This window comes from Aquarana catesbeiana, linkage group LG05 (assembly GCF_042186555.1).
Source record: "Aquarana catesbeiana isolate 2022-GZ linkage group LG05, ASM4218655v1, whole genome shotgun sequence".
In the NCBI taxonomy this organism is placed as follows: domain Eukaryota; kingdom Metazoa; phylum Chordata; class Amphibia; order Anura; family Ranidae; genus Aquarana; species Aquarana catesbeiana.
The window spans coordinates 170028821-171182253 of NC_133328.1; the positions used below are offsets into that span (position 1 = coordinate 170028821).

Sequence of the window (1153433 nt, forward strand, 5' to 3'; positions counted from 1 at the left end):
ACATGTGGGGGTATACACAGTGGTAAAAGACAGCCCACACCCTCCCCTCCTCCTCCATACCCACTAACTAGCTAGCTAAAAAAAATGGGGGTGGGATATTACATGTAAACTGATAGAGGGTTTGCCTCCCTCTTATTCTAAGACACAGGCTGGAGGACCACTATATTATTGCTGGAGGATACACTATATTATTGAAAAAAAAATAATAAAGGTTTAATTTCAAATATATATTTGTATGACAATTTAACACAGTTTGTTGATATTAATTCTTTATTTTACTCTGTATTCCAAAGGCTGTTTTTGTTTTTTTGAACACAGAGGACTCCTGCTTGTGTTTCCCTGCAGTCAGGCTGGGAAAGATCTGGGTCATGTGACAGCTGTATATGGATTAGGAAATAGATGTTTTTTTTCCATTAAAAAAATTACAGTGCCATCATCCACATACAGAAATAGAAGGGACAATGTAATTGAAACAGTGTGTGTTTAGTATCACTTTAAACTCCTGGACATTAGGGCTCTGTGTGCTTTATATTTTGTAGTTGCCCAAAAAGACACATATTGCTCAAATTTGCTGAAAGTAATGTCAGCAAAACAGCCTCCAGTAGCATAATAAGCAATTCCTAAAGTACTGACCTGCCAAAGAACATCTCTCTGCATTCTGACAGTACTTCAGTCCAGAGTATATGATCCTTAATCAGATATAAAAAATACAAGTTTTTACCCTCCAGCTACTTTGACAAAGTTGTTTACAAGATTCATGCAAGTAAACAACTCCAGCAGTGGCACGCAGGGACAGTGATCTTCTGTGCTGCTGTACATCAAAGATGTTACCTGCTAAATGTCACTTCAGTGCTATCACAATGTTTCCAAGCACGGCATGAAGCTGGCACAATCACACTCGCCCAGAAAGAAAGAACCACCACGGGGATATGACCTTTCTGTTTTATGCCTTCGCAGTAAATAAACATCTGCTACATAGAAAGGAAACGAGCAAGAGAAGTATGCACATTTATAAATGTAAAAAAATATATATAATATATATTCATCAATAACACATTTTTTACTTTATAGATTTTAAAACTCATGCTTTGTTTATTTGTATTTTTACTATTTATATAAAATTCTTCTTTTAAGAAATAAACAGTCATGGTGTACGACAGGATACACATGGCATTATGTTGTTTGTTTGTTTTTTTATGAGAGATTGGCACAGAAGTAGTTCACTTTCAGGCACCCTGTCACCTATTCATACTTGATACTGGACTGGTCTGAAGAGTGTGGGGTTAACTACTCTGCCTGAATTTTGCATGTACAACTCAGCTAGAGGTACACAGGTTTTTTTTCTGTACCTTTCCTTCCCAGCAGAGATTGAAATCAATGCCCACTGGACTGGACAAGAGACTAAGACTTCAAACAATGGATTTGGGCATTCCAGGGCTCTTTGAAATGTATCAGAATGGATTTTAAAAGTGATTGTAAATCCTCAGATTTGTTATTTTTTTAAAACAACATACAGGTTATATTTACCTGCTCTGTGCAATGGTATTGCAAAGAGCAGCACCCCCCCCTTCTGGGGTCCTCCACCAGTGCTCTAGAATCCTCCTCTTCTCATTGTTACCCCATAGGAAGTCTCTTCCATTGACACCACAGTGCAGCTTGTCCCCATTCCCCTCCCTCCTTACTGGATTTAACTGGCAGCAGCATGAGCCAATGGTCCCTGTGTGAAGGGGGAGGGAGGAGAGAAGACTGACCCTTTAATTCTTTTTTTTTTTTATATATCACTTATATTTCTATTATAAGGAATGTAAACAACTCTTGTAATAGAAATAAGGACAGGCCTTCGTTATGGCAAGATCTGGGATAAAAGAAAAACCCAAATCTCTTCTTTAATCTTTAAAAAGCAAAAGATGAAAAACATTTTTTTGATATTTTGCTTTAAAAAAATAAATAAGAAAAAATAGTTTACTTCCGCCCTAGACCAGAATGACAATGCTCAGGTCCTCCAAGGCCACAGAGGCGATCAGAGATTATCTGGTCTCTGGTAGCCACTGTGACTAGCTGGTCACACTGTTGGATGGTTTCTCAGGCACGCCAGTGGAAACGCTAAGCCCGAGAAACACCGTCGAGCAGCAGGAGGGGGGTATTGTGGGGTCGAACTTCTGTAATTCTTGCCTAGCTAAGAAATGCAGAAATGGGAGCTGGTACCTTCTCTCAGAAAAAGAAAAAAAATCTGCCAATAATGGTAGAGAAGGGGAAAGGAGGATAAGCGGAAGTTTCACATTTCTAGTACCATCGATTGCTAGTAAGGATTGGATCCACGCAGGGAAAAATACAAGAATAAACATTGTGAAGATGTAGAATCAAATAGTAACCACAACACGGTGGGCCAGTTGATAGATGGGTAGTAAAAATCTGACAGATGATGGCACACAGCAACATATTGTACAATTTAACCACTTGCCGACCAGCGCACGCCGCTATACGTCCTAACTTTGAGGACGTTGCTAGCTGTCATAACCCCGGTATCCTCGTATTCGGCGGGCGGACGACTACAAGATAAAAGTGGTCTCTGGTGCGGATTCGCCGCAAGATCACTTTTATCTGCGGCGGTAGAGGGCCCCCCACCCTCCCTCCACCACTTACTGTAGCCGTCGGCAGCAGCAGAGGCAATCCGTTCCTTCTCCTGGCTGGGCATGGAGACGAGTGAGGGGAAGATGGCCCCCACCCGTCTCCATGACATTGCAGGGTGGAAGCGACGTCAAAACATCACTTCCGCCCATAGCTCTCTCTTTTTTTTTTTTTTTATTGCATTTTAGTATAAATATGAGATCTGAGGTCTTTTTGACCCCAGATCTCATATTTAAGAGGTCCTGTCATGCTTTCTTTCTATTACAAGGTTTGTTTACATTCCTTGTAATAGGAATAAAAGTGAAATTTTTTTTTTTTAAAACTGTAAAAATAAAAGGTAAAATAAATATGTTTTTTAAACGTATTTTTTTAAATGCGCCCCGTCCCGACGGGCTTGTGTGCAGAAGCGAATGCATATGTGAATAGCGCCCACATATGAAAACGGTGTCAAACCACACATGTGAGGTATTCGCTGCAATCGGTAGAGAGAGAGCAATAATTCTAGCCCTAGACCTCCTGCAACCTGCAACATGCAACCTGTAGAATTTTTTAAACGTCGCCTATGGAGATTTTTAAGGGTAAAAGTTTGTCGCCATTCCACGAGCGGGCGCAATTTTGAAGCATGACATGTTGGGTATCAGTTTACTCAGCGTAACATTATCTTTCACAGTATAAAAAAAAGCTGGGCTAACTTTACTGCTGTCTTATTTTTTAATTAAAAAAAAAGTGTATTTTTTCCAAAAAAAAAGTGCACTTGTAAGACCGTTGCGCAAATACGGTGTGACAGAAAGTATTGCAACGACCGCCATTTTATTCTCTAGGGTGTTAAAAAAAATGTATAATGTTTGGGGGTTCTAAGTAATTTTCTAGCAAAAAAAAAAAAAAAGTTTTTAACTTGTAAACAACAAATCTCAGAAAGAGGCTCAGTCCTTAATTGGTTAAAGATAAACGAAGCTAGAAAGCCGACAATGGAATGGTCCACCCCAGCCATGACCCTCGGAATAGTGGGGACCAGGCAATGTCAACAATATATGTAGCAAAGCTCAAGTCAATAAAAGAGGGGGGGGGGGGGGGGTTAGAAAGATCAGAAGAAGAAAAAAGAGGGGGGTTAAGGGAAGGAAATTACTCCAGAGGCTGAACCAGCAACGGTCCAAAGAACGCAATCAAAGGGCAAAAATGCTGAGTCAATTAAGGCTACATAACAGAGGTGTCAATATAGGAGATAAATAGTTGTCAACCCAAGGTTGCCAAATTTAGTGTACCGTTTCAACCAGTCCTGAAGCGTTGCCTCAATCTTGGCATCACCTGAGTGACACGATTCTTTGCAGCTACTATGCTAAGTACCGGCATTTTGGAGCTTTCAATTTTAACTGAAGTTCCGCTTTAATATGTTAAAACTTCTATGAGATTGTAGTAATTTTGTTTGATGCTTTAAGTGGGATAAGAGTATCAAACTGCAAATGTTTAGTAGAACGGGTTTTAGAAACAGTTAGGGCACTTTCACACTGGGGTTAAGCGCCGCTGGTTTTAGTGGCGCTTTTTGGCCGCTAGCGGGGTGCTTTTAACCCCTGCTAGCAGCCGAAAAAGGGTTAAAAGCGCCTGCAAAGTGCCACTGCCAAAGTGCTTTGCAGGCGCTTCGGCAGCGCTGGCCACTGATTTCAATGGCAGGAGTGTTGCTCCTGCAACGCCCCAAAGATGCTGCTTGCAGGACTTTTTTTTCCCATCCTGCAAGCGCACCGCTCCAGTGAGAAAGCACTCAGGCTTTCACACTGGGGTGGCAGGGGAGGCGTTTTTCAGGCGCTTTACGATCGCTATTTTTAGCCCTTTAGCGCCTGAAAAATGCCTCAGTGTGAAAGTAGCCTTATGCACATTTCCAATAGCTGGGAAACAGGAAGTCTCATGAATACTTGATGCCTACCAAATAAATGGTTCTTTCCACTGCAGTCCTGTAGTGTGACAGATACGAAAGAAGCCACAATATTTTCTTCTCACTGGTTTATACCGCGCATTTAATCCAACAATAAGGAATATCACATGAATTACTACATTTACACATAGTTAGAAAAACATATCTGCAAAGATTTTTGAATGAAAATCTAATTCCTTTGGGCTCAGATCTTCCTGAACCATCTTTACTGTGTGATTTGTCTGGTTCGCTTAAGAAAAAAAAAAAAAAAAAAAAATCAGTGTTCACTCTGTCAGACTGAAAACCTTCATAAAATAGAAATGATCTGCCAGACTCAATCAATCACCAGACCCTGCTTACTGCTGCTCTCGTCCTGTGTGATTCAGGGATAATAATCAAGGAAACAGCACGGAGCCAAGAATATTCCAAGAACCGGTGATAAAATGTTCACATCAGAAATTAAGACGGATTTTGGATAAAAACTTTTTTTTTCCTTTTGAATTATAGCAGACGTATCTGCAATTGTAACTGCATTAAAGCAGAACTTAAAGTGGACCCTTCAGTCATTTTTTCATCTTTACATCTATTAAATGTTTTGCCCTTGTTGCTTTAACTTTGGATAGTAAAACATTTTTTTTCGCCAGTAAATACCTTATACAGCCCACTTCCTGTTTCTTGTCTGGTCAGTAGCCTAGGCTTATGACATCATGCACAGCTCTCTCTCTCTCACTCTCGTGAGAGTTTGCCGGGAAGGGAGAGGGGATGAGCCATAAGAAGGCCAATGGGAGCTGCATAGCTGGAAGTAGAGCTGCACGATTCTGGCCAAAATGAGAATAGCGTCTTTTTGCTTAGAATACAAAAATCACGATTCTCGCAACGTAAAATATTTCACATAATACACAAAAAAATGGCCTAACTTTACTGGTTAGTGTTTTTTTTTTTATATTCATTTTTTCCAAAAAAATTGCAAATACAGCATGACATAAAATGTTGCAACAAAAAAAATGATTTTAATTTGAAACCAACAAATATCAGAAAAAGGTTTAGTGTTTAAGTGGTTAAACTTTTTTCACTTACACACGAAGTCTATTCCATTAACAAATTGTTAAAATGATTATACTTAAGTTCAACTGATAAAATAGGATTTTTATAACAGCTTACCTGTAAAATCCTTTTCTTTTGAAGTACATCACGGAGCCATAGTAATTACTATGTGGGTTATAGTCCACCTTCGGGTGCTGGACACTGGCGCACCCTAAACAGGAAGTTGCCTCCCTATATAACCCCTCCCATACCGGGAGTATCTCAGTTTTGTAGCAAAGCAATACATGTGTATACTAGAAAGAGGGGCGGGACCTCTGTGTCCCGTGATGTACTTCAAAAGAAAAGGATTTTACAGGTGCTGTTATTTGACGCCAGAAGTTCTCCTCCTTGAATGATGGAGATAACTGATTGGACTGACTCCATGTGAAAAAAGAGTGATTATATTCAGGAATTCAATATAGATTATTGAGATCCAGAATGTCCATTTGGATTCAACCAAACCCCAACCTCTGCTCTTACATGGGGGCCACCATGATCACTTTTTGCCAAAAGATGGTCCAATGCTTGAGAGAAAGACATCTTTTTCTCTGGATCCTTAGGAACACTTGATCTGAGAAAACGAGGAGATGGGAACTCTTGGAACTCCAGTTTGTACCTTGGAACTATTGAGGAAGTCCCCCACTCGTCTTGACACTCTTCCTGCCAGATCCCTGAGAACTGCAGAAGAATTCCCCCTATTGAGCGAGCGGGGGCGCCTCCTCATAAGGGGGCTTCAGTATCTTGTAGGTTTCTTCCCCCAAGACCTCTTTTGAACCTGACGGTGGAAGCCGTCGTGACTGCCTGGAGGCTGATGCCCCTAGCACAGAAGAAGGAGCTTTTAAAAGAAAATACATTTACTCCTTTTCTTAAATGGCAAAAGGGGTACTTTTTCCACTAGAATTTATTTGGATGTATTATCCAAAACATCCCCAAATAGTTGTTTCACCGCAAAAAGGAAGACTAGCCAGGAGCTTCTGCGTGGTGCTTAGTGAAGGGCGCAAGGCCTGAAGGATAGAATCTCTCAACTATTGCAAATATAAAGCTCCTAGTAGCTTGCCAGATCCTAGGCCTGAGCAGGATAACCTTAAACATCTGTTTAAAATGGTCTCTCAACGATTAAGCAATTACTGTCAGCGCAGGCTGAGACACTCAATCTGCCAGAGAAAAAAGTGTTTTTTTTTTTTTAATAGGAATTCCAACTTTTTTTCCGTTGGATCCCTAAGCATTTGAGCATTGTCTGTTGGACAAGTCAAACCCTTACTCACAGAGGATATAGCAACGTTAATTGCTGGTAAACCCTACTTAGTGAATTTCCTCCACCATAGGATAAAGTGTGAAAACTTTTTAGGAGGGAATATAATGCTTATCTGGGTATTGCTCTCAGATACAAAAAAGCTTTTCCAACAATGAATGGACAGGAAAGGCATGCACAGCTTGAGGAGGCTTTAGCAAACCCAAACACTTAGTTAAGGATACATAAATGTGGAGCGGACCATTCAGCAAGAAATTGCAGCATCAATCTTAAGATTGAAACAGCTGATTCTCCCGCATTTGACACCTCAGAAGAGGCCTCATCAGCCTCACCACGGTCCCCTGAAGAATTCGTCTTCTCCCGCCCCTAGTTCTTCAGTTTGAGGGTCCTTGGTAATGGAAGAGAACCTGTCGCATTTTGACCCACACTGGGATGCGATTAAAGTCGCTAATTTTTTATTTTTTTTTAAAAACCTATCATGGCTGAGGAAAAAAAGATCTTTTTAGCAAAATAAACAGGGGCTGCAGTATTCGAAACAGTTGCAACATTTCATGGCCCCGATGCTCACTCTGACCAGCCACCCCCTCTCAGGGGAGGATTCTATTTGTAGAGATGAATAGGCTTTCCAAAGCTTGAGGGGGACCCTTTTAGCTCTTTTTTGGGGGTATTTCAACCCCCCCCTTCTGACCTTAGCCCGATGCACAAAGCAGAGGTACTACCATAAGAAATCGCATCCACTGCTTGAGCAATAGTCCAGCCACTGCCGCTGCTATTAATGCTCAGCCTGATGCAAATAGTAAATGTGTCAAATAGGAAATGCCTGTGTCACCAAAACCTCTTTCATGCTACTCTTAGCTCTTATGTCCCTCCGACAATTTTTCAGCCAGCACAAATGGAGTTTTTTTTTTTTAAAACACACTCCCGCGTTGGAGGACACCAACACCGCGCTAAGCCCCGCCCCAGCTCACATCGCACTCCGCCTCCTTTCTTTTTCAAAAAAAGAGTGTTCCAGCGCAAGCACGTGCCTCCGATCTGCTGGGATCGGCTTGTGAGTGAGGGAGGGATGGCATGGAGGAGACCTGAAAACCGCTGCCGAGCAGGGGCAGTGAAAGAAAAATGGCATTGCCGATCGTTTTTAGTTCTCCCTTATACTCAGCCTCATGAAGAGGGGAAGAGTTCAGCCCAGGTGGGGGTGTCTGGAGGAAGCAAAACCCCCCAAACTTACCGGAGGTCTGCCTGCTAGCCGAAGGAAAAAAGTCTGCTGCTTCTGTGACACAGCGTGATCTCTAAACAAAGCATGAGAAGGTATTTGCTTCATACAGCCCCCAGTGGTGACACTTAGGCATGACAACATTTACTTTAAAGGAGACATTTCATAAGAAAATTTTAGAAAATTCCTTAGAAAACTCCACTTACCTTTCCCGCCGCAGGGTTTTCTGTGGTAAAACCAACAGACCCAATCTTCATCCTTCACGGTGGGTTCCGTTAACAAACCTTCAGGAACCGGGGACCCTTGGGGAACTCACAATCCTGGACCTGTAATAGCACCCCGCCAGTAAAACTTTATGGCCTTAACACCAAAAGTACTGGATCCTGGGGTCCAGCTCTCTAAAAAGAGAAGCATTCAGATATGAGGCCCGGGCACCATTCAATTTGGCCTAAAAGACACTTTGAATGGATCCAGCTGCATAGCTAGCCCCAGCAAGGATTGCTCCAGTGGAGCTCAGCACAGCGCATCTTTACTCGTGACCAACACCTTAGACACTGGCGAAAAAAACTGAGATACTCCAGGTATGGGAGGGGTTATATAGGGAGGCAACTTCCTGTTTAGGGTGTGCCAGTGTCCAGCACCTGAAGATGGACTATAACCCACATAGTAACTATTATGGCTCTGTGTCCTGTGATGTACGATTAAAGAGAGTATGTTTTGATTCTTGGCAGACTGCCCGGTTTTTTCCTTCCTTTTGATGGCTGTGGCTTCAGAAGAACAGAGAGATTTCTTTGCATAGAAAGAATCGGGAAACACTTTAGTCAAGATCACGATAACGATAACGATTCTTGACGATTAATCGTGCAGTTCTAGGTCCTAAATCCAGGACCTGAACAGGCAGCAGCTTCAGCTGCCCACAGTTAAAATGGTTGCAGCCAGACTCAGTGGAGGGAGATTTCTGCAGCATATATGGCAAGTACAGAATCACAGTATATATAAAATAATATGCAAAGTGGTTGGAGGGAAGCTTCAGAACGGCAAAGATGTTTTTATTACAAATGATGTGAGCAGACTGCAGTTCCTCTTTAAGTCTGCAAATATCTCTGCTGGAACAATGCAACGTCAGCAAGCTACCTTGCCAACGCCAACATCCACCCCCTGTGTCCTTCCAGGTGTGGGGTCTTCGGCTGTCTTGACTGGCATGCACACAGGGTTAATTAATCTATGCACCCAGCAGATGCCAGAATGGTATACTGTGTAAAGAGGATTGCAAAGAGGTAGGTATGAAGTCTTTATTGCAGAAGAGACCCGATATGTCTCTTCTGTAATAAATTTCCTTCCTGCTAGCCATATTTGTTTTAAGGCCACAGTTGTGCTTTAACAAACAGACTCAAAGGGCTTAGTCCTGTGCATTGCCTTTTCAGAAAAAATGAAGGCACTGCGATTTCAATTCCCCAGTCCGCTGGATTTGCTGCGTGGGCACCGATAGCTCAGCATCCCTGGAGGTAAGTATAGCAGGGATGGGGGGGGGGGGGGTTAAAGGGGGTTGGAATTAAGGTGGATGATCTTAATTCACCTTTTAAGAAAAAATGAAAGGAAGAACACTTTAAAACATGCATAGGAATTTCATAGGTGATTCAAATAACTGCCACCCACCAAGCGGAATAATCTCACATTTCCATCACTCCCCATTGCTCTGTTAGCACTGAAAGTAAAGCAAAATACCTGATACGTCCAGGAATGGAGAAGGCATGATGGGAGCTAGCGGTGTTCTTCATTCATATCCCTGTAACATGCGGTCAGGCCACTGACATCACCCAAGGGGAGGGGCTGGTGTGTATCCTAGCTGTTCTTTGCTGCGGGCATTTGAACAGCACTTGAAGCAGTGATGCTAAGAGCCAGCCTCTAACTGCTGCAGCATACCTGACTTTGGGCAGGACATGTCAACACTAACTGGGAGTCAATTAATGAGTGAAAAAAACAGGTTTATTCTTCAATCACTTGACCTTTGGAAGATTTACCTTCAAGACCATGCCATTTTTTGCCATGTGGCACTGCGTTACTTTAACCACTTGCCGACCGCTGCACGCCGATATACGTCGGCACAATGGCAGTGGTGGGCAAATGAGCGTACCTGTACGTCCCCTTTAAGAGGCGGGGCTACAGCATGACCATGCCCGCGGGACCAGCGGACATCTCCCGGCGATCGTGTCGCGGAGCCGCAGAACGGGGAAGTGCCTATGTAAACAAGGCATTCCCCCCGTTCTGCCTTGTGACACGACAGATCACTGCTCCCTGTCATCAGGAGCAGTGATCGCTGTCATGTGAGCTGAAGCCTATTCCCCCCACAGTTAGAATCACTCCCTAGGACACACTTAATCCCTTCATCGCCCCCTAGTGGTTAACCTCTTCCCTGCCAGTGTCATTTACACAGTAATCAGAGCATTTTTATAGCACTGATCGCTGTATAAATGACAATGGTCCCAAAATAGTTTCCACCATAATGTCGCAGTTCTGATTAAAAAAAAAAAAAAAAAATTGCAGATCGCTGCCATTACTATTAAAAAAAAAAAAAAAAATAATAAAAATGCCATAAAACTACCCCCTATTTTGTAGACGCTATAACTTTTGCGCAATCCAATCGATATACGCTTATTGCGATATTTTTTTTTTACCAAAAATATGTAGAATACATACAATTTTTTTTTTTTAATATATATTTTTAGGGGATATTTATTATAGCAAAAAGTAAAAAATATTGCGTTTTTTTCAAAATTGTCGTTCTGTTTGTTTATAGTGCAAAAAATAAAAACCGTAGGGGTGACCAAATACCACCAAAAGAAAGCTCTATTTATGGGGAAAAAAAGGACGTCAATTTTGTTTGGGTGCAATGTCGCACGACCGCGCAATTGTCAGTTAAAGCGACGCAGTGCCGAATCGCAAAAAGTGCTCTGGTCAAGAAGGGGGTAAAATCTTCCGGGGCTGAAGCGGTTAACAATTGCATACTGTACAAATAAAATTTATGGCCCTTTTTTCCCCACAAATAGAGCTTTCTTTTGGTGGTATTTGACCAATTAAAAAAAATATATAATAATAATATTTTTTACTTTCTGCTATAAAATATATTAATAAAAAAGTTGAAGAAAAAAAAAAAAAATCTAATTCCTTCATAAATGTAGGCCAATATGTATTCTGCTACATATTTTTTGCTAAAAAAAAAAAATCCCAATAAGCGTATATTGATTGGTCTGTGCAAAAGTTATCGTGTCTACAAACTATGGGATACTTTTTTTTTTTTTTTTACTAGTAATGGCAGCAATCAGCGACTTATAGTGGGACTGCGATATTGCAGCAGACATTCTGACACTTTTTGGGAACCACTGACACTAATACAGTGATCAGTGCTAAAAATATACACTGCCACTGTACTAATGACACTGGCTGGGAAGGGGTTAACATCAGGGGCGATCAAAGGGTTAACTGTGTGCCTAGCCAGTGCTTATGTGCACTGTGTGAGGCGCTATCCCCTGTGTGAGGGGATAAGATGGAATTTATTCCCTGTTTTGCAGAGACACAAACTCTATCCCTTCCCCCTGTCAAAACGACGATCTCCCTGGCTTACATAGGCAGATTGCAGTTCTGTGACTCTAGTGCCTTATGACTAGTGGGTGCCGGCGGACGAGTACTGGGCACCTGTCAATCGGCTTCCGCTGGGTGTAATCACAGCGGAGGCGCACATTTGCGCCCCCGACCCAGAAGTGCAGGATCACACACACACATATATATATATACACACACACATACTGTATATGTATGTATATGATCTGTTGCACAGCTGCAGCCCTGTAGTAGTAAAACTGCTAAAGGGCAGAAGGCAAGCGGTTAATTAAACAAAAAATCAATTCTAATCTTAGTATATGGTGCATTTAAGACTATTGGTACAGATGTGGCCAGCAAAGAACAGATTTTCATGTCAGTCCCGACTTCGGGGGCGATTTCAGAAACATCTGTGTGGGTTGCTGCACAGATGTCTATGCAAATTGCACCCAAAGTCACCAAAAGTAGTACAGAAACTACTTTTGGGAATCGGTGCAGCACCGCACCGATTTGGATGGTGCCATTGCTGAAAATAGCTGCGGGCATGCGATTTGACATTTAAAATCGCATTCCAAATCGCTGCAATGTGAATCTAGGCTAAAACTAAAAGTTATGATATGAAAGCCTTTACTGATTCTGAGCTACAATTAACCAGTTGCCGACCGCCTCACGACGATATACGTCAGCAGAATGGCACGGGCAGGCAGAATCACGTAGCTGTACGTGATCTGCCTCCCACGGGCGGGGGGTCCGATCGGACCCCCCTGCTGCCCGAGGCGGTCGGCATTTGTCCCCCGGCGATCGGAGGTGAGGGGGAGGCCATCCATTCGTGGCCCCCCCTCCCGATCGCTCCCAGCCAATAGAATCATTCCTCTGCTGCTGTATAGTAAACAGCAGCAGAGGAAGTGATGTCATCTCTCCTCGGCTCGGTATTTTCCGCTCCGGCGCCGAGGAAAGAAGACATCCGAGTGAGTGTAAAACACACACACACAGTAGAACAAGCCAGGCACACATTACACCACCCGATCACCCCCCCCCCCCCCGGTCACACTGACACCAAGCAGTTTTTTTTTTCTGATTACTGCATTGGCGTGAGTTTGTGACAGTTAGTGTGGTAGGGCAGTTAGTGTTAGCCCCCTTTAGGTCTAGGATACCCCCCTAACCCCCCCTAATAAAGTTTTAACCCCTTCGCCAGTGTCACTAAGCGATCATTTTTCTGATCGCTGTATTAGTGTCACTGGTGACGCTAGTTAGGGAGGTAAATATTTAGGTTCGCCGTCAGTGTTTTATAGCGTCAGGGACCCCCATATACTACCTACTAAATGTTTTAACCCCTTGATTGCCCCCTAGTTAACCCTTTCACCAGTGATCACCGTATTACTGTTACGGGTGACGCTGGTTAGTTTGTTTATTTTTTATAGTGTCAGGGCACCCGCCGTTTATTACCGAATAAAGGTTTAGCCCCCTGATCGCCCGGCGGTGATATGCGTCGCCCCAGGCAGCATCAGGTTAGCGCCAGTACCGCTAACACCCATGCACGCACCGTACACCTCCCTTAGCGATATAGTATTTGCACGGATCAATATCTGATCCGATCAGATCTAGTGTCTCCAGCAATTTAAGGTTCCCAAAAACACAGTGTTAGGGGGATCAGCCCAGATACCTGGTAGCACCTGCGTTTTGCCCCTCCGCCCGGCCCATCCCACCCAAGTGCAGTATCGATCGATCACTGTCACTTACAAAACACTAAACGCATAACTGCAGTGTTCGCAGAGACAGGCCTGATCCCTGCGATCACTAACAGTTTTTTTTTGTAGCGTTTTGGTGAACTGGCAAGCACCAGCCCCAGGCAGCATCAGGTTAGCGCCAGTACCGCTAACACCCACACACGCACGCACCGTACACCTCCCTTAGTGGTATAGTATCTGAACAGATAAATATCTAACAGTTCACCAAACAGTTAACAGTTTTTTTGGTAGCGTTTTGGTGAACTGGCAAGCACCAGCGGCCTAGTACACCCCGGTCGTAGTCAAACCAGCACTGCAGTAACACTTGGTGACGTGGCGAGTCCCATAAGTGCAGTTCAAGCTGGTGAGGTGGCAAGCACAAGTAGTGTCCCGCTGCCACCAAGAAGAAGACAAACAAAGGCCCGTCGTGCCCATAATGCCCTTCCTGCTGCATTCGCCAATCCTAATAATTGGGAACCCACCACTTCTGCAGCGCCCGTACTTCCCCCATTCACATCCCCAACCAAATGCAGTCGGCTGCATGAGAGGTATTTTCTTTATGTCCTCCCGAGTACCCCTACCCAACTAACTCCCCCAAAAAAGATGTCGTGTCTGCAGCAAGCGCGGATATAGGCGTGACACCAGCTATTATTGTCCCTCCTGTCCTGACAATCCTGGTCTTTGCATTGGTGAATGTTTTGAACGCTACCATACACTAGTTGAGTATTAGCGTACAGCATTGCACAGACTAGGCACACTAACACAGAGTCTCCCAAGATGCCATAGCATTTTGAGAGACCCGAACCTGGAACCGGTTACAGTTATAAAAGTTACAGTTACAAAAAAAAGTTTTTTGTCTTCAGGTACGCCATTCATGATTTTGAGTGGTTATACCAGAATGATGCCTGCAGATTTAGGTATCATCTTGGTATCATTCTTTTCAGCCAGCAGTCGGCTTTCGTGTAAAAGCAATCCCAGTGGTTAATTAGCCTCTAGACTGCTTTTACAAGCAGTGGGAGGGAATGACCCCCCTGAGAATGCAGCCAGTGATTCAGCCAGCTGACCATAGAGCTGATCAGAGACCAGAATGGCTCCAATCATCTCTATGGCCTAAGAAACCGGAAGCTACGAGCATTTCATGACTTAGATTTCGCCGGATGTAAACAGCGCCACTGGGAAATTGGGAAAGCATTTTATCACACCGATCTTGGTGTGGTCAGATGCTTTGAGGGCAGAGGAGAGATCTAGAGTCTAATAGACCCCAATTTTTTCAAAAAAAGAGTACCTGTCACTACCTATTGCTATCATAGGGGATATTTACATTCCCTGAGATAACAATAAAAATAAAAGGAACAGTTTAAAAATAAGATAAAAAAGCAAAAAAATAATAAAGAAAAAAAAAAAAAAAGCACCCCTGTCCCCCCCTGCTCTCGCGCTAAGGCGAACGCAAGCGTCGGTCTGGTGTCAAATGTAAACAGCAATTGCACCATGCATGTGAGGTATCACCGCGAAGGTCAGATGGAGGGCAGTAATTTTAGCAGTAGACCTCCTCTGTAAATCTAAAGTGGTAACCTGTAAAGGCTTTTAAAAATGTATTCAGTTTGTGCGCAATTTTAAAGCATGTCATGTTTGGTATCCATGTACTCGGCCTAAGATCATCTTTTTTATTTCATCAAACATTTGGGCAATATAGTGTTTTTTAGTGCATTAAAATGTAAAAAAGTGTGTTTTTTCCCAAAAAAATGCGGTTGAAAAATCGCTGCGCAAATACTGTGTAAAAAGAAAAAATTAAACACCCACCATTTTAATCTGTAGGGCATTTGCTTTAAAAAAATATATAATGTTTGGGGGTTCAAAGTAATTTTCTTACAAAAAAAAATAATTTTTTCATGTAAACAAAAAGTGTCAGAAAGGGCTTTGTCTTCAAGTGGTTAGAAGAGTGGGTGATGTGTGACATAAGCTTCTAAATGTTGTGCATAAAATGCCAGGACAGTTCAACCCCCCCCCCCCCCCCATGACCCCATTTTGGAAAGTAGACACCCCAATCTATTTGCTGAGAAGCATGTCGAGTCCATGGAATATTTTATATTGTGACACAAATTGCGGGAAAAAGACAATTTTTTTTTTTTTTTGCACAAAGTTGTCACTAAATGATATATTGCTCAAACATGCAATGGGAATATGTGAAATTACACCCCAAAATACATTCTGTTGCTTCTCCTGAGTATGGGGATACCACATGTGTGAGACTTTTTGGGAGCCTAGCCTCGTACAGGACTCCGAAAACCAAGCATCGCCTTCAGGATTTCTAAGGGCGTAAATTTTTGATTTCACTATTCACTGCCTATCACAGTTTCGGAGGCCATGGAATGCCCAGGTGGCATAAACCCCCCCAAATGACCCTATTTTGGAAAGTAGACACCCCAAGCTATTTGCTGAGAGGTATAGTGAGTATTTTGCAGACCTCACTTTTTGTCACAAAGTTTTGAAAATTGAAAAAAGAAAAAAAAAAATTTTTTTTCTTGTCTTTCTTCATTTTCAAAAACAAATGAGAGCTGCAAAATACTCACCATGCCTCTCAGCAAATAGCTTGGGGTGTCTACTTTCCAAAATGGGGTCATTTGGGGGGTTTTGTGCCACCTGGGCATTCCATGGCCTCCGAAACTGTGATAGGCAGTGAAGAGTGAAATAAAAAATTTACGCCCTTAGAAATCCTGAAGGCGGTGATTGGTTTTCGGGGCCCCGTACGCGGCTAGGCTCCCAAGAAGTCCCACACATGTGGTATCCCTGTACTTAGGAGAAGCAGCTAAATGTATTTTGGGGTGCAATTCCACATATGCCCATGGCCTGTGTGAGCAATATATCATTTAGTGACAACTTTGTGCAAAAAAAAAAAATTTGTCACTTTCCCGCAACTTGTGTCAAAATATAAAATAATCCATGGACTCAACATGCCTCTCAGCAAATAGTTTGGGGTGTCTACTTTCCAAAATTGGGTCATTTGGGGGGGTTTTGTGCCATCTGGGCATTTTATGGCTTTCAAAACTGTGATAGGTAGTGAGGAGTGAAATCAAAAATGTACGCCCTTAGAAATCCTGAAGGCGGTGATTGGTTTTCGGGGCCCCGTACGCGGCTAGGCTCCCAAAAAGCCCCACACATGTGGTATCCCCGTACTCAGGAGATGAAGCTGAATGTATTTTGGGGTGCAATTCCACATATGCCCATGGCCTGTGTGAGCAATATATCATTTAGTGACAACTTTTTGTAAAAATTTTTTTTGTCATTATTCAATCACTTGGGACAAAAAAATTAATATTCAATGGGCTCAACATGCCTCTCAGCAATTTCCTTGGGATGTCTACTTTCCAAAATGGGGTCATTTGGGGGGGGTTTGTACTGCCCTGTCATTTTAGCACCTCAAGAAATGACATAGGCAGTCATAAACTAAAAGCTGTGTAAATTCCAGAAAATGTACCCTAGTTTGTAGACGCTATAACTTTTGCGCAAACCAATAAATATACGCTTATTGACATTTTTTTTTACCAAAGACATGTGGCCGAATACATTTTGGCCTAAATGTATGACTAAAATTGAGTTTATTGGATTTTTTTAATAACAAAAAGTAGAAAATATCATTTTTTTCAAAATTTTCAGCCTTTTTCCGTTTATAGCGCAAAAAACAAAACAAAACGCAGAGGTGATCAAATACCATCAAAAGAAAGCTCTATTTGTGGGAAGAAAAGGACGCAAATTTTGTTTGGGTACAGCATTGCATGACTGCGCAATTAGCAGTTAAAGCGATACAGTGCGAAATTGTAAAAAGTGCTCTGGTCAGGAAGGGGGTAAATCCTTCCGGGGCTGAAGTGGTTAAAGGATAAGTTCACCTTTGGGAGCATGTTACATGTTTTTCCTGTTTTTAGAGTGGACCATGTAACATGTTCCTACTCCTGCAGCCATTCAGGGATCTGCTGCCTCTGTGTGACAGCAGTACAGGAAGAAGATCCCTGTACCAGCTGTCACTTTTTAAAAGAGCGCAGCTGTGTGGGCAGAGTTCCGAGAATGAATGAACTACAAGTACGGACACCTTTGCGGCTGTCGGCTTGTAGTTCTCAATTTTACTGTTGACTGCACTAGGTAGTTCATTGATTCTTCTTGTAAGTGTGAAACCGCCTGCTCAAACAATGTACCGGCAGACTGCTTACATGGACATTCTGCAGGAGACTGCCGATTACTGGTGCAATGCTTTCCAGGCTTCTAAAAAGAATAAAAAAATAAAATATATTTATATATCTGCAAAAAAAAGTGCATTTATTTCTTTACTTATTTTTTAAGGTGAACTTATCCTTTAACCCACTGTAGTATTCTGGGAATGTCAGAGGCTTTCTGTACAAGACAACCTGTCCCTCTGCCCCTCCCAGGGTCTTGACATCTACAGGGTGGCTTTCGACTACCTGCAAAGCTGTGAGCACTCTGCAGCGACAGTGTTGTACCTCAGAGCGGTGCACATGCAGTGTTTTCTCTTCCCATGTGGAGTATCAGGATCTTTTTATTTACTGCCATCACAATGTGCCCTCTGCAATAGGCTTTAAAAAAAGAACAATTACATCATACAAACTACTATATGAATTTCGACAACGAGCAACAAACATGATCTCCTAGAGTGAATTCACGATTAGGGTCTCCTGTTACCAATACTATTCATGACCAACAACAGAGGTATTAGAGATTGCGAGCAGCCAACAGGAATTTCAAACTTTGCAGCAGCAGCAGCAGCACATATCTCTTCATATTCATTATTAATGGTTGTGGCCCTATGATCGAGAGAGATGTGGATCACATAAACACGTGACAAGACTTACAACATAAATAGAAGTGTGCATTGGTGGTCTGGTCGGTATGCCAAGAAAAGGGGGCAAAAGACTAAAAGACTCATAACTCTAACTGAGATAGATTGCGGATCTATATGCGCACTACCCCTGTAGGGGTTATAGGAGCTGGTGAGTGGGGACCCATGAGGGGGAGCACGCAAGTCACCTGGCAAGAGTCATGAACACTAAAGTCACCTGCAATTATTTGTTTTAAGCACAAACTATTATTTGTTTTAAAGCATGAACATTGATTCACATTTGGAACGGGTGCATTTATGTGTTTTTTTGCAATTGATGCTATTTTTATCTTTGATGCAACTGGTTTGATTTTTGCTTTTGATGCATATTTTTTTTTAATTTTTTTTTGGAATATATACATTTTTATATTTATATTTTTTATATATTTTTTGGTAATAATAATAATAATAACCTCTTTTTTCTCATCACACCCAATATAGCAGTCTTGGAGCACTGTTTGTTTTTTACTAGCTAGTGGTGTCTGGACAATATACAATATTATCGTCACTGGATATATACAGACTTTGGACTTTTTTTTATAATATCGTATTCTTTTTTTAATACGAGGGTGTATTCACTAATATCACTGGTTAATTTAATTTTACTTATGTCAGTTTTTTTTTGTATGTTTTTAGTGGTGTCATAGGAGTATCATTGCACACTTATCCTCAATAGGTGGACCCTTACATCTTTTCACCCCCACATCTAGGGCGCAGTTTTATTACTATACTATTGTGACCTTATTTTTCATGCCATATAAGGAGTAACCTGTAAGATCACTTTTCAGGGCATTGATGTACTTTAAGTTTATCTCTGTGAATTCACCCTTTAGTGGTTTTTAGGCAGAGGTTTGCCCTTATCTAGGTGTATCCATGTACCCCTCATATAGGGTGGTAGACCTATTCATACCACACTGACCTAATTAGTTATAGAGTTCTTTTGGGTTATATAAAGGGTGACCTGACAGATTGCTTTTCTGCACATAGGTAGCGCCAACCACCCCACCTCTGCTATACTTTTATAAAGTCCAACGTGGTGCCAGATGGAAACCTGAACTAATCTCAGGGAGAAAGACAGAGAAAAGATGAGTGGCCCACGTGTAACCAGAGATGAATTGCCAACTGGGTGCCGCTGCGTGTTTGTGTGGCTGATTGTTTGCCACTGTGGTGTATTTGCTAGTTTGTATGCGGGTTTGCACATAGATGCATGCCACGAAGTATTTTATACTACTGGAGATGAAATTGCATGGTTGCAAGGGTGTCAGTGAGTCTCAGGTTGCTGGGACGATATTGCGTGGTTGCAGGGGTCTCGACGAGTATGAAGGTTTGTTTTTGAGACGACATTGCGTGGTTGCAAGGGTCTCAGTCTGGTTTGCTAAAACGATGTTGTGTGGTCGCAAGGGTCTCAGGTTGCTGAGACGATATTGCGCGGTTGCAAGGGTCTCACAGTCAGGTTTGCTGAGACGGTATCACATAGTTGCAAGGGTCTCAGTGAGTGTCAGGTTGCTGAGACAATATTGCGTGATTGCAAGGATCTCGATGACAAAATAGGGGATAGTTTTATGGCATTTTTATTAATAATCTTTTTTTTTTACTAGTAATGGCGGCGATCAGTGATTTTTATTGTGACTGCGACATTATGGCGGACATATCAGACATTTTTGACACATTTTTGGGACCATTGTCATTTATACAGCAATCAGTGCTATAAAAATGCACTGATTCCTGTTTAAATGACACTGGCAGTGAAGGGGTTAACCACTAGGGGGTGGGGAGGGGTTAAGTCAGTACTAGGGAGTGTTTTCTAACTGTAGGGGGGATGGGCTAGCTGTGACACGTCACTGATCTCTGCTCCCGATGACAGGGAGCAGAGATCAGTGACACTGTCACTAGGCAGAACGGGGAGATGCTGTTTACATCAGCATCTCCCCGTTCGTCCTCTCCGTGAGGCGATCGCAGGTAGCCCCGCGGCGATCGAATCCGCGTGACCTGCAACCCGACACACAGAGCACCCAGCCGGCGTGCACACAATGGCACAGTGGGAAATTCAAGGGGACTTACCTGTACGCCCAATTGCCCAGCCGTGCCATTCTGCCAACCTACATCGGCGTGCGCCGGTCGGGAAGTGGTTAAGCGAGCAGGCATAAGGGATAAGGACAACGGCCGTTTCATTCCTAGGTTCCATAGGGGGAACTAACGAACGATATGGGAGACAACGAATGGTAACAAATTGATAGGACATAAAGAATGTGGTAACAAATCTTATTTGCGACAGTGAGCCAAGCCAGTGAGTTCGCGGCGGACTGTGGCTGGAGTGCAACATATTAGGAAGGTGTGGCGTGATGCCGTGGCCCGTGCATAAGGCAAAACAACAAGGTTTGGTGTAGAAAATAGAACGTGAGAAGTACCAAGAATGATTTGTGAGTTCCACTGCGGGAACTGAACACACGGTACGGGCGACACTGCGAGTGGCCACGAATTATGACATGACTAACACGGTAACGAATCCTACCTGCGACAGTGACCACGGCTGGGTTCGCATTGGACTGGAGCGGGTGTGAAACACATCCAAAGAGTGTTGTGTTGCGCCATGCATGACGCACAGAAAATAACTTTGGTTTGGCAAATAAATGAGAGAAGAACCTTGTACAAACGATTCGTAAATACCGCTGCGGGAATTAAAACACAAGGTCATGGGGGAAACAACGAACGGCAACAGTAGAAATTATGCAATGCATCTGATACGAATCGGTTGTAGAAAATATGAAATGAATCCGATACGGATAGGTAGTAAGGAGTATTAAATTAATCTGATACGATAGGTAGTAAGGAGTATTAAATTAATCTGATACGAATTGGTTGTATTGGTTGTATTGTAGAATGTATGCCACCCCTTGCTCTGAAACCGAACACCAACCAACCACCCATCCCCCCAGGCTAATCAAGTGCAGACAAGACACCAGGTGGGTCTAATTACCACTTCAGTCAGCCCCGTACAAATAATACATGCTCATCTCCAAATGGATGAGACGGCAACCCCATGGACAATGAATCTTATAACCAGTGAAGCCTATGGTGAGTGATATCAGACAACGCCCAACAGCGGCTCGGAGGCTTGGATTTACAAATGAATCGTATGTTTGGCAGAAGGAACTTACGAATGTACTAAGCCTGTGCCGAATGATGTCGGGACATGAGCTACAACAACTCGGAGGCAGGTTTTTTACAAACGGGATGCACATGATTCGAAAAGGTTCGAATACTACCTGCGACAGTGAGTGGGAACAGTCGACGAAGACCACGAACGGAGAAGCTGCAATGCACTTGCGATTGAATGCACAGACTCACAAATAAGGATGAGCTCTGGCGTGTTCGCACACTCCACGTGCAGAGCCCGCCAGGAAGTCGGCACGGCGCTGCGCTAATCACAGGCAATGAGACATTTACCCGATGTGCGGCTGCAGAGATTGGGAAATGTCTCACTGCCTGTGATTAGCGCAGAGCCGTGCCGACTTCCTGCCAGGCTCTGCACATGGAGTGCGCGAACACGCCAGAGCTCATCCTTACGAACATGAGGTGAGCTGGGAAGAGTCAGCCCAGTGACGTGTATTGTGCACTGAACCGACAAAGAGCATGGGCGAGTGGACTGCTTAACCACTTGCCGCCCACCATATAGCAATATGACGTCGGCAAAAAGGTTGCGATACCCTGATCGGACGCCATATGGGGGTGCGCATCGCGGCGATCGTTGTTGCGGCATGTCAGTCTGACACACCACAACTCCGATCTAGGTAAAGAGAGTCTTGATAGAGACTCTTTACCACGTGATCAACCGTGTCCAATCACGGCTGATCACGATGTAAATAGGAAGAGCCGTTGATTGGCTTTTCCTCAGTAGAGGAGAGCCGATCGGCTGCTCTCCTGACAGGGGGGTGGACTGTGCTAATTGTTTATCAGCGCAGCCCTACCTCGGATGCCTGCCCAGGACCACCAGGGATGGCCACCACACTGGACCACCAGGTATGCCACCCTAACCACCAGGGAAATGCCAATCAGTGCCCAGGCAGCTGCCAATCAGTGCCAATTAAAAATGCCTGCCAGTGCCACCAGTGATGCCTATCAGTGAAATCTATCAGTGCCAGCCATCAGTGCCGCCTATCAGTGCCCAGCAGTGCCACCCATAAGTACTTATCAGTGCAGCCTTTCAGTGCCCAGTTTCGCCCATCAGTGCCACCCATCAGTGCCACCTATCAGTGCTGCCTATAAGTGCCCATCAGTGCCCATCATCATCGGTGCCGCCTTATCAGTGAAGGAGAAAACTTACTTTTTTACAAAATTTTATAACAGAAACAAAGAAAAACTTTTTTTTTCAAAATTTTCGGACTTTTTTTATTCGTTTAGCAAAAAATAAAAACCGCAGGAGGTGATCAAATGCCACCAAAAGAAAGCTCTATTTGTGGGAAAAAAATGATAAAAATTTAGTTTGGGTACAGTGTAGCATGACCGCGCAATTGTCATTTAAAAAGTGACAGCACTAAAAGCTGAAAATTGGCCTGGGCAGGAAGGTGCGAAAGTGCAATGTATTGAGGTGGTTAAATACCCTCTGCGCTCCTCCCATAAATTCAGGCCACCATACTGGCCTTCCTATATATACCGACAGCTGTCATTACAGTCACATAGAAAGACACATATGATGTTTTTATAGCACAGGAAATGAAGATACATGGGTGAAAAAAATAATCTGCAGTATGCAGCTAACAGCCCTCATTTATCTAATTAGAATGGACACGTCATAATCAGCAGAATATACTGTAATAAATGGCTCTACTTTTCAATGTTAAAGAAATGTTAAGCTGGTTAATTATCAACATTGTGGACCTGGCAGGAACATTTATATTGAGATCACTAATAGACAGAGACATTTAAACAACAAAGGAAAGGTGGAAACCTTTGGATGCTGGAAACAAGGTGGTATATTTTTGTCTTGTATTTCTCAAAACATCTTTCAACACTATTGATTTTAGAATATCAGCAACCTTCAAACTGTTGGAATTTCATCAGTTTAAGGGCAAAGAGACATGAAAATCTATATTGCAGCTGCAGAAAGAATAAGACTCCAATAAACTATAGTAATCACTGAGCAACTTAACCAGAAAGCACCAAGATAAATGTGAAGTTCAGACCTACCTTAGTATAATACACAGAAATAAGGGCATAGGGGTTGATTTACTAAAGACAAATAGACCGTACCCTTTGCAAGTGCAGTTGCACTTATTTTCCCCAAAGCTTAGTTAATGTAGTGAAGCTCCACTTTGAAAAAATACCCAATCAGGTGCCAGGAAGAACAACAAAACAGCACGATTGAAGGATGGAAATTACCACATTCACTAAGCTCTGGGGGAAATTAGTACAACTGCACTTGCAAAGTGCACAGTCTAATTGCAGCTACAAAGCACTGTGGCCACGGCATGCGGACACTCCCAGCTGCTGCCTCTGCAGCTAAAGGGGGTAGCACTTTGTTGGCAGTAAAAGTATGGATTAACCACGTGGTTTAAGAGCAACCCAAATGCTAGTGTGACTGACCACTTACAGGTATTTATACAGAGCCAACCATTGCGCTTTACATATATTATACAGTGGGTAAAATAAGTATTGAGCACGCCACCATTTTTCTAGGTAAATATATTTCTAAAGGTGCTATTGACAAGAAATTTTCACCATGTCAGTAACAACTCATGCAATCCATATATACAAAGAAACTAAAACAAATATGTTCAGAAATTAAGTTATGTGTAATAAAAATGGAATAACACAGGGAAAAAAGAATCTATCAGTAATTAGAAAGAAATCCTGTCTCTTGTCCGTGCAAATAATATCAGCTGGTTCAGTCTCAACTGATGGCCTAAAAAAGGTGTCTCTTTACCATTTATTGACAGAAACATCTCATGATGAGTAAAAGAAAGAGCTCTCTCTAAACCCTTACAACCTTATTGTTGCAAAACATTGGTTATGGAAGGATTTTTAAAGTTTTGAATGCTCCAGTGAGCACTGTTGGGGCGATAATCCAGAAGTGGAAAACATAATTTCACCATAAACTGGCCACAACCAGGTGCTCCTCGCAAGATTTCTGACAGGAGTGAGGAGTGAAAAGAATCAGAAGAGTTGTCCAAAAGCTAAGGACCACTTGTGGAGAGCTTCAGAAAAACCTGAAATTAGCAGGTACAATTGTTTAATACTGAAAATTAAAAATGTATATTGTTGGGGGATTTTTTTTAAATTTCAGATATGATGCAGACACATATATTGCTTTATAGATGATATGGTTTATTTGTGATATGATTTGCTAAGGATATTGTGGCGCCGGAAGGGTTTTATGTTTTAGATAATATTTTTCTACTTATTAGAAGATAGAGAAGGAAAAGGGGGAAAAAAATGCTATTGTGATCCAATGAGGATCCCAATGAGGAATGTATACTTTGACTAATGTGTATTGTGGTTTTTTTTTTTTGTATATTGTGTTTTTGAAGTGTGTACTGTATTTGTGCTAGTGTTGTTAATTTGAAGAAAAGGAAAACAATAAAGAGATTTATAAAAAATAAATAAATAAATAATTAAGCAAGGAAGGTAGAGGAAGACTTACGTTTTCGCAGTGACATCCACATACTGACCAGGACGGAAATGTGCCGCATAAAGGGGAGTACCTGAAAGTAAGAGAGACAGAGAAAGAATTTGGTCACTAAATCCTTTGAAAAACCCTGTCACTGTAATTTTAGCATGGATGAAGACTTGATAAAGTGTATGGAACTCCGATCACTAAAATTCCATATACAGTAAGCTTAAAGGTGAAGTCCAACCTGAGATCGTTTGGCTGGGCTTCTCCTTTGGGTCACAGGAATGCAATTCATTTTGCACTCCTGTGATCCATTTTGCAGCAGATAGCAGTCTGAAGTCCGCTCTCTGCTGATGTCACACAGATCAGTCCAGGAACGGCGTGATCCCGACTCTGGGAGTCTGGATCCGCCAGGTGCCAGAATTAATAGCCCTCTTAGCGAGACGCTGAGACAACCGCTCCCCGCCCCTCCACAGCTCAGCGCTCCAATGAGCATGGAGGAGCAGAGAGGACCGAGCCATCATGTTTTAGCTTTTTGCATAGTTTAAGCACTATATTCAATTCATATATGTATTATAATTCATGAGCACTGCACTATTGGGTATTCATATAATACCCAATAAAGTAATTTTCAAACTTTTTAAATTGGCATCCTACAAATTGAAATACCTGGTAACCCTACCATGAAGGTCCTTAGTTTAGGCACTTTCTGTTACAGGTTGAAAACGCTCTGTACCCCTTTTCCAACTGTGCTCCTGCATGGTCATCCAAGCTACTTTTAGGGCTACACAAGTGGCCAATGTAACACACATTATGCAGGCATGGTAAACTGCTGTTCCCATCACAAAACTCAACCCAATGAAATGCCCTGCAGCCATTGCTGGAGCGCATACATGTGGACACTAAAGTACAGTAGTTGCAAAAATGGACGTAGCAGATCAGCAGTGTTGAGATGCAACAAAAAATCAAAAAGGTGAAAACAATTATTGTATTAAGCAAAAGCAATTGTTTATAATACACAGTGCGCTTTAACAACCCAATTCTTATTTAGTTACGGTTACATCTACTTTAAAGTATAACTAAAAGCAAAACTTTTTTCTGTTCTGGATACAGTTCAGATGAATTAGAATAATTTGTGTTCCTATTAGAAAAAAAAATCATCCTCTTTTTCTGTTTATTGTTATCACTGAAGAGAGAAAAAATCCAAAATTTTGGATTGTCACCTGAACAGAAACATAGGTGTGATCTTCCAATGGGAGGCACTAGTTCTGGTGACAACCAGGAATTCCCTCACTTTGGCAGGATATCCTGTCACTTCCTGCTTTGTGGGACAAGAATAGAAGGAAAATCTCCCCCATGGGACACAGATGGCAAAACAACTGACTGGGGTTATAACCTTCCCTTAATGCCTTACCTTTTACTGTAAAAGATAAATATTAAAGTGTCATTAAATCCAAATCATTCTAAACTGTAAACTTAGACACTAGAGCATTTGTTTTCAATAGATTGCAAAAAACCTGGTTTATCCGCCCTCTTGTCTGTGTCCCTGCTGTAGTTTGACATTGTGTAGTTTGGCCGTTGCCACACCTAGTACATATGCTAAATTTTCAGTGCTTTTAACCCCAAAGAAGGTGTTAACAAGGGGTTAAAAGCACCCGATTTCAATGGGCAGGGCGGTGCAGGAGCAGTGTTTAGACAGCTCCCATACTGCCACAAAGATGCTGCTTGCAGGACTTTACAGACCGTCCCGCAAGCACACCGCCCCAGTGTGAAAGCATTCAGGCTTTCACACTGGGGTGGCATGAGAGGCGCTTTACAGGCGCTATTTATAGCGCTAAAACGCCTGTAAAGCACCTTAGTGTGAAAAGGGTGTAAGTCATTCACTTCCTCCTCCTCCTTCCAATCTAAGCAGCCCACATGACTATAGTTTCACATATGTGGGTGGGCGTATACAGAGTTGTAAATTACAGTTCCCTCCCTTTCTCCTCCTCTATGCCCACGTATTGCTAAACACTATGGGAGCAATGGGAGCAGCATATAAGATGGTCATTGATAAAGGAATCACCTCCAAGTTAGTCCTGTTAAACCAAATGTCTTCTGCTGACGTATAGAGCATACGTCAGCAGAGTACTAGAAACTCCACCGTTAGATCTTACCCTGTGGTCGGGAAAAACCTGGAAAATCTCAAGTCACCGCCGAACATCGATGATTGAGGCTGGGTTCACACTGGTACGACAAGCGCTCCGACTTTGGGAGCTCATGTCGCAAGACATGAGCAAATCAATTTTTCCCTATGAGAGCCGTCTTACCTGGCCCGACACAAGTCAGTCCAACTTTGAAAATGCTCCATGCACTACTTTGGACCGACTTTGATCCTACTTCAGCCCATTAAATATAATGGAAGTTGGATCAAAGTCAGATCGCCGTCTTAACCACTTAAGACCAGCCTCGTTTTGGAATTTAGGTGTTTACATGTTTAAGGCTGGGTTCACACTGGTGCGACACGACAGCCATCCTACTTTGGATCCGACTTTGCCCTGCGACTAGAAGCCGTCATGCGTCCGAGTTTCAATTAACAGGGATCCGACTTGGATCCCCGCCAACACCAGGCACTGTGTTTGGTATGAATCTTGAGGGGGAACTCCGCGCAAAATTTTAAATAAAAAAACGGCATGGGTGCCCCCTCCAAGAGCATACCAGCCCCTCGGGTCTGATATGGATTTTAAGGGGAGCCCCCTACGCTGAAACGGCGTGGCGGTCCCCCCAAAATCCATACCAGACCCTTATCCGAGCACGCAACCCGGCCGGTCAGAAAAGGGGGTGGGGACGAGTGAGCGCTGAACCGTACCAGGCCGCATGCCCTCAACATGGGGGGTGGGTGCTTTGGAGCAGGGGGGTGCCCTGCGGCCCCCCCACCCCAAAGCACCTTGTCCCCATGTTGATGAGGACAAGGGCCTCTTCCCGACAACCCTGGCTGTTGGTTGTCAGGGTCAGCAGGCGGGGGGCTTATCGGAACCCGGGAGCCCCCTTTAATAAGGGGGTCACCAGATCCCGGCCCCCCACCCTATGTGAGTGAGTATGGGGTACATCGTACCCCTACCCATTCACCTAGGAAAAAAAGTGTCAATAAAAAAAAAAAAAACACGACAGGTTTTTAAAATAATTTATTAGGCAGCTCCGTTGGTCTTCTTCCGACTTCAGGGGTCTCTTTCTTCTTCTCTCGGGCTCTTCCGCTATCTTCTGCTCTTTTTCTGGCTCTTTTGCTAGCGGTGGCCCTCTTCTCTTCTTCCGATGTTGACACGACGCTCTCTCCCACTGTAATGCCATATGCATGATACGTAATGACTTATATAGGGATGGGGCGTGGTCACTGGGTGATTGATGTTACCCGGTGACCCCGCCCCTTATTACGCCACAGTCCCATCATGCCCCGGGACTGTGACGTAGTAAGGGGCGGGGCCACCGAGTGACATCACCCAGTGACCACGCCCCATCCCTATATAAGTCACTGCGGACTGCGCATACGGCATTACAGTGGGAGAGAGCGTCGTGTCAACATCGGAAGAAGATAGGGAAGATCGGGCCACCGCTAGCAAAAGAGCCGGCAGAAGATAGCGGAGGAGCCCGGCAGAAGATACTGGAGAGCGGGAGAAGAACCAGAGAGTGCGGAGAAGAGGCTGGAGAGCACAGAGAAGAAGGAAGAGCCCCCCGAAGTCGGAAGAAGATCCCCGGAGTCGGAAGAAGACCCCCAGAGCTGCCTAATAAATTACTTTAAAAACCTGTCAAAATGTGTTTTTTTTATTGACACTTTTTTTCCTAGGTGAATGGGTAGGGGTACGACGTACCCCATACTCATTCACATAGGGTGGGGGACCTGGATCTGGGGGCCCCCTTATTAAAGGGGGCTCCCGGATTTCGATAAGCCCCTCACCTGCAGACCCCGACAACCAACGGCCAGGGTTGTCGGGAAGAGGCCCTTGTCCTCATCATGGGGACAAGGTGCTTTGGGGTGGGGGGGAGCAGGGAGTGCTCCGACTTTGGCATGCGACTTGTGCTCTGACGATCTTGAAGGGGAACCCCACGCCAAAAAAAAAAAAAACGGCATGGGGTTCCCTCTCCAAGAGCATAACAGGCCCTTCAGTCTGTCAATATATCATTTCAGTGACAACTTATTTTTTGCCAATTTTCACCGGTCATCATCAATCGTCATGGGCACAATTTCCTTGGGGTGTCTACTTTCCAAAATGGGGTCATTTGGGGGGTTTTGTACTGCCCTGCCATTTTAGCACCTCAAGAAATGAGATAGGCAGTCATAAACTAAAAGCTGCGTACATTCCAGAAAATGTACCCTAGTTTGTAGACGCTATAACTTTTGTGCAAACCAATAAATATACGCTTATTGAGGGTTTTTTTCCCATGTGGCTTAATACATTTTGGCCTAAATGTATGAGTAAATTGAGTTTATTGGATTTTTTAAAATAAAAAAGTAGAAAATATAATTTTGTTTCAAAACTTTTTTCGCTTATATCACAAAAAAATAAAAATCCCAGAGGTGATCAAATATCACCAAAATAAAGCTCTATTTGTGGGAAAAAAAGGATGCAAATTTTGTTTGTTTGTGTACAGCATTGCATGACCGTGCAATTACCGATAAAGCAGCGCAGTACCAAATTATAAAAAGTGCTCTAGTCACGAAGGGGTAAAACCTTCCGGGATTGAAGTGCTTAATACATGAATCCGAAAAGTGTCAACAAAATCGATTATATAAGACTGTATTTAGGTTATCTTTATGTATCTGAAATCACAAAAGCATTCCTAGTTTAGAGTAAAAAGTAATTTTCAAGATGAAAACAGCAGAAAGTTGGATAATACCTGGCTTTAGTATGGCATTGTCCGAAACCTTGAATTCACTGATTTTCTGCTTTGGTGGTACCGCAGCTTCGCTATAGAACTCCAAAAAACTTTCTGATCTCTGCAAGATAAAAAAAAAACAACTGTGTGGGAAGTTCAACAAAGTGAAGCACTGAGTGTGCATATGGCAACCCAATATACAGTAGGTACTGACACTTACAGTATCTCACAAAAGTGAGTGCACCCCTCACTTTTTTTTTTTTTTTTTTATATCTTTTCATGTGACAACACTGAAGAAATGACACTTTGCTACAATGTAAAGTAGTGAGTGTACAGCTTGTATAACAGTGTAAATTTGCTGTTCCCTCAAAATAACTCAACAGACAGTCATTAATGTCTAAACTGCTGGCAACAAAAGTGAGTACACCCCTAAGTGAAAATGTTTAAATTATGAACACAGCCAATTACCTTACATGCAAAATATATATTTTTATATTGAGGGTTTACTACTATGTTAAACTTATACAGCGAGTTATTGAGCCCATGCATCCGGAATTGGAAGCAAAGCAATCCTAATCTTACAGAAAGCAATTTAGTGGGCAGTCTGTAAAGTCACACTTGGATAATCCCATTTATTAGGCAAGGTCACAAAAAAGAAAATCCCATTTTATTTCTGCAAGACCATTTTAAGACATAATGGGACTTGTTTATAAAACTGAGCCAAGAAAACATAAGCCATTTCCCATAGCAACAAATTAGATTCTAGCTATACCTAGCTGTATATTTTCACAGTGCAGGTTAGAAAATGAATTTGAACACCTGGCTGCTGTGAACAGCCTCATTATTTTTTCTTTGTAAAATATCTAATAAATGACGTCAAAAAACATTGATGCCGCAATTACGCTGCAGAAGCAAACATGTCGACAAAATAGTAAAACAATACTATTATAAAAACAGTAAAAGTGCCGTGCTATTTTACAAAGAACTTTAACAGTGTGAATTAACCACTACAAAAAGGTGGGTTAAAAGTGCAGACACCAAGAAAAAGCTTGAAAGTTCATTTATTATCCTCATAAGGACTCAAGTGATGAGTGATGTCAAACAAACCAGAAGAATCCTCATTAACCACACATAGCCGCTTACCAGATATCCATGATCACTACAAAGAAAGCAGTCAACAAGCGCAGTAAATGTCAATGATTGGGGTTGGCGTTTTGTCTTATGACGCCATCTTATGACGGTGAAACAGTTGGGTGGAGCCACAATGTAGGACATCATCACGTACCGAAATAGACCACGGCCATCTTGTTGGCCATCTTTCTTGGTTGGAAACAAAACTATCAATATGTTGGGCTTCTTTTATCCTATGTTATGTGCAATACAAATACTGTTTTATTTACACTATGAGATGGTTCTGCTTCCTTTATGATCTGTATGTTTTTGAGAGATTTACTACTTTTTGGTGGTGATTTGATCCTGATACTAGAGGAATTGGAGCAAGTGAGTTGAACCAAAAGACTGATTCTACCTGGAATTTCACCCCAATCATTGTGCATGTTGAGAGCTCTTTCTTTGTAGTTGTCATGGATATCTGGTAAGCAACTATATGTGGTCACTGTTGGTGGAGGATGCTTCTGGTTTGTTTGACATTACACACCACTTGAGTCCTTATGAGGATAATGAATGAACTCTCAAGTTTATTCTTGGTGTTTGCACATTTTTATTTATGTAAAGTAAGTAATAATACAAATAAAGTTGCCATATACAATATTCAACAATAGTAGTGATAATGATAATGTAAAGGAAATTGGTATAGGATTATTCAGTTCTTGTATTTGCACACTTTTAACTATGTTAATTCACACTGTTTAAGTTCTTTGTAAAATACTGCTGCACTCTTACGATTTTATACTAGTTTTAATTTGTTACCTGCAAATTGTGCTTAGCTGCTTATATCCACTTGTTTAAAGATTGTGTCCCAGCACGGGTAGTTAATATTTATTGCTTTTGAAACAATACCATTACTATATTTAAAATCCTAAATAAAAACATGACAAACCCCAATAAAAGACATAATACCATAGACCTGAAAAGGGAACATCTAGAAATGTTAATTATACCTGAGGGGCCCCCTGAAAATGTACATTTTTTCTGGATTTCTTTCTAAAATATAGCAATGCACCTAGTATGTGAAAGTGCCAAGGCACTCCTCTGTCTACAGACATGTAGCTGTATATCTGCAGTGTGAGATCTATAGCACTGCTGCCTCTGACTGCTAGTTTCAGGAGATCTGAAGTGAGATTTGGTGATGTTGTTACTGTGCTGCTTATTGTTCTCTTTGCTAGACAAAATGGATATCCCTAAACAGAGACACGGTACAGAACAAGGCATGACAATTCAGTATGAGGGAAAGACCATTTGTAGGGAAACCACAAGCAAGACCCGGAACTAAAAATGTGTGTGTACAATAGTGCAAATGTAATGTGCATAGCTTCAGTTTAAAATAAGTGCAAATGTAGATCATGTGCAAGTCCAATCCTTATATAATCCTTTCACAGTGCAGATTGATCTCCAAATTATTTACTCCCAGGAGTATAACAATAAAAATACAGCAAGTGCCCAAACACTGATCCTCGGTATTGTGAATTAATGTGCAGCATATGAAAGGTTTCTCTTCTTATAAATCTTTTCCACCACAAATATACAGTGGATATAAAAAATGTCTACACACCCCTGTTAAAACGTCAGGTTTCTGCGATGTAAAATAAATGAGACAAAGATAAATCATTTCAGAGCTTTTTCCACCTTTAATGTGACCTATAAACTGTACAACTCAATTGAAAAACAAACTGAAATCTTTTAGGTGGAGGGAAGTAAAAATAAAAAAATTAAAAATAATATGGTTGCATAAGTGTGCACACCCTTAACCACTTCAGCCCCGGAAGATTTTACCCCCTTCCTGACCAGAGCACTTTTTGCGATTCGGCACTGCGTCGCTTTAACTGACAATTGCGCGGTCATGCGACGTGGCTCCCAAACAAAATTTACGTCCTTTTTTTCCCACAAATAGAGCTTTCTTTTGGTGGTATTTGATCGCCTCTGCGATTTTTATTTTTTGCGCTATAAACAAAATAAGAGCGACAATTTAGAAAAACCGCATTATTTTTTACATTTTGCTATAATAAATATCCCCCAAAAATATATAAAAAAAATGTATTTCCTCAGTTTAGGCAGATCATATTCTTCTACATATTTTTGGTTAAAAAAAAAAAATCGCAATAAGCGTTTATTGATTGGTTTGCGCAAAAGTTATAGCGTTTACTAAATAGGGGATAGTTTTATGGCATTTTTATTTATTTATTTATTTTTTTACTAGTAATGGCGGCGATCAGCGATTTTTATTGTGACTGCGACGTTATGGCGGACATTTTTGGGACCATTGTCATTTATACAGCGATCAGTGCGATTAAAAATGCACTGATTACTGTGTAAATTACACTAGCAGTGAAGGGTTTAACCAGTAGGGGGCGGGGAGGGGTTAAGTGTGTCCTAGGGGAGTGATTACTAACTGTAGGGGGATGGGCTAGCAGTGTCATTACTCTGATCACAGCTCCCGATGACAGGGAGCAGTGATCAGTAACACTTGTCACTAGGCAGAACGGGGAGATGCTGTTTACATCAGCATCTACCCGTTCGTCCTCTCCATGAGGCGATCGCGGGTATCCCCGCGGCGATCGAGTCCGCGGTACCCGCGACCCGACTCACGGAGCTCCCGGCCGGTGGTACGCACGCAATGGCATGGCGGGGAATTCAAATGGACGTACCTGTAAGTCCATTTGCCCAGCCGTGCCATTCTGCCGACGTACATCGGCGTGCACCGGTCGGGAACCAGTTAAACAAATACTTTGTCTAAGCACTTTTTTGATTTTATTCCAGCACTGTCTTTTTGGGTATGAGTCTATCACCATGGCACATCTTGACTTGGCCATATTTGCCCACTCTTTGCCCACTCCTGTGCACAGCCCTCTTCAGATCACCCCACAGATTTTCAATCAGATTCAGGTCTGGGTTCTGACTGGGCCATTACAAAGCTTTAATCTTCTTCTGGTGAAGCTATTCCTTTGTTGGTTTGCATGTATGCTTTGGATAGTTGTCATGCTGAAAGATGAAGTTCCTCTTTATGTTCAGCTTTCTAGTAGAAGCCTGAAGGGTTTGTGCCAACATTGACTGGTATCTGGTACTGATCATAATTCCCTCTACCTTGACTAAGGCCCCTGTTCCAGCTAAAGAAAAAAACAGCCCCAAAGCATGATGCTGCCACCACCATGCTTCACGGTGGGTATGCTGTTCTTTTGGTGATGTGTAGTGTTGCTTTTGCTCAAAACATAGCTTTTGGAATTATGGCCAAAAAGTTCAACCTTGGTTTCATCAGACCAGAACACATTTTCCCACATGCTTTTGGGAGACTTCAGATATGTTTTTGCAAAATTTAGTCAGGCTTGGATGTTTTCCTTCGTAATAAAAGGCTTCAGTCTTGCCACTCTATCCCATAGCCCAGACATATGAACAATACTAGAGATTGTTGTGACATGTACCACATAGCCAGTACTCCAGATATTCCTGCAGCGCCTTTAATTTTGTTGTAGGCTTCTTGGCATCCTCCCTGACTAGTTTTCTTCGTCTTTTCATCAATTTTGGAGGGACGTTCAGTTCTTGGTAATGTCACTCTTGTGCCATATTTTCTCCATTTGATGACGACTGTCTTCATTGTGTTCCATGATATATCTAATGTCTTGGAAATTCTTTCGTACCCTTCGCCTGACTGATACCTTTTAACAATGAGATCCCTCTGATGCTTGGGAAGCTCACCTCAGACCATGGCATTGCTGTAGGATGCTACTAAGAAAAATGTCAGGAAAGACCTACTAGAACAGCTGAACTTTATTTGGGGTGAATCAGAGGAACGTTAAATGATGGCAGGTGTGTACGGACTCCTATTTAACACGAGTTTGAATGTGATTGCCTAATTCTGAACACAGCTACATCCCCAGTTATAAGAGGGTGTGCACACTTATGCAACCACATTGTTTTTTATTTTTACTCCCCCCTCCTAAAAGATTTCAGTTTGTTTTTCAATTGAGTTGTACAGTTTATAGGTCACATTAAAAGGTGGAAAAAGTTCTGAGATTATTTATCTTTGTCTCATTGTTTTACATCACAGAAATCTGACATTTTAACAGGGGTGTGTAGACTTTTTATATCCACTTTACAGTGCATCCAGAAAGTATTCACATCACTTCACTTTTTCCACATTTTGTTATGTTACAGCCAGTGTTAATTTTGGCAGCAAATTTCGATTTAGTTTTAGTCTTAGTACTAAAATGGCATTTTAGTTTTAGTCCCATTTTAGTCCTCTGCAATTGGTTTTAGTCGTATTTAGTCGACTAAATCTTCAGTACATTTTAGTCGACTAAAATGTCCTACGTTTTAGTCGACTAAAACTCATTTTAGTCATCTAAAATCTAATGGATGTAATTAAATTGTAATGCATTAGTTAACATTTCTCTACAATTTCCAAACTCATTATATACTGCTGGAGTGGAAGTTGTACCAAGTAGTTCTGCGCTGCCCAAAAAACAAATAACCAATAAGCAGCTAACACGGCCAATAGGATGTTGGCATACAACAATAAGACCAAAATATATGTGTAGCGCTAAAAAAAGTGTAACAAAAGGGCAATGTAGTCCAATTGGTGGTGAGAAACATCTAAGTGAAACTTAGAAGACAGTCCTCCATGTTTACAGGACTCATGAAAGCTAATAGTCAATATAAATGCAGTGACTTCATGTGAAGAACAAATCAAATGAGTGACATCTGAAGTGAAGACAGAAGAAGTACACCACCACCGACAATGAGAAGGTTACCGGATCTCGTGGACCCAAGAGGACATACGCCCAATTGGGTCAAATCAGGCTTGGGTGGTGGGTGATGGTAGATGTTCCGGAAGAATAGTGGAGATGGACATTCAAGAATAATATGTCCCTCAAGATGATGTTGAGAAGTAGGTGGCAATGATGTAAAGCAAAAAGGAAAAAGGCCACATAGCGTAATTCCATAAAAGAAGTATCAAATTTATTTAAAATAAGAGATACACTCACATGTAGGTCTTTAAAATCAGCGCTGTAAAAATATGGCGGCAGTGGGGTCCTACCCGACGCGTTTGTCCTCGTAGACATCCCTCTTAGACATCCCCATGGACAATGCCCATCAATGCAGCCTTATCAGTGTCCATCTGCAGCCTTGTCAGTGTCATTGAAGCCTTCTCAGTGCAGCCTTGCCCCAGTGCAGCCTTGCAGCCATGTCAGTGCAGCATTCCCCATTGTCCATTGCAGCCTTGCACCGGTGCAGCCTTGCACAGATTTAAATATGGCGCCACGGAGGGACTCGGCGGAGCAGAGCGAGTGTCGATGAGATCGCAGGGACTGGGCGGAGCCGAGATGCATATAGCCGAGTGTACTCGGCTCTGCTCACAGTCACGCCCAGTCCCGCCCTATGATGGACATAACACAGGTCCAATGGTGGGACTGGGCAGGACTGTGAGCAGAGCCGAGAAGAGCCGAGTACACTCGGCTATGTGTATCTCGGCGCGATCGCTCCGCTCACAATCAGCGGAGATCAGCGGGGGATCGGCGTATAACACGCACCCACGATTTTCCCCTGATTTTAAGGGGAAAAAAGTGCGTGTTATATGCCGATAAATACGGTATTTAAGATATTGAGGTATGAACATGCACTACAGACCAGTGTTAATTTTGAAGTCGAATTTCGATTTTGTTTTAGTCTTAGTCTTTTGACTAAAATGCCATTTAGTCCTATCCTATTTTAGTCTTTTGACCAAAATGCCACTTTAGTATTTTAGTCATCTCAATTGCTTTAGTTTTAGTCGTATTTTAGTCGACTAAAATAGTATTCATTTAGTCGACAAAATTAACACTGGTTACAGCGTTATAACGCAATGGATTCAATGACAGCATTAAAGAAGAAGTTTGTTTGAAATCTTTTCAAATTTATTAAAAAAGATTGAGCTCAGGTGCATCTTGTTTCCACGGATCATCCTTGAGATGATTCTACAACTTGATTGGAGTCCACCTGTGGTAAATTCAGTGTATTGGAAAGGCACACACCTGTCTATTTAAAGTGGTTTGTAAACCCTTAGGCCGTGTTCACACTAGTGCGACAAACGCTCCAACATTGGGAGCTCATGTCGCATGACGTGTGAAAATCAATGTTTCCCTATGGGAGCCATCCTAACTGTCCGACACAAGTCGGTCCGACTTTGAAAATGCTCCCTGTACTACTTTGGTCCGACTTTGATCCGACTTCAGCCCATTGACTATCACTGAAGTCGGCTCAAAGTCGGATGGCCATCTTGCATAATCGGAATTTGGCATGCGACTTGTCCTCAGACGATCTTGAGCGGGAACTCCGCAACAAATTTTAAATAAAAAACCGGCATGGGTACCCCCTCCAAGAGCATACCAGGCCCTTGGGTCTGGTATGGATTTTAAGGGGAACCCCCTAAGCCCAAAAAATGGGCATGGGGGTCCCCCCCAAAATCCATACCAGACCCTTATCCGAGCATGCAGCCCGGCCGGTCAGGAAAGGGGGTGGGGACGAGCGAGCGCCCCCTCCTCATGAACCGTACCAGGCCGCATGCCCTGCGGCCCCCCCACCCCAAAGCACCTTGTCCCCATGTTGATGAGGACAAGGCCCTCTTCCCGACAACCCTGGCCATTGGTTGTCGGGGTCTGCGGGCGGGGGGCTTATCGGAATCCAGGAGTCCCCTTTAATAAGGGGGCCCCCAGATCCCGGCCCCCCACCCTATGTGAATGAGTATGGGGTACATCGTACCCCTACCCATTCACCTAGGAAAAAAGTGTCAATAAGAAAAAAACACACTAGACAGGTTTTTATTTATTAGTAATTTATTAGGCAGCTCCAGGTGTCTTCTTCCGACTTCAGGGGTCTCTTCCTTCTTCTCCTTGCTCTCCAGGCCTCTTCTCCGTGCTCTCCGGTTCTTCTTCCGGGCTCCTCCGCTATCTTCTGCTCTTTTGCCCACTCTTTTGCTAGCGGTGGCCCGGTCTGCTCCGCCGTCTTCTTCCCTCTTCTCTTCTTCCGATGTTGACACAACGCTCTCTCCCGCTGTAATGCCGCATGCACATTGCGCAATGACTTATATAGGGATGGGGCGTGGTCACCGGGTGATGTCACCCGTGACCCTGCCCCTTGAGACGTCAGTCCGGGGGCATGATGGGACTGTGACGTCATAAGGGGTGACCACGCCCCATCCCTATATAAGTCGTTGCGCAAAGCGCACACGGCATTACAGCGGGAGAGAGCATCGTGTCAACATCGGAAGAAGAAAAAAGAGGGAAGAAGACGGTGGAGAAGACCGGGCCAACGCTAGCAAAAGAGCAGAAGATAGCGGAGGAGCCCGGCAGAAGATACCAGAGAGCGGGAAAAGAACCGGAGAGCGCGGAGAAGAGGCCGGAGAGCGTGGAGAAGGAAGAGACCGCGGGAGGAGAAGGAAGAGACCGTGGAGAAGAAGGAAGAGACCCCCGAAGTCGGAAGAAGACCCCCGGAGCTGTCTAATAAATTACTTTAAAAACCTGTCTAGTGTGTTTTTTTTATTGACACTTTTTTTCCTAGGTGAATGGGTAGGGGTACTATGTACCCCATACTCATTCACATAGGGTGGGGGGCCAGGATCTGGGGGCCCCTTATTAAAGGGGGCTCCTGGATTCCCATAGGCCCCCCGCCCGCAGACCCCGACAACCAACGGCCAGGGTTGTTGGGAAGAGGCCCTTGTCCTCATCAACATGGGGACAAGGTGCTTTGGGGTGGGGGAGGCCGCAGGGCACCCCCCTGCCCCAAAGCACCCACACCCCCATGTTGAGGGCATGCAGACTAGTATGGTTCAGGAGGGGGGGTGCTTGCTCGTCCCCACCCTCTTTTCCTGACCAGCCGGGCTGTGTGCTCGGATAAGGGTCTGGTATGGATTTTGGGGGGACCCCCACGCCGTTTTTTTTCGGCATAGGTGATGCCCCTTAAAATCCATACCAGACCGAAGGGCCTGGTATGCTCTTGGAGGGGGAACTTATGCTGTTTTTTTATTTATAATTTGAGTAGAGTAATGAACCGAGGAGAAAAAATTAAATTCTCCAAATTGTTGCCAACATCCCGAATTGTATTTATGGAAGGAACCCTAAAAGAAAGAGGGAACACTTGTACCCCTGGTACAGCCACAATATTATTATAAAACCATATTTATTTAGAAAAATTGCTTAAAAAAATGTGATACTAAAAACATGACGATCTGTACATAACATTGGTATACATCATAATTTGCATATATTTTGTTTTCTAACATTTCAAACTGAATCCTATTTTCTCCTCAAACCGAACATGTTTCAGGATGATGTCCCTTCTTCAGAGGCGTTTTATAGGAGAAAGAGATGGTTGTATTCAGTATTAATGTTTAAATATGTATGTAATATAGCAGTATGTATACAAAGAATATATATATATTTTTTCTTAAGAGTTTGGAGTAGACCTCTGCCGCCAAATGTCCATCAAGAAGATGATGGGCCCCGTCTGTGCCCAGAGAAGCCCTCTGCAGACTGACGCCTGATTAAAGGAACACCCCCCTCGCCACTCTAAAAGGTCCCTTTCGGTGTCGCTGTGGTGGTCATCCTTTTGTGGGACCTTTGTGAGGGCTTCTCTGGGCACGAGCGGGGCCCATCATCTTCTTGATGGACATTTGGCGGCAGAGGTCTACTCCAAACTCTTAAGAAAAAAAAAAATATATATATTCTTTGTATACATACTGCTATATTACATACATCTTTAAACATTAATACTGTATACATCCATCTCTTTCTCCTATAAAACGCCTCTGAAGAAGGGACATCGTCCTGAAACATGTTAGGTTTAGAAAACAAAATATATGCAAATTGTGATGTATACCAATGTTATATATAGATCATTATCATGTTTTTAGTATCATGTTTTTTTAAGCAATTTTTCTAAATAAATATGGTTTTATAATAATATTGTGACTGTTCGCCTTCAAAGTCCCTCTGTACCGGTGGGTACAAGTGTTCCTTCTTTCTCTTTCTGTGAGGGTTCCTTCCATAAATTTATTTCAAATTTGGTGTGGAGTTCCCCCTCAAGATTCATACCAAACAGTGCCTGGTATTGAAGGGGATCCAAGTCGGATCCCCGTTCATTGAAAGTCGAACGCATGTCCGCTTCAAGACGCAGGGCAAAGTCGGATCCAAAGTAGGACGGCTGTCGTGTTGCACCAGTGTGAACCCGGCCTTACAGATCACTTTTACTTACAGGTGAGCCTAGATTAAGGCTTACCTGTAGGTGCAAGAAATATCTCCTAAACCTACACGGTTTAGGAGATATTTACAAAAGACAGGCACCGATGTCTACGGCGCAACGGCGCGCAGGCGCACTGAACATGCCATTTCTAACTGCAATCATGTCGTTAGTGGTGGCACCTGCGCGCATGAGCTGGAGTGACGTCATCGCGGCTCCGGCCAATCACAGCGCCAGAGCCGCGATACCCGGAAGGAAGATGGACACTTCATGGAAGAGGGCACAGCGATGCATAGTAGCTCATTATGTGTCAGGTAAGTGACACATAATGGGCTACTATGCGATGCATAGTAGCCCATTATGCTTTACCTTTGCAGGGAAACAAAGAGGAAGTAAAACCCATCAGGGTTTACTTCCTCTGTAAGGGCCCACAGTTAACAGTGCATGTCATAGCACAAACCAAGCCATGAAGCCCAAGGAATTGTCTTTTTACCTCCAAGACAGGATTTTATCGAGGCACGGATCTGGGGAAGGGTACAAAAAAAATGTCTGCAGCATTAAAGGTCCCAATGAGCACAGTAGCAGCTACCATGCGTAAATGGAAGTTTGGAACCACCATAACTCTTCCTAGAACGGGCCACCTGGCCAAACTGAGTGATCGGGAAAAAGGGCCTTAGTCAGGGAGGTGAACAAGACCCTGATGGTCACTCTGACAGAGCTCCAGCATTTCTCAGTGGAGAGAGGAGAACCTTTCAGAAGAACAACCATTTCTGCAGCACTCCACCAATCTGGCCTGTATGGTAGAGTGGCCAAACGGAAGACACTTCTAAGTAAAAGGCACACGATAGCCTGCCTGGAGTTTGCCAAAAAGGAATCTGGAGGAAACCAGGCACCGCTCATTATTTGGCAAATACCATCCCTACAGTGAAGCATGGTGGTGACAGGATCATGCTGTGGGGATGTTGTTCAGCAGCAGGAACTAGGAGACTAGTTAGGATTGAGGGAAAGATGAATGTAGCAATGTACAGACACATCCTTGATGAAAACCTGCTCCACAGCGCTCTGGGGTGAAAGTTCATCTTCCAACAGGCCAACGACCCTAAACACACAACCAAGATAACAAAATGAGTAGCTAAGGGACAACTCTGTGAATGTCCTTGAGTGGCCCAGCCAGAGCCCAAACTTGAACCCAATTGAACATCTCTGGAGAGATCTGAAAACTGCTGTACATCGATGCTCCCCATCCAACCTGATGGAGAATGAAAGGTCCTACACAGAAAAATGAGAGAAACTGCCCAAAAAATAGGATTTTTATAACAACTTACCTGTAAAATCCTTTTCTTGGCGTGCATCACGGGACACAGAGCAGCATAGTTATAGGCCATCTTCAGGTGATGGACACTGGCACACCCAAGACGGGAAGTTCACTCCCTATATAACCCCTCCCATACTGGGAGCACCTCAGTTTTTGTAGCAAAGCAATATACATATATCCCAAAAGAGGGGAGGGACCTCTGTCTCCCGTGATGTACTCCAAGAAAAGGATTTTACAGGCAAGCTGTTATAAAAATCCTATTTTCTTTATTGTACATCATGGGACACAGAGCAGCATAGTAATTACTATGTGGGACATCCCAGAGCAATGCTATCTGAGGGGGAAGAAGACACAAAAAAATCAGGGCGTCAGACTTGAGGACCTATACAGTCATATGCAAAAGTTTAGGAACCCCTGACAATTTCCATGATTGTCATTTATTAATATTTGGGTGTTTGGATCAGCAATTTCATTTTGATCTATCAAATAACTGAAGGACACAGTAATATTTCAGTAGTGAAATGAGTTTTTTTTGGATTAATAGAAAATGCGCAATATGCATCAAAACGAAATTAGACAGGTGCATAAATTTGGGCACCCTTGTCATTTTGTTGATTTGAATACCTGTAACGACTTAGCACTGATTAATTGGAACACAAAATTGGTTTGGTGAGCTCATTAAGCCTTGAACTTCATAGACAGGTGCATCCAATCATGAGAAAAGGTATTTAAGGTGGCCACTTGCAAGAAGTTGTTCTCTTTGACTCTCCTCTGAAGAGTGGCAACATGGGGGCCTCAAAACAACTCTCAAATGACCTGAAAACAAAGATAGTTCTACATTATGGTTTAAGGGAAGGCTTCAAAAAGTTATCGCAGAGAAATAAGCTGTCAGTGTCCACTGTGAGGAAATGGAAGACCACAGGCACAGTTCTTGTTAAGGTCAGAAGTGGCAGGCCACATAAAATATTGGAAAGGTGAAGGATGGTGAGAACGGTCAAAAACAGCCCACGGACCACTTCCAAAGACCTACAACATCAACTTGCTGCAGATGGTGTCACTGTGCATCCTTCAACAATTCAGCACACTTTGCACAGGGAGAAGCTGTATGGGAGAGTGATGCGAAAGAAGCCTTTTCTGCACACACGCCACAAACGGAGTCGCTTGAGGTATGCAAACGCACATTTGGACAAGCCAGCTTCATTTTGGAATAAGGTGCTGTGGACTGATGAAACAAAGATTGAGTTATTTGGTCATAACAAGAGGCGTTATGCATGGTGGCAAAAGAACACAGCATTCCAAGAAAGACACTTGCTACCCACAGTAAAATTTGGTGGAGGTTTCATCATGCTGTGGGGCTGTGTGGCCAGTGCCGGTACTGGGAATCTTGTTAAAGTTGAGGGCCGCATGGATTCCACTCAATATCAGCAGATTCTTGAGAATAATGTTGAGGAATCAGTCACAAAGTTGAAGTTACGCCGGGGCTGGATATTTCAACAAGACAACGACCCAAAACACTGCTCAAAATCTACTTGGGCAATTATGCAGAGGAACAAGTACAATGTTCTGGAATGGCCATCCCAGTCCCCAGACCTGAATATCATTGAACATCTGTGGGGTGATTTGAAGCGGGCTGTCCATGCTCAGCAACCATGAAACCTAACTGAACTGGAGATGTTTTGTAAGGAGGAATGGTCCAAAATACATTCATCCAGAATCCAGACACTCATTACAGGCTATAGGAAGCGTCTAGAGGCTGTTATTTCTGCTGAAGGAGGCTCTACTAAATATTGATGTGATTTTTCTGTTGGAGTGCCCAAATTTATGCACCTGTCTAATTTCGTTTTGATGCATATTGCACATTTTTTGTTAATCCAATAAACCTCATTTCACTACTGAAATATTACTGGAGTCCTTCAGTTATTTGATAGATCAAAATGAAATTGCTGATCCAAACACCCAAATATTTATAAATGACAATCATGGAAATTGTCAGGGGTTCCTAAACTTTTGCATATGACTACTGCTGCCTGCAGCACACTGAGCCCAAAGGCGGCATGCTCATGCTTTTTCACATCCACCTGATAGAATCTAGTGAAAGTATGGACCGAAGATCGAGTTGCGACCTTGCAAGTCTGAGTCATACAGGCTTTGGTGATGCACTGCCCATGAAGCACTTACTGCTCTGGTAGAGCGTGCTCTAACTCGAAAAGGCGGAATCCTCCTTTTCAAACAATAAGCCTGGATAATAACCTGCCGAATCTACTCAAAAATATAGTAGATTTCAACGCTGCCTGCCCCTTCCTGGGCCCTTCTGGCAGCACAAAGCATCAGTCTTCCGTATTTGAGCAGTTGTTTTCAGATAGACTTTAACCGCTCTCACTACATGGAGAGAGAGTGCATTAATCTTTCTTCAGCAGAACGGAGTTCTGGAAAAAAAATGAAGTTTAGGGGAAACAACTTTGGTTCATATGAAAAACTAGATATTACTTTTACGTAAAAAAAAAAAATGGGTGAGGATGCAGCACCACCTTATCCTTAAGAATGATTAAAGTGGTGTTCCGGCCAATATTATATTTTTTAAATAAAAATACCCTATAATACACAAGCTTAATGTATTCTAGTAAAGTTAGTCTGTAAACTAAGGTCTGTTTTGTTAGTTTATAGCAGTAGTTTTTTTTTTTTTTTTTTTTTTTTATAAACTTGCAGCAGGCCGTGGCCATCTTAAGTGTGGGCATCTGAAGCCAGACTTTATTTCTTCCTGGATCTTATCCTTGAAGATCTCGCACATGCTCAGTGCAGCACAAGCAGTGTAATAGGCTTCAGGTCAGGTTTCCATAGCAACGGCAGTGTCAGAGGAAGTTGCCGCCCCTTCCCAGAAGGCATTGCAAACAGGAAATGATGCGATGGGCCACGGCCAGGGAGGAGGAAGTGAAAAATTAATACAGCAGATATACAGTAGGTGCTGAGTTAAAAATAAAAAACTATCCAATTCGTTTACAGTGCACAGTTTAGTGAGGGATGCTGAAGAGTTGTAAAAGTGGGTGGAACTCCACTTTAAGTAAGGCTTTTTACAAGAAAAAGCTGCCAACTCTGGAACTCTTTTTGCAGAAGTTACCGGAACCAAGAATTTCCCTGTCACATGGATCAAGGGGACATGGCGCAAGGGCTCAAAAAAAAGGCTAAAAAAAAAAAGCTGACTTTGTAAAGCCGACAAACCCACACTCAAATCCTATGGGCACAAGGGTGACCTAACTGGTGGAATTAAACATATTACCCCTTTTATAAAGGCCCGGACCAAAAATGCGAAGCAAGGGGCCGAGATTTGACCCTTGATAGTACTCACGGCTAACTTAATTCATACTCCTAACTGAAGGAAGGCAAGAACGCTACTTATGACATACTTCTGAGGATGCCATCTTTTGGTTTCACACCAAGAAACGTAGGCCTTCCAGACCCTAAATGGTCCTAGAGGCCAGCTACCTTGCATTAATTAGGGCAGTTACTACTGAACCTGCGAACCCCCTACTCCTTAGAAAGTGGGTTTCAATAGCCAAATCATCACATTTAGTGCTTGTAAGGCAGGATAGAACACCACCCCCTGCGAAAGCAGGTCTGGCCGAAATGGAAGAGACCAAGGGTCCCCTTACTGCCATCTTTAAGATTCCTGCATACCAAGATCTACTAGGCCGCTAGAATTACCGGCTTCCATTTCTCCCTTAGCCTGTGTAACAGTCGTGGTAGCAGCTGAACTGGCGGGAACGCATAGATCAGTGAGAACTGATCGCAAGGAGTGATTAAAGCATCCTGCCCATAGTCCAGCAGATCCCTTGTCCTTGAAACAAAGTTGTCCAACCTCTTGTTGAACTTAGATGTTAATAGATGTATGTCCGGGGGTACCCCCTTTCTGGCTTATGGCTAGAAAGACATCAGGATGTACACACCATTCTCCCGGGCACAACTGTTGGTGGCTCAGAAAAATTTGCCTGCCAATTCTCCACCCCTAGTATAAAGATTGCAGATAGGCAAGGAACATGTTCTTCTGCCCAAGAGAACATGGTTCACCTCCCTCTAGGCTGTGTGAGTTTTTGGTGCCCCCTTTTTGGTGATTGAAATAGGCCACTGCTGTGGCATAGTCAGACTGTATCCTGACGGGACCATTCCGCAACCTGATCGTCCAGGCTATTAGAGCCAGACGTACTGCCCGAATCTTCAGGATGTTGATGGGCAAGGACTTTGCAGACTCTGACCATTTCCTTTGAACAATGGTCTCTTCTAGGACTGCTTCCAAGCCCCATAGGCTGGCATCCGATGTTACTATTTTCCTAGTAACCGGAATGAAGGATTTCCCTTCCTGAAAATCCCTGGTTATCAACCACCAACTGAGACTCTGGCGTACCATTGAGGCCAGATTCATTGGATAATCCAAGGCTTAGGCCTTCCAGTTCCGAGCAGACAGAACACTGTATTGCACCAATCTTGAAACTGGACATAGGGACCTGCTTCGAAGGAAGCCAGCATCTTCCCTAGAAACCTCATGCCAAAGCGAATGGAAGAACCCTTCCCTGCCTTGACCACCTGGACCAGCTTCCTTATAGCCTTGATTTTGCCAGGGGCAAAAATAATTCTAACTGATCGCAAGGATGATTTCTCTAGGTTGAGAATCCAGCCCAGGTGTTCCAAATTACTGACTGTACCGGACACCCTTGGTTTAATCATGCCAACGACAGACGACCTGCTGCTGTAGATCAAGGTATGCCATTCCCGCTATACTCTGGCCTCTTAGTCTTGCTAGTACTGGGGCCAGAACTTTTGTAAATACCCAGGGAGCGGTGGCTAACCCGAAGGGCAAGGCCGCAAACTGAAAGTGGCGTGTTCCACTGCAAAAAGCAGAAATTTCTGATGAGCCGGGAAAATTGGCACATATAGATATGCATCTTTGCTGTCTACTGATGCTAAAACTTCTCCTACCAGTAGGGTGGATACGACTGACCGGACTGACTCCATGCGACGGGGGGATGTTTAGGAAGCAATTCAGATCTTTAAGATCTAAAAATAGGTCTGACAGGGGCGTGGCTTGGCGCATGGAATGAGTGGACGTATCTCCCTGGAACTCCCGCACACGTCGGACATTCCGCGGCTCGCATCGCTTCACAAAGCCGGATCAGAGGTCTGTAATGGGGAGGAGGGGTGGCGGAGACTCCCAGCACATCCCAGATTCACAAAAAGAGGAGGAAATCGATAGATTCTTCACCCGTTTAGGGCCGAATCACCGGGGCCCCCCCTCGTCCAAGATGGCGCTGACCCGCTCTTCAGGATCACATCCAGCCTCACAGGGGGCCGCCTCACAGCGCTCCACACCGAGTGTGAGAACCAGGCAACGCACCAGATCCCCAGCAGACTCTGAAAAAGAGTCAATCCGATCAGCTTGCCATTCCCAAGAATCACACAGGTCATTCACTAGCTGGGATATGGAGGCTTACATCAAAGCCCTCCCAAACAAGCATGACTTTGAGGCCTGTGTGCAGAGGTTGGAGCGTTCATATAAACAGGAGATGGCAGAGCTGCGCAGAGATGTTACTAACAGATTGGAGGAAGTAGAGCATAATTTAGAAGAGACTGTCACTGCCTTGCAAACTCATGAAGCCATCCTACATGAGCATACTCTGCAGAAACAGCAATTAATATACCACCGAGATGACCAAGAAAACAGGGCCAGACGTAATAACATACGCATCCGCGGCCTCCCAGAGTCAGTTGAGACCAAGGATCTGGCTCCCGCAGTCATCGCCATTTTCAATGGCCTGATACAGAAAGACAAAGATGCCCCTCTGGAGTTGGATCGGGTGCACAGAGTCCTCACTCTCCCCAGCCTCTCTGACCAAAATGCGAACACTCCTCTCTGAACTTTCCTTGGTGGACGTATGGAGAGTCCTACACCCCACTACTAAGGACTACACATACTACTCCCCCGCACACTCGTCTTATAGCAGACTGGATTACATTTTCATCTCCCAATCATTGCTAGACTACAAACCAGACACCTCCATAGGCCTCACTCTTTGGTCAGATCACGCTCCTATTCACTTGAGCTTAGGGAGGAACCCGACGTGCAAAACTAGAACCTCATGGAGACTGAACGACAATTTGTTATTTGACTCAGTTTGTAACCAGGACATCATACAGACCATCAAACATTTTGTCACCGACCATGCACGTGACGACACAAACCCACTCACGAAATGGGAAGCGCTTAAATGCGCTCTTAGAGGTAAATTCATCCAACATGGCTCTAGACTAGAACGGGAACGCACAGCGGATATTACACGCCTCCTCGCCACCATAGCTGCTCTGGAAGATTCACACAAACAAAATCCTGACACATCCATACAGCTAGAACTGATTAATGCCAGGAAAGATCTCTTGCAAATTTTTGCGGAGCAATCTTTAGTGGCTAGAAGCAAAGAGAGATTCGTCCACTACTCCCAAGCCAATAAATGTGGCAGACACTTAGCAAATTCATTACACCCATGTCAACTAAGGAGCCCTATCCCCTTTATTAACTCCTTTACTAAAGGGAAAATATTGAACAATTCGGCCCTATACAACTTATCTCCACAGACATCACCACCCAAACCCCACTCAGGTACCTCCCCGCAAGACCTTTCTTCATACATTGAAGAAACTGCTCTCCCCACCATCCCATCTTCCAATTTGGAGGATATGGAGTCCACCCTGTCTGATACTGACTTTATACAGGCCATAAAGCACCTTAAAAATGGCAAAAGCCCAGGCCCAGATGGGTTTTCCCCGCGCTTTTATAAAACATTTCCATTACTATTGTCACCCCTTTTAGCAAAAGCTTTTTCTGCTTTAGATGAGAAGATATCCCCTTCTTCAACCCTACTCCAAGCCCAAATTGTAGTTATTCTAAAACCAGGTAAGGACCCTTCATTATGCCCCAACTATAGACCGATATCCCTATTAAATATAGATCTCAAACTGTTCGCCAAGATTCTCGCAAATCACCTCTCACCCTTCCTACCCAAGATCATACATAGAGATCAGGTGGGGTTTGTCCCACGGTGCGATTTTGGAAAGGGTTTCTGTACTACCTTGGTGAAATTCCAGCGTGATTTTGACCCTGTAGAATATGCAAACTACATCCAAGTTGCACTATATAATCATACTGAAAATCAGATAAAAATAATCTAATCGCAGCAGTGTGAACTAGGGGTGCTCATCTATACTGGCCTCACGATTCGATTTGATTAGGATTATCAGGTCCACGATTCACGATGCATCACGATTACTGCGCGCGGTTTTCATCCAAAAAATTTAAGTAGTCAGAAGAACTCCATTTTTTAAATTTTATCTGTTCTTAACACTCCTTGCATGTAGCAAAGTGTAAACAGTGCAGACAACTTAAAGAGGAGCTCCAGACTGTCCCCAAATGACTACAGAAGATGGTCAGAGACTGCAGACATGATACAGGAGATGGTCAGAGACTGCAGACATGATACAGGAGATGGTCAGAGACTGCAGACATGATACAGGAGATGGTCAGAGACTGCAGACATGATACAGGAGATGGTCAGAGACTGCAGACATGGTACAGGAGATGGTCAGAGACTGCAGACATGGTACAGGAGATGGTCAGAGACTGCAGACATGGTACAGGAGATGGTCAGAGACTGCAGACATGGTACAGGAGATGGTCAGAGACTGCAGACATGGTCAGAGACTGCAGACATGGTACAGGAGATGGTCAGAGACTGCAGACATGGTACAGGAGATGATCAGAGACTGCAGACATGGTACAGGAGATGATCACAGAGTGCAGACATGGTACAGGAGATGATCAGAGAGTGCAGACATGGTACAGGAGATGATCAGAGAGTGCAGACATGGTACAGGAGATGATCAGAGACTGCAGATATACTACAGGAGATGGTTAGAGACTGCAGATATACTACAGGAGATGGTCAGAGACTGCAGACATAGTACAGGAGATGGTCAGAGACTGCAGACATACTACAGGAGATTGTCAGAGACTGCAGACATACTACAGGAGATGGTCAGAGACTGCAGACCTGCTGGACATGGTAAGGGAGGTGCCAGACTGTCCTATCCAAGATGAATAATACCCCGCCCCCCTCACCACTAACCTGTCCCCATATAATACTATTACCATAGCGCTCCCCTGCCCAGTGTCACCACAGACCAATTCCCATCCTTCTTCCCCCAACTCTACACAGTGAACATGCAAATAGGGCAATAAATCAAAAAATTGTGTGCAGAGCTTTGTGGTGATAATAAATGCACAAAAAAGTCTTACTTATTCAAAGTAATTCCAGTGCTGAGTGTTCTCTGCTGTGTTCAAATCATTCACCAGAAATCAGGAATAGCACAGCAGAGAACACTCAGCACTGGAATTACTTTGAATAAGTAAGACTTTTTTGTGCATTTATTATCACCACAAAGCTCTGCACACAATTTTTTGATTTATTGCCCTATTTGCATGTTCACTGTGTAGAGGTGGGGGAAGAGCAGAGGTGTCCTCCATGCGGCCCCCTTACCTGGCTTGACATGCCGCGGCTCCACTCTCCTCCTTGGAGCTCCGTGCTCTACAAGCCGGCCGCCGCCACTCTTAGCAGCAGCAGCTCCAGCCACCGGCGCTCCATGTCCCCGCGAACATGAATACAGCGTCGCTCCTCGCAGGGCAGCAGGGGGATGACGTAAGTCAGAGGCAGCATGAAGGAAAAGCCGGCGCGGCTTACTTCCGCGGCTCTCGGCTCCCTTCGGTCGCGGAGGCGGGGCATAACGCGGCGCGAGGATGACGTCATCCTCAATCGATGCCTTAAAGCTATAGCATCGAGCAGCATCGTGGACGGACGGATGCTGAAGCATCGATTCGGCGATTAATTTCAACAGCCCTAGTGTGAACCTAGCCCCAAAGTCTGTCTAACCACTCTACCACCGGAAGGTTTTACCTCCTTCATTACCAGGGCATTTTTTGCTATCCAGCACTGTGCTACTTTAACTGGCAACTGCATGGTCATGCAACACTGTACACAAATGACATTTATAGCATTTTTTTTTTCCCCTCACACAAATAGAGCTTTTTTTGGGTGGTATTTGATCACCACTGAGTTTATATTAACCGATTTAGCCCCGGAAGATTTTACCCCCTTCCTGACCAGAGCACTTTTTTTGCAATTCGGCACTGCATAGTTTAAACTGACAATTGCGCGGCTGTGCGACGTTACACCAAAACAAAATTTACGTCCTTTTTTCCCCACAAATAGAGCTTTCTTTTGGCGGTATTTGATCAGCTCTGTGGTTTGTATTTTTTTGACAAAAAAGAGCAACAATTTTGAAAAAAAAAAAAAAAACAATATTTTTTACTTTTTGCTATAATAAATATCCCCAATTAATATATAAAAAAATGTTTTTTCCTCAGTTTAGGACGATATGTATTCTTCTACATATTTTTGGTAAAAAAAAAAAAACAACAAAAAATCGCAATAAGCATATATTGATTGGTTTGCACAAAGTTATAGCATCTACAAAATAGGGGATAGATTTACGGCATTTTTATTATTATTTTTCTTTATATTAGTAATGGTGGCGATCTGCGATTTTTATTGTGACTGCGACATTATGGCGGATACATTGGACACTTTTGACACTATTTTGGTACCATTGTCATTTATACAGCGATCAGTGCTATAAAAATGCACTGATTACTGTGTAAATGACACTGGCAGGGAAGGGTGTAAACACTAGGGGTTAAACACTAGGGGGGGGGATCAAGGGGATAAGTGTGTCCTAGGGAGTGATTCTAACTATGGAGGGGATGGGCTACCACTGACATGACAGCGATCACTGCTCCAGATGACAGGGAGAAGTAGATTCCTGTCATGTCACCAGGCAGAACAGGGAAATGCCTTGCTTACATAGGCATCTCCCTGTTCTGCCGCTCTGGAACACGATTGCGGGACACCTGCAAACATAGAGTCTGTGGGCCATGCGGGCACGGTCACGCTGTATGCGGCGGCGCGCGTGCCCACTGGCCCCGAAAATTTAAAGGGAACGTACCGGTATGCCCATCGCTGCCATTGTGCCGACATATATCAGCATGCGGCGGTCGGCAAATTGTTAAATAAATGAAAAAAAAAAAACAATATTTAGGTGGGGGATGGACGGACTACTTTCTGTTATAAAAAATGTAACCAATAAAATCAGATTTATTAATAAATTTAGGCCATAATGTATTCTGATACAAACCTTGGTAAAAAAAAAAATCTCAATAAGTATATATTAATTGGTTTGTGTGAAAGTTTCAGCGTCTACAAACTACGGTATATATTTGAAAGCTGATCAATCCTGATGTACTGATGGCCCATCTCATTTCTCCAGGCCCCAAAATGCAAGGACAGCACAAATACCCCCCAAATGACTCCTCTTTTTTACATACTATTCCTAGTTTCAGTACAGCAACATCATATGACTGGTGTGGCGCTGATAAGGTACAGATGACAGTATTAAAACCCCTTCCTGCCGAGTGTACGCAGATGTGCGTACTCGGCTTTCCCGGGTTATACTGGGATAATGCCTGCAGCTGCAGGCATTATCCCGGTACTGTTTTTTAGACCTGGCGATCGGCTATCCAGTTATAGCAACTGATGCGGCTGAAAGACCTCCGATCCCTCCATAAAGAGTACCTGTCACCACCTATTACTGTCACAGGGGATGTTTACATTCCTTGTCACAGGAATAAAAATCATCAAAAAAAAATTTTTTCAAAAAATAAATAAAATAAATAAGAAAAAAAATGTTTAAAGCGCCCCCGTCCCCACGAGCTCGCGCAGCAAATAAAACGCATACAGAAGTCGCACCCGCATATGTAAACGGTGTTCAAATTACACATGCGAGGTATCGCCGCAATCGTCAGAGCGAGAGCAATAATTTTAGCACTTTCTCTGTAACTCTAACCTGGTAACCGTAAAAAAAAAAAAATTTAAAGCATCGCCTATGGAGATTTTTAGGTAGCGTAGTTTGTCGCCCATCCACGAGTGCATGCAATTATAAAGCGTGACATGTTTGGTATCTATTTACTCTGCGTAACATCATCTTTCACATTATACAAAAAAATTGGGGTAACTTTACTGTTTGCTTTCTTTAAAATTCATGAAAGTGTCCCTTTTCCCAAAAAGTTGCGTTTAAAATACCACTGCACAAATACCGTGTGACATAAAATATTGCAGCAATCGCCATTTTATTTTCTAGGTTCTCTGCTAAAAAAAAATATTTAATGTTTGGGGATTTACGGATTTTAACTTGCAAACACCAAATTTCAAAAATAGGCTTAGTCATGAAAGGGTTAAAAAATAAAAAATACATACACATAGCCAGGTACCAGGTAATTGCTTTCGGCCAATCACAGGTCGCAACAGTAAGCAAACTTTTCATGAATGGAAAGCCATTCATGACTTGTTGTTTACCTTGTTATCATATGATCGCTATGACCAATCACAGCGATCGCATGATACCTGGTTATCGGATACTGGTAACAGTGATCACACAGCAGTCCTCGGAGGAGCGTGCTGTGCGCCCTTAACCTGAAAGAGGCTCAGTCACGTGTGTGTGTATATATCTATCACACACATACATACATACATACACACACGACTGAGCCTGCCCGTGTCGCCCGACTGCAATATCTGCATCCAAGTGGTTAAACACAGACGTGTACATCTAATGAGTGGCGACGGATTCCTTATTTGAGGGCTCAGTCCAAAGTTTAAAGCCCAACTCCATCTTTTAGTGAACTTTAAATTGTTTATTTGGACCAAGCTGGTACAAGCAAAACTATGTACTTCACTAACACATTAGGATATTTTATGGGTTTTTTTTGTGCTTTTTGTAGTGTGTACAAAATATTTCATACAAGGTTCACTGATGGCACTGGGCTCACAGAGAATGATGGCTTTATTTTTTTTTTTTTTTTAATGCGCAAAACAGAAATTGTATCCTCTTAGACTCTCTTTTAATGAAATTGAATGGCCCCATTTTGAACGCAGGGAGTAGAAGAAAGAGGGGATTAATAATCCTCTGACCCGTTCTGCTGTGTTTAATTAAGACTTAAGTAATGTTCTGTAAAAATTTAATTTCTGTAAACACTTCATTTCAACACAGCAGCCAACAAAAATGTGAAAAGAAAGTCGCAGCTTCACATTTGGCTGTAAATATAAGCAATAAAGACTGATGTGAAGTGTTTCAGAATAATGTACTTACTGTATAAAAATAAAAAAAATAAACTGCTTACGCAATGGTAAGCCACTCCTACTCAGCTACGTAAATGGTACCCTCAATCTTCTGATCTTTGCTGGCGCTGCCAGAATGACAAAGGCACTCTCTTACATATCTGGTGGCAATGCCCCATGATATCTCAATACTGGACAAAAGTGAAAGAAACCATATGCCACATAACAGAAACCTCACTGAGACTTGATGCGGCCTGTTGCCTACTCCATGTAACCTCTTTTCCACTGCAGCGGTACAGGAACTCACCTACTAAATGCTGCCAAATCTCTTGTGCCGCTGTTTTGGAAATCTACAAGCACACCGTCAATCAGAGACTGGTTATTCAGAATCAAAGATATCTGTGACATGGAGGAGACAATATCACAATCCAACGATTCAATTGAAAGCTACCATAAAACATGGTCGCCATGGTTTGTCTTCAGGTATTCACAACACTATGAGGACTTGAGGGAGGCCACGTATACTTGAACCTCACTTAAATCTTCACTAGTAAATATTCCACCTTAACATATTCTTTTTGAAGTAATTGCCACTACACCGAGAGCTAAGAACCGACCAACGACTGTTTTAACCTTTTTGTAAGTAGATATAGCATATTTTTTCTCGTACCTCTTAAAAACCCAATGCGAATATTGGATGCACAACACTTCTTAAAAACAAGAAATATATTACGTTATCCGAGACATAGAATAAATTGCAGTACTAGAATACAACTACTTTCTTCCTACCTTCTTTATCCCTTCCCCATTTCACCCTCTTCCATCTTTACCTGCTCCTTCCCAACATACCTAAATGTCTTTTTCACTTTCCATTACTACTCTAAAATCTTCTCTATTACCCGAATTTACTTCTATATATAATAAAATGTTCAATTGTTTTTCATTCTAAGTATACATGATCTACTAACTAACGCTAAGATACCACAAACAACATCTCCTGCATGTATACTTATTTGTTTGTTTATTATTTAACATCAATAAACTTGAAATGAAAAAAATAAATAAATAAAAAAAAATAGGCCCTGGTTCAAATGAATGCGATTTCAGATGCGACACGGATTGCACTGAATCACATAACACTGGAAATAAATAACATTGCTTCCTATGGGTCTATGCAAACTGATGTAGTGCAGTTGTGATGAAACTTTGGCAAAAGGGTCATGTACTATTTTGGTGCAATTTGCAGTGCAATTAGGCCCCACAGAATATGCAAACCTCATCAAATATGCAACTAAAGTTACATCAAAGTCTCACTACATATTAGCACTAAAATCAAGTCAAAATCGCATCACAGTAGTGTGAGCCAAGCCTAAGAGTCCTGAACATAAGGATATATATACAGCTATATACGTGTATATTGTGATAATGGGGTTGTGTAGTAAGTTCATGCCAGACCAAGCTGTGTTTGAAGGGTCCGGTAGTCCAATTTTATTAGAACAGGTTACAGTAACAGTAAGGGTCGGTTCACACTGAGGCAGCACGACTTACAGCGCGATTGCCTCAGGCGACCCAGGACACGACTCAGAGGCGACTTGCAAAACGACTTCTGTATAGAAGTCAATGCAAGTCACCCCCAAAGTCGTACAGGAACCTTTTTCTAAGTCGGAGCGACTTGCGTCGCTCAGATTAGAACGGTTCCATTGCAGAGAACGGGAAGCTACTTCTGAGGCGACTAGGTCGCCTGACAAGTCGTCCCAGTGTGAACCGAGGCTAACAGTTCACACAGCAAAAACAGGCAACAAAAAACATCAAGCCACCTGGCTTTCTCGGCTTACTCAGCCTTGGCAACAGCACACTGCTGCATGAGCCCACTCCTGGCCTGTAGACAGGGGTTCTCCTGATCTCTCACTCCTCTGAGACTGACCTCTTTCACACTGGGCCAGTTTTCAGGCACTTTAGAGCTAGAAACAGCCTCTGCAAAGTGCCTGAAAACTGCCTCCAATTCATTCCAGTGTGTCTTTTGACACTGCAGCGAAAAGTCTTGCAAGCAGCATCTTTGGCGCAGGTTGGGAGCGCTGTACTTAGCGCTCCCAAAACGCCATGCTCAGTGGAATAAATGGGCAGGGCCTTAAAAGCGCTTTGCAAGCGATGCAAAACTGGACTTTTTACCCATTTTTGGGGGTAAAAAGCACCCCGCTATCTATCATTGGATGATATCTACCTCCTCCCAGTTTTTAGTTAAAAAACTAAAACGCACTTGTTTAGACTTACATGGAATGGGGATACATTTTTTCCTCCAACTGTAAGTTTGGCACTTCTACCACCAGCCTCTTCTTTTGGCGTATACCTTATCACATGGCAGTCTCGAACCTGAAAAAAAAAAAACACACAAAGATGAGATGTACTTCACTGTTATCAGTAAGTATTGTAGACAAGACACAAAGAAATGTTATTTCACTATAATTACAGCAGTGGCCAAAAGTTTTGAGAATGACACAAACATTAATTTTCACAGTCTGCTGCTTCCGTGTTTTTAGATCTTTTTGTTAGATGTTACTATGGTATACTGAAGTATAATTACAAGCATTTCATAAGAATCAAAAGGCTTTTATTGACAATTACATTAAGTTTACGCAAAGAGTCAATATTTTCAGTGTTGACCCTTCTTTTTCAAGACCTCGGCAATATGTCCTGACATGCTGTCAATCAACTTCTGGGCCACATCCTGACTGGTAGCAGCCTTATGGCAAGGTGCTCCATCATGCTGGAAAAGGCATTGTTCATCACCGAACTGTTCTTGGATGGTTGGGAGAAGTTGCTCTCGGATGAGGTTTTTGTACCATTCTTTATTCATGACTGTGTTTTTAGTTAAAATCGTGAGTGAGTCCACTCCCTTTGCTGAGAAGCAACCCCACACATGAATGGTCTCAGGATGCTTTACTGTTGGCATGACACAGGACTGATGGTAGCGCTCACCTTTTCTTCTCTGGACAAGGTTATTTCTGGATGCCCCAAACAATTGCAAAGGGTATTCATCAGAGAAAATGACATTAACCCAGTCCTCAGCAGTCCAATCCCTGTACCTTTTGCAGAATATCAGTCTGTCCCTGATGTTTTTCCTGGAGAGAAGTGGCATCTTTGCTGCCCTTCTTGACATCAGGCCATCCTCCAAAAGTCTTTGCCTCACTGTGCGTTCAGATGCACTCACACCTGCCTGCTGTCATTCCTGAGCAAGCTCTGCCCTGGTGGTGACCTGATCCTGCAGCTGAATCAACTGTAGGAGACGGTCCTGGCACTTGCTGGACTTTCTTGGGCACCCTGAAGCCTTCTTCACAACAACTAAATCTCTCTCCTTGAAGTTCTTGATAATCCGATAAATGGTTGATTTGGGTGTAATCTTAGTAGCCGCAATATCCTTGCCTGTGAATCCATTTTTGTGCAAAGCAATGATGACTGCATGTGTTTCCTTGCAGGTAACCATGGTTAACAGAGGAAGAACAATGATTTTAAGCTCCACCCTCCATTTAAAGCTTCCAGTCTGTTATTCTAACTTAATCAGCATTACAGAGTTATTTCCAACCTTGTCCTTGTCAACACTGACACCTGTATTAACGAGAGCATCACTGACACAATGTCAGCTGGTCCTTTTGTGGCAGGGCTAAAATGCAGTGGAAATGTTTTTTTCTTGGGATTGGGTTAATTTTCATGGCAAAGAGGGGCTTTGCAATTACCGTATTTATCGGCGTATAACACGCACTTTTTCCCCCTTAAAATCAGGGGAAAATCGTGGGTGCGTGTTATACGCCGTACCCGCTAATTGTGATCTATCGGCGGCGATCGCCGCCGACATTCACATAGCGTGTAGTTTTAAATATGGCGCCGCGGAGTTCAGAGGGACTCGGCGGAGCTGAACGAGCGCCGCCGAAATCACAGTGACTGGGCGGAGCCGAGATACACAGTTGAGTGTTCTCGGCTCTTTCCGGAGCCGCTCACAGTCACGCCCAGTCCCGCCATTGGACCTGTGTTATGTCTATCATAGGGCAGGACTGGGCGGGACTGTGAGCGGCGCCGGAAAGAGCTGAGTACACTCGACTATGTGTATCTCGGCGGCGTTCGTTCAGCTCCACCGAGTCCCTCCGAACTCCGCGGCGCCATATTTAAAACTACATGCTATGTGTATGTCGGCGGCAATCTGTCCAAGCATGGACACTGGGGGCAAGGCTGCACTGACCACTGGGGCAAGGCTGCACTGACAAGGCTGCACTGGGGCAAAGCTGCACTGACAAGACTGCACTGGGGCAAGGCTGCACTGACACTGAAAAGGCTGCAATGACACTAACAAGGCTGCAGATGGGCATTTTAATGTAAGTTTTTTTTTCCTTAAACTTCCCTCCTAAAAGTTTTTTTCCTTAAAATTCTCTCCTAAACTTGGGGTGCGTGTTATACGCCGGCGCGTGTTATACACCGATAAATACGGTAATTGCAATTCATTTGACCATTCTTCATAACATTCTGGAGTATATGCATATTGACATCATAAAAACTGAGGCAGCAAACTTTGCAAAAATGTATATTTGTATAATTTTCAAAACTTTTGGCCACGGCTGTAAATATTGTCTCTAGATCTAGGTAAACCTTTCTGGTCTGGTTAAAACCTTTTCATTTGCACAATCCACCAGTCCTCCCTTACCCAAGAGCATTTCTACCCATTACTCAAATCCTTTTTTTATCGCCCCCCCCCATCTCTTTTTCATCCCCTATCTCACACATTATTTGCCCAATACCTAAGATCCCCAACATTGTACTTGGAAAATACATCTCAGAGTTACTGTATCCCCCCCAACTCTACAGTTATGCAGATGCTACTCCTTGGTACACATTTTATCTCCCTCACATCTATAATCCAAACATTCCAGAGTTTTACCTAAGGCACAACAATATGGACAAATGGATTTTGAAAGTACTAGCGTATCTGTATTATCCTTTAAAAAAAAGATTCTTAACTCTTTGTATGACTGATATGCATACAATGTCCATGAGTACTGTGCTTGCACTGTACAATGCTCTGAGGCGTCATTAAAAAAAGAGCTTACAAAAAAAAAAAAAAAAAAAAAAAAAAAAACAATAATAATGTTGGCACTTCTCCTTGCCAGAAAAGAAAAAAATGGCACATTACTTTTTTTATTTAAAGGTTATATAGTCATACAAGGGCCAAGACATACATGCAGTTTTAAATCTCAGGTACCGATGTCAAACATATGCTAGTATAGGCAATATACAGCTCATTATTTGTAAGAAGTCCAAACAATTACTTTTTACTTAATTACTTGCAAACAATCCAATTATTACTTGCAACAATATGCAAAAGCAGAACTATGCTTCAAAATGATAAAAAAAATGCACTGTATTAATGTACTATGCATCTTCTGCAATAAAACCTTCTTACCTGCCTGTACACAATCTTCTTTAGACTGTACATTGAGCTGCACAAGTTCAAGATGACCCATGGGAGCGGGGGATGTGTATTGTTCTATTTTTAAAGGACTATCATCCAAGTTAAAATGAGCACTTGTAAAGTTCTTGGAAAATCTTAGTAATTGCACTAATTTTTTTAAAAAATGAATCGTACCTGCACATCACACTGGTAATATCTGAATGCTGAGGTTATGGTAGTACCACAGTCTGAGTGAGGATTGCTAGTTATCTCACTTTCTATAATCTTCAGTAATTGGTCTGCCTTGTTTGACCTTGCCTGCAGTAGTCCAACTGTGCCAGCAGAAAAGCAATCGCGAGGAAAGAAATGATCCTTTAACCACTTCCGGACCGCCCATTGTCGTTTTACGTGATGACTTTGAAGGAGGATATCGTTGTTATGGCAGCAGCTAGCTGCCATAACCCCAGTATCCTCCTTTTCAGCGAGAAGTCCGCTACAAGATAAAAGTGGTCCCTGCGGCGGATTCGCCGCGAGATCACTTTTATCGGCGGCGGGAGAGGGCTCCGCCCCACTTACCAGAGCCGTCGGCAGCGGCGGAGGCGATCGCGTCTGTCCCCTTACTGGGTATGGAGACGAGTGAGGGGAAGATGGCCCCCACCCTTCTCCGTATCACTGCAGGGCGGAAGCGACGTCAAAACGTCCCTTCCACCCATAGCTCTTAAAGGGACATTTTTTTTTTTAAATGACAAATTTTTTTTTTTTTTACATTTTAATGTATATATAAGATTGGAGGTCTTTTTGACCCCAGATATCATATTTAAGAGGTCCTGTCATGCTTTTTTCTATTACAAGGGATGTTTACATTCCTTGTAATAGGAATAAAAGTGACACAATTTTTTTTTTAAAAAAACAGTGAAAAAAATGTAAAAAAAAAAGGTAAAATAAGAAAAAAAAAAGTTTTAAATGCACCCAGTCCAGACGAGCTCGCATGCAGAAGCGAACGCATATGTAACTAGTGCCCGCATATGAAAACGGTGTTCAAACCACACATGTGAGGTATCACCGCGATCGGTAGAGCGAAAGCAATAATTCTAGCCCTAGACCTCCTCTGTAACTTAAAACATGCAACCTGTAGAATTTTTTTAAACGTCACCTATGGAGATTTTTAAGGGTAAAAGTTTGTTGCCATTTCACGAGCGGGCGCAATTTTGAAGCGTGACATGTTGGGTATCAATTTACTCAGCGTAACATTATCTTTTACAGTATAAAAAAAAATTGGGCTAACTTTACTGTTGTCTTTTTTTTTAATTCAAAAAAGTGTATTTTTTCCAAAAAAAAAAGTGCGCTTGTAAGACCGCTGCGCAAATACGGTGTGATAGAAAGTATTGTAACGACCGCCATTTTATTCTCTAGGGTTTTAGAGAAAAAAAATGTATAATGTTTGTGGTTCTAAGTAATTTTCTACCAAAAAAAAAAAAAAAAACAGTTTTTAAACAAAAAATCTCAGAAAGAGGCTCGGTCTTTTAAGTGGTTAAAAGAGGTTTTACTGTAATATTCCACGATAAAGTGTATGTATAGCCCAAAATGTTTTATTCAGTTTTGGATAAAGTAGGGAAGAGTTAAACGTTTATTTTTTGCCTTCTGTGTCCTACTACGGAGATCTCCCTTAATTTCCTTTCCTGAAGGTGCACAGAAAATGAAGGGGATCTCTCCAATGGGAACACAATTCTTATCTTAAGAAGTTGTCACAGGAACACCCACCCCCCCCTCCCACCCATTTGAAGATTTTCCTTAACCACTTCCATACTGCCGAACATCATATGACGTCCTCGGCTTTCAGTGGAGATATCTGAATGATGCCTGCAGCTACAGGCATCATCCAGATATCGTTTTTTTACAGCTGGCGATTCTGAGAGCAATAAGAACAATCATAGCGGCTGTTCAGCCGCTTGATCGTTCCAAGCAGCGATGGGAGGGGACGTCCACCCCCCCTCATGCTTCTCCGGGCTCTCCTGTGCGATCGGGGACTCGGAGAATGAATCGGCCACCGGAAGAGAGGCATAGAGATTTCCAAGGGATAGGCTGCACAAGTAAGCAGAGCAGAGATCGACTAGAAAAGCATCAGATTGTCAGTTTTTTGATCTGATGCTTTCCAGCCTGGAGGAGAGATGTGGAGTCTTATAGACCCTACATCTCTCCATAAAGAGGACCTGTCACGCACCATTCCTATTACAAGGGATGTTTACATTCCTTGTAATAGGAATAAAAGTGATCCAAAAAAATTGTTACAGAGAAATTGTAAAAAAAAAAAATAAAAATAAAACAATAAAAATAAAACAAACAAAAAAATAAATAAATAAAAGTGCCCCCCATCCCTGCGAGCGCGCATGCATAAGCGAATGCATACGTAAGTCACGCCCGCATATGTAAACGACGTCTTAACCACACAAGTGATGTATCACCGTGAAGGTTAGAGCGAGAGCAATAATTCTAGCACTAGACCTCCTCTGTAACTCTAAATAGGAAACCTGTAAAAATTGTTAAACCGTCGCCTATGGAGATTTTTAAGCACCGAAGTTTGGCGCCATACCACGAATGTGCACAATTTTAAAGCGTGACATGTGAGGTATCTATTTACTTGACATAACATCATCTGTTACATTATTAAAAAAAAAAAAAAAAAAAAAAACGGGCTAACATTACTTTTTTTTTTTTATTCATGAAAATGTTTTTTTCCAAAAAAATTGCGTAAAAAATTACCGCGCAAATACCGTGTGACATAAAAAGTTGCAATGAACGCCATTTTATTCCCTAGGGTGTCCGCTAAAAAAATATATATAATGTTTGGGGTTTCTGCGGAATTTTTTGTAGCAAAAAAAAAGTATGAATTTTACATGTAGGAGAGAAGTGTCACAATTTGCACGGTATGGAAGTGGTTAAAGCAATTATAAAAGGTTGTGCGTTTAATAAACAGGTTATACTTACTTGCTCTGTGCAATGTTTTTGCACAAAGCAGCCCCGTTCCTCTTCTTTTTGGGTCCCCTGCTGTCAGTCATGGCTCCCCCCCCCCCTTCGAGTGCCCTAGTAGCAAGCCTTTTGCTATGGGGGCAGTAGAGCAGGCTCGCTTCTGAGCTGTGCTTCTGTGAATAGGCATTGTCAATACACACACACACCTAAGCCCTGCCCCCACTCTCTCCTCGTTGGCTCACACTGGCTGAGATTGACAGCAGCGAGAGACAATAGTGCCTGCTGCTGTGTGTGCCAATGAGGAGAGAGAAACCCGGGAGAGCCACTGTTCTCATACACAACTCTGGATCGAGAGTATTGAGGGGGGGGGGGGGGGGGTCTGTACCCAGAAGGTTTGTTTACCATAAAGCATAGAATGCATTAAAGGTAAAAAACCTTGTGCCTATAGAACCACTTTACCCTCTGGTGACAATTCAAAGCTTTTGTATTATCGAGGGTCCGACCCTTCTCCACTCTATATGAAAAAAAATTGCCCTTACATACAGAGAATTCTTTTCACAACAGAAATATGAGGGGCTGCTAACTTGTTTTTGGATGTGCATAATCCAGAGATGTGATCCCAACCTTTGCGAGTCACTGACCCAGGAAAAATATATATAATAGGTGCACCAGATGCCTGGTTCGGTCCCCTGACTCACTTTAACAAAGCCAGGAGAAAGGATAAAAGCTCTGGAGCATATACCATAAAAAGAAGTCAGCAATAGCAGCCCCAAAATTCTATCCTGAGATGTTCTTTCTACCAAGAATGTCTGTTCTGTTCTGCAATTTAACTCTTGATGATTTTTCTGGCCACCATCTATGCCCACTGAGGATCCATACACACAATAAGCTAAAAAATGATGGAAAAAAAAATGCTCATAATAGCATTTTTGTGCCAGCTATTAGCAGCAGTTAGAAGCATTTTTATCTGCTGGCAAATCACTCCCAAAAACACAAAAACAGTCATTTTTCTGCTCCTAGAAGCTGAAGCTTCAAAAACACTTCTAGACTAAAATAATACGCATGGACACATATGATAACAGTATTTGCTTCTAGCAGAAAAAACAAATGCTCAAAAGCTGCTGCTAGGAGTGTTTTCTTTTAAAAGGTAAAGGGGAAAAAAGCATTCATGCTGTGTCTTCAAAAACAAAAGTAAGACTTTCCACTAAAAAACCAACCCGGGTAACAATGCAAAGTCACTCGTGTAACAGTGCAGGAACAAAATAGCATGTCATAGTAAAGCTCACATTCAGGCCTTTTACTAACAATAAAGCAGCATTCAAATTATTTTTTCACATAAACCATCTATTTTAGAACCACTTCTGAACACAGATCATACAGGTAGGGGGCGCTGTTGCTATATATATTGTTAGATGGCTCTGTTTCAAACAAAATGTGACAAAGCCAGATTACCATTAAAGTAACTTTGAATTAAATTTTGAATAAAATAATAAAAAAAAAAATTATATTTTAAACAGCGTGTACTGTGAACACACCTAATAAAAACAGACTGCCAATCATATTCAGTAAGTGACATGCATTGAAACAGTTATTTAGTCTTGCAGTAAACAAACTTGTCATCTTTAATTATTGTTTATCATGGTCAGGCCTTCAAAAATGTATTTTACTGGTTTTTAAGGCATACCTTATCAAATAACCAGGATAATCAATGAATAAATAAATGATTCTCCAATTCAACATCTGTTTCCATGGTGAAATTACAGACCTACTCCTCTGCTTATTAGAAATGGCAGCAAAAACAACCAATAAAAAAATAGCATGGAATACACAAATCATGGAAAACGTACTATGGCGAGAATAACAAGAAACAACTCAACCTGGCCATACTGTACATGGATTCAACGTCTGCTGGTTCAGCTGGGAATGGCCAATTTTTGATCCATGTATGGGGCACCCTTGGTTGTACAGAAGTTGATCTACTGATCGACTTCTGTACAACACACCTGTCAGGTTTTTCCCGATTGATCAATGCCGCTGGCTATAGGTGGCAGCACTGATCATTGTATTCTGATGGCGGGGAAGGCTCCAACAAAAGCACATGAGAGGGAACACATTTGAGGTGGAGGGGGAAAATCTGAATTTTTTTTTTCATTCAAGCCACTGGTTGAACGAAAAAGAAAAAAAAATGTTGACTGTATGGGCTGCCTCAGTTTGGTGAATGGTGTGCATGGATTCAAGTATTGTCCTTATCGTTTGAGCAATCTTATTCAACCAACACCACACCATTTCAATTTAATAGGAATATAACACTTCCAGGAGTTCCAAATTCCTGTCTGTGCAAGCCCCAGCAAATGCTCCCACAAAGTCAGAGTCGCATCGATTTGAACAGTTCCACTGCCTACAATAGGGTGCTACTTGTCATGCGATTTGACCTGCAAAACTATATGACTAGTCGCATCGGTGTGAACGGCGCTTAATGGCTTAAAACAAACCATTTAACACTGACAGGGATGTTTACAATAGTCGGTTGTTATTCATTTGGATAAAACCTTTATCCAAAAAAGTAAAAAAAAAAAAACACACATTACTGTAATGCTTAACCACTTCAGCCCCGGAAGGATTTACCCCCTTCCTGACCAGAGCACTTTTTACAATTCGGCACTGCGTCGCTTTAACTGCTAATTGCGCGGTCATGCAATGCTGTACCCAAACGAAATTTGCGTCCTTTTCTTCCCACAAATAGAGCTTTCTTTTGATAGTATTTGATCACCTCTGCCGTTTTTATTTTTTGCGCTATACACGGAAAAAGACCGAAAATTTTGAAAAAAAATGATATTTTCTACTTTTTGTTCTAAAAAAAATCCAATAAACTCAATTTTAGTCATACATTTAGGCCAAAATGTATTCGGCCACATGTCTTTGGTAAAAAAAATGTCAATAAGTGTATATTTATTGGTTTGCGCAAAAGTTATAGCGTCTACAAACTAGGGTACATTTTCTGGAATTTACACAGCCTTTAATTTATGACTGCCTATGTCGTTTCTTGAGGTGCTAAAATGGCAGGGCAGTACAAAACCCCCACAAATGACCCCATTTTGGAAAGTAGACACCCCAAGGAATTTGCTGAGAGGCATGTTGAGCCCATTGAATATTCATTTTTTTTGTCCCAAGTGATTGAACAATGACAAAAAAAAAAAAAAAAAAAAAAAATTACAAAAAGTTGTCACTAAATGATATATTGCTCACACAGGCCATGGGCATATGTGGAATTGCACCCCAAAATACATTTAGCTGCTTCTCCTGAGTATGGGGATACCACATGTGTGGGACTTTTTGGGAGCCTAGCCGCGTACGGGGCCCCGAAAACCAATCACTGCCTTCAGGATTTCTAAGGGCGTACATTTTTGATTTTACTCCTCACTACCTATCACAGTTTTGAAGGCCATAAAATGCCCAGATGACATAAAACCCCCCCAAATGACCCCATTTTGGAAAGTAGACACCCCAAGCTATTTGCTTTGAGGCATGTTGAGTCCATGGAATATTTTATATTTTGACACAAGTTGCGGGAAAGTGACAAATTTTTTTTTTTTTTTTTTTTTTTTGCACAAAGTTGTCACTAAATGATATATTGCTCACACAGGCCATGGGCATATGTGGAATTGCACCCCAAAATACATTTAGCTGCTTCTCCTGAGTACGGGGATACCACATGTGTGGGACTTTTTGGGAGCCTAGCCGCGTACGGGGCCCCGAAAACCAATCACTGCCTTCAGGATTTCTAAGGGCGTACATTTTTAATTTTACTCCTCACTGCCTATCACAGTTTCGGAGGCCATGGAATGCCCAGGTGGCACAAACCCCCCCCAAATGACCCCATTTTGGAAAGTAGACACCCCAAGCTATTTGCTGAGAGGCATGGTGAGTATTTTGCAGCTCTCATTTGTTTTTGAAAATAAAGAAAGACGAGAAAAAACATTTTTTTTTTTTCTTTTTTCAATTTTCAAAACTTTGTGACAAAAAGTGAGGTCTGCAAAATACTCACTATACCTCTCATCAAATAGCTTGGGGTGTCTACTTTCCAAAATGGGGTCATTTGGGGTTTTTTTTTGCCACCTGGGCATTCCATGGCCTCCGAAACTGTGATAGGCAGTGAAGAGTGAAATCAAAAATTTACGGCCTTAGAAAGCCTGAAGGCAGTGATTGGTTTTCGGGGTCCCGTACGCGGCTAGGCTCCCAAAAAGTCTCACACATGTGGTATCCCCGTACTCAGGAGAAGCAGCAGAATGTATTTTGGGGTGTAATTTCACATATTCCCATGGCATGTTTGAGCAATATATCATTTAGTGACAACTTTGCGCAAAAAAAAATTAAAAAAATAAAAAATTGTCTCTTTCCCGCAACTTGTGTCACAATATAAATTATTCCATGGACTCAACATGACTCTCAGCAAATAGCTTGGGGTGTCTACTTTCCAAAATGGGGTCATTTGGGGGGGTTTTGAACTGTCCTGGCATTTTATGCACAACATCTAGAAGCTTATGTCACACATCACCCACACTTCTAACCACTTGAAGACAAAGCCCTTTCTGACACTTATTGTTTACATAAAAAAATAATTTTTTTTTGCAAGAAAATTACTTTGAACCCCCAAACATTATATATTTTTTTTAAAGCAAATGCCCTACAGATTAAAATGGTGGGTGTTTCATTTTTTTTTTTCACACAGTATTTGCGCAGCGATTTTTCAAACGCATTTTTTGGGGAAAAAACACACTTTTTTACATTTTAATGCACTAAAACACACTATATTGCCCAAATGTTTGATGGAATAAAAAAGATGATCTTAGGCCGAGTACATGGATACCAAACATGACATGCTTTAAAATTGCGCACAAACGTGCAGTGGCGACAAACTAAATACATTTTTAAAAGCCTTTAAAAGCCTTTACAGGTTACCACTTTAGATTTACAGAGGAGGTCTACTGCTAAAAATACTGCCCTCGATCTGACCTTCGCGGCGATACCTCACATGCATGGTGCAATTGCTGTTTACATTTGACGCCAGACCGACGCTTGCGTTCGCCTTAGCGCGAGAGCAGGGGGGACAGGGGTGCTTTTTTTTTTTTTTTTTTTTTTTCCTTTATTATTATTATTTTTTTATCTTATTTTTAAACTGTTCCTTTCATTTTTTTTTTTTTAATCATTTTTATTGTTATCTCAGGGAATGTAAATATCCCCTATCATAGCAATAGGTAGTGACAGGTACTCTTTTTTGCAAAAATTGGGGTCTATTAGACCCTAGATTTCTCCTCTGCCCTCAAAGCATCTGACCACACCAAGATCGGTGTGATAAAATGCTTTCCCAATTTCCCAATGGCGCTGTTTACATCCGGCGAAATCTAAGTCATAAAATGCTCGTAGCTTCCGGTTTCTTAGGCCATAGAGATGTTTGGAGCCACTCTGGTCTCTGATCAGCTCTATGGTCAGCTGGCTGAATCACCGGCTGCATTTTCAGGTTCCCTGTTGAGACAGGAGAGCCAGAGAAAAACACGGAAGACGTTGGGGGGGGAGGGGCATTCCCTCCCACTGCTTGTAAAAGCAGTCTAGAGGCTAATTAGCCGCTAGGATTGCTTTTACATGAAAGCCGACCGCTGGCTGAAAAGAATGATACCAAGATGATACCTAAACCTGCAGGCATCATTCTGGTATAACCACTCAAAGTCGTGAATGGCGTACCTGAAGACAAAAAAATGGTTAACAATAAAGCACAGTAAACGGTAAGGTATAAAAAATTGCATACCTGAAAAGCAAACATGATAAAACATAACAACAATAAAACATTGCAGAATAGAATACAGTAAAAAAGAACAGAACAATAGAGAGAGAGAAAGAACAATAAAACGACAACTATTTTTTTTTTTATTTTATATTTTTGTATGTGTTTTTTTTTTTTTTTTTTTTTACACTTTTTTTTGTAACTAACTTTTATAACTGTAACCGGTTCCAGGTTCGGGTCTCTCAAAATGCGATGGCATCTTGGGAGACCCTGTGAAAGTGTGCCTAGTCTGTGCAATGCTGTACCCTACGCTAATACTCAACTAGTGAATGGTAGTGTTCAAAACATTCACCAATGCAAAGACCAGGATTGTCAGGACAGGAGGGACAATAATAGCGGGTGTCACGCCTATATCTGCGCTTGCTGCAGACACGACATCTTTTTTGGGGGGTTCGTTGGGTAGGGGTACTCGGGAGGACATAAAGAAAATGCCTCTCATGCAGCCGACTGCATTTGGTTGGGGATGTGAATGGGGGAAGTACGGGCGCTGCAGAAGTGGTGGGTTCCCAATTAGGATTGGCGAATGCAGCAGGAAGGGCACTATGGACACGACGGGCCTGTGTTTGTCTTCTTGGTGGCAGCGGGACACTACTTGTGCTTGTCACCTCACCAGCTTGAACTGCACTTATGGGACTCGCCACGTCACCAAGTGTTACTGCAGTGCTGGTTTGACTACAACCGGGGTGTACTAGGCCGCTGGGGCTTGCCAGTTCACCAAAACGCTACCAAAAAAACTGTTAGCGATCGCAAGGATCAGGCCTGACTCTGCGAACGCTGCAGTTATGCGTTTAGTGTTTTGTAAGTGTCAGTGATCGATCGATACTGCACTTGGGTGGGCTGGGCTGGGCCGGGTGGAGGGGCAAAACGCAGGTGCTAGCAGGTATCTGGGCTGATCCCGCTAACACTGCGTTTGTGGGAACCCTAAACTGCTGGGGACGCTAGTATAGATCTGATCAGATCAGATATTGATCCGATCAGATACTATACCACTAAGGGAGGCGTATGCTGCGTGCGTGGGTGTTAGCGGTACTGGCGCTAATCTGACGCTGCCTGGGGCTGGTGCTTGCCAGTTCACCAAAACGCTACCAAAAAAACTGTTAGCGATCGCAGGGATCAGGCCTGACTATGCGAACGCTGCAGTTATGCGTTTAGTGTTTTGTAAGTGACAGTGATCGATCGATACTGCACTTGGGTGGGCCGGGCAGAGGGGCAAAACGCAGGTGCTAGCGGGTATCTGGGCTGATCCCGCTAACACTGCGTTTTCGGGAACCCTAAACTGCTGGGGACGCTAGTATAGATCTGATTGGATCAGATATTGATCCGTACAGATACTATACCACTAAGGGAGGCGTATGCTGCGTGCGTGGGTGTTAGCGGTACTGGCGCTAATCTGACGCTGCCTGGGGCGACGCATATCACCGCCGGGCGACCGGGGGGCTAAACCTTTATTCGGTAATAAACGGCGGGTGCCCTGACACTATAAAAAATAAACAAACTAACCAGCGTCACCGTAACAGTTATACGGTGATCAGTGGTGAAAGGGTTAACTAGGGGGCAATCAAGGGGTTAAAACATTTATTAGGTAGTATATGGGGGTCCCTGTCGCTATAAAACGCTGACGGCGAACCTAAATATTTACGTTCCTAACTAGCGTCACCAGCGACACTAATACAGCGATCAGAAAAATGATCGCTTAGTGACACTGGTGACAGGGGGTGATCAAGGGGTTAAAACTTTATTAGGGGGGGTTAGGGGGGTATCCTAGACCTAAAGGGGGGTAATACTACCTGCCCTAACACTGTAACTGTCACAAACTGACACTATGCAGTAATCAGAAAAAAAAAAAAAAAAAAAAAAAAAAATACTGCTAATGTCAGTTTGTGACAGGGGGGGGGGGGTGATTGGGGGGGGATCGGGGGGCGATCGGGGGGGGATCGGGGGTGTAAGGTATGCCTGGCATGTTCTACTGTGTGTGTGTGTGTGTTGTGTGCACTTACATGTCTTCTCTCCTCGGCGCTGGACGGAAACTGCCGAGCCGAGGAGAGATGACATCACATCCTCTGCCTGTGTGAAACTACACACAGGCAGGGGAGGATTCCTATTGGCTGGGAGCGATCGCGAGGGGGGGGCCACGATCGGATGGTCTCCCCCTCGCCTCCCGACGCTCCCAGTCAGATGCCGACCGCCGATGGCACCGGGGGGGGGTCCGATCGGACCCCCCGCCCGCGGGAGGCAGATCACGTATATATACGTGATTCTGCCTGCCCGTGCCACTCTGCCGACGTATATCTACGTTAGGCGGTCGGCAAGTGGTTAAAAGTGTTAGCTTTAATTTGTTAGTCCTTTACGTTATGTCCATCTAAATCTACTAATCCATCTAACCCTACCCTCTTGAGACAATGCTGTGCCAGGGTATCTCCATTGCTCCTCCACAGATACAGACACCCTAAAGGCCCCCTTCACACTTGTACGACTTGTCCCACGATTTTGTACTGCAAAATCGTATGACAAGTCATTCTCCATGATTTTCAATGACTACCATTCATATTGGCACGACTTTAAGCGTGCCGACTTCAAAGTAGTCCCTGCACTACTTTGGTCCAACTTCCATGCGAGTTGATGTCCATACACCTCAATGTTAAACCCTCAAGTAGCATGCAAATCGTACCTGAATAATATATATAGACGCAATTTCAGTACGACTTTGTAAGCACAAGCTGAGAATGATTAATGCCAAAGTTGTGGCAAAGTCGTACAAAGTAGTACAAAGTAGTACTGCTCCCAAATCGCGGTAAAATCACGGTTGCGAATTTGCAGTAAAATCGCGCGACTTTGAAGTCGCACAAGTGTGAAAGGGGCCTAAGACTGGAAATGTGTTACTGGCCAGATGAAAATTTAAAAAAATAAAAGCCAAAAATTTGTGAGTGTGTGTGGGGCATGTGACAGTGGGTCAAGCAAGCACAGTGATATGACACAGAGGGTGACATCACTTCCTCTAGGTTCTGACACCAGACGACACTGGTTATTTTGGTGCCTAACTGTGACAGATAAAAATGGAACCCAAATGGGTTTTGCATTTACATAAACAGCCTTGAATTAAATCACTGCTGTTTCTCAGATCGAGCCATTTTAAAGTTTGACAATCAGACTCAGAGCTGCAATACTCATGCACTGCTAGTGTATGAAATAGGATCACGATTAGTAACAATTTCCTGCTTCTCAATTCTAAACTGTCAAGGGATAAGCAATGTGGACCTTCTTGAGCGGATCCACTAACATATGTGGTGAAAAAGTAATCACTGGAGTGTCCATCAGAAGAAACAAACATCTTTCAGCATGTGAAATACTTCTTTTTTTATTAAAAGGTTCAAGGCTGGATAATTCCACTGTTAAAACAGAAAATCCCTATTAAGAAAAAAAAAAAAAAAAAAACACTTTGACAAAACTTTACCTGCAACATGGTAACGGCACGTTTTTGACCCGATTTGGTCCACAGAGGTACCATTCCAATCTTAATTGCTATTACACCAACCCGGTTTGAGCCTAGAAGAAAAGACACCGAAGACGTGTGTTATAAATTGTCAGTATATATATATATATATATATATATATATATATATATATATATATATATATATATATGTACAACACAGTAGTAAAATGCTACATACACACCATCACAAAAAAAAAAAAAAAAAACCCTGCACAAAAATGGTGCAAGAATTGTTCCAATCATACCGCTTAAGATGATGCCATAATACATGTGAATGAGGATTTTATTTTTTCAGTTAGCCATATAGAAAAACAGAAAAATGTATGGAAATCTTTAAAAAAAGAGAACAAAATTAAGTGTTTTTTTGCATTCCATGGAAGAAACATTATTTTATTCAGAAACAGTTGTACACAGTCACTGTCCATACATGACAAAATGAAAGGTCAGGTTTTGGTAAAGGGTGCAAAGGAAACCATGAAAGCAGTTTTGTATTTACAGTTGGCTTTGGGGATTGTTGTTATTTTTTTCCCCACTTTCAACATTTTTTTATTGAAAGATTTTGAAGAGCATTAACATAGTCAGAGGAGTTAAACAGTCTTTGATAATACCGTAATAGGTTTTGTGACCCCAAGTACAGGCTCTCCTCACTTAACGACTAGGTTCGGTTCCAATGACCAGGTCATTAAATGAGGAGCCACAAGTAATCAATATTTTAAGCATTCCTAACTACTGTACTGCATTGCGGAAAAAAGGTCTAAAAAAAACCCCAGCTCAATAATGTTGTTTTAATTTGCATAGGTACGGAACAAACGAAAATTCTGTACTGTACAATGACGTACAGCGCGTCGTTCTGGTGGGGAGAATTGGTCGTAATTCCAAGCGGTCGTTAAACAGGTAAGTCGTTAAAATAGGAGTATCTGTATGATTAATATAGGGACCTACTTATAGTTGTAGTAACATGGGACCTTAAGCTTGTAAACACAGCAGGCAAAGAGCAAGTATAAAAAAAAAAAAATGAAAAAAATAAAATAAATAAATAAATAATATAGGAAAGAATAGGGTTGCGGGTTGGTGTGATGGAGAGTTTTATTTCTTCAGAAACAAATAAAGAAGGTAAATCTCTTGAGCAGCAAATTCATCTCACTACATATTATTCATAAATTCTACTATTTTAAGGCATACTTTACTAGTTATTTGATAATATGATTTTTGTACGCAATGTTAAATCTTTTTTGTGGACTGCACATAAGGACAAAGAAACTCTTAAACCTTTGGGTCATACTGCCGCATACAGGAGACGGACACTATCAAACAAAAGACTGTAGGCCAGCCCAAGAAAACAGCTACTACTACCAGCATGCTACCAGTTTTGTAGCAAAGCAGTACCCACATCACGATTACAAACACAGAGGGGTGTATCCCTCAATGGACTCCAAGAGAAGGATTTTACAGCGAGTACAAAAATCCTATTTTTTTTTTCCCTATTCTGTCAATTTAGGGGCATAGGAAAACAAAGCCCTAAAACCACCTTCACATGGGCTATTAGGATTACACCGGATGCCAGAGGCAAGAATCAGCAGAATCTTGTGGCTGGGATCATAGGTATATGTGAACAGAGGCGGTCGCTCAGCCTGTACGTGATGACAGGCTGAAAGGAGCCATAGCCATTTGCATGTACACATGCAGTAGTTGTCTGCGGTTAGGGATGGATATCTGAACCTGGACGCATCTATCCATTCTTCGGTACAGAATAGCCCAAGAGGCACTCACTTATATAGTAGAGTGAGCTTTAACAGGGCAGGGGGGAAAACCCGATCCTTGAGACCATGGGATTTAATGATCATCTGCCTAAGCCACCTAAAAACGGTAGAACAAGAAGCTAGCCTGCCCTATCATGACCCATTCAGAATGAGAAAGAGGGAATAAGTTATGTCTTTCAGCATAGTAGATAAGAGATGGCCACTGCCCAAACCACATCCAGACAGACAATGGAGAGAAATTTATTTTTGATGAACCAGAGACAGGCAGAGGGATGGAAGAACATTGCCTTGATTGGAGTGAAAGGCAGAAACCACCTTAGGCAGAAAAGAAATCCTGTTCCTCAATACTAACTTGTCCCTATGCAAGACAAAAAAATGGTTCTTTGCAGGGTAAGAGCGCCAGAGAGATGATAGTTATAATGAAACCACCTTATGGGTGTTAAAGTTTGAGAGAGGATTGTCTTTAATGGGTTCAAATGGTGGCTTTTGAAATGCATAGAGACCTAGATTCAGATCCCACAGAGTCACTTAGGAATGAATGGGGGATGGGCACATTGGGTATCACCTGTACAAAGGCATAATACAAAAAGAGTGAGGAGCCAACGGTCCCTGAAATAGAATGCAAAGGGCAGAAACCTGACCCTTGATAGTGCCAGACGCTGATCCAGGCCCAGCTGCAGGAAGGGTAGGGATTCAAGAGGAGTAATCCCACAGAGAAGCTCCTGGAGTGAATGTACTTAAAGTTACACCAAGTGAAGCAAGCCTTCCACATCGGATGACAGATCTTGTGCAAATCTAGAATTCCTAGCCTTAAGCATCGTAGGATTTACAAACTCTGAGATACTACCGTCCCCTAGAGCAGCCTTCAAAAATTCCACTCACCTGCTGGCATTTTGTGAGTGGATTTTGAGGGCTGGCGAGTGTAGGCTGCCTGGGAGCGGGGGGGGTTTGAGGCGAGCACCGCCGGCAACCTGGGTTGTATGGGAGCGATCGAAGAGAGAGGAGAGGCGAGGAGAGCCGCCAACACAACATAACAGCTTTCATTTCAATAGCTGTGTGTTCCCCTCAGCGCGCCGTCATATACAGCCCCTCCCCCCTTGCCCTGGGGAACTTTGATAGACAGATCACCCGTCCCAGGATTGGACGGGTGATCTGTCTATCAAGGTGCCCGGAAAAGGGGGAGGGGCTGTATATGATGGCGCACGGCGGGGAACACACAGCTATTGAAATGAAAGCTGTTATGTTCCCCAAGCTCTGATCAACCAGGCGGCGGCTCTCCTCTCTTCCCTTACACAGATAGGCTGCATTGGGGACACATGGCTGTAATGGGGACACATGGCTGCATTGGTGGACACGGGCAGGCTGCATTTTTGGGCATGGATAAAGAAGTTTTTAATATTTCTTTTTATAACTTAATTCTACATAAAACATTTAAGTGTCATTTCATGAGATAATTTATGAGGGCGTGTTTAGGAGCGGGATTAGGGGTGGGGCATGGTAGGGGTCGGGCGGGGCAACTGGTGGCGAGTAACACTTGACGTCTGGCTAGTAGCTCAGGACTTGAAATTTTGAGCCCTGCCCTAGAGCCTGGGCTTCAGCAGCCATGCCATTAAAGCCAGCAACCTTGAAACAGGTAGGCATATCAGCACTAAGGACCACTCTAAGGACCACTCTCCTGGGTCCAGGCACTGACAGCTGAGATAATCAGCCTGCCATTTGTCTGCACCTGGAATATGCAAGGTTGGAATGTTCAGTTTTGCCCTGGACATTGATTCTACCTCTACCTCATTTATTCTGCCACAGCAAGACTTCTGGTTCCTTCCGGATGCTGTAGTCCGCCAAAGTGGCATTGTTTAATTGAACCTGGATTGGATAACCCTCCAACAGAGTGTCCAGCTCTGAAAAGACAGCCAAATTGCCTGAAGATTCAGCATGTTTAATGGGAGATGAGAGTCCTCCAAAGACGATCACCAGCGGGGGTTCACCAAACCAAGGACAGCAACCAACCAGCGTGTCCAGATACAGTACTGATTCGTCTCATGATAACAGAGTGCTGTGTTTCAGATGTCTGGATTGAAGCTGGTCAAAGGGAACTGCCTCAAAGGGAGGCCAACATCTGCCCCAAGACTATCATGAAATGTGGAGGATTGGACAGCTTCTGAACTGAAGAGTTCAAACCTGAAACTGAAGGAGTATGAAGCCTCTCCTGGGGAAAGAACACTCTGGCCAGGGATGCCAGATGCTGACCCAGATGCCCAGATGCTCTGACAGATGATTTGGTTTAAGAGATGAATTCTAAGAATTCAGGATCCACACAAACCTGTGTTTCATCTGACATATTTTTCAATGAAGCCCTCGAGGACCACTCCCTCAGCAGGAGGTCGTCTTAGAATCCTACAATGGGGGCCTTGTGAACACAACAGGACTAACTCTAGGGTCAGCACCTTGGTGAATACCCGAGGTGCAGAAGAAGGGTAGGGCTACAAACAATGTAGAAGACCCATGGTAAAGCAAGGAAAACACTGATGGGCTGAAAAGATGGACATATGTAGGTGAGCATCTCTGACAACTACAGAAGTCAGAAAGTCTCCCTGTTAGAATATACCGGATTCATCATCGCCTCCCTCCACCATGGAATATTGGTCCCAAATGAAAACATTTGTGCCTCCACATCCAGGATGGGGTAATACCCCTCTGGGTTGGAAACAGTGAACAGGATTGGATAAAACCCTGGAACAGTTCTGCCCCAGGATGAGGGTCAATGACAACTTTATTCAGAAGACCTGAGGGTTTGATGGAGATCTGCTAATCCGCAAGGAGATAACCCTGGACATCACCCGCACCCAAGTATCTGGAATACAAGCTGTCATTACACATTTCTAACATGCTGCAAGAGACAGTTAAAGAAGTCCTAAAATACACGCTACAAGGCCATTACGCCATACCTGCTAGCAGTGACAAATCAAAAAACTAAACTATTAGAGCCATGCTCCCTGACAGCAATCTCCCTTATGATGAAGTTTCCTGGACTATGCCCAAGCAGTCAGCGAATGTCAGGACCCAGTGATATAGTGAAACTAATTAGAGGGGCACAAAAAGACTTTTTAGATAATAGCAAGCAGTATCTGGAGTTTAATCACTTAAGGACCAAGCCTGTTTTTTACACTTGGTGTTTAGTGTTCAGGTTAAAATCTTTTTGTTTTGCTAAAAAAATGACTTAGAACCCCAAACATTATATACATATTTTTTCAGAAACCCTAGAGAATAAAATGGCAGTCGTTGCAATACTTTGTCACATCGTATTTGCGCAGAAGTCTTACAGACACAATTTTTCGGGAAAAAATACACTTTTTTTTAATTAAAAAATAAGAAGTCATTAAAGTTAGCCCAAAGTTTTCTATATTGTGAAAGATAATGTTACGCAGAGTAAATTGATACCAAACGTCATGCTTCAAAATTGTGCCAGCTCATGGAATGGCGACAAACTTTGACCCTTAATCTCCATAGGCAACATTTAAATATTTCTACAGATTACCAGTTTTGAGTTACAGAGAAGGTCTTTTGCTAGACTTATTGCTCCCACTCTAACGATCATGGCAATACCTCACGTGTGGTTTGAACACAGTTTACATACGCGGGCGCGACTAACGTATGCATTCGCTTCTGCGTTGAGCGCGGAGGGATGGGGCGCTTTAAAAATAAAAAGCAAAAAAAAAAAAACACAATAATAATTCTTATTTATTTTATTTTTTATTTTTACACTGTCCCTTTAAAAAACAAAAAAATTGGATCACTTTTATCCTATTACAAGGAATGTAAACATCCCTTGTAATAGAAAACGAATCATGGCAGGACCTCTTGAAAATTTGAGATCTGGGGTCATACAGACCTCAGATCTTACATTACAATAAAAAATAAAGTTTTTTTTTTTTTTTTAATTAAAAAAAAAAAATTGTCCCTTTAAGGTCGTTGGGCGGAAGTGACGCTTGATGTCGCTCTCGTCATCCAATGGTGCAGATTTGAGTGGGGGCCATTATTCCATCACTCAAATTCCTGTCCATCAGGGGAAAAGTATCGAATCATCTCCACCGCTACCGAAGGGTCCCGTAAGCGGCGTAGATGACTGAGACATGTCAGGGGGGGGGGGGGCAACCCCTTCCGCTGCCGATAAAAGTGATCTCACGATGAATTTGCCACGGATGACCACTTTTATCTTAAAGCGTACCGCCGTGAATAAAAATACTGGGGTTATGGCAGTTATCTGCTGCCATAACAACGGTATTTAACGTCAAAGTACCGACGTATATCTTTTAAATAGCTTTTAGTTTTAGTCGTATTTTAGTTGTCTCAATTGTTTTAGTTTTAGTCGTATTTTAGTCAACTAAAATAGTATTCATTTAGTCGACTAAAATGTTTTAGTCGACTAAATTAACACTGGTGATTGGATGGGCCATTCTAGAAGCTTTAATTTTCTTTGAAACCAATTGAGAGTTTCTTTGGGTTTGTGTTTCAGACCATTGTCTTGCTGAAATGTCCACCCTCGTTTCATCTTCATCATCCTGGCAGATTTTTATCAAGAATGTCTTGGTATATTTTTCCATTCACCCTTCCATCAAAGACATGAAGATTGCCAGTACTGTATGCTGAAAAACATCCCCACACCATGATGTTTCCACATCCAAACTTCACTGATGGGATGGTGTTATTGGGGTGATGTGCAGTGCCATTTGACCTCAAAACATAGTGTGTATTATGGCATCCAAAGAGTTCAACTTTGGTCTCATCTGACCAGACTATATACTCCCAGTATGTCACAGGCTTGTCTAAATGTTGTGCAGCAAACTTTAAACAAGCTTCAACATGCTTTTTCTTCAGCAATGGAGTCCTGCGTGGGGAGAGTGCATACAGGCCATGGTGGTTGAGTGCATTACTTGTTTTCTTTGAAACAATTGTACCTGCTAATTCCAGGTTTTTCTGAAGCTCTCCACAGGTGGTCCTTGGCTCTCGGACAACTCTTCTGAGAATTCTTTTCACTCCTCTTTTAGAAATCTTGCGAGGAGCACCTGGTCATGGCCGGTATATGGTGAAACTATGTCTTTCCACTTTCGGATTATGGTCCCTAACAGTGCTCACTGGAACATCCAGAACTTTAGAAATCCTTCTATAACAAATGCCATCAGTATGTTTTGCAACAATAAGGTTGTGAAGGTCTTGACAGAGCTCTTTGCTTTTATCCATCATGAGATGTTTCTTGTGCAACACCTTGGTAGTGAGACACCTTTTTATTGGTCATCATTTGAGACTGAACCAGCTGATAATACTTTGCACTGACAAGGAGCAGGATTGCTTTCCAATTACTGATAGATTTCAGCTGGTGCCTTGGCTTTCCATACCTCCCTTTTTTCATGTGTTCAATGCTTTTTCCCCAAGTCATTCCATTTTATTACACATAACTTAATTTCTGAACGTATTTGTTTTGGTTTCTTTGTATGTATGGATTGTTACCAACATGTGGTGAAAAGTTCATGTCAATAGCACCTTTAGTAAATTATTTACCTAGAAAAATGGTGACGTGTAGATAGATTAGATAGATAGATAGATAGATAGATAGATAGATAGATAGATAGATAGATAGATAGATAGATAGATAGATAGATAGATAGATACAGTGGGGCAAAAAAGTATTTAGTTAGCCACCAATTGTGCAAGTTCTCCCACTTAAAAAGATGAGAGAGGCCTGTAATTGTCATCATAGGTATACCTTAACTATAAGAGACAAAATGTGGAAACAAATCCAGACAATCACATTGTCTGATTTTTGAAAGAATTTATTTGCAAATTATGGTGGAAAATAAGTATTTGGTCACCTACAAACAAGCAAGATTTCTGGCTCTCACAGACCCGTATCTTCTTCTTTAAAAGGCTCCTCTGTCCTCCACTTATTACCTGTATTATTGGCACCTGTTTGAACTTGTTATCAGTATAAAAGACACCTGTCCACAACCTCAAATGGTCATACTCCAAACTCCACTATGGTGAAGACCAAAGAGCTGTCGAAGGACACCAGAAACAAAATTGTAGACCTGCACCAGGCTGGGAAGACTCAATCAGCAATAGGCAAGTAGCTTGGTGTGAAGAAATCAAGTGTGGGAGCAAAAATTTGAAAATGGAAGGCATACAAGACCACTGATAAGCTCCCTTGATCTGGGGCTCCATGCAAGATCTCACCCTGTGGGGTCAAAAGGATCATAAGAATGGTGAGCAAAAATCCCAGAACCACACGGGGGGACCTAGTGAATGACCTGCAGAGAGCTGGGACCAAAGTAACAAAGGCTACCATCAGTAACACACTACGCCGCCAGGGACTCAGATCCTGCAGTGCCAGACGTGTCCCCCTGCTTAAGCCAGTACATGTCCAGGCCAGTCTGAGGTTTGCTAGAGAGCATTTGGATGATCCAGAAGAGGATTGGGAGAATGTCATATGATCAGATGAAACAAAAGTAGAACTGTTTGGTAGGAACCCAACTCGTCGTGTTTGGAGGAGAGAGAATGCTGAGTTGCAACCAAAGAACACCATACCTACTGTGAAGCATGGGGGTGGCAACATCATGCTTTGGGGCTGCTTCTCTGCAAATGGAACAGAACGACTGATCCGTGTACATGAAAGAATGAATGGGGCCATGTATTGTGAGATTTTGAGTGCAAACCTCCTCCCATCAGCAAGGGCATTGAGGATGAAACGTGGCTGGGTCTTTCAGCATGACAATGATCCCAAGCAGACCGTCCGGGCAATGAAGGAGTGGCTTCATAAGAAACATTTCAAGGTCCTGGAGTGGGCCAGTCTCCAGATCTCAATCCCATAGAAAACCTTTGGAGGGAGTTGAAAGTCCGTGTTGCCCAGCAACAGCCCCAAAACATCACTGCTCTAGAGGAGATCTGCATGGAGGAATGGGCCAACATACCAGAAACAGTGTGCGACAACCTTGTGAAGACTTACAGAAAACGTTTGACCTCTGTCATTGTCAACAAAGGATATATAACAAAGTATTGAGATGAACTTTTGATATTGACCAAATACTTATTTTCCACCATAATTTGCAAATAAATTCTTTCAAAAATAAGACAATGTGATTGTCTGGATTTGTTTCGACATTTTGACTCTCATAGTTGAAGTATACCTATGATGACAATTACAGGCCTCTCTCATCTTTTTAAGTGGGAGAACTTGCATAATTGGTGGCTGACTAAATACTTTTTTACCCCACTGTAGATAGATAGATATTCTAGGGGGTTTAAATAATTATCTAGTCAAAAATGAAGATTTTAATGTGTGTGAAAAAGGAAATCATTGCTTCAGAGGGGAAGTGGTTAAAGGATATGCATTTTTATGGTACAAATCAAAATCACGTTATGTTACTGCACAGTCTTTTAATATCAGTGCCTAGAGCTAAGTATGACGAGTTCTATACTGCTTCAGGAAGAAGCTAGTCTTAACCACCTGTGGACAGGCAGCCTACACAGACAAAGACGTACCCGTACATCGCTGCCTGCTTCTGGGTTTAGGCCGCGGGCACGTGCGCCCCCTGGTCGGCACCCGCTGTGATTGTACACAGCGGGAGTCTGTCAGCAAGTTCTAGCAAATGATTCATGGGACACCAGCCAGGACCTGCTGATCGCTGTGTATAACCACAGCCCAGAGCAGAGTTAACAAGCAACACAGTGCTCTGTATAGAGAGAATGATCCCTCTGTTTCTCATCCCTGCAAAGCAGGCATGACAAACTAAGGGATCCATTAGTAAAAGCAGCACACAGTACACATATTACGAATAGTTAGGCACACATTTAACCCTATGATCACCCTATGATTAACCCCTTCCCTGCCAGTGTCATTAGCACAGTGACAGTGTATTGTATTACTGATCACTGTATTAATGTCACTGGTGTAGTCAGTGGCAGTCAGTTACCCCCAGCGTCAATGTCAGATTGCCCGCCGCACTATCGCAGTCCCATTATAAGTTGCAGATCACTGACAATTAGTAGTATATAATGAAAAAAAAAAATTATATCAGTTTGTAGGCAATATAACTTTTCAATACACACTTATGCCCCGTACACACGGTCGGATTTTCCGATGGAAAATGTGTGATAGGACCTCGTTGTCAGAAATTCCGACCGTGTGTAGGCTCCATCACACATTTTCCATCGGATTTTCCGACACACAAAGTTTGAGAGCAGGATATAAAATTTTCCGACAACAAAATCGGTTCTCGGAAATTACGATCATGTGTACACAAATCCGACGTACAAAGTGCCACGCATGCTCAGAATAAACAAAGAGATGAAAGCTATTGGCACTGCCCCATTTATAGTCCCGACATACGTGTTTTACGTCACCGTGTTCAGAACGATCGGATTTTCTGACAACTTTGTGTGACCGTGTGTATGCAAGACAAGTTTGAGCCAACATCCGTCTGAAAAAATCCTAGGATTTTGTTGTCGGAATGTCCGAACAAAGTCCGACCGTGTGTACGGGGCATTATTGATATATATATTTTTTTTAATCAAAAGGTATGTAGCAGAACACATTTTGCTCAAAATTTATGAAGAAATTAGATTTTTTTTTTAATATGTTTTATTGTAGAAAGTAAAAAATATTGTTTTTTTTTTCAAAATTTTTGTTAACATCGCAAAAAATAAAAAAAACCCAGTGGTGATCAAATACCACCAAAAGAAAGCTGTATTTGCGTGAAAAAATTATACAAATTTTGTTTGGGTACAGCACTGCATGACCGTGCAATTACCAGTTAAAGTAGCACAGTGCAAAATCTGGTGGTTAAATGAGTTTAGCTAGACTTTGTTCATCCCACACAATCCCAGACAGAAAGCAGAATACACATCCTAAAATCTATTCAAGAACAAAAATATAATATATTGAGGTTTATCAGTCCTTATTGTAGTTGCTGAATTCATTTCATTTTGGCTTTATTTTTCTTCATTTCTGGCGATTCTGCCAGTAACACACCTCTCCAAGGGTAAACTCTTGCTCAGTGTAATTTTCTAAAGGCAAAGCAGCATCGTCACCCTAGGAAAGGAAGTATGTTGGGGCTAAAGAACACCACCTCCTCTCCTCGTATCAATAACATAAGGGGAGGTGTTCTGTAGTTTCCAGAAGATAGCTTGATGAAAACAAAGAAAAAAAAAGCCAAAAAAAAGACATTTAATGCAGCCACCACATCTAATGATTTGTAAGCTGCAACATTATTGGTTTTGAGGTTTAATACCACTTTAAAGCAATTGTCTTGTGTATACCTTCATGCCTTTGGAATGTCAAAGAGTAAAGTGCAAAGAGATAGATTACTGCTTTTAAAAATCAAATATTCCGCGCTTAGGAGGAGAAAAAAAATGCAGCCCCCCCCCCCGACACAGAATATCACCTAGGTGAGATTCAAAACTGACAAGATTCTATAATAGGGGAATTGGCGCTGTTCAACCGCGTATGCAATGGATATTAATCATAAATATAAAGATAGATAAAAAGAAATGAATGAATATAATAGATCATATATAATCATATATAAGTGAGAATACCCCAAAACAATACACTATACTATAAAGTGCAAAACACATATATGTGACCTGACATATATCAAATAAATGGTAATCCACAAAAAGTCTTTAGCAGTGATATAAAATACCAAGCAACATGTAACAAAAAATCATCTAAAACCACTCTAAATCATTTTGATAAAGTGTCCAACAGGTGGTATTGGTGTGCAAAGTGATGATAAAAAATCCAGTGTCCTAAAAGACTCAATATAGTCTGAAAAAACTGACGTATCAATCCAATAAATTAAAGAAATTCTTAATGTGGTAAGTGCTCCCGGTCTTCCGCTGCACCCCCAATCGTGCCCTCACTCACCAGAGTGCCCAACCCCTGCAGGGGTAACAGGCATGTAGGTTAGGATCCAGCAATGATGTTCCTCAGCCCGGTTGCCGTCCTTCCCTTCTCCAATGCAGCGATGTCCTCACCTTCACGTGTTCACCTGGAAATCTCTGTTGAGAGAGACGTCACTTGCCACGGAAGCGGAAGCATAGGAAGCCGGAAGCGTAGTGTGTTGAATTGGCGGCACGTTGTAGCGCTCATTTTTATTCTGTGCTACGGGGTTTATCTGGAGTTGAGCGAGCCGAGTGGAGGAAGAAACTCAAGAGAGACTTTATTGCTACGGATTTACTGAAGAAAGCTGTGTTACCTTGTCTTTGACTTGCTTTAATGCTTAACGCTGGGGATTAAAAAGAGGACATCGCTGCATTGGAGAAGGGAAGGACGGCAACCGGGCTGAGGACTATCACCAAGGAACATCATTGCTGGATCCTAACCTACATGCCTGTTACCCCTGCAGGGGTTGGGCACTCTGGTGAGTGAGGGCACGATTGGGGGTGCAGTGGAAGACCGGGAGCACTTACCACATTAAGAATTTCTTTAATTTATTGGATTGATACGTCAGTTTTTTCAGACTATATTGAGTCTTTTAGGACACTGGATTTTTTATCATCACTTTGCACACCAATACCACCTGTTGGACACTTTATCAAAATGATTTAGAGTGGTTTTAGATGATTTTTTGTTACATGTTGATTGGTATTTTATATCACTGCTAAAGACTTTTTGTGGATTACCATTTACTTGATATATGTCAGGTCACATATATGTTTTTTGCACTTAGCACTTTATAGTATAGTGTATTGTTTTGGGGTATTCTCACTTATATATGATTTTTATTATATTCAATCAATTCTTTTGATCTATCTTTATATTTATGATTAATATCCATTGCATACGCAGTTGAACAGCGCCAATTCCCCTATTATAGATTACTGCTTTTGCTACATATAATCTAAAATGGCCTGGACACGTGTTGATACCCCTATTAAAAAAAAATTGAATCACAGTAATATATCAAACTGCTTTCTGTAACTAGATTCTTCAATCTTGTAATCAGCCAGTCTAGTCTAGTCAAGATTTTTTGGCTGTACTTCACCTATGGATTACAGGAGTGCAGTTCGTTCTTCACTCAAATTATCCGACTTCCGCAGACTATGGGTTAAAGCGGATGTCACAGAGCTGGTCCAGGCTCTGAAAAAATCCTGACTATATGGTTGAGAACCACCCAGATTCTTGGACCGGCAGCTGGCTCAGCTTCAGCCGCTCACGCCACTTTCACAGCCCAGCGCTCTAGTGAGTGCTGGAGGAGAAGAGCAGAGAGCCAGGGACTGACCGCTCAGTTCTTGGTCTTTGAGCCGGCAGGGGACAGATGCAGCATCGGACCGAGGCTGCATTCACCTAGGCGAGTAAAGGTTTTGTTTTTGTTATTTTTATGAATCCCATATTTCTTTTAAGCTACTTTCACATAGAGATGTAAATTTTCCGGAAATTTCCGTTTTCTTGGGGAAAAAACTGAAATTTTCGGAAAAATTTAAAAAAAATGCTACATTAGCACTTTTTTGCCTTTTTAAGATTGAAAGTCATTCTGCTACTTTAGGAACATAAAATATGAGTATGGACAATTTGACTTGGCATAAAATTATCACAACTAGTATATTAAAAATATAGTGTAGCCAAACAATTATCACAAACAGAATTTACCTTTTTATAATATTTATTTGTAACAAAGGGGGCAACAATCTCCTGAACTGCTTACTAGTTTATGTGGAACAGCGAAAAAGACTCCACAAAACAAATTTCAAAACCAAAAGTAACAATTTTTCATATTTCCTCTCCACAGTATTAAATAAAAATAAAAACCCCATTCTCATAAAAAGAATTGAAGATGGGGGAAGTGTTAAGAGAGTGGGACTAAGTTTCAATGGACATTTAATCAGAATCATTTTCTGAGCTGAAATTGTCAGTATCCGTCTCTGCTTCTGCAGCTACTCTTTTTTGTCCGTCATCACAATTAGGAACTTCTAAAAACTTAAGGTTTGACCGGACCGGTTCTTATTACAATAGCAGCACAGCACCTCCTAAAGGAAGAAATGCATACTGTTCTTGCATTGGAGGGTTCAGTTTGTTACCTAGGACTTGCTTGTCCTTACTCATGGCACAGAAATTAGAATAATCTGATATCATACATTTTTTTTAGAAATGATTTGGAAAATATTTGAACACCCTATCTTAAAATATTTTATTCATCATTAAAATAATATTCCACAATTTTTTTTTTCTTTTTTCAATTTTTTGGAAAAAAAACGGGCCTTCACATCTCTCCTTTCACACTGGGGTGGGGGGGGGGGGCGTTAGCGGTAAAGTGCCGCTTATTTTAGCGGCACTTTACCGCTGTAATAGCGGCACTTTTTGGGCCGCTAGAGGAGGTGCTTTTAACCCTCGCTAGAGGCCGAATAAAGGGTTAATAGGGCCCACAAAGCGCCGCAGCAGTGGCCACTGATTTCATTGGCAGGGGCGGTGGAGGAGCAGTGTATACACCGTTCCTCCACCGCCCAGAAGATGCTGCTTGCAAGACTTTTTCTAAAGTCCTGCAAGCGCACCGCTCCAGTGTGAAAGCACTCAGGCTTTCACACTGGGGCTGCAGGGAAAGCGTTTTTCAGGCGCTATTTTGAGCCCTTTAGCACCTGAAAAACACCTCAGTGTGAAAGTAGTCTTAAATGGAGAAAAGCAGTCACTCTGCTGTTTAGTATCAGTGTGTGCACCACTCTGAACATGCACCAGAGAAAGTAATGGACAGAGTTGCCCGAGGAGATCAGAAAGAAAATTACAGACCAGCATGTCAGAAGTAAAGGCTAGAATTGCAAATAATAAGAATAATCTTAAGGTCCATAAAGTGTAGCCAACCACCCTGGACTTATGCACAAGAGGAAAAACAACCCCAGGTTGGACAGGATAGTGTGAATGGTAGACAAGTAGCCAAGGAAAGCTTTCAAAGAAATACCAGCTGAAATGCAAGGTCAAGGTACATCAGTACGATTTCACCATCTGTTGCATTTTGAGCGACAGTGTGCTTAAAGAAAGAGGACCCAGGAGGTCTTTACTGTTGAAGGAAAAACATAAAAGCCAGGGCGTAATTTGCATACTGACAAGCTACGATGCTTCTGGGAAATGTCCTTTGGACAGATCAGACAAACTGGAGCTTTTTTGGCAAGACACATCAGCTCTATGTTTACAGATGAAAAAATGAAGCTTTCAAAGAAAAGAACATTGTACCCACTTGGTCAAGTTTTGGGGCAGCATTGCTGCATTTGACACCCTTGCATCTGTGCAGGCACAATAAAATCTCAAGACTAGCAAGAATTTCAGGAGTGAAACATACTGCCTAGTGTCAGGATGCTGTGTTTCAGTCCCAGGTCAGGGGTTTTCCCATAGGATAAAGGGGTTGATTTACTAAAACTGGAGAGTGCTAAATATAGTGCAGCTCTGAGCAGAAACCAGTCAGCTTCCAATTTTTTTTTTTTGTCAAAGCTTAATTGAATAAGCTGCTGCTAGAAGCCGATTGGCTACCATGCATAGGTTCATCAGATTTTGCACTCTCCAGTTTTAGCAAATCAACCCAAAAAGTCAAAAACACACAGCCAAGCATGGCTAATGCCGTGTACACAAGATCGGACTTTTCAGCAACAAAAGTCCGACAGACTTTCAACAGACTTTTGGCGGACTTCCGACTGACTTTCTAACGAACGGTCTCGCTTACACACGATCACACCAAAGTCCAACGGATTCATACGGGATGACATACACCGGACTAAAATAAGGAAGTTAATAGCCAGTAGCCAATAGCTGCCCTAGCGTGGGTTTTTGTCCGTCGGACTAGCATACAGACGAGTGGATTTCTGGGTCCGGCGCAGTTACTACGTAAAGATTTGAAGCATGTTCCAAATTTAAAGTCCTTCAGATTTTCAAATGGAAAAGTCAGCTGAAGGTCCAATGAAGCCCACACACGATCGGATTGTCCGTCGGACCAGGCCAGTTGAAAAGTCCGACCGTGTGTACGCTGCATAAGAAGCAAACACTGGACTATTCTGAAGCAGTCTTCTATGAGCCTTAATCTGAATCACCCATGGAAAGAGCTGAATCATTCAGTCTGGAGAAGGCACCCTATAAACCTGAGAAAACTGGACAGTTTGTTCAGGAGTGGGACAAATTATCTTTTGGCAGAAATACAGAATTCATTATAGTAATTGCCTCTAAATGGTTGAGCAACAAAATATTAGGTAAAGGTTCTCATAATTTCGTTTTGAGATTTGGTGTTTACTGGTTTAAAACAGGATTTTTTGATAGAAAACATAATATATATTTACTTTTTTCTAACACCCTAGAGAATAAAATGGCGGTCATTGCAATACTTTATGTCACAACGTATTTTGGGAAAAAATACACTTTTTTGAATAAAAAAATAAAACAACAGTAAAGTTTGCCCAATATTGTGAAAGATCAATTTACACCGAGTAAATTGATACCCAACATGTCACGCTTCAAAAATTTGCGCCTGCTCGTGTAATGGCGACAAACTTTTACCCTTAAAAGTCTCCATAGGTAATGTTTAAAAAATTCTGCAGGTTGCATATTTTGAGTTACAGAGGAGAGCCAAGGCTAGAATTATTGCTCTCGCTCTAACGATCGTTACGATACCTCACATGTGTGGTTTGAACGCTGTTTACATATGCGGGCGCTACTCATGTATGTGTTTGCTTCTGTGCGCAAGCTCGGCGGAACGGGGCGCGTTAACATTTTTTTTTTTTTTTTTTTAAAGAACAGTGTAAAAAAATATGTGTCACTTATTCCTATCACAAGGAATGTAAACATCCATTGTAATAGAAAAAAGCATGGCAGGACCTCTTAAATATGAGATCTGGGGTCAAAAAGCCCTCGGATATCATATTTACACTAAAATGCAATAATTAAAAAAAAAAAAAAAAAAAAAGTAAAAGTAATTTCATTTTTTTTTTTTTTTTTAAATGTCCCTTTAAGACCCCTTTCACACCGAGCCGCCCATAGCGTCGGCGGTAAAATGCCGCTATTTTTAGCGGCATTTTACCGTCGGATTTGCGGCGCATTTCGGCCGCTATCGGGGCGCTTTTACCCCCCGCTAGCAGCCGAGAAAGGGTTAAAACCGCCCGCAACGCGCTGCAATAGCGGAGTGTTGCTGGCGGTATCACAGCGCTGCCCCATTGATTTCAATGGGGAGCAGCGGTGGAGGAGCGGTAAACACACCGCTCCTTCACCGCTCCAAAGAAGCTGCTGGCAGGACTTTTCCTGACGTCCTGCCAGCGCACCGCTCCAGTGTGAAAGCCCTCGGGCTTTCACACTGGAAACAATGGAGCAGCTGTTTGAGGGCGGATTGCAGGCGCTATTTTTAACGCTATAGCACCTGTAAAACGCCCCGGTGTGAAAGGGGTCTAAGAGCTATGGGCAGAAGTGACGTTTTGACGTCGCTTCCGCCCTGCAATGGTATGGAGCTAGGTGGGGGCCATCTTCCCCTCACTCAGCTCCATACCACACACGGAGAAGGATCCGATTGCCTCCGCCGGTGCCGGCAGCTCCGGTAAATGGCGGAGGCCACCGGAGCGCAGCGGGAGGGAGTCCTCTCCCCTCACCGATAAAAGTGATCCTGCACCAAATCTGCCATAGAGACCACTTTTATCAGAAAGCCGACCCTCCACTCTTGAAGAAGATACCGGGGTTATGGTACCTAGCTGCTGCCATAACAATATTGCTCTTCAAACAGCCGGTGTATAACGATGGCGGGCAGCCGGTAAGTGGTTAAAATATTCTACTGAATCAAAACTAACATCAGTTTTTTTTTTAATTGAATATGGAAAACGATGGATGCCAATTACTTGTCAGTTTCAAGTTAATTCAGAGAAAATTGTGGGTTCTTTTTTAATGGAGGTGTACCAAAAAAAAAAAAAAAGGATCCCTTGATGTTTTAACAGAAATCTATTTCCTTTAACCTAAAAAGTGTTTCAAAGAAGAGCACTCAATCTTACAACACACCCTGTAGGCATGCAGATAAACATGTAGATGCCTACATACAGTATTTACAGGCGCAACCTACAGTACATTTATCAGTCTTGTGAGTAATTGAAAGGTGAGAAGTGATGTTGCTGGAGAAGGCAGATTTAAGAGATTTAACTAGCAATGAAAATTCAGCAAATCAGTCGAGATACTCATTACTTGTTCTCAAAGCAATAGCAATCTGAAACAACACCAATTGTAGAAGAGCCTATTCAAACCATTGCTAAAGATATTTACAAACTGCAGTTCATAAGGGGACTGGGCAAAGTGTTGAAACGGAGAAAGAAAAACAGAGCATGGGTTTGGATAAAAAGAGAGAGGGGATCAAAAACGAATGAAGGGGATGAGTATAATTTTTTGTCCAGTATAATAAAGGGCAATTGATAACATCATCTCAGCCTAGGCAAAGCCACTTGCCTGAAGCTTAAAGTGGAGTTCCACCTAAATCTGAACTTTTGCTTTTTGGATTCCTCCCCCCCCTCCGGTGTCACATTTGGCACCTTTCAGGGGGGAGGGGGGAGCAGATACCTGTAATACAGGTATTTGCTCCCACTTCCGGGCATAGATCACCGCAGGCTCCGCGGCAATCTAAGCCATGTCCGGCCCCTCCCCGCTGTCTTCTGGGAGACACACAGGTCCCAGAAGACAGCAGGGACCAGTGAGGACGCGCAGCGTGACTCGTGTATGCGCAGTAGGGAACCAGACTGTGAAGCTGCAAGGCTTCACTTCCTTATTCCCTTACTGAAGATGGTGGCGCCTCCACCCAAGAGCCGAGGGACTGATCGGCTTCAGGTGAGGACATCGCGGGCGCCCTGGACAGGTATGTTCCAAATTTTAAAAGTCAGCAGCTGCAGCAAAAAAAAAAAAAAAACATTTGGCAGGACTCCGCTTTAAGGGTTTTTAATGACAAAAATACAGGTTTATAAATTGCAACGTCAGGAATTTATTAATGCAGACATGTAAAGTTACTGAAAGGTCCACTTACAGAGGGGATGGATTCAGACCCCCTTAAATTTTTCACTCTTTGTTATATTGCAGCCATTTGCTAAAATCATTTAAGTTCATTTTTTCCTCATTAATGTACACACAGCACCCCATATTGACAGAAAAACACAGAATTGTTGACATTTTTGCAGATTTATTAAAAAAAGAAAAACTGAAATATCACATAGTCCTAAGTATTTACACCCTTTGCTCAGTATTTAGTAGAAGCACCCTTTCGATCTAATACAGTCATGAGTCTTTTAGGGAAAGATGCAACAAGTTTTTCACACCTGGATTTGGGGATCCTCTGCTATTCCTCCTAGCAGATCCTCTCCAGTTCTGTCAGGTTGGATGGTAAACGTTGGTGGACAGTCATTTTTAGGTCTCTCCAGAGATGCTCAATTGGGTTTAAGTCAGGGCTCTGGCTGGGCCATTCAAGAACAGTCACAGAGTTGTTGTGAAGCCACTCCTTCCTTATTTTAGCTGTGTGCTTAGGGTCATTGTCTTGTTGGAAGGTAAACCTTCGGCCCAGTCTGAGGTCCTGAGAACTCTGGAGAAGGTTTTCTTCCAAGATATATCTGTACTTGGCCGCATTCATCTTTTCTTCGAATGCAACCAGTCGTCCTGTCCCTGCAGCTGAGAAACACCCCCACAGCATGATGCTGCCACCACCATGCTTCACTGTTGGGACAGTATTGGACAGGTGATGAGCAGTGCCTGGTTTTCTCCACACATACTGCTTAGAATTAAGGCCAAAAAGTTCTATCTTGGTCTCATCAGACCAGGGAATCTTATTTCTCACCATCTTTGAGTCCTTCAGGTGTTTTTTAAGCAAACTCCATGTGGGCTTTCATGTGTGCACGGAGGAGAGGTTTTCGTCGGGCTACTCTGCCATAAAGCCCCAACTGGTGGAGGGCTGCATTGATGGTTGACTTTCTACAACTTTCTCCCATCTCCCGACTGCATCTCTGGAGCTCAGCCACAGTGAATTTTGGGTTTTTCTTTACCTCTAACACCAAGGCTCTTCACCCCCGATAGCTCAGTTTGGCCGGACGGCTAGCTCTAGGAAGGGTTCTGATCGTCCCAAACGTCTTCCATTTAAGGATTATGAAGGCCATTGTGCTCCTAGGAACCTTAAGTGCAGCAGAATTTTTTTTTTAGCCTTGGCCAGATCTGTGCCTTGCCACAATTCTGTCTCTGAGCTCTTCAGGCAGTTCCTTTGAACTCATGATTCTCATTTGCTCTGACATGCACTGTGAGCTGTAAGGTCTTATATAGACAGGTGTGTGGCTTTCCTAATCAAGTCCAATCAGTATAATCAAACACAACTGGACTCAAATGAAGGTGTAGAACCATCTCAAGGATGATCAGAAGAAATGGACAGCACCGAGTTAAATATATGAGTGTCACAGCAAAGGGTCTGAATACTTAGGACCATGTGATATTTCAGTTTTTCTTTTTTAATAAATCTGCAAAAATGTCAACAATTCTGTGTTTTTCTGTCAATATGGGGTACTGTGTGTACATTAATGAGGAAAAAAATGAACTTAAATGATTTTAGCAAATGGCTGCAATATAACAAAGAGTGAAAAATTTAAGGGGGTCTGAATACTTTTCGTCCCCACTGTATAACCACTTGTCTACCAGCACCATTTTATAAATGAAGACTGCTAGACTGGAATTTTAAATACACACAGTTTAAATTTGTTCAGCAGGTCAGGTGGAAGTGTTGCAAAGAACTATTCTTATACAGTATGTGAACAGTTCTGTTGGGATAGATAAATAGTAAAAGAAAGAACCTGGATTAGCTTTTTTTGTCTATCTCATCCTGGTCTTAGGACCAAAAATATAGGTATTTGGTCACACCAGCAAATCAGATGAGTTATTTCTCCCCCAAAAGAGATTCTGTGACCAAATATTAGGTTGGATTAACATTGTTCTGCAAGCGTTGCAGCATAGTGGTACCACACATACAGAGGTATAAATGGGCCCATGTAGTTTCCCTTGCATAGATGTAAACCAGAGATGTTTCTACTTGAAATGCATTTTCATATGGTAAAATGCATGAGTTTTGCGGCATGAAAATTAAGAAATGTAAAAAAAAGGTCCTTAAATTTCTGGTCACATGACCAAAACTAGAGGAATTCTTGGACAGTATAATACCCATGAAGTATTTGAGCTTCTATTCATCTCCTAGCAAGACTGTTAAAAGTTTTAAAATAAGAACAGAGTATACATCTGCCTCAAGCTAAACATTTATTTCATTCATCGGTATATACAACTAACGGTAACATGTCTGCGGGCCTTCAGTAAAGTTGCGAGGAAAAGCGCACACATCTTCTGCACCTCCTATGGTGAAATATTTGTCAATTCCCCTTTACCCTTTTTTGCTGTTAAATTCTCAATAAGCATCTAATCTGTCCCTCTGCTGCTGCACGCCTGGCCCTGGGCTTCCATCTTTCTTATGCCATTGAGAGATAATTTTTTCAGATTCGTGCAGCTGGCCAACTGATGATGTTGGGATGCAGGATGTGAAGTTTACACAATGAAATGGTGTTGGCAAAGTCAGTGTGATCCCATGTAATGACACCTTTGCTGTAACTATGAAATTTAATTTTCATAAAAAATGATGTAATAGTACACCAAACAAGCCGCTAAGAATGAAATTTATTACATTTATTAAAATATCCATTTCATTAACATAGTTATCACTTCTCCAAACTTACCAGGCTCCCATGGTTTAATAGGCCAAGGCTCATCTTTGAGGGGGTTCAATTTGCTAGCAGTCATGGCCTTATATTCCTGTCCTGCTACACGTTTTAAATAGTCTTTGTTTTCCTCAGTAAGGTGTTCATCCCACCAAGTGGCAGTCTGTTTGCATCGTACAAACACAACAGCGGACATATGGCTGTTGGCAAACAAGAAAGATCAATATTACATGAAGGCTTATTTAATGAAGTAGCATGAAGAGGTACATTAATACACACGTTACAGTGACCTAAAACATGCAGTATGAATTAGAATTAAATTAAAATAGATGTAACGCAATACATATCTAGAAAAATCCTAAAGTCATAAGCATGTAGCATAGGTAAGAAATAAATACTATGACCAGAATTATTTAGCAGGCACTAGATGAAGCCACTTTTTGCCTAAGGCGTAAGAGCCCAGCTACCAGCATTCCTAAGCACATTTTTATTTAATTTTTTTCAATATTTACAAAATTTGTGCAGCACATTCCAAACCAAACTGAGAATATACAACATCAAATAAGATGCTATAAAGCTGCCTGTATTGAGCTAGCACTTATAGGGGAAACAAAACATAAAAATATAATAAAAAGAGCCCGGAAAAGAAAATTGAAAGAGGAAGCACATTCTTAGGGCTCCTTCACACAGACGTGTCCGTGTACGGAGCCCACTCTGCTCAGCGGGGCCCGCTGAACAGGCAGATGACAGGGCCGTTGCTGCACATTGTGCAGCGACGGACCTGTCAGAGCGCCGCTCTCCCCTATGGGGGAATCGGATGACGACGGACCGTAGAGTCCGTCGTCACCCGATCCGATAACGGATGGAAAAGTAGGTTTTTCCTCCGTCACACTTTTTCGGATCAGAGCGGGTCGGATGTCAGCGGACATGTCACTGCTGACATCCGACTCTCCATAGACCTCCATGGAGTGTCCGTTCAGGTCCGCCTAAAAAACTGACAGGCGGACCTGAACGGATCGGCCGTGTGAAAGAGGCCTTACTCAAAGAGCATCCTCACATATAACATGTAAAACTGATGTAAAGTAATAGAAGTGTGGATGAATGTATTTTAATATAAAAAAAAAAAAAAGAAGGGGGAGAGAAGTTGTATATAAACAACCACTATCAAGTCGACTGACTCCTAGGGTAATTCTGAATATCTAGATAGATGCTAATTAGGCCCCATGTAGACTGCTGCTGCTAAACGGATGTTCAGAGGCAGTTGGACACTTTTTTCAGCTGCCCCTGAACTCAATGTTATCTTATGTGTACATGTACACAGGTTTGTTTATTGTCGTTTTTAGGCAGTTGCGTTTAGAGGCCTTTTTTTGAAGGCAAAAAAATGAGTTCAGATGCCGAAGTTTCCGACGTTTCAGACGCCAAACATTTCTAAACGTGGCAACCTACGTTTAGCAGCGTTTTATCTATAGGCGTTTTTTTGTTTTTGGTCATTAAAAAAAAAAGACAGTTTTTTTGAAACGCTTCTAAACACAAACGTGGCAAAACGCAGCTAAACAAGGCACGTAAACGCGGCAAAACTGATGTTTTAAATGTGGGTTACTATCTGTCAAGTTAAATCATTCAGGAGAGGTTGTAAAAACGTCCCATGTACATGAAGAATGGGTTGATTTACTAAAACTGGGAAGTGCAAAAGTGGAGCAGCTGTGCATAGTAGCCAATCAGCTATGAACTTCAGCTTGCTCAATTAAGCTTTTGACAAAAAAAACCTGGAAGCAGATTGGTTTCTGTGCAGAGCTGCACCAGATTTTGCACTCTCCAGGTTTTAGTAAATCAACTCCCAAGTGTCTTTCTTGAAATCTAGGATAAAATGTCACTTTTCTGGCTGGAGAGGATGACGGGGAAGAGGGTCATTCTTCGTGGCTAAATAGGCATATCCAGGGAACTTTAGGAAGTCGTATGGAGGGAACCCCATACAATGTAATTGAGAACCAGGTCAAAGAACACAGAAATTTTACTGCACGTCCAAAAATGATGATACAGCGAGGGACAAAGAAAGTCACACCAAGAGCACTCGGATGTAGCAGGATTCACTTCATCATTTAGAAATGGGAGATAGGTTCTATGTATCAGTTTAAACCAGTGATGGCGAACCTTGGTACCCCAGATGTTTTGGAACTACATTTCCCATGATGCTCATGCACTCTGCAGTGTAGTTGAGCATCATGGGAAATGTAGTTTCAAAACATCTGGTTCACCATCACTGGTTTAAACTCATTTTCTCATTTACAATGAGTTTGCGAGTCCTGAGATAGCCCTCAAGAAACTTCTCTGCAACCAGTGCAACTGGAAGGTCCTTCAACAAAGCTTTCATTAAAGTCAGTGGATGAGCCTATGTCAGTTGAAGAACCAGTTGTGAGTAAAGATCCGAGATAGAGTATAAACCCCCATGGCGTATTGTCGAATAAAGAAACAATCTTTGAAGAGAATCCTTCTGGCGGTGATAACATGACTTGGCATAACCTTCCAGCTGATAATGAAAAATATGGTGGAGAAGTAGGTGCTACTCCTTTGATTTATTTATAGAAGGAATAATTCATTCTGAGTCAAGAAGTAAACAGAGAGGACACCATTGTCAATCTAGAAACTTTTTTTTTTTTTTTTTTTTTATAAATGCTGGTATTTTTCAAAGCTTGTGCTTAGCAATAACTGTATAATGTAATAAGCATTGAATTGTAGGACTGGATGTGCATTTTGTATCTATATCCAAACGTCCAGTGGTCCACAGCTTGTCACTATTTAAATAATGTTACACCAACATTTCATATTCCTGATACATGCCTGCTGTACCATGTACTTGTATGAAAAAGTTCTCTTTATATATCTTTTTTGTGTGAAATCCCTGGCATTCCTGCCAGTCCCTCTGCTTTGCAATTAAAAACTGACCACATAATCCATGAGAAAAGTGTAGTCAGTTTTCCGGCTGGGAACTCAGCCCGTTCTGCTCCAATGATCAGACTTCTGCTTACACACCCAACACACAGTTGTTCGCAGTAAAGACCTGTTCACTGCCGTTTCTCCACCCTCTAAGGCTGGATTCACACCTATGCATTTTTAGTGCTTTTTGCATATTTGCACTACAATCCATTTAGCATGGTTTCCTATGGAACATGTTCTGTAGTGCAAATCTGCAAAATGCAAAAAGCATTAAAAATGCATAGGTGTGAATCCAGCCTGACTCTCCGAGCTCCCTTTTCAGCTGAGAACAGAAGGAATGTGATCCCCTTTAAAAAAAAGGGGGAAAAAATATTTTGCCTTTCAGCTCTATTTTAACCACTTCAATACCGCGCCATAGCCGAAAGATGGGTAGAGTGCGGCTCTCTAGTTCTGGAAGAGTGTCTATGGACGTCATCCCAGAACTAGGGGTGCGCATCTTCACTGGTCTCATGATTCAATAACGATTATCTGGTCAACGATTCTGCGATGCATCAAGATTACTGACGTGCTCCCACTTCCGCTTGAACCGCCTAGGCGGCCCTTCCTTCCTGCAATCTTCTGGGACACATCACAGGTCCCAGAAGATTGCCCGGCTATGCAGGACAGCGCAGTGAGACATGTGCACCCGGCTGTGAAGCTGTAAGCTGTCACAGCCGGATGCCCACAGTAGTATTACCAGCGTGGTGGACAGGCAGGGGAGGGAATGGAGGGTTTGGGTGGCCACGTCACTGGATTGTGGGACAGGTGAGCACACTAGGAGTTAACACAGTGGAATGTGCAAACGGGGGGAAGCCGGGGAAATGTCAGCACAGAGCACGTGTAGGAGCCAGTGTAAGTAGAGTACAAACACATTCGTACTCTACATACTGCTGTTAAAATACTGTGTGGTCATAAATGCAGAGTTATAATCCATTAAGTGCCCACCGCTGTATGTGCATTTTATAATGCATTTTAAAATATATGCAGCTTCATAACTCATTTCTTGGTGTGTGTATAACTGTATAGGCTGCTCATGTGACTGCCCGGTCCGGCCCACCTCTCTCCTCTCACGTCTCTCTTCTCTCCTGACGTCAGTGGGAGTTCTCAGCCCCGCCCACTGACTGTAGCTATCAGATCAGAAGAGAGGCGGGCTGGGCTGATGTCAGGAAAGATGTGAGAGGAGAGAGGAGGGCCAGACCTGGCAGTCACATGAGCGGCATATACAGTTATTCACACACTAAGAAATGAGGTATGAAGCTGCATATATTTTAAAAAACACATACAGCGGAGGCCACTTAATGGATTATAACTCTACATTTATTACAAAAGTTATTTTGACAGATACGCTCAGAGCGCTCTTCCGGGAGGGGCGGGTCAAGTCGGGATGACGTCACCCGACATCGATTTTACAGGTCGCATGCATCGATGACACCCAAATCGATGCAGCGATTAAATAACATAGCCCTACACAGAACACGCCTCCCGCGCACCCCCTGGGGCACGCATCAGCATGCTCTGTGACCGATGTATCCTTTAGACACAGCTGATCACAGATCGAGGTAAAGGACCAATCACAGCGGCCCTTTACCATGTGATCAGCTGTGTCCAATCAAAGCTGATCACATGTAAACAAACTTGTCGGTTATCAGCATTCCTTTCCTCACGCACTGTCACTGTGTGAGGAAAGGAGAGCTGATAACTGGCAAGGCACATTTACACTGATTGGAAGTTCAGCCACATAAGTGCTGCCTATCAGTGCAGCATCATCAGTGCCTCCTTGTCAGTGCCCATCAGTGCATCCCCATCAGCACTCCTTAAATGCATCCCCATCAGTGCATCCCCATCAGCGCCCATCATCAGCACCCATAAATCTTATAACAAACAAAGAGAAACATTTTTATTTCAAAATTTTCTGTCTTTTTTTGTTTGTTTAGCAAAAAAAAATAAAAAACCCAGCGGTGAATAAATACCACCAAAAGAAAGCTTGGCTTCCCAAAAAAAAAAAAAAAAAAAAAAAAAAAAGCTGAGTTAGACTTACCGGTAACTCCTTTTCTGAGAGTCTTCCAGGACAGCCTATAAGACCTTGGGCTCCTCCTACCAGGACAGGAAACACGTTACCGCCACCAGATAAAAGGGCGGTCCTCCAGGCCCCGTGTCAGTCTTCTTAAGAACCGTAGGATGTCCCTGCAAAACATGCATAATACACATAACTTCAGACGAAACCGGGTGGGAATCCGGCTGTCCTGGAAGACTCTCAGAAAAGGAGTTACCGGTAAGTCTAACTCAGCTTTTCTCCAAGTGTCTTCCAGGACAGCCCATGAGATGATGAGCCAAAATGTACCAGTTTAGGGAGGAACAACTGCCTGAAGGACCTTACGACCAAACGCCTGCTCCTGAGCTGATAGGAGATCCAGGCGATAATGTTTAATGAAGGTCGAGTAACTGGACCATGTGGCAGCCCTGCAAATTTGTTCCAGTGAGCCCTCTCAGCCCAAGATGTAGACAAGGCTCTAGTTGAGTGCGCAGTAACAAAAGGTGGAGGAACTTCCCTAATTTTGTAAGTTTCAGAGATAGCTTGCTTTATTCATCTAGCCAGAGTGACTTTAGATGCACTATTTCCCTTGTGAACTCCAGAAAAAGAGGACAAACAAGGCATCAGTTTTTCTAAAGGTCTTGGTGACCTCAAGATAGACTAGGAGAATCCTTCTCATGTTTAAAAAACAAAACTTTCTTTCTAGGTCTCCTTGTGGTGAACTACAAAAGGTTTGCAGTACAATGTCCTGAGATTGGTGGAATGTACTAGCCAAATTGGGATCGGGGCCACCTTGGGATCGGGGCCACCTTGGGAACCTGGATCGGTTCTTAAATCAACTCGATCCTCAAAAATCGTGAGGAAAGGCTCCCTTGCTGATAGGGTAAGTAAGTTGAAGGCCCTACGAGCTGAGGTAACAGCTACAAGAAAAACAGGTCTTTAATGTGAGTAACTTAACTGAGATATCTTCAAGAGGCTCAAAAGGAAATTCAACCAGAGTTTGAAGTACTAGGGACAGGTCCCAAGTTGGACAACTTCTCACCACTACTGGTCTGGCCCTAGAGCTATAGTGCGATTTTCCAGGAGAGAAAACTGGAGGAACACACTGATAGCTGCCGCCTGTACCTTTAAGGTACTAACTGAAAGACCCTTGTCGACATCCTCTTGAAAAAATTCCAAGATTGAAGGAATATCATGAGTTAATCTTTGATTTTCAGATAACCATGAGTTAAATCTTTTCCAAACCTTGGAATATATGGCTCTAGTGACTGTTTTTTCTGCAATTTACTAGAGTCTTGACTACCTTGTCAGAGAACCCCTGGGCGTTCAGTATCTTTTCTTCAGATACCAAGCCGTCAAGTTTAAGGAAACCACCTGTGAGTGTGACACTGGACCCTGCGATAGTAAGTCTTCTCTCTTTGGAAGACTCAGTGGAGGCTCCAAGACCAGAGTCTGAAGCAGGGAAAACCATGGCCTCTTGGGCCAGAAAGGGGCGATTAGGATGAGATCCGTTTTTTCTAGAAGAAACTTCCGGTGGACTTCCGGAATAAGTCTGACCACGGATTCGCCAGAGCATCGATCCCCAATGATTGATCCGCTGGGTTCAAGGAAAAGAACCCCTCTGTCTTGTGGTTTTTCTGATTTGCGAACAGGTCCACTTCGGGACATCCCATTCTGTTGGTGAGAGCCGCAAAAACTTCGGGATGAAGGGACCAGTTGTCCCGATCTACCCGGAAGTGGCTGAGGTAATCTGCCATACAATTTTGTGTCCTCTTCAGGTGCACGGCTGAAACTGAAGCCAGGTTCCCTTCTGCCCAAGATAAAATCTCCTGGGCAATAGATTGAAGTATCCGGCTTCTCGTGCCTCCCTGTTTGTTGAGGTACAGGACTGTCGCGATATTGTTGGAAAGAATTTGGAGATTGTGACCCTTGATTTCCGTGTGAAATGCCTGCAGGGCTCTCAGAACTGCAAGCAGCTTTCTCCGATTGGATGAAGCACTTGCTTCCCTTGAGGTCCACTCTCCTTGTGCCACTGTATTGCTGAGGTGAGCTCCCCATCCCCAGGAACTCGCATCCATAGTGATTCTCTGGGATATGGGAATGGACCATGGGAGACCTCTTGTTAGGTGCAAGATTGTCCTCCACCACCACAAGCTTCTCTTTACCCTGGCAAGTAACCAGACCCTTGACTCCAGGGACCCTGCTTCTCCGTCCCAGTTCCTTAATAGAAACAGTTGCAATGGACGTTGGTGAAATCTTGCCCATGGTACTGCAGGAAAGCATGAGGTCATCAGACCCACTGCTCTCAAAACCTGTCTCAGTGAGACCGACTGGTTGGTCTGTAATGCTGACATAGTTTGGATTATTTTTGTAATTTTCTCCTGCGGAAGATAAACTTTTTGGTCTACCGAGCAAAAATCGTATCCCAGATAAGTCACTTTCTGGGCCGGAACTAAGGATGACTTCTCTACGTTTATCAACCAGCCTAGGGACTGTAGGAAGTCTTGCACCGTCTGGAGATCCACTAACAACCTCTGGTATGATTCTGCCACTACAAGGAGGTCGTCCAGGTAAGGGATAATAGTTATCGCTTTTAACTTAGCTGAGCCAGCACCTCCCCCAACACCTTTGTAAAAATGCGTGGGGCTGAGGACAGATCGAAGGGGAGGGCTTGAAACTGAAAGTACAGAGTCTCTGTTCCCATCTTGACTGCTAATCTCAAGAATCTCTGGCAGGATGGATAGGGATGTGAAGGTAAGCATCTCTCAAATCCAAAGTGGCCATGAAGCTGTTTGGGTAAAGCAGATTTTTGATCGTGAATACCGTCTCCATACGGAAATGCTTGTACCTGACTGAACGGTTTAAAGACCGGAGGTTCAGGATAAGCCGAGGCTTCCCTGATGGTTTTTTGATGACAAATATATGGGAGTAAAACTCCTTGCCCTGGTCTGGCCGGGGAACAGGGATCAGGACTTTTTGAACTAGTAAGTCTCCAATTTGGAGACCTAGAGCCTTTGCTTTCTCTCGATCTCGGGGAGGAAAGGTGACCAAAAACCGCTACGGTGGTTGGCAAGAAAACTCCAGCCTGTACCCATTGGTCACTAGGTCCAGGATGAAGGGACTTGAGGTGACTGCCGCCCATTGTGGTAGAAAGTACCTCAATCTTCCTCCCACTGGGGGACCCGAGTCACTGTGGCTTGGCGGGTTGTTGAGGAGGATTAAACAAGACTCCCCCTTTACCCCTGCCTTTGTGCCCCATCCAATGCTTTTTGGGCCTGTTGTCCTTTTCTTTAGGACCTTGCTGCCTACCTTGGCCACGAAAAAACTTTCTGGCTGCTGGGTTTTTTCTTTTTCTCTGGAAAAGCCTTTTTCCTATCACCTGTGCATTCCAGTGCCTCCTGCAGTCCTGGGCCAAAAAGATGATCACCCGTAAGGGGAAGACCAAAAAGGTGCAAATTGGAGGCTAAATCACCTGACCAGGTTTTAAGCCATAGGCTTCTTCTGGCCAAATTTACTAAGGCCGAAGTCCTGGCTGTCATTCTTACCGACTCAACGGAAGAATCAGCCAAAAATCCTACTGCCCTAAAAAGGAGGGGGAAGGACTTCAAAATCTGCTCTCTAGAAGTAACAGTCCGACAAATGTGTTTGAATCTGAGTCAACCATACCTCCAGATTCCTGGCTACTCATGTGGAGGCCAGAGCGGGTTTGAGATTCCCAATAGCAGAATCCCAGGCTCTGTGGAGAAGGATATCTTCTCTTTTGTCCATCGGATCCCTAAGCGTGCCCATATCATCAAACGCTAGGTCCGAGTTTTTTGAAACCTTTGAAAGAGGTACGTCCAACTTAGGATTCTTGTTCCACGGCTGCGCTGAGACCTCCTCAAAAGAAACCTCCTTTTTAGGTTACCAGAAAAGAAAGGTTTTCTCTCTGGATTCCCCCACTCAGTTTGATAGTATCAATCAGGGAACTATGTACTGGAAAAACTCTAGACTTCTTCTTATGCAAACCCTTATACATAAGATCACGTTTAGATAATTGAACCTCCTCCTCTTTAAATTCAAGAGTAGTATAGATAGCCTTTAATAAGTCATCCACATCCTCTAAAGATAACTTAAACCTTTAGCCCCTTGTGGATTCTCTATCCCTGGGCTCCCTATCTGACCCTGATTCTTCCGGAGAAGAACGGGTAGATCTGACTTCAGCTTCAGAGTCTTCACTCTCCGCCTGCTGTGGAGTGCAACTGACTGAAGCTCTAATTGAAGACGGACCCTCAGCTGGCGTCTGAAGCTTGTCAATTAGTGTTTTAAATGAGCTGAAGGTAGACGTAAGCTCATCTCTGACAGCAGACAACATTTTCTGACAGGAGGTTACTGGGTCATCTTTTACTAGGCCTTATATACAGGTGCGACAAACTGCTTTGCTCCATGAGGAGCTCAATTTGTTTGCGCAAACCGCACATTTCCTTTTTTGTGGCTGCGCTTGGGCCTTGTCCTGAGTCTTGGTCTGCAAGACAAATAAATGACCCACAATGTAATTAAAAGCCACCCAATCACGCCGTAACACCACGGCAGGGAGGAAGGAAAAGTGTCCCCTTACACCCACTACTACAGAGGGGGGAGGGGGAGGGAACACTCACAGGGATAGCAATCTGGTGACAAAACACCCCAGGCTTACTTGTGAGGTGCTGGTGTTGGGAACCGCATCTACTGCCTGTGCAGGTACTGGTGAAGGATCCATCCTGCCCCTCTTGATCGTCCACAGCCTGGTTGCATTACACCAAGAGAACACCAGCAGCCAGCGTTCCCTGTTCGTGCCGTTTATGAACACTGGAACCGTGTCTCTGGCGCCCGATGATGACGTCATATGCCCCCGAAGCAACCCTCTCCTGGCACTTCCTGTGGGTCAGCTTGGAGTGCAGTAGCTCCGCCCTCTCGAGCTCCACGGCTTCCTCTATTCCCTGCACAGATCAGCCACGCTGTCGGCAAAGGACACCGCCGCTCAGCTGAGCTTTTAGTGCAATGCACCGCGCTTGGGTCCCGACATCACACCGGTCCTGGCCCTCTCCAGGCACTGAGGACAGGGAACAGCAGCACAGCCAACTTCCCCAACGGTGATGCTGCTTCTGGCAGAGGAAAAGGTTAGTAATATGCCCCCAAAATAGCCATACAGAGCCCCTGCTCATGAGACCTATGGGAGCAGGTTCCAGGAACATATTACCCCCCGTCCGGAGGAAACACAAATAACTGACATGGGGCCTGGAGGACCGTCCTTTTATCTGGTGGGGGGTAACGTGTTTCCTGTCCTGGTAGGAGGAGCCCAAGGTCTCATGGGCTGTCCTGGAAGACGCTTGGAGAAAAAAAGATGAATTAAATTTGGGTACCATTTTGCGTGACCGCGCAATCGTCAAAGTTCGAAAGCTCTGAAACCTGAGCAGGAAGGGGGAGAAAGTGCCCAGTATTGAAGTGGTAAACTGAGTTGTTTTACAAGGTGAGGGTTCACATATACCGTATTTGCCGGAGTATAAGACGACCCCCTAATCTTCCATTTAAAACACTGGTTTTTGTGTTATACTTGCCGTATAAGACGACCCCCTTCCGACCAGTCTGTCAGCCTGCTGGATGTGCGGTAATACCGTATGTTCAGTAGCTTCGGTAACAGGTAACATTCTGTCTCACAGTATACATACAGTATACTGCGGTGAGCCAATCACGACGAGCGATGTATTCTATTAATGAACACAAAGGAATGGCAGAGGCTGTAACATCATCAGCCCGCGCCTCTGATTCTCAAAGCCAATCCGAGCAGGCTACTGTATGTAGCCTGCTCAGATTGGCAGAGGTTGTTACTCCAATTAGAGCAGGCTTTGTATTCATTAATAGAATACATCGCTTGGCGGGATTGACTCAGCGGTGTATACTGTATGTATACAGTATTACCGCACATTCAGCAAGCATCCGGAGGGCTGTCATCCAGCGGGCGGCTCGCGTATAAGATGACCCCCGCTTTATACCCGGCGTATAAGACGACCCCCGCTTTTTGGCCGTTTTTTTTTTTGGTGTAAAAGGTTGTCTTATATGCCGGAAAATAAGGTACTTTAAGCCCGCTATCTATCTTCAACCTCAGTGCATGCCCACACAATCCTGTAGTGAGAGTTGACTGGTTGAAGTAAATAATATTGCTGCAAAATTTTTATATACCAAGTTGCTCAAATGCATCTATAAGCATTAATGTAAAAGTGCTACTTTAGACCCAGAATACATCTGGGCTTCATAAGTATAGGAGGGAGAGAGCACGCCCCTTCCCCCCAACCAGTGTTACTTTTGTCCACTAAAATATTTTCGTAGACTAAATTAATATTTTAGTCGACTAAAACAATTGAAATGACTAAAATAAAACTAAAATGGCATTTTAGTCAAAAGACTAAAACTAAAAGTAGATTGAAATTTGACATCAAAATTAATACTGCACTACCACATAAGAATATGTAGGGGGCATCTACTAAGCTGCTAAAAGAGAAAAAAAAATAAAGAAAAAGGCTTTTTTTATTTTTTAATTGATATTTAATGTTGGTAATATATGAGGTAATATGTGCAATGGCATTACAGTCAGAGTTTACAATTTTAGTTTTTTTTTTTATATTTTCAAGTTGTACTTCTGCTTGTCAAAAAGCAATATTTGTGTTTATGAAACTTGCTTTAATTTATAAAGAAGTTATATATTTCAACAGCTAAATCTGTGTCTGTAGCGCATGTTCAAGCCCAATACCATAAATAATAAACATGTTATTCAATTTTTACTCCAGGAGTATAGAATGAGTTTGGCAATTCCAAAGTAATGCTTAAATAATGCATCAAAATGTACCTAAACCCGTTAGATTTTAGTCGACTAAAACATACTGGAGATTTTAGTCGACTAAAATACGAAAAAACTAAAATGGCATTTTAGTTAAAAGACTAGAACTAAAAGTAATCGAAATTTGACATCAAAATTAACACTGCCCCAACCCACAAATGCAGCGCTTGGTAGCTGATCAGCACAGCCACATAAGGCTGGGGGACCTATAGTGTATCTAAGTCAAAACTTTTTAGAGTAGGGCAGGGGAACTCAGAAGCTCATCTGTCCAATTCAGGAGCCAGTAGGATTTTTTTAAGGAACCAGCTCCATTTACAACTAAAAGAAACCTAATATTAAAATATTCAGTGCCAGCTGTAATTTTCAAAAAGCTGACTTCTTGGCTCCTGGGATTTGTCCAGCTCTGCAGTAGGGAATAGAATGAATGCATCATCTTTTTTGTCTGTGTGTTACTGGTGACATTTGTCTAAATTAACTGTCCTAGACATACAATAGAAAGTGAAAGAAATATCTCCAAATTGAAGGGAAAATCTCAGAGACAATTGTCCCCAAAACATTTTTCCCATTGAAAGATGTCCCTTTAACCTCTGCACTGGTGGCAACCAAAAACATTTTGATTTCCCATTACTTTCTTTTACAGCAACAATGGTCACCAGAATAAAGCTGGTCAATCTTCCCAAATGGGATCACAGACATGAATAAAAACCTAACTTGTGGTTCTAAACCTTACCTACCTTATCCAAAACAAACAAGAAGAAAAGCAGGGTTCAAGGTTTTTAGGATACCAACAGTAAAAATTCAAAATTTTTTATTCATATCTGCATTCAAATTGTAATCAACATATTAAATAGCAATGAAAGCATTATTGGACCATGTTGTAAGACAGAATCTCAGTCATAGCAAATCCCCTATAACATTGGCATCAACGTTACATATTAATGTAGATCCCCACTCATTACACTGCCTTTGGTACAGCGTTATAATCTTTGTACATGAAGAATAACCATAAATGAATATAGAGATCAGGAGAAAAATCAATGAATTTTAATGGATCGGCACTCAGGACTATGCTTAATGTAAAGAAATACATCTGAATAAGATCAATCCAAAAGTCTCCAACAAACTCCAAGCAGCCTGATTCCAGCCTTCATCCTGGCTAGGCTAGTGTCCAGGTGTTGAAAAGGGGAAAAGAAAAAAGGAGCACACCGGGGTTGATTTACCAAAACTGAAGAGTGCAAATTCTGGTGCAGCTGTTCATGATAGCCAATCAGCTTCTAACTTCAGCTTGTTCAATGAAGCTTTCACAATAAAACCTGGAGGCCGATTGGTTTCTACACAGAAAAGCACCAGATTTTGCACTCTCCATTCTTAGTAAATTAACCCCACAGTTTCTCTCCATGTGGAGCACAAAGGGAGACAAGCTGTGCTCCTTTTTTTCCGGTATTTCTGAAGATTCCGACGGACGAACAGAGCAGCAGGTGAGTATGGCTAAAGCAAGTATCAATGGGGAGGGTCCTTCACAAGAGAACGTGTCCTTCATCCTAAATGGTAAAGTGAAAGATTTTGCAGCAGTTAAAAAAAAAAAAAGCACAAAATTAGCATAAGGGATATGATTGATACCATGTGTCCCTTGTGCGTCCGTCTACTCTTTTAATAGATATCCTCCTACTTCGATTCCCATCCCTACCACCATAATCTTCTGGTGCAGTGTCAATGGAGCCGATGGAGCTGTGACAGGCACTATAGCTTCAATGAATGAAACACAATCTATAAAAAAGGATGAGTGGATGATTGAAAGGTCTATTTCCTCCATTCTTAGATCATGTAATACAATACTTAATGTAATACAGCTTCTATGACTGTAGGAGGGGGTCGGAAAGGGCAGGCACACTTGGCTACTTTTATTGAGTGCCTGTCACAGCTTCATGGACTCCAATAATCCCACAACCCCAAAAATCACAGACGCGGTGGTGGGAAGAAATCAGGAGGTAGGATTTCTTTTAAAGGGGTTGTAAAGGCAGAAGGTTTTTTATCTTAATGCCTTCTATGCATTATGATAAAAAACCTTTTTTGTGTAGCAGGAACCCCTTAATTACTTACCTGAGCCCCATCTCTCTCCAGCGATGTCCACAAATGACTAAGCCATCCAGGACTCTGCTCCTGATTGGCTGAGACACAGCAGCAGCGGCGCCATTGGCTCCCGCAGCTGTCAAGGTCAATCAGCCCATCAGGGGAAAATGGGGGCAGGGCCAGGTCAGGGGGCTCCATGTCTGAATGGAAACATGGAGCTGTGACTGGGCTCCAGTGCCCCCATAACAAGCTGCTTGCTGTGGGGGCACTCGACAGAAGGGAGGGGGCCAGGAGCAGCAAAGAGGGACCAGAGAAGAGGAGGACCCGGGCTGCTCTGTGCAAAACCAACTGCAAGAGGAGGCAAGTATAACATGTTTGTTTTTTGTTTTTTAAACCGAGACTTTACAATCACTTTAACCACTTGCTGACAAAGCGGTCATTTGACAGCAGCAGTATGGCACTCCTGCGTAAATCGCCATAGCTGTACAGCAGGTGCTTTAAGGAGTATAGGGGGGGCGCGCGCACGCCTCGTGACATAGCAGCCAATGCGCGTGGCCACCGGTTGCCTGCGATTGCTCCTGAGAAGGACAGAACAGAGATCTGTCAATGTAAACAGACAGATCTCCGTTCTGTCAGGGGAGTAGAGACAGTCTGCTCCTAATACTTAGGAGCAGTGATCGGTCTCCTTCCCCAGTCAGTCCCATCCCACCACAGTTAAACACACTGAGGGAACACACATTTAACCCCTTGATCGCCCACTAGTGTTAACCCCATCCCTGCCAGTGACATTTACACAGTAATCGGTGGTTATTTTTAGCTCTGATTGCTGTATAAATGTCAATGGTCCCAAAATAGTGTCAAAAGTGTCTGATCTGTCCACCGAAATGTCGCAGTCTCGATAAAAATCGCAGATCGACGCCATTACTAGTAAAAAAAAAAATTAGTAATAAAAATGCCATGAATCTATCCCCTATTTTGTAGATGCTATAACTGTTGCGCAAACCAATCAATATACGCTTATTGCAATTTTTTTTTACCAAATATATATAGAAGAATACATATCGGTCTAAACTGAGGAAGAAATTTTTTATATATATATATATATATATATATATATATATAATTTTTATTTATTTTTTTTGGGGGGGGGGGATATTTATTATAGCAAAAGTAAAAAATATTGCTTTTTTTTTTTTCCCAAAATTGACTTTTTTTTTTTTTTTTGTTTATAGCGCAAAAAATAAAAACTGCAGAGGTGATCAAATACCACCAAAAGAAAGCTCTATTTGTGGGAAAAAAAGGACCTCAACTTTGTTTGGGTACAGCATCGCATGACCGCACAATTGTCAGTTAAAGCGACACAGTGACGTATCGCAAAAAATGGCCTGGTCAGGAAGGGGGTGAATCCTTCTGGGGCTGAAGTGGTTAAAGGAGGATGCAGCAGGACAAGGGACAAATGGCATTGGTTATAAATAATATCCCTTGTGCTGATCTTGTGTTTTCCTTTTGTTTTTTTTATTAGTAAACTTAGGCTTTAAACAGCACCTGGACGTACTAAATCCAATAAAACATATTTTGGACATTTTGTTTTGCACAGAGCAGTACCGATCATATTCATCATTGGTCCATCGTTGGTGCCCCTGGATCCTCCTCCTCGGTCAGTGGCCCCATAGAAAGCTGCTTTCTATAGGGGCACTTGTGCAGGCTAGCTCCCAAGCTGCCCTCTCTGCATCTATTGGCACAGACAGGGCGGCTCAGCCCCGCTCCCTGCGTCAGAGTTTAACTGACAGCAGTGGGAGCCAATTGCTCCCGCTGTTATCAATCTGCCCAGTGAGAAGGGGGACAGCCAAGTGAGCTGCTGGATCGAGATGGGGCTCTCAGGTAAGTATGGGGGGGGGTCTTGCAGCACAGAAGGTTTTTTAACTTAATGCATAAAATACATTAAGGTGGTAGTAAACTCTGTTATACCACTTATACCTACAGGTAAAACTATAACAAGACTTACCCATAGGTACTGTGAATATCTCCTAAACTTGCACTGTTTAGGAGATATTGAGTGCATTCAGCCGATGATGTCACAGGTGCCACCAGCCACTCATATAGCCGGAGGCCACAAACCCAGAAGGAAGACCAGGGGAAGATGGAAGCCCTCTCAGCGGTGACAGAGTGGCGCTGGAGGGCTTCGTTTTAAGGCAAGTCTCACATAATGTGCTAGAATGTGATAAATACTAGCACATTATTACAGTGCCTTGCAGGAGAAATGTTCTTTCTTCAACTGTGGTTTACTACCGCTTTAAAGTAGAACTACAGGCAAAACTTTTTCATTTTGGACAGTGCAAGGGAGGGGTTATAACCCCAGTCAGATTTTTTTTTTTCCGCCATCTGTGTCCCATTGTGCAGATTTCCATTCACTTCGTGTCCCATAGCCAAACAGGAAGTGAGAGTAAATTCCTGCAAATTAAGGGAATTCCTTTGGGACCCCCATGTCACCAGAACTAGTGTCCCCATTGGAAAATGTCCCCTCTATTACCGTATATACTCGAGTATAAGACGATCCGAGTATAAGTCGAGGCCCTAATTGACCACAAAAAAAAATGGGAAATGCAGCAGCACCCTGATGGGCACATTTTATATTAGGGGCACTCTGATGGGCACAACAAAAGGAGCCCCTAATGTAAAAACTGCCCATCAAAGTGCCCCTTAATACAAAATGTGCCCATCAGTGTTGCTCTTGAAATAAAATATGCCCATCAGAGTGCCCCTTAACATAAAATAAGGGTCACACTGATGGGCACCTTTTATGTTAAGGGGCACTCTGATGGGCACATTTTATTTTAAGGGGCACGATGATGGGCACATTTTATTTTAAGGGGCACGCTGATGGGTATATTTTTAATGAGCATGCTGATGGGCACATTTTATGTTAAAGGGCACTCTGATGGGCACAACAAAATGTGAAAATCAGTGTGCCCCTTAAGAAAATATGCCCATCAGTGTGCACATTAAAAATATACCCATCAGCGTGCCCCTTAAAATAAATTTTGTCCATCAGAGTGCCCCTTAACATAAAAAAGGTGCCCATCAGCGTGATCTTTAACAAAATATGCCCAGCAGTGTGCACAAAAAAAATATGCCCAGCCATTAGTGATCACTAGTTGGCCCACATACCTTAAATGCAGGAGGGCACGCCGCACAACTGAAATACCGAAGCTGCGAGATATGGAGCCTAAGCCAGGACCCGGGAACCGCGAGCAGCAGGGGGGCGGGGCGCGCACGTGACGTCACGCCCCTACTCGCGGCCCGTGAGTGCGAGCTTGTCTTTGTCTCCGAGACCTGTGGTGAGGAGCAGGGGGCGGGCGCACGCACACAGCGTCACTGGTTGCTGGGGAAACCCACGGTCCCAGCAAACTAGTGACGGCATCGGCGAAGGGCAGGACACTTCACTGCGGCCCCCCCTACCCCAATAAATTGTACCGCCCAGGGACACAGCGGCGGTGATTAAACATAATGATCTGATAGCATTAGGGGAGCATTAGGGGAGGAGAAACACATGAGCGTCACCCAGCGGCACGACCCCGCCCCCTTTTCTTGCATTTTTAGCTCAATGACTCGAGTATAAGTTGAGGTGGCTTTTTTCAGCCCAAAAAATGGACTGAAAAATTAGACATACTCAAGTATATACGGTATATTTCTGGGGACAACCAATTTGGGATTTTCTTTTACTTTCACTTTCAATGATAATGGTAAACAGAAAAAATAGAGAGGGGGAATTTCCTTAATGGAGGTGATCTAATCCATCTCCACTCTATCCAAAACAAAAAGGTTTTGCCTTTAGTTATACTTTAAGTTAAAAAAAAAAAAAAAATTCAGCCTTTTACAAGCACTTTAATGCAAGTTAACACGTGACATAAAGTGCATCAATGTACCTCACAAATGTAAATGGGCCGGCATATCCGCCACTTGACACAGGAAAGAACAGCAATGGCAGTTTACTTTAAAGTGACCCCGTCATTGAACACAGAAACAATCATGCTGCCTGGAAAAGAAGCTGTATAATACTAAAAGCGGAGCTCCACCCAAAAGGGGAAATTCCGCTTTAAGGACTCGCCCCCTGCCGATTTTGACAGGTACCTGCTTCCCACTTCTGTTCCGAGCGCTGCTTCCTCCATCCTGCAGTCTTCTGGGACACTGACGCGTCCCAGAAGACTGCATCCACCAATCACAAGGCTGTAAAGCCGCAAGCTGTCAGTGAGTACACCGCTGGATCGTGGGACAGGTGAGTGGTTGTTTTTTTAAAAAAGTCAGCAGTAAGGATGAGCTCCGGCGTGTTCACACGCTGCACATGCAGAGCCTGCCTGGAAGTCGGCAATGCGCTGCGCTAATCACAGGCAGTGAGACATTTCCCGATCTCTGCAGCCGCGCATCGGGAAATGTCTCACTGCCTGTGATTAGCGCTGGGCAGTGCCGAGTTCCTGGCGGGGCATGCAGCACGCGAACACGCCGGAGCTCATCCTTAGTCCGCAGCTACAGTTTTTGTAGCTGCTGACTTTTTTTTCTACAGATGGCTGAAACTCCTCTTTAAGCCCCCGTTCAGTTTGGAGTGACTTGTCATGCGATTTGACAGGTCAAGTCGCATGACAGGTCACAGCCTATTTCCGGCAATCGCACTGTTCAAATTGGTGCGACTCCGGACTTTGCGGTGCCACACTGATTTGAGAAAGTAGTTCCTGCACTACTTTTGGGCGCCACTTGCATAAACATCTGTGCATGAAGCCACACAGATGTCTTCCAAGTGGCACCTGAAGTCGCACTGACATGCAGTTTGGAAATCGTGCGATTTCAGATGAAGTCGCACGATTTCAAAGCCACAGTCAATTTGAACGGGGGCTAACTGTTCTGTCACAAGTGCGCATAGTGAGTGTGTGTGTGTGGGGGGGTGTGTGTGGGAGGGGTGTATGTGTGGGGGGGTGTGGGTATGTGGACTTATGTGGGGGTGTAAGTGTGGGGTGTGTATGTGTGGGGTGTGTGGTGGGTGTATTTGGGCTGGGGGGTGTTTGTGTGGGGTGTGTGTATGTGGGGGGGGGGGGGGGGTGTATGTGTGAGAGGTGTGTATATGGGGGGGGGTGTATGTGGGGGTGTGTGTATGTGTGGGGGGTGTATGTGTGTGGGGGGCACACACTGTCACAGGAGGGAGCAGTTTGGGGTGGGGGTCTGCTGATCTGCACCATGCTACATCCTAAATATGGGTGTAACCTGGTCTAAAAGGTGGAGCTAGCCTTTAAGACACCTCTAGCATTCTCTGTAAAATGCAAAGATCACAGTGGATGTGACAGCAAAGCATGTATCTATAATACACAGGAGAGCCCATCACCTCTCAGTAGGACACACACATACACTATCCCTCCATACCCGGCCAGAGCCGAGCATTCACCCACCTGTCAGTCACAGGGGAGCCCCGGGCCACACACACCAACCTCCGACCCAGCACTGCCGCCATGATCACCCGATATACAGGTACAGCGCAGCCCTCCAGTGACAGCACTCAGAATTGTCCTCTGCACAAGCATGAGAATGTCACTAGCCGCTTCCTGTACGCCAGCTTAAGCTTCCCTCCGGAAACATTCCGTGTAACAAGAGTTCCGAGTTCAGGGGGAGCTCAGCGTACTAAGAACGCTCTTGCTGTGTAACTATAGAAGCCGTCCTAAAGTCAGCTCTAGTCATCATATGTTTCATGTTTTCATAATTTTTTTATAGATAAAACGTGGTTAGTTGCTACTGGCAACAACTTCAGCTTTGAGATCTTTTCACTAGGTTTTTTTTAACCACTTCAGCTCCGGAAGGTTTACCCCCCCCCCTTCCTGACCAGGCCATTTATTGCAATACGGCACTACGTTACTATAACTGACAATGGCGCAGTCGCGGTGTACCCAAATTAAATGTATTTCCCTTTTTTTCCCACAATAAGAGCTTTCTTTTGGTGGTATTTAATCACATCTGCGCTTTTTTTTTTTTTGCGCTATAAACAAAAAAAGAGCAACAATTTTGAAAAAAAAATTATTTTGTAAAATATTTTTTACTTTCTTTTACATTCCTAATAAAAAAATCGAATTTCTTCATCGATTTAGGCTATTATGTATTCTGTTACAGGTTTTTGGTGAAAAAAAAAATCCCAATAAGCGTATATTGATTGGTTTGCACAAAAGTTATAGTGTCTACAAACTATGGGATAGTTTAGGTTTTTTTTTTTACTAGCCACTTCAGCCCCAGAAGGATTTACCCCCTTCCTGACCAGGCCTTTTTTTGCCATACGGCACTGCGTCGCACAAACAAAATTGACATCCTTCTTTTCCCACAAATAGAGCTTTCTTTTGGTGATATTTGATCACCTCTGCGGTTTTTACTTTTTGCGCTATAAACAAAAGAGCGACAATTTTGAAAAAACAATATTTTTTACTTTTTGCTATAATAAATATCCCAGATTTAAAAAAAAAATAATTTCTTCATCAGTTTAGGCTGATATGTATTCTTCTACATATTTTTGGTAAAAAAATCGCAATAAACATATACTGATTGGTTTGCACAAAAGTTATAGCGTCGACAAAATAGAGGATAGATTTATGGCATTTTTATTTTATTTTATTTTTTAATAGTAATGGCGGCGATCTGGGATTTTTATCGGCACTGCGACATTGCGGCGGACAGATCGGACACTTTTGACACATTTTTGGGACCATTGACATTTATACAGCGATCAGTGCTATAAAAATGCATTGATTATTGTGTAAATGTCACTGGCAGTGAAGGGGTTAACACTATGGGGCGATCAAGGGGTTAACTGTGTTCCCTCAGTGTGTGTTCTAACTGTGGGGGGATGGGACTGACTTGGGGAGGCGACCGATCGGTGTTCCTATATACTAGGAACACACGATCGGTCTCCTCACTCCTGACAAAACGTGGATTTGTATGTTTACACACACATACCCCCGTTCTCGCTCTGTCATCGGGCATGTGCATTGGCTCCTTAGGGACGAGGCGGCCGCGCGCGCGCCCCTTATACTCCTTAAAGCACCTGCTGTACAGCTACGGCGATTCACGCAGGAGTGACATTCTGCCGCCGTCAATCAAAGCGGCTAGTAATGGCCGCGATCAGCTTATAGCGGGACTGCGATATTGCAGAGGAGATATCGGACACCCAACTGACACTTTTGACACTTTTTGGGGGCCAGGGACACTAATACAGTGATCACTGCTAAAAAAAAAGGCACTGTCCTAATGACACTGGCAGGGAAAGGGTTAACATCAGGGCGATCAAAGGGTTAAATGTGTTCCCTAGGAGTGATTACTAACTGTGTAGGGGGTGCTTTGACTGGGGGAATGTAAAGATCAGTGTTTCTGCTTACACAGGCAGACTGTCGTTCTGCATTTCTCCTAAACGACCTGCGTGTCCCGGCGGACATCACATCCGCTGGAAGCCCTGATTGGCTCCCGCTGTGTCCAATCACAGCGGGTCGCCAGCAGCGCATGCCCCAGACTCGAAAGTGCTAGATCACGTACTAGGTACGTGATCTGGCGTAGAGCGTCCGCCCTGACGCATTAAATCTATGGTGGGTGATCCGCAAAAAAATGCAATATATTGCAGCTTACCAGTCCTAAGATGTGGTGGCTGAATTAGTTTTCTTTTTACAGGCCTTTTCCCTTTGATTCCATCTGGTGATTTTGTAAATAATACCGCACCTCCCAACTTTAAAACTTGAGGTTGTTGCTTGGTTTGTACAGAAAACTGAGGCACCTTTGGGCATCCCAAAGAGAGTGGCAATGTGGCGGACGCACTGCTAGGTAGCGGGCATTGGGTGTGGCCAAGCTGTTAACAGTTGAAGGGGATTTAAGGGCATGTATAAACAAAACCTGGGCTGCCTTATGCCTAAAAAATATGCTTTGATTGCTGTGCATAGCTTCCAACTGTCCCCGATTTCGATTTAAAGTGGTTGTAAACATTTGTTTTTTGTTTTGTTTTTTGTTGTTTTTTTTTAAATAACAAACATGCCTATTTTTTACCTGCTCTGTGCAATGGTTTTGCACAGAGCAGCCCCAATCCTTTTCTTCTGGGGTGCCCTGCCGGCACTCCAGGCCCCTCCTCTTTATCGGGTGCCCTCACGGAAAGCCACTTTCCGTTGGGGCACCTATGCAGGCTCACTCCCGAGTCCCACTGCTGCACTCATTGGCCCCGCCCCTCCTCCCGTGTCACAGCTTTTGATTGACAGCAGAGGAAGCCAATGGTTCCTGCTGCTATCAATCTGTTCAATGAGGAGAGTGACAGCAGCTGGAGCCACTGCCCTAGCACACATCACTGGATTGAATCGGGCTCAGGTAATAAAAAAGGGGGGGGTCTGGGGGGGAACTGCAGCACAGAAGGTTTTTTCACCTTAATGCATACAATGCATTAAAGCGGAGTTCCACCCACTTTTACAAGGTGCTCTTAAACTAAAGACCAACCCTCCACCCCTCGTTTTTGGATATCTATTTTTTTTTTCTTACCTACCTTTTCTAGAATAAATTTACTTCCATCCTAGCCTGGCCACGGCGCAGTACGTTGCGTCCTCTTCTGCCGCGAGCCCTCCTCCTTCTTCCCCGCTGCCTTCTGGGACCTGTGTGTGTCTCAGAAGATGAGCGCCGTGTGACTTGCGCATGCGCAGTAGGAAACCGGCTGTGAAGCCTCCACTGCTGGTTTCCCTCAGTTGGAATGGTGACGCCTGCATCCGAGCCGGTGGATGAATCGGCCTCGGTGGGGCCAACATGGTGGGCTTCCTGGACATTTTTTGTGGCTGGAACTCCGCTTTAAGGTGAAAAACCTTAAGGCTTTACAACCCCTTTAAAACAAAGTCCCTCTGCCCCTCTTTGCTCCTCATTTGTCCCTAATTTTAGTCTGATCTATATACCGGTAGTTGTATATAAAATGCACTTTTTATATTTTAAAAAGTGTTTCCCAGTGCTAAACCTTTCATCCAATTTCTAAATTGCTGCATTTGTAAATTTAAAAGCCAGTATAAAGGAACAGTAGTGGTTAAAAAAAAAAAAGAACTTGTGGGTCTAACTAATCATTTTTTTTATATATATACTTCTCCTTTAATGGGGCATGGCAGGAGGTGTGTCCCATGCCTACACACTTTTGCTAGTAGGTGTCCCTCGTTCCCATTTCAAAAAGTTGGAAGGTATGGCTGTCACAAGCAAGGGTCTCACAGACACACATAAACCTCAGCACAGTCAGTTTAAAAAGAGGCTTCCATTACACATGATTTCATGTACACTGAAAACAGAGAGCTAACACTTTGTCTGAGCCTACCTTAAAAAAGAACTTCATTAAAATAGTCAGTGACTACATAGTAGTCGTATGAAATATACACTATGGTGCAGGAGTCTGTAAGGCAGAGTGCAGGGGTCAGGGATGTGCTATGCACAGAGCATAATGGTCAGGAGTACATAACACACAGAGTGCCGCAGTCAGTTTCAAATTTTGGAATACATAACACAAAATGCAGGGGTAAGAGATGTGTAATACACGGAGTGCAGCAGTCAGGGGTGTGTAATGCAAAGTATTCAAGGGTCAGGATTATGTAACACAGAATGCAGCAGTTATTGCCGAGTTGTGCAGTGCATAATACACACAGAGCATGCATAATGCTCAGAAGGCCAGGAGCGTGTAATTCGTAGTAGGGGGTCAGGATTTCCCTTCCTTCTCTGAGCTGGCCACTCAGCTGTCGGCTAATTGCCAGCTCCTATCTCTCCACAGTGGGTCACCTGTTGATAATATCCTGCTCGTCCGTCCTGCCTACCTAAGTCATCCAGTCCAGATGATCTCTGCCTTCGCCTTTGTCACATCTCTAGAGACGCTCTCCTGTGTTTCTGTTAAAGATTTGCTTGGCTGACATTCCTTCTGGCTCCATATCCTGCTTGCTGTTCTACTACGCTGTTCTCTGACTCCCTGACATTTTGGCTTGTCTGACTATCTGTTTTCCGGTTCCTGAACTCTGACTATGTTTTGACTATGTTTACTCTATTAACCTTTTTTTATTATTATTAAACAAGTGTGATTTAACTGTACTTCTGTTTCAGTCTGATTCATGGTTTCTGACATAATCTTATACAAGATGCAATGCTCTCGTAGTGTAGTATATTATAAAATATGCATTGTTTATTTAAAATTATTGCACTTACATGGTAGAAAACATAACTCGCTTGTGATACAATACAGCAGGGTCGCGGCTCCCACAGAGCATGGTTGTGTCCCCCAATAGGGAAAAGAGTAGTTGGACCTGGTTTCATAGGTTGCAGCTGGTGGTCCCCACGTAATATGATCACAGTCGGAGTGGAGCCAGCAGTCAGAGGGCTGTTCCATCATCCATTGCAGACTCATTTGGGGTTTATCCCCTAAAGAGCTCCTGGCTTTTCATTAGTTTGAAAGCCAATAATCTCTTGTAAGCAGCCATCTTTATATTCATCCGCACTGGATTTCTGGGCTGACTTCCTGTTTCTCCCTTTCTAGAGCCTGTTCTAGCAGCTGTCTTTTTCTTTTCTTTCACTTTTTGTTTCAGTTTATTTTTAAATCTAGTGAAAAATTTCACGTCTTTATAGTATAATGTTGAATTTCTATACACATGCTTATAGATCATGGATATTTCCCAATGTTTTTTGCAACCTTTTTAGCATTTATGAGTACTTCCAATGTGCCAGCTGCTTATTACTGCTTAGGTGTTAACCCTTGTAACATCGGGGGTTGGTTTAGCTTAAAGGTAGAGCTTACCAGTGAGCTGAGTCCACGCCAGATATGCAGTTTTAAGGGCTTGTAGGCCCACTTTTATTAAAGAAAGAAAATGTCCGATAACAGAAGAGTTGCCCACACAGGGGTTTCAGCTTTCCACAGCAACAATGTAAGTTCAATCAAAAATACCAAGCCACCTGGCTCTCTTTAGCAGCACTGCTGCTCAGACTTATGCTTCAGCCCTCTCGGCTCTATAACAGAGTTCCTGTACACCCAGTACCTCAGCACTCTTTTTCAGCTTCCTTTTCCAGCCCACAGGCTTGGACCCTCTGTCTACTCTGACAGACCTGTGCAGACATGCACACTTCTCCCTTGCTTGCCTGGACTCCTCGGGAGGGTGGAGCCCAGAACTATGGTCAGGTGTCTAAAATAGCTCAACACACACCTGACCAGTCAATATGCTGGTGGATCTCAAAATCTGGAGAAAGCTGCGAAAGCAGTTTTCTCCAGTCCACATTTATGCTCTGTAGCCTTGCACCAAGCAAATGTGCATACCCTGTGTCCCCCAAACTATCAATTTTACCTTGACAGCATCTCCTACTGTCACACCCTACAACCTGATTGTTTGCGATCAATGCCAGATGTTTGTTTCACTGCCTCTGAGTAGTGATTTGCAAATGGCAGGACCTGCTGAATAAGTACAATAGTCTCCTTATGGCCAATTGTACATTGTCTGATTAATAAATGCTTGAGCAAAGTATAATATCTCCAATGCAAACAGCTTTAACCTGCATTCCAACTGTCATTTTTCTAGTGCAAGGCAAAGAATTTAAAAAAAATGTCTGATTGGCGGGTAATACACTTTTGGCATTTCAGTTGTTATAAATAAGGCCCTCTGAGTTAAGCATAACTGAATTAAGCATAACTTAATTGTAAGGGGTCTGTAAGAGATTTGACCCTGTTTCCCTTACCATAGTATAGCAACAGAGGTTGTGTTCTCCGACTGGAGGAAGCTGTTCCCAAATCAGAGAAAAAATGTGCCTGTTCTCGGTGAGTAGATGTGAGATGTGGAAACATTCAGAGAAACAACATCTTCTACTGGGTGAAAGAGCAAGCCATGCGTAGTATATGAGCATGCAATTGCGTTGCCTGTCCTGGATTAACATGGAGTCACAGAGTCTGTGTTTCTCCAATACATTCAAGAGATTTCTATCTAAGAAAAGTTGGAGGAGAATATGTAACTCCCTAGCAAGGATCACTGGACAAAAGTATGCACTTGATATAAAGAGACGTGATCCCAGTTTGCTGTCTCTATGTTGGTTGTCAGTGGCCTATGCCCTTTGTGTTTGTGGACAGTGGGAGCTTTATTGAGTACTTACTAGAGAAAGCTGCATAGGTCCCATGTTGCAGTTTTCCTCTTCTACATTAGATTTGGTCTGGAAGTACGTGGGAAGCGTCAGGCTGGATATTACTCTGCCGGGTGCTGCCAGCAAAATGCAGAGCATGTTAGGCCTCATACACACGATACGAAAATCAGAAGGGAAAATTTGTAAGACGAGCTGTCTGTGGATTTTTGGATTGATGGTACGGTGCTTTCGACAGCCGATTTGACTTTTTCGTCAGACAAAAGCTGGTTGTGCAGGCTATAAAATGTTTGTCGGATGTGAACTCAACGTCTGATTTTTGGATGGTCAGTACAGAAATCGTCACACAAAAGTCGCAAGTACAAACATGCATGCTCGGATTTAAGGAACGACCGGGAAGAGTTCGGAATTGTAAACTACTGTTCGTAATCTAGAATTTACATTCGTGACGCGGCAATTGATGCGCACATTCCCATCTTCTTTAATGGGTTAAAAATGAAGCTGCTTTGCTGGTGATACTGATGCAGTTATGCCAAACGTATTTTAAAGGCATTTGTTTTGTACGCTCTGAAAATCGCGAATCAACACTTACCAACCTTCTACTAACACGAAATTAGCAGAAGGGGCCCAAAGGGTGGCGCTTCAGAAATGAACTTCCTCTTTATACTCTCATAGTACGTCACTACTTTCGTGTTTGTCAAACGACAATTTGCAGATAGTTAGTATGCTAGACATAATCCTGCACATGCGCTTTTGACAGAAATCAGATGCTTGGTTGTACAACAATCAAACCGTGTGTACGAGGCCATACAGAGACATGTACTGCTGGATGTCTCATGTGCCCCAGATGCTCTGATCTAGAAATGCCTATGGCTTTAACGCTACACAATAGAAGTGCCTAGGAACAGTTATATCAGGACTGCTATATTGCTATACTTTAAGGAGGGACATAAGGGGGGAAGGTGCATTTTTCAAGGTACTGCTTAGCTACAAGAAACAATTCCCTTTAAAGTGGTTGCAAACCAGTGAAAAAAGTAAAAAAACCCTACAAGACAATAACATTATGTGCTAGTATGTATCGCATACTAGCACTGTATGAAATACTCACCTTAGAACAAAGCCCTCTCAGCGGCGCCTGGTCACAGCTGAGAGAGCCGACATGTTCTCCCGTCCTTTCTTCCAGGATCGCGGGCTGGAGCCGCAATGACTTCACTCCCGCACGCGCGCATGGGAGACCTCAACTCTGGCACGAAGTTCTGAAGGTCCGACATAGACCTTCAGAGCGCATGTCAGCGGCTGCATGCAGGGTGAATATTTCCTAAACACAGTGCACTTTTAGGAGATATTCATTTTACCTACAGGTGAGCTTTATCATAGGCTTACCTGTAGGTAAAAATAACAAAGCAGGGTTTACAACCGCTTTAAGATACTGTAGAATGGGGACGTGGCCTGAAGCTGCATGACGTAGGGTGTGCAGAGTGAGAGGTCTGGCTGACAATATCGCCTTCATACCGATCCTGGGGGGGTAATCCTGCCTCTTCTACACAGACAGGCTGCCCATAACACCCTACACTACTCTTGCAAATATGTCGCCTCTGAAACAGGCTTCTGAGGCTCTAGCAAAGCTGGACAGATTCCGTCATGAGGAGCATGACATGGCGTCGCTCCCACTCCGGTGGTGGAGGAACCATCTATGGGGGACACCGCCAGAATCCTAAAAGCAGTCTCACTATGCCAGACAACCCTCACCTCTAAAATAGAGGAGGTAAAGATCGACATATTCCTCATTCGTCAGGATATCCACAAGCTGTGAGAGAGGGTGACTGAGAAGGAGCGCAGGATCGGGCACGTGGAAGATGAAATCCCGCCGCTGCAGGTACCCACCGAGCGGCTACAATATAAACTCAATGCTGTCCTAAGTAAGCAGGGTGACATGGAGAACAGGCTCTGTAGATGCAACCTCCGGTTTGTGGGTCTGCCTGAGAGGGCCAAAGGCTCAGACCGCCCTACATTTCTTGAGAACCTGCTCATCAAAACCTTCAATAGAGAGGCCTTCTCGTCCACATTTGTGGTGGAGTGCGCTCATCGACTGGCCGCTCGTCCCCCGCCAATTGGAGCCCCCCCCGCGTAACTTCATAGCCAAGCTCCTGAATTATCGTGACCGGGACACCATCTAACGCCTCACCCGCGAGAAAGGCAATATCCCTTTTGGCAACATACATGTCACACTATTTCCAGACTTCTCCGCCAAAGTACAAAAAAAAAGGGCACAGTTCACCGAGGCAAAACGTCAATTGCGCACCCACCACCTGGCATATGCTATGTGGTTCCCAGCGCGACTCCACGTAATTCGGGATGGTAAGGCCCACTTCTTCGAAGATCCCTTTACAGTCCTGTCCTGGCTGGAGCACCATGACGCGGCTGGCCCTGCGCCCACCTAACCCTTCTGTGGATGTCAATCTTCCCATATGAATGGATCCCCCTGGTCTAGGCCCTACAGATTGTGGAGCGGTCACTCTCTCTTGAAATGTGAGTCAGATTTTTTTTTTCTTTCCCTCCTGTGCTTACTTTGATATACCCAGATCAGCTCTGGAGTTGCCTACACCCCTTGCCCCTGCTCCCCCCAACCGGATCAACCTCCCGATGTCCTATTTTTATTTTCATTTCTATTTTTTACTTTCATCCTTTACTGCCCCTCACACAAATGACCCCAGCCACTCTTGGACTAATGTCTGCACCTTGAACTGCTGGCCGTTTTTCTACTTTGCATCGTTGTGCACTTTTCAGTTACTGATCGCCCCCCCGAGACCAGTGAGGGTACACCTGAAATATGGTACTTTTTGACCTTTTTTTTTCCTTTTTTGTTCTGGCGTACATTGCTGATTTTTCAAGATATGTTTCCCTGGCCAGCTGCTGCCCCCACGGCTGTGGCAGGCTGCTATTTGTTCACTCTGCCAAGCTGGTGCAGTGTAGGCAAAGTTTATGTGTTACGTGTATTGGTATACCTATGCTTGACCTACCTCATACTTCAACTTGTTCACTTCCATTGGATGATATATATTCATGGTCATTTGTCTTTCTCTCCAGCTCCCTGGGTGACCAGTGCTTACACGCTGCTGAGCCTGGCAGCCTGCTCACACAGACCTGCCATATATGTCTACATTATGTTTTCATTGAAATGCATACTGTTCCCTGCTGGTCCAACTGCGAACTTCTATAACCCCAACAATGTCATGGCCTCTCTCAAATTAGTCACATGGAATGTGCGCGGGCTACGAGCCAAACCTAAATGTATGGCAGTCCTTTTCCAACTCAAATCTCTGCGCGTGGACGTCTTTGTCCTCGTGGAAACTCATATCACAAGGCAGATGCAAATGGCGCTAAAAAAACCTTGGGTCGGTTGGTTATAGCCCCCTATACTTCTAGCTCCCATGGTGTTGCTATCCCAATTGCTAAATCAGTACAATTTACACTCCACCATGTGCCGGACCCGCAGGGTCGGTACCTGTTCCTCCACGCCACCATCGGTGGCCTGGAGGTTCTCCTTATGGCATTCTATATTCCCCCACCGTTTCAATTTGTTGTCCTACTGAAAGGTGTGGCCTTTATGACCCAGCACCCTGCGGTGCCTGCTGTCTGGATGGGGACTTGAACGTGACGGTTGAACCCAACCTCGATGGACTCCACTCCTCTGCCCTAATGCCGCCCCAGCCCTCGCTTTGGGAGGTTCCTTTCAGAGTTTGCCATGATAGATACTTGGAGACACAAGTACCCGACCACAGTTGCTTACTCATGCTTTACCCCCTCACAGTCTGCTATATCCCGTATTGACATGATTATGATCTCCCCTACCCTGGTGCATGACCTCCTTGATGTGGGGTTCGGCGTCAGGGTCCTCTCTGATCATTCACCCTACTGGATGACTCTGCGATTGCCCTCAGTCCCTCCGACCCGCATATGGCAGCTGAACCCGTTTTTGTTCACCATCATGTCGGACATGGAGACTATCCAGCGACAATGGGCCAATTTCTTCTACTCCAATTTAGGGTCGACCTCGGTGGGGGCGGTATGGGAGGCTTTCAAGCTGCATGCCCGCATAATTCTCTCTGCATTAACAGACACAAGGCCTCCTCTAAACTTGTCCCACAACAAGCTGAGGAGCGACTGAGTTCTCTTGAACAAATGTTCCTCACTGACCCATCGGCGACTAACTCTGCCCAGCTGTGCTTACAATCTAGACTCATTGACCAGCTACACTTTGAGAAAGCCAAACTGGGGAATTTTTTTTTTAGTAAACAATGAATCTTTGAACACGGTGAAGGCGCGGGCAAACTATTAGCATATATGGCTCACTTGGATCATAGGCCCCCAGTGGTGGTCCAGCTACAATCGGCATCTGGAGACATGCTCACAGACCCGGTCAAGGTAGCGGACGAGTTTAAGCGGTTTTACTCTGACCTTTACACCTCTACTGCTAGTCGCTCCCAGGACAAACTGACTTTATTCCTTCAAGTTGTTACCTTCCCCACCCTTACTCATCCCGAGTTGATCAACTGGAAGCGTCCGTTACCATAGAATGCATAGCATAGACAATGGCAAGTCTTCCGCCCTCAAAGGCCCCTGGCTCCAACGGCCTCCCCCTAGAATTCTATATTCAATTCCAAGAGGTCCTCATTTCTAAGCTGCAGGCATTATACTCACACATCTTTGACTCTGCCACACTCCCGGGTTCCATGGGTGAAGCCCTTATGGTCCTAATTCCGAAACCTGGGAAAGACCCGCTCTTCCCAGAATCGTACCGTCCGATATCCCTCCTATAATTAGATGTTAAGATCCTTGCTAAAATTCTTACCCTGCGGCTTAATAAGGTGATACTCAGTCTTATACATGAGTCTTATAATGCTGATGATACTAATATAATATTGACGTTCAAGTCAAACTGGACTTTTAAATTTACAGGTAAAAAAGGGATGCTAGTGTGGCGGTAATACACGCAGTAGTAAGTAGCAAGTGTGTCCTATTACAGATAGATAACACGCATGTCACGTGCCAGACCAAAGATCGTTAATCAAGATGGCAGACAACAGTGTTAGTGCGTGTGGTGATGAAGTTTCTTGTGAACAAAGGCGTAAAACCCGTGGATATCTACAGAAGACTTCAAGCACAGTATGGAGATGAGACGCTCAGCCTCAGTAAGACATTTGAATGGTGTAAACTTTTCAAAGATTGGAAAGGCCAGGATTTTCTGGATTGCATCAATACATGTGACAAAACCTGGACACATCATTTCACTCCAGCATCAAAACGAACATCAAAGTAGTGGAACGATGCGGGCTCACCACCACCAAAAAAAATTCAAGAAATTGTGTCTGCAGGTAAAGTGATGGCAAGTGTTTTCTGGGACTAACGTGGCGTTATTCATGTGAATTTTCTACCCTGTGGTGCCACTATCATCAGTGACTATTGCTATTGTGTCCTGAGTGATGTGCATACGCGTCTGTGTAAAAAACTGCCTGTTTGATCACTAAAGGCATCATGTTCCTCCAGGACAACGTAAAAGGAGAAAAGGTACGCCAATCTAAGTGCAGTATCAAATGCAACTTTAATAGGTAAATGTAAAAAAAGGTGGCCAAATGGCTACTTACAATTACTCAATAAGAGTTTAGGCAGCGTACAGCTTTTGCTGACATCTGGGCTTTCCTGTACCCCCCATGGCAGCATCCCCACCGGCTGAGGATTACAGACCATGGACTGCCTATGAACACCTTCTAGACAGTGTCCTTCACATCTCTGGGACCCCCCACTATGAACAGCTGCAGTTTTGTCCATGGACAACCTACATGTGTATAAATGCCTAACTCTTATTGAGTATTTGTGAGTAGCCGTTTGACCACCTTTTTTTATATTTACCTATTAACGTTGCATTTGATACTGCACTTAGATTGGCGCACCTTGTCTCCTTTTACATTGTCTTTCAGAGTTATTGCTTCTACCAAAAAGGGAGCTGCCGCTGGTGCATATCGTCACTTTCGTCACTTTCATTGAACTTTTAATCATCATTTGGGACTCTCCTCTTTTTACATGTGTATGTGTTTGTATATACACACCATCTTTCCAAAAACTTTATATATATATATATATATATATATATATATATATATATATTACGGTTTTACACCGCAAGTTTTTTAATAATACTATTGAAAGTCTTGGACATTATCATGTATACATCATTTTTTATTGCTCTCCATGTTTGGCTGGTATTTGCGCCATTTCTCCCCTTTGTTCTAGTTCCTCCAGGACAACGTACAAGCTCATACTGCTACATGCACATTACAGCAACTTGGCTGGGAGATATTGTCACATTCTCCTTACAGCTTGGACCTCGCTCTGAGTGATTTCCACCTGTTTGGACCAATAAAAGAGTTCCTCTGCGGTCAGAATTTCAGAACTGATGAGGAAGTGAAGCAGGTTGTCCTAGGATGGTTCAGGCATACTAACAAATCTTTCTATGCCTAAGCTTTCCAGGCATTAGTTAAACACTGGCAGAGGCGGCTCTAGACTTTGTGAGGCCTTAGGCAAAACGTAGACATGAGGCCTCACTAACTCCCATAATGGGAAAAATAATATAGGTGATAAAAATTAACTGTATAAATGCATATATTAACAGCCTTAAATCCTACGAACTCACAGTTTCTATAATTTTCTCTGACCAATCATTCTTTATTCAAATATCATTAAACATAGGATATCTCTCATATATACACATACACACACACACACACTTACTCATTATCCTCGGTGCTGTCTCTTAAATGTGAAATAAATTTGTCAACAAGGCCAACAGGGCCTAGGCCAACAGGGCCTGGGTCCTGTTGGCCTAGGCCAAGACACAGCACTGAGACAGGGTACAGACCATAAGACAGACAGGGCACTGGGGGCAGACCGTGAGACAGACAGGGTACTGGGGACAGACCGTGAGACAGAGAGGGTACTGGGGACAGACCGTGAGACAGACAGGGTACTGGGGACAGACCGTGAGACAGAGAGGGTACTGGGGACAGACCGTGAGACAGACAGGGTACTGGGGACAGACCGTGAGACAGAGAGGGTACTGGGGACAGACCGTGAGACAGACAGGGTACTGGGTACAGACCATAAGACAGACAGGGCACTGGGGACAGATTGTGAGACAGACAGGGTACTGGGGACAGACCGTGAGACAGAGAGGGTACTGGGGACAGACCGTGAGACAGGCAGGGTACTGGGGACAGACCGTGAGACAGACAGGGTACTGGAGACAGACCGTGAGACAGAGAGGGTACTGGGGACAGACCGTGAGACAGAGAGGGTACTGGGGACAGACCGTGAGACAGAAAGGGTGCTGGGGACAGACCGTGAGACAGAGAGGGTGCTGGGGACAGACCGTGAGACAGAGAGGGTGCTGGGGACAGACCGTGAGACAGACGGGGTGCTGGGGACAGACCGTGAGACAGACGGGGTGCTGGGGACAGACCCTGAGACAGACGGGGTGCTGGGGACAGACCCTGAGACAGACGGGGTGCTGGGGACAGACCGTGAGACAGACAGGGTGCTGGGGACAGACCGTGAGACAGAGAGGGTACTGGGGACAGACCGTGAGACAGAGAGGGTACTGGGGACAGACCGTGAGACAGAGAGGGTACTGGGGACAGACCATGAGACAGAGAGGGTACTGGGGACAGACCGTGAGACAGACCGGGTGCTGGGGACAGACCGTGAGACAGAGAGGGTACTGGTGACAGACCGTGAGATAGAGAGGGTACTGGGGACAGACCGTGAGACAGACAGGGTACTGGGGACAGACCGTAAGCCAGACAGGGTACTGGGGACAGACCGTAAGACAGACCGGGTGCTGGGGACAGACCGTGAGACAGACAGGAACTGGGGACAGACCGTGAGACAGACAGGGTACTGGAGACAGACCGTGAGACAGACAGGGTGCTGGGGACAGACCGTGAGACAGACAGGGTGCTGGGGACAGGCCGTAAGACAGACAGGGTGCTGGGGACAGACCGTGAGACAGACAGGGTGCTGGGGACAGACCGTGAGACAGACAGGGTGCTGGGGACAGACCGTGAGACAGAGAGGGTGCTGGGGACAGACCGTGAGACAGACAGGGTGCTGGGGACAGACCGTGAGACAGACAGTGTGCTGAGGACAGACCGTGAGACAGACAGGGTGCTGGGGATAGACCGTGAGACAGACAGGGTGCTGGGGACAGACCGTAAGACAGACAGGGTGCTGGGGACAGACAGTGAGACAGACAGGGTGCTGGGGACAGACCGTGAGACAGACAGGGTGCTGGGGACAGACTGTGAGACAGAGAGGGTACTGGGGACAAACCGTAAGACAGAGAGGGTACTGGGGACAGACCCTAAGACAGACAGGGTGCTGGGGACAGACCGTGAGACAGACAGGGTACTGGGGACAGACCGTAAGACAGACAGGGTACTGGGGACAGACCGTAAGACAGAGAGGGTACTGGGGACAGACCGTGAAACAGACAGGGTACTGGGGACAGACCGTGAGACAGACAGGGTACTGGGGACAGACCGTAAGACAGAGAGGGTACTGGGGACAGACCGTGAGACAGACAGGGTGCTGAGGACAGACTGTAAGACAGACAGGGTGCTGGGGACAGACCGTGAGACAGACAGGGTACTGGGGACAGACCGTAAGACAGACAGGGTACTGGGGACAGACCGTGAGACAGACAGGGTGCTGGGGATAGACCGTGAGACAGACAGGGTGCTGGGGACAGACCGTAAGACAGACAGGGTGCTGGGGACAGACAGTGAGACAGACAGGGTGCTGGGGACAGACCGTGAGACAGACAGGGTGCTGGGGACAGACCGTGAGACAGACAGGGTACTGGGGACAGACCGTAAGACAGAGAGGGTACTGGGGACAGACCGTGAGACAGACAGGGTGCTGAGGACAGACTGTAAGACAGACAGGGTGCTGGGGACAGACCGTGAGACAGACAGGGTGCTGGGGACAGACCGTGAGACAGACAGTGTGCTGAGGACAGACCGTGAGACAGACAGGGTGCTGGGGATAGACCGTGAGACAGACAGGGTGCTGGGGACAGACCGTAAGACAGACAGGGTGCTGGGGACAGACAGTGAGACAGACAGGGTGCTGGGGACAGACCGTGAGACAGACAGGGTGCTGGGGACAGACCGTGAGACAGAGAGGGTACTGGAGACAGACCGTAAGACAGACAGGGTGCTGGGGACAGACCGTGAGACAGAGAGGGTACTGGGGACAAACCGTAAGACAGAGAGGGTACTGGGGACAGACCCTAAGACAGACAGGGTGCTGGGGACAGACCGTGAGACAGACAGGGTACTGGGGACAGACCGTAAGACAGACAGGGTACTGGGGACAGACCGTAAGACAGAGAGGGTACTGGGGACAGACCGTGAAACAGACAGGGTACTGGGGACAGACCGTGAGACAGACAGGGTACTGGGGACAGACCGTAAGACAGAGAGGGTACTGGGGACAGACCGTGAGACAGACAGGGTGCTGAGGACAGACTGTAAGACAGACAGGGTGCTGGGGACAGACCGTGAGACAGACAGGGTACTGGGGACAGACCGTAAGACAGACAGGGTACTGGGGACAGACCGTGAGACAGACAGGGTGCTGGGGACAGACCATAAGACAGACAGGGTACTGGGGACAGACCGTAAGACAGACAGGGTGCTGGGGACAGACCGTGAGACAGACAGGGTACTGGGGACAGACAGGGTACTGGGGACAGACAGGGTGGTGGGGACAGACAGGGTACTGGGGACAGACAGGGTTCTTTGGACAGACAGGGTGCTGGGGACAGACAGGGTACTGGGGACAGACAGGGTACTGGGGAGTGGGGATAGACAGGGTAAAGACCATGACCATGAGACCATAGAAGACAGGGTAACGTACAGACAGCATTTAGTAGAGATGTGAGTGTATAGTACACTATACCTGCTCCTCGGTCCCCTATCCTTCTAAAGGCAGCATGAGAAGCTGGACAGGTGATCGTTCTTTAAGCTCCCTGCAGGCTGCAGTGCAATCTGGCAGTTGTAGTCTCTGCACAGCACAGGCACCAGAGGGATAAGTCTGTTGTCTGTGCTGTAAAAAACTACAACTCCCGCCGCCATGCACTAGGGGGGACAGGCTAAGAGGACGGCGCTGCAGCGGTGGAGCATGCTATTGGAGGATGCAGCCTGAGCCGAGAGCCGTCCACGGAGGCTCAGAGTCATCAACTCACACAGGCGGCGCCGGCGTCAGTCGTGCAGCGCTCAGCTCGCTCACCCCACTGGCTTGCATGTTCACAACACGGTCACGTCATGGGGGTTATTTCCCTGCACTCCCGAGTCGCATCTTGTCAGGCAAATTAGGCAGCCACAGCCCGCGAGGCCCTTGTGGGGGCGAGGCCTAAGGCAATCGCCTAATTTGCCTAATTAAAGAGCCGCCTCTGAACACTGGGATAAGTGTATAAATGTAGCAGGGGAGTATGTCAAAAAATAAATGCAGTTTCCAATCCTTGAAATGCGTTCTTTGATTATAAAAACTCAAAAGTCCTGGTTTGACTCAAACGTCCCTTGAAAAATAACACACACACAGGAAGGATTAAAAACTGACTTTAGAGAGGACAAAGCAACCATGTGCTTTTCTTCTTCTTTTCAGGGTGTTATATGCATATAATGTAACTTCCATATGTTAGAGACACACACCAACACACACACATATAAACACACATATATATATAATACATAATGTATTCTAAGCCCATCAGTGCATCTCTTCTTTGCAAGGTAATAATCTTTTCACAAAGTAGGTCAGTGAGGCATATGTGTTGGGTTCCAGGCAAGCTGCAGGCAGCGTACGTAAATTTACGGGTACAGATAAAAATATATTTTCTCTGTCTTTTCACCTCCTGTTACAAGTCAGTTCATCTGGTGTGGAATTAATTGTAATATGCTCTTATTTCAGAAATTATTTTTATAAAACTAACACCTCCTGCATAATTTTTGTTTCCCCGCCAAATGTTCCCATTGCATAAAATATGTACATTTTAAACTCATGTCTGACTTTGTCTTAACCAACTTAATCTTCATAAGTAATAATTTGAATAACCCAAATGACAGAAAAATAAAGTTATAAATTATAAATTATAAATTATATAGTAATTTTCTTTGCTTTTTTATGTTAGATGAAAATCAACTACACAAGAGTTCTTACACTTGGTCCAAGACCTCTTGTCTAATGAAATGCTATATGGCCTATACCTTGTGAATATTGTTGTCAGCTGTCAAATGAAATCTTGTGATGTCTGTAACATCTCATCTATTATTCTATTAATCATGCCAACTTTACTTGTTCCAGGTTAGTGCCTCAGAAAGTACTGAAGGCTTTAGACCAGCATTGGCCGACCTCCTACTTTCTCAGAACAGGTTTTCTTTTTATAATATATAACACATTAATAATCATAATAGGTTGAACTGATTCATGGGTCCTAGAATCACATGCCAATAACATGAGTATCAACAAGGACATTTTGAGCGGACTTTACCGATACCAGAAAAGGACCACTACATAATTTTTTTACGAATACATTACAAAAATACAGTATCTCACAAAAGTGAGTACACCCCTCACAGTTTTGTAAATATTTTATCATATCTTTTCATGTGACAACACTGAAGAAATGACACTTTGCTACAATGTAAAGTAGTGAGTGCACAGCTTGTATAACCGTGTAAGTTTGCTGTCCCCTCACAATAACCCAACACACAGCCATTAAGCCCTAAACCGCTGGTAACAAAAGTGAGTACACCCCCTAAGTAAAAATGTCATAATTGGGCCCAAATTGTTAATATTTTGTGTGGCCACAATTATTTTCCAGTGCTGCCTTAACCCTCTTGGGCATGGAGTTCACCAGAGCTTCACAGGTTGCCACTGGAGTCCTCTTCCACTCCTCCATGACAACATCATGGAGCTGGTGGATGTTAAAGACCTTGCGCTCCTCCACCTTCCATTTGAGGATGCCCCACAGATGCTCAATAGGGTTTAGGTCTGGAGATATGCTTGGCCAGTCCATCACCTTTACCCTCAATGTCTTTAGCAAGGCAGTGGTTGTCTTGGAGGTGTGTTTGGGGTCATTATCATGTTGGAACACTGCCCTGCGGCTCAGTCTCTCGAAGGGAGGGGATCGTGCTTTGCTTCAGTATGTCACAGTACATGCTGGCATTCATGGTTCCCTCAATGAACTGTAGCTCCCTAGTTCCGGCAGCACTCATGCAGCCCCAGACCCTGACACTCCCATCACCATGCTTGACTGTAGGCAAGACACTCTTGTCTTTGTACTCCTCACCTGGTTGCTGCCACACACGCTTGACACCATCTGAACCAAATATGTTTATCTTGGTCTCATCAGACCATAGGACATGGTTCCAGTAATCACTTAGTCTGCTTATCTTCAGCAAACTGTTTGCTGGCTTTCTTGTGCATCATCTTTAGGTCTTGGACGACTTAAAGACAGCCTTTAAACGAGAGCCATGCAGACCAAGTTTAGTGTGCAGCGTATGATCTGAGCACTGACAGGCTGACCCACCACCCCTTCAACCTCTGCAGCAATGCTGGCAGCACTCATACGTCTATTTCCCAAAGACAACCTCTGGATATGACGCTGAGCACGTGCATTCAACTTCTTTGGTCGACCATGGAGAGGCCTGTTCTGAGTGGAACCTGTCCTGTTAAACTGCTGTATCGTCTTGGCCACCATGCTGCAGCTCAGTTTCAGAGTCTTGGCAATCTTCTTATAGCCTATGCCATCTTTATGCAGAGCAACAATTCTTTTTTCTCAGAGAGTTCTTTGCCATGAGGTGCCATGTTGAACTTCCAGTGACCAGTATGAGAGAGTGAGAGTAATAATACCCAAATTTAACACACCTGCTCTCCATTCACACCTGAGACCTTGTAACAATAACGAGTCATATGATACCGGGGATGGAAAATGGCTAATTGGGCCCAATTTGGACATTTTCACTTAGGGGTGTACTCACTTTTCTTGCCAGCTGTTTAGACATTAATGGCTGTGTGTTGAGTGATTTTGAGGGGACAGTAAATTTACACTGTTGCACAAGCTGTACAATCACTACTTTACATTGTAGCAAAGTGTCATATCTTCAGTGTTGTCACATGAAAAGATATAATAAAATATTTACAAAAATCTTAGGGGTGTACTCACTTTTGTGAGATACTGTAATACAGTTCATGTAATACTACTCACAACAAACTCTTTACAATCTCTGCAAGCCATTCAGCAATAAAATGTTGCCTTCAGTGCAGTCTACTACTATGAAATAAACATGACCAAACTTATAGGCATCCATATGCCCCGGTGACCTAAACAACTCCTCTAACTATGCTTTCCATACAAATGACCCTCTAAAGCTATTTCGTATCTAGACATCAATATGTGTTCCAGCATATCCCAACTATATAAACTGAACTACAAAATGTTCCTTTTGAGTATTCCCTCAGGAAATGAAAAGCCTCTTTCTCAATAGGAAGAAAAACGTATTTTTGAAGATAGTTACACTTCCTAAGCTACTATATTTATTCCCAGCTCTCGCTATCCCCTGCAACATACCTTTCTTCAATCAAATACATTTGGTGAAATAAAAATTCAGATATAGACTTAAAGAAAAGGAACACCTTTTCGGGCAGATTTTTGCTTTTTTTAATAAATAAAGGTGTTTTCCAATTCCATTTCTGGCCCAGCCATCCCAATGTGCTTTTCTCTCACTTACCTTATCCACACGAGGTTTAAAATCTTGTCAGTTTATTTGTTTTTTTAAAATGATTTTCAGATTACATCACTTCCTGTAGATCGTCACTCAGCATTCATTTCCTGTAGGTCATCTCCCAGAAACCTTCTGCATCACAGAAGAGGGTGTGATAGGGTGTGTTCACCACTCTGGACCACATCTCCCTCATTACAATATAATCTTCTACAAACTTTCTATACAATCTGATTGTACTATTTCTTTTAGATCTCCCATCAGCTATGTAGTACAAGGGCTTGTCTGATTTAATACAAATTGAATGGATTGGTCAGGTGGGTCCTCCGATTCAATAGCTCTGGTAAATCTAAAGAAAATTGTACAGAGATTGTACAATCAGATTGCATAGTGCATGGCCATCTTACATAGTTTATAGGAGGCGGTGGACGGAGACACTCAGTTGTCAGGCCCCATTCACATCTCACGTAGTGAAAACTCAAATTCCCGCAAGTGTTTTTTTGGGTGTTTTGGAGTATTTTCACTCATCATGCATAGGGCAGTCCATTCACTTGAAGCATGAGAATTGCCTCAGAGAAGCTTTAGAACTTTTTTTGGAGCAGAGCATGGTGTGTTACCGCAGATTTTGGTGTGTTTGCTCCACTTAGCAAGCCTTTAACATGTAATGACAACACAAACATGACGTACATTTTCAGCGTTTTGAAAACACATTGCAAAGCGTGCATTTTTTTTGTGGTTTGCCATGCATTTGGAAATACACAGGTGTAGATGGAGCCTCATTGTTCTTGTGTAAATGCACCAATTGCACTTTCAGGCTCCAGTCACACCTAGAGAAGTGGGAAGGCACATTTTTTGGCTCATTTTTTTCAGGGCCACACATAGGGTAGCCCATTGATTTTACTGGGCTGTGCTGCACATGGCAAAGTAGCTCATGGGACATTTTGGCTTGGTCCGAGTTCACTGCATTTGTCACCTGTTTTTTCATGTGGCATAATGTATGTCTGCCTCTGTGTTTGATGTGCTATTAACAAATGACACTGAAAGCGCAATTAGTTTTTTTTTTCAGGTGTATAAATGTGGCCATACACTATACAATCTGATTGTACAATTGCCATACAATCTCCTTTAGATTTACCATTGCCATATAATAGGAGGAATCACCATCTTTCCAATCATTCTGTATCCAATCAGGCAAGCCCTTGCACTACATCTTGGGTGTCCCGTGGGCTGCCTGTGGCCCAAGAAGTTTTGCATGTGGACTGAGCTGGAGGGAAGATGGGGAAGCCCGGCAAATGCGTACATGGAGAGATGATGGGGATTCTGTGCAAACATAGTTGATGAGAGAAGGGTGTGTGTGCTAATAAGGTCAGCTGGTAAACTTCTTCCTGTGTCTTACTGGTTTCTCTGTCACAAATTGACTTAACAGCAAGTGATGAAGCTTTCTAAGAAATACAGCAAGGGCTAAGGTAAGGCCTTGTTCTCAAATCAAAGAAAGCTTTTATTTTTCTGCAACCAAGGTAAATGAATGGTATATTGGTACAAAGGGGAGCTGGATTTTAGAAAAAAAAAAGGTGAACTTTTTTTTATTTACTGTACTAAACCAACTATAATATTGGAAGAGACCAGCCCCTGACAAACTATAGGCTTCAATCCTTTGAGAGAATCATCCCCAAGCAATATTAATAAGCACTTAAACTGGATGCACCTCCTTCATCAATGTGTTATGAAACTATCTGAGCCATGCTGAACATGTGGAATAAATTTGACTGTACATCCACACATATGTTTGCCTAAAAAAATACACCTACAAACATTGGACAACTTCTAGAATATTTCTAATTTCAACATTACTTCAACAGTGTATTTCTAATTTCAACATTAAAACATGGGAAAGGTTTGGGATTACTAAGCTTCACAGTTTACAGACTGAACAAAGCATTACAGTTGACTTCTCTCTCACAAAAACATGTCCAATAAAACCCACAACAAGAATACCCACATTTGCCACTACGGTGAAAATACCTTGTCAACACTTTCTTTTCCATAGACTCAACTATCTTTCAATTTCTAATCAAATTTGTCCACCCACTAATTCTACCAAAGTGTAGGCAACAAAATACAGTGGGAAACTGAAAATCCTTTAGACCCCTTTCACACTGAGGCAGTTTTCAGGCATTTTAGCGCTAAAAATAGCTCCTGTAAAGCGTCTGAAAACTGCCTCTCAAGCCACCCCAGTGTGAAAGCCTGAGTGCTTTAACATAGGGTGGTGCACTTGCAGGACGGGAAAAAAAGTCCTGCAAGCAGCATCTTTGGGGTGGTATGGGAGCGGTGTATACACCGCTCCCACACCACCGCTGCCCATTGGAATGAATTGGCACCGCTTCTGAATCGCCTGAAAATTGTTTCGGAAGCGCCGCATCACTGGCGCTTTTAACCCCTTTTTAACCCCTTCTTGAGGGGGTTAAAAGTGCCCCGCTACCTCCCTAAAAGCGGCGGTCAAGACGTCGCTATAACAGCAGTAAGACGCCGCTAAAATGATGGCGCTTTACCGCTAACGCCAGCACCGTCCCAGTGTGAAAGAAGCCTTAGTGAAGTCCAATGGAGGAGGGCTATTCAAATATCCTGAAAAGCTTCCCAATGCTCTAACCATTGGGATTTACTCCAAGTGAGTCATAGTTGGCACATGGGGGTTATTTACTAAAGGCAAATCCAATGTGCACTTCCAAGTGCACTGCAAGTGCACTCGGAAGTGCAGTCGCTGCAGATCAGGAGTCTCAAACAAGCCTCTGCTTGTTGGAGTCATGCTTGTAACTGTTAGCCTTGCAATGCCTCATGGGATTTGTAGTTTCGCAACAGCTGGAGGGCCGCCAGTTTGAGACCCCTACTTTAGATAAATAACCACTTGTGTCCCGGAGCCATTTTTTCATGCAAAAACTGACTGTTTGTTTACATGCGTTTTTTTGTCCGTTTTTTGGGACTAAAGGTAAATAAAAAATAGCATTTTTGCTTGCACATGATTGGATGATCAAATCAGAGCTCCCCCTCATTTTGGATCTTCTCCTCAGATCTACAGCGACTGCACTTCCAAGTGCACTTGTAGTGCAGAGTGGATTTGTCTTTAGTAAATCAACCCTATAACACCATACAAACTATCAAAGTTTTCCTCTGCAAGCTCCCCTTGTTGTTGCATTGCAAATCCATAACTTCTTAATGAAATCAAGTATTTAAACTCCTATCTGAGATCTCTGGCACTTGTATAACCCCTTCTTTGGAATTAGACAGCTTTCTTACAAAGGAAGAACTATCCTTATACATTTTATTTCAGTAGCTAAGCTCAACATCATGAATAACTAGTATAATATCTCTCCACCAAGTCACATGGAGGTAATAAAAAATAAATCCTTCAACAAAAAATGCCAATTGGAAAGGATGATGGCACTTTAAAATGATAAGGCTAAATTGTATCATGATTGGACAAGATGGATTGAAAACCCTTGATGTTATATCTAAAAGGCAATCATATTCCTTTACACACCAGTATAGAATGATACTTTTCTCTTGTGTGCCTATAACAATGTTTCTAGTATGATCTTTTTTCTCAAACCTGTATTACTGTACTTATGACAATCATAATTTGACTATTGTCAAATGCAATGTTAACTTGATAGAATTTACTGTTTTTAAAATATCATCAACCATTTTGAATAATAATAAGGAAAACTAAATTTAAGAAGAATCATACTTATGTGATATCCTTTTAATCAGAATAATTGTTGGTTATATGTTCGGGTAAATATTTGGGGCTGTAAATATAATGTAAATTGCGCGTTAGAAAAATTTATAGCAAGATTTTTGACTAGATTTCTCTGAATCCTAGGAAATTTAAATGTATGTATAAACCTCTTTTTTATCAAAATAATGCCATATTTATTCAGAGAACATGATGTATAATATTAGGGTAGACTACAAAGATAAAAGATATAAAGTGTGGAACATCTCCGAGACTAAAAGAATGCTCTGGGACTCAAGGGAAGTATAGTGAAAAAGGCTCAGTGGGCTCAAGTGGTTGCAAAGTGCTAAATATGGCTTAAAGCAGCATTAAACCCCAAACTAAAAATGGTTTCTATGCAGAAGTGAGCCTGATTTTGCATGTTTCAGCTTTAGTAAATAAACCCCACTGTGTACTTAAAAGTGGGGTATGCCTGTACTGTATATTGCAGCTAACCAATCATTAGATGTGGTGGCTGCATTGGTTTCCTTTTTTTAGGATTTTTTTCCTTTATTTTACCTGGTGATCCTGCCAGTAACACTTCCTGTCTTCGGGTGTCTGCATTCTGGATAAGTAGTAAGTTAGACACCTTTGGACAGCAGCATTGTCAGTCTGGGGACCTTGCGCTCCTCCACCTTACATTTGAGGATGCCCCACAGATGCTCAATAGGGTTTAGGTCTGGAGACACGCTTGGCCAGTCCATCACCTTTACCCTCAGCTTCTTTAGCAAGGCAGTGTTAGAATAGCAGATATAGATGGACTTTACTAACAAAGTGACACTGATCTCCAGATATAGCTTTATAAGCAGTTAACAGTGTTTTTGTTTTGGGATCAAAGGTGTTACATAAATTAATAAAAGCTGACCATTGTAAGCACCCCTGTCAGTATTAAATAGTTTGTCTCAAACCTCAAACTGCTACTGTCAGGGAAATCATATGCATATTCGTGGACAAAGACGTGCTCAAAGATGTGCACTTGCTAATAAGAATTCTCAAGTGACAACTAGAGGTTCCGTAACTTGCACTCATTTGCAAAAGTATTCTCAAGTGATGACTAGGGATTCCCGCCTCGCTAACGCATCTGCACAAGTTCGCATGTGCATTAGCTTGAGCGTGCGTGGGTACTTGGCGCCCTCTTGCCTATTTAAACTGTCTCCATAGACCAGAAGATTGCTGAGTGGTCGTCAGCTTCTACCATCTGTGACCTGATCCTGTGCTTGTTCCTGTGTTTACCCGGCCTGTTTGACTCTGCTCGTTCCTGATACCTGATTGCTGACCTGGCTTGTGACCCGACTCTGCCTTTTGCCTTCTTTTCTGGTGCCTTTTTTGCTCTCTTGATAGCGACCCTGGCTTATCCCTGATTCTTCTCTGGATCCGATTCGGTACCTCTGCTGCTTTGTCGTTACTGACTTCTGCCTGCCTGACCACCCGAGACCCTGCATCTGCCTGCTCTCCAGCTTGGTTGCTGTCTGCTGTCCTAAACCTGCTGCTGTGTACCTACCAGTCCACCAGTCTGCCTGCTGTCCTACACCTGTTGGCGTGTATCTGCATTGACCAGTCCACAAACCTGCCCGCTGCTTGGCACTTGCTGCAAGTACCTTCTGTCCAGGGTCTCCAACCAGACACCCGTGCCATTCCGTGTCTTGTTATTTCCTGTCACCACATTTAGGAGAAACGGGACAGGAGATGTAAGGGAAAGCCCTCCCGTCAGCTTGGCCTCCACCAGGTACGTGACAGCTACTTTATCTGGACAGCTTGGTCTGTTAAAGTAAGTTAAAAAATAACAGACTTACTGGCTGGATCACCAGGTGAAAATAAAGGAGCAAGGCCCAAAAACAGAAAAATAGTTCAACCACCACATCTATGAATAGGGAGCTATTCAATACAGTTTTGTTTTTGAGTTTTATGCCGCTTTGAGATATCTTAAGATATCCTCTCGACTATTTTTATATAATTTTGGTATGTCTTAAACACTGTTTATCACTTCTCAAATGATATTTCTGTTTGAAGAATCAGAGACATTTTTTAAATATCCCCTTACGAAAGTGTTTTTTAACTTAAAGATGTGAATTAAACAATGCTGGACGCTACTTTTGTAGAAACACAAGCAGAACCTACATCAACCACACAGCCTAAGTTTCTCCCAGACTGAAAGCTACTATCTGAGATTTTACCTTCAGCAGAATAAAGCAAGATTTTCAGATTATCTCTTTGTATAGAATGGTACTCTGCTCTATTATATCAGAACAAACATACATGCGGATTGTTTGTCGGACAAAAACGGACATCAATGCATCTCAATGGAAAAAAGGATGTAAGCGGATGATCAGCCATTTACATCCTTTTACATCCGCTTCCATCAACATCTGTTTTTTGGAACAGATCAAAGCCTTATTTTTCTTCCATTAAAGAAATGGATCAGACAAAAAAACAAATGTAAACAAATAAACAGTCAGTTTTTGCATGAACAAGTGGCTAACTAGAGGATGTAAAAAAACTGATTGAAAAATGGTTGAAAAACTGATGTAAACTTCATCCGTTTTTCTCGTTAAAAAAAAACTTGACTGAACTGATGAAAAAAAAAAATGGCCGCATGTGTGAAAGGGGCCTTAGGGTCTGTATTGACAGGCTTTGGATTTGTAATATGGTATCAGTTTCACATCAGTTTAAAATGCTTTTGAGATCATTCAGAATTTATTGACCTACAGTTGACTTACCTCTGAACTGTGATTGACTTGCTTCAAGCAGGCGTTGCATTCTCATAGGCTTGTATGAAAATGCAAACCCGCTTAAAGTGAACAAAAGCCAGTTGGCACAATTCCTAAGTTTGCAAAAAATTTGAAGCATTCTTAGATAAAGTTTGTTTTTTTCCCAAAAGAATTTGATGCTGGAAGACTTTCCATTGCTGGGTGTTGTATTCATAGGTCTATATAGGAAGCAGATAGCTATAAAACTCAGCATGTGTCACTGACTGTTGGTCCAACTCTAATCAATGTCTGAATCATGAAATATCCCCACTTAAAGCGTTTGTTACCCTAACAATTCATATTCCTGATATGTGCCTGCCGTACCATGTACTTGCATTAGAAAGTATCTTGTTCTCTTTTTATTGCTTCCTTTAGGTGCTAGTCCCCTTGCTTTCCTATTAAAAATGACCATACTAAGCAGGAGAGCACACCATGGTCAGTTCTCAGACAGTTGTGCTGGGAATTCAGCCTGCACTCCTCCAATGACCAGACTTGTCCTGAGACCCCCCTGCACAGCCTTTCATTGGCAAGCTCAGTGTGCTATTGCTTCTCCTCTCCCAGCTTTAATGCAGCTGAGAACAGAGGGAATGTGATCACTTATGAAAAAAGGAAAAAACATATTTATAATGTTTTTGTTTTTTATATCTATACAAACATGTTTTGCCTTTCATTTATATTTCAAACTGAATGGGTTGTTTTACAAGGTGATCGTTTACAATCACTTTAAGTCCATCAACCCAACATATGTTAGTCATACTGGCCCAGGTGGCAAACGCCCATCTGCCCTCTACCCCAGTGGTCATCAACCCTGTCCTCAGGGCCCACTAACAGGCCAGGTTTTATGTATTACCTTGGGGAGATGCAGACTAGAATACTGCAATCACTGAGCAGCAAATTATATCACCTGTGATTTATTTCAGTTATCTTGCAAACCTGGCCTTTTAGTGGGCCCTGAGGACAGGGATGATGACCACTGCTCTACCCTGTCCCCCCTGTAGAGGTGATCCAATTAATGCATGTTTTCAGATTAATTAATGACAGATCAGACCACAATCTAATGAAAGACACAACACCAACAGAATAACAGGCGTTTCATTTATTCATAAAATCCAACAATGGAAAATTATTGTAAATCTTTTTTTGTCACAGTATTATATCACCCCTAAATTTTACAGTAACCTCAAATGTGCTTTAACAGCCACCCCACTGATATGAAGATCCCATACATAGTTATTCAGAAAATAAATATAGAAAAGAAAAAATAAATAAAACAGTCAACATCTGCTTGAGACAAATACTCAAGCCAAAAATCACATTGTATTATAGAATTTTTAAATATATTCATACAACTCTTTTCTTTCATTATATAAGTTTTATTTACATGAAAAAGCATAGGCAGTTTAATAACCTCACAAAAATATTCCATGCCAAAATTCATCAAGGTATTGTTTCATGCAAAACTGTAATTGGATCAAAGCCACGAAAAAAGGATACAAATTTGTTGTTCACAGAACTTGACAACAGACTGCGATACATTCAAAGTAACCTACGTATTAATTAGGGACCCATAAACCTATCAGGACCAACTTAAATCCAGGAGAAATTGTAAACTTGCCGGTCCTGTTTCTGGTCCAAACTAGTATCAAGGTGCAATTTAAGAGTCACTTTATACAGAAGTACCTTTATCTTATACCTCTCTTCTGTTTGGCAAACCAATGTGTTTGGCTAAAGGACTCATTTATTCAATAGACACCATACTAAACCATTGAAACATTTTTATTTTTTGCATGCAGGGCTTTTGTTAAAATCGATTTTTGCTGGTTTTCTAATTGGCTTACAGCTGCATGAGAATAGATAAGGAACTGGTGGACCAAGCTGCTGTATGTATAAAAATTATTATGGAAACTCTTCCCATTATCTAATCATTCAGTGTACAGTACATTACTAACTGCTTGCGCCAGCTATTGAAGGCAGGCTTTACTCAATAAATGTGAGCAAGATCAGTGCAAGTACAACATAACATAATGGATATGGGTTATATATACTATATGTAGTATTGTTCACTATTTGGAGGTAATATTTAAATAATTTCATCCAGTATATTTAATGTTGCATTGGGTTAAGGGCTATTAGAGCAACTGTTGCGTGAAATTGCACTTGTACAGTGGTGAAGACTTGTCAACAGGAAGCCTTTTGTTGAATCTCTCCCTTGGTGCTCACCCTTCCCATGCTTGTCAAATTAGTGTATCAATTCCACTGACATTAAAGGGACATTTTTATGTGCACAGATAAACTCAGCAAAGAGAGCAACAGAGAGAGGAAACTGACAGAAGAACTTTGATGAAGCTAATATACAATGACAATTTTAAACACCAGTTTCAAATACCTGTGTGGCCAAAGCCAAATTAATTTTTTTTATAGTGTTCTCATTTAAGGCAGAAAGAGGTAAACCTCTGGTTTCCTAGCCTAAATTAAAGATTAAATTAAATTAAAGATTGCCTGTTGTTGGGGTGTAGAGCAAGCCTGAACTTCCACTTAACTCTTTTGAACTGAGCATCTTCATGTATACTAGGCAACATGAGCTACCAAATGGGACCACTTAATGACTGCCCCATAGCAGATTTACTGCTACAGGGAGGCCGTTCTGTGCAGATTCACGTGTGTGTGTGTGTGTATATATATATATATATATATATATATATATATATATATATATATATGATTCTGCACTTCCTCATAGGGGGGGGCGTGTGCTGCTTTTGCTGTGGTTGGTCACAGCAGATGCCGATCAATGGGTGCCGGCCAATGGATGTCTGCTGGTACCCACTGATCGACGAGGAGAGACACAGGACGGAGTTCTGCCTATATAAACAAGGCAGAGCTCTGTCCTGTCAGCGGGGATGTGGTGGATTTTGTTTCCCTGCGAAGCAGGGATTAAAATCCACCACATCCCTTAGTAAAAGCACCTCACAGTACACACAAAAACACTGGTTAGGCACACATTTAACCCTTTGATCATCCTAGATGTTTAACCTCTTCCCAGCCAGTGTCATTAGTACAGGGACAGTGCATGTATTTAGCACTATAACTGTATTAGTGTCACTGGTTCCCACAAAGTGTCAGTTAGTGTCACACTGTCCGCCATACTATCACAGTCCTGCTATAAGTCGCTGATCGCTGCCATTACTAGTATTAAAAAATGCTATAACCTTCGCACAAACCAATCAATATACACTTATTGACTTATTTTTTACCAAAACTATTTAGCAGAATACATATCAGCCTACATTTTTGAAGAAATTTGCTTTCTTACTTTTCTTTATTGGATGTTTTGAAGCAGATATAAAAAAATATCGTTTTTTTTTTTTTTTTTTGCTAAATTTTCGGTCTTTTTTTGTTTATTGCATAAAAAATAAAAAAAAACCCAGTGGTGATCAAATACCACCAAACAAAAGCTCTATATGTGGGAAAAAAATTGATATACATTTTATTTATGGACAGTGTTGCATGACTGCACAATTGTCAGTGAAAGTAACGCAGTGCCGTATAGCAATAAATGGCCTGCTCATGAAGGGGGGTAAGTCTTCCGGAGGTCAAGTGGTCAAACTGTCTATCTGCAAAGCTTGGGTGGACCTTGTGAAGGTTACTATGCAAATACCAACTTTTTTAACTTTGTTAAGGGGAAATACCCTTGCATATGACCTCCTGCCCCCCATGTGACAGTGCTTAAGACTTGTGGTAGGACACTAAGGCACCAGGCAGGTTCATGTGGGAGACAAACCTTACACCCTGGATGTTAAGGTATTTCAGAGTTAGCATTGGGCCAATATACTCTCTATAATCCGGGGGGGGGGGGGGGTACATTATTGTATTTGCATCTATCTACCCTCTTACTATGCATTTATTATGATCTTGTGTGTAGGGTTTTACTTGCTTTTTTCCCACAATTTCCTTATTTTATGTAAAAATAGATCTGTCTGGTTCTTTAAAATGTTGGCCCTACAGTTTTGAATGCAGGATAATGCTAACAAAAAGGAACACACTATGGATCAGAATTGCCTGACCAATTTTTTTGTGGTTGGGTGTGCACATTTAGAAACATAACATATAAAGCCTTCTTGTAGGATTTTGGACATGGACATTGAATATGTTGGCTTAGATAAGTCAAAGAGGTTGTAGGAAAAATATATAAAAAAAAATACATCTCAGAACACTCCTAGGGTTTAACATTGTGGCAAGTGATTAGAGCACATAGTTCATGTCATTTGATAATTAACATAGCCCTTTACATCTGGCTATCATATTCTAATAAGCTTTCTTCCAGCAATGACACCATGTAACACAGCCACAAGTGAGACAAGCTACAATGACTTTGCAAAACATAGTGCAAAGAGTCACACAACTAGCAGCAGTGGGCTCTAGGATTAGATGACATGTAGCCTGAAACAAAAATAAATCCCCAAAAAATAGAAGATTCTGTCGGGACTAATCTACTATTTTAACTGTATACAGGCACTCACTATCAGGTGACGTAACATTTTGCATTTAGTGTCTCATTATAAAATTCTGACAAAACATATGTATTTGTTTGTTGGATCTACACTTTTCATCCATACTTTAAGCCTAAATGACCATTGCTATTATAATTTTTGTTCACTGCTTTTTGTTTTTATTTATCAGAGCTTTTAGAAGTCACTTATGTTATAATGACTTTAAATGTTATTTATTACACACGCTAACCCTTGGCAGTATCACTATTGTAATAATTTTATTTTTTATTTTTTTCATCAAAAAAAAAAAAGACTAAGCCTATACTGAAATGGAAAAAAAAATGTGCCACTAACAAAAAAATAAGAGAATTTAAAGTGAAGCCTCACTTTTATTGAGTGAAAAAATATATTCCTTTACGTGTCAATTATGCACTATTTAAGGATTTAAGAAAATGTCATCAATGATTCCTCCCTGCTTCTGTTCTGTGGACACTGAAACACAGGTTATGACACTTCAAAAACTAAAGAAACTGTAATTGCAAAGTGGAAAGGCTTGCCTGCTTTAATCAAATGATCAATCCCAGTGTTGTAATACAAGAAAAACTGCTGGGAAATTAAACAAGCCAATCAAATAAGCAGAAAATTAGATTTCTGATAGTGTTCTGTACACAAATAGTGCATGGAACATCCCCATGTTGTCATGGTAGCCATGGCTCCAAGGAGACAACAGTTGATATTTTTTGGCAGTTATAGAACATAGTAGCTGGCTGCAGATTGAAACAGAAAAAGGTCATTTTTAATAACATTAAATTTTACAAAGTTAAATTATATATGTTCATATAAATCCATATTTAACGGTGTAGTGTTTCTTTTCAAAAGATTGTACTGCTTCAGGTGTCTACCTGTTTAGTTTTGAAGGGATCAGCCTGTAGATAAAGTTATATTTTTTCTATTTCAGCCCTAATGTCAAAAATGTTGCACTACAAATTTTCTTTATTGATCTTTTAACCTTTTGTACACTACCTATTGGCAGAATTTGGTGTCATCTCCATCATCTTCAATGAAGAATCACCAGTCAGCAGCAGCAATGTACAGCAATAGAGGGACTTGATAGATTAAATTCAACAGTGCTATGTTCGGGGCTTCTGATATGAATTTACACAAAGATTGGCTCCATCAAATTCCATTCAAAGCAAAGTTCGTTTCTGATAGAAGTTTTTTTTAACCATTCTTGCTTTGTAAGCCTATAAACACTGACTAATGCCCCATACACACGGTCGGACTTTGTTCGGACATTCCGACAACAAAATCCTAGGATTTTTTCCGACGGATGTTGGCTCAAACTTGTCTTGCATACACACGGTCACACAAAGTTGTCGGAAAATCCGATCGTTCTAAACGCGGTGACGTAAAACACGTAAGTCGGGACTATAAACGGGGCAGTAGCCAATAGCTTTCATCTCTTTATTTATTCTAAGCATGCATGGCACTTTGTCCGTCGGATTTTTGTACACACGATCGGAATTTGCGACAACGGATTTTGTTGTCGGAAAATTTTATATCCTGCTCTCAAACTTTGTGTGTCGGAAAATCCGATGGAAAACGTATGATGGAGCCTACACACGGTCGGAATTTCCGAAAACAAGGTCTTATCACACATTTTCTGTCTGAAAATCCGACCGTGTGTACGGGGCAATACAGATAAACAACTTTTTACATTTCCATCAGAATTTGGACCAATTGGAATATGGTCAAGTTATATTGGATAATAGATCTACCTCTATATAACAAAAAGTCCTTCTAGACTTCTTTCCATTCTTGTTTTTCACCAGCTGGTCCTCTGCATAGTTCACCACATAAAATAATACTATGGTAAGCTTACTTAAAAATCTGGAGCAGTAGAGTAGAAAAGCCTAAAATAGTGCAATATTAATATAAAACATATAAATCCAGCATGCTAAAATAAATAAAGGAACTACAAACACACATAGCTGCATACAGATTTACATTACATATAATCATAATCCTATTGTTAGGAAGGGAAACACCTTGTACCTTGTACATTTCTGATATATGGGGAGGCAGTAGGGTACTAATTACAAAATAATAAAAAGTGATGTCAATGATAATGTTTACCTCCATCTAGTGAACAGGGATCTAGCAGAAGTAACTTGCTTACCTATTTACAGTCTCTAGTAAATAAGTATCGGATCTATTATTGCAGTGCAGATTTCACAAACCCAAAAAGAAAATAACAAAAGGCAGCCTTGATGTTGTAGGCTCCTGTAGTGCATGTTTATGTAATCAGGATAAAAATGCTTTGAAGGATTAAAGTCTATGCACAGTCAAATTGTGTTTTGTTTTGGATAGAGTGAGGAAGAGTTCATCCCCCTGGCCAGGCGTTTTTTTGTCAGTGTATAACTGAGGAAGTTTTCCTTTACCTTCTGTCTCAGATATGCAACAGGAATTTAGAGCAAATTTACCAAAGTGAGGGGCTATCCAAAACGGTCACTAGTACATACAGAGGTGTGAACCTCTCAATGCAGACACATACAGCAATTAAAACAAGAGAGAGGTTCTTACCCTTCCCCACTCTAACCGGAACTTAAGTTTTGTCTAGAGATGGACTTTAATGTGCATTTATGATCTCAATCAACAAAACCACCAAGGTCGTTAAGGTTTATGATCTTTACCATTTTATCTGTTGCCTTTAGCACTATTCCTTAAACATAAATGAGCTACGCTTATAAGTGAGGTTGGTCTCTGGCCATACTTAGGGAGGAACAAAGTGAAGTAAAATGATCTGTTTACTTAATCATTCTGTCATGTAGAAGGAAAATTCCTGTTTTTATTTTTTTATTTCTCTGCACATTGGATACTATTGGAAATAAATAGAACATTTTCCACCTTTGGAAAATCAACCCCAATGCCTTAAAGGTTACCATTCCTTAACTCCCCCAAGGCTAATTATTGAAAACTAGACCAAGGAACATTGAAAAAAAAAATTAGGCAGAGGTACACAATCACAGAGTGAATCATTTTCATTTTCCTGGTGCAGGTTTTTCCAGTTTTCAGACATCAGCTCTGTATATGTGTGCCTGCCTGTTTGTATATTCAGTCTGTTATCAAATCAAGGTCTTTGTTTATACACATATTCTTTAGCATAATGCAACTATGAGTTTATGATGTAATAGCCCATAGAAACCAGATTGCTTTATTATTTTATTCATTACTTGGAACATTGTGAGATCAATTCTGATTGGTCGTTATAGATGATTGCACTTTGTATATGGTTCATCATGGTACTGAATACTGAATATTTCAGTATTTAAATTTCTAACACAATTGTTATTTGTACACTTAACCATTCAACATTCTTTTAAGAACTCCACATCTAAACTTATTATATAAAATTTACTGATTATCCTCTTTGGGCCCCTTCACCGTGTGGCAGCACTAAAGCTTAGCCTTGGGGTAGGAAGTCATATGGCTGCTGTGAGCCTTTTGTAAATGGGAAATGACAGCCAATCAGAAGCTCAATGCTTTGTGCAGGTCTATCCCTTTCACCGTAGCCAAGTGACTGCCTGCTGCAGGTGTGCTCTGCTTCTAGCCACTGAACAAAAGCCCAAAGCTACTAACAGGTAAGTATGATATAACTTTTAGCTTAGTTTATTTTTTTGTTTATTTCACCCTAATGTTAGGACATGGCAACAAGCTGTTAATAGGTTATATTTAGCTTATCTAAACCACAAACCAAAAATGTAATATATTGCAGCTTACCAGTCCTCAGATATGGTGGCTGCATTAGTTCTTTTTCAGGCTAAAAACATTTTTTGCAAGTACAGAAAATATCTGATCTTGCCAGAAAAAGTGTCCATGTCACTTCCTGGGAACTTAAAAGTTTCCCAAAGAACCATATCTGTAAACTACAAGTCTCATCAATCCCCCATGTAATGAAGATACACAAAGGCAGACATATTTGAAGTCCAGTTTGTGTGACAACCATGACTGCCACCAAAAGTACAGTTGAGAAGTGAGTGTAGTCATGAAGGTTCAGAAAGTGTATGACTACCAAGTGAAAATAAAAGCCACAACATCTTATGTGTTGGGGTTTAGATAAGATTTAAAGCGGGGGTCCACCTATCTATTTTTTTTTTTTTGGAGTTCATTCACAAACTTTTCTTCTCATGATTATCTACTCACATGTTCTGTGTAATAAGTCCGCCTGTGTCCAATTTCGTTGTAAAGAATAACTTATAAAATTCACTGAAGGCGGTTTCCATCTTCATTGTGGGCATTTGAAGCCCACAAGCATGTATTTCCTGGATGCGGTGAATGCTGTGAGCAGAGATGTTGTGATGATGCTGTTGCACAATGCATGCTGGGAAGCCTGAGACTAGCTCCCAGGGGACTGTGGGAGGTCTGGGAGAGGCTAGAAACACGCCTACTCCCATGGGAGGAAAACCAAGAAGTGCTAAGAAGATTAGAAAAAAAAAGGTAATTACGGCGATTTAAATTTTTTTACACAGCATGTCAGCATCTAGGCAAGGAAGAGAATGCATAGAGATAATGTTCAAAATTTGGGTGGAACCCCGCTTTAAGAATCACTAGGAAGTATAGATGTCCTTTAAAATGTGCATTGTCTCTTGATGTTGAATGAAAAATGTACATATGATACAAAGAGATAAAACAGAATGTTAAAATTGAGGAGAAAGATAACAAATGCCTTTTTTATTTTGAGGCCATGATTGATTGCCATGGCTTCACTTTTATCTGGAAGGTAAATAAAAGGAGCTATACTGAAAGCCAATCTGGCTGACCAACAATTTAATTTAATAAATAACTATATTTTACAACCTGTGATTTGCTTTCCTAGAATTTTTCACTTTAGAATGCTGAAATAAAAAAAGACCTAAAATTGTACAACTAATTTACCTTTCCATCATTTTATATGGAATTACCTATTAAACTGATGGAAAAAGTCAGAGGGCCAAAAGTCCATGACTTTGATTATAAATGTCAACAGATTGCAGCTGTGTACATTGCAAGTAATGGTGACAGGAGAAATTACTCATAATTTAAAGGTAATGAAAGGTAACTGGATTTACTGATGCATTTCCATTTTCAATATTCTATTGAGCATGGCAGGAAAAATGAATTTGCAATATAAACGTGTCTTTTGATGTTCACTATAAAACAGCAGTAAACTTCAACTGACCTCTTCTGTGCTTTTTACTTTTTTTTTTTTGTCTTGTGCTAAAATTACATTTCAAATACATACAGTATAATACAGATTGAATGTGCTACAGTGTGCTTGGGTATCAGGAAAACTATATTTCATACAATCAGTAAAGGTTCTGCCAAAGAAAGAACTGTGACAGATCATTTATAAGTATTGGCCTGGGGGCAGGACAGAGAGCTGCTAATCAGATCATGGTTTTAATTTTCTGGTGCAGATTAGGAAACCTGATTGGTTGCAATTAACAACACCTCCAGTTTTCTCCGGTGTTTATGGCTTTGTATCTATAGGTTTCCTTGTCGTTTCAGTTTCACTGAAATAACTCACTCAAAGTCCTGGCGTTATTATGAAAATTGATAGCTAACACTTGTATTTCTTTTTGCCTGGTCTGGTTAGTTACAGTTCACTCTTTAATATGGTTTGTACAAATACCCTCATAGGTAGTATTGACAGCAGTATACCTGCTAGGAAGTGCTATAACTTTACAGTCATTCAGGTGCCACTGGATTGTGCATTTGCAGAAATATATTTGGAATCTGTAGTAAACTTTAGAGATGGAAAAAAAAAGCAAGTCCAGAAACATTGACCTAGCATAACGTACAATAAATATGAAATTGATCACAACAATTATAGAAATATCACTTTAAACACTACCCAACAATTACCTAATGTCGAGACCAAATTTAGTAGTGTAAAAACGTTAAAACCAATTTGCCAATTTGTGTACATTGCAAGTAATGGTGACAGGAGAAATTACTCATAATTTAAAGGTAATGAAAGGTAACTGGATTTAAATTTTTACATTATTTTAGGAGCATATATGGATTTTATGGATTTTAATCAACTCCTTGCATATATTTTACTATAAGCTGTCAAATTGATAAAAATCTTTAAAAAAGTCTTTTGCACTGAATAACTTATTGTAATAATTCAAACATATTTAATAAATTAATTTGTTTTTTGCTGTTCGTATTTCACTTTTACAGCTGAAGGCTGTGAAGTACAATTGCAGTTGAGACACAGTGACAGTGATAGTTGAAACAAACCAATATGATCACAATGATTAGCTGTCAGTGGGAACAATATCTTAAAGCAATCAGAAAGATAACCAATCATTAGTGTGAGACCAATGCTGTTAGTGCATTTCCAAACTACTGCAGGCTCTTTAATCTAAGGCGCTTTAATCTATGAAATGCTAGCGTAAATAGTTAAAGATTGGTGTCTCAAAATGTATTTTATTTTGACAACTGTATAGAGTTAGCACAAGTAAAGAGAGTATTTAGTATGTAGATTCTTTACATATTATAGTGTGTGGTGACCCAGGAAACAGATACATGTGAATCAGTCACTAAACAGTAATAATTACTGATTATTATTGAGTACTTGTAAGTAAAAACAGTAATATAATTTTTTTTTCACTTTAATTGTATTACTATGACCATTAAAGACATTAATAAGTTAAGAAGTATGCTTTCCACATAAAAGCAATGTTGGGCATCTTGACCGCTCTCATCCTGTTGGTTGAAACATGTGTGGTCTCAATTGTACCTGTTCAAAGTGGAATAGCAGTTGGCCTGAAATTCCCTGATCCTAACATGCAGCCTCAAGAAATTCTCCCCTTTTCTCTAATATGACTAATTATATTGACAATTTGATTTCTAACAAATGCTAATTATAAATTAGGGATTAATACCTCTAAAAAGTAAGAGGGTATTTAACTGGGCATTTATATTAACACAGTGCAACATGTCTATTGGAATATGAGGTAATACATTTTTTTGTGGAATACATATATACAAAATGTTAACTTAGTAAATTGAGTTAATTTTTAATATACAAAGCACTCCCAGGTTCTGTGTTTTTCTCTAACATATCAACGTAGATAAAAAATACCTAGTGTACTAATACAAATATTCACTGCCATTAATGTAGAATTCTGGACTTGCTGTTAGAAAGCTTAATTGAAAAACCATCTTTTTCTTTCATTTTAAGTTGGATACAAAATTTAAAGTAGGTCACTAGCAGAGGTAATTTACTACGTATTACAAAGAAAAAAAAAAAAATCAATATAATTTCTGACATGCCACATACCAAGTGCATGCACCTGCCATCGAAACAGAAAATAGAAACATTTTTCTATTTTGTTTCCCAGCAGATAAAACTACATTTACCATTACCTCTCATAACATATTTTAAAATATTTTAAAGTGTAAATGTGATTAGAAATTTAGCAAAATTTGAACAAATATGTATAAAAAAAACATTAACAGATAACCCTTTTCTCCAAGATGACATGCTGTAATTTTTTGTTCCCATAAAAAGTCTTTAACAATACAACTGATATGCTGATTCAAGCTTTCAGCTATACATGCAAGAAGAAAATATAATGTTAGGTTAAAAATCACTAAAACGTGCTATATAGAATTATTATAATTATTATTGTTTTGAGACTTTTTTTTTTAAAGTGTGTGAAGAAGTTCAAGGTCCTACTGTCCTGGAAGACTCATAGTCTGACACACATTTTGGTTTGATCCCTTTGCCATTGTAATAGTCCACAACCTGGTTTGGAACTTCAGCCAGAACACTTTTTGCAAGGGCAGCTGGTGAGGCCTATGGAAGAAAAATATATGAATAGATACATACATACACAAATGTTTTTTTGCATTATTTGATCAGAATCCACTTGTTCAAGGATTTTTAGTCGGTTTGTACATACTGTATTTAATTTTATATTTGTTAAAATCAGAGCTAAAAGAAATACTGTATTTAATTTTTTAGTCGGTCAAATATGAAGTTACTTATAGATATCATGTTGTATTATAACCATCCAGCAGGTGGAGCTTTAGGCTCATTTTTACACGATTTTCTGTATCTCTGACTCCTTTGGTGTAAAAAAAAAAAACCTGTATTTTACACAGCTCAATAGTTCAAGCTGAAATTTGATAACACAAATAACGTAAGTCAAAAGGGTAGCTCATTCATTATTGGATAGCTCTGTCCAGAGTTTCAATTAGACAGGGCAAGCCTGAAGGCAGTGAGCATCTGTTGTACTCTCTCTTATAATAATCCTTTGTCATGTATTAAATGTTTGTTGTGTCTATTTAGTAAAACAAATTGTATAAAATAAAAATTTATAAATAAATTAATTTAAAAAATAAAAAAAGAGATAGATAAGTAAATAATTAAAATTAACCCCTAAATAAATAAAGGTTTCTTGGCTGTATATGTTTTATGGGTTTATTGTCAGACTAATTAAATTGCCTTCGGGATTGTTTTACACAGTTCTGTGAACCAGAGCAAAGACTTAAAGTGATTGTAAAGTCTTGTTTTTTTTTTCTGTAAAAATAACAAACATGTTATACAGTACTTACCTGCTCTGTGTAATGGTTTTGCACAGGGCAGCCCAGATCCTCCTCTTCTTGGGTCCCTCTTTGGCTCTCCTGGCTCCTCCCTCCTGTCAAGTGCCCCCACAGCAAGCAGCTTGCTATGGGGGCATCCGAGCCGAGTCACAGCTCACTGTGTCCATTTAGACATGGATCCCCCTCATTTGGCCCCCGCCCCCTCTCTCTCCTGATTTGCTAACTGACTTTGATTGACAGCAGCAGGAGTCAATGGCGCCGCTGCTTCATCTCAGCCAATCAGGAGGAGAGTCACGGACGACTGAGGCATTCGTTGACATCGCTGGAGAGAGATGGGGCTCAGGTAAGTATGTAGGGGGTGCTGGCACTGGCTGCTGCACACAGAAGGTTTTTATCTTAACCTCCCTGGTGGTATTCCCGAGTGTGGCTCGGGGTGAATTTTCATTACCAAAAGCGGTAATCCCGAGCCACACTCAGGATTGCATCGCAGTCCCCAGGATCCTGCGATGTCCCCCCGCTGTGTCCGCGGGCTGTGTACTCCGCTCCATTCATCACTGTGCCGGGCTCCGTTCCCTGCGAGCCTTGCGGGGCAAATTCAAAATAGTGAAAAATACAGAACATATACGTACATAACTGTTTCAAATAATTTCACCTCCCTTTTGTCCCTAGTGCTTTGTCCAGTGCCCTGCATGCACTTTTATATTATATATTCTGTTATTTCTGCCTGGAAACCTGAGATTGTCCATGGCAACCAAAAAGCGTCCCTTTACGTCAAAAGTAGTTTTAGACCAGCTAGAAAACAGCGATAATAAATTAGAACACTTGCAGAATTGAGCGATAGTGATTTGTGGGGAAATTCGTCATCAGACACTGAAAGTAATGACAGCACCAATTCTGCAACTGAGCAAATTTCAGTGTTTTTAATTTGATTACATTATTAAACACATTTTATTACTATTATATTATTATTTTTGATAACCATTTATAGTTATTTATGATATTATAATTTATGATATCGTGTTTCAAACTTTATCATACCCGGGATGTCAATAGACTTGTTTGGACAGATTTAACTGAGTTATTCCTAAGAATTACAGGCCTACAATATAAAATGCCAAATTTCTATGCAAAACAATGTACCGCTTTGAGACGCAAAAAATCTGACATAATCATACCGCCAGGGAGGTTAATGCATAGAATGTATTAAGATAAAAAACCTTCTGACCTTACAACCCCTTTAATTAGTGGTATGTGTTGATGTTATTCATGCTTTATTTTGGGGCAGGACCCAAAGGGAATGTTACATTGTATTTATATTGCTTTATGCATGTATATTATACAAGTAAAGGTGCAAATATCTGGAAAAAATAAAAAAAACCCGTAGCATACAAACAATATATATATATATATATATATATATATATATATATATATATATATATATATATATATATTTATATATATAAGTATTATATATATGTATTCAACATTTTAAAAAACAGGGGGAAGTCCATAATGATAAAATTATAATAAAAGTCCAAAAATCCAAGTAGGGAAGGAGGAATGAAGATAAAAAATCCACATACAGGGCTGCCTTCAGGAGGGAACTGAAACCAGATTCCAAGATTCTGAGAAAAACACAAAGAGAGAGGCGCCTCTGGGTGTAGACGTAAAAGCAATTTATTCAGAAATCACATGTATAGGTAACTCACATTTCGGAAGTCATCAATAGGCATGTGTATTAAAATACATCCATCAAGGGGATAACCATCAGATCTGACAGGGGCTCTTCCTGCTTGCTGAGCGCTTAGCCATATGTTGTGGACACCGCAAGATGGTAAAGCCAGCCGCGGTGGAGACAAAACTCAAAATGAGGCTTGGAGGGTGAATGGAAAGCAGGCAAGGAGAGATGACATCACTGGTATGTGACGCGTTTCACAAGCGTACGGGCGGCAATGACGTGACAGCCGCGCTCCTTCATCAAGCTACAGATGGATGATAATCCTAGCAATAAAAGTCTAACGGAGGAGGAGTGGCCAAGGAAAAAAAACACTGTGATCATATTCTTATAATGTGAGTTGCCTATACATGTGATTTGTGAATAAATTGCTTTTACGTCTACACCCAGAGGCGCCTCTCTCTTTGTGTTTTTATGCATGTATATTACCTGATTTTGTAATAATCAAACCTAAAAGTGAAAGGGCTTCTTTTATAATTACAGCTTCATTTGGCTACTTGGAAACCTGTAAAAATTGTGAGGCCACCACACTTTGTTTTTTGATGCTCTACTATTGTTGTCTGGTGATGAGTTTCTGTTTTCATGGACAAGGACCTTGGACCTTTTTAGCTAGTTTAGATTTACTGTTTTGTTAAAGCAAAGAGCTGGCTGAACTCTTTAGCAATCCCCCAATAAAAGCAGTACTATCAAAACTATGAGAAATCAATGCTGTCAGTTGCTGAAATTTTAAATTGCTCATTGCCTCATTAAATACAGGCCAAAGCGAGACAGGGTGTTACATAAAAACCTTTTAAAATAAAAAAATGTTTTCAGGGTATGAAATGCAGTTATCCATAACGAATTATGAAATCTTCATGGATGTGTCAAGATAAACAGAAAATTAATTGGAAGGTTATGAGACCATTTTAATTAAGGCTCTTTAGTGACTGTTTAATTACATATATTCAATGAACAGATCTGAAAGTAAAGTGTACATTATGTGCTATTAAACAAGGAAATATCAAATTAGACATGTTTTTTTTTTCATTTTCAAAAGAAGAATGTCTAATTGAATTACCCTGGTAATAATTAATTAAGCATGATAATTTGGCCTTAAAAATGCAAGTTTATACAATATGAATATACATGGGAGTACATATACTGTCAAAGAGGCAATATAATATTCTGAGCCATTGCTCCAGTACCTGTCAATTTTCCATATGGAAACAACCAAATTCTAATACAGGTACAGCACTGTCTTATCTAACATAAGGCAGTCATGGGCTAATGCCAATAATAAAATATATTACATGTTTTCATTATTTTCTCACATCTAGCCAGTTCTGAATTCTTTGAATAAATCCAACAACAGATCTGTTAAGATGGTCTGCTGAAAGGAGATACAAGATTCTCTAAAGTTCTAGTAAGAAATGGCCATGTCTTTATTTCTGCTGGTTCCTGAATGCTGCACAATACACTAGCTTTGCACTTAAAAACATGGCATTTTTAATTATCTTTGCAGATAAACACGTAAATGTTTAATGTAAATGATCTTTTATTAAAAATGAATGCTTTAGAACTCCTGTTCCTATGCATAATTTGTAATATTATATTTACAAGGGGTAGCCATACTTGCTCATTCTAAATTGAGGCTCCGCTTTCTGCCTTGCAGTGATACATATTGGTTTATTTCTCCTTTTTACAATGCAAGTCTATGAGTCAGCTGACACTTCAAAATAATGCACTGCCTGCTTAGGTGATATTTTGGAGTTGATTCACTGAAAACAAGTATGTTTTTCACTTTTTCCCTCAGCTTAGTAAATGTGGTGAAAATTCACTTTGCAAAGAACACCCAATCATGTGCAGGGAATTTTTTTTTTTTTAAAAAAGGTAATTTTGCTTGCACATGATTGGATGATGGAAGCCAGCAAATCTTTTATCTCATTCACTAAGCCAAGGGTAACTTCCTTTGCAAAATAAACATTCCATTTACCTTTAGTTAATGAACCCCTTTATCTCAACAGTAGATGAGAGAAAAAGAGTAACTACACTAAGACACCCTTTTTGTTTTTAAATGTCCTACTTCTGACTATATTAAAGTGACTGTAAGGGTTCGTTGTTTTTTTTTTTTCCTTTTAAATAACAAACATATCATACTTACTTCCACTGTGCAGCTCGTTTTGCATAGAGTGGTCCTGAACCTCATCTTCTGGGGTCCCCCGGCGGCTCTCACGGCTCCTCCCCACATCAGATAGCCCCCTAGGGGAAGCGCTCTCCCAAGGGGTTACCTTGCAAGTGCGCTCCCGAGTCCAGCATTCGGCGTCCATACCCGCCGAATGTATGACTCGGCCCCGTCCCCCGCGTCATTGGATTTGATTGACAGCAGCAGGAGCCAATGGCTGTGCTGTTATTAATCTATCCAATCAAGAGCCGAGAACCCCGGGCAGAGAGACATCATGTCCCCGCCGGGTCAAGTTCCAGGGCTCAGGTAAGTAAAACGGGGGGGCTGGGGGGGCCGGTCACTGCCAGGTGTTTTTTCACCTTAATGCATAGGATGCATTAAGGTGAAAAAACACAAAAGTTTAAAACCCATATTTTTGGTCACGGAGGGATTTGCCTTTGATACTGTTGTAAAAATATCAACTTTAACTTTAATCCTTTTGCTGCCACAGACATAAAGTATGTACTATATGCATGGCAGTATAGCCCTATAAAATGTGTTTTTTTTGGATAGAGGGGAGGTGGATTAGAACACCTGTCGATTTTTATCACTGTCTGTGCCCCCGTTAGGGAGTTTCATCCTCTCTATTTGTCCTGTTTACTTTATTTGGTACACCTTGCAAGTACCGGTTTGGACCCCCTTATGCCCTCAGAACTGCTTAATTCTTTGTGTCATAGATTCAACAAGGTGTTGGAAACATTCCTCAGAGATTTTGGTCCATATTGACATGATACGGTGACTGTGGAGGCCATTGGAGTACAGTGAACTCATTGTCATGTTCAACAAACCAGTTTAAGATGATTTGAGCTTTGTGACATGGTGCATTATCCTGCTGGAAGTAGCCATCAAAAGATGGGTACACTGTAGTCATAAAAGGATGGACATGGTCATCAAACACCAAATACACCAAATTCTGACCCTACCATCTGAATGTCACAGCTGAACTCGAGACTCACCAGACCAGGCAACATTTTTTGATTCTTCTATTGTCCAATTGTGGTAAGCCTGTGCGAATTGTAACCTCAGTTTCCTGTTCTTAGCTGACAGGAGTGGCACCCAGTGTGGTCTTCTGCTGCTGTAGCCCATTTGCTTTAAGGTTGGATGGGTTGTGCGTTCAGAGATGGTATTCTGTATACACTGGTTGTAATAAGTGGTTATTTGAGTTACTGTTGTCTTTCTGTCATCTCAAACCAGTCTGCCCATTCTCCTCTGACATCTGACATCAACAAGGCATTTTTGTCCACACAACTGCCACTCTTTTTCAGACCATTCTCTGTAAACCCTAGAGATGGTTGTGCATAAAAATCCCAGTAGATCAGCAGTTTTTGAAATACTCAGACCAGCCCATCTGGTACCAACAACAATGCCATATTCAAAGTCACTTAACCTCCCTGGCGGTATGATTATGTCAGATTTTTGCATCTCAAAGCGGTACAATGTTTTGCATAGAAATTTGGCGTTTAATATATTTTAGGCCTGTAATTCTTATAACTCACTTAAATCTGTCCAAACAAGAGTCAAGTAGACATCCCGGGTATGATAAAGTTTGAAACACGAAATCATAAATTGTACTATAATAAATAACTATAAATAATTATCAAAAATAATAATATAATAATAATAAAATGTATTCAATAATGTAATCAAATCAAAAACACTGAAATTTGCTCAGTTGCAGAATTGTCACTGTCATCATGTTCAGTGTCTGATGACAAATTTCCCCACGATTCACTATCGCTCAATTCTGCAAGTGATTCTTATTTACTATCACTGTTTTCTAGCTGGTCAAAAACCACTTTTGATGTAAAGGGATGCTTTTTGGATGCCATGGACAATCTCAAGTTTCCAGGCTGAAAGAACAGTTTTTATAATATAAAACTGCAGACAGGGCACTGGACAAAGCACTAGGGACAAAAGGGAGGTGAAGTAATTTGATACAGTAATGTAATCTGTAAGATTACAGTGTACTGTATGCGTTATGTTTTTTGCACTTTTTGAATTTGCCGTTGGGCTCCGCCCCCATGCTTCGCAACGCTTGCAGGGAAGGGAGCCCGGAACACAGCACATTGGGTGGAGGACACAGCCCGCGGACACAGCGGAAGGACATCGCAGGATCCTGGGGACAAGGTAAGTAACTTTGTCTGGATCCTGAGATGCAGTTCTGAGTGTGGCTCGGGGTTCCCGCTTTTGGTAGTTGAAATTCACCCTGAGCCACACTCGGGAATACTGCTAGGAATGTTAAATCCCCTTTCTTCCCTATTTTGATGCTCAATTTGAATTTCAGCAAGTCATCTTCACCATGTCTAGATGCCTAAATGCATTGAGTTGCTGCGATGTGGTTGGATGATTAGCAATTAGTGTTACCAAGCATTTGAACAGGAGTACCTAATAAAGTGGCCGGTGAGTTATTTAGCCAAGCTAAAGTTAGAAGCTGATTGGCTACCAAGCACAACTGCACTAGATTTAGCATTCTCCAGTTATAATAAATCAACCCCATTATGTTTATGTGCAATAAAATGAACACATTAATATTTTATTAAAATATGTGTTTCATAAATAATTTGTTTTGACATTGCATGACATAAATTGTGACTAGCACAATTTTATTCTCCAGGGTCTCTGCTTTCAGAAAAACGATAATAGGGGTTTTAACTAAACTTCAGGCCTTAAAGATGCATTTTTACTATGTGTGCAAAAAATATATAATTAATCCCACTATAATTTAGTATGGGAACATACTGCATATACCTCCTGGAACCTTGGAGGCCACACACAAATGTGCTAAAAATGACCACATAAATATTCTTTCTTTCTGTAAGCTGCAGTGAAAAAAAGACAGCTGTTTACGTTTTCTCTTTTTAATTGTGTTTCACAGAATAAAAAGGGCACACAATATTATCATTGATACAAAACTTCTGCTGTATTCAAAAAAAAAAAAATGAAAACCATTAGTAGAAAATGTATATGAAAAAATAACCTTTTACTAACTGAACATTTGCAACTTTTTAGCATAACAACCCCACAGAGTTGATGAATGGTAAAGTTTGTGCTCATTCAGTAGTATATGATGGCTATTTTCCCTGCTAGCAATCCCTTCATCATGCAGCCTGTAAATACCTCAGGGAGATATTATCTGCACATAAAGAGGCAGACATTGGATTATGGATAACAGAGAACATCGATTTTCCACTGTTTGTCTCTGAAACACAAGAGACTTAAAGAGGGCTTCACATCGATGTTTAGGATAACGGATTATGAAGGCAAATGTTGCAGTTCTCATTACATAGGCATAAAATTGATGTCATTTATGAAAAGCTTCTGGTGCATTTACAATACAGTTAGAGTCAATCAATGGGAATTTACTTGATGGCATGAACTCTGTCCATGGTGCTGATTATAAAATACTGTTTACTTGTGCAAATAAATATAATCAAGTACACACAGCTGTGAGTGTATGTAAATGTAAATAGGCATATGAAATACAATCAGAGGAGGCAAAATAACTGTTTATCTAAAATGGATTTTTATTGCTGGTCCCACTAAATGGAAACCTACATTTTACTTTCTTATTTTAAGGCTAGGATGCATTTAAATATATATATATATATATATATATATATATATATATATATATATATATATATATATATATATATATATATATATATATATATATATATATATATATATATTATTACATTTAAGCTAATGGTTTTACATCTTTAATAAATATGTGCACTTTCAGACAAAGTGCACTTATTCACTTATCCTTTTTGCCCCTATGCCCTGACCTAAACCATCTCACCCTCCACAAATCTGTATTTTTTTAAATCTGTTGTCCATGACCTACGAGGATAGTTTACATAGGGCTATCATCCTGGCTTGAAGATGGCCTTGAATGAGCCAGCCAGGAGATGGAGTCCTGTGGCACAGGATGTAAACAATCCCCAAAGACCATAGCCAATGGATCTTGGAAAGTGGAAGGTCGAGGCACATGGGCAAAAAGAGTAAGTGCAATTTGTCTTAAAGTGAATTTATTCTTAGAAAGATTATATTGTCCACACTACACCCAGAGCAGAATAATACCCCACCCTAATTAATGTCACTCCATCTGGTAGTGCACACTTTGAAATCTACTCACTAAGGGCCTGTGTCAATGGGCTTTTATTTGTTTCAAGTAGTATATGGGAAAGTAAAACCCCATTAAAGCAGGTCAAAGCAAGTCAAAAAGAGGACAACTGAAGGTTAAGTGCACCTGTCAATGAGTTCTGAATGATCTCAGAAGCATCTCAAACTGATGTCAAACTAATGCCATCAACAAAAGCCCAAAGCCCGTCAACAAAGGCCCTAGTATTGGTAAATTCAAACACAAATTATACATCGGCAAAGCTAGTGCTATCAATGTCCTCTTGCCGACCAGCGTCGCACCTATACTTCACTGGACTTCAAACAGTTATACCAGGATCATGCCCACAGCTGCAGGTATCACCCAGGTGCCGTTTTTTAGGTGGTCAGCTCTCAAGCAGGGATCACCCCACACATGTGAAGTATCACCATAAATGTTAGAGCATGGGCAGTAATCCTAGCACTAGACCTCCTCTGTAAATTTAAAGTTGTAACCTGTAAAGGCTTTTAAAGCGTTGCCTATGTATAGTAAAACCATGTTATTTGTCACTGTTGAAGGGGCGTGCACAATTTTAAAGCATGGCATGTTTGTTTTCTATTCTTCTTGTATATTTTACAAAAAAATTGGGTTATGTATTGTGTTTTTTTGCATTAAAAATAACTGTATTTTTTTCCAAAAATTAGCATTTAAAAAACTGCTGTGCAAATACAGTGTGACATAAAAAATTGCAACCCCCCCCCCCCCATTTTATTCTCTAGAGCCTCTGCTTTAAAAAAAATATATAATTTTTTTTTTTTTTGGAGGGGGGGGTGTTTCTAAATATACTTCTAGCATAAAATACTGATTCTTACATGTAAACAAAAAGTGTCAGAAAAGGTCTGGTCTGGAAGTGGATATGCAAGATAGAAAAAAATCAGGAGAAAGCTAGATGTTGATAGAGCACATCTACCATTAATATAGTTACATAGTCAGGTTGAAAAAAGTCCATCTAGTTCAAACAGAGAATAAAATAAAAAATCTTCATATATACTATCCTATACCCACAGTTGTCTGTTGGTCAAAAGTGTTCTATTCCACATTTTCAGCTGTTACTGCGAAGAAACTTTTCTGTATGTGGAGGTTGGATCTCTTTTCGTCCAGAAATAAAGAATGCCCCCCTGTCCTCTGTAATGACCTGAAAGTGAATACCTCTACAACAAGTTCACTATATGGACCACTTATGTATTTATACATGTTGATCATATCCCCCCTTAATCACCCCTTCTCAGAAGAAAATAAATTCAGTTCAGCTAATCTTTTCTCACAGCCAAGCTCCTCCATACCTCTTATCAGTTTGGTTGCCCTTCTCTGCACTTTCTCCAGTTCCCCGAAATCCTTTTTGTGAATTGGTGCCCAACCCTGAACTGAATATTCCAGATGAAGTTTTACTGATGATTTGTACGGGGCAAAATACAAGAAAGTATTTTGCTAACTTTAGAAACTGCAGATTAGCATTACATGCTATTATTAATTTTTTTGGTCTACTAGAACACCTAGCTACTTCGTGATCATTAACTCCCCCTAGAATGAAGGATGCATGCGTGTTTTTACCCCCCAAGTGCATAACTTTACATTTACCAACATTAACATCTTCAACTCCGGTAGGTTTACCTCCCTTCATGACCAGGCCATTTTTTGTGATACGGCACTGCGTTACTCTAACTGAAAATTGCAGGGACGTGCGACGCTGTACCCAAATAAAATTGATGTCCTTTTTTCCCATAAACAGAACTTTCTTTTGGTGGTATTTGATCACCGCGTTTTTAATTTTTTGCGCTATAAACAAAAAAAAAACTGTCAATTTTGAAAAAAAAACAATATTTTTCACTTTCTGCTATAAAACATATAAAATATGCCAATAAAAAAGTAAAAGAAAATCTAATTTCTTCATCAACTAGGTCCAATATGTATTCTGCTACATGTTTTTGGTAAAACAAATCTCAATAAGCGTATATTGATTGGTTTGCACAAAAGTTAGAGCGTCTACAAACTATGGGATATATTTATGGATTTTTTTTTTTTTTACTAGTAATGGCGGCGATCAGCGATTTTTAGTGGGACTGCGACATTGCGGCAGACATATCTGACATTAAGTAACACTTTTTGGGGACCAGCGACACCGATACAGTGATCAGTGCAAAAAAAAAAAAAAAGTTAGTCATTAGTCACTGTACTAATGATACTGACAGGGTTAACATCAGGGGCGATCAAAGGGTTAAATGTGTTCCCTGGGGGGTGCTTGATAACTGTGGGGAAGGGGGGGGGGTGCTTTGACTGGAGGAAGACAGAGATCTGTGTTCCTGCTTAGCAGAAACAAAAGATCTCCATCTTCCCCTCTGACAGAACGCTGACCTGCCTTGTTTGCTTCGGGGACAATCGTCAGGTCCCTGCAGACCTGCTGATTGGCTCCAGCTGTGATTGGACATGCAAGCGCCCCAGAACCGGCAAACAAAATCACGTACAGGTCCGCGATTTATGCTGAAGGGCCGCCCTGCTGCAGTAAATGTACATGGGGCAGTCGGGAAATGGTTAAACCTTATTTGCCACAAAATCGCCCAATTAAACAGTGCATTGAGGTCGGCTTGTAAGTTGGAGACATCTTGAAAGGACGTTATTCCACTGCATAGCTTAGTGTCATCTGCAAACACTGAAATGGTACTTTTAATCTCAAACTCTGTATCTATATCATTTATAAATAGGGTCCCAACACTGAACCTTGGGGTGCACCGATAATAACCTTAGACTTTTTAGATTATGATTAATCACGTCATTAACCACTACTCTTTGAATATGGTCTTTTCTAACCTTTAGCACACTGAATTTTCTATGGCTGTAGGCGTTAGCTTACTTGTCAGCTATGTGTGGGGAACTGTGTCAAACGCTTTGCAAAATCCATTATATTCCTCAAAATATTTACTTTCCAATAGATAAAACAAATAAAATGACTAATTATATTGAAACAGGAATGCATCAGATACTGTATGTATACCAAGGGGTCAGTTTTTAAAGTGACAATCAGATTGCTGATCGTCACCTCTTATTTGCTGCCAAATGCCCTTAGGATTTTGTAAAGAAGTTATAAAGCACATTCATCCCCTGCATTTATTAGATTGGCCTGCATTCTTCGCACATATAGATTTCCAATACTTCAATAGGAATTTAGCTCTCATTGTTATTTGATGTATTTATAAGACTGGGATAACAGCAGTCAAATTAATTACACTACCACTTCCTAGTGTGCCAATACCTACAGTATCAGTCCACTAAGAGGCCTATTTATAAAGCTGGTTAATCCAAGCACATTAACCATTGTAGATTCACTTGTGTTTACTGCACATTCACTGAAAAAAACATCCATTTTATCACGCAGAAATGGTTCCTTTTTATTTTGAACTTAATATGATAAATCACTGCATACCTCTCTTTAAAAATATCTAACAATCTTTAGCTTACAATGCTATATTGTAAAACCATGAATTCAGTTATATCAAGTTCAGTTTAATAATGGTCAAACTGTTTAGTACATTTTCAGTATTCTTACTACTTTATTTCACCTATTTTCTAATATTAATTACATAGGAAATGTAATTAATTAAAATTCAGTTTCTCAACAGCTGCAATATTACAGTGAATACCAGGGTGACATCAGCATGTTTTGACAAATGGCAGCGGGCTACTGAGGGCATGAGCCAGCATCTCCTGCCCCCCCACAGCCCAGCGCTCCAATGAGCTCTGGAGGGGCAGAGCAAAGAACTGGTGGTGGTGACTGACAGTCACCAGCTCTCTGCTCAGGAAGCTCTGGGAACTGAGCGATCAATGATGTTTGATTGCTCAGTTCACAGTCTTAGAGCCGGCGGGTAACAGATGCAGCATCCGACTGATGCTGCATCCACCTAGGTATGTATAATTCTAGAATGTTAAAAAATACCATACTTCTCTTTTAAGGTAATTTGTAATGCTCTTAAATATATTTTATTTAATTATCATGGTCTAGACTAAAAAATAAAAATAAAAAGTAGCATAATCAATGCAAAAATTGTTCATGTGAATATTTTGTATCTTTATTTCAAGCCAGCAGGTGGATCTCTGCACTACTTTTCTCATGCTTATCTATGTATTCATAGCTGCTTTATTGGAAAAAACATGCTGCTTACAAAGCTCAAGTAACCTGAATTTACATACAGAGCTAAATAAGTAAAAGGCATACCTTATCCATCTTTCATCCCTCCCTTTCTACTCTGTCCTGAAAAAGCCATAGGGAATTTCAATGAGAGAGAGAGAGAGAGAGAGAGAGAGAGAGAGAGAGAGAGACTGAAGGCAAACAGATTCTATTGCACTCTCTTTAGAAGTCCCACAAAACTCTGTGAAATTATTCTCATAGGTGCTCACATGCAATGCAATGTTTAGTTGTAAATCAAATATTTTCTCTCTCTCTCTGTATATGTATATATATATATATATATATATATATATATATATATATATATATATATATATATATTTTTATATATATATATATATATATATATATATATATATATATATATATATAATCTCACAAAAGTGAGTACACCCCTCACATTTTTGTAAATATTTTATTATAACCTTTCATGTGACAACATCAAAAAAAATGACACTTTGCTACAATGTAAAGTAGTGAGTGTACAGCTTGTATAACAGTATAAATTTGCTGTCCCCTCAAAATAACTCAACACACAGCCATTAATGTCTAAACTGCTGGCAACAAAAGTGAGTACACCCCTAAGTGAAAATGTCCAAATTGCACCGAATTTGTCAATATTTTGTGTGGCCACCATTATTTTCCAGCACTGCTTTAACCCTCTTGGGAATGGAGTTCACCAGAGCTTCACAGGTATCCACTTCCACTTCCACTCCTCCATGACGACATCAAAGAGCTGGTGGATGTTAGAGACCTTGCGCTCCTCCACCTTCCGTTTGAAGATGCCCCACAGATGCTCAATAGGGTTTAGGTCTGGAGACATGCTTGACCAGTCCATCACCTTTACCCTCAGCTTCTTTAGCAAGGCAGTCGTCATCTTGGAGGTGTGTTTGGGGACCAGGTGAGGAGGAGTACAAAGACAAGTGTGTCTTGCCTACAGTCAAGCATGGTGGTGGGAATGTCATGGTCTGGGGCTGCATGAGTGCTGCCGGCACTGGGGAGCTACAGTTCATTGAGGGAACCATGAATTCCAACATGTACTGTAACATACTGAAGCAGAGCATGATCCCCTACCTTTGGAGACTGGGCCGATGGGCAGGATTCCAACATGATAACAACCCCAAACACACCTCCAAGAGGACCACTGCCTTGCTAAAGAAGCTGAGGGTAAAGGTGATGGACTGGCCAAGCATATCTCCAGATCTAAACCCTATTGAGCATCTGTGGGGCATCCTCAAACGGAAGGTGGAGGAGCGCAAGGTCTCTAACATCCACCAGCTCCGTGATGTTGTCATGGAGGAGTGGAAGAGGACTCCAGTAGAAACCTGTGAAGCTCTGGTGAACTCCATGCCTAAGAGGATTAAAGCAGTGCTGGAAAATAATGGTGGCCACACAAAATATTGACACTTTTGGCACAATTTGGACATTTTCACTTAGGGGTGTACTCATGTGACAACACTGAAAAGATTACACTTTGCTACAATGTAAAGTAGTGAGTGTACAGCTTGTATAACAGTGTAAATTTGCTGTCCCCTCAAAATAACTCAACACACAGCCATTAATGTCTAAACCGCTGACAACAAAAGTGAGTACACCCCTAAGTGAATATGTCCAAACTGTGCCGAAAGTGTCAATATTTTGTGTGGCCACCATTATTTTCCAGCACTGCTTTAACCCTCTTGTTGCTAGCGGTTTAGACATTAATGGTTGTGTGTTGAGTTATTTTGAGGGGACGGCAAATTTACACTGTTATACAAGCTGTACACTCACTACTTTATATTGTGGCAAAGTGTAATTTCTTCAGTTTTGTCACATGAAAAGATATAATAAAATCTTTACAAAAATTGTGAGGGGTGTACTCAATTTTGTGAGATAATGTATATAAATATATAGAAAACACATCTTTAAAATATCATATATTAAAACCTTGGTTTGAGAGTAATTGGTTTGAGAGCATTTTGCAAGACAAGCAAATTTTTTTAATACATTTTTACTTGATATACAAGTAACGTCACATCACAACTGAGTATAAAAGAGAAGAGAGGCACCTCTAAGTGTAGCAATATGGTTACATTTAATGAAGGTACAACATTTAGCAAATCATATGGTTGATGATTAAGTATGCAGGCATCCAGGGTAAAGCTGTCCATATAGACCAGGGGTCCTCAAACTTTTTAAACAGGGGGCCAGTTCATGGTCCCTCAGATTGTTGGGGGGCCACACTATAGTTTAAAAAAATATGAACTAATTCCTATGCACACATCTTATTTGTAGTGCAAAAAAAACAGGAAAAAACAATACAATATTTAAAATAAAGAACAATTTTAATCAATATAAACTTATCAGTATTTCACAGACTCCCCTCATTACAGAACCCCTCCCAATCACAGACCCCCCCTCCCCATCACAGACTCACCCCATAATACAGCCCCCCCATGACAGATCCCCCTCACAAAGCCCCCCAACACAAACTCCTCTCCATCACAAAGCTCCACATAACGTACTCCCCCATAACAGACTCCCCACATAACAGACCCCCCCTAACAGACTCCCCCATATCACATACTTCCCCCATCACAGATACCCCCATAACAGATGCCCCCATAACAGACTCCGCCATCACAGAGCCCCCTATCACAGATCCCCCCATATCACAGTCCCCCCCATATCACAGATCCCCCCCATAACAGACTCCCCCATAACAGACTCCCCCATCACAGATCTCCCCATATCAGTCCCCCCATAACAGACTCCCCCATCACAGATCTCCCCATATCAGTCCCCCCCATAACAGACTCCACCATCACAGATCCCCCCCATAACAGACTCCGCCATCACAGATCCCCCCATAACAGACTCCCCCATCACAGATCCCCCCATAACAGACTCCCCCATCACAGATCCCCCCATATCACAGTCCACCCCCATATCACAGATCCCCCTCCTTAACAGACTCTCCCATCACAGATCCCCCCATAACAGACTCCCCCATCACAGATCCCCCCATAACAGACTCCCCCATCACAGATCCCCCATATCAGACTCCCCCATCACAGATCCCCCCATATCAGTCCCCCCATATCACAGCCCCCCCATATCACAGATCCCCCCATAACAGACTCCGCCATCACAGATCCCCCCATAACAGACTCCGCCATCACAGATCCCACCATAACAGACTCCCCCATCACAGATCCCCCCATAACAGACTCCCCCATCACAGATCCCCCATATCACAGTCCACCCCCATATCAGACTCCCCCATCACAGATCCCCCCATATCAGTCCCCCCCATATCACAGATCCCCCCATAACAGACTCCGCCATCACAGATCCCCCATAACAGACTCCGCCATCACAGATCCCCCCATAACAGACTCCCCCATCACAGATCCCCCCCATAACAGACTCCCCCATCACAGATCCCCCCCATATCACAGATCCCCCCATAACAGACTCCCCATCACAGAGCCCCCCATATCACAGTCCCCCACCATATCAGACTGCCTCATATCACAAATGCCCCCCCATAACAGACTCCTCATCAATATTACACTGCCGCCCCTTCTATAATATCACAGCACTCCCCCTCCCCTCTGTTACCTGTATCACACAAGACACGAAGCATGGTAGATCCGGCCAAAGGGCGGGACTTTGCAAGTGAAAGGCAGGTGATGGATTCCTGGGACTGCCCCGATGCCTAGTAACCAATCACCCGCTTCTTAACACAAAAGGTCCTTTGTCCAGACCTATCATGTTTCCCGTCCTGTGTGATAAAAGTAGCAGAGGGCAGGGGGAGTGCTGCGATGTTAAAGGGGCAGTCCGCGGGCCGGATAAAAAACGCTGGTGGGCCGAATTCGGCCCGCGGGCCGTAATTTAAGGACCCCTGATATAGACCATCTTCCTCACCACCATTGTTGTCATCCCTTCTACGCTGCGTTCCAGGAGCGGTTCAATCGCTCTACTGCAGAGTAGTCTTCCCGGTCACGATTGCAGACTGATAGCGGTGAGAGCCGGCGGTGTGGAGGATATTCTATGTGGACAGCTTTACTTAGATGTGCCTCTTTTAATCATCAACCATGTGAGTTGCTAAATGTTGTACCTTCATTAAATGTAACCATATTGTCACACTTAGAGGCGCTTTTCTTCGCTTTTATACTCTGTAGCTCCTGCTGGATTTTGCTTCTAATCATGCTTCTTGTGGAGTCTGCCATTTCTGGATGGACATTTTATGGTTACTTAACCTAATACATTGCTATGATCTTTTTATATGGACTTTGAACTGAAGGACCTGTGAATAAATGGGTGTGGAACAAATCTTTTGAGTTTCCATTATTTCTTATGGGGAAATTCGCTTTGCTATACAAGTGCTTTGGATTACAAGCATGTTTCTGGAACAAATTATGCTCGCAATCCAAGGTTTTACTGTATACTTCAAAATTAAAATTGACCCAAAGCTATTGACCCAAATATAGTATTCCCACATTTACTACTTTAGTTTGGTGAATGTTTATTTAGTTTGGTAAATAAGGTGAATGTGTTCATTTGATCCAATCTTATGCAAGCAAAAATCCTGATTTTTTTTTTCTCTTGCACATGATTTGGTATCCAAAGTGGGCACAACTTCACTTTATTTACTAACCTCAGTGAGCAGACAAATTGATGAGTCAACAACCTTTCAGCATCATCAATCATTCCCCTTATCTCAGCCTATTGTCTGACAGCTACAATTTCACACTGGCCTACACTTATACCAATAAATAATCTACAGTTTCAAACTATACAAATATTATTTCAGCATCTACTACATGTCACCAGACATATTAGTCTCTCTCTAAAAGCAAGATCATTTTATTAGAGGAAGGTTTTGTATCTCTTGCAATCAATGCAGGATGACATTTCTGTACAGAATTGAGAATTATAGTGGAGTAATATTAAAAATGCCAGTGTTAACATTTAGCATGTTACTGAATGTAGCATACAGTTTAAATATACATCATATATCTCATATATACATAACATCCATTACTATTTCTGGAAATGTCACTGGATGACAAATAACTTCCTATATCTGTCAAGTCTTGGAAGCTGCATATTTGAAAGATACGTACGTGTTTGAAATTCCTGAATGGCACAAACTGAACGATGTCCCGAAGCACCGGCTCTCCCTTAGGTGACCTCAGTATTCCATCATCTCCATCCAGCATCTGCATGTCACTGAAATCTGCATTGCCAACTCCGACAATAATGACTGACATGGGAAGATGTGAGGCATGAACTATAGCTTCTCTGGTGTCAGCCATGTCTGTGATTACACCATCCGTTAAGATGAGAAGAATAAAGTATTGCTACAAACAAACAAAAAAAACAATGCTTTCATATATATCAGTATGGCATACCATATTCAACATGCATATGCTTCTCTCACAACATATTATTCCAACTGTCTAACTTAAAGTGATTTTTTAAAAAAAAAACAACAAACACGTTATACATACCTACTCTGTGCAGTTGGTTTTGCACAGAGCAGCCCAGATCCTCCTCTTCTCGGGTCCTTCATCGCTGCTTCTGGCCCCTCCCTCCTATCAAATCCCCCACAGGCAACAGCTTCCTATGGGGGCACTGGAGCCGAGTCACAGATTTGTGTGTCCATTCAGGCACAGAGCCCCGACCCGGACCTGCCCCCTATCTCCCCTGATTGGCTGACTGACTTTGATTGATAGCCGCGGGAGCCAATGGCGCCACTGCTGTGTCTCAGCCAATCAGAGGAAGGTTCCGGATGGCTTAGAAACTCGTGGGTATTGCTGGAGAGAGATGAGGCTCAGGTAAGTAATTAGGAGCTGGGGAGGCTGCTACACACAGAAGATTCTTTATCTTAATGCATAGAATGCATTAAGATAAAAAAAACTTCTGCCTTTACAACACCTTTAACCACTTCAATACCGGCGTATGGGCGGCACAGTGGTGTAGTGGTAGCACTCTCGCCTAGCAGTAAGAAGGGTCGCTGGTTCAAATCCCAACCACGACACTACCTGCCTGGAGTTTGCATGTTCTCCCTGTGCCTGCGTGGGTTTCCTCCGGGTACTCCGGTTTCCTCCCACACTCCAAAGACATGCTGGTAGGTTAATTGGATCCTGTCTAAATTGTCCCTAGTATGTATGAATGTGAGTTAGGGACCTTAGATTGTAAGCTCCTTGAGGGTAGGGACTGATGTGAATGTACAATGTATATGTAAAGCGCTGCGTAAATTGACGGCGCTATATAAGTACCTGAAATAAATAAAAATGACAGCCACAGATGGGATCTCCCATCCTGGGTGGCCGTCATATGATGTCCTGGGCTTCCCAGCCATCTAGGGGGCGCGCATGCGCACCTGCCACATTGTTCAGGACCTGGTGTGTGTGCCCGGCGGCTGCAATGTCCACCAGGCACCCGAGATTGCCCGTTAACCGAGCAGGACCATGGATCTGTTGAGAGGAAACCGATCTGTGTTTCCAGTACAGAGGAACACCGATCGGTCTCCTCCCCTTGTGAGTCCCCACCCCCTACAGTTAGAATCATTCCCTAGGAAACACATTTAACCCCTTGTGTCCTCCTAGTGGTTAACCCCTTCCCTGCCTGTCACATTTATACAGTAATCAATGCAATTTTATAGCATTGATCGCTGTATAAATGTGAATGGTCCCAAAAATGTGTCAAAAGTGTCCGATGTGTCCGCCATAATGTCGCAGTCACGAAAAAAATCGCAGATCGCCACCAATACTAAATAAAACTTTTTAAAAAAATGCCATAAATCTATCCCGTATTTTGTAGACGCTATAACTTTTACGCAAACCAATCAATATACGCTTATTGCGATTTTTTTTACCAAACATATTTAGAAGAATACATATCGACCTAAACTGAGGAAAAAATTTGTTTTTTTTTTTTTTTTAAATGGGGATATTTATTATAGCAAAAAGTATAAAATATTGTGTCGCTCTTCTTTTGTTTATAGCAAAAAATAAAAACCACAGAGGTGATCAAATACCACCAAAAGAAAGCTCTATTTGTGGGGAAAAAAGGATGTCAATTTTGTTTGGGTACAGCGTCGCATGACTGCGGAATTGTCGTTTAAAGTGCTACAGCGCTGAAAACTAAAAATTGGTCTGGGAAGGAAGAGGGGTGAAAATGCCCGGTATTGAACCTGTTAAAGTGACATTAAAGCTTAGTTTTTTGTTTTTTTTAAAGTAAAAAAGATGTAAAAGGTATGCAAGGATATGGCACAGAGAGGTGTCTTACTCCCTGTTGTTTTTGGTCTCCCCACAACTGCTCTCTGCTCCTCCTTTTCTCTGAATGCCCCCTAAGCAAGCTGTGTGCTGAGGGGGCACTCATGCAGGTACACTTCTGAGCCGGGCTGTGTGCGTCCATAGACACACACAGTGCGGTTCGATCACGCCCCTGCTCTCTCCTCATAGGATATGTGTTTTGCTCCTGCTGCTCTTTGAAGCCTGTAAATCCATGCAGAGAGTGCTTCAGACAGGCACAGAACTGGATTGAGAAAGGCAAGTTTTAGGGGGGGGGGGGGACAGTTAGTGTGGTCCTTTTAACCTTAATGCAGGGAATGCCATACCTGCCTAGTCCCTGTGTAAGTGGAGAATCACTGTAGTAACTACTGTTACTACAGTGATTTCCACAGTCTTCAGAGACCCATAGGCAAATGCTCGGCACGAGTCCTGGAAAACAGTGGAAGGAAGTGTCATTGTTTGTCCTAACTCCTGTAACTTCCACTTTTGCTGGACAGCTGGGAATGTGAATTTAGCGATAAATATATACAGCAAAGGAAATTAAAAAGCAAATCATGTGGTGCATACTATCATTTCAAACGGTATGCTAACTGGATAGTTATAGGAGATCATTATTTTTTATGATGATGGTCGGTTTAAAATAACCTGTTAAAGAGCAACCCCTAGCAATAACAAAACAATTATCTTTCACTGTTTTAAAACTTTTGACTGGTAAAATCCAATCAATTTTTACCAGTTACAGAAAACTGTTGGTCTTGCAATGCTTTTTTAAAGTAGTTGTAGCAATATAAGATTTGTTACCTTAATGTATGCTCTGCATTAAGGTGCAAAAACCTTCCGCAAGTAGCTCCCCCTGATACTTACTTAAGCCTGATCTTAATCCAGCAATGTGCACGAGAGCAGCAGCTCTCTCAGCTCTCTGCCTCCTCATTGGCTCATGGACAGCGGCAGAGCCATTGGCTCCTGCTGCTGTCAATCACAGCCAGTGAGGAGGGAGGGGTGTCAATGGACACATAGCACGGGACTCAGGAGCAAGCACACACGAATGCCTCCATAGTAAACAGCTTGCTATGAAGGCACTCAGCGGGAGGGAGGAACACAAGAAGAGGCCTATCGGGGCTCCTCTGTGAAATAGTTTGAAAATGTCTGCCCTATGCGAGGCAGAGTTTGGTTAATTTTCTGTGATTGCTCATTCCCCATGCATCATCAATTTAGTTACTGAAAAAAGGCAAAGTAACTGTATTATATAAAAATATCTTACATTTGTCTCTATTTTAAATCAATTATTCAGGACAAAAAATGCCAGTCATTTAATGCTTTATATTTTATTCTTTATATTTTTATTTTATATATTTTTTTATGATATGTCCTTTTATGAGCATTTATATCATTTTAATTAAATAAAAATTTGTTTCCAGCATCTACATTGCTTTGCAATTATCTGTACAGGAGTGTGTACATTTCTGGGTCACATAACACATTTAGCAGGACAATTGGTTTTCACAATTTCCATAGATAAACTTTAAATTCCAAGGTTTGTCAAGAGTACCTTCTTAGGCCATATACACACTGTTATGGCAGCCAAACAACAATGAACTATAACATTGAGATCCTTCTGAATTTGTTACATCTACTGTAATCATTTCCCTGTCAAGATCTACTCCGTGCAATATATGAATAATTTAGGATAGATTATGAATATTCGTAATGGGAATTAGCCTCCAGAATGATTGATAATAGCACCAAAACGAGCACAGAGACAATGAAACACAAGAAATGACAAACTCAGCTGGCAGCTCCGTGTGCAGTTGATGAATACATGGCACAATACAGGTACATTTCCCTTGTGACAATTTCCTAAAGCCCAATTAAACAATCTGTTTAAGTTAGCTAAATGTATTCCATATATTAACTGTTAGGCTTTGAAAACAAAAGGTGCTTAAAGTCTAATAGTCGACTTTCTTAGAAATCAGCCACAGCCAGAGTAGAAAAGCCTGTCACCTGCCAAGCATGCTGTAGAGTAGGGGTCTCAAGCTGGCGGCCCTCCAGTTGTTGCGAAACTACAAGTCCCATGAGGCCTTGCAAAGCTGACAGTTACAAGCATGACTCCCACAGGTAGAGGCATGATGGGACTTGTAGTTTCGCAACAGCTGGAGGGCCGCAAGTTTGAGACCCCTGCTGTAGAGAGAACATAGTTACATAATTAGTAAGGTTGAATAAAGACACCAGTCCATCCTGAGTGAGTGTCTACAATTGTCCCTATCCCTGTACACTGTGTCTCATTAAGATACTCATCTATTATATCATTATTTATTTAGGGTACCCATATAGAGCCATCAATTTATGCAGCACTCCACACTCATCATGCCCTCTATAAAGCTCCTACCCTCAAGGAGCCCACAATCCAAGGTCCCCAAACTCACATTCATATACTCGGGCCAATTTACAACAGAAGCAAATTAACCAGCATGTCTTTGGAGTGTGGGAGGAAACCGGAGTACCCGGAGGAAACCCACGCAGGTACAGGGAGAACATGCAAACTCCAGGCAGGTAGAGTCGTGGTTGGAATTTGAACCAGCGAGGTGAGAGTGCTACCCACTACACCACTGTGCTGCCCAGGTAACGATCCTTGCTTTCTGTGTGTAAAAAGTGGAATCTCTATAAAGCTCCAACATGCCCTCTGCTGAGTCAGACCTATAGCTCTGCAACAATTAACGCTTAAGCTTTCTGCAGATTAGAGACTTCTAGCTCTGAATCAGCAGGGGGCATGTTGGATCTCTGCAGAGAGCCAACTGCTTCCACGATGGCAGGGGACAAGCTTTTCTTCTCAGGCTTCTTTCCAAAGAAAAGAAAATGCAAACCCTTAGTTTGAATGAACCTGGAACGTATTTAGCTGATTTAAACTGAAAGTTCAGTTGGGCTTTGAGCTGGCCACAGATGTTACAATCTGATTGTATAAGATTTTTAAGAATTACCAGCAACTGTGTAGTATGAAGGCCTACCAGAATGGTTATAAACTGAATGAACTGTTTATTTAGAATTTGGCACTACATCACTGTCGGTACAGTAAATTTAAAGCTGTCAATATGTGGTTCCATCTAATTGTAGTTACCATAGGCCAGTGATGGGGAACCTTGGCACCCCAGATGTTTGGGAACTACATTTCCCATGATTCTCATGCACTCTGTAGTGTAGTTGAGCATCATGGGAAACGTAGTTCCAAAACATCTGGAGTGCCACGGTTCGCCATCACTGCCATAGGCCATATACTTTAATAAAGCACGGCAAAGAGCTGTGTTGATGTGTCAAGTGCAGTAAACCTTAAAGTATAACTAAAGGCAAAACTTTTTTTTTTAAAGTTTTGGATAGATTGGAGAGGAATTAGAAAACTTGTCAGTTTTTATTGCTGTCTTTGTCCCCTTTAAGCTGATTCATCCTCTCTATTTGTCCTGTTTATCATTATCATTGAAAGTAAAAGAAAATCCCAAATTTCGCGTTGTCCCCAGAAAAGTAATAGAGGGGAAATCTTCAAATGGGGACAACTAGTTCTAGTGACCTGGGGGTCCCCAAGGAATTCACTTAATTTGCAGGGATTTCCTTTCACTTCTTGTTTGGCTATGGGGCAGGAAGTGAAGGGAAATCTCCGTAATGAGCCACAGATGGCAAAAAAAAAAAAAAATCTGACAGGGGTTATAACCCTCCCTTGCTCTATCCAAAATGAATAGCCTATAGTTCTACTTTAAATGTGCCAATAAGAATATCACTTACTGATGCCAAATCACTGAATGAGGATTTGAGGTTGCTGTACATATTTCCTTACTAGCAATGTTAAGTTGTCATTTTCAGCACATTATTGGGCTGCCAAATATTAGAATAAAAGGTTTTGTCATATTTTACAGGAGCATAGTTGTAAACTTTATTTTGGAAATATTCTTTTAAGCGAAGACACTCACTTGACAGCTTCAAATAAGAGGTCAAATGAGCTGGAGGGGAAGCAAATATTTACTAAGCAGGCATTCATTTTTGGAATGTACTTTGACAATCTAGTTAAGCTACTGTATTATAGCGTGCACACATCTTAAATTCTGATACCAGCCTAATCTCCTAAACTACCAAGTCCTTATCCTAGCAAAAATAAGCTATTTGCCTTACCGTGGACTCCATAGTGTGGGTCTCCTCTGAAGCAGACTTGGCCACTTTCTGGATAATGGGAGCAATGTTGGTTGGTCCATAGAGCTGTAACTTAGGAAGGCAATTCTGATAGGCTTCCACTACACCTTGTATACCTAAAATAAACAAGATGTAATAGCAAGGACATGTTATCTACTAGCAATGCATTATTTTTTATTTTTATTTTTTCATATGTTGAAACTTGGTAAAATCCTGTATTTATTGTCTTCTTACAGATTTTATATCTAATAATCACCATTTTGAATCCAACAATTTATTGGGTTATGTACACTCAAACAAGCCAGTATAAGCCACCATAAGCCCTTCATTTTAAAGAATTGTGCATGTGCAAAGAACGTTGGGTCCCGGTACACAAACAGGTTTAGCTTTGTTCAGACTTTGGCCTCTTGAGACCATTTAGGTACCCACATACTTCATCTACTCACTTTATAATTCTGGTAATATTGTTAATAAGTATGACAAGTGTCGGCAGTTCCCAACAGGAGGGAAATCAATATGAAGGGTGCCTTATGTGTTACTGCATGGAGGAATTGTACATTATATGCAACTATTAAAAATAGTCGGCTTATTTTGGAGGTACCTCATCTATCTTTTATATGCAGAATTTTATATTATACTGGGGACTCAACTTTTCTTAAAGAGGTATTAAACCTAAAAGCAAACATTTATCGTATTGGAGCGTACCAATTCTTACATGTGATTGCTGCATTTGTTTTCTTTTTTAGCTTTTCTTTCCCTTATTTTCATATGATGATCTGGCCAGTGAGTCTGTTGTTTTTCAAAAGAACAAGCTCTCTTGCAGATGCATCAGTTATGGGGATAAGACAAACCATTCAACACTGACAGGGGTGCTTATAATGATCAGTTTTATTTATTTATGTAAAACCCTTTTCTCAAAAGAATGGGAAAAAAAGCCTAAAAAAAAAAAAAAAGAAAATGAATGCAGCCACCGCATGTAATTATTGGTAAGCTGCAATATATTACATTTTTGCTTTTGGGTTTAATCCAACCTTTTAGGGAAAGCTATTTTTAGCTTTCAGCGTTTGACCTTCCCACTCCTTGGGATGAGCAGTGTGACCTATTAAATAAAGTTACATATAATTATAGTGTATCTATGTAATTCAGAAGGCATTTATCCACTTTCCTTTGTTACGAGTATCGATTTTAAGACTCGTGATTAACTTTGTTACTTGCTGTTCCATGTAGCAGATGGGGCCTGATTATGTTTCATCAGCTACAGGAAAGGACAGATATTATGCAATGAGCATAAATATGCCTATATTAAAGTGGTTGTTACCCTTAATAAAACCCCCTTTGTGTGCCCACTGCTTACATGAAGGTCAACTGCACTGTGAGTATATTTTGTTAAAAAAACACTTGCCTCTGCTGTGTTGTCCAACTTGGAACTGCAGGTCACGTGATCGCTGTCAGCTCCACAGCAATCGTGGACCTGCTGGTGGGCATTACATCAGAACTGGAAGTGGTGTTGCTGTCAAGTTTCTGTGTAATGAACACAATCAGACTCTGCAGTAAATGTCCCTCCCTCCACCTTTTCCTCATCCGAGAGCAGGGATTGGAGGAGCTGCACTCTGACCATGGGAGATACAGAAGCAAGCGCAAGGGCACTTTGGTGTGGTGATGACACAAGATGTAAACTCACTACGATAGCTTAGATCGGCTGCCATGCTACCGTAATCAGTTTACTTGTGGGTGAAGCAGCACAGGCAGGATCAACCAGGTATATCTTATGTTTGCATAGCATGAAATGCAGTGCAAGCATGATGACATTTATTTAATTAATTAATAATGAATAATTTAATTTGAAGAGACAGTGCTTTTTTTTTTTTGACATTACAAACACTTTAACCTCCTTAGTGGTATTCCCGAGTGTGGCTTGGGGTGAATTTTCAGTACCAAAAGCGGTAACCCCGAGCCACACTTGGAATCGCAACGCAGGATCCAGGCAAAGTTACTTACCTTGTCCCCAGGATCCTGCGATGTCCTCCCGCTGTGTGTGCAATCCACGTACTCCGCTCGATCTATCACGGAGCCGAGCTCCGTTTCCTGTGAGCGTCACAACGCACGGGGACAGAGAACGGCGCCAAATTCAAAAAGCTAAAAACACATAACACATACAGTACACTGTAATCTTACAGATTACATTATTGTATCAAATTATTTCACCTCCCTTTTGTCGCTAGTGCTTTGCCCAGTGCCCTGCATGCAGTTTTATATTATAAATACTGTTCATTCTGCCTGGAAACTGGAGATTGTCCATAGCAACCAAAAAGTGTCCCTTTACGTCAAAAGTGGTTTTAGACCAGCTAGAAAACAGCGATAGTAAATTAGAACACTTGCAGAATTGAGCGATAGTGATTTGTGGGGAAATTCGGCATCAAACACTGAAAGTAATGACAGTGACAATTCTGCAACTGAGCAATTTCAGTGTTTTTGATTTGATTACATTATTGAATGTTATGAATACATTTTATTATTATTATTATATTAATATTTGTTATAATTATTTATAGTTATTCATTATATTATAATTTATGATTTTGTGTTTTTATCATACCCGGGATGTCTACTAGAATCTTGTTTGGACAGATTTAAGTGTGTCATTCCTAAGAATTCCAGGCCTACAATACAAAATGCCAAATTTCCATGTAAAACAATGTACCACTTTCAACATCAAAAATCTGATATAATCATACCACCAGGGAGGTTAAAGAAATACATGTTTTTTGTTTTTCTTTTCAAATTCATACCACCTAGGTGGATGCAGCATCGTTCAGATGTTGCATCTGTCCCCCGATGCCTCTAACACTGACAACCGAGCGTTCGAACATCGCCGATCTCTAGGTTCTCACAGCTCTGTGAGCAGAGAGCTGCTGACTATCAGTCAGCAGCTCTCTGCTCTACCCCCCCCCCCCCCACACACACACACACACACTCTCACCAGAGCACTGGACTGTGGAGGGAGTGGGAGCGGTCCGCTCAGGCTCTTAGCGATTTGCTGAGCCGAGTGCCAGTCTAGGCATGTGGGTGGATCCTGACTCCACTGTCACGATCTTGCCCAAGCTCTGTGACGTCAGCCACTGTCTGCTAAAAATTAGTCACAGGAGTGCAGAACAAACTGCACTCCTGTGATCCACGGGAGAAGTATAGCCAAACAAGTTTTGGCTGTACTTCTCCTTTAAGTATTCATACAAGGCGGTTAAGCATCTCACTCTAAATGAATGGACTGTCAAATCACCTCACCACACAAACACAGATCTTGTGCATTTTTTTTTTGGTACAGTGCAATGCCATGCAGAGTGCATATGCATCTGTGTGTTCTGATGCATTATAATGCTGGCACATTGCAGCGTACTGTAGACGACGTGTGCTGAGGTGCAATTAACTTTGCATTGCAAAGCACATTATACTGAATCAACGGGTCATAACAGGTGCTGGGTTGTGAAAGAGCCCTTAGGCCAGGTTCACATATGTGCAGCTGCGGTTCACAGCCTGGGGTATTGTGCATCCCTGTTCACCAGTTCAGGTCCAAATTTTTGCTTGAATTCATACCTGAACCAGACCCAAACATGCACAGGACCCTTCTGCAACCTGGACTGTGGCCGCCCCGGACCTGTGTGAACCGGCTCCATTAAGAGCCGGTCATACTCGCCTGTCATGTGAATTGGATGTGGAGAAACCTGCATCCAGCTCACATATATTTGAACCCAGACTTAATCTGAAAAAAAATTGGAAGCACTTAGAAGGTATGCTGTGCTCCCTGTATGCATCTTAAGGATTAATTTTCAATTGTTTAGTGGAGAATATCTTTAATAAACAGAGATAATGCTTGTTTTTCAGCTTGTTTTTAACCCTTTCACTGTCAATGATGTGTCATGGCTTTGAAAAGGTTAAAACAAGCTCAAGATGCAACAGCAGCCATGAGAACGTTTCTATTTTGTTCAACAGGCTCCCAGCTATTTAGAAAACCACCACCTTCCTCTACCAGACCCCTCCATGAATCCCAGGCTCCTCCTCTCCACCTGGGAGCTTGGTAACACAAAAAATGTCAGGATGGTGACAGGGGTGGATCCGGGGGGGGGGGGGCAACAGGGCAATTGCCCCCCCCCCGAAATAATCGCACTGACAATCTCACATGTCATTGTCACACTCGCTGCCTCTGCCCGAGTCTCTCTCTCACATCAGCTGATCAGCGGCGCCAAGAGAGAGACTCGTCTAATGTAGTTACGGCCGCACTGACTGACCGGGATACTAGGAGGAGGGGTGGGTGGTGCCTCTTCCCTGCACTCGTTGCTAATGCTGGGGCCGTCCGGCGTCTAGCAACGAGTGACGTCAGTGAGTCACGTCGGACTCGAGTCTTAGAGCCGACGTGACGGTGTGGTGACAGAAGCTGCAGCTGATGGGCAGCACAGTGGAGGAACCCTGTAAATGTTTCATAGTGGAGAAGGAGTACGATTGATCGCTGTTCATGTCTGATCACTGCTGTGTGAACCTCAGTCTCAGCGTTGACACCCTGGAATGGAATATATTCACCTCACTGCCCGGTCTTCGGGTCCTGGACCTCTCCAGCTCTGGAATTTTGGAAATTACAGACGCCATCCAGGGGAGGAACCGCACAAACATTGAGTTTCTGTATTTAAATAACAATCACTTGAGGGATCTCCCTACTACAGGCCTCTGCCACCCCTGAGTTAGTGTTGGCTCCAGTGACTGGGCAGGCAGCAGGGAGATTACATTATCTCTCTGCTGCCTGACTCTGGGAGTCTGGGACACAGCAAGAGACAACCAATACACCACCTTAGCAGGCAAGTGGCAATCCGCAAGGTGTGGCAGGTGACGTGGCAAGTGGCAATCCGCAAGGTGTGGCAGGTGACGTGGCAAGTGACAATCTGCATCTGGTGGCAGGCAAGTGACAATCCACAAGGTGTGGCAGGTGACGTGGCAAGTGACAATCCGCAATGTGTGGCAGGTAATGTGGCAAGTGACACACTCAGGGCTCCCACTGATTCTGCATTATGGTGAGTTGAACTAGTTCATTTTATATTACAATGTAATTATAGAAATAATGCGCTTCAATCATCCTGACACTGTAACAACCATGGTGCCAGGATGATTGAAGCGCCAACACCAGCCGTTTCCCTGATAAACTGCCCACAAAGAAAACTGATTTTCTGGCAGTGCCCCTCCCGAGACTAGACTCTGGATCCGCTCCTGGATGGTGAGCAGGAGGACATTGGGAAACATCCATTTCCCAAAGTCTTCTGAAGAGTGAGAACTCAGGAAGCACTTCTAGGTTCAGAGCTGTCAAAATTCTGGTTGAAAAGATAGGTAAACTACAGATTGGGCACCATCTGTGTTCAGTCAGCTGGAGCAGAGGGCACCTAATGTCTCTATAAAGAGCGTCTGTCATTTGTCCATTGCTATCACATAGGGAGTGTGTGAGCCCCCTTGTGATAGCAATAAAGTTAATATAAAAAAAGAAAGAAAAGAAAATGAAAAAACAGTAAAACAAATAGAAACAAAAATTAAAATCCCCTCCACCCCAGGCACACATACAAGCACAAATAAGCATGTAGTGTGCACACACGTTTGTCAATGATGACTGCGCAACACTTATTGGGCATCAATACAGAGAGTCAGAGAAAAACATCTAGGTCCCTCATTTATGGTTAACTCCAAACTAATGAACTGTACTGGCATTTAAATAAAGTGTTGCCTATTGATTATTTTGGGTATGGTTGATTTTAATTGTTCTTTGGGGCATACACATTTTTGATGTCTGGCATTCTTGGTATTTATTTATTCGACAGACTCTCATCTTTTATTTTGTACCGAAAAAATGAGATTATATTTTGTTTGTGTGCACTAAAATGACTTTTAGCTTATTTTTTTTACTGAAAATATAGAATTTATAAACATATTGTGCAGCATAAAATATTGCAACTACCATCTTTTTGTTCTGTAAGAAATATACAGCATTTATAATGTTTTGGAGGTTTTAATTTAGTCTTTGCTTTAGTGAAAGGGTAAATGCTAACTGCTAAATTCGTTGATTAACACTTCATTATTGAAAAGATTTGAATGCCAGGAGAAGTGTGAAAAAGACAGTCTCTTAGTTTTCTGTTATTTTATCAGAATATTGTAAAAACTATTTTAGACACAGTGGGGTTTATTTACTAAAACTGGAGAGTGCAAAATCTGGTGCAGCTGTGCGTGGCAGCCAATCAGCTTCTAACTTCAGCTTGTTCAGTTAAGGTTTGACAAAAAGCCTGGAAGCTAATTGGTTTCTATGCAGAGCTGCACCAGATTTTGCACTCTCCCATTTTAGTAAATTAACCTCACAGCTTCAGAATCAGATTTTGGAACAATTCCAAACAACCTACACACAACCAAAAAAGGACTATTGTCCTTCCATCTGAACTATGCAGCATTTATTTACGTCTACTAAATAGTGTTAACCACTTCAGACCCGGAAGATTTTACCCCCTTCCTGACCAGAGCATTTTTTACAATTTGGCACTGCATCACTTTAACTGACAATTGCGCAGTCGTGCGACTGTGTACCCAAACAAAATTGATGTCCTTTTTTTCCCACAAATAGAACTTTCTTTTGGTGGTATTTGATCACCTCTGCTGTTTTTATGTTTTGCGCTATAAACAAAAGAGCGAAAATTAAAAAAAAAAAACACAATGGGGTTTATTTACTAAAGGCAAATCCACTTTGTACTGCAAGTGCACTTGGAAGTAAAGTTGCTGTAGATCCGAGGGGGACTTGCAAGGAAAATAAAAAAGCAGCATTTTAGCTTGTACATGATTGGATCATAAAATCAGCAGAGCTTCCATTCGATTCAAATCTACCCCTTAGATTTAGAGTGACTTCCAACTGCACTTTCAGGTGCACTTGCAGTGCAAAGTTGATTTACCTTTCGTAAATAACGCCCAATATCTTTTACTTTTTGCTATAATAAATAACCCACATTATTTATTTATTTATTTCAGTTACTTATATAGCGTCGTCAATTTACGCAGCGCTTTACATATACATTGTACATTCACATCAGACCCTACCCTCAAGGAGCTTACAATCTAAGGTCCCTAACTCACATTCATATACTAGGGACAATTTAGACAGGATCCAATTAACCTACCAGCATGTCTTTGGAGTGTGGGAGGAAAACGGAGTACCCGGAGGAAACCCACGCAGGCACAGGGAGAACATGCAAACTCCAGGCAGGTAGTGTCGTGGTTGGGATTACGAACCAGCGACCCTTCTTACTGCTAGGCGAAAGTGCTATCCACTACACCACTGTGCCGCCCATTATCAAAAAAAAACAATTTTTTTCCTCAGTTTAGGCCGATATCTTCTACATATTTTTGGTAAGAAAAATCTTAATAAGCGTATATTGATTGGTTTGCGCAAAAGTTATAGCGTCTACAAATAGGGGATAGATTTATGACATTTTTATTATTTTTTTTTTTCTAGTACTGGCAGCTATCTGCGATTTTTATCGGGACTGATATTGTGGCGGACATATCGGACACTTTTGACATATTTTTGACACCATTGACAATTATACAGCAATAAGTGCTATAAAAATGCACTGATTACTGTATAAATGTCACTGGCAGATAGGGGTTAATGACTAGGGGGCGATCAAGGGTTTAAGTGTGGACTGACTTACTACTTTCTGCTATAATAAATATCCCCAAAAAATATATATATAAAAAAATGTCTTCCTTAGTTTAGGCCGATATGTATTCTTCTACATATTTTTGGTAAAAAAAAAATCGCAATAAGTGTATATTGATTGGTTTGCGCAAAAGTTATAGCATCTACAAAATAGGGGATAGATTTATGGCATTTTTATTATTATATTTTTTTATTAGTAATGGTGGTGATCTGCAATTTTTATCGGGACTGTGACTTTGCGGTGGACAGATCGGACACTTTTTACACTATTTTGGGACCATTGACATTTATACAGTGATCAGAACTAAAAATAGCCACTGATTATTGTATAAATGTCACTGGCAGATAGGGGGCGATCAAGGGGTTAAGTGTGTTTCCTCAGCGTGTTCTAACTGTAGGGGGGATGGGCTACCACTGACATGACAGAGATCGATGTTCCTGATGACAGGAAACAGTAGATCTCTCATGTTGCTAGGCAGAACAGGGAAATGCCTTACTTACAAAGGCATTTCCTCGTTCTGCCTCTCCTCGCCGTGATCGCAGGCCGCCAGTGGACATTGAGTCCGCGGGACCTGCAGGCACACTCCCGCGGCCAGCGGCGCCCGCATGCCCGCTATCTTGCTTTTGCGGACTGACGTACAGGTACGTCAGTTTGCGCAGGCGTGCCATTCTGCCGATGCATATCGGCGTGAGCGGGTCGGCAAGCGGTTAAGATTGCATTCACATCTGTAAAATTCCAAGATTGATTCTACAATATTTTATTTTATCCTGTATTCCTAAGAGACTGATTGTATTCACTGGAGCTGTATTCAGCTCAGTGGAATTATTCTTACAGTTGGCAGGTGGCATTAGAGGAAGCATAAACTAATCAATATCTAATTAAAATTGAGAGGGCAATAAACTTTGTAATTTAGTACCTGTGACAAAAATGCAATAATTATTTCTTTTTGTAACTACTTAACAGACCAAGGTGGTACAAAAGTTTTTTTGAAAAAGCTTGAGAGCAAATAAGCCATATAAGTTTACAAGATGTTTGGGGTATTAAAGCTGAATTCCAGGAACAAACAAATTCAATTCAATTTATCCATAAAAAGTAACACAGGATGTAATTCCATGTTGTGTGCACGGAATGTCTTTGCTAACACAGATATTACCTGGTACATGTAGCGGTGACATCACCGCTGTAAAGCACATAGACTGTGTAGAGAAAAGAACTATTATTGGGGTAAGTCCTCCCCCTATAGGCTGCCTGCAGAAAACCACAGGGGGTGGATACAAGACCAGTAACTCTGCACAAGGAGAGAGAGCATAAGTGACTAGTCTTTATTACAGGGAACCCCTGCAGAGAAGCAAAGTGCAGGATGAGTTTCATGCTGGATTACTGCACAGATCTGGAAGAAATACATAAAGCACAACAAGATTCAAAGAAGAATAAACATGCCTCTGTATTTAGAGATAATTGTTTAGCGTGGATTTTGGCTTTAAATGTTTCAGTTGTGGATGAGACTTAACACCCCCAAGTAGGGACTCCCTCATAGTGCTTGCTAATGCCTACATTTACAGGCTGAGGCTGCTGTCACACGAAATTATCGTCAGGGCAGCACTCTGTCTTAGAAAATAGCATATTCCACTTGCATAATTAAACCTTTGTGTATGTTTCACTTCTCAACTCTCCTTTAGCTTCTTCTAATAGGTGCAGCAAGTGGGTACCGCGGAGCCTGTACCCAGGACTGTAGATAATTCATAAAGAAAAGGAAAAACTATACATTGCTCATAGTAAGCAATCGCATACTTAATTCTATTTTCTCAGATCCTCTTGAAAATTGAACCCGATTTCAGTTTTGCCTTCTTCCAGTTTTTACAAATGTTGCCCAGTGAGGTTGGCTATTTCCAGTCTAAAGCCCAGTACACACTGTATGTATGACAGATCACTGTACTAATGCATGCAGTGTTAGTACAGCGATCTCCCCTAATGTGATTATGTGTTCTGACAGGGGGACTGCCCCCCCACCAGAACACACTGGTCAGTGCTCTCAGCCATGGTGGTGTACTGTAATAGCCAATCTTACTGGGCAGGTGCAGAGGGCACCATCTTGTGGACCACATCACACTCAGAGTCCATACATACAGAACATACCTCCCAACTTTTGAGCTTGAGAATGAGGGACATGTCAGGGAGATAGTGACCTATACAAGTATAAACCTCAAAAGGATCACTAAGGCACATGGAAGGCAAGGAGGAAGGATCACTATGGCACATGGAAGGCAGGAAGGATCCCTATGGCACATGGAAGGCAGGAAAGATCACTATGGCCCATGTAAGGCAGGAAGAATCACTATGGCACATGGTAGGCAGGAAGGAAGGATCACTATGGCACATGGAAGGCAAAAAGGAAGGATTATTATGGCACATGGAAGGCAGGAAAGAGGGTTCACTATGGTACTTGGAAGGCAGGAAGGAAGGATCACTATGGTACTTGGAAGGCAGGAAGGAAGGATCACTATGGCACATGAAAGGCAGGATTAGATGTAAGGAAGAGAGAGAGAGGGGAGAGTTCACTCACCCAAGGCTGGTTGCTCTCCAGAATCTCAGGCAGTGACATCATGTGCACTGCTTTAAAATTCCCGCCCACACAACCACAAGCACAGGATTGGCTGTACGCCGGTAGATGTTGGCAAGCACAGGGGGACATGGGGAGGAGGTGGAGCTGACCTAGCCTCCCTTCTCTCCCATTCGTACAGGTTGTAAAGTGGGCTGGCGAGCTGGCAGGTGGATGAGTGGGAGGTGGGGGAGCTGTGCTGGCAGAACACTGAGCGAATCTCAGCATTGACAGCTGAAGCACAGTGTGGACTACTGAAGTCAAGTGCCGTAACTTGTTCCGGCACTGGGCTCCACTGCAGGATTAAGCCCAGATTTGCAAAAAAAATAGGGTTTACTTAAAAACCCGGGATTGTCCCGGCGAATATGAGATGGTTAGGAGGTATGGTACTGAATAAAAACCAGTGATGGCTGGTGCTCAAAATTTTGGGGGCGCACACAAACTGTAAAATTCTGAAAAAAAACATCAATTGCAGCCTCACTGTGCCCATCAAATCCAGCCACTGTGCCCATCAAACGCAGTCACTGTACCTATCAAACGCAGCCACTGTGCCATCAGATGCCACCACTGTTCCATCAAATGCCGCCACTGTGCCATCACATGTCACCACTGTGCCCATCAAATGCAGCCACTGTGCCCTATCAAATGCTACCACTGTACCCATCAAATGCTGCCACTGTGCCCCATCAAATGCAGCCACTGTGCCCATCAAATGCAGCCACTGTGCCCATCAAATACTGCCACTGTGCCCCATCAAATGCCACCACTGTGCCCATCAAATGCCGCCAGAGTGCCCATCAAATACCGCCACTGTGCCCATCAAAAGTTGCCACTGTGACCCCCTGGTTGCTTTGTCATGCAGTAGATTTTTGACAGGATGCTCTGGAGGGAAGGGTTAAACCCCCCTGCACCCCCTCATCTATGTCCCTGCCTGTATCACACTCCACCAGCACAGTCCGACATGTCACCTCAGTTCCAGTGACATTATGCAACTTCTCTCTGACACTAAGAAGTCATGACTTCACATGTTCCCAAGCTTCTTCACCCCGAGGTGTCACACTCTCTCTACTCTTCTTCCATGACACCTCAGGCTAGAAACATGGGACACCCTGTGCCGCAATGCGGTCCCTGTAACTTCTCCTTCCACTGTACATTAGACCTTTATAATATATCTTCACTAATCTCTCTATGCGTGCAACCCTTTTAAGTAACAGACCTGGTACCTTGTTGAAACTTCAGAACATTTACTTGAAAACTTGTGCAGTTACAAGTCAGTATAAAACAGTATCTCACAGATTTCCTCCATACATGACTCTAGTTCATCCTAACTTCAGGCTGCCCCAGGCCATACATTATAAATAGTGCAAAGTCCATAGAATAAAGTCCACAAATCCGCCTTTGGTACCCTGTCTGGGTACCAACCAAAGGGGAATCCAAAAAGTGAGAACAGAGTTGTGGCAGCAGTCCTCCAAACAATTTCCCATCCAAGGAACCAGCAAGGTTGCATCTCCTTGTATTCATAGCCGCCACAAGAGGGCAGAGCCATGAGCATGCGGGAGTCAACAGTATTAACCCCTTTCTAACCTCTGAACCGCCTGATAGCAACTTACAGGATAGGCATTTAACCAGTAAAAAGGCAGTACAAAATTAACAAGATGATGTAGAGAATAGCCAGTATTCTCCCCAAGTAGGCACCTGCCTACACACTGACATGTAGTCCTTGTACTGGGGAAAAAAATGTCTTCATTTCTATTTAAATTTTTTTCTTGACAAGAATTATAATTTTCTTTATTGCCAAAACTTTCTCTAGGTATCACATATTTAAAGCAGGAGTCTAGTTAATCCATCAAATGTAGTGTTTTTCCTAATAAACATCACTGTCAAGTCCCTATTGGGCACTGCACTGAATCTGCCCAGAACAAAGAGGATTTATGAAGATAAAGAAGGGACAGGGAGATGAGAAGAGGTCTGTTTTTTGTAATGTATCAGAAATTGGTGCAGGGCTGACAATATGTGTTTAGATATTCAAAACCAAAAATACACTGGGGGTTATTTACTAAAGGCAAATCCACTTTGCACTACAAGTGCAAACTACAAGTGCAAAGTGCACTTGAAATTGCACTGAAACTGCAATCGGAAGTGCAGTCGCTGTAGATCTGAAGGGGGACATGCAAGGAAAATAAAAAACAGCATTTTAGCTTGCACATGATTGGATAATAAAATCAGCAGAGGTACCCCTCATTTCAGATCTACCCCTCAGATTTACAGCAACTGCACTTCCAAGTGCACTTTCAGTGCAATTTCAAGTGCACTTTGCACTTGTAGTTTGCCTTCGTAAATAACCCCCACTGTGTTGTTATGTTAAAGAAAAAGATAGAATACTATATTTCTGGCATGTCAACAGTTATTTTTCTACACTTTCAACACGTTTAAAGCAAAAATAATTAGAAAAATGTGCGTATATTGCAGAGATGTATTAAATGTATAGTAGATATACTATATTTTGCCTTGATATACGCTTTAATATTACCTGCACATTCTGGGTTGTCTTCATTAAAATTTATTGCAAAGTCATGTGAAACCTTAATGAAAAAAGAGGAACAAAGCAGATATACAATAGTCATTACATTGTAAAAAAATGACTTTGTAAAAAATATTAATCCTATATTAAATTAAATACATTCAGTTGTTGCATAGAAAACTCAATAAACAGTAAAACCAACATGCTAATCAAATTACAGAATACATTATAATCAACAATTTAGAGTTTATTACCAGTTAGTCTCTCCTAAGTTCTAACCATTGCTCATTATATTATACTGTATATATATATATATATATATATATATATATATATATATATATATATATATATATATCAGTGTTTGCCATAAACAATAGGCAGGGTGGCATTACCAGAAAAACTAAAAGTTGCTGCGCTGAACATTCAAAATGAAATACAATGAGAAAAAGTTCATATAGTGAAACAATTCATGCTGTTCTCCATAGTGACAAAATGATAAAACAAAATCTGAAACTCTCGTGATATGTATCCAATGTGAATGAATAAGGTAAATGGATATACTGATCACACAGGTGCACCTTTACCATTTATTATATAAATTGCCTTCTTGCCGGAAACCTTCAACTCAAAATTATTAGAGTAAAAAAGCCACTGCTGGGGGGCGTGGCAAACCTCCGAGCATGATGGACGTCTGAACCCTCAACTCCTGCACCGACCGGACCATTTAACAGAAACATCGCCGCTCAGATAGGTCCTATCAACTTATAAACCTACAGGGGCACTGCCTCAGGACCCAGCCATGTCACACCTAAACTGCAAAAGAAAATAATACAGGCCGCCATAGAAACTGACAGATTTCTTCACACAGCCGCCGGGCACAGAAATCCAAGATGGCGCCCGCGGCCCTGCACAAGAAACATCTGCTTACACAGACCTCCCTGATGCAGATGAAAATGAAATTGTATGTATTGGACACTACCATGAAGGAGATGCTCATCTCCTTACAAAACTCCCTCCATAATGAGATAGCAACCATGTTTAATAAATTCTCATCTCATGTACATCTTATGGGAAACAAAATTCACCATATTGAAAACCGCATAGGTGATATGGCTGAAACTGTGAATGATCTTGTGGAAGCGCAAGACCATACCCATGATGAACAACAATGGATTAAAGCCAAAATGGTGCACCTCAAGGACAGATCCTGTCGTAATAACATTAAAATCAGAGCCATACCCAAAACCATTTTACCACATGACCTTAACGCATATGCCAGAAAGCTGATCTCCACTGTTGACCTGTCACCAATAGAGACCATAATAGACCACATCCACCGCATACCCAGACAGCCACGGCTCGCGGCGGATATACCCAGGGATGTATTAATGAGGGTCCATTTCTTCCACTCAAAGGATCAACTCCTGTTCAAAACTAGACACCTGGGTAAACTCCCAGCTCCATTCAACACTCTGCAGCTCTTTGCAGATCTGTCACAATACACCCGCCAGCTACAAAGACAACTGAACACCATAACCAAGCCGCTAAACAATCACAAAACCCCATACCAATGGGGATTCCCTACCAAAATCATTGTCACCAAAAATGAAGTTAAACATATCATCACCACGGTCCAAGAAGGTATCAAACTTCTCAAACTATGGGACATTATCCCAGAAACATCTGAAGCAACAATCACTACTCACAAAGGGTCCGCCCAAACCTCCTATGATAAACAACCATTTACTGCACACTAAATCAGCTCTGATTGGCGATACCAATTCAAATCTAAATACCATGTCATCCGGTCGGATGCCTTGCGCTTTACAGCCTAAACCACAAACTTTCACCCCACTCAGTTAACACAGCCTGGTGTAAATAGGCTGTTTGAAGCAGTAATTACGATAAGTTTTTCGTACTGTTCTGTTAGATTTATTACGCATTATATTGATTTTTCTTCTTCCTCTCACCCTTACCTCATTGCAGTGGCGTAGCGTGGGGGGGGGCGGGGGGTGCCGTGGCCCCGGGCGCGACATTTAGGGGGGCGCAATTTCGTGCCAGTAGTGTCACCTCCTAATTTTAATCTCCTGTGTCCCCCGCTCTCCGGCCACCATGTTAATTGTTTGGCACCCTGTAATTGGGCGTATGGGGGTCATGTGCGGCGTGGGGCTGGCCTATCCGCAATCACAGTTACTCCTGGAGTCCCGCCTCCACACATGACCCCCATACGCCCAATCACAGTGCGCTGGGAAACAATGAACACGGCGGGCGGGGCGCGGGGGAGACAAGCACTGGAAAGTGTGAGCCGCCGGGGCCGCTGTCTTCGCCTCCTCCTCCTCCTGTCCTCCTGACCGATGCAGGACAAGAAGGTGAGGAATGGATAAACGGGGGGGGGGGGGGGGGGAGAGGCGCTGTATATGTAGTGTCAGTGTAGGAAGACTGTAGGCGGGACAGTATAGTGTACAGTGTAGTATAGTGGTCAGTATAGTGTAGTGGACAGTATATTGGTCAGTGTAGTATAGTGGTCAGTGTACAGTAGTGGACAGTATAGTGGTCAGTATAGTGTAGTGGACAGTATAGTGGTCAGTGTAGTGGACAGTATAGTGGTCAGTATAATGGTCAGTGTAGTATAGTGGTCAGTGTAGTATAGTGGTCAGTGTAGTGTAGTGGACAGTGTAGTGTAGTGGACAGTGTAGTGGACAGTGTAGTATAGTGGACAGTGTAGTGGACAGTGTAGTATAGTGGTCAGTGTAGTATAGTGGTCAGTGTAGTGGACAGTGTAGTGTAGTGGACAGTGTAGTGGACAGTGTAGTATAGTGGTCAGTGTAGTATAGTGGTCAGTGTAGTGGACAGTGTAGTGTAGTGGACAGTGTAGTGGTCAGTGTAGTATAGTGGACAGTATAGTATAGTAGTCAGTGTAGTGGACAGTGTAGTATAGTGGTCAGTGTAGTGGACAGTGTAGTATAGTGGTCAATGTAGTGGACAGTGTAGTATAGTGTAGTGGACAGTATAGTGGTCAGTATAGTGTAGTGGACAGTATAGTGGTCAGTGTAGTGTAGTGGACATTATAGTGGTCAGTATAGTGTAGTGGACAGTATAGTGGTCAGTGTAGTGTAGTGGACAGTATAGTGGTCAGTGTAGTGGACAGTATATTGGTCAGTGTAGTATAGTGGTCAGTGTAGTATAGTGGACAGTGTAGTATAGTGGACAGTGTAGTATAGTGGTCAGTGTAGTGGTCAGTGTAGTATAGTGGTCAGTGTAGTGGACAGTATAGTATAGTGGTCAGTGTAGTGGTCAGTGTAGTATAGTGGTCAGTGTAGTGGACAGTATAGTATAGTGGTCAGTGTAGTGGACAGTATAGTATAGTGGTCAGTGTAGTGGTCAGTGTAGTATAGTGGTCAGTGTAATGGACAGTGTAGTATAGTGGTCAGTGTAGTAGACAGTGTAGTAAAGTGGTCAGTGTAGTGGACAGTGTAGTATAGTGGTCAGTGTAGTGGACAGTGTAGTATAGTATAGTAGTCAGTGTAGTGGACAGTATAGTATAGTAGTCCGTGTAGTGTAGTGGACAGTGTAGTATAGTAGTCAGTGTAGTGGACAGTATAGTGTAGTGGACAGTATAGTGGTCAGTGTAGTTCTCAGTGTAGTTTAGTGGTCAGTGTAGTGGACAGTATAGTGTAGTGGACAGTATAGTAGTCAGTGTAGTGGACAGTATAGTGTAGTGGACAGTATAGTGGTCAGTGTAGTTCTCAGTGTAGTATAGTGGTCAGTGTAGTGGACAGTATATTGGTCAGTGTAGTGTAGTGGACAGTATAGTATAGTGGTCAGTGTAGTATAGTGGACAATATAGTAGTCAGTGTAGTGGACAGTGTAGTATAGTGGTCAGTATAGTGTAGTGGACAGTATAGTGGTCAGTGCAGTGTAGTTCTCAGTGTAGTATAGTGGTCAGTGTAGTATGGTGGACAGTATAGTATAGTAGTCACTGTAGTGGACAGTGTGGTATAGTGGACAGTATAGTGATCAGTGTAGTGTAGTGGACAGTGTAGTGGTCAGTATAGTGGACAGTATGGTGTAGTAGTCAGTGTAGTGTAGTGGACAGTATAGTGGACAGTATAGTGTAGTGGACAGTAAAGTGGTCAATATAGTGGAGAGTATAGTGTAGTGGTCAGTGTAGTATAGTGGTCAGTGTAGTGTAGTGGACAGTGTAATGGTCACTGTAGTGTAGTTCTCAGTGTAGTATAGTCGTCAGTATAGTGTAGTGTAGGGGACAGTGTAGTTCTCAATGTAGTGGTCAGTATAGTGGACAGTGTAGTGTAGTGGTCAGTAAAGTGGACAGTATAGCATAGTGGACAGTATAGTGGTCACTTTAGTGGACAATATAGTGGTCAGTGTAGTTCTTAGTGTAGTGGACAGTATAGTATAGTGGTCAGTGTAGTGTGTAATGGTCAGTATAGGAATCAGGTAGGTCAGTACTATTGTATTTGAAGGGACTCGGGGATAGCTAAAAGTCCGCAGGTTAGGGGGGCGCAAATTACTTGCCTTACCCCGGGTGCTGACAACCCACGCTACGCCACTGCCTCATTGTGATCACCCCCACCCTCGAGAGCTCCTGATGGCAGCAATTCCAGAATCTCACTCCACTGAACCTTACGGGACCGCACAACAATCTCTTCCAGTTGTGAGTACTACCTAATTTGTCTAACACTATCACACAACACGCAAGATGCCTAAATTTATTTCGCTTAACCACACAGCCAAAAGATCTTCCATGTGGAGAACAGCCAAAGAATCTAAATGTGACGTCCTATGTCTCCAAGAGACGCACTTTAAAAAATCAGCTGAACCTCACTGTGTCAACAGTTTACCCACATTTTTAAAGCTTCATGCCCGAATAAGAAAAATGGGGTCATGATAGCAATCAAAAATTCCCTCACCTTCACGCTACATAATAGCATGATAGATGAAGATGGGCGTTATCTGGTATTGGACTGTACCCTGGACAAAACCAGATATACCATTGTCGATGTCAATATCCTCTGAAATGCCCATTAAGCGTTTGTTAGAGGAATTATTATACAGCTCAGTGCTAGGGAGAAGAGGAGGAGATCACAGCGTCTAAATACCATAATATCCACTATTAGAACATTAGACGAACAAAACCAATCCAATCCTGACTCCACACTAAAAGAAAAATTAGTCCTTCTCAGCCAAGAACTAAGGAAAATACTTTTAGAATCACATACTAGAACTCAAACAAAATTTAAAGCAAATCACTATACTACAGGAAACAAAGCGGGGAAAGCATTAGCAACAAAGGCCCTCATATTAAATCCAAGATTCTGTACCTCTTCCACCCAGCCACAAAGCAGAAACTTCATAGATCCTCAAGCTATTGCAGATGCATTCAGCCATTACTACCAAACACTATACAATTTTTAAAGATGACACTAATACCAACCAACCAGCCATATAAGATATTAATTCATTTTTGCAAGAAATTAAGCTACCAAAACTCTCACAACAACACCTCACTGAACTGAACGCACCATTTACCCCTCTAGAGATTCTAAATATCATCTCTACCTTGCCATTCAATAAATCCCCAGGCCCTGACGGCCTAACAGGTGAATATTACAAACAATTTCATACCGCATTAGCACCTTACCTTTCACAAATGTGCAATGACGCTGCCTCATCCTCTTCTCTCCCAAATGAAATGCTTACTGCTCTGATAATCACTCTACCAAAGCCAGGGAAAGAACCTACAGCGCCTCAAAACTTCAGACCAATCTCACTTCTTAACATAGATGCAAAGATATATGCCAAACTCATAGCAACTAAACTAGTACAAATTATGCCCACATTAATACACCCAGACCGATCTGGCTTCACAAAAGGAAGACGAATTCATGACGCAACCCGGAGACTCATAAACATAATTCATTATGCTGAGACCAACAGAACGCCTTCTCTGCTCCTTTCTATGGATGCAGAGAAGGCGTTCGATAGAGTCCACTGGTCATATCTGGAAGCAACACTCCATAAATTTGGCTTCTAGGGCCACATACTGTCAGCAATAATGGCCTTGTACTCACCCCCCCAGCCCAAGTATACATGGAAGGGATGATTTCACAACCATTTCCAATCACAAATGGAACCCGCCAGGGATGTCCCCTATCGCCACTTATCTTCAACCTACTAATGGAGCCCCTGGCGGAACACATCAGAATGAATAGAAATATCACTGGATTCAAAATCGGTCACACTGAACACAAAATTAATTTATTTGCTGATGATGTAATAATGATACTCAGTAAACCAGTCTCTACTCTGGCTTCGTTTCAAAATGTTCTAATGAGATTCAGTTCTATTTCGTATTATAAAGTCAAAGAAAACAAGTCATACATCTTAGACCTAGGGCTTGATGCTATAATCAGTAATATTCTACGCAACCTTTATATATATTCATGGGCAGAAACAGGTATATCTTACTTGGGCATCACACTCACCAACTCAGTAAAAGGTTTGTTCAGCAATAATTACTTCGAAACCAAACAAATGTTAATCAAAGAAACAACCAAATTAGCTAAATTCAAGCTCTCTTGGTCAGGTATATTAGCAGCTTTTAAAATGCTCATCCTACCTAGAATACTCTACACATTTTGCACATTACCCATTCCATTATCTAACTCATATCTCAAATCTCTACAAACTATTATTAGTCACTATATATGGCAGGGCAAAAAAACAAGAACCAACCACTCTAAACTCATTAAACATAGAATGGCGGGAGGAATGGGATACACAGATATCAAAGATTACTATCTAGCCACCATTCTCTCCCAATTGAAAGAATGGACTAAAACTCATCAAACCACACTGTGGGGAGACATCGAGAACAATGCCACACCAGGACCAAATCTTAAATAATGGCTACTTAGCACCTTTGCTTCGGTTTCCAACATACACCTCTGCTCACCAAACATACAAGCGACATTGCTATGGAACTTCTATTTCTCACACGAGTCAGAATCAAAAGGCATCTCTCTTATCTATGACAAGAAAAAACTTTATTCTATAAATCCAAACCATTTAAAGACTGGGAAACAGACACTCAGATGCAATTCTTAGACCAACAATGGCAACAGGCACTAAGATCACTTCCTTATGGGAACTAACAAACAAAATCACACTTAGATGGTACTTGATGCCACTCAGACTGACTAAGTTCCAAACCAATACCACATCTCTCTGCTTGATAAATTGCAACCACACAGGAACTCTAATGCATGTTCTATGGAATTGCCCAGAGGTAGCAAATCTATGGAAAGAAGTAGCACATCTGATACAAGAAATAGGCCGCTTCAACATAACTCTTACACCACAACTGGCTATTCTTAATAGGATTCCAGAAACAACTCCACACACATTCAAAACAATCCTCACTCACATCCTCCTTGCAACCAGACTACTTATAACAAGAAATTGGAAAACACCAAATATCCCAACTTTACTAGACGTGATCACCCTAGTATACTCGCACTGCACCTTCGAACTCATAGGTTCAAGGGGTCTCGCCTCACACTCCAACATTCAAATAAGTTGCCTTCAATGGCAAAACTGGTACAAACATAGAATTAAATTATTTTCCTTCTGATTTTATATACATCTGTCTTGACGCTTTAATGCAATTACATTCAGCATAATACTCTCGACCCCCCCCTCCACACTTCCCCCCCTTATACCCCTATCTTCCATACTCACCTCTCTTCTTCCAATGGTTCATAGATTACACTATTGTTTTACTAATACAGTACCTGTTTTCTATAAAGAATATGCGTATTACTGATGTCAGTTGACTAAGTTATGCTATAATATATTCAGATTTACTGAAACTGCAATTTACATTATTGTTAAAATGTAAAATTTAATAAAAATCTATTTTGAAAAAAAAGGCACTGCTCACAAGCCCACAAGGTCCAATCCTCCTCCTCTGTTATGATAGTGAGGGTAAAGTCATGGCCGATGATGAGGATCACTCTGTCACAATGACCATGGGGAACAGGCAGAGAATGCCCACAAAGTGTAAAATTCTAAATCTGCTTATTTAAATGTAATAATACTAATAACTCATAGTGTTCCAGATATGATCCAGCATGTGAACATTAAAACATTCCCAGGAACCGATCCACATGTATTGTAACCTTGGCGTGCGTGGTGGCGTCATAGACATGGACTCCACCCTATGCATTTTGTCAGAGTTGACGTCATCAGGGGCATCAGCTTCATCATCAGCCATGACATTACCCTCACTATCATAACAGAGGTGAAGGTTTGCACCTTGTGGGCTTATGAACAGCGCCTTTTTGACTATATTATAATTTGGAGTCTAAGGTTTCTGGTAAGGAGGCAATTTACACAAGTTATAGTGGAGGTACACCTGGATGATCGGTATATCCCCTTACCTTATTCATTCACATTAGACACATTTTCTCATTATATTTAATTTTGAATGTTCAGCGGTGCAACTTGCAAATGTATCCCCCTTCATAAAGTAAAAGGGTATTTATCTTAAATATGCTGGAACTGTAGTGTGTATTTTTTTGCTTCTACAGTGTTTGCCAAACCAAAATTTGACAGGGGTTCTAGCCCTCCATTACCCTTTTAAAGAAAGGCATTTTTATTTCTGTGTTTCTGTTTCCCTCTCTTCCTGTTTGGTTAAATATTGTAAAAGGACAGGATGTGGGGGGAAATCTCTCTAACAGAGTGCCACACTAAAAGCTAAGAAGTGCAGGAAGTGCTATGATGGCCATTTTAGAAGTGGTTACAAGACTGAATGTTTGTAAGTGCATAGATTTGAACAAATATATGATTTTATAGGGATTTACTGCACTATGGTCTTTGCATGATATTTTTGAATGGGAACCCTGGAGAGATGCTGGGGACTATTGGAAGTGAATGATTTTTGTGGAAAGGGATTTAAGGAGCACCGATCTAGTGAGGTGCATGGAGTGATACTATTACACATTTGCATGCGGTGGATTTGGAACACTTAAAGGGATATGGGATATGGATTATGCACTTTTTTTGGTGATAATGAAATGTGAGTGTTTTGAAATTTATTCTAGGTGTTGTGTATAAGCGATATTACACTATATTAGTATTTTTACTTCTGGGGATTACTTGCACAAGTTATGCTGAGGAGCAGCAAAAAGAAGGAGCAGCGGTTTATTATTCACTCTTCAACCGACCTATAGCAGTTTTAGTGCTACAGGGCAGCCTCGCTGCGCAGGATCATGTATATATACGTGATTCTACATTTCCCGGTATGGGGACTGAGTGCGCATTGCTGCCGGCTTGCTCCCACTGTGATTCTACACATCGGGAGCTGACCAGTGGGTCCCTCAAATCCAATCTCTGCTGCCACTCGCTGATCACTCGGTACACAGGCAGAACAGTGATCTGCCTATGTAAACAAGGCAGATCGCCATTCTGTCAGTAACTGCCGGTTCACACAGGGGCAACACGACTTGCAGGTCGACTCACCGAGGTGACCTGCACACGACTTCAGCGGCGACTTGCAAAACGACTTCTGTATAGAAGTCAATGCAAGTCACCTGAAGTCACCCCAAAAATAGTACAGGAACCTTTTTCTAAGTCGGAGCGACTTGCGCCGCTCCTATTAGAATGGTTCCATAGTACAAAACAGGTTGCGACTTGTCAGGCGGCTTCGCAGAAACACAGGATCCGCCTTGCCCTAGTAAAAGCACCTCTTTCTCACACTACAGTAACATAACAGCTAGTCACACAGTTAACCCTTTGATCGCCCCTGATGTTAACCCCTTCCCAGCCAGTGTCATTAGTACAGTGACAGTGCATATTTTTAGCACTGATCACTGTATTAGTGTCCCTGGTACCCAAAATAATGTCAAAAGTGTCAGTTAGTGTCCAATTTGTCCACTGCAATATCACAGTCTTGCTAAGTCGCCATAACTTGTAAAAAATAAATATATAAATAAATAAATAAATAAATAAATAAATAAACAAATAATAAATTCCATAAAAATATCCCACATATATCCTGCAGACGCTATAACTTTTGCGAATACCAATCAATATACGCTCATTTATATTTTTTGTTTTTACCAAAAATATGTAGCAGAATACATATTGGCCTAAATTGATAAAGAAATTCAATGTTTTTACATTTTTTATTGGATATGTTTTATAGTAGAAAGTAAAAAAAAATATATATATATTTTAAATTGTCGTCATTTTTTGTTTATAGTGCAACAAAAAAACGCAGAGGTGATCAAATACCACCAAAAGAAGGCTCTATTTGTGGGGAAAAAAAATATTTGGGTACAGCTTTGTATGGCCGCACAATTGTCAGTGCCGTATAGCAAAAAAATGGCATGTTAAGGAAGGGGAGGGGGTAAATCTTCTGGAGCTGAAGTTGTTATAGCACAGATTTTTGGAAGTCTAGAGTGTCTATGCTGAGGTGATTTACTTGGTGGAATTTTTCTATGGGTGTTAATAGGAAATGCACAGCTAATATATTATAAAGGTGAGAGGCATCTGTCTGAATATCATTTTTGGAAAACAATATTGCACTATATTGGTATTTTTATTTTTGGGGAAACCGGTTGAATCGCTGCAAGATGGCTGTTGAAGCACAGACAGAAGGAGACACAGAGTTGAGGAGAATCTGATAGCTATTGATTGAACATACACTAAGTATATGAAGGGTAAGGGCATATAAAGAAAAACAACTACACATATGGTTATTTACTGACACATAATTTTATTGATAAGATTTGAGGCATGGTAGGTTGAGTATACTACACTATATTATATTACTTTTTTTGAGATCACTGTAAAGGAAGATTGGATTCAGAGGAAGGATGAGGAGAACAATAACAGGAAGAATTTGACGGACATATGACAACTGATCTTTGGCTATACAGAGACATTATTGAACTAGTTATATTGGAGTTTGAGAATGCTGGTTTTTATTAAAGAAAACATTTTGGCTTGACATAAACTTTACATTTAGGAAGTGAAGCCCGCAGAGATGTGAATGGGGCTTAACAGCTGAGTGTTTCCATCCACTCCCTCCTATCTACTTGTATAAAACTGGCCATACACTATACAATCTGATTGTACAATTTCCTTTAGATCTACCATCAGCTATGTAGTGCAAGGGTAGAGAGTGATAGGTGTCCCAGGAGCCCCACATCAAGTCAAAGCCTGCTGTGTAATAGTGAATGGCAGCCTCAGCCTGGACCCCCGCCAGGCAACACCCACAACGTGTTTCACTCCGCCCACCGGAGCTTACTCCTGGGGATCACTCTCTACCATTACTTGGAAGATAGACAAGCTCCCTTCCTGCCTTCCTGGCCAGCACTCACAGTGGTGGGCACAGGACTTCATTCCCATATAGCCTGAGTGGCTCACACACATATCTTGGTTAGCTATGTAGTGCAAGGGCCTGCCAGGTTGGATACAGAGTGAATCGATATATAAGTGGGTCCTCCTGATCCATAGTTCGGGTAAATCTAAAGGAAATTATACAGATATTGTACAATCAGATTGCATAGTGTATGCCCAGTTTTATACAAGTACATGTGAGGGAGTGGATGGAGACACTCAGTTCTTAACCCCCGGTCACATGACTGCGTACCTGGAACTCACATTCCTGCATGCGTATTTTCATACGCACGATCCATAGTTCCGGTAAATCTAAAGGAAATTATACAGATATTGTACAATCAGATTGCCTAGTGTATGCCCAGTTTTATGCAAGTAGATATGAGGGAGTGGATAGAGGCACTCAGTTGTTAAGCCCCAGTCACATGACTGCGTACCTGAAACTCACATTCTTGCATGCATATTTTTTTGAGGGGGGGGGGCATTTTTGAGTGCTTTCACTCATTACACTTGAATAGGCTGCCCTGTGCACAACAATCACCCCAAAGAAGCTCTAAAAAATTTTTTTATAGTGGAGTGTGGTGCGTTATTTACCGTACTTTTTGTTTCTGAAACGCAAGGCAAAGCACGCATTTTCTGTGCTGTTTGCCATGCATTCGGAAATGGACAGATGTGAATGGAGTGTCACTGTGCATGTGTAAACAAACCAATTTCACTTTCAGGCCCCAATCATACTTAGGGCTCATTTACATTTGTTTCGGCTTCAACACACATTAATGGCTAGTTTACACTTGCTTCAAAACAAGGCTTCGGACAGGCTTTGTTAAAGCTCTCTCAATGCTAGTCAAAGCCCCTGTCACTAAATAAAATGGTTAGCTTTAAGTCCTGTTTACACCTTGCTTTTACTTTACATCGGCTTTGCTTCAAAAATGATACCCCATGTCCCTTCAGTGGTGCTTCAAAGAGTCTTCAAAGCCTCTATGGCAAAGCTTGCTTGAAGCCCCACCGAAGCCTCATTGAAGCCCCACAAAGCCTCACCGAAGCCTCGCCGAAGCCCCACTGAAGCCTCATCGAAGCATCACTGAAGCGTCATCGAAGCCTCATCGAAGCACCAAGCAAAAGCAAGGTTTAAACAGGACTGTAAGCTAACCATTTTATTTAATGACAGGGGCTTTCACTGGCGTTCAGAGAGCTTTAAAAAAGCGTGTCCAAAGCCATGCTTTGAATCAAGTGTAAACTAGCCCTTAGCATAATGGGAGTGCACTTTTTTGGTGCAGTTTTCTCATGACATGCTTGAGGCAGCCCATTGAAATCAATGGGCTGCGCTACAGGTGGCAAAGTACCTCATGGGACATTTTGGTGTGTTGTGGGTTGCACGTTTTTCACTGTGCATTTTGCTGTGTTTTTCTCTAGTTTTTCTCACGTGGCAAAACGTGTGTTTGATTCTGTGTTTGGTGTGCCATTAACATTTAATGGCACCAAAAGCGCAACAAGCTAATTTTAGGTATATAAAGGTGGCCATCCACTATACAATCTGATTGTACAATCTCTGTATGAACTCCTTTAGATTTACCAAAACTATATAATAGGTAGCCACACTATCTGTCCAATCACTCTGTATCCAAATCAGGCAGGCCCTTGCACTACATAGTTGACGGTAGATATAAAGGAGCTTGTACAGTGCATGGTGAGCTTTCCAGAACCCAGGACATACGTCTCCCGTTTTTAATATTACAGCTCTATCCACATAGGCTATTATCTGATCGCTCAGCTCCAGCACACTCTGCCAAATGAATGATCTAAGGCTTTGTATTTAGTGAGAACAGTATTCATTGATAGAGATGGGCTGAACGACCCCCTGTTCGGTTCGCAGAACTCCTGAACAGGGGAAAAGTTCTAACCCAAATGGCAAACTTCATTGAAGTCTATGGGAGCCAAACAGGAACCTTTTTTTTCAGGAGCAGTGATTTTAATGATGCTTAAAGTGTAACAATAAAAATGAAAAATTGCTTTAAATATAGTGCCTGGGGGGGTCTCCTTAATCCGTCTGTGAAGTGGCGCATGTGTAGCATATATATAACATGCTGCTGCAAAAATTTAATTTTCAACCACTTGCCGACTGGGCCATAGCCGAATGATGGCAACAGCTTGGTCTGCTAGTTCTGGGAGGGCGCGCACCCAAAAGGTCCATGATCAGGGTAAAGATCCATTGACAGCGGCTCTTTACTACGTGATCACTCCGTCCAATGACGGAGCGACCACTTGTCAACAAACCATCGCATGTCCAGTTCAGTCCTCTCCTCACACCAATCAGTACAGTGTGTGAGGAGAGAACGGAGCCAGTGCAGCAGCGTGATTGGACTAGATCTTAAGTGACCACACTGCTGATCTGTGCCCATTCATGGCTCATCTGTGCCCATCCATGTCTCATCCATGCCTCATCCATGCCCATCTATGCCCATCCATGCCTCATCCATGCCTCATCCGTGCCCATCCATGCCTCATCCATGCTCATCCATACTTCATCTGTGCCTCATCCATGCCATATCAGTGCTCATCCGTGCCCATCCATGCCTCATCCATGCCATATCAGTACTCATCAGTGCCTCATGAGTGCTCATCCATGCCACATAAATGCTCCTCCATGCCACATCCATGTCACATCAGTTCTCATCCATGCCTCATCCCTGCCACATCTGAGCTTATCTGTGCCTCATCCATGCCACATGAGTGCTCATCCCTGCCACATCCATGGCACATCAGTACTCATCTGTGCCACATCCATGCCGCACCAGTGCTCATCTGTGCCTCGTCCATGCCACATTGGGGCTAATCTGTGCCACATTAATGCCACATTAGTGCTCATCCATGCCTCATCCATGCCCCACCAGTGCTCATCTGTGCCACATCAGTGCTCATCCATGCCACATCAGTGCTCATCCGTGCCACATCCATGCCACATCAGTGCTTATCCGTGCCTCATCAATACCACATCAGTTTTCATCTGTGCCTCATCCATGCCACATCAGTGCTCATGCGTGCCTCATCCATGCCACATCAGTGCTCATCCATGCCACATTCATGCGACATCAGTGCTCATTCGTGCCACATCAATGCTCATTCGTGCCACATTCATGTCACATCAGTGCTCATCCATGCCACACCAGTGCTCATCTGTGTCACATCCATGCCACATCAGTGCTCATCCGTGCCTCATGCATGCCACATCAGTGCTCATCCGTGCCTCATCCATGCCACACCAGTGCTTATCTGTGCCACATCAATGCTACATCAGTGCTCATCCATGCCACATCAGTTCTCATCCGTGCCACATCCATGCCACATCAGTGCTTATCCGTGCTTCATCCATGCCACATCAGTACTCATCCATGCCACATCAATGCTCATCCGTGCCTCATCCATGCCACATCAGGGCTCATCTGCGCCACATTAATGCCACATCAGTGCTCATCCATGCCACATCAATGCCACATCATTGCTCATCCATGCTATATCAGTGCTCATCTGTGCCACATCCATGCCACATCAGTGCTTATCCGTGCCTCACCCATGCCACATCAGTTTTCATCTGTGCCCCATCTATGCCACATCAGTGCTCATCCGTGCCTCATCAATGCCACATCAGTGCTCAGCCATGCCTCGTTCATGCCACATCAGTGCTCATCCATGCTACGTCAATGATTATCCATGCCTCATCCGTGCCACATCAGTACTCATTTATGCGACATCCATGCCACATCAGTGCTCACCCATGCCTCATCCATGCCACATCAGTGCTCATCAATGCCTCATCCGTGCTACATCAGTGCTCATCTGTGCCACATCAGTTCTTATCTGTGCCTCATCCATGCCACATCAGTGCTCATCCATGCCTCATCCATGCTTCATCCATGCCACATCAGTGCCACACCAGTGCTCATCTGTGCCACTACAGTGCCCATCAGTGCCACATCAGTGCCTCATCCATGCCACATCAGTGCTCATCCATGTCTCATTCGTGCCACATCAGTGCTCATCTGTGCCACAAAAGTGCTCACCAGTGCCTCACAAAAGTGTAATAGGTAGGTAGAGAATTAGATGTGTGATTTATGTCCTTCGCACCCCTGACGGTGCTCCCTGCATGTTAGGCCTCTGTATGTGGACAGGCTGTGTAAAAGTCCCACACATGTGGTAGAAATATCTTATAAATTGACAACTTTGTGTAAAAAAAATGCGTTTTTATTTTCTTTCCACATTTTTTCCAAAAACTTGTGGAAAAAATGATGAGTTCAAAAGACTCATTATGCCTCCTAGATTATGTGTTGGGGTGTTTACTTTCCAAAATGGGGTATTTGTACTGTCCTGGCTTGTTAGTGTCTGAAGAAATGAGATGAGGCCATCAGTACATCAGATATGAACAATTTTCTGGGATTGGCACCATAGATTGTAGACTCTATAACTTTCACAAAGACCAAATATTATACACTGATTTTTGTTATTTTTACCAAAGATATGTAGCAATGTCAATTTTGGCCATGAAGAAAAATTATTAATTTTCATTTTTTACCAAATTTTTGTTCTTTTTTCATTTATAGCGTAAAAAATAAAAAAACCTGTGGTGATTAAATACCACCAAAAGAAAGCTCTATTTCTGTGAAAAAAAGGACAAAAATTTCATATGGGGCTCCCCCCAAAATCCATACCAGACCCTTATTCAGGTATGCAACCTGGCAGGTCAAGTCATACCCATTCACATGGGGAGGGGGGCAGGATATGGAGGCCCCCTTGTTAAAGAGGACTCCCAGATTCTGATAAGCCCCCTGCTCGCAGACCCCGATGACCACAGCCCAGGGTTGTCGGGAACCCCGCCCCTAAGCACTCTCACCCATGTTGAGGGCATGTGGCCTGGTATGGTTCAGGGAGGGTGGGGCACTCGCTCACCCCCCTTTATGACCTCTGCCAGGCTGCATGCCCGGATAAGGGTCTGGTATGCATTTTGGGGGGACCCCTTAAAACCCATACTAGACCCAATGGGTCTGGTATGGACTGGGGGGACCCCACAATGTTTTTTTCTTTAATTTTTTTAATAACCGGGTTCCGGAAATTGCAACCACTAATCATTTTAATTGTGATTTGACCTGTTTTTTTTCTCTTTAGAAATGTCATTTTTGCTGCAGTATGGTATATATATGCTACAGATGCACCACTTTACAGACAGACTAAAGGGACCCCCCCCCCAGGCACTATATTTATCTATTTATTTTAAACGGCACCTTTTTTTTTTTTTATTTAGCTGTCAATGGGGAAACCCATTGACAGCTAATAACTCATCAGTTATTAAGGACACCGCGGCTGGCTTACCGGCCCTGCTTCTTAACAACCAGCTTACATTGCACCCTGATTGGGCAAAGTTTTGCCCAATCAGGGTGCAGAATGCACTGTGCAGCGTGCATTGCAGGGTGTTTGGCAGGGTGAACACCCTGCAAATTCAGGTGTTCGGTGAATGGTCAACCAAGCAAATGTTCAGCCTAAACTCATGCCCTGACCAAACCGTTTGCCTAACACTATTCACTGATTGCATTGGGAAAATGCGCACCTGATGAAGTGTGTGCTAGTAATCAGAAAGAGTAATAATCAGAAAGGCAAATGCAGGATGTGTGCTAATTAGGTCAGCTGGTAAACTCCTTTCTGTGTCACATCCCAAGGTCTGTCCAGGAAGTAATGGAGAAGTTTTTTTATACAGCCAGTTGGACACTGAGGTAAGGGGTGTGTAAGATAAATAGAAAGCTTTTTTATTTTTTTATGAAAGTACATTATAGTATATTGTTACATAGGGAAGCTAGAATTTAGAAAAAAAGTGCACTTATCCTTCAAAAGTGTAAGTCAAATCAATCTGCTTGATATCCTGATTCGTCTGATCCTCTCTGCTCATTTATACCAACAAGCCTAACAAAATTTGTTTGTATGTTTCATTATGAATTACAGGTTAAAACCAAGACACACAAAACATTAATTTATAATGAATTATAATAATATATCTATATATATAATTATAATAAATTGTATCGTTTAAACATACAATATTTCGTTTAGAAGTTTAGATCGGTTTTCAAAATTATTATTTTAAATCCAGCATACAGTAAATACAGTTCAACTATGAAAATATTAATGTTTTACCTTGTAATCTGGAGGTATTCTGGCACCAAAACCAAAAGCAGGGAACATTTTGTCACTAGGAAACAGGGAAAATATCAAAATAAATTATTAGGTTAAAATGTTAAAGGTTAAAATTTAGATGAGCTTGAACAAAAAAAAGTAACAAAAAAAGCTGGCAGTCATTGTACATTTATTTGTATGTGTTATGGTTCAAGCTATAACTGCCACCAGGGGCATAACTACATGGGTCACAGTAGTGACCTGGTACCATGCTCTAGGGGGCCAATGCTCCAATGTACACTTGGATAGGAGGAGCAGCATATAGAGGAACCGATCCCCTCCATTTTCCTCATGTAGAAAAATGGAGAGATTGATTCCTCTATACGCCCCCCCCTCTGTTTCTCCTTTCCAGTTTCTTTCTGCTGCCCCTATCCTCTCTCCTGGCCCCCATCCTCCCCTGCAGCATTATCGGGGGATTTGTCAGGATGGAGAGCAGGGAAAGGGCTGGTAAATATGTCACTGACATATTGTCTGAATGGACAGAGTCAGTGATCTGTACCGAGGTAAAAAAAAAAAAGTAAAAATAATAAAAAATGACTGACACAAGTGGTGGAACTTCCAGGGTTGCAAAGGTCACACTTGTGACCGAGCCCTGGCATTCCGCCACTGGGCTTCGGTGAAGAGAAGGGTCCCAGGCCCATGAGAAAGGGTCCTGTCTGGGGGTCAGGAGGGCCCTTCATGGTTTCTTGCACCAGGGCCCTTAAGGTTCTAGTTACGCCTCTGGATCACAGCATATCCATGTGTCAAAGACCAGACCAAAATCCAATTGAGAATCTGTGTCAAGACTTGAAAATTGCTGTTCACAGACTTTCTCCATCCAATCTGACAGTGCTTGAGCTATTTTGCAAAGAAGAATGGGCAAAAATGTAACTTTCTAGATGGTAGACACATACCCAAAAAGGCTTGCAGCTGTAATTGCAGCAAAAGATGGTTCTACAAAGTATTGACCCAGGGGGGGCTGAATACAAATGCACGCCACACTTTTCTCAGATTTATTTGTAAAAAATTTTGAAAACCATTTATCATTTTTCTTCCATTTTTTGTTTTGGTCTATCACAAAAAATCCCAATAAAATACATTTACGTTTTGGTTGTAACATGACAAAATGTAGAAAATTTCAAGGGGTATGAATGCTTTTTCAAGGCACTGTAGTAATTAAAGTAATACAATAAAACTGCCTTCATGAGTTTTATGGTCATCCTGCCAAAGTTTTTAGTTTTTTTTTTAAGTTATTTTCTAATATAGGCAGCATTTCTCAGCTAGGATTACATGAAACCCTATCTTTTTATTTATAGGTTTATAGGGGTTTTAATGAGCCACTTTTATCTATTTAGCTATCTTTACGGGGGATTCTTCCCAGTGACCAAAAATGTAAAGAGCATTCTTCCCAGTAACTATCACACTAAAGTACCCTGAGCTGTAGAAATGTTAATTATTAACAGGGGTTCCCAGAGATCGAAAAGTTATTTAAAGTGTTCCTCCATGTTTAAAGGGTTGAGAAAGGATGGTTTTAACAGGCAGTTTTAATTAATATTCTGCACACAAAGGTACCTAATAAAATCAAGGTCTTTCATATGATGTCAAATCTGATATTCAGTCTTGAGTAGCTAAACAGGTGTGATGTCTTTTGGTGTTTTGTACCTGAACAGCACAGAATGATTTTCCCTATGGTCAAAATGCTGTCAGTCAGCTTTGTTATGTGCTCTTGTGAAGCCATTATAATATCTATTATTGCTACTTCAGCTAATTTAATGTATGCTTCTCACAGCTTTTGCTCTGCGTATGGATGTCCTGTGGGGATCCAGTTCCTTTTATTTTGGTCACTGACAGATGCTTGGAACTCAGGATGAAGGATTTTTATTTGTGACGGTGTTTGAACAAAATATGACTGAAACTGAGAATTTCTAGGATGACCTTGCTGCTCCTGGAAGCCAAAGGAAGCGTTTCTGCTTAATCAATACATGTCCTTGCTGTTTAATATGATCCTCTGGCAGATGGCCAAGGTTTATAGGAGAGAGTTGTGATTTGTGAAATTAAATGAAAGATGTTCTCTGTTTGAAATTATGGTTTATGGCCTGTAACACAGCTGGACATTTTTCTTCCTTACTAGAAAAAAAGTTACAAACAGAAAGCATAACAATAGCACATACAGTATATATGCAATTACAGAAGTAGAGACAGTGAAGCAAACATTCATGTATTTTCACCATCTTTTTGTCTCGTCCACTCATTGAACAAACAGTAGGACATTTAAAGCTGAACTCCAGGCAAAAAGCTAAGTATACAGATTAAATAGATTAATAAAAGCTATTTTCCCTGCCAAAGGATTTATATTTCTGTCTATTTAGTCCTGGGATTACATCTGCCAGAAACCACATCCAGCCCAGAGACCTAACTTTTCTTTGCTGCAGTTTAGCAATAAATCTAGGTTTTGTCCCTGCCCTCAGCTATGAACAATGATGGAGAAGCAGCACACTGATGAGCTCATCTCTTGATCACTCTGCTTCATACCCCTGTCATCATGTTCCTTGTCTACACATGATTTTAGAAAGAAGAGACATACATGTGACTCTCATCTAATTACCGGTATCTGTAAAATTCTGGGAATGGGCCAGGTTCTGGAGATGATATAACTCCTGTGCACATACAATAGCCAAGGAGGATGCCTGAGAATCTGGAACTAGCAGCAGTGGCGATGGCAGCAGCAGGGAACATTGAAGGGTTGAGGGTGTCTGCTGTTAGTATACCTTTACATTTTTTATGTAAAGCTGAAATAGCCATTTAAGGACAGTAGCGATGGCAAGTACAACTGGCAATTTGGGAATTCTCTGACATTTATGGACCTGTGTAATCTTCTGTCTAAGTACTAATGATATAGCAAAACTCACTACCATTTCCCCGAAAATAAAACCTAGCGTGATTGTCAGTAATGGCTGCAATATAAGCCCTACCCCCCAAATAAGCCCTACCCTATTTCCCCGAAAATAAGCCCTACCCTGAAAATAAGACCTACAAGGATTTTAACTAGGGCTTATTTGGGGGTAGGGCTTATATTGCAGCCATCACCGACAATCACGCTAGGTCTTATTTTCGGGGAAACAGGGTAGCCTTCTAGACTTCTAGCTGCAATGAAAATAAAAAAAAAAAAATGCTTGCAGTTACCTCAGCAGTGACTAAAGAGTAGGGATGAGCAGTTCAGTTCGCAGCAGAACATGCGAACAGGCAAAAAATGAGTTTGAACACGAGAACACTTTTAAAGGGACACAAACGTGAAACATCAAAAGTGCTAATTTTAAAGGCTTATATGCAAGTTATTGCCATAAAAAGTGTTTGGGGACCCGGGTCCTGCCCCAATGCAAAAATTATTTTTTAAAAATGCTGTTTTTTCGGGAGCAGTGATTTTAATAATAAAGTAAAACAATAAAAATGAAATATTCCTTTACATATTGTGCCTGGGGGTATCCTTATTAGCGCATCTTTCCCATGTTTATAACAGTGCCACAGCAAAATGACATTTCTAAAGGAAAAAATGTGATTTAAAACTGCTAGCGGCTGTAATGTATTGTCGGAATATGGATAAAAATACCAAAAATACCAAAAAAAAAATGGTGTGCATATCATCCCCAAAATCCATACCAGGCCCTTATGGATATTAACCCTTTCATGACTAAGCCTATTTTTGAAATTTGGTGTTTACAAGTTAAAATCCGTATTTTTTGCTAGAAAATTACCCAAACATTATATATATATTTTTTTAGCAGAGAATCTAGAGAATAAAATGGCGATTGTTGCAATATTTTTTATCATACAGTATTTGTGCAGCGGTGTTTTAAACGCAAATTTTTGGAAAAGGGACACTTTCATGAATTTTAAAAAATCCAAACAGTAAAGTTACCCCAATTTTTTTGTATAATGTGAAAGATGATGTTATGCCGAGTAAATAGATACCAAACATGTCACCCTTTATAATTGCACGCACTCGTGGAATGGCGACAAACTACGGTACCTATGAATTTCCATAGGCGACGCTTTAAAAATTTTTTTACGGTTACCAGGTTTGAGCTACAGAGGAGGTCTAGATCTAGAATTATTGCTCTTGCTATGACGATCGTGGCAATACCTCACATGTGTGGTTTGAACACCGTTTACATATGCGGGCGCGACTTCCGTATGCGTTTTCTTCGCTGCGCGAGCTCGCGGGGACAGGGGCACTTTAAAAATTTTTTTTTTTATTTATTTTATTTATTTGTTTACTTTATAAATTGTGTTTAAAAAAATTATTTTTTTTTTACTTTTATTGCTGTCACAAGGAATGTAAACATCCCTTGTGACAGTAATAGGTGGTGACAGGTATTCTTTATGGAGGGATGGGGGGTCTAAAAGACCCCCCATCCCTCCTTTACACTTCAAAGTATTCAGATCGCCGAAAACGGCGATTCTGAACACTGTGTACTTTTTTAAATTCGGCGCCATTGGCAGCCGAGTAAACGGGAAGTGACATCATGACGTCGCTTCCGCGTTTACAACGAGAAGGCTGGAACGAAGCCGCTCACAGCTTCGTTCCAGCCCACCCCCAGCCGCCAAAGGTACCCGATTGGACACCGGGCCTCCCGATCGCACGGGAGGCCCGGTAACAGCGGCGGGAGGCGGCGGGAGGGGGGGGATGTCCCCTCCCGCTCCTCCGGTATAACAACCGAGCGGCTTTTAGCTGCATCGGTTGTTATACACGGGTAGCCGATCGCCCGCTGTAAACAACGGTACCGGGATGATGCCTGCAGCTGCGGGCATCATCCCGGTATAACCCCGGAAAGCCGAGTACGCATATCTGCGTACGGTCGGCGGGAAGGGGTTAAGGGGAATCCCGCACCCATATCTTTTAAAAATATTTTAAAAAATAGCGCAGGGTCCCCCAGGCCCCCAGGCCCCCAGGCACTATATACTCTGAACAGCAGTATATATATACTATATGGCCTTCCCTATATACTCTTCAGAAAATTGGGCCTTAGGTGTTGGTGCTACCAGAACACTGTAAGCACTCACAGTTACTCTTGTTGGGCGCAGGAACGGGCCCTGCATTGAATTATTATATCAAAAATTGTAATTACATGCCCCTGTTAAACAGGGGCAGAAAAATTGGGCCTTGGGTGGTGGTGCCCTAAACCAAAAATATTGTTGGACGCTAGCTTCATCAAGATTGAGGAGGAATAGGATAGTCAGCATAGGCAGTCTTCAAGGGATCTCACATCCATAGCAAATTCAATCAGTTACATCAGCATCAGGTGCTTGACAGCTGCTGATCCAAGACTGATTCATTTTTATGAATGTGAGCCTATCAATGGAGTCTGTGGATGGGCACACTCTTTGATCTGTTACAAACCCTCCAGCAGCACTGAATGTGCATTCAGAAAGCACGCTGGATGCAGGACAGGCCAGTAGCTAAATTGCATATTGAGCAAGTTCTGGCCAGTGGTCCATCCTCAATACCCAGTAACCCAGTGGATGCTCTGTTGGAAAGTTTCCCAAGTCTGCTCTTGCCCCTAGATATTCCTGCACCATGTAATGCAGACGCTGGCGATGGTTGCTTGAACAGATCAGACCTTGGTGCTGAGGGCTGAAAAATTGTTTAAAGGCATCTGTCAGCCAGCCACCTTCTCCACCGCTCCTCCTCTGACTGAACAGTAATGACATCACTTCTGGTGCGACCTCGGTTGCGCCATTTGGCAGTCACTGAGCGTCCTCACCCTCGGATTTTGGCACCAAAGCAGCCATTAATTTGAGGGTGGAGGGGGTTATATAAACAGCCGTTTTTTTGGTCATTATTTGTGGTTCAGCATGGGAAGGGGAGAGATGTGTCGGTGAATGTTTGACTAAAGGTGACTTTACTATTGTTGATTAGCACTTTTGCTGTTTTTTTGACTATTGAAATTTAATATTGATTCGGTTTATTATCTTTTTGATTCAGGGGTCGTTTTATATGACTTTCTGATAATTCAGAAATTAGTTCATCTTATCTCTCTCATCATCCTTATCTATTCCTTTGTGGAGTTGGAGGTGAATAATCAACTTTCTAGCCTGTGAAACATAGCGCAGTATCGCAGGTATAGGGTAAAAGCTAAATTACATTTAACCCTCTGGTTTAAATTTGATTGGGGATTGTTTGTTGCCCCAGTTTCTAATTTTTTTCATCACTTCACCCTTTAGTTTCTGGACCATTACCAGTGGCTGTACTCTAGATACACCCCCCTCAATGGCTTTACTGGATGATCCGATTGTTCATATCCCCATGACTTTGGAGCCCCAATTCATATGCAAATAGTTTTTGAATACACAGGTAAATATTGTGGCCAATTATGGCTTTGGTGCTATGCATTTTCCCAGTCGATGAATATTCTTTGAATTTGTCAAATTTGCATATATGCATATATTCATATATTTTGATATTGTTGTAATTGTTGATTGTTATGTTTCTCAAAAAATTCTGTTTACTTCTGGTGCTCATGGTGCCTGATATCAATTATATCTCCTGAAGAAGCCAATTATCAAGGTGAAACATGTAGAGATGAAATCAGTCAGAACATGTATCAGTACTGTAATGTCAATATCTACTCTTTGTATGTTTGTTTTTACTGTTTGAATACATTTCTACTGTTATAAAATTATTTTGTTCTAATTTGGCACCTCAAAAATCCCATATACTTTTTCAAATTTCTAAAATATTTTCTAAGGGATGTGGTGCTTTATCTTCTAGATGATAGGCAAAATACCCTTTCTCCTACTTCTTGAGGGAGTCTATTCCATATTTTCACAGCTCTTATGCCCTGTACACACGGTCGGACATTGATCGGACATTCCGACAGCAAAATCCATGGATTTTTTCAGACGGATGTTGGCTCAAACTTGTCTTGCATACACACGGTCGCACAAAGTTGTCAGAAAATCCAATCGTTCTGAACGTGGTGACGTAACACACGTACATCGGGACTATAAACGGGGCAGTAGCCAATAGCTTTCGTCTCTTAATTTATTCTGAGCAAGCGTGGCACTTTGTGCGTCGGATTTGTGTGCACACGATCGGAATTTCCGACAACTGATTTTGTTGTCAGAAAATTTTATAGCAAGCTCTCAAACTTTGTGTGCTGGAAACTCCTATGGAAAATGTGTGATGGAGCCTACACACGGTCGGAATTTTTTGACAACAAGGTCCTGTCACACATTTTCATCGGAAAATCCTATCGTGTGTACAGGGCATAACTGTTGCAAAGCCTTACCAAATGTGGATATTAAATCTCTTTTCTTCCTGATGTAAAGAGTGCCCCCTCGTCCTCTGTAATTACTTGAAAGTGAATAACGCAACACCAAGTTCACTATATGCGCCACTTTATACCAGGTAATCATGCCCCCTCCCCCTTTTAATTGACTCTTCTCAGGAGAGAAAACATTCAGTTCAGGTAATCTTTATTTACAGCTGAGCCACTCTATGCTAATTTGGTTGCCCTTCTCTGCATTTTCTCCAGTTCTCCAATATCCTTTTTGTGAACTTGTGCCCAAAACTGAACTGGATATTCTAGATGAGGTTCTAGTAATGTTTGTACAGGGGCAAAAGTAAGTCTTTCTCTCTGGAGTCTATACCTCTACCTCTATACCTTTAATACTCATTTTTTTGCTAGCTAAATGCAGCTTGGCATTGCATGGTATTATTAGGTCTATAATCTATCAGAACACCCATATCCTTCTCAGCTATTGACACCCCTGGCTATTCTCCTCCTAGAATGTATGATGCATGCATGTGTTTACCCCCAGGTGCATAATTGTACATTTATCATCATTAACTACTTGCCGACCAGCCGCCGCAGTTTTACTGTGGCAGAATGGCACAGCTGGGCGAAACAACCTTATGTTACGTCAATTCGCCACTAGGAGCCAATGCGAGTGCCCGACGGTCATGATCACCGCCGGGCTCCCGCGATCGCTACTGACACACCGAGAACTGGGATCTGTGTGTGTAAACACACAGTTTCCGGTTCTCTGAGGGGAGAGGAGACCGATCGTCTGTTCATACAGAGTATGAGCAGCGATCTGTCATCTCCCCTACACAGTTCCCTCCCCCCTTCAGTTAGAACACACACTAGGGAACACAATTAACCCCTTGATCGCCCCCTAGTGTTAACCCCTTCCCTGCCAGTGACATTTCTACAGTAATTAGTGCATTTTTATAGCACCGATTGCTGTATAAATGCCAATTGTCCCAAAAATGTGTCAAAAGTGTCCGATGTGTGTGCCATAATGTCGCAGTCCTGATAAAAATCGCAGATCGCCGCCATTACTAGTAAAAAAAAAAAAATAATAATAATAATGCCATAAAACTATCCTCTATTTTGTAGACGCTATAACTTTTGCGCAAACCAATCAATATACGCTTATTGCAATTTTTTTTAGCAAAAATATGTAGAAGAATACATATCGTCCTCAACTGAGGAAAAAAATTTTTTTAATATATTTTTGGGGGATATTTATTATAGCAAAAAGTAAAAAATATTACTTTTTTTTTAAATTGTCGCTCTGTTTATAGCGCAAGAAAGTAAAAACTGCATAGGTGATCAAATACCACCAAAAGAAAGCTCTATTTATGGGAAAAAAGGATGTCAATTTTGTTTGGGGGCAATGTCCCACAACCGCGCAATTGTCAGTTAAAAGGACGCAGTGCTGAATCGCAAAAAGTGCTTTGGTCAGGAACGGGGTAAAACCTTCCGGGGTTGAAGTGGTTAAACCTCATTTGCCACATAGTTGCCCAATTAAATAGTGCATTGAGGTTGGCTTGTAAGTTTGAGACATACTGTAAGGATATCATTTTCCTGCATAGCTTGGTGTCATTTGCAAACGCTGAAATTGTACTTTTAATCTGTAGCTCTGTATCATTTTTAAATATGTTGAAAAGTAAGGATCCCAACACTGAAACTCCGGGTGCAACACTAATAATCTTAGACCATTCAGAGTATGAATTATTAATCGCAGCTCCCTGTTTTTGCTTGCTTTATCATAAAAAGAAATTAGATTTTGTTTGGCAAATTCAGTCTTTGACGATTCCATGCTGACTATTGACTATTTGGTGGTCTTTTATTAAACTCTCCGGTATCTTCCTAACTATAGAAGTTAAACTAACTGGTCTGTAGTTACTTGTTAAATATTGCGATCCCTTTTAAAATACCAGCAGTATATATAGCTTTCTCAACTTTGGACAAGAGCCACATAAGGTTTATTTTTAGCCTTTAACTTATTACGCATATATTTTGTTGTTTTGAAGCATTCCCATTTCTATTCTATGTTCCTCAATGACAACATTCTCTTCATGTCTAAATCTTGGAGAGCAGCCCCCTACCTTGGAAACCTTGAGTGTTTTTATCTTTCCAGTATGTGCTTGTTGTTTTCAGCTAACATTAAATAAAATAATGTTCCCGTATATGGACCTTAGTAAGGTAATCTTTACAATGATTGAGATTAACAGGTCCAGCAGAGCGTATTTTCTGGTTGGGGCTTCTATAAACTGTACCATAAAATTATTTTGTAAAAGATTTTTAAATTTCCACCCTGTTAATGTTCCAGCAGTGCCATTACTCTATTCAATTCAGGATAGTTAAAATCAAAGTCTGAGCCCTCACAGCCCTTTCTATATATGCAAGAAGCTGAGTCTCCACCTCCTCATTAGCACTGGATTGCATGTAACAAACTCCAATAATTAACGTTGAAGCACACACACCCATATGCAACGCAACCCATAATGCTTCAGTACTATAACACTCACCATCAACAAAGCCCTCTTTCACACTCGCATTGAGATCACTTCTCACATTAGAGACAGACACTGACAACATTTTATTTCACCCTGTCTCTCCAAAAGAAAGCATAGCCAGGAATTGTAAGAGTCTATTTGTGTGAAGAATGAAGCCAGGATTTAGCATTACCAATGAATTAATATTTCTCTTCATGCGCCAAAGCTTCCAACTCTCCCATTTTGCTCAGCAGACTTCTACCATTGAACAAACACTTTAATTCATTACCACATTTTGCACTTCTGTTTTGCATATCTTTTTTTAGTAGCACACACAGTACTATAATTGCTAATGGTTGTTTGTAACATCAGAAACTTCTTACCACATGCCAAATCCCTCCCCCAATCTTCCTCTATTCCACCCTCCTTTAGCGTCTGACCCCTGTCTGACATGTCTCCTCCCTTATATTCCAATTCTCCCTCCACCCTCGAAACTAGTTTAAATACCCATCTTTCCTATAAACCTCTCACCAAGCTCAGCAGACCCCCTTCCTAATTAGGTGCAAACCATCTTTAGAATATGGGTTGTACCCCAATGAAAAGTCAGCCCATTGCTCTAGAAGACCAAATCCTTCCCTTTTACACCAGGCTTTTAGCCATGCATTCAGTTCTCTTTCCTTCAACCAAAACAGTGAGCCCATAGATCTTTGGTGCTGTTTGAAGGAAGCTATTTGTTGGTTAAAAAAGTAATAGATACTTAAAAATTGTATCTCAAAATGATCACTAGATACTGATATATACAGGTATGCAGCTAAGGTTACATGCAAATCCAGAGTTTTCCTTTAAAAGTCATATGATATGTGGTTTTACCCTCCTATGCCCTATGCCCTCCTATACCCTCTCTATTCCTATGCCTCTTAGCCTTTCATATGAAAGTCGGGATTATTCTTGCTCATTATGACTTCTATATCACTTTGTTGATCATTAAGACTATCACATTAGCAGAAGACATGAAAAAAGTAAGAGAGAGAAGTGAAATTCTCAAAACAAGAAAAAGGTATCTGTGAATAATGTCTGTCCCATATAGCAATAACTGGATCCTATATTAGACAGACTTGAGTTGCAGATACCATTTACTTGTTTTATAAACCAATCATTTGTTACTGAAGGTACTGAAAGTACTGAAGGTTTTTGCTATGTATTTACTTTCTGTATGATGATATTTGGAGATAATACGTCTCACTGCATGTACATATTACAGATAAACCAACAGATTTTGCACACACACATTATCAATGACCCCGTCCTGGGGAAGCAGCAATAGACTGCAAAATGCATTGAATAAAGGGTTTTCATACACATATCACTTTTGAATCTGTATTGGTATAAGTATGATGTAACTGACTATTGAGTTGTGAATGTTTATACATGTATTTACTGTATATTTTATGAATGGAATAATTAAAAGAAAAGATTGGTCACATTGTAATTTTGAGTTATAGTCTTCTTCTTGAGCAAATCTAAAGTCCTCCATTCCTCTACCTCAAAAATAGTCCTTTGGTTCTACATCATATTAACAACCTGAGTTTACAGGAAAAAATTTGCACGCATATGTTAGAATATAACTTTAGCTTCCTAGAACACTAGCCTTACTGACCATTTTGGCATACAGTTTTCACTGAAGGTTGATTTCAGTAGATAGCAACTGCAACTAACCACAAGTATAATAAGTACATTTAATTATCAGAAGCACCAATAGTTATTTAAAGTAATCATGGGAAGAATTCAGAAATAAACTCCATGTTTTTACTGAATCCTGTAAATGTTTTGACCATATGTTATATTTTAATAGTCCTCTTAAAAATAGTGAATAGTAGTTAATATTATGCAAAAACAGTAAAACTGCTACTCTCAGGAGAGATCTTCACCCCCTGCATGCCAAGACTGTTATCAACTATAAGTTACGCAACATCAATGGATAGTAATTGTACTGGAGTTAGAGGATTAAGTATGCAGGCTGTTTTACGTTTTATGTAAACAGCTCAGTTAAATCTAGGGGGACTAACTGTACAAGTACCAGTGTGGATAAACATCTTGTTGCCTCAAGACTCTTGAAAATAATTACAAGGTAATCGACAAGCCAGTCATCAGAACCTGGTAAACAATTACAGAAAGACATATAATAGCATCTCCTGAGAAATGAGATGCCATAAACAGTATGTTACCTGTCATAATCTTGGCAAATTTCCCCAACAGCCACAAGTGCTTTTAGATACTCATTGGGCTGGTAAGGATGGATGTAGTGCAGAGAGCAGCTGTTCCGTGGGTCTCCATTAGATGCTGTGAAGTCGATTGCTACCTAGAATTAAGCGGAAAGGTATTATTATCCTTTAATTATATGGCATGCACATGCTCTGCAGTTCTAAACCATATCAGTACCTGTCACATTATATTTTTTGTTATTGTAAACATACGCACGTATTCTGGGACCAGTTTATTTGAAAAGAAGTTAACCACTTGAGGACTTAAGATATATGGTGTATGCCCTAAAACACTTTAATCAAATACCATGGCTGTATGCTTTATGCCCTGTTCCTCTTCCCACTGCTGCCACTCCTGCTGGCAAATGCCGGCTGTCAAAACAATTGGGACTTACTTTGTAGCACAGAAGTGGCGGCAGCTGCTGCTATGTAAAATTAAACTTTGAAGCAGTGTTTGAAATTGCACCTCTGTTAACTTATTGCTGTCTGGGTACCTGTTGCAGTGATTTGGACCTAACAAAAACAAAGCGATAAAGCTTTTTTTTTTTTTTTTTTAATATAGAGAGTAAGGGTTACCCTTATCTGAATGCTGTATTGAACCAAGCTGGAGCTTTCTACAGGAAGATCGGAGAGAGAATATAGAGGTACAGACAGTAATAGACTATTGAATGCTTCCAACTCTATTTGAATCTGATCAAGAAAATGTTTTGCCTGGAATTACACTAGTATTTTGGCTAATATAGGTGACTACTAGGATAGTAAAAACCAGACTCAAGCTCAACTTCAGTATATTAAAATTCATAATATATCCATATATAAGTGAGAGACCCAGAAAATCGCTTGGCATATGTAAAGATTAGTATAAAAGTAATGCTTTATTGAAAAACTTAGAACATACAAAAACCTACTGTCTAATTGGTAAAACCATAATTGGCCAATTATTACAAAAACCCAACCATAACAGTTGCAGGAAAAAATGCTTATATATTAACCACTTGAAGACAAAGCCTTTTCTGGCACTTACAGTTTTTACAAGTTTAAATCAGTATTTTTTGCTAGAAAACTACTTATAATCCCCAAACATTATATATTTTTTTTAGCAGACACCCTAGGGAATAAAATGGTGATTTTTGCAATATTTATGGTAAAAATGGTAGTGTGGGCTAGTGACATACTAAATAGAGGCACCAACATCCCTGGATAAAGCATATACATATTGCAATTTTTTATTTTACACAATATTTGTGCAGAGGTTTTTCAAACACAATTTTTTTGGAAAAAAGTACACTTTGATGAAGTAAAAAAAAAAAATATATGTAAATTGTGCATGCTAGTGGAATGGCAACAAACCATGGTTCTTAAAAATCTCCATAGGCAACGCTTTAACATTTTTTACAGGTTACCTGTTTAGTGTTACAGAGGATGTCTAGTGCTAGAATTATTGCTTGTATCATTTACATATGCGTGAATGACCTACGTATACGTTCGCTTTTGCGTGCGAGCATGGAGGGAAGGGGAGCTTTTTTGTTTTTTTTTAACTGTCCCTTTAATTTTTTTTATCACTTTTTTTCCTATTACAAGGAATGTAAACAAACATCCCTTGTGATAGAAATAAGGATGACAGATCCTCTTTATGGAGAGATCTGGAGTCAAAAAGACCCCAAAACCCCAAAAGCAAAAGATCAAAAAAAAAAATGTTTGATCTTTTTTCTTAAAAAAAAAAAAAAGTTTGATCTTTTTTCTTAAAAAAAAAAGTTTGATCTTTTTTCTTAAAAAAAAAAAAAAGTTGGATCTTTTTCCTTAAAAAAAAAAGATGTACTTCGACCCTGGACCGGAAGTGATGTCATGACATCGCTCTGGTTCTCCAAGGCCATAGATGCAATCAAAGACGATCTGTGACCACCCGGCTGCACCAGTCCCTGCTGATAGCTTCAGCCATAAACCCAGCAAACAACCTTCAAACCGCAACATATATATAAGTGATAAGGCATCACCCCCCAAAAAGAGACAAAAAAAAATTTACATGGATGAAATCCTAACAGGTATGTATACCCCAGTAGCGGGCAAAGTCCATGTGAATTATATGACTATATCACAAGAAAAAGACCTCTCCTCCATATTAGCATCCACATATAGACCACTTCATATGGCTAGATGGCATGGTGAATTCTTATAATTTAATGTATTGTAGAAGCAACCCCCATATGGACAGTGTAGAACCAGCATAAATTATGGCACATATATTAGAAATCGCTGGAAAACTCCCAGGGGGAGGTGCCCATGTCATCATCACATGTATCTTTGTGTGTAGCATGCTACCTTAAGTCATCCCCTGTTGGCAATTTATAGGAAAGTTCTTCAAGCTGTAAAAAGCATAACCTGTAGTTGCCTCATGGGGGAGCCACCAGCCGGATGAAACACTGGAAGGGAGAGGTGTCCATGTTATCACATGTATCCTTATATATTGCTTGTAGCCTAGCACTTTGAATCATCCCCTGTTGGCAATTAAATCCTTATAGGAAAGTTATTTAAACTGTGTGAAGCATAGCTTGAAATTGCCTAAAAAGGGAGCCACCAAATGAATAAGTAAAAGTTCCAAGCCATAAATTGCTCAAATAAAGTGATTCTTAGCCATCCATGTAGGTCTTGGGACATCCAGATTGTTCTCATAGATATTGGTGGTATTATAGGTTTGTGCCCAGAGGCACCACGATCTCTTCTATGGATGGAGGAGGTGGGAGGGAGAGGCATCCCAAGAGCTAACATTATGGAAGAAAAGCTGGAAACCTGACCAGTTTTGCTGGTCCTGCTGGCTGCTTCAGAGGAAAATATCAACCAATGCACATGGAAATGTGCTGAAAATGGCTGCCATTGGGGCTAAAATGGCATAATGTCATAAACGCTGCGACGTCCTCACGCATGAAGCAAATAAACGTCACAATGTAAATGAGTTTCATGACATCACCACGCATGCCGTGACGTCACAACGTGGCGCATAATGTTGTCACATGTGCAGTGAAGACAGTGGCAATTATGACCACAAATGACCATATAGAGCAAAATAGCAATAGGTGTCCCCAAATTCCAGCACAAAACACCAAATAAGAAACAAAACAAGGAAAGTATCATTATAAGACAGAAGGTTACTATATATAGATGCAAGCTATTACATAATTATAATCAGTGTCATACAATGTCTCCAGCCATTCCCCGGGTACTCAAACAATACAGAATGAACAATCCATCTAAGCACGCAGGAAAGAGAAACCCCAGAGGTCAGACAACCCCACACAATTCAAACAAAATTTAACCCAAAAAACGTCTGTAGAATAATTTGATCAAAATTACCTCCTTTGGGGTTGGGTTTTACAACCTCCAACATCCAGCATTTCATTGGTGCACTATCCCTCTCATGATTTAGATACATGTGTCTTGCCACGGGTGCCTTTATGATAAGTAAAAATCTCATATATACTGCATGAACCTGACCAATTATGGTTTTACCAATTGGACAGTAGGTTTTTGTATGGTCTAAGTTTTTTAATACACCATTACTTTTATTCAAATACTTTTTACATGTGTCAAGCAATTTGATGGGTCTCTCACGTATCTAGTTATACATTATGGATTTTGATATATTGAGATTGCGCTTGAGTCTGGTTTTTCTATCCTTTTTTTCCATGTATACTGACAGTTCCCTTGTGACATACAACAGTTGTGTTTTTTTTTTCTCTTCTTTTTTAAGGTATTGGGGACACATTTTATCTTAGTTTTCTGATTTATAGGTGACTACTACTGTGCCACCATTCCAACTAAGCTACCATGCTCTCAGAGGTTTTCCACTTGTTCTCTTGCAGAGGAAAATCTCTATAGAATTCTGACACATAATGAAAATGTCAAATCCTAATGATATTTTTTTCTAAACACGCCAATTTGTACTGGATAACTAGTTTTTAATGTTGATACTAGTAACTAATTAGATATGAAAATCTTTTTGCATTGTACATAAATTACAATACAAATGTCACAAAATCACAAAAATAATTAACAATTTAGTCATACTGAGCAACGGAAAAATTGGCATATGAAAGTAGTTGAAAGTATAACAGGCAAAAACACAACTATATCTTATGATTAGTGAGCCAACATTCCAAATCTACTTATAAATATGGTTGTATAAGCGGTCTTTCGCTATGATCACTATGGTATGTAAAAGTATCAAAATTACCAAATTATGAATTAGGGAATAAGCATGGTAGACCCTTCGGACGGTTAATAAATCCGAGAACAAATCCGACATATGTCTCTCAAATACGGACATCCGAGGGTACCCTGGTTCATGACCTCTCTTCTTAACTATGAAGTTCTTTTATGTAAAACCATTTATGATCTTCAAAATTATGATAGGAAAGCTCTTTCGTGGTTCAGGAGAATCAATACACTGAAAATGGATGTTATCCTGAGATCTTTTATATGTTTTCCAAACGGTTCCAGTATACATCCCAGCCTCCTTTTTCTGTAAATTGCAGAGGGCCTTTACAGTTTTCATATGGGGATCGAAATGTCCCCGATTGAATCATAAGGTGCTTTGTTTGCCCAAGAATAGAGGAAGCATGAATACCCCAGATGCAGCTTTGCATTATCAAGCATTCATTCTATAAAGGATTTCACCATCGCAAAGGGAAACTATGGGTTTGGCTCAAACAATTCTTATCGTTGTTGGATCTACAATCTCTCCCCTGGATTCCATCCCCTAAGAGGAAGGATATTTGTACCCTCCCAGTGCTCACTAAACAGACACTGGGCTTATAGGACACCCTGATAGAGCGTCTTCATATTTCTGCTTATATTGGCCCTATGACACCTCTATTTGATAATCCATCTTTTGCCATAGGAGTACATGGTCACACCCTAGACCTGTGGATTAAATTGATACATTGTCGTTTGGCCTTAATTCTATCAGTCGACAGCTCTTTTCCCAATCCTATGGTTTCATATGGAACGGAAACATGGTTTCTGCAACAACAGGCAAATTAATTTCTTGCCTCAATTGCTGACAAACAGAAACTTATTTCCCATCCTACTTCATTTGAAGATTTACTACTCAGTGATTCACCCCCAAGGCAAGTAATTTCCTGAGTATATTCTATCCTGTTTATTCTTTCTCATCCAAATCTTCCAGCTCATACTCTCAAGTGGGAGAAGGAACTAAAAACTCAAATTAGAGAAATATTGGGAGAAGGCATTTGTACTGTCTCACAAGCTCTCTTTATTCAGCGCAGCACAGGAGAAAAACTTTAAAATGTTGACATGATGGCGTAGGTGTCCAGATACTTTAGATTGTCAATACCCCTCCTCATCTAATTTGTGTTGGCGGTGTGGGAGCCAAGAGGGTAATATGCTTCATATATGGGCCGAGTGTCCCCCGATTAAGAGGTTTTGAGCCTCTGTTCTACAACTGTATTGTAAAGGGACAGGGACCTTCATCCTCAATATGCTTCAGATTATCATATTGCCAAGTTCAATTAGAAAAGCAAAATGTGACATACTTTGCCATTTTTTGATAGCGGCTAGAGTAATAATCCCTAGACATTGGAAATTTTCAGTGATGCCTACTTTGGGTGAATGGTTACTGGAAATGGATTTGCTTGTGGATCTGGAATATTTACTAGCGGTGGAACATGACAGTCTGGATAAACATGTTGCGACCTGGGCTACTTGGATTACATTTCGCAACACGCAATGGTTTAGATCCATCTATTTCTCCTAAGGTGGCCTTTCGGGGGTGGGAGGAGCATTTGCTGGGAAAAATGTTTTCCCTTTTTTTTCCATTTTTTTTTCTTTCTTCTTATGTTTTTGGTTAGGTTTTAACTTGAAACTTAGTTAAGTTAATTAGTTGTTTATTTAATTTTTATGATATTTTGGGATCTGTATGGATATCATGGGGTGCCTGGGTACCCTACTATCTATAAGTACAAATTCAGAGATTAGGTGACCATTTTGTATATGTTAGGTTATGGGAGCTCCCCCAAATCTCTATACCTTAATATGAAATTTATTTTCTTGTACTTGTTTGTCTTAATAAATAAGATTAAACACAAAAAAAGATTATCAATGTACATAAACAAGAGAAGAAAAAGTAAAAACATGAAAATAAGTAGTAAGAGAATGCAGCTTGGATAGAGTGTAATTCAGAATAGCTGTTAATTTTCTGTAATTATGGTATCATTAATTCTTATTGTCACTATGCAAAGACTAGGGTAGGTGGGGCCTACGTGGCTTAATCAGCCTTTTTATGTTAATGCTTTAATCTGGTGCTCAGTTACTAGATTCTTGCACTACAAACACAAAGTTCCTTACTAAATAGTGCTGAAGGATAAAAGTTTGTATAGCCACAAATTGGTAATCATTAGGCTAATGGCTGGTATATGTAGTCCCACAAGGATGGATGACCAAAAAGAAAATAATGTAATCAGAAAAAAAAATGTATTAGTCAAGCCAAAAAACATAATACAGAGAGAAATCTTGTTTAAAAATCTTGTTTAAAACAGACTGGTTCACAATATTGTCAGTAACAGAATTCTTATTGTCCCAAATGGTATATAAAGAAAGGCTGGGTCCACATACCATAAGGTAATCTTGTGGAGCGCCTGATGATAAAACGATCCCAGAGACCAAGGATACAGTGGCCGGTAACCAAATGTCCTGTCAGCGCAGCTGGAGTGACGTCAGCTGTACAGTGGTGCTGCAAGACCACTTATCAGCCTGGGACTGGAGGCAGGAGACACAAGCAGAATATAAATGTGTATAGCCTGGGCTTCCGGGCAGCGTGCTGGATATGACGTCAGGGGCTGCGATAGTCACTGGATCCACTGTGTGGTGTGTAACTAGGGGATGGCAGCTGTTACCTGAAGCAGTCTAATACAGGGCTGTCATCATGATAATGCATTTCGGGCATGGCCCATCCTCAGGTCATGACATGACCTGAGGATTGGCCACACTTGAAACGCATCATCATGACGGTATCCTTGGTCTCAGGGATCGTTTTATCATCAGGCGCTCCACAGGATTTTCTTATTTGGCTACTTCACCATCCAGGGGACTGAGTGACTCTGCCTGGGAGGATTATCTCCTTTCTCCCCTCCAGCACCTGCTTGGTATATGGTACGTGGACCCAGCCTTTCTTTATATACCATTTGGGACAATGGCAATTCTGTTACTGACAATATCATACACCAGTCTGTTTTAAACAAGATTTCTCTCTGTTTTATGGGGTTTTTTTCTTGACCATTAAATTTTATATGATTACATAATTTTCTTTTTGGTCATCCATCTTTGCGGGACTACATATACCAGCCATCAGCCTAATGATTACCAATTTGTGGCTGTACAAATTTTTATCCTTCAGCGCTATTTAGTAAGGAACTTTGTGTTTGTATTTCATGTTTGGGCACCTTCGTAATGCTCCAGTTTTTTCCTTCCCAGCTGCTAAGGATTGTGTTCCACCTATATATCTGTGTATCATTTGTATAGCTCCTGAATATTTTGTTCCTTGTGTAATTTCTTGCACTGTATATATATATGGTAATATATTTACCTTTGTATTGAAATCTGTGTTTTAAAGAGCCTATATCAGCAATCATCAAATCATGTTTCTTCTATATCAAGCGTATTGCAAACATCAAACACTTGAGTCTGGGTGAGAATATCACAGAATTAATTTGCGAATTTATATCCACATGTCTAGACTTTTTTCGAGCTCTGTGCCAAAGCTTTTCCTAGAAAGAGTTTATATTGATTGCAGGTGGCAGAGGATGCAGCTGCCAGGCTGCTATGCAATCCATCACACCATTACCATTACAAGGATTCTTCTCAGGGTACATTGTTTGCCTGTAAAATGGGAAGGAGGATCATTTCAATTCAACCTTCTCACCTTTAGAAAGCTACACAATCTGACCCAAGTTATTTAAGAGATCTCATGGGACCTTATAGCCCTTAGATACTAAACTGAATGCAAGGAGAGAAAGAAGTTTAAATGCAGAATTTATCTGAATATTACAAGAAAGTTATATGGACTGCCACTAATTGGAAAATAAATCTGAGAAGAGACTGCTGAATGTAGCAGAATCCCCCTGGCCAATTTTGAGTTTTTAGATAGGGAATAAACGGTTAAGGGGACTGTTCACAAGTGTAGTTTACAGTGTTGGGGAGTACTCTTAGCTAAAGAGTTTTGAGTTGAGTTGAGAGTTTTTGAGGTTGAAAGTAGCTTAGGAGCAACCTATGGGAGCCAGGTTGCCCCCCAAATGCCCTATGCATTTTTTATATCCAGCTTTGCCTGCAAGGTAAAGAATGAATGAATGCTAATAAGATGATGCAACAGTTTCACTCTGTTCTGCTCTCCCACTGAGAGAGATTGAAGGATATAACCTGTGAGAAATGTCAGCTTATTACCACGTGCAGGAGATGAAAGTCAGCTAATGGTACATGTTAAAGTGGATCCCCAGTCAAGACTTAAAATGTTTTTTTGTTAGAATTTTATGTGTTAGACCAACACAAAGTGGCACATAATTGTGAGGTGGAATGAAAATCATAAATGGTTTTCAATTTTTTTTACAAATAAATATCTGAAAATGGTGGCGTGCATTTGTATTCAGCCCCCTTTATTCTAATACCCCTAACTAAAATCTAGTGGAACCAATTGCCTTCAGAAATCACCTAATTAGTAAATAGAGTCCACCTGTGTGTAATTTAATCTCAATATAAATACAGCTGTTCTGTGAAGCCCTCATAGGTTTGTTAGAGAATCTTAGTGAACAAACAGCATCATGAAAGCCAAAGAACACATCAGACAGGTCAGGGTATAAAGTTGTGGAGAAGTTTAAAGCAGGGTTAGGTTATAAACAGATATCCTAAGCTTTGAACATCTCTCGGAGCACTGTTCAATCCATCATGAGAAAATGGAAAGAGTATAACACAACTACAAACCTATGTATATAATAAATTCATGTGCGCTACTAGTGTCACAATGGTTAAAGTTTTACCTTCAACCCAAACTTCATAGTATTTATGTGTAGATGTATTGCTAAATTATATACACATTGTGCAATCATAATGAGTGAACATATGTAAAGTCCCCAAAAAAATAATCAAGAAATGTGTGTTTTTATAAAGATAGTCCTTCCTCCAGCTAGTGGGATTGCTTATTCTTTGATGTCTGAACAAGCCGACAAAGCGATAAAAGAAGGGGGGGCCCTTACCAGATATGATGGACCCCTATTACGGGGGTCTTCAGAGCTTCATAAGTGCAAGATCTTATAGGCAGGAACAGCTGCTTTCACTTGCGGCTTCGGATCCACCTTGGCTTCTTACCGGGCACTGGGATGATCTTATCCTGAGCAATACCTCTGTGTAATCTCAGATGTGATGGACCCCTATTACGGAGGTCTTCAGAGCTTCACAGGTGCCAGGGTTAGCAAACAGGAACAGCTGATTTTACCTACAATTTGAAATCTGCCTTAGGTTCTTCCTGAGCACTGGGATGCCGTATCCTGAACTGTGCCACTGTATAATCGCTCGTGAGCATGTTAGAAGTAAAACAGAAAGTCCTCCATGGTGAAGTAAGTAAAAACTCTTTATTAAAACTGATGAATGACTGACATCAAGGGCATAGCAGAAATATAAAAAAAGGACAGCTCGGCTGTGATGAGGCTTGCCTAGCTGGTGTGTAGTGACGTCAGATCCCGTGGCTCCGTCCAACGCGGCGTTTCTCCATAAGAGGCTTCGAGGGGGAAAGGAGACTAGCCGAGGCTGTCCATTTTTGATATTCCTGCTTTGCACTTGATGTCAGTCATTCATCAGTTTTGATAAAGAGTTTTTACTCACTTCACCATGGAGGACTTTCTGTTTTACTTCTAACATGCTCACGAGCGATTATACAGAGGCACAGTTCAGGATACGGCATCCCAGTGCTCGGGAAGAACCTAAGGCAGATTTCAAATTGTAGGTAAAATCAGCTGTTCCTGTTTGCTAACCCTGGCACCTGTGAAGCTCTGAAGACCTCCGTAATAGGGGTCTATCACATCTGAGATTACACAGCAGTATCGCTCAGGATAAGATCATCACAGTGCCCGGTAAGAAGCCAAGGTGGATCCGAAGCTGCAAGTGAAAGCAGCTGTTCCTGCCTATAAGATCTGGCACTTATGAAGCTCTGAAGACCCCCGTAATAGGGGTCCATCATATCTGGTAAGCGCCCCCCCCCCTTCTTTTACCGCTTTGTCGGCTTGTTCAGACATCAAAGAATAAGCAATCCCACTAGCTGGAGGAAGGACTATCTTTATAAAAACACACATTTCTTGATTTTTTTTTTTTGGGACTTTACATATGTTCACTAATTATGATTGCACAATGTGTATATAATATAGCAATACATCTACACATAAATATTATGAAGTTTGGGTTGAAGGTAAAACTTTAACCATTGTGACACTAGTAGCGCACCTGAATTTATTATATACATTTAATGTAACTTGATATTCGAGTTTATTTTGGTTGCAGCACTTTTTGTCTATAGTTGCCTATTCACAATTTTAGATATTTGTTTATAGTTGAGTTCTTACAACAGCGTAGGAGAGTGGGGATAGCGCAGATTGTGTCGGTTTTACAACTACAAACCTACCAAGACATGGCCGTCCACCTAAACTGACAGGCCGGGCAAGGAGAGTATTCATCAGAGAAGCAGCCAAGAGGCCCATGGTAACGCTATAGGAGCCGCAGAGATCCACAGCTCAGGTGGGAGAATCTGTCCACAGGACAACTATTATTCATGCACTCCACAAATCTGGCCTTTATGCAAGAGTGGCAAGAAGAAAGCCATTGTTGAAAGAAAGCCATAAGAAGTCCAGTTTGCAGTTTGCGAGAAGCCATGTGGGGGACACAGCAAACGTGGAAGAAAGGGCTCTGGTCAGATGAAACCAAAATTGAACTTTTTGGCCTAAAAGCAAAATGCTATGTGTGGTCGAAAACTAACGCTGCACATCACCCTGGACACACCATCCCCACCGTGAAACATTGTGGTGGCAGCATCATTTTTTGGGGATGTTTTTCTTCAGCAGGGACAGGGAAGCTGGTCAGAGTTGATGGAAAAATGTATGGAGCCAAATACAGGGCAATCATAGAAGAAAACCTGTTAGAGTCTGAAAAAGACTTGAGACTGGGTCGGAGGTTCACCTTCCAGCAGGACAATGACTCTAAACATACAGCCAGAGCTACAATGGAATGGTTTAGATCGAAGCGTACTCATGTGTTAAAATGGCCCAGTCAAAGTCCAGACCTAAATCCAATTGAAAATCTGTGGCAAGACTTGAAAATTGCTGTTCACAGACGCTCTCCATCATGTGTTAGAATGGCCCAGTTAAAGTCCAGACCTAAATCCAATTGAGAATCTGTGGCAAGATTTGAAAATTGCTGTTCACAGACGCTCTCCATCCAATCTGAATGGGCAAAAATTTCACTCTCTAGATGTGCAAAGCTGGTAGAGACATACCTAAAAAGACTTGCAGCTGTAACTGCAGCAAAAGGTGGTTCTACAAAGTGTTGACTCAGGGGGGCTGAATACAAATGCAATTCACACTTTTCAGATATTTATTTGGAAAACATTTTGAAAAACCATTAATCATTTTCCTTCTACTTCTCAAATATGTGCCACTTTGTGTTGGTCTATCACATAAAATCACAATAAAGCACATTTACGTTTTTAATTGTAACATGACAAAATGTGGAAAATTTCAAGCCACTCCGTCTTCACAGAAGTTTGACTGACAGCAGCAGGAACCTATGGCTCCTGTTGCTCTCAGTGTCTCCTGTGAGACCAGGAAAAGAGAAGAGTGCTGCAGCTGGGACGGTGCTGGAATGGTGACAACAGTCAGGTAAGTGTTTAGGAATGGGCTGGGGGTTGCAGGAAAAGGTTGTGTATTTTTTTACCTTAATGCACAGAATGACCACTTGAACTGAAAGTGTACAATGTCTCTCTGTTGATAAATAGCTCAGTTGGGGAAGAGAAAACTCAGTTTCTGAGGGAAATTTAAGGAAGGTGCTCTTTAGAGGAAGTGTGTAAGAGGCTTCAAAGTTCATGGCAAGTACAGAAAATAAAGAGAACTATTACATTATTAGAAGCCAGAATACATAAAGCCCTTGAACTCTGTGCCTTGCAAAAGATTGAGCTAAAAGCACATAGCTTCCTGAAAACATCACAGCACCCTACCTTAGAATTCCTTCCAAAAGCTCTTAGCCCTAATGCAAGGAGTTGGCTGGCTCTTGGGAAGAGTTATTAAAGAGTTATTAATTATCAAAGAAGAGGCTGAACATCCTCCAGCCAAGAAATGAGGCGGGTTCTAGTCATAAAGAAACACCGCCCAATGCAGGTATGATTAAGCCCCACATGGATAAAATGCATTTGGGGGTTCCTCCAACTGAAGCCAGTTCTCATGTTTTAACTTTATAGTTTGCTGATCCTGTGTGTGGCCAGGTGCCATTTTCCTGTATTCTCAGGACCTGATGAGCTTCACAAGAAATGTGTTAAAGGATAACTCCACCTTTAAGACCATGTTACATGTTACTTACATATTTAGGGTAGAAAAGTACATGTAGGGTGCTCTGGGAAAACTGGACTAACCAGAATCACTAATCCACAACACGTGGAGAGCAGACAAGCAGATTCCTGAAAAACACACTTCAGCAGCACTTCAAAAGAGGGAAGAAAATCTCTGGTAAGGAATAAACACAAACAGTATTATCAAGATATTTTGTTGCCTAAAAGGTTAAAAACTCTTACTAGAAGTGAAATATAAATAAGCTTATCAAACATCAAGTCCTGCGGTCTCAGTCCCAGACAGCATGGATGGCAGTGCTGAATAAGGGACCCCAGCCAGCCAGCTGTGGAAAGCTGTATGCATAGTGTTTTGGAGCTTGAGTGAGTGCCCCTTCTTCATGCCGATGGCATGAAGAAGGAGCGCTCACGCATGCTCCAAAATGTGTCCCCCCCACTCTGACATCATTACCGAGTCCTTGCGTTCAACGCTAGTCCTGACAGTACCACTGCTCTTCCTGGAACAATACCACATGGCTTTCCACTGCTGGCTGGCTGGGACCCCTTATTCAGCACTGCCGTCCTAGCCGAGACACCTGTCTGGGACTGAGACTGCAGGACCTGATGTTTGATGAGTTTATCTTTCACTTCTAGTAAGTGTTTTTAACCTTTTGGCAATAAAATATCCTGATAATAATACACTTAGAGATGCCTTCTGTTTGTGTTTTTTACATATTTAGGGTGTAGCATGGTGCCAAGCAGATCTCCACCACCCCCAAATGACCCACTCCCTGACAGCCTGCAGGGGTTGTTTTCCCCCCCGCAGAAGTTGTCAGATTTGAATTTGGCACAGCTATATGGGACTCCAACTGCACAGCCACATCATTCCTTCATAGAGATCTGTGAATGAATAAACTACAAGTCTCATCTGTTATCGCAGCAAACAGATTTATAGTTCTCAATGGAACACAAGTGCTTTGATCATCACACTCAGAGTCCATTGACACTTCCTTCAGCTTTCCAGCTAAAAGCCTGTACATTGGTATAGTAAGGGAGCTGCAGGAATAGTCTAGAGGAACTTGAAATTGCACCTGCAATCCTCTGATTACAGTTGCATTGCTTTGCAGCCTTATTTGCAAAATAAATATACTTTTTTGGTAAATATACTGTTTGTGAATGTATTTGTTTGCAAAATGTACGCCAAGCCTTTAATGAACTGATCAGCAGCACTGATCAGCAGATCACTCAGCAAGAGATTTTGCAAGAGTGTATGGTTCACAATATTGACATTCTTGGATTGTGAAAGGTTTGTGTGCGATACATTCTATAGAGAGGTAGAATCTCACCAGCCTACTACCTTCATCATACAGCCCAGACTTAGCACCCTAAAACTTTTGACAAAACTGAAAGAAAACCTTTGTGGACATCACTATGCACCCAACAAAGAATTTAGGAATGCTGAGGAATAGTTCAGAAGTAGAGTGTAGATGTTTACCATGATGGCTTTCCAAAAAATGTTCGTTGTTGGCAAAAATGTATAGTTATCAGGTGACCATTTAGATTTAGATACAGTTTGTGGTAATAATACCTAACTATTAACCACTTCCTGACAGCCTACTGCAGATGTACTGCGGCAGGTCAGCTCTACTGCGTGAAACAATGTACCTGTCCGTCATTTTGTGCAATATACACTAGGGGCGCGCATGCTGATTGTACAGAGGGGGAGCCTATTAGCGGGTCTGGTGGACCCGATGTCTGCCGGCCATCCGCGATCGTTCTCCAGAGAGGCAGAACGACGATCGTCGTAAACAAGGCAGATCGTCGTTCTGTCAGAGAGAAAGATGGAGAACTTGTGTTTCTGCTAAGCACTTCCTCCAGTTAAGCCACCCCCACACAGTTAGTAATCACTCCCTAGGTACGCATTCAACCCTTTGATCGACCCTGATGTTAACCCCTTCCCTGCCAGTGTCATTAGTACAGTGAGAGTTCATATTTTAGCACTGATCACTGTATTAGTGTCACTGGTCCCCAAAAAGTGTCACTTAGACCTCTTTCACACTGGGGCTCTTTACAGGCATTATAGTGCTAAAAAAGAGCGCCTGTAAAGCACCTGAAAACCACCTCTCAAGCCACCCCTGAAGCCACCCCAGTGTGAAAGCCTGAGTGCTTTCACACTGGGGCGGTGTGCTTGCAGGATGGGAAAAAAAAGTCCTGCAAGCAGCATCTTTGGGGCGGTGCGGGAGCGGTGTATACACAGCTGGCTTGGTCATTAAGTGGGTAAAATCTTCCAGGGCTAAAGTGGTTTGTAATATTGTAAGAATTACTAGTCGGCATGGAGGTATTACTTTTCATTCAACCCTTGAAATGTACAATGTTGCGTGCATCATCTCACAAAAGCTGTAAGCTGGCCATACACTAGTAGATTTTTGAGTGAACTATTGTACGAACATTAGTATGCAAATTCTCAGTACATCTAATGACTTGACAGATGTCGTTCAAAAGTACTGTACTTAAACATTTAGTTTGCTTTTAACATTAAATTTAGGAACAAGTGGACACTGTTAGAAATTTGTTTGAGAAAAAACTGATTTGACCCCACTAATGATTAGAAAATCAAACCAACCTTCATAAAATTAAAACTTTCAAACAAAATTCTACTAGTGTCTGGCCAGCTTTACACTTTTTCCTATCAACAAAAACAGAATCCACACTTCCGATTCCCCTTATAGTTCTTATCTCAATACGCATATTAGACAAATGTGCTTTCTTTGTTTGTATACAATTTATAATCTATTTTTCAGGTTTTCTGTTCACCAAAAATATTCCTTTTAATCAAGGCATCTCATGTTTTGCAAGCAACAAGAAGAAAAAAGTAGCCGGTTTCTGTGTTGTTATATAGCACATTGCACACAGCTGGAGACCCTTCACTAGGATGAAAACATCCATTAATGGCTAGGATCTGGAATGTCTCTGGAATCACTAAAATTGATCAAATTCTTTTTGACTTAAAAGCTTTAGGAAGACTCCTGAAACAAAATGGGCACATTAGTGGTGTGTTTAATAGTTAGTTATTATTACCACAAACTGTACGCGTACAATAGAGCAACTGGAGAGCACAGCATGACAGTGAAGAAGTTCTCATTAATGCTTTAAATTAGCGGGAATGTCTTCACAGGCTCTTCAGAAACCTTTGCTTATCACCCTAGTTATTTTTCTCATCAAACGCCCTGTTCTGCGCAGCTGCTGCTTCTTCTATTACCATACAACTGTGCTGTTCCTTAACAGAAAAATATAAAATAAATTGTCTATGCAAGCAATGTGCTATAAAGAAGCATTCAATGCTCTCACAGTGCAATTTTGTCTGCAAAAATAGCTACTTTTCAGATATCTCCATTCATTAGGGTAACTTGCTGCACAGTCATTTATAGTAATATCTGAACAGCTATTTGAATTACAGTGATTTAGTCTAAAACACAGCAGACCGTTTTGCAAAGACTCTTTGAAGCAGACCTAGCCTTAGACATACCTCCCAACATTTTGAGATGGGAATGAGGGACATCTACTAACAAATGTATGTAGGCATAGGACACGCCCCCTGCCACACCCCATTACAGGAGAATTAACCAAAAAAAAGGTTAATTAAATCCACAAGGACTTTTTTTTTTACCACTACTATTCTTTTATATTGGCTTTTAAAATGTACAAATGCAGCAATTTAGAAATATGATGAAAGGTATAACACTGAGAAACACTTTTTGAAAGACAAAAAGTGCATTTTTTATAAAACTATATAGATCAGACCAACATGAGGGACAAATGAGGAGGAAAGAGGGACATTGCTCCAAATCAAGGACAGTCCCTCCAAATCAGGGACAGCTGGTAGCTATGCCTTAGATGTAATTTGATGTTAAGGCATGCATGCAAAGTATACATTGATTACCTCTTAAAGTGATCATAAAGCCGCCTTCGCCTCCCTTTTTTATCCCAAAAAGGTAGCGCCATCTTTCTTCAGACATCATCCAGGAACAGCATCGACTCCTGGGATGATGGCCCACACATGAGGTTATCATGTAAATACTGTTATCTGCACAGGAACCTTTATGTTTAAGGGCTTGTTCACACCAGAAAACGGTGCAGGGAACTTGCGTTCCATGCACGTTTCCCACACCATGCTAAAAAACGTACTAGGTGTGCAATCTGCTGCAGGTGTCAATGTATTCCTAATGACACCCCAAATTCTGTTCGCAAATGGTTGCTGTTAAAAATAGTATGCCCACGGGACCAGTGGACTCGATGTCCGCCGGTCTCCTGATGATCGTTTCACGGAGCCGCAGAACGGGTAAGTGCCTATGTAAACAAGGCATTTCCCCGTTCTGCCTTGTGTCATGACAGAGATCACTGCTCCCTGTCATCGGGAGCAGTGATCGCTGTCATGTGAGTTGAAGCCCATCCCCCCACAGTTAGAATCACTCCCTAAGACACCCTTAACCCCTTCATCGCCCCCTAGTGGTTAAACCCTTCCCTGCCAGTGTCATTTACACAGTAATCAGTGCATTTTTATAGCACTGATCGCTGTATAAATGACAATGGTCCCAAAATAGTGTCAAAAGTGTTCGATGTGTCCGCCATAATGTCGCAGTCCCGATAAAAATCTCAGATCGCTGCCATTACTAATTAAAAAAAAAAATAATAAAAATGCCATAAAACTATCCCCTATTTTGTAGACGCTATAACTTTTGTGCAAACCAATCAATATACGCTTATTGCAATTTTTTTACCAAAAATATGTAGAAGAATACATATTGGTCTAAACTGAGGAAAAAAATAGGGTTTTTTTATATATTTTTGGGGGATATTTATTATAGCAAAAAGTAAAAAATATTGTGTTTTTTTCAAAATTGTGGCTCTTTTTTTGTTTATAGCGCAAAAAATTAAAAATGCAGAGGTGCTCAAATATCACCAAAAGAAAGCTCTATTTGTGGGGAAAAAAAGGATGTCAATTTCATTTGGGTATAACGTTGCATGTCCGCGCAATTGTCATTTAAAGCGACGCAGTGCCGAATTGCAAAAAGTGCTCTGGTCAGAAAGGGGGTAAAATCTTCTGGGGCTGAAGCGGTTAAGCATTAATTTGACTACCTAAATAGTTTTTTTTGTGCACCCAGAGAGAGGCACAGTCACAGCTACAGCTGGCAGGTGCATTTGTGAACAAATATCATGCCATCCCCATGTCTGGCTGTCATGGTTACCATATAAGAGGAGACCACGCTGACAGACCACGCTGAGGCCACCAGCTATCAGTGACCACTCTCAGAACTTGGAGTGAGCGCAATAGAATGAAGATGGCAGTTTTCTCAGCTCAAGGCACCTTGCAGATTGGAGTCATGAAGATATTAAATTACTTTAGAGGGCAGTATTATGTATTTAAGTGCTCTGGGGGTGAGGTGAGTTTAAAAGAAATCCTGTTTTATTACATTGTTATGCAGCACAATGCACGTTCCATCTGTATGAACGGTAGTACATGTATGACACAGCTAAAGCACACCGCACCTAAAATACACAGACATAAATGTAACCTTATAGATGTTGCAGTCAAAAATCCATGTGGCCAATAATTAAAGCTCAAACTGGGCAACTAAAAAATGTTTCATTGCAGTGGGGCTGTGCCTGTACTGCAAATAGTTAATTGCTTATTTTGGTTTAGGGGAACAAAAAAAACGATTTACTTACCTGAACCTCCACTCCTCTCTGCGGCTAGACCGTTCCTTGCAGCTTCTTCTCCTCCACGCTCCAGTGGCCTAGGGTCCTGACATCATTAAGACCAAAGCAGGGTCCATAGCCTAGCTTTAGATGTTATTACGCCGAGGGGCAGTCCACCACCGGAGCATGGGAGAGCACCATCTGCAGGGGGTTGTGGAGGATCAGGTATATAAAACTCTTCTCCTCTCCCCTAGACAAAAACAAGCAGCTCTACTGCAAGGGGATCATTTTCCCAGAGTTGGGCTTTAATGCACTGCAATACTGCATATGACTTAAAAGGGTTCTAAAAGCTAAAGGTTTTTTACCCTAATGTATTCATTCTGAGTGCAGCTCCCCTGCTCAGCCCCCCCCAGTTATACTTACCTGAACCTAAACATGGGTTTAAAGTGATTCACAGCCGTGAGGAGGGAGTGGAGGGTGGGGCCAAGATGCGATTTGTATATATATGAACACACAGAGTTGGCTTAGGAGTGAGCCCGCACGAGTGACCCCATAGCACTTAGTTTGCTAAAGTGGGCATTTTGCTGGTGGGGGAGGAGCCAGGAGCGGCAGAGGGGGACCCAAGAAGAGGAGGATTGGGGCTGCTCTGTGCAAAACCATTACTCAACAGGTAAGTATAACATGTATAGTGGAACGGATTGCCACTACTCCCAACCAGCCCAGGTGAATAAATGCTAAGGAGCAGCCTCAGCCTACATGTCTCCACCAAACCACACACCCTGATGCATTTTGCCCCACCCACCGGTGCTTAGTCATGGGGTCATGGTCGGGAGTAGCAGTGATCCTTTCCTCTTTACATTTACTATCTCTCTGAATTAGTAACAGGACAAGCCTGCACCTTATGCTCTGGGTCACAGGAATATGCGTTCACCTCTACTTTGAGCGGAGCCAAAATATAACAGGTCGCGGGTAAATATAACATGTTTATTATTTAAAAAAAAAATATGGGTTTAAAATCACTTTAATTTATATTTGATTTATTTATAGATATAATTAATAATATAAACTCCACAATTCAATCAGGGAAACCTGATAGCTACTTAACAAATATTCCAGCATGTACTTTGCAAAAAGCAAAAATAACTTCTTCCTATTCTAGGGAATATGTTTAAAATTTAGCAAACAGAATTCCACATTCATATCCCCACTTCTGACTAAACCATACTTATGTCAAAACCGCTTCATAATATTTTTACTAACACAGTTTTTACTCCCTGGTTTGTCATTTATGCAAAACATTAAAAAAGAAAAACACAACTTACTGTAAACTGGATTTGACATCCACCCATAATATAGTCTAAAAATGAATGCATTTTGTGAATCTGGAAGAAAATGAAATAAATGCTAATCAAATGAGAATAACTAATTTTCATTTACATAATTAATTATGTAAAAACAGAAGCTAAATAGAGAAGAAAGTGACAGAGGAACATAAAAATAACATAAAAAACAGGCAACAATAGTGATATTATCAGTTCTTATCTATGGATTCTTTTTACTAGATAAATTATAATTTGAAAAGACAGTAAATTCTACAACAAAAAGATAACTAATTTCTATCAGAAATGCTGCACGTAAAATGTGTTTTAAAAGTTTCCTGTTTTTAAAGAAATCATTCTTATTATTGTAAATTAACCAACAAGGGGTATCCCTTCAAGTGGACATTTCTCCCTTTTCACTAAAACCACAGCAGCATATAACTTTGAATGCTAATATGAAATCATCTTGCGGTACATTTATTAGTTGCTTTTACTTACAATTACTGGTTTTCCACATCCTGTTTTCTTTAAGGCACTGGTGATGTTACCCTGGCCTTACAGCTGCATCCTGGAAACTTCCTCTCACATATTCCTGGATGCAGAACCAGGGTTCAAGGAAGACTTTAAGGAAGTAATGGGAGATGTAGTCATCTGCCCTTAGTAAAAATGGCCACAATGAGAATAATGGGAAGGAAAAGATAACGCAGTTATGCAAAGAATAAAAAGCCTGCAATTATTTATATGAATCTGTTTGTTGATTTGTATATAGAATACTTGTGCGCTGCTATGTATGTATTGAGTGATACGATTGCTCCTAAATTAAGTTTATATTGAAACAGCTGCAACCATTGAGTAGTGATCTCACACCAAAAAATTTAATAAATAGTCAGATAATGGTGCACTAATTCAACCTGTGAGTAAATACTATAAACAAAAAAAAACACATCTAGGTGAATTGCCTGCTCACCTCAGGAAAAGACCCAACGGGTCAAATCACGTCTTTGGTACATAGATCTTCAATACTCGTGAGAAGAGACAACCGCTGTATCCTGGGTCCTCTGCAGTCCTCCTTGCATACAATGGACCTGCCCCTTTAGAAGTTGCTCAGAGCATAAGAGAGGAATTCATAGCGCAATATTACTTAAATGTATGCATTTTTATTTAACATATGTGAAAATGCCCACTCACATTACCAACATCTTGTAACATCGCTTAAAATAAATTGTGCACCAAGAGCTTGCCTCCTCACTGCTTCTTCCAGGTATAAGAGACACCGGAAGTGACGTTATCATTTCCGTTCGATGCGTTGCGTCACTGGTCAAGTGACTTCTTCAAGGAAATGTAATCCCATGAAGAAGTCACGTGACCAGTGATGCAACGCATCGGGTGAAGCCGGTGATGTCACTTCCGGTGTCTCGAATACCTGGATGAAGTGGTGAGGAGGCAAGCTCTTGGTGTACAATTTTTTTTAAGCGATGTTACAAGATGTTGGTAATGTGAGTGAGCATTTTTACATATGTTAAATAAAAAACGTATTATATTTATGCAATATTACGCTATGAATTCCTCTCTTATGCTCTGAGCAACTTCTAAGGAGCAGTTTCCATTGTATACAAGAAGGACTGCAGAGGACCCAGGGATACAGTGGTTGTATCTTCTCACAAGTATTAAAGATCTATGTACCAAAGATGTGATTTGACCCGTTGGGTCTTTTCCTGAGGTGAGCAGGCAATTCACCTAGACGTGGTGGTGGTGGTTTTAAATCACTGTTTATTAATTGCTGTGTGGCACACATTGGAGCAAGTTATTTCCACAGAAGAGTTTTTCAGCTTTATTATATATTTTTGGGACTCTATCACCTGGACTGTTTTATCACAGTTTTGTTTTCATATAAGGGTGTGATTTACACTATATTATATGTTTTCCATACCTTCATAATATTATGCTGAGGTACCAGCAGAGGCAGGTCTGCATATGAGTGCGATTTAGTTGGTCTGTTTGTGGATTGCCATTACTAAACATTTTTAAAGGTGCCTTGTCATGTTTATGAAAAGGGGAAGTTCCTCTTTAAACTTTTGAAAGCTGGAAGCTGCTGTAAACACAATGCAGTAAGGCATTGGTGAGAAACATTGTTTTATCACATTATTTCATGGTCTACATAGTTTTACTTTATATAAAGTAACAGAGGATGACAAGAAAGAAATATAGATGTATTGTCCTCCACAGCAAAGAAAAAAATCACATTGAAATAAAGGGAATGGAACAGATGATAACCTAAATATGGTTCTTCTACTTCATAAACAACCTAATCTGATTTTGCTTTGTGATACAGTTGACTATGGTCAGATGATCTTGTTTTAAGCAACATGAAATCTCTATATATTATAGCAGTATATGCTGTATTATAGCAGCAGCTTATCCCAAAATACTAGAAAACCCAAGTGGTTCCTACCTCAGTGTTTTGGGTTGAAACCCTTAATGACATCATGAGAATGGAACAAGTCAGGCAACAAGTCAAGACAGATAATAAATAAATAAATAAAGAGAAAACCCTGCGAGCCACAAGGATATATTGCCTCAATAATAGAAAAAAACACACCTAGCCGCCTGCGTAGCACATGTCTCATACACCGCGCATCATAATGAAGAAATATAAATACGCTGCGCTAAAAGTGTAAGAAATGTGACACCAATAGTGTGCGAAGATTATATATCCCAAACAAAATATACTATAATCTATAGTATAGTATACTATAGTATATAGTAATACTATATAATACTGGATGGTGTTATACCGTTTTAAAAGGTTTATTGAAATAAAAGCATTCCCCACAATGGGGTACTCACAGATTCAGGGTGCGTCAGTGCACCAGCCTCACAACAGCCTCCTATATGCGAGTGTCAAGCGCGGTGAAGTGTGCGTCACATCACTCTAAGATAGAAACCTCTGTGCTCCGTCCTGGTATTACACCATCCAGTATTTTCTTCTCATTTTCTTTATTGTGGAACTACTACCTGAGCTGTACACCTGGATATCCATACAGAGCCGTGGATGGGCTCTAAAAGCGTCTTTTGACTTGGCGTCACAGCCGAGTCACACGCTCTAAGGTGAGCGGCTCTCCCTGGGGGGGGGGTCACTGGAAGCACACTGGAGCGTGGTTTTGAAGTACACATTTCTTGGAGCATGTCGGATTTGATGGACAATTTTAATACCTACATTACACGAACACGAATCACTGGTTATATAATTTTTGGAAATTGTTATATTTCACCTAAGTGTGGCACTTGGCACTTTTTGATTGAATATTGCACTTATTATAGCTACTGTTGTATTTTCACTGCACATGGCACTTTATGTTTATAATCATACATTCAATGATTCATATATTTTTCACTGATGTTTAGTGGTATTTGTTTGCATATCTATATTGATTTAACAGTTCCACTTCTTTATGTTTACTAATGAGCAGCGAGAATACTACACGATAATACATTTTTTGTTTATTTTCTTTTAGATTATAGTATATTTTGTTTGGGATATATAATCTTCGCACACTATTGGTGTCACATTTCTTACACTTTTAGCGCAGCGTATTTATATTTCTTCATTATGATGCGCGGTGTATGAGACATGTGCTACGCAGGCGGCTAGGTGTGTTTTTTCTATTATTGAGGCAATATATCCTTGTGGCTCGCAGGGTTTTCTCTTTATTTATTCCATTTTATATATAAGAACCCTTCCAAATTTACAGCCTACTTCCCAACTTGGCCTTCCACCTTTGTGGAAGGAGGAAAAAACAGAACACATTTTAGTCAAATAGCTATGTTTATTTTCCTTCTTGAATGAAGCTGTAACATTGTATCACTTGATAGTCATATATAGAACTACCCGTGTTTAATATTAGATAGCTTTGTCCTTCTGCCTAGCAGCCTTAACCACTTGCCGACTGCCTCACACCGATATACATTGGCAAAGTGGCACAGGTGCGCAAAACTTTATACCCGTACGTCACCCTGTCATCAGCGGCGCGACTCAATATCCACTGGTGGCCCGCGATTGTGGCACGGATAGGCAGAATGGGGAGATGCCTATATATTTAAGGCTTTTCCTTGTTCTACCTAGCAACATGACAGGAAACTACTGCTCCCAGTGATCGAGAGAAGTGGTCTCTCTCATGTGCTAGTGAGCCCACCCCCCCTACAGTAAGAACAAGCTGAGGGAACACAGTTAACCCCTTGATCGCCCCCTAGTGTTTAACCCCTTCCCTGCCAGTGACATTTACGCAGTAATCAGTGGCTATTTTTAGCACTGATCGCTGTATAAATGTCAATGGTCCCAAAATAGTGTCAAAAGTGTCCGATCTGACCGTCGCAATGGTGCAATCACGATAAAAAAAACGCAGATCGCTGCCATTACTAATTAAAAAAAAAATTATAAAAAAAATGCCATAAATCTATCTCCTATTTTGTAGATGTGATAACTTTTGTGCAAACCAATCAATATAGGCTTATTGCAATTTTTTTTACCAAAAATATGTAGAGGAATACATATTGGCCTAAACTGAGGAAGAAATATGTGCTTTTATATATTTTTTGGGGATATTTATTATAGCAAAAGTAAAAAATATTGCTTTTTTTTTCAAAAATCGTTGCTCTTTTTTTGTTTATAGCGCAAAAAATAAAAACTGCAGAGGTGATCAAATACCACCAAAAGAAAGCTCTATTTGTGGGGAAAAAAAAGCTTCGATTTTTTTTGGGTACAACATCGCATAACCGCGCAATTGTCAGTTAGAGCGACACAGTGCCTTATCGCAAAAAAGGGCTTGGTCAGGAAGGGGGTAAATGCTTCAGGGGCTGAAGTGGTTAAAATGTATAAAGCTGCACACTCTTTTAGCACCGCCTGTTTTTTTTTTTCAGTTTTTGTGTACTGTAGGTCAGATATCAAACTTTGCTCTGTAGTTCAACTCTAAATATTTCAGTTTAGCCTGGAATTGTTGGCATTATATTTTCACTTTTCACCTTTTATTTAAAAACTTACAACAAATGCACCTTCAGAAATGATTGGAAACGGCAATTTACAATCAGATAAATGCAGGCTTTTTATTCCTTGCATACCTTATTTTTCTTTTCTTCACTGTTCTTCTCATGGGGCTGTTTTCACGAAGGGCAGATAACCTCTTAATCCTTGGAACTTTGGGTCTGCCCCATGGAATAAGTGACAGTGCACAGATTTTGAAGTTAACAGACAAGATTTCGCAGGAAGTCTCTGGTGATGTAGTCTTTCCAGGATGTAAGATTATTTCATATCAGCATCCTGATTTTTTTAGTGAAAGGGGGAAAGGTCTACTTTGGTTACGCCGTGTACAGAGAGGGGTCAGATTAATAAACCTGGTCATCTTAAACATGTATTGTAATGTATATAAACCAAAAAATCCTGTTTTAAAGTAAAACTATAGGCAAAACTTTTTAAAAAATTTTTTTTGGATAGAGTAACGGAGGGTTATAACCTCCCTTTTTTTGCCATCTGTGTCCCATCTGGGGGATTTACCTTCACTTCCTGCCTCATAACCAAAACAGGAAGTGACAGGAAATCCTTGCAAATGAAGGGAATGTACTAATGAACGGTTCTCCTAAGTATAATCCCCACCCAATACTTAGTTCCCCACCACTGCGCCTCGGAGAGTAAACCTCGATAATGACTATCACCGGTTGGTATAGCCTAACTCTAGCTGCCACTTAGTGTGTATTATATAAACATAAATATTTAAATCTGTGACGTGTCACTGGTGCAATACACCCCACGTGCAGAAATAAATCGTGGCGGTCCCTACAAAAATATTCCCACCTCTTACAGTGAATTACCTAATTTAGTGAACACCTCTATTACAAGTGTATCCTAAAAAAAGTCATATCAATATAAATATAAATATAAATGAAAATAAAAACACACAAAACAAAGTACATAGAGTGACTAAGTGCCAATACTGCTCTTATAATTTGTATCAATCCCTGTGTAGTGACAACACAAAAAATGAAAATTGCAAACCTTTTTTTAGGATACACTTGGGGTGTATTGCACCAGTGACACGTCACAGATTTAAATGAAGGGAATGCCTTGGGGCCCCCCAGGTCACCAGAACTAATGTCCCCATTGGAAGATTTCCCATCTATTACTTTTCTGGGGACAACCCAAAATTTGGCATTTTCTTTTACTTTCACTTTCAATGATAATGGTAAAGAGGACAATAGAGAGGGTGAATCTTCCTAACTGGGGCAAAGACTGTAATGTAAAGTACAACTCTCCTAGAAAGTGAACAATCTATTTCCTTTTAGTAAATCAATCCCTATGTGCCTCTGTCTAGCAGAGCTATTTGTGTATATTAGGTCAGGTCAAAACGACTATAATCCATGAGAAGCCAGATTCAAGAATCTGCTCACTACTATACAAGAGAAGCAAAATCAAAAGAAGAGGTATGTACATAGGGGATGATTTACTGAAGGCAAATAGGCTGTACACTTTGCAATGGAAGTTGCTCTTTGCCAGGAAATTTCCCCCAGATCCCAATCAACTTGGTGAAGCTCTGCTGACTTCCATCATCAAATCATTTGTGAGCAAAAATGCATTGTTTTAATTTTTCTTGTATGTGATTGGGTATGCTTTGCAAAGTGAAACTTTATCACTTATACCAAGCTCTGGGGCAAAGCACGACTTCACTTCCGAAATGAACAGCCAATTTACCTTTCGTAAATCAACCCCCGTGAGCTGCATAAAAATATAAATTCTCCAATAACTTTTAATTCTATCTTTATCTCTCGAGAAGGCAATGGGTAAAGCTGCAAGTACAGTAAAAAAAAATCCCCAAATGCATTGATTTTGGAGCAGATCCATGCCAGCTGGTATCTTGGCTGGCTTCTATAAGTATATAACATATAGTTATATATAATAGTTGGAGTCTGATTGGTTGCTACAGACAGCACATCTGCTTTTCACTTCTTTCAATTCATACAAATCCCTATTACTGTCAGTCTTTAGTTAACAAAGATTTACTTATGCTTCAAATAGTAAGGAACAGTTCAATGAGTCTACATCCATACTTTGTACAGCATAGTCTACAGCAATATGAAATCCAATGTACAGTCATGAAGTTAGTGAACTGTTTTATTATATTTAACCCTAAGAGACTACCATATTAAATCCTACCACATCACTGGGAATTGAAGAATATTTTTTCTAGGTCAGGCCAAAGAAGGGTTACATATATATTTATAGACTGTCTGAAAGATTAATGAGAACATTAATTGTGGCCTATAAATCCATAACTGTCATATCGCTTGGTATAAAAAAATGGCTTTGAAATAAAAATGGTAAATATGATTTCAAAACGATCGGAGGCAATTTAAAAGTGTTTCTTTAAGACATAATTGCCCATAGAGCAAATAATACAATAGAAAGCCCCAGTCTTTATATGGGAGGAACAGCTGTATTGAAGAAAAAGGGTATTAAGATTTTGTCAAGACAGTAACATGAGTCTAACAAATGACTCTGCTCTACATTACTATTAGTGAAAATGACTTTGCTCTATAAAAGAGTGCTTGCTAGAGCATATTTGTTATCTTTGGGCATGTTTTCTAGAATTTCACAAGCATACTGTACTGCACTTAGATAACCAAGCCCCGAGTGTATACCATCTGTAAGCTGCCAATCTATTTGATTCTACGTTTACAGGTAGTGCAGATGTAAGGAATAAAACTAGTCATATTATCTCTCATAACTTTAATGATGAACTCTTGCAGTTAGTTTAGTATTAAATGCAGGGGCGGCCCGTCCATTAGGGGAGCAGGGGTGGCGCTCCCCCTGTCCTTGCCGCCCCCTATATGCATAATGGATAGATTCATGCATAGCATAAATCTATCCACTGCTGCCACAGCCGCCCCCTATTCATATGTTTGCCCCCTTTCGGGACGCCGGGCATATGAATTACAGCAGCCAGGTTTTTTGGTTTAAGCAATGATTAGAGCCATAGGCTCTAATAGGCTTCAAAATAGGGTGGGCTCGGGACACTGAGCATTGTGTCTGAAGCCCACCCAGGTGTGTTGAATAAAATTCCCTGTTGCAACACTGATCCTCCTCCTGGCCAATTGGGAAACAGGTATGAAACCTGTTTGCCGATTGGCCAAAACGAATGCCTAGTGCCAAGAGAAGGAGAGAGGAAACACTGCGGAAGCTTCTCCAGGAGAGGATAGCTTTCCCTGAGCCTGCTACGCTCTCACTGCTCGCATCCAAGGTAAGGACAGCGGGTGGTGGTGGGGGAGTGTGTTAGTGCTGCGGAGGGGGGAGTAGTGCCACTCCACCAGTGGACCAGGGGGGCTGTTTGCCACCCCCCAAAAAAACCCTACCAGCCGCCACTGATTAAATTACATCACATCATGCAAACACTAATGAATAGGAAAATAGCTGGAAAAGACATGCAATAGGCTTGATGCACAAAGGTGGCACAGATGTAATCCCAAAGTTAGCATTTCACCAGTCCACATCAAAAGATACCTTCATAGGTACCAGAACTAAAGATTGCCTTTACATCTGATATGCTTTCTTAAACACATTACAACAATAAAAAAAAACAGCATATGTGTTCTACAGAACTTTTTGTATTCAGAATTTTAGAATGCCACCAAAACAGAAGCAGAATGAAAGCTAAAAACCTAAAAATGCGAAACAAGCTTCCTATTTTTAAAAGACACATGGGGTTGATTTACTAAACCCAAATACAATGTTAATTTTGCAAGGGTATTTTCCTAGAGCTTAGTGAATGAGATGAAGCTCTGCTGACTTCCATTAACCAATCTTGTGCAAAAATGCATTTATTTTCCTTGCATGTGATTTGGTATTCTTTGCAAAGTGAAACTGCACCACATTCACTAAGCTCTGCAGCCAATTCTCTTGCAAAGTGCAGCTTCCCTTGCAAAGTGAACATCCTATTTCCCTTTAGAAAATCAATCTCATGGGAACAGATGTAAACACCTTTCTTGTGAATTCCACAAAGGCATGCAGCGAAGATGTAAACCTTACAGTTTGCTGACACTTTCTAGGATTCCTAATATCCATAGTTTTCCCATCATTTGTATCTGTTTCTGCATATGTGCTGAACATAACCGCCTTCTTACAACAAATTGCTTTGTTGTTCAGGATATAGAGTAGCTGCAAGTTCATACTTGTTATAAGTTGTTTTAGAATTGTTGAATGCTGGTGTTCACACCTGAGAATTCAAGTCTCATACCTTTAAACTCCTTATGGACCAGAGCAATTTTTACATTTCCACTAGGGGCCTGTCTGTTTGGCAATAACTTTCGCATTACTTAAGATAACGAAGTAATATACCGTATATACTCGAGTATAAGTCGAGATTTTCAGCCCTTTTTTTTGGGTTGAAAGTGCCCCCCTCGACTTATACTCGAGTCAGCATGTGATATTACCATTCGGCGGCCATTCACTGTTCAAAAGCTGCATCTCCTCCTCGTCTGTGATAGGCAGAAAACTCAATTTCCCAGCAGTCAGTGTACAGCCTATCACGGACATTCTCTCATCCTCGTCCGTGGTATGAGGATGAGAGAATGTCCGTGATAGGCTGACCGCTGACTGCTGGGAAATGGAGTGTTCTGCCTATCACGGACGAGGAGAAGGTGCGGCTTTTAAACAGTAGAATGGCCGCCGAATAGTAATATCACAGGCTGATCGGTGCAGAGCGGCACACAGAGGATACAGATCGCCACAGGGACACATGCACAGGACACAGGTAGGTGACACATGCACACATACACAGGGACACATGCACAGGGACACATGCACAGGACACAGGTAGGTGACACATAGATAGGGACACATGCACACATACATAGGGACACATGCACACATACATAGTGACACATGCACAGGGACACATGCACAGGACACAGGTAGGTGACACATACACAGGGACACATGCACAGGGACACATGCACAGGACACAGGTAGGTGACACATACACAGGGACACATCCACAGGACACAGGGACACATGCACAGGGACACATGCACAGGACACAGGTAGGTGACACATACACAGGGACACATGCACAGGGACACATGCACAGGACACAGGTAGGTGACACATACACAGGGACACATGCACAGGACACAGGGACACATGCACAGGACAGAGGGAGGTATACATCTGCAGATGGGCATTGTTGACCCTCTTTTTCCACTTACAGTACTGTAGCTGCTGCATTTCTCAGCCTAGTCTTATACTCGGGTCAATACGTTTTTCCCAGTTTTTTGTGGTAAATTAGGGCCTCGACTTATACTCGGATCGACCTATACTCGAGTATATACGGTATGCATTTGGGTAAGTTTTGTAAACCTGGAGCTGAGATTAACCAGAGCAGCTGTGTTTAGTAACCAATCAGCTTCTAGCCTCAGCTTGTTCAGTTAATTTTTAGGGGAAAACTAGGCATTCTTTGGCAATACTCTTTTGAAATATAATTTCATGTCCTATGGAATCTATAGACAAAAAGAAATAAACAAATACAAATTTGGACCAATGTTAGTTTTTTTTTTTAATAAAGTAGTTTTATTGTAAATAGAAACAATGCATTTTATTCTATAACGTGCCTCTTTTAAAATGGCACTAAAATAATGTTCTTGTAAAAAGCATGGCAAAGTTATTTGCAAACAAAATAATTTTTTTTTTTTCAATTTTGCATATTTTTTTATAACAAGCAAAACTAATGAAAAAAACATTGGTACAAATTAAAAAAAAATAGAAAATCAGCCAAACAAAAATTACTAGCTAGGGGGAGAAAGGAAGGATGTATTAAATTAGAACTAACTCTGGGTCAATAATGAGAATAAGAAAAAAAAAAATATTCACTGCTTGGATCTACATATGACTGAAAGAGTAAATACAAACAGTAACTTAAATAGTAAATACAAATAAACAATATATAGATTCATTGTATTTACTCAACGACACCTGCAGACTATCTGCAAGTGTCATGTTACAAAAGAGTGGCTTTAGTTTGACAGCTGCTCCTGCTGTGTAACACAAAGCAGTTACCGGCTGTCTTTATTGACTGAATGAGGGTAGGGGGAGCAGTTGCCTGTAAGAGATAAACCCTAAAAAATATGTTGACATTTTTTAGAATGGATTTATGTTCAGAATCCTTTTCCACAAAAATGGAACTTATGCTTTTCGGAACCCTCCCCCCCCCCTCCGGTGTCACATTTGGTACCTTTCAGGGGGGAGGGGGGTGCAGATACCTGTCTAAGACAGGTATTTGCACCCACTTCCTGGCTTAGACTCCTACAGGAGTCTATGCCTCTTCCAGTCCCTCCGCGCTGTCTCCTGGGAAACACACAGGTCCCAGGAGATACCAGGGACCAGTTACGACACACAGCGCGACTCGCGCATGCGCAGTAGGGAACCGGGAAGTGAAGCCGCAACGCTTCACTTCCTGATTCCCTCACCTAGGATGGCGGCGGCAGTTGCCGAGAGTCGAGCGAGTGATTGGTGTCGGCTGCCGATATCGCTGGACCCTGAGACAGGTAAGTGTCCATTTATTAAAAGTCAGCAGCTGCAGTATTTGTAGCTGATGGCTTTTAATATTTTTTTTTTAGGTGGACTCCCACTTTAAGAGTATCTAGTTCACTTCTTAAGTAGGGGTATGGGAGAGTGGAAACAAGAGTATTATTGGTTGCTACAAGCAATAAAAATAGCAATTCATACTAATTAAGTCTTGAGACCCAATGTGCTCATAATACTTTTGCAGCTACAACCTTACCTTACACTGATTAAGGATTACAATGCCAGAATTTTTGTAGTTTTTCTTTTTCATTCTGTACTTTGGATTTATGCATTCCCATTGCACCTATAATGAAAGCAGACAATTATAAGATAATTACTAAATCAAAAAGCTTTTTGTATGTTTTTATCAGTATCAAAACATTGCAAAAAAAAACCCCAAAAATATTTTATTAACCTTGATGTGCTTTTTACTTAATTATGAACGGCACATGGGCTGCTTCAAGTTAGGTTTGCCTTTTAGATGCAAAAAAATGGTACACAATCTTTAACAATATTATAAGCTAAATAAATACGATCAAACCTATACAAATCTAGTTAAAGTGGATGTAAACCCTTGCATACTGTGTACCCAATGAAGTGAACAGCCTCGGATGATACACAGGGACGAAACAAATCCTCCTACATATGTTTTACATGTAAATCTGCTGTCTTCAGCTTGCTATATTCTTAGAAAGTGAACATTGTGTTAGAATTTTTTCTTCCTGTTCCAGCAGTGGCATACACTGTGTGACAGCTGATTGAAGGAAAGGCACACACCCCTCCTCCACATAAGCAGAGGAAGATACTTGCAGAGCTGTGATGTGAATAGACCAGCCCTTTGCTAATCTATCTCTATGCCTCACCCGACACAAATTTCCAGCTTCTTTTATCTCCTGTGTCGGAGAACTTGTCAGAAGTTACCATGCTGATAACAGAAGAATGGAGCAGCAGAAAGACACAGGACTTAGGGCTTTGGAGAGAGAGAAGTAAACACTACAGATATATGTGTCCAGGTCAAATTTCATGAATCAGGTTTACATCCACTAGGAAATAGGCAGATCATGGTCAAAATAGGGTGTTGTTTTATTTTTTATTTTTTAAGACTGCTCTTAGTACCTATGGAACTTTATATATGCATAAAGAATGCATTCCGAAGCAAAACAGGCTGTTTATTACTAGGGATGAGCCGAACACCCCCGGTTTGGTTCACAGCAGAACATGCGAACAGGCAGAAAATTTGTTCGAACACCGTTAAAGTCTATGGGACACAAACATGAAAAATCAAAAGTGCTCATTTTAAAGGCTTATATGCAAGTTATTGTCATAAAAAGTGTTTGGGGACCTGGGTCCTGCCCCAGGGGACATGTATCAATGCAAAAAAAAGTTTTGAAAACAATCGTTTTTTCGGGAGCAGTGATTTTAATAATGCTTAAAGTGAAACAATAAAAGTGTAATATTCCTTTAAATTTCGTACCTGGGGGGTGTCTATAGTATGCCTGTAAAGTGGCGCTTGTTTCCTGTGTTTAGAACAGTCCGAGAGCAAAATGACATTTCTAAAGGAAAAAAAGTAATTTAAAAGTACTCGTGGCTATAATGAATTGTTGGTCCTGGCAATACACATAAAAGTTAATTGATAAAAATGGCATGGGATTCCCCCACAGTCGGAAGGGTCTGGTATGAATCTTAAGGGGAACCCCGAACCAAAATTTTTTTAAAAAATGCGTGGGGGTCCGCCCAAATTCCATACCAGGCCCTTCAGGTCTGGTATGGATTTTAAGGGGAACCCTCCGCCAAGATTACAAAAAATGGCATGGGGTCCCCCCAAAAATCCATACCAGACCCTTATCCGAGCACGCAACCTGGCAGGCCACAGGAAAAGAGGGGGGATGAGAGAGGGCCTCCCCCTCCTGAACCATACCAGGCCACATGCCCTCAACAAGGGGAGGGTGCTTTGGGGTAGCCACTCAAAATCACCTTGTCCCCATGTTGATGGGGAGAAGGGCCTCATCCCCATAACCCTTGCCCAGTGATTGTGGGGGTCTGTGGGCGGGGGCCTATCAGAATCTGGAAGCCCCCTTTAACAAGGAGACCCCCAGATCCTGGCCCCCCGTGTGAAATGGCAACGGATTTGTACCCCTACCATTTCACAAAAAATCTGTGAAAATGGTAAAAAAAGACAATACATGCCTTGGGACAAGTCCTTTATTAAAAAATAAAAGAATAAAACTGTGGGGGGTGGGGTCACCCGGAAACGTCATTGTGTGGCCCTGCCCTCAGTTATAAAAGAGCTGTCACCTGAGAGGCCGGTCATTACGGCGGGTGCCTCCCATGGAGGCAGATCGTAGGCGGCGTGCAGCTTTTTTTTTTTTTTCAGTCCGTCTGAGAGAGCGAAGAAGAAAAAGAAGACTTCATGGGACAGTTTTATTATTTTATTTTTTAATAAAGGACTTTTCCTAAGGCCTGTATTGTCTTTTTTTTTTACAATTTTCACATATTTTTTCTGAAATGGTAGGGGTACATTTGTACCCCATTACCATTTCACACGGGGGGGATCTGGGGGTCCCCTTGTTAAAGTGGGGGTTCCAGATTCCGATAAGCCCTCCGCCCGCAGACCCCCACAACCACCGGGCAAGGGTTGTGGGGATGAGGCCCTTCTCCCCATCAACATGGGGACAAGGTTCTTTGGGGGGCTACCCCAAAGCACCCTCCCCATGTTGAGGGCATGTGGCCTGGTACGGTTCAGGAGGGGGGCCTCTCTCTCGTCCTCACCTCTTTTCCTGTGGCCTGCCAGGTTGCGTGCTCAGATAAGGGTCTGGTGTGGATTTTTGGGGGGACCGCACACCATTTTTTTAATTTTGGTGCGGGGTTCCCCTTAAAATCTGGATTTTGAAGGGGACCCCCATGCCAGTTTTGTTTAAAATTTTTATGACAATACCATGCATATAAGCCTTTAGAATTAGCACTTTTGATTTCTCCCATAGACTTTTAAAGGGTGTTCCGTGGCTTTCGAATTTGACGCGAACACCCCAAATTGTTCGCTGTTTGGCGAACGGGCGAACACCCAATGTTTGAGTCGAACATCGAGCTCATCCCTATTTATTACATCTGGATCAAAAAAATGACTGTTATGAAACTGTCAAATAAAACCGGAATGCAGCGGTGGTTTAGGATGCAGGTGCAGCAGTAGCTGGGCTGCAGATAGAGCTCAGACTAAGCTGGGGTGCAGTAGAGGCTTAAGTTGTGAGTACAGTGATTGGAGACCAGACTGGGGTGCAGCAAAAGCTTGGCTGTGGGTGCAGCAGAGGTTTTGGTTATGGTAGCAGCAGTCACTAGACTGCAGATGCTGCATTAATCAGGCTGGGCTGCAGATGCAGAGAAGATCAGTTGGGGTGCAGCAGAGGCTTGGCTGTGGATGCAGCAAAGGTTTGGTTATGAGTGCAGGAGGGACTGGGCTGCAGATGCAGCATAGACCAGGCTGGAGTGCAAGGGTTGTGGGGATGAGGATGCAGAATTCAAAAAAACATATGTATATGTATAAACCACTCAGGGAGTGTTTATACACTATATTCGGGTGATGACAGTGTGATGATAGTGTGTCTTTTTTTAGTTTAAATAATGACACATTGGGGTTGATTTACTAAAACTGGAGCCTGCACAATCTGGTGCAGCTCTGCATATAAACCAGTTTTTTTGTCAAAGCTTAATTGAACAAGCCAAACTGATTGGCTACCATGCACAGCTGCACCAGATTTTGCACTCTCCAGTTTTAGTAAATAAACTTCATTGTATGTCACAGCTACGGCACTCCAAACCTGGAAGTGCCCATGGCCCCTGAGGGGGAACAAGGAGATGCTTTATCTGAAGTGTGGAAGGTTAATGACGCTACCCCATTCCCCCCTCTTCAGCTCCGAGCAGACTGGGGTGCAGAAATGGTTTAGGCCGAGGGTCCAGTGGTGACTGGGCTGTGGATGGAGTGGTGATCAGACATGAAAGCAGAAGAGGCTCAGGCTGTGAGTGCAGCAGTGGTTGAGCTGCAGATACAGCGGAGGCTTGGCATGGGATGCAGCAGTGGCTGGGCTGCAATTATATAGTGGAGGCTGGGGGGGGGGGTGCAGCAGAGGTTATGCCGCAGGAGCTCCAGTAACTGGGCTACAAATGCAGTGGAGACTAGGCTTGGGTGCAGAAAATTATTCTCTTGGGTAGTGACAACATGTTCAGCTCGAATTTAAATGGAGACTATTGTCATGTGACACATGGTGTAATGTGTGACTTGACTCGGCTGCAACACTTTGAAGCATGATAGGTGGGTAACTGTGACCCACAGTGTCCACTGTATTGCTTGTCACATATAGCATGGCCAGCATCATATAAAATTCTAATAGTGATATTTATGGTGCTAATTAATGACTCAAGTGAGTATATAAGAAATAACATTCCTCACGCCCTTACTCCAAATTGTTAAAAACGTTTTGAATGATTTCATAGATTCATATTAGTGATTTGATATGTACTGTATGGTCTGGGATTCCCTTGCTACACCTGGCATGCTGAAAGTCAATTAGTTTTGAAAAAGGACATTTTGTCCTACATTACTTCTTCACAAACCACAGCTGCCAATTTCCCCTTTTGCCCCAAAGCTCAATTATCGGTCTTGTGTAATGGATTTTCTGACTGAGGTAGCAGACAGACATGACAAACACGTATCAGGGAAATTCTCAGCCAGCTGTTCCTTTACCTCTAGAGAGGATCCCTCTACCTTCAGAATACCATGTACTTATTGAGTGTGATAAACCACATTGCCACATTGTCAATGTTATCTGTAACTTAACAGATTGAAACTCATTTAATTTACTGAATAAAGTGAGGTTGTGCCCATTTCTTTTATCTAATAAAGTGCAAGACAAATCCTTTTTTTTTTTTAATCCCCTGAAAATGTTTGTATAGTCAAAGTGAACACAGCTTCTCTTTATCAAAAGAGCTAAGTGAATAGAATTACTAGACCTTAATGCTGCTTAAAGAGTTTTTTTTTACCCTAACATTTCATATTCCTGATAGGCACTGCTTTTTTTTATTATCACAGAATAACAGTGGGAGGATTCTAAAGGGCATTAAACACCAGAAGTGAGTGCAGAGTTTCGGGGTGCCATGAACAGAGCGTAGAGTTCAGAAGTGCGCTACATGCAGAGTGCAGGTTTCAGGATTGCGCTATGTACAGAGTGCAGAGTTCAGGAGTGTGCTATGTACAAAGTGCAGGTTTTAGGGGTGCGCTACATACAGAGTGCAGGGTTCAGGAGTGTGATGCATGCAGAGTGCAGAGTTCAGGAGTCTGCTATGTACAGAGTGCAGGGTTCTGGATTGCGCTACGTACAGAGTGCAGGTTTCAGGGGTGTGTGACATACAGAGTGCAGGGTTTAGGGGTGTACTACATACTGAGTGCAGGGTATAGGGTGTGCTATGTGAAGAGTGCAGGGTTCAGGGGTGCACTACATACAGAGTACAGGGTTCAGGAGTGCACTATGTAAGAGTGCAGATTTCAGGGGTTCACTACATACAGTGTGCAGGTTTCAGGGCTGCACTATGTTTAGAGTGCAGGGTTCAGGGGTGCACTAAATACAGAGTGCAGGATTTAAGGGTGTGCTATATACAGAGTGCAGGGTTCAGGGGTGCTCTATGTACAGATTGAAAGGTTCAGGGGTGCACTATGTATAGAGTGCAGAGTGTAGGGGTGCCATGAACAGAGTGCAGAGCTCAGAAGTGCACTACATGCAGAGTGCAGGTTTCAGGATTGCGCTACGTACAGAGTGCAGAGTTCAGGGGTGTACTATGTACAGAGTGCAGGTTTTAGGGGCATGCTACATACAGAGTGCAAGGTTCAGGAGTATGCTACATGCAGAGTGCAGAGTTCAGGGGTCTGCTATGTACAGAGTACAGGTTTCAGGGATGTGCGACATACAGAGTGCAGGGTTTAGGAGTGCACTACATACCAAGTGCAGGGTATGGGGTGTGCTACATACAGAGTGCAGAGTTCAAGGGTGCACTACATTCAGTGTGCAGGTTTCAGGGCTGCGCTATGTTTAGAGTGCAGGGTTCAGGGGTGCTCTATGTACAGAGTGCAGGTTCAGAGGTGCATTAAATACAGAGTGCAGGATTCAAGGGTATGCTACATATAGAGTGCAGGGTTCAGTGGTGCTCTATGTACAGACTGCAGGGTTCAAGGGTGCACTATGTACAAAGTTCAGAATGCAGAGTTCCACCTCTCCTTAGCTCTTACCTCTGTACCACTCTCCCCCCATGCCACACTTCTGCACACTCATCCCTCCACTGCTCCCATCTCCCCCTTTCCCAAAACTTCCACGTATCCAACTTTTCAAAAACCACTTGGCCTGGCTCTACTTTTACCTCCCCGCTCTGTAGATGGCTCTGCCACTGAGTAAACAGGAGCCAGCAGCATTGAAGTTATAAACTGCAAGAGGTGGGGTAAGAAATGTAACAAATAGTTTACAGGGGAATTTTATTGTGCTCAATGCATTAAGCTAAAGAATGCTAAGGGTTTAATACTACTTTACATTAAAGTGAAAATAGCTTTTTTTATACTGTATTTGAACATTCTCTCCTCCTTTAGAAAATCAACCCCACAGACCCTTGTAAAATATTTAAGGAAAGTTTATACAGTAAGACTATTCACATGCAGCTGGGGGCAGTAAAGGCAAGCAGTTGGCTGGGTTTTACCTCTCCCTGATTGCCGACCTGAACGCTGACATTCAGCTGCTCATGGCTGGACAAATGGCAAATACTAAACAGCATGTAATTTTTGGTGAACACGACAAATGATCTATGGGGCTGCACCATATATTGCCCCATCACCACTGTCACATCCACCATGGATCACTCTTAAAAGGGCACTGCTCATGTGAATGAGCCCCAAGAGTATTTTTTCTAGCAAATAAATGGAATAAAATACATTTTAAGTGACAAATGTTTACTGAAAAAAGTAAACGAAAAAGTGATCATTTTGATCAATAAAAATATGATCAACAAAAAAAGTGGTAATTTCTACATCATTGAATTGATCCATACACCACATGATGTGCTTGCAAATGCAGTTTTATGATCCATCTATTTGATTTCAAATCAATCCTACAAAACTGATCATTCCATCAAATGATTGAATCATATATCGTCAGTATAAAATTTGCCAAGTGTGCTTGGTCAGTTGCGCTAACCGTTAAAAGATACATTTGTTAGCATCCCAGGTGATGTTAAAATTTGGCCCAACCTTTGAAAAATAGATCCTGGGAATTTAGGAAAGTGTTTACAATACACTAACAGGCTTCTATAGGTTTAATCCAGAGAATATGCAGTACATGCTTGCAAGATTATAGTGACATATGGTTATCCTACCTGCCTTCCTTCCATGGCTCCTCTCATTTCTTTAAACGTTGAAGTGAACTCTCCAATGAAGTCATGTTTTCCATTAGAATCCCAGTCCCAGACTATACACTAAAGAGAACAAATATTAACATTAGTACTCATGACATAGTAGTATACATACATAAACTAACTACTCATGTAACTTAATAAGTTCAAGTAGCAAACTACAGTCCAAACTGGGTTCTACCTCTAGGAGAACTACAGTGAGGTTAATGTAGGATATATTGATTCATGTACTGTGAGTATATTGAGTGTTACTTAGCAAACACACCCACTTTCATTAAAACTAGCTTTCTATGGACAGGAAAGGAAGGGTTAGACACAGAAAAGCACATAATATAAAGTTATGTTACAATGTACATATAATATGGTGTTAAAAACTCTACTAGGTTATTTTTTTTTGTCATCTGTGTACCATTGGGGGAATTTCAATTCACTTCCTGTGTCAGAGAAGCAACAGAAAGCTACAGGAAATCTCCCAGTACAGGGACTCCCATTTTAGACAGTTATCCCTGGAACAAATGTCCCAGTTGGAAGATTTGTTCCACCTCTTGTTCTGGGGAAAAATCTATAATTTTCTCGGTGATAATAGTCACCAGTACAAATTGAGATGTGCATCTCCCCAATAAGTGCATTGACAGCAATAAAAGACAAACTGACATAGGGTACAACCCAGGGACTTTACAGGACACCATAGCAGAAATGTAAATGGGCTGCAGACAGAGAAAATACAGCTTTGTATAACACCCTGATTACCATGGCAGGTGACAAAGGACTAAAGAGGACATGGTGGTGGTATTGAGGTAAGTACAGATCTATGGAGGGAAGAGGGAGGGGGCTTTTTTAGTCAGGGGGCTAAAGAAAAAAGATAAGTGTACAGTGTTTAAAAGTAAACTTATTCTTTAAATGGACCATGGATCAGAATGGGACCAAATGCTATATGGATATGTTCTTTGCAGGATTTAACTATGATTTTTCGTATGTGATGATACATCTTCTTTAAGGGTCATTTTATACCAATGGACTGCAGTAATCCACACTGGAAGCCAAGACATCTTGTACACAGGTGTGAATTGCAGCACCCCACAATGCGTGGTAATGCAGTATCGTGCATTAAATTGTAGTGCATTGAGAAAATAATACATACACCTTTTTGGTGTGTTAGGCAGCCCAAAACAACCCAACAAGACCTGTGTCTGTAACTGAAAGACAGTTAATTTCTAGTCCATTTACATGACTGCTGAGAAGCATAGGCTAATTTTTAACCAACTAATACACCAATACCTTGCCCTCCCCCAAAAAATACACGGAAGCCCATTAAGTTGGAAAAGGGGCAAAACCACAGCTTTATTGAACTTTGCAAAAGTACCAACTTTCCAAATGTACCAAACAACAATGTCGGTCACCAGGGCTATCTTTAACGCAGGGCAAAGGGGCATCTGCCCTGGGCCCAATCTTTTTTGGGGGGCCCAAAGCATTGAGCCCGCGCTACCCGCGAATTGGGGTCCCGATGACGGCTTTGCAGGGTGCACAGAGGACACGGGAGCTGTGTTCCCGAGCTAGCCCAGCAGAGAAGGGGCGGGCTGGGAGCTCCACTGACGGTCTGACCCCGCCCCATGCAGCCTGTATGCTCGGAACAGAGCGGCTGCAGTGAGAGCAGTGATTGGAGTGGGAACGTCCGTGGATGCTCTAACCCCGCCCCATGCCTGTATGCTCAGAGGGAGCAGTTGTAGTGAGACAGAGAGTGGAAACCCCGCCCCTGGACCTCTGGCTGTATGCAGTTAGCTCGGATGGCCAGGTATGTCCTTACACCCATAAAATGCCTGACTGCTGAAACCCTGTGCTGTGTTATTCAACTGAAAAACTATTTCCTTCCTCTGCTGGGCTTTGACAGATGACACCATCTAATGCAGAGTCAGGCAGAGGAAGCTTTCATCTGTCACCTCTTTGTTTGCAAATGACAGCAGCAATCGGCTGAATTTAACCTGAAGTCTTGAGATCTGATATGACTGAGTAGATTGATTCCCTGCAATACTGCACCCCCCAACCATTTCCTGACACCTTCTATCCACAGCACTGGTCCCATAGTAGTACCAATTTAATGGGAATACTACATTTACTGTAATACTAATATATATATATATATATATATATATATATATATATATATATATATATATATTACTGTAGGTGCAAACCTAATATTCATTCTGCATTTTTGACCTGTTTATAAGGGCACTAAAAAACAATAGTGTGTTTTACTGCTCTTTTTCACAATGCAAGTCAAGTCTAGGTGCCCAAATTTATAAGCGCAAATTAGTAAAAGTACAGCAACAATTGCAATGAAATTCATAGCCGTGCTTGTATTGCAGGCTCACATGAGTGTGCTGATGTTCATACACTGTGTAAGCTTGATCCCTTGAGCTGATCTGTTAAAGCTTACAATGCATACAGTACAACCCTTGTTTACACTGTGCAATGAATATGGGGATAATGTTTGGTACTTTATATGCAGATAAGGTGAACTAAGTAACGTGCATACTAAGATTTTGCTGTAAATAAACAAACTTATATGACATGTGCTAAAATTATCAATAAGGTATGCATAATGCAAAAGGGGTAGCTCCAAATAACTTTATGCTGTGCTCTTATAGAAAATAAGGTATATAAATTTGGGTATTCATCATTACCTTTTGCATTATTAAACCACAGTGATTAAATTTTACACCTGTTTGCCAAAGCATGCACGTATGCATATGCACTAGCATCCGAGAAGCACGGAGTATGACCTAACCTAACCAGAAGTCCCCAAAGATTTTTTAAATGTGTACAGTATACAGTGTATATATATATATATTTATGGTTGGAGCCCTATGTCCGGTATGTACATGGATACCACTTATAGTAAAGATAGGACTTAGCATCGGAAATGGACCTGAGAGTGTGGACTTAGCTTATGAAATGGACCTGAAAGTGTGCCTTGGTCTAATGGCCGGTATGCCAAAATAAGGGGGCATACCCTGGTTTAAGAAATGATTATTCTGTAAGAGAAATGAATGAAATGAATAGTTTGAGAAATGCTGTGAAATGGGGATGGGAGGGTGGGTATCGCGCACAGGAAACCGACAAGCACCACAGGTGAGCGGGCTGCTTAAGTACCCCCCGGGCTCCTCCCATAAATTCAGGCCACCATACTGGCCTTCCTACTTATGGTTGGAGCCCTATGTCCGGTATGTACATGGATACCACTTATAGTAAAGATAGGACTTAGCATCGGAAATGGACCTGAGAGTGTGGACTTAGCTTATGAAATGGACCTGAAAGTGTGCCTTGGTCTAATGGCCGGTATGCCAAAATAAGGGGGCAAAAACATTCAGGTAGGGTTATGATTTTATTGATTTTCAATTATTTATTGAGCCAATTTGGAGAATGCCTGTGCCATCTCTGTTTGTGGGTTGGGGATATACCGGGCGAAGCAGGCTGACTTCCACCTGCCCAGTCTTTTGATGATGTGGTCCGGAACCCCGTGGCGGGATGCCGCGGAGGCTGCTCCGATGCGAAACGAGTGTCCGGAATACTGACTAGGGTTAAGATGAAGATTGCGGAGAAGTATTCTTATGTGTTCCACAAACTGAGAGGCGTTTAAGGGTTTAACTGGGAACGGTAGAAGGGGACTGCTGTCTGGTTGTTCAGGCAGGAGTGACAGGAGCCGGTTGAGTACGGCGACTGGACACCAGCTGTTGTTGGTTTTGAAGAGGTGAATGTTCGCTCCTGAGCCCGTTTGCTGGGTTTTAGAGACCTCGAGGTGCAGGATGAAGTGGTCTTGGTATCTAAGTAAGTGTCGTCTGCATAGTACTCGGTCTGTGGGTTTGTTAGAGGTGAATTCGCCAGGGCGCATGAACCCATAGTACGCTAGATATATCGCTGCTTGTAAGACCGTGCTGCGGAGCAGACCGAATGGCGAGGTAGCCAGAATAGTTGACATGTCCCTAAAGATGGGTCCCGTAATGGGCAAGCGCTTAGTGCTGATGACTGGTTGTTGTTTCTGGATTCCCCTTAAAACGGCTCGTATAGCGTGAGATGAGAATAGTGAAGATTTCGTGGGGTCTTCAAGCGCCATAAAATGTTGAATGCCGGCTAGGTATAGCCGGATGGTATTGTAGGATAAGGCCAACTGCGTGTGGCAGTGTGCAGTGAAGGCCAGTACCTGCTTGATATCTGTTGGTCCTTTACGGCAGGACGTGAGGAATTTGTTAAAGGCCTTCCAAGCTGTCTGGTAGGCTTTAAGTGTGTTGTAGGAGAGGGAATGATTTATGAGTTGTGTAGCTCCGTGTAAATGTTGATCTAGTCCAGGGTCAGTTGTGACCAGACAGGGATAGGGGCCGACATTGGATCGGCATCGGGAACCTGTTTGAAAAAGGAGGAATAATTGAAACGTGACAATGCGTCAGCTGCTGAGTTGTATCTGCCGGGAATAAATGCACAGTGTATATTGAACTGATGTTGTAAAGACAGTTGTACCAACCTGCGCAGGAAGGACATGACTGCTAGGGACTTGGACCTGCCTTTGTTGATGATGTCTGCCGTGGCCTGGTTGTCGGTGCTAAAGACTACAGTTTGTCCTGTCCAGTGGTGGCCCCAGAGTTGTGCGGCTGCCACTATGGGGTAAAGCTCAAAGAGGGCAGATGTTTGGGAAAAGCCGGGTATCAATAGTATCTGTTGAGGCCAGGGTCCTGAAAACCAATGATGGCCAAAAATTGCCGCGAAACCTGTGGAGGCTGCGGCGTCCGTTACCACCTGGGGTGAATGGACCGAAACTATAGGTATGAATAGAGATATGCCATTCCAGGCGGACAAGAATTCCTCCCACATGGATAGGTCCGCTATGGCTGCGGAGTCTAAATTCAGAATCTGATCAGGGTCTTGAGTTTCCGACAGAAATCTGAGTAGGCGTGATACAAATGTGCGGCCTTGTGGAATAATTCGCATAGCGAAGTTGAGCATACCCAGGAGGGACTGCAACTGTTTTTTGGTACAGTCCTTGGTGTGTGTAAACTCGTGAAGGACTGCCCTAATGCGTGTTAGTTTGTCGAGGGGGAGACTGGCTTGCATTGCGCAGGTATCCAAGCTGACCCCGAGAAAAGTGATGCTATTTGCTGGGCCATCGACTTTGTGCTCGGCAATAGGAACATTGAGGTTTCCAAAAATTACCCTAAGTTTGTCGAGATCTCCTGGGGGCTTGCTGGGTGGTTCTATCAGTAGGAAGTCATCTAGATAATGGATGACTTCATGGCATTGACCCTTGTGTAATAGTATCCAACCGAGGGACTGGGCGAACGTGTCGAAGAGCCACGGGCTACTCTTCGAACCGAAGGTGAGCTTTGTAGCAAAATAATATGCTTCCTTCCACTTGATGCCATGCCAGCACCAAAGGGATGGGTGGATGGGCAGGAGCTTGAAGGCATCCGAGATGTCGGCTTTGGAGAGCCAGGCGCCTGTGCCTGCTTTGATGATCGCTTGTATTGCCATGTCCACGGAAGAATATTTTAGGGAAAACTCCTCGGAGGGGATCAGGGAATTGAGGCTGGGTATGTGGGAAGAATGAGGCGCAGACAAGTCGTACACCAAACGCAATTTATTTGAAAACTTGCCCTTGACAAGCCCAATAGGGCTGACTCTCCATGTGTTGAAAGGGGGGCAACTGAAAGGGCCTATCACGTAACCTCGATCCACCTCTGCCTGTAAGAGCTGATCTATGGCTTGTTCGTCAATGGCTGCCGAACGAAGATTGGCACATTCGTGGGTAGTGTGGGGTAGTGAAATGAGGCCGGTGTGAAAGCCTGCTGTGAAGCCTTGGATAAGGAAGGTGGCCAGGGAAGGGGTGGGATGTGAAGTGAGATACCATCCTAACCATAAGAGGTTGATCCGGCTTAGTCACGCCTTCTTGTGTTGCTTGACTTCGCACAAAATCCTAGGGTGTGCTCTATGACATAAGGTGCAGAGGTGAAGTAGACGGCACTGACTGAAGTTGCAGGACCCCTGATTAAAGTTATTACAGATGGCTGCCCCTCCCACGGTTCGGACTGGGCGTCCGAGTTTGTCCACCTGAGGCGTTGGTTCAGGGATCGGCTGACCCTGTACTGAACCTGAGGTAGAGGGAAACTCGAAAGGCCGTCTGGTTGCCGTATTGGCGCACCAGGTGGCAGTGTGGGTGGAAGACTGGCAAATCGCACACAGAGGTGAGCGTAAGCCGGCAAAGTGGCGGCAGAAGAGCTCTGTATCCATGAGACTCCAATCTGTCGTGATCTGGAACTGTATGAGTCTGGCCGCGGCCTTGGCTGAAAAGGAACGATGGTAGTCGTAAAAGGCAAAACCTCCGTACTTGTGGCCCAAGTCTACCACAGTATGGAGATACAAGTCCAGCTCTTCCCGCCTGCTAGGGGTGGCTGAGCACAGGACATCTCTGAACATGCCAAAGGCCAGGGTAAACTCTGAGACTGTTAGCTTGCGGTTCAATCTGGGGTCTTTGGCTTTAAGGACCACTGATATGTCACCCCAGGAGTAGGCTTTATTTTCTGCCAAATCATGCACGGAAATGAGGAGAGAGGCCAGGTTGACGTCCTTGCCGTCCAAGATGTCCTTCCTGATACTGGTTGGGACCAGGTGGGAGGGGTAGACAATATGGCTCGAGCCTGAGGTACCTGCAGGAAGAGGTGTCAAGCTTTGAGTTGCCGTTGGGTCGGGGACAGCCGTGGCCGGTCGGGCCTCCAGAAGTGCAACCCTGGTTTGGACGTTTGCCACTGAGGTGGATAGAGATGACACCATCATGTGTAACTGTGAAATGGCCGATGATATCGACTGAAGGGATGCCTGTTGGGTACTGGGTCCTGCTGCTGGTGGGGGAAAGAGGAGTTTGAAAAGCTCGCCTTTCCTCGCTGTGGCGGGGAAGGGGACACCTCTGCGTCTGAGCTCTGCCGTCAGTTTGGGGATAGTCCATCCCCTAAGGGATTGCACGCTGCCGCTTTCTGAGACTGGAGAAGGTGACAGAGGGGCCGTGAGGTCTTCGCTGCCGGTCTGAGACATAGTTGCTCTGGTGAGGATTCTCTTGAGCTTTTATTTCCTGGTTGACTGTAACCTATTAGGGGTGAGATAAATTTCAAGTTTTTTTTCTTTGATCCGCTGAGTCATACTTACCCGACTTATTCTCCCATTCCCCCTTTTTTTTTTTTTTTTTTTTTACCTGGGGGGATATCGTCCAACCTGGTGCAGGGTGGACCTACTGAACTTTGACTGACCTGAGAAAAACGAAAAGGTGACAATTCGTGAAGGGATTGCTAACTGATTTTTTGAAGCAACGATTTGTATGACAATGAAATGATTCGAAATGTTTGCGTTGATTATGAATGGACTCCATGACAGAGGTCCGGCCTGGTCGTCGTCATTGATTCGACCGAGAACCGGGCTCTGGAGCATGTATTGAAATGAGGCAAGTGAAAACATTGGTGCACGCGGGACGATCTGGTGCCTGTTTGATGCATCTGGATTCGAATCGGAGCACCGTATGAAATGAAATGAGAGAAATGATTATTAGACCGAGGCTTGAATTGGTTGTGCCGTGTTTGCGACTGGCAACCAAGCGAGCTCTGGTATAGGTATGAAATGCTGTTTGGAACCAGCGAGGCATTCCGTAAAGAATCGGTGCATGTCAGATGCGACTGGTTCCGAAACGGTGATGCGTTGTGGGAGTGAAATGGTAGTAAGCTGCATGGCAGAGACATGGATCCATCCCCCGATGTCTGCGATTAGCTATGATCCGGACTTTGAAGCATGTATCAGAAATGAGGCCGAGCCCTGGGGTACGCCATAATGAATCGGTGCATTTCCATGCGACTGGATTCATGTGTGAACGTGATACGTGGAAATGAAATGATAACCATGACAGAAGGTACGAATTACTGATAAACGTAGCCCTGGAGCATGTATAGAAATGAGGCCAGTCCTGGGGCACGCCGAGACGAATCGGTGCATTGCCATGCGACTGGATTCATGTCGGAACGTGATAGGTGGAAATGAAATGATAACCATGACAGAAGGTACGAATTACTGATAAACGTAACTCTGGAGCATGTATAGAAATGAGGCCAGTCCTGGGGCACGCCGAGACGAATCGGTGCATTGCCATGCGACTGGATTCATGTCGGAACGTGATAGGTGGAAATGAAATGATAACCATGACAGAAGGTACGAATTACTGATAAACGTAACTCTGGAGCATGTATAGAAATGAGGCCAGTCCTGGGGCACGCCGAGACGAATCGGTGCATTGCCATGCGACTGGATTCATGTCGGAACGTGATAGGTGGAAATGAAATGATAACCATGACAGAGGTATGAATGACTGAAAACGTAACTCTGGAGCATGTATAGAAATGAGGCCAATCCTGGGGCACGCCGAGACGAATCGGTGCATTGCCATGCGACTGGATTCATGTCGGAACGTGATAGGTGGAAATGAAATGATAACCATGACAGAGGTACTAATGTCAGACAATAACGTAACTCTGGAGCATGTATAGAAATGAGGCCGTAATAACTGGGGCACACCGGAACGAATCGGTGCATCTTTTGGTGCGACTGGATTCGAATCGGAGCGCGGTAGGTGACCGAAATGAGAAATGTTTGAAATGATTTGAAATGTCAGAAATGAGTTTAGAAATGTTTCAGAAATGAGAAATGATTGGTATTGAACTGACTTGATCCGATTAAATTTGAAATGTCAGAAATGAGTTTAGAAATGTTTCAGAAATGAGAAATGGTTGGTATCGAACTGACTTGATAAATTGCAAATTGCGACCCGCTATGGCTGTCTACCGACGCATATATATATTTTTTTTTTTTTTTTTTTTGTTTTGAATACCGACATGCTAGAAATTAAGCGACGTCTGTGTCGCGGTGCTGTCGAAATGGTAACATATCGAACGTACAAGCGATATACATTGCAGTTTGTGAAATGCGAGTGAAACGAAAATTTGAAATCACGGTTTAGTGACATGATATGAAAAACGAAAAGTCCGACGGGACCTTACCTGCGACAGCCAAGCCAGACGCGTGGTACAAAATACGAACGAAAAACGCGGACTTCGAAGGTTTTGAGTACGGAATATCGAAATACGGGAATTTGCGAGGCAAGAACTTGCGGACGCTGGTATATCGAATAGTCGGCCTAGTGACGTATATCGCGCACAGGAAACCGACAAGCACCACAGGTGAGCGGGCTGCTTAAGTACCCCCCGGGCTCCTCCCATAAATTCAGGCCACCATACTGGCCTTCCTACATATATATATATATATATATATATATATACAGCCATCAAATTTTCCAGTCGCCTACAGTGGAAAATGAGGGCTGGAGAGGAGCTAGGCTGCCTGGGAGTGGGGGTGCGAGCACCGCTCATACTGTAACAGCTTACTTTACAATTGCCTCCGCTCTACTCACCGTCACACATAGCCCCGCCTTCTCCTGACCCCATGCCTGTGTACGCATCCCAATGCTGAGATGTGTTCTGTCTATCACAGGCACGGGGTCAGGAGGAGGCGGGGCTGTGTGTGACGGCGAGCAGAGCGGAAGCAATTGTAATGCAAACTGTTCCAGCGTGCTATCCTGCTCTGTGATCCTGTGGTTTTCCTCTTCCTCCAGTTATGATCCGGCCGCCCTCTTTCTTCCTCTGCCCAGGCGAGGTTGCAATGCTGGGCACAGTGAGGCTGCAATGGTGGGCACAGTGAGGCTGCAATAGTGGGCACAGTGAGGCTCCAATGATGGGCACAGTGAGGCTGCAATTATGGGCACAGTGAGGCTGCAATGGTGGGCACAGTGAGGCTACAATGGTGGGCACAGTGAGGCTGCAATGGTGAGCACAGTGAGGATGCAATGGTGGGCACAGTGAGGCTGCAATGATTCGCACAGGTGAGGCTGCATTGGTGGGCACAGGTAATGCTTCAATGATGGGCACAGGTCACGCTGCAATGATGGACACAGGTCACGCTGCATTGATGGGCACTGATGGGGCTGCATTGATAGGCACAGGTGAGCCTGCATTGATGGGCACTGATGAGGCTGTGCTGAGGGGCACTGATAAAGTTGCTGTTAATATTTATTTTTGTAACTTAATTCTGCATAAGACATTTAATTGCCATTTCATGAGATAATTTATGAGGGCGTGTTTAGGGGTGGAATTAGGGGCCGGGCAGGGTAGGGGTTGGGAGGGGCAACTGGTGGCGAGTAACCCTTGAGGCCTGGCTAGTAGCTCAAGACTTGAAATTTTGAGCCAATATATATAGTTGTGGCCCTATGACTGGGAGAGATGTGAATCACATAAACACACGACAAGACTTATAACATAAATAGACCTGAAGTGTGCCTTGATGGTCTGGTCGGTATGCCAAGAAAAGGGGGCATACAGGAGATAGGTAATGGGTAGTTTGTGAAGAAGGATGTGTTGAGAATTGCCCTGAAAAAGTGAAGGGCGGGAGGGTATCGTGCACTGGAACCGACAATGAGTATGGGCGAGTGGGCTGCTTAAATACTCTCCGGGCTCCTCCTATAAATTCTGGCCAGCATACTGGCCTTCTTATTTATGGTCATAGCCCTATGACCGAGAGAGATGTGAATCACATAAACACGCGACAAGACTTACAACATAAATAGACCTGAAGTGTGCCTTGATGGTCTGGTCGGTATGCCAAGAAAAGGGGGCAAAAGACTCAGATAGGGAAATAGCTCTTTATTGGTTTCTTGTGGTTATTGAGCCAGTTTGGTGAAGGCTTGTGCCATTTCTTGCTGAATATTTGGGATGTAAGTGGCAAAGCAAGTGGATTTCCATCGGCCTAGTTTTTTTGATTACGTGGTCTGGTACTCCATGTTGCAAGGCAGCTGAGGCTGCTCCAATCCGGAAGGAATGTCCAGAGAACTGACTGGGGTTGAAGCCCAAGCTGCTTAGGAGGATCCTGACAGGCTAGAAAAACTGGCTGCCAATGAGGGGGCTGGTTAGAAAGGGTAGCAATGGGCTATCTTCAGACTGGCTGGGTAGACAGGACAGTAGTCAGTCGAGGACTGTCACTGGGCACCAGGCATTGTTAGTCTGAAATAGGTTGATGTCAACCCCTGGGCCGGTTTGTTGCATTTTGCTGACTGTGAGATAGAAAATGCTGGACGCCGGCTAGGTATCGCCTGATGGTGTTGTGAGCAAGGGCTAGCTGGGTATGGCAATATGATATGAAGGCTCTGACGTTTCTAACATCACCTATTGCTGCTCCAGGGGAAGAGGCCAAAAACTTGCGGTAAGTGTTGCAAGCAGTGCGATAGGCCTTCAGTGTGTTGCGTGCCAAGGATGGGGTGATGAGCTGGGTTGCGTTGGCGAGGTACGATTTTAATTCATCGACAGCAGCGACCCGGGTGGGACAGAAGTAGTCGTTGGGTCGAGTCTGGGCTCCTGCTGGAAAAACAAGGTAAGGTTGAAACGGGACAGTGGCACGAGCCTGCGCAGATAGGACATGATAGGGAGTGACTTGGATCTACCTTTGTTAATGATGTCGGCCGTGGCCTGATTGTCTATGGTGAAAAGCACCGTCAGTTTTGTCCAAGTGTGGCCTCAGACCTGGGCATCTGCGACAATGGGATATAGCTTGAAGAAAGATGAGGACTGGGTAAAACCAGCGATTAAGAGAATTTCTGGGAGTCAAGATTCGGTGAACCAGTGGCGGCCAAATATGGCTGCAAAGCCGGTGGAGGCTGAGGCATTGGTGACCACCTGTAGTGACTCATTTAACACTGTCGGAATGAACACTGAAATGCCGTTTCAGCTGGTGAGGAACTCGTCTCACATAGCCAAGTCTGCTACTGCTGCTTGATCTAGTTTGAGAATTCGGTCTGGGTCTTAGGTACTGGTGTGAGAAAGACTAAAAGCCATGATATGAAGGACCGTCCTTGAGGAATAATCCTCATCGCAAAGTTTATCATCCCTAGTAAGGACTGCAACTGCCTCCTGGTGCACCCTTGCGACTGGGTGAAGTCGTAGATAGTTGCCCTGATACAAGCTAGTTTGTCAAGAAGCAGGCTGGCTTGCATAGCTTGAGTGTCGAGAGTGACACCTAAAAGGGTAATGGTTGTTGAAAACTATTCTAAACATGTCTGGATCTGGCGGGGGTGTGCCTGGTTGCTCGATAAGCAGGAAGTCGTCAAGGTAGTGGATGACCGAGTGACAGCGGGCCTGGTGAGACAGAATCCATGTGAGGGCCTGAGCAAAAATTTTGAACAGCCACAGGCTGCGCTTGGACTCCAAAGGTCAACTTGGTGGCAAATTAGTAGGACTCCCTCCACTTAATACCGTGCCACCACCAGGGGGAAGGTTCGATAGGGAGGAATTTGAACGCATCAGATATATCTGCTTTGTATAGTCAGGCGCCGGTACCTATTCCAATGATGGTTTGGATGGCCAAGTCAACTGAGGCATACTTGAGGGAAAACTCCTTGGAGAGTATCAGGAAGTTCAGGCTGGGGATGTAAGAAGAATGAGGCACAGACAGTAAAACAATACTTGCTTCTATATTCTCTAAAAGGGGCCATACTGCAGGTGGGTAGGGGCGGAGTGACTCAGAAGGGAGGAGTACCTGCACCTATTTTCTAAGAAAAAAAGCCCTGTATATATATATATATATATATATATATATATATATATATATATATATATATATATATATATATATATATGGTATATGTATAATATATACACTCACACTCTGAAACAAGAAAGAATAATAGAATAATATCACTCCACAAGATCGCAATATTCTTGTTTTTTGATTTTATTGCAAACATATTCAAGCTAAGTCCCATGGCTTTTGACAGCACTAATCACATGTTATATATCAAGCTTAATAACATAGCTAAACATTCCACTTGATCACTCGAACCAATCAAAAAACCCAGAACTACTCTTACATACATTAAAAAAAATGATATTTCATTAAATTGTATCAAACAATCCCTAAGATTTGTATCATATTTCTTCCAAATCAGACCTTTGTTAAATTATTTATTATACCTCTCATCACATCACATGAAATTCTTTTCAGCCTAGAAAATTGTAATAGCACGAGACAGAATGCTTTTTTATTATGTTAAATATAAAAAATGATTATTTTACAATCAAATTACACAATAGAAATAAAAGTGCACCATAGGTAAAGTTAACTCCTTGGGGTGTAGGCATTGGACACGATTAATCTAATATACCTCCAACAGCTTAATTTTGAGTATTCTGTACCCTCACTTCTAAGGACTATAATATGTTCCAATACATAAAACAAACTTGACTAAGGGAACATTCTTTTTCTGGAAAATATCTAGGTACATCCAATTCTTTTCATTTTCTTGATAACAAGGTGTAGGATATTATATGACCTCCATGACCCCTAAAAAAATGATTTTTAATATGTGCCAGGGTTTTAGAATATTTATCATTGTTTATGCTGAGTTCTATGTAATCTATAACTTTTTAAATTTAAAGTAGTTTAGAGTATTTTTATTCTAAACTATGCATTTTTGTAGAATACGTTTATCAGCCACTTTCTATGTCATCTATCAATCTAAATTCTTAATGGATTGCCTACTATCCTACTGCTGGTGGATGACTACTTGAAATATAATATATTAAAGTGCAACTAAACTCTTCAATCAACATTAACTGTTTGTAATCCTTATGCTGCAAGCATTAGTAAATAGATAAGAAAGTATATTATATTTATTGTTTGAATTTTTTTTATATATCTCTAGTTGCTTCTTGGTTCAAAATGATGTCATACATCCCATGGGAAGGGAAGGGAACGAGAGGCTTTCTCAGCTAAGCACACTCTCCTGCTGCATGCATGAGCTAAGGGCAGATGGATTCCAATAAGTAAATGCTACATTAATCATCTGCTCTTCCTCAAGATGGCCATGGCTAGAAATACTAGGAAGCAATTTTTCAAAGTAATTTCTCAACAAAATAAAGCATGGAGACATGAATGGATGGGTGAGTTTGCTTTAAATATTAAAAATGAATAAAAATAGCATTTTCCGTTTGTGGGGCTCAGACACAATTAAGTTTCATTTTAATAACAATTTATTATCATTTACTTTTACAAGTGCATTACTGTCCGTGATACTTTTTTTATTTGCACTAACATACAATTTTTCAGGACAAGCTTTCGGAGTATGTCCCCTTCTTCAAGGTCCAAGCAGTACTGTCACAATTGCACTAATACGGCTACAATCAAATCAAGTACAAGTGCATTACAAAAGAGCACCAGTACTGTTCTACACTGATTGTAATGCCCTGTACACACGATCGGAATTTCCATCAGAAAAACCTTGGTTGGCTTTTCCGATGGAATTCCGCTCAAGCTTGCCTTGCATACACACGGTCACACAAAAGTTCTCTGAATTTTCGACTGTCAAGAACGCGGTGATGTACAACACTACGATGAGCCGAGAAAATGAAGTTCAATGCTTCCGAGCATGCGTCGAATTGCTTCCGAGCATGCGTAGGAATTTTGCGCGTCGGAATTGCTACAGATGATCGGAATTTCCGATAGGAACTTTTTCCATCGGAAAAATAGAGAACCTGCTCTCAATCTTTTGCGCCAGCAAAAGTCCGATGGAGCATACACACAGTTGGAATTTCCGACCAAAAGCTCACATTGGACTTTTGCTGGCAGAATTTCCGATGTGTACGGGGCATTAGTCTAACCTTAATAGGTAATCTGTCCTAGTATAAGGTAAAGAATTAAATGTCGTCCATTGATTTGGCAAATATTTAATCTATAAACTGTCACCATGCAATCCTGGACTCAATGGGAGACCCATTCAGTCCAGGAGGTGGTAAAGGTGTGCACCCAAGAATAGCAGGTCTGACCTGAAAGAAAAGCACTTCAAGGCCTAGCTGAATGAACCCAAAGTCCAGCAACTGCTCATTTTTTGTATCAGAGGTTAAATGTCAAATTGAATGAGACACAAAATCCAGCTGCAAAAGTGCCATAGCCCGGATACCTGAAACACAAAAGATATGTGAAAGGAACTCTAACACCAGTTAAACATATCAAGAGCCATTATCTTGATAAAATATTTGGGTGATGGATTCCATACACAGGGTTGTGTACTGCACAGAAGAAAATTCAGGAAACAAACTCTGAATTTCCTTCCTTTACCGATGACCCTCAGCCACCAACAGACCCCAAATCTTGCCCTGCTTAATACCTGTTAGCCTGTGTGTGTGTGTGTGACAATAGAAACAATTCCATGATGGTCGGATGAGCTGACTTAAGTCAAATGTCCAGGTTTAGTGATGACACAATTCCTCCCAATAAGACACATAGAGAAGAGGATGGAAAGCCATGCCAGACATGACTACAGGTCAGCAGAAGTGCCGCCATGCCAGACACCACTAAAGATCAACAGAAGTGCCGCCATGCCAGACACCACTAAAGATCAGCAGAAGTGCCTCCATGCCAGACACCACTAAAGGTCAGCAGAAGTGCCGCCATGCCAGACACCACTAAAGGTCAGCAGAAGTGCCGCCATGCCAGACACCACTAAAGGTCAGCAGAAGTGCCGCCATGCCAGACACCACTAAAGATCAGCAGAAGTGCCTCCATGCCAGACACCACTAAAGGTCAGCAGAAGTGCCGCCATGCCAGACACCACTAAAGGTCAGCAGAAGTGCCGCCATGCCAGACACCACTAAAGGTCAGTTGAAGCTATAAATTAACACTATTTTTGAAGATTTCCAAACTGTGGCAAACAGCATAAGCTGGTTGGAATCCAATCCAGTTGATTAATTATCTTTCTTTATATTTTTGTTTGAGACAACAATAACCACCTACGTAATTTATCATAAACATTCAAGTGTTAAGGCAGTACAAAGACATATCATTAATATGCAGTCACAGTGCATGAGGAAAAGCAGCTATCACCCCCGTGTTGTAGCAGAATCTATCAACTTCAGCTAGACAGCTCTAGAGTTAGACAGGATAAAAAATACTGTTACGAGTACAACAGGGACGCATTTTGGTTTACTCCAGAAAGCTGAACGGATTTGATCTATTATGTGCTGTTAACAAATTATGAAGGGCATAATTCTTACCTGCACATTATTTCCTGTGTTTTAAACACAGATCTTAAAAAGGTTAAGTCAGAATTATATGCTCATCCTCATTTATTAAGTACAAATCATTCCCTCTTGCATGAATAATTTTTTATATGCACATGAAAAGGGTCTATTTTTAATCAGAACCATCTGGACAGCCTCACACACCTGTACACATAAAATCACAAATTCCCCAGAGATAATTTTTCTTTTTCTCATTAGTAAAAACAGAGAACAGCTGTACAGAGACAGCTCACAGTTGGTACAATGACTGCAAGCTAACATAATGTCATAGGCAATGAATTATAGGTAGACCATCAGTCAGAGCTACTAAGCATCACTGGTCATCTTAAATAGAGGGTCTGTACGTAGGAAAATGCTTATCTGTTTTGATCCATAGTTTGTTAATTAGTATAAGATAATTATGTACCATACTGTTTTAGGATTACAAACTTTTTTAAGGGTTAGGTTGGTACTTTACTTTTGCTCCAAGTTCCATTTGCTTAGATTGAATGGATCTCGAACTGGGCAGCTTGTAGGCTTCTTGGACCTCAAAAGGGACACACCACTGGGCACAGAAACTCCAGTATGATCCACTTAGGACCAGAATGCCTGACTTCTAAACGATTGTCTGCCTACTGATTCAAGTCAGCTGGGCTTAGTCAGTTAATTTTTGTGATAGGTTTTGCTGTGTTTCACTGGGGAGGTTTCTCTTCACTTCCTGTCCTGAGTTGCAGTTGGAAGAGCAAATTTCTGCAAAGTAAGGAAATTCCCCTCTTAGATGGCTGTCACCAGAGCAGGTGTTCACATTGAAATATATTTACTCTCAGCTAATGTCCTGGTGACAACTTTAAAATGTGGGATTTCCTATCACTTTCTGTTTTGGAGAAATTGATCGGCAGGGCAATTCGAAAAAGTGAATCTATCTAGCAGACATATAGAGATCAATAAATTACCGAGTTTTTCCTTCCCTACCCTATCCAAATAAAAAAAAAAAAGGTTTTGCCTGTACATATTTTTTAATGTTGAAATCCAGACTAAACAAATATTGTCCAAATTCTAAAGCCACGTGTTTATTTAAATCTGAGTATGCTTTCTGTATTTCTTATGCCCTATACACACGATAGGATTTTCCGATGGAAAATGTGTGATAGGACCTTGTCGTCAGAAATTCCGACCGTGTGTAGGCTCCATCACACATTTTCCATCGGAATTTCCGACACACAAAGTTTGAGAGCAGGCTATAAAATTTTCCGACAACAAAATCCGTTGTTGGAAATTCTGATCGTGTGTACACAAAACCGACGCACAAAGTGCCACGCATGCTCAGAATAAATGAAGAGAGAAAAGCTATTGGCTCCTGCCCCATTTATAGTCCCGATGTACGTGTTTTACGTCACCGCGTTCAGAACGATCAGATTTTCCGACAACTTTGTGTGACCGTGTGTATGCAAGACACGTTTGAGCCAACATCCGTTGGAAAAAATCCATGGATTTTGTTGTTGGAATGTCTGATCAATGTCCGACCGTGTGTACAGGGCATTACAGATCTGACCTCTTACAGATAATACAGGCCAGTCAGTGCTACTCTCTCTTTTTGTGCAGAGTGACTTGTGTTGCCCCCCCCACACACACACACACCAATAGCTTTCTGCAGGCCTGTTTATCTGAAGTCTTCTCTTCTCTACATCCCTTGGGAGAGGGAATGGACACCCCCCCTCTACACAGCACACAGGAACAGAGCTGTGGCTGTCAATTGGGTGGAGCTCCCTCCCCTGTCACCTTTTTTCTTTTGGTGTCAGGAAAACTTTTCAGAAGTGCTGATAGCAGAGGAATGAAGCAGCAGACCAATATGACACTTTTCTCCCAATTGAGACAAGTACACACTATAGAGGGATATGCTTTGTTCATATTTCATGTCTGAGGTTTACAACCACTTTAAATTAAACCTTTTGTGCCTGGAGCTCAGATTTAATTTGACTACCTAAATAGTTTTTTGTGCACCCACAGAGAGGCACAGTGACAGCTACTTTAACAGTATCCGGGTTATCAAACTGGTGCATACAAATTTGATGTATATCCATTGGTTTTGGATTAAAGAGAGGCAGTTTTAGTTCAAAGTAAACCTCATACAATACTGACATTTCAGTTTAGAGTGCTTGCCATTTTGAATTACCGTACCCATTTTCTATCATGGGGATTCAAGTAGTAAACTATCTTCACCAGACTTCTTGGATCTGACTTACAATTCCGATTTATGTTTTAGATATTTATTAAGGAACAAAAAAAGCATAATAATTGTCTCATGATGGTGTGCAGATACAACTATCCACTACTATGGAGAACTTTCACTATGAAAGCTATATCATTTAGCCAGCTTTAATCCATCTAAAATGGAAATAATCATTTTTGTATTAAATCAGCTTGTAATTTAACTGGAACATGCACAATGTTATAGCTACCTGGAAATTAATGTGTTATACTAAATAAAAAGGAAATGGTTACTATAATAGTGTTTGTTTTCAGTGGTTACACAAGGCAATCAGATGACAAATGGCTAATCATCAGTATTGCTTGTAAACTCCCTGCAGCTTTTTCCCTATTCGCACTGTGTTTGTGTGGAAGTGGCCATCTTGGTAGATGAGCAGTGTTTTGCTGCCTCACATCAAAGCTGCTCCCTGATAATTGGTGATCTGATGACTGGTGGGGGAATATTCAAGGAGCAGTGGGAGAGGTGCAGAAAGCATAGATCCACAAAATAAATGCAACAGAAACAGAGAGATCCCTGTACTGCAGGTCTTTAGCTTTCCATTCATCATGAACATGTCAGAATTCATCATGAACATGTCAGAACTGTGAGCAGCACATAATAATGACATCACCAAATCTTGCTCCAAATCTGGTGAGACTACCAGCCACAGGCAGCAGAGCCTGTCACATAGTGGATATACAGCTATGCCTACAGCCCGTAGGCACAGGAGAGCCTAGGTTAACCTTCCATTCCAAGAAATCCCAAACAATATGGTGTAGCACTTATCAATACTCTTATTCATTTTCCATATAAATACAAAACCATGCAAAGAGTCCCATGTGCCAAAAGGTCTTTATGCTTCTTCCCTTTAACACTGGTGTGGACAAATTATACTTTTATAAAATGTATATATATTTCTGCCTTCCTTTCTTTCACCTTGCTGTATCACCACCACCAGTTGTGCTCTCACCTTCAGGATATGACCCACATATACACTATATTATCAAAAGTATTGGGACGCCTGCCTTTACACGCACATGAACTTTAATGGCATCCCAGTCTTAGTCCATAGGGTTCAATATTGAGTTGGCCACTGATGTTGGAAAAGAAGGCTTGGCTTGCAGTCTTTGCTCCAATTCATCCCAAAGGAGTTCTATCGGGCTGAGGTCAGGACTCTGTGCGGCCCGGCAAGTTCCTCCACCCCAAACTCACTCATCCACTTCTTTATGGACCTTGCTTTGTGCATTGGTGCGCAGTCATGTTGGAACAGGAAGGGGCCCTCCCCCAAACTTTCTATCAAAGTTGGGAGTATGAAATGTCCGAAATCTCTTGGTATGCTATAGTGGGAACTTGACTGTCCTGCACAGAGTCCTGACCTCAACCCGATAGAACACCTTTGAGATGAATTAGAGCGGAGTCAAGCCTTCTAGTCCAACATCAGTGCCTGACCTCACAAATGCGCTTCTGGAAGAATGGTCAAACATTCCCATAGACACACTTATAAACCTTGTCAATAGACTTACCAGAAGAGTTAAAGCTGTTAAAGCTGCAGAGGGTGAGCCAACTCAATATTGAACCCTATGGACCAAGACTGGGATGCCATTAAAGTTCATGTGCGTGTAAAGGCAGGCATCCCATTACTTTTGACAATATAGTATATATGTAAGGTCAAAAAGGCTTGTGCCTCCTTTAAAGCAAGTCCCTCTTCCTCCAGTGAGATATGGACCTTTACACTCAACTCCTGCACAACTGGTGGTGGTGATACATGGAGCTGAAAGGAAAGAAGGAAGAAATGTATTCATTTTATGAAAAGTAAAATTTGTCCACAACAGTGTTAACGGGAAGAAGCATAGAGACTTTTGGCACATGAGACTTTTGACTTGAATGTCATTACTGTGTTTTAAATTAGGTTCTATGCTACAATTCCACTTCCATACAGCTGCCAAAAGCAGTCAAATTACTAAGCAAGCTGGTTACTGGAACATTTACATGATGGGTTTTACGTCCTCTTTTGCTCCCTGCAAACCCTGCAAATTAAAAGCATAATGGGCTAGTATGCAATGCATACTAGCCCATTATGTGACACTTACCTGCAAACTAAGCCCGCGCTGTCCCCTGTGCAAGACGCGTCCATCATCACCTCTCTTCCTTCCAGGGCCACAGACTCCGGCTCTGTGACTGGCTGGAGCCGCGTGACGTCACTCCTGCGCATGGTCCGTTTCTTCATAGCGCATGCGCATATGACGACATCAGCGCACTACAAGTGAAATATCTCCTAAAAGGCACACGTTTATGAGATATTTCCACTACCTATAGGTAAGCCTTATTCTAGGCTTAACTATAGGTAAAAGTCAAACAAAACAGTTCACAACCACTTTAAGTCCCCCTGACACTTATCTGTAGTAAAACAAATGCTTTGTCTGACTTGTGTACAAAATATCTGATATACTACTACTGTACACTCTAGATAAGGGGCTGATATAGAACAGAGGTATATAACAGGAATTTTCTAAATTACAAATGAGACTCAATTCTTAAAGCCTTACACAAGGATAAGAATGTTTACTTCAGTCACTGAAATTTTCAAATCTCATTGGTAGTTTAATTGGCTATTGTCTAAATTGACTCTGGTATGTGTGCGGGGGTCTAAAAATCTCAACTGCAGTCTTTTATGGCAGACCCTGGTAATACTTTGTTGAATGGCTAATACTGATCTGATACCCATTACAGGCATAGAACCTCAGAAAACTGAAGGTTCCAAGGTTAGAAGTGCACCAAAGCTCAGTCATGATAGTAAAGGAAGGGATGAAATGGGATGAGATAAGATAGAATGGGATGGCAAGAAAAACAGAAATGGAAGGTGCGCACACCTAGTGCATTACCAAGGATAATTCAATAATAAGACATTTTTGTATAAAAGTGAGTTCTTACAAAATGCAACTGACAAAAGGCCATAAACACATGGACATGCACAGAACATAATGCACTAGTTGTGCGCACCTTCCATTTCTGTTTTTCTTGTAGTTCCTTTCGGATTACCCCATCTGAAGAAGGCAGCATCCACCTAGTTCTGGAATACCATATATACCTTTCACATCATCATTTTATCTGACATCTGTTACTCTACAACTTGGAAGACCTATTAGCGCTGGAAGTGACTGTGTTTTTTGTAGGATGGGATGGGATGAGACTCAGCTGAAAATTAGTCCATTTTTTAAAAATAAGGATAACTATCCGAGTTTTTTCGCATTGTGAATTGAGCCAAGTTCTCAGTTCAAAGTGAAACCAAATGTGTCCATAGAAAGCTATAGTTCTAAAAAAAGCTATTACTGACTTAGAAATTAAAGAAGACATAATAACTTTATTCAAGCATTTCAACTTAAAAACAAACTGCTAGAAAAGTTAGATATGCAACTCTTTGACCAGAGTTCAAAAAATTTGACAACCACATAAGAGAACCACATGAGAGTTTCCTACAGGACACACAAAGCTGAGATTAACAGTTTCTCTCGCTAATTGCTTTGAATTAGAATATTAAACAGAGCTGAGATGACTGAACACAGGGCAGAATTTTAATTGCTATTGATCAAAGTCGTAGTAATTCTAATGAGTTGAACAAAAGAGGGGTCATTCAGTGCTTGTATTTCATTTAAAAGGTCTACTAACTGTATCTTGTAAAAATACATGTTTCCAGACCTCATTATCGCCAGATTAAAATACTCTTCTAAAGCATGCATGTCTGTAGTGGTATGTGTTTAAAGCTGAACTCTGGGCACAAAAGCTTTCATTTAAATATATTCCCCAAGGAAGTAAAACCCCAGATTTTAACATTTAAAAGTAGCACTGTCTGACACTGTCACTGTGCTGTATATTGCTTGTGCAAAGACAGGAGCTGTGGGAGGGACCAAGTAGAACTATTACACTACAGGCTGTCTTCAGGAAGAACAGTAGGGAGACGAAGACAAGACCTGACACCCCGTACAAAGAGAAAGAGCAGCAGTGACTGGTCTCCATTACAGGAAGCTCCTGTACAGAGGCAAAGTTTCACACTAGATTACTGCCCAGGCCTAAAACAAATACACAAAGCACACCAAGATTTAAGTAAGAATGGCTCTGGTATTTAGGCAATATTTTCTTATCCTGGATGTTCAGCTTTAAAGCTGAACTCTACAAACTGAGCACCACAAACTGAAATTGATAGTTAATTCATTTTTAATATGCAAAGCAAATTCCCCCACCCATCTATGGCTCCAAGCTTTATTTTGTTGAGAAATTACTTGGAAAAACATCCCCTAGCATTTCTAGCTGCAGCCATCTTGAGTAAGGGCAGATGATTCATGTAGCATTTACTTCCTGGAATCCATCTGCCCTTGACTCATGTATGCAGGTAGGAGGGTGTGCTTAGCTGAGAAAGTCCCTTCCTCTCCTCCTCCAGATTAAATTAAAAAATACCCATAAAGACTCCTAGGATGCATGATGTAATTTTGGCCTAGAACAGTAACCAGGAAGCAAGTGAAGGAATGTAAAACAAAAGTTTAAAACATGTAAATATATTATACTTCCCTATCTATTTGTTAAGGCTAGCAGCATAAGTATTTAAAACAGGTAAAAGTATGAGTGTAGCGCTAGTTAAGTACCACAAATAATAAAATTGTGTGTAATAACAATAAGTGCAATTGTGCTAATCAATTAGAAATGATAACAATAAGTGCAATTGTGCTAATCAAATACAAACGATAATTTAAAAGTCCATTGAAACAAATAAACAGTGCATAGCTAAAACACAAAACCATAAAAAATTATGAAAAATCGTGGAAAAAATAGTTTGTGAATAAAGATATCCAGATGGGAAATATCCGATAGGAGACCCTGGGTTTGAACTTTTTTCCACCAGTACTGCCCATCACCTGAGAGTAAAACAGTGGAGGCTTACCAGAAAGCCTGCGACCGCCCTTATTTAGGGGACCAAAACAGGCGATCAATCAGGAAACACAGGAACACTGTTAGGATCTCTTTAACTTCCCTCCAGGATAGCCGATCAGTATTAGTGAAGAGCACCTAAACGGCGCATTCCCGGGAGATCATCCATCAAATGATGGTCTTGTGTGCTTCACAGACAAGGGCTATAAAATGCTAATCTTTGGAAAAATATTCAGAACTGGATTGGGACAAGTTGGATACAGCAGTCTCGCCAGTCCTCAAGCTTGCTGCAGGTTCAGCTTCCTGAATAAACCTTCGTGGCCTTCATGTTTATTCATCTGGTTCTATGTAGTAGCGGTATTTTGTATACTTTGTACGGTATTGTCATGTGGATTTTTTAGAATATGTAGTGAGACTTTTTTTTAATGTGATTTATTGTAATGAAAAAAAAGTCCAAGCCCCATCTCCCTTTTGTTATTTAGTTGTTTAAGGCCTCTTTCACATGAACGATCCGTTCAGGTCCTCCTGTCAGTTTTTTAGGCGGACCTGAACGGACCCTCCATAGACCTCTATGGAGCGTCGGATGTCAGCGGTGACAGGTCCGCTGACATCTGACCCACTCCGATCTGAAAAAGTGTAACGGAGAAAAACCTACTTTTCCATCCGTTTTCGGATCGGATCGGGTGACGACGGACTCTACGGTCCGTCATCATCCGATCCCCCATAGGGGAGAGCGGCACTCTTACAGGTCCATCGCTGCACAGTGTGCAGCGATGGACCTGTCATCTGCCTGCTCAGCGGGGATCCATGGAGCGATCCCCGCTGAGCAAGCGGATGTTCACGGGACAGATCATCACGGATCCGTCCCCTGTGAAAGGACCTTAATCCTATGTAACCCAATTCCAAAGTAAAAAAAAAAAACTTTACTGGAAGTTAGATATTAAAGTCACATTTTCTTTACCAAAAACTGGTACGCCAACTACCGGTAAAAATTTGTAGCATATTGGACAATCAATGAAGGTAGTAAAGGAAGTAGTGAAATCCCTTCTTTGAGATTGGGAGTGGCAACCAAGCGAGTCATCTTCCTCCGGTAGGTGGGCGGGGCTAGCAGGACTGTGATTGGCAGTGGCCAATCACAGTCCTCCTCCTGGAAACAGTGTTCGCCTCCTAGCAGAACTGCATCCAATCTCTTCCCAATCACAAAAGCTGACGATCGCAGCTACAACAAGTTAGATAACCAATCAATGTTTCCCATCGTTTACATGTGTGGGGGCACAGTGCCTTCCCCCAGTGCAGGTGTGGCATGGGGAATTGTGAGATTGGAATGCATTAGTGTCTCACTGACACTTCCCTGCTATTGGGGAGGGAGTCAAGAGCCGGCAAAAGAGGCTTCACGTGCCTCTTGCGGCACCTGTGTGGGGGGTTGCCTACCCCTGGCTTAAGATATTGTTATAGAAGTAAACAGAAAAGTTTTCCTAGCCACTGAAAAAAAAAACATAGTTTCCATATTTTTTTAAATTTAGATTAAATATCTGCACTCTTCCTTCATCTCTGAAAAGCGCAAAATGAAAAGCGGGAATCAACACTCACCAAACGTCTACTAACACGAAATTAGCAGAAGGAGCCCAAAGGGCAATTGAACTTCCTCTTTATCGGCTCGTAGTACGTCTAGTACGTCACTACGTTCATGTTTGTTGGCCGACAAATTGTGTACTGTTTGTATGCAAGACAAGTTGCCGGCACACGCCCTTCGGACAAAAGTCTGGCGCTTTGTCTGTGGAAAATCCGATCATGTGTACGAGGCTCTAAGACATTAGCATACCAAGACATTTTGGACAATTTCATGCTCCCAACTTGTGGACAGCTTTCCCAGAAGAGTTGAAGCCTTTATAGCTGCAAAGGGTGGGCCAACTCAATATTGAACCCTACGGACTAAGACTGGGATGCCATTAAAGTTCATGTGCGTATAAAGGCAGGCGTCCCAATACTTTGGTAAAATAGTGTATTTTTACATACAGTATGTGCAGCCAGTGGCGGCCCGTCCATAGGGGGCGCACGGGCGCCGCCCTCCCACACAGGCTGGCTGCATTTGGTGGGACACAGGCTGGCTGCATTTGGTGGGACACAGGCTGGCTGCATTTGATGTGAGACGGGCTGGCTGCATTTGGTGGGACATGGGCTGGTTGCATTTGATGTGACACAGGCTGGCTGCCTTTGGTGGAACACAGGCTGCATTTTTTGGGACACAGGCTGCATTTGGTGGGACACAGGCTGCATTTTATGTGACACAGGCTGCATTTGATGTGACACAGGCTGCATTTGATGGGACACAGGCTGCATTTGGAGGGACACAGGCTGCATTTGATGTGACACAGGCTGCATTTGATGGGACACGGGCTGCATTTGATGGGGCACGGGCTGCATGTAAGGAGGGACTCTGCTGGGGTCACCTGATGTAAGGACGGACTCCTCTGGGGACACCTGATGGCATCTGGTGGCAGGCGACGTGGCTAGTGATACCCTCAGGGCTCCAACTGATTCTGCATTATGGTGAGTTGAATAATTTCATTCTATATTACAATGTCATAATAGAAATAATGCGCTTCAATCATCCTGACACCATAACAACCATGGTGCCGGGATGATTGAAGTGCTAGCACCACGTGTTTGGAGTATCTTTATCTGCTGATTGTTAAACTTTCTAGAATACACATATTTCTATTGTTGAGTAGGATCTGGGCCTGCTGTCCCTCCCTCTCTCCCTCCCTCCATCCCTCGTTCATCTCAGATGGTAACCACACCACCTTAGAGCCACGCCCACTATTTTGCTGAAACCATGGCCATTTCACCAAGTGGGAGGGGTCAAAAAGTAAGGACGGGGTCTGGCGTCCCCCCATCTTAAAACTTCCCCAGCTGCCACTGTGTGCAGCTGATTCTTTCTGGGAAAAGTGGGGAAAAACAGTGCCTCTGAATATGTACAACTGCTTTTTATAAGAAGATCAGTGCCTCTGAATAGGAGCAGCAGCTTTTTGTGAGAAGATTAGTGCCTGTGAAAATATCCTCAGCTGTTTTAAGTAAGAAGAACAGATATGCTGATGCAAAAAACAGAGGCAGAGCTGAACATAGGAATTTTCAGCGGCTGTTTCCCACAGGAAAAATAAGCTTATTCAGTTATGGAAATTACCTCAGCATCTAAGGTGTTACCATAAACTTTTAGGCAGATCATGTTTATTATACTCTCAAACAGGCTATTAAACAATGCCTGATGTATCATGTACTTATGTTAAAAATGATCCTGTTATGTTCATATTTCTTCCTTTGTGTGAAATACCTGGTGTTCCTGTCAGTCCCCCTGGAATCACATCCATCTCAGTGTGGTCACTTTTCTGACTGCGCTGGGAGAACAGCCTGTCTACCCTCCAATGGCCAAGACTTGTGCTGACACCCCCCACCCCCCACTGCATAGCCATTCCCTGGGACAGCCATCAGAGTGCTACTGCCACTCCAACCTCTCTAAGACTCTTATGCAGCTGAGTGTGATCACTTATAATAAAAAAGAGAAAAAAGTGTATATACAGTATCTTACAAAAGTGAGTACACCCCTCAAATTTTTGTAAATATTTTATTATATCTTTTCATGTGACAACACTGAAGAAATTACACTTTGCTACAATGTAAAGTAGTGAGTGTACAGCTTGTATAACAGTGTACATTTGCTGTCCCCTCAAAATAACTCAACACACAGCCATTAATGTCGAAACCGCTGCCAACAAAAGTGAGTACACCCCTAAGTGAAAATTTCCAAATTGTGCCCAAAGTGTCAATATTTTGTGTGGCCACCATTATTTTCCAGCACTGCCTTAACCCTCTTGGGCATGGAGTTCACCAGAGCTTCATGGGTTGCCACTGGAGTCCTCTTCCACTCCTCCATGACGACATCACGGAGCTGGTGGATGTTAGAGACCTTGCACTCCTCCACCTTCCATTTGAGGATGCCCACACATATGCTCAATAGGGTTTAGGTCTGGAGATATGCTTGACCAGTCCATCACCTTTACCCTCAGCTTCTTTAGCAAGGCAGTGGTCGTTTTGGAGGTGTGTTTGAGGTCGTCATCATGTTGGAATACTGCCCTGTGGCCCAGTCTCTGAAGGGAGGGGATCATGCTCTGCTTCAGTATGTCACAGTACATGTTGACATTCATGGTTCCCTCAATGAACTGTAGCTCCCCAGTGCTAGCAGCACTCATGCAGCCCCAGACCATGACACTCCCACCACCATGCTTGACTGTAGGCAAGACACACTTGTCTTTGTACTCCTCACCTGGTTGCCGCCACGCACATTTGACACCATCTGAACCAAATAAGTTAATCTTGGTCTCCCCAGACCACAGGACATGGTTCCAGTAATCCATGTCCTTAGTTTGCTTGTCTTCAGCAAACTGTATGCAGGCTTTCTTGTGCAGCATGCTTAGAAGAGGCTTCCTTCTGGGACGACAGCCATACAGACCTATTTGATGCAGTGTGCGGAGTATGGTCTGAGCACTGACAGGCTGACCCCCCACCCCTTCAACCTCTGCAGCAATGCTGGCAGCACCCATACGTCTATTTCCCAAGACAACCTCTGGATATGACGCAGAGCACGTGCACTGAACTTCTTTGGTCAACCATGGCGAGGCCTGTTCTGAGTGGAGCCTGTCCTGTTAAACCGCTGTATGGTCTTGGTCACCGTGCTGCAGCTTAGTTTCAGTGTCTCGGCAATCTTCTTATAGCCTAGGCCATCTCTATGTAGAGCAACAATTCTTTTTTTCAGATCCTCAGAGAGTTCTTTGCCATGAGGTGCCATGTTGAACTTCCAGTGACTAGTATGAGAGCGTGAGAGCGATAATACTAAATTTAACACGCCTGTTCCTCATTCACACCTGAGACACAACAGCAGACCATAGCTACTAATGAAGTGTGAGTTTTTACTATAGGAGAAATGTGTAGCCAGACAAGTCATGATTATATACTGCATACTTACTGCTTAATCCACGGGGCCTGCACAACTGTAATTTGATACAACAGGTTCAGTGCACTGTAAGGTGTTGTGTCTCCAGAATAATGTGCATTTGGTCTGCAGGAGCTTCATTTTAGGCTGCTCTGAAGCAGAAAAAAGGCTGCATGAGATGCATATGTGCTTGGCTAATCCTGCAAAACTAGTATGGGGCCAAGTGCAGTTGGGCAGGTGCAGCATAGTATACAGGCTTGCAAACTTGTTGCTTAAACGCATGTTGGAATAAAACACATTTGAAAAAACATGGGCATCGGTGCACTTTAACCGCTTGCCGACCGCCTCACAACAATATACGTTGGCAGAAGGGCTCGTACAGGCAGAATCATGTACCTGTACGTTGCCCTTTAAGAGGTGGCCATGGCAAGCTCCGTGAGTCGGGTTGCGGTTCCCGCGGACTCGATCGCCGCAGGGATACCTGCGATCGCCTCACGGGGAGGAAGAACGGGGAGATGCTGATGTAAACAGCATCTCCCCGTTCTGCCTAGTGACAGTGTCACTCGATCTCTGCTCCCTGTCATCGGAGCAGAGATCAGTGACGTCACACACACAGCCTAACCCCCCACAGTTAGTAACACGCCCCTAGGACACACTTAACCCCTACACTGCCAGCTAGTGGTTAACCCCTTCACTGCCAGTGTCATTTACACAGGAATCAGTGCATTTATATAGCACTGATTGCTGTATAAATGACAATGGTCTCAAAAATGTCTGATGTGTCCGCCATAATGTCGCAGTCACGATAAAAATCGCTGATCACCGCCATTTAAAAAAAAAAAAAAATTAATAAAAATGCCATAAAACTATCCCCTATTTTGTAAACGCTATAACTTTTGCGCAAACCGATCAATAATCGCTTATTGCGATTTTTTTTACCAAAAAATATGTAGAAGAATGCGTATCGGCCTAAACTGAGTAAAAAAATTTTTTTTTTATATATTTTTGGGGGATATTTATTATATGAAAAAATAAGGGAATCGCGCTAATTAAATGTGCAATAATATATACATAACATAAGTGAAAGAATATACAATATGTGTAAAAGGAGGATAAATGCATGTAACACTGCATATAATCCACAATAGTGTCCCATCAAATGAAAAAGGAAAAATAAATAAAATGAGGAAGTGACTCCAAATCACCCATAAATAATCAAAAAAAAAAAGTCCAAGTGATAAACAATGTTTGATCCGTGAAAACCAGAGAAGAGCCACGAGCTCTGCTGTTGTTGTTGACGGTGTGATGACCCCTAGTGGATGCTGACAGAAGTTCCTACAGCTTTTTTTAGTTTACCTGCTAGCTGTGATCCTCTGTAGTGGGGGATCATGGCCATTCAGTAAGAAGTAACCCCTTCTATTCCCGGTGGTGGATCTTCTCTGGTTTTCACGGATCAAACATTGTTTATCACTTGGACTTTTTTTTTTTTTTTTTTTTTTTTTTTATTATTTATGGGTGATTTGGAGTCACTTCCTCATTTTATTTATTTTTCCTTTTTCATTTGATGGGACACTATTGTGGATTATATGCAGTGTTACATGCATTTATCCTCCTTTTACACATATTGTATATTCTTTCACTTATGTTATGTATATATTATTGCACATTTAATTAGCGCGATTCCCTTATTTTTTCATGTTTTATTTTCACAATTGACGTTTATTGTTGGAATTGCTGCTTTCTTTCACCATTAATTGTTCACATATTCTATAGCGCAGTTTTTCCCCTATTTTTTCGATATTTATTATAGCAAAAAGTAAAAAATAGTATAGTGTGTGTTTGGTCTGCAGGAGCTTTTGAAGCAGCATAGAGGCTGTATTGGATGCATATGCGCTTGGTTAAATCCTGCAAAACTAGTTTGAGACCTAGTGCAGTTGAGCAGTTTTGTAAACCGGCTTAAATGCACGTTTGCTAAAATGCATGTTTACTAAAAACGTATTTGTTTGCTTAAACGCATGAATGGAAAAACACTTGTAGCAGGGTTTGCATAGACACGTGTCGCGTCATGTAGACACATGTCGCATCGCATAGACACGTGTTGCGTAGCTTAGACATGTGTCGCGTCGCATAGATACACGTCGTGTCAAATAGACACATGTCGTGTTGCATAGACATCTGTGGTGTCGCATAGGCACATGACACATGTCGCATGCTTGCATAGATACATGTTGTATGCTTGCATATACACATGATGCATAAGACTCATCTTTGAACATATATACGCATGTTTTGCATAAATACGTGCCTGCTTACTTGCATAAACACGTTTGCATAAACACAGGTTGAATAAATGCATGCTTGCTTCTAGCACGTTTACATAAATGCATATTCTATAAACACATGTTTACATAACTTGAACTGCGTACATATGTGTTTTTTTTGTATTGAACTGCATACGTATGTGCTCGTTTACATTAAACTGTATAAATATGTGCTTATTTGCATTAGACTACATACACAAATGCATGAACAGCAAGAATACTTATTTACCTGCATGTTGCATACCTAGGTACCTAAATAACGGAATACCTGGGTACCTTCATACTTACATACCTAAAGGGGTTCCATGTGTTTTGAGAGTATCTCAGAACAGAAGATTTTAGGGCAGTCTCTGAGGTGGTTTGCTCCATCTTTAGCCGGCAGAAACCTGGTAGGTTAAGTACTCCGCTTGGGGATGTCTGGGTCTGCCACAGAGTTGTCAAGCTTTTGTCTTGTATTGGCTCTTGGAACATGAATTATGGGCTCATTATTGTAAAACAAGTAAATAACAGTGGTTCCAAAACCAAATAGGGCCACTGGGCATCCTTCTGTTTCAGATAGGTTCGGTCTGTTCAGTGATGACCTCTCATCAAGAGGTAGATTTCGGGGTCCATAATCATCAGTAAACACATATATTCATGTGAAGGTTTGTTTCCAGGCTCATCAAAGATTTCTGTATTTGCAGTGGAAAGTCATGCTTTTTCTTTTGTTTGTGAATCTGCCTTTTGGGCTGGCCACAGCTCCTGAGGGTTCACAAAGCTCCTAGCCCTTGTGCTGGACTTGCTGAAGATACAGGGGGTGTCAATCTTCGTATACCTCAATAATCTTTGCTCAGGAAGCAGTCGATTGCAGTGTTTCATTTGATACATTTCTGCAGGAGGAAGTTGTATCTAGGCCAAAACATTCCCTACGTACAGTCCTACTCCAGGTTTTTTTTAGAGGATCATTCTCTCTGTCTAGAACTTGAAGATTCAGGCATTGGATTTCCAGAGGGCTCTGTTCCCGGGGTATCGCAGAGATAAAATTGGTGATTGATGGCTAGGAATCTCAGAAAGGTGAAATTCTTCCTTTCAGGGGTTTGGAAGATAACCACTGATGCCAGTCTCTCCATTTTGTTTGAAGGTGGCAATTGTTCAGAAGACATGGTCTCCACAGGAGAGAAAACTGCCCATCAACATCTTGGAACTTTTGGCCAGTACGCCTTGCTCTGGATTAGGGGATAAACCAGTTGTAGGTTCAATCCGGAAAGACCGGCACCAGGAGTCATGCGGCTCAGGAAGGTAAACCGCATTCTGTCTGGGACAGTACAAGTGCTGTCTCTAGCGCCAGTACATATTCCAGGTATAGATAGTGGCAGGGGAAACTCTGCAGGTGGATCTACTGGATTCCAAGTTCTACAACAAGTTGGGACAGGTTGTGTCTGGGATGAGAGTCCCACTGGCAATAGGGGTGGATGCACTGGTAACACCTTAGGGACCAGTTTATCCTCCTTTGATGCTTTCCCTCTCTTTGGACTTCTGCCACATGTTTTGTGAAGAATCCGGGAGGTGGTAACACGGATAATAGCGTTAGTCAAATTAGCGCAGAAGGGGTTGGTACAATGACATAGCGAATCTTGCGGTGGTCGCTCTTTGGACACTTCCAGTCCAGCGGGACCTAATGGTCTTGAGTCCTATATCTCAGCACTGTTGAACCCCTGGAAGCCAGCTTCGGGGAACTTCAATTACAGGGCTTGGAAATATTTTATGCCTGGGGTGAAGCCAGGAATTGGCACCCCCAGAAATATGTGAGTGGGAGATTTTTTTCTTTCTCCAATCAGTAGAGGAAAGGAGATTGGCCTTAAATACTGTTAGTCCCTATCCATTTTTCTCCAGAGGCCGTTGTTTCTCACTCCTTGATTCAGACTTCTTACAGCATGTAACGTAGACAGTCCCGCCTGTCAGGGACTTGAATTTGCTCTTGACTGTCCTTGCAGAGGCCACTTTTGAACCAAATGGGAGACTCTTGTCCTTTATCTCGGAAGGTGGCTTCTTTGGTTGCTATCACTTCACTTCAAGTGGTGTGTGAGAGCTGACAGCTCTTTCATGCAAGGGGCTGTTCTTGGTCTCGCACCATAATAAGGTGATGTTGCATCCTCATCCATCTTTATTGCCTAGAGTGGTTTCTAGTTTTCACTGGAAACAGGACAGTATCTTGCCCTTTATTTTTCTCCTAATCCACAGTCAGCAGTAGAAAGATGGCTTCATACTCTAGAGGTAGTTCAGGTGCTCAGGATCTACTTAAGTTGTCAGCACAGGTCAGGAATCCTGATTTGTGCTATCAGAAGAGCCCAGGAAGGGCAGGCGGCATTCAGGTGGAATATTTAGCAGTGGATCTGTCAGTTTATCATTGTAGCCTATGGTTTAAAGGGCAAAATCCCATTTTTTTTTCTGGGGAGAGATTCTGTACCAGGTGTGTGGGAGTATCTTGGGCCACCCGCCTTCTGCCATCAGGTGTCAGTGGCCCAGGTGTGCAAGACCACTATTTGGTCTTTGGTTTACACATCTACAGGGTTTTTACCAGGTGAATGTCAAAAACATGGAGGATACTGCCTTTGGTCTCAGCGTATTACAAAGAGAAGAGTAGGTGCTTCTTTGGTGGCGGTTTCTGTGATGGTGTCTTCCTCTCCTCAAGGGCATTGCTTTGGGACATCCCATATAGTAATGGCTGCTCTGTGTCCTGTGATGTACGATGAGGAAAATTGGATTTTTCCTACAGCTTACCAGTAAAATCCTTTTCTTGGAGTACATCACGTGACAAAGAGGTCCCTCCCCTCTTTTTTGGGATATTTATTGCTTTGCTACAAAACTTCCTGTGTAGGAGGGGTTATATAGGGGAGGGGTTATATAGGGACCTCCTGTTTGATTGATCTGCTTGATCTGCCAGTTTCCATTCACCTATAGGTGGCGTATAACCCACATAGTAATGGCTGCTCTTTGTCCCGTGAAGTACTCCAAGAAAAGGATTTTACAGGTAAGCTGTAGGAAAAATCCAATTTTTTCTACCACTTTTCTTTTCATTTTTGTAAGGGTGTTTCAAATTCAACATATTCACATTGCCTGTATTTAGCCATCCAAAAAATGTTAACATGATGTACTGTATATAGCAAATATTACATAAATTCTTTACATTTCTGCAAATCTACAAATCCAAATTGACAATGATAACTAGGCCTGGTATCATTATTCATTTTCTAAACAACTATTTATACTGCATGCCAATCCGCATAGCATTACCAAGCCCTTGCCACACCACCAGCTTACAGATTTACATTCTGCTGGCTAAAATCAGTGGCAATCATCTTTTACTAAAGGCTGTACCTATACCTCCTCTAAATGAGTACTAAATACACTTACTTAACATAAAAATCTATTAGCAAACAACTTGAGGTTGGTGATCTTTCTGCAGTCATAGTATAGAGAGGTTCCACTTCATTTTTGTGGCAGAAGTGCATTTTAAACGTTTGCTATGCAGAAGAGGTATTTCATCTGCAAATATGCTGTTAACAGAATATACTTAATATGTGCCCATCTTGAGCCAAGCAATTAAAAGGTCATTAATGTGTAATGATATGCTCCAGCAAGCAAGCTATTTTTTCTAATTAATATCTGTTGTTTGCTGGCTGTGAAATGACACATACTTTATAATGCCTTATGGTTTATGTGGTTTATGAAGTACAGGATCAATAACATTTTTAGGCAGGGAGGTAATTACCTAGCAATGCGGCACTTATCAATTACACACAAAACAGCAGAGACTGCCAAATAAAGTCAGCTTAGAACTTGTTTGTAAATGTACCAAATGCAGGTAAATCCCAAAGTCAATAACTAAAGCGTAACTAAAGTGTAACTAAATCCAAAAACAAATGTAATCTATAGCAGTTTACTAATTTATAGGTGTGGTGGCTGAATTTGTTTTCTGTTTTTAGGCTAAGAACATATTCAGCAAGTACAGAAAATACCTCTTATCTTACCAGAAATACAGTGCCCTTCCTGTGAGTCACTTCCTGTGAGCTGAACAGAAAGCACAAATAAGCTTATCTTTGTTGTGTGAACTACTAGTCCCATCGACCATTATGTAATGATGAAGAACAAAGGCAGACATGGATGTCCATCCTGGGTGACTAAAATGGCTCCTTCAATAGATACACTGGAGGAGTAAATTTAACCACCCAGGGACAGGAAGTGTGTTATTTACAGGATTATAAATTGAAGCTTTGCCCCCTGCTCACTGCTCTATGCCAGCCTTGTTCATGGTGAAGTCCTCATAGGCACTTCTTAAGCCAATAACTAGTTCTATTTCTATGCACAGCAACAGGCAGGGGACCACACTTGCCAGGAGTTGTAAATTTAAAGTTTAATTGAAGTGGTTACACCATAGACCTACTGATACAGAGGTTTTTTTTCTCCAGACTTATTATTTAATTGTGGAAACTTCACCTGTGGTTTACTTACTGATTCTGCTTATGCACATGTTGACTGAACAACCTTTTCTATCATCTCCAGTATGAACCTATATTGGACATAGACATACCTGCTAGTACTTCCCAGCTCACTTATATATCTCAGAAGACACAGCAAGAAATTCACAAGCGCTTTTCATCAGATGTACCTGCATCTGGCACTTGTGAGGGGTTGCTACTAGAGATGGGCCCGATGTGAACATCGGGTGTTCATACGTTTGCCCGCTGCGATCTCGTAGTGCATTGAAGGCTGCTGATTGCCCAAAGCATGAACCTGATCTGTTGGCTTTGGCCAATCACAGCGCGATGTGCTGTGAGAGCCATGATTGGCCAAAGACAGGGTGCCTTTGGCCAATTATGGCTCAGGAGCTAAGTCCACGCCCCATACTATATAAGGCTGCTTACACGGCAGCTGTGTATAGTTTTTATGAATGGAGAGAGATTAGGCAGGTTAGTTAGTGGATTGAGCTGACAGTCAGTGTAGTGTATATAATCATACAGTGTAGAGTATATAGTGCAGTCAGTGTAGAATATATAATACAGTGCAGTTAGTGTAGTGTATATAATACAGTGCAGAGTATATAGTACAGTCAGAGTAGTGTATATAACGCAGTTAAGAGAATAAAAGTGCAGTCAGTGTAGTGTATATAATGCAGTGCAGAGTATATAGTGGTCAGTGTAGTGTATATAGTGCAGTCAGTGTAGTGTATATAACGCAGTGCAGAGTGTATAGTGGTCAGTGTAGTGTATATAACGAGTGCAGAGTATATAGTGCAGTCAGTGTAGTGTATATAACGCAGTGCAGAGTATATAGTGCAGCGCAGAGTATATAATACAGTGTATTGAAGTGGTTAAGTGGAACCCTATGACAGAATTAAGAAAAAACAGCATTGGGGCCCCCCCCCAAAATCCATACCAGGCTCTTTGGGTCTGGAATAGATTTTAAGGGGAACTCCACGCCAAAATTAAAAAAAAAAATTGGCGTGGGGTCCCCCCTAAAATCCATACCAGACCCTTATCTGAGCAAGCAGCCTGGCAGGACAGGAAAGGGGGGCATGAGCGAGCGCCCCCACCCCTGAACCATACTAGGCCGCTTGCCCTCAACATGGGGAGGGTGCCCCTTAAAGCACCTTGTCCCCACATTGATGGGGACAAGAGCCTCTTCCCGACAACCCTGGCCGATGATGTAACCAGGGTGACCCCACCCCCTTCTGACGTCATGTGATGGCACATGACGTCAGAAGGGGGCGGGGTCACCTGGTTACATCATTGGGTGGCCCCGCACTTAACTGTTTAAGAGCTGTCTAAACGCCCATCGTATTGTGGTGGGCAATCCTTGAATGTTTTATTGTACACTATATGTGTTTTTGAAAACAAATAAAAGAGCTGTCAAAGTGAAGAGAGAGCAGTTGGCGGGAAGCCTCCCATGGAGGTGGAGCGTTTTCATTTTTGCTATTTTTGGTGATTGATGGTGGATTTACATCGCTGGACACTTTTTTTTTCTTTTTTGATAAAGGATTTGTCAAAAACTGTCTCTTGTGGTTTTTACTTTTTTGACACTTTTTTGGTGAATGGGTAGGGGTATGATGTACCCCTACCCATTCACATGGGGGGAGGCAGGATCTTGGGGCCCCCTTGTTAAAGGGGACTTCCAGATTCCGATAAGCCCCCCGCTCACAGACCCTGACAACCATTTACTATCAGGGTTGTCGGGAAGAGGCCCTTGTCCCCAAAGCACCCTCAGGCAAGCGGCCTGGTATGGTTCAGGAGGGGGGCACTCATTTTTCCTTCCCCTTTCCTTCCCCAGGCTGTTTGCTCGGATAAGGGTCTGGTATGGATTTTAGGGAGGACCCCATGCCAATTTTTTCATTTTTTTCATCTATATTGTCGAGAGTCAGCAATACATTACAGGCCATACATTACAAGTTTAAATGACATTTTTTCCTTTAGAAATGTCATTATTGCTGTGGCATGTTTTATACATTGTACAGATGCGCCACTTTACAGGCAGACTAAGGGGACCTCCCAGGCATGATATTTAAATGAATATTTCATTTTTATTGTTTCTCTTGAAGCATCTTTAAAATCCTCCTTTAAATGCTCCTTTAAAAACAATTGTTTTAAAAACTTTTTTTTGCATTGATACATGTCCCCTAGGGCAGTACCTGGGTCCCCATACACTTTGTATGGCAATAACTTGCATATAAGCCTTTAAAATGAGGACTTTTGATTTTTCATGTTCGTATCCCATAGACTTTGATAGGGTTCGCATGTTCGCTAGAACTTTTTGCCTGTTTGAGGTGTTCCGGTGCGAATCGAACCAGGGGGGGTGTTCGGCCCATCCCTAGTTGCTACCACAAAACGTCATAACCTTGCACATCTGCCTAATGAATATATCCTAAGTTTTATATTTTTAAATTTTTTTATTTTTTTTTTAGCTTTGGATACTGGGGTAGAGTTGGGTCATTTTTACGGGTACAATGTACGTGTGAAACGTCACCCCTTGGTCTGTTGTTTTAGTTGTGGTGGCAGTCTTTCAATAAACCTGTTGGACGAATGTTGGTGTGCAGGTAATTTTTTTCACTTGGTCTACATTTTTACTGCTATCTGGGGCTTCATTAGAGAGATTTCTACTCATTTACTATCACGGTAACACCAGATTAACCAACAGATTTTTTTGTTTAGTAGGCTGGAACCTCGGTCTACTTTTATATGTATCGCTGTTGCAGATTTCCCTTCACTTCCTGTCTGGAGAAACCATTGTACTATTACAGTAGGTAAGAGGACATCTTTTTAATGGAGTCCTGGATAGCAGAAAACCCAACAGGGTTCCCAATCCCTCTCTACTATAACCAAAATTGGCTGAAACTACGCATTAAGTGAATCCTTCTTTTGAAGATGTAGATGTAAAAAACTAATGCCCAACTCTGGGCAATTAAAAAAGGTCCCCTAACAGGGGTTTAAACAATAAAGCAACTTTTACTGAAATAATCACCTTCTCTGTGATACTAGGTGTTCTTCCAAGATTATTAATGCCCAGCATTGTTAAACCCAAAAAACTAAGGACGTTCTGTGAGTGCATAGTGCCATTAGGGGGACTTCACCATAGTGACCTGCATTCACGTGCAATGATTCAGAAAGCAGCATTGAGAGGATCAAATAAGCACCACTCTCTGCCTTGTTGAGAAGATCTGAAGAGGACCCTACAACTCACCTAACCAGCCTAAGGTGGGAGGTGTAAACTAGATTTGGCCTTAAAGGATCCAATTTTTTAAAATTAATTTTACTGATGACACCAACATGCTATACCTTTTTGTTTACACATAATAACCAACTTAATATGGCAGTACCTCTGCAGATTTTATTTTAATAAAATGCATCGAATGCCTTTATCCAAGCTTGGCAGAGGTGCAGTATTAATAAACATTTGAAGAACTATATATTTTTTTATTACAGGTTTTACATTTACTACAAAAATCTTGGGCTTTCTAGTCAACATTACCATACTGGGTCAAAAACTGTAGTATATGAATGATCCAGCACTTAAAAAATTGGGTAACATAATTTGAATGAATTATTCAAAACATTAACAAAACATTCTGGTCTGATAAGGCATTAAGTGTATTTTAAGCCTATTTAATAAAAATACTGAAATGAAATTGCATAGTTTTCTGGATTTCATTGGGATGATTTACAATTTTTTGAAAACCCCCCATTTATGGCACAGATTTTACCATCTTCCAAATACATAATGGAACAAGAATGCCCACTATTTCCCTTGTTGTTTCCCTCATTGTTTGAAGGACTTCTTGTAGGGTTTTACTATGGGTTCTTGTGAAACAAAGTTTTGGGAATTTGATGTATTGCTTCCTATTTGCAGCTCCAAAATAGCACATCCCAATTATAATAAAGGTTACAGATATTTTCTAAAAAGATCATTGGTGGCACTATAATTTTGATAAACTGTAATATTCTGCTAGGCTTGTAATATTTGGGGGATACATTTCCTTTCAATTGGAAAGAGGATTTATTACATAGCTTGGCACAGCCCTCAAAAATTCCACTCGCACGCTTGCATTTTGCGATTGGATTTTGAGGGCTGGCGAGAAGGGCTGCCTGGGAGCCGGGGGGGGGGGGAGCACCGCCGATCACAGAGGGGAAGAGAAGAGAGCCGCCACTGGATGATCAAAGCAGGGAACATCACAGCTTTCGTTTCAACAGCTAGGTGTTCCCACGCTGTGCACCGTCACATAAGCCCCTCCTCTTTTTCCGAGACTTTGATAGACAGATCATCCAATCCTAGGACAGGTGACATGTATCAAAGTTCCCCAGACAAGGGGAGGGGCTTATATGACAGCGCGCGGCGAGGGAACACACAGCTATTGAAACAAAAGCTGTGATGTTCCCTGCTCTGATCATCCAGTGGCGGCTCTCTTCTCCTCCCCTGCACAGGTAGGCTGCATATGGCACACAGGCTGCATATGGCACACAGGCTGCACATGGCACACAGGCAGAGGCTGCATGGGACACAGGCTGAATGGTGGGCACAGGCTGCATGGTGGACACAGGCTGCATGGTGGACACAGGCTGCACATGGGACACAGGCTGCACATGGGACACAGGCTGCACATAGGACACAGGCTGCACATGGGACACAGGCTGCACATGGGACACAGGCTGCACATGGGACACAGGCTGCACATGGGACACAGGCTGCATGGTGGGCACAGGCTGCATGGGACAGAGGCTGCATGGTGGGCACAGGCTGCATTGGCGGGCACAGGCAAGCTGCATTGATGGGCATGGATAAAGTTGTTAATATTTTTATAACTTAATTGCATAAAACATTAAAGTGTCATTTCAAGAGATAATCTATGAGGGCGGGTTTAGGGGCGGGGCAACTGGTGGTGAGTAACCCTTGAGGCCTGGCTAGTAGCTCAGAACTTGAAATTTTGAGCCCTAGCTTGGAATATCCTTTTCAGACAGAGCAAGCAAGATTTATACACTTATCATGCCCCCATGATCCAGACAATTATGCAAGATGTTTCTGGATGATATTAACTAATAAAAATTACAACCTTTTCTTAACTTTGATATTCTTTCATAAACTACTCATTCTTTAAAAAAAAAAACACAAAAAAAAACAAATCCTCAACCAATAGAATCTTTGGGATGTCCTAATTGATTAAACCGCATAGAACCTATGAACTGCACTGTCCCCTGTTACACTGATTAATGTGTAAAGTTTTACAGTTGTGAATATTGAAACTAAAGCAATGTTTTTACACTCTGTGATATACATACACTATATTGTCAAAAGTATTGTGATGCCTGCCTTTACACTACCATGAACTTTAATGGCATCGCAGTCTAATGCCCCATACACACGGTCGGACATTGATCGGACATTCCGACAACAAAATCCATAGATTTTTTCCGACGGATGTTGGCTCCAACTTGTCTTGCATACACACGGTCATACAAAGTTGTCGGAACATCCGATCGTAAAACACGTACGTCGGGACTATAAACAGGGCAATAGCCAACTGCTTTCATCTCTTAATTTATTCTGAGCATGCATGGCACTTTGTCCGTCAGATTTGCCTACACACGATCGGAATTTAAAGGATCGGATTTTGTTGTCGGAAAATTTTATAGCATGCTCTCAAACTTTGTGTGTCGGAAAATCCAATGGAAAAAGTCCGATGGAGCCCACACACGGTCGGATTTTCCGATAACACGATCCGATCGAAAATCCGACCGTGTGTACAGGGCATTAGTCCATAGGGTTCAATATTGAGTTGGCCCACCCTTTGCAGCTATAACAGCTTCAACACTTCTGGGAAGGCTGTCGACAAGGTTTAGGAGTGTGTCTATGGGAGTGTTTGACCATTCTTCCAGAAACGCATTTGTGAGGCCAGGTACTGATGTTGGACAAGAAGGCCTGGCTCGCAGTCTCCTCTCTAATTCATCCCAAAGGTGTTCTATCGGGTTGAGGTCAGGATTTTGTGCAGGCCAGTCAAGTTCCTCCACCCCAAACTCGCTCATCATGTCTTTATAGAGCTTGCTTTGTGCACTGATTCAAATCATTTGGTGGCGGGGGGATTATAGTGTGGGGTTATTTTTCAGGGGTTGGGCTTGGCTCCTTAGTTCCAGTGAAGGGAACTCTTAAGGCGTCAGCATACCAAGACATTTTGGACAATTTCATGCTTACAACTTTGTGGTAACAGTTTGGGGACGGCCTCTTCCTGTTCCAACATGACTGCGCACCAGTGCACAAAGCAAGGTCCATACAGACATGGATGAGCGAGTTTGGGGTGGAGGAACTTGACTGGCCTACACAGAGTAATGACCTTAGCTTGATAGAACACCTTTGGGATGAATTAGAGCGGAGACCACGAGCCAGGCCTTCTCGTCCAACATCAGTGCCTGACCTCACTTATAGGCTTCTGGAAGAATGGTCAAACATTCCCATAGACACACTCTGACATTCCCATAGACAGCCTTCACAGAAGATTTGAAGCTGTTGTAGCTGCAAAGGGTGGGCCAACTCAATATTGAACCATACAGACTAAGATTGGGATGCCATTAGAATTCATGTGCGTGTAAAGGTTAGTGTCACAATACTTTTAGCAATATAGTATATATGCTACTACTCCAGAGTTATCAAAAGGTGACAATTGCATTTTATTAATTCAATTACTCAATTAAAGTGACTTTCATATTAGAAAATAGGACCTTCATTCTTCTCTTTCTTAAAGAGCTAGTCACACAAGTAATATTTTACATGTAGATGGAGCTTCGTAGTTAGAGTCAGCCCTTGTCTTGCTATATGTTTCGGATAATTCTATCCACCTGGGAGGTTCGGGTGTCCCCACCGCCTCTGCAAGTTTTTGCAAATTCTGTTGCATTTATCATATTGTTAAATACATAAAACATTCAATTGAGAAGGTGGGAACTTTTTCCACTGGCCACAGCTGGTGTGCAGACTCCAGAACCAATATATTCCCGACACACCAATACAATCCCCCAGGTGGCTCAGCTCACCAGCCTGTGCTCAAACCTAAAATATTAGTTTAAGGATGAATAACCATCTAAGACTCCCTGCTTCCAGAACACAGAAGCAACACATTTATCGATTAGTTTAGCTCCAGTTGGTTGCTCTTATGCAACGGATTTAAAAAAAGAACATGGTAGTATAATAAACTCTGTTCTTATTTTAAGTTATGCTATAAAAGTCAAGTTGAGAGTTACCTTGAAAGATGTATACTTGGCCCTCAAGCATAAATTATTCTAAAAGTATAGCTAGTCAAACCTTAATTTCAATGGAGTAGAATCTATTGGCCCTGCAAACTGATTAAATAACTCTGCCCTAACTATGATTTAAAATAACTTTTTCTAACAAATGTAAAATTGACAAATGCTACCATATATTAGTAACCAGAATATGTTAATCAAAAAGCATACATTATCGCACAGATACAATGTAAAATGTCATCCTACTTATCTTTTCTATGTGCAAAATGTCAACTGAAAGAAGAATATGTTTTTCACTGTCAGTAAGCATGATCTAGAATTAACTTATTAGGGGGAAAAGTTCATAAACATCTAGAAGATGAATTTCATTTTTTTTCAGAGAAAGTGTCACATTTTCATATATCTGAATGTTTTTTTACATTGAGGCAACAACTTGAAAGAATTTCTTATGCCCTGTACACTCGGTCGGATTTTCCGACGGAAAATGTGCGATCTGAGCTTGTTGTCGGAAATTCCGACCGTGTGTGGGCTCCATCAGACTTGCATCCATATCAAAAGTCAAACAATCCATACATTCGGTGCCACTGCCGACCTGGAATTGGACAGCGGTGGGACGTCAGCACTAGAATCTCTTCCTTGAAGTGTTTTGTCCAATAGGACATTATCAAGGGGTCCTCTAGTGTCAGACGTCGGATATGTTTATGAAGCTGTGAAGCTACATACACGAAACGTGCCAGGAAGGAGATTCTAGTGCTGACGTCACTCAGCTGTCCGATTCCAGGTCGGCAGAGGCACAGAATGTAAGGATTGTTTGTTACATTCTGGCTTTTAATGTGGATGCCACTGGAATAAAGCTACTACACTATGAGGATTTTATCTGGCTCCTGGCAAGCTTTATTTATCTTAGCCTTATCCTGTTGACGAATGTCGCTGGACAGCCCATTTTACTGGATCACCGATACTTACACCTCAAGATACTTCACCTCAAGATAAATTGATGTTATTGTACACCATTACACTGGATTTGCTTTCACATCTTTTATCCTTTCATGAGGATTTCTATGCATGAGCTTTTATGGTTCTGCTAAAAGGACTTTATATAATATTTTTTGGACTTTATTTTTTTGATAGTTTGTCAAATATGTAATTGGCGCTACACATTTTTTAAAATCTGTACTAGAGTTCTCACATTTGATGTTTATATGTCTGCAAAGGGAAATGGGTATTGGGAGTAAGGGTTAATGATCTTATCTTATATACCAATTTTGTAAATTTCTAGTAAATAGATCATATGGACATTTTTCTCAGATACATGCCTTATTCAGACTAATAACATGAGAAATCATTTAAAAAAATGATTATATTTAGCTGACATGCCAAACACATTTTTTTAATTAAAAAAAGGGTTAGGGCAATGTTATGGCTAGGATTAGGGTAAGCCTTTGGGTTGGCTTTATCAGCATTGTAACGGTGATCACATGGATTTTTTAGAAAGCAGTCCATTTAAGCAGCCTACGTGGTAAAATCTGAAGCTAGTTTTGATAAAAGTTTGAAGAATTAAAATTTTGCTGCAAAATCACTTCACTGTCTACCTACAGTACACCATAGAATACATGCACCTTGTCAATGTAACTTCCCTTTATAAACAGATTTGGTTTATTATTTACCCAATGTGCGGAAACCTGTCCTAAAAAAATATAAAGGCTGCCATTGCTGACTTTTTATTCCGAAAGTGCTAGATGCATAGCCTTCATGTTGAACCAATGGCTTCAAGGTTCTTCTGGTCACTGATGCAGAAAAAGCATGCAAATCAAGAGATCCAGCTTCATTTTAATTTTCTAAATTGCTTGCCTCTGTCAGGTCAGTGAAATTAATAAAGACAGAGATGGCCAGACAGCAAAGACAGAGACAGCCAGGCATTTATAAAACAATGTCAGGAATAGCAGCCTCTACATTTCTCTAAGAGCCCTTTCACACTGAGGCGGTTTTCAGGCATTTTAGCACTAGAAATAGCCTCTAACTAACGCCTGAAAGCCGCCTTCCATTCATTTCAGTGTGACTTTTCACACTGGGGCTGTGTTTTACGGAACGTTAGGAAAAGTCCTGCAAGCGGCATCCTTGGGGCGGTTTGAGAGCGATGCATACATCGCTTCCAAAAGCCCTGCCCATTGAAATGAATGGGCAGCACTTCCAAAGCGCCTAAAAAGCAATGGGCTCTTTTAACTCCTTCTTTGGGGTTAAAAGCACCCCGCTAGCGGCCAGAAAAGTGTCGCTTAAACAGCGCTAATGTGACTCTAAAGCGAGCAGCACTTTAGCACTAACACGGCTGCGGCTCAGTGTGAAAGGGGTCTTAGTGAAGATTTTCTTCAAATTTCCACTCTTCATAGTATAACAGCTGTGTGAATTAACCCACGTTAAATGGCACACTAGTACCCTCTTATATCTCAGGCTTGTAAGTTTCAGGGAGACATAATAATTAGGTTTTTAAACACTAACTCAATCTACACTACACTGCATTTTTTTCTGAATTAGATTAATTAGTTTGACCTTAGATGGCACGCCATATTTCATCTGATTAAAAAGTGGTAGCCTGACTACATTATGCAATTTGGAAAATTGCTTGGTATGCTACACTGTGCAGAGCAAAAGTAAAGTCTGCATTATGGAATATTTATCATTACTTACAGAACTGGAGAAAAATGTTGTGCTATGTGATTGACAAAATAGTTAAGAAGTTTTTGAAAAGACAATTGAGTTCTATTAAATGATGCTAAAGACAATATATTTTTTGGACAACATCATGCTTATAGAGATCAGTTATACAGTATTGGTTTTTATGACAACTCTATTTAGCATGTATCCTAGTTTGTTGCGGTATAGTACATACAAGAAAATTATTACAAAAAACTTAAAGGATCTGGGCCAATGGGCCTAGGTTTAGTAAATGTATTCATTTATTATTTATTAAGTACTTATATAGCGTAGTCAATTTAGGCAGCACTTTACATATATAGTCTACATTCACATCAGTCCCTGCCCTCAAGGAGCTTACAATCTAAGGTTCCTAACTTACATTCATACATACACATACTAGGGCCAATTTAAACAGGAGCCAATTAACCTACCAGCGTGTCTTTGGAGTGTGAAAGTAAACCGGAGTACTCGGAGGAAACCCACGCAGTCACAGGGAGATACAATATGTCAATATGATAACTTCAGTATTACATTCAATATATTTACATTAGTGCTGACAAAAAAATGTATATAGTCATTATTCTATATCTATATCAATACCAGAGCTAGAGTCCTATAGCTTAAATTAGCACCAGAGAAAATATAACTGTACCCAACATTGTGACACCAGTAAAGTTGCATACATGTCACTGTAGGCAATACCATTTTATATCAGAGTGAAACATCACCAATGTTCAACTTAATTGAAGCTGGAAGTACACACTGCAGTGATCTGTAGTGTTGGGTATGCTGGGTCTGTTAGGAATAGGAGTTAGTACCTGCTAGTTAACAGTCCAGGTGTGGGGTGTGGGTACCCTAGACAACATGCTATAGAATCTGTTATTAAACAAGAAACTGACCATCCTAAATTATGGGGTTCTCGTAAGTATATTAGTGTTCTGGTACTCCCTTTTATTGTTTTATTCTGTTCAGTATAGGTGGGGTTCTAATCAGTCTACTGCCACGTACACACGGCCGGTCTAAACTCAGTCGGCATTTCCGACGGAGAGATTTAGAACATGTACTATATCTGAGTCCATCGGAAATGCCGACAGAAAAAGTTCTATGGGGCATACACACGGTCAGAATGCCCGACCGAAAGCTCCCATCTGACTTTTTCTGTCGGGAAGTCCGGCCGTGTGTACGCAGCATAAGAGATCTTCATAATGATGTAAAATCATATAAACAAATTTTCAGTGAGTATAGCGGGACCCAGCAGCTTCTCAGTTAGGAGGCACATTTATACCTCCTAGAAATTACCAATGCTTTTCATCCCACTTTAAGGACACACTTTGCTACTTATGTGCTCACTGCTGCATGCAGGGACTGTAGAAGCCTTTACCTGTCATTTTTTTTCCCTTACATTAAGGGCGTACGGGCGCTGCCCCCCTGTTCCATTGCCCTCTCCCCTATCCAATGCGCCTGACCCCTTTCAGGACATCAGATGGATTCCAATGTGGAGGGGCTGTTTTTTTGAAGCACCAATTAGAGTCAGAGACTCTAATAGGCTTCAATTTAGGGTGGGCTCGGGTCACAGAGAGTGCGCTCCGAGCCCACCCAGGTGTGTTACAACAGTGAATCAATATTCACTGTTGTAACACTGATCCTCCTCCCTGCCATTTAGGAAGTGGGGCTTGAAACCAGTCACCCGATTGGTTGAAAGGACAGACGATCCTACTGGATGCCTAGGAGGAGAGGGGGAGGAGCTGGAAGCTGCCATGAAGGAGAGGACGCTCGGAGCCGAGCCGCTGCATCATGCTGCCTGCCACTTGCCACTATGGGATAAGTGCCGGACCGACTGGCAAACAGCGGGGGGGGGGGGTGCCGCTGAGGGGGGGTGGCAAGTATAACAGCAACATACACATAAAACCCAAGAGGACAATAGAGAAAGGTGAAGAAAAATTATAGAACATTTGGAGAGTATCAGGATGTCAGGTATAATGAACAGTTTATTTATGCTACAAGCAATGCATAATATTTGATTTAGGCCTTGAAAATGTATGTAAATTAAACATGCCCCAAAACGTTCCAACCTGCAACCTGTCGATAACCCTTAACCTAACTCTAACGAACCTGAAACTTGACACTCATGTCTAAATTCTAATACTTCTAATGGCTTATTAGCTCTTAACCTAGCTCCTCAAACTAAATTTCAGCCATTAATGTAACCATTAAAATTACCTATAAAACATACCTAACCCTAAATCACTTTAACTTTGGTTAAAATAGGAAATGTATAATCTCTTTATGGTTGTTTTTTTCTGTCTATGTCCTTAACATTTTGCTCTCATGTGTTATCCTGTCTCAGTGACCACAGAGAAAGAGCGATAAAGATATTACAGAGGTTTTGATCCTTCACCACTCTGTGTGAAATTGGACCTTAGCCTAAATCCAAAGTATCCAGTATTTATTTTTTAAAACTGTTGTGTTCTCCCTCCTATTTGAGGAAAAAAGTTCTGAATGCACTTCTTTCTTCATGCTCCATGCTTCAGCACTGCCCTTCACACCACTGATTGCCATTTTACTTTTGGGCTGAAAGACATCTAGTGTCATTCAACTACTTCCTTCTAGCCCAGGCTGTGGACTCACAATACAAAAGAATTGACTTGAAAACAGTATTCGCCCCATGGCACCACAGATTTCCTCCTCTGGTAGATGAGATTTTATTGATGCAAGTTTGTGCTGATCTGGCATCTATATTTAATGTTTGTAAAATGTTTACTATTAAATTAGCTTGTCTTGACTTACTCATTTAACCTTGCCTGGCAATCCCAAGATAAGAATATATCAAGACATGCACTGCATTTGATCATTTCACTTACAACCATAAAATAGAAGGGGTAAAGATGGATATATGGGAGTGGATTTGTATGCAGATCAGTATTACTGAGTGATTTGGCAAAACCAAAGAGCATAAAAGAAAATTCATTTTTTGCATATTTAGAGAAGAAATCATTGGACGAGGACTTCAACAAACACAGATGTGTGAATGCGCAAAAAAACACAGTTCAGCATACAACAAATGATTTCTTTCTCTGGAATTTGGCTGGATTGCTGGATTTAGAAAAGAGATATTAGGGTGGATTTACTAAAGGCAAATAGGCTGTTCATTATGCAAGGGAAGTTGCAATATGTTATATCTGATTAATAAGTGAAAAAAAAATGCAAATCTCATCAGAAATTCAGAGCTCCTCTGTGTTTTCTGCATCAGGCACATGCATATTAACTAGTTCGACACCTGATAAGCACATACTTGGTTCAGGTCAGTGATTTACTAAATCATGAAAGAAGGATAAGGGTCGTAGCCCAGGAACTAGCCACTTTGTAAACAAGTGAGCAATTGTAGCTCCAATATTATCCTGACAGGTTACTTTTAAAGCTAGCCATACATGGTTCAGTTTTTTTTGCTCAGCCAACAAGCTGAATAAAAAAAAAAATTAAACATTCCCCCATCCACACATTTAAGGTGGATGGGGAATTCCTCCCAGTTGTGCTATTGTATTCTGACAGCGGGGATACTCCTCTGCTGTCAGAATTCACAGATCAGCGCTGCAGCCATTATCTTAAGCTACTGATCGAGCGGCTTTTATCCGACATGGCAGTTAAACAAATGTTAATCAGTAGAATGCAGTGGGCACACATGGATCAATTTTTTTTCAGCCCCTGCTGAAAAAGCCAAATTTTGATCCATCTATGTCCATTTTAAGCATAATTTTGTCTAAGGTGAACATTTTCTTACACATATGTCTCTGTATAGTCTCATGTAATTCATCTTCTATGTCAAATTCAAAATTATTTGAGTCATTATTACTATTAAGAATTTACATAATATATTTAAAGTGTATATAAACCCTAACGATGAAATTGTATTTGCTCACTTTTGGTCTATTAAATATACCATTGAACGTGTTTTGTGATGAGGTGGCAAGATGGCTACTTAGAACAAAATGGCTTCATTATAGAAATATTAATTTGAGCTTGTTTCTTTATCTTACATGTATACTTGCATATTTGGCATATGGCATAAATAATTCTGATAACTACTGAAACATATGATTTATATTTGGAGAGCCTGTGGCAAGGCAAGTTCTTGAAAATTCAACCAGATGGCCGCCTGGTGAATGATATCCAAAAAACTACAAGCGATAAACATCCTTCGATGGTGACTTCTCGATGAACCATGATCACAAGACGATTAACTTTATGCTTGCAGTAGATCTTACTAATCTTTAATTGGTTAAACTATATCTTGACACAACCTACCTTTACATACGTCATTTACTGTATTTAGTTTGAAGCACCAAAAATTAAAGCAGACCAACTGACTCAAATGTTTTGATTCTGTCTGTTCTCTATTTAGCTACATATTACCCTTGAATTTGGTATCAATGACTAACAGGTTGTCAGATACCTGAACTGCAAGATTCCACCACAGTTAGATTTGTTTTAAAAGTGCGGAAAAATTGTTGATTTCTTTCAGAAATTCAGAGCTCTTCTCTATCCTCTGTACATTTTCTGTGTTGTCTCAAAAGATCTCCTAGTTAATATCTTGGACTACAGAATGATTGTTTTTTATGTTATAGAGATCTAAGAGTGGGAGCGGTTAAGTAGCTTAGCAAAAGACACTGGGAGAACCGACCATTCAATCAGCGGTGGCCGGTCTGTAAGTGACGCAGAACACAGATTTCTACAAGGTTTTTTTTTTTTTTTAAAGCGCATGATTAGAGCCCGAGGCTCTAATTGGCTTCAAAAAGGTTGTGCTCGGGGTGAAGAGCACTGCGCCCTGAGCCCAATCACTTGTGACATTTGCAAATCAACAATCGCTATTGTCTTCCTGCTTCTCCTCCCGGCCAATCAGGACAGGAAGCAGGCCAGGAGGAGAAGCCAGGGAAGCCACCTGTGACCTGAATGGGGTAAGTGCAGACCTGGCGGGGGGGGTTGTTTGCTGCCCCCCCCAAAAAAAATAAAGCCACTGCATTCAATACACAAAATGCTGTGTGTTGCCAACCCACAATAGAGCTTAGGATCTGAGTGCATTTCTGATAGATCTGGTAGATCAACAGTTATTTTTATCAACATGGTCTTTTAAGGCATAAAACATGGGTAAATGTGCATGTATTACAGAGATATACTGCATGATTTTTTGCCTTGACATATTATTTAACAGCTATTAAATATTTTAGATTATATTATGCTGCATAACTATTATTTAGGAATACATTTCTGAATATCAATCATTATTTTCTATAAACCAACGTATAATTTAGGTTGATAAGTCCTTTTATTCTCAATATAGCAAAAGTGTCAGTTTAGTAGACTTCCATACAAATGGATAATACTATCAAAATGACTTCTTGTAAGGGATAAGTGTTTTAATGATATTATAATTAAAGCACAAGGCTCCAACCAGCTTTATCTGCTTTTCTGAAAAGTTATGGAAGTAGAAACCTTTCCAGATGTTGTTTAGAACCTTCATTCAGTTAATTAAAAAGGCATCATTCCAGCAGCACTGGAATATGAAATGATGAATTGTCAAACAGTGAAAGGTAAATGTCGAGAATGGATAATTATGGACCTGCTACAAAATTATCTACAGAACACAGGCATTTCACAGCATTCATCTAGGAAAAGCATTTCAGAAATTCCAGCCTTATTTCAAATCAGCTAATGTGTTCATATTAAGAGTTATTATTGCTATTTACTCTTTTGAGTGGGAATAATTAATCAGTACTTTCTGATTTTTCTCTTTAGATAAATGAAAGCTCCATTTCTGAGAAATATTTTTGTTGATTTTAGATTTAGAGTGGGTAATGGTTAGAGCCTCTATCGGGGTTCTATTGCATTTGAGAAGTATGGAACTGTAAAGCACTGGATCAATTGGTTTAGGTGAAAATCTCAATGGGGTGTTGTGTATGAAGTGACATTCTTACATAGGTGGCTGTGAGTTAGACTATTGCCTCAAAGAGGCTGAAGATAAGAGAAAGAAAGTGCAAGAAATGTTGTTTTTGTCCAGTGGTGGTTCATTTTAAATTTTGCATTCTCCAAGGAGACAACATTTTTTAGGGGTTCAAAAGATCCCCTTCATCAGGGCTTCTAAAATGTTAGTTTTCTGGGCAATGTATTTTGTTTATCTTGAAATGTATAATTAGTGTTTTTAAAGTTAAGCCTTATATAGATTTTTATGGTAACTGTCTTACCAAACCGTGTCTAAGGATTCAGAGGAGATTTACTGTTCACATATCTATACCTCTCCATAAAGAATCATACCATTCAAACCATAAAGAAAGTTGAGAATATTTGTGATAAACACAACCTAATCAGTGGCGCATAAATAAATAAATTGTTTATTTTTACACATAAAAAAAGAGAACTGTTATATATTACCTATTGTTGAAAACGATGTGAGTAAAGATAGATAAATACATTTGACCAATACCACATGTATACGACTTACTACTATAATACTGATAACTTATTTGCAAGTTATCTGTGCCAGATCTTTAAATACAGATCTTATGCAATGGCTCATAAACAATATAATTAATAGCACACCTCTGTACAGTGGAAACATGTCTTCCAGTATACCTAAAGTCCCCCCCCCCCCCCCAAGAGAGGGCATATCTGGATAAAGGACCTTGATAAAGGGGATAAAACAAGATTATACATTTTCCAACAAAAGACAGAAAAATGGCTGGTAAAGATTCCCAAATTTGGTAAAAGCCTTAAATATATGCCCCACAATGATACTAAGTCACTAGCATGCCCCACATTAGGAAGGAGAAACACAAGGTAGTATCGGGGACCATCACAGAGGACCAACCCAACCCTTTACTTCCACCTGCCAAGGTAGAGGGACAGTGCAGCCATACACCTTTCTCTTTTTATCTTCAACCAGAAACCTTGGTCAGCCATTTTTCTTTTTTTTTTTTCAGTTACCCTCTTTTTAAAATTGGCCTCCATTCTGACATGTCCTCTCTGGAGGTTGATCCTCATATATTTGGCCAATGACCTTTGGACATTTTTTCAATGTATAGGCATGTCCTACATTGTGTGTCACTAATCTGTGCATATCATAACTACTCTAAATTTTCTTTATGGTTTCAATGACTTTATAACAAAGTCAGATTAAAGAACATCCCAATTGATATTTTTGCTTTCACCTACTATGCTGCTATAAACAGTCAGAAAAAGAGAAAAACTGTCCTGTTTGTATATTGTATAAAATAGAAAACATTTTGGCGCTGGGCACAGGGTTGTAGATGATATATTAGCAACACTGGAGTAGCATCACTTTAAGAGAAGGGTGCTAAAGTTGTCTCCTGAAGAGGTCATTTAAGGCAAACGCAGTGAGTGAATCTGCTGTGGCTGAGCAGCTCAAAACCTATGCCACAATTACTGAGAACTACTCTTATTTTCAATGTGTTTTGCTAGAAATCTAGTTTTGTCAATAATTCTATTAGTAAAAATGGAAGACTTTACAGTCAAACAGACAGTTTTAAAATTTTTGTCAAGACATCCTTAGACATGTTCCCGCCCTAGGCAATGATCAGACTGTATGTAGAAAATGTATTTTTTTATAATGCATGCATCTAGTGGCTTCTGAGTATTACCTTGCTCCTCTGGATAATGTCTTCCAGGGAACAGAGAGTACTTGAGTTAATTATTGTTTCCAGGTGACATGGTTAATTGCACAGAGAGAATGTAATGCATGGCCAACACTGATCAATGAATTCAATATTTGCAGAAAATTACAAAGCTGTTTGAACTGTAGGAGAAAGATATTTACATATGGCAATGGTAACTCATAAAAATGCAATTTGCTTTTATAAACGGTAATAATGATTTCATAGTTTCTGAAAACGACTGAGGATAGGAAACCTGTCAGAATATAACAGATATGGTAGATGCAACTTTCAACTTGCTTTTGAAGATATAAACTTCAGTTTTGTTTTGAACCGTACTTACAGTACCTATATCATACGTTATTGACCAAGTAACTAGCCAGTGAACTGTGGACTTGTACAATGGATCAAAGTCAATGGCTCACTAACTACTGAAATAAGGATGACAAACCAGGAATTGCCAAATTAAAAACAGACTAGTTATGACAAATATCAAATCTGTACTTTAATAAATGTGACTTTTAGTCCAAATGGAACCCCCACAAATATAACCTGTTTTTCATGCTTATCATGTTTTTAAAGTCAGAATAAGTTGATAATTCTACATAAGATATATCATATATGTACCCGCCATATATTGTAGTATGTCTACCTAGAGGTAATGCAAGGGATGGATTTCAAAATAATCAACACATGTCATAGTTTAGGAAGGCTGTGTAGTGGCGTACAGCTATTCCGAAATCATTTTACTGACAGGAACGTATTCTTCTGTATAATAGATCCTAGGCAGAAGCCTTGCCTGCCAGTGGAATCGCCTGGGTCCTTATGGTTGCTGTCACTGTAAAGTGGAATAGTGTATTGTGTGCTTATAGTCTGTTCACTTTAGGAATGTACACCTCAGATTGACTTGTTAGCAGAGTGGCAGTCCCCCAATCTTCTAATGGTGTGATACTTATTAGTGTGATACTAGTGAGATAGATGGGTAGCTATGCTTATGGTAAATGTCTGTTGCCATATCCTTTTAAACTTGTCTATATAATTGGTGATTAATTTTTACCTCCTTTTGCCTTTAGTGATCAAAAGAATCAATTACCTTGCATGCCTTTGGCCTGTGTCTGTGGCTGGTCTGTTCTTTTTTGACAATCTCCTCTTCCATTCAAGTGTCTCAAATCAGATCCTAATTTTGATCAATTGACAAATGCTTGCCTGCTCCATCTCCCTATAAATTTAGAGCAGCTTATGGGGAAGTCACAGACAGGGGTCAGTCGCAGACACTATGTTTCTCTTCTGCGGGTTTCTTTAATGAGCGCTGTAGCAGTTTCAAAACAGCAGTTTAATTACTACAACAAGAACTCTGCTCCACTCAGGAAAGACAGCAGGCAAACCAACATTTGATATTTAATTTATTTTGAAGTCTGATTTTCACTCTCTTCCCACTAATATGGGAAAAGATTAAAGTAAAGATTCCCAAATTTGGTAAAAGCCTTAAATATATGCCCCACAATGATACTAAGTCACTAGCATACCCCACATTAGGAAGGAGAAACACAAGGTAGGATTGGGGACCATCACAGAGGACCAACCCAACCCTTTACTTCCACCTGCCAAGGTAGAGGGACAGTGCAGCCATACACCTTTCTCTTTTTATCTTCAACCAGAAACCTTGGTCAGCCATTTTTCTTTTTTTTTTTTCAGTTACCCTCTTTTTAAAATTGGCCTCCATTCTGACATGTCCTCTCTAGAGGTTGATTTTCATATATTTGGCCAATGACCATTGGACATTTTTTCAATGTATAGGCATGTCCTACATTGTGTGTCACTAATCTGTGCATATCATAACTACTCTAAATTTTCTTTATGGTTTCAATGACTTTATAACAAAGTCAGATTAAAGAGCATCCCAATTGATATTTTTGCTTTCACCTACTATGCTGCTATAAACAGTCAGAAAAAGAGAAAAACTGTCCTGTTTGTATATTGTATAAAATAGAAAACATTTTGGCACTGGGCACAGGGTTGTAGATGATATATTAGCAACACTTAAGAGAAGGGTGCTAAAGTTGTCTCCTGAAGAGATAATTTAAGGCAAATGCAGTGGGTGAATCTGCTATGGCTGAGCAGCTCAAAACCTATGCCAAAATTACTGAGAACTACTCTTATTTTCAACGTGCTCTGCTAGAAATCTAGTTTTGTCAATAATTCTATTAGTAAAAAATGGAAGTCGAACTTCAGACAGTTTTACAAAATTTTTGTCAAGACATCCTTAGACATGTTCCCGCCCTAGGCAATGATCAGACTGTATGTAGAAAATGTATTATTTTATAATGCATGCATCTAGTGGCTTCTGAATATTACCTTTGAGCTCCCTCTACTCTTCCTTCTCACATTAGTGTTTTCTGTCCTCAAACTGTCCTTACTTTACCCCTCCTCTCTACCCCACAGCTTACACATATCACCCTCACTCCTACCCTCTTCTTATTACTACACCCATCACCTCCTTCAAATACTAAACCCACGTGCTGACCTAAACTCCAGGGATATGAGATATGTGCGCTCATATATATACGGCTCCCATATTATTTTCCTCACCTTCTTTCTTTTCCTAATCTCTGGGGATGGTTCCCCCAATCCTGCCCTCCATTTTGTAACTGCAACCCCCATATCTGGCACCTTTCCTCCTCTGGCAACAGCCTCAATCTGCTTAGTTTAATTTTTATCCCCCTGCTTCCAAAAAGCAGCCCCCCAATCTCATGTGTCCTCTGAAATGCCCACTCAGTCTGTAACAAACTATCATCTGTGCATGACCTTTTTATCTCCTATTGCTTTAACTTACTTGCCATTACTGAAGCCTGGCTTCAATATTCTGACTCTGTTTCTCCTGCTGCCCTCTCCCATGGTGGCCTCCATTGGACCCACTCACCCAGACCCAGTGGATGGATTTCCCTCTCTTCTTTTGAGACGCTCTGTATTTGTCTGTTTTCTCCGATTTCTCTGAGGATTGCAGTGATTTATCGTCCTCCTGGACCAGTATTGCACTTTTTTGATGACTTCTTTGCCTGGCTACCCTACTTTCTCTCCTCTGAAATACTCTCTGTTATTCTCGGTGACTTTAATATCCCCATGATTGTTAACAGCCGGGTACAGTTCAACTTCTCAACTTAACCTCATCTTTTGATCACTTCACACAATGGACACGCACTTCAACTCACTCTGATGGTAATACCCTTGACCTTGTTTTCTCCCATCTCTGCACTCCTGGCAACTTTGCCAACACATCATTTCCTCTCTCTAATCACAACCTCATCCTTGTTTTCAATCACCACTCCTTCCAAGCAGCAAATGATTACTTGTAGAAAACTTTGCCACTTTAACCCTTCTCTTCTCTATTCTGCTACTGACCACCTCTATGACAAAATCTCTCCCCTTTCCTATATTAACCTGGGTACTAGGTATAATCCTAGACTCTGACCTGTCCCTTCAGCCCCAAATTCAATTGCTTTCAAAAGCTTGTAGACTTCACCTTCGTAACATCTTTAAAATTCACCCCTTTTTACTTAACTAAACCACCAAGCTACTCCATTGTTATCTCTCGCCTTGACTACTGCAGCTTCCTTCTCATAGGCCTATCTCTATCCTTCAGTCTATCATGAATGCTGCTGTGAGACTTATGTACCTTACCAACCACTCAATGTCCACCACCCCTCTGTACCAATCCCTCCACTGGCTTCCAATTGCCCAGCAAATTAAATTAAAAATACTAACAACAACACACAAAGCCATTCACTCCCCAAGCTACATGACCCATTTTGTCTCCAAATTTCACCCAAATCGTCCTGCCCGCTCCTCTGAAGACCTTCTGCTCTCAAGCTCTCTTGTCTCCTCCTCCCATGTTCGCCTCCAGGACTTCTCCAGAGCCTCTCCTATTGTTTGGAACTCTCTGCCTCAATCTGTCTGGGTATCTCCTACTCTGGCTGCCTTTAGGCAATCCCTGAAAAGTCATCTCTTCAGGGAAGCCTATCATGCCTCCAACTAACTGAACTTTTATCACCATTAGCTCATCCCCCTTAGTTATAACCTTTTGCCCCATCCTATTAGATTGTTAGCTCTTATGAGCAGGGCCCTCTTAACCTTCTTGTATGTTATTGTATTGTAACTGTACTGTCTCCCTTAACCCTTTCACTTCCAGGTCTGTACTTCATACTTCGTGGACCTAAAAAGTGCCCGCAGGTGGCCAAGTCCGTACACCGTACGGAACTCCTTTCGCCCTCTCCTATAAGCTTATGGTCACTTTAATGATCATAAGATTATATCAGAATTGTTCAGCAGACTCTGCTGAACAATTCTATAACTCTGATCAGTGGATTATAACCCGCTGATCAGAGTTATTAACCCCTAATATGACCCCCACGCCGCCGCCTCCCTGTCCCCTGCCTCTCCTCCTCCCGCCGCTAACTTCCACTTATAACTACTCCCCCTATTCTCCTCTCTCATCCCCTTCACCCCCTTCTTCTACCCCAACACTAGTTACCCCCCCCACCTGATCTGACACCCCAACAAACCTGCTCCCCACAGCCACCATCATTAGCCGGCATCACTCCTCTGCCGCTCCCGCCGACTTCAGGTGCTGCATGGGGCCTGGGGGGTCCAGATGTGTCCCCTCAATACCTCTGATAACCCTCCAAAATGCCCCCGCACCCCCGATCCATGGCCACTCCGAGCGGCACCCCTCATTCCCTCCCTCTACCTGCAGCTTCTCACTGCACAGATCTCCTATGATCTGTCAGGCTGGAGATCGCGGTGGGGGGGAGGGGGAAGCGGTGTGGGTGAGAGTGAAGTTGCGGCTTGCACATGTGTATACCAAACCACCCTCCCTGTACAATGGATATAGGCAGCGATTGCTTCTATATCCACTGACAGCTGATCATTGTAACCGCGAGTGTTGCAATGTATCAGACTGTCATTTTATGAATGAATGGAATCTATTCCATTCATTCATGTAAAGTGCTACAGAGAAAGGGACTATCTTCAGTCCCTTTCTCTGTCTCAAAAAAAGAGATATGGGGGTCTTTTTAGACCTCTGATATCTCACCAAAGTACCCCCCCAAAAAAACTGTAAAAAGTAAAATAAAAAAAAAACAAAACACAAAAATAGTAAGACCCCCCGCACTCATCCCTCCATGGTGACGGTCTCCCCACCACACTCACCCCACCACGGTGGTGGTCCCCCCCCGCACTCACTCCTCCACTGTGACAGTTCCCCCCCGCACTCACCCCTCCACGGTGACGGTGCCCCCCCCACACTTACCCCTCCACGGTGATGGTCCCCCTCACCCCACACCCCTCCATGGCTTCCTCAGCTTCTCCTCCCGGCCAATCCGATCTGTCCTGATTGGCCAGAAGGAGAAGCCGGAAGACAATAGCTAATATTACTTCGCTATTGTCACAAGTGAGTGGGTTCAGGGTGCAATGCTCTGTGCCCTGAGCCCAATCTTTTTCAAGCCAATTAGAGCCTCAGGCTCTAATAATGTGGCCTGAACAAAAAAAATCATACAAACGCCCCTGCGCCCCTAATGCACCAAGCAGATCCGCCTGCTCAGCGAGGAATCTATCTGCTGATCCCCAATGAGCAGGTGGATGACAGGTCCGTGTCCGCTCCACTGATGCAGAGCGATCATGAACACGGACACAGAACGCTGTTCTCTATGGTGCGGTCGGATGGAAATGGAACACCTGTACATTTCCATCCAATAACATCCGATCTCATCTGCTAGATGGATGGGGCATAGAATCCCCATGCATCTGTTTTTAGCAGACTGGACTGATGTCCATTTACATCAGCCTCTCCATAGAGAACAATGGGTGGTCCAAATGGGCCCGCCTGAAAAATGGACAGGCAGACCCAATCTGTCTGCTTGTGTGAAAGGGGCCTAAGGCCTTGTTAACACAGGGCATACACAGCGTACCTTTACAGGGAAGCACAGGTGTTCCGTGCATCTCTGTGCAGTCAGTCCCATTAATAATTTGGAAAATTGGGATGTAGCACCTGCATGAACAAAGCCGTTGCTCCCAAATTTACATTCATGTAGGTCCACATACATGTCCCTGAGCTCACACTGTCACTGTCATTCGAGGTCATGTACACACACCTACACCAATATCAGATTGGGAACAGCAGCTATGCCTGAGCAGCCGTTGCATCCCAATTGACATAAATGGGTGTCAGGGAATCAACATCAGGAGAAGGACTCTAGGACCCAGCATCTCTACCAGCACTTATGGCAGGAGAAGGACTTTAGGACCCAACATCTCTGGCAGGAGAAGGACTTTAGGACCCAGTATCTCTACCAGCAGGTCACATGGGCCTATATAAGGAAGTCTGCTGGTGTCTGCAATTGCTGGTTTGTCTTCAGCTCCCCCTGTGTTCCTGTGCCCTGTATTATCTGCTGATCTGATCTCCTGTGTACCAACCCGGCTTGTTTTGACCTGCTCTTCCTGATCCTCTGGCTTGACCCTTTGGCTTGCACCTGACTTCCTCCTGCCTGCTCCCAGCATCTGACCCCGGTCTGGCTTTTGGACTCTGCTTATCTTGCTCCCTGTACTAAGACGCAGCTGATATTAGGTCATTCTGATCCTGGACTGTCTCTCTGTGAATGACCCCTGGCCTGGCTCCGCTATTCAGTTATTCCACTGGACTCTGTCTCTGGACCTTTCAAGCACGCCTGTCCCCAGCAACCTGGCACCCGTGCTTCTGTGGGCACCACACCTGCTGTTCCACCTTCAGTGGTGTGCTATGCTCGGCCGCAAGGGGAGCCCTCCCAGCATCTCTGCCTCCTACCAAGTTACTGACAATGGGACTGCCTGTATGGGGATGCAGGGAACACCTGTGCATCCCTACGCGGGTAAACATGGCCCCCATGGCCCTCCATGGGCATACACTTTAGTATGCCATATGTGAACGATGCTTTAGTAGCAATTTAGCAGGAATTTTGTTATGAGTGTTTATGTACACTGATTTTAGTGTATTTTTTGCAAAAATATTGATTTGATAAACATTTGCGCAAATATCGCGCTACCTTAAAAATCAGAAGCCCTTCTTTTTATTCTACTGGCCATGTGCTTTCAGAAAATGTATGGTGTGGGGGGGGGTCTTTTACAACTCTGAAAGCTGTAAGTGAAAAATGAAAACCTCCAGATTGTTAGAGAAATTTTTGGGTACGTTCGATTTTCACCATTTTGCAAAAAGGCACAACTTAAAATTTACCATTATTTTTTATTTATTAACTCCATACAGGTTAAGCTTTTACATTTAGTAGGGATTTAGCAGTAATTTCGTAAAATTAGCTGTGTTTTTATCTGCTAATAACGGTTGTAGTGTATTTCTTGCGAATATATTGGTTTGATAAACATTTGCGCAAATACCGCGTGTTCTAAAAAATCAGTAGTACCTTCTTTTTATTCTAGAGATCATATGCTTTATGAAAATATATGGTTTTGGGGTTCTTTCACATATTTTGAAAGCTGTAAGGAAAAAATGAAAACCTTCGGATTGTTAGAGAAATATGGATATTTACATTTTTGCATAAGTTCGATTTTCACCATTTCGCAAAAAGGCGCAATGTAAAAATTACAAATATTTGTTTATTTATTAACTCAATACAGGTTAAGCTTTTATATTTAGTAGGGATTTTGTAAAATTTGCTGTGTATTTATCTGCTAATCATGATTTTAGTGGATTTTTAGTAAAAATATTGTTTTGATAAACATTTGCGCAAATATTGTGGGACCTTAGAAATCAGTAGCACCTTCTTTTTATTCTACTGGTCATGTGCTTTCAGAAAATATATGGTTTGGGGGGGTCTTTTACAAACTTTGAAAGTTATAAGTGAAAAATAAAAAAGCAAAGGAAAAGTAGCAACATGGTCTGGCTACCTGAGGGTAAAAATGGAGCACAGGGCCTGGCAGCGAAAGGGTTAATATTATAAAGTGCTGTTGGCGCTATATAAATCCTGTATTATAATAATAAAATACAAGACAATTGTCATGGGGGAGGGTATAAATCCAGAACTGGATATATCACCTGCTTTGATCATTCTTGATCATCCTAATTTTTTAAGTGTACAGGATGACAGAACATGCGTATTCTCCCCTAAACCCTACATTTAAAACAGTGTATCTTGCAGTGGTACTATTTAAGGAGACAGTCAAATGAAAAACTAAGGAAGGACTAAATTGCCACATTGAAAGTGCTAGCTTGAATGAGTACTTAGTCCATTAGATAATCAGCAGTAGAGGCCAATTCTGAAATCTCTTTAAATAGCCACTAGTATAAGGTGTACTGTTGCAAGCATGATAGCAGAACAACAGCAAATGGAAATCTAGCAGTTCAAAAACCTTCCTGGAATGCTTTAATGGCTTTAAAAGATTACATTAAGAACATATATGTCAACGCACTCTAATCAACACAGCTGTACTTCCTTCTTATAATTTATTTTCTTCACATTCCACAACGCCACACCAAACTCTGAAGTACTGTTCAACATTACAAATATCACATCTCTATATTTGGATTTTTGACATTTTGAAAGTACACTCATACTGTAATAAGTATGAATACAAAGTAGGCTTATGGATTTTTTTCTTTTTAAAGTAAGTTATACTTAAATAAATGCAAAAAATATAAAAAAACAGTCAGATATTCTGTATTAAGCTATCTACACAGTACTGGAATAAAGGATGGGTGCTAATGGAGCTATTGCCCTAGGCCTCCACCAGCAGCAGACTGGACCGATGAGGCATCTGCCCTCCAGGCCATGTTTGATTTCTATGATGATTTAGTAGCTCCCTCCATTTACTAATCACTAGACCTTGGATACTCTGGTGATCAACAGCAAAATTAAATGATCATCCTTCAATTCAGGCAAAGCAACAGCCTCACCCCCCACTTTTTCCCAGCAAACAGTTACTTTTCCTTTGCTATCCCACTTATCCAATCAGCGTTCACAGTTAAAGGAAATACTTGATATTTCTGGTATGAAGAACATATGATTCCTAAAAATATGGACCAATGAGTTGGCCGAGTCATGACTTACACAGGGCCATAGCCTACTTATGTAACACCACTAACACCAACTCATTGCTTATAGGATTCTTTCTCCTCACTCCTAGAGGCTGAACAGAGCGGGGGGAGAGAAAAGAAGGTGGGAAGGGGTTATTAAAGTGCCTCGCATGGATAAAGCACAGGTTCACATTAAAAGTAAAATAAATTCAGACTAAAATATGTATAGTCCTACCTTTAGCTTTCGGTCATGATCACCACTGCACAGGGAGTTTACTGAGACTTTAAACGTTTTCCAGGCTGGGTTTAAATTATTCATGACAACCTACAATGAATTAATGAGAAAGATGGAACAGTTTGTTTTATGCAACACTTTTACAATATAAGATCAATACAAGAAGTGTAGTGTTTGTACTGACTGCTGATAAACCAAACACATGTTCAATGTAGCATTCAAGAAAACACAACAAGTTTAAGTTTTTTTCCTTTTACTCATCAAAACCATAATGGTGTGGATATATATATTCCTAAAAGTAGTAGTATTTTCTTTTGTATCGGTCACATATTGTCTTCTTGTTTTTAAAAAGAGCAGTCGTCTTAAAAGATAAGTATGGCCTTTTATAAAAAATAATCATACTCACCTAGATGGCTGCAGCACGAATCCCAGCTGCAGCTGTTCAACACTGCCTCTAAGACTGAGAACGGAGCAAATAAATACCACTGATCGCTCGGTTCTCGGCATTCAGCCTGCAGAGAGCTGGTGACTCTCATTCACCAGCTCTCTGCCCTGCCCCTCCAGTGCTCACTGGAGCACTGGGCTGCGAAGGGGGCAGGAACAGCTGGTTTAGGCTATCAGTGGCTTGCTGACAGGCTGAGCTAGCTGCAGGTCCTGGCACCTGTTGGATCCTGGCTTTGAGTCAGGATCTTTCCTGAGCCTGGACCAGTTGAGCGACGTCAGCCAACAGCAGGCTTTAGCCCACTGTTGGCTAAAAATGGGTCACAGGAGTGCAGAATGAACTGCACTCCTGTGATCTATAGGAGAAGCATAGCCGAAATAGCTTTACCTATACTTCTCCTTTAACCACTTCAGCTCCGGCAGGTTTACCTCCCTTCATGACCAGGCCATTTTTTGTGATATGGCACTGCATTACTTTAACTGACAATTTAGGCCAATACAGTATGTATTCTGCTACATGTTTTTGGTAAAAAAATCCCAATACACGTATATTGATTGGTTTGCGCAAAAGTTATAGCATCTACAAACTATCGGATATTTTTATGGAATATTTATTTATTTATTTATTTAATTTTTACTAGTAATGGCGGCGCTCAGTGACATATAGCGTGACTGCGAGATTGCGACATATCGGACACTAAATGACACTTTTTTGGGGACCAGTGACACCAATAGAGTAATCAGTGCTGAAAAATATGCACTGTCACTGTACTAATGACACTGGCACAGGGGTTAACATCAGGGGCTATCAAAGGGTTAAATATGTCCCTAGGGGATGCTTGCTAACTGTGTGTGGGGGGGTGCTTTAACTGTGGAAAGACAAAGATCTGTGTTTCTGCTTAGCAGAAACACAGGATCTCTGTCTTCCCTTTTAACAGAATGGTGATCTGCCTTGTGTACATAGGCAGACCACCGGTCTGCCTCTGTCGGGAATGATTGGTGGGTCCTGGCAGACATCGGGTCCGCCAGACCCACTGACTGGCTCCCGCTGTGCCCAATCACAGCAGGAGCGGGTTGCCGGTGGCGCATGTGCGCGCCGCAGATCCAGAAGTGCACAATCACATAACTGTACATAATTCTGTGCACAGGAGCCACCACCCCGCAGTATATGTACCTGGTACGGTCGGCAAGGGGTTCAAGGGGTTTAATACGATTTTCATAGTATTCTAACCCTGGTTAAGACCAAAAAAAGTAAATGTTTTGGCAACAAAGGTAATCATAAAGGGTTGTTACTTAGAGTGCCAAAAGTTGTGTGCCTGCAGAGTCCATTGATGGAAATCCAGTCCTGTTACTGTATATCAGGTAAAAATATCTTTGATGCAGCTGTATAGCTTTTAGCTAAAATATAGAGAACAGAGATTAAGTACAGTGGGGAAAGATTTGAACCTAATTCCAGTTTTTACTGTTTATGTTCCTATTGGGGAAATGCCTTCCTTTCTTCCCCTCTGTTTATCCAAGAGAACAGGAAGTGAGGAAATATCACTCCAAGGGAGACACATCACCATCTAACCACCAACAAAGTCTTGACAGAGTTTTTAGGCCTTTCAAGCGCCATTTACATACCTTGGCTGGAGCTGAGCTACAAAGCATTATTTAAAGAGGTATTAAACCCAAAAGCAAACATTTATTGTATTACAGCTTACCACTTCTTAGATGTGGTGGTTGTATTCGTTTTCTTTTTTTAGGCTTTCTTTCCTTAATTTTGATCTAGTGATACAGCTTGTAAGTCTGTTGTTTTTCAACTGAACAAGCTGTCCTGCAAATGTAGCAGCTAGAGTGTTGAGACAAACCATTTACCACTAACAGGGGTGCTTACAATGATCAGCTTTTATTTATTCATGTAAAACCTTTATCCCTAAAGGAAAAAAATAATGTGTAAAGGCAGTGTGAGCTGAAGTTTGGCATCAATTTGATAGTGTATCTTAATCCGCTAGTACATCTGATACTCCTCTCCCCCTAGATTAACATAGCTGCTTCCCAAAGGTGCCCCCTGTGCTCCTTCATCCAGAGTGGGGGCACTCTAATACAGGAGGCGTGTTACTGGCCAGATCACCAGCTTTGGTAAGCAGCAATATAGTAGATTTGTGGTTTGGGGTTTAATATCGCTTTACCATATTTGATAGATGCATAAAATATCAATTAGCGCTGAAAAAATAATTTGCAGGTTCTCACAGCAACAAATCTTCCAAGTAGACAATAAACTGTAATAGAACTATGAGCTGCACCATCACAAGCACAACATTTACATACTGATGAGAATTCTGAGAACTCAGTGGAAACAATCTGCCTATCAGTATGCCTGAGAAGGAAGTTGCTTTCTAATTTTATTTATTTCATAGTGTGAAGCCTAGTGTGTATAATTGATGTATAAACTATTTGCTTTGATGTGAGTAATGAAAAGTGTAGAAAAAGAAGAGTGGGTGAGACGTTTCAGGAGGTGTCACTGAAAGATGTTTTGACAGTGAATCATTTCATCAGTACAATAACCATTAGAGATGTTCTAAAAATATTGTTGGGTCTTTCACACAAGAAATGCACACATTCTAAATGATATTAAATATGTGCTACTTTACAGTATATGTACAATAACAGCTATAATCATGTAAGAATATTTAAAGTGAACCTGTGGTCAGACTATGAACATTCAAGTATTTACACACACTTAACACACAGTAAAAGAATCTTTAAAAATAGGTTCCCACTGACTGCCATACCTCTGGGCACTGTGGAGCAATTGATCCTCGAAAATCACAAGAGATGCAGGTAAAGTATAAGGTAAAGCTCTTTTCTTAGTTTTGGGTAAAGTGAAAAGGGATTAGATCAACTGTCAAGTTTTAATTGGTGTCTTGGTCTCTGTTAGGAAGATGCACCCTCTATTTGTTCTGTTGATCATTATCATTGCGAGTGAAACTGAAAGTACATCCCAAATGTTGAGTTGTTGATTTGTCAACAGAACTGAAATAAAGGGGGCATTTTGCAGTAGGTGGACCAGTTCTGGTGACAGAGATTTCCCTCACTTTGGACAATTTTATTTCACCTTCCTGTTGCGGCTATAGGACTGGAGGTGAAGGAAAATCGAAAGCCTCGTACACAAGATCGGAATTTCCGACAACAAAACCGTGGAATTTTTTCCGAAGAATGTTGGCTCAAACTTGTCTTGCATACACACGGTCACACAAATGTTGTCGGAAATTCCGAATGTAAGAACGCGGTGACGTACAAGACGTACGATGAGCCAAGAAAAAGGAAGTTCAATAGCCAGTGCGCCTCCGTCTGCTTGATTCCGAGCATGTGTGAGCTTTTGTGCGACGGACTTGTATACACACGATCAGAATTTCCGACAACAAGTGAAGTTGTCGGAAAATTTGAGACCTGCTCTCAAACATTTGTGGCCGGAAATTCCGACAGCAAATGTTCGATGGAGAATACACACAGTCGGACTTTCCGACAACAAGCTCACATCCAACATTTCCCGTCGGAAAGCCCGACTGTGTGTACGCTGCATAAAACACAAAAGCAAGAAGGCTAATAAGGAACAGATACAAAAATACAAGTGTTTATTGAAATGCATGATACACAGTTAATGCATTTACTTGAATAAAATCTCCAGCCAACCTCAGTAAAGGGAAATCTTCCCAATGGGACACAGATGGCAAAAAAACTGACAGGGTATAAATCCGCCCCTTATATATGTAAATATCCATAGGCTGATCACATTTTCAAACGTATGAACCCAAGAAAGTGTTAGAGTGTTTGTTCACCAATGCCAGAAGTATGCCAAGCAAAATAGGTAAGTTGGAGACTTTGGTGCATGGAGAGAAATATGATTTAATTGGTATTGCAGAATCTTGGCTTCATTCTTCACATGATTGGGCTAATAATATTCCTGGCTATGCTGTCTTTTGGAAAGACAGGGTAAAACGGAAAGTTTGTGGTGTCTATCTCTATGTGAGAAATGATCTCAAAGATAGTGTGAGAGAGGACCTAGTTGATGGAGAGTGTGATGAGGCTGAAGCATTATGGGTGGAACTGCATATGGGTGTGCGTACTACAAAGTTATTAAGTGTTCTTGCATAGCAAGACCACTTACTGTTATCTCACATATATATTATTAAGTGTTCTTGCATAGTAAGACCACTTACTGTTATCTCACATATATATTATTAAGTGTTCTTGCATAGTAAGACCACTTACTGTTATCTCACATATATATTATTAAGTGTTCTTGCATAGTAAGACCACTTACTGTTATCTCACATATATATTATTATTCTTATTATAGTCAAATTTACCACCCTAACTCCTCCCACAGCTTTTACACTACATAGACAGTAATATACCGAAACGTGTGGATTGTTCCTGATTGGTGTGCTATTACTTTGTGGAAAGTTTCGCTGAATGGTTCACGAAATATCTTTTGTGGCGAAATTGGTCCCATAGGAATGAATGGCGAAATGTTCAAAACTAGACTGGGAGGTGACAAAAGCTGAAAAATCAAGACATGATTTCTAAACTGCCGCCACTCCCTCATTTTCAAGCCCACCTACACAAATCTTATATCAAAACGTTCAGCTATCCCTGCTGCCACTAAACATGTACACAGCTAAGCCATAGTCCTGATAGTTTTCACAATATGACCATTTGTTTGTAACTCACGCTGTCCATTGACATTCATTGAAACTCCACTCTAGCCACTTCAAATTTGAAGGGCAATATCTAAACTGCGACTGTGCCTTCATTTTTTATATTTCAGAGACATACTATGCATCAAAATCTAGGTCTGGGTCTTGTGATTCTCACAATATAAAGCTCTTCACTGTAGGATTTATAGTTTTTAAGTACTGCACAGTTATTACAGCTATCATGTATTGTGTTTTGAGCAGTGGTTGGGAAGCATAAACAGGGCATGAGCGTTGCCAGGAAACAGTGGTTGTAAACACTGATTATCATCAAACAGATAGCACACCTTCACCTCCATTCTACGTCAAGATGCTGAGACCCCCCAAATGCATGTGGTCATACCTTCATCTGCTAGGCTTGATAATGCTGCTAATGTTTTTATAAATGTATGTTTTAATGTAACTGTGAAGCACTTTGGGCAACAACGTTGCAATTGAATGTGCTATATAAATAAATATAAATAAATAAATAAAAAGTTGAAATGCATTTCTTACTCTATCAAGCTTGTCATGTGTACTTTTTAAACTTGATCAATCAATTAGTTAGTGTAATGTTTACTATCTTTACTCACTCCAAACACTCCACACAGTTACTCTGCCCACTCTATAAAGTTACTCTGCCCAGTCCAACCTTTCCACAGTTACTCCAGCCACTCCAACGACGCAACAGTTACTCAAGCCACTCCTCCCAGTTACTCCGCCCACTCCAGTTGTAGGCTACAGGTGGGGGCAAGAACACTTCACACAATTTCCCCAGAAATTGTAGCTTTTCTAGTTGGAGTTTGTTATAGGCCAATGAGAAGTGTTAATGAGAAGGTGGAGACTCAGCTCCTTGCACAGTGGAAAGGGCTGAAAGGGCTAGCACAGTGATAAAAATTGGAGATTTTAGCTACCTAGAGAAATGGCACTGCTTTAACAGTTTAAGGGCAAAATTGTATAAACCTATTACAAGACAATTCTATGGTACAGTTCACTAGGAATGATGCTCTGCTGGACCTGGTAATCTCTAAGTATGCAGAGAATATTACTAATGTTCATATAAAAGAACATCTGGGTAGAAGTGACCATAACATGATTTAATTTAATGTTAGCTGTAAGCAACAAACACATACAGGAAATATAAAAACACTTAACTTTAGGAGAGCAAATTTTCCAAGGAAGAGGGCTGCTCTCCAAGACTTAGACTGGGAAGGAATATTGGCATCGATGCAGTAGTGTATTTAGGTTTTGTGCTGCCCTAGGCCTGACTCGTGCACCCCCTATTTTAAATATGACCCACCCCTTCTTGTCAAGGCCACACCCCTTGCTGTTTAAGACCCGCCCTGAAATTTTCAAGTGGGGACACTAGGCCTGGGGGGGGGTGCAATGGATTCCCTTAATTTACATAGATTTCCTCTTACTTCCTGTGAAGGGAAATCTCTGCAATGGGATAGGGATGGTAAAAAATAAACTGACAGGGGTTATAACCCTCCCTTATTCTATCCAAAATAAAAAAAAAGTTTTGCCTATAGTTCCACTTTAAGCACAAATTTCTTATAATTTTATGGAGAGGACTAAGAAGATATAACCATGCCAATGGTGCAGCAGAAAACATATAGCACAGTGAGGCAGGTTTGTGGTCCAGGATGAGAGGACAGTCAAAATTAGAAGTGCCCCCCCCCCCCACACACACACACACACAGTTGCGGAATGCCGGTCACCCATATACCAGAAGCAGTGCAGCCGCTTTTTGGGGGCGCTAGACTTATTTGCCTCTCAGCCCAGTCCGCTCCATAATACTGGCGCTACACAGACAGCGCAAGCCGGCGAGGACTCTTTCTGTGCTGCCCCCCTACAAAGTGCTGCCCTAGACCTGGGCCTTGTCGGCCTAGGTCAGGATACAGTGTTGCATCGATGAACACAGAACAGAGATGGGAACTCTTCAAAACAGCAGTATGTGAACATACTGCAAAGTATATCCCTAGGGGCAATACGATCAAAAGGCTAAAAATGAAATGCAGTTCATGGCCAAAGTTAAAAAAAAGCTATAAATAGGTAAAAAGCTTTTTAAAAATGATAAAAATTAAAGAATACTATCATTCTTTAAATGTTACAAAGAATATAACATAATATGTAAAAAGGATATCAAGGCCGCAAAAATTCAAAATGAACAACAGATTGCAAAACAAAGCAGGACAAACCCAAAACTCTTCAAGTACAGTATATTGATAGGAAAAAGGTCAGGTCTGAGCATGTAGGTCCTTTACAAAATAATCTGGAGTGGGTGACTGGAGACAAAGAGAAGGCAAATTTAATAAATAATTTCTTCAGCTCTATGTACACAAAAGAGCATGGGGGAGCTCATGCCCATAATGGGGATTATATTGAAACAGCCCTAAATGAACCACTATGGCTCAAAATTGATATGGTCCAAAAATATTTAGACAGAATAAAGGCGAATAAGGCTTCTATAGCTGTGAAGATACTGGAGAGTTTAACCGCTTGCCGACCAGCTCGCGCCGATATACATCGGCAGAATGGCACTCCTGCGCAAACTGACGTACCCATACGTCAGTCCACCAAAGCAGGATAGCAGGAGTGTGCCCGTGGGTCCCACAGACTCAATGTCCGCCGGCGCCCCGGGATTGCGACGAGGAGAGGCAGAACGGGAACGTGCCTATGTAAACAAGGCATTTCCCTCTTCTGCCTGGTGACATGATAGGGATCTACTGTTCTCTGTAATTGAGAGAAGTGATCTCTGTCATTTCAGTGATAGCCCATCCCCCTACAGTTAGAACACGCTGAGGGAACACACTTAACCCCTTGATCGCCCCCTAGTGTTTAACCCCTTCCCGGCCAGTGACATTTATACACTAATCAGTGGCTATTTTTAGCTTTGATCACTGTATAAATTTCAATCGTCCCAAAATAGTGTCAAAAGTGTTCAATCTGTCCTCGGCAATGTCGCAGTCCCGATAAAAATCGCAGATCACTACCGTTACTTATAAAAAAAATTAATAATAAAAAATGCCATAAATCAATCCCCTATTTTGTAGACGCTATAACTTTTGTGCAAACCAATCAATATATGCTTATTGTGATTTTTTTTTTTTTTTTACCAAAAACATGTAGAAGAATACATATTAGGAAGAAATTAGTTTTTTTATATATTTTTGGGGGATATTTATTATAGCAAAAATAAAAAATATTGCTTTTTTTTTTTCAAAATTGTTGTTTTTTTTGTTTATAGCGCAAAAAATAAAAACTGTAGAGGTGATCAAATACCACCAAAAGAAAGCTCTATTTGTGGGGAAAAAAATTACGTCAATTTTGTTTGGGTACAGCGCCGCACAACCGCGCAATTGTCAGTTAAAGCGACGCAGTACCGTATCGCAAAAAATAGCCTGGTCATTGAGCAGCCAAATCTTGAAGTGGTTAAAAGAGGTATGGACTACAGAGAGAGAGAAATAATTTTGCCCCTGTACAAATCATTAGTAAGACCTCATCTGGAATATGTAGTCCAGTTTTGGGCACCAGTTCTCAAAAAGCATATCGGAGAACTGGAGAAAGTGCAGAGAAGGGCAACCAAACTGATAATAGGCATGGAGGAGCTCAGCTATGAGGAAAGATTAGAGGAACTGAATTTATTCTCTCTTGAGAAGAGGAGATTAAGGGGGGATATAATCACAAAACAAAAAGTAATGTTGTGGGACTTATGCGCTCATTCCCCTGTGTGGGGTGATCCTATGACTGAATCACAATGCAAAAAATACAGTCACTTATAAGGACCACAGAGCTTCATATATAGTGTATATATATATATATATATATATATATATATATATATATATATATATATATATATTATAACAATGTAAACTGTATTCAAATATATTAATAACCAATTTAAAAAACATCAATGAATTTTACAATGAACAAAAATAGACATTTCCTTTTAATTAAAAACAGATGACAACGTTGTCATGTAGCTGACGTCCCCATCCACACCACTGTCATGCATATATTCAAATAAACAAACCGATCCAACCTTGGCCCATAAAGTGTGCTCAATTGCTCAATTGTCGCACACCACTTGCATACAACTTAAAAGAAAATGAGCACCCCTACAAACCGCAATCAGATCTGTGAATATAAGATGTAATAAATGGCAATGCTGTCCTATAGTAGGAATCTGAAGCATAAAAAGCAAGCAAGCAGGTAGAATGTATGGACTGGAATTCAGAAGTTGCAATCAACAGAAGCTGTATCATGAAATGCAGGCACTGTTAGTGACATCTGCATAAGTTGTTACTGCAGATATGACATAGGTCAGCGCTGTATCTTGGCCTAGGCCAACAAGGCCCAGGCCTAGGGCAGCACTTTACAGGGGCGGCAGCAAAAAAGCTGCTCACTCCCCCCAACCCTCACAAAAAAAGCCCCTTCTCCCACCTCCCGCACAAAAAACATACAGCTCAGAACATCCAAACCAGTGACAGGCTGGCAGCAGTTGTCCACTGGTATTCCATTGTAATCTCACATGGAGCAATTACCTGGGGTGTGGGACGGATGATCACTCCAGGACACAAACTGCTTGTGTCCAAGGACAGTGATCTGTCCCTCACCATAGATAATCATTCCATAAAGTGATTACATGTAAACATCGAGGATGGCTGTGCCTGCTGTCAGCCTTTTATCGCGTTGAACAGCCTGAGCAGCTTCAACTGTCTTCAAGCACCTGAAAATCCAACTGCAGGACTCCACTTCAGTTGGAGTGGAGCTCTAAGAGCAAAAGGTGGAGCATCAAGTGGAAGGGGTGTGGTTTACAGATGACAGGGTAGGCATTAAACAGGAAGGGGTGTGGCCTTGACAGGAATGGGTGGGTCACATTTAAAATAGGGGGTGCACGAGTTTAGTCAGGCTTAGGGCAGCACAAAACCTAAATACACCACTGAGTACACTGAGCTTGTGAATGAGCAACGGTAAAGGTGTTGGAGCTATAAAACATCATGAATGAATACATAAGAATTGGTATGAATATACCATGTGCAAAAAAACAAACAAATAAAGTCCAAAATGGGACGGTTCCCCCAAGGTTTTTCTTTTAGCAGCAAGGTATTCCAATCAAAAAAGGTATTTGATTAATTAAAATCTTTTATTATACAAAGTGAGATTCAAATATACAGTCCCTGACAAAAGTCTTGTCGCTTCTCTATTTTGTAGAAACTCCTGCTATTAACCTGACTTTTAATTAATCAATTGGTGTTAGATAGCTCATATGAAAAGCTAAAGCCCTCCCAAATGATGTTTAATGCACTGATTTAATCAAGACAGACAGGTCAAATTTTGGCAAGACAAAAGTTTTGTCGCCTATACAGAAATTGAACAACTTTACTGAAAATCCAAAAATATGTCAGCAAATTAAGTAGTGGTGCTGTGAGATCCAAATTTAATATCTTGTATGACTTCCATGAGCTTGAAGGACAGCATCCATGCGGTTTGGCAAGGATTCATACAATTTATTGATTAAGTCATCAGGAATAGCAAAGAAAACAGTCAATATTCTTTGGTTTCATCTTCCATGCTTCATCTTTCATCCTACACCACATATGCTCAATGATGTTCATATCTGGTGACTGGGATGGCCAATCCTGGAGCATCTTGATCTTCTTTGCCTTAAGGAACTTTGATGTGGAGATGGAAGTATGTGATGGAGCACCATCCTGCTGCAAAATTTGGCCTTTTTTATGGTTGGGAATATAAAGGTAGCTAAGATTTCTTGGTATTTTAGACAATTGATGTTGCCTTCCACCCTGCAGATCCCTCGCACACCCCCATACTGGATGTAACCCCAGACCATGATTTTGCCTCCACCAAACTTCACTGTTTTCTGGGTAAATCTCGGCTCCATGCGGGTTCCAGTAGGTCTCCTGCAATATTTGTGGTGACTGTGGTGTAATTCAACAGAAGATTCATCTGAAAAATCCACCTTCTGCCACTTTTCCAGAGTCCATCCTTTTAGCAGGCTGTGGCCCTTGGCAAATGCCACACGGTTTTTCAATTGTCTTTTGTTTAGTGCTGGCTTATGGGCACTGATTCGACCATGGAGGCCATTTCGAGAAAGAATCCAACAAACTGTTCTGGTTGACACAGGGACTTCAGGTGACCAGGTCTCGTGGAGCTCTGCTGCAGTGGAAAATGGGCTGGCCTTGGATTTTCGAGCCAACAAACGGTCCTCTCGAGCAGTTGTCTTGCGGGGTCGGCCTGACCTGGCCTTGTCCAAAACGTCTCCAGTCTCTTCAAATCTTTTTTTTTATCCTCTGAACTTGACGCTGAGACACATTGAAGGTGTCTGCCACATCAGCAGTGGATCTGGTCTTCAGCCTCTTGATAATCAACACTTTAGTCTGCGGGTGAATTTTAGGCATGTTTGCAGAGGTCTAGTTGCAGTTGAGAAGGTCTAGTGTACTGGTGTTCTTTTTATACACACCTGAGACCTAATTGATCCATTATTAGTCACAGGTGAAGCTCATATAACAAGGCGACAACACTTATGTCTTGGAAAAAATTTACTCAATGGGCTTTACCAAGCTGTGAATATTAGAATACTTTTTGTCAGTTTCGTTTTGCACTGAAACATTATTACAAAAGTTGTTGGGATTAAAATGACCCATTTCTTGTAACAAAATCTTGATTAGAAATATATTTTAGCGGCACTTCAGGTCAAATTGTACACAAGCGACAAGACTTTTGTCAGGGACTGTAGTGATAGAGTTTAAAATATGCGCTCTGGTTATAGACATACATGAACATGTTTCATTATGGCTAGCGAATATCACCCAGTGGAACTATCAGTTGACAATATGTTACAAAATTGCTATCCACATGAACACCCGTCTGCGCTTCACTCGTCACTTCTGGGTCTTCTATGTGACATCCATCTTTCCAGTATATCTAGAACGAGGCGTGGCTCGCACGCCGCCGCGATTTCGATACACCAACCCGCACATGCTGTAGACACTTTAGTGCTGGGCATAGCACAGGCACATGCGAGTGCAATCTTTGTCAATTTTTATTATAAGTTATTAAAGATGCAAGCTTTTGGGATAACTTAGATCCCTTTGGCAGGCCTTATACATTTGAGAAAAACACAGTAATGCCCTGTACACACAATAGTATTTTCCGACAACAAATGTTCGATGGGAGCTCGTTGTCGGAAATTCCGACCGTGTGTAGGCTCCATCAGACATTTTCCGTAATGCCGCGCACACACGAGTGGACTTTACTGCAGACTTTGCCCGGCGGACTTTTCGACGGACTTTATGACGGACTTTCCGAATGAACGGACTTGCCTACACACAATCCACCAAAGTCCGTTGAATTCGTACATGATGACGTACGACCGGACTAAAACAAGAAAGTTCATAGCCAGTAGCCAATAGCTGCCCTAGTGTGGACTTTTGTTCGTCGAACTAGCATACAGACGAGCGGACTTTTCGACCGGTTAAAATTTAATCCGTCCAACTTTTGATAAAACAAAGTCCGCTGGAGCCCACACACGATCGAATTGTCCAACGAAATCCCGTCCGCCGGGCAAAGTCTGCCGTAAAGTCCGACCATGTGTACGCGGCATCTGAATTTCCGACAAACAAAATTTGAGATCTGGATCTCAAATTTTCCAATTCCGATCATGAGTACACAATTCCGACGCACAAAATTCCACGCATGGTCGGAATCAAGCAGAAGAGCCGCACTGGCTACTGAACTTCATTTTTCTCGGCTCGTCGTACGTGTTGTATGTCACCGCGTTCTTGGCGTTCGGAATTTCCGACAACATTTGTGTGACCGTGTGTATGCAAGACAAGTTTGAGACAATAACCGTCAGGAAAAAATCCACGCTTTTGTTGTCGGAAAATTCTATCATGTGTACAGGGCATAAGAATCAATTTTGTAAAAATAGATTACAGGGACATTAAAGCAGTAATAAACCCCAAAGCAACCATTTATTATATTGCAGCCTACCAATTCTTAGTTGTGATGGTTGCATTAGTTTCTTTTTTTAGTCTCTTTCTTCTATTCTCGTCTATTTTCATCTGGTGATCCAACCAGCAGATCTGTTATGTTTCAGAGCTTCAAGCTCTCCAGCAGAATGTAATAAAATTCCTGCGAGCCTCAATCAACCCAAAGCCTAATAGATATCACTAACCAGCTGCAAGCGTTACACACGTCTCATAAGCTCATGCACATAGACAAAAATGATAAATAATATGCTGTGCTTTAAAATATTACACAATAAATATTTTTCTCCAGCAGAATGTATCAGTTTACATTAATGAGATAAACCACTGGTAGGGGTGATTAAAAAAATGGCTTTTAATTACTAATGCAAAACCTTTATACCAGTTTGTCAATCTATCCAAATCTGCTAATACATTTAAAGCGGTAGTAAACCTTCATTCATACGTTTTCCCCATGTTAAGTAGCGTTCTCTTAGTTTCACATCACTGTCTTTCATCTTGTCCAGATATGCACCCTTTAAGAGTTAAACCCCGATCTTTAGTGTAGTGACGTCACCAGTGCATGTGCTTTTTGTCCCCCAGACATGGCAACTCTCAGTATGCCGTAAATCAGCACTTCCTACTGCCGTGTCTCCATCATCAGCGCTTGTGACAATGCTTAGCATTATCACAAGATTGTTACTATGGGACCTGCTCACTGTGTTGCTGACAGGAGCCAATGTTGACACCCCCTGTGACATGGGGGTGTCAACAGGGGTCAGCAATCACCCCCACGTCACAGGGGGTGTCAACATCGGCCCCTGTCAGCAACACAGTGAGCAGGTCCCATAGTAACAATGAATGAACCCGAGGCTTGGATAATTTGTATTGAGTTTACCGGCAAGGATACAGGAGAAAGGGCAGAAGTGTACTACAGGATGGAAGCGGAAGAGAATAGCTAAGATGGCGCAGGCTTCGGTAAGGAAACCTAAAAATGAAAGTAAGCCAAAAAATATACATAGAAGGGAAATTTTATAATGCAGTGTGTTTACATAACAATGGTATAGTGGACTTATCTGTTTTTTTGATTGTGGTGGCTGAGTTTACTACCGCTTTAACACTACCCTCCCTCCCAGACTGACAATAATGCTGTCTGCTGTACCTCCATTTCACATTCCTCCAGAGTTGTGCCTCACTAACACAGGCGGTATGTTACTGGTCAGATCACCAGGTGAAAACAGAAGAGAAAAGCCAAGGGAAAGAATACTGATGCAGCCACCACATGCAATGATTGGTAAGCTGCAATATAATACATTTTTGGTTTTGGGTTTATTACTGCTAACCCCTTCATGCCTAAGCATTTTTCGGGCACTTGTTGCTTACAAGTAAAAATCAGTATTTTTTGCTGGAAAATTACTTAGAACCTCCAAACATTATATATATTTTTTTAGCCCCTAGAGAATAAAATAGTGATTGTTGCAATATTTTATGTCACATTGTATTGCGCAGCAGCCTTTCAAATGCTATTTTTTTTGAAGAAATAAACTTTTATGAAAAGAAAAAAAACAGTAAAGTTAGCCCAATATTTAGGTATAATGTGAAAGATGATGTTATACTGAGTAAATAGATATCTAATATGCCACGCTTTAAAATTGTGCACACTCGTAGAATGGTAAAAAACTACGGTACCTAAAAATCTCCATAGGAGAAGGTTTACTTTTTACTTATTTCTACAGGTTACCTGTTTAGAGCTACACAGAAAGTCTTGCACTAGAATTATTGCTCCCGCTCTAATGATTGTGGCGATACCTCACATGTGTGGTTTGAACGCTGTTTACATTTGTGGGTGCGACTTATGCATGCGTTTGCTTCTGCGTGCAAGCACGGAGGGATGGGGCACTTTAAATTTTTTATTTATTTATTTATTTATTTATTTATTTTAACACTGTCCCTTTAGATTTTTTATTTTTGATCACTTTTATTGCTGTAACAAGGAATGTAAACATCCTTTGTGACAGTAATAAGTAGTGACAGGTACTCTTAATGGAGGGATCGGGGGTCTATAAGACCCCAAATCCCTCCTTTGCACTTAAAAGCATTCAAAACGCCACGTTTGGCTGTTTTGAATGCTTTCATTTTTTAAAATCTGGCATCTTTAAGTCTTCAAGTCTTAAGTCATGACATCGCTTCCGGGTTACTAGATGCGAGACTTGATCTAAGCCGATTCCGGTTCGGGTCTCTGGCCAGCTGGTGGACATGCGGCCCGGTGGGAGCCTCGGAAGGTGGCGGCAGGGGGGATGTCCCCTCCCGCTGCTTGTAATAACAGCCGAGTGGCTGTTTAGCCACATCCGTTGTTATTACACGAAAGCCGACCGTCCGTTCTAAAAAACAGTACCGGAATGATGCCTGCAGCTGCAGGCATCACCCCGGTACAACCCCTTCAAGGCCGCATAATTGCATTAATTGCGTTACGTCGGCGTGAAGGGGTTAAGTAGTGGATGTGTATGGATTACTTTTGGAGAACAAGGATAATGTTTAGTGTCCCTTTGAGAAGCAATAACCTATTAGATAATCTTTGTGAACTGACTTTTACAGTCAAAATATCTTAAACAATTGATGTAATCGTGTGTTTGGGAAATTCAGCTTATTACTGTATTTCAAAAAATCTATTTATGGTTGAAAAATAAAAGCAATAAGGCAAGGTAATAACAGCGCTGCATGTGTAATGCTTTTATGAAGTGAGCCTCTGATGTGGGGGTGTCAGGAATACAGCACACACTGAGTTTTAGCTTTGTTTCGGGACTAAAAGTGATCGTAAATCTTTGCACATTTGACAAGTTACAAACAGATGCTAAGTTATGTAAATGAGAGAACAAAGGAGTTCATTCATTATACCTTATGTTTCTGACAATGCAAATAATTAAACATAACCGACATCAAACATTTGTTTCAAAACCGTCATAAAACATTGACAAAAACTCATGGAGCCATACTACGTATCCTTCTCTGATGTACAATGACTGTAGGCACCTACCTCGGTCCTGTGAACCAGCTGTTGTGTACCATCATCGTTCATTCTGAAAGCTTCCAAGAACGGGTCAGATTTGCTGAAAAAGTCCTGAAATATAATGTTATTCAATTTAGAATCCTGGCAGATTCCATTTGGTCCCTTTGCTTCTATTGTGTCAGCATTGATAAAAGCGGTAGATTCAATCTTTGTTAGGTTTATTATACTGCCATCCTTCTTATAATATACGGTTTTATTCAATTTCACTTTGCTCTGTGGGTATGGTTTCCAGATCTGAAAATGTGATAGCCTAATAATGTCTGGTTTATCATGCACATTCATTTTAGGTACTCACACAAAGATACATCTTTCTCTTTATCATTTTTAATCATGTAATGATCTGCTATTGTTGCTGCATAAAAAGAAAAGCAGAGTAATAAAATCTCTTGATTTGACGGATAATCCTTCCATGCACTTGGCATGCCATAGGCAATAATTGTTTTGACACATTCAGACAATAACTAGGCAATGCATAGTGGGTATAAATGACGGCGAGGGAAAATTTTGAGATACTATCATTGCTTTGTATCAGTTAAGACCTAAGCAATACTTTGTAGTTCAGAGTCTATACTACTGACATATATGTGTGCCAGGTTCTTTTCTTCTCTAGTGATGATAGCTAGCTATCATCTATGGGTATTTGTACCGTGGTGAGATTCTGTCAGTCGTTTGTACAGAATAATGATCCCACTACGGTTTCTCTGCCTCTGTGGTTCCAGATTTGGTCTGATTCAAGCGGAGTACTATAATCAGAATCCAATTATAATAGGAGATTTACACAACCCTGTTGGCTTGGCATCAAGCCACAACTACATTAGTACAGACAGAGGATCAAGTATAGACTTGCAATGTCCCTTAGTGATGCCAGAGGGTTGTAGTGCTTCTTTTTCTACATATGTAAAACACAATTACCTGCATGAAATAAACTAAATCCCAGCACAGACTTTTCATTGCAGGGTGAAAATATTCTTTAAATACATTTGCAGTTTCCTTCCTAAAGTCTAACAATAAATTTAGATCATATAGCTTGTGACAGTGGGAGGCTCTGCCACTATGGAAATGGATACAGGAATGACACAGGGTTTGCAGAGTGGAGCGGAGAAAACTATCTATCTAGAGGCCCGAATGTGCTGTAACTAAGGCTGAATGGGCTTGAGACCCCATGGTCTGAGAGACCAGAGATGATAGCAGCACTGCTGCTGACAGGAGAGCCAGGTGGATTAGTATTTTTTGGTTGATTGTTTTGCTGGAGAAAATCTCCTGCGTGGGCAACTTTGTTTGGGCTTTCCTCTTTCTTTTCCAATAAAAGTGGGCCAGAAAACCCTTAAACTACAGTTCGGACTGACACGACTCAATAAAAACGCTCACCATCACTGAGCTTACTTACCCCATATCAAAAGTGCTGTTGAGATGCGGAAAGCAAACAATAGAATCCAGGTCTTCGCTCTCACTGTGAGTTTTGTGCCAGGAACCGTTGGCACTTTGTGTGTTGAAGAACCGCCAGGCAAAAAACTTTGCATGTTGCAGACAGAGTACTTGTGGGAAAAGAGAGTCAAGCTCAATTTTGAAAACAGTTTTGAAAGAGATTGGTTTTGGGACTGATCCCAGCGAAGTGGAAAGGGGTCAGACGAGGAGATTCGCTATGTTGGTAACAAAAGCCTTGCTGCTGTGTAGTACACTGGGTAGTTGGGGGGTACAGGTTAAAGCCCAGCCTGCAGCAAAGTTGAGGACTGAAAAAGACATGGGTACTCTTTGTGTGCCTGAGATAATCCAGAAGTGCTGGGAAAGTTGTACTAGGGGTGACCAAAAAAGTACAGATGTCATTTTCCCTAGTGACAGAAACAGGTGCTACAGATATGTCCAGGGAAACCTCTCAGGAGCCTGCAGCGATGGTGCGCAAGGTTTCCCAGAACAACTGAGGAGCTGCCCTAGTGGTCAAGAGTGCCCCTTTAAAGAGGAAGGGTGGTGTAGTGAGCACATGCTCAGGTGGGTAAGAGGCTAAGACAGCCTATAAAAGCAAGAATATGGATGTTAATGTTGATACTGTTGATGTATTTATTAATAATGATGATGAAGGTGGGATGTCTTACATGGAAACAAGAGACAGAGCCACACAGTTGTCCCTGTAAATCATACAAGGACTGTGTGTGTTGGAGTCAGAGGTTGCCCAAGACAGCTCTGATACTGCTTTGGTGGAACAAAGTGGGCTTGCACCACACAGTGAGAGTGTGTGGGTGCAGTCCAACCACCCTATGTGTAAGCCTATGAATAAAGGGTTGATTTAACCTGTCGTGATTAAAACTCTGTTATCACAGCTTGATGTGAACAAAAATTACAGAGGTCCTGTACCTGCTGTTGAGTCCCAGGTCCTGGTAGTGTCTCCTTGAGCAAAGGATGTGGTGCTGTGACGCATCTGAAATCTGAATATTGTGGACTGGGTTGGTTGCTGTAAAGAAGTAATTGCAATACTGGAGAAGGCTTTTGTGTGTAATGATGGGGTGGACATGAGAGCTGGTATGCCAAATTACAGTGCAACCGGTAATTGAGGGCCCTTTTGGCTCATGTGGAGAGTGATTCCTTTCAGTTAGAAGGGCAGCATAAGGGCATATGCATGGCAGATGTGTTGTCCACATCCCAGCAGACAAATAATGTATGAACGTGCCAGTATAACTGGTCAAGACTTGCAGTGGTTCACTAATGTTGAAGCAGAGGAGATAAGTGTGAGACAACATTAAGATGAGTAATATATTATTAAAGAAACTTGAAGTTGTAAAAACACATTTGCTATAACTATAGGGGTCTCCACCACAGTCAGACAGGCTGGTACTGTAAAATACCAGTCAGTGGAGTTAGATAGTACAGGCAGTGCTAAGCAGTGCTGGTCAAAAATAAAACTGGTTGGTACTGGGATATACTCAGGATTTCCATGAGAAGAGAGAGAAAGCTTAGTATGAAGATCAAAAAGAGGGGGGGGGGGGGGATCGAGACAACAAATAGTGTAGCATGTAAAGTGTAATTTTAATAGAACATGGAAAAAAGCACTTACAAAGTTAAAAAGGGGCTCAGCATGACAGTCAGGTAGCCTCTGGGACAGAGAATGGACAGGCAAACAAAATGTCTTGCCTTGGCTGCTGGCAAGGGAGCAGACATGGAATGGAAGCATGGAACTGCTGTCACTGGAGAGCCAAAGCCGTGGTTGGAACACAGGGCCCAGAATTTGATGCCACCTTCTGTTATTGGAGAATGCAGGAGCTGGAACAGGAGTGCGTTTCAAAGCAACCTTGCATCTTCTTCAGCCTCTGGCCCTCCAGAAAGCCCTTAAACCGCAGTTTGGACTGGTACAAAAAATGCTCACCACTACTAAGTGTTATCACCCAATATCACAAGCTTTACTCTTTTTTTTTAAACTCACCTACCCTGTATATCAAAACTGAAAAAGCGAACAATAGTTGCAGTCAAACTACATATGCTATGCAATGCCTATCTATTTTGTAAACTGGTCAATTAAACTAATAAATTATAGAAAAGGAACACTGAAATATTTACTTTTATTGCCAAACCATTGTTTTAGGCTGCTTCTAGAACAGGTCATAAGGCCATATATCTGAGTAGTAGTCACATAATTGCTGCTGAACCATCAGATCAGAGTACCAGCAGAGCTGTTTATTGGCAGCCTATGCCTGAACTTTGGTCTCTTAAGGCACAGTGGCAATTTCTGGCAGAAAGGCAAATATTTAAAAAGGTTCTGTTATTATTTATTAGTTTAATAGACACTCTACACAGGGCTGCATACAATGGGTTTTATTTTACAAAAAGTGAAAATGTGAATTGAGGTTAAAAAAATGTCCCTCTGAAACAAATTATTTTCTAGTATGTAATCGAAAAAGGCAGATGGAATTATATTGGTTGCTAGAGAAAGCATAGACAGTTTTAGGAGGTATGTGTTGCACTTTGCTCTGCTGCTAGCTCTCAAACCTAAATCAGGTTCCCACTGACAATCGTGAACCAATTAGAGTGGTTCCCGATTATGTGATCACAATGTAAGCTTTGATGTACTGATCACATGCAGGCTGGAGGGTTTAGCCTTTACCTTGCAGATGCCACTCCATCAAAAAGGTGGCAGTGTACATGACAGTGTACAATTAATACTGTAATTCTTAATTGCAATTACTATAAAAAAAAAATTAAAAAATTAATTTTTGTGCATTTTTTTGGTGTGGGTTTGTTTGGTATGTAATAGTCTTGTTGTAAATTGTTAAAAAAAACTTCTTAATAAAAAATTATTTGATTAAAAAAAATGAAAATAAAAACCCTAGCATGTCCATGTTAAATTTATTTAGGTTTGCTAATTAGTTATAGCATTTTTGTCAAGTTAACTGAGCATTAGGTCTTCAATTACCTTCAGTTATGATAGAATAAAGGCATTTATTGCCTTTCCCCACATGGAAAAAGCACAGGTTTGCTATCTGTGTTCTCCACAATAATGCTGTTATTCAAATTTAATGGAAGAAAAAAACAACATCTTGCAATGTCAACTTTTTTTTTTTTAATTCTCCTACAACATAAAACTGAGCACCTTTAAAAAGAGATCTTACTGTTACTTATTACCATATTTTATTGCATATTTCATTAAAAAAATGTACCTTGTCATCTAATTTTCGGGCACTGAAGGACAGTTCAACATAGTCATCATTTCCAGATAACTCTTCAGCAATCACCTGTAATGGAAAAGAACATGTTTAATTTGTTATCTTAATGTAAGCTTGATAGCTGAAAAGTGAGTAACTTTAATGGCTATTTCGAACGATCCCTTCGTACATCCCCTCAAATTTACATAGAACACATGGTTACGGCTTCCTGCTCCTGCTGTATAATTTTAGAGCAAGATTAGATGTGAGTTCACATAAGACAAGACATAACAATTTATTGTTTTGGATAAGTGATAAAGCCCCCTTCAAAATGTTTAAAGTTTTGAATGGAGTCTTACTTTTATTAAGCCCTTCATTACCCGGGTAAATTGTGTTTTTTTCAAAATTGTTGCTCTTCTTTTGTTTATAGCGCAAAAAATAAAAACTGCAGAGGTGATCAAATACCACCAAAAGAAAGCTCTATTTGTGGGGAAAAAAACCCATAGAAATTCATTTGGGTACAGTGTTGCATGACCGCGCAATTGTCATTCAAAGTGCGACAGCTCTGAAAACTAAAAATTGGCCTGGGCAGGAAGGGGGTGAAAATGCCCTGTGTTGAAGGCGGTTAAACATGCACACGGAAGACCATGTAAAAATTAAAGTCATACAGACGGAACCCACAAAGTCTTGGGGCCATTGGATGCTATAAAAAAGCAGGCTAAGAGGGCATATTAGTAAAATCAAACACTTCATTTCTATTGGCCACGGAGATATTGAATATAAATAAAGCTTTCCCTGCAAGTGTCTATAACTATTTAAGTTGGTGTATAACAGTGGTACACTCCTGTAAACATTCAACATTTGTATGTATGGAAAATGCTAACCTGCTGATTGTTTCAATGTTGTATTGGAGTTATATTCTTGTAATATTGATTTTGACAACGTTTTTGTTCTTTTGTTTTTCATGAATTGTATCAATGATCAATAATAAATTATAAGTGCATCTCTTAGTCCCTCTGCAAAGTGCCAAAGATACCTGTTGAGCCTGCTACTGATGTCCACCTAATAGAACTTTCTGTGATGGTGTGGCAACGATGCTGCATTGCTCCTGGGTTTACAGCAGAGTTGCCACTCTCATGTAGGCTGTGCTTGCTTGCACTACAGTGGGTGAAAAAATGTTGCAGGGGATGCAGCTATCAACATTGTTTCTGCTGATTCACAAGTATGTACAGTAGCTTGTCAATCAGCACTTGGCAAAACCTACTGCTTTCTGGATTGACATCACTGTCTCTGTTGCGGTTAGGGAAGGTAAAGAAAGTATTCTGTTTACCTTAAAAGAGAAGTATGGGAATTAATTTTATTTTAGAATCATACTTATCTAGGTGGATGCAGCATTGGTCCGATGCTGCGTCTTTAGTTGTACTTTATGTCAAAAAGTTAATTACTAGAATAGTCTGAATAGACAAACTTTTCAGACCTTAATGAAAGTTGGCTGACTATACTCGTTCAACGACCAGCATATCTGTTTTTTCGCTTTAACTTGTGATATATCAATATCGAGTGATTCAGGAATGTAGAGGAAGCTGGCATGTGCTGGAAGCTAAATGAACAGATTGCTCTTGTGCTGTCAGGGTCAAGTGCTATGCTTCAGTCCATCTCCTCTTCATGTTGTCTGGAATAAACCCAACTGACATAAAGCAGAACTAATAAAGAAATGGACAATAAAGCCTATACTCCTTTTTGTAAATGCTTTATTTGCTGGCTGTTAGAAAGGACTAATGCCGCGTACACACGAGTGGAAGACAAAGTCAGATGGGAGCTTTTCATCGTATATTTCGACCCTGAGTGTGCCCCAACAGACTTTTTTCCGTCAAAAATTCTGACGGACTTAGATAGAGAATATGTTCTAAATTTTTCCAACGGAACTAATTACTATCGAGAAACCCGCTCGTCTGTATGCTGTTCCGATGTACCAAAAATGACGCATGCTCTGAAGCAAGTACGAGACGGAAGCTATTGGCTACTGGCTATTGAACTTCCTTTTTGTACATCACCTTGTTCTGGACGGTCGGACTTTGGTGTGAACGTATGTATGCAAGACAGCTTGAGCGGAACTCCGTAGGAAAAACCTTCAGAGTTTATCCCGACGGCAAAACCGGTCATGTGTACAGGGCATTAACATTTTCAGTGTTATTACCAAATGAGATGTCCCTTACACCACAAAGCAAAACAAAGTACACCTAAGGACATGGCAGTAACAAAATAGGAACATTCTCATTCTTCTACACTTTAATCTATTTTTCCTCCTCTCTAGTATAAATTGTAACTCCAGGCTAACAGCTAAATATACAGTTCAAATATATATATGTGTCTACTATTATACTTGCCAAAGCACTTCTAATTTTGGCCAGCCAGGATGATCAATTTTCTATTTTCTAATAATAGAAAGGTGCATCGCTGAATCATGAAATAAGTGCATTGCCCACCTGCCTGCGCAGTTTGACAGAGGTTTGTGAATTGTAAGATTGGCTAAATGGAATTACAAATGATATAACAGGTAAAATAGAGAGCAAATACAGAATGTATTTCAACTGCATACTAAACTATTTACTTGGGCCACTGCTTTAAAGCTGAACTTCACACACATATTAAAGACACAAACTGGAACAGCTCTGTATTTCTTATTAATTTGTTAAATGTTTAATTGCAGCTGCAGTAAGTAGCTGTATTTGACTTTGTACCAGGCTCATGCAATTTCTTGTACAGCAGTACTGAGGGAGGGGCAAGCCAATATTCCAATAAGGTGCGCTGCATGCAAATATGTTGACAAGTAACATGCTGATAGAGGGAGAGTGCAGGTTAAGCAATGGGGTGATCTTATCACTGTCTAGTCATAACTTTGGGGGTGCAGAGAGGACATCCATCTACTGTAGCTGTTCTATGTGTTACTGGCAGTAATGCTTCCAGCATATTATAGGTTAAAATTACATTTCACTGGGCTTTAAAGTGGTTCTTAAGGCTGAAGTTTTTTTTTTTTTACCTTCATGCATTCTATGCCTCCAGCGATCCAGCAAAGTGCATGAAAGCAGAAGCTCTCCCAGTTCTCAGCCTCCTCATTGGCTGAGACACAGCAGCAGGAGCCATTGGCCAAGGGGGGCGGGGCCAAGTCGTGCTCTGTGTGTCTCATAGCAGCTTGCCATGGGGGCGCTCAACGAGGGGGGCCAGGATCACCAGCAGGACCCAGGAAGAGGAGGATCGGGGTTGCTGTGTGCAAAACCAGCAAGTATTACATGTATGTTATTAAAAAAAAAATTAACCTTTACAAATACTTTAGTTATAGAATGCAGATTAACTTTTAGAAACTATATTCTAAATAAAGGAAATGTGAAATATTGAGGTTGCATTGCATGAATCTATCCATGGCCGCTGCTGCCACCCCCTATACAGGCGCCCGGACCCTTTTTGGGCGCCTGAATTACAGCGGCGAGGGGTGTTTTTGAAGCATCTAATTAGAGCCAAAGGCTCTAATAGGCGTCAAAAAAGGTAAACAGCGAGTGCCATGCTTGGCGCTCACAGTTCACCCAGCTGTGTTAGAAAAATGAATGAATATTCGCTTTCCTAACACTGATCCACCTCTCCGCCAATCAGGTGCTTGGGTCTGTTACCCATCACCTGATTGGCTGAAACGACAGGCGCTGTAATTGGACGCCTATCAAGCATCCAATCATAGGAGAGGACGGGATAAGACATCGAGGACATGGAGGAGGGAGCATGGAGGACACCGCCCACCGCCGTCACCCACTGCCCCACCGCTGCAGGATAAGTGCCGGGCAGACAGCGGGCGGGGGGCCCAGTGACAGCATGCGATGGGCACAGTGGGAGCATTCAATGGTACAGTGGGAGCATTTGATGGGCACAGTGGCAGCATTTGATGGCACAGTGGCAGCATTTGATGGGCACATTGGGAGCATTTGATGGGAACAGTGGCAGCATTTGACGAGGCACAGTGGCAGCATTTGATGGGCACAGTGGCAACGTTTGATGGGCACAGTGGCAGCGTTTGATGGGCACAGTTTCAGCCTTTGATGGGCACAGTGGCTGTGTTTGATGGGCACAGTGGCAGCGTTTGATGACACAGTGGCTGCGTTTGATGGGCACAGTGAGGCTGCAATTGATGATTTTTTTTTTCAGAATTTTTCGGTTTGTTTGCGCTCCCCCAAAAATTTTGAGCACCAGCTGCCACTGTGTAAGACGATGGGGTTGATTTACTCAAGGTAGACTGTGCACTTTGCAAGTGCAGTTGCACTCATTCTCATTAGTAAATGTAATGTGGTAACACTTCACTTTGTAAAGAATATCCAATCAGGTTCAAGAAAATTTTAAAAAAGCATTTGTGCCTGCACATGATTGGATGATGTAGATCAGCAGAGCTTTACCACATTTACTAAGCTCTGGGGAAAATGAGTGCAACTGCCACATGCAGAGTGCACAGTCTACCTGCCTTTAGTAAACTCACCCCAAAGTGTAGCCTTTTATCAAGCTGGGAGTAAACTGCACACCTTAAAAATCAAATTAATAAGCTGTTATTGTGCTAAAATATACACAAAAATTCAAAGAGAGAGAGTGTGCATTCTATCATATGTGTCTGCATTAACCATATATGTGAAGTGATTGATTTTGCTAGCTTTTTAACTGCTAGATAGCAGTGTGTGATTACAAAACCCTGTACCTTAATGTTTATCTGCTGGAAAGCAGGACTTTTTTTTACTATAAAAGCTGGTATAAGACCGGTTTGGGTTGAAATGCATTGCTGCTACTTCCTATCCAGCACTTGCTTTCAGCAGGAGCCAGAGTATTGTATATACAGCCGGAGGAGGATAAATGTCACCATGGATTTCCAGGAAGGGCTGATATTTAGATAAGACTAATCACTTTTGTATGTATTTTGCGGCTGGGTTTTGCATATAAAAGATCCAAGTTATAAGCTGCTGGAGTAGTGAAGTACTGGCTGGATTGTATAATCACTGGCTCATATATGAGGAATTAATTATGTGTATAACTGGGATCCATATTCTGCTGAGTATATCAGAGCACATGGTGAGCATTGAGTAGTTTAGGTGTAAGTAAAAGACTAATTAATATATGTGGCGTGAACTACTTGAGTCTTAGTTATAGACAAACTATGAACACCACAGTTTAAATGTTTTAATTTATATATCAATAAAGTAAGAAGAAATGTTTGATATAAAATTATGCTAATTTTTAAAACATTGTTAGGAGACATTTGAATCGTGCATTCATGAATGAATTATAAGCTTTTGCCATAATGGTGCTGGACTTTTTGACTAGAATAGTCATGATTGTGAGCCTCCTGCAAGCCTATAATTTGGGAGTGGTTACAGCTTATGTGTGTTCTCCTGTTTCCAGGGGTACCTATGTTCTTAAGCCCCATACACACGATAGGACTTTGTACAAACTTTCCCTTGGATTTTTGTACAAAGGGCGTTGGCCAGAAGTTTGTCTTGCATACAGACGGCAGGACTTTTAAAGCCAACTTTCACCAAATCACGTGGTTTTTCAGCTCTTTACCACCACCCTTTGGTCAACTTCTGTATTGTTGTCTGATATTGTATCAATCTCGCCACTTTTATTGGCGAGATTGAAACCTTGTGAGCCGGGTTCACACTGGTGCCCGCCAATGCCGGGCACTGTGTTTGGTATGAATCTTGAGCGTGAACTCCACGCCAAATTTTAAATAAAAAAATGGCATGGGTTCCCCTCTAGGGGCATACCAGACCCTTAGATCTGGTCTGGATTTTAAGGGGAACCCCCTACGCCAAAAGAACAGCATAGGGGTCCCCCAAAATCCATACCAGACCCTTATTCGAGCATGCAGCCCGGCCGGTCAAGAAAGGCGGTGGGGACGAGCGAGCGCCCCCCCCTCCTGAGCTGTACCAGGCCGCATGCCCTCAACATGGGGGGTGAGTACTTTGTTGGAGGGGGTGCCCTGCGGCCCCCCCACCCCAAGGCACCTTGTCCCCGTGTTGAGGGCATGCGGCCTGGTACGGCTCAGGAGGGGAGGCCGCTCACTCGTCCCCACCCCCTTTACTGACGGGCCGGGTTGCATGCTCGGATAAGGGTCTGGTATGGATTATGGGGGGGACCCCCACACCGTTTTTTCGGCGTAGGGGGTTCCCCTTAAAATCCATACCAGACCTAAGGGCCTGGTATGCCTCCAGAGGGGAATTCCCTCTCGCGCTCGCCGCAATAGGAAAATGTGTTTTTCCTATTGCAGCCAGCGTGAGATGTACAGTACCCTGACGCCAAGAACCAGCGCAATGGGTTCGCGCTGGAAACATTCTCGTGGCCGTGTACTGTAGTTTGTACAAAAGTCTGATGGTTTTGTGTACACACGATCAGACTTTGCTCCATCGGTCTTTTGTTGCTGGAAAGTTTGTCCGTTCACACAGCCAACAAAAGTCCAATGGAAACAGAAAAAGTTTGTCTGATGGAGCGTACACACAGTCGGATGTTGCTCCAAAACAGCTAATTTGCATGTTTGTTGTCAAAAAGTCCGATCGTGTGTACAGGCCTTAAGAATACCAAACCTGGTATACATTTTGTTTTTGTTGTGATCTGAATCTGATAGCCTGGTCATCATTTCCTACTGATTAAAACTTAAAATGTGACAACGTATTTTTTTTGTTTCATGTTGATCTTCAATAAAACTTTATTGCAAATAAACCCCAACAACTTAATCTGGCACTATATTCTAGTTAAAAAAACTAATTTCAAGTATGTATTCTTAATTTAAAAAGTACTTTCTATTGCTTTCGGCCTCCAAATCAGCAAATTCCCTTTTCTTGCTGCTATGATCTGACTTAGTGCTCTTTCAGACAGGCGGCTGGAGGGAGGTAAAAACAGGCTGCAGAACCGTCGTCCCCTGGTTGCTCATCTGAGCTGTCCCAATACCGCCAGATGGGGCAGTACAGATGCCGCAGCCATGAAGCAAAGACATTTTCAACTCAGGGTGGTACCACATGTCAAACTCCCCCATTAAGTTTAAATAGGGCTAAGCTGCAACTGTGTTCAATGCACACAATTGGTAGTGTGGCATTATAGGCATAAATCAGGCCGTGAGGAGGCATTATAGGGCCTGCTCAACTTCTGTCAAAAGAGATCTGAATTTGGATCGTTCTTCAGAGAGCATCACAGGGCACATCCCTTACTAACAGAGGGTGGTTACATTCATTCTTCATGGTTCCACTGTATGTAGGAGCTTAGCTACCCTCTCTTACTTTCTCCTGTAATTGATTATGGACCATGGGATTTGTAGTGTGCAAACAGCAGTGCACATGACTGAACTAAGGCACAGAAATGTAACTGAGGGAGAAAAGGAGAGGTCTGGGAATTTACTGAGGATGTCATACAGAGGCAAAAAAAACACAGTAAGAAATTATTTAATGAAAAATAGATTACAGGATCAAAAAAAGGCTTTCTTTCCAGGGATCTGCAAATACTAATTTGTCCTTATCTCCTTGAAGAAGAGATACTTTTTCATAGAGAAATGTGTCCATGCATATATGCATCGGTACACACAGGAGGAGCCAAACATGTTGATGCACCCTGTACAAGACTGCCATTGTCCATCCATCCTTGCTTACATACTGTATCTACTTCTACTTATGTTCTTCTGCTTCAGTGTACTCTTGTGATCCAGCTTGTTACTGGCTTAATGCCCTGTACACACGGTCGGATTTTCCGATGGAAAATGTGTGATAGGACCTTGTTGTCGGAAATTCTGACCGGGTGTAGGCTCCATCACACATTTTCCATTGGATTTTCTGACACACAAAGTTTGAGAGCAGGATATAAAATTTTCCGACAATAAAATCAGTTGTCGGAAATTCCGATCGTGTGTACACAAATCCGACGCACAAAGTGCCACACATGCTCAGAATAAATAAAGAGATGAAAGCTATTGGCCACTGCCCCGTTTATAGTCCCGACGTACGTGTTTTACGTCACCGCGTTTAGAACGATCTGATTTTCCAACAACTTTGTGGGACCGTTTGTATGCAAGACGAGTTTGAGCCAACATCCGTCGGAAAAAATCCCAGGATTTCGTTGTCGGAATGTCTGAACAAAGTCCGACCGTGTGTACGGGGCATAACACTGAAGAAATGGCCACACTCCAAGATCCATCAAAATTCTTGCTTAATAAACGAGCATTCCAAGTGTTACAAACAGCTCAAATTGTAGACGCGGTTCACACACTAAGGTTAGTGTGTGAAACGCGTCTACCATTTGAACTGTTTGTAACACTTGGGATGTTCACTTATTAAACAAGAATTTTGATGGATCTTGGAGTGCAGTCATTTCTTCAGTGTTGATTGTATGCGGAGGCGAGCCGAGTCAGGCACCCATGATATCATTAGGCTTCCTGTCTCACCTGGAGCAGGGAGTTCTTTTGTTTGGATAGTGTTACTGGCTTATCTGCTCTCTGTTGCTTTTGGCTTAACTGCTGATTCCATCATTCCTGGACAGCATTGGTGGCCCTGGTTGTGGGCAGGGGTACCTTTGGCACAGAGTGCGCTCATCAATGCCCGGGATCATGTGGAGACTGCGATCATGTGAAGAATCTAGCATTAAGGCAGTTCCCAGACTTAGAGATGAGCCTTCACTGTGTGCAGTAATTAAAGTACACAGTTCCTCTGAAAAGTGCTGTCCCATGTCACTACACACGGTAACTGATTAATGTTGTATTAGGGGGGACGTGCTGAGCTTGCACCCACTCCACCAGTCCAGTGTGCCTCTGTTACCTCACTCCCAGTAACAGAATGGGGTCCTGCCGAGCAGACCTCATGGAGGCTTATATTAACTCCTTAACTTCCGTAGCCATGTGATCAGGTCATGGATCTCCGTAATGCATGTTCAGTTCCAGTTGCTACTGAAAACTGACCGCTAGGGAGGGAGCCAGAGCATCGATATCCTCGCTACCGGAGAACTTGTCCTCTTTACCAGGTACTACACCTAATGACTGGTTGTTTGGTGTCTTGGACTTGTGCTTAGTTACTTTTAGCAACTTCACTCCTTCTCCTTGACTTGCAGAGCTAACCCATTTGTAGTAGCTGAGCTTCATACCCCTCTATGCATTACAGACCCTGATCCTTTATATACGCCAGAACCCACATGCACCCCTTTAAATAACTTTAGACCAGGCTTGGAACAGTTAATGTAACTTTACAGGAGAAATTTCAGCCTTATAGTCCAATGTGAACAAGTCCAATTCCTATCCTAGCTATAGTTGTGTGGCTGCCAAGGCATATCTCCATGAGGTGGTAGTCCATACTGGTGTTCTCCATTGCTTGGATGTCCTCCAAAAACCCCCATGCCTTCAGCGTACTGCAAGGTGCAGCATTTCCAGTACCACGAGCCAAGAGCAGGAACAGTAACCAGGAAGAAGCCCCTGGACCTCAGCCTTCCCGCTTTTTAAAGCACTGGTGGACTGGACTGGCAAGGAACAAAAAGACTAGAAACTGACCAAACTGACCAGCCTGAGCCAGCTGCTAAATCACTAAATTAGCATTAACTCAACCTGCTTGCACGGTGAAGACTGATTGTGCCTTGGATGCTACACATCAACCATTAGTTATACCTTCTAAAAGGGGATAAGGGAAGTTTCTAACTTCAGCATAGTGGCAAGGAAAGCAATAGCAACTCACTTACTTCTAGAGTTTTTTTTATTTGGTGGATCTTTCACAAGTATTTATGTTAAGAACTTAGCAACTCTGTTGTAGATAAAAAAATGTAATAAAAGTGTAACCCAGAACATTATTTGTAGGCACCTGCCCACGGCTCATGAAAGCAGAAGCATCAGACATACTATAGAATAGAAGATATAAATAGGATCAGTCATTGAGAAGGTGTGAAATTCTCCAGAAGTTATACCGTTATAGATGATTTCCCTGCTGTGTTTCCATGCTTCAGCAACGATTTTGACAGCTTCCTTTGTGATACAATCTGCACAGACACCGAGCAAAATAAGAACAGATTACTCATGTAAAAGAAGCATGTATTCATCATTTCAAAATAAATCATTTTGTCTTCATAAGATTTGTCATAACAGAATAAAAAATACTTTTTTGTCAATGCTTAGTAATCCAACATGAAAATGTCTGTAATGTTATAGATTTGAGGATTGGGGTGGTACATAATATACAATATTAAAAAATGGAATATGTATCCTAATGTATTCATCTATGTAGTCTCAACAAATTCTTTACCTCCTTACAAAATATATAGTGCATTAATATTACTGTCTTTAGAGAAAGGAACTTGATATTCCTAGCCTAACCACAAAAAAACATAATATACTCACAAGACACAATTTAAGTGAAAGGCAACTAACCAAAAGCAGTTAAGAAAACAATTGATCTCAGAAACAAGTTAAACATGGGTAAAATCAAAATCCTCCAACCTCCTCTTTCCCAAAGTAACAAATATGGTTAAGTTGTGAAGTATTTTTTTACGCTTACATAGAAATTCAAAAATGTTTGTTTCTTACTTGCCCCAAAGTGCACTCCATACCACCCAGGAAGTCAGCATCTTTCAGGCCATTGTGATTACTGCTTATGTCATGCACCTCAAAACGTAGGCGCTGAACTTCCTCAAAATAAAAGTCAACTGTGAAAATCTTTGAGAAAATAGGGTTGATGCATGTTCTGATGATTTCTGTTCGGTCTACCTGTGAGGGGAAAAAAAAACAGGAAAATTCAGAATGTTGACTAACCATTTCAAAACCACTTTTTAAGATTTTCGAAAGAAAACTTTTCAAAAAAGAAATATTGTGGCTACCATTGCTAACCGCTCCTTTTAAAAATTCTGGTTACTGAAGTGTATGCGTGCATTGTGACTGAACTGAGGTCTGATGTCCATGCGTACATTGGGGCTGATCTGAGGTCTGAAGGTACAGAAATTAGGTCTGATCTGAGATCTTTATGTGATGCTGTAGGGTTGTTTACAATAAATAATAAGTTTAACTTTTCATTAGCAGTAAAACTTGAACACGGCAGTACATTAAAAAATGTTAACCTAATGAAGACTACAGAGGATTATTGATCATTGGCACACTGGCTGTCAGTGTCATTGGGGGTAGCCTGTCAGTGCTCAGACCATACGCCACACACTGCATTAAATTGGTCTGCATGGCTGTTGTCCCAGAAGGAAGACACTTCTAAAGATGATGCACAAGAAAGCCCGCAAACAGTTTGCTGAATACAAGCAGACTAAGGACATGGATTACTGGAACCATGCCCTGTGGTCTAATGAGACCAAGATAAACTTATTTGGTTTAGATGGTGTCAAGTGTGTGTGGCGGAAACCAGGAGAGGAGTACAAAGACAAGTGTGTCTTGCCTACAGTCAAGCATGGTGGCGGGAGTGTCATGGTCTGGGGCAGCATGAGTGCTGCCAACACTGGGGAGCTACAATTTATTGAGGGAACCATGAATGCCAACATGTACTGTGACATACTGAAGCAGAGCATGATCCCCTCCCTTCAGATACAGGGCCACAGGGCAGTATTCCATTATGATAACGACCCCAAACACACCTCCAAAATGACCACTTCCTTGCTAAAGAAGCTGAAGGTAAAGGTGATGGACTGGCCAAGCATGTCCCCAGACCTAAACACTATTGCACATCTGTGAGGCATCCTTAAATGGAAGGTGGAGGAGCGCAAGGTCTCTAACATCCACCAGCTCTGTGATGTCGTCATGGAGGAATGGAAGAGGACTCCAGTGGCAACCTGTAAAGCTCTGGTGAAGAGGGTTAAGGAAGTGCTGGAAAATAATGGTGGCCACACAAAATATTGACATTTTCACTTAGGGGTGTACTCACTTTTGTTGCCAGCGGTTAAGACATTAATTGCTGTGTGTTGAGCTATTTTGAGGGGGCAGCAAATTCACACTGTTATACAAGCTGTACACTCACTACTTTACATTGTAGCAAAGTGTAATTTCTTCAGTGTTGTCACATAAAAAGATATAATAAAATATTTACAAAAATGTGAGGGGTGTACTCACTTTTTGGGATACTGTATATTGTTTTGAGCACATTGTATAACTTTGACTGCACTATAATAGCTGCATACCATTTGATTTTACTATTATACTATTACTAATATACTATTATAATACTAATGGCTACACTATTTTACGCATTATTATTATGTTAAGGTGGTGTGGAATCACTTTTTTTGTGTACGCTTGCAAACCACATTTGAGTGGTTAGTGCCTGCGTGGATTGTTTTTTAGTTAATAGTGTCAGAATACAGTAGCTCAGCTGGGAGATTTGTCCATCTGTGTTGTATAGTGTGGATGGAGGAATCTACTGACTGAACAAAATAAATCTATCCGTGTATGACTAGCCTTAGTGGTAATTTTTGTATATGTTGCCAAAGAACAGGGTTGCTTGAAGTTCACACAGCCTGATATTTTATACAGTTAAAACTCATTGTTATGCTCATAGAGTTTTACTTTCATTTATATTCATGGAAAAAGTCTTCCTTGAAAAAATGTTTTTTTACGGTCAATGCAAAATAGAGTGTACGATAAGTACAGCAGCATTGCTAAAGCACTAATCTTATCTTAGTTCTGCATAAAGAATATAAAAAGTATCCTGTACAGCAGAACTACATTTCAACATACACATCTGAACCTTGCAATTATCCTGCTTTCTAGTTTGAAGTGGACACTATATCATATCAAGAGTGCTTGAGGTATGATGTGCTACATGTAAAATATTGATATTTTCATATTGACAGCAAAGGCAAGTTGTTATACCGCGTACACACGGTAGGACTTTTCGACCGGACTTGTCCGACGGACGCCGACGGACCAAATCCGGTGGACAATCCGATCGTGTGTGGGCTTCACCGGACCTTCAGTGGACTTTTCCAGTCGCAAATCTGACGGACTTTAGATTTGGAACATGCATCAAATCTTTACGTCGTAACTCCGCTGGACCCAGAAATCCGCTCGTCTGTATGCTAGTCCGACGGACAAAAAACGACGCTAGGGCAGCTATTGGCTACTGGCTATCAACTTCCTTATTTTTGTGTGATTGTGTGTAGGCAAGTCCGGTCGTTAGAAAGTCTGTTGAAAGTCCGCCAAAAGTCTGTCGAAAGTATGTCGGACGGGCTGTCGGACTTTTGTAGCTGAAAAGTCCCACCGTGTGTACGCGGCATTATGTTCACTTAGGACATACATGTGAAATTTTATAACTATAATTCATTGTTTCATCCACATCTTAAGTGTTCAGTGTGAAAAGAAATCTCTTCAAGAAAAGTTTTAATAAATTGCAATATGTTTCAGTGATTTTATTCAGGAAGAACATAAAGGACAGCTGGCCCTTTGTTTTAAAAATCTATATCATAATGAGCCCAGCACACTAAATAAACTAGCAATATAAATGTTATTTATACATGTTTCCATATAAACTAAGATTTTGTCATGCTCAGCCTAAAGACTTTATGGTGGCTGCTTCCATCATTACTAAGTGGTGGCTCCTTCCATCATTACCAAGTGGTGGCTCCTTCCATCATTACTAAATGGTGGCTGCTTTCATCATTACTAAGTGGTGGCTGCTTCCATCATTACCAAGTGGTGGCTCCTTCCATCATTACCAAGTGGTGTCTCCTTCCATCATTACTAAATGGTGGCTGCTTCCATCATTACTAAGTGGTGGCTGCTTCCAACATTACCAAGTGGTGGCTCCTTCCATCATTACCAAGTGGTGGCTCCTTCCATCATTACTAAATGGTGGCTGCTTCCATCATTACTAAATGGTGGCTGCTTCCATCATTACTAAGTGGTGGCTGCTTCCAGCATTACTAAGTGGTGGCTCCTTCCATTATTACCAAGTGGTGGCTCATTCCATCATTACTAAATGGTGGCTGCTTCCATCATTACTAAGTGACTATTCCATTTCTTGTGGAAGAATGAGTAACTAGGAAGTACTATACAAGTCCCAGCATTCAATATACCCGAGGGTTGCTGTTAGAAATTACAAGGTCCCATACAGCCTACCTGACAGGCCCCCCCCACCCAACGTATAACAATATTTTCACTAAAAAATACACCAAAATCATTATTAGCAGACACAAACACAACATAACTTAAACAATTCCTGCTAAATCTAAAAGATAAAACTGTATTCAGTTATTAAACAAAGCTCTGTCTCTGAATGAGGTATTGGGGCTCAATTATGTGAGCACTGAGGTGTGTACAGTGTGAATCATTGTTTTTTTTTTTTTAATGTGGTTTGAGCTGTGTGTAGGCAGGCTATGTTACCCTATGAGGATGCAGCAGTTGCACAAACACAACCCCAGGTCCTAATCTGACAGGCACGTGGATACAGGTGTAGGGCCCCAAACACAGACAGTGAGTGTGCACTTGGGCCAGTCACCCACACCTGCACACCTGTCAAATTAGAACCTGTGGCTGTGTTCATACAGCCGCTGCAACCTCATAGAGTAACAGGAGGCTCCAGCCACACAAACCGTTCCTTCACACTGTATGGGCCAGAGAACCCATGTACATGAGCTCTTAATTTTGTTATTTTATATATTTTTTTTTTTACAATTTTTATTATTTTTTACATTCTGTTTACTATATTTGATTTATTTTTGTTGGGGTGAATCCTCAGAGATCTAAACAAACCCCTAATATCTAATTTTTGAGACACAGAAAGGGACTGGCGACATAAATTATTCAGTCTCTTTCTCTACAGCCTCACCTGCACAGTGAATAAAGAGAAAGCACTATACAGATGCTCCTGTTCAATCACAAACTGAAGCATAGTAAACACAACTTTCTACGTTTCAGTTATGAATGAACGCAGTGAGTGATTGGTACAGATTGCTCACTGTGTTCCTTCAGGTAAGGAAGGGGCTTGTAAATATGACATATTTATCAGCTTCCCAATCCCGAAACATCCCCCTGTGTGCCTGTAGCAGCTGGTAGGAGACAAGACGAGAGGAGGGAAGCTGTGGGGGAAGGGGAGAGTGTTATACGGGGGCCTAGGCAGCAGAGGGAAGAGGGAATCTACAGGTAGGGTAATTGTCATGGCGGGGGGGCAATTACTGGAACCCATTCCCTGTTTGGCTCTCCCTGCAGCACCTGAAAGGGAGGGAGAAGCTGACTTTCAGCTGCTGCAAAGAGCCATACAGGGGATGGGTTCCAGTAATTGCCCCCACACCGATCACCCTCCCCTGTGCACTATCCTTTTTCCCCTGCTGGCCCAGGCCCTGTACAGGAGGACCAGTGGTACCCCTTTATCAGCAGCTCTACCTTCTAGCTGATTGGTGGACATGTACTGAACAGAATAGTGATGCACGAATCTCTCACATTACACACTGAAGTGAAGCTGACAACACCCAGTAAGTAAGCATGATTTTGTTAATGTTCGGCTAACAGGTGGATGGAGTGAGCAATGGGGAAGTCGACTGGTTGAAGCAGTTCTGACCCTTTTGGGTTACAGGTATGTTTCTGGTCTAATTGGGCTTTTGTGACCCAACTCACAGCAGAGGCTATGATTAATCTCTGGAATCAAAGGACTTTGTGAAGTCCCTGGTATTTGCAGATATTACACAAAGGGTAGCAGTTCCTGCCTAACCAAACATTATTCACCTAGGAACAGCTGGGACTCCTTGTAACAGAAGTAGTTCAACTACTGCAGGAAAGCATAAAAAATGTGCCACAGTCACTAAAATTGGACTACTTTAATCTGATACTTACAAACGAAATATAGTGTAGCGCATCCAAAAAGCAATAAATCAAGTCCACATATTATAAAAATTCCACTGTTGTGCAACTGTCAGTGACAGTTCTTCATATCCAGTGACTCCAGTGACCACCGGCCCTAGCTGGAATGCCTGCTCACCTCCAACAGTTGACGACCCCACTACAGAGTCACACAAGCCTGGTATTATATCTCTCAGGATACCTCAGGAAAACAAATCTTCCTCCTGGTGTTCCTGGACAGCACAGACCTCCTCGCGGGTTCTCCCAATGTAGACCCCGCTACAGAGTCACACATGCCTGGTATTAGATCTCTCAGGATACCTCCAGAATGCAAATCCTCCTCCTAGTGCCCCTGGGCAGCTCACATTACATTTACATCAATGTTGATGATATGCATGTTTTACACATTTTTATGTGAGTATTTTAACCCCTTAGTTTTAAATAAATGTTATTAGCAGAGAGCACTATGGTTTGCCTTTGTCATTATATGGCCACACATGACTGAGTGAGATCCTGGGAGGAGGTCTGAGCTGCCCAGGGGCACTAGGAGGAGGATTCGTGTTTCCGAGGTATCCTGAGAGATATAACACCAGGCGTTTGTGACTCTGTAGTGGGGTCTGCATTGGGAGAACCCGCGAGGAGCCTGGTCTGTGCTGTCCAGGAACATCAGGAGGAGGATTAGTTTTCCCGAGGTATCCTGAGAGATATAATACCAGGCGTGTGTGACTATGTAGTGGGGTCAACTGTTGGAGGTGAACAGGCATTCCAGCTAGAGGTGGTGGACACTGAAGTCACTGGATTTTAAGAACTGTCACTGAAAGCTGCACAACGATGGAATTCTTTGAATATGTGGACTTGATTTATTGCTTTTTGGTTGTGCTACACTATATTTTGTTTGAAAGTATTTTATTGAGAGTCATATGTGGGTACACTCTGAGAGGTGTTGGCAGCAATCACCTTAGGCCTATTAGTAGGCTAATACACTGTATATTAAATTTATTTGATTGATTCACATTATTTTTGTATTGCGCTGATTATAACTTCTTCATACTTTAATCTGATGTCCATGGCGACCGTTATTTAACACACATTGATTGAGGTTTGTTCAGTGAAAATTGCATGGCATGACCAACACAGATTACCAGACTCAATATGTCATAGTATTTTATCAGCAAGATGATCAACAAGATCTTAAATTAAAGTACATATGTGAACTTTGAGATAATCCCTTTTCACTTACACTTTTGGAGATTATAAGATATAGGGTCCATGATGTACAGTTTCTTTAATAAGAAATATGTTATGATAGGGCGCCTCTTCTTCTACCTTCTGCAGAATAGCTACTGACCTCAATCAATAACAGAGCATCCCGTCTAACTGGCACAGCAAAAGAATGTAATGACTGATATAAGAGATAGAAGACACAGACTCAAAATGAATTACCCTGCCAGGCCTTTTCTCAGTGACAAAACTTTATTGGCTGATGATGCAAACCAAGGAAAATAAAAGGGCAGAATGAATTCTGAGGACCTTGTTGACATTCAAATAACTTGTTTAAAGGAAACCTGTCAAGAGAGAACAAAGGAACTTGCCAATTCTGACCAACTGCATCTGAAAATGCTAGTTTCCAGACCTTTTCTGAACATCTATCTTCAGTTGGATGCAGGGTCAGGAGTGTTGCTAAATGTATGAAACTAGGGATGAGCCGAACGCCCTCCTGTTCGGTTCGCAGCAGAACATGCGAACAGGCAAAAAATTCACCAGAACACATAAACACAGTTAAAGTCTATAGGAGACACAAACATGAATAATCAAAAGTGCTCATTTTAAAGGCTTATATGCAAGTTATTGTCATAAAAAATGTTTGGGGGCCTGGGTCCTGCCCCAGGGGATATGTATCAATGCAAAAAAATGTTTTAATAACAGCCGTTTTTCGGGAGCAGTGATTTTTTTTAATGCTTAAAGTGAAACAATAAAAATGAAATATTCCTTTAAATATCGTACCTGGGGGGTGTCTATAGTATGCCTGTAAAGTGGCACATTTTTCCTGTGTTTAGAACAGTACCACAGCAAAATGACATTTCTATAGGAAAAATTGTCATTTAAAACTGATCGCAGCTGTAATGAATTGTCGGGTCTCGGCAATATAGATACAGATAATTTAAAAAAAGAGCATGGGATCCCCCCGTCCATTACCAGGCCCTTTGGGTCTGGTATGAATATTAAGGGGAACCCCGAATCAAAATTAGAAAAAAAAATGCGTAGGGGTCCCCCTAAAATCCGTACAATACCAGGCCTTTAGGGTCTGATATGGAAATTAAGGGGAACCCTGCGCCAAATGTAAAAAAAAATGGCGTAGGGGTCCCCCCCCCCAAAATCCATACCAGACTCTTCAGGTCTGGTATGGATTTTAAGGGGAACCCTGCGCCAAATTTTTAAAAAATGGCGTAGGGGTCCCCCCAAAATCCATACCAGACCCTTATCCGAGCACGCAACCTGGCAGGGAGCTTTTGAATTTACCACGAACACCGCATATTGTTCGCTGCTCATCCCTATATGAAACACCCAAGGCATATGTGGACACCCAGAGAAGAATGGTGTGTGTGGCCAAATTTGAGTAACAGTGGGGGGAACATCAGGGTGCATGGTTAAATAAAACGTGAGTCTACTCACTGTATACTTGGCACACACACTGTACGTCACATTCCTTTTGGAATGGTGACTTAAATATGTGGTATATTCTTTAAGATAATCTGCTTTTAAACTGCTTTAAAAAGTGATATATACACTGAAATATCTTTAAAAGTCTGAGAAGAGATAAATTCCCCCTCTCTTTATTTTATTTATTTATTTCAGGTACTTATATAGCGCCATCAATTTACGCAGTGCTTTACATATACATTATACATTCACATCAGTCCCTACCCTCAAGGAGCTTACAATCTAAGGTCCCTAACTCACATTCATACATACTAGGGCCAACTTAGACAGGATCCAATTAACCTACCAGCATGTCTTTAGAGTGTGGGAGGAAACTGGAGTACCCGGAGGAAACCCACGCAGACACAGGGAGAACATGCAAACTCCAGGCAGGTAGTGTCGTGGTTGGGATTCGAACCAGTGACCCTTCTTACTTCTAGGTGAGAGTGCAACCCACTACACCACTGTGCCGCCCCAACGGCCAGCACAACTGAACATGCTCAGACATGCAAACCACTCTCATTTTAACTCCCATGCCTTTTTTGCCAAGAGTTATAGTAAGGCTTCATGTACACTACTGCTGGTAAATGGACGTTTAGGAGCAGTTGGGCATATTTTTCAGCTGCTCCTGAACTCTCCTCCATGTTATCTTATCAATACATGTTCACAGGGTCCTATATAGTAATTTCTAGGCAGTGAGTTCAGAAGCATTTTTTGGAAAGCAAAAAATGCGTTTTAGGACAGATGTTCAGAGGCATTTGAAACAGCTTGTAAATGCGTGTAAATGTGGTAACTCGCGTTTAGCCGTGTTTCGTTTACAGGCATTTTTACTTTTCGACTATTTGGAAAAAAAATGCTTCTAAACACAAATGTGGGTAAACGCAGCTAAAAGCAGCATGTAAATGCAGCAAAACTGGCATTTTTAAATGTCGGTTACTATCTGTCAAGTTAAATCGTTCAGGAGAGGTTGTAAAACATCCCATATACATTAAGCCTAAGGCCCCTTTCACACTGGGGCGGTTTGCAGGCGTTATTGCGCTAAAAATATCGCCTGCAAACCGCCCCTAAATAGCCTCCGCTGTTTGTTCAGTGTGAAAGCCCAAGGGCTTTCACACTGAAGCGGTGCGCTGGCAGGAGAAGAAAAAATCTCCTGCGAGCCGCATCTTTGGAGCGGTGAAGGAGCGGTGTATTCACCGCTCCTAAACCGCTCCTGCCCATTGAAATCAATGGGACAGCGCGGCTATACAGCGGCAATACCGCAGCTATAGCCGTGCTGTATGAGTGGTTTTAACCCTTTTTCGGCCGCCAGCGGGGGGTTAAAACCGCACCACTAGCGGACGAATACCGCGGTAAAACAGCGCTGTTTTACCGCTGACGCCCCCTACCGCCCCAGTGTGAAAGGGGCCTAAATACCAAAATGAGCACTGGGCTAAAAAGCATTTTTGAGAGTGAAAATGAGAGTTATGTAGCCCAATGCAGGTTTCAGCCATTGATTTAATGGTACAATTGTAACTTCCCTAAATAAATACTTTTAATGTTGAGATGAACTGTATCTTTCTCTCAAAAAAATTGTCCTTGCAACAATGTTGCTTCTTCTTCATCTTTTTTGTTTTTAAGAATGCTAGAATGTAGAATGTTTTCATTATTTGGTAAAATATATTTTTCTCTGTCTGTCTCACTTGTTGCTGTCCATCTCACAAAAATCTTTACCCAAACTCACACAGGTATCTTTTCAAACCACAAAAAATACCATTACTGATGCAAATTTAAAATGAGTCACAATTGTGTGTGTTGTTTAGTATTTCTAAATTATCATAAAGCATAAAAAAATGTGATATCTGTACCAACATCATAAATAAAAATGTCCTTCCCAAAATTCAGAGGGTATCATCACTATTCTACACTCACACACCAAGAGCCACCAAATATCACAGAATAAATCAAGAAGAATAACTCCTGACTAATGTAATTCTACCACCTATATGTCCAAAGAAATGCAGTATATATGTGTATTTCTGTATAGGCAGGATCCTCAAGTGGCAACACAGTGGCTAACAGGTTAGCACTTCTGCCTAGCAACACAGAGGTTCTTGGTTTGTATCCCAAATATGCCAGCTCATGTAGAGAAGTTGTCTGTGTTCCCTATGTTGTTAAACGTAGGTCCTTACATAAATTATGTCTAAATGTAGTATTTATGTTTAGGAGGGTTCCACCACCATTGCAGATCGAATCGCTTCATATGTTTTCCATGGGCAAGGACTATAATCAGCTTTAACATTTCCCCACCAGCACCAATTGCAGCCTCTTACCAAGCCTAAATCCACAAAATGACAGCTGTTTATCTCTCAGCATCCTGACAGTAATCAGCCATAACCAGCCTTCAAAACAGATGGCATATGCCAGAAACAGGTTGTTCAATGGCTTTCCACAGTACATCTGCATTGATTAACTTATTGCACTTCTGGGACTTAGGACTGTGACACCACAGAGATGCAGCCTACATGCATGTGGAAGCGCAGTGGCTAACTGGTTAGCACTTCTGCCTAGCAGCACTGAGGTTCTTGGTTTGAATCCTGCTACCTGGCTAGATGTTTGTATCTTCTTCCTCTGTCATGGTGTTAAAGTTTCTTTTTCACCAGTGATTACAGTTTTGATGGGTTTCACATAATGGAACCCCAAAAAATAAACTTATAAATCAAGCAAGCGTGGGTTTGCACCAAATCTAGTACTGTGGTGTTTTGGACCACACATGGATGTATAAGTCTAGTGTGATTCTGCACACATATTTTAATGTTGATGAACGACGAATGCTCTTTGTCATCAATTTGTGTGAAGCAGCCCACATAAAGTTGTAATTTCCTGTTTTGTACCCTCCAGATGCCCAACAACGTACATGTTTAATTTGGAGATTTTTGGGATCACTGGTCATGGCCAGAGCCTTGGACATTTGTTATTTTGAGGTTTACCCTGCACAGATATCTATGCTGATGCATTCTTTCAATTGTAAAGAGTGTGCATTTCTGATTAACAGGTTTGAGCACTTAAGGCATACATGAAGAGACAGAAATAATTATACTGGTGGGTGTGTCCTTTGCTGGGTGGGTCTAGGAGGGTGTGCTAGCAAACATAGCTAGGTTGTTTAAAGGCCTGCATTTGTGGCAGGTGTTTGGCCTAAAAACAGACCTGAATCTTTCTTTGCAGTGTGTATATTGAGTTACAAATAAATATGTTTTTAGTGTTTTTTTTGGGGGGTGTGCATAATTTCCGACCCACACCCTATTAAGGCTGTGGTTTAATGATTACTTCTAAATCTCACATGTTAGATTTACAACTGCTAAGTAATGGTTCCTGCTAATTCATTCCTGCTGTGTGTGTCAATGTAGTTTGTGCGCTGCCTTTTTGTCTGGTTTTGCTTATGATAATCCTGCCATGTAACGTTTTTGGGTTTGGGGCGAGGACTTTTCATCACCAAAAATGTTATTCATGCTTGTTATTAGCTTGATTTGTATCACTGCTTTTCTAATGTGATTTTTTATTGTGTCTAATTTTTAGTGTCCTACCCTTGTAGATTGTAAGCTATTTTGAGCAGGACCCTTCTAACTATATTGTCAAATGCTGCAGCATCATTTCCATGCCCTTTTTGTTTTTTGCCCAAGTTCATTCATGTACCAAATGTTTATACTAATGGTGAAATAAAAAGTAGATTTTTTTTGCTTTGTTTGACTTTTGCAGACTATAAATACATCTTTTCTAAGTGCAAACTATTTATACCCTTTCAAATCTGTATTAAATCTAGTTGCAAAAGTATTTGGTTGTAGAGTTTAAAGTGTAATGGGGGGAGGAGGAAGAAACCCCCCCAAAAAACCTAAAAAAAAACAACAACAAAAAATCCCTGCTCCAACGCTGAATTTCTTTTGTGGACTAATTCTTTTGTGAACTAGGTAAACCATGAAATACATCAACTAAATTTGAATTCTCTCTAAGAACCAAATTAAGAAACAAATACCCCAAAACATTTTTTTAAACAAAATTTGGCATGGGGTCGCCGCCAAAATCAATACCAGGCTCTTAGGGATTGGTATAGACTTTAAGGGGAACTCAATGCCAAAATGTAAAAAAAAAATTGGCTTAGGGTCCCCCCCAAAATCCATACCAGGCCCTTTGGGTCTGGCATAGGTTTTAAGGGGAGCTCCACCCCAAAATGTAAAAAAAAATTGGCGAGGGGTCCCCCCCAAAATCCATACCCTTATCAGAGCATGCAGCCTGGAGGTCAGGATAGGGGGGACTAGCGAGCGCCCCCCCCCTCCTGAACCATTGCAGGCCACATGCCCTCAACATGGGGAGGGTGCTTTGGGTTGTCCCCCAAAGCACCTTGTACCCATGTTAAAGTGGACAAGGGCCTCTTCCTGACAACCCTGGCCAGTGGCTGTCAGGGTCTGCGGGCAGGGGGCTTATCAGAATCTGGAAGCCTTAAGTTTCCAGATTCCGATAAGCTTTAACAAGGGGGCCCCCAGATCGCCCCAGATCATTATCCTGGCCCCCAGATCCCACCCCCCTAATGTGAATGGGTATCGGGTACATAGTACCACTATCCATTTACCAAAAAAGTGTCAGAAAATACAAACCACAAGAGACAGTTTTTGACAAATCCTTTATTTCAAAAATAAAAAGAAATAAGTGCCCCGCGATGTACATCCATCGTCAATCACGGCTCCCGAAAAATAGAAAAAAGCAAAACGCTCTGCCTCGATGGGAGGGCTCCCGCCGACTGCTGTCTCTTCGCTTTGACAGGTGTTATATTCGCAAGGGCAGGGCCACCCAGTGATGTAACCGGGTGACCCCCCGCTTCTGACATCACGTGATGTCACATGATGTCAGAGGGGCGGAGCCCCTTGGTGACATACCCGGGTGGCCCTGTCCTTGCCTATAAAAGAACTGTCACTGTCAAAGAGCACAGAGCACATACAGCAGGAGCCCTCCCATTGAGGTGAAGCGTTTTGATTTTTTTCTTTTTTTCGGGTCCATCGGGAGCCGTGATTGACGATGGATGTACATTGTGGGACACTTTTTTTCTTTTTCTGCTATGCTTTAAGAAAAATTGGCATGGCGTGCCCGCAAAATCCATACCAGACCCTTATCTGAGCATGCAGCCTGGCAGGTCAGGAAAAGGGGAGGGAAGAGCGAGTGCCCCCCCCTCCTGAACCGTACCAGGCCACATGCTCTCAACATGGGGGAGTGGGTGCTTTGGAGCTGGGGGACTCTGCACCCCCCACCCCAAAGCACCTTGTCCCCATGTTGATGGGGACAAGGGCCTCTTTCAGGCAACCCTGGCCAGTGGTTGTTGGGGTCTGCGGGCGGGGGGCTTATCGGAATCTGGAAGAACCTTTTACAAGGGTGCCCCCAGATCCTGCCCCCCATGTAAATGTGTATCAGGTACATTTTACCCCTACCCATTCGCCAAAAAAGTGTCAAAAAGTAAAAACCACAAGATAGTTTTTCACATACCCGCCATTAAAAAAAAGAAAGTCCAGCGATGTAAATCCATTGTCAATCATGCCGCCTGATGGACCAGAGAATAAGTAAAAATGTGAAACACACCGCCTCCATGGGAGGCCTCTCGCCGAATGCTGTCTCTGCGCTTTGACAGCTCTTATATAGGCAAGGGCAGGGCCACCCGGTGATGTAACTAGGTGACTTCACCCCGTCTGACATCATATGACATCACATGATGTCATAAGGGGGCGGGGTCACCTATATTTTAGCCTGTTTTTTGAGCCAAAGGAGTGAATGTTGCTGTTTGCCTGGCCACTGCTACATAGAAGGAAACAAACCTAGGACACAGATCACCCTATGGGGGTAGTGCTACACTTGTCAGAACATTTACCTGTTCTAAAAAGATTTGATAACCACTGGAATTCATTTTCCTAGTAAATACTGTTTTAATGAAATATGCCATATTTCTAAGGCATCAGCTATTACAGAATACACTGGTAACATTCACCACTAAGTTGACTTAACCTTTTTTGATTATATTTTATGGTGACCTGTAGTGCTTTTTTTGCCTGACCACATTCAATGAAAATGTAACACATATTCACCAAGGGTTTACTGAAGATGTTTCCTGGAACCTTAAAATAGATCTAAAGCCAAAACTTTTTTTTTTCAGTTTGTGTAGAATTTATTTGTGAGAATTCCATTCACCTTCTGTCCTTTGTGCCCAAAAGGAAGTGAGAGGAAATCAAAGTGAGACCAATCCCCCAAAACTAGAATCCCTGCTGAAAGATTTCCTGTTTTTGTTTTGGGTGACAACTGAAAAGTTTGGATTTTCTCCAACTTTCTGTCCACATGGCAAAGTCTCCAGGACTAGTGAGTATCTCTAGTGTGGACACAGAGAGCAGTAAAAACCTGACAGAGGTTCTAAAACTAAAACAAAAAAGTACAATCACACAACAGACGCACATTGCAGTCTGCTTTACAGGTTTGTAGTAGACACATGTAAGCAAACATGGTCAAATCTTGGTAGGCAGATGTGCCTAGATCCACCCATCTCCAAAAAATTGATCCCAGTGTGTTCTATGCTTTTGACAGCTGCAGGATATGCACAACACAGGTGAGTGATGTGAAATGTACCTGACATCTGATGTTTGTTTTTATCTCCTATTAAATTTGTCACTTGAAAATATTCATGACCTAAATAAGGCAGCTGCTGCTCATTAAATAGCATTTAGTACTACTCAGAATGACATCAGTGTCATATTATAGAAATATTGCTATAATTTGATTATACACTAAATATACAAATCACTGGGGTAAAATAATAATTATTTTCCATAATAAACATGCATTTCATGACATACCATTTATGGCATGCATTAGCAAAATGATCTAACTTATGCAACCTGTGCTACTATCGGTACTACAAGAACTACAATCCTAGCAGCCTGTTGAGCTGGTGGACACAGTGAGGTGGGGGAAGGTTATGAGATACAGAGTGATACATGACGTTTTTTTGTGAGTGTAAGGTCTCAGAATGTCTACGTATCAATTTATATTTTAGTCCCTGAGAGCTGAAATTCAAGTAAAAAAGGCCATTCTCCTATATATTGTATATTCTCAGATTACTGTTAACTGCAAATTGAAATCTGTTTCCTATGTGAGTAGGAAAGAGAGTCTTTCACAGGGATGAAACAAATCCTCCTACATAGGTTTTACTTGTTTATCTGTGGTCTTCTTCTCTCTACACCCTTTCAAAAGCGCAGATCATTATAAACATTTTTTTGCATCTGTCAGCAGCACAGAGGAGGGGGCAGGGAGACTGCAGTTACAGTGTGTGAGAGCTGATTGGAGGAAAGGAACACACCCCCTCCACATAGCAAAAGAACTGTGTTGTGAATAGAAAAACTCTGTTCTAAGCCCCCCCCCCAGATACAAATTTATCTCATGTGTCGAGAAAACTTCTCAGAAGTGACTCATGCTGATAACAGAGGAAGGAAGCACCAGAGAGAAACTACACTTACAGCTTTGGCGAGAGATAAGTAACACTGCAGATATATGTGCTTTGCTCAAATTCCATGACTGAGGTTTACAACCACTTTAAATGGGGAGTGGGGGGTTCAAGTGCAGCCCTCAACATCACCAAGGGGCCGCAAATAAAATTCAGTGAATCTTCATTATCACACAACACAATATAATCAAAGACTATGGGCATGATACAAGAGAAGGTATGAGACTGTGGACATGTGTAGACATGGTACAGGAGATGGTCAGAGCTTGCAGACATAATGAAGAATATAATCTGAGACTGCAAGCATAATACAAGAGACGGTCAGAGACTGTGGGCATGCTTCAGGAGACTGTCAGAGACTGTAAACATGCAATCTGAGTTGTTGCAGACTAGGGACATGTTTGAGGAAACAGTCATAGACTGGAGACATGTTACATAAGCCTTCTAGAAATCACTGCTATAACAGGGCGATAGGGAAACACAGATTAGTGTCTACAAGGGGCCTGAGCCACATAAAATGTAAGGGCTGCAGATTGAGCATCAGTTGTCTAAAACGTATCATGTGAAAAGAGAGAGAGAAAAAAATAAAAATAATTTTTAAAGGAGAGACCCCAATTTTTAAGCACAAATAGTGGAAATCACCTAAATTTTAAAATTCGCTGTGTCAAGTAAACATAATCAATATACAATGTTTATAAAATGAATTAAATACACTCCCACCATTCAACATATAAGAATAACTGACTCAGTATACAGTATATGCAATGGGTTTGAATTACTAAAGGCAAACAGACTGTTCATTTTGCTTGGGAAGTTGCACTTTGCAAGGTGATTTGCCCCAGAGCTTAGTGTATGAGATGAAGCTCTGCTGACTTCCATCATCTGATTGTGTACTAGCAAAAATGCTGTTTTTTCATTTTCCTTGCACGTGATTGGGTACTGTTTACAAATTTCACCTGTTTCACAAAGCTCTGTGGCAAATTCTTCTGCAAAGTGCAACTTTCTTTGCAAGGTGAAAAGTTTATTTGCCTTTAGTAAATCAACCCGGATTTGTCTACAAACATCATCAATGTTAACGACTTTAAAAAAAGTCTCTGAAAAAAGCAATGTTGTCTCCAGGTTTCCTTGATCTTCCAAATATTATCACGACCACTGTGAATCAACTCCAAACCAAACGTGTTTCCCACATTAATGTGTTATCCTAGATCACTCACCAGAGTTATTGACCTTTAACTTCATAAAGTCTGGACACGCTTGTTATTATGTACAGGGAGGGAAAAAAATATTTGATCCCCTGCTGATTTTGTACGTTTGCCCTCTGACAAAGAAATGATTAGTCTATAATTTTAATGGTAGCTTTATTTTAACAGCGAGAGACAGAATAACAACAAAAATATCCAGAAAAATGCATTTAAAAAAAGTTATAAATTGATTTGCATTTTAACCCCCCTGGCGGTATTCCCGAGTCTGGCTCGGGGTGAGATTTTAGTACCAAAAGCGGTAACCCCGAGCCAGACTCGGGATCGCATCGCTGGATCCTGGAAGACGCGACTCACCTTGTCTCCGGGATCCCGCGATGTTCTCCCGCTGTGTTCGGCGGCCGGATCTTCCGCCCGATCCACTGTGTGCCCTGGCTTCCGTTCCCTGCGAGCGTAGCGACGCAGGGGGTGGAACCGGCGGCAAATTCAAAATGTATAAAGCACAAACACACTGACACATTGTAATCCTATTGGATTACATTACAAAATATAATAAATATTAAAAAATTGACCTCAGATTGCCCCCCAGTGCTTTGTCCAGTGCCCCTGCCTGCAGTTTTACTGTACTTTGTGTCTGGAAACTGCAAAGCGACCATGGCATCCAAAAAGCGCGCTTCAACATCAAAAGCGACATATGACCTGCTGGAAAACAGCGACAGCGAGACAGAATCGCTTGCAGATGTGAGTGATAGCGAATCATGGGGAAGTTTGTCATCAGGCACGGAAAGCGATTTCAGCGATGATCCTGCGACTTTGCCCAGCGATGTGCGGACTTGGTGCTCGATTGATTGCGGTACAGAGCACGCAGCGCCCCCAAGATTCCCGTTTACCGGAGCGCCTGGTATAAAAGTGGAGGTTGAAGATGACAGCCCCTTGGGATACCTCCAACTCTTTTTGACTGATGAGGTCATAGAAATAATTGTTACAGAGACCAATCGGTACCAGGAACAACAAGCTGCTATACCGCAGAGGTTTTCAAGGAGCAGAAAATGGGAACCAGTGACCAAGGAGGACATCTGGAAGTTTCTGGGCCTAATTATTCTCCAGGGAGTGGTGGGCAAACCCCTGCAAAAGTGGTACTGGACAACCAACAAAATATTAGCCACTCCTTTTTTTGGCACCATAATGTCGGAATACAAATTTTCACTCATAATGAAATATCTGCATTTTCAAAACAATGACGAATTTGATGAGACTTCTCATCCAGCTCCAAAACTGAAAAAAATTTGGGACTTATATCAAATTATTCAGAAAAATTTCCAGCAGACCTATATACCAGACAGAGACGTCAGTATCGACGAAAGTCTTATGGTCTACAAAGGAAGACTTAGCTGGATACAGTACATCGCGTCTAAGAGAGCGCGATTCGGCATAAAATCATTCATGCTCTGTGAAGCCAGCACTGGTTATATATGGAATTCGGTCCTTTACACCGGGAAAGGGACGAAATTCAACGACAGATTCAGTCAATATGGAATGGCAACCGCTTCTGTTCTCACTTTGATTGAGCCATTGTTGAATCAGGGGTACTGTGTAACCACAGATAATTTTTATACTTCTCCAGAACTCTATGAGTTCCTTATACAACACAAGACAGATGCTTACGGGACTGTTAGAGCTAACCGGCGTGACATGCCGCCAACCTTTGCCAAAAAAAAGCTCACTGCAGGAGAAATAGTTGCCTGGCAAAAAGGCAAAATGATGGCACTAAGATGGCGAGATAAAAAAGATGTGTGCCTAATGAGTACCATTCACAACACCTCTACTGTCATGGTACGTACAAAAGTTGGAAAAGATGTTATGAAACCTCAAGTCGTAATGGACTACAACAACACAATGGGAGGTGTTGACAGAGCTGACCAGGCCATGACTTTTTACCCTGCTATGAGAAAGCAACAAAAAAAATATTATAAAAAAATCTTCAGGCATCTTCTTGAACAGTGCCTGTGGAACGCTTTCATTCTTCTAAAAAAAAAGAGTGACAGGCCTGTGATTCATGCAGACTTCGTTTGGAAAGTTGCAGAACTCATATTTCTGAAGCACCAAACACCGACCACTGTAAATCGATCTGGACGTCGTGCTGCTGGCGTTGTGAACCCGGAACGTCTGACAGGTCGACACTTTGTGGACCACATTCCACCAACAGAAAAGAAGGCAGCACCCACAAGGATGTGTGTGGTTTGCTGCTCTAAACGTGACGACACAGGAAGGAAAGCCAGAAAAGAAACCCGGTTCTACTGTCCTGACTGTGACGTCGGACTTTGCGCTGTACCCTGTTTTAAAATTTACCATACCCGAGACGTTTACTAAAAGCAATATGACTACTAATATTGCACTCTTGTTTGGACAAAAAAAATGTCAGTGTTTTTGATTTATATTATTTACTAAAATTTATTGAATAAAAAGTATTATTACTATTATATTATTATTTGTTATTATTTATAGTTATTTATTATATTATAATTTATGATTTTGTGTTTCAAACTTTATCATACCCAGGATGTCTACTAGACTCTTGTTTGGACAGATTTCAGTGAGTTATTCCTAAGAATTACAGGCCTACAATATAAAACGCCACATTTCCATGCAAAAATAATGGTACCGCTTTCAGCACCTAAAATCTGAAATAATCATACCGCCAGGGAGGTTAATGAGTGAAATTAATATTTTATCCCCAATCGATCAGCCAGATTTTTGGCTCACAGGTGTCTTCTATACAGGTAACAAGCTGAGATTAGGAGCACTCTCTTAAAGGGAGTGCTCCTAATCTCAGCTTGTTACCTGTATAAAAGACACCTGTCCACAGAAGCAATCAATCAGATTCCAATCTCTCCACCATGGCAAAGAACAAAGAGCTGTCCAAGGATGTCAGGAAAAAGATTGTAGACCTACACAAGGTTGGAATCAGCTACAAGACCATCCCCAAGCAGCTTGGTGAGAGGGTGTCAACAGTTGGTGCGATTAATTGCAAATGGAAGAAACACAAAATAACTGTCAATCTCCCTCGGCCTGGGGCTCCATGCAAGATCTCACATAGTGGGAGTTTCAAGGATCATGAGAATGGTGAGGAATCAGAACTACACGGGAGAATCTTGTCAATGATCTCAAGGCAGCTGGGACCATAGTCACCAAGAAAACAATTGGTAACACACTACACCGTTAAGTACTAAAATCCTGCAGCGCCCGCAAGGTCCTCCTGCTCAAGGAAGCACATGCACAGGCCCATCTGAAGTTTGCTAATGAACATCTGAATGAATCAAAGGAGAACTGGGTGAAAGTGTAGTCAGATGAGACCAAAATCAAGCTTTTTGGCATCAACTCAACTCGCTGTGTTTGGAGGAGGAAGAATGCTGCCTATGACTCCAAGAACACCATCCCCTACTGTCAAACATGGAGGTGGAAACATTATGCTTTGGGGGTGACAGGACAACTTCACAACATTACAGGGACGATGGACGAGGCCATGTACCATCAAATCTTGGGTGAGAACCTCCTTCCCTCAGCCAGGGCATTGAAAATAAGTCGTGGATAGGTATTTCAGCATGACAATGACCCAAAACACAGGGCCAAGGCGACAAAGGAGTGGCTCAAGAAGAAGCACATTAAGGTCCTGGAGTGGCCTAGCCAGTCTCCAGACCTTAATCCCATAGAAAATATGTGGAGGGAGCTGAATGTTTGAGTTACCAAACGTCAGCCTCGAAACCTTAATGACTTGGAGAGGATCTGCAAAGAGGAGTGGGACAAAATCCCTCATGAAAGGTGTGCAAACATACAAGAAATGTCTGACCTCTGTGACTGCCAACAAGAGTTTTGAAACCAAGTACTAAGTCATATTTTGCAAAGGGGTTAAATACTTATTTCACTCATTAAAATGCAAATCAACTTATAACTTTTTTGAAATTAGTTTTTCAGATTTTTTTTGTCGCTATTCTGTCTCTCACTGTTAAAATAAACCTACCATTAAAATTATAGACTGATCATTTCTTTGTCAGTGGGCAAACATACAAAATCAGCAGGGGATCTAATACTTTTTTCCCCTCACTGTATCAGACCTTTCCCTTGGAGCCATCTTCACAGATACATCAACATCTTCCATAAACGCCAAAAGACCTAAATAATTCCAAATAGTGTTTTACTGTTTTTTAAACTTTTATTAAAATTCAAAGTTAGAACATTTCACTCACATTTTATAGTGCTGTATTAGTACACCACTTATAGTATTTCCACCTCTCATACACACTGCTCGGTCTGGGAATTACTGCTCCACCTCTGTCACATATCTGTGCTTCACCAGTTAAATTCCTACTCGATCAGCTTGGTATGCAAGCCATGCATAAATCAATACCCCCCACTACCAGATAACACAGCCGTTACTTCATGTTTTTCCCCTGCTCATAGCCCATGACTCTGTGCACCAGTAAGTAATGCACAAAGTGCAAGGGTCAGGACAAGGAAGCTGCGGGGACCCAAGGACCTGGACGAGGAAGCTGTGGGGGACCCAAGAGACACACACCCTCCAAAAGAGAGCCATTATACAACATTTCCCATCTTGTTCAAAGTATATTTATAAAATGTTGGAGGCAATTGGACCATTGTGCCTCAATCAAGTATTTTCTTGGTGCATATCTCTGTAAAAAGAACTGTAAAAAGAGACTAAAAAGCACTGTAAAATGATGCTACACAACATCCAACCAAACCAATTGAGAACAGCCAACGATAAATGAGAATACTCCAAACACCAAGATAGGCTGAGAGAGACCTGGGAACTATTTCAATTATTACAGTTGAGGACAGGGATATTGAGTTATCACCCTATAACAGATAGAGCCTATACAAAGACCTTAATGGCAAAATCAGATATAAGTTTAATACACTGCACATTTAAATTTAAAACTATCTGTAGCACTTACCCTCAAAGGAGCCACTGGTGATTGGGTTTCCACTTCTGCACAGCCAGGCAACAAGTATACTTCACACTTTCTCCAGACTCAAGGAACAATCTTTGAGCTTGTTTTTTATGTTTTATTAGGGGTAATAACTTGGATGGGGAATAGGAACTATGGGATGCCCAACTTTATAGAAACAAACTCCCTATGTACACATTCAAGAACTGTCTTTCTTCCTGAACACTGACAGTCTCTGATATAAAAGCAAAAACCCCTTTAGGACTAGGTACTCTCGGTGCCTTTTGAAAGTAGCACAAAAAGTTGTAGGTTGCATACAGAAGTGGCTCCAACTCCACTGTAGACACTGATCCCAGTTCTACTGACTGCATGAACTACTAGCCCACCTGGCTGCTTCTTCACTAGCCCACCTTGCTGCTACTGAAGATCTCCAAGGGCAAGGTAAAGGAAAGATTTAAGCACAATGCAGTCTTAAGAAAGGCTTGCTGTGACACTCATTCCCCTTGTGAGTTTCTGACCATATTGATGTACTCCCACTGTCCTCCTTGCTCTTGCTGAATTTTAGATAAGATTCCTTTCAAACCGTGATGCTGCCAGAATCCTCCCAGGCCAGTTGAAGCCCCAGCCGTAAAAATAGAGCCCCCCCCCCAGCAGGGGTTCTCCTCAAGGTCTACCTACAGTCTTCTCAGCACTCCATCTTCCATTCGACTCCCTGCCATCATGACTCATCTATGTTTAAGAGCTGGCTCAGACACCATACCAGGCCCACGGCCTGGGGATTGGCTGAGCTCCCCTAAGTATGCAGATCAACCCTCCTAGCCTCTGCCCTCCAGTTTCCAGAAAGTTCTCCAACCTTCCAGAACCAGGGGGAGGCACCAGAAACCTGCCTGTATGAGTCATCTAGCTCTGAACTGGAGTAAACTTTTGACCCAGATTCAAAGACTCATATTACCATGAGCCAAAATATAAATGTGCCTGCACTTACACGAGTACCACACTAGAGGGTGCTACATATCGAAAATTACTTTTTGAAACTACTGTAGCCTCCCTGACGGTAATCCTGAGTGTGGCTCGGGGTTAAATTTCAGTCCCATTAGCGGTAACCCCGAGCCACATTCGGGATTACATTGCAGGATCCTGGTGCGGTGTTACTTACCTTGTCCCCAGGATCCTGCGATGTCCCCCGCAGTGTCATTGGGCTCTGTCTCCTCCGAAGCCTCTACGTGCCAGGCTCCGTTCCCTGCGAGTGGTGGAGATTGTCCAAAAAGTGTCCCTTTATGTCAAAAGTGGCTTTAGATCAGCTAGAAAACAGCGATAGTAAATTAGAACACTTGCAGAATTGAGCCATAGTGAATCGTGGGGAAATTTATTTTATTATCATTATATTATTATTTTTAAAAATTATTTATATTTATTTATTATATTATAATTTATGTTTTTGTGTTTCAAACTTCATCATACCCGGGATATCTACTAGACTCTTGGTGGACAGATTTAAGTGTGTTATTATTAAGAATTACATGCCTACAATATAAAACGCCAAATTTCCATGCAAAATAATTGTACCGCTTTCAGCACCTAAAATCCGAAATAATCATACCGCCAGGGAGGTTAACAACCTAATGCTTTTATGAAAATTTAGTGATTGTGTTTACGCATACTTTAAAAACAATATATTAGATATTGTACCTGAAGTTTAGGTAATAAAGTATGCTTTAAGCCATATCTTACATGCAAAAGAAGTTAGCTTGTACAAAAAAATCTGATTAGTTACTGCAGTATGATCGTGTTTTTCTATACACCGAATTGATACACAGAGTACTTTCCAACTTGCTAATGAATTAGAACGCTGAATATGGTTATTTAAAAATTCAGTGTAAGGGAGAAAGACTCTCCGGCAAGGTCAGGCCTTGCCATAAACTAGCCAACAGGGCTGATTAGGCATCTGCAATGGGAAGTTAGCCCCTTGTACTTTTTCAGAGAGAGTTCATAAAGAACTCATAAAGAACTCATTCTGTACTAATGGGCTCAATTCACTAACGTTTACCACATGCGATAACATGGTCACGTGACTCATTTGCATAAATTATTGCATGCGGTAAATTAAGTCCAATTAATAAAAAATGAAAAAAAAAAAAAAATAATGATTATGTGGTATTTACAGCAAAATGAAGAATGTGCCGGTAAATATTGTTTAAAAAACTCTTAAGTTCAATTCACAAACAGACCAGAGAGTTAAAAAAATGCGATATTTACCACCAGGGTTTTTGTTGGCGGTATCACATGCGGTATTTGTCAAGGGCCTGGTATGGACTCGTTTATTTAAACATTTTTCTATTGCTGACTATGGTATTGTATTGCCAACAATTTAAATGTCAAATGTCATTTCATTCTTTTGTTTTCTTTAGAAATGTCAGATAGTATGAGGGGGGGGGGCCCACTGACAACTGATGAGTCATCCGTTGTTATGGATGCGGCAGCCGACTTCCCGGCCCGCTCCTTAGCAACCAACTCATTGCGATAAATTACCACATTAAATAATGCGGTGATTACCGATAAATCAATCAAATACCGCATTCAGTATTTAACAAAAAATTCTTAGTGAATTGCACTTTTAAAACTGATTTACCGCATTTTTTTGGCCGACTTGTTTTGAAGACTCTTTCACATGGGCGTTCCATTCACTCCTACGGGCTTGCAGATATAAATGCATGATCATCCATTTACATCTGCCAATATCCAAGTCCATTCAGCTCCATTTTCTTTTTAATTGAACAAGGCTGTATCACTTTCTTTTTAACGGATCTGAACTGATGTATACGGATGCTGTCCGTTTACACCCCTTCCGTATATGTGTCTAAAATATTTTTTTTGTTCATACTTTTGTCACCTATGATTGGCTTCTGCTACAACTTAAAAAACCACATGTAAAAATAGATGTCAACTGATGTAAAGCGAACTGAACTGAGCTGAACTAAAGTGAAGTGCCAACTGATATAAACTGATGTAAAGTGAAATGAACTGTAGGTAAATCTAATCCACATTCATTCATTTTTTTCTTTGCAAAAAACAAAACTGAACAGATGACGCCCATGTGAAAGGGTCCTTAATCTCCTAATTCATATAACACTACCCTCACCCCAGATTAACAATATTGGTATCCAACAGTGTCTCCATTGTTCCTATAGTGGAGTAGACACACTCTAAGGCAGGAAGTGTGTTACTGGCTGGAACACCAGGTGAAAATGAAGGGAAAAAAAAGAAAACACATGCAGCCACCATGTTTAAGATTTGATAAGTTACAAAATTATACATTTCTTAACCGTATGCCGACCTGCTGACGCAGATATACTGCGGCAGAATGGCATGGCTGGGTGAAACCCCGTACGGGTACGGCTTCCCCTTTAAGAGCCTCCAGAGGGTGCGTGCGCTCACTGCACGGCGGGGGACGCAATGCGCGTGGCCGGCGGGCTCGATCGATGCTGGCAACGCAAGAGCGTGTGCACGAGAGCCAGCACAGGGATTTGTGTGTAAACACTCAAATCCCTTTTCTGTCAGGGGAGAGGAGACTTATTGTTTGTTCCTACTGAGTAGGAACAACAATATGTCTCTTCCCCCAGTCAATCCTATCCCCACACAGTTAGAACACATCTAGGGAACACACATTTAACCCCTTAATCGCCTCCTAGTGTTAAACCCTTCCCTGCCAGTGACATTTACACAGTGCTCAGTGCATATTTATAGTACTGATCGCTGTATAAATGTCAATGGTCCCAAAAATGTGTCAAAAGTGTCCGACCTGTCCGTCACAATGTCGAAGTACCGCTAAAAATTGCAGATCACCGCCAATACTAGTAAAAAAATAAATAAATAATAAAAAATACCATAAAAATGGCATAAATCTTTCCCATAGTTTGTAGACACTATAACTTTTGCGCAAACCAATCAATATACGCTTATGTACGCTTATGTACGCTTATGTATATGTAGATGAATATATATCGAAAATATATTGGCCTAAACTGATGAAGAAATTTGTTTTTTAAAAACATTTTTGGGGATATTTATTTACTATAGCAAAAAAGTAAAAAATATTTTATTTTTTTCAAAATTGTCGCTCTTTTTTTGTTTATAACACAAACAATAAAAACCGCAGAGGTTATCAAATACCACCAAAAGAAAGCTCTATTTGTGGGGAAAAGAAGGAAGCAATTTTCGTTTGGCTACAGCATTGCATGACCGTGTGATTGTCAGTTAAAGCGACGCAGTGCCAAATTGTAAAAAATGCTCTGGTCAGGAAATCTTCCGGGGCTGAAGTGGTTAAAATGCAAAGAAAATAGACTTAACAGACAAAGTTTTAAGGCAAATCAATAATACCTGCCAGTATAATCTAGAAATACGGTTGCTTGGTATAGTAAGCTGATTCTAAAACACATTTGCAATTGATTTTAGAGAAGAATTATGCATTATTAGTCATGCCAGCAATTGACGTATGTAAAAGTACATCGCTACTATCCCACAAAAGCAAATGAGCACACCATTTGCACTTTGCTGTCATTTCTTGGAACTAGAAATACAGCAAGTAATTATTGTAATATGTTTAGGACTTGTGAAATACTCTTTTTTTTTTTTAAATATCCTTTTGAAAATTATTTCAAAATAAAAGCTAGATGTATTATTGCTCACTTACATTCCAGTTAACGCTCTATATATCTTAATGATGAGTAAAAATTTTAATTATCTAGTTATGATAAATGTTTTATGAAGGGTCATTTAACTGATTCAGCCCTGGAAGATTTTACCCCCCTCCTGACCAGAGCACTTTTTGCGATTCGGAACTGCGTTGCTTTAACTGACAATTGCGCGGTCGTGCGACGTTACACCCAAACAATATTGACGTCCTTTTTTTCCCACACATAGAACTTTCTTTTGGTGGTATTTGATCACCTGTGCATTTTTTTGTTTTTTGCACTATAAACAAAAAAAGAGCAACAATTTTGACAAAAAAAAAGAAATATTTTTTGCTATACTTTTTGCTATAATAAATATCCCCCAAAAATATATAAAAAAACTAATTTTTTCCTCAGTTTAGGCCGATATGTATTCTTCTACATTATTATATATATTTTGGTAAAAAAAATCGCAATAAATGCAAAAGTTATAGTGTCTACAAAATAGGGCATAGTTTTACGGCATTTTTATTATTAATTTTTTTTATTAGTAATGGCGGCGATCTGCGATTTTTATCATGACTGTGACATTATGGCGGACACATTGTACACTTTTGACTTATTTTGGGACCATTGTCATTTATACAGCGATCAGTGCTATAAAAATGCACTGATTACTGTGTAAATGACACTGGCAGGGAAGGGGTTAAACACTAGGGGGCGATCAAGGGGTTAAGTGTGTCCTAGGGGGTGATTCTAACTGTGGGGGGATGGGCTTTCTCTCACATGACAGCGATCACTGCTCCCGATGACAGGGAGCAGTGATCTCTGTCATGTTACAATGCAGAACGGGGAAATTCCCTTGTTTACATAGGCATCTCCCCGTTCTGCAGCTCCGTGACACGAAACAGGAAAATAATTGTCTGTCTGTTAAAGTAGAACTTTATATATAAAAAAAAAAAATTTGCAAACAGGCAGGCTTTTTACTGCAGAGAAGACATAGGAAGAGATTTACTAAAACTGGAGCACTCAGATTCTGGTGCAGCTGTACGTGGTAGCCAATCCGCTTCTAACTTCAGCTGGTTCATATAAGCTTTGGCAATAAAACCTGGAAGCTGATTGGGTACTATGCAGAACTGCACCAGGATATCCATGCTCCAGTTTTAGCAACCCCCCCCCCCCCCCCATATAGTTGATTTACTAAAGGTAAATAGGCTGTTCACTTTGCAAGAGAATTTGCCACAGAGTGCAGTGAATGAGGTTTTGCTTTCCTAACTGTCATCATCCAATCATGTGCAAGCAAAAATGCTGTTTTTTTTATTTTCACCTTGGGTATTCTTTGCAAAGTAAAATTTCACCTCATTTGCTAAGGTTTTAGGCTAATTCCCTTGCAAAGTACAACCTTCTTTGCAAAGCGAGAAGCCTATTTGCCTTTAGTAAATCAATCCATTATGACTTTTCTGCAAAAAACAAATTGTTACCTATCTGTTTGTAATTATCACGTGCAGCTCAGTGTACAAGCCCGCCAGGTGCCAAAATTCCTTTTCGCATGCAAACCAAGATGGCTGAAAATTGGAAACCTGAATGAAGACTGGGAGAAGACATCAGCACCAGTGAGGAAGCTCACAGACATCACAGTGCTGGAACAGAGGTGAGTATATTTCCACTTTAAATTATTAAAGTATCCAATATAAATTAGAATAGCATTGCCTGACTCCTGTGCTGAGACTGGCAGTTTTGGGGTGACCAGATATTTTGTATGGAGGAAAGTCTCTCAACTCCATTTACTTAGCTATAATACAAGTGCTATTCTTTACAATGATTATTATAAACAGCCATGCAGGGCCATAGATATTTTATTTCTTGCAAGGGGAGGGATCAGTTTTGGGCATCCAGAAAATAATTAGGCAGTGCGCGTGGCAGATAATGTGTGTGTAAAATTGTGCTAGCAGTGGGAGGGGCTTAAAATGTGGACCTACTCACTCTGTATCAAATCAAATATGGCACAGTCATTGTACCCACAAAATATGCTTTAATTACTGTGCCACAAGCAGTCTAACAGACAGTCTAACAGACAGATATAAACCTCAGCACAATCATTTGTTTCATATAGTGACTACTGAGCAACCAGCAACTGTTGTATAAAATAAAGGGTGCCATGGTCAAGAGTATGTTATATACAACCCTGTATATAAGGTGCAGTGATCTGGATTATACAGAACAGCATACACAGTGTAGTGGTCAGGAGCATTTTTTATACTGCCCAGGTACAGAATGTAGTAGTCAGTGAAGTGGTCATGAGTATGTCTTAAACATCCCCATGTACAGAATGCAGTGGTAAGGATTATGTCATATACAGCTCAGCTTACAGAGTGCAGTGGTTATGAGTATGTCATTTCCAGCCAAGGGTATAGAATACAGTGATCGAGAGTATGTCATATCGAGCTCTGCATTCAGAGCTCAGTGGTCAGGATCTTGTTATATATAGCCCAGGGTACAAAGTGCATTGGTAAGGAGCGTGTCATATACAGCCAAGGGTGCAGAGTGCAGTAGTCAGGAGCATGGTACAGGTAGCCCAGGATACATTGTGCAGTGGTCAGGAGCATGGTACAGACAGCCCAGGATACATTGTGCAGTGGTCAGGAGCATGTCATTTACTGCCAAGGATGCAGTGTGCAGTGGTCAGGAACATGTCATACACAGTCCCGTGTACTGAGTGCAGTGGTAAGGAGCTTGTCATTGAAATGTATAATAAAAGTAGCACAATATACACACGCCAGAACTAACCTTGTCAGTACTATAGTCCTAGTATTCATATAAAATATCCAATAAGTGAAAGCAAGGGGTCTTGCAGCTCCTTTGATAATTCAGGGGTGATCCTCTCTATTAAAGGAAGAGAAGAACATGGAAGGACCAGATGTATTAAAACTGAATAAAATTAATAAACAATGTTCACTTACAGTTGGAATAACATTAAAAATAGACACAGGATATTCAGAGTGTAAAGTAACCACGACACCCCAGGATTTGAAGGGAAATCCCAAGGGTCCATGGCTCCATCGCACTGTGAAAATCATGTGCCTGTTGATGTTTATTCTAATGTAAGTAAGAATTGTTGCTTTATTCATTAGAATCTTCCGTTTTAACACAACTGTGCCCTCCATGTTCTTCTCTTCCTTTACATGGAACATGTCATACACAAACCACCCTGTATTGCTGCTCTCCCTCCAGGCCCTCTGGGATTTTCTCCTCCCTGCACAGCACAGCTCACTGTGTGCCTCTCATTGCTTCTCTTCCTGTACAGCAGCTTTCTCTCCTTTCTAAGGCTCCCTGCATAATGCAGCCTGCACTGCACTGTCTCCGGTGGGCAGGGCTAAAAATCCAGCAGTTAATGCAGCCAATCGGGTTTCTCCTCTCCGTTCTCCCGGCCGAGCTGTCCAACCAAGGCCTGGGGGAGGAGGAAAAAAACGGAGGCTTGACATTTAGAGACAGGGGGCTGACTTCAACATTTTTTGTTTGCTATCATGTTTCAACCTCGTGTATAATCTGGCTGTTTGAGAATTCCTATGTCCCCAAGGTATTTATTTCAATTACGAAATTTATTAAGCTCTGCCCATCTTTGTGCTAACAAGGATGAAAAGATTTGATTCCGAGTCTTGGCTTTGTGATGCTGATGCTGCTCTGATCTGTATGCAAAGCAATTTACACTTTGCATAGTTATAACTGAGCAGTACTTTTCATTTGCTTCATCTGCAGTATAGACCAAATGCCAGAAAACTGGCCACAATGCAAAATGCTATATTCTTTCTAACTAATTTTTTTGTGAAATCCCAAATTTTGTTTATAATATTTACAGGCATATACAAAAACAAAATATGAAATGACAAATTAAAACAAATGACCATTTTCAATTTCCTGGTAGATTTAATGATTAATGAAAGCCTTCCCTAACTTAAAAAATTGCATTTTTACAAATAGCATTTTTATTGATGGTTATGGAGTTAATTCCTATTTTGTATTTCCCCCTGTATTTTAAACAATTTCTAGCATAGATGATGCAAGTAAGTTTAACCACTTCATTACCCGGCCATAGACATATGACGGCCTGAGATGGGATCTCCCATCCTGGGTGGCCGTCATATGACGTCCTGGGCTTCCCGGCCGTCTCGGGGCACATGTGCGCCACTGGGGGCGCGTGCGTGCGCCCGCCGCATTGCTCAGGACCCGGTGCGTGTGCCCGGCAGCTGCGATGTCCGCCGTGCACCCGCGTTTGCCCGTTAACCGGGCAGGACTGTGGATCTGTGTGTGTAAACACACAGATCCACGTCCTGTCAGTTGAGAGGAGACCGATCTGTGCTCCCAGTACAGTGGAACACCGATCAGTCTCCTCCCCTTGTGCCTCCCCTCCCCCTACAGTTAGAATCATTCCCTAGGAAACATAATTAACCCCTCGTCTCCCCTTAGTGGTTAACCCCTTCCCTGCCTGTCACATTTACACAGTAATCAATGTAATTTTATAGCATTGATCGCTGTATAAATGTGAATGGTCCCAAAAATGTGTCAAAAGTGTCCGATGTGTCTGCCATAATGTCGCAGTCATGAAAAAAAATCGCAGATAGCCGCCATTACTAGTAAAAATAAATAAATAAATAATTTTTTAAAAAAAATGCCATAAATCTATCCCGTATTTTTTAGACACTATAACTTTTGCGCAAACCAATCAATATACGCTTATTGCAATTTTTTTTAGCAAACATATGTAGAAGAATACGTATCGGCCGAAACTGAGGAAAAAATTTGTTTTTTTAAAAAAAAATTGGGATATTATAGCAAAAAGTAAAAAATAATGTGTTTTTTTCAAAATTGTCGCTCTTCTTTTGTTTATAGCGCAAAAAATAAAAACCGCAGAGGTGATCAAATACCACCAAAAGAAAGCTCTATTTGTGGGGAAAAAAGGACGTCAATTTTGTTTGGGTACAGCGTCGCACGACCGCGCAATTGTCGTTCAAAGTGTGACAGCGCTGAAAACTAAAATTTGGTCTGGGAAGGAAGGGGGTGAAAATGCCCTGTATTGAACCGGTTAACATGTTACCAGCCAAGTATTCAATGTATGTGTACCATTAAAAACATACAAATCCTTTTAATAACATGCTTGGGGGATGCTCTAAAGATGCATGTGGTGTTATAGAACAGTATGGTTTTCAGGGACAGTATTTAAAAAAGATAAAATCATAATTAAATGGTATGGGATTCTCCTTAGAATCCCACCCAGATTGTAAAGGCTGATAGACACTAGCAGTTTATTTTTTTTCCGTTCAATCCAGCTGCCTGAACGTAAAAAACAGAATAGCTCAGGAGGAGCCGCTGTACTAACAATCTGATGCTATTGTGCCCCCCCCCCCCCCCCGCCAGAACAAACCGATTGGCATACCTTTTTCTGTCATGCCCCTTTGACCGGCCAACTTATGTCAGAATGTCGGCCGGCTTCTATTGACCCAGCCAATGTCACCCGATATTCGACCAGTGTGTACGGCCTTAATGCAGGCACACAGCCTGCGTGCCCAGTAAAGGGAAGGCAGCAAGTGCGCCTCTCCTTCCTTTATCAGACGCTATGTCCTTCAACATTTGGGGATGGTTATTTTACAAGGGAGGAGCACCCCTCTCTGCAAGGTACCCTTTTTTCAAATGAGCTTTTTTCTTACCTTGGATGCCCCAAGAAGGAAATGGAGGCAATATGTGGGGACCCTCAGATAGAGACCAACTGTTTCTATGTGCCACAGAAATATGTTCCAAGGATTCAGAGAACAACAATTTGTTCCAATAAAATCTTTCTGCAAAGTCAATCTAGCAAGTGAACCTGTTATTATTTGAAAAACTTAACATCATAAGCACTTATTAATGGCCTAATTCATTATAAAGTATATAATCATTATTTTTTTTATCTATTTACATTTAACTTCTGGCTGGCAGCACTAGGATTGTTGGTTCTAATCCCAACCACAGTACTACCTGCACAAAGATTGCATGTTCTCCCTGTGCCTGCATGGGTTTCCTCCCACACTCCAAAGAGATACTGGTAGTTAAATTGCCCCTAGTAGGTGTATGTATGAATATGAGTTAGGGACCTTAGATTGTAAGCTCCTGGAGGCCAAGGACTGATTTAAAGTACAAAATATATGTAAAACAATGCATAAATTGATGGTGCTATATAAGTACCTATAATAAATAAAATGTGCCCCTGTACTCATTCTACTAAGAGTGAGTGAAGGACAACCTATAATAAAGGGGGATTCCAGATTCCTCTATATGTACCCCCATGCCCAGTGGCATCAGGAGGGGGGGCTGACGAAGGCTATAGCCCCGAGTGGGCCCCCAAAAAGCCCTCGGTCTGATATTGGTCATTTAAAACTATTAGCCCCGAGTCCCAAGGCCTGGGGTTGGCCGGAAACTCGGGGTTATATGGGGCCGGTTTTCTAACTACCCAGTGCAGCCCAGTGACATAGGAAGTCTGCCTCCAGTGGACCATGGCTCCTGTGATGGACATCACACTGGTCCAATGCCAGGACGTGTGACGTCCATCACAGGATTGATGGGCATTGGTGAGGCTGCATTGATAGGCATTGGTGAGGTTGCATTATTGGGCACTGATGAGGCTGCATGGATGGGCACTGCTGAGGCTGCATTGATGGGCACTGGTGAGGCTGCATTGATAGACATCGGTGAGGCTGACCTTAAGACACTGATTAGGCTGCACTGAGGGGCACTGGTGATGCTGCATTGATGGGCACTGATCAGCCAGCTCAAGTGAACCCTCAGCCCAGACTCAGTGTGCTGTCACTGGGGCCCGCCGGACACCGCTGAAACAGGGCAAGCCTGGCGGCAACCAGCAAGTGAGCCTAAACTCCCCCAAGTATTGAAGGCTTGGGTTGGACTTACTTTAAAATGTGGGAGGGGTTATTAAATTTACCTTCGGGCTGAAGCTCCTGGTCTTTTTCCCACCTAGCAACACCCCTGCCCATGCCCCTCCTTCTCAGTGAATTAGAGATAAAGAATAGGCTCTTGTATATCTACATCTGCACAAGAATGCCTTGCATGAGGAGGGGATTTTGCTGCATGTCTGAATAAGGGTCTGAGGGAGAATTATGTGGAACTCCACACTGTTTTGTTGCCATTTTTTTGTGTACTATTACTTTAATTTTTAAACATTATTTGAATCTGGGATTAAATTTTATACTTTTTTACACTCTTAATACACATCACTATAGGGGTCCAGGGAGTTTCAAACTGTCACTAAGAATTAAGAGACTACATATAATAAAGTATAATACTGGCCAGCAGCATAAACAATTTAAAAAAAGAATTTTAAGCCCCAAGTACAACAGTGAAAATTGGTCAGCAGCAGGTCAGTTTTATTAAGCAATATTAGGCCTAACTGGTGTATGCCTACTTTTTTTTTTTATATAGCAGGTTTTTTCTCAACTCCTGTCCTCAAGTCCTCAAGGCACCCCAACAGATCATGTTTTCAGGCTTTCCGTTATTTTGCACAGGTGATTTGATCAGTTTCACATCCTTAGTAATTACCACAGCTGTTTTATCTGAGGGAAATCCCCAAAATATGACCTGTTGGGGCGCCTTGAGGATTGGCATTAATAAACACATATATATAGGGAGGGATAGTTGAATGTGGGTGATATAATCTGAAGTGTTTTAGGTGCACAGTGTTTTTCCTCATAGTTTTCTTTTTCTTTTAAATGATGCAGAGGTATGCTGCGAACAAAAGGCAGCTACAAGAACAGATGGTCAGGATCAAATGAATAATATGCCATGAGCATCCTGTAATTAAAATAAGGCCTTATCAACATAATATAAAAATCAAGCGTTGCCCAAAAGAAATGAAATTCACAAAACACAACCCCTGAAACAAAAGCCCCCCTCTTCCTTTTTTAAAAAAAAAGAGGATACCTTGCAGTTTAACCTAAAAAATCCCAATCAACATACATTAAAAACCAATGCATATTCAAAATAAAATCACCTACAACAAAACACTTTGGGGTTTATTTACTAAAACTGGAGCTGTGCACGGTAGAAGTAGTGGCCGCTCCATTAGGGGTGCAGGGGTGCCACCCCCCTACTCCATGCACCCGGCCCCTAGTCTACATGCAGGGCGTCTGAAGCATTGATTTCAATGGGTTTTTTTTTTGGAAGCACATGATTAGAGCCTGAAGCTCTAATTGGCTACACAAAAGGGTGGGCTCTGCGCCCCGAGCCCACCCAGTTTTGTGACAATAGCGAATTAATATTCGCTGTTGTCTTCCTGATTCTCCTCCCGGGCAATCAGGAAGCGGGTCCTGAGATCCGATTGGCCGAGAAGAGAAGCGACCGTATTGGCCGCCAAGGAGGAGACCTAGTGCGAAGCCGCCGAGGGGGAGAAGCAGGGGGAAGCCGCCAAAGCTGCCCGCAACCTAGATGGGGTAATTGCAGGGCTGGTGGGTGGATGGGCAAGTGAAGGGGGTTGTGTGTTGTATTGCCGATCAACCGAGCGTGGGGGGGATGGGGGATTATGACTGATGGACCAACAAACTCACCGAATTGAGGGGGTATGGGGATTTGACTGACTGACCGAATGGGGGTGGGGGTGGTTGTTTGGTTTGTTTCCCGCCCCCCCCCAAAAAATGGAGCACCAGCTGCCACTGCATGGTAGTCAATCAGCTTCTAACTTCAGCTTGTTCAATTAGGCTTTAAAAAAAACGGAAGCTGATTGGTTTCTATGCAGAGCTGCACCAGATTTTGCATTCTCCAACTTAAATAAATCATACTCCATGGCTGTTCCATCCCCCCTTAACAAGGCAGACCGCCATTCTCTCAGAGAGGAAAATGGAGATCTTGTGTTTCTGCTAGGCAGGAACACGGATCTCTGCTTTCCTCTAGCGCATCCATTCCCCCCACAACTAGCAAGCACCCCCAGGGACACACTTATCCCTTTGATCGCCCCTGATGTTGACCACTTCCCTGCCAGTGTCATTAGTACAGTGGCAGTGCATATTTTTTAGCACTGATCACTGTATTGGTGTCACTGGTCCCCAAAAAGTGTCACTTAGTGTCATGTTTGTCCGCCGCAATGTCGCAGTCCCGCTAAAAATTGCTGTTTGCCGCCATTCATGGTAAAAAACAATAAAAAAAATTAAAAGTCCATAAATCTATCCCGTAGTTTGTATACGCTATACTTTTTGCGCAAACCAATCAATTTTACCAAAAATATGTAGCAGAATACATATTGGCCTAAATTTATGAAAAAATGTGCTTTTTTTTACATTTTCTTATTGGATGTTTTATAACAGAAAGTAAAATATATATTTTTTTTTAAATTGCTGTTTTTTTTTTTTTTTTTTTTTTTTATAGCGCAAAAAATAAAACCTCAGAGGTGATCAAATACCCCCAAAAGAAAGCTCTATTTGTGGGAACAAAAGGACATCAATTTTATTTAGGTACAGCATCGCACGACAGCGCAATTGTCAGTAGTAACACAGTGCTGTATCAGAAAAAATGGCCTGGTCGTGAAGGGGGGTAAACCTACCGGAGCTGAAGTGGTTAAATAATAAAGGGGCTGGCAAATAACAAAGCTGCTATTATTGACTCGTTACCCAAAGTTCAAAGGCCCTTGCAGCACATTATCATTACAGCATATTATGGTGGGTGAATTGGAGCATTATATTAATACATAGTAACACCCCAACATCTGTGCTAAAAATAACCTAAATACTTAATCTACACCTTCAACATAAAAAATGCCTCATACCATAATGAAAAAAAGAAAAGCTGCAGTTCTATTAAAGAAAGTCTGTAAACACAATGTGCATGAGAAAGTGAGCACTAGCAGTGAGACTCCACAATTAGTTTGCTTCTAAGTACTCCACCATGATGTTCAAAAAATTCCAAAAGTGCAACTGTGTCACCTTACTTCAGCAAGATTTCAATGACATAAGTGAGACTTTAGTGAATCACCACCACCACATATTAAATCCAAGGCTTAACCAGAAGGTTGGACCTTGGATTATAGAGCTCAATAAATCCAGGTGTATGGTACAATCCTTATACAGAATATATTTTAAAAAAATCACAATTTCTTCATCCATTTCCAATGACAAATCAGGCCACTAAAACCAGTAAGGAAAAAAAGAACACTCCAATAGTGTAGGTTACCCAAGGCTCATATATTATTAAAATCACATTAAAAATACTTTCATAAGCTCTAAAAAGGCCTCTACCTATATGGGTGGCAGTGTGCGAAAAGAACACTCCAATAGCGTAGGCTACCCAAGGCTCATATGTTATCAAAATCACATTAAAAATACTTTCATAAGCTCTAAAAAGGCCTCTACCTATATGGTTGGCAGTGTGCGTGATGACGTCAGCATTCATAAACTCTTTTCCTATGCAATTGAACTCTGGACATTGACCTCACTTTCCTTTGGAACGTTCGTTTATTGGGTCCACAAACTTTGAGCAGGCTGTGATCACCTTGAACCTATGTTGAACTTAATCTCATCCGCATTTACATCTTATTATTAAAAACAATATTTAAGATATGTGATAATGTGATATACATCACTTTGCTATGCAGCATTTTACTCAGTGTTAGTGCACGCTGTAGGCAAAAGGAAAAAAAACGACAAATACTATACTATTAACAGGGCTAGGCTGAGATTTCCCTAGAGTGTGTTAGTGTGTGTGTGTGTGTGTGTGGGGGGGGGGGGGGGGGGGCTGGGGGCATGCCTTGTCTTTTTGCTGGTGTGGTCTCCAGGGTTCAGCCTTCAGGCTCACAGCCACATGTTGCTCTGGTTTATTAATTTATGCAGGTCCTATAATTGTATCAGGAACACTGACACTTACTCCTGTGTAAATCAAGGCTTAATTTATAAATACATTGTAACAATATTGGTATGATGTATTTTAGTAACAGGCAATATGGATGAAAGCGGGGTTCTAGTCCCCCAATTCATTTTTTTTTAATACTCTGCTGTAATTGGGTCCACTTCAAATGTGACATTTAGATAGTATCATAGCCTGATCTCGGAAGCAGGGTCCATCTCTGCTGTGGGCATCTGAAGCCCTCTTGTATCTATTTTCGGGATTCGGTGCAGCTGGCTACCCTGCATACACCTCCTGGTCCCGCACTTGGGCAGTAATACCACTGCGCAGTGCTCCTTTCTCCTGACACGTTGCCATTGCAATGGCGGCATCGATGGAAGTTCCTGCCCAGGTTTCTATAGCAACCACCCATTTGCATCATTTCCAAACGGCAAATAGCTTTAGATTTTGGTATTAGGCGACTCCCATGGACTCCTGGGATACATGACGCCGATATCCCAGGAGTCCATGGGAATCGCCTATTTACGTCATCGCCTAGGGGGCCAGAGCTGAAAGTGCTCCAGAAAATAAAGGAATAAAGGTATTTAAAAAAAATTATTTTGCCATTCAACATAGAAATAAGGATGGACATTGGATTTATTGAAAAAATAAACAGTGTTTGCATGTTTCCTTCAAAATACATTGTACCAATATTGTTGCACTGTATTTTGGTTAGTTCTAGCAAACCTACAAAAAAAAAAAGTTGCTCCTATTTAACACTTATTGCCATCTAGTTACTTTCCTTAGCATTACTTGCAGTTTTAATTATTTATTTAGTTTATATTGAAATGGAAAAAAACAATTTTGTAAACACAGACACAGCCAAAAACTTGGCAAGCCACACAACTGCTAAGGAGACCAGAACTGTCAAGTTACACAGTGATTTATATAGGTACCGTAGTAACACAATTTGGTATATAAGCTTGGATGAATGTATATAGTTTTGGAACCTCTATACAACTGCAAAGCATTAGAAGAACTGCTTTTTAGATAGAAGCTGCCTCTTAAAGCGGAACTCTAAGCAAACAGCTAAATACACAGAGGAAGCACATATATGTGAGTTGTTTTAGCTGCCAAAGTATTTCCATACACTGTCCATCAAGTTTTGAGACCACAGTGCAGCCCTGTCTAACAAGAGGGTGGCTTGATCTTTTCTGCTTCAGTTTAACTTTACCTTATTTGCCCCCACTCCACCCCCACCATGTGACTGGACAGTGAAAGGAGAAGCAGCACATGGATACGCTCATATAGCTGTCAGAGCTATAAGCAGTGACAGGGTGTGCTTTCTTTAAATTCAATCGGAAAACATTTATTGGGATGGGGAGGTGGTGAGGGGGGAGTGAGTGCCCTGTATAGTCACTGTAAATGTTATTAGTTGACCTCCAGAAACCCATCCCTGGACCTCAAGTTAAGAGCCCCTGATCTATAGCTTGTACATTGTGCAAACTTAAAGGAAAAAAGACAGCAAATAAATATTATTTATAAAACTGACAATTTCCTGCATCTAATTCAGCATTAAATAACTGATGAAGTTGGGCTTTAAATATTCTCTTATTTATTTAAGACAAATTGTAAATATACAGAAGTACATCTGTCGCAAGTGAAATAAAGAAACTTCGGACTTTGTTCTGAAATTGCTAGATGCCTGGCTGCTATGCTAGCCCTCTGGCTTCAGTTATTGAGCTGGAGAAGGTATGTGGATCATGATAGACAGGAAAAAGTATGACCCTATCTACATTGTTGTTCTATGTTATAACTCAAACTATTGATGATAGAGGGTCAGCGTGACAGCCAGGTTTTTCTTGTTTGTAAAGGAGATGTCTGCAATGGTGGTCTCCATATTTGCCTCTTCCATTAAATATGTAAAATCTCTGGTTGCTGGCAAAATAGGGATAGGGTAAATACACATTTGAAACCCATTAGCTCTTAAAAAAGATAACTTTTTTAAAGCACATTAGATATTTTAAAATATCTAAGGGCACCAAGCAAGTTTGAAAATGAAAGAAAACAGGTTAAGCCCAGTGTAAGCTATGCTTGTTTACATTTATTTTGCACACATTTTGAACCGTGTAGAGTGCAACATATCTGCAAACCTAGGATTGAAAGCTACAATAAAGCTCCATAACTGGAGCCATGAATTATTTGTATTGTGCACTGCACTTATGTAATCACTAGAGATACAGACCACAAATTGCTGGAAGAAGGAAGGCCTGCAAAAAAGCTTAACTAGGTCCTTGCCACTTGCCACCCCATGTAATTCCAGACAGGCCTATTGAAAGCAGAATGTATATAGAGGAAACACTAATACCTTCCTTAGTTTAGATGTGATGGTAGTACACAAATGAAAAAGAGAGTCATAAGTAGATAAGCTTTTGGATGATTTGAAAGACCACGTGTACTTTGCAGACTATTTGCCCTTTCCTTATCTGAACGCTGTGATCTTGGCCCAGGCCAATATAAACATTGCTTTGTTTTCATACAGCCTATTTTTATAAGGCTCATGTACACCCTGCCTACATTTACTGAGGCCGCGGGAAAGTGCAAAACGCTACAAAATCGCAAAAATGTTGCTTCTGTTGTGACGCATTTTGCATTTTCCCGCGGCCAGCTGTCAAAATGTTCCTATCCTGAACTTGATTTTTCTCCGTTCAGGAGAGGGAGGTTGAACCTCATTGTACATTGACACCTAGGCTTTTATGGAGTTGAGTTAATGGAGTTGGCAAAAAAACACCAACAGCTCCTAAACTTGAGTTTAGGAGCTGCTAGTGTACGTGAAGCCTTAAACTAGCATTCTGCACAATAAAATGCATGCACAAAAGGACTGAGACCAATAATAGGAAGCTTTAGGAATCTTTTTTAGAAGAAGATGCAAATAGGGAATGCAAATAGGGATGGGTCTCAGCTTTTTAAGCTCTAGTTGGAATTTGCTTAATTGAACAACCGACACCCAAAGGTAAGGGGGTTCCAATGTGCTCTATAAGAAAACTAAAGCCCTGTTTAGACACCTAAATTAAGACACTGCATGTGCAGTTTAACTCTATTCATTGTAGACTCAGTCTAGTCTATACACTCTATACATCCTCTAAAACATTTCCATTCTAAATATGCTCACCCACAGCCATTCAGAAGGACATTATTTACATCACTAATCTGTTCACACTGCAGGCTCCTTGTATAATTGGCAAGAGGCTGCAGTCCTAGCCACAGGAACATCAAGTCCTGTTCATTTTTATTACTAGGAATACTAGGAAAATAAACATTTTTATACTACTGTCTGACGTACACACATTGGTCAAAATTTTTGAATCCTATATTAGTGAGCTACTGAATGATATTATTATATATTTCCTAAATAAATCATTTGAATAAAAGCAAAGAAGATGGAATTTTAACTAAAAAGACCAGACTCTTATGAGCTACACCCTATACAACAATACTGAATAAAACTAAAAATGGGGGTAAAATGATCAAAAATATTTCTTTGCATTACTCACCACAGACACCCTAGACAGGCTCACCAAAATAGAACAAAGCCATTCTATCCCATAGAGATACAGTGCAAAGTCTATATTAATTATGTGAAAAATAGCACATTGCACAGTGTGAATAATATTAATGTCACATGCGCTGTAGAGCTTATATGATGATAAATGAAAAGATGGGTTTGTACACTTGGGTGTTTATTTATGCAGGAACATTACTGTAACATAATAGTTTTAATTATTTTCATTCTACAGTTCTGCATTTTAAGAATAGTGTACTATATAGTCTAATGGCTTAAATTATATTCAGACTGCTTTAGCTGTGTAACCAAAGCAGACTGCAGTAACAAATAAGATAATATAGCATGACAGAGCTCTTTTCGTGAGTCCCTTTAAATTTTTCTCTTAGAAAACAGAGCACACATGGCAGCTTCACCAGAACATGGAGCTAAAAATAAAATGCAGCCATATAAATACATTGATATTGGGCATAATGACAAAATCCCATATTATTCATTGCTGAATACCTACATTATACATGTATAATAATGAGCTCTTAGAAGAAAGCTACATTACAGATGTTACACAACTAACCAATGATAGTATCGGTAATGTATAGCTGTGATCAAAGCCCATAACAAGATTCTAACTTCTATATATGTTACCTAATTAGAAAATGATCAATAAAACTATTTATACCATTAACTAGAATTAAGTACCAGCTGACTGAATTTTAATGATTCTCGGATACATTATAACAAAAGGATCCCACACATACACACAGTTTATGAGTCAGATTATTGACTCCCGAAGGTTGTTAATTTTTTTTGTAAGGGCCTATGTTATGTGGACAGTTTTTATGCAAAACAGGACTTAGGAAACAGCTATATACACAAGTGAAATGGATAGTTACGAACTGCGACTAACTAGCGAAGAGCCAAACTGCCCTGGATGTGGTTGGGTGAAGCTCAGATCCCGAAACCTGAACCCCATTTAAATCAATGTAAACTGATGCCCAATTTGTGGACTTTTAGGCAAGGGGGTGTCAAGAAATAGCACTAACAAACATAAAAACAAAAAACAAGAAGACTCTACACACCAATCTGAATCAAAGGGGTTGTAAAGGTACGTTTTTTATTTTCTAATTAGGTTCCTTTAAGCTAGTGCATTGTTGGTTCACTTACATTTTCCTTCGATTTCCCTTCTAAATGTATTTTTTCTTTGTCTGAATTTCTCACTTCCTGCTCCTCCTCTGTCAGCTTGCCCCCATCATCCGAGCCGTTCTGGCTGGGGGTTAGTCAGTGTGGGGAGACGCTGTGTACGTTCACAGGCATGGGTGGCAGGGGATCTGCGGGCGTGTCTAAGATGTTGTAGCTCCGCCTCCCATGCATGTGCTCATCCAAGCTAGATATTGAAAGGAGAACTAGGTTCGACCTCATTATGTGACACGGTGAAAAAGCGCCACTGCGCATGCGCGATGCCGCTAAGCCTCAAGGGAATTGTAGTTCCTTTGATGCCGTGACATAACTTTAGTGAACACACTCCAAAACCCGGATGTTGAGGAGAGAATCAAGAGAGGGAACGAGGAAGTGGAGAAATAGCATAATTATTTAACAGGTAACTAAATATTTTAAGCAGAAATAACTATATTCACTATGTATATAGCACAGAGAACACATATTGGCTTAAAACTTTTTACCTTTACAACCCCTTTAACTACAAATTTATTGAGCAGTAGGCTCAAAAAGTATTCAAGCATATATGAAACCTAAATATCCCCATGTACACCTAAAAGCCACCTATATCCCCCTATAACTCTGCCGAGAATGGAACCATGACCACCCTCATATATATAGAGAGAGGGATGAGGATGCAGTCCCAAATAGAGCTGAGCTCACCCTTCCCTAAACAAACCTCCTCCCACACACACCAAAAAAGGGGAGCCTGACCCACCCCACCAAAAAGCACACTCGTGTCCACTGAGTGGGGTGTTCCACCTTAAAGCCACGATGGGCGAATGAAACACCTACACTAAATGGGACAGAAATACAAGCCCAACCAAAGTGGCAGCTAGCCATGTACACATAACCAAGAAATAGCATGGGGGTTGGGTACTGCCTTGGGAAACATGTACCAATGAAACAAAAAAAAAAATAGTAAAACATTCCACGCAGCAGGGAACAGTGATTTTTTTAGCACTGACATTTACAAAAGGTAACAAGTTTTGAAACTGCTGGCAAATTTAAAGGAATAAAATGTTTAAAATTGACGGCAAATTAAATTTTATTCCTGGCTACAAAAAAAAAAACAAAATAGCACAAAGACCCCTTCAAGAGCCTGTTATGTATTTTGGGGAACATTTGGAGGGATTTGTGTGCTGTTTTTTTTTTTTTTTTTTTTTTATAAAGAGGCTGGCAATTAAAGTGGTTGTAAACCTCTGACATGAAATACGAGGAAAACTAATTACAACAAATTACCCTACAGTGAGTACTTGTCTTGATCAAAAACACTAGGGAGATTTACTAAAACTGGTACACACAGAATCTGGTACAGCTGTGCATAGTAACCAAATAGATTCTAGCTTTTATTGGCAAAGCTTATTCGAACAAGCTAGAAGCTTATTCTGTTTTAGTAAATCTTTCCCTAAATGTGTAATTTCTGGTGCCTCATTCCTCTGCTATCTGCATGAGTCACTTCTGGCAAGCTTTCCTGACACCAAAAGGTAAAATGGTGACAGGGGAAGGAGCTCCAGTATACAGCATGTGCTTGACAGCCTCAGCTCTGTTAGTGTGTGCTGTGTGAAGTGGGGTGTTTCCCTTCCCTCCAATCAGTGCTCACTGAGCTCTGCCATCATATTTGAGGGATACTAAGGACACTATTGCTAAGTTGAAACATGTAGATTACAGTGAAGACTTGTTACTTGTCACTGCTGATGTGACAGTATTATATACATGTATACCTCACAATCTAGGCCTTGCAGCAGTGGAACTGTTCCTATCTAGAAATAGGAATATTCCAAGAACCCAACAAAGATTTATTATGGACCTTTTACGTTTTGCTACCAAGCATAATTATTTTTGGTATAATGGTGATTTTTCCCTCCAAGAAAATGGTGTGGCAATGGGGGCTAAATTTGCCCCCAGCCTGGCCAACATCTTTATGGCACGTTGGGAGGAGGATGTTGTCTATACCCTGGACCCTCCGGAATTGGTCCTCTGGGCCAGGTACATAGACGATATCCTCCTCCTATGGAGAGACAGTGTTGATTCCCTGCACTCCTTTATAGCCACCCTGAATGACAACAGAGTGGGTATTGAATTGACATACGAGGTTAGCTCTTCCACCATCCATATTTTGGACTTAGAGATAACAGCAGCCAATAATCAATTGGAGACCAAAACTTTTTTAAGGCTATCGACCGGAATGGATACATTCCAGTCGATAGCTGCCATCACGCAACTTGGCTGAAGTCGGTACCCCGGAGCCAACTTACATGAATTAGACGTAATTGTACAAACCTTCCAGACTACTTTCATCAAGCTAATATTCTCAAATCTAGATTTATCAACAAAGGATACAACCCCTCAGATATAGATGAAGAGAGCAACAAAATCTCTTTGGTAGATAGCAATCTCCTACTATCTGAACAACTGAAACGCGTACAGAATACTAAACATAGATGGTCCTTCCTCACAAACTTTTCAGTACAACACAAACAAATTAAGGACATTATCTCTAGACATTGGAAAGTCTTGAAGAGTGACCAAGTATTAGGTCCTTTAGTTCATGAACAAGGCGGAGTCATTTACAGGGGTGCATTAGCAATAAGTGGACAGATTGCCCCTAATGTAATAGATCCCCGATTATCCGGTCTTTTTTTCACAATATGAAGGGATTTTTTCCCTGCCGTATGTTTGCATAACACCTGTGGATGTAGGAGAACTGAAACCTTTGTGTCAACTTCTACAGGAAAAGAATATCAGATCAAACATTTTTTGACATGTCAAATTCGGTATTGTCTATTTGATCACGTTGCGGGAGACAATATGTGGGTCGCACCATACGGGCATTTTCCGTAAGGGTAAATGAGCACATAGTCAGCATCAAAAAGGAACACACTAACCTCAGCGTCCCTAGACTTTATCTTCAGTGCCACAATCAAAATACAGCTGGCACAAAATTTCAAGTTATTGACAAGTTTGTTCCCCACTGGAGGGGAGAGTCCCTTGTGAGGGGCATATCTAAACTAGAAACATTCTAGATACACCAATTAAAATGCTATACACCCCATGGTCTCAAGATAGACTGGGACATTAACGCATTTATCAATCAATCTTGAATATCAATTTATCCTTATAGAATTGACAGTGTATCTTAATAGTCCCTAGACCATTATTTTTAGGACTTAATAGATTTTTTTATGTACTTCTGCTTCTCTCTCACTATTTGTATCTCTCTCCATTTTATGTAGGGATCATTGACCTTTAATTTATCTAACATTTAGAACTTACTATATGGTTAGTTAGTTGTATATGGTGGGTCGCATACTTACATTGACAGTCTAGCCTCTATCGCCACACTAGGTACACATAGCTTATTTTGTATTAGTGCGGTAGAATATATGTTTATGCTGTATATTTTTGAACCCATCGCTATGTGGAATTTCACCTCCTGATGTTATGGTCAATATTTACTTATTATATTTTATACCTTTTATGTTTAATATTTTTTCCACCATTTTTCCTGTGATCTCAGAATGATGATGTGTCCCTGAGATTCGCAATGTGTGGTGTTCTTACAGCTTGAGGCCTTTTGCGTCTCCGGCGTGAATGTCGTCCACTTTTGTTGTTTTGGCATAGGTTTGAGGCTTGCACCGCAGTTGCGCTCCAAGGCTCATTATTTAGTTACTTCTGGTTCCCCTATGGCTGGTTGCTCGTCGTTGTGATTGGTCCTAGTTTCGATCTTCATGATATAGTCACATGACCTCCTTCGGGACCCACATGATAGGTCCATCTGATAATCAATGGCTGTTCGCGCTGATTGCATGTGACCGCTCACGTTTGCCGGATGGTCAACCTCATTGGTTTATTCATACCACATGATGATGACACCGACGATGTTCCCGTAAACCCGGAAGTCAGATTCCACATGGTGATAGCAGGTGTCTAACGTTTGTATTATATTTTTTATATTAATAAGCATATCAGTGGCAAGCAAGCATATACCCCAGTTGAAGTCTTTGCAGACGAAACGCGTTGGATTTGATATGCTTGCTGAGCCACGAATTTATATAGCGCTTTTTATCCTGTCTGATTTGCATTCTGCCCCTGTTTGTTTGGGAGTCAGAAATTGTTTTTTAAAATAAATTTCCCCGTGCGGATTTTTACTATGTGGAGGCACTTTTTCATCTTTTCTTTTGGGAATTTCCACCATTTATAAGAGAATTGGAGATCAGGGCTGGTATTCCTGCTACAGCTTCACAAGTATGGAGGTTTCAAGCTAGTAACATCTATACCTGATGGTTGGTGAGTAATAGCTAAGGTCTCCCACTGACCTCCCTTCAGATACAGCTCTACATCTACACTTTTTGGGCTAACCTCTCCACCTACCGAATTCTGGTACAAGCTCATTTGACTCACTGTCCCCGGTGTGTGAGTCCACCTGTTCTGGTAAGGGTACCCCAAACTTTCCTTCTACTATTTTTGAAGTTTTGACCAATATTTTTTGAATGCCTACTTTCAACACTGAATATACTGATCAAATAAACTTTATATGGATGTAGAAGGCATTGGAGCCATTCATATAAGCATTTGACACACGTTTATGTGGACTCATTTTTTCCCGTTTAGGGGTGGTATTTATTATTGATCCTTCAAAGCTACAGTATCGTTTACATTGACACTGTGTATAGATTAGGTTGGATTGTTGTTATAGATAACATTTATTCACACGTGTATATCACCATCACTAACCTATACATCCACATATATATATACTAGTTACCATACACAGTTTGTATACCTTCACAGGAGACACTTATGGTTTAATTTGTGATACTAGACCCCAGAGTCTCACTTTTTTTGTTTCGATTCGATATGTATGTCTTGCGGTTGTAGTCACGACTGCAACCGTCTTCATGTGTGATATCTCAATATCTTATATGTATTCTAGCTTATGCACAGTACTGTATTCATAGTTTGGTTATGCAGTTATTGCTATATCTGTGACTTCCTTGCATACGATATTCCGATCTTTTGTACACACTTTTATTCATGCACAATACTGTACTCATAATTTATATTCTTTTGGTCTATTGGGTATCAACAATTCATTGATTCATTTTTTATCTAGTGATATACATTACTAGATATGTGTTGAATACACTGATTCACCCTTTACACTAATACATATGTGTTCAGAACACATTTTGATGATTTATGCCATGTAAGAATACACATGTATTTATGTATTCCTTATTTCTGTTCTTCACAGCTATTTTACACTCTTTGGTTTGAGTGTTTCATTAAAACTTTTATTGCACAGCTTACCCCCAGATTTCCATTCTGGACAGGTTTTTGTGCAATAACAGACAACACCTAGCACCACACTTTTTTCCTTATTTGCTCACTGAGCTCTGCAGAGTGTAACCTCAGCTCCCCGCCCCCGGCTTTCTGAAAGCTCTGAAAAGCTATATACATGTTGCACTTTGAACGGCTGTAGAGAAGAGGATGATGCAGATAAATAGATACAACTTATGTAGGAGGATCTGTTTCATCTCTGTGTATTACCTGAGGCTAGTCACTGGGTATATGTAAGGGTTTACAACCACTTTAATGTAATTTGCCAGCAATTTGAACTTTCATTTTTTGTTCTTTGGAATTTTTGCTGTAGCACATCCTACAGCAAGAATGAAAAAAATAATAATGCATAGACTCCCCACCAAAATACACAGTAGACCCTTGAAGTCTGTTATGAATTTGAAGGGGGTACCTCACAAAAAAAAAAGTAAGAGGTCCTCCAGGAAATTCATACCATACCCTTTGAGTCTCATACAGATTTTAGGTGAACTCCACGTCACCCCCCCCCCCAAAAAAAAAAAAAAATTAAAGCATGAGGTCCCCCTAAAAATCCATACCAGACCCTTAATCCAAGCATGCAGCCTGGCTGCCAAGAAAAATGGGGGGGAGGGAATTAGCTTGTGACCACACCCCTCCTTAAACCATGCCAGGCCACATGCCCTCAACATGGGGGGAGTTGATATTGATGAGGACAAGGGCCTTTTCCTCACAATCCTTGCCTAGTAGTTTTCAGGGTCTACAGGCGGGGAACTTATCAGAATCTGAAAGCCCCCTTTAAAAACAATGGGGGCCCCCGGATACCAACCCCCTTATATGAATGAGTATGGGATACAGAGTACCCCTACACATTCACAGAAAAAAGTTGTAACCCAGAAATAGGCACCCAAACATTTGACAGTGGGAAACTGTCATGTATAATAGCAGTAGAAATATTGCTATTATACATGACATTCAGCTCCTGCCGGGCATTCATTGAAACATTAGCTCATCCCTACTCACGACAGAAGTTTTGTATTCTGTTCGGCTACTCATGTGAGCCAGTCACTATTGACAAACAGCACAGCCAGATATTGGTCCTTCCTGTATACTGCACCATAGTTAAAGACCATCTCTGCAGCGCAAGGATACCCCCCCCCTCCCCCCAGCCAGCTCCCACACATTCACAAATTGCTTTAAAAAAAAACTTTTTAGCTCAAACTGTGATGCTTCTTTTAGAAGTGGAGGCTAGTGATCCAGCACCACAATTTGCCAACCAGTCCTCTCATCTTGATGTCATTAAGCCACCGAAGTCTTCTGTGGTAGTGATGAGCTGAATACCTGTGGTACCTTGGCAAACTTAACAAAAGTTTAGTTATCAGATCCATTGAGGTCAATAGGAGCCATATGTTAAAAAAAACATAATGTCCATTTTCTACGGTAATAGGCAAGGAATTATCAAACAAATGGCAGCTGGGCTGGGTACTGCTCTGGGAACATACCAAAGCAAAATTAAAGCGGTGGGAAGCGGTGATTTTTTAATGCATAAACAGCAACAATAAAAAAATGCAAAATTCCTAAATAAACATGCCTGAGGGATACCCTGAACCTGCCCGTGAAGTGGTGCATATGTAAAATGTATTAAACCTACAGCAAAACTGACACCTACAAAAAAAATGTTTAAACTGCCAGTAAATGCTCCTGGCAGCTTACTTCTGTTAGTAAAGAAACAGCTGGGGATTCCCTTTATATATGCCAGATTCTTCTGGATGAGGATCTGGTACAGATGTTAACTAGGGACCCCCAAAAAAATGGTGTTGAGTTCTTCCTAAAAAATACACACGAGATCCTTATTCTTCATGAAAGCCTGATATGGATTTCAAGGGGTACCCCACGCAAAAAAATGCAGATGCCCTGAGCAGAAAGCTGTCATATTTAGCAGCAGTAGTAATAATATTGATGCTAAATACTTCACTTCCCGCTGCAGCTGGGTTCCTATTTTGAAGCCTGGGAGGACTTTAACACTGGAAAGCCAGTAGGAAGTATCCAATTCACCCAAACCTTTCTTTGAGCAATTGGAGATTGAATTGCCCGACAGTGCCTGCAGCTCCAGAGATCAGAATGGGCTTTTTTTAAGCTCATCATTAACTGCTTGTTCACAATATTTAAATAGTTGAATGTCCCTAGCCTGGGTATATTTTACATTTAACCCTACACTTAGCCTCCCCATAGTCGAGACCTAGACTATTCCCAGATCTTATCCCAGTGTTGCCTATAGGTCTAATTTCAACCCACAACTGTTGTTGGAAAACAAACAAAACCACCTTTAGAACAGCAGAGTTCATGCCTGTTATGAGTAGTGTTCATGGAGGCTTGATAGGAACAGGAATATAAACGCATAGGGGGTTATTTACTAAAGGCAAATCCACTTTGCAATACAAGTGCACTGCAAGGGCACTTGGAAGGGCAGTCACTGTAGATCTGAGGGGGAAATGCAAGGACAATAAAAAACAGCATTTTTGCTTGCACATGATTGGATGATAGAAATCAGCAGAGCTTCCCCTCATTTCTATCTTCCCCTCAGATCTACAGCGACTGCACTTCCAAGTGCACTTGCAGTGCACTTGTAGTACAAAGTGGACTTGCCTTTAGTAAATAAACCTCTTAGAGCCTATCTGGAAAGCACCCTTGGTGTAGTTTTAAAAATAAGTTAATACATTTGTAGCAACCACAATCTTCAAAGTACTGTGTGTCATAACAACCAATCATATCTTAATGTACTGTATTCATTTCAGGAAAATACGAGCTGTGATTGGTTTCTACAGATTACTGAAAATAACTTTTAGCCTAGGCATTTGGCTTTGGAGTTTGTTGTAAATGAATCAGCATTTTAGTTATGTTTTAACTCAGATTCAGGATCTAGTGTTGCTACACTAATAAGCATAGTCAATAAGGTTAATGTTTTTTGCTCTGCTAACAGCAGCTTTGATACATCTCACTAATCTTTTTTTAATTGTTTGCTAATCCAAGAAAATGTCAGCATAAGATTAGGTTGCATTTTTACCCCACCAACAGTGAACTGGGAATTTCATGACCTAGTAAAAAGATTCTGTGCTACAAATTTACCATCATTTATTAATATAAATATTAATAACATTAATAACATATTATTAACATATTATAATTACAATTACAATTATTAACATATTATATTATTAATAAAAAAAGCAGAATCAGATAATAAATGTAAATCCACCAAAATGTATGATGAGAAACCTTTGTACTTGTGCATTTGTCATTGTTATAACATTACTTTGTGAATAAAAAACACAAAACAATGTTTTATACTGACAATATTCTTTCTGTGCAATGTCCGCATATCTGTAGTACCACTAACCTTTGTGGGCTTTCAAAGAAGGTAAAACTAAAATTAGCTGTAAAATGTCTAAAGGCGTAGAACCTGGAGCTAAATTTCTTCCTATGGTGGAGGAAGATTGACATTATCACAAAATAAACAGTCTGATACTAAGCATTACCCCTTGTTGGCAGCGGTAGTGTCTGCAGGATCTCTCTTAAAGTGGATCTAGATTCTCCCATCCTCTTATTCACGGAGAAGAGTGACATCTTAACATCTATTGAGATCTTCAGTTGCCATGGTGCTGAACACATGACCAGTTATGACTCAAGTCATTTTAGGGCTTAAATGTTCAGTTGAGAGCTGATCTAAGCATAACGGCTGCTACCCGATCCTGCATTTTAGCAATGTGTTTGATTATACTTTTGTAAAGTGTAGCCTCTTGCTCCCATACTACCAGGGCTATATCCAGCAGTCCCATCGGACAACTATCATACCAAATTTCAAACAGGGAAAACGCTTTTTTTTTAGTACACCTTCCAGGGCTCTAGAGATCCATTCTACCAAACCGTCATTTTTGGGGTGGTACACGGAGGTGCGTAGGTGAGTAATTTTCAACAACCAGCACAGCTCTTTGGTTACCTTTAGAATGGAAGGGGTTCCCTGATCTGTAAAGTTTCCTTAGGAATACCTGTATGAAGAAACATGTGGACAGCCCTTTCAAAAAAACCTTAAAGGACATGTTTCTGAGAGGGTTTGCCTCTAGATAACGGGTAGCAAAGTCAAGGACTAGCAATAAGTGCAAGTGCTACTGGTGGACTTCATCAGTGGCCTGACCAGTTTCATAGCACCCCTTTCAAAAGGGACCTCAATTAAAGGCAAGGGTACTAGAGGATTTTGAAAATTTAGATGGGGTGCAATAATGTGACACTCAGAGGGAAGATTTACAAAAGACCTAAATGGCCCTTGGAAATATGGGGCAATAAACTGCTTGATTCACCAGCAAGAAGTTGTTATGGGCATGGTAAGGCTGCGATTATGGGCACTGTATCGCTGCGGTTATGAGCACGGTGAGGCTGCGATTATGGGCATGGTGAGGCTGCAATTATGGGCACAGTAAGGCTGCGATTATGGGCACGGTGAGGCTGCGATTATGGACACTGTAAGGCTGCAATTATGGACTCGGTAATGCTGCAATTATTGGCACAGTGAGGCTGCAATTTTGGGCATGGTGAGGCTGCAATTATGGGCACTGCAAGGCTGTGATTATGGGCACGGTGAGGCTGGGATTATGGGCATGGTGAGGCTGCAATTATGGGCATGGTAAGGCTGCAATTATGGACACGGTGAAGCTGTGATTATGGGCACGGTGAGGCTGCGATTATGGGCATGAAATTAGTTTTTGCAGGTTGCGATGTCTGTAGTATGATCATTTACTTCAGACACATTTCCAGAAATGGTTATAATTTTTTTTCCCTCACAGTTCCTAAAACTGAGGTAAATCACAGCCCAGTATAACACTGTTTAACAAGTTTTCAACCACTCTCATGACATGCTGTTAAGCTCCACTAGGCATCTCCACCAAGTGCACGGTTGTTAGGGAGTCTTTAGCATCTCTATGTATATAGAGTACTTCAAGTTCAGTTTGAGCCAAGCTTCTTCTATAGTAATAGGACATATTTGCCTTCCAATCACAGTTGCTAGGTGTGACGCATGGACAAGCTTGATAAAAAGTGACAGTCAGTGTCCCAGGTCACATTCCATAGACTCATATAAAATAGGGCAATTGGCAGCCACATATCCCAGTCCTTAACATCAGCATTTATTAAGCAGTATTTCCCTAAAAAAAGAGACCCCTTTTGTGCAGGAATCCATTAATGCCTGGCACCTAAGGGTCTCTCTACCCCCCCCCCCCCCCCCTTACTGCTTATACCTTGGGAAAAAGAGTCTTGTCAGTGTTTATTAGTCTTATTCGAGGTTGACACTTTCCTGTTTCTAGGGGTTATTGGCCTAGACCAGGGGTTTCCAAACTATGGCCCTCCAATTGTTCAGGAACTACAAATCCCATCATGCCTAGTCATGTCTGTGAATGTAAGAGTTTTACAATGCCTCATGGTACTTGTAGTTCTGTAACAGCTGGAGTGCCATAGTTTGGAGATCCCTGGCCTAGAGGGTGGACCCCAGAGAAAGTCCTAAGTAATATAATGTGGCCATTGATGATGTAACGTCTGCTCATGCGCACAGGAGATGTTTTGAACACTTGGCTTTATACAGATACTGAGAATGAGTCAGGTCAGTACGTTGCTCAGCACATCGCAAACTGAAAAACTCTAGAAGTCAGGGAAAAAAAACTCTTTGGCAAAAGAGATTATGCATGTTTTTTTCTGCTCAAAACACCTTTAATTCCTAGAAGTGTTTATTGTGGCATTTTAGCTTTTATCAGACTGACATTTATTCGTTTTGATCCTGTTGCATTTTTTACCATGCAAAAAAAAATGCTGCTGCAACCAAATTCACGCCAATTAACATGGAAGTAAGACTAGAAAAGATTTTCAGTTGCAGTGCATTGTGATATGGTTTATATAGGGTATGTTTATCCTGCACAAGTGTGAAATTGACATTATAGGATGTAGAGAATCCAGGGTTTGCATCCCCACAGTCTGGTGACATTCACATATAAGACCGGAAAGCATCCAGAAGATGGATCAAAATACAAGAAAACAGGAAACACAGGGCAGTGCACAATATAGTACAGGTAAACACTTTAAAAAAATAAATGAAATAAAATCCAAATTAATTGCAGTCAGGGGAGGGTCCCCCTTTTTCAGTTCAAGAGACTTGAGGAAGTTTCTTGTTGTCCTCAGCCTGTCAGCAAACTCTGGGGCGGATTTAGCTTGGAGTCATTGGCTTTTCTGTACAACTAACCATGGCGTGAGTGTCCTTTCTCCAACAATCGTCAGTGTCCTTTCTCCAACAAAGTATTTCCTTGTGATGACAACATGTGAGTGCAAGTCATTTGGATTTTTATAATTCATTTTATTAACGTGTTTAACTGCTCTACATTGTGCATGTCACTGTGATTTCTCAGTACATTCCCTTGTGCATAACCTATTCTGGGATAACTACAGAAGATCAATGTATGGTACTTTTGATGCAAGATTTGGGATTCCACCTTTGGATTATTGGTGGTCTCTCTCTTAAAGGCACAAAGCGTGGATGATGTTAAATGTCTATTTGTTAGAAGGGAGATCAGAATTTGCAGAGCTTAAAGCGGTTGTATACCCGCTTTCAAATTTTTACCTACAAGTAAGCCTATAACAAGGCTTACCTGTAGGTAAAATTAATATCTCCTAAACCTGTACGATTTAGGAGATATTCACCTTGCATGCAGCCTCTGACGTCAGCGATGCATGCGCTCTGAAGGTCCGGCGGATGCTGCCGGAAAATCAGAGCTCCTTGCGCGTGGGAGTGACATCATCCCAGCTCCAGCCACTTGTAGCACCGGAGCCGCGCCAGAGCCGCGAACCCGGAAGAAACGCTGAGGGGCTATGTCAGCTCCCTCAGCGGTGACCGGGAGGCTATGCCAGCGCTGCATTCTAAGATAATTATTTCATTATGAGCTAGTATGCGGTGCATACTAGCTCATTATGCCTATGCCTTTTTTTTTGCGGGCATACAACCTCTTTAAGGGTCTGAAATATGTGGTTCATTCCCCTTCTTGTATTGTGCATCTTTAGAGCAACAAATGTGAATGAATTGTAAGAATGGGTGCATTGCTTCACAAATCTTTTTGGCAGTTGAAACATTTCCTACAAGGAGTACTGATTCAAAAGTGTATTTGGCTGTTTGGCTGGAGTTGCGCTTAAAACTGAAACATACCATTTATTTATATCATTTAAAATTAAACACCTGATGAAGCATTTCAGTGAGCAACCATAAAAAACACATATCCAGTGAGCCTTACATACAGTCTAACAACCGAGTTACAAGAGTAGGTTATAAAAGCAATCGAAATCTATTTCTTCGTTCCGGAGTGTCATTATAATGGTGCTTATCCTCGCTTGCTGGGGGCACCTGACTCACGGATTTTACAATGCTGTCTTCTATCTCCCTTCTTTTGAAAATTGCTTTCCTTCCTGGTCCACTGCTCGGCTAAGGATTGTAAAACCCTGAGGTGTACATTATCACAACATTGAAAAGACTAGTCACCACAAAAGCTTGCTTTCAACCACCTTCAAACATTGTATTGCTGCCAAATACAGCTACTTAGGATTGAAAAATGTTTACAGCAGATTTCATTTATCACAAACTGAATCCATTCTGTTCTGTTGTTTGTTTATACCTGATTTTGTAATAACACTGCTTAATAATTATTATTGATTAATAACATTAATTTAACATTAATTTAACATTTAGCCCTTTATTTATTTGAGGAAATTAGTAGAATAGTTTTCCCTTTATTTATTATTTGCATTTATTGATTTATTTACATCCATTGTCAAGGTACATTGGGGTGCAATTTAGAATGAATGGCAGTGCAGTACACCGGCATGCAAAATGAGTTGTGGCACTTTAAAGAACTGAATATGTTTATTGAAGATGTACAAGAACCCAATGCGCTTTTGGGATGGGGGTAGTTTGCTGTATCCCCTTCTTCAAAACGTATACAACATAAACATATTCTGTGACTAGTTAGATCATTGGGGGACAGGGTAAAAGTTGACATGGGGGGGGCGGCAAAATGAGGTTTCGCCTGGGGTGTCAAAAATATTTACACCACCTCTGACTGTAGACTATGTTGTCTCCTATGATAGGGTCTGGGCAGCCATCTTGGAGGGGTTGGCATCGCCTATTAGACGCCAAAATCGTAGAAGACATGGACGCCCATTTTTAAGACAAAGGTGCTTAAATAGAATTCCCTTTTTCATTCAGTGCACTTTCAGTGTAGGTGTAGGTAAAGGAAAATGTCCCACTTGGTAGGGAGAGTGTAGGAGAAAAATTAGGGAGCCTGATGAGGAGGAAATGTGCAGGTTTACCCTTGGAGGGCATCTGTTTAGGCCAGGTTCCAGAAATTGCCTCTAACCGCCAGCTGATAATTCCACAGAGAACTGTGGGGACTCATATTGTTAACTCCTCTAAAGGAAGTGCTCTTCATGCATTCAGTGCAATGATGGCTTACATTATGTTGCTGGTCTGAAAAAGGGCCTTTTTGACAGCCATTACCTCAGCCTGAACAAGCTGTGTAAGCCATTACTCATACTGTGCCATTTATGCAACCTGTCATTGGGAAAATGAGAAACAGGTGCAGCGCTCACACTAGGGGAACCACTATGTCAATCCAAGATGGAATCCAAAAAAATGCTGTATCTGGCTCGGATGTCCTCCAAACATCAGAAGCATTTGAAACAAATGATAGAATCAGCAACTTAGAAATCCATATACATTTCTTTATTGCTTACATGATGTAGAGTATAAGAAGGGCTAAAGCATTTTGGCAAATAGGCTTTTGCCGAAATGCGTTAGACTTTTATACTCTACGTCATGTAAGTAATAGAGAAATTCATATGGATTTTGGAGTTGCAGGCTCTATCATTCATTTCAAATGCAACCTGTCATATTCCAGTTGTAATTCAATTTCTATATCATAAAGGAATGTTTACGCATCAATGTGGTGTTGACTTCTCCAATTAATTTTGGGGTACACTTGGCAAGCCCCGCTGATAACCATATATCAGTATATATAAACAAAAATAAATATTTTGAGGCATTGACTGGCAGGATTATAGATTGTGCATATGAGTCACCTAGATTTCTTAGTTACACATGATGAGGCTCCAGGACTTGTGTATTTTGGTTTACTCAGATCTTAACAAGTTCTGTCTGGGTCCTGGAGGCTTTGAAGGGCTTTGTATGAGATATAGCCTACATTCCTGGACTCACAACATGTTAGCCAGATCCCATTAATTAGTCACTGCTGTCCACAGGGCTTAAAAACAATACCTGGTGATCTTGCCGCAAAAGTCCTTGTTCAGAAACGTCTAGTTATAGGGTGACACCACTCTGTCCCTATCTCTCAAATGTGTTCTTCCTTCGTTACCCTGTCATAAATTCTTCTGATGGGTGCTAAAAGTGGCTATTTCAATTTTCGTAGACGTGGTACACTGCTCTCACCATTGGGAACCCCGCTCGGCAAAAATGCCATGTAGTCATCATTGGCGTGCATGCATATTGACAGGAAGCAGCTTAAAAAATTAGCAGGATATCAGGAGCGCTGAGATGCAACAACAGATAAAAAAGGCAAAAAATGTTTATATAAAAAAAAAAAGAAAGAAAATTACAATTGTTTATGATACACAGTGCATTGGCAAACTAAGTATCACAGACTGCATAATACATTAAATTAGTATTTTGAAATATTGCTCCTTCTACTATACTATCTTCAGCTTAATTATAAACTTTTTTTCTAATTACATCCTGAAGCTATTAAAAATTTTCTTATATAACCAAACTTACAATGTTCTTTTCCATTCCTCTTGCAAAATGATGGGGAACCAGTTCTTATTTATACTGTAGAAAAAGATGAAGTGCTGTCTGTATGTGCATACTTCGATAAAGCGTGCTAAGAATTAAATAAAAAATATAGTTATGTATAAAGTGCAAAATGCTTAAAAACCACTATATAAATAATTCAAATGTGTCCATATCATTGACCACCAATTTCTCCCTGCAGTTATACAAAGTGCAATGTGCCACAAACAGTAAAATGATATCAGTCCCAATGTCCGTAAATAGGAAAAGTGAAGTTCCACTCAAATATCCATAATGACATCCATGCTTTGTCACTAGGGATGAGCCGAACACACCCCTGTTCGGTTCGCACCAGAACATGCGAACAGGAAAAAAGTTAGTTCGAACACGCGAACACCGTTAAACTCTATGGGACACGAACATGAATAATCAAAAGTGCTAATTTTAAAGGCTTATATGCAAGTCATTGTCATAAAAAGTGTTTGGGGACCTGGGTCCTGCCCCAGGGGACATGGATTAATGCAAAAAAAAGTTTTAAAAACGGCCGTTTTTTCGGGAGCACTGATTTTAATAATGCTTAAAGTGAAACAATAAAAGTGTAATATCCCTTTAAATTTCGTACCTGGGGGGTATCTATAGTATGCCTGTAGAGGGGCGCATGTTTCCTGTGTTCAGAACAGTCCGAGAGGAAAATGACATTTCAAAGGAAAAAAAGTCATTTAAAACTACTCGCGGCTATTGCATTGCGGTCCGACAATACACATAGAAGTTCATTGATAAAAACGGTATGGGAATTCCCCAATACTCTTTTGAGTATAAGTCTTTTCATAATAAATTGTTGATATAAATCATTGCACAATGAAGTTTTCCTTTACTCTTTTTGAGTGTACTATGCTCCATTTGCCCGTGTGAAATTACCATCGGGTCACATTACTGTGCAGAGAAGGAGAGTGTATTCAAGTGGCTGACCTTCACATTGATTTGCCTGCTGAGAGCCATTCCTTTGGCAATATGTATCCATTGATGCGCTTCTGACCTGCACGGGTCGCATATTTCTGGTAAGGAGTTTATTCTCACCTGTGGGAGCGGAGCACATTTCTGGTGACACAGCATGGATGTCATTATGGATATTTGCGTGGGACTTCACTTTTCCTATTTACGGACATTGGGACTGATATCACTTTACTGTTTGTGGCACATTGCACTTTGTATGACTGCATGGAGGAATTAATGGTCAATGATATGGACACATTTGGATTATTTATATAGTGGTTCTGAAGCACTTTGCACTTTATACTTATATGAATTATATTTTTTATTTAGTTCTTAGCATGCTTTATCTAAGTATGCGCATATAGACAGCACAACATCTTTTTCTACAGTGTTTAGTTAATATTGGTGTGTGCAAAATTGTGAGTGCAACTGCCAACTATATTTATTATCAGCATTATCATCACTTAGTGTGTAATTTACGCAGTTCTTATTTATGCCTTAATTATGTGCATGAAGTACAAAGCCATTAAGTCTATCAAAGTCACATTTGTATATATCGCCTTTTATGTACAGCAAACATAAAAAGTATGTCTGAAAGATGCATAAGAAATAAATAAGAGCAATAGACTTGTTAAAAGAGGATTGGGAGCATATCCATACCCACATCCACAAAGGGACAACCAACATTTCCGCACAGGAAAATGGATACAAAATCTACTTAAGGTGGTATAGAACCATATAAAATTCATAAATATAATCCCAGTGTCTCTCCACTGTGTTGGAGATGCAACACGGCCCAAGGTTCCATGCTCCACATATGGTGGGAATGTCCATCGTTACATCCTTACTGGAAAGAAATACACCGCCTCACCTCTCATATAACAACCTACTCCCCAGACTTCACCCCAGCACAATACCTACTCCATCACACATCCATACCCCAAATGGCCTACAAAAGATCTCTCACCCCCCTGCTCATTAACGCAGCCAAAATGTGTATACCCTTACATTGGAAAGATAGCACCCCCACTAACATCTCAGAGTAGCTCCAAAGAAAAGGGAAGATTGCCGAAATGGAAGACCTAATACACCAGGCAAGAGAGACTCCAGCACAATTCCATAAAGTCTGGGCTTGCTGAATACACTTCACAAAAACTGATGAAATCCGCAGTCTATCAAACATAACACCATAGCTTGGCCTGGGGAACACCCACAAAGTACTGGATGACCAATCCAGAAAATCCAATTGTACACATTCACTTCCCCTCTCCCTTACCGAGCCTTCCCCTTACCCTTCCCTCCCCCCAAAACAGAAACTATGGTTCCTCATCGAGCCCTAGAGCTACACCAGCCAAACTGTATTCTAATCCACTTCAATATAGTGCTAGGGATTTTCCCCTTGAAGTATATCTAAGACACCAAGGCCGATATGCAGGCCTACAGAGACGTAGAAAGGCTTGACTACAACCCCCCACAGAAACGGATACATAATGAGACAAGTATCGACTACAAGTGCCCCCATCCACTCACAGTTTGAGCCCAATAGGGGTGTTTGGGTGTTATGATGGCTAACCCGGTTTCTCTGTAAGCTCATCATATAGCCCATCTTGTTTCATCTTACTACCCTTTGGGTCCGACCCATTGGACTCTTTATTTAAAAGCTTTACTTTGTTTATTAGGATTTTGCTAAAGTTATCTTTATCTTCATTGTAAGTGGAATTTAACATTTATGTACAACTGTAATGTGCTCTTTTTTGTTATTCTTGTGCATTGAAAAACCTTAATAAAAACATTGAAAAAAAAAGAAATAAATAAGAATTTAAACTGATGTGTTACAGTTTTATTAAGTGTATATATGCCTTTTGGCAACAGCAGCTCTCTTTTCAGGCAGTGTCATATCTTAATCAGACTATACACTAGGGCAACATATATTATAAATACTGAGGAGTTTGGAAATTTTATACTTGTGCTGTCGGATAAAATAGATTTCCATTGAGAGTGCTGTCTCGTTTTGGATTATCAGAAAATATTTCACAATAAAATTCAGAAATGAATGTCTTGAGCCATTCAAGATTCTGGGCTGACATGGGCATTTCATTTGCAGCATTTTTTTTTATGAAACTACCTGCATCAGATGTTAATAAACAAAACTACTTAAATGCAGAGTCCTGTTAAAATGCATAGAGTCCAAGTAACATACAGGGATAAGAAGATTTAAGTAAAAAGCTAGGCTCCATACAACTTTACAAGTACATATATCAGCTTCAGTGAAGCTGAATTGCTGTAGTTTCTTTGCCCCAGAATAATGAATCTAATTAATGTCAGATTAACTGTGAAATCACAACTTTCCAGCATATCTAAACCCAAAAACAAGAATGTAATATATTGCAGCTTACCATTACTTAAATGCGAAGACTGCATTTGTTTTGGGATCAGTCACATGGGCGCTGTGGCCTGTACAACATTAAAAGGCGCCTTGTCTATGAGGCTGAAGCTACCTGGAGCTGTGTGCAGGTAGCCCATACTTCTCTATGGGGACACAGCAGCTGTACGGACACAGCCACTTATCCTAATATATCAGGCGTGAAGGGGCGGGTAGGTGGTCCCACACAAACAAAGGATTTTTCCCTTTATTTTCACCTGTAAATCTGGCGAATAGCACACTTTGCATTTCTGGTTGGTTACACTCACTTCTCCGCTGTATTTTTGTAGCGTGCCATCATTTCCAACCAGACTGGAAGTCAAACATGTCTACCTTTGTTCATGTCAGCTCTTATAGGGCTGATGGGATTAGTTAGTAGTTTACAGAAAAAAGATAAGATTGTTAGTGATTTTTGTTAAGCTCACAAGAAGTTAGAAGGATGCTGTGTTTCTGGCAAGATCAATAGGTATTTTCTGTACTTGCAGAGAATATTGTTGACCTGAAAAGAGAAAATGAATGCAGCCACCATATCTAAGGACTGGCAGGCTGCAATACATTACATTTCTGCTTTTTGTGTTAAGTTATCCTTTAACAGTAGAATGGTGCCCACCTTCTATTTAAATCTTCACATCTATGTATTTTCCGTAATTGGAAAGATGCTAAGAATGAGCGTGCTTACCTACTTTAAAGTGGTTGTAAACCCTTGAATACCCAGTGAAGTGACTAGCCTCAGGTCATACACAAAGATGAAACAAATCCTCCTACACAAGTTGTACCTATTTACCTGCAGTAAATCTCTTATCCACAGCCATTCAAAATACAGAATTTATACAGCTTGTCTGAGCTCCAGAAGAAAGGGGAAGAAAGCTGAAGTTACACACTGCACAGCATAGAGAGGAGATCTCTGATTGCTGATTGGAGCCCCCCCCCCCTTTACACAGCACACAGAAAACATGTATAGCTGAGGCTGTCAATCATAGGCTCTGTGCTGGAGCTCCCTGTTGCCCTCTATCCCTTGGAGTCAGAAAGCCTGTCAGAAATGACTCATGCAGATAGCAGAGGAACTATGCAGCAGAGCGAAATGACCCTCAGTGCTTTGAATTGAGACAAGTACACAGTACTGAAGGATGTGCTTTGTTCATAGTTCATATCATAAGTTTAAAACCACTTTATTTAGTTGATTTATTTGTTAAGCATAAGTTCACTTTAATGCTAGATTTTTAAAATAAACATCACTGCATTGTAAACTTACACTAACCTTAGGGAAAAAAAATTGCAGGGAATGCTCTTGCCATGTCATATACATACGGGCAAGAATGTCCCTCCTAAATGGAACATTTACATTTTTTTAGTACTTTCTTGTTATGTTCTATACATGAAAGCATTTACTTTCGTGAGGGAAACATGAAATATCACAGGTGAATATTTTATAAGTATCTCATGCAGCTAGTGGATGGTATTCTCCAAGCAATACCAAAAGCCCTACTGAAACAAACCTGAAAAGGAGGAGAGAGGAGAGGTCAGATTCAACTAATTTATAAATGGCTCATATAATGCCCAAACCCCTTCCCTCTATTTTAGCAGGGACTAAACCATCTGGCTTAGTCAAGCAGGCTGCTTATAAAAAGGTGCTAAGCTTTCCTATTAGAAAACCTAACATGCTTTGCAAACTAAATGTCATGGATGCGCCTTGTATAAAAATAATAAAAAATAAATAAATATTGTAGTTTATACATTTGGGAATTTAAAATACCGTATTTATTGGCGTATAACACTCGCCTTCAATTTAAGAGGGAAGTTTCAGGAAAAAAAACTTTTTTTTTTAAATAAACCACTTTGAAGCAAAATAGTGGTTAGTTCCCATCAATGCAGCCTGATTAATGCCCATCTACAACCTCAATGCAGCCTGATTAGTGCCCATCTACAACCTCAATGCAGCCTGATTAGTGCCCATCTGCAGCTTCAATGCAGCCTGATCTGTGCCCATCTGCAGCCTCAATGCAGCCTGATCTGTGCCTATCTGCAACTTCAATACAGCCTGATCTGTGCCCATCTGCAGCCTGATCTGCGCCTACTTGCAGCCCATCTCCCATCAATGCAGCTGCCTGGTTAATGCCCATCTGCAGCCTCACCATCTCTCATTAATGCACTGCAGCAAATCACCGAGCCGTGATCTCCTGTTTACTCGTCTCTCAGTCGGCAGTCTCATACACAGTCCCACCTCCCGCCATCGGCATTTGACCAGCTCCTGTGATAGAGAGAACACTGGTCCAATGCTGGTGGCGGAGGCTGTGTGTGTGACGTCAGAGCGACAGCGAGTAAACAGGAGATGACAACTCAGTGAATTCCGGCGGCACTCGTCCCCCTCCTTCCTCTCCGAGGTACACTATCGGAGTATAACACGCACCCGTGATTTGCCCCCTATTTTCAGGGGAAAAAAGTGCGTGTTATACGCCGATAGATACGGTAACTGTATTATTTATAGATATTAATATGTAAAGTGTGCCTTTCATAAGGCTTATACTGCATTATATATATATATATATATATATATATATATATATATATATATTTTTTTTTATATATATATATTAATTATTATTATTATTATTACACACAAATTATATAGTGCCAACAGTTTGCGCAGACAATCAGCAGACCTCACAGCTTTCATCCCCAGTCTTTAATGAATCAGCATAGATACTTAGGAGAATGCACTTCATACTAGCCATGGACTCATTTGTATTATATCTGTCTTTTTATACCCTTATAAAACAGTAACCTTGGCATGCATCTTCACTTTAAATAGTCACTACTTTACAATACTGTATTATAAATGGCCAGTGTTGTAAGCCAAATTGAACAAAAACATACTAGTATTACTTATGACATGTTTACTGGCATGAAGCACAACTGCAGAGGAATGGCTAATTCTGACCCAGAGGTGGAGATAGAAACCCTTTAAGATGCAGTGGAAGTATGAAGTATAGCTCCAACTTTTGAGTAAATACTGTACATATATCACAGGTTGCACATGGATGCATTATAAAATACACCTTTTACTTTTTGTGGCTCTATTGCTGTGCCAGATGAATAACAACTTAAAAATAATAATTTAAGCACTGTATTGTTTTCAGTCGTCCTGAACAGACTTTATAGTCGACCAAAAGTTAAAGAAAGGTCCTGAAACACTTATTGGTTTGCTCTAAAGAAGTAAATATTTCAGGATTCTTTGTACTTGTAGAGAATAGAGATGAGCAAACCAAGCAAAGCTCGATTCAAAAGATGCTTGTCAAACCCAGTGGGAAATCGGCGAAGCCCAAACATAGCTCCTGAACTTTATTGATGTCTATGGGAGGTGAATCTTGTTATTTTCTCTGGCTTTTTTAACTCTATTTTTCAAGCTTTTGTTAAAAAAAGGGGCATGGACAGCTGAGCACTGCCTTATGGGACATGGCAGTGCAATACAAAAACCTTTGGGTCGAAGCCATGTTAAAAACTCATCCCTGGCATGGAGTATCTAAGGGAAGCAGTGCGCCCAAAATCAGTTTTCAACTTTGGATCCATTTTAAGGCTTACACTGGAGGAAGAACATTTGAGAAAAAAACACTGTTCAGCACTTCCAAAAGAGGAACTCCTTGTGTATTTATCATGCCAAACTATTTAAAGTTAAAGAATATCCACTAAATTTTTGTAACCATTTATACCCTGTGTTTAGGATCCTAACTTTACTTGTTGCATACTTACTCTGGCTCAGTGACTCAGAATGTATACATGTCAGAGATAGCCAGGCAACTAACATATTCAGAAGGATACCCCTTGTCTGACATAAAAAATCCATTTGAGGCTTTAATACAGTTTTTTAAATATTATTTTAACCACTTGCCTGACCGCTTAATTGGAAATATATGTCATTATTTTGATGTTAAATACAGGGGTTATGGCTGCAGCTAGCTGCCATAACCCTGGTATCTTTTTTGCAGACAGGCGGCTGGCTTTCAGGTAACAGTGGTCCCAGCAGCGGATTCAGGCAGATAAACAGGATTTCTTTTTTTTTTTGTGCTTTTAAAGGTAAATGAGAGACCTGGGGTCTTTTTGACCCCAGATCTCCCAATGAAGAGAACCTGTCATGCTTATTTCTATTACAAGGTATGTTTACATAGGAATGAAAGTGATAAAAAAATACAGTGTGTAGGGACAGTGTAAAAATAAAAAAGTAAAATAAATAAGAAAAAAAATTTTTTTTTTAAAGCACCCCATCCCTCCGAGCTATAGTTTAATCCTATGCACCAACATAATGACAGAGAAGTCAAACCTAGCATTCCATTCAAAACACAAAGCACAGCCTTGTCTGGCATTTGTATGTCACTTCTACAGTGCTGTCTCTGGCTCCAGCACCACTCACCTCACTCCTGCTTGCACAGTGAAAACTGAAGGCAGCAGAGCCATAGGCTCCTGCTGCCATTAATCAAGCTCCCGTGATGAGGAAGTGGAGGGTTGGCTTACTAGCGCTGTGTGTGTGTCTATGGATGCACACAGCCTGGCTTGGAACCGAAGGGGGGCACACATGCATGCACGGGTACCTCTTTAGCACCCAGCTTGTTACAGGAGGCACCCGAAGATGGGAGGAGCTGACAGCGGTTCCCGGGACTGCCATAACAGGAGGAATGTGACATTTCTGTGAAATATTGTTGCACAGAGCTGGTATATATAACGCTTTCTTTTATAAAGTCCTGTGTCTGAACACGGTTCACTATGCATCTGATATGAATGAACACAATACCGATCACTCACTGTGTTCATTAAGAAAAGGAAGGGGCTGGTAAATGTAATATTTACCAGCCACTTTCCCCGCACCAAATCCTGAACACCCCCACCCCCATGATTCCACAGCAGCCAGCTGGAAAAGGAAGCTGGCAGTGTGGGGGGGGGGGGCACACAGCAGGGGGAATTAGATGTGGGCAGGACAGAGAGTATAATAGGTCTGGCCGGGGTGCAATTACAGTAACGATGTCCTGTGTGTCTCTTCCTGCAGCAGCTGAAAGCAGTCTTGAGGAGGAAAAACGGCTTTCAGCTGCTGCAGGGAGAGATACAAAGGGCACTGGTCTTGTAATTGCGCACCCCCACCGCACCTATCAGCTTCCTGGTCTTGCCCACATCTGGTTTCCCCTGCTGCCAGGGCCCTCCTGTGTGCCCGGGCCCCGTACAAGAAGACTGGTGGTTCCCTCTTATCAGAAGCCCTGCCAGTTTCTTCTAACACACACTGTGGTTCCTTCTGCCAGCTAATGCATCCTGTAATGACATATAAGCTGACAGGAAAAACACTGCCTGAGGTGGGGGAGCAGTTATTCTACTCACACAAAAATGTAGAATACATGCAGCAACCTGGGAGCCACCAGAAAGCTAAGTAATTGACTCTCTCTTTTACAGGTTTGGGTTTGTATAGTCATATTAAATTTACAAGATGCTTTTTCTAAGTGCAAAGTCATTTTGATGTTTCACAGAAAATGTAGTTTAAGTACTAGTAAAAATAGATGGCCTGACATTTTCAGATCCTCAAATAGAAACATTTGTGATATACCCTTCTGTTTGGACACTTATGTCAACCCATTTCAGCTAGTGGGGGTTAGCCTTTTAAGATTTTTTTAAAACTGTTACATGGACTTCCTGATCAAGCAATTGACTGTTGAAGTGATCACAAAAGCCCTACGGCTTGCCATCACCCCCTTCAATATAAAGGGCATATAGCCTGGTATGGTACATGAGTGGGGAAGGGGGTGCACGTCTGAAAAAAAGTCTTTTATGGATTTTTGGGGGCGGAGGGGAGGACATCATACTGCCCTACAACTTCACATGCAGATTTAAGACATTCCCAAAGCGTGTTATTTAAAGGATTTGTGTGTTTTTTCTTTGTTTTGTTTTTTTGCCATCTGTGTCTCATTAGGAAGATTTCCCCTCTATTCCTGTTCTGCAACTCAACATTGTGGATTTAACCTCACTTTCATACTCAGTGACAATGGTGATCAGGTCAGAGAGAAAGCATCTTTATGTGTATACTGACAGAGCAATAAAACCTGACAGTGGGTCCAAACCCACACACCACTCATTCTATCTCAAAAGTTGTGCCCTTTTTAAAAAAAAAACTCATAAACTGAACTTTGTGGGGTTTGGCACTATGTTCGGGTTTAGCGGATTTTTTCCTTGGTTCACCAAACCTCCTGTGCCTTCCTGTCTTGTTAACAACTTCTCTGCTATTTCTTGTTCTGGTGTCATAGAAAGATCTTCCAAATGGCCTTACAAGGAGAAAGAAAACCTGACAGTATTGATAACTATTCTCTACTCTATCCATGCAATCACAATACTGCTTTGTGGTGATGCATGCGCTACCATGCACCGGACCGCAACATGTGTTATTGCATGCAAAATACGTTTCTGTGCCATTCATTTTTAATGGCATCTCAATACACCTGCATTGTATGCCGCAAAGCATGACAACACATAGTAGTGCTTTGCCATGGGTTGCGTTACAATAAAAGGGTTATATGCAATTTTAGAGTGTGTTGGCAGCTCGGTCATTTTCAATAGGCTGCTTTAACACAACGCATGCGAATGTGCAACATAATGCATCACAACAAAACGCACCACAAATAAATCCATGTGCCCTAAAATACAAAAAATACAAATATAGTATAACCTACACTGTAAAAGAAAAGAATACAACTTTACAAATTAAGAGGCTAATTATTACTCATAATCAGCTACATAAGGAAAAATGTGGACTTTGGGAATAACAATACAACTTAACTAAATATATTTAAAAACCAACAGGAAACAATATCTCTGTTTTCAAAGTCTGCCTAGAAGCAGGCTGATTCAAAGTGATCTAACAATTCCATGATTTCAATGACTTGCAGCATTCAAATGATTTAGTTTCCATAGATACGACACAGGCAAGATAAATGCTAGACCCACACTTCTGTTTTTTGTAGTGCAGTTAAGGAAATCCTGCTTGATACTTCCCTGCATCAGGTATGAAAATCAAGGTGCCTGGAAGTGGTCTTCAATGGAGCAGAAGGTACCCTTACATTAAAGATGGGAGGATTCTGACAAGTTCACATATGAAGAGTATACAAGCTTGCAGTCCAAATAGGAACAATATTTATAAAATGCAATAACCAGCAGATTCCAAACAGATATCACCCTTCCTCATTTTAGAGCACCAAAATAGTTAAACTGATTCCTAATTGGTCATTATTAGGATGTGCAAATCTTCCTTTGCTTGATTTGTTAAGGGTTTGTGATATAGTATGTTCTGGCCATTTTTAGGACTAATAGGCAAACTACTGTCAAAAACGGTATGGGAAGCTAGGTACTGCCATGGGGACATGTACCAATGCAAAAATGATTAAAAAAACACCTACGCCAGAAAGGGCAACTTTAAAGATATACACATTTTTTAAATAACATGCCTGTTTTTAAAAATTTTTTTACATTTTATATTTGTTACTTTAGTATGTAAAACAGATTACTTTATTGTTATCACATAAGGAGCCAATAGCCCCTATTTGATAGCATTTTTCTGATGACAGGTCCTTTTTTAGGAGACATCAGTGGTCTATTACACCCTTTATGTTGTTGAAGGACCCCAATGAAGCTAAACAAGCACAGATTGCCAAATTTCTATAAAACTTTTATGGCACGTACAGGCGATCAGAATTTCTGACAACCAAACCGTGGATTTATTTCCGACAGATGTTGGCTGAAACTTGTCTTGCATATACACAGTCGCACAAATGTTGTCGGAAATTCCAAAAGTCAAGAACGCAGTGACGTACAACACGTACGACGAGCCGAGAAAAATGAAGTTCAATAGCCAGTGCGGCTCTTCTGCTTGATTCCGAGCATGCATGGAATTTTGTGTGTCGGAATTGTGTACACACGATCGGAATTTCCAACAACGGATTTTGTTGTCGGAAGATTTGAGAACCAGCTCTCAAATTTTTGTTAAGTAAAAGGGGATTTTGCGAGCTACAATGGTATATTGCCTCAAATGTGGAAATCACCTAGCTGCCCGCGCAGAACACATTTCATAAGCCATGCAATACAATGTATACAATAGATACGCTGCGCTAAGGTGAAAATATCAATCTGGAGATTATTAATGCATATGAGGTATACTGAAAATCCTGCATAAGTGGTTTATCCAGCCACAGCAAAGCACAAAGTATATATATATATATAAAACAAGTGATTTTAAAGTGCAATGTGTAAATAATATACTAGATGTATACCATTAGAATGAGAGTAGCGATTACTGAACTACTACCTGTATATATAATGGATGAAAAAATCATTTATATAGTCTAAAATTTACAGTGAAAAAAAAAAAATTATAAATAAATATATCAGAGTGATAAATGCAAAATACAACAAAGTGCCACACAATGAGTGTGAATATCAAATCCAAGATGTGGTACGTGATTATTAAAGTCCAATATATGAAAGAAATGCACATAAAGTCCATAAAAACAGTCCATAAATAAATCAACGTGCGTGCATTAATCTTAGTGCTTAGTGCTCAGAATCCCATGCTCAAGTGCCATCCAGAGACCCCCCGGGGACAGCTGCTCACCTCAGAGCATGCAACTCAGCTGTGAGACTGAATCTAAACACGCTTATGAGCCATCCCACGGCTCAGTGATGAAATCCAGATGGTATGCCGGCTGCATACACAGAGGAGCGGCCTCAGAACGAGGCTTGGACTGCACGAGACTGCTGGCTGCAGAGGGATGACGTCATCAGCAATGGACGCGTTTCTTGGGCATGCGCACTTGGATGGTCAGCAAGCCGCACCCCTTTTTCAACAGACACATTAGCTAGCCATGCTAAGAGATTTAAGTAAAGGAAGGGGGAGGAGACTGGGCAGGGAAGAGGGCTCATGGACGGGAAGGCAGGGAAATGTAAACAGCCCAATACTGTGAGGAAAGTGGGCAGTGCGGAAAGCAGAGAAGAACGAAGGGAAACTGGAAATGTCATTAGTGAGGCTGTGTAACCACAGTAAAGACGACAGAGGGGAGGAAAAAAATAATGAGAAGAGAAAGAGTAAGGAGAAGAAAGGGGGAAGGAATGAAAAAGTGGGAAAGTGACAATATAAAAAATAAATATAAAAATGACAGAATAAAATAAAATAATAATAAAAAAAAACATAATAATAATGGTAAAAATAAAAATAGAAATAAATATAAAAATAAGAAAAAAAAAAATCCCCAAAAAGAGGGAAGAAAAAGGAAAGGAGGGGGGGGGAGGGGGAAAAGAAGGGGGGAGAGAGAGAGGAAAAAAGGGGGGAGAAGGGAGAAGGGGAGGGGAAAAAGAAAGGAGGGGGGAGAGTAAAAACTAGCAAACATCTATGCTACATGTCTAGACCTAAAAAAACTAAGATATGTTGATAAAATATATCCTGAAGGGTCTTAGGAATCCTAAGAAATATATATATATATATATATATATATATATATATATATATATATGCGCATTTGCAACATACAAGACATCATATAAAATACATTGAGATGTGCAACTTAGACAAATAGATAAAAATATATCAAAAACACCTTATCATGACATTATATAAATACTATGGATGCACACCATAGTAAAAGAAATACATGTGTGTAAAAAATGCAGTATGAGAGTGGTGGTATATAAAAAATGTCAGATGATATGGGTGCCTTTAAAGGCATTAGGAAAGTAGGGATTGGGAAAGGAAGGACCGTAATTCACGGAAACCGTGGATAATGGATGACACTATTCTAGAGGATTCATTATAATAAATGAAAAAATACATATATACATAACATGACATAACATGATATGGGAGATGTGAACATAGCTATATATGATCAATAAGTGAATATCAGATAGTATAAATGCCTAAAGAGAAAAAAGAAGGACCGTAAATAACGGAACCTGTAGATAATGGAAACCTGTATTAATGGAAATCCATATACCGTATTTATCGGCATACAACACGCATAGGCGTATAACACGCACATTCATTTTAAGAGGGAAGTTTCAGGAAAAAACTTAAATTTTAAATAAGGAACTTTGAAGCAAAATAAGAGTCAGTGCCCATCTGCAGCCTCACCATTGCCATCAATGCAGCCTGATTAATGCCCACCTGCAGCCTCACAAGTGCCATCAATGCAGCCTTATTAGTCCACATCAATGCAGCAGCCTCACCATTGCCATCAATGCAGCAGCCTCACCATTGCCATCAATGCAGCAGCCTCGCCATTGCCATCAATGCAGCAGCCTCGCCATTGCCATCAATGCAGCAGCCTCACCATTGCCATCTATTGACTTCCTATTACAGAGGCGGCCAAGTAAACAAGAGATTCTCACTGTATGTAATCTGATGGCACTCACCCCCCCCCCCCCCCCCCGTTGCCTCAGAGGCAACTGAAATTGAAGTATTGGCGTATAACACGCACATGCTATTTGCACCCGATTTTCATGGTGAAAAGGTGAGTGTTATACGCCAATAAATACAGTACTTTATTCTGAAGAAAAAAGAGACTGGGAGAAGAAATAATGCCAGGTGTTACAGTATGGTGGAAATTTCTATTCCTTCGTTCATACCCCCGGGTGAGAGAACATCTAACTGGTAAATCCAGAACGTTTCACGGGCACATAGTTTCTTGAACCGTTCTGCAGCTGGTAAGGAGTTGGAAATTTGTTCAATAACCCAAACTTTAAGCCCTATAGTGGATTTGTGATGGGCTTGGAAAAATGTTTGGGTACACTGTGTGCCACCTTCAGGGGATCAATCCCACCCTCAATAGATCTCCGATGTTCACCAAACCTAGTCCTAAGTGCTCGTATGGTGCGGCCTACATACAGTAGGCCACAGGGGCAAGATAATCCATAGATCACGAAGTCGGAGGAGCAGTTGTAAAAATCTTTCAACGTGTAAGTGACCCCTTTAGTGGTGAATGACTTCTGACCGTGGTGGACAAACTTACAGGTTTTGCACAAAGGTTTACCACACTGATACATCCCTACTATAGGGATAAGTATAGGTTTGTTGGGGGATCAGTGTCTAAACCGAGTTTTGCTGGGGGCTATTTTCATCTTGAGGTTGGGGGCTCTACGGTATGTAACCTTAGGTTTTTCTGGAAGGTAAGGTTTTAGCAGTGGGTCTTGTAATAAGATATTCCAATGATCCACTAGAATTTTTTCAATTTTTCTGAATTGGTAATGGAAAGTGGTGGTGAACCGTACTGTGTGAGGATCGGGGTCCCGGATGGTTTCGGAGGTTTAGCTTTTAAATAGTGCTGAAACGCCTGATCAGTCAGGGCTGGAGGGTAGTCTTTGTCATAGAACTTGTTTTTTAACAGAGTACTCTGGGCAACATAATCACATTCCCTGGTACAGTTCTGTCTCAATCGGCAGAACTGTCCCTTTGGAATGTTGTTGATCCACTGCGGAAGGTGACAACTTTTATAGTGTAGAAAAGAGTTCCCCGCAGTTGGTTTCTGGAGACAATCGTAGATGTAGCTACATCAGCACTAAGCTCCAAATCAAGGAAGGGCAGCATGTCGGAACTGGCAACAAAGGTAAAAGAAAGGCCAAATTGATTGTCATTACAATGTTTAACAAAATCGTTGATCACACCGACATCATCATCCCAGATGATGACAATGTCATCGATGTAACGACCGAAAAACACTATATGGCGTGCATATGGGTTGTTGTGGAGAATATATAGATTCTCCCAATAGCCCATAGCCAAATTAGCATATGAGGGTGCAAAATTCGCCCCCATAGCTGTTCCCTGTATCTGGACATAAAATTCTTCATCAAATTGGAAGTAGTTATGTGTTAGGCAATATGAAGTGGCTTCCAAAATGAATGCCGCCTGACGAGGATTAATGAGAGGGTCTTCCGCTAAAAAATGCTCAAGTGCCATTAGGCCAAAGGTGTGAGGGATCAATGTATACAGAGAGTTCATGTCAAGTGAGAGCCAAGAGTAAGTTGGCTCCCACTTATATGCCGAAAGAAGTTCCATCAAATGGGTCCCATCTCGAATATAGGACTGTAATCTCTGTACAATGGGCTGAAGGAAATGGTCAATATATAAGCTAAGACCCGTAGTGATGCTGTCCATCGCTGCCACTATGGGTCTGCCGGGAGGGTTATCTAGACTCTTATGGACTTTGGGGAGGTGATAGAAATAAGGGATTTGGTAAAAATCTTTAAGGAGAAAGGACTTTTCAAATGTATTAATGAAATAATTCTGAAAAGCCTCAGAGACCAAAATGCTGACCTCTTTGGCATACTCAGAGGTTGGGTCTTTATTGATTTTAAGGTAAGTAGAGGTGTCAGAGAGCAGCCTTCTTGTCTTGCAGGACAATTCCACCACCCTTGTCCGCCGATTTTATAACCAGATCCTCTGCTTCCATTAACGATTTCAGTGCCTTGATCTCTACAAGTGACAAATTGTGAGTGTTGGTGGCTTTGGAGGATTGGCAGAGCTTCTGAAAGTCTGAGAATACAACCCTGTAAAAACTCTCAATGTATGGGCCCTTGGCTTGTGAAGGGTAAAAAATAGATTTTGGCTTGAAGGTAGTGTGAATGATAGGAGCGGAGGTGGCAGTGTGTTGGGTGAGAAGGTAAAGCAACTGATCATCAACCATTTCATCATCAGGTGAAGCGTTTTCCATGTCCTCCACTGGATCGACATCAAATGAAAAAGTATCCAATGGGAGAGAGGAGAATAATATGGGTGGGGTAGAATTGACCTGTATATTCTTATTCTCTTTAGAATGGTAGTAGCGTTTTAAAGTAAGGTTCCGAACATATCTATTAAGGTCTTTAAATAACAGAAAGGGGTTGGGTTTATTGAGGGGTGCAAAATTCAGACCTCTACTTAACAGTGAGGTGTCAGCTCTAGATAAGGCATAAGAAGATAAATTAAAAATCTTCACAGTTTCCTTATTTTCAGTGCGTTGGGACTTCCTCTTGCTACGTCCCCCTCTGCAGCCTCTCCGATGAGCTTTCTTTTCCTGGAGGCTGCAAGAGGAGGACTGAGCACCAAAAAAGGAGGAGAGGATGAGGTGAGTGAAAGAAGGGAGGGATTCGTGGGTTCACTGGGGCCAGGGGGATTAGAAACAGATTAGAAATAAGCAGCTTATAAACCCCAAAAATAAATAAACACCCCAAAATATTACCATTTGAGTAAACAAGTCTACTTATTTTTTAGGGGAATCCTTGATGAAAAAAAAAGTTTAACCGAAAATATGGGCCATATCAACATAAAATAAAAGACAGTATACTGTAGCCCCAAAATTAATGGAAAACCTCAAACACCACTCCAGCCCCCCCCTCCACTTCACATAAGTAGGCTGGGACAGTGAATCTCCAACCCACAGATTCCAAATGTAATCCCTGGTCATTATCCATTATTACATTCATCATTGCTACATACACTAAGTAGACCAGTGACTTATTCTATAACCTTCATAATGCATGATATGCCTTTGTATAAAACAAATTTTCGTTCTAATCCTTCCTTTAACACAAACTCTTTCTAAGCACTTTTTGCAGAATTTTCAAAATGCTCACTAATTCCCCCATAAAAAGAAATCAATTTGTTTTCACTAATGTGTGTCTGGAAGCTATACTTTGCCATCTCATGCTTGTAATATATATCTGATGGTTCTTCATCAATGTGCTAACTTGGACCTAAATAGCATATCCTCGTGGCAGCTTTCTCAACCTCATGCCAGCGTTAAATTTAAAAAATGTTGGGAGAGCATAAATCAGGTAATATGGCATTGCTGAACAGACAGACCTTAAGTCTAATCAATGTAAAAAACAAAGACTTACAGAAGCACGGATTGCAACAAACATGTAACCATTCTCAAAAAGAGAACAAATCAATTTAAATGAATAAATATAGCTTTTGTTCTTTGTGAATACCTATTTGGCAGGAACAGTGAAAATCTAACCTCACTAAATATAGCACACATTGTAGAGGAAACGTGCGTGGTTTCATAAAAATTACTACATGTCAGCATAATAAAACTAGACTATTCATCAAGCTCCAGTTACTGAAGCAGTGAAGCACTACTCTTGGCTTCAGAGGTATCAACAAGATACTATTTTTAATGGAAGGGAAATGACATTTGTAAGATGAATGAGTACTAGAGTATTATACAGAAAAGGCTTCTATTTTGCAAATAATGGGCCTGCAATACACGTTAGAATTATTGTGCTACTTTCATGCTTAGAACGATTAAAGGGCTGGTCCTTCCAAAATAGGATAATTTATTTATTGGTTAAATCTGGTGGGCTAATCAGCCTTTGGCTTCTTGTATGTCTTATAACCCGACAGTAAAATCTCCCTGCAATAATTCCTGACTATGTTCCTGTCTCCCTGGAAGTATTGGGTGTTTCCACAAAACTTTACATCAGGAGTGTCCAACCTGAGCCCAAGGGCCACATGCGGCGCATGATGGCAATGGATGTGCCCCAACACAAAATCGTAAACTTACTTGAAAATGTTGATTCTTTTAGGGGGGAGGAGGTTTTGAAAAAATGCGTTTACACTTAGCGAACACATGCGGCCGAGGAAAAATGTGACAGTGACTCTTTACTGGACTTTTAAAATATTATCTTATCAAAGAAAAATATCCCACTCTTCACAATCACACCTTATTCATGTCATCAGTTTTTGGCAGCACCTATGTTTGTGAAAAACTATTTTTAAGGATAAAGCACACAAAGGGCGAAATTAGAACCAAAATATCTAATGAGCACCTTGAGAAGTCATTGAGGATTGCTACTACATCCATCAAACCAGATATTGATGTATTAGTTTATCAAAAGCAATGTCAAATAATGCACTAGTTTTATGTTGCCCTCTTTTACTTTTATAACAAAAAATATTACAAAAAAATGAAGTTTTATTACTCAGATGAGTACATTATATATATCAATGATCGTTAGCTTGTGATCTGCTTGACATTTTCTGCTCATCAGCTATCCTTATACACACTATCAGATTTTCTGCTGATTTTTTCCTTCAGATTTACCAAAACCATATAATATGAGGTCAAACCTTAGGAGTTTCAATTTGTATGCAATCAGGCAGGCCCTTACACTACATGGTTTTGGTAAATCTGAAGACAAAAATCAGTAGAAAATCTGATAGTGTGTATGGGGCTTTAGTGTTTTTTATGTGTGGCCCAAGACAATTCCTCCTATTCCAATATGGCCCAGAAAGATCAAAAGGTTGGACAACCCTGCTTTACATGTTAATGTACCTCCTGTTGCAATCTCCACATTTTATGTATTAACACTCTGTCTCAGGGAAGGGCTCTAAAAACCCAAGAAAGAGGAAGTGAACAGAGAGGCAGAAAAATTAGCCACATGGCCCTATACACACAAGGGCTACTCACAGGGGCTACTACTGCTGCTGTATTTTCACCCAGACCAGAAGCAGACACTATTATGCAAGTCTTCCAATAGTCTAACTGCAGCTGCTCATAGCTCCTTGAGTGTATATCTGAATCCTTGTGAAAGATGTATCTCTGTCCTATTGTTATTATCTCACATGCACAGTGCCAGATAGATAGGCTGTGCAATTATAAACAGTATCGCACAAATGTGAGAACACCCCTCACATTTTTGTAAATATTTTATTATATCTTTTCATGTGACAACACTGAAGAAATTACACTTTGCTACAATTTAAAGTAGTGAGTGTACAGCTTGTATAACAGTGTAAATTTGCTGCCCCCTCAAAATAACTCACACAGCCATTAATGTCTAAACCACTGGCAACAAAAGTGAGTACACCCCCAAGTGAAAATGCCCAAATTGCGCCCAAAGTGCCAAAATTTTGTGTGACCACCAGTATTTCCCAGCACTGCCTTAAACCTCTTGAGAATGGAGTTCACCAGAGCTTCACAGGTTGCCACTGGTGTCCTCTTCCACTCCTCCATGATGACATCACGGAGCTGGAGGATGTTAGAGACCTTGCACTCCTCCACCTTCTGTTTGAGGATGCCCCACAGATGCCCAATAGTTTTTAGGTCTGGAGACATGCTTGGCCAGTCTATCACCTATACCCTCAGCTTCTTTAGCAAGGCAGTGGTCAGCTTGGAGGTGTGTTTGGGGCTGTTATCATGTTGGAATACTGCCCTGCGGCCCAGTCTCCAAAGGGAGAGGATCATGCTCTGCTTCAGTATGTCACAGTACATGTTGGCATTCATGGTTCCCACAATGAACTGTAGCTCCCCAGTGCCGGCAGCACTCATGCAGCCCCAGACCATGACACTCCCACCACCATGCTTGTACTCCTCACCTTGTTGCCACCACACACAATTGACACCACCTGAACCAAATAAGTTTATCTTGGTCTCATCAGACCACAGGGCATGATTCCAGTAATCCATGTCTTAGTCTGCTTGTCTTCAGCAAACTGTTTGCAGGCTTTCTTGTGCATCATCTTTAGAAGAGGCTTCCTTCTGGGATGACAGCCATGCAGATCAATTTGATACAGTGTGCAGCATATGGTCTGAGCACTGACAGGCTGACCCCCCCACCCCTTCAACCTCTGCAGCAATACTGGCAGCACTCATATGTCTATTTCCCAAAGACAACTTCTGGATATGACGTTGAGCACGCACACTCAACTTCTTTGGTTGACCATGGTGAGGCCTGTTCTGAGTGGAACCTGTCCTGTTAAACCGATGTATGATCTTGGACACCGTCCGTCCTGCAGCTCAGTTTCAGGGTCTTGGCAATCTTCCTATAGCCTAGGCCATCTTTATGTAGAGCAACCATTATTTTTTTTTAAATCCTTAGTGAGTTCTTTGCCATGAGGTGCCATGTTGAACTTCCAGTGACCAGTATGAGAAAGTGAGAGTGATAACACCAAATTTAACATATTCACATCTGAGACCTTGTAACACTAATGAGTCACATGGCACCGGGGAGGGAAATTAGCTAATTGGGCCCAATTTGGACATTTTCACTTAGGGGTGTACTCACTTTTGTTGCCAGTGGTTTAGACATTAATGGCTGTGTTGAGTTATTTTGAGGGGACAGCAAATTTACACCGTTATACAAGCTGTGCACTCACTACTTTACATTGTAGCAAAGTGTCATTTCTTCAGTGTTGTCACATGAAAAGATATAATAAAATATTTACAAAAATGTGAGGGGTGTACTCACTTTTGTGAGATACTGTATGTGTGTAGTGGTCGTCTTCCAGTATATTAGTAGGTGAACCTGTTTATTGCACTATAGTTTATATGCAGCGCATATTATTCTAGTTAACCCTGTCTCTTCTAGTCTGGGATTCTATAGCTAGTTTTAGCTTAAGGTTCATTAACCAGCATAGGCTAGACCCAGGTCAGGCATCTGATGGCCACTTCTGCTAGTTAGAGGTCTCGTTGCACATCAGATTACAAACTACTATGGAGGGACTAAAGCACAGAGTAACAAGGCTGACTCTGAATTCCATTGACACACCACAGTTTCTGCCAGTGTGAAACTGTGCTCCAGGCTGGTTGGACAACAGTTGGAGGATTCCTCCATGACTACTGATCTTGTGTTCCGGTCTCTGAAACAAAGACAGATACCACATCATCCACAGGGGTCCCTACATCTGGACTTTGCTGCAACATTCATCTGGAGGTATCTCTATTATTAACTACATATACAGTATCCAGATATACTGTATGTGCACAATTCCACCAGGATGCCTATCGGGCCCCTTTGCTGATAATACCTGTTTGTACATGGGATATAAGTACTGTTATTAATCTGTTCTTATATAACGCTTATGTTATTTCTACACTGATGTGCATGCGTATACTGATGAGTTCTTCTACCCTAATTACTTTGTTTAGATTGCTAAATGATTTCCAAGTAGGGGAATCACCTCTGTTCACAGAGGCCCTGCCAACTTTATGATCAAACCCACTCTTCCAGTTCTGGTTCTCTTATTTACCTACAGGTTTAGCGCAATATCCTGTTGGGGGAGGGTCAATTCTTAAAACCTGTGTCCCCCGTCAGAGCACAATAGCACAGTAAGGGAGATCATGGTACTAACATTGGATTGTTAGTACAATGGCTCCTACCTGAGCTGTCAGAAAAAAAAAACTAGTAGCGTGTACAAGGCTTTGGGCTTTGCTTGTATGGATGTAATTATTTTCTTAAGGGTTCTTTTGCCTTGCCCTGAATTGCTCACTATATCGTCTTCTCTCCTCAGCAGCAGTACACACTCATCTTCTGCTTGCTTAACTACTGGCCCCTTTGCTTAACCAGGAGCAAAGAGAAAGAAAGCTCTGTGTATGCTCCGGGTTGCGATTTAAAGCTGATTTTCATTCACATGAGAGGAAGGGGTGTAATTCATATACTCCTCCAAACCTGGAATAACTGGGTATTTTTCCTGGCCCTCAGCAGCTGAAGGGAGCAAAGCTGACTACAGTATGTGCGACTGGGAAAGGCAGCATTTAAATGAACCGTGAATGAAGTATGGGCAAAGCACTGGTTCACTTCTCAAAAGCAGAGCCTCAAAAGCAAGTATAACTTCAAACAGCTAGTATGCAAATCTCCTCCTAAAATTGCTAAACCCTGTAGAAGAGCTTAAAAAAAATAATTAAGACAAACATATGTTTAACAGCCTAAGTACTAAATACAATTAATAAATGAGGGTTAAAAGTATCACTGGTTGTCTCTTCTGTTTATTTTTTTAACCAGCATACATTTTTAGTCCAGTCAGCATTATTCATAAATCACACATGTCTAAAGGCAAAGACCTAGTTAAATATTAACCTAAATGTTTTAACTTCAAAGGATACCCTGCCAATCTCAAATGCAATTCAGACAGCAATATACAGTGGCCTGCCAGTCACAGTATCTTTTTGAATGAATTAGCTGAAGGGCAATAAATGAGATCAAGAGCAATATAACTCAATATATTATACCGGGCTGCTTTCAGGGGATTCCACAACTGCAAATAACCCCAAAAGCAGAGGTAAACACTTCAATAACAGCAAAGATGGCAACTTTATACTGGATTGGTTACTTCTACTAAAAGCGGTGTTCCACCCAGAATTTTTTTTTTTTTAAAGTCAGCAGCTACAAACACTGTAGCTGCTCACTTTTAATAAGGACACTCACCTGACCAGGAAGCCTGCGATGTCACCCCCGAGGCCGATCTGTCCATCGGATTGGGTGCAGCCGCCATTTTAACTAAGGGAAACCAGTGGTGGAGCCTTCAGGCTTCACCGCCGGTTTCCTACTGTGCATGCACGAGTCACACGGTGCTTCCTGAATCGCTCCATCATCTTCTGGGACAAACACAGGTCCCAGAAGACAGCAGGCGAGCAGCAGCAAATGACGCCCTGGGCCACGGTGATGCTGGGGCGGAAGTACACAAGGTTCTTCAATAAAGGTCCTACCACCTATAAGAGCAATAAAAAAAAATCAATAGCCAAAAACTAGTGGTTGAGAGGTAGGCTTTCCTTTAAGATCTATTTTTAAAAAGTGGGCGGAACTCCGCTTTAAATTGCCTCTATGAGTCCAGGCAGGAGGAGAACAGAAACATGACCCTCTCTTATGTCAGACTTCTCTCTTCTGTGCCCTGACACCACAGGCCCAACTATAAATACTGTACCTAGCTCAGTGTTCAGTGGCGTAACTCCCAAGTCAGACTATCCTGCAAATACACTACATACACAGAGCCCTGAGTATGTGTGTGCGTGCCCGTATGGCACCAGTAACTTCAGTCCCTTGAAAGAAGAATGAGGCCTTAGATCTTCAGCTAACCACTTTAATTGGTACACTTAGAACTCCTGCTTGGCAAAGTGTAATGCCCCGTACACACGGTCGGATTTTCCGACGGAAAATGTGTGATAGGACCTTGTTGTCGGAAATTCCGACCGTGTGTAGGCTCCATCACACATTTTCCATCGGATTTTCCGACACACAAAGTTTGAGAGCAGGCTATAAAATTTTCCGACAACAAAATCCGTTGTCGGAAATTCCGATCGTGTGTACACAAATCCGACGGACAAAGTGCCACGTATGCTCAGAATAAATAAAGAGATGAAAGCTATTGGCCACTGCCCCGTTTATAGTCCCGACGTACGTGTTTTACGTCACCACGTTCAGAACGATCGGATTTTCCGACAACTTTGTGTGACCGTGTGTATGCAAGACAAGTTTGAGCCAATATCCGTCGGAAAAAAACCTAGGATTTTGTTGTCGGAATGTCCGAACAAAGTCCGACCGTGTGTACGGGGCATTACTGTGGTATGCTGGCAGTATCCAGATAGCAAGGACACTGTGACTGCTTAACAGTGCGTCATGAGACCCAGGAATTCTGGTAAGTGTGGGCAAAGTGAAGTAACTCTGTCTGTGTGCAGTGTCCTTGTTTCCTGCAAATGGTCAAGGCCCAAACAAACATCTTGGAACAGGGAGGCTTTTCTGGTAACCCGACTGGTCACCTCACACTGGAACGCTTCATGCTGTCGGTGCAGGTGTGCCTGGATATGCACCTGGAATCCCCCTCTCTCAGGCTGGATGTCCATGACCGGCCGTGGATTGCTGGAACAACGCGGTGAAATGACCTGGGAGGCAACACCTCTCCCCTGGGTCCAGTCTCTTCTCCTGCCTCATGGTGACTCCCTCCTCCTCAGCAGACAAGATGGTGTTCTTGATTCTTTCCTTGCCAGAGAATGCTGGGGTGTGTAGTCCCAGAATGCTTTGTAGCTGATGATGATTGGCTCCCAATGAGGATGCAGAGGAAGGTGCAGAACAAACAGAGTCAGTGTCAGTGAGGAGGGGGTAGAAATCCCCGCAGGGGCAGCCAGCATATTTCAGGAAACTTCAGCAGCAGGCTGAGGATAGTTACAGTTTTTTACAAATAGGATCTTATGATGCCGATTATAAATTCAACTATTACCAAAAACAATAAAATATTTAAACCACTGTATATGATGAACATAATACAGTCAATGTGCCTTGCTCATGTGTCAGCACCCAGATTGCCTTGGGCACAGTATTCTGGTTGGCTAGTTGGGATTTTATTGTAAACCATTAAAATTACATAATATCTGAATTTAAGGTGCTGTCATCCCGTCTGCACAGATGTGGGTTAGTAGTTAATGTAATTTAAAACTGTGTTAATTAAAATCACTTTTCATTGAAATCTGGAAGCAAACCTATTTCACCATTTGTGTGTTTATTTATTCTCATATTTAATGTTATTTTGTCTGTAAGAACATATGCCTCTGGAAGACAGAATGTGCAACAATATTTGTTGTGGTTATTTGGCAGAAAATCTTCAGTGATATTGTTAATCTTCCATAGTAGCTGCATTGGCTATGCTTTTCTGTTTTCCATATTCACTGAATAATTAAAGTAGTCATTAAAATTTCACATTTAAATTCAGCTGTCCTAATAGTTTATAACAACACAAAAGGAGGGTGTCCCCTAAGTGGACTTTAAAGCCACTAACATATTTGATAGAAAAAGTCTAATTTATTAAACATGATAAACAAGATATAAACAAAATACATTGGAATGGTTACGGTACAAAATCACCACAAAGACTGACTGTAAATTTCTCGTAATTCACCCAACGGGTTTCAGAGTATCAATGTCTCTTTCTTCAGGGGTGTTATGAGGTGGTCAATCATGTATGTATGTTGTGGAGATATCAAAAGTGAAGCATTCCAATAAAGCTATTTAAAAACAACCAACATAGGCGGAACTGTTTCTCCGAAGATTGCCTGTTTAAAGTAACTGGTCTGGATGCCATGATTTGTCTCCATGCTGTCGTTCTTTACTTATTAAGTACACACCAGCTGCATAGTTTTATACCATCCTTGCATCAATAACCTGCTCCCACTTGATACAGGGCGACACCCTTCTTTGGCTATGGTAGCCCGGCTTTATTCAAATTCCACTCTGTTTGGTGCAACATCATTGTATGCCGTGAAGACCAGTTAGTTTAAACAGCCAATCTTCGGAGACAAAGTTCTGCCTATGTTGGTTGTTGTTAAATAGCTTTATTTGAATGCTTCACTTGTGATATCTCAACAACATACATATATGATTGACCTCCTCATAATACCCCTGAAGAAAGAGACATTGTTACTCTGAAACGCGTCGGTGAATTACGAGAAATTTACAGTCAGTCTTTGTGGTGATTTTGTACTGTAACCATTCCAATGTGTTTTGTTTTTATCTTGTTTATCATGTTTAATAAATTAGACTTGTTTCTATCAAATATGTTAGTGCCATTAAAGTCCACTTAGGGGACACCCTCCTTTTGTCTAGTTAGTTTGGATGTGGCACCCTATAAGGAAACTTTCACCGATATAAATTATTGCTCTAATAGTTTATAACAGTACAATACAATATGCATTAGGAGAAACAGTAAATAAATCAAGGTAGTCTTCTCCTGTTTACTTCAGTATATTTGTATGCTATGAACTTCATGTTTTCAGTTGTTATACTCTAAAGATTGACTTACGTTTTGTTCAGAATAAACTAGTCCCCTCCAAGCAAATAGTATACATTGCAGGATTTCAGCAAACTCTATTGCAGGTTCTTAATTTTTTTCTGTTCTTGAGGTATGTAAACCTTAACCACTAGCCGACCAGCCGTCGTCATTATACTGCGTCAGGTTGGCTCGTTCCCGCAAATCGCCGCAGGTGTACGTCAGCATCTTTAAGGGTGATAGCAGGCACCTGCTGCACGGCGGGGGACCCGATACGTGTGGCCGGCAGCTGCGATGTCCACCGGCCATCCGCGATTGTGGGCACAAGAGCCAGAACGGGCATGTGTGTATGTAAGCACACCCCGTTCTAGTCAGTCCCCTCCCCCCACAGTTAGAAACACACATGAAAGAACACATTTAACCCCTTGATCGCCCCCTAGTGTTAACCCCTTCCCTACCAGTGACATTTACACAGTAATCAGTGCATTTTTATAGCACTGATCGTTAAATAAATGTCCCAAAAAATTATCAAAAGTGTCCGATCTGTCCACCGCAATGTCGCAGTCACATTAAAAATCGCAGATCACCGCCATTACTAGTAAAAAAATAAAATAAAAATGCCATAAATCTATTTCCTATTTTGTAGACACTATAACTTTTGCGCAAACCAATCAACATACGCTTATTGCAATATTTTTTACCAAAAATATGTAGAAGAATATATATCGGCCTAAACTGATGAAGAAATTTATTTTTTTACATTTTTTTTTTATTTATTACAACAAAAAGTATTAAGTATTGTTTTTTTTTCAAAATTGTCGCTCTTTTTTTGTTTATAGTGCAAGAAATAAAAACCGTAGAGGTGATCAAACACCACCAAAAGAAAGCTCTATTTGTGGCAAATAAAAGGACGTACATTTTGTTAGGGTACAGCGTTAAAGCAAAAAATGGCCTCGTCATTAAGGGGGCAAATCCTCCCGGTCCTTAAGTGGTTAAAGCGGTGTTCCACCTGCAATTTTAGCTGCTGACTTTTAATAAGGACACTTCCCTGTACAGGGAGCCTGCGATGTCGCCCCCCCAAGGCCAATCCGTTCATTGGATTGGGTGCAAGCGCCGCCATTCTAATTAAGGGAAACAGGCAGCTTCACTGCCCGTTTCCTACTGCACGAGTTGTGCAGTGCTTTGTGAATGGACGGCTGTCTTTTGGGACACACACATGTCCCAGAAGACATCAGGGGGGGCTTGGCGAAGAAGAGGATATGACGTCCTGTGCCACGGACCAGATGTATCAGAAGTACAGGCTGTACTTCATAAAAAGGTAAGTTAGAAGAAAACAAAATATTTTAACTCGACAAAAACAAGCAGTGGAGAGGTGGTCTTTCATTTAAGACCACCTCTCAAAAGTGGGTGGAAGTCCGCTTTAATGACCAGGCCATTTTTTGCGATACAGCACTGCATCATTTTAACTAACAATTGCGCGGTCGTGCACTGTTTTTTTCCCATAAATAGAGCTTTCTTTTGGTGGTATTTGATCACCTCTGCAGTTTTAATTGTTTGCCCTATAAACATAAAAGAGAGACAATTTTGAAAAAAAACTATATTTTTTACTTTTTGCTATAATACATATTCAACATTTTTTTGAAAAAAAAAATTTTTTCATCAGTTTAGGCTAATATGTATTCTTCTACCGAACATATTTTTGGTAAAACAGATCGCAATAAGTGTATGCGCAAAAGTTATTCCCATTTAGACATGTGCAATTAGTTTTGTTCCGAATTTGTTTTTTCCAGAATTTCGACAAATTTGTTCATTCGGAAATATCCGAATTAACGAAAACCCATTTAACAAGTTTTTCCGAATATTCGTGAATTCAAATATTCAAAATTTCGTAAATTTGAAAATTCAGAAATTTGAAAATTCAGAAATTCGAAAACTCGAAAAGCCGAAAATTCAAAAATCTGAAATAATAACTAAGTAATAATAACTTAACTATTACTAACTATTAAATTATAGGTATTGGAATTTCCTTTCAAATTTGGCTGTTATAGAAAGTAACGAATACAAATGTATCCAAAGTTACAAATTATTCGAAATAACGAATGCCGTATCTAAACGAATGGAACGTAACAAATTAATAATAAATAATAATAACAATAAAAACTTTTTATTATTATTGTTATTATTATTTATTATTAATTAGTTCCCCTCCATTTGTTTAGATACGGCATTCGTTATTTTGGATAATTCGTAACTTCAGATAAATTTGTATTCGTTACGTTCACTAACAGTCAAATTTAAAAGGATATTCCAATACCTATAATTTAATAGTTAGTTATTATTAGTTAGTTAGTTACCATTTAGAATTTTCGAATTTTCATTCTTTCAAATTTTCTTTCTTATTTTCAGATTTTCGAATTTACGAATTTACGAATTTCATCATAATGAATGACCCGAAAAACAGAAAAAAAAAAAACTAATGGAATGAAAACGAACAAATTCTTCGGCAGTGCACATGTCTAGTCCCATTCATAGTTTAAGCCATGTGGGATGTGGGTTTAAGATGGAAAATCCAAAAAACATGTCTCCTGCATAAACGGTGGAAAATATCACCACCCCATTTTGGGGGATACATTTTTATTATAATTTGAACCCCTACTGCAGATAAATCACTGACATGGCAGTTATTAAAGTGGCACTTCTGCTGGCCATGCCACTAGGCCACACCTACAGTATATGCATGACATTGTCATGTCCAACAAACCCACAAATATGGCATCATCCTCATCAAGCAGCAGCATCAGAGAAGTGAATAGAGTGGTTCATAAGAGAGGGCATCTCCTTCATTCTTGCCCACCAGGCCAACTCAGAACCATTGCCCCGCCTCAGGGTCTGGGTTTATCGGCAAATCCACCCACCCCTCCCCTTACCCTCTAGCTATAGCCCCAAAGTGGTAAATAAGCATTTCATATTGGCCAATAGACAGGGGCACACCGTGGGCAAGTAGAACTATTCTCTGTCATCTGTAGACTGCGTGAACCAGTTCCACCTCACAGTAAAATTTTACATCATTTAACCTGTTAGTACAGAATTGCACTCCTTAAAATACTATATTTGATGCTGATTCCATATATATTTCAATTATATATAATATATACAGTAAAACACTTAACAGCATTTTACAGAAATCAGGTTGTGTGAAAGGAGGGTGTTTTTTTTATCTTCAGAAGTAGATGAGTTCCTTTAAGATTTTCAAGAAAATCTAAAATGTGACGGGTCTTAGAAAAAAATAATAGAATTGCTTCTTATGATCATAAGAACTCAGCAAGCTTGAATGTTTTATTGAAATGAGTGATATGGTTTGAAAATATTATTAAAGCGTATTGCGGTCTGATCATGGAGAACTTGAGCTAACATCTGCTATTGCTGATATGATTTGCTTTATGCTTCATTTATATTTAAATCATTTTGAGTCAACCAGATTTTAAAGGAAATAAAATATGACTGCTTTTATCATTAAATCATTCATCCTTCGTTGCTAAATTAATATGCAGATTTTTTTTTACAAATTCAGCCACTGTAAAATGATTCTATATTTTAAATAAAATGTAAAAGTATTAGCTGCTTTATATCCATTTTAGCTGTCATTTTGTTTCAGCATATTATAGTTAATTATACAATGTTTCCCTTGCATGATTCTTTTTTGAAGCATGTTTTATTGGTATTTCCTACAGAAACTGATTTGTGTTAATCATGGTGACACTAGACAAACCCCACTAATAAACTCCTGTTCATGGGTATTTTCCATTTTCTAACACCAGTGAGATCAAACTCTATTATTATTGTTTCCAAATAACACAGCAATTGGTTGAAAAAATATATCAATGTATAATATTTTACTTAAAGGAGAACTAAAGCCAATGCTTGTTTGGCTGTACTTTTCCTTCGGATCACAGGAGTGCAGTTAGTTTTTCACTCCTATGACCCATTTTCAGCAGAGAGCAGGCTGTCTACTGACGTTACAGTGTCGGTCCAGGCTCGGGCATCATCATGACCATAGAGTCGGGATCCGCCCACATGCCTGGACCGGCACCTGTCTCAGCCTCTCAGTGAGCCGCTGAAAGCTCCCTCCACAGCCCAGCACTCCAGTGAGCGAGGAGGGGGCAGAGCAGAGAGCTGCTGATTGACAGTCAGCAGCTCTCTGGTCACAGAGCTGTGCAAACTGAGCGTTCGGCGGTGTTTGATTGCTCGGTTCTCAGTGTTAGAGGCACTGGGGGACAGATGCAGCATCGGAGCGATGCTGCATCCACCTAGGTAAGTATGAATCTGAAAAAAAAACACAACATACTTCTCTTTTAAAGGCCAGTCCATCAAGGATTAATATTTCAGTTCTTGGTAGATGCTGGAGAAATAAACCACATGACAATTTATTCTATCACTGGAGGACACTGTTGGTGAGATCTCCGAATGCAAGTTCCTGGGCCTATATACCTTTTGTAACCATTGTTATTTTAAGATCTTCCTCCTAAAATTTCTTATCTATTATATATTATCAAGTGCAACAGGGAAGAGCTGGAACACACAAAGGTAAAAGGAAAGATCTCAAGACAGAAATAGGGTCGAAATTATGACAGAGAATATTACTGTTGGAGTATTCAAGACATATAAGAAATCAGGAGTTGACTCAGTACAATATTCCACCTCTACCTAATCTATCACACTTTTGGAAGGTCAGTCTCTTTAATAATGTCCTACATTCTATTATAATTATTATATATATATAGATATATATCTATATATATATAGATATATATCTATATATATCTATATATATATAGATATATATCTATATATATATAGATATATATCTTAAGTGCCTTTGAACATCTGTTCTTACATTCTTACAGGTATAACGCTCCTAGATCTTCAATATATGTCGTTGTTTGCAGTACCTTCAGCATCCTTGGCAATCACTCTAATGCCCTGTACCCACGGTCAGATTTTCCGACGGAAAATGTGTGATAGGACCTTGTTGTCGGAAATTCCGACAGTATGTAGGCCCCATCACACATTTTCCATTGTAATTTCCGACACACAAAGTTTGAGAGCTTGCTATAACATTTCCCGACAACAAAATCCGTTGTCGGAAATTCCGATCGTGTGTACACAAATCCGACGCACAAAGTGCCACGCATGCTCAGAATAAATTAAGAGACGAAAGCTATTGGCTACTGCCCCGTTTATAGTCCCGACATACGTGTTTTACGTCACCGTGTTCAGAACGATCGGATTTTCTGACAACTTTGTGTGACCGTGTGTATGCAAGACAAGTTTGAGCCAACATCCATTGGAAAAAATCCATGGATTTTGTTGTCGGAATGTCCGATCAATGTCCGACCGTGTGTACAGGGCATTACAGGTATCTGAATGATAGCTAAGCATGGGAGCTGTTTTTTTCAATAGATAAGCACATATTTAAAGCCTCTGGGCTCTCCCAGTCTAGTTGTCTCCCCTCACTCCCTGCAGGCCCCCTTTTTTATCCTTACCTTTTCAAGATGTTTTCAGGTGGGTCATGCAACATGTAGGAATTTTCTTCAGCGGTTGGTGGTCCTCGATCCAGTGGTCAGCACTGGCTTTTATTTCTGTTTAAAGTTTATTGCCAAATTGTATTCACAAAGGGCAAGAATTACATACAATGAAAAGAATACTCGCATGCATACTCACATGTTAAACACTTCACATGAGGTTGCATTTTTGCATTTGTTACGTGATAAAATTAACTCCGCTCTCAGCATCATTGTATGTGATTGCAGGGTGCCATGGTAACTCAGAGGCTCATTTACGACACTCTGCACTCACAGGATATGTTCAGACTTCCAGGGTTTATTGACACTGGACATCATTGAACCCTGAAGCCTGAGTTAATGTAGTGGCTGAAAGGAATTACTGCAAGAAACAATGCTGGAGAGGAGGGTGAATATTGCAGCTAGAGTTGTTTTTTTTTCAACCTGTACATCCTTTTTAAAAAAGAAGATTTTCCAAAGTTGGGATTTTTTTTTTATTTACCAAATTTCAAGTTCATAGCAGAAATTAACAGATGTCTTTGAATAATCATAAATCCACTGGACCTTTTAGTCTAATACGTTTTTTTGTAAATTAAACAAACGATGTCCTCTTCCCCTAAACAATTCCAGCCAAACATAATAGACACATGGATTGCTATCCATGTAGCAAAGGACTATAAAGGTGTGCTGAAACCAACCTATTTGCCCTTCACTATGAAGTTAATACTTTAAAATAGGGGGAAAAAAACACAGGCTATTTTCACAATGCCAATGTTTATAGGATAGCTAGTCACATTTAACGCAACTTGTTCTGTAATGCTGAAGACATTTCACAAGTCATTTAACTGGCTTTCACGGTTCTAATGAGTATGTGAATAGTGCCCGAGCAACGCCCCACATGTTGATTAGTGATGAAACATCTTCATTACAGAACAAGTCCAGGTAAATGTGACTAAACTATTACTAGTGATATCATAACTTGGATACATGAGAACCCTCACTAACACAAATGGGATGATTTACTAAAGGCAAATAGACTCTTCACTTTACAAGAGAAATTGCACTCTGCAAAGGGAATTTTCCTCAGAACTTTTTGAATGAAGTGAAGCTCTGATGACTTCCATCCTCCAATCATGTGCAAGCAAGAATGCTATTTTTTTCCTTGCACATGCTTAGGTATTCTTTGCAAGGTGACATTTTTATGGCATTCACTAAGCTCTTGGGAATATTTTTCATTTGCAAAGTGCAACTTCCTTTGCAAAGGGAACAATCTACTTGTCTTTAATGAATCAAGCCCAATGTAAATAAGGTAATACAAGAGATAACAGGTGTTTATGTGCAGCTTACGTGATTAAGGCAAAAGACACAATTTAGAATGAACATACCCTGCACCTTCCATTCGCTACTTCATAATTAACCACTTAAGGACCGAGCCTCTTTTTGAGATTTGTTGTTTACAAGTTAAAAACATTTTTTTTTGCTAGAAAATTACTTAGAACCCCCAAACATTATAATTTTTTTTTCTAATACCCAAGAGAATAAAATGGCGGTCGTTGCAATACTTTCTGTCACATCGTATTAGGGCAGCGTTCTTACAAGCGCAATTTTAAAAAAAAAAATACACTGTTTTGAAATAAAAAATAATACAACAGTAAAGTTAGCTCAATTTTTTTATATTGTGAAGTATAATGTTACACTGAGTAAATTGATACCCAACATATCACGCTTCAAAATTGCGCCCATTCGTGGAATGGTGACAAACTTTTACCCTTAAAAATCTCCACAGGCGACGTTTAAAAAATTCTACAGGTTGCATGTTTTGAGGTACAGAGGAGATCTAGGGCTGGAATCATTGCTCTCACTCTACCGATCTCGGCGATACCTCACATGTGTGGTTTGAACACCATTTTCATATGCGGGCGCTTCTCACGTATGCGTTTGCTTCTGCACGCAAGCTTTTTTTTTTCCTTTTATTTTTTTTTTTTATACTGTTCTTTTAAAAAAAAAATGTGTCACTTTTATTCCTATTACAAGGAATGTAAACATCCCTTGTAATAGAAAAAAAACCATGACAGTTCTTAAATATTAAAAAGACCTCAGCTCTCATATTTACACTAAAATGCAATAAAAAAAATAAAAAATGTTGTCATTTAAAAAAAAAATTAAAAAATGGTACTTTAAGAACTATGGGCGGAAGTGATGTTGCTTCCAAACTGCAATGTTATGGAGACGGGTGGGGGCCATCATCCCCTCACTTGTCTCCATACCAAGCAAGGGGAAACATCCTATCGCCTCCACCGACGGCTCCGGTAAGTGGCGGAGGGCACCGGAGTGCGGCGGGAGGGGGGCCCCTCTCCCGCAGCCGATAAAGTGAATCTGCCACAGAGACCACTCTTATCGGAAAGCGGATCACCGGCCGAAGAAGAGGATACTGGGGTTATGGCAGCTAGCTGCTGCCATAACAACGATATTCCTCTTCAAACTTAGGATGTATATCGGCATGCAGCGGTCCGTAAGTGGTTAAGAGTGAAATAATTCAAAATTCTAATCGTGGATAAATATTACTGTCCCATTTTAAGTAATCCAAGCCACATTTTCTCAGTCACCCTGTGACCCTAATGGACACAGTATGACATAGGGGGTGCATGGGGAGCTGAAACAAGGGTTTCCCAACCTACCCAAGGGATTCTGGGATCCATGGGCCCTCCCGTCACAGTTTTTAAAAAGGTTTTGGCTAGATTCACACCTGAGTGGGTGTAGCAAAGAGTGTAATCACATGCCTTCCCGCACCTGCAGAGAAAAACACTCTGTTGCTTAGGAAATTCATGGGGGTGGCATTAATCCTAATGGCAACCCCAAGCACTGGAAGCTACAGTATGGTTTCCTGTACTGGGAAATGTACTATGCAGTTTTTGGAAAGGGTAAAGGGATGTTTTCTCCAGCATTTTCAGGCAGTACAGCAGTCCATTCAAATGAATGGGCTGCTGTGCATGAGCAAACACAGCCCCCAGAAATCGCATACAATGGAGGGGAGGTGGGAAGTGGGAGGAAAATGATAAATGGTTTTCAATTATTTTTTAAATATCTGAAAATTGTGGTGTGCATTTGTATTCAGCCCCCTATACTCTGATACCCCTAACTAAAATCTAGTGGAACCAATTGCCTTCAGTCACCTAATTAGTAAATAGAATCCACCTGTGTGTGTAATTTAATCTCAGTATAAATACATATGTTCTGTGAGGCCCTCAAAGGTTTGTTAGAGAACCTTGGTGAACAAACAGCACCATGAAGGCCAAGGAACACACCAGACAGGTTAGGGATAAAGTTGTGGAGAAGTTTAAAGCAGGGTTAGGTTATAAAATAATATCCCAAGCTTTGAACATCTCACAGAGCACTGTTTAATCCATCATCCGAAAATGGAAAGAGTATGGCACAACTGCAAACCTACCAAGACATGGCAGTCCACCTAAACTGACAAGCCAGGCAAGGAGAGCATTAATCAGAGAAGCAGCCAAGAGGCCCATGGTAACTCCAGAGGGAAGGCAAAGATCCATAGCTCAGGTGGGAGAACCTGTCCACAGGATAACTATTAGTCATGCACTCCACAAATCTGGTCTTTATGGAAGGATGGTAAGAAGAAAGCCATTGTTGAAAGAAAGCCACAAAAAGTCCCATTTGCACTTTGCGAGAAGCTACGCGGGGGACACAGCAAACATGTGGAAGAAGGTGCTCTGGTCAGATGAGACCAAAATTGAACTTTTTGGCCTAAAAGCAAAATGCTATATGTGGTAGAAAACTAACACTGCACATCACCCTGAACACATCATCCACACTGGGAAACATGGTGGTGGCAGCATCATGTTGTGGGGATGCTTTACTTCAGCAGAGACAGGGAAGCTGGTCAGAGTTGATGGGACGATGGATGGAGCCAAATACAGGGCAATCTTAGAAGAAAACCTGTTATGCAGCGTACACACGGTCGGATTTTTCGACCGGACTTGTCCGACGGACCAAATCCGGCAGACAATCCGATCGTGTGTGGGCTTCACCGGACCTTCAGCGGACTTTTCCAGTCGCAAATCTGATGGACTTTAGATTTGGAACACGCTTCAAATCTTTACATCGTAATTCCGCCAGACCCAGAAACCTGCCCGTCTGTATGCTAGTCCGATGGACAAAAACCGACGCTAGGGCAGCTATTGGCTACTGGCTATCAACTTCCTTATTTTAGTCCGGTGTATGTCATCACATACGAATCCGTCGGACTTTGGTGTGATCGTGTGTAGGCAAGTCCGTTCGTTAAAAAGTCCGTCGGAAGTCCTTCAAAAGTCCGTCGAAAGTCCGCTGGAAAGTCTGTCGGACCAGTCCAGTCAAAAAGTCCGCCCGTGTGTACGCGGCCTTAGAGTCTGCAGAAAACTTGAGACTGGGGTGGAGGATCACCTTCCAGCAGGACAATGACTCTAATCATACAGCCAGAGCTACAATGGAATGGTTTATATCAAAGCATAGTCATGTGTTAGAATGGCCCAGTCAAAGTCCAGACCTAAATCCAATTGCGAATCTGTGGCAAGACTTGAAAATTGCTGTTCACGGATGCTCTTCATCCAATCTGATAGAGCTTGAGCTACTGTATTTTGCAAAGAAGAATGGGCAAAAATGTCACTTTCTAAATGTGCAAAGCTGGTAGAGACATCCCCAAAAAGACATGCAGCTGTAATTGTAGTGAAAGGTGGTTCTACAAAGTATTGACTCAGGGGGGCTGAATACAAATGCACACCACACTTTTCAGATATTTAATTGTAAAATATTTTGAAAACCATTTATCATTTTCCCTTCATTTCACAATTAGATGCCACTTTGTGTTGGCCTATTACATAAAACGCCAATAAAATACATTTACATTTTTGTTTGTAACATGACAAAATGTGGATAATTTCATGGGGTATGAATACTTTTTCAAGGCACTATAGATGTGAACCAGGCCTTAAGTCAGTAAACCAGGCACAACATGTTTATTAAGTTTCTTTTGTATATGCACTGTTCTCCAGTGTCTTCTATTTTCAATATATTTTTTAAAACTCTTAAGCCACGTACACGCAAGCAGAATTTCCGACAAAAAGAGTTCGATGGGAGCTTTTCATCGTATATTCCGACCGTGTGTATGCCCCATCAGACCTTTTATGCCGAAAATTCAGACGGACTTAGATAGAGAACATGTTCTAAATTTTTCCAACGGAACAAATTATTATCGGAAAAAAGGCTCGTCTGTATGCTGTTCCGACATACCAAAAACGACGCATTCTCTGAAGCAAGTACAAGACGGAAGCTATTGGCTACTGGCTATTGAACTTCCGTTTTCTAGTTCCGTTGTTCGTGTTGTATGTCACCATGTTCTGGACGGTCGAAATTTGGTGTGACCATGTGTATGCAAGACAGTTTGAGCGGAATTCCGTCGGAAAACCTTCAGAGTTTATTCCAACGGCAAAACCGACTGTGTGTACAGGGCGTTATACTTTCCTTCTTGTCAAATTTTCATTTCCTGCCAAAGCATGCCTGTATTCATTGTGGATCTCTGTCCAAAATGTTCTTTTAACTTGTAGAGACCAGGAAATGGTTAGAACTTCTGTCACTGGTAAACCTTATTCTTTCCAAAGCTTTAGAATCTGGCTAAAGCTTTACATAAATTAAGGAGGAAAGTTAACAGAGCTTTCTTTACTTATTAAGATATGTTATTTGAAAAATTTGTTTGTAGTTCAGTAAATAAGAAATATTGCATTTGAACATTTTATAGTTTCCCCTTAAAATGTTTTATCATATTAAAATGTATGTACTGGTGTTTAACTAAATGTTTTTAAAACTGATATTATTAGTAAAGATTATAAACAAGGTTAAGAATCACTAAGCATCTTTGCTATGCAGGAGGAATCGTTTCAGATAATCTGTATTGTCCTACATCAATCAGTCAGTTACTCTCGTACGTCTAATTGATTATTGTGGTGAACCATAAACTGTCTGAGGAAATTCTTCTCTCTGTAATGCAATATTTAACCAATGAAATGCAGTTTTTAACATATATAATATTAACTTTGGATTTAAGAATGAATAAAGCTATATTATTCCAACAACATTTCTAATCCTGCAAACACTATAGTGTTTTACTTCAAAGCTTTGTTGTGAACACGTACAACTGATTGTTCATCAAGCTTCAAAATATGACAGTTTGGTACACTGTGATAGCTTTTTTTCTAGCTATCTCTCTCCTCTGCCTCCCATAAATAACATTCCATGCCTTCTCAGAAATATTCTGCAACGGAGAAATAAAAGTGAAATCACACCTAACATTATTTCTTTTCAGTTGTTTATGGCTTTGATGTTCCATTATAATAGTAATGGTGTTCATATAGCACCTTGTGCAAACAATACATAGTCACAGCTGGCATGCTAGAAAACATTATAGCATCCATTCACATGTCAGTGTTATAGAATGCCTTTATTTTTACTCATGTTTGCTAGGAGTTTATAGAAATATTTGCATTATCATTTTTATACCTTATTTGTAACATGCAGTCTTGCTAGAGAATAAATCTTGTTTATATGGCATTTTTCTTACCATGTAAACCTTTAACAGAACAGTGCCCTTCAGGGACAAATTATCATATAAATTGCCATACCTTGCACTGGCTTTGCTTTCACAAGCAGAACCACATATTTAATTTTTTTTTAAACATTTTTTTTTTATTGTCAAATATGAAAAAGTATACAATGAACATTTGAAAGCTGACATATTTACAGATACAATTCATATATACCCAAACATATTACTCCAAGAATAGAAATAGAATCACGACTTCTCAATTCTATACATTTCTATTATTATCCCGTTTACATAAACACATATACACTTATAACACTGAAAAAAGGTCCTGGGAACCCCACAGAGTAACCCAGTATCGGAACTGCCCCCAAGTGCCTCAGATGTTAGAGTCCACTCCCACCCTATTTATGGGTTTATAGCCACAGTATCAGAAGAGTCTACCCATCTATACCATATTCTTCTAAATTTCTTTAGGCATCTTCTAGCCTCATATGTCATCTCATATAGTATAATATCAGAATCAACTAGTTTCTTCCAAGCTATTAATTCAAGAGTAGTAGTACCTAGCCAATTTATCACTAATAATTTTCTAACATAGAAGTAGAGTAACCTCAGGAAAAGCTTTATGGCCATATAGAACCACATATTTCCGATTACAGCATCTATCTATCTATCTATCTATCTATCTATCTATCTATCTATCTATCTATCTATCTATCTATCTATCTATCTATCTATCCATCTATTTAATCTAGTGCTCTATTTTAATATAATTAATTGTATCCCAAAGTTTGTATTTAAATATACCGTACATCGTTTTGTCTTAAAACTGAATAGTTCAAATCGGTTAGTACGATAATATATCAGTATATGATTGGACAGTTACCTTAATCTGCCATTGATGTGTGTGTTTAGAATTTAAAAAGTAAGCAATTCCTATGACCTTTACCTTCAAGTAAGACGATGGGGCTGTCAAAAGAACGTTTAAATGTCTTCAGTAGCTATGTTTTTGAAAAGGTTTTAAACAAGTACTTAACATGCTGCACATTGTACCTGGTGGTTAAGGCATAGCTCCCAACTGTCCCTAATTTGGAACAAAGTCCATCTGTCCCTCTTCCCTCCTCATTTGTCCCTCATTTTGGTCTGATCTTTATAGTTATATATAAAATGCACTTTTTATCTTTAAAAAAGCGTTTCCTAGTGCTAAACTTTTTATCCAATTTCTACACTGCTGCATATCTAAAGGAATAGTAGTGTTAAAAAAAACGCACTTTGGGAGATTTCGTTAAGGGCTTGGTTGCTAAAATGTTGACATGAGGGAATTGCATGGAAACAGCTCCAAAATTGAGAGGTCATTTGGCCAAAAAAGGACATTTTATTTCTTAGCAGCATGACTGAGCGATACTAAAAGAAAGAATATGCACTCTGTGAATTGTTTTGTAAGGTCTTGGAGATTTGAGTGTAGGGTCTTTGTGATGGAACAGCCATTGTATTATGTAGACTTGTGTATGACGGAAAGTTTTGTTTCATTTCATTTCATAAAATACATAATTTTGTTCTGTTATATTCGTTATGTTACGTTAATTCATTTTCGGATAATTTGTTATTTCTGTAGAGTATAGCTAATCGTTATAACGGATTGATTTGTTTCATTTTTTAATTGTTTTGTTTATGGATAATTTGTTATCTATGTATGTATATATATTCATGATAACGATTCGTAATTCTGAAAGTCGTTTGACTTACTCCGTTTGATTTACTCTGTGCCAGTAATCCAGCCCCCAACGCAAAAGGAATCAACTGATTGGACTAGAAAACTGTAACTCGTATGGATCAATTCCTTTCCACTTGCTCAGTTACTCACTAATAGAATAAAAATGAAATGATATGATAGAATTTAGATCATTCGTTATGCCATTACGAGTCGACCTGCTGTTTCCTTAGACCTTTAACGAACTGACAAATCATGCCAAATTCCTTTGTTATTTTCATTATAATTTCTTTCGTATTAGTAGAAATTCGTTATTTTTTTCTTCGGACGTTCGGATGCATCCGAATGTCTGAAAGATGCAAAATTCGATTTGTTACTAAATGAATTGCACATGCCCAGTATTATGTTCATTTAGTCTGAGCAAACCGATGGACTAATGAACTGACTTAGGGGCAATAGTAAAGCATATTCATTGCGCAGTACTACTGAATAGGAAGCATGGGCCCAGGGGTGTATTTACCAAAATCGCACTTGTAGGTCAATGCCTACAACAGTAAGATAAGGTGTAGTGCCAAGTCTCACAATGCACAGACCATGATCATTTTCTTTTCCTGTTCTGGGACAATAACCCAGAACAGAATAAGCATCACAGCAAGCATCTAGAATTTTCAGACTACGTCCTTTGGGTACAATGAGCAACTCATATAAAAAATAAATGGTGTTGGATTTATATGTATGTGGATGTAGCAGGTTTTTCCTGGTGAACTTCAGTGGAAATAAAGTCTCCACTATGCAAATTCCTATTCATAAATATAGTATTCTGGCAACCATGGGTATTCAGCAAGCACGGCAGCAAGCCAAGCAGGATGATTTTACCATTTAACAGGTAGACTTTATTGTATGAGTCATTTTATTTAAATATGTATTTATTATTATATTTGTTTTAAAGAAACAGAGGATTCAGCAGTGTCAACAACACAGAGGAGGTCACCCCTTTATATATACAGAGATCTGACTATATACACCATATTCAATAAATCTGTAATATCTGAGAAAATATAAAAGTCTTTTTGTGAGCTCTTTCAATTGCATAGCCTCTTGAAGATCCTACATATAGGAATGTTCAAAGTGATAATAAAGCATTGTCAACTTCATCACATCATAGTGTCTGTATTTGGAGGGCAGAGAGTGGTATTATGCCTATGATAGAAGTAGCGGGGGGGGGGGGGGGGGAGAAGTACTCCAGGAGGGGAAAAGTGGTTATTATCAAGAAGGAGAAGAAAAAGTGGCAGGGTAAAAGGGTAGGGAGGTAAGGGGGTAAGCCATCCTGTGCCTGCTGTCGTATTAAGATCCTGGATAAGAGTCAGTGCTATTTTGGATCATGTAGGTGTCCCATGTACTCCATATATTGTTAAAGTGGTTGTATACCTCAGACACGAAATATGCACAAAGCATATCCCTCTATACTGTGTTTTTGTCTCACTTAAGAGCACTAAGTGTAATTTCTGCTGCTTTGTTCCTCTGCTATCAGCATGAATCACACCAAAAAAAAAAAGGTGGCGGGGAGAGATCTCCAGCTGATTGACAGACTCAGCTCTGTTCCTGTGTGTTGTGTGAAGGTGGTGTGTCCCTTTCCTCCAATCAGCTCTCAAATCTCTCCTCACTGAGCTCTGCAGAGTGTGACATCAGCTCTCCGCCCCCTTTTTGACAGCTCAGACAAGCTTTATAAATTCTGAACTTTGAATGGATGCAGAGAAGAGAGGGCTGCAGATAAACATGTACAATTTATCTAGGAAGAAGTGTTTCATCTCTGTGTGTCACCTGAGGACAGTCACTTCACTGGGTATACGTAAGAGTTTACAACTAGTTTAAATTTGTCCAAAGTTTTATGCTGTCTTGCTGTCAGTTTTTTTAATTATTTGAACTTCTTTGAATTACCTTTCTAGATGACTACTGGGGTCCTAAAGACTTAAATGGCCTGGGTTCTACATGAAATTTGGAAAATGAAGTAGTCAATACAGGTCATTGAGTTTATCTAGAAGAGTACCCAGGCAAAAGAATAAAGTAGGCACTCAAGTTGTTAAAACCAAAGGTAGACAAAACAGTTCCAGTACTAAACCAAGCTTTTCTGGTCCTAAGGGTGTGGCACAAGTGGGGCTCACAGCCCCAGGAGCTAAAGCCCCAAATGGCAAGGATCAATATGTGGATTAATGTAACAAAGGAAAATTCTGAACTACCTCTCTGTATTTTCGTAGTGTTAAGGGTATTGGGCAGCTGTAGCAGTCATTTTATTACCATGGAAGGGATTTATTTAGGAGTTGTCTGTGGGAGAGGACACGTTGCAACAGTAATAATGGCGTCACTTAACATTATAAGGCATAGTCCTTGCAATTATGTTTAAAGAAAGCTTACATTGACTGTGGTGGGGTTCTTGGTACAAAAAGGTGTTCAGTTAAAAGTGAGGATAAGTGGGTCTAGTATGATAGATATCCATGCCCGTAAGTATTATTCAGTCAGGTACATGATAACAATATCCAGGAGGCATAGGGTAATCCTAACATAGGATTAGGGTTCTTAGGCCACTTCTGGGGCTTCACTTTATGTTGGTTTGTGGCATTCAGATGAAAAGCAGGAATGAGGTCCCAGCCTGAGATAGCTGGGCATGTTATAATGAGTTCTTTTCAGAAGTGTTGAAGGTCTAATGGAAAGCAGAAAATAGCTGATTTGTCATCTCTTTCAGTGATCAGGCTCAATAGGAAGCCCTATCAGTAAGCGATGAAATTGTCACATAAGACAGTAATTAGTGATTTAAGTGTATATTTTTGCTGATATGCTTTGTGATCCCCAGGGCATCGGTTCTATTGTGGTCTTTTTGGTGCCAATGTTTGCCCTAGGAAATTGAGGGCATTGTGCCTCTGAGTCTTCAGGCTAAGATGGAAGCTAAGCTAAGATACGACTGTTCCCTGAGCTATTCGAGACTAGGCCCTGCCGGAGTCATTTTAAGTCAGATTTTTCATGTTTAACTGAGATACTGGTGATTATAATATATAGATGTCTTATAAGAAAGTATATTTGTCTAAGAAGGGAGCGCCCCCCCCTCCTGAACCGTACCAGGCCACATGCCCTCAACATTGGGAGGGTGCTTTGGGGTAGCTCCCCAAAACACCTTGAATATGTGTGAAAGCTGCGCTTAGGACAAAAGTTTAGGTGTGCAGCCCCCCTAAAGGAGTTTCCCTAAGGATCCTCCACAGAGTACTTAAAATTTAAAATTTATAATGGGGTATAGCTCTTCCCGTAGGATTATATGGGATGGTGTAATGGGGAGGGGGGGTTTATGTGGTCCCTTACTGTCCTAGTGTAAGCTATACCAAAAGCAGTTTATGCTATACCAAAGGCAGTTTATACCCCCAACCGTAACCCCTATTGGTGGTGCATGTTACCACCAAAAGTTATTATTATGCAAAAAAGAGAGCGATCTTCAGTGATATAGTTGTACAAATCAAAAATCATACATGTGAACACACTAAATAAGGGGGTGTAGACTAAACACCTACATCTGTGATAGATCCACACCCAGAAGCCACCACAGATGATAATGATTTAAATTAAGTGAAAAACATAAACATAACATAAAAGTGCACCTCTGCCTAAGTAGTGCAAAATATATACAAATTAGTTAATAATATAAAAATAGTGATCATAGTCCAAAAGATGCTAAATCATTGGCATTAGGCAAAGAACATATACCATAAACCATAAAAGTGCACCTCTGCCTAATTAGTGCAAATATGTACAAATCAATTAGTAATTAGTGATCATAGTCCATAGAGTGATGGATCTCTTCAAAACCAGTGTTCAAAAATTTTTTTCTTTTAAGAAAAACCATGACTGGGGTGCTCTCAGATGGTCTTAGTGACTTTTGTGCTCCCCCTCAAGGGTCCCCACTCACCGAATCCAGCAACCCCAGAAGGGGCAAACAGCATAGAATATCTCGACCACGATCTCCTCTCCACCACGATCATATAAGACATCCAGGGTGGTCTCTGCTCACCGTATTGTTGGTTAAAGTATATTCATAGTAGCTCCCTCCCAAGCAGAGCTTCCACAGGCAAGTTTCCTCCAGTGCCTTTAACTACAGATGAAAGGACCCTCCTCTTCCACAGGCAAGTTTCTGTCCCCTCCTGGGGCTTTTTCTCTGGGAGGGGGTGTGTGTGTTCCAGAGAAGATTCTGCTACTAGGCTTCAGCATGTGCTTTGGGCTGAGGTCCTGAAGCAAACTTGCCTGACAGAAACTTGCCTGTGGAAGAGGTGGGTCCTTTCATCTGTAGTTCTAGGTACTGGAGGAAACTTGCCTGTGGAAGCTCTGCTTGGGAGGGAGCTACTATGAATATACTTTAACCAACAATACGGTGAGCGGAGACTACCCTGGATGTCTTATATGATCGTGGTGGAGAGGAGATTGTGGTCGAGATATTCTATGCTGTTTGCCCCTTCTGGGGTTGCTGGATTCGGTGAGTGGGGACCCTTGAGGGGGAGCACAAAAGTCACTAAGACCATCTGAGAGCACCCCAGTCACGGTTTTTCTTGAAAGAAAAAATTTTTTGAACATTGGTTTTGAAGAGATCCATCACTCTATGGACTATGATCACTAATTACTAATTGATTTGTACATATTTGCACTAATTAGGCAGAGGTGCACTTTTATGGTTTATGGTATATGTTCTTTGCCTAATGCCAATGATTTAGCATCTTTTGGACTATGATCACTTTTTTTATATTATTAATTAATTTGTATATATTTTGCACTACTTAGGCAGAGGTGCACTTTTATGTTATGTTTATGTTTTTGACTTAATTTAAGTCATTATCATCTGTGGTGGCTTTTGGGTGTGGATCTATCACAGATGTAGGTGTTTAGTCTACACCCCCTTATTTAGTGTGTTCACATGTATGATTTTTGATTTGTACAACTATATCACTGAAGATCGCTCTCTTTTTTGCATAATAATAACTTTTGGTGGTAACATGCACCACCAATAGGGGTTACAGTTGGGGGTATAAACTGCCTTTGGTATAGCATAAACTGCTTTTGGTATAGCTTACACTAGGACAGTAAGGGACCACATAAACCCCCCCTCCCCATTACACCATCCCATATAATCCTACAGGAAGCGCCATACCCCATTATAAATTTTAAATTTTAAGTCCCCAAAACACCTTGTCCCCATGTTGATGGGGACAAGGGCCTCATCCCCACAACCCTTGCCCGGTGGTTGTGGGGGTCTGCGGGCGGGGGGCTTATTGGAATCTGGAAGCCCCCTTTAACAAGGCCACCTGGTGACCCTGCCCCTTTTGACGTACAGGGACTTGATGGGGACTTCTCTGTGGCATTCCCCGTGATGTCAGAGGGGGCGGACAGGGAAGTCACTGTGCGTCAGAGGGGGGCGGGGTCACCGAGTGGCCCCGCCCTCCGTTATTTAAGAACCGTCAGAAGAGGAGAAGCGTCACACAGCGGGAGCCTCCCATCATGGAAGAAGGGTAGAAGACGCCGGCGCCGCGGAGGAAGATGCCGGACGAGAACACCGGAGGAAGAACCAGAAGAACCAGAAGAACCAGAAGAAGAAGAAGATGGAGGAAGAAACCAAAAAGAAGATAGAAGATAGAAGAAAGAAGAAGCATTTAAATAAAGGAATGGTCAAAAACTGTCTCTTGTCATTTTTAACTTTTTTAACACTTTTTTTGTGAAATGGTAGGGGTACTACCCCCTTACCATTTCACACAGGGGGGAGGGCCGGGATCTGGGGGTCCCCTTGTTAAAGTGGGCTTCCAGATTCCGATAAGCCCCCCCGCCCGCAGACCCCCACAACCACCGGGCAAGGGTTGTGGGGATGAGGCCCTTGTCCCCATCAACATGGGGACAAGGTGTCTTGGGGGGATACCCCAAAGCACCCTCCCAGTGTTGAGGGCATGTGGCCTGGTACGGTTCAGGAGGGGGGCCACTCTTTCGTCCCCCTGCGGCCTGCCAGGTTGCATGCTCGGATAAGGGTCTGGTATGGATTTTTGGGGGGGCCCCATGCCAATTTTGTTTATTTTGGCACGGGGTTGCCCTTAAAATCCATACCAGACCTGAAGGGTCTGGTATAGATTTTAAGGGGGACCCCACGCCATTTAAAAAAAAAAATTTTGGCCAGGGTTCCCCTTAATATCCATACCAGACCTGAAGGGCCTGGTATGGAATTTAGGGGGACCCCCACATCATTTTTTTTTTTAATTTTGGTTCGGGGTTCCCCTGTGGAGAATTCACATGCCATTTTTATCAATTAACTTTTATGTGCATTGTCGGACCGGCAATTCGACAATATTCGACAATAGCCGCGAGTAGTGTTAAATGACTTTTTTTCCTTTGAAATGTCATTTTGCTGTCAGACTGTTCTAAACATGGGAAACATGCGCCCCTTTACAGGCATACTATAGACACCCCCCAAGTACGAAATTTAAAGGAATATTACACTTTTATTGTTTCACTTTAGCATTATTAAAATCACTGCCCCCGAAAAAACGTCCGTTTTTAAAACTTTTTTTTGCATTGATCCATGTCCCCTGGGGCAGGACCCAGGTCCCCAAACACTTTTTATGACAATAACTTGCATATAAGCCTTTAAAATTAGCACTTTTGATTATTCATGTTCGTGTCCCATACATTTTAACGGTGTTCGCGTGTTCGAACAAACTTTTTGCCTGTTCGCATGTTCTGGTGCGAACCGAACAGGGGGGTGTTCGGCTCAATCCTACTCACTACCTATCACAGTTTCGGAGGCCATGAAATGCCCAGATAGCACAACCCCCCCCGCCCAATTTACCACATTTTGGAAAGTAGACACCCCAATCTATTTGCTGAGAGGCTTGTTGAGTCCATGGAATATTTTATATTTTGCCAAGTTTCAAGAAAATTACAATAATCTTTTTTTTTTTCACAAAGTTGTCACTAAATGATATATTGCTCAAACATGCCATGGGCATATGTGAAATTACACCCCAAAATATATTCTTCTGCTTCTCCTGAGTACAGGGATACCACATGTGTGGAACTTTTTATTCGTGTACAGGACCCCAAAAATTAAGCACCGCCTTCAGGCTTCCTAAGGGCGTAAAATGGTGATTTCACTCATCACTACCTATCACAGTTTCGGAGGCCCTGAAATGTCAAGATAGCACAAAACCCCCCAAATGACCCCATTTTGGAAAGTAGACACCCCAAGGTATTTGTTAAGAGGCATGGTGAGTATTTTTCAGCCCTCGTTTGTTTTTGAAAATGAAGAAAGAAAAGAAAAATGTCACTTGTGACAAAAAAATAAATATTTAATGTGCTCAACAAGCCTCTCAGCAAATTCCTTGGGATGTCTACTTTCCAAAATGGGGTTATTTGGGGGGAGGTTTGTACTGCCCCACCATTTTAGCACCTCAAGAAATGAAATAGGCAGTCATAAACTACAAGCTGCGTAAATTCCTGAAAATGTACCCTAGTTTGTAGACGCTATAACTTTTGCGCAAACCAATAAATATACGCTTATTGATTTTTTTTTTTTTTTACCCAAGACATGTGGCTGAATGCTTTATGGCCTAAATGCATGACTACAATTGAGTTTATTGTAATTTTTTTATAACAAAAAGTAGAAAATATTATTTTTTCAAAATTTTCGGTCTTTTTTTGTTTATATAGCAAAAAATAAAAACCACAGAGGTGATCAAATGCCACCAAAAGAAAGCTCTATTTGTGGGAAAAGAAGGATGCAAATTTCGTTTGGGTACAGCATTACATGACTGTGCAATCACCAGTTAAAGCAGCGCAGTGCCAAATTGTAAAAAGTGCTCTGGTCAGGAAGCAGGTAAAACCTTCCGGGGCTGAAGTTGCTAATTTCAGTTCCAATGAGTGCAACAGACCTGTTATAGCAAGCCATGTTTTTTTTTCTTTATTATTTAAGGTATAACATTAATTTCAATTTAATAATAAATAGCATTTCAGTTTCATGTGAAAACTGGTAGCATGAAGTTGAGCACATATGTGGATTTGGCTGATGAGAAAAATACCTGCAAGCATCATGTAGTCCCTGTATATGCTACTTTTTTCAAATGAGAAAGATGTGGAAATTTCCTATAAATTCTAAATGAATATACATTCCAGCTTTTCAAAAACGAAACTCTAAGCAAAACGTACATATGTTGGTTTCTTATATCCCCAGGGGCAGGATATGGCTACCAGAACTTTCTACCAGTTCTGCTCAACTTCCTCAGTCAATACAAAGCTAAACAATGGTGTCACACTCCCGTGGGCATAAAATAAACAAATAGAGAGTCTAGCTACAATTGATGCCTTCATATTGGCTTTTTGTAAGTTTGCAACTGGGAGTTCAACATGCAGTGCCAAAAACATGTGTTATTTGTCAGCGTTACGGTAAAGGTCAAGGTAGACAGATACATTCCACTACCTACAGTATACCTCTGGATCTACAGAGCTCCTAAAAAAGACAAGACAGATGCATGTAAAGAGACCCTGTTACCCCACCCCCTCTGCTGCTGCTGCTACTTAAATACTGGGTGTCGGTGGAGCAGTTAGTTCACCTCTGACAATGCTCAAGCCTAGAGATTGCCTACTGAAACCAAGAACAGTTTAACGTGGTAGGAGGTCTCATAATCGTCCATGCCTGGAAGCATCAGAAATTTCAGAGCGACAGCCATGGGAGTTGTTAAAAAAATGCTAAAGTGGTGAGTATGGGGTAGTCCAGGGTGGTCTTTACACAGAACCACTTACTGTACTTTGCCCTGAATTTGTAACTGTGGCTTTTCAAATATTTACAGATTTTTATAAGTTGAATAAGTCATTCTCTCAGTATCTCAATTCAAAATACTCCCCCCTCCAAGATTTCTATTTAGATCAGAGATTGGAAGGCTTGAAAGCTATAATATGTACAATAAATGTATATAGCCTGGCCTCAGTTTCTCTTCTGTTTGGACTGGGAAAAGTACAAGTAAATAGTCAACAATCATGTAATTCGTGCAAAGAAGGGTTTCACTATTATAACAATTCAAGAGTGAAGATTCAGATTATTCCAAATGCCCAATGGTGGGTGGTCAGGTTTGTAGAAGGAACAACCATATTCACAATGTGTAAAGTGCCTTAAAAGCAACCAGTCAGATTTTGGTTTACTCAGATTCGTGAGAGTTGAATAATGTCTGGTTATTACTGTGGCTTATATATTGATCTTTCCCTTATTACATAATCCCAACAGCTTTAACATAACAGCAATGTTTATGCCTACATGGGCTTCATTCATTAAACCCAAATGTTATATGCCTAAAACTTCAGAATTAAAATAATTTTCTTTGCAGAACACTGGGAGGAGGAAAATAATCATCTATAACCATTTGTGACAAGACAGCAACGTTCTGCCTCCAGTAGTATCCTCGCTCGGGACTAAGAAAGCTGTGTGTTCCCTAAACTCAATATGTGGTTGTTAAAATGTAATTGCTTGACACATCCATTTGTAATGTGTACATTTATATTTAGTTGAGCTAAACACTGACAAACAAAGAAAATCACAGAAAGCACTCTGTAATTATTTATCATCTCAACTACAATGCAGAACACAGTTATTCTTGGAAATTAAGGAATTCAGAAATGTTTGTAAGCAAATTTTTTTTTTTTCACTGCATTATTTCAAAAAAGCTTGCAATGAGACTGCAGGAAAGCCTCAGTTTCTCTCTCTCTCCCTCTCTCTCTCAGTATATATATATATATATATATATATATATACTGTATATTGTATATACTGTATATAAAGGGATGGACATGGTCAGCAACAATACTCAGGTAGGCCGTGGTGTTTAAATGATGCTCAGTTGGTACTCAGGGGCCCAAAGTGTGCCAAGAAAACATCCCCCACACCATTACATCACTACCACCAACCTGAATCATTGATACAAGGCAGGATGGATCCATGCTTTCATGTTATTTACGTCAAATTCTGACCCTACCATCTGAATTGTCCAATTTTGGTGAACCTGTGTGAATTGTAGCCTCAGTTTCCTGTTCTTATCTGACATGAGTGGCACCCAGTGTGGTCTTCTGCTGCTGTAGCCCATCTTCTTCAAGGTTCAATGTGTTGTGCATTCAGAGATGGTATTCTGCATACCTTGGTTGTAACAAGTGTTTATTTGAGTTACTGTTGCCCTTCTATCATCTCAAATCAGTGTGTCCATTCTCTTCTGACCTCTGACACCAACTAGGCATTTTCATCCACACAACTGCCGTTCACTGGATATTTTCTCTTTTTCAGACCATTCTCTGTAAACCCTAGAGATGATTGTGCGTGAAAATCCCAGTAGATCAGCAGTTTTTTTAAATACTCCGACCAGCCCATCTGGCACCAAGAACCATGTCACCTTCAAAGTCACTTAAATCCCCTTTCTTCCCCATTCTGATGCTTGGTTTGAACTTCAGCAAGTCGTCTTCACCACGTCTAGATGCCTAATGCATTGAGTTGCTACCATGTGATTGGCTGATTAGCAATTTGTGTTACCAAGCAACTGAACAGACGTACCTAATAAAGTGGCCGATGAGTATAAATGTATAGTGACAGTGTAAGACTCTGCCACTTCTTATATAAAGCTAAAAAGCACATAGGGTCCTCACAAATGCAGAGTGAGGGTCTCTGGAATGTTCGTGCTGAGCAGAGAAAGGTTTACAGCTTTCTACAGGTTTTCATATTCCCGGATTGGGTTCAAGAGTTTGGAGGCTCCAAAGAGCTTTGGGAGGGAAGAAGCCTCTACCCCAGGTCCAGGTTTTACCAGAAATAAGCAGACTTAGTGTCCAGGGGTGCATACTCCTTATAATCAAGACGTTGTGTGCATTTCAGTGCTCCAACCTTCTTAGGAGTCCTTGAGGCTACAACGGAGCAGCCAGAGGTGTGCCTGTCTGTACAGTGAGCCCAGTGAGAGCTGCACGGGGCTGTGAAAGGTACAGAGGTGTATGCAAGCACTGTGGTGGTGCTGTGTAATGGACAGACGCACAGCAAACGGTCTCAGTTTGAGGCCTGAGCAGCGGTGCTGTAAGAGCATGCCTGGAGACTTAAATGTATTTTTTTCTTTCATGTCTGCAGTGATGGTGGAAACTCCTGTGTCTACCCAATTATGTAATTGTACCAGCAACAGGAATGCCACACACTGAGATGCAAACTAATATTCTTCTTGTATTAAAATAACCAACAGGAACAAGTTCTTTTCTGACATGCTATGCACAGCTCTAGGTGTGCATCCCTTTATTTAGCTTGAGTCAGAGGATGACTTATATCTGTGGTTCAGATGTGAAAGGCTTCCTGAGGCCTGATAGTTACTGCCCTGCCGACAGTCTTAATTTATGTTGATGATAACACATGTTGTCTTCCAGCTCAAAAGTGCAATACTGTTATTAACACTCAGGAGGTGTGTTGTATCAAAATTAGGTCAGGCAGTTGCAGATCAGCAATTGTCAGGCAACAAGTGACCTAATTTGTTTTTTGCAGGCTAGTTGGTAAGTGTGCTAGAAATTTTTTTGTTTTTTGTTGTTTATCAAGTGACCTTTAACCTCTGATACCCAGTCATTCTCAGAGAGTAAAACAAAATAAAGGGGGCAATATAAATCTTTTATATGTAGGCCTGCACATTTATGTTAGTTTAAGATGGCCTCTCCGAGGCCAATCATGTATGATTATCTATAAACAAAAGAAACGTGATTGCGCTTAACCTCTTGCTATCTATATAATGCAAATATGTGGTGGCAAAGAGGGTGGGCTTTACCTCAACATGGCACATATGCTTGCATGGATGGTCAAGGTTTATGTGCTGAGAGTGCGCTCACTGTGCCCTACCAGCACAGTGACTAAGCTGTCATAGCTCTCAGTCTTTAGTCATGCTCAGGAGCTGGCTGGGCAGGCTCTCAATCATGTGACAGCTGATCACAGTGATCATGCAATTGGGAAATCCTGACCCCCCTCCCACCAAGGTATAAACACTTATTTAAAGGGACGCTGAGCAGGAAGGAGTTGAGGTATATGTAGCCATATCAGTGTACTTGCTGTTACAATTGAGTACAATCTGTGCAATTTTTGCAGGGGGGGGGTCTATACATTGTTTCACACATATCTTATGGCATAGCAGCATTCATTACAAAATTATCTGATATGGAATACACATTAGTAACTCTGCCAGCTTATAATAAGGGTGCAACTTCAATACCTCTTTGGAGGGCTCCTTCTATTGGTACACATATACTGGATGAGATAAGGAACCAGATGAAATGCATGTGGGAGGAGGCCTGGGCAAGAAAACTGAAGATGCAACCTGATAACAGCCAGACAAAAGTAGTACAGTAAAACCTTGGATTGCAAGCATAATTTGTTCCAGAAACATGCTTGTAATCCAAAGCACTTGTATATCAAAGCGAATAAGAAATATTGGAAACTCAAATGATTTGTTCCACAACCATTTATTCATAGGTCCTTCAGTTTATAGTCCATATAAAAAGATTATAGCAATGTGACCAGGTTGTGTAACCATAAAATATCCATCCACAAATGGAAGTCTCCACAAGGGAATTAGAAGCAAAATTCATAAGGCGCTACCGAGTATAAAAGAGAAGAGAGACTCCTCTAAGTGTGACAATATGGTTACATTTAATGAAGGTACAACATTTAGCAACTCACATGGTTGATGATTAAAAGAAGCACATCTAATGCCGCGTACACACGACCAGACTTTCCGGGAGAAAAGGTCCGACAGAATCATTAGTCGGACATTCCGATCGTGTGTGGGCTTCATCTAACTTTTTCTTTCTAAAATTCTGACAGACCTAGAAATAGAACATGTTTCAAATCTTTCCAACGGAATCAGTTCCTATCGGGAAAACCGCACGTCTGTATGCTATTCCGACGGACCAAAAACGACGCAAGGGCAGCTATTGGCTACTGGCTATTGGACTTCCTATTTCTAGTCCCGTCATACGTCATCGCGTTTTAAACGATCGGACTTTGGTGTGATCGTGTGTAGGCAAGTCTGTTTTAGCGGAACTCTGTCGGAACTCCGTCGGAAAGATCGTCGAGGTCTATTCTGATGGAAAGTCCGATCGTGTGTACGCGGCATAAGTATGCAGGCATCAAGGGTAAAGCTGTCTACATAGACCATCCTCCTCTCCGGCTCTCACAGCTGTCAGTCTGCAATCGTGACCAGAAAGACTACCCTGCAGTAGAGCGATCTGAAAGCCTGGCTTGAACCACTCATGGAACGCAGCGTGGAAGGGATGACGTTGATGGTGGTGTGGAGGATGGTTTATGTGGACAGCTTTACTCCAAATGCCTGCATACTTAGATGCGCCTCTTTTAATCATCAACCATGTGAGTTGCTAAATGTTGTACCTTCATTAAATGTAACCATATTGCTACACTTAGAGGCCCCTTTCTTCTCTTTTATACTCAGTTGTGATATGACGCTACTTGTATATAAAGACATCGCTTGTATATCAAGTCAAAATGTATTAAAAAATGTTGCTTGTCTTGCAAAATGCTCTTAAACCAAATTGCTCTCATACCAAGGTTTTACTGTAATTTGTTACAATGAAAATATATCACCATGCTACAGTGGAACCCTATGGCTGCCTGAAGAAGATACATAGGAAGAGGGCGTGGGGTTGATGGCTGTAGTAAGTGGTGTCAAAAGTGACCAATAAAGGGGGAGGGAAGGCACTCTCTGGTGATACTATTTATGACATTTTTGACTCTGTGTTAGGTGGTGATGGTGATCTGGTGGTAGAAAGGAGTTAGGATGTCGATCAGCGTTAAGAGAAGAAGACATTGAATGGGGCCATATATTTGCCAAATTATGAAACTATGGTAGAGCTGATTCTAATGCAGACAGCTCTGGTGCTAGTGATGCTGATTTTGCCCCTCACTCACAATGTGTGTGGGAGTTAATATTTAGTGTGCAGAAACACCAATGTGTAAGCCCATCTTCATTACTTATACTTAGGCCATGTGTAAGTAACACAGCTTCTCTGGCTGGCTACAATAGGCAAGGTTTACAAAAGCCCCCCTTATCAATAATACATTAAATATTAGCTACTATTTTATTACTGTTTTGTATTTTGGTATTTGTGTTGCATTTAGAGTTTGTCATATGCTATTCAGATTTTAAAAAGCAAATTATAATAATGAAAAAAGGGAATGTTTGATGTTAGACTTCAATTACTGTTTTTAATTGGGATGAATTTCTGTAGGGACCCATAAATAAACACCCACATAGCAGAGGAATAGGAAAGTCATCTGCGTTAGTTATTATTCATTTATATTATTTAAAAAGGGCAGGGAATAAGTACATTAAGATTGATGCCTCAAAATTAAATATTAGCATTCTGGAATTAAGCTGAACATTTTATATTCTAAGGAAGAAGCAGAACTGCATGAAAAATAAAAAAACATATTAATTTTTAATGTATAACAGCAGTTTTCTGTTAGAAGGCTATGTTAAAAAATCAGTTTGCCCGGTATGTCTATGGGTCTATAACATCTTGCACACACAAAAAGGTGCTTGGAAATTGAACTTCTAATGTGCTAAATTATAGCTGTTTTTGTTGTGTCCACAGTTGAAAATAACTGTTACAAATGACTTGTGGAGAACATACATCAAAAGAACAATTTCAGTAAACAGCATGTACAGACATAACACATCATTATAAAGATAAATTAATGTCATGGTTATATTTATTCAATTTCCAGCTACCATGTGCAAAAAGTGGGCACATTTTTGAAGTATCTATATACATACAAGCTGTTTATTTTGTGAGTTATGTGGGCCACCAAAGTGTGTATACGTGTTTTTCCACTGAGCAACCATTCTAAGCAGCTGCCAGGTCGTAGGAGGTAAATGTATTAGGGCAGCCTCGTGAGTCCATTAAGATCAACTCTGGGCAACAAGTGAAACAGTCAATGATCAAATATTGCTAGCTGAAACAACACTGCAATTTTGCCAAATTCTGAAATTCCTGTCAGTTTCCCTTAATCAGATTTTTCTGTAATTTATTGAAATCACTTTTCATTCTGCTAGCTCAGGATGCAATGGGAGCATACTTCCTGCAAAATGTGATGTGTAAATTCCTTTCTTTTTCTGCTTCTTGTGTTATCAATCACTTACAACCTTTCAAAGTATTTTGGTGGCTTAAAGAAAACACTGTAATAATAACACCAATTTATAATAGGCTTTATAGCAGTGGTCTCCAAACTGCGGCCCTGGGTCCAAATGCAGCCCTTTGCTTGCCTTTATCCGGCCATTGAGGCATTATTTCTCCCACTGACACCAACGATGGGGCATAATTTTTTCCACTGACAACAAAAATAGGGAACTTTTCCTCCCACTGACACCAACTATTTCTTCCCCTAATACCAAAGATCAGGCATGGTTTACTCCCAATGGGTACTGTCCGGCCCCCTAAAGTCTGAAGGGCAGTAAGATGGTCCTTTCTTTAGAAGGTTTAGAGACCCCTGCTTAGGCCTATATATTAGCAAGGCAGCAAGGAGCTTGTAGTGGACTTCAGTTTACCAGATTACCAACAAAAGGTTGGTGGGGTGGACTACAGTGATGCCTGGATCTTGTATGCAGACAGCTATGTACACAGAAGATTTATATACTGTATATACAGTATTGTGCAAAAGTTTTTGGCAGGTGTGAAGAAATGCTGTAAAGTAAGAATGCTTTCAAAAATATTTATTTTAATTGTTTGTTTTTATTAATTTACAAAATGCAAAGCGAGTGAACAGAAAAAAAATCTAAATCAAATCAATGTTTGGTGTGACTACCTTTTTGGCTTCAACCCACCATCAATGCTTACACTTGCACACTTTGTATACTTGCACAAAGTCAGGGATTATGTAGGATTAGAGTCAGATGTATGATTAACCAATTATATCAAGCAGGTGCTAATGAAATGATCATCAATTTTATATTAAGGTTGAAACACAGTCATTAATTGAAACAGAAACAGCTGTTGAGAGAGCTTAAAACAGCCAAACTCTGCTACTAGGGTAAGTTTGTGCAAGACAGTTTCATGTCACCAGCAACAAGAGACAAGGTAATTATACTGCATCAGCAAAGATTTCAAAGCAGACTTGGGTTTTAAGATGTGCTGCTCAAGCTCTTTTGAAGAAGCACAAAGAAATGGGCAATGTTTAGGACACCGTGGTCCACCAAGGAAACTTAATGCAGAAGATAAAAGACATAGCATGCTTACTTCACTTCAACATCAGAAGATGTCCAGCAGTGCCATCAGCACAGAACTGGCAGAAACTAGTGGGACCCAGGTACACCCATCTACTGTTCAGAGATGTCTGGCCAAAAGTGGTCTTCATGTAAGAATTGGGGCCAAAAAGCCATAACTCAATTATGCACAAAAAGATAGGAACTGGGTGCAGAAAAATGGCAGCAGGTGCTCTGGACTGATGAGGTTAAAATTTTAAAATTTTGGCTGTAGTAGAAGGCAGTTTGTTTGAGAAGGGCTGGAAAGCAGTACAATAATGAGTGTCTGCAGGAAAAAGTGAAGCATGGTAGAGGTTCCTTGCAAGTTTGGGGCTACATTTCTTCAAATGGAGTTGGAGATTTGGTCAGGATCAATGGTGTCCTCAATGCTGAGAAATATAGGCAGATACTCATCCATCATGCCATACTATCAGGGAGGCGTGAGTTTGGCCCCAAATTTATTCTGCAGCAGGACAATGATCCCAAACATACAGCCAATGCCATTAAGAACTATCTTCAGCGTAAAAAAAGAATAAGGAGTCTTGGAAGTTATGGTTTGGCCCCCACAGAGCCCTGATCTCAACATCATTGAGTCTGTCTGGGATTACATGAAGAAACAGAAGGATTTGAGGCAGCCTACATCCACAGAAGACATGTGGTTAGTTCTCCAAGATGTCAACCTACCTGTCAAGTTCCTTTAAAAACTTTGTGCTAGTGTACCTAGAAGAATTGATGCTGTTTTGAAGGCAAAGGGTGGTCACATCAAATATTGACTTGATATGGATTTCTCTTCTGTGCATTTACCTTCCATTTTGTTAACTGATAAAAAATAAACTATTAACGCTCCTATCTCTGAAAGCATTCTAATTTATAGCATTTTTTCAAACCTGCCTAAAACAGTACGGTGTATATATATATATATATATATATATATATATATATATATATATATATATATATTGCATTTAGTACATTTAATTATTTATTTAATAAATACACACATTTGCCTATCAATACATTGCAATAAAGCATTAGATGTTGTTTTCTGCCTTTAGTTCAGCTTTAATCTTTAATTTATTCCCAAATTATTTCCCAAATTAGATAGAATGGAGAAAAGTTACGATCCATTTCAGATTTTACTGTCCTTTGTCAGAGATTTCCCCTAATTTTCTGTTCTAAGGACAAACTTTTGCCAGCCAGTAAGAGAGAGAAAATCTAACAATAAAAAGCTGACAGAGCATTCTCCTACCTATATTCAAATGAAAAATGTTATTATTATAGGCCTGCAGTTTAAGAATAAAAATGTAAGCAGAAATGCAGTATCTCTTTCCTTACACATACTGTAGCTAACTTTCAGTCAATACTTTTGGGCTTATAAATAATGGCCACATATTGATTTACAGCACCAGGATCTGTATTGATTAGAGATATTGGCTAGTTCAAAATCTGTACGCCCAGACTGACATTAATAAACTGCTGAGATATAAAAAAACAAGATAATATTTGGTTGTTTAGGTGAATACCATTTGTCTGAAAAACGTGAGAGAAAACTTTTTTTTTGTGGAACTTATAAACTTAAATGAAAAATAGAACTTATACGTCTAAATGCCAATTAAAATGATATAAAATACATACTATCATGCAGCCCTGTACTTATTAATACAGTAAAAAATGTATTTTGAATCCAATTAGTTGAAACATCTAACTTTGATTTGGTTTCAGCATCTTGCAATCCTCTTTACCAGTGGTTCTCAACCTTATTGAGATCAGGGACTGTTCAATTTGTTTAAAAAAAAAAGTTTAAAATGATGGGAATGCAAAATATGTATTGAAATGGTAGAAGGCTCTGACTGTGCTGGGTTTCACTGCGGGGAGGATTGGGGTTCTGAAGAGGTTAAGGGACTCTACAGCAGACCTGATGGCCCTGTAGAGGATGAGGTTTCTAGAGGGGCCTGTGGTTAAAAGGCACTGTGGGAGGTCGGGAGGCACTGAGGGGGCTGGAGGCTCTTCAGCTGGCTTTATGAGAGGCTGCATGGCACTGTGAAAATTTGGGGGGGGGCACTGTGGGGGCTGAGGGGGGGGGCTGAGGGCTCTCAAGGGGCCTTGGGGCACTGTGAAGGGTTAAGGAGTGCTGTGAGCATTTATGGGAGCTTGAGGGAACCATGGTAGGTTAGGGGATCTGCAACTAGCTGGAACCCTGATAGAAGTTAAGCTGCGGCCCACCATTGGGCCCCAGCCCGATGGTTTAAAATCACTCCTCTATACAACAGCATTCTGAAGCTAAGGAAGAGATAGCCAAGACTTAGATCCAGATAGGTGTGCTGCATTTAAATGTACTGACTAGAAACATGATGAAGGGATGCTAGAGAGAGCAAACAGATGACCTCATTAATCTGCTTTCTGGCTAGTAGGCTCCAGGGAGAAGACACCAGAAGAAGACACCACTTCTTCTACAGTCTACAACGTATAAATGTAAAAGAGAAAGTGGTATCTGCCTGGCTGTGCCGTGTGATGGGGCACTCAGCACTGGACCGACAGAGATGCACATACTCTGACTGGTAAAACAGCTTCCTTATATATTTGTTATCCGTGTTTAGCTATTTGACTGGAGTTCATTTATAATGTCATTATGTAGCAGCCTTTAAGAGATGTTGAAAACCAGTTACAGGGTATACAGGTGACAAAGACAATATGTCAAAAACGTGGTGGAGGAACATATTTTGGTAAGTTTCCTTTGTCGACTGTTTTGTTAAGCTCTCTATAAAAAATTAAGGTGCATGGCTTTTTCTATTTTATGAGCAATACAAACTTGACAGGGGTTCTAACCTCTCACTATACTATTAAAATCTGAAAGTGTTGCCTTTAGTTATACTTGAAGTAAGGGTGAAATACAAGTATTTCACAATTAAATCTGCAAAGTGATTTACATTTAGAACTGAATATTCAGATTCCTGTATATGCCAAAATCATAAATGGTTCATTTTAGGGTTTTGATGTTCTGTAAGTTCTGTGTGCCTACATATATTGCTCCTCCAAGACGATAAAGACTGCAAATCACTTCCCAGTCGTAGCTGCAGAAGTCTACCAGCCAGGTAAACCTCAGACATGAAATATGAACAAAGCATATACCTCTATAATGTGTACTTGTCTTAATTAAGTCTACTAATGCCCCGTACACACAAGCAGAATTTCCGTCTTGAAAAAGCTTGCCTTGCATACACACGATTACACAAAAGTTCTCTGAACTTTCGACCGTCAAGAACGCGGTGACGTACAACACTACGATGAGCCGAGAAAATGAAGTTCAATGCTTGCATGTTTTTTTGCGCGTCGGAATTGCATACAGACGAACGGAATTTCCGTCAAGAACTTTTTCCGTCGGAAAAATAGAGAACCAGCTCTCAATCTTTTGCCGGCAGAAATTCAGACAGAAAAAGGTGGATGGAGCATACACACAGTCGGAATAGCTGACCAAAAGCTCCCTTCACACTTTTTTTGACGGAAATTCCAACCGTGTGTATGCAGCATAAGTGCTATTTCTGTCTGCTGCTTCATTCCTGTGGTATCAGCATTAATCACGTCTAAAATGTTATCCTGACACCAAGAAAAAAATGGTGACAGGGGAGGTATCTCCTGCAGATTGACAGCCTCAGCTCTCTTCTTGTGTGCTGTGTGAAATGGGGGTGTGTCTTTTCCATCCAATCAGCTCTCAGACCTCTCCTCACTGACCGGTGCAGAGTGTAAATTCAACTCTCTATCCCCTTTTCTCTGAATTCTCAGACAAGCTTTATAAATTCAGCACTTCAAACGGATGTAGAGAAGAAAACACTGCAGATAGACTGATACAACTTATAAAGAAGGATTTGTCTAATCTCTGTTTATCAATTGAGTAAAGTACCTTCACTGGGTATATGTTTACAACCACTTTATTTCTATAGAATGGACACCCACCACTGGGGACACATAATTGATGGTCTTTTAGTAGCAATACATAGAGATTGCAATAAACATGCATAGAAGCAAGAGGGTGAGTGTAGGATAGTTCTGGAGCAATGGCTATGTGGTGTACAGCAGACTAGGCAGCAAACAGCTCAGAGGAGCAGAGGCAGGAAAAACCTAGAGAGCTTTTTGACATGTAAGAAATAATTGTGTAGAAAATACATATATTCTTATAGGAATGATTGAAGTATAGTAATATTAAAGGAGAAGTCCAGTCTAAGCTCATTTGGCTGAGCTTCTCCTCTGGGTCACAGGAGTGCTTTTCATTTTGCACTCCTGTGACCCCTTTTCAGCAGAGAGCTCCCTCCTTCCCTTCCTCGTTGATGTCATCCAATCAATCATTCCAGTCCAATCAGTCCGGGCACCGCATTTTTGCAGCAATAAAGTCTGGATCCACCAGGTGCCTGGACTGACACCCGTCATCCCCAGGCGGGGCCTTTGTCCTCAAGGGAGAAGTCAAATGACAGCTCACATCAAGAAACTTTACTTGTAGTAGAGCAGAGCAGATGATCTAAGCACTTTCCCGGATTCCAAAGGAGCCAAAATCTTTCAATTGGTGTGCTCAGAAGGATGACCCAAAAAAAGAAAGCTCGCCATAGCATAAAACCAGCTAATGTTTTAATGTAAAAAATAGTATTGCACTTACATTGGAGGCACATAAAACAGCATGTGTATTAATTAACGTCCTTCCGGGATCGTAACAGCACGGTGACGTCAGCACGTCCCTCCTCCCGACACCTTTGATTACAATCTGACATCGTGCTTTGGATCCCGGGAAAGGGCTTACTGTAGATCATCTGCTCTACTCTACTATATGTGAAGCTTTCTTGATACGAACTGCCATTTGATTTCTCGCTTAAAGACAAAGGCCCTGGCTGGGTATTAAGCCACAAGCGTCAAATCGCTTGCTGTCTGGTAAGCGTGTATTTTATGCGGTGGAGGTACACTTCTGGTCATGTTGTCACCAACATCACAAGTAGGACTTGTTAATGTTTACTATGGACTATAACAAGTTTTTTACTGTTGGTTAACTCTCTTTTCATATTTAGGTGGATGTTTAGCGCAGCTCTATTTATCTAATTATGTCATACTTACCTGCTCTATGCAATGGTTATGCACAGAGCAGCCCAGATCCTCCCCTTCTTGGGTCTCCTGTCTGGGTTCATGGCTCCTCTCTCCCAATCAAGTGCCCCCATAGCAAGCTGCTTTCTGTGGAGAAGTGTGTGTGCTCACTCTTGAGTCCTGCTCTCTGTGTCTTATGGGCTCAGCCCCACCCCCCACTCCCTCGTCACTGCCATTGCATCTGAACCAATGAGGACTAAGAGAGTCAGAGGGGTCTCGGCTCTTGTTCACATTGCTGGATCAAGATCGGGCTCATTGTGTGTATGTATTTGGGGAGTGCAGAGGAGACTCCATGCAGAAAGTTTTTTTTACCTTACTGCATAGAACGTAGTAAGGTAAAAAACCTTCTGCCTTTACAACCAATTTAATGGTACACAAACAAGTGTCAACACACAATTAATATACACATATATGAATTGTTTTACCTGTTAAAGAATTTGTCTTTCTGTTCAAACAGGTGCTTCAGTCAGATATCAAAGCCATGCCTTCCACCTCTCTGCTGACTACACTAGAATTCAATTAAAGGCAAAAACTTTTTTACATCTGGATAAAGTGATGGTGGCTTAGAACCACTGTCACTTTTTTTTTTTATGTTTGTGTCCCTGTGAGGGAGATTCACTTTCTCTAATTGCTCTTAAATTCAATTTAAAAGTGAGTGTAATGGTGCATTCACACTGCAGATGCAGCACAGTGTACCTACAGTTTTGGTGTGGGTTTGCTGTGCTTTGCCATAGATTTCAATTATGTGCTGCAGTTTTGGTGCACTTTCTGAAAGCCGCAAAGCATCAGTGTGAAAGTGCTCTTAATCCAAAGCTTTGAACTGCCACCAGAACAGGAATAGTGGGGAAATCTACCAATGAGGACACCTGTTTCCATGGCAACTGATTAACATAGATTTTTCCTCACAATGAAAAAGATATCCTCTCATTTCCACTAAAGTCTACAAGATAGGAAGTGAAATCTCCCAAATAAGACACAGATGGCTACCCCCCCCCCCCCCCAAAAAAAAAAAAAAAAAATACTGAAAGCGACAATAACCCTCCCCTACTCTGTCCAAAATGGTTTTGGCTTTATATATACTTTAAGCAATACAAGTTCGGGACAAGACTCAACCTATACAGTATATGGACAATTAAAAGAGAAGTATGAGGTTTGGCTTTTTTTTTTCTAAATCACACTTACCTAGGTGGATGCAGCATCGGTCCCATGATGCATCTGTCCCCCGCCCTCTCTAAAACTGAGATCTGAGTGATTAAACACAGCCAATCACTCGGCTTTCATGGTTCCCTGACAGTCACCAGCTCTCTGCTCTGTGCCCTTGCGCTCACTGGAGCACTGGGCTGTGAAGTGGTAGGAGCGGCCGGCTCAGGCTCTCATCGGCTCGCTGAGAGGTTTAGCCCAACGCCGGTCTGGGCATATGGGGGAACCCAACTTCATTGTTGTGATCTTGCCTGAGCCTGGACCGGCTCTGTGATGTCAGCCAACAGTGAGCTTCAGTCCGCTGTCTGCTGAAAACAGTTCAGAGGAGTGCAGAACAAACTGCACTCCTGTGATCCACAGGAGAAGTACAGTCAAACCAGCTTTGGCTGTACTTCTCCTTTAAATTTTTGAATGACTGCAAATCCCTGGTTCCTCTGTGTATTGTGCAAGGCTGACAATAGGGATCAATTCTCTAGAGTGGTGACCTCACCCACTGACATTCAGTGCTCTAGGCATTGTTGGACAGGGAGAGACTTCCCTCCCATGAGCCATACATCACACAGAGGAGATGGAGCTTTGCAGTCACAGTACCACAAGGAAAAATGAGGAATAAAATGTATTTATGCTAAAATGTATGCAGTGCAATAGGGAGCAGTGGGTAGGTAGTATTTAAAATGTGGGGTGTGTTATAACCTAAACCTTAATTTTAACGTAATTACTTTTTTTTTTTTTTTTAATTTGTCTGAAATGCACATTTAATTGATATATCAGACAGTGGCGGTACGCCCATTAAGGGCGCACTGGCGCTGCCCCCTCTTTCCAGCCACCCCCTCTGTATACTATGGATAGATTCATGCATTGCTTGAATCTATTCATGGGCGCTGTAGCCACCCCCTATTCAGGCATCCGGCCCCGTTTCAAATGCACCAGCCACCACTGATATCAGAGTTTATTTGGTTGGGGGATAAGGCTTAATATTAACATTTCAAATTAAACTGAACCTTTAAAATGAAAAAAAAAAAACTTTTCTCCAACACCACACAGGCAGTTTAATATTTTATGCCTGTCAAATGAATGTACTGTTCTACTACAGGCCCTTTACCTTTACATACAATTCATGTTTACTTCCATGTCATTGATACTATTACCAATTTAATGTATGTGATGAATATCAAACGTTTACCTGAATGTAACATTGAACAGCTATTCATACATCATTTTTTTTCCCAGGCTTTACTTCCTGACTGCTAGTTACACATTTTATATGCTGTCAAGATAACAGAGGAGCAAACACATAATAAAAACAGAGCATTTAAGGCTTTGAATTTCACTGACATGACAAGAACCAATGGAATATAATTAAATTTTATCAATTAACAATTTGATATACTTGAAAGCGTGGTCATCCAAGGAAGATAATCGGTCTCTCCCGTGCAATGAGAAAGGAATTTGCCTTAGATGCTTCTGTTTCTTTTATCAAAGCAAATATTTTAGTATCTTGATCTACTCAGAACCTGAGGACAGCTTAACATATTGCGGAAGTGAGTTCATGGTAACACAGCTTGCAGGAAACTGTACACATTATATTTTTGAGCCAAACACAATTCTCAATGAATATGCATAATTAAATGTTCAATGTAAGTGAGAAGTAGTAATTTATTCAGCGTCGGATATTTCAATGTATTCGTTCAGCTCCTTAGCAACCACATTCTCAAATAGATTCATGGACTTTCTATTCTAAATTTAAATAGATGCTTTGTAAGCACATGAAAAGGATGATAAAACACAATTTTTCCAATTTAACAACTCCAATCTTGTACCTGTATACTTCTTATGGACCAGAGCAATTTTATACATTTCTATTATGGGCTTATTTATTTTATAATAACTTTGCCATTACTAAAGATACTAAAGATAACAAAGTAATCTTTTTTTTTTGGGGGGGGAACTATGCTTATTTGGCACTTTTTTTCTAGAATCTATAGACAAAAACATGTAAAAGCATGAAAAAATTAATTTTTTCTGTTTTGAAAAATGCTAGATTAAAAAAAAGTTTACTGTAAATAAGATGTATACATTCTAATTTATCATTTGCCCCATTTAAAATTGTACTAAAATGTTGTTTCCCATACAAAGCATGGCAAAGTTGTTTGCAGGTAAAAAATGTTTTTTTAATTTTGCACATTTTCTTGTTATGTGGCACTAAATAGAAGTAACAAATTACATAAATGCAAATATTTAAAAAAAAAATAATGTTAAAAAATTTGAAAAAAAAATCATCAGAAAAATCATGGCTAAGTGGAGAAGGGAAAGGGGGCTTAATTAAGGCTGAATAGGGTTAACTAAGGGTTAATAAGAGGTTAAATGAGAAATGTATTTTATTTAAAAAATAATTAAAAAAGCTTCTAAGGTTTCTTAAACTAATGCAAGTCACACACATTCATGTATAGATTACATACAGTAGATTGATTTTATTTACCTTGTGACACTTGTAGATTGACAGCTGCTCCTTTTATGTAATATAAAGCAATTCCTGACTGTCAAAATAACAATAGTGGATGGGAGATGACAGTCAAAATAATAATAGTTACAAGGAGAGTGGCAGTTTGTAGGTAGGTTTGAAGTGGGGCCCACTATGTGGCCCACTTAAAAGTTTTGCTCTATGAAATACTTTCAGGAAGGAGGAAGAGTTAATTTCCTTCGTGGCAGGATTATTATTATTATTATAATACAGTTTGCACATCGCTTTGCAACATGAGGGCAGACAGTACCCTTACGATACAATTCAATACAATCTAAGAGGGAGGGTCAAATGATCCAAAAGGCAATAACTGTGGGGGGTGAGCTGATGGAGATAGTGGAAATACAATTGTTAGTTGGAGGCGGGATAGACCTCCCTGAGAGAAGGGTTTTCAGGGATTGCCTAAAAGTGGACAGAGAAGGGGCTAGCTGGACAGATTGGGGTAGGGAGTTGCATAGGATGGGAGAGTCTGGGGAAAAGTCCTGGAAGTGAGCATGGGACAGAGCTAGCAGGAGGTCTTAGGAGGAACAAGGGGAATGATTTGATTGCTATTTTGAGACTAGGTTAGTGATGAAGCTGGTGGCCATGTTGTGGATGGCTTTGTAAGTCATTTTTAGTATTTGAATTTGATTTGGTGGGTGAGTGGCAGCCAATGAAGTGATTGGCAGAATATATATCTTGGGAGGAGCTTGGGACAGGGCATATTTCTGCTGGCCATGGGAAAAGAAGCCATGAGGGAGAACATCACCTATGGGACAGAGACTTAAAGTTTTCTCCCCTTGGAGGGGGCTCCCCTGGAGATGAGCTTGTCAGATGCATCTCCAGCACTATGGAGACTGTGACCTATGTTCGGATGAAAATGCTATGCTTAACTATGTTGGGATCTAAAACCCTTAGTATATATGTGCGGCCTCAGTGTGCAGTTATTTGGGTATCACAGTAGATGTGGTGAGGAGAAGAATCCTAGTTATCAGTGATGTCACCTGGCAGTTGAGCCCTGGAAGGATGAGGGCCTGCCTGCATCTGAATACTCTGGGGAGTGAGGGGATAAGGTCACACAACCAGGACGGTGGTAAAGGGATCCGGTCTTCAGCCATGACCCGCACATCAAGAGACTTTGAGAACTACAGGGCAAAGTCTGGTGTGCCTGCAAGGTTAGTCTTTGTTAGGGATGCTCTGGCTGCTCGCTGTGGCCATGTGTGTTGCAGACCGTCACTTGCTAACAAACAGAAGGGGGCTTGGAGCTGGACTTAATACATGCATCCTAAAAACTAAGTGATTAGAGCAGATCTTACATTCAAAATCTTTAAGTGGTTAAATTAAAATGACATTAGAGTAAACTCTGGTTTTAAAAAAATGATATTTATATATGTATTCTTAACTCAGAAAAGTACCTTCAAATCTCTCAGCCTCCTCCAAATCTAAATTTTTATTTTTTCTGAGATAATAATTCCTGTTAGAGGGTGACTACATTCGTTCTCCATGGTCCCACTGTATGTAAGAACATAGCCACCCTCTCTTGCTCATTCCTGAGTTAAACTATGGACTACCGACTATGGACTATGAGATCTGTAGTGTGTATAGAACAGTGAACATGATCACAACTAACATACACTGCTCATTCCAAAAAAACATACTGTAAAAGACGGGGAAAAGGACAGATTTAGGAGCTTACAGAAGATATTACAAGGAGGCAGAAAACACAGTAAGGAACTATTTCATGCAAAATAGCCTACAGTGCCATTAAGTAGTGGATATGATTTGATTATTTTTGAACAATAAAGATATTATATAGTGTCCCTTTAGGAGCAGGCAAAAAAAGTGTTCAATATACAAAGTTAACATGGATCCCTATTTTTTATAGATGAGAGTTCTACTTGCCCGATTACATTAAATTACAGGTGGTCGTAAATAAAGATCTGTATCACTGTGTAAAGCTTTGTAAAAGTGAACCTAATATGTTTTACATGTACCTAGAAATTTTAGTGCAATAGAATAAAATATGAGGGTCCTTAAAATGTGCCTTACCAAACCTAAAACAAATCAAATGAAACAAGAGTGCTGAAGTAAAGTCACCTTGTAGTGCCTGCAAATACCTGTTTTAAGCCTTTAAATCAATTATTTTTAAGCTCCCTTGGATTCTAGAGCCAGACTGCATACAGCCTTGACTTTTTTTCAGACTGAGATGAAGTCCCACCATCTATTAGTAATAAGACCCATCCCCTGTTATTCAACTTTTAAATGCCAGACCCTCTACTGATCAATGAAGATACAACATCTCCTCACCTCTGGTTTAACTTAAACACCCATCACTTTAGAATTGATGCCAATCTCTACAATGGGTACATAGACTACAATACAAACCTGCCTGAACCTGCCTGAAAGTCCTTGCCCACTCAGAGAGAAAAAAATAAAACATTGCTGTCTGTGTACCCCTTGGTATGATTTATTCTGTCTGACAGACAATATTATTATTATAATACAGAATTAACGTGGTGACAACAGTTGCTTTACAAAATAAAGTGACACAGTACAGTTAAAATAAAATAAATACAAGAGGGTTCAGAAAGCTATGAAGGGTCAGCTGATTGAAAAAGTAAAAGTAGAGTTTATTAGGTGGAGGTTAGATGGGCCTCTCATATAGGGATTACCTGCAGATGGACAGTTGCAGATGGCTAGAAAGACAAAGGCAAAGATGACAGTTTGGGTTATCTTTTGAGATGAGGTGGGTGATGTACCTTCAGCAATCATGATAGACTGATGGGGGGATAGCCTACATAAAGGTAGGCCAATGAGGAGTAAGTTGCAATAGTCGAGGTTAGAGATAACAAGGAAGTAAATTAGTCACTTTGTTGTGACATTGGTTTAAGAAGGGGTGTATTTTGAAGACATTACATAGGTTGAAGTGGCAAGGTTTAGACAGTAATGGTTGTGTGGCTGAAAGGAAAGATCAAAGCAAGAATGCACCTAGCACCTGGAAATGGGGGGGGGGGGGGGGGGGGACTTATTAAATGTGCCATTGATCTCTATGAAGAGATCAGGGGAGGGGACACAAGCAGAAAGGAAGACATATTATGAGCACAATTTTGGAAAGACTGAGTTTGAGAAAGTGGGGTGAGATCTATAGTGATATGTCAGTTAGTATATTAGTGATACACAAGGGGACTGATGGGGAAAGCCAAGGATTAGAGAGATAGATTTGGGTATCATCAGTATAGAAATGGTATTGGAAGCCAAGCGAGGATAGGAGCTGACCCCGAAAGGGTAGATAGAGAACAGAAGGGGTCCTGGGACAAAACCTTAAGGGACCCCTTCAGAAGGAGGAAGAGGAAAGGAGGAGGTCAGTTGTTTAGCGAAAGACTAGTTCATGCTTGAAATAGACTTCCAGCAGAGATTGGGAGTCAGTCAACAGTAAGTGACTTCAAACATGCTATTAGTAGAAATCAAAAACTTACAATGGTCACTGCCAGCCCCTCTAGGATACTCAGGCCATACCACACTGTATATGGCTATTCTAAAATGAGGCTTGTAAATACCTATTTAGAGCTATCTTTAGGCCAGTCACATGACTCGCGGCCGCTTTACATCTCCAAGACAGGGCTTCTGCGGGAAGGGCTGAGCGGCCATATGATCTCCCCGGCTGAGGGAGAGGGAGTGAGATCCTGGCCCCTTCTGCAGAAGCCATGTATTGGAGCTGAAAAGTGGCCGTGAGTCACATGACCTGCCTGAAGATCACCATAAATAGGTATTTACAAGCCTCGTTTTTAGAAAAGACATATACAGTGTGGTATGCCTGAGTATCTTAGAGATTGCCTGGCAGTGATTTCTACTTGTTCCTTAACAAACACTTTCATGGACCACTTGGTCTTTTTTCTACGATCATTCCTTTATGTTTCTATGTTTCTTTAGTGATACTGAATGTGCAGTGAGATAGGCAAGAACAGAACCAGCGATTAGCGAGTCTCAGAGGCCAAGAGTCCTCAGAATCTCAGAGGCCAAGGGATTGGGGGTTTTTGAGGAGGAGTGGGTGGTCAATTGTATCAAAAGCAGCAGAAAAATCTAAGAGTACATAGTAGTAGCCAATGGATTTAGCAAATAGTAAGTTGGTAGTGAGTTCTGTGAGGGCAGCTAGTGCAGATAAAAGCCATACTGAAAATGGTCAAGAATGTTGTTATATGTGTGCTGCTAGCTCAGATGGTTGTAGACTAGGCATTCTGTGAGTTTGAAGGTAAATGGATGCAGGGACAGGGGTCTTAGATTAATGAAACAGAAACTGATACACAGACACAAATAAAAATAAGATAAAAGTTATAACCCTCTCCCACCTTATGCTAAAATCAATAAAAATGTTTCGGTTGGAGCTGACTTTAAAGAGGAACTGGAGTCCTGTGGGTCCATGGAAATGTCTTTGCAGGACATGTACCTTTATCAAAGCTAAAGCAGGACTAAATGAGAGCATATGAAAAGAGTCAGTTAATATTTCTGGCACATTTTCCCCTCAAATCATCTGGTTGCTATGGAGATTCATATAATCTGTATAAGGTGACTCAGAACTGCCAAGGCCCTAGGAATTTGAAGTGTCACAACAGGCAGCTGGAAGGAAGCAGTTGGCATGTAATAGGTTCTCTAAGGAGCTTTGCAGCAGAGCATCAATCCATGCTACTTTCTTATGACAGAAGTAGTACAATGGAGGTATCTGCAGACCGCAACACATTTCCTCAGTGTCCCCCAAGGTACTTCAGGGATGCATCAAACTCACTGAAACTTTGGTACTTGTAATATATATTTAAAAGTGCATTTGCTGGGATAATTTGAAATGAGCGTGTGTTCTTTCTGTACTACAATCACATGATCAATGCCTGTGCTGTAATATGACTGTCTACAGTGAGCAGGTAGTGCAGAAAAAAACAATGTTGGAGTCTTTGTATTCATTGTGGTCTTTATAACAACTAGAAATTTGAGAAACTGAAAGCACATCTGCATCACAAGAGCAGCATATGCTAAAAGTAATGTCCCTGGAGGTCAACAACATGATTGAAGTACCTGAAACAAGTTGTGGACATATTTCACAAAAAAAACTATGCATTTAGCAGGATAAGGTACAGACATCCCAACCTGCAAAAACTCATTTCAGGGAGGGTGCGCTCCGCATCCCCCCCCTTCCACCAGCGGTGAAATGTGGGCATGGCTTAAATTGCGCTACATATTGGGCATGGCTTAAAGGGTGTGTGGTTTAATAGTCTGAGATGACTTATATAGTGCAGAATGCAGTAATGTTAAATAGGGAATGTACAATGCGGAGTGTACGGGAGTGGGTAGTATGCGCAGGAGAGGAGTGCAGAGTGTATGTAAGTGGTTATAAGTGAGGAGTTCGAAGTGTACAGCGGTGGGTAGTATGTGCAGGATGGTGTCAGTAGGGCAGGGGAAAGTGTCAGTAGTTTTTAATTTTTATTATAATAATTTTCTTCTTATTATTTGTAATTTTTTTGTAATTTTTTTTTTTTATTTTTTTCAAAACGCTTTTTAGGGGCCAGTGGGTGGTGTCAGTAGGGCAGCGGACAGTGTCAGAATTTATTTTATTTTTACTTATTTTTTTACAATTTTATTTTTGGGGATGATTGGGGGTGGGGTGTAGTGGACGGTGTCAGTAGAGCAGTGGATGGTGTCAGAAGTTTCTTATTTTTACGTATTGATTTTTTTACAATTTCATTTGTTTTTCATTTTTTTCACAATGCTTTTTGGGGGGAGGGGGTTGGGGCAGTGGACAGTGTTGCTAGGGCAGGGTGGAGTGGTGTCAGTCATTTTTTTTTACAATTTAATTTTTTATAATTTTTTTACAATTTAATTATTTAATATTTATTGCATTTTTTTTATCTGAAAATATGTAGTGTAGCGCTATGTGTATAAATAATAAAGGGTATGAAAACAGTGAGTTAGGCTTGAGCCATCTCTCAATGGCCAGCAAATAAACAAAGAATACTTCAAAATTGAATAAAAGTGACTCAATACAGTCAAAAGTGCACTATATGTTACAAAATGACATGTAAAATATAATGATTACAATAAACCAGTGAAAAATGGTGATCAAAACCAAATTATAAATAGATAAAAAATCAACCGAAAAAGTCCATAAATGTTAAAAAAAATGTGCCTAATAAAAATCAAAAACCACCACCAAAAGTCTCTGAGGGTTAACTGGTGAAAACAGCAATGGAAAGCTTCTGGTAGATGAAAAAGTAGAGCACCAAATGAAATGGGACGTCTAAATATATGACAGGACCGTCACCAGAGCATCTGAGGAGGCTTACCGGAAACAGGGGACTTGAAAAGACATACGTCTTACAAGTCTCAGAAAACGTATTTAGCCGCCAGGGCTGGCAAGATGGATCATCGGGTATCCACAACTTTAAAATGGAGGGGAAGGGAAAATCTTGTCACAGCTTCAACCGTCCAGACGTTTCAACAGGCCAACCGGATGGTTTTTTTTAAAAACCATGGGAGAAATAAAGCTCACATGGCATGATATCGTTTTAAAAAACATGCATTTATTAAAATAATAAAAAAGGAACACTCACATGATATAAGATCGTAAACAGCTCAAATTGTATCAAACGCGGTGATCATAGGGGGTGCACCCAACATGTTTCGGCTAACGAGCCTTCATCTGGGGTGTGGAGCCCCCCTATCCCACCGCTATTTAAACTAGAAATGACCCCCACTGGGAGTGTCACGACCCAGGAAGTGACCGACTGATGTCACTTCCGGTTCTCAAATTGGTGTTAGTGCGTATAAAGTACACATCATAAAAATTGCAGTAAGCGGTGTTATACCGCTACCACTAAAATTATAAATCGAAAACAGACGCAAATTAAAAATAAAAATAACACAAGTGGTGATAGTGTTGTGGCCGGCCGATCTGGAAGTGCTCAGGATACAATCCAAGCCTCCATATCGGCACGGCCAGATCGCATAGGTCAGAGCGCCCTCACGCTCCGCCCACCAGACTCGGCCAGATACTGAGGCCGTGCGCAATAGCGGAACCCACAGTGGGAAACCCGCCAGCGCACCAAGCCTCACCTTCAACCAATAGATCCTATAGGTCGGGGCGCCGTCACACCCCGCCCCCAGGTCTTACGTCATTTGTTTATGTGAAGAACGTGGCCCGCCTCCGTCAATTACGGCGCGCCCACGTTCCAATAACAAGGCCACGCCTCTCGTTGACGTCAGCGGCATGTATACTTCCTGTGTGGAGGGAGGAAAGCCGCGATAGGATAGAGAGGACCGTAACAGAGTCCCGGCAACCTCCCAGTGCAAAACAAAAGTGTCAGCAAAGGTGGTATAAATAAAAATCATATGGTGATAACCAAATGCCATAGATCTGGAGATCCGGCAAAAATAGAGAATAATAAAATGTTAGGTAAAGGTGATAGACCTAAAAAAGCAGCGTCTCTGAAAAATAGGTTTCTGGAAAAGGGTTACAAACCTTTAGATCTGGACAAGGAGATAGATAATGCTAGTTTAGTTGATCGTCAATTACTCTTAGAGGACAAACCTAAACAAGCAAATGAGGACTTTAAATGGTCCTTTATGACATCTTTCTCCATTCAACACAAACATATTAGAAGAATCTTTGAACATCATTGGGACGTTTTAAAAACAGATAAGGTCCTGGGCCCTAGATTGCCCGGAATCCCTAAGATAGTTTTTAAGGGAGCCCCATCCCTTCGCAATAAGCTGGCACCCAATGTGGTCAATCCTCCAAGTAAACCTTCCTTTTTTCACAACTGGATTGGGTTCCAGCCTTGTAAAAAATGCCTAGTCTGTCAGTATAATACCAGCGGTAGGCGTACTAGTTACACCTTTTCCTCTATGGTGAATGGCCGTACCTACAAGATAAAGCAGTTTTGCACATGTGCCACCACGGGGGTAGTCTATCTCTTGACTTGCCCTTGTGGCAAACAGTATGTGGGACGGACAATTAGGTCGTTCACTACAAGAGTTTCTGAGCATATCAATCTTATTAAGGCAGGTAGTACCAAGCACACTGTGCCTCGTCATTACAGGGAATTCCATGATCGAAACCCTGAAGGCACCCAGTTCCTCATCATTGACAAATATGTGGCTCCCTGGCGGGGTGGGTCAACCCTTAGGGGGGTCTCCCGCTTGGAGACCTACTGGATTTATGAGTTGGGCTCCCACTTTCCGCAAGGTATCAACGTAGAGTGGGACATCAATTCATTTATCAATCAGGCATAGTTATTACATTTATGACCCTCCTCAATTTTATTTTTATTTTTTATTTTTAAATTTATTTCCATTTTTATTCATGCATTTCCTGTATAATTTTTTTCTGCATACGTTTACATGGGTGCATCATTGCCAGTTAAAGGTTCTTGGTTATTAACACCTTATATATTGTGTCATTCTCCAATAGTTCTTATACCTTTAAATTTGGTAGATGTCCCCTTTTTTGAAAGATTGTCACTGCTAGTCCCCCTTATATGTGTTGGAATATACAGGATGCAGGGGATGTCCCTCATTGGTAGTGTCACTTTCTATTTATACAATTATTTCTAAATAACGTTTTTAATAATATCTTGTTAGGTCTATCACCTTTACCTAACATTTTATTATTCTCTATTTTTGCCGGATCTCCAGATCTATGGCATTTGGTTATCACCATATGATTTTTATTTATACCACCTTTGCTGACACTTTTGTTTTGCACTGGGAGGTTGCCGGGACTCTGTTCCGGTCCTCTCTATCCTATCGTGGCTTTCCTCCCTCCACACAGGAAGTATACATGCCGCTGACGTCAACGAGAGGCGTGGCCTTGTTATTGGAACGTGGGCGCGCCGTAATTGACGGAGGCGGGCCACGTTCTTCACATAAACAAATGACGTAAGACCTGGGGGTGGGGTGTGACGGCGCCCCGACCTATAGGATCTATTGGTTGAAGGTGAGGCTTGGTGCGCTGGCGGGTTTCCCTCTGTGGGTTCCGCTATTGCGCACGGCCTCAGTATCTGGCCGAGTCCGGTGGGCGGAGCGTGAGGGCGCTCTGACCTATGCGATCTGGCCGTGCCGATATGGAGGCTTGGATTGTATCCTGAGCACTTCCGGATCGGCCGGCCACAACACTATCACCACTTGTGTTATTTTTATTTTTAATTTGCGTCTGTTTTCAATTTATAATTTTAGTGGTAGCGGTATAACACCGCTTACTGCAATGTTTATGATGTATACTTTATACGCACTAACACCAATTTGAGAACCAGAAGTGACATCAGTCGGTCACTTCCTGGGTCGTGACACTCCCAGTGGGGGTCATTTCTAGTTTAAATAGCGGTGGGATAGGGGGGCTCCACACCCCAGATGAAGGCTCGTTAGCCGAAACATGTTGGGTGGACCCCCTATGATCACCGCGTTTGATACAATTTGAGCTGTTTACGATCTTATATCATGTGAGTGTTCCTTTTTTATTATTTTAATAAATGCATGTTTTTTAAAACGATATCATGCCATGTGAGCTTTATTTCTCCCATGGTTTTTAAAAAAAAACCATCCGGTTGGCCTGTTGAAACGTCTGGACGGTTGAAGCTGTGACAAGATTTTCCCTTCCCCTCCATTTTGAAGTTGTGGATACCCGGTGATCCATCTTGCCAGCCCTGGCGGCTAAATAAGTTTTCTGAGACTTGTAAGACGTATGTCTTTTCAAGTCCCCTGTTTCCGGTAAGCCTTCTTTAGATGCTCTGGTGACGGTCCTGTCATATATTTGGACGTCCCATTTCATTTGGTGCTCTACTTTTTCATCTACCAGAAGCTTTCCATTGCTGTTTTAACCCTCAGAGACTTTTGGTGGTGGTTTTTGATTTTTATTAGGCACATTTTTTCTAACATTTATGGACTTTTTCGGTTGATTTTTTATCTATTTATAATTTGGTTTTGATCACCATTTTTCACTGGTTTATTGTAATCATTATATTTTACATGTCATTTTGTAACATATAGTGCACTTTTGACTGGATTGAGTCACTTTTATTCAATTTTGAAGTATTCTTTGTTTATTTGCTGGCCATTGAGAGATGGCTCAAGCCTAACTCACTGTTTTCATACCCTTTATTATTTATACACATAGCGCTACACTACATATTTTCTGTTAATTTACTTCTACCTGTGTCTTAGAGGCGTGTTAGCTGCTTATTGTGTAACCATCTTTATAACACCATTGGAGCAGCACTGTACTTATTCCCCATTGATTCCCATTTTTTTTATCTGTTGGGGGGCTTTGGGGGAGGGGGTTGGGGCAGTGGACAGTGTTGCTAAGGGCAGGATGGAGTGGTGTCAGTAATTTTTTTACAATTTAATTATTTAATATTTATTGCATTTTTTTTATCTGTATCAGGGGTCTAAACAGACTCCCGACATCTCCCATTTGAGACAGAGAAAGGGACTAAGGACACATATTCCCCAGTCCCTTTCAGCACTGAAGATGAATGGAGAGTTGAGTCTCCTCTCCATTCATAAACTGAGTACACACAGGTTATTCTGCTCAGTTTTCACAGGAGCAATCTTGCTCACTGTGCCCCAGTCAGAACAGGAAGGGGCTGGTAAATGACCCCAAAGCACCCTCCCCATGTTGAGGGCAAGCGGCCTGGTATGGTTCAGGAGAGGGGGGCGCTCGCTCATTCCCCTCCCTTTCCTGGTCTGCCAGGCTGCTTGCTCGGATAAGGGTCTGGCATGGATTTGGGGGGACCCCACGCCAATTTTTTAAAAATTTTGGCATGGAGTTCCCCTTAAAATCTATGCCGGACCCAAAGGGCCTGGTATGGATTTTGGGTGGGGATCCCATGCCATTTTTTTTCTTAATTCTGTCATAGGGTTCCCCTTAACCACTTTAATACACAGTATTATATACTGTACACTGACTGCACTGTGTATATATTTTACACTGACTGCACTGTATATATACAAACGAACACCCGAACATCAGGACCATCCCTAATGCCCAGATCTGCTGTGCTGTAGCTGCAGGCTGTACGAGAGTGCATCTGCCTTCTGGAATGCATGCACACAGACAGGGAATGTACTTCACACAATGGGAAAGGTAAAAAGAAAGGAGACCGATAAAAGATAAAAATATGAAGATAATTATTTTAGATAAAAGTAAAGGCAAATTGAGTTAGTGATATGAGTTTGATGTATAACTATTGGCTTTTAAAATGCAGTGTTTACGAATACTTTATACCTAAAGTCAAAACTTTTTTGACTTTAGAGACAGGAAGTGACCCGAAACCTCCCCAATAGGACACAGATGGTTAGAAAAACTGAGCTGGACATAGTTCTAGGAATGGACAAAGCAAAATGTATTCTAAATCATTCTAATGATTTATCACTTCTAAGAGAAAGTAAAACGTTCAGGGGGGATTTTAACAATATTAACTCATTGCCATTGCCAGAACATTAGCATGCTAATACATGTCAAAATAAAGGACAGTTCAGGATGACGTCTCCAAACAAGGGCTTGGTGCTATGTTCATGCTACAAGAAAAGAAAGCATTCATTAATACTTCCCACACCAGTAATGGAGACAGATATTAGCAATGCCTACCAGAAAAATATATGTATATAAATGTCTAGAATCTGAATGCTTCAGGACAGAGATTCAAAATAATAGAGAAACAAAACAGCTAATGCCACTCAAATGCTATCATTGAAAATGTCAGATTTAATAGCTGACCAAAGGCAAAGTGTCAGGAAGAGTTAGTCATTATGGTGATCTGATCTGACCTGCAAAGGTAAAAGGTTGGTTGCTCTCAAATCCATGGGCATTGAATTGAAAATCAAATACACCAAGGGCACATGAGAGCTGATAACAAGAAGACACTGGAATATATTCTGCTAGGAAGAAATGAATGCTCAAATTGAGAAAATTGTCGATCAGATACAATACCATCATTCCCATGACTAAAAGTTAAATCAATTCTAGACAATGCAAACTATATTAAGGTTGTGGACTACTGCAGTGGAAATTTTAGAAAGAGACCCTTAGAAAAGTACCTTTACATCCACTATAATTGAGAAACTGAAAGAGCTTTTTAAAGATTTAGAGTTCCATATGAGCTTTTTATATTAGACAATGGCCCACAGTAAGCTTCAGTAGAATCTAAAAGGTTTTTAAAAAACGTTTGACTTTCAGCATATACCTTCTAGTCCAAACTATCCATAGACATACTGAGAGAACCATTCAAATATCAAACATTTACTTATAAAGTCAAAGAAAAGTGAAGAAGATCCAAAGATTACCCTTCTGAAGATAAGAAAACACCTATCGATGGCACAGGATCACCAACTCAGCTGCTCAAGAGCTAGTAATTATTATCTACTGTTGGTATGACAAGCAACTAGCTGCAACCATAGCTGCTGCAGTCTAAGTGAAGACAATATAATGTACAAACTGGTTCTTCAAACATCAGAAACAAAAACTGATTCAACAAACACAAGGCTGAAACAGTACTAAAGCCACCAAAATGTCCCTTTTATAAATAAATGTATTAATGCAGTATATTCTAACTTTCTCAGTTTGTTTTACTTGTTTTCAATTTTGTTTTGAAGAAAGTGAGATAACATACTGAGGATGCAAATTAGCACTGTAACAAGTCAATGTGTATAATGCTATGCTATTATATATTTTTTAAGGATGGATTGGAGACATTTTGGTTAATGATAGGTTGCAAAAGACAATTATCTATATCAGGATCTTGCAAACTGCATCTGATCATACAGTAAAGATTGGTGTGTCCTCCTGAACAATCTAAGCTGCATTGCTGGGATGTCTGTTCTGTGTGTATTACATCCTACAAGCCAACACAGATTGGAGACCCAAGTAAATAATTACCTCAGGGACAATCATGAATTTGGGGCACTGAGCAGGATGATGTGTCTGCAGGAACAGAAAACTGTGTGTAAAGGTCCTCAGAGTGAACCATTGATCAGGATGAAAAAATGCAAGTATTTACGCATTCTTAAAATACTGACCTCTGTAGCTGCAGGAGCAGCTCATCCTCATAGGTTGCAGGAAAAGTTATTTTCCAAGAAGCTCAGCTCCTTGTGCACCACCCTCATCAGAGAGCATATGCTGTGTATTTATATTAGAGATTAGATGGCTGCTCGACCTGTGGCCCTCCAGCTGTTGCGGAACTACAAGTCCCATGAGGCATTGCAAGGCTGTCAGTTAAACAAGCATGACTCCCAAAGGTAGAGGCATGATGGGACTTGTAGTTCTGCAACAGCTGGAGGGCCACAGGTTGAGCACCCATGTTAGCTATTGGATGGCTGCCAATTTAGTGCTGGGAGGTGGGAGACAGATGAGCTAAGCTGGCTTAGTGAACAGCTTCAATGCCTCTACTGTGAAATAAGGGGATGAATTACCCCACAATACCTTCAGCTACAGAGGTCAGTGAGAGTGTGTTGTAAAATTCGCCTGCTGCTTATTAGGAATATATACATACTGGGTTCACAGCATAGCCATAGGTTCACAATAAAGCCTAAATTACACCAATTATGAAGGAGTTAAGGTCTAAATGTCTGGTTAAAAGTACGCTGATCACACTGCTTCCATTAATTGACTTGTTAAGTGTATTTGTTTGCATTAGATGAAAACTGTACAGTATGTTGCCAAACTTCTTAGAAATTCCGCACCATGCTTCATATGTAAATGATTGGACTCCACTGGGTACTTCAGACTTTCAAAGTCAGCCACAAGGCTTTGCGCTTGTTAATTATTATTTAATATTGTGAAATCCCAAGGCTGCTAGCGGAGCTTTCTACAATTTGGCAAAAGTGCTCTTTGCAATATGCTACTTTCGCAGTCAGCAAAAAGAAATTATTGCAGCTATCTTAGGAGGAATCCTTGTGGGACAAAGGAAAAAAAAACTTGAGATTAAGCTTTACTCTTTCTTGTTAATCACTTGTGGGATGACTGTATTTAATGGAACAAGGATAACACATTTAAAAAGCCACAAACAATAGATCTGAGCAAGATTCACGTTTCTTACTGTGAGGGCACTTCATGAACTAATGTAAGTGCTTTTTTTTTTTTACTAAGAGTTACCTGAGCAATCTCCAAGTGTTATTAATCCCACTGAAAAATTTGCATGTAGAATGTAGAATAAGATGCACTTATTTTTTGGGAAAATAATGGGGTAGGAGGGGAAGCAGTTATCATTAAAAAATGTATTCAAGTACAATACAATACTATATAGCCCAATTAATTGCTAGTATTAAGAGAGCTGCCTGGATATAATAGAAAAATACTTTTGAAAGGTGGCTACAGCCAAACGCTTTGCACAATCTGATTATACAATTTCTTTTTGCCCCCATTCACCCTTGAGCATTTTTCCGATAGTCTCTCTCTACCATGCTATGGCTGACTACCTTCAAAACTGCAATATCTTGAATTGTCCCTGTGAACACTTGTACGCTCAGTCACCCTATGCTTTGTTTTTGGCCTCTAAGACTTCAAAGAAATCCCCTGTAAACAAGGAATATGTACATTTTCACACAAGTTTTTAGACCTGAAGAACTTTTCTTAGGCTTTTTTCCCTCTGTTTTCAAATGGTGATCTAATCAGTAACACAACTCCTGTGTTAGAATGCCCCCAATCTGAATGAAGGAGCATGGGAGGCACAGCAGACAGCAGCATTGTTAGTCTGGGGGAAGGGGATTGGTAGATGTATTAACAGAGTTAGGTACATTAACAAATTGAAGCTGAAATCCAGCTAACACTTTGTAAGCAGTTACAGCAAACATTTGTTTTCCCTTTTGGGATAAGGGTACTTTCACACTGGGGCGGTTTGCAGGCGCTATTGCACTAATAATAGCGCCTGCAAACCGACTCGAAACAGCCGCTGCTTTAATTCCAGTGTGAAAGCCCCGAGGGCTTTCACACTGGAGCGATGCGCTGGCAGGACGGTAAAAAAAGTCCTACCAGCAGCATCTTCGGATCGGTGAAGGAGCAGAGTGTATACCGCTCCTTTACCGCTCCTGCCCATTGAAATCAGTGGGACGGCGCAGCTATACCGCCGGCAAAGCGCCTCTGCAGAGGCGCTTTGCGGTGGTTTTAACCCTTTCTCGGCCGCTAGCAGGGGGGTAAAACCGCCCCGCTAGCGGCCACATACCGACGGTAAAGCACCGCTTACAATAGCGGCGCTTTACCGCCGACAACGCCCCCGCCCCAGTGTAAAAGGGCTCTAAAGGTTTTACATAAATAAAAGCTGATCATTATAAGCACCCTTGTCAGTAGTAAATGGTTTGTCTCATACATTTTGCTGAGGAGCTTGTTGTTTTAAAAAACAACAGGCTTACTAGCTGGAACACCAAATAAAAATAAAAAGCCCAAAAAGAAAACTAAAAGAGCCATTACATCAAAAGGATTCATACACTGCAATATAATAAATATTTGCTTTTGGATTTAATACCACTTTAATGTGTTGCCTGTAATATTGTCCTGTTTTTATTGGAATGTTGTCTATCATTCTGTTCATTTTACTGTTTGCTCATGTTCTAACCTCTGGTGTAGAAACATTTCTTTCTGCCAGGGCTTCATATTCTCTCTAGAATTATTTTCAGAACATGCTTCTTAACTCAACGTTTTAAATTCAATTTCTCAAAATTCTGCCCTCCCCCTCCAGCAACAACTACAAAAAAAAGGAAGTTTTTAACATATACATATATAAAAGCCAAATGGGGTTATATGCACTTCTGGCAAAATGTAAGCATCCAGAATATACTTTTGGAGGCTAGAATCGCAAACGGGGTCATCTGTACTCTTAATAATGTGTGAGCTACCTGAATGTACTCTTCAAGGGAAGGAAAGTAGGAACATATCTTATATGGCTGAAGTTCAGCTGCTGCTGTCCTCTGTTTTATCTCATATATAACCAAACCTGTCAGTCCTTGTTAGCAATGTGCTTGTCAGAAAAGGTAAAAACATTACTACAAAGTGCTGTCTTATCATCCCTTCTCTAATACCTCCCTAGCGTGTTTCCTTTTTTTCTCTTTGGTTGCATTAGTGCGGGTGTTTAGTCCCATGGTCATCACTTGGCCTGCAGTGAACTTTGTGTAAGCAAATCCTTTTATAGAAAAAAAAGCTTTGTTTCTTGTGTAAACCTTTTCTCAAAAAAACAATTGGAAGCTGTCGGGTTGCTACAGGAAATTTTCATATAGATCCAGTATGTTCTATTGCTGTTTAATAGAACTTAAAACGTATGCATCAAAATTTCATCTATAAAAAAGTGAATGCACACGATCAATGGGAAATAGTGACCCCCAATTTATTACACTTTGTAAGACTGATATAAAACATTACAATGAAAAACGATTATGAAGAAAATGCAGTGAGTCCACAAATCAATGTAAATGTGTGATTTTATCACTTTGAATATGTCATTAATTACTGCTTGGAGTATTTCATGGAATAGGAAAGACTCTGATTATGATGAATTGACACTGGGTGAGTGTCTATCCGGTGTGTGGTAGCACTGGATGAATGACATTGACAATCATGGTCAGGTCACTTGGTTGTTCACTCCATTGTGGATGCAATAGTGTACATGCGTTGATGTGGTCTTAGACTGCTCAAAAAATGCTGTGTTGGTGCTATTAGAGGTGGTCCTGTGTTTTTATAGGTGAAGAAGGAACATCACAAGACTTGATGCTGGTGTTTCCTATATCCGATTGCCAGTCTTCACAGATATCAGTCCAAGTCTAATGACAAGACTTTTATCAAGCCCTAAAGAATGGGAAGCCCATATTCCCCGAAACATATTTTCTGCGTACCAGCATCTTAGCCAAAGTAGGCTTTAATTAAATAACCAAGTTGTATGACTATCTGTACTTAATTTTAAAGATTTTAAAGCATGACATGTTAGGTATCTATTTACTCGATGTAACATCACCTTTACATTATACAAAAAAAATTAGGGCAACTATTGCGTTTTTTTTTTCTTAATTCATTAAAGTATTTTTTTTTTTTAAAAAAAAGCTTTTGCAAAAACCCTGCATAAATATCATGTGACATGAACAAATTGCATTGCCATTTTATTCCCTAGGGTCTCTGCTAAAAAAATGTATAATGTTTCGGGGTTATATTTTCTAGCAAAAAATACTGATTTAAACTAACAAACAAAAAGTGCCAAAAAAGCTAGTTGGCAAGTGGTTAATAGTGGTGACTGATAAATAATGGCATTGGGCAGTTTGGTTTCATATTTAGCAGCTGGTTGCTTAGATCTTCCAGTCTTTTGTCAAATTTGCCATCCAGAAATTCACCCTGTGTGTAATTGCATGAAGAGGAGCACTTACTTTAATGAATTAGGAAAAAATAAAATGCAATAGCTACCCCAATTTGTCTGTATAATTTGAAAGATGATGTTATGCCAAAAAAATAGATGCCTAACATGTCATGCTTTAAAATTGCGCACGCTTGTGGAATTGTGACAAACAACAGTACTTAAAAATCTCTTTAAGCGCCTTTACAGATTACCTGTTTAGAGTTACAGAGGAGGTCTAGCACTAGAATAACAGTTGTGAACATAAGTTTACATAACCTGGCAGAATTTATGATTTCTTGGCCATTTTTCAGAGAATATGAATGATAACACAAAAACATTACCTTTCACTCATGGTTAGTGTTTGACTGAAGCCATTTGTTATCAATCAACTGTGTTTACTCTTTTTAAATCATAATGGCAACAGAAACTACCCAAATGATCCTGATCAAAAGTTTACATACCCTGGTGAGTTTGGTTTGATAACATGTACACAAGTTGACACAAAGGGGTTTGAATGGCTATTGAAGGTAACCATCCTTACCTGTGATTTGTTTGCTTGTAATTAGTGTGTGTGTGTATAAAAGGTCAATGCATTTCTGGACTCCTGACAGACCCTTGCATCTTTCACCCAGTGCTGCACTGATGTTTTTGGATTCTGAGTCATGGGGAAAGCAAAAGAATTGTCAAAGGATCTGCAAGAAAAGGTAGTTGAACTGTATAAAACAGGAAAGGGATATAAAAAGATACCCAAGGAATTGAGAATGTCAATAAGCAGTGTTCAAACTCTTACCAAGAAGTGGAAAATGAGGGGTTCTGTTGAACCCAAATCACGGTTAGGTAGACCAACTAAAATTTCAGCCACAACTGCCAGGAAAATTGTTCGGGATGCAAAGAAAACCCCACAAATTCAGGTGAAATACAGGACTCTCTGAAAACATGTGGTGTTTCTGTTTCAAGATGCACAATAAGGAGGCACTTGAAGAAAGATGGGCTGCATGGTCGAGTCACCAGAAGAAAGCCATTACTACGGAAATGTCACAAAGTATCCCGCTTACAATACTCCAAACAGCACAGAGACAAGCCTCAAACCTTCTGGCACAAAGTCATTTGGAGTGATGAGACCAAAATTGAGCTTTTTGGCCACAACCATAAATGCTACATTTGGAGAGGAGTCAACAAGGCCTATGATGAAAGGTACGGAGGTGGATCGCTAATGTTTTGGGGATGTGTGAGCTACAAAGGCACAGGAAATTTGGTAAAAATTGTTGGCAAGCTGAATTCAGTTTTTTTTATCAAAAAATACTGGAGGAACATTTGCATTCATCAGCCAGGAAGCTGCGCATGGGACGTACTTGGAGATTGCCTATGATCAAAAACACAAGGCCAAGTTGATCTGTCATGGGCTACAGCAGAATAAAGTGAAGGTTCTGGAGTGGCCTTCTCAGTCTCCTGACCACAATATTGAGCCACTCTGGGGAGATTTCAAATATGCATTTCATACAAGACAGACCAAGAATTTACAGGAACTGGAGGCTTTTTGCCAAGAGGAATGGGCAACTTTACCATCTGAGAAGATAAAGAGCCTCATCCACAAATACCACAAAAGACTTTAAGCTGTCATAAATGTTAAAAGGGGCAATACACGGTATTAAGAACTGTATGTACACTTTTGATCAGGGTCCTTTGGGTAGTTTCTGTTGCCATTATGATTTAAAAAGAGTAAACATAGTTGATTGATAATAAATGGCTTCAGCCAAACACTAACCATGAGTGAAAGAAATGAGTTACCTAAATGACGTGCACTGACCTACCTGACGTGCACTGACCTACCTGACACGCACTGACCTACCTGACATACACTGACCTATCTGACATACACTGACCCACACTGACACGCACTGACACGCACTGACCTACCTGACCAGATTGAGGTGACGTGACCTCCTCCTGCAGCTCAGCCATAGTGTCCAGCACGCCCATCACAGTAGAGTAGACAGTAGACAGCAGACACTCCAGGCAGCCAGAGCCAGAGCCAGAGCCAGAGCCAGAGTAATGATAGGACAGGACAGGAAAGGAGAGATGCCCGCCCGAGCACTGAGTGGGGATCTTCTCACAGTGAGGTGGTGCGGTGGGTGCATTGTAATCCCCGTCTTCTGGAGCCTGCAGCGCCTATGATGGACATCACACATCCCATGGTCCCGGAACTGGACCAGTGGGACGTCCATCATATGCGATGCAGGCTCCAGAAGGCAGGACCTGCTATGTCACTCGGCCACACTCGGGGTCAGATCGGTCCCTGCTCGGGCTTGGGGCTAATAATAGAGTTGTGAATACCCGAGACCTGGGGCTTTTTGGGGACCCACTCGGGGCTCTTGCCCCCCTCAGCCCCCCCTCCCGATGCCACTGATTGACAGGTCCTCTTTATGGAGAGATCTGGGGTCAAAAGGACCCCAAATCTCTTCTTTATCTTTAAAAGCAAAAGCTAAAAATAAATATATACATATTGCGGTCAACAAGTGGTTAAAAAACCCAAATATAATTATCTAGGACATGCTCTGATTCTCTGTCTCTAATTCACACTCTCTCAATTAGAGAGACACAAAATGGAGAAGCTACTTCTGGGCCATCATTTTAAAAAGCCTAATATGCTCTGTACACAATGTTTTTTTTTACTAAAGCTGAAGAGTACAAAATCTGTTGCAACTCTGCATACCCTGTTTCCCCGAAAATAAGACCTAGCGTGATTGTCAGTGATGGCTGCAATATAAGCCCTACCCCCCAAATAAGCCCTACCCTGTTTCCCTGAAAATAAGCCCTACCCTGAAAATAAGACCTACAAGGACTTTAACTAGGGCATATTTGGGGGGTAGGGCTTATATTGCAGCCATCACCGACAATCACGCTAGGTCTTATTTTCGGGGAAACAGGGTAGAAACCAATCAGCTTCCATTTTTTTTGTCAAACCTTAAAGGGGTTGTAAACCCTCGTATTTTTTCACCTTAATGCATCCTATGCATTAGGGTGAAAAACCTTCTGTCATGCAGCAGACCCCCAGACCCCCCATTTTGTCCTCGAGTCCTGCTGTCTGTGTCAATAGATGCAGCAGCAAGACACGGGAGCGCGCCCGCACGGATGTCTTGAAGGAGAGCGATTCTCTGACGGGGCACTCAAGCGCTGCTGAGGGATCCCAGAAGAGGAGGATGGGGACAACTCTGTACAAAACCAACTGCACAGAGCAGGTAAGTATGACATGTTTGTTATTTAAAAAAAGAAAAAAAACGAGGGTTTAGTTACCCTTTAATTGAACAAGCCCGAAGTTAGAAGCCGATTGGCTGCCATGCACAACTGCACCAGATTCTAAGTGCACCAGTTTTAGTAAATCTCCCCCAAGGAGTAACCTTACATTAACTACTTAACGACTGTGCCATAGCGGAATGACGGCTACAGCGCGGCTACATAACTCTGGGAGGGCGTACATTGACGTCCTCCCAGAATCGCGCTCCCACGCGCCCCCTGGGGTGGGCACCCAGGAATATCTGTGACCGCCAGGTCCAGCATCACGGATCACGGTAAATGGCCGCTGACAGCGGCTGTTTACCACGTGAACACTCCGTCAAATAACAGATCGATCACTTGTAAACAAACCGGCGTCATGTCCATTTCCTCTCTCCCCTCTCTGTACAGATCGGTACAGAGAGGGGAAAGAGGAGAGATCAGATGCTGCTGCAGTGCTGTGGGCTGGATGTGTAGTGCCCACAGCGCTGATTTGTGCTCAGTCCAGCCATCCACCCATCCATGCTCAGCCAGCCATTCATGCTCAGCCAATCATCCATGCTCAGCCAGCCATCCATCCATCCATGCTCAGCCAGCCATCCATTCATGCTCAGCCAGCCATCCATGCTCAGCCAGCCATCCATCCATGCTCAGCCAGCCATCCATCCATGCTCAGCCAGCCATCCATGCTCAGCCAGCCATCCATGCTCAGCCATCCATCCATCTATCCATGCTCAGCCAGCCATCCATGCTCAGCCTGCCATCCATCCATCCATGGTCAGCCAGCCATCCATCCATCCATGCTCAGCCAGCCATCCATACTCAGCCAGCCATCCATCCATCAATGCTCAGCCAGCCATCCATCCATGTTCAGCCAGCCATCCATGCTCAGCCATCCATCCATCTATCCATGCTCAGACAGCCATCCATGCTCAGCCAGCCATCCATCCATCCATGCTCAGCCAGCCATCCATCCATCCTCAGCCAGCCATCCATACTCAGCCAGCCATCCATCCATCCATGCTCAGCCATCCATCCATCCATCCATGCTCAGCCAGCCATCCACACTCAGCCAGCCATCCATACTCAGTAATACTCATTCATGCTCAGCCATCCATCCCTAATCAGCAATACTCATCCATGCTCATCCATCCATCCATACTTAGCAATACTCATCCATCCATCCATGCTCAGCCATCCCATCCACCCCCATCCATACTCAGCCATACCCAGCAATACCCAGCCATACTCAGCCGTACCCAGCTATTCCATCTGTACCCAGCCGTACTTAGCCGTACTCAGCCATCCTAATCCATACACAGCCGTACCCAGCCGTACTCAGCCATACCCAGACGTACCCAGCCATCCCAACCATACTCAGCCATACCCGGCCATACCTGGCCGTTCCCGGCCATTCTCAGCCTTACCCAGCCGTACCCAGCCGTATTCAGCCGTACCCAGCCATAATCAGCCATACTCATTAATACTCAGTCATCCCATCCATACTCAGCCATCCTCATCCACGGCTCATCCATCCCCATTCATGCTCATCCATGCCACATCAGTTCTCATCCATGCCACATCCATGCCACTAGAGTGCCTCACAAAAGTGTAATAGGTAGTGAAATTAGATTTGACATTTATGCCCCTAGAACACCTGGTGGCGCTTCCTGCATGCTAGGCCTCTCTATGTGGCCAGGCTCTGTAAAAGTCTCACACATGTGGTATTGCCATACTCGGGAGGAGTAGGAGAATCTATTTTGGGGTGTAATTTTTGGTATGTACATGCTATGTGTTAGAAATATTATATAAATGGACTACTTTGTGTAAGAAAAAAAAATGTGTTTTCATTTTCTTTACACATTTTCCAGAAACTTATAGAAAAAAGACATGTTCAAAAGACTCATTAAGCCTCATTGATTATACATTGGGTTATTTACTTTTGAAAATGGGGTCATTTTTGGGGCGTTTCCATTGTCCTGGTGCTCCAGGGCCTTCAAAAGTGTAAGAGGTAGTCAAGAAATTATATGTGTAATTTATGCTCCAAGAACGCCTGACAGTGCTCCCTGCATGTTGGGCCTCTGTATGTGGCCACGCTGTGTAAAAGTCTCACACATGTGGTAGCGCCATAGGAGGAGTAGTATAATGTGTTTTGGGGTGTAATTTGTGCTATGCATATGCTATGTGTGAGAAATAACCTACTAATATAACAATTTGGTGAAAAAAAAAGAAAAAACTCTTGATTTTGCAAAAAATTGTGGGAAAAAATTACAACTTCAAAAAACTCACCATGCCTCTTACTAAATACCTTGGAATGTCTACTTTCCTAAAAGGGGTCATTTGGGGGGGTATTTGTACTTTCCTGACTTGTTAGGGTCTCAAGAAATGAGATAGGCCGTCAGTACATCAGGTGTGATCAGAGATTGGCACCATAGATTTTAAACTCTATAACTTTCACAAAGACCAAATAATATACATCAATTTGGATTATTTTTACCAAAGATATGTAGCAGTATAAATTTGGCCACAATTTATGAAGAAAAACTATTAATTTGCAAATTTTTTTAACGGAAACTAAGAAAAATGCATTTTTTTACAGAATTTTTGGTCTTTTTTCTTTTATAGCGCAAAAAATAAAAAACCCAGAGGTTATTAAATACCACCAAAAGAAAGCTCTATTTGTGTGAAAAAGAGACAAAAATTTTATATAGGTACAGTGTTGCATGACTGAGTAATTGTCATTCAAAATGTGAGAGCACCGAAAGCTGAAAATTGGTCTGGTTAAGAAGGGGGTTTAAGTGCCCAGTGGTCAAGTGGTTAAATGGTTATTTACACCTCCAAACAGACTTTTTGTTCATCTTATTATATGATATTGCATTTTAAAAATATAGGCTTTCTATGATTTAAACCAAACTGACTCAACATTGATTTTATTTGTATATGGGTAATTTATTATCTCTTCTTTTTCCTTTTCTTGGTTGTCTTTCCTTTCTTACTCCTTGCTCATATCTTATTGATTTGAGGATTTATTGCTGAGCCATTGTTCCGTGGACTCTAAAGATATTGCTGATGTGCAAACATTTTGTATTCAGTTGAAAATGTGTACTCATTACCTCCTCCCTTTTCTTCTTTTCTGTACCCCAAATTGCTTTAAATTACTTTTGTAATTTTATGAAAAAAAGAAAATGTAATAAATGTTTTCAACCTAAATGGTTATTTCTACACTAAATATTTTAGAAAGTGTAAAAAGTGATATAAAAGATCAGTTTATATACTTATTAATAGGCATGTGCAATTTGCTTCGTAACAAATCAAAATTCAGTGAATTTTGCATCTTTCAGACATTCGGATGCATCCGAACATCCAAAGAAAAAAATAATGAATTTCAACTAATACGAAAGAAATTATAATGGTTGACTCGTAATGGCATAACGAATTATCTGAATTCATTCATATCAATTTTGTTTTTATTCTATTAGTCAGCAACTGAGCAAGTAGAAAGGAATTGATCCATCTGAGTTACAGTTTTCCAGTCCAATCAGTTGATTCCTTTTGTGTTGGGGGCTGGATTACTGGCACAGATTAAATCAAACGGAGTAAGTCAAATGACTATCACGAATATACATATACATACATAAATAACGAATTATCCGAAAACGAAACAATTCAATAATAAAATGAATCAATTTGTTATAATGAATATCTATACTTTACTGAAACAATGAATTATCCGAAAACTAAATTAATGTAACATAACGTGTATAACAGCACAAAATTATCTGTTTTTTACGAATGAAAACGAGACTTAAGAAAACTCCCATCGTGCACAAGTCTACTTGTTGACATTCCATAAAAATTAAATAGAATTTTCCAACTAATATTAAAATTCAAAACACAAAAAATACTTTCTTTTTTAAAGGTCAGTTCTGAGCTGATATTTTAGTTGTGTGTAAATACTGGCAAGCTCAATTACTTCCCATATTTCTTGGTATTTAGTGTAAGTGGTAAGATATCCCAGTGGGAATTGTTAGTTCCTCACAAGCTCCATAATCATTAAAAAATCCAAAAGATGACACCACACACCTCCTCTGGGGTATACTCAATTAGGTGTGCGGAACTTGTAGTTGAAGAATCTTATTTTGAGAAACTAACAGCTTCATTGCAGCTTTGTGGGGGGAAGGGAAGTGTGACACGCAATATTGCAATATCACAGTAATATTTCTAATATAAGAAGCTAGTAGGTAATTCAGCCCAGCAGTGCCTACTTAAATCTTAAATATGTTCCAATGAAGTTGTTATGTAGACCAAAAGCATACAGGTAAATATGTGTTCATTCAAGTAGACAGTGTAAACAACCATGCCAACACGCAGTGCAAGTAAGATTTATATTTATTCGTTTTTGCACTTGGCATATCGAGAATGTTTTTTTAAATGGTGTTTATGGTCAAGTTCCATTAAGCATATCTCTCATAATTCTTGTGTTACTGATCACACGCTTTCTACCATTTTAAAAAGCCATATAATGATATAACTTTAAAGTCATTTAAAGGGATTAGTATTCTTAAACTATCAGAGATCCCTGTAACCTTTATAAATTCAGAGAGCTGCTTTTTTTCCAGAGGCTGTAATTTACAGTGAATATATTACCTTCCTTTTTTTAAGGTCACTGCTGTTTCTCATATTTTAATAAATCAAGGTGATGACATGGCAAAGTAAATCACAGTGATTTGTAGAAATGCCAGTAGCAAAGCATGAATTTAATATCATTCAGTATTACATTGATAATCAGGGCTCATGCAGAAAAGACACTCTCCTGCTGGTATTACATATGGAAAGCTAGAGCGCTAGTTGTTTGATGTACAGTGTTAGTGTTGTGTAACAGATGGTCCTCTAAAACCCCAACACTCTAAAATGTATTTAATAAAACATAATGCAAAGAATGTATTTCATGGACTCTTATGCCCTGTACACACGGTCGGATTTTCCAAAGGAAAAAGTCTGATCGTGTGTGGGCTCCATCTGACTTTTTCCGTCGGAATATCCGACACACAAAGTTTGAGAGCAGGATATAAAATTTTCCGACAACAGAATCCGATCTGTTAAATTCCGATCGTGTGTACACAAATCCGACTCACAAAGTGCCACGCATGCTCAGAATAAATTAAGAGATAAAAGCTACTGGCTACTGCCCCGTTTATAGTCTTGACGTACGTGTTTTACGGCACTGCGTTCAGAACGATCGGATATTCCGACAACTTTATGCGACCGTGTATATGCAAGACAAGTTTGAGCCAACATCCGTCAGAAAAAATCCATGGATTTTGTTGTCAGAATGTCCGATCGATGTCCGTTCGTGTGTACAGGGCATTAGGGGTATATTTAAAAAGTAGTAAACCTGACATTCAGCAAACATTCTCTGTAGGTGAATCTTCCAGGTGCATGTGTTTTGTTCAGTCTTATTTTGTTGAATTTTTAAAATAAAGATTACAGGTAAAAAGAACATGTATCCATTAATACAGTGTCACAGAGTCAAATAATTGGAAGAAAAGATTGGCATCACAAACAGTTTGTCGCATTGCCACATTAGCAGTAGCACCATAGCTATGACACAAAGGGGTTAATTTACTAAAACTGGAGCACTTAGAATATGGTGCAGCTGTGCATGGTAGCCAATCAGCTTTCAACTTCAGCTTGTTCAATTAAGCTTTGGCAATAAAACCTGGAAGCTGATTGGTTTCTATGCAGAGCTGCACCAGATTTTGCACTCTCCAGGTTTAGTAAATCAACCCCAAAGGCTTAGCATGTCAAAATATACAATAACAACAATAATTCAATAATTTGTTAATGCTCCTGTTCCCCTGATGACGTGTTGTGACGCAAAACTAGTTGGGGCGGTGCCACGAAGGTGTGACGTCTTTTACGCCCGTTGATGCCGGCTGTCAGTGAGGCTCCATGCAGTTTGAATGCTTTTTATTGTCCTGAATTATGTGAGTACCTTGTGGTGTTTTTAACAATAAATGTGTACAGCTGTGGCCAAAAGTTTTGAGAATGTAAGAGAAATCCATTAAACAAACGCGCATGGGCGCGCATGCGCGGGCACACTAATGTGTGCACAAGAAGAAACATCCATTTGCGCAGGCGTGCACACACGTGACATACTGGCACCAGGCAGCCTATTTAAACCAAGCAATGACAAGCAATGACTATGTAACTATGTAACTATGTAACTATGACATGAACACATTGCTGAGTGGTCTTTCAGCTTGTTCCTATAAGCCTGTGCTCTGATCCAGTTCCTGCCTACCTGTATTAACCCAGCTTTACCTGAACTCTCCTCTGAACTTCTGCCTGCCTACTTGTGACCCCGACCTGTGTTTGACTCTGCTCCTGCTTTATGCTCTTGTACCTGCCTGACTGTGTACCGAACCTGACTTGTATCCTGTTCCTGCTTCAGTCTCACATTCCAGTACCTGCACTGCTTGGCCTTTGATAACCCACTGGCTTGTGTTCCTGCTACGCTCCTGCCTACTGATCAAACATCACGGGGTTCCAGTTCCCAGTGCCTGTCTGGTGATCTATGCCCATCGGGTTCCTGTCAAGCCCCAGCTGGTGCCACCTGCTAAACTGGCCCTCGTGCTACTCTGTGTTCAACACTCCCTGTCATCTCTATCAGGGGCATTGGACAGTAGGTGCAGGAGAAGCCCCCTCTACAGCTCGATCTCCACCAGCTATGTGACAGTACCACTCATCCAGATGTCAGAGATCGAGAGAGGGGCTTCGCCTCTGGAGACGCTGTGCCAGCAACTTGCCTCTCTTACCCAGGCAGTTAGCATCCTGCAAGAATATTACTTCCAGCTAGAAGGTGGCATCCTTTCTATGGCTTCCACCTCAGTAATCTGCGTACCTGTTGCAGCTCCTAGCCCCTTCACATCTGAATGGACCTCATCTGCACCTACAGTGGTTATACCACCGCCGGAACCCCAGGTACCTGCCCCGGAGTGATTCTCAGGTGATCGGCACAAGTTCCAGGCATTTAAGAACTGTTGTGAACTTTACTTTGCCCTGCAACAAAGGACTTATTGGAGAACCACAGTCATGGACCTATCATCTTCTGGAACAGAACAGTACGGTCCTGGACTCTATCACATAATTTTTTTGATGAAATGGCTCAGCTCTAAGATGACCCCTAGCGATCTGCCACTGCTGAATCTACCTTCCATACACAGCAAGGTCACAGACCTTTTGAAGACTTGCAGAATTTCGCCAGTGGGCCGCTGATACAGACTGGAATGATGCAGCCCTACGGCATCAATTCCTCCTTGGCCTGTCTGAAGGCCTCAAAAACTAACTTACTAGAATGGGTGTTCCCAGTTCCCTCAACTGGGGAATATGTAATATGAGTAGATTATTTTCCCACAGAACTGTTGGCAAGGTAAGTAGGGGGAGCAGAATTGGACTTCGTGGCCTTACAGGCCAGTTTTGAAGGTAATATCCTGCTTCTCCACAATACAGACACAAGTTATTCCAGCGTCTCCGCAGCCTTTCTTCACTAGTGAGTGGAGAGCTCAAGAGCCCTAGTTGCATGGGCTCTACCCTGGAATTTTTGGGAATAGTGCTAGATGGACGTGGTCAGGAGCTAATGGTACTTGAGGCAATGTCCAAGTAGGGCTGGTACTTCTGGCTCTTTCAGTTCTCCTCTCCCTGAATCTGAGATCAAGCTGAATAGCAAGACCTGAAGGGCCTGGTAATGGATTGGGGGGGAACCCATGCCCTTTTTTTCAATGAGTTTTATCTATATTGCCGAGACCCGAAAATTCATTACAGCCCCGATCAATTTTAAATGATAATTTTTCCTTTAGAAATGTCATTTTGCTGTGGTACTGTTCTAAACACTGGAAAAATGTGCTATTTTATAGGCATACTATAGACACTCCCCAGGCACGATATTTAAAGGAATATTTCATTTTTATTGTTTCACTTTAAGCATTAAAATAAATCACTGCTCCCGAAAAAAATGGCCTTTAAATTTTTTTTTGCATTGATACATGTCCCCTGGGCAGGACCATTTATTCAGAAGTGTATTTGTGAGGTCAGGCACTGATGTTGGTCGAGAAGGCCTGGCTCGCAGTCTCCGCTCTAATTCATCCCAAAGGTGTTCTATTGGGTTGAGGTCAGGACTCTGCACAGGCCAGTCAAGTTCCTCCACCCCAAACTCGCTCATCCATTACTTTATGGACCTTGCTTTATGCACTGGTTCAAATCATTTGGTGGAGGGGGGATTATGGTGTGAGGTTGTTTTTCAGGGGTTAGGCTTGGCCCCTTAGTTCCAGTGAAGGGAGCCCTTAAGGCGTCAGCATACCAAGACATATTGGACAATTTCATGCTCCCAACTTTGTGGGAACAGTTTGGGGATGGCCCCTTCCATTTCCAACCTGACTGCATACCAGTGCACTATGCAAGGTCCATAAAGACATGGATGAGTGAGTTTGGGGTGGAGGAACTTGACTGGCCTGCACAAAGTCCTGACCTCATGGCATGCAGTTCTTTTCAATGTAACTCATATTACAGTGATGCAATATTATATAAAATATATATTATATACAATATAGGACTCTATATGATCAATATATTAACTGAACAATAAGATGTTCATGAACAGGAAGTCTAGGAACAGTAGGGTAAACACTAAAATGTAATGTATCAGCAGGCAACATTCCAAGCAGGAAAATTTACAAAGAAATCAATTGGTGGTCTTTACATATTCTTACAAACTCAGGTGCATGTATAGATTTTAAAATTAAACAATAGCTTTGCAAAGAATATAAAATGAGTAAGAAAGGTAAAAAAATAGGATGTTTTGCCTCTGCCACATAAGCACTTGTCCTGTATTTTTGGTAAAATGCAGAAGAAAGAACAAGATGTAACGGTGCCAGAATACCTATGTGCCTCTAGCATGTAAAATCTTAATATGAAACACAGAATATAGAGAGCCAGACATTAATGGCAGAATGGAATTTACATATGTCAGCAACACACTACAGATGTTATATGAATCTGGCACTTTTTTGCCACAGTAGCAAGATCTAAGTAAGTCCTTTTATTCAAAATAAGACTCAAAAAGGTGTGAGAAGACATTCCTTAGACATTTAGACATCCTTATAGCACCCAATATCCACCAAATGAGATCAAATTCTTACATAAATACTTAAAGGTTTTATTAGTATTTTCAGAAAGTATTTTAGGGGAGGCTAACAGTAAAGTTAAAGGCATGGTCCACTATTGTCCACCCCCACCCTCAAACTGCTCCCTCAACTTACCTTAATTGCGAAGTGCTTTTTCCTGGAGTACCTACTTTCTTCCTGTTGTTTGACTTTAGATTGACTGTGTGTGGCACTGCCTGCAGAAACGAGTGATCTATTCACAGATTATTAATCAGTGAATAGGAAGACCGCAAGACCCATCTGCAGCAACGAGGGATTCACATATCATGCAGACACAAGTGTGGTGACATCACTGTGCTTGAAATCCATTGTTTATTTCCTCTAGCCTAGATGTTTTTGGAGGCTGCCTAGTTCCTCTGTGAGCCTGGGCCCTGTGCTCTATGAACATGAAAGTGCTCAGATTTGAGCATTTCTGCATTCAAGTTTTCTAAATACTAGTGCAGCAACATATATTTTTCTCTAATCTGTATGGACAGCATAGGAGGTCTCTGTGGTCTAACAGAATAAACCTATTGTAGTTAAGTTAATAAGTAGTCAATGTTCATTTTGCAAGAGAATTTGTACTTTGCTTAGTGAATGTTGTGAAAACGCCCCTCGCCTAATCACATGCAAGGAAAATTTGAAAGAAAACAGTATTTTGTTTGCATGTGACTGGCACAAAGTAGTCAGAGGAGTTTCATCTCATTTACTAAGTTAGGGGAAAATTCTCTTGCAAATAGGGATGAACAGAACGTACCTGAGTTATGTTCAAGGCAGGTTTCCAGAACATTACAGGCATACCCCACTTTTAAGTACACAATGGGGTTTATTTACTAAAGTGCAAAATCAAGCTCACTTCTGCATAGAAACCAATGAGCTTCCAGGTTTTATTACCAAAGCTTAATTTAACAAGCTGGGGTTAGAAGCTCATTGGTTTCTATGCAGAAGTGTGCCTGATTTTGCACTTTCCAGCTTTAGTAAATAAACCCCATTGTGTACTTAAAAGTGGGGTATGCCTGTACTAAGGTTTGGGTGCCGAATCCAAACCCTACTGAAGTCAATAGAAGGGGAATGTTAAAAAACAATAATGGCCTTTTTGTAGGCTAACAGGCAAGGAATTGTCATATAAATGGCATAGGGGGAGGGGAACTACCGCTTGTTGGGAGCAGTGATTTAAAATAATTTAAGATCAACATTAAAAATGCAAAATCACTTTAAATAACATGTTGCCCTTAACCTACCTGTGAAGTAACACATCTATACATTGTATAAAAGCTACTACAGCAACAATTACGGTATCTTTCAAAGAAAAAAAAAAGGAGCCTAAATTGCTGGCAAATGACAGCTTTGGCTGCTTTACTTCAGCCAGAAATTCCCTTCATCTATACCAAACCCTTTATCCTTGATGAGGTGTAGTATGGATGTTCAGGGGGATTCCCAGGCAGAAAATATTAAAAAAACAAAAACAAAATAGGCATGAGGTCCTCCCAAAAATCCATGCAAGACCCTTATGCTGGCAGGCCTTGAAAGAGGGAGGACGCTGATGACCGATCTGATGTTTATTTGATGGATATTACTACCATACGCTGTTTGATGACTTCACACTTGTGAGTTGCTTGTACACATTACTTTTTTATTAAAGTGGATTTTAAACTTCTACACCCAGAGGCGCCTCTCTCCTTGTGCTTTCTTATAGGTTATTGGAACATGGTTTCACTTCTCTGTTAAAGGCAGCCCTGGGTTTGGATTTATCACCACCAGCATTCCTCTCCCCCTCTCATCCATCCCCATTCCCTTATTCATATTTAATTTTCTTTTTGGCTCATACATGGACTTTCATTAGTCATGGACTTTTTCCTTGCCCTCCCCCCCTTTTCTCTTCTTTACATATTATTGTTTACATAATATATCCCTTTCATGTTATGGTGCCCCTATGGGAGTTTTATACTTATTGTTATTTTTCAGAAATTTGCGCCTGTACTTGTACTACTGACTAGCACTAAATCTCACGGTCCTAGGGCTAAATGACCTCCACCTTGTCCAGTCAGGACTGGACCTGGAAGTCTGCTGCTTACCCTGGATTGGTCAGGTATGAGGTTTGCATACTTACATTGGTCCAAGATGGACCAATGTTGCTATATAAGAAAAATCATACCGAAACTTCAGCCTTAATTTTTTTTTTCTATCCCGGCCAAAATAAATATGTACAAAAACACTATATCATTATTTTTAGGAAAGAACTTCAATAGTGGCATACATGGATCAGGGGTATATATATATATATATATATATATATATATTTATATATACATATATATAGGACTTGGTGAACCCATCTACGCCCACTTCGGTGTGTCTAGGGGTGCAAGATCGCCTGGTAAGACTGTTTCGGATTTCAAGAGCATGGGGAAGTTAGATAAGACTGTTGTTACAGCTATTGAGACTGTTAGTCCTAGACCTGGAGACTGGCCAAAGAAGCCAGGAAGATCTTTGGGACTGTTAAGAGGACTGGGGGTAGAGCACATACAGTGTTTTCGTTGCCATGCATTAGGGCATATTGCAGCAAACTGTCCTATAATTGATGAACCTATGCAATGCAATTATGCTTATATGAAAAGACGTATATCTCTGTTTTCACAGGTTGCACGTACTGCATCATGTCAGAGTCGCATTGAAAAACAATTGTGTGTTATTTCAGTGGATGGAAAGCCACTCACAGCCCTGCTAGACTCCGGTAGTGTGGTGACCCTAGTCATTTGCATCCATGGGGACACTCGGGACTACCAGACAATGGTGGTTGAGGTTGATACCCCGTGGGGCAGTGTAACACATTCAGTGGGGGTGATACCTTCACTGCTTCATGAAGCAGAGAGTTTCCCCATTTTTGGAGTTTATGGGAGAGCAAAGGGAGGCTGGTAGATAGAGCTCCCCCTGCTGGGGAAGCACGGGAACTCTCCCCAGACCCTTTTTTCCAAAGGGAAGGGGATGCTGTTGAGGATAGAGGAAGTCAGAGATCCTCTTCCTTTCCTTGTCATGGCTGAGGAGCCGGAGGACTTGGAAGATAGCTCCCAGCCCGAGGGTAACGAACAGGAGAACATCTCTGACAATGAGAGTAGCCAGAATGTGGTACCCGACTTAGAGGTCAGGAGAGAGGATTTCTGTACCGAGCAACTGCGATATGTCACCCTCATGAGAGCCAGAGTACACATTAAGATGGTGGATGGGGAACCAGTGGATCCTAACTGGGGGGTGTCTCTCCTCTACATGGCCCTTAAAAACAATTTACTGTATCAGGTGGTAAAACACGGAGATTTTTCTGGCCTGGGTTATATGCAGAAGTCAGGGAGTACTGTGATTCGTGCCCTGAGTGCCAAATGGTGGCACCGCCGCCCTATTTTCGAAGTCCCCTTGTCCCTGTACCAATAATCGAGGTCCCTTTTGAGAGGATTGGCATGGACCTGGTTGGGCCGGTAGTGAAGTCTGCCCGGGGTCACCAGCATATTTTGGTAATCCTTGACTATGCGATGCGCTATCCTGAGGCCATACCCTTGCATAACACCTCCACTAAGGTTATCGCCAAGGAGTTAGTCCTGGTGTTTAGTCGAGTGTGGATCCAAAAGAGGTCTTAATCGATCAGGGCGCCCCATTTATGTCCAGGGTTACCAAGGAACTGTGTAAGTTATACAAAATCTCCCCTCTACATGCATCTGTCTATCACCCCCAATATTGTGGAAAGATTTAATAAAACTTTGAAAAGTATGCTGAAAAAGGTGGTCGACAAAGATGGAAGAAATTTGGATTTTTCACTACCATATCTCATGTTTGCCATATGAGAGGTTCCGCAGGCATCCACAGGCTATTCCCCTTTGAGCTCTTGTATGGTAGACATCCCAGGGGGCTGCTAGATGTCGCCAAAGAAACATGGGAAGGAGAGGCCACCCTATATAGAAGCATCATAGAGCATGTCTCCTTGATGCAGGATCGAATCGCAGCTGTCCTGCCGCTCGTACGAGAACATATGGAGTGAGCCCAGAGGACGGTCTATGATCGGGGTGCCAACGTCCGTACTTTCGGCACAGGGACAGAGTCTTGGTACTGGTTACCATGGTGTAAAGTAAGTTCTACCAGCCAGGGAAAAGGAAACCACAACAAATTTATCATGTGACTATCTTAAAGCCCTGGAAGGACAGAGAGAATTTACTGGCCGCATCCCTGCCTCCAACAGACCGGGTACCATTGACACCTGACGTCCCCATAACGCATTCCCTGTCTGTGGCACAACAAAGTGACTTTAGGGCATTTGTGTACAAAAACAGAGTCTTTTTCTCCCCCTTACTCGGACTGACCAAGGTGATCCAGCATGATATAGTGACGGAACCTGGGGTTCGCATAAATGTAAAGCCATATAGAATCCCAGAAACCAGACGAGAGGCAGTCACGAAGAAAATCAAAAATATGTTAGAGTTGGACGTGATAGAGTTCCACAGTGGTTGGTTGAGCCTCATAGTGCTAGTCCCAAAACCGAAGGCACTATCAGGTTTTGTAACAACTTTAGAAAACTCAACAGTGTGTCCAAGTTCGATGCATACCCGATGCCTCGTGTCGACAAACTCGCAGAAAGGTTGGGACAGGCCCGCTACATAACAACCCTAGACCTAACGAAAGACTATTGGCAAATACTGCTAAATGAATCAGCCAAGAAAAAGACTGCCTTTTCCACTCCTGAGGACTTGTTTCAGTACAAGCGGATGCCTTTTGGTCTGCATCGTTCCAGCAAATGATGGACAAAACTTTGAGACCACATCGCCCGTATGCAACCACTTATTTGGACGATGTGGTCATCCACAGCCCAGATTGGGAATCACACCTTCCCCGAGTGAAAGCAGTGGTAGATTCCCTTAGGGAAGCAGGTCTCACGGCCAACCCAAAAAAAGTGTGCCAGAGGCCTGGAGGAGGCTAAATACCTTGGGTATGTTATTGGTCGGGGACTGGTCAAGCCTCAGGCCAATAAGATTGAGGCAATTCAAAAATGGCCCCAACCGGCAAACAAAAACAAGTTTAGGCCTTCCTGGGCATTACGTGGTATTACAGAGGGTTTATACCCAACTTTGCCACCATTGCCAGCCCCCTGACCGACCTGACGAAGGGTAGTGGGTCGGTCATGGTCAAATGGAATCCTGAAGCCGAGGAGGCGTTTCAGAAATTAAAGCAGGCCCTTTGTGTACTACCGGTGCTAGTGACTCCAGACTTCACAAAGGGGTTTGTGGTACAGACGGACGCCTCTGAGGTGGGCCTAGGGGCTGTACTATCCCAGAACAGAGATGGTGAGGAGCACACAGTTGTATACCTGAGCCGGAAACTGAACAAGCATGAAAAAAACTATGCCATTGTCGAAAAGGAGCATCTCCCTATTAAATGGGCCTTAGACTCCCTGTAGTATTACTTGTTGGGGAGGTCATTTAAGCTGGTCACTGACCATGCCCCCCTAAATTGGATGTGTGACAACAGGGACAAAAATGGCAAGATGGTTCCTGGCTTCACAGCCCTTTAAGTTTACAGTAGAGCATAGGCTGGGCAAGCTCCAAAATAATGCGGATGCCCTCTCCCGCATGCACTGTATGCTTGGGACAATTTCTCAGGCGCAAGGGCTTGAGCAGAGAAGGAGGATATGTGACGGTATGCGAGGTGAGGTGATAAATAATCAGTATATTTCACCTTGCATGCGTTCTATTGTAAGAGACTGAACCGGAATACAGCCCGGGTTTTTCCAGCCTCAGTGGCAGGCTTGGTTCCGATCCGGATGTTATGGTCCACTTGAGTCCACGCTCAGGTGGACTTTAAGCAGGAAGAGAGCACAGGAGAGCTCTGGCCTGAGACTCAGAAGGGAATCTGAGAGAGAGGAGCTCTGTTTGGATTTAAAAAGAAGGTTTGCTTTACAACATGTTTTGTGGCTGACGGGGACCAGCCCCACACCGTATAGAGAGGAGTCTACTGTATAGTTTAGCGCCAGATGGCAAGGATTTACTTTACTGTTTTTTTTTGTTTGTTTTCATGACTTTGCAAACCTCTGCTAAATAAACCTGGCAACCTGCCAGATTTTAAAGAAACTGCCTGCACGCTGACCTTATTTTCCAGAAAAGGTGATCCCCACGAGCTAATCTCCCACAATATATATATAAAATAAAATGTTTTATTTATTTTTTGTATGCATGTGGGTATGTCATTTTTTTTCTTTATCATAAATTTCTTTATTTCTTTTTGCCCTTCAGAGTGAAAAAATAAACATGGTATGCATTTATGCATTTTTAATACACTGCTCATATAAATATGATTGAGTGTTTAGGATGATAATTTATGCATAAACAATTATCACCAGGAGATATTCCTGTCTTACACTCCTGCTGATACCTCATGAATAAATGTTAAATTAAACAATAAAAATAGCTGTGGATGTTGCTGGACTAAATTTATTCAACACAAGTATTCTTCCTAATTCTATGTAGCATCCGTCCCATGGTACACACAGTTTCTACATGTGACCTCTCCTCCTTTCCAGTCTTTTTTACATGATTCACTTAGCATCATGCCTGGCAACTACACCTTTATCCTCCAATTAGATGGTAAGCCAACATTGCCATGACAGACATTTAAGCCATTACAACTGTGTTCCACTGGGACAGCTGAAGCAACTGTCAATGCCTATTATATCACTTGGTTTATTGAACAATGATAATTAGTTAATTTATGAAGGTAAGATGGGAGGGAACAATATAAAAATTCTGCTCTAATGCCCAAAGTTGAAAAAGACAGGAACTGATTGATTGAATGGTTAATACATAATTGAAGGGAAACTATAGGGGTTTAGGGTAAATTCTTATTTTTCTTGTAAATGTGACTTTATTCAAAATTAGTTTTTAATAAAATCAGGGAATGGTTAGAACCACTATCAAGTTTTTTGTTGTTATTGGCATTACTGTGATGCAGACTTCCTATCACGTCCTGTCAGTATTATTGTCAGGACAATGGTAATTTTGACATCAATGTCTTCATGTCCCAGAGACCACTTTATACCCCATTACTTCCACAAGCGTCCCAGGAACAGGAATTAGGGAAACATTTCCCAAATGGGGTAACAGACAGAAAAAAAAACCTTACAAAAAATGTAACTCTTCCCCACTTATTCCTAACTTTAAAAACACACTTAAAACTGCTGCTTTATATTTTTTGATCAAAAACATTAGATACATGACAAAGGATCATAGGTTAGCCAAAGAGACATTTTACTTTGTGTGATCAAAACCTCCTACTGAGCCATTTGATAAGGCACTCATTCCTGATCTGTAAACAGCCAGTTTGCTTTAAAGGAAAAGTCCAGTCTCAGCTCGTTTGGCTGGGCTTCTCCTAAGGGTCACAGGAGTGCAATTCGTTTTGCACTCTTGTGACCCATTTTCAGCAGAGAGCGATCTGAAGTCCGCTCTCTGCTGACATCACCAAGATCAGTCCAGGCACCGCGTCATCCCGACTTCGGAAGTCTGGACCTGCCAGGTGCCTGGACTGATGGCAGTCTCAGCCTCTCAGCAAGCTGCTGAGGGCCTGAGATGGCTGCTCCCTGCCCCTCCACAGTTCAGCGCTCCAGTGAGCGTAGAGGAACAGAGCAGTAGAGCTGCTGATTGACAGTTAGCAGCTCTCCTCTCGGGGAGCCATGAGAACCTAGCCATCGGCTGTGTTCAATGGCTCAGTTCTCAGTGCAGAGGTGGCGGAGGACAGATGCAGACCAATGCTGCATCCATCTAGGTAAGTATGATTATGGGAAAAAAGCCAAACCCATACTTTTCCTTTAACACAGCAGAAAACTGAATGTGGAAGGAGACTAGAGCCCTCTGTGCTGGCTGGATAGAATGAATATTAATATGCAATAGGGATGAGCCGAACACCCCACGGTTCGGTTCGCACCAGAACTTGCAAACAGGCAAAAAATTTGTTCAAACACGCGAACACCGTTAAAGTCTATGGGACACGAACGTGACAAATCAAAAGTGCTCATTTTAAAGGCTTATATGCAAGTTATTGCCATAAAAAGTGTTTGGGGACCCGGGTCAAGCCCCAGGGGACATGTATCAGTGCAAAAAAAAAAGTTTTAAAACGGCCGTTTTTTCAGGAGCAGTGATTTTAATAATACTTAAAGTGAAACAATAAAAATGAAGTATTCCTTTAAATATCGTACCTGGGGGGTGTCTATAGTATGCCTTTAAAGTTGCACAGTTTTCCCGTGTTTAGAACAATACCACAGCAAAATGACATTTGTAAAGGAAAAAAAGTAATTTAAAACTGCTTGCGGCTGTAATGTATTGTCGGGTCCCGGCAATATAGATGACAATCATTGAAGAAAACGGCATGGGTTCTGCCCCCAGTCCATTACCAGGCCCTTTGGGTCTGGTATGGATATTATGCAGATCCCGGTTGAGGAGGAAGAAAGGGAAACCTCCTCATGACCAGTGCACTCAGACCTGGACATATCCAGGGGTGCATTTGGCACCGCCCAATTACAGGATCCTACTTTGGTCAATGCTCGAGAGCAGTTTTCAGTTATTAATGGAGTCCCACAAATGCCTGGTGCAGATCAAAGGTTTCCTCATTTTGCGCTGAATGAGGACTTGCTTTATCGAGTGGCTGAACTGAGGTGCCATTTTAACGGCTTGCTAAGGATCTCGTAGGACCCTTGGTAAAGTCAGCAGTCAGAGGTTTGAAAAAAACCTGAAATCAATGTTAAAAAGAGTGGTCCAGAAGGATGGGAAGGATTGGGACATGTTGCTCCCTGCCTTGTTATTTGCCTTCCGGGAGGTTCCACAGGCATCCACAGGCTTCTCACAGTTTGAACTGGTAAACGGGCGAAGACCCCGTGGATTGCTAGATCTAGTAAAGGAAACATGGGAAGAGTCCTCACTGCACAAAACCGTTGTAGAACACATCTCCCAAATGCGAGAGAGGGTGGCTAAAATGATGTCGTTAGTAAGGGAGCATCTCCAGAAGGCTCAGGATGCCCAAAGGAGTCTGTACAACCGGTCAGACAGTTTCAAGTGGGAGACTGTGTGGCTGTTCTGATCCCCACAGAAGAGAGGAAATTTTTGGCCAAGTGGCAGGGTCCATTTGAGGTGATGGAAAAAGTGGGTAATGTGAACTGTAGCGTACATCAGCCTGGGAAGAGGAAACCATACCAAACTTATCATATAAAACCCTGGAGAAAAACTATGCTGTGGTGGGGCGGGAGTTTATCCCCGTCAAATGGGCTCTGGACTCTCTGCAGTACTTTTCATCTAGGTAGGAGGTTTCGCCTGGTGTCAGACCATGCTCCATTGACCTGGATGAGACAAAACAAGCAGACCAATGCCAGGATGACAAGCTGGTTCCTTTCTCTCCAGGAATTCAATTTTGTAGTAGAGCACAGACCCAGGAGACAACATCAAAATGCTGATGCCCTCTCCCGAGTGCATTATATGATGGCAAACCTGCCTCATCTTCTGGAGGTCGGTCTCTGTCCCAAGAATGAGGGACATACAGTAATGGCGGTGCCGGCCCAGGAGACATACCTGGGCACAACCCTCCAGCACATGTCCATCCCGCTACTCCACCTTCTAGCACAAATCCACTCCCCTACCAAAGTGCCCCCAGCACATATCTGACCTCCTCCTCCATCCTACTTTCTAGCACAAGTCCTCACCTCTCCCAAAGCGTCCCCCAGCACATATCTGACCCTCCTCACCCCACCTTCTAGCATAAGTCCTCTCCATTCCCCAGTACATATCTGATTCTGACGCCCACCCCACCATCTAGAACAAGTCGTTTCCCCACTCAGAGCAATCCCCCAACACATATCCGACCCATCCTCCACCACACCCTCTAGCACAAATCCTCTCCCCTCCCAAAGCACCCTCCAGCACATATCCTATATCTGAGTTTTGTTTAACCCTACCTCTTAAGCCCCTCCCCTGGCCACACCCACTTTTTGCCACAGTGAGTTACATGTGCAAAAGGTCTCCACATCCCTCGAGTGTCCCTCATTCTCAAGTTTGAAAGTTGGTAGGTATGGATTTCACTGGTGCCAGTCTTTCATATTTGTCTGAATCTGTGGTCTAAGATCTGACATGAGTTGATGTATCTCATTTGGAATTTTGATATATGGTCTAAGGATAACATAGTAGCGTGAGGCATGCCAGGAGGCAATTGAGAGTTGTTATAGATAGGAGTAAAAGGGTTAAGTTTGGAAGATAGCTCATGCATGGAAAATATTGATTCCTAGTATTTTAGGTGTTCTACTTGCTGTTTATAGAAAGGGGGAGAAGTCTGTGTATTCCAAAGGGCCTGTACATTTGAGACCCTCTTGGTACAGGTATTCCATCTTTTGTTCTTGGTCTGTCAATATTGTAATATTCTGCAAGAAGGTGTAAAGAACCCTCTACGTAGTTTAAGGTTAAACCTCTTTTCTTCTAATTTTAAGTATCCAAGTGTCTTGTTAAACTCCCTTCTGTGAAAAAGTTTTATCCCTATTGTGGGGTCACCAGTACGGTATTTGTAAAATTGAAATCATATCCCCGCTCAAGTTCAGTGCTTGCAACCTTTCCTCATAACTAGCATCCTCCAGACCCTTTATTAGCTTTGTTGCCCTTCTTTGTACTCGCTCCATTTCCAGTACATCCTTCCTGAGGACTGGTGCCCAGAACTGGACAGCATGCTCTAGGTGCGGCCGTATCAGAGTCTTGTAGAACGTGAGAATTATCGTTTAATCTCTGAAGTGTATCCCCTTTTTAATGCATGCCAATATTCTATTTGCTTTGTTAGCAGCAGCTTGGCATTGCATGCCATGTACTCACCCTATGGTCCATGCCAACGGACCTTACTTTGTACAGTAAACGTTTATGGGGAACTGTGTCAAATGCTTTTGCAAAATCCAGCAGCAGCTTGGCATTGCATGCCATTGCTGAGCCTATCATCTACTAGGACCCCCAGGTCCTTTTCCATCCTAGATTCCCACAGAGTTTCTCGCCCCAGTGTATAGAATGCATTCATATTTTTGCCACCCAAATGCATTATTTTACATTTTTCTACATTAAACCTCATTTGCCATGTAGTTGCCCACCCCATTAATTTGTTCAGATGTTTTTGCAAGGTTTCCACATCCTGCAGAGAAGTTATTGCCCTGCTTAGCTTAGTATCATCCGCAAATACAGAGATTGAACTGTTTATCCCATCCTCCAGGTCATTTATGAACAAATTAAATAGGAATGGTCCCAGCACAGAACCCTGGAGGACCCCACTACCCACCCCTGACCATTCCGAGTACTCCCCATTTATCACCACCCTCTGAACTCGCCCTTGTAGCCAGTTTTCAATCCATGTACTCACCCTATGGTCCATGACAATGGACCTTACTTTGTACAGTAAACATTTATGGGGAACTATGTCAAATGCTTTTGCAAAATCCAGATACACCACATCTATGGGCCTTCCTTTATCTAGATGGCAACTCACCTCCTCATAGAAGGTTAATAGATTGGTTTGGCAAGAATGATTCTTTATGAAACCATGTTGATTACTGCTAATGATACCATTCTCTTTACTAAAATAATGTATATAGTCCCTTATCATCCCCCCCAGAGAGCTTGCATACGATTGATGTTAGGCTAACTGGTCTGTAATTCCCAGAAGTGTATTTTGGGCCCTTTTTAAATATTGGTGCTACAATGGCTTTTCTCCAATCAGCTTGTACCATTCCAGTCAGTAGACTGTCAGTAAAAATTAGGAACAATGGTCTGGCAATTACATGACTGAGTTCCCTAAGTACCCTCTGGTGCAAGGCATCTGGTCCCGGTGATTTATTAATGTTAAATTTCCCAAGTCTAATTTTAATTCTGTCCTCTGTTAACCATGGAGGTGCTTTCTGTGACGTATCATGAGGATAAATACTGCAGTTTTGGTTACTGAAGCCCCCAATTCTCTTGTGAAGACTGAGGAGAAGAATAAATTCAATACCTTCACCATCTCCCCATCCTCTGTAACCAGATGACCTTCCTCATTCTTTATGGGGCCAATATGGTCTGTCCTCCCTTTTTACTGTTTACATACTTAAAGAACTTCCTGGGATTTTTTTTGCTTTCCTCCACTATGTGTCTTTCATGTTCTATCTTAGCCGCCCTAATTGCACCCTTACATTTCCTTTTGCATTCCTTATAATGTCTGAATGTTGATGATGATCCCTCAACCTTGTATTTTTTGAAGGCCTTCTCCTTTGCTTTTATATGCATTTTTACATTGGAGTTAAGCCATCCAGGACTTTTGTTCACTCTTTTAAATTTATTACCCAATGGGATGCATTGGCTCATGCCCTTATTTAATGCTTTTAAAGCAAACCCATCTTTTCCCGCGGGGGGGGGGGGGGGGGGGAATCATTTGTGGTGGTTGAGCCCTGCGGTTGGAGTCTGCTGGGACACAGGTAAGCAGCTTCGCTCCTTCTCCCTTTTAGCTTCACTAATATCTTGTCTACCTATGATGCTGTATTATAAGTCTTTTAGCAGCCTCATTATATATATATTTTTGTTAATTGTTAGGTTTTGACTGTTCAGTCAGAAATACAATCTACAGATTCCCTCCTGATGAAGCGGCCAGTATCCGCGAAACTAGTCGAGGAACGCGATATCTGAGATGAATTTTTCTACTGTACAATTTTTCCCCTTTTGGGGTTCAATGACTTTACTGCTGTTACCATGTTTTACCGTGTAACTGATGATTTGTTTTCTGCATCAATAAATCAATTGTTTAATTTTTATTTTTCATTGATATATTATTTATATTGTAACACCTTTTACTGTACCGCAAAAGTCCAAATGCCCTCATTTCCTTTTGGTAGCCTGGTTGGGGATCAGGCTCCCAACATTCCTCTCCTCCGTTTTCATTGTTCCTAAGATTTTATCCCAGTTTATGCCTTCTAGCAAGGTTCGTCGTTTAGGGAAGTTGGCTCTTTTGAAATTCAAAATTTACACTGAAGCCAATTGTCCTGTGATCGCTGTTTCCTAAATTGCCCCGTATTTCCACATCCGTGATCAGGTCTGTATTGTTGGTAATCATTAAATCCAGTAATGCTTTATTTCTAGTTGGTGCGTCTACCATCTGAACCATGAAATTATCCTGCAAGACATTTAGGAACTGGCGAGCCTTAGACGAATGCGCGGTTCCCTCCACCCAGTCTATGTCTGGATAATTAAAATCCCCATTATGATAACATTTCCCATCCTTGCTGCTAATCCAAATTGTGATAGGAGATCCGTCTCCCCCTCCTCCTTCAGGTTAGGGGGCCTATAGCATACTCCCAGTATTATTTTCCCCTTAGCTTCATCCCTTTGGAGCTCTACCCATAAGGATTTCACTTCCTCCCTAGCTCCCTTAGTGATGTCATCTCCCACATTCACTTGTGCATTATTCCTGATATATAGGCATACCCCTCCCCCTTTTTTACCCTTTTTATCCCTGCGATAAAGGGTATACCCTTAAATAGTTGCCAGCCAATTATGAGAGCTGTTGAACCAGGTCTCTGAAATTCCCACAAAATGTCTGCATGAGCAAACAATAAACACACATCAAAAGAAAAATTATTATATGCAAAGCAGACATAGGTAACACAATGTGCCCTGTTGTTTTTATTGAGTTACAAATGTATTTTCTTTCTTTCCTTTTAGCTAGAGAAAATGTTGACTGGTGATTGAAATAACATCATTGATGTTTTCTTAGTGATGTAAACGTCCACTGCCAAATCGATTGCCATGAAAACAGATGGATATTTTTTTAGAATACTGCTGCTTCACCTTTTTTAAGCTGGAATCCCACATGAAAGCCCTATTGATCTGGGACTTTAGAAATATGTTGCCCTCAATACAACATATTACAAATCTGACAATTTGAACCCCCTGTGGTTCCAAATCCATAGATATAACACTTCCTTTTCCAGAAAACATACTTACAAGCTGCAATTTTACAATGAAGTGCCAAAAGCTAACTCCAGATGAAAATGTCTCGAAGAAATGCAATGAATCAATAAATAGAATTTGACAAAAAAAAAATGAGAACAGAATTAAACTCAATCAAGGCAAAAGTTATAATTACTTTACAAGTGTAGAGAACAGAAGTTTGATTAAATAAGATGAAAATTCATTCAGCTTGAAGAAAATTAATATTTTCTGGATGTGGAAAGATCAGCAGCATATCAATATTAACATAGATCCTACTTGAGGGAATTAAAAACACTGATTTGCCTTTGGAATTAATGATGCATCAACAACATTTATCAATATTTATAATTTCAATTGAAAAAAAAAAAAGAATACTTTCTGATTGAAGATAGAATAGGCAAAACTACTAGTGGATGCAAAAATTTGAGGTGTCAAACCTAACTTGGAAACCAATATATAGTATCTCACAAAAGTGAGTACACCCCTCACATTTTTGTAAATATTTTATTATATCTTTTCATGTGACAACACTGAAGAAATGACCCTTTGCTACAATTTAAAGTAGTGAGTGTACAGCTTGTATGAAAATGTAAATTTGCTGTCACCTCAAATAACTCAACACACAGCCATTAACATTTAAACCACTGGCAACAAAAGTGAGTACACCCCTAAGTGAAAAAGTCCAAATTGGGCACAATTAGCCATTTTGCCTCCCTGGTGTCGTGTGTTAAACTCTATGCAAACTGTTGGCTCTTTATAAATCCTGAACGATAATAATAATAATAATAATAATTAATCACTGTATTTTGTTGAAATGTAAAGGCTCAGTACACATTTTACAAAAACTGGTCCATGCAGACACAGGGCCCCAGTAGTTTGAAATACTCTGTTCCATTTATAAAAATATTGTTTAAAGCAAATGCTGTACCTGTAGGTCTTTTCTGTCACCCATGAAGTCTGACTAAAATACTTACATTCCTACATCCTGGTTTATTTCCAGGGCATGAGCTACAACAAAATGGCTGTTGAAACTTTTTCCTTGAGGACAACTAAAGTGATAATATTCTTAGCTGTCCTCAAAGAATGAGGTTTAGTGACTATTTTGCTGTAGCCCAGAGTATGAGGTGGAAAGGAGCTACAGCCATTTAAAAATCCTGGTGGGAATGTGCAATTCAAGAGTTTTTCCTGTTATGGGAGAGAGCACAGTGCGAATATGCAGATTTCAAATCAGGAAATGCACTTGCTCTTTCAATGCTTGGGGCTACCGTGTCCTGGAAAAAAGCCAGGATATAGTAGGATGTAAAATTGGCTGTGTTTTGGACAGGCTACATGGGTGACAGAAAAGGCCTACAGATATGGCATGTGCATAAAACAATCTTTTTTTTTAGATGTCGCACCCTGGTGTTAGACAGGGTTGCTAACAAATTTAGTTTGCCAGGTAGTAATTGTCCTGGCTGATTGATAGAAAATCCACTGATTCCTCCCTAAATTCTGCAATTGCTGCACCTTTTCTCTTCTGTCACTAGGTGGCACTGTGACTGGTGACATTAGATTGACAGGGGCTTAGCAAGGTCAGCTCATGAATGGATGGGGTGTCTCAGCCAATCAGCGAGGGTTTAGTCCCTTGGCCTGCTGGGAGAGCCTATTTATTTGGCTGGAATCAGGTGATCGGGGTTTGGTGCCACCTGGATGGCTGTCTGGGTGGACGTGTGTTATGTCGGCCCGGGTTGCTAGGCCGGAAGCCTGAGGCCTATCTCGGGGACGCCTGGCTGCCTGAGGCCTATCCAGGAGCTGGGGAACCAGTTGTGGTCGGAGGTAGAGGGGAAGCAGTCGCCACTATGGGACCATCCACCTTGTTACTGGAGACTACTGTGAGTAAGCTGAAGCAAGTACCTGAACAGTCTTCTCACCAGCCAGAAACGGTGAAGAAGTGGGAAAGCATCAGCAAGTGCCAAGACAGGGACCAGCAACATAGCCTGGTTGACGCTTGAGGAGTATACAGCAGGATAGCTGTGAAAGAGCTCAGGGGATCCAGTGATGACTGGGATCTGGAAGTCTAGTGAGAGACTGGGAGCTCAGTGAGTGGAGATCTACAGTGGGTATACTGTGAGATAACTAAATGACTGTTTTCTGTTACCAAGAGTAATGTACAACTATCTTTAGTGACTGTTGCAAGACTAGTTGCCATAGGAGGCAGCAGTCCTACCTATACAGAAGTGTTATCTGGTTGGAGGCCTTCCACTGTATAGCTGTCTAAGTATAGAAGTCTCAGAGTCTGCCAATTATCATTGCATCTACTCAAGGGTGTCCTGGCCCTAACCCTCTCTCCCGCAGTTCTGTTAAGAGACAATAAATCTCTTGTTCGCATTCAAAAGTGACTGGCGCCCATCATTTCTTCTTGCATCACACCCACCATGGCTGGTAACCCACTCTAAAAAGGAAGGATGTCAGCTCTCCCTAATCATTGAGGTCACCGTTAGGCCTCTGGGGCCCCAGGACCTTGCTACATGCAAATGGAACATTGTATTTTAAACTGCTTGGTCCCTTGTCTGCATGGGCCAGTTTATGTAAATTGTCAACTTTTATGTTTCTATTTTTTATTCTTTTGCTGTATTCATAGATAGTCTGATTATTCCTGGATCTCATACGCATGCATTGTTTTATTTACTACTAGTATTATTGCGGGCACCCAAAGGAGCTTGAACATATATCTAGTTTTCTGATAAATGGTTTGGTTCTTTAATATTCTCAATTATTTTGAAACAACAATGTATGCAAATCCTGACTCAGACTGGGGTAAAGGGATTTGCCCACCTATCTCCCTTTGGATATCCTGTAATGCAGTCAGATACATGGATCACAGTCAGATATACTGTATATAGCGTGGACAAGGCACCTAATCTGTTCAAACAGTGTAATTGTGCACATTTCTTTTTTTTTTTATTTTGCTTTATGCAGTCTTTTGATTATTACATCATGGAAAGCTTTGGGGAAGACAAAGATATGATAAAACACCCAGAAGGTAGGTTCTAAACTTGCTGTACCCTTTTTTATATGCAGCATCTTCAAATGGTATCTGCTATATTTTATGATGGCCTTTTTTTTCCTAACTTGGCTTTAAGTTTCTGTTTTTTTGCAAACAGAAATAAAGATTGTGCAGAGGCTAAACCCGTAGCTAGTCTTGGGGATCCTAGGAGAATCCAAATAATCTTTCTGAACACTGTGCAGAAATGGTGCAGAATTTGGTCAGTTAAACTTTTAGTATATACAAAAGCCTATTGGCTACATTTTCCCTCAGTCATGTCCTTCACTGCAATATATTCATCTTAGTTATCTCTTTCACTACGGCACTTTTTAATAAGTAAACTTTGACAACTTTGACAACAGGAGATGAGTTTGAGAATATGCTCTTTGGCCTTACCTCAAACCACTGTCCATGTGACTGCATTTTCAAGATGACACAAGGATCCGGCTTGGAGAGTGCATCTCTGTCTGATATTCCTTTGCAAGAAACTCTTAGTTCCACCTTCGCGAGACATGGGCTATTGAAAATTCCAAGGGTATTGGCTGCTGATTCATAAATGTTGCTCATCTTCGCACAGAAATATATTGCACCTAAGTGAAAAAAAAAAAAAAAAAAACTATTAGAGTCCTAGTTATAGTATATACTGTACATGTACTGGTATGTGTTCAACACAGGCTTTTTCAAATTTTCCTCTGAAACTTACTCATCTAGCAGAAAAAGCAGATTAATCCAATCATGATTTTCAACCACCTGTACTACACAATATTAATGAGATTTTGTGCTTCAAATAAATCCCATTAAGTTAAATATGACAGAAATTGCTAGAACATGGCCACCTTTACATGTACAGAGTCCCTTCCCATGAGGGTGCAATTGAAAAACAACGTCCCAACAAGATGTCAATCAAAAAAACATATCTAAAGTATATTTGAGATCTCTAATCTTTGATGCGATGTACAGACCTTTAATTTATGCATCTTTAAGGGAAACAAAATAAATCAGTATTTATTAGTGGAACAGTGTAGCATAAAATAACATAACATAACCACAGTTTAAATAAATTTGATCTTGCTTTCAAGCAATTTAACAATTTAAAGTGACTCAGAAAAAAATAATAAACAAAGCAGTGCCTGTAAAAAAAAGGTTAATACTTACCTGTTCCACTATCCATGCTTCCAATCTACTGTTGCCTGATGATTCTTTTGCATCCAGCACTTCTAGGATTGTCACATAGTTACATAGTTACATAGTTACATAGTTAGTCAGGTTGAAAAAAGACACAAGTCCATCCAGTCCAACCATAAAAAAAAAAAAACGTACAATCCAATATACCCAATACTATACCCACAGTTGATCCAGAGGAAGGCAAAAAACCCCAGCAGAGCATGCTCCAATTTGCTACAGCAGGGGAAAAAATTCCTTCCTGATCCCAGAGAGGCAATCGGATTTTCCCTGGATCAACTTTACCTATAAATGTCAGTACCCAGTTATATTATGTACATTTAGGAAAGTATCCAGGCCTTTCTTAAAGCAATCTACTGAGCTGGCCAGAACCACCTCTGGAGGGAGTCTATTCCACATTTTCACAGCTCTTACTGTGAAGAAACCTTTCCGTATTTGGAGATGAAATCTCTTTTCCTCCAGTCGTAAAGAGTGCCCCCTTGTCCTCTGTGTTGACCGTAAAGTGAATAACTCAACACCAAGTTCACTATATGGACAATATATATGGTCACATGTCTAGTTCCACTCTGCAGTAGGGGTGATTTACTAAAGGCTAATAGACTGTGCCCTCTTCAATTGCAGTTGCTCCAGAGCTTAGTAAATGAGGGGGAGCTCTGCTGGCTTCCATCACCCAATCATGTGCAAGCAAAAATGCAATTTTATTTATTTTGTGGTCAGTTTTCTAGCTCAAATGAATAGACTTGAGCTGCCCCCCCCCCCCCCTTCTCCTTTTTCTTTTATTCCGGTGCTTCTCTTTTATGAGTAAATCAAAGTTCTTCTTCCATCAAAGGTCATTACTGAATTGTTCAACTTCAGATTTGCTGAAATTTTAAAGGAAGCCAATGTAATGAGCTACAGTAGCTCACAAAAGTGAGTACACCCCTCACATTTTTGTAAATATTTTATTATATCTTTTCATGTGACAACACTGAAGAAATGAAACTTTGCTACAATGTAAAGTAGTGAGTGTACAGCTTGTATAACAGTGTAAATTTGCTGTCCCTTCAAAACAACTCAACACACAACCATTAATGTCTAAACCGCTGGCAACAAAAGTGAGTGAAAATGTCCAAACTGGGCCCAATTAGCCATGTTACAAGGTCTCAGGTGTGAATGGAAAGCAGGTGTGTTAAACTTGGTGTTATCGCTCTCGCTCTCTCATACTGGTCACTGGATGTTCAACATGGCACCTCATGGCAAAGAACTCTCTGAGGATCAGAAAAAAAGAATTGTTGCTCTACATAAAGATGGCCTAGGATATAAGAAGATTGCCAAGACCCTGAAACCGAGCTGCAGCACAGTGGCCAAGACCATACAGCGGCTTAACAGGATAGGTTTCACACAGAACAGGCCTTGCCATGGTCGACACCTGTTCAGTGTTTGCATGTGGTGTAACAGAACTTTGGCTGGGTTAGACAGAATTGATGCAGCAGGTCATTATAGCATCTAATTTGCTCATGGATGGGCACACTGTGTTCTGGGCATCAGAGGGGGCGGGGCCACCCGTTTACATAACAGGGTGGCCCCGCCCCCCTCTGACGCCCCGGGAAAGCCATAGGGATGTTCCCGTGCATCAGAGGGGGGCGGGGTCACTCGGAAACATCACGTGTGACCCCGCACTCAGTTATAAAAGAACTGTCAAACCAAAGACGCGTCATACAGCGGGAGCCTCCCATGGAGGTGGGTCGGTCACGTTTTTTTTTTTTTTCGGTCCGTCGGCGGAGCAAGAGAAGAAGAAGACTTCATGGGCATTTTTATTTTTAAATTTTTTAATAAAGGACTTGTCCCAAGCAGTGTGTTCTCATTTTTACCGTTTTAACTTTTGACACTTCTTTTGTGAAATGGTAGGGATACATTTGTACCCCATTACCATTTCACACAGGGTGGGAGGCCGGGATCTGGGGGTCCCCTTGTTAAAGGGGGCTTCCAGATTCCGATAAGCCACCCGCCCGCAGACCCCCACAACCACCGGGCAAGGGTTGTGGGGATGAAGCCCTTGTCCCCTTTGGGCTACTCCAAAGCACCCTCCCCATGTTGAGAGCACGTGGCCTGGTACGGTTGAGGAGGGGGGGCGCTCTCTCGCCCCCCCTCTTTTCCTGCGGCCTGCCAGGTTGCATACTCGGATAAGAGTCTGGTATGGATTTTTGGAGGGGCCCCTCCACACCATTTTTTTTTAAATTTTGGCACGGGATTCCCCTTAATATCCATACCAGACCTGAAAGGCCTGGTATGGAATTTGGGGGGACCCCAACACAATTTTTTATAAATTTTGGTTCGGGGTTCCCGTTAATATTCATACCAGACCCAAAGGGACTGGTAATGGACTGGGGGGATCCAATGCCATTTTTTTCAATGACTTCTTTTATCTGTATTGCCGGGACCGACAATTCATTATAGCCATGAGTAGTTTTAAATGACTTTTTTTCCTTTAAAAATGTAATTTTGCTCTTGGACTGTTCTAAACACGGGAAACATGCGCCAATGTACAGACACCCCCCAGGTATGAAATTTAAAGTAATATTTCACTTTTATTGTTTTACTTTAAGCATTATTAAAATCACTGCTCCCGAAAAAACGTCCATTTTTAAAACTTTTTTTTGCATTGATACATGTCCCCTGGGGCAGGACCCAGGTCCCCAAACACTTTTTATGACAATAACTTGCATATAAGCCTTTAAAACGAGCATTTTTGATTATTCATGTTCATGTCCCATGTCCCAGTGACTTTAACGGTGTTCGCATGTTCAAACAAATTTTTTGCCTGTTCGCATGTTGCGAACCGAACCGGGGGGGGGGGGGGGTGTTTGGCTCGTCCCATTAGTCGGCATCTTTCACATTATACCAAAAAATTGCGTTTGAAAGACTGCTGCGCAAATACAGTGTGACATAAAATATTGCAAGGACCACCATTTTAGGGTCTCTGTTAAAAAAATATAGATATAATTTTTGGGGGTTCTAAGTAATTTTCTAATAAAAAATACTGATTTTAACTTGCAAGCAACATGTGTCAGAAAACAGCTTAGGCTTCAAGGGGTTAAGTATTGGATAGAGTATGGAGGGCACTTTCTCTATTTGTCTTGGCGACCAAGTGAGAGAATATCTAAAATTTTATGTACCTTTCAGTGATAAGTGTCTAAAAGACATTTTCCCCATGCTTTGGGGAAATCTTTTCTCAATGCTTCTAGTGTCTTAAGACAATAATCTTACCACTTAGAAAATGCAAAAAAAAAAAATTGTGGGTAATCATTTTATACTACCCTCCTCCCCCCCCTCACCGACAACTATGCATAAATATACGCCTGGGAGATAAACATCTGGCTCCTGAGTTGGTCTCAATGGACAGTGATATGTGGGACGGTCAGGGTTTAATTTTAGGGTGGGGATAATCACACAAGATGGAGAAAAAGGTCACATATATATATATATAGCTATATATATATAGCTATATATATATAATTTTAGGAGACCTTCTGGCTTCTTTGAAACTTTAATTAAGCAGCCAGATTTGCTTAAGCAAAACAACAAGCCATCTCCTGTTGGTGGTTGCTTGGGGGGCTTGATTATTTTTTGGAAATATAAATAGATGGGGCAATTTTACAAACTGGCCACTGGTGTGCAGGAATGGATGCACAGCCCCATGCTAACACTTTCTGCATTCAGGGCTGTGCACTTGTCCCTGCATACCTGTCAAACCTGGATGTGCAGGTGAGTCCATATAGCTACTTCATTTCCATTGAATAACATAGGCTGCCTGCAAGCAGCTCCACATTTCTCCAGATGCAAAAATAAATGGCTCCTGACCTCTGTACAGACCATAACTTTCCAATAACTTTACAAACCAGGAGTTTCTATACTGTTAGAAGCTGACTGGAACTGACTGTAGAGTTTTGTCATCTTTGAGGAGTTTTGATTATGGATAACTTCACCGTGCATGCAAATAGGGAAGTCGGGTATGGCTTGCTTTAGCGTTTCATACTGCTTGCTGGGAATAAGTTAAACATTTTAATATCCATTAAGCAAAGTGGGAGAAGCAATACAAACTTATAGCCTTGTAGCCAAGTGCACACCCAGAATTTAGGATTCATGGAACAGATACAGTCTAAAACAGGGATCTCCAAACTTTCTAAACAAAGGGCCAGATTACTGTCCTTCCAACTTTAGAGGGGCCAGACTGTGGCAATTGGAAGTAGAAATTGTTCAGGCGTCAGTGAAAGTAAACAATGCATTTTTGGTACTAGAAGGAGGAATAGTGTCCCATCATTGGTGTCAGTGGACAGAATAGTGCTCCGCCATTGGTGTCTGTAGAAGGAATAGTGTCCCATCAGTGTCAGTGGAAGGAATAGTGCCCCATCATTTGTGTCAGTGGAAGAAATAGTGCCCTATCGTTGGCGTCAGTTTGAGGAATAGTGCCCCATCATTGTCATCAATGGGGGAATTAGTGCCCCATTGTTGATGTCAGTAGCAGGAATTACACCATGTTGTTGGTGTCAGTGGGAGGAATAGTGTCTAGTATAACTGGGAGGAAAGGGCCGGAAAAAGGCAAGCAAAGGGCCACATCTGGGCCCTGGCCACAGTTTGAAGACCACTGGTCTAAAATATGGAAATCATCATTCAGCTGTTTCAGGAAAGTACATCTCCAAGGACCCTTTAATGTAATATTACTTCATAGACACCATGTTGTTTATACCATTAACATAAATGGATTAATACATATGTTTAATAATGTTAAATACAAAAATCTGTACTATAATTTAGTGTTTCTAAATTCAGAGATGGACACTGGTGAACATAGAAATGTCTTTCATTTCACCACCTAATCCCCTTTTCATTTGTCATGGAAGACTTGTGAACACTTCTGTTCTAATAAAGTAATGCTGCAATTAAAGTTATGTTACTGGAACCGCGTGCTGGTTATAAAGGGACAAAATAACACCTGGTGTTGCCACAGCAATTGAAGAAAAGACTTTAATCTTCTGCTTGCTAGTAGGGTATAAAAACATTTTTCAGACGGTCGAGGACTCTGTTATGTTCAGCTGAGCACAAGCCTGACTTATATTTAAGTTATCCTGTGAATTGCCTGTATCCAGCTTCCTCACAGATAAGAGATGTAAACAAGTAATTTCACACTCTGTTACAGAGCAGGATTCATATTAAATCTTGATAGCTGTGTATTTTCACTTGGTCAATGTTCCTTCCCCTCCTAGTTTTCTTCTCAAAGTTCTGAAACGATCACTATCTTTTTGACATGTTATTATACGCCATGTTATACTTTTGGCAAAAATATATATTTTTTCTTACAAAAAAATACTGTTTATTAAAAATGTGAACTGTTGGTCCTAAAGAAGATGACCTCACACGTCCTACTGAAAAAAGCTACAAGTGAAGAGAAATCCCAGCCTATCTAAAGAGAAGGAGCTATTATTTAGAAATTAGGACATGTTGGCATCACTAGGTATGGCTATTTACGTTTGTTGCAACAATAGGGCAATGAGTATGAAAACCTTGTGCCCAATACCTCTATATATCTCTACCAGCCTTTTTCAACCAGGATTCTATCCAACCCTAGGATTGCTCCTAAAGGTTGTTAGGGGTTCCTTGAGCAATTCAGTCTCCTATCTACACTGACCACCAATGCAAAGGGGGCACTTTTACACCGTGGGGTTGATTGACTGAGACTCGAGAGTGCAAAATCTGGTGCAGCTGTGCATGGTAGCAAATCAGCTTCTAATGTAGTTTGTTCAATTAAGCTTTGACAAAAAAAAAAAACTTGAAGATGATTGATTTCTATGCAGAGCTGCACCAAATTTTGCTCTCTCTAGTTTTAGTAAATCAACCCCTTAATGTTAGCAGATACCACAATTTTTACAGTTGCTTTCTTTTCTGTTTTTTTTAAGCTTCGTAAGCAGTACTAGTTTAAAAAAAAAACAACAAAAAAAAAACCTGACAGCTTGGGTCGGAGCCACTGTACTAACAATCTGATGTTAGAACAGGGACCTCTCCTGCTGTGCTATTGTGTTCTGACAGGGGGTCCCCCCCCCCACCAGAACACTCTGGTAAACGCTCTCAGCCATTGAACAGGAGCCAGTTGGCAGACCTTTTTCGGTCATGACCCTTTGACAGAAAGGCTGACTTCTGTCGGACCCGGCTGCCTTACACATGGGCTGAATGACGCACAACATTTGGCCCATGTGTACTAGGCTTTAGCGTTTTAAGTTATTACTAAAAATTTTGTCGTACAGATGTTTATATCTAACCGTGGTGTCAAATATGCAAATAAGTATGTCATATTTATTTGTTTTTATTTACAGTAAAACCTTGGTATGAGAGTAACTTGGTTTGTGAGCATTTTGCAAGACAAGCAAAAATGTTTTATACATTTTCACTTGATATACAAGCGATGTCCTGATATACAAGTAGCGTCATGTCACAACTGAGTATAAAAGTGAAGAGAGGTGCCTCTAAGTGTAGCAATATGGTTACATTTAATAAAGGTACATCATTTAGCAACATCTTGCTACACTAAAGCCGCATATACACGAATAGACTTTCTGACGGGAAATGTTCGATGACAGGCTGTAAATCCAACCGTGTTTATGCTCCATTGGACAATTGTTGTCGGATTTTCCACGAACAAATGTTGCCTAGCAGGTTTTAAAATTTTCTGCGGACAAATGTGTGTTGTCCGATTTTCCGAGCGTGTGTACACAAGTACCTCAGACAAAAGTTCAAAGTACAAACACGCATGCTCAGAAGCAAGGACGAGCCAGAAGCGGTCAGTCTTGCAAACTAGCGTTCGAAATTAACATTCCTGACGTGGCAAATTATGAAATCTCCAAATGCAGCGCACAATTCTCTTCTTCTTTAATGGAATAATAATGAAGCTGCTTTGCTGGTGATACTGATGGAGTTATTGCAAACTAATTTTTTCTAGTAATATGAAGAATAATATTATTATGTTTTTTTTTTTTTTTTTTATTTGGGCAAGTTACCACAGCACCATTATCCTGAAGTTTATAAGATCAAAGATACAAATATGTTGGTGTCCCTTGTCAATTTTACATTGTATTTTTTTTTAAATGTAACTGCCTACTCCAAAAATGTCATTTGAAGTAAAACACATAACCAAGTATTATTCTACACATTTTTGTATTGTACATTAAAAAAAGAAAACAAATAAAATTAGACATGCTATCTGCCAATAGAACTTAACCAAAAAGTGTATTCTATGCATCCAAAAATATAGAAAATATACCAAATCAAATCATTATCCAAAAAATAAGGTCAAAGCAATACCTCCAAGGCCAATAATAAATAACACATTATCTCCTCCGATTCCTCAGCATGGCTGGTTGATGAACAGCCGTTCAGAAATTAACTGAAAAGCGCAAACTGAAAAGGGCGAAATGAAAAGCGTGAAATGAAAAGTGCGAAATGAAAAAAGCGAAATGAAAAGCGTGAATCAACACTCACCAAACTTCTACTAACATGAAATTAGTAGAAGGAGCCCAAAGGGTGGCACCAAAGTGCTGAAAAACAACGTAGTACATCACTACGTATTTGTTGACCAACAATTGTGTGGCCGTGTGTATGCAAGACAAGTTTGGGCCAACGCCCTTCGGACAAAAGTCCACGGTTTTGTTGGCCAACAATCCGATGTTTGCTTTGATATATAAGTGCTTTGGATTACAAGCATGATTCTGGAACTAATTATGCTCGCAATCCAAGGTTTTACTGTATATAAAACCACCCAATGTAGGTATAATTATTAGCAGAGACCTGTAAAATATTTCAAGGGTTCATCTGCAGTAAAAAGGGTTAGAAAGGCTGCCCTTTGCCATGTCTATGTCTTCCCATACACCGCATGCTGACTTCTGGTAGAGATCAGGGAAAATCACTACTTTAGTATAGTTTTTCTTCAAGGTACAGCCTTGATAGAAAATTCCATGCACTCTGTAGTAACTGGCTTATCTACTGCAGGAAACCTAGTTCACCATGTAGTTTTTTAAGCTGGTAAAGCCTGGTAAAAGACACACACGGTTATGTAGCTTCTTATCTAACATCTTATCCTATTTGTTTACCATGACTTCTGTACTGTCACTTTATACTCCATGTAAGTTTATTATACCTGATGCTTAAAACAAGGATTTAGGTCTGATAGAGGACAGGACACTTCCATCACAAATCAAATAAAACAGAGTTTATTCGTTATTTGAGGCAACTCTGTTGCTCCTTGAAATAAAGCAGCTGCCAGGTAAATTTGTGCACATATCCAGAGGTGCTTGAATATACCAGCAGCAACCTCAAAGCCCTCTTACCACTTGACCTCCGGAAAAATTTACCCCCTTCATGACCAGGCCATTTTTTTACTATACGACACTGCATTACTTTAACTGACAATTGCTCGGTCATGCAACGCTGTACCCAAATAAAATGTATGTTCTTTTTTCTCACAAATAGCGCTTTCTTTTGGTGATATTTGATCAGCTCTACGTTTTTCATTTTTTGCGCTATAAACAAAAAAAAACAGACAATTAAAAAAAAAAACAACAACATTTTTTTCTTTCTGCTATAAAACACATCCAATAAAAAGTTGAAAAAAAATCAAATTTCTTCATAAATTTAGGCAAAAATGTATTCCGCTATGTATTTTTGGTAAAAAAATCCCAATAAGCATATACTGATTGGTTTGCGCAAAAGTTATAGCGTCTACAAACTATTATTATTTTTTTAAATTTTTTTTTTTACTAGTAATAGCGGCAATCAACAACTTATAGTGCGACTGCAATATTGCGACGGACATTCTGACACTTTTTTGGGGACCAGTGGCACTAATACAGTGATCAGTGTGTACTAATGACACTGGCTGGGAAGGGGTTAACATCTGGGGCAGATCGCCATTCTGTCTCTCTTCCTAACGATCAGCGGGTGCTGGAGGATATCGGGCAGCGTGCACCCACCAATCGGCTTCCGCTGTGTGTAATCGCCTACCCGAAAGAGTCAGATCACATATATCTACGTGATCCAGCGCAGAGGTGCTGCCCTATAGGGCGGACCTTAAGTGGTTATTAAGCACACATATAAACACTGAGTACAGTATAGTCTGACAATGGAGGGTACACTCTCTATCAACATTAAATTTTACTGGAACTCCTCACAAAATATAGACCTTTCTGAAAGATCTCTCAGCCTACAAGAATTTAGCTAGGCACTACAGACAGTAGATTAAATATCAGGATTGAACAATAGTTGTCTATAGCACAAACCCCCAACAAACAAGATGTCTGCGTTCTGGGCATTCGGTCCTGGATGGGTATTGTCCTAAACATTCATATTGAAAGGTGCCCCCCGTTCAACCCTGTCCAGCCACAACAGCTTTCAGTCTCTCATATAGTTTGACAGGATGCCAGCAGTAGGCCTGAATGGGGCACCTGTGCTCTGAGCCTGCAACTAAACGCCCAGTGTGTATGGGGCCTTTAACTGTGCATGAAGGGGGGTCTTTTATTGCTGAATAGCAAAATCCATGAGATGTCTAAAATGCCATTTTTCAACTCCTCTGACTCTAATAAACGCTGGAAGGCAATATTGAAATGACAGCTGTGAAGAAATATTAATGTTGCCTTTTAGCAGTTAAGCAATAAAGCGCCTAAATAAAATGGCACAGCAAAAACCTTGTTTGTATGGAAGCAACAAAAAAGATGTATCTGAGAAATATCTGTGAACAGGCAATGTATTTAGACAGAAGGCTAAGAGGTCAGAGAACAAAGTGGCAACAGTGTAATTGGAAATATACCGAAGCTGACAATCCTAAAGGCCTCATTATCATACAACCAGCTGGTTCAATTACAAGGGCATGTGAGAGAACTGTACTGAGGAGAAATTAAGAGATCTGACACATGACAGACGGGTGCTTAAGGCTATATGTGAATCACTGCAATGCAAGGCTTGGAATCACTCACTACGTATACGCAGAACAGATTTAAGCTGTTGGCAAAGCCAATATATATCCGTATAGTACACACTTCACTAAAGGCCCTTACAGATTTTTGCCTTTGTTTGGCCTGTAAATAAAAACAGATGTATCCTTGTGCATTAATTGTATTTGCAGTGTTATAGTTAAGCAAAGTTGACAACAAGATAAGTAAAGCATGCGGATTCCTTAATTAACCAGAAGAATTAATGACGGTAAAAGTGGGACCAGTGTGAGAAAACACTCTTCAGACCATAGCCCCCAATTGTCCCCCATCTGGAGTGACTGTCCTACTATTAGAACCAAATGCTTCTGTCCCTCTGTTGTGCCTCTTTTAGGTCTAATTTATAGACTTCTAATAATGTACTGTTTATAGTGTATTTCCAGTCAAAACTGTTGACCTGCCAACATGTTACCAGACAGGCAGTGAAGGCAACCCTTCATTGGCAACACACAGAAATAAAATGCTTTTCTGAAAAAAAATAGAATCCATGTCAGATTTGTATCTCTGTCTCTGTCCTCATTGCAAATTTTTCATTACTGCCTGTCTGGTGAAATTGTTGTCAGCAAGATAAGAAAATATCTCTAAAAGTAAGTCTCTAAAGAGCCCAGGATAGCAGTAAACACTGACAGGTATTTTATACATTCCTCACTCTATGCAAAGCTAGAAAAAATGTTGGGCTTGACAGACCAATATGCAGAACATAACTTAAAGCAGAACATAACCTCTTTGACAAGCTTTTGCTCTATGTGTTACCCCTTCTACAATAAAAAAGCAGCTTGGATTATCCTGCTCCCGTAGCCCCCTGGGAAACCTCTATTACATATCCCAGGAGGCTGAAGGAGGATCCCATTCACAGAACAGCTGAGGTGCTGAGATGCTGCTTCATCAAGGTTCATCATCGTCTAAAACCGGAAGAGGTGGCCAGCTGAAGAGGACCAAGATGGCAATGCGCAACACAGCCACAGACACCTGAACTACAAATCTCTGCAGGACAACGCTGAATGCTCTGGACAGGTGAGTGTGTATTTTGAATTTTCCCCATCATGAGAGGTAAGGGGGTGATGGAGGGGGTGTCTGGGGCAGTTAGGTTCCTCTTTAACTACTAAAGTTTTATACTGCACTAAACATTTCAATCAATCTCTAAATAATTAGCATTAGTTACTTTGAAAACCAGTATATTATTATTATACAGGATTTATATAGTGCCAACAGTTTGCGCAATGCTTTACAACATGAGAGCAGACAGTACACTTTCAATACAAATCAATACAGGAGGGATCAGAGGGCCTTGATCATTAGAGCTTACAATCTAGAGCAGGAATCTTCAAACTACGGCCCTCCAGCTGTTGCAGAACTACACACCCCATGAGGCTTTGTTAAACTCTGACATTCACAGATATGACTAGGTATGATGGGAATTGTAGTTCCTGAACAACTGGAGGGCCATAGTTTGAAGACCCATGATCTAGAGGGTAAAATAAAAAGCTGTGGAAAAAAAGACGTATGTGGGTAAACCAATTTTTTGCATACTAGCTATTCATGGGTTGCGTAACTGGAGGTTTGGCAGGGGTGTGTACTTTTCCCATAAACTCTACGCTAAAGGTATCACTATTTCTCATCTTATAAAGTCGTGAGACATGCTTTTAGACCTAAGTAGTATTTGAAGCTCAGTTGCAGCTGAAGCTTGTTTGCGAGAGAGAGTTACAACCTCTGTGAAATGCTTGTTGCTGTTTGTGCAACCACTAGGTATTGCTTATCAATTCCTAGTTGACAAGTATCAGACATAACAGGAAATGAGGGGAAATGCAATTTTTTTTTAAGCCGTGTAGGGAGAGATTGAATCTTTGTCAGGACTTCATTGCTGTTTGTTTCCCTTTTCATCTCACTTCCTATACAGGGGACAGGATGGGGTGTAATGGGCAGCTGCGGTATAGGAGGAGGGCCAATGCATTGCAATGCCATGTTGCACTGTTTCTTTTTATCCTTTTATTTCAACTTTATTGAAATGATGTAAAATGACATTTTATTAATTGCTTTGCGATGTGGTGTACTATGTTGCAACAAACTGCACACCAATTGGGCCCTGCCCAATTCCACTATAGTGATGTCAAATATATTGTTCAAACATCTGAAATGATCTTATTTTGTCCCAAAGACAGAGTCTTAAGGTGGGTACACACTGGCCAAATATCATCCAGTGCGCTTGCAGCCAATGGCTGTGAAGGCTGATCAATGTGTTTTGGCTGGCTGGGGGGGTTGTCACAGTCCCCCTGTCAGAACACAATAGCTCATTGGGGGGATTGCTAAAATCGCCTGTGTAAGTACAGCGATCTGTCAGTTCTTTTTTGTTCAGCCTGCTGTGTACCAGGCATTAGGAAGAGGGGTTTCGTACAAGGATAATCAAGTTAAAAAGCGAAGCATGAAACTAATTAGCCTCTTGTTTATTAGTATCTGACCAATAATCAGCTACAAAAGTTCTTTTGATCTAAAGCTTTTATTCTAATAAATTATTACATAAAAAAACTGATAAATATGGTGTTAGGCATTTGGCTTTTGTGTAGACTTAAAGTGGAACTTTACTGCTTCTGTTTTTTTTTTGGTTTTTTTTGGAGGGCGGGGAGGGAGTACCTGGTTTTGACAGGTACCTGCTTCCCACTTACATTTAGATCACCAAGGGGATCCACCGGATGTTTCCCAATATCCTGTTGCAACCTTCTGGGACTGTTTAAAAAGCACACGAGCAGCTGGCTGTGAAGCCGCAAGGCGCTGGGGACCCGAAGACCGACAAAGAAGCAGTTCAGATGAGTATGGTGCTGGACCTCTGGACAAATAAGTGTCCTTTTATTAAAAGTCAGCAGCTACAGTATTTGTAGCTGCTGACTTTTATTTTTTTCTTAATACAGGGCGAAGAACTGCTTTACGTTTGGACTTGGACTTAAAGTGTATCTGAACCAAAACACAAATTATGTTGTTGCACCAGTTGTATTTCTTAATCCTGCCTTGAATGAAACCATCTCAGTAAGATGTATCCACACGCACTTCCTTTTTCAGGATGACAACTGTTACTCAGCTCATTGCAGCGTTATTACTAGGGATGAGCTTTCTGTTTCGGGTCGAACATGAGTTCGACTCGAACATTGGCTGTTCGCCCATTTGTCGAAAACCGAACATTATGGGGCGTTCGCGCCAAATTCGAGTGCCGCGTAACGCCCCATAATGCACTGTGGGAGCGCAGTGCATTGCTGTATGATGATTGGCCAAAGCATGCACCATGACCTGCATGCTTTGGCCAATCCCAGCGCCCTCTGCTAAGAGAGCCATTATATAAGGCTGCCTGCACGTCGGCCCCATGTAGTGTGTTGTTGGAGTGGATGGAGAGAGAGTGTCATTTAGATTGAGCAGGCAGGCAAGTTATTCAGTTAACTGCAGTGTATATTTAATATATATATAAAGACAGTCTCGTATATATATATCCACTGCATTCAGTTTAGCTATATCTGACTGCAGGCCATCCTGGTGTACTTTTTCTAATATACTTCAGGCAGGCAGCTTATTCAGTTAGCTGCAATGTATTTAATATATATATATATATATATATATATATATATATATATATATATATATATATATATATACACAGTGAGGCAAAAAAGTATTTAGTCAGCCACCAATTGTGCAAGTTCTCCCACTTAAAAAGATGAGAGAGGTCTGTAATTGTCATCATAGGTATACCTCAACTATGAGAGACAAAATGTGGAAACAAATCCAGACATTCACATTGTCTGATTTTTGAAAGAATTTATTTGCAAATTATGGTGGAAAATAAGTATTTGGTCACCTACAAACAAGAATTCTGGCTCTCACAGACTTGTATCTTCTTCTTTAAGAGGCTCCTCTGTCCTCCACTCATTACCTGTATTAATGGCACCTGTTTGAACTTGTTATCAGTATAAAAGACACCTGTCCACAACCTTAAACAGTCACAGTCCAAACTCCACTATGGTGAAGACCAAAGGGCTGTTGAAGGACACCAGAAACAGAATTGTAGACCTGCACCAGGCTGGGAAGACTGAATGTGCAATAGGCAAGCAGCTTGGTGTGAAGAAATCAACTGTGGGAGCAATAATTAGAAAATGAAGCACATACAAGACCACTGATAATCTCCCTAGATCTGGGACTCCATGCAAGATCTCACCCCATGGGGTCAAAATGATCACAAGAACGGTGAGCAAAATTCCCAGAACCACACGGGGGGACCTAGTGAATGACCTGCAGAGAGCTGGGACCAACGTAACAAAGGCTACCATCAGTAACACACTACGCCACCAGGGACTCAGATCCTGCAGTGCCAGACGTCTCCCCCTGCTTAAGCCAGTACATGTCCTGCCCGGCTGAGGTTTGCTAGAGAGCATTTGGATGATCCAGAAGACGATTGGGAGAATGTCATATGGTCAGATTTCAAACCAAAGTAGAACTGTTTGGTAGAAAAACAACTTGTCGTGTTTGGAGGAGAGAGAATGTTGAGTTGCAACCAAAGAACACTATACCTACTGTGAAGCATGGGGGTGGCAACATCATGCTTTGGGGCTGTTTCTCTGCAAAGGGAACAGGATGACTGATCCGTTTATACGAAAGAATGAATGGGGCCATGTATCGTGAGATTTTGAGTGCAAACCTCCTCCCATCAGCAAGGGCATTGAAGATGAAACGTGGCTGGGTCTTTCAGCATGACAATGATCCCAAATACACCGCCTGGGCAACGAAGGAGTGGCTTCGTAAGAAGCATTTCAAGGTCCTGGAGTGGCCTAGCCAGTCTCCAAATCTCAACCCCATAGTAAACCTTTGGAGGGAGTTGAAAGTCCATGTTGCCCAGCGACAGCCCCAAAACATCATTGCTCTAGAGGAGATCTGCATGGAGGAATGGGCCAACATACCAGCAACAGTGTGTGACAAACTTGTGAAGACTTACAGAAAATGTTTGACCTCTGTCATTGCCAACAAAGGATATATAACAAAGTATTGAGATGAACTTGACCAAATACTTATTTTCCACCATAATTTGCAAATTAATTCTTTCAAAAATCAGACAATGTGATTGTCTGGATTTGTTTCCACATTTTGTCTCTCATAGTTGAGGTATACCTGTGATGACAATTACAGGCCTCTTGCATAATTGGTGGCTGACTAAATACTTTTTTGCCCCACTGTGTGTGTGTATATATATATATATATATATATATATATATATATATATATACAGACAGTCTCGTATATATATATATCCACTGCATCCAGTCTAGCTATATCTGACTGCAGGCCATTCCTGGTGTACTTTTTCTAATATACTTCAGGCAGGCAGGTTATTCAGTTAGCTGCAGTGTATTTAATATATGTATACAGCCAGTCTCGTGTATATATATATATATATATATATATATATATATATATATATATATATATATATATATATATATATATATAAAAACGAAGAAAAAGACATGGACCGATGCTTGATGCAAATATTTTCTTTTACTTGAAAATTCCAATCGTACAGACATTGAAAGTGCAGACGTGCATGCCACTGTACAGTATCGAGCGTGAGTCGCTCTTCATCATGAAGGATAGGAGATTAGACGAAATGTGCTGTAAATTTAGAGAGCGGGGCTACCCGGAGGGTCTGATCAGATGGGAACTTAATAAGATCTTGAAGCCAACTAGAGACCACAAGAAATATCGATCAAACAAATCTAGGATACCATTCATTTTTCAATTTCATAGTTACAGTGACAAGATTTTCAATCTAGTGAGGAGACATTGGCCGATCTTGAAACGTTCATACCCACAGATAGAGGAATTTCAACGAATTCTTATGAAAGCCTATCGGCGCAATAAAACTTTACGTGATTCTCTTGTACGATCGGAGTTTAGATCCGACACCCAGGAAGAAAAAAAAGCTTTTTTGGGCAAGAAAAGAAAGGGTTGTTATCCATGTCTTAATTGCCTCCAATGTAATCTGATGCTTAAGGGAAATCATTTCACACATCCTCTAACTAAAAAGAGAATTATATTGAATGGCTTCTATACTTGTCAGACGTCTTATGTGATCTACATCCTGATATGCCCGTGTAATCTCATATATGTAGGTGAGACTACCCAGAAAATCAAGGATCGCATTGCACAACATCGGAGTACAATTCGACATCCACAGTCAAGTCTCCCTGTGTCACGTCACTTTTCTGAGATGGGACACAGGGATACCGATTTGCGATTTATGATATTGGAGGAAATACCTTGTGATAGAAGAGGGGGGGATAGGATTTTAAAGTTGAGAAAACGTGAAGTTTGGTGGATTAACAAACTACAGTCGCTTTATCAGGACGGTATGAATAAAGACTACGATTTATACCTGTTTCTATAGGATGTGGATACTGGGTAGTGCGATATTTTGATGAGTGATGTATACATTTTATATCCTTTTCAGATTCAGTGGAGTGAATTCCCGTTGAGAAATCAGCTGACAGAAATAACAGTTGGAACGAGCTAAGAGATCTGAGACGGGTTTATTAGCATTGAGAAATGTGATAAATAAGGCATAGATAGAAATACTATGATGAAGAGTGAGGTTATTAACTTCCTGAGAATAATTAATAAGAAGATGAGATTTGGTTGGATACATTAAAACAGTATTTATAAATATTTTTGGTATATGGTAATTTAATGATGTTCACTAGACAGATTTGTTTGTTATGGGTTAATTGTTTAAATGTAGATAGTTAGCACCGTTTAATGGTAAGATTTGATACAGGTGTGATAGTCTGTTGGGTGGGGATAAGTGAAGGGAACAATGTCGGGTTTCCACACACAGCCAGAGAAGCCTGATGAAGAGCGACTCACGCTCGATACTGTACAGTGGCATGCAGGTTTGCACTTTCAATGTCTGTATGATTGGAATTTTCAAGTAAAAGAAAATATTTGCATCAAGCATCGGTCCATGTCTTTTTCTTTGTTAATTTATGGTGGAAGATTGAGAGACCACCTTGACGGTGCTGTGATCTGATTAATTGTTAAAGAAAAGAAGGTAACCCACCTGAAGTTTTGTATATATATATATATATATATATATATATATATATATATATATATACACTGCATCCAGTGTAGCCAAGCCTATATCTGACTGCAGGCCACTCCTGGTGTACTTTTTCTAATATACTTCAGGTGGTGTACACAGTACACAGTACCGTGCACCCATAGTGCAGTTGCTACTACTTTTCTGGTGGTGTACACAGTAAACAATACATACAGAGCACCCATAGTTGCTATTAGACTTCTTGTGGGGTACACAATACCATGCACCCCTAGTGCAGTTGCTACTACTTTTCTGGTGGTGTACACAATACATACCGTGCACCCATAGTTGCTATTAGACTTCTGGTTGTGTACACAATACCGTGCACCCCTAGTGCAGTTGCTACTACTTTTCTGGTGGTGTGCATAGTACACAATACACACAGTGCACCCATAGTTGCTATTAGACTTCTGGTGGTGTATACAATACAGTTAACCCCTAGTGCAGTTGCTACTACTTTTCTGGTGGTGTACACAATACATACAGTGCACCCATAGTTGTTATTACACTTCTGTCAGTGTACACAATACCGTGCATCCATAGTGCAGTTGCTACTACTTTTCTGGTGGTGTTACACAGTACAGGATACATACAGTGCAATCATAGTTGTTATTACACTTCTGTTGGAGTACACAGTACCGTGCACCCATAGTCCAGTTGCTACTACTTTTCTGATGGTGTACACAGTACACGATACATACAGTGCACCCATAGTTGTTATTACACTTCTGTTGGTGTACACAGTACTGTGCACCCATAGTGCAGTTGCTACTACTTTTCTGGTGGTGTACACAGTACACAATACATACAGTACACCCATAGTACCGTGCACCCCTAGTGCAGTTGCTACTACTTTTCTGGTGGTGTACACAGTACACAATACAGTGTAGTGTGGTTATGCTAAACAAAATTTACAGCGTGTCCGGAAGGCCACCAAGGAGAGGCAGATGCTCACAGGCCACTAAAAGAGGGCAAGCAGGCTCTGTGTCTACAGTCAACAGTGGTGGTCGTGGACACGGTGCATCCTCAGCATGTGGCCGTGGGGCACGCTTGTCCTTTTTTTCTGCAGCTGGCCATGTTATTGAGCCACAACATGCAGAAGAGTTGGTGGAATGGATAACAAAGCCGTCCTCATCCTCCTCATCCTCTATAACCCAGTCTCAGAGTAGTTTGCCTGCCAATGCAGCTGCCAAAGCAGCCTATTCCATCATCTCCATGTCAACAGTCACTCTTTCCCTATCCCCACCATCATGTACGGATGGAGGCCCCCTGAACTATTCGACCACAGTGTCGGGTACATGCTGCAGGAGGATGTGCAGCGATTTGAAGTCCCCGATGATGGGACCGAGGTTGAGGAAGGGAGTAACATGAGCCTACAGAGAGGGGGTGCCCAAGAAGGTCAAGAAACTGGCAGTCATGTTCCCCCAGCTGCAGCATACTGCCAAGTTTGCTCCAGTGATGAGGAGGGAGGGGATGATGAGGTCACTGACTCTACTTGGGTGCCTGATAGAAGGAAGGAGGAGGAGGAGGCACATCTCCAACGAGACAAGATACCCTCCAGGGGACAGCTTAAGGGCAGCCACCCTATTGCATCACACCACAGAGCTAAGCAGGTGCATGGCTTTTCTGATACCCCACACATTTTTAAAAGTTCTTTGGTCTGAAGCGTGTCAAGCGTGGCCAAAACAGCAGCTGCTTGGGCACTACATGCTTGACCAGACATATGACGACCTCCCATGCAGTCCGTTGTCAACAGCACTTAAAAGACCCACATCAAAGAACAAGGCGGACCTCTCCTTGCTCCTTATCAGCTGGGATCTCCAACCCCACTATACCTCCAGTCCTCTCAGAAACCTGCACTAAGAGGAGTGAAGGTATAGAAATAGGTGTCCCAAGTACTTGCGGCCAATCTGCTAGTGGTACACCAACATCCGATTTTAGCAGGCAAATTTTCCTACCCCAGTTGCTAAACCATCGAAAGAAATTCAGTCCCAGACATCCACATGCTCAGCATCTGAATGCTGAATGCTGAATGCTAGCTTGGCCAAATTGCTAGCACTGCAACTGCTGCCTTTTCATCTGGTAGACATTGAATTTGTGTAATGTGCAGTACCTCAGTGGCAGGTTCCCAAACTCCATTTCTTTTCACGGAAGGCCATTCCGGCTCTCTACCAGCATGTGGAAGGCAATGTCTTGGCCTCGTTGGACAGGGCGGTCAGCAGTAAGGTGCATATTATTGCTGACTCATGGTCCAGCAGGCATGGACAGGGACGTTACCTTTCTTTCACAGCGCACTGGGTAACTCTGCTGGCAGCTGGGAAGGATGCAGGACAGGGTTTAGTATTGTTGGAGCTTGCTCCACCACCATGCCTCCAAAATGCTAGTAGTGGTGATTCTGTCACAGCTCTCTCCTCCACCCCCTCCTCTTCTTCTTCCTTTATGGCCTCTTCCTCTGCAGATTTGTCCTCTGAACCAGCGGTGCTTCGTAGGCATTCAAGGGGCTACGCAAGCACTCAGGTAAAAAGATGCCATGCGGTGCTTGAGTTGGTCTGCTTAGGGGACAGGAGCCACACTGGGGCAGAGATTCTGGCAGCTCTGCAGGGTCAGGCTCAGAGGTGGTTGACGCCACGCCAGCTTCAGCCAGGAATGGTTGTATGCGACAATGGCACCAACCTCCTCTCCACCCTCCGACAGGGACACTTGACCCCTTGTTCCCTGTTTGACTCATGTCTTGAATTTGGTGGTGCAGCGGTTCTTGAGCAGGTACCCGGGCTTATAGGATCTCCTGAGGCAGGCTAGGAAAGTCTGTGGTCATTTCTGCCGGTCATATAATGCCAGTGCTTGGCTGGCTGACATTCAAAGAGAATGCAACCTGCCCAAGAACCGCCTCATTAGTGACATGCCCACCAGGTGGAACCCAATGTTGGCAATGCTGCAGCGGCTGCACATGCAGCAGAGGGCCATCAATGAGTACCTGTGTGAGTATGGCACCAGGGCAGGGTCAGGGGAGCTTGGCTTTTTTTCGCCACACCTTGGCTACTGATCAAGGATGCATGCACTGTCCTGTCACCATTTGAGGAGGCCACAAGGATGGTGAGAAGTGACAGTGCATGCATCAGTGATACTATCACTCCTGTCTTCCTGTTGGAGCACATGCTTCGTGAAATAATGGACAGGGCACTTGAGGCAGAACAGCGGGAGGAAAAGGAGGACTTCCTTACCTCTCAAGGCCCCCTTTATCCAGATGTTATTCCTGTGGGCCCGCCGATCACACAGGAAGAAGAAGAGGAGGAGGAGGAGGAATGTGTCAACATGGAGGTGGAGGATAACACTCAGCATCAGCAGCAGTCTTCAAGGGATCGTTTTCAGTCCCCAGAAACCTATGGATTTGTACGTGGCTGGGAGGAGGTGGTTGAGGATCATGTGATCCTTAGTGACCCAGAGGACTCAGGATCAAATGCCTCTGCAAGCTTACGCTGCTCGGCCTGCCTGATCCTGCAAAGCCTGCAAAAGGACCATAGGATTTGTGGTATCAAGGAGATGGATCATTACTGGCTGGCAACACTTCTTGATCCACGTTACAAGGGTAAGGTTGCAGAACTTATCCAGCCTTCACAGAGGGAGCAGAGGATGAAACATCTTCGGGAGGCCTTGCAGAAAGGTTTGTGCAATGCATTTCCAGAGCCTGGGAGGTTACAATTTCCTGGTGCTGGACAACGTGTTGCTGAGGCTTCGTTCAGTCACAGAAAGAACAGTGGAGAAGGTGGCCGGCTGACCGATGCCTTCGGACAATTCTTCAGTCCTCAGCGTCAAGGTCTGATCGGTTCCAGCAACCATTGCCAGTGTCTGAATTACATGGTGCAGGAATATCTAGGGGCAAGATCAGACTTGCAGACCTTTCCAATAGAACATCCACTGGGTTACTAGGTCTTGAGGATGGACCGCTGGCCAGAGCTTGCTCAATATGCAATTGAGCTACTGGCCTGTCCTGCATCTAGCGTTCTTTCTGAACGCACATTAAGTGCTGCTGGAGGCTATGTAACCGATCACAGAGTGCACCTGTCCACAGACTCTGTTGATCGGCTCACATTCATAAAAATGAATCAGTCTTAGATCATCAGCTACCAAGCACCTGATGCTGATGTAAAAGATTGATTTTTCTATTTATGTGGGATCTCTTGAAGACTGCATATGCTGAGTGACTATCCTATTATACTGAGTGACTATCCTATTCCTCCTCAATCTTCATGATGATAGCTTCTAGGAATATTTTTGGTTCAGGGCACTACCACCACTGCCTGAGGCCCAATTTTTCTGCCCCTGTTTAACAGGGGCGTGTAATTACAATTTTTGATCAAATATTTAACAGCAGGGCTCGTTCCTGCGCTCAACCAGAGTATCTGTGAGGCTTTACAGTGTTGTGCCACCACCACCACCACCACCGCCGCCTAAGGCCCAATTTTTCTGCCCCTGTTTAACAGGGGCATGTAATTACAATTTTTGCTCTAATATTTCACAGCAGGGCCCATTCCTGCGCTCAGCAAGAGAATCTGTGAGGGGTTACAGTGTTGTGGCACCACCACCACTGCCTAAGGCTCGATTTTTCTGCCCCTGTTTAACAGGGGCACGTAATTACAATTTTTGATCTAATATTTCACAGCAGGGCCTGTTCCTGCGCTCAACAAAAGTATCTGTGAGGCTTTACAGTGTTGTGCCACCACCACCACCTAAGCAAGAGAATCTGTGAGGGGTTACAGTGTTGTGGCACCACCACCACTGCCTAAGGCCTGTTTAACAGGGGCATGTAATTACAATTCTTGATATAATATTTCACAGCAAGGCCCGTTCCAGCGCCCACCAAGAGTAACTGTGAGGGTTTACAGTGTTCTGGTACCACCAACACCTAAGGCCCAATTTTCAGTAGAGTGTATAGGGCAGGCCGTATAGTATGTATACAAGCGGTCCCCTATTTTCAAACACCCGACTTACAAACGACTTCTACTTACAAACGGAGGGAGACAACAGGAAGTGAGAGGAAATCCACCCCTAGGAAGGGAAAATTTTCTCCTGTAAGAGTTAGTATGTGAAAAAGGTGTCTCCACTGATGCTTTATCTATCACCTAGTTTCCTAATCCTAGTTTCCCTAATAACCCAAAACTTTCAAAATCCAATTGTCATTGGAACAGAAAGTGAGGTGAAATCTTCTGAACGGGGCACAGACAGCAAAACAAATGTTACAGGGGTAATAACCCTTCCCTATGTTATGCAAAAAGCTTAAAAACAAGCTTAAAAACATATTTTTTGCTGAAGCTACACTTTAAAAATGTACCTGTTCCAAATTACAAACAGATTCAACTTAAGAACAAAACTACAGTCCCTATCTTATTTGTAACCTGGGGACCCACCTGTATACTCCTGTTCAGAGTATATAGGGCCTGGGGGGCCCCACGCCTCTTTTTTGTAATTTGGATCCGGGTTTCCCGTTAATATCCCGTTAATATCCATATCAAAAGACCTGGTAATGGGCTGGGAGGGGGGGGGACCCTTGCCGTTTTTCTCAATGATTTTCATCTATATTGCTGGGACCCGACATTACATTACAGACGCAAGCAGTTTTTAATGACTTTTATTCCTTTAGAAATGTCATTTTGTGCAGGGACTGATCTAAACACGGGAAAAATGCACCACTTTACAGGCATACTATAGTCACCCCCCAGGCACGATATTTAAAGGAATATTTCACTTTTATTGTTTCACTTTTAGCATTTTTAAAATCACTGCTCCCGAAAAATTGCCATTTTTAAAACTTTTTTTTGCATTGACACATGTCCCCTGGGGCAGGACCCGGGTCCCCAAACACTTTTTATGACAATAATTGGCTTATTAGCCTTTAGAATTAGCACTTTTGATTTTTCGAGTCCCATAGACTTTAATGGTGTTCGCACAAATTTTTGCCTGTTCGCATGTTCTGCCGCAAACCGAACTGGGGGGGTGTTCGGCTCATCCCTAGTTATTACCCTTTCCTGTGCACTTTTGAGTTGGACTACAAACAACCCTGATTGAGTCACCAAAGTAAAACTGTGATATTCAGCTGCTGCTGGAGAGTGCACTCATCTTCAGAGAGTCCATACAAAAAGTCTACAGAATGTGCACAGCATAGGGAGGGAAAATATATGAATATATGGAAAACTGTGACAAAAAATCAGTGCAATCTTGTTAAAATATTCTTTTATGTGAATTAAGTTCAACTTAAAATCTGTAGCCTGATTTTTTCTACTCTTGGACAGAGTGATTTGAGGCTTAGACCTGCGGTCAGTTTCTTATTGTTCCCTGAGCCCTTCCTGGGGAGGTACATCTCTCTGTCCTGGTGACCATTGTTATTTTAGCATATGTTTAAGGGAGGTCCAAAATTATACATATTTACTAGAACAGGAGTTATGTGAAAATATTCTAGCAGAGACGCCTATAACTTTGTTAACTAAGGGGATATTTTCCCTTACAATGAAAAATTACTGTTATTTCACACTGATTGTGTTTATGGGACTGAAAGTGAAGGGAGATTTCCCCAATGGAAATTCCACAAAAGAATAAAATAAATCCTTATTTTATTCCTAAAAAAAGGTTTTGGCTATAGATATACAATATAAATATCAGGGTTGTTGCTGTCTGTGATTCCTGTGGAAATATTTCCCTTCATTTTCTGTCCCAGGGACATAATTAAAAGTATGAGGTGGGGAGATCAGCAGTATATTTTATATTAATAGCAGGTTATTGTTTTACAATATTGGTGACCACATATTTTTTTTAATTCAGTCTTGATATTAAATGTTAAATGTCACTCAGCAGAAGCATATTATCTCATTCAGAGGGAATATGTCACCCACCAGAGACATATCAAGGTAATATGCAGAAGCATATTATATAATATAGTTCAGGTACACTGTGTGCAGGTCCAGGGGGGTGGCTGGCTAGCAGAGAGCTCTGAATTGTGCTTAGTATTCCTGTCTCAGTTCTTTTGGCAGTATGAGTGTTTGAAAGGTAAGATGTGCAAGGAGTGAAAGAAGACACATCAGTCCAAGTGGCATGGCTGTAATAGTGCCTTTGGTCTGAGCGGCCTATCTCTTTTGGCATCAATAATAAACAGGCAAGTGATCTACATAGGGGGTAGGTTGTGGGGGGTAGAAATCAGTTTCAGGCTGAAATTGTCACTAAGCACTGCTGTAATTATGGAGTATTGGGCAGAGATAGGGTTGCCACCTTTTCTTCATGCCAAACCCAAGCACTTTAGCGACGCAAGGCAATTTTGTATGTAGTATACACTATAGGATTGCAAAAGACCTTAAACACCTTATAGTAATGTGGTGCACAACACGTGCCAAGACGAACAGTGGGTGTGACCAAACTGAGTTAACAGATGGCAACAGATTTGTGTGGGACTATCTCTGTTACTTGGGAAGCCACAGTTCAATCTGAATAATGTGTCTGGGTTTTAGGCGGACTGAAACCCAGACACATACGTCAAAACCTGGACTGTTCTGGTGAATCCCAGAGATAGGTAGCAACCCTACATGGTGCCAGTGGCGTAGCGTGGGTTGTCAGCACCCGGGGCAAGGCAAGTAGTTTGTGCCCCCCCAACATGCGGACTTTTAGCACTCCCCGAGTCCCTTCCAATACAATAGTACTGACCTACCTGATTCCTATACTGACCACTACGCTAACCTACTTGATTTCAACACTGACCAACCTGATTCCTTTACTGACCATTACACGCTACACTGACCACTATACTATACTGACCACTATACTACACTGTCCACTATACTACACTACATTGACCACTATACTACACTGACCACTATACTACACTACACTGTCCACTACACTATACTGTTCACTACACTATACTGTCCACTACACTGTCCACTACACTACACTATACTGTCCACTACACTATACTGTCCACTACACTGACCACCATACTATACTGTCCACTACACTGACCACCATACTATACTACACTGACCACTATACTACACTGACCACTACACTGACCACCATACTATACTACACTGACCACTACACTATACTGTCCACTACACTGACCACCATACTATACTGTCCACTACACTGACCACCATACTATACTACACTGACCACTATACTACACTGACCACTATACTACACTGTCCACTACACTGACCACCATACTATACTACACTGACCACTATACTACACTGACCACTATACTATACTACACTGACCACCATACTACACTACACTGACCACCATACTACACTGTCCACTATACTGACCACCACACTACACTACACTGACCACTACACTACACTATACTGTCCACCATACTAACCACTATACTACACTACACTGGCCTCCCAACTAAACTACACTATACTGGCCACTATACTAACCACTATACTATAGTATAGTGGTTAGTATAGTCCCTTCCAATACAATAGTACTGACCTACCTGATTCCTATACTGACCACTACGCTAACCTACTTGATTTCAACACTGACCAACCTGATTCCTTTACTGACCATTACACACTACACTGACCACTATACTATACTGTCCACTATACTACACTGTCCACTATACTACACTATACTGTCCACTACACTATACTGTCCACTACACTATACTGTTCACTACACTGACCACCATACTATACTGTCCACTACACTGACCACCATACTATACTACACTGACCACTATACTACACTGACCACTACACTGACCACCATACTATACTACACTGACCACTACACTATACTGTCCACTACACTGACCACCATACTATACTGTCCACTACACTGACCACCATACTATACTACACTGACCACTATACTACACTGACCACTACACTGACCACCATACTATACTACACTGACCACTATACTACACTGACCACTACACTATACTACACTGACCACCATACTACACTGACCACCATACTACACTACACTGACCACCATACTACACTGTCCACTATACTGACCACCACACTACACTACACTGACCACTACACTACACTATACTGTCCACCATACTAACCACTATACTACACTACACTGACCTCCATACTAAACTACACTATACTGACCACTATACTAACCACTATACTATACTACACTAACCACTTTACTGTCCACTATACTGACCACCATACTACACTACACTGATCACCATACTACACTAACCACTATACTATACTGACCACCATACTGACCGCTACACTACACTGACCTCCATACTAAACTACACTATACTAACCACTATACTATACTACACTACACTGACCACTATACTGACCACTATACTACACTACACTGTCCACTATACTGACCACTATACTACACTACACTGACCACTATACTACACTACACTGTCCACTATACTGACCACTATACTACACTACACTGTCCACTATACTGACCACTATAATACACTACACTGACCACTATACTACACTACACTGACCACTATACTGTCCACTATACTACACTATACTGTCCACTATACTGCACTATACTGACCCCTATACTACACTATACTGTCCACTATACTACACTATACTGACCACTATACTACACTATACTGACCACTATACTACACTATACTGTCCACTATATTACACTATACTGACCACTATACTACACAGCCTACACTATACTGTCCTGCCTACAGTCTCTCTCTTGCCCATCCCCCCCTCACCCCCGGGGCCAGTAACAGGACTCTCACGAGGGAGTCTCACTCACATTCTTGTCCTGGCCTGCATTGGTCCGGAAGAGGAGAAGACAGCTGCGGCTCGCATTTTTGCTTCTCACCCCCGCGCTCTGCCTGCTTTCATGTTCAGTGTACAGCGCTCTGTGATTGGGCGTATAGAGGTCATGTGCGGAGGCGGGACTTCAGGAGCGATCGAGGACAGGCCAGCCCTACGCCTCACATGACCCCCATACGCCCAATCACAGGGCGCCGGACACTTAACATGGCGGCTGGAGCGCGGGGGACACAGGAACTTGAAATTAGGAGGAGGTAGCCAGTACTGACACATACTGGTGCCCCCCTAAATGTCGCGCCCGGGGCCACGGCATCCCCTTCACCCCCCACACTATGCCACTGCATGGTGCTCCAACTTCCTTGGGTCGCTCTAATATCCATGGGTTACTCAGTTTATTGGGGCACTCTAAACTTTATGGGTCACTCTAATATCCATGGGGCACTCTAACCTCCATGGGGTGCGTCTATAGAGTGCTTTAGCATCCATGGGTAATCTGTCTATTGAGGTACTGTAGCATCCATGGGGTGCTCCAAATGTTATGCGGTGCTCTAACCACCATGGGTTGCTTTGTCTATGGGATGCTCTAGTGTCTATGGGTCATTCTAGCATCCCTGGGGTGCTCTAACATCTATGGGGCACTCCAATTTCCATCAGTTGCTCTAATGTCCATGGAACACTCTAAGCTTTGCTTTGTCTATGGGGTGCTCTGACATCTATTGGTCACTCTAGCATCCATGGGGTGCTCTAATGTTTATGGGGTGCTTTAACGCCTATGTGCAGCCCTAAGTCTGTCTTTAGCTGGATAACCAGCCATTCCTACCAGCTGTTTTCACTTTTTGCACAATGCATCACTGATTATGCAAATATTTATCCAAAGGTCTAAGAAACCATAAATTTGGTTGAGTTTATAAAAATGAATGGTGTTGCACTACCCTTTAACCATGTGTAGTAACAGATATTTTAACCACATGCCGACCACCGATTTACGTCAGGAGAATGGCACGGGCAGGCAAAAGGGCGTACCCGTACGTCCCTTTGAAATTCCCTCCATACGCCGCGGGAGCATGCCGCGAACTTGATGTTGTTGGTGGCCCGCGATTGCGGTGAGGAGAGGTAGAACGGGGAGATGCCTATGTGAACAAGGCATTTCCCTGTTCTGCCTAGCAACATGACAGGGATCTACTGCTCCCTGTGATCGGGAGCAGTGATCTCTGTCATGTTGTAGTGAGCCCCCCCTACAGTAAGAACACTTCCAGGGAACACACTTAACCCTTGATCGCCCCCTAGTGTTTAACCCCTTCCCTGCCAGTGACATTTATACAGTAATCAGTGGCTATTTTTAGCTCTGATCGCTGTATAAATGTCAATGGTCCCAAAATAGCATCAAAAGTGTCCGATCTGTCCGCCGAATTGTCGCAGTCATGATAAAAAATCACAGATTGCCACCATTACTATTAAAAAAAAAAAAATTTAATAAAAATACCATAAATCTATCGCCTATTTTGTAGACGCTATAACTTTTGCGCAAACCAATCAATATACACTTATTGCGATTTTTTTACCAAAAATATGTAAAAGAATATAAATCGGCCTAAACTGTGGAAGAAATGTGTTTTTTTTTATATATTTTTTGGGGATATTTATTATAGCAAAAAGTAAAAAATATTGCTTTTTTTTCTAAATTTACGCTCTTTATTGGTTTAAAGCGCAAAAAAATAAAAATTGCAGAGGTGACCAAATACCACCAAAAGAAAGCTCTATTTGTAGGAAAAAAAGGACGTCAATTTTGTTTGGGTACAACATCGCACTACCGCTCAATTGTCAGCTAAAGCGACGCAGTGACGAATCGTAAAAAAATGCTCTGGTCAGGAAGGGGGTAAATCCTTCCGGGGCTGAAGTGGTTAAATACTGTAGATTATATACAAAAGTAGTAATTGAATCCACAATCCCGGTGCTGCAAATCTATAAATACCAATAAAAATGTACTCCAAAATATTACCACATATGTTGAAATATAAATGAACATGCTGAATACATACTGTACATGTTGTAAATTACATAAAGAACATTCAAAATAATTAAACTGCAGTGAATCATCAATAATATGTAAAGTGCATGCTACAAATTTGTGGTTGCACACATTTTATTTGTAGAATGCAGCTTGTTTATTACTGATTCACTGCACTGAGATTGTGGATTTAATTCTTTTGGATGTTCTTTATGAAATTCTTTATGAAATTGAAACATGTTGGAGGACATTTTATTGGTATATGCTAATCAGTAGATTTGCAGCATTGGTATTGTGGATTCAATTACCATCTTTTATGCAATTAATTTAAAATATTTCAACATATGTGATAAGATTTTGGAGTATTTTTTTTTTTTTTTGGTATTTATAGATTTACTACACTAGGATTGTGTATTCAATTATCACTTTTTTATACAATTTATTTCAAATATGTTTTGGTACCTGGGTTAAGAGTAGTGCAACACCATTAATCTTTACATATTTAGTTGTGGAATGTGGGAATACATTTGGATGTGAGCAGCAACCTGAAGTATTTATAATATTTGGTGCATGCCCGAGACCACACTTTCTTCACTCCTGCACTCAGCGTCCTCTGAGCCAGCAGCATTATCCTCCCCGCACACATCATCATAACCGTGCATAGCCACCACAGCAACAACTCTGTATAATGGAACCGCCCGGCTCGTCCTAGCCCCAGCCACCGCCCAGCAGGCGGGACATATTGGAATACAGTGTTTATCCACACAGTGCCCCACCGCTGAAACAATTTGAATTTCCCCAGCCACACTCCCTATATGGGAGGGGGTTAGTAAGGGAGCATCTGAAAAGTTCAGCATTCTGTTAAGTCTGCACTTTGAGAACTGCTGCAGTGTGAAGCTTCTCAGCCACAGCCCGGCGTTATTAACGTGTCCGGGTATCAGGCAGGCTGAAATCCGGACATTCAATTCCCGTACTGTTCGGGTGAATCCCGTACAGGTTGCAACCCTAGGCAGAGAGCAGCCAGGGGACACATTAATCATATTCTTGCTTTACATTAATGCTTTCACATGGTACTGGCTCTGCTACAGCTGAAACCTTAACTAAAATTCACCACTTAAAGAATATGGCTTTTCAGAGAAAAGAATAACTGACACTGTGCCTACCCTGATGCAGGATGTTGTGATATCACATTTTACATGCTAAAACTGTCAAAAGTTTCAGGCTTTTTGTATGTTTCATTAAATATTTGGATCCCTATATGAAAAAGCTACATTTGGGTGTTCTGTTCTTAATAGCATATTTAAAACTAAAAACAAAAATGTTATGTATTGTAGCTTAACAATCCTTAAGTGCGGTGGCTGCATTGATTTTTTTTTTTCTTTTTTAACCATTTTTCATTTATTTTCAGCTGGTGATCAAGCCAGCAACACATGTAGCACCCTTCTACTCTAGCTACTAGGATGACAGGTAAACATAGTTTTTTTCTCGGCCCCCTGTAATCATTGGAGCAGCTATTGCTTTCTTTTGACTGTTCTGGATCTCACAGGTTGCAGGTCTTACTATTTCCCCCTGTCTTCTAGAAGTTACTAGAATAGGAGGTTGGAATTTATTGTGCTTCAGCCAAACCCTAAGAAGTTGTGGTTAGTAGGTGGCTGGGGAGAACATAAATAACCTGGGCTCTAGAGCAACCATGGTCAGGGGCTGCTGCCACTTTGAGGCGGTTATGCAGGAGTCTGCTAATGTTCATCGAGGTCTCAGTTATAGCAAAGTTGGAGGGCCTATTCTCAAATACCTTTGTAGCTAATCAAGTGACTGCACCTAAAGATTTGGTCTGGAGAGCTGACAGAAGAGTGCCTGGTGGAAGCTGGAATGTGGGTAGCTGTTTTATGGCATTGTGAGTATTAACTTCTCCTTCACTGAAGCGTGGCAGGTGGAAGCTGCAAGCTGTGCAGCTGTCCTTTGACATTGTAAGCACTTACCAGAGTTCAGGATACTAGTGACTGTGTGCCATTTTACATTTGGGGTGCCAATGTAGCTCTTATACCTGGTGTTTCCCCTTTTATCCCTGTCTTAAAGACTGTTTAGCCAAGGAAAGTGTGTCCTCCTGTTACTGTGCAGCATTTTTGGAGTATCCCCATACCAACCCAAACTCCTCTCTTTTTAGTGAGTGAAGTGGACTGTTGCTTGGGTGATTGATGGCCTCTACACTATTTGGGGAAGAACAGTTATAGTCAGTGGCTCCTGCAGGGGTACACACACTCCACTCCATGGTGGAGCAAAGGAGTCACTCTTGGACAGCAGCATTGTCAACTTGTGTTGAGGGTAGAGTTAGATGCAGATGTTACACAGATTAGGATGAACTAACAAAGTAAAAGAAAAGTATGGTCAATGCTCTTACCCCCTTCTGAGACATGGGAGTGCACTTACTTTTGCACTCCTGTGACCCAGAATTAGGAGACAGCGGGCAAAATCCTACTATCGGCTGACATTACAGAGCTGCTCCAGGCCCTGGAAGGACCTCAACCATATTGTTGGGATCCATCCAGCTGCCAGCTGTTCCTGCCTCTTCTCCTGCCCGATGCATCAGTGAGCGCTGGAGGGGCAGAGCAGGGAGCAGTGACTGACAGTCAACATTCCCTGCTAGAGCTGACAGAGAACTGAGCAATCAGTATTGTAATGTGATCACTTAGTTCTTGGGCTAAGAGCCAGTGGGGGATAGCTGCAGCATTACACTGATGCAACAGCATAGGGGCGAGTATGTATGTTTATTTTTTTACACACTCCAAACTTCTTCTTTAAAACTTAATTCTAGCTTACACTTTTTAAGCAGTTACAACAACAGTTTTTTTTTCCTTTTGGGATAAAGATTTTACATAATTGAATAAAAGCTGACCATTACAGTGCCTTGAAAAAGTATTCACACCCCTTGACATTTTCCACATTTTGTCATGTTACAACCAAAAACATAAATGTATTTTATTGGGATTTGATGTGATAGACCAACACAAAGTGGCACATAATTGTGAAGTGGAAGGAAAATGATAAATGGTTTTCCAATTTTTTTTTACAAATAAATATCTGAAAAGTGTGCCGTGCATTTGTATTCAGCCCCCTTTACTCTGATACCCCTAACTAAAATCTAGTGGAACCAATTGCCTTCAGAAGTCAACTAATTAGTAAATAGAGTCCACCTGTGTGTAATTTAATCTCAGTATAAATACAGCTGTTCTGTGAAGCTCTCAGGGATTTGTTAGAGAACCTTAGTGAAAAAACAGCATCATGAAGGACAAGGAACACACCAGACAGGTCAGGGATAAAGTTGTGGAGAAGTTTACAGCAGGGTAGGTTATAAAAAAAATCTTCCAAGCTTTGAACATCTCACGGAGCACTGTTCAATCCATCATCTGAAAATGGAAAGCGTATGGCACAACTGCAAACCTACCACAACATGGCCTTTCACCTAAAATGACAGGCTGGGCAAGGAGAGCATTTATCAGAGAAGCATCCAAGAGGCCCATGGTAACTCTTGAGGAGCTTCAGAGATCCACAGCTCAGGAGGGAGAATCTGTCCACAGGACAACTATTAGTCATGCACTTTACAAATCTGGCCTTTATGGAAGAGTGGCAAGAAGAAAGCCATTGTTGAAAGAGAGCCATAAGAAGTCCCGTTTGCAGTTTGCGATAAGCCATGTGGGGATACAACAAACATGTGGAAGAAGGTGCTCTGGTCAGATGAGACCAAAATTGAACTTTTTGGCCTAAAAGCAAAATGCTATATGTGGTGGAAAATGAACACTGCACATCACCCTGAACACACCATCCCCATCGTAAAACACGGTGGTGGCAGCATGTTGTGGGGATGCTTTTCTTCAGCAGGAACAGGGAAGCTGGTAAAAGTTGATGGGAAGGTGGATGGAGCCAAATACAGAGCAATCTTAGAAGAAAACCTGTTAGAGTCTGCAAAAGACTTGAGACTGGGGCGGAGGTTCACCTTCCAGCAGGACAACAGCCCTAAACATACAACCAGAGCTACAATGGAATGGTTTAGATCAAAGCATATTCACGTGTTAGAATGGCCCAGTCAAAGTCCAGACCTAAATCCAATTCAGAATTTGTGGCAAGACTTGAAAATTGCTGTTCACAGATGCTCTCCATCCAATCTGACAGAGCTTGAGCTATTTTTCAAAGAAGAATGGGCAAAAATGTCACTCTCTAGATGTGCAAAGCTGGCCTGGTAGAGGCATACCCAAAAAGACCTGCAACTGTAATTGCAGCGAAAGGTGGTTCTACAAAGTATTGACTCAGGGGGGCTGAATACAAAAGCACGCCACACTTTTCAGATATTTATTTGTAACAAAAAAAGAAAACTATTTATCATTTTCCTTACACTTCACAATTATGTGCCACATTGTGTTGGTCTATCACATCAAATCCAAATAAAATACATTTACGTTTCTGATAAAATGTGGAAAATTTCAAGGGGTATGAATACTTTTTCAAGACACTGGATGTGCATCCCCTTCAGTGTTGAATAGTCTTAACCATTCTAATGGCAACTTTTGATGGACAGCGTGGTCTGTTACAGGAAGCTGAAAAATAACAGGCTCATTAGACAGAACAACAGGTGAAATTAATAGGAAAAAATGCCTAGAAGAATGGAAAATTAAAATATATTATATTTTTGCTTTTGGGTTTAGATGAGCTTTAGTTTTTTTAGAAAGACAGTTTTCATATATATATATATTTAAAAAAAACACATATAAAAAGGGAAAAAAGTGTAAAAAGAAATTAATAATGAAAAATGATATAGTATGATATTAGGAAGGGATAGATCATTGAGTGAAGGTATATTTTCTAAAGATATCCAGATAAAGTTTTTGCTTCTAATTTGTACTATACTTTGGTTCTACATTTGGTTCTGATTCAAGCTAAGTTTTGGTTCTATTGGCCTTTAATTACTGCTACAGCTGAGATTAAAGACAAGGCTTGTAGGAGAGCTCTCTCTCTGATCTTTGGCATAGGACAATGGGCTCCATTCACAAAGTGGTATCTTATCACATCCCAGTATGCGACAAGCTACTGCACAGTGTTTTTCTAAAAGTTTTTCGGCATTCACTAAAAAACACTGCCAAAATGCAGCATGAGTTATTTTATGACACCGGTGGCCCCGCCCTCCGTTATATAAGAGCTGTCACCTGAACAGAAGCGTCACACAGCGGGAGACTCCCATTGAGGCGGATCGTCCGGAGGACGAAGCGGAGAAGAAGCAGACCGGAGGAAGATGCCGGACTAGAAGACCAGAGGAAGAAGCGGAGGAAGATAGAGGAAGAAGTGGGGGAAGAACAAGATGGAGGAAGAAGAAGAACACCGAAGGAAGACCAGAAGAAGATGGAAGAAGAAGCGGGGAAAGAAGAAGACATTAATAAAGGAATTGTCAAAAACTGTCTATTGTCTTTTTTTAACATTTTTGACACTTTTTTGTGAAATGGTAGGGGTACATTTGTACCCCATTACCAATTCACACAGGGGGGGCTGGGATTTGGGAGTCCCCTTGTTAAAGGGGGCTTCCAGATTCCAATAAGCCCCCCGCCCGCAGGCCCCCACAACCACCGGGCAAGGGTTGTGGGGATGAGGCCCTTCTCCCCATCAACATGGGGACAAGGTGCTTTGGGGGGACTACCCCAAAGCACCCTCCCAAAGTTGATGGCATTTAGCCTGGTACGGTTCAGGGGGGGCACTCTCTCATCCCCCCTCTTTTCCTGCGGCCTGCCAGGTTGCATGCTCGGATAAGGAATGCTATTAGTACTCAAGTGCTGGTGTGGTGAAATAATAAACAATAAATATGTATATTTGAAGTGGTAAAAGCTGCAACCAAAAAGGTGATCTCTCTCTCTGATACAAATAATATGAAATAAAAATATATGGTGCGCTAATATCCCAAATGCTGATATTAATAAGTGCTATGTACTATAGTGATTCCTATACGTGGATTAGCCACTATAGAAAGTGCTAAGTGCCTCTGGACAACTTATAATTAACAAATGAAAACAAATATGCTAAATGTTGGGTGTGCACACTAATCATGAGCAATACATTAAAGAGAATATTGTACCTAGGAGGCTCAGTTGGGATGTTCCCATCAATGATGGATTAACTGATCAAGACTCAATAGATGAGTGGTACAAATTTTTTAACGAAAAAGGCATAGAGGTTTTACAATTTTTGATTAAAAGAAAACAAAGGAAGGTGGCAACGATAAATCAGAAGATTGCTGAAAGCAAAGTGGTATAAGAAGCATATAAAGATTCTCCTTCTTTTTTAACACTAACTAATCAGCTCAATAGAGTGTTGGAACAAAAAGATACGGAAAATAAAAATAGAAAGAGAATTAAATGGGAAGGAGAAGAAGGGATATAAATGACTATAAAATGGAACAGGCATACAAATGGCAATTGACTAATAAAAATGATCAACAGGGATCTGTGGCTTCATCACCAGATAGGGAGGTGCGCATTCACACTCCCAATAGAGAGTCCAGACACACATCTCCAGACCCATATAGACAAGATAGAGAAAATGGGTATGCACATCAAAACCCATATAAAGAAGAACAAAATGGACCAAGAACCCCCAAACCATGGTGGAGGAATAAACAGAACAATTCTAAAAAACCTTATTGGAAGAATGGTGGACATAGAAATCAGCCACCAAGAAATCAACCATATAACCAACAAAATTACTATGGAAATGCGGGCAATTATGGGCATTATGACCAAATCAATCAAGGGTATGCCAACCAAGATAGAAGAGACACCAGAGAATATGCTCAGTACCCCCACTCACAGACAAATGCGCGTCATCATCGAGATATATATCAGAGTGACAATAGAAGAAGTCCAATACGTACACAAAACAGATATGAAGCACTTAGAGATTATAGAGAAGAAGACTCATGGCCTTTTTTAGATCAACGACCTTTTTTAGATCAATGCAGAGGGGACAGAACACCCCCATATGTATAGAGAACCCACTACGAAACGAGAGAACAGACGACAAAAGAAGCCCAAACAAAAGAGGGGATGTTGAGGAGGACTCAAGGCCAAAAAGCAAAAGAGAATAATTGGAGAGGGCATATATAATCTTAGTGGAATTGAGCTCACTAAATTGAGTACTTTGGATAAAGGTTTAAAATATGCACCAAGAAAAAATTTGAATAAATTTGAAATGTACGTGGATTTACAGAAATGTATTAGAAAACTAAATATTCAAAAGCATATGATGAATAAAGCACCTGTTACAGAAAGAAGATCTATTAAAAATAGAATAGAACATATTGAATTAAGAAATAAATCACTGTTCAACCCGCCAGTATCGAACAATGAACATATTAAAGTATTCAACAAAATTGTAACTGAGGATATTGAAAAACTCAAAGTTAAAAGAATACAAAACTCACAAGTAATCAAGAGAGGTATTAAGGAACTGGAGGAAAATAAAAAAGTCGTGGTAAGACCAGCAGACAAAGGTGGAGCTATCGTAGTGCTTTCCAAGGAATACTACAATACTGAATTAGCCAACCAACTTGGTGATATCAACACATATATAAAACTACAAGGGAACTCAACTAAAGAGTATAATAGGGAACTACATGAATTAATTCAAAGAGGCAAGATGAAAAATATATTGTCGAAAAAGGAAGAGAAGTACCTCCTACCAGACATTTGTAGAGTGCCCATTATATACACTGTACCTAAAATCCATAAAAACCAGACACAGCCACCTGGCAGACCCATAATCAATGGAATACAATCCATCAATGCGAGATTGGGGGAGTATGTGGATAATTTTATTCATCCATTAGTTCCAAATATTCAATCATATCTGAGGGATACTAAACATTTAATTCAAATCCTGGATACTGTGGAAATTGAGCAACAGGTAAATTATCTAATCGCAACTGCGGATGTAACATCGTTGTATACGAGTATTGCACATACGGATGCCATAGATGCTACTAAATGGGCTATGGATACATATAGCAATCTTGTATCGAAACAAAAAAGGTTCATATTGAGATGTTTAGCATATGGACTACAAGATAACTATTTTTGGCACAATATGGAGTATTATCGACAGCTGAATGGGATTGGAATGGGGGCGAAATATGCCCCCAGTGATGCCAACATTTTTTTGGGTAAATGGGAAGAAGAAGTTATGTACTCCAACCCCCCAAAGGAGCTGGTTCTGTTCAAGAGATTCATAGATGACTGTATAATCATCTGGAAAGGAGATAAAAATAGTCTAATCCAGTATCTTGAAAAATTTAATGATAACTGAAAAAACATTAGACTATCGTATGAGATAAGTAATAACAACATAACATTTCTTGACTTAGAAATAACTCTTGAAACAAATGGTCTATCTACAAAAACATTTTTCAAACCAGTTGAACGTAATAGCTATATTCCAACAGACAGCTGTCATTATGATCCTTGGCTCATTAACATACCCAAAGGACAAATGATAAGAATTAGAAGAAATTGTAGCAATAAAAATACATTTGTGGAACAGGCAAACATAATAGGGAATACATTTATAGAAAAAGGGTACAGTGAAGATTTCATAAAAGGAAAAATTCAGGAGGTTCTGGAAATACCAAGAGAGTCCCTTGTAATGGATAAAGAGAAAAACAAAAAGAATCAGCAAGATATTCCTATGATATTTAAGTATAATGTCCAACACAAAAAAATTGAGCAGATAATTAGTAAGCACTGGTCACTATTAAAAGCAGATGTACAATTGAATAAAATTTTACTGGACAAACCCACGTTTCATATACAGAAGAGCTCCCACTCTCAGAGATTTGATTGCGAAAAATGTTCCAGACCCCCCAAAAAGAACCCATGATTTTACTTTTTTTCAAGGAAAGGGTTCTTATCCATGCAAAAAAGGACCTGAAGGGCTGGCATGGAATTTGGGGGGACCCCCACGCATTTTTTTTTTTGGTTCGGGGTTCCCCTGTGGGGAAATCCCATGCCGTTTTTTCAATAAACATTTATGTGTATTTCCGGGACCGACAATTCATTATAGCCACGTGTAGTTTTAAATGACTCTTTTACTTTAGAAATGTAATTTTGCTGTCAGACTGTTCTAAACACGGGAAACATGCAACACTTTACAGGCATACTATAGGCACCCCCCAAGTACAAAATTTACAGGAATATTTCACTTTTATTGTTTCCCTTTAAGCATTATTAAAATCGCTGCTCCCAAAAAAACGGCCATTTTTAAAACTTTTTTTTGCATTGATACATGTTTCCTGGGGCAGGACCCAGGTCCCCAAACACTTTTTATGACAATACCATGCATATTTACCTTTAAAATTAGCACTTTTGATTTCTCCCATACACTTTTAAAAGGTGTTCCGTGGCTTTCGAATTTGCTGCGAACACCCCAAATTGTTCGCTGCTGGAAGTAGCCATCAGAAGATGGGTACACTGTAGTCATAAAGGGATGGACATGGTCAGCAACAATACTCATGTAGGCCACGGCGTTTAAATAATGCCCAATTGGTACTAAGGGGCCCAAAGTGTGCCAAGAAAATATCCCCCACACCATTACACACCAGCCTGAACCATTGATACAAGGCAGGATGGATCCATGCTTTCATGTTTACGCCAAATTCTGACCCTACCGGTTAGTTTTAGTCATAGTCTTTTGACTAAAATGCCATTTTAGTTTTTGTCGTATTTTAGTCATCTGAATTGTTTTAGTTTTAGTTGTATTGAAGTAGACTAAAATAATGCTAATTTAGTTGACGAAAATATTTTAGTTGACTAAATTAACACTGATCTGTGGCTATGTCTTTTCCCACCCTTCAGTTCACGGAAGCTGTGGGGTGGGAAATTACTTGGCCAACAGATCACTGGAGTACAAAAAAGCAGGAGTTTGGAGTTCAGGTTACAGATGAGTTCAGAGGATGCTCAAGCTTTTCTTTAGACTGTACATGTTTAATTAGTGTCTGACTGGCTAGAACATATTTTCCTTCTAATTTTCTTTATTGTATTGCTATGAAATTAAGCTGGCTGTGGTAAAATTTGAAAACTACCCACTGTCTAAATGCCTCCTCCTAAACTCTGAGTTTACCTTTGCCCCAAGAAAGATGATCGCAGAATAGACTGAAAAAATTGACCCCTGCTTGGTCTAATTCTGGCAGGGATATACTGTATGATTTTTTTCTTAAATTATTAAATTATTTACTTAGTGGCACCAAAGGATTACCAGCATTAATCTTTTGTTGTTTTAACTTATTTTTATTTTTTTAAACTCTGCTTGGCTTCTGATCTCTAATGAAAAAAATACTGCATTGGACTTCTTCACTTTTCATAGTTGAATGCCTCAGGACACTGTTATAGCTTGGAAAAAGATATAAACCATAACAAAATATAAGCAAAATTAAACTGGAACTTTTACAAGCCTGAGGACTTCAAATTTAACATAAAAATGCATAAGTGAAGGAAAAGATAGGGGAAAAAAATTAAAAGAATTACTAAATCGAAAGGTATAGGGAGGTCCCACACAGATTTTGACGCCTACTTTTTGAGCAATGAGGCTGCTCATTTCATTAAAGGATTTTAAAAAAGATTAGGAGGTAGGAGGGTAAAGCCAAGCACAATTTTTACAGCAAAAGTAAGATTTGGATATAAAATCAGTTTCCTATACAGTATGCGTACATGTACTGATATACTTTGGATAAACATTATAGTGCACAGGCATTTTTACTCAATTAGAATTGCCCACATTCATGAAAGGCTGACTTCAATGATTAAACTAGAATGCAACTACACCCCTTAATGTTTATCAAGTGATATTGATGTCATAGTGAAACCCAGATGGTATTGCCCAAAACAATGACTTATGTAAAGTCAAAGAAGGCCATGGATAGAGGAAGGAATTGCCAGCACATCTCCTAAAAAGCAATTCCTTTTTAAGCAGACCTGGGCGAATTGTGGTCCTAGGGCCACAACTGGCCCTTTGGCTGTTCCTGTCTGGCCTGTGATGCCTCCACTGTCACCATGCTTCTCTGAGCTTCTCAGGTTCCTCACTGAACTCAACCGGCAAGTTTGAAAAGAGGTGCCACTTATCAAACTCTGCACCCTTGATAAAAATGACATAAATAAATAAATAACAATGCCTTGCTTCTGCATGTGAACAGCCCCATCCACGCTTTTAGAAGAAACGGGAGGGGTTGCTCAACACCCGACCAGCCCCGGATCTCTCCATAAAGACGACCTGTCATCCCTTATTTCTATTGCAAGGGATGTTTACATTCTTTGAAATGGAAATAGAAGTGGTAAAAAAAAAAATTAAAGGGACAGTGTAAAAATAAAAAATGAATAAGAAAAAGTTGGTCGAGCATATGCAGTGGCGGAATTATCAGGGTCGCACCAGTCGCATTTGCGACTGGGCCCTTGAGTTCTGCCACTGTGGGGGGGCCCGCCGCCGCCCAGGAGATAGTCATTCACGTGGAGTCCCGGAGTCCTGGTCCGTTCCGCCCACCCTCTCCTGCTGCTCCGCCCATCCTCCCCGCCCATCCTCTGCTCCCTCACTCACGGGGACAGTCCCTGCACGCTTCGCCATCCTCTCCACCCGCACAGTCCCCGCCCATCGTCTCTATCTCCGCCCACTCCGCCCATCTTCTCTGGCTCCGCCCATCTTCTCTGGCTCAGCCTTCACTTACAGTCTCCACCCTTCTTCTCTGTCACACCTGCACTCACGGGCACAGTCCCCGCCCGCTCCACCCATCTTCTCTAGCTCCGCCTTCACTCACAGGCTCCGCCCATCCTCTCTGCTCGCCCAAGCAAGACGGAGCAACGAGGGGGAATCAAGTGATTGGCAAGTGAGTGGCACCCATCCCTCAATATCAACACTGCCACTGATCCCCCCCACACCACTGCTGCCACTGATCCCCCCCACACCACCACTACTGCTACTGATACCCCCCTCCACACCACCACTACTGCCACTGATACCCCCCACACCACCACTACTGCCACTGATACCCCCCTCCACACTACCACTACTGCCACTGATACCCCCCCACACCACCATTACTGCCACTGATACCCCCCCACCACCACTACTGCCACTGATACCCCCCACACCACCACTACTGCCACTGATACCCCCCACACCACCAATACTGCCACTGATACTCCCCCTTCACACCACCACTACTGCCACTGATACCCCCCCACACCACCACTACTGCCACTGATACCCCCCTCCACACCACCGTTACTGCCACTGATACTCCCCTCCACACCACCACTACTGCCACTGATACCCCCCACACCACCACTACTGCCACTGATACCCCCCTCCACACCACCACTACTGCCACTGATACCCCCCTCCACACCACCACTACTGCCACTGATACCCCCTCCACATCACCACTATTGCCACTGATACCCCCCACACCAGCACTACTGCCACTGTTCCCCCCCTCACCACCACTACTGCCACTGATACCCCCCACACCACCACTACTGCCACTGATACTCCCCCACACCACTACTACTGCCACTCATTCCATCCCCCTCCGACCATCACCCTTGCCACTGATCCCACCCCCCCACCACCACTGATCTCACCCCCAACCACAACCCTTGCCACTGATCCCATCCCCCCTCACCGCTGTCACTCATCCCATCCCACCACCACCGCTACTACTGATCCCATCCCCACCCAACCACCACCGCTGCCATTGATCCCATCCCCCCACCATTGCCACTCATCCCATCTCTCCCTCACCACTGCCACTAATCCCATCCCTCACCACCAATGTCACAGATCCTATTCCTTCCCAACCACCACTGCTGCCACTCATCCCAGGGGCGTAACTACAGGGGTAAGAATTGCAATAGCGCACATGTTGCCCCTGAACACCTGGATTGGGGGGGCATTTAGAGGAAAAAATCCCCTCAACTTTTCTCCTGCAGCCACTAAAAGTCTGCTTCTCCTCCTCTCCCTCTGATAGGCATTAAGTGGCTGCAGGAGGAAAATGGAGGGGATTTGTTCCCCCTCCTATCCAGGTCCTGCTGACCCCACGATCAGTGGGAAGGGCCCTGGCTGGAGGTCAGGGGGGCCCTCCATGGTTTCTTGCACCGGGGCCCTGAAGGTTCTAGTTACGCCACTGAGCATATGTAAATGATGTTCGCACCACACATGTGAGATAATGCCGCGAACATTGGAGCAAGAGCAATAATTCTAACACTACAACTCCTCTGTAACTCTAAACTGTTAAGTATTGCAGTTTGTCACCATTCCATGTGCATGCACAATTTTAAAGCGTGACATGTTACGTATTTATTTATTTGTCGTAACATCATCTTTTATAGTTTACCAAAAGATTAAAATTCATTAAAGTGTATTCTTTCCCCCAAATATTGTGCTTGAAAAACCGCTCCGTAAATTGTAAAAATTGTAACGATCGCCATTTTATTCTCTAGGCTCTATGCTAAAAAAAAAATGTATAATGTTTGGGGGGGGTTCTAAGTATTTTTTTTAGCAACAAATACAGATTTATACTTGTAAACAAAAATTGCCAGAAATGGCTTGGTCCTTAAAGTGTATGTAAACCCAACATTTCATATTCCTGATATGTGCCTGCTGTACTATGTAATTGTATGCAAAAGTGTCCCGTTCTCTTTGTATTGCTTCCTTTGTGTGAAATCCCTGGTGTTCCCACCAGTCCCTCTGATTTTCTATTGAAACTGACCACATTAGGCATGAGAGCAGAGCATGGACTATTCTCTAGCTGCGCTGGGACTTCAGCCTGCTCTCCTCCAGTGATCAGACTTGTCCTGACATGCCCCCCCCCTGCAGAGCCATTTACTAAGGAGATCAGTGTGCTGCTGTTTCTTCTCCCCCAGCTCTTATGCAGCTGAGAACAGAGGAAATGTGATCACTTATAAAAAAAGGAGAAAAAAGGTATTTCTAATGTTTTTTATATCTGTACACAAGTGCTTTGCCTTTCATTTCTATTTTAAACTCAATGGGTTATTTTACAAGGTAAGGGTTTACAATAACTTTTAGTGGATATATTAACATTTTAACGTTTTGATATTTATGTATTGGTTATATTTCTGATTTAATAAAATATTTTTAATGCGTAAATCAATCTTAAGTTATTTTTTACTTCAAACTTTAAATGAAGATAATTACAAAATGACCTTTTAAAATGAATAGCTGATTGTGGAGCATGAAGTTAATTATTTTAATCAAATTTCTAAGCAAGTCTAACAATACCACAATATGACAATATTCCATATGGTATCCAGCAACTTGGCACATGAACAATATTGGCACATTAAGTGTAACAATAGCATTGTCACTTAGTGGTGGACTATGTGAAAAAACCTTCTCAAATAACCTTACTAAATTGCTTTCATAGCTGTAACAAAATAGGCAATTTGGTATAAATTTTGAAAGTTGTATCCTTTGTCCTGAATGTTCTCTTTTTTATATATCAGACTTTATCAACAACCTATTATTGCATTAAAATGTAACTACTTGAGTCCCTCTGCCCTTTTCTTCCTAAAACCCCTTGAGTCTCCAAGTGTTTTTTTTTTTTTCATTTTGGCAATGTCTCAGTTCTGCACAAAGCTTTTAGTTTTTGTAGTTTACCCAAATGTATTATACTTCATTTTTGGGACAGCTAGGGCTTTCATTTTGTAGCAAATTTGGATGCATAGATTTTTTTTTCCAAAATTAAAAACATGCACGTAGCTTTAATTTTTCCTAAAGCAATGTTTACATAATTTAAACTCCCCATATATTTACTGCAAAGCATAATCAACAAAGTCTGCTGATTAAAATGATATCACATTAGTGCAACTATTTTGCAGCTTAGTAAAATAAAAAAGTTCAAATTAAACATATGCTTTTTACTTTAGAAGAGCTTTATTCTCCTTTTGACGCTAAACTGTGATGGCACTCAGGGGGAGAAATGGTTTGCATAAATTGTTATCATAACATTAAGATAGGATTAAGTCAGGGTCACAATGGCAAAAATGTGCACAATGGCGACTTTTTTCATAAGGTTTTTCATAAGTTTGCGATTGCTAAAAATTTTAATGACTCTGCATTTAGTTACATAAGCATTTGATGCCTCCTCTGTAAACACAAATGTTATCCAGATCATCTAACATCATTGTTGCAACCTAGGCATTCATTTAGGGATGGAAGAATTTTTTTTTTTTTTTTAGTTTTGGAATGATAAAAAATGCTTTCAAGCCCACTGTGGAGATTCACCCTCCTTGTTTGTCATGGTAAGCGTTGTGACTGAGGAATTTGGCCTCTCTTTGGAAAGACGCGCTCTCACTTCCTGCTGTGTCTCTTGAACAGTAATTGAGGACAAATCTTCCCAATGGCACCCAAAAAAAAACTTGAATCTTTTTAAAACTATTTTTCACAGTATCAACAGAAAAACTAAAAACAATGTATTTGCTTGTAAAAGTAGTCAGCTGTAGGACACTATGGTTATAACGTCATTATATGAGCCAGTGCAGACATTGCTAAAGCAATGGCTTCACGTAAATAACAGTAAATAATGAAACAATTACACACTAGATAGCTGTATGCTCATGGACAAGATTTGGAGTGTTTTTCATCAAAATCCTAGCTATAGGATCCAGAAAGAAGCTGATTACCAATTACTGTATATTTAACTGTAGCGAAGCAGCACGGACCAAGGGAAATGGCTAGAGTAGAAGTCCTGGAGTGGAGGAGGTTCCATAAAACATACAAAGGCTGGTGAGTATCTTATATTATGTGGGTACCTATATACTGTATAATATAAAGTCAACATCACAAATCACCTAACATAACTGTACACCTTATGTTTGTCACCTTCAACATGCTGCAAATTAGGATTTCAGTCTGAAAGTCAAATTTCAATATTCTGGTTGTTGCTCTAGCATGCAACATCAAAAACGGCTGTTACATTGCTCATTAGATTTGGAGATACACTATATTGTCAAAAGTATTGAGACACCTGCCATTACACACATTAGCTTTAACAGCATCCCAGTCTAAGTCCGTAGGGTTCAATATTGAGTTGGCCCACCCTTTGAAGCAATAACTGCTTCAACTTTTCTGGGAAGGCTGTCCACAAGGTTTAGGAGTGTGTCTATGGGAATGTTTGACCATTCTTCCAGAAGCGCATTTGTGAGGTCAGACACTGATGTTGGAAGAGAAGGCCTGGCTCACAGTCTCCGCTCTAATTCATCCCAAAGGTGTTCTATCGGGTTGAGGTCAAAGTTGGGAGCATGAAATTGTCCAATATGTCTTGGTATGCTGAAGCCTTAAGAGTTCCTTTCACTGGAACTAAGGGGCCAAGCCCAACCCCTGAAAAACAAACCCACACCATAATCCCCCCTCTACCAATGATTTAGACCAGTGAATAAACCAAGGTCCATAAAGACATGGATGAGCAAGTTTGGGGTAGAGGAACTTGACTGGCCTGCAAAAAGTCCTGACCTCAACCCAATAGAACACCTTTGGGATGAATTAGAGTGGAGACTGTGAGCCAGGCCTTCTTGTTCAACATCAGTGTCTGACCTCACAAATGCTCTTCTGGAAGAATAGTCAAACATTCCCATAGACACACTCCTAAACCTTGTAGACAGTCTTCCCAGAAGAGTTGAAGCTGTTATAGTGGCAAAGGGTGAAAATCTGAATAAATTCAGTTTCAGCACTTTGGACAGCTCTGTCTGGCACACTTTGCCGGCCATACTATAGCTGCTAAAAGAAGCTACTGTACTTTAAACATTTACTAGACTTGCTTGTAAATACCAGAAAATGGGCAGCAAGCTAATCCACTTTTAAACATTCACTAGCAAATGTTTCTATTCAACTAAAACTGGTATAGAATATAATATAGTGCTCAGAAACTCAATGTTCCAACATTCAATTGGTGTGGATACTTTTGCATATATAGTTCTTTTTCATTTAATGCATCATGATCCATTAAAGATGAACTTTAGGCAGATATAAAAGACCCAAATTATACAGTTAATACAGGGGCACCACAGTGGTGTAATGGTTAGCACTTTCACCTAGCCGTAAGAAGGGTCGCTGGTTCGGATCCCAACCAGGACACTACCTGCCTGGATTTTGCATGTTCTCCCTGTGCCTGTGTGGGTTTCCTCCGGGTACTCCGGTTTCCTCCCACACTCCAAAGACATGCTGGTAGGTTAATTGGATCCTGTCTAAATTATGTATGTAAAGCGCTGCGTAAATTGACAGCGCTATATAAGTACCTGAAATAAAATAAATAAATCATTAACTGGAGTTACGTTTTTAAACCCAGAGCTGAATGAGCACTAGTAAATTCTTTATTATTGTCTGGACTTGTTTATTAGTATTTGGGGGAGCTTAGCTCATGCTGCATGTACTCACACATACTGTATAGTACCAGCTGTTACCATCTGCCTGTAATGTCAGCTTTAAAAAAAAAATAATAATATAAATAATACATAATGAATGCTCTAATATTCATGAGAATCCAGACTATTATTCATGTACGCTCAAGAATGTAAGACAAGCCATAGTAATAATGGGGCAGATAGCAGATCTTGAAATATGAGAGATTATCCTGTTCTTGTACTATCACCATGCACAAAATATACCGTATATCATAACTTCTACCCAAGGGAAAATCTATCTATGAACAGTCACTTTTTACTTAAAAAAAAAAAGATTTTCCTTTACTCCTTTATTGAAACCATGGCAACAGTACTCAATTTGTAGGCAAGATTTTGAGGAATCCTTGTCTTTCTGCTCCTATATTTATATTTATTTGGCTTTCTCATGTATTGTCAGTGGGAGACAGCAAAGGACCCCCGTACAGGAATAATTTTGATCCCCCTTCCCTACTCAGTTAGAAGAAAGGAGTGGGGCATCATGAAGAATTGCCTCCCACTCCTCATCAGCCCTAGAGGTGAACAGTGTCCAGATCTTTATGACAATGTCATGCATACTAGCAGGTGCATTTTATATAAATAGGTCCCTAAATCCCAGATAAATGCCCAGCCCGCACAAATGGCGCATCCACCATTTTTATATTGAGAGTTTCATTCTCTTTTGAAATGCTTGTCTAAAAGTGTGCTGGGGATGTACTGATTGATATTACATCAATACGTTCTGCTTATCATCCAAATAGATTTATATAGCCTAGTTCAGTGATGGTGAACTTTGGCACCCCAGATGTTTTGGAACTACATTTCCCATAATGCTCTTGCACTCTGCAGTGTAGTTGAACATCATGGGAAATGTAGTTCCAAAACATCTGGGGTGCCAAGGTTTGCCATCACTGGCCTAGTTCAATGAGATTGTAGATTTTATAAAGCTCTTGCAATGCATTTAACTGACCCAAAGGGACTCTTTTTCATAAAATACAATCAGACTGATTGTATTGCAAATAAAAAATGAATAGCAGGACACTGACACTCATAAGAATAGCATCACTGATGTAACCAGTGCTTAGAAGCATCAGCCAAAACCGATAATGAACAGTTTTTTCAGCACCTGAAATGTTTTCTTTAACTACAATAGCAACAAGAAAAGAAAATCCATGTCTTCTCTTAAAGCAAACTTGTTAAAGTTGAACTCCAGGAAAACTCAATGAGACATATATAGTGCTCTCTGTTTTAACTAAAACCAGCTTTGATAATAATAAAATGTTACTTAAAAACATAGCACTGCATACCCAGTGCTAGGATATGAGGCATACAGCATAAAAAAGCATATTATTAAAGCTGGTTTTAGTTAAAACAGAGAGCACTAACTATATACGTCTCATTGATTTTACATGAACCATGACTGCATAAGAGGCTTGCCCTATTGCTGCTGCATTACTGAAGCTGGATTTCGATCGTTGGATCAGCCGTTTAACAGGTTTGTATCTTATGATTACCCCGGTGGGGACTGTATGTATGACCTTTCTGTTAAATCAGAGGCCCATACACTAAGGTGAGCGGCCTGTACATGTGGTGGTGGAAGCACAGATAAGATCATACATGGTTTACGATCGTCTTGAGCACCCTGGTCACCATTGAGGATTTTTCTTCCTGACTGCTGATGTTCTTATTATCCTTCGGCTCTACAGAAATTCTTATATCTGGGACTTTTATGCGTTTGTATAGCAGTTATATGCATTTAGTCAATGTTTTAGCGGTGCACTATTTTTGTATTACATATGACATAATTGATCACGCTTAATAAAGCAACCAATTTTTGGTCCAAGAAGTCCTCCTCCTCCTGTTCCTGGACTGGACTTGGGTCAAAGCAATAACGCCAAGGCTAATAATAAATAACATTAGGGATGAGCTTCAAGTTCGAGTCGAACTCATGTTCGACTCGAACATTGGCTGTTCGCAAGTTCGCCGAACAGCGAACAATTTGGGGTGTTCGCGGCGAATTCGAATGCCGGAACACCCTTTAAAAGTCTATGGGAGAAATCAAAAGTGCTAATTTTAAAGGCTAATATGCAAGTTATTGTCATAAAAAGTGTTTGGGGACCCAGGTCCTGCCCCAGGGGACATGGATCAATGCAAAAAAAAGTTTTAAAAACGGCCGTTTTTTCAGGAGCAGTGATTTTAATAATGCTTAAAGTCAAACAATAAAAGTGTAATATCCATTTAAATTTCGTACCTGGGGGGTGTCTATAGTATGCCTGTAAAGGGGCGCATGTTTCCTGTGTTTAGAACAGTCTGACAGCAAAATGACATTTTGAAGGAAAAAACTCATTTAAAACTACCCGCGGCTATTGCATTGCCGACAATACACATAGAAGTTCATTGATAAAAACGGCATGGGAATTACCCAAAGGGGAACCCCGAACCAAAATAAAAAAAAAAAAATGACGTGGGAGTCCCCCTAAATTCCATACCAGGCCCTTCAGGTCTGATATGGATATTAAGGGGAACCCCGGCCAAAATTTAAAAAAAAAATGACGTGGGGTTCCCCCTAAATTCCATACCAGACCCTTCAGGTCTGGTATGGATTTTAAGGGGAACCCCGCGCCAAAAAAAACAAACAAAAAAACGGCGTGGGGTCCCCCCAAAAATCCATACCAGATCCTTATCCGAGCACGCAACCTGGTAGGCCGCAGGAAAAGAGGGGGGGACGAGAGTGCGCCCCCCCCCTCCTGAACCGTACCAGGCCACATGCCCTCAACATTGGGAGGGTGCTTTGGGGTAGCCCCCCAAAACACCTTGTCCCCATGTTGATGAGGACAAGGGCCTCATCCCCACAACCCTGGCCGAAGGTTGTGGGGGTCTGCGGGCGGGGGGCTTATCGGAATCTGGAAGCCCCCTTTAACAAGGGGACCCCCAGATCCCGGCCCCCCCCTGTGTGAAATGGTAAGGGCGTACTTACCCCTATCATTTCACTAAAAAACTGTCAAAAATGTTAAAAATGACAAGAGACAGTTTTTGACAATTCCTTTATTTAAATACTTCTTTCTTCTTTCTTCTTTCTTCTATCTTCCTTCATCTTCTTTTTCTTCTGGTTTTTCTGGCTCTTCTGGCTCTTCTGGTTCTTCCTCCGGCGTTCTCGTCCAGCATCTCCTCCGCGGCATCTTCTATCTTCTTCTCCTCGGGCCGCTCCGCACCCATGGCATGGGGGGAGGCTCCCGCTCTTCTCTTCTTCTTTTCTTCTCTTCTTCTCTTCTTCTCTTCTTCATTTTCTTCTCCGGGCCGCTCCGCATCCATGCTGGCATGGAGGGAGGCTCCCGCTGTGTGACGGCGCTCCTCGTCTGACAGTTCTTAAATAACGGGGGGCAGGGCCACCCGGTGACCCCGCCCCCCTCTGACGCACGGTGACTTGACGGGACTTCCCTGTGATGTCACGGGGAATGCCACAGGGAAGTCCCGTCCTGTCCTGTGCGTCAGAGGGGGGCGGGGTCACCGGGTGGCCCCGCCCCCCGTTATTTAAGAACTGTCAGACGAGGAGCGCCGTCACACAGCGGGAGCCTCCCTCCATGCCAGCATGGATGCGGAGCGGCCCGGAGAAGAAAATGAAGAAGAGAAGAAGAGAAGAAGAGAAGAAAAGAAGAAGAGAAGAGCGGGAGCCTCCCCCCATGCCATGGGTGCGGAGCGGCCCGAGGAGAAGAAGATAGAAGACGCAGCGGAGGAGATGCTGGACGAGAACGCCGGAGGAAGAACCAGAAGAGCCAGAAGAACCAGAAGATGAAGGAAGATAGAAGAAAGAAGAAGTATTTAAATAAAGGAATTGTCAAAAACTGTCTCTTGTCATTTTTAACATTTTTGACAGTTTTTTAGTGAAATGGTAGGGGTAAGTACCCCCTTACCATTTCACACAGGGGGGGGCCGGGATCTGGGGGTCCCCTTGTTAAAGGGGGCTTCCAGATTCCGATAAGCCCCCCGCCCGCAGACCCCCACAACCACCGGCCAGGGTTGTGGGGATGAGGCCCTTGTCCTCATCAACATGGGGACAAGGTGTTTTGGGGGGCTACCCCAAAGCACCCTCCCAATGTTGAGGGCATGTGGCCTGGTACGGTTCAGGAGGGGGGGGCGCACTCTCGTCCCCCCCCTCTTTTCCTGCGGCCTGCCAGGTTGCGTGCTCGGATAAGGGTCTGGTATGGATTTTTGGGGGGACCCCACGCCTTTTTTTTTTTTTTTTTTGGCGCGGGGTTCCCCTTAAAATCCATACCAGACCTGAAGGGTCTGGTATGGAATTTAGGGGGAACCCCACGTCATTTTTTTTTTAAATTTTGGCCGGGGTTCCCCTTAATATCCATATCAGACCTGAAGGGCCTGGTATGGAATTTAGGGGGACTCCCACGTCATTTTTTTTTTTTAATTTTGGTTCGGGGTTCCCCTTTGGGTAATTCCCATGCCGTTTTTATCAATGAACTTCTACGTGTATTGTCGGCAATGCAATAGCCGCGGGTAGTTTTAAATGAGTTTTTTCCTTCAAAATGTCATTTTGCTGTCAGACTGTTCTAAACACAGGAAACATGCGCCCCTTTACAGGCATGCTATAGACACCCCCCAGGTACGAAATTTAAAGGGATATTACACTTTTATTGTTTGACTTTAAGCATTATTAAAATCACTGCTCCTGAAAAAACGGCCGTTTTTAAAACTTTTTTTTGCATTGATCCATGTCCCCTGGGGCAGGACCCGGGTCCCCAAACACTTTTTATGACAATAACTTGCATATTAGCCTTTAAAATTAGCACTTTTGATTATTCATGTTCGTGTCCCATAGACTTTAACAGTGTTCGCGTGTTTGAACGAACTTTTTTCCTGTTCGCATGTTCTGGTGCGAACCGAACAGGGGGGTGTTCGGCTCATCCCTAAATAACACGTTATCGCCTCCGATTCTGCAACATGGCTGGTTGATGAACGGCTGTTCAGAAACCAACTGAAAAGCACAAAATGAAAAGCGCTAACTGAAAAACGCTAAATGAAAAGCGCGAATCAACACTCACCAAATTTCTACTAACACGAAATTAGCAGAAGGTGCCCAAAGGGTGGTGCTAAATAGCTGAAAAAACACGTAGTACGTCACTTCATTCGTGTTTGTTGGCCAACAATTCCTTGCCGTTTGTATGCAAGACAAAATCCAGGCACATGACTTCGGACAAAAGTCAGAGGTTTTGTCTGCATAAAATCTAATCGTGTGTACGAGGCTTAAGAAGGAATGGCAACCCAACGCGTCTCTGCAGAGCAGCATGATCTTGGCTGCGTATGGTGATTCCCGCACCCGCAACCACCTGCTTACATACTGGCAAGTGTGAACCTAGCCTTAGTCTTTAGCCATGAGTTACAGTATATGGAAAAAGTAAAAATAAACTACAGGGACAAATACTTCCACACATGACTAGCCTAATTTTTGTAGAAAGCAATAGGGAGATCATAAAGGACAAAGGGGAGTACTTCTAGAACGGATTTTATTGGTAAATAAAAAATGCTATATTTTTAGTTGTACAGTACAGGACACAGAGAAGGGAATTACCTAAGATTGGGGCAGACAGAAACTGTAGCAGCTGTGCAAGACAACCAATCAGTTTCTAACTTTCGTTTTCAAAGCTTTAGGCCCCTTTCACGCAGAGTCTGTTTTTCAGGTGGACCTGATCGGCCACCCATTGTTCTCTATAGGGCGGTCGATGTCAGCAGACATGTGTCCGTTTTCACCTGCCGGCATCCGATCCGGTTCGCTATAAAACAGATGGATTGAGATATGTTCGCTATCCGTCGGACGGATCGAATGACAATCGGATGGAAATGGAAATGCAGTCTGTTTCCATCTGATCGCCCCATAGAGAACAGTGGGCTGTGTCCGCGTCTGCTCTGCATAGTGGAGCGGACCTGGACCTGTCATCCGCCTGCTCAGCGGTTATCAGAGGAGAGATCCCCTGCTAAGCGGGCAGATTTGCTTGGACGGATTCCGCCCCGTGTGAAAGGGGCCAAACTGAGCAAGTTGAAATGAGAACCTGGTTACTATACACAGCTGCTCTAAATTCTGTCCCCCCCAAGATCTTCAACCATGGGACAGTCAAAAGCAGTCCAACTGCAAGGTGGGCAACATTGCAAACAAGCGTCAACAGGCCCACTTAACAGAAGGGCAGCTTGTAGAACTTTACACCCGAAAGTGGCATCAGAGAAGGCTTGACTTAACAAATGTGTGAACAGAAGATAATGTGGCACCCTTTAAAAAAGATGCCTGATGGGGAAAAGCATATGAAGTACCAATGATCCTGGTAGAATGTGCTTTAACAGGGACACGAGAAACCTTATCCTTTAGAAGGCTTGAATGATGACTTGTCCAATCCACCTAGAAATAGAGAAGCAAGAAGCAGGGAACCCCTTGCAGGAACCCTTGGAAAGTACAATGGGGGAATCTGATTGCCTAAAGGTTGAAGCTGAGAGGTATATTCTTTTTAACAGTTGCGTCTATTAAACACGTTCAGCAGGACATAAACCAAATCAAGCAATCAATAAACAACAAAAAAAAAACCAAATATAAATGGTCATAAGAGTCATACAAACAGTAATCCAAAACAGTTCCGAGAGGTATATTCTTACAGCGCATATTACCTTAAAGCAGTAGTAAACCGCCGAAAAAACAAAACAAAAAAAACCCCTGCAAGACAATAGCATAATGTGCTAGTGTGCTAGTGTGCATCGCATACTAGCACATTATGAAATACTTACCTTAGAACGAGGCCCCTGGTCATCGCTGAGGGAGCTGACATGTTCCTTCCAGTTTCGCTGTCTCCGGCGCTGTGAGTGACCAGAGCCGTGACGACGTCACTCCTGTGCATGCACATGGGAGTCCTCCGTTCTGGCAAGGAGTTCGGAATTTCTGGCACGATCCGCCGGACCTTCAGAGGGCATGTGCCGCTGACGTCAGCAGCTGCATGCAGGGTGAATATCTCCTAAACCGTACAGGTTTAGGAGATATTCATTTTACCTACAGGTAAGCCTTATTATAGGCTTACCTGTAGGTAAAAATGACCAAGCAGGCAATGCAACCGCTTTATGACAGTGGAAAGAAAGTATCTTTGGAATGTTTTAGAGCAGGATATAAGCAGGGGAGAACTTTGAAGCTGGAGGCCTGAGGGATACGAAAGGTACTTTTCCTAGCCTCTGGAGTAAAAGGTGTCTACATATATAACCGTGAGCCTTCTTTTTATGGGGAGAGTACCCTTTACCCCTGTGACCTCCTTGATTTACAATGACAAATCCCCTCCCTGAAGCTGCACATATATATTTTGTGAATTATTGGGGCTGCAGGACGAGGAATGCTTTGGCTGCGTATAGTTGGGTAATTACAGTGACAGCTTTTTGGTGGGAGCGGTCCGGTGGATTCAGACTAGAGTCTGAACATGCCTTATTGAGCAGTGAAGCACTGTCACTGGGAAGTACTCTCTCTTCCCACCAGCATACCCCTTGTTAGCACATGAGCACTGTCTCATGTGCTAACTATCTGGCTCCCTATGTGGCTTCTCCCAGTCTAAGCTCTGCTTCCTTCCTAACAGGCTTCATATCATAAAAATGCACTGATTGGCTCCTCATGCTGCTACTTTTTTCCACAATTGAGCTGCTATTCAGAGACTGGATGAGGCTGTTACCAGGTCAAGTTCAGGTACGTACACTGATTGCATTCAAAATAAATACATTTAAATAAGTATTCATGATTAATTTCATTTATATAATAATTTGCACTTTTGTCTATCCTTATCTAAGACATGCAGCACAGCCCTGTCTGTCAGGGTAGAAGACCTGATTTTCTCTGTTGCAGTTAGGTAACACTCAGAAGTCTTGTCCCTCCCCAAGCCCATAACTAGGCATTGAGAGGTGAAGCACCAGACTGAAGAGTTCATCTCTCTGTCACTCCCTCTCTACCTATCAGCATGCTTCTACAGCTTTCTGGCCCCCTATGCTGCTTTTTCCACTCCCAGTCTAAGCTCTGCTGTACAACGGATGGCAACAGTCTCAAAGAAGCCACATCTAGGTACTTAGGCAGCCATACATTCATCCTTTCATTTTGTTCAACCAGGAGGTTGAATAAAAAAAAAAAAAAACAATACCACCATCTAGAAATTCAATGCAGATGGGGGAATCCTCCCGAGGACACAGATGGATGTAAGATCAGGATTTTACAGAGTTTGTTTACCCGCTTCATTTCCACATTCTTTGCTGGAAGGAGATAGGAGATAGGGGTGGGTAAGCAAACTGTAAAGTTCTGACCAAGCTGCACAGTGCACTCCATATTCTCACAGCCTGGTCAGACTCACGCCTTCTCTTCCTGAGAGCCACCAGTCTATGAAGACACTTGTGATGATGGATGTGGCAATTATTCAGTTATGCCACCATTGAGCACTAAAGTTGGAGGACAGCAAACATGTTTTAAGTAACTTTGAGATGGAAATCAGTTAAAAGATATATAAACCCAAGAACAGAATTGTGATATATTGCAGCTTATCAGTCACTAGATGTGGTGGCTGAATTCATTTTTTCTACATTCCCTGCAAGTACAGAAATAAATGCTGATCCTGCCACAATTCCTACGACCATGTAACTTCCTGTGCGCTGAACTGAACTTTCAAACAATGTTATCTACTTTGTCAGATTATCTTCTGTGCACCACAGAAAATCCTCCCTCTACATAATGAAGATGAGGAGAAAAGTAGGTATTTGTAGTCCAAATCAGGAGCACAGCTTAGGGTGACAATGCTGCTCCTCTATAAATACAGTACAGTGGGTGAGCATTGTCACCTGAGCACAGGACATGCATTTGCTGGCAGTGTCATCATATTAAAATAAGGAGAAAGAAACGAAAACAAATGCATTACAATATCTAAGGAATGGTAAGCTGTGATATATTATAGTTTTGGTTTCCAATTTAGATACAGTTCCAAAGTTATCACAGTGGTACAAGACTACAAAGAAAAATGGTGTGAAACTATCTAGGCTTTAAGCCTCATGTGATGTCCACTTCCAGAGGCTATAGTGTTTTCAGATTCTTTTTTTTTTGTCATAAATATCTCCTTGAAATGTTATTTTTGCTGAGCCCTTAACTAACTTGTTTTATTGGTTACATCTTTTATTTGCATAAAATAATATTTTAATAATACAGTAAGGGAGAGTGATTATTATACATCTCTAATAAAATACAGTGGTTTTATCACGTTCAGCAGTGAAGGCCTATGTTTTTTTTTGGGGGGGGGCAGCAGCAAACAGCCCCCCCGGTCAGTCGGTGGCACACCCCCTGCCCTGCTCCCATCTGGATCGGGTCACGCACACCCCCCGGGGGTCTTGTGGTCGGTCATCCAGCACTTACCCCATCTAGGTTCCAAGCGGGCAGCTCTGCGACTGGTGGGCATCCCCTCCTCCTCTGCATCATGGTGGCTTCTGCTGTGTGTCTCCTCCCTCCTCCTCCTAGGATCGCCTGTCCGTTCAGCCAATCGGGTGATGGGTCTCATGACCAGCTTCTTTATTGGCCGGGAAGAGGATCAGTGTGAGAATAGCAAATATTCTTTCGCTATTCTCACACAACTGGGTGGGCTCGGAGTGCAGAGCTCTGCGCTCGGAGCCCACCCTTTTTTAAGCCTATTAGAGCCTCAGGCTCTAATCATGTGCTTCAACCCCCCCCCCCATTGCAATCCATGCATCTGGTGCCCCGAAGGTATATTAGGCGGTCGGACGCATGGATGGGGGGGGCAGCGCCCGTGCCCCCTAATCTACATTTGGGGCACCAGATGCATGGATTCCAATGGGGGTTTCAAGCACTTGATTTAGCGCCACTGAGTTTGAGGGTAACTATATTCTTATCCCACCCACCCTAATAAGGCCCCCCTATTCTAGACCACACTTGGAGTTAGATCCAATTTGGATTCCAAGTGGATCAGTCGTTATCAGTGGCGGAACTACCACCATAGTGACCCACGCGGTTGCTATGGGGCCCACGGTCGCTATGGGGCCCTCAGGCAGGGCCCACTGCTGAGTGGGGCCCCCTGCTGAGTGGGGCCTGCTACCGAGTGGGGCCCGCTGCCGAGTGGCTCGGGGCTCGGCATCGGCAAGCTCCTGTCCTGCATGTTAAACAGCGGCGCCATCCCCGTCCCAGCGGCATGACGTCACTCAGCCGGAGGCACGATGGGAGGAGCGCCGCAAGCTACTGTACTGCAGCCCGCAACCAAGAGGAGCCAGGCAGTGCCGCCGAGGACGAGCCTCAATTTACTGTCCGTGACCCACTTTATTGCAGACACAGAGAGACAGAGTCCAGAATCACATTTTTTTCACAGGTAAGTAAGAAAGCACAAGCTAAATTAAGCTGATGCATCATGCAGTGTGATGCCATACAGCCGGACTGCAGTCTGAAGATTATGAACTGTCTGTGATGTGACTGTCTTATTTTTCTAATATGCAGCATGGCGGGGGGGTAAATGTCCTGCACTGGACACAGTAACTGCTGTATTAACCACTTCAGCCCCGGAAGGATTTACCCCTTTCCTGACCAGAGCATTTTTTGCGATTCGGCACTGCGTCGCTTTAACTGACAATTGCGCGGTCATGCAACGTGGATCCCGAACAAAATTGATGTCCTTTTTTTCCCACAAATAGAGCTTTCTTTTGGTGGTAATAGCTGATTGTTGATAGATCTTTGCTATTTGGTTACACCTACTGTATGTTTCAACCAGAGCTTGCATCTTAAAGTGGATGTAAACCCGATTCATGAAATTTGAGCTGGGCACATATATCTGTAGTGTTTTATTATCTCTCTTCAAAGCACTAAGTCCCGTGTGTTTCTACTGTCCCATAGCTCTGTTATCAGCCTGATAACTTCTGACAAGTTCTTCGACACACGAGATAAAATCAGCCTGAAGTTTGTGTCATGAGAGGTTGCTATAAATATATTAGCACAGAGCTTCTCGAATCAGAGCACAGCTCTGCAAGTCTTTGCCTCTGTGGAGTAGGGTGTGTGCCTTTCCTCCAATCGGCTGTCTTGGCTGTATGCCAATAATCCACTCCTACTGCTGAACAGGAAGAGAAAATCTCTAACACGATGTAAGAATTCTAAAGAATATAGAAAGGGAAAGAACAGATATACAAGTAAAACTTATGTAGGAGGATTTGTTTCATTCCTATGTATCATCTGAGGCTGTTCACTTCACTGGGTATAGGAAAGGGTTTGCATCCACTTTAAGGAAGCAATTGGAGGTAGAACCTCCACAAAAAAGAGTATGTGCCCCTTAAAATATTTTATATAGCATTTTCTATTATTCCATTCCATAGTTTTAGGGTCCACACATTAACCACTTGACATCTGCGCTATGGCCGAATGACGGCCACAGCGCGGACCTGAATTCCTGGGAGGCCGTAATAGGACTGCCTCCCTTGTGCACGCGCCCTGCAGGGTAAGCGCCGAGCGCGCTGTGATCACCGAGTCACTGAGACTCGGGTGATCACCAATCCGAGAAAGTGGCCGGTCCCGGCCCCTTACCATGTGATCAGCTGTCAGCCAATGATAGCTGATCACATGATGTAAACAAAAGTTCGGTAATTGTTTTCTTTTTCTCCTCACGCTGATAGCGTGAGGAGAAAAAAAAGCTGATCACTGGCTCAGCTGCAAGGGACATCGGTCCCAAAGTGGAAGAGGCACATCTGCCTCATCTGTGCCACCTGCCATTGCCACCTAACAGTGCCCACAGTGCCACTTATCAATGCCCACAAGTGCCACCTATCAATGCCCACAGGTGCCAGCTATCAATGCCACAAGTGCCAGCTATCAATGCCCACCAGTAGTGCCAATCAGTGCCACCAAGCAGTGCTGCCTATCAGTGTAACTGATCAGTGCCCATTATTGCCACCCATCAGTGCCCATCACTGCCACCCATCAGTGCCCATCACTGCCACCTATCGGTGCCCATCAGTGCCGCCTCATCAGCGTACATCAATGAAGGAGAAGAATTACCTGTTTTCAATTTTGTTATAACAAAATATAAAAAAAAAAAATTAAATTCAGTCTTTTTACATTTTTTTAACAAAAAATAAAAACCTCAGAGGTGATCAAATACCACCAAAAGAAAGCTCTATTTGTGGGGAAAAAATGATAAAAATTTAATTTGGGTATAGTGTTGTATGACCGCGCAATTGTCATTCAAAGTGCATCAGCGGTGGAAGCCGAAAATTGGTCTGGATAGGAGGGGGGGTTTAAGTGCCCAGTAAGCAAGTAGTTAAACACACAATCACAACACTTTGGTCACTGTCAAGCTCTGGTTTTGCATACTTTCATTTGTTTTACTGTAGATAGAGCTGAAGGGTGCATGTACATGAGAATAATAAAGAGCTTTCCCTCCAGCCCTGGGTGCAGACTCTTCTTTCTCCTGTGATCTCCTTTCTGATGACACCTGCTACAGGTCTGTGGGGTTTCTTCTCCTTATTATCGTCTGTCTTTTTTTGCGACCAGTGGGACTACTCTGCTATGGGTGTTGGCACCTTCGGTGCTTTTCCTGTGAGCTCAAACTAATTTTTATTGCTCACTTATCTGTTTATTTTCCTTCAGCCAGGACATTTTTTTATCAAACAATAGGTTCTGGAACTCAACCACGAACTCCCAAAACCGCTCCCCTACACACACTCTCCAAATCACATCAAATATTGGGTGTGGTCAGTCAAATTACACGAACAGTAGGAGGGTCTTAAAGGTCATTAAATATCAGGATTGCATTACACACAGAGTGCAGAGCTGTCACTTGTAAACACAGCAACCGTACTTTTGTGTTTACAAGTGATAGTGGTGGGCAGGGAGCAGAGGGTCTGAGCCAGAGGTGGTGGAACTGAGTTCCACCAAGTTCCCCCTGAAAAAAAGCCCTGCCTTCAGCACTTTTTTTGGTGACTTTACACTGGGTGCATGTCTGTTTTTATACTTGTATCTACATTCCTGGTGCTGCAGGCTGCTCTACAGCACCCCCCTTGTACTTTTTCCTATACACATTACACCATGCTCTCCTACTCCAGTTCTGCTTCAGCATGGATGGTCATCTTGCATAGGTACAGTAGCATGATACAATGTCATGCGGTTTTTTGTTTTTAGCGCCTGGATTTGGCACCTTCCTTTATTAATGTCTATCGTGTAGGTGTTTTTGCTGTTTTCTGTTCTCCCAAATTTGGATATTTGGCCATGATTGTTTTTAGCTGGAACTTTGACATTTTCACTTTTTGATGTCATCAAATGTGGATGATAATGATGGGAGGGGTTTTAGGGTATATACAGTATCTCACACAAGTGAGTACACCCCTCACATTTTTGTAAATATTTTATTATATCTTTTCATGTGACAACACTGAAGAAATTACACTTTGCTACAATGTAAAGTAGTTAGTGTACAGCTTGTATAACAGTGTAAATTTGCTGTCCCCTCAAAATAACTCAACACACAGCCATTAATATCTAAACCGCTGGCAACAAAAGTGAGTACACCCCTAAGTGAAAATGTCCAAATTGAGCCCAAAGTGTTGATATTTTGTGTGGCCACCATTATTTTCCAGCACTGCCTTAACCCTCTTGGACATGGAGTTCACCAGAGCTTCATAGGTTGTCACTGGAGTCCTCTTCCACTCCTCCATGACGACATCATGGAGCTGGTGGATGTTAGGCCTTGCGCTCCTCCACCCTCCGTTTGAGGATGCCCCACAGATGCTCAAAAGGGTTTAGGTCTGGAGATATGCTTGGCCAGTCCATCCCCTTTACCCCTAGATTCTTTAGCAAGGCAGTGGTCATCTTGGAGGTGTGTTTGGAGTCGTCATCATGTTGGAATACTGGCCTGCTGCCCAGTCTCCGAAGGGAGGGGATCATGCTCTGCTTCAGTATGTCACAGTACATGTTGGCATGAACTTTAGCTCCCCAGTTTCGGCAGCACTCATGCAGCCCCAGACCATGTCAGTCCCACCACCATGCTTGACTGTAGGCAAGAAACACTTGTCTTTGTACTCCTCACCTGGTTGCCACACATGCTTGAGACCATCTGAACCAAATAAGTTTATCTTGGTCTCATCAGACCACAGGACATGGTTCCAGTAATCCATGTCTTAGTCTGCTTGTCTTCAGCAAACTGTTTGCGGGCTTTCTTGTGCATCATCTTTAGAAGAGGCTTCCTTCCGTGACGACAGCCATGCAGACCAATTTGATGCAATGTGCGGCGTATGGTCTGTGCACTGACAGGCTGACCTCCCACCCCTTCAAACTCTGCAGCAATGCTGGCAGCACTCATATGTCTAGTTTCCAAAGACAACTTCTGCATACGCTGAGCACTTGCACTCAACTCCTTTGGCCGACCATTACGAGGCCTGTTCTGAGTGGAACCTGTGCTGTTAAACAGCTGTATGGTCTTGGCCACCATGCTGAAGCTCAGTTTCAGGGTCTTGGCAATCTTCTTATAGCCTAGGTCATCTTTATGTAGCGCAACAATTCTTTTTTTCAGATCCTCAGAGAGTTCTTTGCCATGAGGTGCCATGTTAAACTTCCAGTGACCAGTATGAGAGAGTGAGAGCAATAACACCAAATTTAACACACCTGCTCCCCATTCACACCTGAGAGCTTGTAACACTAACGAGTCACATGACACCAGGGAGGGAAGATGGCTAATTTGGCCCAATTTTGACATTTTCACTTAGGGGTGTACTCACTTTTGTTGCCAGCGGTTTAGACATTAATGGCTGTGTGTTGAGTTATTTTGAGGGGACAGCAAATTTACACAGTTATACAAGCTGTACACTCACTACTTTACATTGTAGCAAAGTGTAATTTCTTACGTGTTATCACATGAAAAGATATAATAAAATATTTACAAAAATGTGAGGGGTGTACTCACTTTTAGGAGATACCGTATGTACACATGTTTTTTTTTTTTTTAGTTTTTATAAATTTGCAAAGATTTCAAACAAACTTCTTTCATGTTGTCATTATGGGGTATTGTTTGTAGAATTTTGAGGAAAAAAATGAATTTAAATAATTTTGGAATAAGGCTGTAACAAAATGTGGAAAACAGACTGATTTTTACCATTGTAGGTTTAGTAACACTTTACGCCTGGCGCCCTATGCACATGCCCACATCAAATGTTCAGTGCCACAAGCGATACACATCTTGCATTGCCTGTGTAAAAAATACACACGCAACCTCCTTTCATACCGTGATATCAAGAACAACCTTAAACCTACTGTACCTACACAGGTAAGCATGCATTTACCAAATATACCAGACACATATACTACAATAACTGGGGTTCTAAGAAAATCCTCATTAAGTTGAGTATTCTGTCATTCAGTATGCCCAACACTATCAATTTGCAGCAGCACAGAGATCATTTTTAATAAATGTACATATTATCTACCTAATTGAATCCAACATTTTAATTTGTATTCATAGTTTAATTATCTAATCCATCCTGACAGCAAAAGTCTGCCTTATTCAATGTATTTTTAGATTATTGCACAGTTCTTCGATAAGGTGGATTTTTTAACTAGTGGAAAATGTGTTCAAGCCAGAGAAAAGAAGAAGTGACAGAGAAGACAAAACTGCATGGTATCAGCTAGATTCCCCTAAAGCTACGACTATGGAACAACATTCTGCTTTAATGAAGTCTGGCAGATTAATCAACACCTTTTAGTTGAGCTATAGGACTTTGAGCATTGCAGAAAAAGCACAAAATGAAAGAATGTGCAATGTTTGAATTTGAAAGTTCAAGAGAAGCCTCACCAATCTGTAGAAATACATTTTGCACTTAAACTTTTTAAATGATTTAATACACACCCTATAAAATATACAGACAGGAATGCTATATTTAATTTTTAATGAGCTAAGGACATTTAAATGATGCATTTTGTCTTTACATGTTTTGTGTAGACGCAAGGTTTTTATTGCAACACTTAAAAAATGTATGAAATTTATGAAGGACCATGCTAAATACTTAAAGGATAAAAAGTGCAGCTTCCATTTAATTGCATGGCAAATTATCCAAACCCAATACCTGTAGGTCCACATTCAACTGAGATAATCAGTTTGGTGCCTCCGGGTGTTTCACAACATCCTCCCAGTAAGTCTCCTGTCCTACTGCGTACTTGGAGGACTTGCTGGAGGAGGCCCTGCATTTAAAGAGCAATTGTGCTAAAACTACTGTAACATTTCAATTAGAATTTAAACCCTGGAATTCATAAACACTGGTGCAGACAGACTTTTTGAACATGTCTCTCAATGCGCCAAGTTCAAGTATCTGTCTAGAACTTGTACTTGAAATTGACAATTTCACTCTCCATTCAGCATCGAACATCGAATGTACTTAACATTTTCCATTCAACATCTAATGTACCTAACATTAGCCATTCAACATGCAATGTACTCAATATTTTTTACATGGAATGTACTTGACTTCCTTCATCACCCAACAAAGTAATTTTGGTTATAATCCATCCCCCCTATATGTATGTATGGACAGGTACATATATATATATATATTTTATATATATATATATATATATGTATATATATATATATATACGCACACCTCCATCTCATTATGCTGTTACATTGTGCTAATCCTGCTCTAACCCTGTCTGTTCCTCCAGGGACCATTAAGACCAGATGCACACTAAATTTAATGTGCTTAATATGTCACATGTCCAGTCACATGACTCTGGCCCTTTATGAAACCAACATCCATCAACAGGTCTACACTCCTCCCCTCTTTCCCCAGCCTATCATCAGACACCAACCCCTCCCCTCTATCCTCCCCCTCACCTCTCATAAGCCCGCCGGGCAAGCATGGGCGTAGGTCTGACGAAGGAGCCGTACATGCTCTGAAATGCGTTACCGCCCACCACCTTCACCTGATGTTACATCTGCCGCGTGCATTCCAGCTTGGTTCCAGAACCCGGGCCGCCTCATTGTATCTTCACATCCTCACTAATCCAGTCACTAGGGACTCTGACAGCTGCAGGACGGTTCTCTCTCTCTCTCCCTCTCTCTTTCTCTCTCTCCTCCCCAGACAGACGAGGATTACAGCAATCCACATGAGGACTAATCATTATATGTCTATGACCTCTTGTAAGTGTTTCTAATTCCATTGTGCCTGTAATAAATATTTTAACCACTGCACTTAGAGGCGCCTTTCTCTTTGCCTTCAGTGCCATCTCTCCACTGCTACTATACTAAGGACCAGATACCCAGCCTCACCAGAGCACGCTCATCTCTCCCTCTCCTCTGGGTGCTCAAGGGTGCCCCCCATGTAAATGCCAGCTGCCAGGGCAGTGAGATAAAAGATAAGTAATTCTGCTTATTCCTCTAGCCCTAGACAAAATTAATTTTGAACTCTTCCTGGGGAAGGGGGGGGTCCAAAGCATTTCATTAATATCCCTAAAGTTCTGCCTTTATGCAAAAAAAGGACTTCTGACTTTACTCTGGCTTTCCAAAATAATATTTTTGTCCCAGGTCAGTGAGTCAAAAAAGTTTGAAGTCAGAGAATCAGCAGAATAGCCAGACACCAGACAAGGAGACTGTGTATATTAAGTAGATGTGTATTTCTTTTTAAAGTAAACTCGTCAGAAACTAGGGCAAATCCAAATGTGAGTGAAGGATGAAAAGATGCATAAACACAGGTCATAGATCTGTAAATCCAGAGGTAAACAGAGCTGCAGTCATGTACACTTTTTCTGTAAAAGTTAAAGTATAAAAAAGGCAAACATTTTTTTAAGATCAGCATAGAATGGAGAAGGATTCATATATCGTTCAAATTTTTTTTTTGCTGTCTGTGTCTCCGTGAGGTATGTTTCCCACCTATATTTTTCCTTTTTTACTGTTATCACCATAAGTGAAAGTGAAAGAAATCCCAAAGTTTAAGTTTGTACCTACAGGTAAGCCAATAAGAAAGCTTAACTGTAGGTACAGTAAATATCTCCTAAACATGCACCATTTAGGAGATATGAATCAGCTGGTGACGTCACTGGCTCATGCACACTGTGCCCCAGCCATGACTCCCACAAGCATGTACGGGAGTGACGTCACCGTGGCTCGGCCATTCAAACGGCCAGAGCCCATGAACCCGGAAGGAAGACCTGGTGAAGATGGATTCCCTGTCAGCAGTGACAGGGCGCCTCTGGAAGGATCCATTTCTCAGGTAAGTCTGTCATGTTGTGCTAGTATTATGACATTACCCTGCAAAGTGGGAGGTGGTAGTTTTTTTTTGTTATGCAGTTTACTACCACTTTAAATTAGCAATTAGCAAAGCATATTCTCACAGAGTGTGTACTTGCCTCAGTTCATAGCACCTAATGTGGATCCTGAACTGCCTTCCCCTTCCCCTTCCCCTGCAATCTGCATCTATCATTTATGACAGTTTCCCCAACCCCAGGTAATTTATGGTGACAGCCTGCTTCCCCCTCTCTTTGCTTCTTCACAAGCACACCTCAGATGTCCATGTTTCCCTATAAGATCGTGTGGAGGGGATGTGTTCATCCCCTCCACTCAGGTGTCAGATTACACTCAGTTCTGTGATGTGCAGGGTGTAATGTCGGATCCCTGCCCCCTGCTTGCCTTCTGCTGAGAAATACCATCTGATTTTTGTACTTTATTACTCCTTTAAGCTTGGTCCTCTGTCCTTGTTGTCAGTGAGGCCACCCATCACTAAGGTGACTAATAGAGAGGCTTTTGGCCCTTTTTTGACTGTGTTTGTCAGTTTAGTTCATCATATTCTCAGTTTGAAATGTCCAGTTTTGTTTTATACTAAGAATGCTTTTTTTTTTTACATCTTCTATATCTGCTCTGCTTGCCTCTGTGAAAATCAAAGCTGAAACCCAAAGTTTTGATTTTTAGAAAGAGATTAATAATCGATTCCCTTCGTCCCTGAAAATGTAGATACTTACAGGGTATCTCTCAGAATTTAAACATAAGAGCTGCTCCTGATATCTAGTTTTCAAAGATGCAGGTCCCAGGTTTATCATTCGTTATGCTTCCTTCACTGCATAGTTGCAAGATGTAAGGACCCTGCCCTAAGCAGGAGTGTCCCTATTCTAAATGTAGGGCTGTAGTCAGCCTAAGCCTGAATTGATAGTTCTGCTTTATGTAGGTTCTCCAATAAGTACCAGTTATTGTTTGCTTCTATCTGCTGTTGGGAAGTGTCCCTGACAATACTGCAAGAAGATCCAATAGCCTGAGTTTTAAATATTTACATTTTTCCTGGCCAACCACTAAGAGGTTTATTGCCAATGTTGCATACTGAGGAAGAGTATAAATATCTGAGGGAACCTTCCAGAAGCTATATTGTTTCCCAGGCCTGCTGCTCGGGGAGGGCACATGTGCTTGAAGAAGGGTTGCATGATGATGTCACAAAGGGCTGGGTCCTTTCCAGCCAGTGATGACAAGCACAACTCTGGCTTGCAAATCTAGAGGATATTTAATGGAGACGAGAGTCCCTAACATGGCCTCTGAACATTTGGGGAGGGCATGGAGATGGAAACATGGGAGCACTGGTAAAATATACAGTATCTCACAAAAGTGAATACACCCCTCACATTTTTGTAAATATTTTATTATATCTGTTCATGTGACAACACTGAAGAAATGACACTTTGCTTCAATAGAGGCAAGATTAGCGCAGGTTCACAGTACTAACCAACATATAGTGTAATCCTAAATATAATTCTAAATATGATTATATATCTTCTGTGCAAATGTGCAAAAACAAACTGACACACGTGTGCAATTCAGCAATAAAACTGAGTGATTATGAATGTCATAAATTACAAATACCACACTGATACATTAAACCTTAAAGTGTAACAAATGTGAATTAATATTGTAATGTTCCAACAATTGAAAAACAATAAATATCTGTAACAATTGTGCAGTGTGCGTATAAAATGATGACTCTTAAGGTCAATTAGACACCCAGTGTTCAAAAACAAAAACATGAATCCTTCACCAATCTCACTAATAAATGTGCTGTTTGAGATTGTGAACCTTCCAATAAGCTTCCAGCACTGCTCCACTGTATTTCTTAATCAAAGACACATCTCCCCATGGGGTACATAATGATTGAGGAGAAAGAAGGAGAGATACTTCCCATAGCGTAAAACAGTTCCGAAAGATATTGATAAAAACAATTGTAATTCCACTCACATGTTCCAAGTGCTCGCCCGACACTAAGAATAACACTTTGTGAAGATGTCACTCAGACGAAACATGTGTAGAGTGAGGCAGGGACACTGACGATATCCTGTGGTGAGTAGTCAGAGCCTGTGTTGTGTGATACTGAGCTGAGTGTGTTATCCTTAGTGAGGAGCGGGCACTCGGAACATATGAGTGAAATTACAATTGTTTTTATCGGTTTAGGTGCGAATTCAGGCAAAAATGCAGACCTGAACCGGTGAACAGAGATGCACCAGACACCATGCTGCAAAAATACAGATTGCTGACATCACTCAACTGGTCCAGGCTCCGGAAGGATCCCAATTTTAATGTCAGGATCCACCCAGGTGCCTGGACTGGAAGCTGGCTCAGCCCCTCAGTGCACCGCTGCAAGCCTGAGCCAGTTGTTCCGCCTCCTGCACAGTTCAGTGCTCCAGTGAGTACTGGAGGAGCAGAGCACAGAGCCGATGAATGACAATCATTGGCTTTCTACACACTGAGGACTGGGAAATGAGCGATCAATGTTCTTTTATAGCTCATTTATCGATCTTAGAGGTAGCAGGGGACAGATGCAGCATCGGATCGATGCTGTATCCACCTCGGTGAATATCATTTATTTATTTTTTATCCTGAATTTCTCTTTTAAAGAATAAAGACCCATGTCAGTCTAGACATAATCCCATCACCTTCCTACCTATTTACTAATGTTAGCAGCATTAGGATTAAAAATAATCAATGTTTATAGAGAGAATGAAGTTCCACATTACGTTTTGGATAGAATGGAATGGCTAAAACCCCTGATTAGTATTTTTTTTATTGTTTTCTGTGTTCCTGCTGGGATTTCATCTATTTCTACTGTTGTCGAGGTGGCCATTGTCACTGGGACTGAAAGTAAAAAACAATCAAACATTTTGGGTTGTCACCAGAGCAGAAATAGAGGTAAAAAACTGTCTCTCAAGATTAAAAACCCAAGAAGGGATTTAACCCTTCCATACACTATACTGTACAAAATAAAAATAAAAACTTTTGGTTTAAAAATACTTGAATTGTCTCTAAAATAAATAACGCTTTAAATCACCCAAAGACACAGAGGTGACAGCATATACAAACAGCATTGGCTTTAATAAATTTCCTATGACTAAAGTTTACTAAAATGTGGATAAAAGTATAACAGGTTAATGTATGTGGGGATAGCAAATGTGTGTTTATGAGCTATATGGGAGTTCTGTCAATGAGTAACATGCGTAAAATAATTGCCCATAAATGAGTGCATCCTTAATTGATATTTAAATTGATAATTAAAAATAGGTGCAGGTTTTTTAATGGGATTAGGCCATTTCAGTTGGATAGTTAACTGAGGCCAGGGAAGATCAACTTTCTAAGCTTTCTAAAATTAACTTACAGAAAGAGGTGCAGTAATAGGTCAGAAAATAATTAAAATGAAGGTTTAATCAGAAATGTAATGCGGGGGGGGGGGGGAGGGAATTAGTAGTTTTACACTAGGAAAGGGATATAGAGATCGTGAAGCCTACTAATGAGTTTTTATTAATTTTAGCCTGCTGGATAATCCGATACAAGAAACTAAAAACAAACAAAAAAAAAGGGTACATTTGCTATGCATTTAGATGGGTATATATTTTAGGACATAAAACAACATTTTCTACAAAAATAAATACTCACACACCAGTGTTGGGTATGATTAAACACACACATATACACAGGAGTTATAATTAAGCAGATAGGGACATTTATTACATTTTGATCTACATCAAGTCTAAGTAGCACATAAAATATCTGGCACAGTCTCGAATGTCCCATTTATAGTAACAAAGTACATTATTTATTATTACGCACATTTTTCAGCAAATTTAGATTTTAGCGTTGGCTACATGCCTGGGGCAGCACTATTTCCACAAATTACACTACAAAAAAATTGGTTAATACAGCATGGGAAAAACACACTAGCATTACTAGACAGTCTTAGTGCAATCGGTCAGCAGAGAGAATTCCCTAGTGCGCTTAGTTATTCTGTTGCACAGCATCTTTGGCATTGCTGGCATTGTAAAGCAACTGGCTGAAAGTTTCACTGTGTGTGCACTGTGCTGTTACTGAGCACAGAGATGGGAAAATCCTCTCCTTGTAATTGATGGGAAAAATACTAAAGATGTAAGTAATTATACTGTACCAGTGGCTCAGAGCATGAGAAGAACTGCAGTACATAACAAGCATGTGTGAAGCATTAGGTGAATCACAAGCTGATCCTTCCAGCAGAGAGGTTGGGCCGCTCTGCTAAATAATGATATTAGCAGCCAGCCCTTTTGGAGGGTTAAGAGTGGAAGGGTTTTGGCACATCACATTGTAATGTACAAAAATGTTGTATTTGAAATATGAAATATATTGTATGTGCAAAATGTGCAAAATAGATATCAAAAAGGGAATAAATCAATGTTAGTACTAAAAAGAGCCAGTGAAAGTTTGATCTCATCTGTCTTTAGGATTCTTGGCTCTTGCCAGTGAGTGTGTGATTGTATCCAGTACTCATGGGCTACCTTACTAATCCAAAAACCCTCTACTATGTGCTGAAAGCTGCAAAGAAGCAATTCAAGAATTCAAGAAGCATACACAGTGCAATGCCGTGTACACACGGGCGGACTTTTCGACCGGACTGGTCCGACGGGACGAATCCGTCAGACAATGTGACCGTGTATGGGCTTCATCAGACCTGCAGCGGACTTTTTCAGGAGAAAATCAGACGGAGTCGAAAAATCCGCTCGTCTGTATGCTAGTCCGACAGACGAAAACCGACGCTAGGGCAGCTATTGGCCACTGGCTATGAACTTCCTTATTTTAGTCCGGTCGTACGTCATCACATATGAATCCGTCGGACTTTGGTGTGATAGTGTGTAGGCGAGTCCGTTTGTTCGAAAGTCCGTCGGAAGTCCGTCAAAAGTCCGTCGAAAGTCCGTTGGACCTTTGATGCCAAAAAGTCTGCCCGTGTGTACACAGCATAAGTAGTTATCTGTGGCTTTAAGGTAAGTAAGTTCACCTTTTCCAGAAAATAGTCTATGCAGTCATGGGGGCCCAGCAGGTATTAAAAAAACTGTGCAACTTTGTAAAATGTTCATAAATTTTGTTGTTATACCTGTAGGTCATTTGGGCCCCCCTTAGAAGCCTGACTGAAAAACTCCAAATTAGTGGTCCCCACACCCTAACTTTTTGCTAGAACATTAAAACCATTGCTTGTGACTCCTGCAATGCTGGGAGTGAGCGTCCAATGGTTTTCACATCATAGCAATACGGCTGGATGTGGAGATTGCTAACAGGGAGTTTTTTTAGATATCTGGGGGCCCTAATGGCCTACAGGTATGACAACAAAATTAATTGAACATTTTACAAAGCTGAATCGTTTTTTAATACCTGCTGGGGCCCATTGACCCCATGGACTATTTTCTGGAAAAAATGGACTAGAGCTTTTAAATGTACTCTTCATTCACTGTTTGCTTCAAAAATATAATTGAGCAATTTATATCTCCAGTAAATACAGTGAAGCAATGTTGACATAGCAACAGGAAAAGGCTTAATCTTCTGGTATGTAGTTAGAGGAGACGCAACAGTCTGCAAGCTTAGCTTTTATATCCAATGGTAAACCTTGTATTAGATGATGTAGTCCTTTCAGGGTCTCCCCACCCTACTAACCCAAAGAAGAATGCCACTAAAAGTTCATTTTGAGAGGTTCTTTGGTAACTATGTGATCTCAAGTAAATACCTGCTTTTTAATCTTTTTCCATATCACATGACCATGCTTGTTTACACAGTGGATGTTAAGTCTTCCAGGGCCAATAATACCCTAAAGGGTTGTAAACCCTCGTGTTTTTTCACCTTAATGCATCCTATGCATTAAGGTGAAAAAACTTCTGTCACTGACCGCCCCCCCTGGCCCCCTGTTTTACTCACCTGAGCCCCGTAATTCCCACGCCGGACGCGCTCTTCCCCTCTGCCCGTTGTCTCGGCTCTTGATTGGATAGATTGATAGCAGCACAGCCATTGGCTCCCGCTGCTGTCAATCAAATCCAATGATGGGTGTGCCAGGGGGTGGGGCTGAGTCTGGCATTCTGCATCTATGGACCCCCCGGGAGAGCTCTTCTCCTAGGAGGTTATACGATGCGGGGAGGAGCTACGAGCGCTGCCGTGGGACCCCAGAAATCGAGGAACGGGGCCACTCTGTGCAAAACTAATTGCACAGCGAAGGTAAGTATTACATGTTTGTTATTTAACCACTTCAATACCAGGCACTTTTGCCCCTTACTGCCCAGACCAATTTTCAGCTTTCAGCACTGCCGCATTTTAAATGACAATTGCGCGGTCATGCTACACTGTACCCAAGCAAATTTTTTAGCATTTTGTTCCCACAAGTAGAGCTTTCTTTTGATGGTATTTGATCACTGCTGGGGTTTTTTGCGCAACAAATAAAAAAATATTGAAAATTTAGAAAAAATAAAGTTTTTCATAGTTTCTGTTATAAAATTTTGTAAATAAGTTTTCTCCTTCACTGACGGGCACTTATAAGGTGGCACTGATGGGCACTGATGAGGTGGGACCCATGAGGAGGCACTGATGAGATGAAACTGATGGGCACTGATAATGGGCACTGATAGGCGGCACTGATGGGCACCGATAGGTGGCACTGATAGGTCACACTGGTATGCAGCACTGATGGACACTCAAAGGCGGCACTGATGGGCACTCATAAGTGGCACTGATGGACACTGATAGGTGGCACTGATGGGCACTGAAAGTCTGCATTCATGGGTACTTATGGGTGGCACTGATAGGTGACATGGATGGGCACTGATCGGCACTGATAGGTGGGCACTAATGGGCATGGATGGGCACTGATAGGTGGCACTGATGGACACTGATGGGTGGCACTGCTGGGCATCACCAATGAGGAGACATCTGGCAGGCATTTGTAGTTGGCACTGACGGGCACCATTTCTGGGCACCGATTGGCACCTTTTAGGGCACTGTGTGGCATCCCTAGTGGCCATGGAGGGCAGACCTGGTCATCCATGTGTGCTGTCCATCCCTGGTGGTTCTGGCAGCATCCCTGGTGGACCAGTGTGGGCATAAACATTCAGCGCAGACCCCCCTGTCAGATGAGCCGCCGATCGGCTCTCCACTACTCGTGTCTTTCAGACGTGAGTGAGGAAAAGCCGATAAACGGTTCTTCCTGTTTACACTGTGTTCAGCCGTGATTAGACACAAATTCATAAAAAAGACAACCATAAAAACATCAGTTAAAAAAATATTATATGTAATCATAATCAGATAAGGCTACTCGTAAGTATGAACCACCCAGACCACCCTATAGGGGTAATACTGCAGCAACTGGTTGCTTGAAGATTTGGTGAGGTCCAGAAGAAATAGGTCTGGGTCAGGGTAGCCTGCTATGGCTCAACATGTTTCGCACAGATTCGCTTCCTCAGGAGCTTGGGTAAGTATTCCAAGCAAATAAAAATATATAATCAAGAACTCCAAAATTATATAGACCATATTCATGATATATACTTAATTCAATAATAGTAACATATTTGAACATTTTGAGGTGTGTATAGGGACCAAGACAACACATAACATACACTGCAGGGGCACCTCAGTGGATGTGGGGACCCATACAGACAGGTGTCACAAAAACTCCTGCAGTGGAGAAAGGAGGCTGCACCTGCCTACACAGGCAAGGATACACATGGATCAAAATTTGTCTGGTCCCTGCTAAACCAGATACATTTTGATTGATCTATGGCCAGCCTATGGGAGGATTTCCCTTAGTTCTGAGATATCTCCTCTCGCTGTGTTTACAGTGATAACAGTTTCATATTGAAAACGTGATGTGTCGATAAAAATTATTATTATCAAATAAAATTTGTTTTTTTCAAAAATTCTACATACAATGCAATGGATTGTTATCAATTAAAGTTCTTCACTACACCAAATAATCCGTAGTATCCATGTGTGCTTACACACATATACTCATTACCACCAACCTTCCAAACTGGAACGCACTATACATTTTTTAAACAATGAACAATGCCTTTTTTTCCTAGCTACAGCTTTTTCACAGTCAATGTTCTCCAGTAAATTATTCTATTTCTCAGAAAACTAGGACACACAATCTGATCACACTTCAGATTTACACCTATTCAAATTCAACATCCTGCCACATAACACAGGCTAAGCAGCAGCTACACGACAGATGGTGCTCTGTAGTACTATTTAAAAAGGTTATATAAAATGGAATATTAACTAAAACTTGGGGGTCAATTTACTAAAACCGGAGAGTGCAAAATCTGGTGCAGCTGTGTATGGCAGCCAATCAGCTTCTAACTTCAGCTTGTCCAATTAAGCTTTGATGAAACAATCTGGAAGCTGATTAGTTTCTATACAGAGCTACACCAGATTTTGCACTCTCCAGTTTTAGTATATCAACCCCTTGGACTGATGGTTGGAGCACTGGACCCAGAGTAACAGAGATTTATTAAATACCTATAATCTGGGGAAGGAACCATTGTCACGTTGACCATTTAAACTGAATTGACAGTGCCTGTGTAAAGCCTAACCTCCTAACCCAGTGATACCTCTCCAGCGATTCCCCACCACTCCTACTTCCACTGCAGCCCAGGTAGGCGGGAAAATGTAACCTCTTTTCTTGGTGCATATGTCAGAAGGGCTGGTGCTTCTACTCCCTCTAGGCTCCAGCAGCAGCCCACACCAGGCATTTTGGTGGCACCTGTGAGTAAAGTATCAGCAGGTCGGGTAGGGCTGTGACTTTGCACAGGCACTGCCACTTTGCCCTCAACAGTGTCCCTTTAAATGGAATCTAATATTAGCTTCACACTACCTATCAGTCTCACTGATGTGAGATAAGTATGCATGACTGGAATTCAGAATTTTCAAAATGAACTGGCTGCATGTTAGTTCTACGTAATTGATTAGCAAAGCCAGAGAAGTCTATATCTCTAAATAAATAAATCAGCAATGGAAGTTCTCCCTTCCCATGTATTCACTAAACTGTGTTTTATAATTAAAGTAATCCTGTGGGATACTGTAAAATGTGCATTAGCAGACAACTGGTTTATTTCTTTGCAATTTTTTTCTGAAGTGTATTTTTTCAAAGATACTCCTTATTTATAACGCAAATGTGTATGCTATATTAATAATAATAAAAAAAAACTGTATTTCCCCCTGAAAGATAAATGTCCTTAATTTATGCTTTGACAGTTCAATATATTATGCTGTTTGAAGAATTACCAAATGAGCTGTTCATAAATTCTCATATCCATGACCTGTTTAAGCCTGGCTTGGCCAGTAACCTATTTATCCAGCAAGATCAATGGCCCAAACCAGTCCACAATGCCAGTCAGGTGCAAAAGGTTTTGCTGGCAACATCAGCAGCTTGTAAGTATTCCTAGCATTTGGCACTATTTGCCAATCCTGTGCTTTACAGTGGTAAATTTCAATGATGGACTCCTTATGTATGATAATGACATAAGAAGCAGCCTTCACACCTGTTGATATTATGATATTACAATACCTAATGGCCTGCATATGGAGCTGGCACTTGTAAGTCAATGCCCGGGTCTTTAGGGACCTTGCTTTGTTCACTGATGTGCAGTCATGTTGGAACAGGAAGGGGCCATCCCAAAACTGTTCCCACAAAGTTGGGATCATGAAATTGTCCAAAATCTCTTGGTATGCTGACGCGTTAAGAGTTCCCTTCACTGGAACTAAGGGGCCAAGCCCAACCCCTGAAAAACAACCCCACACCATAATCCCCCCTCCACCAAATGATTTGGACAAGTGCACAAAGCAAAGTCCATGAAGACATGGATTAATAAGTTTGGGGTGGAGGAACTTGACTGGCCTGCGCAGAGTCTTGACCTCAGCCTGACAGAACACCTATGGGATGAATTATAGCGGAGACTGCGGTCTATAGGCAGGCATCCCAATACTTTTGATAGTGTATGTGTAAATGTTTTTCGCTGTGATTGACTGTAATAGAATTGCAACACCAGCCGGAAATTTAAGGTGCAGAGAATGAGTGCTGTTGTGTATATAGGTAGCCAACTCTCTAGAGTGGTCCGGCACGCACCCCCCCTCACCCCCAAGTCAAGCTGGAACTCTGTAGAGAGTAGAGAGCTTGAGCTTTAGAGACTGCATATGACATTGAAACTAGTCAGAAGATTCTTGATAGTTCAAGGAATGTGAAAAAGCCTTTCCTTCCTATGATCTGGTGGTCTAAAAAATGTATATATTTTACATATAAATCAAAGTCACTATACTGACATTATGACTTCTCCCTTCCCTACAGCTGTAATAGTAACTTACCATAGAGATATTTGTAGCATACATCTGTGGTTAAACATACAGTGGAACCTTGGATTATGAGCATAATTCATTCCAGGAGAATGCTTGTAATCCAAAGCACTCGCACATCAGAGCGAGTTTCCCCATAGAAGTCAATGGAAACAAACATAATTTGTTCCGCATTGACTTCTATTGCATGCAATACCGCATGTGGCCAGAGGTGGGGGGCGGGGGTGCTGGAGAGCCTCAGAAATACTGGAGAACAGCTCAGCTGAACTCAGAAACCCTCGGAAAGACTCGGAAACACTCAGGAACAGAGTAATTCCTTGTGTTTCCGAGTATTTCAGAGAGATTCCGAGTATTTCCGAACGCCTCCGAACCGTTCCGTGTGTCACCAGCACCCCCGCACCTCTGGCCAAATGTGGTACTGCACACCACATTAGCTTGAATTCTGCTCGTTTTGCGAGACAACACTCGCAAACCGAGTCAGGATTTAAAAAAAAAAAGTTGCTCATCTTTGAAAACGCTCGTTAACCGTGTTACTCGTTAACCAAGGTTCCACTGTACTAGAACTGCAGGGATGAGAAGTATACAAGCATAATGAAGAGTGTTAATTTCGTCAACTAAATTAAAATTGATTAACATCAACTAAAATATGACTAAAACGAAAACAATTTAGATGACTAAAATTCGACTAAAACTAAAATAGCATTTCAGTCAAAAGAGTAAAATATGACTAGACCTAAAATAGCATTTCAGTCAAAAGAGTAAAATATGACTAGACCTAAAATAGAATTTTAGTCAAAAGACTATGACTAAAACTAAATTGAAATTGGACATTAAAATTAACACTGATAATGAAGCGTGGGAAGTATCCAAACCCAGATCTATGGAATGCACAAGAACAGGAAACATTATTAACAGGTAATACAATATTTCTGACTGTAATGCAGAATATCATTTACTCCATTAAGTAACTGAAAGTAACAAAACCAAACATAAGGATGCAATATGTCATTTAAAAGTCAATATACTGCACTGAGGCCCACAGTAGTCTATTAATCAAAATCCAACAGAAGCCTACTGTGTATTTTCTGGAATTTATATTGCACTTAATTGGAATTCCTCATATTTGTGGTAATTGAAACAAGGCTCTCTGACTCGCATGGACTCACTTAAATAAACATTATCTATCCATATTACCGTGGGCTACAATACCTGGTACAAAGCTCTAAAGTCAATGTAAACCTAATCAAGAAGTCTTCATATTATCGTTCCTTGCCCTTAATTACCACCCTATTGCATAATCTCTCAGTGGAGACTATAAGACCCTTTTCACACCGAAGGTGCTTTTCAGGCTTTTTAGTGCTAAAAATATCACCTGTAAAGCACCTGAAAAGCGCCTCTCAAGCCTTCCCAGTGTGAAAGCCTGAGTGCTTTCACACTGGGGCGGTGCTCTTGCAGGATCAAAAAAAAGTCCTGCAAGCAGCATCTTTGGGGCGGTGCGGGAGCGGTGTAAACAGCTCTCCTAAACCGCCCCTGCCATTAAAATCAATTGGCAGCGCTGCCAAAGTGCCTGCAAAGTACTTCAGCAGCGGCACTTTGCGGGCGGTTTTAACCCTTCCCTTGGCCGCTAACGGGGTTAAAATCGCCGCCATAACACTAGTAAAGTGCCACTAAGACTAGCGGCGCTTTACCTCTAACGCAGTCCCTGCCCCAGTGTGAAAGAGCTCTAAGAGTCCATGCCAGTGCTCATTGTGCAGACACTCTCCACTGTCTACAATGAGCAATGGACATGTAGCTAATCCTAGAGTGAGTGCATGTAGACAGGAACCCAGATAGCAAGCAATTGTGCTGCAAGTTTAAAAATGACTTGCTAATCTAATGCTAGACTTGTCAGGCTTCACAAGTTTGTCGCACAAATTCAACAGCAGGTCCACAATGCATGAGTCCAGATCAACTTTCTTTGCAAACATTCTGCGAGTCTGCTGCAAGTTCTGGTTCAGTTATGTTGTGCAATAGCCATCCCACCACAGGGGTCACTGTGGTTGAATTTTCATGCTGTAGACTTGAAGAGCTCTTGTTGTAGACTCGCCACTGCAACTTTGCTCTTGCTAGAGACTTGCCACGCAAATTTGCTACAAATTGGAAACGTGTCAACTAGAACTTGTGCTTCCAGTGCCCTGCAAGTGTACAACTTGCCAGTGAAAATGTATAGCAAGTTAACAGATTTACAATTCCCAGATAGCAAGGCTAACGTACCACAAATTTGTGGTACGTTAGCCTTGCTATCTGGGAAGTTGTTGCAAAGAGACTGGAGGAGACCAGCAGCACTTAAACACTGAGGTTATAAAAAGGAGAAAACAGTATTTTTCACATGAAATAAAAAAAAATCGCAATGATTTTTAATAGACAGCTTTAGCCAACTGAATTGTCATCTGGTTGGAATTTGCATTTACCTTAAGTAGTAAATATGCAGATGTACTTAAACCAGTCTTGCATAAACTGGAGCATTAGTATTTGTGTAACTTTACAGTTTAGCGACCATTAATGGGCTTCATCTGCTGTTTCATGTAGACCATACTAGTGTAGTGTAGTTTTGCCTATCCAGGAATTCAAGGTGATTTAATGTTCAGCGTGTCAGCTCTGAACGGGGTATGCTGAACTTCATAATAATAAATCCCTGGCACGTTTCCTCAACAAAAGCTGGTCCTCATGTCTTTATAAAAATATAATTTATTACTATTTAGTACAAGGTTTTTGTCAAAGAAAAGCATCACTAAATGGCATGGGGGACACATAACTTAAAGTGTCACAAAACCAGTCTGTATATACAGTAAAGCAAGCTTGTTATACTCACTGTGGAAGCTAAGGGTTTAATCCTCTGCATTGGGTAAAAAGGCTGTTTGATCCTGTCTTCCCTGATCTTCCCCTTCTTCCAGAGTCCCCAATCCATCTCTGGATAGTACAGAGGCTAGCGAACAAGCTACACATTCTCAGTTTGGTGTGTATTGCTAGAGTTTTCTTTTTTTCTTGGGTCAGCACAGGGTCAATCAACACTTTTCAGAAAGGGGGTCGGGGGTCCTGAATCCTCATAGGGCAATCATGGGAGCATGAAAACTCCTCCTACAAGCTTGAACCAGACACTGATAGAAGTTATAAGACTGCTGTAACTGATGAGAAAAGGTATTTAGCCGTTTATATTTACTACAACCAGGTCTTTTTTATCAGCTGGAACTTGGTGGAACTCAGTTCCACCAACTCTGGCTCAGGCCCTCTGCTCCCTGCTCACCACTATCACTTGTAAACACAGAAGTCCGGCTTCTGTGTTTACAAGTGACAGCTTGACTCTCAAAAGCTCCCATAGATCTGATCTCCTGAATGGCTTCCACTGAGTACAGGATGCAGGAGAGGTGGAGCCACCTACAGTGTGTGGGGAGGTACTAGAGCCGGCTGAGTGCTTCAACTTAATACAGGAACAAAATTAAGGTGGAACATGGTAGAGCTTTTAAGGAAAGGGGGAGAATATATGGGCAGTAGAGGGGGTTGCATGCAGAGGTCAGAGCTGAAGAGGCGTGAAAGTGAGATATGGATGGGGAATGCAGAGGTTAGCAGCTGTGGAAGAAGGCTGAATCCTTCACTTTGTGTGTAGCGCACCCCTGAACTCCGCACTCTGTATGCAAAACTCTGCAATCTGTGCTAACCCCCCCCCCCCTAACTCTGCACTCCGGGTATTTATTGCCCCTTTAAGACCCTTCCACTGTTAATAAAATTTGACCACACCCACTATTTGATGCAGTTTGGAGGGTGTGTGTGTGTGTGTGTGTGTGTGTGTGTGTGGGGGGGGGGGGGGGGGGTGGCTCATTGTTGAGTTCCTGCACCTGTTTTTTCAGAAAAAAAGCCCTGACTAAAACAATTGCATTTCCATATTCCGTGTACTGTTGGAGACCAGTTATAGTGAATGCAGGGTCCTGGGTTTAGTAACACTTTAAATCTAGCCTTGAAACCAGCTCAACCATCACAAAAGGAACTGTTCTAAAAATGGTGAGCTGATAGGTAGGACAGATGAGTGAGAATCTTTAGTTTACACCTCACAACAGCTCACAGGTTCTAGGTTGAAATGAATTTTACAACATTTCTATCTAGGATGTCTAGAAGACAAGTTGCCTTTGCACATGCACGCATCTTATAACCTACAGCTTCTTTTCAGAGGAAAAACAAAACACAAAAATAATTATAAGGGAACATTGCAAGAATAAAAAAGTGGTGAACTAGATTGTACACTTGTCAGATCTTAGTGCCTGGTTATTACAGTCACATGGAAACATTATTATTTTCCTGAATGGACTAGATTATTATAGTTCTTGGAGGGAAAAATCATAGCTTGCAAGAGAATGCAAATGAAATGTACTTTGCTACAGGAAAAGCATACAGTCGCTCCATAATTATTACAGAGCATGAATAGGGGTCTTCATCACACAAGACCTATAATTTATAAATGTTTCACACCAGGCTTTGAGGATCTGAATAGAAAGATCTTTGCTTCCATAACGAATTGCTTTACAGATACAAAAAAAAAAAAAAAAACTATGCTCAAAAATAGCTCAAAACTTTATATGCATACTTTAGACTAAAAGCTTACATTAAGGATATATCACAATCAAAAGTAAAAATTTTGCATTTCTGTACACACGTTATCATACATACCTTTAATGTTCAAATCAGTCAGTACACTGTAATAACAGTACAATATATATATGTTCCCGCCGCCGCCGCTAGAACGCTCCCCCTTGTGTTCAGTAGAGAGAGGAAGGGGGCTCGATCCGTGCAGCCAATGAATCGGCTTCTCCTCTCGCACGAATCGGCCCCTCCCCTCTCCACTGAACACATGGCGCCGGCGGCCGCTGTAATGTAATATGCTGGGGCCTGGGGGCGTTATGGGAGGGGGGGGTCTGCACTGAGGGGGGTCTGCTGAGGGCTTCTGCATTGATGGAGGGGGGCCTGCATTGATGGAGGGGGGTCTGAATTGAGGGGGTCTGCATTGACGGAGGGGGGCCTGCATTGATGAAGGGGGGCCTGCATTGATGGAGGGGGGCCTGCACTGAGGGGGTCTGCATTGATGGAGGGGGGTCTGCACTGAGGGGGTCTGCATTGATGGAGGGGGGTCTGCACTGATGGGGGGTCTGCACTGAGGGGGTCTGCATTGATGAGGGGGTCTGCACTGAGGATGTCTGCATTGATGGAGGGGGGTCTGCACTGAGGGGGTCTGCATTGATGGAGGGGGGTCTGCATTAGGGGGGTCTGCACTGAGGGCGTCTGCACTGACGGAGGGGGGTCTGTACTGAGGGCGTCTGCACTGATGGAGGGGGGTCTGCACTGAGGGCATCTGCATTGATGGAGGGGGGTCTACTCTGAGGGGGTCTGCACTGATGGAGGGGGTCTGCACTGAGGGGGTCTGCACTGATGGAGGGGGTCTGCACTGAGGGGTCTGCACTGAGGGGTCTATACTGACTCTGCTGGGGGCACCTGATGCAAGGACGGACTCTGCTGGGGGAACCTGATGCGAGGACGGACTCTGCTGGGGGCACCTGATGCAAGAACGGACTCTGCTGGGGACCCCTGATGCAAGGAGGGACTCTGCTGGGGGCACCTGATGCAAGGACGGACTCTGCTGGGGGCAACTGATGCAAGGACGGTCTCTGCTGGGGACCCCTGATGCAAGGACAGACTCTGCTGGGGACCCCTGATGCAAGGACGGACTCTGCTAGGGGCACCTGATGCAAGGACGGACTCTACTGGGGACCCCTGATGCAAGGAGGTACTCTGCTGGGGGCACCTGATGCAAGGACGGACTCTGCTGGGGGCACCTGATGCAAGGACGGACTCTGCTGGGGACCCCTGATGCAAGGACGGACTCTGCTGGGGACCTTGATGCAAGGACAGACTCTGCTAGGGGCACCTGATGCAAGGACGGACTCTGCTGGTGGCACCTGATGCAAGGACGGACTCTGCTAGGGGCACCTGATGCAAGGACAGACTCTGCTGGGGGCACCTGATACAAAGACAGACTCTGCTGGGGACACCTGATGCAAGGACGGACTCTGCTGGGGGCACCTGATGCAAGGATGGACTCTGCTGGGGACCCCTGATGCAAGGACGGACTCTGCTGGGGACCTTGATGCAAGGACGGACTCTGCTAGGGGCACCTGATGCAAGGACGGACTCTGCTGGTGGCACCTGATGCAAGGACGGACTCTGCTAGGGGCACCTGATGCAAGGACAGACTCTGCTGGGGGCACCTGATACAAGGACAGACTCTGCTGGGGACACCTGATGCAAGGACGGACTCTGCTGGGGGCACCTGATGCAAGGATGGACTCTGCTGGGGACCCCTGATGCAAGGATGGACTCTGCTAGGCGCACCTGATGCAAGGACAGACTCTGCTGGTGACACCTGATGCAAGGATGGACTCTGCTTGTGGCAGGCGACGTGGCTAGTGACACTCTCAGGGATCCCACTGATTCGGCATTATGGTGAGTTGAATGATTTAATTTTATATTACAATGTAATAATAGAAATAATGCACTTCAATCATCCTGACACCATAACAATCATGGTGCCGGGATGATTGAAGTGTTAACACCAGGTGTTTGGAATATCTTTATCTGCTGATTGTTAAACTTTCTAGAATACACATATTTCTATTGTTGTGTAGGATCCGGGGCTGCCGTCCCTCCATTCCTCTCCCCCCCTTTCCCTCTCCATCCCTCATTCATCTCTGACTCTAACCACACCCCCTTGAGCCACGCCCATTTAAGCCACGCCCACTGTTTCACGTAAACCACGCCCGTTCTTCGCCACGGCGCGCTTTGCGTTCCGCAGTTTTCTTTTTTTTTTGCTAAGTCACACCTACAAATATATGCCCCACCCCTAATTATTGTACGGCTCCGCCTACAGCCAAAAACGTGTCCCACATATTATTTTTGCAATGTTGGCAATTATGATGTTCCATTTCTTTTTGTTCTTCCATGTGTAACACCAAAGACAGTTAGGGGGTTGATTTACTATTGGCAAATAGGCTGTTCACTTTGCCAGTTAAGTTGCACTTTGCAAGGGAATTTCCCCCACAGCTTGCACGATCCATTCATGGAAGTCATCAGAGCTTCACCTCATTCACTAAGCACTCTGGAAAATTCCCTTTAAAAGTGAAACCCCCCTTGCAAAGTGAGCAGCCTATTTCCCACTATTAAATCAACCCCTTTGGGTTTAAAGTGGTTTAAAGTGGTTTTATTTGCATATTTTGGTTTTCAATAAAACAGGGATTTCAAAACACTAAAGTGAAGGAATGCGTGAGTGTGAGTCTTCCTAATGGCCCGTATACACGATCCGAATATCGTACGAAAACTGTTGTCCGAGGAAGAATCGTACGATTTTCGAATCGTGTGTACACTACTTTCGAGAGCTGATCACGACAGTTCATCTGATATTATTCGACCAGACAAGACCGAAAATTTTCCTCGTACGATACCAGATCATACGATTTTCGTTTAGTCAGTATAGTCCGAAAATACAATACAAATACATTACAACACATGACATCGCTTCTGATTTTTTTTCTGTCGTATGAGAATTTTCGTGACTTTATTTACCTATTCAATTTCTACTTGCAACTATTAAGTGAAAAAGGTCAAATGATCTGTCATACGATATTTGGATCGTGTGTACGGGCCATAAGGGCAGTCTAGGTCTTGGATTTAGTGTAACTAATCGGGCCTAATTATTTACTGGTGTGGTTACCCTTTTTTTGGACAACTGTCTTCATGGTGCCTCTTAGGGTCCATTTACACTGGTGTATTATGGCAACAAGCTAAATGCAGTAAAACACATGGCAATGTATGTACAGTGACATTCAATGCATTTTACAGTAGAGTGCAAACTGCAGTACATCATAATGAACATACCATGTATTGTGGTACTTTGCATTGCTAAAGAAAAGGGCTGTGCAAGTTTTTTGATCTATTGCGGTGCATTAGCAGTTCATTAACAATGATTAGGCTGCCTTAAAGCAATGTAAGACGCATTAACGCACCACAACAGATCAATAAAGTGTGAATCAAACCTGCTTGGTTGGGGACAACCAAGGAAGCTGGTGGCCTGCAGAAAGAGTGTTAAGGTATCTCTGTGAGTACAACGCTTTTGCTTTATGTAGCTGGACATCAGGTGCATGTCCCTTTTCACATACATATATTTTTATCTATCTGCCTATCTGCCTATCTATCTATCTATCTATCTATCTATCTATCTATCTATCTATCTATCTATCTATCTATCTATCTATCTATCTATCTATTTTCTTTTCTTTTTTACAGACAGTAACCGCGGTTGTGCGATGTTGCACCCAAACAAAATTGAGGTCCTTTTTTCCCACAAATAGAGCTTTCTTTTGGTGGTATTTTATCACCTCTGCGGTTTTTATTTTTTGTGCTATAAGCAAAAAAAGAGCAACAATTTTGAAAAAAACGCATTATTTTTTACTATAATAAATATCCCCCCAAAAATATATAAAAAACAGTTTTTTTCCTCAGTTTAGGCCGATATGTATTCTTCTACATATTTTTGGTAAAAAAAATGGCAAAAAGCGTATATTGAATGGTTTGCGCCAAAGTTATAGCATCTATTTTTTATTAGTAATGGCGGCGATCTGCGATTTTTATTAGGACTGCGACATTTTAGCGGACACATCGGACACTTTTGACACTATTTTGGGACCATTGTCATTTATACAGCAATCAGTGCTATAACAATGCATTGTTTACTGTGTAAATGACACTGGCAGTGAAGGTGTTAACCACTAGGGGGCAATGAAGGGGTTAAGTGTGTCCTAGGGAGTGATTCTAACTGTGGGGGGGCTACTAGTCACAGTGATCTCTGTCATATCACAAGACAGAATGAGGAACTGCCTTGTTTAAATAGGCACTTCCCCGTTCTGAGGCTCCGTGACATTATCGCGGGAGACTGGCAGACATCAAGTCCGCCGATCCCATGGGCACAGTCACACTGTACGGCCTGCTTACTGCGGCTCTTAAAGGGGACGTGCCGGTAAGCCCATTTGCCCACCGCTGCCATTGTGCAGACGTATATCGGAGTGCGGCGGTCGGCAAGTGGTTAAATATTTCTAGTCCTTAATATTTGCATCATATCATTTTTACTAATAGAAATATTAAATCTTGATACATAAGGTTAAAATATTAGGCTTCAGCATGAAAATGGTATGCCAAATGTTGTACATTGCTAATAACTGATGAGAACTACCTGTCACCTCGGATCCAATATATACAGTATAAAAGGGAGCCAAATGACTAAAAGCACATCTGTTCCCAGCATAGCATTTTTTTTTTGCTAAAGTTCATGGTATGTGTAGTTGCAGGCTTTACTTATAAAAATGTCTGTTTAACAAACTGACTCATGCAGGATGTGTTGTCTAGTAGAAATCAATAAAATTTAAATTTACTATAATTTATTAGCCTTCTATTTAGTTCCAATGAATACTCTACTGCTTTGTAAAGTTAAGAAGCTGAAAAATATTGCTCTAACCAACACGTGCATGCTTATTCATTTAGTGAGGAAGTATTTATGATTGGCTGATGAAGCCAAGCCAAGGACGGGTACAGGTGCGTATGTTTAAAAGAAACTTAAAGCGGGGTTCCACCCAAATTTTGAACTATATCTGTATGTATTCTCTTCCTTGCCTAGATGCTGACATGCCGTTTAAAAAAATTTAAATCGCCGTAATTACCTTTTATTTTTCTATTCTTCTTTGCACTTCCTGGTTCTCCTCCCATGGGAGTAGGCGTGTTTCTAGCCTCTCCCAGACTCCTGGGAGCTAGTCTCAGGCTTCCCAGGATGCCACTGAGCATGCGCGGGAACGAGCGGTGAATGCTGGGAGCACAGCATTCACCACATCCAGGAAATAAATGCTTGTGGGCTTCAAATGCCCAAAATGAAGATGGAAACCGCCTGCAGTGAATAATATAAGTTATTCTTTCCGACGAAATCTGACACAGGCGGACATATTACACACAATATGTGAGTATGTAATGCTGAGAAGAAAAGTTTGTGAATGAACTAGAAAAAAAAACAAAAACGATAGATAGGTGGACCCCCGCTTTAAAGCAGTGTTAAAGGCAATATTTTTTTTTTTTAAATGACATACATGTTATACTTACCTGCTCTGTGCAGCAATTTTGCACAGAGCAGCCCCAATCTTCTTCTTTTCCGGTCCCTCCCTCTTACCAAGTGCCCCCGGAGCAAGCAGATTGCAATGGTGGCACCCAAGCAGGCACACAGAGCCGTGGTTCAGCATTGCCCTCTCTCTCTCTTCATTGGCTTACTTTCTGTGATTGACATTGAGGAGAGAGAGGCCCAGCAGAGTCGAGGCTCCCGTGCACAGCACTGGAGAATGATCAAGTAAATTTTAGAGGGGCTGCTGCACAGAGAAGGTTTCTTTACCTTAATGCATAGAATGTCTGAAAGTAAAAAAACCTTGAGTCTTTAGAACCACTATTCAATATGTGTGCATTGGAACAATTACTTTTTAGATTCCTTTTTTTGTCAATTTTCAGTCTTGCTCCACTGGTGAAGCATTGTTAAAATGGATGTCCCATCCATTGGTACAGGGGAGCAGTTTCAAGACTTATAACCTTCCTCAATGATAGATACAGAGGGAGATTATATATTACTTTTCTGTTGCAGAGAACCACCATGAAAAAAATGAAAATCCTTACTTTGATTGCCCTTCTAGAGGATTGGTCCCACTCTCTAAAGAGAGGCTCCTTGTTTTATAGTTCTCTACCAATGACAGAGGAGAGAGACCTTCTTTAACTCCCCCTTATGCTGGAGAAGATCTTAGTTCACACAATCTTATTGCTGATAGAGTCAAACTGTTGATCAGCTCTTTGTTGCTGAAGTGATATGCATTATGAATCCATACCCTTCTGTTGGAACACTATTATCTACCCCCCACCCCCCATTCTTTTTAAGGGAGGTTATATTTAAGAAAGGTATTACTAGCACTATCAAGGTAAACGGTAGTTAAGGTGTACTCGTTAAAAGTAGGGATGAGCCCAGTGTTCATGTTGAACGTAAGTTCGTCTCGAACATCGGGTGTTTGGCTGTTCGCCGGACATCGAACGTTATGCGGTGTTCGCGGCAAATTCGAAAGCCGCAGAACACCGTTAAAGTCTATGGGACATTGACATGAAAAACCAAGAGTGCTCATTTTAAAGGCTTATATGCAATTTATTGCCATAAAAGGTGTTTAGGGACCCGGGTACTGCCCCAGGGGACATGTATCAATGCAAAAAAAGTTCTAAAAAGCTTTTTCAGGAGCATTGATTTTAATAATGCTTAAAGTGAAACAATATAAATTAAATATTCCTTTAAATATTGTGCCTGGGGGGTGTCCTTAGTATGCCTGTAAAGTGGCGCAGTTTTCCCGTGTTTAGAACAATACCATAGCAAAATGACATTTCTAAAGGAAAAAAGTAATTTAAAACTGATTGCGGCTGTAATGAATTGTTGGGTCTCGGCAATATAGTTAAGTCTCATTGAAAAAACGGCATGGGCCCCCCCCGTCCACTTTGGCGCTGGTATGAATATTAAGGGGAACCCCAAACCAAAAAAAAATTTGCATGGCTGTCCCCCCAAAATCCACACCAGGCCCTTCAGGTCTGGTATGGATATTAAGGGGAACCCTGCACCAATTTTTTTTTTTAAATGGTGTGGGGGTCCCCCCAAAATCCATACCAGACCCTTGTCAGGATCTGGGGGCCCCTTTGTTAAAGGGGGCTTCCAGATTCCAATAAGCCCCCCCTGCAGACCCCCACAACCACCAGGCAGCATGGGGACATGGTGCTTTGGGGGTGACTCCAAAGCATCCCCCCATGTTGAGGGCATGTGACCTGGTACAGTTCAGGAGGGGAGCACTCTCTCATCCCCCCTCTTTTCCTGCAGCCTGCCAGGTTGCGTGCTCGGATAAGGATCTGGTATGGATTTTGGGGGGAGCCCTACACCATTTTTTTTTATTTTTGGTGCAGGGTTCCCCTTAATATTCATACCAGACCCAAAGGGCCTGGTAATGGACTGGGGGAGACCCATGCCATGAATATTAAACCAAAATTTTAAAAAAATTGCGTAGGGGTCCCCCCAAAATCCATACCATCCCTTCAGGTCTGGTATAGATTTTAGGGGGACCCTTACGCCATTTTTTAAAAACAATTGGCACAAGGTTCCCCTTAATATCCATACCAGACCTGAAGGGCCTGGCATGGATTTTGGGGGGACCCCCTCGCATTTTTTTTTAATTTTGGCTCGGGGTTCCCCTTAATATTCATACCAGACCCAAAGGGCCCGGTAATGGACTGGGGGGGACCCATGCCATTTTTTTCAACTATTTTTATCCATATTGTAGAGACCCGACAATTCATTACAGCCGCGAGCAGTTTTAAATGACGTTTTTTCCTTTAGAAATAAAATTTTGCTGTGGTATTGTTTTAAACATGAGAAAACTGCGCCACTATACAGACATACTATAGACACTCCCCAGGCACGATATTTAAAGGAATATTTCATTTTTATTGTTTCACTTGAAGCATTATTAAAATCACTGCTCCTGAAAAAACGTCTATTTTTAAAACTTTTTTTGCATTGATACATGTCCCCTGGGGCAGGACCCGGGTCCCCAAGCACTTTTTATGACAATAATTTGCATATAAGCCTTTAAAATTACCACTTTTGACTTTTCATGTTTGTGTCCCATAGACTTTAACAGTGTTCGTCCAAATTTTTTGCCTGTTCGCAAGTTCTGGTGCGAACCGAACCGGGGGGTGTTCGGCTCATCCTTAGTTTAAAGTAATATTTATTACTTATTAAGGAATTTGTACTTTCATAAATTTTTAGTAATGCACTTTGTAATCAGAAACTGACCATTCAGTTTGGGTAACTGAAATACAAAATGTTTTAAAAATATATCCAATTAGTGCATAAAATGTCATGTTTTCATTGTTTTATATGAATGGATTATAGACAGCAAATTTATAAATTAAAAAGGGCAAGAGTTAATTATGATTCTCATGCAGATAGGGGGTTAAAGATTTATAATCCTGCTTTCTAATTTGAATTCTGTTTCAGGAATTCCCAGGATTTTATCTAATTAGAAAGCACCGTATAATTAATCACTTTGCTTGATGTAATACAGGATGGAAGAGCCACATGGGGAGAACCCAGGCTGCTTAGTGAGCAGGAGGTTCCTGCTAGGTGCTTCAAAGCACTTTTTTCTCTAACAATTTACTTGTTTTTTTTTTTTTTAAGATATGTTAAAGCTGGAAAACAAGAAAACTATGTGTTTACATTTTCAAAGTTGAATTTATCATTATAGAAATATACATTACATTGTGTTAAATGACATAGCACACTGTTCAATTAAAGTAGATGTACTGTATATTCAAATGGTGATTTAAAGCTATACAGTAAAAATCTCGGATTGCGAGTAACGAGGTTTACGAGCGTTTCGCAATACGCGCTGTTTTAAAAAAAATCCTGACTTGATTTGTGAGCGTTGGTTCAAGCCTCTGGGGTGTGCAGTACCGCATGTGGCCACAGTTGCAGGGTGCGCTTGTGATGTTTGGAGACACTCAGTGATGCTCGGAGACACTCGGTAAAACTCAAAAACACTCCGTTCCCGAGTGTCCCTGAGTGTCTCCAAGCATCTCTGAGTGGTCTCTGAGTGTCTCAGAGTGTTTCCGAGTGTCTCTGGTGCCCCCCACCTCTGGCCACATGCGGTACTGCATACACTAGCAGTGACACTGGAACTTATTATCTGAGTTTCCATTGATTCCTATGGGGAAACTCGCTTTGCTATACGAGTGCTTTGGATTACAAGCATGCTTCTGGAATGAATTATGTTTGTAATTCAAGGTACTACTGTATTACCAGTCTTGCTGGGGTAAATAAATAAAGAGTATTGGGGAAGGAAATATTTACCTTGCCAGAGAAAGCAGGGCATCTGGAGCCAAACATGTGATTCAATGCTCCTTTCCTTAAAGTTGGAGAAAAACTCCCATCTCTGAGTTTTACCTATAGGTAAGTCTATAATAAGGTTTATCTAAAGGGATTGTAAATATTTCCTAAACATGCACTGTTTAGGAGATATTTACTGTACATGCAGCTGATGACATCACCGGCGCATGTGCTCTGAAGGAACGGCCACACGGCTTGTTCCTTCAGAGTCCTGTGCCGTAAACAGCGGCTCCTGCACGCATGCATGGGAGTGATGTCATCGTGGCTCCGGCCAGTCACACAGCCGGAGTCCACAACCCCGGAAGGATGACCAGGTGAAGATGGGAGCACCTGCAGCAGTGACAGCTTGACGCTGGAAGGCTACATTTTCAGGTAAGTTTAACTTAATGTGCTAGTATCAAAGATGACTCAACAAATACCATAACATGGATCTATTATAAAAAATCTATTCCACCATCAACATAGTCAGTGTTGATGGGGGAATCCCTACTACTGTGCTACTGTACTCTGACAGTGGGGGTTTTTCCTGCCATCAGAATACAATTATCACTGCTGACAGTTATAGCCACCAGCAGTGATCGTTTAACCGCTTCAGCCCCGGAAGATTTTACCCCCTTCCTGACCAGTGCGTTTTTTGTGATTCGGCACTACGTCGCATTAACTGACAATTGCGCGGTCGTGAGACGTGGCTCCCAAACAAAATTGACGTCCTTTTTTTCCCACAAATAGAGCTTTCTTTTGGTGATATTTGATCGCCTCTGCGATTTTTATTTTTTGCGCTATAAACAAAATAAGAGCGACAATTTTGAAAAGAACGCATTATTTTTTACATTTTGCTATAATAAATATCCCCCAAAAATATATAAAAAAACATTTTTTCCTCAGTTTAAGCCGATCGTATTCTTCTACATATTTTTGGTAAAAAAAATAATTGCAATAAGCGTTTTTTGATGGGTTTGCGCAAAAGTTTACTAAATAGGGGATAGTTTTATGGCATTTTTATTAATATTTTTTTTTTTTGCTAGTAATGGCGGCGATCAGCAATTTTTATTGTGACTGCGACGTTATGGCGGACATGTTGGACATTTTTGACACATTTTTGGGACCATTGTCATTTATACAGTGATCAGTGCTATTAAAAATGCACTGATTACTGTGTAAATGACACTGGCAGTGAAGGGGTTAACCACTAGGGGGCGGGGAGGGGTTAAGTATGTCCTAGGGTAGTGATTCTAACTGTAGGGGGGATGGGCTGTGTGTGTGACATCACTGATCTCTGCTCCGATGACAGGGAGCAAAGATCCAGTGACACTGTCACTAGGCACAACGGGGAGATGCTGTTTACATCAGCATCTCCCCGTTTGTCCTCTCCGTGAGGCGTGAGGGACCCGCGACCCGACTCACGGAGCTCCCGGCTGGCGCGCGCACGCAATGGCGCGGCGGGGAATTCAAATGGACCTGTAAGTCCATTTGCCCAGCCGTGCCATTCTGCCAACATACATCGGCGTGCACCGGTCGGGAACCGGTTTAAAAAAAAAACAACAGTACTGAAATCATACAGTAGCTCCCGATTGTTCCTGATGTCGAGGGCCTGATTTGGAACAAGGTCCCTCTGTACCTCTTTCATCCTCATGTGTCTCTGATCTACATAGTTTTATTTAAAATGCACTATTTATCTTTCAAAAAGTGTTTCCCAGTGCTAAACCTTTCATCCAAGTTCACATTGCTGCATTTGTAAATTTCAAAAGCCAGTATAAAGTAATGGTAGTGGTAAAAAAAAAGCACTTGAGGGTTTAACTTATACATTTGAATAATGCTCCTTTAAGGGGGTGTGACAGGGAGTGTGTCCCATGCTTACATACTTTTGCCAATACGTGTCCCTCGTTCCCATCTCAAAAAGTTGTGAGGTGTGCTTATGTGGATCAAAAGATCGACTTCATTACAAACTGCCTGCCAATAGATGGATTGAAATTTAGCCTGTTCCTGCTGAACCGGCAGAATTTTTATTACTCTATGGCTGGCTTAAAGCTGATCTCTATTTTTCCTGTCACTTTAAATGGACCACGCTGGACCAAGCAAACAATTCCTTTCACTAACTGCTGCATTGGCTCCAAGCGCTACATATAGTACAGTGCTGGGTTTTCGACTGTGAGACTTCAAGTCTCGCACTCAGAACAAAATACAGTGAACATCCCCTCATAGGCAGCTTTGTATTGAATGAAAACAAAGCTTCCTCTGATTGGCTGAGCAGAAAGGTGGGCTGATGATGTCACGCTCTCTGACTCAGAATACAAAGCTGCCTATGAATGTCTGAGTGCCACTCAGACCTACTCTGTTTTTGTTCTAGTGTGAGATGGGAAGTCTATGTCTCACAGCCAGAACCCAGCACTGGGTACTTTATGTAGCTGAAGCTACATACAGTTCATACATAGTAAACAGTTCTTTGGTCCAGCTTGGTCTAAAGGAACTATTTAAAGTAACAGGAAACCTGGAGATTAGTTTTAACTTTGTGGTCATCTGACTAGCACTGAAACCTGGAGCAACAGATAAGTATTTGACCCTTCTTTTACCCTTCCCCTCTAGGAAGACAATTAGAATAATTTTAAATTAAGGGAGCTCTATAATCACAGTGTATGCTTTCATTTTAAAACATTAGTATTGTAATAGCAATACCAACAATAGTTAAAGAGGATGTTCACTCTGGAAAAAAAATTAAGACTCAGCAGCTACAAATCTTGTAGTAGTTGACTTTTAATAAAAGGACACTTACCTGTCCAGGTATCCAGCGCCATCCTCACCATTCTTCACTAACCTTCGGGTTACCAGTGCCAGCATCCTAACTGTGGGCAGCCGTTTCTGCTGTTTTTGGCTTCACAGCCGCCTGCCCAGTGCACATGTGCAAGCTGATTATGAGTGATTATTTTACTGACTATGCCTTATGTAACTCCTTTTTTCAGCACCTATGTAGGTCAGAAGGCAGGCACTGTAAAATGTATGGCACGACAGGGCCTATTCACAGGGCAGAGTATGTGTCACAGAATTCACGAAAGTAAATGTGTGGGGATGTTTACAAAGTAAGTTTACAAACTTCAAGATCATTCCAATTAATAAGAGTAGACTAGAAGCACACCCACAGGAGGGGCGAAACACGTTGGGCGGAGTTTCCGCTGAAGTCAAATCTGGCCACATGCCAGCAGAGGCACTTTTCCGGGTCCTCTTCCATTTATTGGCTATACAGCACAAATGTGTGTGTTTTAATGATAAAATTGAATTACATTAATGAGGATTCACTTTCCTCTGTTTGTACATGTGGTGAGAGCCAAGATTCATGAGGAGTGCCACAGAGTCCTAGTAAGTGACATAGAGGGGCAGAAGAAAATGGAGAGGAGAAAGGAGCTCAAGAGAAAGCATATTTTGTAGGTGAGTGCGAGCACACTTAAAGGGGGTACCACACAGTGTCTAGTGAACATAAAAGCGGCATGTGGATCGGCACTAATTGCACAGTGTATGGTGGAAAGTGCACAGGCTATATATTTGAGCACAAAGCACTTTATGTTGGAAAGACTGAGAGACATATGCACTTTTATATCACTGCAAGCTTTATTTGATGAAAAAGACTATCGGTTTATTGGTTTATTGCATTTATAAAATTGATTGCACTTTATTTAAGGTCATTGTATTTGAGGATAGTGCAGTGAGATTGTATATGTTTGTTTATTAAGGGAATTTGAAAACCTTAAGTAGCAGCAGTAGACCCCCCTCCAAAAAAAAAAAACATATTCACTTATTTGTTTATTCACTTTATTAAGAATATACATTTTAGTTGCTTGGAATTTTATTTAGAACTAATTGATATTCCAAATGGAAATTAATATAGTGATTTAAAATTTTGACCATAGATTATTTAACATATAATATTTGTCCACTTTGAAGAGACTCTTCCTGCCACAGTTTCCTGCCACTTCATTCTTCTGTGAGCACCTTGCACAAAATCCAGTGTGTCTGGGAATGGGGAGCATACTTCAATTCAATGCAATTCCCCTAGCTCAAACATTGCCGTGTTAGGCCTGGTTCATACCTATACATTTTTTAGTGCATTTTCAGTTTTGCAGAAACACACTACAGTCTATTTAACATGGTTTCTATGGAAGTAGTTCACGTGCCAGGGACATTTTTCTGGTTTTTGGTTCCATAGCCCTCAATGGATCAAAAACATGTATTGAAAAACACAAAATGCACCTGGAATATGCAAACTGCAACCTGGCATTATCAACCCTGTCTAAGCTTCAATACCATCCAACATTACATTTACACATGGTTTAAGCAGGTTGGGAGTGAATATTTAACTTGAGAAAATGTAAGTTCACTTTGCAGAGTAAATGATAGTTAATTATGTAAATTAAGCTTTATGTACACAGGACGTTTTACAACCTCCCCTGAGCGATTTAACTTGACAGATAGTAAACAACATTTAAAAACTTCAGTTTTGCCGCATTTACATGCTGCATTTAGCCGCCTTTAGTCGCATTTGGGATTAGGTTTTTTTTTTTTTTCAAATAGTCAAAGATGTATCTCCATTAAAAACACCTGTAAACGAAACGTAGCTAAATGCAAGTTACAGTGTTTACAAGCTATTACAGGCATTTGGCGTTTCAAGGGTCTCTGAACATCCATCCTGAATGCATTTTTTTGCTTTCCAAAAAATGCTTCTAAACTCAACTGCCTAGAAACGACTGTAAACGACCCTGTGTACATGTACTGATAAGATAACAGAGGAGAGTTCAGGGGCAGCTGAGAAAAACGCCCAACTGCTTCTAAACGTCCGTTTACCAGCAGCCGTGTACATGAGGCCTAATAGTGCAAAGGTGAACCTTTGTTTTCTTTAAAAAGCCAATCATGTGCTACCAAAAAATATTTTATTGATTACAGAGGTTCTGGTGGTTCTAACATTTAATTTACCCATGATTCATAAAAGTTTGATCCACTGAGTAGTCCAATTTTTTATTTTATGAGCAACAATGCATCTTTATACATTAGTTGTTGCAAAAACATATATTATTTTACAAGCACACATAAATTTTAAACTATATACCTTTAAGTTCGGACTGAGCAGCTAATTGTCTCAGATGATATTGTTTAAATTACTTGGGATGCTGATTCTTGTAATTGGATACGATGTGCACATAAAGATTGTGAACAGCAATTTTTTTTTCCAGACAGAAGCAAATGCAAATATACCTCTTCACAATTTAATTATGCAATTAGCAATTATTGGGGTTTTTTGTAACCCACAATCATTTAATTTATCTGCAGTACTCCTGTAAAGACAAAGCAAGAAGGCCAAAAACCAAAATAATTGCAAAGAAAACCATGTTAGAAATCCTTAAAAAGAAAAATGATTTTCCTTTAAATGACACCACACAATGTACCAAACAACTTTATTGCTCGATGAACATAATAGTAAGCCTATTAAAATACAAAATCTAGCATATAAAATGAATCAAAACCTTTCTGACACACACAGTGTTTTAGAATACCTAATAATAAAGGAATAATACATTTCCCTGATGTATCAGACCAGGGTCTGTAGGACAATGAGCTTTATAATCTGCCAATAATAATAACCAAACAAAATAACAAATAACATGGTCAACAGTGGTTTATCATCCATCTTGCAAGTGTGTGCAGGGTACACAGGCCGATCCCCTGCATCACCGTCATCAATTCCCTCCCCACCACCTGCAGCTGCCGGCTTCTCCTTTTCATCCCTCTCGCCAGCTGTAGGGTAGCCACAAATTCATTCTGAAAATAGATTCACCCCCCCCAGCCTGCTGTTCCAACCCCCCCCATACTTCACTGTTGCTCAGGGATTGCCTAGTGCCCCCTTCCTGCAGCAATGCTGGCTGGTTTCCCCTCCTCCTGCCAGTAGAAACAGCTGCTGGGGCGGGAGAATGGTGCCATGTTCAGGATGGAGAGCACTTTAGTACTCACCACGTGAACAAGGCCTTAGTAGGAATTTAACACAAATTTTGTGAATTGTGTTTACCCCCTTCCCGCCGACCGTACGCAGATATGCGTACTCGGCTTTCCAGGGTTATATCGGGATGATGCCCGCAGCTGCAGGCATCATCCCGGTACCGTTGTTTACAGCGGGCGATCGGCTACCCGTGTATAATAACCGATGCGGCTAAAAGCCGCTCGGCTGTTATATCGGAGGAGCGGGAGGGGACATCCCCCCCTCCTGCCGCCTCCCGCCGCTGTTACCGGGCCTCCCGTGCGATCGGGAGGCCCGGTGTCCATTCGGCTGCCTTCGGCAGCTGGGGGCGGGCTGGAACGAAGCTGCAAGCGGCTTCGTTCCAGCCTTCTCGTAGTAAACGTGGAAGCGACGTCATGACGTCACTTCCCGTTTACTCGGCTGCCAATGGCGCCGAATTTAAAAAAGTACACAGTATTCAGAATCGCCGTTTTTGGCGATCTGAATACTTTGAAGTGTAAAGGAGGGATGGGGGGTCTTTTAGACCCCCCATCCCTCCATAAAGAGTACCTGTCACCACCTATTACTGTCACAAGGGATGTTTACATTGCTTGTGACAGCAATAAAAGTAAAAAAAAAAAAAAAATTTTTAAACACAATTTATAAAGTACAAAAATAAATAAAATAAATAAAAAAAAAAAAATTTTTTTAAAGTGCCCCTGTCCCCACGAGCTCGCGCAGCGAAGAAAACGCATACGGAAGTCGCGCCCGCATATGTAAACTGTGTTCAAACCACACATGTGAGGTATCGCCGCGATCGTCAGAGCGAGAGCAATAATTCTAGCCCTAGACCTCCATTGTAGCACAAACCTGGTAACCGTAAAAATTTTTTAAAGCGTCGCCTATGGAAATTCATAGGTACCGTAGTTCGTCGCCATTCCACGAGTGCGTGCAATTATAAAGGGTGACATGTTTGGTATCTATTTACTTGGCGTAACATCATCTTTCACATTATACAAAAAAATTGGGGTAACTTTACTGTTTGGATTTTTTAAAATTCATGAAAGTGTCACTTTTCCAAAAATTTGCGTTTAAAACACCGCTGCACAAATACCGTGTGATAAAAAATATTGCAACAATCGCCATTTTATTCTCTAGATTCTCTGCTAAAAAAATATATATAATGTTTGGGGGTTCTAAGTAATTTTCTAGCAAAAAATACAGATTTTAACTTGTAAACACCAAATTTCAAAAATAGGCTTAGTCATGAAAGGGTTATGTGTACTAGTATAGATTTTAGTGTATTTTTTTGTGAAAACATGATAAACATTTGCACAATTATAGCAAGGCCTAAAAAATCAACTAGTGCTGGTATTTTGCTGGGGGTCAGTGTACCCCTAAGGTCAGACTGATTTAAGGGGATTGCACTAGGGGAAAGACTGGTCTGGAGGGATTATAATGGAGGGTAGATTGACCTGACCTGTGGGGATTATACTGGGGACAGACTGACCTGGAGGATTATACTTTGGGAAAGACTGACTTGGAGGGGGGGAGGATTTTACCGGGGTCAGACTGACCTGGGGGGGATTATACTGGGGGACAGACTAGCCTTTGGGAATTATACTGTGGGTGGATTGACCTGTGGGGATTATACTTAGGGACAGACTGACATGGAGTGGATTATACTGTGGGGCAAACTGACCTGGGGGGATTATATTAGGATGTATAATTACCTTTGAACATACCTAGACAAAACATACTTCAAACAAACAAATAAACAAACAACCTCGCAGGCGAATTTTAACAGATTTTTAGTCTTTGTTCACACTAGCGCAGCTCCAAAGTCGTCCGATATTGAAGCAGCGCCGCACAGTGAGACTTCATTGTGGCCTGCAAATGACTTCTTTAACTGAAGTCAATGCAAGTCACTCTGAAGTTACCCCCAAGTAGTGCAGGAACCTTTTTTTAAGTCAGAGCAACTTGAGTCGCTCTGATTACAATGGTTCCATTGCACTGAATGGGGCGAGATTTGTCAGGGGACTAAGTCACCTGACAGATCACCCCAGTGTGAACCAAGCTTTAAAGCCAATTGTCTGACGTTAAGCTTTTTGTTCAAAATATTGTGCAGTTTTACTAATGCTAAAATGTTCACAAGCAAACACTTTTTAACAGTCAAAAAGGGCCAGAAATGTTTTTTTTTTGGACCTTTATGCCAGCACAACTTTTTGAAACTATCACTTTTCCCTTACAGCAAGGTAAAAATTGGCTTGACCTTGGTGGCAGCAGATTTTAGATCTCCCCACCAAGAACTCTGTGAGTGGTGAGACATTATGGAAATATGTGCAATTGCTATGTAACTCCAGGGCACAGGGTAGCAAAAAAAACCTCTCAAATAATGCGGGAAAGTTTATTAAAAAATAAAATATGCTTCATAATTCAGTCTCATTGCTATCATTTTAGGACACTGTCTGGATTGGTGATACTTGCTGTGATAACATACTAATTTCGTGCACATATTTATACATTGTAATACACCTAACACCTAAGGCTCGGTATAGGTCTGGCCACTGATGGTAGCTTGTAGCTGTCTGCAAAACTTGTTCATTTATTTGGAAGGATCATTTCTCTTCATATATGCATTCACATAAATAATTCAAATGCATAACATTTGTGGTGTGTTCATATCCTTGACAGTCAATGTACTCATTTATTTATTTATTTATTTATTTATTTCAGGTACTTATATAGCGCCGTCAATTTACGCAGCGCTTTACATATATATATTATACATTCACATCAGTCCCTATACCCTCAAGGAGCTTACAATCTAAGGTCCCTAACTCACATTCATACCTATACTAGGGCCGATTTAGACAGGATCCAATTAACCTACCAGCATGTCTTTGGAGTGTGGGAGGAAACCGGAGTACCCGGAGGAAACCCACGCAGACACAGGGAGAACATGCATTGAAGAGTATCTCCTAGATCAGGGATATGCAATTAGTGGACCTCCAGCTGTTGCAGAACTACAAGTTCCATGAGGCATAGCAAGACTCTGACAGCCACAAGAATGACACCTAGAGGCAGAGGTATGATGGTACTTGTAGTTTTGCAACAGCTGGAGGGCCGCTAATTGCATATCCCTGTCCTAGATGCTATTGCCACCACATGCAATGAGCAATCTCACTTGCCAATTGGAAGGTGTGGAGTGGCAAGCCAGAGAACAGTCAGTAAGGCCAGCCATAGACGGTTCAAGTCTCAGTTCCTGCTAAACAGGCCGACATTCGAATCATGCATGGCCAAGCTAAATGTCCCAAGTTGATCGATCGATCAACATGGGTACTACCAGCCTGCTGGATTTTACTTGTGATTATCGCTAGCGTCTGCTATAGCTGCTAGCAATATTCACTGTCTTCTCCCGGTAGGGATGACTTCCACTGCCCCCACCCCATGGTGAGAAGACAATGTCTCAGCTGGAGGGATTCCCCTGTTAGCACTGAGTGTGCTGATGGGGGAATCATGCAAATGTCTTTCCTGCAATGGTTGCAGGATAGAAATTTGCACCGTCTATGGCCTGTCTAAGTAATGGTCACTATTTGCAACTTGGAGGTGCCTTTTATAAGGATCAGGGCCATTTTTGGAAGTGAGAACCCCTGCAGGTTTGCTTAAGGGCTCATTCACAATTATGCGTTGCAGTAGTAAAGTTAAATTGGCAACACATATTAGCACAAAACTGTGTTGCAGTGCCGTGCCTTTACGTTTAAACGGGAACCCCAACAAATTATTACAGTAGTGGGTAATACACTCACACTGCAGTGCACCACAATGTACTACCTTTTTTTGTGCATTGCCATCCAATGTAAAATAAACAGGCTGTCTTAATGCATGATAACACAACAGTCAACTTTTATTTGCAAAAAAAAAAAAGTGCAGAGAAGAGCTGCTATTTTATTCTGGGGAACTTAGACTCAAGTTTTAGTGCATTTTAACGTATGCATTCAAATATAACAGTGTAAATGTCTTGTAAATATATTGATTTTTGCATAAGAGCATATGTGGCTTTAAAATACAAATGTCTTCCTATACATTTAATAGAAAATGTATACTGTGTTTACTTTTCCTTTATTGTGCTTCCTAAGAATACACACACAACACTTTATAGCTAGGTACAAGCATGAGGAATCCAAAATGTTGCTAAATTCCATTTATCTTATAATATCAAATGTGTTAAAAAGGAATTGTAAGAGCTAGACCTTAAGCTGGCCATAAACAGATCGAAATTCGGCCAGGTTCAGTAGACACTGGCCCATAATTCGATCTGTCTATGGGCAGGCTAGTTGTAACCAGCCTATGGGTTTTTTTTTCATCCGATAACTGCCAGTGGCTATAGCCACCGACAGTAATCATTGTATTCTGCCAGTGGGGAATCACTCCCCATTGACAGAATACAATAGAGCTGTGGGTGTGCTGAGTCAGTGTTGATGGGGGAATCAAGCAATTTTCTTACCTTCAACTCATGGTTGAAGGAAAAAAAAATTGCATAATGTATGGCCTTCCTCAGATGCCAAGCAGCAAGTGGAAAAATGGACATGCAGTAATTACTTTTACGTATGTGATATCTAGGATTTATGATATCCTTTTGCAATAAAAGGCTATTGTTTTCCAATAAACTTTATGATCTGCTTAGCAACCAGTTTTCTTGCTGACTTCATCTTGCTATGCAATAATATCAAAAAGAATGTCAAGCTTGTGCCTGGAGCAAAGTAAACTAATTGTGAATCACTAATAAGAATTTGTACGTTTCAACCCCAAAGCATTACTGCTGTTTACAGATCCCCCACTACTTCACACTGTGCTAAAATCAATGAATTTCTTTATATGTTGCTAATGCAATAATTATAACAATAAAACTACTTGTCTCCCAATGGACTTCAAATAATTGTACAACTTCATAAAGATGAAAACATAGCAGAAGATATATTAGAAACAGCAGTCCTAAGAATATAAAAGTAATGTTTTGCTGGTAACATTTTAAAACACTAAATTGGTTAGTTTTATTGTTTTATAAAACATAAATCTTTCTGTACATCTTTTACAGTCAAACTTTTTTCAGTAGTTCCTGGTTTTAAATCCTTAAATAATTCTGGGTTCATATTAAGGTAACCAGTAGTACTCAGGTAAATGTCTAAGGCTGGGTTCACACCTATGCAAATTGGATGCGGATTGTCCCCTCATCCAATTTGCATAGCAGGAGATTGTGACCGGATCTCTATGGATTCGGTTCACACATCACCACAGCGGTTCCAGTGCAAATTGCACTGGAGCCCAGTGCGTCTTTTGGTCCGTATACTGTCCAAATTCAGCCAAAAATTGGGGTTGAAATCGGACCTGAAACGGTGAATGGAGACGCACCGGACTCCTGGTGTGAGCCACTGCATTGTCAAGTGTGAACCCAGCCTAAAGAGCAGAAGCCCTAATTTCCCACATGTCCTCAATTTGGTGGTGCAGCTTTTCTTAAGTATGCACCCAGGGTTACAAGATGTACTAAAGCAGGCTAGAAGAGTCTGTAGCCATTTCAGGCGGACATACACAGTCAGTGCTCAGTTGGCTGAAATTCAGCGGGAATTCCACCTGCTCATAAACTGCCTGATTTGTGACATGCCCACCAGGTGGAACTCAACTTTGAGAATGCTGCAGTGGCTATACATGCAGCAGAGGGCCATCAACAAGTACCTGTGCCAGTACGGCACGATGACAGGCTCAGGCCTCCTCTGATTTTTTTTCCCCACACCAATGGCTGATCATTAAGGATGCATGTACTGTATTGTCACCATTTGAGGAGGCCACAAGGATGGTGAGCAGTGACAGTGCATGCATCAGTGGCACAATCCCTGTTGTGTTTCTGCTGGAGCAGACTCTGTGTTGCATTATGGACAGGGCACTGGAGGCAGAGCAGCAGGAGGAAGAGGAGGACTTCCTTTCCTCTCAAGGCCCACTTTATCCAGACACCATCATTCCTATGTCACAGAACACACAGGAGGAGAGAGGGGAGGAGGAGGAGGATGAGGAGGAGGATTCTGGCACTTTCATAGGCTTTGAAGAAGATGAAGACATGCGTCAATCTGTAAGTGATGGGGTTACGGTGAGAAGGCACCACCGACACCCAAAGACTAATTTTTTCACACCCGTTACTACATCCGTTACTTCAAGTCTAAGTGACACCGGAATGTATACAAAAAATCTCTAATCTTGTTCGCACCACATTGTGGCCTCATCTTACACATTGGCTCTCCAGTTGTTGCTGAGCAAAATAAAGGCAACTTACATGGAAAATGTCATTTTTTGGGCTTTATAAATGCAATTATTGCTGCAGCAGATTCTAGACATGGTACAGATCTGCCACTTTACAGGTAGACTAAGCCCCCCCCAGGCACTATATTGATAGGAATTTTTCATTTTTATGCTTCCACTTTAAAAAAAAAAAAATCACTGCTCGTTTAAAAATGAAGTTCTTTTTCACAAACTTTTTTTTTTATTGATACATGTCCCCCAGGCCAGGACCCGGACTCCTATAATCATTGTATGCCCAATTACTTGCATATAAGCCTTTAAAATGGGCACTTTTGATTTTTGACGTTTGGGTCCTATTGACTTATAGGGGTTCGTTATTCCGGTCCGAACTTTCGCGGTGTTCAAAAGTTCTGGTGCAAACCGAACAGGGGTCCGTTCGGCCCATCCCTACTCACCAGACCACAGTACATGGTTCCAGTAATCCATGCCCTTAGTCTGCTTGTCTTCAGCAAACTATTTGCGGGCTTTCTTGTGCATCATCTTTAGAAGAGGCTTCCTTCTGGGACAAGAGCCATGCAGACCAATTTGATGCAGTGTGCAGCGCATGGTCCGAGCACTGACAGGCTGACCCCCCACCCCTTCAACCTCTGCAGCAATGCTGGCAGCACTCATACATCTATTTCCCAAAGACAACCTCCGGATATGACCCTGAGCATGTGCACTCAACTTCTTTGGTCGACCATGGTGAGGCCTGTTCTGAATGAAACCTGCCCTGTTAAACCGCTGTACCATCGTGCTGCAGCTCAGTTTCAGGCAATCTTTTTATAGCCTAAGCCATCTTTATGTAGAGCAACAATTCTTTTTTTCAGATCCTCAGAGAGTTCTTTGACATGAGGTGCCATGTTGAACTTCCAGTGACCAGTATGAGAGACCTTGTAACACTATCAAGTCACATGACACCGGGGAGGGAAATCGGCTAATTGGGCCCAATTTGGACATTTTTACTTAGGGGTGTACTCACTTTTGTTGCCAGCGGTTTATACATTAATGGCTATCTGTTGAATTATTTTGAGAGGACAGCAAATTTACACTGTTATACAAGCTGTACACTCACTACTTTACATTGTAGCAAAGTGTCATTTTTTCAGTGTTGTCACATAAAAAGATATAATAAAATATTTACAAAAATGTGAGGGGTGTACTCACATTTGTGAGATTATATATATATATATTAAACATTTTAAAAAATACTTTTGTAAAGTAAATTTTAAAGTGAGCTGAGTATTAGATGTATTTTAATAGGAATTTATTACCTCTCACAGAGATCACAGTATTCCCCCTGACAACTCCTCTGTATCTGTTTTTCAGAACTGAGGAATCCTTGTTTAAACATCATCCAAATTACTTTTTAGAAGAATTGATATGTTTGTCAATGTGTTTGGCTGCACATCCTGTGCAGCATGTCATAGCTGAAAAGTTCTGAAAAAAAAATCAGGTCCCACACTACATCTGGGGAATCTTTACTATGTGTAAGTCTAAAGTAGGTTAAAAAGTAGGTTAAAGCATTAATCAGTTGTATCCAGTGATTTCAAAAGCTCTTTGCTGTAAAACAACACTCTGATTTTTATAGGATTTCTCCTTTAAAGTACACCTGTAAGAGATGGCGTACACTGACAGACATATGGAAGCTGCCTCTGCTCAATTCTTTAAAATGCTAATTTACTGACTGTGTCTGGATTTAGGTTTTTGTTTTTTGTTTGGTTTTTTAAGGCTCTGGCTAAGTATTCAGCAAATATTAGAGAAAAACCAAATTCCTCATCTCTTTTTTTTTATTGTTTCTAAATATGTAGCATCTGTTTTAATAGTATCATTTGAATCAGGCGCATCAAAATGACCAAGCTATAAATGATGTCTAGGTTCCATTCAATATCTGAATGGAAATAAATTTGGGATTAAAAATTAAGGTGATTGTGGATATGCATCAGGCTGTCCTTAGTATTGCAAATGTGAGAAATCCATATGACATCAGTAATAGTCTGGAGATGAGTATGAATCTCGAAATTTACCCATAGTGTGAATCCCTTTTTTATGTAGCAAAATTAACAGCAAAAAGTTAGGTCTTGTTGTTATAGGACTGATAGTACCAAACCATCTCTGCCGAAATAATGTGCATCACTCTGGCCATACATGAGGCAAATTTTACCTGTGTTTGATCCAGAGTAAATATATTTAAAATATTTTCCATAAAATAAGCAATCTACCACCCATACATTTGATCGACCTCCAGCATTTGGTTAATTGTGAAGCCAAAACTGGTCTTGCATCAACCATTTGGACATAGAAACAAAATAGAAATAACCTAAGCAATTTAGTCAAAAGGGATCAGATTTTTATGCCACGTTTAGTCGAGGTATTCTTTTTTCCATCTCCTTGTAGCTGATTACCATTTTATGTCCTCTGTTGTTTTGTGAAAAACAGAATTAAAATTTCAAACACTTGTGTATTACTAGTGTAAATATAACTTAAAAGCCCAATGTAGGTCTTCGGAATTGTGCTTTAATTGAATTACTTTGAATAGCAATAAAAGCATGTTTAGTCTAATATAATCTCTAGTTTTTAAATTGTTACTTGTCCTCTTTTCCTAAGGCCTAGGAAAGCAGTAGGACATTGCAATAGTAGGAGAACCAACCAGTTTATAAGCCTTTACCTTGCTTCCAGAAAATAGCCGGATGTTGGCATACCGTAAACAAGTACAACAAGGTTTACCTGTATGATGTTTTCTACAGTATCAATGGTTAACTGATTACCTAAGGTTCATTTCAGTATAGTTATGAATGCATATTTTAAGATATAGAATCAATTTTGGATACCAGTGGTGGGGTCAATAAAAAATAGTTTTATATGGTAATGTACAATGCACAGTTCATTTTGACAAAGCATCACTATTCTAAATCAAACAGTAATTACTTCACTTGTGCTCAACTTAAAGTGTTGTATCACACAAATAATAAGCACTGTAACAGCAGTATAGTTCTGTACTAGTTTCCTTTGCCCTGGGGTCAGCCACTTTGGTGGGGATGTGCTATCTTATTTCTGACAGATCAAAGGTTAGGTATGATGCATAAATGGCAAATGCTAACTGGAAAGGCTCATAAGTTAGGGGCAACCAATTTACAATAAAATGAAAGATCCCCCAACTGAGTACAAAGAAATAGAATTTTTATCATTCATGATTCCAAAAAACATATTGGTGAGTTATTGTGAAAGCAAGAAAAAAGAGTAGCCTTGGGGGGGAAATAAGTTGTTGCTATATATTTTACTTTTATTGAATATATAATTTTACTTACACCTTGACAGGCAGATATGAAATATAGTTTTTTAATCATTTGGACCTTCATTACCACACAGCAACTAGAGGTCCACACTTCTTTTCATGTGTTTACCTGTCTACTTTTAGCTGCACCACAAAAAAAAGCTATGCTTAACCACTAAACGACCTACCGCGCAAAACGATGTACCCGTACGTCAGTACTTTGATGCTAAATACCGGGGTTATGGCAGCAGCTAGTTGCCATGCATTTCTCTTTAAGATAAAAGTGGTCTCCGCGGTGGATTCGCAAGGTCACTTTGATCAGTGGCGGGAGAGGTGCTCACCCCCCTCCGGCCGCACTTCGGTAGTCCGTCGGTAGTGGCGGAGACGATATCGTCCTCTCCAGTGGATGCTTGGCTGCCGGCTCTGGGAAAGATGGCCCCTGCTTGGCTCCATGGCATGGGAGGGCGGAAGCGATGTCAAATGTCACATAGCTCTTAAAGGAGAAATGTATTTATTTATTTTTTTCAAGTGACTTTTTTTTTTTTTTTTTTTGCATTTTTGTGTAAATATGAGATCTGAGGTCTTTTTGACCTCAGATCTCATATTTAAGAGGTCCTGTCATGCTTTTTATCTATTACAAGGGATGTTTACCTTAGGGATGTAATAAGAATAAAAGTGACCCTTTTTTTTTTTTAAAGACAGTGTCAAAATAAAAAAAAATAAAAGTAAAATATATAAGAAATATATATATTTTTTTAAAGTGCCCCGTCCTGACGAGCTTGCAAACAGCAGAAGCAAACACATATGTGAGTAGCGCCCGCATATGAAAACGGTGTTCAAACCACACATGTGAGGTATCCCTGGGACCGTTAGAGTGAGAGCAATAATTCTAGCCCTAGACCTCCTCTGTAACTAAAAACTGGTAACCTGTAGAATTTTTTAAACGTCGCCTATGGAGATTTGTAAGGGTAAAAGTTTGTCGCCATTCCACGAGCGGGCACAATTTTGAAGCGTGACATGTTGGGTATCAATTTACTCTGTGTAACATTATCTTTCACAATATAAAAAAAAAATTGGGCTAACTGTTGCCTTATTTTTTAATTGAAAAAAGTGTGTTTTATTAAAAAAAAAAGTGCGCTTGTAAGACCACTGTACAAATACGATGTGACAGAAAGTATTGCAACCACCGCCATTTTATTCTCTAGGGTGTTAAAAAAAAATAATATATATATATATATATATATATATATATATATATATATATATATATATATATATATATATATATATATATATATATATATATATATATAATGTTTGGGGGTTCTAAGTAATTTTCTAGCAAAAAATATAATTTTAACAACAAGTGTAAAAAAGACGCTCAGTCCTTAAGTGGTTAAAAAAACTCATGCTCAAATTTACACATACAACTGAATGATCAGATGAGTGTGGCACCCTCCCCCCACACACACACAAACACACTTCCTCCTGTTTTGTATCCAGGCACGCTGCACTAAATATCATTCAGACAAGGAGAGTGTTAAAAAAACAGCTCCTGCTGTGTATAACATTTATAAACTTAAAAAAATTAAACCTAAAATGTAGAACTTGAACCATTGTAGTTTTCTTTAAATTTATATAAAAGATGATGGGATGGAAGGAACATTCTGTACTTGTTAAGCTTTTAGCATAAATTGGGAATTTTTTGTTTAAGACCTCCTCTACTTCACTGTGCCATGTGCTCTTTGCATGTTATTGTGACAGCACTAAGATATTAGGCTGAAGGTAAATCAGTTAGGGAGGGTCAGTTGTCATACTGCACCCTAGTATATAACTATCAGTGTCAGCAAACTATTACATATTCTAATGCATACAGAGTATGGAGAGCTTAAAAGAAATCTGTTGTATGTGAGATAAGATCACATTGTTGTAGAGCAGAATTAGATACTGCGGAAATCACTATGATATCAATGACCTTGTATTGAAAGATTGACTTCAAGAAAACAATAGACATGTGCAATCCGTTTCATAACGAATCGAAATTCGGCCAAATTTTGCATCTTTCAGACATTCGGATGCATCCGAATGTTCGAATAAAAAAATTACGAATTTCAACTAAATGAAAGAGATTATAGCGAATATAACAAATGAATTCGACATGATTCGGTAATTCGTTAGAAATCTAATGAAACAAAAGGTCAACTCAAAGTAAATCTTACAATCCAATCAGCTGATTAATTTTGTGCCGAAGGTTGGATTACTGGCAAAGTGCATTCCTGAGAAATGAATGAGAAGGGTGTTGTATTGTATTTGAGCAGAGGAGAAGAGATATTGTCATTGTGTGTGTTAATAGATTCAATAAACAAATGACTTTCCAAACTATGAATCATTATCTCGAATCAATATACATACACAGATATCGAATTTCAACTAATATAAAAGAAATTATAGCGGATATAACAAATGAATTCAACATGATTCGGTAGTTTCTTTAAAGATCTAATGAAACAAAAGGTCAACTCAAAGTAAATCTTACAGTCCAATCATTGTGTGTGTTAAAAGATTCAATAAACAAACAACTTTCCAAATTACGAATCATTATCACAAATATATATACATACATAAATATTGAATTTCAACTAATACGAAATAAATTATAGGGGATATAAGGAATGAATTTGACATGATTCGAGTTTCAGTATAACGAATATCGACACTACGAATAATAACGAATTATGCGAAAATGAACATAACATGACAAATGTAACAAAACGAACGAACCTGAAACTAAACAAAATTTCCCATTGTGCACAAGTCTAGAAAACAGCTAATTGCACAGTTAAAATACATATAAATTAACTTTTTTTTTCTCTGCCAAAGGATTTGCAATTGTGTATAACCATCCTTGTGATTCAGAAACCCTGCCAAAGACCACAGCCAGGTCAGTGACCTCACATTTCTCTACTGCCATTAAGCAATACAGCTAGGTCACCAAACTGCCACCAGGATGTTACTGAAAAAAAAGAAGCAACATATTGATGAGGGCATCACTCTGCGCTTACTTTTTATAAGCTCATGAAAAATGCTGACTAACAGCACTATGAATAGTTCTTGGAATGTTGCCCTTTTCACTAAATGTATGGGCGAATGTGCATGGGTTTATAGAAAGCTATAATAGAACATTCATTTTTTTAATGCTAGTCCTATATAAAAATACTTTCATGGTTTTTTATATAACTATATAACTGTATTAACCTCCCTGGTGTTATTCCCGAGTATGGCTTGGGGTGAATTTTCATTACCAAAAGCGGTAACCCGAGCCACACTCGGGACTGCATCGCAGTATCCTGGGAAAATTTCTTACCTTGTCCTCAGGATCCTGCGATGTCTCCCCGCCATGTCCGTGGGCTGTGTACTCCGCTCGATCTATCATTGTGTCGGGCTCCATTCACCTGCGAGTGCTGCAACACACGGGGATGGAGCTAGGCGCCAAATTCAAAAAGTGAAAAAAAAATAATACATACAGTACACTTACTGTATCAAATAATTTCACCTCTCTTTTGACCCTAATGCTTTGTCCAGTGCCCTGCATGCAGTTTTATATTATATATACTGTTCTTTCTGCCTGGGAACTTGAGATTGTCCATGGCAACCAAAAAGTGTCCCTTTACATCAAAAGTGGTTTTAGACCATCTAGAAAACAGCAATAATAAATTAGAATCACTTGTAGAATTGAGCGATAGTGATTTGTGGGGAAATTAGTCATCAAACACTGAAAGTAATGACAGTGACAATTCTGCAACTGAGCAATTTCAGTGTTTTTGATTTGATTACATTATTGAATACATTGTATTACTATTATAATATTATTTGTTATAATTATTTATAGTTATTTATTGTATTATAATTCATGATTTCGTGTTTCAAACCTTATCATACACAGGATGTCTACTAGTCTCTTGTTTGGACAGAGTTATTCCTAAAAATGACAGTCCTATAATATAAAATGCCAAATCTCCAAACAAAACAATGTACCGCTTTTTAGCATCAAAAAACCGGACATAATCATATCGCCAATGAGGTAAAATGGTGTTTTTTCTACTTGCCCGATGGCCAGTTTTGCACTTTCAGAAAACACAAAATCACCAGTACAGACACTGCATAGGAACTCTACGGAATCTGATCACTGATATTACTACCCTGTCTGCAAGCCAGCGCCAATAGATGCTGATCACCTGCTCAGACAAAACCCAAACCCACCCCAAAATACTTCCAGTACTGATATTTGCAGTATTTCTCCTACCCTCAAAACCCATGTTATACCCTTTTTTATGCAGCATACTTTGATCTCCATATTCTGATCTATAGTAATCTTTCCCTGTTACACCCAACTCATCCTCATAACCCAGTGAATTTAATACATCCTATGATCCTATAATAATCCTAAATTTCTTTTGCTCAAACAAATCAGTGCCTCTGAACCAATCCGATCATAACACTCACCTCAACTGCAAGATTCCATAACCAAAATTTAACTTTCTCAAAGTATACTCAAATGCAGTTTTCCATTGAAACCTGCAACTTCCACATCACCCCCACCTCTGATAATCCCCATAAATCATCCTTCACCCTTCACGTTCAATATGCTCCACCTACTGAACACTATCCATTTACTTCTTTTCCCAGCTTCTCTTTCTAAGACTGGTTTGTCTCCCCCCAACATCTGATATACTCAACAACTACACTCCATCGTCTATGCTGCATTAAGCAAAGTAGGCTACGGAAAGATGTGCTTGAGCTGTGGGGAGGGTGGTTGGGACAATTACAAAGGAATGTGCTGTAACTGGGGGAGGGGATGTTGGGTATGTGCTGGCTGGTAAGGGATGTGCTGTGTTGGATGGTGAGGAGCCTGGGTAGGAGGCAGAGAAGGGTGCAGTGTGACTAGGGGTTGAATGGGGACAGTGGGGCGGCAAAAGGTGGAAAAGGATACCCCTCCTACTTGCTTACTCACCCTTACTTGCAGTAGTGAACTTGTGCTTGCTGCTGGGATCCTTAGCTACTGATTTGAGTATCTGGCCTGGAAAGCTTACTACTGGAGTTGCTGGTATATCTCGCTCTACTGGCGTTAAAAAGTTGTCGGAGGAAGGCCTGAGAATTGGCTTCAGCTACAGCTTGAAAAAGGGCATCCATGCCCAGTATATCTCTACCACAAAGACATTGTTCCCTGGAATTAGAATTGTTTCACAGTGCAACCGCACATGGAACTCATGCATGTGCTCTTTTTATTTTTCATACAGCCACTGCAGCTAGCTTGGTCTGTGGCAGAGATTTTGGATTTGTATGTGGCCCTATCCCACCGCCATTGCCACAAAAAGTTTCTATTGTGCATGCACTGTCCTCCCAGTCCAACTTCTACGTTTATATTTAATTTCTTTTACATAGACATAAGTACTTTACCGCTATTTATGTCCAGGGCTATTGAAACTTGTCCATTATTATTTTAAACATGCAGTCTGTATATCAGGTTGAAGTTAAGGGTGAAACAAAAACTCTATCTAATTTTTTGAATCTCTCTTTTACAATAAATATAACATTCATATAATAAATAAGGCATAATAAATACGGTATATGACAATGTTCAGCACAGTATGCAATGTTGTATACAAAATAGCAGTAATTGTTTTAAAAATGTTATTAGACATATTAAGGGAGCTGTCCCCATATTTTTCAGTAGTTATGTTTTGTAGCAAGTAAGCAAACCGAACTGTACTATAAATGAAAGGACTCCTTGAAAAATGTTAACGTACCTGCAGCCAGCTCACCCCCTAGCCCTGTTTTATGCTGCATAAAAATTTCTGCTCTCCATGGTATTTCGTTTTTTTAGTCTGTGCGGCTGTTAAAATTCCCTAATGATTCCTTGAAAAGCCTCAAGATGCAGATTCCCAAATAATTGGTAAAAGGAGAATATTTCTCTTGAAAATAATTTTTCTCTTGAAAAGCGCTATACCTGACTTCAGAAAGCATAAAAGACATTATGACTGGTTTTAGTACAAATAACATATATATGCATTTCTAATACATTGATTCGTGTCTTAGTATAGCAATTAACATATACTTGACTTCCACTCATGTTGTTGAACAAAAGAAAACACATAAAATCTCTTCTGGTACATTCACAGTGCAAGAACGTAAGCAACTCCAGGACTGAAGGTGAGATCCCTTGCATCACATTGAGATCCTGCAATGCTGGAAACTGCCTGTAATTGCCAGCATCACAAGATCCCTATGCAAGACAAAGAAACACATGGAGAATCTAGGCCAAAGAGAAGCATAACTCAAACACAAGTCATTTGCTCACTTCATCTACTGTCCAGGACAGATTGTGTGAAGAAGTTTGGTACGGAAATATTGTTCTCTAGTACTTGCACATCTGTATCATCATTTGCATTAAGTGGAACTCAAGGCATTTTTTCCCACCGATAGCTAACGTAACCCCTAGTCAATGTGCCTTTCCATCCTATATTTGCTCTGCATCCAACATTCCCAATACATAAGACACTAAATCCCACCCCCAATCTGAAAGGCAGTTCCTATGGGCTACTGTCATGACATTAAGGGCATTCTTCTTGGTGGCTCAGGGTGTGCACTGCAGATCAAATACTCCAGTGACTTTAGTGTTTCTCCACCTCTCCACCCATAAAGGCTGAGTGACGGCACAGTGCCCCTCTGTGTTATGCCTACTAAGTGTTCTGTGAGCAAAACTTCTCCCAGTGCCATGTGAATACAAGACGTGTTACCAACTGGAGACCCTGTTCCAATCCCTCCTCCTAGCCTGCAGTCCAGCTGGATCATGTAACCTGATTTAGAAGACAATTTATTGGCATTTTCATAATTTAACTTTGTAAGTGAAGGTTTTGATGCATGTGCCAGAGGTTTCTTAACTGAACCATGTCTTAAATATTGTGCCTTGAATTCCACTTCAGAATAAAATTTTAGCCAGTATAGATAAATCTGCGTGTGACAATGTAAAGACAAATTTATTTTGTACAGTATATTTTCTGTTCACTGTAGAAATGTGCTTATAACAAGCTCACAATGTTTAAACACCCAGATAGTTCCTAACCTGTAATTCACCTATTACCCTAAAATAGCAATTCTCAGTTGCCAGCAACAGGTAATATTTATCATGTCCCAGTTAGGATCCCAAATGTGAACATTAAAATTATTATTATTATTATTATTATTATTAAAACCTAAAAGTGTAACTATAGAGATGTTAATTCTTGTATGCTGGCATCTGGAGTTTATAGAAGACACTTACAAGTGTTTGCATGCAATTTCATATCTTTGTTTAAGCATTCCCTGAAGACTGCAACACCTGAAGTGTGCATTTATGCAAATATTGGCTCCAGTTAGGGAAATGTCCTGAGATGCTGCCAAAGAAAATTAGCGATTTTCCTATATGCCTATTATTCTGCATATCAGTTTATTAGCATTAAAGAAAAGGTTTAATTTCTTTTTTTATTACAGCGCTCTGTCCCGCAGAGGACAAAGTACATATAGTACTATGTCCCATCTTCCTAGGTGCTGTGGAAGTCCAAACTACATGATTGGACAGTACACCCCTCCTGCCCCCATGGCTGTCCGACAATGCAGCTAGAAAAGAGATGGTTACTTTGATACTAGTGATTATCAAAAGCTGTAAGGATGTGCCCGAGTACATGTAGTACTTTGTCCCATCTCCCTAGGTGCTGTAGAAGGCCAGCTACATGGTTGGACAGGACACCTCTCCTGCTCCCATGGTGTCCAACAATGCAGCTAGAGAAGAGACAGCTGCATTACTACCCAGTGCTTATCTTTGGCTCTAAAGATTTACCTGAGTACATGTAGTACTTTGTTCCATCTTCCTAGGTGCTGTGGAAGGCTAGCTACACAATTGGATGAGACATCCCTCTTCTCCCCTATGGCCGTCTGAAAATGCCACTAGAAAAGAGATGGCTGCATTGAGAGCTGGAACTTATCTCTGGGTCCAAGTGTCAGCCATGTCAGCTTGTGGCCCCTCTACATTCCTCTTGCTGGCACTTGTCTCGCCAAAGTGCTTGGAACCCCTAGCAGCCATATGTTTGTTAGCTGCATTGTCAAATGGCCATGGGAGGAGGAGAGGTGTCCCATCCTAACACATAGCTGCCTTCCATAGCACAAACATAGAAGTTTGTAAAAGTACTACATCTACTTGTATAGAGCATTTTAATAAAAAAAAATGAGACTTCTTCATTAAAGTCAATAGTAGGACAGTTTGACTTTTTAGTTTTAATTAACACATCTGGGCCCCTATGTGGAAATGAGTAAATATGACCTGTTAGTAGCAACAAGGAAACAAAAATAACCAACATAAATGCTTAGTATAGTCTTACTGCATGTGGCAATACATATTATTTAAAACAAAGCTTCTTTTGTTTGTCTCTGAATTCCCATCATGATTTGTTGGTCTTTGGTAAATCAGTTGCACAGTTGTTACAGCTGGTGGTGCTGCCAGATGAAGATTATGTAATAGAAATCTTGTTATCACAATCACACAGTGGTTAAAACTAGAATTCATTCTACCCATCACCATAAACTTTGGGTTTCTACTGCCTATACTCAGATTATGGACTAATGTTAATGTTCTAATTATTATTAATTAATTCTAAATTAAATTTAAAAAAAAAATAATTAATGTTCTAATCTTATTATTTTAAGCTGCACAGTTTAACCACAAGATAAGTAAAATGTTAATATCAGAGCTTAACTCCATTTTAACTCCAGACCAACATTAAAATACATCAATTAATTCAGTTACGTTTCTATAAAAAATGTCTTAGGTGTAATTCCAAATGCAACAAGTGTAATTTATTTATGATTTCAGCTTTCTGTAATTGTCTATACAGCACTAGGAGAAGAATAGCCAGCTCTAGGAGCCACTGTCCTGAAAACAAAACTGTAGGATGGCCTCATCAGTAGTCAAGCACTTTGTATTGACAAAGCTGTTCTGCAGTAGGGGAGGTTAATGATCCCACAGTGCTGTCTGGCACAAAATTTTAATGTTTTGATAGATAAAACAATTCTAACATAGGAATCAAAAATGTAATTGGCAGTTTGTCTGGATTCAGCTTTAAGCTGAATACAAGAGGTGAATGAATGTGCACTGTAAAAATAAATGACCACTGATGAAGAGTGTGACAAGTGTGGCTGCTGCTGCATTACTGAAAACTGTTACTCTCAGGCAGCTTGTATAGAACAGTAAGTTCCAAACTTTTGGTGCTAAAACCTACAGATCCAGCTGTAATACACAAGTCGTAGAGGGTTTCTTGCTTGACATCTCTTCCATTCAGAAATGTCTTGAATTCTTTTTACAGAATGCAAGGTGTTCTGTGAAAGGATGAGATACTGATGCATGCCCCCCTCTTCTAATCACACAAGACATTTTCTGAATGGAAGAGGCATCAAACAAGTGATCAGCTATGATCTGCGTGCTACAGCCAGATCTGTAAGTTTCAGCACTAGAGTTTAGGCACTTGCTGTACTATATGAGCTGACATTCACACTTACCACTTCATTAGTGGTATTTTATTTTTTCAGTGCAAATGTTCATAAATTGATTTTGGCTGGAGTTCAGCTTTACCAATGCAATATTTATATATTGTTTGCTCATAACACTGGTAATTATATTGGGAAAATTATAGAGGCTGCAGTTACTGGAACAGAAAAAAACAGGAAGTCTTTAGAAACCAGGTCCATACGCAATCTTTAATTCAATAATTTGAATTATTCAGGATGCACAGTGATTTGTATTGTATGGTTCATCTATCTTTAGCATTAAAATGTCTGGAAGTGAAAAACACATTTTTAATACCCAACTCCATCTCCCTGCCCTTCTGCTGCTCCCCTCTACCTTTCCTTCACCCATACATTTAAAAATGTCCTGCATGCTTACCTTATATCCAGGTGTCTTCCAGCTGGTCACATGACTGGCAGGATCCTTCAATGGTGCCAGTGAGGGGGGGATTTTCCTAAATGCTGCATAAAACGCAGCTCAGCTTGTGATGTGGCAATACTATTCTATTCAGCATTCTCCTGACAGCCCAGGCTGTGTATCCACGATGGCCTTGGCTCACAAGAAGTGGGTTGAATAAACAGCAACAGCTTGGAATGTTGTCTTTGCAAAGGACAATGCTGGCGAGAAGATATTGCAACAAAAGCTGAATTTTTTTAAGGTGTTAGCTACATGTTTTTTAATTTATTTGGTAAAGCTGGAGTTGGGCTTTTAGGGCTTGTCTACAAATATCTAAGGAACAACAAGAAAAAGAAAATGGCACCCCTTAATACTGCTACTAGTGCTATACAGTCAGCCGCTGTCATCAATTTTGGTGCATACCCAAAATGGTTCTATGATAAATGTGTTGAGGCACTAGCTTATTGCAAAAGGGTAATTACAAATGACCATATATGATAAATGGGAAAGAACATACGTAAATCTGTGCAACTAATAATACTTGATATTTAAACAAAACAATATGCAATAAGAAAGTCCTTAGAATAGTGAATAGTTATGCAGGTAAAAAATATTTTAGTCCACTTCCTCCTTAAACCACACGTGTATTAGTGATGCATGATTTTTTCCAATTGACAGTGCTCCTCTTAAGTGATATGTTCCACCACCTAATGTAAGGGGGGCCCCACTCACCAGAAAGCTTTGGGCCACCAGGACCCTCACCGCTTCGTAAATCCTATGCTTGATATGTACTTGGCATCCATTTCCTCTACTTCAATCTCACCAGAAGCTGAAATGCAGAGAATCCTAAGTGATAAGACAACATACAAAAAGCTAAAGGAGGACCCTACTAATAAACTAAAGAAAAAACAAAGTGAATGGATAAAGAAGGGAACTAGATTGGGAATTTTGGATAAAAAAGAGGCATGTTATCTAAACACAAAAGCTCCTATATTAGCAGTAATATACCAAGTGCCCAAGGTACATAAAAATAAAAACCAACCTCCAGAAAGGCAAGTGGGATAAATTCTCTTTATTCACGAGTGAGAGAGTAACTAGACATATATCTTCAGCCATTATCGTGCAATAGGAAAGCTTTGCTAAAAGCTAGTAAGGACACCATTCCATCATTACAACAAATCAAGGTGAGTGAATCCACAATACTGGCCACAGTATATGTGGAATTGCTCTATACTAGCATTAAATAAGATGATGCGTTAGAAGAGGTTAGATGGGCGTTAGAGGGACAAACTGATCTCAAACAAGCACAAATATAGTTTTTGTTAGAAGGTTTACTAATGGCTATGTCAAATAATTATTTCTGGTACAACGAAGAGTATTTCAATCAGGTTAAAGGAGTAGCTATGGGGACTAGATATGCCCCCATTGTTACTAATTTGTTTCTTAATAAATTGGAGGAGGAAGAAATCACACAATTATTGCGTTATTGTTCTTTCATTCTGGGATTCTCCTGCTGGTAAGATTGGAAAAGAGGAAGTGGACACCAAGTACATATCAAGCATAGGATTTACTATTAAAGTGGTGAGGGTCCTGGCAACCCAAAGCTTTCTGGTGAGTGGTCCCCCTTACATTAGGTAGTGGAACACATCACTTAAGAGGAGCACTGTCAATTGGAAAAAGCATGCATCACTAATACACGTGTGGTGAAAGGAGGAAGTGCATTAGAAGATTTTTTACCTGCATAACTATTCGCTATTCTAAGGACTTTCTTATTGCATATTGGTTTTTTAAATATCAATTATTATTGGTTGCATGGTTCTGTTTATGTCCTTTCACATTTATCATACAGTATATGGCCATTTGTATTTACACTTTTGCAATTAAGCTAGCGCCTCAACACATTTATTATACAAATATCTGACTCTACACAAACACTTGGGTCAGTATTTCAAAACATAACATTCTATGCCAAAGACACAATCATTTTTGAATACCACAGTGGCTAAGTGATTAGCACTTCGGCCTGGCAGCCCTAAGGTCGTTGGGTAAATTGAAACCTAATCACGGCCCTACCTGCCTGGAATTTGCATGTTCTCCCTCTGCCTGTGTGGGTTTCCTCCCACACTCCAAAGACATGCTGATAGGTTAATTGGCTCCTGTCTAACTTGCAACTAGTATGTATATGTATGAATGTGAGCTAGTGACCTTAGGTTGCAAGTACTTTGTTTGTATTCAATTCTACAATAAACCCTCTTTGTGAAAAGATAAAAAAGATTGCAAGCTCCTTGAAGGCAGGGGCTGATGTGAATGTATAATAAATATGTAAAGTGCTGTATAAAATGATGATGCTATTTAAGTACCAATAATAAGACCAGACAAAAGGAAAGACAGCTACAGTAATTTTCAGCTTTGCATTCTCTTCTCTATATTAGAAAATGAAGCTGGAATTCTACTTAGCTCTGCAACACCTTCATTTTTCTTTTCTCTAGTTTTCACTGACTAGTCAATGTGTGAAGATGTGTCCACTCCAGACACAACTGTTATGTAGGATGAATGTGCTGCTAGACACACTTAAAGTGGTTATAAAGCCTAAACATGTTTTAACTTAATGCAATCCTTCCATAAAAGTAAGAAATATTTACAAGTGCCAGGACGGTAACAGTGCATAAAAACACAGCGGAGTGTGTACAAGCAATCGAGCACGCGCAGTGGCCGCGGATGACGTCACGACGTCACGTTCTGCAGAACAGAACGTGACGTCGTGACGTCATCCGCGGCCACTGCGCATGCTCGATTGCTTGTACACACTCCGCTGTATTTTTATGCACTGTTACCGTCCTGGCACTTGTGAAGTGCCTGATATGTATGTGTTTTTCTTTACTTTCTAATAAAGTTTGGCATACGGAGAGCACTATGTTTGTCCCTTTCTATTTATATGATGTATGCTGACCCCCTGTTACGTGGTTACCTGGAGGAGTCTCCTGTCACTGGATTGAACCTTCACTCTCTTTGATCCCTATGGGAATGCTTTTATGACCTTTTATTCACGGGTCCTGGTTATCAGGTGAGAGGCCATTCAGTATATGGTGAAGGGCTCTTCTATCAGTCACTTAATATTGCTGTGAAATCACGTTTGCTCGGTGGAATTCCATAGGAAATCTGGACTTCATTTATGCTTTATATATTTTGAAGGACTTTTGCTATATTGTTACCTTCTTTTTATCCCTGGACGTTTTTTTCTCTTTTCTTTTTATTTTGTTGAGAATCGCATTTGCCTTAAACCTTAAACTCTTTGCTCCTCCCATGAATTTCCTGATTTAAGCCATGTCTCTGCACTTCCTGGTTGCCAGAATATTGTGCCTTCTCCAGCCAAGATCTTGTTTTTGTCTCTCCTGCAGCTGTCTGTATCTTCGCTACTATTTGTTACATTTGGCTTGCTACTACGCTTCTGCTTGATCCCTACCTATCTGCTATATCTGCTACTGGACCCTGGCCTGCTCACCTCCCGGAAGGGCGATCCTGAGGACCGTGACCTGGTGCTAACATGCAGCAAAATCCATCTCCACTATCAGGAGCTATGGTGAACACTGGTTATTGCTTAGATTTGGCACCTCAAGTGAGCCTGTGCCATCTTGACCTGCCTGTGTTCCTATCCTGCTGGTTCCTGTGTGAGTTTCCACGGCTATAGCTGGTCTTCGAGCATGACCCCTTGATAATGACAATACCATTTGTTTGTGCTGCATTTGTGCTAATTTGTACCACAAAAACAAACTGTTCGGTTTTCGAGATATTGGATATTCAACATTCACACTTTAACCTCCCTGGCGGTATGATTATTTCAGATTTTAGGTGCTGAAAGCGGTACAATTATTTTGCACAGAAATATGGCGTTTCATATTGTAGGCCTGTAATTCTTAGGAATAGTTCACTTAAATCTGTCCAAACAAGAGTCTAGTAGACATCCCGGGTATGATAAAGTTTGAAAAACGAAATAAAAAATTATAATACAATAAATAACTATAAATAATTAAAACACATAATAATATAATAATAATAAAAATTATATAATAATGTAATCAAATCAAAAACACTGAAATTTGCACAGTTGCAGAATTTTAGCTTTTATTACTTTTAGTGTTTGATGACGGATCTCCCCACAAATCGCTATCGCTCAATTCTGCAAGTGATTATAATTTATTATCGCTTTTTTCTAGCTGGTCTAAAACCACTTTTGATGTAAAGAGACAGTTTTGGTTGCTATGGACAATCTCCAGTTTCCTGGCAGAAAGAACAGTTTTATATATATAAAACTGCATGCAGGACACTGGGCAGACCACTAGGGACAAAGGGGATGTGTCATTATTTGATACAGTACTGTAATCTGTAAGATTACAGTATGCTGTATCTATACTGTGTGTTTCACTTTTGAATTTACCGCCTAACTCCGTCCCTGTGCGTCGCAACGCTCGCAGGGAACGGAGCTCGGCACTGTGAATCGAGCGAGACACAGCGGCTCGCCGATCACAGCGGGGAGACATCGCAGGAACCAGGGGACAAGGTAAGTAAACTCTTCCTGGATCCTGCGATGCAAGCCCGAGTCTGGCTCGGGGATACCGCTTTTGGTATGTAAAATCCACCCCGAGCCAGACTCGGGAATACCGCCAGGGGGGTTAAAGTGCAAATTTGTTTCCTAAAAGGCTTAATAAAAAAAAAAATTAATACATTCTGTGTTCTATGTTCTTTACAGATATACTGTATGTTACATGTGTGTGTGTTTCAGTTTGAATTGCTAGCTGAAAAAGAGGTATTTTTTTTCTTTTTTTTTTAAATGTTTACATTTACATTTGATGCTGCTTTAAAAATATTACATTTGTAACACTTTATAAATAATAAATGTTAATTAAAAGCACAGTAAACATTTCTACCTGCACCTGCAGAAGATGTGCACTGATCGTGTTTCATGGTATCATATGTTGGCCTTTATGCACAGCATATAGTAGTATAAACCTTTACATTCCTGTGTCAGCAATTTGTGTTGAAACATGTAACATTGGGCATGTAACTGCACATGTTAATGCATGACCTCTGTCTGTAGTACAGGAACTGACACTTCCTGTGAAGAAATGTAGTAGAATGTTCACATCAGCCCACATATTTAGTATTATTGAGATCAATTAGCATATACATTAATAATTAATTAATTATAATTATTACTGTACAATAATCATTTCTAGACATTTGAAGAGTAAAATACAAAATATGTTCATTTAAAAGTTGAACTACTCTACTTCATATTGTTTTTTCTTTTTGTTTTTAAGACAGCTACAAGTTTATTGGGATTTTCTATGCGGAAGTGAGCCTGATTTTGCATTCTCCAGCTTTAGTAAATAAACACCATAACGTCTTTATAAATAAAACCAAGTTTCATAAGCAAACAAAAATATTGCTTTTTGACAAACAGAAGAGCAACTTTAAAATATAAAAAAAAACAAAACTGTAAACTCTGTTGGGTGTAATGCCATTGCACGTATTACATGAGAAAATTACCAGCATTAAAGTGATTGTCAAGTCTCTCTTTTTTTTTTTAAATAACAAACATGTTATACTTACCTCCCTTGTTCAGTTGGTTTTGCACAGAGCTGCCTAGATTCTCTTCTCGGGTCCCTCTTTGCTTTTCCTGGCCCCTCCCTACTTTCGAGTGCCCCCTCAGCCAGCAGCTTTCTATGGGGCACCTGAGCCGAGTCAGAGCTCCGTGCATCCATTCAGACACAGAGGCCCGACCCGGCCCCGCCCCTCTCTCCCCTGAATGGCTGACTGACTTTGATCGACAGCCGTGGGAGCAAATGGTGCCACTGCTGTGTCTCAGCCAATCAGGAGTTTCCCGGAAGGCTTAGACATTCGTGGACATTGCTGGAGAGAGAAGGGGCTCCGGTTAAGTTATTAGGGGGGGCTGAAGGGCTGCTACACACAAAAGGTTTTTTATCTTAATGCATAGAATGCATTAAGAAAAATATATTCTGCCTTTACAACCCCTTTAAATATTAAGAAAAAGAAAATTCTTGTGTTGTAGTGCAATAGTGCAATACATGTTTAAACTTTAAGGTGCTATTATTATAGGCTGGCGATGGAATTGTGGTGCCGATTTAGAAAAGGCCAGCACAGGGCGCCAAAGTGATAGTGTGAATGAGTGTAAGATGTGCAACTGCGTAGGAAAGGATTGATGGAAGCCTGCATCCCTCAGCCAATACAGCTTGCTGATAAAGTCTGGGGGTTCAGGCTTTAACAAACAGGCGGCGCTCTGAGGAAAGCGGAAGTTCAGGTGGGAAACCGTCCCTTCCTCACATTTTCATTTTGTTTTCGTTTGTTGAGGATAATTAGAATTGATCATTGTTATGGTTTTCATCAATTGATTTATTTGCAATTTAATTTTCGTTTAGTTTTTGTCACTGAAAACATGGAGCTTATGAAAAATTTGATGAAAATATTTTCATGTACGAAATTAATATATATATTTACACCCAGACACTTCTATGAATAAACTGCAGAGTGACAGACTGAAGACATGGTAGATAACATTATGTGTATATATATATATATATATATATATATATATATATATATATATATATATATTCATATATATATATATATAGTAACAGCACAGTTACTGAAAACATTGTGTACATTCTAGGGGATTTTTACTTTGCAAGGAAATTTACTGAAGCGCTGCTAACTTCTGTCATCCAATCATGTGAAAGCAAAAATACTGTGTTTTTTATATTTATATTATATTATATATTTATATGCACATGATTGGGTACTCTGTAATGTGAATTTCCACCATATTCACTAAGCAGACAATCTCCTTTAAAGTGACCAGCCCAACTCCGCGGTTTTCTATTTTTGTCATTGTTACTTGGTTAGAGCAACAGAGTAGAATTGCTTTACAATTTAGAGTAGAAACATCTGAAGGCACAGGTGCATCCAGATAAATACAATTCTTTGTTCATTTTACATATCACCAAGCAGAAATCTCAGAATAAACTGAACATCTCCTACTCCCTCTAATAGGGTTAATAGTCTCAGCTATTTATGTTGTTCTAAAGCCTTTACTCAACAGTTTATCTGCTTTGAAAACTGAAAACTGGCTCTCTCCCTCAGCAGCAGCGGCATATGCCCACAGTGCATACATAAATGAAAGCATAAATGTAATTAATAAACCTGGAGGTAGTGGCATGAATTATTAAAAGCAGTAACGGCTTGAAATAATATGCCTGTATCCCTCTTCCCACTCCCTGTGACCCAATGTGTTAATTGCATTATAATTCAGGAAGAATCGGAGAGGAGAATGTGCCGGATGTAATATTTCAGCATTGCTCCGCGCAGTTTACAGTTTCTTAATATAATCAGAGAATCTAATTTAAGTTTTATGTTTCACCCAACTCTGTAAAATAAGAAAATCTAATTAGGGATGACAGAAACATTTCGTCTGTTTTAGTTTTTTATCTGACTACAGGTGGTAGATGGTTTTAAATAAATTTAGGAAATAATACTTTTATCAGTACAATAAGCAAATAAAATACATGTCAGCAGACGTGTAATAACTATTATTATTGCCTTCAACATCGTTAGGATTTCTCTAACTCATCTAGCCCAGGACACATATTGAAAGAAAGAAAGAAAGAAAGAAAGAAAGAAAGAAAGAAAGAAAGAAAGAAAGAAAGAAAGAAAGAAAGAAAGAAAGAAAGAAAGAAAGAAAGAAAGAAAGAAAGAAAAACTTTCAAGTGATAAAATGAAAAGAATCAATTTACTCACACCACACTACCAGCTCAGCACACATTTTTTTCAAATAAAAAGCAAGCGCCTTAGAGTCCCTGAAAAGCACTGGCTTGTTATAGTAAAAACAAATAAAATTTTATCTGGACTTTACACAATTTGCTTCCAGCATTTTCCACCATGCATGCCAAAGTCATAAAAACCGGGATTCCCTCACTCCTTACTCCCCACTCCTTACTGTTTATGCTAAGTGACAGGAAGTGACGGGAAATCTCCGCATTTGGACACAGATGGCAAAAAAAACAAAAACTGAAAGGGGTTATAACCCTCTCTTACTCAATGCAAAATGAAAAGAATTGAGGTTTGAGGGTCAATAATAACTCAGGTTTGCGTGATTTAATTAAATGATTCCAAATGTAGCTTGATTTCCTGTCCTCATAGACAATATGATTAGAGGAAGATATATTTTATGACAAAACAATGATTAAAGGATAACTAAACCCAAGAATAAAAAGGTCCTTAGTGACGGAGGGTAAAACAAATGGTAATGCCTGAACACAATTTTGTAACTTTTACATGCATTAGTAAAACTGTACTTTGATTGACTACTTTGTGCATCTAGGTGAATTATACCTTTTTATTTTTTTTCGGGGCAAATTGGGCTTTCTTTTGGTAGTAAATGGTAAGGTATAACTGCTGATTTCTTTTAAATTTATAAGTAAAATCGGCCCAAAATAGTAAAAAAAAAAATATTTTTTAAATTTAGCTGAATATTACTTCATTATATTTTTATTGAGAAATGATTTGCATACAAAAGAAAACAGTAAACATCAGGGCCAGCAGTGATGAATATCAGAAAGTCAGGTCATCCGCTCCACAATTAAGTGGGCCCAGTATATACCATAAACAAACAAGTAATAACAAAGTTAGGTTATCTATATACTAGTACATTCCACTAAGGAAACTAGTGGAGGTAAAACCCCCCAGCAATCAGGTGCCTAGGGAACAGGCAGTAAGAAATCCAAAAGACACAAATACAGTAATCGAAACAGCACCTGAGGTCGACCAGTGGAGATATGATGTGGGCCAGCGGGACAGGCCAAAAATCAAGGGGGCTATCATAAAAGCCTTGCTATACTATATTCAACAGCAAAACAACCTGACCAGGAGTTGTGATAGTGGCTATGAACAAAATATAACGCCCCGGAAAAAGCAAGAGGTGAAAAAAATGGCCCAACATGTGGGTGAGGGACAGTAATTAACAAAACAGATTATAAGAAAAAGAAGGAAAGATAGGATAAAGGCAAAGAAAGAAAAAAAAAACCAAGGGAGCCATAGGGAAGGGGTGGGCCCCTTCCCCAATTAATCTGTGGCGAACGCAGTTGAGCACAATGGAGAGTTTATAGATCTAAAAAAACACAACGGTGGGCACACTGACAGGAACTTATCTAACCAGGGTTGTCAAACACACAGAAATTTGAATTGAGGGTCTGTGAGTATCGCTGTGAGCTCTTCATGCACCAACACCCCATGCACTCACCGCTTTACCACTTAAAAAAAAAACCTACCCAACATATACTGACCATGACCTTTAACCGTGACCTTTAACCCTTACCTTGACCCTAACACTAACCCTGGCACTGGCCCAAATCAAACCTTGATCTAGCTGTTTTCTCTTTATTTTGTAATTAATATTATTATTATTTTTTCACGCTTTGGTTTCATGACATCTTTCTCCTCCTGAAAGGAGAGAAAGATATGCAAAGAGAGGAAGATACAATATATCTTTCTCTCGATTCAGAAGAAAAAGAAAAAACAAGGATGGGCTAGAAGTGACCGATCACCGTAATAGCCAATTTAGAGGCTATTACAGAGATCAGATGACTGGGAATTGGGAGTCGTTAGTACAAGACCCAGGGCTCTTGGTAAGTGCCTGGTCTGTGCAGTGGGCTTGTGGGTGGGGCCTACTCGCTGTGCAGGTGGGGGTCCCTTTCTCGTGTGTGCAATTATCAATGTCTGGGATTAGACAGGGGCAGAGCTCGTGGGAAAGGCAAACATTATGGTAGTACCCCGACTTATAGAAACCCCGTACACTATGTGCATTAGTAAAATGTACAGAATTCCTCTGTGAAATGTGCTGTCCTGCACTACTAAACACCTTGCTCCTGTATGTTGCATTTAGGAGGGACATTGTTGAGCTTATGCCCTATCCACCAGTCCAGCGTACCTAGCACCTAGTGCAGACCTCATGTGTGCTCTCACTTAACTGCTTCACTCGCCTGTACCATGTGGCCATGTGGGGTCTCTGTACTATAGATTCGGTCCCAGTTACTATCGGGAACCAACCCTAAGGGAGGGAGCCTGATCACCAACCCTCTCGCTACCGGAGGACCTGTTTCCTTTACCAGGTACCAACCCTCAAGACCTACTACTATACACTTCCTACCAGTTCTTGGTTACCTGTGGCAACTGCTCTCCAACTCCAATTAGCCTGGTAAGTTAACCTTTTGTAGTGGCTTTGCTTCATGCGCCATGAGTGCTTGTTCTTCTGATACGTCATATGTTATCATGCACCCCCTGAATAACTTTAGACAAGGCATGAAACAGTTAATGTAACTTTGCTGAAGCATTCAGCAACACAGTTCAATAGCACACTGATCATAAAAACAGAGTCCATCCCTAACTAACTAATGCAGGCTTCCAAGGTCCATACATTCCAGTGAAGCAAAGTCCATTCAGCAAGAGTCCAGTGATTGTAGGTTCCTAGTCCAGTGAGAATCCCAGTACGGCGACCCAGGAGGGGGCCAGATGCTCCAGTGGGACTACATGGAGCAGCAGACTTTCATCTGTAAATCTCATGTGAAAGAGAGAGCTTGAGTCCTCATCTGGTATTTATGTGGCTTGCAGCAGGGGGCAGGACTCAGAAAGCCCAGGGAGGAGTCTAGACACAGTTAACTCCTTTCCATCCCATGCAGTCTGTAACTATCTGTATAACTACACGGTGCAATTAATACAACAGCAAAAATACATTCAATGACACCCCACAAGCACCTGCTTTCATGCTCCAAGCACAAAGAGAGATACACAGATGTGTGGCCTCACAGATAAAGGCCCACTTCCATGAGACTGCATATCTGGGTAACATTTTCAGAAGATACAGAAAATATCTGTTGATATTTCCAGAAAAGCAGCGTGTGCCTGTCGCTTCCCATGAACAGTATACATAAAACAATCTTATCTTCCTTCTGTAGTCTCTGCATTTGAGATCAACAGGCAGACATGTTTGAACTCCACCAGAGCTCCCTGCATAGATACTGTAGTAGCCACTTTGGGACAGGAACTGCGTTATTTGCAGGATAATTGGGTGAAAAAGCGAAAAAAAAAAAAAAAACATAAAGTATCAAATGCAAACACGTCATCTTAGAAATGATAAGCAGCAAACTATTAAATATGTTCTGTTTTAAATGTCAATATATGCAATGACATTCTTCTATAGACCGAGTCTGTATGCATAGTATGGCCACTTGCAGAATTGGCAAAATCCACAGGCAACTTAACTCCAATGTAGTTTTACCACAAACACGTTCAGTAGAGAGAATGTTTCCAGTCTGAGGCCTCATGTACACTTAAACTACTTTGACCAGCGGCCGCGGGAAAACGCAAAATGCAGCAAAGTCGAGGTTAAAACGTTCCTATCTTGAACGCGATTCTTCCGCATTCAGGAGAGGCAGGTTAGGCGAAGTTAAACCTCCTCTAACCTCAGCAGCTCCTAAACGATCCTTAAAGCTTATGTGTACATGGACACAGGCTTTTATGGAGCCGAGTTTAGGAGCTTTGGCAAACAAGCTCCTAAACCCAAGTATAGGAACTGCTAGTATACATGGAGCTGAAGTGTAAGAAAATGACTTTTGCAAGCCCTGTCTCTGCTTTAAAAGTTAAACTAAACTGAGCAGTAGAGTGATAGACAAGAAGCGTCTAGCGCAAAGGTGTCAAACTGGCAACCTTCCAGCTGTTGCAGAAATACTACAAGTCCCATGAGGCATTTCAGGCTGACAGTTACAAGCATGACTCCCACAGGAAGCGGGACTGACTGACTAAAGACAAAACAGGAGGGGAAACAAGAACAATAAATAAGGCAACAGAGAATGCTATGGGAACACAAAATGTTTGTTTTTAGGTTTAGATGCACTTTAAGTAACACTGTCTGTCAGGTGGTCACAATCTCTATGACTCTCAACTGGGGGACAATATTTTTGATTCCATGTACATATGACTATATGTACATATGACTATTATGGACATTCATGAACACATTACCATACCAGCTTCTGGCTCTTTCATATGTATGCTTATACCTGAATGTTTGTGCAAAATGAAAAGCCTAACTAGGAACTTAGACCAACACCCTAATATGGTAGTCCCACCGTATTAGGGTGTAGAATTGGCAGGAAGGCATTAGGAACAATGTGTTTGTAATTTACATGGCATATATTAAATTATATATACAGACTTATCTACTTTTAGACATCCATTTTAATTTTTTAACAAAATTGCATAATGGCAACTTAAATCTTTCTGTTTGCAACAGGCATGCCGTTTCCTCAGCTTTGTTTTTTTTTTTCTTCTAAATAATCCTTGTACCATCAAAAGATGAACATACATGGCTGAAAATTCTGCTTGTGGTACTATGTGAGGCAAATGAAAGATATTTTCTCAAATTAAGAATGTACTCTGGAATATAGTGCTAGGCAAGCAAAGAGCTGCATTGCACCACTCAACTATAGAACTGTCAAATCCATTACCTTGCAGGGGGTAAGCCAAGTGCAGCTAAAACACACAGCATGATCAATGGCCAGTCACTGCTTAGAGAAAGGGAGATCATGCATAGGGATGAAATGGAGCAGTATTTTTTAATTAAAGGGAAATCCTTCATTTATCTCTTTTTTTCAGATGAAAGGTGCCTTATCTCCATCCATTACAGCAAACCTCCAGGCAAACAAAATGCGCCGTTGAAATATACAAATATTTTATGTGCCAAATAATATGGTTAGCTAGTTTGTGTTTTTCTCAGCCGTGAAGACTGCATGTGCAGGCATGTGAAACCCTGTTCATCCATTTAGCTTTGCAGCTTCCTTTATCTTTAGCATTACCACAACTGGACCACCGAACAATGAATTAGCATCATCATGCTGCCATTGTCCTGAGAAGGCAGGTGACACCAGGAAATAGTGGAGTCATTTTACAGGCTGCAGAAGTGGTTAAATCACAAAACTGGCTGAACAGAATTGCAAAATATATATTTTTAAATATGTTTACTTTAAATATGTACATTATTTAGCTGTTTGCCTGGCATTTCATGTTCAGAGTGTCATATGGTCCTTTTCTGCCATTACAGACTCCTAATTTTCTTTTACAGAATTGTCAATGTCTATAAGTAACAGACTCAGAATAGCATACACAAAGACTGCATTCACACTATGGGGGTTATTTACTTAAGCTGGAGAATGCATAATATGGTGCAACTCTGCAAAGAAACCAATCAGCTTTCAGGTTTTATTGCCAAAGCCTAACTGAACAAGCTGAAATCAGAAGCCGATTGGCTGCCATGCAGAGCTGCACCAGATTCTGAGTGCACCAGTTTTAGTAAATCTACCCCTATGTGCGGTGGCTGCCATTTTACTGCATTGTAAAGTGCCAGTCACTGCCAGGACAACACAGAAAACAATTGCTTGTGTGTCCCATTCACATTGGAATGCAGCCTAAAACTGCACTGCAGTGAGCTGCGATAACATTGCAGACATGTTGCATTTTATCGCAGTGTACTGTACAGGAAAACATGTCAGGAACACAGTGGCGTCGCTAGGGGGTGGCTTTTGGGGCTATAGCCACGAATCTGGCGCCCATAGCCCCAATCTCTGCAGGGGTCCCCAAGGGGAGGGGAGGCTCTCTGGGGACACTGATGTAAGTGAGGGGCTCCCTGGTGACCCTTATTTAAGATTGGAGGCTCTCTGGGGAACCTAATGTAAGGGGGCTCTCTGGGGACCCTGATGCAAGGGGGAGGCTTTCTGGGGATATATTCACACACACACACACACACACGTATATTATATACATGTGTATGCCCGCCCAAGTGTATGACTTTCTTTACTACGTTGCTATGGGCTCTAGCCCCAGATCTTTTGTAGACCTAGCAATGTCCCTGCAGGAACACATTAGTTTTCTGTACAGTGGCATACATTAAGTGTACTTTTGTACACCTTATTTAAAGTTCAAATAAAGTTCAGTGAAAAAAAGGAGCTGTGTCATGCACTGAATTGAGCACCAAACCATAGCCGGAACCGATAGCTGCAGGAGAGGAAATCTCTTCTCTCCTGCAGCTGTCCATTCTGTTTGATTTTCCCAGTGTAAAACATTTAGGCCCCATATACATGGGACGCTGTTAGGTTTCAGCTTGTTGGAAAGGCTCTGCAAAAGTGATTGCATGTAGAACTGTGCTATTAAATGGATACTCCAATTAAAAATGACTTTACTTTCAAATATGTATCTTTTACAAGTGGCTACACTGCTAGACACATCATCTTAGGCTGGATTTACACCAATGCATTTTTAGTGCTTTTTGCATTTTGCAGATTTGCGCTACAGAACGTGTTCCAAAGGAAACCATATTAAGCTGGCTGTAATGCAAAAATGCAAAATGCAAAAAGCGCTAAACATGCATAGGTGTGAATCCAGCCTAAATGCTCCAACAGCTAAGCTTGTGAAAATATAGGCCACTGTGTCCCATTGTGGAAATTTTACCCCACTTCACACTCTGGGGTCCATGCAAAAATTTTAGATTTTACCCCAGTTCATACTCTGGTGTCCCTGCAAAGTTTACCCCAGTTCACACTCTGGTGTCCCTGCAAGGTTTACCCCAGTTCACACTCTGGTGTCCCTGCAAGGTTTACCCCAGTTCACACTCTGGAGTTCCTGCAAGAGGTGGAGATTTTACCCCAGTTCACACTCTGGTGTCCATGCAAAAAGTGGAGATTTTATCCCAGTTCACACTCTGGTGTCCCTGCAAGGTTTACCCCAGTTCATACTCTGGTGTCCCTGCAAGGTTTACCCCAGTTCATACTCTGGTGTCCATGCAAAAAGTGGAGATTTTATCCCAGTTCACACTCTGGTGTCCCTGCAAGGTTTACCCCAGTTCATACTCTGGTGTCCATGCAAAAAGTGGAGATTTTATCCCAGTTCACACTCTGGTGTCCCTGCAAGGTTTACCCCAGTTCATGCTCTGGTGTCCATGCAAAAAGTGGAGATTTCACCCCAGTTCACACTCTGGTGTCCATGCAAGAATTAGAGATTTTACCCCAGGTCACACTATAGCGTCCATGCAAGAAGTGGAGATTTTACCACAGTAGTAAAAGAACCAGATGGTTAACGCTGTGCTCGAAAACAGTATGTGAAAAGGGAAAAAAAGAAAAAATTGAAATAAATCAAATAAAGCTGCCAGCACCAAAAAGCTCTATATACAGACTCAAGAAAGAAGAAAGTTCCCCGTGGGGTTTTAAAGCAGAAATTGAGAGTCACAAAGAGTATGTTGTAAAAAATATGAGTATTTTTATTAACAAGGGACAATAGGACAATACTATACAAAAGTTAAAACATGAGCTCTGGTTTACACTGTGCAAGACTACTAGATTGGGAAAAAAGGGGAAAAAGGGTAGACAATACCAAGAGAGTAAAAATACAAAATAGTTGTAGTGGTGAAATTATGGTTGTGCTGTCCAATGTACAGGAGAAAAAAAGCCCCAATACATATACAAACTCAAATCTGTGCAAAACATGGGGTGGGTGCCAGTGTGAAAAACACAAAAAATTGAAATTAGTATCAAATATCCAGACGTAGTGAAAACCTGAGATACTGAAAGGGAAAACTAAAGCAGAGTCCCAATATCAAAATGTGAGACAATATCGAAAAATGAGATATGATAAATAGTGAGCCTAATTGAGCAATATAAACTCTATAAATGGCTAATGACAAATGCAAGTACCAAATAATATATTAAATAATCAAAAAAAAATTTAAATAGTGAAATCCACAAATATTGTTCAGGTGAATAAAAACAAGAATCTGTGAAAAATCACATCAACTTGACAGTGAAATAAAACACAATTGCAAAATAGTGAAATTAATTATATAAATTATTGAAGCTTGACCAAAGTCCCAATTACCGTATATACTCGAGTATAAGTCGACCCGAATATAAGCCGAGGCACCTAATTTTACCACAAAAAACTGGGAAAACTTATTGACTCGAGTATAAGCCTAGGGTGAGAAATACGCAGCTACTGTAAGTGGAAAAGAGGGTCAACAAAGCCCATTTGCATGCCTCACTGTGCCCACTTGCAGCCATAGGTCCCCCGAACTTCAAACTCAGTAGTTAAGGGTTTCTAGATGCCCCCTAGCTGCAGCCAAAATTTGGGGTCTCTGGACCCAAAGGGTCCCAAAATGACATTGCTGCAGTTGGACACAGTTGACCAACTTTGGGGCCCGTATCTCAGGGCCACTTGGTGCTAAGAACCCCAAATTTGGTGTGCAAACCCAGTGGAACTAGCACCACAATATACCCAAAGCTGGGGTTCCTAGCACCAAGTGTCCCCAAGATACGGGGCCCCACAATCGGTTCAGAAAATGTCAAGCACTTTTCTGCAGCAGAGAATGACATTTTCCGAACTGACTTTGGGACCCTGTATCTTGGGCCACTTGGTGCTAGGAACCCCAGCTTTGGATATGTTGTAGTTCTAGTGCGACTGGGTTTGCACACCAAAATGTCATTCTCTGCTGCAGAGGTGCTTGTTCCACTGTGTTAGCACACCAAATTTGGGGTTCCTAGCACCAAGTAGCGCTGAGATACGGGGCCCCAAAGTCGGTTCAGAAAATGAAATTTTTTGCTGCAGAAAGGTGCTTGACTCGAGTATAAGACGAGGGGGGCACTTTCAGCACAAAAAAATGTGCTCAAAAACTCGTCTTATACTCGAGTATATACGGTATATTAAACAGTGATTCAGAAGACATCCATGCAGGTATGAAGATATAATGTAGGCGTGAAGCTGTGAAAAAAACCCTTCCTCCAAACAGACTTGTACACCCAGAGTGAGTATGTAGTCTCCTTACCCTCAGAAATGACCGCAACAGCGGTCTCACCAAGCACAGGGAATTCAGTTTCCCAAAAACCTATTTATGGATGTCCCCAACTCCTGGATCCTTATCACTCCTCTGCTACCTCTTCCAGCAATGCCTCCTCTCTGAGATTTTACCAAAGTTTACACTCTGGTGTCCCTGCAAGAAGGCTTACCCCAGTTCACACTCTGGGGTCCATGCAAGAAGTGGAGATTTTACTCCAGTTCACCGTGTGGTGTCTCTGCAAGGTTTACCTCAGTTCACACTCTGGGGTCCATGCAATAATTGGAGATTTTACCCCAGCTCATACTCTGATGTCCCTGCAAGGTTTACCCCAGTTCACACTTTGTTGTCTATGCCAGAAGTCGAAGTTTTGTTGTCAGAGTATTGAAATAATGCGTTGGAAGCTTCTTGTATCCAGCAATACGCTTTACTTTCATGGAAGATTGCAGAACATGTCTTTACAGCATGCAAACAGGAATAGGATACAAACAAGTACACACTGAACATAGACAGACCATCCTGTGATTACATTATCATAGAATACACACTATAACACTGCAGTGCCACCTGCTGGATAGATAGGTATAATGCATACATATAGTTCACAGTATAAAAAGTTACTTGCTGTTGCTTTTCCAACAGATTTTACCCCAGTTCACATTCTGGGGTCCAAGCAAGAATTAGAGACGTTACCCAGTTCACACCCTGGTGTCTTTGCAAGAAGGTTTACCCCAGTTCACATTTTGGTGTCCATGCAAGAAGTAGAGATATAACCCCAGTTCACACTCTGGTGTCCATGCAAAAAGTGGAGATTTCACCCCATTTTATACTCTGGTGTCCATGCAAAAAGTGGATATGTAATCCTGGTTCACGCTCTGGTGTCCATGCAAGAATTGGGAAAAATCCTCTCAAGTGGGACAATTTGCTAAGAATTATTTTTCCTACTATAAAGTGGAGTGTCCTTGTAGGAGAGATTGGTATCTACTTCTGTTTCTTTTGCCCATACAGAAAGTATAGGAAAATTAAGCCAATTGAGATACAGGCAGCAATAAAAAGCAATCTGAGATTCTAACCCTTCACCACTGTAGTAGGAATACCTACTGTGTTTGCTGAAGGATCTTTAATTTGAATACCTAAATTTGCAAGGATGTTTGCTTTTAAACATCTGCTTTCTTCTTCCACAGTCAGGACACTTTGAAGTGTACTTCTAAAGAACATCATTGTAGCTAGCTATAAACATGTATGGCTTTAATTAGATTTCAATATAATAAAGTTTTATAAGGTTATGTTGATTCTTTGATAGGACACTCAATGGGATCACCTCCTACTGTTAAGGAATTTTAAACCAAGTTCATTAACAGCCACGAGGTCTGGTATTCTCTCATAGCATTCTCAATTGGGACTAATTGTTCTCAACTGAGAATTCAGAGCTTTGAATTGCTGATCTCAACTGTACAAATTGATTAATACATTGATGAGTAGTACATTTTATTACCACTGCAGTGTGTGTTTTATTAAATCAAACCTAGTCATGAAGTTTCCTGTTTTGAAAACATGTTCTTTGTACACCAACTGTTCAACACAAATGATTAAACAAGAATCAAAAGTTGGGCTTTAAAGCTGTTCTTTAAGTAAATATTAATTAAAAAATATAATTTAAATAAATAATTGCTTTACATGAAACTAGCATAAGTGTCCTAATTGGTTCTAAAAACTTCCTGCAATTATTTGTAGAATGGCTCCCACTCTGGGAGAGAGAGGGAGAGAAGAAAAGCCAATGATAGCTCTACTGCATACCCCCGGAGGGGCTACTGGTAATAACTGGCTCCCTAAATATACAGAGGCTGCCCACCACCGCAAGCACCAGCCCCTTCACACCGGCTTTAATAATACAGTCTAGGGAACGCCTTTTTAGTATTTATTGCTTGAAGAAACTTTAACAGGAGAGGGCTTTAGGGTCAAAGGTCACTCCACAATGATCAATAGCAATAATAGGAGGACAAGCTTCTCATTATTCTTCTTACAGCAGCCTTGCCTGGAGCTAACAAGGAATGGCCATTATATCTAGGACTCTACCAGAGCAGCACCATGTCATGTAGCAGCCTCTGGCACTTAGATCCCCTCTAGCACAAAGTCCACAGCTAAGTCTTTGTCCTTGAAACTGTCTGCCACCCTGTCTCCACAGGTACATCCTCAGTAAGGGTAATGAAAAGATCTGTCTCCAGATCTAGGACTTCAGAACAGTGCCCTCCAGCAAATACAGCAGCCAATTCTTTGTCACCTTCCCGGCCACCTTCTGGACACCTCCTTCTGGGGATTGACTGGGGTATGATAAATATTTATACTGGTCATCCGCATCTCCCTGCCCTATATGCTGGAAAAGTTTTCCAAAGACAGATGGGAGAAATCAAACACCTGGCTTAGGAAACCCTGAATAAACAAAAACAGTCAATCACTGCTCCATTCACTACAGTAAAGCCAAAAACAAACTTTGCAGAGTAGACTCACTAGGAGGGCACTACACTTACAGGAGAGGAGAGTACTGGAATGACCTCATCAGTGTCCTTCTTTTTGTTTAATATCCATTTATATTCATCAGGTGGTTTTCATTTTTCCCAAAGTTTTTACTGTGTACCCCATTAGAGATTATAAACTCAGCACTTCAAGCTGTGTTTAATGTTTAGGTCTCATTGGGACGATGTAGTCCAACAGAGCAATACCTACTGGGATGATTTGGCCAAGAGACTAATAGCAATGCTGGAAGAAGCTTTTGCCGCTAAAAGAGTAGTGGATGCTATGGCTGCTGTGTCAGGAGAGGTGTCTGAAGAACAGCCTACAGGCCAAGGTGCACAGGTTGTTGCAGAGACTAATCCTCTCATGACTGAAGGTCCGAGCGAGTGTAAACGCACAGCAGAAATTGAGTCCACAATGAAAAAAAGAGAAAATGTGTATTTTGTGACAGACATGCTTAATGAAATGTTAGCACCATGGAGTGTACAGCCAGTATATACCGTATTTATCGGCGTATAACACGCACCGGCGTATAACACGCACCCCAATTTAGGAGGGAATTTTAAGGAAAAAAAACTTTTAGGAGGGAAGTTGAAGGGAAAAAAACTTACATTTAAATGCCCATCAGTGCAGCCTTCTCAGTGCAGCCTTGTCAGTGCAGCCTTCCCCAGTGCAGCCTTGTCAGTGCAGCCATGTCAGTGCAGCCTTGTCAGTGCAGCCATGTCAGTGCAGCCTCGTCAGTGCAGCCATGTCAGTGCAGCCTCGTCAGTGCAGCCTTCCCCAGTGCAGCCTTCCCCAGTGCAGCCTCCCCTAGTGCAGCCTCCCCCAGTGCAGCCTCCCCCAGTGCAGCCTCCCCCAGTGCAGCCTTGCCCAGTGCAGCCTTCGATTCCCTGTCTTCAAAATCGCCGGCCGCGATTTGAAAATGGCGCCGCCGGCGCCGAAATACACAGAGCCGGTCCTCGGCTCTTTCCGGCGGGTCTCGTTCACTTTCGGCTCCACTCGTAGTCCCGAGCGGAGCTATCCGAACCTAGCCGAGTAGGTTCGGATAGCTCCGCTCGGGACTACGAGTGGAGCCGAAAATGAACGAGAGCCGCCGGAAAGAGCCAAGGACCGGCTCTGTGTATTTCGGCGCCGGCGGCGCCATTTTCAAATCGCGGTCGGCGATTTTTGAGTTGTGCAGCTCAGGGGATCGGCGTATAACACGCACCTGCGACTTTCCCCTGATTTTAAGGGGAAAAAAGTGCGTGTTATACGCCGATAAATACGGTATCTTGCTGTCCTCTCCTGTGTTTGGAGAACTGGTACCATGGGGTATGGCTGATTGGAGCTGGATATTGCAGGCTGTACTGGGCAGAAATCGCGAATGCTTGAATCATTTAATGCAATGTTTGGTGTTAATGTGGAAAGTTAACTCACAGTGCGCTGCATTGCTCCATACTAAGCTTGGGTATGAGAGGCACTCTGGAGTGCTGTAGGACAGGTCAGATGTATTGAAAAAAAGGGTTTTGGCAAATATGTGTTGCAAGAACAGTCGCTGTTGGAGTGTTGGACAACAGGGGGTGATGCGAAACTGTGGGAAGGTCCCATAGAGAGTAACTGCTTCCCTGTGTGTGGTCCCTCCTCAGACACTGTCCTAGCAAGCAATGGGACCAGAGTTCCTGGTGGTTTTGAACTGGGTAATTTTGAGAAAGCGGTATGCAGGTATCAGGTACCTGAACCTGGGTATAGTTGAGACAGATGTAAATTAGGACCCCTACAGTCTTGGGGGAGTAGTAAGCTCCCAAAGATTAGGAAGAAGTGTGCATGGAAGCACATTTGGAAAAAGAGGTGGATGGAGTACTTCTTAGGAAGAAGGGTGTTGTATTTCTCTGAAATGGGGGGGGGGGGTGGGATTGTGGAGATGCGACCCCATGTCACAGGTGCATATGAGCAGTGTATGCCTGATTTTGGTAGGCTTGTTAATCACACACCTGTGCGCTGGCTTCATAATCATCCCAGGAATAGAGGTCAGTGCTCATCCTTAGAAACAGCTCCGCCCGGCAGACAGGAAGTCTGGCCTAGGAATCAGGAGGGAGCCAGTGCAGCACGAAGCTGCAAGCACAGAGATGCTGAGCGTCAGGTCTGGGGAAGACAGACCAAGGCCTAAGGTGTAAGGCCTGAGCAGGAGTGCTGCGTTTTTAGCCAGGAAGGCTGAATGCTATTTGTTCTGAAGCAGGGCTGTAATGCTAAATACCCCTGTGAGGGAATCTGCTGTTTATTTTTGAACTTTCTGTTTTTTTTTAATAACAATGGGCTGTCATGCCCTTGAAAATGCAGTCGGGACTGACACAATTTCTTTAATTCGCATGCACCACTAGAGCTTAATCACCCCAGATCATCACAATATATTTTTCTAATTTTACTTCACCAACTTAGACTATTGTGTTCTGATCCATCACATATAATTCTGGTTAAAAAAACATTGAACTAAAGGCTGTAATGTAACAAAATAGGTAAAAAGCCAAGGGGGGGTGAATACTTTTGCAAGGCACTGTAAATGAGTAAATCCAGAACAACCGGTGTGAATGAACCCTTACTTATTATTCAACAAAATTGTTATAACATACATTCAATACCATTGTGTACTTATAGTTTCCTTTTTTTCCTTATTGCACCTCCCTGTTCAGTTTCCATCCACAAGCTGAATTGGCTTCTTGACCAGAGAGCATTGCTTAAAGCCCAGTTTCAGGCTACACTTTTGTTTCGAGCTTTGACAAAGGAGGACATTTCTTTAACTTCCTTTCAAAAACAGGAAGTGATGGGAAAGCTCTTGAAAGGGGACACAGAGTGCAACAAAAACAAATTTTCAGGTCATTATTTCTGTCTGTGACTTCCTACCCTGCTGATGGCTACACTCCCCGTTTTTGTGTTGTGGTCATTGGCTTTCAGAAAGGCAGTAAATAAGATTTTACAGAAATGTGACAGAAGTAGGGATGAGCCGAACACCCCCCTGTTCGGTTCGCACCAGAACATGCGAACAGGAAAAAAATTTGTTCGAACACGCGAACACCGTTAAAGTCTATGGGACACGAACATGAATAATCGGGACTTGACGGGACTTCCCTGTGGCATCACGGGGAATGCCACAGGGAAGTGCCGTTTTTATCAATGAACTTCTATGTGTATTGTCGGACCGGCAATTCATTAATAGCCGCGAGTAGTTTTAAATGACTTTTTTTCCTTTGAAATGTCATTTTGCTGTCAGACTGTTCTAAACAGGGGAAACATGCGCCCCTTTACAGGCATACTATAGACATCCCCCAGGTACGAAATTTAAAGGGATATTACACTTTTATTGTTTCACTTTAAGCATTATTAAAATCACTGCTCCCGAAAAAACAACCCTTTTTAAAACTTTCTTTTGCATTGATACATGTCCCCTGGGGCAGGACCCAGGTCCCCCAAACACTTTTTATGGCAATAAATTGCATATAAGCCTTTAGAATGAGCACTTCTGGTTTTCATGTTAATGTCCCATAGACTTTAACGGTGTTCGCGGCTTTCGAATTTGCCGCGAACACTGCATAATGTTCATTGTTCGGCGAACAGGCGAACACCCGATGTTCGAGTCAAACTTACGTTTGACTCGAACATCGGGCTCATCCCTAGAGCTCAATGATAACTTTAACCACTTCCCACCCGCCCTATAGCGGATTGACGTCCGGGAAGTGGTTCTGTTATCCTGACTGGACGTCATATGACGTCCAGCAGGATAAAATGCCGCAGCACGCCCCCGGGGGCACGCATCGCGGCGATCGGTGGAGCGGTGTGTCAGCCTGACACACCGCTACACCCATCTTGGTAAAGAGCCTCTGGCGGAGGCTCTTTACCACGTGATCAGCCGTGTCCAATCACGGCTGATCACGCTGTCAATGGGAAGAGCCGTTGATCGGCTCTTCCTCACTCGCGTCTGACAGACGCGAGTAGAGGAGAGCCGATCGGCGGCTCTCCTGGCGGGGGGGGTCTGCGCTGATTGTTTATCAGCGCAGCCCCCCCTCAGATCACCACACTGGACCACCAGGGATCGCCACAAGGACCACCAGGGAAGGGGCAACATGGATGGCCAGGTATGTACCCCATGGCCATCCACATGTGTCCAATCTGTGCCAATCAGTGCCCACAAATGGGCACTGATTGGCACCATTATGTCACTGATCTGCCCAGCAATGCCCAGATCTGCCCAGCAATGTTTTATCAGTGCCACCTGTCATTGCCCATCGGTGCCACCTGCCATTGCCCATTGGTGCCACCTGTCAGTGCCCATCTGTGCCCATCAGTGCCCACCTATTAGTGCCCATCAGTGCCACACATCAGTGCCACCCATAAGTACCCATCAGTGCCACCCATATGTACCAATCAATGCCACCTACAAGTGCCCATCAGTGCCGCCTATGAGTGCCCATCGGTGCCACCTATGAGTGCCCATCAGTGCCGCATACCAGTGCCACCTATCAGTGCCCATCAGTGCCACCTATCAGTGCCCATCAGTGCCGCCTATCAGGGCCCATCATCAGTGCCCGTTAGTGCCACCTCATCAGTGCCACCTCATTGGTGCCACCTCATCGGTGCCCATCAGTGCCGCCGTATCAGTGCCCATCAGTGCAGCCATATCAGTGCCCATCATTGAAGGAGAAAACGTACTTATTTACAAAAAATTTTAACAGAAACAAAGAAAAACTTGTTTTTTTTCGAAATTTTCGGTCTTTTTTTATTTGTTGTGCAAAAAATAAAAACCGCAGAGGTGATCAAATACCACCAAAAGAAAGCTCTATTTGTGGGAACAAAATGATAAAAAATTTGTTTGGGTACAGTGCAGCATGACCGCGCAATTGTCATTCAAATTGCGACAGCACTGAAAGGTGAAAATTGGCCTGGGCGGGAAGGTGTCTAAGTGCCTGGTATTGAAGTGGTTAAAGTGCAGTCTAAAAAAAAAAACAAATGTGATATTGTTTTATATATTTTGACATGTTTGAAATGCATTTCAAGCTTGTAAAGTTACAGAGAGGTCCACTTTAAGTACAATGCCCTTTCACATAAGTATTCTGGACAGGGCCATCTGGTAAACTCTTGTGGAAAGAAGTACAGTCAAGCAAGACATTCAGCAGAAGACTGCTGGTATAGACATACTGGCAGAAAGCTGGAAAGCCCAAACAAGGCTCAAACGATGCTCCTTTAACAAGCTTGAAAATGCCTCTCAGCATTTGCGCACAGTCAAACCATAATTGTGAGTTGTGTCAAACACACCAGGATTTCTTTGTGCGCTTTTTGTGCTGCCATTATCTTTGTTTTACGTTACGGTAAGCATAGGATTTTTCTGTTGCTTTCTGAAAACCCGGATTCCCTCGATCTCTGTAAAATATTTGGACAGAAACAAATTGTTTGTCAGCGGGAAAATCTTGTTGTTTGGTTTAGCTGCTGGAATGTGTGATTATTCTGTTAAAGCAGCAGCATGAATGTCTGCAAAAAGTTTCTTCACTAAAATATAGAGCTTTCACCCAATCAACTGCTTCCTGTGTATAGAAACACAATAGAATAATTTATCTTTCTAGGAGTATATTATTATTTTATATATGTGTTAAAGCGGAAGAGAACTTTAACTATTCCTACAACTGTTTCCTCCCCCTCTTCCTTCCTATCCTGTCTAACCTGTATAAAAACAAATAAAATGTGTATACTACTTGTGTACACTATGTTTATTATAATTTTATGCAATATATATATATATATATATATATATATATATATATATATATATATATATATATATATATATATATATATATATATATATGTGTGTTTATTATGTTATTTATTTATTTTATTTATACATTTATTATATTATATATTTATTATATTTTTTGTTTTAATACACTACCTTTTTACTATTTAAAAAAAGATGTGTATACTATTTGTAATCTGCTCTGGTCCAGTCTCATGATCCTGCAAGTCTGTGCAAGGAAGCATTCGACAATGGCTGTAAATTCCGGGAGCCATGATGCCACCCATAGTTGTTGGCGCTCCCTCTTCTCCACTGCAGCAGCAGTTCACTGACATAGGGAAGCCAGAGCTGTGGGATTACATGACAGAACAAGAGCAGATTAACCCCTTGCTGACCAGCGCACGACAATATACGTCGGCACAATGGCACGGCTGGGCAAATGGGCATACAGGTATGTCCCCCTTTAAATCGCGGCATAGTGGGCACATGCGTGCCGCCGATGGGGGTGCTCGCGTGCCCGCAGCCTACTCCGTGAGCATGCCCGCGGGTCCCGCGGACTCGATGTCCGCCAGGGGCCCGCGATCGTGTCACGGAGCGGCAGAACGGAGGAGATGTAAACAAGGTATTTCCCTGTTCTGCGTAGCAACATGACAGAGATCTACTGCTGCCTGTCATCGGGAGCAGTGATCTCTGTCATGTTGTAGTGAGCCCATCTCCCTTACAGTTAGAATCACTCCCTAGGACACACTTAACACCTTGATCGCCCCCTAGTGTTTAACCCCTACCCTGCCAGTGTCATTTACACAGTAATCAGTGCATTTTTATAGCACTGATCACTGTATAAATTACAATGGTCCCAAAATAGTGTCAAAAGTGTCCGATGTGTCTGCCATAATGTCGCAGTCATGATAAAAATCGCAGATCGCCGCCATTACTAATAAAAAAAAATTATAATAAAAATGCCATAAATCTATTCCCTATTTTGTAGACGCTATAACTTTTACGCTTATTGCGATTTTTTTTTTTAACCAAAAATATGTAGAAGAATACATATCGGCCTAAACTGAGAAAGAAATTTGTTTTCTTATAAATTTTTTGGGGATATTTATTATAGCAAAAAGTAAAAAAAATGTTGCTTTTTTTTCAAAATTGTTGCTTTTTTTTGTTTATAGCACAAAAAATAAAAACCGCAGTGGTGATCAAATACCACCAAAAGAAAGCTATGTTTGTGGGAAAAAAGGACGTCAATTTTGTTTGGGTGCAATGTCGCACGACCGCGCAATTTTCAGTGAAAGCAACGCAGTGCCGTATCGGTAAAAATGGTCAGGAAGGGGGTAAATCCTTCAGGGGCTGAAGTGGTTAAAAATAGGTAAGTATACAGATCTTTTTTATAGAAGTTAGGCGGGATAGGCAGGAATGGGGAGGGACATTTTTGAGAATATTTAGGGTTAGTCTTTTCTTCCCCTTTAGGGAAAACTCCAACCGAAATTATCCTGTTTTAAAATACCTCTGCTATCAGAAACAGGAAAACTGTCATTGTTGGCCTCTACTTCTTAACCACCTCCCTACTGTCATATTGTAAAAAAAAACTGTGGAGAAGTGGACACGGTATGTATTCCTGCAGTGACATTTGTAAATATCACTCTAGAAAAGACCTTTGGGAGGCAAGTGCGATTGTTAATGGCTATGCGTTTGAGCCAATCAAAGAAGTTCTGTACCATGTGATTGCTGTGATCATAGCAATCACATGATGTAAACAGTCTCATGTTTACATCTGTAATTCCTCCCCTTTCTCTTACAATAGAACAAAGAGAGAAGGCGGAACTAATGAATGAGCCATTCCTTTAACATCAGCAGCAGCAAATTCTACTGAAAGGTCGTAATTTATTGTGGGATCATTTTTTTAAACTCTTTCAACCCCCTCCTCTCCTGTACATCTGATCTCCCTGCTGCCTCTTTCTTTGACCTATAACCCTTTATTTCCCTTACTTTAAACATTAACCTCCTCATCTCCATTCCCCCCCGCTGTGTGACCTGTACATTAACCCTTCACCACCAGCTATTTCTGTGAATGACCATCACTATAATGATTTGCCATATCTACTGCACCGTTAGCAAACCCCATGTTTTAACCCCTTCAATACTAACATGTTTCAAATTGTGGGCGAAAGAAATGAGATCACTTTGGAGTGCCACTTTCCCAAAAGGATGGAATCATTTGGGGTTTTGCGTACTATACTGTCATTATTTATTATTTACTTTGTTTTATAATAGAAAATAAGGATAGTAAAAAAAGCTCTAAGTTTTTCAAAAAAATATATAAATTCATTTGGTTACACTATTGTATGATAGCTAAAAGTTTTAGTCAAACTGTTACAGCACTGAATACCCCAAAATGGCCTGGTAATGAAGGAGTAACGCAGGTTGGTACTAAAGTCGTTAAAATGCTAGTTTTCTGGCTATCATGCTGAGTATGCAAATACGGACTGCTTTTCCCCGATCTGCAGACTTCTTCCAGGTCAGCTAAAAAATAGGGATGGTTTTATCAATCTGAAGAAATTTAGAGCTAAAGCTTAGCAGTTGCTCAATAGGACCAATCATTTTTTTTCCCACAAATAAATATATAGCCTGTTTGGTTGTTTTAGGCAGATTGCACTTTTTTTTAAAAAGAAGACTCTAGTTAATTATAAAAATTGTGGATTTAAACGGATTTAAAGAGCACAGCATATTTTCTGGAAGTCAAATCCTTTATTCAAGGCTCAATTACAATGCCTGCATTAACCAGTATATTACAATGCTAGGAAGTGCATGGTTGTTAAAAGAAATACCTTCCATCAGAGCTAACATACATACTGCAATTCAGGCACTTTGTGAGAATACCCAACATGCTGCAATTTTGGATGCACTGAATCCTTTAAAATTGCAGCCCATGTGTTCTGGTGAGAAAAATTCCTTGTTCATACCAAACCCATTGAGCTTTGTTTTTCTTTAAACTATTGCATGTGTATGGTATGAACAGGGAACACAAAAAACAAAGGACATGATGTGAACAAGCCCTTTAAATCCTGATTTGGGCCTTACATTGCGTAAAACTAACACTTTTGTTTTAGCCCACAACAGCCTTGCTTACATACAGTACTTATGTAATAGAAGGTTATTGTCCTGAGCGTTCCTAATGGCCATAATTCCAAGAGCTCTATTGCTCAGTACACACAATGAGATTATCGGATGAATGATCATCCGTTTTTTTTTTTTTGCATGCTAGTCTCAGATTGAATCTGATGAGTTTACTAAAGTCACAAAAATTCCCGTATGACAGAATAAAAATTTGGAAGTGATGTCATGTGTTGTAATGCATTTGTATTGCATTTTTGAACCATAGCTGTACTGATTAAATGAAAATTGTACGATCTGGCATCGTACGAAAAAAAAATTCATGCATGTCCGATAATATCGGATGAACTGTCGTGATTGGCTCTCAAAAGCTCTGTACTAACGATCCAATTATTGTATGATCGCTTCGAAAGCGGTATTTTCTGCACGATTTTCTGATCGTGTGTACGGGACTTAAGGACAGTACAATAACAACATTCTCCCACAATGACATCTTTCTGCATCTTGCTGCATCTGTTCTCACCAGCCTTGAGGAATGTTTATTTCTTTCCTCCCTAAAAAACATTAAGTTAGAAAAAAAAAAACTAGTCCTATATCCAACATGTTTTTTTTTGGGTGGGGTAGAGATTTAACTCCAGTTTACTCTATGGTGCCCATGCAAGAAGTGGAGATTTTACCCCAGTTTACACTATGGTGCCCATGCAAGAAGTGGAGATTTTACCCCAGTTTACACTATGGTGCCCATGCAAGAAGTGGAGATTTTACCCCAGTTTACACTATGGTGCCCATGCAAGAAGTGGAGATTTTACCCCAGTTTAAACTATGGTGCCCATGCAAGAAGTGGAGATTTTACCCCAGTTTACACTATGGTGCCCATGCAAGAAGTGGAGATTTTACCCCAGTTTAAACTATGGTGCCCATGCAAGAAGTGGAGATTTTACCCCAGTTTACACTATGGTGCCCATGCAAGAAGTGGAGATTTTACCCCAGTTTACACTATGGTGCCCATGCAAGAAGTGGAGATTTTACCCCAGTTTACACTATGGTGCCCATGCAAGAAGTGGAGATTTTACCCCAGTTTAAACTATGGTGCCCATGCAAGAAGTTGAGATTTTACCCCAGTTAACACTATGGTGCCCATGCAAGAAGTGGAGATTTTACCCGTTTACACTATGGTGCCCATGCAAGAAGTGGAGATTCTATCCCATTTTACACTATGTTGCCCATGCAAGAAGTGGAGATTTTACCCCAGTTTACACTATGGTGCCCATGCAAGAACTGGAGATTTTACCCGTTTACACTATGGTGCCCATGCAAGAAGTGGAGATTTTACCCCAGTTTACACTATGGTGCCCATGCAAGAACTGGAGATTTTACCCCATTTTACACTATAGTGCCCATGCAAGAAGTGGAGATTTTACCCCAGTTTACACTATGGTGCCCATGCAAGAAGTGGAGATTTTACCCCAGTTTACACTATGGTGCCCATGCAAGAAGTGGAGATTTTACCCCAGTTTACACTATGGTGCCCATGCAAGAAGTGGAGATTTTACCCCAGTTTACACTATGGTGCCCATGCAAGAAGTGGAGATTTTACCCGTTTACACTATGGTGCCCATGCAAGAAGTGGAGATTTTATCCCATTTTACACTATGTTGCCCATGCAAGAAGTGGAGATTTTACCCCATTTTACACTATAGTGCCCATGCAAGAAGTGGAGATTTTACCCCAGTTTACACTATGGTGTCCATGCAAGAAGTGGAGATTTTACCCGTTTACACTATGGTGCCCATGCAAGAAGTGGAGATTTTATCCCATTTTACACTATGTTGCCCATGCAAGAAGTGGAGATTTTACCCCATTTTACACTATAGTGCCCATGCAAGAAGTGGAGATTTTACCCCAGTTTACACTATGGTGCCCATGCAAGAAGTGGAGATTTTATCCCATTTTACACTATGTTGCCCATGCAAGAAGTGGAGATTTTACCCCATTTTACACTATAGTGCCCATGCAAGAAGTGGAGATTTTACCCCAGTTTACACTATGGTGTCCATGCAAGAAGTGGAGATTTTACCGCAGTTTACACTATGGTGTCCATGCAAGAAGTGGAGATTACACTGTCCGTAGGGGGGGGGATAGAATAAGGATTTTTTTTTCTTTAATGATTCCTATTAGGGAGATTTCCCTTCACTTCTTGTTTAAAAGACATGACAGGATGTGAAAAGAAATCTTAGGTAGTTGTCATTATAACAGGTGTCTCCATTGGAAGATTTTCCCTCACCTCCTGTTCAGCTGACAGCTGTAAGATTTTGAATTTCTGTATGGGCGATCATAAATATCAGGACAAATAGAGGAGTGTCTCACGGACAACAATAAAAAAAATGACAGGGGTTCATAAAACTTCCAAATAAAAAATAAATGAAATAAGTTTGCTTTAGATTGCCCCTAAACACCTTACAGGAGTTTAGTGTGATTAAAAATGTGATTCAAAACATGCCTATTGCTTAGTAAATTTAGAAAATAAGGCACAGCACAAAGGAAGTTGGTATCTATGTGCTGCTGCAGTTTTTCCACTATGCGTATTGAAATCAGCATTTTTTTCCCCAATAATACTACTAAATTTGCTCTGTTCATTACTTCTATATAATATAGACCAATTCATTCCCGCAGAACCTGCCAGGATAAACTAAACAAGCAAAATGATTAAAACTAATCCCACTGTAAATGACATAGTTCATCAATGTCAAATTTAATGTGACCACATGAGGTGGTAATATGAATATAGCGATCTGCCAATGAAACTGAAAACCAAGAGTGGTAAACATCAAATATACTGTACCAGACAAATCACAATGCCATATGATTCATATAAAACATTTAAATAATGGCTTTATAAAGCTATTTATGCGCCGGAAATATCTACCTGTATTTTTTAGCACTATTTACTGGTAAATCACTTCTATTCAAACCATTATTTTAATGTTTTATATGAATCATATGGCATCGCAATAAAGGATGATGTAACAGCGCCCTCTAGTGTGCACTTCTTCATCCTTCATACCACCAGCCAGCGCTATAAGACATCAGACTGCATTCTATTCTATGAATTTATTTGCTCCTATACTGTTTGATGTATGCTAGACTACAGCTGGAATATCACTATTGATCAAAGTATTGGAAACCAGTTTCAACCCTGTCTGACATCATTTCCAAGAGTACTAAGACCTAAATTCTGGAACCACTAAAGGGAAATTCTGTAAATAAAGCTGCAGGACAAGAGGAGTCCTAATCTATTACACTGAAATGGATATCTAGAAAAACATACCTTTTCAGGAAATGCTACAATTACAGATTTCACTAGCAATAGCTTTTTAAGGCAATAGGATACTCAGTTCCAATCACAGCCAGGACACTAAATGCATGGAGTTTGCATGTTATCTATGTGCTTGCATAGGGGGAAGGGTTTCCTCCTAGTACACTGGTTTACTACCCCATTTCAAAAAACCTACTGGTAGGTTAACTGGCTCCTGTCTAAAGCGGTCCTGCTATGTGTATGTATCCATTTCCACTGGCTAAACAAGCTTTTTTCTACAGCAGGACCTGTGGGCTGTTTAGCCAGATCTCAGCTTTCGCATAGCTCCCAACTGTCCTTGATTTGGAGCAATGTCCCTCTGTCCCTCTTTACTCCTCATTTGTCCCTCATTTTGGTCTGATCCTCATAGTTGTATATAAAATGTACTTTTCATCTTTCAAAAAGTGTTTCCCAGTACTAAACCTTTTTATCCAATTTCTAAACTGCTGCATTTTAACATTTTAAGAGCCAATATAAAGGAATAGTAGTAGTAAAAAAAGTCCTTGTGGATTTAATTAACCTTTTTTTGGGTTAATTTACCTTTAAGGGGGTGTTACAGGGGGCGTGTCCTATGCCTACATAGATTTGTTAGTAGGTGTCCCTCATTCCCATCCCATCCAAAATGTAGGCAGGTATGCTTTCGTGTATAAGAGATCCGGGCAGCTGCAGAGCACTTTCAAAGTACTGTTAGCTCCCTTAAGGCTGGATTCACACCTATGCATTTTTAGTGCTTTTTGTATTTTGCAGATTTGTACTACAGAACATGTTCCATAGGAAACCATGTCATATGGACTGTAGTGCAAATCTGCAAAATGCAAAAACCACTAAAAATGCATAGGTGTGAATCCAGCCTAAAATAGGAATAAAGTTAAAGTGGTATTAAACCCAAAACCAAGAATGTAATATATTTTAGCTTACCAGTCATCAGATGTAGCAGCCGCATTTGTTTTCTTTTTTCCCTTTTACCTGGAGATCCAGCCATTAACACACCTCACCTGTATTGTGCCTACACTCTGGATAAAGGAGCAACAGCGACACCTTTGGACAGCAAAATTATTAATCGGGGGGGGGGGGGGGGGATGTTAGGTGGACTAGCATTTTTTAATACATTAACATATTGAAGCCAAACTCCAGCTAACACTTTCTAAGCAGTTATAGCAACATTTTTCTCCCTTTGGGATAAATGTTTTACACAAACAAAGGCTGATCTTAGTGTTAAATGCTGTGTCTGAACCTGCTAACTTCTTTTACATCTGCAGGACAGCTTGTTCTTTTGAAAAACAACAGTCTTACTGGCTAAAGCCTCGTACACACGATTGGATTTTCCGCAGACAAACCCCAGACTTTTGTCCGAAGGTGTGTGCCTGGATTTTGTCTTGCATACAAACGGCAAGGAATTGTCGGCCAACAAACAAGAAAGTAGTGACAAACTACAAGAAAGTAGTGACAAACTACAAGGTTTTTCAGCTCTTTAGCGCCACCCTTTGGGCTCCTTCTTCTAATTTCGTGTTAGTAGAAGTTTGGTGAGTGTTGATTTGCGCTTTTCATTTTACGCTTTTCATTTAGCGATTTTCAGTTTGCGCTTTTCATTTCATGCTTTTCAGTTTGTTCCTGAACAGCCGTTTGTTAACTAGACATGTTGCGGAATCAGAGGAGATAACGTATTATTTATTACTGGCCTTGGAAATATTGCTTTGACCCAAGTCCAGTCCAGGAACAGGAGGAGGAGTACTTGGACCAAAAATTGGTTGCATTATTAATCGTGACCAATTATGTCATATGCCTTTGCTTCGGCAGCTCCAGGAGAATAATCCAGATGATTTTCGGAATTATCTCCGGATGACGGACCCCTGCTTTCACCAACTCTTGGCATTGTTGACCCCTTATATTAAGAAGTAGGACACATGCACGAGGCTTTTATTTTATTGTTTGATTTAATAATAATTATTTGATTTGTTATATTTTCTATATTTTTGGATGCATAGAATGCACTTTTTGGTTAAGTTCTATTGGCAGATAGCATGTCTAATTTTATTTGTCTTCTTTTTTAATGCACAATAAAAAAATTGTGGAGAATAATACTTGGCTATGTGTTTTACTTCAAATGACAGTTTGGGAGTAGGCAGTTACATTTAAAAAAATACAATGTAAAATTGACAAATTAACACCAACATGGTTGTATCTTTGATCTTAAAAACTACAGGATAATGGTATTGTGGTAACTTGCCCAAGGAAAAAAAGAAGCATAATAATATTATTATTGATATCACTAGAAAAAAAAAGCCTTTAAAAATTTGTTTGAAATAACTCCACCAGCAAAGCAGCGTCATTATTATCCCATTAAAAATGAAGAGAATTGTGCGCTGCATTTCGACATTTTATAATTTGCCACGTCACAAATGTTAATTCTCCATTACGAACGCTAGTTTACAAGACCGACCGCTTCTGGTTCGTCCTTGCTTTCGAGTATGCGTGTTTGTAATTTGGACTTTTGTCCGACGGATTTGTGTACACACGATAGGAAAATCCAACAACAGACATTTGTCCACGGAAAATTTTAAAACCTGCCATCCGACAACTGTCCGATGGAGCATACAAACGGTCGGATTTTCCGTCAACAGCTTGTCATCACACATTTCCCATCGGAAAATCTGATTGTGTGTACGCGGCTTAAATCACAAGCTGAAAATAAAGGAATGTAAGGCCAAAAAAGAAAATGAATGCAGCCATCACATCTAGGGATTGGTAAACTGCAATATAATAAATGTTTGCTTTCTGGTTTAATACCACTTACATTTTTTTTAATGTTAATTATATGTAAATTCTAATAAAATAAAAAAAAATCATCCAACCCCATCACCCTGTGCACACATATGAATGCAGACACGTGCATAGGGTGTACCTAAACAGCATTTGCCTCATACTTGTTAGGTATCATCGCAAAAGTCAGAATGAGAGCTATAATTCTAGGACTATCATTTATGGTTAACTCTAAACTGATAACCTGTAAAGGCTTTTAAGGCGTTGCCTATGCACAATTTTAGGTAATGCAGTTGCTACTCGTTTATTGGGAACACTAAATTTGAAGGATTGACATGTTGGGTATCTGTTTACATGATGCAACCACATTGTTTATATTTTACCAAAACATTGGGAATTGTGTTTGTATACATAAAAAATAAATTTTTGTGTTTTTCTTTTTTTTTTTTTTTTTTTTACACAAACATGCATTTGATAAATAATAGCGCACTAAAACCCTTTTATTCTACAGGACCTCTTCTTTTAGAAACTATATAGCTGTTTGGGATTTTTTAACAATTTTCCTGCAAAAAAAAAAGAAACTATACCGAATAACTAAATGTAACCCCTTTAGGATTCCTACATACCCGTCCCAGAAGAACCCAAACCACTCCTGTGTTAGGTTCCTTTAATAATTGTTGACAGCAGATCATCTGAACTTTTATATAATTACACAGAGAGGTTAAAAAAAAATTCACAAAAAGTGAAAATAAAAAAATTTGAATCCCCAGAAACTATAAACCCTAGATGATCCAGAGTAAGCCAAAAACTACTTATGCTGTGTAGTCTAATTTGTTTTAACAGGGACAAGAAATCCTTTCTGACATCCAAAATCTATTGGATAAATCCCTGGATCAACACATCACTATGTATTTTTATAAATGTAAGTACACCTTTACATTATGTTCTTTTGGGGAACTATCGAGCTTTAAACAATCTACTGAATCTTTAGAACCAATCCCTGTGAAAGACAACTTTACATTTAATACTATAGCCCTTATAATAGCATATAGGTTGAAGTTAAAGGGGAACCCTCATAAACATTAATAAGTAAATAGAGGTCCATACATATAAAGTATCTCACAAAAGTGAAGAAATGACACTTTGCTACAATGTAAAGTAGTGAGTGTACAACTTGTATAACAGTGTAAATTTTCTGTTCCCTCAAAATAACTCAGCACACAACCATTAATGTCTATGGGTGCTATGGGCAAATTAGAAGACAGTCAGCTTATTTAGCCGAATGTCTCCCAGATGTCTTCCACTTCGCTATGCAACGGGTAACCCAAACCTGCTTTTCTATGGCATTCCATCGGCTGTAGGGACTCTGAAATTTTCAGGTACTAGTACCTAATAACCACTGGTACTAGGCCATTAAAAACTAGAAAGGTTAAAACAATGGCTTAGAAATACCTGAGCTTAGCTCTTCAAGAACCCGTGGGTGTAAGCCATCTGGCCAGGAGTTGGAAACACATTTATTTAATCAAATTATTTTTAGACTATGTCAACATTTTGACACCTACATTGTGTGTGGGAATGTGGATATGGATAGAGATTAGTAATTTAGAAAGAATACTAATTGGTTTGATACAATTTTCAATTAATTTACCATAGCATGTTTGTTTTCTCTTTTTCTAAAAATGTCATGTCTTTTTTTTTGTTAAAAAGAAAAAAAAAAGCTAAAAAAGTAAGTTATACATTTTGTGTATGAGCAAGGTTTTATATTCAAAGTCATGTATACACCTACTTTTTGGTGGGTTTCTTTCTTTACAATAAATATACTTTCTAGAAGAATTTGGGGAGACCTAAAACAGATTCATATAAAGTGAAAACAAGTCACTCCTCCTCCTCACAATGGGGTCTAGGCAAATAGACTGTGCGCATTGCAAAGTGCAGCTGCACTCTGCAAAAGTATTTGCTCTAGAACCTAGGAAATGAGGTAAAGATTCACTTTACAAAGAATACCCAATCATGTGCAAGGAAAGTAAAAAAAAAAAAAAACAGCATTTTTGCCTGCATATGATTGGATTATGGCGGTCAGGAGAGCTTCCGCTTATTTACTAAGCTCTGGAGCAACTGCTCATGCAGAGTGCAACTGCACTGTTTATTTGCATTTAGTAAATCAACCCCAATGCTCACTGATTTTTTTTTTTAAAGCAGAACTCCAACTTCGTTGAGTTCTGTTTTAGCATAATCATATTTCTGCACTTACATACATTTAACATCTATCTCTAGTCACATATGTTCATTCAGTCATGTTCGGCATCAGTCATATACTACAGAGAGTATTGAAAAGAATCACCCCCTTTAAAATAATCACATTTTGTTGCTTTGCAGCCTGAAATGAAGACAAACACACTTTTTTGTTTTATCCAGCTGTATTTACTCAGTGCAACTTATAATATCCAAGTAAAATATAAAACACCAACAGGTCAGAAAAAAATCAAAAATAGAATCACTGAGTTTAAGATGTAATTAACTGCTTGCCGATCAGTGCTCGGCGATGTACGTCTGCACAATGGCACGGCTGAGCAAATGGGCGTACCTGTACGTCCCCTTTAAGATCCGCCAGCTGGGGGCTACGGATTGGCAGAATGGGGAGATGCCTATGTAAACAAGGCATTTCTCTTTTCTGCCTACCAACATGACAGGGATCTACTGCTCCCTGTCATCGGGAGCAGTGATCTCTGTCATGTTGTAGTGAGCCCATCCCCCACCCAGTTAGAATCACTCCATGGGACACACTTAACCCCTTTATCATCCCCTAGTGTTTAACCCCTTCCCTGCCAGTGTCATTTACACAGTAATCAGTGCATTTTTATAGCACTGATTGCTGTATAAATGTCACTGGTCCCAAAATAGTGTCAAAAGTGTCCGACGTGTCCGCCGCAATGTCGCAGTCATGATAAAAATCGCAGATCGCCGCCATTACTAATAAAAAAAAATTAATAATAAAAATGAAATAAATCTATCCCCTATTTTGTATAACTTTTGTGCAAACCAACAAATATACGCTTATTGCGATTTTTTTTTTATATTTATTATAGCAAAAAGTAAAAAATAATGCTTTTTTTCAAAATTGTCACTCTTTTTTTTGTTTATAGCCCAAAAAATAAAAAGACACAGAGATGATCAAATACCACCAAAAGAAAGCTCTATTTGTGGGAATAAAAGGATGTCAATTTTGTTTGGGTGCAACGTCGCACGACCACGCAATTGTCAGTTAAAGCAACACAGTGCCGTATCGCAAAAAGTGTTCTGATCAGAAAGGGGGTAAATTCTTCTGGGGCTGAAGTGGTTAATATTGTGACCACTTTACCTTGTTATCAAACCGATGTGGGAGGTTTATGCTTATGATAATGTGTAATGTACTTTGTATCCAGGGTGTGGGCTTGGTGCCGAATGGTCTGGATGAGCACTGAGTCACCTCGGTGGCTAGTTGTTTAACTAGCTTAATGTCTATGTTTATGTTGGCTGTTCCTTAGCTATGTTAATTATACTCCTGTTTACAGTATCCGTTGTCATGCTAATATCCTTTAAGAGGGGGATGTCCTCCTGGGTGGTATAAAGCGTGTGTCTGAGTTTTAATAAAGTGAGTTCCAGTTTGCATTTTAGCTAGTGTCATCTAGTTTTAGGTGCTCAGCTATAATACCTGGTTCCTGGGTCCAGAATGGAGAAAGCTATATCTTGACAGAAGCACCCAAGCTGGGTGCTGAATGGTTCTATCACGGTCATGTTGAAAGGTCAGCTTTCTGTCCATTGACAACTTTCTGGCAGAGGGCATCAGATTGTCCTGAAGAATTTGATGGTATTGTGCCCCATCCATTTTCCTACTATCCTAACAAGTGCTCCAGTCCCTGCTTCAGAGAACCACCCCCATAACAGGATAATACCACCTCCATGTTTTACTTTAGGAATGGTGTTATTTGTATGGTGAGCTGTATTGGATTTCCACCAGACATATCATTTAGTGTTGAAGCCAAATAATTCAATTTTAGTCTCATCTAACCATAACATCTTTTTCCATGTGGCTTCAGAGTCTTCAGGGTGCGTTTTGGCAAAGCTCAGTTGTGACTGCATGTGGCTTTTCTTGGGTAGTGGATTTTTTTCCTGCAACCCACCCATATCAGCCACACTTGGATAATTTGTGGTATTGGTGTCACATGCACACGATGACCACTCTTTGTCATAAATTACTGCAACTGCTTAAGGCTCGGTTCACACTGGAACCAGCTGCGGATCACACAGGAGCACTGTGCATCCCTGTACCCCATTTCAGGGACGAATCAGGGCCGAATCTATGCCCGAATTCAACCTGAAACGGAGCCAAAGATGCACAGCGTTTCTGTGCAGTGAGCTCCGCAGCCACAACGGAGATATGTGAAACCCGCATCTAATTCGCATAGGTGTGAACCTGGCCTTAGAGTTGCTGTAGACCTCTTGTTAGCCTCTCTGACCAGTTTCCTCCTGACTCTTTCACCCAGTTTGAAGAAACGTCTGATCCAGGGAGGGTCTGTGTTGTACCAAATACCTTCCACTTCTTAATAATAGACTTCACTGTGCTTCTAGGCATTGATAAAGCCTTTAAAATGTTTTTGTATCCATCTCCTGACTTGTGCCTGTCCACAACTTTATTCCGGAGATCTTTTGACAGTGCCTTGCCACCCACAGTTGACTGTTTGCTTTGGTTTTACTACCAGGGACTTAAATACTCCAGAAAAGCTCTTTTCATTCTGAGCTAATCAAAATGTCCATAGATGATCACAGTTAAAAGTCAAATGGCTTTGTGTGCCATTGAGAAGTTGATTAGCTACACCTGATTGAGTCATTTTTAGGAGGGTGGTGATCCTTTTTCCAACTCAGTGATTCTGTTTTTGACGGTTTTTTTTACAATTTTTATCTGACATGTTAGTGTTATATCTTTCACTTGGATGCTGGATAGAAAGTTGCTGGATAAAACAAAAACTGTGTCTGTCTTATGTCTGTCTTAATGTCAGGCTGCAAAGCAACACAATGTCATTATTTTAAAGGGGGGGGTATTTACTATACCCACTGTATACAATTAGAAGAACTCTGAAATTTGGTTACACTGATTCACTGCTCTTTGCACATTTCGATTGTAAAGTGTACTGCCTAATTAAAGGGAATTTCTCTGTTTTCACCTGGTGATCTGGCCAGTGACACACCTCCTGTATTAGATTGTGCCCAATCTGGATGAAGGAGCACAGGGGCACCTTTGGACAGTAGCATTTTTAATCTGGGGAAAAGAGAGTGTTAGATGTATTAGCAGATTTAGATACGCTAACAAATTGAATAGGATAAGACATTGCAAAAAAGAGTTAAAGTGGAGTTCCACCCAAAAGTGGAACTTCCACTCATCAGATTCCTCCCCCCCTCTGGTGTCACAGTTGGCACCTTTCAGGGGGGAGGGGGTGCAGATACCTGTATATTACAGGTATCTGTACCCAATTCCGGCGTAGATAGCCGCAGAATCTGCGGTTATTTACGCCACATCCTGTTCCCCCCCGCTGTCTGCTGGGAAACACACGGGTCCCAGAGACAGCAGGGACCAGCCATATTGCGCTGCGCGACTCGCGCATGCGCAGTAGGGAACCGGGAAGTGAAGCCGCACGGCTTCACTTCCTGATTCCCTTCCCAAAGATGGAGGCGGCAGCACCCGAGGACCGAGAGACGGTTCGGCCTCGGGTGCCGACATCGCGGGCACCCTGGACAGGTAAGTGTCCATGTTTTCAAAGTCAGCAGCTGCAGTATTTGTAGCTGCTGACTTTTAAAAAAAAAAAATTCGGCGGAGCTCCGCTTTAAGTAAAGAAACTCCTTGTTAATGCAATAGAAGCCCTTTTATATAAATTGTTATCTTATTTTTTATTTTTATTTTTTTTACAATTGTTTTCTGAATTCTTGTTGTCATTGAATATCCATTATTTGTTGCCCTCACACTCGTTACCTTGCAGAGCATTAATGTAAAACATAAGGCATATTGGTTGGTGGTAAGAATAGCTATACTGTACATGAGAAGAAACTGATTTGACCTCCACTTTAAATAAACTTACACATGTCTAGTGTTTTCATATCCATCCGATCTTGATCATTGGCAATATTTGTGAATTCTAATCATGGGCCTTATGCTCATAAATCGCATCTTCCAGAATTTGATGTATCATAGTAACTACACTGTCCAAATCACTCACCGCTGTCTTGATGTATTTAGTAACATTCTTCAGTGGTGTTTAAACAGAAATTCATCCTTTAGCGACATGAATCACCTCTTTCGGTCTCATTTGCATATTATTAAAGATAGTAGAACAGTAGATAAACCAACAATTTTCTAAAACTTGGCAATGACATTGTTCTATTTCTACAGCACTGGAAAGGCTGAGAGGCTCCCCCTCGGCATTCCCAAAGGTGCAAGAAAACATTTGTTTTAGACAAGTTCTGATGACATCAGGCTATTCTAGTAATTCAGCTACATTCATTTCTTTTGTAGAAACCGATCAAGTTAGAAACTTTAGACCACGGTTCTCCATACACACAAGAGCAAAGCTCTAGTTTACTTGTTTTTTTTTTGTTTCATTATGTGTCAATCTCATATATTAGTGGCCTCCACTTCTTGAGCACTAATTCAGGAAAGAAGAACAATTGATAGAAGGCTAAGAATATTTTTAGTGTTTCCTCAAATTCCCTCCTCTTTGGTTTTGAGTAAATTACTACTACCCCTAAAGGAGCTGCTGATAAAGATGGGCTCTCTGTTCCTTGCCACCCAATTTCCAGGTCTCCAACCTTACGGACACACTCAGTCTCATTTACTATTTCTTTGAATAGTAGATTGAACACATATACATATTTCTCAACACTTTGTATCCAGCTGTTACAAAAAGGGACAAGAGGCATGGATAAGGGTGAACTTATTGATTATTAATTATTAGAGTGGTTGTTCAACAAAAGGGAGTCAAAGTCAATTACCGTTACCCAATTAAGCACTCTGGTGAGCGATAGTTATGACAGGGCAGTGAAACAAACCTGGTGTATACAGATAGCTAACATTGTAGCCCCGATCAGCATAAACAGTAGCCTGAGTACCTGGTAGGCAAATGGATAACTGGAAGAAGGTAATTTTGAGACAGAGAAAAGAAGGAACTATATTGCCTGAGTTACCAGATGGTAACAATGCTAGACTTGGACTTTAGAAAGGTCATTGGAAGAAACAAATGGAACAGCATAAATCAACCTATTAATGGTAACTCTATCTAAGTTAAGAACTGCCTATAAGTAGATCTTTGCTGACTAACGTTGGGGCCCTGTGGACAACCATTGGTGCACTAAGAATGTAAGTTGAGTTCCGCAGTCAGTGAAACTGAACTGTGGGCTCCCATTATAGAGCAGTGCCCACTCACTCTAGCCCAAGGGATGCCAAGTGGGCCATGATGTGGCTGCACCTTAGGAAGGAGTGCTGCATACACTGAAGCAAAAGATAGCACAGGAGTCCAGAAACCTCTGATTGTACTAACCGGATTATATTAGATGTTATAGATAAGAAGCCTGGCAGCTGGCTCACCAACTCATCAAGAGATAGTATATTGTCATGATAAATGGGGCCCCCTCTTGCGAACAAGCTCCGACATAGTGTCCATGGTAGTAGCAACTTGCTTGACAGCTAATCTGGTTTGAAGAATCAGCAGGGCTTTAGGTTGCAGATGAAACAGCAGGTATGGAGGCTGCAACAATCTCACAGCAAATGCATCTGTCAGTGGATTGCACAAGAATGCTCTGGGCCCGACAGCTTAGGCCTTTATCCAGGTCTACGCTTTTCAACAGGTCTAAACCACTCAACTCCCATGGTGCCAAGAGAATAGGCTTTTCCCAGGCGAAGAATATAATTGCTCCCCTTGGCTTTTCCTGCTGCCCAGGTCCCAGGGTTTCGTAGTTCATCGTAACTCTAGTCCCATAATATGTCTGCGACCTGGGATTTTATCTCCCAGCACCCCAAGCTCTTTATGTCACAATCTTTGTGCTTAGGGTGACTTGCTCTACCCCTGCTGGCGGGAAGAGAATATAGCAATAACATAGCAATTTATTGAGGGCAGCAAGCCAGATGTATTCCAAGGCAAGGTAAGTCTGGCTCTGGGTTACACGGGAAAAATGTTCTCCAAGAAAAAAACAACAAATAATACCTCTGCTAAGCAGACTGCAGTTAGTTTACTTATATTAGCAGAGGTAGCATATCTTCTTCCCTGCTGGGGGGAGGTCTGAGCTAAGGTATAGGGAGGGAGGAGAGTGGTAATTTATTCCTGGTTCAGTCCTAATGGGATATTTTGGGCTGGTGGCTCTGAGTGGTGATACTTCACCATACAGATATATATTGACTGGAGTAGTACTCACTGGTAGTGACACATGGTGGGCATTATATATCTATCTGGTTCTCGTTTGGACCTGTTATCCCAGCATCTGCAAAATAGAGGTCTTCCAGCACTGCTTTTAGATGTAATGCCAAAAGCCACAAAGGAAGCTGATGCTGGAAGATGAAAAAAAAGTGTATTATAACAAACCATCCTTTTCCCATGCCCACCACTGTGGCACCATGGCTCATTTTGCCATAATGAAAGGGCCACATAGTTGTATCTGCCCCCAGTCCTTCCCTGATCCTTCTTCTTCCCCCACACACACACCTAGATACTCCTCTCACAACCACCAAAGGCAAACATAGCCAGATCTTTACTGCAAAAGACATAAGACAAACTCAGATACAATAAATTGTTAACTTTAAAAGTGATAGAGCAGTGGAGTGGTTCGTCGTACATGTGCTTAATACACCTATACTATATGTATATATATATATATATATATATATATATATATATATATATATATATATATAGTACTATATACTATATATATATATATATATATATATATATATATATATATATATATATATGTACTAGATATATATATCTAGTATATATGGTATATCTTAGGAAAGTTTTTGCATGTAGTTAAAAAGGAACTGACCTTACTGCGAGAGGCAGGCCTAATAGCAAAGTTGATTCATCACATTTAAATCCCCTTGATGAAATAGCCCGCAGACCAAGAGGAGCCCCTGAGTTTTGTGTTTCTGCTGTGTGCAAAAAATATAAAGAAAGCACATGGCAGTAAAAACGTGATTTACTGCATGTATAGACAAGGCTTTAAGTTGGTATCCCCTGTGGACAACCCATTGTTTTCTAAACAGGTCAGAAGTTGTTCATTGCACAGAGGGCAGTGTGAAGCCAGCTGAGATTGGCAGCTTCCATTAGTGAGATCTGCACACATTGTAAGCAGAGAACTGTGGGTTGACTGGCAACATCTCAGTGTACCGGTAGGCATGCTTCTCTATTTGGAACTGTGTCTTATAATAACGGTACTATATTTATATGGATGGCTAAACTAGCTCACCCCATGAAAACATATTTTTGTAATGAGCAAATCTGCACTTGCTCAGCCACATAATTAAGTTTCAATACATCTGACTCCTAAAACAGATATTTTTATTAGCTATGTCACAGAGGGGCAAGGTGACAAATAAAATGGGTAAAACTGTATATTAAATATAATTTAATATAGGTTCTATTTACTAAGCAGAATGAGTTATTTTAATTGCATTTGTCACTTTACCCTGTGATAGTCTTTCCTTCACAATGTTTAATTCAGGATCAAAAATACGAAAGGAAAAAAATTGGTATTTTTTTCTATCGTTAAATGAGAATTTAACTACTGATAGTCTGTTTCTTATAAACTGATATTTTATCTCACAAAGCAACATTTTATGTTCAACTCTTTTCCAATGATTTTTATTGAAAGTAAATTTTTACCAAACAATAAGATTCTCAATAACACAGATATCATATCAAACAAAAGTGGTACAATAGTGGGTGTCAGATCAGTGCGGTTGGATCATTGTATAACTATACCTTATCAGGGTTACCAACCATAACCATCCCTGTCCCGAAAACAAGGTGGTGATTCATGAGATGCCTAGAACTCACCGATCGCTGAAAACTGTTCACTGCATACCTAACAATATTATTATTAACATTTATAACAGGTAAAGGCTATTTTGCTTGTATGATTCCAAAAAGCCTTGCATAGAAGACAGAGACCATCCCCGCGGAGGGACTCTCGTGTAGTGAAACCAGATTTTCCAACTTTGAGTCACAATAGAAAACTCATTATCTAGTATAAGCTAGGCTTAATGTAACTTTAGAGGCCACTATAAAATGTGTGGGAACCCAAAATAGGACAAAGTGAGAGTTTGTATGAAGGAATAAAAGAAGAAGAAAAAAGGGAAGAAGTAAGTGGAAGTAAAAAGAAAAGAGAGAAAGAAGAGGTTTGCGGTCGATCACCATGCTCCAGACTACTGGCTCCTCCTCCCGCCCCATCCTTCACAGTGACTAAAGAGATATCTAATCCTGGGGTTCCAAACCCTTTCAAACCAATTTTGTTGATCACGAAGGATACTAGTCAATTTTTCATTTATCATGATCAAGGAAATGTTATTTTTCGCTAATGCTAAATGTAGCAGAAGGGTTTTCCATGCTCATGCTATGGTGGTCTTAGCTGCCAAAAAGGTAAAAACGATTTTAGGGTCCTGAGATGTCTGGGAAGTTTTTTATGTTCAACTTTAATGACTTTTGCTTCCTCAACAGACACCTCTAAGACCCATCAGAAACTATGTGATAAAATGTATGAATTGACCATATGCAATCTGTTGCAAAAGCATGGTATACCAATCTGTTCTACATTTGCACATATACATTATGATTTATAGAGATAGTCCCCGGCTGTGAAGACAATTTAGCAGTCTTTACACCAGAGGTTACTGGTTGAGTGTTACTAAACCAACAACAGTAAAATCTTTTTCTATATGCAGTAAAGAATGCTTGTTATACTAACTGTGGAACCTAAGGGTTAATCATCTGCATTCAATAAAAAGGCTGTTTGATCCTGTCTTCTCTGATCCTCCTTTCCTTCCACAGTCTTCAAACCATCTCCTGATAGAACAGAGCCTTGGTGGCAAGCTGCACATGCTCAGTTTGGTGTGTATTACTAGAGAGTTTTTTTTTTTCTTGAGAGAGTACATGTGATCAGCACAGGGCCAATCATCTCTATTCAGACAGAGGGTCAGTGGGTCATGCAGCCACATAGGGCAATCAGGGGGAAAGAAAACTCCTCCTACAAGCTTTAACCAGACACTGATAGAAGTCACAAGACTGCTCTAACTGCTGATGAGAAAAGGTATTTAGTAGTTTATAATTACTAAAATAATTGCATTTCCCAGTTCTGTGTACTGTGGGAGACCAGATATAGTGAATGCAGGGTCCTGGGTTTAGTAACACATTAAGTTGAGACTCTTATGTGGTGTCCTCAAATTATGAATGCTGCATTGCATACTAAATCTTAAAGGAAGATGTTGTTACCTTATTCTTTTTACTGTGCATTATCTATATCTAAAATCATCTTGTGTACACCCCCCCCCCCCCACACACACACACACGCCACTACTCCATTTAACTGGTTAGCCTCAGTAACATACTAACAAGCATCATAGCCACACAGAACATGCACCTGGATGCATGCTTCATGTTCCCCAAGGCCAACTGTCTTGCCTCTTTCCTATACCAGTTGCCTAGCCAGCTTCTTACATCAAAGCCACACAAGGCAAACCAAGGATTGGAAAAGAAAGGCTCAGAGAGACAGTTTGCCCACTTTGCATCAGTTTACTTAAAACCGATGAGTGTGGAAGTAGGGCACACCATTGTAATACTCTGCTAGCAGTCCAGTGCATGGACAGAGAGTGGGCATTTTGCAATGTTGTCTCTCAGAAATAGTGAGGACCTATACATATTGCTCAGTCAGCAACATGATTTGTGAATGGCTTTGTGGCGCTCCTAACTGCCACAGCCTGTGTTGGTTAAGCAGAAATTTGACCATGAAGGCATACCGAGGCTGGAGGCAGAGTGATCGTAAGAGGCAGTGTGCCTAATCCATGTCCAGACACCTAGATGTACAAATTAGGTGAACTGTAAGCATACGGTACACTATTTTATTATAAGAACTTCACAGACTGTACAAGGGGCAGTAACAATGATGACCCAGCCAGATGGTACTGGCAGGCAAACCTATAATATATATGAGAATGTGTTTTTACAGTAGCATGATTGCTGGGTGATTTGTGTTACTCTTGGCTGTCCTGTCATCCTAACTTATGTGTACCATGCAGAAATCCAGTCGTGATTGTAAGGGAGTTATGCAGAAAGCATATGAAATAGATAAGGGACAACTAAACAGTGCCATGTCAAACATCACATTGGTGTTTGCACCTATGTAAGGTAGCAGCATAAATAAGGTTGTTCCTTTGTACACAATTGTACAGATGCTTCTACATTAAAAAATAAAGATGAAGGATAATTCCGCTAACCAGAAGTGAAAACGTTATCATGCAACAGGAATGCATCACTGCTCACCAAGTCCAATTTCTGTTGCGTGACCTAAAAACCAGGAATGTTCAGGGAATTCCCTCTGGATCATCAACGTGACCTGAGTGTCTAAGAAAATAATATGCAATAGGAAGATGCCACAAATAATTCAAATTTCTCTGGAGGAAAGGATCCTTTTCCCAAACTCAGCACATTTCATAGTCTAATCATTAATTTTGGAGTTAGTCTCATCATTATTGACCGTGTAAGGTTTCCATGGTCACTGTGTCCTGAATAAAGAGTTAAATGGATTTTTTTATTGTCTCAGGAAAACGAAACACAATTTTTTGTATTAGCAGCGGCGTAATAACTCTGAAAACAGCATTATTGGCTGAATTTAGAGATTTCTTTTGTCCTATTGTCAGCTTCTTCAGAATTACTGCAGGCACAAGAACATTTCGGGAACAATAATAAATACTGGAAGCCTCAAAAGTTATACTTTTAAGCTTTAGTGTCCCTGTTTTATTAATAGAGAGTAACTCTGCAGTGTATATTGCTTGTGTGTAGCTGGTCACTGAACTTCAATAAAAGGCAAAACACAAGCACTGAACTATAGTGCACACAAATAAATCTAAAAAGTCTGAAAAAACGACCGGCACTGTGAACAATTCTTCTAAATATGCTCCAACACCGTGCTTCTAAAGTGTTTGTGCTCCAAAATCTCAGTTCAATAGTGCTTTGCCCGAAGTGATAATCAAATGCACTCACCAGATAGCCTCGGCCAACAAGTGGCCATTAAGCATGTGGCCATTAAGCATGTTGTCAGGCCTTGCTTCAATGCATTTCACGTTCAAACATGTGTCATCTTCCTGATGACACGCGTTTCAGCGTGAAATGCATTGAAGCGAGGCCTGACACACACACCTCCTCCACTTCCGCTTGGGTAGTTGAAACGCATGCCGCACGCCGCTAGCCACATAGTAGTGACGGATTGGCTTCTGCTTTCCCTGAAATGTTTTTATGCCTGCTGCATCTTGTACTGGACTGTGTAAGTGCATAATTTTAAGAAATGAAAAAAAAGCAATATTACACTATTCCTGCCTTCTGTGGCTCTTTGTGGTGGAGACAATTCTACAGAGTCCTGTGATGTGAGTTGGATGTATCCACTAGAGCAGGGGTCTCAAACTGGCGGCCCTCCAGCTGTTGCGAAACTACAATTCCCATGAGGCATTGCAAGGCTGACAGTTACAAGCATGACTCCCACAGGCAGAGGCATGATGGGACTTGTAGTTTTGCAACAGCTGGAGGGCCGCCAGTTTGAGACCCCTGCACTAGAGGATATAGAAGAAAATCATGTCTGTATACCATTGCATATTGGATTGGAATCGTTTTTTATTTACATATGGATGATTGATTGTGATGAGATTCCTGAAGGGGCTAAATCAATGAGACGAGGCGTTTCCTATATCACACGCTTAATGGTCACTTGTTGGCCGAGGCTGGTGAGCGCATTTGACTTCGGGTGAAGCACTATTGATCTGAGATTTTGGAGCACAAACACTTTAGAAGCACGGTGTTGGAGCATATATAGAAGAATTGTTCACAGTGTCATTTTTTTGGACTTTTTAGATTTTTTTGTGCGCACTTTATTAATTGAATCTAAAGTGTTTATGAATTTTCACTTATTATTAATATTACTGCTAATTGTGCCCTTTATAAATAATTGTTCATGAGTTATTAATTATAACTAATTTTAGGTGCAGCATTAGAAAATTTAGATTTGTGTACTTGACGCCGTTACCCCATTCCCTTTTTCTATAAGCACTGAACTGTGTTGGGTTTGGTTTATCCTTATTTTTTACTGTAAATTATGAGAGTGTTGCAATGTTCCATCGTGACAAATGCATGTAACATGACATATATTGATACTGGAATTAATTTTCTTAACTGCCACCATATATCAATGTGTGAAAAAAATGCCACAGAAAATATATATAGCTCAATCCAATCAGTCTGGTTCTACCAATAATTCTCCAGTGCTGTTTGGGAGATAAAAAAAAACTAGTTGGTTGCTAAAGGCAACACTGATTATCTTAAACATTCCTATTCCTCAGATATTTTGATAAATGAGGCCATTAAATTATAGCAGGAAGTCTGCAGAGCAGAAAAATCATCTTATCTCAGGCTAAAGGTCTTAAAGTGGGTCTTCACCCTCTTTTAGTATCTTAGTACCTAAAGGACAGAAGTATAGATTTAATATGAAAGCAGTTCTAAATCTTAACCAGATAACCTTTAGTTTGTTAAAGCACAGGGGAGAGATTAACTAAAACTAGAGCACCCTGAATCTGGTGCAGCTGTGCATGGTAGCCAATTAGCTTCTAACTTGGACTTGTTTAATTGCGTTTTGACAATAAAACCTGGAAGCTGATTGGTGTCTATGTATAGCTTCACCAGATTTTGCACTCTCCAGTTTTAGTAAATCAACTCCTCTGTGTATTATAAAAATTGCCATGTTTTTTAAAAAAGTACTGTTTTTAGTCTGGCATATCAGTGCTGCTGATCTCCCCAAACCATTTTGAACCTATTTTCTATCAACCTGCACTCTCTCCAATGCCTGCTACACATCGTTGCTCAGGGCAGGCTTCCTGACTGCAACAATGATAGACCATACCTATATAATGTGTGTCTGTGTGGTCACTTGTCTTAACTTGGGGCTGATGTGATAGGGGGACATGTTAAAAGCATGATTTGGAATCCATTATCACACCATGCCTGAACAAATACCTTCATGTCAGGATCAGCAGATCTCAGAGAGCGCTGACAATGGATGCAAAAGGGAGCCTATGGTTGACATAACCGCTCCAGGCTGTACCAGCCACTGTTGCATGCTTTCTCCCCTAGCTGACAAAGGGGATCACATGACCGGACCAGAGCAGGCTGAAAATAGGTAAGTATATGCATCTATTTTTACAGAGGTTAGTCCGTACAGGTGTTAGGAAGGGAGAGGGGACATTTTTAAGGCCAGTTAAGTTTTAAGCTGAAATTCCTCCTTATTGAAAGCTGTCAGTATAAAACATTAAAAAACAACTTTTAAAAAATGACATTAACCTGTTAGTGATTCAGACTAGATCTTAAAACAAAATAGAGAGATATTCCCACACTACCCCAGACAAGACAATAGGGGGAAGAAACACTAGTTGCAGCAATGACCGAAATGGTCAATCCATAACCAAAGTAGGTAAAAATGAAACAAAATCAATAGGTGGTGCTGCGCTCTATGTGATAATGCTAGTAATGTGCAAAAATATACAGTGCTGAGTGCTTAAATAAATACAATATGAGTAATAAAATGGATACACAATGTAACATGCCACGTGCTTATGAACAGTGAAGAACTCATAGCGTCCACTATTTGATAATAGAAGGCGGTAAGTGAACAAGTGTTGGAATTCTTCTGATATTCTGTGCAAATAGCAATCTAAATGGTGACTTTTCTTCAGTACAAATACAGCAATCTAAACAGTGACTTTTTTTCAGTGTGAGAACACCTCAGTGAGAAATGGCCCCATTACCTTACAGCTGTAAGGTAAGAGCATGTATATGAAGCAAAGCAGATCCCAGGTCCTGCATGGATCCCACTAACTAACTAATGATCACATGACTTAATCAGGAAATGATCATCTACTCTCTGATGAAGTCACGTGATCGTGACGCTACGCGTCGGAACAGACAGGCCCCGGAAGTGACATCAGTGTGTGAGCTCGCTGCTCGTGGAGATAAGTATTTACCTTGTTTTTAAATGTGAGTACCGCAGTTGGATTTACTAAATAAAATACAAATACTTTTACATACTACATGATTTGGGATCCCTTTTTCTTTCTCCATATGATTTATATACCTATCCGGGAGAGCTTTCTACGCCATCTATTTTACATTTGAGAGACGTATACACATCACCTTAAACCACTGACCAGGACATAAGGCTGTTTAGATGAGCCCCACGCCATGCCATTGATAGGAATCAGTTAGTGGGATCCCCTGCAGGACCTGGGATCTGCATTTGCTTCATATACATGCTGTTACCTTACAGCGGTAAGGAAAGGGGCATTTCTCATTCAGGTGTTATCACACTGAAGAAAAGTCACCTCTTACATTGCTGTATTTGTACTGAAAAAAAGTCACGTTTAGATTGCTAGACTTGCACGAAAGAAAAGTCACCGTTTAAATTGCAATTTGCACAGAATATCAGAAATTCCAACACTTGTTCACTCACCGCCTTCTATTATGAAATAGTGGACACTTAATTTTCTGGGATTATTATTTAGTACTTTTATTCTTCTGCACCGTTTTTTTTGGTATTTTCCTTCTTTATTTACATCTTTTAGATTTCATCATGTTTATATGAATGTAATCAATGAGTTCTTCACTGTTCATAAGCACGTGGCACGTTACATTGTTTATACATTTTATTACTCATATTGTATTTATTTAAGCACTCAGCAATTTATATTTTTGCACATTGCTTGCATTTTCAGACTAGATTTTAATGAAGATGCGCAAACTTATAGTAGCCAACCGAATTTCATTTCTAAAGAAGAAACAAAGAATTCCACACAACCAGGCATTCAGGCTGGGTTCACACTAGAACACGCAGTGGCTCACACCAGGAGTCCAGTGCCTCTCCATTCACCGTTTCAGGTCCGATTCCAGCCCGAATTTTGGGCTAAATTCGGACCTGAAACGGACCAAAAGACGCTCAGGGCTCCTGTGCAGTTTGCACCCAAGTCGCTGCGGAGATGTGTGAACCAGCTCCATAGAGAGCCAGTCACAATCTCCTGCTATGCAAATTGAATGCGAGGAAACCCGCATCCAATTCGCAATAGTGTGAACCCAGCCTAAAGGTGAAGCTTGGGAATATTAAAAAAACAAATATTTATACTCCCTGCTGCAGCATCAGTCCAGTGCTGAAGCTGTCCCCCACCGGCTCTAATCCCTAAAATTGAGAAATCACACGACCACCGATCGCTCAGTTCTCGGTCTGCTCTGACTCTCCGTGACTGAGAGTGTGTCATATTGGGAATCTGAGCCAGCTGCTGATTAGGTGGGTGGATTATTGGTGGGATACATTCAGAGACAGGATCTCCTCTGTGACATCAGCCAGCAGTGGACTTTAGTCTATTGTCGTCTGATTCTGGGTCACAGGAGAGCACAACTAAGTGCACTCCTGTGTGCCAGAAGAAAAGTATGGCCAAAAACGTTTTGACCATACTTCTCTTTTACCTTGTTTTGCATAACTATGCTATAATGAAATCTGATTGACTTCTTTAGCTTACTAAACACTTTAAATTTTAGATTTTTAGGTAAGCCCTTACTAAATAAGGGCTTATCCAAAATGGTCCAGAGATTTTGATCAAAGAACATATAAAATAAAAAAAAATTGTTGAATGTATTTTAGTTTAGCTGTATCCTGCTGCCCTAAGCATAGGCCAACTACTACGTTAGCATATATAGCCTAGGGAACTCAGAGTAAACATTGCTACTAGGATCCATTCTTACCTTTGTTCACAATTGATTATTATAGAGTAGGAAGCTAGCTATCTCATCTTTTTCAATAGTTCCTCAATTACTAATCAGAGCAGCTTGGCTTCTGCCAAAATGAATGCTCTTCATCTAATGTGCTGCTAGAACTGTGAAGATTGTATGGACTATGATTTGAAATTAGATTTCCATTTGGCTTCCCGGCTACTAGCAGTCACAGTCGGGATTCTTTAATGATTCCTGCTGCACCTCCTATACACCTTGCAGAGAGAACTAATGCCTGGAGCAAAAGGTAAAGAATAAAGGCATTTAGTATATTTGCATTTAGGGGGTTTAAAACAGACCTCACTGAAGTAAGGTGTGAACGTTTTATTGTAAATAACAAAGAACTATCAAACAGTCCTCTCTACGCTATATTCCAATTGTGCCCCGGGCAGCCTTTTTCTTGTTCAGGCACTACTAAACACTAAACAGCTACAAATTCCTCTTGCTTGACTCCGGAATAAACTTTAGACATCTTGCTGATATCAATGACTGCAAAAGTATTACAGATTCTAGAATCTAAGTTGCGCAAATGTCCAATAAAAATAGCAACCAATAAACAAATGGCTTGATCGCCCTGCAACTGCATGGAGAAACTGCAAAATTAGACTCCCACAATGGTCTACTAGGATTACTGCACTTGAGCATGATAGCGAGCATATACCGTATTAATTTAGCTAAACAAATTTCTGCTTCACAAACTAACCCTTTCATTTTCTTCATAGAAAAACTGAACTGAATTACTTAATACTAGATTTCATGTCAGAGCTGTATACTGTATATAAACAGCCGCGGGAAGTAAATGAAAACATGCATTTTTCTCTAATGCACTCAAAAAAAAGGTACGATTTCTTTTCAATAGTAAGCTCAGCAAATACGTGTAATAATACGCAGGAGTAGAGTATAATTGCTGGGCCAGGAAATATATTCTTCATTAGATGCTGAGAAAATGCTCTACAATAGGAAAATAGCTAGTTTGATGAACAAATGGATCTTCTCTGTGATACAAAAATGACGTATGTTCATAGCAGCAATATGCAAACAATCCTGAATTGCTGAGGCTTTCAAGGGAATAAGTGGCAATATCAATTCTTTGGTAATTTAGCTAGAGGCTAACACCTTTAATCTTTGGCCCCAAAGTACACATTTTATGACTTTGTAGAATTTGATATCATTAAGTTTTGTGAGAGGAAGAAAACAATTCAAGTAAGTAACAAATCAAAAGAAAGATATTCTAAAGACAGGGTAGAACAAGATGTGCAATGGGAAGCCTCCATGAAAAGATCCTGACCTCCATAGAATCTAATACATTGATGGAACAGTCCCAGCCACAGCATAACTACATGACTTCCACATAAGTACCAATAGAAGGAGTTAACGCAAGCCCCCCCGGCTACACCTTTGGATGGTCACCTTAACTATAGGTGATCACAGATCTGGCTTGGTGCAGATTTGGAGCCAGGTGTAACTTACAATTGTTGAACAGGCTGAAGGTTTCTTACCTTCATGCATTATATGCATGAAGGTAAAAAACCTTCAGTGGGCTGCTCCTCCCACAGCCCCCCTTATACTCACCTGAGCTCCCTCTCGATCCAGTGATGTCCATGAGAGCCTCAGCAGTCCCTGTACTCCCTCTCCTCGATGGCTGAGACAGCAGGGGAAACCACTGGGTCCCACTGCTGTCAATCACAGCCAGTGAGCCAGTGAGGAGAGAGCTGGACGGGGGCCGAGCCGCTGCACTATGGGGTTGATTTACTCAGAAAGTCGGACAGTATTACCACTTGCTGACTAAGCAGAATCCATAGATAGCTTAACTCTTTAAAAAGACATAGAAGTGAATCCAATGAAGTTTTACTTCAGAAAGCACAGCCCAGAGGATGATTGTTCAGTCTTTTAAAGTGTAATAAGACCATGACTTTCCTAAGCCCTGTCCCTGCATTGAAAGTAAAACTATATCTAAACAACATGAAAATGCAAGGAGTCTCTAGCTAGTAACTGTACTAATTAGAGGCAAAATAAAAAAGCTGCTGTGGAGGTGCACTACCCACCTGGCATCAGTAGATACCACTATATTAATCATACAATAAAATACATAACAACAATGATAGAGCACATAATATGTGGGACACAACAACTTGGAAATACTAAACATGTTTCATCCTATATGACTTTATCATGAGTAAAAGCAGAGTAACTATATATGAGGCCAAGAAGCAAGTTAACAATTTTTACATGAGGGCTATATGGCCAACCTGTGTGTGGCCATGAGTCATTGAGCAAAGGAAGGAAGCTGTCAATGTCAGTTCCTTCAGCTGTGGTCATGGCATTCTCTACTCTAAAGCTGCATGTAAACAAAGCAGTGGGGATGCTTGTGACATCATTGACCTAATATGGCCCCATGGCCCTATTAGGTAGATGGCACTGCCCTAATCTGGCACTGGCAGCTTCTTCTTGGGTTCAGCCAACCGTGGGTTTAGACTGAGCCCAAGCCAATCCTTAGTGAAATAGTAGCTTTAAATAAAACTGTAGGTTTGCCCTTCATGTGGGTGTTTAATGGAAGTCACTGAACTTAGAGCGAGTTTTTAAGTAAACATGTAGCTTTGCCCTGCATCAGCAAAGCACAGGTTCACTTTAAATTCAGATTTTAAAATGTTCCTCTCTAATGGTCCTTATTTAATCAGGAAGTCAAGGCTTATGAGTGCTGAGATATTTATTATGGTTCATTTACTAAAACTGGAGAGTGCAAAATCTGGTGCAGGTGTGCATGGTAGCCAATCAGCTTCTAAATTCATCTTGTTCAGTTAAAGGGGTTGTAAAGGCAGAAGGTTTTTTTATCTTAATGCATTCTATGCATTAGGATAAAAACTTTTTGTGTGTAGCAGCCACCCCAGAACCCCCCTAATTACTTACCTGAGCCCCATCTCTCTCCAGTGATGTCCACGAATATCTAAGCCTTCTGGGACACTCGTCCTGATTGACTGAAACAAAGCAGCAGCGCCCCTGGCTCCCACGGCTGTTAATCAAAGTCAGTCAGACAATCGGGGAGAGAGGGGGCCGGGTCGGGGCTCCGTGTCTGAATGGAAACACGGAGCTGTGACTCAGCCCCAGTGCCCCCATAGGAAGCTGCTGACTGCGGGGGCACTCGATTGGAGGGAGGGGCCAGGAGCAGCAAAGAAGGACCCGAGAAAAGGAAGATCAGGGATACTTTGTGCAAAACCAACTGCACAGAGGAGGTAAGTATGACATGTTTTTTTATTTATTTTTTTAAACGAGACTTTACAATCACTTTAAGCTTTGACAAAAAAAAAAATTGAAGCTTATTCAGAGCTGCACCAGTTCTTGTCCTCTCCAGTTTAGTAAATCAACTCCATTGAGTCTTATAGTGAGTCTAGTGCTTTCTTTCTTCTTGACATGCATTGAGTCATTATGAAATCTACTAAGCAGGAAGAAAAGCCCTCATGTTCAATTATCCATTATTACTGTTCTCATGCACATAAATGTATACAAGTCAACACAAAAATATTACATATTTCCACATGTGGTTGAAAAAGACACAGATCCATCTAGCTCAATCTTTGAGTATGTGTGAATTTGTGTTTTACTCATATTGGTGATGATAAATCCCTGGATCCAACTCCTATCACATTTAAGAATTCTCATGCCTTATATATTATGCTGAATGAAGAAAACATCTAAACAATTTCTGAAATTATCAACACTCTCAGCTAATACCCCTTCCTAGGGAAGAGAGTTCCACATTTCACTGCTCTTACAGTAAAGAACACATTAAAAATTAAACCTCCTTTCATCCAACTACTTCTCTAGAGTGAATGAATGTAATGTTTGTACTTGTTCCTCATGTGAAGTCCTTCAACCTCCATTAATAATTCAGTTGCTCTTCATTGAACTCTTTCTAATTCAATGACAGCCTTTCTATGGATTGGTGACCAAAACCAATCTGCTTATTCAGTGTTAGTCACCAATCCACGAGTAAGGATTGTTTTAATACCATTAGCAGCTAGTCATAATATTATTTACAATAAAGTGTTACTAAACCCAGTAATATGAAAATAATTCATCTGACCCTGCAGTACCCACAGCTTATAAATCTTCTTTTTACATTAAAATACTGCCACTGTATACCTTTTTGGCTGATCTGTATACCATAGTCATGTGATGGTTTGCCCGAGTGCTGAGTGTTCAGGTAGGAGGAGATTTCCACTACCGTGTGCTCATGCTGTTATGGGAGGCGGATCATCCATCAATCAAGATGTGATATCTCACCCACTGTTTTCTTTTTTTAGTTACTGGGCATGGAGGAAGAGGGAGGAACTGTGCTGTCATTTAGGATCTGTATACACACCCAAAGATGTGATGTCAATACCACGTGATCTGAAAAGCTCAGCTCAAACAGGAAATGTTCTCTTCAGCAATAGAGACCAAACTGAGCATGTGCAGCTTTAATACTCTGACTGTGTCTTATCTGGCCTTGCCAAAAGAGACCCTGTAGGAGGGGGTGTATCTGTCAATACAGGATCAAAATTCCTTTTTACACAATACAGAGGATTAACCCCTTAACTTCCAAAGTGAATATAACAAGCATGCTATTCTGCATATACAGACAGATTTTACTGTCGTGGGTTTAGTAACACTTTAAGCTGTGTGAGACATGAGGCTTTATCTGAAATAGGCTATATTGTGACTGACTGGGTGTTAGGTGCAGCCGTAGGTACCAAAAATGGATGAGTTTTTATGGTAAGTCCTTAGGAGATATTTACTCTCAGAATGGTTTCAGAACTGGCTCTGGACTTCACATAGCCCATAGTTTTTTCAGGTTATTAGGCAGAGAGCTGTAAATAATAAAAAAAGGGGGCATATCATTACTCTTCATATGAAGTGATAGAATGTATGGCAACCATGATTAATACGTGTCAGCCAGTTTAGTCTAGTGTAGTGCCCTCCTCTAGTTAGGTCGGTAGTCTAAATTTAGTTTTTGGTCACACTATAGTAAGTGGAGCAGTGATCTATTGTTTTTGTCTGGTGAGGGTTTCCTTGGCTGGTTGATTGATTTTCACCTACTTGTTTCTTGGAGAAGCTTCCAGAATATAGGGCAGGCAGAGTCAGATACCTGGTTATGAATATTTATCATGCCTCAGCCCCTCCCTGGAAGGGGGCATCTATAAGGCTCCATGCAAACTGGCCGAAAAAATTATGCTTCTACAGGAGTTTTGTGTTCTGCCTGTAGAAGCAACTCAATGTTATCCTATGTGCCCATGTACATTAGGACGATTACAGGCATATTTTGAGATCAACGTTTAGAGGCAGGAAAAAAAACCCTTCTCATTCGCGTTTCTGATTGGCGCTCACTGGCAGAAAAAACATAAAACTCTCCTAAACTCATCTAAACTTTGTACAAAAAATGCTCTATATGAGCGTTTTTTACTCCAAAGAGAACAGACTTTTTTTAAGCCCAGTGTGCATGAAGCCTAAGGTGTCTGGGGAGGTGATAAATTGCTTAGAAGACCTTTTTGAAAGTGTTATTCCTGTGTTGGTTGGGTTCCAGTTCTCCTGGGGCTCCTGTCCCTGAGAGGCAGCTATACTGATATCAGAATTGCTGCCTGGACCTCAGCAGGTGCTGGACTGAGGGCTTGGGGAAAATTTATTTCTAATGGATTTTGCTGGGGGAACTGTTTCAAAGCCCTGGTCTGCAGAAGGATCTCCCTCACTGAGGAACTATTTGTGCAAGCTGGGTGGCAGTCAGTTGCTGGGACATTGTGATTAAAACCTACTGTGTGACTTTTACGTGTGTCTGCAGCAGCAAAATTTGCACTAGAAGTTTGTCCTCCTATTGATTATTTGGAGTATTCTGAACCCCTCTCCTGTTTTACGTTACTCAGCAATAACTTCTAAAAAGAAATCCCCTAGATTGAGACTGTGCTGTAAGACCCCATACACACTATTAGATTTTCTGCAGATTTTTGTCTTCAGATTTACCAAAACCATGTAGTGCAAGGGCCTGCCTGATTGCATACAAAATTGCAAACCTTAAGGTTTGACCTCATATTATATGGTTTTGGTAAATCAGAAGACAAAAATCTGCAGAAAATCTAATAGTGTGTATGGGGCTTTAGTGTGCATAGAGCTATGCTTGTGACTGGAAGCTTCTGTACTAGCAAGGGAGCTGCACCAGATTTTGCACTGTCCAGTATTAGTACCTCAACCTGTTTGTGCCCTTAGGGACTACACGGAGTCTGTTGTCTCCAAACAGACCCTACAGTGAGGCATGAGGATCAGCAATGCAAAATGATGTACATATATCATTCCAACCAATACTTAGAGAATTGTTTTCAAACAATTACCATACAGCGATAACAATATTTACATTGACTTGATTTCTTTCAAAGGGATATCTCAAAAAATTATATCCTAGAATACATAATTAATAAGCAGTTTACATTTTTGTTACCAATTTCAAAGCCGAATTGTAGGAGGAGAGGGGATGTGACTATTGGGGCACCACCTTTGTCCCCCAGCTTCTCATGAAATGGACAAGTAGTATTACTATAATCTCAGGGAGAGAAGGGTGTGAGTTGTACACATTAAAAAAAACTTGCAAAGTGAGGTAAGAGAAACTTCTAGCAGTCATTTTTATCCTTCAGTGATGGACATTAGGTGTATATTATATAATGGACTAACTTCTCCTCATACATAATGCACAGGATACAAAGCATGGATGGTAAATCTAAAAGCTTTTTTAATGCTTTGATGAAATATGTTGGTTTTAAAAAAAATGTATCATGTATATAGAAGACCGTGTTTCTCCGTATCTGGAAGTGTATTTACGTGAAATTCACTATCCATAGCTACCAACTGTCCCTGATTTCGAGGGACTGTCACTGATTTGGAGCAATGTCCCTCTTTACACCTCATTTTGGTCTGATCCTCATAGTTGTATATAAAATGTACTTTTTATCTTTCAAAAAGTGTTTCCCAGTACTATACCTTTCATCTCATTTCTAAACTGCTGCATTTGTACATTTTAAGAGCCAACATAAAGGAATAGTAGTGGTAAAAAAAAGCCCTTGTGGATTTAATTAACCTTTTTTTTGGTTAATTTTCCTTTAAGGGGTGTGGCAGGGGGCTTGTCCTATGCCTACATAGATTTGTTAGTAGATGTCCCTCATTCCCATCTTAAAATGTTGGGAGGAATCCACTATCTGCAGCAACACCAATGAAAACAAACCAAGCCTTAAAATCCAGTTTGGACCGTGTTTTGTTTTGAATGCAATTCTTGACCATGAACTGATTGGCTAGCTGTAACAAACTGGTATGTCTGCCATCTTAATAGTATAAATAATATGCTACTATTGGAAGTAAAGTTAATGAAAGCCTACGTAGCCAAATCAAGAAACTCACCTGTGACAGCATGCTCATGGTTTATACTGTAAATGCAGATATTACTCGGCAGAGTTTCTAAAACTGTTTGCAAAGCCCCTGTACCTATCACCTCTTTGTTTTCTTTTCTGATTTCGGCAATTTTAAGGAGTCACTACAAATACTTGATAAACCGACTGACCAATAGTGTGAAGTAGAAGGGTAACAAGTACTGAGTCACTCGCGACCATACATATCAGTACAATGCTGTATACAGAAGAAATCAAAACGACATTGTGTTTTGAATAAAGATCCCGTGTACTTTTTCTTACTGTATTTTAATGACACATAAGCTCTTTAGAAATGTATTTTCAACCAGACACAGGTCCCTTAAGTCAAGCTGTGCAACGCTGAGCACATATAGCGAATTAAATGTGCAATGCAACTGTAAATTGTCTATCCTATTAACATGGTAGGAATATTTTTCAAAAAGGCATACTATTTTATTAATTAACAGTCTTCTGATTTCTTCTATGACTCAATCAGGGAATTAAAAAAAAATTTAAAAAAAATGTAAAAAAATTTAAAAGGAAATAGAGAAAGGAAGTTCATAGATATCCATAACAAACACGTTTACACACAGTGGTGAAAGACCCCAATTGCATGTATAGCATACTGAACATGTTGCGCCAACACACACAACAGCAGAAGAAAGGTACTATGGGGAGAGGGGGGGGGGGGGATACATTTAATAGCAAGTGTAATATTTACAACAATTCAGCAAACAAGTGTTAGGGCTTGTTCACACTTGACTAAATTTCCAGCGCTTAACAAGCGCTCTTATATGGTTTGTATGGCGTTAGTATGGACGTCAGACTGGTGTCAATGAACTTTAGTATGGGGTGTTTTACAAGCGTTAAAATGCTCCCTAAATGCCCTATGCGCGGTTTTGAAGCGGTTGATGCGCGTTAAGATGCGTTAAAACTGCTCCTCAATGGAAAGTGTCAGAAATAAACTAATTTAAACGCAGCGCAACTGCACAGCAAACGCCTGCCAGAGCGTTTGCTGAGCGTTACCATAGGCTTGAATGGTAGGCGTTGAAGGGCTTCAATTGCCTCATGACTCAACATGAGGCTTCAATTCTGAAGTGGTGCGGCGCTAATGCTTCATGTTTCTTATAATGTGAACAGCACTATGTGCTGTCCATTGTATTATTTGCATAATAAACACCTGTTTTTAAAGTGTTACTAAACCCACAACAGTAAAATCAGTCTGTATATGCAGCAAAGCACGCTTGTTATACTCACTGTGGAACTTAAGGGGTTAATCCTGTGCATTGTGTAAAAAGGCTGTTTTATCCTGTATGCACAGATCCTCCCCCTCCTGCACTGTCTATCTGGAGAAGTCCGCTAACACAGACAGAGTAGCTGACCTGCACATGCTCAGTTGTGTCTTTTATGTCTTTTATGCTGGAGAGAACAGTTTCTTGTTCTCAGAGATAGCCAGGTCACATGGTATTGACATCACACATGTGGGCATGTATACAGACTGCAGTGAAAATCTCCTCCTTCCTAAACTCTCAGCACTTGAGAAACTGTACAGTTTATGATGTAACCGTGGTATACTGACCATCCAAAAAGGTATATAGTGGCAATATTTTAATGTAAAAAGAAAATTTATAAGCTCTGGGCACTGTGGGGGGGGGGGTCATATTACTGGGTTTAGTAACACTTTAATGCCAGTGTGAACTTAGCCTTAATGCGGCAATATGTAGTGAGACTGCGTCCTTCTAAGCTGACTTGGATCCAGAAATAAACAAACACAAACCATCATAAGGTGAAAGATTTCAAGGAGGATTTTAATAGTTTGTAATTCGGCAATAAAAAACAGCCAATGCATTTCCGGGGTCACAACACTACCCCTTCGTCAGGGCTTAGCAGATGATATATATACACCTGAACCGACTCAAAAAGATCTATAACTGCATGGATCTATAATCAATCTGGTGAAAAGTTCTCCTTTACGGTACTTTCACACAGGAAGCCAGGGGGAGGTACTCTTTTACCTTTCCAGAACTGCCCACCCACAAGCAATGGTGGTACCCCTCGGAGCAATACATATTGCCGTGACCACAATGCTTTGCATGATGGTGCTGCAATTTTAACATTGCATGCAAAGTTTGACAGGCGCCACCTGTCAAGCTCTCTCATGTTAATTAATGTTGCCTTGCCTCAATCACTTAGCTTGAATTTGTGGCGCAGTCACCCAACATAAAATTGATGTTTAGTAATAAAAAAAAGAAAAACGTTAAAAGTAGGCTTTAGAAGGCGGCAGTATTGCCTCCTGAACACCTGCTTAACCTCTTTTCACTATCCTTTGGGAAGTGATCCACTGCGGACTGCTTTTCAAGAGGGGCAGTAAATGATACAGCTAGTGCTAGCAGTAAATATCATGCAGCGCTTCCACAAAATTAACATAAACAACATAAAAACAAATTGTTTAAAACTAATAAAAGTCCTAGTTACTCTACCAAAGTAAAAACCTTGCTTCCAGAGGAAGGCTCCATGCACACTGGGCTTAAAAAAATGTCTGTTCTCTTTGGAGTAAAAAACGCTTATATAGAGCATTTTTTGTACAAAGTCTAGACGAGTTTAGAAGAGTTTTAAGTTTTTTCTCCCAGTAAGCTACAATCAGAAACGCAAACCAGAAGGGTTTTTTCCTGCTCTAAACGTTGAGCTAAAAATATGCCTGTAATCGTCCTATTGCGCATGGACACATAGGATAACATTGAGTAGCTTATACAGGCAGAACACAGAACTCCTTTAGAAGCAATGTTTTTTAAGCCAATGTGCATGGAGCCGAATACTGCACTCAGCATGTATTAGCCTGGGGCCACATCAAGGTACTTCTCCTCTCTCTTTACCAACAAGGACACAGATAAAGGAATAGCATCTAATGAGCAGATTTTACAAGCACCAGCAGATCTTGGATGCAACACCCTCGATTCTCTCATCCATATCAGACATCCCCAATATAATACATATCATAAAATGCAAGACAAAACACTCATACTGTAGTAAATCCCAACATTTATTTGTGTAAAGACATAAAATCAAATATAAAAATAAGCCTGCACAAAGGAACTTATATAGAAACCGCTGCTCACAGCAGCCATAGATGTTAATGTGCACAACAGACTCAACCCAACATGTTTCGTCCAATCAAAAATCTTCAGGGGTTCAGTTAAAAACAAAACAGGCATCAGAAGGCGGCAGTATTGCCTAATGAACACCATCTAACTTCAGAAAAAAGATTTAGAAACAGGGATTTTGGGGACTTTAAATGAGGTTAGACTGGGCCGTTCATATCCCCACCTCCATCCCGGTTAATTGTTATAAAAAAGGAGAGAAAGATAGCGGGAATTTGTCGAGGCACACGGGAGCAACAAAAAAATGGTTGAATATAAATATTATTAATTGGTTCAATCTATCATACATTTTTTCATATCAAAATATTTAATGCATTTTGCTTTATATAAACATCTGTATATTTTATTACAATTCAACAGAACCAAGTATTGTATATACATAGATATTCCAACAATAGGTTGGTGCAGATTATAGAATAAGACATAATTATTTGGACAAAAATAACTATATCGATTATAACAATGGAGTAAAACTGGTATGGAAGACAAATTAAAAATGAAATTAAAATTAATTATAGACAAGGAACAGCCATACAAAATATTACAGAAATGTATACATATCGGTTGATGTTAGCTCTACGCGTTTCAAGGCCTTATAGCCTATCATCAGGAGCAAAACATTTGTAAAAATGTGAGAACAAAAAAAAAAAAAAATAGAAAAATGAAGGTATTCTGAACTAAATCAGAGGGTGGGAGGGTGAACCCAGGACATGGAAGAAACCCCCATGGCCTGAATTATCCCACACACTTACATGTGTAACCTTGCAGAGGCGGTGCGGGCGTGGAACCTCCAAGACCAGCCATACAGGGCCCCAAACGGGAGCTGAGGGGACGCACTGCCGCCAGCACAGCCAAACATGAACAACGCCCCACGTGGGTAAGGGTGTGTGTAGTGATGGTGTTGTAGGGGGTAACCACCTTTGTGGAAGACCTCTGTGATAAATGTGACAAACAGAAAAATATTGAAGCAGTGAGGTAAGAAAAGAAACAAAAAGGGTGTAATCAAAAGCAAAGTGTAAAGTGAAATGAAATATGTGAGTGAAATTACCTAATTGTCAGTGTCTGGGAGATGGGTGAAAAAATACCTATATGCCTCATCTATCCCGGGTGGGGTAGGTGTGTACTGGCCTGAATGTGAAACCCAAATGAGGAAGGAGCCCATATAGGCAACGCCGCAGCAAAGACCTCCCCCAACGTCATGCGCTGGTCCAATAAGGGGAGAAAGAGAGGGAGGCGCCACCAAACACGGAGCCAGACCACCATGGCCCCACAGCTTGAAGCGCCAACCATGCCCCTCCCCCAGTGGGTCAGCAGATGGAAAACATATAGCCGGCAGTGCCGCGTACAAGATGTCAGCGCGCCCGGCAAAGGATGCATGACGTTGACGCGAAGTTTGCCGGGCCCGCTGACGTCTTGTACGCGGCGCTGCCGGCTATATGTTTTCCATCTGCTGACCCGCTGGGGGAGGGGCATGGTTGGCGCTTTGAACCAATTAATAATATTTATATGTGTGTCTTGACAAAGTCCCGCCATCTTTCTCTCCTTTTTTATAACCTTCTAACTTCCTTTCACCATCCTCTGGAAAGTGATCCAATGCCGACTGCTTTTCGAATGAGCGGTAAAAGATACCACTAGTGTGAAAGGAGCCTTAACGCTGCAACTAACATCATGTGGTCAGTGACAGTTTTTTTCTGGTATTCTAATAAGACTTACGTTTTAGACAACCTGACCATATAAACATATGGCTGTATCTGTAAACTCTGGATGTGAGCAAGCAAAACATATGTATTTTATAGTATGTAATCAAATTTGTTATACGATGACTCTATAAATGTGCTGATGCTATAAACATAAGTCCTGGAATTCGTGAAGATTGTCATAGATCTCATTTAGAAATCTGCAACACATTAGTGCAACAAATGGTGTAACTTGTGACAGATTCATGTATGTGTTGGTAAGGTGGATATGAATCTTAGCCAACTAAAACTGTTGTAAGCATCTATCCTGCAAAGTGGTGGAGTTTACAGGCAAAGAAGCTATTCACAGAAGTTGGGAGAGTGAGGGAAACATATTAAATGTCAGTTCCAGAAGAATTTAACCGCTTCAGATCCACGCTATAGTCGAATGATGGCTACAGCGCAGACCTACTTTGACAGGAGGCCGTCAATAGACGTCCTCCCCTTTGCACGATTTCCGCCTGACCCCTGCAGGGCGCGCGCGGCGCACTCACTGTGATCACCGAGTCAATGAGACTCGGGTGATCACAGATCAAAGTAAGGGGTCGATCCCAGCCCCTTACCAAGTGATCAGCTGTCAGCCAATGACAGCTGATCACGTGATGTAAACAGAAGATCGGTAATCGTTTTTTTTCTTCTCACGCTGACAGCGTGAGGAGAAAAAAAAAGCCATTCACCAGCTTCTGTTGAAAAGACATCGGCCCCGAAGAGAGAGAGGCATAGCCGCATCATCTGCGCCCACCAGTACCACCTGCCAGTGCCACCTGCCAGTGCCCACAGTTTCACGAATCAGTGCCCACAGTGCCATGAATCAGTGCCCACCAGTATATAACAGTGCAAGCAATCAGTGCCACCTATCAATGCCTACGAGTGCCACCTATCAATGCCCACCAGTGATGTCAATCAGTGCCTCATCAGTGCCACCTAGCAGTGCTGCCTATCAGTGTCACCTACCAGTGCCGATCAGTGCCCATCACTGCCACCCATCAGTGCCCATCACTGCCAGCTATCAGTGCCACCTATCAGTGCCACCAATTAGTGCCCACCAATGCCACCTATCAGTACCCACCAGTGCCACCTCATCGGTGCCCATCAGTGCTGCTTATTAGTGCCCTTCAGTGCTGCCTTATCAGTGCCCATGAGTGCCACCTTATTAGTGCCCATCAATGCAGCCTATAAGTGCCCATCAGTGCAGCCTCATCAGCGTACATCATTGAAGGAGAAAAATTACCTGTTTGCAAAATGTATTAATAAAAAAAACCCCAAAAAACCCAGAGGTGATCAAATACCACCAAAAGAAAGCTCTATTTGTGGGAAACAAATGATAAAAAAATGTTATTTGGGTACTGTGCTGTATGACCGCGCAATTGTCGTTCAAAGAGTGACAGGGCTAATAGCTGAAAATTGGTCTGGGCAGCGTGCCCAGTAAGCAAGTGGTTACAGATACTATATATTTTGTCACAGAATGGTCTCAATGATGCAACATAGTCCACAGTTTGATCCATCATGGAATAGGTCTTATTTACCTCCACCTTCCTCATCACAGAAATGGTGGTATTTCTTTATGCATTTGTTGAAACAATAGTGCCATATAATACAGCCACACGAGCGACGGTCTATACGGCCTTCCCCCCTCTGAAAAGTAGAGCAGCAGCTCCCAGGCACTTCCCAAATGTTTTTTTTCCCCATTTAAAGCTGGACATTATATTTTAATACTGTTACCTTTAAAGTGGGCTGTTGGGGTGGGGGTGAGGCGGCAGTAAAACCACAGCTTAAATGCCTGTTTTTACTGCTCCCTGGCCTCCTGTGTAAATGAGGCCTTGCATTATTAAAAAAAAAAAAAGCTACTTGAATTTGTCTTACATATTAGCAACGTTGCACATTTTTCATGAATTCTGCCAAAGCTTCTATGTACACACTGTCAGGAATATGTTGCAATACATTATTGAATCATCCCCAGGATGTTTTATACTGCCCATTTGATAACTGAGAGAATGTTGATTGGTCCCTGGAGAGGTCAGTACCCCATGTGATGTCCGATCAGTGCCAAGTTAGTTTGACAGTGTTCTATTCCATGTGATAATGGGCTTGATTTACTAAAGGCAAATAGACTGTGCACTTTGCAAAGTGCAATGGCATTCTGCAAGAGCACTTGCTCCAGAGCTTAGTAAATGAGCAGAAGCTCTGCTGGCTTCCATCTTCCAATCATGTGCAAGCAAAAATGCTGTTTTTTTTCATTTCCCTGCATGCGATTGGGTATTCTTTTCAAAAAGAAGCTTTCTTCATTTACTAATTCCTGGAGCCCACTGCACTTTGCACAGTCTATTTGCCTTTAGTAAATCAATCCCAATACAGTAAAACCTTGGTTTGAGAGTGTTTTGCAAGACAAGCAACATTTTTAAATACATTTTTACTTGATATACAAGTGATGTCTTGATATACAAGTAGTGCCATGTCACAACTGAGTAGAGAAGAGAGGCGCCTCTAAGTGTAGCAATATGGTTACATGTATTGAAGGTACAACATTTAGCAACATCTTGCTACAAATTAGAGGCGCCTCTCTTCTCTTTTATACTCTGGAGCTCCTGCTGGATTTTTCTTCTAATTCCCTTATGGAGACTTCCATTTGTGGATGGACATTTTATGGTTACACAACCTGGTCACATTGCTATAATCTTTTTTTATGGACTATAAACTAGGAAGGTTATCGAATCATTTGAGTTTCCATTATTTCTTATGGGGAAATTCGTTTTGCTATACAAGTGCTTTGGATTACAAGCATGTTTCTGGAACGAATTATGCTCGCAATCCAAGGTTTTACTGTATATCTGTACTGTGTATGGGGACCTTATGCTTAGCTAACCCAGTCAGGACAGGGGACACATCTGTGTTGATATTTTCCAGGCTCATTAAATATATCCCAGGCTTGCTGAGTTGGTATGAACGTTACGCTCTTCAGTAAATCGCCCCCTGCTCTGCAGAAAATGGAGAAATCCAAATTTAAGCAGTGTTAATAATTTTCTTTGCGAGCTAAAGTTTAAAAAACACACCGAGTACGAGCACAATTCCAGAGCTACGTCTCAGCAAAGGGCGCAATGTAAATTTCCTGTCACCAAGGACTAATTGCTAGTGACAAACGCGCAGACAGAGAGCGCGAGGGAGGGGGGAGAGAGGGGGAGAGCACGAAAGGCTTTGCTTCCCCAGCACTGTGTGATACCAGTGAGAGCTGAGACAAGCATTAATGTCTGATTCACCTGGATCACACTCCGTTCTCCATCTCACACATCCCAAACTGTGATTCACTCCAGCCATGTGCATTTTCTATTTGTAGCCTCTGATCTCACTACACTTACATGACTTTAAAAAAGGGAGGTGGGTGGTGTGAGATATGACACTACACTGTGAACAAATCTGACATATACAACTAGGATTTCTACTATACAGTACAGATATAGCTCCCAACTGTCCCTGATTTGGAACAATGTCCCTCTGTCCCTCATTCCTCCTCATTTGTCCCTCATTTTGGTCTGATACATATAGTTGTATATAAAATGCATTTTTTATTTTTCAAAAAGTGTTTCCCAGTGCTAAACCTTTCATCCAAATTCTAAATTGCTGCATTTGTACATTTTGAAAGCCAATATAAAGGAATAGTAGTGGTAAAAAAAAGCCCTTGTGGATTTATTTGATTTATTTAATATTTTTTATCGGTTAATTCTCCTTTAAGGGGGCATGTCCTATGCCTACATACCTTTGCTAGTAGGTGTCCCTCATTCCCATCTCAAAATGTTGGGAGGTATGCATAATGTATATTCTGTTATATAGAGTGCCAACTATTATTTTAAAGAGGAACTACAGTCTGCTCACATCATTTGTAATAAAACATCTTTGCCATTCTGAAGCTTCCCTCCAACCACTTTGCATATTATTTTATATATATATATTGTGATTCTGTACTTGCCAAATATGCTGCAGAAATCTCCCTCCACTGAGTCTGGCTGCAGCCATTTTAAATGTGGGCAGCTGAAGCTGCTGCCTGTTCACTTCCTGGATTTACACAGGCACACAGAGGCACACCTCCAGCTCTGCAGCTCTCATTGGCCCTCTTATGACTCATCTCCCCTCCCTTCCCGGAAAACTCTCACAAGAGTGAGAGAGAGAGCTGTGCGTGATGTCATAAGCCAATGACCAGACAAGAAACAGGAAGTGGGCTGTATAAGGTATTTACTGGCAGAAAAAAAATGTTTTACTATCCAAAGTTAAAACAAGAAGGGTAGAGGCTTTAATAGATAGAAAGATGAAAAAATGACTGAAGTTTCACTTTAACCTTAATTAGATGTCGTATACTCATTTGAAATGTGTTATGTCTAAAGCTTACCACACACCTTACAATCTGATCGTAGAATCTCCTTTATGGATGGATGCATAGATGTATTTATATGTATGCATGTGTGTATATACCTATATCTATATAGATATATAAAAATATATATATATATATATATATATATATATATATATATATATTTGTGTGTGTGCGTATGTGTGTATAGATGTGTATATATATATATATATATATATATATATATATATATATATATATGTTTACATGTATTAAAGATGTAATGCAAGGGTCCACTTTGATTTCTTATGAATACTATCCCTCTTTTAGAGAGGGCACATGACACTTTGACGCTTTTGGCTTAGCTTTTCATAGTTTCTCTACTAATAGTTTTCATAGTTCAGTGGCGGCTGGTGCTCTATTTTTTGGGGGGGTGCCAAACAATACCCCCACCCCCATCATTTGGTCAAACCCCCCCCCATTGATCAGAGTACAAAGACCCTCCCCCCATCGCTCGCTTGTCTGTCCGCCCATCAGCCCTGCACTTACCCCATTCAGGTCGCGAGCAGCTTCGGCGCCTCCCCCCTCCTCCCCCCGTCACCAGCGCATGCGATCTGAAGGTCCGGCATACTGTACTGGAGACCTTCAGAGCTTTGCGCCGGAACCGAGGGCTTTCGCATGCATGCAGGGGAGTGACGTCATCGTGCCTTCGGCCATTCACACTTCTGGAGCCCACAAACCCAGAAGAAAGACGGGAGGAAGATGTCAGCCCTCTAAGCGGGCTTAGTTCTAAGGTAAGTATTTCATAATGTGCAAGTATGCGATGCATACATATAGCATAGATCAGTGGCGGCTGGTGCTCCATTTTTTGGTGGGGGCGGCAAACAAACCCCCTTGTCAGGTCCACATCTACCACATCCAGATCACAGCTTCCCCGGCTTCTCCTGCCCGCTTCTCCTCCCGCCCAATCTGGTTTTAAGACCCGCTTCCTGTCCTGATTGGCCGGGAGGAGAAGCCGGAAGACAATAGACGAATATTGATTTGCTAATGTCACAAGTGGGTGGGCTCGGGGCGCAGTGCTCTGCGCCCCAAGCCCAACCTTTTTGAAGCCAATTAGAACCTCAGGCTCTAATAATGTGCTTCAAAAAACTAAACTCGTAGAAATCTCGTGGAAATCTATGTGTCCAGCTCTCCACATGGAGAATAAGGGGCGGTGCATGGACATAAGGGGGGTGGCGCCCTTGCACCCCTTATGGACTGGTCACTGCTGGCGTAGCTACTGTTGCAAAACAGTATTATAAGGGGGTTCAGCTCACATATAAATGCTAAAAGCTAAAAAAACTCAGAAGACATTATCAAATCAACTTTTATTATAGTTTGGACACTCTTGCGTGCAATTCTCCAAAAGCCACAGATACTGTGGGGTTGATTTACTAAAGGCAAATAAACTAGTGTGCACTTTGCACCGTGCAATTGGACTCTGTAGGAGCAGGTTGCATATAGAAGTACGAGGTTATATAAATCTGCTTATAAAGGCCACATCCCTAATGTGGATAGAAACTGGAATCTCCCCTCAAAAGATTGTTACTTTTTAGGCTCAAGGAATGTACAAAAGTCAAATATACATCGTATTAAATATGTTGTATTTATTAGTATCAAAAAGTCATTAAAAAGAGATAACAGTATATAATGTACAAACAAAAAACATGAAAAAAATGTGCAGTCTGTAGCCACAAGGGAAAATGAACTAATAAATCTCAAGTGCAGGAAATATTTATAAACCAGTCGCCAATGCGTTTCAGAGTCCTTGGAGACTGTTTTATGCATATTTCCTGTACTTGAAATTTAGTGGTTCCTTTTACCTTGTGGCTACAGACCACACATTTTTTCATGTTTTTAGTATGTACATTTTATACTGTTTTCTCTTTTTAATGACTTTTCAATACTAATAAATACAACATATTTAATACTATGTATATTTGACTTTTATACATTCCTAGAGCCTAAAAAGTCTCAATAGTTTGGGGGGAGATTCCAGTCTCTGTAAGGTTGTTCCAGAGCACAGTAGATGAGCAATAGCTCTGCTGACTTCCATCATCCAATCATGTGCAAGCAAAAATGCTGTTTTTTTTTTTTTGCACATGATTGGGTACTCTTTGCAAAGTGAAGCTTTACCTCATTTACTAAGCTCTGGAGCAAATGCCTTTGCAAAGTGCAATTGCACTTTGCAGGGCGCACAGTCCTTTTGCCTTTAGTAAATCAATGCCACGTGTGTGTGTGTGTGTGTGTGTGTGTATACATAGGTAGCCAGGTGGCTTAGTGGCTAGCATTCCTGCCTTGCTGTACTAGGGGCAAATCGCATGATCTATGCATGGAGTTTGCATGCTCTCCCTGTGCTTGTAATAAAACACACCAGCGCTAATCCAATTGAGCCGCTTGCAATGATGGTCTAAGTACAAACACCAAAAATAACAAATAAAAGAAAACATTCAGCGCTATACAAAAATGATTAAAGTCCAAATTGTGTAAAATCTCCCTGTGCTTGCATGCATTTCCATACACATTCCAAAGACTTGCTGGTAGGTTAATTGGCTGCTGCCTAGATTGGTCCTAGTATGTATGCATCTTAGGTAGGGACCTTAGACTGTAAGCTTCTTGAAGACATGGACTAATGTGAATATACAATGTGTAAACTTGCCAGCGCTATATAAATAAATTCCCACGTTTTGGTAAACTGGCTGAATCGTGACTCAATAGTACACCTCCTACATACAATTCCTAACACTTGTAGAGGACACTTATACAAGACAGTTCCAGGACATTACAATCCATTATAATACATTATAATACATGTACTGCAATTAGGCAATCTTTTACCCTTGTGTAGTTCACTTGTACTGTATATTCCATTATATTCCATTAAGCAAAATGGTTAGATTGATTTACTAACGGCGTGGATTTTTAGGTAGCCTGAAGCTGTATTCACTTTATGTGCGTAGTTATATGACTTTTCTTTTTAAATTCCTCGATACATAAATTGGGCGTTATCAAAAGTTCAAAAATGTACTCCTTAAGTTAATCACTCCCCCCCCCCCCAGTAAGCCTGATTTAATATTTCATACATTCCGTTCTAATTATGCATACATTCTTTTGCTAGAGATCTTGTAACTATTTAGTTGATTTGATATTTGAGTACATACATGATGAATAAAGAACACGCTGCAAAAAAAAAAAAAGAATGTCATCTAAACAAATTAAAATAACAAATGAGCCTATCCACATACATTCAGGTTTAAAAATAGCGTTTTTACTAGTTCATCACCACCTCCACCAATAAAGATGTATAAAAAGGATGTTTACTAAAGTTTGTAAACTCAGTTAACCCCTGTTTAAACAGCCAATCGGGTTACGGGGAAGTCGCTGTTCCTCTTTTCTTTTTTTTTTTTTTAATCTACCATTAAACTGATCAGCGTTTGAATCTGGTTTTGTGGTCTATCAATGCTTTGGTAAGTTGTCCACTTATTGTGTAAAACTGACCATACACCAACGCAGTTCAATTACACAATCTACCAGCAATTATGTAGCATGGGAGCCTTGAATACATATAAATGGAATTGGTTGTGTATATAGAACATCTACTACTTTAGCAGATTTATTGAAGATTGCACTGAGATCAGGTCGTAATGTGTATTGTAGTATTCCTGACCACATATTCTAAAGTAGAATTATAGAATTGAACTGTATGGACACCTTTATGTCTAGGGTCACACAAGATATAAAATAGTTGTGCTGGTAGGTTATTTGGCTCCTTTCCAAATTGGTCCTAGCAAGTGCATCTGTATGTATACATATGAGATGGGGACTTTAGATTGTAAGCTCATTGAGGGCACGGGGCTGATGCGAATGTACGATATCTGTAAAGCACTGTATAAATTGTAGGGCTAAATATTAATGCCTGTGATGAATAAATAAATAATATAATGAATCAAGGTGTATGAAAATACATTGGAATACATTAAATATTTATGATTAGGTATTAACATTCTTCCTGTGCCTGTGTGGGTTTCCTACAACACTCCAAAGACGTGCTGGTAGTCTACTGTAAGTGGCTCCTGTCTAAATTGACCCTAGTGTGTGTATGTATGAATGTGAGTTAGGGACTTTAGGTTGTCAACTTCCAAGTTTTTTTGTCAAAGTTTAATTGAACAAGCTGAAGATGGAAGCTGGTTGGCTACCATGCAGAGCTGAACCAGATTTTGCACTTTCCAGTTTTAATAATTCAACCCCAAAGTCTTTTTAATAACCGTACAATTATTCTAGTGTTTCTCAATGACAGACACTAGTACTATACATTCACAATCTTTCTGTGTATAGGATGATCTTACAGTCTAGAGCTCACCACACATGTTAAAAATCTGATTGTACAATCTCGTTTTTATCTGCCAACAAGTATGCTAATCGAATACTAACTGATTGGGTAGATTAGGTACGTCCTCAGATTACATAGTTTTGGTAAATGAGTAGTTTCCACCTCTCAGATATGTAACCACTGACACCAATGATCTTTTAAGGGGGCATTCTTCCCACTGACCATCATGCTAATGTACCGTGAGCTTGTATGTAATTAATATAGATGTAGTAATTAATGGCGGAGACCTGAAAGTTATTTCAAGGGTTCCTTCTTTTTTTTTTTAAAGCTTGAGAAAGGCTGAATAAAAGTCACTTTTATGACAACCTTTCAACTTTATGGAACAAAAATAAAGGCTGGATAGCCGCACTCCAATGCAATCTCCTTTATTCCATGTAAAATAAAAACATGTACAGCACAACTGGTGAACTAACAGTTCCAGCTAACGCGTTTCACATCTAGAACCGGGGCTTAATCAATTTTATGTATGATAACATTATAGGAGACGGAAAAAAAAAAAGACATAGTGGATGTGGCTAGCCTAAAACAAAAAGTGCACTTGCAATAGAATGATCTACACAGCAAAGCCATATTACAAAGAAAATGAATCAAATAAGTGGATTTTAAGGCAAAAAGTTTGGCCATTCTTTTATACTTTTCAAGTTCCTGAAACCTACTTTAACGTGGCAGCTATTCCGAAGTGAAGCCCTAGTTCTTGCAACATAGTGATTGGCAGTAAACTCCAACTTATTGCTGGCACGGATGTCGCATGCCTGTACTATGTGCTACTGACATGACGCACTCAAGGTGTCTATGCACATTATATATTAATCTGTTTCAGCTGTTTACTGTTGATGGTGGCTTTATTGTGAATTAGGTTAATTCCAGTTTATACGCCTTCATTTTATTTATTTTTTCTAACTCTTATTCTATGCAAAAAAAAAAAAATTTTAAATAATTTTTTTTAATATTCAGCAGACTCTTCATAAAATCAGATGTAAGCATTGGGCTTTCTATACTGATAATGCAAGTTTTATTCATATTACAGCATAGGGATCCCCATGCTAAAATCTGTATTTAAATTAGAAAGAATGTTCATAAAGGTGCAAAAGGTCACTTTTGTAGTAGATTGAGATTTCCCTATGGGTAGCCACTAATCTTGCACCTTGCAATCGCTTCAGAAAATATTTGAATACTGACACATAGCCGTTAATCTTTTGTGACAGGTACCCTCTCTGATATATACAGAACGTCAGCTGTCATTCAGCATCCGCTTTTAATTAATAAAAAGAATGCCTAGACCGGCTGTAGGCTGTGGAAGTGTAATATAACTAATATTTTTATTTTTTTTAATATACAGCCTGATAAATGTAGACAAATATTTCTACAAAGTTACAATAGGCAGAGCGGAAAGTGCAGTTAAAGTGAGATTTGGTGCTGATGTTGGAAAGGTTACATTAACGATCCAATTACACAGCACTGCCTAGGATGCAATCAGTTATCCTATATGTCCTTACAGAACAGGGGTCAGGTGGGGGCAATACAATTTCCATAAAGTTAAAAGGAGAAATCGCAACATTTATATCCATGTCAAAGGAAATACTTGCTATAATAAAACAAAACCCATCTAGGTATCTGAATAATTGGAAGCACCTACCTTAATGCAGAAGATCACTGTAGGTTTGACTAGTCCAGATGCTGTATAAAAAGTTCCTTTCCTTTAGATCTCTTGCAGTCCCTTTGGCTGTAGTTACATAAGGAAGATGGTTTTGTAAGCTGATGAGTTTGAGGGTACCTCTGAAAATCCCAGCTCCATCCTCAGTGCCCAAGGAAGTTGAAGGTTGCCTGGGGGGTAGGATGCTGTGCCAGGATCTTATCACTTGGATGGAGGACTAGTCAGACGAGGGTAAAAGGAGATGTGGAGTGGTGAAAGTGGGATGGAAGGAGTGAGAGGTCTGTGACTAGGAGACTGCACACACAATGAGAATAATCCACCTTCTCTGGCTCATCACAGTCTCATGCTGCATCTAGCTACTGTCTAGATCACTGAGCCCAAGCGCCCTCTAGTGACTGCTTTTCATCATCACGACTCACGGAGTTCCCAAGGGTTCTTAGTGAAAGTTCACATTCATTAATCTGACTTTTAGCCTCTAAAGCTGCAACTAAAAAAACAATGTAAATATTGTCAGTGTTACAGTGTTACATGGAACCAAAAATGTGTCTTTTTCTTTCTTTCTTTTTTTTTTTTTTTTTTTTAACCAATTTAATGCTGTTTTCTATTTAGTTCAGATAAAGGAAAATGTATGTATTACAGAGATTTATATAGGACTGACAGTTTACACACTGTACTTTTACATCAGTCCATTCCCACAAGAGCTCACAATCCAAGCTCACTATCTCACATACACATACTAGGGACAATTTAGACATTTGACAATTAAAGGGTAAGTTCAAATGTATAAAATAAATGAATAAATAAATGCACATATTTTTGCTGAAAAAAAGTGTGCATTTATTGTGTTTTGTATAGGAGCCTGCAGAGCATTGCACTCACAATTAGTGGACCATGCAGTGGCGGCTGGTGGTATATTTTTTCGGGGGGGGGGGGCAAACAATACACCCACAAACAACCCCCCCGGTTGGTCGGTTACCCGCACCCCCCCACCTGTGGGTCAGTCAGGTCCTCACACAATCACCACAACCATAGGTCGGTCGACGCACCCTGCACTTACCCTCTGGGTGGCGGCTTCGTCCCCTGTGTCTCCTCCGGAGGCCACAATGTCTCCTCCCTGCTCCTCCCTCCTGGCCATGGTCCAATAGGATTGCTTGTTGTTTTGGCCAATCGGGAAACAGGTCTCAGGACCCGCTTCCTGATTGGTGGGGAGGAGAATCAGTGTGACAATAGCAAATATTCATTTGCTATTATCACACAACTGGGTAGGCTTGGAGCGCAGTGCTCTGCGTCCCGAGCCCACCCTTTTTTGAAGCCTATTAGAGCCTCTGGCTCTAATCACATGCTTTGAAATCCACCCCCTCCACTTTAAATCCATGTATCCAGCACCCCGAATGTAGATTAGGGGACTGGAGGCATGAATATGGGGGCGGCACCCCTGTGCAATGTCAGGCTCCTGCACAGGAACCCCACAGCTTTCTGCCTGCTCCTCTGTAAGGGCCGCAGGGCTTGTGAATGAACTACAGGGGTGCTCATCAACACCCTCGCTGTTCATTGAGAACTAACAAGCTGTCTGATGTGGTCAAAGATGGGACTTGTAATTTTCTCATTCACAGATTGCTGTGAATGAATGGTTCGGCTGTGCGGGCAAAGCCCCACATAGCCGCACCGATTTTGAAATGTGACGACGGGTGAGGGGAGCTGAACCCAAGCCCGCTGTCACAGAGAGGTGGTTCTGGTGAAAGGAACCATGGGAAGAGATACATGTAACACGCTCCTAAAGGTGAACGTATGGTGGCTGGTGCTCAATTTTGTGGGGAGGGGATGTGGTGGCAAACAATCTTCCTCCCCTCCGTTGCTCAGTCGATTGCCTGTGATAGGGCTTATGGTGAGATATAATCCCAGTCCCCCCCAGTACATACCGGTATAGAAGAATCTAGCAACAACCAGTTGCTCGGGGCTGAGCCCAGTGTGTTGTGCCCAGTTGTGGAAGGTTCCCATGTGGCTGATCATGTCCAGTAGCTCGGGGTAGACGGCGGGGTTGTTTTTCTACTCCCTGGGCAGTTGGTGCAGCCTCAGCTCAGTGTCTGTCCGGTAGGTCCAGATGCTGGGGGATGGGGACATTGCTGGGCTCGATTCCCCGAAGGAAGGGATGGGTAGGGAAATATTTGAGGTGCCCGTATCAGCCGGTCCCCAGGCTCCCAGCTCGGGAGGATACCCCCGCAGGAGAAGCACTGGACCCAGTGCCCAGATAGAAGAAGCCGGCTCAGGCCAGGTGATGGGGGACACCGAGCCCGACCAGTCACTGGAGAAGAGGACATTCTGGAAAAAAAAGCACAGCCGCTTCTCCTTCCGGCCAATCAAAATGAAGACCCACTTCCTGATTAGTCAGGAGGAGAAGCAGGAAGACAACAGCAAATATTAATTTGCTATTGTCGCACAAGTGGTTGGGCTTTACGGAGGGACCAGGGGTCCCAAGCGCCATGACTGCCCCATTTAGGGCAAGTGGAATCTCTTTGATTTGAAGGATGGAGGTGGTAAGAGGATATGTGCTGGGGGGGTGCTTTGGGAGGGAAAACGCCTTGTGCTAGAAGGTAGGGTGGGGAGGATTTCAAATCCGACCTCCCCCTCCCCCTCCCCCGACGGTGGTCCTCTTCCCTTTCAAAGCATCCCTCTAACACATATCTCCTTACCACCTTCCTATCACTCCTCCACCTAGGTGTATACCTTGTTACCTGCCCCCCCTCCCCTCCTCTTCCCGGTCACTGTGTCCTCCTCCTCTGTATACATCTATAAACTAAACACAGACCTCAGATCATCAGCGTGGCTCTTGCGGTTTAATAGATCTTAGATCTTTGTGGTCAGTGTAACTGGGCCATGCCAGGTAAGTATCCTTTGCCTTCATACAGTTTGCTAAAAAGGCGTTATTTGTCAGAAAATTGGGAGGTATGCTTTAAGTGCTTTTGTCACCTTTATTTTTTCTTTATATTGGCTTTTCAGAATAGGAACTACAGTTATATAGAGATTGGGCAAAATTAGTGCATAATAACACTTTTAGTAGTAATGTACATTTTAAAGAGCAGACCTAAAAAGGGACAACTGAGGCGATGCGAGGGACAGAGGGATTTGATCTTAAAAGAGGGGCAGTCCCTCCAAATGAGATATAGTTGGGAGCTATGCACACACAAACAAAAAAACATGTAAACTCTGTGCAGACAGTGTCCTGATGGGGGTTCAAACCAGGGACTCCAGGACTTCAAGACAGAAGTGCTAACCACTAAACACTCGTTCAGTATGTGGTGGGGTATGGATTGAGTGACCTCAGTAGATCCGGCACCCCATTCTTTATTTATTAGAATATAAATATAGGATTCAGACTTGGGATTATAGCAGTGCCCAACATATTATAGAAAACAATATTGTTTATAATATAAAAATATATTTTATTACATAAAAACATCAGCCAAAACATTCATGAGCGCATAAAATACAGAGTATCCATGTGTCAATGGCAATTACTGGTAGTGATCCCTACATGTTTCGCCAAGCATTGGCTTCTTCAGGGAAATATGTAATTGCCAGTATACGACAGTGGCTCTAATAATTCTAATAATAGCTTGTTCAGTATGATTCACTGGGATCGGCTCTGTGTCTTCCAGAGCACACCATTGGCTGTATGATCAGTGCAGGTCACTGGTGTGGACAAGCCATAGGTCACTGTGTAAAATTTTAGATTTACTAACAACTATGTAGTGCGTACCTAAACTAAACAATTCTTTTTTATCCAGTCAAGAAGTTCTTACCCTACATCACTTCTGAAAAATCTAAAGACGATTATACAGCCGGTTAGTAACATATGTGACCATCTTAATTCAGATAATCCCTTCAGTCAGAATACATTCACAATAATCCCGTGACATTTATGGATTGATATAACAGAGATATTTAGCAAAAAAAAAAAAAAAATGGTGCTTGTTACATAAAGAAAATAATATTTTATAATACTTCCGAATGTACATTATGCATGTGAAAAGTGACACATTATTTGTGATCTGAAAACTGAAGAAAAGAAAGACTGGATGTGCAACTGTTCCCTGCAACTGTATAGTTATGGATTCTGTTCAGTCTAAAGCTAGGTACACACTATAAAAAAATCAGGCTAACGATCATCTGGTTTTCCTTGATGTTTAACAGCAAGTCAAAACAGAGGATGGTACTAATTGCACAAAAAATCTTCTAAGACAAAAGGATTTTTGTTGTTGTTTATTGTTTCTGATCATATCCAATTTTTCTTGTGCGCAAACCGTGAAAACCGTACGAAAACAATACACATTAAACGAAAATCTTTATTTCTGTTTATGTTGCAAAAAACATTTTGGAGATTGTCCCTTTGAAAATTTTTGTTTGGAAAGTCTGAATGTTGAATTTCGGATGTTAAATTTGTGTACACACTATATGCAAATCGAACAATTGTTCCTTATATGTAATTTTTCGTCCGATTTTCTTATAGTGTGTACCCTACTTAGGTCATGTTCATCCTGTGGGCTGAGCAAGGGAACTGTGGGCTGAACAAGAGAAATCTGATAGATTCCTCCATCCTTGCTCTATAGCATGGATGGAGGAATATCTCCTGCTGGCTACTGTATTCTGACGGATGACAATCGTGTCTGTCGGAATACCCAAACAATGAATGCATCTTATTGGACTGTTCAGCTGACAATTTTTCACCTGGCTCCTTCAACAAATTTGATTCAAAAATTGACTTTTGTTGTACCTTTGATGCCATTAGAGCCAGCAGAAATTAGCCAAAATTACAGCCATCAATAGCAGCCTTAATGCTAAAATACCATTGAAAAAAGCACGAAGGGTGCTAATCTATCTATCTATCTATCTATCTATCTATCTATCTATCTATCTATCTATCTATCTATCTATCTATCTATCTATCTATCTATCTATCTATCTATCTATCTATCTATCTATCTATCTATCTATCTATCTATCTATCATCAGTATATCTATCCTGCTTGAAAATGGCTGCCCTAGATTCTATGCAGCTCCCATAGAGATTTAGAATGGAACCAAAGTTGAAGGCACATTAAAAGAAACTTGTGCTAAAACGAATATGCTTTCTGCCATATTTTGAAAATGCTATTTTCCTAGTTATTATTCTGAATCTTTGAATTCTGTACTTTCCAGACCACTGATCTAGAACAAGCATACAGTCAGTATGTAGGCAGGTTGCTTACAGTGTTGTGTATTTGTTAGGTAGTTGGCTTGCCTAGGCAGGGGAAAAGGTTACCTGTTAGTATTTCAGTTCCCAGGCTTTTGATCTTGAGGCGACCTTCCACCAGTTGTTATATATAAATAGGGGGGAGGTCCAGTCCAGGCATGCTTGGGAAATCTGAGAGTCTGATGGTAGCTAAGAGGAATAGAAATAGGAATACCACAGCTCTCGGAAGCTGAAGACCCAAGAACCAGCATGTGGTCAGCACAAGATGGCGGTGTTCCGGCAGACACTACTAGTCTTTGAGGATTGCCAGCTTTGGACTAGCACCTGTAAAGGTATGCCTGGGCAGCCACCTTCAGTAGTTAGTTTAGTGTCTGGACTTTGTCATGAACATTTTCTGTTCTGCCATGAGAAGTATTTTTACAGTAAAAATTGTTGGACTAGTCTAACCCTGGTCTGAAGTATTCCAAGGGGTGCAGAATGATTTCTGGCAGAACTAGGGTCAGTAAAGCACTTGTGGAATACGAAGCAAAGCCACTACAAAAGAAGTAACTCTGCAAGCCAAGTAGGACGAAGAATGCAGTTGCTATGGGTAACCAATGCTAGTACAAAGTACATTGCAGCCAGTTATGAAGCGTGGTATCTGGTGTAGGTGACAGGTCCTCCGGTAGTGAGGGGATCAGTGCTCTTGTTCCCTCCCTAGTAGCCGGTTCACCCAGAAGAATCAGGGACCAAACCCCTAGTACTGAGACCTCAAGTGCCTGGCTGCATGGTAAGAAAGAGTGAAGAAGTTAATTAAGTGCACACATGAGCGCAGCGCTAGGAGGGACCCCATTCTGTCACTGGGAGTGAGGTGACAGAGGTATGCTGGACTGGTGGAAAGGGCATAGGCTCAGAGGTGTCCCTCCGAAATGCAATATACATTAAGTGAAGGTGTTTAGTAACATGGGACAGCACTCTTACAGAAGGACTCTGTGCTTCACAATGTGTTTGGCTCATCTCTAAGTTAGAAAACTGCCATATTGATTCTCACATGAATGTGCTCCCTGCCTGGTCCCGTGCATTGATGAGCACATTCATACGCAAAAGGTACCCCCACGTGGTGGGCGAATGGCCTCAGAAGTACCTCAGACCTCCCATTCCGCCCACTTGTCCCTGCTCAGAAGATATATAAAAAAAAAAAAAAAAATCAGCATGACAACCAAGAATCTAGCATTTTTTAGTAAGATAGCCTAGCAATGGCAACCTAAACACTTCTCTAGCACAGTTTCTTTACACCATTTGGTTGGTGGGGAAGGATGGCTAGAGGCATTAGAATCAGTATAATGGCTTGATTAAACTTGTATTGCCCTCTAAAGAGCAATCTGGTGGTAGATCACTCTTCAGAGTGTTTGACAGGTGGTGAGGAGGTGTTATGTCACCTCCTCATCACCTGTACTCACCCCTAAAACCTGCACCACCATGCCACAACCGCCTGCATTGCAGAAGGTTGTGGCACAGACACATTCAGTTGTATGGGTCATGTTAGGGGGGCGATATTGCCAGCTGAGTGTAACAATGGGGATACATTTTGCTTGCACAGAGCTACGTATCCTTTGGCAGGTAAAACCATTAAGATGTGTGTACTTCAACTGTAATGTATTTGCATGTCTGGAGTTCACATTTAATGTACTAGAATACCTATAAAAAAAAGATATGCTCCTTCCTGGCCCCACCATAGAGTTGCCACCTCATCCCTTTAAAACCGAACACATATTAATTACACAGGCTCTGTGGCTGATTAAGGATGTAATTAAACTCACTTGGTATCTTATCTGCATTAAATTAGCCCCAGAACCTGTGTAATTCATACGTGTTAAAGGGATGAGGTGGCAACCCTACCCCACCATCCACTGGCAAGTTAACATTGGTGGCAGACATATCTATACATGGTGTGGTCTTGGCGCAGTAAATTTTATGTAACTATGGGGTTCTAATTCTCTAAAGCTGGAGAGGGCAAAATCTGATGCAGCTCTGCATAGAAACCAATCATTTTCCAGGTTTTTGTCAAAGCTTAATTGAACAAGCTGAAGCAAGCCCCCATTCACACCCGTATCACGATACTTCAGTGCGATTTCAAAGCATCAGTGCAATTTGCCAATTTTTTTGCGGCTTGCGACTTCATTTAACAGAAGTCTATGCAAGTCCCAATGAAACTGGTAAAAAAGTAGTGCAGGAACCTTTTTCATAATCGATGCGTCATGAGACGTGGCCATATGAACAGTTCCATTACCGGCAATGGGGTGCGATTTAACAGATCAAAGTCGCACCCTATTTTTGGATATAGAACCGTTCAAATCGGTGTGACTTCGACTTGCACTGACTTTGAAAAGGCTCCTGCACAATTTTGGGCGATTTCATGCGTGACCCGCATTGACATCTGTAGATGAAGTCGTACTGATGTCGGTAAACCACACATTGAATTGCACTGACCGGCAGCTTTCAAATCATGCTAAAGTAGCCCGATTTCAAAGCCGCATTCGGTGTGAAGTGGGGCTTAGAAACTGATTGGCTGCCATGCACAGCTGCATCAGATTTTGCACTCTCCAGTTTTAGAAAATCAACCCCAATGTCTCTTTTGGCAGGTGGCACTCCTTCCAATTGTGTCCCATTTTTAAATGCATTAGATGCAGTTAGAGCTTTGTTTAAGGCAATCTCCCCCCCCCCCAAAAAAAAACAAAAAACAAAAGCATCTAGGAGGTGACATATTGCTTACTAACAGTCTATCAACTAGCTCTCTCTGAAAAATCTACCGCTAATCAGGTAAAAAAAAAAACAGCTGATCATGTGAATCAGGACCGCATCAATTATTTTCCAAATGTGTAATAGTAATTTACCATCCCCACATTTCTATTAGGTGAGTAGATGGTTTCTACCCATTGTGAATGTGTATATTTTGCTGTATATTGTAAGATGTATGTGCTTGAAAACCTGAAAGAGACCTGACTATCTTTAGGTATCCAAATATATACTACATTACCAAAAGTATTGGGGAGGCCTGCCTTTACACGCACATAAATTATAATGTCATCCCAGTCTTAGTCCGTAAGATTCAATATTGAATTGGCCCACCCTTTACAGCTTCAGCTCTTCTGGGAAGGCCGTCCACAAGATTTAGGAGTGTGTCTATGGGAATGTTTGATTATTCTTCCAGAAGCACATTTGTGAGGTCAGGCACTGATGTTGGATGAGAAGGTCTGGATTTGTGCCCTGGTCCAAATCATTTGGTGGAGGGGGGATTATGGTGTGGGGTTGTTTTTCAGGGGTTGGGCTTGGTCCCTTACTTCCAGTGAAGGGAACTCTTAAGGCATACCAAGACATGTTGGACAATTTCATGCTCCCAACCTTGTGGGAACAGTTTGGGGATGGCCCTTTCCCCATCAATAAAGACATGGGTGAGCGAGTTTGGGGTGAGGGAACTTGACTGGCCTGCACAGAGCCCTGACCTCAACCTAATAGAACACCTTTGAGATGAATTAGAGCACAGACTGCGAGCCAGGTCTTTTCGTCCAGCATCAGTGCCTGACCTCACAAATGCGCTTCTGGAAGAATGGTCATGTGTGTGTAAAGGCAGACATAGTTACATAGTAACAAATTTTTGTTGGGGCGCAAACAAACTGAACAATTCTGAAAAAACCCCATCAATTGCAGCCTCACTGTGCCATCAATCGCAGCCATTGTGCCATCAAATGCAGCCACTGTGCCCATCAAACTCATCCACTGTGCCCATCAAATGCCGCCACTGTGCCCATCAAATGCCGCCACTGTGCCATCAAACGCAGCCACTGTGCGCATCAATTGCCACCACTGTGCCCATCAAACGCAGCCACTGTGCCTTCAATTTCCGCCACAGTGTCATCAAACGCAGCCACTGTGCCCATCAATTGCCGCCACTGTGCCCATCAATTGCCGCCACTGTGCCCATCAATTCCTCCCACTGTGCTCCATCAAATGCAGCCACTGTGCCATATCAAATGCTGCCAGTGTGCACCCGCCGTCTGCACTTACCTGTCTCGGTGGGACAACTCCTCAATGTCTTCTCCCATCCTCTCTTCCTGTCCTCTGCTATGATTGGACGCCTGGCATCCAATCACAGTGCCTGTCGTTTTAGCCAATCAGGTGACAGGTAACAGATCCGAGCACCTGATTGGCGGAGAGGCGGTTTAGTGTTAGGAAAGCGAATATTCATTCGCTTTTCTAACACAGCTGAGTGACCTTTTTTGACGTCTATTAGAGCCTATGGCAGTAATCAGGTGCTTCAAAAACACCCCTCCGCTGTAGTTCAGGCGCCCTGTCCCCGAAAAGGGGTCGGGCGCCTGAATAGGGGGTGGCAGTGACGGGCCATAGATAGATTCATGCAATGCATGAATCTATCTATTGGTGCTAGATTGGGTGGCAGAAGAGAGGGGGCGGCGTCCGTGTGCCCTTATGGATGCACCACCACTGGTTACATAGTAGGTGAGGTTGAAAAAAGACACACGTCCATCAGGTCCAACCTATGTGTGTGATTATATGTCAGTAATACATTGTATATCCCTGTATGTTGTGATCGTTCAGGTGCTTATCTAAAAGTGTTTTGAAATTATCGATGCCCCCCGCTGAGACCACAGCCTGTGGAAGGGAATTCCACATCCTAGCCACTCTAAAGCCTCGTACACACGATCGGACTTTAAACAAACTTTTCCGTGGATTTCTGTCCAAAGGGCGTTGGCCGTAAACTTGGTATGCATACACACGGCAGGACTTTTTAATCAACAAACACGAACGTAGTGACGTTTCAACATACTGACGGCACTTCAAAAGAGGACGTTCAATTCTCCGACGCCACCCTTTGGTCAACTTCTGTATTGTCTGATCTTTTGCATTGGTTCTGAGCAATGCGTGTTTGTACTTTGTACTAAAGTCCGATGGTTTTGTGTACACACGATCGGACTTGCCGACGTAGGACTTTTGTTGCCGCCAAGTTTGTCTGTTTGCACAGCCAGCATTTGTCCGATGAAAACTGAAAAAGTTTGTCCGATGGAGCGTACACACGGTCGGATGTTGCCTTAAAACTTAATTTGCATGTTTGTTGTCAAAAAGTCCGATCGTGTGTATGGGCCTTTACAGATGTCCCAATACTTTTGGTAATATAGTGTATATTGGTATTTTTTATAAGTGAGGCAGGCAACAATTAAAACAAAAATCAATTCATTTACATGTATGTTTTATGAAAGATATTGTGTAATCAAATATAAACATTGATGCACTTATATGTACATAGCTGTATATATTGTGAAGCTATTTATAGTCTTTCTAAGATGCAGCATACTGTCACAAGTGTATAAAAACCAATATACTCTTGGATTAGGTGTATATCAAAATGTCATTTTCTATTATTTTTGAGATGTAACTTACACTTCTATAAAAACTCATTGTGCAGCACATATGGGAAACCCTCTTCCTTGCCATGTATCAAATATGCGTCTCTTTTCCCAGCTGCTCCACTTGTACCACGTCCCCCGATGATGTCCTGCTGGGAGCAGTGGGTTCAAGCTGGCTGTTACAAAATCCTATTTGTGTTAGTCAGTTTGAATTTTCTCACAGCGGCACAAGGGCACGATCGTGGGAGCGAGTGACAAGATTCCCTGACAGGAGACAGTCTGTTGACAAATCTGCCCCTGGAAGGTAGAAGGCTTTATGAAATGCACTCCTACATGCACTTTGTTTGGTGATTTGTACATGTAACCACAATGTGCATAATATTAACACAGTAAGTAAGGCCTCAATCACACAGCCGCAAAGAAGCGCATATACAAGCAATTTTTAATTACGTATCTGAACCCAGCTACATCGTTTTGAAAGGAGCCATTCACACAGGTGTATAAATAGCAGCTGCTTTCAGATGAATAACACAGAATCCAAAAAATGTGTGTAAGAACATGCACTTTGTACATATGTATAATCATTTGTAAGCTCCTAAATTTAGCCTAAACAAAGGGGAAAAAATAAATCTTGACTCCTTCATGCCTAAACCTTTTTCTGACACTTGTGGCTTACAAGTTGAAATCCGTATTTTTTGCTAGAAAATGACTTAGAACCCCCAAACATGATATCTACCGTATTTATCGGCGTATAACACGCACAGGCGTATAACACGCACCCCAATTTAGGAGGGAATTTTAAGGAAAAAAAAACTTTTAGGAGGGAAGTTGAAGGGAAAAAAAACTTACATTTAAATGCCCATCATTGCAGCCTTCTCAGTGCAGCCATGTCAGTGCAGCCTTGTCAGTGCAGCCTTGTCAGTGCAGCCTTGTCAGTGCAGCCTTCCCCAGTGCAGCCTTATCAGTGCAGCCTTCCCCAGTGCAGCCTTGTCAGTGCAGACTTCCCCAGTGCAGCCTTGTCAGTGCAGACTTCCCCAGTGCAGCCTTCCCCAGTGCAGGCTTGCTCCAGTGATCCCAGCCATTCTGGGCTTCAAAATCGCCGATCGCTCTTTCCGGCGGCTCTCGTTCACTTTCGGCTCCACTCGTAGTCCCGAGCGGAGCTATCCGAACCTAGCCGAGTAGGTTCGGATAGCTCCGCTCGGGACTACGAGTGGAGCCGAAAGTGAACGAGAGCCGCCGGGAAGAGCCGAGGACCGGCTCTGTGTATTTCGGCGCCGGCGGCGCCATTTTCAAATCGCGGTCGGCGATTTTGAAAATGTGACAGGTCGGGATCGCAGGGGATCGGCGTATAACACGCACCTGCGATTTTCCCCTGGTTTTAAGGGGAAAAAAGTGCGTGTTATACGCCAATAAATACGGTATTTATTTAGCAGAGACCCTAGGGAATAAAATGGCGATTGTTGCAATAATTTATGTTACACTGTATTTGCGCAGCGTTTTTTTAAATGTAATTTTTTTTGGAAGAAGCCCAATTTTTTTGTATAATGTGAAATAATGTTACGCCGAGTAAATAGATACCTAACATGCCACTTCAGCCTTGGAAGATTTTCCCCCTTAAAGCGGAGTTCCGCTTAAAAAAAAAAATTACAAGAATAAAAGTCAGCAGCTACAAATACTACAGCTGCTGACTTTTAATAATCAGACACTTACCTGTCCTAGGGTCTAGCGATGTGGGGGAACGAAGCTCTGCTCGTCTCACCCTCCTCTCTGCACTGCCGGCATTGTAACTGTGGGTGCCCGGTTGTGGCTCCACAGCCGGGCACCCACTGCGCATGCGCGAGCCGCGCGCCATGGCTGGCCGGGCAATCATCTGGGACCTGTGACGTGTCCCAGGTGATTGCCGTGAGGGAGGGGGAGAGGTGATCTCCCTTCCGGTGCCGCGGTGCACCGGAAGGAAGTGGGAGCTGGTTCCCTCTAAAAAGAGGGTATCTGCCCCCCCCCTTCAAAAAAAATGACATGCCAAATGTGGCATGTCAGGGGGTCACCTTCCCTTAAAGCGGAAGTTCCATTTTTGGGTGGAACTTTAATGACCAGGCCATTTTTTGCGATACGGCACTGCGTCGCTTTCACTGACAATTGCACGACGTAGTACCCAAACAAATTGACCTCCTTTTTTCCCCACAAATAGAGCTTTATTTTGGTGGTATTTGAGCACCTCTGCGGTTTTTATTTTTTGCGCTATAAACAAAAAAAGAGCGACAATTTTGAAAAAAAAAATATTTTTTACTTTTTGCTATAATAAATATCCAAAACAAACATGTAAAAAAACAAATTTCTTCATCAGTTTAGGCCAATATGTATTCCTCTATATATTTATGGTAAAAATTGCAGTAAGCGTACATTGATTGGTTTGCGCAAAAGTTATAGCGTCTACAAAATAGCGAATAGATTTATGGCATTTTTATAATTATTTTTTTTTACTAGTAATGGCAGCAATCAGTGATTTTTTTATTGGGATTGCGACATTGTGGCGGACAGATCGAGCACTTAACTGACATTTTTGACACATTTTTTGGGAACCAGTGACATTATTACAGTAATCAGTGCTGAAAAATGCACACTGTTATTGTACTAATGACACTGGCAGCGACTGGGGTTAACATCAGGGGCAATCAAGGGGTTAAATGTGTTCCCTCACTGTGTGTTCTACCTGGATGGTGGACTGTGTGACTGGGGAAACATACAGATCCGTCTTCCTGCATAGCAGAAAGACAGGATCTGTGTGATCTTCCCTGTCAGAAGGATTTGCCTTGTTTACACAGGCAGATCCCCGTGCTGTCACTGTGGGGAATGATCGCAGGTCGACAGCAGACATCGAGTCTGCTGGACCTGCTGATTGGCTCCTCCACTGGCCAATGTGGCACGCGCCCACAAATCACCGTTTAGGAGCCGATGTACAACTACGAGCTGTAGAAGGCGTTGGAAAGGGGGGGGGGGAGCGGTCCTCTCCCACTGCTTGGGAGAACAGCTGCTTAGCCGCATCGGTTGTCATCACAAGCTGACTGTTGGCTCTAAAACATGGTAGGCAGGCATCACCCCAGTAAAACCCCTTCAAACCGAAGGCTGCATATTTGCATTACGTCAGCCTGAAGGGGTTAAAAAAATTATGTATGCATGTGCGCCTTTTCATACATTTAAACACATCTCTATGAAGGTATTATACTGATCATTCCACAGGAACTTTTCTCCTAGAAAACACATATAATAACATCAGTCATTGTTACAGCTGTGTGAATGAAGCCTTATACAGTCAAGGCCAAAAATATCAACACTCCTGCATTTCTGTCAGATAATGCACCACTTAGCCCAGAAAATTGTTGCAATTACAAATGTTTAGGCATTCTCATGTTTATTTCTTTTGTTTGTATTAGTTATTGGCAGCTTCTCAAAATTATAAATAACTGTATTCCAAGTTTGTGATGCTCCTGTAATTTGTAATTAAACTCACCTGTATCAATGAACAGGTGCTGAAAATATAGAAATCACACTGGTAACGAGTTAAAATTGTGAAAAATTGATTCAACCGTTCTGTTGTGTGTCTCTGTGTGCTACAAGCAGTATAGAGAAGAGAAAGAGCAGCAAAGAATTGTCTGGGGATTTGAGGACACAAATTGTGGAAAAGTGTGGACAATCTCAAAGTTACAAGTTCATCTCTAGAGATCTTAATGTTCCTGTGTCCACTGTGTGCAACATTGTCAAGAAGTGTACAGCCCATGGCAATGTAGCTAATCTACCTGGACATGGAAAGAGAAAAGTTTATCAAAGAGTTTGCCATAACTTACCTGAGGAAGTCAAAATCCTTTTGGGAGAATGTTCTGTGGACAGACGAAACAGCTTTTTGGTAAAGCCCATCATTCTGCTGTTTTTAGAAAAAGAAATGAGGCCTTTAAAGAAAAGAATACAGTGCCTACAGTCAAACATAAAGGAGGTTCATTGATGTTTTGGGGTTGCTTTGCTGCTTCAGGCACTGGATCTCTTGACTGTGCGCATGGCATTATGAAATCTGAAGACTACCAAAGAATTCTGGGGTGCATAAAGGTGGAGGCACAACATGTGGTGTTTTAATTTTACAATTGGTGGAAGATACACATGGACACGTCTGTTTATGTTTTAAAGTAGACTTTATTTCATTTAAAGTGGACTTTATTTTGCAAATATAGTACACTTATGATACAATTGTCACTTTTGTACTATTCTATATATTTGTTTAAATATGTCCTAAACACTGAAACTCTAACAAAAATGCTTTATGGTAGTGCTGCATGATTTCTTGTGGTACTGTTAGAAGGTTATATATACTCACCTTTATTGCTAGCTGCCACATCTTCTTCTAGAGTTAACTAGGGATGGGCCGAACACCCCCCTGTTCGGTTCGCATTCAGAACATGCGAACAGGCAAAAAATTTGTTTGAACACGCGAACACCGTTAAAGTCTATGGGACACAAACATGAAAAATTAAAAGTGCTAATTTTTAAAGGTTAATATGCACGTTATTGTCATAAAAAGTGTTTGGGAACCTGGGTCCTGCCCCAGGGGACATGTATCAATGCAAAAAAAAGTTTTAAAAAAGTTTTCAGGAGCAGTGATTTTAAAAATGCTTAAAGTGAAACAATAAAAGTGAAATATTCCTTTGTTTCCCGTGTTTATAACAGTCCGAATGCAAAATGACATTTCTAAAGGAAAAAAAGTAATTTAAAAGTACTAGCGCTAGTGCCAGCTAATAATGAATTGTCGGTACAATACACATAAAAGTCATTGAAAGTCTTTGAAAAATAAAAAAAAAATGCATTCAAAAATACCATAAAAGTGAAATATTCCTTTAAATTTTGTACCTGGGGGGTGTCTATAGTATTCCTGTAAAGTAGCGCATGTTTCCCATGTTTATAACAGTCCAAGAGCAAAATGACATTTCTAAAGGAAAAAAAAGTCATTTAAAAGTACTAGCGCTAGTGCCGGCTATTAATGAATTGTCGGTCCCGACAATACACATAAAAGTCATTGAAAGTCATTAAAAAATAAAAAAAATAAAAATGCATGGGAGTCCCCCAAAATTCCATTACCAGGCCCTTCAGGCCTGGTATGGATATTAAGGGGAACTCCGCGCCAAAATTTTTTTAAAAATGGCGTGGAGTTCCCCCAAAAATTCACACCAGACCCTTATCCAAGTACACAACCTGCCAAGCCACAGGAAAAGAGGGGGGGACGAGAGAGCGCCATACCAGGCCACATGCCCTCAACATGGGGTGGATGTCCCCATGTTGATGGGAACAAGGGCCTCATCCCCACAACCCTTGCCCGATGGTTGTGAGGGTCTGTGGGCAGGGGGCTTATTGGAATGTGGAAGCCCCTTTAACAGATCCCGCTCCCCATGTGAATTGGTAAGGGGTACCCCTACCATTTCACAAAAGGAAAGTGTCAAAATTTGGGATGAGCTTCGAGTTCGAGTCAAACTCATGTTCGACTCGAACATCGGCTGTTCGCCAGTTCGCCGAACAGCAAACAATTTGGGGTGTTCGTGACAAATTTGAAAGCCGCGGAACACCCTTTAAAAGTCTATGGGAGAAATCAAAAGTGCTAATTTTAAAGGCTTAAATGCATGGTATTGTCATAAAAATTGTTTGGGGACCCGGGTCCTGCCCCAGGGGATATGTATCAATGCAAAAAGAATTTTTTAAAACGATATATCATCATCATCCCCCTGATGAAGACACGTGACTCCCTGTGTCGAAGACGCGTAGGGGAGGGGCCAGGACGGAGCGATCAGCACAGAGCTGGGTTGTGGAGCTCTCACACCCCGCAGCACGCCGCACAGCCGTTTTTTCCTATGTTATGTTTGGTGCACATGAGCACCTTATAAATGTGAGTACCCCATGTGGGGATTGGATGTGATTTTAATAAAAGTATCCTACGGTATTATACTATATTAGCCTTTTTCTTTTATATGGTCTGATGTGAGTGGAGCCATAAAGAATCTAGTGTGGGAATCAGCTGTACCTAATACTGAGCCCAGGGGTGGCTCCAAAAGCGTGTATTGACACAATTAAAACCTGTGTCACACGCTCCAAGGTGAGCGCAATCACATTGGGGGTCACCAAGGCACTTCACAGCATGTTTTTCTTTGGGCACGTTTGATTCAAAACCGGAACTTTTTCTTTGAACCATCACCATTACACTGACTTTTATTTGAACTTGGTCACTTTATGTTACTGGATTGGAAGATTCTTTCACGGATGTGATTTGAACACTTTTATTAGGGCGATTATAGTTTCAATTCGCCCTTGCATGTGATTGATTTACTCTGTTTGTGTTTTACGAATATATATATTGTTTTATTTAATTTTTTTTCTTTTTCATTTTAATCACAGTGGATCTACATATGTGTAACATTTTTTAGCATATACACCTTATTAGGAATGATTATATTTTAATCACTGTGGATTGTATATTTATCTTATTACGTTTTTCTATGCACATTGCACTTTGTGTTTTATTGCACTAGTTATTTTTTAGTGTGTTTGGTCATAGGATTCACACAGCAGGTGATCTTAGTAAGTGATCAGAGCTTTAGGACTCACACAGCAGGTGATCTTAGTAAGTGATCAGAGCTTTAGGCTCTATTTGATTTGCACGCTTTATTATCTATGATTTGTACTTAGATTTACAGTTATTCAGTTACACCCCTAGGCGCGGCGCATTTTTTTCATATATCATTTATCGCACGGTCATGAATACGTGATCTGCGCCTGCAGCCGGGTAGCTGTTTGGTTGAATTTCCATTAAGGCACTGGATAATTGTGGCTCGCAGGATTTTTTTCCATAATTCAATTTTTTAAAACGGCTGTTTTTTCGGGAGCAGTGATTTTAATAAAGCTTAAAGTGAAACAATAAAAGTGTAATATTCCTTTAAATTTTATACCTGGGGGGTGTCTATAATAAGCCTGTAAAGGGGCGTATGTTTCCCGTGTTTAGAACAGTCTGACAGCAAAATGTGACGCTTCGCTTCTTCTGACTTTTCTTATAAAATGGAGGGCGGATCCACCAGTGACCCCGCCCTCCTCTGACGCATGGGGAATTCACGGAAGTTCCCTGTGGCTTTCCCTGTGTTGTCAGAGGGGGCGGGGTCACCCGGCGAAGCGTCACACGGCTGAAGACTCCCACTGAGGCGGATCGTGCGGACGGAGCGGAGAAGAAGCCTTGAGGAAGATGCGGGACGAGAAGAGCGGAAGAAGAAGATGAAGAAAAAGAAGATGAAGAAGAAGATGATGGAGGAAGAAGAAGAACACCAAAGGAAGACCAGAAGAAAGAAGATGGAAGAAGAAGCGGAAAGAAGAAGAAATTAATAAAGGACTTGTCAAAAACCGTCTCTTGTGTTTTTTAACCATTTTGACACTTTTTTTGTGAAATGGTAGGGGTACATTTGTACCCCATTACCAATTCACACAGGGAGGGCTGGGATCTGTGGGTCCCCTTGTTACAGGGGGCTTCCAGATTCCGATAAGCCCCCCGCCCGCAGACCCCCACAACCACTGGCCAAGGGTTGTAGGGATGAGGCTCTTGCCCTCATCTACATGGGGACAAGGTGCTTTGGGGGGCTACCTCAAAGCACCCTCCCAATGTTGAGGGCATGTGGCCTGGTACGGTTCAGGAGGGGGGGCGCTCTCTCGTCCCCCCTCTTTTCCTGCAGCCTGCCAGGTTGCTTGCTTGGATAAGGGTCTGGTATGGATTTTTGGGGGAACCCCATGCCATTTTTTTAAAATTTTGGTGCTGGGTTCCCCTTAAAAGCCATACCTGACCTGAAGGGTCTAGTATGGATTTGAGGGGGACCCCCACACCATTTTTTTAAATTTTGGTGCGGGGTTCCCCTTAATATCCATACCAGACCTGAAGGGCCTGGTATGGAATTTAGGGGGATCCCCACGCCATTTATTTAAAATTTTGGTTCGGGGTTCCCCTGTGGGGAAATCCCATGTAATTTTTATCAATAAACTTTTATGCGTATTGTCGGACCGACAAAGCCGCGAGTAGTTTTAAATGACTTTTTTTCCTTTGAAATTTCATTTTGCTGTCAGACTGTTGTAAACACAGGAAACATGCGCCCCTTTACAGGCATACTATAGACACCCCCCAGGTACGAAATTTAAAGGAATATTACACTTTTATTTTTTCACTTTAAGCATTTTTAAAATCACTGCTCCCGAAAAAACAGCCGTTTTTAAAAATTCTTTTTGCATTGATACATGTCCCCTGGGGCAGGACCCAGGTTCCCAAACACTTTTTATGACAATAACTTGCATATAAGCCTTTAAAATGAGCACTTTTGATTATTCATGTTCATGTCCCATAGACTTTAACGGTGTTCGCGTGTTCGAACAAATTTTTTGCCTGTTCGCAAGTTCTGCTGCAAACCGAGCCGGGGGGGGGGGGGGGTGTGTTCGGCTCATCCCTATTCAAAATGTTAAAAAACACAAGAGACGGCTTGGGACAAGTCCTTTATTAAAAATAAAAAAATAGAAAAGAGATTCCAGCGATGTAATCCAATAAATCCATGCTCCTACTCCAGCGATGTAATCCAATTCTCGATCTCCAGCGATGGATGATCTCCAGCGACAACGGGAATCCTGCATTGCATTGGAGGGGGGCGGGGTCACCCGTACACGTCACTAGGAAACCCCGGCGTTTCCCCTTGTCAGAGGGGGACGGGGTCATGTGACGGGTGGCCCCGCCCTCAGCTACATAAGAGCTGTCAAGCTGGTGCCACGTCATTGGCTGGGTGCCTCCGGTGGAGGCAGGATCCTGTACGTGTTCCTCGCTGGAGATCATCCATCGCTGGAGATCAAGAATTGGATTACATCGCTGGAGTAGGAGCATGGATTTATTGGATTATATTGCTGGAATCTCTTTTTTATTTTTTACTTTTTTATTTTTAATAAAGGACTTGTCCCAAGCTGTCTCCTGTGGTTTTTTAACATTTTGACACTTTCTTTTAGTGAAATGCTAGGGGTACATTGTACCCCTTACCAATTCACATAGGGGGGGCGAGATCTGGTTGTCCCCTTTGTTAAAGGGGGCTTCCAGATTCCGATAAGCCCCCTGCACGCAGACCCCCACAACCACCAGGCAAGGGTTGTGGGGATGAGGCCCTTGTCCCCATCAACATGGGGACATCCTCCCCATGTTTAGCGCATGTGGCCTGGTATGGTTCAGGAGGGGGAACACTCTCTCATCCCCCCTTTTCCTGCAGCCTGCCAGGTTGCATGCTCGGATAAGGTTCTGGTGTCGATTTTTGGGGGAACCCCACACCATTTTTTAAAATTTTGGCGCGGAGTTCCACTTAAAATCCATACCAGACCTGAAGGGTCTGGTATGGATTTTTGAGGGGAACCCCACGCCATTTTTTTTTAAATTTTGGTGCGGAGTTCCCCTTACTATCCATACCAGACCTGAAGGGCCTGGTAATGGAATTTTGGGGGACTCCCATGCATTTTTATTTTTTTTATTTTTTAATGACTTTCAATGACTTTTATGTGTATTGTCGGGACCGACAATTCATTAATAGCCGGCACTAGCGCTAGTACTTTTAAATGACTTTTTTTTCCTTTAGAAATGTCATTTTGCTCTTGGACTGTTATAAACATGGGAAACATGCGCTACTTTACAGGAATACTATAGACACCCCCAGGTACAAAATTTAAAGGAATATTTCACTTTTATGGTTTCACTTTAAGCATTATTAAAATCACTGCTCCCGAAAAAACAGCCGTTTTTAAAACATTTTTGCATTGATACATGCCCCCTGGGGCAGGACCCGGGTCCCCAAACACTTTTTATGACAATAACTTGCATATTAACCTTTAAAATTAGCACTTTAGATTTCTCCCAAAGACTTTTAAAGGGTGTTCTGCGGCTTTTCAAATTTGCAGCGAGCACCCCAAATTGTTCGCTGTTCGGCGAACGCGCAAACAGCCAATGTTCGAGATGAACTCATGTTCGACTCAAACAGATAGCCCATCCCTAGAGTTAACTCATGTTCTACCTTTCTATACTCCATTCATAGAAGTCAAACTACAGCTTCTATAAATAAAACAAAATCTATGAATGGAGGGGTAAACGTATCAATCATCTACCCATCCTCCATTCATAGATCATGTTTCATTCATAGAAGCTGTAGTGCGTCTTCTATGAATGGAGGAGAGGGATTGAAAGGGTGAGTATAGTCAGGCTGTCTTGATGACTGCCACACCAGAAGATTATGGCAGCATGGCGTGAAAAGTCATCAGCAGGGGAAGATTACTGCTGAATTACATAACAGAAGCACAAGGAGCTCATCACACTTAAAGCGGAGTTCCACCCAAAAATGGAACTTCCTCTTTTCGGAATCCTCCCCCCCTCCGGTGTCACATTTGGCACCTTTCAGGGGGGAGGGGGGAGCAGATACCTGTATAATGCAGGTATTTGCTCCCACTTCCGGGCATAGATATCTACGCTATATCCGGCGCCTCCTCTGTCCCCCCCGCAGTCTTCTGGGAGAGACACGGGTCTCAGAAGACAGCAGGAAACAGTGGAATCGAGCAGCGCGACTCGCGCATGCGCAATTGGGAACCAGGCTGTGAAGCCGCAAGGCTTCACTTCCTGATTCCCTTACCGAAGATGGCGGTGCCTCCACCCGAGAGCCGAGGGACAGATCAGCTTCGGGTGCCGACATCACAGGTGCCTCGACAGGTAAGTGTCCATATTTTAAAAGTCAGCAGCTGCAGTATTTGTAGCTGCTGACTTTAAAAAAAAAAATCGGTGGAACTCCGCTTTAAAGAAGAGGTCCGCCTGCCCCTTTAAAAATTGAAAGTCAGCAGCTACACATAGTGTAGCTGCTGACTTTTAACATTAGGACTAGGGATGAGCCGAACACCCCCCGGTTCGGTTCGCACCAGAACCTGCGAACGGACCGAAAATTCGCACGAACGTTAGAACCCCATTGACGTCTATGGGACTCGAACGTTCGAAATCAAAAGTGCTCATTTTAAAGGCTAATTTGCATGGTATTGTCCTAAAAAGGATTTGGGGACCCGGGTCCTACCCCAGGGGACATGTATCAATGCAAAAAAAACTTTTAAAAACGGACGTTTTTTCGGGAGCAGTGATTTTAATGATGATTAAAGTAAAAAAAAAAAAAGTGAAATATTCCTTTAAATATCGTACCTGGGGGTGTCTATAGTATGCCTGTAAAGTGGCGCGTGTTTCCCGTGTTTAGAACAGTCCCTGCACCAAATGTCATTTTTAAAGGAAAAAATCTCATTTAAAACTGCTTGCGGGTTTAATGTAATGTCGGGTCCTGGCAATATGGATGAAAATCAGTGAGACAAACGGCATGGGTACCCCCCAGTCCATTACCAGGCCCTTTGGGTCTTGTATGGATATTAAGGGGAACCCCGCACCCAAATTAAAATAAGGAAAGGTGTGGGGCCACAAGGCTCTATATACTCTGAACAGCAGTATACAGGCGGTGCAAACAAGACAGGGACTGTAGGTTTGTTGTTAAGTAGAATCTATTTGTCATTTTGAACGGGTACATTTTTAACGTGTTTACCTCCAGCCAAAAAATCTTTTTTAAGCTTTTTGGAAAACATAGGGAAGGGTTATCACCCCTGTGACATTTGTTTTGCTGTCTTTCCTCCTCTTTAGAAGATTTCACCTCACTTTTTGTCCCAATGACAAATGTTTTTTGAAAATTTGGGTTTTTTTGTGGAACAAGGATTGGAAAGCATCAGTGGAAAGGAGAAATGTTTTTCCCATATTAACTCTTACAGGAGAGAATTTCCCTTCCTAGGGGTAGATTTCATCTCACTTCCTGTTGTCTCCTTCCGTTTGCAAGTAGGAGTCGTTTGTAAGTTAGATGTTTGAAAGTAGGGGCCTGCCCTATATACTCAGCATAAATTTGGCCCTTAGGTGTTGTTGTGGCCACAACAACGTAAGCCCTCACAGGGCCCTGCTGTGAAATATTAGATCAAGAATTGTAATTACATGTCCCTGTTGAACAGGGGCAGAAAAACTGGGCCTTTGGTGGTGGTGGTGGTGGTGCTGGTGCCACAACTCTGTAAGTCCTCACTCGCTCTTGGTGGGTGCAGAAATGGGCCCTGCTGTGAAATATTAGATCAAGAATTGTAATTACATGCCCCTGTTGAACAGGGGCAGAAAAATTGGGCCTTTGGTGGTGGTGGTGGTGGTGCTTGTGCCACAACACTGCAACCCCTCACAGACACTCTAGTTGGAATGCAGGAACGAGCCCTGCTGCAAAGTATTGCATCAAAAATTGTAATTACACGCCCCTGTTAAACAGGGGCAGAAAAATTGGGCCTTAGGCACTGGTTCTGGTGCTACAACACTGCAACCCCTCACAGACACTCTAGTTGGAACGCAGGAACGAGCCCTGCTGCAAAGTATTGCATCAAAAATTGTAATTACACACCCCTGTTAAACAGGGGCAGAAAAATTGGGCCTTAGGCACTGGTGCTGGTGCTACAACACTGCAACCCCTCACAGACACTCTAGTTGGAACGCAGGAACGAGCCCTGCTGCAAAGTATTGCATCAAAAATTGTAATTACACGCCCCTGTTAAACAGGGGCAGAAAAATTGGGCCTTAGGCACTGGTGCTACAACACTGCAACCCCTCACAGACACTCTAGTTGGAACGCAGGAACGAGCCCTGCTGCAAAGTATTGCATCAAAAATTTTAATCACACGCCCCTGTTGAACAGGGGCTGAAAAATTGTGCCTTAGGCATTGGTGGTGGCGCCCAGAACCAAAAATGTTCTTTCAAGCTATCAGCATGATGATTGAGGAGGAAGAGGATAATTACTCAGGGATAGTCACTCAGCATCAGCATAGGCAGTCCTTGAAGGGATCTGAGATTTAAAAAAAAATTATTCGGTTACATCAGCATCAGGTGCTTGGTAGCTGGTGGTGATCCAAGACTGATTCATTTTTATGAAGGTCAGTCGATCGACCGAGTCGGTGGACAGACGCACCCTGTGATCGGTTACAAAGCCTCCAGCAGCACTGAATGTGCGTTCCGAAAGAACGCTGGATGCAGGACAGGCCAGTAGCTCAATTGCATACTGTGCAAGCTCTGGCCAGTGATCCATCCTCAAGACCCAGTAACCCAGAGGATTTTCGGTGGGAAAGGTGTCCAAGTCTGATCTTGCCCCTAGGTATTCCTGCACCATGTAAAACAGACGCTGGCGATGGTTGCTGGAACCGATCATACCTTGGGGCTGCGGACCAAAAAATTGTCTGAACGCATCGGTCAGACGGCCACCTTCTCCACCGCTCCTTCTTTGACTGACCGAAGCCTCAGCAACACGTTGTCCAGAAACAGGAGTTTGTAACCTCCCAGTCTCTGGGAACGCGTTGCACAGACCTTTCTGCAAGGCCTCCCGAAGATGTTTCATCCTCTGCTCCCTCTGCGATGGCAAGATAAGGTCCGCAACCTTACCCTTGTAACGTGGATCAAGGAGGGTTGCCAGCCAGTATTGGTCCTTCTCCTTGATACCACGAATACGAGGATCCTTACGCAGGCTTTGCAGGATCAGGGAGGCCATGCAGCGTAGGTTTGCTGAGGCATTCGGTCCGGAGTCCTCTGGGTCACTAAGGACGACATGGTCCGCAGCCACCTCCCCCCAGTCACGTACAAGTCCATGTGTTTCTTGGGACTGATCCCTTAAAGACTGCTGCTGATGCTGAGTGCCAGGCTCCACCTCCATACTGACACAATCTTCCTCCTCCTTCTCCTCGTCCTCTTCCTGTGTGATTGGCGGGCATGCAGAAACACTGTCTGGATAAAGGGGGCCTTGAGAGCTAAGGAATCCTCCTCTTCCTGCCTCTGTTCTGCCTCAAGTGCCCTGTCCATTATTCCACGCAGCGTGTGCTCCAACAGGTGGACAAGGGGGACAGTGTCACTGATGCATGCACTGTCACTGCTCACCATCCTCGTGGCCTCCTCAAATGGTGACAGGACAGCGCATGCATCCCTGATCATGGCCCACTGGCGTGGGGAAAAAAAAACAAGCTCCCCTGACCCTGTCCTAGTGCCATAGTCGCACAGGTACTCATTGATGGCCCTCTGCTGCGTGTGCAGCCGCTGCAGCATGGCCAACGTTGAGTTCCACCTGGTGGGCATGTCACAGATTAGGCGGTTCTTGGGCAGGTTAAACTCCTTTTGGAGGTCCGTCAGCCGAGCACTGGCATTATATGACAGGCGGAAATGCACACAGACTTTCCTGGCCTGCCTCAGGACATCCTGTAAGCCCGGGTACCTGCCCAAGAACCGCTGCACCACCAAGTTAAGGACGTGAGCCAAACAGGGCACATGGGTCATTTGTCCCTGTCGGAGGGCAGAGAGGAGGTTGGTGCCATTGTCGCAAACCACCATTCCTGCCTTAAGTTGGCGTGGCGTCAACCACCTCTGAACCTGCCCCTGCAGAGCTGACAGAACCTCTGCCCCAGTGTGGCTCCTGTCCCCCAAGCACACCAGCTCAAGCACCGCATGGCATCTTTTGGCCTGCGTACTTGCGTAGCCCCTTGAATGGCTACGGAGCACCGCTGGTTCCGAGGACAAAGCACAGGAAGAGGCCATGGAGGAAGAAGAAGAGGAGGGGGTGGAGGAGAGAGGTGTGTCACAATCATTAGCATTTTGGAGGCGTGGTGGCGGAACAACCTCCAACACTACTGCACCTTGTCCTGCATCCTTCCCAGCTGCCAGCAGAGTCACCCAATGCACCGTGAAACTTAAGTAACGTCCCTGTCCATGCCTGCTGGACCATGAGTCAGCGGTAATATGCACCTTACCGCTGACCGCCCTGTCCAGCGAGGCATGGACATTGCCTTCCACATGCCGGTAGAGAGCCGGAATCGCCTTCCGTGAGAAAAAGTGGCGTTTAGGTACCTGCCACTGAGGAACCGCACATTCCACAAACTCACGGAAGGGGGCAGAGTCTACCAACTGAAAAGGCAGCAGTTGAAGTGCTAGCAATTTTGCCAAGCTAGCATTCAACCGCTGCGCATGTGGATGGCTGGGAGCAAACTTCTTTCGGCGGTGCAGCAGCTGGGGCAGGGAAATTTGCCTGGTACAATCTGACGTCGGTGTACCAAAAGCAGATTGCCCACAAGTACTTGGCTGTGACACACCTAATTCTACACCTTCATTCCTCTCAGTGCAGGTCTCAGAGAGGAATGAAGGTATAGTGGGGTTGGAGATCTCAGCTGATGAGGAGCAAGGAGAGGTCCTCTTTGTTCTTTGGTGTGGGTCTTTAAGGTACGCTTGCCAACGAACTGCATGGCAGGTCAACATATGTCTGGTCAAGCATGTGGTACCCAAGCGGGAGATGTTTTGGCCACGCGAGATACGCTTGAGACATATGTTGCAAATAGCAGCGGTGCGATCTGATGCACTCGTCTCAAAAAAGGCCCACACCAAAGAACTTTTTGAATAACGCGCAGAGACTGCAGCGCCCTGCACATGTGGAGCTTTGGGGTGTGATGCAGTCAATGTGCTGCCCTTAGGCTGGCCCCTGGAGGGCATCCTGCCTCGTTGGTGATGTGCCGCCTCCTCCTCCTCCTGCTCCTCTCTCCTATCAGGCACCCACGTTGAGTCAGTGACCTCATCATCCCCTCCCTCCTCATCACTGGAGCAAACCTGGCAGTATGCTGCAGCAGGGGGAGCATGACTGCCAGATTGCTGTCCTTCTTGGGCACCCCCTCTGTCTGCGCTCATGTTACTGCCTTCATCAAGCTCAGTATCATCATCAGAGCCTTCCAAACGCTGGGCATCCTCCTGGAGCATGTGCCCAACACTGTGGTCAAACAGTTCGAGGGACTCCTCAGGAGGACATGGTGGGGCTAGGGAAGGAGTCACTGATGACATTGAGCCGAGGGAAGAGGCCGCTGCTTTGCCAGACAAAGTAGCCTGGGCATGGGTGAGAGAGGATGAGGAGGATGAGGACGGCTTGGTCATCCACTCGACCAGGTCTTCCGCATGTTGTGGCTCAACACGGCCAGCTGTCCCACGGCCACATGCTGATGAGGATGCACCGTCTCCATGACCAGCACTAGACACAGAGCCTGCTTGCCCTCTCTTATTGGCTTGTGACTGTCTGCCTCTCCTTCTTGGCCTTCCAGACATACTAATGGCCTGTAGCTGCACTAAGCTGGGATATGTATATATATATATATATATATATATATATATATATATATATATATATATGTACTGATACTGCAGCTAGCAAAATCAACTGCCTGCCTGTAGTATGAGAACACCACCAACCTTCTACAGGTAGCTTTAGCTGAACACTGTGAGGTGGACGCACCCCACTAACTTGTAGGTTTAGCTGAACACTGTGAGCAGGACGCACCCCACTAACTTGTAGGTTTAGCTGAACACTGTGAGGTGGACGCACCACACTGACTTGTAGGTTTAGCTGAACACTGTGAGGTGGACGCACCACACTAACTTGTAGGTTTAGCTGAACACTGTGAGCAGGACGCACCCCACTAACTTGTAGGTTTAGCTGAACACTGTGAGCAGGACGCACACCGCTAACTTGTAGGTTTAGCTGAACACTGTGAGCAGGACGCACTGCACTAACTGTAAATAGTCTAGCTGCCTGACTGTGGTACTAATAGGATCAAAAGAACACCATTAATTTTCTTCAGGTAGCTGTATATACTGTAACAAGACAAGCCTGCCTGTCAGTAAGAAGATAACAGGAACGGATCTAGCTGAACACTGTGAGCAGGACGCACTGCACTAACTTGTAGGTTTAGCTGAACACTGTGAGGTGGACGCACCACACTAACTTGTAGGTTTAGCTGAACACTGTGAGCAGGACGCACCCCACTAACTTGTAGGTTTAGCTGAACACTGTGAGCAGGATGCACTGCACTAACTGTAAATAGTCTAGCTGCCTGACTGTGGTACTAATAGGATCAAAAGAACACCAGTAATTTTCTTCAGGTAGCTGTATATACTGTAACAAGACAAGCCTGCCTGTCAGTAGGAAGATAACAGGAACGGATCTAGCTGAACACTGTGAGCAGGACGCACTGCACTAACTTGTAGGTTTAGCTGAACACTGTGAGCAGGACGCACTGCACTAACTGTAAATAGTCTAGCTGCCTGACTGTGGTACTAATAGGATCAAAAGAACACCAGTAATTTTCTTCAGGTAGCTGTATATACTGTAACAAGACAAGCCTGCCTGTCAGTAAGAAGATAACAGGAACGGATCTAGCTGAACACTGTGAGCAGGACGCACTGCACTAACTGTAAATAGTCTAGCTGCCTGACTGTGGTACTAATAGGATCAAAGGAACACCAGTAATTTTCTTCAGGTAGCTGTAAATACTGTAACAAGACAAGCCTGCCTGTCAGTAGGAAGATAACAAGAACGGATCTAGCTAAACTGAATACAGTGTATATATATATATGCAACACCTGGGATGCATATATATACACAATACACTGTAAGTGCAGCTAACTGACTGACTGTTCTGCCTAATCTATCTAACTCAAATCAAATGTCACTGTCTGTCTCTCTCTCTCTCAATGAACGCCGGAACACACACTACACAGGGCCGCCGTGCAGGCGGCCTTATATAGTGTGGGGCGTGTACTAAATCCCCTGAGCCATAATTGGCCAAAGCCTCTCTGTTCAGGCCGCGGCCATTGCTGCTGAGGGAACCCAGCAGTGTAGCCTTTTGGCTTCATGGCCGAGCCCCTACTGCGCATGTGCAAAGCGTGCTGCGATCTGGGGGTACCGAGCTGCTGACGTAGATCGCCGCGGCCCAGTCTCCCAGAAGTGGGGCAGGATACCTGTTAAAAACAGGTATCTGCTCCCCCCTCGAAAGTTGCCAAATGTGGCACCGGAGGGGGGGAGGAATCAGATGAGTGGAAGTTCCACTTTTGGGTGGAACTCCGCTTTAAGGTAAGTAATATCCCTTGTATCCTGTATTTTTTTGGTAAACCTAAAGTGGTAGTATGTAAGTCTGTATTTTGATTTTAACCTACAGGTATGCTTATAATAAAGCTTATCTGTAGGATAAATTTAAGCTTTATTATCGCTTTAAGGGGGCCATAAATTGATCAGAATTTGGCTGGTTCAGCAGGCTCCCGCTGCTCTCAGTATCTCCTGTGAGACCAGGAAGTGGGGGAGCAGCGCTGCAGCCAGGATGGTGCTGGATCTGTGAGAGAAGCCAGGTAAATGTTTATAGACAGGGGAAGTAGAACAGGTAGTGGGGAGTTTTTTTTTTTATCTAATGCAGGGAATTAAATTAGAACTCTTTAAAGTAGTCTTTCATATTACCTTCATCTTCTCTTTGGCAGTTCCCCACCGGTGCTGTTATCTTCTCCCTGCTTTGGGTGCCTCCTTAAGAAAGCCAGGTGCTAAGGGGGCATCTGTGAGTGTGCTTTCCCAAGCCGGGCTGTATGTATCCATAGACATGCACAGTGCTGGCAAGCTACACCTCTGCTCCCTCCTCACAGGAGTGAGTGGCTCCCACTGCTCTCAGTGTTTCCTGTTAGACCAGGAAGTGACTGGAGCAGTGCTGCAGTCGGGAAAGCAGGGGAGCAGAGAGAGGATACAGGTACATGTGTATGGACAGGGAAATAGAACAGGTAATAGGGCATATTTTTACACTTATGTAGAGAATGCATTAAGGTAAAAAAAACGTTTTGATGTTAATTAGAACCACTATAATTGTAATGGGAATTTGATAGAAATTAGCAAGCCACAGGGCAGTTTTGCATCAGAGAATAGGGACAGCTACAGGCAACTACTGACACATTTCTTTCTGTAGGATTATTACCATTTGAGGAAAAAGCATTGTCACTGCTAAAGCTGCCTGAAAAAAGGCACTTTTTTCCAAGCTGAAATTAATCAGATTGTGGTGCTGCTGCTGTATATAGGCCAAGCTAATTGTAGAAGAAAACAAATCAATGCCACAGTCTAATTAGCCTGTGTACGCTGACACTGAGTGTGTTTGTGAAAATCATACTGTTCTGCAACACCACATAGAGTTTTAAGATATGCTATTTAGAGGATTTGTGCATTTCAGTGTTACCTCAAAAACCAAAATCAAAAGACCTTCTCCATGTTGTATAGTTATTTATTTATTTTTGGCATTGTTATATGTCCCCCGAAGCAGTGCACGGCTTTACATGCCTTTTTTTTTTAACACTAGTTTTGTCTATTAACCCTAAAAAATTGCCAAACCCTTGGTGAATCGAACCTGGGCAGATTCATCTATTACTAGCCAGGACACAGGCACCAGGATTTACATACTTATGTCATCACTGAGCTAGCATATCAGTCCAGGAATTAAATGCTGCCTGTAATATAAACATGTATGTACACGCCAATGCAAAAGCATGACTCCACACATATATGAACACATATGGACACACATACGCCATATATACATAGGAATTATATGTTAACCTGGATAATGCCTTTGCAAAGATGGCTCCATCCTTCTGTAGCGACAAACAGATTAGTGACATTTGTGAAAGCTAATAAATACCTGTAAATATTACTTAGTTAAAATCTATGCATTAAATATTATTAAATAAATATGACCAAATTTAACTTCACCTCACTACTCATTCAAGTGAGATAGATAGTGGAATTCTTGCAAAGGCTTGCAAAGGGCACAACATGGGTAAATGATATCATGTTTCCACTGTTAGTTTCATATGACAATCTATGGGAGTGTATAGGGAGATGTTTCAAGCATAAATTTAGGTATGGTAATTTGTATATATAGTGATACCTCGGTTCACAGACGCTTCTGTTCATGAACAATTTGGTTCGCGACCAGAAGAGTTCACAAAAATTTGCTTTGGTATGCAAACTCTGCTTCGGTTCAGGAACACAAGCCGCGGCCATCTTCCCTGTTCTGACACTTGGTCGCGACTTCCTGTAGGTGAGATTGCGGTCACAGAGAGACACTGGAAGTGTACTATGAAGACACTTACAGTGTTGAGAAGCTTTTTGGTGTGCTTTTTAGCACAAACTGTACAGTACTGTACCGTACATCCCTGTGCACACTTGCTGTAAAGCTTTTTTTGTGTGCTTTTTATCACATATTGTACTGTACTGTACCGGATATCCAGTATGGCTCCAAAGAAAATTCAGAGCAAGCATGGTGGTAAGAAGAGAGTGCAGAGCAGTAACGAAGGTGACAAGACTCTTCAGAGCAAGCATGTTGTTGAAAAGAAAGTGCAGAACGGTAATGAAGGTGACAAAAATGTGCAGAGCGGTAATGCAGGGGACAAGAATGTGCAGAGCACTACTGAAGGTAACAAGAAAGTGCAGAGCGGTAATGAAGGTGACAATAAAGTGCAGAGCAGTAATGAAGGTGATAAGAAAGTGCAGAGTGGTAATGCAGGTGACAAGAATGTGCAGAGCAAGCATGGTGGTAAAAAGAAAGTGCAGAGCGGTAATGAAGGTGACAAGAAAGTGCAGAGCGGTAATGAAGGTGACAAGACTGTTCAGAGCAGGAATTGTAGGAATAAGGTTGTGAAGAAAATAACCATTGAGCTGAAAAAGGAAAAAGAAAAGCATAACTGTGGTATTCGTGTGACTGATTTGGCCTTGGAGTACAAGATGGCGAAGTCGACAATCTCGACTATTTTGAAGAAGAAAGCTGCCAGGAAAAAGCCAGGAAATTGCACAGTGATTTACTGCAAAAACAACCCTCTACAAGTGCAGCAAGTGAAGAATTTAAAGCCAGTAGAGGGGGGTTTGAAAAATTCCGCCAGAGAAGTGGCATCCACAGTGTAACAAGACATGGTGTGGCTTCCAGTTCTGACAAGGCCGGTGCAGAAGGCTACGAAAAATAATTTGCGGAAATTATGAAGACAGAAGGATACGTCGCTCAACAAGTGTTCAACTGTGATGAAACGGGGCTCTTCTGGAAAAAGATGCTGAACAGAACCTTTTGTGGTCGGAATGTTCAATCAATGTCCGATCGTGTGTAAAGGGCATAACAGTATAAATTTGCTATCCCCTCAAAATAACTCAACACACAGCCATTAATGTCTAAACCTCTGGCAACAAAAATGAGTACACCCCTAAATGAAAATGTCCAAATTGGGCCCAAAGTGTCAATATTTTGTGTGGCCAGCATTATTTTCCAGCACTGCCTTAACTCTCTTGGGCATGGAGTTCACCAGAGCTTCACAGGTACCCACTGGTGTCCTCTCCGCGGGCCCACGAGTGAGAGCGGGCAGCTCCACGGGTCCGCGGGTGAGAGCGTGGGCGGCTCCGAGGACTGTCAGGCGGCTCAGTTGGTGAGACAGCTGGGCGGATCGTGTGTGAGCGGGCTGGCCAATCAGGGAGCTGGCAGGCGGGGGTGCATAGAGATGACATCATCTCTCACTGCCCGGTGCCCTCCCTGCAGTGCAGTTCCCCCCTCACTGTCCAGGCAGCCTCGGGAAGCAGAGAGATGACATTATCTCTCTGCTGCCTGACTGATTATCTGCTGCCTGACTTTGGGACACAGCAGGAAAGTGACACAGCAAGTGACGATCCGTAATGTGTGACAGGTGAAGTGGCAAGTGACAATCCGGGACGTGGCAAGTGACAATCTGTAATGTGTGACAGGTAAAGTGGCAAGTGACAATCCGGGACTTGGCAAGTGACAATCAGTAATGTGTGGCAGGTGACATGGCAAGTGACAATCTGGGACGTAGCAAGTGACATTCTGTAATGTGTGGCAAGTGACAATCTGGGACGTGGCAAGTGACAATCAGTAATGTGTGGCAAGTGACGTGGCAAGTGACAATCCAGGACGTGGCAAATGGACAATTGGCAACATGTGGCAAGTGACATTCTGCAACGTGTGACAAGTGACAATCTGCATCTGGTGGCAGGCGACGTGGCAAGTGGACAATCCACAACGTGTGGCGGGTGATGTGGCAAGTGACATTCCGTGACAAGTTGCATCTAGTGGCAGGCGACGGTGGCAAGTGACATGCTCAGGGCTCCCACTAATTGTGCATTATGGTGAGTTGAACTATTTCATTTTATATAACAGAACAGAAATTGGTTAGAAGGCATGGAGGTCAGCAATGTGTGTCCTTCAGGGGCTGCATACAGTATACTGCATACTTTGTAGGCTTACCTACAGTGGGGAGAACAAGTATTTGATACACTGCCAATTTTGCAGGTTATCCTACTTACAAAGCATGTCGAGGTCTGTAATTGTTATCATAGGTACTCTTCAACTCTGAGAGACGGAATCTAAAAAATCCAGAAAATCACATTGTATGATTTTTAAGTAATTTATTTGCATTTTATTGCATGACATAAGTATTTGATACATCAGAAAAGCAGAACTTAATATTTGGTACAGAAACCTTTGTTTGCAATTACGGAGATCATACATTTTCCTGTAGTTCTTGACCAGGTTTGCACACACTGCAGCAGGGATTTTGGTCCACTCCTCCATACAGACCTTCTCCAGATCCTTCAGGTTTCGGGGCTGTCGCTGGGCAATATGGACTTTCAGCTCCCTCTAAAGATTTTTTATTGGGTTAAGGTCTGGACACTGGCTAGGCCACTCCAGGACCTTGAGATAGTTCTTACGGAGACACTCCTTAGTTGCCCTGGCTGTGTGTTTCGGGTCGTTGTTATGCTGGAAGACCCAGCCATGACCCATCTTCAATGCTTTTACCGAGGGAAGGAGGTTGTTGGCCAAGATCTTGCGATACATGGCCCCATCCATCCTCCCCTCAATACGGTGCAGTCGTCCTGTACCCTTTGCAGAAAAGCAGCCCCAAAGCATGATGTTTCCAGCTCCATGCTTCACGGTTTGGATGGTGTTCTTGGGGTTGTACTCATCCTTCTTCTTCCTCCAAACAGGGCGAGTGGAGTTTAGACCAAGAAGTTCTATTTTTGTCTCATCAGACCACATGACCTTCTCCCATTCCTCCTCTGGATCATCCAGATTGGCAAACTTCAGACGGGCCTGGACATGCGCTGGTTTGAGTAGGGGGACCTTGCGTGCGCTACAGGATTTTAATCCATGACGGCATAGTGTGTTACTAATGGTTGGTTTTCTTTGAGACTGTGGTCCCAGCTTTCTTCAGGTCATTGACCAGGTCCTGAGTCCTGCCATGTAGTTCTGGGCTGATCCCTCACCTTCCTCATGATCATTGATGCCCCACGAGGTGAGATCTTGCATGGAGCCCCAGACCAAGGGAGATTGAACTTCTTCCATTTTGTAATAATTGCGTCAACAGTTGTTGCCTTCTCACCAAGCTGCTTGCCTATTGTCCTGTAGCCCATCTCAGCCTTGTGCAGGTCTACAATTTTAACCCTGATGTCCTTACACAGATTTCTGGTCTTGGCCATTGTGGAGAGGTTGGAGTCTGTTTGATTAAAGCGGGATTCCGGCCAGCTAAAAATGCATGATGTCAGCCGCCCGAGGCTGACCCGTTCCTTGGCTCTCGGGTCCCGGCACCACCATGCTAGGTAAGGGAAACAGGCAGTGGAGCCTTGCGGCTTCACTGCCAGTTTCCTACTGCGCACGCGCGAGTGGCGCGGCGATCTGTGAATGGCCCCGTGGTTTTCTGGGAACACACACAGTTCCCAGAAGGCAACGGGGCCGCTCAGCTAGGAGCAGAACACGCCGTGGAATAGAAACAAGCAGATTAGGAAGACTGCCTAGCAACAAGGGTTCAGGCAAGTATAAAACATTTTTTTTTTTTAAATGTTTTTTTTTTTATTTTTTTAGGATTTTTGGTGTAATTTTTTCTTCAGGGTGGCCCTCCACTTTAAGTGTGTGGACAGGTGCCTTTTATACAGGTAATGAGTTCAAACAGGTGCAGTTAATACAGGTAATAAGTGGAGAACAGGAGGGCTTCCTAAAGAAAAAAATAACAGGTCTGTGAGAGCTGGAATTATTACTGGTTGGTAGGTAGTCAAATATTTATGTCATGCAATAAAATGCTAATTAATTATTTAAAAATCATACAATGTGATTTTCTGGATTTTGGTTTTAGATTCCGTCGCTCACAGTTGAAGAGCACCTATGATAAAAATTACAGACCTCTACATGCTTTGTAAGTAAAAAACCTGCAAAATCGGCAGTGTATCAAATACTTGTTCTCCCCACTGTATAGGTACAGTAAATATCTCCTAAACATGCATAGTTTAGGAGATATTTACTTGCGAAGCCCCTGGTGTGTTTTGATTTTAACCTACAAGTATGCTTTTAATAAAGCTTATCTGTAGGTTAAATGAATATCTCCTAAACTTGAATAATTTAGGAGATATTCTTGGGAGCAGCAGGCGGTGACGTCGCCAGTGCATGCGATCTGAAGGAGTGGCCTACCCATGCCATTCCTTCAGATAGTGCTGTGAACAGCGGCTCCCGCATACATGCACAGAAAATCGCGGCAGGTCTGGTCAAAGGATCGGAGCCCACCAACCCAGAAGGAAGACCGAGTGAAGATGGAAGCCCTGTCATCAGTGACAGCGTGCCTCTGGAGGTCTTCTTTTTAAGGTAAATTTCACAAAACCTGCTAGTATGCGATGCATACTAGCGCATTATAACTTTGCCTTGCAGGTTTTAAAAAAAAGGAAAACAAAGCCAGAGGTTTACTACAGCTTTAGTGCAAGAAATGCATTAAGGTAATAAATGCTTTAGAACCACTTTCAGCTTTAAGTGGTGTAGAGTTCAGTGGGTTTCAGAGGTGGAGTTAAGAAACAATATCAGCCTCAATTTTTAGCCTCGAATTTTATGGAGAAACAATACTATTGCAAAGAAGGACATTGAAACAACCAATGACTGGCTTCGTAGGAAGATTTTGCATGACCAAAGACATGATTATATTGAAATAAAGGCCATATATTTGATTTTGTTTTGCCATTTGTTTTGCTGGTGTTGTCTTTTAAGCCTATGTTTATTGCGCATCACTAGTTGGTCCCATAGATAGTAATTATCTGATCTGTCAAACAGAGGAATTTGAGTGTCCACATGGAATTGTCAGTCTACACAGTAGAGTTTGCTAAAACCTTGGAGCCCTCAAGCTTTAATGAAGGATCTCGAGGAAACTACAGGCGGTGGAAGAGTCACTTATGTCAGTATCACATTACAACGTTCTGGACATCAGTACTGTAGGCTGTATTGTACTGAAACACTAACAAGCTGTGTTCTTTTTCAAATATCTTGTCCTTTGAGTGGTGCTTTTGTAAGACAGGCATGGGATTACTATTGTACGTCTCATGTTAACATTTGAAAGAAGCTTTACTTGTGTCTATAATAAAATGCAAAAATGCTATCATTGCAGCTTTGTTTAGTTTAGATCAGAGGATGGGTAGGATGTAAAAATATCCCAGGAGGTTGTGAAAGGTTAATGTTATAACCCCGTATGTGTGTCCCTCATTCATATCTCTTTTTACAATGTTCACAGAGCCTGTCAGTCAAAGGATTCATAACCCGCCAGCCTTGCAATACATTGTCATATATTGTATAACAAGCACATAGGAGAGAAGGGGCGGCTGTAGCACACATTGCCCTCTAGGGAGGCAAATAAGTGGGGCAGAGGACAGCAGTGAACTGCTTTGAGATCAGATCAGTCTGTTCATTTTGGCCTTTTCTCTTCAGAACACATCATCTATATCAGCATTTCTTAACCTTTTCTCAGTCACGACAAACCTTTAAAAATACTCAAAATCTCAAGCTGCTCCTGATGTAAATGTTACTTACCATGAGTGGGAAGCCTAAGCCTAGGACGATGCATACAATTGCCTTGTTGAAATTAACTTCATATCAGAAGCCCCTCTTCACGTCAGAGCCCCCCCCCACCACATCAAAGTCCCTTCCATCATGTCAGAGCCCCCCTCCCCATCACAGCAGCAGTGTCCCCCACCATAGAATATTCCCATCACATAAGAAGTCCCCCTACACATCAGAGTTCCCCCATTACAGAGTCTCCTGTTCCCATCAGAGCCCTACGTTAAACCAGCAGTATGGTAGAAGTTGGGAGGCAGGTCTGGACAGAGTTGTACGCTGTCCTCTCTTGAATTTTGGGGGCAGCCCTGTATGCTGCCTGCCCTGGATCAATGTAATGATACATTTTTGTGCAGCCAGCCTTTCCCTTTCTTCATTGCTCTGCTGTGCCAGTGCTGGCCCAATTCTTTCAGGTGCCCAAGCTCCAGAAAGCCCTGATTACCTAAGTCTATCCTGGAATTCAGGATCTTATTATCATTAATGTACATTGAGGACCCATTCAGGAAAGAAGTAACAAGTATTCTTTATAGCCTAATTCCACTGCTACTAATACTCACAATCTGCACTCTCCTCTGCTATCTAATTTGTCTGCATTATGTCAGATTTGTGCCAATCTTTGACTTTTTGGGGTAAGGGAAATCCCTTAGTTGTCACCAGAACAAGTGTCCCCATCAGAAGATTTACCCTCTATTAGTATGCTGGTAATAAGTGAAAGATTTGGATTTTTCCATAACTTTAAGTATCAGGGACCATGGACACTATGAAAGAAAGTGACACCCTAGCAGAAACACAAACAATAATAAAAATCTGACAGAGGCTCTCATCTTTCCCTAATTCATCCAAAACTTAAAGCAGAGCAGACCCCCAAAAGGGGAAGTTTCACTTTAAGTCCTCCACCCCCCTCCTCTACCTAATTTGGCACCTCCCACCTCCTCTACCTACTGACACTTAATTTTTGTAGGTCAGGGGGGAGAGGGTACCTAGTTTTGAGAGGTACCCACTCCCACTTCTGCTCTATTTGTGTTAAAAAAATAACAATTTCATTTCGGTACAGTGTTGTATGACTGCACAATTGTCATTCAAAGTGTGAGAGCGCTGAAAGCTGGAAATTGGCCTGGTTAGGAAGTGGGTATGAGTGCCCAGTATGTGTAAAGTGAAATATCAGCTCTAACCTAAAAAGTGTGATGATGAAAAAAACAGGTGCTGCTGCTTAGAAAAAGCCTACATATTCAGCTGATAGGAATGTATAAAAAATAAGCACCCATCCCAAAGAAAACATTTACCAAGGGAATAAATTCGGTGACATTTAGTGATGAATTCACAAAATTATACAAATAAAAAGTCCATAGGTGCTCCTCAATGTGCTTATAAAAGTAAGTGACAAACTCAGTGTGTTCACTTAAAAAACAATTAGCGCCACTTACCAGAGATGTTGGATCTCAAATTATAGAGATCATACAAGCTCATGCAGAAATCAGCCAGCGAGGGATCTCCTTCTCAGGCAATTCCAATCTAGGATCCTTTCTCCTGCTGCGGGCTGTTGAAACTCTGGAATTATTCTGAATTTATCACTAAATGTCACTGAATTTATTCCCTTTGTATTAAGATAAATGTTTTCTTTGGGATGCGCGCTTATTTTTTTATACATAAGTGCCCAGTAAGCAAGTGGTTAAAAAAGGCTTAAATTCTTTCCTAAATGTACATACTGTAATATAAATGGGTGCTAAAATTTATAGGTAAAGTTGATCCAGGGAAAAACTAATTGCATCATGGTGTCATGTAAGTTGCACAGTCACCTCCTCGTCTGACATGCTTTTGTTGATGACATGTTGATGTCCACTTTAGGGGACATTGGAGTTTAAACAGAGCCCTGGTGTCTCCCATGTATGCTGCATGTGGAGATTGGAGATGATCAAGAGCTGCCATTCTCACTGGGACAGTGATCTTGAACCAAGAAGTGCTCACATTAGCTCTCTTCTCAGTACATTAAAGAGTACGTAAACTCAATATTTCATATTCCTGATATGTGCCTGTACTTATATGAAAAAGTATTCTGTTCTCTTTGTATTGATTCATTTGTGTTATTTACCTGGTGTTCCTGCCAGTCCCCCTGCTTTCTATTAATAACTGACCACACTTAGCCACCACACAGCCTTTCACTGGGAAGCTCAGTGTACTGTTGCTTCTCCTCCCTCAGCTCTTATGCAGCTGAGAACAGAGGGAACAGAGAGAATGTGATCACTTATAAAAATGGGGAAAAAGTATTCATCATGCTTTTTATATCTATACACAAATGTTTTACCTTTCATTTTTATTTTAAAGTGAACGGGTTGTTTTACAAGGTGATTTTTTACAATCACTTTAATAACATCATTTTTATAAAACAGTTTATTACACAATAGGCAACTCAGAATAGCAATATGCATAGCACTGCTACACAAATCCCCCTTATCTTTTTCATATACTGCACAATTTATAACTTTTGGTACATTTTTTAAATATCACATATTTTCCTAACTTAAGAAAATATTACAATTGTATTGTTCACTATGAAAAAAAATATCCTCCTTTCATCAAAGTGTATTGTAGAAATCTGCAAGATGTTCATAAAAATACAATAAGAGTATTTCAACATAATAAAACCAACAGTGATGTATTTTATTATCTCTACAATCTGGCCATATGTATGTCATGTGCAATCAAATGTTTATGAAGGAGATAACAGCACCACCAGATGTGAATCTTTAATTCGTGCAGATGAGCGATGATTTCTAAGGGATTTATACAGTCATTTAATATTTAAAGCCTGTAACATTTGCTTAAAACGTATCCAGTCCATTGTAGAGAAATCTAAAATCCTCATAGGTTGCTGTATTTACAAAGCATTGATTAAATGCCATGATAATTATACAGTAAATTTAAACTTCAGGCATATAAAAAATACTATTTAATGTTATTGCCTTTTTTTAAATTGTCTTTTATTATTATTTTTTATTGTTTATTATATTTTATTATTATTTTTTATTTATTTTTTAAATTTTTTTTATTGCTGTGTGTATTGCTATTTACACCACCACAGATAAGGTGAGGGCAAGGCAGCACTGTAAGCCAATCAGCCTCTTCTGCATGAACATACAGTATCAGACCTGGAACATGTAGATAGGAGAAGCCAATAGACTTCATGACCTGCTCCCTCGCCAGGTGGGAAGATGATACAGCTGTTTTCCATGAAGCCTACCATATTTTAAATAGTTCCCCAGCAGGAGTTTAAAATTTAAAAGCAGCTTTTGCTGCAAAACTCAGCCCCTTATCCGGCACTGCCCCCTCCCCCGGGTAATTCCCTTCTGATATTAGGTGTTCTCAGATGGCTTTAGTCTTCTCAATACCGAAGACTGAGGACAAACTGTGAGTGTAGGATATCATGGACCTGTCCCCTAAGAGAAATAAAGCAGAGGATGGCACTAACATTGTCTACATTGCTGGTGCCCAACCTGTGGCCAGTGAGCTGCATACGGCCTATTTGCACTTTTTATTTGGCTCTTGGGGCCCCTGCACACATTAATCCGTGTTTCCCTATTGCCCTGTTATAGCAGTGATTTCTAGCAGTTTCATGTAATATGTCTTTAGCCTATGACTGTATCCCGAAGCATGTCCCCAATCTTTAACAACTCCTATAGCCTCTTCACAATCTCTGTTCTGCCCCACGTTCATGTATTTTTTATGTCCACATTGTACTGCATGAAGTTACCAGTTGGAGTTAAATCGTGTTGTATTCAGCTTCTGTGTCTTATTGAAAAGTTAACCTGCCTGTGGATGGTGCCAAGTCATCAGGGGACCATACTGTCTGGACAGGCAGGGTCTAAGAAGGTATGTTGGAGTAAAATTAAAGCTTTTATTTTCTTTAAAATAACCAACATGTTATACTTACCTGTTCTGTGCAATGTTTTTCTTCCCTCTTTTTTCCCTCTTCTTCTAGGAACCCCACCGGCGCTCCTGGCTCCTCCTCTTCAGTGAGTGCCTATGGGGGCACTTGTGCGGGCTCACTCCTAAGCTGCCTTGTCTGCGTCCATTGACACAGACAGTGCAGCTTGGCCCTCTCCCTTGTCACAGAATTAGATTGACTATCAATCTGTCCAGTGAGGAGTACATCACTGGATCAAAATCAGGCTCAGGTAAGTATTAGGGGGAGTTGGGGGTACACATGCATTAAGGTAAAAAAACAACCCTAAGGCTTTAGAACCACTTTTATGCATTAAGCGGTATTTAAAACAGAACAATCTCAGACTCTCCTGCAGCATGTTCACAGTCTCTGACCATCTCCTGTATCATGTGTGCAGTCTCTGACCATCTCTTGTGTTATGTCCATAGTCTCTGACCATCTTTGTTATCATGTCCGCAGGCTTTAAATCTATCCTGTTGTGTGTTTGCTGTCTCTGACACTAAATATTTACAGAATTTTATGTGTGGCCCTTGGATGCACTTGAGGCCCCCAGTATCAAGAACGTTGACCACCACTGCTCTACATCATGAAAACTTCTCTTTAACATGAGGACTGCTAAGTACCAGAAGATCTGAAGAGAAAGAGGACTAGGCGTACCAAGTAGCCAGACTGACAATATCTAGAAAAGGTCAGGATAACAAATAAGTGTGAAGCCTCCAGTGGAGCACTGGAGGTCAGGGACTCTGAAGTGAGAGTGCAGTTAAAATGAAAAAAAAAAATGGATTAAAAAAATGGAAGAGATTGGTCCAGCAACATGACCTGTCAGAAGTCATTTGATTGGAGTCCTCTACAATCATGGAATTCACTTTGCAGCATTTAGCAGAGATAACTCTGTGGGATAACGAATGGCTCCTATGATGTAGGTTACGTTGTGACAAAAACATTGCAGTGTCCAACAGAGAGCAGAAAGCAGATTCCACATTCCACTATATTTAGGCATTATACTGTCAAAAATAAAGAGCTCACTAAGAGGTAAATCATTTTATCCTGATAGTTTGCAGCTTAGAGAAGAAAACAAAAAGCTTGAAATATTAAATGGTTAAAGGGTAAATTTGAAGAAAAATCTGTAAGGTGAACTTACACAGGACCCTCCCCTCACTCCCCCCCCGACCTGCAGCGCAGCGATTTCCTGTTCTGAGCCCTCCTTTAGCCGTCTCACGGCTCCGGGGCTTAGAAATCCCTGCAGCTCAATCTCATAAACTTACTCCCCGTCAGGAGGGACGTTTAGGAGCATTCTAATTGGTTGGCGCCACCAATGTGATGGCGCCGACCAATCGGAACCTACGTAGCCCTCCCTCTCAACGGGGAAGAAGAGGCGTGAATGGATTTCTAAGCCCTGGAGCCATGAGGCGGCTATACCAGGGCTCATAACGGGAGATCGCCACGCTGCAGGTCAGCAGGACTGGGGGGGTGTAGGGTTGCCACCTGTTCAGGAGTCACCTGGACAGTTCGGGTTTGGAATCACATGTCCGGATTTCAATCTGTCTGAGACCCGGACACATTATTCAGACCAGACTATGGCTTCCCAACAAGAGCGTCTTTTACATTCTCTTTTACACTGCCCAAAGCCAGCACTATCACCCCTCCCCAAATGCACACACACAGATAGGAAAGGAGAGAGGGCCCAATCTGCACCTCTTTCTCCCGCCCCTACCCTTCTATGTCTGCCCACACTCCAATCCCCGGTGCTGTACCTCATAAAAATTAAGTGGGGGTGGGAAATTTGAAGCCCAGCAGCCTCAGATACATCTGGATGAGAGGTGCTGACTGCCAAGGGCTGATTGAGCTCACCATCCATCCCTGTCTGTGACTGAAGTCTCCTCCTCCCCCCTTCTCTCTCCTGCCTCTAAGTGAGTATGCTAAGGTAAATCAGGTTTAGAGCACCAGAGGCCACAGTGTTGCCCCTTACATCAGAGTCCTCTCCGTACACCAGAGCATCCCTTATGTTACAGTCCCCAGAGTTCTCTCTTACATCAGAGTCTGCAGAGTCCCCCCTTACAGTGAAAGGGAACTTTGCAGATTCAGATGTAAAGGGGGAACGCTGCGGATTCAGATGTAAAGTGTGCACTCTGCGGATTCAGATGTAAAGGGGGTACTCTGTGGACTCAGATGTAAAGGGGGACTCTTGTGATTAACTTCATATGATTAGAAATGTTATTTATTAGCACCATCTATGCTTAGTTTATCTATGCATATTATGAAAATAAATTGCTGTGCGACGCTGAAGTGTTCAGGTTTGACTTGAAGAAAAGGTGGCAACCCTAGGGGGTGAGGAGGGGGTCCTTTGTTAGTTCACCTTACAGATTTTTCTGTAAAGGTGAACTTACACTTTAAAAATGAAATGTTTATAAAAGTTTACTAAGGTGAGTAAGCAAACTAAGGGAAGATATATTGACCAGGGACTTCAGACTTTTCTACTGCAATTAGTTGTAGATATTTGTAATATCTCTCAGTTGATATGTGCTTAAATAACAGTAATACCATCTACAATACTGTCATAGAATTAAAGAACTCCAGGACATGTTATTGGAAAGAACTGCAGGAGATTAATGCGATATGTTATTACACTTACCTGTGTGGCATCCCTTTATGAGATAGCGCCCCATAAAACACTGCTGTCAGTGTGGGTGGTATCATAACCCAATTATTGCTGGTCCCTGAATGTTACAGCTTAGGGACCAGCTAAAATAGCCACTGCAATAACAGTTCATGGGACCTGATACTTTACAACGTTTTTTATTTTTTGAAAAATGTAAAGATATAGGGGGACATTGCTCCTTATTAAAGGTAATCAAATGCCTATAACATTATAAAAAAAAGTCATAGATGCTTCCTGTGTACTTGCCATATTTAAGGGCTCACTTATGTACCAAGATAGTAGAGCTGCACGATTCTGGCCAAAATGAGAATCACAATTTTTTTCCTTAGAATAAAGATCACGATTCTCTCACGATTCTCATGGCGTAACATCATCTTTCTCATTATACAAAAAAATTAGGCTAACGTTACTAGTTTTTTTTTTTTAATTCATTAAAGTGTATATTTTTCCCCAGAAAAATTGCATTTGAAAGACAGCTGCGCAAATACAGTGTGACATAAAATATTGCAACAACCGCTATTTTATTCTCTAGGTTCTCTGCTAAAAATAAATATATCTATATATCTATATATCTATATATATCCATATCTATATATATTAACTTGAAACCAACAAGTGTCAGAAAAAGGTTTAATCTTTAAGTGGTTAAACATCCCTCATTTACAGACTGAAGTTCATTCCTTTGATCTAAAGAACAAAATGTTACAATGTTTATAGTTAGCTCAGGGCTGAGGAATGTTGTGATACATGGCAGACTGCCTGTTTTTTTTTTGACAGCCTTCGGCTTGAGCAGAGAATTCCCTGCATAGAAAGAATCGGCAAAATGCTTTGTTAAGATCTCGATCGGGAAAATGCTTTGTTAAGATCTCGAGGGGGAAAAAAATTGCAATCTCGATTTTTAACGATTAATCATGCAGCTCTACATTGTAGCATTAATGTACTTCTTTTGCAAAAATAGAAAAGCTTTCCATTTATTCTACACATCATTACCTCACTGTACTCATGGCTCAATTACTTCTGCCTTGCTTCCTGTGCAGACTTTAGAGACATACCCAAAAAGACTTGCAGCTGTAATTGCAGCGAAAGGTGGTTCTACAAAGTATTGACTCAGGGGGGCTGAATACAAATACACACCACACTTTTCAGATATTTATTTGTAAAAAAAATTTGTAAACCATTTTTCATTTTCCATCCACTTCACAATTATATGCCACTTTGTGTTGTGTCAAGAACCATGAATCAGACGGGGACAGAATTGCAGTAAAAAAAATCACACTATTTGAAAAAAATTGTAAAAATGGTATAAACATTTCGGTAACCAGGACGGGTAGTCAGAACAAGCCACAGAGACAGGAGTCCAGAGATCAGCGAAGTTGTGTGCAGCAAACAGGATCAGGAACCAGAAGGGAAGTCAGCCAAGTCTATCACAGAAAAACACAGCAGAGAGAGTCCGGAAATGTTGTCCAAGGAGAAGGCACAGAGGATCTGATCCATGCAGTTTAAAAAGCTAGCAGAGCTAGCTGATGAGCAGGAAATGAAGACCAGGTGAGTCACTGTGGAATGAAGCGTGCTGGCAATTAACTGACAGCTGAGAACAGAGCTCTGAGAAGGAAGGGCTAAGCCCAGCGACCCCTCCCCCTTGGAGGACCACCAGGTTTGAAGGGAAAACATCTATGGAAAGCACAAAGGAGGATAGGAGCATGTACGTCCGAGGATGAGACCCAAGAGCGTTGCTCTGGACCGCACCCTTTCCAATGAACCAGGTACTGTATGCACCTACGGGAATCAATGATAGATTGTATCTCATACTCCTCATGGTTCTCAACCTGAACAGGGTAAGGACATGGTACTGAGGTGGTGAAGCAGTTGCATACCAAAGGTTTTAATAGGAGACATTGCATTCCATAAGGATAACTGTGTTGCCCTGAGAGATGGGTAAACCCACAATGAAATCCATAGACAGGTGGGTCCAAGAGCTCTCTCCATTGGGTATGGGTTGTAGGAGGCCCACTGGAAGGTGTCATGGTGTCTTACTCTGAGCACACACAGAACAAGCAGCTACGAAGGTGGCTACATCAGCACGTAGACTAGGCCACCAGAATTGTTGGGAAATAGCCCAAATGAGTTGATTCTTCCCTGGGTGGCCAGCAGCCCTGGGAGAATGGTAAGTCTGGAGCACAGCAGTGCGGAGACTCTCAGGGACAAAGCAGCGGTCACAAGGTTTCTCAGGAGGAGAATGGATCTGAGCAGCAAGAATTCTGTCACCCAAAAGTAAAGTGAGACTGATACAAACTGTAGCCAGAATACGATCAGGAGGAATCACAGGAACCGACCCCATCGTGGAAGCGACAATGCATCAGTCCTTACATTCTTAGTACCGGGTAAGAATGAAACTATGTAATTGAAGCTTGACAAGAAAAAGGCCCATCGCGCCCTTCTGGGAGAGGGGTGTTTAGCCTCAGACAAGAATGTGAGATTCTTATGGTCAGTCAGAATAAGAACCGGCACAGTGGTACTTTTGAGGAGATGCCTCCATTCTTTAAGAGCTAAAATGATCGCTAACAACTCTTTGTCCCCAATCTCATAATTGCACTCCACAGGAGACAATTTCTTGGAAAAGTAGCCAGAAGGATGCATAGCGCTCTCAGAGGTAGGACGTTAAGACAGCAGGGCACCAACTCCAGTCTCAGATGCATCAACCTCAAGGATGAAAGGTACCGTACGATCAGGATGTACCAACACAGAAGCAGAAACAATGACAGCCTTGAGACTCTCAAAGGCATTAATGAAATCCAGAGATTCTGTGGGTTACCGTCGCTTCTGGTCATATCAGTCAGGGGTTTGACCAGAGATGAGAAGTTACGAATAAACTTAATACTTAATAATTGGCAAAGCCCAGAAAACATTGAAATGGATGCAAACCCACGGGCGGGACCACTGTAGAACTGCCAAAAGTTTCTCTGGGTCCATCGAAAAACCAGCAGTGGAAATTACATAACCCAAGAATTTAACCTGTTTACGACGAAACTCGCACTTCTCCAATTTACAATACAGGTTATTATCTCTCAGCCTCTCAAGCACATGACAGACATCTGAGTGGTGGCTCACTGGGGAATTGAAAAATATGAGGATATCATCAAGATAAACCACCACACATAGCTGCAACAAATCTCAGAGGACATTGGTGATAAATTCCTGGAAAACTGCCGAAGCATTGCAAAGACCAAACGGCATTACAAGGTATTCGAAATGTCCAGTTCTGATATTAAATGCAGTTTTCCCATCCTTGTATATCTGGTGCGCCGGCCGCCGCACACAGATCAACCCATCCTACTGAACAATCAGTGAAGGCACGTTGTCACGTCAGCGCGTCGTCGCCCTACGCGGCGTTTTGTGATAGGTCACGTCATCCAGGGGCACTCTGGACGACGTGACCTATCACGAAACGCCACATAGGGCGAGCGATGCGCTGACGTCACAACGTGCCTTCACTGATCGTTCAGTAGGACGGGTTGATCTGAGTGCTACGACCGGCGCACCAGATATACAAGGCTTGTCAAACTTGAATTCATGTAAGTGTTTATCTATTTACTTTTTAATAAAACTCAAAGGATTTTACACTATGGGAGCGCCCATGTTCTCTTTCATTTTTATACACCTGTGGTTGAGCCTATTCGTTCTGTGAGGAGGGCTGGGATTATCAAGATTTTTTCCAGAGGAGACCTAGAATCCATTGCCAATTTCTAAGTAGCCCAGCAGCTGTTCCTTTGGTCGATCCGGCAGGAGCTAGCATTTACCAGCCTTCCCTGATCCTCTGTAGTGGGGGATCATGGGGTTCCGGTAAGCAGACACCCCTTCTGTTTTGGTGGTGGATCTTTCCCTCTCAAGATTTATTTTGGCACAAATCACTACATTTGTGGAACTTTGGATTTGGTACCTTTTTGCATGAGTGACGTGAGTTGGGCAAGTCTATTACTGTTTTTGGTTGTGTTTGCCTTTCATGAATTTGATCAGTCTCACTATTTTTGATTCACTTCACATTTAATAGCTAATTAGCGCGATTCTATTGTTTTCTTTTTTTCTGCACTGAACTTATGTTATTAAGGAGAATTGCTGCTGTCACTATTTTTGTTCACTTATTTATTTGTTTCATTGTGTGATTATTTAGCGCATTGACCCCCCTTTTTTTCCACTGGGCACTTAAACCCCCTTAATAACCAGACCAATTTTCAGCTTTCGGTGCTCTCACGGTTTGAATGACAATTACTCAGTCATGCAACACTGTACCCAAATTTAATTTTTGTCCTTTTTTTCACACAAATAGAGCTTTCTTTTGGTGGTGTTTAATCACCGCTGGGCTCTATATTTTTTGCGCTAGAAAAGAAAAAAAAACGAAAATTCTGTAAGGAAATGCTTTTTTCTTTGTTTCTGTTATAAAATTTTGCAAATTAGTAATTTTTTCTTCATATATTTTGGCCAAAATTTATACCGCTACATATCTTTGGTAAAAATAACTCAAATCAGTGTATATTATTTGGTCTTTGTGAAAGTTATAGAGCCCACAAGCTATGGTGCCAATCTCTGAAAACTGATCACACCTGAAGTACTGACGGCCTATCTCATTTCTTGAGACATACCAGAAAAGTAAAAATACCCCCCAAATGACCCCTGTTTGGAAAGAAGACATTCCAAGGTATTTAGAAAGATGCGTGATGAGTTTTTTTCCCACAATTCGTTGCAAAACAAGATTTTTTTTTCTTTTTTTTTTCACAAAATTGTCATATTAGCAGATTATTTCTCACACACAGCATATGCATACCACAAATTACACCCCAAAACACATTCTGCTATTACTCTCGAGTACGGCGATACCACATGTGTGAGACTTTTACACAGCGTGGCCACATACAGAGGCCCAACATGCACGGAGCACCTTCAGGCGTTCTGGAGCACCCAGGCCAATTCTGACATTTGTCTCCTACATGTAAAAATCATAATTAATTTGCTAGAAAATTACATAGAACCCCAAAACATTATATATGTTTTTTTAGCAAAGACCCTAGAGAATACAATGGTGGTCGTTGCAACTTTTAATCTTGCAGGGTATTTGCGCAGCAATTTTTCGAACGCGTTTTTTTTTGCAAAAAAAAACAGTTTTGTGCTTTAAAAAAAAACAAAACAGTAAAGTTAGCCCAATGTTTTTGCATAATGTGAAAGATGAAGTTATGCCGAGTAAATAGATACCAAACATGTCACCCTTCAAAATTGCACACGCTCGTGGAATGGCGCCAAACTTTGCTACTTAAAAATCCCCATAGGAGACGTTTTAAAATTTTTTACTGGTTACATGTTGTGAGTTACAGAGGAGGTCTAGGGCCAAAATTATTACTCTTGCTCTACCGATCGCAGCGATACCTCACATGTGTGGTTTGAACACCATTTTCATATGTGGGCGGGACTTACGTATGCGTTCGCTTCTGCATGCGAGCGCACGGGAAATTTTTTTTTTTTTCATTGTTCATTTTACTTTATTTATTTTAGTTTGACGGTTTTTTTCAAAAAATAGATTTTTTTGATCACTTTTATTCCTATTACAAGGAATGTAAACATCCCCTGTAATAGGAATATGGCATGACAGGTCCTCTTTACAGTGAGATATGGGGTCAATAAGACCCCACATCTCACCTCTAGGCTGGGAAGCCTGAAATTAAAAAAAAAAACGATCCTGGCTTCGAGCGTAGCGGTGAGTCGGTAGAAGCACCTGAGGGTGGCGGGAAGAGGGGATGTCCCTTCTCGCCTCCCATAAGAACGATTAAGCAGTGGAACAGCCGCTATGATCATTCTCATGGTGTGGGGAATCGCCGGCTGAAAAAGCTGATATCTGAATGATGCCTGTAGCTGCACCCATCATTCAGATATCCCCGCAAAAAGTCAAGGACGTCGTATGACGGCCGGTGGGCGGGAAGTGGTTAAAACACTTTTTTTTTTAACACAAAGTTGTCCATTTATACAATATTTCTAACACATAGCATGTACATACCAAAAATGACACCCCAAAATAGATTCTCCTACTCCTCCTGAGTAAGGCAATACCACATGTGTGGGACTTCCACAGCCTGGCCACATACACAGGCCGAGTACAGCCTAGTATGGCAGAGTATAGCCGAGTGAGTATGGCTGAGCATGGCTGGGTATGGCTGAGCATGGGTGAGTATAGCCGAGCATGGCTGGGTATGGCTGAGCATGGCAAAGTATGGCTGGGTATCACCGATTATTGCAGAGTATGGCTGGGTATGGCTGGGTATGGCAGAGTATGGCTGGGTATGTCAGAGTATGGCTGGGTATGGCGGGGTATTGCAGAGTATTGCAGGGTATTGCAGAGTATTGCAGGGTATTGCAGGGCATTGCAGAGTATTGCAGGGCATTGCAGAGTATTGCGGGGTATTGCAGAGTACTGCGGGGTATTGCAGAATATTGCGGGGTATTGTGGGGTATTGCAGAGTATTGCAGAGTATTGCGGGGTATTGCAGAGTATTGCGGGGTATTGTGGGGTATTGCAGAGTATTGCGGGGTATTGCGGGGCATTGCAGAGTATTGCGGGGTATTGCAGAGTATTGCGGATCATTGCAGAGTATTGCGGGGCATTGCAGAGTATTGCAGGGTATTGCAGAGTATTGCGGGGCATTGCAGAGTATTGCGGGGCATTGCGGGGTATTGCAGAGTATTGTGGGACATTGCAGAGTATTGCAGGGCATTGCAGAGTATTGCAGAGTATTGCGGGGTATTGCGGGTTATTGCAGAGTATTGCAGGGCATTGCAGAGTATTGCAGGGCATTGCAGAGTATTGCGGGGCATTGCAGAGTATTGCGGGGCATTACAGAGTATTGCAGGGTATTGCGGGGCATTGCAGAGTATTGCACAGGGAATTGCAGAGTATTGCACAGGGAATTGCAGAGTATTGCAGAGTAGTGCTGGGTATTGCTGAGCATGGGGGGATGGCTAAGCATGGAGGGATGGATGGATGAATGTGAATGCACATGTCAATGAGCAGCTCTGTGGGCACTACATATCCAGCCCATAGCGCTGCTCCCATCCGATTCCTCCCCCTCTGTACCGATCGATACAGAGAGGGGAGGAGAGGAACCGGCATCATGACATGACGCCGGTTTGTTTACATGTGATCGCTCCGTCATTTGACGGAGCGATCACATGGTAAACGGCCGCGATCAGCCGTGATCCGTGATGCAGATCCAGAGGACCCGGCGGTCACGGATGTTCCCGTGTGCGCGCCCATGGGGGCACGCTGGAACGGTTTTCTGGGATTACGTCATGGTACGTGATCCCAGAGTTATCCAACCGCCCTGCAGCCGTCATTTGGCTATGGGCTGGTTGGTAACTGGTTAATATAGAATAGGTCAGTTAAATCAGTTAACCCACCAATGAATGCATGTATATTAAAAAATACCCCTATAAATATGGGCTACTGGTTATGGACTGTTGACAGTTGCCAGATGCCAGAAGAAAGTGAAGAGGACAGCTCCCCACCCCCCTCTCTCTTGTCGTGGCTTTTTTATGTGGTTCAGATCTTTGTCTTTGGGGTAAGTTTGTTTTGATTACTCCAAAGAGAGAATATTATTAAGCCTGAGCCGTAGTGGCTGGGTTTATTTATTTATACTTTTAAGTGTTGTTATAATAAAATTATTTGTAACTATTTTAGAAAATGTATTAAACCAATAAAAACAGTGGCCAAAATATTTATCCAGTAAAATATTTTATTCAAAATTGCTTGTCTGGTTTTGAATTTATTATATATACAATGTAAAAAAAAATGCCTGCTGCTTTCTATTCCTTGAAAGATTCTATCTCCTTACCTACAAAAGTAACTAAGGAAATGATATATATCATTAATTTAGGTTTACGTGAACCCAATGTTTAATATTTGAAATTTCATGATATTTACCTATATAAACCCTACTGTAAAACAATGAGCTTACTTTATAGATCCTTGTAAAATTACTTTATGTATCTTTATAACATTGTATACTCAATAAACTTCTTTTGACAAGGAAAGATTCTATCTCCTGAATAAGACTTCACACCTTTTTGGCCCAAATTAAATGTACACTAAAGTTCCCACAAAAATAATTCATATCAAAGCACTCTCAAAATGTCCTGCAATACTGATGATGATAACATCATCATGATGCTTGCCGACCATCACCGAGGAATTAATGGATAGGCTGTAACCTAATGCTGACCTAGGTCAAAGAACTACCTGCATGTGACTGTGCCATCTACTGGAGGCATTAGTGGGTGCAGTAGAGTCATATGAAAAATGTGGATGGATAAAAGACCCTTAAGGGGGTTGAGGGTACCAAAGTAAAGGGGTGGCTTATGCAACTTAATATGAAAGTGTATTATAAGACCAGTAGCCAATATCTCTCTCTCGCCCCAGCCAAGATACAAGACTTCTAGCACAGACTTTCTGCGAAATATGTTAAATATATTGGCTATAAAGAGGGAATAAAATAGAAGTTAATTCATTGTACTGCTAGCAATTATTATTTCTACCACTTCTTTGCTATTATTTTTTTTTTTTTTTTTATTCTTTATTTTCAATTTTGCAATGCTAAATTACAGACCAAAAACCACCTATGAAAGTCAAAATTGATGAGAGATACATAAAGCGTTTTTACTTTACTTGTAAGGGTCAATCATGTGTTAATAAACCCTGGATAAACTTCAGGTGTCTGCTACTGGTGTTTCTGTGTACTTTTGGTCTAGTTACAGGGTGGGTCATCACTGGAAACATTGGAGAACCCAATATTTCCAGTAGGGGTATATGTATACAATCAGAATTCAAGGGTCATTTGTCCAGCAGAGATTAGGCTATGAGAGACAGTACCTGGCTGGCTGCTATGGCAACTTGTTTTCCACTGGTTGAATGACCCAATGAGAGATACATTGATAATGGCAGATTGTTAATAATACTATACACTGTAAATAATAGACATACTGAATGAATATTTTGTATGGCTTTCATACAAAGTGCACAACATCAAAACCTTTTAAACAGACCCTGACCATAGTTTGCTTAGGAATCATACAGAATATGCTTTGGAAGACTGAATTTTCTATAGCAGATCGATTAATAATGCAGTAGATTGACATTTTCTGAATACAAGGAGCTCATAGTACATAACCAACTTTATAGATTTGGCTTTTCAACTATTTTACTTAACTTGTACGTTACTCATGTGGTCAAAAGACTAGTGCAATAGCTCATTAATAATACATTAAATCAAATTAGGTAAAGGTTTAGTTTGCTTGATCCCACTAGACAAGTTGATTAATGGTGCCCTAACGACTTCAGTAATACTTCTAGACCAATATGAAAACATGACTCTACAGATAGAGAAGGCTAAATTACTAGGCTTGAAATGATTTTGTGTGTTATCTGACTTGGTTTAGCACTGCACTTCTATTAGCCACCATCCATTACTATGAGATCTTCGAAAGCAATGAAAGTCATTCTATAGATCACACTGATTTGTGCTGATAGATGAGGCAGACCATGATGATCAATAAGGTTCTTGTGTTGATAAGCCCTTGGAATGAAGTCAGTAAAATTGATGAAGCTACGTTGTACAGGAGCGTGGATCTTGCAACTTTTAATTACCAAGTGGTTCAAGAAATGATTAGATACACACAACAGAAAACTAAAAAAGATTTATATGCAGAGTTAAAGCCCAACTTCACCTAATTTTTTTAATGCCCCAAGGAAGTGGTTAAAAAAAACAGCTCTTACAGAGACACCCATTCTAAGGCTTCAAAGAGAACTAAAAAGAATAATAAACTGACGAGCGGGACAACCTTGTGGACCATACCTCTACCTTTCAACCCTTTTTCTTCTTTCTCTTTCCTTTTCTCCACCTTACGATTAAAGCTCATTATCAGAATTTATTTGACCTATATACACTCTACTTGTAAACAATATGTATAATAGGTATAAATCATTTAAATACCTACAAAAGTAACTAAGGAAATGATATATATATCTTTAATTTAGGTTTACGTGAACCCAATGTTTAATATTTGAAATTTCATGATATTTACCTATATAAACCCTACTGTAAAACAATGAGCTTACTTTATAGATCCTTGTAAACTTACTTTATGTATCTTTATAACATTGTATACTCAATAAACTTCTTTTGACAAGGAAAAAAAAAAAAAAAAAAAACAGCTCTGCCTGCAACATTCACCTTTATTAAGGAACTGTCCACCTCAGACCCTCTAATTCACCATAAGGTGTCCCTAGTCTCCAGGTAGAATGACTCCCACCATCATTCCATAGCTGGTTATACATAGTCAGTTTTTTTTTTCTTCTTTTGTTCAGCCAACGGCTGAACATAAAAAACCCCAAACAGATTTCTCCATCTACATCCGTGGTGGATGGAGGTATCGCCCTTGTGGGACATTGTACGTATTCTGATAGGATACACTGATCAGTGGCTGCAGCTGCTGATCGACAAAAGTTTTCCAACATTTTCCAAGTCAATCAAACACACTTCTATCAAGCGGGGAAGGCCACACACTGGTCAAAATGTAGCAGGTCCTTGCTGAACTATCTGCATTTTTATGTATAGTTAGCATTAGACCAAGAAGATTAGGCAAAGACTATGAATGCATGGACTAGTTAAAAGCAATGGTGGCTGGTGCTCAATATTTTGGGGGGGCGGCAAACAAACCTGGCTGCCTCACTCACACTACACCCCCCCTGGCGCTCGCTCGATCGGGAAGGCAGTGATCCACTCACACTAACCTCCCCTTGTGCTTGATCGGGAAGGCAGCGATTCACTCACACTACCTCCCATCAGCCCTCTATCGAACGATCGGGAAGGCAGCGACCCATGGCCTTACCTTATGCTGAATTCGCTAATGTCACACAAGTGGGTGGGCTTGGGGTGCAGTGTTCTGTGTCCCAAGTCCACCCTTTTTGAAGTCAATTAGAGCCTCAGGCTCTAATCATGTGCTTAAAAAAAAAATTGAACTGAAATATATGCGTCTGGCACCTTGCATGGAGATTAGGGGCCAGGCGCATGGATTAGAGGGGACGGCATATCCCTGCGCTCCTAATGAATGGGCCGCCACTGGTTAAAGGCCCTAGAATTAGTTTTTTTCGCCACCTGTTTCTGAATGGGGAGATTTCCTGTTATTTCCTGTCCTGTAGACACAACGGTAAATGAGAGGAAATATTCCCAAGGTAAGGCGAATCTCCTCTTAGACAGTTTCCACCAGAATTCACAGATTTCACCTCCGTTGTTCTGGTAACAATTCAAATTTTTGGGATTTTCACACACTTTCAGTCCAGTGACAACAGAGTGTGAATCTTCCCAGTGGGGACACAGACAGCAGACCTAACAGGGGCTCTAACCCTTCCCTACTGTATCCAAATTGTAAAAAAAAAAAAAATAGCTTCATATACTGCACATTTTAAAAATCAGATGAAGGAGCTTGAAAACAGCAGATTTTTTAATTAATCCAAGAATGAGGTGCTCATTATTACTCAAATAAAATAAATAAATAATGTAATATGATAATACTGATATGTACCCTTATGATAGGGATGCGATCAATAAGAGCACTTCAAAATGTTGAGTTGTATTCACTATGATGAGGATTACCAATCTGCACCCTTATGTGGGGATAGGAAGTCCATTTATCTGAAAAGCAGTCCAGTTTCTGAAATTGGAAACCAAACACACATCAATTCAGTTTAAAGTATTTGTAACCCACAGTGAATTTCTCTTATTTGCTCTGGTAAAGCCTATTTCCAGGCAATATCTTCGGGTTTAGATATTAATTTACTGGAAGCAATTGCCTTGGGTAAACCACAATGAGGGTAGATCTACAAAATTTATGCACAGCCATTTTTCAAATTCTTTTTATGCAGAAAAAGGAGGAGAATCATTTAGTCTTGAAAGAAAAGTTAGAGTAGATGTGTAGGTGGAACTTATAAGAGAGAATGAACTTCCCAGCCTGATCAGCAATTTAATAGAGATGACCATGTAGAGCTCAAGGCATGATATGTACTTGGCTGAAAAGGCAATTGCATAATAGGATGTGAACGTCACTTCCTATAGTCACATACATCTGCTACTTTAGCAATAATGTGTTACTAGAGTGCTTTTATATTGTAATCTGACAGCATTTCACTTGTAATATTGGGGAATGCTTAACTACCGGTAAATCCCATTATGCATAACATTTCATCATTTCCTTATATTCTTCCTTCCCTGCTCCAAGCTACACAAAGGATCTTGCTTTACAGCTTTTCTATATAATGAAATAGACAGGAATAAGTAATTTCCATCTCTTCAGTTGCTAGAAGGAAAGGGTGGGTGACATGGCTCTCTAGAGTCTCGGTTCATAACAGGTGCCCATATTAGCTCTACTTTTTCTTACTATGAACTTAGAAAAAAATATGGCTATTATGAGCTAAGTGACATCTCAGATCTAATGTAAACAATATAACTTATATTAGTTGTTAATACAAAATTAAAAATGAGAGTGCTTGTAAGCACATAAACTGATTGCCTTCTTATGATGCCCATTTCTTCTTCCAGTCTAAGTTCTGCTTTACAGGACCTACAAGAGGCTAATATCAAAGCAAATTCAGTTACATACACACTTGCATATGAAAGAACATTTATATATTAATAAATAGAAAACAGAACTGCTTTCTTTTTTTTAAATCAAAAAATTGTTTTGATACAAAAACAACATCCATGAACATACATTTCAAAGTCCAATATGCATTTGTACATACTGCATCAAACATTTGCCTACCCAAATACAGTTTGTTTCTCTCATATAGCCATCTAGTCTAAGCTTCTTAGTAGTCAAATAGTGCAAGCAGCATTAAATGTACTAAACATAATCATCATGTGGGACACTGAAGAATTATTGACATGACAAGTTCCCTTGGACTTATTCCTGGTGTATCAAGCCAAGGGGCCCAAAGTCTTTTGAACTTGCCTGGGTTCCCCCTATGCTGATAGATATACCTCTCCATAATCAGGGTATTTCCCATATGCGTTATCCAGGAGGTAACTGCAGGTGGCTTAGATGATTTCCATTCCATAAGGATGACCTTTCTGGCCTGGAACAAGGCCCGAGAGAAGGCAATCCTAACCACCTCCTCCAGGATACCCAACACGCAACAGATCAGGTCCAGAGGGACGGTTGTCTGAAATACCTGATTGAGTGTCAAGAGAACCCTACTCCAATAACGCGATGGAGTTTCAGGCAGCACCAGAGGAGGTGTATGAGTTCTCCCGGATCCCGTCTGCACCTACACAAAACTGCTTTCATTTGTGCATGTTTTATCTGTCTAGAGATCAGCTTCAAAGTAAACATTTAACACTTTTAAAATTGGAAGCCCCACCTTCTGTACCACACTTTCACAGCTCCATACCCAAACTTCCATACCCACTCACAAATGGAAATCAGATTTGATTAAAGATATAGAGGAAGCTGATTGGGAACACATATGGGAAACAATATAAATCGGGTTTACCAAACAGAGCAACTATAGAAACCAGTTATGAGATATTGGGGTTGATTTACTAAAACTAGAAATTGCAAAATCTGGTGCATCTTTGCATAGAAACCAATCAGCTTCCAGTTTTTTTTGTCAAAGCTTATTTAACAAGCTGAAGTCAGAAGCTGATTGGCTACTATGCACAGTTGCACCAGAGTTTGCATTCTCCGGTTTTAGTAAATTAACCCCATTCTCTTCTTGTTATGTAGTTGGTATGTAATAAAGACAACTAAATAACTTACATTTTCCAGGAAAGCGGGGATATAGGCAACTTCTTATGTATATGTAGGGATGAGCTTCGTGTTCGAGTCGAACCCATGTTCGACTCGAACATCGGCTGTTCGATCGTTCGCCGAATTGCGAACGTTATGGGCCGTTCGCGCTAAATTCGTGTGGCGCGTCACGGCCCATAATTCACTGCGGCATCGCAGTGCATTGCTGGCTGATGATTGGCCAAGCATGCACTATGACCCGCATGCTTGGCCAATCACAGCGCCGTCAGTAGAGAGAGCTGTAATTGGCCAAAGCCAGGGTGGCTTTGGCCAATTATGGCTCAGGGGATTTAGTACACACCCCACACTATATAAGGCCGCCTGCACGGCGGCCCTGTGTAGTGTGTGTTCCGGTGTGCTGAGAGATAGAGAGAGAGAGAGACAGTGTCATTTGATTTGAGTTAGATAGATTAGGCAGAACAGTCAGTCAGTTAGCTGCACTTACAGTGTATTGTGTATATATATGCATCCCAGGTGTTGCATATATATATATACACTGTATTCAGTTTAGCTAGATCCGTTCCTGTTATCTTCTATCTAGACTATTTACATTTAATGCAGTGCGTCCTGCTCACAGTGTTCAGCTAGATCCGTTCCTGCTATTTACATTTAGTGCAGTGCGTCCTGCTCACAGTGTTCAGCTAGATCCGTTCCTGTTATCTTCTAGACTATTTACATTTAGTGCAGTGCGTCCTGCTCACAGTGTTCAGCTAGATCCGTTCCTGCAATTTACATTTAGTGCAGTGCGTCCTGCTCACAGTGTTCAGCTAGATCCGTTCCTGCTATTTACATTTAGTGCAGTGCGTCCTGCTCACAGTGTTCAGCTAGATCCGTTCCTGCAATTTACATTTAGTGCAGTGCGTCCTGCTCACAGTGTTCAGCTAGATCCGTTCCTGCTATTTACATTTAGTGCAGTGCGTCCTGCTCACAGTGTTCAGCTAGATCCGTTCCTGCTATTTACATTTAGTGCAGTGCGTCCTGCTCACAGTGTTCAGCTAGATCCGTTCCTGCTATTTACATTTAGTGCAGTGCGTCCTGCTCACAGTGTTCAGCTAGATCCGTTCCTGCTATTTACATTTAGTGCAGTGCGTCCTGCTCACAGTGTTCAGCTAGATCCGTTCCTGTTATCTTCCTACTGACAGGCAGGCTTGTCTGGTTACAGTATATAAAGCTACCTGAAGAAAATTACAGGTGTTCTATTTGATCCTATTAGTACCACGGTCAGGCAGCTAGACTATTTACATTTAGTACAGTGCGTCCTGCTCACAGTGTACAGCTAGATCCGTTCCTGTTATCTTCCTACTGACAGGCAGGCTTGTCTGGTTACAGTATATAAAGCTACCTGAAGAAAATTACAGGTGTTCTATTTGATCCTATTAGTACCACGGTCAGGCAGCTAGACTATTTACATTTAGTACAGTGCGTCCTGCTCACAGTGTACAGCTAGATCCGTTCCTGTTATCTTCCTACTGACAGGCAGGCTTGTCTGGTTACAGTATATAAAGCTACCTGAAGAAAATTACAGGTGTTCTATTTGATCCTATTAGTACCACGGTCAGGCAGCTAGACTATTTACATTTAGTACAGTGCGTCCTGCTCACAGTGTTCAGCTAGATCCGTTCCTGTTATCTTCCTACTGACAGGCAGGCTTGTCTGGTTACAGTACATAAAGCTACTTGAAGAAAATTACAGGTGTTCTATCCCAGCTTAGTGCAGCTACAGGCCATTAGTATGTCTGGAAGGCCAAGAAGGAGAGGCAGACAGTCACAAGCCAATAAGAGAGGGCAAGCAGGCTCTGTGTCTAGTGCTGGTCGTGGAGACGGTGCATCCTCATCAGCACGTGGCCATGGGACACGCTTGGCCTTTTTTTCGGCAGCTGGCCATGTTGAGCCGCAACATGCGGAAGACTTGGTCGAGTGGATGACCAAGCCGTCCTCATCCTCCTCATCCTCTCTCACCCATGCCCAGGGTGCTTTGTCTGGCAAAGCAGCAGCCTCTTCCCTCAGCTCAATGACATCAGTGACTCCTTCCCTAGCTCCACCATGTCCTCATGAGGATTCCCTCGAACTGTTTGACCACAGTGTTGGGTACATGCTCCAGGAGGATGCCCAGCGTTTGGAAGGCTCTGATGACGATACTGAGCTCGATGAAGGCAGTAACATGAGCGCGGACAGAGGGGGTGCCCAAGAAGGACAGCAATCTGGCAGTCATGCTCCCCCTGCTGCAGCATACTGCCAGGTTTGCTCCAGTGATGAGGAGGGAGGGGATGATGAGGTCACTGACTCAACGTGGGTGCCTGATAGGAGAGAGGAGGAGGAGGAGGAGGAGGAGGAGGAGGAGGAGGAGGCGGCAGCACATCACCAACGAGGCAGGATGCCCTCCAGGGGCCAGCCTAAGGGCCGCACATTGACTGCATCACACCCCAAAGCTCCACATGTGCAGGGCGCTGCAGTCTCTGCGCGTTATTCAAAAAGTTCTTTGGTGTGGGCCTTTTTTGAGACGAGTGCATCAGATCGCACCGCTGCTATTTGCAACATATGTCTCAAGCGTATCTCGCGTGGCCAAAATATCTCCTGCTTGGGTACCACATGCTTGACCAGACATATGTTGACCTGCCATGCAGTTCGTTGGCAAGCGTATCTAAAAGACCCACACCAAAGAACAAAGAGGATCTCTCCTTGCTCCTCATCAGCTGAGATTTCCAACCCCACTAGACCTTCAGTCCTCTCTGAGACCTGCAGTGAGAGGAATGAAGGTGTAGAATTAGGTGTGTCACAGCCAAGTACTTGTGGGCAATCTGCTTTTGGTACACCGACGTCAGATTGTACCAGGCAAATTTCCCTGCCCCAGCTGCTGCACCGCCGAAAGAAGTTTGCTCCCAGCCATCCACATGCCCAGCGGTTGAATGCTAGCTTGGCAAAATTGCTAGCACTTCAACTGCTGCCTTTTCAGTTGGTAGACTCTGCCCCCTTCCGTGAGTTTGTGGAATGTGCGGTTCCTCAGTGGCAGGTACCCAAACGCCACTTTTTCTCACGGAAGGCGATTCCGGCTCTCTACCGGCATGTGGAAGGCAATGTCCATGCCTCGCTGGACAGGGCGGTCAGCGGTAAGGTGCATATTACCGCTGACTCATGGTCCAGCAGGCATGGACAGGGACGTTACCTAAGTTTCACGGCGCATTGGGTGACTCTGCTGGCAGCTGGGAAGGATGCAGGACAAGGTGCAGTAGTGTTGGAGGTTGTTCCGCCACCACGCCTCCAAAATGCTGATTGTGACACACCTCTCTCCTCCACCCCCTCCTCTTCTTCTTCCTCCATGGCCTCTTCCTCGGAACCAGCGGTGCTCCGTAGGCGTTCAAGGGGCTACGCAAGTACGCAGGCCAAAAGATGCCATGCGGTGCTTGAGCTGGTGTGCTTGGGGGACAGGAGCCACACTGGGGCAGAGGTTCTGTCAGCTCTGCAGGGGCAGGTTCAGAGGTGGTTGACGCCACGCCAACTTAAGGCAGGAATGGTGGTTTGCGACAATGGCACCAACCTCCTCTCTGCCCTCCGACAGGGACAAATGACCCATGTGCCCTGTTTGGCTCACGTCCTTAACTTGGTGGTGCAGCGGTTCTTGGGCAGGTACCCGGGCTTACAGGATGTCCTGAGGCAGGCCAGGAAAGTCTGTGTGCATTTCCGCCGGTCATATAATGCCAGTGCTCGGCTGACGGACCTCCAAAAGGAGTTTAACCTGCCCAAGAACCGCCTAATCTGTGACATGCCCACCAGGTGGAACTCAACGTTGGCCATGCTGCAGCGGCTGCACACGCAGCAGAGGGCCATCAATGAGTACCTGTGCGACTATGGCACCAGGACAGGGTCAGGGGAGCTTGGTTTTTTTTCCCCACGCCAGTGGGCCATGATCAGGGATGCATGCACTGTCCTGTCACCATTCGAGGAGGCCACGAGGATGGTGAGCAGTGACAGTGCATGCATCAGTGACACTGTCCCCCTTGTCCACCTGTTGGAGCACACGCTGCGTGGAATAATGGACAGGGCACTTGAGGCAGAACAGAGGCAGGAAGAGGAGGACTTCCTTAGCTCTCAAGGCCCCCTTTATCCAGACAGTGTTCCTGCGTGCCCGCCGATCACACAGGAAGAGGACGAGGAGGAAGAGGAGGAGGAGGAAGATTGTGTCAGTATGGAGGTGGAGCCTGGCACTCAGCATCAGCAGCAGTCTTTAAGGGATCAGTCCCAAGAAACACATGGACTTGTACGTGGCTGGGAGGAGGTGGCTGCGGACCATGTCGTTCTTAGTGACCCAGAGGACTCCGGACCGAATGCCTCAGCAAACCTACGCTGCATGGCCTCCCTGATCCTGCAAAGCCTGCGTAAGGATCCTCGTATTCGTGGTATCAAGGAGAAGGACCAATACTGGCTGGCAACCCTCCTTGATCCACGTTACAAGGGTAAGGTTGCGGACCTTATCTTGCCATCGCAGAGGGAGCAGAGGATGAAACATCTTCGGGAGGCCTTGCAGAAAGGTCTGTGCAACGCGTTCCCAGAGACTGGGAGGTTACAAACTCCTGTTTCTGGACAACGTGTTGCTGAGGCTTCGGTCAGTCAAAGAAGGAGCGGTGGAGAAGGTGGCCGTCTGACCGATGCGTTCAGACAATTTTTTGGTCCGCAGCCCCAAGGTATGATCGGTTCCAGCAACCATCGCCAGCGTCTGTTTTACATGGTGCAGGAATACCTAGGGGCAAGATCAGACTTGGACACCTTTCCCACCGAAAATCCTCTGGGTTACTGGGTCTTGAGGATGGATCACTGGCCAGAGCTTGCACAGTATGCAATTGAGCTACTGGCCTGTCCTGCATCCAGCGTTCTTTCGGAACGCACATTCAGTGCTGCTGGAGGCGTGGTAACCGATCACAGGGTGCGTCTGTCCACCGACTCGGTCGATCGGCTGACCTTCATAAAAATGAATGAGTCTTGGATCACCACCAGCTACCAAGCACCTGATGCTGATGTAACCGAATAATTTTTTTTGAAATCTCAGATCCCTTCAAAGACTGCCTATGCTGATGCTGAGTGACTATCCCTGAGTAATTATCCTCTTCCTCCTCAATCATCACGCTGATAGCTTGTAAGAACATTTTTGGTTCTGGGCGCCACCACCAGTGCCTAAGGCACAATTTTTCAGCCCCTGTTTAACAGGGGCGTGTAATTACAATTTTTGATGTAATACTTTGCAGCAGGGCTCGTTCCTGCATTCCAACTAGAGTGTCTGTGAGGGGTTGCAGTGTTGTGGCACCAGCACCAGTGCCTAAGGCCCAATTTTTCTGCCCCTGTCTAACAGGGGCGTGTAATTACAATTTTTGAAGCAATAATTTGCAGCAGGGCTCGTTCCTGCGTTCCAACTAGAGTGTCTGTGAGGGGTTGCAGTGTTGTGGCACCAGCACCAGTGCCTAAGGCCTAATTTTTCAGCTCCTGTTCAACAGGGGCATGTAATTACAATTCTTGATCTAATATTTCACAGCAGGGCCCTGTGAGGGCTTACAGTGTTGTGGCCACAGCAACACCTAAGGCCCAAATTTCTGCTGAGTATATAGGGCAGGACCCTACTTTCAAACATCTAACTTACAAACGACTCCTACTTGCAAACGGAAGGAGACAACAGGAAGTGAGATGAAATCTACCCCTAGGAAGGGAAATTCTCTCCTGTAAGAGTTAATATGGGAAAACAATTTCTCCTTTCCACTGATGCTTTCCAATCCTTGTTCCACAAAAAAACCCAAATTTTCAAAAAAAATTTTTCATTGGGACAAAAAAGTGAGGTGAAATCTTCTGAAGAGGAGGAAAGACAGCAAAACAAATGTCACAGGGGTGATAACCCTTCCCTATGTTTTCCAAAAAGCTTAGAAAAGATTTTTTGGCTGGAGCTAAACACGTTAAAAATGTTCAAAATTACAAACAGATTCTACTTAACAACAAACCTACAGTCCCTGTCTTGTTTGCACCGCCTGTATACTGCTGTTCAGAGTATATAGGGCCTGGTGGCCCCACACCTTTCCTTATTTTAATTTGGGTGCGGGGTTCCCCTTAATATCCATACAAGACCCAAAGGGCCTGGTAATGGACTGGGGGGTACCCATGCCGTTTGTCTCACTGATTTTCATCCATATTGCCATGACCCGACATGACATTAAACCCGCAAGCAGTTTTAAATGAGATTTTTTCCTTTAAAAATGACATTTGGTGCAGGGACTGTTCTAAACATGGGAAACACGCGTCACTTTACAGGCATACTATAGACACCCCCCAGGTACGATATTTAAAGGAATATTTCACTTTTTTTTTTTTACTTTAAGCATCATTAAAATCACTGCTCCCGAAAAAACGGCCGTTTTTAAAAGTTTTTTTTGCATTGATACATGTCCCCTGGGGTAGGACCCGGGTCCCCAAACCCTTTTTAGGACAATACCATGCAAATTAGCCTTTAAAATGAGCACTTTTGATTTCGAACGTTCGAGTCCCATAGACGTCAATGGGGTTCTAACGTTCGTGCGAACTTTCGGTCCGTTCGCGGGTTCTGGTGCGAACCGAACCGGGGGGTGTTCGGCTCATCCCTATGTATATGGTAGGCAGTTAATAATCACTTTTCACTTAACCAGTTAATAATCACTTTTCAACCAAAGTTATTTGTATACTCTCCAGTGGTGGCCCGTAATGCAGGGCGCAGGGGTGCTGCCCTCCTAATCCATGCATTCGGCCCCCTAATCTACATGCGGGGCACCGGACGCGTGGTTACCAATAAGGTTTTTTTTTCCAGAAGCACGCGATTAGAGCCAGAGGCTCTAATAGGCTTCAAAAAAGGGTGGGCTGGGGGTGCAGACCCCTGCCCCCAGCCCATCCAGTTGTGTGGCAATAGCAGTTAAATATTCGCTATTGTCTTCCTGATTCTACTCCCGGTCAATCAGGAAGTGGGTCCTGAGACCCGTCACCCAAGTGGCCGAGAGGAGAAGCGATCCTATTGGCCGCAGAAGAGGAGGAGGGAGGAGACGCAGGGGATGCCGCCGTGAAGCACCAGGAGGAGGAGACACCGCCCAGAGGAAGCACTGCCCGTGACCTAGATGGAGTAAGTGTGGGGCTGGTTACCGACCAATCGACCCGGGGGGTGCCTGTGACCTGACCAACCGACCGAGGGGGGTGGTGGTGGCGGGTGGATTGTTTCCCCCCCCAAAAAATGAAGCTCATGGTGTCAGCAGCAAATAACTAAAGTTAGAAGCATATTTTCTTACAGCAGCTAAACAGACGAACACAAGAGCTTGGATGAGCAGGAACATCAACCTAGCAGAGACTAGAAATGAGTTACAAAGTTCACAAAAAAATCTGTGCTAAACTAGCTGACAAAATGGTTATATTTCTATACATCTGGCTTCCCTGGATATCTGGATGTTTCTTTAAATTTTCAGCATACTACTACTTTACTATAAATACTCTCCTGAAATTATAGTAAAGTAGATAAAGTGCCTACCTTGTGGGCTCCAGTAACATAAACAGGCTCTTGTTATTCTGCTTCTTTTACTTGGTTGTCTGAAACCTAGTTCCTATTATTTTTTGTCCCCATTAAACTCTTCTCCCTGACCGCTATGTGGCTGTCTGCTCTCAACACTGACTGCTGGACTCCACAGTTTGAATATTGGAAAATCTCTTAAACAAAACTGTGTTGACTACTTTCCCTTAGGTTTAACTTTTAACTTTGGTTTATCTGTGATTACATGTCTAATCCTGCTGGTACCCAGTCTGTCTATTTGGTATTGACCTCAGCATTTCTGGCTATGGTTACCCTTTGTTTCCTTGTGCATTCTCAATGGGGAAAAGGCCACATTCCTAAATCTAGGTTACCCATGTACTAGACCACACACAATTAAAGGAATATATAGTGTATTTTCAGTTAGTGCATATTCTAGTTATTTATGGAGTTTTTATCTTAAAGTAATATTAAAGGATTTTATTTTGTTGTCTTAAAATAAAAAATGTTTTATATTTACTTGCTCTGTGCAATTATACGCAAAAGACCCTTACCTCCTTTTTGGCAATTCCCCACCAGCGATGTCCACTTTGCCTTGCTTTGAGTGCCTCCTTAGCAAGCCAGGTGCTAACGGGGCACCCATGCATGTGCGATACCAAGCCATGCTGTGTGCATCCATAGATACACACAATGCTAGTAAACCATGCCCCCTGCTCCCTCCTCCTTGTAGTTTAAGCAACAAACTATGCAGCACTCAGTGTCTCCTGTGAGACCAGGAAGTTAGGGGGGTAGTGCTGCAGCCGGGACAACACTGGAGTGGTGAGAGGAGACAAGTAAGTGGTTAGAGACAGGGGAGTAGAACAGGTGGTGGGAAGATGTTTACCTTAATGCAGGCAATGCATTAAGGTAAAAACATTTTGAGTTTAGAACCACTTTAAAGTAATTTGTGATATGACCTTCAAATTTTTACAGTTTTTTCTCCAATTAGTATCTGGATAATAAATACAGAGATTGGTACATTAGCCTCAACAAGCTCTTAGTGGCTCTGTGAAATGACTGTGACCCTCTTAACAATTGTTGAGTCTAGATCAGCCGCGTTGGAAGTACATTGATTTCAGTGAGTCAGTCAATTCATAGAATTCTATTGTGAGAAAGAGCAAAAAAAGGAAAACCAATTATTGTGGACCGTTGCAAAGGAGGGAGTAGAGACTGTATATGCAATGAGCAATTTTTGATGCCCCCGTGTATTTATATAATTGCTAATTATACATAGAAACTAGGTTTTTAAACACTCACACACTTTAAGAAAATGATTTATATCAAGGAAATCTCTTTTACATGGGTATCTAGAAAACACTGAAAACAATATCGCCTTTACTGGCTGATTCATTAAAGTGCAGCTATTAACAAACCTTTTTTTTTTAGTTTTAGAAAGGGTGGAGAGGTATTAGAACACCTGTTAGTTTTATCTGCTGTCTGTCTACAAATAGAGATGGGCCGAACACCCAACTGTTCAGTTTGCACCAGAAGTCCCAAAGATGGAAAAAGTTCTGACCCGAACGGTGAACCCTATTAAGCCCCATACACACTATCAGATATTCTGCTGATTTTTATCTTCAGATTTACCAGTACCATGTAGTGCAAGGGCCTGCCTGATTGCATACAAATTGAAACTCCTAAGGTTTGACCTCATATTATATGGTTTTGGTAAATCTGAAAGCCAAAAATCAGCAGAAAATCTGATAGTGTGTATGGGGCTTTAAAGTCTATGGAACCCGAACTTGAAAAATAAAAAGTCCACATTTTGAAGGCTCATATGCAAGTAATTGTCCATAAAAAGTGTATGGGGGTCTGGGTACTGCCCTGGGGGACATGTATCAATGCAAAACATTTTTTTTGTTTTAATTTGTTTTTACATGAGCAGTGGTTTTACTGATGCTTAAAGTGCAACAATAAAAATGAAATTTCCTTTAAATATAGTGCCTGGGGGTCCCCTTAGTCTGCCTGTAAAGTGGTGCATCTGTTCCGTGTATAGAACATGCTGTAGCAAAAATGACATGCCTTCCGGTCTGGTATGGATTTTATAGGGGAACCCGGAACAAAATGGGCTCCCCCCCACAATTCATAGCAGACCCGTGCGAGTGCCCCCCCAATCCTACCAGGCCACATGCCCCCAACATGGGTGCTTTGAGGTGGGGGCATGTGGCCTGGTATGGTCCCCATGTTGTCCATGTTGATGGGGACAAGGGTCTCTTCCCCACAACCCTGGGCTGTGGTTGTGGGGGTCTGTGGGAAGAGGGCTTATTGGAACCTGGAAGCCCCCTTTAAGAAGGGGGCCCCCAGATCCCGACCCTCTCCATGTGAATGAGTATGGGGTACATAATACCCCTATCCATTCACCATAAAAGTGTCAAAAAGTAAATAAAGCCTGTTTTTGACAATTACTTTATTAAAAATAAATAGATAAATAAAAATATAAGTTTTTTTAATTAGCCACTAATAGGTATCAATAACATATTTTTTACCTTTCTTATTTATGTGCTTTATGTGTTAGTGGCTTTATAAATGTTCTGCATTGGCTGTACAGTGTCACAGGTTTATTTTTTCAATTCAAATACAACGTATTTTGGTATTGAAATTAATAATCACAGTAAAGTTTTCTGTGCAGAACAGCTTACATGTATATACTGTATTCTGTGAAAATTATAAGAAACACATTAACGGCATTATAAAGTGATGTTAAGAAGCTTAATAAACCTTTAGTGTGTAATGATCAGACCTGCGCTGTGCTTAAGAACACAGTTTTAAGTGCACTTGAGAGACTTTGGGACTACTAGAGAAGATTTTATGGCTGGTCAAGAGCTTCTGTTTGCGAACTACTGATCTGTAATGAAAAGTGTAGAAGGCACTTAATTGAACAGTGTGGGCAACATGTATTAAAGTAATATTAACCTTAAATCATGTTAGAATATAAAGAGGTCACAACATCATCCCACATGCATACTGTGTATATATGTAGCTGCATACCTGACCTCCAAAGGCCTAATGGTGACCTCCAGAGTCAAGGAGAGCTGACACATCTATATTCACAGTGTGGGTTACTAGGCATAGTGGGTGTGGTGTAGATAGAGTAAGTTGGGCACCAGACACTTTGAGAATGCAAAATTTATTGTCTCTTAACAGAACTGGGGCGAGAAGGTTAGGGCCTGAACACCCTTAGGCAGATGCTAAATACTTGGAGACAAAAATAGGAATAGAAGAACAGCTATACAGTTCAAGGGCCTTTAAGCTAAATTGCAACAAACTGTATCTATGAATTGCAGCAAGCTGTCCCCTATAGCAACTGATCTGGGAACTTCAACTTCAATGCAGATCACAACTCACGGTATCCCGTTGTAGATCCTCTCGCTGAACTCCCAGTCTCTCACAAGACTCTTCAGATTCCAGCCGCCACTGGATCCCTTGAGCTCCTTCACAACTATCCCGCTGCGGCTTCCAAGTGTCACCCACACTGTCCCGCTGGGTCCCTGACTTGGCTCTTCAGCTAACCTGCTGAATCCTCTGCAAGCGTCACCCACACTGTTCCGCTGGTTCCCTAGCTTGACTCTGCTGAAGCTTTCCCAACTTCTTCACCATCCCGCATAGTGAAAAAAGCTGCTCTGGTACTTCTTCAGTCTCCACAGAACCTGGCCTCTGATAACAGGAGAGATTGTCCCTTGCTGGCGACTGTGTCCCCTTTAACTCTGACTCTGGTTCTCATTTGCCTCTGGCGACAGGAGTGGTCGTCTCTGATGTCAACTGCTTTCCCTCACCTGTGGCAACTACTTGGTTCTCCAGCCGGCAGAACACCCAGCAACTTGGTCGGGCTCTAAGTCTGAAGCCCCAACCCCACGCTGCTTGCTTCCAACCTGGATAGGCCTCAGGCTGCCTAGCAGCCAGGTACTCCTGGATAGGCCTCAGGTTTCTGGCCTAGCAGCCGGAAGCTTCTCAACACATGTCCACCAAGACAGCCATCCAGGTGACACCGAACCCCAATCACCTGACGCTTCCCGAATAAATAGGCTCTCCCAGCAGGCCAAGGGCAAAGAAACCGCTGTCAATTGGCTGAGACAACCTATCCACTCCTAGTCCAGATTTACTAAGCCAATCTAATGCAACAGGTAACAATGCCACCTAGTGGCAGAAGAGAGAGGTGCATCAAACCCAGATTTAGAAAAAGGTCAGTGGATCTTCCTAAAAATCAGCCAGGCTGGTTACTGCCAAGCAAACTAAATTTGTTAGCAACCCTGCCTAACAACACCAAGGTGGAACATCTACACAGTGTGTGCGTGTGTGTGTGTGTGTATAATTTTATATATATATATATATATATATATATATATATATATATATATATATATTTCTTTATCGTACATCACGGGACACAGAGCAGCATAATAATGACTAATTGGGTTATACGCTACCTTTAGGTGATTGGACACTGGCAACCAATAGTAAGATGGTTCCTCCCATATAACCCCTCCTATACAGGAAGTACCTCAGTTTTTTCACCAGTGTCTTGAAGGTGATGGTCATGGCTGTTGAAGCTCTTCAAATTCTTCAAATAATGTCCCAGTGAGGATGTTATAATCGGATCCATTCGGATGGCATAAGAAAGCTAAAGTGGATAGTACCCGAGCCTCGGTTTCAAAAGCGAGGTTTTGCTTGTAATGTGTCCTATATGGCACTGAACCCTTGTTAAATTGGTATTCCTGATAATAACTTGCCCAAGGCAAACCAGAAGGGTGCTTTACAGGTCCAAGGGTGGGCCCCAAAAAAATGGGGGACCCGGTCCTTGAAGGTCCTCAGAGGCGCTACCCGATGGGGGAAGATTGAACCTGATAAACAGGCCCTGCTGCTTGGGATGGTGAGTACTCCCTTTGGGAATTTCTATGTGTACTATTAGTTATATTCCCTCTGTTTCTGGTGTGACTTTTGTGCCTGTGTCTGCAGATTACAGAGCGCCAGGTATGGCGCGCTTTTATGGCGCGCTTTTATGGCGTGCGTGCGCTGTGTGCGCAGCTTTGTGCATGTGCCACACACGTGGGGCGCCGCGTGCGTGCCGCCGTAGTGCGCATGTGCACCGTAGGCGTGCGCCGTTGCGGTGCACGTCGCGCATGCGCGGTGTGCGGCTGGGCACAGCGGAGGTGCCGTGCGGCGTACTATGCGATCAGTCCAGCGCAGGCTTTATAAGGAGCAGGTGCTCCTGGCATGTGCTGGGACAACGCAGAGCAATACCTGGGCACGTGAGTCTGGAGGTTTTTGGACGCAGTTGCAATAGATTACACTGGTCTCAGCTTGTGGGGAGTACTTTTTTCCACGTATGTAAGCAATGTCTTCCAGAAAACATGGTACAGGGAGCAGGGCAAGCAAGTAAGAGGACCTTCCTTGAAAACAGGAGACCAGCCCCATGCTGATGAAGCCTCAGTCTCCCCTGAAAGACCTGCAGCATCTGGCCTGGCTGAGCCATTGCATTTGTCAGGCATCATGGCCACCACCAATATTCCTGCCTTGGCTTATGTTACTAAGGATGATTTGGCATCGGCATTAGCAGGCCTTGAAGGCAAGATAGCTGGCATGATTGCTGCTGCAACACAGGGAGGAAAGAAACGTAATAGATCTCCCTCTCCTGAGCCTGGGCCAAGTGGAGAATCACTAGAGCACCAAGACTCTTATAGCCAAATGGGTCCAGGTGATCTGGATCCAGAGTGGGCAGAGGATTTGGAGGAGGTGGCCATGAAAGACAGGGAAGAGGGAGAGGCTGATGAATCCTCAGCTGAGGACTCAGGTTCGGAAAAACCAATGTCAGCCTCCCATTCCCAGAAATTGTTTATCCAATCTCTAACTGAGATGGGGCGAGTTGGGTTTAAGTTACCTCCGGTTCAGGAGTCTGGACTTTCCTGCTCTACTTTGGGATCTTTGCGACCTCAGCAAGGTTCCCAGGCGTTTCCCTTGCATCCATTATTGGAGCAGGTGATCTACGCAGACTGGGATCATCCTGACAGGATATTCTTGCCTCCAAAAAGATTTTCTATTTTATATCCTATGGAGGAAAAGTTCAAGAAGAGATGGGGTACACCTTTGGTGGACGCCGCCATTTCTTCAGTGAATAAGAATTTAACCTGTCCAGTGGATAATGCCCAGGTATTTAAGGATCCGGACGATAAAAAGCTAGAATCCTTGTTTAAAGCCTCCTTTGTGGTGGCTGGTGCAGCAGTGCAACCAGCAGTTGCAGCCATTGGGATTTGTCAATCCCTAAAGGACCGTGTTAAAAGGTTATTAAAAAACCTGCCTTGTCAGGAGGAACCTTCCGGGGAATTGCTTCCTCATGCCTTATGTTTTGCAGTGGACGCATTGAAAGACTCAATTCAACAGATGTCTCGTTTTGTGTTACTGTCCGTACAGGGTTCTGTGGCTAAAGAACTGGTCTGCTGAGACGCCATGCAAGAGGCTGCTTGCAGCCTTTCCATTTCATGGAGAACGCTCTTTTGGCGAGGACCTGGATAAATATATCCAAAAGATCTCTGGAGGAAAAAGTGCTCTCCTCCCTACTAAGAGGAGAGGTAAGCAACCCTCTTATAAGATTCCCAATGCTCCAGGTCCTAGTGCCTCTTCCCCCAAGCGGTATCAACGGCCTCAGCCATCAGGGTTTAAAAAGCCTCAAGGTCAGAGGAAGCCCTGGAACCAAAAGCCAGCCAAGTCCAACTCTAAGTCAACCTTATGAAGGGACGCCCTCGCTCTCACTGGTGGGGGGCAGGCTTCAGCTGTTTCTGGATGCATGGGAAGATCTGGTCCAAGACAGATGGGTTATTTCCACCATAACACAGGGTTACAGAATAGAGTTCCGGGAGATCCCTCCAAGCCGTTTTCTGTACTCAAGGGTCCCGTCAGATCCACAGAGAAAGAAATGCCTATTCCTAGCCTTGCAGCATCTGCTGAAGCAGGGGGTAATCGTCAAGGTTCCACACGAAGAAAGATTCAGGGGGTTTTACTCAAACCTTTTTACTGTGCCGAAACCAAATGGGGAACTAATGCCCATTTTGGATCTCAAGGCTCTCAACCTTTTTGTAAACGTCCGATCCTTCCGTATGGAGTCGGTTCGTTCAGTAATAAAATCTCTGAGAAAGGAAGATTATTTGGCGTCCATAGACATCAAGGACGCATACCTTCATGTACCGATATTCGGTCCACATCAAAGGTTTCTGCGTTTCGCAGTATAGGGCCATCATTTTCAATTTGTGGCACTGCCGTTCGGTCTAGCCATGGCCCCCAGGGTTTTCACAAAGATTCTGGCCCCAGTATTGGCATTCCTAAGGTCCCAGAAGATCTCCGTGGTAGGTTATCTGGATGATCTTCTATTGAAGGATTGCTCTTGCACCATCCTGATCCAAAACGTGTCAAAAACAGTGCGAATTTTGCAACGCCTGGGTTGGATTCTAAATGTGAACAAGTCATCCCTTTGCCCAACCCAGACCTTGGTGTATCTGGGTCTGGTCTTGGACACCGCCCTAGATAGGGTGTTTTTACCCCCCTTAAAAGTCGCTTCCATAGTGGAACTCGTCCAGAAGGTGAAAAAAGAACCAAGACCTTCTATTCGGCTGTGCATTAGATTGCTGGGCAAAATGGTGTCATCCTTCAATGCAATTCCATATGCACAGTTCCACTCCAGGGTGTTCCAGAACAGCATTCTGGGAGTCTGGGACAGGTCTGCTCAAACCTTAGCTCATCCTATGGTTCTATTCCCACAGGTACAATGGAGCCTCTCTTGGTGGTTAAAAACCAGCAATTTAAGAAAAGGGAAATCTTTTCCACCAGCAGTCTGGAGGGTAGTAACTACAGATGCCAGTCGTCTGGGTTGTGGAGCAGTCCTGGAGGAGGCGTCTGTCCAGGGAATATGGTCCCAGACAGAAAGGACTTTGCCCATCAATCTATTGGAGATTCGGGCAGCTTGTCTGGCTCTGCGTTTCTGGACATCCAGGTTACGGGGTCTCCCTGTTCGAGTCCAGTCCGACAACTCCACGGTGGTGGCATATATCAACCACGAGGGAGGTACCAGGAGTCGGGCAGCCCAAAGAGAGGTAAACTACATATTGACTTGGGCAGAAAAGCATGTGCCGTTTCTCTTGGCAGTATTTATACTGGGGGTGGACAATTGGCAGGCAGACTTCTTAAGTCGCCAGAAATTGTTGCCAGAGGAATGGTCCCTGCATCCCGAAGTTTTTCTACAGATCTGTCAACACTGGGGGACTCCAGATGTGGTTCTGCTGGCATCCAGATTCAATGCCAAACTGGACAGGTTTGTACCCAGGACCAAGGATCCGATTGCTGTTGGGATAGACGCGTTAGTAGTTCCTTGGGATCAGTATTCTCTGATATATGCTTTCCCTCCGATCCAAATTCTGCCGCACTTACTACGCAGAATACAGGAAGAACGAAAGCCTGTGATCCTAGTGGCCCCAGCGTGGCTTTGGAGATCCTGGTACTCGGAGATTGTGAAATTGGCAGTGGGGGACCCATTGGTCCTTCCGTGCCATCCAGACCTGTTGTCTCAGGGACCCATATTCCATCCTTCTTTACGGTTGCTAAATTTGATGGCATGGCTATTGAGACCAGAATATTGAAGGACCGTGGTGTCATGGGTTCAGTCTTGTCTACTCTGATAAATGCTAGAAAGTCAGTTTCTAGAGCTATCTATTATAGAGTCTGGAAGTCATACATTTCTTGGTGTGAAGAAAGGAAATGGAACCCTCGTAGGTATACGATTGGAAGAGTTCTGGCCTTTCTTCAAGCAGGAGTAGACTTGAAGCTGGCTTTAGGGACAGTTAAAGGACAGATTTCGGCCTTATCGTTTTTTTTCCAAAGACCAATTGCATCCCATTCTTTGGTACGTACCTTTGTTAAGGGATTAACGTACCTAAGGCCGCCGGTTAAGCTGCCTTTATGTCCCTGGGATCTAAATTTGGTCCTGTCGGCTTTACAGTGTCAACCATTTGAACCTATTGGGCATATCCCGTTTGTCCTATTAACCAGGAAATTGGTCTTTTTGGTGGCTATAACTTCAGCTAGGAGGGTGTCAGAATTGGCCGCCCTTTCTTGCAAAGAACCTTTTTTGATTCTTCATCAGGACAGAGTGGTCATGCGCCCTCATCCGGATTTTTTACCTAAAGTAGTTTCCAAATTTCATTTGAATCAGGACATCATTCTACCTTCCTTTTTTCCAAACCCTAAAACTAGGGAGGAAAGGTCACTTCACTCGCTCGATGTGGTGAGGGCGATCAAGGCTTACTTAAAGATGTCGGCTTCTTTTCAGAAAACTGACTGCCTTTTTGTCCTGCCGGAAGGTACTAGAAAAGGACAGCCGGCAACTCAACTATATCCAGGTGGATTCGCCAGACTATTATCCGGGCGTATGGATTAAAGCGCAAGGTTTCACCTTCGGATTTAAAAGCACACTCCACTAGAGGGGTTAGTTCATCATGGGCAGTACACCAACAGGTGTCTATGGTTTAGGTTTGCAAACCGGCCACTTGGTCTTCAGTTCATACGTTCACCAGGTTTTACCAGGTGGATGTTAGATCTCAGAAGGAGACTGTTTTTGGCCACAGCGTGTTGCAGGCAGCTTTATAAGTCTCTGGCCCGTTGGGCTTAGGGATATGGTGTCCCCCCCCCTCAGGTGCATTGCTTTAGGACATCCCAATTAGTCATTATTATGCTGCTCTGGGTTCCGTGATGTACGATAAAGAAAAATGGATTTTTAAACACAGCTTACCTGTAAAATCCTTTTCTTGAAGTACATCACGGGACACAGAGGTCCCTCCCCTCTTTTCTGGGATTGTCATTGCTTGCTACAAAACTGAGGTACTTCCTGTATAGGAGGGGTTATATGGGAGGAACCGTCTTACTATTGATTGCCAGTGTCCAATCACCTAAAGGTAGCGTATAACCCAATTAGTCATTATTATGCTGCTCTGTGTCCCGTGATATACTTCAAGAAAAGGATTTTACAAGTAAGCTGTATTTAAAAATCCATTTATATATATATATATATATATATATATATATATATATATATATATACATATACATACACACACACACACACACACACACACACAAACTATATTGTCAAAAGTATTGGAACACCCGCCTTTACGTGCAAATGAAATTTAATGGCATCCCAGTCTAATGCCGCGTACACACGGTCGGACTTTCCGGCATACTTGGTCCGGCGGACCAGAGTGTGCCGGACAATCCGCCCGTGTGTGGGCGGCGGCGGACTTTTCCGGCGGACTTCTTCCCAAAAGCCCGCCGGACCTAGATTTTAAACATGTTTGAAATCTTTCCGTCGGACTCAGTTTCGGGCGGAAAGTCCGCTCGTGTGTGTGCTGGTCCGACGGAAAGCCCGCTCGTGTGTAGGCTGGTCCGACGGACCAAATACGACACGAGGGGATGGTATTGCATCTCGCGCTCGCTGCAATAGGAAAAACAAATCTTCCTATTGCGGCGAGCGCGGGGCATACCAGGCCCTTAGGTCTGGTATGGATTATAAAGGGGAACCCCGCTACGCCGAAAAAACGGCGTGGGGTCCCCCCTAAAATCCATACCAGACCCCGATCCGAGCACGCAGCCTGGCCGGTCAGGAAAGGGGGTGGGGACGAGCGAGCGGCCCCCCCCCTCCTGAACCGTACCAGGCCGCATGCCCTCAACATGGGGGGTGGGTGCTTTGGGGGAGGGGGGCGCCCTGCGCCCCCCCCCCCCAAAGCACCTTGTCCCCATGTTGATGAGGACAAGGGCCTCTTCCCGACAACCCTGGCCGTTGGTTGTCGGGGTCTGCGGGCGGGGGCTTATCGGAATCTGGGAGCCCCCTTTAATAAGGGGGCCCCCAGATCCCGGCCCCCCACCCTATGTAAATGAGTATGGGGTACATGGTACCCCTACCCATTTACCTAGGAAAAAAGTGTAAGTAATAAAACACACTACACAGGTTTTTAAAATATTTTATTAAACAGCTCCGGGGGGTGATCTTCCTCCGGCTTCGGGGGTCTTCTTCCGGCTTCGGGGGTCCCTCCGCTTCATCTTCTCCCGGCGTCCGGTTGGTTCTTCTCCGCTCTCCGGCCTCTTCTCCCGGTGTCGCAGGTCTTCGGCCGGCCCCTCCGCTCTCTTCATGTAGCTCTATTGCGAGCGGAGGTCCGGACTTCTTGGCTTCTTGGCTTCTTGGCTTCTCTTCTCTTCTCTTCCCCCAGATGTTGACACGACGCTCTCTCCGGCTGGACTGGTCTCTGAGGGCTGCGTTGTGACTTATATAGGCGGAGACCCCGCCCCCATATGATGTCACAGTCCCTGGGCATGCTGGGACTGTGACGTTTTAGGGGGCGTGGTCGACCACGCCCCCGACCACGCCCCCTAAAACGTCACAGTCCCAGCATGCCCAGGGACTGTGACATCATATGGGGGCGGGGTCTCCGCCTATATAAGTCACAACGCAGCCCTCAGAGACCAGTCCAGCCGGAGAGAGCGTCGTGTCAACATCTGGGGGAAGAGAAGAGAAGAGAAGCCAAGAAGCCAAGAAGCCAAGAAGCCAAGAAGTCCGGACCTCCGCTCGCAATAGAGCTACATGAAGAGAGCGGAGGGGCCGGCCGAAGACCTGCGACACCGGGAGAAGAGGCCGGAGAGCGGAGAAGAACCAACCGGACGCCGGGAGAAGATGAAGCGGAGGGACCCCCGAAGCCGGAAGAAGACCCCCGAAGCCGGAGGAAGATCACCCCCCGGAGCTGTTTAATAAAATATTTTAAAAACCTGTGTAGTGTGTTTTATTACTTACACTTTTTTCCTAGGTAAATGGGTAGGGGTACCATGTACCCCATACTCATTTACATAGGGTGGGGGGCCGGGATCTGGGGGCCCCCTTATTAAAGGGGGCTCCCAGATTCCGATAAGCCCCCGCCCGCAGACCCCGACAACCAACGGCCAGGGTTGTCGGGAAGAGGCCCTTGTCCTCATCAACATGGGGACAAGGTGCTTTGGGGGGGGGGGGCGCAGGGCGCCCCCCTCCCCCAAAGCACCCACCCCCCATGTTGAGGGCATGCGGCCTGGTACGGTTCAGGAGGGGGGGGGCCGCTCGCTCGTCCCCACCCCCTTTCCTGACCGGCCAGGCTGCGTGCTCGGATCGGGGTCTGGTATGGATTTTAGGGGGGACCCCACGCCGTTTTTTCGGCGTAGCGGGGTTCCCCTTTATAATCCATACCAGACCTAAGGGCCTGGTATGCCCCGCGACGGGGCTAGCAAGGTGTCAATCTCGCCGATAAAAGCGGCAAGATTGACATCCTTCTCTAGTCCCGTCGCACCTGAGTCACGTTCAAAATGAACGGACTTGTCCGTGTGTGGGCAAGTCCGTTCATTCTGAAAGTCCGCCGGAACTCCGGCGAAAGTCCGTCGGAAAGACGGGCGGACTTAGCCCGCCGGAAAATCCCGGCGTGTGTGGGCAAGTCCGTTCGTTTTAAAGTCCGGCGCACCTGGCGGACAAAGTCCGTCGGAAAGTGTGCCGGACCAAGTAGGATAGAAAGTCCGCTCGTGTGTACGCGGCATTAGTCTTTAGGGTTCAATATTGAGTTAGCCCACCCTTTGCAGCTATAACGGCTTCAACTCTTCTGGGTACGCTGTCCACAGGGTTTAGGAGTGTGTCTATGGTCATTTTTGACCATTCTTCCAGAAGCGCATTTGTGAGGTCAGACACTGATGTTGGATGAGAAGACCTGGCTTACAGTCTCTGCTCTAATTCAAACACAAGTATAGGGCACACAACCAATCTTCTAGAATACTATACCTCTAAATGAAGTGCACGTGAGGAGGTTAAACAATCTCCAATGAAAAAGTCCATAAAACTAGCATGGGGTTAAAAATAAAAGTCCATACACTAAGGGCAGCCACCTCGAGGAAGCAGGAGCAAGTTCCAATGGATAACTGAAAATACAGTAAAAAAGAGGTGCCTCTAAGAGCAGGAGTATAGAACAATTTTATCACTTTAGACAATTAGTAACTCACAAGAGAAGGGTAAAAATAGGTACATCCTTGGTTGAGGATGGCTATCCCAATGAGCTCTCGTCAGTGAACGTCCCATTCAGCTGCTGGCTCCCGCCATGTATGTCATTCCTCGCTGGTAAGGAAGTCAGCTGTTTCATACAATCAGTTCCAAAATTAGGCTTGGGGCGCAGAGGAGGATGGCGTGTGGCGATGACGTCACTGGGATATGACGTGTTTCAGGGTGTGCACACTGCGAATGGCTCAGCAGTCGCGCTCCTTTTTCAAGCTGCAGTACAGGGATAGTGATGTGGCTATATACACAGCACCAAGGGGAGGTGCAATGGGGATACGTGACTACACAGTTTTAAAGCTGAATACCACAATAATATAAGACATGCATATAAAACGAAACTGCTCTAATTCATCCCAAAGGTGTTCTATTGGGTTGAGGTCAGGACCCTGTGCAGGCCAGTCAAGTCCACTTTGAAGACAGCCTTGCCAGAAGAGTTGAAGTTGTTATAGATGCAAAGGGTGGGCCAACTCAATACTGAACCCTACTGACTTAAGCCTCGTACACACGGCGGGGGATTGTCTTTTGACAGATTGTTGTCCTAAAATCTTTCTATTAGTACTATCCTTTTGACAATTGTTGTCCAACTTTCGGCCAACAAATGTTGGAAGACAGGCTAGTAACTTTTCGGAAGACAGGGGTTTGACGTCAGATTTTTGTATGGTCAGTACACAAATCCGTCGCGCAAAAATCGAATATACAAACACGCATGCTTGGAATCAATGCTCACCAAATATGAAATTAGCAGAAGGGGCCCAAAGGGTGGCGCTCAAGAGCTGAATTTCCTCATAGTACGTCACTACGTTCATGTTTGTGGCACGACAATTGTGTACCGTTAGTATGCTAGACAAGATCCTGGCACACGCCCTTTTGACAAAAATCAGATGCTCGGTTGGCCAACAATCATACAGTTTGTACGAGGCTTAAGACTGGGATGCCATTAAAGTTCATGTGCTTGTAAAGGCAGGCATCCCAATACTTTTGACAATATAGTATATATATCTTTATATATCTATATAGATATATATCTTAATCAATATAGATATATATATTTATTTATATTGTGTGTTTTCCAAGCTTACCTTTGCTAAAAAAGCTAACTCAAGCTGAAATCTACACACAAAAGTGAATGTGTCAGAGCAGTGACTCCTTTCTCTACCTGCTTGCCTGTAGAGAGGGCTCTGAACCAAGTGTCAGTCAGTGAGAGAGACTTTGAAGGTAAAAAGCTCCTGTTATTTAGAAAACCTGTAATGCTATGTAAATCCTGTGTCATGGCTGCACCTTGTAGTAAATTTTACTATGTATAATAAAAATTTTACTTACAATTAAATATATATATATTTTTTTTAATTTTATTTATTTCAGGTACTTATTTAGCGCCGTCAATTTACGCAGTGCTTTACATATACATTGTACATTCACATCAGTCCCTACCCTCAAGGAGCTTACAATCTAAGGTCCCTAACTCACATTCATACATACTAGGGACACTTTAGACAGGATCCAATTAACCTACCAGCATGTCTTTGGAGTGTGGGAGGAAACCGGAGTACCCAGAGGAAACCCACGCAGGCACAGGGAGAACATGCAAACTCCAGGCAGGTATATATACACTTTAACAAAAAAAGATGTCAGACCTTGAAGACATAAGACATAAGCTGACAAAACGGCGTTGGGTAGATAAGTCATTTCTGGTCAGCTGGAATGCAGGTGGAACGCTAACTGGCGATTTCTATACAATATATGCTGATCCCTGTCTTCTTAGATGTGAGTGCAATACAACCTTCTTTTTAAATAAATGATTTGAAATACTGCACTATGAGAGTATCCTCTCCTCTCTTTCTCTATATGGCAACACTGGAGCTTTGAATACGCTATCTACTGTATATACATATTGAATGTCTGACAGCAGTGGTGTGGATTCATTCTTGTGACATCATGTATGGCGGCACAGTGGTGTAGTGGGTAGCACTTTCGCCTAGCAGTAAAAAGTGTCGCTGGTTCGAATCCCAACCACGACACTACCTGCCTGGAGTTTGCATGTTCTCCCTGTGCCTGCATGAGTTTCCTCTGGGTACTCTGGTTTCCTCCCACACTCCAAAGACATGCTGGTAGGTTAATTGGCTTCTGTCCAAAAATTGGCCCTAGTATATGAATGTGAGTTGGGGACCTTGGATTGTGGGCTCCTTGAAGGTAGGGACCGGTGTGAGTGTGCAATGTATGTGTGGAGTGCTGCATAAATTGACAGTGCTATATGGGTACCTTAAAATAAAAAATAATAATATAATAGATGAGCATCTTAATGAGACACAATGTACAGGGATAGGGACAATTGTAGATACACACCCACACTCACTCAGGTTGGACTGGTGTCTTTATTCAACCTTACTAGCTATGTAACTATGTATGACATCTTGGATTTTCCCATATGCGCAAATTGACTCCCTGTAATACTGGTCAATTAAGTCTGGTGAGTGCATTGTGTGTCTGCATGCAGGTGGAGAGGAACCTTTCCTATACTCACTGAGGATGTTTATTCATGTGTGGGATCTATACATGGACTTCACAATTTTTATGTATTTTTATACTTAAAATGATGATTTATTTGTTTATTCATTTATATGGGGTCTTTTTGACCCCAGATCTCATATTTAGGAGGCCCTGTCATGCTTTTTTCTATCAGAAGGGATGTTTACATTCCTTGTAATAGAAATAAAAGTGACCCATTTTTTTTTAAAAGAACAGTGAAAAAATTAAAAATAAAAGGTAAAATAGGTAAAAGGTATAATAAGAAAAAAAATTAACATTTTTAAACGCGCCCCGTCCCGACGAGCTCGCTCGCAGAAGCGAACGCATACGTATGAAAACGGTGTGTTCAAACCACACATGTGAGGTATCACCACAATCGTTAGAGCAAGAGCAATAATTCTAGCCCTAGGTCTCCTCTGTAACTCAAAACATGCAACCTGTAGAATTTTTTAAACGTAGCCTATGGAGATTTTTAAGGGTAAAAGTTTGTTGCTATTCCACGAGCGGGCGCAACTTTGAAGCGTGACATGTTGGGTATTAATTTACATGGCGTAACATTATCTTTCACAATATAAAAAGAAATTGGGCTAACTTTACTGTTGTCTTATTTTTTAATTAAAAAAGTAATTTTTTATCAAAAAAAGTGCGCTTGTAAGACTGCTGCGCAAATACTGTGTGACAAAAAGTATTGCAATGACCGCCATTTTATTCTCTAGGGTGTTAGAAAAAATATATATAATTTTGGGGGTTCCAAGTAATTTTCTAGCAAAAAAAAAAAATATTTTAACTTGCTACACCAAATCTCAGAAAGAAGCTTGGTTCTTAAGTGGTTATTTACAGGTTAGTGTGTGACAGTCAGTCAGTCACTCTATTAGGGGTCACAGATGTAAGGGGCGAGTGGAAATCCTAAGGTGAGGGGGGGGGGGGGACTGATATAAAGGTCCCCGTTATATCAGTGTCCTCACTTCCCTCTTACATCAATGAACCCCTTCACCTTAGTGTATTCACTCAGCAGACTCTGGTGTAAAGAGGAACTCTGCGGACCCTGCTGTAAGGGAATATGTTGTGGACTCTGGTGCAAAGGGGAACTCTGGTGCAAGAGGTTTTCTGGTCACCAGAGCCCCCCCCCTTACATCAGAGTTCACAGAGTTCCCCCTTACATCAGAGTTTGCAGAGTTCCCCCTTACATCAGAGTTAGCAGAGTTACAGTGCAAGGGGAACTCGGCTGACTCTGAGGTAAGGAGGAACTCTGCAAACTCTAGTGTAGGGGGGGCTCTGGTGACCAGAGAACCTCCTACATTAGATTTCCCCTTTACACCAGTGTCCACGACATTCCCCTTTACATTAGGGTTCACAGAGTTCCCCTTTACATCAGGGTCCACAGAGTTCCCCTTTACATCAGGGTCCTCAGAGTTTCTGCTTGTGCTGTAAGGCAAACCCTGCAGACTCTGATGTACTGTAAAGGGAAACTCTGATGTAAAGGGAGCTCTAAAAATACTGGAAAGTCTGATGTGACACTGCTTTCTAAATACTCTGCTCTCTGTATTTCTTTAGCAGTGATGAGTATTATGCTAGAGAATTTTACTATTTAAACACCTGTTACCGTCTCTTAAATTTCCCCCTTCTCAAGTGGGGGAGACGATCTGTAAACAGGACTTTGGTCTGACCTTAATATGGTCAACTAATATACTTTTTTGTCAACTAGCATTTACAATCTTTAGTGTTAAGCCCACTATGGCTATACATTATTTTTTTCCTACATGTGTTTCTCCACACTTAGCAATCAATCCTTGTAGCCCTTACCTTTACTATATTGTATTTCCCTATCAGACAAACATCATTATCTGGCAGCCCTTGCTCCCCTTTAGACATAGCCGGGCTCTCTGTAAGTATTTATTCTGCTTTCCTAGTCTATTTTGATTACTTTATCTCACCAACCCAGCATGTTCCTACCTTGTTCACCACCCCATAGGAACCTCACATCTCCAAACACACATTCCTCATTCTTCTTACACCAGTTTGCTTTCACATTTCCACACCCCCCTTCCCTTTTCTTCTACTATCCTTCTAGTACTTATTTTCTTTCTCCCTTCCTTTTGTATTCCCCCCCCCCCATTTCCTTCCCTCCTCCACCCCCTTCCCTTTCCCTCCCCCTTTCCCCCCTTCCCTCTCCTTCTTCCCCCCCCACATCCTTCCCCCCCCTTTCCTCCTCCTTTCCTCCCTACTTTTGCCCTTCCTTCTCTAACCCATTCCCTATATGGTAATCGCAGATCCCACGGCCGTCACCTGGGTTCTCCCAGACCTAAAACTTCTCCAGTACAGAGCAAAGTCCGCTTTCCTACACCTGGCTTGAGTCTACTAGCAGGTAACTATTTATTAGATGGCAGCTCAATCAACCAACTTTGGACAACCGTTAATGCTTTCATTTATATATACTTTTTTGTGAATATTTTTTTCATGGTTTCTAATTGTATCCAATTTCATGCAGACACATATCCACTTGGGTCCCTCAACATATCCCCTGAGGAAGCCCCACTGGGCGAAACATGTAGGGATTAGGGACTAGAGTACCGAGTGACTGTTTATACCCAAATTGATTTTGATATGTACTGCTGTATGTCATATCCATGTCATTATGTCTAGCCAGCATAATTTAAAATTTTTGTACGTGTTAAATAAAATATGAATTTTATTTTATACTTTGATGTCTGTTGAAACTTCCTTTTCTGGCACCCATAAAGTCCCACCAAATTATTCTCCTGACTATATCTGATGTAAAGGGGATTCTAATCTAAAGACAGGCCTGTTGCAGAACATGTGAAAGGGTCCTGTTGCGGGACCATAATAAAGGGCCCCTGCAATGGGAATAAAGGGCACTGGACTTGGGTCAGGGTGCTCTTCATGTTTTTTTGCACTGGGGCCCTGTAGGTTCTAGTTTTGCCTCTGCAGGGTGACTTTATTTTAGAGGTGACAGGACACCTTAACGCTGCCTGCACACAGCAGCGCTAAGAGCCTTGTCACGCTCACCTTTCACGTAATCTAAGACTTCTGGAGTTTATTTTTCCCATTATGGGCATGTGTGGGGCCTCATGTCTAAGGCCTTGCAAAGCCTAGAGCCGCCTCTGACTGGGGGTAACCAGCCTGTAAGGGTTAATGTTTTCCCACCATTTTCAGCAAGGTTACAGATCAACCAATTATAAAGGGGCTGCCTCCAAGCCCCTGGGTTGAGCCCTGGGGAAATACTGCCAGGATGTAGCTGGTTACTCTGCTAGAGTGATCACCCCCTTTGGGGGGGGTGATTGGAGCCTAATCGGGGGTTCTTGGAAAGAGTGTTGAACCTGGAGACCCTATCTACTTGTGGCTGCTAATCTTTGACTTGCTGCATTTTTTGGATTACTGGCAATCATGGACTCTGGAGACTTGTATTACCTCTTGTGGATGAATTGCCTAAATGGACTCTTGCCTTAAAAGGGATTGCTTTATACACTTGCCTTTGGTATAAGGTATTTACACTCAATGGCATATAGAAGTGCTCTGTATAGGAACTGTAGATTCCTAACGCTATAGATTCTTAATACATTTTTTTCTGACTTAAGGATTATGTGGTTCTTGTACCTAGGTTTATTTCTGTTTTCCACTTAACACGCAACCCCAGATTTTGGGATTCTAATCCTGGACATACATCATCCTAGGGGTTTGGATTTTAAGTGGGACCTCTATTTGCATAAAGTGGTTGAAACCCCTCACATATACCCAGTGAAGTAACTAGCATCAGATGATACACAGAGATGAAACAAATCCTCTTACATATGTTGTACCCATTTACCTGCAGCCTTCCCTCCTCTACATCCATTCAAAGTGCAGACTGTATACAGGATCTCTTAGCTCTGAAAATCAGATTGCATGGGCCTGGATTTTCACACGGCAGACATTAATGAGGACAGTTCTAACCCCTGATTGGAGGGAAGGGACACACTCCCCCTCACACAGTACAAGGAGAACATGCAGAGCTGAGGATATCAATCACAGGCTGTGTGCTGGAGTTCTCCTCTCTGTCAATGGTTAAAGAAAGGTTGACCGCACTCCCAGGTATGAAGCAGTGATGATTACTTTATTGAAGAATCAAGGTTCACTTAGTCATAATTGAGATTATGACTAAGCGAACCTTGATTCGTGAAACGCGTTAATCTTGCCATGCCTGCATATAGGTCTCATGATGTATCTTGATGGATTTCTATCTTCGATAAAGTAATCAATGAATCACTGCTTCATACCTGGGAATGCGGTCAACCTTTCTTGAACCATTGGCTCTTATTCCTCAGGCTGCGGACTGGACCTGCACCACAACGGAGCAATCATTCCCACCTGGAGCGGCACAGCTATATCTTTGTATCAATTATCTCCTCCCTGTCACCTTTTTATCTCTGGTGTTGGGGAAAACGTGTCAGGTAACACAGGAATGAGGCAGCAGAGAGAAATCACACTTGGTGCTTTGGATAGAGGCAAGTATACTGTATAGCAGGATGTGCTTTGTTCATGTTTAATGTCTGTAAACATGTCTGTTTACAACCTCTTTAACCCCCTAATTTAATCCCATCACTCCCTTCCCACTGGACCATCCTTTAATGTGTTCCAGAGATCGTCATATAGAATAAGGCGTTTTGTACAATGGACACTTTGGTCATCTCTCCTAGATGCCTTTCCTCCTGGCAACAGAGTTTTGGCAGAAAAAGCGGTTACGGAGGATATTTTGAGCAGAGCCTTCTTTGAGAATCTATATATGAATAGGCCCGGCACGAAAGGAGGCATTTTGGAATTGTACTCCTTTTTCTCCACACCCCGCAGGTAATCTTCCTTACCAGAGAGCATGGTAGGCAGACCTGGGGGAGGAGAGAGAAGAATCCAAATGGGCCCAATGGTCAGACATGATGCATAGGGGGATCATGAACAGTATATTGGTCAATGCTAATTATAAGGGTTGTTTTCTAGGTGGTACTTGGTACTCTCTAGAATTGCCAAGATATATCCTTATACTTCAATTACTTTGCTTCAGAGGTTGTGGTGGTGAGGGCATGATGTGCCATATATGGTGGATGTGCCCGAGAGCACAACGGTTTTGGATTGGAATATTTACCCTTATCTTCTCTATAAAGGAAGTTAATATTCCTAAGAAAGCTAAGACAGTTTTGTTCAACGTCATATTGGATGAAACGCCCAAATCTTTTCTATATTTTTAGGCAGCAAAAATTACTATAGATCAGGCTATGACATTATGTTTGAATTATGTCATTGCCAAAAATAAAATATCGTGGATCATGCTCCACGAGAAACTAGTGAGCATCCTAAAAGACAAACAGGCTAAATCTGATAGGGTGTGGAATGCATGGCTTAAATATTTGCAGTTGCCTATATAGTGGGGTAGTCCTGAGAGAGCTAGGCGGGTCTGGGTAGATGGAAGTCAGCTTGGCCCTTTACTATTCTCCCCCCCCCCTTTTTTTTTTTACTTTTTTACTTTTTCTGTCCTTTTCGTTATTTGTAAATGGTTTCCCCTTTTTCTCTCTCCTTTTTTTCTCTTTTCTCCTTTTTCTTCTAGTTTCTTCTCTATATATGATATATGATCAGGCGGTTGTACAAACTTTTTTTCACTGAGCGTGTAGGCCATTGTGACCAGAGTTGATCCAATATTATATTCTGTATGATTAAATTAGATTTTTGTGCCCCTCTGTGAAGGCAGACCCCTTTATTGTTTTTTTCTTGTTATATTGCTGTAATGGGTCTTTCTGCCCCCTTGATATCACTTAGGGGCCATACTGACTCCGGTTTTTAGTTCCCTCTCCTCCCTCCCTTCCCCTTGCTCCTATCCTCGCTGAGCCAGACATTGCCCTTGTGCACACACATTCAATGTGTTTATCTTTTTGGATTCAAGCTTTCATTTTTTATTGTCTGTTTAAAAATGCTGTTTTCATTATTGGCAGCTACTGTCCTTTTGTCACATACACTGTTGACTGAGGCTATTTGTATATCATTATGCTATTTCTGCTGGTTGTATGCTGAAACTTTTTAATAAATGTTATTGGAAACAAAAAAATGCCGCTGCTCCTGGACATGCTGGCAGTGTTTTTGTTTACTCCAAACACCTCTACATGCCTACAGTATGTGTGCATGGACACATAGGCCTGTATGCAGGAGTGTTTAGAGGCAGAAAAAAAAAGAGACACCATATGACACTAAGGGGTTCATTTACTAAAGGCAAATAGACTGTGCAATTTGCAAAGTACAGATAACCTCCGTAAGTGCAGTTGCTCCAGAGCTTACTAAATGAGGCAAGACTTCACTTTGCAAAGAGTACCCAATCACGTACAAAAAAACAAAACAAAACAAAAAAAAACAGCATTTTTGCTTGCACATGATCGGATGATGGAAGTCAGCAGAATTTTTGCTCATTTACTAAGCTCTGAGGCAACTGCACTTGCAGAGTGCAACTGCACTTTACAAAGTGCACAGTCTTTTTCCCATTAGTAAATCAACCCCATAGAGCAGCGTTAAAAATGCCCAATGTGCATATGGCCTAAAAAAAATGTTGGGACATTGGAAGAAACATAATGTTATGTTTCCAGATCAAAATTAGTAATAGTTGTTTTTTAGTATGTTTTTAGTATTTACATTTTTTCTTGCAGGTATTTTTTCTGAAATACTGTATGATGCAATGTTGCTTGCTGTTTGAAAATGGAAATGCTTATTGAAAACATGCAGCAACAGCTACAGGATGATTTTGGTTTTAGCAGTTGTTGAATAACATGGTGCTTTTACCATGTAGGTTTGCTGTACTCCCATGTAGGTTTGCCAAGTTGCATTTTTGAGCATCAAGCAGAAGAGTGAAATGTTGGGCTGGGTGGGTGAGGTGATTCCTTCTTGCTCTATAAACAGTTTGCCTTGTCAGCTCCACAATAGGGCAGCTCACAATCTACTGGCAGTTTCTGCACAGTTCTAGAACAATCATGTGGGCACATTGTTCTTGTTACCCATGATGATTATCAATTTAAATAAATGAATTATTAAAACTCAGCTACGGGCTTGGGATAGGGTTACCTTCTGTCCGGGATCCACCCGGACAGTCTGGGTTTTGAATCATATGTCCGGTTTTCAGGGGAACTGAAACCCGGACATATGATTCAAAACCCAGACATTATTCAGACAGAAATGTGACTCGGCCTGACAGGAGGGTGAGGGGGCACTATGTATGCCGCATTACTATTCTCTTAGCAGTGCCCAAAGGTGTCCCAGGTCTGGTACAATCCTATAGTGTATATAAAAAATTAAAAACAATTGCTGTGCACTGCTAAAGTGTTCTGGTTTGGCTTAAAGAAAAAGTGGCAACCCTAGCTTGAGATCTTTGCCCCCCCTCCCCTTTGGCCCCCCACCTCCCTTGGAGCACCCCAAAATCCTTTATATGAAAAGTAAGGTAATTTTCCTAATCAGATTCAAACAAGCATATTTGTTAGCTTTAGCTTGAGAGCTACAAATATTTCCCTGCAGCCCCATGAAAATTATAAACAGACACATCTGATAAACATTCTTTTAAATTTTTCTTGGACAGGACGTATTTTTTAAAGCGATTTATACATCACGCTGGGGGGCATTAATAATAGATTTTATTGTGTTTTTAATTATTCATGGTATAAGCACTTGTACAGAATATAAAATATAGAAAAAAAAACATGGTTTAAACAAAAGTTTCTTGAAATCAGTAATGTCATTATCTCACTAATTATGGAGTTACCCTAATAGGACACCCACATTTGAAGGTAGATCACAGCATATTAGACTACTCTACAAGATAACTGATTTGGTGCAACCTTTTGCATGACTGCTCAGCATACTAATGAAATGAGAAGCTGAAAATTATATTTTACATTTTTAATATTTGGAATGTTTTTTTAAAACTTTTTCAAATGTGTAAATCAGATGCAGAATTACACAATACCAGATATTTAAGTTAAAATTACCCATAGATTGGAAGATCCTTGCTAAATATAAAGGGTAATTAAATATCCACTGATTACACCCAAACTATGCCAACCCAACCTATTTTGACTTTTCTCGCTGAATTGGTTAATGGTCATATTAAGAACAAACTTGGTAAAAGGTTGTTCCTTGTTCTGTGGGGAAAGGACCACCTGAAACATGACAAGAGAAAATTGTTAGATTTAATATTATTTAGGAACAGATTCCTAAAATCTTTTCTGCAGCCTTCAAGAACGTGAAAAGGTTATCGTTGACTTCATTGGTTGTATTTCTTGGTGTTTCATCTTGAAACTTTTGTGTCATACATTTTGTTTAGATGTTCTTTCATCTTTTTTTTTTTTAGATGTTTAAGGGTTGCAGGAAATATAGTTGTGTTATAAACTGACAGAGAAACCCATTCTGATTTTACTTTCAGCCTGCTGAATTAAAAGAACTAGATTCATAACATATACAGTACATAAAAAAGTGTCACATAATGATCATTGACAGTTTTTTGTATGCCCCTTTATTAGATTTCCTTTGTGAGCTTTGTGTTACCATTGATTGGGAATTTTTGCTCAATTTTCAGTTTAAAGAAATCTGAAACTGTCAGTTTTCTGTAGCGGTTGGCTAGCTTGTACTTTATAATCCTATAACACTAATGTTTTTAGGTTCTTTTTTTTTCTCTGTCTGATAGGACCATGTAGTGTACTGTTCATCGTTTTTGTGTAAAATCATGTGAGCTTTTTTGTTTGGGATCTGCAAACAAGCTAACCCCATATAAAAGTAAAAAAAAAAAAACAATGAAGTCATTTTCAGTTTCAAAAAGTAAGTTTAACCATTAAATGCAACAGTTAGACAGTATATGAGATTAATACCTCATCTCTCATAGCTAAAAGACCTTGTTATCAATTACAATGTGATGGAAAATATCTGCACCGAACCAGCAAATTAGAAGTTAGTAAGTTTATAACACAAAAGAAAACAATTTCCTGCAACCCTAAAACCTTTAAAAAAAAGAAGAAAAAAAAGAAAAATGTTGAAAGAACATCTAAAACAAAAAGTATAACACAAATGTTTCAAAATGTAAAACTATGAAATAAAAGCAGTTAAGTTAAGGATACCCTTTTCATGTTCTTGAAGGCTGCAGAAAAGATTTTAGCAATCTGTTAAGAGTACAAATAATTAAATCTAACATTTTTTTCTTGTAGCTTAAATGATTTCAGATGGTCTGTGGTGACACAGAAGGATATTTTTATCAAACATTCACTGAGCAACTCACCCAAAAAATTCCCCAAAGATGCAACAGGATTTACCCTTCAGTCCTTGCTGACAATCCCTCTATTATGCAGCCATTGATTGGCAAATCTTTAATATTCAAATGTTTCCAAATTGAATGTCATGTGAACTTTTAAAGTACAGTTTTTCTTATTTCTGGTCAAACCATTGAGGATATGTTTTGGGTGAATCCTATTAAATTATGTGAACGTCCTTTTAATGTCTTATTTTTATTAAAGAACTAACCAGCCGGGCACACCAGGAGCACCTGATGAAGTGGCAACTAGCCTCAATAAAGTTATTGCTTTCGCCAGCCCAGCCTTTATCCTATTACCTCTGCAGCTCACTCACAACTCTCACACAAAGGTGGTGTTTTACAAATCCGACGCTGACTTTTATTATTTTAGCTTAGTAATGTTTGGTGTGAATTTTTTAGGGTTTTTTAGGACCTCTGGCAGAAAATGCAGTGAACCTATGCTGCAACATTGCAACTGTAGTAGTAAAGTTGCATTATGGGAGTCAGGATGGTATGCCAGAGCTCTCACGTGGGTATAGGTTAAAGATCACAGACTGTACACGTGCACTGTAACTTTGAGAAATGTTGACAATTGCAGGCAGCATGCTACTAGGTGCAAGAGACATGCAGGGTTGGAGTGGCAGGTTCACTTTAAAATAATCTTGAATGCCTACATAGTAACACAGTTAAACGGTGTTAGAAGTAAATGGATCATTTGTTACATAGTTACATAGTAGGTGAGGTTGAAAAAAGACACAAGTCCATCAAGTCCAACCTATGTGTGTGATTATATGTCAGTATTATATTGTATAACTGTCACTAATCGTACTCACCGAGGCCGAGATGCCGAGAGCGGTTTCGCCTTTGCGACTAAGCGCAGTCCGCCCCCTGGAATTGGGACAGGGAGAGAACGGCACGAAGAGGCACAGGCTCCCCAATGGACCGTAGGAGACTTGCTTGTGGGTCTTGACAGAGAAGAGCCGCTGTGCAGGTACTGGTAGGCGGGTGCAGCCAGAGACAACAGGCAGAAAGTCCAGAGCTAGGCAGGGGATCAAACACCGGGATGGTGCTATGGCACTGCAGGATCTGCAAGGTAGGATGACAAGATAAAGAGAGTCCAGGTACAAGCAGGAAGTCAGGCTAGGAGACAAGAGACAGTCCAGGTAACAGGCCGAGGATCAAACACAGGAGATTGGTGGGAATCCGATAAACAGGCGGAGGTCAGGTCCAGGAGAGAGGCAAGAGAAGTCCAAAGGCAAATCCGGGTCACAACGGGTAGTCAGGCAGAGATACAGGATACAGGTTCAGATAATACAGGAAGCTGAGACAAACCAGCAACTTGTTTGATTCTCTGAGCGCCTTTTATAGGCTGCCCAGGGAATCACGTTGGGTGTGCACCAGTGCGCGTATGCGAACGTCGTAGCGCCAGGCCGCGAACGCGCATGCGCTGAAACGCCGTTCCGCCGAGAATGCGTGAAAAACGACCGGAACGAAGGCTTCTTCTGACAGTGCCCCCCCTGAGGGGTGGCCTCTGGACACCCAAGGTTGACATCAGTTCTGGATGCTCTCGGTGAAATGCCTGGAGAAGCCGTGGAGCATGTAGATTCCTGGCTGGTTCCCAGGAGTTATCCTCAGAAGGATACCCCTTCCATTTGATCAAGTACTGAAGCTGTCTGCCATTTTTTCTACAATTTAGAATTTTTTCTACCTCAAACTCGTCTTCTCCGTCGATCAGGACTGGTGGCGGTGGAGGTCTTTCCCTGTCAGAAAAAGGGCTGGGAACAATAGGTTTTAAGAGGGATGCATGGAAGACTGGGTGTACCTTGTAAGCATCAGGTAGAGCTAATTCAAAAGCAACTGGGTTGATTACCCTTTTTATTTTAAAAGGACCTATAAACTTTGGCCCCAGTTTCCGGGAGGGAATTGGCAGTCTGAGATGGGTAGTTGATAGCCACACTTCTTCGCCTACTTTAAAGGCCTTCTCCTTCCTTCCCTTGTTGTAGTACTTTTGGTAGTCATCTTGAGCTCTTTGCATTGCTGCTTTGATCCTTTGGAAATTTAACTGGATAGAGTTTACTCGGTCCTGCACTGCAGGGACAATTAATTCAGGAATGGAAACTGGGAGGAAGGAAGGGTGAAATCCAAAATTAGACCAGAAAGGTGTCTGGTTGGTAGCGGAATGGATGGAGTTGTTATATGCAAATTCCGCATATGGCAGGAGGGAGGACCATTCATCCTGGGAATCGGAACAGAAGCATCGGAGGTATTGCTCCAGGGTTTGGTTTGTCCTCTCCGTCTGGCCGTTACTTTGAGGATGGTAAGCAGAGGACAAGCAAATTTTTATTTCCAAGGTCTTGCATAATTCCTTCCAAAATTTTGAAGTGAATTGGACCCCTCTGTCAGAGGTGATGCTCACCGGGGTACCATGAAGCCTGATAATTTCTTTAAAAAACATGCTAGCAGTAGCGGAGGCAGAGGGAGTGCCCACCATGGGCAGAAAGTGTGCCATTTTTGAAAATCGATCAATTACGACAAAGATAGTAGTGAACCCCCCTGATGGAGGCAAATCCACAATAAAGTCCATGGAGATTTCCGCCCATGGGCGTGCAGGGATGGACAAAGGTTTAAGTAGGCCCCACGACTTTGTATTTGAGCCCTTGCTACGCTGGCAAGGAATGCAGAATGAAACATAGTTTTTGCAGTCTTGTCTCCAGCCTGGCCACCAAAAGGAACGTGAGATCAATTCCATGGTCTTTTGTGACCCAAAATGGCCTGCTAGCTTGTGGTCATGAAAGGACTGTAAAGTTAGGAGCCTAGATTCCAGCGGGACGAAGATTTTTCCATTAGACCAAAAGAGATCATTGCGTTTCTCCATAGAAGATATGTGGGGTTCAGAGCATTGAGCGGATGCGGATTTGATTGCGGACATTAGGTCCCCTTGGGTAACCAGGAGGAAATTTTGCGGAGACAAGATGGTGCTTGGCTCTGTTACCTGAGAAGTTTCATGGAACATCCTTGAAAGTGCGTCCGCTTTTCCCTTCATTGAACCTGGTCTATAAGAGATGTGGAAGTTAAATCGGGAAAAGAAGAGAGCCCATCGGGCTTGCCTGGGTCTTAGACGTTTAGCAGTTCACAGGTATTCCAGGTTCTTGTGGTCAGTAAATATCATGATAGGATTGGACGCCCCTTCAAGCAGATACCTTCACTCCTCCAAGGCGAATTTGATGGCCAATAACTCCCTATCGCCTACATCATAGTTTCTTTCAGGGATGCTTAATTTCCGGGATGCAAAAGCCACGGGATGTAGTAGAGCCTTGGGCCCTTGTCTTTGTGAGAGGATGGCACCAGTAGCGGTCTCTGAGGCATCAACTTCCAGAATAAAAGGCAAGGCTGGATCCGGGTGTCGTAAGACTGGTGCAGACGAGAATAGTGCTTTCAATTTTAAGAACGCTTCCTGAGCCTCCAAGGACCATTGAAAGCGATTATGCTGGCGTGTAAGTTTAGTGATGGGAGCCACGATAGCTGGAAACCCTACAATGAATCTTCGGTAAAAGTTTGAGAAACCTAAGAACCGTTGTACCCCTTTTCTATCTACAGGAGCTGGCCATTCTTGGATTGCTTTGACCTTCTGGGGGTCCATTGCAACACCGTCAATTGAGATTATGAATCCTAAGAATTGCACTGTAGTCTTTTCGAATTCACATTTCTCCGCCTTAAGGTATAATTTGTGTTTTCTGAGGATCGAAAGAACCAGTTTGACATGTACCCGATGGAGTTCCATGGTGGCTGAGAAAATGAGAATGTCGTCTAGGTAGACTACTAGGAAGTTGTCAAGATATTTGCGAAAGATATCGTTCACTAGGTGTTGGAACGTGGCCGGGGCATTGCAAAGTCCAAACGGCATTACCAGGTACTCATAGTGTCCAAACCTGGATCTAAAAGCGGTCTTCCATTCATCGCCCGCTCGGATCCGGATAAGATTGAATGCGCCACGCAAGTCTAGTTTGGAAAAGATGCGGGCGGATCTGAAACGTTGGAATAGTTCCGGAATGAGAGGAAGCGGGTACCGATTCTTGATGGTAATTTTATTTAATTCCCTGTAATCGATGCAAGGTCGGAGGGATCCATCTTTTTTCTCTACAAAGAAAATACCAGCTCTGGCCGGTGATGAGGAGGAGCGAATGAACCCTTTCTCAAGATTTTCATCAATGTATGTTTTAAGAGTCTTTAATTCTGTTTCGGACAAAGGAAAAATGTGACCAAAAGGGATCTCAGCACCCAGCAACAGGTCTATAGGGCAATCGTAAGGCCGATGAGGTGGTAGACAGTCAGCCTGTTGTTTACCAAATACATCTTTGAATTCCAGGTAGCTTCCGGGTACATGTTGAAGACTATCGGACATGGTTGCAAGGGTAGAAACAGAGGCTGGGGCCGGAAGAAGGCAATGTCTGGAGCAATATTGGGAAGAGAAGGAGACTTCTTTTTTGTTCCAGTTGATCTGTGGTTCATGGGCTTGAAGCCATGGGAGTCCCAAGATAATGGGGAACATCGGGGAAGAGATGATATCAAAGCGCAGGTATTCTTGGTGGCCAGTATCAGTGGTGGTAAGGATGGGTCTGGTTTCCTGCGTGATAGGCCCAGAGCGGGGGAGAGACCCATCGGCTAGGTGGACCCATAGACTTTGGTTCTTCGTGGTCAAAGGAACTTGCAAGCTTGCGGTTAGTGAGGCATCCAAAAAACAGCTACACGCTCCGGAGTCAACTATAGCGGGTAGGTGAACCTCCTTTTCCGGAAGCTGTAAGGAGACAAAAAGAGTAACATAAGGCTGAGAAGAACTGGAAACTTGTTGATTAATAGCAGACCGTAGGTAGGACTTACTGGGTCTCACGGGGCAAGAACGGAGGAAATGTCCAGAACCCCCACAATAAAGGCACAGATTGCCCTGGCGCCTACATAGCCTCTCCTCTGAAGTGAGTGGGGCACGGACTAGACCAAGCTGCATTGGTTCAGCTTCAGGAGTGGCAGGAACTGGTGGAGCTGTGTAGGGTGGATGGATAGGAGTCGGTTTAGGCATCATCCAGGTAGGGCGAGGAGTCTGGAAGCGCTCTGTACGTCGCTCACGCATGCGACGATCCAGTTTAGTGGTGATTTGGATGAGGTCTTCCAGGGAATCAGGGGTCTCAATCCTGGCCAGCTCATCCTTCAATGCTTCAGACAGCCCTTGACGGAACTGGTATCTGAGGGCAGGTTCATTCCAGCCAGTATCAGCTGAACACTTCCGAAACTCTACGATATAGTCCTCTACTGGTCTTTGTCCTTGGCTTAGGTTATGCAACAAGGCTTCGGCCGTGGCCGTGCGCTGGGGGTCGTCGTAAAGTTGTGCCATACCTTCGAAGAAGGTGTCTACTGAATTTAGTATAGGGTTCCTCTGTTCCATGAGGCTATGAGCCCAAGCTTGCTGTTCATCAGCCAAGAGGGAAATGATGAAGCCAACTTTTACCACATCCAATGAAAAGGTCCTGGGTTGCAGAGCCAAATACAGGGAGCAAGCATTTTTAAAAGCCCTGAACTTTTTATGATTGCCGGAGAATTGCTCTGGTGTGGGTACCCTAGGTTCTGGAGCGGCCATGACCATGGTGGGGTTAGTTGGTATCTAAGAAGGGGAACCTCCGCTGGGAGGTACAGAAGCTGCGGCAGGAGCTGGAGATGGTCCGGAAAGCTGCTGAAGGCGGCCATCAATTTGGGCGTAGCCGTCTTGCAATTTTTGGACGGCCTCAGTGAGAGCCGAGACCTGCTGACACAGGATCTCCAATGGGGAACGCGCTCTGTCGGCCTCAGACATGGCTGGTTTGTACTGTCACTAATCGTACTCACCGGGGCCGAGATGCAGAGAGCGGTTTCGCCTTTGCGACTAAGCGCAGTCCGCCCCCTGGAGTTGGGACAGGAAGAGAACGGCACGAAGAGGCACAGGCTCCCCAATGGACCGTAGGAGACTTGCTTGTGGGTCTTGACAGAGAAGAGCCGCTGTGCAGGTACTGGTAGGCGGGTGCAGCCAGAGACAACAGGCAGAAAGTCCAGAGCTAGGCAGGGGATCAAACACCGGGATGGTGCTATGGCACTGCAGGATCTGCAAGGTAGGATGACAAGATAAAGAGAGTCCAGGTACAAGCAGGAAGTCAGGCTAGGAGACAGGAGACAGTCCAGGTAACAGGCCGAGGGTCAAACACAGGAGATTGGTGGGAATCCGATAAACAGGCTGAGGTCAGGTCCAGGAGAGAGGCAAGAGAAGTCCAAAGGCAAATCCGGGTCACAACGGGTAGACAGGCAGAGATATAGGATACAGGTTCAGATAATACAGGAAGCTGAGACAAACCAGCAACTTGTTTGATTCTCTGAGTGCCTTTTATAGGCTGCCCAGGGAATCACGTTGGGTGTGCACCAGTGCGCGTGTGCGAGCGCCGTAGCGCCGGGCCACGAACGCGCATGCACCGTTCCGCCGTTCCGCCGGGAATGCGTGAAAAATGACCGGACCGGAACGAAGGCTTCTTCTGACAATAACCCTGTATGTTGCGGACGTACAGGTGCTTATCTAATCGTTTTTTGAAATTATTGATGCCCCCGCTGAAACCACCACATGTGGAAGGGAATTCCACATCCTTGCCGTAAAGAAACAGTAAAGAACCCTCTACGCAGTTTAAGGTTAAACCTCTTTTTTCTAATTTTAGTGAGTGGCCACGTGAAATCATATCTCCTCTCAAGTGTCTCTTCTCCAGAGAGAGAATAAGTTCAGTGCTTGCAACCTTTCTTCATAACTAATATCCTTCAGACCCTTTATTAGCTTTGTTGCCCTTCTTTGTACTCGCTCCATTTCCAGTACATCCTTCCGGAGGACTGGTGCCCAGAACTGGACAGCATACTCCAGGTGAGGCTGGACCAAAGTCTTGTAGAATGGGAGAATTATCGCTTCATCCTTGGAGTTAATCCCCTTTTTAATGCATGCCAATATTCTGTTTGCTTTGTTAACAGCAGCTTGGCATTGCCTGCTATTGCTGAGCCTATCATCTGCTTGAACCCCCAGGTCCTTTTCCATCCTAGATTCAACCAGAGGTTCACCCCTAGTGAGTAGATTGCATTCATATTTTTGCCATCCAAATGCATTATTTTACATTTTTCTACATTAACCAGTTCTGGACCAGCCGCCGCAGTTGTACTGTGGCAGGTTGGCTCGACTGGGCGAATCGACGTTACTGTACGTCTGGCACACGGCCGCCTGCGCGCCCCCTAGGCGGCTGCGACGATTGTATTTGCGTCTGAATCGATCAGTCTCCAGGCCCAGGCCAATGACTTTTGGCCTGGACCTGGTGATCAGTTCTGGCAAATAAAATCCTTCCCATGACTGTGTAAGTGTAAACACAGGCAGGGGAAGTGATGTCATCTCCCCTCGTGGAACTCTTGTCATTCCAGAGAGAGGAGAGAAGACATCTCACAGTAAGTTGCACTAACACTACACTGACACAGTACACTTGTAACCCCCAATCACCCCCAGTTAACCCCTTCACTCTCTGTCACAGTGTCACCCAGTGCAGTGTTCATATTTTTCTTTGATCACTGTACTGGTGTCATTTGTGACAATAATCAGTGTTAGGGTACTTAGTAGTAGGCCCAGATAGGTCTTGGGACCCCCCTAAACCCCCTAATAAAGGTTTAATCCCTTAATCACCCCGTCACCAGTGATCACCGTATTAGTGTCACGAGTGACACTGGTTAGTTAGTTATTTTTTTAAAGCGTCAGGGCACCCGCCGTATATTACCTAATAAAAGGTTTAACCCCCTGATCACCCGGCGGGTGATATCAGTTAGGTTTTAGCGTCAGTTAGGGTCTGCGTCGCCCCAGGCAGCGTCAGATTAGTGCCATAGCGTTAACATCCACCAACGCACTATACACCTCCCTTAGAATAAATATATAACTCCCGCGCTATCAAATTAAAGCTAAGGGTACACTGCAGCAGACACCTGGTTAGCTGATCCTTAACAAATAGCGAGGTAAATGAATAAATGGTGATGTTGTGCTGTGAACCTGAAGAAAAAATAAAGTGCTAGTGCAATAATCAACACACAAGGTGTACTGTATATACAATCAAAAACTTGCTGAGTGATAAAGTGCAAAGTGAAACAAATATAGTTACTACAAACAGTAAACATCCATAACTGATGGTGAAAGCTTGGAACTGATCACATAACAATAAAACAGTGAAAATATACTAACGTGCTGAAGTAATTAATAACATAACAATGCGAATAATAAAAGTTCAATGCACACTCTAGATTAGAGTATCTTGAAAGTGTAAATACAATCCCAAAAGTACTGTGATAGTCAAACAATATTGAGATGAGTAATATATCCCTCTACCGTGGATGGAAAAAAATGGCCAATGCCAGTTCAATCCTCTGTAGTGACACCTGAATGTGTGCAAGCCCCTCATCTTACTGCTGTAAGGGTACAGCCTAAATGGATCAAATGCAGCAGTCCTCAGGGGTCCCTCTTTGACGTTTACAGAAGTGGATCGTGGTATAGCCTTCTCTTCTAGTAAGCTCGATTTGGGGAGGTTGGAAAATGGAAGAAAAGTCCCAATAGCGTAATCCCGTTTAAAATGGGTAAATTTATTAAAACATAGACATAGATACACTCACTTTTTGGTTTAAAAAACACTGATAATAATCCACCAGCACCGAGCTTGTATACTTCCGTCACTACTGGTTCCACCTATTGCTCCAATCCCGACGTGTATAGTTACATCGTATTTGTGGTTAGAAGAGTGGGTGATGTGTGACATATACTTCTAATGTGCATAAAATGCCAGGACAGTTTAAAACCCCCTAAATGACCCCCTTTTGGAAAGTAGACACCCCAAGCTATTTGCTGATAGGCATGTTGAGTCCATGGAATATTTTATATTTTGCCACAAGTTCCAGAAAAATTCCTTTTTTTTTTTACACATTTACACATGTGGTATCCCCATACTCAGGAGAAGCAGCAGAATGTATTTTGGGGTGTAATTCCACATATAACCTTGGCATGTGTGAGCAATATATCAGTTAGCGACAACTTTGTGTAATTTTTTATTTTAATTTTTTTTTGTAATTTTTCAATTACTTGTGACAAAAAAATTAAATATTCAATGGGCTCAACATGCCTCTCAGCAATTTCCTTGGGGTGTCTAATTTCCAAAATGGGGTCATTTGGGAAGGTTTGTACTGCCCTTTAGCACCTCAAAAAATGAGATAGGCAGTCATAAACTAAAAGCTGCCTAACTTCCAGAAAATGTACCCTAGTTTGTAAACGCTATAACTTTTGCGCAAACCAATAAATATATGCTTATTGACGTGTTTTTTTTTACCAAAGACATGTGGCTGAATACATTTTGGCCTAAATATATGACTAAAATTGAGTTTATTGGATTTTTTTAATAACAAAAAGTAGAAAATATCATTTTTTTTTCAAAATTTACGGTCTTTTCCCGTTTACTTCGCAAAAAATAAAAATCGCAGAGGCGATCAAATATCTGCTATGGCTGAAGTGGTTAAACCTCATTTGCCATGTAGTTGCCCACCCCATTAATTTGTTCATATCTTCTTGCAAGGTTCCCACATCCTGCGGAGAAGTTATTGCCCTGCTTAGCTTGGTGTCGTCCGCAAATACAGAGATTGAGCTGTTTACCCCATCCTCCAGGTCGTTTATGAACAACAAATTAAACAGGATTGGTCCCAGTGCAGAACCCTCGGGGACCCCACTTCCCACCCCTGACCATTCCGATTATTCCCCATTTATCACCTCCCTCTGAACTCGCCCTTGTAGCCAGTTTTCAATCCATGTACTTACCCTATGGTCCATGCCAATGGACCTTACTTTGTACAGTAAACGGTTATGGGGAACTGTGTCAAATGCTTTTTCAAAATCCAGATACACCACGTCTATGGGCCTTCCTTTATCTAGATGACAGCTCACCTCCTCATAGAATGTTAATAGATTGGTTTGTTATATTGTCCGTTTGTCAGTTTGTCTTTCTACAGCTCACAAGCCATCTGAAGGTGTTTTGTCTAATGTCTATAATGATTTCAAAATTAGATTACCTAAGACTTATATGACGTCTCTCACCGAGAATGTGAAGACAACCACCGGTTGAACGGAATGGAACGAGTTATATCAGCTTTTCCGCCCCAGTTGAACGGAACAGAATGAGTTATGGGCCACATCAGCCTTTCTGAAATGAAATACACTTTGGTGTGAGTTACACAGGTCTGAGACAATGTATCAGTGTTGATGAGACAGACTCATAACAGACGTACAATTAAGAAGTGGTCAGGGGAAGGTTTCATTCTAACCTGGTGCTACTTTAGAAAAGCTGGGGGATGAATTTAATGAAGCTGCCCAATTATCATAAATCTGTCTCTCAATACACCTCACTGCCGCTGTTCTTTGAATTGATAACATTGATAAATGCCCCCCTTGTGTCTACAAAACTGAAGAGATATGGCTATATGAGAGGCTCAGCCCACAATATAATGATATTGCAGTTTTAAATGGATGTTGGTCAATTGTGAGAAAAACTTGTTTCTTTATTTCATTTGGGAAGCCTGGTGGGATCTTCAAGGCATATGCATCCTATGCACCCCAAATCCCTAAATAACATGTGACAATTATGTGAAAACAATAAATCCAAATAAGTGAGACCTAATAAATCACAAAAATAAAACAATATACCCTGCTGTATAACACATCACATAAAATGTGCATCCAATGACTGTGAAATCAACAGACCTTAAACCAAAATTAGATTGTACAATGAAAGATAAGAATAACTGTGAATCAAACTGCTCTCTGAGCCTTAATCAGAAAAAGATAAAAACCCCCACAGTGACACACAAGTGTGGCTTTAAATCTCCAAATATACTACAGACTCCCCACTGTAATAGCCTCCATGAAATGTGGAAAACACGTGTGAACATTTAAGTCCAAATATAAAGAGTCTTGACAATGATGAAGTGTGAGTCTTTTTAAGACTCAGAATTCTTCACTGTGCTGCACACTTTACTCAGTGATAGCCTCCACCAACAAGTGCTCTTATGGATGGACCTTCGCCTCTAGAGTTGGAACCCTGTATAGTAAGGAGGTCATACACACATGAAAACCATTGTCACGTACCTGGTTATAGAGCTTGACTTGATGAGCTTCTTATACAACTCTGACTCAAGAACCACTGGTAGTGAGACAGTGGCCACAAGAGGTACGAGTGCCCATGGGTTGTCAGTAGCGGATTGCGAAGGTGGCTGGTGCTTCGCCAGGAATGGAATCAGATGGCCTGAACAGCAGATGGCAACAAGAGCAGTGAACCCTGAACTTGACCGATGGCAGACTGCCAGAAAATTGTCTGTACAAAATAGCCTGGCAGGCACTGGCTGATAGATGACCGGTTGGGACCAGGTAGGCAGCGTGCTGTTCAGGAGCTGCTGAGCAGGAAGATAAGACAGGATGCGTGGTCAAGCAGGCTGGGTCAGTAACAGATAATCAGATCAGGCATGGCTAGCAGGCAGAAGAGTGGTCCGGGTACAGGCCAAGGCCCATGTCGTCAGAGCAGACAGATGAGCAAGAGAGCAGAGCAGGATCCAGAGGCAAGCCGAGGTCTCTGGATCAATTGCAGACATCAGATACAGGAACAGGCACAGGAATACAGGGAATGCTGTACACAAGGCAGCAAATAACTAGTACAGCACCTGCACTTATATAGTCCAATTGGTGCCAGTATCAGTGCTGTGCACAGCAAGATGAGCACCCGCAGGCCTGTGCATCTGTGTGACTCAGAACTTCATTTTCAGTATGGCCAGCACTTCCCTGATAAACATATTCTGATCACTGGCAAAGTTTCTCTGATTCGTTGCTCTGTCAGGCAAATAGGATCTCAAACACAAGAAAAAGGTTCAGTAGTGCCCTCTATTACCAAATATTTATTAAAAATATAGCCCAAAACACATTCATATCAACATAAGGCAGCATGTAAATGGTCCCTGGAGTCGCCTGACATCTATCTCGACCCCCCTACAGCCTGGAATCCAAAGCCCCAATGCTCCAATTGAACTTCGGATAGCACACAGCTCCTCCCACCTGACATGCTGCATCCTGATTGGACTTCCTCAGAGGAAGAGCCCTAAGCTAAAACTAACTATATAATCTTCGACCAGAAGAGACAGGGTTAACTAGAATAGCAGGAGCTGCAGATAAACTATATTTCAATAAACAGGTTCTCCTACTAATATAATGGAAGGTGACCACTACACAAATACAGTAGCACAGACCTAGCTGTCTGGCACTGTGCATGTGGGATAATAACATTAAGTAAGAGACCCATCTGTTATTAGGATTCAGAAATACACTCAAAAAATCTATGGACAGAGACAGTTAAACTGTTGGAACATAGGAATACTTGCATAACAATCTCTGCTTCTGATGTGCTACAGCAGCAGTAGCAGCCTATGTATGTATAAGGCCATGTAGTCCACAATCCGTATCACCAGATATGTTGGACTCCTTCACCATACAGCAAGAGGAGTTTGCCGTGCATGTGGGTCATTAATGGGGACCACTTCCCAATGCGATCTTCTCTGTGGGTGTCCCGGTTCCCTCTATATTAGGTAACCTCCGGTAATCGCTCCAGAACTCCAGATGCAGGGGAGTGTGCAGCGGGCAGTATAAGAAAATGAAATAAAAGGTTTCTCATAGAGTAAAATCCTTAATTGATTAGTTGACCATTAGTTGACCCTCCCACAGTGATGTGTGGGAGGGTCAGCTTTGACAACCTGCTTTTGACAACGTCACACTTTGATGACGAAACGCATCAAGCTGACCCTCCCACACATCACTTTCACCAGGGAGAGTGGAACGCATTGTATGCTATGATCTAGAATCCACATCTTACACAAGAGTAGGGCTGATGGTTCATTGGATGACGTCCAGTCCTGTCATATTGACAGGTTTTTAAAAAAGTTTTATGTATGCTGCTTTTTTCCAATAGATCAACTAAGGATTTTACTCTATGAGGAGCCTTTTATTTAATTTTCTTATACCGCCCGCTACACACTCCCCTGCACTTGGAGTTCTGAAGCCATTAGGTCACCTAATACAGAGGTGACCTAATGGCCCCACAGAGGAGATTGCATTGGGAAGTGGTCCCCATTAACCACTTCAGCCCTGGACCATTTGGCAGCTCAATGACCGGAGGACTTTTTACAATTTGGCACTGCGCTGCTATAACTGGTAATTGCGCAGTCATGCAATGTTGTACCCAAACAAAATTTGTTATATATAGAGCTTTTTTTTTATGGTATTTGATTGCCTCTGCGATTTTTATTTTTTGCGATATAAATGTAAAAAGACCGAAAATTTTGAAAAAAAATTATATTTTCTCATTTTTGTTATAAGAAAAATCCAATAAACGCAATTTTAGTCATACATTTAGGCCAAAATGTATTCAGCCACATGTCTTTGGTAAAAAAAAATGTCAATAGGTGTATATTTATTGGTTTGCGCAAAAGTTATAGCGTTTACAAACTAGTGTACATTTTCTGGAATTTACACAGCTTTTAGTTTATGACTGCCTATCTCATTTCTTGAGGTGCTAAATGGCAGGGCAGTACAACCCCCCCCCCCAAATAACCACGTTTTGGAAAGTAGACACCCTTAGGAAATTGCTGAGAGGCATAATGAGCCCATTGAATATTTTATTTTTTGTCCCAAGTGATTGAATAATGACAAAAAAAAATAAAAATTTACAAAAAGTTGTCACTAAATGATATATTGGTCACACATGCCATGGGCATATGTGGAATTACACCCCAAAATACATTCTGCTGCTTCTCCTGAGTACAGGGATACCACATGTGTGGGACTTTTTGGGAGCCTAGCCACATACGGGGCCCCGAAAACCAAGCACTGCCTTCAGGATTTCTAAGGGCGTAAATTTTTTATTTTACTCCTTACTACCTATCACAGTTTAGAAGGCCATAAAATGCCAAGATGGCACAAAAATGACCCCCCCCCCCAAATGACCCCATTTTGGAAAGTAGACACCCCAAGCTATTTGCTGAGAGGCATGTTGAGTCCATGGAATATTTTCTATTTTGCCACAAGTTGCGAAAAAATGACAAACTTTTTTTTTTTTTTTGCACAAAGTTGTCACTAAATGATATATTGCTCACACAGGCCATGGACATATGTGGAATTACACCCCAAAATACATTCTGCTGCTTCTCCTAAGTACAGGGATACCACATGTGTGGGACTTTTTGGGAGCCTAGCCGCGTACGGGGCCCCGAAAACCAAGCACCGCCTTCAGGATTTCTAAGAGCGTAAATTTTTGACTCCTCACTACCTATCACAGTTTTGAAGGCCATAAAATGCCAAGATGGCACAAACCCCCCCAAATGACCCCATTTTGGAAAGTAGACACCCCAAGCTATTTACTGAGAGGCATGGTGAGTATTTTGCAGCTCTCATTTGTTTTTAAAAATGAAGAAAGAAAAGAAAAATGTATTTTTTTTTTCTTTTTTCAATTTTCAAAACTTTGTGACAAAAAGCAAGGTCTGCAAAATACTCACCATACCTCTCAGCAAATAGCTTGGGGTGTCTACTTTCCAAAATGGGGTCATTTGGGGGGGTTTGTGCCATCTGGGCATTCCATGGCCTCCGAGACTGTGATAGGCAGTGAGGAGTGAAATCAAAAATTTACACCCTTAGAAAGCCTGAAGGCAGTGCTTGGTTTTCGGGGTCCCGTATGCGGCTAGGCTCCCAAAAAGTCTCACACATGTGGTATCCCCATACTCAGGAGAAGCAACAGAATGTATTTTGGGGTGTAATTTCACAAATGCCCATGCCATGTTTGAGCGATATATCATTTAGTGACAACTTTGTGCAAAAAAAAAATTATCTTTTTCCCGCAACTTGTGTTAAAATATAAAATATTCCATGGACTCGACATGCTTCTCAGCAAATAGCTTGGGGTGTCTACTGTCCAAAATGGGGTCATTTGGGGGGTTGAACTGTCCTGGCATTTTATGCACAACATTTAGAAGCTTATGTCACACATCACCCACTCTTCTAACCATCTAACCACTTGAAGACAAAGCCCTTTTTGACACTTTTTGTTTACATGAAATATTTTATTTTTTTTGCAAGAAAATTACTTTGAACCCCCAAACATTATATATTTTTTTAAAGCAAAGACCCTACAGATTAAATGGTGGGTGTTTTATTTTTTTTCACACAGTATTTGCGCAGCGTTTTTTCAAATGCATTTTTTGTGAAAAAACACACTTTTTAAAATTTTAATGCACTAAAACACACTATATTGCCCAAATGTTTGATGAAATAAAAAAGAAGATCTTAGGCCGAGTACATGGATACCAAACACGACATGCTTTAAAATTTCGCACAAACGTGCAGCGGCGACAAACTACATACATTTTTAAAATCCTTTAAAAGCCTCTACAGGTTACCACTTTAGATCACCTGCTAAAATGACTTCCCTCAATCTGATCTTCACGGCGATACCTCACATGTATGGTGCAATTGCTGTTTACATTTGACGCCAGACCGACGCTTGCGTTCACCTTTGCGCAAGAGCAGGGGGGGACAGGGGTGTCACACCTAAATTCACGCTTCCTACAGACACCACATCTTCTTTGGAGGTTTCTTTGGGTAGGGGTACCGGAGAGGACATGCGGAAAATGCCTCTCATGCAGCTAGCTTACTGTATTTGCGATGGGAAGTTGGGCCAGAGCACCGTCTGGAAACAGAAGGGCTCTGATCTCTTCCTGGAATTTAAGGAAGGATCCAGTTCGTCCTGAAGCTCTGTATAGCACATGAGCATTCAGCAAAGCCTATTGAAATAAGAATAAAGACACTTTTTTATACTAGCGTCTGGCTTTACGGGCAATTAGGTATGGCGCCAACATCTGGTCATTGAGGTCCACCCGTCCCACATTGAGGTTATATTCATGGACACAGAGGGGTTTCTCCACAACACTAGTCACTGTAGAAATTTGGACAGTCATGTCTGCATGAAGGGAGGAAAGAACAAAAACATTCTTGTTATCCCTCCACTTCACAGTGAGCAAATTATCATCAACATCTCAAGCAGGCTCTCTCCCCCAGCCTAAGAAGGGAATCTACAAGCCACTGGGGTAAGCCCCGGCGATTAGATTGCATGGTGCCACATGCGCCAATTCAAGTGACTAAACAAGTGACTAAAAGGTGGCACGCTTGTGTAATAATTGTCCACATACAAGTGGTACGCCTTTCCGAATAAGGCTGACACTGAATCCCACACAATCTACCAGCGCTCCCTATGTAGTTAGGGCGGTTCTCCGGCTCTACCTATCTCTTCCCTCGTAAACCATAAAACTACATGTATAGCCTGTGCCCTTTCACAGAGCTTATACATCTTGTCCCATGCTTGCTGGGAAGATACTGTTTGAATGACAAACGGCCAGAAAACTTAATCAGGGACTCATCAGCGCAGACAACTTGATGGGGAATAAACAAGGCTGCAAAACGTTGGTTGAAGTGGTTTACGAGGGGACGAATTTTGTAGAGCCGATCAAATTTAGGGTCACCCCGAGGACGACAGAGTTCATTGTCACTGAAGTGCATGAACCGAAAGATCTGCTCGTATCGTGTCCTGGTCATGGAGGCAGACAACATGGGCAAATGGTGAATTGGGTCAGTGGACCAATATGACCGCAACTGACTCTTTTTACTTACGCCCATGAGGAGGGATAGGCCCAAGAAGGTACGGGTGCTGCAGAAGTGGTGGGTTCCCAATTAGGATTGGTGAATGCAGCAGGAAGGGCACTATGGGCTCGATGGGCCTGTCTTTGTCTTCTTCTTGGTGGCAGCGGGACACTACTCGTGCTTGCCACCTCGCCCACTTGAACTGCACTTATGGGACTCGCCACGTCACCAAGTGTTACTGCAGTGCTGGATGTATGACCAGGATGTACTAGGCCACTGGTGCTTGCCAGTTCACCAGAAGGAATAGCGGCACTAGTACTGGCTCTCTGCTCCATACAAGGGACCTGCGGTTCTTGCACCTCAACGACAGCAGAAGAAGAGGAAGAACTTCATCGTCAGAGCTATCTGTCAGGGTGCCGCTGCTGTCTACAGGTTCGTATTCTGAGCCCGAATCCGACAGATGAGTGACTTCCTCTTCACTATCTGTCATGCTCAGAAACGTGTAGGCCTCTTCACTACTGTACCTTCGATTTGACATTTTGGTTTCTAAATTTACTGGTACAGTAGTGAGACTCACAGGTAAAAAAGCTCCTGACTGTTAGCGACTGATTCAGATGCTACCAAAAAAACGTAGCCTTCGCAGGGATCATGCCCGACTGCGAACACTGCAATTATGTGTGTTGTGTTTAGCAAGTGACAGTGATCGATCGATACTGCACTTGGGTGGGCTGGGCAGAAGGGCTAAATGCAGGTGCTAGCAGGTATCTGGGCTGATCCCGTTAACACTGCGTTTTTGGGAACCCTAAGCTGCTGGGGATGCTAATATAGTTCTGATCATATCAGATATCGATCCTTTCAGACTCTATGCTACTAAGGGAGGCGTATGGTGCGTGCATGGGTGTTAGCGGTACTGGCACTGATCTGACACTGCCTGGGGCGACACAGACCCTATCTGACGCTAAAACCTAACTTTGATCACCCGCCGGGTGATCAGGGGGTTAAACTTTTATTGGGTAAAATATGGCGGGTGCCTTGACACTATAATAATAAATCTGCATATGTTTCAATAAAGTTTTTTTGTATTTTGATCTAACCATGTGGTAGCTTCTCCCTTTGCTGGCATTCTTGGGACCACTTTGGCCCCTAATTTCTTTTTTATTGCATCCCCAAAATAAGACCTAGCGTGATTGTCGGTGATGGCTGCAATATAAGCCCTACCCGACAAATAAGCCCTATTTAAAGTCCTTGTAGGTCTTATTTTCAGGGTAGGGCTTATTTTCAGGGAAACAGGGTAGGGCTTATTTGGGGCGTAGGGCTTATATTGCAGCCATCACCGACAATCACGCTAGGTCTTATTTTTGGGGAAACAGGGTAGATGTTTATCCAATTTTTGGCACAATCATATCCTTGTTATTATGTCATTGTACCTATGTATCCTTGTCATAACATTTAGATGTCATATCTATGAGGAGTTCTGTAGGGTAGCAACCAGGTATAGCCACTTATACGGATCAACATATTGTCATTTAGATATTGTCAATGTGGAGCAGACGCTGTCTATCACATACTTAACCACTTTAAAACCGGGCCTTTTTTTCAAACTTTTTGTTTACATACAAGTTAAAATCTGTTTATATATATATATATATATATATATATATATATTTTTTTTTTTTTTTTTTCTAACACCCTATAGAATAAAATGGCGGTTGTTGCAATACTTTCTGTCACACCATATTTGCGCAGCTTTTATTAATTAAAAAATAAAACAACAGTAAAGTTAGCCCATTTTTTTTTTATACTGTGAAATATGTTATGCTGAGTAAATTGATACCCAACATGTCACGCTTCAAAATTGCACCCGCTCATGGAATGGCGACAAACTTTTATCCTTAAAAATCTCCATATGCAACGTTTATAAAATTCTACAGGTTGCATGTTTTGAGTTACAGAGGAGGTCTAGGGCTAGAATTATTGCTCTCACTCTAACAATCACAGTGATACCTCACATGTGCGGTTTGAACACCGTTTTCATATGTGGGCGCTACTCACGTATGTGTTCGCTTCTGCACGCGAGCTCGGCGGGACGGGCGCGTTACAAAAATTTTAATTTTTTTTTTCTTATTTATTTTACTTTTTATTTTTTTCTCTGTTCTTTTAAAGAAAAAAAATGGTGTCACTTTTATTCCTATTAAAAGGAATGTAAACATCCCTTGTAATAGAAAAAAAAAAAGCATGACCAGACCTCTTAAATATGAGATCTGGGGTCAAAAGGACCCCAGACCTCATATCTCCACTACAATGCAATAATAAAAAAAAATTGTTTGAAAAAAAAATGTCCCTTTAAGAGCTATGGGCGTAATTGATATTTTGATGTTGCTTCCGCCCTGCAATTGTATGGAGCCGAGCGGGGGCCAGCTTCCCCTCACTCAGCTCCATGCCAACAGGGGAGAGGATGTGATTGGCTCCGGTAAGCAGTGGAAGGCACCGGAGAGCAGGAAGCGGGAAGGGGGAGGCCCTCTCCCACCACTGGAAAAAAGTGATCTTGTGGCGCTGAGACCACTTTTATCTGAAAGCAGACTGCCCACTGAAGAAGTGGATACCAGGGTTATGGCAGCTAGCTGCCATGTATTCTTGGACACCCTGTGCTATACCATCATCCCTGTCAGTGGAGGCTGCTGAAAGGTAATGACTTGGTATTGCAGGGGCAGACTGAAGTGGGTAAGGAGGAGGGACAGATTTGTGCCCCTTTTGTGTGACTTTTAGTTGCTCTTGCCAACGGGCTGAGTGGTTGGACGTTAAATGCCTTTTTAGGGATGTGGAACCCAAATAGTTGGTGTTTTCGCCATGTTTGATGTGCCTGAGACACAATTTGCAGACAGCAACAGTGCGATCTGCTGCAGATGTGCTGAAAAAGGCCCAGACAGCTGAGCTTTGGGGAGTGGACCGGGAGAAAACACCTGCAGAATCTGATGGAATAGGGTGGCTGCTCTCTACTCTTTCTTGATGTTGGCCTCCTTGGGGTTGCGTTGCCTCACTTTCAGTTTCCTCCTCTATCTGGCACCCAAGTCACATCAGTGACCTCATCGTCATAATCATCTCCTTCTCCTCCATCTTCACCACTGCGGCTTGGGGAACATGAATGTCAATTTGTCTACCAGTGTTCCTCCCTCTCTCTAGGCTCATGTTCCTGTCATCCTCAACCTCAGAACCAACATCTGAATCCAGTAATGGCTGGGCATCATCAAGGGGCAAGTGGCTGACGATGTGGTCAAATAACTCATCTGACTCCTCAATGGCTGATGTTGGGGCTATGGCAGGAATAGATTTGGACAAGGAGGCAGGTTTATCCACTCTGGCAACTGCAGGGGACTACACACTTGTCTCTGCTTGCGTGGCAGAAGATGAGGAGGATGAGGAAGGTTTAGTAAGCCAGACCACCACCTCCTCTGCATGCTGTGGCTGGATAGCATGGGCAAACTCACTAAACAGAGGAAATGATGCGCTGCCTGAGGACTGACCACCACGTTCACCTTTGCCTGTGGACACATTTGTTGCTGGCCCCCTTACAGTGCCAAGAGAACGTCTGCCTCTCCTTGTTGTCCTCCCAGACATTATTGGGAGGGAGGGGGCGGTGCTTATAAACAAATGTAAAGAAGAAGATTAAATCTGTACATAGATGCACTTTAATCAATGTAAAGAGGTGTTTGGTGCACTTTAATTTGAGTACTCACACTACACAGACACACTCCACGGATACACTATAATATACTGCATATAATGCACCAAACGTACAGTGATGCACAGAACTATATGGAATTAAACTGGCAGTAATGCACACAGAAATAAATGGTGTTAAACTGGCAGTAACGCACAAAACAATATGGCGTTAAACTGGCAGTAACTCACACAAAACAATATGGCGTTAAACTGGCAGTAACGCACACAGAAGTAAATGGCGTTATACTGTCTCACTAGACAACAGTGAAACTATCTGAGCTGTCCCTACACTAGCTGCACACTATGCAAAGCTGAATCATGGTCCTCCTCACTACACTCACACTATCCCTAGACTGACACTAAACTAATATTCTACACTGACAATTGAAGCAAAATAGCACAGTATAACACACTAACTAACTAATAGCACTGAACAGAGCCCTGTTCTATCTCTCTCCACGTCGAAATCACACTGAAAATGGCTGCCATTGAAAGAATACTTTTATATTGTGGGGCGGGAATGAGCCATGATGGCAGTGTTTAATCATGACTCAGACAGTGCTCTGTGCATTGATTGGCTGAAGCTTTCACTGCTTCAGCCAATCAGGGCTTGCAATGCACTGTTCAGCGCCGCAATGCATTGTGGTAGGTCTGGGGGGCCGAACAAACAGTCGAATGACCCGTTTGTTCGGCTGTTCGTCGAATGTCCGAACAACGAAAGTTCGGCCCGAACCATTCGCCCATCCCTAATTGTCATAGATGGCAGACATGCTAAAGGAAATGTTCAGAGGCTGCAGAATTGATATAAGAGAATAGAGAATGTTAGAGAATGTGGGCATAGTACAGGGGATGTTCAGAGACAGCAGACATGATACAAGAGATGAACAGAGACTGCAGACATAGTACAGGAGATGTTTAGGGACTGCAGGCATGATACAAGAGATGGTCAGAGACTGCAGACATCACATAGAAGATAATCAGGGACTGCAGACATGTATTAGAGATGGTCAAGACTGGGAACATGCTGCGGGAGATGGTCAGAGACTGCGAAAATGCTAAAGACCGGGAAAATGCTCCAGGAGGCACTCATAGACTGGAGACACATGACATGAGACTGATAGAAATCACTGCCATAATAAGGCTATAGTGAACCACAAATTAACGTCTTCAGGGACCCTCAGGGCCCCACAGAAAGTGCTCAAAGGCTGCATGCATGCATGCAACCCCCAGGTTGGGCACCAGGGTTTTAAGAAAATCATGCTACTGTAAATCAGTGGTCATCAACCCTGTCCTCAGGGCCCACTAACAGGACAGATTTGCAAGATAACTGAAATACATCACAGTTGATATCATTTGCTGCTCAGTGATTGCAGTATTCTAGTCTGCATCTCCCCAAGGTAATACATAAAACCTAGCCTGTTAGTGGGCCCTGAGGTAGGGTTGCCACCTGTCCGGGATTCACCCGGACAGTACGGGTTTTGAAACATGTGTCTGGGTCTCTGGCCGCCTGAGACCCGGGCACATTATTCAGACCCGCCGGTGGCTCAGTGCGGCGTGCCTTGCCTACACAGGCGGACCTCTAATTAACTTCCCCCACGAATTATTGTAATGGAATGCCGCAGTTGTGCGGGGTATCTTTGTTCCCGCACGCCGCCCGTGAGCTCCACTTTTCATGGCAGGGCAGACCCGACATCTCTCCCCGCTGTCCCCAGCTGCAGGACACATAAACAGTGCAGAGAGAGTGCTGTGGAGTGAACCCGCCCCTCCTCCTCCCGCTGTGTTGTTTTCCTGTGTACACAGAGGAGGAGGAGGGGAGGAGAAGGCTCTCCATGCTGCCGACAACGCTGCCGGACTGAGATCATCTATCAACAAATCCACAATGAGTCTTCCAGAGGATGGGGGGCATGAACAAGAGGGTGATGAGGGAACTAGCCTACAGTTCACTTTGAGTAATGGGGGGGGGATATATTCTAGGGGGCACTTTAATACCTGTGCTACAAGGGGGCTTGGATATGAAATCCAGACCCCTTAGAACATATCCTCTCCCCCCAATATTAAAGAGATGTCTACCACAGAGTGGGTGGCCCTTGGCACCCCACAAGAGATGTGAAAAATTGCTCCAGGTGCCCATACTAGAGCCCCCCTTCCAAGCAAGTTAGTGGAGCAAAGTGTGAGTTCCAGGTCACAGGGCGGGTTCCCACTATGAAAACACAGGAACGCGCTGTGCGTTCTGTGCGATTCATATGTGACCCGGTTGCAATTTCAGCCCAACTATGTCTGCAGTCTCTGACAATCTCCTGTACTATGTCTGCAGTCTCGACCATCTCCTGTACTATGTCTGCAGTCTCTGAACATCTCCTGTACTATGTCTGCAGTCTCTGACCATCTCCTGTACTATGTCTGCAGTCTCTGACCATCTTTTGTACCATGTCTGCAGTCTCTGACCATCTCCTGTATTATGTCTGCAGTCTCTGACCATCTTTTGTACTATGTCTGCAGTCTCTGACCATCTCCTGTACTATGTCTGCAGTCTCTGACCATCTCCTGTACTATGTCTGCAGTCTCTGACCATCTTTTGTACCATGTCTGCAGTCTCTGACCATCTCCTGTATTATGTCTGCAGTCTCTGACCATCTTTTGTACTATGTCTGCAGTCTCTGACCATCTCCTGTACTATGTCTGCAGTCTCTGACCATCTCCTGTACTATGTCTGCAGTCTCTGATCATCTCCTATACTATGTCTGCAGTCTCTGACCATCTCCTATACTATGTCTGCAGTCTCTGACCATCTCCTGTACTATGTCTGCAGTCTCTGACCATCTTTTGTACCATGTCTGCAGTCTCTGATCATCTCCTGTATTATGTCTGCAGTCTCTGACAATCTCTTGTATCATGTCTGCAGTCTCTGACCATCTCCTGTATCATGTCTGCAGTCTCTGACCATCTCCTGTACTATGTCTGCAGTCTCTGACCATCTCCTGTACTATGTCTGCAGTCTCTGACCATCTTTTGTACCATGTCTGCAGTCTCTGACCATCTCCTGTACTATGTCTGCAGTCTCTGACCATCTCCTGTATCATGTCTGCAGTCTCTGACCACCTCCTGTACTATGTCTGCAGTCTCTGACCATCTCCTGTACTATGTCTGCAGTCTCTGACCATCTTTTGTACCATGTCTGCAGTCTCTGATCATCTCCTGTATTATGTCTGCAGTCTCTGACCATCTCCTGTATTATGTCTGCAGTCTCTGACCATCTCCTGTATCATGTCTGCAGTCTCTGACCATCTCCTGTACTATGTCTGCAGTCTCTGACCATCCCCTGTATCATGTCTGCAGTCTCTGACCATCTCCTGTACTATGTCTGCAGTCTCTGACCATCTCCTGTACTATGTCTGCAGTCTCTGACCATCTCTTGTATTATGTCTGCAGTCTCTGACCATCTCCTGTACTATGTCTGCAGTCTCTGACCATCTCCTGTACTATGTCTACACCCACTGTTCACTGCTGCGCATGCCACATTACTACTCCCCTAGGGCACACAGAGGTGTCCCGGGTATTTTACCATCTTATAATGTATGCTACAAAAAAAATTCCAAGCCCCGCTGAAGTGTTCGGGTTTGGCTCGAAGAAAAGGTGGCAACCCTACCCTGAGGACAGGGCTGATGATCACTGCTGTAAATAACAGAATATAATGACAATTGCTGTCCATGGTTCTGAAAATGTGAAACAGAGAGAGTGAGAGAAAACCTTTTTAGGTTTTTGCTAAAGGGATGCTGCTTGGTGGAAAGCAGTAGGGCTTAGTGCATGCAGGAATCCAGCTTAAAGAAATGTTAAGGGACATTTAATATCTGATTGGGAGTTTGTCCCCACTATGCCAGTCAGAGAACAGTGGTTTAGAGACAACATATCACAGAAAGGATAGCATTATGGAGAATGAATACTGCAGAAAACTAAAACAGTGATAAAGCAGCACTACAAACCTCTGCTGAGGTAACATTGTATAGAATGAAAGTAGATGATAGTAATAAAAGTATGCTACATCTACTATGGTGTGAGCACTTCCATAGTTGTGTGCAGCCTAATGCATAAAAACAGGGCTGTTTTTCAGCGGGAACGCAGGGGAACGCAGTTCCAGCACCTCCTGGACTGACTGTATGTAATGGCAAGGGGTGCTGGGGTGTGCTGCAGGGTATTGATGCTCACTGCTGGGGGATCTATTGTAGCTGGAGGGGATCTATTTTTGTAGGGGGGTCTATTGTTGCTGAGGAGGTCTATTGTTGCTGATGGGGGACCTATTGTTGCTAGGGGTGGGTCTTATGTTGCTGGGGGGTCAGTTGTTGCTAAAGGAGATCTACTGTTGGGGGAGGGGTCTATTGTTGATGGCTGCCAGAGAGTCTATTAATGCTGGCTGTGTGGAGATCTGTTGATAATGCCGGGAGTCTATTGTTGCTGGGGGGGGGGGGGATTTTGTTGTGGGTGGTACATTGTTGGATCTATTGTTGCTGGCTGAAGGGGATCTATTTTACTGATTTTCTTGATACCATTACCAAATTCCATACAAATTACTTAGCACCACAAAATGATACTTGGCTCTGTATTGTCTAAAAGGGACGGCACTGGGAAGTGGGTAGGGGATGGAACCAAGGGACGGTGCTCGGAGGTGGGTAGAGGTAAGGAAAAGGGGTGACTCGGAAAAAGGGAGTTCCTGCACCTATTGTCTGAGAAAAAAAGCCCTGCATATAAATATACATAGGGGAATAAGTACAGCGATGCGCCAAACGGTAATAGAGCAGAAGGTGATTATAGTATACAGTTAGCAGCTAACACACCTCTAGACACAGGCAAAAACAAAAATAGTAAAAAATAGTGTAGCGCTATGTGTATATACAAATCAAAAATATGACATATATGAACAGTGGATCAATTCGTCCTTTGCGGGACAAAAACAGTATTGAAACAACACTAAGTGATACATATAAACAGTAGTAGTGACTAAAATAAATGGGTAGTGTAAATCCATATTATAAACACAAGTATTAAGTGTAAAAGAAACATATATAAGTAACAAATCAAATAATATAGTCCATTAAAAATTAATATTTAAGTCAATAGTGACTAGTGGAATGGAAAACCATCACCAAAAGTCTATAAGAATAAAAATGGAAAATAGAGAAAAAATAAAAAATTCCCAAGGTTTCCTCCTAAACGAAGTTGTTCACTTCTGGTAGATGAATAGATAGATCACAGATGGGTGGAAGGTCTAGATAGGTGGCAGGACCATCACCGAGGCATCTAAGGAGGCTTACCGGAATCAGGTGACTAGAGAAGACTTACGTCTCACAAGTCTAAGAAAGCTTAATGACCGCCAGGTCTGGCGAGATGAATAGTCAGATGATCCTCAGTTTCCAAAAAAGCGGGGGGAGGGGTCTCACCACAGCTGGAGTTCAGTGTTAACATTAGGTATAAACAGGATTCTTAGCGTTGTTTGAGTCCACCTGCCTTCTGCGGTGCACAGCACATAAAAGAGCTGGAGATGTCCTCAAACCCACCGCCTTTAACATTCACTAAACTCCATGAGCTTAGCTCCCCAAGTGTGCACTGATGCCTAACTGTTTAATCAAGTTCAAACTTGATTAAACAGTTAGGCATCAGTGCACACTTGGGGAGCTAAGCTCATGGAGTTTAGTGAATGTTAAAGGCGGTGGGTGTGAGGACATCTCCAGCTCTTTTATGTGCTGTGCACCGCAGAAGGCAGGTGGACTCAAACAACGCTAGGAATCCTGTTTATACCTAATGTTAACACTGAACTCCAGCTGTGGTGAGACCCCCCCCCCCCCTTTTCTAGAAGCTGAGGATCATCTGACGATTCATCTCGCCAGACCTGGCAGTCATTAATAGACTTGTGAGACGTAAGTCTTCTCAAGTCACCTGATTCCGGTAAGCCTCCTTAGATGCCTCGGTGATGGTCCTGCCACCTATCTAGACCTTCCACCCATCTGTGATCTATCTATTCATCTACCAGAAGTGAACAACTTCGTTTAGGAGGAAACCTTGGGAATTTTTTATTTTTTCTCTATTTTCCATTTTTATTCTTATAGACTTTTGGTGGTGGTTTTCCATTCCACTAGTCACTATTGACTTAAATATGAATTTTTAATGGACTATATTATTTGATTTGTTACTTATATATGTTTCTTTTACACTTAATACTTGTGTTTATAATACGGATTTACACTACCCATTTATTTTAGTCACTTCTACTGTTTATATGTATCACTTAGTGTTGTTTCAATACTGTTTTTGTCCCGCAAAGGACGAATTGATCCACTGTTCATATACGTCATATTTTTGATTTGTATATACACATAGCGCTACACTATTTTTTACTATATAAATATACATACATATACACTGTATATACATACACACATTCTTTTAAATAAATGTAATAAACATTTTAAAATGTATTAAAACATGGAAATTGTCAGTAGGGTAGTGGACGATGTCAAAAGAGCAGTGATGATGTCAGTAGAGCAGTAGATGGTGTCAGTAGAGCAATGTGAAGTGTCAGTAGGGCAAAAGTTGGTGTCAGTCATCAGAGCAGTGGACGGTGTCAGTTGTTTTTTAATTCAATTTTATTTTTTTACAATTTATTTTAAAAATATTTTTTACAATCTTTTTAGGAGTCCTGTTGGGTCTTAACAGACCCCTGATGTCTAATTTTTGAGACAAAGAAGGGAAATGAGGACAGAGGGAATCTGCACTCAGGTACAACTGGCACACTCTGTGCACATGCCTATGAGCACTTCTGGGGGAATAATAGGTAAAATTAACAAGCAGTGGTGAAAGCACAGTGCTCGCACAACTCTTCTTAACACAAAAATGCAGCAGATGCTGCTCCTAATCAACAAAGTTTCACAATCCCGTTTGTTATTTAGGAATGATCAGTTTTCTGTTCTGTAGATTTGGTAGATAGAGCACACAGCACAGAGAATCGGAAAGTTGGCACTGCATACTCCAATCTCTTTACCCGAGGAAGAGGAGCGTTGTTAAGCATGCAGGCCCTGCTTGTGCATTGTAATCACTGTATGAGCAGCTAGAGGAATGGGAGTTGTCTACTGACAGCTTGCATTAGGTATGACAAAGTCACACTTGGGAAGATTCTGCCGCAGCTTTCTATATGGAAAACAGTCCCATTGCACTACTTTTTTTTTTGTCACTCTAAAATAGAAACTGGAGTGGGTGGTGCAGACAGACCTGACACAGGACTATCTGCTTAGTTAGTGTGGCACATGCCACTTCTGACAGTTTCCTGCACCATTACAATGGCACAAGAAGCTTAGTTACTTCCCTGTAATTGGGTTTTGGGGAACTGTCAGCAATGCAGGGAAAACCTCTGAGAAAGAGTTGGGAAGATCTGCGAAGAATGCTGCTACCTTTATTCCTAGTGGCAAAACCTTCCAGCAGCAAAAGAAAAAGTTACAATCTCCGTTTATATGTCACAGAGTGAAGGACTGAATATCAGAAAGATAAGAAACATTATGTGCTGTGAGCACCTGGTCAGAACTGACCACTTGGATCATCCGCCCTCATCCAACTGCCAAATCTGTGGATTTTGTGGCTAGCAAAGCCTCTGCCTTTTGATAGTTGAACGACAAAGCAAGAAATCTGCCTAGCTGCCAGGGTACATAACTTGGGCATAGGATGCAGGGACCTACTTAGGCACAAATGAGAATACGTGTCTGCACTTTTTTTGTAATAGACATTTAACACCTTGGTCAACCTGACATGTTCACCTTCAGTCTATGTATGGTCATTATCCCTTATAAACTAATCAAGATGACCCGTACAGTATGTGTTTAGATATATGCATTTGGAGTTCCTCTTACCTCTAGAACCTGCTCGTAAGCTTTGCACAGTGCTACTCTTGTCTGGTCTTTGCAGGAACACAGAGTACACTGCATCAGCATTCTGAAGATAACCTTCACCTGTCATGTGCCATTTTAGCTTTGGGACCAGACTAAAATTGCTAAAAAAATGTTGCTAATAAAATCCTGACCTACAATATGCTGAAGCAAGGCATAAATTAAACATTTGGCTATAAGGGGTGCTTCTGGCTTCCTAGCCTTGGTGGCTAATAGACTACATTACAAGGTTAATTTCACATTTCCTTATGTTATCAAAGCTCTTTAAATTAGTTGAAAAGATAGAAAAAAGTTGCAGCGTATAAAAGGAAAAAATAAATCATTACCGTCTCTATATCAGAGAATGGTTTAATATCACATTTAGGGTTGGTGATATATCTAGTGGTAAAAGACAATAATATTACAGTTTCAAGTGTTATTGAATTAGTATTTTTATCTTTATACAAAAAGTTCTTTCCAAAGATCATGGCGAAACTTACTTGAAAACTCAATTTAAAATAACACAATTTATTATTTTTAAAGCATAACTGCAGTTTCTCTTAAAAATATACACTTGCAGGGCAAGATGTGAGGGTTTGTTCTTCAAATATAACTCTGATTTTCCACATTTTGTTATGTTACAATCAAACTGTAAATGTTTTTTGGGGGGATTTTATGTGATAGACCAAAACAAAGTGGCACAGAATTGTGAAGTGGAAGAAAAATGATAAATGGTTTTCAAAATGTTTTACAAATAAATATCTGAAAAGTGTGACATGCATTTGTATTCAGCCCCCCTGAGTCAAACTTTGTAGAACCACCTTTCGCTGCAATTACAGCTGCAAGTCTTTTTAGGGATGTCTCTATCAGTTTTGCAATCTAGAGAGTGACATTTTTGCCCATTCTTCTTTGCAAAATAGCACAAGCTCTGTCAGATTGGATGGAGAGCTTCTATGAACAGCGATTTTCAAGTCTTGCCACAGATTTTCAATTGGATTTAGGTCTGGACTTTGACTGGGCCATTCTAACACATGAATATGCTTTGATCTAAACCATTCCATGGTAGCTCTGGCTCTATGTTTAGGGTCGCTGTCCTGCTGGAAGGTGATCCTCCACTCCAGTCTCAAGTCTTTTACAGACTCTAACAGGTTTTCTTCTAAGATTGCCCTGTATTTGGCTCCATCCATCTTCCTATCAACTCTGACCAGCTTCCCTGACCCTGCTGAAGAAAAGCATCCCCACAACATGATGCTGCCCCCGCCATGTTTCATGGTGGGGATGGTGTGTTCAGGGTGATGTGCAGTGTTAGTTTTCCACCACACAAAGCATTTTGCTTTTAGGCCAAAAAATTCAAGTTAGACTTACCGGTAACTTGTTTTCCAAGAGTCTTTCAGGACAGCACTTGAAAGAGTGAGTCCTCCCCTTGCAAACAGGAAACACCTCTTCCGCCAAACTTTAAAAGGAGGCTCCTTTCCACACATTGTCAGTAGTAGTAGTAGAGAACCTTCTGCCCCAAACTGGAACACATAATCGAGATATGATTAGTCACAGTATATATATATAAAAACAATAGGGCGGGATGCTGCTGTCCTGAAAGACTCTTGGAAAACAAGTTACCGGTAAGTCTAACTTGAATTTTCCCTTAGTGTCTTTCAGGACAGCACTTGAGAGGATAATAGAGACTTACCCCCCTAGGGAGGGACCACAGCCTGCAGAACCTTTCTGCCAAAAGCCTGATCCCCTGCTGACAGGAGATCCAGTCTGTAATTACGGACAAACGTTAAGTAGCTTGACCACGTAGCCGCCTTACAAATCTGATCTGGGGTGGCACCAGCTCTTTCTGCCCATGTAGTGGCCTGGGCTCTCATTGAATGAGCCCTAATTCCCAGCGGAGAAGATAAACCCATTTGAGAATAGGCTACAGAAATAGCTGTCTTAAGCCATCTAGCCAATGATCCTTTCGATGCTTGTTGGCCTTTTTTGTTTCCAGAAAAAAGAACAAATAATGAATCTGAAGCTCTAAACCCTCCTGTTACTTCCAAATAATGTAATAGGATACGTCTTACGTCCAAATTGTGAAACTGCTCTTCCTTTGCACCCGAAGGGTTAGCACAAAAGGTTGGTAGAGTAATCTCCTGAGACCTGTTACTAAAGCTTGCCACTTTTGGCAAAAACCCTGGATCTACTTTAAGGACAACTCTATCAGGAAAAACTGCCAAAAAGGCTCTTTTACTGATAGGGCATGCAGTTCACTAATCCTTCTTGCTGAAGTAATTGTGACCAGAAAAATAGTCTTCAAAGTTAAATTCTTTAGGGATATGGCCTGTAAAGGCTCAAATGGTTCTTTTGCCAGAGCTTGCAGAACCACCGAAAGATCCCAATTTGGGAAATGCCTCACCGGGACCGGTCTAGACCTGGAAAGTGCTTTGAAAAATCTCATGATCAGAGTTTCTGAAGATAAGGATCTCTCCAGATAAACTCCCAAGGCGGCCACCTGCACCTTAATAGGGCGTACACACGGTCGGACTTTGTTCGGACATTCCGACAACAAAATCCTAGGATTTTTTCCGACGGATGTTGGCTCAAACTTGTTTTGCCTACACATGGTCGCACAAAGTTGTCGGAATTTCCGATCGACAACAACGCGGTGACGTACACCACGTACGACGAGACTAGAAAAGGCCGGTTCAGAACCAAGCGCGGCCCCCTTTGGGCTCCTTTTGCTAATCTCGTGTTAGTAAAAGTTTGGTGAGAGACGATTCGCGCTTTTTCAGACTCGTGGCTTTCAGATCGTTTTCTGATGTTCAGTTTGTGCTTATGGGTTTGTATCTGCTCTTCAGTGCGTGCAGTCAGTTCGTATCGGAGTTTTCTGTGTGATCTTGCCTGCTCGTTGCTGTTTTTCAGGTCGCTCTTCACAGGCCTTGCTGTTCTTCAGTGCGTTCTGTTACTTCGTTCTGAGCAGCCGACCGTTTTCTAGCCATGTTTCGTATGCGTACTCCTCGTAGAGTTCGTGCTGTGCGGGGGCTTGGTGTTGGGGTCCTGACCTTGACACAAGTCCAGTCCATGAACAGGGTGGGGAGGAGTTCATGGACCAAGAATTGGTTGCTTCAGCGTGACCAGTTCTGTCATATGCCTTTGCTCCGTGAGATCCGTGAGAATAATCCTGATGATTTCAGGAACTTTCTCAGGATGACGGACCCCGTGTTTCACCGTTTGTTGGCTTCGCTGACCCCCTATATCAGCAGGCAGGATACCTGCATGAGGCAAGCCATCACTCCGGAGCAGAGGTTGGTCGCTACCTTGCGGTATTTGGCCACAGGGAGAAGTCTGCAGGACTTGAAGTTCTCGACAGGCATCTCCCCCCAGGCTCTGGGTATCATCATCCCAGAGACCTGTTCTGCCATCATCCAGGTCCTGCAGAATGAGTATATGAAGGTAAGATTTTTATCCTTTTATATCACATTTTATTGTATTGAATGTTTGATAATATATTGTATTTCTTTCCTCATTCCCTAATTACCATGATTGTAATATGCTGTGAATGTCCCCTTTGTCCTCATGCATGCTGGATTTTTATGTCATTATTATTTTAGGTCCTTCATACATATTTGCCCTTCAATAACCTCCCCAGCATGGTGTCTCCTGCCCTATATTCACCTCATGTAGTCACTTAACAATGTATTTTATCAGCTCCATAGTAGTCCTTTACCCCAAATACCCCCTAAAATGTTTGGAAATGTTATTTTTGATTTAAATTCAGGCAGAGGGCCATAGGCTTTTTTTTGTGGTGTCCCCAAATTTTTTATAACCCCCCCCCCAACTGCTAAGTCAGCTGATCCCAATTCATTATCCTTAATCATCTATCTGCTGACTTTGCCAAACCCATACACACTATACCCATCTCTTTACTGGTCAGATTTATGGATGAATTCCCCAAAGCATGTAGTGCAAGGGCCTGCCTGTCTACTTTCCAATGGTACTGTTTAAAGTTCTTGTATCCTATTATTATCTTGATAGGTAATAGCAGAATGTTCAAATGTCCTCAAATGTGTACAGTGTGTATTTATATCTTTGTATTATGACACTTCTTACCTGTCCAGTGGTCTGCCAATAGTGTAACTAAGGAGGGGCTGTTCCAAGTAATACCCTGTATTTAGGCATTCATCTCTCAATGAAGTGAAGAGGGTTACCTGTCCAAGAGTCCCCCCCCCCTATAATGTTAGAAATGGCCCATGAGAGGGGGGGAGGGGGAATATGATAGGTGTACCTTATACTTTGTTGTTGTAAAATTCCCCTTAGTAAATGCTATCTGGAGGTTGACCCATAATGTTTGTGTCTAATCTGCTTGCCATGTTTCTGTGAAAAAATAGTAATGTTTATTGTTTTTTCCTCTACAGTTTCCTTCCACGCCACAGGAATGGCAGACTGTGGCCTCCCAGTTTGCCCAGCGGTGGGACTTTCCTAACTGCGGAGGGGCAATTGATGGGAAACACGTCCACATCGTCCCACCACCCAACTCGGGGTCATACTATTATAATTACAAGGGGTTTAATAGTATAGTGATGTTGGCGGTGGTGTCGGCTAATTACGACTTCTTGTATGTGGACGTGGGGAAGAATGGCTGGATGTCCGATGGTGGAGTCATCGCCCAGACGGAGTTCTACAGGCGTCTCCAGAATGGCAGCTTGGACTTGCCACCTCCAGAGGACAATGTTGAAGGTCTCCTATTTGTGTTCGTTGCTGATGAAGCGTTTGCGCTGGGGGACCACCTGATGCGGCCATTCCCGATGAGGACCCTCACCCCGGAACAGAGGGTTTTTAATTACCGGCTGGCCAGAGCCCGAAGAGTGGTGGAGAACACATTTGGAATCCTGGCCAGCCGGTTCCGACTATTTCTGACACCCATCCATATGGCGGAGTATAAACTGAACCATATTATACTGGCGTGCTGTGTTCTCCATAATTTTTTAAGAAAACATTCAGCCAACTATGCTGGCTCAGTTGGGCCTGAGGCCGGAATACCAAATACATCAACAATGACGGCGCTTGAAAGCGGCCGTCCTGGCTTGCCCTCCCTGAGTGCCCGTGATGTCCAGTTACGATACCCGGAGTTCTTTACGGGTAGGGGGGCTGTCAATATGCCAGACAATCTGTGACACCTTTTTCAAATAAAAAACAACCAAAAGCAATTCTTGGTGGACATTTACTGCTTGTGTTTGTTTGAGCTGACCCTGACAGAAATGTGTTGAGTGCAGAAAATGTCGTGATTGGGTAACCTTATAAAGAATAGCGTTGGCTGGTACTTCCTAAATGCAAAAACACATTTCACTACAAGTGCACTTGCAACTGCACTGAACCTGCACTTGTAGTGCAAAGTGTATTTGCCCTTAGGAAATAACCCCCATTTTTGCATAAAACAGCAATTACATCACCCCAAAAGTGTTGTAGTGTTGAGACAATAATCCACACATTCTTGAGTAAGGCACTTTTTTATACCTGCACAATCACATGTGCATTTACCAAAGGTTTTTAAAACAAAACAACATGTTTGTTGTATAACAATTTTTGGGGGGGCAATATCAAAAATCGAAATATCCATTTCAGATAAAACAGGCCTGTGTAAAACCAACAAGAAAGCCAAAAAATTTGAACTTACAAAGTTCACATTAGGTAAAACCTGAAGGCTATATCAGACATCAGTATTTAGGAACTGGGTTTGATATAGCGTTCAGATGGGGGGAAATCACCCCTGGAAAAGCCAAATTTGGAAGATGCACACAAATTTCCCAATGTCAACATGTGCTATCTGCCATCAGGGGGGATCAAGGGACGTGTTTTGGGGGAGCAAGCCCTTCCTCAACGCTACTTTATAATTGAGGAAGGGGTTGCACCCCCAAAACGCGTCCATTGATCTCCTGTGATGGCAGATAGCACATGTTGGCACACTGTGTGCATCCTCCAAATTTGGCTTTTCTAAACATTGTAAAAATTTTTGTAAGATAAAACAGGTGATTTTGTGGGGTTTAAATTCGCCCCAAAACATCAATGATGTTATTATTTTTTTTAATAACATCACTGATTTGTTGCTGGATGTTTTGCAATTGGAGATTACACCCCATGATCTCCCCGATCAGTATCTGGGCACTTTCAGATGTAAAGCGTTCTGGATCACGATCACCTAAAAAGAGATAAAGAACAAAAAAAAAAGGTCTCAAAAATCTGCCAACATCCATCTCTTTTACCTGAGCCTGTGGTCGCAGACACTCACCTGTTGTGGTGCCAATCTCCACCACATCTTCTTCTTCCTCCTGCTCTTCTTCTTGGGTTGGTATTTCCCCTTCTTCCAGAGGTGGGGGGTCTCTGGTCTCCTGGGATGAGGAGTGTCCTCCGAGTCTTTTCTCCCCTATGTAAAACAAAAATGGTATACTTAGCACACAGATATTTGATGGCAGAACTAGAAATAGGAAACATTGCTTGGAAGTGGGGTACAATTTTCTATTTTAGCCGAGTTCAAAGATGTCTTTTTTTTATTGTCCTTTGTCAAGCTGCAATACTTTACCTGTTTAGTACAAGCTTCACAGATGTAGCAACCCCTATAGTATACACTGGAGCACCTGTGTGCCCCCCCTAATAAAAATGGTGTTCTTGTGTCCCACAATAGTGCTCCAGTGTCCAGATGTGAAAACAGCTGCTCAGTGTCCTCTCCTTACACACAATCTAGTTTGCATTTCATTCTAGTAACAAACCCATCTACACAAACAAATATTTGGCATCCAAGTAGGCCCCAAAAAAATGTGTGAAAATGCATATGGCCTAAACAATGGTGTTCTAGAGGCCGAAAGAAAACGAAAGAAACGAATAATGGGCCCATGAACATTAAAGTTGACCTTTTTAAACGTTACAATTACTAAAAGCATATGGAGCAGAACGAACGGAATAAAGACAGAAAGAATATGAACACAGCACAACTACTTACTTTTTTGCAGCACTCTCCGGATCTTTCGGTACTGCTCTGGCTCTCTCAACTTCAGGTCCGACCACCGCTTCCTGAGCTGATCTTTAGACCTTCGTACCCCGAAATTCCGCTCAAGACTCCTGACCACTTTACCAATGATTTTGGCCTTTCTGATGTTGGGGTGGGGGTAAGGCCCATATTTTCCGTCATAGTCGGACTTCCTCATGATGTCTACCATCTCCAACATCTCCCCAAACGACATATTTGTGGCCTTAAAACGTCTCCTTCTGGATCGGGACGTGCCTGGATCCGGGCTTTCCTCCTCCTCCTCCTCGTTGTTAGAATTATCACGCACCTGTTGTAACTCCGCCATCATGCTCTTCCCCCACTGCGCCGAACGAAAAGGGGCAGGGAATAGACTAGAAAGAACGTCAGGGGTGGGTGGAGTTACACGCATGCGCAGTGTGTATAAGGCGTAACACGCGTGCGTATTACGTACGATCTGTGAGCGGAGGAAGGAGCATTGGACGCGCCGATCGTAAGAACGAAGGTAAGAGACAAACTTGGGCCTATACTGCTTCTAGATTGAGGCCTATATTGTAACAAGATTAGGAGAGTTTGGTCTGACATTAGGCTTTGTCTTGTGTTGTGTCTTGCAGTGAACATGGATATCTTAATGAGAGATACTGACTTCATGTCACTATTCATTGATATGCTAAGGGAGCTGCCCTGTCTGTGGGAGATTACCCACCCCCATTTCAAGAACCAAGCAAAGAGGAAGGCAGCACTGGAGCAATTGTGTGAAATTGTGAAGCAGGTGATCCCCACGGCAGACATCACCTATTTAAAGATATTAATTGGTGGCCTGAGGAGCACATATCTGAGGGAGCGCAAGAAAGTCCTGGATTCACAGAGATCCGGAGCAGCAGATGACATCTATGTCCCCAGGATGTTGTACTACGACAGGCTGCATTTTCTGGCAGGCCAGACTGAACCCAGGCCATCCCTCTCCAGTCTTCCTTCCACGTTTCCTTCCCCCCCGGCTGAGGCTTCTGACGCCCAACCTGGGCCTTCCAGGCCATATGTGGAGGAGCCCAGATTGAGCCAGGTATAGCATTCCTCTAAATATTTCTGCTTGTCCAATCAATGATGTGAACTATATGTTAGTTGGGAGTACTAATTTATGATTGTGATTGATGATGCAAAACATTACAACTATGTCCTTTTTTCATACACAGGGAAGTCTCAGCCAGGAGGTGGCCGGGCCGAGCCGGCTGGCTGATCTGCAGGTCCCTCCACCCCCCCTGAAAACAGAAAGTGGCAGTAGGACGAGTGCCCTAGAGAAGGCGGCTATCAGATTCTTTTGGAGGGCTACAGAGGTCCTGGGAGCACCACACACCAGGCAGGAGAACATTGCTGCATTCATTGCCTATAAAATGCAGAGGATGGAGGAAGGCCAAAAAGCCATGTGTCAGGCCCTCATATCAGAGGCTCTGGAGAAAGGTGTGAGGGGCCAAATTACACCTCACACACAGCTTTGGGATGGTCCTCCTCCTCCTCCTGCAGGTCCTCCTCCTCCTCCTCCCTCTCCTCCAGGTCCTCCCAGTCCTCCTCCAGGTCCTCCCAGTCCTCCTCCTCCTCTTCCTCCAGGTCCTACTCCTCCTCCTGCCACATCTCCAACAGCACAGCCACAGCCCGGAAGGAAGTGTGAAAGGAAGACCAGAGAGTGATTGCCCTGGATCCAGTCTGGTCGGCCAAAAGATGCAGCCTCTTGTGGTACCACAGCCTGGGGACACTGATGTCATCTGCTGCTATCCGAGTCTCTGTGAATCCCGGACCAGACTGCCCTCCCTTATATATGGACTCCTCAGGCCACCAATTTTGATGTTTAAGAATTGATGTCTGCCGTGGGGGTCCCAGGCTTCACAAATTTCTCCTGTTGATCCAGTGTTGCCTTCCTCTTTGTTTGGTTCTGATCCCTTAATAAAGGATTTTTGTTTTGAATTATACTCTCCTATGTGTTTTACTTCAAAAATGACAGTTTGTTTGTGAATATTCAGGTACATTTCTAATATACAATGTGAAATGAACAAGGGTCACCAACAACAAAAAATCTCCTTGAGATTAAATAATAAAAGATATCAATGGTGTTGGGGTAACTTGACACACAAAACACACACAAAAATATTCTGGAGTAAAAATAAAAATAACATTGAACAAAGATCAGCCTTGGAAAAAATCCAAGCATTAAAGAAAAAAAAAGGCTTAAAATCAAAAAAAAAAAAAAAACATAAAAAATATCAAACTGTCAGATGTGACAACTAATAACAATATATTCAGGGAATCCCACTAAAAAAACACAAATAAAACTTTGTGAGAAGTGTGTGTGAATATGAGCAGCAAAACGACTTAATTCTTGTCACATTATAAAGAAGAAGAGAGTGCGCTGTATTAAACCATTTTTTACATTGCAGCGTGACGAAAGTGCTATATCCATTGCGAACGCTAAGTTTACCAGAACGAGCTGTCCCGTGTCGGAATTTCTTCTGAGCATGCGTGGCACTTTGTGCGTCGGAACAGGCCACACACGGTCGGAATTGACGCGATCGGATTTTGTTGTCGGAAAATTTTATCTCCTGCTGTCCAACTTTGTGTGTCGGAAAATCCGATGGAAAATGTCCGATGGCGCCCACACACGGTCGGAATTTCCGACAACACGCTCCAATCGGACAATGTCCATCGGAAAATCCGACCGTGTGTACGGGGCATAAGAGTGCTGACCGCCAGATTCTTGTCTGCACCTTTTTGCAAAAACTCCAGCACTGAAACTAGGTCTTTAACCTCCCTATGTTCTGAATGACAGAAAGAAACATAGACTTTCCAAACTTTGGCGTAAATATCCCTGGTTACCCTTTTCCTACTGGAAAGCAACGTAGTAGTTAAACGTTCTGAAAAGCCTTTGCTTCTCATTAACTGCTACTCAGATACCAGGCAGTGAGCTTTAACCTGCCTACATCTGGATGATACACTGGCCCCTGAATCAACAGATCCTGACTGAGCGGAAGATGCCAACATGGTTTGATTGCCAACTGAAGAATCGTGGAAAACCAAGCTCTCTTTGGCCAATAGGGAGTAATCAAAATTATTAATACTCTCTCTTTCAGTATTTTTCTCAACACTAGTGGGATTAACTGGAATGGAGGAAAAGCATACCCTAGGTGAAAAACTTACGGATGTGCCAGAGCATCTATCCCCTGAGAGCAATTGTCTCTCTGAAGGGAGAAAAACTTCGGGAGCTGCGTGTTTTGTTTTGAAGCAAACAGGTCTACCTGCGGAAGGCCCCAAGTACTGGTGATTAGTGCAAACACCTCCCTGTTCAGACTCCACTCTGATTCCTGAACTTTCTGTCAGCTCAGATAATCCGCTACTTCGTTTAATGTGCCTTTGAGATGGACTGCGGATAGAGATAGTAAGTGGTTCTCTGCCCACTCCAGAATCTCTACTGACAGTAAGTGAAGAGCCCTGCTTCTTGTGCCTCCCTGTTTGTTCAGGTAGGCTATGATAGTGGCATTGTCCGACAAAATCTGGTCATGGCAACCGATGAGGTTTTGAGAGAAGAAAGCTAATGCTCAGGCAACTGCCTTTAAAGGGGTTGTAAAGGTAAAAATTTTTTCACCTTAATGCATTCTATGCATTAAGGTGAAAAAACTTTTGACAGTACCGCCGCCCCCAGCCCCCCCGTTTTACTTACCTGACGCCTCGAATCTTCGCTGCACGTTCTTGTCATCTTCGCTGCAGCTCAGCCTGGTCGCTGATTGGCTGCAGTGGATGGATTGAAAGCAGCGCAGCCATTGGCTCGCGCTGCTGTCAATCACATCCGATGACGCGGCGCGCCGGGGGGCGGGGCCGAGTGATACAGCGAGCGGCTATAGCCGCCGGCTGTATCACGGGAGCGCGCCCGCAAGCACTCACCACCATGCGAGGGAGCTCGCATTAAGGTGGTGAATGCTTGCGGGGAGGAGCTGAAACAGCCGCCGAGGGACCCCAGAAGACTAGGTTCGGGGCCACTCTGTGCAGAACGAGCTGCACAGTGAAGGTAAGTATGATATGTTTGTTATTTTTTTTTTTAAAAAAAATTACCTTTACAACCGCTTTAACTCTCTCCAATTTAAGGATTTTTGTGCCTCGACTTGGGACCATGTTCCCTGTGCTAAGGCCTGACCCATGTGGGCCCCCCATCCCTTCAGACTGGCGTCTGTTGTGACCACTTTTCCGTTCGGAAAAGACCAAAGAAGACCTCTTTGCAGTACCACCTGACTCTTCCACCACCAAAGTGAACTTTTGACTCTGGTTAGGATCTTTATTTTCATATCCAAACTCTCTGTCCTGTGGTTCCATGTTCTTAGAAGGAACCTCTGGAGAGCCCTGAAATGCAGCCTTGCCCATTGGATGGCTGGCATAGAAGACGTTAATGTCCCCAGAGCCGACATAACCTTTCGGACTGAAATCAGTTGATTTGTTTGTAGTGTCGTTATTACCCTTCGAACCTTGATCTTTTTCTCCTCTGGGAGAAAAATCTTTTGCTCCACCGAATTTATCAAGTAACCCAGAAACAGTGCTTGCTGAGCTGGAATGAAATTCGATTTTTGAACATTCACTATCCACCCTAGTGACTCCAAATGACTGCGGGCTCAGTTCAGATCCTCCTGCAACTTTTCCCTGGATGGGGCAAAAAAGAGGAGGTCGTCCAGATATGGAATTACCGCAATCCCTCGGAGTCGAAGAGGGGCGAGAGCTTCCGCCATTACTTTCGTAAAAATACGAGGAGCTGACGACAGGCCAAAGGGAAGGGCCCTGAACTGAAGATGTATAATCTCTTTGCCCATATTCACCGCAAACCTCAGGAATCTCTGTGACTGAGGTGCTACAGGAACATGAAGATAAGCATCCCTCAGATCGATTGATGCCATAAAACAATCTTTTGTCAGAATGTTCCTGACTGTGAAAATTGAGTCCATACAAAACTTTTTGTATAGGACTGACTTGTTCATGGTTTTAGTTTGAGGATAAGAAGGAAGCTTCTGGATGATTTTCTTATCAGAAAGATGTGTGAATAGAAGCCCTGAACCTGTTCCTCTGGGGATACTGGTATCACTACCCTCTGGTGCCTCAGATCCTTTAAAAGGTTCTTCATGGCCAGAGCCTTTGTTAGATCCCTTGGTAAGTTTGTTACAAAGAATCTGGCGGGCGATCCGAAAACTCTATCCTGTAACCTTGGGACAGCATGTCTAAAATATATTGACTTTCTGTCATGCTGGCCCAAAGGGGGAGGAAACTTTGAAGCCTTCCCCCCACTGGTACACACAAGTCATTGCGTTTTACCGGAGGCTGCAGGAGGATGGAAAAGGACATTTCCTTTTCCTTTACCCTTCTGCGATGCCCAATTTTTTCTTTTCTCCTGGGGTTTGGTTTGTTCTTGAGACCTTTGGGAATGAAAAAAACGTTTAACTGGCTGTTTTTTCTTTTTGATGGGAAAAGACTTCTTTTTATCAGCTGTTCTATCTAGAACCGCATCTAAGTCAGGTCCAAAAAGCAAGTCACCCAGGAACGGTATCCCACACAGCTTGTTTTTGGATGCCGCGTCCCCCGGCCAAGTTTTCAACCACAGAGCCCTTCTGGCCGAGTTGGCTAGGGCAGCAGATCTAGCTGTCATTTTAATTGATTCCGCTGATGCATCAGATATAAATGCGACAGCGGCAGACAGAGTCGAGAATGAATCCAAAATTTCTTGTTTTGGTGAGTCTGCTGAGATATGGGCCTTAAGTTGATCTAACCAGAACTCCATATTCCTGGATACCACCGTAGTTGCCATAGCAGGTTTAAGATTTCCCATGATGGATTGCCAAGTCCTTTTTAGTAGCTGGTCCATCCTTTTATCCATGGGATCTCTCAACACCCCCATGTCCTTGAATGCCAAATCCGTTGACCTCGAGACTTGGGAAAAACATGGCATCTAGTTTGGGGTTTTTGTTCCAAACCACCGCTGGATCTTCATCAAAAGGAAAACGTCTTTTTAAGGCTTTGGGAAAGAAAGGCTTTCTCTCTGGCTCTGTCCACTCTTTCTTAATAGCTTCAGAAATAACAGAGTGTACTGGGAAATTGCGATTTTTGTGTTCGATAAGCCCTGCATACATTTTATCATGCAGAGATAACTCCTTTCTTTCCTCCTCCAGACCCAGTGTGGTATAGATTGCTTTTAACAGGCCATCTACCTGTTCTAAAGACAATTTAAATTTTGAAGGTAAATTTTCCCCTTCCTCCCCCTCATCAGAATCCTCAGATTGAGAGGGGGAATGTCCCTCTGGGGTAGGAGATGCCTCAGTCTCCACCGCCGGGACTATAAGTGAGCCCTGAGAGGACTGTGAGGTAGTAGGCTGACTCAGGGATGGGTTTGCTAGTGAAGAGCGAAATGATTGGATAGTCGCATCAAGTTCTTTTTTAACAGATGCAATCAAGTCACTGCAAGTGGAAGAAGCTTCTTCTTTAACTAGCAAATCAATACAGGCTTGACATAACGTCTTCTTCCATCCTTCAGGTAGTTTGGCTTTACATGAAGGGCATTTCCTTTTTGCCACTGGATCAGAGCTCTTGGCCTGCCATGAGACAAAAAGAAGAAACCATCCTAGTGAGACAACCTGTCCTATTCCCAAGGATGCTTGCCACAGGTGCACAGTAAGAACTAAACTGCTTCATGTGCCCAGACAGGCCCCTGCCCCGGGGGGGGAGAAATTGAGAGAGAGAGAGAGACCCCATAGTACAAGGAGGACAGTATACAACTGCCCCTTACCTGGGCCTTGCTGGTGCCTGTCCCACTCACTGCCGCCATTGATTCCATTGAGGAGCGCTTGCTGTGTTGTGTGGCTAAAAACGCCAGTTCCGGACTCCAATAGCGCCAGTTCGCTGGACCGGAACCGCTAAATAAGCACCAGCCCCGTTCCTCCCCTTTCCCTCTGCGATTTCTGGCGGAAATGATGCCGTACAGCTGTTCTGTGGGCGCCACCCCCTTTACGGATGCCTCACTTCCGGCGGATGAAGCCCCGCTGCCATTCCCAAGATGGCGGTGGTGCAATAAGCAACAGGCGGTGGACCTGAGAAAAAAACATCGTAAACGGCCACCGCCTGTCTTGCCGCCGCCTAGGCGCAATGCCCACGACAGTCAGACTCTGCCTGAGCCCAGATGAAGAGGGAGAGGGAGCCCAGCCAGCAGCACCTAACATCCACTGTGGAATGGGAGGAACAGCTCTCATGAGGTAAAAAGCATTTGGTGAAAATACAGGAAACCTGAGCTCCCAGGACGGCACCTGAGAGCCCTGACTTCCCCACGAAGTGTTCCCTCCGGAGGAAACACAAAAACTGACAATGCGTGGAAAGGAGCCTTCTTTTAACGTTTGGTGGAAGAGGTGTTTCCTGTTTGCAAGGGGAGGAGTCACTCTCTCAAGTGCTGTCCTGAAAGACGATAAGGGAAAGTTCAATTTTGGTCTAATCTGACCAGAGCACCTTCTTTCACGTTTGCTGTGTCCCCCACATGACTTCTCGCAAACTGCAAATGAGAGCGGAGTTCCACCCAAAAATGGAACTTTGCTTTTTGGAATCCTCCCCCCCTCCAGTGTCACATTTGGTACCTTTCAGGGGGGAGGGGGGAGCATATACCTGTCTAATACAGGTATTTTGCCCCCACTTCCGGGCATAGATACCAGAGCCACCCGCGGGTATCTACGCCACTTCCCGTCCCCCCCGCTGTCTTCTGGGACCAGCGGGATAGCGCAGTGCAAGTCGCGCATGCGCAGTAGGGAATCAGGAAGTGAAGCCGCAAAGCTTCACTTCATGATTCCCTTACCAAAGATGGCGGTGGCAGCACCCGAGAGTCGGGGGAGAGATCGGCTTCCGGTGCTGACATCACTGGCACCCTGGACAGGTAAGTGTCCTTATTTTAAAAGCCAGCAGCTGCAGTATTTGTAGCTGCTGACTTAAAAAAAAAGGTTGGAACTCCACTTTCTTATGGCTTTCTTTCAATAAAGGCTTTCTTCTTTCCACTCTTCCATAAAGGCCAGATTCGTGGATTGCTAATTGTTGTCCTCTGGACAGATTCTCCCACCTGAGCTGTGGATCTCTGCAACTCCTCCAGAGTTACCATGAGCCTCTTGGCTGCTTCTCTGATTAATGCTCTCCTTGCCTGGCCTGTCAGTTTAGCTGGATGGCCACCGAGTGGCTTTAAGAGTCGTGGCAGAACAGAGGACCAATCATCAACAGCGGCACCTGTAGGGTATCAGTAATTTTATAACCTGTGCCCAGTTCTCTCTGTTTTGACTACAAAACACTTTTCCCCCATGATTTGGAGATAAGGAGAGGGGCAGGTGTTCTCGAGTGGGTTCACACTTCCTGTCCTAGGGGGCGCAATTCACTAAAGAATATCTCATGAGATAATTGATTCATGTGACATGTTCTCCAATTATCTCATGAGATGCTGAAAATGTCAATTCACTATCACCTCATGAGGGTTTTTTTTACCTCACAAAACAAAAAACATAAGGGAAATAACACATACAATGGGGTTAAAGTCAATTCACTAAGGAAATAAATAAATGCATGATTTAATTAAGTAGTGGTCCAGGCATGAGGTATTTAAGGAATGTCAAAATATAATAGCCATTTTTGAGGAGTCTCTACCTTTTTGGAACAATTTCTCAACAGTAATACAAGAAACCTAAATATGGAAAAACACAATCATTGGGGCAGATTTACTTCAAGTATAACTCAAGGCAAAACTTTTTTTTTTTTTTCGCTTTGGATAAAGTGGAGATGGATTAATACCCCTGTCAAGTTTTTATTGCTGTATGTGCCCCAGTTAGGGAGATTCACCCTCTCCATTTGTCCTTTTTACCATTATCAGTGAAAGTGAAAAAAATGCTAAATTTTGGGTTGTCCCCAGAAACATAACAGAGGGGAAATCTTCCAATGGGACACTAGTTCTGGTGACCAGGGGGGCCCCAAGGGATTCCCTTAAATTTGTAGGAATTTCCTCTCACTCCCTGTTTTGGCTATGGGACATACGTGAGGGGAAATCTCCCCAATGACAAAGCTGTCTTTTTTTATTGGTGGAAAAATTGTATTCATATACAGCTATGTGTGTGATTTTTAAAACTATTTTCATTCAATATTTGACATTTTATAAAGATATTTTGCATTTATCCAATTTAACTTGGTTGTTTTTAATATACGTGTGTCCTATGAAAGCAGCTTCCCCTTGACTGGTATTCTAGTCACCTTTTTTCCTTCATATTAATACATATGCTGCAGGGACCGCTCTGACTTAGTGAGTTTGTATATTTCTAGTTTAAACCATCTTACTTCTTTATTAGCACTAAAAATTGAAGGGATTCTAATCCTTCTCCACTGTATCCATCCTATCATGTCATGAGATAAAATACTACATGGTTTCATGAGAATACCTCACATTTTAATAAAATAATTCATGCTTTATTTCCGTAGAGTTTTTGTGAATTGCAAAGAAATTTGTGAAAAAAATCTGAGTTATTTTATCTAAAATTTTAGGAGTAAAAAAAACCCTTTGTGAACTGAGCCTCGGAGCACAATAGTGATCCACCTTAAATGCACTATACAGTAAGATACTGCAGACAGGTAGCCACACATGTGAGGGGAGAGGGGGGCAGTGAGAAACTGCAGAGACACAACCACATATGCAAGGGGAAAGGGGGGCAGTAAGAAGGTACAGAGACACAACCACACATGTGAGGGAAAAGGGGGACAGGGGCAGACTGCAGAGACACAACCAGACATATGAGGGGAGAGGGGGACAGGGGCACACTGCAGAGACACAAGCATACATGTGAGGGGAGAGGAGGACAGTGGCACACTGCATAGACACAATCCCACATGTGAGGGGAGAGGAGGGACAGTGGCACACTGCATAGACACAATCCCACATGTGAGGGGAGAGGGGGACAGGGGCACACTGCAGAGACACAACCAGACATGTGAGGGGAGAGGGGGACAGGGGCACACTGCAGAGACACAAGCATACGTGTGAGGGGAGAGGAGGACATTGGCACACTGCATAGACACAATCCCACATGTGAGGGGAGAGGGGGACAGGGGCACACTGCAGAGACACAACCAGACATGTGAGGGGAGATGGGGACAGGGGCACACTACAGAGACACAACCAGACATGTGAGGGGAGAGGGGGACAGTGGCACGCTGCATAGATACAAGCACACATGTGAGGGGAGAGGAGGACAGTGGCACACTGCAGAGACACAACCACACATGTGAGGGGAGAGGGGGACAGTGGCACACTGCAGAGACACAACCACACATGTGAGGGGAGAGGGGGGCAGTGGCACACTGCAAAGACACAGCCAGATGTGAGGGGAGAGGGGGGCAGTAAACAGCTGCAGACAGCCACTCATCAGACATGTGAGGGGGACAGTGGCACACTGGGTGTACAGTGGGCCTGGATGTCTTAATGATAGACACATAGCATTCAACTGCATGTGCCCTGTAGGTTTACCAGGACCTCTAGGACAGAGAGCTAAACCTTCTTGCTCTATAAACTTCAGATACCATATTTCTTTGATCTTAGATTTATTGGAACAAGCCAGGTGAAATTATAAATTGATAAAATAAACATCAATCAGTACAATATTGCATATAATGAGGAAACAATGCTCTATAACACAGAACGAGGTAACAAGAACTTACTTTTTAAGCCTGCTAAGAGGTGATGGCAAAAGATTGGAGAAACAGCCTTACTGTCTTGATGTACATTCCTAAAATGGTGGCTGACTGACTTCTTCTAGAGAATCCTCCCAGAATGCTCTAGTTCCTAACAACTTTATTAACACATTCTAAGAAATTATAATATGTAAATGAAACAGCAGCTAAAGCTATACCAGAAAGGAACAGTAGGTGGCGTATGCGCTCTGCATATAACTAGCTTGATATACAACAAGGAAAAACCAAAATATTATTTAATCACATAAATGCAAGTAAATTGAATAAAGCACGGTGGGCAGAACACTCCCTGTCTGATGTTATGTGATGTCACTAACAGAGTCTTCTGCAGTAAGCAACAGAACAAGTTCGGCCACTGGTCTTTGGAATACTTTGGCCTCATTCTGCTGGAAGATCTTGACTTCAACTTTACGGACATGCTTGTCTTCACTTGGCAGTACTCTGGTGACCAGACCTAAAGGTCACTCATTCCTTTGTGTCTGGCAATCTCTCAAGAGCACATCACCAGGTTTAACCCCTTCCTGACCAGCCGGCGGAGTTGTACTGCAGCAGGTTGGCTCCCCTGGGCGAACCGTCGTAACTGTATGTCGGTTCGCCTTTTGACCACAAGGGGGCGTGTGCATCACTATGACCGTCGGGCACCCACGATCGCTCCACACAGAGACAGAACGGAGATCTGTCAATTTAAACAGACAGATCTCCGTGCTGTTAGGGGTGAGGAGAGTGATCTGTTGTTCATACTAAGTATGAACAACGATTGCTCTCCTCACCCAGTCAGTCCCCCCCTATAGTTAGAATCAATCCCTAGGGAGCACAGTTAATACCTTGATCGCCCCAAGTGTTCACCTCTTCCCTGCCAGTGACATTTTTATAGCACTGATCGCTGTATAAATGCCAATGGTCCCAAAAATGTGTCAAAAGTGTCTGATCTGTCCGCCATAGTGTTGCAGTCTCGATAAAAATCGTTGTAAAAAAAATAATAATAAAAATGCCATCAATCTTTCCCCTATTTTTTAAATGCTATAACTTTTGTGCAAACAAATCAATATACGTTTATTGTGATTTTTATTACCAAAAATATGTAGAAGAATACGTATCGGCCTAAACTGAGGAAAAAATTCGCTTTTTAAAAAAAAAATTGGGATATTTATTATAGCAAAAAGTACAAAATAGTGTGTTTTTTTTCAAAATTGTCGCACTTTTTTGTTAATAGCGCAAAAAAAAAAAACGCAGAGATTATCAAATACCACCAAAAGAAACCTCTATTTGTGGGGGAAAAAAAAAAGTCATTTTTTTTTGGGTACAGTGCTGCACGACTGCTCAATTGTCAGTTAAAACGAAAATAGCCGTATCGCAAAAAATGACTTGGTCATTGAGCAGCCAAATCTTCCGGGGCTGAAGTGGTTAAGATTAGGGTTTTCAATGTGCCACTCTTTCCCTGGTTGAAGAGTAGAGATACATTGTTTCCTCCATCGACTCCAGAAGGTTTTGGCAAGGGTTTGTACTTGTCACCACTGACGTTTGTAAAGGTCCTTTTCACAAAACTCTCCAGCTGACCAACAAGGCCAGTCTTTTGAGTGAGTAACATTCCACAAAGTTTACAGCAGATAACACACTTGAAAAGAAAACTGCTCATACATTTATACACAGTTTAAATTATCCACAGTCCAGCGGCTTGTAAGGCTCCTTCAGTAAACAGTCGGCCCTGATGTCTTGTTTGGTCATGGTAGTTTTGAATGAGTAAGTAGGCAATATGATGGTGACCTGGAATCACTAAAGGATGTTTCTCAAAAAACTCTAATGCCGTGTACACACGAGCGGACTTTCGACGGACTGGACTCCGAACGACATTTTGATGGACTTTCGACGGAGCTCCGACGCAACGGACTTGCCTACACACGATCACACCAAAGTCCGACTGATTCAAACGTGATGACATACGACCGGACTAGAATAAGGAAGTTCATAGCCAGTAGCCAATAGCTGCCCTTGCGTCCTTGTTCGTCCGTCGGACTAGCATACAGACGAACGGATTTTTCAACCGGACTCGAGTCGGTTGGAAAGATTTGAAACATGATCTATTTCTAAAGTCTGTCTGATTTTTCGACAGCAAAGGTCCGATGAAGCCCACACAGGATCGAATTGTCTGGCGGATTCGTTCCGTCGGACCTTTGCTGTCAAAAAGTACGGTCGTGTGTACACGGTGGGGATGAGCTTCGTGTTCGAATCGAACGCATGTTCGACTCGAACATCGTGTGTTTGGTCGTTCGCCGAATTACAAATGATATGGGCCGTTCACGTCAAATTCGAGTGGCGCGTCATGGCCCATAATACACTGCGGCATCGCAGTGCATTGCTGGCTGATGATTGGCCAAGCATGCACTATGACCCGCATGCTTGGCCAATCACAGCTCCGTCTGTACAGAGAGCCGTAATTGGCTCAGGGGGTTTAGTAAACGCCCCACACTATATAAGGTTGCCTGCACGGCGGCCCTGTGTAGTGTGTTCCGGCTTTGAGAGAGAGAGATAGATAGACAGAGAGACAGTGTCATTTGATTTAAGTTAGATAAATTAGGCAGGCGAGTCAGTTAGCTGCACTTACAGTGTATTGTGTATATATATATATATATATATATATATATATACACATCCTAGGTGTTGTGTGTATATATATATATATATATATATATATATATATATATATATATATATATATATATATATATATATATATACACACTGTATTCAGTTTAGCTAGATCCGTTCCTGTCATTCTCTTCCTACTACTGACAGGCAGGCAGGCGTTTTTACAGCATTTACAGCTACTTGAAGAAAATTGCTGGTGTTCTTCTGATCCTATTAGCCCTATTAACTACAGTATGTACAGTTAGTGTAGTGCGTCCTCTGCACAGTGTGCACCTAAAGCTACCTGAAGAAAGTTAGTGGTGTTCTTCTGATCCTATTAGTACAGTACTGCAGGCAGCTGCAGTATTTACAAGTTAGTGTAGTGCGTCCTCTGCACAGTGTGCACCTAAAGCTACCTGAAGAAAATTAGTGGTGTTCTTCTGATCCTATTAGTACAGTACCACAGGCAACTGTAGTATTTACAAGTTAGTGTAGTGCATCCTCTGCACAGTGTGCACCTAAAGCTACCTGAAGAAAATTAGTGGTGTTCTTCTGATCCTATTAGTACAATACCGCAGGCAGCTGCAGTATTTACAAGTTAGTGTAGTGCGTCCTCTGCACAGTGTGCACCTAAAGCTACCTGAAGAAAATTAGTAGTGTTCTTCTGATCCTATTAATACCAGAGGCAGGCAGCTACAGTATTTACAGTTAGTGTAGTGCGTCCTCTACACAGTGTGCACCTAAAGCTACCTGGAGACAATTGCTGTTGTTCTGCTCCTATTAATACCACAGGCAGGCAGCTACAGTATTTACAGTTAGTGTACTGTGTCCTCTGCACAGTGTGCAACTAAAGCTACCTGAAGAAAATTAGTGGTGTTCTTCTGATCCTATTAATACCACAGGCAGGCAGCTACAGCATTTACAGTTAGTGTAGTGCGTCCTCTGCACAGTGTGCACCTAACGCTACCTGAAGAAAATTAGTGGTGTTTTTCTGATCCTTTTAATACCACAGGCAGGCAGCTACAGTATTTACAGTTAGTGTAGTGCGTCCTCTGCACAGTGTGCACCTAAAGCTACCTGGAGACAATTGCTGTTGTTCTGATCCTATTAATACCACAGGCAGGCAGCTACAGTATTCACAGTTAGTGTACTGTGTCCTTTGCACAGTGTGCACCTAAAGCTACCTGAATAAAATTGGTGGTGTTCTTCTGATCCTATATTAATACCACAGGCAGGCAGCTACAGTATTTACAGTTAGTGTACAGTGTCCTCTGCACAGTGTGCACCTAAAGCTACCTGAAGAAAATCGGTGGTGTTCTTCTGATCCTATATTAATACCACAGGCAGGCAGCTACAGTATTTACAGTGAGTGTACTGTCTGCACAGTGTGCACCTAAAGCTACCTGAATAAAATTGGTGGTGGCCTTCTGATCCTATTAATACCACAGGCAGGCAGCTACAGTATTTACAGTTAGTGTACTGCATCCTCTGCACAGTGTGCACCTATACCTACCTGAAGAAAATTGCTGTTGTTCTGCTCCTATTAATACCACAGGCAGGCAGCTACAGTATTTACAGTTAGTGTACTGTGTCCTCTGCACAGTGTGCACCTAAAGCTACCTGAATAAAATTGGTGGTGTTCTTCTGATCCTATATTAATACCACAGGCAGGCAGCTACAGTATTTACAGTTAGTGTACTGTGTCCTCTGCACAGTGTGCACCTAAAGCTACCTGAAGACAATTGCTGTTGTTCTGCTCCTATTAATACCACAGGCAGGCAGTTACAGTATTTACAGTTAGTTTACTGCGTCCTCTGCACAGTGTGCACCTAAAGCTACCTGAAGACGATTGCTGGTGTTCTCATATTAATAATACTACAGGCAGGCAGTTGATTCTGCTAGCTGCAGTATCAGTATATATATATATATATATATATATATATATATATATATATATATATATATATATACATCCCAGCTTTGTGCAGCTACATCTCACTGCAGGCCATTAGTATGTCTGGAAGGCCAACAAGGAGAGGCAGACAGTCACAATGGCACCGACAGGGACAACTGACCTATGTGCCCTGTTTGGCTCATGTCCTTAACTTGGTGGTGCAGCGGTTCTTGGGCAGGTACAAGGGCTTACAGGATGTTCTGAGGCAGGCCAGAAAAGTCTGTGTGCATTTCCGCAGGTCATATAATGCCAGTGCTCAGCTGGCTGACCTCCAAAAGGAATTTAACCTGCCCAAGAACCGCCTAATCTGTGACATGCCCACCAGGTGGAACTCAACGTTGGCCATGCTGCAGTGGCTGCACACGCAGCAGAGGGCCATCAGTGAGTACCTGTGCGACTATGGCACCAGGACAGGGTCAGGGGAGCTTGTTTTTTTAGATTTTTGGTTCTGGGCGCCGCCACCAGTGGCTAAGGCCCAATTTTTAAACCCCTGTTTAACAGGGGCGTGTAATTAAAATTTTTGATGCAATATTTTGCAAGGAGGGTTCATTGCTGCACTCAACTAGAGTATTTGTAAGGGGTTGCAGTGTTGTGGCAACAGCACCAGTGCCTAAGGCCCAATTTTTCAGCCCCTGTTTTAAAGGGGCGTGTAATTACAATTTTTGATGCAATATTTTGCAGGAGGGCTCATTCCTGCACTCCAACTAGAGTATCTGTGAGGGGTTGCAGTGTTGTGGCACCAGTGCCTAAGGCCCAATTTTTCTGCCCCTATTCAACAGGGACATGTAATTACAATTCTTGACCTAATATTTCACAACAGGGCCCGTTTCTGTGCCCACCAAGAGTAACTGTGAGGAATTACAGTGTTGTGGCACCAGCACCACCAAAGGTCCAATTTTTCTGCCCCTGTTCAACAGGTGCATGTAATTACAATTCTTGATCTAATATTTCACAGCAGGGCCCGTTCCAGATCCGACCAAGAGTAACTGTGAGGACTTACAGTGTTGTGGCAACACCACCACCACCAAAGGCCCAATTTTTCTGCCCCTGTTCAACAGGTGCATGTAATTACAATTCTTGATCTAATATTTCACAGCAGGGCCCGTTTGTGCACCCACCAGGAGTAACTGTGAGGGCTTACAGTGTTGTGGCAACACCAACACCTAAGGCCCAAATTTCTGCTGAGTATATAGGGCAGGCCCCTACTTTCAAACATCCAACTTATAAACAACTCCTACTTGCAAATGGAAGGAGACAACAGGAAGTGAGATGAAATCTACCCCTAGGAAGGGAAATTCTCTCCTGTAAGAGTTAATATGGGAAAAACGTGTCCACTGATGCTTTATCACCAATCCCTGTTTCACTAAAAACCCCAAATTGTCAAAAAACATTTGTCATTGGGACAGAAAGTGAGGTAAAATCTTCTGAAGAGGTGCACAAACAGCAAAACAAATGTCACAGGGGTGATAACCCTTCCCTACGTTTTCCAAAAAGCTTAAAAATAGATTTTTTGGCTTGAGCTACACTTTAAAAATGTACCAGTTCAAAATTGCAAACAGATTCTACTTAACAACAAAACTACAGTCCCTGTCTTGTCTGCACCACCTGTATACTGCTGTTCAGAGGGCCTGGGGCCCCACGCCTTTCCTTTTTTTAATTTGGATGCGGGGTTCCCCTTAATATCCATACAAGACCCAAAGGGCCTGGTAATGGACTAGGGGGGGGGGGGGGGGGTACTCATGCCGTTTATCTCACTGATTTTCATCCATATTACCAGGACCGGACATTACATTAAAGCCGTAAGCAGTTTTAAATGACTTTTATTACTTTAAAAATGTCATTTTGTGCAGGGACTGTTCTAAGCACAGGAAACGCGCGCCACTTTACAGGCATACTATAGACACCCCCCAGGTATGATATTTAAAGGAATATTTTTTTTTCTCGAATCGTCTTCCAGGGCAGCATCCGAGAGATAGGCTCCTCCTCCCTAAAACAGGAAACACATTAGTCCACCATTATAAATTTCACACTCTTACCTGTGTGCCTCAGTTGTTTGTGTTTCCTCCGGACCCACAGGAGCTGCAAGAACGTTTGTTATTTTATTTTCACCTGTCTCTGTGCTTGTTGCAGGAGACCCCCTGCCAGCATCCCATACAGCCCAAGGGGCTTTGGGAGGGCAAGCAGGCGCAGCACTGGGCAACATTGCTCAAAGCCTGAGATTTCGCCCCTACTGAGGGGTCTGCAATCATCCCCCCAGGCTGCAGGAGGACTCTGTCATCCCCACCCCATGCCACTGTTAGGCCTGTGTATGCTTCCGCAAGCACCCCCCTCTGGCTTTCCGCAGAATCTGGAGCCCGCCAGGGGGGATGGATACATGCATAGATGGGCGCCCCCCCCCCGCCGCCGCCGCCGCCGCCGACCGCTGCCGAAAACCTCAGCAGCAGAGGGTCTAGCAGGGAGGGTTTTGCACCTTCCAAATTAGGTCCCTGGTGGCTGCGGCTGTCCCCCCAAACGAATCCACCGCTCTCCGGGCGGCGCAGCAGCGTCCTCACCGCCACAGGCCGCTACAGGAAGTCGGGGGTGTACCAAGATGGCGCCGAGGAAGTTCCGCTTCCGGGTTGGCGGCCATTTTCCCGTAGTCTATCTACTACGGAGATAAAGCAGGGACACCTAGGGGCGGGAAGTTTAAAAAAAAAAAAAAAAAAAAGAGAATACAAATAGCAAATTTGTTCAATGCTACCCTTCACTACCAGCACAGTTACTCTACAATACAGCGGCATGTGCAGGTGTGTCCACCAACCTGCACGGGGTCAGCCGGGGGCGCGGCCGGAGCTTATGCAGGAAGCAGATAAAAAGGCCTCTAAGCAGAGGATCCTGGTGGCTGATCATGTCTGACGCTTCCCCACCCTGCCCTGCAGATCCTGCAAATCAGGACAGCTCCAAGGTAAGCCAGAATATTCTTGAATTATCTCTGTCTTAACCTCTTTACTGCCTATCTACAGGCAGTTCCTTTGACCACCTGAACTCAGGGGTTTTTTTTTTGTTCTCTATGCTCGCTTGCAGGCAAAGACCCCTGAGGAAAGGAAGGCTAAAGGCAAAACATGTGCCTCATGCAGCCACAGGCTTTCCCCAGATTGGAAAAAGCCCCTGTGTCAGAAATGCTTAGACAAAATGGTGGCAAAAGAATCACAGGGATTTTTGAAAGACCTGCTCAATTCTTTTAAGAAAGAAATTCAGAGCACCATGGCACCACTACGCTCAGCTATAGAGAAATTAGAAACGCCAGCAAGTGTCGCTCAGGCCAGTATCCCATCTACCAGCGGAACACACATTCCAAGGGAGAACAAGGTACAGGCAGAACAAGAGGTGGATTCAGATGAATCTGAACAATCTGAATCAGAAGACGGTATCTGTTCAGACTCAGAGGAGGAAGATGACACGACAGACTGCAACCTGTTTCCTTCTGAGGACACAGACAGTCTTCTCAAAGCCATCACTGACACTCTAGGCATTAAAGAACAGAAAACCGCAGAACTCACTATGCATGACAGAATGTACAAAGGGCTCCAGCCCAAGAAGCCAAGAACGTTCCCGGTACACCAAACACTTAAAGACATAGTCAAAAAGGAATGGGAAGACCCAGAGAAAAAGCTTTTCATCCCCGCCACAATCAATCGCAGGTACCCTCAGCGACCCCATGGACAAGAAAATAGAAGCTCTCCTGAAAAAGGCATGGGAAGCAGGGGCGGCAAACCTAAATCCGGCTATTGCTTCCACCTGCACAGCCCGAACCTTGCTAATCTGGCTAACCCAGCTGCAAGATCTATTGGAGAACGACACACCCAGGGAGGAACTAATTAAAACCATCCCCACACTAACTAGAGCGGCAGCTTTCTTGGCAGATGCTTCAGCAGAAACTGTCAGAATATCCTCTAGGACCACGGCACTACTAAACTCGGCCCGCAGAGCCCTGTGGTTAAAATCCTGGGGGGGGGGGATGCACCTTCCAAGAACCGTTTATGTGGCATACCATTCACTGGAGACCTACTGTTTGGTCCCGAACTAGAAACAGTCCTGGATAGGACTGCAGCAAAAAATAAGGGGTTCCCTCAAACCAAGAAGAGACAAGGGAAGGCGCCCTTTCGGCATTTCAAGAAATTCAATAAGCCAGGGGCAAAAAAGCACTGGGGTCAACAAAACAAGAAAGGCAAAGGTGAATTCATCCTCAAGCCTAATACCCAAAAGAACAAAAAACAATGACTGCCTTCAGGTGGGGGGCAGATTGGCGGCTTTCTCCCACCAATGGGAGGAGATAACAGAAAACAAATTCATACTGCGCACCATAGCGGACGGTTACGCAATAGAATTCTCCAACCGCCCCCCAACCAAATACTTAGCGACCATGCTACCCAAGGACAGCAATCAAGCAAAGGTGTTTCTAGAATCCCTACAGAAACTATTAGATCAGAAGGTGATTTGTCACGTTCCCCAAGAGGAGGAACAGAAGGGCTTCTACTCACACATCTTCGCAAAAAGAAAACCATCAGGCAAACTAAGGCTGATACTAAACCTCAAACCACTCAACCGAGGAATAAGATACAAGAGATTCAGAATGGAATCTATCTATTCAATCAGGAACATCCTACCGCAGGAGACATTCATGGCAACACTAGACTTACAGGATGCCTACCTACATGTCCCCATAAGGAAGGATCACCAAAGGTTTCTAAGGTTCGCAATCCAGGGGCCAGCAGCTACGCTGCACCTACAGTACACAGCTCTCCCCTTCGGAATCTCCTCAGCTCCAAGAATATTCTCAAAAATAATGGCGGAAGCGCTAAAAGGTCTAAGACAGGAGGGTATTGGAATAATACCATACTTAGACGACCTCCTGTTCTTTGCGGACTCAGCAGCAATCCTAGAAAACAACCTGCGCAAGAGTATGATCTATCTGCAAAACCTGGGATGGTTAATAAACGCAGAGAAATCGCAAATGATCCCAAACCAGAGAGTAGTGTACCTGGGATACGTGCTGGACTCCAGACTGTCAAAAATTTTCCTAACAAAGGAAAAAGACGTAAAAATGACACAAGCAATTACGTCCCTGCTAAGGAACCATTCCACAACGATCAGGCACGGAATGTCCGTACTAGGACTGATGACGTCTTCCATTCCAGCCATCACCTGGGCACAAATTCACATGCGACCCTTACAGAACTACATTCTGTCCCAATGGGATGGCAGGCAAGCATCCCTAGAAAAATCCATTCCCGTCCCCGCCACAGTCAAACAAACACTCTACTGGTGGCTCAACCCACTTCGGGTCATCGAGGGGCGCAGATGGGCTCAAGTCAATCCAGTCAGCATCACCACCGATGCAAGCGCCCTAGGATGGGGAGCCCACATGGAAGGGCGGTTCTCGCAAGGGAAATGGACACCCAAATGGGCACGAGCCTCCTCAAACTTGAGAGAGCTGAAAGCTGTGGGGGAAGCGCTAAAAACCTTCAAGCCAGCATTACAGGGGAAGGATGTAAAGATACAATCAGACAACGCAACGACAGTCGCATACCTAAACAGACAAGGGGGCACAAAATCCCAAAAACTGATGAGACTGACACAATCTATCCTACTGTGGACAGAAGTGAACATAAGATCGATATCCGGTATTCATCTAAAAGGAACAGACAATACAGTGGCAGATTTCCTGAGCCGGAAAACGATAAAACACACGGAATGGTCGCTAAACCAAACAACCTTCACTCAAATCACCCAGAAGTGGGGAATACCCGAAGTAGACCTATTTGCTTCCAGGGCGAACGCAAAATCTCCGATATTTTTCTCCCTGGACCCTACAGATGGCAACAGCGGGGTGGATGCTTTCAACCAAAACTGGAAATGGCATCTGTGCTATGCATTCCCTCCAACTGCCATAATCCCAAAAGTAATCCAAAAAATCAAGGCAGAGAAAACAACAGTGATACTAATAGCACCACACTGGCCCCAGAGAGCATGGTTCAGTCATTTAAAAAATCTCAGCATACAACCTCAGCTGACACTGACGGACCGCCCGGATCTACTGTCACAAGGCCCAGTCAACCATCCGAACCACAAAATCTTGAAGCTCTCGGCTTGGTTACTGAGAGGGTAAAACTCCAGAACAAAGGCCTGTCAGACAGAGTAATCAACACCATCTTAACCACTTGAGCCCCGGACCATTATGCTGCCTAAGGACCAGAGGTCTTTTTCCAATTTGGCACTGCGTCACTTTAACTGCTAATTGCGCGGTCATGCAATGCTGTACCCAAACGAAATTTGCGTCCTTTTCTTCCCACAAATAGAGCTTTCTTTTGATGGTATTTGATCACCTCTGCGGTTTTTATTTTTTGCGCTATAAACGGAAAAAGACCGAAAATTTTGAAAAAAAATGATATTTTCTACTTTTTGTTATAAAAAAAATCCAATAAACTAAATTTTAGTCATACATTTAGGCCAAAATGTATTCGGCCACATGTCTTTGGTAAAAAAAATGTCAATAAGCGTATATTTATTGGTTTGCGCAAAAGTTATAGCGTCTACAAACTAGGGTACATTTTCTGGAATTTACACAGCTTTTAGTTTATGACTGCCTATGTCATTTCTTGAGGTGCTAAAATGGCAGGGCAGTACAAAACCCCCACAAATGACCCCATTTTGGAAAGTAGACACCCCAAGGAAATTGCTGAGAGGCATGTTGAACCCATTGAATATTTATTTTTTTTGTCCCAAGTGATTGAAAAATGACAAAAAAAAAAATATTTACAAAAAGTTGTCACTAAATGATATATTGCTCACACAGGCCATGGGCCTATGTGGAATTGCACCCCAAAATACATTCAGCTGCTTCTCCTGAGTATGGGGATACCACATGTGTGGGACTTTTTGGGAGCCTAGCCGCGTACGGGGCCCCGAAAACCAATCACCGCCTTCAGGATTTCTAAGGGTGTAAATTTTTGCTTTCACTCTTCACTGCCTATCACAGTTTCGGAGGCCATGGAATGCCCAGGTGGCACAAAACCCCCCAAAATGACCGCATTTAGGAAAGTAGACACCCCAAGCTATTTGCTGAGAGGCATATTGAGTCCATGGAATATTTTATATTTTGACACAAGTTGCGGGAAAGTGACACTTTTTTTTTTTTTTTCATAAAGTTGTCACTAAATGATATATTGCTCACACAGGCCATGGGCATATGTGGAATTGCACCCCAAAATACATTTAGCTGCTTCTCCTGAGTATGGGGATACCACATGTGTGGGACTTTTTGGGAGCCTAGCCGCGTACGGGACCCCGAAAACCAATCACTGCCTTCAGGATTTCTAAGGGTGAAAATTTTTGATTTCACTCTTTACTGCCTATCACAGTTTCGGAGGCCATGGAATGCCCAGGTGGCATAAAACCCCCCCAAATGACCCCATTTTGGAAAGTAGACACCCCAAGCTATTTGCTGAGAGGCATGGTGAGTATTTTGCAGCTCTCATTTGTTTTTGAAAATGAAGAAAGACAAGAAAAAACATTTTTTTTTTTCTTTTTTCAATTTTCAAAACTTTGTGACAAAAAGTGAGGTCTGCAAAATACTCACTATACCTCTCAGCAAATAGCTTGGGGTGTCTACTTTCCAAAATGGGGTCATTTGGGGGGGTTTTGTGCCACCTGGGCATTCCATGGCCTCCGAAACTGTGATAGGCAGTGAAGAGTGAAATCAAAAATTCACGCCCTTAGAAAGCCTGAAGGCGGTGCTTGGTTTTCGGGGTCCCGTACGCGGCTAGGCTCCCAAAAAGTCTCACACATGTGGTATCCCCGTACTCAGGAGAAGCAGCAGAATGTATTTTGGGGTGTAATTTCACATATTCCCATGGCATGTTTGAGCAATATATCATTTAGTGACAACTTTGTGCAAAAAAAAAAAAAAAATTTGTCTCTTTCCCGCAACTTGTGTCGCAATATAAAATATTCCATGGACTCGACATGCCTCTCAGCAAATAGCTTGGGGTGTCTACTTTCCAAAATGGGGTCATTTGGGGGGGTTTTGAACTGTCCTGGCATTTTATGCACAACATTTAGAAGCTTATGTCACACATCACCCACTCTTCTAACCACTTGAAGACAAAGCCCTTTCTGACACTTATTGTTTACATGAAAAATTTTTTTTTTTTGCAAAAAAATTACTTTGAACCCCCAAACATTATATATTTTTTTAAAGCAAATGCCCTACAGATTAAAATGGTGGGTGTTTCATTTTTTTTTTTCACACAGTAATTGCGCAGCGATTTTTCAAACGCATTTTTTGGGGAAAAAACACACTTTTTTAAATTTTAATGCACTAAAACACACTATATTGCCCAAATGTTTGATGAAATAAAAAATATGATCTTAGGCCGAGTACATGGATACCAAACATGACATGCTTTAAAATTGCGCACAAACGTGCAGTGGCAACAAAATAAATACATGTTTAAAAGCCTTCAAAAGCCTTTACAGGTTACCACTTTAGATTTACAGAGGAGGTCTACTGGAAAAATTACTGCACTCGATCTGGCCTTCGCGGTGATACCTCACATGCATGGTGCAATTGCTGTTTACATATGACGCCAGACCGCCGCTTGCGTTCGCCTTAGCGCGAGAGCAGGGGGCGACAGGGGTGCTTTTTTTTTTTTTTTTTTTCTTTATTATTTTTTTGCTTTTTTAATCTTACTTTTAAACTGTTCCTTTCATATTTTTTTTTTTAATCATTTTTATTGTTATCTCGGGGAATGTAAATATCCCCTATGATAGCAATAGGTAGTGACAGGTACTCTTTTTTGAAAAAATTGTGGTCTATTAGACCCTAGATCTCTCCTCTGCCCTCAAAGCATCTGACCACACCAAGATCGGTGTGATAAAATGCTTCCCCAATTTCCCAATGGCGCTATTTACATCCGGCGAAATCTAAGTCATGAAATACTCGTAGCTTCCGGTTTCTTAGGCCATAGAGATGTTTGGAGCCACTCTGGTCTCTGATCAGCTCTATGGTCAGCTGGCTGAATCACCGGCTGCATTCTCAGGTTCCCTGTTGAGACAGGAGAGCCAGAGAAAAACACGGAAGACGGTGGGGGTGGGGGGGGCATTCCCTCCCACGGCTTGTAAAGGCAGTCTAGAGGCTAATTAGCCGCTAGGATTGCTTTTACATGAAAGCCGACCGCTGGCTGAAAAGAATGATACCAAGATGATACCTAAACCTGCAGGCATCATTCTGGTATAACCACTCAAAGTCGTGAATGGCGTACCTGAAGACAAAAAAATGGTTAACAATGGTTAACAATAAAGCACAGTAAACTAAACAGTAAAGTATAAATAATTACACACCTGAAAAACAAACATGATAAAACATAATAACAATAACAATAACAATAAAACATTGCAGAATAGAATACAGTAAAAAAGAGCAGAACAATAGAGAGAGAGAATAGAGAGAGAGAGAACAATAAAACGACAACTATTTTTTTTTTATTTCATATTTTTTTTTTTCTTTACACTTTTTTTGTAACTAACTTTTATAACGGTAACCGGTTCCAGGTTCGGGTCTCTCAAAATGCGATGGCATCTTGGGAGACCCTGTGAAAGTGTGCCTAGTCTGTGCAATGCTGTACCCTACGCTAATACTCAACTAGTGTATGGTAGCGTTCAAAACATTCACCAATGCAAAGACCAGGATTGTCAGGACAGGAGGGACAATAATAGCGGTTGTCACGCCTATATCCGCGCTTGCTGCAGACACAACATCTTTTTTGGGGGTTCGTTGGGTAGGGGTACTCGGGAGGACATAAAGAAAATGCCTCTCATGCAGCCGACTGCATTTGGTTGGGGATGTGAATGGGGGAAGTATGGGCGCTGCAGAAGCGGTGGGTTCCCAATTAGGATTGGCGAATGCAGCAGGAAGGGCATTATGGGCACGACGGGCCTGTGTTTGTCTTTTTGGTGGCAGCGGGACACTACTTGTGCTTGCCACCTCACCAGCTTGAACTGCACTTATGGGACTCGCCACGTCACCACGTGTTACTGCAGTGCTGGTATGACTACGACCGGGGTGTACTAGGCCGCTGGCGCTTGCCAGTTCCCCAAAACGCTACCAAAAAACTGTTAGCGATCGCAGGGATCAGGCCTGACTCTGCGAACGCTGCAGTTATGCGTTTAGTGTTTTGTAAGTGACAGTGATCAATCGATACTGCACTTGGGTGGGCTGGGCCAGGCGGAGGGGCAAAACGCAGGTGCTAGCAGGTATCTGGGCTGATCCCGCTAACACTGCGTTTTTGGGAACCCTAAACTGCTGGTGACGCTAGTATAGATCTGATCGGATCAGATATTGATCCGTTCAGATACTATACCACTAAGGGAGGTGTACGGTGCGTGCGTGGGTGTTAGCGGTACTGGCGCTAACCTGACGCTGCCTGGGGCTGGTGCTTGCCAGTTCACCAAAATGCTACCAAAAAAACTGTTAGCAATCGCAGGGATCAGGCCTGACTCTGCGAACGCTGCAGTTATGCGTTTAGTGCCTTGTAAGTGACAGTGATCGATCGATACTGCACTTGGGTGGGCTGGGCGGAGGGGCAAAACGCAGGTGCTAGCAGGTATCTGGGCTGATCCCGCTAACACTGCGTTTTTGGGAACCCTAAACTGCTGGGGACGCTAGTATAGATCTGATCGGATCAGATATTGATCCGATCAGATACTATACCACTAAGGGAGGCGCATGCTGTGTGCGTGGGTGTTAGCGGTACTGGCGCTAATCTGACGCTGCCTGGGGCGACGCATATCACCGCCGGGCGATCAGGGGGCTAAACCTTTATTCGGTAATAAACGGCGGGTGCCCTGACACTATAAAAAAAAAAAAAACTAACCAGCGTCAACCGTAACGGTTATACAGTGATCAGTGGTGAAAGGGTTAACTAGGGGGCAATCAAGGGGTTAAAACATTTATTAGGTAGTATATGGGGGTCCCTGACGCTATAAAACGCTGACGGCGAACCTAAATATTTACCTCACTAACTAGCGTCACCAGCGACACTAATACAGCGATCAGAAAAATGATCGCTTAGCGACACTGGTGACAGGGGGTGATCAAGGGGTTAAAACTTTATTAGGGGGGGTTAGGGGGGTACCCTAGACCTACAGGGGGGTAACAGTAACTGTGCTAACACAGTAACTGTCACAAACTGACACAGCAGTAATCAGAAAAAAAAACAAAAAAAAAAACTGCTGGTGTCAGTTTGTGACAGGGGGGGGGGGTGATTGGGGGGGGATCGGGGGGCGATCGGGGGGGGGGGATCGGGGTGTAATGTGTGCCTGGCATGTTCTACTGTGTGTGTGTGTGTTGGTGCACTCACTCACATGTCGTCTCTCCTCGGGCCGGAACGGAAACTACTGACCCGAGGGGAGATTACATCACTTCCTTTGCTGCTGTTTAGCATACAGCAGCAAAGGAGTGTTCCCATTGGCCGGCGGCGATCGCGAGGAGGGGGCCACGAACGGATGGCCTCCCCCTCGTCTCTGATCGCCGGGGGACAGAACGGGACCGCCTCGGGCGGCGGGGGGGGGTCCGATCGGACCCCCCACCCGCGGGAGGCAAATCACGTACCCTGTACGTGATTTTGCCTGTCCGTGCCGCCTTGCCGACGTACATCGGCGTGAGGCGGTCGTCAAGTGGTTAAACAGCAGAAAGCCGGTAACGAGAGCCATCTATGAGAAAATAAGGAAAAAATTTGTTTCTTGGTACGAAGACAGACCAATCTCCAACGGTGGGATAATTCCAATAGTTTTGGACTTCCTACAAGATGGTGCAGACAAAAACATATCACCAAGTACCCTGAAAGTACAAGTTGCAGCACTTTCCTCGGTCATGGATACTAGACTAGCGGAAGACCCGCTGATAAGACGATTCCTCATAGCTCTTAAAAGATCCAAACCAGCCAAATTGTACAAAACTCCCACCTGGGACATGGGCACAGTACTTAAGGGCTTTCTTTCCCCTCCGTTTGAACCTATCGAGGACAGCTCAGACAAAAACCTCACGTTAAAAACTGCGCTCCTTCTGGCCTTAGTATCTGCCAGAAGAGTGAGTGAGATCCAAGCTCTATCTTCAATAGAACCATACTGTCTAATACATCTGGACAAGATAATTCTCTCTCCAGATCCGGCCTTTCTACCCAAGGTCTCTTCTACATTTCACAGAACCCAAAACATCGTCATACCCTCACTTCCAACAACCATGGATAGTAGGAAAAGAAACATTTACAGCAAACTTGATGTAAGGAACACGCTCATAGCGTATCTCGAAAGAACAAAAGAATGGCGTAGAACGACCTCCCTCTTCATCCTCTATGCAGGAATCAACAGAGGGAAACAAGCTTCAAAAAGCACCATCAGCAGATGGATAAGGATGGCCATACAGATTACCTATAAGGCAGAATCTCACTCCACCTAGTGAAATCAGAGCGCACTCAACTAGAGCCTGGGCAACCTCGGCCGCAGAGAAAGCAGGGGCAACTCCGGAGCAGATCTGCAGGGCAGCGACATGGTCGAGCTTCAGTACTTTCGCTAAGCACTACCGCATAGACCAGCTGTCTGACCAAGACCAAGCATTTGGTCGTAAAGTGCTCCAGTCTCTAACCCCACCCTAGTAAGTATTGCTTGATATATCCTCTCGGATGCTGCCCTGGAAGACGATTCGAGAAAACAGAGTTAGGTACCTGGTAACTCTTTTTCTAAGAAGTCTTCCAGGGCAGCACTAGTTCCCACCCTTGAAACAACAAAAACCAGGTACAGAGGGGGAGCTTGCAGCTTACAGGGAATTCCTTCGGTGCTTTAACATAACTGAGGCACACAGGTAAGAGTGTGAAATTTATAATGGTGGACTAATGTGTTTCCTGTTTTAGGGAGGAGGAGCCTATCTCTCGGATGCTGCCCTGGAAGACTTCTTAGAAAAAGAGTTACCAGGTACCTAACTCTGTTTTTTCACTTTAAGCATCATTAAAATCACTGCTCCCGAAAAAAACGTCCGTTTTTAACTTTTTTTTGCATTGATACATGTCTCCTGGGGCAGGACCCGGGTCCCCAAACCCTTTTTAGGACAATACCATGCAAATTAGCCTTTAAAATTAGCACTTTTGATTTCGAACGTTCGAGTCCCATAGACTTCAATGGGGTTCTAACATTCGTGCGAAGTTTCCATCCGTTCGCAGGTTCTGGTGCGAACCGAACCGGGGGGGGGGGGGGGGTGTTCGGTTCATCCCTAGTACACGGCATAAGTTGCCTTTTTTTAAACAGCCTCCTACTCTCGTGATGACGTACGACCGGACTAGACACAATCAAATTGTCTGGTGGATTTGTTCCGTTGGACTTTTGCTGTTAAAAAGTTTGGTCGTGTGTACACGGCATAAGTTGCCTTCTTTTCTTTTAAATAGCCTCCTACTCTGAACAGGCCATTTACATCAAGGATTGGGTCAATCATCTTTAAAACACTGTCTTTAGGAACAGGTTTCTGGTTGGCAATGCAGTTAATTTCTTTGGCAAAGATTTCTCTCTGTACAACAGAGATTATCCTGTTTTTTAGATTGTTCTAGGTCAGCTACCGTGTAGACATTTTTACAGTGGTGCAAACCTCTGCAGTTGTCATGAGATAGTGGATCACTTTTGTAGGACTGAACTATGTGGGTTAGGCAAGTGATAGCTCGAACAAGTGATTTCCAGGTGGAGAACCTGCTAAAACGGTGGGTTTTAAATTGGTTGAGAAAAGTCGTTGTAACCGATGTAGAAAACTGAGGGTGGATTTCCTGAACCTTGTCTAAATCAAATGTGACAAGGTCATTAATGTTGCAGTCTGGACTGTGCAGAAAGGTGAGACCTGTAAACCATGAGGTACTTTTATTGTAGATGTAACCTAGAACTACTTTACTGTCCATGTAGAATTCAGCCTTTTGAATCTGTATGTTTGTCTTTATTGCAATTAGTTCAGCTAGCTCTACAGCCAATACTGCAGCACAAAATTCCAATCTAGGTATGGTGTGTTCAGGGAGTGGTGCAAATTTTGCTTTACCCATTACAAGCCCCACATGGCATTGTCCTTTAGTGTCTATGGTTTTTAAGGTAGGCTACGGCAGCAATTGCTTTAACAGAAGCATCAGAAAACACACAAAGTCTTTGCATCTGAACTTCTGTAGATGGCATGGGGGCATATGGACGTGGAACTTTGAGGTTAGATAGAGCTGTTAATGAGTCCTTCCTCTTACCCATAGGTTCTTCCTGTCGGTGGGGAGAGGGTCGTACCAGTGTAATGTCTCACATGTTAAGTCTCTAAGTAGTGCTTTACACAGGATGGTAACAGGTGCTGCAAAACCCATAGGATCATACAGGCTGTTTATGGTAGACAGGACACCTCTATGGGTAAAGGGCTTTTCCTCCGCTTTTACTTGGAAGGTAAAGGTGTCAGATTTTAAATCCCAAAGCAAACCAAGGTTGCGTTGCATGGGAAGTGAGTCTGTGTTTAAATCTAAATCTTTTTACTCGCTAGAATGATATTGGTCAGGAAAAGCTTCTATAAATTCCCTACTGTTGGAAGCAATCTTATGGAGTCTTAAGTTGAAGCAAGCAAGCATTTCCTGAGCTCTTTTGAGGATATTGATTGCGGCTTCATTGGTGGGTAGTGATTTCAAGCAGTCATCTACATAAAAGTCCCTGTCCACAAATTTTCTGACATTTGACCCATACTCTGACTCTCCAACTCAAGCAGAGTGTCTGAGGCCATAAATAGCAACTGCAGGGAAAGGACTGTTGCCAAATATGTGCCCCCTCATGCGGTATTCTGTGATGTCTCCAGAGGGGTTATTGTCCCTCAACCAAAGGAACCTCAAAAAGTTTCTGTGTTCTTCTTTTTAACAAGAAAGCAATGGAACATTTGTTGTATGTCTACCATGAATGCAACTGAATCTTTGAGGAATGAGTACTCTTAACAGTCTGTTGTTAAGGTCAGGGACAGAGAGAATGACATCATTTAGGGAGACACCCTCATGCTTGGCACTAGAGTCAAACACTACTGTGATCTGCCCTGGCTTCTTAAGGTGATAAACTCCAAATTTAGGTAAGTACCAGCATTCCGCTAATGCTGCGTACACACGAGCAGACTTTACGGCAGACTTTGCCCGGCGGACGGGATTTCGTTCGTGTGTGGGCTCCAGTGGACTTTGTTTTCTCAAAAGTTGGACGGACTTAGATTTGAAACATGTTTCAAATCTATCCGATGGACTTGAGTCCGGTCGAAAAGTCAGCTCGTCTGTATGCTAGTTCGACGGACAAAAAGCCGCGCTAGGGCAGCTATTGGCTACTGGCTATTAACTTCCTTGTTTTAGTCCGGTCGTACATCATCACGTACGAATTCGATGGACTTTGGTTGATCGTGTGTAGGCAAGTCCGTTCATTCAGAAAGTCAGTCGTAAAGTCCATCGAAAAGTCCGCTGGGCAAAGTCTGCCGTAAAGTCCGCTCGTGTGTACGCGGCATAAGTCTTTGAGGTTTGGAGCTATCTCTGCATGACCATTCTTGAATTTTTTCTCCATGAAGGAAAAGAAGTGTTCTCTCATCTCTGGTTTTCTTTGAAGATTGTGTCTTAGGGAAGTGTTTATGTACTTGATCGCTGTTGTTAGGCAAACGTTGTCTTTGTGGCCTGAAGGGAAGAGGTGCAACCCAGCTATTAGACTCATCTTTCTCTATGCTCTTTTCCATAACTTCCAAGAAGAGCCTATCCTCAATTGACATTGCTACCTGATTGTCCTCCTTTGTTCTCCTGAACACTGTGCATCCTAAATCGTCTTGGTCGCTGTCATAGGTATTGTTGTCACAGAGGGAACTTGCAAAAAGAAGAGGTACAGGGTTTCTGTGTGGGAAGGTTCTTGGAGCTGATCCTGGGTTCAGAGCTGTGTTGTGATCTGTTCTGTCACACTCTGTACACTTAACACTGACCTTACAGTCTTTGGCGAAGTGTGTTGATGAAGAGCAGCACTTGTAACAGATGTTGTTCTCGTTGAGGAAAGCCTGCGGTCCCGCATGATCTTTGCTCTGAAGGTTCTGCATTTCAGAAAAGGATGTTGCATCTTATGCAGAGGGCAGAACTTAGCAGGATCACTGTCTTGATCCTCTGGCTGAGACTGCAGATCTGTGGAAAGAGATGTTAGTTTTGATCACTGCTACCGGAGCCCTGTGTTGCTTAGGGCCAGAAGAAGTGACATAAGACACTGGAAAAATGAAGCTGCGATCATCTTTAATTCCTGCTTGTATGTCTACAAAGTCCACAAACTCTCCAAAGGGTGGAAAAGGTATATTGTATTTTCATTTGTAGTTACAGTCATGAGTTATCCATCTTTCGTGCAACTCATAAGGATGTTTTTGTGCTAAGGAGTTAATACCTCTAGCTGAGTCAAGAAAAGAAAGGCCAGGTAAGTCTCCTTCTGCTTTAGCAACTTGTAACTCCCTAACTGGTCACTGAATTCTCTGAGTCTCTGATAACTCCTGCTAGGTATTTATGGGAAGTCCTCTATCCTTTTAAATAGTGTACTCTCTATAGCCTCTGGTGAGCCATAACATCTATCCAGCCAGTTCCAGATGTTAGTAAGGCCTATTTTAGGGTGGTTTATAATAATGTCTTTGATTCTCTTGGCATGCTTAGAATCATTGCCAAGTCACTTTGTGAGGAGTTCTATCTGTTCCCTATAGGATAGATCTAGACCTTTGAAGGTACTCTGGAAAGAAAATCGCCATGCTCTGTAATGTTGGGGGCAATCACTGAATTTGACAAGTCCTTGGGTTACTAACTCACATTTTGCAAGGAACCTGGCAAGGTTTACAGTGGCCTGATTAGCATCGGGGTAGGCTGTTGTCTATCATGGTGTGGTGTATAGGCATACCTGGTAGAAGTCTCTTCTTTAGGCAGGCTGGGGTCATACTTACGTAAGGTTGGCGGCTTGTACCAGCTTGTTTCATATTCCCTTGGAGTGAAAGCAAGAGTTTGATGCTTGTATGAAGGCTGAGTACCTTGCTGAGAAGGTTTGGTAGGAGCTGGATAACCTAGATTTCTTGCCCAGTGGGTAGAACAGGCATCCAGGGAGTGTATTTTTAGAAGGACAACGTTGTAATTTTAAATTTCATTGCCATAAGTTGTGAATGTTCACCTATTGTTTATTTGTGTGCTAATTTTCCAATAAAGTGTACAGTATTTTAGACATACTCCACTATATGTTCCCACCTTTGTTTTGGAGGGTACGGACCTCTTTTCATGATAATATCTTTCCTCACCCTTTGCCTGTTTTTAACACAACCAGACGTAAGGGGAGAGGGGGAAAGGGGCACACTGCATAGACACAACCAGACATGTGAGGGGAGAGGAGGACAGTGGCACACTGCAGAGACACTACCACACATGAGACGGGAGATGCGGACAGGGGCACGCTGCAGAGACACAACCACACATGTGAGGCAAGAGGGGGATAGTTGCACACTGCATAGACACAACCACACATATGACAGGAGAGGGGGGCAGTTGTGCACTGCATAGACACAATCACACGTGACGGGAGAGGGGGACAGTTGCGCACTTCATAGACACAACCAGACATGTGAGATGAGAGGGGGACAGTGGCACACTGCAGAGACACTACCACACATGTGACGGGAGATGCGGACAGGGGCACGCTGCAGAGACACAACCACACATGTGACGCAAGAGGGGGATAGTTACACACTGCATAGACACAACCACACATATGACAGGAGAGGGGGGCAGTTGTGCACTGCATAGACACAATCACACGTGACGGGAGAGGGAGACGGTTGCGCACTGCATAGACACAACCAGACATGTGAGATGAGAGGGGGACAGTGGCACACTGCATAGACAAAACCAGACATGTGAGGGGAGAGGGGGGTAGTGGCACACTGCAGAGACACAACCAGACGTGAAGGGAGAGGGGGGGCAGTAAACAGCTGAAGACAGCCACTCGTGAGAATGGGAAGGGTAGGTGCATTAAACAGTTTCAGAGATACAGCCACACATGAGAATGGAAAAGAGGAGTTGATTGCTATGTGATGAATGGGTTTTGAGTTAAAAACTGTAGACTGGTTACACAATAGTTGTTCAATGTTATGCGATGCACTTTCATCACACCTGCTTGTCTGGTATACTTCTGACCATCACCCCGCTGGAAAACACTACTACATGCATACAGTAGAAATAGTTTATGGGATCTGTGGCATCAGCACCACAGGTGCAGTAACTCCATTCATTTTGAAGTGGAAAGTTTCAGTAGTAAACACTTTTGTGAATTGTGCCATCTGGCTTACTACAAAGCTTCTACAGTGGGTGCAAGAGAGGTCTTCAGTGTACCAGGTACAATAGTTGAGCTCTTCTTTAAATACATAGGTTTATGAAACCTAACTAAATAGGCCCCCAGTGTGTTGAAAATTTGCATCATGCAATATTTCACATTAGAACAAGTGAGGCATCACTAGCAACAAAGCCTGAAAGCATCAGGTATAAAAATAAAAAAACTGCAAACCCCAAATTGGTGGCATAGAAACGTGCAGTGGGGTTGATTTACTAAGGGCAAGTAGAATTGCATAGTTGCCAACATTGTAAAAAAAAATGTGGGACACTTTTGTGGCTGTAGGCGGAGCCGTACAATAATTAGGGGGCGGGGCATTCGTTTGTAGGCGTGGCTTAGTAAAAAAACAGTAAGTGCGGCGCGCGAAGAAAAATGGGCGTGGTTTCCGTGTCGTAGTGGGCGTGGCTTAAATGGGCGTGGCTCAAGAGGGTGTGGTTAGAGTCTGAGATGAATGAGGGATGGAGAGGGAAAGGGGGAGAGGGAAAGGGGGAGAGGGAAAGGGGGAGAGGGAAAGGGGGAGAGGGAAAGGGGGAGAGGGAAAGGGGGAGAGGGAAAGGGGGAGAGGGGGAGAGGGAAAGGGGGAGAGGGGGAGAGGGAGAGGGGGAGAGGGAAAGGGGGAGAGGGAAAGGGGGATAGGGGGAGAGGGAAATGACGGGACAGCAGCCCCAGATCCTACAGAATAAAAATATGTGTATTCTAGAAAGTTTAACAATCAGCAGATAAAGATACTCCAAACACCTGGTGTTAGCACTTCAATCATCCCGGCACCATGATTGTTATGGTGTCAGGATGATTGAAGTGCAGTATTTCTATTATTACATTGTAATATAAAATTAAATCATTCAACTCACCATAATGCAGAATCAGTGGGAGCTCTGAGCGTGTCACTAGCCACGTCGCCTGCCCCCGGCAGAGTCCGTCCTCACATCAGGTGTCCCCGGCAGAGCCCCCCCTCGCATCAGGTGTCCCCGGCAGAGCCCCCCCCTCGCATCAGGTGTCCCTGGCAGAGCCCCCCCCTCGCATCAGGTGTCCCTGGCAGAGCCCCCCCTCGCATCAGGTGTCCCCGGCAGAGCCCCCCCTCGCATCAGGTGTCCCCGGCGGAGCCCCCCCTCGCATCAGGTGTCCCCGACGGAGCCCCCCCTCGCATCAGGTGTCCCCGGCGGAGCCCCCCCTCACATCAAGTGTCCCCCAGTGGAGCCCCCCCTCACATCAGGTGTCCCTGGCGGAGCTCCCCCTCGCATCAGGTGTCCCCGACGGAGCCCCCCCTCGCATCAGGTGTCCCCGACGGAGCCCCCCCTCGCATCAGGTGTCCCCGACGGAGCCCCCCCTCGCATCAAGTGTCCCCGGCGGAGCCCCCCCTCACATCAGGTGTCCCCCAGTGGAGCTCCCCTCACATCAGGTGTCCCCCGGCGGAGCTCCCCCTCACATCAGGTGTCCCTGGCGGAGCCCCCCTCACATCAAGAGTCCCCCAGTGGAGCCCCCCCTCACATCAGGTGTCCCCGGCAGAGCCCCCCCTCACATCAGGAGTCCCCGGCAGAGCCCCCCTCACATCAGGAGTCCCCCAGTGGAGCCCCCCCTCACATCAGGTGTCCCCCAGTGGAGCCCCCCTCACATCAGGTGTCCCCCAGTGGAGCCCCCCCTCACATCAGGTGTCCCCCAGTGGAGCCCCCCCTCACATCAGGTGTCCCCCAGTGGAGCCCCCCCTCACATCAGGTGTCCCCCAGTGGAGCCCCCCCTCACATCAGGTGTCCCTGGCAGAGCCCCCCCTCACATCAGGAGTCCCCGGCAGAGCCCCCCTCACATCAGGTGTCCCCCAGTGGAGCCCCCCCTCACATCAGGTGTCCCCCAGTGGAGCCCTCCCTCACATCAGGTGTCCCCCAGTGGAGCCCCCCCTCACATCAGGTGTCCCCCAGTGGAGCCCCCCCTACAAATTCCCACAGCGGCGTGCGCCCCCCTCCCCTACCTCAGAGTCCGCCGGTCTTTTCGAATTCCGCATGGATGGCAAAATCCCCGCCCCTTTCCCTGGCAGCGGGGCGGGGGTAGGCGGAGGGAGGGCGGAGTGAGGCGGGGCGGAGCGGAGGGTGGGCGGAGTGAGGCGGGGCGGAGGGTGGGCGGCGTCGGAGGAGCTCCGTCTAGCCCCCCCCCCAGTCGTCTTCAAGCTTCTTCAAGATGGTGGCCGGCGGAGACAATGTCTCCACCGGCCGCAGACCTCTAGCGGCGGCGGCGGGCGGCGGCGGCAAAAATCAAAAACCGGATTTTTCGGGACATTTACCGGGACACAAAAAATTTGTGAATGGAGTGTAAGTCCCGGGAATGTCCCGGGAAATCCGGGACAGTTGGCAACTATGGAATTGAAGTCCACAGAGCTTCTGTTCATTTACTAAGCTCTAGAGCAACTGCTTTTGCAGAGTGCAACTGCACTTTGCAAAGTGCACAGTCTTTTTGCCTTTAGTAAATCAACCCCAATGTTTTCCTTTGACTTATGCCAAAGGTTGATAGTTCCACTTTTCTTCTGAGTAAGTTCATAAACATTACAGCACTACAGGGTGTTGTTATGATCTGTCCTGAGCTCAGTCACCGAAGCAACATCTAGTTCAGCAAATGTAAAGCAAACAAGCTGTTATTACAGGTTGTAAAAACAAATGCACGCTTTATTTGGTCTCGAGTGACTTCTGCTTCAGAAATAATTATAATTTCCTCCAGAGGGCTCATGTCGTCTATGCTTTTAGTAGACGCATAAAGTATATGAGCACAGGCGTGTCTTTCAAGGGACATACTGAACTGCCCATCTTTCAAGCTGAAGGAAAACACTAAGCTACATCATTTTTAATTATTAAACCCATTTTTAAAATAATATTGTTTTGGCCACCTAAACTACCTTCTGCCTGGAAAATGTCTTCAGGAGACCTAAACATTAACCACTTGCCGACTGCAATACTGTATATATATATATATATATATATATATATATATATATATATATATATATATATATATATATATATATATATATATATATATATATATATATATTTTTTTTTTTTTTTTTTGCGGTTTGCAAGTGGTTTATCGGGATTATGGCTGAAGATATCAGCCATAACCACAGTATCGTTTTTTACACCAGCGTCTAGCTTTCTTATGAAAGAGGACTGAGCGGCTCATAAGCCGCTGGAACGATTTCAGAAGCGTTTGTCCCCCCCTCCCTCAGGTGTTTGTCTGGCTTACTATTCCTCCCGGTTTCCCTGAGAAACAATCCAACGGTGCACCTGGATGCTCCCACAGGCAAATTATTGAGTAGATTCTCCATGGCCTTGGAGGATCGGAGCGACGTCATGACGTGACTTCTGGTCCAGGCCGGAAGTAAAATAATAACAAAAAGCAAAAGATCAAAAAAAAATTTTTTTTATAATCTTATGCTTGTAAAGGTAAAGAAGAGATTGGGGGTCTCTTTGATCCCAGATCTCTCCATAAAGAGGACCTGTCATCCTTATTTATATTACAAGGGATGTTTACATTCCTTGTAATAGAAATAAAAGTGATAAAAAAAAGAAAAAAAAAAAAAGGGACAGTGTACAAATAAAAAGTAAAATAAATAAGGATAAAAAAATGTAAAGTGCCCCCATCCCTCTGTGCTTGTGCAAAGAAATGAACGCATACGTAAGTCGCAAATGCATATGTAAACTGTGTTCTCACCAATCTTGTGAGGTATCGCCGTGAAAGTTACAACAAAAGAAATAATTCTAGCACTAGACCTCCTCTGTAACTCTAAACAAGTAACCTGTAAAGGCGTTTAAAACATCGCCTATGAAGATTTTTAACCAGTTCCTGACCAGCCGCCACAGTTTTACTGCGGCAGAATGGCACGGTGGTCGAAACGACGGCCGCCTAGGTGGCCGCAATGGTCGGATTCGTTTCAGAACCGATCAGTCTCCAGGCCCAGGCCAATGATTTGTGGCCTAGACCTGCTGATCGGTTATGATGAATTAAATGCTTCCCCTGTATGTAAGTGTAAACACAGGCAGGGGGAGTGACGTAATCTCCCTCTCTGGAATTTTTTTCTATTCCAGAGAGAGGAGAGAGGACATCCAAACGTGAGTTGCACCAACACTACACTGACACAGTACACGTAGGCACACATTTCACCCCCCTGATAACCCCCTGATCGCCCCCCCCCAGTTAACCCCTTCACTCCCTATCACTGTGTCACCCAGTGCAGTGTTCATATTTTTCTTTGATTACTTTACTGGTGTCATTTGTGATACTAGCACATAGTAGTAGGCCCAGATAGGTCTAGGGACCCCCCCTAACCCCCCTAATAAAGGTTTAACCCCTTGATCATCCCCTGTCACCTGTGATCAATGTATTAGTGTCACGGGTGATGCTGGTTAGTTATTTTTTATAGCGTCAGGGCAGCCGCCATACATTACCTAATAAAAGGGTGATATCAGTTAGGTTTTAGCGTCAGTTAGGGTCTACGTCACCCCAGGCAGCGTCACGCACACACCATACACCTCCCTTAGTAGTATAGTGTCTGAACAGATCAATATCTTTGATCTGATCAGAACTATATTAGCGTCCCCAATAGTTTAGGGTTCCCAAAAATGCAGCATTAGTGGGATCAGCCCAGATACCTGCTAGCACCTGCGTTTAGCCCCTCCGCCCAGCCCAGCCCAGCCCACCCAAGTGCAGTATCAATCGATCACTGTCACTTACAAAACACTAAACATATAACTGCAGGATTCACAGAGTCAGGCCTGATCCCTGCGAATGCTATCAGTTTTTTTTGTAGCATTTGAAGCAGTCGCTGACACTCAGGTGCTCTTTTTTCCTGTGAGTCTCACTAGTTGTACCAGTAAATTTAGAGGCCAAAATGTCCAATCGAAGGTACACTAGTGAAGAGGCCCCCAGATGACCCTCCTCTGATGCTGTGGGTGCTCTGATGGGGTGGGGGCTTGGCTTGTGACGGCACGGACCCCTCATGCCCTGGTCTGTGACATCACAAGGAGACGGGGCCTCCGGATGATGTCATACGATGGCTACACCCCCACTGTTATCTAAGAAATGCTTGACACCGGACAGAACAGCAGGACACAGCATCACAACTCGTTTGTCCCCTCCCTTTCCTGACCTGCCGGGCTGCATGTTCAGATACGGGTCTGGAATAGATTTTAGGGAGGGACCTCACGCCATTTTAAAAAAAAATCTTGGCATGAGGGGGTCCGCTCCGAATCCATTCTAGACCCAAGGGCCTGGTATGGCCCTGGGGGAGACCGCACGCTGTTTTCTTTCACAATTTTTTTTTTAGCCGGCAATTCTAAAACAAGTGATAACTCATAGGTTGTTAAGGACGCAGCAGCCATCTTCCTGGCCCCGTCCTTAGCAAGCTGCAGCTATATACAGTGAATGTACAGCTAAAAAAGAATAAAAGCACAAATCGCAAAATGCAAATCGTGTCAAAAACGCGGTACTTGCGTTTTGGATGGGTGTCCATTGAAGTCTATTACATGCAAAATGCTGCATTTTGTGGGAAAAAAAGTCCCTGTCCCTTTACAAAAACGCAGAGGCACAAAAATGCATTAATGTGAATGTGTTCCATAGGAACTCATGTTAAAAAAATTCCCTGCATTTCTGCAAAATGCATCAAAAAACGCATTCGTGTGAATCAAGCCTAAAGCTGGCTACTCATAATACAATGTGATTGTACAATATCTAGAGCCAGATTTCCTTATAGGCACAGCTAGTTTGGCCTATAGGCAGCTTGGGTATAGTTACATAGTTAACCTGGTTGAAAAAAGACATAAGTCTATCCAGTTCAACCAATAAAAGGGAAAAAAAAATATACAATCCTATATACACAGTTGATCCAGAGGAAGGCAAAACCTTAGCAAACCATGATCCAATTTGCTCCAGCAGGGGAAAAAAAATCCTTAGTGATCCCCCAAGACGCAATCAGATATTCCCTGGATCAATTTTACCTATGAGGTCTGGTTCACACCTATGCATTTTTTAGTGCATTTTCAGTTTTGCAGAAACACACTACAGTCCATTTAACATGGTTTCCTATGGGTCACGTTCACATCTATGCATTTTATGGAAAGGGCCAGGGACTTTTGTCTTCAATGGATCGAAAACGTGCATTGAAAAACGCACCTGGAATATGCAACTGCAACCTGCATAGGTGTGAACCAGGCCTAAATGTTAGTATTCAGTTTAGTTATGTACATTTAGGCTCGATTCACACCTATGCATGTTGCTTTTGAGCGTTTTTGGAGGTTTTTTTTCATGCTTGCCACGTTTTTGAGCAGCGTTTTTGCTGCGTTTTTGCGGCGTTTTGCCGCGATTTGCGTTTTGCATTTTTTTTTTTTTTTTTTTACAGTTTTTTTTTACAGTCTAAAAAAAAATTTAAAAAAAAATTAAAAAAAAAAAAAAAAAACGGCAAAAACGCTGCAAAAACGCTGCAAAAACGCTGCACTTGCGTTTTTGATGCTTGTCCATTGAAATCCATTACATGCAAAACGCTGCTTTTTGCATGAAAAAAAGTCCCCGACCTTTCCAAAAATGCAGAGAAACAAAAAGGCATTGATGTGAACATGTTCCATAGGAACCCATGTTAAAAAATTCCCGTGCATTTCTGCAAAATGCAAAATGCATCAAAAAACGCGTTAGTGTGAATGGAGCCTTAGGCTTGATTCACATCTATGCATGTTGCTTTTGAGCGTTTCTGCAGTGCTTTTTGCAGTGCTTGCCGCATTTTTGAATATGCGTTTTTGCTGCGTTTTGCATTTTTTTTTTACAGTGTTTTTTTTAATACTGTATACAGTGAAAGAAAAAAGAAAAAAAAAACGCGGCAAAAATGCGGCAAAAACGCAGTACTTGCGTTTTTGGATGCGGGTCCATTGAATTCTATTACATGCAAAACGCTGCATTTTGCATGAAAAAAGTCCCCGATCCTTTCCAAAAATGCAGAGGCACAAAAATGCATTGATGTGAACATGTTCCATAGGAACCAATGTTAAAAAATTCCCATGCATTTCTGCAAAATGCAAAATGCATCAAAAAACGCATTAGTGTGAATGGAGCCTTAGGAAATAATCCAGGCCCTGCTTAACCACTTCAGCCCCGGAAGGATTTACCCCCTTCCTGACCAGAGCACTTTTTACAATTTGGCACTGCGTTGCTTTAACTGCTAATTGCGCGGTCATGCAATGCTGTACCCAAACGAAATTTGCGTCCTTTTCTTCTTGTGCTATACACGGAAAAAGACCGAAAATTTAGAAAAAATAAGATATTTTCTACTTTTTGTTCTAAAAAAAATCCAATAAACTCAATTTTAGTCATACATTTAGGCCAAAACGTATTTGGCCACATGTCTTTGGTAAAAAAAATGTCAATAAGTGTATATTTATTGGTTTGCGCAAAAGTTATAGCGCCTACAAACTAGGGTACATATTCTGGATTTTACACAGCCATTAATTTATGACTGCCTATGTCGTTTCTTGAGGTGCTAAAATGGCAGGGCAGTACAAAACCCCCACAAGTGACCCCATTTTGGAAAGTAGACACCCCAAGGAAATTGCTGAGAGGCATGTTGAGCCCATTGAATATTCATTTTTTTTTTTGTCCCAAGTGATTGAATAATGAAAAAAAAAAAAAAATTACAAAAAGTTGTCACTAAATGATATATTGCTCACACAGGCCATGGGCATATGTGGAATTGCACCCCAAAATACATTTAGCTGCTTCTCCTGAGTATGGGGATACCACATGTGTGGGACTTTTTGGGAGCCTAGCCGCGTATGGGGCCCCGAAAACCAATCACTGCCTTCAGGATTTCTAAGGGCGTAAATTTTTGATTTTACTCCTCACTACCTATCACAGTTTTGAAGGCCATAAAATGCCCAGATGGCATAAAACCCCCCCAAATGACCCCATTTTGGAAAGTAGACACCCCAAGCTATTTGCTTTGAGGCATGTTGAGTCCATGGAATATTTTATATTTTGACACAAGTTTTTTTTTTTGCACAAAGTTGTCACTAAATGATATAAACCCCCCCCAAATGACCCCATTTTGGAAAGTAGACACCCCAAGCTATTTGCTGAGAGGCATGGTGAGTATTTTGCAGCTCTCATTTGTTTTTGAAAATGAAGAAAGACAAGAAAAAAATTTTTTTTTTCTTTTTTCAATTTTCAAAACTTTGTGACAAAAAGTGAGGTCTGCAAAATACTCACTATACCGCCCAGCAAATAGCTTGGGGTGTCTACTTTCCAAAATGGGGTCATTCATTTGGGGGGGGGGGGGGGGTTGCCACCTGGGAATTCCATGGCCTCCGAAACTGTGATAGGCAGTGAAGAGTGAAATCAAAAATTTACACCCTTAGAAAGCCTAAAGGCGGTGCTTGGTTTTCGGGGTCCCGTGCGCGGCTAGGCTCCCAAAAAGTCCCACACATGTGGTATCCCCATACTCAGGAGAAGCAACAGAATGTATTTTGGGGTGTAATTTCACATATTCCCATGGCATGTTTGAGCAATATATCATTTAGTGACAACTTTGTGCAAAAAAAAAAAAAAAAAAAAAAAAAAAAAGAATTGTCTCTTTCCCGCAACTTGTGTCACAATATAAAATATTCCATGGATTCGACATGCCTCTCAGCAAATAGCTTGGGGTGTCTACTTTCCAAAATTGGGTCATTTGGGGGGGTTTGAACTGTCCTGGCATTTTATGTACAACATTTAGAAGCTTATGTCACACATCACCCACTCTTCTAACCACTTGAAGACAAAGCCCTTTCTGACACTTTTTGATTACATGAAAAAATTATTTTTCCTGTCGCATCATGGCAGCATACACCTATGGGTTGTGGCTCCGCCCCTGCAACCTGATAGGACCGCGTAGCTATTAAAGTCTGAGAGAGCCCCTGCCCCAGCATTCTCCTTTTTTTCCTCACCTGTCAAGGACCGAAAACATGCATCCCTTACCTAAAACATTCGCCCCAGCCAGGTTCTAGCCTCTCCTGGGTGGAAGTCCTATCCTGTACAGCCTCTAAATGAGCTCAATGGAAGGAACCCCACTCTGATGGTCTCAGGGGTATGTTACAATACATTACAAACCTTAAACAGGTTTATGGATCGCAGCGGTCTCCAGCTCCTTTCTGTGCACCTGTGGGTAACTTCCCCTCCTGTCTGTCTCCATAGCTCCAGCTTGTCTGGACATCCCACTTTCCAGCTTCCAAAATGGCGTCGGAGGCCTCAGAGCGCATCTGAGCATGCACGAGCGTGACGTCATCACCCCGCGACGGCGGCAAGTTTAAAAATGCTGTAATGTCAGCATTTTCTTGTCTCTTCTCTCCTGAGCCTGTAAAGGGGAATTTTGACCGGATTTCTTTTGCTACTCTACCCAGCTGTTCTACCCTCTCTCTCTCTTGCTATCTCCACGCCCAGGTAAGATCTATGATGGTTTTTTTCTTTGCTTGTTTACTATCTGCTATCCCATGCATGCTAAGCCACCTATATAATTATAGGTTGATTCATCACCTTTCATGGAGACCGTTGCCCAGGTAGACCATCGCCAGCCTACTAGGTAAGAGGGGATGATGGGTAAGTATGAAGAGAAGGAAAAAGAGAGCCCTTACTAATGCTGTTTAAATTGAACAGCCCCACCAGGTCTTCCAGATCGTCACATTCAAGACGAGGGGAGCCTTCAAGAAGGAGCCGCTCAAGCCACAGGCAGAGTCGCTCAGAGCGCGGCAGAAGTCGCTCAAGTCGCAGAAGCCGCTCAAGTCGCAGGAGGAGCAGATCAAGTCGCAGGAGAAGCCGATCAAGATCAAGGCATAGTCGCTCCCACCACAAAAAATCCCCTGCGCGCAGGAAATCTCCTGTCACCCAGCCTTCCCGTCCACCCGGGAACTCCTGCTGGATTTGCGGTGCTACAGCACTTCCAGACAAACTGGCCTGTCGCACATGCTTCATTGAGGCAACTAAGGACAGAGAAACAGAGGCAAGTGAACCAATTGATCCATCACCACAAGTCGCAGAGCCAGAAGCCAGCAGACCTATACAAAGTACCTCATCCACTGCCCCATCATCATCAAAGACGTCAGACCCTCTCTCTGACACTGATGATCTAGAGGCATCCACCGGCTTCGACTTCTCATTGATCGACCCATTTGTGAAGTCAGTAAAAGAGGCGATCGACTGGGTGGAAGAAAAAGAAACTCCTCAAAAAGTGAGGAAATACTTTCCAAATCTTAAAAAAGACCCAGAGAACTTCCCGTTCATTGAGGAACTTGAGGATCTAATTAAGGATGAGTGGCAAAAGCCAGAGAAAAAAACTGGCCTCAGCAACAGATTATCAAAACTCTATCCACTTAAAGAGCCTAACGTCAACCCACTAATATCTCCTCCAGTGGTCGACTCCTCCCTAATGCGCCTCGCCAGGCACGTAACACTTCCAATAGAGGATGCAGTCACATTCAAAGACGTCCTGGATAGAAAGATCGATCTGGATCTTAAGAGAACCTACCTCTCGGCAGGTGGCGCTTGCAGGCCAGCAATAGCATTGGCTGCCTTCGGTAAGGCTATCTCAAGCTGGTCCACGATGGCCGAGAAGCTGGTATCGGAAGGAATAGAGCAGGAGAAAGTTATCTCAGCACTCCAAGAACTTAGTCTTGCAGGCGACTTTGTCGCAGAAGCCTCTGTGGATATAATTAAAACCACTTCAAGAGCAATGTTAAGCTCAGTAATGGCCAGAAGGGCGCTCTGGTTAAAACCCTGGTCGGCAGATCCCTCCTCAAAATCCAATTGGTGCAAAATACCCTTTGATGGCGTAAACCTTTTTGGAGAAAAACTGGACGTGGCTATTTCTAAAGTCACGGGGGGAAAATCGGGACTCATCCCTTCAGATAGGAGGCCCAGGCAGCAGAGACCACCGGTTTCTAGAAGAAATCTGCCAGATAAATACAGAGAGGCAAGATCCTACAGGCCCGGAAAAGAGTATAGGAGGAACTGGAAGAATCCCCAGTCATCATTCCTCAAGCTCCAAAAGTCTAAGACCCCTGCGTCAGGGGAACAAAAGTCTTTTTGAAGGTGCGTCCGCCCAACCAGCTTTAGTGGGGGCCAGACTCATGAGTTTCAAGCAGGTCTGGGCGGATACAATAAAGGACCAATGGACGATAGACACTGTCCAGTTCGGCCACAAATGGAAATTCAAGACACGGGCTCCAAGAGACCAATTCTCTGTAACCAGATTACCTGCATCTCGGGAAAAAAGGATGCTACTGACAAAGTACGTCCAAGACCTGTTACAAAAGGAAGCCATAGTGGAAGTTCCAATATCCCAAAGGTCAACGGGATTCTACTCCCCGTTGTTTCTGGTGAAGAAGAAATCGGGGGATCTACGCCCTGTCTTAGATCTAAAGAATCTCAATCGCTCAATCTTAGTCGAGACATTCAAAATGGAGAGCCTCCAGTCAATTCTTCGGGCCATGAATATCGGGGATTGGATGCTTTCCGTCGATTTACAAGACGCCTATCTGCACGTCCCCATTCACATCTCATTCCAAAAATTTCTCCGCTTTGCGGTAGGTCTACATCATTTTCAATTCCGAAGCCTCCCGTTCGGGATCTCCACCGCTCCAAGGACATTCACAAAAATCTTACTGCCAGTAATAGCCTTACTAAGAGAACAAGGATTGAGGGTCCATCATTACCTGGACGACATCCTTTTGCTAGCAGACAATCAGGATTCCCTTCTACTGCATCGATCCATTCTGATTACCACCCTACAAAACTTCGGCTGGATCATAAACTGGGGGAAAAGCAATCTGCAGCCCACTCAGAGAATGATATTCCTGGGGGCGGAACTAGACACCCGTCTCAATACGGTGGAACTTCCGCAGGAAAAAATTCCCAGCCTCATTCAGAAGGCAAGAAAGTTATTAGCCTCTACCACACTACCAGCCCGGGAGTACCTCAGCATACTGGGGTCATTCTCAGCAACCATCCCAATGGTACAATGGGCCCAATGGAACACCAGACCTCTGCAAGCATCATTGTTAAAACAATGGAACGGGGTATCATTGTCTCAGCCGATCATAGTCCAGAAAGAAATAAAACAATCACTCTGGTGGTGGACCAGATTGAACAATCTGAAGAGATGCAGGCATATAGTCCCTCTTCCTCAGGAAATAATCACTTCAGACGCCAGCCTGAAGGGCTGGGGGGCACACTACCGCCATCACGCAGTCCAGGGCCTTTGGACATTCAGAACACAGAACGTGGTTTCAAATATATTGGAGATGAAAGCAGCTTTCCAAGCTCTGTTAGCCTTCAGCCCCCTCCTCAGGGGGAAAGAGGTCCTGCTAAAATTGGACAACAGAGTGGCAGTTGCCTATATCAACAGGCAGGGGGGCACCAGGAGTCGCTCCATGATGCGGGAAGTCCGTCCAGTCTTTGAGTGGGCACAGCTGAACCTGTCGGGATTAACGGCAGCGTATGTCCCAGGAGTCCAAAATCAACTAGCCGACTCTCTAAGTCGGACCTTTGTATCAAACAACGCCTTTACCCTCATAACCCAGACCTGGGGGATACCGGATATAGACCTGGCGGCAACACCGGTCAACACGAAATGCCAGAGATATCTAGCCAGAATTCCTTTCCCATCGGCAGAAGGCACGGATTGCCTACAACACGACTGGAACTTCCGTTTGGGGTACATATTTCCGCCAACACCACTCATTCCGAGATTCTTACTCAGACTCAAGAGATCGAAAGCCACAGTGCTAGCAGTCCTCCCATTTTGGCCGAGACGACCATGGTTTACGACGCTCCTCCAATTGAGCACAGCAGAACCACTGACACTCCCAATGACAGCGGATATACTGTCGCAGGGGCAACTCCTTCACCCATTTCCGGAGAGGCTGCATCTAACAGCATGGAGATTGAAAGGACTAGGTTCTTAGTCCAAGGTTGCTCCCAGAAAGTGATAGACACTCTCCTCCAGGCCAGAAAATCCACGACCAATAAAACCTATAAAAGGGTCTGGGAGAGTTTTCTCTTAGTCGCACAACAGCAATCCTGGAACCCGGCATCTCCATCAGTTCCTCAGATCCTCGAGTTTCTCCAGTTAGGTCTAGATAAAGGTCTTAGGTCTAGTACCCTGAAGGTACATGTATCAGCCCTATCTGCTATGACAGGAGTGAAATGGGCTCAAGAACCTCTCATCATCCAATTTCAGAAGGCTTGCCTAAAGCTGAGACCACCTAGGAAACCTTCCTTCCCGACATGGGATCTTTCAGTAGTGTTGGAAGCCTTATCCCATGAGCCATTTTTTCCGTTAGAGAATGTTTCCCTGTGGGACCTAACTCTCAAAGTCACTTTCCTAATAGCAATTACATCAGCTAAAAGGGTATTGGAAATTCAGGCCTTACAGGCTAAGGAACCATACTTGATGTTCTATCCAGACAAAGTAGTCTTAAAACCATCGGATCGCTTCATCCCGAAAGTGTCATCATCTTTCCACTTTAACCAAGAACTATGTCTCCCCACCCTATCCACAGAACAGGGTGATCCACATCCGCTTGACATAAAGTCGAATATCCAGGCCTACCTCCTGGCAACCAGCAATTTAAGGAAGACAGAGGACCTACTGGTCATTCCTCATGGGTTTAGAAGAGGACAAGCAGCAACCTCTCGCACCATCGCAGCATGGTTGGTGAAGATCATTAAGAGAGCTTACGCATCTAACAATGCACGAGTACCTGAGGGCTTAAGGGCACACTCCACAAGGGCAATGGCGACCTCCTGGGCGGCCTACTGCAGGGTATCAGCCGAAACCATCTGCAAAGCAGCCACTTGGTCTTCGAAAACCACTTTTATCTCTCATTATAAAAAGGACTCCGCTAGATTGTCCACGGTAGAATTTGGGAGAGCAATTATTCAGGCTAACTCCTCAATACCTTCTAAATAAAAAACTTATCTTTTGCTCATACCCACCCAGTTTGCGAGTTATTCCCCATAGGTGTATGCTGCCATGATGCGACAGGAAAACGGAAAATTGTATACTCACCTTTCCGTAATTTTCCTTTCCTGTCGCATCTCATGGCAGCATACAAATGCCCACCCATCTGAGGTGAGGTATATATACACGGAGAATGCTGGGGCAGGGGCTCTCTCAGACTTTAATAGCTACGCGGTCCTATCAGGTTGCGGGGGCGGAGCCACAACCCATAGGTGTATGCTGCCATGAGATGCGACAGGAAAGGAAAATTACGGAAAGGTGAGTATACAATTTTCCGTTTTTTTTGCAAGAAAATTACTTTGAACCCCCAAACATTATATATTTTTTTAAAGCAAATGCCCTACAGATTAAAATGGTGGGTGTTTTATTTTTTTTCACACAGTATTTGCGCAGCGATTTTTCAAACGCATTTTTTTTGGAAAAAACACACTTTTTTAAATTGTAATGCACTAAAACACACTATATTGCCCAAATGTTTGATGAAATAAAAAAGATGATCTTAGGCCAAGTACATGGATACCAAACATGACATGCTTTAAAATTGCGCACAAACGTGCAGTGGCGACAAACTAAATACATTTTTAAAAGCCTTTAAAAGCCTTTACAGGTTACCACTTTAGATTTATAGAGGAGGTCTACTACTAAAATTACTGCCCTTGATCTGACCTTCGCGGTGATACCTCACATGCATGGTGCAATTGCTGTTTACATTTGACGCCAGACCGACGCTTGCGTTCGCCTTAGCGCGAGAGCAGGGGGGACAGGGGTGCTTTTTTTTTTTTTCTTTATTATTTTTTTGCTTTTTTATCTTATTTTTAAACTGTTCCTTTCATTTTTTTTTTTTAATCATTTTTATTGTTATCTCAGGGAATGTAAATATCCCCTATGATAGCAATAGGTAGTGACAGGTACTCTTTTTTGAAAAAATTGGGGTCTATTAGACCCTATATTTCTCCTCTGCCCTCAAAGCATCTGACCACACCAAGATCGGTGTGATAAAATGCTTTCCCAATTTCCCAATGGCGCTGTTTACATCCGGCAAAATCTAAGTCATAAAATGCTCGTAGCTTCCGGTTTCTTAGGCCATAGAGATGTTTGGAGCCACTCTGGTCTCTGATCAGCTCTATGGTCAGCTGGCTGAATCACCGGCTGCATTCTCAGGTTCCCTGTTGAGACAGGAGAGCCAGACAAAAACACGGAAGACGGTGGGGGGGGCATTCCCTCCCACTGCTTGTAAAAGCAGTCTGGAGGCTAATTAGCCGCTAGGATTGCTTTTACATGAAAGCCGACTGCTGGCTGAAAAGAATGATACCAAGATGATACCTAAACCTGCAGGCATCATTCTGGTATAATCACTCAAAGTCGTGAATGGCGTACCTGAAGACAAAAAAATGGTTAACAATAAAGCACAGTAAACGGTAAAGTATAAAAAATTGCATACCTGAAAAGCAAACTTGATAAAACATAATAACAATAAAACATTGCAGAATAGAATACATTAAAAAAGAGCAGAACAATAGAGAGAATAGAGAGAGAGAGAACAATAAAACGACAACTATTTTTTTTTATTTTATATTTTTGTTTGTGTTTTTTTTTTTTTTACACTGTTTTTTGTAGCTGTAACTTTTATAACTGTAACCGGTTCCAGGTTCGGGTCTCTCAAAATGCGATGGCATCTTGGGAGACCCTGTGAAAGTGTGCCTAGTCTGTGCAATGCTGTACCCTACGCTAATATTCAACTAGTGAATGGTAGCGTTCAAAACATTCACCAATGCAAAGACCAGGATTGTCAGGACAGGAGGGACAATAATAGCGGGTGTCACGCCTATATCTGCGCTTGCTGCAGACACAACATCTTTTTTGGGGGGGTTCGCTGGGTAGGGGTATTCGGGAGGACATAAAGAAAATGCCTCTCATGCAGCCGACTGCATTTGGTTGGGGATGTGAATGGGGGAAGTACGGGTGCTGCAGAAGCGGTGGGTTCCCAATTAGGATTGGCGAATGCAGCAGGAAGGGCATTATGGGCACGACGGGCCTGTGTTTGTCTTCTTGGTGGCAGCGGGACACTACTTGTGCTTGCCACCTCACCAGCTTGAACTGAACTTATGGGACTCGCCACGTCACCAAGTGTTACTGCAGTGCTGGTTTGACTACGACCGGGGTGTACTAGGCCACTGGTGCTTGCCAGTTCACCAAAACGCTACCAAAAAAACTGTTCGCGATCGCAGGGATCAGGCCTGATTCTGCTGCAGTTATGCGTTTAGTGTTTTGTAAGTGACAGTGATCGATCGATACTGCACTTGGGTGGGCTGGGCCGGGCCAGGCGGAGGGGCAAAACGCAGGTGCTAGCAGGTATCTGGGCTGATCCCGCTAACACTGCGTTTTTGGGAACCTAAATTGCTGGGGACGCCAGTATAGATCTGATCGGATCAGATATTGATCCGTTCAGATACTATATCACTAAGGGAGGTGTACGGTGCGTGCATGGGTGTTAGCGGTACTGGCACTAACCTGACGCTGCCTGGGGCTGGTGCTTGCCAGTTCACCAAAACGCTACCAAAAAAACTGTTAGCGATCGCAGGGATCAGGCCTGACTCTGCGAACGCTGCAGTTATGCGTTTAGTGTTTTGTAAGTGACAGTGATCGATCAATACTGCACTTGGGTGGGCTGGGCTGGGCCGGGCGGAGGGGCTAAACGCAGGTGCTAGCAGGTATCTGGGCTGATCCCGCTAACACTGCATTTTTGGGAACCCTAAACTGCTGGGGACGCTAGTATAGATCTGATCAGATCAGATATTGATGCGTTCAGATACTATACCACTAAGGGAGGCGTATGCTGCGTGCGTGGGTGTTAGCGGTACTGGCGCTAATCTGACGCTGCTTGGGGCGACGCATATCACCGCCGGGCGATCAGGGGACTAAACCTTTATTCGGTAATAAACGGTGGGTGCCCTGACACTATAAAAAATAAACTAACTAACCAGCGTCAACCGTAACAGTTATACGGTGATCACTGGTGAAAGGGTTAACTAGGGGGCAATCAAGGGGTTAAAACATTTATTAGGTAGTATATGGGGGTCCCTGACGCTATAAAACGCTGACGGCGAACCTAAATATTTACGTCCCTAGCGACACTAATACAGCGATCAGAAAAATGAACGCTTAGCGACACTGGTGATGGGGGGGTGATCAAGGGGTTAAAACTTTATTAGGGGGGTAGGGGGGTACCCTAGACCTACAGGGGGCTAACACTAACTGCCCTACCACTTCTAACTGTCACAAACTGACACCAATGCAGTAATCAGGAAAAAAAAAAAAAAAAAAACACTGCTTGGTGTCAGTGTGACAGGGGGGGGAGGGGTGATCGGGGGGCAATAGGGGGGGGGATCGGGGGTGTTATGTGTGCCCGGCATGTTCTACTGTGTGTGTTCACTCACTGTGAAGTCTTCTCTCCTCGGCGCTGGAACGGAAACTGCCGAGCCGAGGAGAGATGACATCACATCCTCTGCCTGTGTGTACTATACACAGGCAGGGGATGTTTCTCATTGGCTGGGAGCGATTGCGAGGGGGGGCACGATCGGATGGCCTCCCCCTCGCCTCTCAACACTCCCAGACCGAAGCCGACCGCCACTGGCACCGGGGGGGGTCCGATCGGACCCCCTGCCCGCGGGAAGGCAATCACTTACCAGGTACGTGATTTTGCCTGCCCGTGCCATTTTGTTCACGTATATATGCGTGAAGCGGTCGGCAAGTGGTTAACGCAATCTACTTGAGGGAGTGGCTATTCCACATTTTCATAGCTCTTACTGTGAAAAAGCCTTTCCGTATTTGGAGATTAAATCTCTTTTCCTCCAGACATAAAGAGTGCACCCTTGTCCTCTGTAATGACCTTGAAGGGAAAAAACTCAACACCAAGTTCACTATATAGACCACTTATGTATTTGTACATGTTGATTAGGGATGAGCTTCAAGTTCGTGTCGAACCCATGTTAGATTCGAACATCGCCTGTTCGATTGTTCGTCGAATTGCGAACGTTATGGGCCGTTCGCGCCAAATTTGAGTTGCGTGTCGCGGCCTATAATTCACTGCCGCATGGCAATGCATTGGTGGCTGATGATTGGCCAAGCATGCACTATGACCTGCATGCTTGGCCAATCACAGCGCCGTCTGTACAGAGAGCCGTAATTGGCCAAAGCCACGGTGGCTTTGGCCAATTATGGCTCAGGGGGTTTAGTACACGCCCCACACTATATAAGGCCGCCTGCGTGGTAGCCTTGTTTAGTGTGTTGCGGCGGCGGAGAGATAGACAGAGAGACAGTGTCATTTGATTTAAGTTAGTTAGTTAGTTAGTTAGGTAGAGTAGGCAGGTGAGTCAGTTAGCGGGACTTACAGTGTATTGTGTATATATATATATGCATCCTAGGTGTTGTGTGTGTGTGTATGTGTATATATATATATATATATATATATATATATATATATATATATATATATATATATATATATATATATATATATATATATATATACACACACATACACAACTATACACTGTATTCAGTTTAGCTAGATCAGTTCCTGTTATTATCTTCCTAATATACTGACAGGCAGACAAGTGTTTTTACAGTATTTACAGTATTTACAGTTAGTGTACTGTGTCCTTTGCACAGTGTGCACCTAAAGCTACCTAAAGAAAATTGCTGGTGTTCTTCTGATCATATTAGTACCACAGGCAGGCAGCTGCAGTATTTACAGTTAGTGTACTGTGTCCTCTGCACAGTGTGCACCTAAAGCTACCTGAAGACAATTCCTGGTGTTCTTCTGATCCTATTAGAACCACAGGCAGGGAGCTGCAGTATTTACAGTTAGTGTACTGTGTCCTCTGCACAGTGTGCACCTAAAGCTACCTGAAGACAATTGCTGGTGTTCTGATCCTATTAATACCACAGGCAGGCAGGCAGCTTCAGTATTTACAGTTAGTGTACTGTGTCCTCTGAACAGTGTGCAACTAAAGCTACCTGAAGACAATTGCTGGTGTTCTTCTGATCCTATTAGTACCACAGGCAGGCAGCTGCAGTATTTACAGTTAGTGTACTGTGCCCTCTGCACAGTGTGCACCTAAAGCTACCTGAAGACAATTGCTGGTGTTCTGATCCTATTAATACCACAGGCAGGCAGCTGCAGTATTTACAGTTAGTGTACTGTGTCCTTTGCACAGTGCGCACCTAAAGCTACCTGAAGACAATTGCTGGTGTTCTAATCCTATTAATACCACAGGCAGGCAGCTGCAGTATTTACAGTTAGTGCACTGTGTCCTCTGCACAGTGTGCACCTAAAGCTACCTGAAAACAATTGCTGGTGTTCTTTTGATCCTATTAGTACCACAGGCATGCAGCTGCAGTATTTACAGTTAGTGTACTGTGTCCTCTGCACAGTATGCACCTAAAGCTACCTGAAGACAATTGCTGGTGTTCTGATCCTATTAATACCACAGGCAGGCAGCTGCAGTATTTACAGTTAGTGTACTGTGTCCTCTGCACAGTGTGCACCTAAAGCTACCTGAGGACAATTGCTGGTGTTCTTCTGATCCTATTAATACCACAGGCAGGCAGCTGCAGTTTTTACAGTTAGTGTACTGTGTCCTCTGCACAGTGTGCACCTAAAGCTACCTGAAGACAATTCCTGGTGTTCTTCTGATCCTATTAATACCACAGGCAGGCAGCTGCAGTATTTACAGTTAGTGTACTGTGTCCTCTGCACAGTGTGCTCCTAAAGCTACCTGAAGACAATTGCTGGTGTTCTGATCCTATTAATACCACAGGCAGGCAGCTGCAGTATTTACAGTTAGTGTACTGTGTGCACCTAAAGCTACCTGAAGACAATTGCTGGTGTTCTGATCCTATCAATACCACAGGCAGGCAGCTGCAGTATTTACAGTTAGTGTACTGTGTCCTCTGCACAGTGTGCACCTAAAGCTACCTGAAGACAATTGCTGGTGTTCTCATACTAATAATACTACAGGCAGGCAGTTGATTCTGCTAGCTGCAGTATAATCAATATATATATATATATATATATATATATATATATATATATATATACACACATCCCAGCTTTGTGCAGCTACATCTCACTGCAGGCCATTAATATGTCTGGAAGTCCAACAAGGAGAGGCAGACAGTCCCAAGCCAATAAAAGAAGGCAACAGTGCTGGTCATGGACACGGTGCATCCTTATCAGTACGTGGCCGTGTTGAGCCGCAACATGCCGAAGACTTGGTAGAGTGGATGACCAAGCTGTCCTCATCCTCCTCATCCTCTCTCACCCAGGCTCAGGGTACTTTGTCTGGCAAAGCAGCTGCCAACGTGGCCTCTTCCCTCGGCTCAATGGCATCAGTCACTCCTTCCTTAGCTCCACCATGTCCTCCTGAGGAGTCCCCCGAACTGTTTGACCACAGTGTTGGGTACATGCTCCAGGAGGATGCCCAACGTTTTGAAGACTCCGATGATGGTAACCAGCTAGAGGAAGGAAGTAACGTGAGCCCAGAGAGAGGGGGTGCCCAAGAAGGACAGCAATCTGGTAGTCATGTTCCCCCAGTTGCAGCATACTGCCAGCTTTGCTCCAGTGATGAGGAGGGAGGGGATGATGAGGAAGTCACTGACTCCACATGGGTGCCTGATAGGAGAGAGGAGAAGGAGGAGGAGGCACATCACCAACGAGGCAGAATGCCCCCCAGGGGCCAGCTTAAGGGCAGCACACCGACTGCATCACACCGCAGAGCTCCGCATGTGCAGAACGCTGCTGACTCTGCCCCTTTTTCCAAAAGTTCTTTGGTGTGGGCCTTTTTTGAGATGAGTGCATCAGATCGCACAGCTGCTATTTGCAACACATGTCTCAAGCATATCTCACGTGGCCAAAACATCACCCGCTTGGGCACCACATGCTTGACCAGACATATGTCGACCGGCCATGCAGTTTGTTGGCAAGCGTGCCTAAAAGACCCACACCAAAGAACAAAGAGGACCTCTCCTTGCTCCTCATCAGCTGGTATCTCCAACCCCACTATACCTTCAGTCCTCTCTGAAACCTGCACTGAGAGGAATGAAGGTGTAGAATTAGGTGTGTCACAGCCAAGTACTTGCGGGCAATCTGCTATCGGTACACCAACGTCAGATTGTACCAGACAAATTTCCCTGCTCCAGCTGCTGCACCGCCGAAAGAAGTTCGCTCCCAGCCATCCACATGCCCGGTGGTTGAATGCTTGCTTGGCTAAATTGCTAGCACTTCAACTGCTGCCTTTTCAGTTGGTAAACTCTGCCCCGAGTTTGTGGAATGTGCGGTTCCTCAGTGGCAGGTTCCCAAACGCCACTTTTTCTCTCGGAAGGCGATTCCGGCATGTGGAAGGCAATGTCTTGGCCTTGCTGGACAGGGCGGTCAGCGGTAAGGTGCATATTACCGCTGACTCATGGTCCAGCAGGCATGGACAGGGACGTTACCTATCTTTCACCGCGCACTGGGTGACTCTTCTGGCAGCTGGTAAGGATGCAGGACAGGGTGCAGTAGTGTTGGAGGTTGTTCCACCACCATGCCTCCAAAATTTTACTAGTGGTCATTCTGCCACACCTCTCTCCTCCACCCCCTCCTCTTCTTTTTCCTCCATGGCCTCTTCCTTTGCTGATTTGTCCTCGGAACCAGCGGTGCTCCGTAGGCGTTCAAGGGTCTGCGCAAGCACGCAGGCAAAAAGATGCCAATGCGGTGCTTGAGCTGGTATGCTTGGGGGACAGGAGCCACACTGGGGCAGAGATTCTGTCAGCTCTGCAGGGGCAGGTTCAGAGGTGGTTGACACCATGCCAGCTTAAGCCAGGAATGGTGGTTTGCGACAATGGCACCAACCTCCTCCCCGCCCTCCGACAGGGACAACTGACCCATGTGCCCTGTTTGGCTCACGTCCTTAACTTGATGGTGCAGCGGTTCTTGGAAAGGTACCCGGGCTTACAGGATGTCCTGAGGCAGGCCAGGAAAGTCTGTGTGCATTTCCGCAGGTCATATAATGCCAGTGCTCGGCTGGCTGACCTCCAAAAGGAATTTAACCTGCCCAAGAACCGCCTAATCTGTGACATGCCCACCAATTGGAACTCAACGTTGGACATGCTGCAGCAGCTGCACACAGAGCAGAGGGCCATCAATGAGTACGTATGTGACTATGGCACCAGGACAGGGTCAGGGGAGCTTGTTTTTTTTCCCCACGCTAGTGGGCTATGATCAGGGATGCATGCACTATCCTTTCACCATTTGAGGAGGCCACGAGGATGATGAGCAGTGACAGTGCATGCATCAGTGACACTGTCCCTCTTGTCCACCTGTTGGAACACACGCTGCGTGGAATAATGGACAGGGCACTTGAGGCAGAACAGAGGGAGGAAGAGGAGGACTTCCTTACCTCTCAAGGCCCCCTTTATCCAGACAGTGTACCTGCATGCCTGCCGATCACACAGGAGGAAGAGGAGGAGGAGGATTGTGTCAGCATGGAGGTGGCGCCTGGCACTCAGCATCAGCAGCAGTCTTTAAGGGATCATTTACAGTCCCAAGAAACCCATGGACTTGTACGTGGCTGGGAGGAGGTGGCTGCGGATCATGCCGTCCTTAGTGACCCAGAGGACTCTGGACCAAATGCCTCAGCAAACCTACGCTGCATGGCCTCCCTGATCCTGCAAAGCCTGCGGAAGGATCCTCATATTCGTGGTATCAAGGGGAGGGATCATTACTTGCTGGCAACCCTCCTTGATCCACGTTACAAGGGTAAGGTTGCAGGCCTTATCTTGCCGTCGCAGAGGGAGCAGAGGATGAAACATCTTCGGGAGGCCTTGCAGAAAGGTTTGTGCAACGCGTTTCCAGAGCCTGGGAGGTTACAATTTCTTGGTCCTCCTGGACAATGGGTTGCTGAGGCTTCAGTCAGTCACAGAAGGAGCGGTGGAGAAGGTGGCTGTCTGACCGATGTGTTCAGACAATTTTTTAGTCCACAGCCCCAAGGTATGATCGGTTCCAGCAACCATCGCCAGCGTCTGTTTTACATGGTGCAGGAAAACCTAGGGGCAAGATCAGACTTGGACACCTTTCCCACCGAAAATCCTCTGGCTTACTGGGTCTTGAGGATGGATCACTGGCCAGAGCTTGCACAGTATGCAATTGAGCTACTGGCCAGTCCTGCATCCAGCGTTCTTTCGGAACGCACATTCAGTGCTGCTGGAGGCTTTGTAACTGATCACAGGGTGCGCCTGTCCACCGACTCAGTCGATTGACTGACCTTCACAAAAATTAATCAGTCTTGGATCACCACCAGCTACCAAGCACCTGATGTAACCGAATAATTTTTTTTGAAATGTCAGATCCCTTCAAGACTGCCTATGCTGATGCTGAGTGACTATTCTGTTATGCTGAGTGACTATCCTCTTCCTCCTCAGTGATCATGTTGATAGCTTGTAAGAACATTTTTGGTTCTGGGCACTGCCACCAGTGGCTAACCAGGGGCGTGTAATTACAATTTTTGATGCAATACTTTGCAGCAGGGTTCATTCCTGCGCTCCAACTATAGCATCTGTAAGGGGTTGCAGTGTTGTGACACCAGTGCCTAAGGCCCAATTTTTCTGCCACTGTTCAACAGGGACATGTAATTACAATTCTTGATCTAATATTTCACAACAGGGCCCGTTCCAGCGCCCACCAAGAGTAACTGTGAGGACTTACAGTTTTGTGGCACCAGCACCACCACCACCAAAGGCCCAATTTTTCTACCACTTTTCAACAATGGCATGTAATTACAATTCTTGATCTAATATTTCACAGCAGGGACCATTCTTGCTACCACCAAGAGTAACTGTGAGGGCTTACAGTGTTGTGCCAACACCAACACCTAAGGCCCCAATTTCTGCAGAGTATATAGGGCAGGCCCCTACTTTCAAACATCCAACTTACAAACGACTCCTACATGCAAACGGAAGGAGACAACAGGACGTGAGATGAAATCTACCCCTAGGAAGGGAAATTCTCTCCTGTAAGAGTTAATATGGGAAAAACATGTCTCCTCTCCACTGATGCTTTATCACCAATCCTTGTTTCACTAAAAACCACAAAGTTTCAAAAAACATTTGTCATTTTGACAGAAAGTGAGGTGAAATCTTCTGAAGAGGTGCACAAACAGCAAAACAAATGTTACAGGGGTGATAACCCTTCCCTATATTTTCCAAAAAGCTTAAAAATAGATTTTTTTGGCTGGAGCTACACTTTAAAAATGTACCAGTTCAAAATTACAAACAGATTCTACTTAACAACAAACCTACAGTCCCTGTCTTGTTTGCACTGCCTGTATACTGCTGTTCAGAGTATATAGGGCCTGGGGGCCCCACGCCTTTCCTTTTTTTAATTTGGGTGCGGGGTTCCCCTTAATATCCATACAAGACCCAAAGGGCCTGGTAATGGACTGGGGGTGGGGGTACCCATGCCTTTTGTCTCACTGATTTTCATCCATATTGCCGAGACCCGACATTACATTAAAGCCGCAAGCAGTTTTAAATGACTTTTATTCCTTTACAAATGTCATTTTGTGCAGGGACTTTTCTAAGCATGGGAAACACGTGCCACTTTACAGGCATACTATAGACATCCCCCAGGTACAATATTTAAATGAATATTTCACTTTTTTTTCACTTTAAACATCATTAAAATCACTGCTCCCAAAAAAACATCCGTTTTTAAGACTTTTTTTTGCATTGATACATGTCCCCTGGGGCAGGACCCGGGTCCCCAAACCCTTTTTAGGACAATAACTTGCATATTAGCCTTTAAAATTATCACTTTTGATTTCTCACGTTAGAGTCCCATAGACTTTAACGGGGTTCTAAAGTTCGCGTGAACTTTCAGTCCGTTCTCAGGTTCTGGTGCGAACCGAACCGGGGGATGTTCGGCTCATCCCTAATGTTGATCATATCCCTCATAATCTCCTCTTCTCAAGAGAGAATAAATTAAATTCCTTTAATCTTTCCTCATAACTAAGCTACTCTATGCCTCTTATTAGTTTGGTTGCCCCACTCTACACTTTATCCAGCTCTCTGAACTGAACTGCATATTCCAGATGAGGTCTTACTAATGATTTGTACAGGGGCAAAATTACATCTCTCTCTCTGGAGTCCATACCTCTATTAATACAAGAAAGTATTTTTCTCGCTTTATAAACCACAGCTTGGCATTGCATGCTATTTATAAGCTTATCATGTGCTAGAACACCCAGATTCTTCTCCACTATTGATTGCCCAGTTGTAATCCCCCTAGTATGTATGATTCATGCATATTTTTAGCCCCCAAGTGCATAATTTTACATTCATCAACCTTAAACCTCATTTGCCACATAGTTGCGCAATTAAACAGTGCATTGAGGTTGGCTTGTAATTTGGAAACGTCCTGTAAGGATGTTACTCCACTGCATAGCTTGGTGTCATCTGCAAAGACTGGTACTTTTAATCACAGACCTTATATAATTTATATGTAGCGCTACCCCCATGAGGGCCGCTTAACCACTTCAGCCGCTAAACGTTTTACCCCCTTAATGATCAGGCCATTTTCTGTGATACGGCACTGCGTTACTTTAACAGAAAATTGAGCGGTCGTGCACGCTGTACCCAAATAAAATTTGTGTCACTTTTCCCCACAAAAAGAGCTCTCTTTTGGTGGTATTTGATCACCTCTGCGGTTTTGAAAAAAAAACAATATTTTTTACTTTCTGCTATAAAACACTTCCAAAAAAAGTAATTACTTCATCAATTTAGGCCAATATGTATTCTGTTACATATTTTTGGTAAAAATAAAATCCCATTAAGTGTATATTTATTGGTTTGCGCAAAAGGTAGCGCATCTACAAACTATGGGATATTTTTATGCCATTTTCTTTATTTTTATTTTTACCTGTAATAGCGGTGATCAGCAATTTTTAGTGGGGATGCCACATTGCTGCCACATCGGCCACCTAACTGACACTTTTTTCAGAACCAGTGACATTATTACAGTGATCAGTGCTAAAAATATGCACTGTTACTGTACCAATGACACTGGCAGGGAAGGGGAAAACATCAGGGGCGATCAAAGGGTTAACCGTTTGCCTAGCTGGTGCTTGCTAACTGTGTGGGGGTTGCACTGACTGGATGAAGACAGAGATCGGTGTTCCTGAACACCGATCTTTATCTTCTCCCCGTCAGAACGGTGATCTGCCTTGTTTACACCGGCAGATCGTCGGTCTGCCTCTCTGGGGAACGATCGCGGGTGGCCGGCAGACATCGGGTCCACCAGACCCGCTGACTGGCATCCCCTGTGTCCAATCACAGCATGATCATGCCTCCGGCTGCGCACACACTCCCCCATGTCTATTTTACGAAATGGCCTACAGGTACGATTGTTTCACGCAATAGAGCTGACCTGCCGCCAGGCCCGGATTGGCCATAGGGCAAACCGGGCATTTGCCCGGTGGGCCGCGGTCGCTGGGGCCGCCAGGCTGCAAGTCCTTGCATGGCCCAAGGCTTGAGCTTGTGCCGCTCATCCAGCCTCTCCGCGGCCGCCCGGAGCTCAGCCATCGGCGCCGGGGGGAGGAGCTAAATGAGACGCCTTCGGCCTCACCACGGCTGAACGGCCGCACGTATAGGTCAGCCGTCAGTGCCGGGGGGAGGAGCCAGAGCAGACACCTTGGAGCCGGTGTTATGTCGAGAGGTGCCGGAACAGAAAACGTAAGTTCAGCCTCCCCTGTGAACTAGATAGGAGGATCGGTGGGGGGTGGCTGCATATAGAACAATTATTTTCTCCATCTTCCTCCTGCAGTATCGGAATGCCTGTGAGAGGTAGAGGAGAAGCAGGCATTCCGAGACTGCAGGAGGAAGATGGAGAAAATGATTCTTCTATATGCAGCCACCCCCACCGATCCTCCTATCCTGCTTCTCTCTGCTGCTCCCGCAGGGCTCTCCACCGCACCCATACTCTCTGCCAACCCCGTGCTCTCCACATCACCCCCATGCTCTCTGCCATCCCCCATACTCTCCACCCCCCCATACTCTCTGCCACCCCCATACTCTCTGCCACCCCCCATGCTCTCTGCCACCCCCTCATACTCTCCACCTCCCCCCCTCTCATAATCTCCACCTCCCCCCATGCTCTCTGCCACCCCCCATGCTCTCTGCCACCCCCCATGCTCTCCACCTTCCCCCATACTCTCCACCTCCCCCCATACACTCCACCTCCCCCCCATGCTCTCTGCCACCCCCTCATAGTCTCCACCTCCCCCCATGCTCTCTGCCACCCCCCCATACTCTCCACCTCCCCCCGATGCTCTCCACCTCCCTCCATGCTCTCTGCCACCCCCCCATACTCTCCACCTTCCCCCCATACGCTCCACCTCCCCCCCATGCTCTCTGCCACCCCCTCAAACTCTCCACCTCCCCCCATGCTCTCCACCTCCCCCCCATGCTGTCCACCTCCCCCTCAAACTCTCCACCTCCCCCCATACTCTCCACCTCCCCCCCATACTCTCCACCTCCCCCCCATGCTGTCCACCTCCCCCCCATGCTGTCCACCTCCCCCCATGCTCTCCACCTCCCCCCCATGCTCTCCACCTCCCCCCCATGCTCTCCACCTCCCCCCCATGCTCTCCACCTCCCCCCCATGCTCTCCACCTCCCCAATCCTCTCTGCCACCCCCCCGTGCTCTCTGCCACCCCCCCCGTGCTCTCCACATTACCCCCATGCTCTCCGCTTCCCCCTGTGCTCTCCACCTCCCCCCATGCTCTCCACCTCCCCCTATGCTCTCCGCCACTCCCCCCTGTGCTCTTCCGGTCTTCCCATCACCCCATGCTCTCCGCCAGCCCTCCTGTGCTGTCCACATCCCCCATGCTCTCCGTTGTCCTCCCTGGGCTCTCCACCTCCCCCCATGCTCTCCGCTGCCCCCCTGTGCTCTCCTCTTCCTCCCTGTGTTCTCTGCCTCTCCCCTGTGCTCTCGCCCCACCCCATATTCTCAAGGTTCTTCCCTGTGCTCTCCAACCCCCATGCTCTTTCCTGGTCGCACCCCCCCCTCCACACCTCTGCTGGGTTCCCCCCTTCCCTCTCTCAGGGGATCTGTCAGGGTGGAGAGTGGGGAAGGGGCCGGTTAACATGTCATGGGCTGCTCAATCCAAAATGCCCGGGCCTATTTTTTGTCCCAGTCCGGGCCTGCCTGCCGCAGTACAAGTGCAGTAGGCGGTCAGCAAGTGGTTAAAGATGCTTGACCCCCGTGGTTGCCCTGACCTTGCAAGTCTCACATCCTGGGTTCAGACATTTCGGACTGTAACAATGCAGACACCAAACTATGACACAGTAAGCAAACAATTATTTACTTAATGCTTTGCAATTAGCTGGCCAACAAGGTATAGCATAGGCAAATGTGAAGTTATTACCTTCAGTATAACAAACAATATAATTGTGGATAAAGAATATCAATTAGGCATGTGCATTTCGTTTCGTTCCGAATCGAAATTCGGACGAATTTTTCATTATTCGGAAATTCGGATGCATCCGAATTTCCGAATGACAAAAGTAAAGAATTTAAACGAATCCGAAAAAAAACGAACGAATTCGAATCGAATTCGAAAACATATTCGAATCGAATTCGAAAACATAATCAAATTAAAAAAAAATAGAAAATGTTTTTCTAAAAAAAACAATAAGGTAGAATATAAAATAATAAAGCAATAGAATATGTATATGTATATATATATATATATATATATATATATATATATATATATATATATATATATATATATATATAATTTTTTTTTTATTATTCTCTTCTATTGTTTTTTTATGCTTTTCTTTTCTATTATTTTATATTCTATAATAGTATTTTCCTTGTCAAAAGAAGTTTATTGAGTATACAATGTTATAAAGATACATAAAGTAAGTTTACAAGGATCTATAAAGTAAGCTCATTGTTTTACAGTAGGGTTTATATAGGTAAATATCATGAAATTTCAAATATTAAACATTGGGTTCACGTAAATCTAAATTAAAGATATATATAATTTCCTTAGTTACTTTTGTAGGTATTTAAATGATTTATACCTACTATACATATTGTTTACAGGTAGAGTGTATATAGGTCAAATAAATTCTGATAATAAGCTTTAATCGTAAGGTGGAGAAAAGGAAAGAGAAAGAAAAAGGGTTGAAAGGTAGAGGTATGGTCCACAAGGTTGTCCCGCTCGTCAGTTTATTATTCTTTTTAGTTCTCTTTGAAGCCTTAGAATGGGTGTCTCTGTAAGTCATTTAATCTGTTACCATGGCAACAGGACAGAGTCATTGAAGTTTGACAGGAACTGTTGTTTTATCCAAGGATGCCAAAGTTTTTCAAATTTCGGAATTTGATTTTGATCGATGGCTACCATCTTAGCATGGGACATTGTATTATTCATTCTGTGAATTGTTTCTGCTAGTACCAATGTAGGAGATTTCCATGCCTTGGCCACTGTTTGTTTTGCAGCCGTTATTAGTTGGATCATAAGTTTGAATTGAGAGAGTGTTAACCATTCCGGTTTTAGATTAAGTAAAGTTAAATATGGATCTGGTTGTATTATTTTTTTAAATATTTTAGATGCAATCACGAAGACTTCCTTCCAGAAGGTTTGGATTACTGGGCACGTCCACCATATGTGTAAATATGTGCCTATTTCTGGGCATCCTCGAAAACAAAGAGCTGAGGTATTAGGTGAATATTTTGCCACTCTAGCGGGTACAAGGTACCAGCGAGTTAGGACTTTATAATTTGTCCCCAGTGCTAAGATGTTGGGTGAAGATGACTTAGATGTGAGCCATATGTTAGACCAGTCCCTGTCTTCTAAAGTTCGTCCCAGGTCCTCCTCCCACCTCTGAACGTAAGAGGGTCTATTAAGATTTGCTACTCCATAAAATTGATTATAAAGTGATGAAATTGTACCTTTAGCAAATGGATCTTTTGTACAGATTGATTCAAAAATGGATAATTGGGATAATGGTGTATCCCCCTTTAGGAATGGTGTATAGAAATTTTTGATTTGGAGATATCTGAATATCTCAGAGTTTGGTAGATCATATTTTTCTCTAAGCGATGGGAATGAAATGAATGATTTAGATGCTATGAAGTCATTTAGTGTCTGAATGCCTGATGTTGTCCAAGCTTTAAAAGAATTTGGGTAGATCCATGCCGGATAAAAGGCCGGATTTCTGATAAAAGAAAGGAGAGGATTGTGTGGAGATTGTAACTGATATTTGGTTTTTAGTTTATCCCAGAGAGATAAGAAGTGTTTAGTTATGGGATTCTGAATTTTAAAGCGGTCTTTAGGATCAAGCCATAATAAATTTGATATTAATAGAGGGTCATTTTCTGAAGCCTCTATAAATACCCATAATGGGATTTCCTGTTTTGCATGGTATTTGGACAGACTGGCCAAATGTGCTGCTCTGTAGTAGTTAGTAAAATTAGGGTATCCCAGGCCTCCTTTATTTTTGGGAAGATGTAGTGTGTGTATAGGTATACGTGGTTTAGAAGAGCCCCATATAAACGAAGTTGCTCTTTTTTGTACTATTCTCAAAAAATAGGAAGGAATTGGAATAGGGAGGACTCTGAATAGATAAAGCAATTTGGGTAGAATATTCATTTTGATTGCATTAATCTTCCCTATCCAGGATAAAGGAAGTTGCGACCATTGTTTTATTAGATTTGTGATCTGTCTTAATACAGGAGGATAATTGGTTGAGAATAAGTCAGAATGAGATGCTGTTAAATGAATTCCAAGATATGGGATTGATTTTTCTGCCCATGTGAATGGGAGTGCAGCCCTAGCCGGGATCAATTCCATGTTTGTGAGTGAAATATTAAGCACTAGGCATTTCTTAGGATTAATCATAAGGCCGGATAGGGCTGCAAATCCATCAAGAGCTGGTATTAAGTTAGGACCAGAGACCTGTGGTGATGATAGAAAAAGTAATATTTCATCTGCAAATATACATAATTTGTGTGTAATACCTCCTACTTCAATGCCAGTTATAGTTTGGTTTGTTCTGATGTATTGGGCCATGGGTTCGAGTATAAGGGCAAATAATAAGGGAGATAATGGGCAACCCTGTCGGGTACCTCTTTCGATATTAAAGGCTTCAGATTTGTATCCAGCATATTTTATATAGGCTTTGGGTTTATTATATAATGCTTTGATCCATGTTAAAAAATGGGGTCCAAAACCCCATTTTTGTAATGAATATTGCATATATTGCCAGGATACTGTGTCAAATGCCCTCTTAATATCGAGAGATAGAAAACATAAAGGGATTTTCCGTTTTTTAGCAATATGTGCCAATAACACTGCCCTGCGTATATTATCGCCTGCCTGTCTATTTGGCATGAAGCCTACTTGATCTCTATGTATTAATTTTCCTATAATGCTATTGAGGCGTTTTGCTATTATTTTTGCTAATAATTTAATATCGAGGTTTAACAGAGAGATAGGCCGATAATTCACACAGGAAGTATCATCAGAAAGGGGTTTTGGGATCATACAAACAATTGCCATTAGTGTTTCTTGCCGAAAAGAATGTCCATCTAGAAGTTTGTTAAAAGTTTCAGTGAGAATGGGAGAGAGTATTTCTGAGAATGTTTTATAGTATAAAGCCGAGTAGCCGTCTGGGCCTGGTCTTTTGTTAAGTTTTAGGTCTTTTATGGCGTTAGCAACTTCATCTATAGTTATAGGCTCATCCAAACTGCTTTTTTGATTCTGAGATAACTCAGGTAAGGTTATTTTTGAGAAGAAGGATTCAGCTTCTGTAGGATTAAATTCATTGTTTGTCTTGTATAAAGTTTCGAGATGTGAGTGAAATTTATGGACTATTTTAACTGGATTACAAGTGTAAACATTTTTTGATAATTTCAAACATATTGGTTTGAAAGATTTGTTAGTTGAATTTAATGCCCGAGCCAAATATGTACCTGGTTTGTTTGTATTCATGTAGAAATTGTGTTTGGAGCGTTTGAGGGATTTATCAACTGACTCAGTGAGAAATAGATCGTATTCCAATCTAGATTTTCCCAGATGAGATTTTGTACTCTGAGATGGATTATCTTGAAATGATATGTAGGCTGCATTAAAATTGAGTTCTAGTTTTTTTGCTAGATTTTTACGTTCCCGTTTAAATAGTGCCATTTGTCTTTGTATTGTACCACGCAAGACAGGCTTATGAGCTTCCCACAGTGTTATTGGGGAGATGTCTGTTGTATTATTAATTGATATGTATTCCTTTAAAGCTTGTTCAATGGCCATCTGATGTAGTGGGTGTTTGAGCATTATGTCCGGTAAGTACCACGTTAGGTCATGCGCTTTTGGTATGGCTGAGGCTATAGTAGTGTATACTGCATTATGGTCAGACCACGGAATCGGAATTATATCTGATGCAATAATTTCTGGTATCATTCCTATTGTTAGAAAAATATGATCTATTCTGGTGAAGGTTTGATGAGGGTGCGAGAAATAAGTGAATTTCTTTTTCATTGGGTTACTTTCTCTCCATGAATCTACCAGATTGTATTTGGAAAGAAGTTGAGAAAAAGGTAATCTAGAGGTTATTTTGGATGGTGTAAAAGGTGATTTATCTAGAAATGGGAGGAGGACCTGGTTCGAATCCCCACACATTATCACTGTTCCTATTTTGTGTGTATTAATCACTTGTAATATATGTGAGAGGAATGGTGTAGGTTGTTTGTTAGGAGCGTAGTAGGAAATCACCGTGATTGCTGTATCCATTATATAACCCATGAGTATCAGGTATCTACCTTCTGGGTCTTTAATTTCTGATGATAAGGTGAATGGTGTGGATCGGTGAAATGCAATTAGAGTTCCCCTTTGCTTGGTACAGGCAGAAGCCGTGTAAATTTGTTGATAAAAAGGAGAAATATATTTTGGAGTAGAATCTTTGGTGAAGTGTGTTTCTTGGAGGCATACTATGTGAGCCTTCTTGTTATGGAAAGTACGGAAGGCTTTGGTCCTTTTTTGAGGGACATTTATTCCCTGAACATTCAGGGAAAGTATATTCAGTGGTGCCATGGCAATAGATCAAATAGTTTTGACTTACTTTTTGTTATGCAGAGCTGACTGCGCAGATCAACCTGTGTGGACTGAAGAGATGAATAGATAGAAAAGAAACCAGTGAATTCTGGAGTAAAGAGTAAACAAAAAACATATGAGATTAGATGATACATTGTATAAATTATTTTTTGCAAGTAATCACAATTTACCCGTGAAAGAGAATAAATATCTCTCTCAGGGGAATAAGTGCCTTCGTCACACTCCCACATAATATGGTTGGGAGAATGAGGAGGGCTAATGGGGGTATACGGATCTTCCGCTTACAGGAGAGAAGTGCTATGTCAAAAGACATCAAATGATGTTTCATTAATTGGAGTGCAGAATATAGTTTTTGTTGAAATTATTTATTCCAGGGTGGTTGTATATGGTTAGTCTTGCCCTAGGCTAAATAATTCAGTTAGAAAGGTACTGTTAATAACTTTGGTATTGATGAAGATAGTTTGAATTATTTTGGGATTTTAACCCTTTTAGAGTAAACAATTACATATTTTATTCATATGTAACTGTTTAGATATGTTAACTCATAAAATTGAGGTTGTATTGCTTCAGATTAGAATAAACAAAAACATAATTCTAGGAACTAGTTAGGTAATAATATATTTGTTTTAAGAAAAGAAAGAAAAAGCTTCCATTACTTCTGGATTATTGAACATATTTGTCCTAAAAAGTAATAAATCTATTGTTATTACCTGAAAATATATAACTGAACAAGAATTCCCTTATTTCACTTATATATTCTAAGGCTATATGAATCAGAAGTAATAAGAAATATAACTGGAATGTAACATGATCCCACACAGTGTGTGACTATCAGAATGCAGTTACATTCAGTTATAAATATAGTTTTTTTTATAGAGAACCATCTCTTAGTATAATAAATGAAGAGATATCAGGAATTAGGATGTCAGTCCATTGAATCTTCTTGGTCCATGGATGATGTGGCATAACGGCCTCTTTTGTGAGAATGATGATTCCCATTTTGTTCTGAAATTTTCTGGGTGCTGCCTGAAGGTGAAGATGACGCCATTCTTCTGCGTGGGGGAGTGTTGCTGCTTGTGGGTTCTGTCAGATTTAATTTTAAAAGGGTTTGTTGTAGTTCATCTGCTGATCTGCTTCTGTAAATTGTACCTTGGTAGTTGAATCTGACTGAAAAGGGGAAGCCCCATTGATACATAATGTTGTGGCGTTGCAGTTCCATTAGTTGGGGTTTCATGGATCGTCTTTTAGTAATAGTAAGTTGGGATAGGTCAGCAAAAATTTGATAATTGTGTCCTTGAAAATTAAGTTCCTTTTTTTCTCTTGCAGCAATTAGTATTTGTTCTTTCGTTCTGTAATAATGAAATTTTGTGATTATATCACGTGGGGGTCCATCTTTCTTTTTGGCTGTGAGGGCTCTGTGTACTCTGTCCAGTTCTAAACGTTCAATAGGGATATCTGGCTTTAGTTCTTGTAATAGAGCAGTAATAGTAGATTGCAGGTCTGTCACAGTTTCAGGTATTCCCCTTATGCGCAAGTTTGAACGTCTGGCTCTATTTTCGTAATCTTCGAGCTTAGTTTGAAGTATTAAATTCTCTTTTTTTAATTGTTCCAATTCTGTTATATTTTCTTGGGTTGTAATTTCAATTTCATCCATTTTTATTTCTAAGGCTGCGGTGCGGTTTCCCAGCTCTCTTATTTCTTTGGTTAGGCTTTTTGTTATTTGGTCTGAGGTTTGTTTTAAAGCCTTATGAAGCATCTTTTCAAATTGTAATAATATTACTGGGGATACTGAGGAGGCTTGTGGAGAAGTTTGTGAGAGAATTTGTTCTGTATCTGACTCAAATGGAGAGTCTTGCTGTGACATTTTCTGTCTGTGAGAGCGCCCTGATGCTGTATCTTGTGAGGTGACTGGAGCTGCTTCAGCTGCAGTGAGTGCCTGTGAGCTCTTTGTGAGGTGATTTTTATTTCTGCCACGGTTTCCTCCCAGTACCATATTTCCTGCCCAAACTTTCACAGTTTGTTCCCTGGGGCAAAAAGGTTCAAATGGATACCTTTTGAGCCTGCAGGCTCCGCTTTGTCCTTCTCTTCTCTCCTCAGCGGTGTGGAGCTCTAACAATGCATGTCTGCTCCGCTAGGCTCCGCCTCCTGCCCTCTCCTATAATAGTATTTTCAATTCAAATTCAAATTCATTCTATATATTATATTTTCTTCTATTCTGTTCTATTGTTTTTCTAGTCTATTCTTTTCTATTATTTTCTATTCTATTCTAATCTTTTACATTCAAATTTGATTTCGGTCTATATGAAATTCGAATTTTGGAAGATGTTTATATATATATATATATATATATATATATATATATATATATATATATATATATATAATTTTCTATTCTGTTTCATTGTTTTTCTATGCTATTCTTTTCTATTCTATTCTAAACTTTTCTATTCGAATTTGAATTCATTCTATACGAAATTCCAATTTCGGAAGATGGCTTCTGAAAGTGGAATTTCGTATAGAATGAATTCGAATTTGAATAGAAAAGATTAGAATAGAAAATAATAGACTAGACAAACAATAGAACAGAACAGAATAAAATATAATATATATAATTTATTCTATTCTGTTCTATTGTTTTTCTAGTCTTTTCTCTTCTACTTTATTCTAATCTTTTCTATTCAAATTCGAATTCATTTTATAAGAAATTCAAATTTCTGAAGATGGTTATATATATATATATATATATATATATATATATATATATATATATATATATATATATATATATATATATATATATATATATATATATATATTCTACATATACATATATATATATATATATATTCTACATATACATATATATATATTATACATACACACACACACATATATATATGTGTATATGTATAATATATATATATATATTATACATATACACATATATATATATATATGTGTGTGTGTGTGTATATGTATAATATATATATATATATATATATATATATATATATATATATATATATATATATATATATATATATATATATATATAATATACATATATATATATATATATATATATATATATATATATATATATATATATATATATATAACCATCTTCCGAAATTTGAATTTCTTATAAAATGAATTCGAATTTGAATAGAAAAGATTAGAACAGAGTAGAAGAGAAAAGACTAGAAAAACAATAGAACAGAATACAAAAAATTATATATATTATATTTTATTCTGTTCTATTGTTTGTCTAGTCTATTATTTTCTATTCTAATCTTTTCTATTCAAATTCAAATTCATTCTGTACGAAATTCCACTTTCAGAAGCCATCTTCCGAAATTCGAATTTCGTATAGAATGAATTCAAATTCGAATAGAAAAGTTTAGAATAGAATAGAAAAGAATAGCATAGAAAAACAATGGAACAGAATAGAAAATTTTATATATATATATATATATATATATATATATATATATATATATATATATATATATATATATATATATATATATATATATATAAATAAAAAACATCTTCCAAAATTCGAATTTCATATAGACCGAAATCAAATTTGAATATAAAAGATTAGAATAGAATAGAAAAGAATAGACTAGAAAAACAATAGAACAGAATAGAAGAAAATATAATATATAATATATATATATATATATATTATATTTTCTTCTATTCTGTTCTATTCTTTTTCTAGTCTATTCTTTTCTATTATTTTCTGTTCTAATCTTTTCTATTCAAATTCGAATTCATTCTATAAGAAATTCAAACTTCAGAAGCCATGTTCCGAAATTCGAATTTCGTATAGAATGAATTTGAATTGAAAAGACTATTATAGAATATAAAATAATAGAAAAGAAAAGCATAAAAAAAAATAGAAGAGAATAATACAAAAAAATTACCGTATTTATCGGCGTATAACACGCACAGGCGTATAACACGCACCCCAAGTTTAGGAGGGAATTTTAAGGAAAAAAAAACTTTTAGGAGGGAAGTTTAAGGGAAAAAGACTTACATTTAAATGCCCATCATTGCAGCCTTCTCAGTGCAGCCTTGCCCCAGTGCAGCCTTGCCCCAGTGCAGCCTTGTCAGTGCAGCCTTGTCAGTGCAGCCTTGTCAGTGCAGCCTTCCCAGTGTCCATTGCAGCCTTATCCCAGTGCAGCCTTGCAGCTCGCAGTTTGAAAATCCTATGATCCCCTGCGATCCTGAGCTTCAAAATCGCCGACCGCGATTTGAAAATGGTGCCGCCGGCGCCAAAATACACAGAGCCGGTCCTCAGCTCTTCTCGGCGGCTCTCGTTCACTTTTGGCTCCACTCGTAGTCCCGCCCGGGATGGGCGTGACTGTGAGCGGAGCTATCCGAACCTAGCCGAGTACACTCGGCTAGGTTCGGGCGGCGCTCGAGTGAAGCCGAAAGTGGCCGAGAAGAGCCGAGGACCGGCTCTGTGTATTTCGGCGCCATATTCAAATCGCGGTCGGCGATTTTGAAGATCTGTCAGCTCAGGATCGCAAGGGATCGGCGTATAACACGCACCCATGATTTTCCCCTGATTTTAAGGGGAAAAAAGTGCGTGTTATATGCCGATAAATACGTATATTTATACGTATATTTATATATATTTTTTTTTTATTTTTATTTTTTTTCTTTGCTGGTGTATTGTTTTTCTATTCTTTTCTATTTTATTCTAATCTTTTCTATTTGAATGCGAAATCATTCTATACCAAATTAGAATTTCCGAAAATGGTTATACAGAAACAGAATGAAATAGAATGAAATCGAATTCTAATAGAAAAGACTAGAACAGAAAAACAATAGAACAGAATAGAAAAAAAAAAAAAAAATATATATATATATATATACACACACACACATCTTCCGAAATTGGAATTTGGTACAGAATGAATTCAAATAGAAAAGATTAGAATAGAACAGAAAATAATATAAAAGAATAGCATAGAAAAACAATAGAACAGAATAGAAAAAAATATAAAATATTCTATTCTAATCTTTTCTATTCGAATTCATTCTGTACCAAATTCCAATTTCGGAAGATGATTTTATTTATATATATATATATATATATATATATATATATATATATATATATATATATATATATATATATAATATTTCTTTCTATTCTGTTCTATTGTTTTTCTATTCTATTCTTTTCGAATTTGATTTCATTCTATTTCTATATAACTATTTTCTGAAATTCGAATTTTGTATAGAATACATTTGAATTCAAATAGAAAAGATCAGAATATAATAGAAAATAATAGAAAAACAATAGAACAGAATAGAAAAAATATTTTATATATATATATATATATATATATATATATATATATATATATATATATATATATATAACCATCTTCCAAAATTCGAATTTCGTATAAAATTAATTTGAATAGAAAAGATTAAAATAGAGTAGAAAGAATAGACTAGAAAAACAATAGAACAGAATAGAATAAGATATAATATATATATTATATTTTATTCTGTTCTGTTCTATTGTTTTTCTAGTCTATTCTTTTCTATTCAAATTCAAATTCATTCTATACGAAATTCGAATTTCAGAAGCCATCTTCCGAAATTCGAATTTCGTATAGAATGAATTCAAATTCGAATAGAAAAGTTTAGAATAGAATAAAAAAAGAATAGCATAGAAAAACAATGAAACAGAATAGAAAAAAATATATATATATTATATTTTATTCTCTACTGTTCTATTGTTTTTCTAGTCTATTCTATTTCTTTTCTAATCTTTTCTATTCAAATTCGAATTCATTCTATTACGAAATTCTAATTTTAGAAGCCATCTTCCGAAATTCGAATTTCGCATAGAATTAATTCAAATTCGAATAGAAAAGTTTAGAATAGAATAGAAAAGAATAGCATAGAAAAACAATGGAACAGAATAGAAAAAAAATATAATATATATATTTAACCATCTTCCAAAATTGGAATTTGGTACAGAATGAATTCAAATTCAAATAGAAAAGCTTAGAATACAATATATTATATTTTTTTCTATTCTGATCTATTGTTTTTCTATGCTATTCTTTTATACTTTCTATTCTATCCTAATCTTTTCTATTGGAATTCGATTTCATTCTATACGAATTTCAAATTTCGCAAAAAGGTTATATATAGTTTACTTTTTTAAATTCAGTTATTGTTTTTTTCGAATTTTATAGTTTTTTTCGAATGTAGTAGAAATTTTTCGAATTTGACAGTTTTTTCCGAATGTGGTAGAATCTTTTCGAATTTGACAGTTTTTTTCGAATGTGGTAGAATTTTTTCGAATTTGATAGTTTTTTTCGAATGTGGTAGAATTTTTTCGAATTTGACAGTTTTTTTCGAATGTGTTAGAATTTTTTCGAATTTGATAGTTTTTTTCGAATACGGTCTAATTTTTTCGAATGCGGTCGAATTTTTTCGAATGCGGTCGAATATTTTCGAATGCGGTCGAATTTTTTTCGAATTCGAATACGAAACGAATTCCGAAAACGATTGTAATGAATGCAACGAATTTAACTAAACGAATTAAGTTAAATAACGAATCGAAACGAAACTAAACAACACGAATTTTTTCATCCTGCACATGTCTAATATCAATGAATCTCTTTGCAAAAGCAACTTGTAATCTGAATAAGGCCTATGACCACTGGTAAGAAAAAGGGAAGGAGAATGACTGGCTTAGTGTCAGACTACTCCCTTCTGCCCCTGGTGCCACAGCCCCAGAATGAACACAAATGTTTAGTAATGATTCACAAATTATTCACAAACTATAAGACACTGGTCTCCAAAAGAATAAGTGTCCTTGACGATATGGGCAATGTAGTACCCAATATCCTATATCCGTTTAGTGGGGGAGGGGGGACCTTTCAGGGGGGTAACGGGTACCAGTTTTTGACGGTGAGATCCCCTGCAACCAGTCCAGATAGAATTCGCAGCGTGCTTCCCCCAAGCGCAGTAGGGAACCAGCTGTGAAGCCGAAAGGCTTCACTGCCGCTTTCCCTTACCACAAATTCCGGGGGCAGCACCCGAGAGCCGATCAGAAAATCGGCTGGGGTGCCAACATCGAGGGATCCCTGAACAGGTAAGTGTCCTAATATTGAAAGTCAGTATTTGTATCTGCTGACTTTTAATTTTTAATTTTTGAGGGGGGACCTGGGGTTCCACTTTAAATAGGCTTTAATGAGAGAAGCAAAGTAAACGTGTCTCCTTTATGAGGCTTTAATGAGAGAAGCAAAGTAAAGGTGTCTGCATGCAATGTCTCTTGGGGTGCAAATAGGATGGGCTTCTGCCTTCTCACCAATGTGAGCAACACCAGGTTTGTACTGTAGGACTACAATGCAAGACCGGGCTCTTCGGACTACATGTTCCACGATTCTTTGCTCCACTCTCAAGTCTTATTCACTCTGCCTTCAGGATGTGACAACATAGAGTCTAGGCTGAGCACTAAAGGGAACAGCCGCACTGTAGCAAGTGATGCAGAGTGTCTCCTGATAACGCAGGCAATTTTATCCAGCTCCTGGCTACACTATACTACCAAAAGTATTGAGACACCTGCCTTTACAAAACACATGAACTTTAGCGGGGTGCATCGATAATTTCAAAAAACTTTTAGATAAGCACCTGAATGATCACAACATACATGGATATACAATGTAATACTGACATAAAATCACACACATAGGTTGAACTTGATGGACGTGTGTCTTTTTTCAACCTTGTCTACTATGTAACTATGTAACTGTGTCCTATCCTCAAGTTATGACTTTACTGTAAAAATGCATGTGTTTCTAAAAAAATTCAAAAAGTGATATTTTAGTTATAGGTGAGTGATGCTGGCTCGGTTAGCACGTGGATTCCTACATTTCTTGAATAATCAGAGTTTTTTTCTGCCATAAGTCCTACCGCTGTTACTTTCTACCTTGGGAATTTGAGTGTTTTTGCTCACCTTTGCATGTTCATGTTCTCCGTATACATTATTATATAAAATAAAAAAGAAGCATTACATGAAAATCCCTACAGGAAAAAAAATAACCGCAACAGTTAGACTGAATTGGATAAATTTTCCAAAATGCAAAACAGTAAAATTTCAGTCAGTGCTCCCAATAAACTTATTATAACAGTCACTAATTGCTGTAACTCATACAGTATATTGACTTTGGATTCTGCAGTACCAAATTTTTCATTACTGGAAACAGGGAATTTTACAACCAGTTTATTGTTAGCACTGATTGAAATTTTACTGTTAAAAAACTTAAAATAAAAAAAAAACATTCTGCCAGTTCATGATAATTTGTTTAAAAATTTTAAATATAACATAAATAATCAGCAACCTGAGAAAATCTGAGACCTTAAATAATAGTCTTTTTCCTCCCCCCTGAAATCTAAAATTTGTTTTAAAATAGTTTTCTCTGAAATGTACAGACCTCTGACAGCGTATGGTATCGATTGTACATTGCTGTCTTTTTTTTTTAAAACAATTTTGCACAATTACAAGACTACATGGCTGAAATAGCTGTCAGGTCCTGTCGTTCCCATGGTCTGGAAAATGTAGATTTTTTTCTCCCCATACAAATCAAATTTTGCTATTTTTATACTTCCATGATCACTTGGAAGATGGGATAAAAAGACAAGCAGCATTGCATGCTTTAGTGAGATTTCTCGGTGCACTTCCAGTTTTGTCAGTGATTAATGCCAAGAGCAATTTTTATGCTTTAATGATTACTGGTGTATGTTTGTCTATTATCACATTTAGTCCTATGCAAATGATGTGCCTTTGTGACAATGTTCTGAATATGTAATGCAGAGGAAGACTATGTCCTATATTCTGTTACACAGCAATACAGTTGTTATACTGTAAGGGCATATTATTTTGCTCAGATTAAAATGATCTGCAACTCCATATCATTCTCATTTACAAGATCCATCACATTTTCTAAAACTGTGGATATTTTCTTGGCCTATCCAACTTTTAGTACCAAACATAAATAAATAGGTTTAATCATAATAAAACAGTATGACATACACAATGAACCCATTATGGAGGCTATTTAAAAATTAAAGTAAAAAGAAAATATCGCAAAGTTTCTCAAACATGTCATGATGGTATGCTACATCAACTCTAGACTCTCCATTAACACTGGAGGCCCCCAGTGTGTATTATATGTCTTTTTTATGCTTAAAGTAGATCTAAAGGCATAACTTTTTTTTTTTTCCATTTTGGATAGAGTAAAGGAGTGGATAACCCCTGTAATTTTGTGAAAGGAAATCCCTTCAAAGTACCTGGTTGCTACCAGAACTAGTGTCTCCATTTGTAAGATTTCCTATCAGTTACAGTTCTGGGAACAACCTAAAATGTGAAAGGAATTGAAAAAAACGGCATGGCCCCCCCCCCATCCATTACCAGGCCCTTTGGGTCTGGTATGTATATTAAGGGGAACCCCGCCCCCAAATAGAAAAAAATGGTGTGGGGGTCCCCTAGGCCCCAGGCACTATATACGCTGAACAGCAGTATATATACTATATGGCCTGCCCTACTGTATATACTCTGCAGAAAATTGGACCTTAGGTGTTGGTGGTACCAGAACACTGTATGCCCTCACAGTTACTTTTGGTGAGCGCAGGAACGGGCCCTGCTGTGAAATACTAAATTGTAATTTCATGCCCCTGTTAAACAAGGGCAGAAAAATTGGGCCTTGGGTGGTGGTGCCACAACACTGTAACCCCTCACAGATACTCTTGTTGGGTGCAGGAACAGGCCCGGCGTTGAAATATTATATCAAAAATTGTAATTATATGCCCCTGTTAAACGGGGGCAGAAAAATCGGGCCTTGGGTGGTGGTGGTGGTGGTGCCACAACACTGTAAGCCCTCACAGTTACTCCTGTTGGGCACAGAAACGGGCCCTGCTGTGAAATATTATACCAAGAATTGTAATTACACGCCCCTGTTAAACAAGGGCAGGAAAATCGGGCCTTGGGTGGTGGTGGTGGTGGTGCCACAACACTGTAAGCCCTCACAGTTACTCCTGTTGGGCGCAGAAACAGGCCCTGCTGTGAAATATTATATCAAGAATTGTAATTACACGCCCCTGTTAAACAAGGGCAGAAAAATTGGGCCTTGGGTGGTGGTGGTGGTGCCACAACACTGTAAGCCCTCACAGTTACTCTTGTTGGGCACAGGAGCAGGCCATGTGTTGAAATATTGTATCAAAAATTGTAATTACATGCCCCTGTTAAACAGGGGCAGAAAAATTGGGCCTTGGGTGGTGGTAGTGCCATAACACTGTAAGCCCTCACAGTTACTCTTGTTGGGAGCAGGAACGGGCCCTGCTGTGAAATATTATATTAGGAATTGTAATTACATGCCCCTGTTAAACGAGGCTGAAAAATTGGGCCTTGGGTGGTGGTGCCACAACACTGTAACTCCTCACAGATACTCTTGTTGGGCGCAGGAACGGGTCCTGCTGTGAAATATTAGATAAAAAATTGTAATTACATGCCCCTGTTAAACAGGGGCAGAAAAATTGGGTCTTGGGTAGTGGTGCCCTAAACCAAAAATATTGTTGGAAGCTAGCATTATCAAGATTGAGGAGGAATAGTATAGTTAGCATAGGCAGTCTTCAAGCGATCCCACATCCATAGCAAATTCAATCAGTTACATCAGCATCAGGTGCTTGATAGCTGCTGATCCAAGACTGATTCATTTTTATGAATGTGAGCCTGTCAACGGAGTCTGTGGACAGGTGTACTCTATGATCCATTACAAACCCTCCAGCAGCACTGAATGTGTGTTCAGAAAGAATGCTGGATGCAGGACAGGCCAGTAGCTCAATTGCATATTGAGCTGGTTCTGACCAGTGGTCCATCCTCAAGACCCAGTAACCCAGTGGATGCTCTGTTGGAAAGGTCTCCAAGTCTGCTCTTGCCCCTAGATATTCCTGCACCATTTAATGCAGACGCTGGTGATGGTTTCTTGAAATGATCAGACCTTGGCGCTGAGGACTGAAAAATTGTCTAAAGGCATTGGTCAGCCGGCCACCTTCTCCACTGCTCTTCATCTGACTGAACGAAGCCTCAGCAACACGTTGTCCAGCACCAGGAAATTGTAACCTCACAGGGTCTGGAAATGCATTGTACAAACCTTTCTTCAAGGCCTCCTTGTTTCATCCTCTGCTCCCTCTGCGAAGGCAGGATGAGTTCTGCAACCTTACCCTTGTAACGTGGATCAAGAAGGGTTGCCAGCCAGTAATGATCCCTCTCTTTGATACCACGAATCCTAGGGTCCTTAACCACTTCCCTACCCAGCCATAGTCATATGACGTCCACAGATAGGATCTCCCATCCTGGGTTGACGTCATATGACGTCCTGGGATTCCCGGCCGTCTAGGGGGCGCGCGCGCCCGCCGCGTTGCTCGGGACCCGGTGCGTGTGCCCGGCGGCCGCGATGTCCGCCGGGCACCCGCGATTGCCCGTTAACCGGGCCGGACCGTGGATCTGTGTGTGTAAACACACAGATCCACAGCCTGTCAGCTCTGAGGAGAGCGATCTGTGTTCCCAGAACGGAGGAACACAGATCGGTCTCCTCCCCTTGAGCCTCCCCTCCCCCTTCAGTTAGAATCATTCCCTAGGAAACATATTAACCCCTCCCCGCCCCCTAGTGGTTAACCCCTTCACTGCCTGTCACATTTACACAGTAATCAATGCAATTTTATAGCATTGATCGCTGTATAAATGTGAATGGTCCCAAAAATGTGTCAAAAGTGTCCGATGTGTCCGCCATAATGTCGCAGTCATTAAAAAAAATTGCGATAAATCTATCCCGTATTTTGTAGACACTATAACTTTTGCGCAAACCAATCAATATACGCTTATTGCGATTTTTTTTACCAAAAATATGTAGAAGAATACGTATCGGCCGAAACTGAGGAAAAAATGTGTTTTTTTTAAAAAAAATTGGGATATTTATTATAGCAAAAAGTAAAAAATATTGTGTTTTTTTCAAAATTGTCGCTCTTCTTTTGTTTATAGCACAAAAAATAAAAACCGCAGAGGCGATCAAATACCACCAAAAGAAAGCTCTATTTGTGAGGAAAAAAGGACGTCAATTTTTTTTGGGTACAACGTCGCACGACCGCGCAATTGACGTTCAAAATGCGACAGCACTGAAAACTAAAAATTGGCCTGGGAAGGAATGGGGTGAAATTGCCCTGTATTGAACCGGTTAAGCTGCATGGCCTCCCTGATTCTGAAGAGCCTGCGAAAGTTTGCAGAGACATTCGATTCAGAGTCCTCTGGGTCACTAAGGATCATATGATCCGTTACAACCTCCTCCCAGCCACGTACAACTCCTTGGGTTTCTGGGGACTGAAAACCATCCCTTGAAGACTGCTGCTGAATGTTATCCTCCACATCCATGCTGACACAATCCTCCTCCTCCTCCTCTTCTTCCTGTGTGTTTGGCGGGCCTGCAGGAATAATATCTGGATAAAGAGTTTCCAGAAACTATTAGATAAGTAACTGAATGACCGCAACATATATACAATGTAATACTGACATATAATCATCACATACATAGGATTGACTTGTGTCTTTTTTCAACCTCACCTACTATGTAACTCATGCACCTCATGGCACCTTTTTGCCTGAGTGCTTGTGTAGCCCCTTGAACGCTTACGGAGCACCACTGGTTCAGAGAACAAATCTGCAGAAGAGGCCATAGAGGAAGAAAAAGAGGTGGGGTGGAGGAGAGAGCTGTGGTAGAATCACCGCTAGCATTTAACCTGCTAGACAATGAGTCTAGTAAGTAAGTAATATACACCTTATTGCTGACCGCCCTGTCCAACAAGACAAAAACATTGCCTTCCACATGCCGGTAGAGAGCTGGAAAGGGCTTCCGTGAAAAGAAATGGCGAAAGGGGGCAGAGTCTACCAGCTGAAAAGGCAGTAGTTGCAGTGCTAGCAATTTGCCCAAGCTAGCATTCAGACGTTGAGCATGTGGATGACTGGGACCAAATTTCTTTTTACGTTTTAGCAACCGTCATCACATGGTGGTGTACTGCTAGCAGATTGGCTGCAAGTGCTTGGGACACCAATTGCTATATCTACATTCCTCTCAGTGCAGGTTTTCGAGAGGACTGGAGGTATAGTAGGGTTTGATATCACAAAGGAGGAGCAAGGAGAACTCCACCTTTTTCTTTGATGTGGGTCTTTCAAGTTCTGTTGCCAACGGACTTGTTGCCTTATGAGTTTATGTGAAATCTACATTAATAACTGTAAAATATTGGAATTATGAATATATTTAATTTAACTTTTATCTATGTAAGGCGGAACATATCTTCACAGAAATCTCTGGTAGACCAGACAAGTCGGTGCCTAGGCCTGTGTACACATACTCACTTCAAAGGATCCCATGCTACGATATGCAATGAAGGGAGGCCAACCTGTAATCGATACTTAACTTCCCGGGAAAATTCAAGTAAAGTTCCTGCTCAAAATAGTCACAAGGATTTGAATTAAAGGGGGCTGACTTATGCAAAGTATAGGGATTGGAGATGTAGCCAGTCTCTAACCAGAAATAGGGAAGCTCACCAATCAGAGCCACGCTATGCCAACCAATGAGGCATCAGCATGTAAGGATATACACTGACTAGATGGGAGGGAAACATGCACTTTTATGGGAGAGCAACCATCAGAATGGAACCTTGGTGCAAAGGGTAATTATTAAGGTCTGCATTTTACTTGTAACTAAATATGTTTGTAGATTAATGTTTTCAGGAATATACTCTGTATTCATTCATGTAATTCTCTTATTTTAACCTAATATTTTCTTCCTTGGTGTAGACTATAGATAGAGGGTTGTGTATTAGATAGACTTTCAACTACTCACCGTCCTCATGCACACGGACGTTTTTACAGCTGCTTTTTTGAGCTTTTTTTGCAGCTTAAAAAGGCCTGTCTGTGTTAGTCTATGGCTTCATGCCCACCTAGGCGTTTTTGAGCTGCAAGTGGCATAGGCGTTTTTAAGCTGTTGATCCATTGAAAAAAAAAAAAAAAATTTTGAAAGAAAAAAAAAAAAACGCCAAAAAACCCTAACGCTGAAAAACGCTCAAAAACGCTATTGCAAAAACGCTGAAAAAAGCTGAAAAAAGTTAAAAAAAATCACTGCAAAGATACTGGCATTTTCATAACGTTATTTTAACAGCCTGTGTGCATGAGGGCTAAGTCCTCATGCACACGGACGTTTTTACAGCTGCTTTTTTGAGCTTTTTTTGCAGCTTAAGTCCTCATGCACACGGACGTTTTTACAGCTGCTTTTTTGAGCTTTTTTTGCAGCTTAAAAAGGCCTGTCTATGTTAGTCTATGGCTTCATGCCCACCTAGGCGTTTTTGAGCTGCAAGTGGCATAGGCGTTTTTAAGCTGTAAAAAAAACCCAGGACCAGTGGGTTCTGAAAGACGTTTTTCAGCTGTAAAAACGCTCTAACGCTGAAAAACGCTCAAAAATACTCAAAAACGTCATTCACCAACGTTTTTTAGCGTTTTTTGATCCATTGAAAAAAAAACGCTCAAAAACGCTAACGCAAAAAAACGCTAAAAAACGCTATTGCAAAAACGCTAAAAAAAGCTGAAAAAAGTTAAAAAAAATCACTGCAAAGATACTGGCGTTTTCATAAGGTTTTTTTAACAGCCTGTGTGCATGAGGGCTATAAAGGCCTGTCTATGTTAGTCTATGGCTTCATAGAACGTTTCACCAACGTTTTTTAGCGTTTTTGATCCATTGAAAAAAAAAATTTGAAAAAAAAAAACGCTCAAAAATGCTAACGCGGAAAAACGCTCAAAAAAAAATCACTGCAAAGATACTGGCGTTTTCATAACTTTTTTTAACAGCCTGTGTGCATGAGGGCTAAAAAGGTCTGTCTATGTTAGTCTATGGCTTCATAGAACGTTTCACCAACGTTTTTTAGCGTTTTTGATCCATTGAAAAAAAAAAAATTGAAAAAAAAAACCCTTAAAAAACGCTAACGCGGCAAAACGCTCAAAAATGCTAAAAACCGCTAAAAAACGCTATTGCAAAAACGCTGAAAAAAGTTTAAAAAAATCACTGCAAAGATACTGGCGTTTTCATAACTTTTTTTAACAGCCTGTGTGCATGAGGGCTAAAAAGGCCTGTCTATGTTAGTCTATGGCTTCATGCCCACCTAGGCGTTTTTGAGCTGCAAGTGGCATAGGCGTTTTTAAGCTGTAAAAAAAACCCAGGACCAGTGGGTTCTGAAAGACGTTTTTCAACTGTAAAAACGCTCTAACGCTGAAAAACGCTCAAAAACGCTCAAAAACGCTCAAAAACGTCATTCATAAACGTTTATTAGCGTTTTTGATCCATTGAAAAAAAAATTTGAAAAAAAAACGCTCAAAAACGCTAACGCGGAAAAAGCTAAAAAACGCTCAAAAAAGCTGAAAAAAGTTAAAAAAAATCACTGCAAAGATACTGGCGTTTTCATAACATTTTTTTAACAGCCTGTGTGCATGAGGGCTAAATGTTGTTATTGTGTTAAAGCTTTCACTCATGGTCAAAGAACTCTCATTTAACCCAAATCATATCTGAGAGATATTAAATCTCAAATATAGTATACGGGAAAAAGACTGCATGGGAGGTCGTCATATGTCTGGACAAGTATGTGGTGCCCAAGCGACTGCTGTTGTGGCCACGCTTGATCCGCTTCAGACATAGGTTGCAAACAACAATGGTGCGATCTGCTGCACATGTCCAAAAAGGCCCACACCAAGAAACGTTTCCTTGGTGTGGGCCTGTTTAACAGGGGAATGTAATTACAATGCTTGATATAATATTTCACAGCAGGGCCCGTTCCAGCGCCCACCAGAGTAACTGTGAGGGCTTACAGTGTTCTGGTACCAACACCTAAGGCCCAATTTTCCGCAGAGTGTATAGTATATACAGGCGGTCCCCTATTTTCAAACATCCAACATCAAACAAGGACAAGCATGCCCCACGGCCACCTGCAGAGGATGCACCATGTCCAAGACCAAAACTGTTGACTGTACACACAGACGCTGCTTTCCCTTCTTAGTGGCCTGTGAGCAATCTGCCTCTCCTTGGTGGCCAGAAGTGTAGTAGAAACTGTACACACTTTATTAGATACAGTGTACACCGTCTGCACTGTATTAGCAACTGTACTATAGCTGCACTGTATTTTGTAGTGTGTACACCCCCAGAAGTGTAGTAGAAACTGTACACACTGTATTAGATACTGTGTACACCGCCTGTACTGTATTAGCAACTATACTACGGCTGCACTGTATTTTGTAGTGTGTACACCCCCAGAAGTGTTGTAGAAACTGTACAAACTGTATTAGATACTGTGTACACCGTCTGCACTGTATTAGCAACTGTACTATGGCTGCACTATATTTTGTACTGTGTACACCACCAGAAGTGTAGTAAAAACTGTACACACTGTATTAGATACTGTTTACGTTGCCTGCACTGTATTAGCAACTGTTCTATGGCTGCACTTTATTGTGTACTGTGTACACCACCAGAAGTGTAGTAGAAACTGTACACACTGTATTAGATACTGTGTACACCGCCTGCACTGTATTAGCAACTGTACTACGGCTGCACTGTATTTGTACTGTGTACACCACCAGAAGTGTAGTAGAAACTGTACACACTGTATTAGATACTGTGTACACCGCCTGCACTGTATTAGCAACTGTACTACGGCTGCACTGTATTTGTACTGTGTACACCACCAGAAGTGTAGTAGAAACTGTACACACTGTATTAGATACTGTGTACACGGCCTGAAGTATTAGAAACAGTACACCACGGAATGCACTGAGATATAGGCTACACTGGATGCAGAGTATATCTATATATACACATACATATATATATATATATATATATATATATATATATATATATATACATATACACACACACACACATAAGACTGTGTATATATATATATATATATATATATATGTTAATACACCGCCTAAAGTGTGTTAGAAACAGTACACCACAAAATGCACTGTAGAAATAGGCTACACTGAATATATATATATATATATATATATATATATATATATATATATATATATATATATATATATATATATATATATATTGTGGGGATAGTACCTCGTGGGGATCACCTTTTCTGAATGACAGTCAGCAAACAGGCACTTTCTTCAAAATCTGGTGGATGCCAGGTTTATTTGCAGGAGGTTTGCGAAATAAAAACAAACAGTAAATTAAATCCTTGCCGTCTGGCGCTAACTAAACTTATAGTCTCCTCCCCATCACCCACAAAAATGTGCAGAAAAGCAAACCTTTTAGTCCAACACCCAGAGCTCCTCTCACTCAAGTTCCTTCCTGAGTCTCAAAACCAGAGCGACCTGCTGTGCTCTCTTCCTGGATATTTAAAGTCCAGCTGACTGTGGACTCCAGTGGACCCAAACGTCCGGACTGGAACCCAGCCTGCCACAGAGGCTGTAAAACCCAGGCCGGATTCTGGTTCAGTCCCTTACAATGGAACGAATGCAAGGTGAAATGTACCTATTATGGTTTACCTCACCTTGCATACCGTCACATATCCTCCCCCCTCTGCTCAAGTCCCTGTGGCTGAGCACTTGGCCCAAGTAATACCTTAGGGAGTCTAAGACCCATTTAATGGTGAGACACTCCTTTTCTACGATGGCATAGTTCTTTTCGTGCTTGTTCAGCTTCCGGCTCAGGTATACAACTGGGTGCTCCTCACCATCCCTGTTCTGTGACAGTACAGCCCCTAGGCCCACCTCAGAATCGTTCGTCTGTACGACAAACTCCTTGCTGAAGTCCGGGGCCACTAATACTGGTAACCCACAAAGGGTCTGCTTTAAATTCTGTAAGGCCTCCTCGGCTTCGGGATTCCACTTGACCATGACCGACCCTCTACCCTTCGTCAGGTCTGTCAGAGGGGCGGCAACGGTGGCAAAGTTGGGTATGAACCATCTGTAAGACCCCGTAATGCCCAGGAAGAACCTCACTTGTTTTTTATTGATCGGTTGGGGCCATTTTTGAATTGCCTCAACCTTATTGGTATGTGGCTTGACCACTCCCCGGCCAATAATGTACCCAAGGTATTTGGCCTCCTCCAGGCCTATGGCACATTTTTTTGGGTTAGCCGTAAGACCTGCTTCCCTAAGGGAATCTATCACAGTTTGTACACGGAGCAGGTGCGATTCCCAATCTGGGCTGTGGATGACCACATCATCCAAATATGCAGCTGCATACGGTGCGATGTGGTCTCAAGGCTTTGTACATCATTCGCAGGAATGAAGCAGGGGCTCCGTGCAGACCAAAAGGCATCCGCTTATACTGAAACAAGCCCTCAGGAGTGGAAAAGGCAGTCTTCTCCTTGGCTGATTCAGTTAGCAGTATTTGCCAATAGCCTTTTGTTAGGTCTAGGATTATGTAGCAAGCTTGTCCTAACATGTCCACGAGTTCGTCGACCCAGAGCATCGGGTACGCATCGAACTTGGACACAAGTTGAGTTTGAGTTTCCTTAAGTCGTTACAAAACGTGATAGTACCATCAGGTTTTGGGACCAGCACTATGGGGCTCGACCACTCACTGTGAGACTCTTCTATTACGTCCTACTCTAACATACTTTTTATTTCCTTCACGACTACCTCTAGTCTGGCCTCTGGGATTCTATACGGTTTTACATTTACGCGAACCCCTGGTTCCGTCACTATGTCATGTTGGATCATGTTCGTCAGTCCAGGTAAGGGGGAGAAAAAGTCTCTATTTTTATGCACAAACGCCCTAACGTCACTTTGTTGTGCCACAGACAGGGTATCTGTTATGGGGACATCAGGTGTCTCCGGTACCCGGTCTGTTAGAGGCATGGACATGGCCAGTAAAGTCTCTCTGTCCTTCCAGGGCTTTAAGAGATTCACATGGTAAATTTGGTGTGGTTTCCTTTTCCCTGGCTGGTAGACTTTGTAGTTTACCTCCCCCACCCTTTCGACAACCTCAAAGGGACCCTGCCACTTGGCTAGGAACTTACTTTCCACCATGGGAACCAGTACGAACACTCTGTCCCTGGGGCTGAAAGTACGGACTTTGGCACCATGGTCATAGACCCTCCTCCGGGCCTCCTGGGCTCGCTCCATATGTTCTCGCACCTGGGGCAGGACAGCTGAGATTCGATCCTGCATCAAGGAGACATGCTCTATGATGCTTCTATATGGGTGGCCTCCCCTTCCCATGTTTCTTTGGTGACATCTAGCAGCCCCCTGGGATGTCTACCATACAAAAGCTCAAAAGGGGGAATAGCCTGTGGATGCCTGCGGAACCTCACTTATGGCAAACATGAGATATGGTAGCAAAAAATCGCAGTTTCTCCCATCTTTGTCGACCACCTTTTTCAGCATACTTTTCAAAGTTTTATTAAATCTTTCAACCAGACCATCCGTTTGGGGGTGGTAGACAGAGGTAAGGAGATGGGAGATTTTGTCTACAGAGTTCCTTGGTAACCCTACACATAAATGGGGTGCCCTGATCGGTTAAGAAGTCTTTTGGGATCCCCACTCTACTAAACACCTGAACCAATTCCTTGGCAATAGCCATAGCGGAGGTGTTGCACAAGGGTATGGCCTCAGGATAGCCCGTTGCATAGTCTAGGATCACCAGAATATGCTGGCGACCCTGAGCAGATTTCACAACCGGCCTCAACAGGTCCCTGCCAATCCTCTCAAGGGGGACCTTGATTATTGGTAGAGGGACAAGAGGGCTGAGAAAATGGGGCGACGGTGCCGACATTTGGCACTTGGGGCACGATTCGCAGTAGTCCTTGACATCTGCATGCAACCCGGGCCAGAAAAACCTCTGGGCGATTCTCTCCCTGTTTTTTTCGATACTGAGATGTCCCCCCCCCCATTACATGACCATGGGCCAAGTCTAGCACCACCCTATGGAAGTGTTTGGGAACCAGTAGCTGTTCTACTTTGTCCCCTCCATGTTTTATCACTCGATACAATAAATTGTTTTTAACGGCCATGTAGGGGAAAGACACCACCCAATCAGGATCCACTGGTTCCCCGTCCAACATCTTAACGTTTTCCTTGGCTCTCATGAAGGTGGTCTCTCACAGTTGCTCAGTACAGAAATCCTTTCTTCTGACCTTTAATTTTGGCTACTCTCAATGTCAGGGTCAGAGGGGGTCTCCCGTTCGTTACCCTCAGGCTGAGAGCTAGCTTCTAGGTCCTCTGGCTCCCCAGCCATGACAGGTAAAGGAAGAGGATCTCCGGCTTCCTCGATCCCACCAACAGCATCCCCTTCCCTTTTGCAAAAAGGGTCTGGTGAGAGTTCCCGTGCTTCCCCAGCAGGGGGAGCTCTATCTACCAGGCTCCCTTTGCTCTCCCATAAATTCCAAAAATGTGGAAAATCTCTCCCCACTAAAGCTTCATGAAGCAGTGAAGGTACCAACCCCACTGAATGTGTTACACTGCCCCAGGGGGTATCAACCTCAACCACGGCTGTCTGGTAGTCCCGAGTGTCCACATGGATGCAAATTACCCCAATAGTACTGGAGTGTAGTTTTGTGGGGTTCACACAATCATTCCTGACTAGGGTCACCACACTACCAGAGTCTAGCAAGGCTGTGAGTGGCTTTCCATCCACTGAAATAACACACATCTGTTTTTCAATGCGACTCTGACATGATGCAGTACATGCGACCTGTGCAAACAGAGAAATGCGTCTTTTCATAAAAGCATAATCACATTGCATAGGTTCATTATCTATAGGACAGTTTGCAGCAATATGCCTTAATGCATGGCAACGAAAACACCTTATGTGGCCTACCCCCAGTCCTCTTAACAGCCCCAAAGACCTTCCTGGCTTCTTTGGCCAGTCTCCAGGTCTAGGACCCACAGTCTCATCAGCTGTAACAACAGTCTTATCCACCTTCCCCATGCTCTTGAACCCTGGAACAGTCTTACCAGCACCGCTGCATGATCTTGCACCCCGAGAGACACCGAAGATGTCTCGGTGTCTCTAGGGGTGCAATATCATGTAGATGGGTTCACTAAGTCCTCAATGGCAGTGTACCTCTCCACTAGGTCCACCAACTGGGTTGCAGTTTTGGGTTCCCCCTGTCCATCACACTTGCTCAGGGCAGCAGGGAGCGCACGGAGGTACCGGTCCACACGTTCCACGATCTGAGGGCTTGTCAAGGTCTCTGGCTGCAACCACTTCCTGGTGAGATGCACCAGGTCAAACATTTGTAAACGGGGTGGCTTGTTGCTGGAGTAGGACCACTGATGCACGCGCTGGGCCCGGACTGCCATGGTGACACCCGAGTGTGCGAGTATCTCTGTCTTTAGAGTCTCATAGTCCTGGGCCTTATCTGGTTCTAGATCAAAATAGGCCTTTTGGGGTTCTGCTGTTAAAAATGGGGCCAACAGACCCGCCCACTGCTCTTTTGGCCATCCCTTGTGGACAGCGACTCTCTCGAAAGTCGCAATGTATGCCTCAACATCATCCGCAGATGTCATCTTTTGCAGGTGGTAGGAGGAATGTACCATCTTTGGTGCCGCTGACACAGGAGGTGCGGACTCCTTTTTCAGTTCCACCAGAGCCTCTGGGAACTGCCGGTTCATTTCCTGCTGGGCCACCCGTTGTGCTGCAGCAGCCTCTGAGACTTGGCGATTGGTTTCCCGCTGAGCTGCATTGGCCTGGAGCAGGGCCTTTATCATTTCCTCCATCTTCAGAAATTGCTCGCTGAATCCACCATGTGTTGGGAAATTAGCTTGTGGGGATCACCTTTTCTGAATGACAGTCAAAACTGGCACTTTCTTCAAAATCTGGCGGATGCCAGGTTTATTTGCAGGAGGTTTGCAAAATAAAAACAAACAGTAAATTAAATCCTTGGCGTCTGGTGCTAACTAAACAAATAGTCTCCTCTCTATACAGTGCGGGGCTGGTCCCCATCACCCACAAAAACATGCGGAAAAGCAAACCTTTTAATCTAACACCCAGAGCTCCTCTCACTCAGGTTCCTTCCTGAGTCTCAAAACCAGAGCAACCTGCTGTGCTCTCTTCCTGGATATTTAAAGTCCAGCTGACTGTGGACTTCAGTGGACCCGAACATTCGGACCAGAACCCAGCCTGCCACAGAGGCTGGAAAAACCGGGCCGGATTCCGGTTCAGTCCCTTACAATGGAATAAATGTGAGGTGAAATGTACCTATTATCGTGTATCTCACCTTGCATACTGTCACAATATATATATACAGTGGAACCTCGGATTACGAGCATAATCCGTTCCAGGAGTATGCTCGTAATCCAAAGTACTCGCATAGCAATGCAAATTTTCCCATTGAAGTCAATGGAAACTAAAATAATTTGTTCGGCATTGACTTCAATGGGATGCAATACCGCATGCGGCCAGAGGCGGGGGCGCCGGAGAGCCTAGGAAACGGGCGAAAAGGGCCCGAGCACACTTCGGCTGACCTCGGCAAACCTCAGAAAGCCTTTCCGAGGTTTGCCGAGGTCAGCCACACTGTCCTCAGGCCTTTCCGTGCATTTCCGAACGCCGACGATCGGCGCTGTTTGGCTCCGTGTGTTTTGCCTACAGTCAAGCATGGTGGTAAGAGTGTCATGGTCTGGGGCTGCATGAGTGCTGCCGGCACTGGGGAGCTACAGTTCATTGAAGGAACCATGATTGGCAACATGTACTGTGACATACTGAAGCAGAGCATGATCCCCTCCCTTTGGAGACTGGGCCGCAGGGCAGTATTCCAACATGATAACGACCCCAAACACACCTCCAAGACGACCACTGCCTTGCTAAAGAAGGTGAGGGTAAAGGTGATGGACTGGCCAAGCATGTCTCCAGGCCTAAACCCTATTGAGCATCTGTGGGGCATCCTCAAACGGAAGGTGGAGGAGCGCAAGGTCTTTAACATCCACCAGCTCTGTGATGTCGCCATGGAGGAGTGGAAGAAGACTCCAGTGCCAACCTGTGACGCTCTGGTGAACTCCATGCCCAAGAGAGTTACGGCAGTGCTGGAAAATGATGGTGGCCACACAGAATATTGACACTTTGGGCCCAATTTGGACATTTTCACTTAGGAGTGTACTCACTTTTGTTGCCAGTAGTTTAGACATTAATGGCTGTGTGTTGAGTTATTTTGACGGGACAGCAAATTTAGATTGTTATACAAGCTGTACACTCACTAATTTACATTGTAGCAAAGTGTCATTTCTTCAGTGTTGTCACATGAAAATAAATAAACAATAAGTAATAAAATATTTACAAACATGTGAGGGGTGTACTCACTTTTGTGAGATACTGTATATATATATATATATATATATATATATATATATATATATATATATATATATATATATATTAGACTGACTGTATATCAAATACAATGCCACTAACTGAATAACCTGCCTGCTTAATCTAAATCAAGCTATCTCTCTGTCCACGCCAACAACACTACACATGGCCGGCGTGTAAGCAGCCTTATATAGTGTGGGGCGTGGACTTAGTCCCCCTGAGCCATGATTGGCCAAAGGCGCCCTTCCTTTGGCCAATTATGGCTCTCTTAGCAGAGGGCGCTGTGATTGGCCAAAGCTTGCAGGTCAGGTGCATGCTTTGGCCAACCATCATACAGCAATGCACTGTGATCTCGCAGTGCATTATGGGGCGTTCCTCGGTGCTCGAATTTGCCGCGAACGCCCCATAATGTTCGCTCTTCAGCGAATGGGCGAACACCCGATGTTCGAGTCGAACTTATGTTCGACCCGAACATTAAGCTCATCCTTAGTCTATAGACAGGGTCCTCTTCCTTGTTACCTCTTCTCTGGCTCTGAGCCAGACTTTCTGAACCAGGGTGCTGTCTGGGTTAATCAAAATATAAAAATAAAAAAGTTAACAAAACCGAATGAACTATCTGTGTGAACCTCCAGGTAATTGACCAAATCTGGTCTCCAAAATAGTGTATCTTTGCAAATGATCAGCTGCTAAGGTTACGCATGTCTCATAACCATGCAAAATAGTTAAACCAAATAGTACACACGCTGCGCTTATCAAAATAAAAATGTAAGAAATTTCTACTAAAATATTAATAAAGTGATATTGTGCCTAACATACAAAATATACAAAATCTATTAATACTTTACATTAATGTGCAATAAACTTCAATGAATGAATAAATAGGTAAAAGTGCTCCAATCAGCCTGTGTATTGCAAATATTCCACAAAGCTTGTGCAATTTTCAAACATTAACCACTTGCTTACTGGGCACTTAAACCCCCTTCCTGCCCAGACCAATTTTCAGCTTTCAGTGCTGTCGCACTTTGAATGACAATTGCGCGGTCATACAGCACTGTACCCAAATGAAATTTTTATCATTTTTTTCCCCACAAATAGAGCTTTCTTTTGGTGGTATTTAATCACAGCTGGGGTTTTTATTTTTTGCTAAACAAACAAAAAAAATGTAAAATTTTGAAAAAAAAAAAATCATGTTTCATAGTTTGTTATAAAATTTTGCAAACAGATAATTTTTCTCCTTCATTGATATGCGCTGATGAGGTGGCACTGGTGGGCACTGATAGGCTGCACTGATGGGCATGGATAGGCACAGTTAAGGCGGCACTGATAGGCACAGTTAAGGCGGCACTGATAGGCACAGTTAAGGCAGCACTGATGGGGACAGATAAGGCGGTACTGATGGGCACAGATAAGGCAGCACTGATGGCCACTGATGGGTGCTGATGGGTGGCACTATTAGGTGGCACGGATGGGTGGCACTGATGGGCACTGATAGGTACCACTGATGGGGGGCACTGATGGGCGGCACTGATGGGGGGCACTGATGGGTGGCACTGATGGGCAGCGATGGGCGGCACTGATGGGCACTTATGGGCACTGGTAGGGGACATTGATGGGCACTGATAGGTGGCACTGATGTGCAGCACTGTTGTTGTGGCACTGATGTGGGCGCTGATGGGTGGCACTGTGGGCACTGATGGATGGCACTGTGGGCACTGATGGATGGCACTGTGGGCACTGATGGGTGACGCTGGTGGGCACTGGTAGGCGGCACTGCTGCCTATTGCTGTGTCACTGGTAGGGGGCACAGATGATCGCCGTGATTGGGACTGATGTCCCTCTCACGGCCGCCGGTGATTGGGTTTTTTTTTCCTCCTCACGCTGTCAGCGCGAGGAGAAAAAATAGCCGATTACCGGCTCTGTTTACATCACATGATCAGCTGTCATTGGCTGACAGCTGATCATGTGGTAAGGGGTCGGGACTGACCCCTTACTCTGATCTGTGATCAGGCGAGTCTCATAGACTTGCTGATCACAGAGCGCGCAGGCCGCTCCTGCACGGGATGACGTCTATAGACGTTGTCCCGGCAATGTAGGCCTGCGCTGTTGCCGTCATTTGGCAATAGCGCGGATCTGAAGAGGTTAATAGATAATTCAAAACAAACATCCATGCGATTTAGTGTTGCATCCATGCATTTCAATGCTGCATCTATGCAATATGGTGTTAGTGCAATGTTCAAACAATAAAAAGTAAAAAAATACAAAAAAACGCATCCATGCGATTTGGTGCTACATCCATGTGATTCTATGCAATTCAGTGCTGTGTTGCTGTGCAATGAACATAGATGAAGCACTGAAATGCATGGATGTAACACTAAATCGGACTGTTAATTTGATTATTGCACAGCAACACAGCACTGAATTGCATAGAATCGCATGGATGTAGCACCAAATCGCATGGATGCATTTTTTGTATTTTTTAACTTTTTATTGTTTGAACATTGCACTAACACCATATTGCATAGATGCAGCACTGAAATGCATGGATGCAACACTAAATCACATGGATGTTTGTTTTGAATTATCTATTAATGTTTGAAAATTGCACAAGTTTGTGGAATATTTGCAATACACAGACTGATTGGAGCACTTTTACCTATTTATTCATTCATTGAAGTTTATTGCACATTAGTGTATAGTATTAATAGATTTTGTATATTTTGTATGTTAAGCACAATATCACTTTATTAATATTTTAGTAGAAATTTCTTACATTTTTATTTTGATAAGCACAGCGTGTGTACTATTTTGTGTGAGCTGTGGTATCCCAGCTGAGAAAGACTGATGTATTAGCGTAGACGAGCTTGTGGGTGGTCACATGACTGGGACCTGTCCCTGCACTGGCATCTTGTCCCTGCAGTCCTGCTTACCGTTTTGAAGTTTTCTCATGGTTTGTATTACAATGCAAATGCAAACTTCTAAATGTACTTGGAAAAGTAAATTCCCACTTGATTGCACACAGTCCCAAAGGGAAAAATAACTCTCATGTTGTTAAAGAGGAGGTCCAGCCCAAAAAAAAAAATGTGAAAGTCAGCAGCTACAAATATTGCAGCTTCTGACTTTTAATATTAGGGCACTTACTTGTCCAGGGAGCCCATGATGTCGGCACCCCAGCCCATCTTTGGATTATCTCCTGGGTGCCGCCATCACCATTTCTGGTAAGAGAACCAGGCAGTGAAGCCTTTCAGCTTCACTGCTGGTTCTCCACTGCACATGCGCAAAGCGCGCTGTGATTTCCAATTGGCCCAATGGTGGGGGGAAGGAGGAGGGGGACCAAACTTTCAGGAGATCGGCCCGTGGCCCATCTCCCGGAAGTGGGGAAGGGGACCTGTCATAAACAAGTCCTTGTGCCAAATGTGACACCGGTGGGGGGAAAGCATATAAGCGGAAGTTTTACTTTTGGGTGGCAGCATTTGATTTTAGAATATTAGCTATAGGCCAGCAACCTCTGCCATTGGTTGCTTCTGCCAATGGTACCTCTTACTTCTAATAAGTCAAAGGGATTGGTACTTCTATACCAAAGTGGCAAATTAGAGAAGCAGAGTGATTTTTTTTTATTTTGGATATAGAACAGAGTGGTCAAAACCAAGGTTAGTTTTTTGGCCATCTGTGTCCCATTGGAGAGGATTATTTTCAATTCCTGGGTTGTAGACACAAATGATAAAATCCCTTCAAAGTGTGGGAAGTCATGTCTTAGTTACCACTAAACAAAAGTTCTCTTTGGGACATCTCTACTCGTGTTGTGCTGACAGCTTTACCAACTGTTTATCATTGTGAATTTGCAGGTCAGATACTATCTGGCTAACCCTCTGTATGCTCCTTTCTCATACATAAGAGCCCCTAGAATCAAATTTTTCCATAGATAACCTAAAATTATAACTAGGGTAAACTGAATTTTTTTTGCAGCAGGAGATCTGTATCTACCTCTCGTCCATTCCTTAAAAAATAGGGTGGTTGTGTGCATCTTGCCAGGCTCAGGTTTCCCTTGGAATGTTGGTAACATTTCCATTTTTTACATTTTTTACATTTTACCGTATATTGGGATGCCCCAAGATTTTAGATATTTTTAATGAGTTTCATCACTGAAAAAAAGGTTGAGAAATGCTGAATGGTGAATTAGTGTAAGGAAGGCACTAGCCATAGTACAGATGAAGCCTCAAGATGTACACGGGTGCAGGTGCGCAGGTGCAGATGTACGGTTATGCCCGAGTGCATAACCGTTCGCGAATGCTTGCACACACCTGTCACTAATGTTGGCACCAATTGAACTATTTTAACTGCAGAAGTTCTATTAGTCAACACTGTCTGATCTACAGCTATTACCCATGTCCCTGCATCTGTTCCTGTGTTGACTTTTGTTATTGACCCGGCCTGCCCTGACCTCGCTTGAATACTACCTGCCCTGACCTTGGCCTGTCTCTGGATTTGCTCTGCCTTCTGCTCATCTGCCTGATTCTATGCTGCTAAATTCTGCTTGTATCCTGATCATTCTCTGCCTGCTGTTTATGCCTGTATCTGACAGTCTATTGCTCACCTGGCTCGCCTGACCTTGCATCCAGTTATCCACACATCCTGCTCTGCATGCTACCTAGTTCCTGTTGGTTCTGCACCTGCTACCTGCCAGCTGCCTGTGCTACCTGCCATCTGCCTGTCAAGCACCTGTTGCTTGCTGTCTGCCCAATCCAGGGTCTGCTGTCTCTGCTGCCATCTGCCATTCCAGTGATCTGACCCATCTGTGACCCACTGTCGCAGCTTACGGACATCTTACGGGCACACATACCTCTGTTGCTTCAGTGGTCTCAGGGCTGTACGAAATGCCTCCCTCTACATGTCTGGCTCTGCCACAAGTTACGTGGCAGTTAGAAATTACCGCTACTACAGTGATCGCTGCTGTCTTCCAGGTCCCATGCTGAGAGGTTCCCCTACTGCATAGTGTACACAGGGAGTCACTCACTCAGCACATGCAGGATTCACAGAATACTTTGTATTTTTCAATGAATGCAAGGCACTCTCTGATTGGATAAGGTGGATGGGCAGGGCCGTGACATCATAGTCTAAAAGGGGGGGACATTTTGGGACTTTAAATGAGGTGTATAGTCCAAATGAGCATCTTTCTGAGCCATGACATCATATTCTTCACAATGCTGCTTCTCTTGTCCAGACATAGGCTGGAAGAAGGCCAACGTCTGTAGTGTTAATAAACTGCAGCAGGGAAAATCAAGCCTTCTGCTCTACCAGACAACTATGTGCTGTGTGGCAGAGCTGTATAAGACAGCTTTCATGGGAAGGGTCCAATTAGGTCGGATTGTCAGTTTTTCAGGTGGACCTGATCCCCTCCATTCACCCCTATGGACCAGCGTGTACAAACAGACTTGTGTCTGTTTACACCCAGCTACCTCCAATTCGATCTGTTCAGCTAAAAACAAATGGAATTGGATCTATCTCTCTCCATCAGACAAGCATTCCAGAGGGTGTTGCAAGAAAAGAAGGCACCTGCTGAAGGAGTGGGAAGGTTGTGGCAACTGGACACCCAAGAGAGAGTGCTGCAACCTGGAGAAAGGGCCTGCCTAAAAGCCACAGTCAAGTTGTCCTGGGACCAGCCGGGTCTGTACGTGGTGGTAGAAGCTGATCCCACAGAAGAAGAGGTTGGGAAAGAACTGGCTCCAGAGATTGTATCCACTCGGGCCTTGCTAAGAAGTCAGTGTGCGGAATGTCACTAGCCATCCGATCAGCCTAAAGCCTTGAATGGTAATCGGGAAAGAGAGTGCTGTGGATACTACCAGATTCCTATGCACCCAGAAGACAGAGAGAAGATGGATTTTATTAGCCCACTGGGGTTTTTCGAGTTTGATCAGATGTCGCAGGGATTAACTGGAGCCCTTGCCACTTTCCAGGGACTGATGGAGAACATGATGGGTGACATGAACTTGGTAGAAGTATTAGTCTACTTAGATGACATAATCGTGTTGGCCAAACGTTGTAAGAGCATGAGACCCGATTAGAGAAAGTCTTCCAGCGACTACATGACAAGGGGTTGAAGCTGCCGTTAGGAAAGTGCCATTTCTACCAGACTTCAGTCACATACTTGGGGCACGTGGTGTCTGCCAAAGGTATAGCCACCGACCCCCAGAGGCTGAAGGTGGGCACTTGCTGGCCTCGTCCAACCACCGTCACCGAATTGAGATAATTCTTGGGCTTCTCCTCCTACTATAGACGATTTGTGAAGAACTTCTCACAGATTGCTCGGCCATTGAATGAGATGTTACAGAAGCAAATGGAAGGGGAACAGCAGAAATCCCAGAATGGTGGAGCCAGGAAGCCTCAGGAATCTATCCAGGAACAATGGACATCGAAGTGCGAGAGATCCTTTGGGTAGTTTAAGGAGAGCCTGGTTGAAGCCCGATGCTGGCCTACACTGATCCCTCAAAGCCATATAAATTACATGTGGATGCCAGTAGAGATGGTATTGGAGGAGTGTTTACCAAGAGTTGGAAAGGCAGACTTCATCCAGTGTCCTATGTGAGCCGCAGCCTCAACCCCCCTGAGAAGAACTATCCTGTGCACAAGTTGGAGTTCTTAGCTCTTAAGTGGGCTGTAGTGATAAACTACGGAACTATCTATACGAGGCCACCTTTGTGGTGAAGACTGATAACAATCCCTGACTTATTTGCTATCCACTGCCAAACTAGATGCCAAACTAGATGCCACAGTTTGAAATATCGACCGCGAGTGGGAAATAGAGACGCTCTTTCCCGAAGATCTTACTTCACCCAGAATGGTCAGAAGAGTTGGGTTCTCGACCCATTTGCCTCTCGAAGGAGTACAGGCTGTGTGGCAGGGAGTGGAATATAAACACAGAGGAGCCGTAGGGGCTGAAGCAGTGGGAGTTGCCCCTGAGGGAGTACCAAAGCACTACTGCAATCTGACCCAAGTACGCAGTCAAGAGCTGCCACAATTGACCAAGGAGGACATGAGAAGGGATCAGCGAGACGATACAGTAGCGAACCTAATAAGGAAAAAATAGTAGAATAGTACCGCGCTAATCATAAACAAAAGGTAAAGCTGCTAACACTACAATCAGACAAATTGTGTACAGGATATATAAAATAAAGTGTAGCACTAATGTGATGTCAAAATAACCAAGGCAGTAGCTCCCCTAGGGGGAAAGGGGGTTACGGTACGTGAAACTATCAGTGATCACGAAAAACAACACGGGTAGTGACCTACAATCTCACCCAAAAATTACATTGGGTTAGTATTAAATAAGCCAATATAACCTATCTGTGGGTTAGTGTTAAATAGGCCAATACGGTAAAGTGAGTGAGTGTGTGTAGGATCACATTTACAAAAAAAACCATAAAACTACCCCCTTATGTAGGTGAACATAAGTCAATATACAAATCTGACTGTGAAAAAAGGTTGGTGAAGTGAACATATAAAAATGTATCAAGTGAAATCCTTACTGGCATCCAAAACATATATGGAAACCAGATATGGTAATTTGAGTCTTCAAATGAATCCAACAATAACAAAGTGACAGTCCCATAGTGCTTCATATACTGCTCAAACAATGGATTCAACCATTACAAAGCAACAGTCCCATAGTGTTTCATATGCTGCTCAAACCAAGAAGTAATGGGCCAAAAGTGAGATACTGTTCTTCCCAATGACGGTCCCCGATATAAAGAGAAGATGAGGTACTCTTACTAGCATTGGTGGACTCACAAGCTGAGGGCGGTGAGTCATCAAAGCTTAGGCTGTCATACACACAATGACAGTGCGGATGCGGTGTGTGGAAACGAAATCCTCCTCCTCCGTTGGGGATCTGGTAACGACCCAAATGGAAGGTGAAATCTTCTAGCTTAGCCGTGTAGCCGCCATATGTAGAAAGACAAAAACAGGGAGCCTCCACATCGTGTAAATCCGGAAAATCAATTTATTGAATACATCAAAGACATCCGATCAACGATACAGGCATGTCCACATAGAATTGATTCCAAAAATATTAAAAGTGTTGATCAATCATATAAAAGCGTGGTAAACAGGTGGCTGGGTACAGCAAAAACGACCCTACGTATTTTGTCTAATAAGACTTCTGCTGGGGTATGTACCATCTTGCCCCTACCACGCTTATATACAAATATTTTAATTTGTGGCACCAGAACAGCTGAAAGACACAGCGTGCGGATTGACTTCCTGGATCCACGGCGTGCGTCCCAATACAGGATCATGTGTTCCTGTGTCTAACCAATAGGCACATGAGCGCCTAACCCACACAACCATGCCTCGTTATGACCCTCCAATCCAATGGTGCTCTCACACTAGGGCAACATCACTGCCTCCGCAACCAACCATATGGAAGCCCGCTGGGCTGGCGGCGAAACGTCAGTTCCTCCGTAGCCAACCAGGTATGAGCCAGCTGGGCTGACAGCATCATGTGACCCACGTCACGTGTCTATGCACAACGTGCCTGGGGTGTGTGTCATCATCGAGAACCAGGAACCGGAACACAACAACGGGTTTAGTTTTAGTATTTTTCACTTCCGCCGTCACCAGTTGTCTCAATTATAAAAAATTGATTTATAGACCGTGAATACGCAATCTCAACTGTTCATCTGGGAAGTCAGTGTGCCAATCCAAATTTAATCATAAAAACGAAACAAAATTTCTAAAAATATAGAATAACAATCACATTAAAAATACAAATAGCAATCATAATAGTGGATGTAGAATGATCAAAACCCAAAACAATTGGGAACATTAAAAAATTAAAAAATACACACCTCATACCTCACTATTGTAATTATATATCAGGACATGTATGGCTCGATATTAGGAAATATGAGGGGTTAATAGTTCAAGTACCTCATGTGACTAAAAATAAATTCTACCCCTTCGAGTCCAAGAATTGGAATGGGACAGAAGAGATCGAAAATAATATATTGATTTCTAAAAAATACTAATAAAAATAAAAAAGAATAAAAAATGTGAATCAAAAGTTCACACAATGAAACAATATAACATACAGGAAAAAAGAGACCGTCTCCTAAAGTATCCAAATCATGATTGGTTAATAAAAGAATTGATGTCCCATTCCACATTAAGTCCGTGTGGCGTGTAACATCTCAGCTGGTGTATCCAAAAGGTCTCAAGCTTAGATACACCCCTTATATTGGACTCCCCCCTCCAGTGAGATACAAATCTATCTATAATTTGAAACTTAGTACCTATTGGGTTCCAGCTGTGATGAAGCAGGTAGTGATTGGGCACGCTATGGTTAGTGCGTCCTTTCTTGATGGCCTTAATGTGTTCGTTAACCCTTATGGCAAATGTACGTATAGTCCTCCCCACGTACTGTTTGCTGCAGGGACAAGTGATGAAGTATACAATATACCTCGTTGTGCATGTAACAAAATGTTTAATGTTGTATTCTTTACCAGTGATGGTTGATCCGAAGGATTCAATTTTTCCAGGTCAGTGTGCATTGTGCTTGCACACCTTGCACCTCCGGCATGGAAAGAAACCCTTCAGATTATGAAAGAACGAGGGGAGGCTGGGGGATCAATTACATTAGGTGCAATCTGCCCTTTTAGGGGCATCGCACCTCTATAAATGACCCCCGCGTGTTCAGGGAGGGTCGGACCCAAGATTGTATCGTTCTTCATCACCTTCCAGTGCCTATGAATGATGTCCTTGATCTGTTTGTGCTGGATTGAAAAGTTAGTGAGGAGGACCACTTATGTTTATTATCATGGTTGCGTTTAGGTTGTTCTGATATCAAAGAATTCCTATCTACCAGGGAAACACTATGAATATCTTTCTCAATCTGAGATACATTATAACCCTTATCAACGAATCTCGATTTGAGGATCTTAGCTTGATCTAAGTAATCTGAAAGTTGCGAACAATTACGTCTAATGCGTAATAACTGGCTCAGAGGAATGGATTTAAGCCATGCTGCATGGTGACAGCTATCGATTGGAACGTTGCCTACTTAGATCAAGCTAAGATGCTCAAATCGAGATTCGTAGATAAGGGTTATAATGTATCTCAGAGCAGTATATGAAGCACTATGGGACTGTCACTTTGTTATTGTTGGATTCATTTGAAGATTTAAATTACCATATCTGGTTTCCATATATGTTTTGGATGCCAGTAAGGATTTCACTTGATACATTTTTATATGTTCACTTCACCAACCTTTTTTCACAGTCAGATTTGTATATTGACTTATGTTCACCTACATAAGGGGGTAGTTTTATGTTTATTTTGTAAATGTGATCCTACACTCACTCACTCACTTTACCGTATTGGCCTATTTTTTTTTTTTTTGTTTAATAAGTTTTTATTAAAGAAAAACAGAGCAAAGACAAACATAATGCACATAAAAGGTACATATTTAGGTTTAGACTGTATCGGCTATAACAGTAAAATATGAACCATACACCCAGCAAGTATCTATATATTTATAAAGAGTATTATTGCAGTATTTAAGTAAAAAAAAGAAGGGGAGGTTCACAGTCTTTGAGTCTTTAAGTCAAACATAATGAAAAGTGATCTGTGTATTAGTTTAGCAGAAGTAAAGAGTAAGAGGAAAAGTGAAAGTATAGATAGAGAGAGAGGATAGAGGAAAAGAGAGAGCAAGAAGTAGGGATGGGGAGGGGAAGGGGTGAGGGATGAATTGCTGGCACACATGTTATCTCATTGAAAAGAACCTGAACATCGGAATATAAACAGCTACTCCTAGTAAGTCAATTTAAGGGGTTTGTGTTATAATGTCTTTATAAGTGGAAGTGGATTGAAATTTTATCCATGAATCCCATGTTATAGAATGTTTCTTGGAGGTACCTCTGATGTTGTGTGTAATACTCTCCATAAGATGTACGTTGTCAACCATTTGTAACCAAACTCAAACAGAAGGGGTTGTTGGTTGTCCCCATAAAGTCGGTATTAAAGCTTTGGCCGTGTTCAGCAAGTGGGGGATAATTGAACGTTTTTTCTATAATCTCATAGGGGTATTTGTAGAGTGGAAGAGAATAGCCCAAGGGTCATTGGGTATATTCGTATCTGAGATCTGTGTTATCAGAGTACGAATGGCATCCCAGAAAGGTCGAATCAATGGGCAAAACCACCAGACGTGTGCGTGAGTAGCGTTGTTCCCACAGTTCCTCCAGCATAATGGGGAACTGGCTGGGAACATTTGGTGTAATCTAGCTGGGGTGTAATGCCATCTGGATAACAGTTTATAGTTAACCTCTGACATTTTTGAGGCTATGGAAGAAGTGTGGACTAATTGAAGAACCTTGATTTTTTGGTTGTCAGTGAGGGAAGAATTTAAGTCAGATTCCCATTTAGCGAGGAAAGGTGGAAAGTTGGGATTTTGTAGAGCAATGAAAGCTTTGTAAAATAGAGATATACTATGTAAAGGTGGATCTTTTGAATAGAAAATCTCTTCTATAGCATGCAAATCCTCAATATCTCTAATTGGTTTAGGAAGGGAATTTAAAAAATGTTGTAATTGGTGATATCTCCATTTATCCATAAATGTAGCAGGTTTAGGGGCTAGAATCATACTCAGTGGTTTAATTGTGTTGTCTCGGAGGACATGATGTAGTAGTAGGGGTTCTGCAGATTTCCATGATTTAAAACCTGGGTCTAATAGACCCGGCAAAAAATATTTGTGGTTGAGGAGAGGCATTAAAGGGTAGTTATAGTTCCATGAAAATTTTTTGTGTAATGCATCCCATATATCTAAAGAGGATATAGTAAGAACCGAGGTATTATGAGCCAGATTTCTGCGAGATCGGGGTATCCAGGGAGCTATGGAAAGGTCCATTTCACTTAGAGAATATTCAATTTGTACCCACAATTTCGTTTTGAGAGCATATTTCCAATCCGCCAATCTGGAAAGAACAACCGCTTGATAGTATGTTTTGAAATTAGGAAGGGCCAGACCACCAGAGCATTTAGAGCGGAACAATAGCTCCCTGGATATCCTGGAGTGCCTATTCTTCCAAATAAATTTGGAAATCATGGTTTGTAAAATAGTGAAAAACCCCACCGGTACACCTAATGGGAGCATTTGGAAAATAAAAAGGATGCGAGGTAATATATTCATTTTAATTATATTTACTTTCCCCAGCCAAGTATGTGATAAATTGGACCACTTTCGTAGATCGTCTCTAATCTTATTTAGCAAGGGGATATAATTGTATTGAAAAAGAGAATGGGGGTGAGGAGTAAGATAAATACCCAGATATTTCATACATTTTGGTTCCCACTTAAAGGGAAACAAAGGTTTAAGAGAGAGAGCCTCCGACTTAGGGATATTAATGTTTAAAATTTCAGATTTGGATAAATTTATTTTGAAGTTAGAAATGGAGTGGAAATTGGAAAATTCTGTCATTAAATTTGGAATTGAAATGCGTGGTTGTTGAATAAAGAATAATATATCATCAGCATAGGCTGCGTATTTATGTGATCTGTTGCCTATTTGTATGCCTTTGATATCAACGTTATGTCTGATTGTTGCTAGAAAGGGTTCTAGGGTAATAGCAAAAAGAAGGGGAGACAGGGGGCAGCCTTGCCTGGTTCCATTGTGTAGGACGAAAGGGTCACTCAGCATCCCATTTATCCTAATTTGCGCTGTAGGATTAGAGTATAGGGATGAAATTCGATGAAACATCTTAGGGCCCAGCCCGAAGTATCGTAGGGTCATTTTAAGGTATTCCCAGTCCACCCTGTCAAAAGCCTTCTCAGCGTCAGTGGAGAGGAGCAGGGTGGACTGGGAGCGCCTCTGGACATATTGGATCAATGAGATTGCACGAAGGGAATTGTCCTTTGCTTCCCTATTAGGTATAAAACCTGATTGATCTGCTGAAATCCAGCTAGGCAAAAGAGGCAACAAACGGTTCGCCATTACTTTGGCTAGTAATTTAATGTCCACGTTGATCAACGATATGGGCCTGAAACTATTGCATAGGGTAGGATCCTTATCAGGTTTGGGGATGACAGTGATATGAGTGGAGAGGGATTCTGGGCGTAAACCTGAAGAGTGAGAAATGGAATTTGCATAGGCGCACAGACGAGGGAGCAGTACGTCACTGAATGTTTTGTAATATAAAATACTGAACCCATCAGGTCCAGGGGCTTTACCGGATGGGGAAGATTTTAATGCTGCCTGAAATTCCTCGACTGAGAAATCTTCTTCCATTTCTTTTAGTATGGACAGGGGCAATTTAGGTAGGTTAGCATCTTTTAAGTAAGATAATATGCGACTCCTTCTCTCTTTTTGAGAAAGAGAGGACAAATCGTTTTTAACATTGTAAAGGTCCGTGTAGTAATCTCTGAAGGCCTTAGCGATATCTGGGGTTGCGTGGACTAGCTCTCCTGATGGGAGTTTGATTTTGGAAATAAACGACTGCGCCTGTTTAGTTTTCAAGGATCGGGCTAATAACTTACTTGGTTTGTTCCCCCACTCATAGAATTTCTGGGATAGGCGTTGGAATTTCCTCTTAGTATCTAAGTTGAGGAGCGATTTCAACTCTTCTCGTTTAAGTGTGAGGGATTGAAGGTGTTCAATATGTAGAGATAATTTGTGTTGTTTTTCGAGGGTCACTATCTGCTGCAAGACCTGGGCGACTTGTTGACCATGCTCCCTTTTTTTCCTAGATCCAAGTTCAATGAGACGACCCCTTATAGTAGCCTTATGAGCCTCCCATACCGTGGAGGGAGATGTGTCAGCAGGCTTATTTTCCTTAAAGTACTGTGTTAAATGAGAGGCTAATATGGAGACCTCAGCTTCGTTGGATAGAAGGGAGTCATTAAGTTTCCAATTATTAGTACGTCTTGGTAGGGAGGGCATGGTCAACGTCATCGATACAGGTGCATGGTCAGATATAGAAGCAGTTCCTATGTGAGCGGATTGCAGGAGGGGAAGATGATAATGATCTAAAAACATGTTATCTATTCTGGAATAGGATTGGTGTGTTGTGGAAAAATGGGAGAAATCTTTTTCCTTAGGATGGAGGAGACGCCAGACATCCATTAGTTGGAGGCTCAAAAGTTTCTTTTTAACAAATTTCAAACGTTTGAAAGAAACACTGGAGCGACCTTGAGAGGTATCCATAGTAGGGTCTAGGGGCATGTTTATGTCACCAGCTAAGATAGTAAGACCCTTGGCAAACTGTGAGAGTTTAGTAATGATTTGTGAGAAAAAAGTTGGTTGATTGTGGTTTGGGCAATATACATTTGCTAAAGTGCATTGAGTGTTTCCTATGAAGCCTCGAAGGAAAAGAAAGCGACCATGTTCATCTGCTAACATATCGGATAGCCTGAAGGACACACCTCTACAGAATCCAATGGCAACACCCTTAGCTTTATTGGTATCTGATAAGCTATAGTACCACTGTGGAAAATGGGGTGAAGCTAGCTTAACAGAAGTTGTGTGGGTAAGATGCGTTTCTTGGAGAAAAGCAATTGAGCAGGCGGCTTGTTTTAGTTCACGAGCTAATTGGTGACGCTTAACAGCAACATTAAGACCCCTAACATTGTATGATACACACTTTAAGGTAGCCATAGCTAAAGCAGAGCCCGGTCCTTCAGCCATCCTATCCATGCGTGCCAGCAGAAAGGGGGGAGGGGGGCGGGGGGGAAGAAAGAGAGTTTTGGAAAGAGAGACAGAAGAAAAAAGAGGGAAAAAAAGCATATATAGAAAACACATATGTAACTTAAGCATCTTGTGGGAAACATTTGAACGTCACGCAGAAATCTGCAGTGTTCCCATTGGGGAAAGAGAAAACGAGAGGCCATCTCAACCCCTGGGTAGGGATCGGATAGAACAGTTGTAGGGCCAATCGCAGTCTCCAACCCCAGAAGGAAAGGGGGGGCGGGTTTACTTTGTTTAAGGTGGGGTAGAGGGAGGAGTACGCACCAACAGCGCGCGGCCTATAAAAAAAACATATAACCTACGACTGTAGGGACTTAATAAGTTCCAGTTAGTAATGTAGAGATTACCTATAAACGGACCAGGATCATTGTAAACAACACATAACCTGAAAAAGTAATATATAACTGTAGACCAGCTTGGTACCTAAGTTATAGAACAAAAGATTAAAGTAAACACTTAAAAATAACAGAAAAATTAGAATACCAAAAAACATTGGTCAATGCAATAGTACATCAGTTTTGGCCATATATGTATGTGTAAAAGTACAAAAAACTTATGACCAAAATACTACTCAGAATGTCATCCTGTGATTAATTGTTGGTCTACATGGATAAGCAGGAAAAGAAAAAAAAAAAAAAAGAACCAGAAAAAAGGGGAAAGGCCACTTTTCAACCATGCTTTTGTGCAGAGCCTGGAAGTGAGGTACATTGCTTCTTTGAGGGAGTCTTTCTCCATGGTGGGTCCAGATGGCTCAGAAATTTAGGAATTGGGTCTTGCCAGCCTGGGAGCTCCATTGGTGGGAGGTTAAGATCACGTAGAAAAGTTGAAAGTTCCTCCGGGAATCTTAATGTGTAGGAGCGACCATTTTTCGTGGCAATCAGGCAGGCTGGGAATCCCCATCTGTATATGATCCCATCAGAGCGTAGCTGGTCAAGTAGCGGTTTCAGAGCTCTGCGACGATCTAGCGTATCCTTGGAAAGATCTGGGAAGATGGTAATGACTGCTCCGTCAAAGTCAACATTAGGTAGGCCCCTCATCTTCAACATGATAGCGTTTTTATCCTCAAAGTAATGCAGGCGGCAGATGACGTCTCTAGGTTGATCTGAATTAGCATTTCTAGGCCTTAGAGCCCGATGTACACGGTCGAAACGCAGCGGTTCAGTGGCAGATCTACCCATGATGGTATTAAAAATGCCTCTTATGGATGGTTCTAGATCATTATCCCCAGTGGCTTCCGGCAGACCTCTGATACGGATATTGTTTCTATGGTTGCGGTTCTCGAGGTCTTCAAGCTTATAAAGAGAGGCTCGATGGGCAAAGGCCAGCTGAGTAACCGTGTCCTGTAGTTCTTTAATGGCTACAGCATGTGTGTCTTGCCGTTGTTCTGTTTCCTCAACTCTGACCAGGATATGTGACATATCAGATCTAACAGCAGTTATTTCTTTTTTGATGGATTTCTCCAAACTGCGAAACATACCTGCAAGTTCTTTTTTAAGGCCGCTCATTAGTGTAGTCATCTCGGGACCGGCTGGGGATCCTGGATCGTCCATAAGGTCAGAGCAGTATGAGGAGGCAGGAGAGCTTTCTCGCACAGAGGCCGCGTGAGACGATGGAGAGGCACTTGTGCGCGAGGTTCGGGCCTGTTCGTCACGTGCGTTAGCCAAGTACTGTTGGATGGAGCCTGTAGAGACTGGAACTGACAGTGGCCTCTTGCCTGGACGTTTACCTGAGGCGGCACGATGTTTAGACGTTTTGGCGGGCATCACTGGACCTATACGGCCGCTAGCTGCAGGGAGTACCCCTCAATTACATCTGTGTAAGATCAGACATGCATTAAGGTGCCACAATCATGTGGAAAGGTGTAGATGCAGGTACTGATATAAGGTCACTTTAACGGGTACAACGAGGAGTAAAAAATAAAAATAAAATTTGTTGTACCTTGGGTAGAGGCAGAGAGGCAGTAGCAACACTTGGTGTATCAATATGGCCGACGGTCCCCAAAGACGGGTTAGATTTTTAGGTGGTTGCTTGCATCAACACTGTACAGAGGAGCCTGCTTGTAAACCTCTATCCAAAAAAAAAAAAAAAAAACGTTGATGGGTAAGATAGTAGAGTAGGTTGAGGACAGGGAGAGCACTGTGGAGCACCAAGATGGCCGCGGACTTTCCTGAGATTAGTGTCCGGCCTGGCGTGTGCTGCCTCTCGGAGGTCCGGAACGGCGCTTTATATGTCTAAATTCAGTAACTTAGTGGGGCTGCAGAGTATTGGCACTGCCAAGGACACTCAGTGAGGGAGGAGGATAGGGATGTCACCGTACTCACTGTGTCCTTACTAGGCGAAACCGGAGCAGCAGGCCGCAAGATGGCTCCCACCGAAGACAAGCCTGAGGCAGAAGAGGGGAGCAGCCGGCTTCACCACAGCACTCAGAGGAGCTAGCGAATTCACCGATGGCGTCCCGATTATGGAGTAGAGGTGAGGGCTCCGCTGTTTCACCGATGCAAGGGGGAGGAAGGCAGCTTAAGTCGGGCGTTTGTGAGACCCAATATGGCGGCGGGCGCACTAGGCCTAAGACTGGCCGAAGGCCCGGGACCGCAAAGTTCCGCGAAAACTGCTAATTCACCTCGGCAGCAGTAGCAGGAGGGGGGTCGGTGTGGTAGAGGGAAGGATGGAGCTCTGGAGATCGAAAACCAGCTAGGATGGCCGTGGATTAATATCCCTTAAGCGGAGCTCAGCTCCTGCACGTCTTCCCTGTAGCTCGTCCGGACACGCCCCCCCGTATTGGCCTATTTAACACTAACCCAAAGATAGGTTATATTGGCTTATTTAATACTAACCCAATGTAATTTTTGGGTGAGATTGTAGGTCACTACCCGTGTTGTTTTTCGTGATCACTGATAGTTTCACGTACCGTAACCCCCTTTCCCCCTAGGGGAGCTACTGCCTTGGTAATTTTGACATCATATTAGCGCTACACTTTATTTTATATAACCTAATAAGGAAGTCACTGTAAACTAAGGACCCTCAAATATTGATGGATAGCCCCATTGAGGGAGCTAATACAGTATAACTGGGGAGTTTGGGACTTTAAATGAGGCACATAGAATGTGCCTCCATCCCAGGTTCAATGAGACTAGAAAAGGGAAATTTGGGACTTTAAATGAAGTGGTTGACTCATGTAGATGAAATATGGTCAAGTTTTATTATTGGAGTATGTAAATACATAGCAGTAATATAATTCTTATAAAGGGGTCCATGGATAAATGTTACCATATTCAAACATATGCATAACAGGAGTACCGTCATGTTCGTAAATGTATTCATAGTCAGTACATAGCAATCATGGTATATAGCATGGTCAATTCACATATCAGCTGGCAGCATAGTTGGTAATTAAAGAGATTAAAAAAATGCATGCTGTATCCAGATATATATCCTAATAAAGCACATAGCTACATCCTCAGAGCCTGGCGTGCTTCTGTGTAAAAACTCTTCTTCAGGGGTGGATGTTTGTAGGGTAGCTATAAAAACATGGAACGTAGAATATAGTAAAAGTTGATCCTAGTATTAAGGTAAGTACAACAGGACAAGACAATGTCGTCAACCCTGAGACAATGTCATCAATCCTGAGTACTTACGTGCCACAGGTAGTGACGGTGTGCAGTATAAGCAAAACCAGGGCCATAGGAGTGGTCCGTCTCAGGAGCTGAGGTGTTCATGTGCCCCATAACCAAGAGCGCGCACATGCAGAACCCCCAAAAAATGCAGACCTCTCAACTCCAAAGTATGTCCAGAAGGGTGAGAGGGAATGGAAATTTTGATGTGACCTATAGAGGATGAGTAAGGTGACCATTAGTTGGTGAAAGTGATGTGGGAATAGAAACCCAGATAGAGGAGTGAGATATAGTGTACGAGAAATGTGGTGATATGAACCACCTCAAGTATACTGTAGAGAGTACCATGGAGAGTCCATTAACCAAAATGATGGGAGAAATAGTGAAGAAAGGGGAGACATGCTGAGATAGCACTACCATTGGGTCGCATATGTGTTTACCTTGAGTAAAGGTATAAAAATGAAGGAGCTTCCAAAGGGTGCAGCATGCCACATGTGTGTGAGGAGAGAGCAACTGCGTTCAGGGAGTCGCCTTATGTACGCCCCAGGGGGAGGGGCCGCCACCAACATCACGCGCATGACAAGTGTGAGGAGGGTCCTATGCACATGCGGCATACGTTGCCCATGTCTGAGAGCCAAAACCCCTAATGTCGGCCAGATGGAACAACACGCGGCACCTATGATGCCACACATGGAGCCGCTGTGCGTGGCATCGATGTGCTGGGGACACCAGCCCACCTCCTGCCCCCCCGGGGGGACAGAGGGGGACGGGAAGAGGAAGAGTGCGCAGAGCGCATTGCAGCTCCCAGAAATCAGACAAAAACATAGGCCCGGGACTGCAATATCTGCGTTGACCATGCTATATACCATTGCTATGTGCTGACTATGTATACATTTATGAACATGATGGTACTCCTGTTATGCATATGTACGAATATGGTAACATTTATCCATGGACTCTTTTATATGAATTATATTACTGCTATGTGTTTACATACTCCAATAATAAAACTTTCACCATATTTCATCTACACGAGTCATCCACTTCATTTAAAGTCCCAAATTTCCCTTTTCCTGTCTCATTGAGGAAGCTAAAGTGATTTATAGAGAATTGTTATTATTATTATTATTGTTATTATACAGGATTTATACAGCGCCAACAGTTTACGCAGCACTTTACAATATAAAAGGGAGACAATACAGTTATAATACAATAAAATACAAAAGGATTAAAAGGGCCCTGCTCAGAAGAGCTTACAATCTAATAGGGTGGGACAGGTGGTACAAAAGGTTGTAACTGTGGGGAATGAGCTGATGGAAGTGGTAAAAGATTAATTGGAGACGCGATAGGCTTTCCTGAAGAGATGAGTTTTCAGGGATCGCCTGAAGGTAGCAAGAGTAGGGGATAGCCAGACAGGTGGAGGTAGCGAGTTCCAGAGGATGGGAGAGGCTCTGGAGAAATCCAAGAGTGGAGGAGACGAGAGAGCTTGAGAGTAGGAGGTCTTGAGAAGAACGGAGAGGACGATTTGGGTGATATTTGGAGACAAGATTGGTGATGTAGCTGGGGGCAGAGTTGTAAATGGCTTTGTATGTTGTGGTTAGTATTTTGAATTTAATTTTCTGGGTGATTGGGAGCCAGTGTAGGGTTTGGAGGAGAGGGTTGGCAGACACTGAGCAGTTGGTAAGGTGTATAAGTCTGGCAACAGCATTCATGCTAGACTGAAGAGGGAATAGCCAAGAGGCAGACCAATGAGAAGGGAGTTGCAATAGTCAAGACGAGAGATAACAAGGGAGTGAATGAGGAGCTTGGTGGTTTCATTTGTTAAAAAGGGGCCAATTTTAGAGATGTTACGGAGGTGAATTCTACAAATTTTTGACAACGATTGGATTTGAGGCTGAAATGAGAAGTCAGAGTCTAGGATTACACCTAGTACCCTGGCGTGAGGGGAAGGACTGATTGTTGCATTGTTGATTTTGATGGAAAAGTCATGGAGGGGGGCACTGGCGGGGAAAATATTAATAGCTTAGTTTTAGAGAGATTTAGTTTAAGGAAGTGGTGCGACATCCATGCTGACATGTCAGTTAGTAAGTTAGTAATGCGAGAGGAGACTGAAGGAGTGAGGTCAGGAATAGACAGATAGATTTGGGTGTCATTGGCATATAAGTGGTATTGGAAGCCGTGGGCAGTTATCAAGTGACCAAGGGAGGAGGTGTAGATAGAGAAGAGAAGGGGTCCAAGAACAGAGCCTTGGGGGACCCCCACAGAAAGGGGCAATGGAGAGGAGGAGACAGAGTTGTAGGTGACGCTGAAGGAGCGTTGTGATAGATAGGCAGAGAACCAGGATAGAGCAGAATCTCGGAGGCCAAGGGAATGTAGTTTATTGAGAAGGAGTGGGTGGTCAACAGTATCAAAGGCCGCAGAGAGGTAAAGAAGTAGGAGCAGGGCTTTTTTTCAGCGGGAACATGGGGGAATGCAGTTCCGGTACCGCCAGCACTGAATGTATGTAATGGCAAGGGGTGCTGGGAGTGTGCTGGAGGTTCTATTGATGCTCGCTGCTGGAGAATCAATTGTTGCTGGAGGATATCTATTTTTGCAGGGGGGGGGTCTATTGTTGCTGGTGAAGGATTTATGGCTGCTGGTGGTGGGTCTTATGTTGCCTGGGGTAGTCAATCATTGCTGGGAGGGACCTACTGTTGAGACAGGTGTCTATTGTTGCTGGCTGCTGGAGGGTCTATTGATGCTGGCTGTTGGGAGTCTAATGTTGCTGAGGTGGATCTATTGTTGCTGGAAGGTCCATTGTTGCTAGCTACAGGGAATATATTCTGTCTTTCTTGTTGTCATTAACAAATTCCATACAAATTACTTAGCACCACAAAATGATTCTTGGTTCTGTATTCTCTATAAGGGGCGGTACTGGGAGGTGGGGGTGGAACCAAGGAACAGTGCTCAGAGGTGAGTATGGGGCAGGGACAAGGGTTGAGTTGGAAGGGGTGAGTTCCTGCACCTATCCTCTGAGAAAAAAAAACCCTAAGTAGGAGTATGGAGTACTGGCTGTTGGTTTTAGCAGTTAGTAAATCGTTAGTGAGTTTTAGTAAGGCAGTTTCCGTGGAGTACTGCGAGCAAAAGCCAGACTGTAAGGGGTCAAGAAGGTTATTTTCACTGAGGTAGGAGCTAAGATGGTTGTAGACTAAGCGTTCTAGAAGTTTAGAGGTGAATGGGAGCAATGAGATGGGTCTTAAGTTGGTCAGGTTGGTGTGGTCCAGTGAGGGCTTTTTAAGTGTGGGAGTGATCTGCGCATGTTTTAGAGGGGAGGGGAAGGTGCCACTAGAGAGGGAGAGATTGAAGATGTGAGTGAGGGAGCATAGGATAGAAGAAGAGGGTGAGAGTAGAAATTGTGAGGGAACAGGATCCAAGGGACAATTGGTTAGGTGGGCTTCTGAGAAAAGTTTTGTAACCTCTTCAGTAGTAGCCAATTCAAAAGAGGAGAGTGTTGAACGTGCTGTTAGGCAAGGTATGTTGGGTGGGGAAGATGTACGCACAGTGGAGGTGTCCTCATGAATTGTATCAATCCTCGTCTTTGAAGTAATTGGTAATCTCTTGGGCAGTGAGTAAGTTAGTGGGTAGAGGGGGTGGGGGAGGAAGCAGAGAGTTAAAGGTTGAGAATAGCCAACGGGGACTGGATGGCAAGATATTAATAAGAGAGACAAAGTAGGCTTGTATGGCAGTATGGAGGCAGGAATTGTATTTTAGAAGAGCAGATTTATATAGGGTGAAGTCTTGCAGGCGTTTTACGCCACAGTCGTTCAAGAGCATGGCAATGTTTCTTGAGATTTCTAGTGTTGTCAGTTTGCCAGGGTTGTAACTGTCGGCACCTGATTCTGCGTGTGGTTAGAGGAGCAAGTGCATCTAGTGATGATGAGAGTGAACTGTTGTATACAGAGGTGGCCAGGTCAGGACAGGGGAGAGATTATGTCATATAGGTGGTCAGTAGCAGAATAGAGAAGAGAAGGGTTAAAGTGGGGAAGGTTTCTACAAGTAATTGTTTGCTGCTTGGAGGGATGGGTGGTTGGAGGCAAGGATACAGTGAAACTAATGAGGTTGTGATCAGAGAGAGGAAAGGGGGTGTTGGTAAGGTTGCCAGGGTTGCAGGGATGGGAGAATACAAGGTCAAGTGTATTACCATTGGAGTGGGTGGAAGTATGTGTCCATTGGGTTAGGTCAAAAGATGAGGTTAAGTTGAGACGTTTAGCTGTAGTTGGGCTGTTAACATTGACAGGAATGTTGAAGTTAGCACCAGAACCTGCGAACGGACCGAAAATTCGCACTAACGTTAGAACCCCATTGACGTCTATGGGACTCAAACGTTTGAAATCAAAAGTGCTCATTTTAAAGCCTAATTTGCATGGTATTGTCCTAAAAATTGTTTGGGGACCCAGGTCCTGCCCCAGGGGACATGTATCAATGCAACGGCCGTTTTTTCGGGAGCAGTGATTTTAATGATGCTTAAAGTAAAAAAAAAAAAAGTGAAATATTCCTTTAAATATCGTACCTGGGGGGTGTCTATAGTATGCCTGTAAAGTGGCGCGTGTTTCCCGTGCTTAGAACAGTCCCTGCACAAAATGTCATTTTTAAAGGAAAAAAGTAATTTAAAACTGCTTGCGGCTTTAATGTAATGTCGGGTCCTGGCAATATGGATGAAAATCAGACAAACGGCATGGGTACCCCCCAGTCCATTACCAGGCCCTTTGGGTCTTGTATGGATATTAAGGGGAACCCCGCACCCAAATTAAAAAAGGAAAGGTGTGTGGCCCCCAGGCCCTATATACTCTGAACAACAGTATACAGGCGGTGCAAACAAGACAGGGACTGTAGGTTTGTTGTTAAGTAGAATCTGTTTTTAATTTTGAACTGGTACATTTTTAACATGTTTTGCCAAGCAATTTTGCCAAGCTAGCATTCAACCGCTGGGCATGTGGATGGCTGGTAGCAAACTTCTTTCGGCGGTGCAGCAGCTGGGGCAGGGAAATTTGCCTGGTACAATCTGACGTCGGTGTACCGAAGGCAGATTGCCCACAAGTACTTGGCTGTGACACACCTAATTCTACACCTTCATTCCTCTCAGTGCAGGTCTCAGAGAGGACTGAAGGTATAGTGGGGTTGGAGATCTCAGCTGATGAGGAGCAAGGATAGGTCCTCTTTGTTCTTTGGTGTGGATCTTTTAGATACGCTTACCAACGAACTGTATGGCAGGTCAACATATGTCTGGTCAAGCATGTGGTGCCCAAGCGGGAGATGTTTCGGCCACGCGAGATACGCTTGAGATATATGTTGCAAATAGCAGTGGTGCGATCTGATGCACTCGTCTCAAAAAAGGCCCACACCAAAGAACTTTTGGAATAACGCGCAGAGACTGCAGCGCCCTGCACATGCGGAGCTTTGTGGTGTGATGCTGTCAGTGTGCTGCCCTTAGGCTGGCCCCTGGAGGGCATCCTGCCTCGTTGGTGATGTGCCTCCTCCTCCTCCTCCTCTCTCCTATCAGGCACCCACGTTGAGTCAGTGATCTCATCATCCCCTCCCTCCTCATCACTGGAGCAAATCTGGCAGTATGCTGCAGCAGGAGGAGCATGACTGCCAGATTGCTGTCCTTCTTGGGCACCCCCTCTGTCCGTGCTCACATTACTGCCTTCATCTAGCTCGGTATCATCATCAGAGCCTTCTAAACACTGGGCATCCTCCTGGAGCATGTACCCAAAACTGTGGTCAAACAGTTCGAGGGACTCCTCAGGAGGACATGGTGGGGCTAGGGAAGGAGTCACTGATGCCATTGAGCCGAGGGAAGAGGCCACGTTGGCAGCTGCTTTGCCAGACAAAGTACCCTGAGCATGGGTGAGAGAGGATGAGGAGGATGAGGACGGCTTGGTCATCCACTCGACCAAGTCTTCCGCATGTTGCGGCTCAACACGGCCAGCTGCCGAAAAAAAGGCCAAGCGTGTCCCACGGCCACGTGCTGATGAGGATGCACCATCTCCACGACCAGCACTGTTGCCTCTAGACACAGAGCCTGCTTGCCCTCTTTTATTGGCTTGTGACTGTCTGCCTCTCCTTGTTGGCCTTCCAGACATACTAATGGCCTGCAGTGAGATGTAGCTGCACCAAGCTGGGATATATATATATATATATATATATATATATATATATATATATATATATATATATACTGATACTGCAGCTAGCAAAATCAACTGCCTGCCTGTAGTATGAGAACACCACCAATCTTCTACAGGTAGCTTTAGATGAACACTGTGCAGAGGTCGCACTACACTAACTTGTAGCTTTAGCTGAACACTGTGCAGAGGACGCACTACACCAAGGTTAAAATAATGTAGCTGCCTGCGGTAGTGATAGGATCAGGAAAACACCACCAAACTTCTACAGGTAGCTTTAGCTGAACACTGTGCAGAGGTCGCACTAGACTAACGTGTAAATAATGTAGCTGCCTGCGGTAGTGATAGGATCAGGAAAACACCACCAACCTTCTACAGGTAGCTTTAGCTGAACACTGTGCAGAGGTCGCACTAGACCAGTGGTTCTCAACTCCAGTCCTCAGGACCCACCAACAGGCCAGATTTTAGGTATTACTTTGGGGAGATGCAGACAAGAATACTGCAATCACTGAGCAGCAAATGATATCACCTGAAATGTATTTCAGTTATCTTGCAAACCTGGCCTGTTAGTAGGTCCTGAGGACAGGCGTTGAGAACCACTGCACTAGACTAACGTGTAAATAATGTAGCTGCCTGCGGTAGTGATAGGATCAGGAAAACACTACCAACCTTCTACAGATAGCTTTAGCTGAACTGTGAAGAGGACGCACTACACTAACGTTAAAATAATGTAGCTGCCTGCGGTAGTGATAGGATCAGGAAAACACCACCAACCTTCTACAGGTAGCTTTAGCTGAACACTGTGCAGAGGTCGCACTATACTAACGTGTAAATAAATTAGCTGCCTGCGGTAGTGATAGGATCAGGAAAACACCACCAACCTTCTACAGGTAGCTTTAGATGAACACTGTGCAGAGATCGCACTACACTAACTTGTAGCTTTAGCTGAACACTGTGCAGAGGACGCACTACACCAAGGTTAAAATAATGCAGCTGCCTGCGGTAGTGATAGGATCAGTAAAACACCACCAACCTTCTACAGGTAGCTTTAGCTGAACACTGTGCAGAGGTCGCACTAGACTAACGTGTAAATAATGTAGCTGCCTGCGGTAGTGATAGGATCAGGAAAACACCACCAACCTTCTACAGGTAACTTTAGCTGAACACTGTGCAGAGGTCGCACTAAACTAACGTTAAAATAATGTAGCTGCCTGCGGTAGTGATAGGATCAGGAAAACACCACCAACCTTCTACAGGTAGCTTTAGCTGAACACTGTGCAGAGGTCGCACTACACTAACGTGTAAATATTGTAGCTGCCTGCGGTAGTGATAGGATCAGGAAAACACCACCAACCTTCTACAGATAGCTTTAGCTGAACACTGTGAAGAGGATGCACTACACTAACGTTAAAATAATGTAGCTCAACGTTGCACTGGTTTGCGTGTATATTAAAACGCTTTGCGGGGGCGTGACCGGATGTGGGAGTGAGAGGGTGTGTGAGATCTCCTCTCCCTCCGCTCTGACCAGCTAAGCTACGGGCTTAGGAGACTACCGGTGTGTGCAGCAGCACAAGCGGCAGTGTAAGCAGCGGTGCCCGGCTAACTATAGTGCTACTGAGCAGATCGGTCTCCCGGCGCAGACGCGGTGGACGGAGCTGAGGTGGGGTGTGAGAGACCCCTGTGGCGTGCTAACGGCCGGGTGAGGGGATGCTCTGGTGGCGGCTATAGCAGCACCAGCAGTGGCGGCGTCAGTGAGTGTGGTGGTGGAGAGCCAGGAAGACGGAGCCATAGGGGTGGCGTGAGAGGCCCCCCCCCCGGGTTATCAGCAGCAATCAAATCTGGCCGAACACAGCAGCAGCAGCGGGGCAGTGAACGAAGTAAACCATCAGAATTAACATTGCAACGCTGTGAATTTGGAGAGCTGCTAAGAAGACCCCAGACATAGGTGAAAACTTTCCTACTTTTTTTTATATACTATGTTTGTGGTGGATGACTTTTTTCCCTGGTCCCTGGTTAAAGAGTTGGCCTGTGAGTTGGCCTTTGATTGACTGGTTCTTGAAGAAACCTAATTGAGTCTGCAATGTGAAACCTGGGTTAAATAGAAACATGCTGCCTTATTACTTTTTGAGTTCATTTATCCTATTGAAGTAACATCTGAAATAGAGGAAAATAGTAACCCCAGCCCGAAGAGGGAGACGGACGGGGTACTGGCGTATGAGGTTTCACCTTTTTGTTTTTTAAAACAATAATAGAACCAGTGGAACTGTGTGATGTAAGCTGCTTATTATAATCATCAGCTGTAAATGAAACGGCGTTGCTCAAGTACTTGTTCACTGTCCTAAGAGTTATTGATCTGACGCTGGCAGAGTTATACGGAGGGCTATCTTTGTGATACCTCTTTTCTTTTTTTTCTCCATGCAAAACTAGTAGTCCGGGACTGTAACAATTTTATATCTCAATTTGCTAAAAGGAAAAGAAATTTTTTTTTTTTTTTCCTCTCCTACCCCCCCCCCCCCCCCCTTTTTTTCTCTTTTTTCTCTCTCCCTCCCCCATGGCATAATAGCATGGCTGGGAAGCGGGCAGCAGAGGAAAAATTAAACCAGCACCAGTTACAAAATCAGCCGCATCAAGCAGGAGGCCAGGTTACACGCTCGGCCAGAAACCAGACAAACCAAGCGAAAGTCGCAGCAGCAGCTGCAGTAGCGGCAGCAACAAAATTAGAGCGTTTCTCCAGGACATCCCTATCACCAGTAAAATCCCAACAGCTAACTCAAGTGAGTACCCAGGCGAGTAGGAAAAGTCAAAGCCAAAGCAGCGGGCCAATATCGGCCGCAACAAGCCCACTCGCAGTTCCGCCCTCAAAAAGTCACGGAGCAGGAAAACTTGCCCCTATAAGCGGTGACACAGACCCTAAAAGGCTACCCAACACAACTGAGCCCGGGATGGAGAGTGGCCAAAGTGGAGGAGCGGAAGAGCCATCAATGAGGGACCTCCTGTATGCGATTACTGCATGTAAGGAATCAATTTCTGGTTTGGATGTTCAGCTAAAAAGCATAAGAGAAGATCTGATAGCGTTGGGTGGCAGATTGAAAGAAACGGAGGGAAGAACAACAGCCCTAGAGGAAAGATTAAGCCTGGTGGAAGATATACTATCTCCGCTTAGACAAGATATGACTGATATGAAGAAACGCATAGAAAATCAATCCGCCAAAATAGATGAACTAGAAAATAGAAATCGAAGAAACAACATAAGAGTAATAGGCATGCCTGAACGGAGCGAGGGACCTGATCCTATTGAATTTCTGGAGGGATGGATTAAGGAGACATTTGGGGCCACATCTTTTTCTCTTTTTTTTGGCATTGAACGCGCCCATCGAATCCCCTCCAAACCTCGGCAGGGCAAGGAGTACCCAAGACCTATAATTATGAAAATGTTCAACTTCAGAGATAAGGTGTCTTTGCTTCGGAAAGCGAGAGAAATGAGAGAAATCTTGTATAGGGGAGCGCGGATTTCACTATATCAAGACTTCTCCCCAGATCTGCAAAAGCTCAGGGCGGCATACATGCCAACTAAACGTGTGCTTCAGCAAAAAAAGATGGATTATGCATTACTGTACCCCGCCCGCATGAGAATAACCACCAGGAATGGGACATTCTTCTTTGATTCTCCCCGTAAAGTGGAAGATTGGCTGGAGAATGCAGAGAGAACAACACGGAATGAAGGAGAGGAGAGACTAGAGACTGATTAGATCAAGGAGGGGGGGGTTGTTTTGTTTTCTTGTTTCCTTGGGTCCCTCTTTTTTCCTTCCCTCCCCCCTCCCTTTTTTTTTTTTTTTTTTTTTTTCTGTCCTTTTGTGGTTCTAGGGAGGGGGGAGAGAAGAGGGGAGGGTGAAACAATGAGTAACACACTAAAGAATTAAGTAAATGATGTGTTGCAGGTAGAGTTGAGAAAGAGGTACAGGGATAGATCATAAAGTAGTAAAGGTTAGTATACACTTACTTAATTCACTGGATTGACACGACAGATTATTTCTTATACGAACACAAAAAATTAAAAACACATGAACAGTACTAACAAGGTTGAAGGAATAGGATTATAAATTAGCACTAGTGGGATATTCACTTTTTAGAATACACTGAGCTGCCACGATAAACGATTTTGTTTACAAGTATAATAAATTAGAACACTTGAATAGCACTAATATGGTCAGGGAGGGGGGGAGGGGGTGGGATAGGGACCCCTGGGTCAAAGAGGTATCGTAAATGTTTGGCACTGGCAAGGTATGCCAGTGTAGTATGGGGAATGAGAGTAAGCGGGAGGTCCGGAACATAGCCCCTAGGGTAGGCCCAGCTGGGCAGGGAGGGAAGGAAGGAGGTGGGTGGGAGAGGGGGTGGGGGAGACAGGAGGGAAAGGGGTGGGAGGGGGGGTGGAGTGGGGTGGGGGGTGGGGGAGGATGGGGAGGGGTGGGTGGGAAAGTCACAACTCAAACAAATAATGAAAAACACCACAAATATAAAATCATATACAAATACCTCCTACGTTCCACCAAGGATGGTAAGGGGATTAGGAGGAATGCTGACTGTTATGTATTACTCACTGAAGGGACCCAAGGGGCAGGTAAAATTCTGAGGGACAATTGTATTCTCATTCCCTGCTCATGTTGTTGTCTCTTGCCTTATAGTTATTTGAACTGGTATGATCCCCTATATGAGTAAGGAAACTGGGAAAAGGAAAGGCCTACTCTTGATGACATGGAATGTGAGAGGGTTGGGGGATAGCGACAAGAGAAGGGCAATGTTTAGATTTTTTGATAAAATGAAACCTCAGATAATCTGTTTACAGGAAACACATTTGTGTTCCAACTCTGTCCACCTACTGCGCTCAAGGAGATACCCGACTCAGTTCCACTCCATGCACACCTCACATTCAAGAGGAGTCAGTATAGTGGTCTCCTCGGATGTCTCCTTTGAATGCATAGAACAGAGGGTGGACAGGGAAGGAAAATTTGTCTTCTTGCTATGTAAAATTAATGGTCTAACGTGCATAATTGCATCAATATACATTCCACCACCATTCTCACCAGCTTCACTCGGGTGTCTATCACAATTCATAGCCTCATACCCGGATGTCCCGGTACTAGCACTGGGTGACTACAATAACATTTTAGACAACTCCCAGGATAGAATGTCTTTGACATCTAGAACTACGAAACAGACAACTGGCAGGACTGCTTTTGCAGCCCTGCTTATGGAAATAGGACTCCGGGATGTATGGAGAGAGAGACACGAAGAGGATAGATGTTATTCATGTTATTCTGCAACACATGATGTCCTCTCCCGTATCGACCTGGGTTTAGGGAATGAGGCACTCCTGCAGTTAGTGGAGGACTCAGCGTATGAGCCACGTTTATTATCTGACCACTCCCCATTCTGGGTGCGGTTAGGCACCACTGGAAAGCTGGGGCGACCATTATGGAAGGTGAACCCCTACTGGTTATCTCTGTTTCCCCAAATAGATAGTACAAGAAAGGCGCTACGGGAGTTCCTGCAATTTAACAGGGGGTCTGCAAGCGCCATGGTAATATGGGATACACTTAAGGCATTCTTGAGGGGATGTCTTATTAAAGAAATTGCGGGAATTAAAACACGCTCCAGGGAATGGGAAAACAAGGTACGGGAAGAACTGATAAAAAGGGAACAGGTTTTGATAAGAGACCCATCAAAATCTAATCAAGAATCCTGGAGAGAGGTACAAGCGATATACAGCTCGGTTTGGTTATCAGCAGCAGAGAAGAGAAGATACTTTCAACAACAAAGCTACTTTGAAGAGGGGGAAAACACTGGCCGCCTTCTAGCCCTTATAGCCAGAGAGCAAAGAGATCCTACTAGCATCCTGGTTGTGAGGGCTAAATCCGGGGAGAGGCAGACCCGTAGTTCAGACATCTTGAGCAGCTTTCAGCAGTTCTACGGGGACTTGTACTCCAGCAAAACTAGATATAACCCGTCTGAGTTGATACAGTTTTTGCAGACCTGTCCGCTCCCGCAATTATCGGAAGCGGACAGGGAAATGTTGAACTGCCCAATCACATTAGTGGAATTAAGAGAAGCACTGGAGGGGACAGGTCACCATAAATCACCAGGTCCGGACGGGATTCCGGCAGAGGTATACTCCCACTATAGAGAGGACCTCCTACCATCATTACTGCAGGCTATAAGGGAGGCTGAGGAACTGGGTTATCTACCGGATAGCATGCGTGAGGCAATAATAACAGTAATTTTAAAGCCTGGGAAAGATAATCTTCTATTAGACTCATATCGCCCAATTTCGCTACTAAATGCGGATGTCAAACTGTTCGCAAGTGTCTTGGCCAAAAGGTTATCTCGAGTGATTAGCAAGCTGGTCCATCGTGATCAGTCTGGCTTTATACCTACCCGATCTACATCAGATAATATAAGGAGACTCTACATGAACCTTCAGATGCCAGTGGATAACCCAGGGAGTAGGGCCATTCTATCTCTCGACGCCTCAAAAGTGTTTGATAGTGTGGAGTGGCCCTACCTCATGGAAACACTGAAAAGATTCGGGTTGGGAAGTAGGTTTGTAGCTTGGGTAGAGATACTTTATTTTAAACCCAGAGCCAGAATACGTATTAATGGTGACCTTTCGCCTCCATTTGAATTGCATAGGGGGACGAGGCAGGGTTGCCCATTGTCTCCATTACTGTTCGCATTGGCAATAGAGCCTTTAGCTATAAAGATCAGGAACTCAATGGAGGTGGTGGGGTTCCGTAGACATCAGAGAGAAGAAAAAATATCTTTATATGCAGACGATGCACTTATATATCTGGGTGACATGACCTCATCCTTGCGGGCAGTGATGGAGATAGTGAGAGAATATGGCAGCTTCTCAGGCTTTCTTATTAACTGGTCAAAATCAACGCTAATGCCTATAGACCAGCAGAGGGACCGACTACCAGTGGGAACGGAACAAATAACAATAGTTGATAGTTTTAAGTACTTGGGAGTGATGGTATCCCCGAACCCGGCCGAGTATCTCCGGTTGAATCTGGAACCACTGCTCTCTAGGCAGAAACAAAAAAGCAACAGCTGGTGCAGGCTCCCCCTATCAGTTATAGGACGAGCAAACCTAATAAAAATGGTGTGGGCACCACAGCAATTATATGTCTTCCACAACTCTCCGACATGGATACCAAAAAAATGGTTTAAGCAAATTGACACACTAATGAGGGAATTGATATGGAAAAAAAAGACACCCAGAATTAGCTTAGAAACATTGCAATACGAAAAGGATAGAGGAGGGCTTGCAATACCCAACTCTAGGCTATATTTCCCGGCATCACAATTTCAACAAATGGCAGGATGGGGTCGAAAGGGAAATGAGGACCCTACATACCAATTGGTGACTATGATGGAACCCACACTAGAAGCGGCCTCTCATCTGGAAATGGACTTGCCAAGTATGAAGGGGGTAGATCCAATTAGTACGCTTTTTAAAAAGGTATGGGGTGAGGTTCGGAAAATCCTAAAGATAACAGGCGTGCTTTCATTCACGCCGATCTGGCACAATAGCAGATACTCTGAGATCCAGGGACTACAGGGGTTCACACAATGGCAAGAAAAGGGGATTCAGTTCTTCCCACAATTATATGAGGGAGAGGTGTTGAAGACATACGAACAATTATGTAGTGAATTCCATTTGAATCCGAGGGGCTTTTTCCAGTACCTTCAATTACGCCATGCGATACAGGCACATCAAATAACACACTCCCAGATAGTACCGGCAGTTTCACTTTTGAATGAGATCTTTTTGGCAGACACAAGGAAAGGGTTAATATCCAAAATATATAAGGAGTTGCTGAGGTCAGTCCAGGATCATACATCGTTAAAGTGCCGAAATAAATGGGTAGAGGACATAGGAGAAATAGATGAAAAACAATGGGAAATGGCGCTCGAGGCTATTCCAGTGGTGTCACTCTCCGCAACCCAAAGACTGTCACAATTATTCATTCTTCATAGGGCCTATAGGACATCAGTACAGCTCTATAAATGGGGTCGAGGAGACTCCCCACTGTGCCCCAAGTGTAAGGTACACAGTGGGGACTTTATTCATCTAATTTGGAGGTGCCCAAAGCTGCATAGGTACTGGGATGAGGTTTCCCAACATATTTCAAGGTTGGCGCGGGTCCCCATCCCCCTTAATCCGACCGTATACTTGCTCGGAGCTATAAGTGTAAAGATGTACCCGGGAGGAAAGTACTGCATGTTATCTAGACTGATGTATCTTGCCAGGAAACTTATTGCAAAGTACTGGATGGCTTCAACTGTCCCTACAGTTAAGCAATGGATTGCCTACGTCAATTCGTTTCTCCCCAGAGAACGACTGGCTTACGCCCGTAGAAGCGATCGGAGTAAATTCAACAAGATATGGCACCCATGGCTGGGGGATGCGGACCTGGCCCCACATCAATTGATAGTAGATAGGCTTCAGATGTAGTGACTGGGGGGGGGGGTGATGTAGAGAGGAAGAATGAGATTGAGATACCCGAGGGGAAGGAAAGCGAGAGTAAGTACACAGGGGGGGGAGAAGAAGGAGGAACAGGAAGATGGCCTGTAAAATTAATGACAACAAAATCAGATAAATAAGAACATTGGATAGGAGGGAAACCCGCGGTAGTTGTATAGGTGGTACAAGAACCATCAGAGGTAATATGAAAGGTTTGCTGTGACGGAGGGGGGGTGGGGTAGGGAGGGGTGGAGGGGAGGGTTGGAACAAATTGAAGGGAAACGGAGGAATGAACTAGCAATAGAGATATGATTTTGTATGGAGGAAGGGCGGGAACACGAGAATAGGACTATATAAACTACACACCCTATACCATGTTTTGCTTTACAATATAATGTGAATGATTGAAATTATGATCTTCCTTTTAAAAAAAAAAAAAAAAAAAAATAATGTAGCTGCCTGCGGTAGTGATAGGATCAGGAAAACAGCACCAACCTTCTACAGGTAGCTTTAGCTGAACACTGTGTAGAGGTCGCACTAGACTAACGTGTAAATAATGTAGCTGCCTGCGGTAGTGATAGGATCAGGAAAACACCACCAACCTTCTACAGATAGCTTTAGCTGAACACTGTGAAGAGGACGCACTACACTAACGTTAAAATAATGTAGCTGCCTGCAGTAGTGATAGGATCAGGAAAACATCACCAACCTTCTACAGGTAGCTTTAGCTGAACACTGTGCAGAGGTCGCACTACACTAACATGTAAATAATTTAGCTGCCTGCGGTAGTGATAGGATCAGGAAAACACCACCAACCTTCTACAGGTAGCTTTAGCTGAACACTGTGCAGAGGTCGCACTACACTAACGTGTATATAATGTAGCTGCCTGCGGTAATGATAGGATCAGGAAAACACCACCAACCTTCTACAGGTAGCTTTAGCTGAACACTGTGCAGAGGTCGCACTAGACTAACGTGTAAATAATGTAGCTGCCTGCGGTAGTGATAGGATCAGGAAAACACCACCAACCTTCTACAGATAGCTTTAGCTGAACACTGTGAAGAGGACGCACTACACTAACGTTAAAATAATGTAGCTGCCTGCAGTAGTGATAGGATCAGGAAAACATCACCAACCTTCTACAGGTAGCTTTAGCTGAACACTGTGCAGAGGTCGCACTACACTAACATGTAAATAATTTAGCTGCCTGCGGTAGTGATAGGATCAGGAAAACACCACCAACCTTCTACAGGTAGCTTTAGCTGAACACTGTGCAGAGGTTGCACTACACTAACGTGTATATAATGTAGCTGCCTGCGGTAATGATAGGATCAGGAAAACACCACCAACCTTCTACAGGTAGCTTTAGCTGAACACTGTGCAGAGGTCGCACTACACTAATGTGTAAATAATTTAGCTGCCTGCGGTAGTGATAGGATCAGGAAAACACCACAAACCTTCTACAGGTAGCTTTAGCTGAACACTGTGCAGAGGTCGCACTACACTAACTTGTAGCTTTAGATGAACACTGTTCAGAGGACGCACTACACTAACTTGTAGCTTTAGCTGAACACTGTGAGGAGGACGCACTACTCTAACTTGTAGCTTTATCTGAACACTGTGCACTACACTAACTTGTAGCCTTAGCTGAACACTGTTCAGAGGACGCACTACACTAACTTGTAGCTTTAGCTGAACACTGTTCAGAGGACACACTACACTAGCTTGTAGCTTTAGCTGAACACTGTGAGGAGGACACACTACACTAACTTGTAGCTTTAGCTGAATACTGTGAGGAGGATGAACTACGCTAACTTGTATCTTTAGCTGAACACTGTTCAGAGGACGCACTACACTAACTTGTAGCTTTAGCTGAACACTGTTCAGAGGTCGCACTACACTAACTTGTAGCTTTAGCTAAACACTGTGAGGAGAACGCACTACACTAACTTGTAGCTTTAGCTGAACACTGTGAGGAGGACGCACTACACTAACTTGTAGCTTTAGCTAAACACTGTGCAGAGGTCGCACTACACTAACTTGTAGCTTTAGCTGAACACTGTGAGGAGGATGCACTACACTAACTTGTAGCTTTAGCTGAACACTGTGAGGAGGACGCACTACACTAACTTGTAGCTTTAGCTGAACACTGTGCACTACACTAACTTGTAGCTTTAGCTGAACACTGTTCAGAGGACGCACTACACTAACTTGTAGCTTTAGCTGAATACTGTGCAGAGGTTACACTACACTAACTTGTAGCTTTAGCAGAACACTGTGCAGAGGTCACATTAAACTAACTTGTAGCTTTAGCTGAACACTGTGAGGATGCACTACACTAACTGTAAATAGTCTAGCTGCCTGACTGTGGTACTAATAGGATCAGAAGAACACCAGCAATTTTCTTCAGGTAGCTGTAAATACTGTAACAACACAAGCCTGCCTTTCAGTAGGAAGATAATAACAGGAACGGATCTAGCTAAACTGAATACAGTGTATACATATATATGTATTTATATACAACACCTGGGATGCATATATATACACAATACACTGTAAGTGCAGTTAACTGATTGACTGTCCTGCCTAATCTATCTAACTTAAATCAAATGACACTGTCTCTCTGTCTCTGTCTCTCAACGCCGGAGCACACTACACAGGGCCGCCGTGCAGGCGGCCTTATATAGTGTGGGGCGTGTACTAAACCCCCTGAGCCATAATTGGCCATAATTGGCCAAAGCCACCCTTAATTCCATTCAATGATTTTAGCAAATGGCTGCAATATAACAAAGAGTGAAAAATTCAAGGGGGCCTGAACACTTTCCGCCCCCACTGTATATGATTTGTTATCAGAGGATCCTTCACTAAGTCACAATGCAGTAAAGTGATTCCAGGTTGTGCTCTGTCTTTAGGGACCAAAGACTTTCAAGTGGGGGGGGGGATATAGCAATATGTACTACAAACGTAAAGTACCATAGCTTCTGACATTTCTAGGTATCGCCTGTCCCTCTAGTGATCAATGTATCCAGTGACATCATATTTGTGTGCCAAATAAAAGGAATGTGGGATGAATAGTTCCCCCATAAGATAATTGCTTTGCACGATTGTGGGCTAGGACTACATATCCCAGGGATCCTTGCTGCTATCTGAAGGTTGCTGGAAATAGCTATAAAGGCAGCAAAAGCCTGCGCAGATGCTCTCTTCCTCCTGTGCCTGGTGTGAGACGGACCTCTCCGTACAGCAGAGAGAGAGAGAGGTCATGGCCTACCACGTGGAACCTTCCTTCCAAGCCATGGCCCAAGCGGTCTAGTATTGTTGTTGCTGAAATATTGTCTTGTGTATTTTGTGGGAATTCTTTTGCCTAGTTGGCGCTGTGCCGGAAACCCAGCAGATTAATTACCTCCTCTTTATAACAACTTTCCCTTTTATTGGTTCAAGTAAAGTTTCTTAGAACCTAAATACATTGAGTTGTTTGATTAAACATTAATAAATGCACTCACATTGATTTAAAAAAATGTGCATTTATTTTTTTATTTCATTGATGCCTGCAAAGAATTGGAACTGCAATCATTGGATCACAGATGCAATGCACAGGCTTCAGCAGACTATTTCTCCAGCCACTGGTCCATATTGAGAAAAAAACAAAAGAAAAGCGCCTCTGAGTGCAGGTATTTAATAGTAACAATTTGCGCATTATCCACACTTACAGGGAAGTAAGGAGAAAACAGCTACGAAGGGGAACAGCTCCTGGATCAGTCCCGGCATCCATGTCGTGGATACTGGTCCATATTGAGGTCTGTATCTTTGGTTATTGGTCTGGAGGTAGTTATCAATGGACTACAAGTGTGGTGATGTCACTGCACTTGTTTTTCATCAACGAGAGATCTACAAGTCCCTCTGCCATGGTTGCAGATGGAGCTGGTAGTCCCTCCAATCACAAATCTCTGTGAATGAATGATGTGACTGTGTGTTAGGAGACATGTACTGCTGAGTCGAATTTGAAGAAGATTCTCCCCGCAGGCTTCATGAACATGAAATATGGTTTAGAAAGCCTCTAGATAATATTGATGTGACAAAATGCGTCAGAGTGGGACCGGATGTGACGGCATCACACAGCATACACCCAGAAGTAGTGCTTAGTACACCCGGGAGGATTGGGAAACAAGACATCGAAAGTGGTATGCATACTGCACAGCCAGCATATTGAGGATACTACTGTAGACTGCAGTGATTTTGTGTAATTTATGGCGAACACCCCTTGATGCCAGGTATAGCACCAAACAATGTGAGTAGGAGGATATTGGTATAGCACCACACATTGTGAGTAGGAGGAGTGGAAGTGTTTGTGGTTTTAATAAAAGTTCAAAAGGCTTTACACTATATTGATTCCCCTTGCCGTTCTATGTAACATCGGAATAACTCATGTAAAAGGGATACTGACCAACAATATATAAAGGAATAGAAGCCTCTGCTGGAAACTGAAAGATAATACAGCTAATGGGAATTAGACATGTGCATTAATTTTCATCCGAATACATTTTTGTCCAAATTTCGGGGATTTTCGTGTTCGTTTTAACAAACGATAATGAACGCGTAGAATCCGAAATCTGAAAGATCCGAAATAAGAAAATGCTTTCTTTTCGTATCTATTAAATTTTCATATAGTTGCAACTAGGGATGAGCCGAACACCCCCCTGTTCGGTTCGCACCAGAACATGCGAACAGGAAAAAAGTTTGTTCGAACATGCGAACACCGTTAAAGTCTATGGGACACGAACATGAATAATCAAAAGTGCTAATTTTCAAGGCTTATATGCAAGTTATTGTCATAAAAAGTGTTTGGGGACCTGGGTCCTGCCCCAGGGGACATGGATCAATGCAAAAAAAAGTTTTAAAAACGCGTTTTTTCAGGAGCAGTGATTTTAATAATGCTTAAAGTCAAACAATAAAAGTGTAATATCCCTTTAAATTTCGTACCTGGGGGGTGTCTATAGTGTGCCTGTAAAGGGGCGCATGTTTCCTGTGTTTAGAACAGTCTGACAGCAAAATGACATTTTGAAGGAAAAAACTCATTTAAAACTAGGCTATTGCATTGCCGACAATACACATAGAAGTTCATTGATAAAAACGGCATGGGAATTCCCCAAAGGGGAACCCCGAACCAAAATTAAAAAAAAAAAATGACGTGGGGGTCCCCCTAAATTCCATACCAGGCCCTTCAGGTCTGGTATGGATATTAAGGGGAACCCCGGCCAAAATTTAAAAAAAAAAATGACGTGGGGTTCCCCCTAAATTCCATACCAGACCCTTCAGGTCTGGTATGGATTTTAAGGGGAACCCCGCGCCAAAAAAAAAAAAAAAAATGGCGTGGGGTCCCCCCAAAAATCCATACCAGACCCTTATCCGAGCACGCAACCTGGCAGGCCGCAGGAAAAGAGGGGGGGACGAGAGTGCGGCCCCCCCTCCCTCCTGAACCGTACCAGGCCACATGCCCTCAACATTGGGAGGGTGCTTTGGGGTAGCCCCCCAAAACACCTTGTCCCCATGTTGATGAGGACAAGGGCCTCATCCCCACAACCCTGGCCGGTGGTTGTGGGGGTCTGCGGGCGGGGGGCTTATCGGAATCTGGAAGCCCCCTTTAACAAGGTGACCCCCAGATCCCGGCCCCCCCCTGTGTGAAATGGTAAGGGGGTACATAAGTACCCCTACCATTTCACGAAAAAAGTGTCAAAAATGTTAAAAATGACAAGAGACAGTTTTTGACAATTCCTTTATTTAAATGCTTCTTCTTTCTTCTATCTTCCTTCATCTTCTGGTTCTTCTGGCTCTTCTGGTTCTTCTGGTTCTTCCTCCGGCGTTCTCGTCCAGCATCTTCTCCGCGGCGTCTTCTGTCTTCTTCTCCTCGGGCCGCTCCGCACCCATGGCATGGGGGGGAGGCTCCCGCTCTTCTCTTCTTCTTTTCTTCTTTTCTTCTTTTCTTCTCTTCTTCTCTTCTTCTTCATTTTCTTCTCCGGGCCGCTCCGCAATCCATGCTGGCATGGAGGGAGGCTCCCGCTGTGTGACGGCGCTCCTCGTCTGACAGTTCTTAAATAACGGGGGGCGGGGCCACCCGGTGACCCCGCCCCCCTCTGACGCACGGTGACTTGACGGGACTTCCCTGTGACGTCACGGGGAATGCCACAGGGAAGTCCCGTCAAGTCACCGTGCGTCAGAGGGGGGCGGGGTCACCGGGTGGCCCCGCCCCCCCGTTATTTAAGAACTGTCAGCCGAGGAGCGCCTTTACACAGCGGGAGCCTCCCTCCATGCCAGCATGGATTGCGGAGCGGCCCGGAGAAGAAAATGAAGAAGAAGAGAAGAAGAGAAGAAAAGAAGAAAAGAAGAAAAGAAGAAGAGAAGAAGAGAAGAGCGGGAGCCTCCCCCCCATGCCATGGGTGCGGAGCGGCCCGAGGAGAAGAAGACAGAAGACGCCGCGGAGGAGATGCTGGACGAGAACGCCGGAGGAAGAACCAGAAGAACCAGAAGAGCCAGAAGAACCAGAAGATGAAGGAAGATAGAAGAAAGAAGAAGCATTTAAATAAAGGAATAGTCAAAAACTGTCTCTTGTCATTTTTAACATTTTTGACACTTTTTTCGTGAAATGGTAGGGGTACCCCCTTACCATTTCACACAGGGGGGGGGCCGGGATCTGGGGGTCACCTTGTTAAAGGGGGCTTCCAGATTCCGATAAGCCCCCCGCCCGCAGACCCCCACAACCACCGGCCAGGGTTGTGGGGATGAGGCTCTTGTCCTCATCAACATGGGGACAAGGTGTTTTGGGGGGCTACCCCAAAGCACCCTCCCAATGTTGAGGGCATGTGGCCTGGTACGGTTCAGGAGGGAGGGGGGCCGTACTCTTGTCCCCCCTTCTTTTCCTGCGGCCTGCCAGGTTGCGTGCTCGGATAAGGGTCTGGTATGGATTTTTGGGGGGACCCCACGCCGTTTTTTTTTTTTTTTTTTGGCGCGGGGTTCCCCTTAAAATCCATACCAGACCTGAAGGGTCTGGTATGGAATTTAGGGGGAACCCCACGTCATTTTTTTTTTTAAATTTTGGCCGGGGTTCCCCTTAATATCCATACCAGACCTGAAGGGCCTGGTATGGAATTTAGGGGGACCCCCACGTCATTTTTTTTTTTTAATTTTGGTTCGGGGTACCCCTTTGGGGAATTCCCATGCCGTTTTTATCAATGAACTTCTATGTGTATTGTCGGCAATAGCCGCGGGTAGTTTTAAATGAGTTTTTTCCTTCAAAATGTCATTTTGCTGTCAGACTGTTCTAAACACAGGAAACATGCGCCCCTTTACAGGCACACTATAGACACCCCTCAGGTACAAAATTTAAAGGGATATTACACTTTTATTGATTGACTTTAAGTATTATTAAAATCACTGCTCCTGAAAAAACGGCCGTTTTTAAAACTTTTTTTTGCATTGATCCATGTCCCCTGGGGCAGGACCCAGGTCCCCAAACACTTTTTATGACAATAACTTGCATATTAGCCTTTAAAATTAGCACTTTTGATTTCTCCCATAGACTTTTAAAGGGTGTTCCGCGGCATTCGAATTTGCCGCGAACACCCCAAATTGTTCGCTGTTCGGTGAACTTGCGAACAGCCAATGTTCGAGTCGAACATGAGTTCGACTCGAACTCGAAGCTCATCCCTAGTTGCAACAACAGTTCAATATAGATAGATAGAAGATTCAACATGACGGTGACAATAGCTATCTATGTCTATCGAACCTGCGGTTGAATGTGTCTAACCTAACTCTATTAGTCCAAGATTATTCAACATAGAGAGAAAAGATTCAACATTATACAGACATGAAGATTCAACGAAGCAGCTAAAAACATACGATCTTCGCGAGCGGACATTTACGGTCAAATGCTCCACCCATAGGCTATAGAAGAATTCTAATGTTGTTTGACTAGTAATAATAATTAATAATTATAAATATTACTAGTCAAACAACATTAGAATTCTACTATAGCTTGTGGGTGGAGCATTCGACTGGAAATGTACGATCACGGCGTTGTACAGTTTAGCTGCTTCGTTGAATCTTCTTAGAACATCCGACAGACACCATACGTCTTCAATTGACAGATTCGACCTTAATTAATTCGGATTTTCGAACGAATGCATTTTTTTTTTAATACAAATGCTTTTATTGGGATTTCAAAAGCATAACAAAATAATGTTGAATACAAAGATTATCAGGATATGGCTATGAGAGAATTAATACAACATGAACATAATACTATATTCTTATACAGTAAGGATATTATAGTGTACTGTGATTCATACCCTTCACTTATACAATTATTGCAATTGGTGTTGCAACCATAACAACTTAATAAAGCGTTATCATCTATGCATCTCGGGAAACGCATTCTGTTCTACAACAAAGATGAGAAAATAGAAAATAAGAGGTAGAGACTAGAAAAAAATAAAAACGGAGGAAAGAGTGAAAAAAGAAGAAACAAAGTCTGAGATACGCCATGTGTCATAGCGGGCTAAGAACCCGCACAATTAGATAGGTTGCTAAAGGGACCTTTTCCCCCACCTCTATTCCCACCCATTATCTACTCCATTCCCATAGGGTATCCAATGATTCCATTTACGGTCAAACACATGCATAGTATCCATAATAGTATGTTGTACCCTTTCCATTAGACTGATTGTTTCCATTCTCTGCCTTACCTGAGACCACAGCACACTTGGAGTCCTCCAATTCAGTGCTATGCCCCATAGGACCGCACAGAATAATGTATGAGCTAGTTTCTGGGCTGGTGCTGTGACCTCAGGAATCTGTGCGAAAAGAAGGCACATTGGTGCATTCAATGTGACCAGGGAACCGTTATTTGGACTACCTTAGAGGCTACCTTCTGCCATATCAGTTGAAGGACCGGGCAACTCCAAAAGGTATGGAGAAATGATCCTGTTGTTTGACAGCCTCTAGATCAACTATCTGGAACTGTCGGGTAAAACTGATGTACCTTCCTGGGGGTCAGGTACCTATTGTGTAGTTTCACTACAGTTTCTTTTATAGACATAGAGGGGGTGCATTTATGCATGTTTATCAGCATATCAGATCATTCATCTGGGGTAAATTCCTGACCTATTTCTGTTTCCCACCTGACCATCACAGAGGACTTTTCTGGTAATTATAACCCATTTAGGTAACTATATATCTGTGATATGATTCATTTGTCTCTGGAAGAGTTAGCACAGATATATTCATAAAACGTAAATCCGGGCCTGACATTGAGAGGGTTTAGGGAGTCATAAAAATGCCTAATCTGGAGGTATTTAAAAAATTCCGTTCTTGGAATGTTATATTGTTGCTGGAGGTGGGAGAAAGAACAGAAATATGAATCTTCCATCAAGGAGTTAACGGTAACTAGAGCATTCAGCTCCCACCAAAGATAATCATTTGGTGAGGTATACGCGGGAGGGAATCTTTTATCACCCAGGAATCTCCCAGAAATTCAAACGCTCATCCCCAAGTGGTCTCGGGGATGAGAGTTTGAATTTCAGATTATATAAAGATCATAAGTGAAGGGATTGTGAGACTATGCTGTTCAGAGGGCTCAACTCTCTGGTCCTAATTGTTTACTGCCAAAGCAGACCAGGTAGGTAATACAGATGGACTGAGGTAGTTTCGAACTGGGGCCAGGGGATCGAGGTTGTCGGGGTGTGTCCTTGCAGTGCCCGCTCTATTATATGTGCCCTCAGGACCACCTTGTGGGCTGCCCATAACATGGGTGAGGATGTTTTGTCTATAACATTTAATCTAAAATATTCTAGGAGTTTGTCTGCAATTTGTGATATTACTTTTGGGTCTGTGAGCAATGAGTCATTCAGTCTCCAGGTTGCTGTCTGTCGGGCCAAACCTATGTATTCAGTCTGAAAGGATACAATGTGATGGTCTGACCAGGGGACACACATGTATCTTGGCTGAGATGGAATTAGCTATCAGTATGGGGGTGCTAAATATGTAGTCTAGTCTGGAGTAGCTATCATGAGGGTGGGAGTAGTGTGTGTAGTCTCTGACTCCTACATTCAACGCTCTCCAGGTATCTATTAAATGGTGTGACTCTAGTGATCTTTGCATGGATCTAGAAAATGTGTTCGCTGTACTCGCGTCCTGCTTCTGTCTAGGCTCAAGTGCCACAGGATTGAAGTCACCTCCAACCAACGCATGCATCGCATTGTACCTGTCCAGCCTCTGGAAGAAAGACTGAAAAAAGAACTTTGAGAGGCATACACATTCGCTATAGTTAATGCCCGACCTTGCACAGAACCCTGAAGTATAATGAACCTGCTTTCTGGGTCTTTGTATGTATGGTGAATATACAATACATTGTTCTTAATGAAGATTATTATTATTATTATTATACAGGATTTATATAGCGCCAACAGTTTGCGCAGCGCTTTACAACATGGGGCAGACAGTACACTTACAATACAAATCAATACAGGAGGGATCAGAGGGCCCTGCTCGTTAGAGCTTACAATCTAGAAGATTGCCACTACCCTTGATTTGGACTCATATGTAGTAAAATGATATTGCCTATAGGTTTTGTCGAAGTACTTGGAGTGGTTCTTGGCAGAAAAATTAGTCCCCTATAATAATATGTTTGCGCCTAATTTTTTGTAATATCTGAAGGCCTTTTTCCTTTTCTGTGGGGAGTTGAAGCCCCTTACATTGTGGGAGATAATTTGGATACCCATGTTAAATTCACAGGATAATTATCTAGTGGCATAACTGAGTGCCAAAAAGGGGATTTAGTCAACCTCAGGCTGTGTCTTACCACGTCTACTTCGTGTATCTCTTTGGATGGAGTGGAGTAATATTGTCCCTTATATACCAGTATAGTTAGCATATCTATCTGTAAAAAAAAAAGAAAATAACAAGAAGTGAAAGAAAACATAACATGTAAGCATGTAACGAAAAAACTGTGTGGGGCCAGGGGGGTGAGGCCCACCCTGCCATAATGACTGCCTTCTGAGGACCTCGCAGTCCAATACTCAGCCAGCGCTCCTTCTCCCAGTGGGCCTCTCTGACAGTCCATATGTCAGGGAGAGTAGTTCTTCGGGATCCCCCTATTACTAAAACAAGAAGGGGGGGAGTGGTGGTACCAGAAGCTGCTGTGAGTAGGGGGGTCAAACAGGCAGGTGAGCAGAGACTGAGCTAGGGTGTCTGACTTGCAAAAGTCGTATGGGGTGCATGTAGCTGCTGTTAATCTGTGGGAAACAAATGTCTACTGGTAGATGGGCTTCCTCTGCTGTCATGGATCAAGCCTCCATATCCCTGGATCTACGCCGATTTCTTCCTTCTCTCTGTGGTGATGGGGTGGACCAGATCAGAGTCAATCGGGGGGTAGAGGGAAGTCTTGGGGTGTTGAGTTCTTGCCCTCAGATACTGTAGGTTAAATGCTGTGTATGTGGTGTTGTTATGTCGTACCGTGAGCTTGAAGGGGAAGCCCCATCTATATCTAATCCTGGCTGATTGCAGGACTGCCGTGACTTCTTTCATCTGTCGCCTCTTGTCCAGAGTCGCTGGGGAGATATCTGGGTAGGTTTGAATTATGGTCCCCTCGTGTCTGATTATGGGGGTGGCGCGAGAGGCCCAAAGTATCTCCTCTTTGACCAGAAAGTCCTTCAGATACATTACTTTATCCCTGGGGGTTTCTCTGGAGGGGGTTTCTGCCGAAGGGCCCTGTGGATTCTATCGCAGGAAAAGACCTGCGTGTTCTGGTAGCAGTGAGTAGAATATGGCCTTCACCGCAGCGGGCAAATCTACCACCGTCTCTGGGACCCCCCGCACTCTGATATTATTTCTTCTGTTGCGGTTGTCTAAGTCCTCGAGGTGGGTTTGCAGTTGGAGGACAGTATCTGAGAGTGACTTGTGATCTTTACGCAGATCCACATATGCTAGATGAAGCTCATCATGCTTAGTTTCTAGCATGTCAGTGTGGCCTCCTAGCATGGCTATCTCCTGTGTCAGGGTGCTGGTAGATTTCCGTAATTTCTACGTTGTGGAGAGATTGTATGAATAAATGCACTTATATGTGATATAGCACTGTTTGATTATTCCAGGTCAGTGCTGTTTATAGAGCAAAGGTATATGGTCAGAAAGCCTTTAACATACGTGCTCCTAACAGAAAAGAGATAATACTAATACTACTTCTGGTTAAATGTGGACCTGTCACATGGCTGTACGATGTTTACTGGAGGTATTGTGTGATGAAAAAAAAAAGAAACAGAGGTTAAAGTAATATGGAAATCTTTAGTTTTTGGCAATTAGCCTTTCCACTTCTTGCTCTCTAGGTCTCCCAATTAATCAATGAGGCCACCCATCATAATAAAAGGCTAACCGTGAGTATCAGGAGGTGGAAGGTGATGGATTAACAGTGCATAATGATGATGCAAAAAGGATTTCTATCTATAATGTGTCTGTAGACCATCAAGCAGTTGACTGATCTTGCTTGAATGATGTTTGGCTGCGATTGTATAAACTTTCCTAAGCTAGAAAGATAGTGAATAGAGGCCGTACGGCTCCAGACAGGAGCACAAGAAAGATATATGTGGATCTGAGGTTTAACTTACTGTATACACACTCCATGTGAATCACTTTTCAGAAAGCGGTACAGGAGCAGCTGATAGGCATTCAGGGAGGTGATACTGTCACCAGCTGAATGCCTGTCTTTTTTGGACAGTTGAACAAGGTCTTTTATTGGGAATACCATGCTGCAACTGCAAGCCTAATGTTTCGCTCATATTTGCAGCCACATTCACTTGAATGGGTTTTGTTCAGCTGTAGTACTACAAACAGGGGGTATCGTTTAAGATGGGGCAAAGCATTCTGGCTGCATCATGTGTACAATTTCTTCTGGCTGCCAAGTTATTTCAAGGTGAGTGGTCAGAGGGCGGTAAAACCATGGCTTGTCCACCAATTATTACTTCCACCCAGATGGAAGCGTAAACAGGCCTTTAGAAAATTCTGTATTTGCTAGGGCTAGACACGCTGCTAATACATTTAAATTGAATAAATAAACCACTCACTCTAAGAAATATATATGACATTCATATTTTGATAGTAGTTGACATTTGCTACACTGTTTAAAATTCCCTTGTGGGGATTATTGGAATTTTGATTTTATGTTTGCACATATAAACTATTTAATAACAAAGATAAGGGCTATCAATCAATTCATTAATCCTTGCATTCTGTGTACTAGACAGAAAGATCAATTGGTGAATAAATCATACCACTTCTTAAACATTTGCATTGGACATCTGTTCTTAGGCAAAAGGGTATTGGAATTCCATCAAATACAAATGAAGGTCAAAAGCGGATTGATTAAACTTCTAGGCAGCAGATGTCAATTACATTTTTAAGTCATAAATGGTGTGTATGTAAACACCAATCAGGTCTGAAATGAAAAGTTTTATGTTTAAATGTCATGAATAAATAACTCTGTTTATATCACCTGTACATCCATGTAAATAAAGGATAACAGTATTTTCAGAGAAAGCACAGTTATCCTTTTTGCCCTATCCTAAATTAAGCCCCCCTTCCTCACTGGTAATGTATTCCTACCTAAATTGGATGGCCACGTCACATAATGATCCCTATGCAATCACTCTCTGAATGCTGTGAAATCTCCCTTACTACGCCCTTGCTGACTTGGCTAGTAAGGAAGCTTCTCCGAAGAAACAGGTTACCAGTTTTTTAAGGATCCTTTTGCTCTGTGAATTCTTGCTAGAGATAGGATTGCTCATGTGATATGGCCCTAGATGTTGTTGAGCCCCTCAACAATACCCTCCTTTTGCCCACACCACCGCTTGATGGTAAATTGCAAAAGGATCATAAAGTTCAACAAGTTTCAAAAATGTGAAATGTTTGACATAATCTAACAAAATAAGATTATTCATATGAATTCTGTGGTGTATTAAAGTCATGGTCAGTGGCATATTAAACTTTGTGGATGCCCCTAGCAGTCAAAACTTTGGAGCCTCCCTTGCAGACATCAGCCGACAGGGGGCTTTAGCTCGCTGTCAGTCGTAAATGGGGCACAGGAGTGCAGAATGAACTGATCCATAGGAGAAGTACAGCCAAAAAAGTTTTGGCTTTGCTCCTCCTTTAATACTAAGGATGAGCCGAACACCCCCGGTTCGGTTCGCACTAGAACTTGCGAACAGGCAAAACATTTGGACGAACACATGAACATCGTTAAAGTCTATGGGACACGAACATGAAAAATCAAAAGTGTTCATTTTAAAGGCTTGTATGCAAGTTATTGTCATAAAAAGTGTTTGGGGACCTGGGTCCTGCTCCAGGGGATATGTATCAATGCAAAAAAAGTTTTTAAAATGTACATTTTTTTCAGGATCAGTGATTTTAATAATGCTTAAAGTGAAACAATAAAAATGAAATATTCCTTTAAATATCATGCCTGAGGGTGTCTATAGTATGCCTGTAAGGTGGCGCAGTTTTCCAGTGTTTAGAACAGTACCACAGCAAAATGAAATTTCTAAAGGAAAAAAGTCATTTAAATCTGATCGCGGCTGTAATGATTTGTCGGGTCTCGACAATATAGATAAAACTCATTGAAGAAAACGGCATGGGTCTGGTATGAATATTAAGGGCTTTCAAATTTGCCGCGAACACCGCATAATGTTCGTTGTTCGCCAAACTCCTGAACACCCAAAGTTCGGCCGAACTTATGCTCGTGCCGAACCGCTCGCCCATACCTGGTTAATACCCTGGTGGTATCGCCATGCTGAGGAGGAGTAGCAGAATGTATTTTGGGGTGTAATTGGAAGTAAGCATATGCTGTGTGTGAGAAATAACTTGTTATTATGACAATTTTACATAAAAAAAAAAAAAAACATTCATTTCTTAATTTTCCCAAGAATTGTGGGAAAAAATTACAACTTCAAAAAATTCACCATGCCTCTTACTAAATACCTTGTACTGTCTACTTTCCAAAAAAGGGTCATTTGGGGGATATTTGTACTGTCCTGACTTTACGGGGCTTCAAGAAATGAGATCAGTACATCAGCCATCAGTTCATCAGGTGTGATCAATTTTTTATGATTTGCACCACAGATTGTAGACTCTATAACTTTCACACAGACTAAATAATATCCACTAACTTTGGTTATTTTTAATAAAGATATGTAGCTATATAAATTTCTGAACAAAAATGATTCATTTGCAAAATTGTATAATAGAAACTAAAAAAAAGTGTTTTTTTTTTTTTCAAAATTTTCGCTGTTTTTTTAATTATAACGCAAAAGATAAAAAAACCCAGTGGTGATTAAATACCACCAAAAAAAGCTCTATTTGTGTGACAAAAATTTAAAAAATTTTGTTTGGGTACAGTGTTGCATGACTAAATAATTGTTATTCAAAGTGTGAGAGCCCTTCCTTCTCTGAGCTGGCCGCTCAGCTGTCGGCTAATTGCCAGCTTCTATTTCTCCACAGTGACTCACCTGTTGATGATATCCTGCTCGTCAGTCCTGCCTACTTAAGTCATCCAGCCCAGATGATCTCTACCTTCACCTTGGTCAACATCACAGAGACTATCTCCTGCATTCCTGTTAAAGACTCACTTGGCTGACATTCCTTCAGGCTCCAGATCCTGCTTGCTGTTCCACTACGCTGATCCCTGGCGTCCTGACTTTCTGGCTTGCTTGACTATCCGTTCCGGTTACCGAACTTTGGCTATGTTTTGACTATGTTTGTTCTATTCACTTTTATTATTAAACAAGTGTGATTTACTGTACTTCTGGCTCAGTCTGATTCATGGTTTCTGACAGTAAGCGAAGGCCATGAATTCAGAACATACAGTCAATCCACTTGTTGGTAATATTTTTTCCAGATTGGATGAGCAGGATCACCGCATGGATCAGTTTACCATGGCGTTACAAATGCTCCTGAGTCGCACGGCTCACCTGGAATCTCCCACTGTGGCTGCTCCGGTACAACCTGTGTTGCAGGCCATCCCTGCTGCTGCTCCAGTCTCTGTGCAGGCACCCGCCTCAAGTATTACCTCTATAAGAGGTATGTCTGGTTACGCTCCTCTTCCCCAGTGATTTGGGGGCAATCCAGTCCAATGCAGAGGGTTTCTCAACGAGGTTGAGATATACTTTGAGATGCAGTCCCAGGCGTTTCCCACGGACAGAAGCAAAGTAGGTTTTGTGATATCTTTGCTTTCTGATAGAGCCATGGCCTGGGAAAACACTCTATGGAAGACGCAAAAACCTATTGTCTTTATTTACCCTGAGTTTGTGGCTTCTTTTAAAAGGGTATTTGATGTTCCCGCATGCTCCGCTTCTGCTGCCAAGTGCCTCATGTCCATCAAACAGAGTACGAGAACTTTTGCTGATTATGCCATTGAATTCCATACTCTGGCAGCAGAGGTTGCTTGGAACAATGAGGCCCTCGTGGCTGCTTTTTCTCATGGTCTCTCAGATACCACCAAGGATGAGATAGCAGCCCGAGATATACCCACTGAGCTGGAGAGGTTGATCACATTTGCCATCCTCTTTTAAAGAGCGTTTGCGGAAGCCTCCTGTACATTTGTCTCTGAGCTTTGCAGTCCCACCCTTGCCTCCCTCACCTCCCATGCCTCCTGGTATCGAGTCAGTCAGTGAAGGTGAACCCATGCACTTGGGCTTCACGCTTCTCTCTGTGGATGAGAGAACCCTTAGGAGGAGGGAGAGGTTGTTCCTTTATTGTGGCCAGGCAGGTCACTTTTTGAAGTCTTGTCCTACCCACCCAGGGAACACCCGAACCTTGAGGTCCTGTCATGGACTGAGCTTAGGTGGCATTGTTTCATCCCCAGTTATCCAGGAGGAGGCAAGTTGGCCGTTGAGATACAGGCTCTAAATCGACTCTGGGGCTGCAGGCCTGTTCATTGATGCTGCCTTTGTATCGAAGCACTCGATTCCGCTGCAGCTGCGTGACACGCCACTTGCCATTGAGGCTCTTGATGGGATACCTCTACAGCCTGCCCATGTGACTCATGAGACTGTTCCATTGTGTGACAGGAGTCACTTTGGTTGGGGGGTTTGTGGAACTCAGCTTACCTTGGAGAGCTCTGGAGACTCCAAGTCCAGCTCCTCTGACCCCTCTTATGTGTAAATCAGCCTGCGTCCATTAGGGGCACAGGGTGACTGAGAACCCCACTATGATCTGTGCTACTTAGACACACTGTACAGCCACACTGGAATGTTGTATACATGTATATATTGTGTGTTGTCTCATGCTGTTGTGGACTCTTTGCTGTGATCGTTTGGGGTGGGGTTGTATTCCAATGTTCTATTGTGTCTGTCTGCCTTGGATGTTATGGGCTGTGTATGTAGATTAGCTGTGAGATTGGTGGGGTGAATTTCTCCAACAGCTCTCCCTGCTTAAAATTAGTCTGGGCAGGAAGGGGGTGAAAGTGCCCTGTACTAAAGTGGTTAAGGGGAACCCTATGACAGAATTAAGACAGAATTAAGAGAAAACATGGCGTGGGGTCCCCCCCAAAATCCATACCAGGCCTTTTGGGTCTGGTATAGATTTTAAGGGGAACTGCATGCCAAAGTTAAAAATAAATGCTGTGGGGTCCCCCCCAAAATCTATACCAGAGTATATAGTTCATGTCTGGTCTGCAGTTGGGAGAAGGTCAGGAGGTCTCCATATGAAGTGATGTCTTTAAGCGTTTTAATGCCCTTGACCGCCCAGATCACAGGGTCTGGTATATTATAGAAATGAGGTAATGTGTGGTTCATCCAGATTAGCGTGGATGGAGATAACCCTCTATAACTGGGAGATGCCAACTTCACCGCCAATCCCCATACCCTAATAGTGGCCTTCATCGTCAACGTCAAAGGCAAGTCAGATTTGTTACCCCTAAATAGCACCAGGTGCAGACTTTCATAGGGACCCAGATGAGCTGCCTCCAGTACTGTGGCTGCATCCCCATCGTCTGACACTAGCCATCTGCGGGCAAACACAATTTGGCCAGCCAAATAATATTTGTGCCAATCCGGCAGTGCCAGACCTCCTTGGTCTCCTGGTTCTTGTAGCACTTTAATCCCTATCCTAGGGGGTTTAGGCACCCAGAGGAAAGAGCCAACAATCCCTTCAATCTGCTTGAAATATGTTTGGGTATCCATATAGGCGCATGTCGTATGAAGTATAATATTACCGGAAGGATCTTCATTTTGAGCAGACTGATTCTACCTATTAGGGAGAGTGGTGTTTGAGGAGGGTCAGAAGAGGGAATAAATTTAGAGAAAGGTAGTTCTGCACCTTAGTGGTAACTTTTACCCCAAGATATTTGAGGGATGCAACCCATTGCAATGGCATGTCTGGATCAGCTTTCTCCCTAGCTTTGATGTCCAATGGTAAAATTGATGACTTACTCCAGTTCACCCTCAACCCGGTGAATTTGGAAAATTCATCTAGTATCTTCAGCACCGCCTTTAACAAGGCATCTGGGTCGTTTAGAAACAGGAGCATGTCGTCAGCATATAAGGCTAATGTCTCGTGAATTGTACCTGCACGTCCCCAGAGGATCTCAGTGCGGTGGCCAGGGGCTCCATTACCAGGGCGAATAGGAATGGGGACAATGGGCAACCCTGCCTGGTGCCCCTGCCCACCTCAAAGAAATTAGATATCGCTGATCCCAGTCTGATAGCTACTCTGGGGCTCCTATATAACATAGAGATCCATTTTCTAAATTGCGGCACAAATCCCATTACTTCCAATACCTTAAACATGAACAGCCAGTCTACAGAGTCAAAGGCTTTTTCTATGTCTATTGACACTACAATTCTGGTGTCCGTTTCCGTCTGTGGGAGTTGTAGGTGGGTGAACAGTCTCCTTAGGTTCATGTCAGTCGATTTCCCTGGCATGAACCCTGTCTGATCAATGTTGACTATGGTCTGGATAACCTTAGCTAGTCTGGTGGCCAGTACCTTGGTTAAGATCTTTAGATCTGCATTTAACAATGCTATGGGGCGTTATGATGCACACTCAGTCGAGTCATTCCCTGATTTTGGTAAAAGGATCATAAATGCCTCTAACATGGAGTCTGGTAGGGATGAGTTTTCTATGCAGTGTTATAGTAACCAGTTGAATCTCGTGGCCAGCTGATCTACGTGTGATTAATAAAAATCTGCTGGAAAACTGTCTGGACCTGGACCTGGGGCCTTGTTGGGAGGAAAGGCAAAAATTGCCTCCTGCACCTCCTTAATTGTAATCTTGGCGTCTAGTGCTTTGCAGTCTTCCTCAGGCAGTCTGAGAATGGGTAAATTAGTTAGCAGCGAGTCTAGTGCTTCTGTGTCATAATTTGGGATGGGTGAGTATAAGGTGGAAAATAAATCAATAAACTCCTGCATGATGTGTGACGGATCAGTGACCAGCGTTCCTCCTTTATCCTTTATAGCAGGTATATGCATGATTGGATGGTGATCCGCCACCAACATAGCCAGGAGTTTGCAATTCTTATCCCCTTCTGCAAATATCGTGTGTACATTCCTATTTAACTCCGCTCTTGTCAGCCCTTTTATATGCAATGATAGGTCTCTCCTTGCCTCCAGAAGAGCCTCATACGAGGCCCCTGTAGGGGACTCCACTTGATCCTCAGCACAATCCCTTTCCCTCTATTTCAGTCTGTTGAATTCCTCATTATCATTTACCCTTGCTGTCTTGATGGCTGATATACACTCTCCTCTACCAACCGCCTTAAAGGCATCCCATACCACTGGAGGTTCTGAAGTGTTAACATTTGTGGTCCAATAGGACTTAGAGATAGGGGATTATGATCTGACAGTCCCCCTGCCATATATTCAATATTTACCACATATCTACCACATATTGTAAGGTTTGAGCATTTCCAAATGCCAGATCAATTCTGACCCATGCAATGTTGAAATATGAGAGTAACATCTATCTTTCGGATGTTTACATCTCCATAACTCAACCAACCCGGCCATGGAGGCCCACCCGTTCAAGTCGGCCGAGCTCCCTCTGTTCGTATTGGAAGAGTCCAAGGCCGCATCCAGGACAGCATTGAAATCTCCCATCAGGAGCACAGGAAGGTGTAAAAACTGTAAGAACCTGAAATGGAGGGGGTAGATATACATTTACCAGTAAAATTTAACTGTGATACACATCTAACACCACTGCCACATATCTACCCCCCTGGGTCTGAAATAACCTGATGTACAGTACTTGGTATTGACCTGCTAATGAGTATGGAAACTCCTCTAGCAAAGGTGGCGTATGTAGAGTGTAAGGCTCTCTGAATCCATGCTTTGTGTAGAGACAGCACCCTACTTTACCAGATGCGTTTCCTGCAGGAAAATTCTGTGCGGTTTTGACTGTTTTAAGTACTGGAACACCGCGGCCCGTTTGAATCTGTGGTTTAGGCCTCTAACATTCCAAGACACAACATTTAGTTTATCCGCCATTATCCCATACCTTAGAAAATATGTCCTTACCATAATCCAGTGGAACCATTTTCCCTTTTACAATGATGACTGTGCATTCTAGTAGCTTTCCTGGAAAATGATATCTTAACATAAATTCAGGTGTATGAGCTGTGACAAGTAAAAATTCCCCCCCTGCTATTATACCAGAAACAAAAAACCTAAGATAAAAACAACAAAAACCAAAAGAGTTCTGGCATGTAGCTTCATCCCAAAAAACAACGAACAAAACCTGGTGGAGAGTTCCAGACGTATCAATCAAAGTTCGACAGATTCCTCGGTGTAGTTGTCACATCTGCTATGTGCTCCATTGAACAGAAGGGTGGAGCTCTAGGGCAAATGTGTGGATCCAAAATTAAAAAAGAAAAAAGGGAAGAAGAAAAAAACAGAAAAAACCAGACCAGCAGGATCCGAACAACATTGGGGGTATGTTCCCCAGTGTGGGACATAATGGTAATCTCAGTTAGAGTGCAAAAATAGGTAAAGATACGTTGGGTACCCTGAATATAAGAAAAAAAAAAGACAGGAAAAGAAAATAATTACATGTAGGAGGATGGGGCCACTTGCGTTTGTGGTATAGAGGCAAAAAAAAAAAAGAAAAAGAAAAAATGTGACCTGGCCATTGCAGATATTGTCTCCAGTGATGTAAGCCTATCAAAGCTTCCTTTTGTGGTAGCAGACCTTCTCGAAACTGGGTGCAAATTCTGCCTTTCACTGTGCAGCTGCATTACCTCTTAAAGTATGGCGCGCTGGTACTCACATGAGCTGTGTACCACAGTTGGGTGTGAATCCTCTGTCATTTTAGTTATACAATCCAACTTTATCATGGCAGTGGAAACCGATGCATAACGAACAGGCACAACCGGTGCAACCATTATTCAGCACCATGGCCACCCAGGGCCCTCTATATAGCTGTGCAGAATTCATCTAGGAGAGTTCCTTATCCAGCCATACACACGCCTCTGTAGGATTCTGAAAAAACTTCACACTGCCTTTGTATTGGACTCTAAGCCTGCTTGGGTATAGCAGGCTATATTGTATCTCCTTTTCACAGAGCCTTCTGCGTACATCATTAAAGGAGCAGCGTTGCTGTTGTGTGGATGCTGAAAAATCCGGGAACAGCATTACCTGCACATTTTCATGTTTCAGCTCCTGGATCTCCCTGTAGTTCAGGAACCAGACTAGAAAGGACCTAGGGTAAGTTCCAGGAGGTCTGTTTCCAGTGCGCTCTTTCCACTACATAATTGGGGGTAAATCCTCTAGTGAAAGCAATTGTTTAAATAAGGCTTCAGCAAACAGCACAGGTTTGTCTCTCTCCGCTCCTTCAGGCAGGCCTACCACCCGGATGTTATCGGACCAGGGATCGCACCAGGTCAAGGAGTTTGGCTATGAGGGTGTCATGAGTGTGAGAAGTGTCCTCCACCCCTGAGACTCTGTCCTCCACCGTGGTGAGCCTGCCCCGGACTTTGTCTAAATCATGTCTAATCAGCGTGCACTCTGACAACAAGTGGTCTATACACCCCATAAGCTCTGACTTACTTGCATTAATGGCTTCTAAGATCGGCTTGTGATTGCGTCTGTGTCCACTGCCTGCAACTGCTCCTCCGCGAGGTCATTCTCAGGGCCCGTCTCCGCCAGGTCCCCTATCTGTGCCATCTTCACCATCTTCTGTTTGGCGCACTGATCTGCCTTCTGTGTAGGCAAGATGGCGGGGGCGGAGTCACATTCCATCTCCTTCATGGAGCGTGTCTAGCGTTGGTCTTTAGGAGGCTTCTGTGTCCTCTTGGATGCAGATGACTGCATGGCCGTATTCCTCTCACCTTCCCCAAAGTGCTGGTTATTGTGTAAAACGAGGTAGTGCACTCCAATACAGTGGATTAGATCAGGATATATGGAGCTCCACAGAGACGCGTGCTGCCTCAATCACATCTGGCAATGCCCCCCATTACACATGTCCTTTAGCATTAGCTCTTGTGATGGAACTTTTGGCAATTGCAATAAGGTCAAACTCAAAGATGAAAGGATTTCGAAGGAAGACTGGAGAGATAAGAATCGCATTAAATGCAAACAATGCTCTTCTTTTCTTGGGGGACACTGGCCAATCCCTTAGAAAGGCAATGAAATTAATGGAAGCGTTTGGAAGATTTACGGGATTAGTAATAAACTGGGAGAAGTGAGAATTGCTACCAGTCGATCATATTGACACCCTGATCGCGCTAGAGATGCCACAATTGGAGGTGGTAGACACGATAAAATACTTAGGGATATATTTGACAAGAGATCCTAATCAATATATCAGTAAAAATATAATATCATTATTGACTAAATTTAAACAAAAATGCAACATTTGGAGCCGGCTTCCTCTGTCGGTAGCGGGCCGATGCAGTCTGATCAAGATGATATGGATGCCACAATTGTTGGACCTGCTGCACAATTCTCCAGTGTGGATCTGTAAAAAGTGGTTTACAAAAATTGAAACTCTTCCGAGAGTTGATTTGGGAAAAAGGGTCAGGCAAGGAATCGGCTGCAAATGCTGCAGCTGCTGACGGGGGAGGGGGGCTTAGTGGTGCCTCACCCTAGGAGCTACTACCTGGCAGCACAGCTGCAACATTTAATGGGTTGCAACGCCGTGGGTGGAGGCAGCGCAAGCAGGAGAACAATGTTGGCAGGAGCTCTGCATAATACATTAGTGGATGCGTTGAAGGCGGACTCTTTTTCCCATAAGAATCCTCTAATAAAGATGGTTATAAAGGTTTGGAAAACAGTAAAAATAATGATGGGATATACAGGGATATTGGAGTCTACCCCTCTCTGGAATAATAAGAACCTGCAGGAGTTGCTAAAAATAGGAAAAATTAAAGAATAGGAAACACAGGGCATAATTAGGTTGATTTAATTATACGATGGGAGGACCCTGAAAACATTTGCGGACTTGAGAAGAGAATATAATATACCACATCACTCATTTTATAGATATTTACAGATTAGACACACTTTAGTAGCTCAGTTTAGGATACACGCACCAGAATGGAATAAAAAAAAACTTTTCCAAAGGATATTTAAATACTAAAAATTGGGCGGTAAATAATGTGATGTGGAAAAAAAGAAGAAAAAGATACATTTTTGGAAGATATTTTGATTGTATTGTTTTTTTTGCTTCTTTTGTCTTTTTACTATGAAGTTTAGTAACAGAGGAAAAATTTAATAAAGAATAAATAATATAAAAATAAAATAAAGAACTGGCATTGTCCTTCTTTCTTTACATTCCTTATCCTCACATACCACTTACACTTTTTTAGGCTTCCAAAACCAGTTCACTGGGGAGAGGGCCACCACCTACAGTACGTAACCCTGGGTAACATTGTTAATAGGTAGATAGTATTCTTGCACAAAAGTGTCAAAGCAACAGGTTCAATTTAAGTCTGGCACTTGCAGCATCATCTACTTACTTTCAAAAGGGCACAAAGAAAAGGAGAGAATGTGTAGGGTAGAGGCCGGGCATTAAAGTGAACCTGTTGTTTTGTCCTGCATGGGTAAATCACAGGTTCCTCTTACATTTATATAACATTGCAGCAGGGCCGGACTGGCCTACTGGGATACCGGGAAAATTCCCGGTAGGCCACCTGCCCTGGGGCCGCTTTGAGTGGCGGCTGCAGCGCTCTCCTTGCTCTGTCCTCCGGCGCTCGTATATCATGGAGCTGGGTCTGTGTGCAAGGTCCCGCCCCCCCAGACCGGCTCGTGTGATAGTAGATTGAATCAGTGTTCCGCCTATCACACGAGCTGCTCTAGGGGGGCGGGACCTTGCACACAGACCCAGCTCTGTGATATACGAGCGCTGGAGGACAGAGGGAGGAGAGCGCTGTGTTGTCCATAAAAAGGTGAGGCTGACATTAGTGGGCAGAGAGGCTGCAATTGGTGGGTACAGAGGCTGCAGTTGGTGTGCAGAGAGGCTGCAACTGGTGGACACAGAGGCTGCAACTGGTGGACACAGAGGCTGCAATTGGTGGACACAGAGGCTGCAATTGGTGGGCACAGAGGCTGCAGTTGGTGGGCAGAGAGGCTGCAATTGGTGGACACAGAGGCTGCAATTAGTGGGCACAGAGGCTGCATTTGGTGGACACAGAGGCTGCAACTGGTGGGCAGAGAGGCTGCAATTGGTGGACACAGAGGCTGCAATTGGTGGGCAGAGGCGCTGCAATTGGTGGGCACAGAGGCTGCAATTGGTGGGCAGAGAAGCTGCAATTGTTGGACACAGAGGCTGCAATTAGTGGGCACAGAGGCTGCAATTGGTGGACACAGAGGCTGCAATTGGTGGGCAGAGAGGCTGCAATTGGTGGGTAGAGGTGCTGCAATTGGTGGGCACAGAGGCTGCAGTTGGTGGGCAGAGAGACTGCAATTGGTGGACACAGAGACTGCAATTAGTGGGCAGAGAGGCTCCAATTGGTGGGCAGAGAGGCTGCAATTGGTGGGCAGAGAGTCTGCAATTGATGGACACAGAGGCTTCAATTGGTGGGCACAGAGGCTGCAATTGGTCTGCAGAGAGGCTGCAATTAGTGGGAAGAGAGGCTGCAATTGGTGGGCACAGAGGCTGCAGTTGGTGGGCAGAGAGGCTGCAGTTGGTGGGCAGAGAGGCTGCAACTGGTGGGCACAGAGGCTGCTATTGGTGGGCACAGAGGCTGCAATGGGTGGGCACAGAGGCTGCAATTGGTGGGCAGAGGCGCTGCAATTGGTGGGGCAGAGAGGCTGCAGTTGGTGGGCAGAGGCTGCAATTGGTAGTCACAGAGGCTGTATTTAGTGGGCACAGAGAGGCTGCAATTGGTGGGCACAGAGAAGCTGCATTTGTGGGCACAGGGAGGCTGCATTCATGGGCACGGTAAAGCTGCATTTGATGGGCACAGTGAGGCTGCAATGGTGGGCACAGTGAGGCTGCAATATTGGGCACAGTGAGGTTGCATTGGTGGGCACAGAGAGGCTGCATTCGTGGGCACAGGGAGGCTGCATTCATGGGCACGGTAAAGCTGCATTTGATGGGCACAGTGAGGCTGCAATGGTGGGCACAGTGAGGCTGCAATAATGGGCACAGTGAGGTTGCATTGGTGGGCACAGTGAGGCTGCAATAATGGGCACAGTGAGGCTGCATTGGTGGGCACGGCGAGGCTGCATTGATGGGCACGGCGAGGCTGCATTGATGGGCACGGCAACACTGCATTGATGGTCACAGCGAAGCTGCATTGATGGGCATGGCGAGGCTGCACTGATGGGCACAGTGAGGCTGCATTTGATGGGCAAGGAAGGGAATAATGATGTTATGATGTTGGGCTGGTATGATATTTTTCCAGGGCTGGTTTTTATTCCCAGTCCAGCCCTGCATTGCAGTCTTGAGTTTAAATCCTAGGGGGGACACAATCTGCACCATCTGTTTTTTTCATGGGTTTTCTCAGGTTTTTTTGTTTCCCATAAACATTGAAGTGGATAATTTGACCCCTGACTGTATAAGCTTTTTCTTATATACTGTAAGTGTGGAAGAGATAACAGAATATAAACTACCTGTACTTCAAGGGCGAGGGTTAATGTTAACAGTCCTGAATTTTGAAAACAACTGTTTAACATGTTGATGTTATAAAAAACAATAAATACATAGGTAAGAATCTGCATATGCATTTCACTAATTCATTTGATTATTTAGACCATTTGTTCATTAAAGATATGGTAATGTAAAATGTTGAAAATCACAATAGAATGCTCTTGTATACAAACATATTTCCACGTATTTACTTTTATTAAAATCATGCTAGGAAATGATTCTTTGACCTAATTTTAATGTAGCCTGCTTAGTGGCATAACTATAGACATAGCAGCCCATGCAGGTGCTATGGCGCACAGGGAAAGGGGTTGGAGGTTGGAGGATGCACTAGGGAGGTTGTTGAGGATACTTAAACATAGAAAATCAGTGTGCATTTAATGAGAACACAGAACCAGTATTGTATCCATAGGCGTGCCCACGGGGTGTGCCGGGTGTGCCCAGGCACACCCTAATCATCCCTGTGCTCTCATTGCCTAGTTGTGACTGCTGTGAGTAGTTGTGGCTACTGCTCATGTCACGGTTGTCACCACTGGCCTGGGTTGGTCCTGGCAAGAAAAAACATTTTGTTTGCTGCACTGCAGGGACTAGGTAGTCGCCGGGACCTCGGCTGCGGCGAAGCGATCCAGCCGCATTTGCCGATGGGTCTTCTATAGTTCCGGCAGCGCAGGTCCCGCAGGCGGCGGAGTGATATACATCTGCACTCCGCCCCCCCTCCGGCCTCCTCTCTTTCCCTTCCCTTAGAAGAAGCAGCGGACTCAGCGGAGCCTGGAATCGGATAGCGGCATGTGGGTGGCTCAGTGAGGTGAGCAGTGGCAGTGAGACAGCACTGAGCACTGCAGGAAAGGGCAGCCACACGATGGACCAAAAATAGAAAAGGCAGCTCGATATGAACCCTGTCCCTACCAGCAAAAAAGTAAGTGTGCATTTTTATTATATATATATATATATATATATATATATATATATATATATATATATATATACACACACACTTACTTTTTTGCTGACAAGCCAGGCAGGGTTCATATTGATCTGAATTGTATATGTAATGTATATATATATATATATATATATATATATATATATATATATATATATATACATACATACATACGTGTGTGTGTAATATATATATATATGTATATATATATATATACACAATTCAAATCAATATGAACCCTGCCTGGCTTGTCAGCAAAAAAGTGTGTGTATATATATATATATATATATATATATATATATATATATAAATATGTGAGAAAAGTTGCGCCACTAGTGACACAAAAAAATTACTACAAAATAGCAGCTAGCATCAACAATATGACAAATTGTTTATAGAATAAATAATAAAAAATGCAGCGCTAAGGGAATACAAACACCCCCACGGATCACCTTAGGGGTGAGTATTCAACTGGTGGATAATAAGTGATGAGAAATATTACAAATGTACAAAAATGCATTAAAAGTGTCAAGTGCATAAATGATGATGGGTGAACTCGTGTACATGACACAGGCAAGTACCTATTGTACATAAAGTCATATGACACAGCCCTGAGTATTCATTCCCTCTGTTGTTTTTGATGCACATCCCAGATTGCCGTGTGTGGAAGTAGTTTCCCATATTATATATCTTTCATCACCAGAAAGAATATTATGCACTTTGTTTTCTTGTTTATCACAGGCCTATTATCATCTGGATCAGCCTGTGTGTGTATATATATATATATATATATATATATATATATATATATATATATATATACACACAGACGCACGTGTGTTTGAGCTTTGGTTTGAGGTGCACACCCTAATGCAATAGGCTGCGCACGCCTATGATTGTATCCTTAACTCTGATGCTCTTAAGTCTCCATTTTAAAACAGCGGACTGTACAGGAGAGTCTTTGGGATCATTCTGTCTGCTAGTCACACACCCTTGCTTCCCCCTTCCGTGAGGAGATTAATTGCCTTCAGAGCTTCTGATCATTCAGGCCAGCGCTTTGATATTAACCCTTTATGCCTAACACTGTCTTCCTGAGGCTACAATCAATAGCATCAACAATCCCAGAGTGTCTCCTAAGCAAGTAAAAACCGATACACCATGTGAGGTTTGTAATTCTGCAAAGCAAGCTATCGTTTAAAGCTAAAGTTTAGCTATGCAGCATGTTGCATAGTTACATTAGTCAAGCTTGAACCAATGTAAGTATGAATGTGTCATACCTGAAAGGACTATGTGGACACTGAAAATCATTGTAGATTTCCTGGTACTAAAAAAAACAACATTCATCAAAATTTTAGTGCACTAAAGAACCTTTTTGTAGTCTGTGTTGCAGTTGAAGATTTTCCTCCTCCTCCCCTTCATTTTCTGTCAGGGAACAAACAGGAAGGGAAAATCTCTCTAATATAGCCTCTGGTAGAATTAAACTCCAGGAAGGGTATGTATTTCTTTTCCAATCCATCTAAAATTAAGAAAAAATATTTTAGCTAGATATACATTTTAACATCGATAACACTATTGTCCAAATCAACACTGCCAGGTGCCACACAGAATGGTCACTGGGGCATCTCATTAAAATGTTGCTATGGGCCCACGTGAATTGTAGTTATGCCCCTGAGTCCACTACATACAGTATACTGTACAGACCAGGGGTAGACTGACCATTCGGGTACTGCCCGAGGGCCTGGGGCCAGTAGGGGGCCTCATGAGAGGCTTCTTATATATGCATCAATGTCGTGTACAAAGATTGGTGCTATCCCACATTGTGCAGCTGGGAGTCAGTGCAGCCATTCATGTGGCTCAGAGAAGGGAGGTGGGATCAGGAGACCAGTGGGGGGTAATGATCTTTCCACTCTCTCTCCCTCCCTCTCCTGGCTGCTCACTGACATCTTGCTCCGCTCATTCAGCACTCCTCCCCTGGTCTCACCCCGCAGCCCCGCCCACCCCCCCAGGCCCAGCATGGCCCGGCTCCCAAGGATGGTGATTGCCCCCAGGTTCCCCAGGTGGCTCCTCGCGGCTGAAGGTGTGCCCTTCCCCCAGCAGCACATCTGACCTGGTGTACCCATCCATCCTCTCCCAGAAAGAATGCTGGTGGATGTGAGGACCAATTGAGCGCCGCCAGGATCTGCCCTTCTGGTACTCAGGATCGTCCAACCCCAGGGGTGCAACACTGAGGATGGCACCAGGAGCTGCTTCAGGCTGTCAAGGCTGAGGCTGCAGAGACCCATGGTGGTCAAAGCCAGTGACTACACCCACCGACTGACTGACTCATCTACCTACCTACTGTGATGATGAAGGGTTTAATGCAGGGGTCTCAAACTGGTGGCCCTCCAGCTGTTGCGAAACTACAATTCCCATCATGCCTCTGCCTGTGGGAGTCATGCTTGTAACTGCCAGCCTTGCAATGCCTCATGGGACTTGTAGTTTCGCAACAGCTGGAGGGCCGCCAGTTTGAGACCCCTGGTTTAATGGGATCAGTCATTGGATAATGAGATTACACAGGGGGGGGGATCAGGACAAGCTAAGGGCAGAGGAAGACTGACAATTTGGGCACTGCTAAAGGGACCGCCGCCAGTAGGGGACCTCATTCCCAGCATCCAGCAGAACCAGGCTGAAGTCCCAGAGCCCAGTGCCGAACAAGTTTTGACACTTGGCTCAATTCACCTCCCACCCAGGGGGATTTGCACTGGGTGGGGGGATTTACACTGGGGAAATACATTACTGAGAGTACACTGGGGGGATTTACACAGAGGGGATTACACTGGGGGGATTTACATGGAGGGGTTACACTGTTAAACAGGGGGGATTTACACTGGGAGAGTTATGCAGTGAGGGTTGTCGGGAAGAGGCCCTTGTCCTCATCAACATGGGGACAAGGTGCTTTGGGGGAGGGGGCGCCCCGCAGGGCGCCCTCTCCCCCAAAGCACCCACCCCCTATGTTGAGGGCATGCGGCCTGGTACGGTTCAGGAGGGGGGTGCACTCGCTCGTCCCCACCCCCTTTCCTGACCGGCCGGGCTGCGTGTTCGGATCGGGGTCTGGTATGGATTTTAAGGGGGACCCAATGTTGATTTTTCGACGTAGGGGGTTCCCTTTATAATCCATACCAGACCTAAGGGCCTGGTATGACCTGCGACGGGGCTCGCAAGGTGTCAATCTCGCCGATAAAAGCGGCAAGATTGACTTCCTTTTCTAGTCCCGTCGTACCCGAGTCACATTCAAAATGAACGGACTTGTCCGTGTGTGGGCAAGTCCGTTCATTCTGAAAGTCCGCTGTAACTCCGGCGAAAGTCCGTCGAAAAGACGGGCGGACTTAGCCTGCCGGAAAGTCCGGTCGTGTGTAGGCAAGTCCGTCCGTTCAGGTAGTCCGCCGGAAAGTCCGCCTGAAAGGCCGTCGGACCAAGTCTGCTGCAAAGTCCGCTCCTGTGTACGAGGCATCACACTTGTGGAATTATGCTGGGGAGATTCACACTGGGGGATTTACACTTGGGGGATTACACTGAAGGGAGTACACGGCAAAGAGTACACTATGAGAATTACACTGTGGTAATTGCACTGTAGGAATTACACTGGGGGGGGATTACATTGGGGGGGTTTACATTCTGAGATGAAAAAATACACTGGGGGGTGGGTCACAGTGGCCTTGGGAGGGGCAGGTAATAAATATTTGTGCTGGTAGAAATGATTTGGTCAGTTTAAGAAGATATGTGCTGGGGGCAGTTGTAAGGGGAGAGGATTTGTGCTAGAAGGGATGGTTTGGGGAAAAATGAGAGGATTTGTGCTCAGAGAGGAAATTGAGGAAGGGGGCTTGTGGTAGAGGGAGAAGAGCATTTGCACTGGAAAGAATATTTAGGAGGGAGATTTGTGGGGAGGTGGGCTGTCGGTCACGTGAGCGCCGAACGGCACTATAAAGTAAGGTATATAGCTATGTACTTTTTACAACACATACACTGGGGCACATCATTTACTTTAACAGAGGAGACTGTAGCATGAACACTAAGTTGTGATAGCAGCAGGAAGGGAGGACCAGGGAGTGAATCAGAACTGACAGGCGTGGGGGGGGGGAAGAGGAGGACAGAGGAGAGCAGCAGATGACGGAGGCATGTAAACTGACAATGGTGTCAGGGCTCAGCAGCCATGATAAACCATGGTCAGATTATAGAGGGGAGAGTAGAATCAGGCAGGATCAGCCAGGTATCTCAGGTGATGGAAAGGGCTGTGTAACATGCTTTAAAGCAACAGGATACATTTTTTTTTTAGGGTTACAAATGCTTTTACTAATCCTTCACTTCCACAGGCTTCCACTTCTACATGTAACCATTCCCAGAAACAGCTTCTCTTTGGTGTTTGTTTATGGAATTTTACAGATAGGGGATATTATTCTATTTATGTTTTATTATGGTCTTTCTTATGTTGGGGATTTAGATATTTTATTGATAGTGCTGCTATTTTTGTTTTAGATTTATTTGAATATCTATTAGATATTTGCACAGCAACTAGCTAGAAAGATAAAAATATAATTTTTTTATTTATTTTTTTTAATGTTACCCTAAACAAAAATGAGCCTTTAGCCCCTTTTAACCCTTAGCAGTTTGGAGATAGTTTTGGATTTTCCCCGCAGTTCAATTGTATTGCTATATAATAAACAGACTGATCAAATATTTTGTGTATAGCAGAGCAGCCATCTTGGAAATGGCAGCTCTGAAAATCATACATCCTATCAGTAAGAACACAAGTCAATTAGATATGCCATGCAGCCATGTGTAGCATTTACTGTATCAATACAACAATAACAGAATATAACAATTTTTATTGTATAGTACACCTGGGAGGCAGTGAGGCAGTTCATAGAGTATTATCACTTTAGAGGACAAAAGCACAAAGCAGGTTTGAACTAATGTTTGATCACTATTGTTTGTGGAGTGAAAAGGGGAACTGCACTTTGCTATCTATTACACTCGCCTGAAAACTAAATTGACCTTGGCTGCTAATAACTACTGTCTTATTATGTGAACAAAGCCCACAGGTGCCCAAATTATTCCAACAGCATCTACATCAGGCCAGACTACAAAGTCCCTTGAGAGATTGAGCATCACTAAGTGTCTATTGCATGTGCTGCCCTTGCCAAGGGGAGGGTTTGCATAATGCAGTTCAGCGGGAGATTTATTTTTTGTTATTTTTTCCCATTGCTGTTAGATATAGAGGTATCACCTGACTTCTTTCTCCTTAATGACAACGAAGACCTTGATGAACTCAGACCATATTTAGACTCAGAGTGGATCTTTATTGGTTGCTAGAGGGTACATTGAAGTAGAACACAATCTACTTGACATTTATGCAAATATAAAATAGAACAATTTCCTCTATGGGACTTTGAAAGCAGAAACTCCTTGATGTATTTGAAAATATATTCATATTTTTATTAGAAAAGTTAAAATTGAGGATATAACTTTAAAAGTCGAAATTGGATGCATATATATTTTACAGGTGAAATATCAAAAAAGAAACACATGTATGTACAAACTGTCAGAAACCATGAAATCAGGCCGAGACAGAAGTACAGTTAAATCACACTTGTTTAATAATAAAAGTAAAAAGAACAAACATAGTCAAAACATAGCCAAAGTTCAGTAACCAGAACGGATAGAAGCCAGAAGTCAGGGATCAATGTAGTGGAACAGCAAGCAGGATCTGGAGCCAGAAGGGATGTCAGCAAAGCAAGTCTTGAACAGGATTGCAGGAGATAGTTTCTGTGATGTTGACCAAGGAGAAGGCAGAGAACCTCTGAACTGAACGGCTTAAGTAGGCAGGAATGATGAGCAGGATATCATCAACAGCTGAGTAACTGTGGAGAGATGGGAGCTGGCAATTAACCGACAGCTGAGCAGCTAGCTCAGAGAAGGAAGGGCTGAGCCCAGCCCTGACACAAACAAAATAACTACTTGACTCTGTCCAGTGAACAGAACTGGGACAGAGAATGCCCGACATGTTTCAAAGTTAGTAACAATAGAACCTCTTCTTCAGGGGCTAGTGGTTCAGTAATTGTTTGTCTACAATTAAATAGAAAACAAAGAAGCAGTAAGCATTCATCATATAACATATATAAGTAAACTTTGCAGTAAACATATTAAAATAGTAATATATAAATTCTAACCATATATTTCTTGAGAATCACCAATACTGCAGCCATTTAAAAAGAAAAAGGGAGAAGATCCGCTGCCAGAGGTCAACCTGAATTAGGGGAGCCGATGAAGGGGAAATGGGGGGGGAATTTTCCAGGCCCAAACTCGAGGTCAAACACAGAGGGCATCGCTCATCCGGAAAACAGCCCAGAGCTATCAATAGTAAGGCAAAAGACCCCTCAAAATTCTCAGATCTAAGAAAGAGAGAGGGAGAGAGAATGGTGATAAAAAGCCTGTTTGTTATAAAGTGTGGGCAACTGTGATAGTAAAACTATATATATTGGTATAGAGAGAAAATAATCCTCTATTTGGAGCACACACCATTAAATAAGCTAGTTGATTGATAGCAGGCAGTCCGAAGGAGAAGCATATATATAATACCAAGACGGGACAACATTGATAAAAGAATTAACAAATAATGTGTCACGCACAGGGTACAGTGCAAGAGCAGAATTGCATCTCCAAGAATATTGATTAACAAAAATTCAAAGAACTGTTTGCAAATTTAGCATACAGAGAGCTGGTGTTTACCTGTGGTCTGATAAAGAATGCTTGGTCTGCACTGTGCTGGGAAGAGGATAGAACTGAACACCCAGGTGTCCGCCTTATATAAGGAATATCCTGCTAATCAGCTGTATCTCTCACAGCTGTGAGTAGGAAGGAGGAAGGGTTGAAGGGAGTTGATGCCCTCCGAGTCCCCAGCGCGCAGACCCACCCCCAGAGCATCATCTCGTCAAGACTTGACGAGGTATAGAGCGCCGATTGGAGACAGCGCCATGACATCACCCGATGGAGAGGGGCAGGGGCAGGGGCGGCAGCGGCCCATGGCACATAACGGGCGCCATGGCAACGAGAAGAACACTTGGCCAGGTACGCCCAGAAAAATAGAGTCCAGGCGCTTCAAAGGGGAAAGACGCAGGTGGCCCCCATGCGCAGAGTAAGTGACTAGGAGATGGGCGCAGGGCGTCCTGCCCCCAGTGGCTGGATTTGCAATGACAGGCAGCGGAAATTAACTCTAAAAATGCAGAAAAGAGCCAGAGAACAAGAATACAAATAGATAGATTATATAGGTCAGAGGAAATATAAAGGGGGATCAGAAAAGAGGGAAACAGAGCCGATAAATTATGATCCAAAGATGTGCAGTGTATAACAAACCCACATTAAAGAAATGCATCAGACAAGAAATTGCAAAAAAATACATACCATTAATATATATCATTCCCACTTACAGCTTAATATAATGACAGATAGTTTTTATTCTTCAAAAGACAAACATGGCGAACCGAAACATAGAAGCCCGTTAATGGGTCAAACTCACGTCATTGAAATCCCATTCAGATCCCCCTGAAGTGAATCCTTCCAAGAAAGGACTGAATGAAATAGATTCATTCAAGCCTGGGGGTCTGGTTGCGTTTAATCGAAAGATCCATCTCTGTTTGTATTGCAAGAGGATCTTATTTCAGTCGCCTCCATGCATACCCGAATGTACACGATCTAGAATAAAAAAGATATCTTTGGAAAATTACCATTATGCATTGCCGAAACATGTCTACCAAGGGGAAGACTTGGGTTACAGGATTTCATGGATGCTATGTGTCAGTACGCTCGCTTCCAAAATTCAAAGCTTGTCTTGCCTACATAAAAACATGCACAGTCGCATGACAAAAGATATACAACTCCAGAAGTTCAACAATTTGCATAGTGGTTTGGTGGATACTTTTCACCATTAGGCAATCTTATATTTTTAGCAGTGTTTATAAACTGGCAGTAGCTACAGCCCCCACACCTGAAAGTCCCTGGACGTTTACAGGGATCTCTCTTTCCTCCTCCTCCCAAGTATTCACTTGTGACGATTTAGCCCGTTTGAATATGAATGAGGGATTATCTGATATGAATGGGTCAATAGGTGGATCGAGTTTCAGCACATGCCAGTATTTTTCAATGATATTCTTAAAGGTCTTGTGTTGATTTGAAAATTTGGTGATGATCCGTATCGGATTGGTCTTATTTTTAGCAGACATGGGATTATAAATAAGCTCATGTCTTGTTCTTAGGCAAGCTCTTTTGAAGGTTTTTTTTAGGCAGATGGTGGAATATCCTCATGCCAATAGCCTTTCTTTTAATGAGTCAGCTTCTTTTTTGAAAGCGTTGTCATTAGAGCAATTTCTTCTGACCCGTAGGTATTGACTGTAGGGAATCGAGGAGATTAAAGATTTGGGGTGGAAGCTACTCGCATGCAGTATAGAGTTCCCAGCTGTGGATTTCCGGTAAAAGGAGCTGGTTAGCAAACCATCTTGATCCTTGTGGATTGCTACATCCAAAAAGGTGATGGAGCCATGGTCATAGGCCATGGTGAAGGTCAAGTTGAATATATTAATATTCAAATCACAGAGAAAACCTCGTAGCTCGTCAGAGGGTCCATCCCACATGAATAGAACATAATCAATGTAGCGATACCATATGGTTACATTTTCAATATATGGACGCATGTGCTCAGATTGAGTGAGCATTGGCTCCCATTCCTCCAGGTACAGGTTGGCATAGGATGGGGCACAAGACGTCCCCATCGCTACCCCCTGTACCTGGAGGAAATGTGCACCATTAAAAGTGAAGTGATTATGATGAAGTATGTAGTCCAAAGCATCTATCAAAAATTGAATTTTCTTTTTCTCAAAACGACTATTTTGTGAGATGACATGCTTAATGCATGTCAGCCCCTTGTCGTGTGGTATTAAGCTGTATAGGGCCTCAACGTCCAATGCCACAAGAATTGATGCTGGTGGGACGCATAGGCCATCAATAATTTGTAATAGATGCATGGTATCTTTTACATAGCTCGGTAAATTTAACACGTTCAAATCGTTGCCGGATATGATGGGCCTGCCCAATAGCCAGTGTATGTTCTCATGCAATTTAGGCAAAGCGTAAAATGTTGGGGTGCGGGGTAGTGCAGTTCTTATATAGTCCCATTCTGATTTGGAGAGTATGTTGGCAGCATATTATTCATCAACTAATTTGTAAAATTCCTGATGGAATTTGTCAATTTTTGTTGAAGAAACTTTACAGTACCATAGATTTTTGGTTAGAATTCTATTGCAGATCTCTTCATAATGCTCATTGTTTATAATAACAATATTTCTGCCATTATTGGAAGGTTTAATCGTGATTGAGGAATTGGAGGCTAATGATTTTAGCGCCTCCTGTTCCTCGTCACCCCGATTATGCTGCCTATCATTAAAGGTATTGATTTTACAAATTTCACCGCATGTCAACTTGACAAAGGCTAACACATTTGAGTTGGTATTAAGGCTGGGGAATTTGTCTGATTTCTTTTTTAAAGTTTGTAAGGACGTAGTGGGTAATTCTGATTGATTGAAGTATCCAAGCAAATGCTCAAGGTCAATCCAATCGATCAGATCCGGGGGATCGTTTTCCTCCAGTGATTCAATTAGATTATCTAAAGCAGTGAGTTCTTGGGTTTCAATCTAGGTTGTTTTGGTACATCTTTAGAATACATTTGTTTGAGGACAAGTTTTCGTGCAAAGAGAGAATATCTTTGGTCACCTCAAACTTGTCCATGTCCTGATTAGGACAAAAACTCAAACCACGTGCATGTACTCGTGTCTCTGTTTCACTAAGGTTATAGGAGGAAAGATTGATCACATTAAGGTTATTGGAAATTGGTGATTGTGTGGGTGACTCGCATTGGTGTGATCCTTGATCGTCATGTTTTGACATTATTGATCGGTTTGACTACAAAAATTGTCCTTTGTTACATGAACCTCCCTGGCGGTATGATTATGTCAGATTTTTGATGCTCAAAGCGGTACAATGTTTTGCATGGAAATTTGGCGTTTTATATTGTAGGCCTGTAATTTTTAGGAATAACACACTTAAATCTGTCCAAACAAGAGTCTAGTAGACATCCCGGGTATGATAAAGTTTGAAACACGAAATCATAAATTATAATATAATAAATAACTATAAATAATTATAACAAATAATAATACAATAGTAATAACATTTATTCAATAATGTAATCAAATCAAAAACACTGAAATTTGCTTAGTTGCAGAATTGTCGCTGTCATTACTTTCAGTATTTATATTGTAAAAGTGCATGGACAAAGCACTAGGGACAAAAGGGATGTGAAATAATTTGATACAGTAATGTAATCTGTAAGATTACAGTGTACTGTATGTATTGTGTGTTTTTAACTTTTTGAATTTGGCTCCGTGTTCCATCCCCATGCGTCGCAACGCTCACAGGGAACGGAGCTCGGCACTGTGATAGATCGAGCGGAGTACGTGGATTGCACACACAGTGGGAGAACATCGCAGGATCCTGGGGACAAGGTAAGTAACTTTACCTGAATCCTGCGATGCGATCCCAAGTGTGGCTCTGGGTTATCGCTTTTGGTACTGAAAATTCACCCCTAGCCACACTCGGGAATACCGTCAGGGAGGTTAAGTGGCTGTGCTTTATTGCCTGATATCATTAATCTGGGAAGAAGAGTGTTAGTGTCTAAGTGAGAAAAGAGGAAGAGGAACTGCCAACAGCTATGTACCCTGTGAGGGAACCAAGTGAGGGCTGTGCGATCCCGACGCCGTGAATGATTCAGTGATGCGTTTTTTGGTTGACTTCTCATGTGATCCGTTTCCTTGTGAATTGCTTTTGGATTTCCGTGATTGCTTGTGTTTGGAAGAGATAAAGGACATGGACGAGGGAGGCATTGGATAGCCCCGAATGAGTTTTGATATTTGGTTGATATTTACTTTTATTTTTTGGAGTATTCTTCCAAATATATGCTTTGCTCTCCTGAAATGCATTTTTATCTCTATAAAATGTATTTTCTTTTTTAATCAAGATTTCCCTGTTAAACTGTTCTAGGTGTTCATTAAGATCTTTATCGTACTGTTCATATGATGCGTGATTTTTGAAAACTGACAGTTTTTTTAATATGGACTCTTAATCCTTATTGACTTCCCTAAGTTTTCTCTTATACTCATCTGTGAGTAGAGACATCATACCAGCAGAACACGTAGAGAGATTTTTCTCCCAATCATTTTTGAAGCTCGTGCTCATATTTTCCAAAGTAGGAAAAATTTGAATACGTAGACTGAAGGGGTTCATATTGTTTTTAGTAAATTGTTGGAAAGAATGTATATGTCAATGATAGGAAGATTTCTTCTCTAGCATTTTTTTAAGATTGAAAAAAATGGATGATAACTCAGTATCCTTTTGTTCCTTCTGCGTAAAATCTTTATAGAACCCTAACATTGTAGAGTCCCACTTAGTACCCACATAATTAGTCATATTGAAGTAGGTTAAGTATAAATGGGTTGGGTCCACAGGTCTGTGGCACACAAGGTGAGAAGTGGGTATGTACTACCCGGAAAGTAATGTATATTATGGTTGTGCCATAGATCTATGGAAAAGTAGTTGCTGCCCACATCCCTAACTCAGATATAAAATAATTTCCTCTATGGGACTTTGGAAGGCAGAAGCTCCTTGACAATCAAGATGTATTTGAAAATATATTCATGTTTTTATTAGAAAAGTTAAAATTGAGGATATAACTTTAAAACTCAAAATTGGATGCATATAGTTTTTACAGGGGAAATATCAAAAAGGAAACACATGTATGTACAAACAAAATAACCACTTGCCTCTGTCCAGTGTGCAGAACTGGGACAGAGAATTCCCAACGCGTTTCAAGGTTAGTAACAATAGAACCTCTTCTTCAGCAGCTAGTGGTTCAGTAATTGGTTGTCTACAATTAAATAGAAAACAAAGAAGCAGTAAGCATTCATCCTATAACATATATAGGTAAACTTTGCAGTAAACATACTAAAATAGTAGAATATAAATTCTAACTATATATTTCTTAAGATTTACCAATACTGCATCCATTTAAAAAGGAAAAGGGAGAAGTTCCACTGCCAGAGGTCAACCCCATTGAGGGGAGCCGATTGTCAGAAACCATGAAATCAGACCGAGGCAGAAGTACAGTTAAATCACACTTGTTTAATAATAAAAGTAAAAAGAACAAACTTAGTCAAAACATAGCAAAAGTTCAATAACTGGAACGGATAGTCAGCCAAGGCAGGGATCAATGTAGTGGAACAGCAAGGAGGATCTGGAGCCAGAAGGGATTTCAGCAAAGCCAGTCTTTAAACAGGAATAGAGGAGTTTCTTGTGATGTTGACCAAGGTGAAGGCAGAGCTCCTCTGGACTGAACGGATTAAGTAGGCAGGACTGATGAGCAGCATCATCAACAGCTGAGTAACTGTGGAGAGAGATGGGAGCTGGCAATTAGCCGACAGCTGAGCGGCCATCTCAGAGAAGGAAGGGCTGAGCCCAGCCCTGACAGTACCCCCTCCTCAACGACCCCTCCCCCTCGGAGGACCACCAGGCGTGAGGGGAAAGCGTCTATGGAAATCACGAGGAGGACAGGGGCATGTACATCCGAGGATGAGACCCAAGAGCGTCCCTCCGGACCGTACCCTTTCCAATACACCAGGTACTGTATGCACCCAAGGAACCTACGGGAGTCGACAATGAACTGTACTTCATACTCCTCATGGTTCTCAACCTGTACAGGGTGAGGACGTGGCACCGAGGTGGTAAAGTGGTTGCAGACCAAAGGTTTTATTAAGGAGACATGAAACACATTTGAAATACGCATATTAGAAGGAAGGTCTAATGCGTAAGCCACTGGGTTAATCCTGCAAAGAATACGGAAAGGCCCAATAAACCGAGGTGCAAACTTCAGTGAGGGAACATGAAGTCCGTGGTTGCGAGATGACAGCCAGACCCTGTCCCCAACCTGGTAGGATGGCGCAGGCAGGTGTCTGCGGTCAGCGTGGAGTCTGTACCTATCATTAGCATGACACAAAGCCTCCTGGACTAGTGCCCAAGAGGAACGAAGACCATGGAGATGCTCCTCTAACGCAGGAATACTCTGTGAAACAAACGAGTCAGGCAACATGGAAGGTTGGAAACCATAATTCGCCATAAACGGGGACAGTCGGGAAACAGAATTCAAGGCACTGCTGTGAGCAAACTCTGCCCATGGAAATAGGTCTGATCAGTTGTTATGATGGTCAGAAATATAGCATTGTAGGAATTGCTCCAAGGACTGATTGGCTCGTTCTGCAGCCCCATTAGACTGGGGGTAATACGCAGAGGAGAAAGCAAGCTGAATACCCAACTGTGCACAAAAGGCTCGCCAGAACCGGGACACAAACTGATTACCCCTGTCCGAGACAATCACCTTGGGAAGTCCATGTTTTCGAAAGATCTCCCGAGCAAAAATGAAAGCCAGTTCCTTAGAAGAGGGCAACTTCTTAAGTGGAATACAATGACACATCTTTGAGAACCGGTCAACCTCCATAAGGATAACAGTGTTACCTTGGGAGTTGCGTAACTCCAAAATGAAATCCATAGACAGGTGGGTCCAGAGCCTCTCTCCATTGGGTATGGGTTGTAGGAGGCCCACTGGAAGGTGGCGTGGAGTCTTACTTTGTGCACAAATGGAACAGGCAGCTACAAAGGCAGTTACATCAGCACGTAGACTAGGCCACCAGAATTGTTGGGAAATGGCACAAACAAGTTGATTCTTCCCAGGGTGGCCAGCTGCCTTGGGGGAATAGTAAGTCTGCAGCACATCAGTATGGAGACTCTCTGGGACAAAGCAGCAGTCACACGGTTTCTCAGGAGGAGCATGGACCTGAGCAGCAAGAATATTGTCACCCAAAGGAGAAGTGAGACTGGTGCGAACCGTAGCCAGAATACGGTCAGGAGGAATCACAGGAACCAGAACTGACTCCAACTTAGCAGTGGAGGAAAATTGTTGTGACAAGGTGTCAGCCCTTACATTCTTAGTACCGGGTAAGAATGAGACAATGTAATTGAAACTTGACAAGAAAAGAGCCCATCGCGCCCTTCTGGGAGAGAGGCGTTTAGCCTCAGACAAGAATGTGAGATTCTTATGGTCAGTAAGAATGAGAACCGGCACAGTGGTACCTTCGATGAGATGTCTCCATTCTTTCAGGGCTAAAATGATCGCCAACAGCTCTCTGTCACCAATCTGGTAATTGCACTCCACAGGTGACAATTTCTTGGAAAAGTAGCCACAAGGATGCATAGCGCTCTGAGGTAGGCCATTGAGACAGGAGGGTGCCAACTCCAGTCTCAGAAGCATCAACCTCAAGTATAAAAGGTAACATAGGATCAGGATGTGCCAACACAGGAGCAGAAACAAGGGCAGCCTTGAGACTCTCAAAAGCCTTAACCACTTGACAACTGGGCACTTAAACCCCCTTCCTAACCAGAACAATTTTCAGTTTTCGGTGCTCTCACACTTTGAATGACAATTACTCAGTCTTTTACACTGTACCCATATGAAATAGTTGTCCTTTTTTTCACACAAATAGAGCTTTCTTTTGGTGGAATTTAATCACCGCTGGGTTTTTTTATGTTTTGTGCTATAAATGAAAAAAGACCGAAAATTCTGTAAAAAAAATAAAATGTTCTTTGTTTCTGTTATACAATTTTGCAAATTAAGAATTTTTCTTCATAAATTTTGGCCAAATTTTATACTGCTACATATCTTTGGTAAAAATAACCCAAATCGGTATATATTATTTGGTCTGTGTGAAAGTTATAGAGTCCACAAGCTATGGTGCAAATTACTGAAAATTGATCACACCTGATGTACTGACAGCCTAGCTCATTTCTTGAGACCCTAACAAGCCAGGACAGTACAAATACCCCCCAAATGACCCCTTTTTGGAAAGTAGACATTCCGAGGTATTTAGAAAGAGGCATGGTGAGTTTTTTGAAGTTGTAATTTTTTCCCACAATTCTTTGCAAAATCAAGATTTTTTTTTTCTTTTTTTTTTTCACAAAAAAGTGTCATATTATCAGGTTATTTCTCACACACAGCATATGCATACCACAAATTACACCACAAAATACATTCTACTACTTCTCCTGAGTACGGTGATACCACATGTGTGAGACTTTTACGCACCGTGGCCACATACAGAGGCCCAACATGCAGGGAGCGCCATCAGGTGTTCTTGGGGCACAAATTACACATCTAATTTCTTGACTACCTCTGACACTTTTGAAGGTCCTAGAGCACCAGGACAATGGAAATGCCCAAAAAATGATCCCATTTTTGAAAGAAAACAACCCAACGTATAATCTGTGAGGGATAGTGAGTCTTTTGAACATTTCATTTTTTTCTACAAGTTTTTGGAAAATGTGGAAAGAAAATGAAAAACACAATTTTTTACACAAAGTTGTCCATTTATACAATATTTCTAACACATAGCATGTACATACCAAAAATTACACCCCAAAATAGATTCTCTTACTCCTCCTGAGTACGGTGATACCACATGTGTGAAACTTTTACACAGCTATACTCAGCCATCCCATCCATACTCAACCATACCCAGCCACCCACATTCAAGGCTCAACCATGCTTAGCCATCCCCATCCACGGCCTATCCATGGCACATCAGTTCGCATCCATGCCACTACAGTGCCTCAAAGTGTAATAGGTAGTCTTGCTGAGTATTGCTGAGGATGGATGAGTATTGCTGAGTATGGATGGATGGATACATGGATGGATGGATGAGTATAGCTGAGCATGGATGGATGAGTATTTCTGAGCATGGATGAGTATTGCTGAGTATGGATGGCTGATCATGGATGAATGGATGAGTATTGCTGAGCATGGATGGATGGATGAGCATTGCTGAGTATGGATGGATGAGTATTGCTGAGTATGGATAGCTGAAAATGGATGGATGAGTATTGCTGAGGATGGATGGATGGATGAGCATTGCTGAGTATGGATGGCTGAGCATGGATGGATGGATGAGTATTGCTGAGTATGGATGGCTGAGGATGGCTAACACATAGCATGTACATACCAAAAATTACACCCCAAAATAGATTCTCCTACTTCTCCTTAGTACGGCTATACCACATGTGTGAGACTTTTTACACAGCCTGGTCACATACAGAGGACCAACATGCAGGGAGCACCATCAGGCGTTCTAGGGGCATACATTTCAAATCTAATTTTACTACCTATTACACTTTGAGGCACTGTAGTGGCATGGATGCGAACTGATGTGGTATGGATAAGCCATGGATGGGGATGGCTAAGCATGGTTGAGCCTTGAATTTGGATGGCTGGATATGGCTGAGTATGGCGGAATATGGCTGAGTATGGATGGGATGGCTGAGGATGGCTGGGTATGGCTGAGTATGGAAAGGGTGGCTGGGTATGGATGGGATGGCTGGGTATGGCTGAGTATGGCTGGGTGGGTATGGCTGAGTGTGGCTGGGTATGGCTGGGTATGAATGGGGTGGCCAGGTATGGATGGGATGGCTGGGTATGGCTGAGTGGGTATGGCTGGGTGGGTATGGCTGAAGATGGATGAGTATTGCTGAGTATGGCTGAGTATAGGTGGCTGAGCATGGATGGATAGATGAGTATTGCTAAGGATGGATGAGTATTGCTGAGTATGGATGGATACATGGATGAATGGATGGATGAGTATAGCTGAGCATGGATGAGTATTGCTGAGCATGGATGGATGGATGAGTATTGCTGAGCATGGATGAGTATTGCTGAGTATATGTGGCTGAGCATGGATGGATGAATAAGTATTGCTGAGCATGGATGGATGGATGAGTATTGCTGAGTATGGATGGATGAGTATTGCTGAGTATGGATTTATGAGTGTTGCTGAGTATGGATGGATGGATGGATGAGTATTGCTGAATATGGATGGCTGAGCATGGATGGATGGATGAGTATTACTGAGTATGGATGGATGAGTATGGATGGATGAGTATTGAGGAGCATGGATGGATGGATGAGTATTTCTTAGCATGGATGAGTATGGATGGGATGGATGGATGCATGGATTAGTATTTCTGAGCATAAATGGGATAGATGGATGAATATTTCTGAGCATGGATGGGATGGATGAGTATTTCTGAGCATGGATGGGATGGATGGATGGCTGGAATGTGCACAGATGAGCACTGTGGGCAGTACACATCCAGCCCACAGCACCTGCTGCACCTGATCTCTGCCCTCTCCCCTTGTACTGTACCAATAGGTACGGGAAGGGGAGAGAGAAACCGGGCATGCTGTCAGCGGCCATTTACCGTGATCTGTGATCCAGAAGACCCGTGGTCACGGACATTCCTGGGCGCATGGGAGCAAGATTCTGGGAGGACGTCCATGGACGCCCTCCCAGAATAAGCCGACCGTGCTGTAGCCATCTTTCCGCTTTGGCCCGGTCGGCATGTGGTTAAAGGACTCCGGAGACCAACTCTGTGGGTTACCGTCCTTTCTGGTCATATCAGTCAGGGGCTTGACCAGAGATGGGAAGTTACGAATAAACTTCCGATAATAGTTGCCAAAGCCCAGGAAACGCTGCAGGGACTTGGAAAATATGAGGATATCATTGAGATAAACCACCACACATAACTGCAACAAATCTCGGAGGATATCGTTAATAAATTCCTGGAAAACTGTCGGGGCGTTACAAAGGCCAAAGATACTCATAATGGCCTGTTCTGGTATTAAATGCAGTTTTCCACTTGTTGCCCTCCTTAATCCTCACGAGATTGTATGCCCCTCTTAAACCGTTGCTCCCTTGAGGCGGTCAAATAACTCCATAATCAACGGAATCGGATAGGCATTCTTAATCGTGAAACGATTGAGACCCCTATAATCAATACAAGGTCTCAGTTCACCACTCTTCTTAACAAAGAAGAAACCAGCACCAGCAGGAGACGAGGATTTGCGGATGAAACCTCGAGAAAGTGTGTTTGCAACATACTCCTTAATGGCCTTATCCTCCAAGACTGACAAAGGGTAAACCCAGCCACGAGGGGGTATGGCACCAGGTTGAAGGTCAATTGTGCAATCATACTGCCGGTGGGGAGGCAAACTACCGGCTTGACTTTTGTCAAAGACATCCCTAAAATCGCAGTACTCCTCCGGCAGCAAGGAGAGTAAAGAGATGCACAGGACCTTGGCTACCTTCTGGAAGCATGTCTCACTTCATTGTGGTGACCAGGAGAGAACCTCAGCATGGAGCTAAAAGAGGGGTTGTGCCTCTATAACCAAGGATAACCAATAACCATCAGAAACTTAGGTAAGGAAATAACTTGGAATTGGATTATCGCATGGTGAAGAGCCCCTACGGCCATGGACAACGGAACCGTCTCATGAGTCACATAAGCAGGCTGTAGAGGTCTCCCGTCAAGAGCCTCAATGGCAAGTGGAGTGTCACGAAGCTGCAACAGAATCGAGTGCTTCGATACAAAGGCAGCATCAATCAACAGGCCTGCAGCCCCAGAGTCGATTAGAGCCTGTATCTCGACAGATGACTCAGCCTAAGAAAGGGTGACTGAAACCAGGGGCTTATCCTTCTGGATAACTGGGAATGAAACAACGCCACCTAAGGTCTGTCCTTGACAGGACCTCAAGGTTCTGGATGGGTAGGACAGGACTTCAAAAAGTGACCTGCCTGGACACAATAAAGGCACAATCTCTCCCTCCTCCTAAAGGCTCTCTCCTCCACAGGGAGACGCATGAAACCCAAGTGCATGGGTTCACCTTCACTGACCGACTCGGTACCAGGAGGCATGGGAGATGAGGGAGGCACGGTTGGAACTGCAAATCTCGGAGACTTCCGCAAGCGCTCCTTAAAATAGAGTCTTTCTCTGAGTCTGGAGTCAATGAGGATGGCAAATGTGATCAACTTCTCCAGCTCAGTGGGTATATCTCGGGCTGCTATTTCATCCTTGATGGTATCCGAGAGGCCATGAGAAAATGCAGCCATGAGGGCCTCATTTTTCCACGCAAACTCTGCTGCCAGAGTACGAAATCCAATGCCGTAGTCGGCAACAGTTCTCGTACTCTGTTCGATGGACATGTGGCACTTGGCAGCAGAAGTGGAGTGTGCGGGAACGTCAAATATCCTTTTAGCCAATCCATCTTTATTCAATCCCCCAGTACCTATAGCTCCTTCCATCAGGGTGTTTCGAGACTTGGTACTAAATGACTTAGAAGGATTACCAAAGAAGAAATTCTATACTTATCCTAAAATTAAAATCGGATTAAAATCACTCTGTGAACGCAGGGACCTTGTTATCCGTCCAGCCGATAAGGGTGGAGGGATCGTTGTTCTCGATAGAGAGGATTATCACACTGAGATGGTAAAAATCCTTAGTGATTCTGATACATATTTACCCCTCAGAACGAATCCTACCATGGATTTCAAAAGAACTTTGGTGGATTTGATCGACACAGGCTCCCAGCTGGGCATTTTGGACAAAAAGGAGAAGTCCTTCTTGGTCCCCGCCACTCCACGCATCCCTATAATATATTATTTGCCAAAGGTTCATAAAAATGCCACCCGGCCTCCTGGCCGCCCGATCATCAGCGGGATTAACTCCGTAACTTCACGCATAGGGAAATATATTGATCATTACCTGCAGCCTATAGTTAAAAACATACCGTCCTTCCTTAAGGATACGAGGGATACCATCATTAAGTTACAACAGATTACTTATAGTAATGATCTTATATTAGTCACAGCAGATGTGACGTCTTTATACACCAATATCCCCCATGACCTCGGCCTAGGAGCTGTCGAATTGTTTCTGTCAAGAGAGAATACCATCTCTAGGACACAAAAAAGGTTCATTATGGACCTTTTACGTTTTGCCACGAAGTCTAATTACTTCTGGTACAACAATCAGTACTATCTACAGATCAAGGGCGTGGCTATGAGGGCGAAATTTGCCCCCAGCCTAGCCAACATTTTTATGGCCAATTGGGAGGAGGATGTCGTCAAGGCCCTGAGCCCTCCCCAACTGGCTCTTTGGGCCCGATATATTGACGACATCCTCCTCCTTTGGAGAGGCTCCTTGGACTCACTAAACAATTTCATGCTCCATCTCAATGAGAACAATATTGGAATCCATCTATCATATGAAGCCAGTACTTCCTCAATACATTTCCTGGATCTTGAAATCTCAGCCGTCGATGGCCATTTGGAAACAAGAACTTTCTTTAAGGCCATCGATCGCAATGGGTATATCCCAAGTGATAGCTGCCATCATGCAGCCTGGCTAAAATCAGTCCCCCGCAGTCAGCTTGTAAGAATAAGGCGTAATTGCTCTCGTCTAACGGACTATTTTGCACAGGCTCAGACCATCAAACTTAGATTCCAGGAGAAAGGATACGATGAAGTACGGATTGAACAAGAGATCCAAAAAATAGCTCACATTGATCGACTATCTCTGTTAGAAGAGCGCCCCAGTAAACCCCCTGAAAACAAACACAGATGGGCGTTTCTTACCAACTACTCCATCCAACATAAACAAATAAAGGACATCATCACAAGACACTGGAAAATATTAAGAAATGATCATATACTAGGCCCCTTGCTTCCTGAACGTGCAGGAGTTATATATAAAGGTGCGCCATCTATAGGGAGGCAGATTGCTCCAGGAGTAATAGAACCTCCGAAAGCCCCCTCCTTCTTCCATGACCTAAAAGGTTTTTACCCTTGCCGCAAATGCCCTGTATGCAAACTCAACACCTGTAAAACACGAAAGATTGAAACATTCTTTTCATCTACAACTGGGAAAGAATATAAGATGAAAAGCTTTGCCACCTGTACCACAAAATTCATTGTATATCTTATCACCTGCCCCTGCGGGAAGCAATATATTGGTCGTACAAAACGCAACTTTGCTACGAGAGTGAACGAACACATTACAGCTATAAAAAATGGACGCACTAATCACAGCGTACCCAAACATTACCTACATCATCATAATCAAAATCCATCTGGAACTAGGTTTCAAATTATAGATAGATTCACACCGCACTGGAGGGGGGAACCAAAGGTGAGCGGGGTCTCTAGACTCGAGACTTTTTGGATACATCTCATCAAATGTTATGTACCCTATGGGCTTAATGTAGACTGGGACATCAACGCTTTTATCAATCAGTCATAAACATTGATATACCCCCCTAAGGGTCATTGTACCAACAAACATTGGTTTGCCCTTAGACATTTCCTTACCTGTCCTCTGTCTAACCACTTCTTCCACCTCCCCCCACTTTACTTATAGTGAAGCCAGTGAAGTCTATCCTGATATAACACTGTCAGTTTTGTAAACCGTTTAAGCTTGTCAAAACACCTCTTATTTAAGTGAGATTGAATATAATTACCCCGTTTCTCCAGTTTTCTATTCCTCACACCTGATTAGTCATTGAGATTTCCCTCTAATTAACTGGATATATTGATAGGACTCATTTAGCCTTCTATATCCTTTGTTTCTTATTGCTCTTTACTGTTCCTCCTTCCTTATATTGTTTTATTGATATTTATTAATACTATAATATTTAGGCAGGGCGGACCTTGGTCGAGAGTCTGCCTTTAAAAATCTTTCTCGGTCATTTTACTCTGTTTGGATCACATACAACAATCCCTTTTTTTATATATATTTGGCATATCAGTATCTGACCATATTATGCTGCATGCATCTTTTATGCCATATGCTCCTTGATTCCATCCTTACGGACAGATACACTCTGACCTATGTTACACCCCCCAAACCCTACAAAGTTATCATTACCACATACTGACTTTCTGACTATATGGGTATGGGCTGGTGTATGTGTATTCTCTCTCTTTTTTAAGTGACTGTATTATATATATATATGTGTATAATATATGAATATATAATTTTTTTAGTTAGATGTTCCCTATGTGTGTTAGCTGGGATGTCACGTGCATATACATCTGGGAAGATCCATCCCTAATGAGTATAACCATTGTGAGATGTTTACGATTTGTGTGGCATGTTTCCGGTGATATGACTTCCGGCTCTATGATTGGGCTGCCTTTGGTCTTAACCCCTCTTCGATTCATCACTGTCATTTACATCTGCGCTCCATACTTTGGTATCAAAGTTACGGTGCCCTATTGTTCAAGACAGGCATACCCTGAATGGCCTGACGTCACTCCGCACTGGATGGATCACGTGACCGCGATGTGACCAATCGGCCTTCAGCCTGTACTCCCCCCTGACTTAGGGCTGTCATTGTATTTGCGCTCCACACCTCGATGTCAGAAGCCCCAGTGCCCTATTGGCTGGGACGCACGCTGATGTCCTATTGGTCAGGACACATAGACCCCGAATGACCTAACGTCATTCTGTGGTGAACGGACCACGTGACCATGACGCGATCACGTGTGCCGACGTCCTATTGGTGATTGGAGATTACAAATGAGGTCTGGTCTTAACCACAAAAAATATGATACTATTGGCCACCTCAGCTACACATGACCTTTTGGTCACTGCTAACGCCGCCCAACCCGGAAGTCATGCCCGGCCCTGCTACCAATCGGAATTTCCACATTATTTATTCCTACATATATAAGCGCAGTAGATGGGGGGCTATTCCATACCCCAGCAGAAGCCTTTGGAGGCGAAACGCGTCGGGTTTCTGTGGATTTTACCCCTACCATCACCTACTGCGCATACTTTTTAACCTTGTGACTTTTATTTTTTTGAGCCTAGTTTTTACTGCCCAAATAATTTTTTTGTATCTTGCCGCAAAAAATTTTATTTAATAAATGTCGCCACATTTGTGAAAGATTTACACCATGTGGAAGTTTCTCTTTTTTTCTGGTTCCACCTACCTAAATGGTGTTGGCTACTGAGAAACAGGCTCCCTTTACTTGAAAGATTCGGATGACCCCGGCTCCCAGCTGCCTCCTACCAAGGACGTACCAGCAGATGACTTCTGGGACAACCGACTGAGCCAGAGACGTGCCTTCCAGGGATCCCCCACCCGGGAACAACATACGGCTTCACAGCTCCACACCGCTTGACGGTATAATAGCTCGTTAGACTCACCGCCAAGGGCCTGTGAGTCCACCTGATCCGGTAAGGGCATTATATACCTGTTCTTTTTGGGCCAAAGTCACCACTCCAAGGGAAGAACCCTGTTTCTGAGTACAGACACGTCCAACAGCTCCGGTTTACCACTGCCTGTTGATTTCTTACACCATGATCGATATTTGGCAACCCTATACCTAAGATAGTGGACTCCAAATATATATACATTTATGATTTTGATGGACTTTTTATTATTATATGCATTTATTTCAGTCCCCCTTAAATAATCTATTATTTGGGACACATCACTGTACCAACCTTGATAATAACTTGTTCTTTTATATTTTTCTTAATGTAAAACTAGAATCTTGAGCTTTACCTCCAGATACCAGCCTGATAAGTGTTCCCTATCTTCTCACGATATATAACACTTACTCTCCATATTTTTTATTTAGTACACGGACATAGATATATTGTTGCACTTTTTCCCTTTCAGGCTGCATTCACTTATGGGGAAGTGTGGGTAGGGAAGGTGATATCTCCCTCCCTCCGAACCCCTCTATTTCTTTCTTATGTATATGCACCCAATAGGGTTAATACTACTTTCTATGGAATATCACTTCTAGCGCCACACTATATTTTTATATTTTTTCATATTTTTTCACATTTACACAGGTCAAGTTGTTGTGTTGGCTGCTTTTTTCTTCTGAGAGTTGGCGCGAATCTCTTTTCTTACAATCCTTTTAAACAAAGCCACAAACTCAGGGTAACTCAACACAACAGGTTTTTGCATCTCCCGTAGGGGGTTTGCCCAGGCTATGGCTCTCTCAGAAAGCAAAGATATCATGAAACCTACTTTGCTTCTGTCTGTGGGAAATGCCTGGGGCAGCATCTCAAAGTATATCTCAACTTGGTTGAGAAACCCTCTGCATTGGACTGGATCACCCCCCAAATTGATGGGGAAGGGAAGCGGAACCAGACATACCTCTAATAGAGATAATACTCGAGGCGGGTGCCTGCACAGAGACTAGAGCAGCAGCAGGGTCGGCCTGTAACATAGGTTGTACCGGGGTGGCCACAGTGGGAGCCAGGTTAACCGTGCGACTCAGGAGCATTTGTAACGCCATGGCAAACTGATCCATGCGGTGATCCAGTTCATCCAATCTGAAAAAAATATTACCAACAAGTGGATTGACTGCATCTTCTGAATTCATGGCCTTCGCCTACTGTCAGAAACCATGAAATAAGACCAAGGCAGAAGTACAGTTAAATCACACTTGTTTGACCACTTGACCACTGGGCACTTAAACCCCCTTCCTAACCAGACCAATTTTCAGCTTTTGGTGCTCTCACATTTTGAATGACAATTACTCAGTCATGCAACACTGTATCTATATGAAATTTTTGTCCTTTTTTTCACACAAATGGAGCTTTCTTTTGGTGGTATTTAATCACCGCTGGGTTCTTTATTTTTTGCGCCGTAAAAGAAAAAAGACCGAAAAATCTGTAAAAAAAATAAATTTTTCTTCATTTCTGTTATAATATTTTGCAAATTAGTAATTTTTCTTCATATATTTTGGCCAAAATTTATACCGCTACATATCTTTGGTAAAATTAACCCAAATCGGTGGATATTATTTGGTCTTTGTGAAAGTTATAGAGTCCAAAAGCTATGGTGCGAATATCTGAAAATTGTTCACACCTGAAGTATTGACGGCCTATCTGATTTCTTGAGACCCTAACATGCCAGAAAAGTACAAATACCCCCCAAATGACCCCTTTTTGGAAAGAAGACATTCCAAGATATTTAGAAAGATGCATGGTGAGTTTTTTGAAGTTGTCATTTTTTCCCACAATTCTTTGCAAAATCAAGGTTTTTTTTTTACTTTTTTTTTTTCCCACAAAATTGTCATATTAGCAGGTTATTTCTCACACACCGCATATGCATACCACAAATTACACCCCAAAACACATTCTGCTATTACTCCCGAGTAAGGCGATACCACATATGTGAGACTTTTACACAGTATGGCCACATACAGAGGCCCAACATGCAGGGGAGCACCTTCAGGCGTTCTGGAGCGCCCAGGCCAATTCTGACATTTCTCTCCTACATGTAAAAATCATCATTTATTAGCTAGAAAATTACATAGAACCCCAAAGACCCTAGAGAATACAATGGCGGTCGTTGCAACTTTTTATCTCGCACGGTATTTGTGCAGCAATTTTTTTAACGCTTTTTTTTGGAAAAAAAACAGTTTTGTGCTTTACAAAAACCAAAACAGTAAAGTTAGCCTAATGTTTTTGCATAATGTGAAATATGAAGTTACGCCGAGTAAATAGATACCCAACATGTCACCTTTCAAAATTGCACGCGCTTGTGGAATGGCGCCAAACTTTGCTACTCAAAAATCCCCATAGGCGACGCTTTAAAATTTTTTACTGGTTAAATGTTTTGAGTTACAGAGGAGGTCTAGGGCCAAAATTATTGCTCTCGCTCTACCGATCGCACCGATACCTCACATGTGTGGTTTGAACACAGTTTTCATATGTGGGCGGGACTTACGTATGCGTTCGCTTCTGCATGCGAGCACACAGGGACAGGGGGGCTTTAATTTTTTTTTTTTTTTTTTTTTTATTGTTCATTTTACTTTATTTATTTTAGTTTGATGCTTTTTTCCCAAAAAAAAAAATTTTGACCACTTTTATTCCTATTACAAGGAATATAAACATCCTTGTAATAGGAATATGGCATGACAGGTCCTCTTTACAGTGAGATATGGGGTCAATAAGACCTCTAGGCTGGGAAGCCTGTAATAATAAAAAAAAAAAAATGATCCTGGCTTCGATCGTAGCGGTGAGTCGGTAGAAGCGCGGGAGGGGGGACGTCCCCTCTCGCCTCCCGTAAGAATGATCAAGCAGTGGAACAGCTGCTATGATCATTCTCATGGTGTAGGGAATCGCCGGATGAAAAAGCTGATATCTGAATGATGCCTGTAGCTGCAACCATCATTCAGATATCCCCGCACAAAGTCAAGGACGTTGTATGACGGCCGGCGGGCGGGAAGTGGTTAAAACGCTTTTTTTTTTTTAACACAAAGTTGTCCATTTATACAATATTTCTAACACATAGCATGTGCATACCTAAAATGACACCCCGAAATAGATTCTCCTGCTCCTCCTGAGTACGGCGATACCACATGTGTGAGACTTCCACAGCCTGGCCACATACAGAGGGCGAGTACAGCTGAGCATGGCTCAGCATGGCAGGGTATGGCGGGGTATTGTGGAGTATGGCGGGGTATTGCGGAGTATGGCGGGGTATTGCAGAGTATGGCGGGGTATTGCAGAGTATGGCGGGGTATTGCAGAGTATGGCGGAGTATGGCGGGGTATGGCAGAGTATGGCGGGGGCATGGCAGAGTATGGCGGGGGCATGGCAGAGTATGGCGGGGGCATGGCAGAATATGGCGGGGGCATGGCAGAATATGGCGGGGGCATGGCAGAGTATGGCGGGGGCATGGCAGAATATGGCGGGGGCATGGCAGAGTATGGCGGGGGCATGGCAGAATATGGCGGGGGCATTGCAGAGTATGGCGGGGGCATTGCAGAGTATAGCGGGGGCATTGCAGAGTATTGTGGGGGCATTGCAGAGTATTGCACAGCATTGCAGAGTATTGCACAGCATTGCAGAGTATTGTGGGGGCATTGCAGAGTATTGCACAGCATTGCAGAGTATTGTGGGGGTATTGCACAGCATTGCAGAGTAGTAGGGATGGCTGAGCATGGATGAATGGATGGCTGGATGTCTCTGTGCAGCGCTGTGGGCACTACACATCCAGCCCACAGCGCTGCAGCCATCCATCCATCTCCCTCTCCGCTCACACCTTTCAAAATTGCACGCGCTTGTGGAATGGCGCCAAACTTTGCTACTCAAAAATCCCCATAGGCGACGCTTTAAAATTTTTTACTGGTTAAATGTTTTGAGTTACAGAGGAGGTCTAGGGCCAAAATTATTGCTCTCGCTCTACCGATCGCACCGATACCTCACATGTGTGGTTTGAACACAGTTTTCATATGTGGGCGGGACTTACGTATGCGTTCGCTTCTGCATGCGAGCACACAGGGACAGGGGGGCTTTAATTTTTTTTTTTTTTTTTTTTTTATTGTTCATTTTACTTTATTTATTTTAGTTTGATGCTTTTTTCCCAAAAAAAAAAATTTTGACCACTTTTATTCCTATTACAAGGAATATAAACATCCTTGTAATAGGAATATGGCATGACAGGTCCTCTTTACAGTGAGATATGGGGTCAATAAGACCTCTAGGCTGGGAAGCCTGTAATAATAAAAAAAAAAAAATGATCCTGGCTTCGATCGTAGCGGTGAGTCGGTAGAAGCGCGGGAGGGGGGACGTCCCCTCTCGCCTCCCGTAAGAATGATCAAGCAGTGGAACAGCTGCTATGATCATTCTCATGGTGTAGGGAATCGCCGGATGAAAAAGCTGATATCTGAATGATGCCTGTAGCTGCAACCATCATTCAGATATCCCCGCACAAAGTCAAGGACGTTGTATGACGGCCGGCGGGCGGGAAGTGGTTAAAACGCTTTTTTTTTTTTAACACAAAGTTGTCCATTTATACAATATTTCTAACACATAGCATGTGCATACCTAAAATGACACCCCGAAATAGATTCTCCTGCTCCTCCTGAGTACGGCGATACCACATGTGTGAGACTTCCACAGCCTGGCCACATACAGAGGGCGAGTACAGCTGAGCATGGCTCAGCATGGCAGGGTATGGCGGGGTATTGCGGAGTATGGCGGGGTATTGCGGAGTATGGCGGGGTATTGCAGAGTATGGCGGGGTATTGCAGAGTATGGCGGGGTATTGCAGAGTATGGCGGGGTATTGCAGAGTATGGCGGAGTATGGCGGGGTATGGCAGAGTATGGCGGGGGCATGGCAGAGTATGGCGGGGGCATGGCAGAGTATGGCGGGGGCATGGCAGAATATGGCGGGGGCATGGCAGAAAATGGCGGGGGCATGGCAGAGTATGGCGGGGGCATGGCAGAATATGGCGGGGGCATGGCAGAGTATGGCGGGGGCATGGCAGAATATGGCGGGGGCATTGCAGAGTATGGCGGGGGCATTGCAGAGTATAGCGGGGGCATTGCAGAGTATTGTGGGGGCATTGCAGAGTATTGCACAGCATTGCAGAGTATTGCACAGCATTGCAGAGTATTGTGGGGGCATTGCAGAGTATTGCACAGCATTGCAGAGTATTGTGGGGGTATTGCACAGCATTGCAGAGTAGTAGGGATGGCTGAGCATGGATGAATGGATGGCTGGATGTCTCTGTGCAGCGCTGTGGGCACTACACATCCAGCCCACAGCGCTGCAGCCATCCATCCATCTCCCTCTCCGCTCACAGTGTACCGATCGGTACACAGGAGGGGAGGAGAGGAACCGGCGTCATCAGATGACGCCGGTCTGTTTACATGTGATCGCGCCGTCATTTGACGGCGCGATCACATGGTAAACGGCCGCGATCAGCGGCCATTTACCGGGATCCGTGATGCGCCGGGTCCTCTGGACCCGCCGGTCACGGATGTGTTCGGGGGCACGCGAGAGGGGAATTCTGGGAGGACGTCATAGTACGTCCTCTCAGAGTTATCCAACCGCCCTGCAGCCGTCATTCGGCTATGGGCCGGTTGGTAAGTGGTTAATAATAAAAGTAAAAAGAAAAAACGTAGTCAAAACATAGCCAAAGTTCAAAAACCGGAACGGATAGTCAGCCAAGCCAGATGTCAGGGATCAATGTAGTGGAACAGCAAGCAGGATCTGGAGCCAGAAGGGATGTCAGCAAAGCCAGTCTTTAAACAAGAATGCAGGCAATAGTTTCTTGTGATGTGACCAAGACGAAGGCAGAGCTGGACTGACGAGCAGGATCATCAACAGCTGAGAAACTGAGGAGAGAGATGGGAGCTGGTAATTAGACGACAGCTGAGCGGCCAGCTCAGAGAAGGAAGGCTAAGCCCAGCCCTGACACAGATGAAGGGGAAATGAGGGGGGAATTTTCCAGGCCCAAACTGAAGGTCAAACATAGAGGGCACCCTCATCCAGAAAACAGCCCAGAGCTATCAACATTAAGGCAAAAGACCCCTCAAAATTCTACAATACCTACGGGTCAGAAGGAATCGCTCTAATGATAACACTTTCACAAAAGAAGCTGACTCATTAAAAGAAAGGCTATTGGCACAAGGATATTCCACCACCTGCCTAAAAAAACCTTCAAAACCTTCAAAAGAGCTTGCCTAAGAACAAAACATTATTTATATTTATTTATTTATTATTTATAACCCCATGTCTGCTAAAAAATAAGACCAATCCGATACGGATACGGATCATCACCACATTTTCAAATCAACCCAAGACTTTAAGAATATCATTGAAAAATACTGGCATGATCCAACTATTAGCCCATTCGTATCAGATAATCTCTCATTTGCATTCAAACTGCCTAAATCGTTAAGAGATCAACTAGTCACGAGTGAATACTTGGGAGGAGAAGGAAAGAGAGATCCCTGTAAACGTCCAGGGACTTTCAGGTGTGGGGGCTGTAGCCACTGCCAGTTTATGAACACTGCTAAAAATATAAGATTGCCTAATGGTGAAAAGTATCTACCAAACCACTGTGCAAATTGTCGAACTTCTGAAGTTGTATATTTTTTGTCATGCGACTATGCATGTTTTTATGTAGGCAAGACAAGCCTTGAATTTTGGAAGCGAGCGTACCGACACATAGCATCCATGAAATCCTGTAACCCAAGTCTTCCCCTCGGTAGACATGTTTCAGCCATACATGATGGTGATTTTTCAAAGATATCTCTTCTGATTCTAGAGCGTTTACATTCGGGTATGCGTGGAGGCGACTGGAATAAGATCCTCTTGCAATATGAACAGAGATGGATCTTTCGCTTAAACGCAACCAGACCCCAGGCTGTGGGTTAGGATCATAATTTATTGGCTCTGTTTTCCTCTTTTCTGATTCCCCTTTACATTTCCTCTGACGTATATAATCTATCTATTTGTATTCCTGTTCTCTGGCTCTTTTCTGCCTTTTTAGGGTTAATTTCCGCTGCCTGTCAATGCGAATCCAGCCATTGGGGGCAGGACGCACTGGGCCCATCTCCTAGTCACTTACTCTGCGCATGGGGGCCTGTGTCTTTCCCCTTTGAAGCGCCTGGACTCTATTTTTCTGGGTGTACCTGGCCAGGTGTTCTTCTCGTTGCCATGGCACCCGGGCCGCCAACGCGGATGCCAGTCACCTGGGCATCATGCCACCGCCCCTCTCCTTTGGGCGCGTGACGCCATGATGCTGTCTCTGAGCAGCGGTCTATACCTCGTCAAGTCTTGATGAGATGATGCTCTGGGGGGCGGGTCTGCACGCCGGGGACTCGGAGGGAGCCACCTCCCTTCAGCCCTTTCTCCTTCCTACTCACAGCTGTGAGAGATACAGCTGATTAGCAGAATATGCCTTATATAAGGCAGACATATGGGTGTTCAGTTCTATGCTCTTCCCAGCATCGTGCAGACCAAGCATTCTTTAAACCAAGCCACAGGTAAACACCAGATCTCTGTATGCTAAATTTACAAACGATTCTTTGAATTTTTGTTACTCAATATTCTTAGAGATGCAATTTTGCTCTCGCACTGTACCCTGTGCGTGACACATTATTTGTTAATTCTTTTTATAAGCTGTTGTCTTGGTATTATATATATGCTTCTCCTTCAGCCTGCCTGCTATCAACCCACCAGCCTATTAAAGATGTGTGCTCCAAATAGGGATGAGCCGAACACCCCCCGGTTAGTTTTGCGGCAGAACATGCTAGTGATGGTTGCTGGAACTGATCAGACCTTGGGGCTGCGGAGTAAAAAATTGTCTGAACGCATCGGTCAGACAGCCACCTTCTCCACCGCTCCTTCTGTGACTGACAGAAGCCTCAGCAACACGTTGTCCAGGAGGACCAGGAAATAGTAACCCTCCCAGGCACTGGAAACACATTGCACAAACCTTTCTGCAAGGCCTCCAGAAGATGTTTCATCTTCTGCTCCCTCTGCGAAGGCTGGATAAATTCTGCAACCTTACCCTTATAACGTGGATCAAGAAGGGTTACCAGCCAGTAATGATCCGTCTCCTTGATACCACAAATCCGAGGGTCCTTTCGCAGGCTTTGCAGAATCAGGGAGGCCATGCAGCGAAGGTTTGCTGAGGCATTTGATCTGGAGTCCTCTGGGTCACTAAGGATGACATGATCCACAGCCACCTCCTCCCAGCCACATACAAGTCCATGGGTTTCTGGGGACTGAAAATGATACCCTGAAGACTGCTGCTGATGCTGAGGGCTAGGCTCCACCTCCATGCTGACACAATACTCCTCCTCCTCGTCCTGTGTGATCGGCGGGCCTGCAGATATGCTGTATGGATAAAGGGGGCCTTGAGAGGTAAGGAAGTCCTCCTCTTCCTCCCTCTGTTCTGCATCAAGTGCCCTGTCTATTATTCCACGAAGCGTGTGCTCCAACAGTAAGACAAGAGGAACAGTATCACTGATGCATGCACTGTCACTGCTCACCATCCTCATGGCCTCCTCAAATGGTGACAGGACAGTGCATGCATCCTTGATCAGTAGCCACTGGTGTGGCTAAAAAAAGCCAAGCTCCCCTGACCCTGTCCTGGTGCCATACTCATGCAGGTACTCATTGATGGCCCTCTGCTGCATGTGCAGCCGCTGCAGCATTGCCAATGTTGAGTTCCACCTGGTGGGCATGTCACAAATGAGGCGGTTCTTGGGCAGGTTGCATTCCTTTTGAAGGTCAGCCGAGCACTGGCATTATATGACCAGCAGAAATGCCCACAGACTTTCCTGGCCTGCCTCAGGAGATCCTGTAAGCCCGGGTACCTGCACAAGAACCGCTGCACCACCAAATTAAGGGCGTGAGCCAAACAGGGAACATGGGTCAAGTGTCCCTGTCAGAGGGCAGAGAGAAGGTTGGTGCCATTGTTGCAAACCACCATTCCTGGCTGAATCTGGCGTGGCATCAACCACCTCTGAGTCTGCCCTTGCAGAGCTGACAGAATCTCTGCCCCAGTGTGGCTCCTGTCCCCTAAGCAGACCAACTCAAGCACCGCATGGCATCTTTTTGCCTGCGTACTTGCGTAGCCCCTTGAACTCCTACGGAGCACCGCTGGTTCCGAGGACAAATCTGCAGAGGAAAAAGCCGAAGAGGAGGGGGTGGAGAAGAGAGGTGTGGCAGAATCACCACTACTAGCATTTTAGAGGCGTGGTGGCAGAACAAGCTCCAACAATACTGCACCCAGTCCTGCATCCTTCCCAGCTGCCAGCAGAGTTACCCAATACGCCATGAAAGAAAGGTAACGTCCCTGTCCATGCCTGCTGGACCATAAGTCAGCGGTAATATGCACCTTACCACTGACCGCCCTGTCCAACGAGGCCAAGACATTGCCTTCCACATGCCGGTAGAGAGCTGGAATGGCCTTCCGTGAAAAGAAATGGTGTTTGGGAACCTGCCACTGAGATGCCGCACATTCCACAAATTCAGGAAAGGGGGCAGAATCTACCAGCTGAAGAGGCAGCAGTTGGAGTGCTAGCAATTTAGCCAAGCTAGCATTCAGCCGCTGAGCATGTGGATGGCTGGGACTGAATTTCTTTTGACGGTTTAGCAACTGGGGTAGGGAAATTTGCCTGCTACAATAGGATGTTGGTGTAGCAATAGTAGATTGCCCACAAGTACTTGGCACACCTAATTCTACACCTTCATTCCTCTCAGTGCAGGTTTCTGAGAGGACTTAGGGTATAGTGGGGTTGGAGATCCCAGCTGATAAGGAGCAAGGAGAGGTCCGCCTTGTTCTTTGGTGTGGGTCTTTTAAGTACTGTTGCCAACGGACTGCATGGCAGGTTGAGATATGTCTGGTCAAGCATGTCGTGCCCAAATGGCTGCTGTTTTGGCCACGCTTGATACGCTTCAGACATATGTTGCAAACAGCAATGGTGTGATCTGCTGCACACGTATCAAAAAAGGCCCACACCAAAGGACTTTTCAAAATACGTGGGGAGTCAGCAGCGCCCTGCACATGCGGAGCTCTGCAGTGTGATGCAGTCGGGTGGCTGCCCTTACGCTGGCCCCTGGAGGGCATGCTGCCTTGTTGGAGATGTGCCTCCTCCTTCTCCTCCTCCTCCTCTCTTCTATCAGGCACCCACGTAGAGTCAGTGTGACCTCATCATCCCCTCCCTCCTTGTCACTGGAGCAAACCTGGCAGTATGCTGCAGCTGGGGGAACATGACTGCCAGTTTCTTGTCCTTCTTGGGCACCCCCTCACTCTGGGCTCACGTTACTGCCTTCCTCAACCTGGGTACCATCATCGGAGCCTTCAAAAAGCTGCGCATTCTCCTGCAGCATGTACCTGACACTGTGGTCGAACAGTTCGGGGGACACCTCCGTGCATGATGGTGGGGTTAGGGAAGGAGTGACTGATGACATTAAGCAGATGGAATAGGCCGCTTTGGCAGCTGCATTGGCAGGCAAACTACTCTGAGCCTGGGTGACAGAGGATGAGGATGGCTTAGTTATCCACTCTACCAACTCTTCTGCATGTTGTGGATCAACACAGCCAGCTGCCGAAAAAAAGGACAAGGGTGCCCCACGTGCTGATGATGCACCGTGTCCATGACCAGAACTGTTGGCTGTAGTCACAGAGCCTGCTTGCCCTCTTTTAGTGGCCTGTGAGCATCTGCCTCTCCTTGGTGGCCTTCCAGACATGCTGTAAAATTTTATTAGCAAAACACCACCTGAAGTTTACTAGAAAAAGTACACCAGGAATGGCCTGCAGTCAGATATAGGCTTGCCTCGACTTGAATGCAGTGGATATTTATACGTAGGAGACTGTATATATATGTAATACACTGCAGATCACTGAATCACCTGCCTGCCTGCCTGAAAGTATATTTGAAAAAGTACACCAGGAATGGCCTGCAGTCAGATATAGGCTTGGCTAGACTAGAATGCAGTGGATATATATATGTAGGAGGCTGTATATGTATTTAATGCACTGCAGATCACTGAATCCCCTGCCTGCCTGCCTGAAAGTGTATTTGAAAACATACACCAGGAATGGCCTGCAGTCAGATATAGGCTTGGCTAGACTGGAATGCAGTGGATATATATATGTAGGAGACTGTATATATATTTAATGCACTGCAGATCACTGAATCACCTGCCTGCCTGCCTGCCCGCCTGAAAGTCTATTTGAAAATGTACACCAGGAATGACCTGCAGTCAGATATAGGCTTGGCTAGACTAGAATGCAGTGGGTATATATATGTAGGAGACTGTATATATATATATTTAATGCACTGCAGATCACTGAATCACCTGCCTGCCTGCCTGAAAGTGTATTTGAAAATGTTAAACCAAGAATGGTTGGCAGTCAAATATAGGCTTGACTAGACTAGAATGCAGTGGATATATATGTAGGAGACTGTATATATATATTATGCACTGCAGATCACTGAATCACCTGCCTGCCTGAAAGTATATTTGAAAATGTACACCAGGAATGGCCTGCAGTCAGATATAGGCTTGGCTAGACTAGAATGCAGTGGATATTAATACGTAGGAGACTGTATATATATTTTATGCACTGCAGCTCACTGAATCACCTGCCTGCCTGACAGGAAATTAGAAAAAGTACACCAGGAACAGCCTGAAGTCAGATCTAGCTACACTGGATACCGTGGATGTATATATATACACGAGACTATATATATATATATATATATATATATATATATATATATATATATATATTAAATGCACTGCAGCTAGCTGAATCACCTGCCTGCCTGAAGTATATTAGAAACAGTATACCAGGAATGGCCAGCAGTCAGATCTAGCTAAACTGGATACAGTGGATATATATATATATATATACACACACAAGACTGACTGTGTATATATATATATATATATATATATATATATATATATATATATATATATATATATATATATTAAATACACTGCAGCTAACTGAATCACCTGCCTGCCTGAAGTATATTCGAAACAGTACACCAGGAATGAACTGCAGTCAAATCTAGCTAAACTGGATACAGTGGATATATATAAATATATGAGACTGACTGTATATATATATTAAATACACTGCAGCTAACTGAATCGCCTGCCTGCTCAATCTAAATGAAATGACACTCTCTCTTGGTCAACGCCAGCAACACACTACACAGGGCCGACGTGTAGGTGGCCTTATATAGTGTGGGGCGTGAACTTAATGCCTTTGACCAATTATGACTCTCTTTGCTGATGGCGCTGTGATTGGCCAAAGCATGCGGGTTACAGTGCATGCTTGGCCAATCATCAGACAGCAATGCGCTGCGATGTCGCAGTGCATTATGGGGCGTGACACGCCACTCGAATTTGGCACGAACGCCCCATAATGTTCGTATTTCGACGAACGCTCGAACATCCAATGTTCGAGTCAAACTCATGTTCGACCCAAACATAAAGCTCATTCCTAGCTCCAAATTGAGAATTATTTTCTCTTTATACCAATATATATAGTTTTACTATCACAGTTGCGCACACTTTATAACAAACAGGCTTTTTATCGCCATTCTCTATCCCTCTCTCTTTCTTAGATCTGAGAATTTTGAGGGGTCTTTTGCCTTAATGTTGATAGCTCTGGGCTGTTTCTGGATGAGGGCGCCCTCTGTGTTTGACCTTGAGTTTGGGCCTGGAAACCTCCCCCCCCATTTCCCCTCTATCGGCTTTTTCTTTTTAAATGGATGCAGTATTGGTGATTCTCAAGAAATATATGGTTAGAATTTATATTCTACTATTTTAATATGTTTACGGCAAAGTTTACCTATATATGTTATATGATGAATGCTTATTGCTTCTTTGTTTTCTATTTAATTGTAGACAACCAATTACTGAACCACTAGCCCCTGAAGAAGAGATTCTATTGTTACTAACCTTGAAACGCGTTGGAAATTCTCTGTCCCAGTTCTGCTCACTGGACAGAGTCAAGTGGTTATTTTGTTTGTACATACATGTGTTTCCTTTTTGATATTTCACCTGTAAAATATATATGCATCCAATTTTGACTTTTAAAGTTATATCCTCAATTTTAACTTTTCTATTAAAAATATGAATATATTTTCAATTGCCAGCTCCCATCTCTCCACTGTTGCTCAGCTGTTGATGATATCCTGCTCGTCATTCCTGCCTACTTAAGCTGTCCAGTTCAGAGGTTCTTTGCCTTCTCCTTGGTCAACATGACAGAAACTATCTCCTGCGATCCTGTTCAAGACTTGCTTTGCTGACATCCCTTCTGGCTCCAGATCCTGCTTGCTGTTCCACTACATTGATCCCTGACTTCTGGCTTCTATCCGTTCCGGTTACTGAACTTTGGCTATGTTTTGACTACGTTTGTTCTTTTTACTTTTATTATTAAACAAGTGTGATTTAACTGTACTTGTACCTGTCTCGGCCTGATTTCATGGTTTCTGACAGTTTGTACATACATGTGTTTCTTTTTTGATATTTCACCTGTAAACTATATATGCATCCAATTTTGACTTTTTTTTTTCAAAATTTTTTATTTATCAAAGAAAACAGGTCCACAGGGACCGATACATCGGTATTTAACATTGTAACAATACAGTACGAACATTTACATAGGTCTTATACCGGAGACTTTCTCCCACTTATTTTAAGGATCTCTTATGTTGTGGTGTAGTGTGAGATTGACATATTCCAGAGGTTACAACTGTGTAAGATCTCCTAGAATGATGAATAACAAAATTGCTCTTTATTGTCTTCGGGTTATGTTAATGTCATGGTGTGTTCGTCAAGTAACATTAGTAATGTAGGGCCTATTAATTGTTCCTTTGTGTGCCCTGTTCTCTTCCTTGTTTTTATTTTCTATAGATCAGTAGAGCCAAGATAGGAGAGAGAGTGTAGAGAAAAAGGAAAAGTGGAGAGGGGGAGGAGACGGGGGGGGGGGAAGTTGGGGAAGGAGGAATCTGCGAGCAAGGGGACCTCATATTGTCCAGTGAGATTTATTTTCCAATCTGTCAATTAGCTACCTATAGGGTTCAAGTATGGGCTAGATATCTGTTTCTTCTCTCTGGAGGGCCTGTCCTTCTGCTGAGTATTTAAATATATTCCACAACTGCCAAGTCTTGGAGTATGTCTCACTTCTGTTCTGACTCGTGAGGATCAGATCTTCCAATGTGTTAATTTCGTCTACCTTCCTAAGCCAGCTGGCGATAGAAGGCGGCTCGGGGGACTTCCATTTGAGGGAAATGCAAATTTTAGCCACGTCTAATAGGTGTCGAACAATTGACTTTTTGTATACCCGAGTAGGTGTATCGGTGGCGTGTAGGAGGAAGTAAGCCGGTTCATCAGGGACATTACGATCAGTGAATTTCTGTATTATCTCCCGTACCCTTCCCCAGAAAGGCCTTATCCGGGGACATGACCAGAAGATATGTATTAGCGTGCCTGTGTTCTGCTGACATCTCCAGCATAGTTTCGATGTCTCTGGAAAATTTTTTTGTAATATTGCGGGTGTTCTGTACCATCTCGTAAAAATGTTGTAATTGGTTTCTTGGAATCTGGTGCATATGGATGATTTATGGGTAAAATGAAGTATGTGTGTTCTTGTTTGCGGAGTGAAGTGGCAGTTCAGGTCTTTTTCCCATTTGTCGAAACTGGGGTGTTGGTAGTCTCCAGGAGGTGTGATGAGCATGTTATAGGTCAGAGACAACGTGTGCGGTAACACACCGCTTTCCATACAGATTTCTTCGAAGGTAGTGTAGGGAGGGTCAGTTACAGTCGGGGGAGTCAGACTGCTAAGGAAGTGTGAGAGCTGACTTGCCCTCAAGAAGTCCAATCGGTATACACCGTTCGGATCTGATAGTTCGGCTAGCGTTGCCCACTTTCCACCAGTGCTGTAATGGGAAGCTTGGTACATCCCTGAGTTTCTGAGTGTGCGGAATGTAGGATCTATTATACCTGGGGCGAATTGTGGATTGCCTATTATGGGTCTCAGTAGTGAATTTTTAGTAGAGAGAGATGTTCGTGACATTAGGTGTGTACAAATGTTCGTTGTGGTCCCAATTAACGGGTGAGATCGTATTCGTGCAGGGAGTGTGGAGCTGCTCCATGAGGCTCTATTTAGTGGGATGTCGGATTGTGATTGTTCTATTTGAGGCCATAGCTTTGTTTCCTGGTGTCTGCACCAGTCAATAAGCCTACTCAGGTGCACTGCTTGGTAGTATGTTTTAATCTCTGGCATGGCCATTCCGCCGTGGTGTTTTTGTAATGAAAGTGTCTTTCTCGGGAGGCGTGGCTTTTTCCCTGCCCATAAAAAAGTTGAAAATAGTGAGTGTACCTGTCTGAAATAGTTTGCGGGTATGTGAATAGGTAAAGCTTGTAGTAGATATAAAAATTTGGGAAGTACCATCATTTTTAGTATATTGCAGCGTCCAAACCACGAGTGTAGGCCATTTTTCCAACTGTGGAGTAGCGTTTGGACGTTTTTTAATAAAGGTGGGAAGTTGAGTTTGAAAATCTGGGAGAGTTTTGGAGGGATATAAGTGCCTAGGTATTTCAGGGCTTTGTCCGTCCATTTGAAATGGAAGTTATGTTGAAAGTGTGCGAGTTGAGTTTGTGGAATCCCTATTCCCATGGCTTCGGATTTGTTAAAATTTATTTTTAGGTTGGAAAGATGTCCGTAGATCTCGAACTCTTTCATTAAGTTTGGGAGGGAGATGGCTGGGTTAGTGATGGAGAACATCAAATCATCTGCATATGCAGATACTTTATGTTGGGAGTCCCATACTGTAATCCCCTTGATGTCTGGGTTTAGTCTCACATGGCATAGGAAGGGTTCTAGTGATATGGCAAATAGCAAGGGTGAGAGTGGGCACCCCTGCCTAGTTCCATTTGCTATTGGGAAAGAATCTGAGACAACACCACTAGCCCTGACTCTGGCTGATGGGTTCGAGTATGCTGCAGATATCCAATTAAACAGCCTTTCTCCTACTCCGATATGCTTCAATGTTTCAAACAGAAATTTCCAGTGTATGCGATCAAACGCTTTTTCTGCATTTGTGTTAAGAAAGATGCTTGGCGTCTCGTCTCTATTTGCTATATGGAGTAGGTTCAGAACTTTAATGGTGTTGTCCCTGGCCTCTCTGGTTGGCATGAAGCCCACCTGATCTAAGTGTATGAGTCGTGGTAAGTGTTGTTGTATCCTAGAGGCAATAATTTTGGTAAAAAGTTTCAGGTCAGTATTTAGTAATGATATTGGGCGATAGCTGCCGCATTGTGTGGGGTCCTTACCCTCTTTTGGGATTACTGAGATCTGTGCCTGGAGCGTCGAAGGGTGTAGTTTTGAGCCGGAGCCAAGGTCGTTGAATAGTTTCGTTATGTGGTGGCCTAAAGAGGGGAGGAAGGTTTTATAGTAGTTAATAGTCAGGCTGTCGGGTCCTGGTGCTTTCCCCTGTTTGGTGGTTTTTATGGCCGACTGGAGTTCTATAAGTGTGATGGGTTCCTCTAGGGTAGGGATGAGCTTCGTGTTCGAGTCGAACCCATGTTCGACTCGAACATCGGCTGTTCGATCGTTCGCCGAATTGCGAACGTTATGGGCCGTTCGCGCTAAATTCGTGTGGCGCGTCACGGCCCATAATTCACTGCGGCATCGCAGTGCATTGCTGGCTGATGATTGGCCAAGCATGCACTATGACCCGCATGCTTGGCCAATCACAGCGCCGTCAGTAGAGAGAGCTGTAATTGGCCAAAGCCAGGGTGGCTTTGGCCAATTATGGCTCAGGGGATTTAGTACACACCCCACACTATATAAGGCCGCCTGCACGGCGGCCCTGTGTAGTGTGTGTTCCGGTGTGCTGAGAGATAGAGAGAGAGAGAGACAGTGTCATTTGATTTGAGTTAGATAGATTAGGCAGAACAGTCAGTCAGTTAGCTGCACTTACAGTGTATTGTGTATATATATGCATCCCAGGTGTTGCATATATATATATACACTGTATTCAGTTTAGCTAGATCCGTTCCTGTTATCTTCTATCTAGACTATTTACATTTAATGCAGTGCGTCCTGCTCACAGTGTTCAGCTAGATCCGTTCCTGCTATTTACATTTAGTGCAGTGCGTCCTGCTCACAGTGTTCAGCTAGATCCGTTCCTGTTATCTTCTAGACTATTTACATTTAGTGCAGTGCGTCCTGCTCACAGTGTTCAGCTAGATCCGTTCCTGCAATTTACATTTAGTGCAGTGCGTCCTGCTCACAGTGTTCAGCTAGATCCGTTCCTGCTATTTACATTTAGTGCAGTGCGTCCTGCTCACAGTGTTCAGCTAGATCCGTTCCTGCTATTTACATTTAGTGCAGTGCGTCCTGCTCACAGTGTTCAGCTAGATCCGTTCCTGTTATCTTCTAGACTATTTACATTTAGTGCAGTGCGTCCTGCTCACAGTGTTCAGCTAGATCCGTTCCTGCAATTTACATTTAGTGCAGTGCGTCCTGCTCACAGTGTTCAGCTAGATCCGTTCCTGCTATTTACATTTAGTGCAGTGCGTCCTGCTCACAGTGTTCAGCTAGATCCGTTCCTGCTATTTACATTTAGTGCAGTGCGTCCTGCTCACAGTGTTCAGCTAGATCCGTTCCTGCTATTTACATTTAGTGCAGTGCGTCCTGCTCAAAGTGTTCAGCTAGATCCGTTCCTGCTATTTACATTTAGTGCAGTGCGTCCTGCTCACAGTGTTCAGCTAGATCCGTTCCTGTTAAATTCCTACTGACCGGCAGGCTTGTCTGGTTACAGTATATAAAGCTACCTGAAGAAAATTACAGGTGTTCTATTTGATCCTATTAGTACCACGGTCAGGCAGCTAGACTATTTACATTTAGTACAGTGCGTCCTGCTCACAGTGTTCAGCTAGATCCGTTCCTGTTATCTTCCTACTGACAGGCAGGCTTGTCTGGTTACAGTATATAAAGCTACCTGAAGAAAATTACAGGTGTTCTATTTGATCCTATTAGTACCACGGTCAGGCAGCTAGACTATTTACATTTAGTACAGTGCGTCCTGCTCACAGTGTACAGCTAGATCCATTCCTGTTATCTTCCTACTGACAGGCAGGCTTGTCTGGTTACAGTATATAAAGCTACCTGAAGAAAATTACAGGTGTTCTATTTGATCCTATTAGTACCACGGTCAGGCAGCTAGACTATTTACATTTAGTACAGTGCGTCCTGCTCACAGTGTTCAGCTAGATCCGTTCCTGTTATCTTCCTACTGACAGGCAGGCTTGTCTGGTTACAGTATATAAAGCTACTTGAAGAAAATTACAGGTGTTCTATCCCAGCTTAGTGCAGCTACAGGCCATTAGTATGTCTGGAAGGCCAAGAAGGAGAGGCAGACAGTCACAAGCCAATAAGAGAGGGCAAGCAGGCTCTGTGTCTAGTGCTGGTCGTGGAGACGGTGCATCCTCATCAGCACGTGGCCATGGGACACGCTTGGCCTTTTTTTCGACAGCTGGCCATGTTGAGCCGCAACATGCGGAAGACTTGGTCGAGTGGATGACCAAGCCGTCTCATCCTCCTCATCCTCTCTCACCCATGCCCAGGGTGCTTTGTCTGGCAAAGCAGCGGCCTCTTCCCTCAGCTCAATGTCATCAGTGACTCCTTCCCTAGCTCCACCATGTCCTCATGAGGATTCCCTCGAACTGTTTGACCACAGTGTTGGGTACATGCTCCAGGAGGATGCCCAGCGTTTGGAAGGCTCTGATGACGATACTGAGCTCGATGAAGGCAGTAACATGAGCGCGGACAGAGGGGGTGCCCAAGAAGGACAGCAATCTGGCAGTCATGCTCCCCCTGCTGCAGCATACTGCCAGGTTTGCTCCAGTGATGAGGAGGGAGGGGATGATGAGGTCACTGACTCAACGTGGGTGCCTGATAGGAGAGAGGAGGAGGAGGAGGAGGAGGAGGAGGAGGAGGAGGCGGCAGCACATCACCAACGAGGCAGGATGCCCTCCAGGGGCCAGCCTAAGGGCAGCACATTGACTGCATCACACCCCAAAGCTCCACATGTGCAGGGCGCTGCAGTCTCTGCGCGTTATTCAAAAAGTTCTTTGGTGTGGGCCTTTTTTGAGACGAGTGCATCAGATCGCACCGCTGCTATTTGCAACATATGTCTCAAGCGTATCTCGCGTGGCCAAAATATCTCCCGCTTGGGTACCACATGCTTGACCAGACATATGTTGACCTGCCATGCAGTTCGTTGGCAAGCGTATCTAAAAGACCCACACCAAAGAACAAAGAGGATCTCTCCTTGCTCCTCATCAGCTGAGATTTCCAACCCCACTAGACCTTCAGTCCTCTCTGAGACCTGCAGTGAGAGGAATGAAGGTGTAGAATTAGGTGTGTCACAGCCAAGTACTTGTGGGCAATCTGCTTTTGGTACACCGACGTCAGATTGTACCAGGCAAATTTCCCTGCCCCAGCTGCTGCACCGCCGAAAGAAGTTTGCTCCCAGCCATCCACATGCCCAGCGGTTGAATGCTAGCTTGGCAAAATTGCTAGCACTTCAACTGCTGCCTTTTCAGTTGGTAGACTCTGCCCCCTTCCGTGAGTTTGTGGAATGTGCGGTTCCTCAGTGGCAGGTACCCAAACGCCACTTTTTCTCACGGAAGGCGATTCCGGCTCTCTACCGGCATGTGGAAGGCAATGTCCATGCCTCGCTGGACAGGGCGGTCAGCGGTAAGGTGCATATTACCGCTGACTCATGGTCCAGCAGGCATGGACAGGGACGTTACCTAAGTTTCACGGCGCATTGGGTGACTCTGCTGGCAGCTGGGAAGGATGCAGGACAAGGTGCAGTAGTGTTGGAGGTTGTTCCGCCACCACGCCTCCAAAATGCTGATTGTGACACACCTCTCTCCTCCACCCCCTCCTCTTCTTCTTCCTCCATGGCCTCTTCCTCGGAACCAGCGGTGCTCCGTAGGCGTTCAAGGGGCTACGCAAGTACGCAGGCCAAAAGATGCCATGCGGTGCTTGAGCTGGTGTGCTTGGGGGACAGGAGCCACACTGGGGCAGAGGTTCTGTCAGCTCTGCAGGGGCAGGTTCAGAGGTGGTTGACGCCACGCCAACTTAAGGCAGGAATGGTGGTTTGCGACAATGGCACCAACCTCCTCTCTGCCCTCCGACAGGGACAAATGACCCATGTGCCCTGTTTGGCTCACGTCCTTAACTTGGTGGTGCAGCGGTTCTTGGGCAGGTACCCGGGCTTACAGGATGTCCTGAGGCAGGCCAGGAAAGTCTGTGTGCATTTCCGCCGGTCATATAATGCCAGTGCTCGGCTGACGGACCTCCAAAAGGAGTTTAACCTGCCCAAGAACCGCCTAATCTGTGACATGCCCACCAGGTGGAACTCAACGTTGGCCATGCTGCAGCGGCTGCACACGCAGCAGAGGGCCATCAATGAGTACCTGTGCGACTATGGCACCAGGACAGGGTCAGGGGAGCTTGGTTTTTTTTCCCCACGCCAGTGGGCCATGATCAGGGATGCATGCACTGTCCTGTCACCATTCGAGGAGGCCACGAGGATGGTGAGCAGTGACAGTGCATGCATCAGTGACACTGTCCCCCTTGTCCACCTGTTGGAGCACACGCTGCGTGGAATAATGGACAGGGCACTTGAGGCAGAACAGAGGCAGGAAGAGGAGGACTTCCTTAGCTCTCAAGGCCCCCTTTATCCAGACAGTGTTCCTGCGTGCCCGCCGATCACACAGGAAGAGGACGAGGAGGAAGAGGAGGAGGAGGAAGATTGTGTCAGTATGGAGGTGGAGCCTGGCACTCAGCATCAGCAGCAGTCTTTAAGGGATCAGTCCCAAGAAACACATGGACTTGTACGTGGCTGGGAGGAGGTGGCTGCGGACCATGTCGTTCTTAGTGACCCAGAGGACTCCGGACCGAATGCCTCAGCAAACCTACGCTGCATGGCCTCCCTGATCCTGCAAAGCCTGCGTAAGGATCCTCGTATTCGTGGTATCAAGGAGAAGGACCAATACTGGCTGGCAACCCTCCTTGATCCACGTTACAAGGGTAAGGTTGCGGACCTTATCTTGCCATCGCAGAGGGAGCAGAGGATGAAACATCTTCGGGAGGCCTTGCAGAAAGGTCTGTGCAACGCGTTCCCAGAGACTGGGAGGTTACAAACTCCTGTTTCTGGACAACGTGTTGCTGAGGCTTCGGTCAGTCAAAGAAGGAGCGGTGGAGAAGGTGGCCGTCTGACCGATGCGTTCAGACAATTTTTTGGTCCGCAGCCCCAAGGTATGATCGGTTCCAGCAACCATCGCCAGCGTCTGTTTTACATGGTGCAGGAATACCTAGGGGCAAGATCAGACTTGGACACCTTTCCCACCGAAAATCCTCTGGGTTACTGGGTCTTGAGGATGGATCACTGGCCAGAGCTTGCACAGTATGCAATTGAGCTACTGGCCTGTCCTGCATCCAGCGTTCTTTCGGAACGCACATTCAGTGCTGCTGGAGGCGTGGTAACCGATCACAGGGTGCGTCTGTCCACCGACTCGGTCGATCGGCTGACCTTCATAAAAATGAATGAGTCTTGGATCACCACCAGCTACCAAGCACCTGATGGTGATGTAACCGAATAATTTTTTTTGAAATCTCAGATCCCTTCAAAGACTGCCTATGCTGATGCTGAGTGACTATCCCTGAGTAATTATCCTCTTCCTCCTCAATCATCACGCTGATAGCTTGTAAGAACATTTTTGGTTCTGGGCGCCACCACCAGTGCCTAAGGCACAATTTTTCAGCCCCTGTTTAACAGGGGCGTGTAATTACAATTTTTGATGTAATACTTTGCAGCAGGGCTCGTTCCTGCATTCCAACTAGAGTGTCTGTGAGGGGTTGCAGTGTTGTGGCACCAGCACCAGTGCCTAGGGCCCAATTTTTCTGCCCCTGTCTAACAGGGGCGTGTAATTACAATTTTTGATGCAATACTTTGCAGCAGGGCTCGTTCCTGCGTTCCAACTAGAGTGTCTGTGAGGGGTTGCAGTGTTGTGGCACCAGCACCAGTGCCTAAGGCCCAATTTTTCTGCCCCTGTCTAACAGGGGCGTGTAATTACAATTTTTGAAGCAATAATTTGCAGCAGGGCTCGTTCCTGCGTTCCAACTAGAGTGTCTGTGAGGGGTTGCAGTGTTGTGGCACCAGCACCAGTGCCTAAGGCCTAATTTTTCAGCTCCTGTTCAACAGGGGCATGTAATTACAATTCTTGATCTAATATTTCACAGCAGGGCCCTGTGAGGGCTTACAGTGTTGTGGCCACAGCAACACCTAAGGCCCAAATTTCTGCTGAGTATATAGGGCAGGACCCTACTTTCAAACATCTAACTTACAAACGACTCCTACTTGCAAACGGAAGGAGACAACAGGAAGTGAGATGAAATCTACCCCTAGGAAGGGAAATTCTCTCCTGTAAGAGTTAATATGGGAAAACAATTTCTCCTTTCCACTGATGCTTTCCAATCCTTGTTCCACAAAAAAACCCAAATTTTCAAAAAACATTTTTCATTGGGACAAAAAAGTGAGGTGAAATCTTCTGAAGAGGAGGAAAGACAGCAAAACAAATGTCACAGGGGTGATAACCCTTCCCTATGTTTTCCAAAAAGCTTAGAAAAGATTTTTTGGCTGGAGCTAAACACGTTAAAAATGTTCAAAATTACAAACAGATTCTACTTAACAACAAACCTACAGTCCCTGTCTTGTTTGCACCGCCTGTATACTGCTGTTCAGAGTATATAGGGCCTGGTGGCCCCACACCTTTCCTTATTTTAATTTGGGTGCGGGGTTCCCCTTAATATCCATACAAGACCCAAAGGGCCTGGTAATGGACTGGGGGGTACCCATGCCGTTTGTCTCACTGATTTTCATCCATATTGCCATGACCCGACATGACATTAAACCCGCAAGCAGTTTTAAATGAGATTTTTTCCTTTAAAAATGACATTTGGTGCAGGGACTGTTCTAAACATGGGAAACACGCGTCACTTTACAGGCATACTATAGACACCCCCCAGGTACGATATTTAAAGGAATATTTCACTTTTTTTTTTTTACTTTAAGCATCATTAAAATCACTGCTCCCGAAAAAACGGCCGTTTTTAAAAGTTTTTTTTGCATTGATACATGTCTCCTGGGGTAGGACCCGGGTCCCCAAACCCTTTTTAGGACAATACCATGCAAATTAGCCTTTAAAATGAGCACTTTTGATTTCGAACGTTCGAGTCCCATAGACGTCAATGGGGTTCTAACGTTCGTGCGAACTTTCGGTCCGTTCGCGGGTTCTGGTGCGAACCGAACCGGGGGGTGTTCGGCTCATCCCTACTCTAGGGATTCTCTTGTCTCTAGCGGTAGGGATGGCATTAGTGATGAGGATATATATTCAGGTGTATTGTCTGGTATGGGTGGTGTCATCTGTAGATTATATAAAGAGTTATAGTAAGTTTTAAACTCTTCCGTAATTTGTTTGGGAAGGGAGACTGTCTTACCGGAAGTGGTCGTGATCTTAGGTATGTATGACGCCAGTTTTTGTTGTTGTAGGGAGCGGGCCAATAGTCTCCCACACTTATTGCCGGATTCATAAAGTTTCCTCCGACATATTTGGAGCGCTGCTTTTGCTTTGAAGCGCAGTATGTCTGTGACTTGTGTACGGGTGGTATCTAGTTCGGCCCCTAATTCCCTTGTGGGTGTTAGTTTATGGCTTGTTTCTAATGTCTGTAATTTCCTAAGCAGAATGTCTAATTGTTCTGTTCTTTTACGCTTTAGTCTGGATCCATGTTTAATAAGCACACCTCGGATCACGGTCTTATGTGCTTCCCACACCAGACCAGCGCCACTGTCCGGGGTATTGTTAGTTTTAAAGTAATGTTCAATCTCCTGTTTTACGTCTGCGTAGACTTCCGGGTCTTGCAGTAAGCTTTCGTTTAGTCGCCAGGGCGGGCGCTGGGTCGTGTGCGGGTCAGCAATGGCATATTTCAACGATATCGGTGCGTGGTCAGACCATGTGATAGGTTCTATCTTAGTGTGTAGAACAGCCTGTAAGTTTCTGTGGGGTATTAGGAAGTAATCAATGCAGGAATATGATTGGTGGGGCCGGGAAAAGAACGTATAGTCCCTCTCCCCAGGGTGGAAGAGGCACCAGGCGTCCATTAGTTGCGCCGAGTGTAGGGCCATTTGTATCTTTTTGCGTGAGGTGTTTGAGGTCGAGGATGTACCAGAGGACGTGTCTTCTGTCGGGGTTAGGGGTGTGTTGAGGTCTCCCCCTACTATCAGCTGTCCTGCAGTGAACTGTACAATTTGGTCTAGTCGTTTCTTTATAAATGTGTCCTGGTGTTCATTGGGGGCGTATGGTTTGCGAAAGTCATCTTTACGTTCCCTATCAGTCCTTTTAAGTATAGATACCGTCCTTCTGGGTCTGTTTTAGATTCTAGGCATGTCCATGGAACTTTGGCTGAAATTAGGATTAAAACCCCTCTGGACTTTGCTTGTGTATTGGTGGAGTGGTAAACAATGGGGTAGTATCTGTTTTTGAGAATTGGTATAGTATTGTCTCTGAAGTGCGTTTCCTGTAGCAGGATTACGTCCGCCTTCATGCGTCTCATGTCATTAAGAAGCATCCGCCTCTTCTCTGGTGTGTTTAGTCCTTTTGTGTTTAGTGATATTATGTTTAGGGTGTCCATGCCCGCAGATTAAAGAAGGGGGGGGAAGAGGGGGAAAGGGGGGGAAGGGGGGGAGGGACTTGGAGAGAGAGTCAGATAATAGATCAATAAAGAAAGAGTAAATAAGATACAGAGAATGGTGTCAGGGCGGATTGCCCCTAAGGTGTAGAAGGTTTAGAGAGCTGCCACTAGGGTGTGCAGCGTGATAGGGTACTAAGGGTGCAAGCAAAAGTACTTGCTGAAGCGCTGTCCGGCGAAAATCCGGCTATGCAGCGCTGGCCTAAATGGGTTTGTGGGAGGACACGGTCAAGGGATGAGTCTCCCCGAGTCTCTCTCCGCCCATGGCATAATGTAAAGTCGTGAGTTCAATCGGTATAATTTCTGATATGGAGAAATCAGTACAGGAATTAGCAATCAATATCAGGATAATATTCAGCAGTAATGTAAGCAACATTTTAAAACAAGTAACTATAATCAGCAAAAAATAATAGATGTAAACAGGGGTCCCCCTCTCAACACTGAATAAATGTTAGGTATAATTCTGTAAACCTCTAAATCTTGTTTCTGGACAATTATGGTGGGTTTCTAATCTATAGAGGTTCTAACCCACCCCTCCCTCATGGAGAGAGTTAGTCTGCGTGTACCGCAATGTATATGAAAGATGCAGAAATGTCTTTCCAGGGTCTGCAAACTGTGACTAACTAAATGTGACTAACCTAACTCTATTAGTCCAAGATTATTCGACATAGAGAGAAAAGATTCGACATTATAGAGACATGAAGATTTGACGAAGCAGCTAAAAACATATGATCGCCACGAGCGGACATTTACGGTCAAGTGTTCTGCCCATAGGCTATAGAAGTATGGTGTTGCCTCTGCCCCTGACGAAGGGACGTCTTATCAAGTCCCGAAATGCGTAGGGATGTGCTGAAGTCTATACAAGCATCATTTCCACTTCATATCCTTGCTTTTAATGTTGTAACATTTTGCACAGGTTTTTCTGTCTTCTATATATATTGTTGCTTTTTTTGTATATTTTTGCTTGTATCAATAAATTTGTTAAATTTTACCATTGCCGTTAAAGTCCCATTGATCTTCGGGGGTATTCTTATTTCCATAGGCTATAGAAGAATTCTAATGTTGTTTGGTGGGCAGAGCATTCGACCAGAAATGTACGATCGCGGCGTCATACAGTTTAGCTGCTTCGTCGAATCTTCTTAGAACATCCGACAGACACCATAAGCCTTCAATTAACAGATTCGACCTTAATTCAGATTTTCGTAAAAAATGCATTTTTTAACTGATTGCCGATCGGCTCATGCCGATATATGTCGGCAGAAGGGCACGTACAGGCAGATTAAGGTACCTGTACGTTGCCCTTTAAGAAGCGGTTTGCGGGCGCGCGAGCCACGACCCCCATGAGTGTGATCACGGGTCCTGCAGATTCGATGTCTGTGGGGATACCCGCGATCGTTTCATGGAGAGAAAGAATGGGGAAATGCTGTAAACAAGCATTTCCCCGCTCCGCCTGGTGACAAGACACTGATCACCGCTCTCTGTAATCGAGAGCGGTGATCAGTGTCGTGTCACACATAGCCCCTCCCCCCAAAATTAGAATCACTCCCTAGGACACACTTAACCCCTTCACTGCCCCTAGTGGCTAACCCCTTCACTGCCAGTCACATTTACACAGTAATCAATGCATTTTTAATCGCACTGATCGCTGTATAAATGTGAATGGTCCCAGAATATCACAAAAAGTGTCCGATCTGTCCGCCATAATGTCACAGTCATGATAAAAATCGCTGATTGCCGCCATTACTAGTAAAAAAAATATATAAATAAAAATGCCATAAAACTATCCCCTATTTCGTAGACACTATAACTTTTGCGCAAACCAATCAATAAACGCTTATTGCTTTTTTTTTTATCAAAAATATGTAGAAGAATATGTATCAGCCTAAACTGAGGAAAAAAATGTTTTTTTATATATTTTTTGGGGATATTTATTATAGCAAAAAGTAAAAAATAATCAGTTTTTTTCAAAATTGACGCTATTTTTTTGTTTTTTTTTGCAAAAAATAAAAACCGCAAAGGTGATCAAATACCCCAAAAGAAGACTCTATTTGTGGGGAAAAAAGGACGTCAATTTTGTTTTGGAACCACACCGCACGACCGTGCAATTGTCAGTTAAAGTGAAGCAGTGCCAAATTGCAAATAATGCTCTGGTCTTTTGCCAGCCAAATGGTCCGGGGCTTAAGTGATTAACGAAACAAAATGAATAAAAACGAATTTCGGGAGTAACTAAATAAATTTATTTTTCGGACAAAACCAAAATTCCGAAAAACAAAATATTTCAGTGTGCACTTGTCTATTAACAAGACAAGAGCTACCAACCCGACAACCAGAGCTTCCGGAAACTGTCCAATGGGAGGAGCACCTTGAAATGCTCTGACTGTGCATCAGTTCCAGATACTCCAAAAGCAGGAATGAGGTCAACACAGACTTCCCAATCAGGATCCTACCGAAGTCCTGCAGGAAATGCATGGTGATCTCCACCTGTCCATCAAAGGCAAGCAAATCTCTGCATGCAAAAGCAAGGAAACCGAGCACAGCGATCCCTCGTTGCCTCAGCAAGGCCAGACCCGGGGCCAAGACCGCCAAAACACCTAAAGATCTGTCAGTTTTCAGCATCTACTATTTCTATTAATGTCAGATGCCTGTTTGCTGCCTCACGCTATGGTTCCGTTCTCCAATCTGATGTCATGTCTTTAGTCTTATAGTGCTGTAGGGGTTGGACGTTAGAACCACTGTGTGCAGAGAGGGATAGCATCCAACATTACAGGTGTCAAAAGCTGAAGAGACCGACAAAGGCTGCATCGCTGAAACAAAGAGAAGGTATGGCACACAGGCCCCTGGGATGGGGCTATACTATGTTCTTTATTGCAGGGTACTGGCATTTTTTATCTTTAGAGGCCTAACAATGTCTTTGTAATAGCTGATATTAGTGCATTTGAGTGCTGGTCATATACATAGAGTTGGAGTACACAAATACATTTTATTACTCTCAGCCTACTTTTACATGGGAGGTCTGACAGTCAGGGGGTGATTCTTTTTTATACCCACTGTATGTGAGTCACAAGATAAATAATATATGGATACAGCGCAAGAGTTTATAAAAGTCCTGTTTGGTACACCAAGGGTAAAGCCTGCTTGTTCTAGTACAAACCAACATAAAGACTGAAGAAATGTGTAGGATAAAAGTTTATTTATTAATAAAAAGGCAATAAAAAGGCAAATGGCAACTCACATATAAATACATAAAAAACACTTATGCATTTTGAAGGCACCCAGTCTCTTTCTCAAGCATGCCCCTTCATTGCAAGACCAATCCTAAATATCTCAATAGACTTCAAGGCTCTGCATTCCTAAAACAACATAAGGCACTGCAAAACTATTATAAGTATGTTAAAACAGTAAAGAGCCAATAGTGGGGTTAAAAATAAAATAAATGAGATAAAGGGGGAATTATATACTACAAATGTATAAGAAGAAATATATACACAACGTGCAAATGCACTTATACATATACAGTATGTAAAAAATAATAAAATCTTACAATAACTAAAGTGCAAGAGAAAAATGATGAAAAAAATACCAAAGAAGGATACACTGCAATGCAGCGGCAGACATGAGAAAGAGGCTGGGCAGCTTCAAAGCATGTGGGATTCTTTGGACCCAGGCCAGCTAGTCAAAAAGATGGCATGTGATGAGGTGGTGCCAAGTCCTGATCTCCATCCCACAGTTAATGGGCTGAGCCTATGCCCCCACTAGTCAGCCTTTATTTCTGCTTTGCTGCAGAAGTGACGTCACACGCCAGGGGTGTGTATAACAGTGGGGTTCCCATAGACAGGCTGCTCTGGTGACTCTATGAATGTTTGGCCCAAGGAGGTACTAGCCTGACATATTACATAAGGTTGGTTCCCTATATGGATTTGTATTTTATATTTTATTTAAGGGGGATATCATATCTAGTTTCAGTATGTGCACCCATAAACCTGGGATATTTAATTAATTCCTGTGAAAGCCTGTAGTTATATGCACTAATTAATACTGAACTTAATATTGAGAAGAATTAAGTATAGCCTATTGGCTCAGCCCTCCACAATAGTCCCAGTTTCTTATGTGGCCCCTTGGGAAATATAATTGTCCCCCCCTGTTCTAGAGAGCAGTAGACACAGCATAGGTGACAAGCCATCCTGTCAGCATCCCATGAAATAATATGTACCATCCACTTGAGTTAACAATATTGCTAGCCTAACTTAAAGTGGTTAAGAGTGGTAACTTAGAGTGGTAAACTCTTACATATACCCACTGAAGTGACTAACCTTAATGTGATAGTAAAGTCTTGTTTTTTTGTTTAAAAATAACAAATATGTACAGTGGTCAGTAGGATGTAGGGCAGTGTACAGAGTTCAATAGGATGAAGAAAAGGCCTCTTCAGCGTAGGACTGTCTGAGCCTGCACCGCTCTGCAACTCTGGGGCAGGGCAAAGCAGGGACATGTTTGCGATCTAACCGCTAACTGCCCGCGGTAGACAGGTAGATCACGGTCTACATATTGCCGACCCCCCACTATAGAAGGGTATGCATTTTTCATTTCAGAGATTTACAACCACTTTAAATACAAAAGGTCTTGGAGAACTATCTGGCTTGGGTTCCAGACCACATTACAGACACAATAAGAGATCAAAGGCTGACTGATAACTCTTAAATTTGATTTTAATTAACTCACCAAATACATTTATACTTGTATATACAGGGTTCTCTGTATGAAAACCTCCTATTTAGCGTGAATCAATTATTTGCATATAATATCAAAAAATGTATATACGGAATTGTGCAATCTTAATAAAAATAAAGTGCCATCCACAACATTAAGTATAAACTGTCCAAAATTATATAAAATAATATATAGCGTTTCCAGTGTTCTTTAAAAGTAACAAGTACTGTGCTTCAATCAGAAGCAGTTTCACCATTTCACTTCTCACTGCTTCATAATAAGTGTTGATAAATCACACAACCCTCAGTGCTTCTGTGTATCTCCACCTCCATCTCCGAGAACTCACCAGAATACCTTGACCCCTTTTCTGTACCAAAAAGTGGGTCTAATAGAGCTTTTATCCTCCATGGGATGTATCTCAGATGCAACTTCCACAACATCTCTTATTACATCTTATGCCACAAAGGTATTGCATGGAAAGAAGATAGGCCTCCATGGCAAAAAAAAACATTTATTAAAACAAACATAAAAGCCAAAAATTACAAACTCATATATTGCTGTGCATCAATTCTGTACTAGGAACAAAACTCTAATTCCTCTCTGGTCACTGGTTCCACACTCTCACAGTGCAAGTGTGGTTTCCATCTCCCCACATCACTTGCGGGTGTACCATGCAATACGTGGGTAAACCTTATGAGATGATATCAGTTCCTGTGGCTCCGCCCCTCGCAATTCCTTGATAGACGTCTTCAGGGAGCGATGGGTTAGAACTGTTGATCATGTTGGAAATTCAGAGCTGACCTGTGTCTTATAGTACACATGTTCCATGTTATCTTAAAATGGAACACCGGATAGGGAGTTATTGTCCAAATATAAGAGCCATGTGCATTTTTATTTGAATCGTTGGGGGGCTTTGTGTATTTTTTTTTTTCAGATCTGTGTATTATTCCAGTGTGTAACATTTTTAGTACACTTTATAAATTATTTTATGCGGCACTGGACACTTTATCCTTGATGTGAATGTCACCTTATTTTATTAGGATTGTAGTCATTTATATAAATTTTTTTGTATTAAATACGCTGTATATACAAGTATAAATTTATGACACTTACAGGCATTTGTTACTGCTGTGGATGTTATATTCCATTAAGCCCAGGTAAATAGTAATTAACTTACCAAATACCCACAAACGTTATTAGTAAATATTCACTTAAGAGTTCTTCTGTTGTTATACCCAGAATGTTGGCACTAATTGGTCTACAGTGCACAGTAGTTATTGGCATTATTACAACATTGTATTATTTTTTTACCTGGCTGGTAGCAGCATCATGTATTAGCCATCCCATAATAAAAGCTTTTTTTTAATTTACTTTTAAACAACATTAACCTGATTATTTTTTTCCAAGGCTAGAATACCCTTTAGAAACTCCTTTAGATTTCATGGCAGTTGATATAATTACCTCATTAGTAACAACATTAACATGTAAATTGGGATTTTGTTAATTATATTTTTTTTCTCTTGATAGCTACAGTCTATATATCATTGATTTGACTACCATTATATCTTATTAAACTAGGAGAAGGGCAATGCACAGTGCCTTATGCCCCATACACACGATCAGACTTTCCGCCAACAAAACAGTGGCATTTTTGTTCGAAAGATGTTGGCTCCAACTTGACTTGCATACACACGGTCGCACAAATGTTGGCCAACAATTACGAACGTAGTGACGTACAAGACGTACATGATGTCTACATTACGAACGCTAGTTTTACAAGACCAAGCGCTTCCGGCTCGTACTTGATTCTGAACATGCGTGGACTCTTGTCCGACGGAATTGTGTACACACGATCGGAAAGTCCAACAACAAACATTTGTTGGCGGAAAATTTGAGAATCTGCTAGCCAACATTTGTTGGCGGAAAGTCCGCCAACAAATGTTCGATGGAGCATACACACGGTCAGACTTTCCGCCAACAAGCTCACATCCAACATTTGTTGTCAGAAAATCTGATCGTGTGTACGGGGCATTAGGGTGTTAAGGAAAGCCTTAAAAAGAAAATGAATTAAAACTAAACAAGAAGGGGTATAGAAATACCATACCAAAATCCTAAAGATGAAATCACTTTGTTGTAGTGTACACTGTGTTTTAGCTAACGCAAGAATATAAAATAACATAATTATCTTCCTGTGCTTGAGTTGATTTGTTTTTAGCTGACTGCAGAGACATTCCAGTAAACAACAAATGTTAAATCATTTATATATAGAGAAAGGTGTACATGCATAATTTTAATTCATGTGGGCATTTAGGGAAAAAAAATGTTTTTTTTTTAATGTGTCTTTTAGGTGAATAAACATGAATTACTTAGAAGATTACTGATAAACATACAATTTATTTTCTAGATTTGCAAAGTGAATTTGCAGTTCTTAAATATGATATAATAAAAGCAGATAGGAATACAAAATTACCTGGCTTTCCTGGATATAGTACCCTATGCTAATATCATGTATGATCGCAATCTGCTGGTCTTTACAGCATATGGGTCAAAAAGACACTAGTGGGGCAGGAACAGAAGTGGACCATGGGACCCTCTCCCCAAACTACAAAAAAACATGTAGATCTTTTGCTCCACCACCTACAGCTTAGAACTAAACAGTGCCCAAAACAATTACATTAAGAACCCCTCTCCTTAAATAATTGAAAGAATTGAGAAAAAAAACTAAGGTATTTTAGTTTTGGTCTATTTTGGAAGCCTGAGCTAATAAAACTCGAACTTGTCTCTAACATGTCCAACACCTGCTCCTTTGTATTTAATGGATGTAACAAGGAAAGTCTGTGAAAGAGGTAGGTGTTAATTAATATGATGTTCTGAGCTTTTTTTTGTGATGGCTAAACTGTCAGATCCCACTGCTGCCACAAGAATGTAGCAATTACAATCTCAGTCTCACCTGCATGGAGATTACCCAGCTTGCGGGACAACAATCTAAGCACTAATAGACTGAGAGTGATCATCACTTGAGCCCATTACCTGAGCAGCTAACCCTTAAAACACATGATAACTGCCGCTACTTATTTTATTGGAAACATCCACAGCATATGCTGTTGCAATTCCAACGTTTAAAAAAATGTTGTTTGTGGATATATCATCTGCGTTATCTGTATTTTCCCACATGGAGCCTGCATCAGGTTGGACACAAACTGTGGGCTCTGATCACTAAGAAGCACTGTAGGAAGCCCAGTTCTTGGTAAGATTGCCAACAGAGCATCAGTGACCTTGTCTACCTTAAACCTTCAAGGGGCCTTCCCTACATTTGTCAGGTATAGTGGGCTGCACCACCATTTTTGCTTCACTGACTTTGGTGGGCATATCCTCCCTGTACAGCTCTCTATTTTCCCAATAAACCTGATGTTTTTCTCCTTCCCCTGGAAAGCAGGAAGGTCAGGCTTTTGAGCTTCTCCAGACTGGTGGAAGGGTGGGAGGTTGTGATCTGCAGTGTTCATGTCTCTTGCCAGTGGCTGTCACAGGTGTCCATCTATTGGTCCTTACAGGTGTTGTCCTTACATGGTCCTAAAGCATTCCAGTGTGATGTTGATGATGGGGGGGATTGGAACAGGACAAGCTGAGCAGTTGAGAGTGAAGAAAATAACTTCCATTCACTGGGCCTTCATGTGCTATGGGGTACAGATTTTTAAGGGCTATAACAGGAAGAAAAACACACACACACATTGGTTGGGTCCTGGGAGAGGAAGGTATTGGAGGTTAAACAGATTTTCTGTTTTTTTTCCTGAGATAGTCTTTATTATATTATCAAGGCTAGACCAGGCCTTACGGTGCCTCAAACCCATTCTCATACCAGGTTATAATCAGATGCTTCTCCATATGTCCTCCTTACTTGGCCAACAAAGTTGACATAATCAATAACAGGGGATGCATGCGCATCTTCTATTTGTGCCAGCCATGTAACTTATTGTTGGTTAGTAATGGGAATGGTGAGAGCAAGGTCAACCACTCCACCCCATCCTAGAAAAGAGCAAATTGCAAATCTGATCAGTGACAAATGCAACTCTGGTTTATACAAGACATTATTAGATGTGAAAAAGATGCTGTTGCAATGACAGCAGGTTGCAACCAGATGATTTGCCATTTGGATGACATTAGCAAAACATAATATAATTACTGTGGGTAGAGTTGGTATACTTTAGATCTGCACCAGCAAACTGTGATCAGGGGAATTGTTAGATGTTAAGTACCGTGTAGTAGAGTCTGACTTATAAAAGGAGACCTCTCTTACAGCCCTGGCTCAGGAGCCACTGAAGTGGGAACAGTAGACTCGAGAGCACAGTGAGGTAGGAGTGCCTGTTTGTGGTGTAGGCACGGACAGATGAACGATGAGCCACCAGACAGGTCCGGATGCTGATGTCAGCAGAGAAAGGTGCAGGTTAGCGACCTGGAAGCTGGCAGCTACAGACTGGAGCAGAATGAGACAAGCCAGGTCAAACACAGGTAATCAAATAGAACTGATCAGTAGGCTGGAGCAGAGTGAGACAAGCTGGGTCAAACACAGTTAATCAGGCAAGTAGGGCTGTAGCTGAAGTCAGATGAACAGGCAGAGGTCCGCAAAAGGATATCAGCAAGGAAGTCCTTGTAGCAGGCCCAATGCAAGCCAAGGTCAGAGTTGGAGAAATCGGGTAAGTCAAACAGAGCTGGGTCAATACAGGTGATCAGAAGGCAGGTACAGGTTTTCAGGAATCACTAGCTGCAGATCAAACAGCACTGCACTTGTGCAGCTGCTGTCCTTTTAAAGTCTATTGGTGCCAAACAATGTCTAATGCGCACACACATGCATCCGGCGCGTGCCCCCGAGCAGGCACGCACACAGACGCATCCGGCTTGTACTGGTACCTGTGTGCACATGTGCGCACGCACACACCTCCGTCTTATCACAGCAGATCCCTGACATTACCCCCTCCCAAGGGGAAGCCTCCAGATGCCTAACTGGCTTTTCTCTTCTGGATGGGCAAGAAAAAAGGCACGGATCAGCCTTCTTGCGTGAATGTTACCTTCAGGCTCCCAGGAATTGTCTTCCGGGCCATACCCTTTCCACTTAATTAGGAATTGTACTCGGTTTTGCCATCTCCTACAATCTAGAATGGTCTCTACCTTGTACTCCTCACTTCCCTCAACTAAAACAGGTTCCGGTGGTCTGGATCTGGCACTTCTGGTACTTCAGGCTTTAGCAAAGATACATGAAAGACACGATGAACTTTTAATGAATCAAGTAAGGATAGTTCATAGGATACCTCGTTAATCTTCTTCTTCACTGGAAATGGTCCTAGGAACTTGGGTGCCAATTTTCTGGAAGGACATGCTAGCCTAAGATTAGCCATGGAGAGCCATACCTTGTCACCCACCTGCAGATTTAAGTCACCTCTTCTCTTCCTATCAAAAGCCTTCTTGCTGTCCACTTGGGCCTTGGTTACTGCTTCCTGCAATACATGGTTATTGTGGCTGAGGTAGTCCACCATGTCCTGGGCTGCTGGGACTGAAGTTTCTGGAAGAAAATCAGGTAAAAATGATAGGTGGAAGCCATCGTTAGCAAAGAAAGGGGACTGCCCTGTAGCAGAATGACTAGCGTTGTTGTACGCAATTTCTGCTAGGGGCAGCAAGGATACCCAATTGTCCTGGACAAAGGTTGTGAACCATCTGATGTATTGCTCGAGGGTCTGATTAGTCGTCTTGGTCTGCCCATTGGTTTGGGGATGATAGGCTGAGGATAGAGCTAGTTCAATTTTCACACAAGGCCCTCCAGAAGTGTGAAGTGAATGGTACCCCTCTATCTGACACAATATTTGTAGGGACTCCATGTAATCTAACAATTTCCTTAACAAATACTTGGGCAGTCTCTATGGCAGATGGGGTACCCTTCAGTGGCAGGAAGTGGGCCATTTTGAAAATCGGTCCACAACTACAAAAATTGCGGTACATCCCTCAGAACATGGAAGTTTTACTATAAAATGCATGGAGATCATCCTCCATGGTCTGTCAGGAACGGGCAATGGTTTTAACAGTCCCCAGGCCCGACTTCTTGCTGTTTTATTCTGAGTGCAAACGGCATGGATTTACATATTTCTTGCAAAATTCCTCCAGACCAGGCCACCAGAATGTGCATCGCACCAGCTCAAGGGTTTTATGGACACCAAAATGACCTGCCAGTGGGTGATCATGAAGAAGTCTTAATACCCCAACTCGCACATCCTCAGGAATGAAGATTTGACTTCCCTTCCAGAGTAGATCATCTTTAGATGTCACAGTGATCCCGGGAGGGTTAAGAATGTTCATGGAAGCTTCCTTGAGTTGGGAGAGAAGGTTCATTTGGAGGAGCAGAAAGTTGCCTGTGGGCAAAATAATATTTGGGACAGACAAATCCTTGGGGTTATACATCCGAGACAAGGCATTCTTTGATCCAGGTCGATTAGTGATATGGAATGAAAAGCATGAAAAGAACAGAGCCCATCAAGCTTGGCGTAGTTTTAGACGTCTGGCAGATCTTAAATATTTGAGATTCTTGTGGTCAGTGTATATTAGTACTGGGTGGACGGCACCTTCCAACAAGTATCTCCACTCCTCTAATGCGACCTTGATGGCAAGCAATTCCTGGTCTCCAACATCGTAGTTTTTCTCTGCAGGAGAAAGTTTTCCGAAGAAAAAGGCCACAGGATGTATTAAGTCTTTCATACCTTGTCTTTGAGAAATAACTGCCCCTACTACTATTTTGGATGCATCCACTTCTAGAATGTAGGGCAGCGAAGGATCCGGGTGACTGAGAATCGGGGCTGAGGTAAACAGTCTCTTAAGTGTCTCAAAGGCTTCTTGGGCTTCTGAATTCCAGCAGAATGGCAAGTTCTGCTTAGTCAGCTGAGTAATAGGAGAGATTATAGTAGAGAATCCCTTAATAAACTTTCTGTAGAAATTGGCAAAGCCTACAAAACGTTGCACTCCCCAGTCTAATATGGCAGACACCTTGTGGGGGTCCATCTTGATTACAGCTGTGGAAATTACTAGTCCTAGGAACTGGATGCTCCGCTGCTTGAACTCGCACTTTTCTGCCTTTGCATATAGTTCGTGTTGGCAAAGCCGACCTAACACCATGCAGACATGTTTTCTGGAGAAAATTAGGATATCGTCCGAGTAGACGATTACAAAAATGTCCAGGAAGTCTTTGAACACATCATTTATGAAATGCTGGAAGGTGGCAAGGGCATTGCAGAGCCCAAAAGACATGACCAAGTATTCATAGCGGCCAAACCGAGCATGGAAGGCTCCCCTCAGATCTAATTTGTAGCAGATCATAATTTCTGAAATAACTCAGGCATTAATGGTAAAGGGTAATGGTTTTTGACTGTGATTTTATTTAACTCACCATAGTCCACACATGGACGCAGAGTTTGATCTTTCTTTGCTACAAAAAATATTCTGGCACCTGCCGGAGAAGTTGAATGATGGATAAAGCCTTTCTTCAGATTTTCATCGATATATTCCTTAAGTGCCTCCTGCTCTTGTTCTGATAATGGGAAGATGCGTCCAAAGTGAATCTCGGGTCCTGGAAGGAGCTCGATTGGGCAAACATAAGGGCGATGAGATGGAAGGGTATCTGCTCCTCATTTACTGAAAACCTCAATAAATTTGTGATAAGGTGCGGGTACTGTCTGGAGATTGTCTTGATCATTGTCCAGACACAGGAGTGTGGTTGGTGGCTCGGGTGACCTGGAAGGTATACAGTGTTCCTGACAGTAGGAAGATAAAAACTTGATTTCACCTGATATCCAATTGATTTGGGGGTTATGCATCTGGAGCCAGGGTAGGCCCAGGATCACAGGAAATAGGGGAGATGAGATGACATCCAGGGTCAGCAGTTCCCTATGTTGAGCGAGGCTAGTGACAGGTAGTGGGGAAGTCTCCTGTGTTACTTGCCCTGACTTAATGCAAGAGCCATCCACCAGAAAAACTGCAAGTTCGTGTGTCTTTTGCTGCAGAGGGATGATGTGTTGCTGAACAGCTGAAGGTTGAATCAATAAAACAGCTGCATGCTCAATGGCGTTGACTGAAATTGTCCTTTCCGGGAGCTGGAAAGAGAGAGGGAGGGCAAGATGAGTTGCATTGGCAGATAATGTTGACAGGTAGGCAGGAATAGGAGGTAGGCACTTACTCTTCTTGGCAGGACAGCTGTGCACGTAGTGACCGGCCTCACCACAGGGATTTGACGGCCGCGGACCTTCTCCACCGTTCCTTCTTTGACTGAACGAAGCCTCAGCAACACGTTGTCCAGAAACAGGAGTTTGTAACCTCCCAGTCTCTGGGAACGCGTTGCACAGACCTTGTAACGTGGATCAAGGAGGGTTGTCAGCCAGTATTGGCCCTTCTCCTTGATACCACGAATACGAGGATCCTTACACAGGCTTTGCAGGATCAGGGAGGCAATACAGCATAGGATTGCTGAGGCATTCGGTCCGGAGTCCTCTGGGTCACTAAGGATGACATGGTCCACAGCCACCTCCTCTCAGCCACGTACAAGTCGATGTGTTTCTTGGGACTGATCCCTTAAAGACTGCTGCTGATGATGAGTGCCAGGCTCCACCTTCATACTGACACAATCCTCCTCCTCTTCCTCCTCCTCCTCCTCGTCCTCTTCTGTGTGATCGGCGGGCATGCAGGAACACTGTCTGGATAAAGGGGGCCTTGAGAGCTAAGGAAGGCCTCCTCTTCCTGCCTCTGTTCTGCCTCAAGTGCCCTGTCCATTATTCCATGCAGCGTGTGCTCCAACAGGTGGACAAGGGGGACAGTGTCACTGATGCATGCACTGTCACTGCTCACCATCCTCGTGGCCTCCTCAAATGGGGACAGGACAGTGCATGCATCCCTGATCATGGCCCACTGGCGTGGGGAAAAAAAAAACAAGCTCCCCTGACCCTGTCCTGGTGCCATAGTCGCACAGGTACTCATTGATGGCCCTCTGCTGCGTGTGCAGCCGCTGCAGCATGGCCAAGGTTGAGTTCCACCTGGTGGGCATGTCACAGATTAGGCGGTTCTTGGGCAGGTTAAACTCCTTTTGGAGGTCTGCCAGTCGAGCACTGGCATTATATGACTGGCGGAAATGCACACAGACTTTCCTGGCCTGCCTCAGGACATCCTGTAAGCCCAGGTACCTGCCCAAGAACCGCTACACCACCAAGTTAAGGACGTGAGCCAAACAGGGCACATGGGTCAGTTGTCCCTGTTGGAGGGCGGAGAGGAGGTTGGTGCTATTGTCGCAAACTACCATTCCTGCCTTAAGTTGGCGTGGCATCAACCACCTCTGAACCTGCCCCTGCAGAGCTGACAGAACCTCTGCCCCAGTGTGGCTCCTGTCCCCCAAGCACACCAGCTCAAGCACTGCATGGCATCTTTTGGTCTGCATACTTGCGTAGCCCCTAGAATGCCTACGGAGCACCGCTGGTTCCGAGGACAAAGCACAGGAAGAGGCCATGGAGGAAGAAGAGGAGGGGGTGGAGGAGAGAGGTGTGTCACAATCATTAGTAGTGGCATTTTGGAGGCGTGGTGGCGGAACAACCTCCAACACTACTGCACCTTGTCCTGCATCCTTCCCAGCTGCCAGCAGAGTGACCCAATGCGCCGTGAAACTTAGGCAACGTCCCTGTCCATGCCTGCTGGACCATGAGTCACCGGTAATATGCACCTTACCGCTGACTGCCCTGTCCAGCGAGGCCAAGACATTGCCTTCCACATGCCGGTAGAGAGACGGAATCGCCTTCCATGAGAAAAAGTGGCGTTTGGGTACCTGCCACTGAGGAACTGCACATTCCACAAACTCATGGAAGGGGGCAGAGTCTACCAACTGAAAAGGTAGCAGTTGAAGTGCTAGCAATTTTGCCAAGCTAGCATTCAACCGCTGGGCATGTGGATGGCTGGGAGCGAACTTCTTTCGGCGGTGCAGCAGCTGGGGCAGGGAAATTTGCCTGGTACAATCTGACGTCAGTGTACCGAAAGCAGATTGCCCACAAGTACTTGGCTGTGACACACCTAATTCTACACCTTCATTCCTCTCAGTGCAGCTCTCAGAGAGGACTGAAGGTATAGTGGGGTTGGAGATCTCAGCTGATGAGGAGCAAGGAGAGGTCCTCTTTGTTCTTTGGTGTGGGTCTTTTAGATATGCTTGCCAACGAACTGCATGGCAGGTCAACATATGTCTGGTCAAGCATGTGGTGCCCAAGCGGGAGATGTTTTGGCCACGCGAGATACGCTTGAGACATATGTTGCAAATAGCAGCGGTGCGATCTGATGCACTCGTCTCAAAAAAAGGCCCACACCAAAGAACTTTTGGAATAAGGCGCAGAGACAGCAGCGCCCTGCACATGCGGAGCTTTGCGGTGTGATGCAGTCAGTGTGCTGCCCTTAGGCTGGCCCCTGGAGGGCATCCTGCCTCGTTGGTGATGTGCCTCCTCCTCCTCCTCCTCCTCTCTCCTATCAGGCACCCACGTTGAGTCAGTGACCTCATCATCCCGTCCCTCATCATCACTGGAGCAAACCTGGCAGTATGCTGCAGTAGGGGGAGCATGACTGCCAGATTGCTGTCCTTCTTGGGCACCCCTCTGTCCGTGCTCACGTTACTGCCTTCATCTAGCTCAATATCATCATCAGAGCCTTCTAAACGCTGGGCATCCTCCTGGAGCATGTACTCAACACTGTGGTCAAACAGTTCGAGGGGCTCCTCAGGAGGACATGGTGGGGCTAGGGAAGGAGTCACTGATGCCATTGAGTCAAGGGAAGAGGCCGCGTTGGCAGCTGCTTTGCCAGGCAAAGTACCCTGAGCATGGGTGAGGGAGGATGAGGAGGATGAGGACGGCTTGGTCATCCACTCGACCATTGCGGCTCAACATGGCAGCTGCCGAAAAAAAAGCCAAGCGTGAACCACGGCCACGTGCTGATGAGGATGCACCGTATCCACGACCAGCACCGTTGCCTCTAGACACAGACCCTGCTTGGCCTCTTTTATTGGCTTGTGACTGTCTGCCTCTCCTTGTTGGCCTTCCAGACATACTAATGGCCTGTAGCTGCACTAAGCTGGGATATATATATATATATATATATATATATATATATATATATACTGATACTGCAGCTAGCAAAATCAACTGCCTGCCTACAGTATGAGAACACCACCAACCTTCTAACCTTCTACAGGTAGCTTTAGCTGAACAGTGCAGAGGTCGCACTACACTAACGTGTAAACAATTTAGCTGCCTGCGGTAGTGATAGGATCAGGAAAACACCACCAACCTTCTACAGGTAGCTTTAGCTGAACAGTGCAAAGGTCGCACTACACTAAGGTGTAAATAATTTTGCTGCCTGCGGTAGTGATAGGATCAGTAAAACACCACCAACCTTCTACAGGTAGCTTTAGCTGAACATTGTGCAAAGGTCGCACTACACTAACTTATAGCTTTAGCTGAACATTGTTCAGAGGACGCACTACACTAACTTGTAGCTTTAGCTGAGCACTGTGAGGAGGACGCACTACACTAACTTGTAGCTTTAGATGAACACTGTTCAGAGGACGCACTACACTAACCTGTAGCTTTAGCTGAACACTGTGCAGAGGTCGCACTACACTAACTTGTAGTTTTAGCTGAACACTGTGAGGAGGACGCACTACACTAACTTGTAGCTTTAGCTGAACACTGTGCAGAGGTCACACTAAACTAACCTGTAGCTTTAGCTGAACACTGTGAGGAGGACGCACTACACTAACTTGTAGCTTTAGCTGAACACTGTGAGGAGGAAGCACTACACTAACTTGTAGCTTTAGCTGAACACTGTGCAGAGGTCGCACTACACTAACTTGTAGCTTTAGTTGAACACTGTGAGGAGGACGCACTACACTAACTTGTAGCTTTAGATGAACACTGTTTAGAGGACGCACTACACTAACTTGTAGCTTTAGCTGAACACTGTGCAGAGGTCACACTAAACTAACCTGTAGCTTTAGCTGAACACTGTGAAGAGGACGCACTACACTAACTTATAGCTTTAGATGAACACTGTTCAGAGGACGCACTACACTAACTTGTAGCTTTAGCTGAACACTGTGCAGAGGTCGCACTACACTAACTTGTAGTTTTAGCTGAACACTGTTCAGAGCACGCACTACACTAACTTGTAGCTAGGGATGAGCAGAACACCCCCTGTTCGGTTCGCACCAGAACATGCGAACAGGAAAAAAGTTCGTTCGAACACGCAAACACCGTTAAAGTCTATGGGACACGAACATGAATAATCAAAAGTGCTAATTTTAAAGGATTATATGCAAGTTATTGTCATAAAAAGTGTTTGGGGACCTGGGTCCTGCCCCAGGGGATATGGATCAATGCAAAAAAAAGTTTTAAAAAGGTCTGTTTTTTCAGGAGCAGTGATTTTAATAATGCTTAAAGTCAAACAATGAAAGTGTAATATCCTTTTAAATTTCGTACCTGGGGGGTGTCTATAGTATGCCTGTAAAGGGGCACATGTTTCCCATGTTTAGAACACTCTGACAGCAAAATGACATTTCAAAGAAAAAAGTCATTTAAAACTACTCACGGCTATTGCATTGCTGGTCCGACAATACACGTAAAAGTTCATTGATAAAAACGGCATGGGAATTCCCCACAGGGGAATTCCTCTTCTGACGGTTCTTAAATAACGGGGGGCGGGTCCACCCGGTGACTTGACGGGACTTCCCTGTGACGTCACGGGGAATGCCACAGGGAAGTCCCGTCATATCCTGTGCGTCAGAGGGGGGCGGAGTCACTGGGTGGCCCCACCCCCCGTTATTTAAGAACCGTCAGAAGAGGAGATGCATCATACAGCGGGAGCCTCCCACCATGCCAGCATGGATGCCGAGCGGCCCGGAGAAGAAGATGAAGAAGAGAAGAAGAGAAGGAGATGAAGAGAAGAGCGGGAGCCTCCTCCCATACCATGGGTCCGGAGCGGCCCGAGGAGAAATAGATAGAAGACGTCGCGGAGGAGATGCTGGACGAGAACACCAGAGGAAGAACCAGAAGAGCCAGAAGAACCAGAAGATGAAGGAAGATAGAAGAAAGAAGAAGCATTTAAATAAAGGAATTGTCAAAAACTGTCTCTTGTCATTTTTAACATTTTTGATAGTTTTTTAGTGAAATGGTAGGGGTACTTTTGTACCCCCTTACCATTTCACACGGGGGGCCGGGATCTGGGGGTCCCCTTGTTAAAGGGGGCTTCCAGATTCCGATAAGCCCCCTGCCCGCAGACCCCCACAACCACCGGCCAGGGTTGTGGGGATGAGGCCCTTGTCCTCATCAACATGGGGACAAGGTGTTTTGGGGGGCTATCCAAAAGCACCCTCCCAATGTTGAGGGCATGTGGCCTGGTACGGTTCAGGAGGGGGGGAGCTCTCTCGTCCCCCCTCTTTTCCTGTGGCCTGCCAGGTTGCGTGCTCAGATAAGGGTCTGGTATGGATTTTTGGGGTGACCCCATGCCGTTTTTTTTTTTTTTAATTCTGGCGCGGGGTTCCCCTTAAAATCCATACCAGATCTGAAGGGTCTTGTATGGAATTTATGGCAACCCCACGTCATTTTTAAAAAAAAATTTGTCCGGGGTTCCCCTTAATATCCATACCAGCCGATGTTCGAGTCGAACATGAGTTCGACTCGAACTCGAAGCTCATCCCTACTTGTAGCTTTAGCTGAACACTGTGCAGAGGTCGCACTAAAATAACTTGTAGCTTTAGCTGAACACTGTGCAGAGGTCGCACTACACTAACTTGTAGTTTTAGCTGAACACTGTGAGGAGGACGCACTACACTAACTTGTAGCTTTAGCTGAACACTGTGAGGAGGACGCAGTACACTAACTTGTAGCTTTAGCTGAACACTGTGCAGAGGTCACACTAAACTAACCTGTAGCTTTAGCTGAACACTGTGAGGAGGTCACATTAAACTAACTAGTAGATTTAGCTGAACACTGTGAGGAGGACGCACTACACTAATTGTAAATAGTCTAGCTGCCTGACTGTGGTACTAAACAAGCCATGGCCAGAATGCCTGCCTTTGGCTTTGTTCTCCATAAGATACACTCCAACAGGGAAAACAGGATTGTCCCCATATGAAATACTTTTTGGGAATGCACCTAGATTAGGTCTATACTTTCCACAGAGTATGCAATTGCAATGTGATAGTTTGACTGCATACGTGATACAATTACAACAACGTCTAACTAAGATCCACAAAAGTGTGTATTCTTCTCTTCCAGACCCTAACTCAATAGCAGGTACACATACACTGCTACCAGGAGATTATGTATATGTTAAGAAACACACCAGAAAGACATTGGAACCTAGATTTGAAGGTCCTTATCAAGTGCTTTTGACCACAGTCACTTCAGTGAAATTGGAAGGAAAAGCAGCCTGGATCCACGCATCACACTGCAAAAAGAGTCTTGAACCGAGAGAAACAGAATGAAGATCTTTCTAACTATGATAATAGTGCTTGAATGTTTTCAAATGTTTGTTTATACTTGGACTCCCGGTATCAATGTAACAGTTCATGAAAATAGTACTGATCTTAGATGGGTAAATCAGGATAAGAGTATAACACAATATCCTTACTACGAATGGTATACGGTAGGAAATTTCACGGTGTCAGGACAGGAGGGTCCTTTTTATATGATGCAGAATATGGAATCACCAGTAGTGTGGATAAAAGCTAAATCACAAGCACAAGTAAACATAACTTTCCATAGGAGGGACAATTTAACATGGCCCTTTAATAACACACCGCATAAATGTCATAAGTTAGGTCCATCTGAAACATGGAGAGAAGTAAAAGACAAATTACTACAGTTACTTAGAACTCCGAATTCAAAAGAATACGAGACAGCACAGAAGGGAAAAGGTCCTAGACCAGCAAGGGGAAGTGGGCAATTCAATTTAATAGGTCCTCTTAGTACCAATCAATCTGCAACTTATATTTGTACAGCACGGTATTTTGTACCAGTAAGGGAATGGGAAAACACAACAGGAGGATATATACAATGGCAACATTATGGTTTCAATATAAAGATAGAGGACGCTCTACCCACCATCTTCGAATCCTCTGTATTAACTCCTATTCCTAGATCTTGCATAAATGTTTCGGTATCACAACAGAAAACAAAAATCAAATTTAATGTAACTTTTCCCCAGCTACCAGAATGTAGGTATCGCCGAGAATGGTATGATACAGTTCTCGGGGCTGCAGGAACCGGAATGGGAATAATGAATGGGATACAGATGGAAATGATACAAAATAAATGGAAACGTGCAGGAAGTCACATAGCTGATAGTTTAATAATCACAAGCAAATGGTTACCTACAACATTCGAAACACAAATTAGCCAGGTACAATTAACTAAATATCTCAATATTATGGTTAATCACACAGCACTAGCCAGTCTGGAGTTGTGGAAAGCAAATCAGGAGTTCATAAACATTACTCAATGTGCTTTTTCTACACTATCTTATCACATTCAAATTAATAGAGCTCGAGATGAGCTACGATTAGGGAATTATCGCACTTGGATGAACTATTTCAAGGGTTTAAATTTAGAAAGTACATGGTTTGAAGTACCAGGAAAAGAAGTTGAATGTGAGGAAAGATGGTGTGCTGGAAGGTTTGATGTATACAAAGTGGAGGAGGTCCAGGTAATGTGTAAGTTAATAATGATGCCACTCCTGATAGGAAGGGATCTACCTGAATTTTGGTACCCTGAGATTTATGGACACTATGTAGATACACAAAACATGACTCATGATCTAAGTCTATGTGCTAAAACTAATAAGGGAATAGTCTGTGGAAGAAGTTCTCCAGTCTATGAACCTTGCTTATTGAAACATCAATCTAACATATGTACGTTTCAGAGATTACCAGTAAGTGTAGGAAACAGATTTATGGAGATAGGACCACAACATATTTGTTTAGTCACAAATGATCAGGAAACTATGGAAAGTTTAAATAAAACGGCCCCTTTTTCAGGATGCATAAAGAATGTTAAAATGCTTAAATGGCAAAATGACACTTTCCTTTTTGAACCAGATGCACATAGAATATTTAATCTAGAATGGACGGTAGATAATCTTACTGATACTACTCCTTTTATAATATCATTAGAGCCCTTACGGCAAATCTTAAATGAGTCCGAAATACTTAGAAAACACATAGAGACACAAGAACATACCCTTCAAAATAATCTAATATCTGCGGTTATAGATAAAGGGAAATTAATACATTTATCCTCACAAATAAGAGATGAAACAACACATCATTGGTATGATGTATTTGCTGGATGGTCACCCACTGCTACGGCAATTCTTAACTGGATGCTCAATCCGATACTTATTCTAATTTTAGCTTTTGTACTGCTTACCGTGATAAACTGTTGCTTATATAGGAAGATTAAGGCACGAATAGACAGAATAGAAAGAGAAAGGTATTAGGAACTCTAATGACAAAAAGGGTAACTTGACATCACCCCTTTTCTATTCTCTTTGCTTATAAGATGCATGTATGGATTTCAGGGATGAGGGTAAATAGAGAAGACTTATCCTCCTCTGACAACCCGCGGTCAGGGATAGTACTCTTTGAAGTATTGGCTGTTCACTTGTTTGCAAGGACCCAGAATCGTGGAGGGGATGATGTCAAAAGGGGAAATTGATAAGGTTGGAAATAATGGACTAGAGTTCTACTTAAGTTGTTTTTCATTTCTCTGCATTATGTGTACGTGTCAGCATATGTTGCAAGACTAGCTTGAGGTTTTCCAGATGGATGTCCAGCACATGTATGTTGAAATATACTGCTTGTTACCTTATATGGAAATTTGCTGAAACATATGTTTCTGTAACCAGCCTTATAAAAAGCTTAAATAAAGGAGAGCAGATCAGTTCACTACGGGACCTTTAATGCTCTGGAACTGATATACAGATACTCCTGATTCTGTGTCTTACTTCTTTGAGAGCTAAATTTGGCAAAGCAATATAAACTAGAGGCAATTTAGTTGAGAATTGCACTTAACACTGCATATGGCTCCATCAATTTAATTAAGTAGTCCATTATCCATCAGGTTCCTCGGGTGTTACTTGCAGATGGGATAATCTGTAATTAACACCATAGAAACTGTTTATTGTAATAGAGTCTATATACAACTCTTGTTATTTTGGTTAACCCTGGCCCATCTGGTCTGGGATTCTATAGCTAGTTTTAGCTAAGGGCTCAATAACCAGCGTAGGCTAGAGCCAGGTTATGCATCCGGCGGCAACCTAATAGACGTCTGGTTGCATGACAGATTAGAGACTGCCAGGGACTAAGTTGTAGAGTAGATAGAAGTAGATAGGCTGACTTTACATTCCAGTGCTACGCCAAAGTTTCTGCTGGTAAAAGCTGCATTCCAGGCTGGTTGGACAAGGGTTGGAGGATCACCCCATCACTGCTGATCTTGTCTTCAGGTGTCCAACACTGGGAAGGATGCTGCATCATGATCATCTTTAGGGGTGTCTGTGACTGAACTTTGCTGCAACATTCATTTGCAGGTATCTTTATAAAGAAAACTATAAAGTCAGAAGATTTTTTACCTTAATGCATTCTATGCATTAAGATAAAAAGCCTTCTGTGTGCATAAGCCCCCCTCAGCCCCCCTAACACTTACCTGAGCCCCCTCTCTGTCCAGCGATGTACACAAGTGTCTGAGCCATCCAAGATTCTCCCTCCTGATTGGCTGAGACACAGCAGCAGCACCGTTGGCTGCCTCTGCTGTCAATCAAAGTCAGCTAGCCAATCAGGAGAGAGAAGGGGTGGGGCCGGGTTGGGGCTTCGTGTCTGAATGGACACAGGGAGATGTGACTCGGCTCAGGTGCCGTCATAGCAAGCTGCTTGCTGTGGAGGCACTGAACAGGAGGGAGGAACCAGGATCTCAGAGAAGGGACTTGAGAAGAGGAGGATCAGAGCAGGTAAGTATAACATGTTTATTATTTTTATAGGAAATAAACAAGACTTTACAATCACTTTAATCTTTTCTTATATAAAGCTTGTATGCTTTGCATACTGGCATATATCTAGATATGTATGGTTAATGTTATATGCTGGTTGCAGTAGTTCCTCTAGTCCCAATTACTTTGACTAGATTAATGGGTAATTTCTCAGGAAGGGAATCACCTCTGTTCACAGAGGATCTGCTCTGGGTGGAGGCACTGACAGCTTTATGATCAAGCCCACTCTTCCACTAAGCAAAGGTTCTGGTTCTCTTATTTACCTACAGGTTCAGTACAATATCTTAGGGAGGGCCTTTTACTATAACCACCCCCCAAAAGAGGGCTACATATGCAAAAGATTTCTTCTTTCAAGCATTTTTAGGATCATGACATGCTTTTGGTAAAGAAGAAAAAAACACTGGTTATGTCATTTCAATCATTATTTTTGAATTACATCAAGTAATATAATTTATTGTAATAGAAAAAATGAAGAAGCTCATCTAATCTCATAAATGATGTTCTAATGGCACATTAATGAACATATAAAATCACACAGTAGGAAGTTGTTGCATTATTATACTGAGCTTTTTTTCTCTTTTTATTTATGACAGTAATCTCTGGGGAACTGTTTTTTTTTATATTGTTTCCAAGAAATTAGATCATACAAAAATATGTTTGTAGCATATTAGTGCAGTATGTTATTTCTACTCATCCTGGGGGTACATATATAAGGGTTGTTTCCCTCTGACCATGGTGAGGTAGCCTGCAGCAATATCCAGTCTTTACAGTTTATAGCAAAGAAGATAATTGTTGTATGTAGCGCCCCCCCAAAAGGGCAAATAATGGATGATGATTAAATGTAATAAAAACACAGTAACTGTATATATTCTGATTAGAGCAAAATGGATGATAATAATTACCTTTTCCTGATTGTGCAGAGGCTGCCAGCATAAACACAATAGTGACTTGAACACTGACCCGGTAACCAGTATAGGGGATGTTTTTTTAGGTTTTAATGTTGATTAAACCTGTAACTGGGGAGAGGTATAGGGCATGGGATACTCTGATAAGTGCAAGTTCCCAAAAGGAGGACATAAACTTCACTGTTCTGTAAATAGCACCGCTTGACCACTGAGACTAGAAGGAATGGCCAAATTAGGGACGCTACAAAGGCTATACCCTGTAAAGCCAAGCTGGCTCTTATATAATTAAAACACCAAGGTCGCTTGGATCAGCAACAAGTCTTTTACTTAGGAGGCCGCCGAATAGCTGCCCAGGCTTAGTTTCCTGTTGCCTTCTAGTAAAGTGTTAGTAGACTGGATCCTCAAGGGTGAAGGCTCAGAAGTGTCTGTGTAGTTGCAGGTATGGGCTCCCCGGATCCGCTAAAGCCTGATGAGAATCAGCATAGATCGGCAGCAAAGCCTTCAATGATGGCAACTTTCCCAGCTGGTGCATCTCCTAGGCCAGACGTGTAGGGCTGTACACCCATTGAATCATAGGCGTCAATCAGGCTTCTGGGCCAAGCAGCATAGATAGTCAAGCAGCAAGTTCTCAGGCCTCAACTTGAGGCAAGAGAGCAAGCACATGACCTCCCCAAATATTTATACACTTTACCATCATGTCCCAGAGGGCTGAACCTCCTACTGGGATAGCTGGGGAAGCATGAATATTCATAACTCAGCCTGGCAGGGAAACCTCATACTATAGCCAGTGGTGCTTGTGACACCTACTAACAACCGCAAGAAGTCACAACCTCACTGATTAGGGAGAAACCAAGTGCACAGTTGTACACATCAAAGATTTGGCAGACTATTACCCAGTCAAAAACTAAATGTTCTGATCACTTAGCAACCTATCTAGGAGGGTGCTACATGTCAGGTCCCACACTTACCAGACAGATGAGTCCACTTGGGCAGAGGGTAGGCTCCCTTACGTATCCGATTCGGGGCCCCTGGTAGAGTAGACAGGAGGCCCGCGAGTGCGGAATGGTATGAGGGCCTGGAGTTAAAGTCCTGGAGCACGGTGGTCTGGCAAGCAACCGGTAGAGCTTCAGACTTGGTAGAGCAGATGCTGAGCAGGAGTTAATCAGGCTTGGTCACACACAGGCAGAGGTCGGCAACGGGCTGGCGGCAACGGTACAAGGGAGAAGGCAGAAACGAGGTCAGACAAGCCGGGGTCGGGTTCAGGCAGCAGTCAAGGAAGGTCCAAAGGTAAGCCGGGTCACAACGGGTAAACACTACGGAGATACAGGAACACAGGATGATCATGGAACAAGACACAGAGCTGTTTGATCAGGCAGCACCGAGTCAGTGTAGAGGCAGGCTTCAAATAGGCTGATTGGCGCCAAACGCCGCGCACGTGCGCGCGCCGATTCGCCAAATCGCGCCGCGCCCCCGCACGCGCCCAAGCATGCCCCCGACACCAGCGCGCACGCCCACACTACCGGGCATGTCAAAGGCAGCGCCCACAGGCGGACGCGCGCTAGCGCGAACGCGCGTACGCACAAACGCCCGGACGCCACCCCACACGCCACGGCCGGTCAGCCCAGACGCGCCGGCGCCCCCAGGGACACGCGCCCCAGCATGCACAGGGACACGAGCACCAACGCGCCCCGGCGCGCACCGGCGCCCAACCAGGTAACCTCTCTGACAGTGCCCCCTCCTCAAGGGCAGACTCCGGATGCCCAGTTGGGCCATCTTTGAGGCATGAGAGGTTTTAAAGGATTGCAGGAGTTCTCTGGCATGTAAATTGCTTTCCAGCTCCCACGAATTATCTTCAGGTCCATAGCCCTTCCATTTTACCAGATATTGCACCTGATTGTGCCTTCTTCTGCAATCTAGAATTGCTTCCACTTCGAACTCCTCCTCGCCATCAACCATAATAGGTTTGGGTGGACCAATGCTGCGACCAGAAAAGAAGTTGGGGGTGACCGGCTTCAGGAGGGACACGTGGAATACTGGATGTATCCTCAGGGAGTTAGGAAGGTCAAGTTCGTATGCCACATTGTTGATTTTCCTCTTGATCAAGAAAGGACCCAGGTATTTGGGGCCCAATTTCCTGGATGGGCAGGCCAACTTGAGGTTAGCGGTAGACAGCCAGACAGAATTGCCGGGTTCAAGAACAAGTTCCCCCCGTCTCTTCCTGTCAAAGATCTTCTTGTAATCTTCCTGAGCCTTGGTCATGGTCTCCTGCAGCAATTTATTGTTGTTAGAGAAGAAATCCAAAGTTTTGGATACTGCAGGAACAGGACACTCGGGGAATGGTCCAGGCAAGAAGGATGGATGGAAACCGTAATTGGCATAAAACGGAGACTGGTTAGTAGCTGAATGTAGAGAATTATTGTAGGAGAATTCTGCGATGGGAAGCAGGGAGGCCCAATCATCCTGGGAGAATGCAGAAAAACAGCGGATGTATTGCTCCAAAGTTTGGTTCGTCCTCTCGGTTTGTCCATTTGACTGAGGGTGGTAAGCCGAAGAGAATGACAACTCAATTTCAAGCGCGCCACAAAGGGCCCTTCAGAATCTGGAGGTGAACTGGACGCCCCTGTCTGAAACTATATTGGTCGGGACTCCATGCAGTCTGACGATCTCTTTAATGAAGATGGAAGCGGTCTCCATGGCTGAAGGGGTGCCCTTCATGGGGAGAAAATGGGCCATTTTAGACAGCCTGTCTACCACAACAAAAATAGGCGAAAAACCTTCTGATGGTGGAAGCTCAACAATAAAGTCCATTGAAATCATGGCCCATGGTCTCTCTGGGACTGGCAATGGTCTCAACAGGCCCCATGCTCTTGTCCGGCTAGTCTTGTTTCTGGCACACGTGTTACAGGACTCCACATATTCCTTGCAATCCTTAGTAAGATGAGGCCACCAAAAGGTGCGTTGGACAAGGTCAGTTGTTTTCCGAGTGCCGAAGTGGCCAGCAAGTTTGTGATCATGACACAAGCTTAACACCCGTACCTTTAACTCCTCAGGGGCCACAATCTTATTCTTGAACCAGAACAGTCCATCTTTGGTACAGGCTTCAACAGGTGGAGACATTCCCATAGAGGCACGTCTGATTTGAGAAATTAGGTCCTCCTGAAGGATTAGGAAATTTCCAGAGGGGAGGATGGTGTCTGGGGACACGGTTCTTTCAGAATCGAGAAACATCCGGGAAAGAGCATCAGATTTAACATTCTTGGATCCGGGTCTGTAAGTAATATGGAAAATAAATCGGGAAAAAAAAAGTGCCCATCTGGCCTGCCGGGGTCTCAATCTCTTGGCTGTTCTTAGATATTCCAAGTTCTTATGGTCTGTGTAGTCCAAAATGGGGTGTGCTGCGCCTTCCAGGAGATAACGCCATTCCTCCAGAGCCGCTTTAATGGCCAAAAGTTCCCGATCACCCACGTCATAGTTTTTCTCGGAGGGAGAGAGTTTACGTGAGAAGAATCCCACAGGGTACAGGAGTGCTTTGGCACCCTGTCTCTGTGAAAGTACAGCTCCGACTGCAACCTCAGAAGCATCCACCTCTAAGACGAAAGGCAAGGCAGGGTTGGGATGCTTAAGAATAGTGGCTGACGTGAACAGCGCCTTGAGTCTTTCAAAGGCCTCTTGTGCTTCAGGGGTCCAGCAGAACCGGCATCCTTGTTTAGTAAGCTCTGTAATGGGAGTTATGATTGAAGAAAATCCCTTAATAAATTTCCTATAGAAATTGGCAAAGCCAATAAAGCGTTGTACTCCTTTTTTGTCAGTCGGTGCAGGCCAATCCAGAATAGCGGATACTTTCTGTGGATCCATTTTGATGCCGTCGGGGGAAATGATCAGGCCCAGGAACTGGATAGATTGGAGCTCGAAATCACATTTTTCAAGTTTGGCGTACAGCCCATGTTGTCTGAGCCTGGAAAGTACATTTCGTACGTGTTTGCGGTGCTCCATCAGGGAGGCAGAGAAAACCAGGATATCGTCCAGGTAAACGATGACATATAAGTCCAGTAAGTCATGAAAGACATAGTTGACGAAATGCTGGAATGTCGCCGGTGCGTTGCACAGACCAAAAGGCATGACGAGATACTCGTAATGTCCGAATCGAGTATGAAAGGCCGTCTTCCACTCGTCTCCTTCTCTTATGCGGATCAAATTATAGGCTCCACGGAGGTCTAGTTTAGTAAAAACGGTAGCAGATCCCAATCTCTGAAATAGTTCAGGAACCAGGGGTAGCGGGTATCTGTTCTTAATAGTGATTTTATTGAGCTCCCGATAGTCAATGCAAGGACGTAAGGAGTGATCTTTCTTTTCCACGAAAAAGATACCTGCCCCAGCTGGAGACGTGGAAGGACGGATGAACCCTTTCTTCAGGTTTTCATCTATATAGGTTTTCAAGGTGCCCAGCTCCTGCTCAGTTAGAGGGAAGATCCTCCCAAAAGGGACTTCGGTACCTGGTAAAAGTTCTATTGGGCAATCATAGGGTCTATGTACTGGAAGGGTTTCTGCCCCTTTTTTACTGAACACATCCAGGAAATCCCGGTAAGGTTCGGGAAGATCTTGGTAGGACTTAGTTTCTGAGTCTATGCACAGGCATTGGGAGGAAGTTAATGGGGTCCCCCGTAAGCAGTGTTGTCTGCAATATTCAGAAGAAAACTGGATCTTGCCTGTAGACCAGTTGATACTAGGATTGTGAACCTGTAGCCAAGGCATTCCTAGGATGACTGGGAAGAGAGGAGAGGAAATGACATCTAGGCGTAAAAGTTCCTGGTGTTCCGGGCCAATGGTGGCCAAAAGAGGAACCGTCTCTTGGGTGACGGGTCCGGAGCGGAGGGTGGAGCCGTCCGCTAGAAAAACTGCCAGTCCTTGGGCTTTAGTTTGAGTGGGAATATGATGGGTTTCGACGAAGGTCCGGTCAATGAATCCACTACATGCTCCTGAATCAATGATGACCGGTACTGGGATGCTCCTTCCAGGTAACTGTAATACAATGGAAAAAGTTAAATGGTTACCGGCACTAGGTAGCACAGGTGCACACAACGAGGAAGACGGCAGACACTTACGTCTTTTATTGGGACATGCTCTTGCAAAGTGACCAGACTCCCCACAGTACAAGCACAGGTTGAGTGTGCGTCTGCGTGTCTTCTCTTCAGGTGTCAGAGAGGGACGGAGCAGTCCCAACTGCATGGGCTCAGGGACCTCCGGGCCTGGAGTAGATGAGACAAGCGGAGCTTGGTTCGGGGCACTAGGGACCCTAGGCAACATCCAGGTGAGGCGTGGGTGACCAACAGATCTCTCAGAGCGTCTCTCCCTGAGGCGGCGGTCAATTTGGATAGACAGATTGATTAGCTCCTCTAGTGTCTGGGGTACCCCCACTCGTGCTAGTTCATCCTTTAGGGGATCCGACAACCCCAGCCGATATTGGTGACGCAAGGCTGCGTCATTCCAATCCGTATCCGAGCTCCAACGCCTAAACTCCACGGCGTAATCTTCAGCAGCTCTGCGGCCTTGTTGAAGGGAATGTAAAGCGGCTTCTGCCGTGGCTGTTAGCTGGGGGTCCTCATACAGCTGAGACATAGCTAGGAAAAAGTCACTTAAGGAGTCAAGAGATTGAGCCTTTTGCTCCATTTGATGGTGGGCCCAGGTTTGAGGCTCGCCGGTCAACAAGGATATGACGAACCCCACTTTAGTAGCCTCCAGGGAGAACGTACGGGGTTGCAAAGCGAAATAGAGCTCGCATGCGTTACGAAACGCCCGGAACTTACTGCGTTCTCCGGAAAACTTTTCGGGTGTAGGTACCCTGGGCTCTGGTGGAAGCATCACTACAGAAGGCGCTGAGGCAGGGTTGGCAGGAACTGCTCCTGGAGGAGAGGTTGAAAGGGCCTGTACCTGCCCTTCCAGTCTGGTATAGCCTTCCTGTAGGCTTTTAACGGCTTGAGTAAGGCCTGCTAGGTGCCTGCACAGTTCATCCATGGGGGAGGCCCCCTGCCCGGATTCAGTCATGGCTGCCTGATACTGTCAGGTCCCACACTTACCAGACAGATGAGTCCACTTGGGCAGAGGGTAGGCTCCCTTACGTATCTGATTCGGGGCCCCTGGTAGAGTAGACAGGAGGCCCGCGAGTGCGGAATGGTATGAGGGCCTGGAGTTAGAGTCCTGGAGCACGGTGGTCTGGCAAGCAACCGGTAGAGCTTCAGACTTGGTAGAGCAGATGCTGAGCAGGAGTTAATCAGGCTTGGTCACACACAGGCAGAGGTCGGCAACGGGCTGGCGACAACGGTACAAGGGAGAAGGCAGAAACGAGGTCAGACAAGCCGGGGTCGGGTTCAGGCAGCAGTCAAGGAAGGTCCAAAGGTAAGCCGGGTCACAATGGGTAAACACTACGGAGATACAGGAACACAGGATGATCACGGAAAAAGACACAGAGCTGTTTGATCAGGCAGCACCGAGTCAGTGTAGAGGCAGGCTTCAAATAGGCTGGTTGGCGCCAAACGCCGCGCACGTCGATTCGCCAAAGTGCGCCGCGCCCCCGCGCGCGCCCGAGCGCGCCCCCGACACCAGCGCGCATGCCCACACTACCGGGCATGTCAAAGGCAGCGCCCACAGGTGGACGCGCGCTAGCGCGGATGCGCACTAACGCGAATGCACGAACGCCCGGACGCCACCCCGCACGCCACGGCCGGTCAGCCCAGATGCGCCGGCGCCCCCAGGGACACGCGCCCCAGCACGCACAGGGACACGAGCACCAACGCGCCCCGGCGCGCACCGGCGCCCAACCAGGTAACCTCTCTGACACTACATGTACTGTGTATTACACTGTCAACCCCCTTAGACACACTGAAGGCTCCTTGCTGTGTCTCACATACAGAGATTCTGATTTAAAGCAGACCTTCCTTGAAAAGGCAAGATTCACATTGCTGCCAGTCCCCCGCTCCAAATAAAAAAAAAAACTTTCATAAAAACTTCAAAGAAATTTTTTTTAGGAAAAAGAATATCTTGGACTCCAGCTTCCATCCATTCCCTGGAAGCACCAGGGACTGGATGCTGTAGCAACAGTGGTGTGCGGTCTCTTATACAGCAGAGAGCAGTACTGATATTATGAAATTAACACCACTCTTTTCAGTATTGCACTGTAAGCTTAGGATAGCATGGTGACACAAGGGGTGTTTTTATGACAGCTTGGACAGTGGGACCTGTCCTTCAACAATTTTTTGAGGTTGAGAGTGCCAGAATCAAAGGAACAATTACAGCAAAAGCTGCATTTTTTTAAATAAAAAAAAATGATGGGCTGTTTCTTAAAAGGGGTAGAAACTATAGTCCCAATTTAGGTACTAATGGGGCGTACATACGGTCGGACTTTTTGGCTACAAAAGTCCGACGAATGCCAACGGACCAAATCCGACGGACAATCCGATCGTGTTGGGGCTTCCCCGGACTTTCAGCGGACTTTTCCAGTCGCAAATCTGACGGACTTTAGATTTGGAACATGCTTCAAATCTTTACATCGTAACTCCGTCGGACCCAGAAATCCGCTCGTCTGTATGCTAGTCCGACGGACAAAAACTCACGCTAGGGTAGCTATTGGCTACTGGCTATCAACTTCCTTATCTTAGTCCGGTGTACGTCATCACGTACGAATCCGTCTGACTTTTGTGTGATCTTATGTAGGCAAGTCCGTTCGTTAGAAAGTCCGCCGCAAGTCCGCCAAAAGTCCGTCGAAAGTTTGTCGGACGACCGTGTGTATGCCCCATAACTGTTCATGTTGGTTTTGCATCACAATAAATAAAAAGTTACTACAGCAACCACTTCAACAAAACTTGCATATTCATATAGTTGGTGGAAATGATCTTTTTTTTTTTTAACAAGAAAAAGCCGTATTTTAATCAGTAGATGCCATATAGATATAAATAAAATAAATGTGCAAATAACATACTGCCTTCCTAGGCACTTCAGTTAGCAATGCCCTTTACTATACCTAGAGACATACAGTCTACGAAGCTCAACAGCAATAAAAATATATTGAATGGGATTTCTGTAGCTTATTTAATATATTTTTATTGGTGCTGTGCTTTCACTTCATGTTTTATAGTGATTTACTTTCCTGCACTTGCTCTTTGAACAGAGTTGCATGCCTGTTTACCTCTTTTGTATTGTAGATCACATTTTTTATTATGCTCAATACTAATGATTTGCAAATCACTTGGGCAGCCATATCTATTTTGAAATAGGGTATACGTTTATAAAAGATAAAGGCTAGTCCCCAAATGATAATGTAAAATGAACATTATGCCCCGTACACACGGTCGGATTTTCCGATGGAAAATGTCCAATCGGAGCATGTTGTCGGACATTCTGACTGTGTGTGGGCTCCATCGGACATTTTCCATCGGATTTTCCGACAAACAAAGTTTGAGAGCAGGCTATAATATTTTCCGACAACAAAATCCTATCGCGTCAATTCCGACCGTGTGTGGCCAGTTCTGACGCACAAAGTGCCACGCATGCTCAGAAGAAATTCTGAGACGGAACAGCTCGGTCTGGTAAAATTAGCATTCGGAATGGATAGAGCACTTTCGTCACGCTGCAATGTAAAAAATGGTTTAATACAGCGCATTCTCTTCTTCCTTATAATGTAAGAAGAATGAAGTAGTTTTGCTGCTTATATTCACACAGACTTCTCACAAACTTCTTTCTTTATTATTTATTGTGATTCCCTCAATATATTTTGATTTGTCACATCTGACCAATTTTTTTTTGTTTGTTTTTAATTGTAAAAAAGGCTGTTTTTTTTTTTTGTAATTTTGTTTGCTTTTTAATCAAGAATATTTTTGGGTGTGTTTTATGTGTCAAGTTACCACAACAACATTATTATCTTGTATTATTTAATCTCAATGAGATTGTGTGGTGTTGGTGTCTCTTGTTAATTTCACATTGTATTTTGAAATGTACCTGCCTCCTCACAAACAAACTGTTTTTTTTGAAGGAAAACACACATAGGCGAGTATATGTGAACCAAAAATTCCTTTATTGAGGGCTCACAACCAAACAAAGAGGGAGGCAACACTGGAGAAACAGCTGAAATTGGCGAAGCCTTTGGCCCCCAGGGCACACATCAATTATTTTCCTGCAAAATTGGTGGCCTGAGGAGTCCCTATCTAAGGGAGTGCAGTCTGGTCCAGAAGTCCCAGAGATCCTGAAAGCAGCAGATGACATCTCCCCAGGCTGTGGTCATACAAGAGCCTGCATCTTTTGCCAGACCAGACTGAACCCAAGGTCATCACTCTCTGGTCTTCCTTCCATGCTTCCTTCCACGCTGTGGCTGTGGTGGTGGAGTTGTGTCAGCAGGAGGAGGAGGAGGATGGTCCAACTCAATCACGTCGGTCTTGGGTGTGATTTTGCCACTCACCGCCTTAGTTAGGACTTTATAAATAAGTTTCTCACACATGAGGCGTTGGCCCTCCTGCATGCCCTTCAGTTTGGTGGCAGCCATGCAGGCAAAGACCTCTTCAGGAGTGGGTAAGGCTCTGAGGGACACAGAAGCCTCCTGAATGAGTCTGAGCGCTGTATCCTGCACGTGACTCCCCTTCCTGGGTCTTTTGTATGGAAGGCGGAGGGGAGGAACCTGCGATTCGGTCAGGCTCAGACTGGTCCCAGGCTTCTCCTGGCTGCAACTTAGCCCCGCCTCCTCCTGGCTGCCACTAACCCCCGCCTCCTCCTGGCTGCTACATTCCACAGCCTCCTCCTGTGTGCCACATTCCAGAGCCTCATCCTGGCTGAGGTCTTCCTGTGTATGAAAAAGGGACATAATTTGAGTTTTTGATTCATCAGTCACACACAATTGTCACCTCATGACTGTTGCAAATTGAATGTTAAGAAATATAACTAATGATCATTCTGAGCCCAGCATTTTTCATTCTTGTCCCAAATATTTTTGCCCACTACTGTCTATTGATATGTAAAACACTTAATAAATCAGCAATTAGTGATCAATAATAACATCTAGTAAAGATCATTTATTTCTTGACCAGAAATCTGTAGAACAATGCTATACCTGACTCCATCTGGGCTCCTCCACTTCTTCCTGGCTGGAAGTCCCAGGTTGGACATCGGAAGTCTCAGCTGGGGTTGAAAGAAGAGTGGAAGGAAGAGTGGAGAGGGATTCCCTGACTCCAGTGTGGTCTGACAGAAATCGCTGTCTCTCATAGTACCACAGCCTGGGGGCATAAATGTCATCTGCTGCAGCTCCGGATCTCTGGGAATCCGTGACCTTCTTGCGCTCCCTAAGATAAGTGCTCCTCAGGCCACCAATTTTGTTTTTTAAATAGGGAATGGTTGCTGTGGGGACCACCGGCTTCACCAACTCCAGCAGTTTCTCCAGCACTGCCTGCCTCTTTTGTTTATTATTATAATGTGGATGTTTCACCTGCCACAGACAGGGCAGCTCCCTGTACTTTCTATGAACAGGGGGAGGAAGTTGTGGTCATTGAAGCCATCCATTTTATCTGCAAGACACAACACAAGACAAACCCTAATGTCAGGCAAAACTCTCCTAATCTTGTTACAATATAGGCCTCAATCTAGAAGCAGTATAGGCCCAAGTTTAGATCTTACCTTTGCTATCACGATCGGCGCCTCCGATACTCCTTCCTCCGCTCACAGATCGTACGTACTACGCACGCGTGTTACACTTTATACACACTGCGCATGCGTGTAACTCCACCCCGCCCCTGAAGTTCTTTCTATTCTTTTCATTCTATTCTTTTCATTCGGCGCAGTGGGGGAAGAGCACATGGCGGAGACACAGCAGGTGCGTGCTAATTACAGCAACGAGGAGGAGGAGGAGGAAAGCCCGGAGCCAGAAACATCTGGATCCAGAAGGAGAAGATTTAAGGCCTCAAATATGTCCTTTGGGGAGATGTTGGAGATGGTGGACATCCTGAAGAGGGCCAACAATGATGGAAAGTATGGACCCTACCCCAACCCCAATGTCAGAAAGGCCAAGATCATGGCGAAAGTGGTCAAGAGCCTGCACCGGAATTTCGGGGTACGACGATGGAAAGATCAGCTCAGGAAGCGGTGGTCGGACCTCAAATTAAGAGAACACGAGCAGTACAGAAAGATCCGGAGAGTGCTGCAAAAAAGTAAGTAGTTGTGCTGTGTTCCTATTCTTTTTGTGTTTATTACGTTCGTGCTGCTCCATGTGCTTTTCTTAACTGTTGTACAGTTTAAAATGGCAACTTTCATGTTCATGGGCACATTATTCGTTCGTATCAAACATTTTTCTTTCGGCCTATAAAACACCATTGTTTTGGCCATATGCATTTGACCACATTTTTTAGGGCCTACTTGTATGAAAGACGTGGTGGAACTAGTCACCACAACAGGTGAGTGTCTGCGACCACAGGCTAAGGTAAGAGATGGATGCTGGCATATTTATAATACATGTTTTTTTTTGGTTTCTATCTTTTTAGGTGATCGTGATGTTGTGGATCCAGGGCATTTCACCTCGGAAAGTGCACAGATCCTGATTGGGGAGATCATGGGGTGTAATGTTGCATTGGAAAACATCAAGAAAAACATCAATGATGTTATTTAAAAAAATAAGAACATCATTGATGTTTTGGGGAGAGTTTAAAACCCCTCCAAATCCCTTTCTTTTATGGTGTGCTACAATTTTTACATTTTTTGTCGAATTGTAGAAAAGCCAAATTTTGAAGAGGCACACAGTGTGTCAACATGTGCTATCTGCCACGGGAGATCAATGGACACGTTTTGGGGGTGCAACCCCTTCCTCAATAATAAAGTAGCTGAGAGGAAGGGGTTGCTCCCCCAAAACACGTCTCTTGATCCCCCGTGATGGCAGGTAGCACATGTTGTCATTCGTAAATTTGTGTGCATCTTCAAAATTTGGCTTTTCCTGGGGTGACTTCACCCCATCTGAATGCCATATCAAACACAGTTCCTAAATACTCATGTCTGATATTGCCTTCAAGTTCTACCAAAAGTGAACTTTGTAAGTTCAAGATTTGTGTCTTTCTTGTTGGTTTGAAACATGCCTGTTTTATCTTAAATGGACATTTCTACTTTTTTTAATGCCACCCCAAAAATTGTTATACAAAAAACATGTTGGTTTGTTTTAAAAACCTTTACTAAATGCACATGTGATTGTGCAGGTATTAAAAAGATTGTTAATCAAGAATGTGTGGATAATTGTCTCAACGCTCCAACACTTTTGTGGTGCTCTAATTGCTGCTTTCTGTGACAATGGGGGTTATTTCCTAAAAGGGCAAATCCACTTTGCACTACAAGTGCAGTTTCAAGTGCACTTGTAGTGCAACGTGTCTTTGCCTTTAGTAAATAACACCCAACAGTGCTTTGTAAGGTTACACAATCACGCCATTTTCAGGACTCCACACATTTCTGTCAGGGTCAGCTAAAACAAGCACAAGCAGTAAATGTCACCAAAGATTTTCTTAATGTTTTTTTTTATTTGATAAAGGTTTCACTCATTGTCTGGCATATTGATAGCCCTCCTACCCGCAAAGAATTCAAGGTATTTTAGCCGGACATCACGGGCACTCAGGGAGGGCAAGTCAGGGCGGCCACTTTCAAGCGCAGTCAGGGTTGGTTAATTTTGAATTCCGGCTTCAGGCCCAACTGAGCCAGCATAGTTGGCAGAATGTTGCCGTAAAAAGTTGTGTAGAACACAGCACGCCAGGATAATGTGATTCAGTTTGTACTCAGCCATATGTATGGGTGTAAGAAATAGGCGGAACCGGCTGGCCATGATTCCAAATGTGTTTTCCACCACTCTTCTGGCTCTGGCCAGCCGGTAATTAAAAACCCTCTGGTCCGGGGTGAGGGTCCTCATTGGGAATGGCCGCATAAGATGGTCCCCCAGCGCAAAAGCTTCATCCGCAACGAACACAAATAGGAGACCTTCAACATTGTCCTCTGGAGGTGGCAAGTCCAAGCTGCCATTCTGGAGACGCCTGTAGAACTCGGTCTGGACGATGACTCCACCATCAGACATCCGGCCATTCTTCCCCACGTCCACATACAGGAACTCATAAGTAGCCGACACCATCACCAATATCACAATACTATTGAACCCCTTATAATTATAATAGTACGACCCCGAGTTGGGTGGTGGGACGATGTGGACATGTTTCCCATCAATTGCCCCTCCGCAGTTAGGAAAGTCCCACCGCTGGGCAAAGTGGGAGGCCACAGTCTGCCATTCCTGTGGCGTGGAAGGAAACTGTTGAGGAAAACAAAAAAAAATTAGGCTTTTTGCACATAAACATGGAAAGCAGATTAGACACAAACATTCTTGGCCAACATCAAGATAACATTGATTTATGGGAATTTTTAAAGACCAAAGTATAAGGTACACCTATCATACCCCCCCCCCTCATGGGCCATTTCTAACATTATAGGGGGGAGCTCTAGGACAGGTAACCCTCTCCACTTCATTGAGAGATGAATGCCTAAATAATGTGTATTACTTGGAACAGCCCCTCCTTAGTTACACTATTGGCAGCCCACTGGACAGGTAAGAAGTGTCATAATATAAAGATATAAATACACACTGTACACATTTGAGCACATTTGGACATTCTGCTATTACCTATCAAGATAATAATAGGATACAAATACTTGAAACAGTACCATTTGAAAGCATACAGGCAGGCCCTTGCACTACATGCTTTGGGGAATTCATCCATACATCTGACCACAAAAGAGATGGGTATAGTGTGTATGGGTTTGGCAAAGTCAGCAGATAGATGATTGAGGATAGATAGAGAATTGGTATCAGCTGACTTAGCAGTTGGGGGTAGGGAGGGTTCCAAATGATTTGGGGACCCCCAAAAAAAGCCTCTGGCACTCTGCCTGAATTTAAAGCACAAATCACATTTCAAAACATTTTAGGGGGTGTTTGGGGTAAAGCACTACTATGGAGCTGATAAAATACATTGTTAAGTGACTACATGAGGTGAATATAGGGGCAGGAGACCATGCTGGGGAAGTAAATGAAGGCAAATAAGTATGAAGGACCAAAAAAAAAAATTACATAAAAATCCAGCATGCATGAGAACAAAGGGGACATTCTCAGCATATTCCAATCATGGTAATTAGGGAATGAGGAAAGAAATACAATATATTAGCAAACATTATATACAATAAAATGTGATATTAAAGGATAAAAATCTTACCTTAATATACTCCTTCTGCAGGACCTGGATGATGGCAGAACAGGTCTCTGGGTTAATGATCCCCAGAGCCTGGGGGGAGATGCCTGTTGAGAACTTCAAGTCCTGCAGACTTCTCCCGGTCGCCAAGTACCGCAGGGTGGTGACGAGCCTCTGCTCGGGAGTGATGGCTTGCCTCATGCAGGTATCCTGCCTGCTGATATAGGGGGTCAACAAAAGCCAACAAACGGTGAAATACGGGGTCCGTCATCCGTAGAAACTTCCTGAAATCATCAGGATTATTCTCACGGATCTCATGGAGCAAAGGCATATCACTGAACTGGTCACGCTGGAGCAACCAATTCTTGGTCCATGAACTCCTCCCCACCCTGTTCATGGACTGGACTTGTGTCAAGGTCAGGACCCCGACACCAAGCCCCCGCACAGCACGAACTCTACGAGGAGTACGTGTACGCAACATGGCTAGAAAACAGTCGGCTGCTCAGAACGAAGTAACAGAACGCACTGAAGAACAGCAAGGCCTGTGAAGAGCGACCTGAAAAACAGTAACGAACGAACAAGAACACAATGACAAAGTCACACGGAGCTTGCTTGCACGCACTGAAGAGCAGATACAAACCCACAAGCACAAACTGAACAGCAGAAAACGATCTGAAAACCACGAGTCTGAAAAAGCGCGAATCGTCTCTCACCAAACTTTTACTAACACGAGATTAGCAAAAGGATCCCAAAGGGTGCCGCGCTTGGTTCTGAACTGGCCTTTTCTAGTCTCGTTGTACGTGGTTTACGTCACCACGTTCTTGGCAATCGGAAATTCCGACAAATTTGTGCGACCGTGTGTACGCAAAACAAGTTTGAGCCAACATCCATTGGAAAAAATCCTAGGATTTTGTTGTCGGAATGTCCGATCAATGTCCGACCGCGTGTACAGGGCATAAGTGTAAATAATTTACCCAAAATTTGCCATGCTTTTTTGCTCAAAATATACTGATTCCATCCTTATTTTTGCTTCCCAGTATTGCTGATGTTCTCCAGCCTCTTTCAGCCCCTTTCTACTACATCATTGCTTTGGACTACCTGCCTGATGGACACAAAAGCGGACCATGCCTGTGTATAATGTGCAGCCAGTTGGTGTGCCGGAAAAGGACTTTCAAGGAAGAATCACCAGGTTTTATTATAATGAAAGCCGCATATTTAAAAATATAGAAAGAATTTTTTTTTTTTTTGTAACATCGGCTTTTGTTTAAATCAGAACAGATTTTCTCCCTATTCAGATAAACTGGAATGCAACTTGATGCAACTCAGGAGATCAACTGCAGGTCAGAAGCACCTGTAAATTACCTTACGTTGCACCTGAAAGCATGCTGCATTTTCCCATTTCCTGTATACAAGCAATGCAATAAAAGTATACTCAGTTTCCCCCTTTAGCGTGACGTGGCATTTCTAAAACAACAGGATGCACAGTAATGTTACATAAATGTCACATGAATTATCAACAACAATGGGCATCGTAATATACATTGTTGCAAATGTCTTTGATGCCTAAAAGGCTGTGTTCTGACCTTTGAGATTAATGTGTGCGCAAGAATATGACGTATGTGCACAGTTTTGCCTTTGATTTTATTAGGACTAGTTGACATACGTGAGCTTAGTTGATGTCCGTTGGCCAAAAAAGTCAGGTCCATTTTTTTAGTGTGTTATTGTGCATAATAGACTCTAATGATGGCAATGACATTGCATAAAGTTTACATGTAATACATTCACCTGTGTCTAGACCTAATGTCTAATGCAGTAAGTGATAAGCACATAACCTACTCTTTTACTGACCCCAACCACTTCATTTCCAGTTGTCATTTTAGAACAATGTCTTTTCTAGCAGCATTTATGTTTGTAACAATTAGGGGTGCAACGGATCGTCACTGATCTGTGATCCGAACGGGTCAACCTGTTCGGATCGGCACACATGCGTTCTGCGGAGCACTCTGCTGCCTCGGCCTTAGGAAAGGCCGCGGCTTCGGCCTAGCTCTGGAGCGGCGGCCATCTTGGTACACCCGGTGGCGGCGGTGCGCGCTGACGTCATCACCCCTCAACTCGTGGATCTGATCTGGCCGGCTTGGCGGCTTCTATTCTGTAAGGTAAGACTAAACAACACTAGTCTTCCTTCCTATACTCATACTGTATACAGTGGGGGAGTCTGTGGATATTACAGCAGTGGGGGAGATTGTGGATATTACAGTGGGGGAGATTGTGGATATTATTACAGTGGGGGAGCTTGTGGATATTACAGTGGGGGAGATTGTGGATATTATTACAGGGGGGAGATTGTGGATATTACAGTGGGGGAGATGACGTGGATATTACAGTGGGGGAGATGACGTGGATATTACAGTGGGGGAGATGACGTGGATATTACAGTTGGGGAGATGACGTGGATATTACAGTGGGGGAGATGACGGGGATAATATATTACAGCAGTGGGGAAGATTGTGGATATTACAGTGAGGGAGATGACGTGGATATTACAGTGGGGGAGATGACGTGGATATTACAGCAGTGGGAGAGATTGTGGATATTACAGAGGGGGAGATGACGTGGATATTACAGTGGGGGAGATGACGTGGATATTACAGCAGTGGGGGAGATTGTGGATGTTACAGTGGGGGAGATGACGTGGATATTACAGTGGGGGAGATGACATGGATATTAGAGCAGTGGCGGAGATTGTGGATATTACAGTGGGGAGATTGTAGATATTACAGTGGGGAGATTGTGGATATTACAGTGGGGACTATATGGTGGTGGAATTTTCACAGGTTTTTGTAAATTCAATTAATCGCATTTTGCACATTTATCCAAATTGACTTTTAGATTATCCATATATTTTTCTAATTATTTTTAATATATTTGGTGTTCTTGTCAATTCAGGTGTTTACGTCGTTCAATATTGTAATATTACGTTTAGCGCGATCCTATTTTTTCTATATTTTATTCACTGTATTGGGGTTTTGCAGAAGGATTGCTGCTTTCACTGAGTTTTAGGCGATTTTTGTGGTCGGCCGCACAAGATCGCTTCTAGGTCTTAGCGCAGTTTCTTTCCTTTTTTCCAAATGAGCTCCCCTGCCTTCCCTGACTGGCGAGTCGGGTGACCAACTGCCCACTGTGCCCAGTGTTCCGTCCTCCCCTGAAACATCCTCCAGGCTACCAAAGAGCCTCCACATCCTGCCTCTACTGTGGGGAAGGAATCAGTCCACAGGACTCCACACACACACAGTGTGGTCATGGCAAGCGGAGGAATGGAGGAGCTTGAACGCCCCGCGTCATTTAAATCCCCTGTATGGGAGCATTTTGGCTTCCCTGTCAAATATGATGATGAAGGAGAGAGGTTAGTGGATAAAACTGTGACGTTGTGTAGGCACTGTGGCACAAGAAAGCCATATGACACTGGAAACACATCAAACATGGCCACGCATTTGAAGCAACATCACCCCGGTGTTTCACTGACAGGAGTGAAAATGAAAACTGCTCAACAACCGCTTATCACCGCGGCATTTAAGCAGCCCCTTGTTGCACAATCAGACCTGGCTAAAGCCATCACAAAAGCTATCGGTGTGTTTATAGGTGCAGACATGAGGCCATATTCGGTTGTGCAAAACGAGGGCTTTAAACACATGCTGAAAGTGCTATACATTGTTGCAAATGTCTTTGATGCCTAAAAGGCTGTGTTCTGACCTTTGAGATTAATGTGTGCGCAAGAATATGATGTATGTGCACAGTTTTGCCTTTGATTTTATTAGGACTAGTTGACATACGTGAGCTTAGTTGATGTCCGTTGGCCAAAAAAGTCAGGTCCATTTTTTTAGTGTGTTATTGTGCATAATAGACTCTAATGATGGCAATGACATTGCATAAAGTTTACATGTAATACATTCACCTGTGTCTAGACCTAATGTCTAATGCAGTAAGTGATAAGCACATAACCTACTCTTTTACTGACCCCAACCACTTCATTTCCAGTTGTCATTTTAGAACAATGTCTTTTCTAGCAGCATTTATGTTTGTAACAATTAGGGGTGCAACGGATCGTCACTGATCTGTGATCCGAATGGGTCAACCTGTTCGGATCGGCACACATGCGTTCTGCGGAGCACTCTGCTGCCTCGGCCTTAGGAAAGGCCGCGGCTTCGGCCTAGCTCTGGAGCGGCGGCCATCTTGGTACACCCGGTGGCGGCGGTGCGCGCTGACGTCATCACCCCTCAACTCGTGGATCTGATCTGGCCGGCTTGGCGGCTTCTATTCTGTAAGGTAAGACTAAACAACACTAGTCTTCCTTCCTATACTCATACTGTATACAGTGGGGGAGTCTGTGGATATTACAGCAGTGGGGGAGATTGTGGATATTACAGTGGGGGAGATTGTGGATATTATTACAGTGGGGGAGCTTGTGGATATTACAGTGGGGGAGATTGTGGATATTATTACAGGGGGGAGATTGTGGATTTTACACTGGGGGAGATTGTGGATATTACAGTGGGGGAGATGACGTGGATATTACAGTGGGGGAGATGACGTGGATATTACAGTTGGGGAGATGATGTGGATATTACAGTGGGGGAGATGACGGGGATAATATATTACAGCAGTGGGGAAGATTGTGGATATTACAGTGAGGGAGATGACGTGGATATTACAGTGGGGGAGATGACGTGGATATTACAGCAGTGGGAGAGATTGTGGATATTACAGAGGGGGAGATGACGTGGATATTACAGTGGGGGAGATGACGTGGATATTACAGCAGTGGGGGAGATTGTGGATGTTACAGTGGGGGAGATGACGTGGATATTACAGTGGGGGAGATGACATGGATATTAGAGCAGTGGCGGAGATTGTGGATATTACAGTGGGGAGATTGTAGATATTACAGTGGGGAGATTGTGGATATTACAGTGGGGACTATATGGTGGTGGAATTTTCACAGGTTTTTGTAAATTCAATTAATCGCATTTTGCACATTTATCCAAATTGACTTTTAGATTATCCATATATTTTTCTAATTATTTTTAATATATTTGGTGTTCTTGTCAATTCAGGTGTTTACGTCGTTCAATATTGTAATATTACGTTTAGCGCGATCCTATTTTTTCTATATTTTATTCACTGTATTGGGGTTTTGCAGAAGGATTGCTGCTTCCACTGAGTTTTAGGCGATTTTTGTGCTCGGCCGCACAAGATCGCTTCTAGGTCTTAGCGCAGTTTCTTTCCTTTTTTCCAAATGAGCTCCCCTGCCTTCCCTGACTGGCGAGTCGGGCGACCAACTGCCCACTGTGCCCAGTGTTCCGTCCTCCCCTGAAACATCCTCCAGGCTACCAAAGAGCCTCCACATCCTGCCTCTACTGTGGGGAAGGAATCAGTCCACAGGACTCCACACACACACAGTGTGGTCATGGCAAGCGGAGGAATGGAGGAGCTTGAACGCCCCGCGTCATTTAAATCCCCTGTATGGGAGCATTTTGGCTTCCCTGTCAAATATGATGATGAAGGAGAGAGGTTAGTGGATAAAACTGTGACGTTGTATAGGCACTGTGGCACAAGAAAGCCATATGACACTGGAAACACATCAAACATGGCCACGCATTTGAAGCAACATCACCCCGGTGTTTCACTGACAGGAGTGAAAATGAAAACTGCTCAACAACCGCTTATCACCGCGGCATTTAAGCAGCCCCTTGTTGCACAATCAGACCTGGCTAAAGCCATCACAAAAGCTATCGGTGTGTTTATAGGTGCAGACATGAGGCCATATTCGGTTGTGCAAAACGAGGGCTTTAAACACATGCTGAACGTGCTTGAGCCACCTCACAACATCCCGTCGCGCACCCACTTCAGCAAAAATATTGTGCCAGATCTTTATGAGCAGGAGAAGAAAAAAGTTGTGGATGAACTATCCCGAGCATCCTCTGTTGTGCTCACGACAGACGGGTGGACGTCCAGGGGAATGGAGAGCTATGTGATGATAACCGCTGACTTCATCACAGCAGACTGGGAGATGAGAAGTCCGGTGCTGCAGACACGCCTCCTCTACGAGAGTCACACAAGCACTCATCTTGCGCAGGTACTGACACAAGCAGTGGAGGAATGGAAGATGAAGGGGCCCAGTACTAATATCCCAGTCACAGCTGATAATGCCAAAAATCAAATAAATGCAGTGAATGAGGCAGGATTTGGCCCACAGATAGGGTGCTTTGCACATGTAGTGAATTTGGCATCACAGAAGGGAATCTTAGTCAGTAGGATGGACTGCCTCCTTGGGAGGATCAGGAAGGTGGTTTCCTACTTCCACCAAAGCACAACAGCTGCTCATGTGCTTAGGACTGTCACGTACCTAGTAGGAGTCTGAAATGACGAGGTCGGCCTCTCTTGTATCTCCAACCCAAGCCCCACTGGAGGTGGAACAGATGGTGGCAAGGATCAGGAGGAACACGAGTGCCTGAGAATGCTGCGTGCAGAACTTGCAGGAGGTGTTGCAAACTTGGAAGTGCAGGCAGGGTTTCTGGTGAAGAACTGGAACCAGCAAAGCTGAAAGGATGGACGGCCAGCACAGGTACTTAGAAACAGCGTGGAGCCAAGCAGGAGACAGGAGCAAGGTCATCAGGAAAGCTGGGTTCAGCAACGGGCAGGCAGCGAGGTACCAAGGCATAAACAGGAGCAGGGTCAATCTGGAAGCCAGGATCAGGCACCGGTAATCAGAGTAATCAGAGTCCAGAAGCAGGGTCAGGAAAGCCAGGGTTCAGCAACTGGAAATCAAGTCACACAAACAGGGTTTCAGAATCTCAGGACACAGCTGAAGATCAATCAGCACTTTTCAGAAGTCAGAGCAACCCTTAAATAAGCTGTCTGGCACCAATTGTGGCCAGAGGTGCGCTCCTGCGCATGCACGCAGTGTGACCTGCACGGGCATGCTCATTGGTGTGCGGGGAAATCCGACGATGCCTGTGAATGCGCGCATGCGCATGTGTGCGCGCCGGGCGCATTCTGACAGTTCTCTTACATTGCCCCCCCTTAAGGGCAGCCTCTGGATGCCCTTCAAGTGTCTTTTCTCTGGGTGACGTTGAAAAAAGGCTTGCACTAGTTTGGGAGCATGCACATCTGAAGCTGGTTCCCAGGAATTCTCTTCCGACCCATAGCCTTTCCATTTAATGAGGAACTGTGTTTAGTTATGCCTTTTTCTACAGTCCAACACGGCTTCCACCTCAAATTCCTCATTCCCTTCAATGAGCAGCAGAGGAGGAATTTCAGAAACCCGACCTGGAAATGGATTTGGTACAGCTGGTTTCAACAAAGAGACATGGAATACAGGGTGGATCTTTAGATTCTTGGGTAACACTAACTCGAATGCTAGAAATATAAAGCCTTCGCGCTACTATGATGTATTGGTGAATAAATTAAAATAGTAAAAATCTTATCTTAACGTGATCAAATCCTAAAGTGCATATAGTGCATTGAAGTGCAATCAAATAATTGAACACTAACTGCCTGCAGCAGAACCTTAAGTGTATCACAATCCACTCTCAGTGACAATTATACAAGTGATTCCGGGCTACAGTGTATAAGAAAAAATTATTCGCTAAATAAAGTAAATCAATAAAGTGTCAAACTCATTAAATGATTGAAAACAGTGTAAAAAAGTGTAAACAATAAAAAATTCATATATTCATAAAAAATCCCAGGGCAAATGATTTAGAATATTATTAGTCTCTTAACCACATTATCCAAAAAAGTGTCCACAAAGGGGGAAAAAAATGTAAAGAAGGAGTTCCAATGTACGATTCGGTGGACAAGGAGGAGTTAAAATCCCACAAATTATGCTCACCGAGCCCTCACCTTCATAAAATGTTAAAACAGCATATAATGATGAATTGAGGTCCGTTGTCTGACGTTATTCCAACTTCTACCACCAGGGGGTCCTCCGTGCCATCATAAGTAAGATTGTAATTATCTGAAGTGTCAGCATATAGCCATAAATACGAGTATCATCTGCTATATTAATCTTCACCACCAGGGAGTCTTCTACTTCATCCAACAGATCTCCCAAATATCACTGCACATCAACGTCTTCTTATAACCTCTATCCTCCGCAAAATGGGGGGGGGGGAGGGGTGGAAGTGAACAAGGGTGGGAGAGAGAGAGAGAGAACCCCAATAGTGTAGTAGGTTAAAGTACACAAGTTTTATTAAAAAAGGTTAAAAATGGACTCTTACAATGATAAATTCAAAGACAAGCATATACAATTGCTAAGGCATCTGAACGCCGCTCTCACATCACTTCCGGTATCGCTCAGTCTCCAGCCCCTCCCTACGCGTTACGTCATCACGTGACTTCTTCCGGGGATGAGGATTGGCTGAGGCAAACGTGTTTATATCTCCATAAAACGGAAATAGAATAGCGGCCATTTTGTTGTGGTCCGCTCTATTTACCGACGGTGGCCATTTCCTTGTAGTAAACCTAATGTTTTCATAGCAGCCATTTTTTGGAGAAGTGTTCCTCTGCTGACACTTCTAAGGAAGGTGTTCTGTTCTATAGGCAGACGCAAAGAATGTAACTAGATAACCCGTGACACCTCATCACACATGGATGCCTCTTCCGTTTATGCAAGAATGAGTATGTCTGGTTTCAAAATATATTGACAAAAATATTTTGACAAAAATACTTCAATGGATCAAAAATAAGAATGTTATAATTGTTATTAGCACTCCTAAAACACTAGAACGTTAAATCCATGACTAGAAAATAAAAAATGAAAAAAATAAAAAATAAAAATAAAATGTAAAATAAAAATAAAAAATAAAAAATAAACAAATAAAAAATAAAAATAAAAATAAAAAATAAGAATTAAAAATGGAGAATAGAAAATACAAAATAATAAAAATAAAAATAAAAATCTAAAACAAAAACAAAAACAAAAATAAATAATAAATAAAAAAAAAGAAAAAAATATGAAAAAGAGAGAAAATCTAGAATTAAAAATATATTAAATTCTCAAAAGCCAAATTGACCTTAATTGTGCACCTAATAAATCATCATATTAATATATTTACAAAATATTTTTTTTTAAATATTGCTAAAAAATTATGTATAATTAAAACATTTAAAAGGTTGCTTTCTATGACGAATAGTTAACGGAAGGGGATAAATGAGCCCAACCATATAACCGGCTCTATGTTAAAGATGGCTACAGGGGAAATTAACCCAAAAGCCTATACCAGAAATGGAGGGAGAGCTACTGCATTCATTTTCCTTTTGACTGGGAAGGGTCCCAAAAATTTTGGGCCAAGTTTTCTTGAAGGACAGCTCAGTTTCAAGTTTGTTGTGGAAAGCCAGACCTTGTCTCCAGGTTTAAGGTTCAGATTACCTCTCTTCTTCTTGTCAAAGAACTTTTTATTGCTTGCCTGAGTCTTGGAGATTGTATCTTGCAGTAATTGGTTATTGGTACTGAGGAAGTTTAATCTGTCTTGTACAGCAGGTACAGATGATTCAATGGCCAGCTCAGGTAAGAAAGAGGGGTGGTACCCATAATTGGCAAAAAAGGGTAATTGCTTGGTTGCAGAGTGGATGGAATTATTGTATGAAAATTCTGCCAGCGAGAGAAGTGATAGCTAGTCATCCTGTGCAAAAGAGGAAAAGCACCGTAAGTACTGCTCAAGGGTTTGATTGGTTCTTTCAGTCTGTCCATTAGTTTGTAGATGGTAGGCTGTGGAGAGGCAGAGTTCAATGTTCAGTGCTTGGCATAATGCCCTCCAAAATCTAGACGTAAACTGCACCCCAGGATCAGAGATGATGCTATCAGGGACACCATGTAACCTTACAATCCTCTTGATAAAAGCTGAGGTAGTCTCCGTGACCGAAGGAGTTCCTTGTAGGGGTACAAAATGGGCCATCTTGGTCAGACGATCCACCACAACAAACACGGTGGTGAAGTCTTCGGATGGGGGGAGCTCCACGATGAAATACATGGAGATCATGCTCCATGGTTTCTCAGGTACAGGGAGTGGCTCAAGTAGGCCCCAAGTTCTGGCTCTATCCATCTTATTCCGAAGGCATGTCACACAAGAGTTAACATATCTTTTGCAGTCTTGCATCAAGTCTGGCCACCAGAATGTACAGGAGATCAGATCGGCCGTCTTGCGAATCCCAAAGTGGCCCGCTAAGGGGTGGTCATGACATCGCCTCAGGACAGCAACTCTGAATTGCTCAGGGATAAAGATTTGCTTCTTATGAAAGTACAGACCATCCCTCAATTGAAGAGCCAGATCTTTGGAAGGTGGTTGGTTTACCACATCTGCTTTTATCTGAGACATCAAATCTGCCTGAAGAAGTAAAACATTTTTGGCTGGTAGAATAGTATCAGGTTCTGAGGATACCACTGGATCGCTGAACATGCGGGACAAGACATCCGGTTTACCATTCTTTGAGCCAGGACGATAAGTTATATGGAACATAAAACGAGAAAAGAAAAGTGCCCACCTTGCCTGCCGGGGTTTTAGTCGTCTAGCCGTCCTCAAGTATTCAAGATTTTTATGGTCCGTGAAGATGAGGATGGGGTGAGCTGCTCCTTCCAGGAGGTAGCACCATTCTTCAAGTGCAGCCTTGATAGCCAGCAATTCTCGGTCTCCAACATCATAGTTCCTTTTGGAAGGATTTAATTTCTTAGAGAAAAAGGCCACAGGATGGAGCAAAGATTTGGGACCTTGGCGTTGAGACAAAATAGCCCCCAGTGCACTCCCAGAGGCATCCACCTCCAAAACCTAGGCTAAGGATGGATCAGGATGTTTCAAGAGAGGAGCTGACGTTAATAAAGTTTTTAACTGTTCAAAAACTGTTTGAGCTTCAGGGGTCCATTGGAAAGGAACATGCTGCTTAGTTAACTGAGTGATGGGAGTGATGATGCCAGAAAAGTTCTTGATAAATTTTCTGTAAAAGTTGGCGAATCCCACAAATCTCTGAACAGTTTTCCTGTCAGCAGGGGCAGGCCATTCCAGGATGGAAGTGACTTTCTGTGGGTCCATGGAGATACCGTCAGCAGAGATGACAAGTCCCAGGAAATGTAATGGTTGGTTTTTCAAAGTCACATTTCTCAGCCTTTGCGTAAAGGCGTTGTTCCCTCAGCCAACCCAGTACTTTGTTTACGTGAGTCTTATGGGATTCTAGAGTTTCAGAGAATATAAGGATGTCATCCAAATACACGATGACGAATAAATCAAGGAAGTCCCGAAAAAAGTCATTCACCAGATGTTGGAATGTGGCAGGGGCATTGCAGAGTCCAAATGGCATGACTTGATATTCAAAGTGACTGAAGCGTGTTCGGAAGGCCATCTTCCATTCATCTCCCTTCCTGATTCTGACAAGATTATAAGGACCTCTCAGATCCAATTTGGAGAACACTCGTGCCCCACGCAGCCTTTGAAAAAGTTCAGGGATCAGAGGCAGAGGGTACCAGTTTTTAACAGTGACCCTGTTAAGGTCACGATAGTCCACACAGGGCCTCAGGGTATGGTCTTTCTTTTCAGCAAAGAAAATACCGGCCCCTGCTGGTGAAGTGGAGGGCCGGATGAACTGTTTTTCAAGGCTTTCATCAATATGAATCCGAAGGGCTTCTAGTTCAGGCTCAGAGAGGGGATAAATTCACCCAAATGGGATCTTGGCCCCTGATAAAAGTTCAATAGGACAATCATATGTTCTATGGGGAGGAAGAGTGTCCGCTCCTTTTTTGTTAAATACATCCAGATATTCGTGATAGGCAGCAGGGACCAAATTAGAGGTTTCATGATCAGGGAGGATACCCAGGAGGGGTGTGGTATTGAAAGTCTTTTCAGGTAGGCAGTGAATCTGGCAGTAGTCAGAAGAGAAGGAGATGTCTCCGGTAAGCCAGTTAATGTGAGGATTATGTGCCTTCAACCATGGAATGCCAAGGATGACCGGGAACATGGGAGAAGCTATGATATCCAAACGGAGGAATTTGTGGTGGCCAAAAGAAGTCTGGCAGAAAATAGGTAAAGTCTCTTGGGTAACTTGGCCTCATTTAATGTAGGATGAACATGGAATTCCTGCTTCTTAGAGTCCACAAAACAACTACAGGCCCCAGAGTCTATGATTGCAAGTACAGGAACAGTCTTTTCAGAAAACTGGAGCATAATGGAAAGAGAGACATGAGACCGGTCCGTCCCTGAAAGATGCATCATGTGAGGCTGACAGGAAAAAGACCTGCGGGTCCTTGCCGGGCAAGTCTGTATAAAGTGACCAGCCTCCCCGCAATAGAGACACAGATTGTCTTGTAATCGACTAAGGCGTTCATCAGGAGAAAGGGGTAGTCTTTGAAAACTCCTATGAGGACTCTTATGCCGTTCCCTCCTTCTGGGGGATTCAACAGATGAGGATGCAGGGATGTCAGACCTTGAAGCCACAGAAAGGGTTCTTTTGGACCTTTCGGATTGCCTTTCATGTAATCGCCGATCGATCTGAATGGTTAGATCAATCAGGTCTTCCAGGGATGCTGGAACTCCCACTCTGGCAAGCTCATCCTTTAAGGTGTCAGAAAGTCCTAGTCGAAACTGGTGGCGAAGTGCGGAATGATTCCATTGAGTATCTGCACTCCAGACACGAAAGTCAGTTATGTATTCCTCAGCAGGCCTTGGACCTTGCTGTAATTCGCCAAGCATGGATTCGGCAGTCTGCTGGTAGAAGGGGTCTGCATAAAGCTGAGCCATGGCTGAGAAGAAAGAATCCGTAGTTGTCAGGACAGGGTCATGTTGTTCCCGGAGATGATGAGCCCAGGAAAGTAGTTCATCCAATAGTAGCATAATGATAAACCCAACCTTGATGTTTTCAGATGTGAAGGTCTGGGGTAACAGGGAGAAATATAGCTCACAGCAATTCCGGAATGTGCAAAACTTCTTGTGATCTCCAGAGAATCGCTCAGGCATAGGCACCCTGGGTTCAGAAGCGGAAGCAGCCTCATGGAACAAGCCGGGCTCTGTTTGGGTATATGAATCAGAGACCAAAAGTGGAGCACAGGCCAATGTGACATTCTCATCTTAGAGAAATCGCACTTCCATGCGACTCAGATTTTCTTGTAGGTTTTGCACAATATTGGATAGTACAGAAATAGATCTGTAAATGTCCTCTGGTGGAGAGGCCTCCCTTTGTGGCTCCATTTGTGGCTGATTGATACTGTCACGTACCTGATAGGAGTCTGAAATAACGAGGTCGGCCTCTCTTGTATCTCCAACCCAAGCCCCACTGGAGGTGGAACAGATAGTGGCAAGGATCAGGAGGAACACGAGTGCCTGAGAATGCTGCGTGCAGAACTTGCAGGAGGTGTTGCAGACTTGGAAGTGCAGGCAGGGTTTCTGGTGAAGAACTGGAACCAGCAAAGCTGAGAGGATGGACGGCCAGCACAGGTACTCAGAAACAGCGTGGAGCCAAGCAGGAGACAGGAGCGAGGTCGTCAGGAAAGCCGGGTTCAGCAACGGGCAGGCAGCGAGGTACCAAGGCATAAACAGGAGCAGGGTCAAACTGGAAGTCAGGATCAGGAACCGGTAATCAGAGTAATCAGAGTCCAGAAGCAGGGTCAGGAAAGCCAGGGTTCAGCAACAGGAAATCAAGTCAGACAAACAGGGTTTCAGAATCTCAGGACACAGCTGAAGATCAATCAGCACTTTTCAGAAGTCAGGGCAACCCTTAAATAGGCTGTCTGGCGCCAATTGTGGCCAGAGGTGTGCTCCTGCGCATGCACACAGTGTGACGCGCACCTGGCATACGCATTGGTGCGCGGGGAAATCTGCTGATGCCTGTGAATGCGTGCCTGAGCCCCAGTTCTTCAAAGCCTTCTTATTCTCCTTCCACCCCCCCTCTCCTGGGAGCTGCTGTGGCTACTGATGCCGGCTCTCCCCCTACTCCCTCCTGCCCGCCGCCGGAGCCTTCCCCGGCGGGTTCTCCCGCCATCTGAAACTGATCGAGCTGGGTCTCCTCTCGCCCGGCCCACTCCTGGAACCCCAGAGTCCCCCGGCAGTATGTTTGGGCTCCTCAGACTGCCCCCTCTGCGGGCACCCACTCGGCTGCACAAGCGGGAACAGCGGCGCTTCCCGCCACTGATCGCCGCCTGTGGGGCAGTTTACAGCTGTCCCTGGTCCCCACCTCCCCGCTCCGCCGGCGCTCGGTGGAGCGGGGGGTGTGGGGGTCACCTGGAGATCGTCCCACAGCACCAGACGCCCGGCACGCCAGCCCAGGGCTGCTGCATGGGCCACACGTCCTCCTTCCTCCACGCTGCTTGGATCAGCTTGCGTGTCACTGCCAGCGTCTCTCCCTGTGCCCTGCAGGGCGGGAGATTCAAGTGTGGATACGCTACACTCTTCTTCTGCCAGGTCCACTGAACATCCAAACCCCCGTGCACCCCACTGGGTGGGGGATGGTAGGGATGTACATACCCCTCACCCCCTGAAGTTAACCCCCGCCTTACCGCGTCCCCCTGCACCCGGCCAGGTGGGGGACGGTAGACATATGCATGCCACTCACCCCCCGCAGCTGACCTCCACCTTACCGCATCCCCCTGCACCCGACTGGGTGGGGGATGTAAGAGCTACACATGACGCTCACCCGCTGCCATTGACGCCCGCCTTCCCACATTCCTCTGCACCCGGCAGGGTGGGGGATGGCACTGCTGGACATGCCTCTCACCCCTTGCCTCCTCACATCTCCTTGCGCCCGGCCGGGCGGGAGATGACCGACGGTCGCCTGCTCACTTCCCCTCATCACTGTTATCTGACCATCAGCAGCTCCCTGCAACCGGCTGGGCTGGAGCTTCCTTCCGGACGCCCGCTGCCACAGCCTCGCCCCAACATCTCCCCGCGCCCGGCAGGGCGGGAGATTCCCATTGGGGGCCTGCCGATGCGACCTTGCACCAGCCTGCTGCGCGGCACCATCTTCCTGCGCCCGGCAGGGCGGGAGATGCGCGCACGCCACACCGGGGATGTGGGCTGTGCCCGCTGCAAGCCCTCCATCCGGGGTCTCCGGCTGCTCCAGATGCTGCTCGGCTGCCATCCTTGGCTCCTCGGGGTCAGGGGCCTGAGTGCCCCCTCTGGACCTATCCTTCCGCCAGCATCCTTTAACTTCGCGAGCCGTCGGCTTCTTTCGAGGCGATGGATGTCCTGCTCCTCCCATGGACGACCCTGTACCGGGTGTTCCTCCTGGACCTGCGGTTGGTCGCCCTTCTTCTTCAGCTGCATACCCATGACTCAGTGAGTATGATCGTGATTTGATTTGGGGTAGGTCGGGTGATGCTGCCGTATCGGGTCCGCCGGACGAACACATTGTCACGGTCATAAAATCAGTCCTGTCTCGCATGGGTGTGTCGGGTCCATCCTGTAGATCGGCCTCTTCCACGAGTGGCGCTTTGTGGGAGGTTTCGCCTACCGGCACGCACCTTTCATAAAGCTCATTTGTTTAACAGCAGGTGCCATAAATTGGTATAACCAGCTTCCAGCTGACATTAATTACTCACACAATTATATGATCACATGGGTCTCCAACATAAGCTTTATATATGTTTTTTATTTCCATGTATGCCAGCTATGAGTAAGCACTCGTCATGAGTGTGAAAGGCATCAGCTGATCTCTACACTTCTGCTGTAGTGCTTTGTATACTTCTGTGATCCAGCTTTTTATTAATAAAAGCACTTATCATCAGACCGGTGTGCGGCTTCCAGATTTCCTCGTTTTTTCCTTACCGGCACGCACCTGTCGGAAGACGTCAAGGATCAAATCTGGCATTGTGAATTTATGGATTTCTCCGTGAGACGATCGACAAATCCCGTCAGGTTGACGTGGCGGCCCAGTGCGAACAATTCAAGCAGCTTCCTCAGACATCCGGGAACTGGCTGCAAGGGTTCTGTGCTTACGCCGGAGTGCTTTACGAGCGTTTTATGGAGTTCGCTGCATCACTTTTTTGCTATCTTGATCTCATTTGGGGTACCTACAAAGTGTACGGGGGCCAGTGTTGGTTCCATTACAACACCAAGTTTCGCAAAAAAAAAAAAATGGCATCAAGGAAGGAGTTCCGCTTTGATTGCCAGGACGGTAGCCTGTGGTTATTGCTTATTTGCCCCCACAGGCCTTCGTCCATTCAGCCTCCAGCCGGCGTTCCCTCCGGAGTGCCGGATGCCTCCAAAAAGGCCTCTGCTGGGTGTTCACTGAGAGCCACTGCAATTAGTACACCGCGTGTCGTTTTAAGCACGAGTGCTCATTTTGCCGGGGCGCTCACCCTGCCAGCCGGTGCTTCCACAAGGGAAAACAACCTCTTTCCCGGTCGGGGGCCAAGCCTGACATTTCTAAACCAGAGGACCCCAGTGATCTCAGAGATGCTTCCCTGGCTAGACCGGTACCCCCCCGCCTTCAGAGTGAAGCCTTGATCTTGAGGGACGGTTTAGACCATGGCTTTTGGATCCCCTTTACTCTTTTGACTGTGCCGACCATGGCACCTAATTCCATGGGCTGAGCCATTTCTTGTTACTTCCTTCTGCTGTGATGCTACTTTCAGGGAAGCTATTTTTTGACATGGGCCCCCCCCCCATGGGCTGTGCAATTTTTTGGTATTTCTTTGAACTCTCCAGTAGTTTTCTTGAACGGGTAGTTGTCCAGGCGGTGCAGTCCGTGTTATACTAATTGGATAACTTCCTCTTCGCGGGCCCAGATGACAGCTCTGAGTGCCATCCCACTGTCAGCCAACAAGATCGAGGGCCCTGTGACGGTTATGGCCTTCTTGGGTATTGAAATCGACACTGTGGAGATGGTTTTCCAGCTGGCCAGGCTACTCTCCCTGGTTTGCTTGGCAATAGGGGAGAAATAAAAAAAATATATATATCTGCAGTTGGAACAACTTCAATCTTTGCTGGGTCAATTGGTCTTTACCTTCCCCGTCACCCGCATGGGACTGGCTTTCTGTAGATGTCTGACATAGGTCACAAAGGGGGTGGCTGTCCTTCCCCCAGTCCTACAACGGCCAGTCATGTTGGTTGCTGGAGGAGGTAATGAACACACAGCTGGAGCTATACACCGATGCGGCAGGTTTCTGTGGTTTTGGTGCTTTTTCCAAGGGGAGTGGTCTGCTGATTGTTGGCCGGCCTCATGGGCCCGCATGGATCTTTTGCGCAACCTTACACGGCTGGAGCGTTTTCCGATTATTGTCGCCATTGAGCTATGGGGTGAGCGGTTGCACAATCGATAGGTGGGTTTTTTCTGGTCCGATATTATGAGCGTGGTGCAAGTGGTCAATCAACAGTCTGCCAGATCCCCTCTGGTCATGTCGTTGCTGCATTTTTGGGGTTTTAAAGTGCCTGCAGTTGAACATTTTCTTTAGAGCTAGGCATGTCCCTGGAACTTTATTTCTTACCTTGTTTATTTACTACAAGAGGTTCTTCAGGTTGCCACGGTTTCATTGGCCATGCCTTCTTTGTCCTTCTTGGTTTCAGCTCCTTGGGTGGGAAGACATCACAAAAGTGTTTCTGACCTGTCAGGTCCTGCGGGGTTGGAGGTGTGCGACTTATTCCCCCGATCCCGGTGTCCGGTTTCCCTCCCTATTCTCTCCGGTATCCTTTCCCTGTTGCCGTCCTTTTGTTTCCCCGTTTGAGACCCTTCTCTTCTGGATCATGGGAGATTCCTTCATTTGCTGGGCCGCACATCGGTACGGAGCTACGGGAAGAAGTGGGGTTTGTACCTATGTTCTCGACTGGATCCGCTGCCTTGGGCTTCATGGTTTACACTGGCCTCGGGTCCTTCCAGAGTGTTTACGCATTCAGTCCCATGTGTCTGGCCCCATCATCTTGATTCTTCACGCTGGGGGAATTAGGTGGGTTATACACGTTCTGTGGCTTGATCTCTGCCATCAAGCGGGACATTGCTCAATGCTATGCAGTTTACACCAATTTGGTGCCCATCTGGTCGGAAATTGTGCCTCGCCTGCTGTGGGCAAGGGAATTACCTGACCCCCCCCCCCCCCCCGCCCGGCCAGAACGCTTCCATCCGAAAGTGAACGCTCAGGTTGCTACGTTTGTTCGGCAAATGGGGGGGTTCGTCGTCAGTCACAAGGATCTGGAGGGTAATAATGATGATCTGTTGAGACCGGATGGCGTTCACCTTAATGACATTGGGTTGGATATATTCAATCTTGGCCTGCAGCGAGGTGTGGAACAGGTGCTGGCTGCGGTGGGGCGCTCGTCGGTTATTAACTGACGGGCGTTTGGCGCTTTTCTTGACCTTGCCAGCAGTTAAAGTTGCTGTAATGGGCTATGCCCTTGATGGAAAATTGGAAATAGGCTGTCTGTCCAGCACTTATGGTAAGGACAGGCCCCACTTCCCTCTTTTGGTTAAGTGCTCACAGTACGACTGTGACTGGTACTGGTTAAATATGTTCACATGTTATGTGCTGTGGCCTTGCCCTTTCCAAACTAATGGTTGTAAGTGTCTTATTTAATGGAGTGAAGGGCAAGGGTGGTGGGGGATTTTATTCCTTGGTGTTAAGTTAAGTGGGACCTAAGCCCATTGCACCTCAGCAGTCATGTATTGTGTACACCACAAGGAAAGTAGTAGCATTTGCACTAGAGGTGCACGTTACTGTGTACACCAACAGATGTGTAATAACAACTATGGGTGCACTGTATGTATTGTGTACACCACCAGGAAAGTAGTAGCAACTGCACTAGGGGTGCACGGTACTGTGTACACCAACAAAAGTTTAATAACAACTATGGGTGCACTGTATTAACCACCAGAAAAGTATGAGCAACTGTACTATGGGTGCACAGCACTGTATACTGTGTACACAGCCTGAAGTATATTAGAAACAGTACACCAGGAAGGAGCCTGCAGTCAGATATAGTCAAACTGTATACAGTGAATATATATATATATATATATATATATATATATATATATATATATGAGCGTTATATCTATATATGTATATATATACATATATAGATATATAGATATATATTAAATACACTGCAGCTAACTGAATCACCTGCCTGCCAGAAGTATATTAGAAACAGTACACCAGGAACAGCTGGCAGTGAGATATAGCTAAACTGCATTGCATGCAGTGAGATATATATATATATATATATATATATATATATATATATATATATATATATATATATATATATATATACACGAGACTATCTGTATATATATATATATATATATATATATATATATATATATATATATATATATATATATATATATATATATATTAAATACACTGCAGCTAACTGAATCACCTGCCTGCCTGAAGTATATTAGAAACAGTACACCAGGAACGGGCTGTAGTCAGATCTAGCTAAATGGATACAGTGGATGTATATATATATATCTCTATATATATATATCTCTATATATCTATATATATATATATATATCTATAGATATATAGATATAGATATATATATATATATATATATATATATATATATATATATAGATAGATAGATAGATAGATAGATAGATAGATAGATAGATAGATAGATAGATATATACATATACAAGACTGTATATATATGTATCTATCTATATATCTATATATCTATATATATATAGATATATAGATATATATAGATATATATATATATATATATTAAATACACTGCAGCTAACTGAATAATCTGCCTGCCTGCTCAATCTAAATGACACTCTCTCTCTCTGTCCACGCCAACGACACACTACACGAGGCCGATGTGCAGATGGCCTTATATAGTGTGGGGCATGGACTTAGTCCCCCTGAGCCATGATTGGCAAAAGGCACCCTGCCTTTGGCCAATTATGGCTCTCTTAGCTGAGGGCACTGTGATTGGCCGAAGCATGCAGGTCATGGTGCATGCTCTGGCCAATCATCATACAGCAATGCACTGCGCTCCCGCTCAAATTTGGTGCGAACGTCCCATAATGTTCAGTGTTCGACAAACGGGTGAACAGCCATTGTTCGAGTCGAACTCATGTTCGACCCCAACAGAAAGCTCATCCCTAGTTACTGGGTCTTGAGGATGGACCACTGGCCAGAACTTGCTCAATATGCAATCGAGCTACTGGCCTGTCTTGCATACAGCATGCTTTCTGAAAGCACATTCAGTCCTGCTGGAGGGTTTGTAATGGATCAAAGAGTGCGCCTGTCCACAGACTCCATTGATAGACTCACATTCATGAAAATGAATCAGTCTTGAATCAGCAGCTATCAAGCACCTGATGCTGATGTAACTGATTGAATTTTCTATGGATGTGGGATCCCTTGAAGACTGCTTATGCTGACTATCCTATTCCTCCTCAATCTTGATGATGCTAGCTTCCAACAATATTTTTGGTTTAGGGCACCACCACCCAAGGCTGAATTTTTCTGCCCCTGTTTAACAGGGGCATGTAATTACAATTTTTGATCTAATATTTCACAGCAGGGCCCATTCCTGCACCCAACAAGAGTAACTGTGAGGGCTTACAGTGTTCTGGCACCACCAAAACCAAAGGCCCAATTTTTCTGCCCCTGTTTAGCAGGGACATGTAATTACAATATTTGAAATAATAGATAAGCAGGGCCTGTTCCTGCGCCCAACAAAAGTAACTGTGAGGGGTTACAGTAATCTGGTGCCACCAAAGCCAAAGGCCCAATTTTTGTGCCCCTGTTTAACAGGGCCCTGTAATTACAATTTTTGATATAATATTTAACAGTAGGGCCTGTTCCTGCTCCCAACAAGAGTAGCTATGAGGGGTTACAGTTTCCTGGCGCCACCAAAATCAAAGGCCCAATTTTTCTGTCCCTGTTTAGCAGGGGTGTGTAATTACAGTTTTTGATCAAATATTTAACAGCAGGGCTCGTTCCTGCGCTCAAAAAGAGTATCTGTGAGGTGTTACAGTATTCTGGCGCCACCAAAACCAAAGGCCCAATTTTTCTGCCCCTGTTTAACAGGGCCATGTAATTACAATTTTTGATATAATATTTAATAGCAGGGCCCGCTCCTGCGCCCAACAAGAGTAACTGTGAGGGGTTACAGTGTTCTGGCGTCACGAAAACCAAAGGCCCAATTTTTCTGCCCCTATTTATTTACATGGTTAAACTGCTGATGCACAAGCACCCCAATCATTTTTATAGTTTGTCCCAAATTGCTGTCATTGTGTTTTGCTGGTCAGGAAGATCTGCAGTTAAATGTGAAGAAAAAAAAATAATATTAAAGACAAGTTACATGAAAAGGTAATTTGTAAATTTAACACCATCACATATATTAATGCACTCAGTTTTTAATACATTATATTTTGCTATATTCCTAGATGCTTTATATATGTGGATACAGATTACTAGGCGCTTTTGACTCCGTAATAGAGTCCTCCAACTCTGGTAGGAGTCCATCTTGTATTGGTGGTAGATCACGTGGTGGAATTGGTTCACTATTGTGTCTATGACTAGAACCATTGTCACGATTGCACGCAATTTGTTTGGACTTTTGTGAAATATACTCTGAGCACTTATCGCAGAATTATTATTATTAGGGCTGCATATTTTGTATTCGAACATTTGCACAAAACAATTATACCCATATCAGACATAACATTATGACCATAGGTGTGCGCAGCCTATTACATTAGGGTGTGCATCCCAAACCTCAAACACACATGTATGTATGTATATATATTATATATATACGGTACATACACACATGCACGCTTTTAGAAATAAATAAATGTAAACAAACATTTTAAAATGTATTCAAACATGTTTTAATTAAATAAGCACTTACATTTATTAAAACATTTAATTGTTCACACTAGCGGTTGAGGTGCAGTAAAACCCCGCTGTTAAGCTGTGATTTTACTGCCATGTTTTAGCTGTAGAGGCAGCAGCTGGGCATGTTCACATGCTGCAGCTGCAATTATACCCAGTGTTGCTTTCAGCAGGTATAGCACCCACTGACTGTGACCCATTCGAATGAAAGGCAGCACTCTGCAAGCAGCCCACAACTGTCTGCAGCATGGAGTTCAAAGGGTTAAAGCAGGTTGGGTGGAGCCCTTACAACATCTCCTTACCACCTCTCAAATGCTCTCTGCATGCGTGGGAGAGTCGAAGCCCGTGAACACAGAAGGAAGGCCAGGGGAGGAGGTAAGCCCTGTTAGAGTGCCTCGTTCTAAGGCAAGCATTTCATAATGTATGCGATGCATAGTAGCATATTACCATACAGGGTTAATGTCCCTACCCTGTATGGTATGAGATGATGTCAAGGCTTTGGGTGAAGGAAGACAGCTTAGAATCAGGTAAGACCACTTTCACACTGAAACGCCTTAAAGGCGTTTTAGCGCTAAAAATAACGCCTGCAAAGCGCCTGTAAAACGCCTCTCCTGCCACTCCAGTGTAAAAGCCCTTATGCTTTCACACTGGAGTGGTGCGCTGGCAGGACGTTAGAAAAAGTCCTGCAAGCAGCATCTTTGGGGCGATTTAGGACCGGTGAATACACCGCTCCCAAAATGCCCCTGCCATTGAAATGAATAGCCAACGCTGCTGAAGCGCCTGCAAAGCGATTCGGCAGCGGCGCTTTTAAACCTTTTTTGGCCACTAGTGGGGGTTAAAAGCACAACACTAGCGGCCAAAAAGCACCGCTAAAACCAGCGCTTTACCGCTGAAATGACCAGTGCCTCAGTGTGAAAGTACCCTAAGTGAAAAAGGATATCCCCTCCTCCTCACCACACTGCATGGATGAACATTCACTTTCCTGAAGTTGAGGTTGTAGTATAAAATCACATTGCTTGTTGTTTATGCTAACTTTTTTTGAGGTGCTACATAAATGTATTCCACATATATACTATATCTTATTAAAAAAGAATGATTTTAATAAGATACAGTGTGAATGTTGAATACATCTATGTAACAGAAGTCCCAGTGTTTCTTATCCTATTCAAGAAAGTTACTTTCCTTTCAGTAAATCATCCCTGCAAGGTGCAGGGCAGGTGTACAGCACAGCATTGTATAGAAGGAGAAAGTCAAGACTCACATGTGGAGAAGATTCAGGCTGCCATCCATCCTGTCAGGAAAAGTCCCCTCCTGGCAGTTTGGAGCTGTCAGAAGAGCTTTTTCCTGCTGGTATTTTGTCATCTTTGGGCTACAGTACTGGTATCCACCAGCGGAGGGATCCTGGCAGTATGGAGCAAGTATTACCTTCTGCAGACAGGCATCACCTGACTTTATTAGCAGCTGTAGTATAAATACCCGGCAAGTGCACACACATCTTGCCCTGGTATTGTCCTTGAGTCCTGACCTGCATCCTGTTATCTTGATCCTGAACCTGAACCTTGATTCATGTATCCTGAACCTGTTGTACCTGATCCTGTCTATTCCTGCATCCCTGGAACCTTGTCCTGCAACCTGATCCCTTTCTCCTTGTCCCCTCATCTGCTGACCTCCTGTTTATGACCCTGGCCTGGCTTGACTACGATTCTGGTATCCCTTTTGTTATATATACTGGTTGGTTTGTTGTCACTGTTTTAGTTATTTGGTTTTCTCACTCTGTTTGGTATTGGTGGTGTTTTCACATTATATGCATTTATCTTAATAAAATCACTTACTTTCACCTACTTATGTTTGGTTCACTCTGTCGCAGTCACACAGTTTTGGTCACATCTGGTTTATGACAGAATACCAGGGCCATCCCTGACCAGAAGTGGCTGCATAGGGGAACCATTTTGATTCAGTTGGTTGCAAACATGAATGCCGATGAAGTTATTTATTTTTCTCTCCTGGCATCTGAAAGTGGTGACTATTGCCGCCAGGCTTTGAAAGGATGGTCTAATGACCAGTTGTTTGCCATTATACGTTTGGCTCACTCCCTGGTCGATCAAGGTTACATATTGTTTGGGGAGGTGCAGCCTTTGATCAAGATCTGTACTGAGTTGGCCCTGCAATGTATCCCAGAGGGCCATGATGATTTCACTCCCCCTTTTAATATGAATCAGGTTGTATCCCTAGTTTGGCTTTTTGAAGATGACCCCGCCGATTTTTATGAGCACTACTCAGCCTGTTCCCCACAGGTGATTGCTGAGTGCATTGTGCCAGCTCAGTCTTTTGTTAGACAGGGAGATTTAAAACTGCTGTTTGTACAACCCATACTTTCAGCGTGGTCTGACATGGTGCAATCAGCCCCAGCCAAACAAACCACCACCGCCATCAGACATCAGCCTACCCGAATGTATGTTTCCCCATCACCCATGCCATACTCAGTTGCAGCCCAGTCTACGTTGCATCGAACCAAATACTCATATCCTGTCTCTGCTCCCTGTACATATCCTGCATTCAACCCACCTGCCTCTTCTCAGCTGCCTACTAGTCCACAAGAACATCCCCCAGCTACTGTTACCTCTTCTCTGCCATGTCCCAATCCTCCTTTCCAGTCTGCTGCACCCCCTACCTACATAGCTTCAGTGACTAAGCCAAAGAAAAAACAAAAGCTTTCCCAACCAAGACGATCCTGCCATTAACCCAACCTGCCTCCACACCCACCAATCTGTCCCAGCCTGGAGTTGCCAGAGTCCCAGCCTGGAGTTGCCAGTGTCTACCTTCCAGTCTGATGTGCCCGCTGTCCAGTCTGATGTCTCGTTGCCTGCTACCCAGCTCGACAACCTGGACCCTGCTGCCCAGCCTGATGTGGCACTGTCCTCTGCCCAGCCTGATGTGGCACTGTCCTCTGCCCAGCCTGATGTGCCTCTGTCCGCTGCCAAGCCTGATGTGTTCCTGTCCGCTGCCCAGCCTGATGTGTTCCTGTCCGCTGCCCAGCCTGATGTGTTCCTGTCCGCTGCCCAGCCTGACGTGTTTCTGTCCGCTGCCCAGCCTGACGTGTTTCTGTCCGCTGCCCAGCCTGGCGTGTTTCTGTCCGCTGCCCAGCCTGACGCGTTTCTGTCCGCTGCCCAGCCTGACGTGTTTCTGTCCACTGCCCAGCCTGACGTGCCCCTGTCCACTGCCCAGCCTGACGTATTTCTGTCTGCTGCTCAGCCTGACGTGCCACTGTCTGCTGCCCAGCCTGACGTGTTTCTGTCCGTTGCCCAGCCTAACGTGTTTCTATCCACTGCCCAGCCTGATGTGAAACTGTCCGCTGCCCAGCCTGACGTGTTTCTGTCTGCTGCCCAGCATGACGTATTTCTGTCCGCTGCCCAGCCTGACGTGTTTCTGTCCACTGCCCAGCCTGACGTATTTCTGTCCGCTGCCCAGCTTCACGTGTTTCTGTCCGCTGCCCAGCCTGACGTGTTTCTGTCCACTGCCCAGCCTGACGTGTTTCTGTCCGCTGCCTAGCCTGACGTGTTTCTGTCCGCTGCCCAGCCTGACGTGCCACTGTCTGCTGCCCAGCCTGACGTATTTCTGTCCGCTGCCCAGCCTGATGTGTTTCTGTCTGCTGCCCAGCCTGACGTGTTTCTGTCCGCTGCCCAGCCTGACGTGTTTCTGTCCGCTGCCCAGCCTGACGTGTTTCTGTCCGCTGCCCAGCCTGACGTGTTTCTGTCCGCTGCCCAGCCTGACATGTTTCTGTCCACTGCCCAGCCTGACGTGCCACTGTCTGCTGCCCAGCCTGACGTGTTTCTGTCTGCTGCCCAGCCTGACGTGCCACTGTCTGCTGCCCAGCCTGACGTGTTTCTGTCCGCTGCCCAGCCTGACGTGTTTCTGTCCGCTGCCCAGCCTGACGTGTTTCTGTCCGTTGCCCAGCCTGACGTGTTTCTGTCCACTGCCCAGCCTGACATGAAACTGTCCGCTGCCCAGCCTGACGTGTTTCTGTCCGCTGCCCAGCCTGACGTGTTTCTGTCCGCTGCCCAGCCTGACGTGTTTCTGTCCGCTGCCCAGCCTGACGCGTTTCTGTCCGCTGCCCAGCCTGACGCGTTTCTGTCCGCTGCCCAGCCTGACGCGTTTCTGTCCGCTGCCCAGCCTGACGTGTTTCTGTCCACTGCCCAGCCTGACGTGTCACTGTCCGCTGCCCAGCCTGACGTATTTCTGTCCGCTGCCCAGCCTGACATGCCCCTGTCCACTGCCCAGCCTGACGTGTTTCTGTCTGCTGCCCAGCCTGACGTGCCACTGTCTGCTGCCCAGCCTGACGTGTTTCTGTCCGTTGCCCAGCCTGACGTGTTTCTATCCACTGCCCAGCCTGACGTGAAACTGTCCGCTGCCCAGCCTGACGTGTTTCTTTCCACTGCCCAGCCTGACGTGCCACTGTCCGCTGCCCAGCCTGACGTATTTCTGTCCGCTGCCCAGCCTGACATGCCCCTGTCCACTGCCCAGCCTGACGTGTTTCTGTCTGCTGCCCAGCCTGACGTGCCACTGTCTGCTGCCCAGCCTGATGTGTTTCTGTCCGTTGCCCAGCCTGACATGTTTCTATCCACTGCCCAGCCTGAAGTGAAACTGTCCGCTGCCCAGCCTGACGTGTTTCTGTCCGCTGCCCAGCCTGACGTGTTTCTGTCCGCTGCCCAGCCTGACGTGTTTCTGTCCGCTGCCCAGCCTGACGTGTTTCTGTCCGCTGCCCAGCCTGACGTGCCACTGCCTGCTGCCCAGCCTGACGTGCCACTGTCTGCTGCCCAGCCTGACGTGTTTCTGTCCGCTGCCCAGCCTGATGTGTTTCTGTCCGCTGCCCAGCCTGACGTGCCACTGCCTGCTGCCCAGCCTGACGTGCCACTGTCTGCTGCCCAGCCTGACGTGTTTCTGTCCGCTGCCCAGCCTGACGTGTTTCTGTCCGCTGCCCAGCCTGACGTGTTTCTGTCTGCTGCCCAGCCTGACGTGTTTATGTCCGCTGCCCAGTCTGACGTGAAACTGTCCGCTGCCCAGCCTGACATGTTTCTGTCCGCTGCCCAGCCTGACGTGTTTCTGTCCACTGCCCAGCCTGATGTATTTCTGTCCGCTGCCCAGCCTGACGTGTTTCTGTCTGCTGCCTAGCCTGACGTGTTTCTGTCCGCTGCCCAGCCTGACGTGTTTCTGTCCGCTGCCCAGCCTGACGTGTTTTTGTCCTCTGCCCAGCCTGATGTATTTCTGTCCGCTGCCCAGCCTGACGTGTTTCTGTCCGCTGCCCAGCCTGACGTGTTTCTGTCCGCTGCCCAGCCTGACGTGTTTCTGTCCGCTGCCCAGCCTGACGTGTTTCTGTCTGCTGCCCAGCCTGATGTGGCACTGTCCTCTGCCCAGCCTGATGTGCCTCTGTCCGCTGCCCAGCCTGATGTGTTCCTGTCCGCTGCCCAGCCTGATGTGTTCCTGTCCGCTGCCAGCCTGATGTGTTCCTGTCCGCTGCCCAGCCTGATGTGTTCCTGTCCATTGCCCAGCCTGACGTGCCACTGTCTGCTGCCCAGCCTGACGTGTTTCTGTCTGCTGCCCAGCCTGACGTGTTTCTGTCTGCTGCCCAGCCTGATGTGTTTCTGTCTGCTGCCCAGCCTGACGTGTTTCTGTCTGCTGCCCAGCCTGACGTGTTTCTGTCTGCTGCCCAGCCTGACGTGTTTCTGTCTGCTGCCCAGCCTGACGTGTTTCTGTCCGCTGCCCAGCCTGACATGTTTCTGTCCGCTGCCCAGCCTGACGTGCCACTGTCTGCTGCCCAGCCTGACGTGTTTCTGTCTGCTGACCAGCCTGACGTGCCACTGTCTGCTGCCCAGCCTGACGTGTTTCTGTCTGCTGCCTAGCCTGACGTATTTCTGTCCGCTGCCCAGCCGGACGTGCCACTGTCCGCTGCCCAGCCTGACGTGTTTCTGTCTGCTGCCCAGCCTGACGTGCCACTGTCCGCTTCCCAGCCTGACGTGTTTCTGTCCGCTGCCAAGCCTGATGTTCCACTGTCCGCTGCCCAGCCTGACGTGTTTCTGTCTGCTGCCCAGCCTGACGTGCCACTGTCTGCTGCCCAGCCTGACGTGTTTCTGTCTGCTGCCCAGCCTGACGTGTTTCTGTCCGCTGCCAAGCCTGACGTGCCACTGTCCGCTTCCCAGCCTGACGTGTTCCTGTCCGCTGCCAAGTCTGATGTGCCACTGTCCGCTGCCCAGCCTGACGTGTTTCTGTCCGCTGCCCAGCCTGATGTGCCACTGTCTGCTGCCCAGTCTGACGTGTTTCTGTCCGCTGCCCAGCTTGACGTGTTTCTGTCCGCTGCCCAGCCTGACGTGTTTCTGTCCGCTGCCCAGCCTGACGTGTTTCTGTCCGCTGCCCAGCCTGACGTGTTTCTGTCCGCTGCCCAGCCTGACGTGTTTCTGTCCGCTGCCCAGCCTGACGTGTTTCTGTCCGCTGCCCAGCCTGACGTGTTTCTGTCCGCTGCCCAGCCTGACGTGTTTCTGTCCGCTGCCCAGCCTGACGTGTTTCTGACCGCTGCCCAGCCTGACGTGTTTCTGTCCACTGCCCAGCCTGACGTGCCCCTGTCCGCTGCCCAGCCTGACGTATTTCTGTCCGCTGCCCAGCCTGACATGCCACTGTCCACTGCCCAGCCTGACGTGTTTCTCTCTGCTGCCCAGCCTGATGTGCCACTGTCCGCTGCCCAGCCTGACGTGTTTCTGTCCGTTGCCCAGCCTGACGTGTTTCTGTCCACTGCCCAGCCTGACGTATTTCTGTCCGCTGCCCAGCCTGATGTGGCACTATCCTCTGCCCAGCCTGATGTACCTCTGTCCGCTGCCCAGCCTGCTGTGTTCCTGTCCGCTGCCCAGCCTGATGTGTTCCTGTCCGCTGCCCAGCCTGATGTGTTCCTGTCCGCTGCCCAGCCTGATGTGTTCCTGTCCGCTGCCCAGCCTGATGTGTTCCTGTCCGCTGCCCAGCCTGATGTGTTCCTGTCCGCTGCCCAGCCTGATGTGTTCCTGTCCGCTGCCCAGCCTGATGTGTTCCTGTCCGCTGCCCAGCCTGATGTGCCACTGTCCGCTGCCCAGCCTGACGTGTTTCTGTCTGCTGCCCAGCCTGACGTGTTTCTGTCCGCTGCCCAGCCTGACGTGCCACTGTCCGCTGCCCAGCCTGACATGTTTCTGTCCGCTGCCCAGCCTGACGTGTTTCTGTCCGCTGCCCAGCCTGACGTGCCACTGTCTGCTGTCCAGCCTGACGTGTTTCTGTCCACTGCCCAGCCTGACGTTCCACTGTCTGCTGCCCAGCCTTACGTGTTTCTGTCCGCTACCCGGCCTGACGTGTTTCTGTCTGCTGCCCAGCCTGACGTGTTTCTGTCCGCTGCCCAGCCTGACGTGTTTCTGTCCGCTGCCCAGCCTGACGTGTTTCTGTCCGCTGCCCAGCCTGACGTGTTTCTGTCCGCTGCCCAGCCTGACGTGTTTCTGTCCGCTGCCCAGCCTGACGTGTTTCTGTCCGCTGCCCAACCTGACGTGTTTCTGTCCGCTGCCCAGCCTGACGTGCCACTGTCCGCTGCCCAGCCTGACATGTTTCTGTCCGCTGCCCAGCCTTACGTGTTTCTGTCCGCTGCCCGGCCTGACGTGTTTCTGTCCGCTGCCCGGCCTGACGTGTTTCTGTTCGCTGCCCAGCCTAACGTGTTTCTGTCCACTGCCCAGACTTACATGTTTCTGTCCGCTGCCCGGCCTGACGTGTTTCTGTCCGCTGCCCGGCCTGACGTGTTTCTGTCTGCTGCCCGGCCTGACGTGTTTCTGTCCGCTGCCCAGCCTGACGTGTTTCTGTCCGCTGCCCAGCCTGACGTGTTTCTGTCCGCTGCCCAGCCTGACGTGTTTCTGTCCGCTGCCCAGCCTGACGTGTTTCTGTCCGCTGCCCAGCCTGACGTGTTTCTGTCCGCTGCCCAGCCTGACGTGTTTCTGTCCGCTGCCCAGCCTGATGTGTTTCTGTCCGCTGCCCAGCCTGCCGTGTTCCTGTCTGCTGCCCAGCCTGATGAGCCTCTATCTGCAGCCCAGCTTGAAGTGCCCATTGCCCTGCTTGATGTGCCTTTGCCTGCTGCCCCGCTTGATGTGCCTTTGCCTGCTGCCCCGCTTGATGTGCCTTTGCCTGCTGCCCAGCTTGATGTACCCGTGCCTGCTGCCCTGCTTGATGTGCCGGCTGCCGAGCCTAATGTGCCTGTTGCCCAGTTCGAGGTGCCTGCCGCCCAGCTTGCTGTGCCTGCTACTCAGCTTGAGGTTCCTGTGCCTGCTATTCAGCTTGACGGACTTATTGCCCAACCTGATGTGTCTTTGCCCACTGCTGGCTTGACGCCATGGACTTTCCTCAGCAACGGCTAGTTGGAGCGTCCGGAGGTCACTCCTTCAAGGGGGGGTACTGTTAGGAAAGGTCCCCTCCGCTGGTAATATCGATCATTTGGCAGTACTGAGGTCCATCACGAGGTGTCTCCTGGCAGTTTGGAGCTGTCAGAAGAGCTTTTTCCGGCTGGTATTTTGTCATCTTTGGGCCGCAGTACTGGTGACCACCAGCGGAGGGATCCTGGCAGTATGGAGCAGGTATTACCTTCTGTAGACAGGCATCACCTGACTTTATTAGCAGCTGTAGTATAAATACCCGGCAAGTGCACACACACCTTGACCTGGTATTGTCCTTGCGTCCTGACCTGCATCCTGTTACCTGTTATCCTGATCCTAAACCTTGATTCCTGTATCCTGAACCTGTTGTACCTGATCCTGTCTATTCCAGCATCCCTGGAACCTTGTCCTACAACCTGATCCGTTTCTCCTTGTCCTTGCTGACCTCCTGTTTATGACCCTGGCCTGGCTTGACTACGATTCTGGTATCCCTTTTGTTATATATACTGGTTGGTTTGTTGTCACTGTTTTAGTTATTTGTTTTTCTCACTCTGTTTGGTATTGGTGGTGTATTCACATTATATGCATTTATCTTAATAAAATCACTTACTTTCACCTACTTATGTTTGGTTTACTCTGTCACAGTAACACAGTTCTGGTCACATCTGGTTTATGACACATCCTCTGAGATCTTCAGTTGGCCCCAGAGAGAGCTGTGCTGTGCGCTGGGCAGGAAGCAGTGCTGGGACTGCACTGTGATCATCTCTTCTTGCTCCGCCCACCTGTACGCTGTATCTGAGGTCTGTATGCTGGAAAAGGAATTCTAGGAAGAAGGAATTCTGGGAAGAAAATTTTTCGGGGGTCTGGGAGGAGGCATTGTCTTGTAGAGAGAAACTTTATGCTGGGGGAGGGGGTGATTTCTGATGGGGAAACTGGTGGGAAAGATATCATTGTTGGGGAAGAGGAGTGTGATTCTATTGTAAGTTGGGGATGGGTCTCATGGGAAGTAGATCTTTTCTGGGGGGAGAGGTGAATCTGCTGTGAGGGAGCTTATTAGGAGAATATCTTTGCTAGGGGGTGTTTCTGTTGTGAGGGTTCTTATGAGGAGGAGATCATTGCTGTGGGGGGTGAGGGGTAATTCTGCTCTGGAAGGAGGGACCTAGTGGGGAGGAGATCTTTGTGGGAATTATGATTCTGCTGTGATTCTAAGTGTACTCCAGTGACCCAGAGGAGAAGTAGGGCCAAAAGCCTTGTCCATAATATTATTTTAACCAATTAAAAAAAGCTAAAAGCCCCATTTTCTTCTGACAAACTCAGATCACATGACAGGCTGAACCCCAATTATTTATTCTTCTGGTCAGTAGTGTGGGAGAGTCATTTTGGCAGTGCCTCCATCACTTCTTCTTTAAGATGGATGGTATCCATTGACTGATGTGTTCATCATAATGTGTATTATGTGTTCATCGTAGGGGTCTTCAAGGGTCCCTATGGGGTCCTTTCGTTTAAGGAGACAGCATCATCAAAATGTGAGGGGAAGCAACAAGCTTTGTTGGTGAGCTTAAACAGCAGTGGTGGATCATCAGTCTCCAATACCATAAGACCCCTTTCACACTGCTGACGCCCGGGCGTCAGCAGTAAAGCGGCGCTATTTTTAGCGCCACTTTACCGTCATTTTAGCGGTGCTATTCGGCCGCTAGCAGGGTGGCTTTAACCCCCCCGCTAGCAGCCGAAAAGGGGTTAAATCCGCCTGCAAAACGCCGCTGGTATCGCAGCGCTGCCCCATTGATTTCAATGGGGAGCAGCGGTGGAGGAGCGGTGAGTTCACTGCTCCAAAGAAGCTGCTGGCAGGACTTTTTCTGATGCCCTGCCAGCGCACCGCTCCAGTGTGAAAGCTCTCGGGCTTTCACACTGGAGTGAATGGAGCAGCTGTTTTGGGGTGGTTTGCAGGCGCTATTTTTAACGCTATAGCACCTGCAAAACTCTCCAGTGTGAAAGGGGTCTTTAAAGAGAGGGCTATGTGACAGTGGCCTGGGGTAAATAAAAAGTGAATTTAGACTTTCTTTTTTTTAAAACAAACAAAAATCTTTAGAAATGGGCTTGAGATGATGGGGTTGGGAGGGTTTGTTTGCATATTCACTTCCCCTGTGCTGGGATTCACTACTGTGAATGTTAGCCCTTCCTGTGCCAAAAGGACCAGTGGAGAAGTTCCATTCCTGGCCATAGCAACAACTAGCCATTACACTTAATACAGTTTGATTTACTAGTATCCAGTCCAAATCAAAAACTCCTAAGCAAAAATTAAGAAAACATAGTCATTATGTCAGTTTATTGGTAATCTTTATTTTTCATTCTGAAGCTAACTCTCTTTAATAAGCCAGGGAGTATAGTGCATAGTGTATTAGCCTACAGCCCCCCCCCCTCCCCCAACCCCCTCCCATCCATTGTCAGCAACTCTCTCTCATCGCTCTAAACTGAAGAAAGGTGAAATCAAATTGGCTATTATAGCTTTCTGCATTGCACTGACTCACTAAATAAGCTTGGGAGACTGGTAATTAAACCACACAGAATGAGATTATTATAAAAGCATTTCAGTTATCTATACTGTCTTGTTTATTGTACAAAAAAAGCAGTATACAATTGTAACATGACTTCAATGAATGCAGATAAAAAGCGTTATAATGGTAGTCAAGGATCTCTGTGAAGGCTTGCAAGTTTTATGGATTTAGCCAGTTATTTTGATTGTATACACTATGCATAGTAACATCAGTAATAGCATGGATTCTATTGATATTACATTTACTGGATTCAGATTTTTTACAAATATCCTTTTTTTTTCTGCATTTTTTACACCATCTATAAGGTGACCCAATTGTAACCATGATAAAATAAATAAAAAAGGAAATGTACAATAGCAGCATGAAATGCATAAACATTTTCAAACTTAATAGTACTCCTGGCAGTCATATGCTAATATAATTTTAAGTCACATAGAAAATTCATATAGAAGAAAAGCTTTATACTATGAATGCATTATTCTACTACTACTACACTTGCTGTTGTGATTCAGTATTCAGTGTCAAAACATATCTACAGCAAACTGCATAAACAATCTGTGCAATATAAACTGGCACGTCAATGGATTTGTAAAAAAATGTGTATGACCACATTCCTTGCTTGGTACTGTAACCTGAAAAATAACATGAATTGTTTGATACTATTCTATGGCAATTGCTGAGTTGGTTGTCTTTTCTGATTTGCATAAGCTTTTTCAAACCCTGTAGCTATAATCTATAATCATAGGCGTGCGCAGCCTATTGCATTAGGGTGTGCACCTCAAACCAAAGCTCAAACACACGTGCGTCTGTGTATATATATATATATATATATATATATATATATATATATATACACACACAGGCTGATCCAGATGATAATAGGCCTGTGATAAACAAGAAAACAAAATCCCCAAACTCCTCTATGTAGAGATATATAGTCTGTTGGAAGAGGCAGTGCATAATATTCTTTCTGGTGATGAAAGATATATAATATGGGAAACTACTTCCACACACGGCAATCTGGGATGTGCATCAAAAACAACAGAGGGAATGAATACTCAGGGCTGTGTCATATGACTTTATGTACAATAGGTACTTGCCTGTGTCATGTACACGAGTTCACCCATCATCATTTATGCACTTGACACTTTTAATGCATTTTTGTACATTTGTAATATTTCTCATCACTTATTATCCACCAGTTGAATACTCACCCCTAAGGTGATCCGTGGGGGTGTTTGTATTCCCTTAGCGCTGCATTTTTTATTATTTATTCTATAAACAATTTGTCATATTGTTGATGCTAGCTGCTATTTTGTAGTAATTTTTTTGTGTCACTAGTGGCACTATATATATATATATACACACACTTTTTTGCTGACAAGCCAGGCAGGGTTCATATTGATTTGAATTGTGTATATATGTATATATATATATATATATATATTACACACACACGTATGTATGTATGTATATATATATATATATATATATATATATACATTACATATACAATTCAGATCAATATGAACCCTGCCTGGCTTGTCAGCAAAAAAGTAAGTGTGTGTGTATATATATATATATATATATATATATATATATATATATATATAATAAAAATGCACACTTACTTTTTTGCTGGTAGGGACAGGGTTCATATCGAGCTGCCTTTTCTATTTTTGGTCCATCGTGTGGCTGCCCTTTCCTGCAGTGCTCAGTGCTGTCTCACTGCCACTGCTCACCTCACTGAGCCACCCACATGCCGCTATCCGATTCCAGGCTCCGCTGAGTCCGCTGCTTCTTCTAAGGGAAGGGAAAGAGAGGAGGCCGGAGGGGGGGCGGAGTGCAGATGTATATCACTCCGCCGCCTGCGGGACCTGCGCTGCCGGAACTATAGAAGACCCATCGGCAAATGCGGCTGGATCGCTTCGCCGCAGCCGAGGTCCCGGCGACTACCTAGTCCCTGCAGTGCAGCAAACAAAGTATGGTGTAGTTCCTCGCGCTAAATCGAGTAAATAGGTGGTGTAGATGTAACAGTGGCGAACTAAACTAATATATGTGCAAATTGGTGTAAATGAGGGGTGATGATATCTTAATAGATAGCAGCAAAATCTAAAGTGTTCACTTTCACTCAACGAAATAGAATAAAAAATGATTTTGCGCTTAAAATCTATCTCCTCCAAGTAAAGTGCATAAGATGATACCAAATATATAAACGTGCAATATCTAAAGGTGCTCCATAGTGCAACAATACATCAAAGTGCTATGTGCATAAAATTAATAAACATTAATCATAATTGATGCAAAGTTCATATTGTGAATCAATATTAAAAGTCTATGTAGTGCTGTTCCACTGGGGTCATATGATAAGGGTGAAAAAGTGAAAGATGATCTTAGATTTTGTGATCCGGTGACACCGGGCTCTCTGGACTCTCACCTTAAATAAAATTGATAAGGGCATCAAAACCAGGTTCTCTGTTCTTGGTAATACAATGATGTAAAAATGGGACTTCTCTGGTGTTGTAGCGGTCTCTCTGCTTAGCAATACCTGTGAGATCTAAGGATAGAAGGGGGGTTGCCCACCTGGGCTCCACCAGTCCGGTGGTGTGAACAGGAAGGGGAGAGAGAAAAGATGCCTCCAATGGTGTAGTAGGTTTAAACAAGTGACTATTTATTAAAAGATAAAGTGGTCTCTTACATATAAACAAGTTAAAAATAGCTTTAGAAGTAAAAGAATTGAGGAACGGCGTTTGGGACGCCTCCTTACTGGTTTCCGGTTTCGTCTGTGCTCGGCCACGCCCTACGCATTACGTCACCGCTCGTGACTTCAACTGGGGAACCGGATTGGTCCGAGAAGGTTGTCTTTTATGTGACGATACCGGAAGTCATGTGTCGGCCATCTTTGTTGTGGTAAAGTGCCCTAGTATCCTTATTGGTCTTTTGCGCAGCCATTTTAGGTTATTTCAATGCGCCTGTGCTACCGCGGCCATTTTACAGGTGGCACTATATATCGAATAGCGGCCATATGTAGAGGGGTCAAGTAAAATCTAGAACGCTGTGTTGATACGAATTCTGTCCTTGTCATCTGAGTTTTTCCTTATACATTTGGTTAATCCTAATGCTAATAGATGTGGAGAGTTACTGTTATAATGTTGTATCTTTGATCTAAGTATAAATAAAAATATTTTAGATGAGAAAGTCTTGCCCGTCGGCCATTTTTTTGTAGTCTAAAATTGTATCTGGTCTTCATGTTAATTGAATCATATGGAAGGCGGGCTTTTTGGAGGAGGGGATTAGTGTTGTTGTCCGCCATGTTACTGTCTGCAATAGAGGTATGATAAGCTGACTGATGATAGGGACTGTCAGTCGATGTCCAGGTGCTTAAGGAGGTGTCCCAATTCTCATAACATAATAAAATGTTATCTAACTATAGTTCAAATAATTAATACATATATATAGAGAACTCTCTAGAGGTTGATATTAGTCTAATGTATATATATCCTATATCCATTATTCAATAAACAATCCATAAAAATCCACAATAACATTGTATCTGTCAAAGTGATTAATACCAATAAAAATCTAAACAAGATATAAAATTAAAAATGCTAAGATTAAAAATTGCTTAAAAAACAGTTTAAGTCAAACTCTACGTTCATTCCTCTAGGTGTAAGTGTACGTAGAGTATGTATCCAATATGACTCTCTTTGGCTGATGCTTCTAATTTTGTGGCTGCCTCTCCATGTAGCTTTATATTTTTCAATACCCCAGAATTGAAGGTGTGAAGGATCTCGGTTATGTGTTGTCGCAAAATGTTTGGATACATTATGTTTGGGGTTGCCTTTTAAAATATTTTGAATGTGTTCCTTGATCCTTACTTTGAGAGCCCTTTTCGTTCTTCCCACATATTGCAATTGGCAACTGCATTGTGGTACATAGACTACCCCCTCTGTGTGGCACCCCACAAAATCTTTGATTTTGTATGACTGTTGTGTTGTCGTGCATGTGAATTCTTGTCTTTTGCCTTGAAATTTCTTTGCATGACTGCATGCATAGCAATTTCTACACGGATAAAATCCTTTACCTGAAAAAAAGGAATATGTTGCTTCTTTTGGAGGTTCTATGACTGATTTAACTATCATATTTCTCACCGTTGGTGCTTTTTTGTATATAATGTTGGGTCTTGTTGGTAATATTTGGTTTAAGTCTTTGTCATTTCTCAAGATATGCCAATATCGTTGAATAATGTGTGAAACCTGTTTATATTGTACACTGTAATCAAAAATAAGGCTTGGTGCTTCTTGATTGAATGGGGTTTTTGAGTTTTTTTCCAGCATTTTTGTTCTATCCATCCTATTTACTTCTTCTGTTTGTTGTTGTATCCAAGTAGGTTCATATCCTTTTTCTATAAATCTGGATCCTATAAGTCTAGCCTGTTCTTTATAATCGTTTTCATTCGTGCAGTTTCTTTTTATTCGGACTAATTGTCCCTTGGGTATATTGTAAAGCCACGTTTTGTGGTGGCAGCTGTTTAAAGAAAGATAACTGTTGGTGTCCACTTGTTTGAAAAACGTTTTGGTGACTACTTTGTCTTGTTCCAGATTAATTTGTAAGTCTAGGAATTCCACGGTTTTTTCATCTATGTTCCATGTTAAATGTATGTTTTTTTCATTTTGATTCAGTTTTTCTAGGAATTGTTCGAGTGCTTCTCTTTTCCCATTCCATATTATGATGACATCGTCGATGTATCTTCTGTATAGCGTGAGTTCTGGCGGGGTATCTTTGTATATGGATTGTTCCTCCCACTGGGCCATGAACGCGTTTGCCACACTAGGTGCGAACTTGGCACCCATTGCTATACCTGTGGTTTGTTTATAATAGGCATGGTTGTGCCAAAAGTAGTTGTTTTTCAAACATGTGTCTAGGCATTTGATGAGAAATTTTCTTTGTTGACACGCTAGACTACTGTATTTTCTGAGAAGCCACTTTGTAGCTGAACATGCCTCATAGTGTGGTACTATGGTGTATAGCGAACTAACATCCGCCGTGGCTAATAAGGTCCTTCCTTCCAAGACTGGTGTTTCAATTAATAGCTGTAAAATATGTTTAGTATCTTGTAAATAGGCGGGTGTCTGTTGTACTGCTGGTTGTATAAATTCATCCAGATATTGCCCTACTCTCGATGTGAGGGAATCTATCCCGTTCACTATGGGTCTCCCCGGTGGATTTTCTCTGGACTTGTGAATTTTGGGAACAGTGTAAATAACAGGTATCCTGCATGCCTCTGGGATTAAGTATTTGGCTTCTTTTTTGTTGAGAATTTCTTTTTTTACACCCAATTGTATGAGATGTTCCAATTCCTTTTTATATTTCTTGGTGGGATTGCCCAGTAGTTTGGTATATGTGTTTTCATCTTGTAATTGTCTTTCCAATTCTTTTAGATATTGTTCCTTTGATAGTATCACTGTTGCTCCTCCTTTGTCGGCGGGTCTAATAACAATATCCTTTCTTTCTTTCAATGATTTGATTCCTTTCCTAATGTGTATGGGGTCCGACATTTTCTTGACTTCTAGAGCTTCTAGATCTTTTAATACCAATTTTTTAAAAACTTCAATGTGGTGGTTATCTGATACTTGTGGATTAAAAGTAGAGTTGTTTCTTAATGTACTATGTTTAATCATAGTGGGGGGGGTAATTCTCTCTGTATTGCTGATTTTGTATGGATTGGACAAATAGTATTTTTTGATGTTGACTTTTCTGATGTACTTCAAGATACCTATATATGTGTTGAATTTGTTGAGGTTGTTGACTGGTGCATGTTTTAAGCCTTTATCAAGGACTGATAGTTCTTCTGTTGAGATTGGGCATCCACTTAAATTGACCACATTAGTGCCTATTGCTCTCTTTTTCGCTTGGATTCTCTTTCCCGCTCTTCCTCCTCTCTGCGATCTGAGCTTCTTCTTCTTCTGCCTTCTTGTCTTCTCCTTGGTGAGGGGTAAGGGTTTGATGGATATCTTCTCGGAGAGTGGTCTCTTCTCTCTCTCTCTAAAAAATGTTGTTGTTGTTGATTATATTCTTGTTGATGGTACTCTCTAGGATCGTTGTAATAAGGTTCTGGCTGATTCCTAATGGGGTCGAACCTATTGTAAGTAGGTATTGGATTTCTTGTAGGTTCTCTATAAGTGTCTTGATTGTTGTAGGGTCTGTTATATTCCCGTTGATCTCTATCGTTTCTTTCATTATATGTTCTCTGATTGTGAGATCTTTTATGAGATTTTTTGAAGAATTTTTTCCATGGTTGTTTCGGAGTATGTTGATTGTAGTTGGTGTAATGTCTGTAATCTTGTTGCGGCGTCCTCATTTCTTGTTGTCTTTCATCATCATGATGCGTTTCCCTATAATCCCATCTGGGGGGGTTGGACATATGTACCAATGTTGGATCTTGTATTCTCACTTCCCTTTCGGGTGTGGAATATGTTGAGTTTGATGTAATTGGATCTGTTTTTTTCTGCCATTTGAAGACCTGTTCTGTTCTATAGTCTTCTATGTCTCTGTGGTATTTTTTGATCTTGCGTTGTTGTACTTCTAGATCTTTGCTGATGAGGTCTTTATTGAGTTGTGTGGCTAGTTTTTTGAGATCCGGAGATTCTTTATATGGTTCTAGTTTTAACTTGATCTCTTCTATTTGTTGTTCTAGCATTCTTGTTTTTTTATATTTTCTCCCTAATAGAAATTTCAAACCTTCTATGCTTTTGTTGTTAAAAAATTGAAACCACTCTTCCATTGACTCCTTGTCTGTCAATTCATCATTGGGTGGTAATTCCCACACAACTCAATAAAGACCTCATCAGCAAAGATCTAGAAGTACAACAACGCAAGATCAAAAAATACCACAGAGACATAGAAGACTATAGAACAGAACAGGTCTTCAAATGGCAGAAAAAAACAGATCCAATTACATCAAACTCAACATATTCCACACCCGAAAGGGAAGTGAGAATACAAGATCCAACATTGGTACATATGTCCAACCCCCCCCCCAGATGGGATTATAGGGAAACGCATCATGATGATGAAAGACAACAAGAAATGAGGACGCCGCAACAAGATTACAGACATTACACCAACTACAATCAACATACTCCGAAACAACCATGGAAAAAATTCTTCAAAAAATCTCATAAAAGATCTCACAATCAGAGAACATATAATGAAAGAAACGATAGAGATCAACGGGAATATAACAGACCCTACAACAATCAAGACACTTATAGAGAACCTACAAGAAATCCAATACCTACTTACAATAGGTTCGACCCCATTAGGAATCAGCCAGAACCTTATTACAACGATCCTAGAGAGTACCATCAACAAGAATATAATCAACAACAACAACATTTTTTAGAGAGAGAGAGAAGAGACCACTCTCCGAGAAGATATCCATCAAACCCTTACCCCTCACCAAGGAGAAGACAAGAAGGCAGAAGAAGAAGAAGCTCAGATCGCAGAGAGGAGGAAGAGCGGGAAAGAGAATCCAAGCGAAAAAGAGAGCAATAGGCACTAATGTGGTCAATTTAAGTGGATGCCCAATCTCAACAGAAGAACTATCAGTCCTTGATAAAGGCTTAAAACATGCACCAGTCAACAACCTCAACAAATTCAACACATATATAGGTATCTTCAGGGCTGGACTGGGACAAAAATTTGGCCCTGGACTTCCTCATGACTGGCCCACTTTAATTTTGAGTGTCCCCAACAGCGCCCCCCTTACATCAGAGCGTCCGCTTTACATCAGAGTGTCCCCAACAGCACCCTCCTTACATCAGAGTGTCCCCAACAGCGCCCCCCTTACATCAGAGTGTCCCCAACAGCACCCCCCTTACATCAGAGTGTCCCCAACAGCGTCCTCCTTACATCAGAGCGTCCCCAATAGCGTCCCCCTTACATCAGAGCGTCCCCTTTACATCAGAGTGTCCCCAACAGCACCCTCCTTACATCAGAGTGTCCTCAACAGCGTCCCCCTTACATCAGAGTGTCCCCAACAGCACCCTCCTTACATCAGAGTGTCCCCAACAGCGTCCCCCTTACATCAGAGTGTCCCCAATAGCATCCCCCTTACATCAGGGTGTCCCCAACAGCGTCCTCCTTACATCAGAGTGTCTCCAACAGCGTCCCCCTTACATCAGACTGTCCCCAACAGCATCCCCCTTACATCAGAGTGTCCCCAACAGCGTCCCCCTTACATCAGAGTGTCCCCAACAGCGTCCCCCTTACATCAGAGTGTCCCCAACAGCGCCCCCTTACATCAGAGTGTCCCCAACAGCATCCCCCTTACATCAGAGTGTCCCCAACAGCGTCCCCCTTACATAAGAGTGTCCCCAACAGAGTCCCCCTTACATAAGAGTGTCCCCAACAGAGTCCCCCTTACATCAGTGTCCCCAACAGCGTCCCCAACAGCGTCCCCCTTACATCAGAGTGTCCCCAACAGCACCCCCCTTACATCAGAGTGTCCCAATCAGCAGCTCACTTCACATCAGAGTCCCCACCAGCAGCCCACTTCACATCAGAGTCCCCACCAGCAGCCCACTTCACATCAGAGTCCCCACCAGCAGCTCCCTTCACATCAGAGTCCTCACCAGCAGCTCCCTTCACATCAGAGTCCCCACCAGCAGCTCCCTTCACATCAGAGTCCCCACCAGCAGCTCCCTTCACATCACAGTCCCCACCAGCAGCTCCCTTCATATCAGAGTTACCACCAGCAGCTCACTTCACATCAGAGTCCCCACCAGCAGCCCACTTCACATCAGAGTCCCCACCAGCAGCTCCCTTCACATCAGAGTCCCCACCAGCAGCTCCCTTCACTTCAGAGTCCCCACCAGCAGCTCCCTTCACTTCAGAGTCCCCACCAGCAGCTCCCTTCACATCAGAGTCCCCACCAGCAGCTCCCTTCACATCAGAGTCCCCACCAGCAGCTCCCTTCACATCAGAGTCCCCACCAGCAGCCCACTTCACATCAGAGTCCCCACCAGCAGCTCCCTTCATATCAGAGTCCCCACCAGCAGCCCACTTCATATCACAGTCCCCATCAGAGAGCCCCCATCAGCAGCCCTTCACATCAGTGTCCTCCCTCTCCTCCCACATGTACTCACCGTTTTGAAGGCAGCTTCTCCTTCCTCTCTCCAGTCATGTGATAACAAGTGATGGGGAGAGAGGAAGGAAAGTCTGCCGTTGGTCTATCTCCCCCTGCAGGCTGGAGGGAGCATAACGCCTAATGGAAGGAAGCTTCTCCTCCTGACAGGAGTGAAATTGCGATCACTCACTGTCAGAGAGGAGCGGCTCCAGGACTGCATCTGACTGGCCCACTGAGACATCAGCCCACCGGGAATCTCCCGGTAGTCCCTATGGCCAGTACAGGCCTGGGTATCTTGAAGTACATCAGAAAAGTCAACATCAAAAAATACTATTTGTCCAATCCATACAAAATCAGCAATACAGAGAGAATTACCCCCCCCACTATGATTAAACATAGTACATTAAGAAACAACTCTACTTTTAATCCACAAGTATCAGATAACCACCACATTGAAGTTTTTAAAAAATTGGTATTAAAAGATCTAGAAGCTCTAGAAGTCAAGAAAATGTCGGACCCCATACACATTAGGAAAGGAATCAAATCATTGAAAGAAAGAAAGGATATTGTTATTAGACCCGCCGACAAAGGAGGAGCAACAGTGATACTATCAAAGGAACAATATCTAAAAGAATTGGAAAGACAATTACAAGATGAAAACACATATACCAAACTACTGGGCAATCCCACCAAGAAATATAAAAAGGAATTGGAACATCTCATACAATTGGGTGTAAAAAAAGAAATTCTCAACAAAAAAGAAGCCAAATACTTAATCCCAGAGGCATGCAGGATACCTGTTATTTACACTGTTCCCAAAATTCACAAGTCCAGAGAAAATCCACCGGGGAGACCCATAGTGAACGGGATAGATTCCCTCACATCGAGAGTAGGGCAATATCTGGATGAATTTATACAACCAGCAGTACAACAGACACCCGCCTATTTACAAGATACTAAACATATTTTACAGCTATTAATTGAAACACCAGTCTTGGAAGGAAGGACCTTATTAGCCACGGCGGATGTTAGTTCGCTATACACCATAGTACCACACTATGAGGCATGTTCAGCTACAAAGTGGCTTCTCAGAAAATACAGTAGTCTAGCGTGTCAACAAAGAAAATTTCTCATCAAATGCCTAGACACATGTTTGAAAAACAACTACTTTTGGCACAACCATGCCTATTATAAACAAACCACAGGTATAGCAATGGGTGCCAAGTTCGCACCTAGTGTGGCAAACGCGTTCATGGCCCAGTGGGAGGAACAATCCATATACAAAGATACCCCGCCAGAACTCACGCTATACAGAAGATACATCGACGATGTCATCATAATATGGAATGGGAAAAGAGAAGCACTCGAACAATTCCTAGAAAAACTGAATCAAAATGAAAAAAACATACATTTAACATGGAACATAGATGAAAAAACCGTGGAATTCCTAGACTTACAAATTAATCTGGAACAAGACAAAGTAGTCACCAAAACGTTTTTCAAACAAGTGGACACCAACAGTTATCTTTCTTTAAACAGCTGCCACCACAAAACGTGGCTTTACAATATACCCAAGGGACAATTAGTCCGAATAAAAAGAAACTGCACGAATGAAAACGATTATAAAGAACAGGCTAGACTTATAGGATCCAGATTTATAGAAAAAGGATATGAACCTACTTGGATACAACAACAAACAGAAGAAGTAAATAGGATGGATAGAACAAAAATGCTGGAAAAAAACTCAAAAACCCCATTCAATCAAGAAGCACCAAGCCTTATTTTTGATTACAGTGTACAATATAAACAGGTTTCACACATTATTCAACGATATTGGCATATCTTGAGAAATGACAAAGACTTAAACCAAATATTACCAACAAGACCCAACATTATATACAAAAAAGCACCAACGGTGAGAAATATGATAGTTAAATCAGTCATAGAACCTCCAAAAGAAGCAACATATTCCTTTTTTTCAGGTAAAGGATTTTATCCGTGTAGAAATTGCTATGCATGCAGTCATGCAAAGAAATTTCAAGGCAAAAGACAAGAATTCACATGCACGACAACACAACAGTCATACAAAATCAAAGATTTTGTGGGGTGCCACACAGAGGGGGTAGTCTATGTACTCCAATGCAGTTGCCAATTGCAATATGTGGGAAGAACGAAAAGGGCTCTCAAAGTAAGGATCAAGGAACACATTCAAAATATTTTAAAAGGCAACCCCAAACATAATGTATCCAAACATTTTGCGACAACACATAACCGAGACCCTTCACACCTTCAATTCTGGGGTATTGAAAAATATAAAGCTACATGGAGAGGCAGCCACAAAATTAGAAGCATCAGCCAAAGAGAGTCATATTGGATACATACTCTACGTACACTTACACCTAGAGGAATGAACGTAGAGTTTGACTTAAACTGTTTTTTAAGCAATTTTTAATCTTAGCATTTTTAATTTTATATCTTGTTTAGATTTTTATTGGTATTAATCACTTTGACAGATACAATGTTATTGTGGATTTTTATGGATTGTTTATTGAATAATGGATATAGGATATATATACATTAGACTAATATCAACCTCTAGAGAGTTCTCTATATATATGTATTAATTATTTGAACTATAGTTAGATAACATTTTATTATGTTATGAGAATTGGGACACCTCCTTAAGCACCTGGACATCGACTGACAGTCCCTATCATCAGTCAGCTTATCATACCTCTATTGCAGACAGTAACATGGCGGACAACAACACTAATCCCCTCCTCCAAAAAGCCCGCCTTCCATATGATTCAATTAACATGAAGACCAGATACAATTTTAGACTACAAAAAAATGGCCGACGGGCAAGACTTTCTCATCTAAAATATTTTTATTTATACTTAGATCAAAGATACAACATTATAACAGTAACTCTCCACATCTATTAGCATTAGGATTAACCAAATGTATAAGGAAAAACTCAGATGACAAGGACAGAATTCGTATCAACACAGCGTTCTAGATTTTACTTGACCCCTCTACATATGGCCGCTATTCGATATATAGTGCCACCTGTAAAATGGCCGCGGTAGCACAGGCGCATTGAAATAACCTAAAATGGCTGCGCAAAAGACCAATAAGGATACTAGGGCACTTTACCACAACAAAGATGGCCGACACATGACTTCCGGTATCGTCACATAAAAGACAACCTTCTCGGACCAATCCGGTTCCCCAGTTGAAGTCACGAGCGGTGACGTAACGCGTAGGGCGTGGCCGAGCACAGACGAAACCGGAAACCAGTAAGGAGGCGTCCCAAACGCCGTTCCTCAATTCTTTTGCTTCTAAAGCTATTTTTAACTTGTTTATATGTAAGAGACCACTTTATCTTTTAATAAATAGTCACTTGTTTAAACCTACTACACCATTGGAGGCATCTTTTCTCTCTCCCCTTCCTGTTCACACCACCGGACTGGTGGAGCCCAGGTGGGCAACCCCCCTTCTATCCTTACATCTCACAGGTATTGCTAAGCAGAGAGACCGCTACAACACCAGAGAAGTCCCATTTTTACATCATTGTATTACCAAGAACAGAGAACCTGGTTTTGATGCCCTTATCAATTTTATTTAAGGTGAGAGTCCAGAGAGCCCGGTGTCACCGGATCACAAAATCTAAGATCATCTTTCACTTTTTCACCCTTATCATATGACCCCAGTGGAACAGCACTACATAGACTTTTAATATTGATTCAAAATATGAACTTTGCATCAATTATGATTAATGTTTATTAATTTTATGCACATAGCACTTTGATGTATTGTTGCACTATGGAGCACCTTTGGATAGTGCAGCAAACAAAATGTTTTTTCTTGCCAGGACCAACCCAGGCCAGTGGTGACAACCGTGACATGAGCAGTAGCCACAACTACTCACAGCAGTCACAACTAGGCAATGAGAGCACAGGGATGATTAGGGTGTGCCTGGGCACACCCGGCACACCCCGTGGGCACGCCTATGTCTATAATAAAACAAATCCACCAGACATGATTTTGTTTATGCAAACCCAAAAGTTATCTCTTGGTTTTGGATAGGGTGGGAAAGGTTAGATTGTATGTTGGACTGTCTTAGGCCCCATTGGGTGCCTTTTCCACATTATTGTCACTTGGGCAGGATATGAAGAGAGAAATCTCTAACATGAATTCAGGCAACAAAAAAAGTTTGGATAGGTTGATTCACATTGCAGTGGACCGCTCATATTTTAGTTAATTTATTGTACTTATTTTCTGAAACCAATTTTGCAATATGTAGCATTTATTTAATTTGTAAGCTTATACTTTTATTGTAAGCATAGCATTTGTAACTTGTCAAGTGGACAGAATAACATCAGTATTTGTAGATAATTGAGAAATTCAATTAAATCCATATTTAATTCAATACTGAATGCTCTCCTTTACTCTTACCATTGATTTAATTTATCTGAATATATTTAGTGTATATTGCTTAAAGCATAACTTGGTGGTAACCTGATATTATATAGCTTTTATGTGGTTTAATGTACTAAAATCTCATCTTCAGCACTCTTCACTTTCAGAAATCCAGCAGTTGTCTATGGGTTTTCTCTAGTTACAGACACCATTTTTGTTTTAGTAAATCTATATAGAACTTATAATATCTATTACAAATATAGCAGAATAAAACTAATCATTAATGTGATTAAAAACAAATGCAGGGGGCGTGGCCTGTCGCATGGAGTGAGAAGACGTGCTGAGCTCCAGCTCCCGGATCCCTCGGCTCTCCAGGGCATTTCTACACCGATTTCGGCTGTGCAAACGACCACCATGGGGAAAGCTAAGTACAGAGACCAGGGAGTTCTCATCCTGGAGGGGATTTGGGGAGTTTTTTTACACGATCCTCAGCCGTGGCCCAGCGCCGGCCGGGATCCAAGATGGCACCGGCGCCTCCATCCCCGGCCCGCTCTGAGTCAGCCCTGGACTCTATGGCATGCTCCCAGGCATCCCACCCTATCCCAGCTACACAGGATTCTCCCCCCAGACTCTCCAGAAACCGCTCTAATGCATCCTTAGGCTCTGAGGATGGATGGGATCTGGAATCACAGATGAGATCCCTGCACAGCTACATGCGGTCTCTCCCTACAAAGGCTGACTTTGAACAATGTGTTCACCGCATAGAGAAAACTTACAAGCAGGAGATCTCTGAGCTTAAAAGGGACATTGGTGTTCGTTTTGAGGATATGGAAGCCACTACTGAGACCCTTCATGCTACGGTACAGTCGCATGAGGAAATACTCAACTCTCACACAGTCATGCTGCAACACCTTGCATACCAGCAAGATGACATTGAAAACAGAAACAGGCGTAATAATATCCGCATCTGTGGCATTCCTGAATCTGTGGAACCCAAGGACTTGAAAGCGGCGGTGACGGCCATTTTTAACCAGCTTTTACAATTGCCCAAAGATAATCCACTTGAGCTTGACCGGGTTCACAGGACCTCTGGCCCCAGGAACTCTGACCCCTCATTTGTTCGTGATACGCTCTGCAGAGTGCATTTCTATAACATTAAGGAATCCATCATGTGTGCCGCCAGCACGCAGGACTCTATTCTTTTCAACACTACCCCCGTGATGTTGTTGCCTGATCTTTCACGCTTAACTTTAACCATGCGGAAAGCTTTGAAGCCCCTCACACAGCTACTTCAATCACGCCAACCGAAAGATCAATGGCGCTTTCCTTTCCAATTAAGGGTGCACCATGATGGTAAGACCGCCATTTTTCGCACGCTGGGTGATCTTCCCGTATTTCTCAGCACCCTGGAACTGCCTCATGTTTCTGTACCGGATTGGCCCTTCACTCCTGCTACACCAGGCCTACCATACATCCCGCAGTGGCAAAAACAAAGTCGCAAACGCCGCCCTGGATCCTCCTCTCGCACAGATCCTGATGATTGATGTCCTCCTGACCGGCTGGTCATTCATCTTCTTCTTTACGAAAGCAGGAACACCTCCCGCATTATCTTGGAACCCTTGCAGATTTACCTCTCCAAGACTTGCATGATGTTCTTCTCTCAAATACATACCTTCCAGCTAGTTGTTCCTGTTAACCATTATCCTCAATTGGAAGGTTTTATTCTTTTTTCATTATTGTTACCTACGTTGGGTTTTTTCTTCGGAAGACACCAGGTTCCTTAGCCTTAAGCTGGAATAATGGATCCAAGCTAAACAAGGTTGAACTTACCCTGAATCACCAATCTTGCCTTTTGCAGCCATTATCTTCCTCACCTGCCGTGAAGCTGGTCCCGAAGTGCACCCAGCTCCATATTACTGGAGGTTTTCACCAACTGACCTTAAACTTTTATTTTCTCCTTCTCCAGGGACAAGTGCGCCTGTTAGCACATCACTATTGCTCTCACGGCACACACAAATGTTTACAGTTATTTTGTTAACTCATGTTTTATCCCAATGTGATACTTTAATACTTATACCCTCTACTCATACCCATACAGCCTAGCTTAATTACATATATTACCTGCCCATTGGGCCCTGGGGCTCTGGGAGCCCTCCCATGCTAAACACTAACCCCCCCTTAGGAATCTTCGGTGCTCTTAGCTGGCACCGTACCCTGGTTTATAGATGTTACCTATTCTACAGTTTTATGTATTTTGTTTTCTTATATTTTTGATTACATGGTACCACCTAGTGGTCTATTTTAGTACATTTAGTATAATGTCCTATATGCATTTGTCAGGGTCCCAGCCTCCTACTTCTGTTCTCCACAGAACATATGGCTTTACCTCTTTACTAGAGTTGGTTCCTGGGACCCTTCTTCTTCTTTCTCTCCCCTTTTTCTCTCTCTCCATGTCCTTTCCTGCTACTATCCTTCTGTCTTACATGTCTCCTTCTAGTTGTTACCTTGCCTCTCCCCCCCTCCCTCCCCGTCCCCCCTCTCCTCCCCCCTCCTGCTGGCTGGAGATGTCTCACGAGGGACTCTCGTTATTCCATTCTCCTCCTCATTCCCAATACGCCCTCCCTAAAATGGCTGCTACTCCACCTCTTAGTCTAGCTTCCTACAATTGTAGAGATTTTAACACCCCAGAGAAACGCAGCCAGATCCTCTATCACTTTCACAAACAAAGAACCAACATCCTCTTCCTACAGGAAACCCACTTCCGGTCTGGTTCAACTCCCACGATTCATAATCGTTACTACACTTCCTGGTTCCACAGCACCAACCCGATTGCGAAATCCAAAGGGGTCTCTATTGCTTTTCATAGGTCCTTTCACCCTGAAGTTCTTGACTTGTGTATAGATGACCATGGTCGCTTTGTGTTTCTCAAACTAAAATTTAATCATTTTCTTTTTACAGTGGCCAATATATATGCCCCTAACACTGACCAGGCGCGTTTCCTATCATCTACTCTCACCAGATTGGCTTCTTTTGGAGGTCCCTGTGTTATCATTGGAGGTGACTTCAATGTGGCTCTTTCCCCGTCTGCCGACACTTCTACAGGTAAGTCTTCCATAACCATGACCTCACTCTCCCACATCAGATCTCTTCTACATTCCCATCACTTAGTGGACGTGTGGCGTATACACCATCCTACAGACAGAGATTTCACCTACATCTCCATAGCTCACAACTCATATAGTAGATTAGACTATTTCCTCATTTCCCAATCCCTCTTAGACACACCACTACAAACCTCCTTGGGGCATGCCTTTTGGTCTGACCACTCTCCGGTTTACTTATCCTTTGCCCGACCCAAACAATCGCATAGAGGGAATTCTTGGCGTCTCAACGACAATCTTCTACGAGACTCAGTGTGTGTCGCTGAGGTCACTAAAGCGATCCAAAATTTTCGATCTGACCATATAGCGGATACCACCTCTCCACTTAATCAATGGGAGGCCCTGAAGTGTGTGCTCAGGGGTGTCCTTATACAAAACGGCTCTCGTCTGAAAAAAATTAGATCTGATGACATTAGGCGCCTTCTGACCACCATTTCGGATCTGGAATCCCTTCACAAACAAACCTTGGACCCCTCTACTTTTGTTAATCTTTCTAATTCCCGCCGTGATCTCCTCCCAGCTACTAGACTCCCATTCTCTCATAGCTAGAGATCGTGTCCACAAATCTTATTATTCCATAGCTAACAAATGTGGTCAACACTTAGCACGGGTCATCCATCCCAGAGCGCCACGTAGCCCTGTTCCCTTCATCACTAAGTCAGATCAGACCAAAGTCTTTGATTGCAGAGGCATATCCACTGCATTTAAAGACTTCTATTCTCAATTATACAACCTCCCGCAAACAACTCCGCCTAGTCCCGCGCCTCCCTCCCAGGATCCAATGCAGACATATATAATGGAGACGGCGCTGCCCATGATCGACCCCCAGGAATCCGCAGACCTGGATGGCCCCCTGTTGGAGCCGGAATTCCTGGCCGTCATCAAGGGACTAAAACCGGGCAAGTGTCCAGGCCCCGATGGCTACACCCCGAGGTTTTACAAAACCTTTGCGCCTTTGTTGGTCCCGTTCCTAACCAAGGCCTTTAACTCCATTGACGATACTACTCTTCCTTCCACAGAGCTATTATCAGCTAATGTTTCCATTATACTGAAACCCAATAAAGATCCCTCCCAATGCAGCAGTTATCGCCCTATCTCATTATTAAATATTGATCTTAAACTTTCTGCCGAAATCCTTGCTGACCGTCTCTCTCCCTCTCTCCCCGGGATCATACATAGAGATCAGGTTGGCTTTGTTCCGGGCAGGGAGGCACGGGACAATACTACCAAAACTATTCACCTCATCTCATATTCCCAACGCCATCATCAACAGGTCTGCCTTCTCTCCTTTGATGCAGAGAAGGCATTCGACCGGGTCAACTGGCGCTTCTTGAAACTTTCGCTTGAACAAATCGGGTTGGGGTCCTCTTTCATTTCCAAAATCATGTCACTTTACTCTCACCCCTCTGCTTCGGTCTTGGTTAATGGTACCTCGTCAGCAACGTTTGATATATCCAACGGGACTCGCCAGGGCTGCCCCCTTTCCCCCCTTCTTTTTGTCATTGTGATGGAGCATTTAGCATTCGCCATTCGCCAAAATGATTCCATACAAGGCATACACACACCATCCACACACCATAAGCTTTCATTGTATGCCGATGACTTACTCATCTATGCTCGCCAGCCCCATATAACCCTCCCTTCACTTTTCTTGGAATTCCAACGCTTTGGAAAACTAAGTCATTTTAAACTCAATATCTCCAAGACTGAGGCCCTCAACATCTCTCTTCCTGCATCTACCATGTCCTCCCTCCGATCCAACTGCTCTTTTCACTGGCAAACCAAGGGCATCACTTACCTGGGAGTGATAATACCGGTTAACCTTTCCAATCTTTTTACATTGAATTATATTCCCCTCCTCTCCCGTCTCCGCAAAGACCTAGCTTCCTGGGGGGACAAAACTATTCCTTGGTTTGGACGCATAAATACCCTCAAGATGGACACTCTACCCAAACTGCTTTATCTATTCCAGACCATACCGGTCATCATACCCAAATTCTTTTTCTCTACCCTGCGCTCTCTCTCCATTCGCTTCTTGTGGAATAAAGGATTATCTAGAATCAAATTTAAATTACTCACACGGCCAAAACTGCAAGGCGGCACAGGCTTGACAGATTTTGAGCTATATTACAAAGCCACATTAATGGCGCGTATCCTTGAATGGTTCCCATGACTCTTTCAAAAAGCCTCTGTCATGGTTGAACAGGATATGTCCCCCGTTGATCTAAGGGCTTTACTTTGGGGTTATAGGAGCAACTTACCGGCTTTAGCCAACTCTTCTCCTCTAACTACAGCTGCCCTTGTGCTCTGGTATAGGAGAGGACTATGTGAGATTCTGTCTTCAGACCCATCTCCTTTATCACCACTTTTTGATAATCCAGCCTTTCCACAAGGTATAGGGGCTCATGCTCTAGGCTCTTTATTCCGCACCTCCTGGCCACAAGCTCATTCCTTCGTTCATGCGGACAATGGAACCCCAAATATCCCAACGGGAAACCAGGACTGGCTCACCTCCCTGCACCTCACTACCTTCACCAAACATCTTTTCGGTTCCTCTCAGATCCATCGTCCCCTGACTGAATTTGAACACCTAAGTTCCCTTCAAGAATTACCTAGACATTTACTCTCACACATTTACAGTCTGATTCAAGCTCTCACACTAAATGACTTAGCCACTTACACTAGAATGTGGTCAGCAGATTTGGGAAAGACCATCTCCAGAGCGGAATGGCAAACTGCATTCCATTTTGCACACAAGTCCTCAATCTCTTATTATTCACAAGAGAAGAATTTTAAGGTTTTGTCGAGATGGTACAGGGACCCTGCCACTCTATGGAAAATATTCCCCTCCACTCCATCTACCTGCTGGCGATGTTCTACTGCAACAGGATCGTACCTGCATGTCTGGTGGGAGTGTGATCGGATCTGTCCCTTCTGGAAACAGGTATCCCAGGTTTATGAAAAAATTTATGACGATCCTTTGCTTTTGACCCCTGAAAAAGCTCTTCTCTCTATCCTGCCAGGATCGATAACCTCTCAAAAACGCAGTCTCCTCCGCTTCTTCCTGGCTGCTGCTTGCCAACTTATACCTCTTTTTTGGAAGACAACGACTATCCCCACGTTGGCCCTTTGGACCTCCACTATGAATGATATCATGCCTATGGAGAAGATGTTCGCGCTAGACAATGATACCTACGAGAAATTCACAATATTATGGTCTGTCTGGCGACGCTTCTCCTCCTCAGACACGCTGGTTACTTTGCTCCCTGCCACCCCTACTCCAACCTCTTCCACTAATTTGAATGCCCCCTGATCCCTGATTTATCCTTTTATCCTTGCAACTGATAAACTAGAGTCCTTCCTCTCCGTTTCCAGCCAGCAGACCCCCCCCTCCCTTCTACTCCTTCCCCTTTCCTTACCCCTGTTCGTCCTCCTATCTTTTATCCTACTTCTCCCCCTTTCATTTTCCCTCTTTCCATTTCAACATTTTGTTGTTTGACATAATCTGTTTATATGATCTACTACTCAATAGCTGCCAGTATTGCTGTGGGCGATAGCCATTTGGCGTGCTGGTTGTCCTTTCACAGTATAATATTTTATGTCAACTGTATTATTTTCTTTTGTTTCTTCATACCAATAAAAACATTTTCAACTCTAAAAACAAATGCAAGGCCAATTTAACCATAGTTACAAGCAATTGTTTAGAGTCTGTACCTGATGCACTTTTCACTGGGCTTCGGAACTTTAAAATCTTCCATTATCCCTGTATTTAATAAGCGAAGTACATAGTTTCCATCTTTTGTGAATTATGGATTGGCTACAAAAGACAGAGGGTAATAGTACAAAGCCTAATGAATTATTCATTAAGACTAACTCCAAAGGCTTTAAATGCGTTTTTTCATATCTATAAAGCAACAAAGTTGCAAGTTTCAAAGATTTAAGAATATGTAAAAAAAAGGAAAGTTTTCCTGCATAAAAAGTGATTATTCCTAATATTATGCACTGTGAAAATGCTGCAGTAGACATTGCAAACTGTCCTTGATCATCAGTTATAAAAATCCAATTCAGTAGATGAAAGGCAGAAAATCAAGCAATAAACAGTTAGAATTTATTATCCAGAGTGCTGAATATAGCATATGCCTAGACAATTTTTCATCTGGATGTCTGTATGTCTATTGTTAATGTTTAACAGGTGCATTGTATAATATATCTAAATGCATGAAGATTCCTGGAACAAAAGCTTTTTGCATGCCATACTTAAAGCAGAGTTCCACCCTATTTTTTCACTTTGGCCTCAGGCATTGCTTACTGCTATGCTATCAATGTTTGGGATTTTTTTTCCAATGTTTAAATTCCTGTAGCCTTCCTGAAGCACTGCACTTCCTCCGTATTACCTCGCGAGGTACATCATATCCTTCCACCCGTTACCTCCTGGGACATGTGTGTCATCAATATCAGCAGTCAACAGGTATCCTCTACGCCACGCTGAGTGCTCCTCACTCTCTTCACAATGAGCAGGCGTGAGATCAGGAGGTGCATGCTGGGTACCCAGCTGCACCGTATCCCAGAAGAAATTCCGACCGAGCTTCAGATGCCCACACTGATGATGGATGCTTACAGAATCGAGAGGAGACAGTGAGTCACATTGCATTTACAAGGAACAAAAACTGTGCGGGCCCCCCTGAAGTGGTTGAACTGCAGGGCCCAGTCGCAAGTACAACTCCTGCAACCCTGCTAACTCCACCACTGGTTCATGTCTTTAACCGCTTGCCACCCGCCGGCTGTCATATGACGGCCAGGCGGCGTGGCTCTCGTTCTAGGAGGGCATCATATGACGCCCTCGCCTCCCCTACCCACCATGGGGTGCGCACGCGCCGCCGGCAATCGCATGTCACTGGGCACCCGATGCACGTACGCCGGGCACACGCGATTGCCCGGTAACACGGCATGTAGACACACAGATCCACGTCCTGTCAGAGAGGAGAGGAGACCAATGTGTGTTCTCAGTATAGAGCAACACCTATCGGTCTCCTCCCCTTGTGAGTCCCCTCCCCCTTCAGTTAGAAACATTCCCTAGGAACACAGTTAACCCCTGGATCACCCCCTAGTGTTAACCCCTTCCCTGCCAGTCACATTTATACAGTAATCAGTGCATTTTTATAGCACGGATCGCTGTATAAATGTGAATGGTCCCAAAAATGTGTCATAAGTGTCCGCCACAATATCGCAGTCACAATAAAAATCGCAGATCGCCGCCATTACTAGTAAAAAAATAAATAAATAAATAAAAATGCTATAAATCTATCCCCTATTTTGTAGACGCTATAACTTTTGCACAAACCAATCAATATACGCTTATTGCAATTTTTTTTACCAAAAATATGTAGAAGAATACATATCGGCCTAAACTGAGAAAAAAAATTGTTTTAAAAAAAAAATGGATATTTATTATAGCAAAAAGTAAAAAATATTGTGTTTTTTTTCAAACTTGTCCCTCTTCTTTTGTGTATGGCGCAAAAAATAAAAACCGCAGACGTGATCAAATACCACCAAAAGAAAGCTCTATTTATGGGGAAAAAATAATAAAAATTTCATTTGGGTACAGTGTTGTATGACCGCGCAATTGTCATTCAAAATGTGACAGCGCTAAAAGCTGAAAAATGGCTTGGGCAGGAAGGGGGTGAAAATGCACTGTATTGAGATGGTTAATCTCGTTATGCATCACTAATTTAGTAACTGACATAGCAGTTTGGACACCACTTCCTCAATCTCAGTTTTTCCAAAACTGAGCTGATAATATTACCTCCACCCATGTCACCGACTCTGACTTTTCCTTCAAGATCAAAAGCACAACTGTCCCTCCATTTATGTCGGGGTGCTAGGTGTAATCCTGGGCTCTGCCCTCTCCTCCTTGTCCCACACCCAATCACTGCCCAAATCTTGCTGCCTTAAAGGGTTTGTTAACCCATCTATATAAAACTATGCCAGCCCCTCTATCAGAGGCTGGCATAGCACACTATGTCAGTAGTTTTAAAAAATGAGTGTTCTAAATACCTAATTTGAGCTGTCTTCAGGCCAGTCACATCACTCGTGGCCGCTCTGATGGATTGCTTCTGCAGGAGGGGCCATGATCTCCCTCTGACGTCACCCGGGGAGATCACGTGGCCGCTCATCTCCTCCGCAGAAGCCCTATATCGGAGCTGTAATGCATCCGCGAGTCATGTGACCGGCCTGAAGACAGCTCAAATTTGGTATTTAGACCATTCGTTTTTTAAAACTACTGACATAGTGTGATATACCAGCCTCTAATAGAGAGGCTGGCAGTAATAATTTCAAGTTTTTATTTTACAAGAATAGTGGTGGGGGGACGGAGCCAGAACGGAGACAGACACAGAGGGAGATGACAGGTAGGAAGGAGGGGGTGAGGGGGGAGAGAGGAGGGCAGAGGGGACAGATACGTATGACGGAGGGATGTACTTTAACCACGGTGATCAGGGCGGAGCAGCCCTGATTTTCGTGGTCTGTTTAGAGAGGGCATACAAGAAGTGCCATGTTCAGGGTTTTTTTTTTTTTACAGTTTAGAGGGAAGCAGATTAAACAGCACAAGCACTGTGCTGTGTAATCTGCTTTAAGGGACCAGGATCTGCATATTTTTTTTTTGGCTTAACAAACACTTTAACCTTTGTATAATTTCCAACATTTGCCCCTTCCTAACAAATGACACCACAAAGCTACTAATTCATTCCCTTGTTATCTCTTGCCTTGACTATTGCAACTTCTTTCTCGTTGGCCTATCTTTACACGGGCTATCCCCCTTTCAGTCTATCATAAATGCCTCTGCTAAATTCAGCCACCTTACCAACTGTTCAGAGGCCACTTTCTCTTTCTGCCAATCCCTCCACTGGCATCCCCTCAAAATACTAACAACATACAAAGCCATATGCAAATCTGCCCCAAATTACATCATTAACCTCATCTCTAAATATCACCCAACTGATCCTATCCATACCACATGCCCTCTAGCTTTTTTGGCATCTCTTCAGGGAAGCCTATCCCAACTCGACCCAATAACTGTACTTTTACTTTCTCCATCAGCTCATCCTTCACGGTTATTTACTATATAAAAAACAGTGCACACAATTGGCACTATACATTTATTTATATTTATCTTTCTATACAAGTGTCAAACATTTTCCCAATCTTTCAAGAAAAAAAAACAACCTTTTGACTGTAGTTGGGCTGTGTTTGGATTTTATTATTGGTACCGGGAAAGTTGTTTTGTTAATCTGGAATTTTCTCTTTAAATGGCATTAGTATCTGACATTGGTTGACTATACTTGGGAGGTAGTTTTGAACATTGATTTAAAAACAGAGCCATTTCTGCTCTCCTAGGCAGTGTTAAAGAGTGTCTCCAAAGCTCTTAGACACTCAGCTTTCTTAGGTGGCTGGTGGCCTGCTCCATAGCAAAGATAGTGTGCTTTGCTGTCAATATGTGTTAAATATTTTAGTGCGTCCTGGCTCTGGAACAAGTATTTAAAAGACAAGAAGATATCGAAGATATCTCCCCCATTCTTCAAGACATGTCTGCCCTTAAATGTTCAATCTAAGCAGCAGACTTAAATGGGTATCAAGAAACAATCAGCATAGCTGATTTTCACTTCAACATACAGTATTTACCTACATTGGAGTATCTAAGGAGGGGCATTGGGGTGTCCGGGGCACAGCCAACTGCAGGACACTTTAAGAGCAGAGGGCAGGTGTCTATGGTTAGTTGTGCCCACCATGCACATAACTATATATTACCAGGCAAAAATCTGTTGGCCAAACAGCCAACAATAGTGATGTCTATTTTCATTGAAAGCACCAAGAGAAGTGAAAATTCCTTTATTTTACTTTGTAAAGCACAGAACCAGTAAACAGACACAATGTTTTAAGCCTTGAGTATTGTGTTCTGAAAAATTAAATAGGCACATTATTACAAAGCATGTTGTTTTAATGTTATCCTTGTCCCCAATAGAGGGATTACTCTCTCCATTTGTTATGATGACCACTGACACTGGAACTGAAAGTGAAGAAAAGTCCAAAATTTGAGTCACCAGAAAAAGAACAGGGGGAAAATCATGTAATAAGGGCACACATTGCTGAAATACGTAGTTGTGAAAGGATAGTCAGCAATAAAAGCTTGACCCACATCAATATCTATACAAAACAAAAGTATCAGTTGTAGGTAAAGTGACACTAAACTCATTCTATTGCTCTCGACCTCCTTCAAATTATCAAATTCCAATTTTTTGCTGTTTAATCGGACTTCCTGTTAGAAGGTGGCTTTATTTGTTCTCAATGTATTAGCAATGTAGCCACCCTCACATGCTTGCTTCCCAGAGGGACTAGGTACTATGAGATTTGTAGTAGGCAGAAAAAACACAGAAAGAAATGATTTAACCATTTGCCGACCAGCCGCCACAGTTGTACTACAGCAACATGGCTCGGCTGTGTGAATCACTGTCATGCAACGCCGCTTCTTTATGTGGCCACTAGGGGCGCGCCCCTGGAGCCAATGCGAGTGCCCAGCGGTCGCGATGACCGCCGGGCTCCCGCGACAGCTCTTGACATGGCACACAGAGATCCCGGTTCTCTGAGGGGAGAAGAGACAGATTGTGTGTTCATACAAAGTATGAACGCCGATCTATCTCTTCTCCTAGCAAGTCCCATCCCCCCTTCAGTTAGAAAACGTAGCAGGGAACACAGTTAACCCCTTGATCGCCCCCTAGTGTTAACCACTTCACTGTCCGATGCGTCCGCCATAATGTCTCAGTCACGATAGAAATCGCAGATCTCCGTCATTACTAGTTAAAAAAATAAATAAAAATGCTATAAATCTATCCCCTATTTTGTAGACGCTATAACTTTTGCTCAAACCAATCAATATACGCTTATTGCAATTTTTATTACCAAAAATATGTAGAAGAATACATATTGGCCTAAACTGTGAAAAAAAATTGCTGTTTAAAAAAAAAAATTAAGATATTTATTATAGCAAAAAGTACAAAATATTGTGTTTTTTTTCAAAATTGACGCTCTTTTTTTGTTTATAGTGCAAAAAATAAAAACCACAGAGATGATCAAATACCACCAAAAGAAAGCTCTATTTGTGGGAAAAAAAGGACGTCAATTTTGTTTGGGTACAAAGCCGCACGACCGCGCAATTGTCAGATAAAGCGACGCAGTGCCGAAATGCAAAAAAATTGCCCAGTAATTCAGCAGCTAATTCTTTCTGGGCTGAAGCGGTTAATGAAACATCCATTGCAGCAGGGGTAGGCAAGCTCGGCCCTCCAGCTGTGGTGAAACTACAAATCCCATCATGGGGGGCGTGGCCAGGACAGGCATGTGAGAGGAAACATCTCTAACAGCTCCCGCCGTTAATCCGGTATCGATCCTCCCCCAGCCACCCGATTGATTTGCCACCGATACATGCAGCAAGCCTGTGCCCCAGAGACACCTGTGGTACTGCCGCAGGCCCTCTGCATCAAAGGAATGACCCGCAAAGGACAGGGAGAAAGTGCCGATCCGGAGCTCCAAGATGGCGCTGCTGCGCTCGCTGTGAAGGGGACACCACGAGACCAGGACAAACAGAGCTTCAAAACCAGTAAGCTACCCAAACCTCCTAACAAAGATCCCCCTAAGGACATGGATTATTATGCTCAGAAGTTATCTGGGACTGTGGGGTCAGAGCAGCCATCCAGGGGATTCACAGCACAAGCAACCCAGCAAGCAGGCAGCCTCTGTTCCTGATCACTGGGGGGAGGAGGAGGGGGACCAAGCAGACAACATGCTGGAAGAATCCCAGCGAGATGGAGGATCATCTGAAACCCATAGCCCAGGATACCAGAGCAGCGCTATAGATGGCGAGGGATGCAAACGATCGCGCTGAAGATTTGGAAAATCATTTGCGACGTAATAATGTACGCATAGTGGGACTGCCGGAGAAGGTGGAGGGCAAGGATCCCACTGCTTTTGTGGAGAACTGGCTGATCAAAATTTTTGGCAAAAATGCATTTTCGCTCTTCTTTGCGGTGGAGCGCGCGCACAGGGTGCCATTACGTCCGCCTCCGCCTGGAGGCCCTCCTAGATCCATCCTGGCAAGACTACTACACTACCGGGATAGAGAGGAAGTGATGTGTCAGGCAAGAGAACAAGCAAATATTCAACATAATGGAACCAGAATGTCCTTTTACCCAGACTTTTCAGCAGAAGTCCAGAGAGCTAAATTCACAGACGTCAAACGCCGGCTCAGGATCCTAAAACTACCATATGCCATGCTGTACCCGGCTAAGTTTCGGATAGCAGTGAGGGGCCAAGCACAGTTATTTGAGTCAGCAAAAGAGGCCTCAGCATGCTAGAACGAAATGAGCAAGCACTACAAAGAAGAGCGCAGGAGGATGATGACTAATAACTGCAACGTGAGTTGACTTACAGACACACACATTACTTTGATAACAATTTTGTTATGTATAGGTAGCTCAGGGGGGCTCTCCTGCATTTAAGCTAATTAGATGCTTCCTGGCTGGGGGACAAAATAATGCACACTATGAAGAGAGCAAAGAGGATTGAACGCTATCAATGCAAAAGTTATGTTTTGACAGTGACAGGCGATGGAATGTCGCAAGTAAAGTTGCAGCTGCCCTGTTGGAAGCCAGCGAGGTTCATAGACCAGTTGGGTCTGTAGTTACAGTCCACCCCTTCTTTTTCTTTGGCAGTTATTGGCCACAAAAGGTACATTACAAAAGACACAGGCGCCGAGCCTGCCCACACATTGGAAATCGCAATGTACACAACCAGAGGAAGCTGAGGATAATCTTGCCCAAGAGATTGTATGTATATTTGAAGGCACACCCATCCTGTCAAGTGACCTTTGTTACTACTATACATGGCTAAGGTTCCTATAGTATTGTGGAATATAAGAGGACTACACTCCCCCTTGAAACGTACCATGATATTTATGTGCTTGAAGAAGTTCCTTCCCGGGGTTATATGTTTTCAGGAAACACACTTGACAGCAGAAACGGTGTGCTTTTTGAAGTACTCCTGGGTGGGGAAGGCTTACCATTCTACACATACCTCCTTTTCTAGGGGGGTAAGTGTACTAATTCATGGAGCCATGGACTACTAGGAATTTGACAGTGTCATAGATAAGGATGGGAGATTTGTGTTTCTTGATTGTAGATTTAATACATTGATATGTGTGTTGGCATGCGTATACATTCCTCCGCCATTCACGTCGACGGTGCTAAGGCTCCTCCTAACATTCTTGGATGGTAGGCCAGATGTGCCGCTGCTAGTGATCGGAGATTTCAATTGCTGTCTGGACCAGGTGGAGGATAGACACCCCAGCCCTAGACCCTCTGCCCTCTCCAGGAGTACTCCCCTGGCGTGGTTGTTGCAAGAGGTGGGCTGGGTGGATATCAGGCGGCATCGCAATCCAGGTGCCAGACAGTTTACATGTTTTTCCAAGTCATACGGCTGTTTGTCTAGAATTGACCTGGGGATTGGGAACTTGAGCATGCTCCCGTTTGTAGATGATATAGTACATAGACCCCATAGTGTATCGGATCACTCTCCCTTGGTGATTCAGGTCTTGGTGGCACCGCCATCCACATTGCCCAAAGCCCCCTGGAAGTTCAATGCCTATTGGTTAAAATTGTTCCGCTCACATGAGGGGATACTGAGGAGCATGCGGGAGTTCTTTGACACCCAGGATCAAGACGCCTCCAGGATAGCGCAATGGGATGCCTCCAAGTCTTAATTACGGAGAATATTGATAAGGGAAATGAACAAGGTAAAACATGAATCATCCACCCTCAAGATGGAGGTGGAGGCACGGGTTCAGGCAATGGAACAATAATATGTTGCTAGCCCTTCGGATTTGACCAAGGAGTCATGGCAGGCGGCACTATCTGCCTATCAACACCTGCTCTCCTCCTCTAAGAAGAAGAGGTTTTTCACAAAACAGGCATTCTTTGAGGAGGGTGAGAAAACTGGTCGCCTTTTGGCGAGGATTGCGAACTCTCACCAACGCTCGCCTGAAATAGGAGCCATTATATCTCAAATGGGTAATTTTTGGTGAGTCAGCCTGAATTGATTATGCAGGAACTAACAGGTTTTTACGAAACTTTATACAGTCCTGGCACGGCATATACCCAAGAAGACTTGGATCTATACCTGAGCCCTATTTCCTTCCCCGAACTGTCTGAAAGTCAATGAACACAGTTAGAAGCCCCACTTACAATAGAAGAGTTGCAGGAGGCAGTTGGGACTTTTCCCAACTGCAAGGCCCCAGGGGAGGATGGGATACCCATGGAGGTGTATAAACAGTACTCTGAGGAATTGCTGCCACAGTTGCTAAAGGTTTTCAATGAAGCTAGAGCAAGAGCTGTCCTTCCCCCCCTCCATGTCCAAAGCAAATATAGTTTTACTGCTCAAACCGGGCAAGGACCCCATAGACCCTGGGGCGTACCGCCCAATTTCGTTGCTTCAAAGCGACATTAAGATATTAGCAAAAGCATTGGCAATACGTTTGAATGGAGTGATAATGTCTATTGTGCATGATGACCAAGCTGGTTTCATACCCAATAAATCTACCGCAGTCAATCTGAGGAGATTGTTCCTTAATATCCAATCCCGGGCAGATAATATGGGTAATAGAGCGCTGCTGTCATTGGGCGCCACAAAGGCATTCAACAGCATAGACTGGAACTACCTCTGGTCAATTTTGTTGCGATTTGGGTTCGGTCCAAACTATATCTCCTGGGTGAGGCTTCTGTACAGTCAGCCGCAGGCAGCTATTAGGAGCTTCGGCTCCTTGTCGCAGAACTTTACGTTGAGAAGGGGAACGAGACAGGGATGTCCCGAGTCCCCCCTCCTCTTCGCCCTGGCAATTGAGCCGTTGGCGATTGAGATTAGGGCAAATCAACATATTACAGGCTTGTGCTATGGCGGCATGCAAGAAAAAGTCATACTCTATGCGGACAACACTCTGCTTCTGCTGGGGGACACGGATACCTCCCTAAGAGAGGCCATGTCCACCATATCCAGATTCGGAGGATTTTCTTCTTATTAATTGGTCAAAATCTGCTTTACTACTGCTGGACGGGGATGAAAAGCAGACAGTTAATCCAGCTTGCCATATACCCTTAGCTACGTCCTTTAAATACCTGGGGATTCACATTACAGCTATCCCAAGGGACTTTCTGCATCTGAATGTCTCCCCCCTGCTATTGAAGTTCAGAGACAAGGTTAAAACTTGGAAATCACTCTCCCTCTCAGTGGCGGGTAGGGTGAACCCAATTAAGATGATACTTATGCCCCAATTATTATATTTCCTCCATAACTCCCCTATGGTTATACCACTGAAATTGTTTCATATTGTCAATGCCATCTTTCGAAGTCTTATATGGAAAGATAAAAACCCTAGGATTAAAATGGAACATTTACAGAGGCCTAAGGACAGCGGGGGATTAGCGTTGCCGAACCCATGGTTGTACTACTTAGTGGCCCAGCTGCAGCACCACATTGGCATGTTTCCACCAACAGGGGGGATAGAGATTCGGTCACAGAGTTCTGCACAACAATTACTCCTACACACTGTGCGTAGGGGCACCTGTTCCCATGGCATTGGAGGCACTTGCATTTGCTAAACCTCATAAGAAATACCCAACTTTCAACTTAATACAAAAGATATGGAACAAAGCTAGGTACATTCAGAGTGTAGAGGGCTATACTGAATACAGTCCCATATGGTTGAATGAAATATACACTGAATTGGCCAAGCTGCAGGCTGGAGCTAGGTGGAAACAGTTTGGAATTACTTATCTCAAACATATATTTCGTAATGGGGTGTTACATCCCTTTGAAGATTTGAAGGTAGCCTATGGTCTTCCATCCTCAATGTATTTTCTATATCTGCAGCTTGGCCATGTGGTGGCAGTGCAGGGCCACTCATCTGATTGGCGCCTGTCCCCGACTCCTGTGTTTAGCCTTCTGGAGGATGCGGCCTCATCCAAAGGATTCATGTCCCAATGCTATGCTATCCTGTTGCGGCCTGTGATGAGGTGGCATCCCCTGAGGGTGAGGGAGAGGTGGGAGGTGGATGCCGGACACTTAGATGGAGAGCAGTGGGAGGAAATATTTCAGGCAGTGGGAAAGTGTTCATTAAATGTATCCCAAAGATTGACCCAACTATACATTCTTTTAAGAACGTATTACATGCCTCATAGGCTTCACTTAATGAACCCGCAGCTGGACCCTACCTGTACTAGGTGTAAAAGAGACCATGGGAGTCTTATTCAAATGCTGTGGTGATGCCCCAAACTACATACCTACTGGGCAAATGTGGTGAGCACGGTCAACTCGGTATTTAAAGTTTCCTTTCCACAGGATCCGAGAGCTTGTCTCTTGGATGCTCTGGAGGAATATGAGTGAGAAGAACACTGTAGAGAGGCCATACATAGAGTTTTAGTCCAGGCAAGAAAATTAATTATGGTACATTGGAGATCTGAGGCTCCCCCCACTATGAAGGAATGGATTGAGAATATAGGTGTAGTATTGAGAATGGAAAAACTGGTATACCAACATAGAGGCAGTACGCATAAGTTTGAGAAGTTTGGGGCGTTGTGGTTAGATGTACCAGGACTAGAATTAGTAGCAGACAGATTAGTGGGAATAAATGTTGGATGACGCAGGTGATATGTGAATTAATAAAGTGGAATACTAAAAAAGGAAATATTCCATCCAGCTAAATCATGGATGTTGCCAACATCCCTAGGTCAATAGATAAGAAATACCCCCAAGGGAAATTGTGGGACTTTAACGGCAACAGCGTAGTATAAAAAACAATTTTATTGAGTAGAAAAAAATATTCAAAACATAAACATAATCATATGTACATAACAAAAAAAATGATATATAACAATAAGAAGCTAAAAGACTAAGCTGATATGCAAGAGATGAAGATGCTTGTGTGGTCTTCCACGAAGGCCTACGCGTTTCGGGACTGAAACGACTGTCCCTTCATCAGGGCAACTCGTGGGACAAGATCCTACTGTATATTAAAATACAGATTTAAGAGAAAACATCAATACATAATTGTATATAATATGACACTTGCTTAGCATTGCAGGAAAAAAACATCAAGCCTTGTAATCACAACCAAGAGAGACAACCTACCCAAGCATATCAGTGTTGGAGCATTCCTTGCCAGAATCATGGCGGCGACAGCGTCCAAACCCACCCACAGATCCAAAAACCAAGAGGAGCCAGGTTGTGTGTGGCTGGCCCCGCTCTATCCACACTGATCCACCCAAAGAAGACACCAAACCACAGAGCCCACCCGAAAGGATGCTGCACCGAGGCGCAGATCACGTTGGATGTTTAAAAGGGGTATGCATACGTAAAGATTAATACCAAAAACTGCATCAAGTGGTCAATATAATAACCATAATTTAAGCCACATCAATTCCTAATATCATACCTGGATAGTAGCGGAAGTACAGCAATGGATCAAGGAGGAGAAGAAAAGAGGGGAGGTGACGAGGATGTGTGGTGTGTCAGTGAATAGCTCCTCATATGTGTATTGCAGGCGTTTGCCTTCAGAGCAGCAGAGTCTGCAAATAGAAAGAGGCAATGCTGTGTAAAAAGACACTGGTCTTGTGTAATATACCTTGGAAACAAAGAGTTCCATGAAAAAAGCTAGGGAACACTTACATAGAGGAGCTCCTTCCAAACTAAACACTGCATCCTAATGCTCATCCATCCGAGCAGTACACCGTCGTGCAGAACAATGACAGAATGTCACTGATCGGCACAGTGTTTTAAAAGGCTTCAAGAGGCGGAGTCATACGTAGCGCCATATTAGACGTGCATCGTCATCACGTCATTGGCACAATGATGGGGGAAGGAAGGGAAGGAACCTACAGGTGAGAGTGGTTGCACGGCGAAGCAGCACTCTCTGCAGCATCCCTCTGCCTTAACTATGCAAGGGAGAACAGCAGGCAAGACTATCAAGGGCTCCTCCCATGGATACGTGGGAAGGGACTATACGTCCCAACTGGTCTCCCAGCAACACGAAGGCATCATAACAAAGCACACTGAAAGGCTACAGAGCAGAGACACATGATGTGACGACCGTGTGATACAGAGTGGGATAAATACTACACAACAATCTATGTCAATAAACAGACAGCGAGGAATCCAAAATGGGAAGGGGGGGCACTACGTGATAGGTGCCAAAAAAGCGCGGGGGACCCTGAGCCACCACTGCACGGTGCCCCCCACGGGACAGACCTGAGAGGGGAGTCATGCAGTGATAGCCCACCGATGCAGGAAGGCGGCCAAGCGAACGGCCAATGCAGGGACAACCTCGGGACGCCCACAGGGCAGCCAAAGAGGGAGGCCCCCCAAGGGACACAAGGATCCCGGAAGGGCCCCCGTGCGCCGGGCGGGACAGAACAGGGTCAGCAGATGTACCCAGATGCTAATGCACCCGAGAACCGGATACGGCAAGGAAAACTCCAACACAGTCGGGACATGCAAAGAAGGCAGAGTATACAGCATGATGAAAACTGGGTAGGATTAACCAACAGGGTCTCAATGCTACAGAGGGCTAATTATTACATGAGACATTGCATGAGAAACAGCAACAGATAAACATACAAAGCACATATCCCAAGAAGAGACATAACCAAGAAAAAGAGGGAGGCTGATGGAGCTATAGATCCCTCTAACATACTCCTGATGTAAACCCCTCTAGAAATGGCCTATAACTAAGCTGTTCGTTTAGGCCAGGGGGCGAGGTGGCAGCAAGGTCAACAATCCATCGGGTCTCCCTCTGTAGGAGGGCCTTGTTCCAATCCCCGCCCCCTGGATTGGGATGTTCATTGATAACATGCCTTCCCAGAGGGAGATCTGGGTTTGCTTATTTCATAGAGGTAATGTGCCTGGAGGCCCGTAGGGAAAACTTTAGTTTTGTCTTGCCAACGTAAAATTGCTGGCACCGACAGGTAAGAAGGTATACCACCCCCTTGGTCTTACAGTTGAAAAAGTGATGTGGTTTATATGGTTTTCCATTGGGGAGAATGGGGTCTTGTCTCATATCCATGTATCTGCATGTCGAACACCCACCACAGGTAAAGGTTCCAAACCTTTTACATGGGTCATTCCGAAAATCGCCCACAAATTCACTGTGGACCAATTGGTCCCTTAGTGAGCTTGTGCACCAGTAGATAATAGCAGGGCGTACAGATAAGTGTGGGCGTAGTGTAGGATCAGCATAAAAGATATGCCAAAACCCATTAAGAATTGAATTAATAGATTCATGTTGGTTACTGAACCTCGTGATCATCCAAACTGCAGCACAGTCTTCGGTTTTCCTTCGATGGCTAAAGAGTAACTCGCGTCTAGATTGTCCATTAGCTCGCCTGAATGCCTTTTTCAGGATCGAATGAGAGTATCCTCTAAGGAGAAGTCTATCTCTGAGTGTGGATGCTTCACGTAAATATGATTCCTGGTCAGAGCAATTCCGCTTCAACCTAAGATACTGGCTGTAGGGGATAGCACGGAGGAGGGGGTGGGGATGAGCACTGGAGGCGTGCAAGATGGTATTGCCTGCCATGGGCTTACGAAAAAGACCACTCGATAGACTACCATCTTTGTTTTTTGTGATGATGGTGTCCAAAAACGTGACACTGATATCACTATAAGTGAAAGTAAACTTCAAGTTGAAAGTATTGTGTTTCATCAAATTGATGCACTCCTCCAGCTCCTTCTCCGTGCCCTCCCACAACAGCAGAATATCATCGATATATCGGAACCAAGCCGCTACATGTTGTGTATAGGATCTAAAGGACTCATCGGACAAAAAAGACTGCTCCCATTCCCCCAGGTACAGGTTGGTGTACAATAGGGCACAGGACGTCCCCATCGCGGCGCCCTGTACCTGGAGGAAAAGGGAGCCATCGAAGGAAAAAACCTTGTGATGGAGAATGAACTCCAATGCCATGATAATAAATTCACATAGTTTTTTATCATCTCTGTGTGTCTGCGAAATGACGCGTCTGATTACAGCCAAGCCTAACTGATGAGCGATAGAGCTGTGTAGGGCTTCAATGTCAATAGTTACCAACAAGGACTGCTGTGAAACATGTAGCCCTTCTAGACTTTGTAGAAGGTGGATGGTGTCCCGTATAAAAGAGGGTAAGTTCTCAACAAAAGGCTTGAGGTAGGTGTCGACATATAGGCTGAGATGTTCAGTGATAGCCCCGTTGCCCGATACTATTGGTCTCCCTGGTGGGACCAATGTGTTTTTGTGGACCTTGGGTAAGCAATAGAAGGTTGGAGTCCTGGGATATTTTATTCGCAAAAATTCCCAGGTGTCCTGATCTATAATACTCTGCGAGAAAGCTCCATCCACCAGGTCATAGAACTGGGTTTCAAATCTGATAATGCTCGTTCTGGGAATAGGTTTGTACCAGTCTCAATTTGCCAAGACTTTGTTGCACTTTGTCCTATATTGATCATTGGACATAATAACGATGTTGCCCCCCTTATCAGAGGGCTTGATCGTCAGGGAGTGACATTTTTTTAAATTTTCAAGCGCGAGTCGTTCAGAGGAGGATAAATTGTCAACCTTTTTCTGTATTTTCAATTTCCTGATCTCAGATGTCACCAAAGAGACAAAAGACATCAAATTCAGATTAGAACTGAGAGGGGGAAATTTGTCTGATTTGTTTTTCAACTTTTTAGACCGAGGGAGAGACGCTTCAACCATCAGTTGTTCCTGGAGGAGTGAATCTATATTAATAGAATCAATTATATCTGATGAATCCTGCTCATCTAATAAGGACAGCAGCACATCAAGGTCCTTTTCATGTTGAGTATCCGAGATTTCAGATTTATCTTTATTCTTGGAATACATACTTTTGAACAGTAGTTTTCTCGCAAAGAGGTTCAAATCTTTAATAACCTCGAAAGTATTGAGGTTAGAGTTTGGACAAAAACTTAGCCCTTTTGATAGCTCTCTCTTCAGCAGATAGACTGTAACTGGATAGGTTAATGATATTCATGTCTATGATGTTTGTTGCTCCAACCTGCCCGTCCTCTATGTTTTGGGGATAGGGGTTAGGCCCTGTGGAAAAAACCTGCTTCTACTTGACTCAACATGGGAGGTCATAGCCAGGCCCATACTCGATTGGGAAAGTTGTCCACCCATGTGTTGAGATGTAGAGGAGTTACCACCCAAAATACCAGAAGAGTGAGTAGAAGTGTCACCACGTGTGTTATAGTTACCAGGGGTTCCGGAGACAGACTGAGCAGGAGAAGGAGGGTGATATGTGATTAGTTTCTTATGCGCATTCGACTCTTCACCAGCCAAAGCACGTTTAGATTTCTTCTGCCTATTTCTGTTGCGGTTACGAGAAGAGGAAGAAACAGAGACAGGGGAGTTAATTGAAGAATCTGACCCCCTCTCCATGGTAGATTTGATTAGACCCCTATTTTTGGAATTCGATGTATAATTGTTCTGAAGCCATTTGTAGGCTTTCCCTTTTTGGAATGATATTTTGTCACGCCAAAATTTCTTATCCTTCTTTCTCAGGATTTCTGCAGTTACCTGATCTAAATGGGTCTTGATCCTCTCTTCATGTTCCTTCAGGGCAGGAAGGCTTTTAAACGTTTGCAATTTAGTATATACTAGGTCTATCTCCTTCTCAAGCCCCAAAATCCGATTTCTATACTTTTCAATAAGCATTTTCATCATGTTACGTGTACGTGTCTGTAAATTGTCCTCCCATCTTTTTTTAAACTCCGAACTAACCTGGTCAATCAGAGGGAAAATTTGGATACGAAGACCATACGGATTAATATCCTCTCTGATATATTTCTCAAAGTTCTCTATGTGCCAAAACAGGGAGGCTTTTTTCTCAACTAGTCTACCCAGCTGGCCACATAGAGAGGATAACTCAGATTGAGCTGCCTTTCCCTCAACATGACTCTTAGAATAATCTGCCATAAGGGCTACCCAACTTTGGCCCTGAAACATGCTGGCTGAGTATGTCTCAGTGGTGTGAAGACACAAACAAAATGATCTACAATACTGAATCTAAGCAATTGTTACAAACAAGAAAGTGTATACAGTGTACTTCTAAATATGATGTCGTTGGATGGATACAAAGGGGGGGGTAAGTGGGTGTGTTTTTGGATCTGTGGGTGGGTTTGGACGCTGATTCTGGCTAGGAATGCTCCAACACTGATATGCTTGGGTAGGTTGTCTCTCTTGGTTGTGATTACAAGGCTTGATGTTTTTTTTCTGCAATGCTAAGCAAGTGTCATATTATATACAATTATGTATTGATGTTTTCTCTTAAATCTGTATTTTAATATACAGTAGGATCTTGTCCCACGAGCTGCCCCTGATGAAGGGACGGTCGTTTCAGTCCCGAAACGCGTAGGCCTTAGTGGAAGATCACACAAGCATCTTCATCTCTTGCATATTAGCTTAGTCTTTTAGCTTCTTTTTGTTATATATCATTTTTTTGTTATGTACATATGATTATGTTTATGTTTTGAATATTTTTTTCTACTCAATAAAATTGTTTTTTATACTACGCTGTTGCCGTTAAAGTCCCACAATTTCCCTCGGGGGTATTTCTTATCTGACAAAGTGGAATGTGCGATATTAGACCGGTAGGCTTCACAAATAGGTGTTTTTATGGTTGATTTCAGTAATCATTTGATGAAACTGTTTGTAATATAATGCAAAGCAAAAGACAATAAGACACATGTATGTAATGTACCTTTGGAAACTGAATAAAAGTTTGGTGGATAAAAAAAAAAAAAAAAAATCCCATCATGCCTCTGCCTCTAGGAGTCATGCCTGTGATTGTCAGGGTCTTGCAATGTCTGCGATGTATGGGATTTGTAGTTTTAAAACAGCTGGAGGGCTGAGGTTGCCTATCACTCCTTCAAAATTAAAAGTCAGCAGCTACAAACACTGTAGCTGCTGACTGTTAATATTAGAACTCTTACCTGTCTAGAAATTCAGTGGTGTCCTCGCCGACCCAATTTTTTAAATCGGCTATTTGGTGCTGCCGCTGCCATCTCCACTAAGGGAAACCAGCAGTGAAGCCTTGCGGCTTTGCAGCCGGTTCTCCACTGTGCATGCGTGAAGCTCCCTGCACTCTGTGAATGGGCCGACTGTGGGGAAAGGAGGAGGGGGCCACAGGAAACTCAGAAGTGGGAGCGAGTACCTGTCAAAACCAGGTACCCGCTCCTCCCCAAATGATGCCCAATGTGGCAATGAAGGGGGGGGCAGACAAGCGCAGTTCCCCCTTTTTGGTGGAGCTCCGCTTTAAGTAGTGGATGTGTATGGATTATTTTTGGAGAATAATGCCCCGTACACACGGTCGGATTTTCCGATGGAAAATGTCCGATCGGAGCGTGTTGTCGGAAATTCCGACCGTGTGTGGGCTCCATCAGACATTTTCCATCGGATTTTCCGACACACAAAGTTGGAGAGCAGGAGATAAAATTTTCCGACAACAAAATCCGTTGTCGGAAATTCCAATCGTGTGTACACAAATCCGACGGACAAAGTGCCACGCATGCTCAGAATAAATAAAGAGATGAAAGCTATTGGCCACTGCCCCGTTTATAGTCCCGACGTACGTGTTTTACGTCACCGCGTTCAGAACGATCGGATTTTCCGACAATTTTTGTGACCGTGTGTATGCAAGACAAGTTTGAGCCAACATCCGTCAGAAAAAATCCTAGGATTTTGTTGTCGGAATGTCCGAACAAAGTCCGACCGTGTGTACGCCCTATAAGAGTATTGTTTGGCGTCTCTTTAAAGCTGAACTCTAGGCAGATATAAACACAAATTATAGCAGCACTGTAATCATTATTACAATACTAAACATTTTTTTTTTAATGCAAGCAATGTAAGTACATGACCTAGTATCAATCGTTTGCGGTCCCTGTATAGCAGGGTTGGAGTGTGAGAGGAAGCAGCAGCAAAATAAGCCAATCTGTTTATGTGATGACAAGAAATAGGCTCACAGGAGGAGAAAGAAGAGTTACATAGTTACATCCTTAGGCTGGTTGAAAAAAGTCACAAGTCGGGGGGCAGGAGGCGGAGCCTAGCAGAGCAGACATGCATTGTTAGAGCTCCACACCGCTGAGGAGAGAAGAGAAGGACAAAGCGGAGCCTGCAGGCTCAAAAGGTATCCATTTGAACCTTTTTGCCCCAGGGAACAAACTGTGAAAGTTTGGGCAGGAAATATGGTACTGGGAGGAAACCGTGGCAGAAATAAAAATCACCTCACAAAGAGCTCACAGGCACTCACTGCAGCTGAAGCAGCTCCAGTCACCTCACAAGATACAGCATCAGGGCGCTCTCACAGACAGAAAATGTCACAGCAAGACTCTCCATTTGAGTCAGATACAGAACAAATCCTCTCACAAACTTCTCCACAAGCCTCCTCAGTATCCCCAGTAATATTATTACAATTTGAAAAGATGCTTCATAAGGCTTTAAAACAAACCTCAGACCAAATAACAAAAAGCCTAACCAAAGAAATAAGAGAGCTGGGAAACCGCACCGCAGCCTTAGAAATAAAAATGGATGAAATTAAAATTACAACCCAAGAAAATATAACAGAATTGGAACAATTAAAAAAAGAGAATTTAATACTTCAAACTAAGCTCGAAGATTACGAAAATAGAGCCAGACGTTCAAACTTGCGCATAAGGGGAATACCTGAAACTGTGACAGACCTGCAATCTACTATTACTGCTCTATTACAAGAACTAAAGCCAGATATCCCTATGGAACGTTTAGAACTGGACAGAGTACACAGAGCCCTCACAGCCAAAAAGAAAGATGGACCCCCACGTGATATAATCACAAAATTTCATTATTACAGAACGAAAGAACAAATACTAATTGCTGCAAGAGAAAAAAAGGAATTTAATTTTCAAGGACACAATTATCAAATTTTTGCTGACCTATCCCAACTTACTATTACTAAAAGACGATCCATGAAACCCCAACTAATGGAACTGCAACGCCACAACATTATGTATCAATGGGGCTTCCCCTTTTCAGTCAGATTTAACTACCAAGGTACAATTTACAGAAGCAGATCAGCAGATGAACTACAACAAACCCTTTTAAAATTAAATCTGACAGAACCCACAAGCAGCAACACTCCCACACGCAGAAGAATAGCGTCATCTTCACCTTCAGGCAGCACCCAGAAAATTTCAGAACAAAATGGGAATCATCATTCTCACAAAAGAGGCCGTTATGCCACATCATCCATAGACCAAGAAGATTCAATGGACTGACATCCTAATTCCTGATATCTCTTCATTTATTATACTAAGAGATGGTTCTCTATAAAAAACCTATATTTATAACTGAATGTAACTGCATTCTGATAGTCACACACTGTGTGGGATCATGTTACATTCCAGTTATATTTCTTATTACTTCTGATTCATATAGCCTTAGAATATATAAGTGAAATAAGGAAATTCTTGTTCAGTTATATATTATCAGGTAATAACAATAGATTTATTACTTTTTAGGACAAATATGTTCAATAATCCAGAAGTAATGGAAGCTTTTTCTTTCTTTTCTTAAAACAAATATATTATTACCTAACTAGTTCCTAGAATTATGTTTTTGTTTATTCTAATCTGAAGCAATACAACCTCAATTTTATGAGTTAACATATCTAAACAGTTACATATGAATAAAATATGTAATTGTTTACTCTAAAAGGGTTAAAATCCCAAAATAATTCAAACTATCTTCATCAATACCAAAGTTATTAACAGTACCTTTCTAACTGAATTATTTAGCCTAGGGCAAGACTAACCATATACAACCACCCTGGAATAAATAATTTCAACAAAAACTATATTCTGCACTCCAATTAATGAAACATCATTTTGATGTCTTTTGACATAGCACTTCTCTCCTGTAAGCGGAAGATCCGTGTACCCCCATTAGCCCTCCTCATTCTCCCAACCATATTATGTGGGAGTGTGACGAAGGCACTTATTCCCCTGAGAGAGATATTTATTCTCTTTCACGGGTAAATTGTGATTACTTGCAAAAAATAATTTATACAATGTATCATCTAATCTCATATGTTTTTTGTTTACTCTTTACTCCAGAATTCACTGGTTTCTTTTCTATCTATTCATCTCTTCAGTCCACACAGGTTGATCTGCGCAGTCAGCTCTGCATAACAAAAAGTAAGTCAAAACTATTTGATCTATTGCCATGGCACCACTGAATATACTTTCCCTGAATGTTCAGGGAATAAATGTCCCTCAAAAAAGGACCAAAGCCTTCCGTACTTTCCATAACAAGAAGGCTCACATAGTATGCCTCCAAGAAACACACTTCACCAAAGATTCTACTCCAAAATATATTTCTCCTTTTTATCAACAAATTTACACGGCTTCTGCCTGTACCAAGCAAAGGGGAACTCTAATTGCATTTCACCGATCCACACCATTCACCTTATCATCAGAAATTAAAGACCCAGAAGGTAGATACCTGATACTCATGGGTTATATAATGGATACAGCAATCACGGTGATTTCCTACTATGCTCCTAACAAACAACCTACACCATTCCTCTCACATATATTACAAGTGATTAATACACACAAAATAGGAACAGTGATAATGTGTGGGGATTCGAACCAGGTCCTCCTCCCATTTCTAGATAAATCACCTTTTACACCATCCAAAATAACCTCTAGATTACCTTTTTCTCAACTTCTTTCCAAATACAATTTGGTAGATTCATGGAGAGAAAGTAACCCAATGAAAAAGAAATTCACTTATTTCTCGCACCCTCATCAAACCTTCACCAGAATAGATCATATTTTTCTAACAATAGGAATGATACCAGAAATTATTGCATCAGATATAATTCCGATTCCGTGGTCTGACCATAATGCAGTATACACTACTATAGCCTCAGCCATACCAAAAGCGCATGACCCAACGTGGTACTTACCGGACATAATGCTCAAACACCCACTACATCAGATGGCCATTGAACAAGCTTTAAAGGAATACATATCAATTAATAATACAACAGACATCTCCCCAATAACACTGTGGGAAGCTCATAAGCCTGTCTTGCGTGGTACAATACAAAGACAAATGGCACTATTTAAACGGGAACGCAAAAATCTAGCAAAAAAACTAGAACTCAATTTTAATGCAGCCTACATATCATTTCAAGATAATCCATCTCAGAGTACAAAATCTCATCTGGAAAAATCTAGATTGGAATACGATCTATTTCTCACTGAGTCAGTTGATAAATCCCTCAAACGCTCCAAACACAATTTCTACATGAATACAAACAAACCAGGTACATATTTGGCTCGGGCATTAAATTCAACTAACAAATCTTTCAAACCAATACGTTTGAAATTATCAAAAAATGTTTACACTTGTAATCCAGTTAAAATAGTCCATAAATTTCACTCACATCTCGCAACTTTATACAAGACAAACAATGAATTTAATCCTACAGAAGCTGAATCCTTCTTCTCAAAAATAACCTTACCTGAGTTATCTCAGAATCAAAAAAGCAGTTTGGATGAGCCTATAACTATAGATGAAGTTGCTAACGCCATAAAAGACCTAAAACTTAACAAAAGACCAGGCCCAGACGGCTACTCGGCTTTATACTATAAAACATTCTCAGAAATACTCTCTCCCATTCTCACTGAAACTTTTAACAAACTTCTAGATGGACATTCTTTTCGGCAAGAAACACTAATGGCAATTGTTTGTATGATCCCAAAACCCCTTTCTGATGATACTTCCTGTGTGAATTATCGGCCTATCTCTCTGTTAAACCTCGATATTAAATTATTAGCAAAAATAATAGCAAAACGCCTCAATAGCATTATAGGAAAATTAATACATAGAGATCAAGTAGGCTTCATGCCAAATAGACAGGCAGGCGATAATATATACGCAGGGCAGTGTTATTGGCACATATTGCTAAAAAACGGAAAATCCCTTTATGTTTTCTATCTCTCGATATTAAGAGGGCATTTGACACAGTATCCTGGCAATATATGCAATATTCATTACAAAAGTGGGGTTTTGGACCCCACTTTTTAACATGGATCAAAGCATTATATAATAAACCCAAAGCCTATATAAAATATGCTGGATACAAATCTGAAGCCTTTAATATCGAAAGAGGTACCCGACAGGGTTGCCCATTATCTCCCTTATTATTTGCCCTTATACTCGAACCCATGGCCCAATACATCAGAACAAACCAAACTATAACTGGCATTGAAGTAGGAGGTATTACACACAAATTATGTATATTTGCAGACGATATATTACTTTTTCTATCATCACCACAGGTCTCTGGTCCTAACTTAATACCAGCTCTTGATGGATTTGCAGCCCTATCCGGCCTTATGATTAATCCTAAGAAATGCCTAGTGCTTAATATTTCACTCACAAACATGGAATTGATCCCGGCTAGGGCTGCACTCCCATTCACATGGGCAGAAAAATCAATCCCATATCTTGGAATTCATTTAACAGCATCTCATTCTGACTTATTCTCAACCAATTATCCTCCTGTATTAAGACAGATCACAAATCTAATAAAACAATGGTCGCAACTTCCTTTATCCTGGATAGGGAAGATTAATGCAATCAAAATGACTATTCTACCCAAATTGCTTTATCTATTCAGAGTCCTCCCTATTCCAATTCCTTCCTATTTTTTGAGAATAGTACAAAAAAGAGCAACTTCGTTTATATGGGGATCTTCTAAACCACGTATACCTATACACACACTACATCTTCCCAAAAATAAAGGAGGCCTGGGATACCCTAATTTTACTAACTACTACAGAGCAGCACATTTGGCCAGTCTGTCCAAATACCATGCAAAACAGGAAATCCCATTATGGGTATTTATAGAGGCTTCAGAAAATGACCCTCTATTAATATCAAATTTATTATGGCTTGATCCTAAAGACCGCTTTAAAATTCATAATCCCATAACTAAACACTTCTTATCTCTCTGGGATAAACTAAAAACCAAATATCAGTTACAATCTCCACACAATCCTCTCCTTTCTTTTATCAGAAATCCGGCCTTTTATCCGGCATGGATCTACCCAAATTCTTTTAAAGCTTGGACAACATCAGGCATTCAGACACTAAATGACTTCATAGCATCTAAATCATTCCTTTCATTCCCATCGCTTAGAGAAAAATATGATCTACCAAACTCTGAGATATTTAGATATCTCCAAATCAAAAATTTCTATACACCATTCCTAAAGGGGGATACACCATTATCCCAATTATCCATTTTTGAATCAATCTGTACAAAAGATCCATTTGCTAAAGGTACAATTTCATCACTTTATAATCAATTATATGGAGTAGCAAATCTTAATAGACCCTCTTACGTTCAGAGGTGGGAGGAGGACCTGGGACGAACTTTAGAAGACACGGACTGGTGTAATATATGGCTCACATCTAAGTCATCTTCACCCAACATCTTGGCACTGGAGACAAATTCTAAAGTCCTAACTCGCTGGTACCTTGTACCCGCTAGAGTGGCAAAATATTCACCTAATACCTCAGCTCTTTGTTTTCGAGGATGCCCAGAAATAGGCACATATTTACACATATGGTGGACGTGCCCAGTAATCCAAACCTTCTGGAAGGAAGTCTTCGTGATTGCATCTAAAATATTTAAAAAAATAATACAACCAGATCCATATTTAACTTTACTTAATCTAAAACCGGAATGGTTAACACTCTCTCAATTCAAACTTATGATCCAACTAATAACGGCTGCAAAACAAACAGTGGCCAAGGCATGGAAATCTCCTACATTGGTACTAGCAGAAACAATTCACAGAATGAATAATACAATGTCCCATGCTAAGATGGTAGCCATCGATCAAAATCAAATTCCAAAATTTGAAAAACTTTGGCATCCTTGGATAAAACAACAGTTCCTGTCAAATTTCAATGACTCTGTCCTGTTGCCATGGTAACAGATTAAATGACTTACAGAGACACCCATTCTAAGGCTTCAAAGAGAACTAAAAAGAATAATAAACTGACGAGCGGGACAACCTTGTGGACCATACCTCTACCTTTCAACCCTTTTTCTTCTTTCTCTTTCCTTTTCTCCACCTTATGATTAAAGCTCATTATCAGAATTTATTTGACCTATATACATTCTACTTGTAAACAATATGTATAGTAGGTATAAATCATTTAAATACCTACAAAAGTAACTAAGGAAATGATATATATCTTTAATTTAGGTTTACGTGAACCCAATGTTTAATATTTGAAATTTCATGATATTTACCTATATAAACCCTACTGTAAAACAATGAGCTTACTTTATAGATCCTTGTAAACTTACTTTATGTATCTTTATGTATCTTTATAACATTGTATACTCAATAAACTTCTTTTGACAAGGAAAAAAGTCACAAGTCCATCCAGTTCAACTAATGGAGTGACAGAGAGATGAGCTCATCTTTGTGCTGCTTTTTCTTTCACTGTCCAGTCACTGGCTGTGGCGGGTTTAGGACGACCTGGGTTTAAAGGAAGTGATGAGAATGAAGATAGCCATCAGACTAAGGACATCTAGCACCAAAAATACTTAAGGAAATGTCTGGACTGAAGGTAAATATTACAGAAAAAGCTGGGTTTGTTATTTTAGCTGGAGCTATTCATTTTAATTTTGTTCATTTTAGCTGGGGATCTCCTTTAGGAGTTGGCATACTGGCTTATTACATACTTGTGTAGTATGTCTTGTAAGACAGCACAGTGCAGTAGATAAACCTGACTATTCTTATCCTAATGTACATCTAAGAACGACTTCAATAATATGGATTCTCTGAAAGCTGTGAGAGTCTAACAGATTAAAACCTTTCTAGCTTTCCCAACAGTGCTACATACATTCTGATGTACAACACACTCACCATGTGCTTTGTTCAGTCATTGACCTGTTTTCAGAGCAGCAATTTATCATCAACTGTGTCTCCTCTATCTGACATATAGATAGCTCTGCCATTTGCAGTAATCACTAGAGCTCAGCATATGAGATATTTTCATTAGAAATATGACAGGTCCAGCATAGAGAACTATTGGAACTGGTATAAAAATAATTTTCGCACAAATGCTACATTAACAATGCAAAATATACACTTAGAAGGTGTATAATAGTTTCCCTTTAATAATTGAGCCTAGGTATTGTTTAAGTAGAGTTTTATCTACTAATATCCACACACCAAAGTCTGCAGCAAGCATTTTAATGATGTAAGTTCAGCCTCTGCAGACTTCCTTAGCAGATGGTCAGTGAGGCTTAGATGGTAATTACCATAAATACAGAAAAGGCAGTACAAAGTTGAAAAATGTATATATGAACCATTTTACGTACCAAAGGGTTTGCAATTTATGCTATTTAGTGATGCAGGTACATCTGCCAGACAACATAGCCAAGTCCTCCTCCACTGTAGTGGCACAGACTTAAGAACACATCAACAGGATGCTGATCAGACAATAAAGAATCAGCAGCACATTGAACAATCTGCTCTTTCCTCTTGTAAGCATATTCACAGTCAGTGCAAGTAAGGACTGTTGTTAGGACAAATTCAGGTATTTATACCAAATGCATTTAAGGCAACACTGTCAGTGTACCAATCCAAATAAAAGTTCTTTGCATTAGAAGAGCATGCTCATTTTTCTGACAACTCTTGTCATTTTGCTTCCCGCTGTTTTAGTACTGCTGCCTCTGTAAACAGCATTCAACACTTTTTGGGAGATGCTTGTATTCCCTGCTATGCCCCTTGGTTTCAGCCTCCAACCCCTAAGGCCCCTTTCACACTGGGGCGGGAGGTGCGTCAGCAGTAAAACGCTGTTATTGTTAGCGGCGCTTTACCGTTGTTTTAGCGGCGGTATTCGGCCGCTAGCGGGGCGGTTTTACCCCCACTACCGGCTGAGAAAGGGTTAAAAACCACCGAAAAGCTCCTCTGCAGAGGCGCTTTGCTGGCGGCATAGCCGCGGTGCCCCATTGGATTCAATGGGCAGGAGCGGTGAAGGAGTGGTATACACACCGCTCCTTCACTGCTCCAAAGATGCTGCTAGCAGGACTTTTTTTCCCGTCCTCCCAGTGCACCACTCCAGTGTGAAAGCCCTCGGGGCTTTCATATTGGAGACAAAGCAGGGGCACTTTCAGGGTGCTTTGCAGGTGCTATTTTTAGCGCTGTAGCACCTGCAAAGTGCCCCAGTGTGAAAGGGGTCTTAGTCACCGCTGAGACTTGTTGTCACCTAGGGGATGAAGTATGGAACCACAGTGTGAGGTGGTGGAAACCTCTGAAAATGTTGAATGCCAAAGAGCCTTAATTCGGCCATACATGGATTGAAATTCAGCTGGTTTAGCGGGGCTGGACAAATTTTGACCCATGTATGGGCAGGCTGAATGTACCCAAGTCGATCCATCAATCAACTTGGGTACAACCAGCCTGTTGGATTTTTCTACATGCGATTACTGCCAGCAGCTATAGCCGCTATCAGTAATCATTGTATTCTTCTGGCCATGAAGGCTCCCCATGCCCCCCTCCTCCACCAGTAGAATACAATAGCACTGCAGGATTCATTCCTCGATCAACACTGACTGCTGATGAATGGGGTAATCAAATTATTTTCTTTCCTTCCAGGCTGCAGTGCTGCAGCAGAGAAAAGGTAGGGGCCGCTGGAGAGATAAGTATAAATTATTAAGTATAAATTATTTTCTATTGCAATGACCTTTAAACTGGCTTTGTTTAAACTGACAGGGTCATTTAAAAAAAAAACATAATAGTTTTTTAGTTAGTATATAATTGCATTGACGTGGAAAAAAAGTCTACTGCAGGTCCCCAGGACTTTTGTCATAGTGTGCATGTATATTCAGCATATTTGCACATTGGGGCAGACTTACCTGCAAAAGTGCCCTCCTCCAGTGATCTCCCTCATGGCTTTGCTGTTGAAATGTTGACTCATTCCTCTTCTAGGTTCTGCATCTTCAGCTATCTTGATTGACTGTCCTGGAAGGACATATTTCTCATGTATGTATTTAGTTCATTCATCCTAGTACCCAAGGCATGCCAAAAATCCACACTACACTGCACATGCACAGCACAGTGTTCATTCATAAGAACATTGCTAGCAGGTAAGGAAAAAGCTTTTATACAGTATCTGCCTGGAGTTCAGTGTATGATACATTTTTAAACCCTTACAAAACCTTTTTAATGGTAACTATAGAGGTAGTAAAACGATAGTGGAAAATGGGAAAACTGGATGTATGCAGTAAATATAGTGCCTGCAGTATTTCCTAAATACACATTTTTATCCTTCATGATCACCTCTCTTCCAGAGTGGAATTTGTAGTTTACAATAGTGCTTGCAAAAGGATTTCAAGTAATAATTTGTCACGTATTAACATCACACTAAACTCTGGTTTAAAAAAAATATATATTAAGTATGTACTCTGGCTGCTGTGATCTTACTTCCAATAGTAGTAACAATTCTTCATGTATGTAGGAACCCTCTCTTGCTCACTCTGAGATGGACTAAGGACTATGGACATTGCATTATGGG

The 1153433-nt window shown here is 42.5% G+C and overlaps 2 protein-coding genes across 4 annotated transcripts in view; both read right to left on the minus strand.

Moving 5' to 3' along the window:
* The window catches only part of MRPL3 (mitochondrial ribosomal protein L3), a 197071-nt gene extending 84586 nt beyond the window's left edge, over positions 1-112485 (minus strand). For 2 of the 3 annotated variants that reach the window (XM_073630341.1, XM_073630342.1), the window contains exons 1-6: positions 112289-112483; positions 92944-93125; positions 71408-71499; positions 55988-56086; positions 29771-29870; positions 24929-24989 (exon numbers count right to left, since the gene is read on the minus strand). In XM_073630341.1, coding sequence (XP_073486442.1) covers positions 24929-24989; positions 29771-29870; positions 55988-56086; positions 71408-71499; positions 92944-93125; positions 112289-112350 — 596 coding nt within the window. In that variant the 5' untranslated portion in view covers positions 112351-112483. Of the gene's footprint in view, positions 1-24928; positions 24990-29770; positions 29871-55987; positions 56087-71407; positions 71500-92943; positions 93126-112288 lie in introns of all 3 variants that reach the window. The other variant, XM_073630340.1, reaches the window with a different exon arrangement.
* Positions 112486-142659: 30174 nt separating this feature from the next.
* On the minus strand, positions 142660-711453 carry CPNE4 (copine 4). The gene is made up of 16 exons (XM_073630343.1): positions 710794-711453; positions 520071-520264; positions 350789-350968; positions 350173-350244; positions 340237-340311; positions 335561-335644; positions 319374-319463; positions 257283-257381; positions 250099-250185; positions 238283-238342; positions 218645-218778; positions 206615-206669; positions 189017-189068; positions 176140-176273; positions 169813-170049; positions 142660-151669 (listed from the first exon to the last, which is right to left on the minus strand). Exons 2-16 carry the CDS (start codon positions 520239-520241, stop codon positions 151538-151540), a joined length of 1662 nt encoding a protein of 553 aa, XP_073486444.1. The 5' UTR covers positions 520242-520264; positions 710794-711453; the 3' UTR covers positions 142660-151537.
* Between the last annotated feature and the right edge of the window lie 441980 nt (positions 711454-1153433).

What these genes read in the sequence shown, in the direction of transcription:
- CPNE4 (XM_073630343.1), bottom strand. Translation starts at nt 520,241, where the DNA reads ATGAGCAACATTTATGAATCAGCAGCCAATACCCTTGGAATTTTCAAT. An exon ending in GATGTCAAATCCAGTTTACA is followed by an intron (nt 218,779 to 238,282) that starts GTAAGTTGTGTT and finishes GCTTAATTCTAG; the next exon opens with GTAGCAATCGACTTCACAGC. An exon ending in CCCACACTATGGAGTCCACG is followed by an intron (nt 170,050 to 176,139) that starts GTAAGGCAAATA and finishes GTTTGTTTGTAG; the next exon opens with CAATACTTTATTCTTCTCAT.